Source organism: Misgurnus anguillicaudatus, chromosome 6 (genome assembly GCF_027580225.2).
Source record: "Misgurnus anguillicaudatus chromosome 6, ASM2758022v2, whole genome shotgun sequence".
Taxonomy (NCBI): domain Eukaryota; kingdom Metazoa; phylum Chordata; class Actinopteri; order Cypriniformes; family Cobitidae; genus Misgurnus; species Misgurnus anguillicaudatus.
In genome coordinates this window covers 24,140,001-25,142,500 of record NC_073342.2, presented here as the reverse complement: position 1 = coordinate 25,142,500, position 1,002,500 = coordinate 24,140,001, and the positions used below count along the sequence as shown (strand labels likewise).

The following is a 1,002,500-nucleotide window of genomic DNA, read 5'->3' as shown; positions in this document are numbered from 1 at the left end:
GTAATGGATGGAGGGAAAGCATCCTCGGCCCGTTGCTCAGCTGCATCGCCTTGTGTGAAATCATCGATCATCCAGATGTGAAGTGTCAGGTGAAAAATAAAGGTAATGTGCATACTTGCTTACGAATGGTCTTTAGACGTTATTATTGTTTCCTTGTAACCTGAATTGACATCTAAACTTTCTGAAATGTATAGATTTTGGATCCATTACTTTCTTGAATGACATTCCAGTCTGCTACTTTACTTATAGGGTACTGTAGTATATACTACAGACTGTGTAGTCTTTTGCAAAAAAGTGTGTAGAATGGTTTATATAAAGATGCACCAATATAAAAAAATAATCAATACCGATAGCCGATTATTCAGAGAGATATCGTCCGATACCGATGCAGATAGTTTGATGATTATATTAACTTGCATTAACTTAAATGTTATTCATTCATATAATTACCATTAATATTGAACATTAAACTATGTTTCTTTACATTTTCTATCCACATAGCTCAAATTTATTGCATTTTCTTGTTTTCTTGTGATTGACAGGATATATCTGCCATGACTATCGGCTTATATTGACCGATATATTGGTGCATCTCTAGTTTATATAGTATGCAACAATACATTACTACTGCTGCAGTATATAAGCTACAAGCCATATTTTAGTATGCTATGCAAATGTTGTAAACTGTAGTCTGCTGATCGGTTGTCACATTACCTGATTTTATTTAAATATTTAATATATTAATAAATGTCCTCATTTGTTTCAGACTCCGAGAGCTTTGACCGCAAGCGTCTTAGGGCCAGGAACAGTGAAGGAGGCGAGGTACCCGAGAAGTACTTTGTGGTAACCAACAATGAGCTTTTGAGAGTAAAATATCTGCTGGTGTACTCTCAGCGACGCAGTAGATCACGGTGAGACCTTTATTATGACAGCGTGCCTATTCAGCAAGACTCTTATTGTACTTCAAGTGATGTCATTGATTATTTACATAATGATATTATTTAGTATTTCTGTGGACCTAATGATGTTATTTCTACATTTGAAATATTTTCTCTTGACCCAGCTTAAAGGAATAGTCTACTCATTTTCAATATTAAAATATGTTATTACTTTAACTAAGAATTGTTGATACATCCCTCTATCATCTGTGTGCGTGCACGTAAGCGCTGGAGCGCGCTGCGACGCTTCGATAGCATTTAGCTTAGCCCCATTCATTCAATTGTACCATTTAGAGATAAAGTTAGAAGTGACCAAACACATCAACGTTTTTCCTATTTAAGACGAGTAGTTATACGAGCAAGTTTGGTGGTACAAAATAAAACGTAGCGCTTTTCTAAGCGGATTTAAAAGAGGAACTATATTTTATGGCGTAATAGCACTTTTGGGAGTACTTCGACTCGGCGCAGTAACACCCTCCCTCACCCATTATGAGAGTGAGAAGGGGAGCGGACTCTTCAGGCGAGTCGAAGTACTCCCAAAAGTGCTATTACGCCATAAAATATAGTTCCTCTTTTAAATCCGCTGAGAAAAGCACTACGTTTTATTTTGTACCACCAAACTTGCTCGTATAACTACTCGTCTTAAATAGGAAAAACGTTGATGTGTTTGGTCACTTCTAACTTTATCTCTAAATGGTACAATTGAATGAATGGGGCTAAGCTAAATGCTATCGAAGCGTCGCAGCGCGCTTCAGCGCTTACGTGCACGCACACAGATGATAGAGGGATGTATCAACAATTCTTAGTTAAGGTAATAACATATTTTAATATTGAAAATGAGTAGACTATTCTTTTAATATGCAGAGTCGTCTATAAGTTAAGCATTCATAGGTTGATTGGCTCATCTAATTACATCAGTTTTGTCTGAGAGTTTCTGTTTGTCCAACCAATGGCAGTCGGGGGAATGCTTTAAGGGGACATATCATGAAAATCTGACTTTTTCCATGTTTAAGTGCTATAATTGGGTCTCCAGTGCTTCTATCAACCTCGAAAATGTGAAAAAGATCAACCCAGTAACTTAGTTTTGGTAAACCATTCTCTGCAAACATGTGAAAAAAGTAATTGAAATTTGGCCCCAACTGTGATGTCAGAAGGGGATAATACCGCCCCTTAATCTGCACTATGCAACCACAGCACTGTCATTTAGTGCAGAGATCACCCAAAAATGGCACATTTTTACTCACACCTACAAAGTGGGGATTTTAACATGCTATAATAAATTATCTGTCCCCTTTAAAAAAAACTGTTTGAAAACAGTGATCATTTTTGTATTTACTTGGGGAATATACATTTTATTAGTCCGAGTCCGAGCATTCCATCTGAATTGAACTCATGACAGTGGTGTTGCTAGCAGCATGCTAGTGAAAGAAATGACTAATTTTACTTTATTTTTTGAAATGCACCAGATGAAAGTAACTTAGTGTGATACTCTGATTTGATTATTATAGGCATTCGCGAGGGACATCATGGCTCGTGAGACATCATTTTGCTATAATGATGGGTCTGTATCTCCTGCTCCTTATATTCATCGGTGCCTTCAACTCAACTGCGTTCCAGTCTTTCTGGCACAAAATGTTCCGATGACCCGGAACGATTACATCACATAAACGCTCTTCCCCAAAGTGCCTTGTATACACCATGAAAGAGACAAAGACTCAGGAACTGTTTTATGTGGATAAGCAATGCGTTCCTCCCTTTATCAATTAATTTCTATACGGTTATCAGTTCAGCTATCTCTTTTTTTCCAGTAGACAGTGTGCATCTTCCATAGGTATAACCGCACCGATGTTAGCTTTCTATCAATGTGGAGATGCAACCAAGCACCAACGTTACATAATAGTATGTAGTCTATAAAAATAAAAGATATGGTGTAATGTGTTGGAATGATGGATTCAGTGCATTGGTTATAACAAAATTATGCTGTCTTTAGAAAACTTTTCTGTAGTTTTGGGTACAAAACTGTAAAAATGTACTGCTTAAATTAATTCATTTCAGAAAAATGTTAAAGGGAGATTTGTGCCTGTAAAATGTTTTTATATATTTGGTTGGGTGAAATATGGTCCCAAGCTGTCACTGGGGCAGTATCCTTTAAAAAGGTCTTACCATTTATTTAAAAATATTTGGTACCAATACGTACCTTTGAGGTACTAATACCATATTTAGGCACAAAGGTGTACTTCTTGAAAGGGTACAGCTAGGGACCATTTTTTTCTGACAGTGTATCTACTGTAGATCAATTTAACTATGCAAAAGCACCATGTCAGTGTGGTTAGTCATTAGTAAGATATACAAATGTATCTCATGTAGGAGTTGTATAATTCAGATCTGAATGGTAAAATTATTAATGTAACTAAATAAAAACATTGCACTCAGACATTAAAAGAGTGCAAAAAAATTGAATATATTAGTGAACAGTCTGTTCTCTTGGTTTATGGCTTCTGGCACACTCAACGTTTTGTCTGTCCATTGTTTTTATCAATGACAACAGCAGTAATATACGACTGATAAGAAAAGCGGCATGTTTTTATCTTAAGAAACGCCGCCTTGTTTGTGTGCTTGTGGATTACTCAAGTTTTACAAGTAAAAAAATGGGGAACGCTTTACGATAAGCTTCTATTTGCTAACACAGTTAACATACACGACTAGAACAGTTATTTATTCTAATGTTACTACAATACAGAAAATACTTTGTATCTGTTAACATTAGTTGATGCACAATGAATGAACAATATACAATTGTGTGTAACTAAGATTAACAAGGATTTTAAATGCTCATTTTTAGTTGAGCTTTTTTAAAGTGGGCTCTTAGATGAATATCTGATTATAGACTCATAAACGCATTATTAAGTAACAAATTAAGGAACAAAAGACTCTTGTTGTCTTTTTTTTTCCCATTTCTGCATTTCGATTAGTTCCTTTGAGTAGTCAATGATCTCATATCAAAAATTCTCAACAAAATATTGTTGTAAAATAATACATATATGTCAAATATGACAATTGTATTTTTATTTAGGCAAACGATTAATTATGGTTAAAAATATAAACGTTATTGACCTGGGAATGCAGTTTTAGTATCATAATGTGATAATAATCATAATATTTGTAAAAAGTTCAGCAGTGGACATAGTTATGTGTGGCGGAGTGACAATTTGTACAATATTTGCTATGAATGCCCCCTCAGATTTGATTAAATCATCAAAGTATGAGGTGTAAAGTACCAAATATACAAAACACACTGCAAAAAATGATTTTCAAGAAAAAAATTCTTGTTTTTAAAAAAATATTACTTGTTTTCAGTAAAAATATCTAAAAATTCCTAAATGAAGATGCTTTTTCTTGATGAGCAAAATGACCAAAGAAAATCAGTCTAGTTTTTAGACCAAAAATATCCAATTTAAGTGATTTGTTGCATAAAACGAGAAAAAAAATCTGCCAATGGGGTAAGCTAATTTTTCTATAATTTAGTGTTTAAGAAAAAATGTTCAAGATTTTTTATTTACCCCATTGGCAGATTTTTTCCTTGTTTTATGCACAAAATCACTTAAATTTGATCTTTTTGGTCTAAAAACTAAACTTATTTTCTTACGTCGTTTTGCTCATCAAGAAAAAGCATCCAAATTTAAGAATCTGTAGATATTCCACTGAAAACAAGACAAAAAAACTAAGATTTTTTTCCTTGAAAATAATTTTTTGCAGTGTACACTTTTACACTGCAAAATATCACTTTCTTACTTTTGTCTTGTTTTATCTAAAAATTCTTAAATTAATTAAGTTTTTTCTTGTTGAGCTAAATGACCTAGGAAAATAGGTCTAGTTTTTAGACACAAAATAAAAACTTGGAATAAGAAAAAAAATTCTTGATATAAGTTTACATTTTTTATAAACACTTAATTCAAGAAAAAAATCTTTATTCCATTGGCAGATTTTTTTTGCTTGTTTTAAGCACAAATTTAGTTAAAGTTTTTATTTTGTGTCTAAAAACTAGACCTATTTTCAGGTCATTTAGCTCAACAAGAAAATACATTTTAATTTAAGAATTTTTTTATATTTTTACTGAAAACAAGACAAAAAATACTAAGTAAGAAGGTCATTTTTTGCAGTGTAACTCTTTCCCCGCCATTGACGAGTTATCTTGTCAATTAAGAGAAAACATTTGCATGAAAAAACATGTTCCTGATGAGTTTTTATGTTATTCTGTAATACAACGATTGTCCACCTAGCCAATTTATTAAAAAAACTGAAGCAATAAACTTATTTACTAATTTTAAACTATGTGTATGTTTTAATAATCATTCTGAATCTGATCACTAAAAAAATTCCTTCACAAAAATGCAATTATTACAGCTTTTTGCTAAAAAGTTTATTTTTTTCAGAAAAATACCCATATTTAAGAGTTTATAAGCATAGAACAAAATATAGATAGGATGAAAGTTTTTTCCTGTTTTATTTATTGATTGTTTGAAAGCAGGGGGTCTGTTCTTTCATTTGATATATTTGTATGTTTATATATTTTTAGAAGAACATTTTCCTGGAAGGTCTTTTTTGAAACTTGTGAAAATCACAAAAAATGCTGGCGAGCAAATTTTCAAAAAAAGCCTGGCAGGGAATGAGTTAAGGTATTTATTGGACATAAATGCAAACCACTGTGTTTCAGGGAATCTTGGTTTTATTCAAATATACAAAGAAATGCATAAAAAAAAAACTCACAAGTAATCTAGCATGACTACAATTTTATCTGTTATTAGGCTAATATATATGAGGAGCTCAGATGCAAGTTTGACAAAAAAAATGTCGAACCTCTTTTGTGGAAAAAGTTTGTTGTCATCCTGAGCACAAATGTCTTTATAAACGTAACACTTTTTTGTCAAGCCAATTCTTCTCAAAGCTGATCAGTTTATAATTTGAACATAGGCTACAGATAAAACTAATGCATCTTTAATAAAACATTTGAAGAAAGAGCGAATATGTCAGTTGTTCAAAGATAGACATCACTTTGTATTTTATAAACAAAATTTACAAAAGCTTTACAAATGTATAATTGCATAACATGTATAAGAAACATTTATTTAAAAAACGTTTAAATTTTTTTTAGTAATGATGATTAAAATGTATTAAAACAAACAGCTGCCTTTAATGCTACATTTTACGACTGGATCACATTATCTTGAGTTTCTCAACACGTACAAAGTCAGTTGGCTGTTTTTGGACAGGCAGGTGCCAAACACACAAAGAATCCCTCAGATTCACTCTATTAAAAGAAAAGTAACACAATCACAACTATTGTAAAAGATGCACAACAAAGAATAGGATTTATATTATAAAAGAAATGTCACCTGTAGATTCTGGTGGCAGATTGAAGGGTGTTTCTCCTCAGCCAGGTGACCGCGTACACATCTTCCGAAGCGATGGAGACAGACGTGATCTGTTGGGGAACAGGACTGAGGACATGACGGAGGTCTGAGAATCAGACAGCTGGAGCACGTCGTGTGCTGGCAGTAACCTCCGCATTCACGCTTTTCCATTGACACGGACCTGCAAGGTTTAAATACGTCAGGTTGCTTGAAAATGACATTGGAATAGAAGTGAGCAGAGGCGCCATGCCCATTCAAACTGAGGGGGCACGTGACCCTTGTTTTTTTTTTAAGCAAAATGGATTTTGCATGCAACCTCAAAATCAAAGAGGCGTCCATTAATTTGTTATTTGACTTTTAATCTGTTTGATATCCACAATATTATCAATTCTGTGCTGCATCCTTGTCACTTTTAGGAGATTTTGACCGTTTTTATCGTGTTACATTACTTTATTCTGGCGGCAGGCGCTTCAGACAGCGCAGTCGCAGACGTCATCAACGTCTGGGCGCGCTCACGGGCTCTGGCTGCTTCATTTTGCTATCTGAGGAATTAAAACGTGTAAGAAACGCTCACAACAGTACAAAAAACCCCAGTACGGTAATGTGCAGTTAACCTCCTTTGTGTAGAAAATGTATGGTTTAAAATGTGACAGTCTCGACGTTATATTAGTAGATTTCTAGATTCATCTTCTTGGTACAACGCCAAAGTTCGCCAGAGTTCACGGGGGCGCGGAATCGCATGAGGTAAAATGCGTTCCTCTAATAATTTTATCTACAAATATTTTTTAATCATTATTGAACATTAAAATCAATCACGTGGCTATAGCTATGTCATTTTCTTTCTTTATAAACTTTATGGATTTAAAATAACATTATTTTGATAGGATAATGTAGTTGTTGTGCAAAATGCATTAATTACTCAATTAAACAAGTAATTTATTAAAACATGCCGTTTCAGATGTAAATATGATACCAATATGTCATTATTCCTATTGAATAGTATTTGATATGAAAGTTAGTCACTTTTATTTTGGAGGTTTTGAAAGCAGGGGTGTTCAGATTGTTAAGTGCCATGGAAAAGACTGAAAGCTCTATTTCGTTTGATATCTGTGTATGCACAAATTTCTGTGAGCTGTGCACACTGTGCCCCCTTTAAAAAAATGGTGCACGACGCCCCTGGAAGTGAGGATGAAGTTTCCAAACAAACTTAGCTTTCAATTCAAGGCAAAGAGCAGATATGGAGAAATCCTTAAAGCAGTTACCTTGCAGAGCAGATCTCATTGGGGTTCGCCTGGCAGTATTCCCATGTGCAGTCGGGTCGACAAGAATTCGTATTGAGAACTTCAAGCACTGTTTGGACAAAAAAAAAACAGATGTTCATTAAATGTGGACAAACCTAACCATTGAGAGGAATTAACCCAAATGTCCAGATTTGTCCCAACAACTCGGCATAGATTAACTTTACTTGTGTTCCTGTAGCTCAACTGATAAAAAACTTGGGTTGGTATACCCAAAAAATTGTCAAAATATGTACCCCAGCTGTTTATGGGGCAATACCTTTTAAAAAACTCCTAAGATGTGCCATTAGGTACAGATATGTATACATTTGGTACCAGTACACTGCAAACAATTATTTTCAAGAAAAATCTGCCAATGGGGTAAGCAATTTTTTCTTGAATTTAGTTTTTAAGAAAAATGTTTAAGATTTTTTTGCTAACCCCATTGGCAGATTTTTTTGCTTGTTTTATGCACATAATTTGATATTTTTGGCCTAAAAACTAGAAATCATTTTTTGCAGTGTATAAGGGTACTAATATGTACAAAGGTGTACTTTTTGAAAGGGCACAGACCCAGTGACAGCTTGGGTACACATTTTGACCATGTTTTCCCTGACACATACTAATAAAATGTAAGTCACTTTAGATAAAAGTGTCTGCCAAATGCAAATTTACTTAAATGTCCATATTTTATCAAACCAATTTTAAGCAACCCAGCATTTTGTTTAATATCAGAGAAACCTAATCACATTTTCAGGAAAAAATATAGATTTGTAGGTCAAACCAGACTATAAATTCAATGGAAACCCATAAAATATGGATGTAGTTTCTATAGAAAAGGTTGTGGATTTCATCATCATCTTGATAAAGACAATCAGAGCTCTAGTTTTATGAGAAACATCAAAGGGATCCTTGAGAGCCATATCTCTTTTCACAGTTCATAAATGAGATCAACCTTGATACGAGCCAACAATACAAACATGTACTAATGCCGTAAATCCATAGGAAGGTGCAAGTTATTGTGCATGCACAATTCACACCTTCAGGTTTTTGTAATATTGTAGATCAGACAGGTACCTGATTTGCAGGTTCCCTTGCGTTCCACTTCTGGTTTGCCCTCTTCACCTTCTTGGAAAACGCACACCAGACCTTCGTCGCATTTTCCCAGATAGTCCCACGTCCCTCCGCAGGTTTCTCCTTCAAGTTTGGCACAGGCTGGGCAACAACCACAAATCCCAGTGGTGATGCCACCTCCACACTGGAGCTTCAGCGCTTTACGAGGAGAGCAATGAATGCGTTCACAAGATGGACAGTGTAAGGCCTGGAGCACCTGTGGTCCAGGACGAACGCTCTCCAAGCTGGCCATCTTCACAGCCATAACTGGCCACAAAATGACCAAAATTGAGAAGATGCATGGACTCATTATTGCGCTCAAAAGTACTGTGAAAGGTTGCTTTGAAGCACATCGTTTATATAACGGTCCTCGGGTATAAGACCACGCACATCAAACGTATAACCTCATACAGATGTACCTCCTCCCTTTCTGACAACCAATGAATGATGGGGTATGACAGTATGCGTTGGTCAAGTCTGAATTAGCTGTTAATTATCCCTCAAGTCTTATCTTTACAATCTCTCTTGTTTTCTTTTTGTCTTAAAACTGATTTTTTTTCTTTTGAACACTTTTAGATAAGTGGGAAATGACTGGACCCTTTGTGGATGGGTCACGTGACCAAAGGGGGGGGGTGGCAATTCTGGGTGTGATCAAGATAATCGGCCACAAGCAACAAGGACAAGATTATGACATTGGCAGGTTATCTGAGAAGACGTTTGTGTGCGAGTTTTGTTAGAAGGTGGTGTGGTTGCAATAAACTACCGCTTTTCATCTGGATAAATGTCAGTACAGTTGCAAGGTGCATAAAAGGCCCTGGATGCATTTCTACCCTAGACTGCACAATATTAGTGTAACAATAGCTCGGTGGAAGAGGCATTGCCTTTTAAAATCTTAGTTCTGGGTTATTAAAAAAAAAAAATGCTGCCAGCATTGGGTCCAAAAGGGAAGAACCCAACATGTAGGGTTGTAATTTATTGGTGAAATCAATTTGTTTTTTGTATAGCACTAATACCCTGTTCTAAACCTAAACAATCTTGACAAACTATATATTGTTGAAAACTCTAAGTGTATAGTTTTCATATTTCATCACCATTTTGGGATAATTATGACGTTTCTAAAATGTCACGAGGCCACAAGTAGGCCAAATTTGTTTTTACATAATAATAACAACACTAAACCCCTACTCTAAACCTAAAAATATCATGACAAACTATATATCACTAGAAAGCTCTCAGAATGTAGTTTTCATATTTCAAAGTCATCTGAGGATAGATGTAAATAAAGAAATAAAGTAATGACCGGTTTTTGTTACATGATCCCCCCATAGAAATGCATATTAATTATTATATATTAATAATACTGTATTATATTATAAATCTTCAAAAATGTTGACAAACTATTTAATGTTGAAAAGCTCTAAGAATGTAGTTTCCATATTTAAGAACCTTTTTGCAGTTATAATGCAGTGACTGTGATTTATTAACTTGTGACAAGAGTATGCAGCAAACCGTTTGACACCTAGTGGCCGTTGTTGGTAAAACAACTACAAGTGTGACACAAACCTAATTTTTTGTGATTTTAACTTGAAAATTGGATCAGGACTATTTGAGACTTATGGCTTCACGTTTGCATTATTACTTTTGTCAAATATTTAAATGTTCATAATTTTATTTATAAAATTAATGTTATGGAATTATTTTTATTTATTAAACTGCTATAACAATTTATTTATTTGATATTTTCACCTGCTGACACTTCCGAGAAAACCCCCAAAGTGTCTTCTTTAAATCAAGACCAAAAATGCCAGTGTTATATTAATTTGTAGGTGTATATCACATTTCCCCCCCTCTCAAAGGATATTTGCGCCCCTTAAGGGGTTAAGTTTAAGTACCAAACATCAAGGGATGTTAACTTGATTGTTGAGGTTAATACAACATTTGGTTTTACAGTGTCGAAAAACTTAAAAGTACAGCAAATTAACACTAAATTTACAAAATTTGAACCCAGCTGTTGGGTTAACCCAGAATTTTTTTATATTTCACCCAACAATGAGTTAAAACAACCCAGCATAGGTTCAATTACAACCCAATGGGCTGGGTTCGTCCCTTTTTTACCCAACGTTGGGTTAAAAATAACTCAGTTTTTTTGCTTACAGTCAGCCAATCACATTAGTACTTATATGCATCATGTCTGGCAAGGTGAGATGCATGTTTGCAGATATAGATTGTGCAAAAAGAAAAAAAAAAGAACTATTCACAGATTTTAAGCAACTTTTATTAAATTAGACCTTTATAAAACAGCGCAGAGTCCTATGGTCAGCTTTCAGTCTCTTTGAAGCATGTCTATCACACAGAAAATTGAGAGCCAAACAATGCCTGACCCCATATCAGTCCCTTATATATCAGCAGGCAATCTCAACCCTTGAGATCGCACCAATTTCCTTGCTGGCATGGTTGAGGTCAAACGAGTAACTGCATAATGTGTTGCATTGAAAACTTGAGTCGTGTTTGTAAATATTTGTATAATTTGCTCTGGAAAAATTCGGAGGTAATCCTAAATAATGCTGCAATGTATCTTTGAAACCTCTGCACAATACTTTTGGTCGTATACTTTATACGAAATGCATCATGAGCTACAAATGTCAAAGTGTTATTTTCTGTTTAAGACTTTATTAGGCTTAGATAAAGTACCCTACGGTCTAGGTTCAGATACCTTAATCATCTAAGAACAGAAAATAAACATCTGATTGTAGACATGATTTTTTTTAAACCATATGACTTCTTGTCAACTAGTATGCAAAAGTATCATCTCGTTCAAACTTTTAAAGAAACGCTGGCTGTAATTTTTTTTATAAATCCAATGACATATCGACATGTTCTGAAATTTGCATAGAATGACATTTATTTAACAAATAGCAGTTTTTGAACAATAACACGCCGTTCATATTTGTCTGAACTGTCCAATGATTAAACTACACCGCTGTTTCACTCTCGCTAGTGTTCACATTGGAGGATTTAACGTTGCACGATCTGCTACTATTCCGACAAATGTTGCCTTAATGTCACGACCGATCAGAAAAATAACGTAGTTATTTAATTCTCTGTATAAATCTCTTTGAAGGGATATTGTGCATTTCGTGGGATGGAGTTCAGAGTTTTCTAGCATGGTTCTGGTAACGGGCCTGACAGTGGGGTAAGGTCATGCTGTTAAGGTGTATGGTTCAGCAATCGGCAAAAGTTAGAAGTCGGTTAAGCCATGGTCACATGAAATCTTCATAGTCTTGTGCATAACCGCCATCAAACTCCCCATAATCTGCAAGGTCATCTTTCAACTTTGCTTTTAATCCTCCTCCTGGTAAAACCCCCTTCTTTTTCTTTTTACCTTTGTTTGCCTGTAAACACATACAAACAAATAATTGCAAAAACAATAAACAACTATTAAAACATAACATTGAAGTTTGCATTAAAGTGCACCTATTTCACTGCTAAAAACAACATTATTTTGTGTATTTGGTATAATACAATGTATTTGTGTGGTATATGGTTCAAAAAACATAATATTTTCAAATTTTTGTAGCTCCAGATATCCCTCTCTTCCTGAAACGCACTGATTTTGTACAAAACTCATCAATTTGTCCAGGCGCTCTGTCCTTGATTGGCCAGCTAATCTGTACGCCCTGATTGGCCTGAATACCTCTGACGAAATGTGACGCTCCTTACCATGTTTGAAAGATTCGCTCACAATGACATGCTAACAGTCCAAAGCGGGAGTAATTATGATAATGTCGGTCTTGTCTACATCACCAATGCCAGGAAGTAAACTGTTGCCTACAATCCGTGTGTTTGTTGCAGTCCAAGAAAAGAGATTTACGTTGGAGACGATAACTCGCGTCATCGTTTACTTTGGGGTTTGTACCTTTTGCATATCTTTAACGTACTAATACACACTAACACACCAAAGGAAATGTAAAATCGTGAGTCGGACCATAGAGGATTTTTAAAATTTGCATTAATTGTATTAAGGTACATATAATATCAAACATGCCTAAAAATATCAAAGAACAAAAAACATGACTGAATCAGATCACCTTAAGGCATGAGTATACTTTGTTGTACATGCTCAATCGAAACATGTAACTTTATTTAAATCGTATGTGTAAACTGTTCAACAGATGCGCATTGCGTAAAATTGCAATACCTCTGCCGGCCGGTTATTACGATTACAAAAATATGACAGAGCACGTACAGTAGGCTACTATTACGATGATGAAATTTGTGTCCCACGTACACATAACAAGTGAAATATACTTAAAACTTTTACAAAACTGGACATGCTCAATAATCATCATCAACCAGAGAAATTAAAGATTTGTACGGCCTTTTAGTTTGCAATAGCAAACTTGGCAATAAAACAATAATCGATTTTGCAATTGACTGGCAAAAGATTTGGATTTCATACCTTTTCTTGCTTCTGCTTTTCACTTAGTAACACCGTGAGCGAGTTGTTAATTTTCTTCAAGTCATCAATTTCCAATGAAAGACAAATTTCATACGTTAAGAACAATGTTTCTTGTCATAAAGATATGATTCATAAAGTATCAATATTACTAAAAGCTTAAAGCACACTTACATGAAAGACAAAGGTCCCTAAACAGTGATTCTAAAAAGCTGGAATAGTGTATAGACTTTTCATATGGAGAAATTTTTTCTTTTAGCAACCGCTCAAACTCTGTAAAGTCGTCTTTTGAAGAGGGGCTTATAGCATCAATTCCCGTAACATTATTTGATACTACACCTTGATAAAAGAATGCATAATGTTAATGTTATTATCCAATTTACACATCACAACTTAAGATGTACTGACAGATCACTTACCAAAAGCCTCTTTTGCTAGCTCCAAGTCTGAATCCTCCTGTAGTTTTTTTATTTTGAGTTTCTCTGCCAGCTCCTCTTCTGGTGTCAGTTTATCCTCTTTTGACTCCTCTAATCGTTTAAAGCCAGAAGTCATTATTAGTCACTTACCTTGACTATATTTTTTTGCAAATTTACGCTGTGATGAGTTAAATCATTATGACTTAAAGACCTTTTGCGTGTTTACAAACAGAGATGATGTTTTTTGTGGGCGGAGCCCAACTGGTGGCAGAAAGTGACAGCTCCGCAACAGGGTTGTGAAGTGTTTTAGCGTTAAACTGTTATGGATCCGCTGTTCTGTCAAAGTCTGTTTCCCCTATATTTCGCTTTAGTGTAATGTTTCTTATAACGTTTTCACCAAGTTACGTTTATTTTTAAAATAAATTAAAAGTTTAAATGGCTTGGCTATTGATATGTTCGATGTATATGTAATGTATATGTATTGTTCTTTATTGGTAAATCAATTATTTTTACAGTATGAATCACTTATAAGAGCAATACTATCATGTATTCTGTATAATATCATGTATTAAATATTTCACCATTTCCTGTTTTCAATTTCTTTCTTATATTTTTAGCCTACATGTTTGTTTTAAAACTACTATGTTTACATACAAATTAATTTGTATAGGCCTGTTTATATATTATTAACACTTTACATTGTGTGTGTGTGCTATGTTTATATATTTATTAGTAACATCATAATTTAGAACTAACAGGAAGAAGACATAGTCTAAGATAGAAGGTAAAAAGAAGTAATAGAAAACGAAAAAATAATAATAAATGGTAATATTATTGATATTATGAACTAATTCAAATCTTTAATCTTTCTAAATAAATTATAAACGTAACGTAATAAAAACGCTATTAGAGACACACAGAGGGATCAGACTTCGACAGAACACCGGATATCTTCTCTAATTATTTTCTATTCAAATTATTAAAAGATTTTCAGATGATTTCATCACTCCAGTCTGTCCGGTTGAGGGCTTATTGCAACCATAAACACCTACGTTTATCTTCAAATAGTGTCTTCGATGACGGTATACTATAACAATGAAGGTCATCTATTTTGGCATTCCTATTCTGACACTCAACAGCACAACAAGACATTTTCTAGTGAGTTATATTGTTCGTTTCACTCGTGTCTCATTCATTTCCACTGTTTTTCTGCCACCACATTGCGAGCGTGACGTTACTGTGACGTTGACTCGCAAAAGGTATATTAATTGTTATTATTACAGTTCAGAAAGGTCATATAAAAGGGAAAAAATGTGTCAGCATCATGTACACTTACTCGTTTTTTGAGCTCCTCTGCTTTTTTCCTCTGTAAACTTTCCTTCTCTTTTATTTTGTCACTAAGTTTCTTCTTTTCTGTAGGTTTTGTCTCTGTAAATGATAAACACATAATAAACAACTTCCACAACTTTGATGAAGTCAAGTCAAAGGTGACAACAACTAGGGATGGGCAATCTGACGATTTTATATCATGATCGATCAATCGATCGTTCGATCTCATAGACATCCGCGGTCCGATTTTTAAGAGAATCGTATAGATTGTGATCTCTGTTATAAAAGTTGGAACATTAACATTAAAGTATTTCTTTACTGCACCTGTCTTTTCCTCCACTGTATCCTTCACCTTTTCCTCCTCCTTTTCTTCCTCTTCATCATCATCCCAATTATCCTAGTTGAAAAAGAGCAAACAAATCATGAACTCTGGACCTGTCAACTTGTTTATGATGACATTTATATTAGTTATGTCTCTAAAATACACTATTATTTACCAGGCCCTGTTATACACCTATTAACAAGTATTTAAAACAGATCCTTCGGCCCAAACATTAACTTTATATTTATATAACAATTAGGATTATGAACTTATGACTGTCTTAAAGAGGGCGCACGCACTTCTATGTTATTAACTGGTTATAAATTGATATCCCACCATGCTGTCAGTCAAGAGTTAGCAAGAGTAGTTAGCCTCAGTTAGCCAAGAGTAACATATGGGCAATAAAAACGTGTTTCATTATTTAATAAACACATTTATTGTTGTGTAAATAATAAACAGGCCGTCTGTTACTAACTTTCACGTCGTCATCTTCATCTTCGCCCTCCCATTTGTCATGAACTGCCGCCTTTTTAGCTGGCTCTTCGGGCTCGAAACTATCAGCATCTGGACAGAAAACAAGGAATTTACTAGCTTTACTCTATGTGAGCCGTTTTTATAAATATACTTTATTATGTTGTTCATGTTTATGTGTATCAATATCGTAATACGTTAGAAATAACGGTGAAGTTTAGAATAATTCTCACCCCAAGAATCGGCGTCCTCCATTATGTGATAGCGCTGAGGGAACGAAAGCGTGAAGCTGAACACACGACTGGAGGAAGAGTTGCTTTCATATCAAAATAAAAGTCCTCAATTACACGGATTCATGTCAGTGTTCGTTTCTTGCCAATTTACAAGTTAGTAAAAGAAAACTGTGCATGATTCTACCGATTTAATAGTAATCTAAATTTATTCCACTTGTATGTGAACATTTTATTTATTTTACAAATAGATGTTTAAATAGTAACTAATAGAATTCCTCTATTTTTCGATTTTACATGTATATTAAATAATTAAGTTAAAATTATATAATAACTATATAAAAATAATACTTATTTTCGAATATAAGTTAAATGAACAAGCTATAAGACAGAAGATGTGAAGGATACAGTGATTTCATGAGAGAGCATTGTTTTGGTCAAGTGACCATTCGTCATACACTACAGTTAAAAAATATTAATTATTGTTTATTATTGTATATTGTGTACTTTATCATTTACGAGTAATAAAGGAATCTGTGGTTTGATGTAAAAAAAATTTTTTTACAAAAAAAATGTACATACATTTTAATAAGTTTGATTACATTTACTTGTGTTTTAAATGCTTTGTTTTGTTTACTTCTAGTACTGTAGTGCTTTACACAGAAAGTTAAAAAAATACTTTTTTTTCTTGCGGAGATGTTTTGTTCTGTCTCTTTAAAAACTCACAATGCAGGTGACTGATTGTGTGTTCCTGTCCTGGGATGCTGAGGGTGTGTGTGAGTATAAGCTACATGCATGCTCCTCAGAGTCAGCATCTGTGCTTCATGAATATTATGGCTTGACATTTTGTTTATAAATGTCGTAACAGTACCACGACTAATATACATTTGGCTGAGCGACCCCAAACTGGCTCCGGTAAGTACTAACGTTACGTTTTCAGTTATATTTTAAAGATTTTAGTTGTGCCACCCTTGATTAAAGCAAGTCCGTTTTATATTAACCGCACTTATTGATACGATATATTATACATAAACACTCATCATGTATTTCAGTCTCGAAATAAGCTTATTTTCGTGCAGGTTGTAGGGGCACGCGCATGCACGAGATGAAAATAATCTTATTTTCGTGCAGGTTGTAGGGGCACGCGCATGCACGAGATGAAACGGCGGAGATCTCACGCGTCGTATTGTTTGTTTTAAGCGGTGTAAGCTGGACAAACAAACATTTCATATAAAAAAACGTTTGAAAAAAATAAGAGGGTTCTGTCAACGCTTTTATTTGACCAGCCGTATTTGTAAAACATTTAGGGTCGATGGATGCAGTATTTCAGTCTCGAAATAAAGGTGACGTCAGAACCGCTGGATATGACGCTTCTTTGGCGCTAAAGGATCGGTTCATCAAGAAACTTTTCTTTACCTCTACATTCAGAATAGAAAGAGTGTGTTTGTGAAGCTTTTTCTACCATAGTTGGCTGTAAACGTGTATTTGCAAAAACGTTTCTAAGTGTGTTTTCAGGCATTGCTTGTTGTGACCAAAAGCAAGTGTTCAGAAAAATTAATTTGCATTTAGATGAGGCAGCAACACTTCTGAATAAAACAGCTAACACCAGGGTTAGCTGGTCTTGGCTGGAAGTAAATGGCTTAAGATGGTCTTCCAGCCTGGCCAGCTAAAAGTGGTCAAAATTGAGCCAATCAGTTTGGGTGGGTTAAGTAGTTTTTTGGTGGGTATTCTTGAAATATCAGAAAATGTAAAACATCTGGAAAGTTGTGGCCTTGGGAATTCTCAATTATGAATCACATGGAGGAAGCTCTTGGTAAATTTATTTGCAAGCAATAGCTGAAATTAAAAGAGCGCCAGTGCAGACAGGTGAATCGGGCAGTTACATGGCTTCGACCAAAAGCACATTTCATCTTAGGTTTGCTGTTTTTCTCTAACTGTGCGTTCACACCAGACGCAGAAGAGGCGAAAAATGCCCTATTCGCGCGTATTTGGACGTTTAAACATTTTGAGTTTACTCGCTTCATTCGCGTGTGAAATTCTAGTCCTTTGAGACATTCACGCAGAAATCATGCGAGGGGCTTACATAGTAGCTCAAATTGAGTAAACTTCCCAGATTGTTCGACCTCCTCACTCACTTTCTCTTAAACAAGATCCTTTTAATTGTGTAAAAGTACGAAGATGTCTCGTGTAGCAATGATGATTGTCCTCCATTGTTCGCTCGCTTCCTGTAATCACGTCACTGCTAGAGAAAGCTCCTGATTGGTTAATTTGTTGCGAAAATCCGCCAAAGTTTAGATTTTTCAACTCGCACGGATCACGTGGCAATGCTCAATTCACACAGAAACACCGCATTCGTGCCGCGCCATCCACACTTAGCATGCCACAGGATGCCAGTTCGCGTTTTTGCATTGACTTAAAGGAATAGTCTACTAATTTTCAATATTAAACTATGTTATTACCTTAACTAAGAATTGTTGATACATCCCTCTATCATCTGTGTGTGTGTGCACGTAAGCGCTGGAGCGTGCTGCGACACTTCGATAGCATTTAGCTTAGCCCCATTCATTCAATCGTACCAATCAGAGATAAAGTGACCAAACACATTAACGTTTTTTCCTATTTAAGACGAGTAGTTATATGAGCAAGTTTGGTGGTACAAAATAAAATGTAGCGCTTTTCTAAGCGGATTTAAAAGAGGAACTATATTTTATGGCGTAATAGCACTTTTGGGAGTACTTCGACTCGCCTGAAAAGTCCGCTCCCCTTCTCACTCTCATAATGGGAGAGGGAGGGTGTTACTGCGCCGAGTCGAAGTACTCCCAAAAGTGCTATTACGCCATAAAATATAGTTTCTCTTTTAAATCCGCTTAGAAAAGCACTACGTTTTATTTTGTACCACCAAACTTGCTCGTATAACTACTCGTCTTAAATAGGAAAAATGTTGATGTGTTTGGTCACTTCTAACTTTATCTCTGATTGGTACCATTGAATGAATGGGGCTAAGCTAAATGCTATCGAAGTGTCGCAGCGCGCTCCAGCGCTTACGTGCACGCACACAGATGATAGAGGGATGTATCAACTCTTCTTAGTTAAGGTAATAACATAGTTTAATATTGAAAATGAATAGACTATTTCTTTAACATGTAAATCACTTGCGCTTGCTGCCTCTTCCGCGTCTAGTGTGAATGCACATTAAGGTCTGGGCCAATTATTATACCTGAATACTTAGAGGCAACCTCAGATATCAGTAAATATCGCCATGATGATCACCTATTTTCAGTATCACGTAAAACCTGTATGATTTCAAACTAAAACCAGGTCATTTCTGGTTAAAAAGTCCAATAAGTCGCATAATCAAAATCGGGAAGCTATAAGCTTTCTTCCCACCACAAGGGAATTTGATGCCTCTCTTTCAGATCCCTGTAGTGAAATATCAGCATGTTTCCTGCTGATGCTCATTGCTGAACTGCACAGATCTGTCCTCCTGATGCTTTTGTTTGGATGTGGTTGTGTTTTCGTCAGGTGTTTTAATGCATCTTAGTGTGCATTCTCCCTTGTGCTAATTTGGTGTGAATCCATATTAAAGAGTAGTTTGAAAAAAAAACTTAAGGCATTTTAGATAAACTTCTTAATCATAAATCAAACAGATGTTTTCTTTAGTAGGAACATCAGCGAGTTTCAGATTAACTTGTTCTTACAGACTTGAGTCTGAATATAAAGTTACCTATCACTCAATTTTCTCACATTTGGTGTTTGGAAAGTGCTGATTTTATACTTATTTGTTCAAACTTTGTTTCAGGGCTGACTGAATCCCACTTGTGTGGGTCTGACAAAGCCTGTTATGGCTGTCAGAAGAAAGCAAGGCACTAAAGCTTTCATTTCAGAGCTGTACCCTTCGGCATCCAGCATTGTGTCTGAGGGACCTGGAAAACTTTCTGGACATGGAGAAGATCCAAATCCTAAGGAGCCGGGGCACAGCAAGCTAGAAATCCAGCCAACTTCACCCAGGTCTTGTCCAAGTGAGGGATCTGGGGATGATTCTGTCCGAGGAGAAAGCCCTCCTGATTTTGATAGCATGGAGGAGGACTCGATGTCTGAATATGATAATGTGGGATCTGGGAAGGAGGAAGAAAGGGAGCAGGATTATGAGGAAGATCTCCAAACCGAAGCAGACAGAATGACCTACTACGTCCACCGCTGCCCTGAAGACGAAACTTACATGGAAGGAATGGACTGTCATGAAGAGCCAGATGGTGCTGAGGGTCCCAGCACATCCAGGCACTTCAGAGATCACTCCAAACCAGAGATTCGAGGGCACTCAAAGGGTTTGTGTGAGGTAGAGCAAAAAAACGCATCAACGTTGGTCTACAAGCATCCTGGGGCCACTTTTGTGCAAGCCCCAATGGCTGAGGATGAGGAAGACGAGACGGAGGAAGAGGACAGTGAGGAAGAAGACGATGGGTATTTTTTCTATGAAGGTAAAGATGCTGAGCAGAACAACAATGAGATTCGACGTAAAGGTGATAATGGCTTACCACAAGAAAGCAGACAACATTCCCAAGATTCCTGTTGTGGTCAAGTTGAACAAGAAAACGATGCAGATAGAAGGAATCAGGAAAACACTAAACAATCCAAGGACATCACTTCAGGGTCCAGTTTTCCTCATAGGGGAAGGGTTAGGGAAGAGTCCACTACTAAAAATCAGAAAGATTGTGATGTCCTAAAAGCCAGAGGAGGCAAAGTCGACCCCACATATAAGCCAGAGAGAGAACACAATAAAGACAAGGTTTACCAGGCTGACAGTGGGGTCACTGTGAAAGCTAAATATGTGGATTCTGGGGACAGGGTTTGGAAAAAAAGACATTTAATAAAAGATTACAGAGATGATAATAGGGACAGAGATGAGAAACATTCACATCAAGACAGTAAAAGCAAAAATAGAGGTCTACAGCAGCCTGCTTATTGTCACAAACCAGAGGGTGGGAAAGAGAAGCGAAACATTGATGTTGACAAAGAAAAGGTGGAAACCCAAGCTAAGGCCAAACCGAAGGTTGCACCACAAAACTCAGGGAGGGATAAAGATGCAGCTCAACACACAAATGATGACTCCAGAACTTCAGCAGCTTTATCCTGCAGAAGAAACAGCCAACAAAAAGCCCATGATAACACATCTGTGCAATCTCCAGACAAACAGCTGCCCCAACACAATGAAGAGAAGTCAAGACCTAGTCAGGAACAGGTAACAGTGAATTCAAGCAGTCTTTGCTTTAAAGGCGGGGTGCACAATTTTTTAAAAACGCTTTGTCAGGGAGTCGGGCCAAAACACACTTGTAGCCAATCAGCAGTAAGGGGCGTGTCTACTAACCGACATCGTTGCCTGGGTTGCGTATAGACGGTTTCATTGGAAGCACGTGATACACGTCTGGATCCGAACCTTACTTCTGGTTTCGTTTTTTTAATGCTCTGATCTCTTGAACAAATGCCTCGTCGAAAATAACAAATGTTTTGGTTTCCTAGGTAATCTATGTGTTGTTTTTTTGCTTGTTATATAAATAAACTACGTTTAAAGGCACATCATGAAACTTTTTGGCCACTAGGGGGTGCTAGACATGTATTTTTCATGCCTAGCGCCCCTAGAGGCCACAAGCGCCGCAGCACTGTCGCAAAGGAAAGGAACTGGCCAACCTTAAAACTAAACTAAAAACTAAACATTTAAAACGCTAAACGATCAACATTTTACATGGTGTCGCTTTAAAGAACTTTGTTGTTATTTATTCTTAGCGGAGTTTACCGGAAGCTACGTGCAGCCGCTTGTTTATGTTGTTACTGCTTAAACGGTCTATATAAGCATAATTTTGAAAAGACAAGCCCAATAGCCCATACAAAACAATACAAAACAAAACTTATTTACTTAAAAACTAGGGCTGTCAAAAGATTAATTGCGATACAAAATAATAATAATAATTTTTTGCATAATTTATGTGTGTGCGCTGTGTAATTACTTATAAATATATATAAATACACACACATTAATGTTTGTATTTAAGAAACATTTACATGTATATGTATATATTTTGATATATTTTATACCTAAATAACCTAAATAACTTATATACCTTAATAAAATTTTTCTTAAATTCATACATGTATGTGTGTATTTATATATACATAATATATACAAACACATATATATTATGCAAACACAAACTTTTATTTTGTATGTGATAAATCGCGATTAATCTTTTGACAGCCCTATTAAAAACTCTTTGATCCACTTATATTGTATGTTTTATATGTTATCAACACTATTCATGTCAGTTTTGGCCTTTATAAATTGTACACATAAGAGTATCTTATATCTCTTTTAAAATATTTCTTGCAGGGTTCCCTGAGCAGTCCCATTGAAAAAAGAACAGGGACACCATCTGCCCAAAATAAAGAGGCAAGTAACCAAACAGTTAGGTACTTAACAGTAACAGTATTTCAATGTCTAAATTAATTTATTTCTGTCACAGAATACATCACATACTGCAAGATGTCACTTTGAAAACAACCTCTAATCATGTATCCTTTGCTTTTTAGCCAATCCAGAAAAGTCCTTCTTTCCCAAGCTTTGTGGATAGTAAGTTAGTAAACAAAATTGTGTATCTTAATTTTAAATGTTTTGCAATGCTACTTTGCCAACCTAAAAACATTAGCTCAAACCACCGTTCTGTTATTCAGATAAGTTTTTGCATTTCTCGTTTAGTTCCTGGTCCGTGTGAGCCAGAAGATCTCCTCAATGGAATCATCTTTGCAGCAAACTACCTCGGCTCTACCCAGCTGCTCTCCGACAGGAACCCGTCCAAAAGTGTTCGCATGAAACAAGCACAGGAAGCACTGGACTGTGTAAAGGTATTTTTAAAGATTATCTGCACAACTATTTATCTTGGAAAATCTCATTAATGTAATTGAAAAAAAATGGTGGAATAATTGTGACCCAGTCTGTAAATACCAAGCTAAAGTCATTTTTGTAATTGATTGTTTTCAACATAAAATTATCCTACATTATGTGAAGAACATTTTGTGACCTTGATATATTTAATATTGACTAAGTAAGATCAAAGATTAAAATCAATGATTGAAATCAAATATCTGTCATTATTAGAATATGAGACTTTAACCTGGATTTCACAGACAGGGTCACATTTATTTTAGCTGAATGGTTAGATGTTTCGTGTCAGTCCACTAGATGATGCTGTAAGCTTTGTGTTATGACTTTTAGTCTGTAGAGAGTGAAACGCACAGCTTGACTGAGATCGACCTTTTCATCTCAACCAAGGCAATCAAAGTGCTTAATGCTGATACACAGGTAGGTAAAGTTTTACAATATATATATATAAGTTTTACTATATATATATATATATATATATATATATATATATATTTGCATTTATTTATAAAGAAATTGAATGGGGAAAACATGGTCAAAATAACAAAAAAGAGATGCAATGTTTTCTGATCTTCACTACTAAAATATGTTGAAAAACCAAAAATGAAGAACATGATCTGATCCATACAGACTTCATTTCATTTTCCTGATCTCACTACAGGAAACGATGATGGATAACGCCCTCCGCACCATTTCGTACATCGCAGACATCGGTGATGTGGTGGTTTTAATGGCTCGCAGGCGTCTGTCGAACTCATCTTCCCTCGACTGCACCGATTCAGGCCTCAGCGCAGAGAACAGGAAGCAGTACCGCATGATGTGCTACGTCTTTGAGTCAGAAGATGTGAGCTCAGACTCTGATCTTATCCAAAAAATACTCACTAAAGTACATATTTTTTTACATATAGGGGCGGTTTCCCATACTAATACTGTGTTTAGTCCCCCTTTCACCTTCAGAACTGCCTTAATTCTACGTGGCATTGATTCAACAAGGTGCTGAAAGCATTCTTTAGAAATTTTGGCACATATTGTTAGGATAGCTTCTTGCAGTTGATGGAGATTTGTGGGATGCACAACCAGGGCACGAAGCTCCCCTTCCACCACATCCCAAAGATGCTCTATTGGGTTTAGATCTGGTGACTGTGGGGGCCATTTTAGTACAGTGAACTCATTGTCATGTTCAAGAAACCAATTTGAAATGGTTTGAGCTTTGTGACATGGTGCATTATCCTGCTGGAAGTAGTCATCAGAGGATGGGTACATGGTGGTCATAAAGGGATGGACATGGTCAGAAACAATGCTGAGGTAGGCCGTGGCATTTAAACGATACCCAATTGGTACTAAGGGGCCTAAAATGTGCCAAGAAAACATTCCCCACACCATTGCATTAATGAGAAATTGAACAGGCGTTCCTAATAATCCTTTAGGTGACATATATCAGTGCCATTGTATTGTCTCAAGATGCACACCAGTATTGTTTTTTGTAATGGTATGTTTGTAAAACTACTTAAATGTCCTAAGATAACTAAGGCCTAGTCCTGGATTAATCTGAGAAACTGCCTCATATTGTTTAACTTCAAAAGTTGCATAACAAAGCTGTACTAGTCTGTAAAGTATTCCTTTTTTGTGTTTTACTGTTTTCTACATAAAATCATCGTACGTAATATAAAGAACATTTTGGGAAACATAACCTTGATATCTTTAAATGGATAGTTCACCCAAAAACATGCATGCTTTCACTTTTAAGCTCTCTCGATTCGAGTCAAGCACACTCTCGCTCTGCAATGTCGTCACATTGTCAAGTATCCTCCTCTTGGCTAAGCGGTTCACCTCTCCTCCTCCTCCACAGGCCCAGCTCATCGCACAGTCCATCGGTCAGGCGTTCAGCATGGCCTACCAAGAGTTCCTCCGAGCCAATGGGATCAACCCCAAAGACCTCAGTCAGAAAGATTACAGTGACATCCTGAACAAACAGGAGATGTATAACGACGACCTCATCCATTTCTCTAATTCTGAAAACTGTAAAGAGGTACAGAAACGAAGAGCCAATCTGTTTGCTGTAACTGTTTGTTTACTTGTTAGATATGTGTGATGCTCATGCATGATCTCTGAATTATGTCTAGTAATGGTTTTTGTTTAATGATATCAGCTTCATCTTGAGAAGCAGAAGGGAGAGATTCTGGGTCTGGTGATCGTGGAGTCGGGCTGGGGCTCAATTCTGCCCACCGTCATCCTGGCCTGCATGCTGAACAACGGCCCAGCTGCCCGCTCGGGTAAACTCAATGTGGGCGATCAGATCATGGCCGTCAATGACACCAGTCTCGTGGGCCTGCCCCTCGCCACCTGTCAGAACATCATTAAGGTTTGACGTGCTTATGGATGAATGCGTTACTAGTAGACCAGCCTTAACAATACGCATTATTTTACATTTACGTCTGTGATTGTATCTGTGCTTTAGGGTCTGAAGAATCACACGCAGGTCAAACTGAGTGCAGTAAGTTGCCCACCTGTAACCACTGTGCTTATAAAGAGACCGGATCTACAGTATCAGCTCGGCTTCAGCGTTCAGAACGGCATAGTATGTATCTAAAACCGGCTGCAACATGATGAACTAGGAAAAGGACATACATCCACTATTAAAGTAATCCAAAGTACTCCTGAGGGTTAAAGGGATAGTTCACTCAAAAATGAAAACAATGTCATTAATGACTCACCTTCATGTCGTTCCAAACTTGTAAGACCTCCGTTCATCTTTGGAACACAGTTTAAGATGTTTTATATTTAGTTCGAGAGCTTGTTGACCCTTCATTGAAAATCTACGTACGGTATACTGTCCATGTCCAGAAAGGTAATAAAAACATCATCAAAGTAGTCCATGTGACATCAGTGGGTCAGTTAGAATGTGTTGAAGCATCGAAAATACATTTTGGTCCAAAATGACGACTTTATTCAGTATTGTGTCCTCTTCCATGTCTGTTGTGAAGCGCATACGCAAGACTAAAGTCACGTGACTGCACGGATGACGTGTTATCCTCAGACATGTTTATGAATTTTTTTTCAAAGTTACAGGATGCATCTCCCTCAGACTGTAAACGAAGCCCGGGCGCACAAAAAAAACAAAAAAAACAGCTGGGGTGCACCAAATAACACGTCATGCGCGTCACTGCAGTCACATGACTTTTGTCTCGCACATGCGGTTCACAACAGACGCGGAAGAGGACACAATACTGAATAAAGTCGTAATTTTTGTTATTTTTGGACCAAATGTATTTACGATGCTTCAACACATTCTAACTGATCCACTGATGTCACATGGACTACTTTGATGATGTTTTTATTACCTTTCTGGACATGGACAGTAAACCGTACGTAGATTGTCAATAAAGGGTTAACAAGCTCTTGGACTAAATCTAAAACTGTGTTCTGAAGATGAATGGAGGTCTTACGAGTTTGAAACGACATGAGGGTGAGTCATTAATGACATTATTTTCATTTTGGGGGGAACTATCCCTTTAATATATGTCTCCTAAAGAAAAATAATACATTTGTGATAGACAACAATTAATATTTTTCTATATCTGGGTGAATTACATACATTTACATCCATTTTGTATTAGCAAAGTTTGGCTATTTTGCCAAATCATGCCGTATTCGCAAGATTTAATAATCATCCTGTTGTTGATCTGACAGATCTGCAGTCTGATGCGTGGAGGTATTGCAGAAAGAGGAGGGGTGCGAGTCGGCCACAGAATAATTGAGATAAACGGACAGAGTGTTGTCGCTATGCCGCATGAGAAAATCGTACACACCCTGTCGGTATCTGTAGGAGAGGTACGTAATAAATTTTAAAGGGCACCTTTTCTACAAAATCCACTTTTATTAGGTGTTTGGACATGAATGTGTGTTGTCAGCAGTGTTGGGGGTAACGCATTACAAGTAACGTGCATTACGTAATAATATTACTTTTTTGAAGTAACGAGTAAAGTAACAGATTACTTTTTAAATGTACACATTAATATTTGAGTTACTTTTTCAAAAGTAATGCAAGTTACATTTTTAGTTGAATTAATACGATGTAAAAAAATTATGTACTGAATTAAACTAAACGTAGTCACATTATGCACTCTATGCCTACACACCTGTGTGGGAACAGTTTGAGTCTGAAACTAAGATGGCAGGCCAGAGCTCGACATTTTTGTGATGAAATATGCAATTTCTGAATGCAGAACTTTTCAGTCATAAAAAACACCTGCAAGGCCTGAAAGAGATCAAGCTTCAGCCAAGAAAAAGTAATGCAAAAGTAACTAAAAAGTAACGTAAGCATTACTTTCCATGAAAAGTAAATAAGTAACGCAATTAATTACTTTTTTTTTTGGAGTAACTTTATATTGTAATGCATTACTTTTAAAAGTAACTTTCCCCAACACTGGTTGGCAGTGTGTGAACACAACCAACTTACAATGAAAAAATCCACCCAATCCTTCTGTTTTAATCAATATTAAACCAAAGCGGTCTCTTGTGATTCTCTTGTGATGTCACACAGAGAAAACCCGCCCATGGCTACTGACTGACATTTCTGCATTACCATAGTTTCCGCCCTCAGCGAGTTTACGCTGTCCGCCCCATATCTTAATAGTGAGATACTGTCGTCTCAGAATGTATTTACAGGAATCAGATCTATTTTAAACCAAAAGCACTCACTGTCTGTTGGTAAGGGGGTTAGGAGCTGTAGCTGATTTGCATTTAAAGGATTAGTCAATTTTATTTAAAAAAAAATCCAGATAATTTACTCACCACCATGTTATCCAAAATGTTGATGTCTTTCTTTGTTCAGTCGAGAAGAAATTATGTTTTTTGAGGAAAACATTCCAGGATTTTTCTCATTTTAATGGATATTAATGGACCCCAACACTCAACAGTTTTAATGCAGTTTAAAATTGCAGTTTCAAAGGACTCCAAACGATCCCAAACTAGGCACAAGGGTCTTATCCAGTGAAACGATTGTCACCTTTGCCAAGAAAAAAATTTCACTTTTAAACCACAACTTCTCGTCTTCCTCAAGCTGTGTGACGCGCCAGCGCGACCTCATGTAATTGCGTTGACGTGGAAAGGTCACATGTTACATATGTGAAACGCACATTTGTGGACCATTTTAAACAATAAACTGACACAAAGACATGAATTAGTATCATTCGACATACAACAACGTCGAAACGTTCCTCCTTCTCCACACTTGTAAACACTGGAGCGTAGTTTTGTATACGTCATCCATGACCTCTTGACGTGATGACGTTACGTGAGGTCACGCTGGCTCGTCACACGACAGGAGAAAGACGAGAAGTTGTGGTTTAAAAGTGTTTTTTTTTTCTTGCCAAAAATGACAATCGTTTCGCTAGATTAAGACCCTTATGCCTCGTTTGGGATTGTTTAGAGTCCTTTGAAATTGCAATTTTAAACTGCATTAAAACTGTTAAGTGTTGGGGTCCATTAAAATCCATTAAAATGAGAAAAATCCCGGAATGTTTTCCCAAAAAAAACAATTTCTTCTCGACTGAAAAAAAGACATCAAAACTTTGGATGACATGGTGGTGAGTAAATTATCTGGATTTATCTTTAAGAAAATGACCAATCCTTTAAAGGTACACACACGAAAACAGCTCTTTTTTGCTCCCACCCAAATAGGGGCATTTTGAATATTCCATAATAAATTATCTGTCACAGACACATTTTGGGCACACCTGACACTTAAGTATGAATACTGTTTTTAAAAAATAGGTTTTACATGTAATGATACAATGTAAAGATGTATTTTTGTAGTTGTGTGTGAGGGGAATAGCATTTATGGCATTGGTGGAAAATAACTTAATAAAAAGTTAATTTTTTTAATAACTAGGAAGTTATGCCTTGTTGCCAAAATTGGAGTAATTCTATCTATTTTTACTTTGGACGCACATAAAAAAAAGAATTAAATTCCTCAAGTACACTAAAGAGGAACAGTTAGCGCAGGACACTCCTTGGCATGAGTCAAACAAAACTGACCTTTATATTAAGCACATTATGATCAATTTCAAAAATGTCCAGAAAATGATCTTCATCATGTAATCGTACACTGATTGTTCTTTGTTCTCATTGACAGATTAACATGAAAACTATGCCAGCTGTCATGTTCAGACTGTTAACTGGTCAGGAGACTCCGGTGTACATCTGAGGAACCATTAAGTTTACAGCCCCTGTCCAAAAAATATTGAAACATTGAAGAGCTAGTATGTCTTGGTTACTGTATACATGCATGCACACACTAACAAAAAGCATAATTATATAAGTGGTTATATCTAAGGCGTGCTGTTCATTATTACTGATTTATTTTGGGAATGCAATTACAGCAATAATCTTTATATTTCTTTGTATGTCATATGGCTTTAGTTCAAGCTCTTGCATAACAAATTACTCTGTAAATATTTAAGGGACTGCGCTTGAGTTAAATAACTAAGCTGCTCATGATCGAATCAGTATTAGCAATAATATTAAAACTAATTTCCTATTCTTAAAGATTAGCAAACATACTAAAGCATGCTAAAATCCAAAGAGAACTATTCGATTTATTAAATAGGAAATCTCTGTGATAAATTAACCTACACTGTGAATGAAACTTTTCTTTAGATATAAGCATGCTTGACTTAAAGAGTAAAATTATAGTAACACATTTATGTTTATGCATGAAGTAATAGTTTGAATGAATGCGTCTTAATAGACGTTGTCTGATGGTAAGTGTTTTTTTACATTTAACTTGCACAATCTTGGAATAAGAGAGCAATTACATATCATGTTTAGCCCTTGCTGATACTGAAACACTGCAATAAAAAGTCATTAGATTCATAATTGCATTAATTTTGACATTCCACACATGGCTTACATAATCAAGTAATTATTATAATATTAATACAGATATTGGAAATGCAATAAACCATGCTTATATGGTCGTGAACTCAGTATCTTCACATGTAAATAAAAGAAAATTGTTTGATCAAAAAGAGAGAATAATGGGGATTGTGTTTTATTTATTTCAGCAGCATTATGTACATATTTACATGAAAAGCAGGTACAAGAGAAACAGTAACACAAATACTATACATTATAAAGTCTATAAATTATATGGAGCTGCTCTGAGCTTTTCAATCTCAGATGTTCAAGTAGTGTGAGTGGATGAAAACTGACTCTCAGAGTCGCTGTAAAGAAGAGAACAAAACAGATGAAACTTTCAAAGCAATACATTATATCATCATGGTGATAAAGAAATAGTTAAAGACTTCACAACATAGACATTTTGCATTGGCGCCGATATGCGCGTGGTTCGATTCCCGTCTCTGAGGTCCTATGCCGTTCCCGCTCACCCTATCTCCACCAACACTTTCCTGTCTACTTACCACTATACTGTCTAAAATAAAAGGCCAACAAAATAGACATTTTGCCATTGTTTACCCCCAAGTTCCTCCGAACCTGCATTATTTTATTTTCATGTTAAAGAAGTTTTGTAAAATCTGTTCACGGCTGTTTTCCTGAGGTCAAAATAGGTGGGGCATATGTAAGGAATAATTGACGACGGGCCATTGAATTGTAAGAAAATAATGCACACCAAGGTGGTAATGCGGCACGACGCGAAGCGGAGTGCCGTTACACCGCAGGTGTGCATTATTTTCAAATAGTTCGGGGGACCGGAGTCAATTATTCCGCTTATACCACGGTTACCACAAACATTGCTCTGGTGCCTATTTTTAAGACATTTGAAAAATTAGGTGTGCGGTTTACAGAAAAATAATCAACACCCATAGAACATTTCTCAGCCAATCAGAATGCAGCATTCAACAGACCCGTGGTATAGAGGGGTTGCAAGTTTACAAACATTGCAGGGTGCGCGTGCATCCAGGGGGCAGAAAGCCCGATTGGTGAGCTGATCCGCTACTGCAACAACCTTAATTATTGAAGCGTTCTTTATTGTTTGTATATAAATAAGACTTGATTTTAGTTGGATCTGTTTTTCTGTCTTTATTTTTGCAGTGTTACTGTGATACATGTATGAATTATAATGTTATAATTATAATGCTAGTAACGTAATAGTCGCATCTACTGGTATGTTAACATTAGGCACCCAGCACTGACTCTGTTGGTACTATTTTCCACACAAAAATTCCTTGGCATTTTGACTTACAGACACCGCTACTAGCATACAACACAATGCACGTCTCTTCTTTCTGCCCCTCGGTTGCGCGCGCAACCAGTTAGTGACGTCGCCGTGCAACCCGTCTATAATGGGCACATAAAAACAAGTTGTGTAGCAAAATACAGTTTCTGTCGTGTTTTATTTGTCATTTTGTAAAATTCCATTGACTTCTCTTGGAAGACTCATTGCTCGCTGATATATCACTCCGCCGCCGGGAAACAAAAAAGGGTCTGTTTACATGTGGTTGTAGTTTTTTCGCTCGGTTTCTCTCAGAAGAAATGTTTCCCATATTTGTAGGGCTGGACCAGAATATTCGAATATTCGTTCCGTTTGTTGACATTCGATTTTCAGTTTTGAGATTCGAATATATATATATAAATATTTAACAGCGTTAATGCAGAGCTTTTGCCAAGCAGGAAGTGCGCTTCACGCTCCCGCTCTATAGGTGGCGCAGAGAGACCAACATCCATAGCCAACAGCCACCAAACGCCACCAGTGGAAGATCACCTCAAACCGAAAACGCGCTTCCTGCTTTGGCATTCATGCTAATAGTGTTGTAAATAACGTTCAGTTTCTTGCAAAAACTGATTGATTTGCTTCACAAGACGTCAATATGTCACACGGAGTTATGGGGGATTACTATTGTATTGGATATATATGCTTTAGCTCTTAAAGTGTGCGGATCTGTTGACTTGCATGACGGAGCACTGGGGTTTCTGCAAAATATCTTCTTTATTGTTCTGCTGATGAAAAAACATATTGGATGGGTTAAGTGTTATAAATAAACTTGATTTTGAAAGTATGCTACCGTTTTATTACAGTTTGTTGGACTATGTTCTTTCATGCTTCAGACTCAAATCTAGAGCGGAAGTATATACGCGGTTGTGAGGTATCTGAAAAAATAGTTCCCCTATAGCAAATAACACGGATTGAACTCATACATTGCGCCCAGATATTTGTTTTTAATCATCAACGAACACCACAAACCACCCGGTGAGTAGTACAGTTTTGAAAATGAACGTTAAGTGTTGTTTTAATGACATGTTTGTGCATGGCCATTGACTTCCATTCTGAAGCAGTCAAGAGACGCTTCTAAACGAGTCGAAAAGTCAAGACAAGACCCATTGTCAAAATTTCTGTGTCCATCACTGTAGTTCATCCAAAACAAACCAGAAACTCTGATTACGCATGAGATTATGCGAGTATCTGGCAAACGCGACCGTCTCTTTTATCATAAACCCTTTGGGCGCGTCTGCGGCGGGCACTTGTTTTGACGGGACGCGTGATGCACATAGGATCGCTCGACGTGCATATTTTAAAATTACGAACAACGGGCTACATACATGTTGTGACAAACTTCACATCGAGCGCCCTCGAAAAAAGAAGTCACCGACCGCCACTGCACTTAAATGGTGCTAAATAGCAGTAAAAGTGGTTCACTGCCTGGAAATCATAGTGGAACCATTTTAGTGCTAATGTAGAACCTGTTTAACACCTGTGTAGAACCCTATTGTGCTATGTTGAACCATAAGTGGCGCTTTAGTCATGCTTTAGCACCACTTATGGTTCTACAGAGGTGTTAAATAGCGCTTTAAGTGGTTTCCTTATGATTACGAGCTTTAAGTACTATTTAGCACCGTTTTTTTTTTGTGTCATTTGTTTTTTACATGTACGCGAATGTATGTGCATGGTCGAATGTACAGCCTTGCAAAGTATCGACGCTGTGCATTGCTTTCTACATTCTCTTGTCTGCGCATGTGCAACCTACGCATGAAAAGTAAACGCAGTCACAAAAATCCAGCAGTGCATAGTGTGTGGGTACTATTCTGATGACGAAATTTGCGTCACGCTGAACTCCTTTTAGCTTAGCTGTAGCCCAAATACATTAAAGAGCACCTATTGTCCGATTCGCGTTGTTAAATTTCCTTTGTTGTGTAAGTGTGTATTAGTACGTTGACGATATGCGAAAGGTATAAACCCCAAAGTAGACGATGACATGAGTTATCGTCTCCAATGTAAATTTCTTTACAAACACACGGATTGTAGGCAACAGTTTATTTCCTGGGACTGGTGATGTAGACCAGTGGTTCCCAAACTTAATCAGCGTGCGCCCCCCTTGTGTACAGTGCATTCCTTTGCGGCCCCCCAAAGAAAATTTGTGACAAAAAAACTGTTCTAAAACTCAACATTTTAATAAAGAAAACATTAAATTATACAAAAAAGTAGTGCTTTTGGTTAGTAGCCTTATTTTTTTAGGTTTAATTACACAGAATTCGTGATAAATTAATGTATTTCATAAAATGTCATAAAACTGGGGCTCCCCTGGCACCATCTCGCGGCCCCCAGTTTAAAAACCAGTGATGTAGACAAGACCGACATTATTATAATTACTCCCACAGCCTGTAAGTTAACTCCAGTTAAAAAAACCTAATCTTTCAAACATGGTAAGGAGCGTCACATTTCCTGAAGTCAGAGGTATTCAGGCCATTCACAACATACAGATTAGCTGGGGAATCACGGACACAACGCTTTTCAGATAGATTGGCTTTGTACAAATCAGAGCGTTTTATCTGGAGCTACAAAAATGTACGGTATGTGGAAAATAATGTGTTTTTTAACCTTAAACCACGCGAACACATTGTATTATACCAAATACACAAAATAACGTTTTTAACAATGAAATAGGTGCTCTTTAAATAAAATAAATACATAAATGAAACCAAACAACTCGTAATCACTGTTGACTTTGTTTACATGTTGAAATATTATACATCTTGCAAGTTAGTTTGGATATTATGTAACCAATTTCAAGTGTATTTTGGCTTGAAGTGGGTTACTCATTGCCGGACTATATCGGGTCTATAGTTAACCTAGATTTTTTTACTTATTCTTTTGCGTTATATAGAAAACAATGATGCATAAACTTTCACATTTTCACAATTCTTTTTTGTGGCCCTTTACATCTAGCAAATGTTGCTGAATTCGTGGCTTGAAACTTACCGTTAATGTATCGATCTGCTGAGGTTCCTTGTTATTTCTCATCTGTTTGATGTCATCGCATATCACTCCATCTAGAAAGCCTTTGTTGAGGTAGCCTTCCTCAGTGCAACCTTCCTCATCATCACTGTCCAAAGCCACACTAAATGCCTCCCTCATCTTCACAGGAAACAGACAACCCAGCAACACCACCATCAAACCAATAAGAGCGCTCAGTAAACCTATAATACATTGTAAAACACAACATTGTTTCTCAAATTGCTTCAGAACCCAGAAATTGGACATCAATTTGGGTTATTTCCAACCCAGTGTTGGGTCAAAAAGACACAAACCCTTTCGTTGCGTTAAATTAACCCAGGAATTTTTATATTTTACCCAAAAATGGGTTAAACCAACCCAGCATTTTGGGTTGAATCAACCCAGCATTTTTAAAGTGTGTATAGTACAAAAGTAATAAAAAAATGTCAAATTACTAGCTTGAAAAAAGACTGAATATAGTAATTAGCAACATTTCAATGTATAATATGACCCACTTATTCGAAAAGATATTATTTTTGGGTCACCCATTGAGATCTACTAGTGGTTAAAGCAAATTTATTTATAGTATGCCAAGACATTTCAATATAAAAATCCTTGAGCATTTACCCGTTGCCAAAGCTAGCCAGAAGGAATGACTGTAGTTTGTCCTAAATGAATCTGCGCCAATATTGAAGTCACATGGGTCTGTGTTGTATATCGTTGAGAAGGAAGCCATGGAGAAGAAGATGAAAGTGGCCGTGACTATCATCATGTACCCAGCGTAGAGGATGACGGGCATTGAAAAGAGGATATTGGCCACCAGCCAGCACAAAAAAGCTGTCCTGTGGGAGAAGAGCATTCTTTACTTAAGCTTCTTTGTTAAATAGGACTGAGTTTCTTTACTCTAAAGAAGGATTTATCTGTGCACAGGTGTGGCTCACCACAGACTGGCTGATGCAAACCGTCCAGAGTATCTGTATTGATAGATGAGTCCACAAGCGCTGTTGCTTGTGAATTTCTCAGCGATGTAAAGGATAGGGTTGGGCAGACCCCTCTCCAGCGCATCGGCATACTGGTCATCCATGTCATCGGACCAACTGAAGATTTCATTGTAGTCTATAGTCTCGTTTATCTGCGATACAGGGTTTCCTGTAAGACCAGATATTAAAATGTTGACATATGTGGATACACTGTCAGAAGAAAATTTTCTGGGGCAGTACCCTTTTAAAAAGTACATTATAGTCTGGCGCTACAACGTTTAACATAGCTTAGCACAATCCATTGAATCTGATTAGACCATTAGCATCGCGCCTAAAAAATAACCAAAGAGTTTTGATATTTTTCCTATTTAAAATTTGACTCTTCTGTAGTTACATCGTGTACTAAGACCAACGGAAAATTAAAAGTTGCAATTTTCTAGGCAGATATGGCAAAGAACTATACACTTATTCTGGCGTAATAATCAAGGACTTTGCTGCTGTAACATGTCTGCAGTAGGGCCAATGATATTACGCAGCAGCCGAAAATAGTCCCTTTAGTATCTTTCAATAGCAGGGACTATTTTCGGGCACTGCGTAATATCATTACGCCTGCTGCAACCATGTTACATCAGCAAAGTCCTTGATTATAACACCAGAATAAGAGTATAGTTCCTAGCCATATCGGCCTAGAAAATCGCAAAACCGCAATTTTCTGTCGGTCTTAGTACACGATGTAACTACAGAAGAGTCAAGTTTTAAATAGGAAAAATATCAAACCTCTTTGGTTATTTTTTTTGCGCGATGCTAATGGTAATCAGATTCAATGGATTGTGCTGAGCTATGCTTAAAGGGCTAGCGCCAGACCTGGAGATCAGCTGAATGGATTCCAAAACGGCAAAAATCAAATGTTTATCTCTAGGGGAGCTGTAAAATGAGCATATTTTCAAAAAAGTGGAGTGTCCCTTTAAAGTAAAAAAAATTGGTCCCAGGCCGTCACTGAGCAGCACCATTTAAAAAGGTCAGAATATTAGGGACAGATTTGGTACCAATATGTACATTTGAGATACTAAGACGCACCCTTTGGTACCTTTATGCATAGATATGTATAAAGGCTAAATGTGTTACGGAGGAGTCTCTAACGTCATCACCTGGCGGCCATCTTACCAAAGGCAGCTCGCTTACTCGTAGCATTGAGTATAATGGTGCAGGTACTTTTAAATGACCATTAACTTGCTCAATTTTCTACCAATTTTCAAACGGTTTGGTTTCTTACAAACGTTATTAACGTGGCTATGCTTTGGTCATTTTAGTTCAAGTTATAGTCATTTTAAAGTACCTGCACCATTAAAACTCAATGCTACGAGTAAGCGAGCTGCCTGTGGTAAGATGGCCGCCAAATGCGGGCAAAACATAGCCTTTATACATATCTATGCCTTTATTTACTCCTGAGGAACTAATATGAACTCTTTAGGGACTTTTTGAAAATGCACTGCTCCAGTGACGCTCATAATTTTTATCATGTTTTGTTAAGATGCCACAACAGAAAAACCATTATGTAAGTATAATGTTAATGAAAATCTATTACCTCTGAGTGTGATGTTGATCCCATACAGTCCAACATGCAGTCCCACGTCAGCTGATACCACTGCATTACTGAAGGACTTGTAAGAGGCATTGGCCTTCACGCTGGCTTCGGCCCAATCTCCACTAAAATTTAGCGCTTAAGTGGACAGAAAGAGTTTACAAACAGTTACACCTCATATTATAACTGAGGCATATTTGTTTCTATTTTTTAAGCTGTGAGGTACAAAGTCTGCTGCTTAGTTCAGTGTTATATTAGGATATACGGTAACCACAGAATTTGGACATCATTGAGTAAAAAATATGGACCTTTTTTTTTTTACAAAAAAATCATTTATTTAATTAACAACTGACTTTATACAGTACATCTGTAATTACAATACAAAATAGTTCATAACGTGAGTTATTTTTAAAGTAATTTGTTGGCATTTGTGTGTTTAGTTTTGCCTAATGCATTGTAATATGTACATTTTTTGTGCTGCTTAAAGGGATAGTACCCCCAAAATTTAATTTGCTCACCCTCATGTTGTTTACAAACCTGTATAAATTTCTTTGCTCTGCTGAACACAAAGTAAGATATTTGTATGTTTGTAACCAAACAGTTATGGGGCACCATTCACTTCCATAGTATTTTTTTCCTATTATGAAGTCAAATAACCCTCTGCTTCCTGCTCGGTTACATTTACGGGTTTGGCAGACACTTTTATCCAAAGTGACAGTGCATTACAAAGTATACATTTTTATCAGCATGTGTTTCCTGGTTTTGAACCCATTACCTTTTGCGCTGCTAATACAAAGCTTTATCATCGAGCTATAAAACGCTGAGCTATAAAACACTGAGCTATAAAAGATTGCAAATCATCATGTATACAGGTTTGTAACAACTTGAGGAAGAGTAAATGATGACCGAATTTTCCTTTTTTTGATATCCCTTTAAGTGTCCAAATGCATTTTAAGGTCACTATATGGTTTACTGTACAAAGAAACGAAAATTAGTACAAAAACAAAAAAACTCACCAACTAAAACAGCTCCAATGAATAAACTAATAATTATCCTGAACATCCAGAACAGTCTCTGCAAAAAAAGAGATTTTTTGCAATAGCTTTTTCACGTTTCATACAACAAAGCAAACTGAACCAAACCATTTAAACTTAAAAATAAAGGTAAATTAGGAAATTATAAATAAATAAAAAGCCATTTAAGGCATTTTAAACAACCAGAAACCAATCCACTGTCTGATCTAAAGAGATTGTATCATTATGATACATAAAGCCATTTTTGGTGGGAAAATGTGCTGCAAAAGTTAAAAGAAGTAATACTGACCGATTTGCCGCGTATTCCCGGCAGGATGAGGAGGAAACTGACAGCCAATACCGAGAAAACCAGAATAGCAACCAGTAGGCTTGTGTCGATGATGAACGGTCTCCTTTGTAGCGGATAAAACGGGTAAATGGCATCGTAAAAAGTCATCTTCTCTAAAGCTGAAAGCAGCGTAGTGTTGGGTTACCTGAAGATGAAAGATAACAGGTCCATATCTCCCCCTCACTTCTTCATATTGCTTCAGATTCGTCTCTTAAAGACTATAACATACATCTACAGGCTATAGGCACAGAAATGTGTAGTCTACTCTTTAAACAGCCCGTTATAATGCAAATGATACGCGCTGAGGTAAAGCGATCCGAGCGCGCCTGGCTGCGATTGTGCGCGTGAAAGATGATACGGAGATTGACACTGTAAATCAAAGGACATCGGATCTTCTTAACGTTGGACTGAAGTGGCTGTTACTTAATACAATTTAACAAAGCTGTAACTAACAAAAGGATGCAATTCGACTTACCTGTATGCGTAAGGAGCGCTTTGAGGAAAAAGTGCGGGTTGGGAATAAGGTGACCGGGTCGTCGCGCATCTTTTATACGGTCGCGCTTACTAATTATAGCTTTGATTTGCATTGATTGGTATTTCCCGAAAACAGAGGTGTCAACCCGTCAGTATAAAGTCAGTGTGAGGAGACTACAGTAGGTGTGGATGTGGGTCGGATCTTCAGACGCCTGAGTTGAGTTTCCTTTTAATTCGTGTTCCCATTTCACCTCCTGTACAGTACCTGCCGACAGGTGAGTTCAAAGCATTTTGTTGTTGTGATATTCGTTTTAAACTTTCTGTCTGCTGTAATCCACATTGCAGTAAAACACTGAGTAACACTTTACAGTTTACTTTAATAGTAAGATGCAGTTTATTTTAGTATACAGTATGTTAATGTAGGCTATAGGCTACTATAGTATTCTGTAGTATCAACTACAGTAAATGATAAAATTTAGTAAATACTGTAGTTTACTTTTAATATTTATAATTAAGGTTCAAAACCACTATACTGTATTGGAATTTACTACAGTTTACTATAGTAAATATTACAGTATACTTAAGTATTTTACATGTGTGAACATAAGATCACTGTTACAAATGATGTCAAATCAACATATATTTTTTATGTTACTTTAACTTAATTTGTTAAGTTAAACAATTCTAACTTGTTTTAATAAGTTATGTCAACTTATCACAAGTCAAAATTTAAAATAGTATGAAAAAACCAAGTTGTTTTAACTTCATGCTGCATTTTGTTGTGTAAAGTAAAGTGCTCATGCACAGGTGAAGAGGTGCTTCATTGGTTTGCAATGATGGGTTTGCTTGAGTTACTCTGGAGAAGTTTACCTACCCTGGTTGTTCTCTCAAGCGCTGTTTGTGAGTAAAATGTTATTCATTTATTTTATTTACAGTCATTAAATACACATTAAACGTGTAAATTAAACATTGAATTGTTAGATGGTTTTTGATACGATGAAAGGAATGAGATTCATTGCATACAAAAGTATCTTTAAAGCGTACTCAGGTCATGCTTGGATAACATTAATAATTTTTTTGCTTGTGGAGTGCTGAAATAATACTGTAGTAGTATACTTAAGTATTTACTATAATAAACTGTGGTAAGTTTTCCAGATACTATAGTGTTTTTGAACTTTACCATAGTAAATATTCAAGTATATAGTTAATACTATAGTATATAGTTTACCAACTACTATACTTTAATATATTACAGTATACTACAATTTACAACAGCTTACTACAGTAAATACTAAAGCATACCACAGTATTGTATTATGTGGCATGCAAGCTTGAGTGCATGATGTTATTAATAAAATGGGAGGATATATAATATTTTATATATTATATATTGTATTTTTTATTTTTAATAGATATTTCACTGAAATAATTTACAGTTTTCAACTGTATTTTCATATTTTTTGCAGATTAAATGTGTTAAATGTGAATTCCATTCCTTTACATCTTATATCAGTATTTTTTTAAGACATATCATACATATTAGTTTAATATATACATACATACATACATATATGCTGTACACACATATATAACAATAAAAAAATAATTATGGAGAAAAAAACATAGTTATCGTGTTTTGGAACCAAACTCTTCATATATATATATATATATATATATATATATATATATATATATATATATATATATATATATTTATTTATTTATTTATTTATTTATTTATTTATTTATAATAAAGTTCAAAACTATATATATAGTATATATACATATATATATATATATATGTATATACATATACATATATATACATATATTTACAACTGGAAAATATATATATATATATATACACACATATTGTAAATGTTGTAAAACTGATTCATGCATACTCATGTAAGTTATTATAAATTGCTTCCAAACTCCCTTTGATCCACCTTGAACCAAACAGGTACCGACTCCAATGCCATTACTTGGGAAGTTCAGAGGTATGACGGGTGGTATAATAATTTGGCAGATCATGACCGGGGGTCTGCGAGTGAGTGGGTTAACAATAATTCACCTTAAAATACATTATTTAAAAGCGTAACATATGAAAGTAGTTTTTAAACATGACCATGTTGCAATTACAGATTCAGCTCTAGTGCGTCTTCTGCCGGCGCAGTATGCTGATGGAGTTTATATGGCCCGACAGGAGCCTCACCTGCCCAACCCCCGGCACATAAGTAACACTGCCATGAGCGGTCAATCCGGTCTCCTGTCCCACAAAAACAGAACGGTTCTCTCTGTGGCCTTTGGTGAGTGATCCTCCATTTATGCAAGACGCAACCTGTTGAGTGACACACAACCAAGTCTTTAATTATAAGTTCACATTTTAAGTAAGATTTAATTTTAGTAAAGGCTGCATCTTGTGTGTAATTTACCTTAAGTAACAAGGAGAAACCTTTTGAGCACCACAAAAACTTTTACTAATAATGTATAGACCATTTCAGCAGTAACAACATAAACAAGCGGCTGCACGTAACTTCCGGTAAAATCCGCTAAGAATAAATAACAAAAAAGTCCTTTAAACATAGTTTATTTATATAACAAGCAAAAAAACAACACATAGATTACCTAGGAAACCAAAACATTTGTTATTTTCGACGAGGCATTTGTTCAAGATGTCAGTTTAGCAACTAGTCAGACCTTAAAAAAAATGAAACCGGAAGTAAGGTTAGGATCCAGACGTGTATCACGTGCGTCCGATGAAACCGTCTATAGTTGCTTAAAAAATTAAAAAGAAACCAGTACTCTTTTTGACGCAAGGACAAATTATCGACTGGGGCTGTGTCCGAAAACCAAGGCAACTGACTTGTTGCCTCACTGCCTAATAACTTTGGCGGCATGAAGGCAGCTTCGGGAAACACATTCGGACAGCCTTCATAGGAAATGCAGAAATGCATTGCAAACACTGACAAATCAACCAAACAGAAATGTGCTTCAAATACTTGGAGTGCAACCAGATACAAAAACACACTGCAAATACTCACAATGCAAGCAAATACAGAAACATGCTTCAAATACTTGAAACAGAACCAAATGCAGAAACGCATTGCAAACATTCACAACGCAACCAGATACAGAGACACACAGCAAATACTGACAATGCAAGCAAATACAGAAACGTTCTGCATACATCCGAAACACAACCAAATGCATAAATGCATTGCAAACACTCACAATGCAACCAAATACAGAAATGCGCTGCAAATACCTGCCACGCAACCAGATACAGAGACACACAGCAAATACTCACAATGCAAGCAAATACAGAAACGTTCTGCATCTGAAACACATCCAAATGCATAAATGCATTGCAAACACTCACAAAGCAACCAAATGCAGAAATGCGCTGTAAATACTTGCAATGCAACCAAATACAGAAACGCATTGCAAACACTAACAATGCAATCAAATACAGAAATGCGATGCAAAAACTTGCAATGCAATCAGATGTATAGACAAACTGCAAATACTCACAATGCAAGCAAATACAGAAACGTTCTGCAAATACTTAAAACACAACCAAATGCAGAAATGCATTGCAAACACTCACAACACAACCAAATACAGAAATGCACTGCAAATACTTGCAACACAACCAGATACAGAAATGCGCTGCAAATACTTGCAACACAACCAGATACAGAAACACACTGCAAATACTCACAATGCAAGCAAATACAGAAACGTTCTGCAAATACTTAAAACACAACCAAATGCAGAAACGCATTGCAAATACTTAAAAAACAACCAGATACAGAAACACACTGCAAATACTCACAATGTACGCAAATACAGAAACTTGCTGCATTTATCTGAAACACAACCAAATGCAGAAACGCATTGCAAACACTCACAAAGCAACCAAATACAGAAATGCGCTGTAAATACTTGCAACGCACCCAGATACAGAAACACTGCAAATACAACATTGCAAGCAAATACAGAAATGTGCTGCAAATACTTGCAACAAAACCACATGCAGAAACGCATTGCAAACACTCACAACGCAACCAAATACAGAAATGCAATGCAAAAACTTGCTATGCAACCAGAATACAGAAACACACTGCAAATACTCACAATGCAAGCAAATACAGAAAAACACTGCAAATACTTGCAACAGAACCACATGCAGAAACGCATTGCAAACACGCACAATGCAACCAAATACAGAAATGCAATGCAATTCCATTAATTCCATTAAAAGCCAAAATCCATTAATAAAAAAAAATCATTAACAAAAACCTGTAAAATGAATCTGACTTACTTGCCAGTTTACCACTGCAGTCAGGGCTGGACTGGGACAAAAAATCGGCCCTGGCATTTTGGCCCAGACCGGCCCACTACATAGGATCACAAATAACACCCATCTTTGTGCAAACTTGACTACCAACTCCATATAATGATTAATTAAAAAAGTATAAGAGCTGACACGTGACATTACAATAAATGCAAGCACTGTAAATGACTTTGCCGGTTTTCAAAATCTGCCAATTGTCTTAGCAAGTGAGTGCACAATGTTTAAACTAACATTCTGACCACCTTATGATAACACTGAGACCTGATAAATGTTACAATAAAGTCACAGTCTCGCGGCAGAGCCATGAGTCCCATTACATGGTGTGCAGAATATTTTGATCACTTTTTTTCTGAACAACTTTTACAAACTCCAAACTACAGTAATTTTAATAACCATCATTCATTTTATATATATCTTTTCCTTTCATCCTATTTTATGCCCTTGCTGCCCGAATCAGGATTTCTTGTCTAATGGTCACACCTCAATTTTGCAATTTCCATTAATGGCATCTTTCTTATGGACATCAAATAATGAATTTCCAGTGTGTGTGTTAAACATTTTTTGGCCCATTTTAAATGTGAAATAAAATGTGCCTAATAATTCTGCACACTTGAATATAAGGTGCTTTTTTCTTCAGCCAGCCATCATTAACAATAATGTATTACTTATAAATGCTTTATTTACAAAATTGATGGTAGTTATTAAGATTAATTTGTTTTGGAATTCGTAAAATATGTTTGATAAAAACTGTGATCAAAAGTTTGATGTAGCCAAAAATCTAACGACAGTGTTTTAAAAGCAGTTCTGCTTACCGCACGTTCACTCGCTTCTCGTCTCTTATTTTGATAGAAGCACACTGACGCTGCATGCTTCATAAAATGCCCTAAAAGTTGTGATTGGGCTAGCCAAATGTCAAATAAAAAGGAACCAATGGGCTGCTGATTAGGTGTCTCCTGGGCCGGTCTGTCTAAAAAAAAATGAACATCTAATTACGCTAACTTTGGGAAATGCAGTTGCCACCGCGGCTTATAGCGCCATTAATGAATTATGTAAAAACAAAAACAAACAAAAAAAGAAAGCAACGGGCTCCGTTGCCCGATGTACGAGTGTTATGGGCTGGTCAGACAAACCCCCTCTGTTTCTTGTGTCGGATGCAGTCCACACTGGGAGGGATGGAGCCTGTTAAGAGATTATTGGGCCAGCCCAGTGTCAGTATGGAAAATGAACCAATGGGCCGCTGTCCTTGCTTTATGGGCTGGTTGTTGGCCAATTAAAAAAAAATCTTATATCCACCGGCCCCCAAGTGCGTCGGCCCACCGGGCATTTGCCCGGAATGCCAGATTACCAGTCCAGCCCTGACTGCAGTTTGCTTTACTAACCCTGAGCTCTAGGTTTTTCTTTCAAGATTTATTAATTCTCTTAATATTTAATTCCGAACTGTTACAATTATTAACTTTTTATAAACATATGCAAAACAAATCTGTTGAGAGCACTGTAAAGCTATTTTTGCACCTGCTCTTTGTTAACCCAACAGGTTATCATGTATGGTCTGAGATCTCAGAATCGCGTAGGCCCAGTTGCCCCCCTGAGTTCATGCATATTGAAGTCCAAAAAGATGACCCGGTCTTTGGCTCCAACTCTTCAAAACCAGTCGCTGCTCTTCCATTTCAAAGAGCAGCGTGGGACCACAGCACCGGCAAAAGTCCCAACAAACCCCGATCGCAGGTAATGTAAAGGACAGAACACGTGCATTTGGCTGATCTTCAGTTTACTGTACTGTACCTACCCATAATTCTTTTAAGGTGAATCATGTGACTGCATGGATAGATGGCAGCTCTATCTATGGATCCTCCGGTTCATGGTGTGATGCTCTGAGAAATTTTTCCAGAGGTCTTTTGGCTTCGGGCTCTTCTCAGGATATGCCCAGACAGAGTAGCAGTAGTTATCTAATGTGGAGTGCACCAGATCCTACCACCGGCCCTGGTTCGCAAAGACTCTATGGTAAGACAAACCTTGGTTTATCATCATACAGTGCAGATAGATATCAGTGATATGTGAAGAATAATTTAAAATAAAAGCGATGAAGGCACACGGGCAGCAAATGGGGGACTGGTGTTCAAGTGCACTTCAGCCGCAAACTATGAGCCATTGACCAAACCAGAAACTCATGGGTTAGAAGCCCAACTTCTAACCATTAGGCTACGACCGTGGTTGAAATCTTTTCCCGGTTTCTTGAGAAATCAGGAAAAAACTGTAAGGGGAATGTCCTCCTCTTACTACCCATTATAAAACATTGACAATGAACACTGCTTTCTTCCTGTTATTCATTTGGGTTTATAGATCTCCACACAAGTTTCTGTTCGTAAGGAAACCATTAGTTGCGGTTGGCAGGTCCGTAATGAATTCAGGGCATATCTGGTCCAAAGTCATCAGCTTTGCTTGCTTGAGCTGCCTTATTTTAAAAACACCTTAAACTGACATATCTTAACATATATCAGTGCCATATTTTATTTTAAGATTATTTAAGTTTCTAAAAACTACCTATATTTCCTCATATAACTAAGGGCTAGTCTTAAATCCTGTCCCGGAAACTCCCATATGCATTTGTTACAAACTTTGTTTTGACTTACGTTCCTATATGGGAAATTTTCTGTAAAATCCAGTCAGAGATTTATTTCCTCCTGCAGCCCATAACAATGTGCAGTTGTCATATTGCTGTAAAAATGATATAATGCCAGTAAGGTACTAAGGTGTGGTTTGTAAATGAATGGTAATGGCCATAGTCATTGCTTAACTTATTAACCGACTAATAAACCTGATATTTATCCTGATACCACTATTTTTCCGACATCTGACTAATAAGTCATATATAAGTTACAGCCCTGTGTATGTGCGTAGTGTTGAAAAATGTATCACCTTTAAACGTAAAAAAGTACAATTATATACATTATTATTAGGGCTGTCAAAATTAACGCATTAATGTAAATTCATTTTAAAGACACAAATTTTGTTAATGTGCAATTAATGCGCAATTTCTGACCCTAGGCCTATAGCATGTTGTTGGATAGAAATTACAGTATTACTGGGTATTACTGGCAACTAGCTGCCTGTAACTTACTGTAGATTTTACATTTATGTTATTTACTGGCAACAGTTCGTTCAAAGGTAGATGAACATGAAACATTTTCAGGTAATTTTGTTTTTGAACCTTAAAAAATCGAATAATAAACATACATTTGCATAAAGAATCTATATTTGAAGAGTTTCGTTGCAAAACGAAATAACCCAGTTTTTAACATTTTTGTCATAACATGTTTATAATTATGTTATCATGTTATTATTTTGTTTTATGGTGCTACTTAGCTGTATTTTTAAAGTTATGAAGGTTTATATCAAAACAAACCAACTGCAGTTGAATTGATATTAATTGGAATGCACAACCAAAAAAACGAGATTTATGAAAAATTAAAAAAACGGAGTTATCTCGTTTAGCAACTAAACTTTTCATTTGTCCATGCCCATGTTGATTAAAGTATTAAAAACTTGAAAAGTGTTAAATTAAGGTAAATATAGAACAAATAAAAATGTGCGATTAATTTGAGATCAATCGCAAGTTAACTCATGACAATCATGTGATTAATCGAGATTAAATATTTTAATCGATTGACAGCCCTAATTATTATACATATATATTTATATAGTAAAATCGTATACATTTTATATAATTATTATTGTTAACAATAATAATTATATAAAATGTATACAACTTTACAATATAAATATATATGTATAATAATATAGAACAGATAAAAATGTGCGATTAATTTGCGATTAATCGCGAGTTAACTCATGACAATCATGCGATTAATCGAGATTAAATATTTTAAGAGATTGACCGCCCTAATTATTATACATATATATGTATATAGTAAAATTTTATACATTTTGTATATTGTTATTGTTAATAATAATAATAACAATAATAATTATATAAAATGTATCAAATTTTACTATATAAATATATATGCATAATAATATAGAACAGAAAAAAATGTGAGATTAATTTGCAATTAATCGTGAGTTAACTCATAAAAATCATGCCATTAATCAAGATTAAATATTTTAATTGATTGACAGCCCTAATTATTATACATATATATTTATTAGGGCCGGGACTCGATTAAAAAAATTAATCTAATTAATTAGAGGCTTTGTAATTAATTAATCTAAATTAATCGCATTTTAATCACATATAAATATTTGACCTGAAAACATTAAGAAGCATTTTTTACATGGATTTTTATGAATAATGACTGAATACATAAGCTTAAGCAACAAAATATTGTTTATTTTTGTTCAACCAAGTCGTTGTACCCGAGTCGGGCCAATGTCCACGCTAGCTGCTGTATGATTTGCATTGAGATGATACTTGAGGCTCGATGTGCTGCGGTGATATGTGAATTCCTTGTTGCTTAGCTTACACACAACCATGCTCTTATCGACGCTTACCAGTGATGCGCGGGTCAATGTATAAACAACCCGCACCCGAGTCCCGACCGAGGTTTTCATCTAACCCGCCTGCAACTCGGACGGCAAAGAAAAAAAAATATTATACCCGACCCGCTTCCTGGCCCGCATTTTTTAAAGTAGTCATTTGTTTAATAATTGCAGGGTTCGGGACTTCTCAGGTTTTGACTGTCTGTGTTCCGGTACCTATTTGCGCGGATCCCCCACCTCACGTATAAAAACAACAAAACATAATATACTATATAGCCTATATTAAAATTAAAATATATAAAAAATATATTATGCACATTTTTAAGTTGCACATCATTTATAGTTTTCTTAAGTGGGATTCGAATGTGAAAAGCGCTGCATAATGTACGCGCCTAGTCTTACCATTGAAACTTAACTAAATTAAAAAATAAGAGGTGATATATAGCTTTAGCCTACATAAATGCGTATTGCTTTAATGTTGCGAGTTCCTCTTCAGTTTTTCTTGCTGTTATGTTTATAATAGTTCATTGTTCAGAGTTCATATTGGTGATATAGTCCATTTAAAAATGTTCTTACAAACTGACTCTATTCGTCAGAAAAACACCATTTAACTTTTTTCCTTTACCTGCCATCGCTGTTCTCGTTGCTCTGTGCGTGTCCTCCTTCAAAGTAGCCTATTAAAATTAATATAAAGTTGATTTTTAAGCACAGTAGCCTATTAAAATTAATATAAAGTTGATTTTTAAGCACACCGCAAAGCACACCGCACACCGCAAATCAAACGTGCTGCTACATTATACTCTAAATGCGCGTGTAAATTTAAATTCTGGGCACTGCCAGGCTGATTTTTTAAAAAGTAATGTTCTTTTTAATTTATATTCACAAAACCTAACAACAAAACATTGTTTATAATTACGAGACAAATTATTTGAAACGAAATTCGTTTTAAAGTAGCAAACAAAACTTAAATTAAACTCGTAATAAGCTAATTAAATTGAAACAAAACAACATTACAACAATATTTAAACCCAACAATACTCAAACATTAACATATAACAGACATTAGGATACATGTTAAAATAATCTGTAGTTTGTTGGTAGATGTTTATTGGGCAAAACCTCAGATGCAAACCACCATTTACCAGAATAAATCATTTTTACTTTGAAATTGATGCGTTGTCACGTTAAAATCAGCTGTTCGTTTAGGTTCCGTCTACTTTTATTTACACTGCAGCACAACCCCGGAGTTCTCGAACTAAAACAGGGTCTGCAGCATTTACGAATGACTCCGTTAAAGGGTGCGATTAAAATGCGTTAAAATGTTTAACGCGTTATTTTTTGTGTAATTAATTAATCTTAATTAACGCGTTAAAGTCCCGGCCCTAATATTTATATAGTAAAATTGTATACATTTTATATAATTATTCTTTTTACTGTTAATAATAATAATAATAATAATAATAATAATATAAAATGTATACAATTTTACTATATAAAAATGTATGTATAATAATATAGAGCAGATAAAAATGTGCGATTAATTTGCGATTAATCACGAGTTAACTCATGAAAATCATGCGATTAATCAAGATTAATATTTTAATCGATTGACAGCCCTAATTATTATACATATATATTTATATAGTAAAATTATATACATTTTATATAATTATTATTGTTGTTGTTATTATTAATAATAACAATGATAATACTAATAATTAATTACTTTTATTTTAATACTTATATTTTTTTGTATTTCATGCTTGTGATACATTTTTTGCAGCAATAATCAAAATATAAATGTTACATATCCAGCAAGCAGTGTGGTTTTGTCCTCAGAGTTTGGAAATGCCTGGGCCAATGAGAACATCTTTTCCGTCATCGAGGGAATCATTTGGTTTCGTTACCACAATCACCTGGCCTCCAAACTGCACGAGGAACACCCCTCATGGTCAGACGAGGAGCTTTTTCAAAATGCTCGAAAGAGGGTTATTGCAACATTTCAGGTAAGGCAGATAGTCCAGTGTTACTGAGTCACTGCACATAATAGGTGCCAATTTGGAAGGCCATAACGTACGACAGTATCTTTAAGTTTAACTGTTTCCTTTGAACTCTTTGTTCGAAGCACTTTCTTATGAATATGGTTATTAATCTGGATATGGATTTATGGTTTTCCTTTTCAGAATATAGCTTTCTACGAGTGGCTGCCGGCCTTTCTGGGAATTCAAGTGCCTTCTTATTCAGGTGAGAATGTTGTATGCGTGAATGTGGAAATGCAGGCATACAGCTAAACTGTGGTTAATTTCAGCTTCAGACGGCACACCTGCCCTCGACCCGCTGACCGTCTGAAGGTGCGGTCGCATTCAATTTTATTTTTGGTCATTTACACACCTTTAGAAAAAAGCCAAAACTGGACACTAAGTTTCCAACAATTATTTCAGTAAACTTACTGCTCTATTGTTGTGGGATCTATTCAGAGGTAACCATGCGTTTGAAAAAGCAGGCCAGGTAAAGCAACAAAGTGGCCCAGACTTCATGCCGCAAGTCAGAAGTCTGGCTACACAAGACTAATCTGTGGTTTGTTAAAAGATCTCTTATGGCTTTTACGTAACATATTTGCCTTTACAGTCGGCAGCATGGTCTTGGCCTCCACGTCATTACAGGTTAACACATGCCAAGTGTGTAATTTCTGCTGAGTCCCTTGAAAATGTACCATGGTAACCACAACTTCTGTCAAAATGCAATAGCAGTTCGTGTTTTAATCAAAATATGGGATTAAATATTTGTCTTAACAGTTTAACTGTAGGAATAACCTTGAATAGTGTGTTCTTAATTTGTAAATACCTGTAGTTGAGTAAAAAAACAATACTGTTATTGGCCTCTTCTTGGCAGCTTTTTTGATTATTTGAAGTCTGATATTAAATGTGTTCTCGGTTCGTCACACCACAGAAATATGTGTTACCACTCACACAAATTTGAATGATTTAAAAAACACCAAGTAAATAAAATAAGTTATCAAAATCTAGGAAAATAGGCAGGTTTCCCTGTTCTCAAACGCTGGGGGCGTGCCCGCTGTGGGAACTGAGCCCACACCCACTTGTAGGAATGATGCCCATCTCTTTTACACTCTCAGAAATAAAGGTACAAAAGTTGTCACTGGGACAGTACCCTTTCAAAAAGGTACACATTTGTACCCAAAGAGTGCATATTAGTACTTTGAACTGCCAAAATGTACCTTTAAAGGTACATATTTGTACCTAAATGGTACATATTAGGACCTTTTTTAAAGGGTACTGCCCCAGTGACGGCTTCGTACCTTTATTTTTGACAGTGTAAAGTTGGCATGAAATGGAAGTAGCGATTGTCTAATTTTCCCAGTGATGACGTATATACTAGTAAAACGGAATTTCATTTCTGAAATTAAAAAAGGAAGGGCTGGACTTCAATTCATCCATCAAGAATTGATTGGATCTTTTGAAGTTGGGTCATGTTGCTATTTGCTAATCGTTTCAATCTGTTCCCGGACCCCGCCCACCTGTCATACCATATGACCGGAAGTAAAGAGAGATCGTTTCGAGGAGGGGAGGAGATTATGAGGCCACATTAATTTTTTTAAATAATGAAGCTCACAGATAATTCGTTTTTAAAAAATACCACAATGTTACAAAAAAATTGTTTTTGTTTTAATTTAATTTAAACTCTAATTTTCAAATACCACTGCAACCTGATTGGATGTTTGCGATTGTTTTAGGGGCGGGGCCATGCTCTGTGACTTCAGTGTGTCATCAAGCCACCGTTTTAGCCCTGCCCACATAATCCTGAACACAGAAATGTAGAAAAACTGTTTAAAGGTGGAGTGTGTAATTTTTAGAAGAATGTCTTTACAGAAATGCAAAATAAAATACAAAACTATATCATCAGGGGTGTATAAAGACCTTTCATAATGAACCCTTATGTTTTTATTACCTCAGAATGAGACGTTTTTGTCTACATACCAAGGGTCCCCTTACATGGAAGTCGCCATTTTGTGCCGCCATGTTTCTACAGAAGCCCCTAACGGACAAACTTTTTTACTAAGTTGTCTCTGAAGATGATATGTTTATCTGGTGGCGGCTACCGTAGCTTCTCTATGCGCTTCAATTCATTGCAATTCACAACCTCACCACTAGATGCCACTAAAATTTACACACTGCACCTTTAACGGTGTAACTCCACAACAGTTAACGCTGACTTTGTAACGTGTTTCAGCAATACATTTCTGAAATGTATAATGTGTTAAGGAACAATTCTCTAAAATGTCATCTATTTAAAAAAAATACAATTTTGGTTCTATATCCAAATACATATCTAATATCTCCCTCAGAAGCAGAAAAAGGTTTTTAAACATTTCAGTAGAGTAACCCTAAACTTTTGCACCCTTTAAGACGTCCCCATTAGGTGTATACTGCTCTGTCTTTCTGCAGGCTATCAGAAATATGTTGATCCAGGCATCTCTGCTGAGTTCGAAGCAGCTGCAGTGAGGTTCGGACTGACTCTTGCTCCACCTGGTGTTTATAAAAGGTACATTTCTTGAATCACTTTAATTCAAATATTAAACATTTAATCTATTTAAATGTACAGGTATTAGCTGTACTTCCTCAGTTTTCAGTCTTTAATTGTATCTTTAGCTCATTTGGTAGAGCAAAGTTAAGGTCATCGGTTTGACCCCCCCAGTGGACGCACGTACTGTACTGATCAAATCTGTATCTTGAATGCACTGAAACTGCCAAATGCGTAGATGTTATGTACATAGTTTCAATTATTATCTCTGGGATTCAGGAACAGGACGTGCCATTACCAAAGTACATTGAATGCGGATGGGAGTAAATCTCCTGGCCTGCGTTTGTGCAACACCTTCTGGAACCGAGATGTGAGTCATTAACCTAACCCTAACCCTACTTACTTACTTACTTACTTACTATATTATATTATATTTCTAAGCTCTCTTTTGTTGTACTTGTAGAATCCAAATGTGCAGTCCGGTCAGGATGTAGATGAGCTGGTGATGGGCATGGCCTCTCAGATCGCGGAGAGGGAGGACAACATCGTCGTGGAGGATTTGAGAGGTTGGTTTTCACAGGCACCACTGTTGTAAAGAGTTTTTTTGGGGGGTAAATTCATTTTTTCTGTGCCATCCCTTGAGAGATTACATGTACGGGCCCCTGCGGTTCTCCCGCTCTGATGCAGTGGCATTGACCATCCAGAGGGGGCGTGATTTCGGACTGCCAAGTTATAATCAAGTCCGAGAGTCCTTTGACATGAAGCCGGTCAATACCTGGGAGGAGATCAACCCCAAACTGAACAATACACAGGTATGCTGACATTTGTAGGATTTCTGTAGCTCATTTGGTAGTGTAAAGGTCATGCATGCTAAAATCAGATTCAGTACCTTGAATGCACTGCCCGTGTCAAATGCTTAAAGGTGCAGTGTGTAATTTTCAGAAGGATCTCTTGACAGAAATGCAAAATTATATACAAAACTATATTATCTGCGGTGTATAAAGACCTTTCATAATTTTTTATTACCTTTGAATGAGACGTTTTTATTTACATACACTGAGGGTCCCCTTAAGTGGAAGTCGCCATTTTGTGCCGCCATGTTTCTACAGAAACCCTTAACGGACAAACTTTTTTTACAAAGTTGTCTCCTACGATAACATGTTTTTCCGGTGGCAGCTACCGTAGCTTCTCTTTGCGTTTCAAAAGCGAGGGGTGAGAAGTAGACTGAGCCATTGGTTGCAATTCGCAACCTCACCACTAGATGCTGCTAAAACGTACACACTGCACCTTTAAAGAGCACCAATTATCCGATTCACGTTTTTACATTTCCTTTGGTGTGAGGCTGTGTTTTAGTACATGTTAGCGAGAGGCAAAAGGTACATACCCCAAAAGTAAACGATGATGCAAGTTATTGTCTACAACATAAATCTCTTTTCTTGGACTACAACAAACACACGGATTGTAAGAAACAGTTTACTTCCTAGGATTGGTGATTTAGAAAAGACCGACATTATCATAATTCCTCCCGCTTTGACTTATAGCCTGTTAGTTAAAGGAACAGTATGTAGGATTGTGGCCAAAACTGGTATTGCAATCACAAAACTTGTGGCTAAAACTGGTACTGCAATCACACAGCTGGTGGCCAATACACAAAATGACAACATAAACATCAGTTGAGGGCTGCAACTCCACTTTTTAAATGACAATATCCTGGCCAGACCCCTGTTGTCAGTGATATAAGTATTTGAAATTAAAATGATTTCTTAATGTCTAGTGACATATCAGGGCCATTTTATGATTAATTGATATACATTTCTTACATACTATTCCTTTAATTCCTGTTAGCATTGCATTGTGAGCGAATCTTTCAAACATGGTAAGGAGCGTCACATTTCCGGCTGACGGAAGAGGTATTCAGGCCAATCACAACGTACAGATTAGCTAGCCAATCAGGGACACAGATCTTTTTACATTTCATATTTTTCTTCTTTTGTAGTTGCTAAAGAAGCTTGCAGATTTGTACAATAATGATACTTCAAGACTGGAGCTGTTTGTAGGCGGGATGTTGGAGGCTCAGGAAGCACCTGGTCCTGTATTCTCAGCCATCATATTGGATCAGTTTGAGCGCATAAGGAATGCTGACCGCTTCTGGTTTGAGAACAGACAAAATGGGTGGGACATTATTGGTTAAATGATTGAGCCTTAAACACACAGCATCTTGTAACTTCCTGTATTAAATAGGCTCTGATATAAATCTCCTTTAGGTTGTTCAGTGAAGAAGAGATCCAAGACATACGTAACACCACATTTCATGATGTTCTCATACATGTCACCAGCGCACAGGAGGGTGACATTCAGAAAAATGTCTTTTTCTGGGTGAACGGTACCAAGCAGCCCACATTCAGCCAAAAATATTCAAATTATAAAGGCAGGAATTGTTCATTTTGCTTTTTTTTTAAATAGGTGATCCCTGCCCCCAAACTGAACCAATCAGAGACACCGATCTTCACCCCTGTACAAAGGCTACGTCTATGAGTTACTTTGATGATGGTAGTAAAGTTGGTTTTGGTATAACAGTGGTGGTGCTCTTCTTTTTTCCTGTTGGTAAGCACCGGTGATTTTGTATTGATAATTGAATTTACATTTAAACTCTAATGTATTGGCGGGATTAATCTACACTCACCTAAAGGATTATTAGGAACACCTGTTCAATTTCTCATTGATGCAATGGTGTGGGGGATGTTTTCTTGGCACACTTTATGCCCCTTTGCGCCAACTGTGCATCGTTTAAATGCCACAGCCTACCTGAGCATTGTTTCTGACCATGTCCATCACTTTATGACCACCATGTACCCATCCTCAGATGGCTACTTCCAGCAGGATAATGCACCATGTAACAAAGCTCGAATCATTTCAAAATAGTTTCTTGAACATGACAATGAGTTCACTGTACTAAAATGGCCCCCACAGTCACCAGATCTCAACCCAATAGAGCATCTTTAGGATGTGGTGGAATGGGAGCTTCGTGCCCTGGATGTGCATCCCACAAATCTCCATCAACTGCAAGATGCTATATTATCAATATGGGACAACATTTCTAAAGAATGCTTTCAGCACCTTGTTGAATCAATGCTACATAGAATTAAGGCAGTTCTGAAGACGAAAGGGGGTCAAACACAGTATTAGTATGGTGTTCCTAATAATCCTTTAGGTGATTGTATGTGATAGTTGGCCATTCCTGTAGCTCAGTTGAAAATGGATTTGATACCAGGGAGCACAGAGACTGCTAAAAATGTATCTTGAATGCACAGTTAGTTGCTTATCCAAAGCGTCGGCCAAATGCATAAATATGAAAGCATATTTCGTAAATTTTGTCCTCCTGTATAGGGGTAGAGCATTGCATTAGCATCACCAAAGGTCATGGGTTCGAACACACATGCACACACTGTACATCACTTTGGACAAAAATGTCCACCAAATGCATTCATTTAAGGATTGATTGTGTAACTTTTAGGAGGATCTCTTGACAGAAATACAATATAATATACATAACTATATAATTAGTGATGTATAAAGACCTTACATAATGAACTGTATTGTTTTTATTACCTTAGAATAAGCCGTTTTTATCTACATACACCGCAGGTCCACTTACATCAAAATTACTGCAATGTTTCTTAAACGGCCAAATAATACCTATAGGCTAGGAATGCATTTTTAAATCGACACATAGACAATGTCATTCTAATCTGTTTACAGTGAGCTATATCGTGGCTTGTATAGTGGCTCATATCCGGACAGCCAGATACAAACGTTTTCAGAAGAAGCTCAGAGCTTCCACCAGCGATGAAGAACCTGCACGTGGAATCACTGGTTAGTCACGTGACCTGATACGGTGCATGACATTGACCTGATCTGCCAATCAAGTTGACTTTTGCGTTTTACCTTTTACTTCCAGCCAAAGAGTGGCTGGGTCACCATACCGCGCCACGGCAGGTCACGCTTGCCTTCAACGAGAAGAAAGTCTTCCAGATCTTTGATGAAAGTGGATCTCTGACCTCTCATAGCCTTGCCAACCGGGATCGTCACCTGGATGTACTGATTTCCAATGATCACCTGCATCGTGCTCTACTTTTGAAGGTCCCAAAAGAATTTGATCTGGTAGGGAAACATGTATTTAAGCATCAATTTAATCTTCAGGGGTGCTTATAGCTCATACCTGTACTTTCTTAACTAACTTGCACTGTATTTTGACCTTTGACTGAGCTAGTAATATCCTAGCAACACCCTAGCATCCGCACAATGCTGCTAGGTTTTGGCTAGAAGGGGTACAGCAAACACCAAAATCTTGTGAGATTTTGGGTTTAGGGTTAGGTTTGGGGTAGGATTAGAATGAAAACCCTAGTTCTGGCTAGATGGGATACAGCTACTGGCTAAATCCAGTGAAATGTTGGGTTTAGTGTTTGGTTTGGGGGTAGGATTAGGATAAAAACAGCGGTTCTGGCTAGATGGGATACAGCTACTGCTTAAATCATGTGAAATGTTGGGTTTAGGGTTAGGTATGGGGGTAGGATTAGGATGAAAACAGCGGTTCTGGCTAGATAAAAGACAGCTACTGCTTAAATCATGTGAAATGTTGGGTTTAGGGTTAGGTATGGGGGTAGGATTATGATAAGGTCCCAAAAGAATTTGATCTGGTAGGGAAACATGTATTTAAGCATCAATTTAATCTTCAGGGGTGCTTATAGCTCATACCTGTACTTTCTTAACTAACTTGCACTCTATTTTGACCTTTGACTGAGCTAGTAAGAACCTAGCAACACCCTAGCAACCGCACAATGCTGCTAGGTTTTGGCTAGAAGGGGTGCAGCAAACACCAAAATTTTGTGAGATTTTGGGTTTAGGGTTAGGTTTGGGGTAGGATTAGAATGAAAACCCTAGTTCTGGCTAGATGTGATACAGCTACTGGCTAAATCCAGTGAAATGTTGGGTTTAGTGTTAGGTTTGGGGGTAGGATTAGGATGAAAACAGTGGTTCTGGTTAGATGGGATACAGCTACTGGCTAAATCCAGTGAAATGTTGGGTTTAGTGTTAGATTTGGTGGTAGGATAAGGATGAAAACAACAGTTCTGGCTAGATGGGATACAGCTACTGCCTAAATCCAGTGAAATGTTGGGTTTAGGGTTAGATTTGGTGGTAGGATAAGGATAAAAACAACACTTCTGGCTAGATGGGATACAGCTACTGCCTAAATCCAGTGAAATGTTGGGTTTAGTGTTAGGTTTGCTGGTAGCATTAGGATGAAAACAACGCTTCTGGCTAGATGGGATACAGCTACTGCCTAAATCCAGTGAAATGTTGGGTTTAGGGTTAGATTTGGTGGTAGGATAAGGATGAAAACAACGCTTCTGGCTAGATGGAATACAGCTACTGCCTAAATCCAGTGAAATGTTGGGTTTAGTGTTAGGTTTGCTGGTAGCATTAGGATGAAAACAACGCTTCTGGCTAGATGGGATACAGCTACTGCCTAAATCCAGTAAAATGTTGGGTTTAGTGTTAGGTTTGGTGGTAGGATTAGGATGAAAACAACAATCCTGGCTAGATGGGATACACCTACTGCCTAAATCCAGTGAAATGTTGGGTTTAGGGTTAGGTTCCGAGGTAGGATTAAGATGAAAAAAGCGGTTATGGATAGATGGTATACAGCTACTGCCTAAATCTCGTGAAATGTTGGGTTTAAGGTTAGGTTTGGGGGTAGGATTAGGATGAAAACAGCGGTTCTGGCTAGATAAAAGACAACTACTGCTTAAATTATGTGAAATGTTGGGTTTAGGGTTAGGTATGGGGGTAGGATTATGATAAAACAGCGCTTAACATTTCACGAGATTTCAACATTTGCTGTATCCCTTCTAGCTACAACCTAGTCTCGCGTAGCCAGACCTTCAATACTGAAGGTCTGGTGTTTTTCGCTGCTTTTTCTGGACAAAGCCCGCCCACAAGCTGTTTGACCGACATGTCAAACAACCAATCACAGTTTGTTTTGTCTAGCGTCATGTTTTGGACTCCTCACAATAACGAGCCGGCTGGCAACAAGTCAGTTATTGAAATAACCAGCCGCAATCGAATAACATCTAAATAAACAACATTACTCGCCATAGAACAACGTTGTGCACTTCATCAACAGCAACACAAATGAGACGCTCCCGTTAAACATCTGTTTGAAGCATATCTCTCCACTTTTTAACACATACAAGCAAGTCAGGAGAACCGAACTTTTTGACTCCACTAACTTTTAGAGAGTCTATGCTGCGAACTTTGCACATTTTTGAGAATCCAATGTTTAGCTGATCATGATAACTGGTCATTATTATCCACGTGAACACGACTGATTCTCTTCCTCAATGAAACGTCAGAGCTTTGTTTTCCAGGGACCGAAACTAAAAGCGACACTCGCGTCTCCTGGAAATCCGGTTTATTTCAACCAATCAAAAGACGACTTTAGACATTCTCACAGGGTTTCCAAAAAAGTGTACGAAAAACATCAGACGTTCAGCCAACAGTTTGTGGGCGTGACGTCTGAGACTGAGACTAGCTACAACCCTGCTTCTAGAAACCCTTAGCAACGCCTTAGCAACCACCCTGAACATCATAGCAAAATGCTAAAAATCACGCTAACCTAGCAACACCCAAGCAACCACCCAGAACAACCTATCAACCACGTACTTTAGCAACATGCTAACAACTACTTAGATCAGCAGCATAGCAACTCTTTATTTGTGTGACATCATATTTTATTTAATGTTTGCCCACCAGGTTTTTTTCTTTGAGGATGTGGATCACAGATCTCAGTTCTTGAGTCAGCTGCGCTCCGAACTGGACGGCAGAATACAGAGTCTGAACGTAACGGAAATGAGCGAGAGAGAAATGCTGAAGGACGCAGTGACAAGAGAACAACGAGAAAAGATTGTGGAGACTTTCTTCAAACATGCTTTTGCAAAGGTACGCATGTTGACTTCACAACACTAATAATGCGTCTTAAAGTCTGTGTAAATGGATATTAAATATGTGTTCTGAGTTTGTCACACCAGAGAAAAATGTGGTAGTCACCACCCAGATAAATTTGAATAATAAAGAAATGGCAAGTAAATTAAATTAATTATCAAAATCTTGGAAAAACAGGCAGGAATCTCTGCTTTCAAATGCTGGGGGCGAGTCCGCTGTTGGTGCTGAAACCACGCCCATTCACAGGAGAGCTTCTGTCTCTCTCAACATTCAAATACTGCTACAACCTGAATGGATGCTCGCGATTGTGTTAGGGGCGAGGCCATGCTCGGTGACTCCAGTGTGTCATCAAGCCACCATTTTAGCCCCGCCCAAAAAATCCTAAACACAGAAATGTGGAAAAACTGTTTAACAGTGTCTCTAGACCCATTTAAAGAGTGTTCAGTGGCGTAGCATCTCTGCATGCAGGGTTTGCACGTGCAAATGGGCCCGGGCCAATAGGGGGCCCAGCCCCCAGCTTTAATAAAAAAAAATTCAATTTAATTTTTATTTGTGGCCGCAATAAATATATTTTTGTATGCATATCATGTGTAGTGATTTCTTATTTCTTCATAATGTCTAATTTCTCCGTCATTTCTTGTTTGCGTTTATTCATTTTTTTTCACTCCGCGGCTGCCGTAGACTACTACGCCATATTTTTTTTACATGACGCATTGCCGCTCCCAAAAAAAAAGAAAATACAGTGTGAGAGGTTACTATAGTGGCTATCTACATGAACATTAAGGATGGACAAATATAAACATAAAAGTGGGGCCTTAAAGAGAAAAAAGAAGGCGGAGAAGTTAGTCAAGAGTCAAAAACTACCCAAAACATTTGGTTTTTCTTTATTTAAATCTACCCTTTAAAGTAAAAAAGTAAAGTAAAAATATTTGACTACATTATTAAAAGTATATGTTGTTAACAGACCTGCGCGCCACAGTTAACAGTGCCAACGGGCAAGGTTGGGGGGGGGGGCTTTGGGTTAAGGGGGCCCCTCATTTTTTTGCATATGGGCCCACGACTGACTTGCTACGCCACTGAGAGTGTTAAATGTCTTTTTGACCATAGGTTTTGGACATTGATAAAAGTGATGCGGGAGACCTAAGCAAGAGGACCAGAGAGGCTTTACAATGTGAGATAACACGAGATGAATTCGCCCGCGTGTTCGGCCTTAAGCCCGATTCACTGTTTGTGGAGTCCATGTTCACGCTGGCCGATAAGGACAGCAATGGATATATCTCCTTTCAGGAGTTTCTGGATGTCATTGTCATTTTTATGACAGGTAGGGCTGTTCAGATTATATATTTTTAATATTAATAATGTGATCCATGCTAGCTCTTACATACATGTCATGATTGTAATTTTTTTGCTGCATTTACTTTATGCAACCCTATCTGAAAATTCAGCTTAAGTCATTTTTTTGTGATTTACTGTTTTCTACATAAAGTCATCTTACATAACAAACATAAAGCCATTCTGTAATAGTATAATTTTAAGTAAAATCATGTCAAAGATTAAAATCAATGACTGAAATCAAACTTGAACTGAAATCATGATTGTTTCAGTTTTGTTTGTTATGATTGATGAACAATTGTTGTTTATTATGATTGCACAATTGTTATTATGTCTGCTATATTTGCTGTTTTCTGCTATATTCAAATCCAGGTACACCTGAGGAAAAGTCCAGGCTTCTGTTTTCAATGCATGACATTAAAGGAGACGGTTTATTGTCCAAAGAAGAGTTTTCTTCCTTACTCAGGTCAGCTCTTTAAAATAATTTTTTTGTCTGGAAAATTGCCATAACTTAGAAAAAAATTTGCAAAGATATCATATAATCTTTAAGGGCCCTATTTTAACGATTTAAGCGCATTGTCTAAAGCGCACAGCGCAACGTCTAAATGTGCGTGTCCGAATCCACTTTTGCTAATTTAATGACGGGAAAAATGGTTTGTGCGCCGAGCGCATGGTCGAAAAGGGCTGGTCCTATTTTTTTAATGATTAATGGGAGTATTTTGGGCGTAACGTGCAATAAACCAATGAGAGTCTCAGCTCTCATCCCCTTTAAAAGCCAGTTGCGCTGGCGCTATGTCTAATTTCTATTTAGATGACGGACTCTGTAAACTGAAAAACTAAGCGGAGGAAGAAGATCACCAGTTTAAAATTAATGTTAAATAATTGTGTTGTTTTTCACTTGTATTGAAATTGTTATTTTTTCATTAAAACCTTTAAAACCCGTTTTCATTTCGTCATGGAAGTAAAAAAGCAGGCTTTTAATTGCTGTAAATGGCTATCCAATATCATCAAAAATAATTTACAAGTATGTAAGAAAAGGTTTGTATAACAAACAGGAGATAGAGAATTTACAAACGGCTCTCTGCAGGGTTCAGCACTTGGACAGCGTCAGTTTTTTTAAGCATTACTTAAAAATGTTTTGTTATTTCACCATATCCACAGGTACAGAGTCATCATATACAATAAATCCGTGAGGTAGCATTTAAAAACATTTAAAAACAGATGCATTTGTTTAAAGCAAAGCATTTATTTACTCACCAGGCTACAGGTGAAGCAGCTCTTTGCCCCTTCTAACGTCTCACAATTAATCCTCATTTATGTCCAAGAGACTCAATAATAATCTTTTACATTCAATCCTTTAATCTTTCATATTTAAAAGCGTTTTTGTGCTGCTGCGCATTCATGTAAGTGTTAAGCAAACCCGCGTTGTTGTCCCATTTAGGCGCATATTACTAATGCGCTCTTTAAATAACAAAAAACATATTGCGCCATTGACTTTAGACTTTAGAGCAGGTTTTTGTTGGTCAATGGCGTAGTCTAATTTAGTTGGCTTAAAATAGCAACGCGCCAACAATGCGCCTGAACACACCTCGTTTTCAGACCAGAACGCCTATGGGCGCAAAAGGGGGCGCAAATGCATTTGCTATTTAAACAATGCGGCGCTAAACGTGAAAATTATAATTGCGCACGGTGGAAACTAGCAAAAGACACTTGCGTCGCGCATTGCGCCGGGTGTAAGATAGAGCCCTAAGTGTTTCAATCTTACATTTTGATGTCCAGAAGATCTTCTCTCTGCTATTCAGGTCTTTCATTGAGATCTCTGGTGGTGCTTTGTCTAAGAGTCAGTTTGATGATGGCATTGCGGTTATGCTTCAGGCAGCTGAACTTGAAAACAAGGATCGCTTCTCTTGGGAGGACTTCCACTTTCTACTGCAAGATCATTCAGCTCAACTCAATATTAAAGGTTGAATAGATCATCTGTGCTATATTTCTATTACTGTCTATTTCTACTCTTTTTGAAGTCCACTCTTGTGCATGTGTTAACAGGCATGGAGGTACATGGTAAGAAGAAACTAGCCAGACAACAGCGAATTTCATTCATTGAGAAAAATAGGTGAATACTACAAACATGGCGCTTTTGCATAACTACACAATAACACAATCATTTAATACTGTTGTTTTTTTGTTAGTTCTCCAGCTGATCTTCACATCTCTGAGGAGCATCAGGGACTTCGTGAAAGACATGCCAAGAAGTGAGGCATTAACATGTTTGTGATGGTCATATAGGAGTGTATGTTGCATTATGATGCGTGTTTTAACATGCGTATGGCCATTAAAAGCTCAGCAGGGTGTTAGATTTAAGCCCTGGAAAAACCCATCATTAGCTTGAAATGTGGCAATCAGCGTTTGTGGGAACTGATGCCAGTTTGTGACATAATGTCGGCCAGGTTTCACTTTAACGCTATCAGAGTTTTATGATTAGTCTGGGATAGATTTATCTGGTGACTGACAGCATATTTTATTGCTTTACAATGTGTCTTCTTGTAAACAGAGTAGAAGTTATAATTACAAATCTGTAGTAATAAACAACAGCTACCTAAAAATCGCAAAACAAGGACCTTAACAATTGTATTGCAACATTGCAAAGAACACCTAGAATACCTTAGCAACTGCATATCAACACCCTGGCTATCAATCACAACACCTAAACATAACAGCAGTGCAGGACCGGATTTACTTCTTATTGCGATTTACATTTTATTGTATGCGAGACAATAAGTATCTGTGTTGTATCGTGGACAATAAGTATCTGTGTTGTGTTGTATCATTGAATAAGTCACGGCTAAAGGGCGTTGTAAGGCACGACTATCGTGACTTATTCACGATACTGCACCAGTCTCGAATACCTTATTGCTTTTTTAAAACTTGATTTCTTGTTTATTTAGCATTTTTTAACAGACTTTTAATGGATTATTAATGACGCGGAAGTATTTGATGAACATATAGTACGTGTTAAGAGCATTCGGATAATAATATTATCAAATTTTTGTCAGAGGTGGGGTTTAGCGCCTTTTTCTGAACTCTTCAAATATTAAAGCAAAAAATATGTATCAATAAGTAAAGTCACTAAAAGTTTTCCTTACGCTGGAAAAATAGTCCCTGACTGATTGTAAATAGTAACAGAGTGCTTTGCATATGTTTACGCACGTACTGCATGCTTTGAGATTAGAAAGTGCATTTTCATGTATTTTTTTAATATAAATTAAACAATTTTAGTCTTACGTTACTACCTATTCAGTCTACCCATTAAAATATTAAGATTAGACAAATAAAATATGAATTCTTATTAATAGCTTAGACAAAATAATAATTGGCTCTGGTCTGGGGGGGACAATGCCCCCTGCTCCCCCCCCCAAAAAAAATCTCTTAAAGGCGGAGTGCACCATTTCTGAAAAACGCTTTGGGAAAGAGAGTCGGGCCGACTACCAAAACACACTTGTAGCCAATCAGCAGTAAGGGGCGTGTCTTCTAACCGACATCGTTGCCTGGGTTGCGTATGTGTGGGATGGGTCTATCAAAAGAAGGTCCACATTCTATTGGGGTAGGGGCCTTTGTTAAGGTGATTTCAAATATCAACATTGGCTTTCAGAGATCATGGACCCTGCCTTTAAAGGAACACGCCCACATTTTGGGAATTTAGCTTATTCACCGTATCCCCCAGAGTTAGATAAGTCCATACATACCTTTTTCATCTGTGCGTGCTGTAACTCGGTCTGAAGCAGCCCCTGCTAGCTTAGCTTAGCATAAAGACTGTAAGTAAATGGCTCCAGCTAGCATACTGCTACAAATAAGTGACAAAATTAGGCGAACATTTTCCTATTTAGGTGTTGTAATTTGTATAGTCACAGCATGTACAAATAACAAGATCATATGAGACAGCGATCTTTTAAAAGTCAGAGTTGTGCAAATCACTTCGCCCAAGCAGCAGTGCTTCACCTTCTGAGAATATAGTTCCCAGTATGTATACGGTTAAAAGATGGCTGTGTCTCATATGACCTTGCTATTTGTACACGGTGTGCCTATACTAATCACAACACATAAATAGGAAAATGTTTGCGTTATTTTGTCACTTATTGGGAGCAGTATGCTAGCTGGAGCTATTCACTTCCAGTCTTTGTGCTAAGCTAAGCTAGAGGGGGCTGCGTAAGACAGTTACAGCATGCACGGAGATGAGAAAGGTATGTATGGACTTATCTAACTCTGGGGGATACAGTTAATAAGCTAAATTCCCCAAATATGGTTGTGTTCCTTTAGGTAAAGTGTAATTTATAGTTTTGCGTAGGTTATACGGCATACTGTAGCTATGCCGTAGGTTATTCATAGGCTGTGCGTAGCCTGATGCACACTTCGCCAAAATTGTAACAACGCATCCATTTTACGCGGACAGCAAGCGCTGTGATTGGTCAACTAGATAAAAAATATGTGTCACATGTCTTAGGCCAAAAATGGGCCAAGTTGTGGAGTGATTAAACTCAAACTGCAACAAAAGTCGCTACTGGTTTTCTCAAACATACACAACAAGCTGCTTCTTCTTCTTGGCTTAACGTCACATGCGTTAAAAATTTGAAGATGAAATTGACAAATGCTCTTGGCACATATTATATGTTTATCAAACACATTTCCGCTTCAAATCCGCTTAATCCTGGCCTCAGGCCATTCATAAAGCATTTCAATAAGTGACTTATAATCTTTTCATTGCCATTAAAGTGAAATTACTGAACCTAAACATAAAAGCTTATTTAAAAGAAAACATGTCAAATAATGATAATAAATTATATTTTTGAAAGCCTATGCGTAAATGCATAAAGGCACCTTAGGGTTGCTAAACCATCCTCTACCAGCTACATGACAGCTTTGTATGTACTCTACCTGAGACAAAATACAAAATAGGTTTTATTGCTCTATTTAGGTTTGGCTCAACCAATCCCAAAGTCTACGTAAGGCCTCATAGAGAACGTTACAACAGGAACCCAGTGAAGCAGAGGATCCAACAGTTCAAACGCTTCGTAGAAAACTACAGAAGACATATCGTCTGCCTAGTCATAATGTACGGGATCATAGCTGGACTAGCTTTGGAAAGATGCTATCGTAAGTCTCCTTTCATTTACGGTATTCACATGATTAAACGTTGTATTGTACTGTAAACATACTTTGACGCTGGATATCCACACTAATGGTTGCAAACCAATAGCGATGTTTGTAGATTATGGTTTGCAGGACAATGACAGTGGGATCCCAGAGACGTCCATGGTGGGCGTGCTAGTGTCTCGCGGTTCTGCGGCCGCCATCTCCTTCCTGTTTCCCTACATGCTGCTTACCGTATGCCGTAACTTGATCACCATATGCAGGGAGACGTTTCTTAACAGATACATCCCCTTTGACGCAGCCATCGATCTCCACCGACACATGGCTATGGTGGCCGTCATATTGTCAGGTCAGAGGTCAAAACTTCCAGCTACGTGCATCTCTTCTTTTCAGTAATACTTCCTTATGGGCCTCCATCTGAATTTATAATCTATACCATTTCGAGGAAGGAAGCTGTCGTCTTTAATCCAGTAATGTATGAGTCAACACTCAAATTGATAGTGCTGTTATGCAAAGTACGACATTGGTAATCTTAAGTAAACTTCAGTTTTTCTGTAAATGATGTGTTTAGTCACCAGGGTTCAAAGTTTCATTGCGCAATTCTGCATTTCCTCAAATTACGTACATTGAAGCCGCAGTCTGTAAATTTTGCCTCTTTATCGCCAGCTCTGTTTAAACATAAAATTGCACGTTACTTTATGTACTTATCTTTACAATGCAAAAAAATTATTTTCAAGGAAAAAAATTCGTAGTATTTTTGTCTCGTTTTCAGTAAAAATATTTTTTAAATTCTTAAATTAAGATGCTTTTTCTTGATGAGCAAAATGACCCAAGAAAATAAGTCTAGTTTTTAGACAAAAAATATCAAATTTAAGTGATTTTGTGGATAAAACAAGCAAAAAAAAAAAATCTGCAATGGGGTAAGAAAATGTTTCTTGAATTTTTCTTGAATTTGGTGTTTAAGCAAAATGTTCAAGATTTTTTTGCTTACCCCATTGCTTGTTTTATTCACAAAATCACTTAAATTTGATATTTTTGGTCTAAAAACTAGACTTAATTTCTTGGGTCATTTTGCTTATCAAGAAAAAGCGTCTTAATTTCAGAATTTTTAAATATTTTTAATGAAAAGACAAAAATACACTGCAAAAAATGATTTTCAAGAAAAAGATGTCTTAGTATTTTTGTCTTGTTTTCAGTAAAAAAAATCAAAAAATTCTTAAATTAAGATGCTTTTTCTTGATGAGCAGAGCGACCCAAGAAAATAAGTCTAGTTTTTAGACCAAAAATATCAAATTTAAGTGATTTTTTGCATAAAACAAGCACAAAAAAAATCTGCAATGGGGTAAGAAAATTTTTCTTGAATTTTTCTTGAATTTAGTGTTTAAGCAAAATGTTCAAGATTTTTTTGCTTACCCCATTGCTTGTTTTATTCACAAAATCACTTAAATTTGATATTTTTGGTCTAAAAACTAGACTTAATTTCTTGGGTCATTTTGCTTATCAAGAAAAAGCGTCTTAATTTCAGAATTTTTAAATATTTTTAATGAAAAGACAAAAATACACTGCAAAAAAATGATTTTCAAGAAAAAAATGTCTTAGTATTTTTGTCTTGCTTTCAGTAAAAAAAATCTAAAAATTCTTAAATTAAGATGCTTTTTCTTGATGAGCAAAGCGACCCAAGAAAATAAGTCTAGTTTTTAGACCAAAAATATCAAATTTAAGTGATTTTTTGCATAAAACAAGCAAAAGAATCTGCCAATGGGGTAAGCAAATTTTTCTTAATTTAATGTTTAAGCAAAATGTTCAAGATTTTTTTGCTAACCCCATTGCTTGTTTTATTCACAAAATCACTTTGATATTTTTGGTCTAAAAACTAGACTTAATTTCTTGAGTCATTTTGCTTATCAAGAAAAGGTGTCTTCATTTCAGAATTTTTAAATATTTTTAATGAAAAGACAAAAATACACTGCAAAAAATGATTTTCAAGAAAAAAATGTCTTAGTATTTTTGTCTTGTTTTCAGTAAAAAAATCTAAAAATTCTTAAATTGAGATGCATTTTCTTGATGAGCTTTTTCTTAAAGACTAAATTCAAGAAAAATTTGCTTACCCCATTGGCAGATTTTTTTTTTTGCTTGTTTTAAGCACAAAATCACTTACATTTGATATCTTTGGTCTAAAAAGTAGACTTATTTTCTTTGGTCGTTTTACTCATCAAGAAAAATCATCTTAATTTAAGAAGTTTTTGATATTTTTACTGAAAACAAGACAGAAAATAATTTTTTGCAGCTTTAGTACATATGTCAAACGCTTTAATCCAAAGCATTTCACCCAATGCATTCAAGCTACACATTTGTGTTTACCATGCACTGTAAAAAATACTTTGCTGCCTTAAAAATTTTTGTTGAATCAACTTGGATTTACAGGTCATTTCAACTTACTATTATTTATCTTGACTAGAGATGAGTTGTCATAACTACAAGTGAGTTGTTATGACTTATAAAATTAAGTTGACTTTTCTCAACTATATTTTATAAGTTGTGACAGCTCATCACTGTTGACATGACTTGGAAATCTGAGTTGATTTAACAAAAAAATTTAAGGCAGCAAAGTATTTTTTACAGTGTGAGAATCAGACCCATTATTTGCTTTTGCTGGCACTTTGCTCTACAAATTGAGTTACAAATAAACTAAATGATTAATTAAAATATTTGGCAGTTGTCTTTTTCTAGTCAGTCATTGTTTTTGGTTATTCTCTGTGCTTCAGTCGTACACAGTTTGGGTCACGTGGTCAATGTGTACATCTTCTGTATCAGTGACCTCAGCATCCTCACCTGCCTGTTTCCTAGAGTCTTCTCCAACAATGGGTAATTCAGACGGCTAAACAGATCATCTGAAAAAATATTATTAAATTATTATTAATATTGTTAACAACCTACCACTTAAATTTGTTTTAGGTTAGATAAGCCTATTTCTCGATTATTTGCAGGTCAGAGCTTCCAATGAAATGGACGTATTGGTTTTTCAAGACTGTGCCAGGTATAGAGGTTCATAAAATGAAATTTTAACTGTGTGTATATACAACGTAACTTTGTCTCATTCAGGTCTCACTGGCGTTTTGTTGCTCCTGATCTTCGCTTTTATGTACGTCTTCGCCTCACGATATTTCAGACGGATCAGTTTTAGGGGATTCTGGGTCACACATTACCTCTATGTGCTCGTCTATGTGCTGGTGAGATACACGGGACTCGTTTCACAAAGTATAGTTTGATTGGACAAGCCACGTGTATTACGCAAATATACAAACCTCTTTTTTCAGACGGTGATCCATGGCAGCTACGGCCTTCTTCAGGAACCACGCTTCCACATCTACCTGATTCCTCCCGGCCTCCTCTTCCTCGTGGACAAACTCATCAGCCTCAACAGGAAGAAGGTGGAGATCCCGGTGGTGAAAGCCGAATTGCTGCCTTCAGGTACACAAAGCTTTTTTTATTTCTGTAGGTTTTATCTCTGTGTCTCCAGGGACCTGAACACAATGGTCACAATGTGCTAAAATGCATTCACATCTCATTGCTTTGGCTGTGAATTCACACAGCTTCCCAAAAGTGAAAATCCGAAGTCAGTCTAGTTATAGTTTAGTATATAATCGACTTCTCAGTTGTGTATCGACTTTTGTGTGTTGGCAGATCTTTTTTCATGTTTTTCTTTCCCATTGGCCAGACCAAAAAATATTTGGTAATTTATTCAGTGACCAATGCTGTTGTTTTATTGTATAGCAATGATGACAAACCTCAATTTCTCCAGGTGTAACATACCTTGATTTTAAACGACCTCAGGGGTTTGTGTACCGTTCGGGACAGTGGGTACGTATCGCGTGTCTGGCACTTGGGACAGATGAGTATCATCCTTTCACCCTGACCTCCGCACCACACGAGGAGACCCTTAGTCTTCATATCCGTGCAGCGGGACCCTGGACCAGCAAACTCCGAGAGGTCTACACCCCTGAGAAGATCCATGAGACCAATGGGTATCCAAAAGTAAGCATATATAGATTTCGTTTTTATCATGAAGAATTATGCGTGATCAGCCCAGAGTGGTTTAAATTCACCATAATTGCCTTTTTTTATGTGAATTGTTTCATTTTTTTTAGTTGTATCTGGATGGGCCGTTTGGGGAGGGCCATCAGGAGTGGAGAGATTATGAGGTGTCAGTGCTGGTAGGCGCCGGGATCGGGGTGACGCCATTTGCCTCCATCTTAAAAGACCTGGTGTTCAAATCTTCAGTCAAGTTCAAATTTAATTGCAAAAAGGTACTACATGCCCATAAAATGCATCATCTTAAGTTTATCTTTGTGTTATGCAGTCAGATTCACATGTAAAGGATAATGTATAGACAGTTGTTATCCCAAAAAAAAGATCTTGTATAGGGGCTTATTTCACGATAAGAATCGGCCGCTGGTACATTAATCTCACGCTTATTACACAGCTATTTAACTCATAAGTAGGTTAAGGAACATTAAATATTAATTTGAAATTTTTTATTTTCTCATTTTTAATGAATGCAGACCTTCCGCATTTTTCAGATAAGATAAGACGTTCAAATGTCACAAACACACTATTTAATTTAATCATTTGTAAATATAATGTCATATATGTTATTAAACGACATATTTATATTGAATTTTTGTGTAATATTAAACTATATCAGTCAAAATGATTTGCAGCATCCGGGTTACCGTGTGTTATTAGTTTTGACCGGTTGTAATTTGGTAATAACAAAATTGCAAATGTTGTGACTGGCCAATCAGAATCAAGCATGAAAATGACATGAAATGCCATTAAACACTAAATTACACAAAATGTCAGATAATATTGCATATAGAGGGAATATTAAAATAAAAATGATAATTTTGCTTATTCTTGCAACACCAAAATATTTTTGCAGTGTCACTTTCTTCTACTACAGCAGGTATCATGCACAAAAACAAAATTGCTGTGCCAATATTAATATTATTCGATTACTTAGGATGACATCTACCGATACCAAAAAATACTAATAGTTTTCCTTTTTACAAAAATTATTAGAAGTCCAGAGTGTACAAACTGCAAATCTGTTGTCAATATAGCTTTTTTTAATCAATCAAAAGTCAATGTCCGATAAGGAGGGGGACTGTTTTTATCAGCCGATACCAATTATAGGCTAATATATTTGTGCATCCTTAATTTAAACATCATGAAAAAAGCAAAAGATACATTTATATGGATTTATATTATACATTTACAAAAATAATGTTGATTTATTTTCAACCCATCTTTGAGTCAATAATGGTCGACCCAACAATGGGTTAAAGCAACCCAGCATTTTGTGTTGAAACAACCCAGCATAGGTTAAATTACAAATCCAATGGGCTAGGCTTGTCCCTTTTAAACCCAACGTATTTTTGTAAGTAGCATTACATAAGAAAAACAGATGTTTCATTTTTCTTAAACCATTATACTGCAAAAAATTATTTTCAAGAAAACAATTACTTATTTTTTTGCTTGTTTTATGCACAAAATCACTTAAATTTGATATATTTGGTCTTAAAACTAGACTTATTTTCTTGTGTCGTTTTGCTCATTAAGAAAAAGCATCTTAATTTAAGAATGTTTAGATATTTTTACTGAAAACAAGGCAAAATACTTAGAATTTTTTTTTCTTGAAAATTACTTTTTGCAGTGTACACTGCAAAAAAATTCTTAGTTACTATTTTTGTCTTGTTTTAAGCACAAATATCTAAAAATTCTTATATTAAGATGCTTTCTCTTAATGAGCAAAATGACCCATGAAAATAAGTCTAGTTTTTGGACCAAATATATCACATTTAAGTGATTTTGTGCATAAAACAAGCAAAAAAAATCTGCCAATGAGGTACGTCAATTTTTTCTTGAATTTTTCTAGAATTTAGTGTTTAAGAAAAATGTTCAAAGATTTTTTTGCTTACCCCATTGGCAAATATTTTTGCTTGTTTTATGCACAAATTCACTTAAATTTGATATTTTTGGTCGAAAAACTAGACTTATTTTATTGGGTCGTTTTGCTCATCAAGAAAAAACATCTTAATTTAAGAATTTTTTTAAAAATATTTTTACTGAAAACAAGACAAAAATACTAAGATTTTTTTTCTTGAAAATCTTTTTTTGCAGTGTAGCCAATGTTTTCTTGTTTAAATTCTTGAATTTAGATAGTTTATGCCTAAAATACGAAAAAGAATTGCCATAAGTAAGGAAAATAAAATCAATACACTGCAAAAAATGACTTTCTTACTTAGTATTTTTGTCTTGTTTTCAGTAGAAATATCTAAAAATTCTTAAATTAAGATGCTTTTTCTTGATGAGCAAAATGACCTAAGAAAATAATTCTAGTTTTAAGGCAAATAAAATAAAATTTAAGTGAAATTGTCCTTAAAACAAGCTAAATTATCTGCCAATGGGGTGAGAAAAAAAATTGTGAAATAAGATTTCGTTTTTCTTAAACACTTAATTCAAGTAAAATTTTCTCACCCCATTGGCAGTTATTTTTGCTTGTTTTAAGCACAAATTCACTTAAATTGTATATTTTTTGTCTAAAAACGAGTATTATTTTCTTAGGTCATTTTGCTTATCAAGAAAATACACCTTGATTTAAGAATTTATAGATATTTCTACTGAAAACAAGACAAAAATACTAAGTAAGAAAGTCATTTTTTGCAGTGTATATTTGTCATAAGGATGTTTAGATATTTTACTTAATACAGGGTAAAATACCAATTAAGAGACTTTTTTACAGTATATTTTGCAGTATACATTGCAAAAAATGACTTTTTTTACTTTTTAGCATTTTTGTCTTGTTTTCAGTAGAAATATCTAAAAAGTCTTTAATCAAGATGCATTTTCTTGATAAGCAAAATGACCTAAAAAAAATAAGTCTAGTTTTTAGACAAAAAAATATACAATTTAAGTGAATGTGTGCTTAAAACAAGCAAAAATATTTGTCAATGGAGTGAGAACATTTTCCTTGAATTAAATGTTTAAGAAAAAAGTATTTTCTTACCCTATTGGCAGATATATTTGCTCGTTTTAAGCACAAATTCACTTAAATTGTATATTTTTTGTCTAAAAACTATATTTGAAGAGTTTCGTTGCAAAACGAGATAAATCCATTTTTTAACATTTTTGGCAAAACATGTTTATTATTATGTTATCATGTTATTATTTTGTTTTATGGTGCTACTTAGCTGTATTTTTAAGTTATTAAGGTTTAAGTCAAAACAAACTGCAGTTGCATTGAAATTAATTGGAACGCACAACCAAAAAACGAGATTTCTGAACAATTTAAAAAACGGTGGTTATCTCGTTTTGCAACGAAACTCTTCATTTATTGTCTTAGGTCATTTTTTCATCAAGAAAAAGCATCTTAATTTAAGATTTTTTAAAGAAAGTCATTGTTAGCAGTGTAACTATATGTCAGAGCTTTGTTTAGGTTTTTTATTGAGTAATGTGTTTTGGCACTACTGTAGGTGTATTTTATCTGGGTGACACGAACACAGCGTCAGTTCGAGTGGGTATCGGACATCATAAGAGAGGTGGAGGAGCTGGACGCCCATGATTTAGTATCCGTGCACATTTACATCACCCAGCTGGCTGAAAAGTTTGACCTCCGCACCACCATGCTGGTAAACACATTAAAGCCTATTTAGAAACCAGCTGTTGTATAAAAATGATAACAAGCCACTCAGCTGGTTTATGATGCCACAAAATAAGTTTAATTTGATTATAATTTCACTTTACTGCTGTTATGAAGTTACGTGCAGGTGTATCAGAGGACTTGGGTCATAAAACGTCTTCTCTCTCTTTTTTTCAAGTACGTCTGCGAGCGTCACTTTCAGAAAGTGTGGAACAGGAGTTTGTTTACCGGTCTGCGATCTATAACCCACTTCGGCCGTCCACCCTTTGTGGCTTTTCTCAGCTCGCTACAGGAAGTTCACCCGGAGGTCTGAACCCAATTTCTTCTTTTAAACACAATGCTTTGTTAATACAAATAACACGTTGCTCTTCCTTGTGAAATCATTTTCTTTATCTGTAATGATAACTTACATAAACATTTTTATCTAACATTTGTCTTTGATTAAATGATAAACCAAGAATACATTCATTTATGACTCATTTATTTTATTTTATTGCTACAAGGTGGAAAAGATTGGCGTGTTCAGCTGTGGTCCTCCTGGTTTGACCAAGAATGTGGAGAAAGCTTGCCAGCAAATGAACAAACATGACCAGACACATTTCATTCACCACTATGAGAACTTTTAGACGGTCTACATTATTATTCTGTAAAATACTGAATTATTTAACATTTATTTCACTTTAATGCTAAAATCAACTATTTTGAAAATGGCATAATGTAATATTCATTAGACTTTGTTGAGTATTATAAGTATGTAGCACTAAGGTGCCAATATGTATACCTTGTATTGATGCATTTTATGTATGCATTTCTCTCTCTCCCTCCCTTGCTCAATGTAATAGATGCTCTATAAATAAAATAATATGTCATTTTTAAATTTGATCTTATTATTGCTTATAAGACATAATTATTTAAAATCACTTCATGTAATTGATGTCAACATAATGTCAAGGTGTTTTGTCACAGTAGCCTAGTTATACAATAAAAGTAGGCTATACTTCATTACAAGCTGATAAGATTGTAACGCTGCATATAGTCATCAGATTCTTTCAAGCTTTCAACAAAAATCACTTCAAGCTATTGGATAAAACATTAGATTAGATTAGATATGATTCAGGTTCATAGAAAATGAAGTGCAGTTAACTTTATAGACATTATATATAACCTCAGAACAGAAATGAAATGCTTGTGAGTCAGTATTTCTGGAATCAACTTCCTTCACTGTAAAAAAAGTTTGCACTTGGATGAAATCAATTTAACTTATCTCAATTTTATTTGAGAAGTTACAGCAATTTATTACTGGTGAAGATAAAAAAAGCTAATGAAATGACTGAAGTTCAAACTTTTTTCAATGAAGGAAGGTGATTCTGGAAATACTGACTCACATGTGATTTATAGTGTCTTTGTTTTAAGGGTTTTTACAGTGTTGTTGTCTATCAACCAATCAAAATGGATTAACAAAAGATCCAGAAACATGATCTAGCTAAATCAGATTTACTGTTACAGTCAAATGAATATTATGGGGCTGTATTTTGTCAATGCTCTTTTGTTATTTTACATGTATGTTAGTGCATGAAAAATCCAGTATACACAATTCATATTATAGGGAGGGCTTGGAACCAGTGGGGTGTAAGTGGCATTTGACAAACTTTACAGGAGAGCCAAAACAAAATTTTGACCACACTTCAATCAACTGTATTTATTAACCTTCAACCACAACATTTCAACCACATACTTATATGAGTAAGTTCTTAAATGAACATATTATGGCATATTAACACAATAAACATATGCAAAATCGTGAAAATATGGCAAAAACATCAAATATGCCTTTTTGGCACCAATCTTTTCGATTCTTCTAAAGAAAAATAGGGTGTATCTGCTGATCAATGCAGAAATGATTGGTCAAAACATTGGTTGAAAACACTCTAACTTCATAACTTTTCATTTTATTTAAAATACTGTATACATAGTAACTTAATTTCATCATTCCAAACTGTTTAACATTTAATTTCTGTTTAATTTCAATTCTCATTTATGAGCTCACATTTGTCAAACAGATTAATTTCGATTTTTATTCATGAGTTCACATTAATGCATTTCATTTCAAACAGTTTAAAGGGACACTCCACTTTTTTTAATATGCTCATTTTCCAGCTGTGACCTCTTGACGTCATGACGTATTGCGTGGGGTCAGCTGGCGCATCACGACCAGATCTTGACCAGAAGTTGTGCTTTAAAAGTGTATATTTGTATTTTTCTTGTCAAAAATGACAATCGTTTTGCTAGATAAGACCCTTATGCCTCGTTTGGGATTGTTTAGAGTCCTTTGAAACTCCGTTGAAAAAAACTGTTAAGTGTTGAATTAAGTGTTAATTGTTGGTGTCTATTAAAGTCCATTAAAATGAGAAAAATCCTGCAATGTTTTCCTCAAAAAACATAATTTCTTCTCAACTGAACAAAGAAAGACATCAACATTTTGGATGAAATGGTGGTGAGTAAATTATCTTGATTTTTCTAGAAAGAAAATGGAATATTCCTTTAAATCTGATTAGACCATTAGCATCGCGCTCAAAAATAACCAAAGAGTTTTGATATTTTTCCTATTTAAAACTTGACTCTTCTGTAGTTACATCGTGTACTAAGACCGACGGTAAATTAAAAGTTGAAATTTTCTAGGCAGATATGGCTAGGAACTATATACTCTCAAACTGGCGTAATAATCAAGGACTTGCTGAGGTTACATGACTGCAGCATGTGTAGTGATATTATGCACTGCCCGAAAATAGTCCCCTATTGAAAGTTACCAAGGGGACTATTTTCGGGCACTTAAGTGGACAAACGCCCATGGCTCCAAACAATGCTCAAACTTTTGTGTTAGGTCTTTGCTGTTTTGTTGCTTTATTCAATACAGGTTGATTTCTGATGCGTCTTTTTGGCACAACTAGATAGAGCTCATCAAGACATTTGATTTGATATATAGAACTCATTTTCGCCCAAAATGCCACTTATACGCCCCTCTGGTTCCAAGCCCTCAATATCTGCTTTAATGCTCTTTAAAAAAAATTATTGTTTCTTGTTTAAAATATTATTCACTTTATGTGCATGTAACAAAAATAACAAAGTAAAGCTTTCTACAATAATAAATAATTTATATTGATAAGACTTTTATATGGTATATTATTAAGATTTTCCATCAATATAAATCTAATGCTAAACCCAAAATTAACAGTGACTAATCTGAGACATTGTTAAAGTTGAATCCAAAATTCCTAAAGATTTTTCTTGATCTGAGTAAACTTCCTCATGTTATAAAGGTTTAAGTCTTTCCTGAGAAATCTACTGATTTTCCCCCTTGAAATAATAACTCAGGTTGGAGCACACAGATGCGTTCTGGATAAGTATTTAATCTATGTGATTCACTATCGATCACAGTAAAAGAGCCGAAATCCTCTGTTAGCGGAATTGTGCCACATTTACACAGGGCAGTCAGTACCTAATATGGTGGGGCCATTGTGATCCTATTGTTCTGTATTTACCAAGAGTCCCTACTTTAAAATTTGCACTGTACTGTTTATGCCAAAGACTCTAAAGTTCTTAAAGGATTAGTCAATTTTCTTAAAAAAAATCCAGATAATTTACTTACCACCCTCACATGCAAAATGTTGATGTTTTTCTTTGTTCAGTCGAGAAGAAATTATGTTTTTTGAGGAAAACATTCCAGGATTTTTCTCACTTTAATGGACCCCAACACTTAACACTTAACTCAACACTTAACAGTTTTTTCAGTGGAGTTTTAAAGGACTCTAAACGATCCCAAACGAGGCATAAGGGTCTTATCTAGTGAAACGACTGTCATTTTTGACAAGAAAATAAGAAATATGCACTTTTAAACCACTACTTCTCATCTATCTCCGGTCGTGTGATGCGCCAGCGCGACCTCACACAATACGTCATCACGTTTGGGATCGTTTAGAGTCCTTTGAAACTCCGTTGAAAAAAACTGTTAAGTGTTAAGTGTTGGGGTCCATTAAAGTCCATTAAAATGAGAAAAATCCTGGATTTAAAAAAAAAAACCATAATTTCTTCTCGAATGAACAAAGAAAGACATCAACATTTTGGATGACATGGTGTGAGTAAATTATCTGGATTTTTTTTAAGAAAATGGAATAATCCTTTAAGGCTGCCTTGAACTGTGCAGTCTGAAGCCTTAAGAAAGTCTCCAGGTCCAGTGGACTGACTCATAAAAACGTTGACCTATATTTTGATAAATGATGGGAAGCACACAGTTGACGGTACCCATTGAATTCCATCATATTTTTTTTCTACTATGGAAGTCAATGGTTACAATCAGTTGTGTGCTTACCATCATTTATCAAAATATCTTCTTTTGTGTTCATCAGAAAAAATGAATGCATACAGATTTAGAACAACACAAGGATGAGAAAATCATGACAGAATTTTCATTTTTGGGTGAACTATCCCTTTAACATGACTAAAGCTTAACATGTTTTGAAAAGTTGCTGATTTACACAAATGCTGACACATTTACAGCTAAGCTCAGTTTCTCCTGTTGTTTTTTATGGTTATAACTAAAATATATTTGTAAAGATTCTCTGCAAGGAAAACTGGCAGAAATATGTGAATAATAGACAACAGTTAAGTTAGAGGTCTTACACAAATACAACTAATAAGCCTCTGCTGCCCTCTGCTGGAGGATAAGATTACTGCAGCCACGATATCTAGGAACTTAACTGCGTTCCTGCGTTATCGTAATCGTGACGTCAGCTGTAAATACATAATTTCGACATTACATTACATGTAATGCTTCTGTTGAATATTGAAGAACACAGAAAGTGCCGTCAGGTAACAATATATAACATATTGGAAGTACTTCCGCTTGCAGCTGTCACGTGGTACGTCAAGTCGTAGCTCTCAGAAAACTCCCAGTACACAAGCTGTAATTACGAGCTTTACACGCTCTTTACATGCTGTTATCTTGTTATTACGGTAATTACGATATGGACTCACCTTGAATTTCGACATGAACGCTTCTTTTTTCATCTTAATTTTAAATTATTCATTTACGTATATTTTACAAATGAAATATATATATCAAAACATTTTTGGCAGTGCGCAAATATTTAATATATGCCATTTTTTATTTTCTTTATTTTTTGTGTGAAATGTATTTTAACATTTTTTTCTGGTGACAAAAATAGCATAAATCAAAACTGTTGGTGAAAACTTTAAAATAAAAAAATATTGAAAATAGCAGACCTAACCATGGCCTGCTTAACACAAAGCTAATCCTATTACTATCTGTAAGTACTAAGCCTGTATTTTGACCCTGTCCAGACTGTTCTTCACTTCCAGACATTTGGGTGTCACAGCAAATGCATCATTAATGTGCGAAACATGATCACCTGTTGGCTTTAAAAAAATGCACTTTTCTTTTTATGGTAAAATCAACAGAACTATAAAAGATGTCATAGCGGGAACCTTAAATGTGAAGATGTTTGGAAGTGACTCAAAGAAATGGTTTATCAAGAAGAACACAAGACAAAGAAATAAAGGGAAGAAACCTGCCAACAGAAGGAAGAAGAAGGTTGCCAAGATTCTGAAGCAGAACAGGGAGATGATCCTGAAAGAGCTCGATGTCAATAAGGTCCTGCCATACCTGGTGTATGATAAAGTGTTTTCTCTTGGGGAATACAAAGAGATACTGAGCCAGGACTCCGGCAAGAAGCAAACAGAACTGTTTCTGGATCAGCTGTCTCAGAAGGGACCGAACGCTTTTAAAGACTTCTGCTCTGTGCTGGAGGAAGCGTGTCCTCACCTGCTTACCTGTTTTCTCCTGGATTGTGAAGGTAAACCAGAGAGATAACTTAATTTTGAGTGAATCTTTTTTTAAAACCATTTTATGATGCTAGGGACCCCCAAATATAATGAACTTTTTTTAGGGACCATTTATATTTTTTTATCTTTAACTTAAACTGGATACATGTGTATTCAGGTTAATGTTTTTTCTTATTAGAAGCATGATAATATATCACACTTTGTTTTGCATTACAGTAATTTTTTTCGCATAGGGAAAATGTGCTTAATTGAAAAATAATGTCACAGTACTAAAAACTATTTTCTAGATTTCACGGAATGCACAAACATTCAAGCATATTATGCCCCAAAATAATGCAGGTATTAAGACAAAAGTCTTGTTAGCCATATTGTTGTTATCTTTAATACACACAAGAAGTCATTTTAAGACTTGAAGAAAATAGCTTCCCTAAATCCACCTCACTGAAGAGATTACCACCAACAAACCGTGCCAGACAGAACTCAGCATATGGTCACTCAACTGTCTAGGTTAAGCTTACTAATTCATATTAATCTTCAGGTATGATGATGAGATTGATAAACATGACAAATTATATTGGAAACTCCTCAATGGCAATTTCTCAAAGACGTGGTGCTCATGGATAATTCATGTAATTCATCTACATATGATGAATGTACATATGACCTTGATAAAATCATGTTGGTCATTAACTTTCAATCTTGTGCTATAGGTACATTATGATTTTATATTAACAGTAGCAGTTTTATTTGGCAACTGTAGGGGGGGCTCTGAATAAACTTTAAAGCTTGCAGTACATAGCAGAGCCATGGACTGCAGAAACATCTGCTGGATTTGTAAAAACACTATTTTGTTGTCTTTTTGTTTACATTTTCGTTACCACTTTTTTAAAAAATATTGCGGTTACCTTATCTGTGCTTTAAACTTTATCTCATAACCTGATATAGCATAATAATATTTTAACACTATTTTACATGGTGGCCAACATCTCACTTGTTTGTTTTAGTAAGATTTGCTTTCGCCTCGTGACACTGGATTTAGGGATGGGGCTTCATTATTGTTTTAATTCTGATAATCCAAATACAAAACGCAACCTTTGCATTTTTCTATGACATCAGGTTCAAAATCTCAATCACAATCATCATCAGAAGTTGACCTGAAATAGGAAAAGTTCAAACTAAAAAACCTTTATGTGCACTGCAATTATATGATATCCCGCCTTCAAATTAAAATAACCAATCATCAATCGATAAAACTGACGATTCTCTGGGGGAGGGGCTTGATACAGAAGGCTTTCCGATTTAATTCGGCGCCGCAAGAACCGACAGCCGGATGACGTCAAAGTACCGCGAGAGCGAGACGAAATTAGACTTCGTATGATTTCTCTAATAATAGTTCTCGCGGTACTTTGACGTCATCCGGCTGTCGTTTCTTGCGGCGCCGCATGAAGTCGAACACACTAGAGTTGCCGTCGCGTGAGGCGCTTACCAATTTATGCGCATGCTCAATAGCTGATAAAACCAACAACGTTTGAAGTTATTGTACAGTACAGTTGATGTCAGGTAAATATTTTGGTCAGAAATATGTTGTTTAATTGACATTAAAGATATATCTAAGTATAACTGCCCTGAGGCTTTGGATATGGTCGGCAAATGGAGTGACCTCACTGGGACTGATAAATGTAACGTAAATGTAACGTATACTTGTGTTGCGTAACGCAAATGACTGAGTTATAACACTTTAATATAAATTTAAATAAAATATAAATAAATAAAATATTAATATAAATTGATATGAACGATATAAACACTTTTCTGAACACAAAAAAGTATAAAGCATGCTTTTGTAGCTTAAGTCATTCATGAACTGATGTTAAATAAAGTTCAGACTATGATCATATTGCATCATGACCAGAAAAGACTATGATCATGTTAAATCGTTCCAGATTCTCAGATCCAAATGAATAATAACTATTCAGATACCTAAGCTGAAGTGAACTTATCAGAGGTGTCTTTTCTCCTAAATTTACTGTACCAAGACACACTGCTTCTCTTTGACGTTAAACAAAATTTGTTTGTCCCTCACAGATGGCTCATCTGAAGGAAACACGAAGCAAGGACAAACAAAAGCATTCCACAGCCAAGCGAATGTGCCGTCCAAGAGACAAGAGACGGCTTGTTTTCTATCTATGTACACAGACCCACTTTTTGACACGAGGTAAGATATCACCTTGTGGGTGCTGTAATTGCTGCAATCTGTTCCTCTCCGGTCTCGATTTGCATAGCGTATAAGAACCAGGCCCATCACATCAAGTTTGGTGTGTAGTACACAGTGGGCTGCTGGTTTAATGTTAGTTTATGTCACTTGTTATGTGTCACTGGCCCAAAGCTCACTTTATAGGGTACAGTCCATCAATGAAGGCTGTCACAGTGGGCGTATGAAAAAAAAATACAGAGAAATACAAGTCAGTTATCAAGTCAGAGTGGGCTTTTCTGCTTGGCATCAACACATTTGGATAGAGTGGCAGAGATGCTGAGGAGGCTGCTGTTCGCCTCTTTGATGTGTGAATCCCGTCTCATCAGTCTTCGGATTTCTGAAGTCTCATGAGACGTTGACCTTTTACGCCGGTGGGTTGCTCATCAGGCCTGGAGAAATTTCTGCATTTCTGTGCCCTTTCTGTGGCATTTCTATTTAGAAAAACCCATCTTAAACCTGCCTATGGTGATTTGCTGGTTTCAGCTGGTTAAGATGATGTTTAGTGCCCAAGCTTGATGATATGTGTCCACAAGCTCTGTAAAACCATCAATCCAGGCTTTTAAAGCTAGTAAGAATGTTTAAACTGTAATTTTTTTACATATGTGACCCTGTCTGGGAAATCCAGGCTAAAGTCTCATAATCTAAATATTTTCACACAATGTTCTTTACATTATGTAGGATGAATTGCATAGAAAATAGTAAATCACAAAAAATCGAATTGAATCGTACAAAAATGTTCAATTATTATAAAGACAACAATAAAAAAACACCACTTGGAGTCGTAACTCTAACGTCACAGGGGCAAAACCGAAATTTAACGAACCGTGAAAATGTACGAATTGCCATGAGATTGCATTGAACAGACAGAGTTTATATCAGTATAAACTTCTACGTTCAGTTTTTCTTTTAATATTCAGGTCAACTACTGTTGCAATCGTTTAAAGATACAGTAATATCGTTAAGTAAATAGTAAATTACTTGAGTAATTAAAGTGCAATTTTTTTGCTAAAAACAACGTTATTTTGTGTATTGGTATAATACAACGTGTTTGCGTGGTTTATTGTTAAAAACACATTATTCACATACGTACATTTTTCTAGCTCCAGATTTCACTCACTTTTATCCAAAGCGACTTCATAACAAGGTAAACATTTGAATATGTGTGTTCCCTGGGTTCGAAACCCTGATCCTTCACATAGACATTTTAATATTTGCATAAAGTATATGTCTAGCCTTGAGGTAAATAACAGAGGGAGCTATAAGAGTTAAAAAAATAAAGATAAAAAAATGTATTCGATGTCATGTAGAGCACTTTGTCTTTTGGTGATCGTATTGGTCTTGTTAAGAACTGTATGCTCTAACAGATCTAATTTAGTATACTGTATTGAAATCCTAAAAGAAATTTCCCATTGGGTTTCTTTTGAACTGGATCCAAATAATTATGTACTGTACAATTGTGTAAATTGCATTTCTTTAGCAGTTTCGGGCTAATTGGGCTGATACGGTGGACTAGTAAGTTAGCTGTATTTAAATAAAGGTGCTCCACAACGCCATAGAAAAACCTTTTCTGTCTAAATTGTACTTTAAAGCACCTTTAACATCTTTTACAAAAGGTTCTTTAAGGTAAAAAAAGGTTTAATGATTAATGAAATGGTTCTTTAAAGAACCTTTGACTAAATGGTTCTTTGAGGAACCAAAAATTGTTCTTCTTTGGCATCGCTGTGAAAAACCTTTTAAGCAGCTTTATTTATAAGAGTGTTGTATTAGATTCATGTTTTGTTATATCTGCATCAGTGAGTCATTCTGTTCTCATGAATATCAACATTTTTGCCTTTGACTCTGAATACTTGCTGACATCACGGTTGCAAGTATGCTTAAGTCATCTCCCTTATGTAATCCCTCCTCACCTGTCTGTGTAATTGGAAGACGGTGCATCTGTTTGTTACTTGTATGGGCATCACACATTGTCTAAATATTTTCTTTAAAAGGGACACTCCACTTTTTGTGAAAATATGCTAATTTTCCAGGATGTTAAACATGTGATATTCACCGTTCCGGAATCCATTCAGCTGATCTCCGGGTCTGGCGCTATCACTTTTAGCATAGCTTAGCATAATCCATTGAATCTGAGTAGACCATTAGCATCGCACTCAAAAATAACCCAAGAGTTTCGATATTCCTATTTAAAGCTTGACAGAACCGTAAAAATGGTTTTGAGCAAATTATATTACGGAGCAGCGTAAAAACTTGACTCTTCTGTAGTTTTGACCTTATCTGTGCTTTAAACCATCTCATAACATAACATGATATAGCATAAAAATATTCTAACACTATTTTACATGGTGGCCAACATCTCACTTGTTTGTTGTAGTAAGATTTGCTTTCGCCTCGTGACACTGGATTTAGGGATGGGACTTCATTATTGTTTTAATTAAAAATACGCAACCTTTATACAAAACGCAATCTTTGCATTTTTCTATGAGATCAGGTTAAATATCTCAATCATAATCAACGTCAGGAGTTGACCTGAAAGAGGAAAAGTTCAAACTAAAAAACCTTTATGTGTACTGCAATTATATGATATCCCGCCTTCAAATTAAAATAACCATTCATCAATCTATAAAACTGACGATTCTCTGGGGGAGGGGCTTAATACCAGAGTTGCCGTTGCGTGAGGTGCTTATCAATTTATGCGCATGCTCAATAGCTGAAGACCACGAACAACGTTTGCGGTAAGTTAACAAAAGTTATGGTAAAGTTGATGTCAGGTAAATATTTTGGTCAGAAATATGTTTTTTAATTGACATTAAAGATATAAGTATAACTGCCCTGAGGCGTTGGGAATATGGTCGGCAAATGGAGTGATAACACTTCTTGAGATAAAAATGTAACGTACACTTGTGTTGTGTAATCAAGGACTTTGATGCCGGCTGCAGAAGGCGCAATGATATTACGCAGTGCCCGAAAATAGTCCCTTGCTTTTAAAAGTTACTAAGGGGACTATTTTCAGGCACTGCATAATATCATTGCACCTTCTGAAGAAATGTTACGGCAGCACAAAGTCCTTGATTATTACTTCGGAATGAGAATATAGTTCCTAGCCATATCGGCCTAGAAAATCGCAACTTTTAATTTTCCGTCGGTCTTATTACACGATGTAACTACAGAAGAGTCGAGTTTTAAATAGGAAAAATATCCAAACTTTTTGGTTATGTTTGAGCACGATGCTAATGGTCTAATCTGATTCAATGGATTGTGCTAAGCTATGCTAAAAGTGGTAGCGCCAGATCCCGGAGATCGGCTGATTGGATTTCAAAACAGTAAAATGGAAATAGCACGCAGTGTGAAAAGTAGTGCGATACCTACGTCAAATTCTAATTTTGCCTACGCCAGTCCTTCCTGGCACATCTTTTTGTGTCGTTATTAGTTTTTCTTTTCTTTTTCGTTTTTTAAACTATTATTGCTTGGGTTTGCGGTTAGAATTGGGGTTAGGATTAGGATGTGATTTGATGTTACAAAAAGTTGTTCTAACCCCAAACTCAAGTGACAATGGTAAAAAAACAATACATAAAAAGACATGAAAAGATGTGCCGTATTAAGTGAAAGGGAAGGACTGGCCTATCATATTTCATATCATATGCACGCAAAATTGGAATTTGCCGTATGTATTGTACAAGTTTCCACACGGCGTGCTATTTATTCGCACTTCATGAGACTGGGCTCATTAGGCTGAAGAATGAATATAAACAGGTATGGTCCAGAAATCTCAAACTGAAGATATAAGCATTCAAAATGGCACATGCGCTAAAAAAGTCTAGAATTTTTATGACATCACAGTTCAACTTTTTCATCAAATTTCCTGTCCAATCAAATGCTCTTTAGATGCTGAAGTGTCCCGTCTTCTACGCTTCGTTACAGTACGTCTTTGCTGGACTGTGCCAAAAATGAAACGTTTTTTGTTATTTTAAAAAAGTGGGAGGGTCTTTTCGATAGTTCCCTTGTTTCAGTTAAACTAATGTCCCCGCATGAAATAATGCTGCACATTCCAAAGCACTTCAGTGGGTCTTTAAGCATGCGAGTTTGACAAGCTCAAATACATCATTTAAAGTGAGAGAAAGTGTATTGAGGAAACATCAAGACACTAGATATACTGCAGTATGCATGAGAGAAAAGCAGTCACGTGTAGCTGCTTAGTTGTCGTGTCAGCGTGCTGTTAGATCAGTGAGTGTGTAATAGCTTAAAGTGAGTGTTGTGTGTTTAGAAGTGAGTGGGATACGACGTGACGAAGCCTGGAGGGGCTGTGGGGGTCCTGGAAGAGAAATATTTGTGTATATGCACAGCGTTTTTAGACGGCGTGATGGAAAATGAGGTAAATAGATCCTATGTTGCCATCTAAGATACTGTACCCCATTTTGGCTAATTTCATGCAGCCTTCAGAAACAATCCCAGAATGCACTGCACCAAGGTAACTGGAAAAAACACTTCAATGTAATTAAAAATGTATCACTTATTCCTATATTTTATGTGCGATATGTTGTACATTTCCCCTGTGAGATCCATGCTCATATAGGCATGGCCTGTAAAATTAGGCTAGATCTAAGCTGGGCTTAAAATAGAGAAAGTGGGCTTGCAGTCGGGGCAGATGTTTCAATGATGAATCTGTGTAATGTAAGGGGAGGGTCATGCGTATTATTCACTAAAGTAGGCCTCCTTTATATCTGACTGACAGCAAAGTCATCATTTAGACGTCAGCGCCGCGGGTTTGACCCACGGCTGAAATGCGCACAAACACACACTCACTGACATGGCAGTATGACAAAATCATTTTGGGTCACACAAGTTAGGGTACAGACAGACACACACACACACACACAAACACGCAGGGGCAGACGCAGTAACTACACAGAGAGGATAAGTATGATTATGGACGCCATGATGGGAATGCAGAATTATAGACGCTATATGTAAGTAAATGATTTTCTTGATGTTTTAGTTTGAGTTCAAGGGCGAGAGGTCATGTATTGCTTATACTAAATCAGACTATATGAGGGGTGAAAATGGAAGAGAAGATTTCAGCCAATCATAGTGTTTGAAAAATGTGACCAGAAAACCCAGCAAAAGTCATTTTGTGTAACTTACTGTTTTCTGTATAAAATCATCCTATAATGTAAAGAACATTTTGTGAAAATATAATCTGACATATTTAATATTGACTGAGTAAGGTCAAAGATTGAAATCAATACGTTCAAACTTTGATGTTTTAAATTTTAGCCTTATATCACAAATGTATACAAATGATGTAGATAAGTTGAATATGTATATATATGGAATATATATATATATATGGAAAGAACAGCGAATTCATTACGATATACGGTATTTACATATATACATATTTATAAGGTAATGTTATATAACATGCATAAATACAGTAATATGTGCTTAGCTGACTGTTTTTTGATAGCAGTGAAGCCTTTCTTAATGCTGTGTTAGTGTCTAGAGATTGTCATGTTTTTTATGAAAACTTGTTTTCAAATAAAGGGTAAACAGAGCTGTTAGCTAAACAACATCTTTATACATGTTGGAGAATAAAGCTAACAGGGCAATTTGCTTGTTTGATTAGCTGCTCTTTTTGGAAAGTAGGACAAATTCTGCCTTTAGCTCGACTTCATGACATTTATGTACTGTATAAAACTAGTGCATGTGTGTATGTTGTATGCAGAGCCAGTAATTCAGATTTTTACGTATCATTTTAACACTTTTACTTACCACACCGCACACATTTTTCGCAGTGTACTTTTAATGATATGTAGTTTAATGATATGTAGACATAAAATAGTACATGTTAATGTATTAGTACATGTTAATGATATACAAAAGGTACAAACCCCAAAGTAAACGATGGTGCGAGTTATCGTCTCCAACGTAAATCTCTTTTCTTGGACTGCAACAAATACTCAGATTGTAGGCAACAGTTTACTCCCTGGGCCTTTTGACGTAGACAAGACCGACATTACCATAATTCCTTCCGCTTTGGACTCACAGCCTGTAAGTTAACTCCTGTTAGCATTGCATTGTGAGCGAATCTTTCAAACATGGAAAGAAGCGTCACATTTCCGGCTGAAGCAGACGAATTTAGGCCAATCACAACGTACAGGTTAGCTGGTCAATCAGGGTCACAGCGCTGTTCAGATCAAAGAGTTTTGTACAAAATCAATGCGTTTGAGGAAGGCAGGATATCCGGGGCTACAAAAATGTACGGTATGTGGAAAATAATGTTTTTTAACCATAACCCACGTGAACACATTGTATTATACTAAATACACAAAATAACGTTTTTTTTGCAATGAAATAGGTGCACTTTAAAATATAAAAAATCTTATAGCAATTCGTAACTCTGTTTCATTTGTATTTCATCTGCTTTCGACCCAGTACTGTGCGGTTTAGGGGTGGGGCTTTATTATTTCTTTTTTCTAACAATTGTACGTTTTTGTATGGTTTACATCGTACATGCGAATAAGCCACTTTGTTAAATACTTCTAAATTTCAGTAGCTGTGTTTTCGTTAAAGATTTGCACGAAACTTTAGGGTTATTTTCTAAATGTCAACAAAAAACTATTTCGAAATGACATTGTCTCGTGATAAGTAATTTCAAAAACCATAGTGACGGGTGGGTTTGGCTACATACGGTGCCGCACCACAGACCAACATGCGGATGACATCAGGAAGTGACTCGAAAGCATACAGAGCAGTCAACTACTGAATCGCTCTCATGGTATTTTGATGTCGTGTGCTTCTTGGTCCTTGTGTACCACGTTAGGCTTGTTCGACTTCATGTGGCGCCGCTAGAACTGAGAAGCGGATGACGTCAAAGTACCGCGAGAGAGAGACGAAATTAGACTTAGCATGATTTCTCGAATCGTTCTCTCTGTACTTTGACGTCGGCCGCCTGTCGGTTCTTGTGGCGCTGCATGAAGTCGAACAAGTCTATTGCCATATTTAAAGAATGATCATGTGATTTTTACGCACGTCAGGTGACCTATAAATGGGAAAAACGGTTTCCATTGCAGTTATGTGATATATGGGCGTTTATGCAAAATGACCAGTTCCCAATAGGTGCATTTTCAATTTACTATTTCAACTTGCGCATTTTGAAGGGTAATGGAAACGCAGCATGTGGTAATGTACTAAATGATCTAAGCCAATGCTATCCATAATTATTGCACGACCCAATTCTGTACTTTTACTGCGTATCAACAATTCTCATTTGTGTGTATTTCTCCTACTAAATTTTTAAAGAAACTTTTAAGGTAAAGTCGATACTTAAATAAACTAAAGTAAAAACTAGCAACTTCCGAGAATATCTCAAAGTTTGGTGGAACAGTTCGTCTTCGTATGCTTGATATTTTGGTTGACTGGGTGCGAATAAACTGCGATTGTAACTTACTGTAGCTGTGGCGTACTAATCTTTTCTCCATCTATTGCTTGAATAGAAACCTAATTGATCGATCCCCAACACATGTTGTAAGGACGGGTATGGTATTTATCTGTTGGGTTCTCACTTTGTCTGTGTCCGTCTAATAGTTTTCAGTTTCTTGCTGAGTTCGACCGAACCTACTGTTGTAAATCATAGACCAAAGCCAGTCTCCACTGGAGTGAACAACCATTAAAGGAACGGGTCTGGCTGGACTTATCTCTGCCATTCAACCTTAACTACTGTAATGATTTCCAATTACAGACTTCTGGAGAAAATGTATTAAATTAGATATTGGGTTAGATTCGATTTATGTTTGCGTTTAATTTCCATACACCAAGATTTAAAAGTCAGTAATTACTGTTAATATTTCATGCATGTGAAGCAAACGCAGTATGCAAGGGAGATTTTCCACAACATAATTAAAGATGTACAGTCTTGCAATACATTTTCCATATGTTTTGATCAAACAGTTTCATCTGTGGAGCATTTAACACAGATTCTCATTGTTAAGTGTGTTTTAGTGTTATAAGTACTATAAAGCAAAATGCAATTTCTTTTACTATATAGGGTACCTACCTACTAAACGCCTTTTACAACATAATCAAATATGTAACCATCTTACAAACTCTCAACTCGATCTGCTTTTTAATAAAAGGGAAAGTAATGTAAAATATGTTGGCTGAATCAGATTTTGCTTGTTTAGCAGACCATCCATCAAACGTGTGATATCTTAATCGCTGCAGGAAAGTGCCTTGAAATGATCTTACAGTAATTTTCTCACAGCCGTGGAGAGTGCAGTTTATTGCTGGTTAAAAATAACCAGGCTGATATCCTAGTCTGCCAGGTTACTAAGGAAAAGAGGAGGAGGAGGAAGAGCGAGAGGAAGAATAAAGTGGTTGGGTTATGCTACATTCTGCTGATGACTCACCTCACAGCACACAGGGAAAGAGCACTGCGACAGCAATGAAGTGTGACCTAAGCTCTGTGTGTTGTGTGTGTGTGTGTGTGTGTGTTACTTTTCCCATGTATGCACAGTATACAGTAAGTAAATGAACTAGCTGTGATGTGTACAGTATTGTGATAGGACTATGTGTGTGATTGTATGTGTAAGGAGTAAAAGATTGTATGTATAAGAAAATGTGTGTTATGGGGTCAGTACTACTGTATACTGTGCGTTTGTGTGTGCGTGCGTACGTGTGTTTACGTGTATAAGATGTTGTGTGTGTTTATATGTGTATTTGTGTGTGTATATATGAAGATTATATGTGTGTGTGTTACTTTTCACATGTACTGTATGTTATTGTTACAATTTTGTGTGTGTGTGTGTTATTTTTTACATATTCTGTATGTATGTGTATGTTATTGTGATAGTACTTACTGCAGGGTGTGTTTGTGTGTAAAAAGCAAAACAAATTTGTACGGCTGTGTGTATTAGAAAATGTGTATTATTGTGTCAGTGCTAAAGTGTGTGTGTGTTTATATGTGTATTTGTGTGTATATGGAGATTATATGTGTGTTTTTACTTTTCACATGCATGTATGTTATTGTCATAGTACTTACTGTAAGTATGTGTTTGTGTGTAAAAAAAAACAAAAAGAATGTGTATGGTTGTGTGTATTAGAAAATGTGTATTATTGTGTCAGCACTAAAGTGTGTGTGTTTATATGTGTATTTGGAGATTATATGTGTGTGTGTTACTTTTCACATGTATTTATGTATGTATGTATGTGTATGTTATTGTGATAGTACCTACTGTAAGTGTGTGTTTGTGTGTAAAAAGCAAAAGGAATGTGTATGGTTGTGTGTATTAGAAAATGTGTTTTATTGTGTCAGCACTAAAGTGTGGCTGTTTATATGTGTATTTGGAGATTATATGTGTGTGTGTTACTTTTCACATGTATGTATGTATGTATGTATGTGTATGTTATTGTGATAGTACTTACTGGTTGTGTGTATTAGAAAATGTGTATTTGTATATGTATATGTGTATGTACCTGTATATGTGTGTGTGTGTGTGTGTGTGTGTGTGTGTGTGTGTGTGTGTGTGTGTGTATGGAGATTGTATGTATGTGTGTTACTTTTCACATGTACATGTGTATGTTATTGTGATAGTACTTTCTGTAAGTGTGTGTTTGTGTGTAAAAAGCAAAAATAATATGTATGGGTGTGTGTATTAGAAATTGTGTATTATTGTGTCTGTGCTAAAGTGCGTGTATGTGTTTATATGTGTATTTGTGTGTATATGGAGAATATATGTATGTGTATTATTTTTCACATGTATGTATGTGTATGTTATTGTGAAAGTACTTACTTTAAGTGTGTGTTTGTGTGTAAAAAGCAAAAAGAATTTGTATGGGTGTGTGTATTAGAAAATGTGTATTATTGTGTCAGCACTAAAGTGTGTGCGTGTGTGTTTGTGTATATGGAGATTATGTGTGTGTGTGTGTGTGTGTGTGTGTGTGTGTGTGTGTGTGTGTGTTACTTTTTACATCTATGTATGTTATTGTGATAGTACTTATTGTAAGTGTGTGTTTGTGTGTAAAAAGCAAATAGAATGTGTATGGGGGTGTGTATTAGAAAATGTGTATTATTGTGTCAGTGCTAAAGTGTGTGTGTGTGTGTGTGTGTGTGTGTGTGTATGTTGTGTGTGTTTATTTGTGTATTTGTGTGTATATGGAGATTGTATGTGTGTGTGTGTGTTACTTGTTACATGTATGTACGTGTATGTTATTGTGATAGTACTTACTGTAAGTGTGTGTTTGTGTGTAAAAAGAATGTGTATGGGTGTGTGTATTAGAAAATGTGTATTATTGTGTCAATAGAGAGTGTGTGTGTGTGTGTGTGTGTGTGTGTTTATATGTGTATCTTTGTGTGTATATGGAGATGTGTGTGTTACTTTTCACGTGTATGCTATTGTTATAGTGCTTACTGTAAGTGTGTGTTTGTGTGTAAAAAGCAAAAAGAATGTGTATAGGTGTGTGTATTAGAAAATGTGTATTATTGTGTCAGCACTAAATTGTGTGTGTCTGTGTGTTTGTAGATGTTATGTGTGTTTTGTGTGTGTGCGTATCAGATATTGTGTGTGTTTATATGTGTATTTATGATTGTGTAAATGGAGATGGGTGTGTTACTGTGTTATTGTTGTAATAGTAAGTGTGTGTTTGTGTGTAAAGAGCAAAAAGAATGTGTTATTGTGTTTGTGTATAGGATGTGTGTGTAATTTTCACCTGTAATGTATGTACAGTATAAGAGAATGAAGTAGCTGTGATGTCTATGTTATTGTGTTAGTTGTGTGTCAGGAGGAGTCGTGGTCTCTCATGTGCATATATTGGATCCTCCCTCTCTCGTGTCTTGCACGAGCGCCTTCTCTCTCCTGGTGCAGGGTGTGAAGGACCGCCTTCTTTTTACCTCATTTCTTCTCTTTGTTCGCTTGCGAAAACTCATAAATCAAACCTCTCCAGCTGGAGAGGGTTCTTACGGCACGGGTCCAATTCAACCTCTTCTGGGAACTGCCTCTGAATCTCGTAAGCTGTTTCTGAACCAATGTGTTTCTGTTTGTGGAAGACCAAAGGCACTAGAAGGAGGTCACTCCTAACTTGTCCTATTTCATAGATGTGATCTTCACAGTGTATCGCGCCGGTGTCATTAAAGACACACTGGACTTGAGTAAAGAAGGTCCTTGACCAAGTTTGGTGGGCGTCCATAAATAGATCTCTGAATGTTTGAATTGGTGTCCTATATAGAGGGAATGAGATGCGTTGTTCTGAAAAAAATGTTTAGGACATTCCTCAACCCTGTTGACCTACAGTATGTAGTTGTTCCCCAAATAGGGCTGAAAAAGAGGAGCAGGCTTTTCACTGACCCAGTCTGGTATCATATGTATGTGTGACTTCAGGGATATACAGTATGTGAGATATATGTGAGTGTGAATGATGGTGCTGCAGTAGAAAGTGTGCCATGCTTAAGATGCATTCGACGGCCAGACTACAGAAACAGCTCTGGAGGTTTAACCATCTAATGCATGGACCAGACAAACCCCAATGCTTTTTTCAACACATTTGTTTGTCTATGAAAACTAAAATGATTTTTCATCACATTTAATTTGATTATGTTGTTTGTAGATCAGCTACATACTAATGTGACCTGGAGATACAAAGTGCTCATTTATTACACGTTTTAATCCAGTCACAGACAGTGTGAAATACAAAAAAATAGACCTTGTTAGATAACACTGACATAAAAAAAGTACTTTGAACAAATTGAAATTGCTTATAGACGGTTTCAGCAGTAACAACATAAACAAGCGGCGTGGTCCACACGTAACTTCTGGTAAACTCCGCTAAGAATAAATAACAACAAAGTACTTTAAACGTAGTTTATTTATATTACAAGCAAAATAAACAACACATAGATTACCTAGGAAACCAAAACATTTGTTATTTTCGACGAGGTATTTGTTCAATAGTTTAAAAAAACGTAACCGGAAGTAAAGTTCGGACCAGACGTGTATTGCGACACCGCACGTGCGTCCAATGAAACCATCTAAACTTCGGGTTAGTAAAAACATTGTAAAAGGGACACTCCACTTTTTAAAAAATAGGCTATTTTTTCCAGCTCCCCTAGACTTAAATATTTTTACTGTTTAGGAATCCATTCAGCTGATCTCCGGGTCTGGTGGTACCACTTTAAGCATAGCTTAGCATAATCCATTGAATCTGATTAGACCATTAGCATCGCGTTAAAAAAAATCATATTTTCATATTTTTCCTATGTAAAACTTGACTCTTCTGTAGTTATATTGTGTACTATTAAAAGTTGGGATTTTCTAGGCCGATATAGCTAGGAACTATACTCTCATTCTGACCTAATAATCAAGGACTTAGCTGCCATACAATGGCTGCAGCAGGCGCAGTGATACCACGCAGTGCCCGAAAATAGTCCTCTATTATTGAAAGTTACCAAGAGCGCAATGCTAAGTGGTACCGCCAGACCGGCAGATCGGCCGAATGGATTCCAAAATGGTAAAAATCAAATGTTTAACTCTAGGGGAGCTGTAAAATGAGCCTATTTTAAAATAAAGTGAAGTGTCCCTTTAAGCATTTTATTTGGGGATTTTTCTTAAATTCATACACATTGTAAAAATTCCTTGTTGCACCTAAATTTTCAAGTTTAATCAACTTGAAATTACTTTTATTTACTTGTTTTTAACTTTCAACTAGTGAGACGTTGCTAAAAATTATAAAAATAGAGTTGAAATAATTTAAGCTAGTTTAACTTTATTTTTTATAATTTATAGCAACTCCATTGAAAATTCAAGTTAATTAAACTTAACCTTGTAAGTGCAACAAGGAATTTTTACAGTGTAGACGACCAACTGTAGTGTATAGTGCATAGTATGTAATTTAGAACACAGCTTAAGTTATTTTTGTTACATTAATTAAATAAATTTGGTGTTTGGCCTTTACGATGCTAATGCTTCTCTAAGTAGCTCAAGGTTATGGGTTTGATTCCCAGCGAGTGCACACACTCCTATAGTGTAAATGGACTGAAGTGACATTGGCTAGACAGCCCAGTTTTATGAAATTTCGTTATATAGTCACATACTTTTTTTGATTCTTTTTTCGTGATATTTGCGTTTTTGCGTTTTTCGTGATCGTATAACAAATTCCTGTTTTAGTGTGATTATCACGTATTGGTTACACAACTTTTTTGTCCTTTTTTTTACCATTGTCGCTTTGGTTTAGGGTTAAATTTACATAAAATCACATCCCTACCCAAACCCAACTCTAAACCTAACGCCAGGCGACATATAAAAAATAAATCAGAAATTTTATAAACCAATACATAAAATGACATTCTAATGCAAGCACCAAATCTAACCCTAAACCAAAGCGACAATGGTTTGAAAATAGGAAAAAGCAGTTGAGTAACCAATACGTGATAATCACACGAAAACAGGAATTTGCGATAATATCACGAAAAAGAATTAAAAAAATTACGTGACTATATATATCCTTGTGAAAACCTTGTGAGACTGGGTAGGGATAGAAGTGTGCGTAAAAATGTAAAATAAAAAGCAAAAGCAATAAAGAAATATATCTGTTTTGTCCAAAATAAGCTCAGATAGCGTCAAACATAAGCGCAATGGTCTCTACAGGTGAACTTTGCTCTCACAGCATCTGATAGGCCTGCCACTTTTCCGCTATGTAAGCGAAATTTAGTTTCACACTTCATTTTTCGGTTGAATGAGTTTATCATCAAAATGACATAGTTCGTAAGTGTGCAATTTGGGGCGCACCTTTAATTTTTTACACCTGCTAACTTCCTTTACACAATTTGTTACCCTGTCTGTAAAATCCAGGAAAGTCTTTTAATCTAGTAATGAATAATAATTTCACTTTTATTTCAATCTTTGACATGATCTTACTCAGGCTATATTACATTATGTAGGATGATTTTATGTAGAAAACAGTAAATCACAAAAATAAACTTTAGCTGCCTTTTCCAGCCTGATCTCACAAGAATTTGTACATATTTTTTAGGAGTTGGCTATTTCGTATGAATTCATACGAAGTTAATCATGCAAAAATGTACGATTCTCATGAAAAAAACAACAACAAAACCGAACCCCTAAACCCAACGTCACAGGGGTCAAGGCAAATCGTACAAAAACGTACAAATGTATTCGTATGAATTAATACAAATTAGCCAACTGGTAAAATAGGTACGAATTCTCGTGACATAGTGTTGGCTTTTCACATGTATAAACCATACAGATTATAACTTTTGGAGCTCTCTGACATGAGTCAGCTAAAAACCAAAAGTTTAAAGATAAAAATAAGTTCAATAAAGTTGAAATTTTAATAATTAAATAATTGTATGCCAACAGGACTGAATTTCAGTCATTTTAGGGCAGAAAGAAAAAACTTAAATTGCTTTGCCATTTTAAATTTATTCTTTGCCTTCATTTAGATGTCATTGTTTAAATACGACCCCATTTTCTGAATGTCACGGGCAAAACAGTACGCAATTATCCTTTGAATAATGGAAACGAAGCACTGAAGCATGAGTCAGTGGTTCGAAACCTCCAGTGATGAACATAATTATACTCCAGAAGATTCAGCACGGACTCGTTTTGTTTCATACACCTCATTCGTCTGTGCATATAACCAGCACACTTTTTATTAGAACATCACGTCCAGAATAACATTTGCTTGAGAACTGGCAAATCAAATATCATTGAAATTGAATGCTAATTAATGTGTGGAAATTGGCTCGAAACAGACAGTCTGAGCTTCAGTGCGGCCATGTAGAGTCCAAAAATAAACCTCAGGTAGGTAAATGGAAATTAAAGCAAATTAGCTCTGCACCATGTGCCCATTTTGAGACTGTCTAAAAAGTATGTCCCTAAATAGAATCTTTCTAAATTGAACAGCCCACACTGAAATCAGATGAAGCAGGATACATCTTTCCTGGTTAATTTTGAGCCTTGTATGTGAGTGGGTGTTTGCTGTCAGAACTGCTCTCCTGAAATTACACGAACCTACATTTCTGGTAAATTTTATTACTTTGGTCTAACCATGTGGGAAGTCTTCATTTAAGAAATGTTTTCACTGGTTCTTTCATTTTTTATTAAAACACTGCAGAGTTTCGCTGTTACTGCAGTGTAGAGTAGTGCAATGTAATACATCGAATTAATACAGTTTTATTAATAAACAATACATAAAAATGAATTTAATTTATTTTAAATATAATATTTAATCCATCAATTTATTCTCAGAATCTGCTTATCTTCAGCTCAGCCGTGGATGGGCTGTAACTTATTTATTTTACTATAAATAAATTGTATTACTTTATTTGCCACGTATTAATGGCATTTATTTTGGGGGTAGGTGTTTTTTTCACAAAGGGTCAAGAAGACACACAGTATGTTTAATTGTGTTTGAATACTTTTGTGAATTTTTACACTGAAATAATATCTAACTATAAAAGAGCTTGAGCCGAGCTGGGACCGAGCTCCTCCAAGGACAACAAGCCTTATGGACAGGTGAACTCATGAAATTGTGTATACAACATTATGTAGTTAGACTAATGAAGTATATTATATGACAGATAAGTCGTAATAATAATAATTCATGAAATTAATTAAGGTATTTTATAACACAGCTAGACCATCTTAAAAAGTGACCAAAACACAGCTAGACCAGCTTGCTACACCAGCAATGCCAGCTAAGAGACCATCTGAGAGACCAGCTAAAACCAGCTCACCACCTTATGCTGGATTTTACAGTAGGGTTTTCAAGCATCAGCCAATCAGATCACCTTATGTAAATAACCTAGTGCAGATGCTATCCAATTACCAACTCTAAAATTCAGATATGGTGGTATGTAGGTAACTTTAAATCCCAACATGACAAAACATGCATATGAAAACTCTTTGAAGACACACAAGAACCAATGAGAGTCAATGTTATCAATACATCGCCAAATAGGAATTTACCACGCTGAACAGTATGTTTACATGAATACAATCATTTAAAAGCTTAAAATATGAATTGGTTTCTCTCACAAAAGTGTTGCTTTGCTTCGAATTGACATTTACTAACCCATTTACTTACTTTGGAATACTAATTACACCTGGTAGTAAGATGCGTTTTGGTCGATTGGATCACAAGTGGACAACACTAAATAAAGGTGTAAACAGGGTGTAAAACTTTTGAGCTTGTCCACTTTTCACCATATTCAGAGGTAGTCGAAAACGCCTTTGTCCGGATTGCTTTGTCCTACTCCCCACCTACTGATTTAATGTGTAATTTACCGAGCGCAATGTTTTCACATCGCACATTACTTCTAGCTCCACAGTGTTCAACGCAATCTTTAGGATTTCATTGATAAAACTGAAGCGGCTGCTTTCATTTTGCGAAATTGCGAGCATGTGAAAGTTGCGCAAGCGTATTTGATTGATTGTTCTGAAATATTAATTCAAATTAATTATAAATATAATAACATGAAAGTTTGTCTTCAACTGAGGACAAGATGTTAAATACATCTGGAATAGTGATGGTTCGTTTATGAATGATTCGTTCATTTTGAACGAATGTTTAGTATGACTCTGGAGTAACGAGTCGTCTCGGAGAGTGATTCGTTCTATTTGTGTTGACCGTGCATGTGCAACACCTATTGGTACCGTGCCAGAAAGAGAATTGATTAGTTCACCTGTCGAGTCTTTGAGTCCCCCGAGTCGTTCGTTCCGTTCACCTGTGACAACCCAATGGGATATGCTATGCTATCTGTACCGGAAAGAGAAATTATTAGTTCATTTCGAGTCCTCCGAGTCGTTCGTTCTTTTCACATGTGACAATATGTCAATATATACACAAGGACTGACTTAGTCGTTAACTTAAGCTAATCATTTCAGTCTCTTGTGCAGGTTTCAGTTATTAAGTCGTGATATGCGATATCCATATAGCGGAGTTGCAATAACTTTGATTTGTTTTACGTGTCTATCATTTGTGTGTTGCATGCTTAGATTGCCCAAATTAGACCAATCAGAAGGGTCTTACTCGCCAAGTAGGTCTTATACTGTTATATTATTGGCTTGATCACAGGTGCAAAGGTGAACATAGTGGCTCAAAGTAGAGAGCGGTAAATAAATATGGCATGAGTAGAAATGAGCGAGGAAAAGTACAGAGACGAACTTGTGCCTATAAAAGAACGGTAGGCCTACGTCTAAAATAGTTTTTTTTTTGTTGCCTGAATTGGATTTAATTACATCAGAAGAATATGTATTACCTGTTTATTTCAGTATGATAATAATTATATATAAAAGATTTTTAAAAAATCTAATAAAAATAGCATTGCTCTAAGGAAATGATATACCACAAGAAATATCGCCACCGCAATGCTCAAGAGTAAAGTCGTTTGCTGCACATTTCTCAATATCGCCACCACAACGCTCAAGAGTAGAACCGTTTGCTGCACATTTATCAATATCGTGCAGCTCTAGTCCATATGAGAAAGTTTTCTATTCTGTGTGAACTACTACAACTTTATTGGGATTTTTACAGCCCAGAACTGCCAGTTAGTTACCATCCATTTATCACTGTATGGAAAACAGCAGCCAGGGAATTCTTCAAAATATCTCCTTTTATTTTCTACTGGAAAATACTGAATACTGCAATTTTAGACTTTATACAGTCATACAGATATATGTTATAATGCTGGTCTTTACCTAATTCCTAGCTCATTTAACATTTAAGCTACCCCATCCCCCCCCCTCTCTCTCTCTCTCTCTCTCTCTCACACACACAAACACACACACACACACACACACACACTCCCCTACCTCACGCACGGTCGCGTGGACTCCGCTGCAGCGTATCTCTGAGAGAGAGAGAGAGAGCGTGCGTGCGAGACAGAGAGAGAGAGAGAGAGCAAGGGAGCGCGCGCGCGTGTTCTGAGCAAAGTGGCAGCGGCGGGAAAAGAATGCCCATCTCGTGAGTAATAACGAGCGGATTGGCGCGCTTTCTCCTCACTGAGGTACGACTCGAGCAGACTGTCAGATTGTGGTGATGGGTGGCAGCCGCGCGCTGCCTCGCGGGGAGTGTTTTCCCTGTCAGTGCTGCTGGAAATGGCGCTGTGATGCTCAACAAGGAATACGCAGTTGAAGTCGATGCCAGGGAGACGGAGGAGAGTCCAAATTGTTGTTATTAGCATTACCTGCGTTTCTCTTTCGGTGCGGATTTTCGTGTTGTTAAAAAGCGGTGAACAGTACCATGGTGAATTACCAGAAATACATAACTGTTATGCAGCTGGCTCTAGGGGTGACTGCCACCAACAGAGAGCGTAGCCTGCCTCCCAGAAAACATATGTGGTAAGTATATAATATGTGTGTGTCTTTGTTGACCCGGCTTGATGGGAAATATCGACCGCCGTGTTCGGTTTTTATTTGATGACGAAATATAATTCGAAATTGAACGATTCCGTCTCATTGGTGGACTGCAGGCGGCACGCGGTGTGCGGTAAAAGGTGCAGGCAAAGTTTGAAACGAGGCTGAATGTGTGCATACTGTAATGATGTCACACCGGTTTTTTTTTTTTGCTTTTTCATTCACTTGTGTGTCATTTCATTCATGTTTCACTGTATAAAACCCATGCATGTAACAAATCATTGTGTGTATGTCTACTGTGTGTACCCTCAGAAATAAAAAGTTATGATGTGGACGTGTGTTTCTTTACTTTGATTTGTGTGTAAACCCACGCATCCATACACCAACCATTCAGCCTGCCATTGTACTCTATGTGTGTGACTATGTACTGTATTACTACACTATCACTACACTGTTTAGTGTTTCTTTTACAATTTCTAAGTTTTCATTCTCCATCCTTACTCCATTTCTATCAGTAACCCGCGTGTCTCCTTCATGACCTCTTTGTGTGAGTTTAAGCACTATAGGATTACACTTGTAGTTGAATGGATGACACTAGAGTTAATTAACCTGCATTGGCAGCTATGGAGATTTGTGTATCTACTTTATTGTATTGTTTTGTAGATCACTGTGATGTCACCTATATACTGTCATTGGGTTTTGTTTTAACAAGGTCAGCACATACTATATAAACGAACAATGCACCCTGACCTGTTTACCCTTCGATGCTTTTCAATAAGATCAAAGACTTTAACCTTCTCTGCTATTGATGAGAGACTATTCATTAACCTCAAACCGTTCAAAATGGCCACATCTTTGCTCGCACATCTTTTCTACATCTATGCACTATTTTGTCTTTGTGTCAGACCACAAAGGCAGATATGATCACATTCATTGTATTATGTCTCATACCATATTCCACATCGTCCATCTCCTCATTTTCCTATCGTTTCATTTGTTTGTAGTAGGGGTGTAACGATACATGCTATTTTGTCTTCTCAATGAATTATGGTGAAATGCCGCTACATCCAAAAGCCAGAGGGCGCTCTCGTGCAGAACCTTAATATGTGGCGCAGAAGAAGTACCATTACACAGGCAGCTCCAGAAAATGTATAAGCATATTTATATCGCTGTTCTTCAAACATTTTCAGGTATTTCTACCCAGTCTCACAAGGTTTTGTGATATAGTTGCGTAATTTTTTGATTCTTTTTTGTGATATTATCATGAATTTCCGCGTTTTCTCATGATCGTATAACGAATTCCCGTTTTTGTGTGATTTTTCACGTATTGGTTACTCAACTGCTTTTTTCTATTTTTAAACCATTGTTGCTTCGGTTTAGGGTTAGATTTGGTGCTTGCATTAGAATGTCCCTTTATATATTGGTTTATATTATTTTTCTGATTCATTTTTTTATATGTCACCTGGCGTTAGGGTTAGAGTTGGGGTTGGGTATGGATGTCATTTTATGTAAATCTAACCCTAAACCGAAGCGACAATGGTAAGAAAATAAGACAAAACAGTTGAGTAACCAATACGTGAAAATCACACGAAAAAATGAATCCGTTATACGATCACAAAAAAACGTGGAAATTCATGATAATATCACGAAAAAAGAATTAAAAAATTACGTGACTATAAAACAAAATTTCGTGAGACTGGGCTGGGTATTTTTATGATAATAAAGAATATTTATGATGATTATGTTTGACGAGTGTTGCTTTTTTAAATGCGTGTTATAAACGACTCAAACAGTGATTTCAGATTGATAAGGACTTTCTAATGATCAAATAATTGCAGCGATTTAGAATCGATACCGGACAGGTATTAAAGTGTGTATCGTGAAATATTGTTACAACCCTTATTTTTATTTTTTGAAACAAACATGAAATTGTGCAGAAGGCATGTGGGGCTTCAAAAGAGGCTAGCTAGCAAGCAATAGCCATAATTTCACCGCCTAGGTTATAGACTTAATACAGTCCAGCTATGAGTAAACTACTTCTAACCAGAGTAAACTTGAATTTATTTTATTACATGAAGTTCTAAATGTAGGTTCGGGAGGAGCCTAAACATTCAGTCCCGTCAATCACCACCAATCAGTCTATTTAAGCGAGTCAGTCTCCACGCATTCCTTGTGACGATTCTTCCGGCATCCCTCGTCCTCCTTAAATCTCCTCCTTCGTTTTGCTCTTTCCTCCCTCCGCACAGTCTTACCACGGGGACATTTGAACTTGGGACTCGAGTCGAGCCTCGGGTTCGAGCTCCCTCCGAGGACAGCAAGCCAAGTTAATTTACCATAATTTACTAGACTGAATGCGCAGACGAACTAGTGAAATTTATATGGGGGCTATGGTTAAGTTTTCACTGATTGCCTTGTTTTAGTCTAGATATCCGGCCAGTGTTTGGATGTCTCTTAGACGTCTTTTAAACTTCAAAATTTCTTACTGGGTATGTTGACAAAGCACACAAAAACAAAATCACCTGCTTTAGGTTGAGAACTGTTGAGGTAATCTTGGACTTGACTTTACGTGGAACAACATTCACCGTCAAGCAGATCTACTTAGGCGATACCCTGAGGTTAATGGGGCACGTAGTTGTCTTACACTGTTGTAATTACATGCCAAAGAATCAAAGGAAGAAAGATCAGTAATGGACCAATGAAAGGAAAATCACCAGTAAGGCATTGTTAGGCCTGTGTTGTTTTAGTGCCATTTGCCACTGTACAAAAATGTTGAGAAATGTCAAATGTTGCCCATAAGCACTTTTTAAGTAAAATTCTGTTTGCAGATGGTCTGCATGTAATGATTCAACAACCGTAGGCATTTCGAGCCCCTCGGGGTCGGTAAAGAAAGCTAATTTGAAGGCGGCATGCTGGGTAATTCATTTGTTACTAATGAGGAACAAGTTGTGAGCACCCACGGTTTTTATCATGTTTATATTATCATTAAGTTATCAGTCTTTTCATAGCAGTCTGCTTACTTCATTAAGATGCTTTTGTACGATTATCCCTTTAAATGGAGGTCAGTGTGTTTTGTTTTGATGTAAGCATAACAGTTGAAGCTTAAAGAAGAACTGAAGCCTCTGCTTTGCTGTACTATTGGCGACCAGGGCACTACAACATTCGACAGTGACCGAGCAAGCGAACGTAATTTACTGTCACGCTGAGGTACTTAATGTGACAGCTTCAAATAACTATAAAACTTGGCAAATTCACATAAATCTAAACTGATGATGAGGCACCCGAAAGCCTGAATGGCGTCCTTGGATGGTTTGGATGTTGGTGCTTTTTTGGGTTACTGTTTATTATTCATGGGTTCTGAAACATGACATTGCTGTTGTTTACAGGAATTTTCTAACCCCGCAGCTGTAGTGGGATTTGCGTCACATGAAAACAAAAGTGGCATCATGGCACGTTACATCACAGTAAATTTAACAACAGATTACTGAAGAACACTTTTAAAAAGGTAAATCTTAGGAAACCTGTTCAGAAAATGCCATAATTACCCCAAAAATCAAATAAAAAGACTTACTAAAGAAAATTTAACCAGGATTGTGACATTTATTTTTATAATAAAAGAAAGTTTCCACCCCTCATTCGTATTACTGTAACAGGTCTAGACATTTGAATTTTCAGCTTTTTTACATCAATTCATACCATTCTTAAAAATTTGTCTTATTAGATCTTAAATACTTTAAAACAGTACATTTCATTACATTACACCCTTAAAATGAGAAATGAAAACATGGATGTACTAAATAATAATTATGATGGCTCAAATAATGCTTATTTTTTTATAAATCAAATATAAATTTTTTTGAATATGCAATCTAACCCCAAATTTGTTCCTGACAGGTTTCATGAGAATAAAAAAGGTTAACTGATTTGTTTCAGACATCTTCCCATCTCTGGGAAAATTATGGATATTTAGTCCAGTCTCACGAAATTATGTACCTATAGACAGTGACGTAATTTTTTGATTTTTTTCGTGATACTGTCACAAATTTCCGCGTTTTTTCGTGATCGTATCACAAATGTTTGTTTATGTGTCATTGTCACGTATTGGTTACTCAACTGTTTTGTCCTATTTTCTTACCATTGTCACTTCGGTTAAGGGTTAGATTTACATAAAATGACATCCTTACCCAAATCCAACTCTAACGCCAAGCGACAATGGTTTAAAATTTTGTATATACCAATACTTAAAGTGACATCCTAACGCAAACACCAAATCTAACCCTAAACCGAAGCGAAAATGGTTTGAAAATAGGAAAAAGCAATATGTGACAATGACACAAAAACGTGGAAATTCGTGACAGTATCACAAAAAAGAATAAAAAAATTACGTGACTATGTTACATTATTTTGTGAGACTGGGTAGGGATATTGGACGTCATAAAGGAATCTCTTCCAATGCTATCTCATGGCATTTCATACGTATTATTCAAGGTGTTTAATTTGTATTAAATAGTATGACCGCATTTGTTTATTTTTGTACGATTTACTTTCGCCCCTGTGAAATTGGGGTTAGGAGTGGGGTTTCATTATTGTGCTTTTATGATAATTGTAGGTTTCTGTATGATTCATTTTATGTGAATTCATACAAATTAGCCAACATGTGAAATATGTACTAATTCCTGTGAGATCAGGCTGGCATCTTTACAATATTAGGGACAAAGAATGACGTCTCTGAATTCTGACCAGAGAATACTTCAGAATTTCTCGTCTTTGAGAGTTCCTACATTCGATTTGTTCCTAGGTGAGCTGACTGGAGTTTAAAATCTGTCCACTTTCACCCAGAAGACACCAGGAAAAGATCTGTCCAGGAGAAGAGGTAAAAGGAAATACATAGAGGAGATGAGACTGAGCTCATTAGACAAGTGAATATTGCTTGAAAGGGCACTTGTGGACGATAGTAGACAGGCAGTTACTTTAGTTTTTGCTGTGTTATACACTGTCAGAAAAATTTTTGTCGATGGGGTGGTACCCTAAGGCAGTGGTTCCCAAACTTTTTCAGAGTGTGGCCCCCCTTGTAAACGGTGCATTCCTTCGCAGCCCCCCCCAAAGAAAATTTGTGACAAAAAACTGTACTAAAACTCAACATTTTAATAAAAAAACATTATACAAAAAAGTAGTGATTTTGGTTAGTAGCCTTATTTTTTTAGGTTTAATTACACAGAATTCATGATAAATTAATTTATTTCATGAAATGTCATAAAACTGGGGCCCCCCTGGCACCATCTCGCGGCCCCCAGTTTGAAAACCGCTGCCCTAAGGTACCGTTTTGTACCTTTATAGGTATATAAACATAATACAATGTTGTACCTTTTGGGGTACATTACTGTTCCTTAAGGATCTATTTTGTACCTTTAAAGGTACAGTTAACTGTTTTGTACCCCTAAAATTTAAGTGGTACAAAATTGATCCTTAAGGTACACAATATTGTACCCCATAAGGTACAACATTTCAATGTGTTTTATACCCATAAAAGGTACAAAAAAGTACCTTTTTGGGTACCACCCCAGCGACAGAAAAAGGAACAACTTTGTACCTTTTTTTCTGACAGTGTATCAAAAGTCTGACTCAAAAATAAAATAATCAACCACTTGATCAGTCACATAAATATACAAGATCTGGTTCAGTGTAGCAAGAACTGGTTCAAAATGTAATATCTTTGATCAAAGGAAATGTCAGATGCCCCTACAATCACGAAGACATCAGCCCGTCAGGGCTTATTACTTTTCGGCACCCTTAGTACACCTCTTCATCGGTGTATACTTGATGGAAATGACACATAAGTGTTGTGGTGAGTGGAAAAACGCTTTTGTTTCAAGATTGCTTTTTATAGCTCATGAGACATGTTTCATTTAAGTATAAACATTGTCTTTAGGAAAATAAACATGAGCAATGTTGACACGCTATGAAGCTATAAAATTTGTGTGGAAAGCATAGCTCAGATAATTTGGCCTTAGAAGAATTGAATAGGAAATGTTGACGTTCATAATATTGAAATGTTTGATATTTGATTGCAGCGTCTGAGTACGATTTAAGATGTTTTGCTGTAACTGAATTTCAATTGAAAATATGGAGTCTGTTTCTCCAAAAATTTTAGAAGTAGGCAACTAGTCTCCATTTTACCTTTTTATAGGGGTGCGCGGGGCACAAACTAACGCTGGGTTAGTTGTAACACGAACGGTTTACATTGTTGCACAGTGTTGAGCGAGTTGTTTTACTAGTATTGCTTTTATGCTATACCAAAAGATGCTCTCGCGCAAATTTATGTTAAGGTATAATTTTTTCCATAGCATTATTGATGAAAGACTGTTGTGGTGGTAAATTTTTTCATCAGATGTTTTTTTCGGTTTTTGAGTTGGGTGTGAAAGATACCAAATCCAATGCTATGTCATATTAATCAGTGTCTTGTTGACTAAAACAAAGCATTATTTTGAAATATGTCTTCAGCTCTTAGCAACTTTTTTGGTGGGCTTGAAAATATTTTGACCCAGCGGGGTTAATTGTAATGCTGTGTTACAACTAACCCCTCAGCACTTATGATATGTAAACCGCTAATGTTAGCCTAATTGTTGCCGTTGTTTTAAATAGGCTACACACAAATGATTGCTGGCTACCAACAAAATAAATGTGCCTGTCTTATCAAAAATTGTGTCAAAAATGTTTTGGTTTTTACAGACTGGGTCACATAATTTTTTTTGTTGTCAGAATTGTGCTGCTTATTCTCACATATTTAGACATTTGTATCCATTTATAATTGAACTATGGATGAGGGATTAATAGTGTAACTATCTGTCTATTATAGACAGATATATAAACAATATCTAATTCAAGTATATAGACAAAATAATATTGAAATATTTGCCTGCAAACTTAATTTTTAGCAAGCGTTACAACTAACCCCCTGCCTGTTACAATTAACCCCACCTACTGTATGGGGTAAGTTGTAACGTTTGCTCTTCTGTCATGTTTAGTGTAATTGTCTAAGAATGGTAATAGAAACAAACTTTAAATGGTCATTTGTAGCAGAGATGTGTGTGTTGCTTATGTAAAAATATAAATAATCGAACTCAAATATTTTTTGAATGATTAAGCCAAAACCAAAAAGCGTTAGGTTGTGCCTCGCTCTCCCCTACTTCTACTTTGGAGAAACAATTGCTATTTTATTCTTCTCTGATGAAGAGAACTTTTGAAAATTATGTCTGCTTTAAGTCCTGGAAACTAACCAGATGTTCGTCTTCCCCCGCAGCCTTACAAACAATATCCTGACATTGGCTTTAACCAGCGTAATGAAATTAGCAGCAGTTGCCCACCCCGAGGACTCCTTACACGTGCTTTTTAGCATTTACACATTCTCCAAAATGTGAATCAAGAGCGCTTTTGACTGACGGAAGCCACAGAGGTCAGAGAAAGCGCGTTGATCACGTTTTATGTTAATTTCTGGGACTTCCTGCACAATTTCTCACACCTCTTCTTCCATAGACAAGTAGAGCTCTGATCGATGAATAAATATCTTCACCCTCCACTTTTATCCCTATTCAGAATGATAGCGGTCGTAACAAACGGTCTGTTAAAAGAATCCCTCTTATGTAGAAGATCCATGTTTAGTCAGGAATGAATACACACGATAGCACTTGCTCGTTCTGTTATGCCCTTGGGCCATACTGGGCTGGCTAAATATAAAATCATATTAATGTTTGTGATAATATCAGCAGAGATACAGTAGTTTTGATGTAAGGCATGGATGGTCAGTATTGTTTGTGCATGTCTATGAGTGGATATTGACTAGCTGATCTTGCAGGATCCTTTTTTTATATCTATATCTAATTGTGTCTGATAGCTTTATAAAGCACATATAGGAAGAGATCAGGAGGCTGCATAGACTACCCAAACTGATTGTATTATATATGATATTTTATCCAGCCTGATCTCACAAGAATTTGTGCATATTTTACGAATTGGCTAATTGTATTTAAACAAAGTGAGTCGTACAAAAACATGATTATCATAAAAAAAAAACAATAACGAACCCCACTCCTATCCCCAATGTCACAGGGGCAAAAGCAAATCGTACAAAAATGTATCAATGTGGTCATACGAATTAGCCACCTTGTAAAATACGTACGAATTGAGAAGCTTTGTTATATCGCACAAACATTCTTTGCACGCAACAACATTCATAACGATTCATAACGCTATACAAATTGTATTGTATTCTCGGTCGACCCAACACAATCTTATGCCAATTCATAACCATTTTATTTGTACGCTTTAGTACAATCTGTGTGACGGTTAGGTTTAGGGGCGGGGCTTCATTATTATGGAAGGTTTTTTTGGTCTTTTTTAAATTAATTAATTAAATTATAAAATAATGAATTAAATTATAAAATAATTAATTAAATTATAAAATAAAAAATAAAATCGCAAAATATGTCCCAAATTTGAAAATGAAATGCTAAAATAAAAATTAAAACATTATGTTAAATTATTTCATTTTCATTTTTAACGTGATGAAGCATTATTCCGGCCAAATTTAAAAATTTAATTAAATTGATGATTTGACATTTCATTTTCAATATAATCTTGAGTCAAGACTGACAAAATTAAAATAAAAAGGCAAGCTTGGAAAGGAATCTGTAAATAATTTTTTTTTTAAGGCTTTTTATTCATGCCCAAGCAATAGGGACAAAATTAAAATGTAAAGTTCAGTTTTAATTTTAAGTTCTGTTTTTCTTTTTCATTTTCGTTTTAAGTTTCGTGTTCATTTTTATTTTCAGCTTGTATGCAAATTCAATGTTAGTCAGTGGGTCGGGCTTACTTGCTTAAAAAAAGGGGATTGGCTGAAGCAGTGTTCAGTGTTGCCAACTAAGTGATTGTGTTGCTTGCCAACTTAGCGACCTTATTGCTACATCTAGCGACTTTTAGACTCATTTAGCCAAACTTAGCGACTGTTTGGATGACTATTAGCTTCACATCTGTACAGATAGGCTACTGTGTCGATTGTACTGGTCCACGAGTGCCGGGTGTCGCTGTCACGGTGAAATGTGCGTCTACCCTCTGTGCATGGAGCTGGGCAACGCAACATTTAGACTGTACGAGCTGACGCGTGGATTGTTTACATTTCAAAGGAGGAACAAACATTAAAATAAGATGGTCCGCTGTTATGTATGTGCATATTTTTACACATCTGATCCGGTGAGGCGTCAGTCATTCTCATATGCATACACATACAGTATCACGCAGTGTGATAATCGTGCAATACATTCGCCGAAATCCGGGAAAGACTGGTGTATCATATGCTCTCAAAATTGAAATTTGCCGTATAGCACGATAATCACACTGCATGTTATTTGTATGCATTTCATGAGAATGGACATACACAGCGACCAGTAACTTACTTTTGCAGTGGGCACACCGGAGCAGACTTAAGCCTTTGGACGGGGTTCAGCTTCGGCCCAGTTTTAAACCCTGCATATTTGTAAGTGGTCCTCATTTGTAACGCTGATTTGTTGGCTGTGACTGTACGGGATTTTGTTTTACCGTGGTGAAGAAGCAACAAAATCAGGGTGTTACAGCACAACAACCCACCCCAGGAAAGCAGTAATCTTATATATTATTAAAACAACAAATTATATTAGCAATAACAACATGAAATAATATGTATTTCTATATGCCGTGACATCACCGCACCGCATTTATGTGCGTAGCTCGTCTTTCACGTTTCAGCTGTGGTCAGAACTGCAGCCTATGTTGTGTCCAGTGCAGTGTACAGAGTAGACCACGAAAGACTCACATTGGGGTGATACTTGTGGGGTGGTACAGACAGCACAGATAATGTTCATTTAAAAGTAAGTGGCTTTTTGTGTATGTCTGCAATTCATTGAACTGACGCCTCATCGGATCAGATGTGTGAAAATACGCATATACATAACAGCGGACCAGCCTCTTTTAATGTTTGTTCCTCCTTTGAAATGTAAACAATGTACTCGAATCTCATCCACGCGTCAGCTCGTACAGTCTAAATGTTGCTCCATGCACAGAGGGCACATTTCACCTTGACAGCGCCACCCGGCACTTGTTGGCCAGTACAATCGACACAGTAGCCTATCTGTACAGATGTGAAGCTAATAGTCATCCAAACAGTCGCTAAGTTTGGCTAAATGAGTCTAAAAGCCGCTAGATGTAGCAATAAGGTCGCTAAGTTGGCAAGCAACACAGTCACTGAGTTGGCAACACTGAACACTGCTTCAGCCAATCCCCTTTTTTAAGCAAGTAAGCCCCACCCACTGACTAACATTGAATTTGCATACAAGTTGAAAATAAAAATGAACACGAAAATTAAAACGAAAATGAAAAAGAAAAACAGAACATGAAATTAAAACTTTACATTTTAATTTTGTCCCTATTATTGCTTGGGCATGAATAAAAAGCCTTTTAAAAAATGTATTTAAAGATTCCTTTTCAAGCTTGCCTTTTTATTTTAATATTGTCAGTCTTGACTCAAGATTATATTGAAAATGAAATGTCAAATCATCAATTTAATTAAATTTTTCAATTTGGCCGGAATAATGCTTCATCACGTTAAAAATGAAAATGAAATAATTTAATATAATGTTTTAATTTTTATTTTAGCATTTCATTTTCAAATTTGAGACATATTTTGTGATTTTATTTTTTATTTTATAATTTAATTAATTATTTTATAATTTAATTAATTATTTTATAATTTAATTAATTAATTTAAAAAAGACCAAAAAAACCTTCCATACATTATTGCTGATTTCTAATAATCGTATGTTTCTGTAAGATTCACATTTGTACGAATTAGCTACCCCGTAAAATAGTCACGAATTACGAAATTAGAATTAAAATTACTTTTACCTATATGCATTTAAAATGCCTGTTATAGGAAACAGACCAATATTGGTTATTCATACAGTATTTTTGTCCAATCAAATGCTCATTAGAATTATTTTAAATGTAAAATAAACATTTTCGCTAAGTCTTTTTCAATAAAAATAAGCATTAACATGATCAAACGACTTGGAAGCGTTTTCATCTACGTTCTAACATTTGGCTTTACAGTACAGTACACATTTGGACAGCTCTTTTGGTTTAAATGCTCTGCATACGTGCATACACACCAGAAGGTTTGTCCTTGAATCGTTTCCCAGAAGATTTATACGTGTTTGGCTAAATAAGGTTAACTGAAGGTGAGACCTCACAGGTTTTCCTCTGGCCAACCTCAGCCTCATTGTCATAATAATGTCTTCGTCCTCTTTTCCTTCCCTACTCTCTGTTGTTCTCATTTAACACACTAAATTACAATTTGGACGATAAATTAGACGCTTATTAAAATCTTCCTGTTCTTGTTGATGGTATGGTAATCTTCGAAATCAGTATCAGCATCCCAGAAGGCTTTCTTAATCTACTACTTAATATGCAAATAAGGTCTGGTTTTATTGGTGCCACAGTCTTTGAATCCAAAGATTTGCTGTATTGAATTTCGTTTTGCAGGGGTTTTAAACAAATCCTCCTGAAAGCATGTTGTGGCCAGATGTAAATGGGGTAACAGTTATGGTACAAGGCATTCAAATTACTTTTACTGTACAGGGAGTCGCTCACGTTTTGCTACAGCTATACAGTAAACCATGTGCTTCAGTGACATTACATAATCTCGCTTCAAACTCTGCAAAGTCAGGTTTTTGCAGAATCAGTTCCAGGTGCAGAAAAATTGAGATAAAATATAAAATCAAACTGACACCAATATAAATTTATGTTGATAATTGTTTATATGCGTGTTTTAATACCAATCGTATTTTGAAAAGATACTCATATTTTCTTGGTGTGTTTCCCATTTTAAAAAATTATAAATTAAGTGATCATATACAGTACAAGAGACTTGAAAAATAATACATATATCCACTGTATTGAAGAGTTTAGACAGAACAGATGGAGGACAGTTTAAAAATGATGGAAATTAATCAAATGTTTGTGATAGCCTATCAACGGTAACTATAATGTTAATTTTTTTATTATTTTACTGGTGCATATTCACTTTTATTTTACTGGTGCACATTTTATATTCTTTTTATTTTTTTCCTAAAGAACAAACATTTGACTTGGAAATATTTCATCAATTCTGATACCTTTTGAAACAACTATCCTTAGCTGATGTTTTTGATTTCCTCCCCTCCAACTACCTATCAAATATAGACTTGTCACAATCCAGGCGTGAAGATTTATAAAAAAAATTCCCGGAACATATTAACCATCTGCCATTAGTAAAAATGGACCAGATTTATGCCAAAGGATGAACCAATGTTGCAGTGTTAAGCAATGTTTTCTAAAGTGCCACAGTGTCTATAGTTTTTGTGGGAATCAACCTAGAAATGTTTTATTATGCTCATTTTACATGCTGTCAAAAATTTCCTACTTCTGAAGTTGTATTTATGAGTTTGTTGTGTTAAAGTGCTTTATTATCGTAAAGAATTAGGAATCATGGATGACGAGAAAAGGTTGCCTTCAGATTGTGACTAAAATGTATTGTCCTATCTGTTGTCTAACATGCATCATCTGCTGTACCGTAATGTTCAGTCAAATGCTGTCAAAACAGCATCGGGTTGATGTCGGGTTGATGTCAAAACACAACGTTGGGTTGACGTCAAAAAACAATGTCGGACTGAAGTCAAAACACAACGTCCAGTTGACGTCAAAACATAGCGTCGAACAGACGTCAAAACATAATGTCGGATTGACGTCAAAACATAATGTGGGACTGACGTCAAAACACAACGTCAAACCAACTTCAAGACACAAAGTGGCCTGATGTCAAAACATAACATCAGACTGACGTCGAAACATAACGTCGGACTGACATCAAAAAACAACGTCCAGTTGACGCCAAAACACAACATGCGGCTGATGTCAAAACACATGTCGGGCTGACATCAAATCACAAAGACAAACCGACTTCAAAACTTAATGTCGGATTGACGTCAAAACACAACGTCAAACCAACTTCAAAACACAAAGAGCCTTACAGCCAAAATTGGTTCTTCTATGCCATTATGTTATTTTAAAGGAATAGTCTCCTCATTTTCAATATTAAAATATGTTATTACCTTAACTAAGAATTGTTGATACATCCCTCTATCATCTGTGTGCGTGCACGTAAGCGCTGGAGCGCGCTGCGACATTGATAGCATTTAGCTTAGCCCCATTCATTCAATTGTACCATTCAGAGATAAAGCCAGAAGCGACCAAACACATCAACGTTCCTCCCATTCAAGACGAGCAGCCACACGAGCAAGTTAGGTGGCACAAAACAAAACGCATCGCTTCTCCAAGCGGACTCAAAAGAGGAACTATATTTTATGGCGTAATAGCACTTTTGGGAGTACTTTGACTCGCCTGAAAAGTCCGCTCCCCTTCTCCCTCTCATAATGGGAGAGGGAGGGTGTTACTGCGCCGAGTCGAAGTACTCCCAAAAGTGCTATCACGCCACAAAACACAGTTCCTCCTCTAAATCCGCCCAGAAAAGCGCTACGTTTTATTTTGTACCACCAAACTTGCTCATATAACTACTCGTCTTTTATAGGAAAAACGCTGATGTGCTTGGTCACCTACAACTCCATCTCCAAATGGTAGAATTGAATGAATGGGGCCAAGCCAAATGCCATCGAAGCGTCGCAGCGCGCTCCAGCGCCCACGTGCACGCACACAGACGACAGAGGGATGCACCAACAATTCTCAGCCAAAGCAACAACACACTTCAATATTGAAAATGAGTAGACCATTCCTTTAAGAGTGTATATACGTAAATATGTGACTGTCTTACTAATAAAAATATCTGTCACTATACTAATTGGTCTCCCCTCTGCCATGTTTAAAGTTTATAACCTGCACTCAACTCAGAAGCTTGGCTGTCAAAACCAGTTTCCGAGTTTACATAAATTGGACTTTAGAAGCCGTTCATGTCCAATCCGACTTGAAAACTCATATTTACGACCATTCTGATACAGCATGTGATGGCTGCATTTTATGTGTCTTTTAAAGCTCAAGTAAACATATATTTTAAGTGTGCAATGAAATGTACAAAAATGTTTTATATGCTGAAATGTAACTTGTCTTTCTCTCTTGTGCTTCAATCTCAGGATCTTCCCTAAACACGACAAAGACAAATACGGCCCTGCAGTGTAAGCATTTTAAACTCTTCTTATTTCATTCCACTAAGCAAACTCCATTAAAGGTGTTCATCTTTTTAATAAAATGCACATTTACAACACATTATGTAACACATGTCTTTTCTCTCAGTTACTACCCCAAGATCAACGCATATATCCACACCCCAGAAAACATTTCTGTGCTGGATGAGTCGGAGGGATCTACGCACGGCAAGCCATCCCTGCGCAGAATCAAGGGCCGAATTCATCGCAGCAAAAGCCTGGACAGCATCGACCTGCTGGACTCAAACGTGAGTTTAAGACTGCATCCACTGCAGTAATGCCTTCGTGTGTGCGGGTGGAGTGTATGCGTGAGTGTATACAAATAAGATGTTGTGTGCTCATGTATATGTTTACTGAAAGTGGCTCTGGTGATGTGTGTATGCATGTTTGTTTATATAAATGCACATGTACCAGTATGTCTGCATGAGTGCCCAAGCAATGGATTTCCACAAGAGTAAACAAGACGTGCACAATTATATAAGTTGATTTATTCAACATTTTTACATATATTATTAGGCAGACAGCTGGAGTTAATTCAAAAGTAAATAGTCAATGGATGTGGGAGGACATTTTTAAAAGGACAGTTCGCCCTAAAACTAAAAATACTTTTGTTGTTTTACTTACTGTCAAATTTCAGGCTCATATGATTTTTCTTTCTGTTAAATAGACATTGAGTGTGCAAGTTCATATATAGCAGAAGTTCCAATATACAATAAAAACTGAATAAGGACTTGGGCTGTTAAGCTCTAAAAATGTTTTTAAAAAGCACCCCAACTTTAAAGGGACACTCCACTTTATTGAAAATATGCTCATTTTCCAGTTCCCCTAGAGTTAAACATTAGATTTTTACCGTTTTGGAATCCATTCAGCTGATCTCCGGGTCTGGCGCTAGCACTTTTAGCATAGCTTAGCATAATCCATTGAATCTGATTAGACCATTAGCATCACGCTAAAAAATAATCAAAGAGTTTCGATATATTTCCTATTTAAAACTTGACTCTTCTGTAGTTACATTGTGTACTAAGACCGACAGAAAATAAAAAGTTGCCATTTTCCAGGCAGATCTAGCAGGAACTATACTCTCATTCTGGAGTAATAATCAAGAACTTTGCTGATGTAACATGGCTGCAGCAGGCGTAGTGATATTACGCACTGCCCGAAAATAGTCCCCTGCTATTGAAAGTAACCAAGGGGACTATTTTCGGGCAGTGTGTAATATCACTACGCCTGCTGCAGCCATGTTACATCAGCAAAGTCACTGATTATTACGCCAATTTACGAGAGTATAGTTCCTAGCCATATCTGCCTAGAAAATCGCAACTTTTAATTTTCAGTTGGTCTTAGTACATGTTGTAACTACAGAAGAGGCAAGTTTTAAATAGGAAAAATATCAAAACTCTTTGGGGTTTTTTTAAGCGCAATGCTAATGGTCTAATCAGATTCAATGGATTGTGCTAAGCTATGCTAAAAGTGCTAGCTCCAGACCTGAAGATCGGCTGAATGGTTTCCAAAACAGTAAGAATCAAATGTTTAACTCTAGGGGAGCTGGAAAATGTGCATATTTTCAAAAAAAGTGGAATGTCCCTTTAAAAAGTTACCCATACTCTCGTTGATATATTGCATGTCTCATGCAGGAAACAAACCTATTTGTCAAAAATTATGTTTAATGATTGTCAATTACATCAAACTTGGCATGACGCTTCTTCAGGCTTCAGGTTTTTCAAAAACCTATTTTACATTTACTTCAATAGTATTGAATATTCTTGCTAAACATCTCCTGTGTATGTTCCACTAAAGAAAAACAGTATGAGTGCGAGTAAAAGATGACCAAATTTTCATGTTTGGGTGAATCGTTCCTCACGGAGTATTCAGTACAATTCACATCCAACAGATCTCAACATCTCATATTCCTTTAAAATTACATTTGCCACCATGAGGCCTTATGAATGTTGCATGAGGCTGTCATGTTCTCCTTGTGCACACTGTTTGAATGCCTTATAGATTCTTCATAAGGTCATGCTTTATGCAACATCTGACTAAATCTGATTCCTGTACCGGGATGCTGTACCACTGGTAAAGCAAACACCTGGGATTTGAAGAACCCCAGGATGTCTCACAAACTGTCTTGCCTTTGGGAAAACTCACTACAACATGTTTATTATTCAAATAAGCCCAGTGCAGGATTTCTATGAGGAACCATTGCATAAAAAAATCACTTCTTTGAGTCTCACACTTAATTTTTTTTTAGAAATCAAAGTAAAAAACCTTTTGATTAGATGCTCATTTGTATATAATTCGAAAACACTTCATTATAAATTAGACTTCTGCTTCAAATCCCATCAATTTGACCTATCCTAGCAACCCAGACAATAGACTGACTTTGGCACGGATGCGGCTCGGAGTTGTCTGTGAAGCAATAGCCATCATTTCACCGCCTATGTTAATATAGTATAGATATAGTCTGGCTATGAATCCCGCTTCTAGCCAAAATAAGTCTTGAATTTGTTAACAAATGTAATTTTTGCCTAAATATCTTACAAGGTGTTTGGTTTCATTTATTTATTTTGGGCTATGGTTAGACATGTATTCAATTTTCACTGACAGGCCAAATTTGGCCTTGTTTTAGCTTCGGCTAAATTGCCTGGGCTGTGTTTGGAAGGGAGGTCTTTTAAACGCAAAATTGCTTGCTCTGAGTCATTCAAATGAAAATCGAACGCTGGTTCGATCCATCTAAATAAATGCTGTATGGGTAGGCAACAAACAAGTTTTTAAACGCAGCCTGGATGCTGTAAGCCCTCAAAAACAATTGACAGGTATAAGGGGGCAAGGTTAGCTCAGTGCCAAGTGACTGACCAAACACCAATTTCAACATAGCGTTCTCTACAAAATCTGTCGGCTTTAGTGAGGTGAGTTAGCACCGGGTTATTAAAGCCCTTTTAAATGTCGTCTCTCTCTGCCTGTGCCCAAAATACCTCACTTCTTGAAGACATTGAGAAGTGAAATAAGGGGGTACCTCATCCCCAACCCTGGCATTTAATGCTCTACATATTTCTCCGGTAACCGAACACACACACACACACACATAGACAGAAAGGATCTTGCTGACTGGGCCCGAATGCCAAAGGCAGCTGATGAGAGTAACGTACCGGCACATAGTGAGTGATGATGCCGCAACGACGCTTGACTGTAAACCTAGTGCTGCCACTGCTGTACTGACATTCTCACAAAAAGATATAAGAGAGATAAATAAAGATTTTTGAGCCATGTGCTAGATAGGATGAATGGCGCTTTGATGGCTGATGACAATGAATGAATACAAAGAAAATTGATTTTGTAAAGAAATAGTTATTGATTGTGTAAAAATCGAAACAATAATATAATGTCAATGGTGGTTGCCAGGGTGTTGCTATGTAGTTGCTATGGTGTACTGAGTGGTTATGAATGTTGATGCTTTGTGGTTAAAAACAAAGTCCCTTTTGGTAGGTTGCGCCACTAGTTCTGCCTCAACCTACCTTTGTAATAAGTTTCTTGATTTCTTTAGCTCTAAGATTGATCATGCTCGAAAATGTATTATTTCTCTACCTTTGTCTGTTTCTTCTTCTTCTGCTTCAGAATTTACTGGTACTCATTTCTCAAACTTCTCCTTAATGGATCTGAATTCTCTATCAAATGAGGTTTCAAAAATGAAAGCTGCCACTTCCATTGTTGATCCTGTACCAACCAAGTTGTTTCAGACGTGTTTTAGCATGTTATGTCCAGCTGTATTAAACATCATCAATGATTCTTTGTGTACTGGTGTAGTGCCAACAGCATTTAAAATTGCTGCTGTGACTCCCGTACCCAAAAAAAAATAATAATAACATCACTTTTGATAATCTCAATAATTTCCGTCCTATATCCAATCTTCCATTTCTCGCCAAAATTTTGGAGCGAATTGTTGCAAATCAATTGAATTCACATCTTACCACAAATAACCTTTTTGAGCCCCTTCAATCAGGATTCCGTAAACTCCACAGCACTGAAACAGCTTTAGTCAAAGTCACTAATGACTTACTAATAGCTTCGGACTCTGGCTGTCTTTCCTTGTTGATTCTTCTTGATCTCAGTGCCGCATTCGACACTGTTGATCATTCAATTTTACTTACTCGGCTGGAATCTGTCTTTGGTGTCTCTGGGATTGCACTAAATTGGTTTGAGTCTTATCTCTCAGATCGGAAACAGTTCATTACTATGGGTGGTTGTAGGTCTGATATTGGTGTTGTAAAATCTGGTGTTCCTCAAGGATCAATTTTGGGACCTCTACTTTTTAGTATTTACATTTACCCTTTGGGCCAACTATTAAGATCACTTGGTCTCAATTTCCACTTTTATGCAGATGACACTCAGGTTTATGTACATTCAAAGCTTGATGTTAATGTGGCTGTGTCTTTTCTCTCTCAATGTATTTCTGAGATAAAAAAAATGGATGACTGGTAATTTTTTGTACCTGAACAGTGAAAAGACGGAGGTAATGCTTATTGGCTCACCCTACCAGTTACGTAAGGCTGGGTCTCTAACATTAGATGTGGATGGCTCTTCACTGGACTTTAAAACTAAACTGAAAAATTTAGGGGTGATCTTTGATGCTCATTTACAGAATACTGTTAAGACATCTTTTTTTTATGTTAAAAGTATTGCTAAATTGCGCCCAATGCTGTCACTCCCGGTTGCTGAAAAACTGATTAATATCTTTGTGTTTTCACGCATTGATTATTGCAATGCTTTATTGGTGGGGGTCCCAAACGCTACCCTAAATAAACTACAGCTGGTCCAAAATTCAGCCGCCAGAATACTGACTGGAGCCAAGATGAGGGATCACATCACTCCAGTCTTGAAGTCTTTACATTGGCTCCCTGTCAGATTTCGGGTAGACTTCAAAGTCCTTATGCTTACATATAAGGCTTTAAATAATTTGGCTCCACACTATCTCACTGAGCTTTTAGTATCCTACACCCCTGTGCGTGCTTTGCGCTCCTCTGAATCTGGCCTTTTACAAGTTCCTAATACCCGTTTAAAATCTATGGGTGATAGGGCATTTTCAGCTGTCGCTCCTAGGCTTTGGAATTCCTTGCCTGATTAGGCAAGCAGAATCCCTTAGTGTTTTTAAATCCTCCCTTAAAGCTTATTTCTTTAGGGTAGCTTTTACTTAAAATTGATCTCTCTTTTAACTGACCTACGTTCTTATTTTGTGTAGTTTTATATTTGACTTGTTTTATGTATTGCTTGTATAATTGCTTGTTTCTTTTCCCTTGTGCAGCGCTTTGAGATGCTACTTTAAAGGCGCTATAGAAAATAAAGTTTATTATTATTATTATTATTACTAGGCGGCCATGTTTGCAACGCCTCCGGGCAGTTATTTCAGTCATGCAAGACTAAACTCCTATGTACTTGAATTGGGAAAGAAAGATATCTTTTGAATAATTTGCTTAAATCACAATTACACAACATATTACTGAGCAACAATTAAATTTGACATCAACTGAATCAAAACTTTTTGTTTCTTAAAGGGAGATTCCACTTTTTTGGAAAATATACTCATTTTCCAGCTCCCCTAGAGTTAAACATTTGATTCTTACCGTTTTGGAATCCATTTAGCCGATCTCTGGGTCTGGCGCTAGCACTTTTAGCATAGCTTAGCACAATCCATTGAATCTGATTGGACCATTGGCATCGCGCTAAAAAATAACCAAAGAGTTTAAATATTTTTCCTTTTTAAAACTTGACTCTTCTGTAGTTACATCGTGTACTAAGACAGACAGAAAATTAAAAGCTGCGGTTTTCTAGGCAGATATGGTTAGGAACTATACTCTCATTCTGGCGTAATAATCAAGGATTTTTTCTGATGTACCATGGCTGCATTAGGCGTAGTGATATTACATACTGCCCGAAAATAGTTCCCTTAGTTACTTTCAATAGCAGGGAACTATTTTCGGGCAGTGCGTATTATCACTACGTAATCATAACTACAGAAGAGTCAAGTTTTAAATAGTAAAAATATCGAAGGTCTTTGGGTATTTTTTTAGCGCGATGTTAATGGTCTAATCAAATTCAATGAATTGTGCCAAGCTATGCTAAAAGTGCTAGCGCCAGACCTGAAGATCAGCTGAATGGATTCCAAAATGGTAAAAATCAAATGTTTAACTCTAGGGGAGTTGGAAAATGAACATATTTTCAAAAAAAGTGGAATGTCTCTTTACGCTCAAATTGCTCTAAAAATGCTTTTATCACAGTCATTTTAGTGACTGCACATGCGTACAATGGCAAGCGGATCACACACCTCGCTATAGAGCCCCACCCTTTATCAATTGATGATTGGTTCTTTTAACTTGAAAGCGGAATTCTGTTGCCAGATCAGCCATTTTGAGTGTTGCATTGTCCCCTATTCATAGCAATTGGAGTGCTCTTGCTATATCCAGTATCTTTGTTAAAAGGAATAATTGTATTGTTTTCCTCATTTTTGTAAGTCAGTTTGGATAAAAAAAATCCTAAATGTAAATGTAGGCCAGTGGTTGCAAGGTGGTTGCCAGATACAGAAGTTTTGGATTCTGACATTTTAAAAACTCATTAAAAGTTTCAAATGCTAGTTTACTGAGGTGGTTTCATTAATCAAAAAATGACAGAAACGCACAGAAACATTTTCTTTTTGTGTAATGTTGAACGTAAAGAAAGGTGCGTCCGTTTCTCGTCATGTATTGCAAACTATGACAAGCGTTGCCTCATCGGAGCGCAAGCAGGTTTTGTCAAGGTCCGGGACACAGCAGTCTAAAAATATTTTGTATCCTTGTTTATCTATTTACCAGCGCGTACCGCTCGTATACATTTGTCAGACATGAGGGCTCACATTCGAAGCACCCACACAGTAACACATTGCGGTTACTATGACAGAAAAAATATACATAGGCCTTTATGTAATTTAAAATAAATCAATAAATTGTTGTTAAATTGTATCCGTTTAATGTTTTTAGTTGATAAGATATGTTATTTAATTACTGAAATTAAATTTTACTATTAAAACCAGAATCTAGAAAAATTAAAATGGAAAACACGGAATTTGGGAAATAATAAAGAAAAAAAAAATGCATTTCATAGGGCCCTACATCTGTAACAAACAATATGGGATTATGCATCAAAGTTGTTAATAATCATTATCATCATCATCATCATAATAGTGACAGGTTATTTCATCTTAAAAGTATTTGATGTAAAATGTTAAGAGTATTGATCAGATCTGACTTGAGCACAATTTGTGACTTTCTTAAGATGTCTTCTCGATCTCAAACACAAAATTAGACATTACTGGAGCCTTTATTAGGAGTAAAAAAGTCTCAATCCGCTTCTTTGCACTGCCGTCTAATAGAACCCCCTGAGATAATAGAGATCTCAAATGTGATTGATGTACTTCCTAAGTGAAACAGACATATTTTACAGACCAGATGTCATGGACAGTTTTCAGCCTAGCCTTTATTTTTACTTGCATTATGTTTAAATATTACATAACAACTGCAGCCCTGCATGAAACACATAATATTGTGCTACAGGAGCTGATTTGAAGCGATTCTAAAGCTCTCTTTATGTATGCTTGTGGATGCATTATCTGTGTTGTTTGTGTGGCTAATAAAATTGAAGTGTTTGGAGTCACAGCGTTTGGCAGCGGGCCAAAATCCTGCTGTCATTTGTGTTGGTGAGTCTCTCTCTCTCATGAATCAGTTGTTAGTGCATAGGTTGCAGAAAGCTGCACAGCAGAGAGAGAGAGAGAGAGAGAGAGAGAGAGAGAGAGGCTAGATGAGAAATGCAGCACGATGAAATGCATCACATACGCTGGTTGATTGAGACTTTCTCTCTTCCTATCTTTCTCTCTGTCCATCTCTTCATCACATGACATCACCTTCTTCTCCGTTTTGCCGATATCAGCTCTCCACCTCCCATCTTCATTCAATCAAACCATTCAATTTTTTCATTCCACCTTGAAACCCAATATAAAAGGCACAGGAGCAGAAAATATAATAGGGCATAAATTGATATCACTATTCCTTTGCTGCGCTTCGGTAACCCCTTTGGGCTTTTATAGGAGGCGTGCACATCAAAACGTTTACACCGGCGGCTGGCGTATGTTTTTAATTGTTTCCAATAGAAGTGCCGCGCTTTTCAAAAACAGCAGTTTTTTCCCATGGTGAGCGCACGCGCTCTGTGGCTTTTATGTGCTGAGCGCCCAGTATTGAAAAATGTTAAACTTTGAGTGAAACGCTCAACTCGTCAATGTCACTTCTCACTTGACCGTCCAATCACAGTGGAGGAGGGGCAGGACAAATATCCCAACAACCAACCGGCGCAGAAAGCAAAGCAGAAGTATCATAGCAACCAAAGCAATTCGCTAAAATTTAGCTAGCAAGCGCCCACAGTCGTCGTCATTAAAGAGTAACTAAACCCTTAACCAACTTTTTTTAGTTAATGATCTGTAAGAATGATGGTTTATTAGTGCTGTTCATTGATTTTAGTAATTTTTTTGACATTTGGATATAAAGTGTTTCAATACTACAATATATGGTGTAAAAACGTCGGAGTGCTGCCCTCTTCAGGTTGAACGGTGGCTACTGCAGTTGAATTTTCCTATTGGATGTTGGGTCCAAAAAGTAACTCGTGACGTAAGCAGGTTCAAGCTTACCACGCCCCTTGTTACGATCTCACCACATGCTTGGTACGAGCTTAGTTCGTCCCCTCCATCTCTGTTGGGATCTGCCCACTTTTCTTGCATTTTTCAAATATTGCCAGTGGGTGGAGTCAGGCTCCGACCAGGGGTTTAGTTACGCTTTAAACATTTTTTTGGTCATAATTAGATTATAATGGTGCATTCCCACCAGCCGCGATAGAGGTGGCAAAAACGCGCTATTCGCGCGTAGTTGGACGCTTGAACAATAGAGTTCACCCGTTTCATTTGCGCGTGAAAGCGTCATGGGAGGGGCTTTTGAGACTCCGCCACTCTGCTCCCTTCCTGTAATCACGTCACTACTACAGCAAGGTCCTGATTGGTTTACACGGCGCGGAAATGCGCCAAAGTTCAGATTTAGCATTTCTCCATTTGTGCCGTGCCTACCGCGTGTATTGTGCCGCAGGATGCCTAATCGCGTCTTTGCATTGACTTAACATGTAAATCACTCCTGCTTGCAGCATCTACCGCGTCTGGTGTAAAAGCAGCATAAGACTTAAGCCTGGACTTTCCATATAGGGTCACATTATTGAAACCCCCAATGCCCAATGATGACATTTATTGTCCATAAAAGTGGCTAGGGTGGTCAAAAATTGACATTTTGTCTTCACTGTATGAACCCAGGTTCTTAACAATTAAAGAGAGCCTATTTCATTAGTCCCTTTCACACATACAGTCTTTACTGGTAATTTACTGGTAAATTGCCGTTAACATGTCATGTGTGAACAGAACCTTTCCGGTATATCAGTGCTCCCAAATTACCAGTAAGACAGGTTGTAAGATTACCAGTAATTTACCGGTAAGCCCTGTGTGTGAACGAAAATTATAGGATTACCGGCATTTAGAACGGACGACGTCAGACCGTGCTGACAGCTTCGGGCCAATCATAGCGTTTTAATACAGATGACGCGTTTACACCCGCAGTGTTTACTGGCGTTTCCACACACATGCTGCTTGAAAGTTGAGCACATCTGAAGTTTACGTCCACATTTCTTCACCAAAGTTGTTTAAAACAGCTTACCGCCGACTTGCCGACGTCCTTAGCACGCCCTCTGTGAAGCCTAAAGTGCAAACACTGTTGTTAAAAACGCATTTTCGGTTTGACGTTGTCTCATTCAATGTTGTTTGGTCATGAGCAACTTCGCGACTGTTTACCACAGACGTGAAAACAACAAAATACGGACCGTGGTTATGAACGACGTGGATTGTTTACAAAGACAACACCGAGCTCGCCGCGTGCTACAGGTACTTCCGCTTTCTCAACGAATTTACCGGTATTTTGATACTGATGTGTGAATGATGTCTTACTGGTAAAATAACGGAACGCCACTGCGTGTGTGAACAGCACATTTTTGTATTTACTGGTAAATTCATTCTGGTAAATTTATGGTAATTTACCAGAATTACTGTGTGAAAGAGGCTATTGCTATTTGGGATAATACAATGTGTTCGCGTGATTTATGGTTAAAAAACCACATTGTTTTCTACATATCATACATTTTTGTAGCTCCAGATTTAACTCTCTTCCTGAAATGTACAAATTTGAAAAGCTCTACGTCTCTGATTGGCCAGCTAATCTGTACATTGTGATTGGCCTGAATACCTCTGACGTCAGCCGGAAATGTGACACTCCTTACCATGTTTGATAGATTCGCTCACAATGCAATGCTAACAGGAGTTAACGTACCGTTAACTTAACTTGCTGTGAGTCCGAAGTGGGAGGAATCATGATAATGTCGGCCTTGTCTACATCATCAATCCCAGGAAGTAAACTGTTGCCTACAGTCCGTGTGTTTGTTGTAGTCCAATAAAAGAGATTTACGTTGGAGACGATAACTCGCTTCATTGTTTACTTTGGGGTATGTACATTTTGCATATCGTTAACATGTACTAGTACACACTTACACACCAAAGGAAATGTAAAATCATGAATCAGATGATAGTTGCTTTTTTTTAAAAATTTTATTCAAGTATTCATTTAAAATATGTTTGCTATTTGAAAATAACCTAAGACATGATTACAAAGGGACACGTACACAATATATTTTTCATGCAGTAGGCTATTTGTCTAGCTTTCTTAGCTGTTCTGCTGCCTAAAAATACTGCTTGGAATTATCTTGTTTGCTGCAAAAGCCACATGGAGGTAATTGAGTATGAACGCTAAAGCTAATTTATCGAGCACCATTTAATCCAGAAGGATTTGGTTAAATGCTGTAAATTTGTTGCACAGTCGCTAACGCACTTCCGCTAGGACCGATTTTACCTAGCATCTCAATCAGTCACATGCTAATCTGTTAGCATGTTAATCTCGCCTTGATCCATTCAAGATGAAAATAAAAGAGCAGTGACACATATTTATATCAAAGCGTGCCACGAACAAGAGCGATACGCTCACAGCCCTCCCCGGAAAACACCGGCGTAAGCACTTAGCACGCTGCTCAGTGTGTGAAAAGTGCTGCAGCTGCAATTGCAGCGAGGACAAGACTGCAGTTGAATTAACCGATATGCATATTTAGAGATCTGTGAGAGAGAGATAGAGAGACTAGGTGAGAGAGGTAGACTGAAAGAGCAGTAGTGATGTCCCAGCACATGAGATGGGAGGAGAAGGGGGTCTGCCCTTGAATAAGGTGTGAAGGGGGGTATATACCACCCATATGTCACAGAGACAAGGAGTGGAGGTGAAGGAGGGGTTTACTGTATGTCGAAGTACAGTGTGAAATGAGTTTTGAGAGCTTCATGCTTTGGTGTTGAGGTCCCAAGAGCATGATGGGAAGAGAGAAAGCATTAGAGGAGAACATTTTGTGCCGTGCTGAACTAGAACAATGCTGTGTGTGTGCGTATGCATTAGAGAGTGTCACACTTGATCTGTGAAAGGTGTTGCGTGTTTAGCATGTCACTGTGATAGCTCTGTTGTAATATTTCCAACCTATCAGCTGTGTGTGGGTGCGTGAAGAAATGAATTGATATCAGCGGCGGTGACCCCTAACATGCTCAGATGTGCATTTCAGAAAGAATGTGTGTGTGTGTGTGTGTGTGTGTGTGTGTGTGTGTGTGTGTGTGTGTGTGTGTGTGTGTGTGTGTGTGTGCAGAAATAGTCTAGTGTGGACATACTTCAATACAGCATACACCTACTGTTAAATGCTATGTACATGTTTCTAAGTCATATTACACATGTGATTTAACTCTTTCCCAGCCAGCGCCAGCATTTTTCATGATTTTCACATTTTAATCCCTTCCAGAAAATTTTCTTTTTAACATAAACATACATTATATCAAATGAAAGAACAGATTCTATGCTTAATTTTTTTTCATCCTACCTTCAGTAGTTCTCTTTTTATCATCTCTCAAATATGGGTAGGTTTCTTCAAAAACAGAATTTTGAGCAAAACTCTGAGATAATTCCATTTTTGTGAAGGATTTTTGATAAAGATCAGATGCAGAGCGATCCTCAAAACTTACACGTTCAGTACATAGAGCTGTTTGCCCTAGGATGATACTTCTGGGTTTTATAAGTAGTGGTATTGCGGAAAGCCGGAAATACTCGTCATTGGCAGTGAAACGTTTTCTTTTAATTGACGAGTTAACTCGTTAATGGCGGGGAAAGAGTTAAATATATTAAGCAATATATTAGGAAAATATATTAAGCTATAATGTACATATACCAAATGTCCTGATTCTGTGGGCTCAAGTACCCACAGAAATTGCCGGGCACCCACGGAAAATGGTAGATATGCTCAATTAATTTAAATTGCTTTTGAAATTCGAGAGTTTGGTGGATCTTGCGAGTTGTAATATCTACAATGCTTTGATGAATAAGCTGAATAAGGGCCGCTTTACATTTCACGTCCAGAACCACGCAGAAAATTGGCCACTTTCTTCCTTCTTTCTAGAGTGCTATGGCGCTCCTGTAGCTTCTGCTATTGCTAAGCAACCTACTAAGCGTTGCGTGCTGAGCACCCATCGGCGATAAAGAAATAGCTACGTATGATACTGTATATGCATGTATGCAAAGTATGCATATTCCTATTTATAAATATTAAAATCGTGGCATTAGCATTTTGATTGTATTATATTTAATTGTAATATTAATGACATGTTTTTTGTTCTGCATACAACAAAACACAACATTCAAGGGTTTTTTCCCTCCTAGGAGTTTTCCCCCTGGACTAGCCAGGAGGGTTTTTCTCCTAGGGGTTTTTTTCATCCCTTGGAGAGTCCGCCACCTTTGGCTTAACTTACTACTTTACTGTATACGTTTGCTCGTTTTTCTATGCTTTTCATACATCTATTAATGTAAAGCTGCTTTGAAACAATTAACTATTGTGAAAAACGTTATATAAATAAAATTGAATTGAATTAAATTGAACAACATAAATTCACAAAAGACGCTCACTTTAATAAACAGACAGTGCGCGCTTTAGTAAAAATAGATCTGATTAATACAGTCTGAGACAAATAGTAGTGGACAGAGTTTAACTCGCTAAGGGTGAAAACTACGGTGTTGCAGGACTGTAAGTGGGTAGGGCTTTATCAGTGTGACCTCACACTGATAAGAGAATCAAAACGGCATGTCTAATGAGACTGCTTTGGTTTAATGGGTGTTAAAAAACAAGGAGCTGGTGGATATTTTTCATTGTAGGGTGGTTGTGTTCACACACACTGCCAACACACATTATGTCCAAACATCTTGTAAAAGTGGATTTTGGATAATATATGCCCTTTAAAAAAAAACTATCTTATGTATTAAATGTATTTCTGTAAAAATTGGTTTAGGGTACGGTGTAAGAATGTAAATATTTCACATTTTATAGCTGTAAAAATGCTAGGATGCTATGTTTTTTTGTGATGTTGAAAGTTGCATATTTATACCCACGTATTAACTGTGCATTATGTGTAATAATGTCCTTATGTTTCTGGTAGTTAAATGTGCATTCGTGCGTGTGTGCATTCAATAGTTTGCAGGGGTCACAGGGGTCTGAGAGCGTATATGCGGTGAGGTCAGAGCTTGAAAGTCATGAGGTCCATGTGTTTCCCCTCAAGCCTTCTCAAAACTTGACAGATGGCACAGCACTTTATAAATGCTGTCTGCAGATACAACATTATAGGACTGAATACTGCACTTGAATTTCCAGTAACAAACCACACAGTTGTAAAATGTTATTGCATTTCATAAAGTGATAACAGTGGCGGTCTTCAAAGGGGAGTGAATTACAAATATGTGTTTGGTGCATCATGTGAACATATGTGCATCATGCGTCATGTCAAAATACCTGCCTGCTGCACATGCATCGATTTAGTTTATGACAAAAGAGTCGCTTACGTTCACAAATACTCGCAAGACACTCACTTAACACTAAACTTTGGTTACACATGAGATTAAGTGAGCATCTGGCAACCGCGAGCATCTCTTTTATCATAAACCCTTTCGAAGTGTCTGCATAAGGCACGTATTTTGACATGACGCGTGATGCACATAGGGTCATATGACATGCCAAACATATATTTTGACATGATGAGCCACACACATGATGGGCTAAATATATGTTTTGACGAACTTTGCATCATGAGTCCTCGAAAAAGAAGTCATGGCCGGTAATAAATACATTTTTATTATTTGTCATTAAAGGTGCAGTGTGTAGATTTTAGCGGCATCTAGCAGTAAGATTGTGAATTGCAACCAATGGCTCAGTCCACCGTTCACCGAAATGCATAGAGAAGCAATGGTAGCCGTAAAAGGAAAACGTTTAAAATGTTGTTGTCTAAGACAAAATACAGTATCTGTAGAGCAGTTTGTCTGTTTAGGGCTACTGTAGAAACATGCCGGCACAAAATGGCGACTTCGATGTAAGGGCACCCGCGGTGTATGGAGATAAAACGGCTCATACTAAGATAATAAAAACAATACAGTTCATTATGTAAGGTCTTTACACACCACTGATAATATAGTTATGTAGATTATATTGCATTTCTGTAAAGGGATCCTCCTAAAAGTTACACACTGCACCTTTAATGTATTATTGTTGTTTAATAATGTTCCTGTGCTTTCTCTATAATCTAGACAGGTGATGTACAGTATACTGTAAGCAGAAAGCTAAAAGGGTCTTACTGACATCACTGTCAGTCTGTATTGATGCCAGCATCAATCTATATTGTGCCCTTTATAACAGCTATTGAGATTATGTAACGTGAAACGCTGTTGTAGTAGAGGCCAAACATGAAGGTTTTGTCTAAATAGTTGATGTCCACACCAGCAGTTTTCAAGGAAACATCTACTAAGAGATTTTTTCTGCGCATATATGGGGTTTTGAATGTCATATACTGTAACCCAAAGCAGGTTTAGTATAAAATGTTGTGTTTATGTAGTACCATACGTATATAGTTTGTATTAGCTTTAGTTTTATTTAGATGTCATGCTTCTCATATATAATATGAGACTTGTAAAAGTGTTTATTTATGCAAATTAGTTTGCTCTGACAGTTTCAATTACCAAAACATGTTGTTAGCAATAACTAATAAGCTTAATAATAAAAGAGCTCTACTGAAAACCAAATGGGAATACAACTGTGAGGTGTGAACAACAAAATGATTAACATTGTTATTGTTATTAATAAAAATGAACATTATTATTCATTCTCATCTCATTAAACTAAAGCATTCTTTACAACAGAGTGATTTTCGAACGAGTTGCGAATCATTATAATGAAGCGACTCAAATGAGTGATTCGTTCTCGACATCACTACTCGTTTCAGCATTTTTCATCAAGCCCGCGGGTCAACAACACTCCAAGGAGAAATGTAATTAGGTTTTATTGACGCTGAATTCAGTCCTTATTGGACCTTATTGATGACAATGTTTATCTATTGCTGCTCATCTATTTTTGTGCTCTTGAGTCATCTGGAAGCTGCTGCTGGTATTGTGGCAGACGCTTATGTCCAAAGCAATTTACAGTGCAATCATGCTATACATTTTATTAGTAGTGATTGTTCCTTAGGATTCAACCCATGACCTTTGTAAAATGCACTGAGCTACAGGAATCACAGTTAGATAGCAATCATTTTGGTACATAACATCTGTCAAGAATAGATGTGACCCTGGACCACAAAACCAGTTTTAAGTAGCACAGGTATATTTGTAGCAATAGCCAACAATACATTGCACTGAAAAAAATGATTAATTGAATTTAATCAATTTTTTAAGGTAAGTGGTTGCAATCAATTTATTTAAGCTAAGTTATTTAAACAAAAGTTTTATATTTTATTTTACTTAATCTTTTTTGTTTAAATGTAGCTTAAATAAAATTATTGCAACCATTTACCTTAAAAAATTTATTAAACTCAATTAATCATTTTTTTTCAGTGTGTATGGGTCAAAAGATCAATGATTTTTTCTTTTTATGACAAAGATCATTAGTAAAGTTGTTCCATGAAGATATGTTGTAAATTTCCTACCGTAAATATATCAAAACTTTGTTTTTGTGAATGGATGCAGTTGGTAAGGACTTAATTTGGAGAACTATAAAGGCAATAGGGCTGTCACGATTATGAAATTTGGCTGACGGTTAATTGACTAATAAATTGTGACGGTTATGACAATTAATTGCTTGTTTTAGCTATTATGGCGATTAATTGTCTGTTTTTTGCTTTGACATATAATTCTCATACATTTTTTTTTCATGAAATAATTTCCACACATTATTGTGATTATTTAAATATTTTGCAAGGTGTACCTGGCAGTAAATATTAAAACACATAACACATATTTAAAAGTAATTATTTAATGAATATATCTTTCAAAAACTGAAAAATAGAAATAAATAAATTAAAGTGTCTGAACAATAACCTTAAGAATAGAATACTTCACTTCCCTAAGATGGAATTGCTGTTTTGGAAATGTATGTTTTACCTGGCAGTCAATACTGGTTATTGAATGGCTTTGCAATGTATGAAGCTGTCAGTTAAGGAGCGCCATTTACAGTAATACTGTCTCATTAATACAGGCGCTGCAGCTCCCCCTTGTGTTTTTAGAGAGATGTGCATTCATTCAGGTGATCTGAAATCATCACGATGAGGTCAAACAGTCGCGATGAGATGATTATTTAATCATTGTGACAGCCTTTAAAGGCAATTTTTTCAACATTTTTATTTTTTTGCACCCTCACATTCCATATTTTCAAATAGTTGTAATCTTGGCCAAAATTGTTGTATAACAAACCATACATCAATGAAAGCTTATTCATTCAGTTTTTCGGATGATGTATACATTTTCAATAAAAAATTACCCTTATGACTGGTTTTGTGGTCCAGGGTCACATTTGATTCTTACATGGCAAATATATCAGCCATGTTCTGTAATGAAAATGAATCAGTTGAATCAATCAATTCAAGGTTAAAAGCCAAAATTAGTTTTTATATTTTTTAGCAGATGCTTCATAGTATTAAACTTACCCTTTATTTTCAACTTAAACAACATGTTTTACCATCTAACAATCAGTTTCTGCTAATAGGAAAGGGATCAAATTGATTCTTGATGATAAAATCTTAAGATGTAAGTCTTGTAAGCCTTGTCCTTGAGGTTTGCTAGTGTGGCTGTTTTCAGACAATTAAAGGTCATCTGCTTCCATTTATTTTTCTATAAAAGACACACTCAAAAAAAATTTTTGTTCATTCAACTTACTAATTACTAATTAGCATAAGCACACGTTAGCATGCTAATGACACATTGGATGAGCATGTGAAAAGAGACTGATATCCAAACAGGCATTAAAGGACAAGCTCGGTATTTTACACTTAAAGCCCTGTTTTCAGATAATTTATGATAAAATAGAACGGTTTTGACTGAAATTTCGACAAATGCGGCTGCCCCGAGAATTTTCGGGTGTTTGTTGTTTCACCTCCCAACTCTACAATGGGTGTATAGGTGCACAGGAACAATCCTTCCTAAAATGCATTAAACTTTCGTTTACAAAGACGTGAAACTTACCGAGTGGTCAGGGGTGTTCACTGATATACTCACACAAAAATCGCTGCAAAAGATGCTTTCCAACAGCTGTTTTAGCATTTGTTGTAAACTTGTGGACCTATTTTTCCAAACGCCTCACACCCGTATATTCTTCCGCTGACAGCTTGAATAATAGACACTCCAGCCCAGTTGGTGGCGATAATCCGCCTTTGCCAATCGCAAGAATACAAACAAAGTTCCCGGCGCGGAGTAATACCGTACCTCACAGCACATCTAATACAAGTCAATGGAGTTGGAGAAAACTACGATAAAACCTATTGGAATGCGTCTTTTGCAGCGATTTTTGTGTGAGCATGTTAGTGAACACCCCTGACCACTCGGTGAGTTTCACGTCTTTGTAAATGAAAGTTTAATGCGTTTTAGGAAAGATTGTTCCTGTGGTAACTAAACAATTCATAAAAATATAACACAAAGTCTTCTAAATCAATAAGATCAACGAACATTAAAGTCTTTCTCTTTATACCTAAAAACGCATAAAATAACGCTTCATTTTAAAAATGACTCTCCAAAGGCAGTTGCATGCAAAGCATGCTGGAAAATACAGATTCACGGCCCAGTAATAGCAATGAATTATTAATGAAATGTAATTTTTTTTATTTAAGTGGATTGAACATGATAAACTTAGGTTGAAACAAAAAAAATGTGTTGTATTAACTTGTTTCATTTAAGTAAATTAGACAAGGTGCAAAAATATTTTTTTCGAGTGCATTGTGTATATCATTACCTACGCTAAAACATTACAAATATGTCAATTTCAAAAATGAGTCTTACACTGTAAATTACACACTGTCAGAAACATGTTGCCAAGCTCTCACCGGGATGTTACGCTTTAAAATGGTGCTGATACTGTATGTACCATTTAGGTACTAATATGTACCTTTGAGGTACCAGTAGAAATCTTTGATGTACTATGCAACATTTAGGTACAAATGTGTACTTTTTAAAGGGTATAGCCCTATTGACAGCTTTTGTACCTTTATTCTGAGAGTTTTGGATTCTTCTTTTTAAGTCTGAGGTGTTTTTAGGAATGACTGCTTTCGCCAGTTTCCCAGAATGCTCTCTTTAACATGCTGTTAAACATAAGGGATCACTTGTAAATCCCAATGATGATATTGGCATCTGGGCTTGATTTATAGTTAATGGAATGAATTGGAATGTAAGCCTAGTCTCATGGCAAAGGATTAGATGGGTTATAATCATCAAGCTTTTTGTAGCTCAGATGTGAACGGCATTCACAAAACATTTACCGGTATGTGAATTTATAATCATATTGCTAGTGTTAGCATGATTAAAAAAGTGTAAAGGTCCAGTGTTTTCAGTGATGACTCATATTGATCCATTATTCAAAACCGACCATATATGCATTGAATAGATAAAAAAATTAATTCACAATCCAAATAAATCAGAATTTGCTTGTAATTTTTGCTGCATCTCAGATTAATTGTTTAAAGTTTCTGTGTGGTCGATGAGATGCTACACTATGGCCTTCTGCCAACGCTGGTCTCATTTGATGAGTAGATTTTGGTCAGCTGACCCAACCCCCCGTCCCCCCCGTCCACCAGTCTTGTGTTGTTGTTAATTTACTCTAATGGAAGGGATTGTGCCTTCTCAGCTGAATGTCATTAAAGCCCCTTGAGATCACAGACACAGAGGATTAAACAGAGCAAAGGATTACCACCGAACATATTGTATGAGTGCAGTTCTTTTCACTTTAACAACCTCTTTCATAAACATTGTACTGCTTTGTTTTTGTTTTTGTTCTTACAGTGTTGTGATATTAAACATGTCATATAAACAACCAAGACAAATTTGAATGATTTAAAAACCGCCAAGTAAATAAAATCTTGGTAAAACAGGTTGGATTCTCTGCAGCCGAATGCTAGGGGCGTGTCCACTGTCAGTGCTCCAACCACGCCCACTCGCAGGAAAATTGCTGGTTGTGCCTAGAAGGGATACAGCTACTGCCATTATCTCACCGGATGAGCACTGTTTTCATCCTAGTCCGACCCCCAAACCTAATGGTACATTCACACCAGACGCGGAAGAGGCGGCAAGCGCAAGTGATTTACATGTTAAGTCAATGCAAAGACGCGAATAGGCATCCTGCGGCATGTTAAGCGCGAATGGCGCGGTGAGTTGAAAAATCAGAAATTTGGACAGATTTACCAATTAGGAGCTTGCTCTAGGTGTGACGTGATTACAGGAAGCGAGCGGAGGCAGAAAAGCAAAACAACAATGGAGGACAATCATCATCGCTACACGAGACATCTTCGTACTTTTACAGGAATTAAAAGGATCTTGTTTGGAAGAAAGTGAGTGAAGAGGTCGAACAATCTGGTTAGTTTACTCAATTTGAGCTATGTAACCCCCTCCATGATGCAAATTTACACGTGGATGTCTCAAATTACTAGAATTTCACGCGCAAATGAAGAGAGTAAACTCAAAATGTTCAAGCGTCCAACTCTGCACGAATAGTGCGATTTTGCTGCCTGTTCCGCATCTGGTGTGAACGCACAGTAACCCTTAACCCAACATTTGATGGGATTTATTTAGGCAGTAGCTGTATTCCTTCTATCTAGAACCGCAGTTTTTCATCCTAATCCTACCCCCAAACCTAACCTTAAACCCAACATCTCACCCTAATTTTACCCCTAACCCTCAACATCTCGCGAGATTTGGTCGTAGCTGTATCCCCTCTAGCCAGAACTAAAATCGTCATCTCTTTTAATTTTTACATACAGCTGCAACCCGAATAGATGTTCACAATTGTTTTGGGGCGGGGCCATGCTCGGTGGCTCCGGTGCGTCATCAAGCCACAATTTTAGCCCCGCCCAAATAATCCTGAACACAGACATTTATAAAAACTGTTTAAAGAGAAACACCACCATTTTACTATGTTTTACCTCAACTTTTACAGCATTTAGCCTAGTAGCCTAGTGCAGTAATATTGACGAGGTTTGAGTGAGAGGGGGAGGAGTCAGGAGTGATGATGTTACTGCGCACCGTGGTCGAAGTGCTGCAAACTTAGTGCTCTTCCGCCATACAATATAGTAGGGATGCACCGAAATTTCGGTCGCCGAAAATTTCGGCCGAAAATGGCATTATCGGTTTCGGGCCGAAATAAAAAAATCCAGCCGAAAATGTAAACCAAAAATGAATGTCAACCGCGCCCCTCCCATCTGTGCGCTAGCGCTTGGGTTGATCAGTCGTCTCCCACCCCTCCCTTTCGTGCTCAATAGTGCTGCAACCACGCGTCGACGTCATCGATTACGTCGACTACGCGACGCGTCACGCTGTTTACATTAATCTCGCGTAATGGCGGCTTCTGCTCCTGGCAGTGTTATCCATACATTTATTTGTTTGTGTGCGCCACAAAATCAACAATGGTCGCAACATTTACATTTTTATTTTCATTTAAAATGGCTTCATTTATTGTTGTGAGCGCTCGGTGGTGCCTCTCTTGTGCACGCGCGCTCTCTCTCTTTCTCTGCGTGAAGCCCCTAGACAGCGCCTCTCATACATGACACTGAGTGAAAGAATTAAAAGTTGGATGTGTTTTCCATGTTGATTCCTCTGTGTACTTGCATTTTCACGTAAACATCAGATGTTACTGACAGAGAAGAAGGCTGATTCCGAGTATATCATGAACGGTTAGCAATGTTTTCGCACACACACTGGTTCTCTGTGTGCTTGTGCGCGAGCTCTCTCTCTCTCCTATGCCCGCGCATGCCTTCTGTAGTAACTCTGTGTAATGGCAATTTTGTAATTTGCGCCGAATTGTCTGCGATGTCTTGTTTATAAATCAAGATTTTAGTAACTTAGTAGTTAAAGTAACAGCTGATTGGATTAAACACAAGGTTATTGGGTCATGTTTAGTCACTATTTTAATAGTCTTTGGGGTGGTTTCCTGGACAGAGATTAGCTTAAGCCAGAACTAGACCTTAGTTTAATTAGGAAATATAATTAGTTTAAACAAACATGCCTTACTAAAAACATTACTTGTGTGCATTTTGAGGACAAACTAAAGGCACTGATGTATTTAAAGATATGTCAGTGCATGATGTTTTCAGTTTGGACAGCTCTTATATTTATTTTAGTCTAGTACTAGTCTAATCCCTGTCTGGGAAAACACCACTATATGTCTGACAACAGAACAGATAATATGTGAAAATAGCATTCAGTTGTGTTAAAATGCTAACTTCAGACCTTATTAATGTACAACTTTGTTTTTTTTTATAAATGTTTGCAATTTCTTTATTGTTTATTAGATTGTTCCCACCTTTTTGCTGATCCGAAAAATAATCTGATCTGTGCCTCAAAAACTGTAATGTGATCCGAACTGTGAGTTTTTTTTATTCGTCACACACCCCTAGTAAAGTTAGTACACAGTGATAGCCATAAATGAAATTGTACTAATAATTGGCATAATCATTTATTTCGGTGTTTCGGTTTCGGTTTTTCGGCCTTGGTTTCCTTTTTTCGGCTTTCGGTTTCGGCCAAGAATTTTCATTTCGGTGCATCGCTACAATATAGTTCTCATTTTTATCTGTTTAAAAATCGCCACGTACTCGTGTAACTACTTATGTAACAATCTTTAAATAGGGAAAACTTGGAAGTGTTTAGTTGCTTCTAAATTCATCCCTGTTTGGATCCTAAGGAATGAATGGGGCTAGGCTAAATGCTAACACTGTCTTGAAGATTAAGTGCACGCATTGAAAAAAGATAGGTATGTATAAGTCTAAGTTGAGGTAAGAACATAGTAAAATATTGAAAAACGGTGATGTTTTCCTTTAACGGTGTAACTTCACAAATCAGTACTACACAGTTCACAGTCTTTGTAGTTGTCTTTTAGCAATTCATTTCTAACATTTATAATGTGTTTAGAAACAATTCTCAGAAATTACTTTACTCTTTAATATTAATTTATTAATATTTAATTAATATAAAAATACATTAAACAAATCTAGCAATGTCTTTCTCTAATCCATTTGCTACATTCACCTCGAATGTTCTGTTTGTAAATGCTGTCTCATATCTTGTTTATTGAAAGCGTCGCAGATTAGCCTTCACTTTAATCCCTCGTGCTGTTTGTCGTGTAGGTGTGTAGCTGCGGTCAGTGCTGATCTTGTTTATGCTGTGTTTGTATGTGTGAGCTCCTGCCGAGACACCATATGCTGCTGAGACTGTAGCATCTCCTCATCCGGCCGAGAAAAACACTCACGCGCCGTGCTCATTTCATACGACTGAGAAATCGCACTCGTGTTGAATGGGATCTTGAATAAAACTCGTATTCAGTCAAATCCCTCAGGAGTTTTTTTCACCTTGTTTCTACCGTTTCAACCTGCCCAGTGAGTCTCAGGCAATTTGTCTTGTTCAAGGACCTTCTAGGTTGTTCGTTTCATGCACGAACGCACATTTCTCTTCATGCAACACTAGTTTTCAAACATCAAGCTCATTTTTTTCTAGGGAACAAGCTAAAAGGGTTTCTTTTCATTCATTTATTTTACACAAAACCAAATGCAAACAATCTTTCAAAACTCTTTGATAAAACATAATAAAAACACTATTAAATAGCCTGCTTGAGAGAACGACCTCTTTGCCCTTTCCATTAAAGCTAATTTACGTGTGAAGCCTCCCCCACCCTTCTGGTTTTGAGGTTGATATGCAGCTGATGGCCTGTAGAGGGCAGAGTTTTACTATTCAAACACACAACATGAAGAGTAAAGACCTCACTAGTGTGGGTCTGCAGGCTGTCGGTTCTCTAGGGGTTGCTGGCTCATAAATAACATCAATGCTGCATCCGAAACCGCATACTTTCCTACTATATAGTATGCCAGAAACAGCATGTGACAAAAGAGTATGTCCAAATTCACAGTACTCATAAAAGAGCATACAACAGTACCTGCATGACCTACTTCTTCTGACCAGATTCTGAAGTGTGCATCCTTACTATAAGGATTTGTGAATGAATATAGGTAGGTCACACGATGAAAAAAGATATCAAGGTTATATTTTCACAGATTGTTCTTTATAATGTGTAGCAGGATTTTATGTAGAAAACAGTAAATTAGGGAGACCATACGTGCCATTCTTCCCGGACGCATCCTGTCCAGGATTTCGGTGCGTCTTCCGGAAAGTCGTATTTGTTGACCGCATACGCCATTCAGTTAAAAACATAAGATATACAATCGTAGTTTCATTCTTACCTTAAAATGTAACGGTTGCTTTTCTGTAATAATAATAATAATCCTCTATGACGTATGCGAACACAAAATCCTGGACGGGATGCGTCCGGGAAGAATGGCACGTATGGTCACCTTAAGTAAATCACAAAAAATTACTTTAGCTAGGTTTTCACAGACTGCATTGGTCATATATTTTGTTATTGCACAGCGCGTTGGAATATTTGATTCTGATTGGCCAGTTGCAACATTTGCAGGTTTGTTATTTCCATATAACAACCGCTCAAAACTAATACCATACTGTAACCCCCCCGGATGCTGCAAATCATTATGACAGATACAGTTTAATAATAAACAAAATTAAATATAAATATGTCTTTTAATAACATATTTGATATTATTAGGGCTGTCAAAAGATTCATCGCGATTAATTGCATACAAAATAAAAGTGTGTACTATGTGTAAATATTTTGTAGGCTATACATTCATGTATTTAAGAAACATTTACATACATATATACATGTGTACATACATATATATATACACATATATATATACACACACATATATATATACACACACATATATATATATATATATATATATATATATATATATATATATATATATATACACATATATATACATATATATATATAATATATATATATACATATATATATACACACATATATATATATATATATATATATATATATATATATATATATATATATATATATATATATATATATATATATATATATATATATATATAATGTGTGTGTGTGTGCGTGCGTGCGTGCGTGTTATATACACAAGAAAGATTTATGTGTATATACCTTAAAATATATAAATTTAAAAATATACATGCATGTGTGTATTTCTATATAAATAATAATTATACACAAATTATATTATGCAAACACAAACTTTTATTTTGTATGCGACTAATTGCAATTAATCTTTTGACAGCCCTAGATATTATATTTACAAATGATTAAACCAAATAGTGTGTTTGTGATATTTAAACGTCTTCTTATCGTATAACTGAAAGTAAATGGGTTTTCCTTGCGGCGGAAGGTCTGCATTCATTAAAAATGTGCAAATAAAATATTTCAATGTAATATTAATATTTAATGTTCCTCACCTTACTTATGATGTAAATAGCCGTGTAGCTTCGCGTAGGGTCCTGATCACACTGTCAGGGATTACTTCTTTGATAACAACCTGCTACCTATACATTAACTACACTGTAAAAAAAAATCCGTAGAAATTACAATGTTATTGCAACTGGGTTGCCGGTAATTTATCGTAGATTTGAATTTATGTTATTTGCTGGCAAGGGTTTGTTCAAAGTTGAATACATTTTAAATATTGGCAGGTCTTTGTCTTTAAAGAATAAAATTATACAATAGCAGCCTCATGCGGAGCATTCTGGGAACCAGAAATCATCATCAACCTTTTTCTGTTTTTTGCTTCAGATTTTGTTTCCCAGAATGTTTTGCTTGATGCTGTTTTTTTTAGTTTTACTCTGTAAAGACAAAGACTTGTAAATGTTTAATGTTCATTTAACTTTTGCCAGTAAAAACATAAATTTAAATCTACGGTAAGTTACCAGCAACCCAGCTGCAATTTCTAGGGAATTGTTTTACAGTGTAGGGATGGGACAATTACCGGTTTCACGATTAACCACGGTAAAATGTCCTGACGGTTAGTATATCGTTTAAAAATTAATTACCATTACATGATTTTGAAAACTCGCAGTAAATCCTGTCGAGCCAGAATCAGTTTGACGCAGGTGCGCGCATGCAACATAGTTTTTTGCACAAGAAGGCATTTAAAGGATAATGTATTGTATTCATTCACGGTAAACTTATTAGACAGATTTTTTTTTTTTACCACAGAAATAATTTTAGGGACATGAAATATTAATTTGTGATTTTCAAAAATAAAACTTGTTCAAAGATTTTCAGTTTGTGTATAAGTTCTTTTTGAACATTTCCATCTCATTTTAACAAAATCATGATAATATTGATATCCGTGATAACTTTGATCACTATAATCATGATATGAAATGTTCATACTGTCCCATCTTTAACATTAACCCTTACACAGAGGTTGTATTTTGCACCAAACCTATATTGTGTGCATGAACACTTTTCATCGTGTTGATTGTGTGTCTTTTTCTGGTCAACGGGCTTTTACGTTTGTATTGTTTAACATTCCATTAGCCAACGGTTGTGAATTTGTGTTGTTTTCGTAGACATTTGCATAAATGTTTAAGTGGCAAGTGCTCAATTAAACACTAATTGAAAAATAATTCACAGTCAGTTTATTGTTATCTCTGTCCTGAGCCGAGCATAAATATAGTGTACGCGGCAGCCGCATTGCAGAATCTATAACCGAGTATTTCTCAAGAAACGCTTAGTAGACACAGGCAATAAATACTTTTTAATATCTCAATGTTTCTCAGAGAGCAGTGAGATAAGATGCACATATAGAGAGGCTTTTTGGCTAAATCTGCATCACAGATTTTTCTCTTACGAAACTTTAACTATTAAGAATGCTGGGTTGTTGGGTCAAATAGAAACATTTTCTGGGTTTATTTAACCCAATGATCTGAGTGTAACATTAAAATACATGCACATTAATACTTTACTTCATGCATTTTTTCATTCTTCCCGTTACCTGTTATCAACTGTGTCTTTTCACCATAAACAGTATTTTATTGTGACATCACAGGCTTTTCTATGTCAGATTTTCTTCACTTCCACATCTGATGTTTATGAAGGACATTCATGGCCATATAAGGAAATATAATTCATATTTATGTGTTGGGAATGTGTATGTGTATGTGAGGGAAACTTAAAATGATAGTTGATGTGTTCAAAGTCAGATCCGTAGCATCCCAGAAATTCATTTCGAAACTGATATTCGAGAAGATATATGGAATAAAGTGTTTTCCCCACTTGATTTTGTAATTTGTGAGTCAGTACAATGACAGGAACGGTTTTCTAGAAATGGGATGTGGTCAGAAAGAGACGTTTTTAATGCACCTGTCACTCTTTGAAGAATGACTCACTGTGTTTATTACTGCCCTCGGGTGACTAATGTAGCCCACCCTCATGGACACAAATACACACGCACATACACTTGGATTCCTGTATGTAGTTTCTCTTTAATTTGTTTTTCCAAATGGATACTGTAACGTAGAGCTTAAACCTATGGAAAACACAGGTGGGAATTGATTTGCGAAAAGATTTATTACATTGTTGTTGCTGTTTTGCGCAGTGCGGTAGATTACCTCCCAACTGATTTCTCTTCCCTCGCCCCCTATGTTTTTACCCCCAACAGCCCCCTAAACATCAAACAATAGAGGAGCCATTTGCTCCGCCTTCTCCGTATTTGTTAATTGTTTATTCTTTGGCGCCCAAAACCAAGCATTAAGTGCATCAGTCAACATAACACTAAAATACTTTTTTATATTATTAACTACGAAAATTTGCTTTGGTGTGGATAAATATGTTGACAATGATTAATCATTTACTCCCACATGCATGTATGAAGTTGTGTTGACTCACAAAGAGGAAGCCAGCTTGTTCGCTTTGTATCCTTCCATGGCAACTTTTTACCCAGCATCCATTGTTTCTCATCTCCCCATCATTTATGAATAGCCATTGTGTTTATCCAGATATCCCGTGCAGTCTTTAAGCCAAACTGGATTGAACGGTATCTCACAGAGGATTACTGTTGGTTGGTGGATACGATCTGAACAATGTCCATTCAAATAGTTTGGCCTTAAGCTGATGAGGTTAATTAAAAGTGGTTAATTAATCTGTCACCCTTTTAGGACGATGAATTTGTGAGGAGTCTTTGCTGAAACGCTAAAATCTGTGGCTTACAATTAAAATCAATACTAAGCCTGTTTAAATGTAGTAGTATTTTATTTTATATTTAAAAACTAAGCACCACATTTATTGCGTCATCCTGGAATACTCGATTCTGTTTGGTAATCGAGGCATTTTGCAGTGCGATATTTTGGTATATTAACTCATTCCCTGTCAGACATTTTTTGAAAAGTTGCCCGCCAGCATTTTTTGTGATTTTCACAAAAGTTTCACAAAATGTCCTCCTGGAAAATTTTCTTCTAAAAATAAACATACAAGTGTATTAAATGAAAGAACAGACCCTCTGCTTTCAAATAAACAACAAACAAACAAAACGTGAAAAAAAAACGTTTCATCCTATCTATATTTTTTTCTCTGCTTGTAAACTCTTAAATATGGGTATTTTTAGTCAAAAAAAATTTTAGCAAAAAGCTGTAATAATTGCATTTTTGTGAAGGAATTTTGTTAGAGATCAGATTCAGAATGATTATCAAAACATACACAGAGTTTAAAATTAGTAAATAACGTTTTGGCTTCAGTTTTTTCATAAATTGGATTATCTTTCTATTGGATAATCGCGGTATTGCAGATTAACATAAAAATTCATCAAGAACAAGTTTTTTTAATGCAAATGTTTTCTCTTAATTAACAAGATAACTTGTCATTGACAGGGAAAGAGTAAAAGGGATAGTTTACTCATAAATTAAAATTCTGTCATCACCCACAAACCAGATGCCGGTACCCATTGACTTTCATAGTATTTGTGTTCTTCTACTATGGAAGTCAATTGGAACTATAAACTGTGTGCATCTGATTTTTGTGTTCAACAGAATTAAGAAACTCATACAGGTTATAAACAACATGACAAAATGTAATTTTTTGGGTGAACTATACCTTTAAAGGTGCAGTGTGTAGATTTTAGAGGCATCTAGCAGTGAGATAAACTTGTAAAAATGTATGTTCCTCCACCCGTTCCTGTCTAAAGAACAGTGTCGGTTTAGCCGCACACACGCTTTTGATTGGACGTTGCTACTGAATTAGAAACTCCATCTTACCAACAATCAATACGACAGAAGAATCGTCCAGCTTTTATTTCCCGTCGATCGTTGGTGTTAGATAAACCCGGAAACAAGCTGTTAGAAATAAAATCCCTGACTCTTGCTATTACTAGTTGAAATGGGTCTAAAAATAATAATAATGACAAAATCATTCCCCTTTGAGCTATAGACAGGCCAGTAAGCACAAAATGAGTCTTCTTCCAGATCAATTGCTTAATTGCTTTACAAAGTAGCTGCCGTATAAGAGCTGATGGGACAAAATTCTGTCTAGTAAGACCTCCCTGTCCAATAGTGGTGAAAACAGAAATCGAAAGGGGAAAAAATCAGATGCATAAACTTCATTAGCCACTCTCTGCTTTGACTAGACATATCTAAAATATTGACGTTTTCATGAGACCTCCTTATAAATGGGTTTTCCTTTTTGAACCTTTTAAAGTCCAGAAATTTACTCTGGCCTACAACCGGATATTAAAGACCCACTGAAGTGCATTGAAATCTGCAGCTTTGTTTGATGTGGAATCAGCGTCATTTCCACTAAAACAGGATGACACATAATGAGGAGCTCCTCCCCCAGTGGGGGTCGGTGACTTCTTTTTTCGAGTGCGCATGATGCAAAGTTCGTCACAACCTGTATGTAGCCCGTCATGTGTGTGGTTCGTAATTTCAAAATATGTGATCTGCACGTCGAGTGATCCTATGTGCATCACGTGTTCTGCCAAAATAAGTGCCTGCTGCAGACGCGCCCAAAGGGTCCACGATAAAAGAGACGCTGGCGTTTGCCAGATACTCTCATAATCTCATGCGTAATTAAAGTTTATTGTTAAGGGAGTGTCTTGCGTGTGTTTTGTGAACGTGAGCGTCTCTCTTGTCATGGACGATTTTGGCGCGTGTGCAGCAGGCACTTATTTTGACGGGGCACGTGATGCACATGGTTCACATGACGCAATAAATGCATATTTTAAAAACACAAGCAACACACAAGACACTCCGAACACATATTTTGAATTTGTGCCCCTCGGAAAAGCCGTCACCACCTATAACCAGTATATGTACACTGTCAAAAAAATTTTTCAAAAAGGGTCTAAAGCTGTCACTGGGACAATACCCCTTAAAACGCTTTAATATGTACCATTTAAGTACTGATCATGTATACATTTGGTACCAATATGTACAGTACCTTTGTGGTACTAATAGCGCAAGTGGTTTCAATGTTAAGTCTATGTGAAGACGTTGACGCGCGTCTGGAGGTCTCACAGCGCGGCTTGGTAGACGCGATCCCGCCTCATTCACGCGTATAATTCCCGCGAATGGCGCGAATTGAGCGTTGTCGCGGCAAACGCACGAGTTGAAACATTTTTACTTTGGTGGAAAAACGTGCAGAGTTAACCAATCAGGACCTTGCTGTAGTAGTGAAGTGATTACAGGAAGCGAGCGGAGTCTCAGCGGAGTGGCAGAAGCCCCTCCCATTATGCAAATTTTCACGTGAATGTCTTGAATGACTAGAATTTCACGCACGGCTTTCACGCGCGAATGAAGCAAGTAAACTCAAAATGTTCAAGCAACAAACTAGACGCGGTAGACGTGAATTTGATGCCTCAAGCGCAGCTGGTGTGAACCCACGGTTGTCACGACAGGGTTGGAGAGACAGGAAGTAGGACGCATACGCAGGGTTCACCATGAAATAAATAACATTTAATATAAAATGAACAGAAACAAAACACGAGGAGTAAAACCATAACACAGGAACACGCAGTACATGGAACACAGGAACAGACATGAACGTAATGACAATGACAATGATCCGGCGACAGGTGAGAAACAGACAGCAGTATAAATACACAGTACTTAACACGGAACAGGTGTGATGAATCAGTTCATGAATTGTCCAGGTGACGTAATCGGAGACACAAACAAAACATGACACGGATCACCGTGACATGACCCTTCCCTCTACGAGTGGCTACCAGACACTCACATGAACAAAACAAACACAAAAGTCTGGTAGCAAGAGTCCAAGGGAGGGGTGGAGGGCTTGAGGACCCTGGCGCTGCCGGCAGCCGCCGGGACGAAACCAACAGGACGGTGGGCCGGACTGCGCCAGGAGAACCGGAGCGATCGCTCCGAGAACCGAGGCAGACGAATTACCCCCCTCCTGGGAATCGCCGACGATCCGATGCCCCCCGGAAGTCATCTCCCGTCCCCTCGCGGAAATGGGGACCCTCACTTCGGTAGCCACCCCGGGGAAAAGATCGGGCGTGGTCCGTTCCGGATCCCCCTACGAGCGGGACGGTGGTCCTCCGAGGGACCGTCGACGACGACGACTCAACCGTTGGGGGACCGCCTGGGCCGATCCTCCTCCCGCAGGCCCGCAGGAGCGAGCGATCGCTCACGGTGGTCCCCAAGAGACATCGGGGCTGGTGGAGAATGAACCCCGATGTCACTACTCCCCCTCGACGAAACTCCTGGGGGAGCCGCCCTCCGTGAACCCGCTGCGTCCAGTCTGGCCGGATCATTCTGTCATGACACGGTAGGGAAGTAGGACGCATACGCAGAGTTCACCATGAAATAAATAACATTTAATATAAAATGAACAGAAACAAAACACGAGGAGTAAAACCATAACACAGGAACACGCAGTACATGGAACACAGGAACAGACATGAACGTAATGACAATGACAATGATCCGGCGACAGGTGAGAAACAGACAGCAGTATAAATACACAGTACTTAACACGGAACAGGTGTGATGAATCAGTTCATGAATTGTCCAGGTGACGTAATCGGAGACACAAACAAAACATGACACGGATCACCGTGACAACGGTATGATGCCTCATTTTGGACAAACTGTAATGAGGCGTACACACCAAATGCGAATTAAACAATTTGCGGGAGTAGATTACATACAAAGTCAATGCCAGGACGCTAATAGATGCAAACTCGCATGGGGCTATGCAAATGACGTGAATTGGGCGGTCCGATTGCCTTGAAACACAAACACGTCTTCATGCAAGTTGAAAATATTCAACTAAAGAGGAAAATTCGCATAACACAAAGTTTAATCCTGCGAGTAATCTAGAGCAGTGGTTCTCAAACTTTTTCTGCGTGTGGCCCCCCTTGTGTACGGTGCACTTCTTCGCGGCCCCCCTAAAGAAAATTTAGGACAAAAAACTGTTCTAAAATTTAACATTTTAATTAAACAAAACATATTACGTTATACAAAGTAGTGCTGTTGGCTAGTAGCCTTATGATGAATGTATTTTATAAAATGTCATAAAACTGGGCCCCTCCTGGCACCATCTCGCGGCCCCCCTGGGGGCCCCGGAGCCCAGTTTGAGAACCACTGATTTAGAGCAAGGAATGCGATGCTTTGCGTTTGATGTGTGTACGCAGCATAACACAGCACCATACCATGTGTCCTGTACAGAGAAGGTAAACCCATAATGCATTGCAATTAGTGATAAGTCTATATACTTACAACAGTTCTAAGTAAACAAATTTTATTTCAGCCCATTTTGTGTTACGTAATATTTGTGCATATATAAGCTTAGCAACATACTAATATCAAACTTTATTTTGGTTAAAATGTTTCATTAGAAGGCAATTGACTCTAGGTTTTGTAACCAATTTGTTAACTTGGTCATAGAGCTCCATTCGAGTTTGAAAGTTTGCATATACTTATATACAGTAATTCTCCAGTTGGCAGAATTTGCATGTCTTTTATCCATTTCATCCATGAAACTTCCTGGAATAACTGCACATAATCACATGGCATTAGACAGCATTTTGTAATGCATTAGTTAATGGAAATGCCAAGTGTCTCTGGCAGCCGATGAGACCCCCATTTTATTTGATGAATCACACTGTGCTTGGCTTATGGATTTCTGTTTGCCCATGTTGATGAGCGCAAGTGGGAAAAGAAATCAAATAGACTGGGAAATGTCGTTTTTCTAATCAGCATTAACAACAAAATGCACAAATATTAGATTACTTTTATTAGGAAACAAGTGTGTTGGTAGATTAAGTTAGATGTTTAAGGTTTTAATATAACTACACTGAACAATATCATCATCTAGACACTTAAACCTGACTGTATAGCAGATATTTTTAGTATAGCTGAACTACTGAACGTAGTCTGTGCATATCACTTACAAACCTCTGTAAAGTGCTGTAACCAAGGAGATAATTTACACTACAGGACACAAAGAGACTGATTTCAGCTTGTGTGCCGCTTTCTTTGTGTAAGTACAGTATTTTGCACCCCTATACTGGTTTATTGTGTCGGTGTGACCTTGTCCCGCCCTTAGAAAAGTCAAGCCCACCCCTCCCGTCCCGATCTCTCCATTCTCTAGTGTGTGAGATCACCTTCTCTCAGCAGTTTGCGGGACCCCTGTCCCCATGTTGCTCACGGGGGAGATACAGGCTTGTTAGTGACTAAGGTAAGAGATGACAAAGGTCATCATGGAATTGCAAAGGATGCAATTTCCAATTTTATGCTGAAAGTATTTACATTAATGGATGTTTAAATATACAATATTGTTAATGCATGTTTAACCAACAACCCTTATTTACCTACTTGAAAAGCACTTAGACTTGGCATCAATGATATCTTATATTTTGCACATATGGGTGATTCTCGCGAAATTAGACTTGTGAGGTGTCATGAAACATTTTGATAAAAAAGTGAATGCTATCAAAATAAGAAGCATACAGTTACAAACATCTCTTAATGTACTATTTTGCACATGATTTTAAATGACATACAAACCAATTTTGTTGTTTTTTCCATATTTAAGGGGAAAAGTTTCATTACCGCAACGTGTTCATGACTGGATTTGGGTTCTTTGACATATAAATATTTATAATTAAAAAAATTTAAAAAAAATAAAAAGCCTCAGTGCATGTTATACTATAAACATTTACAGTAAAAAAACATGTGGTGTTTGGTGATCATTGGTAAATGTAGAGACAATAATAAGGAATATAAATGTGTCCAAGACCAATTTTCTCATCCTCCGCAACAATTAAAAAATACAATTGTTGGAAGGGACATAATTGACTGTGACACTCAAGATGGCTACCAGGTAAGCAGTTCTTATTTTTTCTCTCCAGATAAAAGTTGAAAATTTGTTTGTCATAGTACCTAGACAACTTTTAATTCTCATTACCGAAACATGAGTTTGTAAATGCACATATTTAATGTAATATCATGTTGCGGTAATGATAATCTAAAAAATGTAAATAATTCTATAGGAAATATTTTTTTAAATCCTCTAAAAATAATGGTTATAGCAAGTTCAGAGCTTAATCTTATATGTGCAAAAAAAATCGGCTTCAAGGGCTTTTTAAAAATTCAGATGCTGGACACCTTCTAAATCTAAATTTCGTGAGAATCACCCATATATAGGAAATCCAAGCTAAAGTCTCATAATCTAATTATTACATGGTTCATATTCAATATTAAAGATATCAAGGTTATATTTTCACAGAATGCTTTTTACAATATGTAGAATGATTTTATGTTGAAAACAAAAAAAGACTCACATATATTGGAGTCATATTTTGGGCTGGCTTGTCATTTCAGCTGAAGTTTGTCTCAATTGTATTTCTTCGACATCTCTGCTCGTAACTCACTAGAGCTAGCACCTGTCGCAGCCTTCAGGAGATGCTCTGGATGGTAGGTTAGGTAATGACCGCTCCTCTCATTCTCCTGATTACCTCGGTGTCCTTCACAATCTCATGGCTGTTCACTCCTGTATGTTCTGCCTGCGGTCTCTTGCTGTTTCTCCTCGCAGCCTGCATGCGCTGCAGATGGAGGATGTTTATTATGGGCTACGTCACCTTTTCTTTGTGCGTGGAGGTACGGATGATGTCATGTCAACAAGATCCCTGCCACACTGCAAAATGAGAACTGTTGTCATGATACCAAAATTTCAGCAGTCAATTCTTGGCACCAATTTAGCTACTACAGCAAAAATAGATGCAAATAATATAAACAGCAGTATCAATTATGTCAGGTTGACACTTCATGGGTACTACTAAATATACTGTAATATTGGCATTATGTCTTTTATTATTCTATTATTATTATTTCATTGGAAGCAAAACTACCATTATTATTTTACAAATAGTTTTGTATTATAAATCCATTACAATGTATCCGTAGGAAAGATAGAGCAGCTGAATTTTGCATTCTGGAGAGCTCAGCTGACCGTTGTGCCACATGGAGACATGGGTGTCAAGGGCAATTTATCTTGCTTCCTTGCATTGTGTTTTTCAGAGATGTGTCAGGCGGGCTGACTGGGCATCGCAGTTGCTCAGAGCCCAGCTTGAATGTGTGAGGTCTGTATCTGAAAGAACAAATGCAGAACAGCAGTAAACAGAGAAAAACTGTAGGGGGCGCAGTTTAAAACTGCCCTGTGTAAAACTGGGGGTATTGATACAATCCTGTTGGAATAGAGGTTGTTAGTTTTCTCTAATAAGCACTTTCGAGGTAATCCAAAGGCTGCAATGCTTGGTTTAACATATATAGTCAAACTAATGGTAAATCTATTACATTATGTAGACCAAAAGGAATCGGGAAAAGTTTACTTACTAATGAAACCCGAAGCAGCTAATGGTGTTTATTTCGAGCATTTTTTGAGCAATAAAAACCTTCATTATGTGTCATCCTTAGTTTAAAAACAATTTAAAATGTTTATCTTTATTTTTAGACCCTTAACACAATAAAATGACCGTGCTTAATATAATTGGCGGTCTCTGCGTCTTCTTGCTTTGCTTCCTGCCTCTATTGCAGATAATATCTAAAGTGGAAGGCAGCACCGTGTGTGTGGAAAGAATAAGAGGAAGTTGTCAATCGAGTGAGGTTTTCCTGTGGGACTCAAGTGGTGAAGATTTGCTGTAATATGTTACAGATTTACAATTAGAATTACAAATAGAATTTCCTGATCTAAGAAACCTCGAAGGATCATTTTAAATTAGTAATTTTTAATGATAGTGATTTTAATAAAAACATCTGCATTATTGGAACATTTGGCCTCATATCTGTATTTCTGTCTGTCTGTTCCATTAATGTATACATCCATTAATTCTACCTATATGTTTGTCTGTCTGCCTGTTTCTCTGTCCGTCTGTCTGGTTGTTTATCCATCATTCAATCTGTCCATCATTCTGTTTGTTTATCTGTCTGTTTTATCTGTCTGTTATACCATCCGTCTATAAGTTTGTCATCTATTCATTCTATCTATATGTCTGTGTGCCTGTTTCTCTGTCCGTCTTTCTATCTATCTGTCTGGTTGTTTATCCATCATCTGTCTGTCTGTTTCATCTGTCCATCGTCTATAAGTTTGTCATCCTTCATTCAATCTATCTGCCCCCCCTCTCTGTTTCTCCATCCTTCATTCCAGCTTTTTGTCTGTCTGTTTCATCTATTTATTCCTAAGTCAGTCTTTCTGTCTGTCCATTCTTCATTCCATCAATCTGTCTGTCTATCGGTCTCTCGGTTTGTTCATTTTCATTCTACTGTATCTACCTATCTGTCTGTCTGTCTCTCAGTTGTCCATCATTCATTGTATCTGACTGTCTGTCTGTCTGTCTGTCCATCCTTCATTCCATATTAATGTCTATCTGTTTCTCTGTTCGTCTGTCTATCTATCTGTCTGGTTGTTTATCCGTCATTCAATCTATCCATCATTCTGTCTGTCTGTTTCATCTGTCCATCCGTCTATAAGTTTGTCATCCTTAATTTCATCTATCTGTCCCCCTCCTTCATTCCATCTGTCTGTCCTTCATTCCATCTTTTTGTCTGTCTGTTTCATCCATTCATCCCCCAGTCAGTCTGTCTGTCTGTCTGTCTCTCTGTTTGCCGATCTTTCGAAACATCTGTCTGTCTTTTCTCTCTGTTTGTCCATTCTTCATCTATCTGTCTGTCTATGTGTCTCTCAGTTTGTCCATCCTTCATTGTAACTGTCTGTCTGTCCATCCTTCATTCAGTATTTATGTCATTTCATAATATAATAATAATATAAGATAATACTTAATTTAGTATTATCTGTTTCTCTGTATGGTTGTTCATCCATCATTCCATCTATCCATCCATTCTGTCTGTCTATTAGTCTGTCCATCCTTCATTCTATCTATCTATCTATCTATCTATCTATCTATCTATCTATCTATCTATCTATCTATCTATCTATCTATCTATCTATCTATCTATCTATCTATCTATCTATCTATTTATCTATCTATCTATCTATGTACCTACCCACCCACCCATACTGTACATCCATCATCCATCCATCCAATCTCCCCCTCTCTCTGAGAAACAAACAGACAGACAGATATTACAGACAGATAGACTCCATTCGGTCCATCTGTCTGTGTCTTTGTCTGGTTGTTCATCCATCATTCAATCTATCTATAATTCTGTCTGTCTCATCTGTCCATCCATGTATCTATTAGTCTGTCTATTCTTCTTTCTTTCTATCTATCTGTCTATCTATCTTTCTACCCAATCTCCACGTCTCCCTGAGAAACAGACAGACAGACAGATATTACAGACAGATAGACTCCATTCTGTCTGTCTGTTTCTCAGTTTATCCATCCATTATTCTATCTGTCTGTCTGTCTGTCTGTCTGTCCATCCTTCATATCATCTGTCTGTCTATATCTTTGTTTGTCTATCCTTCATTCCGTCTGTTTGTCTGTCTGCCTATCCTATCTATTTTATCTTTTTATCTGTTTTTGTCTGTCTTTTACATATATCTATCTATCTGTCTGTCTGTCTGCCTATCTATATATCTGTCTGTCTGTCTATATCTGAAACAACAGATGCAGAACAGTTTGCGATCTTTCATTCCATCTGTCTGTCTCTCTTGTATCTCTGTTAGTCCATTCTTCATTCCATCTATCTCTCTGTCTATCTGTTTCTCAGTTTGTCAATCCTTCATTCTATTTGTCTGTCCATCTTTTTGTTTCATCCATTCATTCCTCAGTCTATCTATCTATCTATCTATCTATCTATCTATCTATCTATCTATCTATCTATCTATCTATCTATCTATCTATCTATCTATCTATCTAATCTTTTATTCCATCTGTCTGTCTATCTATATTTGTTAATCCAACATCATTGTAATCATTATATTAACAAACACTGTGGTTAAAATGTTACTTATTTATTGTTACCAATAAATAGTGTATGGACTATTAAATGAAGTATTATTAAGTCTCAAATAATTCACAACATTCATTTAATAAAATCACGTCACCTCAATGTTAGTTAATATACCATGGTAAAAGTGGAACATCCCAGTTCGGGATGCTGCTGCTGCTTTACTCTGTTCCCACCCCTGGAGAGATGCAATGGAAATGTCCAGGCAGCCAGACATGTCACTGTTATGGGAAAGAGAGCAGAGCTCATCTCATCCTGCTGCCATTGCAGTGAGTCTGCTGTACAGGGCTAAAGCACGACATCCGCCCTCGGTTTCTCCACAGGTGTACTAACACACCTATGAAAGGATATTGTCGTACAGGACTGCTTCTTATACACTTGAATCGTGTTCGCCGGACGACGTTACATTCTGCGATTTTTCGAAATGTATTCGCTTCATCAGCAATAAAGAGAAGATCGCTGGTGGTACATGGCGAACTTTGCGCTGATGTGACATGTTGCTGTTCATCTTTGTGAGAGATCGTAACGCACTTTAGCCCGACACACGGGCCAGAAGAGAAACACGGATTTTATCTTTGAGGCTTTGATATAAACCTGATTTTTATTCATCTGTTTGAGGCGACAACATTTAGCCTCAACTTGCTTCAGCGTGAGCAGCTAAAGGAACAAAATGTCTGCCCGTGCTGCCTCTAAGGTTTGTATTCATTTAATAGCGTTGTATTATGTGTTAAACACAATGTCAGCTGTTGTAACAGCTAAAAGACGAAATATATTTCCAACTGAGGTTAAAAAGAGCGTGATCGATACCTGAGGTCATGAATGCGCGCGCGGCTTAGCTCAAGCTAACGGAGATTCCTCAACTTATGCTAACGGGCTAACGTTAGCCGTTTGGTTATAGTTTTATAAATATCATAAGCTTTGTTTTAATATTTTACACGGTGTTTCCAAATGCCATCGTACAGTTTTGTTATATTAAATTTTAATAAGTTAGTTTCCGTTATGGTGCTAGAAATAGGCGAAGTGCTTAGCTGAAGCGGGTTTCAAAGTCTGTTGTTTTTAACGTTTTAAATTCGTAAACGTTAACGTCTCGCAACGTTTTAAACATTTTTTGAAAGTTTTTAACTTTTTAAAATTGAGTTTATGATTGTCATCTCAGTTTTTTTGACAGTTGGCTGACAAAGCATTGAAATGAAATTGTTCGCGATTTTCTTGATAGTAGCCTACATGAAGAGATTTTTTTTAAATAAAAGCTCTTTTAATTTATTTTTAAAGATGTGTTAAAGAAAAGTGTCTTGTTTTCAGAATTGACTACAATTTGAAATAATTGCATGTGTTTGTTGACATTCAGAGTGGTATCAAAGCTGATGAAAGTGTCAACAAAAGACTTGTATGACAGGAATAATAAATATAAACCCTAAAACGTGTCTCTCATACACTAGATGTTGAAGTTGTGGTTGTAGAGTTACAGTAAGTTAGTTGGTAACCGTTCATTTAAAGCCCATATAAACCACAGAAAGGGAAATGTAAATGGATGAGCTGTCACGTTGATACGGTTTCTGTTAGGCGTGGTTTTCACATCGACACCTGTTTATGACGCACTAAGCCCCGCCCTTAACAGGTGAACTTGTAACAGGTGTAACAATGCCAGGAATGTGACTTGCCTACTCTTTCTCAGAGTAATGACTTAGGGGTTGCTATGTTGTTTGTGGAGTCTGTTTGGTTAAGTCAAGTGGCATTAACCGGTATTACCAGATCAGCCAACTGAGCATGATTGTCTAGTTCAAGTTTTCATGCATTTTCCATGTTTGTTGAGTTATGAATTTTTGGGGTTATTCATTAATGTTAAATTGTACATGCATTACTGTAAGCCAAGCTTTATTTTAAAAAAAAAATCCTCATTGGGCTGCCAATGGTTTTTGACTGATATGAGCATTTTAATGGCTGAAGCATTTTAAGAAAGTTCTTGCAATTTCACATATGCATCAGGAATGCATAGAGTTTCAGTATTGAAAGAAGAAAACAGTCTAAAATGCTGTGTTTCAGCCCAGTGTTGGGTAAAATATGGACAAACCCAACCATTGGGTTTGAATCAACCTATTCTGGGTAGTTTCAACCCAAAATGTTGGGTGGTTTTTCTTAACAGTGTAGTTTAGGGCTGGGTTTTGGCAAGGACCTCACGATACGATACAATATGTTGCAATACATTGCACTGCTTTTTTAATCAAAAGTGTAAAAAATATATAGTTCTGAATTTTTTTCTTTTTTTAAAGCCAAAGTGCGTCCACACGAAAGCTGCAGGTGTTTTTAAATGTTCTGCCATTTTTTTTTACTTCCGCTAACTTCTTGAAACATTGACGGTATATAACAGACAACTGGACAGCGACAACTACAGCAGCGGCGGAGGAGGTCGTTTGACGCACACAGAGGGATTATTGTTCTTAAAAATATCGATACACTATCGCGGAAAAAAGTATCACGATAGTTGGCTGTATCGATATATATTTGCACAGCCCTAGTGTTGTTCATATTTTACCCAACCATAAATTAAAACAATGTAGCATTTTAGTGTGTAGTTACACTTAACAGAGGGAAGTCAAAAAGCTTCAGTGCATTGATGAGTGTTTCAACCAAAGTTGGAAAACATACGCACGCCTTGGTGTGCAGTTGTTTATGGACAAAACATACAGATTCATCTCACAGGTTTTAACTTTGTGCTGGTTGTTTCACTGGTCTAGTAATCCTGTTGGCTTAATCGTTTCATGAGATCAAAGGCAGAACCGCAACACCATTTTCTGTCTAGGGTAAGTGGGCGATTTTGTGTACGTCTTGGTCCATGTCCTTTATTGGTAAAAAAACTTGCAAAAGTCTGCTGTCCTAAATTTCTACTTAAACGAATATTTATATTAAGACTTGTTAGGGTAATGTAGTTGGCACACAGCTTTCTGGGCACTGACTTGTGTTTTTACCAGTTTTCTGGCTGGAAGCTAGAAAATTTTAAAGGTTGCCCTTATTAATAATTCCTGCACTCAGATAAAATAGTTTTTAAGGAAAATAAATCCACTAATGTAATCCAGTGATTTTAATTTTTGTTCGGTAAGTACAGTTGTTTGAGCCATTTGCATTCTGAAACACGTCCAACTTTTCTTTTCAACCAGGGCTACTTAAGTTGCTGAAAGGTTGCAGGTTTTATAGTGTTTTAATAGCCAGTATTACATTTCACCAGACCGTGTTAAATTAGCCCTTGCTTTAGTAACCTTATTTGTGTTATAATTATATTTAAAACATTTACCTCAGATCCCAGGCAAAGAAAAATGGTACATGATGCAGCAACATAGCAATTGTAATGCATGGTATTCCAAGGTAGTCAAAAATTGCATCGTGCACAATTGTAAATGTCTACTGTAAAGTATTTAACTGTTGGTTAGTTAGTGTTTTTGTCCTTTGGTCACAGTGTGAGGTTAGGAGTTGGCATGGTGATTTGCCCCCCCCTTCTGTTTAATCTTGTGAAGGAATGTGGGAGCAATCCTTTACAGCAGTGCTGGATACATCCAGCGGCTTGGCTGAGAATATGGGGAGAAAAATGCCTATAGGCTGTATTTTATTACAGTCTGCAGACAGTGGCATCTGCTGCTGTGTCTAAGTACGAAAAATGTAGACGGTGTTTAATGCAAATTTATTTGCAAGTAATAGTCCAATGGTTTTTTTTAGTAGTTGATATTGATATGTGGAGAACATATATGCAAAGTACATTTGGAAGATAGTTACATCAGTCAGTGTACTGTTGGTTTCTGCATACCGTAACTATGCTTTTACTCGTATTGTAAATTTTTATTGTAATTAAACAATTTTTGGAGATAAAAAGTGATTTTTCATAAAGTTACCAGGGTTTGCTGCTGTGTCTGTTATATTTATTGTTGTGTGTCTTCAGTTGTTTCATATAATGATGCATTTGATACATGATGGTACTGAAGAGATCAAGGTCAGAGATGCAGATCATAGGTCTCTCTCTCTCTCTCTTTCTCTTTCTCTCTTTCTCTCCCTCACTCTCCAATGTCAGGTGACCTGCTTTTGAAACTTGGACATGTATTCTCTGCTGTGGATCACAGGATTATTGTGTGTGTATGTGTGTGTTGGTGGGTTTGTGGGTAGGACACTGACCCAGTACATTTGCATTTAAAACTGTGTTGCACGTGATTATCAGAAATGTAGTATATAACTTTATAGGGGTGGGCGATAAATCGCCTGCGATTCTCTCATCAGTAAAGCCAGCTTCGTGATTAGTTGTTTAATCGCCATCACACATCAGCTTTCAGATGGAGCGGCATTTACTACACAGAACTGTAGTTCACCAAGAAGCTTGGCAAAATCGCATACATTATCAAAGGCGATTTGTCCACGATTATGGACAATTTGATTTTGTCTAGCTTCACAGTGAAATACAGCTCTGTGTAGTAGGGCTGTGCAAAAAGTCGCCTGCGATTCTCATGCGTGTTTCATCAGTAAAGTCGGTTAGGTGATGGAGCGGCATTTACTACACAGAGCCGTATTTCACAGAGAAGCTACTGTAGGCAAAATCACGTTTATAAGCGAGGAAAACCGACTCCGATAATCTATGCGATTTTGCCTAGCTTCTCTGTGAACTACAGATCTGTATAGTAAATGCCGCTCCATCTGAAACCAGGTGATGGTAAATTACTACTAATCAAGATACCGGCTTTACTGATGAAACACGCATGAGTATCGAAGGCGTTTTTTTTTTGCACAGCCCTATTGTGTAGTAAATGCCGCTCCATTTGAAAGCAGGTGATGGCGATTTACTACTAATCACGAAACCGGCTTTACTGATGAGATACGCGTGAGAATCGGATGCAAATAATTTTTTTGCACAACCCTATTGTGTAGTTAATGCTGGTCCATTTGAAAGCAGGTGATGGCGATTTACTACTAATCACGAAAACGGCTTAACTGATGAGATACGCGTGAGAATCGCAGGCGATTTATCAACCACCTCTTCAACTTTAGCTGGATATCTTAAGCAGGATAATGTAAGCTGGATATCACTGGCACTTCATTTAATTGTGGCATGATGAGTGGTTGTAAACTGCAATAAAATAGAATGACATAATTGTAGCTTGAGTTGAAAATAATGTTATTAATAAATAATAAGCAGAGTGGTGATATTAAATTTAAAAGGCTTATGCAGAATGCATTCTTGTATGCCTGGTGTTTTTACATAATCAGCATGTTGCATTAAGATGACAAAGTTAAAAACAGTTATTGAAGATATGGTTTACATAAAGACCGATTTCGGTTTGTAAAAGATTGAGCAATTGGCTCATGACAGCAGATTGTGCTGAGTACCATCCCTAGAGCACAATATCATTACATTTTCACTCAGGCCAAGGATAGATATGCTGAGATATCACATGTAAAAATTGTGCTGTCAGAACACACAGACTCGAACCTAAATTGCTAAACTGAATTTATATTGCGACTGTGAGCGTATTTGAAACAAATAACTTGTGTGTAAAATGCGTAATGCCAGTTTACGTTATCTACTGTAATATACCCAAACTACTCAACATCAGTCAGTTGTTGCGTTTACTGTTGAAACACATGAGAACTTTACTTTTATCTTATCTTGCATATTTCTGCACACAGGTTTCTGTAGTTGTTTGATTCTGTTAGCTGTGTGAAAGAGTTTCGTGTCATTTTCCTGGATGGCTGCTCTTATGGCATTGACCTTTTTGTGAGTTTGGCATGTTGAAGTCATTTATGACTGATGCCATTTAAAGCATTTATTCATCAGTTTTATGTATAGTACTTTAAAGATGCAAACATTTGCAAAACGTGTCTCACTGTAATATTTCTCCTTGAAACAATCTTGCGTACTGAAAGCAAGTTTACCCGTGTCATTTTGCACAAGCACAACACAAAGTTACACATTAATAAGGTGTAGCTTGGGGTGAGTTTCACTTCTGCGTTTTGTAATTTTTGTGTCTGTATACCGCTGTTGCATCCTCTCCTTGATTAGTAGTGGGAAGAGGTCAAAGGTCAGTCATGACACCAGGCTTAACAAGGCCTTCTTGTCGGCTGGTGTAGTATTACTCACCGCGACATCATCTGGACGTTAGCCAGATGCTCCAATGTAAACACTGAAACACACACAGGCACTGTGAGAGTACAAGGACACGCCCCATACCTTGCATACTTGATCTCGCATACCTGATTGCTCTCTTTTGTTTTTGTTGGAGTAAGCTATCAGACTGGTTTCGGGAAAAGAAGTTGCGTGGATGTAGCGATACGGACCAAGGTCATGTGGTTTCTAGTATTTTTTCTTACTATGGAAGTCAATGGGGTTTAGATTCATTTATAATTGTTTATTTATGGCACATTGCTGTATATTTTTTAAGTTAAAGATGAAAAAGTCTATTTAAATGTAAATATTATAATAAAAAATTATGTAAATAATATAAGTAGTAACAACTTTATAAAACCGATTTAGCCTTCAACTGCTTAATTTTAAAAGGATATTTCACCCAAAAATAAAAATTAAGCCTGAGTTTCTTTATTCTGTTTTATGGTTTCCCGTAGAAAATGTATTAGTTAAGGTGGTAAGGTTGGGCAGGTTTTCGGGGCTAAGAGGCGTGGGAATCAAAGGGGCGGGGCGTATGCGTCATGATGAAAATTAAAATAATTTTAATAATTAAAATAATTAAAACACTCAAATAAAACTACAATAACAGGCTTAAATAAACCCAAAACATAAGTCCACTTATAGTTCTCACGGACACTCGTTTTATCAACTGGCTATCCTCCAGACATGACGGACCACGTCTTATCTCAATTCGGCAGAGTGGTGCGCATGCACGCTCGCGGTTTAAAGCGCGTCCGCGCTATTCTCCGAGATGTTTTATCAACTGGCTAGTTATCCTCCAGACAATGACGGTCCGGACCACGTCTTTCTCATTTCGGCCGTGTGCCGTACGCGCTATTCTTCGAGATGCACTTGACGGCCTTTTGTGCAGCAATTATTATTTTTTTGGACAACCTAGTTAAGGCCATAGGGTTTCCAAGCTTAGGCGGGCCGCCTTAACTGAAATGTGCTGCGGGAACCCCTGTTTTAAACAGATATTAAAAGATATTTTGATAAATGATCAACTGTGTAGCCACACAATTGACGGTTTCATAGTATTATTAACCAAAATTTTTGGTCAATGGGCACCGTCAGCAGTGTGCTTGAGGGTAAGTCAATAATTTTTTTTTGTGAACTATCCCTTTAAGTAAACATTGCTTGAAGTTTTTGGATGTAATGAAATCATTATAAAACACGGACGGATTTTATTTGCTATTAACAAATAAAAAAAAATTATGACTTAAATGACCCCATGATTTACCCTAAAGCCATCCGAAATACACATACAATTTGAGTTATTTTAGAAAATGTCCTAGCTCTTTCAAGCTTTATAACAGTACAAATCAGGGTCCACGAATCGATAAAAAAGCGCATTCATCTATTCATCTATCACATAAGTAACCCACATGGCTTTAATAAAGGCATTCTGAGAGTAATCGATGTGATTTTGTAAGAAAAATAACCATATTTAAAATGTTTTATAAACTATAATAACTAGATTCCTGTAGTGGCCGCTGGATGTATGCACTCTTATTGGGCTTAAAAATCACAGACCCTGTTTATTATTGTAATAACGCTTAGAAGACCAAGGACATTTTCTAAAATACCTCAAATTGTTTTTGTCTCGTAGATGATGGACATAAATATCTCGAATGGCTTGAGGCTATTCATGGGGTAATTTTTATGTTTCGTTGAACTCTTTAACTGCGCTTAAGTTTTTTCAGACCTAATCAGAAGTATTCGAGTAAACATCTAGCAATGGAAAAATAAAATGAAGTATGGTGTTGTGAAATGAAGCACTACTAAATAAATCCCATTTACTTTCACTGCATGATAACTCATTGATAAGGATTTGATTATATATTTGGTGCAGAAAAAGCTGTTATTTTTAGACCATTAAACCCCAGTCCACCGAAAGCATGCAGGCACTTGTTAGTCTCTGAAAACATATTGGTCACTGCCTTAATACGGACATGGCATGTTTATGCATGCCTGAAGAGACTAGATATCACTTGACCACTTGAATTTTGCCTCCATCAATTTTAGATGCAACACACCACACGTGCCTATTTATTTATATGACAGAGGTACAAAGCACAATTTTTCTGTTTCTTTAAATGAGGACTTTTCTTACCCATTGGGATTCATTAAAATAGCATTACGCCTGTAAACGTAGTGGTTCAATGTAAGACGTTATGTTTTCATTATGGGCCCTTTGCACTAGTTCCTATCATGACCCACCTATCAGTGCAGAGCACAGCGGTGATCGTTTAAGTGTCCTTGTTAATCTTCTAAATTGACTATGTAAAATGAGAGCGCTGATATCTGTATCTCACTGGAGCCAAGCTTATGCTTTTGTCTACCAGGAGAGAAAGTGGTGTATGTTTGATGGAGGTAGAGTCTTTGTTTGGGACGACTGTTATCAGCGCTTTCCCAGTCCTTTCTGGATTGTGTGGATATCCCTGATAACTCCCAGGATGTAGTGTAGTGTGAATGAAGGCTGGATTAAAAGTCATCATCACTTCTAATAGGTATAATTGTTGATACACAAAATCATTTGTCATTCTGCCATCCTGTTAATTTTATGTTAGCAAATTTTTTTACTGTACAATATGTAAGATGAATAGCTGTTTATTTTTGATGTAGCTTGGTATAGAGTAGTTAAATTTCATACTATTGTATATAAATACAATTAGCATAATATCAATGTGACCCTGGACAACAAAACGTCCATAAGTAGCACGGTATATTTGTAGCAATATCCAGCAATATGGTTTTTTTTTAAAGACCAAAATCATTACGATATGAAGTAAAGATCATGTTTAATGAAGATATTTTGTATATTTCCTATTGTAAATATATCAATTGTATTTATCATTAGCAATACGTGTTGCTAAGAACTAAATTTGGAACTTCAAAAGGGATTTTTTCAATACTTTAGTTTTTTACACCTTCAGATTCCAGAATTTTTTTAAATAATTGTATCTCGGCCAAATATTGTCCTATCCTAACATACCATACATCAATGGAAAGCTTGAATATAAATCTCAATAAAAAACTTCTGACAACTCCAGGGTCACAACTGTCATGATAAGATTTGATAATGTTTCCAAATAACTAAATTACTTTTTGATACTTTAATAAAAAGAGTAAAACCAATGCTTAGATTTAAGCTAAAATAATCTTGGCTGATGTTAACTCTTTCCCCGCCATTGACGAGTTATCTCGTCAATTCGCAATACCACTATTATCCACCATGTTTCGCACTTATAAAACCCGGAAGTATCGCCCTAGGGCAGACAGCTGTATGTCGGTCTAAAGGGGGTCGCACACCGGCCGCGCAGCTCAGCGTCGTGCCGAGTCGCGTCTAGGACAGCTCGGAGGTATCGTAAACCGGAAGTGCATATTAAATAGCGTGAGCTTTGTCAGCGTCTACTTCAAAATGCAAAATATACTTTAGCAGCAAATGTTAATCCTTAATGATTTGGGACAAATATGTTATTTAATGTTAAACTATGTAAGTGGCACGACAGGGATTTGAGCAACTTCCTGAGTCGTAGCTGGGCGGCGCGGACAGGCGCCACCTGTCGGCCCCGGTGTGCGTATACTCATAGAAAGCAATGTGTTTGAGTTTTTAAGAACGGCGCAGCGCTAAGCTGCGCGTCCTGTGTAGGACCCCCTTAAGTTTTGAGGATAGCTCTTCATCTGATCTCTATCAAAAGTCCTTTACAAAAGTGGAATTATCTCAGCCTCATTTTTGCTCAAAATTTAGTGCTTTTGAAGAACCCTACACATATTTGAGAGGTGATAAAAAGAGAACTGTTGAAGGTAGGATGAAACGTTTTTTGTTTTGTTTTGTTTTAAAGCAGAGGGTCTGTTCTTTCATTTTAATATATTGTATGTTTATATATTTAAAGAAGAGCATTTAATATATTGTATGTTTATATATTTAAAGAAGAGCATTTTCTGGGAGGCATTAAACTTTTGTGAAAATCATGAAAAATGTTGACGAGGAAAGAGTTAAATATCTGTGTAATTCAATATATCTGTTTGTTGTCACTGAGGTAAAGCATGCGATTGTGCCAAGAGGCAGATCTAAAGTTAGCCATGTCACGGTAGGATGACAGGATGTGAGTGACCAGTTACAAAATCCTTCAGACACAAGTGTGACGTTGCCGGTGGTCTGGTCATCATCAGAGATTCCCTGCTTCCCCCTGTGATACCAGCTGAGAACTTAAAATAACTTCCCCTACATTAGATCCACATTAGCCTTGAAGAGTTTTAAAAATAATAGTCTTATACAAATCCACCTTACCTTTTACGATTTAACATTGCTTCTCTTTTACATCACATCATCCACCTATTTCCATTTGTCATCCATATCATGACCTTGTATAGGTACCTGGTTTGAGGAATATTGTATTCTTCTCTGCATTCCTCATCTAGAATATGAAAATCCACATGCACTTGTGTGTTCTCCAACCTATGTGAATGTCACAGAGGTCATTGGATGGAAATGAACTACACCATCCATACTGTCTCCTTGGTCCCGTGAAACCTGAGCTCTAATCATTACCTATGGGCTCTTTATAATACTGTAGAGTCAGCAGCCTTGAGCTATTTATAGCTTTTCGATTTATAGCTTAGCCGGTGTCACATTTTTCCCCTTTTTGCCCCAAAAAGTCCTTGCTGGCTGCAGATGTCCTTCTTGCCCTTAATATAGTTGCTTTGGGACAAAATAGTTTTTCTAACAACATAGCTTTAGCGTACCGTCAGGTTCCAGTACAACGCACGATAGCCTTTACATGCTGATATTAGTTCAGAAAGGTTTATAAGTACCTGTGCAGTAAACTACGCAAAATGATGTTTATTGTGAAACAGCGTCATGTTCCTTGATTCATTTTGTTCCCTTTATCCCATTTCAGTATACTTGCATATTCAGCTTTTTGCATACTTGCATTCACTTTAATTTGTTCCAGCAAGCACATTGAATGTACCTCATAACCAATTAAATTTTATGCCGTATTTGCCATATAGCTTTTTTGTTATATAGTATCCAACATGGATGGTAATGTGTCCATGCTTTGTCCCAACATTTGGGTAGTATTGACCTTACTGATATTAACAGTAGTCATAATGGAATTAGGTCATATCCACATTTCATCGACAATCATTGGCTACCTGGACCATCATGTAGTAAATAAAACTGGTCTCGGATCAGTGTAAGAATAGCAGTTCGTAATTGCTCTAGTGCAGTAATTTGTTGCGGCAAGCTATTCACGCTGCTGGCTCTTCTGATTTGCAAGTCTGATTTTTAGGGCTGACTATCTGCACTGTTATTTAATTGCAATCTTCTTGGATCAGTGTGGTAGTGTAGTCATTTTTCAGCATGTTTACGTAGGTTGCTGTAGTATAGACGTAAATATAAAAACGCCGCCTAATGCATCCGAAATGGGGTGCACAAAAATGGCAGTATGGGACTAGATGACAAAACTCTTATCCTACTAATATTTATCCTGTGCATCAGGACATTTAGCTGAAAGCGCTAAACTTGTATGTAAATGAGACCATTATAGGCTATAACCTCACCATATGTTGCTACTGTCGTTGTAGTATGTCGTATTTGAGTGAACCCACATCTTTTAGGACATGCTCATGTTTAGTCGGCTAATAAAATGCTGACATCATCTGTATGCTATGAACACAAAACTAACTGGTTGGGGTTCAAATAGCAATGCTTTAGCAGTAAGACCTGTTTATCCACCTGATGGTTTGCCTCTATCAACAGGTTGTATTTAAAAATCACTAAACCCCTTAAGTTTGTAGCTCTGTTAGTAAAGAGCTCTAATGTCTAGACCAGACTGCTCATATATAAGCTATGTATATATTAGCTCCGTTAATATAGTGTTGAATGAGCAGAGGAAAGAAATACTTGCGTGGAATCTGTCGACTCTTCGATCCGCAGCATTCCTTTGTGACAGCGTGTCAACATTGTGGCACATACTTCAGACGGCTATCATTTTACATAGCTTGTAAGTTGCCATTTAAAACATTATGTAAACTGGGAGAAATAGTAAGTTGTTGAGCTATTGCTATATTATAAACTTGTGGACATGAGTGAATGTATATGGTAGTAAAATTTCATCATAGATTGTGTATGTTCCTACACCAAACTGAAAGTGATACAGAACAATGTGGTTGTATGTAAATGAAGTTTTATAAATAGTCACTTCGTAGGAATTTAGTAATGTTGTGGTGGTGGTTTTACTTGACACAAACGAGTGCTGTGTATTTAGTACTCAAATAGTTTTACATTTTTTTCCTTAAAGAAGACATATCATGAAAATCTGACTTTTTCCATGTTTCTATAATTGGGTTCACAGTGCCTGTAGCAACCTAGAAAAAATGTAAAAAAAAAAATAAACCAAGTAACTTAGTTTTGGTAAACCATTCTCTGCAAGCATGTGAAAAAATAGCTCATTGACATTTGGCTCCCCTTGTGATGTCAGAAGGGGATAATGCCGCTCCTTAATCTGCACTATCCAACCACAGCACTGCCATTTGTTGCAGAGATCAGCTCATTTGCATTTTAAAAGACACACCCAAAAAAGGGACATTTTTGCTCACACCTACATGGTATAATAAATTATGTATATCGTCGCTGCCTGATGAAACTCACGTATGTCCAAAACGGTTACTTTTCAGAAAGTGAAAAAAACACCGTATATCAAAACAAAAGCAGTTGAATGTAGCGTTGTCATACTTGGTACGGCATATTTACATGTAACCATATTCTTGCCAGTGTCATGATATAATCCACATTTGACCAAAATTGAGTTTAAATGGACATGCGTGCATATTTTACAGTAACTTTGATCGATACGCGTTCTTCCGATCATTAATTAGAATGGCCAAAGTCGCGTTTCGTATTGACAGATGAATACACTCAGTTTATTAAATAGCCTACGTCTTGGTTAAATACGCTTACTTTATTTAATATTAATTATAAGTGTATTAAATGTCTCTTGCAAACCATTAAGGGACAATGAATCAATACACTGACATGGTAATGCTACACAACAGGGGCGTCAGTTTGTGTTGAAAAGTGGTGGGGACAAAAGATCAGATAAAAACATTACTGCAGGACGGGAAAAATATTGAATAACGTGCATCAAAAATGGGCATAGCGTAGGCCAGTCAACAACAAGAAAATACTCAGCATAAATTTATAAACCCTCAACAATGTCGAATGCACACATCACACATGTAACAGTCCCTGCAACACCAGCTCAACCGAACAATGCCAAAGCACCATACCGTAGAAAACAGCAGCGCGTTTAATAAAGGATTACAATGAATTTCATTACATATGTACAAGAAAACACACCATAAGCATACAACACAACATATGTGACACTAGACCACAAAACCAGTCTTAAGCATTGCTTGATTTTTCAGAACATTTTAACCAAATGCTTTCAAAAAGTGGTGGGGAAATCCCCAGCGTAAATATCACCAATGCTAGACAGATACTTTGTTTGCACAGTCCTACCGTAATTAAGTAACTCCTAGATGTTAGTCTGGCGTCTGGGGGAAACGTTTACCTCGAAGGAAAGTCATTGTCATGTTTAATTGGCTATATCCAGTGCTGAGGTTCGATGAAACTTTACGAGACCGGTGAGATGCTTCTAGGGTTGGGTACCGAAATGCGGTGCCATTATGGCACCGAAGCCTATATGGGCGGTACCTACCGGACCGAATCAGAACACAGATTTCGGTGCCTCATTTCGGTGCCTCTTAATGCATGAACGGTTGACTGAAGTATTTTGCTCTCTGTAGCGCAAAAAGCATAATCACACAAGCACAGCACACTCGCTAGTTAAATTATACTGCACTCATATCTGGTGTAAATAATTTCCTCACTTACAAAATTCACGTGAATGGGAAAGTCGGAAAGATTTGATAATACAGAGGATTCAAGTTTGATTTCTTCGCTTATGTGAGTTTGTTCATATTTTACATTATTGTAGTTTTATATTGGTTTCCATTTTTTTATCAATCATTTGTTTTGAAAAATCTAAGGATCTTAGAAGTATTTATGTTATAGGGCGGATGAAATGTTTTCCGTCTATTCGTTTTTGTTAAACGTTTGGTTTAATATAAGCGAGTCATTTTACATTTTTATTGTTGTTCTGTTTTAATAAAAAAAAGAACAAATAAGCATTCGTAGTAATGAAAATTATGTCAATTAAATCTTTCATTTATTTGTGTTTTAACGCAGATACCATCCCTCGAATTCGTTGTATTAATAAACAAGCAATATAAGCAAGTTTGTCATTGGAGCTACTATTTTATTGGAGTTGAGTTTTTCGTTAAGAGTAATAATGAACAAACATTTTAAAAATTTATTTTATTAATAAATGGAAATATTAAATAATCTAATGTTAAAGATTAAATAGCCAACTTTTAAACTTCTTTGCCAAATATATTTTCATTTAAAATATGCGCTGTGTTTAATAAGTTTAAAATGTGAAAAAATCCTCATCTGCACATCCCTAATAAAACAAATCGAACAAATTTTGTATGAATATATGTCCAGGTTATTTTTATATTCTGACTTAAAAGAACAATTTGGAAAATGAGATCCTCAGAGGAGCGCGTGAATGCCGCAATTGATCTGACGGCAGCTTATTTTATATTTTATATGGTTTATAAAAAAAGGGAATATCCCGCACATTATTAACTTGCATAAAGCATAATTTTGCAACTTAATAGTGTGCGGGATATTCCCTTTTTTATAAATGTTTGGTGGACTTCATTGTCTCTTCATCCAACGCACCTAACCGGAACTAACAGGTGTGCGACATTGTTCTTCTATTAAATATTTTATATGGTAACATTCCTTCAGAGAATTTGCTAAAACGTATTACCTCACTTATGTTTTTATTAGTATGTTTTTTTTATTAGTATTACACGCATATAAGCTGATATTGGCCTGAGATGGCCCGCGGCAGTCACGAGTGTCAAGTTCATCGGAGACAAGCAGAAAGCGTCAAAACGTGAATGGTTTTACAAGCCGAAAAGAAAATATTTTGGGTGAATTCCAAATGCCGTTTTGCGCCATTGAAGGGTACTTCACGAAGAGGATTTCGCATGAGCAGTCAATCCAAATAAAGAGAAAAAGACGCTGTATTTTATTGCTCTATTTGCCAAGTGTGTTTAATTAGCCACACTATGAGACACACAATTGCGCAACTTTCTCTAGAGTTCTCTAGCAGCTGCGCAGGCCTTAACCAATCATTGAACAGATTATTAACAACCAATCTTAGAACATTTTTCTGAGCTCAAAGTGGAGTGTTGAGAAGATTTTATTTAATTCACAAATCAAACATTTCATAAAAAAGAAATCAAGAATGCAGGTCTTAAAAGATGATGGTGCTTTAGGCAAATCATTAATAAACAAATGACAAACAGAGAAGAATTTTCATTGTGTTTTATGCTGTACTTTCATCTACCATCTTTCTGTGACTCTTTTTTTAAAAGTACCGCTTTAGGCACCGTTTAGGCACCGGAACCGTTTTAAAAGTATCGATTTGGCACCGGTATCGAAAAAAACCCAAACAATACCCATCCCTAGATGCTTCACAGGCGGAAGATATGCGGCGTGATTGACAGCTTTGACACCAAACGGGTACGTGAAAATCAGATGACATGATTTCACAAGTTTTCATTGGCTATTTAGGTATGTGACGCATACTGTATATGGAAATGAACCTGGACATTCAATCTGTCGAAAAATCTCAAAATCGGCAAAATGAACATACGTGATTTTCATCGGACAGCGACGATATGTTACTTTGAGCTAAAACTTCACAGGGGTACTCTGGGGACACCAAAGATTTATTTGACATCTTAAAGTCTTGTGAAATGTCCCCTTTAAACAAACAGTATTGACTAAAAGGTTTTTGGAAAGAATATAGCTAGTTATTTTTTCTGTGCTTGATATGAGAAGTTAAATCATTTTGTGAATGTGTTTAAAGAAATGGTTTGTTGCATAATGAAAATTATCTTATAATTTACTCTCCCACATATTAGTAATGTGTGCATATTTAGCAAAACTGAAATGTAACAAATCTGATACAAAACAGAGCGATACAAATATGGTGGCGCATTGATAACCAGCAAGTTTTAATCAACATGCCATATTTGAACATATCGCTCTTTGGGCTGGAAAATAATTCAATATAAAAATATTTTGCTGTATTTATTTTTAGCGCTGGGAAACGATTAATTGCGATTAATCGCATACAAAATAAGTGATTTTGTTGCATAATATATGTACCGGTATGTGTATTTTGTGTAATTATGATGTATATTTAAACACACATACATATATACATTTTAGAAGATTTTTATTTATATATTCATTTTTATTGTTCATTTATAATAGAATATATATATATATATATATATATATATATATATATATATATATATATATATATATATATATATATATATATATATTAGGGCTGTCAAAATTAACGCGTTAATAACGCGTTAACACAAATTCATTTTAACGCAACTAATTTCATTAACGCCGATAAACGCAACGCGCAATTTCTGTTTGACCCTTGGTCCAGCCCATAGTTGAATGAACAGAGACGCAGACAAATGGGATCTTGTCTAAATGATTCAAAGGTTTTCATAGAAATAAGAACATTAACCAAATCGTCTAGCAAATCCAATGCTCTAAATGCTCGTTGGACGTCTGAAATGATCTATATTTATACGTCTGAGGTGTAACGTTCCCGTCCTCCTAATGCTTAATCTAATGCAAAGATGCGTCTCAATTCATTTTGGTTTCGCTTTTATGCATGACTTAGAAAATAGACTGCAGGACTTGCTTGATGTTAAAAGAGTCATTAAGAGAGATAAAGTTCGGTATCTGATTATTGTTAAAGAGTTATTAAGAGCGACAAGACTCAAAAGCGATCCCCTCACGCTGACTGACTGATATCTGAAGCGCGTGCACACAGACGCGCGAGTGCGCGACCCGGATATATAGACATCTACACAAAATTAAAGTTTTACAAATATCTGCTTTGATAAGAATTCACGCAGGTAGGATCTATAATCTGTTATGTCTTAAGTAAATGTTTGGTCAACTGTTGGGTAAAAAGATGTGTAACATTATATTATATCACTTAGATTTTAAGCAGTCTGTCACAATGTCAATCAAACAAAATAAAAAAAAGTTTAACATATATTGATGATGTTTTTGCTTTGTGTGTGCTAAATCTTATAGTTTTATCAGTGATTTTAAGGTATTGATGTGGTAATTTAATGTATGGATGTGGTAATTTTTCTGGTAATTTAACTTTGCTGACTCTTTGCTCAACTTCAAACAGGTGTAGTTCTGTCATATTTTGTTTTATTCCACCAAATCATGCATTGTTCTATGTTTTAAAAGAGAATGTCAAAATATGAACAACTATTTTTTTGAAAATTTGCTAATTTTCTACAGCACATGTCACAAATGATGTAGCATCAAATAAAAATGAAGAAAAAGAAAATTCTTCTTAAAGGAAAATGCATATAGAAAAGCAATGGCTTGATGGTTCTGTTAAAAATGTAAACAGGCTGTTGTTAACATGCATTTGCATAAAGCATCTATATATGTATATATGATCAGAGTATAAAAAACCTGAAAAGTGTTAAATTAGGGTTAATTTAGAACGGATAAAAATGTGCGATTAATTTGCGATTAATCGCGAGTTAACTCATGAAATCATGCGATTAATCTAGATTAATTTTTTTAATCTATTGACAGCCCTAATATATATATATATATATATATATATATATATATATATATATATATATATATATATATATATATATATATATATATATATATATATATATATATATATATATATATATATATACACACATATATATATATACACATATATATATACATATACACATATATATATACATATACACATATATATATATACATATACATATATACATATACATACAATTACACAAAGCACACACTCGTATATTATGCAAAAAATCACTTTTATTTTATATGCGATTAATTGCGATTAATCTATTCCCATCACTAATTTATTTATTTATTCACTAACAATGATATGGTTAATAAACACATATCTGATATTTTGATATGCGTCACGCAGCATTAAAGGGGGGGTTTAATGGTATTTCAAGCATTCTGACTTATTAACACAGTTATAGAGTTGTTTCCTCATGCTAAACGTAGGCAAAGTGTCAAAAATGCAGTTGGGCGTGTTTCAGAGTATTTCTGTGTCGAATGCACTTCGCCAGGGTTCGTACAAGTTTCGGCTAATTTTTTTCGATTATGGTTCTAACTGACGTTTCAGGGGTTTTCGATACGTATCACTTCTTTATATGGGCTTTCGCCGGAAAACTTCCCCCGGAAAACCCCACCCAGCCGTCAGTCAGCGGGAGACGCTAGAGCTTGCTAACAGCTTATCACGCCACTCAGCTTTGTTTAATTTCAAAAGTCAACAATGGCACAACAAGAAGTGTGTTTTTGGATGTAAGGAGAAGACATCCAGCCTCATGGAAACAATGGATATAGTTTATTATCCGGATTAGCAGCGGAGTTTTGTGTGTGTGTTTGATGCGGTGGATTTTCAGAACCGGGTCATGACGAGTTACACGTGGTAAGTAAGACTTTTGTCTTATGTTGGAAATAGGCGCGTGTATATTATATAAATGACATGAACATGTAGTGAATCATAAGTTAAAACAGTGTTGTATAGTGTTGCATGACTCGTACTCGCTCCTCCCGTGTTATAACTCCTCCTTCTTCATTTTTTCGTACGTTATCGGAAAGATTCGGTAAAGCTAATCTTTCTTTTATAAATCTGATTAAACTAAAGACTCTTCGGAGATATAAAGTATGTCATACTACTCTATAGGTACTCCAGATTAATATCAGAAATGCAGAAACAGCGTGTGTTACGTGAGCTTTAACACTAAATAGCCTACTACAATTTAAACGTTTTAGGGTCACTTTCACATTTTTTATTTATTAAATGCAATTTATTAATATTTTTCCTAGGGGTGTGACGGTTATTATATAACCGTGAGACCGACGGTTATAGTTAAACACCGTCATTAGAACTCTATAACCGACAAAACCGTGTTATTAAAATATTAAAAAAATATATATCATAAAGAATGTTTAAATGCTAATTAAAAACAATTGTCAACAGTCTGTGTTACACGCCCCATCATGTTATCACGTCACGCAATGAAAAATACAGAGCGGAGCAGACACTGACAACGCGCTTACATACAGGAGAGACCAGGGCACTTTTTGGTTACTTTTGAGATTAAACATATTAAACAAAGTCTCACCTTTCAAATCATCTCTTCCTTCTATTTAATTTATAGAATCAAATAAACATGAATGACCATAAGATGTTTTAACCGCGGAAAGGCTCCGCCCCGCTTTTCAAGTTCAAATCCTCCCATGTTAATCTACTAACTCTCCTGAAAGCACATTCACTGCTAGTTGTCTTGCTGTTAATTGTAAATAAACGTAGAGCAAGTAGCTAATCAGTGTCTAGTTTATGCAAATGCTGGTTTCACATCGCAAGCATGAGCACTGAGCAGCGCGTATGCGGAGAGCGTTTGCCGCGTGTGGCCATTGTGCTTTTACAGCGGCTGCGTTTGCAGCGCATATGGCGCAGTTTAATAACAGTATAACAATCTCAAGTTCACATTACTTTATTTTACATGCATTTATGAGCAAAACCTCTTCAAGACGCTTTTTAATCCACATTGTTTTCGTGCTGTTCTGGTCCGAAAATCTTCCGCTATACCTTTAAGGCATTAATTAATTTTAACTGCTGGGAGTATTACTTTTTCAGCATGTGTTGCATGTGTTTATTCAGCAGATATTGACAGCACTTTTTTGGTAAGAATGTATTTTATGATGTCTTTCTTACACAATGCATGTATTTACGTAGTATAGGGCTGGGCAAAAAAAAAAAGATATAGACACAATTATAGACATTAAAAGCCCATGGCACAAATCTGTTTCTCTGAAGATTATTAAGATAATAATAGATAGAGGATTAATTTATGCTGGGCAGAGAGTGACAGCGCAGTCTTCTGGCAACAGTGTGTTTTTTAAATATTTTATTGCTTTCTGTTAAATTTCTCAAAGTCATTACTGTTTAAAACACAATTGGCATCACATTCATGATTTTATTAATGACACTTTCGCGTCAATCCACGAGCATTTAAACAAGACCCCCCCCCCCATCACCAATTCTGAAACCGGCACAGCCCTAATTTTTCCACATATTACTATAAAAGCAAATTGAATAAAATTATGGAACTATGATCTGTTTGTATACATTTCACTTTTGCTGAGTTCGTTTAAAATACCGCAAGCATATCTTGCAGACATAAACAAATCTTTATTTCAAAAGACATATACCCATAACCCACTGGTTTTATTTTAATTTCTTTAATGCTTGAGCTTTGCCATTGTACTTATGTAAGATATTATGTTGGCATTTTAATATAAAATGTTCAGCTTAAGAAATTAAGTCGTATTCCTTTGGGGGGGTACAACAATTAATAGTATTTTTGAGCCGTGTCGAGCTTAAACGTCAGTGGAGTGCAAGAGTTATTTTAAAGTCTCGTTTTCCCCACGGCATTGAAAGGGTTAACACCGATACAGCACTTTTTACTGCAGATGGATCCGTGCTCCTACTAAGCAGAGCTCTTCTCCAATAAAGCTTTACTGCAGCTAGCCACACACACATACAGTACTCGCACGCTACAGGGATTTACCTCAACACAGATTGTTTGGTGATCAAAAAGATGCTTCCGATAAAGAAATACAACTTTAATTGCATTTCAGGATGGGATAAGAAAGTGAAATACTTTTTACATGCGTTGCCAGCGGATCAATGCTTAGGATGCACCTCATCTCTTTTCAAAAGTAATTGAAGGGTAACTTCATGTGTTTACCGCTGGCTGCTCCGTGATGCGCTGAGGCACGGTTTAGACTCTTTTTGTTCGTACCCCTCTCTCTCCCTTCCCCCCTTTTTCTTGCCCTCCCCCGCCTCGTGCCGACCGAGTCAAGGATCTCTCCATGACCGGGCAGGTTCAGTGTAAGGGTTGGAGTGTTGCCGGCATGTACGCAGATCTGCTGGACACTAAGTTTGGATCATGCGTGGGACTAAAGCGAGAGATTCTTTGAGCTAATCTAAGGAGCAGATGTAAGTAACATCTGTTTATAGGTTGTTTTGTGCATTGTGTCTATTAACTTGCATCTGACTTGGCACCTGTGTTATGTAATGCAGAATGCATCGAATTGCAGACCAGTTGCATTGCTGTATGTTAGCTTCTCAGTAGTTTACCAGGCACCGCAACAGTTGCGCAGAATTGATGCAGTTTCTGCTTTCGTTAAACTGCAATGATCAGGGTTGCTTTAGGTTTGTAAACCTGCAGAGGTGATGACGTCGCATTTGTGCGTGTGGAGGATGTCATTATGTTTTGGGGACGCCCCATGCTTTTCTTTGAGCTTTCCTGCTCTGTTTGAATAGCTGAATCATATGCTTCTGGATCAGTGCTTTTATCCATCGTCAGCACTTTCAGGCACATCTTTCTTTATTTCTAAAGCCATCAGTCATCACCCGCTACGTGTTGCAGTTTGATGCCAGATCTAAAGGTGGTGTGTGCGTTTATAAGACTCAGATGTTTTTCCACCCTCTTCTTTTGGCTTCTATTCAACATACGCAGTGTTCTCTTGTAGCATTTGTTTGTACTGTCCAGTGTATTCTGCACTTTGTTGCAATGTCTGGCTTTGCTAACACTTAGCCCAGCTGTCAGATGGTTAGCTGGTTGGTTACCCTTTTGAAGTCAACAATGAAATCAAACGTGACTGTTTACATTTCTAATACAGCTTTGTGAACTTATTTGGCACAATTCATCAAGGCGCATTACGAGAGATTTTTTTTCATAATCCTTCATGGTTTACTTTTTACAGTGTCTTTATTACATATTTATGCATATTTACACGCAAATAACCCTAAACCAAACTCTAAACCCAACCCTATAGTAAGTAAGTGCTGTTAATCATTATATTTATTACTTAAATGTATAATTACACTGTAACAGTGACACAGTCAATCAAATACAATTTAACCTCCTTCAATAATATGTATTATATTATTATACTGATAACTTTATTTTTTAGATTATGTGCTCTTACAGTATAGTGTACTTGACTAACAAAATACTGGTAACTACATGTACTTAATATGGGTTACGGAATGGTTCAGGGTCGGTACCTAGTAATTACAGTTAAGCTAGAAGTATAGTTTCATTTTTAGGCATGCATGGCTGTCCGCATATAGTGTGCGTGACACAAATTTTGTCATCAGAATAGTACGTGCACACTGTTTGCGCACCGTTGGATTTTTTGTAAACAATTTGCGCATGCGCGCGCAGAAAAATGTGGTATGTATCCTAGGAGATGCATTGCATTTTGTTGCAATGCGCATTCATTGAACGTCTGCGTACATGTGCGAGTCAAATAAACAAGGCTGTGCGTTCAATTGTGCGCGTACGTTTGTGTATACGTAAAAAACTATACTTCGGGCTTTACATGGTACGTAGCACGTACATGTACACCAGGGCCGTAAGATAAAGTGGTTACACTATATTTTATGGTGTCCTTGGTTTAGGCCTGGGTATCGATTCAGATGTTCCAGATCGATTCGATTTCGATTCACAAGCTTTCGATTCGATCCCGATTCTTGGCTCGATTTTTACTCGATTCTCAAATACTATATTTATAAAAAAAAGAACAGTGAACATAAGTTTACAAGGGTGATTAATAAAAAGCTATTAAGAGCCACAAACCTGTATATTAAACTGTTTTATTTTAGGTATACTTGGGTACATTAAAACAGAACTTATCTTTAATTTTCAAATGCATACAATTATGTTAAATATAATGCAATTTTGATGGAAGATGAAAAATGTATGCTGAAAAAAGTCAAAACAGTCTAATGGAGAAGACTAGTAATTATTTTAACGTTAATCTTACGTGTAATGTTTGCGGAAATAAATATGAAAAAAATCGATTCGTTGCCTTTGAAAATCTATTTTGAATCGACTGTGTAAAAAAAACGATTAATCGAAAAATCATTTTTTTTGCCCAGCCCTATACTACGTAAATACATGCATTGTGTAAGAAAGACATCATAAAATACATTCTTACCAAAAATGTGCTGTCAATATCTGCTGAATAAAGAAATGCAACACATGCTGAAAAAGTAATACTCCCAGCAGTTAAAATTAATTAATGCCTTAAGTTATTTCCCCCTTAATATTATTAATTTGGAAATATGCCACATTAAGTTTTAGCAGTATTAATGGAGGCTTTACTCTTCATGAAAACTGCTTTCTTTTCGCATTGGTAGAATTGCTGAACAGAACGAAAAAGTAGGTCACTTTTCCAAAATGTGAATAATGAAAATCTGTCTTTGGAGGCCGACGTAGTATCTAATTTGGAAAGCAAGGCAGGTACATCTGCGTTCATTTTTGCATTACGTTTGTATCCTCCGATGCCTGCGCACACACTCAACATAGTGTTCGTAAAAACATCCAGTAATGGTTGTTGTGTAAATTTGTTGTGCATTCTCCAGCTGCGTATCCCAAAGCAGGACTGTTTCCCCTAAACATCATCCTCTGATGTCCACATTGTGAGATTGTTCTCGGTATTTGAACCCAACGGCGACAACAAGAGAGCTATTTTTAGTGACTCCCTCTCGCTCAATCTGTTTCTCTCTCCCTCTCACTTCTGCTCTCGAGTGGTAAAGGATAATGTGCTGTATCCAGATCTGCAAAATACTGTATGGCTGTCGCTCAGTTCACACTAACGTGGTAATCCCTTTTAGCAGTTTAACACGTACTGTTCGCAATGCATCAGTCACGCATTACGAAGAGACAACTCGACGCTATGCAGAGAATCACTCGCTCAACTGTGTCACATTTTTAGCGTAATGATGCAGCTATTTTTATTGGTTTAGAAGGGATATTTTAGGCTCACGTTCCTTGGAGTTTCCCCATTAGAAGGCCAAGTGTGAACTTGAGGAAAAAAAAGGCATGGATTGTTTAAGTGCTACCTGGTCACCTAAATCCAAATTTTACTCGCTTTTGGCATTTTGTACCAGTTTAATTGCACATCATGAAAAAGCCCATGAAACGTACACCATCTGTGCATCTTTATATTATAATTGACTTTATTTCCAAGCACCATCACAATTTATGCCACCTTATACCCCTTTTGTGTCATTAAATAGAAATGACCTGGGTAGCTTCCTATCAGAATGGTTTGGCCCAGACCCCTTTTTATGGCTGTGTTCAGCTGTCTGATCCATCTGTGAGTGGGTTCATTGCTGCCCAAACCTCCAGAACACTGACAGTATAAAGCATTGGCTACCAGTCATGCCAGGATTTTTCCTACAACATTAAGCCTTCATTGATCAGAACGTAGGTGAATGTGCAGCCGATACGTTTGGTAAGGCAATTTTTACCATAAAAATATACGGAAAAGAGTGGGAATACCATAGATGTAAATAATTGATATAATAAAACAAGCTTTGAAGTTTAATCACTGCACCATATCACCAGCAAACCTTTCCATCCAGAGATTTTGTTTTATGGGCATGCTGAACTTGGATTTTTGCCACACATTGCAGAAAGGATTTTTACTCCTATCTTCAGTTTTTCAGCCAAACGGCGGGGTGAATTTAGATTTACACTAGTCGACATTTAAAGTAGATCAAAACCTTTCATAAAAGTTAACAATACGCATTCTTCTCTAAGGACAACTTTCAGGGTTTCCCGAACCGCTTTTTGCAGTTCGGGCGGCCCACCTAAGCTGGGAAACCCTACCGCCGTAACTAGGTTATCAAAAAAAGAATTCGCTGCACAAAAGGCCGTCAAGTGCATCTCAGAGAATAGCGCCGACGCACTTGACACCGTGAGTGGGCACGCGCCACACGGCTGAAATGAAAGACAGACATGGTCTGTCACTGTCTGGAGGATAACTAGCCAGTTGATAAAACATCTCGGAGAATAGGGCAGACACGCTTCACACCACGAGCGTGTACGCGCTCTACACCGCGAGCGTGTACGCGCTTCACACCATTTCACACAAAGCAGAATCAGAAGTGTCTTAAACTGAGGTGGCTCAGAAGAACGGCATGGCACATAACTCATTGGGTGATTCTCACGAAAACTTGGTTTTAAAAATGTCAAGCATGAAAATGTAAAAATTGCTTAAATTTACTTTTTTTCCCACCAGACATTGAAAAACAAAGTTTGGAGTAAATGGGAACATCAATTTAAAAACTTTTACTTATCATTTAACACTTTTTGTAACATAATTTAAAAAATTAGTTCTAAAAAATCTCATTACCGCAACAGTCAGAAAACATCAACACTGACATATTTTCAAAATGACATGACAAACCTGAAAGAACATAATTTGGAGATTCTGCACATGCATTTAAAATCAAAGTATTATGCTGCTATTAATTAAATTAACATTTAATAAGCATCTGTTGCGGTAATGATAATCAAAATGTCGTGTAAGCGTTCTGACAGGACAATATTTCAAATTAACTGTAAAAAAAATTATCTTACCTGGTAGCCATCTTGAAGTAACTGGTCCATGTGCTTGGTCACTCAAAATCAAACTTTATTAAAATTCTGTATGTGTGCTTAAACTGTTCTCAAAAAGTGTTGCGGAGGATGAGAACATCAGGCATGGACACATCATTTTCCTAATTTTTCTTCCTTATTATTATACATGAATATTCAGTAAATATTTTTTCTGTCATCTAAAGTAGTCTAGCAAAACATCCATTTATTTTTTTTCTTAATATTTTTGTGTTAATTTGATTAAATTACAACATAACGCATGTTCAAACACAGCCAGACACATTGCGGTAATGAGAATTTCAGCAGAAAATGAGATAAAATTTACAATTATACATTCTTATGTTGAAATCACACATTGTGCAAGGTAGAACACAGTATTGTGTTAATTCTGATGCTTTTTAAATGTTACTATATTACACATTTTAAAGCTAAAATCATTAGTGTCGTGTTGTTTCAATGGTTTCGTGAGAATCACCCCATTACAGCAAGATTGAAACAAAAATATTTGTTGATAAATTGCCCTTTATATTGTAATCATGATTATCAATGTCAAATAATAGAATAATACAATAAGCTGTATTCTTATACAAAGACCAAACAAATGTTTTGAGAAGTGTTTATGGATGATGTTTTAAGCATTAGTAAATTAAATTTCTGGTAGGATGATAAACAGCTGTAGGCTGCTTTTCTCTTTACATGCGACCAATTCACTGGAAGAACATTGATTTTAACTAGTGCAAGATAAACCAGTCAATTAGAAAATTAAATTGAACATTTCCTTGTATCTCTCTTTGTTTCTTTCTATCTCTCTTTCTATCTCTTTTGTTCTTAAGACCAATTAGTGCGAGTAGCTACAGTGCTACATATCTTAATCTATACAAACGCAACCATAAAATGGTGCCTCATCAGAAACAATGTTTTGCCTTTGCTTTGTTGTTAGCATAGATTAAACAAGCAGCCTTCAAAAAAATTCATCAATCATTAATCGTGAACTTAAAGGTGGGGTGCATGATCTCTGAAAGCCAATGTTGACATTTGAAATCACCTAAACGAACATGCCCCTACCCCAATAGAATCTGGACCTTCTTTTGATACACACGCATATGCAACCCAGGCAACGATGTCGGTTAGTAGACACGTCCTGTACTGCTGATTGGCTAAAAGTGTGTTTTGGTACTCGACCCAACTTTCTTTTCCAAAGCGTTTTTCAAAAATCATGCAACTCGCCTTTAAAACAGTGACAGGAAGTACTAGCATGGGGCGTGCCAAATTATTATTATTATTTTTTGCTAAGGTGTGCATATGGTGGTGTCCTCAATGACAGCTTCTCAAAATGATATCCTATTGTATTTCTAAAATAGGAATTATCCCAATATAACCGCAATGTAGCGTAACATATCTCAACCCATGTATCGTGAGGTGTATCGTATAGCAAGATTCCTTAGTTGTGACCCCAAGAAGCGTACAGTAAATGTAACCATAAAAGGATAAAAAAGCATTCAGTAACCTATTAAAGGTAACAATGTTCTGTGAAAAAGTAAAAGTGGGGAACAGTAGTGTGCGATCATGTTGTCTTTGTACTACATAATAGATTAATGCTTAGATCCGTGCACGTACACTTAGCCGAAACTTAAACTAAGATTTTGTGTCAACAGGAATCATGTGCCCCTTTGTTAGCTATTCGGCTGTATGGTGAAAACCTCACATAAATTCTAACGGAACAGTGCAGGGCATGTAGCATCAGTGTTTTTACGGTGGCAATCGTGCATAAATCCTCCCAACTTTCTTCAAAAATGAAACTTTTCCATTCTGGCTTTCGGTGTTCTGTGCTTTGCTTACTTATTATATTCATAAACTTCTTATATTTTCCTCCAAGGGTTTTCCAAAGTACGGTATTGTGTTTTACCTCAGAGGTCTTCCTCCTTGTAAATGCTTGCAGATTACCTTCATTGTGTGTGTGTAAAATATCCTTATGTATACATGTGCTTTTTGTTTATAGCTTATTCATTTTTAAACCTGTCCGGATAAAACAAACTGTAGGTCCTTTTTAGTGCCTTTCTGTAGCCTCTGACTCGGCTGGCATTTGGCTGGCACCTTCACCCTGGCATTTCTAACAGCAAGAAATGAGGTGGGGAAGATTATATTGTAGTTAACAGGATGAATCCAAAGTATATAATACACAGTAAGAGTTAAATACATCCTTTGCTGTCACATTTGAGGCTTTAATGCTGTTTGGTTTCTTGTTCCTTTGTTTTCTTTGATTCAGTCTGTTGTTTCAAAGACTTGATGTCTATTAGACCAAACATGTTGGACAAATCTAGCATGTGCCCATTCAGTGAATGGCTACATGTGGGTGAGCTTGAATTACTTATTTTTGAATGGGAACTGTTGTATCATTCTGGGGGATTAGCCTTGATATTAATTTTGCTTTAACGCTCATCTCATTTCTCATTCGGCTGCAGTGATTTGCTGCATTGCTGGCTTATACAATAAACTTCTTCACGTCTAACATTGATTACAGTTTGGTTTACTGCTGATTTATGCTTGCACAAACACTGTGTCTCTGTGGGCTTGGGCACGTATTGAGTTAGATGTAATTTACATTAAGACTTTGAGGGATCATTCAGTCCTTTCAATAGGTCTTAAGGTCCAAGGTCACGTCTGATTTCCACAACCTTTGTTTCCTCTGGAAAAACTGAATCAACGTAATGATCGTCACCAACAGCAGACCCTACTATGGATGTGTAAATCTGTTACATTTAGTCATGCACCAAAATAAAAATTTGGATGTATTTTGCTGAAACTAAAAATCGACATTGCCAATAGTTTTTGTCTTAAGGGGGTCACACACCGGACAAGAAGCGTCACGCCATGACTCAAAAAATAACACATTTTCTATGAATGCACGCACACCAGCGGGCCGCGGCGGCTGTCGGCACTGTCCGCTGTGACTCTGGACACTGCTCAAATCCCTGTCGCGCCACTCGCATAGTTTAACATTAAATAACATTTTTGTCTAAAATCGTTAGCTATTAACATTGGCTGCTAACGTATATTTATCATTTTGAAGTAGACGCTGACTAAGCTTGTGCTATTTAATGTGCACAATATCCAGTGTACAATACCTCAGAGTTGTCCTAGACGTGGCACTTTGCTTCTCGTCCAGTGTGCGACTCACTTTACCGTATTAATATTAGACTTTTTACTTGTAATAATTGTATACATCGAAGTTTTTTCTTTCCGCCGAAAAAACTATTATGGCTTTTTTGCTCAAAATTCGGAAGTATAATTAGGGCCCTATGATGCAGGAAACACGGAGGGTATTGGGACATGAAAACGGAATTTACTTTATAGTGCAGAATTTCATGGAATTTGGCAATTTTTGAATACATTATTTTTAACAGCCATTTATAACGTATTTGCAAATATCAGTTTGTTAATCAATCTGGTGTCAGGTCTCATCCGTTTGCATGATCTCAACACACAAGACTAACTTTTTAAGAGTTTCAAAATAACTTTTTTGTAACCTGTGGTCTATACGCAGCATAGAATGGAAGAAGTGTGGAAGAAGATACGGCTGATAGCAGGATATGTTAATAGTAGCCAATCGATACAAGCAGCTCCTCATTGGCATGCAGGCCGCAGGTGAAGGGTTGAGCTAGCAGTAATTGTCCCCTAGCTCAGCACATTTCCCACAGTGCACTGCCATCTTTCCCAATTCCCTCCTCTTTCACTCTCTGTGCCTCTGATTTGGCTTTTCCTTTACTTTATAATCCATCAGTCAAGTTTTATTACATCATAATCATGTTCAGAACGAGCTCATCTGGTTGACGTACTGATCACAGGGGAGGGTTTCCTTGAGCGTAATGGATGACGAACACACCCCATCGTTAAGAGGGAACACCATCCTGATAAAGACGTATTGTAATATGGACAGTGAATAAAAGCCCCCAAAGTGCATTGCTTTGCTCTCTGTAGACGCCACCGAAAGATAGCCGAGGTTGAATTAATGAGTCCCTAATGGCAAAAGACTTCATTTGGTCAGATTAGCCAAGCGACTTGAACACAAACTGCTTGATCTTCAAAAATCACTGCCTTTATAAATTGTTGTTGAGATTAAACGGATCAGGCCGCAGTCGAGTTAAGGCATTTCTTAGCCTTGGCAAGGGAGCGATAACCATAACTCTGGCTGTCAGACCTATTGCGCATTTAACTAGCTGAGCGCTAACAAGATGTAGTGCAGGGTTTGGGATGGGCACGTTGTAAAGGGAGCTGGGGGCTGTGAAGTAGAGGAAACGGGACTCGCTTAGTTATAATCTGCGAGGTCAAAGGCGCAAGATGGACGGGCTGATACTTGATCTCCAGACCCGTGAAGGAATGACATGGGGTGTCATTCATCTTTCCTCTCTTGCTGTGAGGTCATTTAGCGATTGGCCATGATTCACACAGAAGGTCAATCAATCTGTCGTCACGGTTTGCATTTGTTGCGTTTAAGTTGGATAACGTTCATTATTGTGAAGAGCTAGGGGATGCTTCTGGTTGATTTTGAAAAAAATCAAGGAATTTGGTGAATGTGTGATGTTTTTTATTGTTGTATTTATTTTCACTTGATTTCAATTAATTTTATTTTATTTTACTATTTCCTAAGCCATGTTGAAAAGCCATTGGGCTGGTTCTGTTTCACGGATCTGGCAACCCTGACAGGACAATGACAAAAGCAAAAGCGCAAACGAATGCTGGTTAATTAAGGTTTAATTTCCTTTAATATGTGTGAGTTTGTATTTGTTTAATTGTTGTTGGGTTTTCATTAGGGCTGCATAACGATTAATCGCGATTAATCGTTATGCAGCCCTAGTTTTCATAAAAATAGTATGCACCACAAACGAAGCATCTGTTTTAAAGTAAGGGGGAAATCCTGGTTTTATTACTGTAACAATGCATGTATATCAATTTCATATCATAATGGCTTATTTTTTGTTAATAATGAATATTGTTTATTCTCATCAAGGTCTAAAGTTGAAGATTAAAATGAGTTTATTAGTCTGTGGATTTCCTCAGCACATCTCTAAAAGACTATTCATTTTGTTTATTTATATGTTGACATTTAAATTAGGGCTGGGTAAAGATTAATCGCGATTAATCGCATACAAAATAAAAGTGATTTTTTTTGCATTAAAAGTGTGTGCTGTGTGCAAGTATTATGTATTGTACATATAACTACACACACATTCATGTATGTATGTATTTAAGAAACATTTACATGTGTATATATATTTATTTATATTTTTATATATTCTGTATTATATATAAATTAAAAATTTATATATAAATGTAAAAAATCTGACATGAATATATGTGTGTGTGGTTAAATATACACAATAATTACACACAGTACACACACATATATTATGCAAAATATATTATGCTTATATTTTTTATGCGATTAATCGCGATTAAAGTTTTCCCAGCCCTAATTTAAATATGTTTTACTATTAAAAAGCTGCCAAACGTTGTTTTATTTAAAGTTTAAAATATCAAAATCAAAAATATTTTATTAGTAAAAACTTATTTAGCTAAAAATGAAAAATCTTAAAAGTAAATATTTTTCATCCGATTAATTGAAAAATGAATCACCCGATTAATCATTATAAAAATAATCATTAGTTGCAGCCCTAGTTTAATCAATTTCTGTTTATTAATTGAAACTCACTTTCGATTGATCAAATTAAATAAATTGTCATTTGAGTATCACTATCAGTAATGCATAAATTTTTTTCTCAAAACTATGAATACTTGAAAGGTTTCTAAGGATATTTTTAACCGTGTGCTCCTCGTCTTACATGCACGAAATGATAAACATTTTTTACCGTTGACGTTAGTATGTAAGTAGTAAGTATTTAGAGGTTATGTCCCCATGAGGAATGGTCTATAATTGTCATGCAAAAAAAATAGCTATTTATGAGTACACAAAGTAGTGGTGTAAAAGGGGGCTAATGTATAGTCAGAGACTCAGTTTTGCTAAATAAACCCTTTAGTTAAGCATCATTGTGCATTATTCCTGACTTTGATGAAAGTAAGTTACGTAATGCACTGCATTCCAGAAGTTAATAGCATTACGTTTGTTGACATTCAATAAAGATTTCGTTGTGATTAATTTGTTATTATTAAAATAAACACAACGCTTTTGCTGTGACTGTGTCAACCTTCTATCTGAGTTGACTGCATTGCAGAGCGATGAAGAAATAATTTAATAAATAAGCTCTCGAGAACCTCAGGTGACTTTGCTGTATGTCAGCATGGGACATCTCCCCATCCTTTGTTGTGCCCGCTGGAACACCATCAAAGGTTCAGGCGCTCGTGTGGCGAACCGAGATCAGTTTGCCGTGGGGCTTCACCGTTGGTTTCTTTGTTCAGCGTGTTGCAGAATTTACAGATTCTGTTGCATAACAACGCGTAGGAGGCTCATTAGCACTCTATGGAGGCTATAAAATCATATTTGGGGCTCTTAAGCGCCCAGAAAGTGCTTTTCCGAATGCGTGAATTGATTTACTTTTGAATTAAAAGAATGCACCTTAATTCTTTTTGGTTGTGTGGGAACTTAACCGATTAAAGTTGTTGTTGTTAATTTTGCGATTTAAGCTCATGTGTTTCTCAGTTTTTATTCTTTCTTTCTTTTTCTCAATGCAGAGCGCAGCAATGGAGGAGACAGTAATATGGGAACAGCACACTGTAACTCTACACAGGGTGAGAATTCAGTCTATTTTAATTTGTGTGTATGTGGATTTCTCCGATTACACGCAATGTTAGATTTTATATACACCACTGAAACAATGTGTATAATATCTGACTTTGTGCAATGTGTGTAACAGTAACATTATTGTGTTATACATCTAGTATTGCATGCTGTTTCATTGTGTAAACGTGGGCTTGGAATAGCATACTACCGATAAATGCTATTTGTACTGTGCATTGAATGCAAACATACATGTAAAGTAACCTACCACTTTGCCAAATGTACAGTGGAATACTGTGTCCCACAATGCACTGCAGTCAACATGCAATTTCCAGTTGGATGATAATTGTGAATAATATCTGTTTTTTACTTTTTTGTCCTACAGTTTTTGTCATTATTTAGCTGTTTTTTCCGGACCAATGGCCACACAGTCCACATCATACCAGAGATGAACTAATTTTCAATTAAACTATAAAGACACGGCATGGTTATTATCTAAATACTTTATTTTGGTGGTATAACGTGAGAAATATTACAAAAATATGTTGCCACGAGGGACTTGGTTTACAAAAATTGTCTGTAACACTACAATAAGGTTAATGCATTAGTTAACGTGAACTAACAATAAACAATACTTCTACAGCATGAATTAATCTCAGTTTATGTTAATTTAAACATTTACTTATACATTTTTAAAATCAAAAGCTTTTTTCTTTTAAGTAAGGAATAATTGATGACAGGCCGTTGTATTTACACCGCGGGTGTGCATTATTTTCGAATAATTCAAAGGACCAGAGTCAATTATTCTGCTTATACCACGGTTACCAAAAATATTGCTTTGGTGCCTATTTTAAGACATTTTAAGGGTTAGGTGTGCGGTTATTGAAATATAATCAACACCCATGGAACATTTCTCAACCAATCAAAATAAAGCATTCAACAGCCCCGTGTTATAACATTAGTTAATGCACAACGAACTAAGATAAACAACTATATTAGGCTAAACTAAAATTAAGATATATTACGAATACTATATTGTTCATTGTTACGTTGTGTTAGCTGATTCATTTGATAATGTTAAGGGGGCGTGTACATGAAAGTGTTTAAACGCGGCTGAAAACACCAGGCGGATGCCGACTGTGGGCGCTTGCCAGCGTTTTTTTAAGCTAAGCGCTTTGGTTACTTATTTGGTAATATTTGTCCCGCCTCTCCTTCACTGTGATTGGACGGCAGAATAAGAAGTGACAAAAGTTAACCATTTGGGTGCTCAGCTGCTGGCGTTTTTGAAAAGCGTGGCGCTTTCATTAGAAGCAATTGAAAACATATGACGGCTGCCAGCGTAAACGCTTTGGTGTCCAATGCATGCCCCTTAAGAAATATAACCGGACTGTAATGTCTTAAGAAATTTTCTATATAAACTTCTGATGTTACATTTTGGTCAGTTTGAATCAGTTCTTCATAAACTTACAATATAAAGTGAACTTATAAAGTAAAACTTTAATCTACCGTAGCTGAATTCAGGTCCAGCTCGGCCTGTGTCGCTGGTTGTAACAGTTGTCTTATTGTTTCTCTTTTCTTTGTATCTGTGATAAGGTCTTTCTATCTCACTACCCTTTTCTGTATCTCTCTGACCATCACACGCCCTTATTTATCTTCACATTCCATCCCCCTTATCTCTTTATTTCCTTGATCCAGTTCTGTCTGTCCTCTGATTTGAATACCCCCATCACCACCAGACTATTAACACATAGCTGTGTATCTCACAGGCACCCGGGTTCGGTTTCGGGATTGCAATCTCAGGTGGAAGGGATAACCCTCACTTTCAGAGCGGTGAGACATCTATTGTCATATCTGATGTACTGAAGGGAGGACCAGCTGAGGGCTTACTGCAGTAAGTTTCATCTTTACCAGGGTTAAGGCTGATTTATACTACTACGTCTGATCGACACCACAACCTGTACGTCATAGGCTACGGGTCAGTTTTTATTTATACGTCGATGGTGTAGGTAGTGTCGCCAGGATTTTATTTTACATTATCAAGGCAAAAGCCAAATAAGAAGCAGCTTGTTGTGTGACTTTTGTTGCAGCTTGAGTTGTTAAATATCGCTCCTCAACTTGGTCTATTTTTGTTTATACTGTTGCAAGTGGAAATAAGGAAATAAAATGCAGATTTTTTTTACCTAAGGGAGGGGTTATTGCAGACCAATCACAGTGATTGATTGCTGTGGTATTGACATGTTGTTACATTTTTGAAAAGATGCAAGTAAGGCTACGAAGTGCTACGCACAGCGGCGTAGGTCTGACGCAGAAGTATAAATCAGCCTTAATGTGACTTTCAAAGCTGAATTAAAAATTATTTTTCCATTTCAGTGACTTGAATTTGAGGATTTACAAAAAATTAATTAACCTGATGTTTTATTATGATTTAACATGCTGAAGTATTTACAGGAAATGTGACATAAAATGCAATGTTTAAATGTCATCCATTGATACTGGTATTTCATCATTGTGTTTAATTTAACTAATTCACTTTCCTTCTATGGGCTATATTACAAAAAAATTATTTATTCAATATATTGTATAATCAATTGATTTTATAATGTTTTGTTGTGTAGTTTAACAGTGTAGTTGATATTTTGTGGTGCTGTATGGCAAAATAACAGTTTTCATTGGCTATGTAGATTATATTTACAGTTTTGGTGGTTATAGAAATATGTCTGTTGAATAAATTACATTCTGTATATCTAAAAAAGTTGATGAAATTAGCCGAAACAAATGATGTAATCGTACTTAAGTCCGACCCCTCACTTTACTGTTATGTAGCGTCTCAATCCTGTATTACATGAGCGAACAGTACTGCTGATCAGGCTTTACTCAGTGTTGCGTTGAGATCAGCTGGATTGGCACTTTTGCTTACTGGTTTATGTCTCTGGCAGAGAGAATGACAGAGTGGTGATGGTCAACGCCGTCTCTATGGATAACGTGGATCACGCGTATGCTGTGCAGCAGCTTCGCAAGAGTGGGAAGAATGCAAAAATAGTACGTGTCCCTTTATTTTATTCATTTTATTGTGTTTTATATAAGAATAGTTTGTGTACCAACATATAATAAAAATTAGCAAGATGTTGTACTAATATCTTACAGGGGATATCTTTACCAGGTAAAACTGGTAAAACATCAAACAAACTGTATTACTTGGATGACCAGTTCGGTTCAACCAAATTATAAAAATTAGGGCTGTCAAAAGATTAATTGTGATTAATCCCATACAAAATGAAATTTTGTGTTTGCCTAATATATGTGTGTGTGTATTGTGTGTGTGTGTGTGTGTGTGTGTGTGTGTGTGTATATTATGTATATATAAATACACACATACATATATGAATTTAGGAAAAGTGTAATTTAGGTCTATTTTTATTTATATTTATAATAAAAAATGTCAAAATATATAAAAATATACATGTAAATGTTTCTTAAATACAAATATTAATGTGTGTGTGTTTTTATATTTATAAATATTTTACAAATTTGATATATTTTAATCTATTGACAGCCCTATATATATACATACATACATACATACATACATACATATATATATATATATATATATATATATATATATATATATAGTTACACAGTGCATACACATAAATTATTAATTTTATATTTAATATTTAATTTTAATTATGCAAAAAACTTTTATTTTGTATGTGATTACTCGAGATTAACCTTTAGACAGCCCTAATAAAAATGTCCAAATTAGAAACAAACTTTCAAAATTGCATTAAAATAATTTGTATCTGAAGTTTTGGTCATTGTCTGAAAAATTAAGCATTCCTGAATGAATTGAGCAATTTTAGACAATTGTTCAACGTTTAAAATTTTAACCTTGCTTTTAAATCAGAAAAACAAACAAACACAAAGAATAACGGAGAAGAAAAACAAAAAAAGACTAACTTCAATACAAAAAGTTTGATTTGCTAGAGTTCATGTATACATTGTCATGCATTTTTCTGTGCCAAAACTTAGTGATATTGTGAATGGCTCTCTTTCTTTCATCAGACCATCAGGAGAAAAAGGAAGGTTCAAGCCTCCCAGGGCCGGCCAGGCGAGCGCGAGACCATGTCGGAGCACGACGAGGATGACGACAGCTACGAAGATGAGATTTATGAGTCCCGAAGTGCACGTAGTGGGCCCAGTGCCTACAGCGGAGGCGGGGCCACGGGCCGAAGAAACGGCAGGGGCGACCGGGTGGGCGGGAGGAAGGACCGAGACAGAGAGCGCAGCGGCTCCAGAGAGAGGAGTCTGTCCCCACGCTCGGACCGCCACTCTGTGTCCTCCAACCTCCCTCCACGCCCAGCCAAGGTCACCCTCGTCAAGTCTCGCAAAAATGAAGGTGAAGATGACCGCGTTGACCCTTCAAACCAGTGTCGTCCAATCATATCAAGTTGTTTTGGAGTAACATTTAATGTTGTGATTTTTGAATTTTGTGAGTGTTCGTCTGACCAATACCAAGATTTCGGGGGGTAAATATTGTTATTGCATATTAACATTTGATGCCGTCTGTTGCCTAGAAGCTACAAACTACGTTTTAAAAAGTGAAGAAAACTTTATTCTTTTGTAATTGTGTGACTTTTTAGTTTTATAAAAAAATGTTATTTAATTCCGCTCGCGCATTAAAAATACTTTTTGGGCGCACTATTTATGCAAACATGCCATATATTGTATGTTGCTGTGGCTTAATCTGTATACAGAATGTGGGCTTTAAATTTCAAAGCATCATTCAGGGCTAACTTATACTAACATGGAGTGTTGCTGCTTTTTACACTGTAAGCAGAATATGGGCTTCGCCTGGCCAGCCACATCTTCGTAAAGGACATTTCTCCTGAGAGCCTGGCGGCCCGAGACGGAAACATACAGGAGGGAGATGTGGTGCTCAAGGTAAGATAAAGAAATATTGGATGTTGGAGGAAGATTGGAGAGAGAACCGAGTCTATATAAGAGAAATAGTTAACAATTCAGTTATTTCATTTTATATTTTGGTGAATGTGAAATAGTGTGTTGTAATCTAATAAACCAAATGTCTATGCTGATGGACTGTTGTTTCAGATTAATGGCACAGTGACGGAGAACCTGTCCCTGATCGATGCCAAGAAGCTGATCGAGAGGTCGAAGGGCAAGCTGAAGATGGTTGTGCAGAGAGACGAAAGGGCGACTCTGCTCAATATCCCAGATCTAGATGACAGTATTCCTTCAGCTAACGCTTCTGATCGAGATGGTGAGAGAGTCTCTGTACAGCACACAAAATCCCTGGACGGCACCTGTCTTGCAGATTTCAGTTCCTACCCCAATCAAACACACCTGAACCTGCTAATCGAGTCGTTTAGGGCTACCTAAAAGCAGGGGTGGTGGAGTAGGTTTGGAACTGAAATATGCAGGACAGGTGCCCTCCAGGAACAAGGTTGGAGACTCGTGGGCTAAAGAGTAATAAACGGGCAATCACAAAGTAAATCTGGTGTAGTTGATTACACGAAGAGATGTGAATTTATTGTTCTGTTTGTTAGATATTTCAGATATCCACTCCGTGGGGTCTGATCATTCCAACCGATCCCACGACAGGAAAAGGAGCAGTCGTTCCCGTTCTCCGGACCGACGTTCTGAGCCATCGGACCACTCGAGACACTCACCGCCGCAGATCAGCAACGGCAGGTCTGATATGCTTTCTGTTTTTCTACCTTTTATCGACCAGTCACATTTCTTTCCAAAATGATAGCACCCTTAAAGATGTGTCAGGAATTGTTACTGATTTTGACTTCAGAAACTAAATTACATGGAGTTATGATGTGCCTAAAGATTCCCACGTCTATTTCCTACTTTTTCCCATATCTCCTCTAGCTTCCTTTGCAGCTTCGTTGTTCTTATATTTTTCACTTAAAGGGATAGTTCACCCAAAAACAGTTGTTGACCCTTCATTGAAAATCTATGTACGGTATACTGTTTAAGTCCAGAAAGGTAATAAAAACATCATCAAAGGAAAGTCCATGTGACATCAGTGGGTCATTTAGAATGTGTTGAAGCATCGAAAATACATTTTGGTCCAAAAATTACCTCTTTATTCAGCATTGTCTTCTCTTCCATCATCTGTTGTGAAGCGCATGCGCGCGACTAAAGTCACGTGACTGCAGTGATGCGGATGTTTGCAAAGTTTATTTTTCAATCTTACAGCGTGCGTCTCCCTCCGAATGTAAATGAAGCCCGGGCGCACAAAAAAAGGGGCGCACCAGATAACACGTCAGCCGCATCGTACATCATCTGCGTAACTGCAGTCACGTGACTTTAGTCTCGCGCATGTGCTTCACAACAGACACTTAAGAGAAGACAATGCTGACTAAATTCGTTATTTTTGGACCAATATGTATTTTCGATGCTTCAACACATTCTAACTGACCCACTGATGTCACGTGGACTACTTTGATGATGTTTTTATTACCTTTCTGGACATGGACAGTATACCGTACATAGATTTTCAATAAAGGGTCATCAAGCTCCCAGACTAAATATAAAACATTTTAAACTGTGTTCCAAAAAAAGAACGGAGGTCTTGCGAGTTTGAAACTACATGAGGCTGAGTCATTGATGACATTGTTTTCATTTTTGGGTGAACTATCCTTTTAAACAATTTTGGGTGTATTTAACCATTTTTCTTGGGGGTAAAATTAGATTTAGCCAGTAATTTTTTCAGCAGTAGTGTCAGCTCTGCTTAACACTGATATGAGCACAGCCATCTTTCAGACCAGAGTACAGAGTTTTGACAAAATGCTTTTGTGAATGGGAATTGGGTAGATAGATGAAGCAATATATGTCAGCGGTAGGGTTGAGAAGAGTAATTTTGTCTTTTAAAAATGTCCAGAAGGTGAAGTGTGTAATTTACTATATAAAAATACATTCTCATATTCTGATTTAACGTACATTTATGGTTTGATTTTATAACTTTGCACATGAGTGATTTTTCAAAGTAAAATCTTGCATATTAATCTTTGGGAGAAGTAGAGCAGGTCTGTGAGAAGTCAATGTATTTCAATTTAAATGCAGAGAAAGATAGGAATATTATTAAACAAAACATTAAACCTCATGGAAGAATACTAAAGAAAATAATTAAAAGATTCCAATATATCACAGAGTAACTATTCTTAAAAAATACCCAAATATTATAATCTCATAACCCAAAAATTGATATATCACGTCTGAGCTGCTGCTTACTAGCTATGCTGAAATTACACACTTCACCATTACAAATGTGAACCAGAGCCACATTTTTTACAGATTCCTTTGACAGTGCGGGTTCACTGAGTTTACATTGACTTCTGATTCTTGTTTTGAATCAGGGCCACAGGGCCGACGACTCAGAGAACCCGGCCACCGTAAGTGTTTGGGTCTCATTAAGAGTGTGTCCAAAGCTAACCGAACTAACGCTTACGTGAGCTTTGCACTAAAGCATGTGACGTGATCGTGTGTAAATCGACATGTGCATAGTGTGACCGTGAGCAGCGTGCTGAAATGTGGTTTTCTTGTTGACTTTGTCCTTTATGTGATGTTTTTACTTGTTCATGATATAAATTCATTATCTTGACATCACTCAAAAAAAACGCTGGTTTGTGCTGCTTAATCCCAGCATGCACCTGGATCATATACTGCATATGTTTCCATTCATCCTCATAATCACCAAGCTCTGTCTGTGTGGTCTCAGCTGTGTGTAACCCTTTACCAGCAAATTAGAGCCAGTTTGCACCAAAACTTGGGCTGGGTGTCTAAGACTTTCTTCAGGGTTCCCACTGGTCCTGGAAATCCTTGAAAGTTTTTGAATCTTGGGGGAAAAATTCAAGGCCCTGGGAAGTTTTTAAAAATATACATACATATATGCAGATCATTAAAAGTGCTTGAATCTATTTTATGCAAGAAGTTTTTTTGGAAAAAAAAAACATATTATTCCCTGTGTAGTGTAGGATAATATCATAAAAATTCTAGCCTTTTAAGCACACTTGCTAAACTGTTCGCTTTAAATGCTTATATCTTCTGTATGCGAATGTTGATTCACACCAAAATGCTTTTTTGCATAGTTGTGTTTGACACATGAAAACGTCTCGGGTTACGTATGTAACTGTTGTTCCCTGAGAAGGGAACACATTCTTCCTGCGTCCCTGTAACGCCATCTTTGGCAATATTTAAGAAAGCGATATACTTCCTGGCTCACGCGTCACCCTGTCTTTGTCGTTAAGCTTCACCATTGGTTGAATTTTATATACACATTTAGACACACTTACCATTGGAGGCGTCCCCAAAGTGTCAGCACGAGTTCCCTCGAACTGTAAGGGAACTGTAACAATGTATCCTAAAAGGTAACACGATGTAACCTTGCTCTCACTTGAAATGTGTCCCCACATTTAGTCCTTGAATTTGAGGGTATTGGACGTGGAAAGTCCTTGAAAGTTTCTTAAATTTGAAGTTAACTAAAGTGTGGGAACCCTGCTTCTTACAGAATCAACTTTTTCACCTACTTCTAGTGTAGTTAGGTTGGCTAATGATAATACGAACAATTGTGTTTTATTGCGTCATCAATCTAACCAAACCATCTTTTGTGGCTCATACTTTGAGGTGGACAGGGTTGAAATGAAGAAAAACACTTTTATTAAATTTTCAGTGCACGTTTATAGACGAAGTAGTAGTACAACTCATTGAAGGCATTGTCCTGGTGTGATGCTTTCATTTGTGATCCAATGACATTTACCATGGTTGAGAAAAGAGTGTGTGTTGTCTGATGCCCTGCCAAGCACCGCCTCTTTTCTGTGAAAACTGCTCATATGCCCTCCAGAAATTGCCATTTGGACATTTGCCATTGGCTCCATATTCCCAATTTCCCTCATGTACCGCCAACATCCTAAACCAAGACCAGATCACAACCTAGCATTGACAAATAATAGTTTATCCCTTTTAGTATATTTTATGGATCATAAGACCCAACAGCTTTTGAGGTACCACACATTTATTCTCAATGTCATCCGACGAACCTTTATTATTAAGCCCCACTGGAAAGATTATCCGTCATTGTCATTAATAAAACAGGACCACATGCAGTGTCTCGACCGTGCGGTGATAAAGGCGAGTGATTTGCAGTCGGTGGACATCGCCTGCTGTATATATAAAGGTCATAGACCGAACCCAGTGCCGATTTTGTAGTGCCTTCACGGAGGACGTTTCGAATGGTGCAGCTGATGACTCTCACGGTTTTTGTCTCCTCAATTTCTCCAGATCAGATGGGCAGCGCTAAATATAATCCGCAAACACAGCTGTGACCTTCAAGAATACCTACCTGCCCTGTTCACACACTCTCTTATCTGCCATTTGTCTTTCAGTGTAAACACTTTTATGGGTTGTGTGCATAGACTTGATCGTGTGTGTATAAGGCTGCGTTGTTTTCGAGCACAGAGCATGCATTAATCATCAGAGAGCTGTAAGCGAACAGCACAAAGCTCATCCATTCATTTCACACCGTACTGTACTTTTACATTGTGCAGGTGTATTATTGATGTGTGTTTGCTTTAGGACAAAGAAATAACGGAGTACGGTGGATTAAAGTCAAGGGGCGTTCACACTGAAGGCTTTGTAATACCGACTGCTTTGTCTTGCAGGCGGATCACGTTTGATGCAATCCGATTGGTAGTTGGGACATTGAATCTCTGAACATTTGCATAAAGTCTAAAGTTGAATCTTTGAAAATTAATATGATTGAAGTCCAGATGCTGTCATCGTGAACGCCTCTTTAATAAGTGTATTTGGAAAGTCTGATTAAATTCATTTTAGTAATTCATTTCAGGTTCAACATAATAAACAACATAATTTGTATGTTTGTTTTTGTTGTAAAATAAATATTTAGTTAGATACTACTATGTTAAATTATTATTGATTTGATATAAAGTAAGTTTTCAGTGGAGAACAGTTGTTAGCAGTGTTGGAATTATGTCAAAGATTATGGGGGTCCCCTAGCTAAGCCACCCCCCTCAAATTAGTGTGAAATAATAGTTTGAGAAAAATTATTTAAAAGCTCCTAACCCAATCCTAAAGCTGAAAGTATACTAGGGAAGTCCGCGTATGTGCGCCGTACACTTGACGTCGTTTTAGTCATAAACAGGGTCCGCGCTCGTCCGTACACACTGTCCGCATGCTGCCCAAAATTTGAAAATGTGCGGATACGCCGCATATGATAAGGACAGGAACTCCACTACAAACAATTACACAAAGGCAATAGACAGCGTTTGCACACACACCATCATTTTTTCTTCTTTTATTTTCAGTTCTTCCAAGAACAGAAAGCTGTGGAGCATTTTTGTCACCATAATTTTAGATTTCTGTTTTCTTGTTGTTTGTTTTAAACTTTGTTTGCAATGGTGGATCTGTTATTTTTCTTAAACTTTCCTATTTTTTATGTACTGTAAATGTCGTGAATTATTACTCTACCATTGCTGCCCTGAAGGCCTGGTAGAGTAATAATTTGAATAAGAAATCATTTGGATTGCAGTGCGTGCATAGCCACGATGAGTATACTTGGAAAGCTGTGCAGAAACGTGTGTGCGCGCGAGCGGGACGTGAACGCGGAAAAAAGGTATACCCGGCCCTTTAATCTAACAATCTGTCAATTCCAGTAAACAGCGTGAGATGCACTTGAGAATTTACCGTATTTTTCGGACTATAAGTCACTCCGGAGTATAAGTCGCATCAGTCAAAAATGCGTTTTAAAAAGGAAAAAACCTATATAAGTCGCACTGGACTTATACTTCACAAAATCCAAGCCGAAGTACAGACATTTAATCTGGAAAGGCAAGTTTTTCAACTAAACAATAGCACACAGAACAGCAGGCTGAATAGGTGTCCGTACATGTTAAAGTAACATAAACAGTTATTTACACGATAAATGATAGCATACAGAACATACCTGGGAGGCTGAATAGGCTAAATTAACACGACAACCCTAATCAAGTTCAAAAAGGTCCTGAAGTCATTTCGCATCACTGAATCCATTGAATTACATAAATACAGGAGCAGCATAGAGCAGACTCTCGCGGCTGTAGACGGTAATGGTTTCTATTGGTTCATATGAAATAATTTTGACGTATGAGTCGCACCTGACTAGAAGTTCCAGGACTTGACAAACTATGAAAAAAGTGTGACTTATAGTCCGGAAAATACGGTACGTTTTATTTCAGACAGAAATCTTTTGGATTACCGGTAGTTTATTGCGAAATTGTGACAAATAATGGACAGTATCGCTTTGTGGCAGCGCAGCACGGAAATATTAAATTCATGTAATATTTTAATTTAAATAAAAACCAGGGGACCCCATAATTTATATGTTTGTGCATTGGTAGTTCCTCCCTTAAAGCTTATAGAAGGTCCGGGTCCACCGTAGCCCCCCTCGAATCTAACACTGGTAGTTACTACAATTCAGTTGGGAATTCTGAGTCAGTCCGCCATGTTTGATGTCATTTCCTGTCCAGGATTCTTACATCTTTGCTTTGTGTTGTCCTTGTGTCCGCACACACAGCCACAGGAGTCGTGATGAGGAGAGGATCTCGAAAGCTGGGCCGCTCCCCCTACCTGCTAAGATGGTGGAGGAAATGCCGAAAGAGCAGAGCGCAAGCAGAGAAGAGAAACAGCTCCCCCCTCTGCCAGGTCAGAGGTCACTGCACAGAAACATGCATGTGTGCATGCATACACATAGGCCTGGCTTCACAAACAAGGCTTGGGTAAAGCCGGGACTAGGCTTTAGTTGAATTAAGGTGTTAAACATTGTTTTATAAACACACCTTAGAAAAAGATGTTACTGGTGTGTAATTAGAAATTCTATTGATGTATTTTAAGATCTGTTATTTTGAGTAGAGACAGCTTAAACATGTGTTTTAGTCTAGGACTAGCCTTAAAGGAATATTCCATTTTCTTAAAAGAAAAATCCAGATAATTTACTCACCACCATGTCATCCAAAATGTTGATGTCTTTCTTTGTTCAGTCGAGAAGAAATTATGTTTTTTGAAGAAAACATTGCAGGATTTTTCTCATTTTAATGGACTTTAATAGAGCCCAACATTTAATAATTAACTCAACACTTAACAGTTTTTTTTCAACGGAGTTTCAAAGGACCACAAACAATCCCAAACGAGGCACAAGTGTCTTGTCTAGCGAAACGATTGTCATTTTTGACAAGAAAAATAAAAAATATATACTTTTAAACCACAACTTTTCGTCAAGGTCCGGTCCAGCGCGACCTAATGTAAATGCGTAGTGACATAGGGAGGTCACGTGTTACATATATAAAACGCACATTTGCGGACCATTTTAAACAATAAACTGCCACAAAGACATTAATTAGTATCAGTTGACATACAACAACGTAGGAACGGTCCTCTTTCAAGACGCTTGTAAACCCTGGGGCGGAGTTTCGCGTTCGTCCTCTGTGACCTCTTGACGTCATGACGTATTTCGGTGACGTAGTGGGGTCAGCTGGCACATCACGACCGGATCTACACGACGAGAAGTTGTGCTTTAAAAGTGTATATTTGTTATTTTTATTGTCAAAAATGACAATCGTTTCGCTAGATAAGACCCTTATGCCTCGTTTGGAATTGTTTATAGTCCTCTGAAACTCCGTTAAAAAACTGTTAAGTGTTAAGTATTAAATGTTGGGTTCTATTAAAGTCCATTAAAATTAGAAAAATTCTGCAATGTTTTCTTCAAAAAACATAATTTCTTCTCGACTGAACAAAGAAAGACATCAACATTTTGGATGACATGGTGGTGAGTAAATTATCTGGATTTTTCTTTTAAGAAAATGGACTAATCCTTTAAGTCTTGTCTGTGAACATAGAGTAACAAAAAGCTTTATTTCATATCATCAGTTTGAATTCGTCTTTGTTGCATTGTGTCTTAGTAAAAAAGTTTGTGCTTTGGTAGTTTGCTTTTACAAATACTTATCAGTGTCAGATAATCTTGCAATCCTCATGCATTATATTTGGCAGACTATCTAAAGTAGTGTTCATTCCATTTATGGTATACCAATGACCTTGATGTATAGCCTTATACGAGCTTTGTGATGAACAGCATGAGTTTGTCAGTTATGACGTGTCTTCCCACCTGCTTTCTCCTACTGTGCTTATCTGACAGCTTATGACACCACGAACTCTGTTTTAAAGTGCTTGTGCTTTATGTAAATACTCTCTGTTGATGTTCTCAGAGCCCAAGCCTGTGTACGCCCAACCCGGTCAGCCCGACGTAGACCTGCCTGTTAGCCCGGCAGACGCACCTGTGCCCAGCGTCACCCACGATGACAGCATTTTGCGGTATGCCAGCTTTCTCCAATTCCACATGTAGGAGGATCCAGTTGTTGTGTCACAAGTGTTTATGGCCGTGTGTGTTCATCCACAGGCCGAGCATGAAGCTGGTGAAGTTTAAGAAGGGCGAGAGCGTCGGGTTGAGGCTCGCTGGTGGGAATGATGTTGGGATATTTGTAGCTGGTGTATTGGAGGACAGTCCTGCTGCTAAAGAAGGCTTGGAAGAGGGAGACCAGATTCTCAGGGTAAGATGCATTTCAGAAACTTTACCATTAAGCGAATGTTTTTTATGCAAAAGGGTTTCTGGAAAAAAAAACATATTATTCCCTGTGTAGTGTAGGATAATATCATTAAAGTTCTAGACTTTTTAAGCACACGTGCTAAACTGTTCGCTTTAAATGCTTATATATTCTGTATGCAAATGTTGATTCATACCAAAATGCTTTTTTGCATAGTTGTGTTTGACACATGAAAATTTCTCGGGTTACATATGCAACTGTTGTTCCCTGAGAAGGGAACGAGATGCTGTGTCTCCCTTGCCATACCTACTGCGTCCCTGTAACGCCGTCTTTGGCAACATTTTAGATAGCAATATTTCAGATAGCGTCACCCTGTCTTTGTCGTTAAGCCTCACCATTGGTTGAATTTGATATACACATTCAGATGCACTTACCCCTGAAAGCGTCCTCAAAGTGTCACCGCAAGTTCCCTCAGAAGAGAACTGTAACAATGTATCTTTAAAGGTAACACAATGTAACCTTGCTCTCACTTGAAATGTGTCCCCACATTTAGTCCTTGAATTTCAGGGTATTGGACCTGGAAAGGTCCTTGAATTTGAAGTTAACTAAGGTGTGGGAACCATGAATTGACTATTGGAAAGATATTTAGCTCTTGTGGCGAATAACTCAATTGGGACCCCTAAAGGATTGTGGGTGGGGAATGCTTTGGCGTCCCGACTTTTATAACCCTTTGTTTACAGGGGCTTTAAATGGCAGCCCTTGTTTTATGGTGGTTTCCGCTTCCAGAATATTCCTCTCCTGCTGTATAAATGCCATTAAACCTCAGTGTGTGTAAAGATGCTTGCCCTTTCTCACGAAGGTTTCCGTGGTGACGTCGTTTCGATCTCTCCAATGCCAAACGCTGCCTCTTTCTCTTCCTTTTTGTGTGTTTGCCCATTCTTTATTCGGAACAATGTTTGTCACCATGCCACGCCACCCACAACTCGAACAGACATTATCACACTGTTTCTGGCTTTTGGGAATATCCCAAAGCATTTAGGAGATGCGTTCTTTCCATTCATTCATGAAACTGCCTCTGGAAAAGCATTATGTTTTTGTTTTAAATGAATAATAACCTTCTCTCTCAGGTAAACAATGTGGACTTTGCAAACATCATCCGTGAAGAGGCAGTCCTGTTTCTGCTGGACCTGCCCAAAGGAGAGGAGGTCACCATACTGGCCCAGAAAAAGAAAGATGTGTAAGGATGGGTAATTGTGATTGCATGGAAGAACATCCATGATTTCTACAGGGTTCCCACAGGTTCTTGAAAGTTTGTGAATCTGTGGGAAAAAATTCAAGGCCCTGGGAAGTTTTTGAAAATATACATACATAGATACAGGTCATTAAAAGTGCTTGAATCTATTTTATGCAAGAAGTTTTCTGAAAAAAAATCCATATTATTCCCTGTGTAGTGTAGGATAATAACATAAAAATTCTAGACTTTAAGCACACGTGCTAAACTGTTCGCTTTAAATGCTTATATATTCTGTATGCAAATGTTGATTCATACCAAAATGCTTTTTTGCATAGTTGTGTTTGATACATGAAAACGTCTCGGGTTACGTATGTAACTGTTGATCCCTGAGAAGGGAATGAGATGCTGCGTCTCCCTTGCCATACTTCCTGCGTCCTTGTAACGCCGTCTTTGGCAATATTTCAGATAGCGATATATTTCCTGGCTCCCGCGTCACCCTGTCTTTGTCGTTAAGCCTCACCATTGGTTTAATTTGATATACACATTCAGACGCACTTACCCCTGGAGGCGTCCCCAAAGTGTCAACGCAGTGATGCAGCGCGAGTTCCCTCAAAAGGGAACTGTAACATTGTATCTTGAAAGTTAATATGATGTAACCTTGCTCTCACTTGAAATGTGTCCCCACATTTAGTCCTTGAATTGAGGGTATTAGACGTGGAAAGTCCTTGAAAGGTCCTTGAATTTGAAGTTAACTAAGGTGTGGGAACCCTGTTTCTATCAACCAATCAGATTTTAGAATTTTTTTTGTATTCGAGTACGGTTTGGGGCTTTGTTACGATTTCAATACGATTTCTAAATAAATATTATACAGAATGTTAGATGATCCGGTCTCTTTGAATCCCAGTGTACCGGCGAATCGTCGAGTCCGATGTGGGAGACTCATTCTACATCAGGACCCATTTCGAGTATGAGAAGGAGTCACCATACGGTCTGAGCTTCAATAAGGGCGAGGTCTTCAGAGTGGTCGATACCCTTTACAATGGCAAACTGGGCTCCTGGTTGGCTATCCGCATCGGCAAGAACCACCAGGAGGTGGAGAGAGGCATCATCCCTAACAAGAACAGGTACTGAGTTTAATTGACGTTCATTTGTATGAAGTCATGCAAGTTTGATGCAGTTTAACGTTTTGGTTGTTCATTTTTGTTCCCGTAGAGCCGAGCAGCTGTCGAGCGTACAGTACACTTTACCAAAAACCCCAGGAGGGGATCGTGCCGATTTCTGGCGGTTCCGTGGTCTGCGAAGCTCCAAGAGGAACCTGAGAAAGAGCAGAGAGGATCTTTCTGCTCAGCCTGTCCAAACCAAGTTCCCTGCTTATGAGAGAGTGGTGCTCAGAGAAGGTACGCTTACAAAGCCATACGCAGAATATTCAGTTTCTAGATAAGGTTGCTTGTTGCCATGGATATATCTGATTTGATCATCTATTTTTGAGGTTTCAGTATATTTGCGTACGTTTTTAGTGCCCCTTAAAAAAATTATTTGCAAAACTTAAAGCTGCAGATATATAAAAATATATTACTTATTGAGCAAAGACCAGAATCACAACGGTAAGCCTGTAATTGATATTATTTGAGCTGTCGGGTATAATTTTCAGGTCAGTTTGACTTAATATGTCTGCAGTTCAAACACAATATGGTGGCAGAAAGGCAAAAGCTACAGATTGGAGCTTTAAATGGATCACCAAACAATAAAAATCGAGAAATACAGCATAAAATAATATGCTGAATACAAAGGAAGATAATTTGAAGAATGTTTGTAACCAACCATACATATTTGGAACTTGAGGGTAAGAAAATGATGACAGAAATATACATTTTTCAGTAAACAATCCCTTTAAATAGTTAAATTAAAGAAACTTTTAACCCTTGTTTGCCAGATTATTGACCGATGAACTAAAAATCCCTTATGCTGCGTTTACACCAACCTAGTTTGGCGCTTGAACAATTTGAATGCATTCGCGCATGTAGAGCAAAGTAGACACACGAAAAAAGCAAGCATTTGCTCAAGTGCTATATGCGGTTGTCTGTTTGCAAGATGACTGATGTTGATTGTGCATTTATCGAGAGAGTTACCAGTTTGTATTTGGTAACCTTACTATAGGGGGAAAATAAACGGCGTGGGTCGATAAACGTCACGTGACTCAAAAGTGAAATGTGAAAAAATTAAATTACAACATACCAGGTTGCCCAATGTCCTCACTGACACTCTTCCAAGCGAGGTCCTTTTTATTCCTGTCTCCTCTATAGAAATAAGAACTTGTGTCGTATAGCTCCGGGTGACTGCTTACGGACAATATCAAGCGTCCCTTCAGGTTGAATGAGTGACTCCGGGCGGTGCTGCCGCCACAGCAGCAAGCAGGCTCCTGATTGGTTAACGCGTTGCAAAATTCTGCCAAAGTTAAAAATTTTCAACTCGGGCGTCAGCCGGCAATTTGCGTCCATTTGCGCGTACCGTGCCAGGCGCTCAATTCTCGTCAACATCGCATCAACGCGTCTTCACATTGACTTAACATTGAAATCACTCACTCTTCACCCCTCTACCGCGGCTGGTGTAAATTGCTCCTATATTACTTGCGGGATTTAACTTTGTGTCATGACAATTTTTCGCTTGAGTTGAATATTTTCAACTTGCGCAAAGACGCGTTTACGGTGAATAGCGTCATATGCATCGCCCTGTGTCTATTCAAGTCTACTCGTGTCTTTACATTTACTTTTTATGAATCTACTCGCATAAATTGTTAAATTTGCATTTTGTGTGTACACCCCATTAAACCTGCAGACTTTTTATAGTTGCAGACAAATGAAGTAAAATATAATTGAGACCTGAGGATTTTGGCTAGACCTAGTAACAACCCAGAATACCCTAGCAACATGATAATCTAGCAACTGTCGTTTCTTCTGTATTGCAAGCTGGTTTCCTGAGGCCTGTTGTGATTTTCGGTCCCATTGCGGATGTTGCACGGGAGAAACTGTCCAGAGAAGAGGCCGACCTCTTTGAACTTGCAAGTAAGTTACGTGCAATTGCATTTCTTGCATTTCCTACATCCCCAAAAGTAGTCTATTAAACAGCTGTGCTGGTTCTCTAAACCAAGTTTTCTTCTTCCCCAGAGAGTGAACCCAGAGATGCTGGCACGGACCAGCGCAGTTCCGGAATCATCCGTCTCCATACCATTAAACAGATCATTGACCGAGTGAGTATGGACTCCGGATAATTGAGTTAACCGGCATCTCACGGTCATTTGAACCCATTACCCATCTGCTCAGCTCAAAAGTCGCAAACTTATTTTTGTTGCTTCACCAGGACAAACACGCAGTGCTGGACATCACCCCCAACGCGGTGGATCGGCTGAACTACGCTCAGTGGTACCCCATCGTGGTGTTCCTCAATCCGGACAGCAAGCAGGGCGTAAAGAACATGAGGACCAGGCTCTGTTCCGAATCCAGGAAAAGTGCCAGAAAGCTGTACGAGCGTGCTCTCAAGCTAAGGAAAAACAATCATCACCTTTTCACCAGTAAGCAGACGCGAACGTGCATTAAATGCGAACACACCCAATGCATTGTGCTCAAAGCGGACGGCAGGATTTATTGTTTAGCACCGATCCATAAGGACGCTTCCATAATTAATTGCCCTGTTACTTTCTCTTAGCTACCATTAATCTGAACAACATGAACGACGGCTGGTATGGTGCCTTGAAAGAGACCATACAACAGCAGCAGAACCAGTTAGTCTGGGTCTCAGAGGGCAAGGTAAGCTCCTCTACTGTTTTACTTTTAAGATTTACATGAGACAGATTTACTCTTGGTTGTGATGGGTCTGAGCGCACCTCAAGTGATGGCTTGTGGTCGATTTTATTGACTAGAGGGTTTGATATTATAACCTCAATGTGTTCATGTATATGGGTCAGGGTGCATTTGTGTGTCCAACTTTTTATAGGTGCATGCACACTCCATAAGGCATTAAATAAACAGGCCATAAGGGTACATTTAGCTTAACTAAAAGTAAGTATTACTTGACATTAAAAATAGAGCTGCACTGATAATCGGGGTGTGACGGATCACAAAACTCACCTTACGGATCACATTACGTTTTTTAAGGCACGGATCGGATCATTTGTCGGATCAAGAACAAATGACAAACATTTATAAAAAAGAACAAAGTTGCACAAGTAAGGTCTAAAATTAGCATTAGGTACACTTATCGAATCCAAATGAATAATAATACTTTTATAAATTAAATATGATTAGAATTTTAAGAGCTACAGAAGTGATTTTCTCTTTGTCTTGGGTTGTTTGATTAACATTAATGACACAGACATAAGTAGGTTAATTCAGGTTACTGTCTCTTTAAGACCAAATAAGCACTCTAATCTAATCTCTAATACCGTGGAGATAATTTTGTTTGTATGCGCCGTGTCAAGAACAGAAAGATATTTATGTTTGCTTGCTTTTTGAAACGCGTCTCTTAGTGTGTGCAATATTGAGTGCACTTAAATGCACGCGCACACACAGACGGCGGGCAAATTTCAAACGGCGCAGCATAAAAACATTACGTTGTTCTATTCACCAAATGTATTTTAATCGATTACAGTATGAGACACAGTAGCGCAACTCTCTCTAAAGTTTACACCAGTGGTTCTCAAACTGGGGTCCGGGGCCCCCAGGGGGGCCGCGAGATGGTGCCGGGGGGCCCCAGTTTAATGACATTTTATAAAATACATTCATTTATCATGAATTCTGTGTAATTAAACCTAATAAAAATAAGCCTACTAACCAACAGCACTACTTTGTATAACTTAATATGTTTTGTTTAAAAAGTACATTTTAGAACAGTTTTTGTCATAAATTTTCTTTGGGGGGCCGCAAAGAATGCACCGTACACAAGGGGGGCCGCACGCGGAAAAAGTTTGAGAACCACTGGTTTACACTTTAAGATATCTGATCTTTAAAGGGATGATCACGTCTGATTGGAGCTGGACCGGACATATGGTCTGTGCGTACAGAAAGCCGATTACTTTGGCGCGTTTTTGCCATTAAATTGTTTAAAATCACTTGAATGTTAACATTTGCAAGCCTTTAAAACACGTGCAAATCATAAACTTTCCCCGCGAATCACATGCCAGCCAAACCATGGTTCGTGATCCGTACAGATCACGGATCAACTGCGATCCGTCACAGCACTAACCGATATATCGGCCAATAATCTGTATCGGCTGATAAAACCTATTTTTCACACTATCGGCAGATATCAGTCTGAATAATTAGCTATCGGTATTTTTGTAAAAATTTTATATCAGTGCATCTTTAATTAAAAACAAATATCATTAATCCTGTTTCCATTGAGAATGATTTGCATTAGTTTCCACTCTTACCCCTTCATTTCATCTCCACTGCTGCGGGTCATCGAACCCATCCTAACCATCCCTCCCGCCCCCCTGTCCGCCTGCAGGCAGACGGCACTCCTGACGATGACCTCGACATCCACGACGACCGCCTCTCCTACCTCTCGGCGCCGGGCAGCGAGTACAGCATGTACAGCACCGACAGCCGCCACACCTCCGACTACGAAGACACGGACACAGAAGGCGGGGCCTACACCGACCAGGAGCTGGACGAGACCATGAACGACGAGGTGGGCCTGCCCAGCGAGCCGGCCATTACACGCTCTTCCGAACCTGTCAGAGAGGACCCTCCGGTCATCCAGGACCCAGCCGGGTACCCAAGCTACCAGCATGCCGTAGCCCAACCGGAGCCAGTGAAACGAATCGACCCAGCTGGCTTTAAAATGGCAGCACCCCAGCAGGTACAAAACATTTAGGCCGTTTTTTTTTACTAGGACGAGAAAGTTTCTTTGTAATATTTCCCAAGATAGATACGTTTCTGTGAGAATTTTTAATTCTGTGTGCAAAGGGATTGGACAACTTGGTTTTGTAAAGCTAAATGTCTCATACTGTAGTGATACCCAATTTTGAATGAGCTAGTTTGTGTGACCGTACTATTTTTATCCTAGCTTTCATTATTTACCGGATTATCTGGTCAAGGATGCTTTGCTGGTCGTAGTTACTGTTACTAGCATTTGTCTGTAACCTCTTTGCCCCGTACTCCACAGCAAACTCAGGCCACTCTGGCCTCACCACCCCCTCCCTCATCACTGGCAGCAACGTCCCCTACCGTCGAACCCGCCGCGCCACTAGCGGGTACGAACCCAGAGGAGCCGCCTGTCTCCCCTCTGGCCGACTCCCTAAACAGCCCTGCCCCCGTTCCCGACCCCCAGCCCGAACCTGAGCTCGCTCAGCCCCCAACACACGACCCCCACCAGTCGCTTCCTCATGGCCCAGATCCTAAGGTACCAGCACCACCGGAAGCTGGACCCGCTCCCGGACCGTTACGGCCCGGTTAAGCCCAGCTCTCTTATTTCAAATTTGCCTGTCTACCACTTTTTTCTTTGACTCCTCCCACTCCACTGTCTGCATGAATGCTCCGCCCACCCCACGCGTGTGGTGTGTTTGTTCCTTTGACACGACAGAGTTAACTGTGTAACTGGTACACATGCACCACTACAGTGGGCCCGTAGGAGGCCGAGGGAAGCGTATGCCTACGCCGTAGAAGTGCAGTCTTCTCACCTCGTACTTCCTCTTCTTGCATGGCTCCTAATGTTTGACGTTTCTTTCAGCTTGTTCTGTGTGTAGTAGGGTTGGGCGATATGTCGAATAGTTATATGAGCATATACTGTCGATATTAAGTTTAAAAGAGTAGTTTATCCAAATTTGATTTGGTTTCTCATGCCATCCCAGATGTATATGACTTTCTTTCTTTAGTTGAACACATACAGATAAATCCTGTTATGTAATTCTCTTATATTGGAGCCAATATGGCAAAGCTTCAAGAAACACATAAATGGTTAACAGCATGTCGATAACGTTGATGTTCACTGGTACTGTTAGTCATATATGCATGTTTCATTTTGATACACGCAAGAACCAATTTAATTCAATGTTATTGACATGCCGCAATATTCATATTGAAGAGGGGAAGTCACATGCAAGGGTAAAAAAATTATGTGAGAATTTTTATTTTTGGGTGAACTATTCCTTAAAGTGACATTGCAAACATTGTGATGGTCATTTTTGCCCACTACGTTTTATAAAGAAATCGTAATAAGTAGTTTTGCGATCTTTCCTTGCCTCACAATCTTTAGTAGTAGCATTAGCGTTAGAGTTTGTATTTTTTTCGTAAAATCAGTGCAAGTCAGATTTTATTATGATACATTCTGTGTATAAATTTTCTTTTCATATATTCCTTAAGCGAAACGGTGTGTGAAACCTGCCTTTTAAAAACGTTTTGGTTTATAACATTCAACATTTAAAATCTACTTGCTGTATATTAGCCTTCCAGAAAATTTCTTAATTAAATATATAAACACATAATATATCAAATGAAAATATTTTCAACCTATTTTAATTTGTTTTCTTTTTATTACCTCTCAAATTTGGGTAGGTTTCTTCAAAAATACCAAATTTTAAGCAAGAAGCTGAGACAATTGCATTTTTTGTAAAGGACTTTTGTTAGAGATCAGATTCAGTTTTTACTGTTTTTGGATCAGTGGATGCTTACGTGTTTTATAAGTTGTGTAAGAACGCCACCTAGTGGAAACCTAGTGTAAAAACTCGTCATTGGCAGGGAGGTGTTTTTTCTTAATTGACAAGATAAATCTTCAATGGTGGGGAAAGAGTTAAAATGCAAATAGGTAAAAAATTATATGAAGAGTTTGGTTCCAAAATGCAATAAACCCATTTTGACTAATTTGGGTAAAAATGTGTTTTCTATACCAAGAAAGTGACAAGATGAAACCACATAGCATCTTTAGGTTATAATAACATTAAAATTCAAATCCATAATTTGATTTTCAAAGATTTATTATAAAAACTGGTTATTTTTCAAAATGTTATAAATCAATATATTAATGTGCATCCGTCTTTGCCATGTTAAATTCATTTAGTTGACTAGTGGTATACACTGATTAAAAATATTTAACATTAATGGCATTATTAAAAACACTTTTAAAAACACTGTCTTTGCTGCTGTTATTCTTGGGACGTCGTCGCTGAACTTTTTTGACAGCGATCAGCTGTAAAATGTTTTGGTCCTGCTTGATTTTCGTTGACTTCAAATAAAATAATGTAAAGTTTTTCATATGATCCCCTGAGTTCAATATGTTAGCATGACAGAAGCTTGATACTGTCGTGTGAAAACAAGCAACAGCCGGCATTTTTCCTTCGCCCGAGTGCCTCTCGCATAAATTATTAGATTTTGATGGCTTACGTTTCTTTCCCCCCACAGAAAACCACCACAGGTTTATCAATGCCATCAAAAGTATTATTTTTAGTGATGCACCGATGTATCGGCCATCGATATTTATCGGCCGATTTTTGATGAACTTGAAACCATCGGCATATCGGCAATAGCACGAGACAGGCCGATACCGATTGTTTATTAATTAAGTGCATAAAGAAATCCATTTTATGTAAAAAATGAGTTAATGTTGTTAATAAAATAAATGCTGAATAGCAAAAACCACCTTTAAAGGTTGTCATGCTGTCTTATTATATTTGTTTTAATTTGTGCCTCTCTTATTATGTTGGTCAGTTGAATGTTAATTAGATCCAATCCATGTTCAGTAAAAATTATTTGATGCAGAAATAAACTTGCTAATAGACCAACTGTATAGTATTGTATACAAGTGTTTGATATCGGTATCGGCCAGAAGTTGTCTGTTTAAATCGGAATCGGTATCGGCCCCAAAAAATCCTGTCGGTGCATCCCTAATTATTTTGGTTTTGTTTGTTTGTTGATCACGAAGTAGAAAGTAGATGAGGAAAACTAGGATTCTGTGTGTATTCAAAGCACTGCCATTGTTGTTTGCAATGTGTAGAATGGTGAGCTGTGATTGATTAAGCGGATTTAGTGCATTATGCAGAGAAGAAGGACTGGCATTTATTGCGTTTTAGGATAAAAGGGAGAAATTATGAAAAAATATCACGGCGGATATTGGATTTTGCATAAAATTAGTATTTACTTTTTAATACTGACTAAATACAATACTGATTTTGGCGGTAACTTTTTTTATAGCGTTTTGGAACCAAACTCTTCATATTATAAATATATAAAAAATACAGAGAAAGAATATATTATTGATTAATAAAATCTAGAGAGAGAATTTTCTTCTTTGTCGCCCAGCCCTAGTTTGTAGTGATAGCAATTGTAATGGAGCGTTTGGCTTTGACCTGAATCACACTCATACAGGTGGACACTAGATGCACTGTAGACATGTCAATTTATTGCAAACGGACTTCTCGCTGATTTGCAAGAATTTACTTTTGTAGTTGCATGTTTGATTAACCTGCAGACAGTATCTACAGCAATGTAAAAGGAAAACAACCGAACCCATTCTGCATAACATCTCCAGTGTTTCTGAAGCTCTTATGTAGGAGCTTTTACACTGTTAAATTGTACTGTAGGAGACGTTGGACCTTTTACGGCTCGACTGTCTTCAGGCTATACTTGGAAGTTTGAGAAGGAGCCTTTCATGACATGAATAAAATGTTTTCGTGAACTATTGCTCAAAACGTGTCAATGTTGAAAGGCTTCTTATCAACTTGTAGAGCTGTGTAGTAAACCAATAAGATGCTTGTTTAATTACAAACTGTTTTTGTTCATCATTTTAGGTGTATTATTATAGTACTTGCAGGGCAGCCTATGATTTATGATTTATTTTTTTATACATCAAACTATAATTATAATTAAATCATGTTCGAAAATCTTTTGTTTATTTACGTTTTAACATTAAAAATGTCTACATCAGACGCATGTACACAAGACAGAACTAAACACTGCTGACACTAGCTCAACAATGCCACATTTATATTTATACGTTTTGTCATTGGTCATTTCTAGTGTTGACGTGGACCACATACAAAACAAAAACGCATGAATTCTTAATCATTTTTACAGTATTTAACACCTTATTAACACAGTTTTTCTGCTACCTTGCAAGCACTACTTTTCATAAAATAAGTCTTTTGAATGTCAGTGCTGTTTTTGGCAATTTTTAACCTTAAATAAAGATTAGCCTGCTTTTATTCAAATTTGTTCTTTACCGAATTTATGAATTTACCATTTTGCGTGTCCAATTCAAGTTTTTATCTTGCTCTACTGGTTTCGTTTTATCCCTCGCAGATGTATAGAAAGGATCTGTACAGCATAGACGAGTCGGTCCGTGTGAACCACGGCGTGAAGCCTCCCCCTCCCTCGCAGCCACAACAGCAGCAGCAGCCTTTAGCCCCTCCCACCACGCTACCCTACAGCCACCAGCCTGTCTACCAGGACCAACAGCCATACCGCCAGTACGACCACCCGCCTTACGGTTACGACGGTGGCGGCTATGCACAACCAAAGCCTCACAATTACGACTCGCATCTGCACTACGACAACCGTGTGCCTCACTACAACGAGCAGTGGCCACCTTACGACCAGCAGCAGACTCCACCCCAACCGCCGCCCGCACCCAGCTACCCTCAGGGCCACCAGCCTCCTCCCTCCGTGGGGTACGAGATCCGCTCTCCGTACGAGGACGGCCCCACAAGGGATTACAGCCCACCTCAGTCTAACTACGAAGGGGCGCCCCCTATGGGTTACGATAACCGTCCGCGACACCCCAAACCCGCGCCGGTGCGCTACGAAGAGCCGCCACCTCCCCCTCCAGCATCCTCCTATGAGGCCCGCTCGCCTTTCCAACCCGACCCGCACGGTTTTCCAGGAAACGCACACCGGTCCCCGGATCCTCCTAAGCAGTATTACGGCGATGCTGGAATGAGACCGCCGTACAACCCTATGGGACCTCCGAACCGTGTGTATAAACCACCCCAGCACGAACCTTTGATGAACTCAGAACCTCCTCCTCCACCTCCCAAACCCGAGGTCGTCTTGTCTCCAGGGGAATCTTCTCACACAGCGGCTTCAAAACCTTTGCCTCCTCCTCCCAGGGATGATGAGGATGATGATGATCCTGCAATGAAGCCTCAGTCTGTGCTCAACAGGGTCCGAATGTTCGAGAACAAACGTTCGGTGTCTGTAGACCGAGCCAAGGACACTGGAGATGTAGCAGGAATCAGGGTATGTGTTCTGTTTGTGCCTTATTTGATATTCATTTATAAGGTTATTTACTTTATCAGGTGTGTATTTATTGTTGTTAACGGTGTAATTATATTGTTGTATTTCTTGTTAAGGCAAACATAGGTCTCGCAAACTTTCGGGAGTGACAACCGCATTTAAATGCAGGAGTGAATCTCCTAAATGTTTGTTTCATGTCTGTACGGAACAAGACTCACTCCCAAAAATCTGATGATTGACACGGAGATAACTATAGCAACAGTCTGCCATCTCGCATGCTTATCACTCACAGCTTTGAGCAAAAAAATTTAACAGCGTTATGTTTTGCAATAAACCTCCGTTTTGGCGTTGTGTATTGCACGCTTTTGTGAGGCTGCTCCACAGCGCGCTGTCTTGCAGTGTTGCCAGGTCCTTGTCTTTTTTGTACGTACATATCGTTTTGGCACTTAACCATTTATGGCTTTTGGCTCATGAAGCGATCAAGTTTTTGGTGTTATTAAAGTGTGAAGGTGCCGGTCCCAATATTTTGATCTTTGAGGTAAAGCATTTGGATTTATTTCGGTTTATTATTGGATTTTTCTTGTTTGCTTTTTTTTAGTGCAAGATCTGGCAACACTAGTCAGCAAACGCTCGTCATTTTCTGCACCGCACATACAGAAGACTTTTTCCCCTTCTAGGAATTGATTTTTTTGGAAGATAGACCTGTCATGTCCATGATGCACGTTTAAACACTTGATCAACTACTAGTTGTTCAGTTCAGTTATGTACCCACTATGCAGAGTTTCTGTAAATGCGGTTGTCACTACTTGCATTTTGCGGGGGTTCATTTCGGTTGTAATTTGCGGTTGTCAGTCACGTAAATTACTGAACTGTGTGTGTACAGAACAGGATCAAGCATTAAAAGGTAAAGTGACCACCGAATTAATGTGCAGTGTGTACGGGACCATAATGTTTCCTTTTGCTGATGATTAGGAGCATTCCATAGACTTTCATTTGAAGGAAGAGTCTCGTATCTAAGGATAAGAATTTTACTTGGTATTGGCATTATCCTAGCAACCACCTGCAACATCCTAGCAATCTCTATCTGCACCGGATTCACACCGGAGCTGTTGACTTTTGGCGTGGATCCGGCCCGCAGTCGTCTGCTGTCTGGGTATAGCAATGCCAGCTTAAAACACACTGGCAGTGCCATGGCAAACTTCCTAGTATTGTGGTGGCTATATGGGCAAACTTAAATCTTTTGTAAAAATGTTTCTTTTGTGATTGTGTCCGAAACTGCATACTGTACAGTACGTACTGAATGAAATGAGGTACCTACTTACTGACCGTTAAAACAGTAGGTACTGTATAGTTTGAATCCTAGTAGTATGAATGAGATTCGGACGTACTACATCCCCCATGTTCATACGTGACATATGTCAGCCGCTTGGCCGACGACACCGCCTCTTCCTCGTCGGATAACTCCTCTCCTGCGGCATCATTGGATAGTGAAGTGTCCGTCGTGTGCACACTTCAAAATCAAACCGGAAGTAGTAGGTCATCCGGGTACTTTTCGCTTAATGTTTTTGGAATATCATGTATTCGGACATACTACTCGCCTCGCCTACTGCTTTTCGCCTACTATATAGTATGCGAAGTAGGCGGTTTCAGACGCAGCAATTGTGTAATGAATATGCCTTTCTCTACAGCCCGCCGATCTTCCGAAACCTGTGAGCACCCCGGGTCCTGTGCCTAAAGCCAATTCACTCAGCAATCTAGAGCAGGACAAACCATCTTACAGGTATCATCTGACACACAATACACAGCTTTAGTGTCTAAAACTAACACTAACCAGAGGCCAAATGAAAGGAAAAATAACCACATAAGTACATAAGAGATACAAGACAATTAGCTTGTATAACACTGTATATAAAAATGACTATCAGATGCTATATTATACAGTACTTCTTACAGATAAACACACAATAGAAAACTGTATAAACTGTAGTAATAAAAAATGGCATTTAAAGGGATAGTTCACTCAAAAATGAAAATTCGGTCATTATCTTCATGTTGTTCTAAACCTGTATTGAATTTTTTTTTTTTGATGAACACAAAAGAAGATATTTTAATAAATGATGGTAAACACACAGCTGATGGTAACCATTGACTTCCATAGTAGGAAAACAAATATTGTGGAAGTATATTGTGATAAATGATAAAGAAGATATTTTGATAAATGATGGTAAGCACACAGTTGAATGGTACCCATTATTTTTTATCGTATTTGTTTTTCCTACTATGGAAGTCAATGGTTACCATCAGCTGTGTGCTTACCATCCTTTATCAAAATATCTTATTTTGTGTACATTTCAGAAACATTTATGGAGGTTTAGAACAACATGAAGATGATGACAGAATTTTCATTTTTAAGTGAACTATCCCTTTTACCACTAAAACGGAAATAAACGGTTGAGTCCAATAAACTGAACATATTGAAAATTCAGATTTGTTTCCAGTTTGAAGCTAACAAAGAAATGCAAGTAAATCTGACACTGACCGTGTTAACACATTTGTGCAAAAGGTCAGTTTTTCTGTAGCTTAGTTGGTAAAGCATTGCGTTAGCAAAGGTCATGGGTTCGATCCCCAAGATTGGGGGACTGGCAGACTATGAATCAAGTTTTGCACTTCCATGTGCATGTGCTCAGCTGACATTAAAGGCGGGGTGCATGATTTTTGAAAAACATTTTGGAAAAGGAAGTCGGGCCAACTACCAAAACACAATTGTAGCCAATTAGCAGTAAGGGGCATGTCTACTAACCGACATTGTTGCCTGGGTTGCGTATGTGTGGGGCGGGTCTATCAAAAGAAGGTCCCGATTCTATTGGGGTAGGGCGTGTTTGTTAACTTGTTGATTTCGAATGTCAACATTGGCTTTCAGAGATCATGCACCCCGCCTTTAAAGGGATAGTCGTCCAAAAAGGATTATTCTGACATCATCTACTCACTCTCAAGTTGTTAAAAACCTGTATAAAGTAATTTATTCTGCTACACACAAAGGAAGTTGTTTTTAGTGATGTTGGTAACCAAACAGTTTTGGGGCACCATTGACTTCCATAGATGTTTCATCTATTATATGATTTCTACTATGATATCTTCCTTTGTGTTCACCAGAACAAAGAAATTTATTCAGGTTTTTATACAGCTTGAGAGTGAGGAAATGATGACAGAATTATCCTTTTTGGGGGAGGAACGTACTGTATCTCCTTTTAACAAAAAATTATATTCATCTAACATTATTATACTTATATTATTTGTCTTAAAATAAATCTTTTTATATAACAAACAGCAGAACCTACCCATCAATATTTTAGAAAAGCTTGCAAACTTTCTTTCTTTATATGCTTTATAAACAATAGAAACCCTACAGTGCCCTCTGCTGGAGGCTTCACACTTTATCTTCAGTGTACAATTAAATCTTCTCAAGTTTAAACCATTCAATCGTGCTGATCACCCACCCATCTGCCTCTAGAGCTCCAGAGCCCCAGAAACCTCAGACGCGTGTAGGGGACGAGGTGATTCGCACCAATCATTATGACCTGGATGAAGATGAAGAGTATTACAGGAAGCAGCTGTCTGTATTTGACCGTCGCAGCTTTGACAGCAAGGGCATGAATCAGCCCAACCCTGGAATCAATCGCTTCCACGAGCCGCCCAAACCGCCTCAGATAGGATATCCTTTTGCCAGGTACCGTTGATCTTTAAACACTTCACAGGGCTGATAATCTACACACTTATGTGGCATTACAGTCTGTGATCTTACAGTTTATTATACCTTTCACTTCAGAACGGAGTCTGTAGAGAAGATAAGCCCTGTCGACAAGAGGTACGAACCTTTAGCGCCCGTCAACCCATCACCTGCTCCGTACAGCCAACCCACTCCTGTTGCTCCGCCCACTTCCCTGCCTAAACTTAGCAACATAGAAGGTAAGATCATAAATAACCTGCTGTAGGAATATAACAGATAATTTGCATGAAACTAAGTGATGGATATATTGACAATCGTAATTGATTTACGTCATCTGTGTCTATTTACTCCCAGTCAATTCGCTCCCAGATCCTCACAGTTCTCCCAAAGCCAAACCGGACCTGTCCGCTCTCAGAGCCCCCGCTCGGGACGACCCCATCCAGACCAACTACCAACCCCCCAAGTCCTCCGTCAACGGCACCGACGTCCCTCCCAAAACGCTGGGCATCCCGACCAGCTACAACCGCTTCGTCCCCAAGCCGTACACCAGCACCGCCCGGCCCTTTGAGCGCAAGTTCGAAAGCCCGAAATTCAACCACAACTTGCTTCCCAATGACACTCAGTCCAAGCCCAGCATCAATAACAACCTGAAACCTCAGATCTCACCACAGCCCCTGGACACAGACAGCGGGGTGGACACCTTCACTCGAACAATGGACAACAGGCCCAAATATCAGCACAACAACATCAGCGCTGTTCCCAAAGCCGTTCCCGTCAAGTAAGACGATGACGTAGAGTTAAACTTGTGGTTTTATGAAACAAACATTACGGTTTGATCACAGCGAGTAATTCAGTAAAAGTTAATTATACATTTATAAAAATTCTTTAAATCATAGATGCATTATATTTAAAGTCACAATAAAATGAAAAATTAAAAATGTAATTTTAAAAAAATATATTGTGTTTCATTATTATTATTAGTAGTATTATTTGTATTTATTTATTTTTTCAAAAAAATCATGTGCCTTCATAATCTTTAATCAAAAATGTGAATTTCCCATCCTCGAGCTATGGCACAAGGACAGGGCCTTCAAAAATATTGCAGCGATTAGCAACATGACCCAATTACCAACGATCCAATCACCTCTCTCTGAATGAATTCAAGTCCCGCCTTACCTTTATTTCTCATTTCGGAAGCTGTTTTACTTGGATATACTACGTTTGTGGCTTTAAAAAAATGCAAAGAAATGTTGTGTAAAGATTTATGCTAGGCAGTTTTTTAATATTTAAATTTAAGAAATAAATAAAACAAACATTATGTAAAATTATGTATTGTTTTTCGCCAAAGCACTCAAAAACCCTCCTTTAAAATCGCCCCTATATTCATTCCCTTTAAAGCTTCGCTTCAGTATCGAATTAACCACATTCAATTAATATCAAGACAATTACTGTCAAACTACAAATTGCCTGCCAAAAGTAATCTTCTTCTATCATGCACATTTTGTAGGAGTTTAATAGCTCTGTGCAATAAAAGTTTTGTTTCATTTTAATTTATCCATTTGAGCTATTTAAGGGCTACATTTAGTGTCCATATATCACTAAGAAATGCTGATGGTGGGTGTATATGGCCCTATATTAGCCTTAATGTACCTGGATGAAACTTGGCCACTATTATACATGGAGACCTTTTCAAAGCAAACTAATAAAATATTGTCTGATTTGTTTATTATAACAGATTTAGTTTATTCACCTGTGCATTTTTTAGCCCTAGTGCATTGGATGATGACGATGAAGATGAAGGTCACACGGTGGTTGCCACGGCGCGGGGTATCTTTAACTGTAACGGTGGAGTCTTGAGCTCAATAGAGACGGGAGTCAGCATCATTATTCCTCAAGGTGCCATCCCGGATAGTGTGGAACAGGAGATTTACTTCAAAGTGTGTCGAGACAACAGCATTCTGCCCCCATTGGACAAAGAGAAAGGTGAAATTTTTTGTTTTAGTACTTTTTTATGCTTTATGAAATACATTTTTGAGCTGTCTTATTTGAAAATAAATTGCCCTGACATATCACACAGAAGTCTCAGGTGTGTCTGCAGTTTTAGCTCAAAGTACCTCACTGATCATTTGTTAAAGCAAATGTCTAAAATGCCCTTATTTGGGTGGGAGCAATAAGCGCTGTTTGTACATGTCTGTACCTTTAAATGCAAATGAGCTAAAGCTCCTCACTCCCTTACCAACAGACAGTGAGTGCTTTTGGTAAATAAAGATACAATAGTATACTTAGCTCCATTAGCGCTACAGCGTGCACATTTAGAAAAGCTTTTGGGTAAAATTAACCAGTCAGTGGGCGGGGCTTTAGTGTGACGTTACATTAACAAGAGAATCAAAACGGCATATCTAATGAGACTACTTTGGTTTAAAGGAAAACACCACCGTTTTTCAATATTTTACTATGCTCTTACCTCAACTTAGATGAATTAATACATACCTATCTTTTTTTAATGTGTGCACTTAATCTTTGTACAGCAGCGTGTTGTGAATGTGTTAGCATTTAGCCTAGCCCCATTCATTCCTTAGGATCCAAACAGGGATTAATTTAGAAGCCACCAAACACTTCCATGTTTCCCTATTTAAAGACTGTTACATGAGTAGTTACACAAGTAAGTATAGTGGCACAAAATAAAACACTTGTTTGGAGCCATAGGAATGAATGGGGCTAGGCTAAATGGCAACACAATCATGAAGCGCTGTACAAAGATTAAAAGTGCACGCATTGAAAAAAGTTGAGGTAAGAACATAGTTAAAAAAATGGTGGTGTTTTCCTTTAATGGGGATGAAAAAAGAAGTAGGTGGATTTTTGTCATGGTAGGGTTGTTGTGTTCATACACTGCCAACACATCTTTATGTCCAAACACCTTGTAAAAGTGGATTTTGTTTAATATGTGCCCTTGATAAATATACTAATTTATGTTAGGCTTAATCTAAACCTTATATGTGAAACTGGTCCTCATTATGTAAACTACTTAAACTCGTTCCCTTCCAGCCTTTTTTTTTTTTAAAGTTGCCCGGCAGCATTTTTTGTGGTTTTACAAAACATATTATTCTATAAATATATAAACATACAAATATATCAAATAAAAACAGACCCTCTGTTTTCAAACAAATAAAAAATGTTCATCCTATCTTCATTTGTTCTCTTTTTATAACCTCTTAAATATGGGTAGGTTTCTTTAACATTTTACATTTTAAGCAAAAAGCTGAAATAATTGTCATTTTGTAAAGGAATTTTGTTAGAGATCAGATTCGGAGTGATTATCAAAACACATGGAGTTTAAAATGAATTCAATTAGTTTTTGCTTCAGTTTTTATTATCCGCCATCTAGTGGATAATAGTGGAATTACAGACTACTATAAAAACTCGCCAGGAAAGCGTCAGTGGCAGGGAATTGTTTTATATTAATTGACGACTCGTCAATGGCTGGGAATGAGTTAAAAATATCTTGGATAAAAGCTGTTAAAGTATATAAATGTATGGGGATAAGCATTAAGTGGTTTATATCTTTGTATCATTGCAGGTGAAACTCTGCTGAGTCCTCTGGTGATGTGCGGCCCTCACGGTCTGAAGTTCTTGAAGCCCGTTGAACTCCGTCTACCACACTGTGCGTCTATGACCCCTGATGGTTGGTCTTTTGCTCTAAAATCCTCCGACTCCTCGTCGGGTACGCCGTAGTTTCTCTCTGTCCTTTAATGGGTCTTTTGGTATCGGTTTGGAAGGGGATACTTTATCTTTGCTTTGGGTTTTGTTTCATTTTCTGGTTTCTGTACGTAACATCCACAAAACCTTTCTGATCACATGACGCGTTCACTATGCATTTTATCATCAGTCACAAACAGTGTTGAGGGTAACGCATTACAAGTAACGTGCATTATGTAATAATATTACTTTTCTAAAGTAACAAATAAAGTAACGCATTACTTTATAAATATACACATTAATATTTGAGTTACTTTTTAGAAAAAAAATAATGCAAGTTACTTTTCAGTTTAATTAATTTAGAAAAAAAATAATGTGCTGAATTAAACTGACGGAAGTCACGTTTGAGGAACAGTCTGATTCAGAAAACAGAGATGGCTGGCCAGAAACTGACATTTTTGCGATGGAAAATGCAATATCTGAATGCAGTACTTCTTAGTCATAAAACTGAAAGAGATCAACCCTCAGCCAAGTAAGAAAAGGTAACGCAAAAGTAATGCATGTATTACTTTCCATAAAAGTAACGCATTTAGTTACTTTTTTGAGGAGTAACTTAAAGGCGGTGTCCACGATGTTTGAAAAACGCTTTGGAAAAGGAGACGGGCCGACTACCAAAACACACTTATACCCAATCAAATTAAATGCCGGGTTGCGTATGTGTGGGGCGGGTCCATCAACAGAAGGTCCAGATTCTATTGGGGTAGGGGCGTGTTTGTTTAGGTGATTTCAAATATCAACATTGGCTTTCAAACATCATGGACTCCCCCTTTAACATTGTAATGCATTACTTTTAAAAGTAACTTTCCCCAACACTGGTCACAAAACACAAATGTCATTGTTTCTTGTATCTTTAACCCTCATTTATAATGAATTTATTCAATATTCTTTCATAGCAAAGCACTGTTTGCATAATTGTTCACTGGGGATACATACAAGCTGTGATTTATGGGAGTGACACCTGCATTTATTCCGTAAAATTGAAGTAAATCCCCTAAACATTTTTAATATCTGGAATTTAGATGGGATGACAATACCATATTTTGTTGTTTTGTGGCTTTAAACGATTAAACCAAATTGCCACATGGCTCACCTGATTTAAAGGTGCACTGTGTAGATTTTTAGCGACATCTAGCTGTGAGACTGTGAATTGCAACCAACGGCTCAGTCCACAACTCACCCCTACCCTTCGAAACGCATAGAGAAGCTACAGTAGCCACCATAGGAAAAGCATCATCGTCTGTTATGTATAGTTATGTATATTATAATGCGTTTCTGTCAAGAGATCCTCCTAAAAGTTATACAATGCACCTTTAAAAGACGCACAACAATTGATGCTTTCAAGTAATTTACAGTTTTTTTACAGTACATACTACACTGATTTTACTATAACTTGATTTATCTAAAACTAGTTTCAGCTGCAGTACTTCAGTGTCACTCCTATAAACTCAGTAGTGTGTGCATAACAAAGTGAAGAAGCGACAACTTTATTTAGCCTCGGGTGTGAATGTGGCGGCAATAACTGCTTAAAATAAAGTCAGAAAAGTTTTCTCATAACATGATATGTCCACAGGGGATCCCAAATGCTGGCAAAACAAGTGTCTACCAGGAGACCCCAATTACCTTGTGGGTGCTAACTGTGTGTCCGTGCTGATCGATCACTTCTGAAGAAAGCAACAGCTGGTCTGTTACCGAAAGTGAACGTTGAGACTGAGGCCGTGAGGAAGATCGCTTCCCTTCTTCATCCCTTGATCTCCACCACTTTATGAAGTATTAATTCTTTCCACTTTTCTTTGGGCTGAAGCGTCGTACCCAAAAAATAATGACTCTGGAGGACAAGGGATTTTGCTTTACTTTTTCACTTTTTTTGCCTTTTTCTTTCCCTTTTGGTGCTTGAAGACTTGCAAAAAATAACTGAATAAATAAATTAACGAAGAAATGGAACTGCATGACCTGTGCCACAGACAGTATGAAAACGATCCCATTTTTGACATTTGTAGCCTCCTTTCTTCTCCGGATAAGTACGAGCGGAACTGGAAAAATCGATGGAAAATGTACAAATAAGCGTGACGTCCTACCCGCAAACAGAAAAGATGACGTATGTAGGTTCACGGTCATGTGTTTTCGTGGAACGCCGTAACGGATCTCTTCGGATCTGGGAATAAAGCATGTGGGTTTCTAGAACAATTGTGACATTTTGATGTGAAGAATGTGACTGTTGCACTCATTTGCTAAAAGACTTCCCTCTCTCCGGCTAAAAACAAAATGGGCTCTACATTTTGAAGCGACCTTTTCTAGCGATGTTTTACTGTAGATAAACTGTGGTTTTCCGAAACTCCTGCTGTTTAGAGATCTATGCATGTGCTATGACTCAGGTCCAAACGCCTGCTACTAAGTTGATACACAAACCTACCCATCATACACTGCAAGCAGTGATGCCTTATCTGCATTCTTTTCCTCTTCTTTTGACCCGAAAGACGAGCGAAAGTCGAATTTCTGTTACAGAGGGAAGTTACATGAAGGATACGAAGTTCTCCCGCCATGAAGTCGCTGAGCTGGGATATTTAGCACACACGAATAATTAAGTCTGAACAACAGGTCTGCTTTATTCCACTGCTATGCATATAAAGTTAAATATACACTAGGATATGTTTAAATTACAGCTGTATATATATTGTGCTAGCATATGGCCTTGGTTCGCTGTAAATTACTTTTTGTACATCTTTGTTATTTTGTATAAAAACGTAACATGGAAAAGTTTCTTAAAAAAAAAAAGAAAACTGTAACATTGGTTATGTTTGTATTCCGGTTACACTTCTGAGCCTTGGAATTTAACTTAGCAGTACAGAGAAAATTTAAATGAATAAAAAATTAAAATGAAACGCGAAGTTATCTTTTATACCAACATATAAATATATATATATACAAACACTACGTACGTAATAGCATTTTTAACAGTTACGAACACATTTTTATTCTTATTTACGATTTAGAAAAGTGCTCGGAAATAATTTAACGACTCTGTATTTACGGGTCTGCATTGGTGGGCGGACCCTGACTTTATTTGTGATACTGAATGCTGTATTGTGTGCCCTGAAATGTATTTTTGTACCAATAGACAGTTTATTAAGGCACATCAGTACGACTTTTTTTTATATGATACAGCTTCAAACCAGGTTTAGTTTCTCCTCTTTGTGTGGCGACATTTTATTTTATTTGTTTGTTTTTTTCTTCGCAGCACATTTCTAAGTATACGACTGTATTAATAAATAAATTCGTTTTTAAAGTAAATATTGTCTTTTCTGCTTGTACTGGACGATCTTGACAATTGTGAAATGTAAACTTAACACATGTTCAACGGTTAATGACCTCTCTATCGAGTACAAAAGGTAACTAAGGTTCATTTGGCTTCAGAGGTCAGTGGGGAGGAGGTTGAGACATTCGCTCATTTGACCTTTCACCTAGTTGTCGATACTGCCACTGATCCCTGAGCAAACCAAGCACATATCTCACCACCTGATGTGAGACCGAGTCCAATCTGTGAGCAACAACTACTAAGTCTTTACTTTAAAAACTTTTTTTTTCAGGTGGTGTTGGCTTTAATAGTGTTGAAATTTAGCATTAGTTGTATTTTAATTCGGTTAGATAGTTTGCTGAATCTGTAGCAAAGTACACACTGCAAAAAATGATTTTCAAGAAAAAACAATATTTAGTATATTTGTTTGTTCTCAGTAAAAATATCTAAAAATTCTTAAATAAAGATGCTTTTTCTTGATGAGCAAAACGACCCAAGAAAATAAATCTAGTTTTTAGACAAAAAATATTAAATTTAGGTGATTTTGTGCATAAAAAAACAAAAAAATCTGCCAATGGGGTAAGCAAAAAATCTTGAATATTTTTCTTAAACACTTAATTCAAGAAAAATTTGCTTACTCCATTGGCGGATTTTTTTGCTTGTTTTATGCAAATAAATCACTTAAATTTGATATTTTTGGTCTAAAAACTAGACTTATTTTCTTGGGTCGTTTTGCTCACCAAGAAAAAGCATCTTAATTTAAGAAGTTTTAGATTTTTTTTCTTTAAAAAAAAAAAGTGTTAGCAGTTCGAACATATATATTCAGGGTTCCCACGGGCCTTGAAATCCTTAAGTTTGTGAATCTGAGGGGAAAATTCATGGCCCTGGGAAGTTTTTGAAAATATACATACATATATGCAGATCATTGAAAGTGCTTGAATCTATTTTATGCAAGAAGTAGAAAAAAAATCCATATTATTTCATGTGTAGTGTAGATAATATCATAAAAATTTTAGACTTTTTAAGCACACGTGTTAAACTGTTCACTTTAAATGTTTATATCTTCTGTATGCGAATGTTGATTCATACCAAAATGCTTTTTTGCATAGTTGTGTTTGACACAAGAAAATGTCTCGCAAGGTTATTATAGTTTTGCTTTTTTAAATTAGTTTTTATTTTAGTATCGTTTTCAATTTTGCTTTAAATTTAAGTTTAGTTTTAGTTAGTTTCATGAATGGTTTTGTTAGTTTTAGTTTAGTTTTTATTTTGCAAACACATTTCTATTTAGTTTTTATTTTATTTAGTTTCAGTTATAGTTTTAGTAATTATAGTTTAGCAGCTAACAGCAGCTAGACTGTCTGACATATTTATCAGTTAACTGATGTTGCTGTCAGGCTCAGCTAACCTCACATGCATAAATGCCATCTACAAGTAAAGACTCCTTAAAAGTTTGTAAACATTGCAACGTCTTCGGGTGGGCGGGGATTAGTGGAGGCAAAAAGAGGCGTGGACGTAGTGCTGACAAGCATAAGCTAGGACGTTTTAGGAGGGATTTATTAAACATATATGCAGAAGAAGGTTCGGAACTGTCCAAATATGTAAAGTTACTGACTCTGCGTGACAGCTATTTTTGTAAATTAACTCTGTAACAGTTAGTTCTTGTAACTTGTTCTCATTGGAAACATTTTAACCAGGTTTTGGATATTTCCTACATATGAAGTATTTTCAGCTGGTTTGGGGAATTTTGTCAAGGCTTATTGTCTAATGTAACCTATCGCTGGGCTAACTGTGATTAGCAATCGGGATTATTTTAAGAGATCATTCAAAGGATGGCACAAACATCTATCGCTGTATGTTTGTTTAACATTTAAGCTAACTAGTGCACTGATGGTTGACTTATCATCACCTATAAAACAGAAACTTTCTGATTTGTACTAGATAAGCCCAACACACCAATACATATGCATAGATTATTTTACCTGATATGAGTGTGCACTGCAAACACGAGCATTATTTGCGATCGTCTCCGTCCATTCAACCACAATTCTCTTCTTTATTTCTGTGAAGGAATGTCTGCCGGGATCCAGTAAATTTTTTTAGTTTTGAACCAAAAGTGCTGTTACTTCTATTTTGGCAGCCAAAAACACAAGAAGACGACATTTTAAAGTCAAAACCTCAAACTTTAAGTGCGCCTGCTATGAGTGTTTTGCCTCCAGCTAGAGCGGTGCACGTCACAGTGACGTAGGCGATTAAGGGTTCTATTATAAAGCCTGTTCAGATTTTCTGATGAGAGCTTATTAATTACGAAAACGAATACTTATTTTTGATAATTATTATTTTATTTCAGTTAGTTCTTCAATAACTGTTGCTCGTTTCGTTTAGTTTTAGTTTTTCATTTTTTATGAATTTTTAATTTTATTTCAGTTAACGAAAATGTTTTTTAGCTGATAGTTTTAGTCTTAGTTTCAGTTTTCGTTTACGAAAATAACCTTGATGTCTCGGGTTACGTATGACACTGTTGTTCCCTGAGAAGGGAATGAGGCGCTGCGTCTCCCTTGCCATACTACCTGCATCCCTTTAACGTCGTCTTTGGCATTATTTCAGATAGCGATATACTTCCTGACTCCCGCGTCACCCTGTCTTTGTCGTTAAGCCTCACCATTGGTTGAATTTGATATACACATTCAGACGCACTTACATCGCGAGTTCCCTCGCGAGTCCCTTCGCGAGTAGTGTAACAATGTATTTTAAAAGGTAACACGATGTAACCTTGCACTCGCTTGAAATGTGTCCCCACATTTAGTCCTTGAATTTGAGGGTATTGGATCTGGAAAGTCCTTGAAACGTTTAACTAAGTTAACTAAGGTGTGGAAACTCTATATTGATAGAAATGTATACCTTTCTAGACAGCAGTCGACTCAGGGCCAGATCCGGCCCAGATGTGTCTGTGTTGTAATGCACTGCAAGTCGCGTCTGCCAAATTAGTAAATGTAAAATTGATGTCAGAACACAGCCGTGAGCCATTTATTTTATGCAATCTTAGTGGATTCTTAAGACTTTATTAAAAGTTAAGACAACAGATCATAATGTACATTATTAAGGCACATGGTTAAAACACGTTCTATACATTTCTATTATAAGATGTAAAACTGTTGACTGTTCTGGTCTGTAAAGGTAGATGAATGTTGAAGTTATTTTCACTGTAATCGTGTTCCCTGAGATTAGTGGTCTACTGGTTAGTGATTTTCAAGCGGTAGTAGGTTTAGCTTCATTACGGGTTTCACAGTTTGATGTCTTGCGAGGTGATGGAATTAAAAATCTCCTGAGTTAGTGGAATGTATTTCTTCTGAGTCAGATCCAGAAAGTAAAGCGGATCTTGTATCTGTGCGGGGTCGAAGCCTTCCTCTACCAGTTTCACTTTCTTCATCTTGAACGTTCCTGTGATCTCCATGGAATTCTGAAAGAGAAATTTGTGCTTTAAAGGGGACATTTCTTTTTAAAGATTTCAAATAAATCTTTGGTGTCCCTAGAGTACCTATGTGAAGTTTTAGCTCAAAATACATATAGATCATTTATTATAGGATGTTAAAATTGTCACTTTGTATGTGTGAGCAAAAATGTGCCGTTTTTGTGTGTGTCCTTTAAAATGCAAATGAGCTGATCCCTGCACTAAATGGCAGTGCCGTGGTTGGATAGTGCAATTTAAGGGGCGGTATCTAGGTTTATAAAAGCACTGGGGACCCAATTATAGCACTTAAACATGAAAAAAGTCAAATTTTCATGGTATGCCCCCTTTAAGTCAAGACTGGAGGATAGAAGGACATCTGTCAGTGAGATCTGTAAGAATATGTGGGTCAGAGATCGTACCTGGATTCGTATGAAACGCGGTCTGGCGTACACTGGTAGATAGTTTGCCAGAACGCTACATGTGTTGATGCAGTCGAACTCTCTGCCTTCCTTCAGTGTAACGGCAGCCATTCCAATCCTTCCTTCATGACCTTCAGATGCAATTGATTTTAATTTATATATTTTCCAGTTATGCTGATCAATAAATCGTCTAATTTACCTTCAACTTTCACTCCATATACATTGGCCTCATCAATGCAGTCCACCATACCGAGAATATCGCCCACCTCGGTTGTAGCCACATTTTCTCCTTTCCACCTGCACAACAAACATTCGTGCAACATTTAAGGGTCGGTATTAGTCTTGTTTTGATGTACAAACTACAAATTTGAGTTTTAAATGGGTTTTGACCACTTTTTTTAATTATTCAGGCTGGGGGACCAGTTCAAAGGCCAGCTTGTTTAAAGGGACACTCCACTTTTTGGAAAATATGCTCCTTTTCCAGCTCCTCTAGAGTTAAACAATTGAGTTTTACCATTTTGGAATCCATTCAGCTGATCTCCGGGTCTGGCGCTAGCACTTTTAGCATAGCTTAGCACAATCCATTGAATCTGATTAGACCATTAGCATCACGCTAAAGAGTTTCTATATTTTTCCTATTTATGGCGTAATAATCAAGGACAGCCGAAAATAGTCCCCTTGGTAAATTTCAATAGCAGGGGACTATTTTCGGGCACTGCGTAATATCATTGCGCCTGCTGCAGCCATGGTACGATAGTAAAGTCCTTGATAATTACGCCAGAATGAGAGTATAGTTCCTAGTCATATCTGCCTAGAAAATCGCAACTTTTAATTTTCTGTGAGTCTTAGTACACAATGTAACTACAGAAGAGTCAAGTTTTAAATAGGAAAAATACTGAAACTCTTTGATTATTTTTGACCGCGATGCTAATGGTGTAATAATCAGATTCAATGAATTGTGCTAAGCTATGCTAAAAGTGCTAGCGCCAGACCCGGAGATCAGCTGAATGGATTCCCAAATGGTAAAGCTCAATTGTTTAACTCTAGGGGAGCTGGAAAATGAGCCTATTTTCAAAAAAGTGGAGTGTCCCTTTAAGAACATATGACATTACATCAATAAATGATTAAACCACATAGTGTACTTGAACGTCTTGTCTTAAAACCAAAAGTAATCGGGTTTTCCTCAAGTTTGGGTCTGCATTCATTAAAAATGCAAAAAAAATATTTCAAACCTATATTTCATGTTCCTTACCTTACTTTTAAGGTAAATAGCCATGTAATAAGCAGAATAATGTAGAGGCAGCCGGCTAATATGGCGAAATAAACCCCTTAAAGGAACAGTATGTAGGATTGTGGCCAAAACTGGTATTGCAATCACAAAACGTGTGGCTAAAACTGGTACTGCAATCACACAACTGGTGGCCAATACATAACATGACAACATAAACATCAGTTGAGGGCTGCAACTCCACTTTTTAAATGACAATATCCTGGCCAGACCACTGTTGTCAGTGATATAAGTATTTGAAATGAAAATTATTACTTAATGTCTAGTGACATATCAGGGCCATTTTATGATTAATCGATATAAATTTCTTACATACGGTTCCTTTAAGTGTGATACGAGACCATCCTGATCACACTATTGGGGCTTATTTCTGCAATAACAACCGGCTGCCTACATTATTATCCCTTACATAAGATGCTCCAGGTACCTGAAAGTGTCTCCAACTCGATCTTGAAAATAGATAAAGTTTTGATGGTCGATCCGCAGCAAGTCCCCGCTGTTAAAATACAGATCTCCTTTCACGAACACATCACTGAGTCTCTTCTTATCTGTTTGTTGCTTGTTTCCAGCGTAGCCGACGAAAGGAGTATGTTTTGTAATTTTTCCAACCAGAAGTCCCACTTCATCTGCAACAACATTAAATAACAACAATTAATGAGTTAAAAATGCACTTCTAACTTTATTCTTGGTTAAAAATTAACTTTATATGACGGTTCACCAAAAAATCAGAAACTTTGTTTGTTTACTAGCTTGAACCTTGTCATTAAAGATAGCGGGCCTTTCCTCCACTGAGGACGTATTAGCACATCACCATGAAATAAATCAAATGTGCGTGATTTGTTTTGCAAATATGATGATGTTAGAACAGGAGATTTATGTACCTTTTCCAGCTGGGATACACAGACCCTGGGAATTTCTCACTGGCTCTTCTTTCTCAATGTCAAACTTAATCAGTGCAAAGGGGAACAATACCTGTGAAACACAATGGGAGTACAGACGACATTCAGAACCTAAATAACACAATATGAATATAAAAACCAAAATTTAACCATTTTTAATACATTTCTTTAGCATAACTGTACCATGTTAGCTGTCATCATGCAACTGCAACTGCAATGTGCATTTAAAGTCATATAAAAACTTCAAACAAGGCTCATCCAAAGAGAATTCAGTGTAAAAAATAATACTACTGACTGCAAATCAAGTTGGAGTTTCATTCTTTATTAGACTTTTATTTTATTTATTTATTTAATTGTTATGAATCTGGCAGATGCCTTTATCCAAAGCGACATACAGTATTTAGTAATAGCGTTTATCGTGATAATTATTTTATCTCGGCAATTCAAAATAGCACAAATAATTCTGTGCCAGATTCGCACCGGATCCGCACTCCAACCTTTGGGACAAATTCGCACCAGGGGCCTCATTTATAAAATGCTGCGTAAAAACCATCCTACATTTGATCTTACCATCATTTTTCAAAAATGCATAAACCGAACATACATGCAGAAAACGCGCGTACCCCTATCAAATCTATAGATCGCAAATTAACTTGTGCGCAGCCGAGCAGTTTCAGATCTCCGCCTTTAAACGATGCCTAATTAATGTCATAGACATATAAAAAGTGCTTGTCAATGTTTAAACCCAATTTTAAACAACAAGAATGGCTTATATTTCAAAAAACCTGCAGCAATCAGACAAGCAAAAGTGCATACGTCTGCTCAGACCCTGACGTGGCGCTAAGCACTTTTCCACGTCAAAGACAGTTTTTATAAATATGGACTTTGCTGTGGATTTTTGCGTACGCACACTTTACGATCAAATCTGTGCATACGTATGCTTTATAAATGAGGCCCCAGATCCGCACCAAAGCTCCCGACTTCTGTGTCTATCTGGTGCAAATCTGTCCCAGAGTTGTCTGCTGTAATAAAACATATTAGCACAATTGTTTACATTTCTTTGAAATCTCAGTAGCTTACTTTTTATCACTAAGTCAAGATACGTAAAGCAATGCCAGGAAAGGTCATTCCATGCTTCATCTAACTGACAGCGAATGTAAATAAAATATACAATGAGAAGCATTTTTTTATCATGCTGATATCTTTTGTCAATGTAATCAATGAAATTAATTCAATACCCTGATAATACTGTTTACGTGATTAAAGTCCAACCGTAACATAAAAAGATCGATACCGTCACACACCTATTCTTACCTTAGAGAGAATATTGATTCGACCGATAACGCCGACTTTATCGGTGTAGTTGATAAAACCGACGTTCCCCTCGGTGGCGGCGTAAAGTTCCCGAACATAAATGCGTCCAAAACGGTTGTGGAACTCCTTCCAGATGTCTGGTCGCACACCATTGCCGATGGCGATCTTCACTTTGTGGTCACGGTCATTTTCTTTCTACAAAGAGGAAATGTTATGAGTACAAAGAATGACCTAGTTTGACGTGGGTTCCCTGGGAACTGTTGATAATGTACATTAAATTCATAGTAGGATTAGGAATGTGTAAATTTGATCTTCAAGTTTTCAGGACACATTGGCTTTGTTTCAAATCTTAGGGAGCTTACATTTGCTGTCTACAGCCTAAAGCAACATCTTTAAAATGAAACTTTTGATTTTGAGTGCTTTAGATCTCATGTAAGCAACCCGTTTATGAGCCCCATTCACTTCATAGTATTCTTTTTTCCTACTATGGAAGTGAATAGGGCTCATGGTCAGCTAAACGTTCCTCAAAATATCCCTTTAAAACTCAAATGAATAAAAACATGGAAATATATACGGTATGTGTCATTAATGTTTGGTAGAGTTCTTACCTTTGGCGTATTACAGAGGTAACGCATCGTTTCTCCAATGTACTGCATCACAGTTATGTTGTGTTTTCTGCAATCGTCCCAGAATTGAGAGGCAGAAAACTTTCTCTTCAAAACAATAGTGTTACCTACAACAACAATATGAACGTTGAACTAGACCAAAATCTAACTTTAAGTCTAACTTATTATATCTTATTGAACTATAAGAAACCCCATTCACACAGCACTTTGGTCCCAGAAAATTTTCGTAAAATTGGCAAAGAGGCTTCTGTGTGAACACAAACACGTCCCGTAAATGTTCTGGGATAGCTCCCAGAAAGAGGAAATAGTACCATTCCAACAATAAATGTCATCAAACTGGACTAAAGCAGTTTGACGACAACGGGATCTCGTGTCTTTATGGGAACTTTACGGTATGTGCATAAATGTTTGACGAGGACGGGATCGGGATCTTTACGGTATGTGTGTACACGTTTGACGAAAACGGGATCCTGTGTCTTTACGGGATCTTTACGGTATGTGCGTACATGTTTGACGGCAACAGGATCCCGTGTCTTTACGGGATCTTTACGGTATGTGCGTAAATGTTTGACAACGACCGGATCTGTGTCCTTACGGGATCTTTACGGTATGTGTGTGCATGTTTGAAGACAACGGGATCCCGTGTCTTTACGGGATCTTTATGGTATGTGCGTACACGTTTGACAACGACAGGATCCGTGTCTTTACGGGAACTTTACGGTATGTGCGTAAATGTTTGACGACGACCGGATCTGTGTCTTTACGGGATCTTTACGGTATGTGTACACGTTTGACGACAACGGGATCCCATGTCTTTACGGGATCTTAACGGTATGTGCGTACACGTTTGATGAAGAAGGGATCCGTGTCTTTACGGGATCTTTACGGTATATGCGTACACGTTTAACGACGACGGGATCCATGTCTTTACGGGATCTTTACGGTATATACGTACACGTTTGACGACGGGATCCGTGTCTTTACGGGATCTTTACGGTATGTGCGTACACATTTGACGACGACAGGATACGTGTCTTTACAGGATCTTTACGGTATGTGCGTACATGTTTGACGGCAACGGGATCCCGTGTCTTTACGGGATCTTTACGGTATGTGTGTAAATGTTTGACAACAACCGGATCTGTGTCCTTACGGGATCTTTACGGTATGTGTGTACACGTTTGACGACGACGGGATCCGTGTCTTTACGGGATCTTTACGGTACGTGCGTACATGTTTGACGACAACGGGATCCGTGTCTTTATGGGATCTTTACGGTATGTGTGTACATGTTTGACAACAACGAGACCCGTGTCTTTACGGGATCTTTACGGTATGTGCGTACACATTTGACGACGACAGGATACGTGTCTTTACAGGATCTTTACGGTATGTGTGTACGCATTTGACAACAACGGGATCCGTGTCTTTACGGGATCTTTACGGTATTTGCGTACACGTTTGACGACAACGGGATCCGTGTCTTTACGGGATCTTTACGGTATGTGCATACACGGTTGACAACGATAGGATCCGTGTCTTAACGGGATCTTTACGGTATGTGTGTAAATGCATGCACAGATTCCGGAAAATCATTGGCACTGTAAATGAACCAAAAATCCAACGTTCCCTGAAAAATCCCGGGCACATTTTCCGTAATCTCTGTGTGAAAAGGGCTTAATGCACAATGTAAATAGACATTTAGACGGTAAACTTATGGTATATGGTGACTATACTATATATTACCTCTCTCAATGGATCCGGCAAATCCAATGAGGAATCCAGCGCTGTGATACAGAGGCAGATTTAAATAAAATATGTCTTCAGAAGTCACCCCGCACACACCCTGGATAAATGACGCAGCCCAGACCCTCTCATGGGTCACGTATGCAGCCTTAGGAAGACCTTCAAGAAGCAACATATACAATGTATTTAGGGAAGCATGATATTATAAACCACTGTAATAATATTAGTAAAGCACAGGATATCATTGTAATCAATGCCAGTGTGTTATCAACAGATACCTGTTGTGCCGGAGGTGTAGATATACAGCGCTGTAGTCCTGATACGAACATTGGACCTCAGCGATGGGGACAGTGGTTCATCAGACGCCTCTGCAATCTTCTGATTGATGCTGTGAATGCCGTTTGCACTTTGTTCATCTGACAGGAGATATACAGTTATCCCCTTCTCCTTCAGTGCAGGCAGGATCTCCTCGACAGCATCACGGAGGTCTGAAGGAGATACAGGTTTCATTTTATGATAATTAGACACAAAATGTTCATCACAGCGCTTAGTATGCTAGATACTGTGCCAGTCCTAAACTCAACCCTAACTCAGTGTTTCTCAACCAGTGGACAAGATAATTTTAAAATAAGACAAAACGGGCATTATAATAAGCTATAACAGAGCAACTACTGTAACAAATCAAGATTTCAAAAGGCAAAGCAATGGGTTTTTGTAAGGGAACATTTATATTTCCAACTTTATAAACTTCACCTGTACACGAGTTGAGGTCAGACGGCTGATGTTAAAAAAAAAACATTGCTTCATCTCAGAAGATATTTAAATAAGTGTAGAGATTAGTTTTTGATGAATAAATACACTTTATGGAGCTTTAAAAGAGCCATGATATTATTTTATAGGGCTGTCTATGAAATTTGGCTGATGGTTAATTGTCTAATAAATTGTGACGATTAATTGTCTGTTTTATTGCTTTGACATTTAATTCTCATATATATTTTTTGTTCATGAAACAATTTTCACACATTGTTGTAATTATTTAAAGTAAATCTTTTGACATGGTGGTAAATATTAATACAAATAACACATATTTAAAAGTTATCTGAAACTGTCTCGTTTATACAGGCGCTGCAGCTCCCCCTTGTGTTTTTTAGAGAGATGTGCAATCATTGCGGTGATCTGAAATCATCACAATAAGGTCAAACATTTGCGATGGAACGATTATTTAATCATTGTGACAGCCCTATTAGTTAATATATCACATTTTCAGTTTGGGATGAACTTTAACCTATATTAGTTCATTGAGAACGTTCACAGTCATCTTAATGTGAAAAGTGTCACAATGAATCTAAATTTACCCTACATGCCCTACATTGCATTTTTGTCAAATCAACACCTATTTTATGTTACTTTAACTTAAAAAATTAAGTTGAAATTGTTTGTCATTTTTTTAAACCAGAACTTAAAATAGTAGGTTGAATTAACTTGCAAAAAGTCGTTTTTTTACAGTGTAGTTACCATTATTTTATTAAGTCTTAGTTTATGTTAATTTGATTCTTTTCTTATACTGTACCTTTTTTTAATGCAAAAGCTGAAAATGCTATTATGCTTACTAAAGTTGCCTGGCAAATAAACTGTGTAAATATTGAGATAAATAATAAATAATTGAGATTGAGCGTTTCAGGGCTTTGACAATTATGGCAAATGTCATACAAACTGTCATACTTTTTTTCTATGCTTTGTTCATTAAACAACCATCATAAATTATTGTGATTATTTAAATTATTCATTGTTAAAAGTAATTGCCGTATAATATTAAAATAAAATAAAATAAAATAATAAAGCAAAAAAGTGATCGCAGTGATGGAAAAGACTACCCAAACTAAACCTGAGATATCAACACATACATACAAGCTGATACGACCCAAATGCTGACGAAATGTCATTTCAACATAACAGTAAGTGCAGAGCCAAAATGGTTGATTTAGGGCCGCTATAAGTGCCAAGATAATCGCGGTTATCTAAAAGAATTGCAATAAGGTTACATGACGCAAACACATGACTATTTAAAGGGATAGGTTATCCAAAAATGAAAATTGTTTCATCATTTACTCATTCTCATGTTGTTACAAACCTGTATAAATTTCTTTGTTCTGATGAACACAAATAAATATCACTGCAAAAAAATAATTTTCAAGAAAAAAATTCTTAGTATTTTTGTCTTGTTTTCAGTAAAAAGATAAAAAATTCTTAAATTAAGATGTTTTCTCTTGACTATCAAAATGCCTAAGAAAATAAGTTTAGTTTTTAGACCAAAAATATCAAATTTAAGTGATTTTGTGCATAAAACAGGCAAAAATATATGCCAATGGGGTAAGCTATTTATTTATTTTTCTTGAATTTAGTAAAATCTTCAAGATTTTTTTGCTTGTTTTATGCACAAAATCACTTAAATTTGATATTTTTTGTCTAAAAACTAAACTTATTTTCTTGGGTTGTTTTGTTCATCTTAATTTAAGATTTTTTTTATATTTTTACTGAAAACAAGACAAAAATGCTAAAAATTTTTTTCTTGAAAATCATTTTTTGCAGTGCAATCGTAAGCCCCATTCACTTCTATAGTAGGAATATAGAATACTACGGAAGTGAATGGGGCTCATGAACGGTTTGATTACGAATATTCCTCAAAATATCTTTATTCGTGTTTATCAGAACAAATAGATTTATACAGGTTTGTAACAACATGAGAGAGAGAGTAAATGATGACAGAACTTTCATTTTTGGGTGAACTATCCCTTTAATAGCTGTGACAGCCCTATGGCTGTAACATTATTTAAATGCACAATGAACGAACATAAACATTGGCATTAACTAACATAAAGAAAGATGAATAAATGCTAAAAAATAAAACAATATTGTTCGTTGTTAGTTGCATTTACAAATGTTAACAAATACAACCTTATTGTAAAGTGTCACCACATACCACAACTATTTTTGGAAATAGATCATATAAAGACATATCTGGCAATCCTAAAACTGATTATTGCACGTCTCTTTTCATCAATAAGCAAACAAATCAACATGGATCTCACGCATAACTCATTCATATATCTCAACAAACTATATATGGCCAGTTTGTGCACGTGTGTGGCCCCCATAGGCTATAGTTCTGCATGAATGTATAGTAACTCTATATGGGTCTCTATGAATGGATATGAATGTATAGTAACTGTACAAGTGCGCATAAATCTCACCAGCAGCTGCTATAAGCACGTTTGCGCCGCAGCAGGAGAAGCAATGAAGGAGTGATCTGGATCTGATATTGAAGTTCAGGAGTGCTGCGGGACATCCTAGCTTAGCCAGGCCGAGCCAGGTCCACATAAAGCACGGCTCGTTTCCGATGAAAAGCGCCACTGTATCCCCTTCTCTGAGCGCGGCCACGGAGCGCAGCGCGTTCGCGACTTTGTTGCTCTGTCTCTCCACATCTAAATAAGTGAAAGTCTTGCCCTCGAACTGCACAAACGCTTTCTTCGGATGTTTCTTCACCGCGTCCGAAAAACAGTCCACAATGCTATAGAACGGCGTTTTCTTGCTGTATTTTATTAATCTGATCCCAAATCCAAGAGCTCTGTAGATGTAAACGCAGTCCTGGAAAAAATACGGGTAGAAAGTTCTCAGCAGCGCTGGCAAAAGCGCCAAAGCCGCCAGAAGAGTAAACCACCAGATCATAGTTGCGCAGTCTGTAAAACGCGAGGGTTTTGAGATTAACTAAAGGCCATAGCCTGACACGACTTCCAGGGTTTTAAAATTCATGGAGACACATTCCTTGAGTACAAGTTCAGCCCTTTGGGGTCTCAGAGACGGACTATATACTGATCCACCCCCGACCCGGCGGGTTGCCAGATCATCGAGTTTGATAGTCAAGACTCAAGACTATCCTTTCATTAGCAATAAAGCATCTTACGAAAAATACCATGCTTTATATATATATATATATATATATACGTTTTTCTGTTACAAACTTTCACATAGCATCTTTAGGATATAAAAACATAAAAAAATTCAAACCCATAACTTGATTTTCAAAGATTTATTATAAAAACTGATTATTTTATTTCCACAAAATGCAATAAATCCATGACAAGTTTTTATTCAAAATGCTATAAATCTATTGAATCAATCGCCTATATAAATGTGCATTCATCTTTGCCATGTTATATTCATTTAGTTGACTAGTTGTACACACTAATTAAAAATATAATCATTAATGTCATTAATCAAAACACTTACTTTGTCATATTAAGATCCCTGTCATTGCTGCGGTTATACTTGATGTCGTCGCTTAACGTCTTTCACAGCGATCAGCTGTAAAATGTTTTGGTCCTGCTCGATTTTCGTTGACTTTGAGTAAAATTATGTAAAGTTTTTCATAAGATCAGCTGGGGTCAATGTGTTATCATGAAAGAAACTTGATGCTGTCGGCCCGGGCAAACAAGCACCCGTCTCCCGAGTGCCTTTTGCGTAAATTATTAGATGCTGATGGCTTACGTTTCTTTCCCGTTACAGAAAACCATCACAGGTTTATTAATGCAATTAAAGTATTATTTTGTTTTTGTTTGTTTGGTGATCACGAAGTACATAGTAGATGCTTTTGCGTAAATTATTAGATGCTGATGGCTTACGTTTCTTTCCCGTTACAGAAAACCATCACAGGTTTATTAATGCAATTAAAGTATTATTTTGTTTTTGTTTGTTTGGTGATCACGAAGTACATAGTAGATGAGGAAAACAAGGACTCCGTGTACTCAGCGCGCCGCCATTGTTTGTTTACATTGCGTGAATGGTGCGCTGTAATCTGTGGAGTGGATTATGGCATTCTGTAGAAAAGGGGGATTGGCGTTTATTGCATTTTGGGAAAAAAGGGAGTAAAGATGACAGAATAACATATTGGATTTTGGGTAAAATTAAGAATTTACTGATTTTGGCAGTAACTCATTTTTTTTCAAAAATGGCGTTTATCACGTTTTGTAACCAAACTCTTCATATATATATATCAATTCTTATTTTCTTATTTTTACTTCCTTTCTTTATTTCTCTGCTGTTTGTGCAAAAACGCATTTGCTGTGTTTTGTCACAATGCAAAATTGTGAAAGCCTAATAATAGAAATAAATATGATTTGTAATGATTAGAAAAACTGCTAGCTAAATCTTTGGTCGCTTTTTAATGTGAAATTGCAACCAGTGCTGCTTTAAAATGTAGGCTACATATTTTAAAAGCAGGGCATTACAATGTTAAATATTAGCATTACAATATTGTGACTAAATACAGAAAACGAGAGAGGTCACACAGCAAAAATTGATTTTCAAGAAAAATAAATCTTAGCACCTCCGTCTTGTTTCCAGCAAAAACATCCAAAAACTCTTAAATCAAGATGCTTTACCTTGATGAGCAAAATGACCCAAGAAAACAAGTCCAGCTCCTAGACAAAAAATATCAAATTTAAGTGATTTGGTAAATAAAACGAGCAAAAAAAATCTGCCAATGGGGTAAGCGAATTTTTCTTGAATTTTGTGTTTTATGCACAAAATCACTTAAATCTGATATCTTTGGTCTAAAAACTAGACTTATTTTCTTGGGACGTTTTGCTCATCTTAATTTAAGAATTTTTAGATATTTTTACTGAAAACAAGACAAAAATACTAACATTTATTTTTCTTAAAAATAAATTTTTGCTGTGCAGGTATTATTTTTATGCTTTTTTGCTTGCTTGTTTTCTCGCAATCTCGCAAAAGTTGTATTCTTGTGAAGTGATTAAAGCTTGTACTTGACGGTAAAGCATATTTTGCTCAAGCTGAAATAGATTTGTCAGTAATGGACAATTTGATCGTGGTGAACTTAGGGACCGTCTGTAAAGTTTTTCCATAAACACATTTCTACTTTTAACAGCATTTAAATTATAGACTGTAAAAAAAGGATAGACGACACAACGTCGCTTCCTTCCATTGTAATGAATTTAAGCCAAAAATGTCCGACCATGGGCGCTGCCATGTTACGTAGAAACGTCAGTTTGGAGCCAGAGCATGCGTAGAAGGAATTGTCCGTGGAGCAAAAGGCGGAGGCGCAGTATCAACCTTCCGCCCAAATGCCAAACGCCCAATTCAACCACTCCAATCATAACATGCCCCGTTTCTAAAGCATCAAATTACTAGCTAAAATTAAACTTATCACAAAAATTAACAATTTACCATATATTGTGTGATAACAACTTCCTTAAAAGACCAAAACCATCTTTCTGAAAATTTTATTGTAAATTTTAATAATTTTTATTTTGAGCTGAGTCCTATTTGTTTGCATGGAGAGGGCGGGGGGATCACTTTTCAGCGGGATCACTTTTCAACCTGATCTCACAAAAATACATGTTATTGTCAGGGAAAATTTGATAAATTTATCTGTGTCCATGTCACGGAATTCAGTTTTTTTAGTGACGGGATCACAGATTTCTTTTCCATGTCACTCCCACGGATTTCTCGTGTAATTTTATGTATTGCTTTTTCATAGTTTTTCCCTATTTTCTTACCATTGTCGCTTGGGGTTGGGGTTAGAATCACTTTCTGTTACATATTTAGACATCCTAACCCAAACCCCAACTCTAACCTCAACTCCAGGTGAGAATAGTTTTTAAAAGCAAAAGAAAAACATGTAGAAACCAATACATACAAGTACATCCTAATCCAAACCCCAAATCTAACCCCAAGCGACAATGATTTGAAAATAGGAAAAAATAATGAGAAAACAATGCATAAAATGACACGAGAACTCCGTGGGAGTGACACGGAAAAGCCATCCGTGCTCCCGTCACGGAAAAAAGCTGAATTCTGTGAAATGGACACGGATAAAGTGATCAAATTTTCCGTTACTATATGACGGATTTCCATGAGATCACGTTGGTCTTCATGTGGTTGTCAGCTATAATGCACACTTTTTAGATTTGTGATATTTATTCAAATTAAAACGGTTAAATACTATTTAAGTTAGATAAAAACGTGCATTATTACTTTAGGGATGCTCCCTATTCACAAACATCAGCCGTCCAACTTAGCTATTAGCTACATTTCTGGTAAAGGTGAAGACCCCAAACTTCACTTCAAAATACACTAAATATTATGGACAGTAATTTACATTATGACATTTGGATTATCATGTCAGGATAACGAGAAAAAAACTTTTGTTATCTCGATCATGAGAAAACAAGCAAGCAAAAATAATAATAGTGCACGGCCTCTCTCGGCTTCCAAAAAGTTATTATATGAAACATTATTAAAGGCACAATATTTACTTTTCGCAACTAGAGATGGCACAACAATAACAAGGTGTAAAGAAGAAGGAGCGAATGAGAAAACAATAGTTGTAATCTTTACCTCCACTGTTTGCAATGCCCAATCCAACAAGACTCAAAAATGATGTTTATTGAAGAGGTAATGAAATAAAGTTTTATAACCATCATAACACAAACTGACAGTGTGTTTTGATAGTAACAATAACAGAGTGAAGTGCAATTTGCTTCAAGCACTACACAACTGTGCAGATTGATCAGCGTATGACATCAAAGTATCACAAGAGCGGCAGCAGTACTGCTTTTGAATTATTCTCGCAATGTTTTAATGTGATAATGTGATTGGTCTGCGCACTCCGGATAAAGTCAAACGCACCTATGATTTCTACCACAGTAAAAGCAGAAACCAAATAAATTGTGAATTTATCTGTTTAAATATACAGTGCACAAATATATAACATTGTGCTATTGTTTTTTGATATTTTGAAATAAAAAATTACACATTGTAGCTTTAAGTGAAAATATTAATTATTTATATAATTAAATACATTGCTACAGTATATAATTAAATTGATTGTATTTTTATTATACACTTGTATGTATATTTTATTTATTTATTTACTTTCATTTTTAATACACTTCGGCAATACTGTAGGATACATTTTTAACAATCATACCAATAAAATATATTTGAACACAACAACAAGTATTGAATTTTAAGTATATTAAAGTTGTGGTTGTGCAAAGTTGAACATTTCTTCACAATTTGGCAACCCTTATCCTCCAATACAACCTTTGAGACATGAGCGAGTAGGAGGGTTTCTACTGAAACCAATCATTTTACAGCAAACACTTGCGAAACGGTGTGACCACCACAGACCACAGTGTCTGCAGACCACAGGCCATTAAGAGAAAGTGTACCAGCATCTTTAAAAGACTGACCATTACGTCATTCACAAAAGACATGCGGTTTAAAAGTATTGCACTGCAAAAACAAAATATTTCTGAAATGTTTCCAACATTTTTGTAATTTTTTTCAACATTACAAACAATTACATACAAATTTCCTTTGTGTACATTATAACAATATGTGATACCTGGACAGCACCATTTAGTTTCACGAGTCTATACCACAATTTATTAAAGCTTGCTTGTCACAATCTGAAGTCACCCTGCATAACAGACTCGTATATCTCCTGTGTCAGAGGTGTGTAGTTTTTCACAGTCTCATCTAATATAAATAAAGGGTCTTTGATCAGCGCAGGATCGAAGCTCTCCTCTACTAGCTTTACTTTAATATGTTTGTAGGTGCCAGTAACATCCAAGTCATTCTGCAATAAAAAAAATTGTTTACACAAATATTAAGATTTAATATGACATTATTGCACATATAAAGTAGGGCTGTCAAAAGATTAACCCAATTAATCGCATACAAAATAAAAATTCGTTTCTGCATAATATATGTGTGTGCACGCTGCATATATAAATACACACATACATGTATACACTTAAGAAAATGTTATGCATGTATGTATATATATATATATATATATATATATATATAGATATATATATATATATATATATATATATATATATATATATATATATATATATATATATATATATATATATATATATATATATATATATATATAATATAATATAAAATATATAAAAATCTAAATAAATAAATAAATAAATAGATAGATAGATAGATAGATAGATAGATAGATAGATAGATAGATAGATTTTGATAGATTTTATATTATATACAGATAAAAAAATATATACATACATGCATAACATTAAATAGTATATATAGATTAAAAAAATATACATACATGCATAAAATATATATATGTATATGTATATGTATATGTTTGTTTATTTATTTATTTATTTATTTATTTAGATTTATTTAGATACATTAAATAGTATATATAGATTAAAAAAAATACATACATGCATAACATATGTATATGTATATGTATATGTATATGTTTATTTATTTATTTATTTAGATTTATTTAGATACATTAAATAGTATATATAGATTAAAAAAATACATACATGCATAACATATGTATATGTATATGTTTATTTATTTATTTATTTAGATTTATTTAGATTTTGATATATAATATATATAATATATCATATTTATATATATATAAAAAATTGTTATGCATGTATGTATATATTTTTTTATTTAAACACATGTAAAAACATACAAGCATGTGTGTGTGTATTTATATATACAAAATAATTACACACAGTGCACATACATATTTTATGCAAAAACAAACTTTTATTTTGTATGCGATTATTCGCGGTTAAACTTTTTTCTAGTATAAACCTAATAACGTCACCTTGATCCGTATGAAACGTGGTCTTGCGTAAGAAGGAAGGTAAGTGATCACGTGACAAAAAAGTCCTTCGCTATCGAACTCTTGATCTTCCTTTAATTTGATGGCAGCCATTCCTGTCCTCCCCTCATGCCCTTCAAAAGTAAATAAAAGATTAGTGTCAGCCGAGTATATATCGATTAGTTTGTGCTTCGAAAGTATAATGTAGCATTTCACCTGGAACTGTAACACCGTATACGTTTGCCTGGTCGATGCATGTTACCATTGAGAGAATATCTGCCACTTCATTTGTGGACACATTTTCCCCTTTCCACCTGAACATATAGAAAGAAATCATTTAATTTCAATGAAACATGTTTTTTTTTAAATAATTCGCTCTCACTGGAATTCTTTTAGGAATGTTCACCTAAAAGTGTCTCCCACCCGATCCTGAAAGTAGATGAAGTTATCGTGGTCTATCCTGAACAGATCACCAGAGTTGTAGTAAACATCTCCCTTCTCAAACACATCGTACAGTTTCTTCTTTTCTGTCTGCATCTTATCTCCGGCATATCCAGCAAAAGGAGTCCTTAGGGTGATCCTTGACACCAGCAGACCTGTCTCACCTGCATTTTAAAACACAGATACATACATATCTCTGTTATTTATGACTAAAAAGGTTGAAGTGAAGTAAACAATATGACCTGCCTTTGGCAGCCTCCATGCAAAATCCATCAGCATTCCTTACAGGTTCCTCTCGCTCCTGATCAAACTTAATCATGTTGTAAGGGGACAATTTCTGAAACAACATTACAAAACATGAACTGTGACTCTTCAATGACTTTTTGTGAATTTAAATCTCATGTTTTAACCTTAAAGGAATAGTTCACCCAAAAATGTACAACAGTGTAAGTTGTGTATGATTTAAACTCATCCCCCACCAGCCATTTTTTGAAAAGTTCCCCGGCAGCATTTTTTGTGATTTTCACAAGTTTTACAAAATGCCTTCCAGGAAAATGTTCTTCTAAATATATATTATATGAAAGAACAAACCCTGCTTTCAAACAAACAATAAACAAACACAGCGGGGAAAAAAAACGTTTCATCCTTTCTATATTTGAAGAGTTTCGTTGCAAAACAAGATAAATCCATTTTTTAACATTTTTGTCAAAACATGTTTATTATTATGTTATCAAGTTATTATATTGTTTTATGGTGCTACTTAGCTGTATTTTTTAATTTTTGAAGGTTTAAATCAAAACAAACCAACTGCAGTTGCATTTAAATGAATTGGAATGCACAACCAAAAAACGCGATTTCTGAACAATAAAAAAACGGTGGTTATCTCGTTTTGCAACGAAACTCTTCATTTTAGTTTTATCTCTGCTTTTAAACTTTTAAATATGGGTATTTAAAAAAAAATGATCAAATGAGGAAAAAAAATATATATATAGAGAGAGAGAGCAAAAAGCTGTTATAAATGCATTTTATGTGAAGGAATTTTGTTAGAGATCAGATTCAGAACAATTATCAAAACATACACAGAGTTTAAATTAGTAAATAATGTTTGGATTCATTTTTTCATAACTTGGGTAAGTGGATCTAGTGGATAATCGCGGTTTTGCAGATTAACATAAAAATTCTTCAGGAACACGTTTTAATGCAAATGTTTTCTCTTAATTAACTCGTCAATGGCGGGGAAAGAGTTAAAGCCATCACTAGGGCTGTGAGATTATGGCTTACGGTTAATTGTCTAATACATTGTGACGGTTATGACGATTAATTGCCTGTTTTAGAGCTTTTACATTTAATTCTTATAGATTTTTTTGTTTGTTCATGAAATAATTTTCACAATTTTTGTGATTATTTAAATTAAATCTTTTGCAAGGTTTACCTATAGTAAATATTAATACACATAACACATATTTAAAAGTTATTATTTAATGAATATATCTTTTCAAAAACTGAAAATTTAAAATTGCTGTTTTGGAAATGTATGTTTTACTCGCAATTCATAATGCTTATAGAAGTTTTGCAGCATTTCTTTAAATGCATTTTATCCATTTTATTTAAAGGACAAGTTCGGTATTTTACACTTAAAGCCCTGTTTTCAGATTGTTTATGATGAAATAGAAAGTTTTTGACTGAAATTTCGACATATGCGGCTGCCCCGAGAATTTAAGTGTAAAATATCGAACTTGTCCTTTAATGGCTTTGCAATGTATGTTACACTGTCAGTCAAGGAGCGCCATTAGATACTGTCTCATTTATACAGGCGCTGCAGCTCCTCCTGTGTTTTTTAGAGAGAAATGTAATCATTGCGGTGATCTGAAATCATCGCAATGAGGTCAAACAATCGCGATGAGACGATTATTTAATCACTGTGACAGCCCTAGCCACCAAGTCAGTAGCTGGGTTTCCTTCATCATCATGACTAAATGCAGATTTTGAAGTATCACATGAGAAACGAGTGATGGAAACCCCAAATTTCAAATGAAAATCCCTTCATACGCAAAAAAGTTTTTACGCTTGCTTGAGGTGGTTTTAAATTATACGATAAAGATTAAATGTGAATAATGGGACATGGAAACGCATTTGATGAATAAATTCTGACATTCGAACATTAAACCCACGTGACTGATCGTCTAGCTGTATCAACTGACGTTGTCTTTACCATATATGGGGCTAGACGTCGTTGCAATGCCCTTGCTGCTAGTGCCTACATCAAAAATTCTGCATTCCTTCTTCTGTGCACAACATTCAAATTGGCAAATATAAGCTGAACAGCTAGTAAATTTATAACTTGCCAAATCGTAACTTGTTTTATTTACTGTTGGTTACTTGGTTACCAATATCACCATCATTTTGCTCGATCAACTTGATGGAAAGCATTGACGCATTTGTTTGTTTTTCTTTCTTTAAGAATTTTGGAAAAATTTGCTTCAAATTTTAATGAAAACCCAGGTACCAGTTGGTTCTGCTGACTTGTCATCATATGCGTTGTGACAAAAAGTGCAGTTATGAGATTCATAAGAACCAATGATCGTAACAATGTTGAACTTAACTTATACTTAAGGTGTTACTTATATTTAAATGTGATGTCCAAATAAGCCCAAAATATGAAATGTTTCCCTCACAAATGCTTCAGAAAACATTAACCAAGCATTTCATGATGGATGGGCTTTAAACATGTTCAATACCATAACAAAGTTTGAAGAGCTAGCATATTTATATAACTCTAAAGGGGATCGTACACCGGCCGCGCAGCTCAGCGCCGCGTCGTTCTAAAAAAAATCGGACACATTGTTTTATAAGTGTACGCACACCGGCACCGCCAGGTGGCGCATGTCCGCACCGCCCGGCTGTGACTCAGAAAGTTGCTCAAATCCCTGTCGCGCCACACAGCGCCACTCACATAGTTTAACATTAAATAACATCATATTTGTCCCACATCATTAATGATTAACATTGGCTGCTAACGTATATTTTACATTTTGAAGTAGACGCTATCTGACGAAGCTCGCGCTATTTAATGTGCACTTCCAGTTTACAATACCTCTGAGTTCTCCTAGGCGCGACGCGGCGCTGCGCTGAGTTGCTCGGCCGGTGTGCGATCCCCTTAAGGGGCGGTTTACATTTAGGTCTTTTGTTAGCGCACATAAGTTATTTTAATTTTGACATGCGACAAGCGTGCTCAAATAGAGTGCAACGCAGTTGCGATGTGCATGTGGTGCAATGCAGCCAGTTGAAAACATTTGGAAAGCGTGTTGGAAAGAAAGAGGAAATGGGCTTATTTAGATTTTTGGGTGAACTATTCCTTTAACACTACTCAACACTGATTACTTAATTAATGTTTGTTATACTTATACAATTTCTTGTGAACAACGTTCACTCTCCCGACTGACCCAATTTTTCCACCGTTGTTTACGAAACCGATGTTCCCCTCAGTCGCACCGTAAAATTCTTTGATGTCGATCTGACCGAATCTGCTCAAAAATATCCTCCAAACATCTGCCCTCATCCCGTTCCCAATAGCCATTCTAACATTGTGTACTTGATCGCTACAGCGCTTTAAAGGGCAAAGAAGATGATAAGATAATACATAATTCATATTGTCTGTACAACAGTAAAACCATAAGATACTGAAATGTGTATGTGGTGTCATAAAATACAAATTAAAGTAAAGTATGAATACCTTTGGTGTATTGCAGAGGTAACGCATTGTTTCTCCAATGTACTGGATCACTGTTATATTGTATTTCCTGCAGTCATCCCAAAACTGAGAGGAAGAAAACTTTCTCCTCAAAACAATAGTAGATCCTAAACAAAACAAAAGTGCCTTTAAGACAAAATATTGGAAAATTATGGAATATATGTGGAATTCAGATACATCAGCATTTTTATCAAGCTTTACACTGCAAAAAATGATTTAAGAAAAAATGTCTTCAAATTTATACCTTGTTTTCAGTAAAAATATCTAAAAATTCTTAAATTAGGATGCTTTTTCTTGTTTAGCAAAACGACCCTAAGAAAATATTAAATTTAAGTGATTTTGTTCATAAAACAAGCAAAAAAATCTGCCAATGAGGTAAGCAAAAAAATCTTGAAAATTTTTCTTAAACACTAAATTCAAGAAAAATTAGCTTACTCCATTGGCACATTTTTTTGCTTGGTCCATGCACAAAATCACTTAAATTTGATATTTTTGGTCTAAAAACTAGATTTATTTACTTGGGTCGTTTTGCTCATCAAGAAAAAGCATCTTAATTTAAGAAAACAAGACAAAAATACTAAGAAATTTTTCCTGAAAATCATTTTTTGTAGTGTAGGTTCAGTAATTTCTCTTGAATGGCAATGTGAAAGGGTTCTTGATAGTCAGTAATTTAAATCCCTTTTTATTTTACAAATGTCATTTCATTGGTATTGCGCAAATGTATTTGCAAAATAAGTGCATGCAAGTTTTTTTTCCCAAAAACTTTACTTCTAAAAAAATCCACTTCTTTGGGCAAGACAGTAAACTGTTGCAAAACCACTAAGGATGCAATGAGAAACATAACAAGTGATGAAAGTCAAAATGTAAAAATAAAGAAACTGAGCCACACATTTGGGGGGGGGGCTGTGATGCATGCCACTGCCACATTCGGGTTGTAAACAGGTCCAAGTACTCACAAGGGATGTAAGTTTGAATGTGATCCATGGCCGTTTCACATTTGACCTAATGGCGTTTAGTGGATTCTGCCAACAAAGCTGTATTTCTGAATGGCCCGAGGCCAGGATTAAGTATTTAATGAATGTATAATATGTACAGAGAGCATTCATTTAATATCATTATCTAATTTTTGACAAAGGTGGCATTTTACCAATGATGAGAGGGCTGTGAAATGTTTAAAATATAATCAACTGCATTGTGGCGCCAAAATAATCAGGATTTTTACCAAAATAATAGGGAACATGATTTTTAACAAAATAATCAGGATTAAGATTTTTACAAAATAATAATAATAATAATAATAATCGGGAATATGATTTTTACCAAAATAATCGGGATTAAGATTTTTACAAAAAAAAAGAATAATAATAATAATTGGGAGTATGATTTTTACCAAAATACTCGGGATTATGTTTTTTTAATAATCGGGATTATGATTTAAGAAAAAAAAAATCGGGATTATGATTTTAAAAAATAAATAAAAATAATAACCGGGATTATGATTTTTACCAAAATAATTGGGATTATAATTTTTTTACCAAAATAATCTGGAATATGATTTCTACCAAAATAATCTGGAATATGATTTTTACCAAAATAACCGGGATTATGGTTTTTACCAAAATAACCGGGATAATGATTTTTACCAAAATACTCGGGATTATGTTTTTTTAATAATCGGGATTAAGATAAAAAAAAAATAATTGGGATTATAATTTTTTTACCAAAATAATCGGGAATATGATTTCTACCAAAATAATTTGATTATTTCTACCAAAATAATCTGGATTATTATTTCTACCAAAATAATCTGGATTATTATTTCTACCAAAATAATCTGGATTATTATTTCTACCAAAATAATTGGGATTATAATTTTTTACCAAAATAATCGGAAATATGATTTCTACCAAAATAATCTGGAATATGATTTTTACTAAAATAACCAGGATTGTGATTTTTACCAAAATAATTGGGATTAAGGTTAAAAAAATAATAATGATCGAAATTAAGATTTTTTTTACCAAAGTAATCGGGATTTTAATTTTTACAAAAAAATAATCGGGATTATGATTTTTTTAACAAAATAATCGTGAATATGATTTTTACCAAAATAATTGGGAATATGATTTTTACCAAAATAATTGGGAATATGATTTCCACCAAAACAATCAGGAATATGATTTTTTTTACCAAAATAATCGGGATTATAATTTTTTACCTAAATAATCGGAAATATGATTTCTAACAAAATAATCCGGTACATGATTTTCACCAAAATAACCGGGATTATGATTTTTACCAAAATAATTGGGAATATGATTTCTACCAAAATAATTGGGAATATGATTTCTACCAAAATAATCTGGATTATTATTTTTTCATCTAACTGAGCAGACCTAAATGACGATGTTACATCTGTTACGTACCTCTCTCAATACATCCTGTGAATCCAACACCAAATGCAGCGCTGTGATATAGGGGAAGGTTGATGTACACAACATCTTCAGAAGTCGTTCCACAAAGTAACTGGAAGTAGGCTATTCCCCATAACCTCTGATGAGTTATCAAGCCTGCCTTTGGAAGGCCTGCAGTGGACCGAATACATTGAATTCAATATCTTTGTAATTTACGAAATAGTTTTTAGGCAGATTATTTGATATATTTCTCATGCTACCCTTTAGCCATTTTATCACTGAATCCAGTACCTGTCGTGCCTGACGTGTAGATGTACACAGCAACGCTCCTTGAGGTGACGTTTGCTCTCAGGTCTGCAGGAATGGGCTCATCTGACGCACGGTTGATTTTGTCATTAAAACTCTGAATCCCGTCACAGTTAACACTGTCAGTCAGTATATAGACAGTGACTTCTTTCTCTCGAAGTGTGGGCAGTACTTCTTCAACAGCGTCCTGCAGTTCTGCAAGAAAATATATGTCTCACGTCTTTGTCAGACAGTGAATGCATATGGACAATTCCATGCAAACGTTAACCTTATCATGAAAAGTAAAGTTTTTAACCATACTGATGTCTTAGATGTCGATATTTGGTGGTTTAAATAGCACTTTTTTATTTTTTTCTACAGAAATGAAATTTCATATACATAACTATATCATCAGTGGTGTAAAAAGACCTTACATAATGAACTGTATTTTTTTATTACCTTAGAATGAGCCGTTTTTATCTACATACACCACGGGTCTCCTTATATGAAAGTCATCGCAATGTTTTTACATTAGCCATAAATGGACAAATTGTTTAAAGAGTGTGTTTTGTCACTACGTTGTCGTAGTGACATGTTTGTCCTGTGGCGGCTACCATAGCTTTACTATGCGTTTCGAATAGGACGGTTGACCTTAGTTGAATTTCACAGTAGTGCCGCTAAAACTCCCTGATTGCACCTTTACAGTCGCAATAAAATTGAAATGAAAAACTCTAATTTGTTTTGGAATCAGTTTGTCCAATAATGGCAGACAGGAAACAAGGAGCTGGCTGAAGTTCAGGAAGTAGTGCAGCTGGGCATAAAGTATATTGCTACTTCCGTTTCATGGGGACTTTAAGTGTGGGCAAATTTCAGAATTGTCAGTCCATAATGATGTTTCTTCATCATAAATGCGCAAATAAAAGTTAAAATAAATAAAAATGAAATGTTCTTTGAAGAGCCTTCTCCAGTTGTTGGGTATTATTGCTTCTGTTTTGTGCATTTTAATTCACAGAATTCCAGCTCAGTATGTTGTCTCCTAAAAACGTGTCCCTTTTTTGTCACATTCATAATGCATGCATGTTTCCCTCATCTAAAACAGAAAACATGAATATATAGACAGGACTTTATCATCAGGGGTTTATGAAAATATAAATAGATGGTTCAATATACTGTATTAGTAGTAAATGCATTCTCTTAGAAATTATATTACATGTTCTGACTGCAAAGTCACATTAATAATGTTGGTATTGCCTACACAGTATATATATATGTATATATATATATATATATGTATATATATATATATATATATATATATGTATATATATATATATATGTATATATATATATATATGTATATATATATATATATATGTATATATACATATATATGTATATATATACATATATATGTATATATATACATATATATGTATATATATATATATATGTATATATATATATATATATATATATATGTATATATATATATATGTATATATATATATATATGTATATATATATATATATATATATATATATATATATATATGTATATATATATATATATGTATATATATATATATATATATATATATATATATATGTATATATATATATATATATATATATATATATATATATATATAATGTACAAACTCTACTGCTCTACCATTTCATGCTAAGTCAAAGCTCATTTGTTTGTCAGTTTTACATTTTGCATATTCAACAAATTTTGTCACTCTGTACTTTATGCATTTGGTAGATGCATTTTAACCCCTAAAATGACAGTGAACTGTGGAAGGGACACTACATTATAGTAGAAGTTTTTATATAGAAGTTTTACAGAAAACTTCATCAAATACAACAACTCAAAAACAAAAAGCTAAACATGTCACATATTTTTGGAAAGCAGAAATTCTTGTGGCAAAAAAAATGAGAACTATATTTTATGGCGGAAGAGCGCTTAGTTTGCAGCACTTCGACCTCAGCACGCAGCAACATCATCACCCCAGACTACTTCCCCTGTTGCTACAACTTGTGTCAATATTACTGCGATGTGTGAAGTACTGCAAACTAAGTGCTCTTCCGCCATACAACATAGTTCTCATTTTTTATCCCCTTAAAAAAATCTCCAACTTCTATTTTGTGCCACCATACTTACTCGTGTAACTACTCATGTAGAAGTCTTTAAATAAAGAAAACATGGAAGTGCTTGGTGTCTTCCAAATTCATCCCTGTTTGGATCCTAAGGAATGAATGGGGCTAGGCTAAATGCTAACACATTCAGGACACGCTGTACAAAGATTAAGTGCATGCATTGAAAAAATATAGGTATGTATTAACTTGTCTAAGTTGAGGTAGGAGCATCGTAAAATGTTGAAAAACTGTGGTGTTTTCCTTTAATACCCTGCTGAAAAAAACAATAAAACCATTACAGAAAATTCTAATGGTTTTATTGGTTTTATTGGAAATTTTATTGGTTCTAATAGAATATGGCCCAAAACCACACTACAGTGTATTGGTTTTTGTTGATCTCTAATGGTATGTATTGGTTCTGTTGGTTCTATGTATTGGTTAATGGAATATGGCCCAAAACACAGTGAAGTGGTTTTAATGGTAAAAGCTAATGGTTCCTATTGGTATTTTAATGTAAACCATTAGAATTTTCTGTAATGGTTTTATTGTTTTTTTCATCAGGGTATTGACTCAGTAAGATCATGTCAAAGGTTGAAATCAATGTAAATCAAACTTTGATGCCGCTAATCTTTACCCTGGATTTCACAGGCAGGGTCACATTTGACACATAAAAAAATGTGTTACCAAGTTTATTTTTAACTGGAGTGCATGGTGTGGACCAGTAAGAAAAGCAACCAAGTGTTGATTCATCTTTACGTCCCGGTCAGAAAGTGTAATTTAGGCAAAGGGTTGCTAAAATTAAGATGAGCAGGAATGTCTAAACTTGTCTAGACTGGTAGTGTGTGTATTACCCAACTATATGGATTATCTAATGACTTCCCTGCTAAAATAAACAACATAAAACTGAGATTTAATGGTCATAATGGGAGTTTTATAATGGTCTTGATAAGTCTCTACTGGTAAGGTGTTGGGTTCTACTGGTGGGATCTTATTTGACAGATATTCCCACGGAAATAAGTCCTAAACCACACTACAGAAAGTTATTTTGTAACGGTTCATGTTGTGTTTGATTGTAAAAGAAACTATTAGACTTTGTATTGACTTTTATCAACCGGTTTGTTTACCATGTCCAGGCCAAGAGATACCAAAATGACCAAAGTTACCAAAAGTTAAGACACGATAAACAGTTGCACATACGCTGAATTAATCTCCTACTGAAAAATCCAGCTTTTCTAGGCTGGGAGGACCATCTCAAAGCAGCTTGGCTGAATTTTTCATTAGGGTCTGGTACTGTTACTGTGGTCACTGATTACATTTGACCAATAAGAGCTTATTGCAATGGTTTCCATTACAAGTATTATGAACCATCAGTTGTTACCATTATAGGATTTTTGGTGCTCTGATTCCAATCTACAGCAGAACCCAACACTGCCAGTAAAGATCATTAGTTTCCATTAAAACCAATGCAACTCGCATTAAAATCATTAAATCCATCAGAACGTCATGGTTTCTGTTGTTTTTTTTATCTTGAGGGATAAGAAGAAGAAGTACCTGCAGATGCGATCAAGACTTTGGCTCCGCTGCAGGAGAAACAATGCAGCAGTGATTTGGATCTGATGTTATAATTCAGAAGAGCAGCAGAACAACCGATCTTCATCAAAGCCAACCAGATCCACATATACATGGGTTCATTTCCCATCAGAAGAGCAACCGTATCTCCTTCGTGAAGATCTGCATGAGTTAACAAACTCCTTGCGATTCGGTTACTCCGTTTATCGGTCTCCTCATACGAGTGCGTGTCATCACCAAACCGAATAAAAACTTTGTCCGGGTGTTTGTGTACATGCTCCAGAAATCGGTCCACTAACGTATAGAAAGGTTTTGAGTTCCTGATTTTTGATATAGGATATCCTATAAGAAATATCCGATAGATTGACTGGAGGTCTTTGAAGAAATACGGATAGCGGTATCTTAAAGTAAACAAAAGTAAAACGGCACTTATAATAAACCAAAACATGATCGGATTTCTGTCAGATGTTGCTGTTGATTTCTGACAGGAGCAGATAAAATGTCGAGTAGGAAGTGAAGATGAAGAGGAGGTGCTTCGCTTTTGTTGTAAACACACTAGTTAAAAAGTGCAGAAACTCGATAAATGTATGGTCTCACCACCAGGGCTTGGGGTTTGCTCAGCAGCCACAGTGGCTAGTGGTTTCACAAAGTTACGAGCCAAAAATAAAATAAAACGTATTGGAAATATGCATGAAACAAATGCTGACATTTCAATGAAAATTGCTCAGTTAAGACATGTACATATATTTTACTGTCAACTTGTTTATGCAGAATTTATTTTATGAGCTTGATAGCGGAGTTTCGCGTTTGGGGGCACCTACCGGTCAACAAGGGTACTGCAAAACTTAAGATTAGCGAGAGGTTTTTAAATATGGTTTAAATGAATTAAATCAGTCTACCCATTAAAGAGCACCTATTTCATTGCTAAAAACAATGTCATTTTGTGTATTTAGTTTGTGGTTTATGGATCAAAAACACATTATTTTCCACATACCGTACATTTTTGTAGCTCCAGATTTCACTCTCTTCCTGAAAGGCACGGAATTGAAAAGCTCTGTGTCCCTGATTGGCCAGCGACTTTGTACGTTGTGATTGGTCGGAAGTAAACGGTTACCTACAATGTGTTTGTTGTAGTCCAGAAAAGAGATTTACCCGCGTCATAGTTTACTTTGGGGTTTGTACCTTTTGCATATCGTTCGCATGTACTAATCAGTGTTGTGGGTAACGCATTACAAGTAACGTGCATTACATAATAATATTACTTTTCTGAAGTAACACGTAAAGTAACGCATTACTTTATAAATGTACACATTAATATTTAAGTTCCTTTTTTTTTAAGTAATGCAAGTTACTTTTCAGTTTAATTAATTAGAGTTAATGTACTGCATTAAACTGAATGTATTAACGTAGAATTACACACTCTATGCATAAACAGTTTCAGTCAGAAATGGAGATGGCAGACCAGAGCTTGACATTTTTGTAATGGAAACATGCAATTTCTGAATGCAGAACTTCTCAGTCATAAAAAACCACAGGCAAAGTAAGAAAAAGTAACGCAAAAGTAACTTAAAAGTAACGTAAGCATTACTTTCCATGAAAAGTAACTAAGTAACACAATTAGTTACTTTTTTGGGGAGAAACTTAATATGAAGAGTTTCGTTGCAAAACAAGATAACTCCGTTTTTTTTTTCAGAAATCTAATTTTTTGGTTGTGCATTCCAATTAATATCAATTCAACTGCAGTTGGTTTGTTTTGATTTTAACCTTCATAACTTTAAAAAATACAGCTAAGTAGGACCATAAAACAAAATAATAACATGATGACATAATTATAAACATGTTTTGACAAAAATGTAAAAAAATGGATTTATCTCGTTTTGCAACAAAACTCTTCATATTTTAATGCAATATTTTTAAAAGTAGCTTTCCCCAACACTGGTACTAATACACACTTAAACACCAAAGGAAATGTAAAACCGTGAATTGCCGTGCTCTTAAAAATATTACGATTAGAAAAATAAAATATATGAGTGCTACAAGGATGACGTATTTTTGTTAGCAGGACACTGTTTCCCTCACAAAAAAGACCATTCATTTTTCCCAAAGACTTTTGGATTATCGTAAAAAAAATTAAGATGTTTAACAAAAGTTTATGACTCGTAAGACACGTTTTGATCATTTTCACAGATAAAGATAACTTTTATGAATTTTTAAGTCTTTTTTTTATTTGTAGTAAACGCATTTAGATTTCAAAATTCATAAATTGTCTTCATCTGTGAAAATTAACTTATTGGACAAAACATGTAATGTAATCTGACAAAAATACGTCATCTCTCTGACACTCTATTAGCTCTGTACTGGAGGGGCAGTGCCCCCCTGCCCTCAAACTCCACCTATTCTGTTAAAAGTGATTTAAGACGTTGTTTCAAACTGGTATAAGTTTCTTTATTCTGTTGAATGCAAAACAAATTTATTTTGATAAATGATGGTAAGCACACAGTTGATGGTACCCATTGCCTTCTATAGTAGGAAAAACAAATACTATGGAAGTCAATGTGTACTTACTATCATTTATCAAAATATCTTCTTTTGTGTTCAACAGAAGAAAGAAACTAATATAGGTTTATAACATGACGGCATAAATTATGACAGTGTTTTCATTTTTAGGTGAACTATCCTTTGTCATTTTACTCAGGATAAATTTAATCAAATCTGGCCATGTAGACATATTTCCAAAAACATAGTTTCACTGACTAAAAGCACATGAATATACAGTACACTGCAAAAAATGATTTTCAAGAGAAAATTTTCTTAGTACTTTTGTCTTGCTTTCAGTAAAAAGATCTAAAAATTCTTAAATTAAGATGCTTTTTCTTGATGACCAAAACGACCCAAGAAAATAAGTCTAATTTTTAGACCAAAAATATAAAATTGAAGTGTTTTTGTGCATAAAACAAGCAAAAAAAAATCTGCCAATGGGGTAAGCAAATTTTTCTTGAATTTGGTGTTTGGTCTAAAAACTAGACTTATTTTGTTGTGTCGTTTTGCTCATCAAGAAAATACATCTTAATTTAAGAGATAATTTTTAGATATTTTTAATGAAAACTATACAAAAATACTAAAAAAAAATTTCTTGAAAATATTTTTTTTCAGTGTATCAATAATCAAAATGTTATTTCTTACCATTTAACTTTTAAGAATAGTTATGCACTTGTGTAGACTTCAATGGTTATAACAAAGTTTTCTAGTTATATAGTTTTAATAGTTCACCACCATTGCTGGTTTTGAACTTTGACTGGCTGTTCAGAGGTTGTTTTAGTATATTTTGTCCTTAAGTCCCTTAAGTACTGACCACAGTTCCGAATATAAAACGTTTTGTGATCTGTCAGTAAGTAAATGGTTAACTTGAATTATGAAGTTTATTCAATTGCAGTTCATTTGTGGTGCATGCTGGACTTGACTGGAAAGTGTGTTTTGGTTTTTTAAACTAGTAACAGCAGTGTGAAAGCAGAATACTTAAACATGCAAGTTTAACTTGCGTTTTTATTAAATTAGAAATATAAATTCATGCACTGTCAGTGCAACTGCTAAAAACATATAAAAAAAACAGAAAAGACACTTTTGGCTCAAGTACAAAATGATTACCCGAGTGCAATAAATGCAAAGTTTACAAAGGCACTAAAAGATAAAAGACATCAGTCACTAGTTTATTTCTGAAGCCGTGCCAATGGACTGTCGAACCCGCTGTCCTGCTGACGCACTTTAAGCTCTGAAAATAAACTCTTTGGACACAGTTTATGTACCGCATCTTCGGATCCAGGGATTGGCTCCCTGTTTTTATTTGTTCTGCCGTCTATGAATGTATTGGGTTTAGAGTAAGACAAAGGTTGAATGATCTCTTTGTAAAGCGTTATATCGGAGTTATCACCAATGGAGCTTCCAAAGTCCAAACCAGCCAATGAAGGGCCGTTCATTAGAAATGGTTTCCCAGGCTCTGGATAAGATGATGTCAGGTGAATGTTATTTACGTAGTTAGATCCGTTACTGGTTAAACTCCAGTCACTCTGGCCGTCATCCCGAACAGGCGGTTCTTCAATCAGGAAGGGTTTTATAGCAGACTGATCCGATCTTCCCGACTCAAACCCCTCCAGAAACATCTCTCTGCTTTGCTTTCTCAAAGTAACATTAGAGGTCTTGACGTTGTTGTTATAAATACCATCATCACTGCTTAAACTACCCTGTGTGCGTTTCTGGTAACGTTGACCTATCATCTCCAGGTCTTTAGATCCACAGACCATCCCAGACTTGAAGGAATCGTGATCAAAGCCTTTAGATGTTGTTTTCACACCTTTCTGCTTAGCCGTCTCAGTTGGGTTGTATATTTTTTGGTCCTTTTTTCTAACATGAGCTTCGGGTGCATGCGAGGCAGCACCCAGAATTTTAGCAGGCGAATCATTTGTTTTATCCTCAGATTCACCTGTACAAAAATAAAATATGTATATATTTTCAAACAATATTCTTAAAATATTATAATAACAATAATAAAAAACAATGCTATTACCTTGAGAGTTCTGGGTCCGTAAAACCTTGCGTTTGGCTACAGGGGTCTCCAAAACTTTGGCCATAGTTGCCAGCTTACTTGCAGCATTGATAATCTTCTTTTCTGCACTGCAAGAGATGTTTAAACTTAGTTAAGTGTGTAGCATACATTTTCAGAATATAAAGAGGATATAAAGAAATCTTTTGTATACCCAGTAGTCTGGCATCCATCTTCCAGTAGCTCCTGTAAGCAGGTGAGGTAATACCTGCGCATCCTCCTGGCGGTGTCCTGCCTCTCTCTCTGGACCTCTGCCCTTATCAACTCTGCCGCTCGCTCTTTACTCTCCTGAAGGTACCGCAGCATATCACCTACAAAAACACATTAAGTATAATAAGTTAAATGATATTAAAATATATTTATTTCTTTCCCCGCCATTTACGAGTTATCTCGTCAATTAAGAGAAAACGCTTCCCTGCCAATGACGAGTTTATATGGCAATCCATATTTCCACTATTATCCACTAGGTGCCACTCTTAAACAACTTATAAAGACCTGAAGCACTCACTGATTTCAAAACGTTTGATCATCGTTCTTAATCTGTTCTCTAACAAAAGTCCTTTACAATAGACATATGCATCTCGGACGGCTTGAGGGCGAGTAAATCATTTTTTGCTGAACTATCCCTTTAAGGTCCTGCACTCACCTCTGATCTTCTCCACAGCCTTCATGTATTGCTCCTTCATCTCCTCAAGACCCGCTTGAAGATTGTGACTGCTTGACTGTGCGTCTGAGGCTTGTTTAAGTTCATCCAGGGCTTTGAGATGAGTCTCCTGTTGTTTCTGCACAGCTTCCTCATGCTCGTCTGATTTGACATGATAAGTTAAACAAAATATTTAAATACATGTGCGCTCATACACATGAATGTCTATGCTTCTGTGACAAAAAACGAGGGCTGCATAACTATTAATCGCAACTAATTGTTTGCAAAATAAAAAAAATGTGTTTACATCATATATGCATGTGTGTACTGTGTATAATAATTATGTATAAAAACACACACGCACGCACGCACACACGCACGCACGCACGCACGCGCGCATATATTTAAGAAATATTTACATGTGTATATACATTTTTATATTTATATATCATTTATATTAAACATAAATCCTAGTGCTGGGCAAAGATTAATCGTGATTAATCGCATACAAAATAAAAGTGATTTTTTTGCATAATGTAATTATTATGTATATATAAATACACACACACATTCATGTATGTATTTAAGAAAACATTTACATGTGTATATATATTTATTTATATTTCTATATATTCTATATGATATATACATAAAAAAAACATATTATATATATATATATATATATATATAAAAATCTGAAATGAATACATGTATGTGTGTGTGGTTAAATATACATACTAATTACGCACACATATATTATGAAAAAAAAAAACTTTTGTATGCGATTAATCGCGATTAATCTTTGCCCAGCACTACCGTTAAAATAGAAGTATATTTTTTTCTTAAAATTATACATTTATGTGTGTATTTATATACACATATTCTTATACACAGTACACACACATCTATGATGTAAACAAAAACTTTTCTTAAAAAAAATCTTATTCTGCAAACGATTAGTTGCGATTAATCATTATCCAGCCCTACAAAAATATTACATTTTAAATGTATAAACGTGGATGATGTTAATATTGAAATTGACAGTTTTATAATGAAAACAAACAAGTCAAAGTATTAAACACCTTTCCTAGTATTTGATCATTTATTGCATAATTCAAGGTGCTCTAAAGAGTAATGCAGGGGTAAGCAATGTCGGTCCTGAAGTGACGAAAACTACAGGTAGGCGAGGTTTTATCAGGGTTGGAGGAGCTAAAATCTGCAGGACATCCGCACATACCCCTGGTCTAAAGTACGTTCATTTTTATGCGTATAGTGTGTAAGAGACTTAATACCCAGGGCTTAAGTGTTTTTTAGAGTGTTGCTTGGATATACTACGTGTTTGATAGGGTGTCCTGAGTGGTTTAATGGTTTTTTACTAACCAGTGTTAAAAGAAAACAACAGTGTTGATCACTATATAGTATGTTTTGTTCCAACTTCATTGTATATGGTATTTCTGACTAAAGATTAAAGATATGGAGCACCTTTCATCTTCTGCACGGTGCTTTTGTGTTCTCGCATGGTCTTTTGGAGCTGCCGGCAGGCCTTTTCTAGATGCCTCTGGAGCTCTTGACTCTTTTTCTGGAGCTTGGCCAGAGACTCGGCACATTCAGCGCTGGTGCACGCTCCTTGTTTCCTCTGAGCCATTAAACCTGCTGTGAGAGGAGGAAGCGTGAGAAAATTCCAGAGAGATTCCTGAAAAGCGAGTGGTATGCGTCAACGTTGTAGGTCTTACTGATTTCTGCTTCATGGCGCTCTTGGGTTTCCTTCAGCACACATCTGAGCTTATCTTCACTGTTCTAGAACAATGAAAACATTTCTTATGTGAATGGAGAGTGATAAATATAAAGACGATAGACGTGGAAAACCATGGAATGCTATGGGTGTGGCTGTATGTTGCCTTATTTATAGGTTTCTAATAACTTAAACCTGCTTTTTATCAAGGCAAGTTGTAAATCACGAGTTTTGCGGCTTGGCAAACTCTAGTATAGAGACACACCTTCTTCCATTCCTGCCTGGCCTGGTTGACTGTTCGACTGAGTGTTTCCTTGCATATCTGCCATAATCTGGATCTGATGGTACTGCTAGGTATCTGTTCAACGCTCCTCCTCTCTACTCCCTCCCGCAACACCTCCTTAAGATCTGCGAGCATCTCCTCCTGCACCCGCTGTGTCTCCTCCTGCAGTCTGCAATATACAGATATAACAAATAATCATGAAGAACCTACAGGAGTCATTTGGATTACTTTAATGTTGGATGTACGTGCTTTTCAGAGCTTTGCTGTGTTGAGCCACGTAAGAAGATAACGTGATGCCATTTAAATTAGGGCTCCAGACTGCCACCAAATGGTCGCATTTGCCACCAAAATTTGAAAGTGTGCCACTGAATTTTACATCCAGTCACACATGTGCGACCAGTAAATTTGACCTTATTTTGTGATGTGACACTGAATTTAAAAACAGCACATTGTACTTTCTGCATCTATCATTAAAGTATGTATTAGTAATACAGTGGAAATTAGTAGAAATGTGAATATTTGTTAAGCATGTTGATTTCCAGTGTGTGCCCCTAAATTTTCTGGTTGTGCCCCTGAAATTTTCAGTTGGGGGCCACCGTGCTCCTAGTGAAAAAAGTTAGTCTGGAGCCCTGTTAATATACCGTAAAATGATTTGCTTGTGTACATCTGGGATGAGTAAAGTAACCCTTTTAATAACCTGATCTCCTGCTGGCTCCTCCACTCCTGTTCCTTCACCCTGAGGGTCTCCTGCAGCTCTGCGTTTCTCTCCTGTAGTTTGTGTTTATGCTCTCTCTGAAGCTCCGCCCTGAGGCGGGACATCTCCTCGTGCTTGTCCCTCATCCAAACGTCTCGGGCAGCTGCCAGCTCTGATTTAATGACGGCAGCCTGCTCCTGGCCCGAACCCTCCTTTCGAGTACTGACGGCATGCAACTCCTCCAGAAGCTCGGCGTTTCTTCTGTTACACGCCTCCAGCTCGCTGCATTTGATACGGAGCGTCTCCTGCCACCTGTCCTCCACCGTCTTCACAGCTGAAGAAATCTGAAATATTATGAGAAAACTCGGATGGTCAATAAATAATTTTATATTTACTTCCTGTAATAGTAATAATAATAATACTTCAAATGAACACAAGAGAACGCAGTGATTTTTCCTTTTATAGTAAAATTATTTGTTTTTAGCAAAGGTAGAAAAGTTGTCACTGAGAGGGTACCATTTAAAAAGGTCCTAATATGTATCAATAAGGTACAGATATGTACCTCTGAGGTACTAATATTCACTTTTTAGGAACAAATGTGTACGTTTTAAAAGCGTACAACCCCGGTGACAACTTTTCTACCTTTTCTTCTGAGAGTGTATAGCAATGCTCTTAATAGCAAATGTATCCATGTTTAAATGTGATAACAGCAAAATACCTAAAAAACATTAATTTACCTTATATAAAAACTAAAAGCAACTGCACCAGGTCAAGTTACATAAACTCAAGTTATATAAAAAACAGCATTATATGCACAAAGGTGAGTAACACACTACCTTAACGGTTGAAACTGCTGCAATTTTTGTTTATTGTGTTTATTATATGTTTATTGTACCGAACAACTTAAAGGTGCATTGTATAACTTTTAGGAGGATCTCTTGACAGAAATGCACTATAATACAAATAACTATATTATGAGTGGTGTATAAAGACCTTACATAATGAACTGTAGTGTTTTTATTACCTTAGTACTGTATGTGAGCCATTTTTATCTACATATACTGCGGGTCTCCTTACATGAAAGTCGGCATCATGTTTTAGCAGTAGCCCTAAACAAACAAACTGTTTTACAGAGCGCGTTTCATCCCTGTGTGGTCTCAGACGACGACATGTTTGTCCTGTGGGGGCTACCATACGAGTTTTAAAATTTAGGGGTTAGCATACAGCTAGAATTTACACACACCACCTTTAGGTGAGAGAAGCTTTTGTAAAAGCTCCTTTTTATGATGTTATACAATTTTTTTGCAATATATATATATATATATATATATATATATATATATAAAATATAAAAAATATATAAAATATAAAAATATAATTATAAAATATAAATAAAATAAATATAAAAAATATATAAAATATAAAAAATATATTAAATATAAAAATATATTAAATATATTAAATATAAAAATATATTAAATATATTAAATATATTAAATATAAAATATATATATATATATATATATATATATATATATATATATATATATATATATATATATATATATATATATATATATATATATATATATATATTAGGGCTGTCAATAGATTAAAATATTTAATCGCAGTTAATCGCATGATTTCATGAGTTAACTCGCGATTAATCGCAAATTAATCGCACATTTTTATCTGTTCTAAATTTACCTAAATGTAACACTTTTTAAGTTTGTAATGCTGTAATCAACATGGATAATATATATGCTATATGCAAATGTATGTCTACAACAGCCTGTTTACATTTTCAACAGAATCATCAGCCATAGTTTTATAAATGTTTTTGCCTTTAGAAGACCTTGTTCTTTCTCCATTTCTGTTTGCTGCTGCATCATTTGTGACCTGTGCTGGCAAATTGAGTTGGGATGAACAAATTTTCAAAAATGTGTCATTTATATTTTAACATTCTCTATTAAAAAACTTCAAAACAATTGGAACAATTGTTGGAATCTGACAAAGCATGACAGAACTTTACCTGTTAATGCAGAGCAAAAACAATATCAATATACATATATGTTTTTCTTTTATTGTTTAATTTTGACATTGAGACAGACCACTTTAAGACTGTAGGATAATGCAAGGGTTTAATATAATGACACAACAGATACTTTTCCTTAACAGTTAACCAAACATTCACTTCAGATATAACAGATTATAGGTCATACCTGCGTGAATTCTTGTCAAAACAGATATTTTTCAACCTGTAATTTTGTGTTAGATGTCTATATATATCAGGGTCACGCACTCGCGCATTTGTGTGCATGCGCTTCAGATGTCTGTGTAAGACATCGCTTTTGAGCCTTGTCACTCTTAATAACTCTTTTAACATCAATCAGATCCCGAACTTTATCTCTCTTAATAATTATTTTAACATCAAGAAAGTCCTGCGGTCTATTTTCTATAATTTCTGAATGCTTTTTAAAACGAAACTAAAAAGTGAAAGAAGACGCATCTTTGCTTTATATGGATTTGGGACGGTACACCTCACAGAAAACGTGCAGATAAAGAAAACTGCACGTGCAGAAAACGTGCATTTTAGATGTTTAAATACCATTTAGATCATTGGATTCGCTAGACGAGAGCTTAATGTTCTTATTTTTATGAAAAGCTCCGACTCATCTAGACAGCGCCAGTCACTTGCTGCGTCTCAATTCATCCAGCTGTGGGTCAAACAGAAATTGCGTGTTGCGTTAATCGCGCGTTAATAAAATTAGTGCCGTTAAAATGAATTTGCGTTAACGCGTTATTAACGCGTTTATTTTGACAGCCAAAAAATATATATATATATATATATATATATATATATATATATATATATATATATATATATATATATATATATATATATATATATATATATATATATATATCAATAATAATATGATCCTACACAACACTGGTCAAATATTTAGGATCACTTGACTGAAAACTAGGAAAAATGCAGTAAAAAAATCTAATAGTAACAACATAAAGTTTTAAAAATGTTTAATGTATGCATTAAATCGATGACTTAAGTTAGAGGTATAGTTCTGTTTTCACGAATACATGAGGGTCCGCGTACAGTGAGCGTGATCCAAATTTCGTCATCAGAATAGTATGCATGCTTTGTATGTGCCCCGCCGGATTTTTGTAACCGTGCATACTTGTATAGTATCTAGCCCAGGAGGAGGAGACGCATTGCATTGAACGTCTGTGTATACATACGAGGCAAATAAACTATGCTTTGCGAGGTTGTGTGTTCGACACTGCGCGTATGTTTGCATACACGTAAAAAAAAACTATACTCCGGGCTTAAGACTGAATGATTAAAAAAAACAACCAATAAGAGCCCAGAATTGATGTGAACTTTAATTCATTCCCCGCCAACATTTTTGTGATTTTCATCAGGAACATGTTTCTTCATGCAAATGTTTTCTCTTAATTGAAGTAACTCGTCAATGGCGGGGAAAGAGTTAATCTTTAAAAATCACCTCGGTAAAACCTGATTTCTGCGAATTGTGCACTGAAGATGCTCAGATATAATGGAATTATGATTTCGAATTCTTATTGAACATGATTTCCAATACATTTGTGTTATTCCACAAAACTGATGTGTTTTCTATTATAAAATATGTAAAAACATAAATAAACAATAAAAAAGGTAAAACTTTACAATAAGGTTATATTATTAAACATTAGTAAATGCATTAACTAAAATGAACAAAAAAAGCAGTATAGTCTTTCTACATTTATTCTGCAAGAGGTTTGTGACCCTAAAGTCCAATTTATAGTCGTGCGTAAAGTCCACACCGTAGCTACGCCGTAGGTTATCCATAGCGCCTGCGTAGCCTGACGTGCACATTGGCAAATTATTCACAGAGTGTCAGTTCTACATGGACCACAAGCGCTGTGATTGGTCCAACTAGAACCCCTGGATACTGGTTACTTTCAATAGCAGGGGACTATTTTCGGGCAGTGCGTAATATCACTACGCTTGCCAAGTCCTTGATTATTACGCCAGAATGAGAGTATGGTTCCTAGCATATCTGCCTAGAAAATCTCAACTTTTAATGTTCTGTCGGTCTTATTAACCAATGTATCTACAGAAGAGTCAAGTTTTAAATAGGAAAAATATTGAAACTCTTTGGTCATTTAGCGCGATGCTAATGGTCTAATCAGATTCAATGGATTGTGCTAAGCTATAATAAAAGTGCTACCGCCAGACCTGGAGATCAGCTGAATGGATTCCAAAACAGTAAGAATCAAATGTTTAACTCTATGGGACCTGGAAAATGAGCATATTTTCAAAAAAGTGGAATGTCCCTTTAAGCCATAACTGTAAACATCTAGCAAAACAGTAACTGTAACTACAACAGAAATGTGTCAAATGTTGGCTGTATTACGATAGCTATGAAAACACCTTCATAGCTACATTTCCTGTTGTACAAACACACAATACCTGTTCTTGAACCTGTTTCTGTTGTAGCCTCTCCCAGTCGTCTTTCTCTGTTTGCAAGCTGCTTTTATATTCTGGGAGGGAGGTCAAGTCGTGGAGCCATCTAGTGCGAGCCCGTGATATCGCACCTTCAACCTAGAAGGAAAAATTTAATGAAATCTCTCATCTGAAAACACTGTTATAGAGGTCTGTGCTAACAGCACGCTGGAGATACCTGGAGTGATAATTCATCGGTGTGTTTCTGCTGTAGTTCTCTCTGAACATTTCTTACGGCCTCCTCCACCACTTTGGCTTGGACGACCACAGCTTCCTGCTGCAGGGCCTCTCTCTGAGCATTGAGTCTGATCTCTAACTCCTCCAATGAAACCAATTGACCTGCGCTCTCCAGACAGCTGGTCTGAAACCCTCCCTCACAGGTGTCGGTCTGCCTGATCTTTGTAATCTCTTCCTCTGCTTTCAGTAGCCTCTGAGCCCAGGACTTCTCCAACTGACACACAGACATTAATAGAAGATATAAAAAGGTTTTGACCTACATCTGTACTACAGCACACAACACGGTGATGTTTTATGAGATTTGGCAAGGACATCAACAACAGTGACCCGTCATCAATTACCGTCTCCTGCTCGCGCTGCCAGTTCTGCCTGGCGCTTTCCAGCTGTTCTTTGACCCGCAGCTCAATTTTGGCGTGTGTTTCGGTCTTCCACTGGGATTTGAGCCGAGCCACGTCCTCCTGATGCCGGGACTCCAGATCAGATCGCAGTCTCTCCAGAGCACAGTCACTCTCCTCTTTTTTCTTCAGCTATCACGACAAACAAACACGATTTAATAACAACATATTAACTCTTAGAATAAAGTCTGGTTCGATTTGCAAATCATTCAAGCAAAAAATTCCCATGTAGGCAGGTAGGGACTGTTTGACTAACGTTAAAATGTAAGATTTACAATTAAAGAGTTTGGTTCCAAAACGCAATAAATCCATTTTGACTAATTTGGGTAAAAATGTGTTTTCTATATCAAGAAAGTGACAAGATGAAAACCACTATTTTCTGTTACAAACTTTCACATAGCATCTTTAGGTTATAATAACATTAAAAATTCAAATCCATAATTTGATTTTCAAAGATTTATTATAAAAACTAATTATTTTTTCTCCAAAATGCAAAAAATCTATTGAATGAATATATAAATGTGCATTCATCTTTGCCACGTATTCATTTAGTTGACTAGTGGTATACATTGATTAAAAAAAAACATTAATGGCATCAATCAAAACACTATCATATTAACGGAATAGTCCATTTTCTTAAAAGAAAAATACAGATAATTTACTCACCACCATGTCATCCAAAATATTGATGTCTTTCTTTGTTCAGTCGAGAAGAAATTATGTTTTATGAGGAAAACTTTGCAGGATTTTTCTAATTTTAATGGACTTTAATGGACACCAACACTTAACACGTAACAGTTTTTTTCAACGGAGTTTCAAAGGACTATAAACAATCCCAAACGAGGCATAAGGGTCTTATCTAGCGAAACAATTGTCATTTTTGACAAGAAAAATTAAAAAATATGCTCTTTTAAACCACAACTTTTTCGTCTAGTGTGACCTAACGTAAATGCATAGTGACGTAGGGAGGTCACGTGTTACATATATAAAACGCACATTTGCGGACCATTTTAAACAATAAACTGACACAAAGACATTAATTAGTATCAGTTGACATACAACAATGTCGGAACGGTCCTCTTTCAACACACTTGGATACACTGGGGCGGAGTTTCGCGTTCGTCCTCTGTGACCTCTTGACGTTTGCGTGGGATCACGCTGACTCTTTCAGGACCGTAGGAAGACGAGAAATTGTGGTTTGGAGGTGTATATTTGTTATTTTTGTTGTCAATAATGACGGTCGTTTCGCTGGATGGGGCCCTTGTGCCTCGTTTGGGATCGTTTGTGGTCCTTTGAAACTCCGTTGAAAAAAACTGTTAAGTGTTGAGTTAAGTATTAAATGTTGGTGTCTATTAATGTCCATTAAAATGAGAAAAATCCTGCAATGTTTTCCTCAAAAAACATAATTTCTTCTCGACATAACAAAGAAAGACATCAACATTTTGGATGAAGTGGTGGTGGGTGATATATCTGGATTTTTCTTTTGAGAAAATGGACTAGTCCTTTAAGAACGCTGTCATTGCTGCTGTTATCCTTCGGACGTCGCAGCTGAACCTTTTTGACAGCGATCAGCTGTAAAATGTTTTGGTCCTGCTCGATTTTCGTTGACTTTGCATAAAATAATAGAAAGTTTTTTATAAGATCCCCTGGGGTCAATGTGTTAGCATGACAGAAGCTTGATGCTGTGGGGAGAACAAGCAACAACCGGCATTTTTCCTTCGCCCGAGTGTCTCTCACGTAAATTATTCGGCGTCATTATTGTTTACAATGCGTGGAATGGTGCGCTGTGATTGGTTGAGCGGATTTATTGCATTCCGCAGAAAAGGAGGAGTGGCGTTTGCCACGGTTTGGAAAAAAGGGAGAAAAGATGACAGAATAACACGGTGGATATCGGATTTTGCGCAAAATTATAATACTGACCTGATACAATACTGATTTTGGCTGTAACTAATTTTTTTTTTAAATGGCGTTTATTGCGTTTTGGAACCAAACTCTTCAATTGCCCTCTAAAATGTTATGTTAAAATCTTGGCAAAACGATAGAATCACGCACATCCAAGTTAAATGCGGGTGCAGGATCAAATCAATGAATAAGTAACAAAAGAGAAGGATCCGCACACCAAAAAGCTCCCTTTCACATATTTAATTGGAGTGACGTTTCGGGTCTCTACAACCCTTCCTCAGTCTGAGGAAGGGTTGTAGAGACACGAAACGTCACTCCAATAAATATGTGAAAGGGAGCTTTTTGGTGTGCGGATCCTTCTCTTTTGTTACTATGATAACATCTTGGCCACAAACTTGGTCAATCTTTTCATAAAAATTGAGAAAAGCCAACCAATCAGAAACAGACGCATACAGTACCTCATCATCTCTCAATCGTCTCTCTTCTTCAAGCCTGCTCTTGAGATTTTCTTCCAGTTTGTCCTTCTCTTTACACACTGAAATGTAGCACTCTTGCACGGCTAACATTTCCTGACTGAGGTCGGCCAGTTTTGACCTGTGGATAGAAATAGCTCTAGTCATTGTTTATAAAGGAAATAATTCTCAGGTTTTTTTAGGTTAAAAAGTAAGGGTGAGGTAAAGTACTCTAGCTGTTGAATGTGTTGCTGATGCTGGCTGATAAGCTGCTCCACGTGAGCCGAGTGCTCTTCTAAAAGCTCCGCACGAACACGATTCACAACGTCATCTCTATACTGCTGCTGAGTCCTTTCATACCTATAAACACACACAAAACATGAGCAATAAACCACAGCGGGCATGTGCGTAATTTGGGACATGAGTATACACTTAAATTATTAGACAAGAACAAGTGTTTGTCTTCAAGTTACCAAAGTAGGTAACCTTGCTGCTAGTAACCGGTTGATTCTCACGAAACCATTGAAACACCACGGCACTAATGATTTTAGCTTTAAAATGTGTAATATAGTAACATTAAAAAGCATCAGAATTAACACAATACTGTGTTCTACCTTGCACAATGTGTGATTTCAACATAAGAATTTATAATTGGAAATTTTATCTCATTTTCTGCTGAAATTCTCATTACCGCAATGTGTCCGGCTGTGTTTGAACATGCGTTATGTTGTAATTTAATCAAATTAACACAAAAATATTAAGAAAAAAAAAGTATGTTTTGCTAGACTACTTTAGATGACAGAAACAATATTTACTAAATATTCATGTATAATAATAATGAAGAAAAATTAGGAATATTATGTGTCCATGCCTGATGTTCTCCTCCTCCGCAACACTTTTTGAGAACAGTTTAAGCGCACATACAGAATTTTAATAAAGTTTGATTTTGAGTGACCAAGCACATGGACCAGTTACTTCAAGATGGCTACCAGCTAAGATCATTTTTTTACAGTTAATTTGAAATATTGTCTTGTCAGAATGCTTACACGACATTTTGATTATCATTTACCGCAACAGATGCTTATTAAATGTTAATTTAATTAATAGAAGCATAATACTTTGATTTTAAATGCATGTGCAGAATCTCCAAATTATGTTCTTTCAGGTTTGTCATGTAATTTTGAAAATATGTCAGTGTTGATGTTTTCTGACTGTTGCGGTAATGAGATTTTTTAGGACTAATTTTTTAAATATGTTACAAAAAGTGTTAAATGATAAGTAAAAGTTTTTAAATGAATGTTCCAATTTACTCCAGACTTTGTTTTTCAATGTCTGGTGGGAAAAAAAGTAAATTTAAGCAATTTTTACATTTTCATGCTTTGACATTTTTAAAACCAAGTTTTCGTGAGAATCACCCAACCATTAACCAGTAATTGCAGCATTCAGCTAATTGCAGCAATCTATTTCCTTCGTATTGTAGCTACGGTCACATTTACATTTACGCATTTGGCAGACGCTTTTATCTAAAGCGACTTACAGTGCATTACAAGCTATACACTTTTTTTTTTGGCAATTTTGCCTTTATTTGACAGTGTGTAAGGAGAGGACAGGAAAGTACAGGGAGGAGAGAGGGGTATGGGATCGGCAATTGACCACGAGCCGGGAATCGAACTTGGGTCGCCGAAAGTGCGAAAGCATCACATGTCGAAGCGCTGCCCACTACACCATCGGCTCCAACAAGCTATAGACTTTTATCAGTATGTGTGTTCACTGGGTTCAAACCCATGACCTTATGCGCTGTTAATGCCACATTTAAGTTTGCATCGCTTTGTTCCTCACCTCTCTGCCGCCTCCTGTTTCTCCTGGTCCAGCTCCTGGATCATCTCTCTCATCTTGGTGCAGAGCTCAGAATTAGCAGCTTTTACCTTCTCCTCGCTCTGTTTCAGCTCTTGGTTTCTCCTCTCCAGAGCCTGTAGTTCACACATACACACACACCTTCTTAATAGTGAGCCGCAAAAGTGGGCCATTACATTTTAAAAGAAGACTACAAACTTAAAGGCGGGGTGCATGATCTCTGAAAGCCAATTGACATTTGAAATCACCTAAACAAACATGCCCCTACCCCAATAGAATCTGGACCTTCTTTTGATAGACCCGCGCCCACACATATGCAACCCAGGCAACGATGTTGGTTAGTAGACATGACCCTTTTACTGCTGATTGGCTACAAGTGTGTTTTGGTAGTCGGCCCAACTCCCTTTTCCAAAGTGTTTTTCAAAAATCATGCACCCCACCTTTAAAGGGATAGTTTATCTTAAAATGAAAAATCTGTTTTTACAAACTTGTATACATTTCTTTGTTCTGTTGAACCCAAAGGAAGATATTTTAAGCAATGTATGTAATCAAAAAGTTTTGGAGCACCATTGACTTCCATAAAATTTTTATTTCCTACTATGGAGGTCAATGGTAGGGTTGTGCCGATAGACGATAGTATCGTGTATCGACGATCTTCAGACATATCGCCAATGGCAGGCTTTCATGGCGATTGTCATGACGATAGTTGGCGAATGGTTATTATTATTATTATTATCATCATAGTTTTATATTAACACCCACAATGCATGATTTTCCCCACATGAGGGTTTGTGGGCTTCACTTTACGTGGAGAGCTTGTAAAGAGAGAATTCCTTCTTGCACGTACCTGCACTTAATGCGCACGTCTTGGTCTCCTTCTACCACTAAAATCCAGCGCGCCGCGTCATGAGAAGCTGCGCTTCTCTCCGTCTCATGCACGCGCTCTCGCGTCTGTCCGAAGTCTAAACATAAACTAAAGCAGTAATCCTTATTTGTTCAGTTTAATGCGTTTCATGCGAGCTGAGGCAAACTTTACTTTTTGTTTAAAATATGACCCGCTGCATATCGCCTCTCTCTCACTCTCGCGTACGTGCAGAAAGCTGCGCTCTGTCCGAAGTCAGATCACTAACTTGGGTATTAATCCTGTTTATGATATGCATTTCAAGGAGTTGTAGCAACACGTCCCTCGTGTTTAATATATGATTGTGTTTAAAATATGATCGCGTTCCGCTGGACCGATGCGTTTAAAAAGGCACCTCATGAGAGCACCACTGCTTGACACGTGTAGTCTTCTGCAACAGCACTATGCATTGAATTGTTTGTATGTGCGCGCACGTGTGTGTGCGTGCGCAGATGCATGTTTTTACAGTTATTAAGAAATCATGATAGGGTTTTAATGACGCGCTCGCATTTAAGGTGCAATTTGTAAGATATTTGCAGTAAAATCTCCAAAAATCACTAGGCCAGTGTTATATATTTTGTCCAGCTGATTACTATCAATATCTGTAATGTTTTCTACTACTTGTAAATCGTGAGAAAATTTCCATTCAAAACATTGACACGGGGCAGTGCAGTCTCCTGTCAATGACGTTAATATCCATGTGACCCTTTGTCACCGCCTTTACTGACGTAAACCACATGACCACACTGGTCGAACTCGAAAAAAAAAAAAAGGCGGCCAAGGAAGCGGCTGGAGCACAAATTTAGTGAAAATAAACGTATATTTTCACTTTTTAAGCATTTTAATTTCATTTCTAGCGAGAAATTAGTATTGTAGTTTTCAAATATGTGATTAGTTATCACAAAGGCGCTCTCTGTTTATATTTCAAACACGCTGCCTTTGGACTCGGAGGCTTGAAGGACGCTCAGAGAAAGGCTTTCCGACGCACTTCAAAGTCATGTCCTCATGAGGCAGCGAGGCCACAAGTCCTCACAGTTCTCACTGCCTTGAGTTTTCGGACGCAGCCAGTGTTGTGGACAAATGCGGAACTATGCGCTTGCTTATGGACTTATGGATATCTCTGTACCGTCTGCCGCTGGTTGTGTCAGCTCCTGTAAGCGTACGGGCCAACCAAACGACACAAGAAGAGTTTGGAACAAAACGAGGGAGGAACAATTTGGTGTTGCATTATCTGGATAGAGAGAGCTTCAAGACAACATTTAACTAGACCGAGATTCTGATCCTGCTTGTGTTATACGCGATGGGTGAGTTGTTTTGATTCGTAACCCTTCAAAAAACGTATGCTATTATATTGATCACAACATTAGTGTGTAGACTGTAATCAGCGCGTCTTCCCGCAGACGATATGCACATCAAAAGGTATTGTACAGCAATATAAATGGTCATTTTAAGACACTTCACAATAAGATTTGTACTGTCAATACATTATGTGAAAAATCATTGTAAGTTGAAAACTTAATTCTGAGCTGTGTTTACCATCGAATTTGGACTAATACTGTAATATCAATATGACTAACAATTTCGTTTTGAACATCACATATAAACTTACATAATGAAATAAACGATGTCATCAAACGCAACATTTATAAGACTTGATTACCTTATCCATCAACGTGATTTCTCGTTCTCGTCTGATTGATGGCTTAAGTTAAAGACTACAAATCCCATAATTCCACGCTGCTTCAGGGCGTCAGTAAACAACATCATTGTTTTTGTTTGATCTGGCGCCATCTTTCGGCACATAAATACAAATTGTATCTTTAATGGCATCAGGTATAAGAAAGTTGCGGTCATGACGGTGTTGCTCTTGTTTTTTTTTGTCCACCCATCTAGTGACTTGTTATAATGAGTAAAAAATTAACATATAAAAAAATGAGTAAACTATTGCCCCGCCCCCCGAAAATATTGTGTATCGCCGATCACATAGGCTGACGATAGGACGATCTGAAAATAGGGCATATCGCCCAACACTAGTCAATGGTGCCCCTGCTTCCTGTTTTGTGTTGAGCAGAAAAAAGACATTTATACAGGTTTGTAACAACTTGAGGGTGAGAAAATGATGACAGACTTTTCATTTTAAGGTGTATTAACTGGCACTGTCCCGTGCGCGGGACCCCTGAGTTTACTTTAACATTTAACATGAAAAATATGAATCTATTACGACAAACTATATATGGTATTGTTAAAAAGGTCTTAGAATGTAGTTTTCATATTTTAAAACTTTTTAGCAGTAATAATAATGCATTGACTGTTATTTAATAATTTGTGACAATAGTATGTAGCAAACCTCGTCGCAAACCAACACAAACCTCTTTTTTTTAATTTTATGAATAAAAAAATACTATATTGCATTACTTTTATTTATTACAATAAATTTAAACTGCTATAACATTTTTTTCTTATTTAATATTTTCAGCTCCAGACACTTCCGTAAAAAAACTTTAAAGTGTCTTCTTTAAAACAAGACCAAAATTAGGCTTCTAGACCAAAAAATGCAAAAACCAATCAGAGTCGGAGCTGGCAGCAGATTGACAGCTGGAGGGGAGGGGTTAACAGATGTTCTGTCCAAACCGTCAAACTGATGGTAAACATTTGTCAGCTTTGATGTCGTGTGGACTTTAGTGAGCTGTTCATAAAGTTTGGTAATGATGCTACATGAGATAATTTACACCCAAATCTGACCTCAACTCTGTCCTGCAAGCGTTGGCGTTCCTCCTGCAGTTTGATGAGTTCTTTCTGAGGGCCGACAGCCGTGTGAGACGTTTCCAGGTGTTTTTCCAAGCTGCTCTCCCTTACCTGCAGCATGAGTATAAGCATAGAGTATAAGAACTAGATTTTACGAAGCAAGCTAAACAAACAGGGAGTGCAATAAGTTTAACCTTGGAGTCTCTTGCAGTCTTCTCAGCCTGGTCTAGCTGCGTCTGCAAGTGCTCTACTTTGGTATGGGAGCTCCGCAGTTCCTCCTGAAGCTCCGAGATCTTCAAACGTTTGGTCTTGAGGTGACTCAGGCAGCGCTGTAACTCGCTCTTCAGCTCTCGTACCACATCATCCTTCGGCAGTCCAGAATCTCCTATTTCTGCTATACGAGGCGTACTGGAGAACAAAGTGTGATGATCCTTTTATGACTGTTAGGCATTGTTTACACCTTTTGATGCGATTGACCAAAACACATATTAATACGAGTGGACAAGAGAGACACACTACCAATCACACCTGGTGGTGTAATCCGACTCTTTTGTTCACTTTCAAACGGTTCTGTCTGGATTCGAGGGGATGGTCCCTCTGCTTTTATTAAAACGTAAGCAACGACAGGTAACGTTAACGCATACTAATATTATGTTAGCAACCACTGCTTGTGTTGTTAGTAAAAATGTAGCACAACGTTCAGGACCGATGGAAAAAAATTGTACCCCGTACTTCACACATTAGATCAATAGGCGGTCTTTTGTGTTTAAGAGGCCAACATTTTGACTTTTTTTATTATCGGCATCGGCCAATAAATTTATTTTAATCGGCCAGTACATTTCTCTATTACTTGATGTTTGTAACAAAAAAGACACTCAGTGTCACTCAATGTAAAGCCAAAGTCATAACAAAAAAACTTGCTTTTTATGCGTAGTTTGACGCTTGAACATTTTGAGTTTACCCGCTTCATTTGTGCATGAAACTCTAGTAATTCGAGACATTCACGCGAAAATTCGCGTCATGGGAGAGGCTTTTGTGATCTGCTCGCTTCTTAATCACGTCACTACTAGAGCAAGCTCCTGATTGGTTAACGCGATGCGATTTTCCATCTCTACATTGACTTGACATTGAAATCATTCATGCCAGATGCTCTATTCGCATTTGGTGTGAACGCAGCATTGGTCTAGTTAGTTATTGTTCATTTTTTGTCGTTTGCCCCCACGTGGCCTTTTTCAGTTGAATAAACCCCTTTTTTGAGCTCAACATCTACCAGCACTTGGGTCTCGTTCCTTCGTGAATCATCACACACCTGTATTAACGTCGTCCACTTGCGATCCGATCAGGCAAAAAGCATCTTAATACCAGGTGTAAACAGGGCCTTACTTTAGCTTATAATTGAAGGATTCAAACCCTGCTTAGCAAACATTGCATGCAACTTATCCCTCCCCAGCAGTCAAGAACTGCTTGCCTGTCTTGTTAAGAAGAGATAACGTTACCTGTGTATTCGTCCATTTCTCCACTTGGACTTCTTGATCCCCAGATCGATGCAGGACTCGGACAGTTGGATCTCCAAGTCTCCGTTAGATTCAACAGTAAAAGCTCCATGTTTAACGGCAGACTCGTACAGATTAATCTGCTCCTTTAAATCAGTCAGCTCTTCCTGTTAAGAGAAAAATAGCTTTGAGTCTGATTGTTATGGGCTGCTTTAGTCACAAAACAGAGAGTTTCCCAACCTGCAGAGCTTTGTTGATGTCTTCACCTATAGCTCGGGCAGACAAGGCCTGCTGTAGTTTCATCTGTAACTGACTCATCTCTTGCACAGAGCCTACAGAGAATAAAGATGCTTATGAATATTTAACCAATGTCTCTAAAGCATTTCATTACATATACAGGCATACTCTAATGTTCACAATTGTTTCCTTTCCAGTCCCTGCAGACCATTTATTATAACAAAGTTGTAAAATCGACCAATCATTATGGTTACATTATCAGAATAATTTAGACATAACATATAATCATCCATGTTTACATAGAATGCAAAAATGACACTCCTACTTAGTATTTTTGTCTTGTTTTCAGTAGATATATCTGAATATTCTTAAATCAAGATGTGTTTTCTTGATGAGCAAAATGACCTAAGAAAATAAGTCTATTTTTTGGACAAAAAATATACAATTTAAGTGAATGTGTGCTTAAAAAAAGCAAAAATATCTGCCAATGGGGTGAGAAATTTTTTCTTTTAATTAAGCGTTTAAGAAAAAGTAAACTTATTTCAAGATATTTTTTTCTCTCCCCATTGGCAGATATTTTTGTCTGCTTTAAGCACAAATGCACTTAAATTGTACATTGATTGTCTAAAAATTAGACATATTTTCTTAGTTCATTTTTCTCATCAAGAAAACACATCTTGATTTAAGAAGTTTTAGATATTTCTACTGAAAACTAGAAAAACATACTAAGTAAGAAAGTCATTTTTGCAGTGCACTGCAAAAAATGATTTCAAGAACAAAAAATCTTAGGCTTGTTTTCAGTAAAAATATCAAAAAATTCTTAAATTAAGATGCTTTTTCTTAATGAGCAAAACAACCCAAGAAAAAAAGTCTAGTTTTTAGACCAAAAATATCACATTTAAGTGATTTGTGCAAAAAATCTGCCAATGGGGTAAGCAAAAAAAAAAAAGCATCTTAATTTAAGAATGTTTAGGTATTTTTACTGAAAACAAGACAAAAATACTAAGAATGTTTTTTCTTGAAAATCATTTTTTGAAGTGTAAGCTTTCCATTGATGTATGGTTTTGTGAGGATAGGACAATATTTGGCCGAGATACAACTATTTGAAAATCTGGAATCTGTGAAAAAAATAGGAAATATTGAGAAAATCTCCCTAATGTTGTCCAAATGAAGTCCTTAGCAACACATTTTACTGATGATAAATACATTTTTGATATTTTTACTGTAGTAAATGTACAAAATATCTTTATGGATCATGATTTACACTTAATATCCTAGTGATTTTTGGCATAAAAAAAACATTTGACTCATAAAATATATTGTTGGCTTTTACTACAAATATACCTGTGTGACTTATAACTGGTTTTGTGGTCCAGGGTCACATTGTAAAGATGAATATGTAATAAAGGCATTAAACAGTAGAGTAACAACCATAGTTTGTTTAGCAAAAAGTAATTCAACAAAATTGCAGCTGTTTTTGGCGTAAAAAAATTGAACACCACCTCAAAAGGATAGGATATGGCCCCTGTAAATGATGACACAATATTTATTTATGGGTGAACTGTTTCTTTAAAAAGTTTAATTGAGATGAAAAGTGATGTAATGGCCCGTGAGTAGTTAGCAGTCATAGGATGAGACGCACCAGTTTGGAGAAGTTTGGCACACTGCTGTTGGCTCTCCTCCAGTCTCTGTGTGAGGGTGTTGATAACTGAAGCTCTGTCCATCTGATCTTCTTCTCTTTGACGCTCCAGCTGTCTGACCTGATCCAGCAGACGTCGGCCTGCTTCAGCCTGCCAAAAACACACGGTCAAATCTCTACGGCAATGTGATAATATCACCCGAAGCGTGTTGAATGCACTTCTGAGTATTACTCGCAGTGATTTTTGTTAACACGTCGGACGTGTTACAAATGATAAGTGACTACACTTAAAAATCTTTTTTCCTTTTTAATGTCATGCCAGCTCCTATGGCTATGTTATTGGTGAGAGCCAGGTTCCGTTTTTTTAATAACTTTTAGATTAAATAAAAGGTGTACGATTGAATTTTTCTACAAAGCTTAGACAAATCTGGATTTAAAAAAGTATTAACAGAATAAAAATTTCTCACAGAGGTTGAAGTTTTATAATTTAGTTAGTATTATATGTTTTTAGGGATCTACAGGACAGGTGCCCTCCAGTAACTGGTTTGGAGACCCATGCTCTAGACTATGGGTCTCCAACGTTGTTCCTAAAAGGGCACCTGTCCTGTATATTTAAGTTCCAACCCTAGTCCAACACACCTCCTTCTAATTTTAAGGTAGCCCTGAAAAACTTGATTACCAGGTTCAGGTGTGTTTGATTGGGGTTGGAACTCAAATTTACAGGACAGGTGACCTCCAGGAAAAGGGTTGGAGGCCCATGCCCTAGAGACTCCCGCATTTGCAATTGGTCAGACAAACAGACAGCCTCAACCCAAAAGCTGTGTCCCAATTCATAGGCTGTGACCTCCGAAGGCTGCATTCCAAGAACGAATGCGTCACGACCGAAGGCTAGTCATGACCGAAGGCTAGTGACAGGGTTCCCACAACTAAGTTTACTTCAAATTCAAGGACCTTTCAAGCATGGCTTGACATTAACTTTTTGAGGAACTTGTCCCTCGGACAAGTAAATTTGTGTTTCACTTGTCCATGCACAAAAGTCACTTGTCCGGGTAAAGTTTTATAATATAGTGTATTTTTTGTGTTTTGCTAATCAGTGGTGGAGGCAGGGATTTTTCATAGAGGTGGCCAGCCAGGGGCCAGCAGTTACTCAGGGGTGGCACATAAAATCTCTATCATTCAACCTTAAAATACTTTTAAGTATTATAGGTGTGTTAATCAGAATAATGTATAACATACAATTGCTACAACACTTTAATTTTAATTAAAATGAATTGAGATTAACATACAATTTATAGTCATAATTCAACCTCATGTTTTTTTAAACTATTTAATCAAATAAAACTTTTGAAATTTACTTTGAAACCATAATTTATATGTCCCATTGCTGAAAAAACTATAGAGACCAGAAAATCATGTGGATTTTGTAGGCCACTGAAAAGTATTTTACTAAGATTCATTTGGCTGCTTCATGTTACTCTTTCTGAAAAAGGATGCTATATCTGCTGCCTTTCTCTTAATTTTTCCCACATTTCAATAATTGTCTGACATTAAAACACTAAAGCAAAACATTAAAACATTACCATGTTTTAAAAAAGTTATCAGGATAAATCTATCTAGACTATCTGTCATATATAAAATCAATCTTAAACCTAGCATTTAGGCTGTAATGTTTGTGTGGGATTTTTAATGTACAGTGACGAACTCTGTCAGATTCGCGTGACGCACACACACATAAGCGCGCTGAAAGAGAGATTCTCATTTTAAAACAGATTCTTAAACAAGATTTTAAGCCCATTATGTGTTTTTACCGAACTTTAGAAGAGAAAAAATACGGACTTATATCGGCTTTTTTGACACACAGTGATGAAAACGCAGTTGAAGTGCCTGTCAGTTATATTTACGCCGGAGCCTGAAGAATCACTCTCCACTCCACCCCATCCCGCGACTCCCGCCCCTCCGTGTTCGTTGATCAGGTTTAATGCGCGCCTAGCTTGTTTAGTAACAATAACAGTAACATGTAAACGTGTTTGTGTGTGTATCGGCACGTCGCGTTCTCTGTTCAATATTCCGCTCGGTGTTTGCGCTGCGTGTTCTGCTCTGTCGTTAACGGCACATAACGTTAAGTAACATTGTTTGAAATTTAACTTGTCCAGTCGGACAACTATTTTTTTCTTACACTTGTCCTACAAAAAATCCACTTGTCCCGGACAAGCGGACAAGCCTTAATGTCGAGCCCTGTTTCAAGGACTTTCCAGGTCCAATACCCTCAAATTCAAGGACTAAATGTGGGGACACATTTCAAGTAGGAGCAAAGTTACAGCGTGTTACCTTTTTAAGATACACTGTTACAGTTCCCTTTCGAGGGAACTGGCGCTGCGTCACTGCGGTGGCACTTTGGGGATGCTTCCAGGGGGAGGTGCGTCTAAAAGTGTATATCAAATTCAACCAATGGTGAGGCTTAACGACAAAGACAGGGTGACGCAAGAGCCAGGAAGTATATCGCTATCTGAAATATCGCCAAACACTGCGTTACAGGGATGCAGGAAGTATGGCAAGAGAGACGCAGCGTTTCGTTCCCTTCTCAGGGAACAACAGTTACATACGTAACCCGAGCAGTTTTAATGTGTCAAACACAACTATGCAAAAAAGCATTTTGGTATGAATCAACATTCGCATACAGAATATATAAGCATTTAAAGCGAACAGTTTAGCATGTGTGCTTAAAAAGTCTAGAATTTTAATAATATTATCCTACACTACACAGGGAATAATATGGATTTTTTTCCAGAAAACTTCTTGCATAAAATAAGCACTTTCACTGAACTGTATCTATGTATGTATATTTTCAAAAACTTCCCAGGGCCTTGAATTTCCCCCCCCCAGATTCACAAAACTCCCAAGAATTTCAAGTAAGGCCGTCACAATTCGAGGATTCCTTAAATGCAGCCTCAAAATGCGTCCTTCTTTCCTTGAGCAGCTAAGGATAGAACGAATGGATCCTTCACAGCCTAGGCTATCCCGAGATTCATTGCGCATTACATTCGAAGGATGCGACCTTTGAAGGATCCAGCGTTTGAATTGGATCAAAGCTAAAGTTTTGCTATTAGTTTATTTGTGATGTCAAACCCAAACCAATGCATACATCCAGACACACACTGACCTGCTCCTCCAAAGTCTGTGATTGGGCATCTAATTTCTGTTGAAGTGCAAGCAGTCTAGTTTCATGCTGCTCCCGTAGGGCCGCCGTGTCTCTGTCATGTTGTTCGCGTGATCGCGTCAGCGTGTCCGATCGGCACATCTCCATCATCTGCTGCTGCATGCTGTCCATCGCTGCCTTGGCTGCATGCTGCTGCTTCACGCTCTACACACACACACAATTTACTTGTCAGACTATCCTGATGTAGTAACTGTGTACGTTAATGATGAATTTACATGCACATCCTTGTACCTCTTGCTCTCTTTCGGCGAGAGCTTGGGTTTGTTTCTCTAGAGATCTGATTCTGGCCTGCAGCTGAGCCTCTCTCTCTTTCCCCTCCTCCACTAGAGCACTCGACTCTTTCAGTGACATCGCCAGACCGTCCCTCTCATCTAGATGAACAGCATTAAAAAAGGCATGCAAAAATTTGGTCAATTTGTCCAAAATCTAATTTAAAGCAAACATAAGAAATGAAAAGCACCCAAAATCAATATCAAAGGGTGCATTAATGTGGCTCCTCTGACCTTTGACAATGGCAAACTGGTGCTCCAGGTATCTCATGCTCCTTCTGCAGTCCTCTAGTTTCTGTTCGAGCTCTTCGATCTGTCTGGATTGAGCTCTGTTCAAAACCTGAATCTGAGCCAGCTGCTGACCATCTGCTGTATCTGACCAATGTGCACTTAAGTTAAAATATCGTTGTGCTGTCATAGTCGCAGAATTGTAATATATCTTGAGTAACTCACTTTGTGTTGAGTCCAGGAAGTCCCTCTGAAGCTGGTCGAAATGACCATTGTGATTGGCTGTCTGAGGATTAAACATCTTCGGTTGGTTGGAAGTCTGATGTGGATGGTAACTGGCCTTGTACTGGTCAGCGGGTTTGTTTCCAGCAACACTGCTATCAAAACCCTTTAACAAAGCACAGAATTAATACATATGCAAAAATCTAATACATTTTATATCATTTAATGCAACAATGTAATTAGTGGTAGACTGATATATCGAAATGGCGGATCGCCCAAATAAATCTTTCTGTTCTTTAATGGGACAATCCACTTTTTTTGAAAATATGCTCATTTTCCAGCTCCCCTTGAGTTAAAAATTTGATTTTAATCATTTTGGAATCCATTCAGTCGATCTCTGTGTCTAGCGGTACCACTTTTAGCATAGTTTAGCATAATCCATTAAATATGATTAGACCATTAGCATCGCGCCTAAAAATAACCAAAGAGTTTCAATATTTTTCCTATTTAAAACTTGACTCTTCTGTAGTTACATTGTGTACTAAGACCGACGGAAAATTAAAAGTTGTGATTTTCTAGGCCAATATGACTAGGAAATATATTCTCATTCTGGCGTAATTATCAAGGACTTTGCTGCCGTAACATAGCTGCAGGAGGCGCAAAGATATCACGCAGTGCCCGAAAATAGTCCCCTGCTATTGAAAGTAACCAAGGGACTATTTTTAGGTGCTGTGTAATATTATTGTGAAGAGTCAAGTTTTAAATTGGAAACCTATCGAAACTCTTTGGTTATTTTTTAGCGCAATGCTAACGGTCTTATCAGATACACTGGATTATGCTAAGCTATGCTAAAAGTAGTACCGCCAGACCCGAAGATCAGCTACATGGATTCCAAAACTGTAAAAATCAAATGTTAAACTCTAGGGGAACCGGAAAAATAAGCATATTTTCAAAAAAAGTGGAGTGTCCCTTTAAATGTGTTGTTCGTAATGAAAAGAAACTGATGTAAAGTCTTACAGACAGTAAAATTATCGATTATTATTCACTTTTTAAGGTCAAGTTACGTTGTGTTACATTACACATGTCTTGTGGATATTTTTTAAGTACTTAAATAGGAGGTGTTTATAAATATTATTCTTAACAAAAATGTATGGTGTTTCACCATATTTTCTCTCATTGTGTTTGTCTCTTTGTTTCTCTTACCGATTTGTATCTCATTTACTATAATTACATTTGTGTTATATCAGCCTCATATCGGCCACACTACTTTCTCAATATCGGCCATAAATAAAAAACACATTGTGGTTGACCACTAAATGTAATGCATGCCACCATAATAAAACAATAAAAATAACATTGCATAGAGCATATTGTCTGTAACTAAATAAATCAATCAAAACCATAACCCATTTGATAGTGAAGATTGTAGACATCTACCTGGAAGTGGTTTCTGATATTGCCATGTACTCCATAGGTTGGTCCTTTTCTCTGGACATCATCTGCATGGTAACCCATCTCATTATGAAGAGGGTCCTGGTCTGCCCCATCCCCAGTGGAAAAGTCAGGGCCATGGGACTCATCCATGCCTGCGGATGAATAGGCATAGTCTCCGCTCTGGTATTGGTCATTTTCGCCGTTCTGTGTGCTCCAGCCCGATTGTAAATGTTCTGACCCCATCTGAAGGTGATGAGGGTTATAGCCGTCTTCATGGTACGATCCTTGATCTTCATAGTGCTTCAAAAGACATTTACAATAAATAAGGAGAGTAACTTAACACGATGAACTGTACTGATAGTATACTGCACTCCTTTAAATATAATTATACTATGCCACTAAAGGCACAAAAAAGCAGTGCTAAAATTGAAAAACTCACTCCCTCATGTGAAACTCTGGGAGGCTCCCATTGTGGCACATTCCAAGCATGCTGTGATCTGAAACAGACAGTGATAAGAAACAGAACAAACACATCAGCATGCATTTTATAAAACCCAAGTATTAATATGAGTTTTGATAAGTGATCTGTACCTGTTGTCATCTCCCTGATGGCTGCACGCGGAGCGGTCAAGTTCGGGTGAGGAGCAATCACGACTGTCCTCCAGCATATCATCAGGGAGATCAGTCAGGAGCTTCTGGAGCTAAAGACACATTAAAGCCCAATGAAGGTCTGATCCGATTCAAAACCAAAACCTAAGCCACCTCAGGTGTAGCATTACTACATTATTAAGCTACAGACTACCATCCTTAAAAAAGTGCCGAAGATTATGGAGGTAAAGGTGAAACAATTCTAGCAGCCCAAAGATACCAGGTGTCCCACAACATTAGAGTAGGTTTCATGTAAGAACCCTGAATAATATGAAAAGCTCAGATTTAATAGCCGCTAAACGCCACCTCAGTTAAAAGTGAGATAATGATATTAACCCGAAAGTCTAAGTGTGCAGAAGATGATTTGTATGAATGATGGCGCCCGAAACGACTGTGGATCACATTCAAGCTTGTGTCCCTTGTGAGTACTTGGACCTGAATACAATCCGAATATGGCAGTCATATGGATCACAGCGCCCCCTAATGTGAGGTTCAGTTTCTTCATTTTTACATTCTGACATTCATCATGTTTCTGGTTGCATCTTTAGTGATTTTCCAACTGTTTATCCGGTCTTGACCAAAGAAGTGGATTTTTTTCAGGGTTCCCACACCTTAGTTAACTTCAAATTCAAGGACCTTTCAAGGTCTTTTCAGGTCCAATACCCTGAAATTCAAGGACTAAATGGGGACACATTTCAAGTGAGAGCAAGGTTACACCGTGTTACCTTTTAAGATACATTGTTACAGTTCCCTTTCGAGGTGACTCACGCTGCGTCACTGCGGTGACACTTTGGGGACGCCTACAGAGGTAAGTGCGTATGAATGTGTATGTCAAATTCAACCAATGGTGAGGCAAAAAGAATCAACATTCGCATACAGAAGATATAAGCATTTAAAGCGAACAGTTTAGCATGTGTGCTTAAAAGTCTAGATTTTTTATGACATTATCCTACACTACACAGGGAATAATATGGATTTTTCCCCCCAGAAAACTTCTTGCATAAAATAGATTCAAGCACTTTCAATGACATGTATCTATGCATGTATATTTTCAAAAACTTCCCAGGGCCTAGATATTTCTCCCCAGATTCACAAACTTTCAATTATATCAAAGACCCGTCCGTGGGAACCCTGTTTTTTGGAAGTGGAGTTTTTTTTGCCAAACGTTGCGTGCACTTAGCGGGTTTTGCGGTCAAATAAAGTGATATTTGTGAAAATGAGGCATTTTACTTACTGACTTATAACATTTTCATTGCCATTAAAGAGAAATTACTGAACCTAAACATAAGAGCCTGATAAAAATGCAGATGCACTTAGAGGTTTTTGCATCTAAACTCCTCATATGTGGTTGGGTTTCTTATTTGTGTATAATTAATATGCATGCAGTTTTATAAGCTAATATTGTTGAATATAGTACATGTAATATTTGTAGGCTACTTTCCAAATACATTTGGAATACTACATAACTTAAAAAACTTTTAGTTGAGAAATCACTCACAAAATCTGAATTTAGATTTTCCTATTTTTTTTACTTAAAAACTGGACTTTCATTTTTAATCAACTACAAAAAAGGCATTTTTTGTTACAAGAGTCTCATTACTTATTAACTCATTCCCGGCCGCGTTTTTTTAAAAGTTGCCCACCAGCATTTTTGGGATTTTCACAAAATGCCTTCCAGGAAAAAATCTTCTATAAATATATAAACATACAATATATAGAATGAAAGAACAGACCCTCTGCTTTCAAATAAACAAACAAAACGGGAAAAACATTTTTTCAACCTATCTTCGTTTGTTCTCTTTTCATCACCTCTCAAATATGGGTAGGTTTCTTCAAAAATACCAAATTTTGAGCGAAAAGCTGAAATAGTTGCATTTTTTAAATGGCTTTTGTTAGAGATCAGATTGAGAACGATGATCAAAACATACACAAAGTTTACAATGTTGTTGAATGCTTCAGTTTTTTATAAGTTGGGCAAGAGCGCCACCTGGTGGATGATAGCGGAATTATAGATTACCGTAATAACTTGTCAGGGAAGCATCATTGGCAGAGAAACATTTTCTCTTAATTGATGAGATAACTCATCAATGGCGGGGAAATAGTTAACTACTGATGACAACCACGTCTGTTGTTTTATGTATGTATTGCAATAAAAGATTAATTTAGTGTACTTGTATACGTGACCCTGGACCACAAGACCAGTCGTCAATTATTTTGACTAGAGTTAAATTAAGATTAATACATCATTTGAAAGCTGCATGAATCATGTTTCTATTGATGTATTATTAGGACAGGCCAATATTTAAATGAGATACAACTATTTGAAAATCTGGAATCTGAGGGTGCAAAACATCAAAATACTGAGAAAATCACCTTTAAAGTTATCCAAATGAAGTCCTGGGCAACATATATTACTAATGATAAATACATTTTTATTTATTTACGGAAGGAAATTTTCTAAATATCTTCATGGAAGATGATCTTTACTTAATATCCTAATGATTTGTGGCATAAAAAAAATCAAGAATTTTGACACATACGATGTATTGTTGGCTATTGCACTTAAGACTAATATTCCATTTTCTTAAAAAAATCCACATAATTTACTCACTATCATGTCATCCAAAATGTTGATGTCTTTCTTTGTTCAGTCGAGAAGAAATTATGTTTTTTGAGGAAAACATTGTAGGATTTTTCTCATTTTAATGGACTTTAATAGAGCCCAACACTTAATACTTAACTCAACACCTAACAGTTTTTTTCAGTCTAAACCATCCCAAACGAGGCATAAGGGTCTTTTCTAGCAAAACGATTGTCATTTTTGACAAGAAAAATAAAAAATATGCACTTTTAAACCACAACTTCTCGTCTGGGTCCGGTCCTGTGGTGCGCCAGCGTGACCTCACATAAATGTGTAGTGACTTAGAGAGGTCACGTGTTACATATATGAAACGCACATTTGCAGACCATTTTAAACAATAAACTGACACAAAGAGATTAATTATTATCATTTCACATACAACAACGTCGGAACAGTCCTCTTTCTCCACAATTGTAAACACTGGGGCGGAGTTTCGCGTTCATCCTCTGTGACCTCTTGACGTCATGACGTATAGCGTGGGATCGCGCTGGCACATCACAGGACCGGACATAGACGAAAAGTTGTGTTTTAAAAGTGCATATTTTTTATTTTGCGCTAGATAAGACCCTTATGCCTTGTTTGGGATCGTTTAGAGTCCGTTGAAAAAACTGTTAAGTGTTGAGTTAAGTATTAAGTGTTGGGCTCTATTAAAGTCCATTAAAATGAGAAAAATCCTGCAATGTTTTCCTCAAAAAACATAATTTCTTCTCGACTGAACAAAGAAAGACATCAACATTTTGGATGACATGGTGGCGAGTAAATTATCTGGATTTTTCTTTTAAGAAAATGGACTAAGGGGTCCAGGCAGGTCACATATAAGGATATAATCTACAAAACAGCAGCGTCAGCGTCAGAAGATCCCTCGAGTACATTGACAGTCATGTGAACATCTTCATTTTCTTCAAGTAGTTTAAATTTGAGTCAACAAAATAGTTACAAAACAAGCCAAAACCAAAAGCGAAGCAAAACAAAGAGCACAAACAAGCAAACAATAAGCTGCGAGTCACAGAAAATCCTAGCAACCGTTTATAAAAACACATCCGCCCGGTTTACAGACTCACTGTCATAATACAGCTAAACACAAGCACGTGGCCCTTAGATGTCTTAAAGGAGCCCAGCACTTATTTAGCTAAATTTGAAAAAAAAAAGCTTGACTGTTACAGTCCGACTTACCCTCCATAAGTCCTGGCGGATGACCCTCACATCCTCAATCGTTCCCTCGGACACAAAGCTTTCCCGCATTAACACAAACACAGCAACTACCGAAGGCCTCTTGAGCTCAATCTCATACTGAAGGACTATTGTGTGTTATATTGCATTTCAGCAGCATGAGTCATATGAATAATTCCAAAAAAAAAAGGTAGAAAGAGGAACAAGCCGTCCACGTTTAGCCAGACTGAGATCGCCCTATTGTGAGGGTCAGACTATAGGTTTGTGTTAACTGGAGCAGAAACATTCCTCCTATGATGGAAAAATAGACACTACATGCAAACCATTCAACAGTCCAAATGCACAAAAAAGATATCTGGGAAAAACTCCAATTAGAAATCAACTGGTGTCCTTTTTATCGACTCCATTTAAAGCAAGCATTTCTCCAGTCAGTGATAAGCTCACAAGTGTTGAAAATTTCTTCTCAAGAGCAGTGAAGAGCTGACAGTATATTGGGTAATGGAAACAGGCTATATGTAGTAACAAACACACCTAGCAGCATTTTGTGTGCACCAATGGCAGCTAAAGTTCATTCATGCAGCGGATAGCTTTTGGCTGAGTCAGAAAACACATGCACCTGATTGGAGAGGAACTGGTCTTTAAAAACAAACACTTCACAACTGGAGAAACTTTAACCACAAATATAAGAAAGTAATATTGAACCTTGTGACCAAGTCAAGAACAGCTTAAATGCAAAATAATATATTCAAAATAAGTGATTCTGGAGAAGACTAGATATAATTCTTCACTTTTTGTACATTAGCATGTTAAGCATTAACTACCTACATGTTAAAACTCACAAAACTCGCAAAATCACAATTCTCCATGCTTACAATCAAACATTATATATTAGATAGACATGCATATTATTAGTTTAACTGGTAACCGGAGTTAATATTCACATACTTTCTGTCAGCATACAGATTTGAGGAAAACTTTTATGAATGCATAAATATAAATACCCTGAAGATGGTCTTTTGACCGAAAGCTTGGTTATTAAAACCTGCTGCTAAGGATCTAAGTGTGCAGACGTCTTTATTTTCAATGAATGCATAAATAGAAACTGTATATTTTAGAAGTTTACAATTTAATGCATTTCTCTCTTTTTATCAACTTTTGGATTTTTTGGAGCTTTCTTTAATAGCCTTAGGGGTGCTTTCCCGGACAGGGATTAGATTAAACCAGAACTTAGTTATATTAGTAGTTTTTGCAAATATATCTTACAAAAAACAACAGTGATGTGCATTTTGAGACTAAACAATGGCACTGATATATGTTAAGATATGTCAGTGCAAGGTGTTTTTAAATTAAAACAACTCAAACATGCAGTTTAGTCTGGGACTAAACCCTGTCCGGGAAACCGCCCCTTAATGTTAAAAAATAAGCGTAAAATAAGTCCACAGTTAAATCCATTTTTCCAGGAAGCCTAAGAGGTAATAAACACTTTATGATAATATTATAAATGACACAAAAATGAAATAATATTGCTCCAGATGGAGTAACACATTTCATATAAAGTAATATGATTGACTATATATAATATAAATTATTAGAGATGCACCAATCAATTGGCCAGTTCTTGTTCCCTAACAACAACTTTTTTTGTTTTATTTAAGCCAATCTGTGTATGGACACACAAAGTTGTTGTCTTGAGAAGTCTCATCTCTATGGCATTTTCTCATCCTATCTCAGTATAATGCCTAAAAAGCGCTATTTATAAATGTGTGTGCCGTATAGGGCTGGGTATCGATTCAGATGTTCCAAATCGATTCAATTTCGATTCACAAGCTATCAAATCGATTCGATTTCGATTCTCGATTCAATTTTCAATTCCGGCTCTCGGGTCGGTTTTTATACTCAATTCAACTCAATGAATATAGATTTAATACAAATACTATATTAATAAAAAAGAGTGGGTAATTAATAAAAAGAAATTAAAAGCCACAACACTATCGTCGTCGTCTTGCTAGCGAAATCTAAAATGCCTCCATACCTCTTACTTTTTATGTGAAGCTGGCATCAACGTCGATGAAGCACCCAAAAACGCTATTTTAAGGACTAAATGAAAGAATGACAGGCTCACCACTCGCTTCTTTGGTAACATCACGCAAGGCAAAAAGAGGGTGACATCTAGTGAAGACGACTAGTAATTTGATTAATGTTAATCTTACGTTCAATGTTTGTAGAAAAAAATATGAAAAAAATTTGATTCTGCTCTTTGAGAATCGATTCTGAATCGATCACGTTTAAAAAAAAAAGATTAATCGAAAAATATTTTTTTTGGCCCAGCCCTAGTGCCATACGGTTGCTTTGTTTATAGACAAACGGTTTTCATGGCCCAAACCTAACTTCAAGTAAACATCAACAATAAATCAATAACAATGGTCCTTCTAGTGTAGATTATAGGGGATTATCATGCTGATACGTAGTACTTTCGCTTTTTGTGCACGTCCACTTCCAGTGGATCGTAATGCCAGTTCTGCTGGTCCAGATTGAACAGAAAAGTTGTTGAGAAAGGTACGTAATTGTAGAAATGTAGTAAAGTAAAAGTACACATAATTTGTTGCAAAATGTAACAAAGTAAAAGTCAAAAGTATGCACTATAGATTCTACTTAAGTACAAATATGTGGAAAATGTACTTAAATGCAGTAAAGAAGTATTTGCTTTCAATGACCTGTATCTATGTATGTATATTTAAAAAAACTTCCCAGGGCCTTGAATTTTTCCCCCAGATTCACAAACTTTCAAAGATTTCAAGGACCCGTGGGAACCCTGCAGGAAGTAAACTGTTGCCTACAATTTGTGTGTTTGTTTGTAGTCCAAGAAAAGACATTTACGTTGGAGATGATAACCTGCGTCATCGTTTACTTTGGGGTTTGTACCTTTTGCATATCCTTAACATGTACTAATGCACACTTACCCACCAAAGGAAATGTAAAATCGTGAATCGGACGATAGTTGCTCTTTAACATGATGTTATGAAAGAAAAAGTATTTTGGTCAAGACAACTTTTTAAAGAGAACACCATATGTCTGGTGACAGGTCATTTGTTGACTTTTTTATTATTTACCCTTTAGAATAAACAAATTCTTATAATAATAAAGCTTATAACGACCGAATTACACTGGAGCTGCATGTCATTTCACCTACATTTACTCATTTGGCAGACACTTTACATTTTTATGCGTGTTCTCTGAGATCGAACCCATCCATCACCCATCATTCTACGCTAACAATGTGCAAACTATAGCAATATTTCACTTATAAATGACAGATGTCAATCTGTCTTGTGGGTATGTTTATGAAATAACTGCAGGCTTTTTTGTATAAAACTGCAGTAGTTGAAGCAGTACCTCTTGTTCTCTAGCATAATCCTCCTGATCATACTCCTCTTCCTCCTGCTGGGTCTGTAAAGCGGCACTGTCAAAATCAATAGACATCCTGCCGGGCATAGACACAGAAACAACACGTATTAGACAGGAACACATCACATCCAGTAATCATGTACCTTGTAATTTTTATATAAGTTAACACACGACGAGACAGAAACTTTACAAGGTTTTACGAAGCATCATAAGATATAACGGCTTGGTAAAAACAGATATTTTAGTAAGTTACTGTGATTTAGTACACAGATACAGCAATATTTGAGTTTGAGTAGTTTTTGCTTACCTTTAAAGTCTCCGCGGTCCAACATCAAGACAAAAGAATATAAAAAGGTGTTTCTAGTAGAAACATTTGAGTGTATCAGTCAGTGCTATTGTTTATTAGCATGAAAACAATAGACAAATGAACGTGTATTATTAGCGTCACCGATGATAATGCTAAACAGCTGCTCAGTTTCTGATGGCGGGTGTTTGCACGGGCGTTATAAGATTAAACGTTGTTAAATTTTGCCAAAATGTGACATTACAGATAAAATATGAGACAAAATGTATTCTTGAGTTTCGACCTCTTGAAACATGGCGCTCTCTACAGCGGCAAAAATCTTGAGTCCTGATTGGCTGACTTGAGGGGTGACGTATTGTGAGCGTCACCAATGGTTACAGCATACAGTATTATTGTCAACGTATTTTTTTATTAATTATTTACTTTTTGTTATACTTGTTAAATATTTGTTTAACAAATTGTTTTATACTATTTGTATAAGTGTTTTATGTCTTGTTTATTCATTGTAGTGTGAGACGCAATAAAGATGAAAAATATACAGTAGGCTACGTGTCAACATTTTTGTTATTATAGAAACAAAAATATTAATAAGCTAATAGCTAATAAGGTAAAATCTTTATAGATGAGTTTAGAGCACTAAACCTAAAATTTTCAGATAAAACTATGAGAGTAATCTAAAGTATTAGGATGTATTTTGTGCGTCAAGTTAATAATAAATAAAAATGATTATTAATATAAAGATATAATTGAAAGTAACTATTTTTTAGATTTTCATGATATTAATATTATAGACGGTTTCAGCAGTAAACAAGCGGCGTCCGTGGTCAACACGTAACTTCCGGTAAACTCCTAAGAATAAATACAACAAAGTACTTTAAACGTAGTGTATTTATATAACAAGCAAAATAAACAACACGTAGATTACATAGGAAACCAAAATATTTGTTATTTTCGACGAGGTATTTGTGTAAGAGTTCAGTTTAACAAATAGTCAGACCATTAAGAAACTGAAACCGGAAATAAAGTTTGGACCAGACGCGTATCGCGTCACCGCACGTGCGTCTGATAAAACGGTCTATATGTAAAATTAATAAATTATTATAAATAAAAATATATTATTTTAGTATATGTAATACATTGTGCAAATATATAAAACATAAGGATCATATTATGTCATATAAAGTTATATTATGAAATGCAAGTGCAAGAGATTAAAACTTCATTGCTTACCATGCGTAAAATGTAAATCATTACAGAAACATTTTCTGCTGAAGCACCAGATGCAACTTTAATTGTTGAAAAGTGAAACAGAATAGCTCTGACAACATTACATTTTAAACAGATCTGTAATGTTTCGCATTCTAGCAACGACTGCAATTTATAGTACGATTGTGCTGCTGTGCGTCTACATAAAACTCATCACCTGAATTTTATGCAAAACATAAAACATGCCAACCGTGACAGAAATAGTTTTTACAGGTAAACGCTCAATTTCACACAGCATGTCCTCAAAACTCCTATTAAAGACCAACATATGCAGTTTAAATGTATTATAACCAAGTGCCAATATGTGCTGTTAAAGTAAATGTTTTAGAAGATGCAACCACATTGAGAACATTTTCATAATAAAGACTTGAACAATCCAGTAGAGCAGACGTCCTATAGGACGCTCTGCTTTATTAAAGATATTTAAAACTGACTTAAGTGACTACAGCTGTAAAAAAACAAACTAGCCAAATAAAGCTCCCCCTTCACGTCAATCACTGATGGGGAAATAAAGGCTTGAAGTTGTTAACGTCACTGACAGCTTTCAGTCAACCTGCTGCCTGATGGATGAACGTGTTTTCCTAAATCGTCAATGTCAAATCACGCCAGTTTGCTAACAATGGCCTGGTTGAGAGAGTTCAGCTGATTGGTCCATTTGTCCAGAGCAGTGTATCGGGCTCCGCCTCTCTTCTGGTGATCAAGCTCCAATAGCTGGTTAACCTGGTCAATTCTACCATCTATTGTGCTATAAAAAAAAATTGACAACACAAGTATAAACAAACAATGCATTGAAAACTAGTATTCACAAAAACAGTTAACACTTACTTATCTAGAATGCACTGCACAAGCAAACTTTCCACATCTGCGACATCAATGTTCAGTTCCTACAGGACAACAAGTCATAATTCAGACAATCGAAAGCAAATTAATGATGTAGTCCATTTATTGAGTAAAAAGGTTTACCTTTGAAATAAAAGGTATGTGTATCCGAGTGTAAGGCTTAATCAATTTGATGAGAACTTGGGTTCTTATGTTTCTTAACAATTCTAAAGAGAAAGAAAAACAAAATACATTTAGAGAGTTTTCACATACGTTATAACATTTATAACCCTGGACCACAAAATCAGTCATAAGGGTCAATTTATTCAGTTGAGGTGTATGCGTCATATGAAAGCTTTCTATTGATGTACGGTTTGTTAGGATAGGACGATATTTGATCGAGATACAACTCTTTGAAAATCTGGAGTCCGAGGGTGCAAAAAAAATCTAAATAGTACGAAATTTTGATATATTTACGATATGCATAAATGAAAAGTCTATTATTTTGATCAATGTATTTTTTGGCTATTGCTAAAAATCTACCATGCAACTTAAGACTGGTTTTGTTGTTCAGGGTCACATTTATAAAAAGTGAGAACCACCAAACTGACCCTCAATATGTTCTCTGATGAAGGGATCATCCATTATGTTGCTGTGATTTGTCTTTAAGATTTTCTCAAATTCTGTGATGTCATTATTCTGGTAGGCACTAAAAAAAATACCAAACAGTAAGTAACAGTATAACATGAATGCATCATATTTCTGAAAACTGCATCCTTATAATTTTGTAAGATTAGATAAATAAAGACTGTTGCTTACTTACCTTACCAGGTTTGTCATTGCTAAGATTTCTGGGTCGTTTTTGTAAGGTTTTGCCTAGTGAAAGAAAGAATGCTTATTCGGTCAAATTAAATACAATTTAGCTGCTCAGGATTAAAAAATGTTATGACGTTACCTCTTGCGAATCAAACGGATTGATTCCAGACTTCATTAGCATATTAGCCAAGACCAAGTACTTCAGGCAAGTGGTTCGTCTGGGGCTTCCTGACTCATCGTAGTTCTTGAAAGCCTCGAAAAAATCAGTATGCGCCTTCTCGAATTCGCCCTCCCTCAAGTGCATTTTTCCGCCACATTCTAGAAAAAAGAAATAATAATTCACACATCAGTTGTATTTGCATCATAAAATTTACATTCAAATTAAAACACGCCTTCAAAGGGATAGTTCACCCAAAAATGAAAATAATGTAATTAATGACTCACCCTTATGTCGTTCCAAACTCGTAAGACCTCTGTTTATCTTCGAAACACAGTTTAAGATGTTTTATATTTAGTACGAGAGCTTTGATGATGTTTTTATTGCCTTTCTGGACATGGACAGTATACCGTACATAGATTTTCAATGAAGGGTCAACAAGCTCTCGGACTAAATATAAAACATCTTAACTGTTCCGAAGATGAACGGAGGTCCCACGAGCCTGAAACGACATGAGGGTGAGTCATTAATGACATTATTTTCATTTTTGGGTGAACTATCCCTTTAAAGCAGGGGTGGGGAACCCTGGTCCTGGAGGGCCACTGTCCTGCAGAGTTTAGTTCCAACCCTAATTAAACACACCTGAAGAATCAAAATAAAGTCTTCAGGATTACTTGGAAATGAAATTCAGGTGTGTTTAATTAGGGTTGGAACTAAACTCTCCAGGACAGTGGCCCCCCAGGACCCTGGGTTCCCCACTTTTGCTTTAAAGGGATAGTTCACCAAAAATGAAAATTTGGTCCTCATTTACTCACTCTAAAGTTGTACAAACCTGCATAAATTTCTTTGTTCTGTGGAACCAAAGCAATGTTTGTAACCAAGCACCATTGACTTCCATAGTATTCTTCCTCCCTACTATGGAAGTCAATAGTGCTTCTGTTTACTGCTTGCCTACAAATATTATCCATTGTGTTTATCAGAACAAAAAAAATATACAGGTTTGTAACAACTTGAAGGTGAGTAAATAATGACAGAAGTTGAATTTTTGGGTGAACTATCCCTTTAAGAATCATATGAATAATTGCTAAACGTTATGGGTTGACACTTTGGCTTTAAAATAAATACCTCTGATGACTCCCATTATGAGCGGATGTGGAATAGCTGATTTGATGTGTAATGACTGTTCATAGAGGGCTTTTAGCTTTTTGTTGTTCTTCTGTGCCGTATACATCTGGATCTCCAAAGCGTAGATCTCCAGCAGCTGTGTGCCTTTTTTCAAATCATCCTCTCCGTCATCCGTCTGATGCAGAGAACATCAATCAGTTTAGTAATGATTTGTATCAAGACACTGATCCAGCATCAGTATTATTTATATATGTGACCCTGGACCACAAAACTAGCACAGGAATATTTGTAGCAACAGCCAGAAAATACATTGTATGGCTCAGAATATTTTTTTATGCCGAAAATCATTAGGATATTAGGTAAAAATCATGTTCATAAAAGATATTTTGTAAATTTATTACCATAAAGATATGAAAAATGTATTATTTATCATAGTAATATGTGTTGCTATGGACTTCATTTGGACAACTTTAAAGGTAATTTTCTTAATATTAAGATTTATGCACCCTCAATTTCCAGATTTCCAAATAGTTGTATCTCGACCAAATATTGTCCTATCCTAACATCAATGGAAAGCTTATTTATTCAGCTTTTAGGTGAACCCTTATGACCAGGTCCAGGGTCACATATAATGTTTGTTACCTGACATGACTGGTGCAGCTGCCTGAGAATCTTCTGCAGCTTTCCAAATTCTTCTCTTTCCAGGTACAACTTTCCCAACTGCATAAAGCACAGGAAAATATATAAGCAATGCTCTTAAATGATTCAGGTATGAACTATAGACTTTTTTGTTACAGATAAGTAAATCTTGTTATTTTATTGCAGCAAAAAAAAAAAAAAACACGAGCTACAGTGATTTTACTACGACAGGACATGCAGGGGATAGTGGGTTATTGTTCTTACAAAATGCAACAAGAACATTATCATAAAAAACTTTAATAATATTATATTTTATAAAACCAATTTTGTAACAATTGCAATCTGATACATAACAAAGTCTGCTGTTAAAGTTGTTTGATCATGAGTATTAAGAAAACGCAAATTTAAAAACACAAATTTGTTTATCAATGTATGTTTTCACAAACCTTGGTGTTAGTTTTAAACCAAAGTCTGTCATTTTTTGCATCTTTTAAAGCTTCTAAAGTGGTTTCATAAAACTCCTGTAGCAAGTCCATCTGGAAAAGAAAGTCAAATATTAGATATCTTTTTTTTTTATTAAAATTGTGCTCACTGAACAAGTTTAGTGTAACAAATACCTGTTTAGAAGTTGAAATATAATCTAGAATAGAGTTGATAGATTTCTCAGAGTAATTTCTGGTGACAGCACTTCTTATGTACGTCAACAACTGTTTGTACCGGTTCATCATTTCAGGAAAATTTGTCTGCGTAAATAAAGATGTAATAAACAAACAAAATATGAGTCACATGCATTTCTTCTCTTTTTCTTTCATACATTTTACAGTATGTACTAAATTTGTCATCTTTATAGTTACGCACTAGTTTGAAGTTGATCTTAATCATCTGTTTCAGTGCTTTGAAACCCCATTCTCCCTTTTCTCCCTCCAGTTCCAGCACCTGTATAGAAAAGGAAACAACAAATGTCATTAAATAATGCAATATGGCTCCATTGACCCAGACAACACACAAAGATCTCAGGTGTTTAACCTTCTGAAAGCTGCTCAGGGCTGCTTTAGGATCATCTTCTTTGAGGGCTTTGGAGTTATAGTACTGATTCTCCAAATCAACATTCGGTTCAGAGTTGCTGTCCTCTGAATATTCCTAAAATAAATGTAAACAAAGATTGCATGACATTATAATTTGTTATGCATAAAGAACATTTTTTATTTGAACATTAAAGAATAATGTTTCACTTTAATCACAGTGATGTGCATCTTGGTGGTCTTTGTATACATAAACCAGAACACAAATTATTTATTGCACAAATACGTCATTTCAAAACGAAATAGTCATGCCTATTTACACGCATAGTATTGTATTTCACAGCATGCAATGACCTGAAATAGTGTTTAGTAGCACATTACAAGCTTACAACATAGCTAACTTTACATTAGTATGCAAGTTTCTTTATAAAAGCGTTTACATCTAACATGACATCATCGGCTTTACGGGTTAGTATTGCTTATATTTCATATATGCATAAATGTACTTGAAATAAAAAGCCTCTCCCATTTGTTGACTTTATCTTTGCAGTATTAGCAAACTAGCCACCTGCTAAACAACTCAGCTGTAAAATAAAGCTCACGGCAACATCCAAAATACAATTTCTCCATGCCGGTATGTTGCACGCGCTTTACATTTAACACATTTACATGTATTTATTATTTTATCAAGTCTTACCAGGTCATAATCCTCCTCATCATCGCACATGAAATCATCTTCCATGTCAGACATTTTGGCCGGAGATAGACTCTTTCCCACAATCCACCGCGGAAACACGCCATACAGTGCGTTCGGTACGACGCGCGAAAAAGTTCGAATGCTTCCGATTTCTTACGAGTTCCTCCGAGTCATTCCGAATCTTTCCGAATGGAATGAATGGTTTTGCACGAGTGTTCCTTCCGTGTTGTGGTTGTTAGAGACATGTTTCCGGGTATGACAGTCAGCTGACAGGATTTCTATAGTTTCTGTTCTTCTGTGCATGTTTACACAGTGCTGGACGACGAAAAATAAAATATAAAAATGACCACAAATCCGCCGAAAATCAAGCTGTTGTTTAGTGGCAATGAAAGGTAAGTTTACGGATGAACTCGTGCAACTTCTATGATACATGAATTGAATGATCAACTCACAGTGATTTCTAGTCAGTTCTTAAAATATATATTTTTTTCTCTTTAAAGGCTCCAGAAAATTAAAGAGTCTTTTCATAAGAAATATGGACATATGCCTCTCTTCTATGCTTGCGCTCCAGGCAGGGTGAATTTAATAGGTGGGATGAAAAAAACAGTTTATACCACATACTATGATCATTGTAAACTTGCTATGAGTTAAAATATGTATGTGTTATGTTTTCAGGTGAACATATTGACTATTGTGGATATGCTGTCCTGCCCATGGCAATAGAGCAGAGTATTCTTGCTGCTGTTTCTGTCAATGACTCTCAAACAATCCAACTGGCCAACACTGATCCGAAATATAAGTGAGTGACAGTTTTTATCATGTCAGGTTGATCACAGTGTTATAAGTTTTACCAACCTGAAGATGTCACTCTTTAGTAATTCAACTCATTTTGACACTAGGGATTTCACTGCATCTGCCCAGAGCATCTCAATTGACAAAGAGAATCCACAATGGTACTATTATTTCCTGTGTGGAGTAAAAGGAATTCAGGTACGATTTATAACATAATGCATGCTTTTAAAGTAGGGATGCACTGATATTGATTTTAACAGTATTTGTCTGCCTTTTGGGGACTTTAGCTTATTCGCCGTATCCCCCAGAGTTAGATAAGTCCACACATACCTTTTTCATCTCCATGCGTGCCTTAACTCTGTCTGGCGCACCCATCGCTAGCCTAGCTTAGCACAAAGACTGGAAGTAAATGGCTCCAGCTAGCATACTGCTCCTAATAAGTGACAATATACTGGCACTACTGGTCCAATATCTTTAAGATGTTTGTTTAACTTTTTGATTCAGTTCTATATGTTCTGTTGGCTGTATTTTGTCCTAACATTTATCTAGTGTTAAAAAACTGAAACAGGAAGTGCTTCTGGTTGTTTACATCTTTTGAAAGGGTCTATATCATTGTTTTGTTCATGTTTAAATTAAGTAAAAAGTTAAAAAACACACACTATTGCAATAGACATAAAGATACTCTGAACTCAGTGCTTTCACACTGTTTATTTATAAACTATCGGGTTGTTATATGGGCCAATATACTGTATATTTGTGGCCGATACATTGATGCATCTCTATTGTAATACCTAGTGGATGTGTTATTTTCAATAATTCAGACATATGACCCCCTTGCCTTGTGTCTTCAGGAGCATCTGGGCTTGTCTTCATTGACAGGGATGTGTTGTGTGGTGGACGGGACTGTCCCTGCCAGTTCAGGGCTTTCTAGCTCCAGTGCCCTGGTGTGCTGCGCTGGTCTGGTCACTATGGAGGCCAATCAGAAGTCTCTGTCTAAGGTAGCCCAGATCTTAAATATCACATAACCCCTAGTTAAAAGATAACTTAAACGTGATTAACACACTGATTCTTCAGGTTAATCTTGCCGAGACGTGTGCCAAGTGTGAGCGTTATATTGGCACTGAGGGTGGTGGAATGGATCAGTCGATCTCTTTCCTGGCTGAGGAGGGAACGGTGTGTAATGTGTATTTTATTTCTTTAACTTTTATCTTATTGAGACCTTTGTGGTTAAAAATGACATAAGGTTGAACAAGGGATCCCAAATTTTTTATTACCTATCCCTTTGGTTGTATTTACATTTTGTATCAAACCTTATATTTTTTATTATAAATAAATGTTTTTTTTTCTCAAGGCAAAGCTCATAGAGTTTAATCCACTGAGGGCCACAGACGTCAAGCTACCTGATGGGGCGATGTTTGTAATTGCAAACTGCTGTGTGGAGATGAACAAGGCAGCCACATCTCATTTCAACATGAGGGTGGTGGAGTGCCGCATTGCCACAAAGGTCAGAACCAAAACCAAGCATGTGTGCGTTACTGGTCAAAAAACTAAATTGAGCAAAAAACAAAACCTTAAGTAATTTGGTCCTGGTTGCAGATGCTGGCTAAGGCGCGAGGTCTGGAATGGAGCCGTCTGCAAAAACTCGGGGAGCTGCAGACAGAGCTGAAAGTGAGTTTGGAGAAGATGCAGGAGCTGGTGGAGGACGTCCTGCACCCTGAGGCCTACAGCAGGGAGGAGATCTGCAAGAGTCTGGGCATCAGTACTGAACAACTTTGTGAAAACATTCTCAGTACAAACACACAGCATGGTGAGAGATCAATGAAACGTAAAATGCATATTTTCTAGGGCTGTCAAATGATTAATCGTGATTAATTGGATACAGGATAAAAGTTTGCATATTTTTTATGTGTGTAATTTATAATTATGTATATAAAAACATAAAGGGGCGGTTTCCCGGATATGGTTTAGATTAATCCAGGACTAGGTTTTAGCTATATGAGGACATTTAAGTAGTTTTTACAAACAAACCTTACAAAAAACTATACTGGTGTGCATCTTGAGACAAAACAATAACACCGATGTATGTTAAGATATGTCAGTGCAAGGTATTTTAAAATCTAAGGGGATTTCTAAGTGGGCTATTGACACAAAATTACCACCAGATGTAGCCATCAAGCCAAATATTGAATTCAAAAAATCAGAACATTTAAGTATACAAGTTGAGTCATAATAAATAAAGTGAAAATGCGGGTAGATTTCGGCTGTGGCGGGTAAGCCAATCCCACTAGCCATTTTGGCAGGTTGAATATCATTTTTTAATTGTAGTTTTCTTAAAAGTTATGTAAAATGATAAACAATTCGCAATGCCACACTGGGAAACTACAACTCCCATGAGCACTCTCTGCACTCAGCGCAACGGACCGAGACCGTTTGTTGAGACGCGCGCACAATCAGCGGAGCGCTGCAGACCAAAGCGCCACCTTCCAGAGAGAGCGCAAGAGCTGATGGATTTGCAAATGCACAAGAGGACGCAGTCTGAGTGCATACACACTTCGAGAAAGCTAAAACATTTGCATGGAAGTGATTGAAGAGAAATAAATTGCGTGCACACTCTCAGGGGCAAGAGGGGAGATTTTAATGTAGGCTACTTTGGGCAACCATAATACCCTCTCCACATTTGTCATTAAAAGTCTTAAATCACTTTTAACAGAAACCATGATCAAGCTTATAAAATACAATCTGCATAAACAAGTTGACAATAAAATTCATGTACATTTCTTGACAGTATTTACTGCTGTTGTTAATAAATATTTAAAGTGGTAGTCGAGGGGTTTTGTGTTTATCTTTTCAGTTAATCTTCTACACCACTGCTCCACTTTTAATATTTATTCAAAGTTAATCTATTTATGCCTTACTAGCATGTTTTTCATGCACCTAAATATATAATATTATTTATACTGATATACCTGGTATATACCAGCTAATAAATATTTTCTTAATTTGGGTGGTCAGACTGCATTTGAAATGCAATCTGCATCTAATTTTGCTAAACCAAGTAAATTTGCTCGAATTAAAGTCATTTTAGGATGCCAAAGTCAAGTTTAATCATATCAAATTTATTTTACCAGCAACAAAATTGTGGCCAGTGAAAATGCTGAGTGGCTAGTAACTTTGGAAAACAACTAGCCACTTTGGATGGTGAGCAAAAAAGTCTATATATATATATACTTGAATGTTTTTGTATTTATATATACATAATAACAACACACTGTGGACACATATTATGCAAACACAAATTTTTATTTTGTATGCAATTAATCGTTTGACAGCCCTAATATTTACCCTTTTACTGTCATGATAAATGTCTCTTGTCTCCCTTGGACATTATTCTCTGCTTCTAAAATGAGATTTTCTTTTTGCTGATGTCACCAAGACTTTGTGGGCATTGAAATTTTATTTTAAGCTATAAAATTGTAACCCACCTTTCATGACTCGATCAATACCAGATGTATTCTTGCTCAAAATTCAGTTTTACTCTGCATTATGCATGATGTGAATATGTTGTCTTTTATTCAAGATTTTGGAAATAAGATTTATTCTGTATAGTGAAGTGCAAACAAGCATTCAGGAATGTGTCTAAATAATATCCTCTTCGTTTTTCTATTACCTTAGCAACACACTTTAAGTTGTACCAGCGTGCCAAGCACGTGTACGGCGAGGCTGCCCGCGTACTGCAGTTTAAGGCCGTGTGTGATTCGGCCCCTGCCAACGCTGTCGCTCAGCTGGGCAATCTGATGAACCAGAGCCATGCCAGCTGTAGAGACCTGTATGAGTGCAGCTGTCCAGAACTGGACCAGCTGGTGGACATATGTCTGTGAGTTAAAGTCTGCTGCCGGTGATGTTATAATAGCATTTAACATATTCACTCTCTTATGTGTAAATATACAGTGATGTTTTATACTGTATGCATTTAGGCAAGCCAAAGCACATCCCAAAAGAGCATAAATAAGTCATGAGTCAACTGAAGTATGTAGTAACATCTCTCTCTATCGGCTCCACACAGACAGGCGGGTGCTGTTGGGTCGAGGTTAACCGGAGCTGGATGGGGAGGTTGCACAGTTTCCATGGTACCCAGTGACAGGATAGATTCTTTTCTCCAAACTGTTAGGGAGAGGTATTACGTTCCTGACGCCCGTCGAGCCGCTTTGGAAAAGCATAGTTTATTTGTTACAAAACCAGGAGGAGGGGCGGCCATTTTTACAGAGGAATAAAAAGCAATGTGATGGTGCCATTCCTTGGGGCTTTAAAAGTAAGGCGTGATGCATTTAACGTCCATGAATCAAAATTAAAGGGAAATGTTTTTACTTTTTTTCTCAAAGGACTAAAACCTTGTCAAATACAGTGCATTCCTACTTTGCAATGCTTTCCTAAAAGCATTGAAGGTCAACATTTAAGTGCTTACATTCAATAAAAGGATCTTAATGTTTTCAAGCCTCATACTTTTCTATTGATATTTAATAGGGAAGTCAGTGTGGGATCATCTTTACTATTGAGATTTTAAACAAACCCCTAACCCTTCATGTCAACACTACTAACTTATCCCCTACAGCTTGTACTAAGGACTGAATGATGTAAAAATTTAAATTTTCAATGTATGAAATATAAACATAAAACAATCATTACACATACACATATTTGTATTTAAATAAATTAAACAATTGCCATTTAATGCATATCATATAAAATTTACAATGACTTGTATAAAAATCCATGCATTTAAATAAAAATGATAAACAATTTGCATGTTCTTCATCGACAAAATAGCACAGCAGAAAAATTGTATACAATCGTCATATATATTTATAATGACAAATAACGCGTCCACCGTACATTCTTATAAAGGAAACGTTCCACGACCCCTTCATCAAATAAATATCTGATAAAAATAGCATCTTTATGTTAACATCTGCAAAATATCCCACTAAATAAAGGCAATAATCTAAACGGTTAATTCATCATATAGTATGCATGAAAAAAAATCAGAAAGGCAATGGTGACACACTTTACCCAACATAAACGACCGCAATGACTTTTCAATACAAGGATAACAAAAAAGGCACAAAAATCCTTTTCCATGAAAGAAATGCCCACTTTATAGACCTTTTTAATACATTCGTGTGGAATTATATACATTTAAATGGAGTAAATGCTTCAGTCTGTTGTTTGGTGGAAGGCACAGCTACTTAGCAGCTCACTTAGTCATAAACTTCGCTATGCATTATGCAAACCGCATGCAAAGCGGACCCTAACCGTTATAAGGAAAGCGTTGAATGTTTTTTTGAGATGTATGTTAAAAATCAAATTTGGCATTTTAAAATCTGTATTATTCAGCTGAGCTTGCTTTGTGCTGTATGATGCAAACGTACGGTAAGATTTGCGGCCAATGCATATTATGTGTGGCATTTTTATTGCACATTCCTAATTGTTACTATTCATCTCTAAAATCATTACAGTGATGCACTGCATTCAGGTGCATTACTGTATAGATGTCTTTAAAGGGACACTCAACCTTCCCCTGAAAATATGCTCATTTTCCAGCTCCACTAGAGTTGAACATTTTATCCCCACTGTTTTTGGAATCCAACCAGCCGATCTCTGGGTGTGGCGGTACCACCCCCAGCATAGCCCAGCACAATCCATTGAATCTGACCAGACCACCAGCATTGCGCTAAAAAAATGACCAAAGAATTTGGATATTTTTCCTATTTTAACTCGACTCCTCTGCAGCCACATCGTGCACCAAGACCGACAGAAAACCAAAAGCTGCGACTTTTCCATGCAGATACGACTAGGAACCACACTCCCACTCTGGCGTAACAATCAAGGACCTTGCTGCCGCAACATGGCTGGAGGAGGCGCAATGATATTACACAGTGCCTGAAAATAGTCCCCTGCCATTGAAAGATATAAGGGGACTATTTTCGGCTGTGTTACAGCAGCAAAGCCCCCGACCATCACAACAGAATGAGATCACAGTTCCCAGCCATATCTGCCCAGAAAATCACAACCTTTAACTTTCCGCCGGTCCCAGCACACGATGCAACCACAGAAGAGCCCAGCTTCAAACAGGAAAAATATAGAAACTCATTTTTTAGCGCAATGCTACTGGTCCAATCAGACTCAATGGACCATGCCAAGGAATGCCAAAAGTGCTACCGCCAGACCCGGAGATCGCCTGAATGGATCCCAAAACGGCAAAAATCAAATGTTTAACTCTAGAGGAGCTGGAAAATGAGCATATTAGTGTCCCTTTAAAGTTTAAAGGAAAAAAATGTGTGCAGTGCATTCGAAATCTTTTACCGATGTGGATGTATCACCTGTATCAGATTAAGAGGTAATATTTTACATGTGACTTGTAAATTTTTGCTCCCTGATATTTATGTAATCTGATTTTTTGTAGAACAACAAAATGTTGAAATTATATCCACCACTATTGACTTGGATTTAGTTCTTCTAATCCTTAAAATAACTGTAAGTGAATTTGTGTGCAATGCTTTTTGATCCATTAAAGGAAGTTATTAAATCTGGAAACAAAGGCGCCTTTTGAGGAATACATTGCAGTCTGTGCCAGAAGATAGAAGACAAAATTGAATCGAAATGAAACTAAGGTTCATTTCCAAATTCAATGAAGCGTTACAAAACCAACTGATGTGTTATCAGATGTGCATGAGAGTAAAAATGAGGAAATTAGTGTTATCTGTGCTTTTCTATTATGCTGGCTCTTTGGAGTCTCCTGTTTCCAATTCCGCGCAGTCCAGTAGTGCTTTTAAGGGAGTCCTGTTCAGAATGCATTATCAAATTCTCACATAAAGGAGCTTTGTGACAGTTACGAAGTATCTTCAGTTCTTCATCTGTCCTCCAAGTCTTCCACTGTTATCTTTTGGTCAAATTCCCTGCTTAATCCAGCGTCGTTGGTCACCCCTGTTGTAGTGGTGGTATCATTAAGGGAATCTCTGGTGGCGGGGCGTCTTTCGGGAGAGGACAGAGGGTACGTGGATGTAGAAGATGTGTGTACCTTCATGTTCCTGCCAGAGGTGATGAGTTCCCCGTATCCCTGCTGGTGGGCGAAAGCGTACGCTGAGCGTCGAGAACTAGTCCTGCGGACTCTCCTGAGGTTCTGCTCTTGAGGACGCTGTCTCCTAGTGGCCTGCTGAAGTAAACGCACCTATAAGAAAGCAAACGATTTGTGATGTAGGTGCACAGCATTCACAACGTTTTACCTCAGTGGCGGCCGGTGACTTCTCTTCTAAGGGGCGCAAATTCATAATGTGTTCGGAGTGTCATGTGTTGCTTGTTGTGTCAAAATATGTGTTCGATGCTTCATGTGAACCATTTGCATCAAAATACAAGCTTTCTGCACATGCGTCGAAAGGGTTTATGATAAAAGACACGCTCACCTTCACAAAATACTCGCAAGACACTAACTTAACACTAAACTCTGATTACACATGAGTATCTGGCAAACGTGAGTATCTCTTTTATCATTAACCCCTTTGAAGTGTCTGCAGCAGGCTTGTATTTTGACATGACGGACTAAATACATTTTGTGATGAGCTTTGCATTGTGCGCCCTCGAAAAAGAAGTCACCGCCACCATTGTTTTACACTTACATTACTTTTGCTATAAAATATATCCTGATGATTCATATAAAGTTTTTCACATTAACTGAAAATGTTTTGTGGCTTCTAGTTCAAATGTTTTAGCTTTAGGCCCATCAGTATGCTAGTGTCATTAAGGGGCGGTTTCCCAGAAAAGTCTTATCTTCATCCCGGACTAAAATTCATGTTTGAGGTGCCTTAATTGAAAAACACCTTGTACACTGCAAAAAATTACTTTCTTAGGGGCTGGACACACCAAAACTTTTAAACGCGGCTGAAAACGCCTTGAGGACGCTGAATGCCAGCTGTTTTTCAGCTGAGTGCCAGCTTTCTTCAGCTGAGCGCTTTGTTAGCTGTGATACTTCAGCTGCGAGCCGATTGGTTGCTGTGGTAATGTCCCACCCCTCCTCCACTGTGATTGGGCGGCCGTGTGAAAACTGACATTAGCCTCTTTCACACAGTAATTCTGGTAAATTACCATGAATTTACCAGTAAATACAAAAATGTGCTGTTCACACACGCAGTGGCGTTCCGTTATTTTACCAGTAAGACATCATTCACACATCAGTATCAAAATACCGGTAAATTCGTTGAGAAAGCGGAAGTACCTGTAGCACACGGCGTGCTCAGTGTTGTATTTGTAAACAATCCACGTCGTTCATATCCACGGTCCGTATTTAGCTGTTTTCAAGTCTGTGGTAAACAGTCGCGAAGTTGCTCATGACCAAACAACATAGAATGAGACGACGTCAAACCCAAAATGCGTTTTTAACAACACTACTGTTTGCACATTAGGCTTCACAGAGGCCGTGCTAAGGACGTCGGCAATTCGGCGGTAAGCTGTTTTAAACAACTTTTGTGAAGAAATGTGGACGTAAACTTCAGGTGTGCTCAACTTTCAAGCAGCATGTGTGTGGAAACGTCCGTAAACAGTGGGGGGGTAAACGCGTCATCTGTATTAAAACGCTATGATTGGCCCGAAACTGTCAGCACGTTCTGACGTCGTCCGTTCTAAATGCCGGTAATCCTATAATTTTCGTTCACACATAGCGCTTACCGGTAAATTACTGGTAATCTTACAACCTGTCTTACTGGTAAATTGGGAGCACTGATTTACCGGAAATGTTCTGTTCACACATGATCTGTTAACTGCAATTTACCAGTAAATTACCAGTAAAGACTGTATGTGTGAAAGGGACTACTGACGAGCGGAGCTTTTCTTCCAAAGTTGAACATCTTTCAACTCTCGGTGCTCAGCGCTCAGCGCTGAGCGCAGAAAAACCGCCGGGCGCCGGTTTTCGGTGCGGAAGAAAACCACTAGCTGCTGGCTTATTTGAAAAACGCAGAGTTTCCATTGAAATGAATTGAAAACATGTGCCGGCCGCGGGCGTAAAAGCGTTGGTGTGCACGCCCCCTTACCTAGTATTTTTGCCATGTTTTTTTACACAAATATCTATAAATTCTTAAACCAAGAAGCTTTGTCTTGATTAGCAAAAAATAAGTCTAATTTTTAGATAAAAAAATCAAATGCAAGAAAAGTATAAAATCTGTCAATGGAATAAAAATGGTTTTTGAAATAATAAAAATCTTTTTAAAAAATATTTCCGTAGAAAACATTTTTTTTGCTTGTTTTAAGCACAAATTTACTTAAATTTTATATTTTTTGTCTAAAAATTTCTTAGGTAATTTTGCTAATATTTCTACTGAAAACTAAAGATTAATCACGATTAATCGCATACAAAATAAAAGTTTGTGTTTGCATTATATATTTGTGTGTTTATTGTGTGTAATTATTATGTATGTATAAATACACACATACATGTATAAAAGTAAGAAAAAAATTATTTATGTACATATTTTTATATATATATATATATATATATATATATATACATGCGTGTGTGTATTTATACATACAAAATAATTTCACACAATAAACACACAAATATATTATGCAAAAACAAACTTTTATTTTGTATGCGATTAATTGTGATTAATCTTTTGACAGCTCTACTGAAAACAAGACAAAAATACCAAGTAAGAAAGTCATATGCACCTGTATTGTTTTATGTTTTATGTTTGTTTGTAAAAACTACATAAATATCCTATCTACACTCCTAAAAAAAATATTTTCAAGAAAAAATTTTTTAGTATTTTTTCTTGTTTTCAGTAAAAATATCTAAAAATTCCTAAATTTAGATGCTTTTTATTGATGAGCAAAATGACCTAAGAAAATAAGTCTAGTTTTTAAAAGAAAAAAAAAGAAAAAAATCAAACGTAAGTGATTTTGTGCATAAAACAAGCAAAAAAATCTGCCAATGGGGTAAGCAAATTTTTCTTGATTTTTTCTTGAATTTAGTGTTTAAGAAAAATTTTCAAGATTTTTTTTGCTTGTTTTATGCACACAATTACTTAAATGTGATATTTTTGGTCTATAAACTAGACTTATTTTCTTGGATTGTTTTGCTCATCAAGAAAAACATCATAATTTAAGATTTTTTAGATATTTTTACTGAAAACAAGACAAAAATACAAAGAAAATCTTTTCTTGAAAATCATTTTTTGCAGTGTAAGGCCGAGCCCTGGATTAATATAAACCCTGTCCTGAAATCTGCCTCTGAAAATTCAAGGACTCTAACCTGGAAGCCTCAAAGGGATCGGTCCAGAAAGGACGCAGCCTCCAAGGGCACAACCTTGTGTTTGAGAAGCACCCATACACTTAACCGTAAGTTCCTCCATTAATAATAAATGTACTGTAAGTCACTTTAGCTACAGTAAAAGCACCAGGCAGATTAATAAGTAATAGCATTATTAATAATATGTATGTACTGTATAACTAAACTATACTAATAAAAGCACACTGTTGTATAAAGCACCGCATAATATGTGTTTAAAGTAACCTTATCAGTCTGCGTAGGATAGCAGTCGGTCTTGATGAATCGGACGGCCACCATAGGCATTATACACACAACAGTGGTAAGGAAGATAACCAGCCACACAAACTTCTGATTCAGAGAGTTACGTGCCGTGCCTAAAATCAAACACACATTAAAATGACACAACCAGCCTTATACTAGTATTTTCATTGAAGTTACACTAATTACATAACATTTTGGTGGTATAATACATAAGTCATGGGTGCCATATCTACAATATAACAGAAATATATTGCTCATGCAAACATTTGCTCATGCGTGATTCTATACCACACCACTAGGTGTCATTACAAGGTCCAAGATGACTGTTGCATTGAATGTATAACTCTGGGTTCACACCAGATGCGTTTAAGGCATTAAATTCACGTCTACCACGCGTAGTTGGAAGCTTGAACATTTTGAGTGTATTCGCTTCATTCACGCATGAAAGCCACGCGTGTGAAATTCTAGTCATGGAGACAATCACGCGGAAATTCGCGTCATGGGAGGGGCTTCTGCGACTCGGCTGAAAGGGGTATAAACGGAGGTCGGAGCCAGCTGCAAATGGGTGGGTTAGCAGCAAGTGGGTGGAGCTTTAGCCGCAAGTGGGCTGTACAAACTTTCAGAGGATTCACCACCATCCCATTTGAAGCGTAAACTCCTCCTACTTGCACATTTCTGAAATCCCTCCTACTTGCGGCATAAGGTCCTCCCACTTGCGGCATAAGGTCCTCCCACCTGCAGTCTCCGGGCTGCAGCGATATATACTTGACTCGGCTCGCTTCCTGTAATCACGCAACTACTAGAGCAAGCTCCTAATTGGTTAACGCAGCGTGTTTTCCGCCAAAGTTCACATTTTTCAACTCCCGCGGCAACGCTCAATTCGCGGCATTCGCACGAAATAGACGCACAAATGAGGCGGAATCACGTCTAACGCGCCGTGCTGTAATCAGGTCACTACTAGAGCAAGCTCCTGATTGGTTAACGCAGCGCGTTTTTCCGCTGAAGTTCAAATTTTTCAACTCGCGTGTTTCCCGCGGCAACACTCAATTCGTGCTATTCGCGCGAATGTGGCGCAATTGCGTCTACCGCGCTAAACACCTAATTCGCGCCGCGAGACCTCCAGACATGCATTAACACGTCATTGACTTAACATTGAAATCACTCGTGCTTGACACATCTACCATGGCTGATGTGAACGCAACATAACTGTGGGTTCACACCAGCCGCGTTTGAGGCGTCAAATTCGCGTCTAGTTTGCCGTTTGAACATTTTGAGTGTACTCGCTTCATTCACGCGTGAAAGCCGTGCGTGAAATTCTAGTCATCGAGACATTAATGCGGAAATTCACATCATGGGAGGGGCTTCTGCAACTCGGCTCGCTTCCTGTAATCACGTAACTACTAGAGCAAGCTCCTAAATGGTTAACACGGCGCGTTTTCCGCCAAAGTTCACATTTTTCAACTTCCGTGGCAATGCTCAATTCGCGGCATTCGCACGAAATAGACGCACAATTGACGCGGAATCGCGTCTAACGCGCCGTGCTAACCGCAGATGCAAATTTCCACGTGAATGTCTTGATGACTACAATTTCACGTGCGGCTTTCACGCACGAATAAAGCGAGTAAACTCAAAATGTTCAAGCGGCAAACTAGACGCAGTACACGCGAATTTGACGTATGAACCCACGGTAAAAGCTATTAAACTGACAATAAAAACATTTTGAAATGTTTAGCATGGCATCACTATTACTTTTAAAAATAGTACAGAATATGCAGTTTATATTGTGTAGTATTTAGTAAACAGTAATTTAGTAGTCTACTTAAAATATAGCTTAAGTACACCTTTGGGCCAGTTTATATTCTTACCAATAAATGGGAACTGGTTTGGGAATATGCTGTAAATGCCATTGCTGTGCATTGCAAAAAGTATTGCAAAGTAAACAGCTAGACTTCCCCATATGAAGAAATGATTCACAGCGGTCCAGAAGTTTGTGTCAATGCCAATCTGAAACAAAATACATTTCAATACTATTAACAAGAATTCACAAAGGATGGGATTGTTCGCTTGATCTGTTTATGTGTGTTATGTAAGAAATAATAATGATGTTAATAAAACATAAAATGATTAATACGATTTCCAAACATGCCCGGTGACTTTGCATGTCTATTGATGTGTAAAGACACTTTTCAAATGTGTCCCTCGATCTCACTGCCATGTTGACTCACCTGGACACTGACCACGATGACTAAAGACGTTGCTATGGTGACGGCAAATGCTTGCTGATCGGAGATGTTGGTGCCGTCTTCCCGCACAGCGGACATGAAGGCTCCGTACGGGATGAAGAAAAGAATGAAAGACGTGCAGACGCCATGCAGTGTACAGATGAAAAACTTCCTCTTGTTGAAAAGCTGGTTGAGTTGTCCTGGTCTGTACAGATTTGGATAGCGTAAGCTGAACTGCTCATTTACATCCTGAAATATCAACAGACGTTATGTTACAAGCAAATCAAATTTCTGTGTTGTTAAGATCCAGAGTCGTTTTGGATTACAAATATGAAAGGAGAAATTTATGTGCGATTTGCAGCACTAAACAGAATTGTGATGATAACTGTTTTTAAACCAGTTTCAAACCCATTGTATTGTTGGACCAAACAGGTAGTCATGTCCCAAATTCACGATTGGTTAAGCCAATATTGCTATGGAAATGGCTCAAACAAACAGATCAAATTTCTGTTTGGTGCCGCTAGTTGTTTAGATTGTTCAATTACACATCACAGCTTCAAAGACTGTGTTAAGCTTACCTGGTCAAACATGCCCATGGCCAGCACAGGAAGTGAAGTGTAGACTATGTTGAAAAGTGTGATGAACCATTGGTCGTATACAGTCTGCAATGACCAAAAGTATTTTTAAGAAAATCTCATAGCAAATTTGTATCTCAGTTGTTCATTTTTTTACATGATCTGCTCTTGCCCCAGTGACTCTGCACTTAGGAGTGATGCTTCATTATACAGTATATGTCTTAAATTACATTGGTTGTTATGGAAAAAACAAAAAAAGAGTTTGTGCCTGTTTTCTTCTTTAACGTTCATCTTGTCAGTAATCACCCACAAAAATGTTCACTCCCATTGGGGCGCTTTTTTATTGCATTTTCCCGCTAACTGTCCCTGTTTAGTAAATCTGGCCCTTAGTATTTTATCAACAGACTGAAATCCTTTAGATATATACTTTAGATATAGGCCCGAATTCTTACCTGTGCCGAGAATCCACAGAGAAATCCGTACCAGAAATGAACCAGCGTGAAGGCAAAGTTCTTGTAAAAGAAGTAGCAGAGGAAGTTGCACATGCGGTGGTAGGACCAGCGCCCGTGGACCAGCAGGAGGCGGTGCAGGTAACGGAACTGTGCGAAGGAGTAATCGGAGGCCAACACCGCCTGCATCCCCTCCTGTCCGCTGATGCCCACACCAATATGAGCCGCTGGGGAGACCGTATACAGAGTAGACTATAAACACATATAACTCAACACACTTACAGATCAAAAAGCACAGAGTGTTCCCATAGCAACCACTCCATGAGATCAGCAGTGCAAGTGAATCCATTATGCCATATGCTGAGCTGTATACATTGCAAATCTCTGACCACTGTAGGATAGATAGAGAGGAAGACACAGATATACAGATATGGACAGGCAGACAGACAGACGGATAGATAGACATATAGATAGACAGATGACATATAGATAGATAGATAGACAGACAGACAGACATCCAGGCAGACGGATAGATAGACATATAGATAGACAGATGACATATAGATAGATAGATAGATAGATAGATAGATAGATAGACATACAGACAGACAGACATCCAGGCAGACAGATAGATAGACAAGACAGATAGACATACATACATAGAAAGAAAGACAGACAGACAGACAGATGGATAGATAGATACACAGATTATAGATAGACTGACAGACAAACAAACAGACAGATAGACAGACAAACAGACAGAAAGTTAGACAGACAGATAGATGGACGGACGGACAGATGGATAGACAGACAGACAGATGGATAGATAAACAGACAAATAGACAGACAAACATCCAGGCAGAAAGTTAGACAGACAGACAGACAGACAGACACATAGATAGACAGACAAACATATAGATAGACAAGACAGATAGACATACACAAACATAGAAAGAAAGACAGACAGAAAGATTGACAGACAGACAGACAGACAGACAGACAGACAGAGAGAAATACAGACAGACAGACAGACAAATAAACAGACAAACATCCAGACAGATAGACAAACAGACAGACACATAGATAGACAGACAAACATATAGATAGACAAGATAGATAGACATACACACACATAGAAAGAAAGACAGACAGATAGATAGATAGACAGATTATAGACAGACAGACAGACGGATACATAGACAGACAAGATAGACAGACAGATGGATAGATAAACAGACTAATAGACAGACAAACATCCAGGCAGACAGTTAGACAAACAGACAGACACATCGATAGACGACATACACACACATAGAAAGAAAGACAGACAGAAAGATAGATAGACAGATTGTAGACAGACAGACAGACAGACAGATAGATAGATAGACGGATAGACAGACAGACAGACAGACAGACGTATACATAGACAGACAGACAGATGGATAGATAAACAGACAAATAGACAGACAAACATCCAGGCAGACAGATAGACAAACAGACAGACACATCGATAGACGGACAAACATATAGATAGACTTGACCGTTAGACATACACACACATAGAAAGAAAGAAAGACAGACAGACAGAAAGATAGAGAGAGAGACAGATTATAGACAGATAGATATAGACAGACAGACAGACAGACAGACAGACAGATAGATGGATATAGAAAGACAGACAGACAGACGTATACATAGACAGACAAGACAGACAGACAGATGGATAGATAAACAGACAAATAGACAGATAAACATCCAGGCAGACAGATAGACAAACAGACAGACACATAGACAGACAGACAAACATATAGATAGACAAGACAGATAGACATACACACACATAGAAAGAAAGACAGACAGACAGACAGATAGATTGACAGACAGAAATATAGACAGACAGAAAGATAGACAGACAGATAGACAGACAGACGGATAGATAGATAAACAGACAAATAGACATACAAACATCCAGGCAGACAGATAGATAGATAAACAGACAGACAGATACATAGATAGACAGACAAACATATAGATAGAGACAGACGGACGGACGGACAGACAGACACATACATATACAGACACTTACAGTAGATAGACATCCAGGCAGACAGACAGACAGACAGATAGATCAAACAGAAAGGAGTGTAGGAGAAGTGTCTTACTCTTGATCATACTGACATCATTGGCTCCATCACCGATGGCGAGCGTGACAGCTCTCTTATGCCTCTTTATGAGCTCAACCACAAGAGCTTTCTGAAGTGGAGTGACTCTACAGCAGATCACAGTCTTACACAGGCACGCCACATCTACCAGAATCTGCTCCAGGTCTGCCTCCAGGGCATGAGCCTTCACATCAAATATATAAAAAAACACAGCACATGCTGAAACTGTACACCTCTGTAAACTGTCAGCACATCATTTGTTGGCAAAATTGAATTCAGTTGTTGGGGCTGCAGTTTACTGTCATTAACCTGTCAAACTCAAAGATGTATTTATCCAAGCAAAACCACTTTCAACGGCTACTTTCTACTAAACCCAATTTCATTAGACTAATACTGGACTTCTAGAAAGCGTATCTATGGCTGTACAGCTTGGCAAGATGAAAGCAAAGCATTAGATCTACAAAAATTTCCTAGGTGATCTATTTTTATCTAAAAAGTCTTTGTTAAAGAAACAAAAAGGTAAATCCATAATTCATAGATTTCAAAGCCATACAGAATGAGTGACCCTTACCAAACTGTGTCCATTAATAACTAAAGCATACTCTGCAATGATGGTCTCTTCAAAGACAGAGTCACTTGAGTATAATTCTGTCTTTTCCATGTTAGCATCGCTGCTGAATTTATCTCTGCTGGGTCCCATGATTGTTTCTTTAGCAGCCCTGGGCACAAACCAACAGAATATCCACTTTATTTTGGTAAAGCAGCACAAATGATTCATTTCAGGTTACAAGACCTCTATGCTTTGTTCTGACAGGTAAAAGAAAATGTATTTTTGGCATTCAGTTTGGAGTCCTGATTTTTACAAGCACTTTCTCGCCAGTCTCTCTGCTATCTGCATCAACCTAAAACTTTGACTACATGTAATTTTTTTACATAATAATTTGAATATCATTTCTAATATATAGTTTTTCACTGTTTATAATGTCGTCTGCAACCAGAGTACCACCATCTGAACAAATCTGCTTTCATTATTTCCAAAATGACAGTGTCCTAAAATATAATTTTGAAATGTTACCTGAGCTCTCGTTGGACCTCAAGCGTGGTGTGACCTGAGATTATAAACACCTCATTCATGTCATCTCTGAGCATGTTACAGGAGTAGCCGATGTTCATTGCCGTCTCTGCAACCACAATGAGAACAAAAAAAATGAGTGTCTCAATTAAGCTTAAGTAAATGCGGTCTGCGTGTTTATTCTCATTAGTATAAGATTACCTAGTTTGTCCCCTGTTAGCACCCAGATCTTGATGTTGGCTAATGTCAGACAGGCAATAGTCTCTGGAACTCCATCTTGTAGTTTGTCCTCTATGGCTGTAGCACCAAGCAGCTTTAGAAAGAGATTAAATTGTTTTACATAGGAATGCACTGTCCAATATATCAACCTATGATTGACATCGGCAGATAAAAGCATTTTTCCCCACTATCGGTCAGCGATTGTAAGGTAAGGTAAGGTAAGGTATACTTTATTGTCCCAATGCGAAATTTGTCTTGGGCTCACGAATACAACCACTGCATTGCCAAACATAACAAATCACTCCGCCCAAGTAGCAGTGCTTCACCTTCAGAGAATATAGTTCTGTTAAAAGATCGCTGTGTCTCATATCACCTTGTTATTTGTACACGGTGTGACTATACAAATCACAACACATAAATAGGAAAATGTTCGCGTTATTTTGTCACTTATTGATAGCAGTTTGCTAGCTGGATCCATTCACTTCCAGACTTTGTGCTAAGCTAAGCTAGCGGGGGCTGCGTCAGATAGAGTTACAGCACACACGGAGATGAGAAAGGTATGTATGGACTTATCTAACTCTGGGGGATACGGTGAATAAGCTAAATTCCCAAAATCTGGGTGTGTTCCTTTAACCTGTTGAGTTCTATTGTTTTAAAACAGGGCAGATTATATCCTGGCAATAAAAAGTGTCTGAAAAATGCATGAGAACTGAATTGGGTGACAATGACAACAGGATTTTATGACATAACACTTTGAAAGAAGGAGTAAAAAGGAAAACTATCGGTAAAGTTAGATGTTATTCCAAGTAATTGAACTGATAGGTATCAGCATAGATATGTTTGTATTGTTGCATCCCTAGTTTAAAAGCAAACATGTCACTTATTAAAGCTTCAGTCTGTACATTTTTTGTAAAAAAATAAACAAAAATCAAGTACCTAAAATGTTTATAATGTAACAATAATATTTATATTATATTATTTTTATAATAATATTTATATTTATAATTTTTATAATAATAATATATTTTTTTAGGTGTATGTTTATACAAGGAGCTCAGATGTAAAAGCCACTAAATGTCTCCTCCGTCAAAAAATGAGAAAATAATATTAACTGTATGCTTTCAGCATATTCTTCAGCAAATACTTTAAATCCGCTTAATCCTGCCCTCAGGCCATTCAGAAATACCGCTTTGGTGGCAGAATCCATTAAGAGTGTGATTTAAAAAAATCCTCATTTACAAGAAAACATGTCAGATGCACTTAGAGGGTTTTCATATTTAAGCAATATCGCTCGAGTAGGAGTGTGATATAGCTCTATATCATCACGGCTGTGATTAGGCCAGAGGCAGGAGGCAATCACAGCCGTGATGATATAGAGCTATATCACACGACTCCGAGAGCGATATTGCTTTTATACAACAGTTCGACGGCACACGTTTGAAAAACGAAAACTAGAAAACAACAACAGAGTTATTTTAAAAGCCTCTTTGTTTGAGAACTACTTCTTCCGCCACGGATTTGAGGGCGCCGGCCAGAATGACAGGTAACACTTTCGGCTGCTTTGAATCTCATAATAAAGGCCCTGGTATACTTTTTTCCGCGTCCGGCTCGCGCGCGCACGCGTCCGCGCAGCTTTTCAAGTATAGTCCCCGCTGCTACACGCGGATGGCCACGTTCGACACTATACGCAATACAAATGATTTCTTATTCAAATTATTAGTCTAACAGGCTGTCATGGCAGCACTGATTTGGCGACATTTACAGAACATTAAAACATTAGGATAGGTGAAGATAAGTAACTGATCCACCATTGCAAACACAGTTTAGAACAAACAACAAGACAACAAAGTCAGGAATCAAACAAACATGCTCCACAGCTTTCTGTTCTTGGAAGAAGTAAAAGTTAAAGAAGAAAAACGATAGTGTGTGTGCAAATGCTGTCTATTTCCTTTGTATAATTGTTTATAGTAGAGTGTCCTGTCTAAATATTTTCACGCCCATGCGCTGTCGTACGCGCACTGTCCGCGCGGTCTCAAATTTTGGGCTGCACGCGGACGGTTTACGCAGCCGGCCGCGGACCCTCCTGATGACGGAAATGACGTCATGCGGACGGTGCGCATACGCGGACGTCCCTAGTATACTTTCGGCTTAAGTCAATGGACGGATAGGCGTTTCTTTATAGTAACGTTTCTTGGTCACAAAGTGTAGTTTTAAGATTAGTTCAGTCGAGAATATATGTATTATATTTAAATCTACAGTCGATTAGTAAAGATAGCGCCTGTTTGAACGTTTGCTTAGTGAGATTCGGTACGTATGAGAACCAAAGCATGAGCGGACGTCAGTGTTCACTCGCCCCGCTGACCACCGCCCTCTCTGGGCTACATCTCTGACAGGGATTCCCTGGCTCTCATGTTGGCCGTGTTTGTTTTTGATGGTCAAAATGAGATCAAATCAGCAGTATTTGGTGTCATGATAAAACTATTACTTGGTTTCTTATTCATATTTAGTGTCTTTTGTGTTGTTATTGTTTTGGCGTGAGGTAAAAGTTAATAAAACTATAATGTTACTATTGGTTTACCATTTCATCTTAACGCGATACGAGCACTCGGTTATTATTAGACTTCGTTCTTGTCAGCACTATATAAAACTGTTTTTTATAAGTGTCAGAGAGATGTTTTTGCATGTTGCTTATAAATATACCAGTGCCGATATCTCATAACATGTTTTAATAGTCACGTCGCGATTAAATAAATGATCAATGTCCACATTTAAAAGCTGCGGTGCTTACCTGCAGTTCCAGAAAAAAATGAGTGTTTACATTCCTCTTTCCAGGTTTTAATCGTCCACACGATGTGACAAGACATTACTCCCATTAACTTTAACGTAACATCCAAGAGCGCTGATCTTTGACGGAGTAATAACTTCCGATTGGGGATTCACAGACTGATTTATGAGCTAGTGAACTAATGAGACACACGGGGAGTGATTCAAAACAGCGCGTTTGTGTGTGTCCGTGTGCGCCCAATAGTGTCTGTCTGCGGTTTTTCCATTCAGAGATGAGCCTGTTTAGAGGACCTCCATTCACTAGGTGGCAGAATGATATGAAAGGTGAAGCGGTTACTGTGCCGTTATCAGTAGAATATTGCACGCCTCTTAGCCAATCAGATTCGAGAATCAGAAAGAACTGTTGTATAATATTGTATATGTTTATTGTAAATAATCTATGTTTATAATAATGCTTATAATAATTATTTATAAATTGAGCTGTCTGGTACGATTTCACACCTTTACCCCAATAGAATCTTCAATGGATCTTCTTTTGATAGACCCGCCCCAAACATACGCACCCCAGGCAACGATGTCAGTTAGTAGACATGCCCCTTACTGCTGATTGGCTACAAGTGTTTTGGTAGTGGGCCCGACTCCCTTTTTTCAAATTGTTTTTCAAAAATCATGCACCCTGCCTTCAAGTACGTAACTTGCTAACTAACTTGATTAGCATGTTAGGGATTTTTTGGTCACAATTTATTGGTGCACATTATATCATAGGACATTTGTATAAACTTGCATACATCACAAAGCCATTTAATGTTTAACTCCTGCCGAATCTGTTCAGGTATGTAATGTCTAATGTGCATGCTGTGCAGCGTAGTATGCTGGTATGCCAAATTGAGCACACCCCAAAGAGTGCATGACATGGCCTTCTTAAATGCAACAATTCTGAACGTTTAGTGTTTAAATAACCCAGCCATATGTTCAAACTAGCTTACACAAAAACAAAGCCATTTACCATCATGCCCTGCTCTATTTCTTCATACAGGGCCCCGAGTTTTTCTTCTCTGTTATCCAGTGCCGTGCTGGCAAACAGGAGTTGCTTCATCCATTCATCAAATACGTCCTCATCCAGGTCTTTGTAAGCGAGCGCTAATGTTCTCAGACCCTCCCCGGCAAACTCCTAAATGACACAGATACATACAGGAAATACATTCATGCCAGACAAGACATTTATTTCATCATGAAAATAAACCACACAGTCAATTATACTCAACGGTGTCGTAATTATACTAAGCACACTACACAGCTTTCTGTGTTCAATCTGAGCTATGAAAGCATCCACTTCCCGTTTCCTATCATTATCCATACGCGTATAAAAGCTGCTATTTATGTCTTGCTAGGATGGCGTCTCCCATCGTCTCTACATCAATAGAAGCTGATTGCTCCTTGAGAAACCACAGAGAGCAATAAATGAGACATGACTGATGGACAGTGTCTCCTAATGACTGAAGCCCATAGGATGCTTTAGACCAACCATACCAGACAATATGCCAGTGGTCTCTAATATGTTTAGGTTAAGTAGAACCAGTTACCCTTGTTTTGGTGGTTAGGGTAATTTGACTGGTTGCTAACTGACCCAAGTCTAAGGAACCTTGGGGTATTCTGGTCTACAGATATGTAAGTTTATTCGATTATTTTGAGTCTTTTAAATGCCCACCAGTTGAAACTCACATCTGATTGTTTAGAATGGTACCAGAATGAATCAATAAGTTAAGGGAGTTAAGGCATTTAAAGGTGCAGGGTGTAAACTTTAGCGGCATCTAGTGGTGAGAAAGTGAGTTGCAACCAACGACTCGTCTACGGCTCACCCCTCGCTTTTGAAACGCATAGAGAAGCTACGGTAGCTGCCACAGGACAAACATGTCATCGTCGGAGACAACTTATCAAACAAATTTGTCCGTTAAGGGCTTCTGTAAAAACACGGCGGCACAAAAGGGCGACTTCCATGTAAGGGGACCCGCAGTGTATGTAGATAAAAATGTCTTATTCTAAGGTAATAAAAACATAACAGTTCATTATGTAAGGTCTTTATACACCCTTGATAATATAGTTATGTTTATTATATTGCATTTCTGTCAAGAGATTTTTCTAAAAGTTACACACTGCACCTTTAACCATTCAAAAACCCCAATGATTTCGGGACGATGGAACCAGAAGTGCTAAAATGCTAACTCACTTCCGGGTTTTGCCTCCAAAAATATTTCATCCCTGCGGCACTCGATATAAAAGGAAAGGACTCTATAAACAAGGAAAGAAGAGCTTAGCAAGTAGACTTACATTAAGGTGCTCTGAGGTAGTATACATAAGCTCTTCATTAGACGGGTCCAGCCTGTCAAAGAGTATTGTGTCTGCTCCTTTTGAGTAAAGCCTTAGCTGCCCATTTGGGTTTCTCACTGCAGAAGAGACAGTAAATGACTGTGCTAGTTATAAATGTCAGAGTACACAAAAAAAAGATTCAACAGATTTGCCTATCGATTTCCCACAAGTGGATGAATTATGCAAAAGCCTAAAAAGAAATGGCAGACATGATGGATCAATTTAGAGTAACATTAGCAATAGCACATACTGTGACAAAGATATAAATATCTAATAGAAAAATATATATAACAACAAATATTTATGAATTTTAAAATTAAAATATAAATGAAAGTGGTGGGCAAACGATTAATCGTGATTAATCGCATACAAAAAAGTGATATATATTATTATTAGAGCTGGGCATAGATTAACCTAGATTAATCTCATACAAAATAAAAGTATTTTTTTGCATAACATATGAGTTTGTGCTGTGTGTAATTATTATGTATATATAAATACACACACATTAATGTATGTATTTAAGAAACATTTACATGTGTATATATATTTATTTATATTTTTATATATTCTAAATTATATATAAATAAAAAAGCGATATTTAAATAAAACATTTCTTAAATGTAAACATGTATGTGTGTGTATTTAAATATACATAATATTTACACACATCACAAACTCTTATATTATGCAAAAAAATACCTTTATTTTGTATGAGATTAATCTAGATTATTATATATAATATGTGTTCATAATATATGTGTGTGTGTGTAATTATTATGTATATTTAAATACACACACATACATGTTTACCTTTAAGAATTTTTTTAAATAAATAAAATAAATATAAACAGTGGCGGCCGGTGACTTCTTTTTTTGAGGGCGCTCGACACGAAGTTCGTCACAACTAGGGTTGTGCTAAAAAAATCGATTCACCATTTCTGAATCGATTTTCATATTAATTTCTAAAGATCGATCCGTAACTCAGAGGATCGATTTAATCATTAATACCTTAAACTTGGCGTGTCATTGAATTCACACATGCGAGTGAGGTGGAAGGACATTAAAACAACAAACATGGCCGTGAGTAACGTTAAGCAAGCGGATGTTTTGAAAACTCCAGAAAAGCAAATAGTATCAATATGTTGCATAACTACAGTCCTGTAATTCAGGTAACAGCTGGGAAAAAAAATGCTTTTTTCAAAAACACTTATCTAAATCTCGAAGATCGGATAAGTCCGGATCAAATCGAATAATGATATAATCGATTCAAGATCTTGAGAATCGGAATCAAATCAATTCTTGAAATTTGAATCGAAACCCAGCCCTAGTCACAACATGTATGTAGCCCATCATGTGTCTGGTCCGTAATTTCAATATATGTGTTCTGCGCGTCTAGTGATCCTATGTGCATCACGTGTCTTGTCAAAATAAGTGCCTGCTGAAGATGCGTCTAAAGGGTTTATGATAAAACAGACGCTCGCATTTGCCAGATACTCACATTGTCTCATGCATACTCAGAGTTTATTGTTAAGGGAGTGTCTTGCGTGTATTTTGTGAATGTGAGCGTCTCATTTATCATAAACGGTTTTGACGCGTGTGCAGCAGCCACTTATATTTGGCAAAACACGTGATGCACATGGTTCACATGACGCAATAAACACATATTTTGCGCCCCTCTGATAAGCAGTCATAAGCCGCCACTGAATATAAATACATATAAATGTTTCATGAATACATACATGAATGTGTGTATTATTTAAATATACACATTATAATTACATGCAGTACACACACATACATGTATATTATGCAAACACTCACTTTTAGTTTGTATGTGATTAATTGCGATTAATCGCTTACCCACCAATTAATACAAAATAATAAAACAGACCAACCAATAACGCTCATTCTTTTGCGGATGTTGTTGAAATCTAAAATGGCCAGTAGTTGGTAGGTAACCGGTTGACCCATCTCATATAAAGTGATGGTTTCTGGGGTTCTGGACCGGAACACAAAGCCGAAGTTTCGTGCCGCTGTGACCAGAGCTCCTTCATCTGGAGATTGTGCCTGATACACCAGCTCACCTTTAACAATTCACAAAACTTCAATGAGTCTAATTTTACACAGGTCTATATAGTTTTATAGTTTCAGTTTAATTTCATATCTATAACACTTCAAAATTGGCATTGTCACAATTTCACATTCAAAGCTTTAGACAAACATGAAATCTTGGAGCATCTCAAAAATCTACTCTCAGTGGAGCATCTACACCCAAAGTGCAACAAGGATATGAAAATATTGTAATATCTGTCACTGGGGCAGCATTACCCTTTAAAAAGGTCCTAATGTGTACCATGTAAGTACAAATATGTATCTTTGAACTGCCAATATGTACATTTGAAGTACTAATATGCACTCTTTGGGTACCAAGGTGTACCTTTTTGAAAGGATACTGCAGTGACAACGTTTGTACCTTTATTTCTGATAGTGTACTTGCAAACATAGCTTTGTAAAGTATGTGTATTGTTGGCTTTCTTGACAAAATGTTAAAGGCTCTCTCATTTGGAAGTCGCTTTGATTAAAAGCATCTGCTAAGTAAATAAATGTATTTGTAATATTTTGTTTGGGGTTTAGTTTACCCTCATTTCTCTCTTCTGGCATGACAGTGTGACAGAGTGCTAACAGACGGAAGAATTCCTGCACCAGAGGCTCTTCCAGTTTGATGGCCTCAACCAAGCTGCTGTCATGGAAACGAAACTTCCGGTCCATCAGTGGATTGAAGGAGAAATCCACACATGGGGTTTTCTGTAAGAGTCCAAGATAACATCTTAAATGTCTGTATTTATTCTATAAACCGTCAAATACACATATAGTGTATACAATATATATATATATATATATATAGACACACACACACACACACACACACACACACACACACACACACACACAGTATGTATATTTGACCTTGTCTGTGAAATCCAGGCTAAAGTCTCATAATCTAAAGTTGAGATTGGGAGCATCAAAGTTTGATTTCAGTCTTTGACATGACCGTACACAGTCAATATTAGAGATATCAGGGTTATATTTTCACAAAATGTTTTTTACATTATGTAGAATGATTTTGTGTAGAAAATCCATATGGTACCAAAAAGGTTATCGTGACAAAAATATGTTTTAAATTTATGCTAAATACATTTTGTAAAAAGTAAAGATTCATTAAAGGGGCCATAGTGTGAAATCTGACTTTTTCATGTTTAAGTGCTATAATTTGGGTCCCCAGTCCTTCTATTAACCTAGAAAATGTGGAAAAGATAAACCCAGTAACTAAGTTTTGGTAAACCATTCTCTGCAAGCACTTGAAAAATTAGGTAATTGAAATTTGGCTCTCCTTATGATGTCATAAGTGGATCTTCTTATAATAATACCGCCCCTTAATCTGCACTATCCAACCTGGGCACTGCCATTTAGGGCAGAGAGTAAAAGAGAGGGAGAAAATAAAATAAAAGACAGCAAAATCACCAATGATTTTTTCAACAAATCACCATGCATCAGCTCATTTGCATTTTAAAGGACACACCCAAAATGGCACATTTTGGCTCTCACCTACAAAATGGCAATTTTGGCATTCTATAATATATTATCTATATTATTTAGTATTTTGAGCTAAAAATTCACAAATGTACTCTGAGGACACCAAAGATTTTTTTACATCTTAAAAAAGTCTGGTCCCCTTTTAATATATTTAGTTTAAATCTTAACTTCATTTTACAACCCATACGACAAACATATTTTAAGTATATTTTATATTTTTCCTGGCCAAAATATAAAAGTTTATAATGTATACAATGTATGCAATTTTATTGCAGTTGAAAATATATTTAATTTTAATCTATTAAAACCTGTTAATCTAACAGGTTCATAACATAAACAAAGTTTTTCTTGCAATGCCATGTGAATGTAAATGCTTTCAAAAAAATATATAAATGTGTAAAAATGTGTAAAAAAATATGTTCTATGAAAAAAAAAATTAGAAACATATTTCTAAATATTTTTCAGCCAATATATATTTTTGGGCCACTTTTTGTATATTTTGAAAAATATTTAAAATTATATTCGATTTCTTTTTGCCGTATGGCACGAGTAAATCACAAATTATGACTTTAGTTTGGCTTCCACAGACTGGGTCACAAATTGACAGTAACATGGCAAGATTAGATAATTCCACATTTCTTAAACTAATTCATTTAGTAAATAAATAAAAAATCTTGAGATATTTAGGCTTCTGTTGTCTATACACATGTTTGTCTAAAATGGTTGGGTTTTCTCACCTCTGTAATATCTACTTTATGCCCAAATTCATCATAAACTTCACCTAAACAAACAAAAACAAAGCAATCAACATGTTTTACTATATATAGGAGTAGACACATAACCAAAAATATATAAGCTCACCATAAGTCTTGCCATTGATGGAACACTTATTAAACACCATGATGTTTTGGGTGAGGGTCCCTGTTTTATCCGAAAAGATGAATTCCACCTGACCCAATTCTTCATTGAGGGTGGTGGTCCGAGCTTCGGCAGGTGTGTCCTTAGGGCTGTAGTACATGCGTCTGTCCCAGTTTATAAAGTAACTGTGTCCCAGCCGCAAAACTTCAACGCTGCAATATAGTAAGTTTCGTTTTAACATAATTAGCTCAAGCTTCAGTTTAACACTAATTCCATTAAATAAGCAGGACATTAATACAATTTAATATTTCCAAACCATCCGTCATTCTCATATAAATTTAATTACAACAGTAATAGATTGCTTTAGCTACCTATAATGTGATTTCCGTGACCTACCTAACATATAGTGAGATTGGTACAACAGTATTAAGGATGATAATGTAGGACCAAAAGGTCAGGAAGCCAGAGAAGATTGCATTGCTAGTGAGTTCTTTCCACTGAAGATACGCCCAGAAGTTGCTGCCAACTTTCTCCTCCCAAATGGTGTTTCCAATGGCCAAGATGATGCCCATACAGATGAGGAATCCAAAGATCTGGCAACCCAACACATATGCTTTAACATTCAATTGTGTTTCATTCAAGGTATGCGTTATTTTTGAACAACCAAATGATATTCAAAATAATGATTGTTTGTACATATAACTTAATTTACAGATGTGTAGTAGAGTCATGGTTATGTCTTTCTTAACCATAACTAGATAAACCACCCATTAAAAGTCTGATGGCATGAGCAAATTAAAAGTAGCACTAGCACCTATCAATCGGTTCAGTGTTTCACACTCACCCACAGCACTAAAGTGTTCATCAGCCTATCAATACTTGTTCTTTTGAATTTCGTCCTTCCACAGTTTTGCATCAGCTTAGTTTGGAGGCCTGACGAGCCAAAAAAAACAAAAAAAACAAAGTTACACACACAATAAGCACACAGGGCTTTGTTCATCCTTAGATCAGTGGTCTCCAACATGGTGCCCGCACAGAGTCTCTGAGTTGCCCGTCAAACAACATTCTAATAATAGCCTCAATTTTAATATTTATTTATTACATATTTTGTATATTAGCTTGGTTTCTTTTTTGTACGTTAATATTTTAAACAATAATAAAACATCTAATCAAGTAATTTGTAACATTTTGATCATTTCAATGGTTCTTGCAGCCCTACTCTAAAAAACCTGCTAAATAGCACTAAAAGCTCGTAATCATTAAGTATTTGACACATCAGTGTTTCTCTCTCAACACTGACAGATTTCAGGTGATCTCCTGGCTTTCTATGCCATTTTGCACCTTGTTTTCTTCACGTGTTCAATGCTTATTCCCTGTGTCATTTCACGTTATTTATTATGACTCAACTTGTATACTTAAATGCTCTGATTTCTTTGTATGTTGAGTTAAATACTTCGCTTGATGGCTACATCTGGTGGAAATTTTGTGTCAATAGCCCACTAAAAATGCTGTCAAATACTTATTTTTCCTGCTGTAGCACATATGAAGAACCATCCAGGGGTGATATAGCACCACTATAGCACCAGATATGGTTCTATATAGCACAATATGCTTCTACACATGTACTACATAGGTGCTTTATGGCACATTAAATGGTTCCTCTATGATTACGAGCCAGTGAACCACTTTTAGTGCTATTTAGCACCGTTGGTTTTGCGTTTAGTGTAACTAGTCAATTTAAAATTTGAATAGTTAAAGTTAAAGTTATGAATTTATAAATAATTTATACATTTTCATTTTTTGGATGAGCTATTTCTTTAATAACAGATGAGACAGAATGACTAAGCAAGATGTACCAAGGGAGTACCAAGATGACAAACCAATCTTTCTTAAAAAAGCCATTCTGCTAAATAATAAAAAGAACATTGAAGATAAATGTACCTGCGAAGATAACCAATCCAAAACACCACTCAGTATTTCGGAGCACGCAGCCTCTCAAGAGCATCTTCTCATTGTCCAGTGAGTACTTATTATCGTTCCAGTATAGTGTCCCTGTAAACTTGTCCAATTTATTGTTGGGAGGTTCGCAGATGACTTCCCCTGAGAGATACGATGAACACAACAAGTAACAGGAAAGTGTAATTCAAAGGCAAATGTTGGCTATTATTTTGCTTTATTGAACTGCTGCGGCTCTTTATCGCACTGAATGCTTACTGTGACTTTTTCACCTGCTGGATGTGTTATACACAAACAAAGCTGACAATAATGGCACTGATAATATCATTCGAAAAGTTCATTATCGTTTCACACAAAAAAAATCACAGAGCATAGAACAGCATTCTTGAAAATGAAAATATTATTAGCTCTGAACTCACAGCCACGTTTTTTTTCATGAATGCCGAAGTTGCTCTTCAAATTAATTAGGATAGAATCAAAGCGAAGACACTCGAAATCTCATTACAAAGGCTTCTTGACAGCTTTAAGAAATGCGCGAGCATATCAAAAACCCCATGGGTGAAAGCCACAGGCATCAATATAAATGCAGCGCGAACGTTTGAGTTTACTGCATCTAGTGCAATAACCCGGCAAGCAATAACCGTCATTTCACCATCTAGGTATAGGCCTACTATAACTAACCCATTTATTGCAAAAATTAACAGTTTTTTTTTGTAGTACCATGGTTAATTAATAGCTTAAATTTCCATCATGTAAGTAAAGTCAACAGTGATTACAAGTCGTTTGGTTTCATTTATTTATTTAATTTCCTTTATTTTTGGGCTATGGCTAGACATCCATAAAAATTTCACTGACATTTTGCCTCGTTTTTGCCTAGATGTCTGGGCTTTGTTTGGATAGCTATTAGACGTCTTTGCAAAATTGCTTGCTGGTGTGTGTGAATATAGCTTTACCATTAAAGTCGGCGAGCTTCGTGACATCATCCCCGAGGTCTGAGGTTACAGTCAAAGCCTGACGCACCTTCAGGTTCGTCTCCCTGTTGAAAATATTTGATACCTTAAAAGAAGTGTTTCCGTGCCATTTTCACGCTTATGGCTTTAAGGAAGTTCTGGAGGTTTGACATATTCAGTGAGACTCAATGTGAACAGAAAACTCCTTTACCCGTCAAGTTCTGCGGTCTCGATATAGCACAGTCCATAGGGCTCACTGCTGGAGAGAAGGAGAAGGTCAGCCTGTAGACAGAAGAGAGAGGACGGTATAGATGAGAGGGGAACTCATAAATCATCTAATGTATGATGGTGAAATCTAGAGCTTTCTTTACATTACAGTGGACTCTGATGTCATGAATGTAGATAACTAGAAAGATATTGGAATAGTTTGTCTTTATATTCACTAACATTTTGCCGTTCCTGGCTAATACATTTATTGGTAAAGCTTTCACCTATTAGCCTTACACTTAAATATTACAATTATTCATATTCTACCTTTAGTTACAAAAACCCCTGTGATTTTCTCGCGTAAACCCAAAAACCAAAGTTGCGACTAATCATTTGCAGAATAAAGGTTTGCTATGTGGGTAGTCTATGTATAATAATTATGTATATATATACACTCTAAAAACAAACGGTGCTATATAGCACCAAAAGTGGTTATTTGCTCGTAATCATAGAAGAACTGTTTTTGTGCCATATAGCACCGGTGAAGCACCAGTGAAGCACCTGTGTAGAACCATATAGTGCTATGTAGAACCATATTTGGTGCTATAGTGGTTCTATATGGCCCCTATATGGTTCTACACAGGTGCTTCACCGGTGCCATATGGCACTAAAAACGGTTCTTCTATGATTACGATCCAAAGCAACAGTTTTGGTTCTATATAGCACCGTTTGTTTTTTTAGAGTGTATATATATATATATATATATATATATATATATATATATATATATATATATATATATATATAAAACATTTGCCTGTGTATATACATTTTTATATTTATATTAGGGCTGTCAAAATTAACGCGTTAATAACGCGTTAACGCAAATTCATTTTAACGCCACTAATTTTATTAACGGAGATTAACGCAACGCGCAATTTCTGTTTGACCCTTGGTCCAGCCCATAGTTGAATGAACAGAGACGCAGACAAATGTGACTCTCTCTGAATGAGTAAAAGGTTTTCATAGAAATAAGAACATTAAGCAAATCGTCTACCAAATCCAATGCTCTAAATGCTCGTTGGACATCTGATATGATTTTTATTTATACGTCTGAGAGGTGTAACGTTACCGTCCTCCTAATGCTTAATCTAATACAAAAATGCGTCTCAATTCATTTTGGTTTCGCTTTTATGCATGACTTAGAAAATAGACTGCAGGACTTGCTTGATGTTAAAAGAGTCATTAAGAGAGATAAAGTTCGGTACCTGATTAATGTTAAAGAGTTATTAAGAGCGACAAGACTCAAAAGCGATCTCCTCACGCTGACTGACTGATATCTGAAGCGCGTGCACACAGACGCGCAAGTGCGCGACCCGGATATATAGACATCTACACAAAATTACAGTTTTACAAATATCTGTTTTGATAAGAATTCACGCAGGTAGGCTCTATAATCTGTTATGTTTTAAGTAAATGTTTGGTTAACTGTTGGGTAAAACTATCTGATGTGTAACATTATATTAGATCACTTAGATTTTAAGCAGTCTGTCTCAATGTCAATCAAACAAAAGGAAAAAAAGTTGTACATACATTGATGATGTTTTTTCTTTTTGTGTGCTAAATCTATTAGTTTTACCAGTGATTTTAAGGTATTGATGTGGTAATATAATGTATGGATGTGGAAATGTTTGTGGTAATTTGACTCTTTCAACTTCAAACACGTGTAGTTCTGTCATATTTTGTTATATTTCAACAAATCATGCATTGTTCTATGTTTTAATAGTGAATGTAAAAATATGAACAACTTTTTTTTTAAATTTGCTAATTCCGACTCAACTTGCCAGCACAGGTCACAAATGATGCAGCAGCAAACAAAAATGGAGAAAGAACATTTTCTGAAAGGAAAATTCATATACAAAACAATGGCTGGTGATTCTGTTAAAATGTAAACAGGCTGTTGTTAACATAAATTTGCATAAAGCATCTATATATGTATATATGATTAGAATATTAAAAACCTGAAAAGTGTTAAATTAGGGTAAATTTAGAATGGATAAAAATGTGCGATTAATTTGCGATTAATCGCAGTTAACTCATGAAATCATGCGATTAATCTAGATTAATTTTTTTAATCTATTGACAGCCCTAATTTATATATTATATATTATAAATATCTTTTTCTACAAATTATGCATGTATTTACTCCCCCTCACGTTGTTACAGATCTAAATACATTTCTTTGTTGTGCTGAACACAAAGGAAGATATTTTGAGCAATGTTTCTAACCAAACTGTTTTGAAGCACCATTGACTTCCATAGTATTTTTCTTTTCTAATATAGGAGTCAATGGTGCTTCTGTTTCCTGCTTAATACATTTCTCCCTTTGTTTAGCAGAACATAGAAATTTATACAGACTTGTAACAACTAGAAGGTGAGTAAATGATGACAGAATTTTCATTTTTGGGTGAACTATCCCTTTAATGCAATACAATTGTTCATGTCAATGTGCATTAACCACAATTAATGTTGAAATTAACATGAACTAAGATAAATAAATGCTGTTGAAGTACTGTCATTGTTAGTTCATGTAAACCGTTTATGATAAAAGAGACGCTCATGTTCACAAAATACATACAAGACCCTTAACAGTAAACTCTTATTACACATGAGATTAAACGAGTATCTGGCAAACACGAGCGTCTCTTTTATCATAAACCCTTTAGACACATCTGTAGCAGGCACTTATTTTGACAAGACACTTGATGCACATAGAATCGCTCGACGCACAGAACACATACTTTGTAATGACGAACCACACACATGACGGGCTACATACATGTTGTGACGAACTTCGCATCAAGCGCCCTCGAAAAAAGAAGTCACCGGCCGCCACTGGCAAATACAACCTTATTATAAGGTGTTAGCACATCTTTTGTTTTTTATTATAAAGCCAAATGCACGCAGACTTGAAACAGCATGACAATAATGCTTAAAAAAGTATTTTTTCGGGGGTCAAGTGTGACTTGGGTTCATGCCCTAAGAGTACCAGTGATTTTGACCGCATTATAGTTTAACAGGATTATAAAATGATTCAAACTTACAGCAACAAACTGATTGTTCTCAAGTTTGATAATATCCCCGACTCTTACATTCATCCATTTTTCATTCTGTAATCTGAAATCAGGAAAAATTATGCAATTGTTCTGTAACACATTATTCCCAATTTCTTGTACATGCTGACACATGGTGTACAGTAAGGACACTTACTTTCCTTTGATGAGTACCTGAGACTGCCGGGTATTGACTTGTTGGTCACTTTTATGGCGAAACTAAAAAATCCAGAACAGATCAATCACAGGAAATATTAGTTTGCCTGTGTGGGACACAGCATCGGACTCATAAAAGAACATGAACAGACTCTTACATAGTCGTCAGTAGCATCTTTGACAGCTGTGATAGCCAAAACCAACACCAAAGGCACAATGGTGGTGAACCAGGACAAAGAGGAGATTTCTGGAATTAACTGGAATTGACACACAGTATAATCCCAATTACATCTCTTATAATAAATGATTTATAACTGAAGCCCCCATGTACTGCTTTTATAAGATGGCTTTAAGGCAAACCTGTAATATCAGGAGAACTAAGAAGTAGGCATTCGCGAAACGCTGGAACTGCTCAAACAGGTTGGTGGGCAGGAAGGTGAAGACGTTATATTTTGCTGTCTTGATGCGATTGTCCTGCGAAAGACAAAACGGTAACACTTTACAATAAGGTTGTATTTGTTACAATTATTAAATGCATTAGCTAACAGGAGCTAATAATGAACAATGTTGTTCATCAGCATCTATTAAATTCCCTGTAAAGTCAATCTTGAAAATTGTTCCTAAACACATTATAAATGTTAGAAAACATTGCTGAAACACGCCACAAAGACTATCTAGTAATTAATTGCAGAGTTTGATCGTTTTTCAACAGTTTTTTAGGCGTGCCTAAAATGCACATGGCCATCCCAATACTGCGAGTGGGCGTGGTTTCCACCGCTTGAGAACAGAGAATGCTGCCTATTTTCCAAGATTTTAAAGGGACACTCCACTTTTTTTGAAAATATGCTAATTTTCCAGCTCCTCTAGAGTTAAACATTTGATTTTTACTGTTTTGGAATCCATTCAGCTGATCTCCAGGTCTGGCGTTGCCACTTTAATCATAGCTTAGCATAATCCATTGAATCTGATTAGACCATTAGCATCGCGCTAAAAAATAAAACAAAGAGTTTCGATATTTCTCCTATTTAAAACTTGACTCTTCTGTAGGTAAATTGTGTACTAAGATCGACGAGGACTTTGCTGTCGTAATATGGCTGCAGGAGGCGCAATGATATTACACAGTCCCCGAAAATAGTCCCTTGCTATTGAAATTTATCAAGGGGACTATTTTCGGCTGCTGTGTAATATCATGTATAGCCAGCTGGATGGTTATCGCAAATAAATCCCTTCAGGGTTATACAATCCTGATCACTCTGTCTGGATTTATTCTTCATTAATAAATACAACCTTATTATTAAGTCTTAAAACATAAAGTCTTAAACAAATCTTGTTTTGACAGTTGTTACATCACCAAATCATTAGCATTTAATCATATTAATTAACAAGCTTTTAAAGGTGCAGTGTGTAAATTTTAGCGGCATCTAGTGGTGAGGTTGCGAATTGCAACCAAAGGCTCAGTCCACTGCTCACCTCTTGCTTTTGAAACACATAGAGAAGCTACGGTAGCCGCCACCGGACAAACATGTCATCGCCAGAGACAACTTAGTAAAAATGGTTTGTCCGTTAAGGGCTTCTGTAGAAACATGCCGGCACGAAATGGCTACTTCCATGTAAGGGGACCCTCTGTATATGTAGATAAAAACGTCTCATTCTAAGGTAATAAAAATATAACGGTTCATTCATTATGAAAGGTCTTTATACCCCTGATAATACAGTTTTGTATATTATTTTGCATTTCTGTCAAGAGATCCTTCTAAAAATTACACATTGCACCTTTAATAACAATAGTAAAAATGATTTTGAACCGATGCTGCCGATGAATAAGATGCTGGTCAAGAAGCCTGAGGTCGTGCCAAAAACACAATATGAAACAAAATACTTTGTGTCACCTAATGTGTTCTCAATATTTTTATAATGCAGTAACTATTTTAGCTCTCTTCGGTATTTCGTCCCTGACAACCCATGAAGCCATAACTACAGCATGTCATTATTTCTTCAATCACTTATTTTTAGGCTCAGTAATGTTTATACCACATACTGTTATAAATATAAAACAATTATTGACTTACAGCATAACTGAAGCGCTCATTGTAGTCCCGATCATTGGCCCGAACGTGTCGTTCCTCTTCTAAAGTTGAATGAATGTTTAGTTGTCAAATATTGGTGGGAAAACACAGATTTACAGTAAATGCCCATTCATTTCACATCCAATCCAGTTTCAAAGCAAAAACCCGACATGCACCACCAGCTCTCATTTCCTGGATTCAATTGCCTGTTTGTGTCCTTTCTGTGCACTCTGCGGTATTGAAGGTGAGTGGGAAGCGTTAAATGTTTTCAATATTTTCAAAAGCAACTGACATCAACATCTCAGGGTACATAATGAGATCATCAGTGAATATCACTTAGCAATGAAATGAGAGAAATTAAAATAGGATGTGTACAAAGCTCTTCTCAGAAGTAAGTGAGAACCTAACATTGATTCTCTTGATACTGTAAGAACAGCCGGCTTTTGTGAGAAACCTCTGGTAATATTTGCTTTCATGATATTTGAGACTTCTTATGATGTAGAACAAAGTTTGTGTCAAAACATCCTCCCAATCCCACAATTCTGTGCATCTCTACCTTGTCCGGGTCCTTTTGATCGTGGGTTCCAATCTCCTCTCCATGGCACTAACATCCATAGCCATCGCAGCGCCATTGCCCATTTGCAATGTCATTCTTTGAGCCGCACAAATGAACAGTTAGTAAGCGACAAACAACCCTAAACTAACTGCAAGTTGAATAATTAAGGTTCAAGAATATCTCATAAAAATACTACAAAACCAGTGGTGTTTGTTTCTCTTGGGCAGCTAAATCCAAGTACATCGGATTGCTCTGGAATCTAACAGATGTTGCCTACACTTGCCTGTGATTTCAGTAGACTGAAGCCACACCTATGGAATTTCAGTGCCTGAAGGGTTTGTGGTAATTTACATTACATGACTCCTAATTGTTTACCAGCCTTTTACTTAGGAGCTGGTGGGACTTTTGGCATAATAAACTTGTAACTTGGGCAAAAGCCTATAGGAATCCTTTACTGCTCTTTCATCTAACTGTTATTTTAATTTAATTGCATATAAATTGAATATTACCGAGACCCTAAGGTGACATTGGAGTAAAAAAAATCTAAAGATTAGTTTCATGTGCTCACGTGAAACCTTCGCGTGCTCACGCGAAAGTTTCGCGTGGTCAGGTGAAACTTTCGCGTGGTCACGCGAAACTCCTGTGTGGTCACGCAAAACCTTCATGTGCAGAATTTTTTTTAAGTTTAGTTTCGCGCGCACACGTAAAACTGTCTCGTGCGCGTGTGAATCTTTCACTTGGGCTCGCGATAGTTTCACGTGCGCACGCGAAAGTTTCACGTGCACACGCGAAAGCCTCACCCGCGCACGCGACACTAAAAGCTATAGTTTCACGTGCGCACGCAAAACTAAACTTTATTTACTTTTTGCTCCATGTCCCCCCAAGCCCGGAATACACTGCAGGATTTTTGCCCTCTTATAAGATCATTAACTTATCACACTGTGCGACACGGAGCATTTAAACTTAGGTATGACAAGCATGTAGACTGTACGATGATGACATGGAGGCTTCGGCGGCTGCTTCGCACGTTAGCGCAACGTCAACAGCATGCGCTCGTGGTAAACAAATACCGGCGCGCAGGTCGTAGCAGCAAACACACTGTGCGGTGATCATGCCGAATTTCTGACACTGTCAGAAAACTATCGTAGGCTATCTTTGGATGCAAGACCTGAAAAACGTCCGTCTTTGAATCTCTCTCACTGTACGACATAGGACCACCGATGAAGAGCCACGATCACAGAAATCGCGACGATTGTTTCACGATGGCAATCTTTCGTCTGGGACAGCCAATAATCGTGCAGTGTATCCCGGGCTTAAGGGGCTCTGTAGAATATCAACTTTGCCTTATATGTCCATTACGAGAAATATAAATAGAACCGAATAGGCCACATATCTAGATAGACACAGTTTGAGATCTTTGATACAGGAGACCTCTCCATTGGTCCAAAAGGATTCGTTTGATTTTGCACTCTCATTTAATCTCTTTGCTTGTGTTTGCTTTTTGTATGGATGTTAGGGACACTTACTGCATCTTCACACCTAATCTCACATAAAACAAATGTTTAAATCATTTATAGTGACTCAACAGATGAACTCTTTGAACTTGCAGGACGGTGGACCTACTTGTGTACTGACTGAGAGAAGATTCACTGTACAACATGGCAGATGTTCATTTTGTTACCAAAAATACAGATGATGTGAAACATTAATCTTAAGGTAATGTACCATTATCGATTGAAATTTGGAGATCTGGGCTCAGGTCCAGTTTACGTTATGCTGAGGTTTGCATAATTTCATAACCTTACCAAAAGTCAAACAGGGTTTATGTAGATGGAGAAGTCTTAGGTTGCATTAAAGTGGCATTCTTCAAACCAGACTTCCCTTTAAAATACTTCTTAAAAAAAGCCAAACAGGAACTACAAAAGTGTACTCAATCCCAGTATTATAAATTATAATACCCATGTGTAATTAAAGCCCTTTTCACACACAAATTACAAAAATCCTTTTTTATAATTTGCAGACATGGGGACTTGTGACTTGGTGACTTGGACTCGAGTCGACTCGAGTCGCTATTTTTGTGACTTGTGACTTGACTTGACAAAAAGTAAAATACTTGAGACTTGACTCGGACTTGGAAGTTAAAGACTCGGGACTTGACTTGACTTGAGACACGATGACTTGAATGACTTGAGTGTTAATCACATCATGTTTTCAGTTTGAATATAAAATATATAAATAATTTTAAAAAATAAAGTTGACGCAGCTGGAGCGCAGGCTAAGAATGGCGTTGTCATGACTGAATCACGACACTATTATCAGCTCTCGTACCTTACGCACGCCACGCCCACTTAGATCAGATATCAACATGTCAGCCGGAGGGGTACCGAGGGTCATCGCTTTCGGCTTCAACAAGATGTCAAAAGATGAACAGTGCATTGCAAGACATGCAACATTAAAATCACGGGCAGCCACGTGACAACCTCCAATTTTGTCCGTCATTTTTGAAGAGCCATAGTAAGTGCTTGTCATTTTTTTAATGTCTGGTTAGTTGGTAGATAGCTAATGTAATAATCGCTAAAGTAGCCATTAACCCTCATCAATGATGAGTCATTATACCGTGTTGGGGACAAATGTGGGCAAAATAATTTAGATTTTTTTTAAATACTTCCCCTGATCTGAGCGGTATGAGACTTGGCTACTTTTTCTAAGTTTGTAAGCGTCTTTTGCGCGCTCAAGTTCGTTATTTCAAATGTAGTTGCACGAACGGAAGAGACGCGCACGCGGTACGACGCGCTCGTTTTTCTGGCCGCAGCCTTGAGCATTCAGAGCATTACACAAGTGTGTGTGTGTGTGTGTGTGAGAGAGAGAGAGAGAGAGAGAGAGAGTTTGTGTGTGTGTGTGTGTGTGTGTGAGAGAGAGAGAGAGAGAGAGAGAGAGAGTGTGTGTGTGAGTGAGTTAGAGAGAGAGAGAGAGAGAGAGAGAGAGAGAGAGAGAGAGAGAGAGAGAGTTTGTGTGTGTGTGTGTGTGTGTGTGTGTGTGTGTGTGTGTGAGAGAGAGAGAGAGAGAGAGAGAGAGAGAGAGAGAGAGAGAGTGTAAACTATGTTTGAGAGAGAGAGAGAGAGAGAGAGAGAGAGAGAGAGAGAGAGAGAAAGAGAGAGAGAGAGGGAGGTGTTCATAGAGGAGTCTGTTGGGTGTTAAGCTGTTATTTGTTTTATGGACTCAATGTTGAAAATTTCAAACATTTCAAACAAGGTTGGCAGAAGTGAAAAATAAATAATTTATGAAGTTACAATTTTGTTTGATTCCATGATGTATTTTACTGAACATGAGTATTTACAATGCAAATCCAAATTATTGTAATTAACTGTTAGTTACTTACTGTATATCTTGTCTTTTCACTTTATTAAGATCAGATTCTGCAGGTAAAATTACAATAATAAGGTGACTTGACTTGGACTTGACTTGACCTACTACAGGACTTGACTTGACTTGACTTGATATAGCCTGTGACTTGACTTGACTTGACTTGCCCAAGACAAAAAATACTTGGGACTTACTTGAGACTTGAAGGTTCAGACTTGAGACTTACTTGAGACTTGCACATGTGTGACTTGGTCCCATCTCTGATAATTTGTATAGGGATCAATGTTTTTGCCAATGATTTTTAGGAATATGTGTGTGCGTTCACACACACCCTGTAAAGATCATGTAATTGTGCACTTTTCCGCAACGTCTTAAAGGAATAGTTCACCAAAAAATGTTATGGCAATATTCCTAGGTCCCCATTCCGGGAGCAATCCCAGAAAACATTCCAGGACATGTTTGCGTTCACATAGAGGGCACACTGGCAATTGTATGGCGATTTTCTGGGATCAATGCACTGTGTGAAAGGGGTTTCGAGTCAGTAGCTACGTTTACATGGACACATTTTGCCTCCATCGAATTAAAATCCTTCCGATTAATAAATCCTATCATAGCGTTTACATGAACACTTAATAATGTGATCGGATTGATGTGCGTGTTTATATGACACAAGATTTACATCAGATTTGATCATTTGACATGCGCACATTGCACAAATATAGTTTCACGCTGTTTCAAGATTTGCTTTGTGCCTCTGATTATAAAGCATCAGCAAAAACACCCATTCACGTGTGCCCAAAAAGCGTATTTTACTTCACGCGGTGCTGCAGGGACCGTTCGCGAGAGCGAGTCCAAACACACGCGTTTGTGGATCAGAGAATAAATCATGGACTGACAGGACAACGCTGTCTTGTACCACTTTATGGGGAATTGGACGGATAATAGGAACAAGATTAACAAGACAATCACTTCTTGTGACAAACTCGAGTTATTTGCGTCACATGTCATTACGGCAATTCTACGTCATTGCACGTGTGCATATGCTCCACACTCCCGTCCTGTAGGTGGCGGAAATGCACCTTTCAGTGCGTTTGCCAACCGCCATTAAAAAAAGAAAAGATGGCACATGCGCAGAGCCTCCCAGTTTCAGTTATCCATCCGATCAAGTGTATACATGTCATTTTGAGCGGATTACAAACGGTATAAACCACCCCTAACAAGCGGATTAGATTTTTAATCAGATTGGCACTTTTTAGTCCGATTGAGGTGTTTACATGGAGCATTTTTATTCAGATTGATCATTTAAACGGATTACAAATGTCCATGTAAACGCAGCTACTGACGGTTCTCTGATGGTCCTTAAAAAAAACGTTAATATCAGTCCTTCCAGAAAAACGCAGAGTTTTTTATGTGATTGTTGCGGGGGAAAATCCTTGATCTTTTCTTTTCTTAAAAAATGTGATGGAATATGCGGGATATTTATGCAATTTTATGTGATTAACTTTTTTCTACTTTCTGCTAAGATATACAGTATATGACTTTTTGCTACGAAAATGCGGGGATTATGAAATCATGCAAGCCCTGCATATTTTGCGAGCAGAAATCTGCAATTTATGCGGTAAAAGTGCGGCGTATATAAAAAATGTGCCCCCCGCGTAAACATGCAGACTTTGTCTGATTATGCATTAAATCGCATAATCGCATTTTTCTGGAGGGATTGAAATATCAACCATCATGAACACGGTAGCAAAAACTATCCAGAGGACTTTTGTGTAGCAATACCCTAGTAATCACCCACAATTCCCTAACCCTAGCATTGATGATAAAGTTTAGCAGGGCAACCATACTTGACCTTTAACAGAACTTAAGGACAATCTTTGCCTTGCTTTTGGTTCAACTCAGTGAATAGGAAAATAACTTTTCTTTTCAAAACGTTAGTAACCACAGAACCAGAACAAGTTAGTAAATCATTTCTGAATGAGTATGTATTGGTTCATTGCAATGCAGTAGCTTTGTGAAACATGAGAATTGTTTCCTCATTTATCCCAGGTGCTACAACTGTCATCATCCATTAATAATTGAGGGGTTTCACAAACAGATCCTTCAGATGAATTTACACTCCGTTCACACATTTGGTCACAGCAGACAAATGGCAGATAAGGCCCAAAATTATGTACACCTACTATACGCTTCTAAAAATTAAGGTTAACATTGCCAACTAACACTAACTATAGCAAGGTCATGTATTTGATTCTCAGAAACACACACTGATAAAATGCACTGCACTGGATAACAGCGTCTGCCAAGTAAATAAATGCACAAGCAATGTAAATAAACATTTATGACCCATGAAATGGCTTGTTGAGTGACGTTTTTTCCTGTGTTGATGTATTTTCTATTGAACTAGAAGTTGGTGATGGGACAGTTTGCATGACATGTTGTCTTCAGTAAATGCTTTATGCATTTGGCAGATGCTCTTATCCAAAACGACCTACAGTGCATTTTATCAGTAGGCCTTTGTGCATTCCCATGGGAATCAAGCCTATGACGTCAGCATTGCTAGTATTCTCTAGTAGTTGAGCCACCGGAACAAAATATACGCTGATTTCAAAATCGCCTACTTTCATACTATGTAGTAGACAAAAATCATGCAAGCCAAGTGTTCGAAAAGTCTCAGATGATCAACTACTTCCGGCTAGATCTTTAAGTGTGCATTCAATGGACACTTTACTATCTCGTGAAACCACGCAAGCTGAGAATTGACAAATTCAAAAAAGGGAAATAACCTAAATCTGGGAACTGGGAGGATCTTTAAGTGATTTAGGTACCAAAAAAATGTGATTTAATAATACACTCACCTAAAGGATTATTAGGAACACCATACTAATACTGTGACCCCCTTTCACCTTCAGAACTGCCTTAATTCTAAGTGGTATTGATTCAACAAGGTACTGAAAGCATTCTTTAGAAATGTTGGCCCATATTGATAGGATAGCATCTTGCAGTTGATGGAGATTTGGGGGATGCACATCCAGGGCATGAAATTCCCGTTCCACCACATACCAAAGATGCTCTATTGGGTTGAGATCTGGTGACTGTGGGGGCCATTTTAGTACAGTGAACTCATTGTCATTTTCAAGAAACCAATTTGAAATGATTCGAGCTTTGTGACATGGTGCATTATCCTGCTGGATATAGTCATCAGAGGATGGAAACATGGTGGTCATAAAGGGATGGACATGGTCAGAAACAATGCTCAGGTAGGCCGTGGCATTTAAACGATGCCCAATTGGCACTAAGGGGCCTAAAGTGTGCCAAAAAACACCCCCCACACCATTACACCACCACCAGCCTGCACAGTGGTAACAAGGCATGATGGATCCATGTTCTCATTCTGTTTATGCCAACTGAATGTCTCATCAGAAATCGAGACTCATCAGACCAGGCAACATTTTTTCAGTCTTCAACTGTCCAATTTTGGTGACCTCGTGCAAATTGTAGCCTCTTTTTCCTATTTGTAGTGGAGATGAGTGGTACCCGGTGGGGTCGTCTGCTGTTGTATCCCATCTGCCTCAAAGTTGTGCGTGTTGTGGCTTCACAAATGCTTTGCTGCATACCTCGGTTGTAACGAGTGGTTATTTCAATCAAAGTTGCTCTTCTATCAGCTTGAATCAGTCGGCCCATTCTCCTCTGACCTCTAGCATCAACAAAGCATTTTCGCTCACAGGACTGCCGCATACTGGATGTTTTTCCCTTTTCACAACATTCTTTGTAAACCCTAGAATTGTGTGTGAAAATCCCAGTAACTGAGCAGATACTCAGTCTGGCACAAACAACCATGCTGCGCTTAAAATTGCTTAAATCACATTTCTTTTCCATTCTGACATTCAGTTTGGAGTTCAGGAGATTGCCTTGACCAGGACCACACCCCTAAATGCATTGAAGCAACTGCCATGTGATTGGTTGATTAGATAATTGCATTCATGAGAAATTGAACAGGTGTTCCAAATAATCCTTTAGGTGAGTGTATATGCATATGTTAATTATGATTGCAGTAGGTCCCTAGAGATATGGGTCACATGACAATGAAAATAATGAATACTTCAAAGAACATAGTAACATTCTGTTGTTAAAGGGTGTGCGCACCAAAACTTGTAAACGCGGCTGAAAACGCCAAGTGGGCGTCAACTGCCAGCTTTTTTTCCAACCGACTGCCAGCTTTTTCAGCTGAGTGCTTTGTTTGCTGTGATACTTCTGCTTTGTTTATAAGTCATTGAACTGTGATTGGACGACCATGTGAGACAGTAACGAGCTGTGCTTTTCACCCAAAGTTGAATATTGTTCAACTCTCGGTGCTTAGCGCGGAAAAAACGCAGAGCCTAGCTTTCAGCATATAAAAGCCAGCTGTGTGGCACTTCCATTGAAAACAATTGAAAACATACATACGTCGACCGCCGGCGTAAAAGCTTTGGTGTGCATGCTACCTTAAACCAGTAGGTACTGTCACAGTGTGCGATTTCGGATGCAGCAATAGCCAAACAGTCTTGATTTGTTGTTATTATTATTGCAATTGAGTGTTTTGCTGTATTAACGGGGAACAGTTAGATTTCCATTTTTACTGGAAAGTTTTTTTTTATATGCTCATAAGTGCAAGATGAATCATGTTTTTGATCTATTTAACTGGAGGAAAAAAGCTACAAAACTCCACATGAAATTGAAATAGATTCAATTGAGTCTTTCGATTTTAGTTTTTGGCTTCAGGCTAAAAGATTGTTTTAGTTTTTGGAGTTGAAGATACATTTTTCACCTCTTAAATTTCCACAAGTGAACCGAAATTATTAAAACGACAAAATGAGTAAATTTCACTACACTGATCATTCACAACAGGATTAAATGACCTAAGTGACTACATGGAGGTGGATGTGTTTGTACACTCAACCGCTTACAAGCTTGCACAAAATAATTCAAGTTCCCATGAAAAAACGAGAAGTACTGTAAAGCAACATTCTTGCAACACTGGATTCCCATCATCCATTTTCAACATGATTGTATTACGACAGCGTCGCCTATAAAAAACTTCACACAAAAAGAAACACAAAAGAAAAATACCTGGTTTTACTTTCATGTCCCTCTCGGCTATGAGTGCAACCACGTAAATGATCTCCGTCCAGTTTGCCAGATCATGTTTTTTAAAGGACGCCGAATGACTGATTACAGCGTCTGTGCCACTGCTGCCCAAGGATAAGTAATGTAACAATCTGCGGTATACACAAGGTCAAAGAGCCAAAACATTGCGTCACTGATACGTTACTTTTTCCAGCCCACGATCTCATACACATGCTATAGTGCAGGTGTCAGTATCCCTATAGCAGCAGAGTCCCTGCTTTATCTCTGTGGACCAGGACAGCGCAAAATAAAGGGGAAATTGTACCTTCTTTATGAAGGACTGATTAACTACGACTGGGCATTAACACCAGTTTGTTTGTGCACAAGTGAAACCAGGAGGAGCGGCAACAATCGCATGAGGAGGGTGTCATTGAGGTTTCTAGGCAACAAGACCTGAGATAAGATGACCTCAAACACAGTGTAGTTGAAATGGTTAACAATAAACCTGTTATATGCAGGACTAAGTGTACAAACTAAAAGAGGAGATCATTTGTGACGCAGAATTTGTATAAATTGCTAAAACCGGCTCATTGTGCGACTGCCTTTGGTGTAAAATCTAGCCGTGATTTTCTGAAGACGTAACTGCCCAAGAGAAAGCGTATAAGGGTGCTTAAGAAACCAGCCATATTACAACCCATAAAATGAAACAAAAATGAGACTTGCTTAAAAAAACTATTTAAGAAGCATTTCAATGCAGTAAAGGCACATTTTCTCTCTATAGTAAGAATAAATTTATATTCACTGAGCTATCTTAAAAATAAAATACAACATGAATGCATTAACATTTATCGTAAATGTCAGTTTGATGCATTTAAGATGAATAAACATATGATAACCACAAACACAATTGTACTGACCAATGCAAACGTCCTTCTTCCAAATTGCCATAATATCAGCCCATCTCCGACAGATCCTAAGGGTTTCTCTGCGACAAAAATAAATGTGTGTGACAAGTGTGCGAATGCCAAATAAATAAAACATTTTCTACTGGCTACCGTTTATAGAAATAACCAGAAATAGCTATATGTGACCCTGTCTGTGAAATCCAGTCTAAAGTCTCATTGAGCATCAAAGTTTGATTTCACTCACTGATTTAAATTCATGCGATGATCTTACTCACTCAATATTAAAAATGAGAGATGAACCGATATTACATTTTTCCACTGATACAGATAGATGATTTTTCAGATTGATATCTGCCTATACCGATTATTTGGTTGTTATTTTACTAGCTTGCCTTAAACAAATTCTGAAGATTACATTTTCTAAATGTTATTCATTCATATAATGACCATTAATATTGAACATTAAACTATGTTTGTTTTTTTACATTTTCTATACATAGAGCTCAAATTCATTGCATTTTCTTGTTTCCTTTCCTTTAATTGAGAGGATATATCGGCTATGACTACCGGCTGATAGCCGATAGTGTGGAAAAATTGCTTTTATCGGCCAGTCACAGATTTTTTTGCCCATTTTTCTGTGGCATTCTCACAGATCTCCGCATTTTTCTGTGGCCCTACCACGGACTTTCTTTTCCGTGGCATTCTCACGAATTGGTTACTCAACTGCTTTTACCTATTTTCAAAACTTTGTCGCTTCGGTTTAGGGTTAGATTTGGTGTTTGCGTTAGTATGTCACTTTTTGTGTCAAGTATTGGTTTATACTATTTTTTTTCTGATTAATTCTTTATATTTTCTAAACTTTAAACAATTGTCACCTGGCGTTGGGGTAAGAGTTGGGTTTGGGTAAGGATGTCATTTTATGTAACTCTAACCCTAAACCGAAGTGACAATGGTAAGAAAATAGGACAAAACTGTTGAGTAACCAATACGTGAAAATGCCACGGGAAAGAAAGCCCGCGGCAGGGCCACGGAAAAATGCGGAGATCCGCGAGAACGCCACAGAAAAACTAGCAAAACACTCCGTGACCATCCCGATTGACCGATACACAACCCTGTATCATGAAATTACGCACCTGTAGTCACTCAATCCTGCGAGTGTTTTCCGTGACACTGACATGTTTTTCACCTTTTTGCGTGAACATGTCATGTATTTCTTTGAAAGTGTCACTGTCACGTATTTGTTACTCAACTGTTTTGTCCTATTTTCAAACCATTGACGCTTCGGTTTAGGGTTAGATTTGGTGTTTGCATTAGGATATCACTTTAAGTATTGGTTTATATACCTTTTTTTCATGATTTATTTTTTATAATTTTTGATTTTTTTACCATTGTCGCCTGGCATTAGGGTTAGAGTTTGTTTGGGTAAGGATGTCATTTTATGTAAATCTAACCCTAAACCGAAGCGACAATGGTAAGAAAATAGGACAAAACAGTTGAGTAACAAATACGCAGCCGAGTCTCACGAAATTTCGTTATAGTCACGTTATTTTTTGATTCTTTATTCATGATATTATCACGTATTTACGCGTTTTTTCATGATTGTATAACGAATTCCTGTTTTTGTATGATTATCACGTATTGGTTACTCAACTGTTTTGTCCTATTTTCTTACCATTGACGCTTCGGTTTAGGGTTAGATTTACATAAAATGACACCCGTACCCAAACCCAACTCTAACCCTAACGCCAGGCGACATCTAAAAAAAATAAATCAGAAAAAATAGTATAAACCAATTTATAAAGTGACATTCTAAGGCAAGAACCAAATCTAACCCTAAACCGAAGCGACAATGGTTTAAAAATAGGAAAAAGCAGTTGAGTAACCAATACATGATAATCACACGAAAACAGGAATTCGTTATACTATCACGAAAAAACGCGGAAATTCGTGATAATATCACGAAAAAAGAAAAAAAAATAACGTGACTATATTACGAAACCTTATGAGACTGGGTAGAAGCTACGTGACAGTGACACGTTCACAGAAATACGTGACATGTTCACGCAAAAAGGCGGAAAAATGTCACACTCACAAAATTACGTGACTATAGGTACGTAATTTCGTGATAATGGGTTGACCGATACCGATTATTGGCCGATTTATCAATGAATTTCTATTAAAAATATCAAGGTTTGCTATATTTTCACAGAATGTTCTTTATTTAGGATGCTTTTATGTAGAAAACAGGAAATCACATAAAATGACTTTAGCTGGATTTTCAAAGGCAGGGTCGCAAATTTGCTGGTGTCCGCTTTGAGGTATCTACATACAATAAAGGCATATAGACATTAACATCCTAAACAAAACATTATAATTGTAATCCGACACAGTAAACACCAAGAGTCGCAGGGTCATGCAATTCTAGCTGCTTTTAATGTCTGACGCACACTCGGTATCTTCCCACACATCGCCCTAATGAGAGCCCAGTGGACCAGCATCCAGTGGAAACCCATCAGATCTGTGTGAACACACCTCACCGTAGGGAACACTGCAGGGATGGGGAGGGCTGCTGAGGCTGCATGCAGTAAACACAGGTGATCCAGTCTGCAGTCCCTACCGGTGGACTTCAGTTACAAGACTATTTGAGGTGATTATAGATAAAAGGCTACTGTAAATAGTGACATACTGAACAAAAGCGACAGCAAACTTTAGGGTTCAAAATAAAGTCAGAAATGAGAAAGACAACTGCAGGGCAGTCTATGCACAACTATGGAGTCTATGTACAATAGGTTATTATCATCTAAAAACAAGATTTATCAAAATTATACAACAAACGTGTTTTCAAAAATGTGATTAACGTTATCTGGGATAACACATCATGTACTTTATAGAGGAAAACAGTTAACACATAGTAAAGACAACTGCACTAAGTTACATCTAGAAAAACTATGCATTGTATAGGCATCAATAACATTTTAATATATCATTTATTGAAAAATAATGCTATATATTCGATTTAATCACTTTAAGTAAAATGTAATTATCTTAAATGTAAAAGTAATTACTCACTATATATGTATGTAACTATCTAAATATCACCTCACAACGACAAGCTAGTCAATATGTTAACCTTAGGTGGGACGTACATTACAGTAAGGAATAGATGTAAGTTAAATAGACAACGTCAATCTTTTTTTATATTAGATCTGCTGCGAATATGTCCCATTGAATGACACGCATTAACGCTGATCGCTTATAACCGCGGTGCATCAATACAGCTAACCTAACGTTACAGGGATACATTATTAATACAATATAATAAACAACCATGCGCTTACCATAAACATGCTCCATCCATTCATTTATCCCTCTACTATACAGACAGGGTGGAGTTGAGCGTCCATAAGAAATAAATCAGAGAAATCACCAGACAGATTCACAAAATCTCTCTCTCTCTCTCGGTCTCTCTCTCCCCCTATCTTGCTCTCCCATACACAAGCGCGCGAGCGCGTTCGTTTTGCAGCGCGAAATTGACGGTAGACAAATTGGTTTGTTATTCTGACAACAAAAGTGTTCTTTTGACCAAAACGTTAAAACAGGTCTTGATTAAATACATATTTGGTGAAAAGATTTGAGACATCGAGTTTAAATAAGCAGCGTGGATGCTTGCTTTCATCTAATAACTGTTATTTCAGTTAGTGACGCAATATTTGAATCACGCAGGCGCGCGATTGACGGCTTTAAATTACGAAAGTGAACGTAGTTTATAATCATATTTTTTATTTTATTTCAATCATTTTAGTTGTACTGTAGCCTATCATTCACAACAATAAACCACTTTTTTAAATAAAATAATTAGGTGTAAACCATAACGTCAATATAAAACCCAAATATCACACAATAGTGCAATGATCTGTGTATCATTCAAATATATACCACATATGTAGAAAAAAATTAGATTTACACATTTGAACACAATCTTTGAAATACAAGTCACTGTGGTCTAATGCAGTGGTTCCCAAACTTTTTTCAGCGTGCAGCCCCCTTCGCGGCCCCCCAAAGAAAATTTTTGACAAAACTGTTCTAAAACTCAACATTTTAATAAAAAAAAAAAAACATTACATTATACAAAAAATTAGTGCTTTTGGTTAGTAGCCTTTTTTTTGTTGTTGTTTAATTACACAGAATTCATGATAAATTGTGTATTTCATAAAATGTCATAAAACTGGGGCCCCCCTGGCACCATCTCACGGCCCCGGCCCCCAGTTTGAAAACCACTGGTCTAATGTTCAATTCCATATTGTAAGCACTTAATCAGATTAAAAACAATGCTATATTCTTGTTATTGGAAATCCTGGTAGCTATGTAACCATCTAAACCAGCAGGCAGTACTGATATATTTTGTTGCAGTTAATAGCAATGATAACTGCACCTACTTATAAAGTTGAAGATTGAGAAGTGAGTCTGTCTGTTTCAGGTAAAGCATAGAAAAAGAGTGGATAAGTATGGGAATATGTCATCCAAAATTGAAAATAACTATGTCTCATCATTTAAAGTCTTAACAGACATACAAACTTTGTTGTGATTTAAGAAAATCCCAAGCGTTTTTGATTATATTAAGCAGTGACATTTACAAAGTCAAATGAAGCATAGTTATTGTCATTTTTGCCAATGTATTATTAATATTACTAAAATAACAAAAAATATTAATGTATTTCAGTATGATGAGCAATTTTCTCAGACAGTAAAGAATTATTTGCAAATATTACAAAAAACAATGTCGACACCTTCTGGACGATTATGGCGTTAAAATTGCAGTTCATGTCTCGTGGTATGTGTGCTACTACGTGCATGCAAAGTTCCAGCATGTCACATGACAATACCTTTGAAAGTGTCATAATATGCTATTATACGACAATTAGCCCAAATAAAGACTTGTTACAGGCACATCGTCACATAATACTACTGACTGTAAAAAACAAAGCAAACACATGAAATTTAGGTGGGAGTAAAACTAGAAAAACAACACGCATCATCACAGTATGCGATGCGCAGACCGATCGAAGTATGACGTCAAGTACCGCGAGAGCGATTAACAATATGTGCTCTCGCGGTGCTTTGATGTCATACACCGTTCGGTCAGCGCAACGCGCATGGAGTCGAACACAAGTAGTTGCAACAGTAACAGATCTGCGTGATAGACGGCGGATCGCCTCAGGTGAGCGTAACGTACATTTGATCTGTGCGTTGACTAATCTATATGTGTCAGAAATGTATATTGTGTAAGATTTGCGCTTTATGAGTTGTACACGAACAAGCTTACACAGCATACAGACTTCGTATGCACGTTTCAGTTTAAACTGTATATCAAAGGCTACATCTTATTGTTGAGGTTACAGAACAACACATTGACTATGCAGTCTGTACTTACTATATAGGTTTTTTTCTCTAGTGTGTTGCCTACCTAGACATCGTAACCTATACAAATATGTATTATTACTATAGCGTGACAAGAGAACCTGCAGTTTCGGATCCCGTTGACAGCCTGTCGGGGCCATATGAAGCCCAAACATGTTGACTAGTTAGACAGCTCACTAGATTTCGGAACAAGCACAATACTATATGCAAGGTATCATGACTCATCGGTTTAGGACATATACATAAGCAAATGTGTTCTTGACTGTGTCGCACTGTATTACTGTTTCATTGAACATATGTAAGGATTTCCTGTCTACACATAGAGGACAGTTTTGAAGACAAGGGCAAGTGCGTACACGCTCGCAGGGTGTGTTGAATGCTATTTCTGTACTAATACTACTACTACTATTTACTAAATATATTGCATGTTAAACAAAATGGTCTACTATATTTTCATTTTAATGCATGCTTTAAAAACACATGTAGTTTTAAGAATTGATAAACTATTGTCATTGCACTTTACTGTGCTTGTACAAGCTGTACTTTTTGGAAAAAAATGCTTTAGGTTTGTTTTGGTTAACCAGCCTTGCCAAGTGGGTCCACCATGTGGTCCACTATTGTGTTTATAAAGTATTTTTATGTTTATCAACACTATCAGTCTCTGACACTATCAAAAAATTGTCCCTAGCTGTCACTAGGGCGGTACCCCTTCAAAAGTTACACATTTGTACCTATAGATTAGGACTGGAGTTCATAGTACCTCATATTATTGCTACAAAAGAGTACCTCAATGATTCATATTGGGACCTTTTCAAAGGGTACTGTTCTAGTGACAGCTTGGGACCATTTTTATGACTATTTTTGAATGTGAATGCATCTGTTTTCTTTCTTTCTTCACTGTGTAAGTTTGCTCCTGTTTTGCTCCGGTGGTTGCAGGACATGTTTACATATTTTCTTTTTTCAGTACATTATTTCAAGCCATGGCAAGCGCTCTCCATTCCCATTTGCTGCTGTCGAAGCAGTACGGCAGAGCTTTTTCTGTGATTAACTCGCAAATTCATACCAGCTGTGGATTGGCCTCTAAAGATCACTACAAAGTTCTTGTGCTTGGCGGTGGAAGTGGAGGCATAGCGATGGCTGCACGCATGAAAAGGAAAGTTGGTGCGGAAAACGTGGCCATTGTGGAGCCCAGTGAGGTATGACACCTCAAAGTGTCATTTTTCATGAACTGTACCCATTCACAAATAGTTCACCTAAAAGTTAAATTATGTGTCGTTCTGAACCTATATGACTTTTTTCTTTTATCGTTGTTTAGATGAGTTTAGAACTAGGTGAAAGTTTACAACTTAGGTGAAAGTATATACAAAAATGTTACAAATTTACACTTTGATCTGTTCTTGACACATTCACATAAGTATTATGAACTGTTTTTTATATTTATGGACCTTGTTTTGTCATTTCTGGAGCTTATCGGCCACCTTTATTTTGTTAATGGCTTTGGAATGACATGATGGATAGTAAATTATTTTTATTTTTAGATGAACTGACCCTTTAAAAGACCACAACTTTTTTTTAGCCCTGTTGTTTGTTTATTTATTTATCCTTGAACCCATGCTGACACAGGGGGAACATGTAAACTCCACACAAAAAGGCCACCTGACCCGACCGGGCCTAAACCGGAGACCTTCTTGCTCTGAGGCAACCCACTGTGCCGCGCCCCCTGTTCTTTATTTAAGGCATTACACGTGTCATGTACTGGGATTCAGGTTTAACAAGTTCCCAACTGCACGTTCATCATGGACATGCACTGTGGGCTACAGCCTTACAACAATATAAGAATATTATATTACATTAGACGTTCAATCTAAGTGGCTCATTATGTAAATCAAAGCACCATATATTAAACATATTACAGTTTATGTACATGTTACTCTATTGCAGATGCACTACTACCAGCCTATTTGGACGTTAGTTGGTGCAGGGGCTAAAAGGATTGCTTCCTCTGGACGTTCAACAGCCAGTGTGATACCATCAGGGGTAAAATGGGTCAAGTCCAAAGTGGCTGAATTGGATCCCGATAACAACACTGTTCGCACAGACTCTGGAAAAAAGGTAATTTGACTGATAATTATGGCATTAAAATGCGTCAGGATGTCTGCTGGCGTTATAATGAAATAGTAGTGTTTGTTTATTCTGGATAGGATTAGGAAAGAAAGCATTTAAAAAGTCCTTGTGGTCATTGTGATCTTGCACAGCATGATAACACTGCACTTTTATTGTACGCGTGAAGGAGTGTCAATATAAAATATAAAAAGTGAGTAGTTGTACAGTAGATATAACTTTAGATATGAAGTTACATGAGGGTGTTGCAATGCTCTTGCCTAGAGAATATGTTGCATAAACACCATAAGAACTGCAAGATAATTTTAAAATATTAGAGGTTATTGTAAAGACAAAACCTTGGCAGTATGTAAAGTTTACATTCTCTTTATCTCTTATAGATCTCTTATGATTATCTGATTGTAGCTCTTGGCCTTCAGCTACACTTTGAAAAGGTAACAGCTCCATTTCCTTTATTGTCATCATTAGGTCTATATATAAAATGAAACAGGGTAAAGTCGAATCTCTGCTCTGATGGCAATATTTAGTTTAACAGGAAACATTTTTGGTTTTATTACAGTTTGGGTGTGGTGTCAGATTCTTGCCATCTAGTTGTTCATAAACTTTTTCGCCGTTCCTTGTGTTTGCCCCCTCATCCAAAAAAATAAATAAATGAATGACATAAAAATCTCAAACTTAGAATTTTAAATCAAACAAAACATATAAAATGATACAATTTAGTGCTGTTGGTTAGTAGCCTTACTTTTCTGAGGTTTAATTGCACAGAATTTAGGATGTCACAAAACTGCCCCCTTTCGGCACCATCTCATGTCCCCTCCAAGGGCCGCTGCTTCCCACTTTGAGAAGAGGAAGTTAATACAGACTCTGCTAGACTTGATTTCAAAGTTCAAGTTTAATAACTACCTCACAAGTAAAGTGCTGTAAAATGTAAAATTGGATTTACCTAGGCTAGGCATAGATGAATAATAAGAGTTCTGTACATGGTAATGACATATCGTGAGCCTCAAACATTGATTTTTCCTGCTTCTAATGTAAACCTTGTGCATGCAAAAGACCACTTGTAATGTCGAGATGTATGCCCCAACATTAAATTACACATTCAATTAATAACAATGTTATTACAATGCTAAAAACAAAGATTTAACTGTTGAGTATATATGCTAGTTATAGTTAATGCTATATGCTAGTGTTAACGGTGGGTTCACACCAGCCACGTTTGAGTCGTCTAAATCGCGTCTACCGCACCTAGTTTGCCACTTGAACAGTTTGAGTTTACTCGCTTCATTCGCACGTGAAAATAGTCATTGAGACATTCACACGGAAATGCGTGTCATGGGAGGGGCTTTTGTGACTCCGCTTGCTTCCTGTAATCATGCACTACTAGAGCAAGCTCCTGATTGGTTAATGTAGCGCGTTTTTCCACCAAAGTTTACATTTTTCAACTCGCACCATGGCAACACTCAATTCGCACCATTCGCGCGAACTAGACGCGTGAATAAAATGGAAACACGTCTACCGCGGCGCACTAAACGCCTTATTCGCTCCGCGAAACCTACAGACGCGCATCAACCCGTCTTCACATTGACTTAACATTGAAATCATTTGCGCTTAATGCCTCTACCATGGCTGGTGTGAACGCAGCATGAGGCTGAAGTTCTACTATTGACGTTACTGTGGGTTTACACCAGCCACGAGTTCAACGATTTAAGCGAGTAGATTACAAACAAAGTCAATGCAAATACTCGATCAGACGCATCCACGCATGGAGCTATGCGAATGACGCGATACGATCTGCGCGTTTACAAAGAAAACACGTGCTATTCCCCTCAAACGCGTCTTCGCCCAATTTGAAAATATTGAACTCGTATGACACAAAAGTTAAATCCCATGAGTAATCTAAAAAAATCTGTATCTTTGTCTTATACCAACCCACATACCTATAGTGACATACATTTTTTATTCTTTTTCGTGATACTGTCACGAATTTCCACAGGGTTCTTTTGTGACCATATCACAAATTTCTGTTTATGTGTCATTGTCAAGTATTGGTTACTCAACTGCTTTTTTATATTTTCAAACCATTGTCGCTACGGTTTAGGGTTAGATTTGATGTTTGCGTTAGGATGTCACTCTAAGTATTGGTTTATACTATTTTTTCAGATTTATTTTTATATTTTCTAATTTTTAAACCATTGTCATGGTAAGGATGTCATTTTATGTAAATCTAGCCGGTCACGTATTCGTGTCAGTATCGTGAAAAAGAATAAAAAATTTACGTGACTATAGGTGCGTAATTTCGTGAGACTGGGTTTCTTATACAGGCTCAAACATATCTGTAAATATTTGTTTACTAATTTGAGCTACTGACATGAGCCCCATGATCCTTGCTGTGAAACAGCCAATCAGAGCAGAGCTCAACATTATTATTCATAACCCTTCAGGGCTCAAAATTAACTTTTTATTTGGTAGCACTGGTGCTCCCAACTTTAAAGAGTTAGGAGCACCAGCAAAAATTTAGGCGCTTCCATCCAAAAATTAAAAAGCACCACAACTACAATGTGAATGTAAATAGATTTATTTTATTAAAAAAAAAACACCACCACCGGGCTTTACATATCCTATGGCCAGCATTTAAAATTTGGTCTTCTATTTTATTATTTTTTAAATTTTTTTTGCTGCATAGACTCCTAAATTAATACCCAAATGCTGTTGAAATAGTATAGCAGCAATAATAATTTAACAATTACAGGTAACATGATTAAGATTACAATGGAAAATCTAGCAAACACGTAAAACACTGATTAATTGGGACATTACAAAAGTGACCTTAATATAGAAGGCTAATATATATTGGTATTGATAACTGCATTACCAAGATGCTATTACTACTAAATAGGCAATGTTTTAAAAAATACAACAAAAACATACCATCACCATTGTCGTGTTCCACATCAACATGGACCACAAGGATGTTTGTCGAATGTCCATTCACCAGCGCATGCGCAAATACATTATCAAACACACTTTGACAGATGTACAGGTCGGTGTCTCCATTAATAATGAACACATTTGTCACGACACGTCTTGTGTTTTTGGCACTTTCGCCATGTTTAAGCAAGGTACGTCTGGTGCTTAAAATGTTTTGATTCCGCCACCAACGCCGTTTTACAGGATTTACAGTAAGTAAGTACATTGAGCCATTTTCATAGCGGAGACACTTGAAATCTTTAAGCCACTCTCTCCGAAAGGTTTAACGTCAAGTCTTATCTTCCGGTGTTGGAGTCGCATTTGAATCCGGATCGTCGTCATTAATTACAGTAGTAACATTGGCTGTAATCGGCTCGTTCTCGTCATGCTCGCGGTTTGTCTTTTCATATTTCCGTGCTTCACGTATGTAGCACGGCAACAAGAAATGACTGACGCTCATATTAGCCAATCTGCGGTCTTCATTAAACGCAAGAACTTAATGGTGAAATTTGATTGGTTATGTAACGTTGGAGAGAACACTGAACCTGGGACAGCGCCAGCACGCAGCATCACAATCTAAAAGTCGCACCACAACAAAATGGGCAGTCGCACAAATGCTCCCAAATATATTTTAAGGTTGCACAGATTAAATTTCGGTCGCATATGCCAAAACCTTTAAAAATATGTCCCCAGCTAGAGTCCCTCCACTAAATCTCCGCCATTTCCATCACTGGTTATACATTTGCTTTATTTATAACAGGGGTTGGATTTTATTCTCAAATCTAGTCAATCTAACTGATTTTCTTCTGCTTACAGATCAAAGGTCTGCCTGAAGCTTTTGAACATCCAAAAATTGGTTCGAACTACTCATTGCAAACAGTAGAAAAGACCTGGAACGCTTTAAGGAACTTTAAGGAGGGCAATGCATTGTTCACTTTTCCAAACACCCCTGTGAAATGTGCAGGAGCTCCTCAAAAGATCATGTATCTCTCCGATGCCTTCCTGAGAAAGGTACGAGGTTTAGAAAAGCATTATCCAGACTAAAGATACATTTTGATTCACGGTAGACTAATTTAGAATCGTTTCATTTTCAGACAGGAAAAAGGTCCAAAGCTAACATTATTTACAACACCTCCTTGCCCGTGCTGTTCGGTGTGAAAAAATATGCAGATGCATTATGGGAGATTGTGAAGAAACGTGACCTTAATGTAAATCTCAGAAGCAACCTAATTGAGGTCAGGGCCGACAAACAAGAAGCCGTTTTTGAGAATCTCGACAAACCTGGAGAAACAAAGGTTTTGGAGGTAGCCAATGTTAAATTTGACAAAAACGACAATCCTCAGATGTGTTAGATGTAGATTGGGTGTCTCACGTACGGTTTCTCTGGGTCATAGTATGAGATGATCCATGTTACTCCACCCATGGGACCACCTGCAGTGTTAAAAGGCTCCTCACTGGACGATGCGGGTGGCTGGCTGGACGTAAATAAGGACAACCTTCAGCACAAAAAGTATGCCAATGTATTTGGCATCGGAGACTGCACCAATCTACCCACATCCAAAACAGCGGCTGCAGTAGGTAAAAAAACTAAAAATGTTTTTAAAAACAAAACCTATTTTTGTGGTTGAACATCTATAATAGTGTACAGTTGCACCAGCCCTTCATAAGGTCTTAAAGGGATCAATTCTGGTTGTGTTTTTCTACAGCTGCACAATCTGCAGTACTTGACCGAACTGTCAGCAGAATTTTAAAGAAACAGATACCAGATAAGGCAGTAAGTATGTTATAAGATAAACTGATCTAATGCGGACATGCATGAGACTATATTGAATCACACTACATTATCACCCCCCCCCCCACACACACACATATTTCTGAAAAGTGTACCACTAGGGGGTGCTGTATTTGTTTAAAATGAAATACTTTCCTGCTTACTTTGCAGAATACATTGTGTAATGCCTAATACTGTAATACTGTACAATTAATTTGGTGAGTGGTGTGCAAGTATCATTTTGAATAGACAAATGGTTATTTTGCATTTTTATCTAAATCTGTTATATAATCAAAAAATATGTTGCACTTTTTGCTTGGATTGGGTCAACAGGGAATTTTATGGATTCAAATAATTTATACACTATACACAGTATACATGCATATAAAGTATCTGCATAGACTAATAGCATGATAGTATGCTGCTATGAATATAGGCAGGTTCGCTACACAAAAAATAAATAAAACGAATGTCAATAACACAAACTTTCAATATTACTAATATTTAAAAAATATTCAAATGCCTATTCAATTCAATTAAATGTTATTTATATAGCGCTTTTCACAATTGTTAATTGTTTCAAAGCAGCTTTACATGAATAGATGTAGGGGAACACACAGAAAAATCGATAGATAATATAAGAAGCAGAATACAGCGGCTAATAATAAAACCGTACAAGCGAGCGTAGTAATAATGTAACGTATACAGTAAAGTGCTAAATTAAGCCAATGTTGGCTGACTCTCCATGGGATGAAAAAACCCCCTAGGAGAAAAACCCTGTGGGAAAACTACTAGAAGGAGAAAAACCCTTGAGATATATATATATATATATATATACTAAAAAAAGTAGGGGTCAAGGGGCGCTCTCTTCAACAGGCCATCAGGTCCATGTCAAGCGCTGCTGAAAAAAGTAGTAATTGGCTTTGGATCAAGCACAAAGACCCCAATTGGGCAGTAAGGTAGAGACAGATGGTATGCGGTCAGGCATAGGCCCGACTCAGGGAGAAGGACACCCCTGCCATGCAGAGTCCATCAGGAATATGGAGGGTATGGCATGGAGGGGGGTGTACCTGGGACGCTGGGTACACCGTTGAGCCTTCTGGAGATGTTGTGGGCTTAAATCAACGAAACGTCAATGAAGCAGGGTGCCCACCTGAAGACCCTAGATGACCCCAGTGACATACCTTATCCTCCTCTTCACCACTCCACACCGACTGCTACTGCAACTAAAGGGATTGAAACATCTAGTTCTATTAGCTTTACTAATATATATACATTGTACTCGTGGTCGAGGACGAGACAGGGAGAGAAAAACAGAATCCTATTAGCGTAAGGGCCGTTCGCATGTAATGCATGTGTCATACAGTATTTTGTTTTAAAATCTGCTCGGTTCCAGACAGGCTAACTATTGCGGCATAAGTATATTACACAGATGAGTTATGTGAATGCTTTGTTCTGGACAAACTAACTATTGCGGGATATGTACATTTACTTGACATTTTATGTGAATGCTTTGTTAAAGAAAAATGTCTTAAGTTTAGACAATTAGTATAACAATCAGTTTGATGTTGAATCATAATCAAACACTTTATTTCGCATATAATGGCTACACCTCATGCCCGCTGGTCACAAGCTACAACACAGTCATCTTGGCAGAATTTGATTATGACGGACAGCCCCTGGAAACCTTTCCCGTGGACCAAAGTAAAGAGAGCAGGATCATGTACTTCATGAAAGCTGATGTCATGCCACATCTGTATTGGCACGGGCTTCTCAAGTGAGTATGGATGATGTTATGATCATTTGAATTGTTGTCTTCATATGAGATTGATGTTCATTTCTGTCCTCTTTCATACATTTTTAAGGGGAATTTGGGGAGGCCCAGGACCATACCGGACCATAATGCATCTGGGAATGAAATAGAGCAAATCCCAGGAACACATTTTTTCAGGAAAGATGTGACAGTCATCTATTAATACTAAATAGAGCGTGTGCAGAATTTTGTGGTTGTTGATCCACTCAAGCACAATAGCATTCATAGTTGCATGCAATAACATATAGGTTAATAGTTGGGTTTGATTTCCGTTGCCTTTGGCTATATGAAAAAATAGCATACTCTACATAACTCTTGAATCAGTTTATATCAGTCATATATGCAAATGTTCTTTATCAATGTAGAAATAAAGAACAGTTTTGATTTTTTATTTTCTGTACTTTTTGGCTTATTATACCCAATCCCATGTAGAATCCCATTCCTGTCACCAGAAAGCCTGAGCTGGATTATCAAAAACCAGGAAGTAACCTAGGTTTAATTAATAGGTTTAAAAGGAACGGAATACCCTTACGAAAATTAACAATTATTTTGTAGTAACCATGTCTAATTTGTGATTTAACTATAGGTTACCATGTTTTGTGTGTTTAAACTGTGGTAAAACCATGGTTAATTTTCGTAAGGGTACTGATAAAATGCATAAGCTAAATAGATTGTAAATTACTTTGGATTAAAGCATCTGGCAATGTGTATGACATCAAAGTACCGCGAGATCTAATCGACAGCATAACTATCTAATCGCTCTCGCGATACTTTGATGTCACAGGCAATCGGTCTCTACAGCGCCATATGAAGTAATACGCCTCCCTCCAAAAGGTACGAGCATGCGCGGTACGGTGTAGCTTCATCCGGGTTCTTCGCAAGAATCCCTCTGAGAGGAGGCGGGAAATGGCGTCCCGAGCAGCTGTAGTTGATCTATCCACTGTTCTGTGACTCACGCTCAGCGGATAACTCACCGACTGAGGTTTTCACGGGCCGCAGAAACAGCTGTGGACTCATCCACAACATCTCCGGATCGTGCCGCCGTGACCCTTGTCATGTAAGTGTTTAAACCGAATCACAATAATGCCAAAATAAATATTTAACCCTACGACACGGTCGCAGCGCTTTTGAAATCTCGCGTCTTCATGACTCGCCCCCTCCGTATGTGAGAACATGCAGATTAATACAACACGGTGCAGTTGCCGTATGACGTGTTTATACAAAAACAATTAACTGATTAAATGTCATTGAAATTATTAAAATCTTTCTTTGTCTTTTTCCGTGCATGCTTGCGGTGTACTAAAGCTCGCGCGCTGAAGCGCGAGATACGAGACGCGGCGCGCGGGTGTCGCGAGACAGCCAACAAGTCATCTGTTAGCTTTAGCCGCTGGCGTCAAAACGCCCTTAGAATTTAACAGTTTTTATTAAGATTAAACCTGTTTTAAGGCGTAAATGTGGTTTGGGTTTCTCAAAATCTGCATGCCAAATGCAGGGCCACCGTTGTCAGGTGTTTATTGTTTTGATGCCAAAACGACTAATTGATTTGCTAGCTAACTTGAGCGCGACCATTATCAGCTAATATTGTAGCTCGGAGGCGCGAGCTGTGCGAAATGACAGAAAAGGCTTAAATCGTGAATGTTTTAATGATGTATTGTTACAAGTCGTAAATGTTATGGACGTTACAGCTTGGGACATACCAGAAGCGACATACCAGTAGGCTAATGGCAAGCTACATTTGTTTAGGTTCAACAAGCAAAGCGGGCTATGAAGGAGACATGTTTCACCCCCGCCCACTTCTTGCACTGGAACGTTATGGAGTCTGGATACGTTTTTATTCTTTTGTACAAACCAATAAATGTCAATCATGCACAAATTGTTACAATACTATTTTTATTTATATTTTCTCGAGTCCAGCTGGTTGACATTTAAATGTAGTAATTTTGTGAGACTGTATGAAATTCCGATGCACCGGTAAATTCAGTTTCTCCCCCACTGTACTGTAACGTTAAAGTGCCTGCATAAAACCTTTTAGATGCCAAATTAGTACACTGTAAAAATTCCTTGTTACACTTAAATGTTACACTACAACTTGAATTTACTATAAAAAAATTAACTTTGTTGACTAGTGAGGAGTTGCTGTATAAATTATAAAAAATTAATAACTTCTAACTAAGCTAATCCAACGTTATTTTTTTATAATTTATAGCAACTCCTCACTAGTCAAGAAAGTTGAAATTTATATTTGAAAAAAGACGATCATAAATTTTTATTACAGCTTTTTGGGATATTCAAATTTATGAATGATCGATCCATCTTTTAATAGATATGGATTAAAGGTGCCATAAAATAAAAAACTGTATTTACCTAGGCATAGATGAATAATAAGAGGTCTGTACATGATGATGACATATTGTGACTAGGGCTGGGCAAAAAAATTTGATTTTTCGATTAATCGTTTTTTTTAAACGCGGTCGATTAAAAATCGATTCTCAAAGAGCAGAATCGATTTTTTTCTTTTTATATTTACTTCTGCAAACATTGAACATAAGATTAACTTTAATCTAATTACTAGTCTTCTTCACTAGATGTCACCCTCTTTTTTGCCTTGCGCAAGGTTACGAAGGAGCGAGTGGTGAGCCTGTCATTCATTCATTCAGTACTTAAAATAGTCAAAGTCGCAAGCAAGACGACAACGTTAGTGTTGTGGCTTTTAATTTTTTTTATTAATTACCCACTTGTAAACTGCCATTCACTTTTCTTTTTTTATTAATATAGTATTTGTATTAAGTCTATATTCATTGCGTTGAATCGAGAATCGAGTATAAAAACCTACCCGAGAACCGGAATCGAAAATTTAATCGAGAATCGAAATCGAATCGATTTGATAGCTTGTGAATTGAAATCGAATCGATCTGGAAAATCTGAATCGATACCCAGCCCTAATTGTGACCCTCAAACACTATTGTTTCCTCCTCATATAAACCTTGTACATGCAAAAGACAGATGGAAAAGAGGCCAATCTCAACACTGACTGTGACGTTACAGTTGCTATTTATGCCCTTAACTAGGCATGGGCTGGTTACCGGTTTCAAGGTATACTGAGGTTTTAAAAAGTCAAGGTTTCAAAACCACTAAAAATGTTCTCCAAGGTATGAGCTGTGTTTATTCAAAATTCATTAAGTCATGTGATTGATTTGAAGTTTACATTTAATATACATTATGAAAAATTACAGATTTTTTGAAAGCATATTATAATTTAAAGGCTTTATTTTTACCTGGCATTTGAAAATAACACATTTTGGCAATACCGCAACATGGTGAAACCATAGTATTTTTTGCTAAAGGTTATCATACCGCCAGAATCTTATACCGGCCCATGCCTACCCCTAACATTTTTCCCATTGCGGTTATTGATGCTAATATTGCGATGTGCGATTGCAATTATACTAAATGGTATCATGAGTCAACTTGATGGGTTTTAAGGAAAATCCACACACAGTTTAGCTAAAATGTGTATTTGTAAAACTAGAAATGTTTTCGTATTGCCACGTGATGTAGCAACTGCTCAGTGTCAGTAATCCTAAATCCAAAATACCGCCATACAACAGACATAGAGTTTTTTTTAGCTACCAGATCACTGTCAACCTCCTCTGCGTCCATCTTCGCTCTGGTATAAGTGGCGACGCACACCACACACGTGCATGCCACACGTGCACTGCCTTTTTTGTTCGTTTTTCTTTCTTTTTTTAAACAGCAAGGAAAATCATCAAACTGTTATCAGAAAGTTTGTGTTAACAAGTCCACACATTTATTTATTTAATATAATTGCAACATTTTGCGGTCATATAATCGCACAGGCTGACATCGCGATTGCGATGCGATTAATTGTGCAGCACTACCTAACATTAAATTACACATTTAATTAATGAACACACACACACACACCCAGCGAGCAACTGGGGTTAAGGTGCCTTGCTCAGGGCACCACAGGCGCGAACCGGCAACTCTGGGGTTAGCAATTCAAGCATTATGGACGTGGCAGTCAAAACTTTACTTTCTACTAGTAGTTATTGCTAGGTTAGGTAATTTCACGTTAATGGCAATAAAAAGATTAATAGTCAGTAACTGCAATGCTTTATTTTCCACAAATGTCACTTTAGAAATTTCATTGGTATAACAAATTTTGTGTAAGCAAAAATCTCCACTTTTAAAAAGTCTTCAGTCTTCACTGTCGTTTCTGAATAATGTAAAAGGCTTAAATATTTGGTCAGTATTCGAATATATTCAGTAAACCCCCTTAAATTCTTACAGCTTGACAGTTAAAAGTCGATGTACGCACATTATACAGTTTTTCAATGCACTTAGAGGACTTTGCTGAAAAATTAGCAATTTAATGGATTCTGCCAACAAACTGTAATTTCTGCATGAGATGAGGCGTATTTGGAGCAAAAGTTTTTATGATATGTGCCAAGAGCATCCAGTCAGTAATATCATCTTATTTTTGACGGAAATGGTGTTTAGCTGTTTTTGCATCTGAGCTCTTGAATTGCAAATTGATAATATGTGACCCTGTCTGTGAGTTCCAGACTAAAGTCTCATAATCTAATTATAGGTTTAGTAGCATCAACATTTAATTTCATTTAGGGGTGCACCGATATGGAAATTTTGGCCGATAACTCATAAATTTGGGGGCCGATAACCGATATCTATAGGCCGATAAATATTCATATTATTTTCACAATGAAAAACTCGCTGACCACGGACATATTGTCTTTGCGCTAGACTAGCATACTCTTCTTAAGCCCGCAACACGTGTCATCTGCGTGCTATGTCACAGAAAGCACCAATCAAAACTCCACATGGCCAGCAATGAACAAGTGAAGTGGTTCAACAAACCAAAATAATCCATAATTTATCGGCTTTCATTTATCGGCCTAATTTTGCTATCAGACCGATAACCGATAATATTAAAAATAAGCAGTTATCGGCCGATAACGATATGTCGGCCGATATATCGTGCATCCCTAATTTCATTCATTGATTTTACTTTAATTTTGGTCTTTGACTTGGTCGTACTCTGTAGTATTAGTATTAAAGATATCTTGGTTATATTTTTAAAATAAATGTAGGATGATTTTATATGGTAAACAGAAAATCGCAAAAACTAACTTTTGCTTGGGCAGTGTCACATTTTTTAATTGTGGTTTAGTTTTGTTTTTACATCAACTGAGGAACATTGAGGGCAAGGTTTGCAATGAGTGCTCTCTAGCTTTAACCCGTCATAGGCTTCAGTAGTTCAGGGTGATGCCTATGTATTTCCCTTTCTTTTTGTGGCACTCAAAAAGCAAGCGGTGGGGTGCAGTGAAGACCTTTCTCGTCAAACGGCAGGGGAGAGATCTGATTGTTTTCTTTGAGTTGCCATGACTGATCACGCAAGTGGAATTTCCCACTTCAACAGCCGTGCTGACATCTGAATGTCCTTCGGCATTATTAATTTAGCAATAGTGAAATTTTCTATACTAATGCGGTTCGAAATGTTACTGACAGTTGAAATGAAATGCACACAGGATGCATTACGCTTTATGATCATTGACTGACATTGTCTTCGCAGCCTTACATGTGACTTTTGGGACGATGAGGCTGAGAATGCGTAAAGCATCTCAGCAGCGGAGCACCACCCTGTCCGCCCGGACCGCCAAGACCAAGAGGAAGCACTCCGAGGTGGAAAGCAATCTGCCCACAGAAGACGGCAAGATGCCGAAACGAGACACAGGCATTTTCTCCACCATCAAACGGTTCATCAGAGGCAATGCTGTCAAGGTTTGCAGTGTAGTTTGTGTAATGACTTGTTTTGGGCGATGGATTTGTGCAGTTTGATCTCAGTTGTGTTTCTTAATGTCAAGGTGGAGCAGTGCACTCCTGCTAAGAGGAGCCGTGTTGACTGTGATTCGGACAGTAATCTGATCACATCCACTCCGACCGGTGGAAATCTGCCCAGCAGAGCAAATCCCAGAACCCGCAGGAAAGGCCCTGTCAATGGAGGTATGGCCTTTCTATAAGTACACGCCTATACATATATGAAACTTTAGTCCTCAAGGTTTCATGTACAAATGAAGTCCCTTAAGATTTTAGTAGAAAAACACCACGTTTAATTTAAAGGGACAGTTCACCCTGGAACGCAAAGGAAGATATGAAAAGTTAGGTTCTAAAATGAAATAAATCCATTTTGACTAATATGGGTAAATATGTGTTTTCTATACCAAGAAAGTTGAAAACCACTATTTCCTTTTACAAACTTTCACATAGCATCTTTAGTTTGTAATAACGTTAAAAATTCAAATCCATAATTTGACTTACAAACATTCATTATAAAATCTGATTATTTTTTCGCAAAATGCAATACGTTTTTTTTTAATGCTATAAATCTATTGAATCAATATATAAATGTGTGTTAATCTTTGCCGTGTTTTATTCATTTAGTTGACTAGTGGTATACACTGATTAAAAAAAACAACATTATTGGCGTTAATCAAAACATATTAAGAACACTTTCATTGCTGCTGTCATCCTTGGGATGTCGTCCCTGAACTTTTTTGACAGCGGTCAGCTGTAAATGTTTTGGTCCTGCTCGATTTTCTTTGACCTTCTTTGGTTTTTTCATAAGATCCTCTGGGGTCAATGTGTCAGCATGACAGAAGCTTGATGCTGTGTGAGAACAAGCAACAGCCGGCATTTTTCCTTCGACCTAGTGCCTCTCACGAGAATTATTCGATTTTGATGGCTTACGTTTCTTCCCCGCTACAGAAAACCACCACAGGTTTATCAGTGCCATAGTGCTGGACGATAATTCGATAACAATAATTTTCTCTACATAAATTTCCCTGCTTAAATGATAACGACAGTTTGATAATTGATCGATAATGTTTATGCACTATGTGTAATGTTGCGCAAGCACTTCCGGATGCGGCATGCAGTCTTAGTTTACCAAAACAGTTTTTTAGCACTATTGACTTCCATAGTAGCATCTGTTCAGTAGAACAAAGTAATTTATACATGTTTGTAACAACATAACGATGAGTAAATAATGACAGAATTTTCATTTTTGGGTAAACTATTAATTTAATATTTTATTATGTACTTTTGTTTAAATTTGCTTAAAAGCAAAAACAACGGTATTTAATATCTTTGGTATTATTTTGCTCAGATACCATGACAGGTCAGAGTAAACCAGTGAAGCCCAATGGCAAGCTGGAGGTGGAGACAGAAGTTCCAAACAGTCCTCCCCGTACTACCCTCCTGGGTACAATCTTTTCTCCTGTTTTTAGCTTCTTCTCACCAGCCACCAAAAATGGTAAGGGTCTATAATCTCATGTGTGAGCTGATGTATGTATGTGTTTGCATTGCATTAGGGCTGCATAACGATTATTCGTTTGCAGAATAAAAGTTTTTGTTTACGTCATATATGTTTGTGTATTGTGTATAATAATTATGCATATATAAATACACACACACACACACACATATATATATGAATGTGTTTACATATGTGTGATTCTCACGGAAACTTGCTTTTAAAAATGTCAAGCATGAACATGTAAAAATTGCTTAAATTTACTTTTTTTTCCCACCAGACATTGAAAAACAAAGTCTGGAGTAAATGGGAACATTAATTTAAAAACTTTTACTTATCATTTAACACTTTTTGTAACATAATTTAAAAAATTAGTCCTAAAAAATCTCATTACCACAACAGTCAGAAAACATCAACACTGACATATTTTCAAAATGACATGACAAACCTGAAAGAACATAATTTGGAGATTCTGCACATGCATTTAAAATCAAAGTATTATGCTTCTATTATTTAAATTAACATTTAATAAGCATCTGTTGCGGTAATGATAATCAAAATGTCGTGTAAGCATTCTGACAAGACAATATTTCAAATTAACTGTAAAAAAAATGATCTTACCTGGTAGCCATCTTGAAGTAACTGGTCCATGTGCTTGGTCACTCAAAATCAAACTTTATTAAAATCTGTATGTGTGCTTAAACTGTTCTCAAAAAGTGTTGCTGAGGATGAGAACATCATTTCCTAATTTTTCTTCATTATTATTATACATGAATATTCAGTAAATATTTTTTCTGTCATCTAAAGTAGACTAGCAAAACATCCATTTTTTTTTCTTAATATTTTTGTGTTAATTTGATTAAATTACAACAGTACGCATGTTCAAACACAGCCGGACACATTGCGGTAATGAGAATTTCAGCAGAAAATGAGATAAAATTTCCAATTATAAATTCTTATGTTGAAATCACACATTGTGCAAGGTAGAACACAGTATTGTGTTAATTCTGATGCTTTTTAATGTTACTATATTACACATTTTAAAGCTAAAATCATTAGTGCCGTGGTGTTTCAATGGTTTCGTGAGAATCACCCATATATGAAATGTTTACATGTGTATATACATTTGTACATTTATATTATATATAAATATATATTTTTTCTTAAAGTTATACATGTATGTGTGTGTATTTATAATATACATAATTATTATACACAGTACACAAACATATATGATGTATATAATTTTTTTTACATTGCATTAACTCATGTCTTAATGAAACTGAGCTCCACCCACTTTTTGATATCAGGGCATTTTGCCCCACATGCGTCAACAGGAAATTGTATTTGACCTTATTTTCTGATCCTCTGCCTTTATAATTATTTTTAGTTAAAAAAGATTGCCTTTCCATTTTGCTGATGTCACCAAGGGCAAGTGGTAATGTTAGTTATAATTAATTATTATAGGGCATAGGATTTAAAGCAGTTTTGACTCTGAACCACAAAACCAGTCATTTGGGATAATTTTTTGAAATTGAGATCTGAATAAATATAAATTTAAACATTATATTATGTAAAATAAATAATATAATATATAATATTATAAATATAAAAATTCACTGATGTATAGTTTGTTAGGATAGGACAGTAGTTGGCCAAGATACAACTATTTAAAAATCTGGAATCTGAGGGTGCAAAAAATCAAAATCCTTAGCAACACACATTACTAATGAAATAATATTGTAATTAGATTAGGAAATGTAAAAAATATTGTGCTACTTATGACTGATTTTGTGGTCCAGGGTCACAATTGTGATGCTGTCTGTAAAATCCAGGCTAATTATAAGATTCAAAGCATCAAAGTTTGATTTCACATTGATTTCTTTGACATGACCTTACTATTAGTCAATATTGAATATATCAAGGTTATATTTTCACAAAATGTTCTTTGTTAAATTATGTAGTAAAAACAGTAAATCGCAACAAAAAGTTTTTACATATTTATTTCACAAATAAAGAGAAACATTACCGTTATGACTCAAAGAAACCGTGGACTTGACCTTCGTCCTCCACGCCCTGGTTAAAAACCCTCATCAAAAGTAAATCCTGTGGTGGTTGACATTCAGCCATCTGAAGCACCTGCTGGAAACTAAAAACCAATACCCTGAACAGTGCTGTTTGTATTCATCGCACTTGTAAACCCATGTCTGACTCTCTTTTTTATACTCCAGCTACAGGCTCCGATTCCCCAGGCCAGGCTGTTGAGGCCGAAGAGATTGTAAAGCAACTTGACATGGAGCAGCTTGAAGAAACCCCTACCAGCACTAGCACTGATGGCAGAGAGCTGACCTTTGACCCTGCACTAAACCCTAGAACGCTGCCGCATGCAGACACAACAGTGGAGGAAGGCGAGATTGTCACAGAGGCGGATATGCCACCGCTAACTGGTGAGTGTTGGGGATATGTGTATTTTTAATATGGGCGTAATTATAAGTACTTGCTTGCTCATACTGGGGTCTTTCCAAACCCCTACAATACCGTATTTAACTCCTACTGCATTATTTGTGCAATTGATATGAGTGAGTAATGTTGTGGCTGATGTAGGATGTAGAGGTCTTGTTTGTCAATAAGCACCCACCTGGAAGATCTTAGCAAAAGTACCCACCTTGGCTGTTACAGTGCAATACCCCTGTTGTGAAAATTAAGCACTACTTATATTTTCCTCTGTAAATGTAAAGATCTATTTTGTCGTCTTCAGTCGTAGGATCCAACAGCAATTACCCCGATGTTCCACCATCACCTCCTCCGGAGGGAACTTACGAAGAGGACTGGGAAGTTTTTGACCCGTGAGTGAACACAACCATATTGTACGTTGACAAATAACATGCATAACCGTCTGCCGAATCTCAAACATACCATTAAATCTCACAGCTATTTCTTCATCAAACACGTGCCACCCTTGACCGAGGAGCAGCTAACCCGTAAACCAGCGCTGCCTCTTAAAACCAGGAGCACTCCAGAGTTCTCCCTCGTCCTGGATCTTGTACGTCTGCGATGCATTTTGTACACGTTAATGGTTAATACAAGCTCTTGTGTATGGTTTAGTAGTGATTTTCCACTGTTGTCCTGTTTCAGGATGAGACTTTGGTACACTGCAGCCTAAATGAATTGGAGGATGCAGCCTTGACCTTCCCTGTGCTTTTCCAGGATGTAATTTACCAGGTATGGAAAGAAATGTTTTTAACTTGATACTCAACAATCCTTTCACATTATTTGTATATGTATCTAACTGTTTTTAACTTCTCTCGATTGCTCTTATCTGCAGTAGGTTTGTATGAAGATGTGTAATCGTGATTCCTTTCTCATTCTCAAAGGTTTACGTCCGGTTACGGCCGTTTTTCAGAGAATTCTTGGAGCGTATGTCTCAGATTTTTGAGGTAACTGATATTTATTGTCAAATTTATTGTGCTCTTGATTATTTTGTTCTTTATTTTTGTTTTAAACCGTTCTACTAGGGTTATAGGACAGGGTTCCCACAGGTTTGTGAATCTGGGAGAAAAAAATTCAAGGCCCTGGGAAGTTTTTGAAAATATACATGCATAGATACAGGTCATTGAAAGTGCTTGAATCTATTTTATGCAAAAAATCCATATTCCCTGTGTAGTGTAGGATAATATCATAAAAATTCTAGACATTTTAAGCACACGTGCTAAACTGTTCCCTTTAAATTCTTATATCTTCTGTATGTGAATGTTGATATCAAAATGCTTTTTTGCATAGTTGTGTTTGACACATGAAAACGTCTTGGGTTACGTATGTAACTGTTGTTCCTTGAGAAGGGAACGAGACGCTGCGTATCCCTTGCCATACTTACTGCGTCCCTGTAACGCCGTCTTTGGCAAAATTTCAGATAGTGATATACTTCCTGGCTCCCACATTACCCTGTCTTTGTCGTTAATCCTCACCATTGGTTGAATTTGATATACACATTCAGACGCACTAACCCCTGGATGCGTCCCCAAAGTGTCACCGCAGTGACGCAGCACGAGTTCCCTCGAAAGGGAACTGTAACAATGTATCTTAAAAGGTAACACGATGTAACCTTGCTCTCATTTAAAATGTGTCCCCACATTTAATTCTTGAATTTGAGGGTATTGGACCTGGAAAGTCCTTGAAAGGTCTTTGAATTTGAATTTTGTTTTGTACACAACTCCCATATGATTATCATGTAATTTACTTGTATAATAGATAGGAGTGCAACGATTCAAATTACTCACGGTTAATAAGTCAATCGTCAAATTAGATGTATTGCCTTGAGCATACGGCACTCCCGCCAAGCGAATTTTACAGTTTTGTTCAAGCATTTTGTTCAAGCATTTTCTTAAGCATCGCTGCTGCAGTAGACTTAAATGAAGCTGGTGGTGCCTATATTAGCATCTTTTTTCCTTCGCTTGCCGCGCTAAACGGTCTGTAACACACACCCCAATACTTTCCATTAAATTGAAACATTTAATTTTTCTACATTTTCACAACATGATATGAATATAAGACTCCCTTTACTTGTTTTACACTGTGTACAGCAGGGGTGCCCAACCCTGTTTCTGGAGGGCTACCGTCCTGCAGATTTTAGCTCCAACCCCAATCGAACACAGCTGAAGCAGCTAATCAAGGTGTTCAGGGTTGCTTGATAATTACAGACAGGTGTGTTGGAACTGAAGTCTGCAGGACGGTAGCCCTCCAGGAGCAGGGTTGGGCACCCCTGGTGTGCAGGGTTCCCACTGGAATTTCATCGTATTTAAAAGGTCTTTTCCAGACTTTAAAAATTAGGGAATATTGTTTGTTGCTTTTAAAGGTGCAATGTGTAATTTTTAGAAGGATCTCTTGACAGAAATGCAAAATAATATACAAAACTATATTATCAGGGGTATATAAAGACCTTTCATAATGAATCGTTATGTTTTTATTACCTTAGAATGAAATGTTGTTATCTACATACACAGAGGGTCCCCTTACATGGAAGTCGCCATTTTGTGCCGCCATGTTTTTACAGAAGCTCTTAACGGACAAACTTTGTCTCTGGCGATGACATGTTTGTCCGGTGGCGGCTACCGTAGCTTCTATATGTGTTTTAAAAGCAAGAGGTGAGCAGTAGACTGAGCCTTTGGTTGCAATTCGCAACCTCAACACTAGATGCCGCTAAAATTTACACACTGCACCTTTAATTTTTGTTTCCATTTGTCAAAATGTTATCTGCTTGTTAACGTGTGATGTAAGAAATACCATTTCAGGGTCCAAGTCTCTATTGATTATAATTTAAACAGCTGTTTATTTGCACTGTTTATTTATTTTACGCATAAAAGCTAAATTTTTTTAAACTCACAGTGTATACTACATCATCCAGGCTCACGGCATCCCGGACATAGGTCATGGAAATTCAAATTTTTAGTCCGGGATATATCAGGTATTTGACGTTTGAGTTGGAGTGGGAACCCTGTGTGTATTGTTGACTAAGTTTATGATCATTATTAAACCCTCTTAATGTGAATGATATGGTCTGTATGAATGACACTTTAATTTTGAATTATCCACAGATCATTCTCTTTACTGCTTCCAAGAAGGTGTATGCTGACAAGTTGCTGAACATCCTGGATCCTAAAAAACAGTTGGTTAGGTCAGTTGCTTTAAATGATGGGTCTTCAACAGGGGGTCTGTGGTCAGGGTTTAAATTGGGCAATTGATTTTTAAAATGGATTTTTCCTATTTAAGACGAGTAGTTATACGAGCAAGTTTGGTGGTACAAAATAAAACGTAGCGCTTTTCTAAGCGGATTTAAAAGAGGAACTATATTTTATGGCGTAATAGCACTTTTGGGAGTACTTTGACTCGCCTGAAAAGTCCGCTCCCCTTCTCACTCTCATAATGGGAGAGGGAGGGTGTTACTGCGCCGAGTCGAAGTACTCCCAAAAGTGCTATTACGCCATAAAATATAGTTCCTCTTTTAAATCCGCTTAGAAAAGCGCTGCGTTTTGTTTTGTGCCACCAAACTTGCTCGTATAACTACTCGTCTTAAATAGGAAAACGTTGATGTGTTTGGTCACTTCTAACTTTACCTCTAAATGGTACCATTGAATGAATGGGGCTAAGCTAAATGCTATCGAAGCGTCGCAGCGCGCTCCAGCGCTTACGTGCACGCACACAGATGATAGAGGGATGTATCAACAATTCTTAGTTAAGGTAATAACATATTTTAATATTGAAAATGAGTAGAGTATTCCTTTAAGGGGTCCTTCTTGGGTTGAAAAAAGTTAAGACATCTGCTTTAAAAAAAAACCTTTATAAAGTTTGAAGTTGAGAGACACAGCAGCTGACCCGCGGGTGGGTGTGGTTTCAGTGCCGACAGCGGGCACGCTCCACCAGCTTAAGAGCAAAGAACGCTGCATTTATTTCCAAGATTTTGATAACTTTTTTCCCCAACATTCAAATTTGGTTGGGTGGTTAATAAAATTTTTTTCTCTGGTGTGACTAGCACAGAACACATTTGGAATCTGACTTTACATAGATTTTTAAGTTGTCATTGATGCTTAATTGTACTGTAGCAAGTGTAACATTTCGCTGGCTGAATAATTTAAAATGTTTTCTTGCCCAGTTTTATGTAGGTGTGCTTTGAATAAATAAATGTCTAAGATGTTTTGATTTTGTAATCAAAATTTTTCTCTTATTTTAGGCATAGATTGTTTCGTGAACACTGCGTATGCGTTCAAGGCAACTATATTAAAGACCTTAACATCCTCGGCAGAGATCTCTCCAAGACGGTGATCATTGACAACTCACCTCAGGCTTTTGCCTATCAGGTTTGTGAATCCTGCTCGAGTTCCTGTAGCTCAACTGTTAGTGTTAGCTTTTTAGATAAGAGCCACTGATAGTTGAATAACAATAAATGTGGTTACTGACACTAATGATCATTTATTGATGTGGTGAGTTATTAGTATGTAAATCTCAGGATGTGCTTACTCTGTTATTGCAGCTTTCCAATGGGATCCCCATTGAGAGTTGGTTTGTGGACAAGAATGACAATGAGCTCCTTAAACTGGTGCCGTTTTTGGAGAAGCTGGTAGAACTGGTATGTGTGTCTTGCGTCTTTTGTGCCTTTTCAAAAAGTAGAAGAATGAGTGTGATGTTTTCCAATATTTCTGCAATTTGGTTTTTGTACGAAGTTATACACTTCACCTAAAAAAACAATTAATAGTTACAGGATAATTTTAATGTCAATGTATAATGTGCATCTGCTATTAAAGGATAATTCCGGTATTTAACACTTTGAGTCTCATTTCTGGTTTGTTTTGGATGAACTACAGTGATGGACACAGAAATTTTGACAATGGGTCGTGTCTTGACTTTTCGACTGATTTAGAAGCGTCTCTTGACTGCTTCAGAGTGGAGGTCAATGGCCATGCACGGACATGTCATTGGGACAGCACTTGGCGTTCATTTTCAGGACTGTGCTGCTCACCGAGTGGTTCGTGGTGTTCGTTGATGATTAAAAACAAATATATTGGCGCAATGTATGATTTCAATCCGTGTTGTTTGCTACAGTGGAACTATTTTTTCAGAAACCTCACAACCGCGTTTATACTTCCGCTCTATATTTGAGTCTGAAGCATGAATGAACATAGTCCAACAAACTGTAATAAAACGGTAATATACTTTCAAAATCAAGTTTATTTATAACACTTACACCATCGAATATGTTTTTTCATCAGCAAAACAATAAAGAAAATATTTTGCAGAAACCCCAGTGCTCCGTCATGCAAGTCAACAGATCCGCACACTTTAAGAGCTAAAGCATATATGTCCAATACAACAGTAATCCCCCATAACTCCGTGTGACATATTGACGTCTTGTGAAGGAAATCAATCAGTTTTTGCAAGAAACTGAACGTTATTTACGACACTATTAGCGTGAATGGCGTTTGAGGTGATCTCTTCCACTAGTGCTGTTGGCTCTGGATGTTGGTCTCTCTGCGCCACCTATAGAGCGGGAGCGTGAAGCGCACTTCCTGCTTGGCAAAAGCTCTGCATTGACGCTGTAAAAAAATATATATATTCGAATCTCAAAACGGAAAATCGAATGTCAACCCACGAATCGAATGTCAGCCCTACAAATATGGGAAAAAAATTTTCTGAGAGTAAACAGCCCCTTTTCTGTTTCCCGGCGGCGGAGTGATATATCAGCGAGCATTGCGTCTTCCTAGAGAAGTCAATGGAATTTTACAAAATGCCAAATAAAACACGACAGAAACTGTATTTCGCTACACAACTTGTTTTTAATCATCAACGAACACCACGAACCACTCGGTGAGTAGCACAGTTTTGAAAATGAACGTTAAGTGTTGTTTTAATGACATGTTTGTGCATGGCCATTGACTTCCATTCTGAAGCAGTCAAGAGACGCTTCTAAACGAGTCAAAAACTCAAGACACGACCCATTGTCAAAATTTCAGTGTCCATCACTGTAGTTCATCCAAAACAAACCAGAAATAAGACTCAAAGTGTTAAATACCGGAATTATCCTTTAATACAAGATGAATGGCTTCTAGATCTAGTTTTGGTTCATGTTCCCTTTGTGGTTTTCATTACAGAATGAGGATGTCCGTCCACACATAAGAGAGAGGTTTCGCCTGCATGACCTTCTACCCCCGGATTGAACGGTTATCAGTCGAAACGATTGTTTCTTGCCAACCTGACTGTTTTTAAGCAGTAGGGGATTTTCACAATGGGGAAGGGAGAATTTGCCACAAACTCTTTGCCATAAGGATTTCAACTACAGACTCGCCTACATTGGCGTTTCTTTTATGTAGGGTGGGAGGGGGCGGGACTCAAGAACAGATGTTTTAAAACAAATGACTTGATGTATGCATACGTTTTCTATACACTTTCATTTACGGAGCTTCATTTTTGATTGGTCATCCATGCTCGGAGTGGAGTTTATGCCTGAATTGGACTTTAATGTAAAGCACTGCGCAGAAGTGGACATGCGTCACTCATTTTGGTGCTCAAAGGGACCCTCTGCCCTCCCAGGCCACTGGCTTACTTCAACAGGAATGACCAGTTGAATTTAAATATATAAAACATGAATATATACATTCAACTATGTGTGTATATGTGTATATATAACATTTGTACATATATATTTTTTCCTGTCAAGTTTGTAAAACATGACTTGCCGTTTGGTTTTAATTCATTATGCATTCCTGTTTAGTTAAAGGTTTTTCATAGACAAGCTGGCTTTTTATTAATTTTTTTACTCTAGGTTTTATGTATATTTAATGGCCTATACGTTTCGCTTTCTTTCAAACATTCGTAATCCGGTAAAGTGCTTATCCAGTCACATTACATGTACCGCATATGGAAAACAATAATGAAATGCTTTTTTGTCAAATTGATTCTTTTTCTCCGTCTCTAGTTGTGGCTTTCGGTTACTGACAGTTTAATATCATTTACCCATGTCGGTCATAATTTGGGAAAATCGAACTTTTCTCTTTTTAGTTTTGTTTTTATATACAAGTATAGCGGAAATGTAAAATACTGTATGTGCTTAAAAATGCTTTTTTGTGTGCAAATATAATGCTTTGTCTCTTTCTGATGTGTCCGGTAATTGTAGCACCAGCACATGAACTAGCTGAAATCACTGCATATCTGTGTTTTTCCACTTCGTCTTTCCTGCAGTCCCGCTTTGAAAACTGTTTTAGGAATTATCATGTACTGCTCTGCCTACCTCTGAAGGGTAGACCTTCCATTTCATTCAGTGTTACCCCAATGTTTTTATTTTATTTCTATGGACATTAATACATGATTTTAATGTACAAGAAGAATCTTGAGTGTTTTTCCTTGTTGGGCGGGATGGAAGTATTACATGTGGCCTTGACTGTTATTTTGTATTTGTTTTATTCTCGAAATGAATGTACACAATAATAACTTGCTTTAAGCTTGTCAACAAAGTTACATTTTACAGCCCATTTATTTGAACTGGTTGGTAACTCAGAAAGCTAGTGGTCCACTGATGAGGGCAAAGTTTAGATATCCTACACATAATTGAATTACTACAAACAGGATTCCCACGGGTCCTTGAAATTCTTGAAAGTTTGTGAATCTGGGGGAAAAATTCAAGGCCCTGGGAAGTTTTTGAAAATATACATACATAGATACAGGTCATTGAATCTATTTTATGCAAGAAGTTTTCTGGAAAAAATCCATATTATTCCCTGTAGTGTAGGATAGTATCATAAAATTCTAGACTTTTTAAGCACACATGCTAAACTGTTCATTTTAAATGCTTATATCTTCTGTATGTAAATGTTGATACCAAAATGCTTTTTTGCATAGTTGTGTTTGACACATGAAAACGTCTCTGGTTACGTATGTAACTGTTGTTCCCTGAGAAGGGAACGAGACACTCCGTCTCCCTTGCCATACTTCCTGTGTTCCTGTAACGCCGTCTTTGGCAATATTTCAGATAGTGATATACTTCCTGGCCCCCGTGTCACCCTGTTTTTGTCGTTAAGCCTCACCATTGGTTGAATTTGATATACACATTCAGACGCACTTACCCCTGGAGGTGTCCCCAAAGTGTCACCGCAGTGACGCAGCGCGAGTTCCCTCAAAAGGGAACTGTAACAATGTATCTTGAAAGGTAACACAATGTAACTTTGCTCTCACTTGAAATGTGTCCCCACATTTAGTGCTTGCATTTGAGGGTATTGGACCTGGAAAGTCCTTGTAAGGTCCTTGAATTTGAAGTTAACTAATAAGGTGTGGGAACCCTGTACAAACCTTACAGACATAATTTTCAACAATATTTACTTTATCCTCTGAAAAATCCATTGACACAAGGCTGTCCTATTACTTAATCAAGCAGATGTGGGTGTTTTTTAATGGGGGTTGTGATGTTGATCTTAATGCTCGATTAAAGAGCATTGCATAGTAGCCCAAAGGTTAGGGGTTTAAACCAAGGAAACATACTGATAAAAAAACTGTATACCTACACTCACTGTAAGTAGCTTTGGATAAAAGTGTCTGCCAAATGCAGAAATGTACATCATGGCGAGGTATAATTAGGTACAGAATGTGCCAGAATTGTGTGGCAGCTCTTGTCATCTTTTCATGTAAACAACTAGCTTTCACAAATGGTCGCTGTATCAGTAAAGTATTTTAAAAATGACTGAATGATTCAATAATAATAATCTTAAACAGAAAGTCACATGATGATTGGGTTTGCAAACATCTCTGTTAATGATCAGGCTTTAAAGCAACACTATGTAGTTTCCATGTTAAAATGACTTACAGCTCCCCCATGTGGTTGAAAAGCGCAACAGTGCCTGGTATCAGACACTCTTCTACAGGCAGGGGGAGGAGCGGGGCTGTGTGCTCTACCCTCCACCACCACTTTCAGAGTGTGCTTGTAGCAGCTAGGAGGCTGCTCAGGTTGCAGCAACAGTACAATTTTTCCAGTTAAAAGTTGTTCTATCACTGAAATCATTTTAGAGACATTATTTAAAGGTAAAAAACTACATAGTGTTGCTTTAAGATGGTACTAAATACAATGAATGTATTTCAGTGTTTTTATTGCAGACATGGAGCAGATCTACCATATCTATGTGTTTCCAGAAATGTTAACTTTCAATGTGTCTTTACTGGTGCCTGGATGTTGGTAATGCACCTTTGATAAGATATAAAAACGTAGTAATTTAAAGCAGCATGTTCCAAGATTTAACATTGAAATATAATATTTGTAATACATTTTTTTATTACATCTATCACATTTTATTTTGTACATATTATTATTTGCTTTAAAATGTTTAAACATTTTTGCATTAATTACTTACAGAAATGTAAAAATAAGAGTTCTTTGTGATGCAGGTAAATCAGAAAATATTTAAGGTGAGGAAAGGTCAAGTTAATATATATATATTATATATATATAATTGTTCAGTGAACATCTGGGTATTTTATTCATCATGCAAAGACAAATATTTAACAAAATTTGTATTTAAACTGCAGTTTATACAAAGCAGTATACTTAAAGGAACAGTATGTAGGATTGTGGCCAAAACTGGTATTGCAATCACAAAACTTGTGGCTAAAACTGGTACTGCAATCACCCAACTGTGGCCAATACACAAAATGACAACATAAACATCAGTTGAGGGCTGCAACTCCACTTTTTAAATGACAATATCCTCTCCAGACCACTGTTGTCAGTGTTATAAGTATTTGAAATGAAAATGTTTTGTTAATGTCTAGTGACATATCAGAGCTGTTTATGATTAATTGATATAAATTTCTTACATACTGTTCCTTTAACGGGGACATATCATGAAAATCTGACTTTTTCTATGTTTAAGTTCTATAATTGCGTCCTTAGTGCTTCTATCAACCAAGAAAATGTGAAAAATAACAACCCAGTAACTTAGTTTTGGTAAACTAATCCATTCTCTGCAAACATGTGAAAAACTAGGTAATTGAAATTTGGCTCCCCTTGTGATGTCATAATGGGATAATACCGCCCCTTAATCAACACTATCCAACCACGGCACTGCCATTTAGTGCAGAGATCAGCTCATTTGCACTTAAAGGCGGAGTCCACGATGTTTGAAAAACGCTTTGGAAAAGAAGACGGGCCGACTACCAAAACACACTTATAGCCAATCAAATCAAATCAAATGCCGGGTTGCGTATGTGTGGGGCGGGTCTATCAACAGAAGGTCCAGATTCTATTGGGGTAGGGGCGTGTTTGTTTGGGTGATTTCAAATATCAACATTGGCTTTCAAACATCTTGGACTCCGCCTTTAACAGGACACACCCAAAATGGCACATTTTTGCTCACATCTAAAAAGTGGCAATTTTAACATGTTACGATAAATTATATATATATGTTTTGAGCTAAAACTTCAAATACGTACTCTGGGGACACCAAAGATTTATTTGGCATCTTAAAAAAGTCTTGTGAAATGTCCCCCTTTAATACACAAGTTGCAATAAAATTGTAAAAATCTTCGACGTGTTAAACGCATAAAATGATTTTAAGATATTTCAGTCAACGTGCAAAATTTTATAACTGATGGCTAATGCCATGTTACCACAGTTTTACTATGGTTGCCTAGGGTGTTTCTGTACATGTTAAATTCCCGTCCTCCAGTCCAGCGAGTGGCGCTGTGCTTCTTGTCTCCGTTCCGTCTGTTACCAGTGTAAAATAAGAGGAGGCCTATTTTAATTTCTCGTCTTCTGGTTGTTAAGTCGCAGAAAGTCGCTGGTTTGACACCGAGCTCATGTCGAAGGACGCCCGGCACGATGGTCGCCGGCGCGGCGCTGGTCAGCAACACCGGCTCGGACTGAGGTCGGGTCCGAGCGTGGACGGGAGAGACAGGTCGGGCAGTAACAGCTCCGGATCTTCTCACGGAGGAGGGAAAGGCAGGAATACGCCCATCAACATCGCACTAAAGGTGAACTGTACCAAAACACAGTCAGCTGCCTACCCGGACAGCATTTTTTGGGCACCATTGGCGAGTTGTGGAGGTTGGGAATAAGCCCGTAATGTCAAGAAAGGGAGTCCGGGCGGGAAGTTCACTGGGTATAATGACCTGTCACACTATCACTCATATTGTCAAGTATTTGTCTTGCAAAAATTCTCCATAGCAACCACAGTTTCCGCTTCAGTGGCAAAGTTATAGACCAAATATCAACATTACAGACTGTAAACGGAACGCCTCAAGCATACACAAAATCACTTTAGTAGTATACATTAACAAAGTATTGTGATTACTTTACTACAGTGTACCATACAAGTTTACTACTGTAGTAGTAAAAAGTGTATACTACATAAAGTTTTCATTTGTGAGATCTCATATTATTCCTTTTTCATTCATCATGTTTTTCATAGTAGTAACGCATGGGCTGGTTATTCATTTAGCTGTAAATGTTGCCTGCCATAGTGTGTATGATCATTAAAACCTGAAATAATGTTTACTTTTGATGCAAAGAAAAGACCTTTTATTCACAAGTTTTGGGCTTTGGCGTTTGTTGATGTTGATGATGAACTGTGTGTACCTACTTAGACACCCAGCCACAGTTTTACAGCAACCCATTATAAATACTTTCCAAGTGCCGTACTACACAAACATCCCTAACATCATAAACACAACTTGCTTTACAGTTCATAAACTTAACCAGGTATGACATTACCTCTGTAAAAATGATCCTAGTAACCTTAGAGGCGGTTTCCCGGACAGGGCTTATCCTAGTCCCAGACGGTTATGATGATTAATCGCCTGTTTAGGGCTTTGACGACTATGACGATTAATTGTGGTTTTATTGTTTTGACATTTAATTCTCATAATTTTTTTGTTCTATTCACATATTTTTGTAATTATTTAAATTGAATCTTCCGGCAGTAAATATTAATACACATAGCACACATTTAAAAGTAATTATTTAATGAATATATAAAATTCGCGTTATGCGGCTTTCACATAGGATGCGGTGTGCGCTGCGCTGCGCTATGAAACCCATTCATTTCAATGGCTTGCGCCGCGCGAGGGCGGTTTTTTGTTGCGCCGAGCAAAGCGTTTTGTTCTTGTGTTTTTCATCAAGAAAAATAATAAACCCATCATTGATCATTCAAGCAGCGCTTTATGGAGAAGTAGCCGGTTGCTCTGCTTGGGACTGGCGGGTTCTGTGCGAATTACCTGGGCACATTAACTTAAGCACTTAAATAAACCAGCTGTTGCACTCGCATTGCACGCAAATTCATACGCGATTTAACGCAGCGTACGCAAGCACTGCATTTAAACAGTTGCGTAATTCAAAAGTGAAAGTAAAATGTGCACGTCTGCATGCGCATTTATAAGCCCCTCCCACCCGGTGAAACCGCGATCACCGGGTTTGGGACGCGCCGATTAACCGGTGAGAAAATTCTGTCACCGCGGCAACCCTAATGCACTTACTTAGGGATGCACCGATAGGATTTTTTTTGGGCCGATACCGATTCCGATTTAAACAGACAACTTCTGGCCGATACCGATATTAAACACTTGTATACAATACTATACAGTTGGTCTATTAGCTAGTTTATTTCTGCATCAGATTATTTTTACTGAACATGGATGGGATCTAATTAACATTCAACTGACCAAATAAGAGAGGCACAAATTAAGCTAAAACAAATATAATAAGACAGCATGACAACCTTCAAATGTGGTTTTTGCTATTCAGCATATATTTTATTAACATCATCAACTAATTTTTACATATAATGGATTTCTTTATGCAGTTAATTAATAAACAATCAGTATCGGCCTTTCTCGTGCTATTGCCGATATGCCAATGGTTTCAAATTAATCTAAAATCGGCCGATAAATATCGGTGGCCGATACATCGGTGCATCACTACACTTACTTGATACTGTAAAACTATGTAAGTTTGCAGCCCAAAAATAGTGTACGTTACGGAAAGTATATAACGCACACAGAGAACAATGTAATATGATAAGGTGTGTAAAATATCTCATTGGATGGCTAATTCAGTCCAATTTTTTAAGAGTATGATAATATTGGTTTTATTATATAATTTCATATAATATTTCATTGATATAATAAGAGTCGATTTTTTTTTTGGAATGATTCAGTAATTTTATAAAGGAAAAAGGTGCATTATTTAGTAATTTATTATTTACTTGTGCTAATGCACAATTGATTAAAAATTGTATTAATAATGCATATTAAATATGAATCTGGAATCATCTCAGATGTTTTAAGTTAAGTTTACATTTATGCATTTGGAAGAAGCTTTTATCCAAAGCTATGTTTACACTAATGTGGAAAACGGAAAAGTTTATCCTTTTAGGCTTTTGAAAGATTTCACATACACATACAACTTTGTCAAAAAGATCTATGGTGAAAATGCAGACGGTGAAAAATATGGATGTCACATCCGTTACATCACCCATAGGTTTGTGAAACGCTTTTACCGTTGCCATCTTGGCTGCGTGTCACTGTGCATCACTTAGGAATAACCGAAAATGGGTAAAGAGATGAGATGTGGGTTAAGCTCTGGTGGCTGGTTGCTGAAACCACGCCCACCTAATTATGCAGCCTTATGAACTTTAAAGCGTAACTTAACCCCTGGTCAGAGCCTGACTCCACCCACTGGCAATATTTGAAAAATGCAAGAAAAGTGGGCAGATCTCAACGGAGATAGAGGGGATAAACTAAGCTCGTACCAAGTGTTTGGTGAGATCGTAACAAGGGCACGGTGAGCTTGAACCTGCTTACGTCACGAGTTCTTTTTTGGACCCAACATCCAATAGGAAAATTCAACTGCAGTAGCCACTGTTCAACCTGAAGAGGGCAGCACTCAGACGTTTTTACACCATATATTATAGTATTGAAACACTTTATATCCAAATGTCAAAAAACTTACTAAAATCAATGAACAGCACTAAAAAATCATCATTCTTACAGATCATTAACTAAAAAAAGTTGGTTTAGGGTTTAGTTACTCTTTAAGGCTTAATATAATTGAAACTGGCAAGTTACAAAAAATCACCCCCTCACAGTTGTCATGAAGGGCAAGATTAGCTATAATATATAGACCAAAGTCGCTTTCTGTACCCGGCTGTAAGCACAATATTTTCTGCTGTAAAGTTGGGCATTTTAACATGGGTGTCTATGGGGATTGACTCTGTTTTGGGGCCAGTCTCTAGCAACCGTTGATGAAATGTAGAATGTAGAAGTTACTTCTGTGTTGGCTTCATCAGAGAGATTGAAAGGTGGCTCCTCGGTTTTCAATGATCCACGAAAACTAAATCTGCTGTATTACGTGTGCCAGGCCAGTAGGTGGCAATGCTACTTTGTAAAGCATAAATACAAACAATCAGGATGGCAAAAGCATCGAGCAGTTTTGTTTCGATTTTGAGGTAGATTTATTACTACAAGTGACCCTGAGCTACAAAATACCCAAATTTTGTAACCTTTATAGAGAAACGTTAATAAACTCAGTATCTTGAGCAGCAAAAATGCAGTTCTGTAGGTCGCCATTGTTGTTTTGGTCATAATCGCACATGCAAGCTAACGCATGCACACGATGTCACCGCTATCACAGATATGTGTTTACGTAGTTTACACGTAGACAAGGTGTCATTATCAAAAACGTTGAACTAGGGCTGCATGCATAATGATTGATCGCAACTAATTGTTTGCAGAATAAAAGTTTTTGTTTACATCATATATGTGTGTATAATGTGTGTTAGAGTGGTCCTTTTCAACTTTGAACAGTTCATGCTCTCACCCCACCAATATGTTTGAATAAATAATTTGAAAAAATGGGCACATTTTGTTCAATATTACTTAATATTTAGAGGTTGCTCAAGACCTTTGAAGTTAAACACATTCACGTATTATGTGCAGTGTCGGGGGAAACGCATTACTAGTAACGTGCATTACGTAATAATATTACTTTTCTGAAGTAACGAGTAAAGTAACGCATTACTTTATAAATGTACATATTAATATTTGAGTTAGTTTTTTAAAAAAGTAAGCAATACTTTCCATGAAAAGTAACTAAGTAACGAAGTTAGTTACTTTTTTGGGAGTAACTTAATATTGTAATGGATTACTTTTAAAAGTAACTTTCCCCAACACTGATTATGTGATACTTTGTGCTAGCATGCATAATTGTTTAATCATATATACTTATGGCAGCAATGGACTTATTTGACCATGCTCCATGTATTTAAAACTCCTGTTTTAGTCGTGAAATGTCTTTCAAAGCAAGAAAGCCGCTCAGCGACTTTTGTATCAGAGCTCCTCAACTGTTTGCCTGTTAAATAACTTGTTGCAATTGCTGCTCAGCTATATCAGTGAGCAATTTTTCTTAGATTTTAATTATAAAAAAAACAATTATGTACTGACCTGAATCTTCAGTGTGGAGATCGCTGTGTTTTTGCATGAGATCTGTCATGCTCACGGCCGTGTCTGTGACAGATCATCGCATTGGCTCGTCTCCGTTTACTTCTCCAACCCTGTTGTCAGTTACGCACCGCTGAGCTCCAATCGGACACGGCGTATCTAATGCAGGCGCGCAGCCCCTGCCGCCTCCAGCACATGCTGGTGAAGTAGGCGGCCTGCCATGTGCACATGACTGCACAGAGAGAGAGAGAGATGTATCCAACACTCAGCCAAGCTATACGGCAAAACAAGACTGCAAAAAATTAGCTGCAAAATCTCTCTGGAGGAGAGATATTGGGTGCTAACCAGGACGGCAGGTCTCTCTCTTTTCTGTCCTGTTCTGTTTGGCAGAGGAATCTGCTCAGCCGGGCGAGTTTGCAAGAGCCAAAAGCCACGCTCACTCATGGGGCTATTTTTGGTCCAGCTGACAGATGTCGAAATCAGGCCGTGCTTGCACCGAAGATGCCGGTGAGGGGGTAACAGGTTGCCGTAGGCAAATTCGGTAGCATGTCAGGTCCGGATATGGACGAGGAACCTGCTTACAGACTCTACTTCTATTCTGTACGTATCTTCTGTTATTCTTTAGTCTGCATGCTTTTTCCTTAAGATGGATTTGCAGGCATGAAACCCTATACTTGCATTTTTGGTGCGCTGCCTCGAGGTGGAGAAGTGCATTGGTAGATCTGATCTTAGGTGTGACATGCTGGTGATTAGTTAATTAACTTGGCATGTCTTGGGTACACATGTAACACTGACTTTCTTCACACTTTTATTGGTTGTTTTGCACCATCATGGGATGCAAATTCGCAAGCAGCCCACTCCCCTTCCTCCAATGTGGGACGAATGTAGACTTGGGCCATCAGCTGCCAAAAACCCACTAAACCCTGAGTAAATATTTACCATCCAAACACCCTGCTGGCAGGCAACAAGTCAATTGAGTAGTGTCTTTATGACTTGCAATAATTTTGATCATCTGCTTTGAATCCGGACTTAAAGCCACAAAAAAAGGTTGCTGTTATTTGGGTAACTAGGTCAGTTGTGTATTTTAACCCCAAGGACATGAAATTCAGGCAGACGAGGAGCGAATGCTGTTTATGCATGTGTAAAAATCATTGAGCGTTATGAAATATTGCTGTGTGTGAGTGAATGTGGCAGTCGGAGGAGCTTTGCATTTGCATAACGCATTTAGGCAACAAACAACAGAATGAGTTGATATATTATGCCTTTTCAAAATCATATTAAAGGATTACTTCACTTTCATAAAACAATCCAGATAATTTACTCACCATGTCATCCAAGATGTTTATGCTTTCTTTGTTCAGTTGAAAAGAAATTAATTTTTTTGAGGAAAACATTCCAGGATTTTTCTCCATATAGTGGACCTCAAGGTTTATAGTTTCAGTGCAACTTCAAAGGCCTCTAAACGATCCCAACCAAGGCATAAGGGTCCTATCTAGCAAAAATATCATAATTTTCGCCCCAAAAAAGTACTTTTAAACTTTTACTGTGTAAAACGCTGTGTGACGCGCCAAGCGTGACCTTACGTATTACGTAATCGCGTCGAAAGGTCACACGTTACATATGTGAAACGCACACTTGTGGACCATTTTAAACAATAAACTGAGACAAAGACATTAATTGTTATCATTCCACAAACAACCATGTCGGAGTGGTCTTTCTTCAGACTTGTAAACACTGGAGCGGTAGTTTCGCATACGTCACGCATGACCTTTCGACGTGATTATGTAATATGCAAGGTCACACTGGGGCATCACAAGGCTAGCGCAAGAAGTTGAGAAGTTGTGCTTAAAAAGTGAGCTTAATTTTTTGGCGAAAATTACTATTATTTCGCTAGATAAGACCCTTATGCCTCGGTTGGGATTGTTTAGAGCCCTTTGAAACTGCGTTGAAACTGTAAACTGTTGAGGTCCATTAAAGTCCATTATATCCACTATATACTATGTCCAAAAATCCTGGACTGTTTTCCTCAAAAAACGTAATATCTTCTCGACTGAATAAAGAAAGACATAAACATCTTAGATGACATGGGGGTAAGTAAATTATCAGAATTTTTTTCATGAAAGTGGAGTATATTTTTAAATGATATATCAAGGTAATGAAATGGCCCCACTAAATTAAAACACTGGGTTGTTGCAAGTATTGTGGCTGAGGATCTAACAAATAATAGAATGTTCGATAATATTCGATAATGAAAATTGTGTTCAATAAACGTCATTTTATATATTTGTTTGCTATGATGTCACTTGCCCACCACCCCACTGAAACAATGGAAGCTGCATGATTATGAAGTCAGCCGCATCTGCTCCAAAGAAAGATATTAAAGGCACACTCCACTTTTTAAAATTATGCTCATTTTCCAGCTCCCCTAGAGTTAAACATTTGATTTTTACTGTTTGGAATCCATTCAGCTGATCTCCGGGTCTGGCGCTACCACTTTTAGCATAGCTTAGCATAAGAATCTGATTAGACCATTAGCATCGCGCTCAAAAATAAGTTTCGATATTTTTCCTATGTAAAACTGACTCTTCTGTAGTTACATTATGTACTAAGGCCGACGAAAAATTAAAAGTTGTGATTTTCTAGGCCGATACGGCTAGGAACTATACTCTCATTCCGCCGTAATAATCAAGGACTTTGCCGCCGTAAAATGGCTGCAGCAGGCGCAATGATTCTACGCAGCCCCGAAAATAGTCCCCTTGGTTACTTTCAATACCAGGGGACTATTTTCGGGCACTGTGTAATATCATTGCGCCTGCTAATGCATGATGCTAATGGTCTAATCAGATTCAATGGATTATGCTAAGCTATGCTAAAAGTGGTACCGCTAGAACCGAAGATCGGCTGAATGGATTCCAAAATGGTAAAAATCAAATGTTTAACTCTTGGGAAGCTGAAAAATTAGCATATTTTCAAAAAAAGTGTAGTGTCCCTTTAAACAAGAGATCATTGAAATATTTCTGTATAATGACATAGACATAAAATTTGGTGCAAATATTCGTATTAAATAGTTCTTGACCTGTCACATTTTAAGTGTATGTAAATCTTTTATTCTAGATTTCCTTAAAGTAATGTTTTGGCAACACACCATGTATATTTTCTCTTGGCTGTAGGCCTCTTTCCAGCGGTCCAACAGTCATGACAAGGTGAGGAAGATTGTGGCAGAGGAAGGGCGTGCTGCTCGCAACCTTATAGCCTGGAGTGTCCCGGTGGAGAACAAGGAGGAAGAGGGTTAGATATGACACACACACACACACACACACACACACACACACACACAGCTGGTGAGGGGAAACATGCCTCAATCTGATATCAGATAAACTTATTTATCAGTCCGACTTCTGTTCCTGTCTAAGTTAGCACATTTTTGCTAATAATGCTAAAACACAATTTTGCCATAATGGTCTGGCAACGTTAGGACCACTGCCCACCCCTTTTCAGATCTATAGGGTTTGAATTTATTCTAGGAAACAATATTAGCAAAGGGTTAAAAAAGTAACCCAATCTTAGATCATGTATTAATAGCAACTAGTCCATGATTCATTGCTCTTTTTGTTACAGTCATAAACATTCACACATCCTACATGAATCAACGCCCATCAGTCTGCCACTTAAAATGCATTCCTAAAGAGTGTCCATTTGCAAAGCAAATGTGGGCGATGAACAAGTGCTCAAAATCTGTCAGACTCTTCTCTAGGTTATTTGCATAAGGCGATCTGCTTTTTGTCTCCTCTCTACTAATAAGCTGGTGTGTGGTGGGCGTTCTGGCGCAATATGGCTGCCGTCGCATCATCCAGGTGGATGGTGCACATTGGTGGTGGTTGAGGAGATTCCCCCATTCATATGTAAAGTACTTTGAGTACTGAGAAAAGCGCTATATAAATGTAACAAATTATTATTATCTGATTGGCTGACGCACGCGTTGCCGCTTAAAAAGTTGAGAATTGTTCAACTTCTACCCGAGCAATGGCAGTGACGCGGCGCAGACGGATCCACAATTCTGTTTGGCAACGCATGACGTCACCCATTAAAAGGGAATGGGAAGCGTTAACGCTTACGCCCCGTGTGAACGTCCCTTAACTACTTCGAGATTAGGAGTTGCATAACCTTAGTTATAAAAGTAAAAAGTGATGATTTAGGAGCAGTTATGACTTTTTATATACTGATTAGACTGACTACAGCTAGCCTGGGTGCCAGCCCATCTTAGCCCCGCCCACAAGATTTTGTAAACGGGAAGATGGGTCTGGGGTTTCTGCGTTGAGGAGCTACTATTTTAGGACAAATGCTGGTCGAACCAATCAAATTGTCAGGGCGGGCTTTATACGATGATGGACAGATAATCAACAGTAACGTAATGAACCACGTCACCAAAGAGCGCGTGTGTTAAATGGCTGCCGCTGTAGAGTTCAGATGTGTGGATTCTGACATTGAGTCTGTACTAAAAGATATCGACAGAGCATTGATTTTAAAAGAGGAACAGAGAAACGCGAGCAGGGCATTTGTTGATGTCCTATTCGGCAAAAGTTGGTCGCAACTGAAATGGCTAACGTTATCACGGCGATGCAACTCAGCGTGCACGACGAGATGGATATAATTAGCGGTCGTTGCCAGCTTCTTTTCGGAAGCCCGGAATCGTGGTTGCTAAATAAGTGGAGGGACATGCTAGGCTCCAATATTTTCAAGCAAACGTAATGGCTATCGCCGTGGATGAAGTTCACCTAACGTACAAATGGTAAGAGATAGTCTTACTCTATGACTTAGTAAATACTTCATGTTGTGATATAAACGAAATGTTGTAAACATAATAGGTGTTGATGTACATTCGCTAACTCGGTATAATCACAATGTTAGTGTCATTGTAGCGAATAACTACCAGTTCGGTCAGGCTGCAAAGACGTTATTTAAACATACGTTACACACTCGGTTGCTCTGATTGATCGTAGGTCTATCCAATTGAGTGCAGAGGCATTTTTCGGTTGAGACACGCCTCATAATTATAGCTCAATGGAGCGGTATCAGACTCAAATTCTGACTAGAATTGAGTATGGCAACGTCAGGCTAGACTACAGCAGGGGTCGGCAAGTAACTGCTGTTGGCACACTTGCGTCTTATTTTTAATTAGCCTAGTATAGGCTTATCTGATCTTTTGTCAAGAAACATTGTCTTTATTTCCTATTTAAAAGACGGCATTAAAAATTTTTAAAAGCATAGTTATGAATCTGTGAATCATTTGTTCAATCGTTTTTTTTCAAATTAAAAACAAAAATGAAAAAATTAACCACCACGGTTTTCTGATTGTGTGCTCAGATCAAAAATCAATTACTGGATTAGACAATTTTTTTTATTTAACACCTTTATAGGCATAATATATCAATGAAATCATTTTAAATAGTACTATAGTGGTAACATATTACAGGCATTTATGCTCTCATGAAAGACTTACAGTCCAACTTTTGAACTGTATTCCTTTTTTTATTAATATTTATCCGGGACACACACATACACACCTGAGGTTTAAGGAGGTCTCCGCTGGACTGTTTTTTTTGTCCAGCTCCGACAAGGTTCTATTCAGTAAACCGCTTAAAATACACTCTGTGTTCACGTTTATTTCCCGACCTGACGGGTCCGCAAAACTTAACGTTAGATCTCGTTTTCAGAATCTCACATTCAAATGTCTCTAACGAAAACAGAGAGAAGTAGCCTATAACAATTATAAATGTTATACAAAAATTGTGTTTGTGCCAATATAAATATTATTTTAACATTGTATTGTCAGCAGAGAAAAAATGTCAGAAAAAAAATGAAATATAAATAATAAATTAAATAGGACAAAGCCTCTCACTCAAATTTCTAACCAACATAAACCGAAACCATTGGTTGCAGAATTGCTGTTCAAACTAATTGCTGAAAATCCTCCTTTGCCAAATTTATAACGTTTTAAACGGAGGCAAAGATCAAAGAACTTAGGAAAAATGAATAATGGCTTTATTTTAATAGACATGTAAAACCATATTTTGGCGGATTACTTTCATTTTTTAACGAATTTATCTGCCCATAGTCTTAATAATTAACGGTAAACGAACTTGACTTGCTGTTCTCGAGCCCCAAGTTCAAGTAACAGAACAGAACAGTAGATTCCTTTGACATTTACGTTAAAATTGTATTAGTTAAAATATTACTGCAGTAAAAGAGTTTATTTCTAAAAGCCTGCAATTACTTTTCAGTAATTTGCGATGTCACGGAGTTTAACGTCTTCACGCATGACGCATTGACATGATTTACGAGGTAAATTTGCAAATGATTCATGAAGTTATACCTCTGAAATTATTTGATAAATTGTTTTTTAGAAGTATGCTCAAACTCTAATGACAGCTATGATCGCGGATGCGCTGGTAGAGAAAGAGAACGAGAAAGAGCGGCCCGTATACGCATTTTTTTTCAGGACATTCTTGCAAGCCGGTGGCAACTTGTCCACGACCCGGTGGTTGGGGACCTCTGGGATAGAGGAAGAGTTTTGTGCAGCATTTAGTGCAAATATTTTTTATCAGGTAATACATATTATTTATTAGTGTGTTATACGCGAATGAATAATAATGAAAAAAGTTCAAAAGTCGGACTGTAAGGGAATGAGACATACAGGAAAGCATGGTTGCTATTCAAACCCTTATTAAAACCCTTATTAAAATGTAATCTGTTAGTAGGCTACCTGATCTGTTTAAATTTATTTCATTGGTATATGTCTGCTAAGGTGTTAAACAAAAATTTGTCCGAACCCGTTTTCATTCTTTTTTTTATTTTTGATCTGAGCGCACATTCAGAAAACGAGTCGTTTGATTTTAGTTCAGGAAATAAATAATAGAAAACAAGTCGTTTTTCTTTATTTTCTTTTTGGTCTTGATTTGAAAAAACGAATGAAGGAATGATACACGGGGCCATTTTTGTAAACTGGTATTGTAAAATAAAAAAGTCTGATTTAAAAAAAATTAAAAAACGGACTTCAAATTAATCCGGCGGGCCAGAAAATATTCCTGGCGGGCCACTTTTGGCCCGCGGGCCGCCTGTTGCCGACCCCTGGACTACAGGGAGCTGATCTTGTTCTTATACCTTATTCAAAATATAGGCCCGGATGCAAGATCAGCTGTAAATGCCATACAAGGTGTTTTTAACTCTTTCCTCGATTTAACTTGTCAATTAAGAAAAAATGCTTCTCTGCAACAAAATCACTTACATTTTATATTTGGTCTTAGAACTGGACTTATTTTCTTGGGTCATTTTGCTCATCCAAAGCATCTTAAGTTGGGAATTTTTAGATATTTTTGCTGAAAACAAGACAAAAATACTAAGAAATATTTTTCTGGAGAATCATTTTTTGCAGTGTGCCAATGACAAGTTTTCCCAGCAATCCATATTTCCACTATTATCCACCAAGTGGCGCTCTTACTCAAATTTTAAAACCCGTAAGCAACCTTTCAGGTCGAACAGTAAGAACTTTGTGTATGTTTTGATCATCGCTCTGTATCTGAACTCTATCAAAAGCCCTTCACAAAAATTATCTCAGCTTTTTGCTCAAATTTTTGTATTTTTGAAGAAACCTAACCATATCTGAGAGGTGATAAAAAGAGAACAAATGAATATAGGATTAAAAACAGGATCTGTTCTTTCATTTGATATTTTATATGTTTATATATTTAAAGAAGAAGATTGAAAATCATAAAAATGCTGGCGCTGGATGCAACTTCTTTTAAAAAACGCTGGCGGGGAAATAGTTAGGCAAAAGAAATGTTAAGGGAATATTACAGTCAAAAACTGATAAAAAATATACAATTTTGTGTAGCTGTTTAACTTAATCTGTAGACCGTAGTGCTGCTACCGACGTCAAAGTCGTGGGTTTGAACCCTAGAGAATGCACAAACTGATGTGATAACACTTTTGGGTGCCAAAACTGCTTTGTATACAAGATATATGAAATGGACATGAACTAACTTTTTTACATTTTTAATTCATTCAGTTTATTTCAGGTTGGTATTTATATGTGACCCTGGACCATTGTATGGGTCAAACATTAGGATATTAAATCATCTTAAAGATCATCTTCCATGAAGATATTAATGTCCTACTGAAAATATATTAAACATTTGTCTATCATAGTAATGTGTGTTTGTGACTTCATTTGAACAACTTCGAAGGTGATTTTCTCAATATTTCGATTTTTTTGCACCCTCATTTCAAATAGTTGAGTATCTCAGCCAAATATTAATCTATCCTTACAAACCATACATCAACTAAAAGCTTATTTATTCAGATGATGTATAAATCTTCATAAAATGACCCTTATGACTGGTATTGTGGTCACACGTGTATGAAATTAATCTTTCCACTGTTGTCTTGTTTCTACACCACATGCAGGTAAATCAAAACATCACACTAACAGCAACGCACGAGCTCAGCGAATCAATGCAGGACTCCACAGGAATAAAAAACAGGTGGGAATTATTCGGTTGTGAAGCTGAATGGTTATTGGATTCTGACTGGACTCTATTTAATTTAAAACCAAAATACTTATGGGACCTGGAAGGTAACACGGTTTTACAAATGTTTCTGGATGCTTTTGCGGTCATTGTGTAAAATGTGTACATTTAACTCTGAGGTAAGGGCCGTTTACATTGTAACGATAACTAACCATAAAAAAAATAGTTTTGAGTTCACATCATAACTTTAACGATAAAGATACAACGAACGATATCGTTGGGATTACTTTCTGGGCGATTCCCCCCACCTGATAAACGATAAACCATTGACAGCCAATCAAATCTATTTAAACTTCAAGTTCACGCGCACTTGAAATGACAGTTGAAAAGCTCACGCGGAGGTCTATAACATAAAATTACCTCAGGTATCCAGCGCTGATGCAGTTGCTGTGAAATTCACTACGTTATGCTTTTTTTCCTACCACACTGACTACGCCAAAAGGTAAGATATTAACTTAGATTACACAAACTAGATCACTGTTTAGACTTAACGTACACGAAACGCAGCGTGTTGAGGACATCTCATGGTTACCCGCTTTGTAAATGCAACAAGAACAGCATATTTTCATATTCAGTGACAAGAAAACAATTGCAACAGTTTTTATTACAAGAAATATCCAATAAAAGTTAATGTCATTAAAGGCAAGTAAGTTATTTGCGCGAGTGCCCCGCGAACGAATTAAGCATAAAGTTATCGTTATAATAGTTAACGTTATATATATTGTTATAATGTGAACGGCCCTTGGATGAGTAACGTTTAATGTATATGGATTTAGTGGAAAACAGCAACTTTAAACCAGGCAGTACTACATAACCTGATTTGTAGTATTTTAACCATTAAATTCCTTTGTCACAAATTTGTGTAAGATCCAAAAAACAGCAGTTACTCATGGCAGTCACTAGATGGCACCAGAGACCATCAATTTCAAAAATCTATTTTTGCCTACATTACCTCTGAGATTAAAATAAAAAACAGTACAGACTTTAGTGATCAATGCAGATTTTACGTTTTAAATGGCCATCTTGATATTTTAAATTATAAACTTTGCCAATCCTAAATACGTTTAAGGTGTTTAAGACATTTGAAGTGACTCATAAAACATCACCTGCCCTTTACAGAACACAGCCCTGGACTGCAAACTCGCACCAGGGTCGATATTGGACAAAGGAGCCGAGAAGAGCCCCACCAAAACCAGACAGCCACGGAAAGTGGACCTCAGAGCACGATACTGGGCCTTCCTGTTCGATAACCTGCGCAGGGCGGTGGACGAGATTTACGTCACCTGCGAATCTGACCAGAGTGTGGTGGAGTGTAAGGTATGATTTGTCAGCCTAAATTTAACCTTTAGACAAAACCGGTTTATTATTACTAAAAAAACTTGAGCAGAATTATTTAATGTCTAAAAAAATGTTAACTAGTTGCTCACAAAGACACGGTAATATTCCAGAAGGTCTTGTTTATAAAAGAAAGAGTGATGTTTTTAAATTTTTTTATTTATATTATTTTATATTTATGTTTTTGGATTGCATAGGAAGTAACGCACACAAGAAATATTAAATCCCACAATCCTGTATGCTCAACATATCCTTCTTGTTGTGCTATGGATGCTGCATGTTTTTCTTTTTAATAACTGGAAAAATACTTCATTGTAGATGGGCCGTTGAATTATTCGAAAAATAATACACACCCAAGGTGGTAATGTGCACGACATGAAACAAAAATGTGCAAGTAGTATACAATACATCCAATACCTTTTATGCAGGAAGCTTCATAATGAGCGATCTGCTATTACACTTTTTGACCACTAGAGGGTTCGAGGGATCGCTATTATGATGAATCTCGGCCCCCCTTACATTCCTTTTGTTTTCTGGTTTGTGTCAGAGAGGTTTGGTGAGAGAATTATCACTGCACCTCTCTAGGGCCTTTCTAAAGGGAGTGGAGATTGATGACATGTGTAAATAAAGGACCCCCCCCTTGCCCCCCAATTCATTCTGTATGTGTGCGAGCCCTCCGGTGTTGCGTATGACCTCTAGGTGACAACCCAAACACTTTTGCACCACAGCTTTTTCACAAAGCTGATCACAGTAAGCCTTTATGACCAGTACCGAGTCAGGAAGGCGTGATGAACTGTACGATTTGTCAATTCAACAGCCAATAAACTGTGTTTTTGTGTCCGGTTTGGTTTTGGGATCCATGTCAGCAAACTTACTTTGTGAGCTTTGGTTGGCAAAGGCCTTGCAAGGGCACTTACCGTGTTTACCTTGGCCAGGATGGCCTCGGACTTTATTTAGGCCCTTGGTTTGCATTGACACTACCCGCTCTGATTTATTGATTGCCGTGTAATTTTGAATTATGCTAAGCGTGGTTTAGCCATCCGATCACGGCTAGCTAACGGATCCTCTTGCGGTTACCTTGTTGACAGGCGGCCTATTCGTTGCCATGTCCGGCGGTTTTGTTAACACTCCCGGCCCTTTGGTTTGAGCCTGTTTATGCATTCATGATCTCTTATAGACCTTTAGCATATTGGCGTCTGACAGTAGGGGGCTGTATGATGAGAGATTGAAGACCTGGAGCTACATAAGTCCACATGCATACCCACAAATGCATTTACTCACCGAGTGCACTTATATGGATGTAAAAGTCTGTGATTCAGCACTTTTTCCATGCTTACTTTCCTTGTACATGTGCTTTACCAGCACATTCCTGTGTAGTACATAACAGCCTATCAAACTGCACTGTCAATCATTTTTCATTCACAGCGAAAATGTTTTTTTTTATTAGATGTAAAACATTCTGCTTTAGATTTGTAAAACATTTAAAGTTGGCATGAATACAACATAAGCTGGCATTCATGGCAATTCTGAAAGAAGCAGAACTGCTTGGATCATGCAGGGTTCCCACGCGTCCTTGAAATCCTTGAAAGTTTGTGAATCTGGGGAAAAAAATTCAAGGCTCTATGGAAGTTTATGAAAATATACATACAAAGATGCAGGTCGTTAAAAGTGCTTGAATCTATTTTATGCAAGATTGAATTTATATTATTCCCTGTGTAGTGTAGGATAATATCATAAAATGTCTAGCCTTTTAAGCACACGTGCTAAACTGTATGCTTTAAATCTTCTGTATGCGAATGTTGACATACCAAAATGCTTTTTTGCATAGTTGTGTTTGACACGTCTCGGGTTACGTATGTGACACTTGTTCCCTGAGAAGGGAACGAGACGCTATGTCTCCCTTGCCATACTTCCTGCGTCCCTGTAACGCCGTCTTTGGCAATATTTTAAATAGTGATATATTTGTCATTAAGCCTCACCATTGGTTGAATTTGATATACACATTCAAACGCACTTACCCCTGGAGGTGTCCCCAAAGTGTCACCGCAGTGACACAGCACGGGTTCCCCTTAAAAGGGAACTGTAGCAATGTATCTTAAAAGGGCAACATGATGTAACCTTGCTCTCACTTGAAATGTGTCCCATGCACATTTAGTCCTTGAATTTGAGGGTATTGGACCTGGAAAGTCTTTGAAAGGTCCTTGACTTTGAAATTAACTAAGGTGTGGGAACCCTGAATGAAACGCGTTGGTTATATTAGCAGAAATAAAACATTTTAGAGGTGGAGCAATTTCTGTCACTGTAATGAAAACAGATTTTTAGCGTCCTTCAAAAATATAATGTGTACAATGTACTGAAAAATCACAATCCTTTAGTCTCACCTCTGTTTCTGATTCGTGCTGCTGTGAGACACTTGATTGGTCTGACTGCTTGATTTATCCTCATTCAAGTAACGCCCACATCTTTAACCCACAGCCCGGAGGACTAATTAGTTCTTATCAGGCTTCTCCCGCATCCCAACTATGATTTATGTCGAATGAGACCGTGGAGGAGACAAGACTTCTTTCACTTGCGTGTATCAGAGAGATGGGAAAGATGTAATATGTCAGAAATGTTGTTGTTTTTTGGGTGGGGGGGTTTATTCAGTTTTACATTTGACATGCGCCCCAGCAAGGCTACATGTGTTTTTTTGATGTGCATGAATTGTCCCAATTAGGCAAAGTGCATTTGGGTTTTTTTGAGCGTGTATGCTAAAAATGTCAGGATTTTTAAAGACATTTTTCTTTCCCAACCATGCTTGTTCTCCCTCAGCTGTTGCATTATGCCACTATCTTCCTTCATGCTGTTAACTAGCCTGTCCAGCTGCCGGACACATCTTTCACTGCCTTGACTCCTCTATTAACTAAAAGCACCGCGGACCTCTCCTCCCAATTGCCACTCCCCTATTACCACCCATCAATCACGCACACGCCTGTTTCGCTTTGCCGTCTCGTCCCCCACCACGTCCAGAGCATCAGTCACGCCACAGGTTTTCGTCCTGATCTCCCCACACCTGAACCCTTGGGGTTTGCAAACTACCTCACGATTTGATGCATACTGTGATACGATTCAGTGCATCATGATGCATCTTGATATCATAATTGGATCATGATTGAAACTGTGCCAGGGTTTCCACAAAAGAGACAGAATTTGCGGGATCAGATTTGAAATGTTTGCTTCACTTACCTAGTATAGCACTTCATTAAAGTGGCTCTGAGAAATATTTATATTTATATACAGGGTGTCATTTGTGGAAAAGTCATAAGGGGGTGATGTTTTTCTTAATAAAACAATTATGGAACCTGAACTGTAAATGCCAGAATGCATTCCTTTTTTTATGCTTTGTGCCAGACAAGCAAAAACACTTTTTTAATAATATTTTTAATCCTAATATTTAATAGAAAATAATGCAATGCATAATGCACTAGGCTATAAATGCCTACTTAGACAAGATTTTAAACCAAAAAATTGTGTGTTTAGTGATGGACTTTTTTGCTTTCCTGAGTCATCCTGGGAGTTCCCCTCGATTTTAACGAAGGTAGTTTCCGCTGTCTCATTCTCAATGGTAATATTTTTTTGGATTTGTTTTTTAAAATAGGATGATATGCTGCTTGAAATCTTTTTCAATTATTTTTTCGTGTTGAAATAGTGCTTGGCAACGTGGAAAATCTAGATTAAAAAACGATCATGACATAACTTAGACGCACTGTCATCTATTGTCCTGATTTTACTGTTGTTTGCACTATTGCATGGCAGCATTTTTACTTCTATTAAATTATCTTTTTTTAGGCCATTTATATTGATAATTCATCAGAGGCAGGGATGTAAAGATCAGAGGGGGGAATAATCCCCCTTTTTACCCCCAGCAAATCATACCCTGTTAATATATATATACACATATACATTATTTATATACACACATACATACTGGAATATTAAAGCAATAAGCCCCAAGAAGCAGTGGGTTACCAGTGCATTTTATAACAGCTAAGGGATGTTGTTAGGCACGACGCGAAGCGGAGCTGTTATAAAATGCACTGTAACCCCACTGCTTCGCGGGGGTTATTGCGTTTATAAAACGGTTACTTCATATGCATAACGTTAGCAGGATTTAATAAAATAAAACACAAATAAGTTGTAATTATATTAGTACAAATATTACTCTTCCACCAAACAAAGTAGTTCCTCAGAATCAAGTGTGACTGAAACAGAGCGCAGTTCTCAACCAACACAGATGCAGCAAAGACACAATGAAAATATGATTTAAGTCTGTGGTGTTTATTTTGTAAACCAACATTTATCTAATTCATACATTAACATTTATATCGTGCAACTGTTCAAGTGATCATCAAATATGCTTGGAAGCATGCTGAACTCTTTCCCTGTCAGCGGTTTTTTTTTTTTAGTTGCCATCCAGTTTTAGTTTAATGCCTTGCAGAAAAATTATCTTCTTTAAATAAACATAAAATATCAAATGAAAGAACGGACCATCCGCGTTCAAACAAAAAACAAAAACAAAAAAATGTTTCATCCTACCTTCATTTGTTCTCTTATCACCTCTCAAATTTTTTAGCTAAAAGCGGAGATAATTCCATTTTTGTGAAGAACTTATGTAAGAGATTAGATTCAGAGCCTGATCAAAACTTACACTGTGTTTTTAGTGTTGAGTGAATGCATCAGTGTTTAAGTTGGGTAAGATCGCCATCTAGTGGATAATAGCGGACGTATGAACTTGAGTTAGAAACTCCTCAGACAACCTTTTCTCTTTATCGGCGAGTGACTCAACAATATTTATTGACATTTATCTGGATATCGCCATTAATTGTGCAATTGTAGAAAAATTAAAAATGTGATTAAAGACTGGTGTTTATTTTCATAAATCAGTATGCAGCAACAGTGGCGCAGTGATTCTTGTGTAATGCGGTCTGAACCGTGGGGCTACCGGGGTATTTCATCATGGCTTAGAACGCGTTCAACCAATCAGAATGAAGAACCAGAACTGCCCGTTTTATAATCCTTTTTATATACATGCTTTCCTTCGGGTGGTCCTTATTTTTCAACTTTTAAAGGTTCATGCTCTCACCTCACCAATATGTATGAATAAATAAATAAAAAAATTAGGGAAAATGTTTTTAAAATTAATATTTAGAGGTTGCTCAAGACCTTTGAAGTTTAACACATTTGCATATTATGTGATACTTTGTGCTAGCATGTATAATTGTTTAATCATATGCAATGGACTTATTTGACCATGCTTCATGTATTTAAAACTCCTGTTTTAGTTGTGATATGTTTTTTAAAGCAAAAAAGCTTCAATGTAAATGAAGCACAATAGACAATATACACTGAGACAATGGCTGAAGCAACATGAAGCGAGTCCGTTATATGGTTACTCGGATCAGAAGAGACTGAAATAACTGGAACAAAGTTACCTACAAGAAGCAAGTTTTATGTGTGTTGTCCGTTTTTAAGTGGTACATTTTGCAAAAGCAATCCGATATACACATTTCACTTATCTTTCAGACAAACACATTTGGAGTTATTTTAGTCAATGTCCTTGCTCTTCCACGTTTTATAAAAGTAGAAAACAGGGATCAGGGAACAACTTATGACTTTAAACCCAAATAAAGTGCATACATCCTTCACAGAGGTAATCCACATGGCTCCAAGGGGTTAATAAATTTCTTCTGCAGGTAATCAATGCGATTTTGTTAGAAAAAATTTATTCATATTATTCAAATTTATTAATTAGCTTCCGGTAATAATGCCATTTTCGAATCGCGATTTACAAGAGTTACTGCGCAACGTTCTTATGGCAACGAAGGCTTACTATGCTAAAACTTTCTCGTGAATCCTGTGAGTCCAAGATGGTGCTGTTACCGGAAGCTAGTTAATATGGTTTATAATGTTTGAAATATGGATATTTTTCTTACAAAGACCTTTATTAACCCCTTGAAGCCCTGTGTATTATTTCTGTGAAGGATGGATGCACTTTTTAGAAGTTGTTCCCTGATCCCTGTTTTCTACTGTTATAAAGTGTGGAAATGAAGAGTATAAATATATATCAGTGTGTGATTCAGTATATGACAGTGCATTCATGCGTAACAGGCAATGACGTAACTTGCACTAACTTTTGACCATCTTATTTATTCTCCAATATTAATGCACTCGTATATCAGTGTTTACAAGCCATTTACAAAACGTTTGAGTTTTAAATTTGTATAAATTTTTCTACAATCCTATATTTTTGAAATCATGGAATGCAAGACTGACAGTTTTGAACCTGAGCATTGCCAAGCAGGTTTTTTGTAATCTTAAGAGTCTGTGGTAGGTCTGGGCTCTGTCCTAATCTGTGTTGTGGCAGCACTTTCTAGCTCTAGGGTCTTTGCTGGAGCCAAGGGATTCCCCAGAGTCCCCACGACACTCCCAGATCGAATATCAGATAGACAATGAACATTTCATCATTCGCTGCACATTCTTTGCCAGTAACTAGAAATGATTACAGCCTCAATCAGATTTGCCAGCCCCCTTTTGCACAGCTAATTGGTAATTTCAGCCGCACCTCTTGTGGAAGATCACTGAAGCGGGAAATAGTGGCAGTGCTGTTTTCTTTTCTTTCACCCTCATCCTTTTCTTTTTGTCCCCTTGGAGTGCCTTTCTGGTGGGAATATGTGTGAGAGAGATGTGCTCCAGTAGCTTCAGATGCCCACTCCTCACCCAAGACAACAGGGTGTTGGTTTACAGCTGCCCTCCAGTGTAAACAAAAATCGGGGACTTGTCCAGGATTCTGCTTAGCATTGACTTTACCTTATCTTGCTGTGGGCTAAGGGCCAAGCTTATTGTACCCCCGGACATGCCACAAAAGAGCTGTCAGGTGGGAGGGCTAATCTGCCCCTCTCTCCAGGTCAGATAAGGCCTCTCGGGTCACAGTTTTATCATTGAGGTGAAGGCCAACAGTGCTGCTTGGAGATCGACTCTTGGGGGACACATATATAAGTCAAATGAATTATGCTTTGTGTTCGACTTTGCGCAGACGCCCGTGAATGTGTAAAAAACAGACTATACCCAAGGATTAAGTAGCATTTGCATTGTTTCTGACTTAGAAGGTGGTACTTGGCCTGGAAAGTTTGAGAACCAAGGGTTTAAACATAAGCATCCTTCTAGGCAAAGGAGTTTTTCCTCATTAACCAGCCTGTGCAAATATCTATCATTTCCAGCATTTTTTTAAGACGACACACCACAATGTTAAACTTGTAACTCCATAACTCTTTGAGGGCCTCTAACTCACATCCCAAATGCCATTTCCTAGGAGGTGCTGATGATGTTGGATAACTACGTCCGAGATTTCAAAGCTCTAATCGATTGGATCCAACTCCAGGAGAAGCTGGAAAATACAGATGCTCAGAACAGGTGATAACAGACATACAGAAACACACTTTTACACTATTTCCATTGCTTTTAAAGGGACACTCCACTTTTTTTGAAAATATGCTCATTTTCCAGCTCCCTTAGAGTTAATTATTTGTTTTTTATCGTTTTGGAATACATTCAGCCAATCTCCGGGTCTGGCGGTACCACTTTTAGCATAGCTTAGCATAATCCATTGAATCCAATTAGACCATTAGCATCGTGCTAAAAAATGACCAAAGAGTTTCAGTATTTTTCCTATTTAAAACTTTTGTAGTTACATCGTGTACTAAAACCGACGGAAAACTTTCTTACTTTCAATAGCAGGGGACTATTTTCGGGCACTGCGTAATATCATTGCGCATGATGCATCCATGTTACTGCAGCAAAGTCTTTGAGTATAGTTTCTAGCTTATCGGCCTAGAAAATCGCAACTTTAAATTTTCTGTCGGTCTTAGTGCATGATGAAACTACAGAAGAGTCAAGTTTTTAATAGGAAAAATATCAAAACTCTTTGGTTATTTTTTTTTTGTGCGATGCTAATGGTCTAATCAGATTCAATGGATTGTGCTAAGCTATGCTAAAAGTAGTACGCCAGACCCAGAGATCGGCTGAATCCAAAACAGTAAAAATCTAAATACCTCTAGGGGAGCTGGAAAATGAGGCTTTTTTTTTTTTAAAGTGGAGTGTTCTTTTAAGTTTATCACTGCCATTTCTGTCAAGATGAATGCATTCATCTACTTGCTGGTGTTGTATAAAGCTCTGCAGAAAGTGTTCATGTTCATATTTGGGTCAGTTCTACATCAGTGATTTCGAATGCTTTTCCCACAGGCCTACATCTTTGGCTTGGGAAGTTCGAAAGATGTCACCAGGACGGCATGTGATGTCAAGCCCATCATCAGAGCGGATTGTTCCATCACCTGGCGTTCGCCGTGCACTCAATTTTGGGTGAGTCAATTCAGAGGCATCAATCGCATCTAAAATCAGTCAAAGATAATTGTCATAATTGCTGCTTTTTTCAGATCTCACTTTTAGTTGTTATATGTTCTTTCCCGAGGTAAAGTCATGTTTTTTTATTAAAAACTGCCATTGTAAACCCCATTCACACAGCAGTTTGGTCCCAGAAAATTTCTCGGTCATACAGTGCCATCGCTTGATTATGCATTATAAAATAATAGTTGTAATAAAAAGCTAATAATGGGGAGTCATTTTTAAATGCTATTATACTTATTATTATTCTTTTTTTAAGGATTAGTCCATTTTCTTCTTTCAGATAATTTACTCACCACCATGTCATCCAAAATGTTGATGTCTTTCTTTGTTCAGTTGAGCTTCAAAGGACTCTAAACGATTCCAACCAAGGCATAAGCGTCTTATCTAGCGAAATGATTGTTATATGGCAAGAAAAAACAAATGTACTTTTAAACCACAACTTCTCGTCTATCTTCGGTCCTGTGATGCGCCAGCGCGACTCGCGCTTGTAAACACTGGGGCGTAGTTTCACATACTTCATCTGTGATCTCTTGACATGATGACGTTTTGCGTGAGGTCACTGGCGCGTCACAGGACCGGAGATAGACGAGTAGTTGTGGTTTAAAAGTGCATATTTTTTATTTTTCTTGTCAAAAATGACAATCGTTTTGCTAGATAAGTACCTTATGCCTCGTTTGGGATCATTTAGAGTCCTGTGAAACTGCAATTTTAAACTGCATTAAAACTGTTAAGTGTTGGGGTCCATTAAAGTCCATTAAAATGAGAGAAATCCTGGAATGTTTTTCTCAAAAAACATAATTTCTTCTCGACTGAACAAAGAAAGACATCAACATTTTGGATGACATGGTGGAGAGTAGATTATCTGGATTTTATTTTAAGAAAATTTACTAATCCTATAAATTGTTTTTTCAATTCTACCAGTTTAAAAATTCTAACCAGATCCCCCTCGAAATTTACTACCCAGACTCTGTCCTCCAGTTTCTCCTATTTCCAGCCCTGTTCATAACCTACCTGTTGTTTTAATTCAGAATATCATGTTATAGTGGATAATAAATGTTTTTTAACATAATAAGTTGACCATACTGTTTTATTTTTATTCATATTTGCCTTGACTGTAAAAAAAGGTAGGTGATGAATTATTCTGCAGTTTAATTTTGTAAAGCATTTAATTTAATCTTAAAGCAAGGAAATCAGTGGATGCCAAAAATAGCCGGGATTGAGTTTTCTCTTTATAACTTTAGCTGACAGCATCTTTCTTATTTTGTTATTTATCATTTTTAGTTAGACAAATATTTTAGTCGATAAAACTTCACAGTCTATCACAGTTTTGAAAAATGATATACTAAACCTAAAGAATTACAATTTAATCTAATTTTGACTTGGGTCTTTGCTGATCTGCACCCTTTGAAATCATTTCAAGACGTTCGGGATGTCGGTATCATTTGTTGTTGTTTGCAATTTGAGCTGTGGTGCCTATATGCCAGTCTGGCCTGAGCCCATTATCCCTGCTCGCTTCTTGCTAATTGACACCGCCGTCTCTGTTGGCAAACTGTGGCTACTCTCAACTCTTACTAGAAGAGCTTTGATACGAGAGCTTCCCTCCATTAGTCGTTTCTTTTTAACTGATAGTGTGAAAGGAAGACAATTGATAATGCGATTAAAATGCCACCGAATGCTTAGATGGAGAAATCAATGGCAGATATGATACATATCTGAGGCTCAGTCCGAGACCGGAAAGTCTACGCCTGTCTGGTGTAGTCTGGGAGGGGGTAATCGATCCGCAACGGCCTAAGCGTTTTGTTTAATGCGATTTTCGCCGGGTCGTTCCCCGGCCTGCGCCTGAGACTGTGGGAGTGCAGATCTAAGTGTGGTTAAAGACTGCTGAAGCACGGGCATCCATGTCTGTATTACGCTGTAATTGGACGCCGCAGGAAATGGATATCGATTCAAATGGAGGGCCCTCGGTCTGATGTAGGAGCACTTGCAATGTTTGTGGCTACCCGGTGTAGCCATGCAAAGCTTGAATGGGTGGCACATTGCAGGCGTATAGTGATGGCTCCCTACAGATTGGAGAGCTAATGTGCTTTTCTCATTTTCTTCACAGTGGTCCTCCACCCACCCTGGCCGTGGCACGTCTTTCCCACACTGGACCCAGTTGGGCCGATCGAGTCAAGTCGTCCCAGTCACTTCCGGTCCCCAGTCAAAACAGCAACATCCCTACTGAAAAACCAGGTGAACTGTTCATATTTACAGATTATTGTGGCATTTATAAAATGATTGAAATTTAAATTGCATGAAAGTCGTAAAATGTTCATGCAAAAATAAAATTGTCATTATTTAGTCACCTTCAAACCATGGCCTTTCGTTCTTTGGAAACAAAACATGATCGTGGATGTGACAGTCTCTTCAAAAAACTTCTTGTGCTTTGTGTCATATATGCCAAGTGTCCTGATTATTGATGTTATTTGCCAAATGCATAAATATAAATATGTAAGATATTGAATGATGAAAAAACATTTTTTTGCATGAGCTAGACCTTTAACTCATTCCCTGACAACTTTTTTTTTTTTTTAGTTGCCCGCTAGCATTTTTTGTTATTTTTACAAAAGTTTCACAAAATGCCTTCTAAAATGTCTTCTAAAAATATTAAAAAAAATACAAATATATTAAATGAAGGAACAAACCCTCTGCTTTCAAACAAACAAACTAAACGGGGGAAAAAAACATCATCATCATCCTGTCTTTATTTTTTTCTCAGCTTATAAACTCTTAAATATGGGTATTTTTCTTAAAAAATATTTTTTTTTAGCAAAAAGCTAAAATAACTGCATTGTTTGTGAAGGAATTTTGTTAGAGATCCGATTCAGAACGATTATCAAAACATACACGGAGTGTAAAATAAAATTTTTAATAAATTGGGTAATTTAGTGGATAATCGCGCTATAGATAACCATAAAAACTAACCATGAACACTTTTTTTAATGCAAATGTTTTTCTTAATTGACGAGATAACTCGTCAATGGTGGTTGTTTATTATAAACAATTGATCAGTGTAAATTATATAAAAAAAATTATTCAATCAAAATCTGAAAATGTACTTCCACACTTTTGTGGCGATCATTCTCTGTTGGTAACCATATACGGCTTTCAGATGCCATTTATTCTATGCATCTTAATACTGCGTTTACACCAGCCGCGGTAGAGGCGTGAAACGCGAGTGATTTCAATGTTAAGTCAATGTAAAGACGCATTGATGCGCGTCTGGAGGTCTCGCGGCGCGAATGAGGCGTTTAGAGCGGCACGGTAGACGTGATTCCGCTTCATTTGGGGCAAACGCACAAGTTAAAAAATTTAAGCTGTGGCGGAAAAACTTTCTGTGTTAACCAATCAGGAGCTTGCTCTAGTAGTGACGTGATTACAGGAAGCAAGCAGAGGTGCAGAAGCCCCTCCCATGACGGAAATTTCCGCGTGAATGTCTCGATGACTAGAATTGAAGCGAGTAAACTCAAAATGTTCAAGCGGCGCAGTAGACGCGAATTTGACGCCCAAACGCAGCTGGTGTGAACCCACAGTAAAGTCGGGGTGCGTGATTTTTGAAAAACAATTTGGAAAAGGGAGTCAGCCCGAGTACCAAAACACACTTGATGCCAATCAGCAGTAAGGGGCGTTACTAATAATTGACATCGTTGCCTGGGTTGCGTATTTGTGGGTCGGGTCTATCAAAAGAAGGTCCAGATTCTATTGGGGTGGGGCGTGTTTGTTTAGGTGAATTCAAATATCAACATTGGCTTTCAGATATCATGCACCCCGCCTTTAATGACCTTTTAAGTTGTAGTTTATTGCTATTACTCCAAGCAGCTATTACTCTAAGCAGCTTGACTTTTGATTTGTCAATAGCCAAAAAAGATGCAGAGGGCTGGGAGACGGTGCAGCGCGGGCGCTCAATGAGACCCCGCTCCATTGCTATGGTGGCCAAGGTAACCCCTGTTCTGGCCAAAGTGAGCCCCAAAGATGACAGCAACAAGGAGAACCAGCAGCTTCAGCCATCACCCCCGGACAAACCTCTGGAGGTGGGGAAACAAGAGCAAGCTCTTCCCCAGGAGCAGAGCCAGGAGGAGGAGAAGACCCCCATCATCGAGGTACTGATGTCAATCAAACCCTATCATTAATTATTCAGCAGCCAGGCGAAGATATGAAAGCTCTGTGTTTTATCTTTCAGTCTGTTTTTGTTTTGTGACAGTGTGTTCGTAGATACACTGTCCAGACAGGGCTGTATCAAGTGTACTAGCATTGATTTTTGTGTATCAGATTGATGGGGAGAAATAATGAGTTGTTATGAAATGTTGACAATATGATGTCCTGTATTACATTAGTAAAAGATGCCAAAGTACTAAGTGTACAGACATTTTTAGATGGATAGATGAATAGATAGAAAGATAGTTACAATGCATCATGGGATTGAAATTTGCCCTCAGGCGGAAGTAATATTAAGAATAAAGTTTTTTTTGTAAGAGCTTCCATGTAGGGTACCCTAAAAATGCTGCTATCTTGCCAAGCACAATAGCATCTAGTTGGATTGGGATTCAACTCGATTGCATGTGATTTTGATTGTACGTTTCTTGGTATGCTACCCGTTTATTATGACATGCATGAAATTGTATAATGATTTAGCATGCCGTGTTTCTTTCAGTTGTGTGGATTTTCTTGCTGTTCTCATATCTGGCAACGGTCTGTCATTGTGAAACGACAAGAAGCACTGTGACATGCATGTTCCTGTTCATGTTTGTGTATGCATTTGTGTGTATATCGCGCAGCCCCAAGCAGAAAATGTTGAAGAGCCAGAGCAGAGCAACAGCATCCCCTCCGAGGACACGCCACCCCCCGTGTCCGACCCCACGCCACCCCCTATTACTCTTCCTCTGCAGGTCCAAAGCACGGTTCTTGCCTCCGCTCCAGATCCTACTCCCCCAATCAATTCCCAAGCAGAGGAGGCAGGCACTGGCCAGGCTGGAGGGGAAGAGGGGATTGAGGGGTTGTCGTGGAAGGTCGCGGCACCATTGGAAGAGGCAGCGGCAGTGGTCCACGTTCCCCTGGCAGTGAAACTGGAGAGCATGCTGGACCCCACAGAACTTTCCACCGTGAGTGCTGAGAGACATAGGCCAGGGTCAGGTCTCCCGCCTAAACAAAGTCAATCTCAAAAGCAGGATCACCCCCAATGAGAAGGATGTGTGTGTGTGTTAAGGGGGTGAGCAAGTATCTGCTGCAGATCTTGTTTGGGAGGGCCCTGTATTTACAGATAGCTTTGAGAGTTGCCACCGTTGCCCAGGTACCGTATATTCAGGACTATAAGCCGCACCGGAGTATAAGCCGCATCATTCGAAAATGCGTCATTAAGACGAAATAACATGTATAAGTCTCAGTGGACTATACGTGGTTTATTTAGAAAATTATTTCACAAAATCCAACTTAAAAAACAGACATTTAATCTGGAAAGGCAAGTTATTCAACTAAACAATAGCAGACAGAACAGCAGGTTGAATAAATGTCTGTACGTTAAAGTAATATTATCAGTTATTTAAACGATAAACCATAGCATACAGAACTTTCCTGGAAGGTTGAATAGTCTAAATTAACCAACTAGCGTGAAGCTTGCATACTTGTCATTCCGCATTACTGAATCTATTGAATAACATAAATACAGGAGCAGCATATGGCGGACTCTGTAGACGGTAATGATGTCTCTTGCCTTATAAAAGTCAAAATTAATTCATACTGACTTACAAGGTGCACCTGACTATAAGACGCAGCACCAGCCAAGTTATGAAAAAAACGCGGCTTATAGTCCGAAAAATACGGTGTTTTAAGCTTATCATGTCTCCATCCCCAAAAGTCAGACAATGTGACTAGTTTTGTATATGGGCTGTCATTGGCATTGACCTCCTAAAACACTTTCAGCTCCGTAATACAATCCTAAAATAGTCCATTGTCCTTTTCCACCAAATAGGTGCTGGTGCGCATTGATATATATTGCTGTGTCCTATATATATATATTTATTTATTTATTTATTTCAGTTATTGGCATTGGCTGATAAATCTTTCTGCTCATTGTTACTTAAATGAATACTTTTATGAAAAAATTACTCACCCCCATGTCATCCAAGATGTTTATGTCTTCAAAAGAAAAAGAAATTACGTTTTTTGAGGTAAACATTTCAGGGTTTTTCTCCATATAATGGACTTTACGGGACCTCAACAGTTTACAGTTTAAATGCAGATTCAAAGGGCTCTAAACGATCCCAACCGAGGCATAAGGATCTTATCTAGCAAAGCGATCATCATTTTTGGCAAATAAAGTACTTAGTTTCTTAATGTGATCTTACATTGTATTACACTTATGCATGCAGTCTCATTCAAACAGTATTGTGAGGTGCTATTGTTAGCTATTGTTGGGCTAAACATTTTCTAGCAAAACTTAACATTTTACTTTTCAAACAATTCTTTTACAGAAACGGAAAAGCAAAAAAATAGACATACGTGTTTATTGATCAAATATTATCTAATATTTTGACATAGTCATTTCAGAGAATTGTTTGTAAATACATAATACATGTTAGAAATGTATTGCTGAAAAAAGTTACAAATACTGTAAACTATGTAGGACTGAATTGTGGAGTTACCGTTAAATAGTGTTTCCACATTTGTGTTCAAGATTGTTTGAAATTATATCAAATAATATATTATATTATATATTATAATGATTATATTGCCCCAACACAAAAGCTGAGAGAGATGGCTGTGGGCGTGGTTTCTGCGCAGACAGCAGACACGCCCCCAGTGTTTGAGAGCAGAGATTCATGCTTGTTTTTCAAGATTTTGATAACTTATTTAATTTATTTGGGTTTTTTTTAATAATTCAAATTTGACTGGGTGGTTTATATCACATTTTTTGGTGGTGTCACAAACTAAGAACAGATTTAATATGTCAGACTTTACACATACTTTAAGAGAGTAAAGTAACCTGTTTTAGGTATAGTAAATAAAGAAATTGCACTAAACGTATTTTATTTGTACAAATATCTTGTCAATAAAATACATTTGGGTTATCAGGCTCATATCAGCCAAACGGCCACATTGCTTTCTAAGTATCTGCATTAAAAAAACTAGTGCCCACACCACAAATCTGCAAATCTCACTTGGTATTGATCGCAATACTACATACATAGTACTAAACAGTCATTGTCTTCGTTTTAACATTCTGAGTTATAAGTTCACACAAGCTTTTTTTTAAATGTACATTATTTTGTTAATTATAATGGAAACTAGTCTAGTTGTGTTTTGCATCAGCATGACCATTTTGATTTGTTGTCCATTTAAATGCTTTACATGGTTATGGTTACTATCTAATGCATCCCGATCAGTGGCATCAGCAGTTTCTGATTCAAAAGCAGCTGGTTTCAGGGGCTCATGTTGATCTAAAATGGCATCATGGCTTTGGGGCCATAACCGGCACATGTGTCATATTATATTAGATATCTAGATAACAGATGAGAACCGTGAAATAGTTAAGTCTGTTGATGGAGCCAACTAACTTGCAGACTTTTCTTAACATGTGATGGCTGTAGAAGTGGCAACTTCTGTTTTGGCGTTCTGTTGGTCTCTGTCTCCCTTTGAGAAACCTCATAGGGGTTAATTAGGGCTAAACGCACACCAATCTCTGTCCATTACTCAATGGGACTTGGCCTCTGTACCAAAGTCTGAAGCAATAGAGATGGATTGGTCTTAAATGCTCAGATGAGAGCGCAGTTGTCGAGCCAGAATCCGGAATCGTTGCATCCGAAGTCCCGACACCACCTCTCTGGGTGGGTCAGATAAGCCCCGGTCTGTTTAGACTCCAGATGTAAGACCAACAGGCGCCTCGTTGAGAGAAATCCACTTCTCATTACGCCTTTTAACGTGACGTCTGACGCTAGCTTCTGTGATTCGCGTTGTCTCCATCTTCTCCCATGGCCATCTCGAAATTGGCACTTGGCATACTGTTCACTCGTCAGGTCTTGGAAACGGAGGTCAAGTGCTGTGGCCTCTGATGGCAATGGGAAGGATAGTTTTTCCAAAATATTTTGGCAATTTACCAGTCATCACGGGTCATGAAGACCCACAGGTGTGCCTGTGGAAGGAATGTACGAGGAACAATGCGCTCTTTAACAAACCACTCTTAGAACTAAAATCAGCATTGACCCTTTTCAGGTAAATGTTGTATAAAACAAAACCATTTGTACTACAGGAAAAATTGGAAAAACTGGCTTGGACATATAACTAGAAACCTTTTAATGTCTAAGACCGGGGATGGGATAATTGCCTCAATGTGTAAAATTTCTGAATAACAACAACAACTTGGTTAAGTTCTGATGCACGACAAAATTAGATTAAAATTGCAAAGCTACTCCAGCCACAATATATTTTTCCTGTTCATCTAAAACAAAATGACTTACCTTACAACTTAGTGTCTGTTGTTTACAAATAGATAATTTGTGTCAATGGATTTCTAAATTAAATTATTGTAATTATATTAGTTGCATATAAAACTAATATTTTTATTTAAATAAATTACTAGTAAATTAAAGTAAATTACTGTTATGTTAAAACTTGACCTAAAAATTCTGAATTAAAGTTAAAACAATTTTTAAATTCAGATTAAAGATTCAAGAGCAAAGGTCATAATGAGCTTTGTGGTGTTTTTTTTGGTGGGGGCAATTTATGTAGTATTTAATTGTAACTTGGGCTACACGATGTCAAAATTACAGTAATTTCCACAGATATGCATATCGTAATATATTTTAGCATAATTTTAGTTTTAAAATATATTTAATCAAGTTCAAGTTGATTTTACATAACATTATCATGCTTATTTTAAGCACAGACAAATAACATACCATATATGTAAGAAATAATTGACGACGCTGTTGAATTTTTGAAAATAATGCACACCTAATGCAGAACAATGGCAAGCATTATTTTCAAATAATTCAAACGACCGGAGTCAATTATTCTGCTTATACAACACAAACTCAATGCAAATCGTAGTATAGTCACAAAATATTTTATTTCTTTATTCATGTTCATGGACACGAGGTAATTTTATGTATTGGATTCTACACGTTTTTCTTCCAATTTTTTAACTGTTTTCATTTGGGGTTGGGGTTTGAAATGTAACAAGTCGTTCTAACCCCAACCCCAAGCAACAATAGTAAAAAAAGAAGAAAAAAAAGAGAAAACGATACATAAAATAATTATAGAAATTCGTGCTGAATTACACAAAAAAGACATTTGTGCTCAATGACACATAAAAAGGTTGAAAATTGTGTCCATGAACACGAATAAATAAATAAAAAATATTTTGTGACTATGCCTGGACTTGCCTTGAGATTGGGCTGGCTCATACCACAGTTATCACAAATATTGTTTTGGTGGTTATGTAAGGAAAAGTTGACGACTGGCCATTGAATTATTAGAAAATAATGCACACCTAATGCGGCACAACGGCAAGCATTATTTTCAAATAATTCAAAGGACCGGAGTCAATTATTCGGCTTATACAACCAAATGTCCCAGAAAGTCGTGGTATAGTCAGAAAATATTTTATTTCTTTATGTTCATGGACACGGTTTTCCGCTGTTTTTCATGTCATTGAGAACATATGTCTCTTTTGTGTCACTCAGCACGAATTTCTATTAACAGTTTTTCATGTCCGTAGAACGACTTTCTTTTTCGTGCCATTTTATGTATTGTTTTCTGCTTTTTTCTGTTTTTATATAATTGTTGCTTGGGGTTTGGGTTGGGAGGTAATTTTATGTATTGGATTCTACATGTTTTTCTTCCAATTTTTAAACTATTTTCGTTTGGGGTTGGGGTTTGAAATGTAACAAAGTCGTTTTAACCCCAACCCCAAGCGACAATAGTAAAAAAGAAGAAAAAAAAGAAGAAAACGAGACATAAAATAATTATAGAAATTCATGCTGAGTTACACAAAAAAGACATTTGTGACTATACCACGACTTGCCTTGAGATTGGGCTGGCTTATACCACGGTTACCACAAACATTGCTCTGGTGGTATAATTTAAGACGGGTTATAATATATGACAGGTTAGGTGTGCGTTTATCAAAAAATAATGCCATACCCATACGGACTACCGGCACATCCGGGAACTTGACTGTAAATTTCGTCACCGCCCCTTTTTGGGGGAAAATAAACCAGACCTTCCATTGACTTCCATTCAAAATAGCGGAACAAAGCAACGTTTTTACACAGCCGGCAGGCGTAAATAACTTATGAAATCACTTAGATTAAACATGTTGAGTTGTTGTCTGCCCACCCTGCCTGCCATATAGGGCGAAAGATACATTAACACATTTTATTTGGTCAATATTATTCTCCCAGCATCAAATTTGTGTAACAAATATTAGTTGATCCAGTGATTGCTGGAAATATCACTACGGCTAGTTGTATGGCTGGACGGACAATTGCACTCATTACTGTAAATATAAAGACATAATATATAAATACGAAGTAACTTTCAAATACAAAGTAAAATCATTCACTGGCTTCCCTGTAGACTCGATGAGGTACGAGTAAATGTCCGGGTAAGACACCTCTGGCCAATAGGGAGCGTTGTTACACAAATTTGACGCTCTGAGAATGAAAGGGGCATGTTTTTATATTGACCAAATTAAATGTGTTGATGTATCTTTCGCGCTCTATGGCAGGCAGGGTGGACAGATAATTACTCAACATGTTTAATCTGAGTGATTTCATAAGTTATTTACGCCTGCCAGCTGTGTACGAGCGTTGCTTTGTTCTGCTATTTTGAATGGAAGTCAATGGAAGGTCAAGTCTGTTTTCCCCCAAAAGTGGGCGTGAACCTGTTCAGAGACATTCTATGACGTTGCGCCGGTTGTGCGTATGGAACATTTCTCAACCAATCAGAATATAGCATTCAACAGCCCCATGGTATAATGCAATATTAAGCAAGTTATCGCAGTTTTCTGCAATATTGTGCATCCCTTATTGTAACTAAATTGCATATTAACTAATCCTTCTGCTTTCTGTGAACCACAAGGAACACATGCACCAGCACCAGCACTAGCACAAATTTGATGGAAAAGATGAATGTGTATCTATGTCATATAGTGCCAAAAAGAGTCACCTTACCCATTCTCATGCCCTCATCCTTATCGTTGTTGCGTGCTGCATGAGTTTGCTATGCTTCACCATGTGTTTTTGTGATTGATTGTGTTTATGGCGTGTGCCTGAGTTTTAATTTCTTTTCATCACGGTTTACTTTTTGCATTGGTAAAGTTTTACAGTACAGCTGGCCTTCCAAGAAACTTCCAGATTTTGATCGCTTTGAACGTTTGCATTCCTTAAATGAAAGTCTAACATAATTCCAGATGAAGTGCTGAATTGATTGCACCACATCTTAATTGAAGTTATTCTGGGCATGCACTCAAAAAACCTGGTGTGGATAACTTGGCAATGTACGGTACATTCAGTATATTCAGTGTGGAGACTTTGGTGACTTGAGCGTGAGTGTTATTGTTCCTGTTATCAGCCCCAGTCTATGGCTGAGGTCCTTGCTAAGAAGGAAGAACTGGCCGATCGCCTGGAAAAAGCCAACGAAGAGGCGATCGCAAGTGCCATCGCTGAGGAAGAACAGCTGACGCGGGAGATCCAGGCGGAAAACAACAAACTGGAGACGGAAAACGAATGTGACTTCTCGGTACGCCAACCATCAATTTATACCTATTGTTAGGGATGACTTATTTAAAGACTTTTTACTGAAAACATTTTCTAAATTGAATAATATTTATTTTGTTTTTCTCTCCCTAAGGCAAGTATTGGAAGTGGAAGTTGTGGCCTGAACTTGGACTGGAGTGAGATGCTAGCTGATTATGATGGTATAGCATCATCATGGTTACTGCATGCTTGCTTGTAGACCTATATGTAAATGAATAAAAGCACTATACTGTACAGGGGTGGCTCGTGACTGCTCTTCCAAGGGGCGCAAATTCAAAATATGTGTTCAGAGTGTCATGTGTGTTGCTCGTGTTTTCAAAATATGTATTTGTTGCGTCATGTAAATAATGTGCATCACGTGTTTTGTCAAAATAAGTGCCTGCTCCACATGCGTCAAAACCGTTTATGATTAAAGAGACGCTCACGTTCACAAAATACATGCAAGACACTCCCTTAACAGTAAACTTTGATTACACATGAGATTATGTGAGTATCTGGCAAATGTGAGCGTCTCTTTTATCATAATCCCTTTAGACCATGGGTCTTCAACCGGGGGTCCGCGGCCCCCAGGGGGTCCGCAACGGAACTGCAGGGGGTCCGCCAAATGATGTTTGACCACAATCTATTTTTTGCTAAAAACGTAAAATATATGTACAAAAAAAGTTACATGTCCCCTTTAAGTTGTGCACGTGCGTGGCCGTGAAGGCGCACGTTCAGTTTAGCAAGCGGACCAAAATAAAATATCTGAAGATTATAAAATGTACACTCAGGAAGCAGCAGTAGCGACAGACAAGGCATCATAAAACAGGTAAATCTTATAGGCTTGTGTGTCTTTCTTTCAGAAAGTTATTTTAGAATCAGTGCGACATTGTCTCATCTAAGTTATATTTCTGAACTTGGACGTCTGTTTCACGCGGTTCAGATTTAAAGCGCTAACCCAACAGGCAAATGGCGTCTGCATTATAAACTTTGACAAAACTATCACTCGCATTTAAAAATGTATGAAACGCACACCGTGATGGTGCTTTGTGCAAGATTCATAGTCAGGTTGAAATCCGCCTCTAAGTTGCCCCAAAGAGATGCGCGTGGACTCAATGCATGTTTTCTCCTGAGTCTGATATGAAGCTATGCAGAAAATAAACCTGCGTTACTCAAACTCGTGACAATACACGAGAAAGGCAACACACCTCTGAATTATAAAAGAGCACAACCTCTATCCCCACCAAAATAGAGAGTCTTTGTGCCATTCACCATGATCAGTCATCTTTATAAACTGAAAGCCCAGTTTCAGGTAAATTCACAGTAAAATGAAAATCTATTACACTGCAAATACCTTACAATAATATTATATTATTATTATTATATTCATATTATTATTATTATTATTATATTCATATAGAAACTAAATCTACTTTAACAAAAAATTAACAAAAAATCATGCATGTACAACAACAGCATAATAGTGCCAATGTACTGTCTTAATATAGTATGGCTGTGTGACAATATGGTTTGTTTCTATTTGAAGAGTTTCGTTGCAAAACGAGATAACCACCGTTTTTTTTAATTGTTCAGAAATCTCGTTTTTTGGTTGTGCATTCCAATTAATTTCAATGCAACTGAAGTTGGTTTGTTTTGATTTAAACCTTCATAACTTAAAAAATACAGCTAAGTAGCATCATAAAACAAAATAATAACATGATAACATAATAATAAACATGTTTTGACAAAAATGTTAAAAAAATGGATTTATCTCGTTTTGCAACGAAACTCTTCATTTATAAAACAGTTCCAGTCCTTGATTCTGATTGGTCAATAGTTGTACTTTACTTCACTTTGCTTTGTGCCTAATACGAAAAGGCAGCCTCTCGTACCTTACTGATTACTTAAATATGAGTTTTACACATTTAGTATCAGGGGGTCCCTGCTCCATGCCTCTCTCATCTAAGGGGTCCCCGACCCAAAAAACGTTGAAGACCCCTGCTTTAGACGCGTCTGCAGCAGTCACTTATTTTGACAAAACACGTGATGCGCATAAGTTCACTCGATGCGGTGAACACACATTTTAAATAACGAACCACACACATGACGGGCTACATACATGTTGTGTTGAACTTCGCATCGTGCACCCTCGAAAAAGGAAGTCACCGGTCACCACTGGCACTATATTTAATTCTTTGCTTTGCGTAGTTTGGATGTCTTACTTGACTGATTAGTTAATAACTTTTATTTCGTTATGTAATACCCCAACAAATTTTCAATTTCTATTCTCTTAGCTCGGGAACCTTGGCGTCAGAGCACCTCGTGGGGTGACATAGTGGAAGAAGAGCCAGCACGCCCGCCCGGCCACGGCATCCACATGCACGAGAAACTCTCATCTCCTTCACGCAAACGGTATCAGAGTCATGCGGTCACATTTGTTACACAATACAGAAATCAGACTTTTCTTATATTCTAAAAGACACTTTTTGGGTTAAAATAAACAAAAGTCAGTTATTAAGCAAGTACGTAAACATTTAGTGCTTATCGAAACGATAAGCTTGTCGTAACGATTTGTAAGTTAAGCTGTTGAGTTGGATTTTGCGAGAAATGTCAGTTGTTTTTCAACAAAGGTAAATGTAAGTACATTAAGTAACACGCAATTTTATTTTACAAACAGAGATGGCGATAGAGAGGCAAAAGTTACGGATTGCAGCTTTAAAACATTGGAGCTCTCTCCAAATTTGCATATTGTGACAGTAGGTACTAAATTAGATGAAGTACCTACTCATCACCCCTTAAAACAGTACGTACTATATAGTTTGAATATGGATCGTATGAATGAATTTGAACGTACTATATCTGCCATGTTGATGCATTTATCGTCATAAGTTAGTCGTTAACTAGCATGATGTGAAACAATCGTAATTTAAACACAATGGACAGCTGTTTAATAATATATTTGTCTTAGAATTATTATGCGTTACTGCGTTAAGGCAAAATTCAGGGATGTATGCCACAGAAGTAAATGAGAGCTAAAAAAAAGTGGTATATATTGTTTTTGTATTTTTCGTACATTTAGAAGAAATTTTAGTACGAAATCAGGACTTCATCGTGAAAATGTCAGTATGCACATTTCAAGCACAAATTTGTGCGCATGCATGCTTGGTGAATGAGACCAAATTCTCTTTAAAGTCATTCAAGCAGGTAGTCCCGCTTTAAACAGCTTTTATTGAGACCGTGTTAACATATGTCTGGCAAAGTTAGCCACTTAACAAAACAACATTGCTGATTTCAATTCGCACGAATTACACATTGCTAACCGCTATATTGATTTTGAAAAGGTGTTCTGTGAGCGAAACAAGAAATGTTAAGAAGCACATTGAACCGTTTTCTCCTGTTTGTTGTCGTTGTCAGAACCATTGCGGAGTCGAAGATAAAACACGAAGAAAAGCAACTCAAAGCCCAGTATTTGCATTAGAGTAAAGTCACGTTACCGCTTTCAGGCATTTTTTAATAAAACGCTGTCCCTCCGTCGTCTTTTTTGTTGGATAACTCCTCTCCTGGAGATCACGGGATAGAAAAGCGTCCATCAAATGAACACTAAAGTATCTTGCCAGAAGTTGTAGGTCACTCTGGTACTTTTCACCTACTGTTTTTCGAATACTATGAATTCAATTCAATATTATTTATATAGCACTTTTCACAATTGTTTAATTTTCAAAGCAGCTTTACATTTAATAAATGCAGAAGAAATTAAAAAAAATCAATGGACAACATTAGCAGTAGAGTACAGCGGCTAAGATTAAACCATACTAGCGAGCGTAGTAATAATGTAATGTATAGAAGAGTTATAAGTTAAGCCTCCCCTAGGGGTTGAAAAACTCCTAGGAGAAAAAAAACTCCTTGCTTTTTTAGTTCGGACATACCGTAAAACTTCAAATAATAGCCCGGGCTTTTATTTTCCCAAACCTATCATCACACCAGGCGTCTAAAAGAGACAGGCGTCTATAAGAGACAGGCTTTTAATTTAATTGTTCCAGCATGACAGCAGGAGGTTACCACATATTACGTTTTATTTTTAATTTGAATGTGTTTAACAAATTAGTTCGTGTAATAACAACAGTCTTAAATTATTGGCAGTATAAATAAAGCAAACAATTATATGTTTTTTTTATTGGTTGTTGCGTGAAATCTTACCCAGATACAACAGTGCTATTTTCTGATTGGCTATTGTGTAGCCTCTTTCTTTTTTTTTGTATTGGCTCGCTCGACTAGAACTCTAGGGAAGACGGGCTTGATAGAGAGAGAGAGCAGTGCGGCCAGATACATTTTAGGCGCTGCAGCATATTAAATATGATAAATAGTGTTTCCGCGTGAGAAGTACAATGTGTGGCGGGAGTGCATGCATGACAAAAGACTGAAAGCCCGGCTATTATCAGCGGCCCCAAAACACTACCGGCCCACCGGGAAAAGTCCTGACTCTCCCGATTGCCACTTCGCTACTGTCATCATCACCTCAATCCTGGCGACGAAGCTTGTTGTGTTGTCATAGTGATGAGTAAAGGAACAACTGCGTCTGTCACGTGACATCTACCGGTAAGCAAAAAAAACTTTAGCGTGTTCAATCTGCACCATAGAACTGTCTTAAACAGACTATCTGACGGGTTTTAGAAGATTTAATACAACCCGAAACTAAATAACAGACCAGGCCTTTATTTGAGACAGGCGTTTATTTACCCAAACCTGTCGTCACACCAGGCGTCTAAAAGAGACAGGCGTCTATTTGGGACTCGGCTATTATTTGAAGTTTTACGGTACTTTACGCCTACTATATATTTTAAAAAGTTGCCCGTTTCGGATGCAGCCTGGGTCTCATTCACTAATAATTGCAGTTTTCCTATGTATACGCACATTTGAACTTCTCTTCAAAATTTTGCGCATGAATTTGTTCTTAAACTCGGTCTTGCGTTATTGAGTTTGGAGTGTTCTGAATGAGCGGCAGTGTGCACGTGGTTGCTAATTTGCATAATACTCAGCTATGACAATTCCAAAATAAATGCTTTCTGGAACGCAGCTTATGCCCACAGAAAATTTTAGGGAGGTATGCCACCGAAGTAAAGGAGAGCTAAAAAAGTTGTGGTATATATTGTTTTTGTATTTTTCGTACATTCAGAAGAAATTTTAGTCAAGATCAATATGCACATTTCACGCATAAATTTATGCTTTGTAAATGAGACCAAATTCTCTTTTAAGTAATCCAAGCAGGTAGTCCCGCTTTAAACGCCTTTTATTGAGACTGTGTTAACTTATGTCTGGCAAAGTTGGCCACTTAACAAAACAACGTTGCTGATTCCAATTCGCATGAATTAGACATTGCTTACCGCTGTATTGATTTTGAAAAGGTGTTCTGTGAGCGAAACAAGAAATGTTAAGAAGCACATTGAACCGTTTTCTCCTGTTTGTTGTCGTTGTCAGAACCATTGCGGAGTCGAAGAAAAAACACGAAGAAAAGCAACTCAAAGCCCAGCAGCTCCGAGACAAGCTCAGAGAGGAGAAGACGCACAAACTGCAGAAACTTATGGAAAGAGTATGTCATTTTTTTCCTTAACACCTGTAGACACGGCTGGTTTAGTTTTTCCTAACCCGTTTCAGCCACCGGGGAAAATTCGATCCGTATAGTTGTTGAAAGAATCACTTAACAGCCATTTTAGTTGTTCATAATGATACACTGTGGCTGAGACTCCCAAATCTGATGTTGGTAACCTCGCCGAGCATGTTTGTTTTTGTTCTGCCCTGTTCTTCTGAGATGAGTGAGATCTAAGACAATATTGCATATTTATATATCCGTACTTGAAGTAGACCACTACCGTGTTTTTCACACCTCTGACAAGTTTGACCTCTTCAGTCTATGAAAACTTGTTTTGTCGCTATTTGATCTTCGTGTGTCGTTCTTCTCAGGAGAAAGAAGTGAGGAAATGGAAAGAGGAGCTGTTGGATCAGAGGAGAAAGATGATGGATGAAAAGCTGCTTCATGCCGAATTCAAGCGAGAGCTTCAGCTCCAGGCAATTGTGAAGAAAGCGCAAGAGGAGGAAGCAAAGGTTTGCTGTTCTCAGACAGATATTTTTTGCATAAGTGTGAAACTCCTGTCGAGTCTGTACTATGAAGATACACTAGCTTTTAAAGTTTGGTGTCACATACTCGCGTGTTAATATTTTTTTCACATTTTAGAATAATAGTAAACTCATAACAAATTTGTAATTATTTTAGATGGGTTGTATATTTTTGCATATTCAGTAGGGATGCATCGATAGGAAAATTCCTGGCCAAAGCCGAAATGAAACACTCTGAATAACCTAAGATGTTTTTTTATTTTCCTAATTATTTTGCCAATTTTCTCACCTTTTGCATAAGTTACATTTTTAGAATGTCATTTTTTACTATATTTATTTAACGTTTTAATTAACACTGAACATTTTGTTAACATTCCAGCAGACATAATAGAGCATTTTTACACCTGGTCACTTGGATAGCTATCTGAGTTTTTAAAACAGTACAATTTACATTCGACCACATAAATTAATCTTGGCTAAATGGTTATTAAACCGTTCTATTCTCGCACAAAATGCAATTACACTATTCATTATTACTCTGCCTTAAGAAACTTGCAAAAACGCTTAAGCCCAGGGTATAGTCTGTTTTTAAATGCACCTAAAATGCACAGCCTACAACCAACAGTAAATACAAGGCATGCTTAAAAAATGTATTTAACTGCATTTAGTTGCGATTTGGCAAGTTACACATTTACTAGCACAGTGCAGCTTGTCATTGCCAAAATGAATGGCGTTCACCGAAGAAGGAATTTTAAATTTGTGATGCAGGCACTAGCAGCAAGGGCATTACGACGACGTTGAGCCTCATACTGTTTATGGGAAAGACAACGTCAGCTGATACAGCTAGACCAGTGTTTCTCAAACTTTTTCAGCCCAAGGACCACTTTATCTTCCAATTTTATTCTGAGGACCACCTAACAGAATCCCACTTTAACACTCCCCGAAAAAAAAAAATATGAAGGATAAGCTAAGTTTAAGTTTAATATGCAACTGTTTCAAGTTAAAACTATTTTTTAAAAAACAAATGCAATGCTATGTTCAGAAATTATTATATGAATTTTATTTCATTTGAAAAAGTAAATGTAAAAAAAGTTGCAGCTTAATATGAACAACAAACTGCACATGTGAAAAAAAAATTGCAGTTAAACATACTATAACAGCCTAGGTTCCACTTAATGTCATTCCAAAGAGCCATTAGTTTAAAACTGAGGTGGTGGGTATATGAAGTCTATGGTTGTAACTATGGTAACAATAAAATACTGAAAAAAAATGTTCCCCTTAATGTCCAAAATCACTGAAATTACAGGGATTTTACACATGAAACAAAAACTAGTACATTGCACAACTAATAGATTTGTGGATTTTAGCTGTTTTCAGTTGACGCTTGATCTTTTATTTTGACCCTCTTTTGTTTAGCCAACCGATCCATTTTTACGTTATTAAAACAGAAAGGCAAGGACTGATATCACAGTTTCGCAAGTGCATTAAAAATCTACTTAAATAAGTGACGATTGTATAAACACTTGCCTAGTTTAGGTCATCTTTTGGCGGACCACTGTGGGGTTTGGCAGACCACTAGTGGTCCGCGGACCACAATTTGAGAATTACTGAGCTAAACAATCAGACATTTGGGTTTAGTGTTCGCTACGTCAGAATACGGCAAATGTGTTTCCATCTCCCATTATTCGCATTTAATCTTTGTCGGATAATCAAAAAACACCTTAAGTGAGCTTAAAAAGTTTTTGCGAATTAAGGGATTTTTATTTGAATTTTGGTGTTTCTTATGCAATACTTTAAAATGCGCATAAAATCAGTGTGATGGAAACCCAGTTCAGGAAAAATTATCCGACCGAAAATAGCAAAAAACATTTTCGACGTTTTTATAACAAAAGAAACCAAGGTTGTTTCCATATTTTAATTTACATTTACTAAACCTTATGGGGCGTACACACCAAACGCAAATACAACTATTTGCGCTAGTAAATTGATGCGAATGACCCGAATTGGGTGTTGCGATTGCCGCGAAAACATTCGGTATTTGCCTCAAACACGTCTTCGTGTCATGCAAATATGTTTTAACTTGCGAAGTTAAATCCTGCGAGTAATCTAGAGCAAGGAACGCGATGCTTCAGGTTTGGTGTGTACATAGCATTAGACAATTTAAGCCTGCACTAACCAATCAAAAGGTTTGTGAGGTCAAGAAAAACATTTCACACAAGTAACCCTAAACCTTTGTTACTGTTAATAAGCTGGTTAACTTGTATTATTTACACAAAGTACGCTATTACTTAAAGCAATCACACTTTGGAATGTCTGGTGTCATCATTTGTTGCATTCCTGTTGCTTATTTGGTAATGCATTGCTCTAGCAATGCCAAGGTCATAGGTTTGTTCCTACTCTCATACTTTTATTATGAATAGCCAGTATAAGTCACTTCGGTTATAAATATATGACAATAAAATCGGCAAAGCAGTCCCAAATCACTAATGTTAAAGAAAACAAGTACGTTCTCGCACAACGGTGTAGATTTTAGCACAGACATTTTGTTCATCTCATATTTGGAATAATCTCATAATCTCAATCTTGGTGATTTGTTTAGGTAAATGAGATCGCTTTCATCAACACCCTCGAAGCACAGAATAAGAGGCATGATGTGCTGGCTAAGCTAAACGAATACGAACAACGACTCAATGAGCTGCAAGAGGAACGTCAGCGGAGACAGGAGGAAAAACAGGCCAGGGATGAAGCCGTGCAGGTACAGATATCAATTTTTATTTGGTCTCATAGCGCTCTTCAAAATGCATTTTGTTTCAAAGCTGCTTTACAGAAAATGCATGTTTATTCTACAGTAACAACTACTTAATTTTCTGGCATAAGTTATAGTTATTAAGTAACATCCTTATTCTCACATTAGATATCTCAAACATCTTATTTGTCTGTTCAGGAGCGCAAGCGGGCTCTGGAAGCGGAGCGGCAGGCCCGTGTGGAGGAGCTTCTGATGAGGAGGCGAGAACAGGAGGCGAGAATCGAACAGCAGCGGCAAGAAAAGGAGCGAGCGAGGGAAGACGCTGCGCGGGAGAGAGCCAGGTTAGTGTCGTGATGCCCTCCCAAAAGGGTCTGCAATCTGATTCAGTGAAATTCAAGGGAAAAAGCAACAGATACCTGGGAATTAAGGCTTTTTAAACTTTATTATTGCGGTGTGTTTATGTGTGTAAGCTAAATAAATATATACTGTATGTAATTCAGATGCTTGTTTTCACAAAATAATGTTAAAAAAGACTATGTCAGACAAACTTTGATGTTGGTCTAAGTGTACAACAGCTTAAAAAAGTACTTGAAGGTGAAGTTTAAAGGTTTAGTTAGTGAATGAAGTTTATTGGCACATTTTTACATTTAATTATTGGTAGGGCATTGCTAAGCATTTACTAGGGTTTCTGGTTGGTATGCTTTGGTGTTTTCTGTATTACATGTTCCATCTAATTTTTACACCGTAGAGACCGTGAAGAGCGTCTGGCTGCTCTCAGTGCAGCTCAACAGGAGGCCATGGAGGAACTACAGAAAAAAATCCAGATGAAGGTAAACTACAAGCATATTGTAGGTCATCAAATTTTGACGAACAATAATCTCAATGTTTGATACACCTCTGTCAGAATCCAACAAAGATTCAGATTTTGACAGATTTAGTATAGACTCAGATAGATTTGAATAGATTTCAAATAGATTAATTATAGAATCAGATAGATTATAAATAGATTTAGTGTAGATTTGAATGGATTTCTGTCAGATTCAGCGTAGATTCGAATAGATCTCCGACAGATTCAGCGTAGATTCGAATAGATCTCCGACAGATTCAGCGTAGATTCGAATAGATCTCCGACAGATTCAGCGTAGATTCGAATAGATCTCCGACAGATTCAGCGTAGATTCGAATAGATCTCCGACAGATTCAGCGTAGATTCGAATAGATCTCCGACAGATTCAGCGTAGATTCGAATAGATCTCAGACAGATTCAACGTAGATTCGAATAGATCTCCGACAGATTCAGCGTAGATTCGAATAGATCTCCGACAGATTCAGCGTAGATTCGAATAGATCTCCGACAGATTCGGCGTAGATTCGAATAGATCTCCGACAGATTCGGCGTAGATTCGAATAGATCTCCGACAGATTCGGTGTAGATTCGAATAGATCTCCGACAGATTCGGTGTAGATTCGAATAGATCTCCGACAGATTCGGTGTAGATTCGAATAGATGTCCGACAGATTCGGTGTAGATTCGAATAGATGTCCGACAGATTCGGTGTAGATTCGAATAGATGTCCGACAGATTCGGTGTAGATTCGAATAGATGTCCGACAGATTCGGTGTAGATTCGAATAGATGTCCGACAGATTCGGTGTAGATTCGAATAGATGTCCGACAGATTCGGTGTAGATTCGAATAGATGTCCGACAGATTCGGTGTAGATTCGAATAGATCTCTGATAGATTCGGTGTAGATTCGAATAGATCTCTGACAGATTCGGTGTAGATTCGAATAGATCTCCGACAGATTCGGTGTAGATTCGAATAGATCTCCGACAGATTCGGTGTAGATTCGAATAGATCTCCGACAGATTCGGTGTAGATTCGAATAGATCTCTGACAGATTCGGTGTAGATTCGAATAGATCTCTGACAGATTCGGTGTAGATTCGAATAGATGTCCGACAGATTCAGTGTAGATTCGAATAGATCTCTGACAGATTCAGTGTAGATTCGAAAAGATCTCTGACAGATTCAGTGTAGATTCGAATTGATCTCTGACAGATTCAGTGTAGATTCGAAAAGATCTCTGACAGATTCAGTGTAGATTCGAATAGATCTCTGACAGATTCAGTGTAGATTCGAATAGATCTCCGACAGATTCAGTGTAGATTCGAAAAGATGTCCGACAGATTCAGTGTAGATTCGAATAGATCTCCGACAGATTCGGTGTAGATTCGAATAGATCTCCGACAGATTCGGTGTAGATTCGAATAGATCTCCGACAGATTCGGTGTAGATTCGAATAGATCTCCGACAGATTCGGTGTAGATTCCAATAAACAGATTCAGATCCGGATGGGTCCCTGACAGGTTCGCCCTAGATCCGGATTGGTCCCTGACAGGTTCGCCCTAGATCCGGACAGGTCCCTGACCGGTTTACGGTAGACTCGGACAGGTCCCTGAGCGGTTTACGGTAGACTCGGACAGATCCCTGACCAGTTCGCCGTAGACTCTGATAGATCCCTGACCGGTGCAACATGGATTAGAAAAGATTCAGGACGGATTCAGTAAAGATTCAGATAAATTTAACATAGATTTCTAGATTGATTCAGTATAGATTTAGATTGATTCCAGATGGATGCAACATTATTTTGTGTAGATTTCAAAAAGATTCTGATTCAGATAGATTTGGATAGAGTGTACATAGCTTCCATAGAGATTCAATATTGATTCACATAGATTCAAAAATAGGTGTGATTGACAGCGGTGCACAGACTGACAGGTGAATGATGTCAACATGGTTTTGGATGGGTTTCATATAGATTCATATTATATAAAGCTTTCATAGATTTCAGATAGATTCAACATAGATTAAAAGAGATTTAACTTGGTTAACATGCTTTTTTGCTTTGTTTTTGTGCAGCATGATGAGAGCAGCCGTAGACACATGGAACAGATCGAGCAGAGGAAAGAAAAGGCAGCTGAGCTGAGCAGCGGCAGACACGCTAACACAGACTACGCACCCAAACTCACACCTTACGAACGGAAGAAACAATGCTCGCTCTGTAATGTTGTGGTAAGTAAAGAATCGAGAGCACCGCTGTAATCCTGCACCATTAGCAGTAACAAGAACGGCAAAAAAATTGATTTTCCACTTAGGTTTCCCCAAACACTTTTTCCACCCCATGTCTGTCATTCAGGCAGTCCCGCCTCCAACTCGCACCATTGGTTGAGCCAGAGTTTGACACATCGGCCGCTCAAACAAACACGGCAATGTTTGGAAAGCATCGTAGAGCCACAGTGTTTACACTCTTCTGTAAGCCAGCCTGCGAATGGCTTACTTTATAGTTGACTTTACACATTAACCAGTGATGTGCTGCCAAACGTAGGAACATTTGGGGTGCGATACATTTCCTCCAGTCACGCCATCCCTGGAGCCGAATGCTGTGAGGATGCACAATTTAGCCTTTGTTACTTGCCGTGTACAGAAGTACACAAAATGCCAGACTACTAAGGTGATCTGGAGGATTTTCATAAAGAATGAGAATTTAACAGCATTAATTAAGCATGAACTCCGGGCGGAGATTAATAGCTGAGCATAATTATGTTTTTTTAACCACGGGCAACAAATCTTTAAGCGACCGCATTTATCTTCGACCCGCTTGACTTTTTTTTAAAGCAGCTGGGGCCAGACACCTTGGAGCTTCAAACTGACATCAGATTAAGCTCAGAGAATGAAATCTTGTTAAAAATGTCAGATGACCTTGGCCAGGCTCTGACACCAGAGATCAACCCTGGGTCAGCAAGAAGCACTCTAGTTAATGATATTATACACAGACTACCGTGTGGGCTCGACTCCAGGACTCGATGCAGGAGACAAACAACACGAGCATCCAGATACTGGTGTCCTCACCTGGCACAGGAAAAAAGAGAGTTCTGTTTAATTCTGCAGTGGACGTTTTGCTCAGTCATGCACAATGCTTTCATGCATAATGTTTAATGTTTTAATCAAAGACATAGTAGTGAAAATTCACAGGAATTTTGGGGGGTTCCAACCCACAACCTTTGGTTATCAGCCTAGATTTATAAAGAAATGAAAAATCTGTCAATATTTACTCATTGTCATGTCATTCTAAACCTGTGCAACATAATTTTTTTTACTTGTTTTAAAAACATACATCAGGTTTATTTCAATGCACAGTGTATTTATGTTAATTTTATGCAATAAAAAATTACATTTGCCCCATTTTAATGAAAGTTAAGACTGAATGGACCTGAAAATGTCAAATGGTCTAACCGCCAATTGCGCCAAAGAATAAGAAATATTAAATATTTTATCCACCTTGATGGCATGTAAGCGTAATCCTCAAAATAATCATTTTAAAATATAATTTTATTATTTGTTTCTGAATGTAAATTTGAATGCGTTTTTGTAATATTTGTCTGAACATATGCTGAAAACATCTCTGTTTGCTAAATAATCTTTGACAAATGATTGTGAAAAAAATTATGTAAAAAAATCATATACTAAACTAGATGATTATATTTTATTCCATATATTTTATTCCAATAATTATACTATTTACATTTTAATGAAAAAAATAGTAGTTACACCACATGTGTATTTTTAGCAAATTTCCCCCAAATATTCGTTCATAATGAAATAAAACCAGAAATTTTAGACTTGGTCCTCAAAAAAGAGAATGTATGCAAGAAATCTGCAAATTTATTTTGATATTTTAACCTTTTATACTTAATTTATCCATACGGACACAAAATAATTAACGTCACGTCATTCACCTTATTTGTTTCGCTGCTGTTTCCGATACAGCTAAAGTATACATTAACTAGAGGCGGACTTTAAAGTACCCATGAAATCAAATGTTTTCCCCTTTAGTATAAAAATGATTTATCACAACACCAGTTATAAGGGAAAAAGAATTTAAATCAGATTTACGCTTTCCATTGATGTACGGTTTGTTATGATAGGATGATATTTGTCCGAAATACAACTATTTGAAAATCTGAAATCTTAAGTGTGGAAAAAAATCTAATTTTTAAGAGAATATTGCCATTTTATTAGTAAAACATTACTAATGATAGTTTTTTTAATATATTTAAGAAAGGAAAGAAAATGTATCTTTATGGGACGTGATTTTTACTTAATATGCTAATTATTTTTGACATAAAATAAATATTGATAATTTTGACCCATGCAATGTATTGTGGCTATTGCTACAAGTATACATGTGTGACTCAAAACTGTTTTTGTGGTCTAGGGTCACATATATGGACTGGTATGATCCAACCCATAGACAAAATTTGCATATAGAAGATATAAGCATTCAAAATGTAGTTTTTGTGTTAAAGGGACACGCCACTTTTTTGAAAATATGCTAATTTTCCAGCTCCCCTAGAGTTAAACATTTGATTTTTACCGTTTTGGAATCCATTCAGCCGATCCCCGGGTCTGGCCCTAGATTTTCTAGGCCGATGTGGCTAGGTATTATACTCTCATTGCGGCATAATAATTAAGGACTTTGCTGATGTAACATGGCTGCAGCAGGCGCAATGATATTACGCAGTGCCTGAAAATAGTCATTGCGCTTCCTGCAGCCATGTTACGGCAGCAAAGTCCTTTTTATTACGCCAGAATGAGATTATAGTTCCTAGCCATATCTGCCTAGAAAATCACAACTTTTCTGTCAATCTAAGTACACAATGTAACTACAGAAGAGTCAAGTTTTAAATAGGAAAAATTTTGAAACTCTTTGGTTATTTTTTTGGTGCGATGCTAATGGTCTAATCAGATTCAATGGATAATGCTAAGGTATGCTAAAAGTGCTAGCGCCAGACCCAGAGATCAGCAGAATGAATTCCAAAACAGTAAAAGTCAATGTTTAACTCTAGGGGAGCTGGAAAGTGAGCATATTTTCAAAAACAGTGGAGTGTCCCTTTAAAGTCTAATCTTACACTTTAGCTTCTCCTCAAATATCATGTACAATCAAATGCTCTCTAGATGCTGTAGCATAATGCCCCCTATATTATATAAGAACCTGAGCATGAAATCAGACACTTGCTAATACATTAACTAGTTTTTATACATGGCCAAGTGCACTGTGTGCCGTATGTAAGAAATGAAAAAAGATTCAGACAGTGTAAAATATGCTTTCCATTGGGGCGAATGAAGTCCAATATTGCGTCAGTGTCACATAAGCTGATTTTTATTCTTTGATAACAGTTTATATTATTTCTAAAGCACTTTGTTAGACTCCATTTTCATGCAACTGTGGCACTCACAAGCTGCCAAATGTGACTTTGCCAAAAACGAAACGCTATTGATTATTTAAAAAGGGGGAGGGTCTTTTTGATAGTTTTGCACTTACTTCCTGTTTCAGGCGTCACCACATCAAATAATGCTGCACATTCCAGTGCACTTCAGTGGGTTTTTAAAAAAAGACAAATATGTAGCATAAATGTAAACCATACGTGCTATAGATCATACGATAACTGTGTGATGAAAACCCCTGTGGCGTAGCTCTCAAATCTCAATCGTGCTTTGATTTGCTGTGTCACGTTCTGTTACAAAACACTCGAGAACCGTTGTCAGTTAGTATCATTGATGTCAAACCTCTTGAAACTGTAATTTTGGAAATGTGTTTATAAGAATATACATTTTGGAGCTATGGAGCAGGTAATGTTGTTATTAAATTATGGATTTCTCATAAAAATATGAAATAAGTTTAAGTAAATAACTGAATTTATTCAAGAATAGTCAATTATTCTTGAACCACCCCAAACTTATTTACTTTACAGTCACCACATCACACCAACTTGCTGACACTTGCAGAAGTTCATTTGTCTCCCCTGCGGTGTTCAAACCTACAACCGTTCAGTTACCAGCCCAGATCCTTAATCGTCGCAATCCTCCAATTTCCCAAGAACAGAAGCATTACATGAATAATGAGGGCATTTTGTGGAGGCGGAGTCATTATGTTTTCACATGACCTCTTGTGTTTTTGGGACAGTTGTTCTTCCCTACAAAGTCAAGAGGCGACATTTGAGCTAACTGTCAATAGTGCCCCGGGTGCCGGCACGTTCAAAACAGAGTCGTCGATGCGTTTCGGTCGCTTTAGTTAAAGTTATTCGGCGTCAAGTTCTGATTTTCAAACTGTTATGAGATGTGTCTGTCAGCTTTGCAGATGTCAGTCAGGATCAAGGATCATATTAAGCTTTGAAAAGTCGGAACATATGTCTCGACACCTGAGAACTGTCAGGCCGTGAATGATGCTGTAACGTATTGTGAGGTGGATGTGTATATCTCAAGCCCTCTGCTTTTTCTTCAGCCGTTCCCCATTAAGTGACCGGTGACCTTTGTGTTTGTGTTTGTAGATCACCTCTGAAGTCCACCTGTTCAGTCACATTAAGGGGAAGGGGCACCAGCAGGCGGTTCGAGACAGCAGCAGCATTCAGGGGCGGGAGCTCTCTGATGAGGAGGTGGTAAGTTTCCGCACCCAAAAAATAATTACCTTTTACATGGATGGAACAAGGGGTTCACAAAGACCCAGGGGTTTATAATGGAACTGCAGAGGGATTTTGATATGACATATAATTATTTTTGTCAAACAATTTATCGTGATTAATTGCAAATAAAATAAAAGTTTGTTTGTATAATATGTGTTTATGTACTGTTTAATTATTATATATAAATACTAGGGCTGTCAATAGATTAAAAAAATTAATCTAGATTAATCGCATGATTTCATGAATTAACTGCGATTAATCGCAAATTAATCGCACATTTTTATCCATTCTAAATTTACCCTAATTTAACACTTTTCAGGTTTTTAATATTCTAATCATATATACATATATAGATGCTTTATGGAAATGTATGTTAACAACAGCCTGTTTACATTTTAACAGAATCACCAGCCATTGTTTTGTATATGAATTTCCCTTTCAGAAGATTTTTCTTTCTCCATTTTTGTTTGCTGCTGCATCATTTGTGACCTGTGCTGGCAAGTTGAGTCGGAATTAGCAAATTAAAAAAATAAAAAATAGTTGTTCATATTTTGACATTCTCTATTAAAACATAGAACAATGCATGATTTGTTGAAATATAACAAAATATGACAGAACTACACGTGTTTGAAGTTGAAAGAGTCAAATTACCACAAACATTACCACATCCATACATTATATTACCACATCAATACCTTAAAATCACTGGTAAAACTAATAGATTTAGCACACACAAAGCAAAAACATCATCAATGTATGTTCAACTTTTTTTCCTTTTGTTTGATTGACATTGAGACAGACTGCTTAAAATCTAAGTGATCTAATATAATGTTACACATCAGATATTTTTACCCAACAGTTAACCAAACATTTACTTAAAACATAACAGATTATAGAGCCTACCTGCGTGAATTCTTATCAAAACAGATATTTGTAAAACTGTAATTTTGTGTAGATGTCTATATATCCGGGTCGCGCACTCGCGCATCTGTGTGCACGCGCTTCAGATGTCAGTCAGTCAGCGTGAGGGGATCGCTTTTGAGTCTTGTCGCTCTTAATAACTCTTTAACATTAATCAGGTACCGAACTTTATCTCTCTAAATGACTATTTTAACATCAAGCAAGTCCTGCAGTCTATTTTATAAGTCATGCATAAAAGCGAAACCAAAATGAATTGAGACGCATTTTTGTATTAGATTAAGCATTAGGAGGACGGTAACGTTACACCTTTCAGACGTATAAATAACGATCATATCAGATGTCCAACGAGCATTTAGAGCATTGGATTTGGTAGACGATTTGCTTAATGTTCTTATTTCTATGAAAACCTTTCACTCATTTAGAGAGAGTCACATTTGTCCGCGTCTCTGTTCATTCAACTATGGGCTGGACCAAGGGTCAAACAGAAATTGCGCGTTGCGTTAATCTCCGTTAATAAAATTAGTGGCGTTAAAATGAATTTGCGTTAACGCGTTATTAACGCGTTAATTTTGACAGCCCTAATAAATACACAAACATTCTTGTATATATTTAAGAAACATTTATATAAATGATGCATACACAAGCTTTTATTTTGTATGCAATTAATTGCGATTAATCACATACATATTATACAAACAAACTTTTATTTTGTATGTGATCAATCGCAATTAATTGCATACAAAATAAAAGCTTGTGTATGCATCATTATTTATGTGTGTGAACTGTGTGTAATTATTATGTATAATATAAAATTATATTTAATAAATATATAAATATATATAAATGTTTCTTAAATATATACAAGAATGTTTGTGTATTTATATATAATAATTAAACACAGTACATAAACACACATTATACAAACAAACTTTTATTTTGTGTTTATGTACTGTGTTTAATAATTATATATAAATACACAAACATTCTTGTATATATTTAAGAAACATTTATATATATTTATAAAATATAATTTTATATTATACATAATAATTACACACAGTTCACACACATAAATAATGATGCATACACAAGCTTTTTTCGGGATTAATCGCATACAAAATAAAAGTTTGTTTGCATAATAATTAAACGCAGTACATACAGATATTTTAGTATGTGTGTGTATATATATATAGACAAGACATTTTAGTATGTGTCTTGTATATATTTAAGAAACATGTGCGTGCTTGTGTGTGTTTATATTTTTATATATTTTAAATTATACAAAATAATTATAAATTATAAATTATGCATACACTAGCTTTAATTTGGTATTTAATGAATCGCTATTAATCGCCTACAAAATAAAAGTTTGTGTATGCATAATATATGTGTGTGTAATACGTTTAATTATTATGTATATATAAATACACAAACATTCTTGTATATATTATTTAAGAAACATTTATGTTTATATTTATATATTTTATATTATACATAATAATTACACACAATACACACACACATATAATGATCCATACACAAGTTTTTATTTTGTATGCGATTAATCGTCATATACATATATTATGTATATATAAATACACAAGCATTCTTGTATACATTTAAGAAACATTTGCGTGTGTGTGTTTATATTTTATATTATACATAATAATTACACATAGTGCACACAAACACATTATGCATTCACAAACTTTTATTTTGTATGCGATTAATCGCGATTAATCGTTTACGTATTAGATAACTTATTACAAATATTTATTTTTGTTTAATTAAGACATCCAAGTAATTTAATTTCTTATTGTTTACCTCAGGTAAATAGGCTATAGAGGTTAAACTGACAAAAAACTTTGCCATAAATCTTTTACACAATTCACAAGTCAAGTGATACCCATAAAAAATCCCTGTAAGTGAGCGTTCCAGTGTTTCCTGCTGACACACAAACTACCACAGGCACAGCATGCACATGTTCAAGTTCATCTTTTATGGGAAACATCTCATTTTACGATTTTTATGATATTTTTCATGTCCTCTCAAGAGGCTCCGCGCAAACTTTCCCCATTTTGGTGGATTTGTGGGACTGTAAAATGCTACGACAGAATCAACACTAATAGAGTTTGTGTATACAACATAAGGTGAGCTCACCCTCATCTGCGGGTCGACGGAGTGCATTTTTCCCGTTAAACGCTGGGATCTCTCACCGCAATACGAGATTGGCTTTCACACTGGGCTTCTTTGTACGGCTGACAACTGTTGGTGCTATATGCCGCACCTTTGGCCCCTGAACCTCCTTCATTTGAACCTTTTTTCAGTGAGTAATATTTAAACCCCCACTGCCACCTCTAAATCATTAGCTTTGGCTCAGGCCACCCATTTCTCTGCCTGACAGCGTGATAAACACACAGCGGGTCGCTGTGCCGTGTCTCGCAACAACACGACACGTCAGGTGCAGCTAGCTTAATGAGTCCTGTCTAAACTGTGAAGCTTGATGTATTAAATGGAATTAACCGGACTACTTTTTAAATAACTTACATTCGCCTCACATAAAATAAGGAAGTAGTCGTTTACCTGTGATTTATATGACACAATGTTTAACAGTCAGCGAAATTCGAGAAATAAGATACTTTGGCTTGTTCGCACTGTAAATTCGTCTAGGAGTTAATTACCCGCGCCTGTGTTTCCTACTGGAAAAGAACATGTTATGTACAGTCTATCTACAATAGGAGTCTATACGCAAAAAATTCAATTTGTTCATAGATAAGTGCATTTTAAGAAAACTCTATTACAGTACTCTTTGTTTGGATATAGTCTTGCTACAGATGCCACGGAGCTCCTTATTTATGTCCGTGCTCATTTTGGTGTGCAGTATTTCATTCACGCAACCGCCAACTATTTTCCAGTCGGCACTTCCATAATTCTTGCCGTTATGAAAGATTTTTAATTAAAACCAAGATGGTTGGCTGAACCGTGCAGAGGTCACAACATAGTTTTTCAGCAGAAGCGAGCCCGACTGTCCTTCTATTTAGTCATATTTCGCTATTTTAAGGACTCTGGAGTTAAATTGAAAATGCTGCGATTATCAACAGCCATGGATCAATGTGGCTGTAGGACATTCGAATTGCCTCTTGGACTCTATTCTCCTTTATTGGTTGTCATCTGTTCTGGTTTAGTGTAATATATCGGTCACTCCAGACGCCTCGTTTTTGACACATCGCAGGTTTATTTATCTTCGACCTTTGACGCTGAGTTTTAGTTAAATATCTTGCAGCTTTTCAGCACTTGTCATACGTTCTTAAGATGCATTGTGTCGTGGTCTGCATGTAGGAGATGCGGGTTCGAGCCCAGACGTGGATCATGTCCTCAACTAATTCCCCCAAATTCTCTTTTAGAAAAGTAAATAAAGAAGCTTTCATGGTAAACTTATTACAATGTCATGCAACGCCTAAAATTTCATATTTTACACTTAAAAGTTGTAATTTGTACCCGCACAAGTGAGTGCATAGAAATGTTTTGAGCAGAGCTGTTAGGGTCGGCAGTTGCACAAGATAAGAACAAAACAAGAAAAAATATTAGTAAAGAAAACAGTCAGGGCTAAACACAAACCCAGTAAATATTAAAGGAAAACACCACCGTTTTTCAATATTTTACTATGTTCTTGCCTTAACTTGGATGAATGAATACATACCTATCTTTTTTCAATGAGTGCACTTTTAATCTTTGTACAGCGCTTCTTGAATGTGTTAGCATTTAGCCTAGCCCCATTCATTACTATGGCTCCAAACAAAAGTTTTATTTTGTGCCACCGTACTTGCTCGTGTAACTACTCATGTAACAGTCTTTAAATAGAGAAAACATGAAAGTGTTTGGTGGCTTCTTAATTCATTCCTGTTTGGAGCCATAGGAATGAATGGGGCTAGGCTAAATGCTAACACATTCAAGAAGCGCTGTACAAACATTAAAAGTGCACGCATTGAAAAAAGATAGGTATGTATTAATTCATCTAAGTTGAGGTAAGAACATAGTAAAATATTGAAAAACTGTGGTGTTTTCCTTTTAAGAAGGTACAAAAAGATGCATTTTGTAAAGAAAAAAATTAACCACTACAGGGCTTGACATAAAGCTTTGTCATGTTGTTGTCTTATGACATTTCAGCCATGTCAATTTGGTTATCCCTGACTAAACAAAGGCTATCACAAATAAAGACAGTTTTTATTTTATATTTAATATTTTATTTAGAATTTTTCACCTTTATTTAATTTTTAATATTATTTTTAATATTTCACTTTTTTATTTTATTTTTTTACATTTTGAAGTTACTTGTCCGGTCGGGCAGTTAAAATTCTTTCTCACTTGCCCATCCACAACATTCACTTGTCTCAGACAAGTGGACAACCACTAATGTCAAGCCCTGCAATACAAGACAGTGGGTCTCATTCAGCAAGCATGCGTACACACAAATTTGTGTGTGAGATGTGCGTACGGATGTTTTTTACAAACAAATTGTGATTCAAGAAAAATGTTCATATCAAAATGTCGTCTAAATGTACGCAAAAAATCAAGAAAACCTAAAATCGCTCATACCCAATAATCACGTACGCTATAATCAAATACTAGGCTATAGATGGTTTCAGCAGTAACAACATAAACACGCGGCTTTCGTGGTCATCACGTAAATTGCGGTAAACTCTGCGAAGAATAAATAACAACAAAGTCTTTTTAGAGTAGTTTATTTATATAACAAGCAAAATAAACAACACGTAAATTAGGAACCCATTTGTTATTTTTGAAGAGGTATTTGTTTAAGATTTCAGTTTCAGCAACTAGTCAGAAACAAACAGAAACCGGAAGTAAAGTGCGGATCAGACGCTTATTGCGTCACTCCACGTGCGCCCGATGAAACGGTCTATAATTATAATGTTGATATATAAAATTTACATGATTATATTTGATATTATAATATTTTCTGTATTATATATTATTATACACAATCTATATTATTATTATTATTGTTATTTACATTACATTATACATTATTATAGCCTACTGATTTTTTCCTCCCTTTTTAAATCTCTATGAAAGCATCTCCTTGATGTCTAATGTAAACGTCATGTAAATGTAATGAGAAGTCCAAACGTCAATCACTTGATCTCCTGTCTGTTTTATTTTAGATACATATGCCTGTCATATCTGTGTCATATTAATTAAATGTCTTATTTGTTAACGCATCCAATACTTCTTTAATGTTACTCCGGTCGGTTGACAGCACAGCACAGCCTCCCAAATAAAAAATGCAAAGCAAAACAGAACTTTACTGATAATAAATATAATCATGGGTTTCTTTTCGAGCTCTTTTGCTTCAATGAAAAACTGCTTTAAGATTTTCCAGCGCTGCGGAAAACCCTTATATGGAGCTGGTTTGGGTGTGTTTTATGCAAATTACCAACCTTGTGCATGCGGTCGCTTATGTAGAACACTCCAAATTCACTAACGTAAGACCAAGAATAAGAACAAACTCTTGTGTTGTGAATTAGGCGGAAAGTTTTCGTGAGAAGTTCAAGTGCGAAAAAAAACGCAATTATTTGTGAACGAGACCCAGTGTTTGCTCGTAAAGTAATATTGCTCGCTGTGTCCTGATATAGGTCGTTTAAAAAATATATATTTTTTTATTTGCCTCCAAGAGAAACTTTCTAAATGACCAGATAATGTGACACAATGTTATTTATGACATCTATCGTATAGTGATATGGGATGATATAGTCATCATGATGTAATGATGATGATTCCCGCAGAGGATGCACAACTGTGGTTGTGTATGTGTGTGGATGGATGGTTTGGCAACCTTATATCTCCTGTCTTTACATTGTACCTGGATGACAAACAGCTGTCTGTTAAACATCGGGAGGGGGGTAAACGTTGGCGGCTCTTTTGTGTTATACAAAAGAATGGAGGATGGGTCCCCGTATCACTGTGACAGTGAGAGCTTCTCCACGGCCCCTGAGCACCAGCAGAGGTGTGATGTTGTGAGTGGTCTCTCATTACGCCCCACTGAAAGCTCTGTGGTTTTTTTCATGGCGTCCTCCTAGCTCACGGGCTGGTCTTTCTCTTTCTTTTTATATCTCTATATCACGTCTACATTTCTCGCCGTCCTGCGTTTATTGTCCCCATGTGGATAGAGACATCTGTCCATCACCTGTCCATCGAATTTGATAGGTCGTCATATGCTACATTGCATCAAGCTTATTCTCATGCCGCCTGTAGAAAAGAAGGGTCTTGTTGTTTTACTTATCAGTTTGGCATGCAAATGATTAAACAGGCAAAACATGCCAGAAAATGAATCTACTATTCCATTAATTTCACAAAAATGTCAAACTTGTAACCAAAACATTGTTTGTGAAGGCAATCTACGTAATGGTTTACTTCACTTTGGTTGACCTTACGTTACGGGTTTAGGACAGGCCTTGATCCCCACAGATCTGTATTTTGCCGCTCCCCTCTTTGATATAATCTCAAGATGGTGCACGTCTTTGAGGTGTTATAGAAACAATCCCATTAAGTGAAAGCCAGGCAAACCAGATCGCCTTTCAGAGAGATTACTCAACAGATGCCTCTCTGGCCACAAGGAGGCAATGGTTATGACTGCGGGGCTCGACTCTTGGTCCCCTGGGATGCGGGGGATGGCCCTTCGAACGTGCGCACGATCGCTCACCCATTTGAAACGCTATACGATGCAAATGTACAGATTTCAGACGGGGGTCTGTGAGGTAACTTGTCACATTTGTCTTAAACTAATTCATTAGGGACAGGTGTCAAGCATTCAGAGCTGTCAGTGCCTCGTCGTTTAACTTTGCTTTTTTATTGTTTAGCATGTTGAAGGTCCTTGAATGTACAGTGGTCTGATGAAGAGCTGGTGGAAAAAATAGATGGATGATGTACAATTCTCTTCATAGTGTTTTAAAGAGACGCTCCACTTTTTTTTGAAAATATGCTAATTTTCCAGCTCCCCTGGAAAGCTTAGCATAGCTTAGCACAATCCATTGAATCCGATTAGACCATAAGCATCGCGCTAAAAAATAACCAAAGAGTTTCAATATTTTTCCTATTTAAAACTTGACTCTTCTGTAGTTACATTGTGTACTAAGACGGACAGAAAATTTAAAGTTGTGATTTTCTAGGCAGAAAAATCACAACTTTAAAATAGTCCCCTTAGTAACTTTCAATGGCAGGGGACTATTTTCGGGCAGTGCGTAATATTACTACGCCTGCTGCAGCCATGTTACAGCAGCAAAGTTCTTGATTATTACGGCAGAATGAGAGTATAGTTTTTAGCGCGATGCTAATGGTCTAATGGAAATCAATAGATTATGCTAAACTATGCTAAAAGTGCTACCGCCAGACCCGGAGATCGGCTAAATGTATTGCAAAAAAGGTGAAAATCTAAGTTTTAACTCTAAGGGAGCTGGAAAATGAGCATATTTAAAAAAAAAAGTGGAGTGTCCCTTTAAAACAAATCTCTAATTGTCGGTCCCAGATCGTCCTAGGCATGACTGATAACTTAGATCATGCAACATATTGGATCATTTCTATGAAGCAGGAAGATGTAATGTTGCACTTTCAAACACCACCATTTAAATCTCTATGATGTTGAAATCACTGATTTTTGCTTGGTAGAGATTTTGAATACGTCACTTGTTCAGAGCCCTGCTCGACCCATGATGATATAACTTCCAAGAGGATGTATTTTGTCTCGTTGGAGCTGCGCTCGCATTTTTCAAGTTCTTGCCGAAAGCTCCGGAATCAACCTTACAAGTTTTTGGCACGCGTCCTTTAGCACACTGAAGTATCGACGCGATGCGGGAACTCTTATCTCTCTCACCCGATGCTTCCATCCTCAGAGGTGCCGGATGACAGGATAATTGGATAATTGCTTTCTGGCACATGCATCACGTCGTCCACAATCGAGTTACATCCGTCTTTCTTCCCATGGAAAATCGACATCATCAGAAAGAGACGGAAAGCAATACCTCTCTCCCCTCAGCGCTTCCTCTGCCCTAAAATGCCAGCAGCGGGTGGAAAAGATGCCTCCGTAATTGCTGAGCACAATACCTGGCCCTAGGACGAAGAGTTTAACACCTGGGCTTTCAATGGAAAGGGTTCTGCTTTACATCCTTGTGTGGGAGTTGAAGCTCAGTCTTTGGACTTGTGCTAAGTGGAGGTGGTCTTGAGGAGATGTTTGATCTTATACAGTTTGGTTCTGACACTGTCACGTGTCTTCATTGCATTATTCTGTAGATGCGTTCAGTTTCATAACCTGGATCTGTCTTAAGCGGTCTCCTTGTTATTATGTCGTTTTTGCACATGGTTGACTGTACTCCTTTCTCTGCCCCCAAGTTTTGCAGACTTTGTGTGCACCCGATTTTGGAACCCATGATGGAGAATATGTTAAATTATTATTAGTATAAAAAAAAATCTTGTGAATTAAGACGTTTTATTTTACACTTTATTTTACAGTGCCTTTGTTACACTTTACATGTAGTTTTATAGTTAAAACAGTAAATTATTCACTTTTCACTGTAATAGTAACCCCTTAAATTAAAGTGTCTACACCATTGTGTCTAACATAAGTTAATGCACATTGAACTAACATGAACGAACAATGAACCATTGTTTTTTGGTATTAAAGGGGACATTTCATGAAAATCTGACTTTTTCCATGTTTAAGTGCTATAATTGGGTCCCCAGTGCTTGTATCAACCTAAAGAATCTGTAAAAGATCAACCCAGCAACTTCGTTATGGTAAACCATTCTCTGCAAACATTAAAAAAATAGGTTATTGAAATTTGGCTCCCCTTGTGATGTCAGAAGGGGATAATACAGCCCCTTAATCTGCACTATCCAACCTTGACACTGTCATTTAGTTCAGAGATAAACTCATTTGCATATAAAAGGACACCTCACCTAAAAAAAAAGCACATTTTTGCTCACACCTACAAAGTGGCAATTTTAACATGCTATAATAAATTATCTGTATGGTATTTTAAGCTAAAACTTTACATACGTACTCCGGGGACAGCAAAGATTTATTTGACTTTGTTAAAAAGTCTTGTGAAATGTCCCCTTTAACTAACTTGAAAAAAGATTAAAGGAGGGGTGCATGATTTTTGAAAAACACTTTGGGCCTACTACCAAAACACACTTGTAGACAATCAGCATTAAGGGGCGTGTCTACTAACCAACATTGTTGCCTGGGTTGGGTATGTGTGGGGCGGGTCTATCAAAAGAAGGAGTAGGGGCTTGTTTGTTTAGGTGATTTCAAATATCAACATTGGCTTTCAGAGATCATGCAACCCGCCTTTAAAAGTATTTTGTGTATTGTTAGTTCATATAAGATAATGCTTTAAACGGTATGGTTCATCCTAAAATGAAAATGATCCCACGATTGACTCATTCTCAAGCCATCCTCAAAGTATTATATTATATTTTTTCAGACAAACACAATTGGAGTTATATTAGAAAATGTCCTGGCTGTTCCAAGATTTATAATGGTAGTAAATGGTGCTTTTGATTTGAAGCCAAGAAAGTCCATTCATCCTTCACAGAAGTAATCCACACAGCTCCAGTGGGTTAATAAATGGGCAATCGATGTGCTTTTGTAAGAAAAATATCAATATTTAAAACTTTACATACTAAAATAACTACTTTGTTGGGCTTCAAATCAAGAGCACCATTTACAACCATTGTAAAGCTTGGAACAACCAGGACATTTTGTAATATTATTCCGATTGTGCTTGTCTGAAAAAAGATAATCATATACATCAAAGATGGCTTGAGGGTGAGTAAATCATGGGGTAACTTAAATTTTTGTCTGAAATATCCCTTTAGGTAATGTTAATAAATTGAACCATATTGTAAAATGTTAATCATGTAATTTTTTTTTGTTCACCAGGAACACCTGTCTTTGAAGAAATACATTGTAGACATAGTGACGGACAGCAGTGTGCCCATCGACAACGCAAAAGATGGAGAAGAGAGGCAGAAAGCTCGGAAAAAGGCCAAGAAACTGCGAGCTCGCATGAACTCAAGGTGATGCATCCTCTCTTTCTCTTTCTCTCTGCTCTTTATCTCTATCCGTCTCTCCCTCTGTGTGGCTAAAGGGAGGTGTTGCTGCCCGTGAGCGCTTTATGAGTGACAAGGAGATGGAGAGCAGAGGCTGTGTGCATCCCGGCTGTCGGCACGGCAACACTGATGAGCTTAATTTATGGCCACTCTCTGTGATTGGGGAGGAAAAAGTGAGAATCGATCTGTTAGGCCCTCCCCTTCCCCCCTCCCCACTTTCACCTGTTAAGAGCTTTTCTCCTAATTGGTTGCCACCACGCTGCCAAAACCGAAGGTTTCACCATTGTACAATAGTATGTTAAAGTATGTGTAAAGCATGCCTGTTTTTCTCTCTTCCAACTATTGATTTTTAAATAAAGTATCAAAGAAAATCAATAGCAATCAACAAATAGGAGGGAACGCGTCTCTGTGTCAGATCCCAGACCTGGCCACTATCAATTTTAACTCCTGTCACAACCGTTTGGCGTGTATATGTGCGTCTCGCTGTGTGAGAGTGAATGTGGTAGGGTTGTTTGTCAATGAAGTGGAAGATGAAATTAACAGCAGATGGGATGATATGAGCTACTTTTATCTATATGTTCATAAAGAGTCAGGGAATCTTAACACTTCAGGATTGTGTTTTGAAGGGTTTTAAAATTGGGGGAAGAAATTGAAATATTTTTTTACTCTGAATTAAATATTTGTGATTTTGGCTCAGCTTGAAATATGTATGTGAAATTTTTTGAAAGGTTTTATTGGATTAATATTGCCAGATTTCGTGTCCCAAACATAACATTGGTATCAGATCTTCTGACCTGAATTGCCTGATACCTCCTTTGACCTGTGACGTGGATTTCTGTTTCACCCCAATAATTTTAATACAGGCCCCGAATAGAAGGTGAGAACATGAGCAAACAAGTTATGGTACTGACTGAGTTGTAAAAATGTTGTTGGTTTGTCTTCATCAACATTTTCTTACGTTCATTAAACATTATTACTTTGTATTTATTTTATCTTATACCTTTGCTTTTCTGAGCTCTCTGCATTTTTACATTTTCAAATTAACATAATTTAGTTTGATGTATAAGCTCACGAGGACCAAAAATGTCCCCACAAGGAAAAAAATTACTGGGATTACCATATATATATACACACATATATGTGAAGAGCTCAGATGCAAAAGCTGCAAAATGCCACATATTATTAAAAACAAGATGGTATTTCTTATGTCATGACTTAACAAGCGGATATCATTTCAGGGTCCAAGCCTTTAATCATTTCAATAGGGGATATTATTTAAACAGCCATTTATGTGCACTATTTATTCATATCACACATTTAAAGGCGGGGTGCATGATCCCTGAAAGCCAATATTGGCATTTGAAATCACCTAAACCAGTGGTTCTCAAACTTTTTCAGAGTGTGCCCCCCTTTGTGTACGGCGCATTTTTTTCAGGTTTAATTGCACATAATTCATGATAAATTAATTTATTTTATAAAATGTCATAAAACTGGGGCCCCCTGGCACCATCTCGCCGCCCCCCTGGGGGCCCCGGCCCCCAGTTTGAGAACCACTGACCTAAACAAACACGCCCTACCCCAATAGAATCTGGACCCTCTTTTGATAGAACTGCCCCACACATACACAACCCTGGCAACGATTTCGGTTAGTTGACACGCCCCTTACTGCTGATTGGCTACAAGTGTGTTTTGGTATTTGGCCCGACTTCCTTTTCCAAAGTGTTTTTTTAAAAATCATGACCTGATCTCTGCACTAAATAGCAGTGCCGTGGTTTGATAGTGCATATTAAGGGGTGGTATTATCCCCTTCTGACATCACAAGGGGAGCCATTTCAATGATCTTTTTTTTCACATGCTTGCAGAGAACTAAGTTACTGGGTTGATCTTTTTCACATTTTCTAGGTTGATAAAAGCAATGGCGACTCAATTATAGCACTTAAACTTGGAAAAAGTCAGTGAAATTTTGTTGTGAAGATAAAAATTAGGATTGTGTGTTTATGGTAGTTTTGCATTATGATGTGAGTGTAAAGTGGCGTGATTTTTATGTTATTTCCCTATGGCATTAGAGATAGGTTGGATGTGGAATCGATGTATGATGTCAGACTTAATAAGCAAATTAACCAAATGATTTTGTGACGTATAATTTGTTCATCAAATAGTTTCTGTTTAATTCCACGTAATTCCGGCGTAATTTTCACAAATAATGCGTTGTTGAGAGAATCCGTTTAACTTCACAATGACTTGGCAGCAAATTCGCTCGCATGTCAAGTATAAGAGCTTTTTACCAGGTTAAAGGACATTTCCGTAATATGCTAGTATATTTACCGAATTTTTGAGCTTTTTACCTTTTTCAGAAAGGACATTGAAGAGAGAATGGAGTTTTTTTAGTAGTAGAGATTTTTGCATGTATTTCAAGAGTTTTGCAGTGAAAGACAGTCAAATTTGTAAAATGCTAATGAAATGTATAAAGCGAGATTTGTGAAAATAAGGCATTTTAATCACTGACTAACCTTTTACTTGACATTTAAAGTGAAATTACACCGTGTTCCAAATTATTATGCACATACCATTTTTGTTTATTTTTCCAAAACAGTCAGTAAGTTTACAATAACATTTTATTTGACCCTTAACAGTTATAGGTCAGTATGGATGTTAAATATATATAGTAAACTTTTTCTGTACTGTGAATCACTCATGAATCGTATAATAGATTTATGTTTAGGTCCACCAAATATAAATTGTTATAGGTAATTATTTGCTTTTTAAGATAATGCACACTTTTTTGTACTTTTTAAATCTTTTTTCATACCATTGTATGAGAACTACAATTTGCTTAATAATTTGGAACAGCATATTTTTCAAAGTATTAAATTATCTTTTTACATTATTATTTCATTTAAATAATAACATCCACACTGTCGTATAACTGTTATGGGTAAAAAAAAATTGTTAACTTACTGACTGTATTGGAAAAATAAACAAAAAACGCACTGTATTGAACCTAAACATTAGAGCCTGATTAAAAAAGCTCACTTACAAGAAAACATGTCAGACGAACTTGTACATACTCCTCATATGTGCACGCACACACTCGTTTTAATTTTAAGTGCACTTTATTGGTTTATTGGCATAACACTTTTACATTTACATCGCCAAAGCAGTTCCATATCAATACACAAAGCAATGCAAAACAAAAATAGTGCAAAACAACATACTTGAATTAGCTAGGGAAAGCGGAAATACTCTGTCTGATGTCTACTAAATGTCTCACTCTCTCTAAACGCAACCAAGAGGAGACCGGCAGTCTGCGCTGCTTCTGAGCTCATTAATGCAGAGGTAGCACAGAGGGCAGAAAACGGCTCTGAGCTTTGGCTGAGAGAGTGACAGCATGAGCCTCTTCTGTTCTCCGTCACTCCAGCACTGAGCCCCGCAGCATTCACACAGTGAGGGAAAAGCGGGCGAGAAGGAAAGAATGAAAGAGAGAGAACAGGCGCTACACGCCCATAAATCACGACCGCCTACAGCCCCGGCTCGCTGAGGTTGGCGGCTCCACCGTGGGGTGGAAATGAGCCGTTTTATAGGAGCACAGCGTGGTGTTTGTAAAATGTTAGAGAGCTTTTCACAGGCCTCCCAGGTCGTTCTGTCCCCGGGTGTCATTGTTAAGCCGGTTCGGTCCCCGACACGGCCACGGCATGGAAAAGGCCCGTGCAATTTCCTCAGCAGGACCCTGATTTATACTTTAAATATATGGCTTGTTCTTCGTGTGCAAATGTTTGGTTTTAATTACCGTGAAAGTAGCATGTCCGTCCGTGTCGACAACGATTGCGAGTCTTTCTTTCATTTCCTCCACTTTCCTTTCTTGCTCTCTCTAATGGCTTTTTCTTTCGTGTACGATGTTTGGCCGGGTACGTTGCTTGACTTTTCCTCATGCAAGGGAACAGAGATTTCGGTGTGTTGGTTTACGTTAGACAGGGGTCAGTACACAAAAGACCCCTGTTCAGCATTTTCCAAGGCTGTCACTTCCATGGATAAAATAGAAAAAAGTATATGTATGGAGAAGAGGAGAATATAAAGGAGTTACAAAGAACGAAGGGGTGAATCTTGTGTTTCGATCTTGTGAATCTTGTGTCCCTTTGGGCCTACACGTAACCTGAACACAGCAAAAGCTTGTGCTGGATGGATAGACAGGTAGATGGATGGGTTGATGGATGGGTAAGTAGATAGACAGAAGGCTAGATGGATAGACGGCTAGACTTATGGATAGTCTGACGGATGGATGGCAGATAGCAGATGGATGGACGGACGGATAGATGGACGGACAGATAGATGGATGGACAGATGGATGGATGGATAATTGTAAGGATTAATGGATGGAGGGATTGGTAGACTGATGGATAGACAGACGGATAGATGGATGGATCGATGGATGTGTAGATAGACGGACGGACGGATTGGTAGACTGATGGGTAGATGGATGGGTTTGTAAATAGACTGATGGATAGACGGATGGATGGATGGATGGATGGATAGATGGACATACGGATAGATAGACAGATGGATAGATGTGTAGATAGACGGACGGACGAATTGGTAGACTGATGGGTAGATGGATAGGTAAGTAAGTAGATAGACAGACAGCTAGAGGGATAGACGTCTAGATGGATGGATAGTCTGACGGACAGATGGATGGATGGACGAATGGATAGATGGACGGACGGATGGATAGATGGACGGAAGGATAGATGGAAGGATGAATAGATGGATTGATGGATAGACAGATAGATGGATGGATAGATAAGCGGACGGATTGGTAGACTGATGGACGGACGGATGGACAAACGGATGGATGGACGGACGGACAGACGGATGGACGGACAGATGGAAAGACAAATGGATGGATGGACGGACAGATAGACAGACGGATGGATGGATGTGTAGATAGACAGACGGATAGATGGATGGATGGGTATGTAGAAAGACAAATGGATGGACAGATGGATGGATAGACTGATGGATGGACGGACGGATGGATGGAGCGATGGATGGATGGAAGGACAGATTAATAGATGGATGGAAGGACAGATTAATAGATGGATAGATGGATAGACTGCTAGAGGGATGGATGGATGGACGGATAGTCAGATGGACGGACAGTCTGAAGGATGGATGGATATATATGGATGTGCAAGTAGATAGATGGATGGATAGACGGACGGATGGATAGATAGACTTATGGATGGATGGGTAAGTAGATAGACAGATGGATTGACAGAAAGACTGATGGATGGATAGATAGATGGATGGATAGATAGACGGATGGATGTTTGGACGGATGGTTTGATGGACGGATGGTTTGATGGACAGATGGATAGATAGATGGACAGACGGATGGACAGACAGAACGATGGACAGACAGACGGATAGAGGGATAGACAGATGGATGAATGGACAGACAGACAGATGGATAGATAGAAGGATAGTTAGATAGACGGATGGATGTTTGGACGGATGGTTTGATGGACAGATGGATAGATAGACAGACAGAAGGATGGATGAATGGACAGACAGATGGATAGAGAGATAGACAGACGGATAGATGGATGAATGGACAGATGGATAGACAGACAGATAGATTAATGGATGGATATAAAGAGAGACAGGTGGATGGATGGATGGATGGACGGACTGATACTTTATTCACCCTTCTCAAGATCTGTTCTCTGTTGACGACATTCAACATAGACATCAATTGCAAAATTTGGGCCAAGGCCAGCTGTCCAGGCTAACCGCTAGGCCATGGCTCTGATACTGTTTCAACTTTAAGACCCCGCTTACCTCAGACATTTATTTACCATCAGGTGCATATAAATCTTTTCAATCTCTGGATGTATCCAATATATATTCCACACATAACCCCGTATACCTTTGTAGAATTTATAGACGGGTGCAGCTTCGTTCCTCTCGGCGCAAGTCAAATTTTTCCCTCCCTTTCTCCATCATGGAATTGTCAATTGTTTGATTGAGAGCCTCTCAGAGCCAATGTTAAATATTAGACCAAACGTTCTCTTTAACCGTGAGTGCCTGAATATCTCCCATAGCACATTTAAAACTGATACACCATATTTGTTTTATATTTTATCCGTATAGAGGCAGTGGCGGTTTTACAGTCGGTTGGGGGAGGTGTTCGTCTGCGTCCTACATGGGTGGAGGTGAATAGTGGGGCACATTGTGATGAATTGATGATTAGCTCTGCATTGTAGCTTTGTAGCTGCCCCTCCTGCTTATAGCTGGTTACTAATATTTATGGTGCCCGGACCATTTAATGGGGCTTGCCACGTTCTGAGATTGATGGTGCTGCGATTGCCCCGCTGTTTAACCCGTACAGGCGTAAAGCTGTCAGAGAGGAATATTGTAATCTGGTGGATGAGGACAAGGCCAGGTGTGGATCATGCTTTTTATTTCAAACGCTCGAATGCTGGGGTCTCAACATTGGACGGGATAGTTGTGCTCTTGATCTTGAAACAATATGTACAGTTTGACTTGCATTAAGTCACTTGAACTTATCATTCACATTTATACATTATAACGCCACACTGTGAAAATAGTAAATCATTTTGTTTTTTTATTTATATAGTTGCCATCAAAAGTTTACATGCACCTTGCAGAATATGGAAAATGCTTAATTTTGGAAAAGAAGTTTGAAAATTAATTTTGGTTTTTAATTTAGTCCTGCCCTAAACAAATTATTTTACATTGTTGGCACCGTGGTTAGTGGGCCATATATCACCAATGTGCTCATCGTGACCTGTCAATTCCCATCTCTGAGGTGCTTTGCCGTTCCCCTTTCTCCCCCCAACACTTTCCTGTCTACTCCGCACTATGATGTCTATATAAAGGCACCCCAAAAACCATAACTTTAAAAAAACAACCATCACAAAACATAAAAACATACAGTATTAAGTATCAGGTGTATGAAAACTTTGAAACTATTATTCTGTATTGCGAACTTTCTTTACACATGTGAAATAATTTGTTCAGGGCAGGACTAAATAAAAACAAACCTTAAAGGATTAGTCAATTTTCTTAAAAACAAATCCAGATAATTTACTCACCACCATGTCATCCAAAATGTTGATGTCGTCTTTGTTCAGTCAAGAAGAAATTATGTTTTTTGAGGAAAACATTCCAGGACTTTTTCTCATTTTAATGGACTTTAATGGACACCAACACTTAACAGTTTTAATGCAATTTAAAATTGCAGCTTCAAAGGACTCTAAACGATCCCAAACGTGTAAAAAATATGCACTTTTAAACCACAACTTCGTGTCTATCTCCGGTTCTGTGACGCGCCAGCGCGACCTCACGTAATATGTCATCACGTCAAGAGGTCACGATGACGTATGCGTAACTACGCCCCATTGTTTACAAGTGTGGAGAAAGACGACTGTTCCGACATTGTTGTATGTCGAACGATACTAATTAATGTGCTTGTGTCAGTTTATTGTTTAAAATGGTCCGCAAATGTGCGTTTCATATATGTAACACGTGACCTTCCGATGTCATTACGCAATTACGTGAAGTCACGCTGGCGGGTCAGAGGAACGGAGGAAGACGAGAAGCTGTGGTTCAAAAGTGCATATTTTTCATCTTTCTTGCCACAAATGACAATTGTTTCGCTGGACAAGACCCTTATGCCTCATTTGGGATCGTTTAGAGTCCTTTGAAACGGCAATTTTAAACTGAATTAAAACTGTTAAGTGTCGGGGTCCATTAAAGTCCATTAAAATGAGAAAAATCCTGGAATGTTTTCCTTAAAAAAACATAATTTCTTCTCGACTGAACAAAGAACGACATCAACATTTAAGAAAATGGACTAATCCTTTAATGTTCAAAATTCCTCTTCTTTTCCAGATTCTGCAAGGGGTTTATAAACTTTTCATCACAACTGTAGGTCTATATTGATTTATGCATTTTGGAAACTTTGGTATAGTCCAAGCGTGCCGCACAAGACCTGAAAAGTGAAGCCAAAACGTCTCGATCGCCCCCCAGTGACTGCTCCCAGTATAGGTCATAAACCCCGCTCCCCATGTTATTCAATGGGACTTGAGACCAACAAAAAAATTTAATTACACTTCAATTATCTTTTTTCCGAAGCTGGTTTCTGTTATTTACTGTAGTTTTATCACGCTGATGTAAATTCAAATGTTTGTTTTTAAAATAAGTTTGTGTTTAGTTAGTTATTTAATTATATAAAAACGGTGGTGTCACGTCATGATTGACAGCTGTGATATCGTGTGATATGCGCATTCTGCGAGAGCGGGGTCTTGATTTCACGGCTTTACTTCCTGCTTACTACTGCGCAGGACTGGTCCCGAAATCGCTACTGCACAGACTCAAGATGTCAGCGCCATATGGGGACCCTGGCGGCTTCACTTTTCACCAATGAAAGAGAGCGAATAGGCGTCGTCCATCTTTTTTTACAGTCTATGGTATAGTCCATCAACTGCAAAGTTTATTAACCACTTCGACAAATTTTATCTTAGTGCCGTTGATTGTAAATTAAGGGTTTCTACTTCATTAAAAGGGTTTGTTGTTTTAACGCTAACAATCTAACAGTAACCATTACAGTAAGTATAATAAAACTATTTACTCTAAGTAGAGCCTATTCACTTAAAGAACTGCTTTTGTAAAAAATTCCCCCCACCTTCAACAATAGGACAATGTCTGACAAATCACCTGACATGAGCATTGTTTCAATTGTTATGCATAATCCATTGGATTTAGTTGTAATGTCAGTAATCCTAGTCAGGGTTGTGTTTATCTACCATACATTCTTTCCATGCGTATTGATCAAGATAAGAAATCAGTGATCTGTCTTTTATCCAGACTAATTCTACATGACTTCCTCAACACTGAAAGTTGTCAAGTAGTCAAGACAACCCACCACTAGTTTTGAAAATGCAAGCAAGTTTTTGCACGTTTGGGAATAAACATTACTGAGAAAAGTTACTGAGGAATGTAAATGTATCCCAGTTAACTGAACACAAATCAATTAACTAAAAACTTGAACCTTAATTTAAGCTATTAAGAAACTTATGTTAATCCATCCGCTTTCTGTGAACACTCAACTCGCCTTCTCTTCCGGAAAAAAACGTCAGGAGTTTATCAGGCCCTGAACATCCATCCGTCAACCATTTTCTTCCAGGAGCTAATCGATCATCCTTATCTGCTGGAGCGGGACACGTGATTGTCAGGAATTTTGCTCTGTGGACCACACCAGCGTTTCAGTGCTGACTGACAGCAACCATTATTTTCAGCTGACGGTTTCCTTATGGGAGGATGAGAAGGGTTTAATTTTTAAAGCCAGCAGCAGATCACCACTCTTTATTTTGCATTTCTGGACTGAAATGAATAGTTTACTGTAAAGTGAAAATTAAATATAGAGCTGTGTTGAAAAAATCGATTTACCAATTCTGAATCGATTTTCATATTAATTCTAAAGATCGATCCGTAACTCAGATGATCGATTTAATCATTAATAACTTAAACTTGCCGCATCATTGAATTCACGCATGCGTGGAAGGACATTAAAACAACGAACATGGCGGACGTGGACCCTCGCGTATGCGTAAAAACTGAACTATTCTTCTAAATTTAATGTTAGCAATTTTATAGAATAATTTTTATTTTACTATGAAATAATCCTTTCAAAAATGACCACGTTTACATGCACTTTCATTATGCGATTATAATTGGATTTCGGCAATACTGCGATTATACGTTACCTCATATAAACGCAATACTTCAATAAAAAGTAATAATCGCAGTAAGTATAATCATATTAAAAGAGGTGCCGTACGACGTTTTTAATCGCAGTATGCGTCCATGTAAACGCTTTAATCGCATTATACCGCACTAACTGAAGTGCGTGTTTTAGTCACGCACCTTAAGCACAAATTCGTTTAAAACTGTAGGAACATTTAGGCATTACGAAGTTTTACTTGAACTCTGACAACACGACTCGCTGTCAGCAGTCTGCCTTCATCCAGAAACAGTTAAAATTACACGTCAGCAGCAAACAACCTTTAAGAGACATTATAACGACAACCTTAAATATATTAGTGACCACATCATAACGTTAACTTGTAACGATAAGCACTCGTGCAAAGCACTTGCCTTAATGGCATTATTTAATATTGGATATTTCTTGTAATAAAAACTTTTTTGCAATTGTCACTGAATATGTAAATATGGTGTTCTTGTTGCATTTACACAGCGGGTAACCAGCAAATGTCCTCAACACGCTGCGTTTTGCGTAAAAGTGAAACTAGCAGTTTGTGTAATTACCTTTTGGCGTAGTCAGTGTGGTAGAAAAAATTAAGTAACTTTCACTGCATCAGCGCTGGATACCTGAGGTAATTTTATGTTATAGACCGAAGTAATGGACTTCTCCACTGCATTTCAAGTGCGCGTGCACTTAGTGTTCAAATAGATTTGATTGGCTCTCAATAGTTTATCATTCATCAGGTGGGACAAAATCGCTCAAAAATTTATCTTAACGATATTGTTCATTGTATCTTTATCTTTAAAGTTGTGGTGTGAACTCTGCTATTATCTTTAATATAAAAAGATTTTTAAAACTATATTTTTATAGTTGTAGTTATTGTTATAATGTGAACAGCCCTTTACAGGCACTGTCATAATATTTCGGTCTTTAAAAGTCCTTACTCTGATTATTGGAAATTAATATCATTATTGGTCTGCATGTAAACGAGCTCACTGTCATTATTTACTAACCCTCATGTCATTTCAAACCTGATATATAACGTGGATCACAAAAGTAAACAATTTTGAAGATTTGTAGCTGTAACCATGCAAAAACAGGTTTCAAGATGGAGAAAAAAACATGAAAATCAAAACATTATCACTATATTTGAAGAGTTTGGTTCCAAAACGCGATAAACGCCATTTTTGAAAAAAAAATGAGTTACTGCCAAAATCGGTATTATATCAGGTCAGTAGTTAAAAGTAAATAATAAAATTTACGCAAAATCCAATACCCGCCGTGATATTCTGTCATCTTTTCTCCCTTTTTTCCCAAAATGCGACAAACGCCACTCCTCCGTTTTTACAGAACGCAATAAATCCATTCCTGATATTACAGCCCACCAGTCAGGCAATGTAAACAAACAATGGCGGCACGCTGAGTACACGGAGTCCTAGTTTTCCTCATCTACTTTGTACTTCGTGATCAACAATCAAAACAAAATAATACTTTAATTGCATTGCTAAACCTGTGATGGTTTTCTGTGACGGGAAAGAAACGTAAGCCATTAACATCTAATAATTTCCGCGAGATGCACTCGGTTGCTTGTTCTCCAGACAGCATGCTTCTCATGCTAAAACATTGACCCCAGAGGATCTTATGAAAACTTTACATTATTTTACTCAAAGTCAACTAAAATCGAGCAGGACCAAAACATTTTACAGCTGATCGCTGTGAAAATGTAAATAGACGGCGTCAAATAACCGCAGCAATGTGTTTTTAATATAACAAAGTAAGTGTTTTGGTTAATGCCATTAATGTTTATTTTTTTAGTCATTGTATACCACTAGTCAACTAAATAAATATAAAATGGTAAAGATGAATGCACATGTATTCATTGATTTAATAGATTTATAGCATTTTGAAATAAAAAACTGTCATGGATTTATTGCATTTTGTGGAAAAAAGAATTAGTTTTTATAATAAATCTTTGAAAATCAAGTTATGGTTTAGAATTTTGTATGTTTTTATAACCTAAAGATGCTATGTTAAAGTTTGTAATAGAAAATAGTGTTTTTCATCTTGTCACTTTTTTGGTATAGAAAACACGTTTTTACCGAAATTTGTCAAAATGGATTTATTGCGTTTTGGAACCAAACTCTTCATTTACTTTTTTATAAGCTTTTTAACTACAGCTAGAGCTTTACGTTTTGTTACTGCACATGCAAACCCCAAAGCCATTTTGGTGTCCATAATGCATGATTTTTTAATCTGAGCCCGCAGCCATAGTTAACGGCGTGCTTTACCATCACAGCGCTACCATTAACATTTTTTTTTAACTTTCCATTTCTGGTGTTCAACAGCGCAAAAACCGAGCTTACAGGTTTTGAGTTTTGGAATGACAGGTTTAGGTGCACTGTCACTTTAAATAGTGTGGCTATGGAAAAATGTGGTGTTTCCTTCTGTGAAACTTGTGTTTTTCGACTCGTTCATGCTTGTTAGTTTGTGATTGCTGCTGGTGCGGCCTAAAGACTAAATAAACAGTCTCAGCTTGACCCTTCGACCTTTTCTTTGTTCCACATGTCGTCTTATCTCCTCTTGTCTTCAGGCTGACAGCCATCGGACTCCTCTTGCGCTCTCTCTCTCTTTCTCTTTCGCGCTCTCCCTCTCTCCTGTTTCTGACCAACTTGTTTGTGTTTTACCCTTAGGGCTAAGGAGTATGAGACGTGCATGGAGGCTAAGACGCAGGTCCCTGATTCTCCTTACAAGGCGAAGTAAGCTCCCAGATCCATTTAAATTCTAACCAATCTGATGTATGATGGTCTGTAAATGCTTGTTTTTTAAGAACCCTGCTGTAGAAATCACCCAACTTTTTTAATGTATCTTTATTTAAACTATAAATACTCAATTAAGTAATGCTGATAGTCACGCAGTGTCGTCAGACATTGCTTAATTCAGACTGAAAGTCTGACTAAGTAATGCAGTTGTTTCATATTTGAGGGCAATACGAAATAAAGTGGTCAGTGTTGAGGAAATACTGTAAATGTAATTAATTTATGTAATGCAATTGTTAAATAATGTTTTAATATTTTTAATAGTATTTCAGCAGCTCTATTGGTAGAGCATTGCGCAAAGGTCATGACTTCAATCCCTAGGGAACACACATTGAAAGCTAGACAATATATCTAGTATAGTTCAAATGCACTGTAAGTCGCTTTGGATAAAAGCGCCTGCCAGATGCATGTAAATGTAATATAATGCATGCAATTATTTTTAATTGCATTTTTGTTTTGTATTACGGTTAATGGTTTTTTTATTTGCATTAGTGTAATGAGAATTTGATTGGACTAAAATCTTAATGGTGCTATTTTAAAGTTAAGTGAGATTTATTTTTGATTTTGACCAGGAAATGTTCTCGTCAGGTTACGTGAGATTCACCCTATTAGCTGAAAATTAAAAAAAAGAGAAATCATCACCATGTTCTTTAAACAAACGTGTTTGTGTTCAGGCTCCAGCGCTTGGTGAAGGATCTTGTGAAGCAGCTGCAGGGACAAGACAGTGGCCAGTGGGCCAGTAACAAAGTGTCCGGCCTGGACAGAACCCTGGGAGAAATCTCACGCATTTTAGAGAAACAGGTTTGTGCAAATTGCTGATCCTTCTTTTTCATGCAAACTGAATTATAGTTTTATTGAAATTATTGTTATAGCAATAACCAAGGCTATACATTACAGTGGTTTGTATGCATAAAGTTCTTGACACAAAAATAATCACCGCCATATGAATTTTATCCTATAAAGGGACGAATGTAAAATAGTGTAAATATATTAAAAATAAATATATATATATATATTTATTTATGGTAAATATTAAAGTAAATAAGCAGTTCTGCTTTCCAAGCAATGTGTGCATTATCACTTATTATACCACGGGGCTGTTGAATGCTTTACTCTGATTGGCTGAGAAATGTTCCGTGGGTATGCATTAATGATAACCACACACCTAACTTGTCAAATGTCTTAAAAATCGGCACCAGAGCAATGTTTGTGGTAACCGTGGTATAAGAGGAATAATTGACTCCGGTTCTTTGAATTATTTGAAAATAATGCACAACTCTGCTTCACGTCGTGCTGCATTGCACCTGGAATGCTTTATTCTGATTGGTTGAGAAATGTTCCATGGGTGTTGATTATTTTTTTTAATAACCGCACACCTAACCTTTAAATGTCTAAAAAAGGCACTAGAACAATAATTTTGGTAACCGTGGTATAAGCAGTATAATTGGTCCTTTGAATTATTCAAAAATAATGCACACCCACGGTGTAACGCATAACTACGGGGCCCCTAAGGGGACATGGGGCAAAAATTAAATAAAGTTTAGTTTCGCGTTTAGTTTCGCGTGCGCACGTAAAACTTTTGAAAAAAATTCTGCACATAAAGGTTTCGCGTGAGCACATGAAAGTTTCACTTGAGCACATGAAACTAAACTTTAAATTTTTTTACTCCAATGTCACCTTAGGGGTTCGGTACATAACCACCTTGGGTGTGCATTATTTTCTTATAATTCATTGGCCCTTTATCAATTATTCCTTACGCGTATGTTACAGATGTGCATTTATATACATTTTACAACATAAACAAACATAGCGAAAATTAGAGTCTGTACTATCAGTTCTACGATCAATAGTTTCCTTTAAAGGTTGTAAATGGGCAAAACAAAGTGATATTCTTTACTATAGCACTTAACAGAGCTATATACTTTCTCTAATGTTCTTACTCTCCTCAGACATCAGTATTGACTGAATGGTTATACGGCATCTGATGTTCAAACTGCTCTTTATCTGTCCACATTTACTGCCGCACATTTGCACCAGGGTGGTTCTGGGATTGCAAGCATGTGAGCAGCATTTGGACAGTCTGTGTCAATGGCTTGGAGGCTTTATTGTCTCAGCTCTAGTCTGTGTGTTGACTGGATGTGTGTGTGTGTGTGTGTGTGTGTGTGTGTGTGTGTGTGTGTGTGAATGGATCCGACTCGAAGATAAGCCTCCAGGCTGCTCTCAGCAATAACTTCCCTGAACCTCTCCGCTTTGGCTGCCGTCTTCCCTGTCTCGCAGTGGATGCAGAGTATCGCTTTCCATCCTTAACTCTCTGCCCTCGGTTATTTGGTAATGAGGGCCAGATTAGGTGCTTGTTTTCATTGCCGCAGATGTTATTAATTGGCGGAGGTCCTCGTTTGTTAAACAGGCGAACATGTTTCCAAGCGCTTGGCCGACTTCGCTGGCTACCGTTGTGCATTGTGGCTTTCATACGATAATATGTTGGTTTTTCAAACGTAAATATAATCCGAATGACTTGAGGTAACAAAGGCATGGGAGCTTTTGAAGAATCTGCATCTTTGGTTTCGCGATCTCTCGTGTTTTCCCGTGAACCAGCTTGGCGCGTTACCGCCCAACTGGAGTCGCTGCGTTTATGCCAGTATCTTTTGTTACTAGGGCGCCATTTTAATGCGAGCTGGGATGTTTTATACATTTATTCTTTGTCGTTTCTGTATGTGATTTAGTGGGGAGTAACAGAGATATTGGGAGATTTTTTTTATACACTTTTTCTCCATAAATTGCACATTTCTGAAATCAATTAATACAGCAATACAATTTTTGTTTTGTTTTGTGTAGTCGTGTTTGTTTCTGGATGTGATTGTACTGTCCATCTGTCTGTTAATCTGAAGATACTACAATAAATATAATATATAAAAAATTGGTAACACTTTACTTGAAGGGGTGTTCATAAGACTGACATGACACCTTCATAGTCTTGACATGACACGTGCCATGAACATGTAGGAGATGTACATTTATGACAACTGTCAGTGTCATTTGTTCAATAGTCATTTTTAATGCAAAGATGACAATGTTTGAATTGTCTTTATGACAACTTGACATAAATCTGTCATAAACATGACATAGCAGAATAATTATCAAACTTAAGAAACTACCTTGATGTGTATTATACATAACTTTGTTAACAATACATAAAACTAACAGGTTCAGATATTTTCTGACATAGAAGAAAAAAACTAAAAAAACATTTAATTCATTTAATTTAATGTAATTAACTTTGCATCAATATGGACCCAAGATGCATGGCTTAACTCATTATAGTACGGTTTTCATTTAATTTTAGGTGAATCTGTCTCCAAATGCAACAAAGTAAAATTTTATAAATTTGCCTTTTATTATTATTATTATTATTATTAGATGATGATTTTATTTTATTTGTTAAACACATGGAGGAAACTTAAAAAACATTATGAACCGCTGTAGTTGAGGTCAAGAAAAATATTAATGACGCTGTTAAACTATATGACATAGTATTAACACTATTTTAATGACAAATTTAATTTGTATCACTGGTAAAAAAAAGTGGTCAGTTTTGTTGTCTAGGTAATGTCAAGTTGGCATAACAAAGACCTCTCAAACAATGTCATCTTTGCATTAAAAATGACATAATTGAACAAATGACAATTGTCATAAACATACATAAACTCTCCTTCATATTCATGGCACGTGTCATGTCATGATTATAAATGTGTCATGTCATTCTTTTAAACACCTCTTCAAGTAAAGTGTCACCAAAAAAAAATGACATTGATTGTTCCTTTACCTTTCCAAGCAACACAAAGTTGCATGTTCGATTCCCAAGAAGCGCACATACTGATAAAATGAATAACTTGAATTGAGAGCAAGTTGCTTCGGATAAAAGCATCTACCAATTGCATAAACGCAAATGTAATTGAAAAATTGCATCCTCAGAATAGGCAGTAATAAAACATTTCATAGTTAATTTAATACTGCAGCTGAAACTATTAGGTGTCGTGCAGCTACAGTGTATACTCCCTCAAGTCTTTGGCATAGTTTAAAGCATTTCTTCTCTTATTTCAGGCCTTTATTGTCTATGAGTATTCTCGGATCAATATAGGGAGATGTATAGGGGGCGTGTCACTTTTTGGTAATGAAAAAGGACATTTACAGTTTCTGCCGGTGTCGTTCTGTAATACACTTATCAAATGAGGTATGTGTGTTTTGGTGGGCGGTGTGTTAGTGGGTGGGTAGATGGTGCATTGATGGTGTGCCTGTATTGACTGGTGGGAGGAGATGCAGGATGTTAATAGTGTTCAGAAAATCATAGGAGAAAGGTAAGAGGGACGGAGGAGGGTGGTAAAGCTGAGCTAATGAGAAAGGAGGAGTGCAGAGAGAGGAGAAGAGAGGCTAAGCTCCTAGAGAGGAGTGAAGGGGAGGTAACCACAGACCCAAAATATCACTTTTGGCACTTGCATCTATTCCAACTCAAAGTGCAATATTCAAATTTTATAAACACTGCTGTTTCCAATACTAATTAAGTTGATACAGCAACTTTGGCTCTAGCAATGGTGTATATGGGGTTATCTGTTTGTCTGACCAATTGAAGACAGTTGGACTTGGCATTTATCTTTTTATTTGTCCGAAATCGCATACTGTGACTTATCGACTGTTAAACATTAGGTACCATATAGTATGAATATGGATAGTAAGAAAGAATTGGCATGTACTACATTTGCCTTTTTGATACATCACGTGATATACGTTGTTATAACAAGTTAGTTGTTAACTGGAATGACGTTAAACTAGCGCAATTAAGGGACAGCTGTTTAGTTTATGTATTTGTATTTGAATAGAGCCGCTTTAACGCTTTTGGACATTTTTAAATAAAACGACCCCTCTCCTCCTTATTTTTGATTGGATAACTCCTCTCCCGGGGGCTCACGGGATAGTAAAGGGTCCATCCAATGAACGCTTTGGGATCTTGAATTAGTAGGTCATCCAGGTACTTTACTGTCTATTCGGACATACTACACGTCGCGCCTACTATATAGTATAGAAGAAGGACGTTTCGGATGCAGATTGCAAACATAGTTAAACTTAATTGACAGGATTAAAGTCCCCATGAACCAGAAGTCGCTAATTGACTTTACATTGTGATGTATTTCCAAGTGAAACAGAATATAATGCAAGGAAAATTGTGGGCGTGGCTTGTGTTTCCACTGTGCTTTGATTGGCTATAGGTATGCGTTTTATTCAGAAATGGAACTGGCAGTAGACTGACAGTTGGAGGGGGCGGAGTTAACGAATGCTCCCGCCTCAGCCGTCTAGCTGACGTCATCCGAAAGTGATCGCCACGGAAGTACATTTTCGATTTTAAGGGAAGTTCATAGGGGCACATGAATTAAAAAAAAATAATGACTTACACGGATAAATTGTTTATAATACACACTGCATTATTACATTAAAAAATAAGAATAGTCAGTTTTGATTTCATGGGGACTTTAAAGGGACACTCCACTTTTTTGAAAATATTTTCGGGCAGTGCGTAATATCGCTGCGCCTGCTGCAGCCATGTTGCGGCAGCAAAGTCCTTGATTATTATGCCGGAATGAGAGTATAGTTCCTAGCCATATCAGCCTAGAAAATCGCAACTTTTAATTTTTTGTCAGTCTTAGTACACAATGTAACTACAGAAGGGTCAAGTTTTAAATAGGAAAAATATCGAAACTCTTTGGTTATTTAATGGTCTAATCAGATTCAATGGATTGTGCTAAGCCATGCTAAAAGTGCTAGCGCCAGACCCCGAGATCGGCTGAATGGATTCCAAAATGGTAAAAATCAAAGGTTTAACTCTAAAGGAGTTTTTTAAAAAGTGGAGTGTCCCTTTAAGTCATGTATTTGGCATTTCAGTTCCAACTAACAAATGAATCATAAGAAGTTAATAAAACACGGATACGTGCCTCATGTTATCTTGAACATATTTTCTCTGGTCGGACCTTTAAATCTCTTCAGCCTCTGGTTCTACTTAGAAGTATTTCTGAATGACAGCTTTCCGCAACAACGTGAGGATATTTCTTGCGTACTGTCCCCAAGGCCTCCTACACAAACTCGTTCTAGAGTTTTCCACAGAGACCTTGCTTTGAGGAACTCCTGCCGTTGTTGTTTTTCTAAGTCGCTGGAATGGTGAAGTGCTTGTGGAAATGTCAGGTCTTCAGGCTCTTTCTTGTAATCCAATGGGGATAAGACTCTCCTAAGAGTACAGTATCTGGACTTCATTTAGGCTGTCAATCAAAGCTGCGGATTCCTCTAGCCCAATTCCCTTAACGCCCGGCTCGGGTCTGCACGCCACCCAGGCTTGATGCAGCAAAACCGGGCGAGTCTGTGAACCGTGGCTGCCGAGGCAGTTTGCTTCTAATCGCGGGACAAAGTCAAATAAATACCCGTCTCCTTCTTCATTGGACGTCTGCGTCTGCCGCTTCCCTCTTGGAGTCACCTCAAGTCAGGATAGTTTAGATTATTTGACCTAACAAGCATCTCTCATGTCACTGACTCACCTACTGGTTTGTTTTTTTCTCGTACCCATATCTGATTCAGTCTCCACTTTCTCCCCTAATTCCTCGAACAACACCAGACTCTCCGCGCCCCCCCCCCCCCAAAAGCACCACGGCCTCCCCCACCCCTTTCCCCTTGCTGCTTTTGCTTGGGCACAGTCTCCGACCTTTTTGCGCCTCTCCCTCTGAGCCCTCTAATGGTTTATTTTGTGTCAAACCAGGTTTCATTTTGTCTCCGGGAAAACTGGCTGATCGAAGAGCTTTTTTTCCTTCTTGTCGTTCAGGAATATTCAGGGGACTTTTTTGTTCCTCTGATCTGCGTTGCCTTACCTTTGCGGTATGAGCTCACGTATTTACATTTTGCCAGGGAGTGTTTGTCACAGCTTTCAAATAAAGGCCAGGCGGAGATCGACTGCCTTTATGACACTTGAGGGACTGTCAGGAACGGGCCTGCTGAGCCCGAGAGTGCAGCCAGTATTTACATTTTCATTTGCCAGCTGTCAGGGGTTGGCTCCCCTTGGTGGCCAACTGGTGGCTAGCTGTACCTGATCAAGAGGCCCAAGGCTCTGCAGAGAGGCGCCACAGGGTTATTCGAACATTGGCCCTTGGTGCATGTTTGATGACCCAGAGTGAAGAAAGGGTCCAGCTGTGTGCCAATGCTGTGTGAATCAGTAAAGAACCTCATTAGTTATTCAAGTGTTGTTTTAATCTTTTTTCCCTGAACAGGTAGTGTTTGAAACTTTGTAAGCTGAAAGTAACTTTTTGAAAGTAATCTCATATAGTTGCCTCTTGAAGATGAATCGTCATGTTTTTCTCACTTTTGGCTAAAAGTATTCGCTAAATGCAAAAATGTAATGTAAATGGTAAAGTGACCCCTGAAGTGAATTGAGCTAGTATGTGACAAAATATGCTTACTTCTTGCCATAAAAAATTAAAGTTGGATTGTTTTAAAGAAATTACTTTACTTCTGAAGTGAGAAAATGTAAAGGTGCCATATAAAAAAAAACTATATTTACCTACATGGAGACATTAATGAATAATAAGAGCTCTGTAAATGGTGATGACATATCATGAGCCTTAAATGCGTTTATTTCCTCACATTTTCATTTTTAACCATGTAAACCTCAAGCACGCAAAAAAAAACGCTGGAAAAAAGAAATCTCAACATCACACCAACTGTCACGTCATAGTCGAGATTTACGTCCCCAACAATAAATTACACATTAAATTACTAACAAAGTTGTTAAAATTAAAAGTTGTGACTGTTGAGTTAGCGCTAAATGCTAATTAATGCTATATGCTAGCGTTTAGGCGAAGTTCTACTATTGACTTTACAGTTACGTTTTGCAGGTCCATACTAGGGTTGTAAATGGACATGTAAAAACATTTCTGGATAATTTTTGAACTTATTTAAGTTCTATGTAAATTTTAAAGAACAATTTAACACACTGTATCAATGCATTCTTTGGCACCTTTAAGGTGATAAACGTTTAAAATTTGGTAACATCTCAATATCTAAAAAGCGTAAACTTAATTTTTCAGCTAAATTGGGGAAATTTTAGTTGAAAAAAATAAAATTTGTATGTTTTACCAATTAAAGTTTTTTTTTAGTTAATCCAATTTTTTACAGTGTATGTTTTGACTGACTTTATGGTATAATTATTCAATAATATAGTGTAAATAATTTAGAATTATAAATATATTATATTATATAAGTCGTTTAAGTATAAATTTAAAATTAAAGCTGCAATCTGTATACTTTTTTGTTGTAACAAAACATTTATTGAGCAACTACATAAAAAATCTTACCCCGGTTCGCATTTTATGATAATGATTTATAATTTGAGCCGTTGAGTATGACTTTCGGTGAGTAACTTGCGATTTTATGTTTTAAACAGACATGGCGATATAGAGGTAAAAGTTACAGATTGCAGCTTTAATTATTATTCTAAATTAAAATCCTTAAAGAAAGCAAAAGAACGCACATCAACATCACATGGGTGCCGACTAAAAATCATATCAGAAAACCATATTGTATTGTTTTGCAAGTGAAGTCGGCACACTAAAGCTCCAAAAATTTATATTTTAGTTGAAAAATATCGAATTTGTTGGTTTTACTAATTAAAGTTTATTATCTTTTTTAATCCAACTTTTTATGTTTTGACTGACTTTATGGTATAATTCTTCAATAATATAATGTAAATAATTTAGAATTATAAATCTATTATATTATATAAGTAGTTTAAGTATTTAAAATTAAAGCTGCAATCTGTATACTTTTTTTTTTTTGAGCAACTACATAAAAAATCTTACACCAGTTCGCAAATTATGATAATAATGTATCATTTGAGCCGTTGGGTATGATTTTCGCGTGTATTTCGGTGAGTAACTTATACAGATAAACAGACATGGCGATAAAGAGGTAAAAGTTACAGATTGCAGCTTTAATTATTATTCTAAATTAAAATGCTAAAAAGAAAACAAAAGCACACATATCAACCTCACATAGGTGCTCGACTAAAAATCATATCGGAAAGCGGTATTGTATTTTTTTGCATTTTAATTTAGAAAAGTGAAGACAGCACACTAAAGATCCAAAAAAACGTTTTTGAAACGTCACATACTATTTAAAAAGTCTTTTATTTAACAAATATTTACAATTTTTTGGAGCTTTGGTGTGCCGAATTTACTTAAACTTTTCTAAATTTAAATGCAATAAAAATACAATAAAATAAGTATTTATTGTGCTTAAGCTTTTTCCTTTCATCTTTGCGTGTTCTTTTTGTCATGTTTACTCGTTTCAGGGTCATTAAAATACATTACAGGAACCGCATATTTTTCAACAAGCCTCTTCATAAAGACGTGTGAGCTGATAGGGCGTTGTCTCTTCTGTTGAGGGACAGGTAGAGCTTTAGGAATTAGCTGGGGAGTTAATAAAAACGTGGACATAGTTTTTGCATTCCTTCACTGTGTGCATGTCAGTAAGGTAATTTTCGAGCCCTAATTGTCTGGTAATTCTTTTGTTCCACTTGGCTTTTGCTTGTGACTGTAAGAGAGCTGAGGATTCGTGTTTCCCCTCAGGTGCATGTTTCAAGGGGCATTAAACCTATGGTGGAAAGAATTACCCTTGGGTGGCTTGACTTATATTAGATATTTAAACTATTTATGTTGTGTAGGTTTACACATTGCATGGTTTGTATGATCCATGAGTATATGGGTGTGGCGTTGAACATGCTGAAATTGGTTTGCACAACTTGTACTGAAGTTTCAGACTGTGGCTATGAGTGGGATACAAACAGGACAGGATACACCCGTTCTTCAGCATCTCCAAAAGTGCCCAAGTCTCCTTTGATACTTGCGCCTAATAAACAGTCGGTTCCTATTGTTTTCCCCAAACCAATTCTTGATCTTGCATTGTGTACTTTTATGTGCTATTAAACCTTGTAAAGACTAACTTATTACTCAACGCTGTACAGCGCTCTTGCTTTGGTTTACGGCTCTTTTCCTTTCCTTGTGATGTTAGCGCAGACCTCTTCACTAAATGGCGACTGTGTTTATTCTTCTTTGTATGTTTCTATAATTCTGCTTGAAAATGGAACGCAGACTCTGTCGTCTGCATGCCAGCACTCTTATTCATCCTGAGATTTCGAGCTGTCGTAGTAACGGGGAAGGAGGGGGGGCTGTTTACATCACCGCGCCACTTGCCCAAAGATGGATGGGCCTAAGATGGAACCCCTCTCCGTCAATGAACAACCCCGGCCAGTTGTTCTCCATCTGTTACGAGAAGGGGGATGCGGCATTTTAGGATCGTTCACCTCCCCCTGGCTTTTCATGTTGGCTAATTAGAGTGGTTTGTGGGAGGTGAATACACAGACACATCCAGCCCTCCTTCCCACTTAAAGTGTACCTTGCACTCGTGCCCTTGTCCTGGCCGGCCAGCGGGAAGCGCAGCTGCTTGGCCCTTTGATTAGCTGTGCCTAAAACGGCCACTCTTGTTAGTAATTGGATAAGATCGCTCAAGCTGTATAATTTAGATTTACTTCGTCACCCCACCCCTTTCTGTTGCCCCATCTGATCTGTCTTTGGGTCTTCTGTTCGAGTCCCCTGGTAAAAAAGAAAATCATCCTATTATTATGTCAATTGCGTGTTTGTTAAATGAGAATGCAAACCACACCAATCTAACAGTACTCCCCTACTGTGCGAATCATGGATTAGTAGCAGCTTTTCACAGCCCATTTTGTTTATGTCATGCCGTGTGATGTTTTATCATATTACAGTTCTTCTGCATGTTTAATGTCATTGCACAGTATCGTGACCAAGTTCATGACTGAATTCAGAATGTAGACGCCACACGGTTGTAGCTAGGCTGCGTTTCATTTAACGCTGCTACTAAACTCGATTACACTCGACCAGCACGGCTTGCATTTTGGTACACGGTCTCGTAGGCAGTTGTTTTGATATTCATTAAGCACTTTGAACATTTAGAAGAGGGCAGCAGGCATGAATTCACATTCGTTTTTTCTTTTCTTTCACTGCCCTCTGTTTATTTTTTGTGTCGGCATTGAAACGTTTCATTCCTTCGCGTGAAAACCGCACAAGTGGAACACAGCCTCTCCTTTGTTATGTTAAGATTCAGATGTTACGTTAACACGTTGTTTCTGCTGTTGTAGAGGCATGCTGGTCACAAATAAACAAACGTTTGGGTTGCTTGTTTGATGTGGCCCGTTGAAGAGGTATATCAGTTCCAGATGCTATTGAGAAAGGTTCGCCCGTGGCAACATGTTAAAGTTACATTGGTAACGGTGTGCAGAAGTGCACAACACAACAGTATATAGATGATTTACTTTAATATTCCTCTATAGGCTTTCACAGAGGTATTTTGTTTTACTGTTATACTCAACTTTAGATCTTATCTTGTTATGGCAAAATATGGCAGAACATTTTTTATGGGCTGTTATTGACTGCTTTTTTCATTCAGTAAATCATCCATTAAAGGATTTTTTTTTTTAAATCCAGATAATTTACTCACCACCATGTCATCAAAAATGCCGATGTCTCTCTCCGTTCAGTCGAGAAGAAACTATGTTCCTTGAGGAAAACACTCCAGGACCTTCCTCATTTTAATGGACTTTAATGGACACCAATACCTAACAGTTTTAATGCAGTTTAATATTGCAGTTTCAAAGGACTCTAAACAATCCCAAAAGAGCCGTAAGGGTCTTGTCTAGCGAAACAATTGTCATTTTTGGCAAGATAAATTAAAAATATGCACTTTTAAACCGCAACTTCTTGTCTTCCTCCAGTCGTGTGACGCGCCAGCGCGACCTCACGCAATACGTCATCACGTCAAGAGGTCACGAATAACGTATCGAAACTACGCCCCAGTGTTTACAAGTGTGGAGAAAGAGGACCATTCCGATGTTGTTGTATGTGACTGATACAAATTAATGTCTTTGTGTCAGTTTATTGTTTAAACTGGTCCACAAATGTGCGTTTTATATATGTAACACGTGACCTTTCGATGTCATTACCTAATTACGTGAAGTCGCGCTGGCGCGTCACACAGCTGGAGGCAGACGAGAAGTTGTGGTTTATAAGTGCATATTTTTTATTTTTCTTGCCAAAAATGACAATCGTTTGCTATATAAGACCCTTATGCCTGGTTTGGCGTAATTTAGAGTCCTTTAAAACTGCAATTTTAAACTGCATTCAAACTGTTAAGTGTTGGAGTCCATTAAAGTCCATTAAAATGAGAAAAATCCTGGAATGTTTCCCTTAAAAAACATAATTTCTTTTCGACTGAACAAAGAAAGACATCAACATTTTGGATGACATGGTGGTGAGTAAATTATCTGGATTTTTATTGTTGAAAATTGACTAATTAATAAATGCTAGTTGTCTATTAATAAGGCAATTAATATTTTGGGGCAGTTGTATTTTTGTCTGCAAAAGTAATTTCAGACATTTGTGACCCAGTCTGTGAAAACCAGCTAAAGTCAATTTTTGTGTTTTAAACTACATTAACTCATGTTACATAATGTAAAGAACATTCTGTAAAAATATAATCTTAATTATCTTTAATATTGACTTAGGAAATGTCAATGGTTGAAATCAAACTTTGAATCTTTTAAATTGATTTATAAGCTCATGAGAAACATTTACAGTACATTTTCAGTTAGTTTCAAAAATTTGAAAGGTGTTGTGTGTGTATGTATACATAGATATACACACTAGCAATGCACGGGTCAGGGTTTTTTTTCAACCAGCAGGTCCCGCTTTTATGAAATATTTGGCTCGCCCCGCACCACTGTATCTATTTTTACAACCTGCCCCGCACCCGTGACCATTACAATAGATATACCAGGCATTTGTAATGTAAATAGGAAAACAGCCATTAGATCACATTGCCCGGTAAACTGGCAACAATATACACTTATGAACCATAGAAACCAGCATGTTCATATTAATATAAAAAATGTAACAGTTTCAAAACAGCGTTTGTATTATCGATTCACAAATTCCCAACCTTTATTTCTCCTGGCCATCTTTTTTATCTTTACTTTAATTTCTCAGTTTAGCAGTTTTCTCAGCTTTTGTGACGTGAGGCCAAGGTTTGGGGATATCAAGTTACGTTGCTATGTAGGCCTACGTAATTTAACTTTTTAAAACCTAATACAATATGAAAATATATTTTCCCAACTATTTAATATAGGCTATAGGGAATTGCACGCAACATACATGTTTTTTTTTTATTTTGTTTTTAATGACCCACCCCAGCAATAAAGTGACGATGTCTTTACCCGCCCCAACCCGCCCCTCAGGTTATGAGACGACCCGCGCATCACTAATATGTACTACCGGTCAAAAGTTTTAAAAAACACTTGACTGAAATGTTAACAATGATCTTAAAAATCATTTAATCTAAAGTTGTATGGTTAAATGTTTGAAATTACTTTCCTAGAACTTACAAGCCAAACAGATTAATTTCTGTTACCAGAAAACTAAAATTTTATAAAAATATATATTTTTCTTAAATAGATTACTTACACCAGTGGTCTTCAACACCAGGTTGCCCGCACGGAGTTTGTGAGTTGCCTGCCAAAGCACATTCAAATAATAGCCTAAATTTTAATAATTATTCATTACATTTTTTTATATCAGTTTGGCTTATTTTATGTATGCTAACATTTTAAACAATGATAAAAGATAATAACATGTAAAGCAAAAAAGTTTTGAGTAGGCTATATTAAAAATGTAAACCTCCAGATTGTTTTATAAATTGTGGTAGCCCTCACTCACAAAAAGGTTGGTGACCCCTGACTTAGACTGAATATTAAAGGAAAGCAGCCAATAAGAGCCCAGATTATATGTGAACTCTTTCAATTTTCTTTAAAAATCATCCTAAAGTGAAACTTCAAAAAGCTTCTTGATAAAATGACACGAGTACGGTTTTGCCATTTCTAGGCAAAGTGTGAATGCACTTCAGATGATGATAAATAACAGAGTTTTGATTTATTTTGGATGCATTTAATCACAAAATAATTCCCACAGTTACATTTGTGTTATGCCATAGTTTGTATAAGTTTACTAAAAATTATTTTTTAATTGAATTAAGAATAAGTGATTTCAAAACTTTTGACCTGTAGTGCATATGAAGAGTTTGGTTCCAAAACCAGATAACTCAGTTTTTACAAATGTTTTCAAAACATGTTTTATTATTATTTTATCATGGATTTGTTGGTCTACTTAGCTGTATTGTTTTTGTTATGAAGGCTTAAATCAAAACAAACCAACTAAAGTTTGATTTGATATTAATTGTAATGCACAGGATTTTTGAAAAATTATTAAGTTATCTGGTTTTGGAACCAAACTCTTCAAATTTATACTCTACCCATCAATAATTGCCACTTGTTTCCCAGTTAAAGCCTTTCTTTCTATATTTGATATTGCGGTAACACTTTAGTATGGGGAACACTTATTGGTTATTAATTATGACTTTTGCCTGAGTAAACTCCCAATTTACTGCTAATTAATAGCTAATAAGGTAGTTGTTGTAGCCGTTAGGTTTAGGTATTGGATTGGCTTGAGGGATGTACAATATGGTCATGCAGAACAAGGCATACATTTTTCCTTTATATGCACTAATAAACAGCCAATATGTAAGCTAATAAGACACTAGTTAAAAGTGAGAATTGGTCCCTATACTAAAGTGTTACCGATATTGCTTAGATCCCTGAATGGACACACAGGGTCGCTAAACTCCCTGTATCTTCTTTATCTGATGTTTATCATCTATTCAATCCTGAAACCCTTTCCTAAACTCCCCTAGATTCCAGGTACTTTGCTCAGCAAAGGGATCTGTCAATAAGCCAGACCGGGCAAGGCGAGACACCTTCCCATGGAGTTCCACACGCCATCACCACGGTTAACCCCTCCAAACGCCTCCTTAAATAGGCCACCATGAGAGGCCCCTGGAGACTAGGACAGGGCTATACCAATGAGTGTGTTATTTAAGCCCTACGGAGACCTTGGAAACGCACACAATTAACTGTCGCACCTTCATAATAGAGGTGCCGAGGCCGTTCTGTTTGCATGCCGTCTTGACAGAGCTGTCAGTGAGCTCTTCTTAATCCCGGCCGCTGTTCGAGCGCGTCTTCCTTTGGTATACCTGACAGCAAGCTTGTTCCAATCTCTTAACCCTGGCAGAGGTTCATCTGTCTTTTTGCAACCGGATCTCCAGGAATGACTCTTTGGCGGTGCCCGTGATTGACAGGAGAGGAGCTTATATGTAATTTTGCAAAGCACTTCCTCTGTTTGCTACTCAATATGTTCGGGCTTGTTGGCAGCCCCTGCTATCCCCTAAAAAAACATCTTTGTGTGCCGTCACGTAGCGTATGAGAATCTGACCTCATTATACAGAGTAGGTGTGTCGTCTTTTTTGCTTTACTCTCCGATCTACCAAATAAATGATTACTGCTGTCATTTTAAAATTCAGAGCTGTTGATTTATGTGTTGATTCGTGGCAACCTTAGGGTCGAACTCATCGCCAAGCTCTGAGAGACTTTCTTCCCGTTTGCTCAAAGCGAGGGAGGGCTTTCTATGGGGTGCAGAGAACTTTAGCTTTAAACCGTATGAGTCACTTAAAGAGGTTTTACTTTGAACTTTAAAGAATTTTATGATGCAAGTAAAAATGTCCTCTCCGTAAACAGTTTGATTTGAGAAGCACGTCAGTTAAATGACTGTTTTACGTCTTCTCTTACTTAAAGACGCTCATTCGCTCCGTATGGGTTTCAGGCACCGTTTAGTTGACCCTCTCTTAAAAGTTTTACGGCTGGTATCTATGATAACCAACGACTAAGTTACTTTTAAACCTTCCCTTTTAATACAATTTATTTATCCTGAAATAACCTTAAATGTGATGCACAATTCAAATATGTCTCCTGTCCATTTAATATTTGGACTCCTATCTGTGTTTTTCCAAAGCTTTCCTAAGTTTTCCTAAGACCAGACCACCCCTGCTTTGTGTGCAGATATGTGCATTTGTTGTCCCGCATTGGGTTTTGGTTGCTATCGGGAAGGGGGCTGGGAAGGGTTGTGCACTTTTGAAATTTAGCAGGAATTCTTTAGGGATCACTTTGTTTTAAATTTCACTCCAGCTCCCCTGGACAACAAGAGGATACCTTCTATAAGAAAACAATGGGATCCTTGAGTATGTTCGCCTCTCCACGTTTGTGACTGTTTATCTCTAAACCTTTCTCTATCTCTCTTTTTCAGAATAATGCTGATCAGGTAGCGTTTCAGGTAGGAGGGGGGTTGTCTGCTCTGGAACAGATCCTACAGGTTATCACCACCGTCTCCAATCCCACCACGGTCCCCCGTATTCCTCTCAAGTGAGTACTGAATCAAATATTGACAAGTTTATCTACAGCTGCACACAATATAATTGATAATTTCAAGCCATTATAAGAAAATTTACAAAAGTTTTAGGCCATCGCCAGCTTTTTATTTTATTATCATTGGGGTGAGTGGGGAAGAGGTCTTCTCGGGTCCAAAGAAATGTACTCGACACGAAATGACCTGCATCACTTTATACCTGAACTCAACTTGCATAAATCATTTTTTAAAAGAAAGACCCGACCTGTGGACAAACTCTGAGAAAATTAGACCCGAGTCCGAACCGAACTAGTGGCGATTTGTTTTTAACCCGACTGGACCCAAATGTAAACCGCACTGACGTGTGTGCATTCTGCAGACCTGCACGCAGGAGTCGGACAGAAAAAAAACTCCAGTGGCCTTGCAACCAATTTGGAGAGCTGCTTCATTTGTTTTACTTTGTTTTCTGATGACAACACCAAGGTAACCGCTAAAATGTACATTTAAAATTGACTGACATGTCTGTCTCAATGAAAATGAACCTACTGCCAGCCACACAATGTCGCAAGCGCTCTTGGCAAACAGATGAGAGGTTTGAAAAGGACATTGATGCACACACGTGACACGAGAGAGTTCGGGTCTTCTCGGGTCCGTTCGGCAAAAACACATTCATTTTATTTACCCGAGACCCGATGCCGCTATTATTATTCCCGACCCGTGTCCGAGGCACATGTGAAACTTTTAGACCCAAACCCGATGGGGTCTCAGGTCGGACCTCGGGTTTTCGGATCAAAGTGGACTCGTGAAGACCTCTAGAGCGAGGCACAAACTGACGCGGGGTTAATTGTAACATGGCTACTTTGCTTATTTATACAGGGTCAGACATTTGTTGTTTTGGATAAAAGTGACTAACATAAGCATAAATAAAAAAAATTCGGGAAATCAAAAGTTTAAAGAGCACCTATTGTGAGTTCACGTTTTTAAATTTCCTTTGGTGTGTAAGTGTGTATTAGTACATGTTAACGATATGCAAAAGGTACAAACCCCAATGTAAACGATGACACGAGTTATCGTCTCCAACGTAAATCTCTTTTCTTGGACTACAACAAACACACGGATTGTAGGCAACAGTTTACTTCCCGGGATTGGTGATGTAGTAAAGTCGGACATTATCATAATTTCTCCGCTTGGACTCACAGCCTGTAAGTTAACTCCTGTCAGCATTGCGTTGTGCCCGAATCTTTCAAACATGCTAAGGAGCGTCACATTTCCGGCTGACGTCAGATGTATTCAGACCAATACAACATACAGATTAGCTGGCCAATCAGGAACAAAGTGCTTTTAAAATCCATGCGTTTCAGGAAGAGAGTAAAATCTGGAGCTACAAAAATGTACGATATGTGGAAAATAATGTGTTTTTAACCATAAACCACACAAAAACATTGTATTATAACAAAATACACAAAACAGCGTTGTTTTTAGCAATGAAATATGTGCTCTTTAACTTTTCACACTTTTGATTGCACTTTCACACATATCCATGGCTTAACGGTTGACGCACGTTCCAACATGTTGCGTTTTGGTGCTCATGCAAGTGTCACATGGGTTTGTTTTGCATCATTTCGCGATGACCTTACATACCGAAACACATCAACTGATACAGTTTCTGCAGCTCAACACGTGTGTGCCAACCATTAAAATCATTTTTGTAAAAAAATTAAAGGAGTTACAGTTTTTCGTGCATCAACTCTAAAATATTCAGTCATCTCCGGCAATGATTTGTGGCCTCCTTCCAATTCCACAAAGTGACTCTGAAGTCATTTACCTTCTTCCCAGCGCTCTGCGTCACAATAAATTTATAATGAATAAGAATGCTCCTTGTTTGGAAAATAAAAAGCATTGCATTTGAATCATCCATTTCGAACTCCTCCCTTGGCCCCTCGTTGCGATACAGAAAGCACATTTGTCCAATATGTCACTTGGAAATGGAAGTCAGGTTTGAATAGTGGGTCTGGAACTAGTGGCACTGGCCAGTAGATAACCTCAGCGAGCGGCCCATTTTCACTAGAGAGAGCTACTAATGGACTCGAATGGCCTCTTTGCTTCCCTCATTAGCATTTGCTGTTTTCCAAATCTCCCTTAATGGAGAATTGCTACTTATATTTATAATGCTTTTACAGGCCATGTAGTGTTTATTGATTTTTCTCTTTCATACTCGCACTCACCATCTCTCCATCTCCTTGTTGTTCGGTCATTAATTCCAGAAAATTTGAAGTTGCGTTTGGTAGCGTAATGGATTTTTATGAACTTCAGTTTTTGAAGAGGTTGAAACAGCGTTGTGTTTGATTAACCTCCGCGAGCGTTCTCGTGTGTGTGTGTGTGTGTGTGTGCGTTTGCGGCGTGTTCTGTCAGGCTGCACAAAAAAAGCATCCACCTTAAACCTCTGTTGTTTTGAAAGATCCACTTGACGTGCTCGGGATGAGGTGAAGATCTTGAAGGCATTTCTGTCATTCCACCATGTTTTGTCCAATCACACGTTGAAGTGGTGGCTCTCTGAGGATAAAAGAGTAGACTACCAGTCGCTTCACTTTCATGACTAAATTCTGCCCTGTCTTGACTTGTTGAAGCTTCTCTGTGCCGAGTATGAAACCACATACAACGGTTATCTTTATTTATTGTTTATTTGCATGTATTGTAAATGTTGTACTTCCAAAATTGCATACGCTATACTAGTGCAAGAATATCATTGTAAAAATTTTTTAACTTAAACTGTATCCAAAAGAGCTGGATGATTTACAAAAATTATGTTAATGTTACTAATTAAATGTATAATTACATTGTAATTAATAATGACTACAACATTTACTATAGGGTTAGGGTTTGGTTTGGTTTAGTGTTAGTTACATGTAATTTTGCATGATTTACTGTTATTACTATAATAATTACGTTTAATGCGTATGAAAAGCACTGTAAAATAAAGTGTTACCTAAAATGTATTTTTCAACTGCCTGACAATATTCAATATTTGTATTTTCACTAAAATTATTACAATAGTTAAAATACCTTTACATTTAACAGACGCCCTTATCCAAAGCAACTTACTAGGATTAGGAAACAATAAAGCGATGTGTCATAGGGAGGCAATAATACAAAAGGTGCTTATAACAAGATACAAGTTATCACTATTCCGAAACAACACCTGTTGAGAGTTTTTTTTTTTTACTGAAAAGCAGTGTCGGCTGGTGCAAAACATGTTTGGGGGAGGGTGCAAATGAACTAAATAAAAAAATAGCGAGAGGTTGCATTACATTTTTTTCAATCTCCGTCAATATCCTTTTGTTTGTATGCACCGATGTAACAATTCGATTCTTTTATAGGAATGTTCTACTTTCGAAAAAAATTCTAATAATTTACTCACCATGTCATCCAAGATGTTTATGTCTTTCTTTGTTCAGTCGAAAAGCAATGAAGTTTTTTGAGGAAAACATTCCAGGATTTTTCTCCATATTGTGGACTTTAGTGGACCGCAACAGTTTGCAGTTTCAATGCAGCTTCAAAGGGCTCTAACCGATCCCAACCGAGGCATAAGGGTCTTATCTAGCGTAACAATCGTAATTTTCACCAAAAAAGTACTTTTTAACCACAACTTCTTGTCTTACACTTGCCTTGGGATGTGCCAGCGTGACTTTACATATTACATGATCACGTCGAAAGGTCACACACATGACGTATGAGAAACTACGCCCCAGTGTTTACACATGTACCGAAAGGACCGTTCCAAAGTTGTTGTATGTGGAATAATATTAATTAAAGTCTTTTTATTGTTTAAAATGGCTGTAACTAGTAACTGGCTGTTGATCAGACACCAACTCTCAATTTATTTTCAACTGCACTTTAAAAAATGCAGCATGTAGTTTAAGCAAGTCAATTCAACATACTTTATTAAGTTTTGACTTGTGATAAGTTGACATAACTCAGTCCCTCCAGAAAAACGTGATTATGCGATTGCACATTTCAATGCATAATCAGCCAAAGTCCGCATATTTATGCGGGGGCTGCAGTTTTTCAAATACACCGCACTTTCGCAGCATAAATTGCAGGGCTTGCATGATTTCATAATCCCTGACAGATGTAATCTCACTCCAAACTTTTGGTAAATCTGGAGAGCCCTGCTTCACACAAGCGCAGCCATGTCCCCTGTTGCCATGGGAACGTTGAACGTGAACATCATTGAAAAGCTGCAAACAGTTCTCATCACATAAAATTGCATAAATATCCCGCATATTCCATTGCATTTTTTAAGAAAACGTGCCGCAAAATAAAGCATTTTTGCCCGCAACAATCAGAAAAAAATGCGTTTTCTGGACGGACTGAGAACTTGGAAAAAATATTAAATATTTTAACTTAATTTGTTAAGTTGGTTATTTTCAACCCAGCATTGGGTCAAAAAAAAACAGACCCAACCACTGGGTTAAATTCACTCAGTAAATGTTTATGTTTGACACAACAATTGGTTGAAACAACCCAGCACAGGATAAATTATAACCCAACTGGGTTTGTCCCTTTTTGACCCAATACGAGGGTAGGGGGGCTTCTGTTGCAAAAGGTTAAAAATTAGTATTTTCCAGTCAGCAAGCATTCAGGAGTATTTGCTTAAACCGAAAAACTTGTACCGGCCAAAAGACCAAATAAATAATAATTTTAACCATCCAGCTGTGCCATGAAGTTTTCACCTTAAGCAAATCCTGTCTGTTTCCTTTATTTTTTCTAATAACATTTCACACAATTTTAAAATCGCAAAAACTCTTATGGGGAGGGAAGCCCCCAGACCCACATACAGTGATTACATTAGCAAAATTGTCACCTTTTCACCTCTTATTATGAGTGTTTAGGTATGTTATATTCTTGTTAACATGTTTTGTTCTTGATAGAGCTCTAGGCAAAATCACGCAACTTTCCTCATTCTGTTCACTCTGAATCAGTTACCTCTTAGGAAAACGCTTTGAAAAGGTGTCCAAAAATGATTTGTCTCCATTGCTGTCAGCAAGTTCTGGAATTTGTGTAAACAAAGAACCACAAAAGTCTCGCTAATGCCTTAAAACGTCAAAATTGCAATTTTGCAAATAGTTGATTAAATTTATTCTAAATAGTGCAAGCTTAAACAGTTTTTGAAAGATGATCCTTCTTTATAAATCCCTTACGGCAGTGACGTTTGCCATGGCACCGGGTGTCTGTCAAGGGCACGGCGGAAGCAAATACGTGCTAATCGTTCTCCCTTATCTGCGCGCTATAATGGTTGACTCAGACGCTAACCCTTACAGCAGCGCTAGTTTATCTATTTACTGTAATGCTACATATCGATTGTCTCCTTTCAGATAAGCTGAGTGATTTACAAAAAAGAACAACTGTGGAGATGCCGCTGTAATATTACTCCCGCGGGAGAAGGATTTCATCTTGTTAGCATTACATTAATGGGCTAATTCCACAGTGAGCTCCGTTAATGTCCCTGTGCAACCCTGCGGCTTCAAGCTGAGTGTTTTGAAGGGAATCGACGGCTAAGAAGGAAATGGGGGTCGGATATAGCGCAGGAAGGCCATTTTGTTTGCATGAGTAAACCAGGGATAGCAAGCTGCTTAGGAAACGCAAACAACAAAGAGGAAATATTTACATTGAAAAGCAGCATATTTTCAGTCACAATTTTGACACATTATGATTGATTGGAAAATAATGCCTGAAACATTACTTGGAGACTTCAAAAAGTTAAACAAATTGACCTTTGACTTAACTAATAGTTTGATTTGCAAAGCAATTTGTTATAAAGCATAATGCATCTTTTGAAAAATATCTGTTTTTGGTATTTGGAAATGATGGTGTTTTAGCTGGTGGGGTTTTAACCTTTTAATTAGAAAATGATGAACAAAATGTTATGCCCTAAAAGCAAAGAGAAGCCGATATAGAGAGTACTTCTCTCATTGGATTTGCATTATGTAAACACATGTCACAAATGTGCTCCCCGGAGCACCTATACAAGACACATTTTCATTATTTTACATATGAACTTCCACAACCCGTGAATTTTTAAGTTATAGGTATTTGCACAGCATTTGTTTAGACCCTTAAAAATAAAGGTGCTTCACGGTGCCATAGAAGAACCTTTTTTGTATCTATAAAGAACCTTTAACATCTGAAGAACTGTTCTGTTTCACAGAGTATTTTTTTGTGATGAAAAAGGTATAAAAGAAATGGGTTTTTAAAGAAACAAAAAAGCACCTTTATTTTTGAGCATACTCCATTTACTTTAATGCTGACATAACCATCTTGCACAGTGCGCTACAATAATCCCCATCTTAAAGTTTAGATTATGGTTTAGCATATTGTGTATGTTTTTGGTGCTCTGTGCTAAAGCAAGCGTAACTCTATTTGTCAAACTTTGGGTTAGGGATTTGAACAAGCCTCAAGCCCTAAGTATTAAAGTTTGGCACGCGGCACTGTTTGTTATACAGACATGAATGATATCTCAAATCATGCAGATTATTGAGGTGAGGTGTGCTGTTTTTTAAGCTTCATCAGACTTATGATCTTTGTGTGGTGGATCTAAAGTAGGACTTGCGAGTTAGCTATTAAGTTATCATCTAGCAATGCACTAAAACACTTAGTCACTGCATAGAAGTTATTATGGTGTGTTTGTTGTATTTGTTTATTAATATTGTGTGAGGTACAAAATTTTTCATTTTTTATGATTAATGAAAATTGAATTATTTTGTTATGTTTTTATTTAGATTTTTGACAAGTTGAAACTCAAGGATTTATACTTTGGAATTCAACTTTGACTTTCAAATCAGTGACATGGACGTCTTTTTGTCAGGGGCCTTGGGTTCTGGGTTATTGCTAGTATGAATAAAAAAAATGGCTGTCAAATGATGAATTGCATACAAAATGAAAGTTTGTGCTTGTATAGTAAATGTGGTGTAATTGTTATTTGTTATGTATATATAAATACACAAACATTAATATATCAGTCCCTCCAGAAACACAACATGATTCAATGCACAATCAGCCAAAGTCCGCATATTTATGCGGGGGTCGAATTTTTTAAAATACGCCGCACTTTCGCTGCATATATTGCAGATTTCTGCTTGCAAAATATGCGGGGCTTGCAGGATTTTATAATCCTCGCGTTTTCGTAACAAAGAGTTATATATCTTAGCAGAAAGTTGAAAAATTTTGCATTTACTTCACACATGCGTAGCCATGCCCCTGCTGTCATGGGAATGTTAGGAAGTGACATAATTACGCGACATGATTTGAAAAGCTGCAAACAGTTCTTGCAAGTTCACACAGTTTTTGCAAGTTTCCGCAACTTTGGCAAGTTCCTGCAATTTCATTCCATAAAATTGCATAAATATCCTGTATATTCAATCGCATTTTTTAAGAAAACGTGCCTTAAGATCAAGGATTTTTGCCCTGGAATGACTGGTTTAAAAGTTAAGGAACACTTGACTGAAATGTTTCTCATGCTTTTAAAAATCTTTTAATCTTGAATATATGTTTATGTTTAAAATTAATTTTGTAGGCAAAAAAATTTTTCATTAGAAAACTAAAATTTTATTTTGGACCAATAATCTTTAATTATTGTTTAAACGCATTTCAAGGTGAGACCTCAAAAATCTGCTTGAAAAATGCCAAGAGTTTATATATCATATGTATATATCGGTCCTTCCAGAAAAAAATATATATACACACAATAAATAAAAAAAATACACACAATATAAAAATACACCAAAAAATAAGTAAACACAAAATAAAAACATACAATATAATTACACTCAGTAAACACACATAAATTATTCAAACACAAACTTTTTTTGGTATGTAATCTTGATTAATCATTTGACAGCCTTGATAACAAGCTTTGTAGTTAATCTTAATTTGTTCCTGTAGCTCAGATGGAGGAACATTGCGTTAGCAGTGCAAAAGGTTATAGTTTCGATTCCTACACTATTTGATTTTTTTTAATATATACCCCATCTCTCACTGTGGCAGTACCCATTAAAAAGGTCCTAATATGTACCATTAGGTATCTTACATATCTTTTAGGGTACTCTAGGAGCAAAGCTGTACTTTTTAAAAAGGCAACGCCCCAGTGACTGGGGTACATTTCAGGAAACACCACGATACTGATGAAACATGTTTACCTTGAATGCACTGTTGCTTTTGACTAAAGCATCTGCCAAATGCATAAATGAAGAATACATAAAATGTAACGTGTATGGGATTCCCCTGCACAATTCCCCAATAGGTGTCACTGCTGAGAAGTCAATGCTATAAGGTGGGCACTGGACCAGGCTGCTGTCAGCGCCTAAACCCTTCTTATACAGAACAGAGTGTAATCCAGTCACACACACTCGTGAGTCCACAGGTCACTCCTAAATGAGTTTCACAAATGCCTTTTAGTAAAACGACTCCTTCTGAACAGACACAGAAAATCACAAAGGTCCCGCACACGTCAGTGAAACTTCTCACAAATAGTGAGCAATCGCCACGGATAAATCGATCGCCCTGAGTCCTTTTGACTCCGGCTGTCTCACTTTTCTAAATGGAAGTGAACGCATTGACGCGCCACTGCCTGTCACCTCAACCTTCGTGTCACATGATGACTAAATGCGCCCAGTGAAAGCTTCTTGCCGGCTCTTTCCAAGTGGTTTCATTTCAGGATGCCATTATGTGGCACGTCCGTCTGCAAGCATGTGTGCGCACACAGCGTGGTGCGTAACAGCGCACCCGGGACTTTTGACACGGCTTATGCCCACCCGTTTGGATAGAATGGATGACTTGGAATCATTTAGGATATCGGGAAAGATCAACGGCAGAATCAAATTAAATGTCATTTGGGTTGTAGTGAAAGGAGGGATTGTTGGAGAGAGGTTTTGCTTGACACCTTTTCTCGTTGGCGCTTTTTTTAATGTTCCATCAGGATTTTATTTTTGTTTTTCGTTTGACTGTTGACTTACTGTTTTATTAGGAATCAGGAAGTTTTTAGCATTTGTTACAGCCTCTCTTCATGAAAAAATCTTCATGAAAGGGCTAAGAAACCTGTTGTATTAAAGGGATAGTTTGGCCAAGAATGAAAATTACCCCTTGATTTACCCATCCTTAAGCCATCCGAGTTACATGTCCATCCTTTTTCATACGAATAAAATGGCGTACGATGGCACCGTTAACGAAAGACAATTGCTTTTGTTTGTAAAGTTTTGAATATGGATATCTCTTTTACAAAATTGCATTAATTAGCCTCAAAGGCTTGTATTATCACCCTGGACCCGTGTGGATTACTTTTCCGAAGAATGGATGCACATTCTTTGGACTTGAGGGATTTAGACCCTATATTCATCCATTATGAAGATTGAAGGAGCTAGGACATTTTCAAAAATATTTAAATATTCGTATGAAAAGGATTGACATATGTAACTCGGGTGGCTTAAGGATGAGTAAATCATGGGGTAATTCTCATTTTTTGGCCGAACCATCGCTTTAAGAAATTTGGAAATGTAAGTCTCGGGCCAAAATGAAGCCATTGTCCTATTTGATAATCTATTTTTTTCATACTATCAACTTGAAACTCTCAACCTATTTTTTTTGTAAAGATAATGTCAATTTACACCAGACAGACAGTCTAGGGGCGATCTCCCCCTCATTTCGAATTCTTCTTAGCCATCTGCTTCCCTGTCTCTGAGCTAACCTATGGATTTCAGAATGAGTTAAATGGCCTTAATTCAGTTTCAGAGGTCAGTCCAATGACCCCCCCCCCCCCCTCCACCATCTAGTCCACAGGCCACCCAAGCTGAAGAGCAACCTCTGCAGGGCTTGAGGTGAGTGAGGATAGAAAATGGAAAGGTGGGGATGACCGAGCCTTGCGGGATACCTTAAGCAGGTCTTCTCTTGTGTGTCAATCAAGTAATTTTAGAACAGTATGTTGCATGGCCAGCTAAGGTTAAGCTGGTTTGGTAGGGTGAAGGGTGCTTACTATCTACATCTTTCTGTCTTTTTTATCTAGCTTGTTCTTTCTCTTAATGCCCCCTCCCTTTGTGATACAGAGCTATAGAGACCATCACCACCGGCTACCTTAGGAACATAATCCTGTGTCTACAAGATAAAGCTTCATTATGGGCAGATTAACAATATCCCTGTTGTGTATAGACCTGGCTCTAGTCTGGGAGCCACAGGCACGGCCCAAAGATGTAAAAACGCAGCTCCTGAGGGGGAATCTCGGACGCGCTCAGGTAGAGGAATGCAGGAACGACCTGGCGCATGTGGGTCAGTGTTACATACTCCGAGTAACTTGAGATGCAGTACAATAGCACTTCACCAAATTGCCCCTCAAAATCTTTGACGCAGGCTGTCATCATCAAGGAAAGAGACAGGCAGAGGCTGCGCACCGCGGGCTGGTGTTGGATGTCATGCTAATCATCGGCAATTAGAGGAGGGCGAGTCGGAAAAGCAGCCTGGTTACTGTTGGCAGTGGGCTGGGGTGTAAGGATATCATTTCGAGCAGAACAGTGACAGCTTTTTACCATCTGACGGGCTTCAGGATGATAAATTACCCCCCCAAAAATCCCATTACTCAGACAGTAGCAGCACAAGGTGTTGAATGCAGCCAGTTTAACAGATGATGTGTGATGTCTGCTACATGCGAATGGCCGAGATGTAAAGAAAACTTAATCGACACCACAGCTACTGTTTCACGCTCAATTAATCGCAAAAATCTTGGCAAGGCGTATGCTTGTTTAGGATGAACGGGAGGATCTAGTACTTAATGTGATGGACATCTAACAATGAATTGGAGCTACAGCTACTTGTTGCATGTCTCTCTCTGAATAAAAACTCCCGCACTTAGTTATATATCGTTTTGTAGTTCCTTTATTAATCATCACAACATTTAAAGCTGTGTATGATTAACTTTTAATGCTTTGTGGCTGCTGCAACTTCTTGGTAATGCTCTTAGTTAATCATCCAAAGCAAATCCCTGCTAAAAAAACAATAGACACCATCACAGAAATTCTATTGGTTTTATTTGGAATTTTATTGGTTCTAATGGAATATGGCCCAAAACACACTACAGTGTATTGGTCTTTGTTGGTCTCTAATGTTATGTAATGGTTCTATTGATTCTATGTATTGGTTCTAATGGAATATGACCCAAAACACACTACAGTGCAGTGGTTTAATGGTAAAAGCTAATGGTTCCTATTGGTATTTTATTGGAAACCATTAGAATTTTCTGCAATGGTTTTATTGTTTTTTTTTTCAGTAAGGAATGAGACACCATGACTATGCAATATTACAATAGCTATTATTTCATATCTGTCTTGATATTTTAGAAGCATATTAACCAATTTTCCTAGTCCTTTTTACCCCAAATACTCTTATTTGTTTCATACCCGGGGTTTTTGGAGTAACCACTGTGGCTTGATGTTGAGATTTGGCTAGTCGACAGCTGTTTTACACTTTAATAAGATTACTACAAAGAAATTAGTCGTGTGCTCTATAATCTGCCGTTTAACCATGCGAGCCACCTGGGGGCTGCCCCACCCCCACTCCTCGCATTCCTCCCAGCACGTTATTAGACAGGCATCGGATAGCCGTCCTCAAACCTTCAGAAGGCCGTGAACATGCACCTATATCAGGTTTACCGTCAATGTTTTATGAGCTCGAGCTGTAGCTAGTTAACGCAAAAGTAATCCAAATTTCGTAAGATGGAAAGCTATTTTTATTCATTCGTATTGCCTAGATATCCGTAAATACAAATATAGTAAAAATGGTATTGTTTGTTATGCTTACACTTACGTGTTTTTATAAAAAAAGTGTGTTTATATACTGATAAAATCTTGGTATTAGTAAAGCGTATTGCTGGAAATCTGAGCTAGAAAACTTTCCGAGTTGTTTCCTGTCAGCAGCCTTTCAGCGCCAGTTTATGTTTAATTCTACGATAATGCGATAAATGGTTATAATCCTGCGCTTAAGCCCTCGATCCACTGTTTATATTTGAGACGCCAAAGTGGACTTTGACACTCAGACCCGTCATTCAATCCTTGCCTGGACATTTGACACTTCTCTTTAAAAACCAACCCAGCAACAATATGGATACCTAAAATTCCATGACAAACACTGATGAGCTCCTCTCTCCTTAAGTTACCTCTTCTTATCATTTTAAAATGCAATGTTAAAGTAATAGTTACATACATGCCTTTATATTATATGTTGAACAGAAAATATTACATTTTGGAGGAATTGTTATGGAGCAAAGAGACCTCTTTCAATACCTTTGTGCTGCAACATCAGTTTATATTGTGCAAGCTCCAAAAGCGTCATAAATAGTGACTATTATAAGTCTTCTGCAGGCATTGAGTGTTTTTGTGTACGAAACAGGCCACAATTGGAGTCATTTTATAATAATCATGATTTTTGCTTGGGTTTAAAGTGACTTTTTGGAGAATTTTACCTTTAACAATACATATCATGAATGGTTAAAGTTCTCATTCAGAAACAGTCAAGACTGGATTTTGAACATGTGATGAAGAAAAAAAACAAAAAAGTGACACAAATGAAGCTCTTTTATTTGGCTCCGGTGGAAAATCAGTGTGGCTGAGGCGGTCCTGGTCCGTTGCCCAGAGTGCACAGGTTGGAGGGGATCTCACGTTTCCCTTCCTTGACTGAACGGAGTCTGGTGTATCACTCCACTCACCCATGACCATCCATCCTTCCTTTCCTCCGTCTCTCCCCCCTCCTCTCGCCTACAGCTCCGTTACACTTCCTAGTATCTCTCTATCAACACAAAAGAAACATTTCTCTTTGACGCTTAGGTGGATCAATGTTTCCTTTGACTTTCCAATTGACCAGTTACTAAACATTGCGTATTAATTCTTAGAGAGACAACTTTTGTGGATGTATGTGTTAGGATAATAATGGTGCGCATAAAAAAACAACCACCCAATTTTTATAACCGGTCACGATTGAATGGCTATGAAAAGCGCAGGGCTACGAAGCGTGAGGGTTAACTTGGATTCGTTCCCAGCAGAGCAGGCACAAAGTTTTCCCTGCGGTGTCATGCTTGCATGTCTGACGCTTTTACACCGCTATGTCAATATTCGCGCTGTTATCTCCCTGATCTGCCTGCCAGTGGGTAAAATATACATTGGTGTTTTTGTCAGTCGGGTGGAAGTTATTGACAGGCCAGAGGCCTTCAAGTCTCGCGCTATTTTTATAGCGAGTGCCAATACGGTTTGGATGAAAATTCCGAACAGATGGCGAAGGTTGCGGTGGATATCAAAATGTTTACGGCAAGAAGTAAACATGGCCTACTTTAAAAAAGACAAGTCAGATTCCATTTGTGCTTTCGACAGATAGGGCCCCGCCACTCCGCTTTGGGATAAAATATACAGTTGTCAGAAAATATTAACTAATGAAGGGGTAGGGGTGCATCGGGGGGACTGGAGTTGGAGTGGAGTGACTGGTCAGTTATCAGCTACATTAATCTCCTCTCAGACTGGTGTGGAACAGACAAAATACAGAGACCTGACTGACTCGCTGTGGCTTATTGGCCCGAAGGCGCTGACGGCTAGACGCTTATCTGAGCCGAGAGAAAACGAGTTGGGGAAAGACATGGTTGGAAACAAGGAAGGGGGCAGGCAGATGTTCGCTGCCTTATTCTCTAAAGCCAGTCCATTTTATTGATATCACATTGATGTCTCAGCATTGATATCATAAGCTAATTTCATGGTACTCAATTGTTTTTTTTTCTGTGTTTTGGCGTTAAAACTATAATAAATAATACATATAATACATCTCCTAATTTTCTAAATAAAAAAATATTGAAATCCAGTCTAAAGTCTCTCAATCTAATTTTGAGATTAGGAGCATCAAAGTTTGATTTCAATCTTTGACATGATTTTCTCAGTCAAGTTATATTTTTGCAGAATGCTCTTTACATTATATAAGATTGTTTTATGTAGAAATAAATGTAGAATTTATGATTTTATTGGGATAGGGTTAGTGGGATAATCTTCAATCTTGATAAATCCCATTAATACTAAATCCAAAAAACATGCTATTTTTATGATTAAAAACATGATTAGTACTTTCGTATGTGCTTGAGCTCTCTTTACAGCATATCTTGCTTTTTCTCCCCAGCGTTGCGTAAGGTGTTATTCCTCAGAGAAACTCCCTTGGGAAAATTATTTCAAGTGTTATGCTTCTTGGATTGCGTGTGATGTTCACACTCTGAGCTTTAAGTGTCAATTTCCTCAGATAACCTTACCGTATTACGGCACAGAACCCAACTCATCTGAACGGACTTAGCGGGGGTAACCCTGAAATGTTTATATGGGGCCGGCCTATCCTGATCATTTAAATGGAAAACTCAAAACAGGAGAAGCAGTCAGCTTTTGAAAACTAATCTCTCTCTCTCTCTCTCTCTCTCTTTTTCTCTCTCTCTCTCTCTCTCTCTCTCTCTCTAGGTCCCTCTGCACTGCCATGAACACGTATTACCTGTCCTGTGCACACTGCCACATCAACTGTTCCTATGTACTTTACAGCAACAAAATCACTTTTCTCATGGATCTACTGCTTCATCAGTTAACGGTGGGTTCTGGTAACTTGGTTTGCTAATCCTGGGCCATTTATGTGTTGTGCTGTAAAACCACCCAATAGTTCACCCAAAAATCATTTACTTACAGCAAAAATGTTTTTAACCTGTGTAAGGGCTGTGCAATTAATCGTTTTTGATTTTCACTTTTAATTTTTGATTGCAAATTGCAAAAACAAGATAATCGGGGTTAAACAATTATTGTGCAATTGTTTTGGACCACTGTGTTTGTAAAGCCTTGTTTATACTCAACGCATCTACATAAGCACGTTGGTGCGAGTGGCAAAAATGACCTCAACGCGGAGTGGGCGGTCTTGCACATTGGGTGCGCGAGAGGTGTGCACGCCATTTTTTGTAACCGCCTGCGGCTCCGCATCCGAAAATGATAGAACTTTAGGCAATTCTGGCCGAGCAGGCAAGCCTATGACGTGACGCGAGTATAAACAATGCAAAAATGACCTCAACGCGGAGTGGCTGGTCTTGCACGTTGTGTGCGCGAGACCTCATTTCACGCGGAGGTGTGCATGCCAATTTTTGTAACCGTGCGCGGCTCCGCATCCGAAAATAATCGAACTCGAGGCAATTCTGGCCGAGCAGGCAAGCATATGACGCGACACGAGTATAAACAATGCGAAAATGACCTCAACGCGGAAAGGTCGGTCTTGCACGTTGGGTTTGCGAGACCTTATTTCGCTGCAGGTGTGCATGCCGATTTTGTAACCGACTGCGGCTCCGCATCCGAAAATGATCGAACTTGAGGCAATTCCGGCTGAGCAGGCAAGCCTATGATGTGACGCGAGTATAAACAAAGCAAAAATGACCTCAACGTGGAGTGGACGGTCTTGCAAGTTGGATGCGCGAGACCTCATTTCGGTTGGAGGTGTGCACGCCAATTTTTGTAACTGCGCGCGGCTCCCCATCCGAAAATAATCGAACTCGAGGCAATTCTGGCTGAGCAGGCAAGCCTATGACGCGATGCGAGTATAAACAAAGCAAAAATGACCTCAACGCGGAGTGGGCGGTCTTGCACGTTGGGTTCGCGAGACCTTATTTCGCTGCAGGTGTGCATGCCGATTTTGTAACCACACGTGCGGCTCCGCATCCAAAAATGATCGAACTCGAGGCAATTATGGCCGAGCAGGCAAGCCTATGACGCGCCACGAGTATAACCAAAGCAAAAATGACCTCAACGTGGAGTGGACGGTCTTGCACGTTGGGTGCGCAAGATCTCATTTCGCCTGGAGGTGTGCACGCCAATTTTTGTAACCACGTGTGAGGCCCCGCATCCGAAAATGATCGAAATCGAGGCAATTATGGCCGACCAGGCAAGCCTATGATGCGACGCGAGTATAAACAAAGCTTGAGGTGCTTCTAAAGCCACCACTCCTTTGGCGTGTAGCCTATTGCAACACTTACTTAATAAAAGGTTAAATACATGCATGTAATCGTAATCGTGTTGAATAATCGTGATTATGATTTTTACCAAAACAATTGTGATTATAATTTTGCCAAATTGAGCAGCCCTAGTGTGAATTTATTTCTTCTGTGAAACACTGAAAGAGATGACAATTCATAATGAATGGTGATGGAAGCTTTCAGGCGTCGATAGCTAAAGTGCAATAAAAGTAATGTAAAGCTGCTAAACATTGTAAAAAAGTGTTTTATAAATAATTTGGTTTGAATTGAAAAGTATCATACCAGTCATTCATACAACTAATGCGCAAAATAACTTATAAAAGTCAAGATAGCTTTGGGTAAGAAACGGGTCGACTAAAGCATTATTCGCTGCTATTCTTTGCTTCCATTTGAGCGTCCACATAATTGGGATTTGTGATTAAACTGTATTGCGAATGAATTTTCATTACAGGTAAAAAATAAAAATGATTTGGAAATCCATATGAGAGTGTGTAAATAATGACATAATTTTCATTTTTTGTTTATCTATTCCTTTGATGATGAGACTTCCACTTGAGTTTATAAAGCCCTGAAGTGCTGTTTTGTCATGTTTAAAGGGTCAGTTCTGTCTTATCCCTATTGCCAGAGCATATGTAGCTCATCTACCAGTTTAAAGCGAGCGCCAAAATGGATTTTAATACATACAACATTGCTCTTGTTTATATGACTCACTGAATCATCTTAAGTTCTGGGAAAGCTCCACTGCTGAATCACATTTCGCTCGTAACGCCGCGTCTGTGCCTCATTTTTCTTCTCGCTTTGGTGTCTTTACTTTTTTCTTTCTCTCCCACCGTCCCACCCTTGCTTTTTGGCATGGGGGGGGGTTTCGATTCAAAGCCACGCTCACGCTATCCTCCCGGCTTTCTAAGCTGCCATTTGGACAGTGAAAGTATGGAAAGACCAGCGTTTGCCAGCAGGGTTGAGTTGAAAGTATTTTGCAAACATAAAAATAAGCACAACACTGATTCCAAAACCTTGTGAGCTGCCTACAGAGGTGCATCACACTATAAGTGTGCCCTCAATAGAAAGGCTGTTTTATAAAGATATTTATTTTAAAATGTCATAAAAAATAGCCATAATTAATAGCTCTCATATTCTAAAAATGACTGGGTTATTTTTAACCCATAATGTGTAAATATTGGACACAAACTGGGTTAAAAATGAGCCAATGTTGGGATGTTGTTATGCAGCATTTGGGTTAAAACAACCCTGCGTTGGATAAATTTTAACTCAGCGGTGTGTTCTGTCCTATATTTACCCACCATTGCCTAAAAATAACGCAGTTATTTAAAGACTGTAGTCTGTATGTTAGCTTAGTTGTCTATATGTAGGTTTTTCACTAAACGTAACACAATTAACTTTTTTTTTTAAAGTATACAATCGTTTCAGTCCCTCCAGAAAAACATGATTATGCGATCGCATGATTCAATGCATAATCGGCCAAAGTCCGCACATTTATGCGGGGGGCGCATTGCCATTTTTTAAATATGCCGCATATATATCTTAGCAGAAAGTTGAAAAATGTTGGATTTACTTCACACATGCGCAGCCATGTCCCCTTTTGTCATGGAAATGTTAGGAAGTGACGTAATTACGGGACGTGGACATCAGTGAAAAGCTGCAAACTGTTTTTGCAAGGTCACACAATTTTGCCAAGTTCCCGCAAATTCATAGCATAAAATTGCATAAATATCCCGCATATTCCATCGCATTTTTAAGAAAAATGTTTGCCTGCAACAATCACAAAAAACTGCGTTTTTCTGGAAGGACTGGTTTGAAAGTTAAGGAACACTTGACTGAAATGTTTCGCATGCTTTTAAAAATGTTTTTTATCTTAAATGTATGTTTATATGTTTAAAAATAATTTTTCATTAGAAAACAAAAATTGTATTTTGGACCAATAAGGGCCCATAATAAATCGATTTTTTTTCAATTATTGTTAAAACGCATTTCAGGGTAAGACCTCAGTGACGTAATTATGCGACGTGAACATAAATTAAAAGCTCCAAACAGTTTTTGCAAGTTCACGCAGTTTTTGCAAGTTCCCACAATTTTGACAAGTTACCGCAATTTCATCCCATAAAATTGCATAAATATCCCGCATATTCCATCGCATTTTAGATTTTTGCCCGCAACAATAAAAAACCCTTTCTGGAAGGACTGGTTTAAAAGTTAAGACACTTGAATTAAATGTTTTTCATGCTTTTAAAAATCTTTTAATCTTGAATGTATGTTTATATGTTTAAAATAAATTTGTAGTCAAAAATAATTGTGCCAACATAATATTTTTTCATTAGAAAACTACAATTTTATTTTGGATAATAAATAGAAATTCTTTCAATTATTGTTAAATCACATTTCAGGGTGAGACCTCAAAAATCTCAAGAGTTTACGATTTTGCAAATTTTGGAGAGTTTTGATGATGTTATATTTTAACATAGTTTATAGATGTATTTTGGGAAATAATATAAATACAGAATACGTATTTGAAATAATGTTTGCATGCATTTAAAAGCCTTTTATCTTTTTGGACAACGGACCAAAAACATGAATGACACATCCTGTACCACAGATCGATTATTGGAAAATCACACGCTCCCTAAAATGAAAATATCCCCCAATACCTGTAGTACCACAAGCCACCATCTAACAAATAGCAAATCATGGTTCATAGCATCTTCACTAAACCTTTTAGCTATTTAAATAAAGAAGGATAATGTGTCCTGCCCAAATGTCCTGGTTTTATAAGCAATATTATAGCACTCATCATCATTGCGGCCTATCTATAGGAGCCAGCTGTTTATATAGACAGTAGGCAGCTCAGTAGGTTTTGGAAACAGAATATATGTTTATATTGTACAAGGCTTAGATTAGTGTGTGTGTGTGTGTGATTGGCAAATCATTAAGCCTCATTTAATATATGTTCTAGTTTAAAGAAGTAATATTTCCTTAGGGGTACAAGGGGCTTTATTTCAAAACACAAGCCAGCAGTCAGTCAGCCCACTGATTTCTGACATGTGATTGATATAAATGGACAGATTAGTCACCTAAGTGAAGTGAAAAAGTCAGTAAAGAGTACGATTTGGGCTGTTTTTGTAGCGTGTGTAGCGGTTTACCTGCATGTGTGTGTGTTTCAGTGTGGCCAGCACTGGCGTCCACCTCTCCCTTCTCTGTAATTAGATTTGTGGAGAATGTAGCTGCCTTTGCCTGCTTTCTCAGCAAACTAACCTACTCTTTGGTTAAAATCTGTCATTTCAACATAGGCTTTACCTGTGTGTATTTTTTCTTTTTTTAACTAATGACATCTGACTGGTCTCCAAATATGTAACATTATATATGACACATGAATTTTTCTATATGGCAAAATGCAAACGTAGCAGATGTGTCATATTTGGTAAAATTACAAGATTATTTTTAGGCAAGTCGTGCGTGGTTAGAAATTACGTTAACTTGTCAGAAAAGATGTTTACTTAAACATAAAAATGGTGGTCGTAAAACAAACCTGTTATTCATACCTGTTATTCAGGTAGCTGTAAACATGCCGACCGTTTCGTTTAAATTTCACTGCTTAGGGTTATGGGATTGGCTGAGATATGAAAATGTATAACAAATTACAGTGCAATGCACATTTTTACATGTACTTGCACTATCGTTTACATTTCCCATGATGCTTTTCTTTCAAACCAACATTAGCTTTACCTTAATAAAAAAACAGTTTTTCTAACTCTACAAGAAGCGTTCGCCAACAAGTGAATACCTTTGAGATTTCTTGTATGCCCGCCACTGGCACACAACCAGTAACAATGTCACTTTAAGTTGTAACTACCAATTTATGTCCCATGGCTGATGAATAATTGAGCAGTGCCCTTGTTGTTGTTTATGCACCGGAGGATCAGGATTCAAAGCAAGGTTTAATGGCGTGTGCGTGGAAACAAAAGAGGAAGGATCGTTTTTATTCGCACCCTCCGCCTTAGTTGGATGCGCTTTAAAATGCAAACTGAGGTTTAAATGACCCCGTCTATTGTGGGACGGATACTGAGACCCATTGTTGCCTGAACTAAAATATCCATCAGTGCCAAGATTGGTCTAGGAAGCAATCTAAGCCTCGAAAGCTGAGCAAGCGTTTTCAAAACGTGATATTTTTAGACCTTTCCGAATTCATTTCAATCAGTGTAGTATATTGTCGCGTGTAAACGGCATCAATAGATGGATTTACATCGGTACAAACTGCTGTAACTTGTACGGTACTGTAACAATGCTATGTCAATTGCCTCCAGTTGTTTGAACATGAATCTACTTTCCCATGTTTGACACACTTGTAGACATGTTGGGAGTCGTTGAAGATTAAGACGTGCATCTGTAGCTGTTGATGAAACCTTAAATCTCTAACATGTCTAGACTTCATGATAGTGACTTCACAGTGATCTGACTTCACAGTGATGCTCTTCTTACTGTATGCATGTTTTTCATTTGCAGATTGATGAGTAATACATCCATGCTTGTTTTTTTTTAGCTGTATGTGCCGGATGAGGACAAGACCATCTTTGGTCGTAGCGTGAATAAGCAGATCTATGAGGGTTTGGTGACTGCTCTTCTGCAGACGGTCGCTACAGTCCTGGGCCAGCTGCGGCTGCCGAATTTCGACGGAGATGCACGAATTTGCAGTCCGGATATCAAGAGCAAACCGGTCGCCAGTGAGAACTTCAATACACGTGTACATGATCTCATCAGGTCTGTTTTCCACCCAATCCAAAGACTTTAAAAAAAGTCTTGTGAAATGTCCCCTTTAATATATTATTGTTCATTGTGTATTTTATTTGTAACTCGTATATAAATCTGTTATAGTAAATGTAGTTAGCATTAACAAGGGTGAAAATGCTGTAAAAAGTTATTTATTGTTCTTTCGTGTTATTTTATTACTAACATTAATATATTAAGGTCTAAAGTGTTACAGAGTAATACAATAGCCCATTACTTTTTAAAATGATATGATATTTTAATGTGCCTAATTTACTAGCATTGCATTTCACACAACTCTTTCCAACCCTTTAGCTTGTTCACATGAAGAAACATTAAAAACATTAAATTTTCCCATAATATTAGAAAGATAAGCATTTAGTAAGCCGTGGTGAAAGCAAATCTGGTGTGACGCTATTGCCAGTTTCACACTAACCGCATATATAAGTGAGATATGGCTTTTGTTATCGAATCCTGTTTTTTCCAACTTGAACTACACAAGAATTACACAAGTCCTGGAAAGAGATGCCTTGTACAGGGAATGACCTTTGGAGAAGATCCAGTTCGCCCAGACCGGGAACAAACTACCAATATGACATCACACTTTCTAAGCTTTTATTGGATGAAATATGCTCTTGGAAGCTGCATATCCACACCGTTAAATAAAATGTTAACTCCTTCGCACATTCAGCAAAACTCATTTTTGGAAATCCACAAGTTGAAGTTGAACTCCGCATGAGAGTAGGGCAGTGCGGAGGAGAGAGTCGGCGTGGGCTTTGTCCTGCTCTCTGAGGAAAGGCAGACAGCCCAGCCTGCGAAGAATCCCAGGCTTCCCACAATCCTTCGGTCTTCCCTCCCATGATTTGTTTGACACGAGCAGTCCTCGAGCCCAGTCCGGTGACCGTAGAGTGACCCTACAGACATGGGCCATGTAGTGGCTGGATCACAAAAAAATGAATGGGAAAGAAATCTGAGAACAGAAAGAAATAAAAGCAGTGGGCTTTTTCGATGGTCACAGCACAGGTCTGTTCTGACAGGGACGGTAGAAAAAATAATATTAATGCACATAATAAAACACAACTATAACATGCTACTTTGGATAGCAACAGGCTTATTTTTCAGAAGGGAAAGGAAAATGCTTGCCAAAAATCTTCTGTAAGTTGCTAGCCAAATTACACAGATGAGTCCAGATGCAAACATTTATCACCCACATGAGCACCAAGGCTCAAGATCTTTGGACCACAAAGGGCAAACTCCTATGCAACGGCACCAACAAACAGTCACATTTGTCTTAGTATCTGTCAGATATGAAGACCAAAATAGAAGCCATTATGTTGTAGTTTTAAAATGTAGGAGGTTGGGAGCTCTCTAAATGAGTCACATACAGATCTGCTAGACCACTGGCTTGATAGCCCGGTCGTGACTCTTGTCACCCGGTTGGAGCGTCTTATAGGCTGCACCATGGCTTGTGGAAAGCCTCTTCTGCTCCAGCCAAACCCAAGATGTGAAGACAGCCATAACAAGGGGCTTTAGTTTCATTGACGGCCAACCTAGGCGAAGGAGAGAACTGTAATTACCTGTATTTAGCACAACCTTGTTTGAGTGACACCCGTAACAAAAGGAAGTATGAGGGCGGTCGAATCAAGAGAGTGTGTTGAAGAAAGATGCAGTCAGCAATTTGCTGTGCTGGAGCCTCCCGTCGATCTTTGTTGGGAAGTCCTGTGATTGACTGTCAAGGGCTTTGCTGCAGTGCCGGAGGTGGGTGGTAGGTTGGAGAGGGCGGTGATACCTGAGCTATGATGAGTACTGGAGAAGGGGGGTTTCCTTCATTCCAGATCTGTGTTGGCACACGGAGACACAGCCGTCCGCTAATACTGTAATTAGGCTTGATTTGTAGCCAGGAGGGTGGAGACTGACACGGTCATGAGACCTTTCATTTGACCAGACAAATTAGAGATATGGACGTAATAGGCTGAAGTAGAGGGTTCTGATGAGAGCTCAGATTTCAAGCTAAGACTGTCTTGGATTGCAGAGGCTGCTTGTGACAGCAGCTCCGTTCTAAAACCTAGTGAGTTGCCTACCTAGACAGCATTTTAAGGTGTCTTTTTTAAGGGATTCCCCTGATATGTAATCGGTGCCAAACAGTAACTTTTTTTAGTTTTATTTTTTTGACAGTGATTAAGGAAATGACAGGAAAGTACAGGAAGGAGAAAGGGGGATGGGATCGACAAAATGACCACGAGCATATTTAACAATATGTAAAAGTTACATACCCCAAAGTAAACTATGACGCGAGTTATCGTCTCCAACGTAAATCTCTTTTCTTGGACTACGACAAACACACGAATTGTAGGCAACAGTTTACTATTGTATACAAGACCGACATTATCATAATTCCTCCCACTTTGGACTCACAGCCTGTGAGTTATCTTCTGTTAGCATTGCATTGTGCACCAATCTCTTAAACATGGTAAGGAGCGTCAAGTTTTCCAGCTGACGTCAGAGGTATTTAGGGCAATCACAACGTACAGATTAGATGCCCAGTAAGGGACAGTTTTGTACAAATTCTGTGAGTTTCAGGAAGAAGTTTCAGGGGAAATCTGTTTTTTAACTATAAACCACGTGAACACATTGTATTATACCAAATACATAAAATACATTTGTTTTAGCAATAAAATAGGTGCTCTTTAATACTTTAATAAATAAGTTATGTAATAACTTATTGTGGGCATCAAAGCGGGCGGGCATACACCCTCCAGGTCCGTCTTTTGGTTTCTCTGTTGCGATTTTCAACTCCAGCTCTAATACCATTGGTTCCCAAATTGAGTTGAAACAGGAGAATAATTCGGGGAGGGCCACTTCGATGTTGCAGTGCATTACACTTAGTACACACCTCTACCACAATAATTAATTAAAAAAAAAATCCAATAGATGGTTGGGACAAAATTAACTTTGGCATAAAGTGGTGGGGGCATGTCCCACCAGTACCCCCCCTCGCATATTAGGCCTATGGTACCAAAAGATTTCAAACCTTTTGTTGCCTTTTAAAGCAACCGTTCACCCAAATTTGAAGCATTTTTCTTAGCAAGTTATACATCTGGGATGGCATGAGAGTGAGTAAATCTAAAGAGAAATGTTGTATTTGTATACCCAATTCCTTTAAGATAACAAATTTCGGCAGTATTTCATTTTTTTCTTTCATGAATTTCAGAATGCATTGCAAAAATCCCAGTAAAAAAGTTTAAAGCAGGTTTAATACCAATACATATGAAGAGTTTCGTTGCAAAACGAGATAACCACCGTTTTTTTAATTGTTCAGAAATCTCGTTTTTTGGTTGTGCATTCCAATTCATTTGAATTCAACTGCAGTCGGTTTGTTTTGATTTAAACCTTCATAACTTAAAAAATACAGCTAAGTAGCTTCATAAAACAAAATAATAACATGATAACATAATAATAAACATGTTTTGACAAAAATGTAAAAAAATGGATTTATCTCGTTTTGCAACGAAACTCTTCATATGTAGTATATACATCTTTAACTAAATACTGAAGAACACCGTTTATGTGCCACATGAATTTGCTAAATAAAATAGCCTACTAGGTTTTGAGCCAAGTGTCGGTCACCACACCTGAGCGAACAGCTGAATTCCCATCAAAATTTTAAAGAAAATAACATGACTTGTGTGGTTGTCAGCAATCTTATTAGCTGAATGTTTTATGTGTTTTTTAATGATAGTTTTGATGTGTATTTCCTTCAGCTATGTGGTGAACATGGGCTTGATCGACAAGCTGTACGGCTGTTTCTTGTCCGTCCAAGGGCCAATTGATGAGATTCCCAAGATGGCCGCCTTTCTGGAACAAGCCACAGCTTTTCTTCATGGGATGTGTAAGCTGTGTTTTACTGTGACTAGTCGGTGAGTGATATTTTTAATCTGTAAATCTTCAAAAATATTAATTTTATTTTTCCTTCTGTCAACTTAATATTACTGTGGTATTTTCTCATGTACCATGGTAATATTTTGACATTCTTTAAAGTACTTTTACAATTTGCTCACCCAACAAAATACCAGTAACTACATGTACTTAAAATGGGTTAAGTTCAAGGCTGATACCTAGTGATTACACAGTCACTACATGCATGTAAAAACAGGACTGCCAAATATTATAATGTACCATGTTTTTGCTTCTGGTGCCATCACTGTACCATGGTACCACCACCCAAGTACAATCCTACTCTTTCTAAACCTCTTCAAACAAGCAAATACTCTCGTTCCTATCTTAATGAAAAGGTGAAGGCCACTGTAGTTGCTGAGTTGCCTGTGGAGGTACAGACCCATCAATTATCGACTCATTTCCCAGCGTCTGACGCTGCAATGCTGCAGAGCCTGTGCTGATAGTCATCTTATGGCCCTGGAGCCCTGTCTCTTTGCACTGTAAGCTCCTGCCTGCGTACCACCCAAGTGTGTGTGTGTGGCCGAGTGCATTTGTGCATGCACAACTGCTGACAGAGGCTAACCACACAGTCACAGCTTGTGATATCCCACCCGTGATCTTTGACCCTGACTTGTAGACAAGACTGATCACCGCCATGGAGCGCGATTCGTGTTCTGTAGTTTTATTCACGCTGTTGAATTTGTTAATATTGCGTGCAATACATGACAATGTTACAATACATGAACGTAAATGCTTATAATGCTTTTTGAGTGGTAAGGGACAATTGCTGATTATCGCAATAATGTATTTTAACTGTGGTTACGATAACATAATCTTTTTGATCGTGAAATTTCTTGTAAATGTCTTTTTGTCCACACATTCATATCACTTGGTTTTTACATGGACAAAGAAATCCACTTATAGAGTTTCTTTATTGAAACCCTCCTCAGGCGGTATGGTGGCCAGATATGTCCTCTTCCAGCTGTTGCATGCTGTGACATCACCCAGCTGTTCAACACTAGCGTCTCTCTCTCTCAACATCCTTTGGGTTGTATCACTAAATATCTGTGAGAAACTTTGGTGCCAATAGTTCATGTCTCTAATTGTCCTGCTCATTGTAACCTCAGCGTCTCCCCGAATCCAGCCATCCAGCTAATCACCACTTGTAGGGCCATCTGACCAATCACAATGCAAAGAACCCGGTACTTGTCCCCGTCTTGGACGTTTCTGACTGGCTGTGCTGTTTGGCAATTGCCGCACCCTGAGTTTTATTCTCACGGTGTGGGCTTTGTGTTTTTTCACATCAAGTGCCATTGTGGTGGGGTTGAATACCGAAGTCCCGAGTCATCAACAGCCAATAAGATCTCCTCGTGGAGGGCATGTGCTAAGATAATGATTCTTCTGTGTATTATATTTTCTAAATATACTATGGATTAGGACACTCTCTGATAAATCTAAGATTTAGAGAGCGTCTGTAAATGTGTCGTACTTTCCATAAATAGGGTACAGGATAAAGCATGTTTTTTCTTTAAAGGGACATTCCACTTTTTTTGAAAATATGCTCATTTTCCAGCTCCCCTCGAGTTAAACATTTGAGTCTTATGGTTTTGAAATCCATTCAGCTGATCCCCAGCTTTTAGCAAAGCTTAGCACAACTAATTGAATCTGATTAGACCATTAGCATCGTGCTAAAAATAACCAAAGAGTTTCGATATTTTTCCTATTTAAAACTTGATCCTTCTGTAATTACATTGTATACTAAGACCGACGGAAAACTAAAAGTTGCGATTTTCTAGGCCGATGTGGCTAGGAACTATACTCAATCAAGGACTTTGCTGCCGTACCATGGCTGCAGGAGGCGCAATGATATTACGCAGTGCCAGAAAATAGTCCCCTGCTATTGAAAGTTACCAAGGGGACTACTTTCGGGCGCTGCGTAATATCATTGCACCTGCTGCAGCCATGGTACGGCAGCAAAGTCCTCGATTATTACACCAGAATGAGAGTATAGTTCCGGTCTTAGTACACAATGTAACTACAAAAGTTTTAAATTGAAAAAATATTTAGACGCTGGTTATTTTTAGCGCGATGCCAATCGTCCAATCAAATTCAGTGGACCGTGCCAAGCCATGCCAAAAGTGGTACCGCCAGACCCGGAGATTGGCTGAATGGATTCCAAAACCAAATTTAAAAATCAAATGTTTAACTCTAGGGGAGCGGGAAAATTTACATATTTTCAAAAAAAGTCGAGTGTCCCTTTAAATAAGAAAACAAAAATTAGCTCACAATAAAAATAAAAAGCAGGTTAAATTTATGTCTGTAATTTTTACGAGAGTTGAGGGCGAGAATTGAAATGGGCTCGGAAAATTCAGCAGACCGCATCCGAAACTGCGTCACCACAATCACCATGACTGTAGTGTGGACGCATGTGCTAACTGCTGTGTCACAACTCCAACTGGGTTTTGAAGACCTTGACTAATTCAGAAACCGATTTTTTTACTTGACTCATTAAATTTCTCTGCCCCTTCAAGGAAGTAGTTTCACGGCAAATCAAAGCTCCAAATATATTTATCTTTTCCTCCGCTCTAAATTGAGCAGGCACTAACAGCATTTCCACAGGTTTAGCTGTAAGCATGAATTAATCTGATGATGCTGATTTAGGGTCAGTGGGTAGACTTGAATTGCCTCTGTCATGGCTTTCACTTTCATCAAACTCCGCTGTCTCCTGTTTCAGGGTCAGGAGATGTGAAGTACGTCATGCACAGTCACTCTGTGAGAACCGAGTCTTTGTTTCCTCCAGTAGAGGTTGATCATGACTGTCGGCGGATGCCCTTTTCCTCTTCACTCAGAACAGTTCTGTGGATTCTCTTTCGGTGGTTAAGGTTAAACTTGAACGATGAGAGCAGGACCAGGATCAGCTGAATATACTAGATACTAATTCCGGTTGATGTCCCCCCCACAATAAGACACTCCGTTCCCCCCTTCGTCTTTACCTAAAGGTCTGTTTCCCCTCCAGTGCACTTGGTGTAGTGTTCAGATCTATCCTCATCTGCAATGTGACACCCTGTCGATCTTACCCCTTTTGTGCTGTTTAGAGATCAGCAGCTGAATCTCGAACCAAGACCATTGCTGTTGTTGGCAGGAGAAGATCTTGCCTCAGATCAGCCTTCAGGGGCTGCTTCTGCTCGGCCATTTCAATGTGTAGTGCTGGGGTATGAAGTTACCAATCCTGTTAATCTGAAGGGTGTTGTCCTGACTAAGACACACAAACACACTGCTGTAAATCTGGTAAAATGGGACTTAATTAAATGTGCTGGAACACAAAACGGCCAGAGAGTAAGGCGAGTTTGCATAGTTGTGGAGCCAGTGCTATTGGCTGACAGATGGTTGTCTGAGTTCCAAGGCTTCCCTTTGCCGTTCCAGTATGGTTATTGGAGTATGTGATGTTTGGAAGGTCAGCCTCGTTGCTTGGAGGCTCGACTTCCCCAAGATCTACTTGATTAGTCATTGCTTTGCCATACTACACTGTCCTTACATAGCCTCTGTATTCTGTGCATGTCTATACATTGATGCTTCGTTTCCGTAGTGTTGTGATACACCAGCAGGACATAGCAACAGTTTAGAGAGGACAAATGAATCTTAAAATATTGGTCACTTAATAATAAAAGTATAGCGCATCTACTAATAATTATACAGTACTGTGCAAAAGTCTTGGGCCACCATGCCACAATTAGATTTGTTGTTTTTCCAGTGTTATAGTGATCATATATAATTTTTTCTCTTTAATACATCCAGAAAATACAGGAAATGTGTGTATAGTATTAAAAACTGTATAAAAATGTAAACTGATGTGTCAAGTATTTAGTGTCAGCTCCCCTTACACTTGAGCAATCGCAGGAAACTGCAGGATCTCTTAAACCTAAATAAAATTAAATCCTAATTTCAAATTTTCTTTTTACTTCATTCTGCTCAAAAACGCTCAAGATGCGTTTAGCGCCAAGAGAGGTCACTCTAAACAGTGACGATGCCTAAAGAAGACATTTAGTCCTGAAAAGTTTATATTTTATTTTTTTGTACATATTTCCTGTATTTTCTGTTTTTATCCTAATATAAAATAGATTAAAAAATAAATATGGATGGACATTAAAACTTCTAAAACAACAAGTCTGGTGGTGGTGGCGGCCTAATGCAGGGTTTACACCAGACACGGTAGACGCGGCAAGGCAAGTGATTTACATGTTAAGTCAATGCAAAAATGCAATTAGGCATCCTGCGGCGCGGTACACACCTGGCGTGTATGGCGCTACCCAAATGGCGCGTTTCGCGCGAATTGAACGTTGCTGCAGGAAACGCAAGAATTGAAAAATCTGAACTTCAGTGGATTTCCGTGCCGCGTTAACCAATCAGGACCTTGCTGTAGTAGTGACGTGATTACAGGAAACGAGCGGAGTGGTGGAGTCTCAACGGAGTCGCAGAAGCCCCTCCCATGACGCAAATTTCCGTGTGAATGTCTCGAATGACTAGAATTTCACGTGTGGCGAATAGCGCGTTTTTGCCACCTCTACCGTGGCAAATTTATAGTATTAAAAACTGTATAACTGATGAAATGTAAACTGATGTTTCAAGTTTTTAGGGTAAACTCCCCTTACACTTCAGAAATAGCAGGAAACTGCAGGATCTCTTAAACCTAAATAAAATTAAATCGTCATTTCAAATTTTGAAGAAATTAGTCTTTTTACTTCATTCTGCTCAAAAACGCTCAAGATGTGTTTAGTGCCATGAGAGGTCACTCTAAACAGTGACGATGCCTAAAGAAGACATTTAGTCCTGAAAATTTTATATTTTATTTTTTTGTAAATATTTCCTGTATTTTCTGTTTGTATCTTAATAAAATAAATTGAAAAATAAATATGGATGGACATTAAAACTTCTAAAACAAGTCTGGTGGTGGTGGCGGCCTAATGCCGGGTTTACACCAGATGCGGTAGATGCAGCAAGCACGAGTGATTTACATGTTAAGTCAATGCAAAGACCCGATTAGGCATCCTGCGGCGCGGTACACACGGTAAGCGTGGTGGGAATGGCGCGTTGCTGCAAGAAACAGGAGAATTGAAAAATCTGAACTTCTGTGGATTTCTGCGCCGCGTTAACCAATCAGGACCTTGCTGTAGTAGTGACGTGCTTACAGAAAGCGAGCAGAGTGGTGGATTCTCAACGGAGTCGCAGAAGCCCCTCCCATGACGTGAATATCTCTAATGACTAGAATTTCACGTGCGGCTTTCTCGCGCGAATGAAGCGAGTGAACTCAAACTTTAAGGCATCCAACTATGTGCGAATTGCGTGTTTTTGCCATCTCTACCACGGCTGGTGGGAATGCACAGTACTGTAGATAAATAATCAAACTGTTTATTTAAATATTTTATTAAAAATGCGTACAAAACCGCGATGCATAAATAAATCTTTTTTTATTAATGCAAAATATGTTAGAAACTATGTATCGCGATTTTGTATGCATTTTTAATTAAATATTTTAATAAAGAGTTTGATAATCATGTTTGGCAACTACTGTATGTCTTTTTTTACTACTCAGCGCACTATAGATTCATTCCATATATCTCTCATGTCTTTTTTGCCATTTTTTTTCTCCCCCATTCTCTGTCTGTGAACTCCCGGGCTCAGAAGTGTAAAGTCTCTCTTATCTCTCCTCGTATATCTGACTACAGCCACCCTCACTGTGTCTGAGCTTTCATTCCTGGCTCAGGCAGTGCTGAATGTTACCAGTTAAGCCCGTCTACCCCATAGGCATGCTTCACAGATGGGGCCTGCCTTCATTATTTATATCAGAACGGACATGCTCTGGTCTAGCCAGTAAATCTAGAAGCCGCCGGGACCTGACGTTCCACACTCACTACATCTTGGTTCTTTGGTCTGTGTGGCTAAAGCAAGCAACCGGTACCACCTCGGGTTCAGATTCTGATCCCCACCTCCCGGGGCCTTGCCTTGAGCCCCGGCTCCAGTCTTGCACGCTACAGTACAGCCCTTTGCACTTCTGAATTTGTTTGAAAGGCCGGTGATTCAGATTGAAAGGTGTATAAACCTGAGGAACCTTATTTGACTGGCCTGTTACGCCTGATACAACGAGGAACATCTACGGCCATGCTAATAGAATAATATTTCTGAGCCCGATTTGCTTTCTAAGTCCTGCAATGTCAGTCATAGTTGAGAGCTTATTACCTTTTTAACAAAGTGGTCTTGTGTTTTTACGTGTGATTTGGTTTTGTTTGTGTAAGTTAGGGTTTATATCTGCGCAAGCAGAAATGGGTGAAATGTTGTATCCCATTATGCAATGCACTCGACCTCACCATTCTAGTATAAGGGATTAAAACAGAACCATACAGTATTGTTAAGCACCTTTATTTTTAAAAGTGTAGATTTTGCAGTACTGTTTTCCATTAAGAGTCAGTCTATTTTTGTCACACCGGTTTCCTCTGTCATTTAAAATTACCACGGTGTAATTCAATGTAATTTCTCTTTCCCAGTTCCCTGAGTGTCTTCGACAACAAACGTCAAGATCCCACCGGCTTGTCGGCCCTCCTGCAGAGCACCGACCTGGTGGGTGTCCTTCACATGCTGTACTGCATCCTCCTGCACAGTGCCCCACCTGAACCCCTCTCAGGTGGACCCGAGGGCCCCCAGGGACCTTATAGCCCCTCTGTCATCCAAGTGGCCCTCCAGGGGCTGCGCTTCCTCAACACCTTTGCCCTGCTGGACCTCTCAGCCTTTCAGGTATTGTTTTTCGAAATGTGATGATGTGTGTACGTTAGAGGCCTTTCACTTATGACGTGGGCCATGGCATGAATTTACACGGCCCGGGGCGTAATTTTGGCCTTTTTCCCATGCCTGACAAGTGCGTATCCATGACTCAACTCTCTTAAACCGCACAACCTAATATCACACTGTTTATTATGAAAGAAATGTATTTTTACGGTGCCCATAAAAACAGTGCCACACCTATTAAAACTTGACTCTGTTTCTGGGTAAACTTGCTGTTCGAGCTCCTATATATAAAAAGAAAAATTATTTTTCAAGTGGTTTATAGTATCAAGAAAGCCATGTTTGTCGTTTGAAAAGAACAGCAGCGCCTGGGAATTTGTGCTTCATGGACAAGTGACCTTACTGTGCTCTGGTCCTGTTTACAATCTGTGATATCCTGCCTCCTTTGATTCCCGAGCTTTGAGGGAAGATGCTTGCGCGTGACATCATTGCCCATCTCTGTTGTGGTATGCTGCTTGTCCTGTTAAAGTAGTTAAAATCTCAGCAGCCACCATGTCTGCTTGAAGCTATGCTGCACGGCTTGTTTTTTCCTCCGAACAAGAGAACATTAAAGCAGCCAGACCACTGAATTTTGCTTTAGTTAACTGTAGATAAGTCACCCACATCCTTCATACGGCCATTCGGATGAATAAAAAGTTCACAGTCGTAGCTTTTGGTCCATCATTAAAGCCATAACCCTCAAAACTAATGGTCCAACTAGGGTTTCCTCAAGATGTCCTCAAAGCCACTAGTAGGATATCAGGGTTTCTGGACAGAACAAAGTTGACCCCGAGGATGTAAACACACCTGACCTTTGACCTCCAGCCGGCCACGTTGAAAGCTCTGGGTGAATAATGTGAATGGAGAGCTGCATAAAGCACACAGACCCCAGTTGTAGTTCAGCCAATGTGGTAGAGAGTAAAAAAATCATATCAGAAAGCTTAAATCATCATGTAAACACCTAGGTGTGAACGGGGAGGATGCTAACCATGTGAATTACAAACTGCCTCTCGTTCTTACTCCTTTTTTGGTTTCTCGCCCCAACTTCACTATTTAAAACAGCTGGGAAGTCAGTATTATGAGTGTTTAGCCCAAACTGAATATTAAATATATATAGTCTTTCTGTGGTCCACAAAACTATGATGTATTGGTTGTACTGTGTCATGCATTTATAGTAGATGACGTCCGGGAGCGTTCAAGCTTTTAAAGGGGTAAAAAGTACCATAAAATTGTCCATATGACTTGTGTGCTATAGTCCAAAGCTTCTGATTATGGTAAATTTGTGTTTATTAAAGTTTAAAGTCCATGATGTTTGAAAGGCAATGTTGATATTTGAAAACACCTAAACAAACACGCCCCTACCCCAATAGAATCTGGACCTTCTGTTGATAGACCCGCCCCACACATCCGCAACCCGGCATTTGATTTGATTTGATTGGCTATAAGTGTGTTTTGGTAGTCGGCCCGTCTCCTTTTCCAAAGCGTTTTTCAAACATCGTGGACTCCGCCTTTAAGACATTTGATAAATAATTTTCTACTCCATAACTAATAGTCTAGATCAACACAACAAAATAGATACTAACCATACATCTGGACAATTTATCAGCATGATACAACTCATAATTGACTGCCACAGTTTCCACTGACTTCCTTTCATATGCATCCCAAAGTTCAGGTTTGGTGATCTCTGACCTGTGGATTTGTATAATGTGAAGACGTGTGACCGATTGATGCATCATTGCGTGACCTTTTCAGAAAATCCAAGATGGAGGAAACCCAGATAATAGCAGTATCATAAATTCTTGTTTTGTACAATAAGATTTAAAATACCAAAAACAATATTAACAGTGCAAGCACGTCAAAATCCATAAAGTGTGGAGAAATGAACTTAAAGAGCACCTATTTCATTGCTAAAAAAAAACGTTATTTTGTGTATTTGGTATAATACAACGTGTTTGCATGGTTTTTGGTTAAAAAACACATTGTCCATCTTTGCTTTATCTTGACGTGATACGAATTTGCAGGTCAGAGTTCACCAGACTTTGGTACATAGCAAATTGTAAAATATCTTTGCACAAGCTTGCGTTTCCAGTATGAATGAAAGTCACTTGAACGAAAATTGTAGTGTAGCCCCTTAATGCTCTGGCGAGTGATATCATGTTTGGTTGCCGCCCAAATTCGCAGGGGTTTGTGTACAACTTTTGTATGCTGAAATTCTAGTAAGACCACTGCTTAAAGTGTCATGTGGGTTAAGCCGTTACCAAACTGGATGTGCGAGTATAAGCATTAATGTACATATATATGCTTGCTTAGTATCTGAGATTTGCTTTATTGCTTTATTTAAGTACCTCATGAGATGTTTAATAAATGAATAGCACATTTGCATGTTTAACTTTAAAACGAATGAAAAATACTGTAAATGTTTTTTAAGTTTTTATCAGTAGTATTTTACATAGTTATTATTTCCCGTTGTTGTACCTTCATCTCAGTTGTCTCAGTTTTTTTTACGTTTTCTGATATATTGTAGTGTTGTGTAATGCAGATTAAACCAATAAAATGTATATTTTTTTACTGTTTTACTTAGATTTTTTATTTAAAAATTATTTATTTACATTTTATGATTTAATTGTAATTGAAGAGTTTGGTTGCAAAACGAGATAACTCCGTTTTTTTACATTTTTGTCAAAACATGTTTATTATTATGTTATTATTTTGTTTTATGGTGCTACTTAGCTGTATTTTTTAAGTTATGAAGGTTTAAAATCAAAACAAACCAGCTGCAGTTGAATTGATGTTAATTGGAATGCACAACCAAAAAACGAGATTTCTGAACAATTAAAAAACGCAACGTTTTGCAACGTAACTCTTCAATTGTTTTTTCATTAACTCACAAGCTCCATGCAATTCCTTTGCAAAAAGTTTTTTTTCCGAAACCCTGATACCAATACAGATTAGATACACACACTGTGTGTCTATGTAGTCTTGTTGGTTGTGCGTTACGCTGGTAAATAAGTCAAGATGTATCGTGTCTGTGGTGTTAATGTCTTACTCCGATCACATCTGCTCAAATGTTCAGGTATTGTTGTTTGTGGTTGTTTAGACTCTCTATCCCGTACGTTCTCCCACCCAGCAGAAAATGTCAGTAGTTTCAGTGCTGACCCCGAGGCGCTCAGTCATGTTGGCATGTTTAATAAATACTGTCTGTAGACCAGCAGATAGCATCTCTTTCGTTAAGGGAATTGGGGGGTTCCTTCGGTCGGACTACTGATTCCAGCGCCGGTTCGACCTTCTTGAGCGCTCCACAAGTTTCACCTTCTACTTTCATGCTGTGTAGGGGTGCTCCGATAAATGCCGATATGCACTAATAATACGTGGCCGATAACTATTCTGAATCGCACAGCCTATATTATTCACAGCTATTTCATGTAATATGGCTTTTGATCAGTAAGACCTTATCAATCTGAAATCACTGTTAGTTTGAGTAATTTATAACATGCATTTGAAAAAGCAACATTCGTCAAACATAATCATTATACATATTCTTTATTATCATGAAAATACCTGAAAAGGTGTGAAGAACAGCAATATAAATATATCCTTAAGCCATTTCCTGTAGATGCGTGTATGGTTCTTCGTCTGCAGCGCATATTGCGTTTCTGCACGAGAGCGCCCCCTGGCGTTTGGATGTAGCGGCATTTCACCGTAATTCAATGAGAAGCATTACAAGCATCATCGGCCGATTTTCGGTTCACCCCTAAAGCCGTGTATCTCAGGAAGAAAGATGTGGCCTATGATTGTTTCATATGGTACTGTCAAGTCATAGAAATAGCGTAACCTGTAAAGACTGCAGACTAACTATTTAAAGGATTAGTCCATTTTCTAAAAAAAATCCAGATAATTTACTCACCACCATGTCATCCAAAATGTTGATGTCTTTCTTTGTTCAGTCGAGAAGAAATAGTTTTTTGAGGAACATATTCCAGGATTTTTCTCATTTTAATGGACCCCAACACTTAACAGTTTTAATGCAGTTTAAAATTGCAGTTTTAAAGGACTCTTAACGATCCCAAAGGGTCTTATCTAGCGTAACGATTGTCATTTTTGGCAAGAAAAATAAAAAATATGCACTTTTAAACCACAACTTCTCGTCTTACTCCAGTCGTGTGACGCGCCAGTGCAACCTCACGTAATACGTCATCACGTCAAAAGGTCACGGATGACGTATGCGAAACTACGCCCCAGTGTTTACAAGTGTGGAGAAAGAGGACCGTTCCGACGTTGTTGTATGTCGAATGATACTAATTAATGTCTTTGTCAATTTATTGTTTAAAATGGCCCGCAAATGTGCGTTTCATATATGTAACATGTGACCTTTCGACTTCATTACGCAATTACGTGAGGTTGCGCTGGCGCGTCACACGGCCGGAGGAAGACAAGAAGTTGTGGTTTAAAAGTGCATATTTTTTATTTTTTTTGCCAAAAATGACAATCGTTATGCTAGATAAGACCCTTATGCCTCGTTTGAGATCATTAAGAATATTTTGAAACTGCAATTTTAAACTGCATTAAAACTGTTAAGTATTGGGGTCCATTAAAGTCTATTAAAATGAGAAAAATCCTGGAATGTTTTCCTCAAAAAACATAATTTCTTCTCAACTGAACAAAGAAAGACATCACATTTTTGGATGACATGGTGGTGAGTAAATTATATGGATTTTTTTAAGAAAATGAAATAATCCTTTACGTTTGTGTTTTTCTGTGACATCACAGTGGTCAAGTGGGAGGAGTCAATGCTTGTGTAAAATTGTTTACGAAAATACTTTTTGTGATATTTTCCGACTGTCTGAACATAATACTGGTCCAAACTCACATGCCCGCCTTTCAGTTGAAATATACATTAAGTTGTAAATGCGAAATTAGAACTTTATAACCCATTTATGGTGGCACTTGCACCCCCACTGTGAAAGCAACAGTATGTACATTATTTTAAACGGTTACATTTACTCTATATACTTTACTAATCTTGTCTATGTTGTATTCAGTCTGTTTTAGGAGCGGAGGGTCTCTCTCTGGCCTACAGACACATTGTGAGCTCTCTACTTTGGTTCTGCTCTCAACACAGCTCTGAAGATCTTCTCCATGAACTTATCATCTGTGTGGGTTACTTCACGGTTAACCACCCAGACAATCAGGTGAGTTTACATTCATTATTAGTTCTGTTATATACATGTCAGTGTGTGCCATATAAATATGTAATAATGAGGCATCATGAATATGTAATAATGCATTTTTTATTGCAATATGTTCGTTATTAACTATATTTAATTCCAATTTTTCCCAATGAGCTTTTAAGGGTGGTGGGAATTAGAAATTAAATAGTTCCGGTAATGAGATTTTATACTTTTATGTTTTTGGCAGACACGACTAGAGTTGCTAAACGCGTTTTTAAATAAAAATTATTTTAAAAATTAAAATAGCTATTTGTGAATGTGGTACAGTATTTCTGTTGTCTGTCTTTGGAGTTGCAAAAGGATACTGTTGTCTGCATCACGGTAGCGAGTATTGTGTTTGGTCATCATTAGATCAAGAGCAGGTGTACTTTTCCTTGACAAACAACCGACACAATAGCAACAAAAGGAAGCTGTTGAATAATGCAGCGACTTTGCCACCTCTGTTGGCTCTCTTCCTTGCAGTCTTCTGCCATGGTTATCCTGCGCCTGGCAGTGGGGCCTGCTCATGGTTCGGGGGGGGAAGGGGGCCAAGTTGAACCTGCGGGATCACAGATCAGCCTGGCATGAAAAGTGGGATTCTCTGATACTCGTTGCATGCTCTGTTTACCTGGAACTCGCCGACTGCATGGCAAGTGTGACTTCGCCACAGCCACACTTGGTCGGGTTTTAGTTATTCGTGCATCACGCGAAACCTCGCCCCATGATGGCTTAATGTCCCCCAGGGGGATGGGAAGGGAAAGGTCAGTGTGCTCACAATTTATGGGCTTCTAATTTAAAACATTTTTGCTCTTAATTAAAAAAACGGGCTTCTGTTTTTACGACGCTTCGGTCCTTGTGCGCCGCAGCCGTCTAATTTAATTATTTTGATGTAGGTAATTAGCATTTGTTGGCCATTGTTGGACTGATTTGCATATTATATTGGATAATTGAATGAGGGTTGATGATTGAATTAGGGGAGGCGTGACAGATGATTGGGCTTTGTGCTGAACCGGGGGAATTAAACGACGAGCAAGCTGGGAATAACGCCTGGTGAATATTCATATCGTCCCGGCCCACTTTGCTAATTTGAAACGCCGGGTCGGAGAGTCTTTAAACTTGCGACTTTCCTCTAGGTTCCAAGCTGCCTTTTTATGTCGCCGCTTGGCTGCACGTCAGGGTTTATTATTGAATACGCACAGATACTGCCAGGTCTATGAGGTTGAAAGTTGAAAAACAGACATGGTTTCACAGGGATTTCATATAAATATAAAGCGATCAATCGATTTGTTGGATGCACCTTCTAAATTTGTGCAGTTATCGCAAGTTGATGCGAAGAATTGTGAGTAGTCATCATCTTACATTAGTCGTCTTGTCTGTGGATGCTTGTTACTCACCCCTACGGTTGAGCTTGTATCTTTCTGCCGCCTCCGTTAATATACCGTTAACCTAATGCAACAATATCAACATTATCTGTAGGTATACATCTAGATCTGCAGCCATATTGGGTCACATATATGTATTGTCAATGTATTAGTTTTATAATAAAAAAAAAATGGAATCAATTAAATTTGGATAAAAATTATTTTTGAAGTTACTAAGCAAGTAAATAAAAATTAAAGCAAATAATACATGGAAAATAGTTTAAAAGTTTTCAAAACGTTATGAATTGTTACCACAATTTGCAATGATAAAATTATTTATTTTTATGTTGAGCTGTATTATCGCGTTCCCGGGAAATGTCAGTTGTTTTTCAATACACTTAAAGAAAAACACCCGTTTTTCAATATTTTACTATGTTCTTACCTCAACTTAGACGAATGAATACATGCCGATCTTTATTCAATGCGTGCACTTAATATTTGTACAGCGCGTCGTGAATGTGTTAGCATTTAGCTTAGCCCCATTCATTCCTTAGGATCCAAACAGGAATTAATTTAAACACTTCCAAGTTTTCCCTATTTAAAGACTGTTACATGAGTAGTTACACGAGTAAGTGTGGTGGGACAAAATAAAATGTGACGATTTTTTTAAGCGGATAAAAATAAGAACCATGTTGTATGGCGGAAGAGCACTTAGTTTGCAACACGTGTTTGATGGCTTCTAAATTCATCCATGTTTGGATCCTGGGGAATGAATGGGGCTGGGCTGGATGCTAGCGCATTCACGACGTGCTGTGCAGGGATTGGGTGCACGCATTGAGTTAAGATAGGTATGTATTAATGCGTCTAAGTTGAGGTAAGAACATAGTAAAATATTGAAAAACGGTGGTGTTTTCCTTTAAAGATGCGTAAAGTAATGTGCAATTTTATGTTTCAAGCAGAGATGGCGATAGAGAGGCAAACATTACGGATTCCATCTAAATCTTCAATTTAAATTTTATTAAATATAGTTGATTCATTATTGATTATTTTGTTTAATAATTTGATTAACAAAGTTTTTTACACTGTAAAAAATGATTTTCAAGCAAAAAAATCCTTACATTTTTGTCTTGTTTTTTAAGTAAAAATATCTACAAGTTCTTAAATTAAGATGCTTTTTCTTGATAAGCAAAACGACCCAAGAAAAAAGTTCTAGTTTTCAGATGAAAAATTCAAATTTAAGTGATTTTGTGCATAAAACAAGCAAAAAAATCTGCCAATGGGGTAAGCAAAAAAATCTTGAAAATTTTTCTCAAACAATAAATTCAAGAAGAAATCAAGAAAAATTTGCATACCCCATTGGCAGATTTTTTTTGCTTGTTATATGCACAAAATCACTTAAATTTGATGTTTTTGGTCTAAAAACTAGACTTATTTTCTTGGGTCGTTTTGCTCATCAAGAAAAAGCATCTTAATTTAAGAATTTTTAGATATTTTTTACTGAAAACAAAACAAAAATACTAATAATTTTTTCTTGAAAATAATTTTTTTCAGTGTATATTTAAAAATTATTTTGGTTTGTTTTTTGTTTAAATTTTTTATGTGAGTGATGAGTAATTTTCTCCTTGTTCAATCCATCTACCTGTACAAACAAGTACTTCAACATTATTAAACTAAATGAAATGACATAAACAGCTAGAAAACATGACCCCACTCCAGTCAGATATTCACCAGTTGCAGTGGCCCTGGTATATATCCCTGCAGTGCTCATACAGGATAAATGAAGACCGGAGCGGGGAATATTTGACTCTTTCAGACTAATGTAAGCACTGGCAAAAGACAAAGGCGGCGGCTGACCCAGGGCTGTCCCATAATGCACTCTGTTTCAGTGCCGACACGCCAGCTTATGTTTACATGCGTGCGTCTGAGAAATAATGCAGCTCGTAAAGAAAAAAAAACACTGGTGGATATTTGTTCTTTCCACATGGAGATTATTCAGACCCCTCACCCTAAAAACCATTCAGAGCGTGAGATATGCACAGTCGTAGATGATATGAAGTTTGTTTGTACTCAAGGGGGGCATAAAGCCTTTTGAGTGATGACCAATTCATTTTGAATATTGTTTAAAGTCAAAATGTTTACTTTCTTAATGCACATATGTGCTCTTATTGTGCCCAATATATCAGTTTAACATTGTAATCATTTCTCTGAAACAGCTTAGCTTTTATAGTTGAGTTTAGGGTTTGCAGGCTGTTGGTTAATATTCACCAATATTCCATTAGCAGTTTATGTGTCTTTTTGATTAATGCAATATTTTTATACTAATGTAATGGCAGTGGTAAAAATAAATAGACATTTGGATATACCAATATGCTTTTGAAGATAAACTTGACTTTCAAACTGTACTTCTTGATCAAAAATCGACTTCAGAAGTGGATGCCAGTTTTGTATAAGAAATTTTATTCAAGATTTCAAGAATTCAAGATTTTATTTTGTTTTGATTCATAACCTGATGGTTGGCACACAAGCCATTTTGACACTGGTTTATGCCACTTGTTGAATATTTATAGTGTTAATAACAAAGCCAAATGCTGTTTTATGTCCATCATAAAAATATTATTTGCCACACTGCAAAAAATGACTTTCTTAGCTAGTATTTTTGTCTCGTTTTTAGTACAAATATCTAAAAATTATTAACCCTTATGTGTTGTTGGGGCCATTTTGGGTTTTTTCTAGTCTTAATTAGGCCACAATTTTTTCTGTGTTTTTGCAAGTAGAATGATTTTTGGTGAAAAATCTTATAGTTACACATATTTTAAGAAAATGCTTCAATTTTTTTTCAAAAACTCAACAAGTATAAATAGACATTTGGATATACCAATATGCTTTTGAAGGTAAACTTGACTTTCAAACCGTACTTCTTGATCAAAAATCGACTTCAGAAGTGGATGCCAGTTTTGTACAAGAAAGTTTATTCAAGATTTCAAGAATTCAAGATTTTATTTTGTTTTGATTCATAACCTGATGGTTGGCACACAAGCCATTTTGACAGTGGTTTATGCCACTTGTTGATTATTTATAGTGTTAATAACAAAGCCAAATGCTGTTTTATGTCCATCATAAAAATATTATTTGCCACACTGCAAAAAATGACTTTCTTAGCTAGTATTTTTGTCTCGTTTTTTGTACAAATATCTAAAAATTATTAACCCTTATGTGTTTTTGGGGCTATTTTGGGGTTTTTCTAGTCTTAATTAGGCCACAATTTTTTCTGTGTTTTTGCAAGTAGAATGATTTTTGGTGAAAAATCTTATAGTTACACATATTTTAAGAAAATGCTTCAATTTTTTTTCAAAAACTCAACAAGTATAAATAGACATTTGGATATACCAATATGCTTTTGAAGGTAAACTTGACTTTCAAACCGTACTTCTTGATCAAAAATCGACTTCAGAAGTGGATGCCAGTTTTGTATAAGAAATTTTATTCAAGATTTCAAGAATTCAAGATTTTATTTTGTTTTGATTCATAACCTGATGGTTGGCACACAAGCCATTTTGACACTGGTTTATGCCACTTGTTGAATATTTATAGTGTTAATAACAAAGCCAAATGCTGTTTTATGTCCATCATAAAAATATTATTTGCCACACTGCAAAAAATGACTTTCTTAGCTAGTATTTTTGTCTCGTTTTTAGTACAAATATCTAAAAATTATTAACCCTTATGTGTTGTTGGGGCCATTTTGGGTTTTTTCTAGTCTTAATTAGGCCAAAATTTTTTCTGCGTTTTTGCAAGTAGAATGATTTTTGGTGAAAAATCTTATAGTTACACATATTTTAAGAAAATGCTTCAATTTTTTTTTAAAAACTCAACAATATACCATGAGTAAATGTATTACCCTTTTGTGGCTCTGCGATCAAAAAATGTTGTTATTATATAAGGCAATGGGGGCAAAAATGTCCACAAACCATGTTTGATGCTGTACTGCAAAAAATGATTTTCAAGAAAAAAAAATCTTAGTATTTTTGTCTTGTTTTTGGTGAAAATCAAAAAATTCTTAAATTAAGATGCTTTTTCTTGATGAGCAAAACGACACAAGAAAATAAGTCTAGTTTTTAGACCAAAAATATCAAATTAAAGTGATTTTGCCAAAAAACATCTGCCAATGGGGTAAGCATTGTGTTAAATATTTTTTGCTTACCCCATTGGCAATGTTTTTCCTAATCTTTTACATGTCCAAGACTGTGAAAAAGGTGAAAAAATCCAGCAGACAATCACTTTTTATTCTGAAAATCATTTCGTGTTTTTTTTCCCTCAAATCAGTGACATCACTTATGAACTTGTCAATTAAAGAGTTAAAATCATGCAGTTTTTGTAAACATTTTGTAGTTTTGATCAGTACTGAGGATGATTAACAGATGTATGCCAAAAAAAAAAAAATATTCATCTGATACATTTTTACAGCCGTTTAATTTAGTGGCCTTTTTGGCACGAAAGGGTAGTGAATTGGAACAATGCACACGGGTTAAATCAAGATGCATTTTCTTGATAAGCAAAATGACCAAAGAAAACAAATGTAGTTTTTATACAATAACAATATAATATTTAAGTAAATTTGTGCTTAAAACTAGCAAAAATCTGCCAATGGGGTAAGCAAATTCTTCTTGAATATAGTGTTTAATAAAAATGTTCAAGATTTTTTGCTTACCCCATTGGCAATGTTTTTACTTATCTTTTACATGTCCAAGACTGTGAAAAAGGTGGGGTGGAAAATCCAGTCCACAATCACTTTTTATACTGAAAATCATTTTGTGTTTTTTTTTTCCCCCTTAAATCAGTGACATCACTTATGAACTTGGCAATTGAAGAGTTAAAATCATGCAGTTTTTGTAAACATTTGGTAGTTTTGATCAGTACTGAGGATGATTAACAGATGTATGCCCAAAAAATTGAAAAAAATATTCATCTGATACACTACATTAAACAGCCGTTTAATGTAGTGGCCTTTTTTGGCACGAAAGGGTAGTGAATTGGAACAATGCACAATGGTTAAATCAAGATGCATTTTCTTGATAAGCAAAGTGACCTAAGAAAATAAATGTAGTTTTATACAAAAACAATATAATATAAAAGTAAATTTGTGCTTAAAACTAGCAAAAAATGGGGTTACTTTTTTCTCAATTGAAAAAAAATTCACCCCATTGGCCAATTTTATTGAATTCACTTAAATTGTGTTTTTTTTATTTTGTTTAAAAACTAGACTTATTTTTCTTAGGTCATATTATTCATTAAGAAAATGCATCTTAATTTAAGAATTTGTAAATATTTGTACTAAAAAACAAGACGACAATACTATGTAAGAAAGTCAATTTTTGAAGTGTAATGAAGCAAATTATTCTGAAAATGTTACACCATATATATCCACTTTTTTCAATATGCGGCCTCACTCAAAACTTGCGGACGGTGTTTTGTTAAAGAAAATCTGTTTTTATTTTCTGTATACACCTGCCACTTCAGCAAATGCTTTTAAGATATCGTGGTCGAAGAGCCAGATTGATCTAATCCACCACACCTATCGCCTCTTCTGGTGTACATGTCCCGCCCTACAAGTGCAAGGTTATCTCCCGTGCCCTCAAAACCCTGTGTTGTTTCTAGCCTTTGAATCCGACGTTAACCGTTGTTGAAATGTTCCTTCAACAGTCCATTATCACAGTGATAACCCAACCCTCTTTGATTAGCTTGCCCGGACCAGACCACCACAAGCCGACGTTTCGGGAATTCACCGAACGCCTTTGAATTCCCATCATGATCTGCCGATGGCTGACGGCTGACTCGGGGCAGATTTACGCCCTCCCTGAAGGGTGAATTCAAGTTGAAGATACTTTTGCATTGTCTGATTTTTCCGTGTTTGTTTTGCAATAAATCCTTCAGAGTTTAGGGCCACATTTGCATTTAATGCTGTGTTTGAGCACGATCCAGGTCAGATCGGCTTTTTAAAAAGTAAAGATTATCTTTTGTGCAATCGAAGATGACACTTGATTTATTCAGCAAACAGTAATAATTCAGTGATCCCTTGCCAATGCGCTGGTGTGCCGACCCGTTTTTATGGGGTTTTCATGAGAAGAGCGTTCTTTCTGTTTTGAGGGACTTGACAGTCTCTCAGTCTTTTAATTTTATGTTTACGCCCATGTACCAGTCGCCGTCAGGTCGTCTGTGTGGACGGTTAAGAGGGGGCGTTAGGCGTTGTTCAGATAAGGTCTTTCAGTCATAACTTCCTCTTCTGAGTGCTCTCTTTGTATCCACGTATGTAGGCAGACCTTCTGTCTTATCAGAAGAACCGAAATTCTCCCATCATCTTGGTTTGCTTCATCTTTAAGGCGTAACAAAAGATTTGTGGTTATTTGGAAAGAGCGGAGCTGCTGAGGTGTCTTGGCACTACGGGACAATTACATCAAGATTACCTCGTGTACGTCACGTGTATGCAAGCCTCCTTAGGAAAACTCAGCATCCTACACAATGTAAAGGTCATTATGTGAAAACATAACCTTGATATCTTTAATACTAACTGATAAGATTGAAATCAATGAGTGAAATCAAAGTTTGATACTCCTAGTCTCATAATTGGATTATGAGAATTAAAACTGGATTTCACAGAGTCTGATATATTATAAAACCCATACCACAACCATTACCATTACAGTCGCATGTGTTATGTAGGATGAATTCAGCAGAAAACGTGTTGGAATGCAATTTTTTGCTGCTATAGGCTTTATTGAAGCGGCATTAAATTATAACAGAGCAAATTACTTTCCTATTTGAATAAAGGACATATGTGGGGCTCGACGCCAGTTCGGCAGCCACTTTCTGACTGAAACCAGATGATTTAAGTAATTATATATTCCACACTTTCATTGGTTTGGTTTCCGTTCCATATACACTAGATTAATTTACATTACGATGTAAATCCGTTCTCTCGTCCTCATGTAAATTAGACGACAACCGAGTTTTCAGTGGCTGACCATTTTTCTTTTTTTAGCAATTTTAAGATTAATGTCTGAACTTACTATAACCATTATTTTTAGAGGATTTAAAAATATTTTCTGTAGAATTATTAAAAATGTTTTTAGATTATCATTATCAAAAATGATCATTACCGCAACATGATATTACATTAAATATATGCATTTACAAACTCATGTTTCGGTAATGAGAACTAAAAAGTTGTCTAGGTACTATGACAAACAAAAATTCAATCTGGAGAGAAAAAATAAGAACTCCTTACCTGCTAGCCATCTTGAGTGTCACAGTCAATTACACTTTCAACAATTTTTTTTGTTGTTGAAAATATTGGTTCCTTTAGGGTTTAAACAATGATTGAAAATTGTTGCGGAGGATGAGACACATTTATATTCCTTACTATTGTCACTACATTTACCAATGATCACAAATACCACATGTTTCTTTACTGTAAATGTTTATACCATAACATGCACTGAAGCTTTTTATTTTTTAGAGTTTTTAATTATAAATATTTCCATGTTAAAGAACCCAAATCCAGTCTTGGACACGTTGCGGTAATGAAATTTTACTCCTTAATTGTGGAAAAAACAACAAAATTGGTTTGTATGTCATTTGAAATCATATGCAAAATAGTACATGAAGAGATGTTTGTAACTGTATGCTTCTTATTTTGATACTCTTACTTTGTGGGTTTTCAGTGGCTGACCATTTTTCTTTTATAGCAATTTTAGTAACCAAGAAATGACTTTATTTTCTGTGTAGAAATGGCATCCCTGAAACTCACAACAGTTTGTGGTATTTGCACACGAGTCATCTTACAACATAATTATATTATAAATGAACTGTTGAATTTGCATCCAGCCCTCATGTCCGATATCTTTTATCTGTTTTTACAAAGACGCGCCGTGGCTCCGTGTGTCGTAGCGCCCATCAATTTAACTGTCGGCATTCATCTCTCCTCCACCTTATCCACTTTTCATCAAAGAACAAACTCCGACTCGCAGGTCTCCTTCCTCCTCGCCCCGAGCCGCTTGGAGCGTGCATGTTTGCGTTTCGCTGCGTTAACTTTACGCTTCCTTTGTCTCGAGTTGACAGGCCGGGAGTTATGTAACGGGCCGCCCGTAAAAAAACGGCCCTGTTTGAAAACACCAGCGCCTCTCTACTTGAGACAACACTAGACGCTCGACCCCATCGCTTCCTTACTTTATGGCCATCTGTGTTAAAACGGGGGAGGAGGGCGAGTCAGCATCGCAAGTTCAAACGCCTGCCGTTGCTTTTATGATGTCAATGACTGAATGGATACCTCGGCAGACACTGGTACTGGATGACTTGGCCAAGCTCCTAATCCAAGTTTGGGGCCGGTAAGGGGCAGGGTCATTACTTCAGCCGGGTGGGGGGGTGAGTTTACGGCTTGGGTTGGGGCCGGAGGTAACCTCTGTACGTTTCCCCTGCGGACACTTGAGGGGGACACGTTGTTTAGGCGTGTGAAGATGAAGCACCGCGAGCTGAAGGATTATGAGATGGGTACGTGATTTGTGGGCGCAACCCCCATAGACTAAAACACTCGCATTTGGGCTTGTTCACGAAACGCGCACAGAACGAATTTGTTTAAATAATTTGTAACGCAATTAAATGCTTATGTTTGTAAACAAAAATTCTGATTACACAATGCAAGTTCACATAAAAAGTTGGGTGATTCTCACGAAATCCAGATTTAGAAGGTGTCCAGCATCAGAATTTTTAAAAAGCCCTTGAAGCCAATTTTTTTGCACATATAAGATTAAGGTCTGAACTTATTTTTAGAAGATTTAAAATATTTTCTATAGAATTATTTACATTTTTTTAGATTATCATTAACAAAAATGATCATTACCGCAACATGATATTACATTAAATATATGCATTTACAAACTCATGTTTCGGTAATGAGAACTAAAAAAGTTGTCTAGGTACTATGACAAACAAAATTTTAACTTTTAACTGGAGAGAAAAAATAAGAACTGCTTAGCTGGTAGCCATCTTGAGTGTCACAGTCAATTATGTCCCTTCCAACATTTTTTTTTAAAAAATGTTAGTTCATTGAGGGCTTAAACAATGATTGAAAATTGTTGCGGAGGATGAGAAAATTGGTCATTTATATTCCTTATTATGTCTCTACATTTACCAATGATCACAAATACCACATGTTTCTTTACTGTAAATGTTTATAGTATAACATGCACTGAAGCTTTTTATTTTTTAGATTTTTTAATTTTAAATATTTCCATGTCAAAGAACCCAAATCCAGTCATGGACATGTAGCGGTAATGAAAATGTTCCCCTTAAATGTGGAAAAAAAATTGGTTTGTATGATGTCATTTGAAATCATGTGCAAAATAGTACGTGAAGAGATGTTTATAACTGATGCTTCTTATTTTGATACTCTTACTTTGCATTTACATTTTTATCTAAATGTTTCACGACACCTCATAAGTCTAATTTCGTGAGAATCTCCCAGTTGTGTGGCGAATGTTCAACTTCTCGACTTGTGACGCATGATTCCGCTCATTGTCCGAATCACTCAATCCCCAGGTTTTGAGGGAAAGGTGCCAAGTGCTCATAAATCTGGTTTAACCATCTCATTAATGATAAGAAATACAGTGATATCTCTCGCACTCCCTCGTGTTGTCCAGAAACGATGGAAGAGATTGATTCTGTACTTTTTACATCTTGGCATTTTCATCTCACCCTTTTCTGACACTACGCAGATCTTTCCGAAAACAAGCAGATCTTTTTGAATTATTTCGATGATGCCGCATTGGTAGCGCATGAAGTCCGTTCATTCCAGCATTAATATGCAATACGTGCCGGATGATTCGAGACCAGTCTATACTTTTGCTCTAAAGGGGCCATTAAATGGCTCCACGGTGGCTTGTTTCAGTCGTTTCTGCGAGGTATCTTTAAACATTTCTTAATGCGGAGCGACATGGGCCCGAAGCCTTTGAACGCTGCTGTAGAACGTTGCGTTTTAAGGAGCTTCTCCTGTTAAACGATAAAAGAGGTGAGTTATCACTTTGTTTATCGTGCTCTTAAACCCTCGAAGGGTATTATTAAAGCAGAGCGTGCTCTGGAAAGTATTGTTAAGAGTATTTTTTAAAATCTTGTAAATCCTGATAATTTATGTCACCCTTTTTCCCAAAACCATCACCACGCCCACCCCATGGCGGTTTGGGGTCAATCGACGGATGCATGTACCTGTACTGTTTAATGCCCCTCCTCTTTATTTCCCCCAAATCCCTCTTTCAGTCAGGATTTACTGTGGTGACCTTCTGACTGCCTGGTTCCCTTCCCATGCTCCCGAACCTCTTCGTAAGCTTGTAGCTTTTCCCCATTTTCCCATCCGAGGCACGGTGTTTAATTAATCAGAAAAGGCCTCTTGTGATTTGGTTTTAATTCCTGGGGCTGGACTTACAGTTTTGATTGACAGCGGTGATAAATGAAAGGTGGCCCGGTATGAACTCCATTCCGGGTATTACTTCATTTATTAAAGTGGGACTGGCCCTGTTTGCTTGTTTCGGCTCCAAAATCTGACCCGCAAACACTCATTTCTGCGCACCGAGACTGTAATACAGCACAGATGATCCTCGGCACGAGAACATCTATCAGCGATCGACATTCGTCAGCTTCCTGTCATTTCGCGCTGGGCGGATCTGAACCCGCGTACGTTCAGAAGTGGATGAGGCATCCCTGTCATGTGTTTTATGGAGTGTAATTGTACGCCGGGAGGCAGTGCCCTCTATTTCTCCTCTTAATGGCTGTTTGTGTTGTTTTAGTGGCAGATTTACGTGTGGGACGGGCAGCGAGGGGCGGGTTGATTTACAGCTGACTGTGGCTTTGGCCTCACTGGTTGTTGTGTGCATGTCGCCGTGTGTGTTCCAGGTGATCGTGCAGTCTGGCCGGCAGCCCAGCGTGCTGCAGAAACTGTGTCAGCTGCCGTTCCAGTATTTCAGCCACCCGCGACTCATCCGAGTGCTCTTCCCATCGCTCATCTGCGCATGCTACAATAACCAGCAGAACAAAGTCATCCTGCAACAAGAAATGAGCTGTGTGCTGCTGGCCACTTTTATACAGGTATTGACCTTCACACCACTTACTCGCATCTTCATTCACAAACTATATTATTACACGCATGTTTGGCAATTCAGTGTCAAATTCATTAGACCAATCGTTACTGTTAATAATTATGTAAGGAATAATAATTTTAATTACTATTCCTTTTAATTATTTGAAAATAATGCACATCCAAGGTGGTAATGCGGCACGATGCGATCTGGATGTGTTTTTTTTTTAATAAATAATTCAAATAAGTCAATTATTCCTCTTATACCACAGTTGCTATGGGACCTATTTTTAAAAAGTTAGGTTTACAGAAAAATAATCAACACCCATTTAACATTTCTCAACCAATCAGAATAAAGCATTCAACAGCCCCGTGGTATAAATACTGTAATAACACCCTGTGTATTACAAATACATTTTTAGTCCTAACTGCAGTACATTAAACCAGGGGTTGTCAAATTTTGATTTTGAAGGACCACTTTTCCCAAATATATATCCATATTTTTATAAAATAATTTAAACAGTAGTAAATAGTAAAACTTTTGCTTTATATTCCTCCCCTTTAAATTTTCTAGGGACCCCTTCAATTTTTGAAAACCCCTGCATTAAACCACATTTATGCATTTGGCCGACACTTTTATTCAAAGTAACTTGCAGTGCATTCAAGCCATGCATTTTTTCTTTTTATCAGATGAGTGTTACTTTGCATTGCCAGCTCAATTCTCTATAACCTATAAGAACCAATGGCAAAAGTGTAATATGGGACTATCTGTTTGTCCAAACAAGGGTTTAAAACTTGCCCTTTTTGAGCCAACCCTGGGTTGAAAATAACCCAGCTTTTTTAAGTGTAACTGATTTGCCACTTCACTTAAAAATGCTGAAAAAAACTTAATCTACAAAATGATTCTACAGTATAATGGTTTGGGACAAATAACACAACATTTAGGTTTGTGCATATTTTACCCATCCATGGGTCGAAACAGACCTGTATTTTTAAGTGCAGTGGCAAATCAGTTACTTTCCAAAAAAATATGCTGGGTTATTTCAATCCAGCGTTGGCTCAAAAAGGGAAGAATCCAGCCAGTTGGTTTGTAATTTAATCTATGCTGTGTTGTTTGAACCCAAAATGCTGTGTTGTTGTAACCCAATGGCTCAAAAAGGGATAAACCCAGCCAGTTGGGTTAAAATTTACCTATGATGGGTTGGGTTAGATATGGCAATTTTGTATGTTAATTTAGACCAAAATTTGGGTTTGTCCATATTTTAGCCATCCAAATCATTTTTTTTAAAGGATTAGTCCATTTTCTTAAAAAAAAAAAATTTACTCACCACCATGTCATCCAAAAAGTTGATGTTTTTCTTTGTTCAGTCGAGAAGAAATTATGTTTTTTGAGGAAAACATTCCAGGATTTTTCTCATTTTAATGGACTTTAATAGAACCCAACACTTAACACTTAACTCAACACTTAACAGTTTTTTTCAGCGGAGTTTCAAAGGACTCTAAACGATCTCAAACAAGGCATAAGGGTCTTATCTAGCGAAACGATTGTCATTTTTTACACAAAAAATAAAAAATATGCACTTTAAACCACAAATTCTCTTCTTTCTCCTGCTGTGTGACGAGCCAGCGTGACCTCACATTTATGCTAGTGATGAAGAAAGGTCACGTGTTACATATACGAAACGCACATTTGCGGACCATTTTAAAAAATACACTGATACAAAGACATTAATTGGTATCATTCGACATACAACGTCGGAACGGTCCTCTTTCTCCACACTGGGTCGTAGTTTCGCGTTCGTCCTCTGTGACCTCTTGACGTGATGACGTATTGCGTGAGGTCACGCTGGCTCATCACAGGACCGGACCTAGACGAGAAGTTGTGGTTTAAAAGTGCATATTTTTTATTTTTCTTGTATAAAGACTGAACAAAGAAAGACATTTTGGATGACATGGTGGTGAGTAAATTATCTGCATTTTTTTAAGAAAATTGACTAATCCTTTAAGTGAAATGTCAAAACAGTTAACATCTGTTTGTCCAAACAATGGTAAAGGGTTTTAAAACTTGTTTGGGTTCAAATTAATCTATACTATGATGATTTGGGACAAATAACACGACATTTGGGTTTGTATATATTTTACCCATCCATTGGTTGAAATAAATCAGCATTTTTAAGTGCAGTGGCAAATCAGTTAGACTCAAAAAAACAAAACAAAAAAACAAAAAACGGGTTATTTTCAACCCAGCGTTGGCTCAAAAAGGGACAAATCCAGCCAGTTGGTTTGTAATTTAACCTATGATGGGTTGGGTCAGATATGGTAATTTTGTAGGTTAATTTAACCCAGCAGTTGGGTTTGTCCATATTTCATATTTACCTCCATATTTATTTCATATTGTAGGGGTTCAAAGGGGTTCAAAAAGGGACAAATCCAGCCATTTAACCTATTCGATGCTGTTTTAACCCAAATTGCTGGGTTGTTGTAACCCAATGGCTCGGTTTGTCTCTTTTTTACCCAATGCTGGGTTGAAAATTACACAGCTTTTTTAGAGTCTACATAATTTTTTGTTTAACCCCTTCAAATTCTGCGTCCACTGGAATAGATATCACATGTTTTGTAGTTCAAACTAATAAAAATGCTGATCAACTAATATAATAAAATATCCCACATCTCATAATCCTCCTTACTACTGGATGCATCAATCTGTGATACTATCAATATCAAACCCTTCCTATTTTCTATTTCTCCTTTCTTTATTTGTTTTTCACCTAAACTGCCCCCCTTTCCACCCCAAATGAAGCAGCTTTCATCTCACAGATGGATGGTTTCCTCTGTCTGTATGAGTGGATTTACCTGCCACTACTTGAGCCTCTTGTAAACACCCTCTCTCTTCATCTTCATCCTGACGTGACTTCCCACACTACACCACTGCTGCCTTTACTTGAGGAAAGATTTACTCTTACTCCAGCAAAGACGGCGAATTCAAGCAATAGAAAGACAAGGCACTGACAGAAGCCTTATCTATTTAAGGTTCAGAATTAAAGTAAAAATTGGGTTGTTTCTTGATTTAAAAAAAATAGGATTAGTCCATTTTCGTAAAAAAAAATCCAGATAATTTACTCACCACCATGTCATCTTAAATGTTGATGTCTTTCTTTGTTCAGTCGAGAAGAAATTATGTTTTTTGAGGATTTTTCTCATTTTAATGGAGTTTAATGGACCCCAACACTTCTTAATGCAGTTTAAAATTGCAGTTTCAAAGGACTCTAAACGATCTCAAACGAGGCATAAGGGTCTTATCTACGAAACGATTGTCATTTTTGACAAGACAAAAAAATGCACTTTTAAACCACAACTTCTCGTTTTCCTCCGGTTCTGTGACACGCCAGCGTGACCTCGCGTAATACGTCATCACGTCAAGAGGTCACAGATGACGTATGGGAAACTACGCCCCAGTGTTTACAGGTGTGGAGAAAGAGGACCGTTACAACGTTGTTGTATGTCGAATGATACTAGTTAATGTCTTTGTGTCAGTTTATTGTTTAAAATGGTCCGCAAATGTCCACGTCATTATGCAATTACTTGGGGGAAGAAGAGAAGTTGTGGTTCAAAAGTGCATTTTTTTTTTCTTGCCACAAATGACAATCGTTTCGCTAGATAAGACCCTTATGCCTCGTTTGGGAGTCCTTTGAAACTGCAATTTTGAACTGCATTGGAACTGTTGAGTGTTGGGGTCCATTGGAGTCCATTAGAGTGGGAAAAATCCTGGAATGTTTTCCACAAAAACCATAATTTCTTCTTGACTAAACAAAGAAAGACATCGACATTTTGGATGAACATGGTGGTGAGTAAATTATCTGGATTTTTTTAAGAAAATTGACTAATCCTTTAACTGAAGGTTTACATTACTGACATTTTGAAAAATGTGCATTAACAAATGAACTGCTATGACTTTGTCTCATTCGTTTATTTATTCGTAAAAGTGCAGTACCAACTCCGAGGTTGCAGGTTATTTTCCTACTACATGCTTTCTAATTTCTGTAAGCTAGCCGTTAGAAAAGAAAGAAAGAAAAACAAAAGATTTAGATAATATCACTAATTGATGTTATCTTGTAGATGGGATTATAGAAAGGGAGCAGTGCTTGCTAGTGTTTAGGGGGAAAACGCACTGTTTACTACACTTTAAAAATTTTTGGTTATTGTTGGGTACATATTGAACTGACTGGGTTATAAATTAACTCAGCTGGGGTGATTTAACCCAAGTGCTGGGTGATTCAACGCATAACCCAATAGTGAAATCCAGTCAAAATTCTCGATATAATTTTGAGATTAGGAACATCAAGGTTTGCTTTGAATCTTTGACATGACCTCACCCAGTCAATATTTTAGATATCAATGTTATTTTTTTTCTGAATGTTCTTTACATTATGTAGGATGATTTTATGCAGAAAACAGTAAAACACAAATAAAAATAATGTTAGCTTGGGTTTTTTTCATCTCAATGGTTTGGACAAACAGGTAATCTTAGGCCAAATTTGTTCCATTGGCTTCCCATTTACTTTAATTTCAATATTTGTACTTTTATTTCGCTGCCATAGTCAAATTACGATCAGATCGTTTGTAAATGTAAATTTTTTGAATAATTTTTTCATTCTATAAAGTACCAACTCCGAAATTGCGGCTGGGATATGCACATATTTTCTTAAAACAACATGCTTTCCCCTCTCTCTAAGCTAGCCGTCTGGGGCGGGGATAACGTATAAAATGTATCCGGTTTGATTTGGTTTTCTCTATTCCAGGACTGTGCCACCAGCGACAGCCAATCGGACAGCAGGGCTTCACAACCAGGTGAGATTTTAACCACACTATTTGCCGTGTTTGACCTTGTTCGAAAACATATCCACAAGGTGAAACGTGTCATTTCTCGCGACGACAGATCTTTGCTTTTACAGTAAATGCGTGCTTGATTTTACCCATAAGCGTTGGAACTAAACAAAATGCACTTAAGTAGTACACGCATCACACATTGCATAGGGGCATTAGAAAACATTTCATGCTTTTGTCTGGTTAATGCGGCATGCCGTCGCATCAAATGCATTTGTTGTTCTTACTGTCATATTGATTTGCCAATGGTTTGTTTTATCTTCTATTACTTCGCCAAAAATTTAAAAGGGTTTTAGTGCTCACAAAAGAAGGCATCGATTCAGGAACACCTCTTAATTCTTCGTTTCCTTTGTCAGTTACAAAGCTCTGTCTTTCTCCATCAGACAAGGGCTGGGCTCCTCTGGACTACTGCGACCTCGCCAACCGATTCCCAAGAGATCAATGGGACGCCGCACTACAGTTCTTCCTCAAGAAGCAGGAGGAGTGAGATTGCCAACGTTGGTAGTAAGCCCTGCAATACAAAAAGTGTACTGGAAGGGATTCACGGCACACATAACTTGTAATCAGACTTACCAATAACTTTAGTTGGGGCTAAAATCAATCTTTATGCGGATACTGCACATTAATTACATTGTTTAACTTTAAAGAACTTCAATGAATTCGCGCAAATAGTTGTGAGCAATAGAACATGTTTACAAATAGATGGTGTTTTTTGCATTCGTGATGATAATGAAGAGATGTACAGCATGAAAATCTTTCTAAACTTTCGATTTGACTTTTGTGGGTGTTGTATTGTTTGTAAATAAAAAATGCATTCGGACAGTGACGTACAGTAGAATAAACATAAGCTCTTATTTAATTTATATACTGTAGAATGACGAGTTACCTCATCTGTTAAAATGCATAGAAAGGAAAATGATGTCTTGTTGCTGACATATTATTCTTTTTGTTAAATATGTTTGGTTGTTTAGTTTCTTTCCTTTGTTTTTATACTCTAATTTATACACCCTTAAAAATATATTCAGCACACTTTTTGCTCCTTTATAGATGTGTTTGTGAGCATTGAAGCACTTAAAAAGAGTTTGATTGAAGAAAACTGGATGTCCCGTGACAACTTTAATAAAATATTTAATAATGCACATTCGGGTTTGTTTGTTTTAGGGTTTTTTTCCCTCATTTTTCCACAAAACAAGAAATGATGTTTATAGTGAACGCCCTCTCGATTGTTCATCCAAAACATTACAATATCTACACATTTACCCTGCTTACAGACATAGTCGTGTTTCAATAGCATGGTAAAAATGTCCGAATTCCTTTTGGGGATGGATCAATTACAATCTTTCAAACGTTTCCAATAAGGGCAACATATTTCACTGAGATCTTTAAATGAGTATATCTCGATTATATATTTGTTGAAAGACCTAAAACTTGACTTTTTGGGGTAAATTGTGTTGTATATAAAGGGTTGTGGGCTTCTAACCAGACGCCCATGGGGCACTACAATCAGCCCACTGTTTTTCGGTCCTCATCTCTCGATCTGTACTTTCTTTCTGTCTTTTTCTGTACCTGTGTGACTCACATCTACACACCACTGCCTCTGAGTCATTCAATATACTAATGTGTCAACACAAGCTGGAGCCTTTCGGCTCAGAACCACCTTTACCATCACTCCTGCTCCAGATCTGAATATAAATGTGTTAATATATGAGAGGAAAAAGCATTAGGGTTACTTAGGTTGGCTACTGAGAAATTTTCAACTATTACTTTTAGATTTAGCTATTTTGCATTTTATGTGAGACTTTAAGAATATATATTTGACAACTTGAATAGGCTCGGCAGTGATTTGCTGGCTGTTTTTATAGAGCAATTCCACTATTTGCTATTCCACGACCATATGAGATCTTGACATTCTTATGGTTTTGGCAGGTCGACGTGAACTTGCATGACAGGGAACTTGCACTTGCGTTACTTTGCTTTTTTTATGATTTATAAACGTTTTTAGATGCGAAATTTGTTTGCTGAATTTGTTTCGAGTGTAGTGAAATATTTTTCTTGTTTAAGAAAATTTAATTGGACTGATGTTTCAAAGCAAATTCAGTTTTGAAAAAGAAGACTTGGATAAAGTGTTTCTGATGTCGAAATATTGGCTAACATTTAAAGATACAGATGTGGAGTTTGCAACAATATATCCCAGGACATGCCAATGAAGTGTCTGATATAAAATATATCATTTTCTTCGCGAAATATAAAATCGTTTACTTTTAAACAATTATTAAGATTAACTCTGTTTTAATATGTAATTTAATACTATGTCATTTTATATATTAATAAAGATTTCTGACAGTTTAAAGACATTTAATATACAAGCTGTTAGTTTCGATGCTTAGTAAAATTGAAATAATGTATATATATATTAATATTAAAATAAATCATATTTATCGGCTTTAAATGGCTTTATATGTGGTTGCCAATTAAATAAAACAATATGTTTTACTAACTTTGACGTTTGCATTATTTTTTAAAAACACAATAAGCAGTATTTTTAGGTTATTCGATATTTTTACAGTTCGGCTCTGAATTTGTACCATTTACCGTTATTTATTTTTATGGTTCGTTTTAAATCTATTTGTATTGTATAAAGCGCAACATAAATAAGCTAAATCAACCTGAAACTAAATATCTGGATGTTTTGCCTTTTTCTTGTGTCTGGTGTGTCATCATCTAAAATATTTGGATATGAAGTATTTCGTTTGAATGTGTAGTAAATTCCTTTTTTATTGATAGCTAACATTCGACTTAAAACTAAAACTGAATAAAGCGGACCGTCAAATTAATGTTAACTGTTAAATATTTATGTTTATTGAATAGTTACAAATAAGATTTAAAACTAAATATTTTCTGTACACTTGTAGAATAAATCTGACAGACAAAGACCGAGCTGTAATTTGTAAAGAATTTAAAGATTTGTTTTGCACAAACATGAACTTGGCTTAAGTGTGCGTTTATTTAATTATAGCTAAATTATTGAATTAGGGACGGAATTTGAACCGAGATGTAACTCTTGACCTCTGGTCATGACATCTGAATCGTTATTTCTCCCTAAAGCAACTATCCAAATGCATTTATGTAAGCAAATAGAGCTGTCGTTTAGAGAAAGTAAAAAATGTATTTGATCATTTTAATGTTCACAATAACGGTTTAATTTTTCAGAATGAAATCTACACTAAGTAGCCTACCAGTTCATCATTTTTAAAATGATCTAATATTAGGGCTGATTTATATTTTACTTTGATTAAAGTCCGTCTTAGATACGATTTGTGGATTTTAAAGACGATTGAGATACTCTTAAAATGATATAAAATAATTTTTTTATAAATTCAAGTAAATTCGCATTTTTAATGCGAATTCTTGCAGCAAAATATTATGTTTTAGACTTTGGAAACATGAAACAAACGCATTAAAGCCATTTGATTTTATAAAAACACTCAGCACACGTTACATCTATTGACGATTTTGTGTAGATCCGCAATGTCATATAGTGGACGCGTGATCAATGATGTCAATGTTTTGATGGCGATCAATCAGTTTAATTCAATAATGTAGGTGCCAAAAGCGGTTCTTCTTTCCAATGCTACAGAACCTTGTGGTTCCACAAATAACCCAGTCTAAGGTTCTAAAAACATGTTTTCCTCACATTTTATAGAAACTACACTACAAATAAAATCATTTATACAGCAGAAAGATTTGTTAGAGGTTCTTTATGGAACCATACACCCCGAAGAACCTTTTTTAAGGTTCCTAAATTTTTCCCAGTCATAACCATTTATATACATAGCCTAAATCAATAGACAAGAGAGAGCTAAGACTGAAATTATCTATAAAACAAATTTTGAACGGCGCATAAAACTGAAGAAACGAAAGTCAGGTATTTGAATAGTTTTAGCGATTATCCTTACTAGAGATGCATTATCTGAGACAAACTTTAGGGATTATCTTGACAAAACGGCCCGCAGTGATTTCACTCTGATTTGCTGATGTCCAGCGGCTATCTTTTGACCCGGAATGAAAATAAAGCCCGGATACGCAAGGGTGCGCTTGCCGAAAGGGGGTCCCGTTAACAGAGAGGTGGCTTCGGGTTTGTTGTGCTTCGTTTGCAGGTGATGCCGAACGCAGATAAGAGGCCGCCGATCCCTGTCCTCCGTCTAGACTCACAGCTTTACGAGCAACACGAGATTGATCACTGCACGAGCCTGCTGGGGCTTCAATGAGTCACTCAGTATCCGGTCGGTGAGATAGATAGATTTGCATTCATTGATACATGAGTGGCTGTTGTAGCCTCTGTATTTAGGGCTGAATGTGATGGATCAGAGATCTGTGAATCACCTTATAGACTCAAGACCAAGGCTGTGAGCAGAGGATGGGCATAATAGAGATAAGAAGACATGAAAATGTTGTTTATATAAACCAAATACATGAGTGTTTGTCTGCAGAAAATACTTTTTTGTCTTAAAAATACATTTTAAAAATCATTTTAGGATTATTTCTCATCCTTATTGGTGATTTATAACCTTGAATATACAAATATTTAAATATAATCGATTTGATTATTTTGAAGGATACCAATATTATGAAAGATTTATTTTTTAAGAGTCGATTGTTTTAAATGATTCGATTATTTTAAAGTGAGTGAGTACTTATTCACGCAATATTTAACCTCAAAAACATTTTACTCTGTAGTCAAATAGTAAATATAAAATAATTGTGAGGACTTAAAAACCCCTGAAATGACCTTGGTGTGTAGGATATGCGTATATGGAAACACAACGTGTAATGTCAGCAAAAAGATTATCCAGACAGTCAAGTAACAATAAACTGGTTCATTTCTGTAGTGTAATTTGATAAAAAGCCAGAACAAAATTTCCAGTTTCTCAGCTGAATAAATTCAGATATCATGACACTGTTGGCTATTTAATTCTGTTCACGTTGCTCCTGTTGTCTTCGCCAGATCATTTGTCAGTTATTTTCAGTAACTGAAATATTTTTCTAATAAAAAAGGATATGTAAATGTAACATGATATAGTTCTCTTTGCATGCAGGGTTTCTCAGACATAAACAGCATTTAAGGTCGTTTATTAAGATAATTTCTCAGTTTTTGGTATGGACGGTTGTCCTGACAATAAATAATAATAACTTACTTTTTTACTCGAGAAGTTTATACAATCTGTCCTCCATTCGTTAAGATAAAATATTTTACAGCTCACTTTTTATACATCTTCGAAGATCATGCGCACTGAGACAAAAGTGGCCCATGTCTCGTTTTATAAGGAAAGACCACTTGTTGATAAAGCTACACAATGATGGTCTTTGAATAAACACTGTTAAGACTGCTGTTTTTGTTGAGTCAAAACTCAAATTATGTGTTCATATTCCGTTTGACATCCTCGGTATACGGTCCGAATGCTTCAAAAACAGTTTTGTAACACGTCTGAAAAGCCCAAAGTCGCTTGGTCGGCTTCCTCCGTTTGGCAAACTGTTTAAATCCATCTCGGTTAATCCCTTTCCCCGTTCGAGCTGGCGGTGAGGTGATGGGTTTTCATGCAGGGTGGGTGAGGGCATGCTGGGGCTGGAGTCTCCCGTGACCTCTCACGTCTCCACGGGACTGGGCACCATGCTGTTGGGAGTGTCGGGTAACTGGGATGACAACGAGGTCACATCACTGCCCGACGAGTTACCCAACGAGCCCGATTCGGAAAATGAAACCTGTGGAAGGATGAAGAGTTGGTCGATTAATTCGGGATTAATGTACATCTCACATTTAAGTTTGAATGAAATGAAGAGTTTTGCGTACATCAACAACTTTGCACGTGTCTGTATATTACTTAGATTATTACAAAAATCACAGCGCAAGTAGGCTATATGTGGGTGTCATTTTTTTTTCTGAATTAAAAACAAACAATTGAAACCATCACAAAAGATCTAATGAATTGAATGGTTATAATGGAAACTATAATGGTCTCTTTGGGTTTCTGGTAATGTGCTGGCTATTGTTATCTGGTGGACAGCAACCGATTAAGCAATTAAATCATGTTGAGATAAGGCCCAAAAACACACTATACACAGTAAAGCATGCATAACACCTCCAACTGTCAGAAGCAAGTGCTTAAATCATCAAACCTCAATATCATCGCCTTAAAAAACAGGAATTATTTTTTAACTACGCAGTTAATTGAATACAAAACTAAACGTGATGCACTGATAAGTGGTAGTCTTTGTCCTTACCAGCTGTTGAAAAGCCGGCTGGTCCAGGTCACTCTGTAAGGCAAACTCGCTTAAGGCTTTCCATGGAGGCTGATAGGTTTGAACCTCTACAGGATTTCCCTGCACTGTGGTGTCATGTCTAATCGGGCTGCCTGCCACCAGAGGCGTTCCCGTGAGACCCTGAAGATTCTGCACGAGGTAACAAGAGGAAAACCCTTAGCGACACCTATCACATTTCAATTAAACAGCCTAACACTAATAATACACGTGTCGAATCATAACTAATAACAAGAATAAAAAGATGTACAACGAAATCATTAAACATGACAATGCAACGATAGATAGATAGATAGATAGATAGATAGATAGATAGATAGATAGATAGATAGATAGATAGATAGCATATTGTTTTTTGTGTGTAAAACATTTGCTGTAATTATGCAGCTGGTTGCCAGTAACTTACTGTAGAATATAAAGACTGAAAATGTTTCATGTTTACTTTGTTAATAACTTTGAACAAACTGTTGACAGTAAATAACATAAATGTAAAATCTACAGTAAGTTACTGGCAGCTAGTTGCCAGTAATACTGTAATTTCTACAGATTTTGTTTTACAGTGATAGGCTATAATTGTATCTTTAATACATAGTAAATAATAAACAAGAACAATAGTAATATTTAAGATAGATGTAGACTGACAAACAAACATATGACAACCCCACATGAGGCCTAATATGTTTATTTAGTAAAACTTTTCCATTATGAAAAAAATAATATTTTTAAACAATAGACAAAAATAATAGTTGGTTTATTTATGACCGATGGATAGACAGAGAGATATAAACAGACAGACACACTATATCATAATAGCCTACTAAAGAATTATCGCAAATTAGTATAAATATTTACGATAGACCGATATTTGGATAGATAGATAGATAGATAGATAGATAGATAGATAGATAGATAGATAGATAGATAGATAGATAGATAGATAGATAGATAGATAGATAGGTTTCAACAGTAACAACATAAATAAACGGCTTTTTTTTAATCTTACCGTTTTATCGCTGTGTTGTTGTTGCTGTAGTTGTTTCATGAGTATGGACCTCTTCTTGTCTTTGCAGCGCTTGTTTTGAAACCACACTCGTATGACGCGTGGACTCAGGCCGGTCATTTCCACGAGCTGCTCTTTCATTAACGCGTCCGGCCGCGGGTTCGCGTTATAACAAGTCCGGAGAGTGTGAAGCTGCTTTTCGTTTAATACTGTCCGAACACGCGTGGTCTTCTCCGACTGCTTGTGGACGTGGTTCCGATGAGGTGGCTGTCGAACTGGCACGGGTTCTGGAATAAAACGCACACAAATCACTTTTCATTTTAACAGGCCGTTTCATTATTCAGACACACTGCAGAAGTGCACGCTTTGTTAAAGGTTAAATTGTGCATGCATGCGTCGGTTTGTAGCCAAGTGCATGCCAGTCAAAACACCTCTTAGGGCCTTAATGCTGTATGTGCAAATTTGTTGAAGGATCGACAGGAATATAAAAGTATAACAGGCAATAAGTGCCTGTACAACAGAGTAATATGATGGTAAACTGGTGACAAATAATCGAACAGCACATTTAGAGAAGTTACAGTGCTGTTTAAACAAACGACGTTTAAAGAAACAGCTCAACTTGATGTTTTAGTCAAATAAGCTCATTTTAATTTTAATATGACTTTTCACGCCAGCTAGTAATGTTTCTTTGCATATCTTCTGGTAACATATACAATGTAACGCATACAAAATTATAAAATACATATATGTTTAAACATTTCCATTTGTGGGGGAAAACATTTTTTTCCACAATTAAACGTTTCAGGAACGCAAGCATAATTTCCAAATATTATGCCAATATCTATAAAGGGTTTCAAATAAATTTCCTCAATCTCAGCCTGCAGTCGCAAGTCCACTATCAGTAATTTTACACGAAAACAAAACCTTCAGATTGTCATGCAGGCCTTAAAGGCAAACTAGTAAGTTAACTTTAAAAGACTAATTTACCACCTTTAGCATTATTTTACCCACTTTGCATGGCATATAAAATAAAAACATGTCAAAATTCACACACTGTACACAATTATAGTATTAGTTAGAATTTATCTTTATTTTACAATAATTTTGGTTGTTGGCCTACTTTTATTAGTAGCAATAATAATAATGCTAGCAACAATGTTATATTATCATTATTGTTTACAGGCTTATTATGTATTATTACCTGGAATGTGCAAGGGCCTGTTGGAGTGAATGTTTCCGGGACTGATGGGACTCCCCGCGGATGCGCGCTCCATCAGCAGCCCGTGGTCCGCCCGGCAGAGCAGCTCCTCATCCCGCAGAGAGAACTCATCTCCCGGCAGCAGATGTCTGCTACACACCGAGCATCTGAAACACTCCATGTGATAGACGTTATCCCGAGCTCTCATCACCAGATCACTGCTGCAGAAACCAATGTTACATTTGGCGCATTTGATCCCGAAAAGCCTGTAAGTTTCAGAAGAAACATTTTCTTATTTTTTATTATTGGTTTCAAAATTCATTTCGCAAGGCCAAAACATAAACGTAATAAACTTAAAGTCTTTTTGTTTAACACATTGCAAATGTACAAATAACGCTATACACATTGCAATGCAGTTAATCTTTCTCTAAATAATCGTAAGCACTAGTATAATACGGATATATTCATGAATGCATTTTTAATAGAGTATAATACAATATAACACGTGACATGGGATGTTTGTCGTGTTTTAATGCCATCTTTACAGCTGTGACTTACACAGGGATTAAAATGTTTTGTAGGGGTGCATGTTAACTATTTCTAGCATACAAATGAGCATTCTATATTCATTCATATATGCCAATATAGAAATTTCGTAAAGAGAATTATACTGCATTTCAAAACAGGCTTTAAAATAAAGTTAGCTAAATAAAGTTTACATTGTACACATTTTTGTGTCATTTTAATGAGTTGATTTTGTGTTAAAATAAATATATTTTAAAGTTAAAAATAACACAAAATGTGTTGTTCCAATAATAACACACGAGTTAGACTAGCTAAAACAAAAACGCAAGTCAAGAATCCCAAGCTTTTGGAATTTTGCAGGAACACAATTATTTTCCCCAAAAAAATTCTGGAGCCAAGATTGTTTACCAAAGAGTTCATGGTTAAAAAAGTTTCTATTTTCCTGCACCAGATCAACATACAAGATTTTCTCATATCTCTGGATTACTTTGGGTCAGAAATCTCTGCTAAAAAGGAGGCCCAGCGAAATTCCAAAGCTCTGAAATCACAAATACGACAAAAAAAGGCACCTACCGTACATAATCTCTTTTGCAATAAGTCTTGCCATCTCTGACGAAGCAAGTGCACGTCTCATCCAGATACTGACTGCATTCTGCGCACTTTAGGCAGGCTGCATGCCATTCCAGGTCCGGGGACACTCGTAGTATGTATTGATCATGAATCTGACTCCCACAGCCGACACACATGGCGATTCCAGACTTCTCTGGATATGGAAAGCAGGGATTAGCGTCCTCCGATGTAATCCCCCCAAACACAGCCATCGTGTAAATAACTACAAGCGTGTATACATATGAGCTCGTGTATCACGCATGCTCACATGCCTCTGGACAAGAAAATGCTTTTCCTATTGTATTTGCATTATAATGGTTCATGACATCGGGTGTGTTTGACACTGCACCAAAAATTGTCTGCAGATGTTTTTGTTAATTTAGAAAAAAAATTATGTACATATTATGAATCTGAAATTTATCGACTATTTAAGCATAGTAGCTACTCTAGAGCTTTTTTAAAAATTAAGATTTTTCTTACTGTCTTTCGAGCGGTTTAAAAACAAAACAAAACTAATTAAGCATAACCAATATTCAAAGTTAAAGGAAAAAACTTTAAGTAAACACCCAGCACTTACTTTTTGAATGATCCCCCATATCACCCAAGAAAGAAGGATGGGGTAGAATATCCACCATACAGGAGGGTTAAGGCAGAAACCGATAGAGGAGGAAATGAAATGGGGAAACGGCTTCGTCCCGAGCTGACTAATAACTTCTGGCCGAGGAGCCTGTGGGAAGAGCAACACACAGACACGGGCCCTGACGTCACGGGGGCCTGACGTCACATGCAAACCTGGGCCACGCGCCCCAGAATTTCAGCAGCTCGACGCGCAGGTCCGACCACGGGCAAATATTTTGAATACAATAAACCGAGTCACTGATGACCAAACACGCACTTTTGTTTCTTTAAACGTAGCCGTGAAACACAACATCGTCTACAACATCATGAAGCAACAGTTAGGATATACAAGAAAATGAAATTGAACGAATATGCAATTGGTTATTTTTATCAACATTTTGTGGAAAAAACATATCACTCACTGCGATGTCATTTACATCAGATGTTCAGGGAATAGCTGGACCATTGCTATCTCAAAACTATAATAAAATATACAGCCTATATTTAAATATCTCACTTCTCAAATGAAAATAAGGTAAATATTTGACTTAACTGATATTAATTTACCAAACACCGTCTATACACGAGAACTTCAGTCTATACGTTCTGGAGAGCCCTCTACTGGCCATGAAAACATAATTACGAGCCTATTCACAATTTATGGTGATTTATATGCAGCACTGTTTTACATTATTTATATTCTTGCACGTAAAAGTTTCAAAATTTAACAAATACATTATTTTCTTTATGTATGAAACGAATTTATTATGAAAATAATATGTACACGTTATTAAATTGCAGCTTATTAGACAAAAACAACTATGAAATGAACAAAAGCATTTCGCAACGGCCGATTTATTTTGACAGTGAATGAAGACTGTTGTTAAATATTTTAAATCGAAATATCTTTATTTAAGGTTCTATGTATTTTTCGTTATAAAATAGACCTACATTCATTTTAACATAATAAATTGGTTTGTATTTCAACTTTTTATAAACTATAAATCTGCTTAGCCTTTAAGTAAATTTTACTACGGTTATTAACACTAATAAGTAAACCACAGCTAAGTATTTACTTGCAATGTCTTGCAATACAGCGTTCTCTCATCACATTAAACACTTTACGCAACTAAATAAAAACGTTTTATTCTTCTTTTCCTCTCCAGATTAAATGCACCTATTTTATTCTTTCCATGGTTGTAATAAAATATTGATGCCGATTATCATTTAGAATATTTAATGTGGATAAAAGGGCACACATATTTTAAGATGCGATCATAATGAATTATTTCGTTTCTTTACTTCAAATTTGTCATTCAGAAAAACAAATCGTCTTCACTTTACTCTCACAGAAGTGACCGCGTGTCGAACCTCACCTTTGACATTGACCCTTAACCCAGAAAAGAATATATTTCATTTACTATAGAAACAGTGTTGATGTCATGAGAGAAAAAAAGACCATCTAAAAGATTGCAAGTATATGTGTCAAACGCGTTATAAAGCTCAGATGCAAAACCCTCTAAAAAGTGCGTCTGACTTTTTTCCTGTAAATTAATTTTTTTATCAGACGTTTAATGGATTTTGCCAAATTTCTGAATGACCTAAAGCATTTTAATCATAACTGTATGAATATTATTAACGAAACTGTCCGAATAAATTATTAATGCTGATACTTTTAATTGTTTTTATAATGAAATATCCGTGATGCATTTAGTCGGCTATTAAATTTTATTTTTAGGGTTGTATTCTATTGAGTAACGTTAGATTCATAATTTAGTCATTTTTTTAGCTACCAAAGATTTAAAATCTCGGAATTTGAATTTTATAAACAACAAACTTAATAAATAAATAAATAAATAAATAATATTTGATTTTTGTCTTTTTGGAAATATCTAAGAAAGCAAAACTGGACATTTGATTACACTAAAATCATGCTACATTGTTTATCATAAATCACGTGAATATTTAAAATAATCTCAACAAAACTAATCAATACATTACTACAAAAGTTGGATAGAAAAACCGAAACAGGGAACGTTAATAAGCAATATAAGAGCAAAAACAAAATGTTGCTTTATTTATAGTTTAATTATAATGTTAGTTGTACAGCCGTTTTGTTAGATTGTGACTCTTCCCAGAATTTAAAATGACAAATAAAATAATGACAAATAAAAAAATTCGGTCCTGTAGTAGACCCTGTACATTTTTTTTTAACTAATCACACATGATTGAAGTAGTAAAAGCCCCACCTCCTCACCAAATCCCCGCCCATTCTGACAAAAAAGCTTGAATTAGTTAATTCTGCCATTTCATAGATTGTATTGCTAATTGTAACTCACATATCATCAGAACATCATACCAACTAAAATCACAAAGTAAAAGCACATTTATGACGTTACAAAAATACAGGATTAATGAAAGGGGCGTGTCTCTCAGAAACCATCGAAATCTCGCGAGAACTCCGCTCTACGGCATATCTCCTTGTGACAGTGTGGCTACTGGCAGTGTGTTTCTGTAATCATGCTTAAAGCAGTAAACAGGACGTATCTCAGGCAGTTGGTAAGATAAATTCGTCGTAACAATATATTGATCAATGCACAAATTTATAAATGCTTTTATTCCTTTTCAATATCCTTTCTAGAGTCTAGAAAGACGAGGTAACTTAGCATGCTCGCTAACCGACTCATTTAGTTTAGCAGAAGTTGTTCGACATATCAAACTGCTCTTGCTGTTATTTCCCAATTAAGTTTTGTAAATAGTATTAATTTCCGATAGGTGATCGTTCAAACATGTTGTCAGGACTTCAGTTACATTGTTAACACACATTTCTCATGATCATGCAGCAGCATGTTAGCTAAGCAGCTAGGTGAAGTTTCAGACAGTGTGATAGGTGACCTATAGTAAGTTTGCCTCTGTGTTTTAAATCCAACCACAAATATTCATATAAGGTTTTCAAATGTTAGCCTATTTAAACCAATATCACCAGATCATAATCATAAAGCTGCATATTTATCTGTCAAGGTTATGCAACATGTCAACAATGCATTATGAAACCAGATCAGCTGATAGACATTCAGCGGATAGACCTTCATTCTGAAACGTATAATATTGACCTAAATTGTTAATGCATATAACACTTACATGCATAACATTGTGTCTATTATGTATATAGATTTCTAATGACCTCTGTTACAGTACAGTGGCTCCAACATATCAGTTATTTTGGGAAAAGGGTCAGCTTGCTATTTGTATCATACTCTATCAGTTTTGGTAGTTTACTAAACACATGAGTTTTGTTTTTCAGTCCGGTCTGATTCAGAGGTTTCAGAGCACTTTGGTTGTTGCTGAACATAACAATGACACACTGACCCCCATCACCCTGAATGCCATCACAGCTGCCAATAAACTGGGCAGTGAAGTGTCCTGTTTGGTGGCTGGTACGAACTGTGCGAAGGTAACATCTTTGGATGTCCATTGATTTATTTGTAGCCTGTTGAAAGGTTGATTTTAGAAGTCTGATTATGGGTTTTTGGACAGGTTGCAGAACAGCTGACCAAAGTTCAAGGAGTGAAGAAAGTTTTGGTAGCTCAACATGAAGCATACAAAGGCTTATTACCAGGTAAACCAGACTTAAATTTTAGTTAATTTTTTGCTGTTGATAAAAGTGTGACATGCTTGTCATGTATACCAGTGGTTCTCAAACTGGGGGCCGTGAGATGGTGCCAGGGGGGCCCCAGTTTTATGACATTTTATAAAATACATTCATTTAACATGAATTCTGTGTAATTAAACCTAAAAACATAAGGCTACTAGCCAACAGCACTACTTTGTATAACTTAATATGTTTTGTTTAATTAAAATGTTAAATATTAGAACAGTTTCTTGTTCTAAATTTTCTTTGGGGGGGCCGCGAAGAAGTGCACCGTACACAAGGGGGGCCGCATGCGGAAAAAGTTTGAGAACCACTGATGTATACAACACATCCTCGAAAGGTGACCTTTGCATTTAACCCATCCCAGTAAATAGTGAAGACACAAATGCAAGTCCTGACACACACAAACCTGTAGAAGTGGGCAGCTATCCCTACAGTGCCCGGGGAGCTTTTAGGGTTAAGGTGCCTTGCTCAAGGGCACCACAGTCACAACCTGCACTAGGCGACTACTAAGGCGACCGCCCGCTCGCCCTAGGCGACTACTAAGGCGACCGCCCGCTCGCCCTAGGCGACTACTAAGGCGACCGCCCGCTCGCCCTAGGCGGCGACTAAGGCGACCGACCGCCCGCCCTAGGCGGCGACTAAGGCGACCGGCCGCCCGCCCGCCCTAGGCGGCGACTAAGGCGACCGGCCGCCCGCCCGCCCTAGGCGGCGACTAAGGCGACCGGCCGCCCGCCCGCCCTAGGCGGCGACTCAGGCGACCGGCCGCCCGCACGCCCTAGGCGGCTACTCAGGCGACCGGCCGCCCGCCCGCCCTAGGCGGCTACTCAGGCGACCGGCCGCCCGCCCGCCCTAGGCGGCTACTCAGGCGACCGGCCGCCCGCCCGCCCTAGGCGACTACTCAGGCGACCGGCCGCCCGCCCGCCCTAGGCGACTACTCAGGCGACCGGCCGCCCGCCCGCCCTAGGCGACTACTCAGGCGACCGGCCGCCCGCCCGCCCTAGGCGACTACTCAGGCGACCGGCCGCCCGCCCGCCCTAGGCGACTACTCAGGCGACCGGCCGCCCGCCCGCCCTAGGCTACTAAAGACTACTAAAGGGCGACTACTGACCGCCCACGGCGTCTACTAAAGGGCGACTACTGACCGCCCGCCCGCGGCGACTACTAAAGGGCGACTACTGACCGCACGCCCGCCCGCGGCGACTACTAAAGGGCGACTACTGACCGCACGCCCGCCCGCGGCGACTACTAAAGGGCGACTACTGACCGCCCGCCCGCCCGCGGCGACTACTTAAGGGCGACTACTGACTGACCGCCCGCCCGCCCTAGGCGACTACTAAAGGCCGACTTCTGACCGCCCGCCCGCCCTAGGCGACTACTAAAGGGCGACTACTGACCGACCGCCCGCCCTAGGCGACTACTAAAGGCCGACTACTGACCGCCCGCCCGCTAGGCTTGCCGCGATAGTCGGTGAAACGGTGATTACCGGTGCTTCAGCCTCTCACCGGTTAGAACACTTGCCCACCGCGACACCGTCGTTTTGATATTTTCGTGTAATTAAATCATTTAGTTTCGTTAGAGAGAGCAAACACACTAACTGAATGTGTCTGCTGAGCGGAGCTGAACGCGCGTCCCGTCACAGAGTAGCAGGTGTCAGATTTCATTTATTTCTATCAGAGTGTGTGAGGCAAGCTGACTGACCAGATGATAGCAGAAGCCGCGTGCTTACTCGTTTTTGTTATAATATACATACATGATGTTTAATATAAGCGAGATCGTTTTGTTGTTGTGTTTTTCATCAAGAAAAATAAACCCATCATTCAAGCAGCGCTTTATGGAGAAGTAGCCGGTTGCTCTGCTTGGGACTGTCGGGTTCAGTCAGAACTACCTGCGCACATTGACTCAAGCACTTAATTAAACCAGCTGTTGCACTCGCATTGCATGCAAATGCATACGCGATTTAATGCAGCATACGCAAGAACTGCATTTAAACAGTTGCGTAATTCAAAAGTGAAAGTAAAACGTGCACGTCTGCATGCGCATTTATAAGCCCCTCCCACACGGTGATACCGGGATCACCGGGTTTGTGACGCGCCGATTAACCGGTGGGAAAATTCTGTCACCGCGGCAACCCTACCGCCCGCCCTAGGCGACTACTAAAGGGCGACTACTGATGGCCCACCCGCCCTAGGCGACTACTAAAGGGAGACTACTGACCACCCGCCCGCCCTAGGCGACTACTAAAGAGCGACTACTGACCACCCGCTCGCCCTAGGCGACTACTAACGGGCGACTACTGACCGCCCGCCCGCCCTAGGCGTTTACTAAAGGACGACTACTAAAGGGCGACTACTGACCGCCCGCCCGCCCTAGGCGATTACTAAAGGGCGACTACTGCCCGCCCGCCCTAGGCGACTTCTGCCCGCCCCCACATACTTCTTATGTTGTTCCCTAAGCTGTACCTTAATAGTAACAATAAATTAGTTTGCAATTTGGATTTTTTTGATCCCATGTCCTAATAAATGTTATTTTAACTATTTCTGAAGTGTTTATTTTATAAAGAACGCCGCTATCTTACATACAGTGAAGTAGTCCCTTCCTAGATTGTTGGCATTTGATGGTCGAGCAATCCATATCAACCAATTCAGCACCACCGTCATATGTAAGAAAATATACATTAAGCAACCCGCTAAGGTATAGTTCGGAAAACACACCTAGGTAAGGTATACCTGTAGATAATGTATACCTTTAGAGTCTTCATAGCACGCTAATAGACAACATTATCAGGAATCGCAGACCTGGTAGATGAATAAGTTAATTTGAATAGGATCAAGTGTTTGTTTGTTTTCATCTGATGTTCACTGAGGAAAATTTGAATTGAAAACAATCTGGTTTCTTTCACAGAGGAGCTCACGCCGCTCATCTTGGCAACCCAGAAGCAGTTCAGTTTCACACACATCTGTGCAGGAGCCTCTGCATTCGGGAAGGTAAAACTCAAAGATTCCAATCCAAAAGGGGAAAGTATGACAGTCTGCATTATTGATCCATGTTGTATCTTATACACTGTGATAAAACACTGACTTAATCATTTTCTTGTAGTAGTGACCTTATATCTGGACCCTTTGCTGTGTCCAAAAAGCCGGCTGAAATTGATTTATCCTCTTTATTTTCACATTTGTATAAAATACTTTTTTTATTATCGTTTTATTTTTTTAAATACATATTAAAAGTCTTTTTTATTGCACAAATTTGAGACCTTTTTACTTTATTTTTGTTATTTTGCTGATAAACCTTTTTTCAGATTGAGCAAAGTTTTTAAATTTTTGCCTTCATCATTTTTTCTTGGCAGTGTTGTGCTTGTGTATAGCTCAGTGGTTGCATTAGCAGCATGAAAGGTCATGGGTTTGAACCCAGGGAACGCACGTACTGATAAAAACGTATACCTTGTAATGCACTGTAAGTTGCTTTGGATAAAAGCATCTGCCAGATGCATAAATGTATTTTTTTTAATTTAAAGATGCAGAAGATAAAAAATGAAGATGCATATTTACCTACCTTTTTATTCATTTTTATATTTTCCCTCTCATTGCAGCCGTGATAAGTGAAGCTAATTCATATATAATGCAGGATTTTATAGTCACTCTCATTTCAAAGTTATTTGATTATTTCGCAAAGACAAAGCACAAATGGGAAATGGATTAGAAACTCTCGTACTGCTGAACCGCTATCAGACTTCGTACTTTTGGAATTGCGAGAGAAGTCCGTCCGCAATAAATGCGCCTCTATTATACGCACGGTTATTTGTCATTGCACGGCCAAACTGTCAGGCTGCAGATCTAATGGTATTTAAATTGAATTGTAATACATTAAACAGTATCTTATGTAGCCTAACCCCAGACCAAAGAGATGTATTAGTCTCAATTTCCTCACTGGCTAAACCTATTTTATTTGATGGATTCTTAAGTGGTGGATTTGGTTTCATTATGTCACTATATAAAACACTTGAATTACCACTATGCAATATTTTTCAGCTCTAGACATAACTTAGAGCTCATTTTCAGACTCGCCCCCATATTTATTCCGTCTGAGACGCAGGAAGTTCTCAGACGTGAAAGTTTTTGGTCAACGTCTGCCAAAAAGATGCTTTTGCAAAGAAATCAAATCTGATGCGTTGCAGATAAAAATGCGTATGTTTCAAACTTATCAAAGTGCTACGAATACTTTTTAAGATGTGCATCTATATTTGCAGAATCTTCTTCCACGAGTGGCGGCCAAGTTGGACGTCGCACCCATTTCAGATATCATAGAGATCAAATCTCCAGACACCTTCGTGAGAACCATTTATGCTGGTAAATGTGAAAATATTTCACCTTGATAATATAGCGCGACTCAATATAACTGTTGGGAAACATATGCCTGCTTTTGAATAACCTTTCAAATGCATTTCATATTCTCATTGTTTAACGTCTCGGCTGATTGGATTTCTGATTTAGGAGTCTGGCTGCTGGTTGGACGCTCGCGCAGACAGTGTCTCATAGCCACTGGGAGCACGTCGTATATTTTCATTTGAAAATCAGAAGCGAACCCTGGAGTCCTTTTGTCCCGCTTTGCATGTATTATTTTTCAAATTCGCCATTTGTCGTCCATAAAATCCTTGCCTGCCATAAATACTTCCTAATTTCTCGTGGCCACTTAATATTTGGCAAGCACGGAGCACTTGTTTGAAAAATCATATTTATGGGACTCTCTTTGTAAATCAAATTTAGGCGTTTTTCATGCGAAACATGAAATGAAAAGTGGTGTTTTTTGCCACTTGTTATTATTTATAGGACTGTAAAAAACGTTTAGTGGTCAAAATCCATAAAACAGATTTCCTATTAAAGAAATTAACAATAACCGCAAAATTATCCACAAAACTCGCTGTGGTGGGCACTATTATGTGGTTACTAACATGTTTAAAATGATTTTTAGGGTGGTGGTGGTGATTTTAGAGGGTTTTTTTTTTTGGGTGGCTGCCCACCAATAACTTGCGTCCCTCCTACAATGTATAATCATGAGATTTCATCAATCAGGCCTTGACTAACATAAAGTATGAGTGATGCTTGTTTAAGCAAATATGATACATATGTTCAGTATTGTTTCTGCTTTGGCCTCAGTTTTGTGCTTTACTTAATACTTGTATTTTTCGGCTACAGGAAATGCTCTTTGTACTGTCAAGTGCAATGAAAGCGTCAAAATCTTCACTGTAAGAGGGACGTCCTTCGAGGCTGCCGCCGTAGAAGGGGGCAGCGGCACTTCAGAGGAAGGTAAACGCAATGGGATGGCCCCACACAGGGTTTAGATTAAACCAGGACTACGCCTTAGTTATATTAGGAGATTTAAGTAGTGTGCATCTTAAGACAAAGCAATGGCACTGAAGTATGTCAAGATCCAGTGCAAGATGATTTTAAATTAAGCCAGCTCAAACATCTATTTTAGTTTGGGACTATGATGAGCCCTGTCCGGGGCCCCGCCCCTATGTTTCGTTTAAGGGTCATACTGGCTTTAAAACCACACACTAAGATTTATAGTTGTTAGTGTTGTATACATCCTTTGCAAATCCTCCACTCTGCTGTGAGGTTTTGATGGGATAGTTTGTTTAAACGTTGGATTTAAAGGGATTATAAAGAGGTCGGTCTGTATATTTGGACATCTTCTCATGAGATGTTTTTGGCTTTGCAGTCGCCTCATCCGCACCTGTTGGGATCTCTGAGTGGCTAGAGCAAACTCTTTCCAAGAGTGACCGACCAGAACTCACCAGTGCTAAAGTGGTCGTGTCAGGAGGTAAGACTCTGGAAAAAATAAAAGTGATGTACAATATTTTGTGTTATAAAATAGATGGGTTTGGTCTTGGATGCTGATTTGTCACCACAACTTTTCAGCCATACTTAAAGTTGCCATGAAAAAATGTGTTATTTTTTTTACAAATGTTATTTTTTTTTTACAAATGGTTATTCTGTGAGCTTTATTATTTATTTTAAAAATTCATGTTCCCTCTTAATCTTTATGCGCGAGGGTGGGGCCCGGGAAAAGATCACAGCGACTGGCAAGTAACAATATGATCCAATCAGTTCTTGATGGACGAAATCAAGAAGGGGTCGACCGATTATCTATACATATACTTAAATAATAGGCTATTGAACCAACTAATTGTGCCTATAATATGGTATTAATGTTATAGTTTTATGAAAACATTTGCGGTCTTTTTACAGCTTCATTATGTATGTTGTTAAAGGCAATTCATTTATTTACACTTATTTTATGAATTCTAATTGTTTAGTTAATTGTTATATCCATATGATAGTTCATCCATTAATGTGCAACATGATTAACTGAATGCAATGATAAAATCATCCAAAGTCAGATCACTAGGTAGCAATCCTGTTTATGATATGCATTTCAAGGAGTTGTAGCAATACATCCCTTGTGTTTAAAATATAAATCTCTTTCCGCTGGAGCGATGTTTTAAAAGGCACCTCTGAGAGTTTTTTCCCCTCGCTTGGCAAGCCGATCGGACGTGACATGGGGGTATGGCAGCATCGACGATCCCATTTTTTAATTCGAAGTTCGAAGTTGTGACACCCTTAATTCTTATTATTATTACCATTTCTTAGCATTGAAAGTTTTTGTCAGAGCCTGGGTTTTAATTTTGACATTTTTTATTTTTACAACAGACATATCGGTTTAAAATATTGGTTATCGGTCTACTTAAAGGCGGAGTCCACGATGTTTGAAAAACGCGTTGGAAAAGGAGACGGGCCGACTACCAAAACACACTTATAGCCAATCAAATCAAATCAAATGCCGGGTTGCGTATGTGTGGGGCGGGTCTATTAACAGAAGGTCCAGATTCTATTGGGGTAGGGGCGTGTTTGTTTAGGTGATTTCAAATATCAACATTGGCTTTCAAACATCATGGACTCCGCCTTTAATCAGTAATAATCGGTATCGGCATCTGCTCTGAAAAACACATATCGGTTGACCTCTAAAATCAAGTACCGCCCAACCTTTTTTTTTCTCAATTCTGAAGCCGATTCACTGGGATATACATCACGACAGAGAAAATAAGACAGCGTTACTTTTGTTTCGTGCCGACTTTAAATATGCAGTATAATTAACCAGTTCACCTAGCCACTGTGTATAGATAAATATTATTGTTAGTTTACATGTTACAAACTATATCTTTTAGCAAAATGATTTACTTAGTTTACCTGATTTACTAAGGGTTTAAATAGTTTATGTATAATAATTAGTTAATACTCTTTATATGTACCTACACGCTAGTGATGATATGAATGTATAGTATTCAGTGGCGTCCGGTGACTTCTTTTTTTGAGGGCGCTCGATGTGAAGTTCGTCACAACATGTATGTAGCCCATCATGTGTGTGGTTCGTTTTTTCAAAATATGTGTTATACGCTTCGAGAGATCCTATGTGCATCAAGTGTCTTGTCAAAATAAGTGCCTGCTGGAGATGCGTCTAAAGGGATTATGATAAATGAGACGCTAGCGTTTCCCAGATACTCGCATAATATCATGCGTGATCGGAGTTGTTAACGGAGTGTCTTGCAGGTATTTGTGAACGTGAGCGTCTCTTTTATCATAAACGGTTTTACGCGTGTGCAGCAGGCACTTATTTTGACAAAACACGTGATGCACAAAGGATATCTCGAGGCGCAGAACACATATTTTGAAAAAAGGAACCACACACGACACTCCGAACATTTATTTTGAATTAGCCCCCCTCGGTTTAGCAGTCACTAGCCGCCACTGATAGTATTCGTTTTGAGGGTGTGGAAAGAGCCATGTTTTGAGCTCTATGAAATTTTGATATAGCAGCAAAAGTGATATGTATATTTACAGTATAGCATGTTCATTTGTACATTTGTGAAAAACTTACTAATCAATAAATTACTATAAATATAAAATGCTTTCCATGGGGACTACATCAACCCTTATATGTTTGTAGTTAGTTTGAACTACAGGACATGTTGTCGGGTATTCCCTGGAAATTTCCAGACTTTTTTTTTGTTTGTTCGGAAAATCAATAGTAAACTGAGACTGTATTGATCGTGCTGGAGTCATAACCTTGTCAGTAATTTCATGTTATATGCCCATCTGCCTTCTCTCGTCACAACAGGGCGGGGCCTAAAGAGCGGAGAGAACTTCAAACTGCTGTACGACCTCGCTGACAAGCTGAACGCAGCCGGTACTGTGTGACATCACTTAGTTTTGTCATGTTGAATCTGATCTGGCGTCTCTCTCTTTGACGCTGCTGTCAGTTTTATGTTTCTACATTATTGCGTTAAATCCAACTAACACAATTTTTCTCGCAGTTGGTGCCTCCAGAGCCGCCGTTGACGCCGGCTACGTCCCCAATGACATGCAGGTCGGACAGACAGGAAAAATTGTGGCTCCTGTAAGTATTGCCACATATTGACATCTCATTTCTTTTTTTTTATAATGTTCACCAAATGCCACGTGAGAGGAAAAAATCTCTAAATTTTCACAACTCCGTCTTTGTTTAAGACGGTTTTATAAACGTTTGTCTTTAAAGACAACAATGTCTAGTTGTGTTGTACTGTTTGAATCCAGAAAAATGGATCCTTGTTGGCCTTTAAAAAGGTTAATTTTCCATTATCCGCTTTGAGTGAAGCCTCCCGACTGTCATTATCTACACATTAGCGGAGCTTTGAGGCGTTGTAATGTAGTTAATGGCACATTCCGGCTTCTAAATGATTTACCAGAGCCATTAGTGGAGCTCAGGTCCGCCCTGAGCTCAGACCGGCCAATTCAGTCCCGAACCCAATTCTCCAAATGTTTTGACAAGCTTGTCAAGCGCAGCCCGACCACCGTGCATTAGTATTCACCCTGAACAAGTCCCGAATGGATTGTACCAGCGAAAAGTCCAATACAATGAACTGGAGTGTAGAGGGATGAGCATTGTTTTGGGTCGATTGAGTAGGCATATTGTGGTTAATCGTAATGTTTTTTGGCCCTTGGGGTGATGGTTTGATGACTGGATGTTGATGATTGAATAGTTTTTACGGATTGTGTATATGAGATACATTTGTGACCTGTGGTGTCTGTGAAAATATAGCAAAATCATACTACATAATGTAAAAAAATATAAGAATAATTTTACTAACTAAAATTTCAATATACATTTTTGTACAGTGTTGCCTAAAGAGAAGTTTCACCTGTCTGCCATTCATAGGACAAACGCATGCTATTATTTAAGTCAGTGTTGCTGTGTTTGGCACGTGGGTGATGTTTTGCCCAATGTTTATGCTTTTTTTTTACTAACGGCTTTAAAGTTATCTAAAAAATGCTTTTAGATAGAGGAAGATCACAAAAGTGAACCACCAAAGTGATGGAGATATTTGTGGGTTCCCGCACCTCGTCCCATCTGAAACGTCGCTTGCTTTTAGAGTCCCTGCCGCCCGCCTGCGTGTTCACAAATTGAAGCGACGGCCCCCGGGAGAGCGCGCAGCCACATTAAACTGCACTGAAATATTCATGGAGCAGTGCATTAAGCTGAGAGCCACTGATGTACCTCTCCCACGGGAGACGGGTGAAGGTTGGGGGAGGAAGTAAAGGGGCTGCTCCCCACCGCTCCCCCTGAGTGCTCCTTCTTTTGAGTAATCGCGAGGAGGTTGCGCCTTGGACTTTTTTCGGATGGGAGGTTAAGAGAACGGTTCTGTGCTGGTGCTGACATGCTTGCTGGTTTTAATTCGATTTGATTTAGAAGACGTATGATGTGGCTAAATTGTTACTTTTGTAATTTATTGTTAATTTAGTTAAAGGATTAGTCAATTTTCATAAAAAAATCCAGATAATTTACTCACCACCATGTCATCCAAAATGTTAATGTCTTTCTTTGTTCAGTCCAGAAAGGAATGTTTTTTGGGGAGAGCATTTCAGGATTTTTCTCATTTTGATGGACCCCAGCACTTAATAGTTTTGGTGCAGTTTAAAATTGCAGTTTCAACGGACTCTAAACGATCCCAAAGAGGCATTAAGGGTCTTATCTAGCAAAACGTCATTTTTGTCAAGAAAAATAAAAAATCTGCACTTTTAAACCACAACTTCTCGTCTTCCTTCGGTCGTGTGACGCACCAGCGCGACCTCACGCAATACGTCATCACTCAAGAGATCACGGATGACGTATGTGAAACTACGCCCCAGTGTTTACAAGTGTGGAGAAAGAGAATCGTTCCGCATTGTTGTATGTGGAATGATACTAATTAATGTTTTTGTGTCAGTTTATTGTTTAAAATGGTCCGCAAATGTGCGTTTCATATATGTAACACGTGACCTTTCCACGGCATTACGCAATTACGTGAGGTCGCGCTGGCTCGTCTCACAGCCGGAAGACGACGAGAACTTGTGGTTTAAAAAACCCTTATGCCTCGTTTGTGATCGTTTAGAGTCCTTTGAAACTCTTTTGAAACTGCAATTTTAAACTGCATTAAAACTGTTACGTGTTGGGGTCGATTAAAGTCCATTAAAATGAGAATTTTTTTTTGAGTTTTTCCTCAAAAAACATAATTTCTTCTCGACTGAACAAAAAAAGTTATCTGTAAGTAAATTATCTGGATTTTTTTTTTTTTAAAGAAAATTGACTAATCCTTTAATGTATCAATCATATATTTATATTTAGGCATTTACCAGACACTTTTATTCAAACCGACTTACAAAAGAGATGAAAAACTGTATTTTTAAAACAAAATCAGAAAAGTTTTTAAATGCATTTAATTTAACTAAAATAGTCTAAAAATGAAAAGACTTTCATAATCAAAAACAAAGAAAAATCTACGTTTTATTTGTTTTAGGCAAACACTACTGTTGTTATTATTACACTAACAGTTAGTGATGTGTTAAAGGAACACGCCGACTTTTTGGGAATTTAGCTTATTCACCGTATCCCCCAGAGTTGGATAAGTCCATAAATAACTTTTTCATCTTCATGCGTGCTGTAACTCTGTCTGACGCACGTACCGCTTAACTAGCTTAGCACAAAGGCTGGAAGTAAATGGCTCCAGCTAGCATACTGCTCCCAATAAGTGACAAAATAACGCCAACATTTTTCTATTTATATGTTGTGATTTGTATAGTTACAGCCTGTACAAATAACAAGGTCATATGAGACACAGCCGTCTTTTAACTGTATACAAACTGGGAACTATATTTTAGGAACACAAGGTACTGTTAATTGGGCGGAGTGATTAGCGCAACTTTGACCGAACTCTCTGCTCCTCACTGTGGGGCTTCTCAAATCACTCCGCCAAAGTATCAGTGCTTCGCCTTCTGGGAATATAGTTCCCAGTATGTATACGGTTATTGGGAGGGGTATGCTGGCTGGAGCCGTTTGCTTCCAGTCTTTGTGCTGGGCTAGGCTAGCGGTGGGTGCGTCAAACAGAGTTGCGGCGCGCACGGAGATGAAAAAGGTATGAATGGGCTAATCTAACTCTGGGGGATACGTTGAATAAGCTAAAGTTCCAAAAAGTCTGCGTGTTCCTTTAAAATACGCTGTTTTTACTTTACAGGAGCTGTACATTGCAGTCGGCATCTCTGGTGCTATTCAACATCTGGCTGGAATGAAAGATAGCAAGGTATAGCTAGCAGCATACACACACACACACAATCTAATACACTTAAGAGATATCATTTTCTCTGCTAATCGCCTCGATTAGAAGAAACTCCACCCTTACCAACCATATCTCAGAGAGTTTCATAATGTGCCAAGTTAACTTGCTCTTAAACGTGACTGTCTATTGGACCAGAGAGCTTTAAGAGCGATCTGGAGTAGCTTTTTACCTGCATTCATAATTCATCCGCTTTTCCGCTCCGTGTCCTTGGAATACAGCATCATAATCTGTCAGACTGGTCTTGAGGCGTCTTCTTCATACTAACCCACTGCCATCTTCACTTATATGTTACAGACACATTCTCTATGACTATGATCTATAAGACTATAATTTGTTTTAAGTTATAGCATTCAGAATTTTTTTTCTGTCAGTTTGTTTTGTAATATCATACTTTTTACAGATCAATGGTTGTTTTACTTTAGTAAGGACTATATTGATAATGTGCTCGTTTTAACGTTTAGTTTGAGAAATACTTCACTTGAATAAGTTTACTTGAACCTTCGTCATCTTTACAATTGTAACATAAATGTGAATAAAATTTAACATCCGATACAAAAATAGCTATAAATAATGCATAGAAACACTTCGAACTCAAAGACAATAAAAACATACATTAAAGTCCATTGTTGCCATAGACTTTAATGTATGTTTTACTGTAAGAGTCATTAAATTTTTTTCTTTATATTCACTATTTTTTAGATTAAAAGACACAATAAACTAAACTCAAAACGGATAAAGCACAATATTTTTATGGGGTGTTTTCTGTCCTCCACATTTTACATATTTAGGCCATATTTGGCTAGTCCTGGTACTAGCCAAAATACACTAGTCAACATTTGAAGTGGATCAAAAAAGTCAAGACAAGAACGAAATATTATATACCTTTTATGAAAGGTTTTGATCCACTTCAAATGTTGAGTACTATATTTACTTTTTTTTTTGCATTCCTTTGTGTTAAAATTATTTGTTTGTTTTACAGACCATTGTTGCCATTAATAAGGACCCAGAAGCGCCGATTTTCCAGGTGGCTGACTATGGCCTGGTTGCAGATCTTTTTAAGGTAAGAAATAGAGTTGCATAACGATTAATCACGATTAATCTATTGCAGAATAAAGATTTTTTGTTTGCATGCATATTTGTGTGAACTGTGAATAATAATTATGCATATATAAATATGCACACATGCATGTATAATTTTAAGAAAAAATATATATTTATATTAAGTATTTATATATAATATAAATTATACAAAAATATACAAATGTATATACACATGTAAACTTTTTTTATAAATATGTACATGCATGTGTGTGTGTGTATTTATTTATACAAAGTTATTATTCACAGTACACACACGTACACTACAAAAAATGATTTTCAAGAAAATAAAATCTTAGTATTTTTGACTTGTTTTCAGTAAGAATATCTAAAAATTCTTAAATTAAGATCCTTTTTCTTCATGAGCAAAACGACCCAAGAAAATAAGTCTAGTATTTAGACCAAAATATCAAATTTAGGTGATTTTGTGCATAAAACAAGCAAACAAATCTGCCAATGGGGTAAGCAAAAAAATCTTGAACATTTAACACTAAATTCAAGAAAAATTCAAGAAAAATTAGCTTGTTTTATGCACAAAATCACTCTCATGACCCACTACCACAATTCAGACATAAAAAATGTTTTGTCCAATGCTTAGAAATGCCTCACGGTCTTTAAAGCGCCAACTAAGGATAATGTATACATAAAATACGATATGATCGGTGGATCTCATTAACATAACAGATCTTTATCAGGTCACCAACATTCAAATTAGGCAACTTTGTCCAATCAAGTGTGTTTATTATTAATAGGGCTATAAATTCTAACTAGTGACCTGGTGATACCTCAACCAACCCAGTTTCTAGTCAAACCGTACAGACAACCCACTTAAAGTATGATGTTCAAACTAGCATACATCTTTGTTAATTTATTCTATAGAAAAGGCACATTTTAAATTATTAATGGTCTGAATTAATCAGTGGCAATCGTGGATCGAACCCGAGACCTCTTGTCTAGTCCAGAAGCTACATACGTAACTTCCCTACTACTGATTCAGTAAGTGATAGTCAGCATAAGTATGCGGGTGTAGTTTTTCACTATTCATTTTGTGTATCCTGGGCTTTACACGCCCCACTGCGTGCTGTAGTTTGAAGGTGGCACATGCAGTCCCGATGCCAGAGAGCTGGCACACACTAACGGCCCGTAGCCATCTGTTGTCTGTGTTTACCTTGTGTAACGCAAGCTTTATTTATTTCCCCGTGTTTGCCCTGTCGTTCATCTTTAATTCAGGTGTGCAGGTAAACTGTGTAAAAGTGATGGGCGATCGGTGCAGGTCTCGGATCAGTTTACGTGTCGATCACTCCTCGGATAACTGATTAAAATGTATGGGCTTTCTCTCACTTCCTTAAATTGAAAACGGATCCGGGGACATATTGGGGTGATGGTGTCAGTTTTCAGCCCTGGCTGGGCAATATCAGAGCGTTTGAACATATAGGAGGGCGTTCTCAAATGACGACTGCTGGGTTATGTAGCCCTACCTAGAATGCCGTTTAGGGCTCCTGCATACTATAGAAGACTCGGATATGAGTCAGATAGGGATTTTAGATCCACTTTTAGGGTCAGTTTAAATTCTAGTGAGAATACAGCAGGAAAGATTTTTGTAACTTACAACAAATCAAATAAGGTGACATGTTGATAACCATACTCTATGGACAGAATGGCATGTATCTACTGTTTATATCATATACTTGATTATCTTTGTTCAATTCTAGGTTGTGCCAGAGTTAACTGAAGCCCTAAAGAAGTGAGACCTCACAAAAAATGGTCCTTACCTGGAGAACATCACTTAGAGACCTTTGCTAGGAGCATTAAGTCTGGAGCAGATGCTGTATTTCAGATCATATCTGTTTCTTTGAACCAACTACAGAGTATTTTCATGTGCTACCAACAACTAATGTAGACATCAGACCACTTCTTTAAAATTCAAGAGTTTAGTGACACATGAACTTGAAATTCTTGATAACATGTAATTATGTAGAAACACATTTTGCAGATTCTTGCTTAATAAATATGAATGTATTGTTGGTAATAGTAGTAAAGTTTTTATTCCATGTTGCCATCAATTCTTGAATGATTGAGATTGATGTTGTGTAATTCAAAATCTTAAGATACAAATGGACATCTAATATGTATAATTCTTATTTATCTAACAGTTGTAAGTGGATGTCTTTAAATGATTTTTAATATACATATGTGACCCTGGATTGGATTTTGTGGTCCAAGAAATGTTAGGATAGGAGTAGGACAATATTTGGCCGAGATACAACTATAGACCAGTTCAAATGATGTAAACAACACTGGTCCAGAAACACTTCCTGTTACAGTTTGGGACAGTTATTTTTTTATTTTACATATATTATTATCTTTAAGATGTTTGCTTAACTTTAGTTAATTCAGGTTTATATGTTCTGTTGGTTTATTTTATCCCAATGTTTATCTAGTGTTAAAAAACGGAAACAGGAAGTGCTTCTGGACATCTTTTGAACTGGTCTATATGAAAATCTGGAATCTGAGGCAGCAAAAAATCTAAATATTGAGAAAATCACCATTTAGAGTTGTCCAAATGAAGTCTTTAGCAAAACATTTTACTATTGATAAATAAATGTTTGATATATTTATGGTGTAAATTTACAAAATATCTCCAAAGAACATGATCTTTACTTAATGGCCTAATGATTTTTGGCATTAAAGAAAAATAGTTTTTTTACTCATACAATGTATTTTTGGCTTTTGCTACAAATATACCTGTTGCAACATAAACAATTTTTACATTCTAAGGACTTAAAGGGCACCTATGGTTCAATTCATGATTTTACATTATCTTCGATGTGTGAGTGTGTATTAGTACATGTTAACGATATGCAAAAGATACATACCCCAAAGTAAACGATGGCGCAAGTTATCATCTCCAAGGTAAATCTCTTTTCTTGGACTACAACAAACACACGGATTGTAGGCAACAGTTTACTTCTTGGGATTGGTGATGTAGACAAGACCGCCATTATCATATTTCCTCCCTCTTCGGACCCACAGCCTGTAAATTAACGCCTGTTAGCATTGCATTGTGAGCGAATCTTTCAAACATGGTAAGGAGCGTCACTTTCCAGCTGACGTCAGAGCTATTCAGGCCAATCACGTACAGATAAGCTGGCCAATCAAGGACACAGTGCTTTTCAAATCAATGAGTTTTGTACAAAATCAGTGTTTCAGGAAGACAGGATATCTGGAGATACAAAATGTACAGTATGTGGAAAATAATGTTTTTTTTAACCATAAACCACACAAACACACTGTATTACACCAAATACACAAGTTTTTTAGCAATGAAATATGTGCTCTTTAAGTATACAGGGTCGCATGTTTTGATGGGGTTAGCTGTCTGGTGTTTTTCAAAGTGACCCATTAATCACATCTTTGTTACTTGTGAATGTGAGTGGTTTTAAACAATCGACAGCAACCAAAGTTTAAATTTAGATGCACAATTATCATCCTGTCTCTGGAATCCAAATCTAATCTCATAATTCTAACTCGATAATCTTTAAAAAGACGAACCACCACCGGACAATACATTTATGCTAATTCGCTCACGAGGCGCACTTATATTTCATATTGCATTTAGTAAAAACGTTTGAAATTGTTCACGTCATTGAAGGTACGTTATGCTGTTCTTGTAGCAGGTAACCGTTAAAGCGGCTATTGAGAGTGAGGAGCTGTCGTCATGGTACAGAGCCCCTCCCCCTTTTCGCCATGTTGGCAGGATTCCGGCGGCAGAACATGATTGTTTACGTGTGTTCTTAGCTCCGTAGTAGAGTAGTTTTTCGCAATTCTACACTGCTTTACCATGCCTCGCAGTTACTGCTGCCTTAAAAACTGTTCCAGTACCTCACATGATACATATGGAAGATATACGAGCAATGGAATACAGATTTTTAGGTTACCGAAATGGAGACCATTATGCATTACAAAGGCATCTCAAACAATGGCATATTTGCATTAAAAATGTCATAATTGAACGAATGACACTTACAATTGTCATAAACATGCATAAAACCTCCTTTATATTCATGACATGTGTCATGTCATAAATAATTATGAAGGTTTTATGTCAGTCTTATGCACACCCCTTCAAGTAAAGTGTTACACACTGTTAATGGCTTTAATCTTTAATCATTTACCTCTTGCAACTAAATATTCTACATCACAACATGTTGGAAACGTTTGTGTACATTGGACATCTCGTGTTTAGAAACCGTCGCAGTTAATTACTTTGTCATTTTGGTCAAGAAGTGTCGGCTAAATGCAATGTAATTACAATACACAAACGCGTGTGAAGAAACTTAAGTTACCTTTGCCAGTACAACGCTGTTTGTGAGCTTGTTCCTGTAAGGTCCCTTTATTTCGCCTTATCTTTTTGCATTGCTTTATTCCTTTTTCTTAATCGTATTTGTAGATCGTCTCTGTCCTGCCGAAATGATAAATTAAGAGCTTTGGAAGTCGCGCCTCTGTGAAGTTGCCTCTGGCAACCGACAGCGTCTCCTACCATCATGGCCGACCGGCCCAAACTCCGCCCAAATCGGCACGTGACTCCTCACTCTCAATAACCAGCAGATGTCCTTAACACACTGCGTTTCGCAACAGTAATCTAGTTTGTGTAATCTAATATCTTACCTTTTGTTATAGACAGTAGGAGAAAAAAATTATGAAGTCAATTTCACTGCAACTGCAACAACGTTGTAGACCTGAGGTAATTTTATGAACTGGATCTTAGCGTCTGCGCAGTTTGTGTCATTTTAAATGCGCGTGCACTTTAGGGTCAATCAGATTTAATTGGCTGTCATAAAAAAAGTGGCTGTCATTGGTTTATCGTTCATAAATCGTTCAGCAAGTGATCACAACAATATTGTTCCTTGTTGTATATTTGATCGTTATAGGTGAATTTCGCTCTTTAAAATAAAATATTTGTAAAACTATATATTTTTTGTAATAATAAACAGCCCTTTAATTGTATTAAATTTTTTGAGAGATTGCGATCAAAGTTTTGATTTCACTTATTGATTTTACATTGATTTCAATCTTTGACATGATCTTACTTTGTCAATATTAACGATATCAAGGTGATATTGTCACAGAATGTTCTTTTTATAATGAAACATTAAATCACAAAAAAGACTTGCACTGGGTTTTTACAGATTTGGTCACAATGCTCATATATACTTTTGTACTACATGTACACTGCAAAAAAAAATGACTTTTCCTACTTAGTATTTTTGTCATTTTTTCAGTAGATATGTCTAAAGATTCTTAAATCAAGTATTTTCTTGATGAGCAAAATGACCTAAGAAAATAAGTCTAGTTTTTAGACAAAAAATATACAATTTAAGTAAGTTTGTGCTTTAAACAAGCAAAATTATCTGCCAATGGGATGAGAAAATTTTGCTTAAATTAATTGTTTAAGAAAAAAGAAAGCGTATTTTTAGATTTTTTTCTCACCCCATTGGCAGATATTTTTGCTCGTTTTAAGTTTTAATTTACTTAAATTGTTTATTTTTTGTCTATAAACTAGACTTATTTTCTTAAGTGTTTTTGCTCATCAAGAAAAAGCATCTTAATTTAAGAATTTTTAGATATTTCTACTGAAAACAAGACAAAAATACTAAGTAAGAAAGTCATTTTTGCAGTGTAGTGTCCTAAAACTTTTTTTGTTGGAAAAAATTGCAAAAAAATATTTTCAAGAAAAAAATTCTTAGCATTTCTGTCCTGTTTTCAGCAAAAATATAAAAAAAAATTAAGATGTTTTTCTTGATGAGCAAAACGACCCAAGAAAACAAGTCCAGTTTTTAGACCACAAATATCAAATTTAAGTGATTTTGTGCATAAAACAAGCAAAAAAAATCTGCCAATGGGGTAAGCAAAATAATCTTAAACATTTTTTAAACACCAAATTCAAGAAAACATTCCATAAATATTTGCTTACCCCATTGGCAGATTTGTTTTGCTTGTTTTATGCACAAAATCACTTAAATTTGACATTTGTGGTCTAAAAACTAGACTTATTTTCTTGGGTCATTTTGCTCATCAAGAAAAAGCATCTTAATTTAAGAATTTGTAGATATTTTTACTGAAAACAAGACAAAATTACTAAGAATTTATTTCTTAAAAATCATTTTTTTCAGTGTAAATAGTGTGTATATCTTTGTAATATGCGATATTTAGCCAAAAACTGCATACAGAAAATGCACATACTGCAACCTAGTACAGTATGCTATTAACATACCCATATGAAACATATGTTAAAAATGAAGCTGTATATTTGATCAACCAACTTTTTAATTGCTTGACAATCTCCATCATCAGTTTATAAAATCACTCATTAATAACACAGGATTAGTTTGCCTCAGTCAGAAAGCAGATAGATCTTTTCAAAGGCTCATGCGATTGGGATGGGGGTGTTAGGGGGTATGTATGACAACATTCTAACTGTAATTTCTCATAAAAATCTTCTAATACTGTATACCTGAAATGTTCGCCTGTCGCTTTCCGCGTTTTAAAAATACTTGAGTTTAGCACTTTTTTCTCGCATAGAATTCGAATACAAACATCGGCATAAGTAATGTAAGAAAGGCAAAGGTAAGAAATTTGGCTGAGTCACACAGCTTCACACATTTGGTGGATCAAATGTAAAACCCTGCAGCATTGGGGGGGAGAAGGACTGTACATTGTGTGTCAGTTACATTTCGTACAAATAAACAAATCGACGAATATAAACTGCAAAGAAAAAAAAAACACACCCTCCCATGCCGCCCTGAATGAAAACACACAAGTCCTCCAGCAACACTGCCGTCTACGGTCCCAAAAAATTGTGTCTACGCTGGTTTCATACACGCCCAACACGCACACACTGAAATTCCTGAAGAATCTTCCGATGATGGCTCCCGAAGTACCTCTCCCTGACTCCTAGGAAGGTTGTGCAATTTTGGCAGGAGTGACGTTCAAGTTCTCTTGCAGATTTGGAGAGAAATGTGCACTTGCAAGGAAAACGATGCATGGGGCAGGTAGCAGAAGGTGCTACCCTGTATGTCACTTCCTGTGCCCCATTCTGACAGTTGAAACCTGGAGAGTGTGTGTTAGTAGTGCCTTCTGAGACGAGAGAGAGACAGATTGGCTGTGTCCAAAACCAAAATGCTGCTGCCCTGCTGATCAGGGCAGTTACTTAACAGACAGCATTGATGAAGGTACCTCCCCAGACAGCAAAACAACTCTGGGCCAAATCCGCGCTGAAGTCAGTGGCTACGGTGCAGATCTTGTGCGGATCCGTCCTGGAGTTGTTTGCTGTTGTGTTTGTCCAAATCTGGCCCAACCATGGGTCAAATCAACTCATTTTGTTAGTGTACAGATTGCAGCTGTAATCACCGGAGCTGCAGACTTTGGCGCAGATCTGGTCCGGAGTAGTCTGCTGTCTGGATATTTATTCACCCAATGGATGAGGATGTGACTTGATACCTGTCTACTTTTGGAAACTGCCCAAGGTGACACTACTTGTCAGGTTTTGGACACAGCCAATGAAAAAGCAATTGATAGAGAGAGAGAGATCCTGCTTCAGCTGGTGTTGGCGGTCATTGTCCCACACTCATGCTTTATGTGTCTGGTATATGGCTCAGTGGTGTATCAGTGCCCTCCATTAGCCTGTACTTCTCCTCCAGCGATGGCTCGGTCCCCTGCAGGTGAATGAGTGGCTTGGTCTGGAATACCCCCAGACGTTCCTGGTTCCTCTTGTTGTATAGGTTCATCCTATGCTCCAGTTCTGGACTGGCCTTCACTGACCCCGCCGGACTGGGCAACTTGAGGTTGACCGGGTCTACCCTGCCTTTCTGTGCCAGGCAGGAGTCCTCGGACAAGGAGGACAGCAGCTCTTTGACCACTGCGCTGGGGTCGTGGACGCCAGGTTGCATCCCCAGGGCCAACGGGCTGCAGTATGGAGGAGGGCAGCAGTGCTGGGCGCTGTAGTCGGAGGTTGAGGCCTCTCGTACGGTAGAGCTGCAGTCAGTGGTGGAGCCCAAGGTGTGGCTGCTGACGCTGTGCTGCCGGGCCGTGAAGCTGCAGCTGGACCGGGACATGGTCGTGCTGGACGCTTCACTAACTGTGCGTTCTTGGCCGCTGCCCGGGCCGTCCGCACTGACGAGGGAAGGAGGCAGCTGGTTGGGGTTGGTGGGAAGGTGGACGTCGATGGCTGCTGTCGTAATGACGCGTGCACCGGGATCGGGTACTCCGATGTCTGAATGTGTAATGACAAAAAAGATCACGTTAGCAAGTAGATAACGCTAAATACTATTTGGTATCAATGATATTTCGAGTAGTGGCTAATGGATATTTTTCTCAGACCGATAATATTTTTTTGTGTAAAAATGTGAAGTTTTAGCAATTTTGTGCATCTGGTTTGGCTGACATTTGTATTGGTATTACTTGTATTATATGTATGCCTACATATTTAGACATTTTATCAGCCGTCAGCTACTCTAGCAAGAGGTTAAAGGTGCAATGTGGGACTTTTAGGAAGATCTCTTGACAGAAATGCAATATAATATACATAACTATATTTTCAGTGGTGTATAAAGACTTCACATAATGAACTGTATTGCTTTTATTACATTAAAATGAGCCACTACATACACCCTTACATGAAAGTCACCATTTCGTGCTGTCGTGTTTCTACAGTAGCCCTAAACGGACAAACTGCTCTATAGAGTGCGTTTTTCTCTACGTTGTCTCATGGTGCGTTCACACCAGACGTGGAATAGGCGGCAAGCGCGAGTGATTTACATGTTAAGTCAATGCAAAGATGCGAAATAGGCATCCTGCGGCATGGAAAAGGCAAATTTGCGATTAAGGCGCGTTCCGCGCAAATTGTGCGTTGAGGCGTGACTTGAACAATCTGAACTTTGGCGGAATTTCGCACCCTGTTAACCAATCAGGAGCTTGCTCTAGCAATGACGTGATTACAGGAAGTGAGCAGAGGCAGAAAAACAAAACAACAATGGAGGACAAAAATCATCGCTATACAAGACATCTTCGTAATTAAAAGAATCTAGCTTGGAAAAAAGTGAGTGAGGAGGTCAAACAGGCTGGTAAAATTTACTCAATTTGAACTATATAAGCCCCTCCCTTGACGCAAATTTATGCGTGAATGTCTCGAATGACTAGAATGAAGCGAGTAAACTCAAAATGTTCAAGGGGGCGTTTCAATAGCATGTTTTTGCCGCCTCCTCCACGTCTGGTGTGAACGCACGGTCAGACGATGTAATGTATCCAACTGACATCTATTTTATTTCACTTACCGCTACTTGGCTCACTGTAATACTGGCTGATGTAATTGTTCATATCATCCTGAACGACACTCTCTGAAAAAAAAAATGTATTTCAATCACAACACCAGCAGTGGTCATGTGATCTAATGACCCAGTACAGTATTACTATAACTCAATATTCAGTAGAACCGATGCATTACCATATAGCTTTTCAATACAGCATAACTTACTATAACCACCAATATCCACTTTGTGTTTGCATTTTGCCCCCTGACCCAAAAAGTAGTTGTGTGGTGGTTTGGGTCTGTAAATGGTGCAGTGGGTCATTGGGTTGATTTGCGTGGCATCCTCAGGAGACGAGACCCGGCTCACAGCACCTTTTTACATGCATTTTTACTGTCTGAAATATTTATCAAACTGAGGCTCCAGAGGAGATGGGCAGGCGACTTAAAACGGCACTAAGACAATCACAGCTGAATAAATAACACATGAGGATGAAGACAACCACACACACTTTTACTTTATCTAGAAGGGTGTGTGTGTGTGTGTGTGGGGGGGGGGTGTACCCTCTCAACACTGCAAAAATTACTTTCTTACTTTTTCTTGTTTTCTGTACAAATATCTAAAAATTCATAAATTAAAAATGTATTTTCTTGTTAAGCAAAATGACCTAGGAAAATAAGTCTAGTTTTTAGACAAAAAATATAAAATTTAAGTGAAGGGCGAAGTGTTTATGAAAAAAGTTAATTTATTTCAACAACTTTTTTCTTATTTCATTGGCAGATATTTTGCTTGTTTTAAGCACTAATTTACTTAAAGTTTATATTTTTTGTCTAAAATATAGACTTATTTTCCTAGGTCATTTTGCTCATCAAGAAAATAATCTTAATCCACACAGCAAAAAATTATTTGCGTAGTTTTTTTTGTTTTGTTTAGTTTTTAGTACAAATATATAAAATTCTTAAATTAAGATGTATTTTTTGATAAGCAAAATGACCTAAGAAATAATAACCTAACACCTAACAAAAAATATAAAATTTAAGCGAATTTGTGCTTAAAAAAAGCAAAAAAATCTGCCGATGGAATAAGAAAAAATTTCTTGAATTAAGTGTTTATGGAAAAGTAAACTTATTTCAAGAACATTTTTCTTATTTCATTAGCAGATTTTTTTGCTTGTTTTAAGCACTAATTTACTTAAAGTTTATATTTTTTTGTCTAAAATATAGACTTATTTTCCTAGGCCATTTTGCTCATCAAGAAAATAATCTTAATCCACACTGCAAAAAATGATTTGCGTAGTTTTTGTTTTGTTTAGTTTTTAGTTCAAATATATATAAAAAATTCTTAAATTAAGATGTATTTTTTTATGAGCAAAATGACCTAAGAAATAATAACCTAACACCTAACAAAAAATATAAAATTTAAGTAAATTTGTGGTTAAAACAAGCAAAATAATAATAATAATCTGCCAAATTGCCAATGTGGTAAGAAAATATTTCTTGAATTAAGTGTTTAAGAAAAAAGTTCAAGATTTTTTCTTATGCCTTTGGCAGAGTTTTTGTTGTTTAAGCAAAAATTTGATGTTTTTTGTCTAAATACTAGACTTATCTCCTCAGGTAATTTTGCTTATCAAGGTAATACATCTTGACTTAAGAATTTTTATATATTTGTACTGCAAACAAGACAAAAATACTAAGAAAGTCATTTTTGTAGTGCAGGTAATCAAAGTAAAATCAAAGTAAAAATGTGATTTAATATTGTATGTCAGCGGTTTTCAAACTTTTCTGTCAGCCGAACCCCTTTAACCTAAATTATTTACTTTAATCCAATGAGATTTTAAGTAAATCTTCAAATAATTTAATAGCAAATATGCATGTTTAACTTCAAAAACATTATTTTTCATTAGTTTAAAAGGTATTTATCAGTAGTACTTTACGCAGTTATTGTTATTATTAACTTTTATTGGACCTTCATTCAGTAATTTTCTTTTGGTACATAACATATCTGTCCATTTTGCATAAGCTCATCAGTTTTCTGATATAGTGTTGTGTAATAGTCACATGACATTCAGATTAAACAAATAAAATATATATTTTGTGTAAGTAATTGTTTATTTAGATTTTTTTATTTTAAAATTATTTATTTACATGCAATGATTTAATTGGAATTTTTTTATAAACCCCCTGCAATTCCCCCGCGAACCATCAGAGGTATGCAAACCTCGGTTTGAGAAACCCTGCTGTATATCATGTCACATAAACAAAAGTCATTTTAAGGGTTCAAACAGAAACAGACCCCCCAGATAACAAATACATTTTTATGATGTATTTACTATGGTAACCATAGAGAGGCGATATTGGTCGATTTACTGCCAGACTGAATAACTTGAGGTCTTTTCTCCACGTGTCCTGACCGTCTTCCTTGTTATGCAAACTGAGAATGTTACTGTCTAAATCTGTCAAAACTGTAATCGCTTCATAAACTTTATTTATTTTTGGTGTCTCCGTCCAGCGTTTCAGAAATCCCTGAAACTAAGCAGATATCCAGAGGGATGATTCAATATGATCATGTCACGCTGTATCTCTTTGTGGTCGCTGAGCGCAATAAATTTTCATCTGAACCACAGCGGAGATAAAAGACCACAACTTCAAACGGCAAAAATGAGGTCACTCGACAGGCCCTACAGTATGTTTTTTTGTCTTTGTCTTTAAACTCATCTAACTCCCTTCTTATAAGTGTCTTAGCGGCGCCAAATATAAAATATGTTTGCTAAGATACGAGCCTTCGGGCAACCGTCACTTCATGTTTTCTCTGTGCCGTCTCCAGGGGTCTGGCTTTCGTTTGACAGCTTTTTCTGTTTGTGTGCCACTCAGAAGAAGAAAAAGCCACGGGCTGGCTCCCGGTGCCCATATTTCCCACAATCCTCTGGGGGATGAAGTGTGGCTTGCAGGACGACCATTGTGGTTTTTTTCAGGTTAAAGGAACAGATGTTTGTGCCATAGTTGAATACTCTTTCTGAAGGAACAAGGCCCAATGCACAGAGCTGCCTGTATGTCTGTGTATAACAGCTGCCAAACAGATCCCGATGTGACCTGACATGATGCAGAGACATTATAGCGCTCTGTTATAATGGGATATCATATGATTTATCTTGCTCCTATTGTCACAGGACTGATGGGGGACATTGTTGTCTGTGTGGAGGAGCTTCGCTTACAAGAAATGTTTTTAATACTGTACTATCTTTTGTTACATGTGTTATATGATATTAAAACCATAAATGTAGAAAAAATAGACTGAATGTAGGATAGGATGGGTACCTGGAGGTGGTCTGGGTTCTCTAGTATTCGCCCTGCACTCAGTGTCAGATCCAGCGGGTCCCAAGCCATCTATTTCCTGAAAAGTGCTGCTTTGCTTTCCCCACACGTGGTGCATCTGCATGGCGGCCTCTCGTTCAGCGGCCAGATCCAAATCCTGCTGTGCAAGGTGAGCCCTCAACTGTCTGATCTCAAACTGAAAGAGATAAAACAGTCAGATTTACATGAACAGTGATATATGGTCTGATGTACTGTCCAGGCTGATCTGGTTGAAAAACTGTTAACATTAGTTAATGCACATTGCATGAACAATTATATTTGTTTTAACAAATAATTAAAAAAAATATTGCTTATTGTTAGTTCATGTTAACAAATGAAGAGTTCAGATGCAAAACCCTCTAAGTGCGCTTGACATGTTTTCTTGTAAACACTGAAAAAAACGTACTTAGTATTGTTTCTTAAATCAAGCTGTATTTTCTTGATAAGCAAATTGACCTAAGAAAATAAGTCAAGTTTAAAAAAATACAATTTAAGTAAATTTGTGCTTAAAACAAGCAAATATATCTGCCAAACATATTTCAAGATTTTTTTCTCACCCCAATGGCAGATATTTTTGCTTGTTTAAAGCACATATTCATTTAAATGCCAATGGAATAGGAAATAATTTCTTGAAATAAGTTAACTTTTTTCATAAACACTTAATTCAAGAAAACTTTTCTTATTCCATTGGCAGATTTTTTTGCTTGTTTTAAGCACTCATTTTCTTAAAGTTTATATTTTTTTGTCTAAAAACTAGACTTATTTTCCTAGGTCATTTTGTTCATCAAGTAAATACATCTTGATTTAAGAATTTTTAGATATTTCTACTGAAACAAGACAAAAATACTAAGTAAGAAAGTCATTTTTTGCAGTGTATTGTCAACAAGTACTCAAAATGTTTTAATTGGTTTACTTTTAATTGGTTTTACACAAAAGCTTTAAGTAAATAATATTTATAAATTACAATTAATCCAAACTTAAAAGTTATATTATATTTCATTGTATTTAATATTTAAGTACACTATACTTGAAACTACTGTTTTTCCTTAGTTTTTTCTAGTTTTTAGACCAAAAATATCAAATTTAAGTGATTTCGTGCATAAAACAAGCAAAAAAATCTGCCAATGGGGTAAGCAAAAAAATCTTGAACATTTTTCTTCAACACTAAATTCAAGAAAAATTCAAGAAAAATTAGCTTACCCCATTGGCAGATTTATCTGCTTCTTTTATGCACAAAATCACTTAAATTTGATATTTTTGGTCTAAAACCTAGACTTATTTTCTTGGGTTGTTTTGTTCATCAAGAAAATCATCTTAATTTAAGAATTTTTAAATATTTTTACTGAAAACAAGACAAAAACACTAAGATTTTTTTTCTTGAAAATAATTTTTTTGCAGTGTTTACCATTTATTTTTTGTTCACAAGTTACAGAAACAGATGATGTGACTCATGTGTAAGTGTAAAGAAACTGAGCTCAGTGCTGGCATTGATTTCATATTGTTTACATACAGCGAGGAAAATAAGTATTTGACACATCAGCATTTTTATCAGTAAGGGGATTTCTAAGTGTGCTATTGACACAAAATTTCCATCAGATGTAGCCATCAAGCCAAATATTGAATTCATACAAAAATTCAGGACATTTAAGTATACAAGTTGAGAATAAAGAGAACAAGGTGCAAAATGGCATAGAAAGCCAGGTGATCATCTGAAATCTGTCAGTAGTGAGAGAGAAACCTCGCCCCCTATCAGTACTAATTGATATCAGCTGCTTTAGTCCTAATTGATGACACTATAGAAACAACTCTCTTTACTGAAAACTACATAAAATATCACTTAATTAACAAAATGCTCATGCAATATAAGTTTGAGTACTGTGCACCCATTTTACTGTAAATCAGTTGATATCGACAGGTCTCAGATCAGTTCCCAACAGAGTACCTATGTTTGGACATTTCTATCCCTATCTCAAAGAGAAGAAAACCCTGAGGCATGTAAATTGTGTATTATCAGTGTACATTGATTGCTGGATCTCAGCCAAGCAGAATGGATGAGGTTATGTGTTTTATCTGACTGCTAGACCCACAACAGACGGAGGGGATCATGTGACTGTTTTATGTAATACATTGGGTTAGATTTCACTTTGGAATAAGGACTTGCATCATCCAGCGAGACCCCATCAGAAATGATGCATGAGCTCAGTACTGTTAAAAATATGATATTGAGGATAGTATATGATTTTTTTGAGAAATAAACTAAAATTCAAATACATTACAGTGTGTGGGCATCAGTGACATCAATTTTATGGGTAGAAAAATGGGATTGTCAATAAAACCTAATAGAGTCTGACAATAAAAATGTCAATAAAATGTCAATATCAATAAAAAAATAAATTAAATGTCATTACCCAATACAGTCTGGACTCCAAATAATGTCTGATATTTACAGGTGATTTAATGAGTGATTTTTTTTTTATTGAGCAGCCATAATTGATAATCTATGTTAGAGTGCTGCCCTCTGCTGGTGAAATACACAGTACAGCATGCTGAAAAGAGACATAAGGACATGAGGTTGGAGGAAAATGTTAAATGGTAAAGTTAAAATAAAAATAAAAGATAAGATTGCATGAAGAAAAACATTATGTATTTATATTGGCCCTTTTGGTTTACAACTGTATTCCCAACACTGTAAAAAAAATCCGTAGAAATTGCAGCTGGGTTGCCGGTAATTTACCGTAGATTTAAATTTATGTTATTTACTGGCAACATCCTGTTCAAAGTCAAACGAACAATTAACATTTACAAGTCCTCGTCCTTAAAGAGCAAAACTAAAGAAACAGCATCAAGCAAAACATTCTGGGAAACAAAATCTGAAGCAAAAAACAGAAAAAGGTTGATGATGATTTCTGGTTCCCAGAATGCTTTGCATGAGGCTGTTATTGTATAGTTTTATTCTGTGATAAAGATAAAGACTTGTTAATATTTAAAATTTATTTAACTTTGAACAAACTATTGCCAGTAAATAACATAAATTTAAATCTACGTTAATTACCAGATTTTTTATGTAGTATTGTGTGCATTAAGCAATGGCACACAGATTAAGGGGTTTTGAGTACCTTGCACCACAAAACCAGTCATAAGTGGCACGGGTATATTTGTAGCATTAGCCAAAAATACATTGTATGGGTCAAAATTATCGTTTCATGCCAAAAATCATTAGGATATATAGAAAAGATCATGTTCCATATTTTCTAAATTTCTTACTGTAAATATATAAAAAAATTATTATTAGTAATATGTGTTGCTAAGAATTCTATTTGGACAACTTTAAAGGCGAATTTCTTAATATTTCGATTTTTTTGCATCCTCAGATTCCAAATTTTCATTTAGTTGCATTTGGGCAAATTTGTCCAAGCTCATTTATTCAGATTTCAGATTATGTATAAATCTTAATTTTATACTGACCCTCATGATTGGTTTTGTGGTCCATGGTCATATTTGATATTAACACTGTGAATGGGTAAGGCTTGTCTAGCACATGACTGTCCTGTGATATATTTGTAAGACACAACCGATCACTTACGGCCTGTTCCTGACAAATCTGTGTGAGTCTCTCCAGCTGTTCCTCCCTCACAGCTTTAGTCTTCTCATACTGCTGGATCTCCAAATCCATCTCTACCTTCACCTGCAGAACATACGCTGGAGAAAAACAAAAATACAGAGGAGGTTATGAAAATAAAATGAATTTTCTACCTTGAACATGACCTTTGAATACAACAAATACCAGAATTTACAATGCATTCTTTTGGTATACCAACATTTTCTTAGAACTTGGTATAGCATTTAAGCACTATGTTAATATGGTCATCAATTAAGTAGCATGGTGTAAATATATACACTGTTTAAAAATCTTTACAGAATAAAACTAAAATATCAGCCTCATGCAAAGAATTCTGGAAACCAAAATCTGAAGGAAAAAAAACAGAAAAAGTTTGATGAGGATTTCTGGTTCGTAGAATGCTTTGCATAAGGCTGTTATTTTATAGTTTTATTCTGTAAAGGCTTGTTAATGTTTAATGTTCATTAAACTTTAAACAAACTGCACTGCAAAAAATTATTTTCAAGAAAAAAAAATCTTTGTATTTTTGTCTTGTTTTCAGTAAAAATATCTAAATTAAAGATGCTTTTTCTTGATGGGCAAAACGACCCAAGAAAATATAGTCTAGTTTTTAGACAAAAAATATCAAATTTAAGGGATTTTGTGCATAAAACAAGCACAATGGGGTAAGCAAAAAATTTCGAAATTTTTTCTTAAACACTAAATTCAAGAAAAATTCAAGAAAAATTTGCTTACCCCATTTTTTCTTCATTTTTTTGCAGTGTATAGTAAGTTAATTGCAAAAAGCTACATAACTATAGCAAGCATTTTTACAGTGTATTATAGTATTATGGTATTACCATTTAACGTCGTCTCTATGGTGCTACTACAGCACATTTTGTATAAAGCATGAAAATTACATGCAAGGGCAAAAGGCTCTTTATCAGATATGACCGCAGGAGCATTGCTTTCTGCTGCTAACTCTTAATAAAGCCATATATCCACATGACCCTTCATATCATCTACTCTCTCCAATCAATTAAACTCTTCTCATACTGGCACCATCTGCTGAAAGAGGGCCCTGCATGCAACGCCAGTCTGTCTCAATTCATCTCTCAGACAGTCTTTATTCATACCTTTATTGTACATCAGGAATTATTACATATCATTTATATTTCAAATTATTTATTAGATTTGTCTTTAAATTAATTTAAATAATATTTATATCAATAATTATGTAGTACTATTCACAAAATAAGTTATTTTTTATATCAATAATATTTATTATTATTAGGGCTGTCAAAAGATTCATCGTATTCAAAATAAAAGTTTGTTTTTGCGTAATATATGTGCACTGAAAAAAATTATTCATTTTTTAAGGTAAGTGGTTGCAATCAATTTATTTAAGCTACATTTAAACAAAAGTTTTTTGTTTTGTTTGGCCTTTCTATTTTTTTTTGTTTAAATGTAGCTTAAATAAGTTGATTGCAAACACTTATCTTAAAAAAATTTAGTAAATTGAATGAATCATTTTTTTCAGTGTGAGTGCAGTGTGTGATTATTTTGTATATATAAATTCAAACACATGCATGTATGTATTTAAGAAACATGCATATATATTTATTTAGATTTTGATTTTTTTAATATTATATATAAATGTAAAAACATTATAAATAAAATAAAAAAATCTTACATTTATACATGTATGTGTGTATTTATATATACATAATAATTACACATTATATTATGCAAACCCAAACTTTTATCTTGTATGCAATGAATCGTGATTAATCATTTGACAGCCCTAATTATTATTATTATTTAATATGATTGTATTTAATTATATTATTAAATATACACGTTTAAAGAATATTTTTTAATTATATCATATAATTAGATGTATTTATTATGTATCATTTAACTAAATTATTAATCGTTATTTAGTAATTACATTTAATAATATATTTTAATATGTGTTTCAGATTTCATTCCCAATCTCACAAAAATGGTCAAATCTCCCAGTTCACATTTAACTAAATAACTTCAACTAAAGATCTCTATGGATAAAATGTGGATAGCATTGTGGAGATCTTTTCCAACACTCTTGATAAGACACATATGAGATTGACTAAGAAGAAACTCTTGAATGAAGATGATGTTTCCATTTGGTCTGAGTTTACTTGTATTGCCGTCCAGGAGATCTCATTTGTGATATTTCTTTTCCCAATTTTCTTCTTGTCATATTTAATGCTTAAATGTTGATTTTTTTTAAGTTAAAAAATAATCTGTTGTTTCTTTTTTTGTCAGTGACAAACACTCCACTCTAAAATCCACCTTAACTTTTGTGTCTACTCAAAGGTCACAGGCGCTTTTCACAGAACAACCACAGGGCGGCGTTACACAGACTCATGATTTTTAATTGGCTAGACTGTGTCAAACTTTCCCTTTCCCCTCATTTCTCACTTCAGATTACATCACTTATATAGCGTGTTATACTGTCATTGCATTAAAGGGCCCATGACACAAGACTTTTTTAAGATGTCAAATAAATCTTTGGTGTCCCCAGAGCACATATGTGAAGTTTTAGCTCAAAATACCATATAAATAATTTAATATAGCATGTTAAAATTGCCACTTTGTAGGTGTGTGGAAAAATGTGCCGTTTTGTGTGTGTCCTTTAAAGTGCAAATGAGCTGATGAAATTCAAACACTGATCACAATGATGGTGGTTTGTTGCAATTAAAACTTAATTGTGCTTTTCTCTGCACTAAATGGCAGTGCTGTGGTTGGATAGTGCAGATTAAGGTGTGGTATTATTATAATAAGAGCTCCTTATGACATCATAAGGAGAGCCAAATTTCAACTACCTGTTTTTTCACATGCTTGAATGGTTTACCAAAACGAAGTAACTGGGTTGATCTTTTTCACATTTTCTAGGTTGATAAAAGCACTGGGGACCCAATCATAGCACTTAAACATGGAAATAGTCAGATTTTCATGCCATGGCCCCTTTAAACCTGTAAAGTGTAAAACTGGTATTAAGCTGCTTTGGCTGTTTTTCTAATGACTGTGTGCTCTTGCGAATACAGTAATTCATAGACAAAAAATACACAATTATGATTGCATGCACATAGACAACCACAGACAGGGACAGGCAGAGAATATATAAGCATGACAATATGAATGTAAATTGATATGGGAAAAAAATGCAAGACAGAATTATCAATGAATGTAGCACTACTGCTAAATAAAATGTACACTATATAGTACATTTATGCATTTGGCAGATGATTTTATCAAAAACATTTAAGGTATACATTTAAAGTAGGCTATGTGTGATCCCTAGGAATCCCTATAGGATCTATGCATTGGTCTACCAATAGCAGGGCCGTGCACAGACCTTTTGAGGGGCATGTGCTGAAACTGAAAAAGGGCACCCACTCCAAATAAATATCACATAATAATCATCTTAAAAGCTTTATATTTATTCACTATTAATGATTGAAGAAATCACTATTAATGAATGAAATATGACATTTTATGATAGCTTGGCATTATGCAGTGCAAAGGATATCTGGCCTTGTAAGTTGGCTTTAACAATTTACATCCTGGGTGTTTGTCTGTACAAAAGTGCTCTTGTGTACTCGCTCTTATTTAATTGTAGAATATATTAATTTTAAATTTTCCTCTGCTTACATACATAAAGTTAAATAAAATATGTTTGAAGAAAAAAAAGGTATTCTGTTTGGTTTTATAAGCTAATTTTTATTATTTGGTTAACATGTTTATGTATGTGATTGAGAAGAGGGGGAAATAGGAGATTAAAGATCAAAATAGGAGATTATACTACACTATAGCCATACCATTAGCATATTCAACATGTATCTGCCTACCTGGCAAAAACTGTGCTGAGGACCAGGAACCTTGGTCTAAATACTAAATAGACTTAACTCTATGCAGTTGATTTCAGAATAAAAAGTTATAAACCAAATAATCATACAACTCCCTTGACTAATTCAAGGCATAAGGTACATACATATACAATAAGTTATATCCTGATAGCATACTGTAATGAGTGACAGGGCAATATAATGTACATACTTGTATGATCCTTTACACGTTTCTCGTCTCTATCCAGTTTTCCTAACTGGGCTTCTAATGTCTTTCTAATCTGTAATGTTTTTGGTGTTTATGTAGGCTAAACATTTACCCGCGTGGGCGCGTCTTCTCGCGTGAGATGTGTTGACTTTAGTTAAACGATTGAGACGCGTCATGCAAAAAAAGCGGTAAAAACCCGACCTTGCATTCCGTATTGTTGTCACGGGTGCTCTTCACATGCGTGAACACTTTTTAAAAACTGCTTGCGCTTTGTCAAAAATTCCATTTGGTCGCAGTTTGGAGCCCTTGGTGCCCCCTGATTGCCCATTCGCCCAATCCCGTCTATGGATAATTTGGCTCTGCTCAAATTTATAAAACATGCGCCGTTATAGACATACTAGTGTTACTTTCGTAATAAGACAGCATTGTACTCAAACAAAAAGAAACTTATTTACCGTTGCAAGACGTTCAGCTGCTCTGACTGACTGCTGTGTGGAACTTCAGCTCGCTGCACTCAGGGGGCGGAGTAAAGAGGTTTGACAGACAGTTTGAGCGGATCCAAAAAGATTTCGTTTTTTAATAATTTTATTTGATAAATATATTTGTAAAACAAACAGACAGACGTAAATGGTTGACAATAGCATTAATTTATATATTAAAAAAATAATAAAACACCTCCAAAAAAAAGGGCACTTCGGAGTTTAAGGACAAAAAGGGCATGTGTTCTGCACAGGTTGGGCCCTATCTGTGCACGTGCCTGACCAATAGTTTCAACAGTACTTTCACTGCAAAAAATGAATTTCAAGAAAAAAATGTCTAAGTATTTTTGTCTTGTTCTCAGTAGAAACACTTAAAAATTCTTAAATTAAGATGCTTTTTCTTGATGGATAATGGACCCAAGAAAATAAGTCTAGTTCTCACGCCAAAAACATCAAACCCAAGTGATTTTGTGCATAAAACAAGCAAATAAATAAATAAAAATCTGCTAATGGGGTAAGCAAAAAATCTTGAAAAATGTTCTTAAACACTAAATTCAAGAAAACTTAAAGAAAAATTATTATTTTTGTCTAAAAACTAGACTTATTTTCTTGGGTCGTTTTGCCCATCAAGAAAAAGCATTTTAATTTAAGAATTTTTAGATATTTCTACTGAAAACGAGACAAAATACTAAGTAAGAAAGTCATTTATTGCAGTGTAACAGAAAAATCAAAAGAAAAACAAGCTAAAAGTAAAGATAAAACAAACACTAGAGTCAGGCTGTCCTGGCAGGGTGCAGTATGAATGCAGATTTAGTGTTGGTACTGTCCTCATGTTTATCGTCATCAGCAATCTTCCTGCAAACAGGCTGGCAGTGCTGGTCTGAAGGACTCGATGATGTACAGTGAAAATGAGGGTGACCTGCTCAGCCATCGACCACGAATACACTTGCATAAACAGAACCTGTGCTAAGTCATTACATACATTATGCCTCTCTCAGCACTGACAAAAGAGATCTGAATCAATCTGAATTTTAATAGGAATAACACTGACAGCAATAATGAAAGTATATCTGTGTGTGCATGTACCCATAAGAAAAAAATGACAGATTTCTTTGTTATATTACATTTTTTCTTAATTATTTTATATTTCTCCTAAAAAAAAAAGATCCAGAAATCTCACAAAACGTCTCAACAATGTCACAAACTGAGCTCAGATTTGGTATGTCTGCAATCAAAAGTTTATATTATTGAAAAATTCAATGTTAACTAAAACATTTGTCATCAAATTGAAACAAATCCAGATATAATTTAGTTATACATTCTACATTAAAGGGGACATATGAAAATCTGACATTTGACGTTTAAAGGATTAGTCCATTTTCTTAAAAAAAAATGCAGATAATTTACTCACCATCATGTCATCCAAAATGTTGATGTCTTTCTTTGTTCAGTCGAGAAAAAATTATGTTTTTTAAAGAAAACATTCCAGGATTTTTCTCATTTTAATGGACTTTAATGGACCCCAACACTTAACACTTAACTCAGCACTAGCGCATCACAGGACCAGAGGAAGACGAGAAGTTGTGGTTTAAAAGTGCATTTTTTATTTTTCTTGTCAAAAATGACAATTGTTTTGCTAGATAAGACCCTTATTCCTCGTTTGGGATTGTTTAGAGTCCTGTGAAACTGCAATTTTCAACTGCATTAAAACTGTTAAGTGTTGGGGTCCATTAAAGTCCATTAAAATGCGAAAAATCCTGGAATGTTTTCCTCAAAAAACATAATTTCTTCTCGACTGAACAAAGAAAGACATCAACATTTTGGATCACATAGGTAATTGAAATTTGGCTCCGCTTGTGATGTCACAAGGGGCTAATACCACCTGTAAATCTGAACTAAACAATAATTTTTGCTCACAACTACAAAGTGGCAATTTTAACATGCTATAATAAATTATCAATATGGTATTTTGAGCTAGAACTTCACATACGTACTCTGGGAACACCAAAGATTTATTTTACATGTTAAAAAAGTCTTGTGAAATGTTCCCTTTAATTTTAAAGCTCAATACTCTTAATGCATTTTTTTAAACAATTTTCTCATTTTATTTCTCCTAACCAATATTTTTTTAAGTTAATACTTTAACAAAACACAACTGAGTTCTCCATCAAATCTCTAAAGTTATGAAAGAGCAACCTCTGAAGTTGCTAAGTTTTTTATACTTTTTATTTGCTTTTTGTTTTTTTGACGTCGGGTTACGCCAAAAACTAACATCAGCCTTACGTCAAGCTGTTATGTTGAGTTGACGTCAAAAAACAAGCTGTAATTTCGGGTCTAACACTAAGCTTATCAATGTCAACCTGATGTCAAGCTATAATGTCGCGTTGACGCAAAAAAAACCACGTAGGACTGACGTCAAGCTCTAACGTCCGGCAGACATTCAGTTTCGGTTGAAAATCTTCAAAACCCAACATTGGGCAGACAATGTCTTATACCAAAACAAAAACTATTATGTTTTCTAAATTTATAGTGTGCAATATTGCATTACATTGACCTCATCATTGTCACTTAAATGGTGACATCACAGCAGGACGTGTCATCAGTCGATTCTTACCATCAATGATTCTCTTGACTCTCCAGATGCGGAGGGTGATGATGAGGCTGATGGCGTCCCAGGGGCTGCTGGGGCCGTTTGCCACGGTTGAGGCCACCATTGGGGCCAGAGAGAGTACAATCACAGCACCGTCAAATACCTAAATGATACACAACACAAATAACTAAATACATTCTATCTATCTATCTGTCTGTCTGTCTGTCTGTCTGTCTGTCTGTCTGTCTGTCTGTCTGTCTGTCTAGCTAGCTAGCTAGCAAGCTAGCTATGCAAATGAGCGTGCTGAATAGTCAATCATAATCTAGCTGGACCCTCTCATGCCCAGGCAACATTGTGACATTGCGAGTGTGATGCTGTGCCAGAGCGAGAGACTCATCCTTCATTAAGTTTCAAGGGCTCGCCTCTTCTCTGTTTCCCCCCCTACTAATGGGACCCCGGGGAGCTTACCTCAACTTTGTTCTCTATATAATCCCATATCCCGAGCACCACAATCCTAAAGACAGTCTAGCAGAGAGAGACAGGACAAAAGATGCAGAAAGACAGCATATGAGTGAAAAGAAAGCGAAGAATAAAGAAACTAAATCAAAAGATATTTTTGGTTGCATTCTGAGAAATAATTTGCTACGTAAATTCAGGCAGAAAGAAATCTTAAAACACACAGGCGAACAATACTTTTCAAGAGACTCACGAAGCGCAGGTGCAAATAATGAGTTTGCGGAGAAAATGTGTACGTAGGGTAATTCAAAACCTAAGTGATATCGAGATGCGCCGGCAACAGAATTCACCTCCATTTGGCAGTGAAATAACCCCAGCACCTCTGCAAAGCCCATTTCCAACCCCGAATCATTTATTTCTTTCATCTCTTCTCAGAATGAAGCTCATAATTTATCAGTGACCTCCAATATGTATTCATAAACTCATGAGCAGGCGAGATCTCATCAAAGGAGATGGAGTGCTTTAGTGACTGCTGACTCAGGTAGCACATGGTAGTTTACTCTCCTTCTCTCGACTTAACCATGTGCCCAGACCTAAAAATTTCAGGCCTTATGCCTCCCGGCTTTTATTGACAAGATGAAGGAAATAAATGTAAGTCTGCCTTAAAAGAGCCAGAGACAAATGCAACTGGATCTGAGGAAATGGGAATCAATACGCACACACACATACACACGCACGCACACACACACACAGTGGGTTGAAGTACAGTAACAGCATTACGTGAACTGTTTTTTTCTCAGGTTCATTTAAAACACCCCTACAGCATAAACAGACGAGATCTTGTATCAAATCGTTCCAAACTTTTTTATTGTGGCAACATCATTTGTATTTCTTTATATTAATAAATGTCAAGGTAAGGGGCAATAACACAATTGATAGAATAAAATAGTTGCTATTTCTAGCAAGCCTTCGTAAATGCCAGTAAATTATACGTATAAGTATACTCAGTAAATGTGATTTTTCATGAGTCATGAGGCCAATTTTAAGCATTGAGTATGTCATATATCTCATGTGGACAGGGCAAAGACTGTTTGAAAACTTTATGTGCATGAAGGGTTGCAAAGGGTCGGAAAGTTTCAGATAAATCTCTTGTAAATTTCCAGAAACTTTTCATGGGAACTTGATTTGGGGAATTTTGGAAATATTCCAAATTGGAAACTTAATGGGAATTTTATGGGAATTATTTGAAAATTTAGGAAACCCTGTTAAAAGCAACTGTGTTCTAAATTCCTAGTTTATTCTCATTAATTCCCATTAATTCCCATAGATTCCCGTTAATTCCCATGGAAAGTTTCAAGCAATGAAAATTTCAAAAATTTTGCATATCTGCATACTTATGAACTACATTATGCCTAGTGTGCGCAGTGTGTGTCACCGAGACATACATATAAGTAAATGTTTTGTGCTCACCTCAGAAAAGAACTCAGACACCAGGAAATTTAATGGGAATTTTATGGGAATTATTTGGAAATTTAGGAAAATGTATTTCCTGTTATAGGCAACTGTGTTTTTTATTCCCAGTTTATTCCCATTAATTCCTGTTAATTCTCATATATTCCCGTTAATTCCCATGGAAAGTTTCCATGTCTGCATACTTATGAACTATATTATGCCTTTCTGAAATATAAATAGTGTGCAGAGTGTGTGTCACAATGAAAATTGTACAGAGACATACACATAAGTAAATGTTTTGTGCTCACCTCAGTAAAAAACACAGACAGGGTGACCAGGAAACTTAATGGGAATTTTATGGGAATTATTTGGAAATTTAGGAAAATGTAGTTCCTGTTATAGGCAACTGTGTATTGTTTAATTCCCAGTTTATTCCCATTAATTCCTGTTAATTCTCATATATTTCTGTTAATTCCCATATATTCCCATTCATTTCCATGGAAAATTTCCATGTCTGCATACTTATGAACTACATTATGCCTTTCCGAAATATAAATAGTGTGCGGAGTGTGTGTCACAATGACCAGGAAACTTAATGGGAATTTTCCTGTGCGGAGTGTGTTACAATGAAAATTGTACATACACATAAGTAAATGTTTTGTGCTCACCTCTGTAAAGAACACAGAGAGGATGACCAGGAAACTTAATGGGAATTTTATAGGAATTATTTGGAAATTTAGGGAAATGTATTTCCTGTTATAGGCAACTATGTATTTGTTTTTTATTCCCAGTTGATTCCTATTAGTTCTCATATATTCCCGTTAATTCCCATGGAAAATTTCCATGTCTGCATACTTATGAAATACATTATGCCTTTCCGAAATATAAATAGTGTGAGGAGTGTGTGTCACAATGAAAATTGTACATACACATAAGTAAATGTTTTGTGCTCACCTCTGTAAAGAACACAGACAGGATGATCAGGAAACTTAATGGGAATTTAGGAATTATTTGGAAATTTAGGAAAATTTATATCCTGTTAAAGGCAACTCTGCATTTTTTTAAATTCCCAGTTTATTCCCATTAATTCCCGTTAATTCTCATATATTCCCGTTAAATTTCACGGAAAGTTTCCATGTCTGCATACTTATGAACTATATTATACCTTTCCGAAATATAAATAGTGTGCGGAGTGTGTGTCACAATGAAAATTGTACAGAGACATACAACACAAGTAAATGTTCTGTGCTCACCTCAGTAAAGAACACAGACAGGATGACCAGGAAACTTAATGGGAATTTTATGGGAATTTTTGGAAATTTAGGAAAATGTATTTCCTGTTATAGGCAACTGTGTACTTTTTTAATTCCCAGTTTATTCCCATTAATTTTCATATATTCCCATTAATTCCCATGGAAAGTTTCCATGTCTCTGCATACTTATGAACTATATTATGCCTTTCCGAAATATAAATAGTGTGCGGAGTGTGTGTCAGAGACATACACATAAGTAAATGTTTTGTGCTCACCTCAGTAAAGAAAACAGACAGGATCACCAGAAAACTTCATGGGAATTTTATGGGAATTATTTGGATATTTAGGAAAATGTATTTCCTGTTATAGGCAACTGTGTATTTTTTTTAATTCCCAGTTTATTCCCATTAATTCCCATGAATTCTCATATATTCCCGTTAATTCCCATGGAAAGTTTCCATGTCTGCATACTTATGAATTATATTATGCCTTTCCGAAATATAAATAGTGTGCGGAGTGTGTGTCACAATGAAAATTGTACAGAGACATACAACATAGGTAAATGTTTTGTCCTCACCTCAGTAAAGAAAACAGACAGGATCACCAGAAAACTTCATGGGAATTTTATGGGAATTATTTGGAAATTTAGGAAAATTTATATCCTGTTAAAGGCAACTCTGCCTTTTTTTAAATTCCCAGTTTATTCCCATTAGTTCCCGTTAATTCTCATATATTCCCGTTAAATTTCACGGAAAGTTTCCATGTCTGCATACTTATGAACTATATTATGCCTTTCCGAAATATAAATAGTGTGCGGAGTGTGTGTCAGAGACATACACATAAGTAAATGTTTTGTGCTCACCTCAGTAAAGAAAACAGACAGGATCACCAGAAAACTTCATGGGAATTTTATGGGAATTATTTGGAAATTTAGGAAAATTTATATCCTGTTAAAGGCAACTCTGCATTTTTTTAAATTCCCAGTTTATTCCCATTAATTCCCGTTAATTCTCATATATTCCCGGTAAATTTCACGGAAAGTTTCCATGTCTGCATACTTATGAACTATATTATGCCTTTCCGAAATATAAATAGTGTGCGGAGTGTGTGTCACAATGAAAATTGTACAGAGACATACAACACAAGTAAATGTTCTGTGCTCACCTCAGTAAAGAACACAGACAGGATGACCAGGAAACTTAATGAGAATTTTATAGGAATTTTTGGAAATTTAGGAAAATTTATTTCTTGTTATAGGCAACTGTGTACTTTTTTAATTCCCAGTTTATTCCCATTAATTTTCATATATTCCCATTAATTCCCATGGAAAGTTTCCATGTCTCTGCATACTTATGAACTATATTATGCCTTTCCGAAATATAAATAGTGTGCGGAGTGTGTGTCAGAGACATACACATAAGTAAATGTTTTGTGCTCACCTCAGTAAAGAAAACAGACAGGATCACCAGAAAACTTCATGGGAATTTTATGGGAATTATTTGGAAATTTAGGGAAATGTATTTCCTGTTATAGGCAACTGTGTTTTTTATTCCCAGTTTATTCCCATTAATTCCTGTTAATTCTCATATATTCTCGTTAATTCCCATGGAAAGTTTCCATGTCTGCATACTTATGAACTATATTATGCCTTTCCGAAATATAAATAGTGTGCAGAGTGTGTGTCACAATGAAAATTGTACAGAGACATACACATAAGTAAATGTTTTGTGCTCACCTCTGTAAAGAACACAGACAGGATGACCAGGCTGATCCAGTGAATGATACAGGCGAACTGGAATGCATTATTAACTGCGAATACAAAACACAAGAGATGGCGTCGGTTAGTTTCACATCAAAATCTCTGTCTGTCTATTCATCTGCTCCGCTATGGGGCACAAAATCTCCTGCATTCAGTGCCGTCCATCTCTCAGCCCATATGTCTTAGTTTGTACTGATCACTGATCTGCCCACCACTCCATTCATCTCCCTCAACCCCATAATACATTAATCTTGCTGGCCGGTGGCTGTCCTGCTGTCTACACTCACATCCAGAGGACAAGGAGATACGGGCTGATATACAGTATGCTTTAGCCATCGATCACAGTTCAGAACAGCATCCTCTACTGCCTAAAACGAATGGGCATTTCTGTTTGGATTTACAACAGACTCTCGTGAGAAATGAAAATGTTCGGGCAAATGTCAGCTGAGTAAATATCACTCACAACATGTTTATAAAGAGTAAACTCAATTGAGATCGTACAGCGAAGTGAAGGAGCTTATATACTGCATTCACAAGTCTATATTTTTACATTTATGCATTTGGCAGATGCTTTTATCCAAAGTGACTTTTACAGTGCTTTCAATCTATATATAATAAATTGCGTTCCCTTACTGTAAAAAAAGTTGGGTCAACTTAAAAAAAGTTACCTGTTTGCGTTAAACTTCTGAATTAATTTAACTTAAAAAATATTAGTTGACACATCAATTTTTACACAACTTTTTTATTTAACTAATATTTTTCTCAAAATTTGAAGGCAGCCAGGCAACTTACTTTTTTAAGTTGAACCAACAAATCTTTTTTTACAGTGGGAATAAAATTTGCACTGCTAAAGCAATGCTCTATATTTTGAGCTACAGGAACACTCGATCATATCCTAGATATAGTTCTTATAGAGTTTATAAGCTATAAATACTGTTGTTTGGGATCAGCTCCCAAAAAGAAGAAACCTTTTACAGTACTCACATTGTAGAAGCTTTGTATCGATGAGCAGTTCCAGAGTCAGTAAAAGCACCACTAGGATGACACAGGCCACTAGGAAACAGTTAAAGCCTGCGCTCAACAAACACACCTGCCACAGCGCTGCTCTCCTCCCACAGCACGGCTTTAGCCAATTAGACCTGTGGATAAAATGATTGACAAAAGGATGAGAAAGCGATTATGGTATTATCCAAAATGATATTTTGCTCAATTATTCATGTCATTGTCACGGATCTCCGCATTTTTCCGTGTCCGTATCACGGACTTCCTTTTCCGTGTCAGTTTCACGTATTGGTTACTCCTATTTTTAAACCATTGTCGCTTGGGTTTGGGGTTAGATTTGGGGTTTGGGTTAGGATGTCACTTTAACTATTGGTTTATACTATTTTTTCCGGATTTGTAAACAATTGTCGCCTGACGTTAGGATTGGGTTTGGGTTAGGATGTCATTTTATGTAACAAAAAGTCGTTCGAACCCCAAACTCAAGCAACAATGGTAAGAAAATATGAAAAACAATTGAGTAACCAATACGTGAAACTGACACGGAAAAGAAAGTCTAATCCATTCTAATCTATGGATGGATCAAAAAGGGATGAACCCAGATGTTGGGTTAAATTAATTTAGAAAAATTTAATATTTGACTCCTCCCTGCATGTACGTTAAATTAAAAGGGTTTGTCCCTTTTTGACCCAACGTGTACAGACTCTTCGTCCCAGTTCACATGCAGTCTCTCCTAATGAGTATTTGAAATTACATTTATTGAATTTCAAATTATGTTGCAAATAGTATCCTAAAAATATGATGTTCTGCTGTTTCTAGAGAAAATTTCACCATGGATATTTTTCACACCTATGTTTATATTGAGGAGGGATGTTATACTGAATGAATAAATCAAATTAGTAATGCTTTACTGAAAAAATCAATTAAGTTATGTAGTAAACATGAGAAATAACGGATGGAAAAAAGCTGAAATGTAAGCAGGAGACATTTGCTTGTGACTGTTAACCAAGTTGTCTAGGCAGTACTTGCACACTTCTTTGCTATGTATGTCCTCAAATATACTTTCTTAAAACAGTGCATACTTTTAAAGAACAGTATTAGTATACTGTAAAAATTCTTAAATGTGTAAGATTAAACTACTTGAATTAATACTGTAAGTCATTTAAACTTTAGAAGAGTTAGATTATAAAATTATAAAAATAAAGTTATAACTTAGTAATAACATAAGCCCATTCAACTTTTTTTTTTAAATTCATACCAACTCCTCACTAGTCTAGTCAAAAAAGTTGAAATGACTCGATGGGGCAAGTAACCATATTTAGTCACTTCCACACATATTCAAAGTGCCCTCCCCATGCCTTCATTTGGAGTAGTAGAGTCATGTAGTTTTCTCTCAGCCGATCAGGGGAGATCAAGCTATCTCACGGATATTAACATCAAGGCATCTGACCAATCAGCAGTGGCCTGGAGCACCTCAAACACAGCCATCTTCCAGAAATCAAAAATTTTACTTTTTTGAACCTGGCTTCTCCCACAGAAATAGTTATAACATCATAACTAAACATGGTAAGTTGATGTAACTCACAAATTATTTGGTTGAATAGTTGTGCTAAAGATTGAGATTGTTGTTATTTGCATAGCATTTTTTAAAATGTGCTTAATGTTTGACTGAAAACTAAACGCACCATATTTGATCATATGCCCTGTTCACCTAAGTGGCACAAATGTCCATTTTTAGACATATGCCTTATAAATGTATGTTTTCAATTATAGTTAAATGGCATACATAGGTACTTATTGTTAGTGTGAGGCCTAGTACTGTGTGAATTGATTTAAATTACTAAATATTGGTTTGTGATAAAACACAATTATGAGCAAATATAAGTGGTACTAACAGTAGTTATGAATGTATTTTCTGTTTTTATTCTGTTTTTATATTTTCTATGTCAATACTCTTTTTTCCAGTAGATCTACATTTACACTGTTAGGGGAGAGCGGGGTATGTTGTCACACTTTTCACACTGTCTAACATTTACTGAGCACCATACATCAAAATGGTATAAATCTCATACCAAATGAAAGAAGGAAGTCTTGGGCACATATGTTGTATTCATAACATCTTTATATCTTATCTCATTACAGAGTTGTAGACTGTTGAATAGTGACTGTGCACTTGTGACAATTTGCCCCATCGGAGGGTAAGTTGTCACACTAGGGCGGTAAGTTGTCACACTAGATTATCTAAAAATAAGAACACAACTACTTAATTGTGAATATTGATTTTAATTTTTAAACTCAAACCAAACTGGAAATATAAACATCCGTGCCTGGAGAATCTGGAAAAACAATTATTTCAATCCAAATAATGCACATTTCAATTAAGTGGCAAGACCACTTTACTTTGAACTTTGGTTCAAATGTTCTATGGCTTTCACATAAAACCAGATAACTGAATGGAACGCTGCAGATAACTTGCTTAACTTAACATGTTTAACCTCTGAACAAAACAGATGCCCTGTATGACTAATAGGACTCATCTCCAGAATCACAATTCTGACACACATAAATTGCCTGGCCTGAGGTGCAAGCATCATGGGCCCAATTGTTGCATTTTACACATTTTACCCAGGTCTCCTTTGGACGACTCTTTGAAAATGGCTCTACACAGACGAGGCAGAAGCACTCTTCATCATCTGATGATGACTCTTGCATGATTTTTCTTCTTTTAGCTGCCTTGTTTTTCATAGGTCCAGATTTCTGCTTCCCTTTCTTTTGAAACAGCTTTTTGCTAGATTGAGGCTTATTCTTTTCTATATCATGTTTTCTGAGCATGTTCGATGTGTTTGTTTGTACAGGGGCAAGTTGTCAGATGTGACGACTTGCCCCAAAGTCATTGAGACAACTTGCCCCATACTTACTTGTGTGCTAATGTTGTCTAAATCTCAAGTTTAGCTCATCATATCACTTTAGCTAAAGTATCAAAAGACACTTTACGGTCTCCTCTATTTTGTGCAAAATAATCATTTTAAACATTCACACCTAACAAAGTTGTATTGCATAAAATGTAAAGTGATTTTTTTTTACTTTTTAAGCAGAAAAATAAGAAAATTGTGCTAACCTCAGATTACAGTGATCTTGACCACATGTGAACAGGAAGTTCACTATAGAAGAAGAAGTCACATAAAGTGGCTATTTGATTTTTGAGATAGAGCCTCTAGTGTTGGAGTTATTAACAGTGTGACAACTTACCCGTGTGACAACTTACCCCGCTCTCCCCTATGTAACATGTGACTTTTCCACGGCATTACGCAATTACGTGAAGTCGCGCTGGTGCGCACACAGCCGGAGGAAGAAGAGAAGTTGTGGTTTAAAAGTGCATATTTTTATTTTTATTGTCAAAAATGAAATTGTTTCGCTAGATAAGACCTTTATGCCTCGTTTGAGATCATTTAGAGTCTTTGAAACTGCAATTTTAAACTGCATTAAAACTGTTAAGTGTTGGGGTCCATTAAAGTCCATTAAAATGAGAACAATCCTGGAATGTTTTCCTCAAAAAACATGATTTCTTCGCGACTGAACAAAGAAAGACATCAACATTTTGGATAACATGGTGGTGAGATGGTGGTGAGTAAATTATTATTATTAGTAGTATTTTTTTAAGAAAATTGACTAATCCTTTAACTTCCGGTCTCTGTTTGTTTAATGGTCTGACTAGTGGCTAAACTGAACTCTGGAACAAATACCTCATCGAAAAAAACAAATTTTTGGTTTACTAAAGGCGAGGGGAGAAGGCACTATGTGAAGGGAGGTTTGGCAGCCGATCTGTAATTAACATTGTATACATTCATTTTACACAGTATCATTAGTTCAGTGTCGTTTTTGATACGTTTTTTGTTACTGCTGAAACCATCTATACACAGTATGTTAATGCCAAAGACGTAATAAGCCCAAACACGTAATATGGTCACGAATAACACACACCCAATTTTGAAGAACAGGAATGTGTTACTGGAAAGCTTTTTTAGATGGGGCAGGTGGAGGACCAGTTTTTTCCACCCAGTAGCGATCGTGCAAAAAGTCACACAATGTTAAGGGTCAGCCTGTACCGCACTATGACCGCATTAAATGAAAAAAAATGACATTGCAATATGTGCCGATCTGAGCTGAGGGTTGTCAGGGCATCCGAGGTCTTGCAGTTCAGTTCACACTTCATGGAGGGCATATAGTTACAAAATGCTAAGGTGTTATTATTAGACACCAACCACACAGATTCCATGTCTGATCTGTCCTTCCCGCTCGTATCACACAAGGGCGAAGCCCAAAGCATGCAAATATAGTCCATCTGATCAAATGAAGGCTCCGTCATGCTGTTAAGCAATCATCTTTTTGGCCACGTCTGATAAGTGGAGTCTGTAGCCACCAGATGGTGTGTGTGTGTGTACATTTCTGTACTTATGTACTATGTGTGCGTGGATGCCACAGGATGAGGTTAGTCTGGCCACGATGATCAATCTTTCGCTCGCTGCCAAAATCTAAATCCGCTCCCGAGAGCAGGAACCCGGGACGCACAGCACAGGTTTGGAGACCAGGTTGGAAAATACTGCGCAAATGATGGAACTTGGAAAATTTTGATATGACATTTAATAGTGTTTATTTGGTGCAGCAGACGGAGTATGGGGTGGATTTTTTTGGATTTCGGATGTTTCCCTCAGGAATAGTCAAAACTTGGAAATTTTACAATACACACAGACAAAAAATGGTACCCTTTAAAAAGGTCCCATATGTACCATTTAGCTAAGGATGTATATACAAAATATGTATACATTTGGTACAAATTTGGACCTTTGAGGTAGTAATATGCACTCTTTAGGTACAATCTGTTTGACAGATTTGTATCTTTTCTTAAGAGATTGTATAATGTTCAATATTATATATTTTTAAACAGTTGTATGTGAAAGAGTATTCAATATACAACAATAAATGCTTTAAACTGACGTATATTATTTAAGAGCGCGAGAGAGAAAGAATGAGAGAGAGGTAGTGAATGATAGGAATACTGGAAAAGCAGCAGGGATCACAGCCCCTCAACAAGGCAATTCAATTAGTCAGCTTTTAGAAGACAGAGGAAAAGGGAGAAAATGTGATTAATCACAATGCGTCACATTCACAAGAGTCCACTGAAAGGTTTACTGCCTTACACAATTCAAAAAACACAATTCAACTCAAGGCTATAAGCAACTTAACAAGTGTAGTCTACACATTTCATCAATTACAAGTGGAAAAGGCTGCCAAATGTGACACAGTTTGTCTATAGTACAGTATTGCTGCATTTCAGTGGACATACATTTTTAGGTTAACCTCTCAACGCGCACTAATTCGTGGGCGGGATGACGTCAGTTTTTTTAACGTTGCTAACAATATCTATATAGCCTACTGTCTACAAACAATAATAATATTAACATTACTATACATCATATAAAAGGTCTACGGGTTTAGCATCAGTGTATGGTCTCTGTTTTGAGATACAGATGCTCTAGCATCATAAATGTATATTTTGTGACAGAAGTCCAGATGACAACATGCAAAATATAAATGGGACTTCTTACCTTTGTGTTGATATAATGATCGCGAGTCGAATCCAGTCTGTTTCAGATGTGTGAATAACTCATGAAAACCGTCTAATAGAATACATCCAATGACCATTTTTGTGCACAAATGCGTATAATCCATGAAATATAGATATATAGTCTGTTGTTTACATCAGATTTTGCATAAACATCTTGTAATAGAATATAATATACAATCTGAGGGCTATTTACGTCGTAACATTGTATATTAGATTACACTTTAGGTTCCACTAAACACATAAACCTGCGGTCAAACTTTGTTTTTAAAAGTAGGTGGGAGTATAATACATAATATTCAAATACCGCTGTCAAAAATAGTAACTTCATTTGACTCGCTAGTTCCTCCAATGAACGTGTAGCCAATTAGATAACAAATCCAACGATCTTTGTGTGACGATTTATTTCCTGGTGTGGAAACTGCATTTTATGTGCTAACTTAAGGATACATAATAATAAGAACGAACATATATGCATCTAAACAAAAGACTTTTATTTTGGGGCTGACTGGCATTAAGAAAAGGCACTAGTCTTACAAAAACTCTTGCAAGAACCTCAATTTTGGGCCTATTGACCTCAAAGGTGAAACAAAACTTCTTCAGACTTGTGGCTTTGGGATCATTGCATTTCTAGGTTTCACACACAGATTTATCATTAAGTTTTTTTGTAATAAAAAAGATGTTATGCAGAAAAAGTTTTATTCCAATGTTTTAACTCTTTAATTTCCAAGTTTATAAGTGATGTCACTGATTTGGGGGAAAGCACAAAATGGTGATCAACAGTAAAAATTACTAATTTTACCTCTTCACAAAAGGAAAAACCACTAACAATCAAAAATGCATGATAATAAGGTGTCATGGCTCTGCAATCAAACAAATGCTGTTATAATTGAAGTCAATGCATGGAACAAAAATAGCCACTAACAATAAAGGAGGGAGAAAAAATTAAATCTGATGCTGCTGTGAAAGATACTGTGAAAAAAGTTTTTAAAAATCCAGTGCACAATCACATTTTATTTTGAAAATCAGTAATTTTGCGTTTTTTTCCTAAATCAGTGACATCAATTATAAACTGAGGTCGATTAACAGATTTATGCAAAAAAAAAAAAATTATCTGATACATTTTTACAGCCGTTTAATTTAGTGGACGTTTTCATCCCACGGTACATTGCTGAGTTTTTGAACATTTTCAAAAAAATATGTGTAAATATAAAAAATCATTCCATTTGCTGGAACACAAAGAAAGTTGGGGCCAAATAAAGACTCAAAAAACCCCACAGTGGATGAAAACATCCCCAACAACACAAAAGGGTTAACCCTTTATAGGGCACTCATTGAAATCTTTGGAAATTCTATTTTTTAACCTCAGAAAGCTAATGGGGGATGTTACAGGACATTCTTAAAAAAAAAAAGTAACAATATTTTTCACCTTTGCATTGCAAATCAAGGTCAACGAAGTTACCATATATGAGCACTTGCCTGTCTAGGGTAAAATAAATTATAGAGAGTGATTTTTTAAAATTTGATAAAAAACACACACAAACTGCAAGGAACATTTATTTATTATAGGCACAAACTGCAAGGAACATTTATTTAGAGACATGGTCTTGCGGTACTGATACTGGCTTGATTGGGTTTACAGGAACAACAATGGTACCCCTCTTCTCAGCTGCCGAGCAGACAGCTGCAAAAGAAATATGCTTAATATTAAACCAACTCTCATTTATTTGTTAAGGAAAACAGTAGGCTATATGAAACGCACATTGGCGGACCATTTTAAACAATAAACTGACACAAAAACATTAATTAGTATCATTCCACATACAACAATGTTGGAACGGTCCTCTTTATCCACACTTGTAAACACTGGGGCGTAGTTTCGCATTCGTCATCCTAACCTCTTGATGTGATGACGTATTACGTGAGGTCGCACTGGCGCATCACAGGACCGGAGATAGACAAGAAGCTGTGGTTCAAAAGTGCATATTTATATCGTTTCACTAGATAAGACCCTTGTGCCTCGTTTGGGATCGTTTAGAATCCTTTGAAACTCCGTTGGAACTGCAATTCCAAACCGCACCAAAACCGCCAAGTGTTGGGGTCCATCAAAATGAGAAAAATCCTGGAATGCCTTCCTCAAAAAACATAACTTCCTCTTGACTTTACAAAGAAAGACAACATTTTGAATGACATGGTGGTGAGTAATTTTTATGGATTCGTTTAAGAAAATGGACTAATCCTTTGAGTTCTGTCCAGACGCGTAACCACAACATTGCGCGTGCGTCCAATGAAAGTGTCTTTATACTGTGTCGTGCAGTGGGAATTCCCTCTTGTTGCCGCCAGTATAAAAAAAGCACAGAGTTGTATGTTTTTTATCAGTTTCGGACATGAAAGCTTCACTTAATAGTGTAAATTGTCAAGGCCACTTAAGTTGGTTGTGTTGCACCATGAAAACAATTATATACAGAGGGGATTTATATGCCACAGTTTTTAACTAAAAACTAAATTCTTTATGCATTTTAGCTGTTCATTTACACAAACACTGAGTTTTGGTGCCCTGAAAAAGCAAACCTTACAATAGGGTAAAACTGGGTTGATCGCTTTCGGTTGCCAGTATGTGTCTTCGTAGTTTGTTATTGTTATTCGTAGTATTATTATTTGTGTTATTTTCTTTTTTATTCTAATATCTGAATGTATGTGAGAAAAAAAATCCCTTTTTTAAAAGCTATGAAGTTTAAAAAAAAATTTAGTACATTTTCCTTAACTTAGGTTTAAGGTTTAACAAGCATATCCACTGGACATTAGTTATTCTCATCTGAAATGAGATAAAAACAATTAAATAAATGTAGCCTACTTCTATCTTTACATTCACATTTTCTGGTTCATGTTGGTCCAGTTTAATTCAGAGGACTTATATAATTGTTTATGTATGAAAACAGCACCATGTCAGCATAGATCATACAGAAACGGAAGCGATCTACTACGTTTAACAGGAATGCGGAAGTAAGTTGCCCGATTTTTTTATTTTTTATTATCCGATTTGAAGTCTTGACATTAGAAGTGACATTAGCGTTTACATTTAAACTGCTAAAACTCTGAAAAATGTGTTTAAACAATGACATTATGTGCATGTTTATTACGTGTTCAGACATTGTGTCACAATGCCAGCTACTAGCCTAACACGCATACAAAAGCATTTCTAGTTGTTTTCACAGATCCTTACGAATGCTTTTCATTTTGACAGTATCGCTGTGTGAAATTTTTCCAAAAATGCAAATAAGGAATTTCTCAGTTTTTTGTACATCGCTGTAAAATCTCATCAGCTTTTCTTACTCAGATGACATTTTGTAAAAATTAGGGCTGTCAAAAGATGAATCGTGATGAATTGCATACAAAAAAGTTAAATAAAAGTTTGTGTTAGCATAATATACTTGTGTGTGTATAGTGTGTAATTCTTATGTGTATATATAAATACACACATACATGAATAAATTTAAGAAAAATGTTATTTATGTTTTAATCTAAATAAATATATATAAATACGTAAATGTTTCTTAAATACATACATGCATGCATGCATGCGTGTCTATTTATATGTACAAAATAATTACACACAGTGCACACACATATTATGCAAAAAATTTTTTGTATGCGATTAATCACGATTAATCTTTTGACAGCCCTAGTAAAAACACAACCTGGATTAAAACACTGTTTAAAACCAGCTGGTTTGCTCATCTTCAAATCTTGTCAGGCTGATCTGGCAAGCTGGTTTAAAAATTTTTAAGGCTTTTGCTGGTAGTTTAAGGTGTTTTTACATACTACACTGCTTTCTAGCGCCCGCGTAGACATCTTACATAAATCTAATTCAACAATGCTGCTCTCTTTCTGTCCAACAGGCGTAGTGACAGAGGCAGAGTGATTATTTTGGATTTATAGGTCATAAATAAGGAGGAATGGACTCGTGAGGTGTACCACAGCAAAATAAAGGCACTTTAGAGTAGAATAGACAAGAATTGAGTAAATAGCTTCAGCTCTGTGTCTTAGTATAGTCAGGGGATGACCCTTTAAACTGGGATTGCGTTCACAATGAATGGCATACTTCCATACTTTTCCTGCAGGGGATGCAGGACATTTTCTGCAAGCATGGAATACCGGGATGATAAATACATTTGGAAAAATATGCATTATGCAACACAATAAAAAAAATTATTATTACATGACGCTCTGAAATGCTTGACTCTGATTGGCTAGAGGAGGGAGCTCTTTTTTTTTTTAGATAACAACCACCTGAAACTGATAAAACACTGCTTATCCGGTTACTGCAAGTCATCTTAACAGGATCAATTTAATATTAAACTCTATGTAAATATGCATAATTAATAACAAACATGCAGCAGCTTTACCTACAACTTTGTTTAAACACATGATGAATCTATCAGACCAGGAGCAAGGTCATGGCAATAGTTTGTCATTTTAGGCTGAACTAGTCAGATTCAAAGCCAAACCCATGACCTTTATGATAGGAGTGGATAAATTAGTTAAGGTCGCTAAGTACAACTACTTCAACTTCAAGGAGATAAAAACCTTGTGTTGTGCTGGGTATCAGAGAACAGAAAGATGCTGTGTGAGAAGGACGTCTGCTTTCTTAAGTTTCAGAATGGAGCTGTGGAGTGTGATCCTATCACTTTCACAATCAACTGCTGTCAAGGTCACAGCGGAGCTCGATCCTGAAGCCACACGGGCATTGGAGAGCTGAATGTGTTCTTGCTGGCTCAGACCACAGAAGTGCCAGACAATCTAGAGGTGAAAGTTAAACTCTGATGTTTATTCACAATACACTTATACTTGAAGAGATTGGTTTCAAAACGCAATAAACGCCATTTAAAAAAAAATTTGTTACCACCAAAATCAGTATTGTATCAGGTCGGTATTAAAAAGAAAATTCTTAATTTTATTCAAGACTCCAGAGGATCTCATGAAAAACTTTTTATTATTTTACGCAAAGTCAACAAAAATCAAGCAGGACAAAACATTTTACAGCTGATCGCTTTCAAAAAGGTTCAGTGATGACGTCCCAAGGATGACAGCAGCAATGACAGTGTTCTTCATATGACAAAGTTTTTTGATTAATGCCAGTAATGTTTATTTTTTTAATCAATGTATACCACTAGTCAACTAAATGAATATAACATGGCAAAGATGAATGCACATTTAAATATTCATTCAATAAATTTATAGCATTTTGAAAAAAAAACTTGATGCGGAAAAAATAATCAGTTTTTATAACAAATGTTTGAAAATCTTGTTTTATGTTTTTTTTTATGTTATTATAACCTAAATACGCTATGTGAAAGTTTGTAACAGAAAACAGTGGTTTTCATCTTGTCACTTTCTTGGTATAGAAAACATTTTGGATTGGATTTATTGCGTTTTGAAACGTGACTTTAAATTGTAAATTTTGCCTCTCTATCGCCATCTCTGTTTGAAGATTAAATTGCAGGTTACTTTACATATCATTTATCCTTATGTGTATTAAAAAAAATTTGTGTGAAAAATCTGTGGAATGATTTTAAATGTTTTAAAAAGATATCAGAGAATTAAACCTGTAAATATAACAAAATTGCATTTGTAAAATAATACATTTTTTAAAAGAATTACAATGAAAATGAATACACCAAACCAAAATGTCTTTGAATTAAACTGGACCGCGGTAACTAAGTCTTTATTTCATCTTAAATATCAAATGGTTTGTGCTTTCTATTATTAAAAACGTTCACAGCTGTTATATATACCATACAATAAGTAAATCAGTCTTTTGATTCAGTCTATTTCAAGAGTATGGCTTTATAATTCATTTAAACCGGTTCAGTCCAGTAAAGCAAAGAAATGAAATAAATCAATAACCCCATTTAAAGACTCCTGCATAGGAAGCGCTGGATAAGATTAGACTATGATATTAAATTTAGTTTTAGGAAGTATTTATGGCAAGTTAAAAGTAGGAACAGCAGGTCATTTAAACCAACCAGGAAACAGGAAAAGATGTTCATGTATCTCTGTTGGTAGAGCTTATGTGTACAATTACGACACAGACAATACTGATATCTGAATGCGCTGTAAGACGCTTTGCATAAATGTAAAATAGAAAAAATACAGCAAATAAACTTGTCATACATTTTAGGCCAATCTAAAATTCTTAAATTTATGTTGTGCACACACATTGCCAATGGGAAGAACAGGAACGGAACAATATCATGTCGAAATTTGCACTTTTGCTAACCCCACACACACGTACACTGTAGTGGAATGAACATTATGAAGATAATGTGTGTGCTGGACAGGAAAGGTTTATAAAGACATCAGTATATCAGCTCTACATGAGATGCAGGAGTGAGATTGTACAGCCGCACCAGGCAGGGGATAGATTACACCATGAAACCAGTCGATCGTGAGCTGGAGAAATGGGCTGTCATACCAACCTCTTAGTAAAACTTTGCTTCTCTCGCTTTTCCCATTCTTGTAGAAGAAATATCAAAGGAGAAGCTATTGGCTCTATCTTGGTGTTTACATAGGCAGTGAATCATAGTAAGAATAGATGAGCATTTGAAATGAGCGTACATCAGTGTCAGCTCGTGACTGCTCATCCGAGGGGCGCAAATTCAAAATATGTGTTCGGCGTGTCGTGTGTTGCTTGTGTATTCAAAATATGTGTTTGTTACATCATGTGAACCATGTGCATCACGTGTTTTGTCAAGGTGAGTGCCTGCTGCTGCACATGCGTCAAAACCGTTTATGATAAAAGAGGCGCTCACGTTCACAAAATACATGCAAAAGTATTAACAGTAAACTCTGATTACGCATGAGATTATGCGAGTATCTGGCAAACGCGAGCGTCTCTTTTATCATAAACCCTTTAGAGGCATCTGCAGCAGGCACTTATTTTGACAAGACACATGATGCACAAAGGATCACTCGACGCGCAGAACACATATTTTGAAATTACGAACCACACACATGACGGGCTAACTTGTGACGAACTTCACATCGAGTGCCCTCAAAAAAAAAAAAAAAATAGTCACCGTCCGCCACTGGTGTACATATGCATGTGGTGGACACTTACAGTGCATTCAAGCTATATATGTTTTTATTAATATGTCAATAAAAGATTTGCACTGCTAATGCAATGCTTTATCAATTGAGCTACATGAACAAAAGTTTTATTGGAGGCAGCACCGTCAAAATTTTGCATTTTATGTGTACAAATACACGCTGGGTTACTTGCAACCCAGCTTTGGGTCAAAAAGGGAAGAGCCCTATCGATAGGTTGTAATTTTACAAATGCTGGGTTGCTTTAACCCATTGTTGGTTCAAATATAAAAATTTTCTGAGTTTATTTAACCAAACAGCTGGGTTCGTCCCTTTTTGATCCAATACTGTGTTTAAAATTACCCAGTATTTTTTAAAGCAACACTAAAGAGTTTTTGCTCTTTGCTCCCCCTACAGGTTGGAAGTGGAATTGTCCATTAACACTGTCGTAAATAATTTAGCCTACTGCAGCATAGCTGGCTCTGATTGGATTGTAGGTCTGCCGTAAAGCAAGTTTTTGTAGTTTTCACTCGAACTACAGGACCACGACCTGATGGTTGGAAACTTCTTTAGTGCGGGTTTGGCCAATAGAGGGCTGCAAAGCAAATGCGAAAGTGCCGTTCACCCTGTTTCGAGTGGATGAACGACTCAAACTTTTTTGGAAACGTTATTTTAAGGTAAAAAAACCTCTTTGGTGCTGCTTTAAAGTGCACAGTTACAATCTAATATGTTTTTGCCATCTTGTGCAGTGCATTCTGGAAATAACATTCTTATTTATCAAACACACAAAGGTGTAAGGTGTCCAAGCATATGTTTATATTATTAACACATACATTGCGACATCAATGTTCCACTTTACCTGGCCGTGGCAGTGATGAATAAAGTCTATGGTAACAGATTAAGCATCGCGTTGGTCTCTAAAGAAATCACATTTAAGCAATCAAAAGCACAACCTTTCGTCGATATTCTCATGACATCGACCACACTGAACTTTATCGAGGTACAACTACAAGCATTGATTTAGTGTGGGCCAAAACAACACAATCTCATGACAATTCGTAACTATTTTACAAGGTGGCCAGTTTATAAATTGCAATAAAGGTGCCTCAAATGAATAATAATGTACGCACCTGTCTTTCGAAAACTATTTGATTTAGTTTTGGAGTTTTGGGAATGAACAAACAGTACAGACAGATTTCCAGGGTGCATTATGAATGTCAGAAGTTCAAAGACGATCTAAGTAAAATCTCTCAAATTCAAACTTATTGGTGAAGAGAAAGACTGGACTCAGATCAGCAAAAAACATCAGGTAAATAGCAAGCAGGCAAAAACTAAAAACAACTGTCATAGCCAGCCGACAAACCTCAGCACTTCAGCAAGCAATGGGAAGGTTGAAAACAAACAAACAAACAAAAAACAACAAAGAGAAAGCTAAGCATAAAATATATGCTGAGCATTTGAGAAAAGCACATCATTAATCTTACAAATATCACGAGGATAAGTAAGCTAAATTTAACAATGTGGAGTTAATGAAATAAACTGCAAATTTATCTCAATATAGGTTTGTGACTTTGAAGTGAACATCATTTAAATGACAATTAAGTATCTAAGAGATGGCAAAAGTTGGGTCTGCCATATTATTCACATGGGAGATATAGTTACCTCTAGTGACAATAAACCGCTAGTGTTATTATGTTAACTTACGAAAACATCTTGCTTGCTTTGAAGTTTTCTTCAAACTGTTGCTTATTGTTAATTTTGTTATTATTGTACAGAATGATTTTGAGATACTGTTATTTTCAGTGTTTCCTTCAAAGGTCATGCTGTGACGTGACGTATCAGTCGTATCTATTTCTTCGATCTGCACCATTCGCATGTATATGAATGCAAGTCAGTGGAACTAAAAGTCTTGCGTGACCACGACAAAAGTCATCTTTCTGATTAGATGATTTACAATAATGTTTGCTATAGCACCCCTTGTGGCAACAAGAAATGTGTTTTTGCATTGTGTTCTGGCACATTTCAGAACATAATGTTTGAAATCAAGCTTGCGTAAGTTGAAATATTTAAGTCACAGTGCTCTAGGTTTAAGGTCATGTTGTATAGATAAACTTTAATGCTGTATAGTATAAGTATAGGCCATTAAAAAAAATTATTAATTATTTTGGCTCAATCATAAATTTTTTTTTTTTTTTGATTAATAATATTTCTAAACAAGCAACACACATGTCTGCTACAAATGACCATTTGAAGTTTTTTTCTAGTACTCACCATTCTTGGACAATTACACCAAACGTGACAGAAGTGCAAATGTTACAACTTACCCCATAGGGGGTTAGTTGTAACACTTGCTAAAAATTAAGTTTGCGGTCAAATATTTCAATACTATTTTGTCTGTATACTTGAAATGCATATTGTTTATATATGGTATCTACACTATTCATCCCTCATCTAACCATAGTTCAATTATAAATGGATACAAATGTCTAAATATGTGAGAAAAAGCAGCAAAATTATGACAATTCTTTTTTTTATGTGACCCAGTCTGTAAAAATCATACTAAAGTCTCAAAATCAAATACTAAAATAATGAAAATCAAAGTCTGATTTTAGCCATTGTTTTCATTATGATTTCAATCTTTGACGTGACCTTATTCAATCAATATTAAAGATATGAACAAAAATACATTTGACACACAATTTTTTATAAGACAGGCACATTTATTTTGTTGGCAGCCAGCAATCATTAGTGCGTAGCCAATTTAAAACAATGGCAAGAAGTGCGCTAGCGTTAGCTGTTTTCATATCGTAAGTGCTGAGGGGTTAGTTGTAACACAGTGTTACAATGAACCCCACTGGGTCAAAATATTTTCAAGTCCACCAAAAAAGTTGCTAAGACTTGCAAACATATTTCAAAACAATGCTTTGTTTTAGTCAAAAAGACACGGATTAATATGACATAGCATTGAATTTGGTATCTTACACACCCAAATTATAAACCAAAAAAAACATATGATGAAAAAATGTACCTACATGCCACCAAAACACTCTTTCATCAATAACTCTCGAAAAACATTATACCTTTCCATAAATGTGTGCGAGAGCATCTTGTGGCAGCGTAAAAACAATACTGGAAAACAACTCGCTCAACACTGTGCAACAATCTAAACAGTCCGTGTTACAACTAACCCAGCGTTAGTTTTTGTCCCGCGCACCACTACTACTACCACTCAATGTTACATTTATGCATTTGCCAGCTGCTTTTATCCAAATCAACATTATTTTATCAGTATATGTGTTCACTTGGATCAACCCCATGACCTTTGACTTGCTAACACAATGCTTTGAGCTACAGAAACACTAACGTTAGTGAATGTTACAGTAGAACCAACTTTTTATAGAAATTATAATTGAATTAATTGTACTGACACTCAATCTCCTAAAATAATAATATTTTGTTAATTGCTCACAATTTATTTATTTTTCAGAGTGAATTAACTCTTTAATGGCACCATTTTCATATTTGTGCTAAAATGACAGCATAGAAGTAAAACAGCATGTCTCATCATGGTCCTTGTTTGGATACCAAGTTTGCAGGTTGGAAAAACCTCCATATTGTTCCGGTCAGGAAGCTCTGGTGCCAGCACATGCTAAGAATAGCCTAACGCACATGCTGGATGTCTTAACCCCCTTACTGTCTGCCAGCTCTTGAACTACAACCAGACTCCCTTATGGCAGCACAGTGCCGGTTGTCAGTCTATTTACTGTGATGGTGCTAGACAAAACACGGTATACGTAAAAGCTCATGTGACAAACTGGAGTCATTTTTGGTGATTTATTGTTTTCTATATAAAATTATCTCTAAAAACATTCTGTGAAAATATAGCCTTGATATCTTTAATATTGACTGAGTAGGGCCAAAAAGCCAACCTCCCAAAGTGTTGTGCAAAATCATAAAATGTAGTGTTAATAAAATCGGAGAATTTTACAGCAATATAACTAATGCGCCTAATCTCATAATCAATTTATGAGACTTCAGCCTGGATTTCACAGACAAGGTCACACATTTATTATTATTTTTGCATAACTTAGAGTATTCATGAGCTGAGCCTTTATGTTGTGATGTCACAACCAGCACAGCTTTGCACCCAACACAATACCAATCCACTCAGGTAGAAAGCTGTTCATCTGCTGGGCAATACTGGAAAAACACTAGTCAAGAGAAACCTAATGCTAAATACACACCAAACGCGGGGCATTGCGTTACTCGCTCTAGATTACTCGCGGAATTTAAGTTGAATATACTTGAGTTAAATATTTTCAACTTGGGCGAAAAACGCGTTTGAGGCGAATAGCACGTGTTTTCGCAGGAAACGTGCTGCCCATATCTGATCACATCTATGCATTGACTTTGTATGTAATCTACTCGCGTTTGGTGTATATGCGCCATAAGAGTGTGCGGTCGAGTTTGTGTTGCGTGGCCTATTTTAACTCTTTCGCCGCCATTGACGAGATATCTCATCAATTAAGAGAAAACGCTTCCCCGCCAATGACGAGATTTTCCGTCTTTCCGCAATACCGCTATTTTCCACCAGGTGGATAATATACAACCCGGAAGTAACGCCTCACGTGAAAGAGAAAGAACTCTGTGTATGTTTTAAAGATCGCTCTGCATCTGATCTCTATCAAAAGTCCTTCACAAAAATGGAATTATCTCAGGTTTTTGCTCAAAATTGGGTGTTTTTTAAGAAACCTACACATGTTTGAGAGGTGATTACAAGAGAACTAAGGTCTGGAAGGCATTAAACTTTTGTGAAAATAATGAACAATGAATTAGAGGCTAAATGCCATTGAATTAAAGATAAATACACATCTGAGTTAAATATCTCATTAATTTTAAATGAAACATTTTATTACCATTTTTGAAATATTTTGAAATTATTCAATCACTATAATATTGAAGTAATGCAATATGAATTTAATTAATAACTATATTACAGGCTTCTATAAATAAAATCCCTTAAAGGGCACATCTTATGCAAAATCCAGTTTTACAAGGTGTGTAGATATAAAGGTGTGTTCAGGGGTGCATGCACCAATTTTTTTTAAGGGGGCACAATGTGCACAGCTCACAGAAATGTGTGCATACACAGACATCGAACGAAATATTATAGAGCATTTCCATGGCACTTACATTTCTAACAATCTGAACACCCCTGCTTTCATGCAAAAACCTCCAAAATAAAAGTGTTGACTAAATTTCATATCAAATACTATTCAATCGGAATAATGACATATTGATATCATATTTACATCTGAAACGGCATGTTTTATTTATTTAAGTTTTAATAAATGACTTGTTTAGTTGTTTTATTAATGCATTTTGCACAACAGCTGCATTATCCTATAAAATGAATGTAATTTTAAATCCATAAAGTATATAAACAACAAAAATGACCATGTGATTGTACTTTAATGTTCAATAATGATAAAAAAAATTGTAGATAAAATTATTATAGGAACGCATTATTGCATCAAATTTACCTTATATGTGAGCATGTGTGATTCCGCGCCCCGTGAACTCTGGCGAACTTTGCCGTTGTACCAAGAAGATGAATCTAGAAATCTACTAATATAACGTTGAGACTGTCACATTTTAAACCAGAAATGTTCTACACAGAGGATGTTAACTGCACATTACTGTACTGGGGTTTGGAAATGTTGAGAGCGTTTCTTACACGTTTTAATTCCACAGATAGCAAAACGCAGCAGTAACAGCAAAGAGACCGTGAGCGTGCTCAGACGCTGAGGACGTCTGCGACTGCCCTGTCTGAAGCGCCTGCCGCCCAGAGGTGTAAAGTACTCGAGTAAATGTACTTCGTTACTGTACTTAAGTATTTTTTGGGCTACTTTGTACTTGTACTGAGTATCAAAAATATAAGCAACTTTTACTCTCTACTCAATTACATTTTTGATTGGGTATTTGTACTCTTTACTCCACTACATTTGAAATGACACTTAACGTTACTCGCTACATTGTTTATTCGTCAAATAATAAAAACGAGACGAAAGTGTCAGAGAGTGATGATGGTTAGAATCTGTGGTCGCGAGGTTAGACGGACACACACAACTGAGGGACTTCATAGGCGCTACGCAGGGCAATCGTATGAAATCAAAGTACTGCGAGAGCGAATCAAATGCATATGGAGAAGTCTGGTCTCGCGTTACTTTGATGTCAAACGCTGAATGGCTTGCGTTGAGCCACCGTAGCGGGACATCTGCGTGCTGCGTATGTCATAAACTGTAGAGAAAAGTTAGCGTCTTATCTGAGAGACGAGATAAAGAGCAAACATATGGATGCATATCACATTTGCTTCTGTCAAGGGACAATTTGTTAAACTTGTGATGCTACAATCAAACAAAAGTGAAGCGCGATCGGGTCATCCCGCAACTCAAAGGCAAGCACAAATGTTTTATATACTCTGATGCTACTTTATCAGCTAACCTAAGCTGGTAAGTTACATAACTTGATATAACTTACTATATAAGCCAAAATAAACCAGCGATGTCCTGTACTGATTGCTCAAGTAACTTAAGTGCATTATAAGATTGATAACAAGTGTACAATTTCACTGTCCTCAAATTTAACCAAGTATGCTGTAATGTATTTACTGTAAAGAGGGATGCATGACTAAATGTGCACTTAATGTGAGATAGTGGTGTTACACACTACATGTGTTTTCAATTAATCTTTCGAATGAACAACTTCCTGTTTTTAATATGCATGATCATATTTCTGTTAGTGTAATTTTAGTTTACTGGAATTTTTTAAATATTAAAATTATATCTTTTTATATCTTTAGGCCTATAAGAATATTTGGTAACACTTTACAATAAGGTTCATTAGTTAACAGTAGTTAATGTATTAACTAACTTGAACAAACCATGAGCAATACATTTGTTACATTATTTATTCATCTTTGTTAATGTTAGTTAATAAAAATGTATGCTTTAATTGTTTGTTCATGTTAGATCAGAGTGCATTAACTAATGTTAACAAGATTTTAATGAAGTATAAGTAATTGTTGAAATTAAAATTAACAAAGATTAATAAATGCTAAGTGCAGTTCATTTTTAGTTAATGTTAACTAATGTAGCTAACTAATGTTAACTAATGAACCTTATTGTAATGTGTTACCATATATTTATATCACAAAGTTAGGCTATATATTTTTCAGCATGGCACATTCAAATACACAATGACACTAGACTAAAATTAAATGGGTTTAAATAAAATGTAGCTAATGTTGAATAAAATTAGACTAAAACTAAATCAATTCAGATGACAAAAATATGACTAAAACTAAATTAAATTTTAATCAAAAGACTATGACTATGTTTAATCTGTGTTTGTTCTGCCAGGTCAAAATTTTGAGGTGTTTGATTTCTTTTCTATATTAGGAAATAAAACCTCATAAATAAACTTTCTTAGTTTTCACTGACCTACAATGTCTCTTTGTGTTGATGACTAGTGCATCTTTGAGCCAACATTCAGTACGAGTAAAAATACTTGAGTACTTTTAAATTGGGTTACTTTAATACTTTTACTCAAGTCGTATTTAAATTGGTGACTTGTAACTTGTAGTGGAGTAATTTTTACAGTAAGGAATTTGTACTTTTACTCAAGTATGGCTTTCAGCTACTCTTTACACCTCTGCTGCCGCCAGAATAAAGCAATGTAACACGAGACAAGGATGCAGTACAGAATTGATAATATTGTGCATATTAAACAGATTAAAGGTCAAATAACAGATTAATGGACGCTTCTTTGATTTTAAGGTTGCATGCAAAATCCATTTGGCTAAAAAAAAAAACCAAGGTGGCACGTGCCCCCCTCAGTTTGAATGGGCATGACGCCTCTTGGTGTGTTGGCAGTGTGTAAACCCTATCAACCCTACAATAAAAAAAAATGTACCCTATTCTATGTCCCCCCAAAGCAGTTTCATTAGACATGCTGTTTTGATTCTCTTGTTAATGTGACATCACATAAACAAAGCCCCACCCACGGCCACTGACTGACTTGTTAATTTTACCCAAAAGCTTTTCTAAATGTGTTTGTTAGCATAATGAGGCTAAAAATACTATTGCCTCAGGCTGTATTGAAAGGAATTACATCTATTTTTAACCGAAAGCGCTCACTGTCTTTTGGTAAGGAAGTAAGGAGCTGTAGCTCATTTGTATTTAAAGGTAAACACATGAAAACACATATTTTTTTACCCAAATATGAGCATTTTGGACATACTACACTGAAAAAAATGATTCATTCAATTTACTCAATTTTTTTTAGGTAAGTGGTTGCAATCAATTTATTTAAGCTACATTTAAACAAAAGTTTTTTATTTTATTTTACTTTACTAATATTTTTGTTTAAATGTAGCTTAAATAAATTGATTGCAACCACTTACCTTAAAAAAAATTTAGTATTTTGAATGAATCATTTTTTCAGTGTATAACAAATGACATGAGGGGTATTTAGAGCTAAAACTTTACAGACAAATTCTAGGCATACCTGAGACTAAAATTACATCTTGTAAAAATGGGCATAATATGTGCCCTTTAAATAGAAAATAAAATATAAGTGCTCTTTACATAATGCATTCCTAAAAACTATATTTACACCCCAGAATATTAATTTATGTAAAAATAATAAAAATACTATAAGTTACAACATATCCTTTAAAAGCACTTTCCTCAAACATGAAGCGTTTACTAAATTAATACCCCTACCAGAGAACCTACATTTTGATTGGTAATGAGGATCCATCCCACGATGACACGCGTAACACGAAACTGTCTTTTAACTTGAAAGCGTAATTATGTCGTAATAAGCTGCTTGTAAACAACCTACGGAGTCACGTTTTTTTGGTGGAGTACAGGCTCGTAATTCAAGTCATGCATTATTGAAATGCTAACATTGTTCTATATTGGTCTCAGCCAGTATGCTGACATAATAAATGATCTGTCATTACAGTATGTTTCTATTATTGGCTCTTCTGCTTAGTACAATTAAGGTTTAAACTGCCATCAGAAGAGTACGCATAAGATACCTCTATCATTCTTGACGTGTTTCACTTATGACTCAGACGAGAAGCATGACCTGCTCTCACTTTCTGCTGGCAGTCACTCAAGACAGAAACAAAGGAACTGTATAGCTGGTGGGGTCAAACCGTTGAAACCGGAGAGATCAGCGATACTACGGTAATCTAAGTGAGATCAAACCATGAGCTTGTTTATACAGTATGTACATTTTTACAGTTGTGATTAGTTTCTGTCATTGTGAAATATTCACTGGAAATTTCTTTTAACAAAAACAAAATGCATTTACATCATTATTTATGAACATTCTGATCATTTTTGCAGTACAAGAGTGTAAAACATGGCTGTAATTATGCAGCTGGTTGCCAGTAACTTACTGTAGAAGATAAAGACTGAAAATATTTCATGTTCATTTTAACTTTGAACAAACTGTTGCCAGTAAATAACATAAATGTAAAATCTACAGTAAGTTACTGGCAACAGCTGCCAACAATACTGTAATTTCTACAGATTTTTTACAGTGTATGTATCTTGAAAAATTAGCTGTAATTATGCAGCTGGTTGCCAGTAACTTACTGTAGAAGATAAAGACTGAAAATATTTCATGTTCATTTAACTTTGAACAAACTGTTGCCAGTAAATAACATAAATGTAAAATCTACAGTAAGTTACTGGCAACAGCTGCCAGCAATACTGTAATTTCTACAATTTTTTTTACAGTGTAGGTATCTTGAAAAATTAGCTGTTATTATGCAGCTGGTTGCTAGTAACTTACTGTAGAAGATAAAGACTGAAAATGAAGAGTTTTGTTGCAAAACGAGATAAATCCATTTTTGAACATTTTTGTCAAAACATGTTTATTATTATGTTATCATGTAATTATTTTGTTTTATGGTGCTACTTAGCTGTATTTTTGTAAGTTATGAAGGTTTAAATCAAAACAAACCAACTGCAGTTGCATTGAAATTAATTGGAATGCACAACCAAAAAACAAGATTTCTGAACAATTAAAAAAATGGTGGTTATCTCGTTTTGCAAAGAAACTCTTCAAATATTTCATGTTCATTTAACTTTGAACAAACTGTTGCCAGTAAATAACATAAATGTAAAATCTACAGTAAGTTACTGGCAACAGCTGCCAGCAATACTGTAATTTCTACAGATTTTTTTACAGTGTATGTATCTTGAAAAATTTGCTGTAATTATGCAGCTGGTTGCCAGTAACTTACTGTAGTAGATAAAGACTGAAAATATTTCATGTTCATTTAACTTTGAACAAACTGTTGCCAGTAAATAACATAAATGTAAAATCTACAGTAAGTTACTGGCAACAGCTGCCAGCAATACTGTAATTTCTACAGATTTTTTTACAGTGTATGTATCTTGAAAAATTTGCTGTAATTATGCAGCTGGTTGCCAGTAACTTACTGTAGTAGATAAAGACTGAAAATATTTCATGTTCATTTAACTTTGAACAAACTGTTGCCAGTAAATAACATAAATGTAAAATCTACAGTAAGTTACTGGCAACAGCTGCCAGCAATACTGTAATTTCTACAGATTTTTTTACAGTATATGTATCTTGAAAAATGAGCTGTAATTATGCAGCTGGTTGCCAGTAACTTACTGTAGAAGATAAAGACTGAAAATGAAGTTTCGTTGCAAAACGAGATAAATCCATTTTTTTAATTTTTGTCAAAACATGCTTATTATTGTTATCATGTTATTATTTTGTTTTATGGTGCTACTTAGCTGTATTTTTTAAGTTATGAAGGTTTAAATCAAAACAAACCAACTGCAGTTGCATTGAAATTAATTGGAATGCACAACCAAAAAACTAGATTTCTGAACAATTAAAAAAACGGTGGTTATCTCGTTTTGCAATGAAACTCTTCAAATATTTCATGTTCATGTAACTTTGAACAAACTGTTGCCAGTAAATAACATAAATGTAAAATCTACACTAAGTTACTGTACAGCTAGTTGCCAGTAATACTGTAATACTGGCAATTTCTACTGTAATTTCTACAGAATTTTTTTACAGTGATGAATGATGTTGATCGGATTTGTTGTTAAAACTTTTATCAAAATTAAAGTTTTGTACTGTAACATTTTTACACTGTGTATTATCACGATTGAAGTGAGAAGCGGTTTATCTATCCACATTGAATGTAAAACTGGTGTGCCCCCATGACAAACAAATTCAATGAGAAATATTTGATGTTTAGTACAGATGTGGAGCAAGATTTTGCACAAATAAGATTTCACTAGCTGCATTTCAATTACCCTTTAAATTGCGCAAATTGACATTGCAAATTAAAATTACGCTTATTGGAAACAAATTCAGGCAATTTGAAAGAGGTGTATTTGGCAAAACTGCAGTTTATTGGCATTTTCAGGTCACCTGATGCAAGTAAGTCAAATTGTTATTATTATTAGATGACGTTTTATGTATATAACCTCCCATAAAATAGCTCAATACATATCTGCTTTAAAGTATAAAAAGCTTTCCTTGGCATTAATGTTTGGATAACACTCCTACATCTCTTTTGATTTCAAATAATGTACTATTAACTCTAAAAAACACCTATACGTTGCGGCTCTTAAGTCTTTCCCTGCCAGCGTTTTTAAAAATGTTGCCAACCAGCGCTAGCATTTTTTATGATTTTTACAAAAGTAAAAAAAATGTTCTTCTTTAAATATATAAACATGCAATATATCAAATGAAAGAACAGACCCTCTGCTTTTATCACCTCTCAAATATGGGTAGGTTTCTTCAAAAATACAAAATTTTGAGCAAAAGTTGAGATAATTGCATTTTTGTGAAGGACTTTTGATAGAGATCAGATTCAGAGCGATGATTTTCCCTAAGGGATTGCTTCCGGGTTTATAAGTTGTGTAAGAGCGGCACCTGGTGGATAATAGAGTAAATACGGATTGCCGGAAAAACTCGTCATTGGCAGGGAAGCGTTTTCTCTTCGTCAATGGCGGGGAAAAAGTTAGGTATAAGATGCTTTCCTTGGGATTAATGTTTGGATAATTCTCTTACGTCGTCTCCTTCAGTTAAAAATAATCCCTTTTGCGGTGGATGTGATATTAGTAAACTTACCAACATCAGTCAACGTGTTGTTCGGAATGACTTATCGCGAGAGGAAAAACACGGTATTTTTCACACAATTTACTTATCTGTACACAGCTGTTTTTGCTGTCCTACACTGTAAAAAATGTCTGTAGAAATTACAGTATTAATGGGTATTACTGGCAACTAGCTGCCAGTAACTTACTGTAGATTTTACATTTATGTTATTTACTGGCAACATTTTGTTCAAAGTTAAATGAACATGAAACATTATTTGACTTTATCTTCTACAGTAAGTTACTGGCAACCAGCTGCAAAATTACAGCAAATTTTTTAGAGTATAAAAAACGGGCTGATGTCTTCCTTGTTCTATGAAGTCCCTCCTTCAGAAATACGTATCGAGTTCTGATTGTGTAGTTTGTTGTGATTCGATAGCAGCTTACCTTGCCGTTAGCTTAGCTGGCAACTGACGTATTCCTGTGGGCGGAGTTTATTCAAAATACTGTTCTAGTGACGTCATTAAAGCAGGAAGTAGAGGGCTGTAGACCAAACCCACCGTTCGCTGTAGGCTTTGAAAGGCGAATTCTGTTACAGAAAATATATCACCTGGCAGTGAACTTTGAGCTTTATCATTTTACAGGTATTATTTATGCTATTATAGCAACATTACACACAAACTAGGGTTTAAAAAATGGGATCAGAAAGAACGTGACCTTTAAACCGTAAATATAGATCACAACAAGCTGCTTGCACAAATAACTTATGGTGTTGTTTTCTTAAGGAGGAAAGGCTTTTTTAAATATCATCCAAACCTTTTCATGGGCAGTTACAATGTAATTGTACGATTTGAATCTCAAACAATTTGTAAGCATATCACTTAAAAAAGTGAGTCTCTGTGCTGATATCTCAAAAACACACTCACAAAATGACACACTTGGGAGTTGAGGGTGCACATGGACCATCTGTCACACACAAACAAACACACACGCACGTGGCTTGTGGACAGTGCGACACCTGCCATAATTAAGCTTATGGTGTTTGTCAACTTTCCCTGCGTGTAGCAGAGCATCGCGCAGCGCCCGTCCACCATGAGTCACGATACCCAGACGGGACTGTAGTGTCGATCGCCAAAAAACCCAGTCAGCACTGAGGTCTGAGTGCTCCACACTACCAGCATGCATTGCGGGTGCCAGATGATTTTTTTAAAGCTACATTTGCACACTTCCCGCAGAGGAAAACAAATACACCCACTGAAATCTGGCATTTTTAGGTAGGTGTGAAGTAGTCAGGACAAAATAAGGAGAATCCAGAGAACCTCTAGTGGCAAATACGCGGCATGTGAAATCACAATTGTTTTTAGGAAAATGGGAACGCATTTTGTCAAGTTGCGTTAAATAGATATTTTTATGTCGCAAAACATGGAAAGGCTAAAATGTATGACAATCAGTAAACTTAACAGGTTTAAGCTGATGTGATTGTTTACGGCCAAGGCCAGGATTAGGTTTAAGATACAATTTAAAGCCCGATTTATAGTTGTGCATAAGTTCTACGCCGTGCGTAGCCTGACGTGCACCTCGCAAAAATTTTAACAGCGCATAGATCTACGCGGACCGCAAGCGCTGTGATTGGTCCACCAGAACCCCTCCCGTCAGGTAAAAAAACTGCATCATAGGTATTTCCGTTTGTGACGGTGAAAACAAAGATGGGCCAAGTTGAGGAGTGATTTAACACAAACTGCAACAAAAGTCGCTGTTTATTTACTTCCATCATTGCTGGTCTTCTCAAATTATACACAACAAGTTTCTGTTTCTTCTTTGTTTGTGGGTTAACTTGCAAAGCTTCTTCTTATTTGACGGTCGTGCTGCTACTGTGGTTACACGCGTGGTTACTGCCTACCAGCGGTCTGCGTGTGTGTTTGCACGTCGACGCGGACAACGACGCAAAAGTATAAATGAAAACCGAAGCAGAACCTACGCCGTAGGACCTACGCACAACTATAACGAGCCCTTTAGGCAGTTAGAAGTCATACGTTTTATCACAGCAGAATTTCTGATTTGTTTCATGACATTAGTTTCGAAGATAATTTATACTTTTAACATTATGATTTCAATATTATCCGTACAAATGTATACAGAGACCTTAAAAGTTTCATATATACCAGCCTGATCTCACGAGAATTCGTAAATACTTTACAAGTTGGCTAATTCGTATGAATTCATACGAATTGCGCAAAAACGTTGGATTATCATAAAAAACAACAATAACGAAACCCAACTCCTAACCCTGCACCCAACGTCACCGGGGTCAAAGCAAATCGTACAAAAATGTATAAATGTGGTTGAATTAATTACTACGAATTAGCCACTTCGTAAAATACATACGAATTGCCATGAGATAGCGTTATATATAACGATCTAATATTGTGTCATGGTCGATTTAAGATTTATCCACCCCTAAAGGCATCAAAAAACAAAATTAACTGTGATTGGTTGCTTTACTGTATATGTTGGTCCAAATGTATAGTTTTGTATCTAAATAAGCCAGAGAGTGAACCTGAATTTATGCTGATAATCAAAAGTCTGGTTTCACTAGAGTTACACAAGCATAAAAATTATCTAAAAAATGTTAAAAATTATTCAACAGGATGATATGAATCACAAAGGCATGCGAATCAACAACTTAAAAATGCTATGAATGGCAGCGGTCCCTTTTAGCAGCTTTGTTAAACAATTTAATAAAGACTTAATGTATAATAAACTGTAAGTGTATTCAATAATATATACGAGCAAAACCAAGTTACTATATTTATTATTAATTGTACATTAATTAAATATATAAAATATAATAAACACTAATCGATCCACAAATCTTTACCAGAGCTTTTTTTCAAAACAAGGTTTGGCAATACAGTTACGCATTATGTATCATTTCAGCGTACCAATTGTACTATAAACAAATTCCTTCAAAGTGCTTCCTATGTCAGACGCAATCCTGTATTACGATCATTACTATTCTAGATACGACTAGTATTGTTTATACGACAACTTGGGACCTATATTTACCCCGCCCCTGGCAAGCATTAAACAAATTCCAGAAATACCTGTTAAAAGTCAGTATCGTTGATCTAAGTGAGAGAGACTCAGTATGCAGTCCTTCCTGATTTTTTGGATATCTGAATATGTCTCTTAAAAATAAAAGATACCCCACAGGAGTGAAAGCAAATCAGATAAAATTTTATAAAGGTGGTCGTACGAATACAAATGAGCCTTCTCATAAAAAACGAACACTTAAAAAAATCTTTGCTCCCTCAGAATTTTTTGTAAGTCATTTCAACTTACTATTATTTATCTATCTAATATCTTTTCTATTTACTTACTAAGATAAATAATATTAAGTAAATATAACTTGTAAATCTGAATTGAATGAACCAAAAATTTAATTTTTTTACAGTGTACAAATTGCGAATAGTTTGTGTTTGAGGATCTTATTGCTTGTAAATGCCCCAATAAAAGCTAAATATGCACTGTCAAAAAGATTTGTTGGTTCACCTAAAAAGGTAAGTTTCCTGATAGCCTTAAAATTTTAAGTTCATTCAACTTAAAAAATATTAGTTGAGTTAAAAAGTTGTGTAAAATTGTTGTGTCAACTAATATTTTTAAGTTAAATAAAATAAATCTATTAGGGCAACCAGTTAACTTACTTTTTTAAGTTAAACCAACTTTTTTAAAGTGTGGAAAACTAGCATCTTTTAAAGAAAAACTATTTATAAACAAACTAAATAATGTTTGTATTCATTTATCAAAACTTGTATTTAGGATTAATTTTACACTTTAAAAAATGCTGGGTTGTTTCAACCCATGGTTGGGTCAAATATAAACATACAGCAGTGGCGACCCTTGACTTTTTTATTCAAGGGCGCATGATGCGTTCGTCACAACATGTATGTAGCCCCGTCATGTGTGTGGTTCGTAATTTCAAAATATGTGTTTGGCGCGTCGAGTGAACCTGTGTGGATCATGTGTCTTGTCAAAATAAGTGCCTGCTGCAGACACGTCTAAAGGGTTTATGATAAAAGAAACGCTCACGTTTGCCAGATACTCAAATAATCTCACGCGTAATCAGAGTTTACTGTTAAAGGAGTGTCTTGCGAGTATTTTGTAAAAGTAAGTGTCTCTTTTATCATAAATGGTTTTGACGCATATCCAGCAGGCACTTATTTTGACAAAACACTCCGAAAACATATTTTGAATTTGCGCCCCTCAAAAGAGCAGTCACGAAACGCCACTGCTAAACAATCCAGCATTTTTGGAGAGTATACCTGTAATTTATAGCAATTTAATATTTTTTAATGAAGTAAAAAGCAAGTGTTTTTGCTACAGTATGTGGGATCCACTAAGTAGTTTCTACTCTCTTACTAGTTCAAGTCTGATAACTAAATAAAACTCAGGTAAGAATTAGGGCCATATTTAAGGCGGCTAGCTGGGTGACTGTGTGTGTGTAAACAGTTTGGTGCTCCTTTCCTACCCGTCCTGGTTCTCATCTTCATCCAAATTGGAAAGCAGCTGGGATCCGGCCAGCGAGAGGTCCAGGGCAGCTAGCGGAAGATCCCTGTAGGCGAAGCTGACCAGCTGTACTGGAGCCATGCACTGGCCCTCATCCTCCACCTGCTGGGAGATCACCTCCAGATCTGGAGCTGTCGCCTGCTGAGGGGGCCTGGGGACACATGGTGAAATCTACTCTATTGTTTTGTTGCATTAATCGAGTTATTCGTGAAATTCGTGAAATTTAGTGTGAAGGACCACAAACTAAATGAAATCACCTGTTAAAGTCAACATGAATCCAAGTCTTTACTTTTGTATTAATGTTGGGGATGATTCATCCAGACAAGTAATTCCAAAGAAAAATATGTATTATTCATCAAACCAAATTACTCCCACAACTTTAAAGATTTTGTGATGTCACCAAGCATTGTTTTAACCTCACCCATTCAACTGAAACCAGTTTTTTTTTAATAAAACCCATTCAATAAAGTCAAGTCCCATTCTACGTATGCAGTAAAATGGGTTTTGAATGTTTCATGTTGACTTTAAACAGGCAAAGATGGCAACAAATACATAATAAGTGTATAAAAATAGAGCAATAAATTAAGCAATAAATAGGTGTCCTCGGATCAACATTCTGCACAGGGGGCCACCATCTACGGGCATAGCTTAGCATAATCCATTTAATCTGATTAGACCATTAGCATCGCGCAAAAAAATAACCAAAGAGTTTCGATATTTAACTCTAGGGGAGCGGAAAAATTTGTACATTTTCAAAAAAAGTGGAGTGTTCCTTTAAAGAAGGTATAAGAAAATAAAGGATATGTATGATAAAGTAACTCACGTGGAGTTGAAATACAGATGAGAAGCGTCTTATTACAATAATGCATAACGCACAAAATCAAACGCGAGAACTGAATCAAAGACAGCTAAATGTATTCCCACAGATTACAAACTACAGGTGACTACACAAGTACCAGTAAGATCCTACAAATACTTTAATGTCAGTTATTGATTTTTATCAGGGCTGTCAAAAGATTAATCACGATTAATCGCATACAAAATAAAAGTTTGCATTTCCATAAAATATATGTGTGCACTGTGTGTAATTATTTTGAATATATAAATACGGACACATGCATGTATGTATTTAAAGGAGTATTCCACTTTAAAGATGGGGCCCATTGACTTACCATAGTATTTTTTTCCTACTATGAAAAGTCAATGGACCCTATCTTTAAAGTTGACTACTCATGCGTGTGTGTGTGTGTGTGTGTGTGTGTGTGTGTGTATATATATTTTATATTACATATAGATTAAAAATATATACATACATAACGTTTTTCTTAAATGTACACATGTATGTATTTATATAAAAAAAACTAATTACACACAGTAAACACACAAATATATTATGCAAATACAAACTTTTATTTTGTATGCGATTAATCGCGATTAATCTTTTGACAGCCCTAATTTTTTGCTAAAATAAAGGACTATTAACTTTGTTGAGTAAGTATAAAAATTGTATATTTCAAATATATAAATATGTGAACTACGATTAAGAATGGGACATTATATTAGAGTTTATATTACGTAAAAAGGGCCAATAATAGTGCTCAGAGATGTATGAAACCTCAATGGCCATGAAACAAATGCATGAAAGAAGATTGTGAAGCAGCATCCCACACGATTCCTTCCTAAACCCGCAATATTCATCACTGTTGGACCATCATGCGTCGCGTCCCACAATAATGAGGTATCTGGAGAATTTCAAAGCACAATATTGTGGAAAACATCTCAGTCCCAGTGTTGGATGTCATGGCCTATTCTGCCCGGGTTTGCCTTTGATTTATTGGATACAGAATGCTGATTCATCTCACGTTTGCAGTCTGGGATTGCTGTTCTCAATCTCAGTGCAAACAAGGCAATTAATGTACACTTCTACAAAGCTTGCAATTCACATTTTGCTCTGGGAAAAACCCTGTAGCCTTCAAGACTTTGGCTTGTGATAGGGGAATAACCTTGACTTATATACGTACATATACAGCTGCATTATTTTGACATTAAAGATATTTTTGCAATTCACAAGATTAAGCAAAGTTGGTATAAACCAGAAAGCCATTTCTTGTAATTCCTTTAAATTATGACATTTGAACACCTTATTTGATTATACAGCACTGTTTGCATCTTAATACGAAAAGCCAACATATTTACATATTTGTAAATAATTTTGTACAAAAATTTAAGTATTTAAAATGTTCACACAAAACACACAAAAATCTGTAAGCCGACAACACTGAAAAAAAAGATTCATTGAATTTAATCATTTTTTTAAGGTAAGTGGTTGCAATCAATTTATTTAAGCTACATTTAAACAAAAAAGATGGGTAAATTAAAACAAAATATAAAACTTTTATTTAAATGTAGCTTAAATAAATTGATTGCAACCACTTACCTTATAAAATTGATTAAATTCAATGAATCATTTTTTTTCAGTTAAGGATCTACTGATCTACTGTATTCAGTACTAACAAAATAAGCAGGAATGTATGTGATAATATGCAATTCATAATGATAATGTACACTCAAAAGTGCAATCAATACTTAAGGTCCTTAAGATGCCTCTACCAAGGGCACAAAAAAGGCAGAAGTATAGAGGTGCATGAATGTAAGTTTTGGCTTCTGTCCCAGACATGCTGGATGACAGGAGATATGTAATTAAGACGTGAACCAATAGGGAAGCTCATATAAGTTCAGAACAGAGACAAACCGAATTAATATTGTAAATAGACAGGAGGTCAGTGGAGAAACATCGTGGAAATGTTTCTATGGGGAGAAAACCTTCTGCTGGTTTGTATCCGCACATACATGTTGTGTATTGAGCAAACAATGCATAAAATATGAAAGAGTGATTAAATAATTAAGCACATTTCATGAGCATCACAATGTCAGCTTCATATTTCAGCCCAAAATATAAAAAGTGACAAAATAAACAAATAAAATGAAGCATAAAATTAATACAATTTTGCGTTTAAAAGACGTCTAGCAAGCGTCCAAAAACAGCCCAGATGTCTACGCTAAACAAGATCAAATTTAGGCTGTCGGTGAATAGAGGTCTAACCCCAAAATAAAATAAATAAATGAAACCAAACACATCGTTATCACTGTTGACTTTGCTTACATGATGGAAAATCATGCATCTTGCAAGTTATTTAGGCAAAAACAAACATTCAAGTTTATTTTATTTTGGCCAAGAAGTGGTTACTCAAAGCCAGACCATATCAGGTCTATAGTTAACCTATACGTTGAAGTGACGGCTATATATGTATATATGAACCCATTCTCACCAAAAAGCGTACAAATGACACGCAGTGTGATTATCGTGCAATAGATACGCCAAATTCCGATTTTGCGTGCATATGATACACCAGTCCTTCCCATTCACTTATATGGCGAATCTTTTCGTGACGTTTTATTTATTGTTTTCTCATTTGTTTTCTGTTTTTTTACCATTTTCGCTTGGGTTTAGGGTTAGAACAACTTTTTATTATATAAAAATTACATCCTAACCCAAACCCCAACTCCAAGCGACCATGGCTTAAATATAGATAAAAACATAGAGTAACCTGTATATTAATGCTTAAACAAATGTGAAATCTAACCCTAAACCCAAGCGAAAATGGTTTAAAAAACAGAAAACAAATGAGAAAACAATAAATAAAATGTCACGAAATGATTCGCCATATAAGTGAATGGGAAGGACTGGCGTATCATATGCACGCAAAATCGGAATTTGGCGTATCTATTGCACGATAATCACACTGCGTGTCATTGGTACGCATCTTGGTGAGGACGGGCAGGTATATATATATATATATATATATATATATATATATATATATATATATATATATATATATATATATATATATATATATATATATATATATATATATATATATATATACAGGGTGCGATTTGTGAAAAAAACAGAGGGGGGGATGTTTTCATAGGCGTCTATTTTGGCGATGGTGGGTACCCACCATATTTCGTCATGAGTCATTTTGTACCCACCACTAGTTTTAACTTTTTTGACTGTTTTCAGTGGTTATGAAGAGCAATATGAGAGAGAAATTTGGTAATCATTGTCCGACCTAACAAAAATCCGTTATAATATTATTATTATGTTTTATATATTTCTAATTAAAATATTTCTAATATTCAGAAATGCGCTCTCCGCTCACGACCTCTGATCGGAACAAACCCGAACTTCACTGTCTGCTGAACTTGAGCAGAAACATAAAAATATAACCAGCTTTTCAAAATGGTTTTAAAACTAAACATTTATACTATTTTAGCACAAATTATGAGCTTATTGACGATTTTTTATAATTCTTGACATAATGTAGGTATGATGACAAAATTTTCAAAAACCCCAAAACTCTAAATTTATCACATGACTAGACAGAGCAGACATTCCCATTTGCAAAGAAACAAGGATTGTAAAAATCTGTTGAGTATTGAGAAAGTTATGATATTTTTAATATTAGAAATCAGGGAAAAAGTTATATATGGATGTCTATGGAATGTGTGTGACCGAAATGCTGCTTATTCACAAGTTTTTGCTTGTAACTTTCTCATTTTATCAAATATTTGCATGAAATTTTAACAGAAGGTAGAATTTTGTTAGTACTTTCAAAATATATTATAAACATTTACTGTTTTAGTTGGAATAGCAATCAAACTTTAGTTGGAATGTGCATCAGACCCATGGTAACCATGGTTTTTAGAACGATTCCTGCAGTGGACGTTCTGACAGAGCGTTCATTGTAGTCTATTAATAGATACGTGACTACCAAATTTCCGCGGTTTATTTAAATACCTTCTCCACCATAGACTCAGACTACAATGTTTCAGGACCAAGATAAAAGATATTTATTTGGGTCCATCTACCTTTCATTAGAGACCAGAGCTTAGTGGAAGCACCCGGTTGAAACTGACACAAATGTTTAAACAGTTGCTGTGAATCAAAAACACCTCCGAGTTGAAAGTTAAAAATATCAAACGCTTCCGGTGGTCGGACTTGACCTATTTATTGTCGTATTTAGTAAAAACATACTACAACCTTGCGGCGAAAAGTGGATATTGCATGACACACATTTAAAAGTACTGCGTGGGCTGAAACAGATTCTTCGACCCAGAAATTCGCCGCGCGTGCCCGCGATGTCAGCATTGCTACATAATGCGTCTCTGTCCACAGCACATTTCAAAACATTTTAATTCACAAAAATAAATCATGAGAACATGAACTCATCACTGCATTTGCAGGAATTGTAAAATCTTTTTTCTTATTAACTCATGAAGCAGCCTAACGCAATATTTTAACTCTAATAGCTTATCTTTCCCCACACATATGAACTGTGATCATTCACAACGAAAAAACACGCAAGAATTAAATCTTGAATGGCTCAACTATATGGCACAACGTAGTGTCAACTTAAACATAAATATGAACAATGTATTGATTGCAAAGTTAAACCATTACAGTAGAAACTGTTTTAATGCTGCTTTTAAAGTAATAACATTAACTTTACACCGCGATGCTGAGCTACAGTGAAATGATAGAGAAGTCAGATGCATTATGTGTTAGTCACTTATTCTCATTTGCGCAAACTGGACGCGCCCGCGCCTCGCTAAACGCCTCATCGGCATGTATCATGTGTAACTTCGGCCATTCTCAGTGGTGTGACTGGGACACCAACTCTGCTTGTCATCATAAACAGATAATCAGATTGTTATGTTTATTCCCGCTTTATTAATATGCGGCTGAATATGCTGCATTTCATCGTTTCGACACACAGCTCCATAACCATCTCCAAGTGTTGATAGGCTATTACTCGTGAGGTGTAACCAATCAGATAGCGCCGTGGGCGGGACAATGAGCAAGTCTGCAGAGTGGTGAATTCAGAGATGCTGCGCGGCAGCTGTATCATCAGAGCCAGCCAAAGTACCGCATTTTAAAACAAAATTGACTTTAATCAAACCACGGATCCGTGATAAGTTTTGTGATCCGTCTCGCCACTAGTGTAGGAGCACTGATCACTTTGAGGGGGGGATAAATTTATCCCCACCGGGGATAAAAATAATTAAGCAGAGGCAGGGATACATTGACCAGAAAGGGGGAAATCCCACGCATCCCCCCTGGCAAATCGCACCCTGTATATATATATATATATATATATATATATATATATATATATATATATATATATATATATATATATATATATATATATATATATATGTATATATGTATATATGTATATATATGTATATGTATATCCGCACATGGATTAGCTTAAGCCAGGACAAGGGCCTTAGTTTAGTTAGGAAATTTAACTAGTTTTAACAAACATGCCTTACAAAAACATCACTTGTGTGCATTTTCAGGCAAAACAAAGGGCGCCGATGTATTTTAACACATGTCAGTGCAAGTTGTTTTCAGTGTGGACAGCCCTTACATTTATTTTAGTTTAAGACTAGTCTAATCCCTGTCCGGGAAACCACCCCATAGTGTTTAAAACTGCACTGTAAAAAACGATTTAATTTTACGGAATTTTACCGTTTTATTTTACATTTTTCCATGTTTTTTTTATAAATACAGTAAAAAATTGTAAAATTAGATAAATAGATGGCAATTTTACATATCCACTATAAAATCACATTTGCTCTTGCTCAATTTCACCAGCAAACATGTTGTTCCTAAGGAACGTTCCATAGCATCAGTGTTTTGGTCACACTTCTCTCCAAAATGTCTTTTCGCACCCTTCATGCCGTCTGGCTGAGAAAGGATGGGCTCAGCATGTGCCGACTGTCCCCCTGATGCTATCTGCATGCTTGGCATCATTTCCTACAGATAGCTAACAGGACTCTAATCTGTCCTGACATGCACAAACTGTTCAGGGCATCAATATCACATTTCCAAATAACCATATGCAAAGGCATAGCGCTGTCAGGTAATGACAGGTGTTGCCTGGCGAGTGGCAGGACGCCCACTCTAAGTTTCTGTTCGTCATACCGCAAGACAAACAGGAGGAGAGAATGTGGATATAAAGTCAATTTACATTTGTCGAATCAATATACAAAACTATTTTCAAGTGAATAAATGCAACTAAAATAAATGTGACTGTCTTATGGAAAAGTCTCATAATCTATTTTTAAGATCATCAAAGTTTGATTTCAATCTTTGACATGACCTTACTCAGTCGATATTAAAGATTTATGTTCTTTACATTATGTAGGATGCTTTTATGTAAGACATTCAAGGCATCTTGAGATATTTCCTATACATACCTGCACTGTCTGAACTATGTTATCTCTCTCTCTCTCTCTCTCTCTCTCTCTCTCTCCAGTGAGTTTACAACGCGACTCATAAATCAGTAGGAGAGAATCAATACAAATAAATAAGAAACCAGCCCAAAGGGACGACAATTAACTCAAACCCACTCGTTTTACAGGTTACTACCGTTTTTAGCTTTATAGGGGCATTAAATCATAAACAAAAGATGGTTAACCAAATACCCATTCAAAATATACCTCAAAATAACAGTGTTTGCTTAGACAATAATGTTATGCTTGAGGTGACAAATATGCTTTGTTCTCAAAAATCTGACCTGTTACTGCATAAACTGGACAAATTTTGTAGTGGCTAATCATTATCATCACAAATGCTGAAGAACTCAAAACATATATGTTTAAGAACATAATGGACACTTGGGATGGGATTGACCATCCCAGTCTCCATTTATTTTCATTATGGAAAAAAGTTTGACATAATTTTTTGCAAGTTCTCCTTTTGCATTCTACGAAAGTAAGATATAGAAACTCATATAAAGAGGTCTCATTATAAATTTTTTACAAGGTGGTTAATTCATATGAATTTTGTACGATCGCATTTGTTTTAATAATCTCATTTGATTATGTATATGGGTCAGTGAAAAAAACAGCTTGGCAAGATGAGAAATTAATTAAAAAAACTTGTTTTAAAAGCACGCATCAGGTTTATTTCAATGCACAGTGTATTTATGTTAATTTTATGCAATAAAATTACATTTGCACCATTTTTATTAAAGTTAAGACTGAATAGACCTGAAAATGTCCAATGGCGTAACTGCCAATTGTGCCAAAGAATGAGAAATATTAAAATTTTATCCACCTTGATGGCATGTAAGCGTAAACATAAAAAAATTAAAATATTATTTTATTAGTTATTTTTAAATTTAAATTAATGCATTTTTGTAATATTTGTCCTGACATATGCCGAAAAAAGCTCAGCTTTCTAAATAACCTTGATGTAAAAATGTATGTAAAAAATACACTAAACTAGATGATTATTTTTTAATCCAAATTTTTTATGAATATATTTATATTTTAATTAAAAAAATACTAGTTACACCAATTGACACAGACCGGTTACACCACATTGGCATTTTTGCAATTATCCCCCAAATATTCGTTCAAAATGAAATAAAACCAGAAATTTTAGACTTAGTCCTCAAAAATACAATGTATGCAAGTCGTCTGCAATTTATTTTGAAATTTAAACCCTTTTACATTTAATTTATCCATACGGACACAAAATAATTAACGTCACAGCATTGACCCTTATGTACATTTCAAACGATCAGCATTCTGCACATTTTTTTGGTTTGGGGTGGCTTCATTATTTCTTTTTAAAATATTTATATATCTTGGTTTGATTCACATTGTACAAAATCATACACATTAGCCACCTTGTAAAATAGATGAGGCTGATGCTTCACATACACTACAGTACATTGTAATATGATACTGCTCATTTATAGATGTAGATGCACTAATCTTCTGCTAGGATGCAGAAAAGCTCTGACAGCAAAGTGAAAGCAGCTTTCACTGAAAAATGTGGAGCTCAACTGAATGTGAACCGATCTGAATCCACACGAGGTGACTATTGAATCTCACTACCATGCAGTGAAATCTGATATCTGTCAGGGATTGGATGTTCAGAAGTTATTTGTCCCCGTATAAATGTTACGTGGCATTAATGTAAATGAAGAAAAAAGTTTTGATGATAAATATTGTTATTATTTTATATAACTAGAGAGTACAGTACAGTATAGTAGTTTTAGTACAGAATTGCAACTGTTTAGCATAGCATTATTATACTTGCGTCTGTGTAAAGTGGTTGTTGGCTGCTACACCAATGCAACACTTCTATTCATATGCTGTTTTCATGGGACATAACGTATAAAAATGTGACAATTAATGACTTTTGCACTTTGTGCAGCAGAGTTGGAGTCATTTTACTATTCATACTGAGACGTAATCTAAGTGAGGATAAAATAAGCAGGGACGATTTGGAGAAAACAGCTTCAGTAAACAAATACTGCATCTCTGAGAAATGCATGTAAAAGTTTCATTTTTATAAGCACACTTTTGTACAGATTTGAGTTATGAGAATCTGTGACTTATGAGACAATAAAATGCAGTTTCAGCACAAGGTCAAAATGTGTCCCTTGGTGAGGTTTCATAGACATTAAACACACCTCAAATAAGTCAATATTTACAACAGCTTTGAACTCGGAGGACAATGGGTAATGGGTATGCTTTTTAGTAGGGGTGCACCGAAATTTCGGTCTCCGAAAATTTCGGCCGAAAATGGCATTATCGGTTTCGGGCCGAAATAAAAAATCCAGCCGAAAATGTAAACCGAAAATGAATGTCAACCGCGCCCCTCCCATCTGTGCGCTAGTGCTTGGGTTTCATTCACGGTGATCAGTCGTCTCCCACCCCTCCCCTTCGTGCTCAAGCAGGTTTCACTCACAGTCGAGCTGTTTGCACGCGTCTGCAAAGATTAAGCATGTCTTGATGTGTAAACTTTAGAGAGAGTCGCGCTAATGTGTCTCATACTGTAATCAATTAACATACATTTGGCGAATAAAGCAATGAAAAACAACGTAACGTTTTTATGTGGAGCGACTGTTGCACTGTTTGGGATTCGCCCTCGGTCTCTGTATGTGCACGCGTAGTGCACATACGAGAGAAACGCGTTTAAAGCAAACATAAAATCTCGCTGTTATTGACAGGGCACATATAAACAAAATTATCTCCACAGTATTCTTTTTCTAATAAAAACATTTGTTTATGTCTTAAGTGTATGTATAGATTACAGTCAGATTAACCTACTTAATTCTGTGTCATTAATGTTGATCAAACAACCCATGACAAAGAGACAAATAGCTCTAAAAAATAATAATATATTTAATTTATTGTGTTATGATTCATTTAATTTGATTTCTGTACCTAATGCTAATTTCAGACCTTATTAATGTACAACTTAATGTTCTCTTTTATAAATGTTTGCAATTTCTTTATTGTTTATTAGATTTTTCCCATCTGCTTTTTGCTGATCCGAAAAATAATCTGATCTGTGCCTCAAAAACTGTAATGTGATCCGAACTGTGAGTTTTTTTTATCCGTCACACACCCCTAGTAAAGTTAGTACACAGTGATAGCCATAAATGCAATTGTAGTAATAATTGGCATAATAATTTATTTTGGTGTTTCGGTTTCGGTTTTTCTGCCTTGGTTTCCTTTTTTCAGTTTTCGGTTTCGGCCAAGAATTTTCATTTCGGTGCATCCCTACTTTTTAGTCTAAGTATTTATAATACACATATGTGATTATGTATATGTATATAACATGGGACTGAGACCAAGCTGTTACGTTGGGTTGACGTCAAGCTGTATAGTTGGGTTGATGTCAAACCAGACTGTCATTCTGATGTCTAGATTTAACATCGGGTTTATGTCACAAAAACAATATTGGTTTGACATAAAAAACAACATCGGCCAGACGTCAAGCTGTTACATCAGGTTGACGTCAGAAACCAACGTCAACCTGATGTCCAAATGTAACATTAAATTGACCCCAAAAACAATATCGGCCTGATGTTAAAAACCAGTTTTGTCAACATGACATCAAGCTGTTACGCCGAGTTGACGTCAAAAAACATCATCGGACTAACGTCAAGCTGTAATGTTGATTGACGTCTAAACCAAACGTGGGCCTGACGTCCAGATGTAATGTTGATTGACTTCAAAACCTAACGGATGGCCTGATGTCCAGATGTAACATTGGACTGACGTCAAAAAACAATGGTGGCCTGATGTCAAAAACCAGTGTCGTCGGCCTGACATAAAGCTGTTAGTCGGGTTGACGTCAAAAAACAACATCAGACTGACGTCAAGCTGTAATGTTGATTGATGTCAAAACCAAATGTCAGCCTGACGTCCAGCAGTAACGTTGGGTTGACGTCAAGCTGTATTGTTGGGTTGATGTCAAACCACAATGTCGTTCTGATGTCTAGATGTAACATCAAGTTTATGACACAAAAAACAACGTTGGTCTGACGTCAGAAACCAACGTCAACCTGATGTCCAAATGTAACATTAAATTGACCTCAAAAACAATGTCCACCTGATGTTAAAAACCAGTTTTGTCAACCTGACATCAAGCTGTTACGCCGAGTTGACGTCAAAAAACAACATCGGACTAACGTCAAGCTGTAATGTTGATTGACGTCTAAACCCAACAGACGGCCTGATGTCCAGATGTAACATTGGACTGACGTCAAAAAACAATGTTGGCCTGATGTCAAAAACCAGTGTCGTCGGCCTGACATAAAGCTGTTAGTCGGGTTGACGTCAAAAAACAACATCAGACTGACGTCAAGCTGTAATGTTGATTGACGTCAAAACCAAATGTCAGCCTGACGTCCAGCAGTAACGTTGGGTTGACGTCAAGCTGTATTGTTGGGTTGATGTCAAACCACAAGGTCGTTCTGATGTCTAGATGTAACATCAAGTTTATGACACAAAAAACAACGTTGGTCTGACGTCAAGTTGTAATGTTGATTGACGTCTAAACCAAACGTGGGCCTGATGTCCAGATGTAACATTGGACTGATGTCAAAAAACAATGTTGGCCTGATGTCAAAGACCAGTGTTGTCGGCCTAACATAAAGCTGTTAGTCGGGTTGATGTCAAAAAACAACATCAGACTGACGTCAAGCTGTAATGTTGATTGACGTCAAAACCAAATGTCAGCCAGACGTCCAGCAGTAACGTTGGGTTGACGTCAAGCTGTATTGTTGGGTTGATGTCAAACCACAATGTTGTTTTAATGTCTAGATGTAACATCAAGTTTATGACACAAAAAACAACGTTGGTCTGACGTCAAAAACCAATGTCGGCCTGACATCAAGCTGTTACATCGGGTTGACGTCAGAAACCAACGTCAAACTGATGTCCAAATGTAACATTAAATTGACCTCAAAAACAATGTCGGCCTGATGTTAAAAACCAGTGTCGTCAACCTGACATCAAGCTGTTATGCCGAGTTGACGTCAAAAAACAACATCGGACTAACGTCAAGCTATAATGTTGATTGACGTCTAAACCAAACGTGGGCCTGATGTCCAGATGTAATGTTGATTGACATCAAAACCCAACGGACGGCCTGATGTCCAGATGTAACATTGGACTGACGTCAAAAAACAAAGTTGGCCTGATGTCAAAAACCAGTGTCGTCGGCCTGACACAAAGCTGTTAGTCGTGTTGACGTCAAAAAACAACATCAGACTGACGTCAAGCTGTAATGTTGGGTTGACGTCAAGCTGTATTGTTGGGTTGATGTCAAACCACAATGTCGTTCTGATGTCTAGATGTAACATCAAGTTTATGACACAAAAAACAACGTTGGTCTGACATCAAAAACCAATGTCGGCCTGACATCAAGCTGTTACATCGGGTTGACGTCAGAAACCAACGTCAACCTGAGGTCTAGATGTAACATTAAATTGATGTCAAAAACAATGTCGGCCTGATGTTAAAAACCCGTGTCGTCAGCCTGACATCAAGCTGTTACGCCGAGTTGACTTCAAAAAACAATATCGGACTGACGTCAAGCTGTAATGTTGATTGACGTCAAAACCAAATGTCAGCCTGACGTCCAGCAGTAACGTTGGGTTGACGTCAAGCTCTATTGTTGGGTTGATGTCAAACCACAATGTCGTTCTGATGTCTAGATGTAACATCAAGTTTATGACACAAAAAATAACGTTGGTCTGACGTCAAAAACCAATGTCGGCCTGATATCAAGCTGTTACATCAGGTTGACGTCAGAAACCAATGTCAACCTGAGGTCTAGATGTAACATTAAATTGATGTCAAAAACAATGTCGGCCTGATGTTAAAAACCAGTGTCGTCAACCTGATATCAAGCTGTTACGCCGAGTTGACGTCACAAAACAACATCGGACTAACGTCAAGCTATAATGTTGATTGACGTCTAAACCAAACGTGGGCCTGACGTCCAGATGTAATGTTGATTGACTTCAAAACCCAACGGACGGCCTGATGTCCAGATGTAACATTGGACTGACGTCAAAAAACAATGTTGGCCTGATGTCAAAAACCAGTGTCGTCGGCCTGACATAAAGCTGTTAGTCGGGTTGACGTCAAAAAACAACATCAGACTGACGTCAAGCTGTAATGTTGGGTTGACGTCAAGCTGTATTGTTGGGTTGATGTCAAACCACAATGTCGTTCTGATGTCTAGATGTAACATCAAGTTTATGACACAAAAAAAACGTTGGTCTGACGTCAAAAACCAATGTCGGCCTGACATCAAGCTGTTACATCGGGTTGACGTCAGAAACCAACGTCAACCTGATGTCCAAATGTAACATTAAATTGACCTCAAAAACAATGTCGGCCTGATGTTAAAAACCAGTTTCGTCAACCTGACATCAAGCTGTTACGCCGAGTTGACTTCAAAAAACAACATCGGACTGACGTCAAGCTGTAATGTTGATTGTCATCAAAACCCAACGGTCGGCCTGATGTCCACATGTAACATTGGACTGATGTCAAAAATCAATGTTGGCCTGATGTCAAAAACCTGTGTAGTCGGCCTGACGTCAAAAAACAACATTGGACTGACATCAAGTTGTAACGTTGATTGACGTCCAAGCCAAACATGGGACTGACGTCCAGATATGTATGGCCAAAATCTGCTTAAAAAAATCTACATTGATACACCAAATCTGTGGTGTGGATTTTAAATACAGTAAAACCTGTTAAATGGAGCTAACTGAACTCTTTTTATCACCCTAAATCACTATCAAAATAAACAATACATTCAATAGCACCAGTTCTGCTGTATGAATACATTCGATAACTCTTATAAGTGCACTAAAACATTATAAAAATAGCCAAAACATTCAATAAGTGCAAGGACATAGAGTAATAAAAATGCATATAGATGAGTTGTGCCAGGGTGTGAACTGATATCCCTGTAACATCTGTTAGACCTTCACAACCAGATGCTTGAATCAGATCGCATACACCAAACCATCAGTTTGTGTTATTAGTACATCATCTCACCAGCAGTAAGATTGATGGATGTCCCAAACGAGCACTTTACACCATTAATACATTATACTTCTGTGATACATTAGAGACACAACTCTTATATATATATAAAATTTAATAATGTTCCATAATTATAAGCATAGGTACACTGTCACTGGGGCAGTACCCTTTAAAATGTCATAATACATACAATTTAGGTACAGATATGTATACATTTGGTATCAATATGTACCTTTGAGGTCATAATATGAGGTACTTCATATTTTTTTAAATGGTACCTCTACGGACCATTTTTTGACCATGTGTATTTTTAATTTGTTAATAAAGACTATGTAATATAATCAAAGTGCAACATTATTTCAGCGTTATTAATGTGCACACAGGATCCTGCAGAACAAGCACAATGGATTGTGCTGTAAAATTTGAAGATCACAAAAAGCAAATGATCAGCTTTTCCAAAACAACGAGATCTCATTAGAGAGAGAAGTCGAGGCTAAATGTTAGCTGACCTGTTTCAAGCACAAAGGCATCCTCAGGGTGTGTCGGAGTGCATGCGTGTGTGAAAACATGAGCACATGAGTGTGCATGCACGTGCGCACAATCACTCACAAACACCCACAAACCCACACACACCTCTTTATGTGGTGGATGTACGAAAATATGCAAACAATAGAAATAGGGCCAGACGATGGCAAAAACACATTATTTATAACCTTTTATATGAAACATGAAAGGTTATAAAACAGTAACCAAAAAACTCATCACAAGTAGCAATGCTCTTCAAATCTGTGCTCAAAACTAACCAAATAAAATAAATAAATTAAATTAAAGGAATAGTCTACCCTTTTGCCATATTAAACTATGTTATTACCTCAACTTAGATGAATTAATACATATCTATCTTTTTTCAATGCGTGCACTGTACAGCGCGTTGTGAATGTGTTAGCATTTAGCCTAGACCCATTCATTCCTATGGTACCAAAAAGGGAAGCCACCAAACACTTCCGTGTTTTCCCTATTTAAAGACTGTTACATGAGGAGTTATACCAGTAAGAATGGTGCCACAAAATAAAACTTTTTTTGGTACCATAGGAATGAATGGGGCTAGGCTAAATGCTAACACATTCACAATGTGCTGTACAGTGCACGCATTGAAAAAAGATAGGTATGTATTCATTCGTCTAGGTTGAGGTAATAACATAGTTTAATATGGCAAAAGGGTAGACTATTCCTTTAAGAAGACGTTTTGTAAGGACAGCCAAGTTACTTACAAGCACAATAGAGATGTATAGCAAAGTAATGTATTTCAATGTAGATCAGCGATGTAAAAAACTGAATGTACAGGGGTCTCATTTTTAAAAATGTGCGTAGGATCCTTACTTAAAGTCTACGTACGCACAAAAGCCAAAAATGGCATACGCCAAAAAAACATTTAGACTTTTAAAACAAAGCAATGTTCCCTTTATAAATTACAGATCAGCGGCATGTGTGCGTAAATGAATCATCCTTAAATCCCACCCTGCAAGCCCATTCTCCCGTCAAGTTAGATTTTTATAGATCACAACCTTTGCGTTGAAACTGGCGTACGCACAAAACGGGGCTGGAAACGTGCGTACGCCAGTTCCAACGCAAAAGTTGTGATCTATAAAAATCTAACTTGACGAGAGAATGGGCTTGCAGGGTGGGCACACTTTATAAATGAGAACCCAGGTCACAACATATAGGTCATTCATACCATCATCAAAAGCTTTTCTATTTTACTTACACAAAATTCGTTTTTTTTATTTTACAATCAAATTCTCATTAATGCATCTGTATGATGTATTTTTTATTTTTGTCATATTCAAGGATGATTCTCATTAGATCTTAAATAAAAAAATATTCAAATCAATGTACATCAATACAATAAATAATGTATAACTGAAACAATATCTTTAAAATTAAATAAATTTTTATAATGAAAATTGGGGTTGGGCATTTTCTTTAAGAGAAGTATATTTAATTTTCGGCCTATGTATACTGTAGGGTTGTAACGCGTTGTTCATACAAAATTAGGAAACGCGAATGTTAAAGTGATTTTGAGTCGCGTTTCAAACGCAATATTCAATATGCTTGTGGGCATCAGTGAAAGTGCGTGTGGTTTTTCTCCTTATCATGCACAAACCTCGTTGACATCAAGCTTTATCAATGATCTATCAGCTGCATATGGCATTTATTAAATATGATCATGTACTGGATTATTTCACGTGCACACCCTATCGTGTCTCACTGTCTGTTAACAGACCTGTTAAAGATGCGGTTTCTGTAATGTGTGCAAGAATCCCGAACGGATTTTTATAACGCGATGTCCTGGGTAAAGAATATGCATGCTTATCCTGTAAATACATACAGAAACAGTGATATTAAATTACTTAAACTGTGATTTTTGCCATTTCGCCCACCTCTCTCAACATTCATTTCACTTGCACGACACTTAAAATCACGGACATGAGTCTACACAAGCATTGCCACTCTGTGCTCCATTGCTATGGCTGAAGAAAAACACGCCCCCTCCTCATTAACATATTAAACACGGAAATGTATAAATAAATAAAACTACATGTAGAAATGAATACATGTGGAAATAAATAAATGTAAAAATAAATAAATGTGGAAATAAATAAATGTAGAAATAAATAAATGTAAAAAATAATTAAATGTTCACATAAATATATAAATAAATACATAAATGTGGAAATTAATAAAAGAATAAATAAAAATGTATAATTAAATACAGAAATAAATAAATGTTTGTTTTTTATATTTCTCTGCATATTTATTTTTGTATTTATTTATTTATTTATTTAAAATTGTTGCACTTCCAGTCCTCCATACGTAGTAATAGTTAAAACCTTATATAATAAACGCTAAATGAAACAAATAAGTAATCTAGATAAACTCCAACTAGTCAGTTTTATCAACCATCCATCCTTGGTTTTTGCACTGCTGAACATCTCAAGATAAAGATCCACATCACGAGCTACATCAATTCACATCCGTCACACAGTAAGGAAGGACACTTAACTCCTATCAGGATTTGAAGTCTACCAGTAAATCTGCTTGGGACTCGCATCAGGTCAATATTACCCCTACACAGTAAGTACTCATTTTTAACATTAGTGTCCTAATTTAATTTCCTTAAAAGCAAATACAAATAAGTTAAGGCAACATTACACAGGTCAAAGATGAGCTGCTATTTGTTACATCTACAGAGATTACCGTTTGGCCAACAGAACATCCATCACTTATCTCAAAATAGCACGACATACATACATCAACCAGGTGTATTTACACTTGTCTAGTTTCTTCTGAAATGCGTCCCAGACCACCTCCTGAAGTGGTTTGAGTGGGTCTCGGAAACGTTTCTGAGGGCATTTACACCTGGTCTTTTAGCTATCCGATCAGAGAAAACGCATAAAGTGACATCCTCTGATGGCTACTTCCAGCAGGATAATGCACCATGTCACAAAGCTCGAATCATTTCAAATTGGTTTCTTGAACATGACAACAAGTTTACTGTACTAAAATGGCCCCCACAGTCACCAGATCTCAACCCTAATAGAGCATCTTTGGGATGTGGTGGAACGGGAGCTTCATGCCCTGGATGTGCATCCCACAAATCTTCATCAACTGCAAGATGCTATCCTATCAATATGGGCCAACATTTCTAAAGAATGCTTTCAGCACCTTGTTGAATCAATGCCAAGTAGAATTAACGCAGTTGTGAAGGTGAAAGGGGGTCAAACACAGTATTAGTGTGGTGTTCCTAGTAATCCTTTAGGTGAGTGTACTTTTGCATGCATGTATATTTTTTTCTTTTTATCACAGCCTCACATTCATTATCAACATCAAATCAAGTATGCCACCTAACCTTACTGCCGTTAGAAGTTTGCTAGGGTGGGTTGATCCTGAGTTAAAAGTGTTGTTATGAAGTCTTTACATTAAATGCCCAGGTCAGCACTACTGGGCTGCTGATTCTGAAACAGTTGTGCGCTGTGTTAAGTATGTATAAAGGTCAGACATGAGCTCAGATGCTCCATATGAATGGAAGAACACGCTGGGCGCCTGACGGTAAACTGTTTGTGTCTATAAATTACGTTATCACACTCCTTCTGTTGCAGAGCAAACACATGGACCTGGGAGTGAGATGCACTGTATGAGTTCTGCCAGTGATTATGATGAGTCAATTAAATGCATTCACATGCTGCCTTGACCTTGTCAAGCAAGATTTCTTTATAAAGGTGAAGCTTTTGTGATGTCAGTACTGTGCAAAAGTCTTAGGCCACCATGCCATAATTAGATTTGTTGTTTTTGCAATTGTGTTAGTGATCATATATAATTATTTTTCAAGTTATTTATTAGAATACAACCAGAAAATACAGGAAATGTGTATGTAGTTTTAAAAACAGCTCTAAAAACAAATGGTGCTATATAGCACCAAAAGTGGTTCTTTGCTCGTAATCATAGAAGAACCGTTTTTAGTGCCATATAGCACCGGTGAAGCACCAGTGAAGCACCTGTGTAGAACCATATAGTGCTATGTAGAACCATATGTGGTGCTATATAGCACCGTTTGTTTTTAGAGTGGTATAAGCTGAAGTGTCAAGTTTTTAGGGTAAACTCCCCTTTCACTTAAGCAATTGCAGGAAACTGAAGGATCTCTTAAACCTTAATGAAATTAAATCCTAATTCTAATCGAATGACTTCAGGACTTCAGTTTCCTCAAAAAAATTTAAGATGTGTTTAGTGCCAAGAGAGGTCACACTAAATACTCACCGATGCCTGAAGAAGACATTTAGTTTTGAAAATATTTTTATTTTTATTTTGTATACATATTTCCTCTATTTTCTGTTTGTATCTTAATAAAATAGATTGAAAAATAAATATGGATGGACATTAAAATTTGGTGGTGGTGACCTAACTGTGGGTTCACACCAGCCGCGTTTGAGCCGTCAAAATCGCGTCTACCGTGTCTGTAATCACGTCACTACTAGAGCAAGCTCCTGATTGGTTAACGCGGTGCGTTTTTCCGCCAAAGTTCAAATGTTGCCACGCCAGCGCTTAATTTGCGGCATTCGTGCGAATGAGGTGGAACCGCGTCTTACCGCCTCATTTGCACCGCGAGACCTCCAGACGCACGTCAACGCGTCTTCACATTGACTTAACATTGAAATCACTCGCGCTGTGGGTTCACATTGAGGCGTCAAATTCGTGTCTACCGCGTCTAGTTTGCCACTTGAACATTTTGAGTTTACTCGCTTCATTCGCACGTGAAATACTAGTCATTGAGGCATTCACGTTGAAATTCGCGTCATGGGAGGGGCTTCTGCGACTCTGCTCGTTTTCTGTAATCACGTCACTACTATAGCAAGCTCCTGATTGGACAACGCGGCGCGTTTTTCCGCCAAAGTTCAAAATTTTCAACTTGTGTGTTTACCGCGGCAACGCTCAATTCGCACAAACTAGACGCGCGAATGAGGAGGAATCGCGTCTACCGCACCGCGCTAAATGCCTTATTCGCGCCACAAGACCTCCAGACGCGCGTCAACGCATCTTCACATTGACTTAACGTTGAAATCACTCGCGCTTGACGCCTCTACCGCGGCTGGTCTGAACGCACCATGAGACTTTTGCACAGTACTGTACGTTTGTACGTTTTCCAATTTCTCCAAAAACAACTATATGTAAAAATAAATATATATTGTAAAAAGGGGAACAACACTTAATCTGTTACGTTTAAACAATGCATGACATACTTGTAAGTGGAGCACAAACACTTTAACGCCACACAAACACACTCAGTGTAAATCCTACTATATTTAACAATATTTTAAAGCCGGTAATGTGTAGCTGGACACTTACTGTGGCTGGCTCATGGTGTGGTCTGCTGCTAAAGCTGTATGGACTTCCTCTTTCTTGTCTCAGATGGGAGCTCTGGTTGTGCTAGACAGAGGCGATTTCACTCATACCAAACCTGTGGAGAAAATGAACACACTTCCTATTAAAATCAACTATGCTGTAAAAAATGTATAATACACAACAGTGGCATCCGGTGACTTCTTTTTTGAGGGCGAACGATGCAAAGCTCGTCACAAGATGTATGTAGCCGTGTGTTGCCCATCATTTTAAAATATGTGTTTGGTGGGTCATGTAAACTTGATATCAAAATCAAGCCTGCTGCAGACGCATCTAAAGAGTTTATGAAATACGCGTTTGCCAGATACTCGCTTAATGTCATGTGTAATCACAGTTTAGTGTTAAGTTAGTGTTTTGCGAGTATTTTGTGAACGTGAGCGTCTCTTTTATCATAAACCTTTTCGAAACGTGTGCAGCAGGCAGATATTTTGAAAAGACACACGATGCACATGGTTCGCATGAAGCAACAAACATATTTATATTCACGCTTCTCGGAAAAGAAGTCACCCAGCCGCCACTAATACACAGAAATATATATCAGAAACATACATATCATTAATTTAAAAACACGGTGAAAGCAAAACTGGATGTGTGTAATTTTAAGAGCATGTCTATAAGCTTCAAAGCCATTGATGACAGTTTATAGAAGCTGACAAATGTTTAGCAGACATATCTTTAAAGAAAATTTGAAAAAGAACAACGCAGTAACTAAGTTTTGGTAAACTATTCTCCGCAAGCAAGTAAAAAAATAGGTAATTGAAATTTAGCTCCCCCTGTGATGTCAGAAGGGGATAATACCGCCCCTTAATCTGCACTATTCAACCACAACACTGCCTTTTAGTACAGAGATCAGCTCATTTGGATTAAAGGAAACACTACAAAGTGGCATTTTTACATGCTATAACAAATTATCTGTGGGATTTTTGGAGATAAAACTTCACATACATACTTTGGGGATACCAAAGATTTACTTGACATCTTAAAAAAGTCTTGAAAAAAGTGAAATGGCTTTCTGTTCGTGGCTGTAATAAATAAAGCCTACCGACTATTCAAAAAAAGGAATAAGGCCCTTAATATGTCTCATCTTATAATATAAACAAAGAGCATTTCAAAACCAAACAATGCCAATGAGAGGGTGGCTCATTTAAAATATCTTTGACCCTTTTTAAAAAGGTCTTCCTAACAGAGTAAATCATATTCTTGAAGTTATTGTCAGCCTTTAAAATTCCCAAAATTCCTACATATGCATGTGTGAACTGAGTGTACCGTGCGTCATTAACATATGAAGAGTTTCGTTGCAAAACGAGATAAATCCATTTTTTAACATTTTCCTCAAAACATGTTTATTATTGTGTTATCATGTTATTATTTTGTTATATGGTGCTACTTAGCTGTATTTTTTAAGTTATGAAGGTTTAAATCAAAACAAACCAACTGCAGTTGAATTGAAATTAATTGGAATGCACAACCCAAAAACGAGATTTCTGAACAATTAAAAGAATGGTGGTTATCTCGTTTTGCAACGAAACTCTTCATATAGTAGCAACCCTGAGTCAAGTTATAAAGGGAAAAAAAGTATATTATTGTACAAACAGCATGATTTTCGGCAGGGTAAGCATTACACAAGACTGCCTGCGCTCGCCTTTTTCATGTCAAAGTGCGATGAAGTTGTCAGCCTCGATACGGACAGGCATCAATAAACAGAATGGTGTGTAGCGCCCGTTTACCATCTGCTTCAATCACTGAAGCGTCGTGATGAAAGCTTCGTTTATTAAAGCAGATGTCAGCTCTGTGCTTGACAAACACCGGCATATCAAACTCTGGAGTTTTAGAAGAAGTACAACTGCAGGCTGGGAAATGAGGTGAAACTCACAAATTATATTAAACCAAATAAGACACACCGGACACAGATCTGTGAGATGGGAAGTCTCTGAAGTGGGATAAGGAAGATGGAAAAATGTGAGGATTGGTTTACACTTTGTGGTTTTAATAGGATGCTAGCTGTGCTAATTAACAAGTAATAAAAGCAAAAAATAATAATAAACAACATTAAGAAACTTCATACCCAAAATCTACTGTATATTCCCACACTGCAGACTTACTTTTTAACACATAAAAATGAATAACACAAATGTAAATAAATAAATAAATTACAATTTAAAATACATTTTATTCAATGTAGTCACCCTTTACCTACACTGTCAGAAAAAAATAGTCAAAAGATGGTCAGTAGCTGTCACTGCACTGCTAAAAATGACTTTCTTACTTATTTTTTTCTTGTTTCAGTAGAAATATCAAAAACTTCTTTAATTAAGATGCTTTTTCTTGATGAGCAAAATGACCCAAGTAAATAAGTATAATTTATAGACAAAAACTATACAATTTAAGTAAATTTAAACTTAAAACAAGCAAAAATATCTGCCAATAGGGTGAGAAAAAAAATCTAAAAATAAGCAAAATTTAAGCAAAATTTTCTCACCAGATTGGCAGATAATTTTGTTTGTTTTAAGTTTAAATTTACTTAAATTGTATAGTTTTTGTCTAAAAATATGACTTATTTTTTAGGTCATTCTGCTCATCAAGAAAATTCATATTAATTTAAGAATTTTTAGATATTTCTACTGAAAACAAGACAAAAATACTTAGTAAGAAAGTAATTTTGCAGTGTGAGGTGGTTAAAAAAAACTACACCTTTCTAAGGAGTTCATATTTTACTACAAAGGACAACGATACATATTGGTACCAAAGATTGCATATTAGTACATGAAAGGTACATACTGGTACCAAATGTATACATATCTGTACCTAATAGACCTTTTTAAAGAGTATGGCCCCAGTGACGGCTTGAGACCATTTTTTCTGCAGAAATTTTTGACATTTTATCAAGCAGCTTCTTAATGTCTCATCCTGGGATGCTGTTAAAACAAGGAAAGAGTTCATATATCTTCTGAGATCTTATTTCTTCTTTATTCAGTCTAAGTTATTAATTTCCATTTTATTTAACAAAAGTTTAGTTTTGTAATGAAAGAAACGTATGTTTGCATAAGTACATTTTTGTCTGCAATATAAATGTTGGACCTTTAAGCAAACATCTTCAGATTTAAAGGTATAAGATCAACAAAAATAAGCTACTCTAAAATGAATGTTAGATATCATATATTAAATTATATTATATAAAAAATTCAGCTTGAGTCATATATTTTCATAAAAGGGAGACTTTGTCACATGGAGAATTTTCATAAGAGCCATATCTTAGCTGTTAATATTAGTTAGATGTGTTTTTAAAATAAATGTTATGGATGCACTGCAAAAAAATGATTTTCAAGAAAAAAATTAGTATTTTTGTCTTGTTTTTAGTAAAAATTATTTAAAAATTCTAAAAACTAGACTTATTTTCTTGGGTCGTTTTGCTCATCAAGATAAAGCATCTTAATTTAAGAATGTTTAGATATTTTTACTGAAAACAAGACAAAAATAATAAAGTTTTTTTTCTTGAAAATCATGCCTAAGCATTTTTTTTATATAAGTCCTGTATAAGTATATAAGAAACTCTCTAAGTTTCAAATCATGTAATGCAAAAACCTTTCAGGACGTTTATTTGTAAGAAGTTATGATCTGAATATAGCAAATGAATTATTAGAAATCCTTTTGATTGGTTTCAATTATTCTTTACATGAACGCGCATTTTGATTTGATATGTTGTTGATCACGTGTCCAAAGTGCTATGAACCCATGCACAAAGGAAAGAATGTCAAAGTTTTGTGGATGACACCATCAGCAGCACCATCAACTCTCAGGTACACCGTGGCCCCTATGCCATCACATTGCAAGTTTTCTACTTTACTTGCTCGGATCGTGTAATGCACGAACACAGTCAGGCAAAAAAACAAGACAAAGAGTTGATTCTTTAAGAAACATGGCGAAGGAAGCATTTCATCTTATTTTCGCTTTTCCACGCTACAGCTACAACGAGATATCATTGAGGAATGAAGTCAGGGATGTGAGATATTTCCTAATAGATTGCAAGATAATACGCGTGAAACCAGAAGACGTGTCACGCTTTTCTATTTATTTAACAGGCCTAGAAAAGCCTGTTAAATGGTTGAAGTCGATTCTTTATAAAAGCACAACGAAACACGACGCATCACCATAACACCTCACGATTTCCATTCAGTCAAGTAAAACAACACGCCACGCACTCGCTAAAACAAACCAAAATGGAAATCTGCAGGAAGAAAAAATATATGCAACACACCAACGCTCGTCACCAATGGCTAACCTACCTTTATCGATTTACATCGTTGAAACTTTAATCGTGTCTCCCATGCGCTCCTGGTTACGATAACGTCTCCCTTGCCAGTAAAGGGGCTCGATGCGTGAAGGCTTCTTCAACCCTTGGCAGTTGTGCAGTGGCCAAGCATCCGTGTTGCTGCTTGTTTCGCGAATAAGGCGCACGATGAGCGACACCAAACCGTAACGCAAGCATCGTCGCTCACCGAGAGGATTAAAAGAGTCCGCCACTATCCAAACATCCACGGAAAGGCATCGTATTTGAGACCGGAGGTGTGCATCTTGTGTGTGTGTGTCGTGTATATACACCGCGCCTGCTCGGTCTACATTGGGCTTCCCTCCTCAAATCACGCCAGGGATTTGATCTCCATCTGAATCAATGGGCAGCAATAGAAGAGCTGTCCAGGTGCTGAAACGGCGATTCGATTACGCGCTATTGGATTGAACGCTATTCAAATAAAGACAGATCGCCAAAATCTCAAGTGCGCCAAATGTGGTCGTAGTATCATCGACTGAATGTCTAACACCTACAACTCGAGTTGGGTCCGTTATGTCGGAGATGGGAGGGGGTCGTTTCATTACGTAGAGAAAACGCGTTTCTATTGGTTTGCTGTCTGAAAGGGAGATGTTCCTCGAGTAGACGCATCTATCAAAAAACCTTACTGCCCACTGAAGTGTGAGTGAGGAGTCTTTATATTCCAGCGTACTTCCATGATAATGTCCTATATTCTGGTGGTGTGAGTGTATGTCATTCAGAGAGAGAAAGAGAGAGAGAAAGAGAAAGAGAGAGATTTTGTCAAGAACTTCACTCAATTCAAACTGATAGTGCCACCCTACTACTAGTATACTATCACAGTACTGTCAATTCACACTAATAGTGACACATAGTATACTATCATAGTACTGTATATTCACACTGATAGTGCCACCCTACTACTAGTATACTAACATAGTACTGTCAGTTCACACTAATAGTGCCACCATACTGCTATATACTATCGTAGTACTGTCAGTTCACACAAATAGTGCCACCATACTGCTAGTATACTATTGTAGTACTGTAAATTCACACTTATAGTGCCACCCTACTGCTAGTATACTATGATAGTACTGTAAATTTACACTTATAGTGCCACCATACTGCTAGTATACTATTGTAGTACTGTCAATTCACACTAATAGTGCCACCCTACTAATAGTACATTAACATAGTACTGTAAATTCACACTGATAGTGCCACCCTACTACATGTGTTCTATCATAGTATTGTCAATTCACACTAATAGTGCCACCCTACTGCTAGTATACTAACATAGTACTGTCAATTCACACTAATAGTGCCACCCTACTGCTAGTATACTAACATAGTACTGTCAATTCACACTAATAGTGCCACCCTACTGCTAGTATACTAACATAGTACTGTCAATTCACATTGATAGTGCCACCCTACTGCTAGAATACTATCATAGTACTGTCAATTCACACTAAAAGTGCCACTTTACTAACAGTATACTATCATTATACTGTCAATTCACACTGATAGTGAAACCATACTACTAATATACTATCATAGCACTGTCAATTCACACTAATAGTGCCACAATACTGCTAGTATACTATCTGGTACTGTCAATTCACACTAATAGTGCCACCCTACTACTATTATACTAACATAGTACTGTCAATTCACACTAATAGTGAAACCATTCTACTAGTATACTATTATAGTACTGTCAATTCACACTAATAGTGCCACCCTACTACTAGTATACCATCATAATACTGTCAATTCACACTAATAGTGAAACCATTCTACTAGTATACTATTATAGTACTGTCAATTCACACTAATAGTGCCACCCTACTACTAGTATACCATCATAATACTGTCAATTCACACTAATAGTGAAACCATTCTACTAGTATACTATCATAGTACTGTCAATTCACACTTATAGTGCCACCCTACTATTAGTATACTATCATAGTACTGTCAATTCACATTGATAGTGCCACCCTACTGCTAGTATACTATCAAAGTACTGTCAATTCACACTAATAGTGCCACTTTACTAATAGTATACTATCATTGTACTGTCAATTCACACTGATAGTGAAACCATACTACTAGTATACTATCATAGCACTGTCAATTCACAGTAATAGTGCCACAATACTGCTAGTATACTATCTGGTACTGTCAATTCACACTAATAGTCCCAACCTACTACTAGTATACCATTATAGCACTGTCAATTCACACTAATAGTCCCAACCTACTACTAGTATACCATTATAGCACTGTCAATTCACACTAATAGTGCCACCCTACTACTAGTATACCATCATAATACTATCAATTTACACTAATAGTGAAACCATACTACTAGTATACTATTATAGTACTGTCAATTCACACTAATAGAGCCACCCTACTGCTAGTATACTATTATAATACTGTCAATTCACACTAATAGAGTCACCATACTGCTTGTATACTATCATAGTACTGTCAATTCACACTAATAGAGCCACCATACTGCTAGTATACTATTATAATACTGTCAATTCACACTAATAGTGCCACCCTACCAGTAGTATACTATGATAGTACTGTAAATTCACACTTATAGTGCCACCCTACTGCTAGTATACTGTCATAGTACTGTCAATTCACACTGATAGTGCCACCCTACTGCTAGTATACTATCATAGTACTGTCAATTCACACTAATACTGCCACCCTACTACTATTATACTAACATAGTACTGTCAGTTCACACTAATAGTGCCATCCTACTGCTAGTATACTATCGTAGTACTGTCAATTCACACTGATAGTGCCACCATACTGCTAGTATACTATCGTAGTACTGTCAATTCACACTGATAGTGCCACCATACTGCTAGTATACGTCAATTCACACTGATAGTGCCACCCTACTGCTAGTATACTATCGTAGTACTGTCAATTCACACTTATAGTGCCACCCTACTATTAGTATACTATCATAGTACTGTCAATTCACACTATTAGTGCCACCCTACTGCTAGTATACTATCATAGTACTGTCTATTCACACTAAAAGTGCCATCAAACTACTAGTATACTATCAAAGTACTGTCAATTCACACTAATAGTGCCACCCTACTACTAGTATACCATCATAATACTTTCAATTCACACTAATAGTGAAACCATTCTACTAGTATACTATCATAGTACTGTCAATTCACACTTATAGTGCTACTATTAGTATACTATCATAGTACTGTCAATTCACATTGATAGTGCCACCCTACTGCTAGTATACTATCAAAGTACTGTCAATTCACACTAATAGTGCCACTTTACTAATAGTATACTATCATTGTACTGTCAATTCACACTGATAGTGAAACCATACTACTAGTATACTATCATAGCACTGTCAATTCACAGTAATAGTGCCACAATACTGCTAGTATACTATCTGGTACTGTCAATTCACACTAATAGTGCCACCCTACTACTATTATACTAACATAGTACTGTCAATTCACACTAATAGTGAAACCATTCTACTAGTATACTATTATAGTACTGTCAATTCACACTAATAGTGCCACCCTACTACTAGTATACCATCATAATACTGTCAATTCACACTAATAGTGAAACCATTCTACTAGTATACTATTATAGTACTGTCAATTCACACTAATAGTGCCACCCTACTACTAGTATACCATCATAATACTGTCAATTCACACTAATAGTGAAACCATTCTACTAGTATACTATCATAGTACTGTCAATTCACACTTATAGTGCCACCCTACTATTAGTATACTATCATAGTACTGTCAATTCACATTGATAGTGCCACCCTACTGCTAGTATACTATCAAAGTACTGTCAATTCACACTAATAGTGCCACTTTACTAATAGTATACTATCATTGTACTGTCAATTCACACTGATAGTGAAACCATACTACTAGTATACTATCATAGCACTGTCAATTCACACTGATAGTGCCACCCTACTGCTAGTATACTATATGGTACTGTCAATTCACACTAATACTGCCACCCTACTAATAGTATACTATCACAGTACTGTCAATTCACACTAAAAGTGACCTAATACTGACACCATACTACTAAAATATTATCATAGTACTGTACAATCACACTAACAATGCCATCACACTTCTTTTATAGTAATGTACAATCCCACAATAATGCCATCAACTTCTAGTATACTAACAAAGTACTGTACAATCACACTAATAGTGCCATCAAACTACTAATATACTAACACAGTACTGTACAATCATACTAGTATACTACTTTTATAGTACTGTACAATCAAACAATAATACCATCAAACTACTAGTATACTAACATAGTAGCTTACTGTACAATTATACTACTAGTGCCTTCACACTACTGTCATACTACGTCTACTATGACAATAATACAGAAGTACGCACATTTAATGGTATCTTTTTATACTGCTACATTAGACTAGTAATGCCATTTCACTTTCATACTACAGTATATGACACTATTATTACTACCATACTTATGACATTAATAGTATGATATTTCACTACATTTAGCGATTTATATCATTAAGTTGCTTATTCAAAGTCTATTAAAGTTTGTTGAATCTATTATCACTTTGGTACATGGTCATAAAAGAAATCTCATATTTAAAAAAAGTACGTACCTCTTTACCAAAGTTGTTTTCTCCATATGGTAAAGTTGATTATATTCACATATTTTTATTATTTTGTATTAAAATCACAGTTTTGGTTACTTGGCACCCAAACCTAAAACCCATCCCATTCTAACGGTTTTTAATGGTTCAGCATGACGTCGTCTTTTGTTACTAATGCGCCCTTTAAGCAAGGAATGTAAACAAGCCGATTAGAGTCTGCGAAGTTCCCACGATTCCTCACATACCTGTGGCGCACACAAAACTTCCCCATTAGCATACCTGAGATACTCGAGAGTCGAGACTAACACCAAACACCAAACCCACTCGGCCCACACAAACAGAGCAAAGCAGTCTCTGAGAATAGATGATTTCTGGACCACACCTGCTCATAATGCTACTTAAAGCAACAGTTACACCTCCGCACAGTTAAACCTAAACCCTTACAAACACTGTACATCATTAGACACCAGTTAAACTTGTTTAGAATAAACACTTCAGACTAAAGAAACGAAAATGTGGTGTCGTATTGCTTGAAACTACTTTCTACTTTACAGAAAGTTCATTGTTTTATTGTAGGTTCGTGATGCAACACCGGGTATTCCCTTTAAATTAACTCTCGACACCACCGACGCAAGTCTGAGCTAATTGTTTCATTCACAAATGTGGACAAACAGCAATCACAACATTTCTGCGCTCCATAGGATCCACCCACCACATAGTGACACTGAGCGTCAAAGTTATTTGAGGAAGACAAGGTGACTCACCTGTACTGGATTTAACCTGGAAGGTGAGTCTTTCTTAAATTTCCCTGAAACACAGCATGTCAGGATATCGTACAAGTCAGCATTACACAGCGGTTTTGTAAACTGAAGCTTAAAATTCCTAATCCTGTAAACAGGTAAGTCTTAAGACAGACAAGCTATTGCATATAAAGAACCTTTTTAGTCTAGATATTGTTTAGGAGACTTCATGAAGTTGTCAGTCTCAGTACTAGTATCAAGGTTGTTTTAGCAGTTCAAATCATTTGATTTTGGAAAAACTGAATTGATGTTTCAGTTCATATTGATTTTGATGGCAGAACTTGGTTTGAGCACAATGTGTGACATTGTTGAGATCTCTTCTGGAAGTATATAAGATTACTATGTATAACACCTATTTTGTTAAGATATAAAAATCTGAAACGTATGGAGATTAAAGCAAGAGTCTGTATATGAAGAGCTTGGTTTCAAAACGAGATAACTAAGTTTTCAAAAATCGAATTTTTTTGTGCATTTCAATCAAACTGTAGTTGGTTTGTTTTGATTTAAGCCTTCATAACTAAATAAATACAGCTAAGTAGCACAATAAAACACAATAAGAACACGATAACATAATAAACATGTTTTGAGATTTTTTTTAAATTTTAATTAAATCTCGTTTTGGAACCTAACTCTTTATCTTTTATCGGCCAAGCATCTCAGTTTACAAAAGAGCCTAAATATTGTCATATTTATATAGCCTGTAATAACTGTACTATTTAAAAACAAAAAGGTTATAATATAGAAAGTGACTTGCAGTGCATTGGGATTCATTTTATTTAACAGTACATATGTTCCCTGGGTTCAAACCCATGAACTTTTGCGCTGCGAAAACAAAGCTCTGAGCTATACATTGAACCATATGCTGTCTAGACTTAAAAACATTATTAAAGGCAACTAATTTAACTGAATTTTTACTCTAATAAGTTAAGAAGTACTGTATGATCATATTTTTCATTTCAAAATTCATTCCTTAGGTGATCTTGACTGTTCTTAGTTATAATTGAGAGAAGACGACAACATTGATTTAATCAGTCACATGATGGCAGGTAATAAAGACCATGCAAACATATACAATAATAAAAAAAAAAAGTGAAATGCTTAACATCATATACAACATCACATTTCTATGAATTAAAATAACAAAATGCTAAATGACAATGTATTTTCTATCTATAATAATTAATTTTGTTTATTTATTTTAAAGAACATGGCGAACCTTGCTCTGTGTCTGAAGCCAACTTTTGTATGAATGGAGGAACATGTTTTAAAATACCCTCGGTGACTACACCTACTTGTGTGTAAGTGTTTGCATGTACAGAATGTTCTCTTCCAACATGACACACATCACAATGATGCCTATATAGAATATGTTTGTATACAACAGGTTTTTTTTAAAAAATGGATGAAAGTTGCATTAGATGGCAAAATTAAGTGGCCAATGCAAATAAATGATGCAAGACCTCTTTATTTCTTAAACATTTTTGCAATTCATTTTATTAACTGTGTTTCAAAAGAGAAAGTACACTGTCAAGAAAAACTGTTGTTTTTATGTAGCTGTGTACACCTTAATGTACATACACTGAAAACTTTTGTTTAAATGTAGCTTAAATAAATTGACTGCGGACACTTACGACTTACCTTAAAAAAATTTAGTAAATTGAATGAATAATTTTTTTCAGTGTAACTGGTTGTAAGGGAGTAAGATAGAGAATAACAAAATAATTTAAAGGAAATATCAGTTAATGTGAAGAGTCACATTGTGTACATTTTGTAAATGTAATTTTACCGTTTTCATCCTTAACTTTTACTGTAACTTGTCTTTTACTTACAAAAGTATGTGTCGTCCCTCAAATAGATGAAAATTAATCCCTTTGACAATTAAAAACATAATTTTGTTACTTTAACTCAACAAATTAAGTTAACCAATTTCAACTTGTTTTTATAAGTTATGTCAAAACTTAGATAGTATGATAACTTGACTTGCAAAACCAAGTTGTTTTAATTTCATGCTGCATTTTTTACAGTGTGCATTTTACATTACTTTACAGTAAAATAAAATGTCTTGTTAAATCAAATATAGGTTTCAACCGTAGTGTATATTTTAAGATTATGTACAGGTAACACATTACACACTGTAAAAATTTCAGCAAGAAGTTATAACAACTTGGTTTTCCAAGTCAGTTCAACCTACAGTACTATTTTACACACTGTAAAAAAAACTTTGCTGCCTTAAAATTTTTTGTTAAATCAACTCAGATTTACAAGTCATGTCAACAGAGATGAGTTGTCACAACTTATAAAATATAGTTGAGAAAAGTCAACTTAATCTTATAAGTTATAACAACTCACCTGAAGCTATAACAACTAATCTCTAGTCAAGATAGTAAGTAAATCTGTAAATCTGAGTTGATTCAACAAAAAATTTTAAGGCAGCAAAGTATTTTTTACAGTGCAGTGGCGCTCGTGAATGCTCATCCGAGGGGCGCTAATTCAAAATAAGTGTTCAGAGTGTCATGTGTGTTGCTCGTGTTTTTTAAAATATGTGTTTGTTGCGTCATATGAACCATGTGCATAAAAAAAGAGCAAAAAAGACGTCACCTGCCGCCACTGCTATTTTAAGTACCTACTGTGATAAGTTGACATAATTTATAAAAACAAGTTGAAATTGTTTAATTAATTAAGAAGTTAAAGTAGCATAAACCAAAGTTTTTTAAACCAAACACCATTTTCTTTGATATTTCATTATCTAATGCAATGACATTCATTATTTTAAGTGTCTTAAAGAGATAGTTCACCCCAAAAATGAAATTGTCATTATTTTCTCATTCCTATATTGTGCTAAACCTGTATGAGTTTCTTTTTTCTGATAAACATAAAAGCAAATATTTTGATAAATGATGGTAAACACACAGCTGATTGTAACCACTGACTTCCATAGTAGAAAAACAAATATTGTGGTAGAATTGCGATGCATGCAAATGATGAGGACTGTGTTTTGATAAATGATGGTAAGCAAACAGTTGACTGTACCCATTGACTTCCATAGTAGGAAAAAAATATGATGGAATTCAAAGGGTACCGTCAACTGTATCATCATATATTTAAATATCTTCTGCATTATTTATCACAATACTTCCATAATATTTGTTTCCTACAACTGTTACAATCAGGTGTGTGCTTACCATCATTTATTAAAATATGTTCTTCTGTATTCATCAGAAAAAATTAATTCATACAGGTTTAGAACAACATGAGGATAAGAAAATTAAAAATGTTTGGGTGAACTATCCCTTTAAGTGTCTAACTCAATCTCATGGAAATATATATGCATTTTACAAGGTGGTTAAATTAATATAAAATCACCCATGACATTGAGTTTAGGGGTGGTGTATCATTAATGTCTTCTCTAACAATCGTATGTTTTTGTACATACAAATTCATACAAATGAGCCAATTTGTAAAATACATTTGAATTCCTATGATATCAGTTCCAAATGCATTTTAGTCACATATATTAATTGTTGACACCTGTGCTGTTTGCTGTCCTGCAGGTGTAGCGCAAACTATGAGGGCAGCAGATGTGAGCAGTTTCAGCTTTTTAGTGTCTCTAAGAGCACCGAGGAGACGGGAATGATCGCAGCTGTAGTTCTCATCAGCTTTCTCATTATAATAGTGCTCTGCGCGGTCATATATTACATCTACAAGTGAGTAACACATGGCTTTCACAATAAAAATTTCGTAATTTTGTAACATAAGAGTTTATGCAAAAAATGCTATACATTTTCTTGCCCTCATGCCATTTCTAACCCTTATTGCTTTCTTTTGCAAAACACAAAAGGATTTATTTTGAGCTTATTTGATTTTCAAACAATCAAGTGATGCCAATCAAAACTTTCCAGCTTTGGAAAGAGCATAAAGTTTTCGGACAAAATACAATAGTTTTTGGCTCTTTTTTTTGTTGCTTGAACATGTTTGCCTTACATTAAATCATTTTTTAGTGTTTAAAGTTTTTTTCTACATAAAATCTTTGATACACATCTCATCTTCTAGTGAATTTCTTTATGTAAAACTGACAGTAAAGTATTAAAATTGTAATTACAAAATAAAGAGATCTGCCAGAAGCCAGCCGAAACCTGAAGAGTACTTGACGGTCAATTCAAGAGCGTGATATTTTCTCAGGCCGACCGACTCGACTTTTAGGACTCTGAGAATAATGACACATGGACTCATTGGGATTTAAAAGAGGCAGACGGCACCGAAATCGCTATGATTTAGAATCCCTTAAGAGTTGAGCATTACCTGGAGGACTTGCACATCATGTGAAAATGTGTGTCGGCTTGCACAGTTCTTTGGTTCAGTAGCTCATAGTGTCAAACCATTGTTGTTTCTTAGAGCTTATAAACTTTGTAAATAGTTTCATCAAATAAAACTAATTTAAATATGCAACAAAATGGTTCAGTTTACACAGAAAACAAAACATTTCAAAAACAGCATCCTTTACTGTAAAAAATAAAAGATTTGTTGGTTCACTTAAAGAAATTGTTTATGCTGCGTTCAAATTTTTTGAGTAAACTAATATTTTTGTAGTTAAATTAACTCAAATTTTTTAGACAGCACAAACACTTTTTTTGTTTTTGTTGAACCAACCAATGAAGAGTTTCGTTGCAAAACGAGATAACCACCGTTTTTTTAATTGTTCAGAAATCTTGTTTTTTGGTTGTGCATTCCAATTAATTTCAATGCAGCTGCAGTTGGTTTGTTTTGATTTAAACCTTCATAACTTAAAAAATGCAGCTAAGTAGTAACATAAAACAAAATAATAACATGATAACATAATAATAAACATGTTTTGTCAAAAATGTTAAAAAATGGATTTATCTAGTTTTGCAACGAAACTCTTCAAATCTTTATACGCTCTTAAAAATAAAGGGTTCTTTGCAGCAATGCCGTAGATTGTCCATTTATTTATTTATTTTCCACTTATTCAGTCAAAGATCTTTTAATAGTCTGTAAAACCTTTTACTACAAAGAACCCTTTATGCTACAGAAAGATTCTGTGGATGTTAAAGGTTCTTTATGGAACTATAGAGCCCCAAAAGCACTGTTCAGGAATCTTTATTTTAAAGAGTTTACAGCAGGTATTAATTTTCTTTACATATATTTTATGGGGAAATTATGATATCACAAATGATCTGTCATTAAAGGCTATTCATGTTTTTGGACTGTTTCAATGTTTTTTTTTAAAAAAACATTTCTTTCTTACATTTTATAAGAACCGTTTTTCACTACAAAGAACCTCCAGAAAGGTTCTTTAGATGTTAAAGGTTCCAGCAAAAAATGGTTGTTCTATGGTAGCATGAAGCACATTTACTTTCAAGAGTGTAACATTTGTGTTGCATATTGCACTCTTCAAAAAAAAAGGTGCTTTAATGGGTTCTTTGCAGCGATGCCATAGAAGAACTTTTCTTGGTTCCTCAAAGAAACTTAAAAAAAAAGAAAATCTCTAGAACCTTTTCCACAACAAAGAACCTTTCATGAAAATCTATATGTGTATGTAAATAACATTTTCTTTCAATTCTTCCTCTATTAGGAGTATACTGTATATATTAGAACTATAAGAATTGTAACATAGAAATATTGCTTAATAAATAGCACTGTTGACTTTTCTAATGTTTCCCACAATTTTCAGAAAACAACTTTAAATGGTGTGAGAACTGTTAAGGTTAAATATGTTCATAAAGGAATAGTTTTGCCAAAAGAAAAGAAACAAATAAAATAAAAAAACCCTGTAGGCTATCATCATGAGGTTGAGTAAACGGTTTTTGCTTGTTTGTTGGTATTTTGTGCTTAAGAATTTCTAGGCCGATCTTAATATGATCTTTATAATACTTCACATCTTATGCTATAGTAAAATATACTGTGTAAAAGATGTGTTGTTTTTGAAATTGTATAGTGATCATATATAATTATTTCTCAGTCTCTTTATTAGAATACAACCAGAAAATATACAGGAAATGTGTATGTAGTATTAAAAACAAAATATAAGCTGAAGTTTTTAGGGTAAACTCCCCTCCCACTTGAGCAATAGCAGGCAACTGCAGGGTCTCTTAAACCTAAATGAAATTCAATCCTAATTTCTAATTTTATTCAAATGACTTCAGGACTTCAGTCCCTTCAAAAAAGCTCAAGATGTGTTTCATGCCAAGAGAGTAAATACTGACTGATGCCTAAAGAAGACATTTAGTTCTGAAAATTGTTTTTTTTTTTTGTGTACATATTTCCTGTATTTTGTGTTTGTATTTTAAAAAGAGTGAAAAATAAATATAAATGGACATTAAAACTTTGATAAAACAGCAAAGCTGGTAATGGCAGCCTAAGATATAATTATAATAATATATATAATTCCATCAAAAGGCTTGAAATATATTTATATTTATATTTATATATATTATATATATTTTTCAAGCCTTTTGATGGAATTATATATATATTTAATATATATATATATATATATATATATATATAGCACATCTTACCAGGTCCTTCTATGATCTGTAGTTATTAAATAAAATTAAAATGCAAGTTGATTTATTGATATAATAACCCAATTATTAATATTAACGCATTACAATTAGCAAAGCATACTTTATGAACCATTGATGTCATAAATAGGTTAAATTAGTAATTTTTCACTTAACCACAAATGTGACGTCAAACTGAAGATGGTTGAGATGCTTTAAATGAATAAAGGCATGTCACTGTCATACAAACTTAAACTTAAGGTTACATTACAAGTCTTGTAACAAACACGATGTACGATGTACGGTCACATAAATTGTTAAAAATTATAAACAAAATTAGAAATGATAAACTAATAATAAAATACCTACATAAAAATACTGTACAATAGCTGTACAGTAAACTATACTAAAACATATGCTAGATACTAAAGTGCTTACAAAAAAAATATTGAAGTACCGTAAAATTGACTGGGTTATTTTTGACCCATAATGGGTATATAATTGGACAGAAAACATGCTGGGTTAAAAATGACCCAACGTTGGGTTGCTCCTTTGCAACCATGGGGTATAATAACCCAGCAAATGGATTAAAACAACACAGCATTGGGTCAATTTTAGAGTGAGTACACTAGTATTTACAGTTTATCAGTTCACTATATTTGATACTACAAAATACCATAGTATACATTAGAAGTGTATTATTAATATATGGTACTATACTACAGTTTACTATAGCAGTGGTTCCCAAACTTTTTCAGCGTGCAGCCCCCCTTGTGTATGGTGCATTCCTTCGCGGCCCCCCAAAGAAAATTTGTGGCAAAATACTGTTCTAAAACTCAGCATTTTAATTAAAAAAACATTATATTATACAAAAAAGTAGTGCTTTTAGTTAGTAGCCTTATTTTTTTAGGTTTAATTACACAGAATTCATGATAAATTAATGTATTTCCTAAAATGTCATAAAACTGGGGCCCCCTGGCACCATCTCCCGGCCTCCAGTTTGAAAACCACTGTACTATAGTACATATTAAAGTATTCTATAGCATACTACAGTTTTTAATATACTATATACTTAAAACTTCAAATGACTGTAGTACACATTAATTAAGATAATTAATTACTATAGCCTAATATACTACAGTATACTACAGTTTATTATAGTAAATATTAATGTGGACTACAGCCTTTACTACAGTTTTCGGTTTACAATGGTTTAAATTACTGTAGTACTTGTACACATATATAAAGTGAATTCATTTCTATAATATACTACAGTATATAGTTTACCACACTAAATAGTAAAGTATACTACAGTATTTACTACAGTATACTATAGTAAATACTAAAGTATACTAGTTTTCATTCGGAAACCTTTGAAACACTTTGTTGAGAAGTGGTGAAACAGTCTCCATCTAGTGGTGATTTGTATGTATAGCATATCAGACATTTAACCCAACCATTGCTTAACCCCTTTAGACCTGATTTTTTAGGTGGTTTAATCAGTGTGCCTTATTTTGATTGGTTGATCAGCTTTTTTGTTGATTTAGACCACAAAAAATGTGATGTCTTTCCAGTGGACGCAGGGTCTGAAAGGGTTAAACCATTGTTAGAGTCCATAAAGAAACTGCATAATAGCATACTGCAGAAATAGTAAGACTAGTATGGTAGTATATGCCATGTTGATCAACAAAGGACATTTCATTTGTCATTTAGGTTTTAAAAAAACACATTTATTATATATTCCACATTTAATATGTGTACAAAATCTATCAAAATGATCACTTGGCACAACAGTGCAATAAAAACCGAGGCGCGATAACACCGCCGCGTTTTAAACATGAGAAGAATGTCCTCACCTGAGCCACAGAAATCTCTCGACATGGCTAATAAGGTAATAAACGGCAGGATATGTGCAAACGATTGTAACTACCAATCATATGTGATTTATTTGTCCCTTGCGCTATCAAATTCCTGGGCGATCTTTAGCGCGGTGGTATTGAGGCCAACTGACTGCATGTTGGTGATGATGGTAACCACCACCCCTTGTGGAAGGCAAGGCTTCCCATGAGCACCCTGTGCGCTTTCTCTGGGCAACACCAGCAAAACGCTACTGGCCCCCACAGCGCCCCCTGTGTGCGAGACGTAATGCCTACGACTGCGGCACTGGCCGTATTCTTGCCGTTTCTCCACGACCAGCCAGCCTTGGGCGTACATTCCGTCTTTGTCCCAAGTTGGTTCGGTTTTATCCACCGGTGCCCACATGGCTTTGGCCGTGCTGGGTTTGAGGAAGCCAGGAAGCAGCCCGTCCATGTTCTTCAGTTCAGCCATCTGATAGCTGTAGAGCAAAATGTTTCCAAAGACCAGAAGGTCACCGACGGTGGACAGAAATCCACCTCCAGCCCATTTGTATGAATTATCCACGTAGGGGCAATTGACGATGCGACTCTTTTTATTTAGGTGGTAAAATCTGGGGGACAGATGGGGATGTTATGGCATTTATTTTAAATTGTGATGGTCGCTAAACCAAACACCAGTGTTACTATTTAGAGATAAGGATTTGAAGAAAATACGTAATTTTACATTTTGAGCATCACATACCATTTGTCCTAGGCTACAAATATGAATTACACACCAAATGCTATATGAGTATCTGGTTTTTCGTTGACCAATATTGAATTCGGCATCTAGACAGTATGGTGGTCAACATAGTGAAGATATACAAACAAAATATGATTTAATGATGACAAATGAAACATGCACGAAATTGCTATAATAAAAAACAATTCACAAAAATGCTCCGAATGTTTATTATTCATTAACCCTCTCTATAGATTTTAAAACAGATGGGCTTAAGAATGCCCAGAATACCAAAGCAAGCATCACAAGTTTTCTAAAAAAAACAAATAGAGTGATCAAAAGATTAATCGCGATTAATCGCATACAAAATAAAAGTTTGTGTTTGCATAATATATTTGTGTGTTTATTGTGTGTAATTATTATGTATAAATCCACACATACATTAAACATATACAAAATTTGTTTATGTATATATGTAAAATAAAATATAAAAAATATATATATATATATATATATATATATATATATATATATATATATATATATATATATATATATATATATATATATATATATATATATATATATATATATATAATGCAAAGTTTTATTTTGTATGTGATTAATTGCAATTAATCTTTTGGCAGGCATAAAAAAATTAATACACAATAAGGTTTAAAAACTACACTTTAAAAAAACACAAAGGAAGATATTTTGAGCAGCGTTTGTAACCAAACCATTTTTAGACACCATTGACTTCCATAGTAGCATTTTTCCTACTATGGAAGTCATTGGTGCTTCTGTTTCCTGCTTCATTACAAATATCTTTCTTTGTGTTTAGTCGCGACTAATCGTTTGCAGAATAAAAGTTTTTTTTACATAATATATGTGTGCGTACTGTGTATAATAATTATGTTTATAAAAATACACACACATACATAAAGATAAAAATATATTTTGTGGCATGTATATACACATGCAAATGTTTCTTAATTATAGTACCTTGAGCGGTTGTAAATGATTGGGTCGTTTTCGTCTGGAATGGTGTTAAGCATCCCCATCTCACGAAACATCTTCATCATGTAGTCGAGGAAGCGTTGACCGGCTGCTCTCTCCACCACGGCACTGAGCAGTGTAAAGGCATGTGTGGAGTATAGAAATGTAGAACCAGGAATCAGGAACAACAATTGTATAAAGGAGATGTTGTACATTTTTAGCAACTTTAACTGTACATTTTAAAGGTGTAATGTGTTTTTAGTGACATCTAGTGGTGAGGTTGTGAATTGAAACCAACCTCAATTTCGAAACGCAATGCGAAACTGAAACCAGTTTGTCCGTGTATGACTACTGTAGAAACATGACGGCGACTTCCATGTATAAGGAGACCCGCCGTGTATGTCGATAAAAACGGCTCATTCTAAGGTAATAAAAACAATACAGTTCATTACGTAAGATCTTTATACACCACTGATAATATAGTTATGTATATTGTATTGCATTTTTGTTAAGATATCCTTCTAAAATGTACACATTGCACCTTTAAAAGACTTTAACTATCTATTGTCCCATGTATGGTGAAAGCATACCAGGTTTAAAAATCAAAGGATCGTCTTTGAATAAATCCAAAGCCTGGATGACATTCTCAAAGCTGTCTTTGAGGTAGTACTCCTTCTGCTCGAACTCTTTTTTCCTCTGCCGTCCTTTAGCCTCTTTGCTTTTAGCACCGCTGTCCTTCGCCTGTGGCTTCTCTTTGTTCTCGGCCGAGTTGTTCTCTTCTTTTTTCTCTGGGGGTTTAAGAAGGCGCTTAGCTTTCTCCATGTCCTCTCTCACTTTCTTGGCGTCTTTTTCATAGTGACGGATGCCGCTCAAGTGAGACAAGAGCATTCGAGAAGTTATTGTGACCTGGTTTAAGGACAAAACCAGAAACAGACTATGAGTCTTTTCATTCAATTTAAAGAAAAGTTTAGCTAAACATGAGCACATGAAATCCAAACAGGAATGAATTTAGAAGCCACCAAACACGTCCATGTTTCCCTATTTAAAGACTGTTACATGAGTAGTTACACGAGTAAGTATGGTGGCACAAAATAAAACGTTCTCATTTTTATCACCTTAAAAAATCACCATGTTTTATTTTGTGCCACCATACTTACTCGTGTAACTACTCATATAACAGTCTTTAAATAGGAAAAACATGGACGTGTTTGGTGGCTTCTAAATTCATCCCTGTTTGGATCCTAAGAAATGAATGGGGCTAGGCTAAATGCTAACACATTAACGATACGCTGTACAAAGTGCATGCATTGAAAAAAGATAGATATGTATTCATTTTTCTAAGGTAGGGGGTTGAGGTAAGAACATAGTAAAATATTGAAAAAAGGTGGTGTTTTCCTTTAAAATACAGTTTTAGATGCACTCACATCCTCTCCCTCAAATTGTTTCTCGGGAAATTCAGGGACGTATTTTTGCACAGGGGCTTCAAGATCGATCTTGCCCTCCTCCCAAAGTCGAGCGACAGCTGCCGCGGTGAGAGGTTTACTGATGCTGGCGATTCTCATAACTGTCTGTGGACTACAAGGCACTCTGTTCTCCAGATCTGCATAGCCAACTCCTAAGAGATAGCATCAATAGCACTGTCACTGTTATGACAACTAACACAAAAAAATAGGTGTAATTGGAGACAGAAAACTGGAGGTATACCTTCACACCAAACCGGACTTCCATCCACTGAAACGCCAATAACTATGCCGGGAGCTCCAACTTCATCCTGAAAAACGATATGGACAGTATTTGCATATCTACATTTACATGTGTTTATGTAGCAAATGCTTTCATCCAAGGTGACTTGGATGTTTTTAGTACCTGTAGGTCATTCTGCAATATAAGGACACATGAAGAATAAAGCAGTGGGTATAGGTAGTATTTAAAAAGTATTGTATTCACTATAATAATCAATGTATCATTATAAATATTAATTACTATAATTTATTTATTTTAATTTCAACGTTTATGGGAACTAGTTGGGGTCCAGTTAAAATATTATGTGTAAATGCACAAAATATGATTTGTACTAAAATATGGACTTTATTTTCATTTCTTAAAAGTTACAAATTAAATATTCTGACTACATATAGATGTTTGTGTGATATTTACCGTATTACAATTTAAAATATGAATAACTTAATATTGAAAAAAAATAATTTTATATGGCTGCATGACATTAAAGAAACATGCAATATGTGATAACCGGCTAAAAATGTGATACACAATATGTAATTTACAAAGGAAGTTTCAATATATAAATTGAAATTATTATTTTATCATATAAAAATTATATTATATAGTATTTATAAAAAAATGTTTTTACTATTTAATATTTAGCAAGGCATGTTTGTTAAAACTAGTTATATTTCCCAATTAAATTAAGGCATGGTTCTGGTTTAAGCTAATCCCTGTCCGGGAAACTGCCCTTAAAGTAATAAATATTAAACTGAATATTAAATATTAAGCATTAAACAAAGAAACTGAACTTTGCCGTATGCGTGATGTTGAAAACACAAACATTAAAGTATTTTCAAAATGAACAATTTTAAAAAAATCATACATTTAATAAACAAAATAATTTACATATAATTACGATATAATCTACTTAATTTGGTAAATATACACAATTTACATTTTATTTAATAATATGGTGACCTGTCAATTATCATCTTATTATATATTCATAGAACTATATCCTAGTATAAATCTTCAAAAATGTTGACAAACTATATATTGTTGAAAAGCTCTAAGAATGTAATTTTCATATTTCAAAACCTTTTTGGAGTAATCATAATGCAGTAATTTATTAATTAGTGACAAGAGTATGCAGCAAACCGTTGACACCTAGTGGCCGTTGTTGGTAAAACCATTAAAAGTGTGACACAAACCTAATTTTTTTGTGATTTTAACTTGAAATTTGGATCAGAACTACTTGAGACTTATGGCTTAACGTTCGCATTTTTACTTTTGCGAAACATTCACATTTTTATAATTTTATTTATTAAATGAATATGTTATGGAATTATTTATATTTATTAAAATAAATGTAAACTGCTATAACGATTTGTTTATGTAATATTTTCACCTGCCGACACTTCTGTGAAAACCCTCAAAGTGTCTTCAAAACAAGACCAAGATTAGGCTTTAAGACCAAAAAATGCCACAGTTATATTAATTTGAAGGTGTATATCACCCCCCCCACACACACACACACACACACTCACACACACTCAAAGGGTATTTGCGCCACCTAATGGGTTAAACTAAAATATAAATGAGTTAGATTATCCATTTCATTAAATATTATCTCATTAAACGAAACTAAGATAAAATAAATTATAAAAAAGTATAAACCTTGATGTGATACCTGTACCTTTATCCGGCGTACGAGGTCTCTGCTGACCTCTATAGCAGCTGTGTACTTTGAGTCCGCCTGAGCTCTATATGTTTTCTGCACATCACATTCACAGTGTTCAGACACAAAATCCCCATACTTCAACCCCAGAGCCAAAACAAAACCTGTTCCGATGCCCAGGATCCATAAGGACCGCTTATTGTTAGAAAATAAGGGAGATCTCCTCTGTGTTGAAATGAATCTTCTCATCAGCTGATCTCTGTACTTATTTCTGTTTGTCAACAAAGAAACTAAGCGATCGGATTTTTCTGCACGGTATGTGCATTGTGTGCAGTTCAAGCCCCGTGATAAACACAACAATCGATACATGGTTGTTTTACAACGAATAATACTAATACTAATTGGTTAAAAAGGTTTTATAAAAGCGTAAAAGCAGTTTGAAGGCAATTGCAAGAGCTATAAACAGATGTAAACTGGACTCTTTCACAGAATAAAAGCAAATCCGTGACGTTTCATTTAAAATAAAAATTATATAAAAATACTTCTACGAATACGAATGAATAAATAAGTAATTATCTATTAATCATGTATTTAGAGTTTAAATTATATTTTGTGTCTTAGCTGGAGAAAGTAGTTTGGGAGGCATTTATTCTATGCAAGACTTTTATTTTGAAGAATTCAGACATAAAGACAGGCTTGTTCCACTTCATGCGGTGCCGGAAGAACCGACAGGCGGCTGACGTCAAAGTTCCGCGAGAGCAATTTGAAAGCAGGATCTCCCTATGATTTCGAGAATTGCTCTCGCGGTACATTGACGTCTTCCGCCTGACGGTTCTTGCTGCGCCGCTTGAAACGTTGGTTCGCCATATTGGGAAGGGCAAGGCTCGGAAGAACGCATACAAGTGAACTGGAAGCCGCAGTTTTTGTGGTTAAAGTGCACATTAATGAATAACTATTACATTTCACACCATGTTCTGTAAACAAAGGTTTAAAAAAATGTTTCATATCCACTTACCTGATCGTTAGACGTAAAAACGCATTAACTGTCATGAGGATTTAAATGAGACGTCTCCAAAATCAAACAAGAAAAATAAGCCAAATCAATCAGGATTATAATTAATGAAATGCTGGTTTCATTCAGCACGGTTTGGTCAAATATGCACATTTCTTGATTAATTTAAACCAGTGATAGCTATATAGTTTGGGTGTTATCCAATAATAGTTTTATTTATTAATTTCATTTAATAATAAAAGACAATGAATTTCAAACTGAATCAATTATATTAATATAAGTACATATGCATATAAATAAATTGATATAATACGTATAGAACTATTTTATACTTTATACAATAATAGTTAGATCATACAATAATAGTTTTCTTTATTTTACTTAATAATAAAAATAAGGAATTTTAAACTGAAGTTACTGAACTAATCATATTTTCATTATTATAAGTAAATATGCGTATCAATTTATATAATACGTATAGAAGTATTTTTTTGAACAAAGTGCACTGTAAAACCTAAAAGTTAACTCAACTCAACCCATTTGAGTAAACCGGTTGCATTCATTTTAAAACGCATACATTTGAGTACTGTGAACTTAAACAAATTGAGTCATATGCAGTTATGCACTTATATTTAAGTTCACACTACTTAAAGATAAGTGCATAATTGCAATGACTCAAGTTCACAGTATTTAAATTTATATGTTTTAAGACTTAAATGGCCTAATGCAACCGGTTTACTTAAAAGGCCCGAGTTAAGTTAACTGTCAGGTTTTACAATGTGCCTTGCCCTCGACCAATCTGACTCCTTCACGCGACTGACTGTCACTGCCTGCACTTTCAACTGTCCTTCGTGGCTGCTGCAACTTTCGCCACTCTTAATCAACTCTATAAAACAAAAGGTCCTATTGTATTTGTGCATATAGATGAATTAGATAAATTAATAGAAACAACACAACGTCAGCATATTTCGCGGAGGTTTTAACTGCTGCCAGCACAATGAGAGCTTACAGTTTAAAGAGTAACTAAACCCTTAACCAACTTTTTTAAGTTAATGATCTGTAAGAATTATGCTTTATTAGTGCTGTTCATTGATTTTAGTAAGTTTTTTGACATTTGGATATAAAGTGTTTCAATACTACAATATATGGTGTAAAAACGTCTGAGTGCTGCCCTCTTCAGGTTGAACGGTGGCTACTGCAGTTGAATTTTCCTATTGGATGTTGGGTCCAAAAAGTAACTTGTGACGTAAGCAGGTTCAAGCTCACCACGCCCTTGTTACGATCTCACCACACACTTGGTACCATAGATATGATGTCTATGCTTGGTACGAGCTTAGTTCGTCCCCTCTATCTCCGTTGGGATCTGCCCACTTTTCTTGCATTTTTCAAATATTGCCAGTGGGAGGAGTCAGGCTCTGACCAGGGGTTTAGTTACGCTTTAAAACCAAGATGCTGCAGCCAATGAGCAGCCGGCGGTGGCTGGTTGCAGCCAATGAGCAGCCGGTGGGGGCTGGCTGCAAGATGACTTAACCTCCTCGCTCATGTTTTATCAGACAACTACTACTCAAGATTTTGCTTTAGTATAATTTTCAGGGAAATTAAAGCGGGATTCGGGATTAAGATTTAGCTTCAGTATGATTTTCGGGACAATTACAGCAGGATTCGGGATTCGGGACAGGAGCTTAGATTTCGGGACTGTCCCGAATTTTTCGGGACGTCTGGTCACCCTAGTACGCTCAAATGTAAATACATGGTCAATTTCTACACAGCATAACAAAAAAGCATACGTCAATACATAGATAAGACATCATGTTTAACCTTGCATTTAGTATTAGCACCATTGCCAACAGTACAAATTTTGCATCACTTTTAACAGCGTAGACATTACAGAAAAAGTTAAATGGTGTAATATTCTTGATACAGTACAGGTAGTTGACATGAAATGTTTTACATGCTATATTTGTATATTGTCATACCATATTAGTATGTCTTGACATCTGAAATGCTAAAGAAATCAAGCATGGATACAAATTTTTAACTTATTTACTGTGTGTCTGCTTGTACAGCACTACGCCAAAGATTTCTCTGTGTTTTGGCCTTCCCTTCCTACAGTAAATATAATAGGGATATGATCAAGCAAACCCATGACATTCTTCCAGGGCAGCTCAATGGCAACAGAAGCAAATATTTAAATGCAATACAGGAAGCAGATGGACAGATTATAATGTTGTTAGGCAACATCCTCTCTGTTATTGGCAACATCAGTGGAAGATACAAAGCCTCTGTAGTGAATGTGAATGTTAAGAATGAAGCTTCAAGTAAAAGGAAAAACGGCAGGCTTTAGAAAATGTCAAATGGAGTGGTTTTATTTATATTTTACCTTTGTACATTTTATATGACATACATTAATACACCTACATTTAAAAATGACTAAAATGAACAAGGCACAACCAAAAAAATATGATTTCATCATATTTTTTCCCAAATTCAAAATGAAGGCATTTTGAACCACTTGGGTTTCACCACGATTGAATAGAGAACCCAATAACGCATTTGCGAATAATGTTGCCTGACATTTAGGGGAGGAAAAAAGACAAAAATAAATAAAAGTTGATGTGTAAATAAATCCCAGGGCAGGGCTAAATATTGGCACGAACAAAAATCCAAATTGTAAATGAATCGAATCTATAAGCTACAAACTGTTAGACGTCTGCCTTCACAGTAGCACCAGTACACACAGGACAACCTAATCCCATGTACACTAAAGAAAACCTTTCGATTAAACTTGGCTTTAGACTCGAATGTCCACTATAACAGCAATGTTCATATTGAATTAAGTGCAATCATTGCTAACATTTTGTCTGTGCACAACCAGAATAAAATAAACGCGTACCACATTATTACATTAAAACATATGGAAAACTAAAGCTTTCGTAACAATTGGCACGTCCATTAATCTGTCATGACGGAAAAAAACAACACAAGGATTACAAAATGCAGACATCATCATCGTGCGACCAGGTTGTTCACATGTTATTGAGCTCCAATAGAGTCTGTTCCAACATCTGGTTCATATCAAGATTCTCTTCTTTAGCATGTGAGAGTTTATCTGTTTGAACATCAAGCAAAAAGGCATTCATATCAGTCAAGTCATGCAGCATGTTCATTCAAGACATTAGTTCATAACTACAGTAGCAGTCGTAACGCCACTGACATCCTGTTTGAAGGACATCGTGCAACACTGGTCACTAGTAATGATTGTCACACACTCGATGCATGCTTTAAATGGTTAACCTTGTGAGACATACCTTATATACAAAGTGAATATACATTTATTTATATATAACAGACATGGTTATAGAGTGCGGACTCTTGCATAAAGCAAAACGCTTTGGATTACATCCTGAAAAACTTGATAGCTGGCTTTTACACAAACGCTGCCTTCAAGTCCGAAAGTTGTGATTACGATGATGAGATTCATTAATTTATGTGAAACAGACTGATTTATGCACTTTAGTTGCACACTGTGTGTGCATTTTATTGGTAATTTGCAGACAATTATGGGAAATGTAGTGAAAAAGTTGTGAAAGCGTGTCATTTCAAAGACCAGCTACAGTAATGATTCCTATTTTCTGGTAAGCTTCACTCTATGCTAGTTGCAATTTGATGGCAACAATTAAAAAACGTTATTATTTGCAAAATTGATTAATGCTTTAATTATTTCAGCCAAACACCAAAAAAACAAATTTTGTCATTTTCGGCAGAATATTTTTGGTGGCCGAACATTTGGCGCATGCCTATCGCTCACGCAAGCTCATCTCGTAAATACGATCATTCAAACGTGAAGGCAACATGACAAACCTAAGTAACAACCTCTCATTCACTGAAGATTCATTTTTTTAATACAATATTTGGTGATAAGACACACAAGTCCAAGTTAGTCTTAATCCTCATTCAAAGCCATTCTTAGCTCATTAGAGAGATGGCGGTTTCTCTCCAGTTGCTGGTAGAGACCATCTACAGGAGCGGTGGAGGCAGCAGGTTAAGAAAAGAGAGAAACAAAGAATAGAGTGAAAAGACAGACATCAGAGTAGATCAAGTATGCAGAAAGGTAAGTTAGCATTGGTTGAAACACACAGTTATTAATAAACAGAGTACAGACGTCACAGCCTAAAACAAACCTGAGGATCTACAGTAGTGGAAGGATTTCTCAATGGATGGTTTTATCAGCGTAGCTATGGTTTGTAAGGGTTAATATCAAAGGAAGGAGCAACTATTTGACTTTAAACTTGCATACCTCTGGAGAACTTGTGAACAGTAGATTAGGAGTTTCAGAGACCGCTTTGTGGAAACGATAACATTGTGGGTTTTGACTGGTCATAACACATACAGTTTCTTACTTTAAATGGTAAATGCCCTTTTTAAAACTGAAAAGAATAAAGGTTTGTGAAACTAAGCTAAAGTACACTACTGGAAACAAAATCAATCTTAAAAGAAATGATGCAAATGTCTTTCATAGTCCTATCGTAGTCCCATTAGTTTTGCAGTGGTATTTGTGTGTATACAAAGTTCCTGTATTTTTTGTTTGCATCTTAATAAAGATACTAAATAAAACATATGAAGAGTCATTACAATGTATTTGAATGAATCTATTGCTACCCGCAATGCTGTGAGATTAAACTACTTATTTGGATGTTTAATTATTCAAGTAATCTCCAATAACCACTTAATACAATTAAAAAGCTCAGATGCAAGTGCATTTTAAATGTTTTCTTAACTTAACAGAGTCTGATAAAAATGCTGAGAGGAATTTCTGAATGGCCTAAGGCCGGGATTAAGCGGATGTAAAAAAAAATTTGGCACTAATATCATGATCATTTGATTTTTGACATAAGCGGCTTTTGCATCTGAGCTCCTCAATTGCACATTATTATGAGACCCTAGACCATAAAACCCTTTAAAATGTATACATCAATGGAAAGCTTATTTATTTAGCTTTCGGTTGATGTATGGTTTTTTAGGATAGGACAATATTTGGCCGAGATACAAGAGTTAAAATTCTGGAACTTGAGTGCAAAAACTCGCATTTAAAGGGACACTCCACTTTTTTTAAAAAAAGAACCTCATTTTCAAGCTCCCCTAGAGTTAAATATGATTTTTATCGTTTTGGAACCCATTCAGCCGATATCCGGGTCCGGCGCCACCACCTCCAGCACAGCTCAGCACAATCCACTGAACCTGACCAGACCATTAGCACCGCGCTAAAAATAACCAAAGTTTCGATATTTTTCCTACTTAAAGGAATATTCCATTTTCTTAAAAGAAAAATCCAGATAATTTACTCACCACCATGTCATCCAAAATGTTGATGTCTTTCTTTGTTCAGTCCAGAAGAAATTATGTTTTTTGAAGAAAACATTGCAGAATTTTTCTAATTTTAATGGACTTTAATAGAACCCAACATTTAATACTTAACACTTAACAGTTTTTTTCAACGGAGTTTCAAAGGACTAAAAAACAATCCCAAACGAGGCATAAGGGTCTTATCTAGCAAAACAATTGTCATTTTTGACAAGAAAAATAAAAAATATATACTTTTAAACCACAACTTTTCGTCAAGGTCCGGTCCAGCGCGACCTAACGTAAATGCTTAGTGACGTAGGGAGGTCACGTGTTACATATATAAAACGCACATTTGCGGACCATTTTAAACAATAAACTGCCACAAAGACATTAATTAGTATGAGTTGACATACAACAACGTAGGAACGGTCCTCTTTCAAGACGCTTGTAAACACTGGGGCGGAGTTTCGCGTTCGTCCTCTGTGACCTCTTGACGTCATGACGTATTGTGTGGGGTCAGCTGGTGCATCACGACCGGATCTACACGACGAGAAGTTGTGCTTTAAAAGTGTATATTTGTTATTTTTATTGTCAAAAATGACAATCGTTTCGTTAGATAAGACCCTTATGCCTCGTTTGGGATTGTTTATAGTCCTTTGAAACTCCGTTGAAAAAAACTGTTAAGTGTTGAGTTAAGTATTAAATGTTGGGTTCTATTAAAGTCCATTAAAATTAGAAAAATTCTGCAATGTTTTCTTCAAAAAACATAATTTCTTCTCGACTGAACAAAGAAAGACATCAACATTTTGGATGACATGGTGGTGAGTAAATTATCTGGATTTTTCTTTTAAGAAAATGGACTAATCCTTTAACTTAAACTTGACTCGTCTGTAGTTGCATCTTGTACCAAAACCCAACAAAAGTTGTGATTTTCTAGGCCGATATATCTAGGAACTATACTCTCATTTTGGCATAATAATCAAGGACTTTGCTGCCATAACATGGCTTTAGGAGGCACAATGATATCACGCAGCAGCCGAAAATAGTCCCCTACTATTGAAAGTTACTAAGGGGACTATTTTCGGGACTCTCTTGTATTCAAGTTTTAAATAGGAAAAATATCGATATGCTTTGGGTTTTTGTTGAGCGCGATGCTAATGGTCCAATCAGACTCAATGGACCGTGCCAAGCTACGCCAAAAGTGTCAGCGCCAGACCCAGAGATCGGCCGAATGGACTCCAAAACGGCAAAAATCAAATGGTCACCTCCAGGGGAACTGGAAAAATGAGCCTATTTTTACAAAAACTGAAGTGTCCCTTTAAAGTCCAAATGAAGTCTTTAGCGTAAATATTACTTATTAAAATGTCGGTTTTAGTGCTTTCTACTGGCTTTCTGTGCAATGACGTTGTTGACCTAATGAGGGAAATTGTAAGCTTTTACATAAACCAAACTTGAATGGGAAATCCCCAAAGAACAGGTAGAAATGCAAAGTTTGTAGGCGAGTTTCTGGCCAATTTTGATCGCGATTTTGCTGCATCCTTCAAATGCTGCATAAAGTTTTTATATTTAAGTATTTCAATTTACAAAATATCTTTAGGGAACATGATCTTTGCATGGGTCAAAATTATAAATTTTTCTTATGCCAAAAATTATACGTAATGTATTTTTTGCTCTTTCTACAAATATACCCGTGCAACCTACAACTGGTTTTGTGGTCCAGGGTCACATATAATGAAACATGGGTGGCAACTGCTGCCACAACGCAAGTGATTTTGCATTTACTTAAAATATTCTGCAGCTGGTTAAAATAAACCCCTTAAACAAAACATTCGTACTTTAAAAGGCGTTTTTATCTTCTTCACTTGTCGCAACTAGGCACTAGACTTGTCGTTCCTTCCTTACGGATCAATTTTATAATGTTTAAATCTACATTTTCTAAACTTGTAGCACACAGCAAGAAATCTAGTAAAATTTATCATAGCAGAACATCTTTGCTATCAGTGGAAATACACATTCCTACCAGTAATTGATTCAGGTCAAATGACAAACTGTGACTTCTGTATTTTTTAGTAGTTAAGTACAAGAAACACAGCAAGCTGTTATTAATATAGTTTAAGGAACAGAATATACTTACCAACAAGACTACAAGTGACTCAACTACTTCCATGAAAATATTATAATTGTATGGAAATTTGAATGGGAGGAAACACTAAATTTGCCTAACATGTAAATGCATGTGAACCGAAGTATAGAGCTCTGAACACCCACATGAAGAAACCAGCTTTGGAAAAATGTGAATTATTGATCTCTTCAGAAAGTTTATGTAATTAAAGAATAAAAAAAAGTGCTATTGTGTGTACAAAGTCATTGCTGAAAGGCTTGTACACTTTGCTGCGACAAACAACATGGCTGTATTTAAAGCATAAAATTAATTTCTTAGCAATGTTCTTTTACGGTTTATTGTTCTTTTACTTTGTGAAGAGGATTTAGCTGTTTATATTATAAACCATGGATATCACCCATCAACATCCAGATCTGGCTCTATCTGGCTAAACAATAAGTAGTCAATGACTTTTAGCAATTCTTCTCCACTTTATTAGAGCCACAAAACACACAGAAAAGAAAGCAAAAGGACAAAAACAAGAAGGAAAAGATTTACATAGAAAGTTTAATTGAACAAAGCAGAGAGAATTCAAGATTCTGTACAAGAAATGTGAAATAAAACACAATGGAGACAGGGAAGGCAAGAATATGACAGGACATGAGATGCCCGATAAAGCGGAGTGATGTCGTTCAGCCGGGGGGAGGCGTCTTTGAAGTGATGCGAACAATTTATCTGCACAGGGAGGGGAAGTGGGAAAAAAAAAATCAAGTGGTGATGGAAAAGCAAATAGTGGGACAGTGGGGTAATTCACAACCAAACACAAACACAAATAAGAAACCACCGCACACAACAGCCAAAACATTTGCACGTTATTCGTTAAAAAGAATAACATGCAAATCTTACCTCAAAACTTAAACAGAAATGACGGCAAATCACTATACTGTACACACCATCCGAAAAAAATTGTCACTGGGACAGTACCCTTTAAAAAGGTCCTAATATGTACCATTGAGGTTAAACATGTACCTGTGAGTTAACACCAAGCACTCTTAGGTATTTTTATTTTATTTTATGTGAAAGTAGCTTTCTTTCTAAGAGTGCACTTAATGACTTACCAAACAGCGCATAATTTCGTCCTTAAAAATCTTACAGTCATGTGATCTTGACAGATCACAAAACTCTAAAGCCTGAAGTATAGTCCTGTTTTTACTGCACATGCGAGGGTCCACGTACAGTGCAGATTTCATAATTAGAATAGTACGCGCGCACAGGTACGTTCACCGCCAGATTTTTGTAAGTGTGCACACTGTATAAAGTGAAAGTGTTACCAATTGAAGTAATTTTTTACGTTTATAACAAATTAAGTAAAAAATTGAAGGTGAAAAACTACTTTCAAAAAGGTAACACCTTAAAACTGTAAAATTTAATTTATTTTTAATAATAGTTCGTAGGCCAGGATGCGCATGCGTCGATGATGGGTCCCGCTTATATGAAATATTTGGATCGCCCCAACCCGCACCACTGAATTTCTACAACCCATCCCATATTATATAGAAATAGGATAATGATAGACATTTTTAACATTTACAAAGCAGTGTTTGTATTCACAAATTCCCGACCTTAATTTCTCCCGCACCTCGTCTTTCATCTTCACTTTTATTTCTACGTTTGTTTTGAGCTACTTGGCGCTTTTGCACCATGAGGCCAAAGGTTTGGGGGTAGCAAGTTACGTTGCGAAAGTTACGTTGCTATGCAGGCCTACGTAATTTAACCATATCAAAGAACCTAATAAAATATGAAAATGTATATTCGCAAACATCTAATATAAGCTATAGGGAATTGCATGCAACATACGTTTTATTTAATGACCCAACCCGCCCCGCAATAGTGACAATTTTTTTACCTGGCCCAACCAGACCCGCGGGTTACGGTTATGAGACAACGCGCACATCACTAGTGTAAAGCCAGATTTATAGTCGTGCGTAAGTTCTACGCCGTAGGCTATCCGTAGCTCGACGTGCACCTCACAATTTTTAACAGCACGTCAGTTCTACACGGACCGCAATCTTAAAACAACAGAGACAACATAGAAAAGCTATTCTTTACATGCACCGGGGTTAAGATTTCAGTGATGCAAATAGGGCTGGGCAACATATCATTTGCAATATAATAGAAATGGTTCTGTTGCGGATGTGATATTAACCAACATTGCAATCAATACTGCGATTATTTTAATTTGAATTGTATGTGGGAATAGAAATAAACCAGTTCCTTCAAACCATTATCTTTAAAGAATCCAAATACTGATTCGATTCACTCATATCATGCAAACATGCCCCTAACGTGGTATTTATATGATTTTAGTAAAAGTATATGGGCACATATTTCCATTTATTAAAATGTATAGTTAAACAATTACTTTTGTCCATTTAAATATAATTTGCAACAACGGGTGCCTACATGATGAGTCATATGATTACAAAAGAAAATCCTTTAGAAGCTAAAAATCATTGTAGCACATTGTAGTCATTTTTGCCCAGCCCTAGTACAGCATGTACTGACCAACCAAATCAACCGAAGATATGAGAGTTAAATTTGTTTCTTCACAACATTAGAAAATTTCTTTACAATTTTTAAAAACTTTACTAACAATGCTCCTATACGTCGCTTCTACAAGCCATGGTGCTTCCAGTCTAACACCCAAGGGTGAATTTGCTATACCCAAATGATCTAATCTGAATAACAGTAAAATGAACCATGGTTCTTGTAGAATTACAGCGATAGCAGAGCGTTCAAAACAGAGAAAAAAAGGTGTCACAGCATGCGAATTTAAGCAACAAGACCTAATTCACAGAGGGTGAGAGACAGACAAGGGGATTATGGGTAATGGGGAGGGACACAGGCACGTGCAGAGACCGCAGATGAATTACATTGATGTCATGTCATTGAGAGCGTGGTCAAGCTCCTCACTGATGGCTTTGTACTTGAGTTTCTGGGAATACAACTCATCTATTGGTGGACGGGGATGTGGGAGAGCAGGGTGGATAGGAAGTAGGTGGGAGGGGGAAGAAAGAAATGCAGGAAGGAAGCATCCAATCCAGTGGCAAGACAGGCCCCCATGAACAGAGAGATAGACCGCAAGACAGTGACATGAAGAGAGTTGGGAGGGAAAGAGAAAATAAAAGTTATAGAGGAATGAAATGAAATAATAAGTTTAAGAGAAAAAACATAATAAACTATAAATTGAAGAAACAGAAACAACCAAGACTTTGACACTGATGGATTGATATTTTTAAACACTCCTTAAATTTGCTATTGGATGGCAACAGGTAGGGACGCCCCAAATTCGATGCACCAAATTTCTATTTTGGACAATAGAAAAAATATATACCTAACCCTCTTAAAGGGAGAGATTGTGCAAAAAGCAAAATTCAATCATTTACCTTAATGTAAAACCAAACCTGTGTAACTTCCTCGCTTCAGTTGATCACAAGATATTTCTCAGTATGTTAATGTTTTGTACAAGGCGACTATTTTTAGCAAACTTTGCACACTAAACATATGCATTGCATATCACTAAATGATTGTTTTGGGGTGTAATGTCCCTTTAAGACATCTTCCTTGATCACCAACACACATAAAGTCTGAACGTCCTCTTCTCTGTCATCGCAACATTATTTAACGGAAAAGTACTTGTGTAAATCCAAACAGGTGAAAACGTCATTTAACACCACCTCATAAAAACCAAATCAAGTTTAAACATTGTGCAAACCAGACCTCCAGCTCTGGTATCATCTGGCAAAATAATGTTTGGCTGATGTGAATAATGATCGGGCTTTTCCATAAACGTAATTCTGTGACTGAATAGATGAAAGTTAAAAGAAGGCCGTTGCGGAAGAAGGTACGAGGAATGGGACAGTAAAGAAATAAGATTAAAAGCATAAGCAATATTGTCCCCGAATGTTTCAAAAGCATGTCTATGAATGAGGTCATGAAATAATAACAGGGTCAGAAATGAAATCGAAATAAAGACTGAGGTGAACCAAATCATACCTTCAAGGTCGTCAATGGACTTCTCAAGCTTGGCGACTGATCTTTCAGCGAACTCGGCACGGGTCTCAGCCTACAGGAAGGAAATTGTCATTTGAATATTTCTAGCAAACTTTGTAACATTAAAACACACATGCAAAGACGCACATACGCTCTTGCACTATAACGGAAGAGCATCTGTACTATTTAAACCAAGGTAGATATATTTGTGGCACAGCTTTACATTTTTAATTGATGTGGGCCACAAGAAAGGAAATTATATTAACTATTAAAACAGCTTAAAACCTTGCTCATCACAATTTTGAGCTAGATTAATTCATCATCTTAAATTTTAAGATGCTAAATTAGGGATGCATAACGATTAATCACGATTAATCTATAGCAGAATAAAAGTTTGTTTACATCATATGTGTGTGTGAACTGTGTATAATAACTTTGTATAGATAAATGCACACACATGCATGTATACATTTAAGAAATGTATTATTATAATTTATATTATATTAATTGCGATTAATCGCATACAAAATAAAAATAGAAATATATATAAATATAAACATTTATACACACACTTAAATGTTTCTTAAATACATACATGAAATATTAATATAAAAATGTATATATACATAACATACAGCACACACATATCTTGTGCAAAAAAATCACTTATTTTGTATGCGATTAATCGCGATTAATCTTTGCCCAGAACTATTAAATATATTTTTCCTTAAAATTATACATGCATGTGTGCATATTTATATATACATAATTATTCTAAACAGTTCACACACATATATATGATGTAAACAAAAACTTGTATTCTGCTATAGATTAATCGCGATTAATCGTTATGCATCACTTTGCTAAATGTATCAATTTGTTGAAAATAAGTGAGTTTTTTGTCGAGTTCCTAATAAACATAATTAAATGAGATAATTTCTTTGTAAAATATTTAAGAGCTGATCAAAATACTGATAAAAAACGCTTTTATTAATAGCAAAATACTATGGTGATACCGTAATAAGAATTCGGTCATAACCACCAAATGCAACTGTAAATATAAATACAGCTCAAGTTCTCTTGATAAAAATCTGTACAGCTCAGCCTCCTTCAGTTTGTCAGTCAGGACCTTGATCTCCTCTTCATATTTGTCCTCCTTCTGTGAGTACTGTAGGAGTTACATAAAGGACAAACATTAAGACCCAAACCAGCACATCGACAACATGAATCACTTAAAAGAACCAATTCACAATTTTACTCATTTAAGTCTTTGGGAACCCATGAGCGTTACCCACTCATGTTGAGAATCACACATCATCATCTGAATGAAAATGGATGGTTGGTCACCAGCTTAAGTATTTTTATTGCTGGTTTCCAGTGCGAGTTACAGTACTTGTATCCCTTCTAGGCTTCTGAGGCAGCAAGACTTAAAGGGCACATATTATGCAAAACCTACCTTTACAAGGTGTTTGGATATAAATGTGTATTGGCGTCTGTGAATACATCAACCCTAGAGTAAAAAATTAACTTTCTCCATTTTTAATCCACATTAACCAAAGCAGTCTCATTAGACATGCCATTTTGATTCTCTTGTTAATGTGATGTCACACAAACAAAGCCCCGCCCACGCCACTGACTGGTTAATTTTACACAAAAGCTTTTTTAAATGTGTTTAACATGCTGTAGCGCTAATGGGGCTAAATATACTATTATCTCAGACTGTATTCACAAGAATCAGATCTATTTTTAACCAAAAGCGCTCACTGTCTGTTTGTAAGGGAATCAGGAGCTCATTTGCATTTAAAGGTACACACATAAAAACAGCTCCCACCTAAGGGCATTTTGGACATGCTATCTGTGGGGTACTTTGAGGTAAAACAGACTTTACATACATTCCAGGCATACCTGAGACTTATTACATCTTGTAAAAATGGGAATATAATGTGCCCTTTAAGTCTTACCAACCAGATCATGTTTCTAGTTTTGACAGTAAACAACACCTGTTCAGGTAAATTACTAATCAAATAAACTCATGCTGGTCTTAAACCGTATTTTCAGTACAGCATGTGACCTCCGTAACAATTCACCCTCTCTGCAATTAAAGCCAGCTGCTGTATTGATGGTTACTGTTGATGAAATACTGGTTATCCCGGTTTTCTCAGAAGGGGGCAGGACCGTGTGCCTGCAGGCAGCACACCTACCTTCTCAGCCTGGGCTTCCAGGGACTTCAGGTTGTTGGTCACAGTTTTCAACTCTTCCTCAAGCTCAGCGCATTTGCTGGTGTTTTACACAAAGAACGCACAGGTGAGGAGGCAGGAGTAGGAACGAGAGGAGGAAAGGCAGAGGAGAAGAGGAGAACCAGAGGCAGGATGGATGAAAGGACGTCAGGGTGACAGGAGATGGGAGAAATAAAAACAAAGACCCAAATATCAATCAGAAAGCAGGAATGAATGGGTGGGGGAGGCCAAAGCCACCCTTAACATAGCAGGAATGTGTCACAGGGTATACTCATTATATTTGATTGCACCGAACCGTACCCGAGTGGGATCACCCCCTCCCCCACTTACACTACACTATGAGCCATACAGAGTTTGCTTAGGTCATTAAAACATGTGATTGTTTTAACAAAACCCCACCTACAAATCAAAGTGCACCTTACCAGAGTAGACTTAAAGGGGTAGTTCACCCAAAAAATAAAATTGTCTCATTTATTTACCCTCATGTCGCTACAAACCTGCATACACCTCTCCGCCGCGACAAACACGAGATACCTTAAGGGGAATGTTTGCACCCAAACCGATCATGGGCCCCATTCACCTCCACAGTATTCTTGTTTTCTACTATGGAAGTCAATGGCGCCCATGATCAGCTTGGGCACAAAAACTGCTCAAAATATCTCGTATTTCTCAGAACAAAGAAACCCATGCAGGTTTGCAACAACATGAAGTCAAGCAAATTAGATAATTTTCATTTTTGGGTGAACTATACTAGGGATGGGGACGAATTATCGATTGCTCGAGTACTCGAACGTGGCATCTATACTAGGGATGGGGACGAATAATCGATTGCTCGAGTACTCGAACGTGGCATCTATACTAGGGATGGGGACGAATAATCGATTGCTCGAGTACTCGAACGTGGCATCTATACTAGGGATGGGGACGAATAATCGATTGCTCGAGTACTCGAACGTGGCATCTATACTAGGGATGGGGACGAATAATCGATTGTTCGCGTACTCGAACGTGGCATCTATACTAGGGATGGGGACGAATTATCGATTGCTCGAGTAATCGAACGTGGCATCTATACTAGGGATGGGGACGAATAATCGATTGTTCGAGTACTCGAACGTGGCATCTATACTAGGGATGGGGACGAATAATCGATTGTTCGCGTACTCGAACGTGGCATCTATACTAGGGATGGGGACGAATTATCGATTGCTCGAGTACTCGAACGTGGCATCTATACTAGGGATGGGGACGAATAATCGATTGCTCGAGTACTCGAACGTGGCATCTATACTAGGGATGGGGACGAATAATCGATTGCTCGAGTACTCGAACGTGGCATCGACAATTGATCACGAAAACGATGACCGTGTAGGTTTATTTATTTTTTGTGGTTATCGCGGCATTTGGATATCTGCACTCTATGAAAGGATGAGTTCATTTTAACACATTGTTTTGTGTTATCCTATTTAACACATTATGTGTCATTTCGTGTTGATTTTGAGTTTAAATAAATTATATGGTCAACACAAGATCTGTTAAAATAATACAAAGTGTGTTGTTCCAAAAATAAAACAGTTAAGTTAAGGACAACACATTAGATGGGTTGTCCTTAACTAGACACAAGATGTGTTATTTAAACACATTCGTTTTAAGAGTGTGGTTATCATTACAAGCACCTGTGGTACTATAAAGACTGTTGTTGACGACGTGTTTGATGTCGACGTAAGCTGCGCAGACTGGCGTATTTCCTCATATCGTCATAAAAAATAATTATTTTCATCATGATGCGTATGCCCCACCCCTTTGATCACCCCGCCCCCAGTTAATCGAGTACTCGTTTTTCAGACCTATGGATTAATCGGTATAAAAAATGATATACATGCACATCCCTAAACTATACCTTTAAGCATACCGCACCCTGGTACGGTACGGATCGATCACACTAGCAAAACGAACCATACTTTGGGGGTCAAACATACTCTGGTACGGTACGGTACACACAGTGTGAGTAAACCCACAGTGATAAATCACTCAGAGTCGACGAAACCAAAGCATGCAAGTTGCAGCATTCCTGCTTGGTTAGAAGGGCATAAAACTCCAAGTATCCAAGGGTTTTAAAGAAACAATTCCCAATCCCCAAAATTAAATCTCTCCATTTATACCCAGCCTCATGTCATTTCAAGCTCAAACATTCTCATATTTTTGCATATCTTTGCATATTTGAGAAATAAATGGGAAAATGGTTTCATTTTGGGGTGAATTGTTTCTTTATTACGAGAGAGGAAATGGACAAAGCGATGAAGAAACTCAAATAGACACCATATATGTTCCCAAAATGACACTTCAATGCAAATTTGTGTTTATAAAGCAAGTTGTGCCATTGTCTGGCACCCATATACAACTAAACTTCTTTATAATAATGGATGTAAAAAAAAGTTGTTCCACATCTAGTCATGTTTGGGACATGACCCAAAGCAACTTGAAAGGTATACATTTCCATTTTGTGTGCTCCCGGGGTTCGAACCCATAATCTTTCGAACCGCTAAGCTACAGTAGCACAATGATTTCTTTCTTCATCGCTCGTACAATAAAAAAAATAAATCACAAGGCAGCATGGGTGTCAGGAGAAGCGGTGCGGTAGGTTACGGCAGGTACGTGAGGTCAGGAAGCATAGGAGGTTATTCGTGTATGCGACCTAATAAGTCATGTGTAGTACCTGCTCTTCTGATGCTCTTAATGACTTATAGCTTTGGTCCACCACTCGTAGCTCTTCTTGTAATTTTCGCAAGCGTCTGTTAGTGAGTACAGGAACGCAAGGCCATTCCAAACACGGGCACGCAAGTTAACAGTGCATGCAAACAAAAACAGTCAAACAAAAAGGATGTGATGCAGGAATTAAGTATTAGCAATATGGGAGTAAAATGTGTATGAGGTGCACACACACGCATCAAACTTGTATAAAATCAGCAGAAAGGCTGGCTATTGCGACTAATTCAATTTAAGTCAATATTGATTCGTTTCGGATTATTAGCCCTACTCCAGACCGATCCCAAATTGGGCATTTCATGTGTATTTGCAAATCTGGTTGACTTAATTTGCCTCCAGGTCCACAAAACTGTATTTCCCCACTGTTGTGTTACATTACTAAAGGGTGTCTTTAGACCACAACAGCCACATGGCAGGCAAATTATTTGGGGTTATTTTCCATTTCGAGTGCTTTGTTTTTAAACGTTAACAAATACTTAAACTTTTTAGTTAATCAAGTCCTAAAAAAAATCTAACCAATCAGAAGGTGCTCGGCCTACAAAAGCCCTTCACATGTTTAATAATCTTTGCGCTATTATCTCTAACAGAATCTCTAATAAATATATTCTGTCTTAAAAAAAAATTTTTAAGTACACAAACCCAGATATGATCTGCTTGCGTGTGTGTGTGCACGCACAATTCATGCACATGCATGTGTGAATGTATGTGTATAGGGTTTATAAAAACATGCAATGGGCTTCAAGAACACCCCGTACCCCTCAGACAGCTCAGCACGTTCCTCTGTACGCTCCAGCTCAGCCTCAACGATCACCAGCTTACGAGCCACCTGCACACACGGGCCAGATGGGACGATTACACACAGTTGTAATCACATAACACCCTTAATTACACAAATCGAAAGAAACAAGTATGCTTTGTTCATTTGAAACTACTCCTTATTAAAACTCATTACAAAACACATCTCTTCAAAGTTTACGCTTTTGCTCGTTCACACTTCAAGTGTAAAAAGGTCACGTGACTCGAGTTGGGCAGGAAGTGTCTTTTTTCCTGTGTGTGCATGTGTGAAACCTGCCTCCTCGTATTTGCGGTCGGCCTCCTCAGCGATGTGTTTGGCCTCTTTAAGCTGGATCTCCTGGATTTCCATCTTCTCCTCATCCTTCATAGCCCTGTTCTCAATGACCTTCATGCCTCTGGATGGAGAAAACAAGGAGAAATGCGATTAAGTCTTCTTTCGACAACATGATCATACAGTTACGATCAAATAACATTTGCAGATGCAGATCTGTGCACTGCTGAACTTTAGACTCGAGTAGATTTAGCAAAGATTTTCAGTTGTTATTCTCTAAACCCCAAGGTTTCCTGTGATGTCAGAATAGTCAGTTGTCAGAAGAGATGAATGGGGAAGGGAAAACTGTGCAATGTGTTAGCACTTAAGATCTAGACCAGGTCTCGGTACAGAGTGGCTCTATGCTGGGACAGAGGGCCTCTGTGTGAGGAAACAAAGGAAGGGAAACGCAGCCTAGCGCCCCTACAAATTGCTGTTTATTCGAGCTCTACGTAAACAGCTCACGTCAGTTGTTTAGGCCAAACACAGCTTCGTAGATTCACAACTACCTCCTGCAAGTGTGCAATTGATGCTTTACTGAATAACAACAAAAATTAAGGAATACAGAAGCCAAAACTTAACTAAATCATTTACAAAGCAACTGAAGGCTAACCAAATACTACAACCTTCTCCCATGTCCTTGAGTTTTCTCACGTAGGTTGAGGTATTTAAAAAACGTTAAACACTTGCAAAAGTAGCCGAATAGTGATTTCTCCTCCCAAGTAAAAGCAAAAAAACATGAACTGCTTTATTTAGTTAAAGGAAAACACCACCATTTTTCAATATTTTACTATGTTCTTACCTCAACTTAGATGAATTAATACACACATATCTTTTCAATGCCTGCACTTAATTTATGCACAGCGCGTCATGAATGTGTTAGCATTTAGCTTAGCCCCATTCATTCCTTAGGATCCAAACAGGGATGAGTTTAGAAGCCACCAAACACTTCCATGTTTTCCCTATTTAAAGACTGTTACATGTCAGTTACACAAGTAAGTATTGTGGCACAAAATAAAACGTGGCGATTTTTTTAAGACTTAGGTTGCAGCACTTCGTCCTCTGGCGCAGTAACATCATATTGATGTTATTGTGCCAGAGGTTGAAGTGCTGCAAACTAAATGATCTTCCGCCATACAATATAGTTCTCAATTTGTATACGCTAAAAATAGTCACATTTTATTTTGTACCACCATACTTACTCGTGTAACTACTCATGTAATCGTCTTTAAATAGGGAAAACATGGAAGTGTTTGGTGGTTTCTAAATTCATCCCTGTTTGGATCCTAAGGAATAAACGGCGCTAGGCTAAATGCTAACAAATTCACGACACGCTGTGCAAAGATTAAGCGCACGCATTGAAAAAAAGATAGGTATGCATTAATTCATCTAAGTTGAGGTAAGAACATGGTAAAATATTGAAAAACTGTGGTGTTTTCCTTTAAACGCAGACAAATTTAGGCTACTTTACATGACAATGTAGGAAAATGTGGAAAGTTTGTCCTTTACATTTTTGAAAAGTTTTACGTACACAACGATGTCAAAAAGATCTGTGGGCAGAGACGACAAAATTCACTGTAAAGTAATCTTTACAAAAGTAATATGTAAAGTAATATTTCGCCATCTACTGGCATAGGCTTGAATCTCATGAGAACTAGTCACGAGACATGTGCGAACGCATGATATCTCTGAATGTACTGCGCATGGATACATAACCAAACAATTGTCAAATAAGTAGTCTTGCGGGGCGTCTGAAACCGCTTTACTCGATACTATACAGTAGATGAAACACATTAGGTGAGTAGTATGTCCGAATTCATAGTATTCGGAAAACGGTGAGCGAAAAGTACCTGGATGACCTACTTCTTCTGGCTAGGGCTGTGATGATTAATCGTGCAAATGCGCATTTTCTCCATGAATGAATTTTAACGAATTACGGTGAAATGCCTCCACTCTCCGCTCTCGTGCAGAAACGCCATTTGTGCCACAGAAGTAGTACCATTACAAACACTATTCCAGGAAATGTCTAGAGGCATATTAATATCGCTGTTCTTCAGATTGTTTAGGTATTTTCATGATAACAAAGAATATTTTGAATGATTGTGTTTGACGATTTCGCTTTTTTAAATGCCCATTATAAATAACTCAAACTCAGTGATTTAAGATTGATAAGGACTTTCTACGGATCACATAGTATACACACAAGCTGTGCATAAAACACAGAATCGGCGATTTAGAATCGATTTCATACAGGTATTTTTAATGGGGAAAGCAATGTATCGCCACAGCCCTGCTTCCGGCAAGATCACGAGGTGTGCATTAGAAGGACACTTTACTATCCGTGAGCCCCTGGGAGAGAGGTCACCCAAAGAAGAACAGAAGCAACGCGACTATTCAATTGCAAATACATTATTAAACAGCTCTCCCTTGTGGGTGGTTAAATTGGGCTTGTTTTGTCATTTGTCCGAATGCATTTATACGATCCATATTCATACTATACAGTACCTACTGTTTTAACTGTCGATAAGTAGGTACTTCATCTAATTCAGTACGTTCACAGTATGCAAACGATGGATGTTTGTGCTTTTTGAAGCTGCACCATGTTCACCCCCATATCTCCCAACCAATGAGATCCAACCTTAATGTGCAAAATATAACAATTTTTCCTCACAAACATTTTATTGCTTGACCCTGGTGAATCCCATAAACGATAATTTTTTCACAATATGTTTGCGTTTAATTTAAGGAAGGAAGTCATATACATCTGGGATGACATGAGGGCAAGAGTAAATTCAGAGAATTTTCATATTTTGAAACTATTCTTTAAGTTTCCTTAATGAGAGCAGATGTTTTTAAACGACTTCTGTATTTTTGTGTGTAAAAATAAAACAGTTGCGAAACATTAACATGAAACTAACAGATTTACAAAAAAAGGAAAACGCTTCTATCTACAATGTGTAGTGTCCAGTCAGTGATTCTCTTTTCTATGACACACACATGAGCACTCTTTATAAGGGGCACCAGATGCATGTCGTGGGCTAGGAAGTGGTAGCATGTTGTCACTTCAATAACACAACCGTGGAGCTTGCACACAGTAACTAACCGCAGTTACTGCGAGGGGGAGGAATATCAGTTTAACTTGTTCTGCTTGAGTAAAGCAGGCTTGCTGAATACTTTAAAATATTTCACTATACTATAGTATGAATCTCATAACACCCCTTAAATTTAGGGGTTAAGCAATATCCATTTTGGAGTATTTGTGCATGATGACTCGCACACAAATTATTGCAATGCAATACTATGGCATAGATTGCAAAACACTGTGCTATATTATATAACATATGGGTATAATATTAACCTCTCGCTCTCATCTGCAGCCTTCTCAGCCTCCTCCAGCTTCTGCAGAGCTGTGGCCAGACGCTCCTGTGCGCGATCCAACTCCTCCTCAACCAGCTGGATACGTCGGTTCAGGGAAGCTACATCTGCCTCAGCCTTGGAGAACACAGAGGGATCGGAGTCAGACCAAGATCAACATCATTTGTAAAGCATAACCCCCCCCCCAGCCCATTCAGGGACACTTGTAGATTTTGATGACAGCATAGTTTGTCTCTAAACCAAAGTGCTACTCACTAGCTTCCATCAAGACTTTTGCTGTACAGTAGTCACACACACCCACACCATATAGCAGCTAATGGCTGCAACGCTAATGGACGAGAAAGTCAGGGTCCTTGGATCATTACCAAGCCACTGGGACAACAAACAGGCTGTGCACGGTCCCAACGGATCTACATAGATTACACTATTAAAGGCCAAACACATGACCAGAAGGCTGTTTGTGGGAAACATGGAGTTTTGTAACTACATGTTACATTATGAAGCTTGTGCATCTATGTAACACATTTTCAGGCCTCCTTACCAAAAGGGGTGTGGCACAAAAACAGGTTGCAGAATGCAGAAAACTAAAATGGCATTCCTGCAGTTTACGCACTTAAAAGAAGTATATGCTCCTATTATAGCCTCTTAAAGGGATAGTTCACCCAAAAATGAAAATTGTGTAAATTTTCATCCTCATGTCCTAAACCTGTATAATTTTGTTTTGATGAACACAAAAGATGATATTTTGATAATGATAGTAACCACTGACTTCCATAGTAGGAAAACAAATATTATGGAAGTATTAAGTATACAGTTGATGGTACCCATTGAATTCCATCATGTTTGTTTTCCTACTATGGTGCTCACCATCATTTATCAAATATTTTGTGTGTTCATCCGACAAAAGAAATTCATACAACATGGGTGAACATTTTGGGGGTGAACTACCCCTTTAATAAAGGATGTTGCTTGTGCTGTGCAGTTTTAGGTAGTGTTATGTTAAAATGTTTGACGTTTTATACTTTTAATACGTTTTATACAAATACATCCTACTCAAAGGCCTCCAAATAAAGGGAACTAATAGGGGCAAAGTGCATCCTATATCAGAGATATGGGTAACTAGAAAGCACAGATGACCATAACACCCCCACCCCAAGCGTCCCAAACATGTTTAACTCTCTAAATAAGCCTAAAACCAAAAATTAATGCCATGCACACTAAAATAACAGCTGTGTTTCCTGCAGTGACTATGCAAGTATGAATGCTGCTTTTAGAGAGCAAGGTGAGTCTACTGCGTGTGACAAAGCAGCTTGGCCATATAAGGCAGCATGCTCTCAAATGAAAGAGAAAGAGAGAGAGAGAATGAGAAAGAGAGAGAGAGAATGAAAAAGAGAGAGAGAGAGAAGGAGAGAGAGCCCGAGGCTTCAATACTCCGTCCATTATAATAAAACCACTACAATATAACAAACATGAACAGGTCTGTCCAGCATCTCCGTTGTGGGCTATTAGCTTAAATTTAGCTACGAACTCTGCCCTAAGGAAATTTGCTTATTCCAGCAGTTAAACTTGAATGACACCCGACTCTCCATTTTGAAGACTCGTGCGTAGAGATTCCGTAAACATTAAGTTTTAAGTTTTAACTATACACGGCCTTCGTATTTTAATGTCCCGTTTCCGCAATTTCACATACGCACTTAATTTAATCCGCTTATTCGGTCAGAATTTGAAAAATATCGCAGGAGCGATTATTTTTAGACGAGGTTAACCTGCTGCCCAATAGGGCGCAGCGGGGCGGCGGACAAATTCCGCTACGTTAATACCACACATCACATCAAGGTGCGCGCGACCTTACCGGACACGCGACTGTTACAATAAACGCATTCCCGGCAGACATACAGTGAAAAGGGTTACATTAAAACACCCGCGCTCGATAGGCTACTTCGTATCATTCTCAGCCGATTCTCTTGCTTTCCTCTCTACCGACAACTCCTTCTGCAGTTTCTCCGCTCTCTCTTCTGCACCGTCGGCCTGCTCCTGCAGCAGCTTAATTTTCCGTTTCACCGCCTCCAGCGATGTAGCAGCCATTATTGCGCGATATAACTAAACGAAAGCGTCAAACTGCGTGCGTTTCTGTGAGATGGATGAGGAGCGCAGAGACGCCGCTGCTGCACCGGTGCGTTGTGCGTGTGTGTAGGACGCTTACAGATTACACCGGAAGTAACCATGTTTTCATAGGCGAGCCTCTAACGACGTCATTAACATAAACTAGAGAGTATCTACCTGTTTTTATTTTTTAATAATTGAATCAATATCGTATGCGAGATAAACAAAATATGAGCTTAATATTTTGTATTAAAAACATAAATATTTTAGTTAAAAATATGCTGCTATTCTGAAAGATTAGAGGTGGGGTGTGTTTACGTCGTTCACCTGCTGCGCACCTGAATCTAGTGATCGATTGGCTAATGGGTAATAATTGGTGGGGTGATGTCAGGGGTGCTGCTGATGCTGAAACTGAGCTGTTATATTTGGAAAGGTTGTGAGGGGAGGGGGGTCGTGTTGCACTCATAGGTTGCACTGGGAGCCAATTTAAACTGTCCTGTAGTGCCCTCTAAAGACATAAGGAGAGAAGTGTCTTCGTTTTAAACGTCACCTAAATAATATTATAAAACAAATGTCATAGTTTAAACATTATTAAACGATTTCTCATCTATTATTGACTCTTGTATTGGCTCAATATAATATTGAAATTAAAATCATAATTTTTTGTTTAATAAATTGTTATTTTTAAAGAAAGGAATAAATAAATGTTATTTGTTATGGTTGTATGTTATTACAGATTGAAATATATTTTTATATCATAATAAACATAAATGTGATCCTAAACTCGAAAGGCAGTATAAAATATTAAAAATGAACATATTGTAGTTTTCTCATTGTAAACGAGAGGGCGCTATAAGAGCAGGTGATTTTTACTTGAGGACCACATTATAAAGCTCTATGCTTTGCATTTAATTATGTGCATGCTCTACATACATAAATTACCCAAAAACGTGTAATTATGCTTAATGACCCTTAAACTTGACACTCCTGACAACTTACATGACAACCCATTCACTTGTTTTCTATAAGGATTTGACTCTGTAATATTATAGAGCTTAAATGTATATAAACTTGTGAAATTCGTAGGTGAATACTTAATTTAGTTGCAAAAACAATGGATAGTTAAAATTTAAGAAAGATGATTACTTCAGTCCCTCATGATGGCTACTCAAGGGCAGGGCCCAAGAGGTTGAGCGTCCTAACCATATAAAGCACTAGGCTAAATATAACAGGCTGCCTGCTTACTCTCTTATGTCTTGGAAGGGTTGTCTTGTAATTTAAGTCCTTGCTCAGAATACTGTATTTATTTTTGCATAGCCAAGCTCCATGTTTGGTCAGATGCATGTGGATTGTCCAGATCTCAGATTAAAGATGACCTGACACTGTGCGACGTGTCACTTGTCTGTTAAATTTGCATCCAACATACAGCACATGAGCCTAAAATATGTGACAATACGTCATATGACATAACCATATGTCAGCTGTGGCTTTCCATAGGAAGGACACATCCTAAATTAATGTCCTATTTGTTTCTCACAGACAGCAATGAGATTAAATTAAAATAAATATTTTTTTTTTGGGGGGGGGGGCTTCAGAAACAATGTGCTCAGATTTGCTGTAATTCAAAAGTTCACATACATTTTTTTTCTTCAAATTCTTTAGGATCAATTTATCCAGACTATGCTACCCAGATCAGTTACTGTTACTGTAAATCAACACGTGTCTATTTGTAGGATTAACATCTGAGACAGATGTCTCATGAGCTTTGAAAGAGCAGAGCAAGACAATTTTCCATTGGCCAGACACACAAAAGCCACAATCATTTTCAAATATTGGGTCCATTGGGTAACATGCCAAAAAGTTTCAGACAGAAGATGCGTGACTGCACAGTGCTCGTCATACTTAGCATCTGCGGCTTTCTTGTCAGCCACCTCCAGTTTCTCCTGGGCATCTTTAAGAGCCTCTGAAAATTTGTCCAGCTCATCCTCAGTGCCCTTCAGTTTCTTCTGCAGTGCTACGAGGTCATCCTCAAGCTGCGTGCGTTTCAGTGATTGATAGACAGCAGTGAAGTGCAGGAAGCAGAGTGCGTGCGTGATGTGCGCGCAGAGGGGCGCGCGAGCACATAGACCGACAGAAGAAGAGAAAGAAAGAGTTAGGGAGATTCACACAGAAACACACCTGGGTGGCGACCTCATCCGCGGTCAGGAGCTTTTCCTCCACACTCTGGTACTCCTCAAGCATTTTATCGCGCTCGTCCTCGGTTACGCGCAACGTCTTTTCCAACTGAATTAGTTCGTCTTCTAACTACACATGCACAAATGACAGTTTTCATAACACATGAGGTATTACAATATAAGTACATTATTTTCCTAAGAAATCAAACATGGTTTTACTATAGTACAAGTTTACTAACAAAGTAATGCTTTTTGATGGATTGATTACCCTTACCATAGTTGTACTACATATATGGTTACGCTATATGGTTACTGTGGTGAGACCATATTAAATTTGTGGTTACTATGGATTTACTAGAAATAGTTAAACTATAGTTACTGTAGTTTAACTGTAGTTTACTTATTTATTTATGTATGCAATCAATGAATGAATTAATGGTTTAATGAAAAGTCTTAGTGTAACTTGGCGTAATCTGGAATGCCAATTTTTTCTCCATTGTAATATGATTTAAGGTGATAAAATCCCTTAAAACTGGTAATGGGCAATTACTGAAAAGTTAATTGGTCAAAGGTGTTAAAAATTTGTCCTATATTACACAAATTACTAAAATACTAAATATTTCACAGTCTAACAGGATGTTTGATAATAAAAATAATGCAACTGTAAACATCCCTTCTCAAAAATTAACCATGGTTTTAGTAGTTATAGTAAAAGTAGTACAGTTGTGTAGTTTTTACTACAAACACCACACACTACAGTTACTATAGTAAGTACATTTGTGGTAAATGCCATGGTTACAGTAGCATGCTTAATTTTAGGAAGGGATAAACGCATGCAGTTATGATGTCCTATTAGTCAAATGAATAGCTTAATAACAAGTTTCAGACTTATACTCCTTATGTTGACGTTATCTTCTTTACTATAAATCCACTCAGGCGAAGTAATAATCCGTATAATTAACCGGCGCGCGTGCAACTTTTATAAAGTCCTCAAATAAAGCGCAGACCTGTTTGCTTCTGTCCTCCGCCGCTTTCTTATCGCTCTCGGCCTGCTCAGCTCTGTCCAAGGCATTCTCCTTGTCGAGCTTGAGCATCTGCATCTTCTTCTTGATGGCATCCATGGCTGCTTACTTGTTTTTTTCCTTGGGATTACTGCGGAGGGATGAAGGCTGGATGCGCACACGCGTCTGAAGCGAACCGAACTGAGCGCAGGGCTGGAGTGCGAGCGCTCGTTCCTGTGCGCGCTCTCAAATATGTACTTTGACGGGAGGGGTTAGTGAATTCCTCTGGACATTCAATACTTTTTTGGAAACAGCCGGGCTGGTTTGCGTCTCCATGCCCCATGTCTATTTTATGGATCTGGATGGCGATTCGCTGTTGCTAGACATTTGACCGTTTATATGTCTATATAAGGGGTGTGATGGGCCAGGCGAAGTCCTTAAGACTTCAAGGCAAGCAGGATACGTTCCTAACAACAGCTAGATGGGCCATCCTGTGAAAAACAAAATTAAAGGTTCCTATTGTATGGTTCGTTGAAGGAACATCCACAGAAGTTTCACAAAATGTTTGTTGGTAGTGGAAAGGGTTCTTTATTAAAAGGTAAGAAAGACATGGTTCTTATAAGAACTGTTGAATGAAAGGTTCTTTGTGGAACCAAACATGGTTCCTCTATGGTATCGCTTTGATGAACACTTTTATATAAATATGTATTTCTGTGATTTCTTACAGGAATGAGTGGGATGGTGAAAAGTTGTTGGTTGAAATCCTGGAACATTCTTAAAACGAAAGGTGCCAAAAATGTTTTATTTTTGCAACAAAGCCATTCACTCTAACAAACAAAGGAGGTACATGATGAGACATAAGAACCATTTTTGGCTCTATGGTTCCATAAAAGAACCTTTAGCATCTAAAGAACCTTTTTGTTTCATTTTTTAAAGACTATAAAATGGAAGAAATGGTTCTTTAAAGGAACCTTTGACTTAATGGTTCTTTGGGCAACCAAAAATTGCATCGCTGTGAAGCACCTTTATTTTTAGGAGCGTAGAACTACTTTTCATTCCCAAATAAACCTTTCAGTCAGCAGTTCTTAAAATAACCAAATGTTTCTTTTTGTACAGCAGAAAGGTTCTGTTGAAGGCCCTTTATGGAACCGCACAGCCTGACAAAGAACCTTCACACAGATTTTTAAGAGTAAAGATGATCTCAAATGTTTATTTGAGCAAGACACTTAACCTCGGATTACTCATTGGCACTGGACCTGATATCGGTGAAGTCATTCGGGATATAAGCAGTCACCAACGTTAACATTTTGAACAACCATCAACCTCACCTCACGAGCCAAAAAATCTTGATTATTTGTACACTCCGGGCCTGTAAGTTTCCCATAATAAATGCAAGTCAATGTTTGATTCCTTTGGATGTAACCCCAAACTACTCCCTATATTGTCCTTCAGTGTGTCCTATTCCCGTGTGTCCTATTCCTCCACACATGCTCCTCAATGTATTTTTAGTGCTGTCTTAACACCCGAGCACCTGCCCCAGTCTGTACATTTCAAGACACATACCCAAGTGGTTCAACATAACGCGCTAATTTACAAAAATAAACCTGGTTTTAAATAATACTCAGTTGTTCCGCAGTAATCCTGTACTAAAGTATTTTGCTTGCCAAAATAAAATATTTTTTTGACAGACGCAATCGACTTTAACATTGCATAACGAAAGAAATCAGAAACAGAGCTTTTTCCTCCCCTTAGATAGTTTGTGGGTAAATTTGTGTGCCAACATCATGTCTATGCTGTTTTGTTTGTTGTATTGATATGAAGTATTTTAGTGTGATTTAGACTGACATTATTTGGAGTTTATTTAAAAAATTGTAACGGGAGAAATGTGCTTAATAAACAAAGTTTATGAAATCAGCTTTTTTTATTTGTACGACATGACTTTGTAAAGTTATTTTTACGACATCATGTTTCCTGTTACCATTTACATCGCAATGCAAAAGGGTTTCAGTATTACCATTTGTTTTTTACATGTACATGTGAATGAACGGTGGATCTTCCTTCCTAAACAGCTTTTATATGAGTGTGTGGTGACATGCTTAATCCACTGCTGTATCCTGCGAATATAAACAAGCCACTGACCATACGGGTAAATATTTTTAACACAAAATAGCATGAATACCTCAGTGCTCTGCAACTTTACTGCCAGCAAGAAACTCGAGACACAATTCACGTGACATAAAACACCAAGACAATGAAATTCAGTTCTCGAAATGCTTCAACTTTTCTTTAAGGCATTTATACTGTTAGAAAAATGGTAAAATATGTACCCCAGCTGTCACTGGTAATTTAATGTAATTTAATGAAGAAAATGTTGTTAAACTTTTGTCTTGTAGATAAAAAAGGATTTGAAAATGTAAGTTTATATACTTGGCCAGAAGACGTGTCTTTTAAAAGAGGAACTATATTTTATGGCGTAATAGCACTTTTGGGAGTACTTCGACTCGCCTGAAAAGTCCGCTCCCCTTCTACCTCTCATAATGGGAGAGGGAGGGTGTTACTGCGCCAAGTCGAAGTACTCCCAAAAGTGCTATTACGCCATAAAATGTAGCTCCTCCTTTAAATCCGCTTAGAAAAGCGCCACGCTTCATTTTGTACCACCAAACTTGCTCGCACAACTACTCGTCCCAAACAGGAAAAACGTTGATGTGTCTGGTCACTTCCAACCCCACCCCCAAATGGCACCATTGAATGAATAGGCCCAAGCTACATGCTTTCGAAGCGTCGCAGCGCGCCCCAGCGCCCACGTGCACGCACACAGACGACAGAGGGATGCACCAACAATCCCCAGCCAAGGCAATAACACACCTTAATATTGAAAATGAGTAGACCATTCCTTTAAACATTTGATTTTTACCATTTTGTAATCTTTTTAGCCGATCTCCGGGTCCGGCGCTAGCACCTCCAGCAGAGCCCAACACAATCCACCGAATCTGACTAGACCACTAGCATCGCACAAAAAAATAACCAAAGAGTTTCAACATTTTCCCATTTAAAACTTGACTCCTCTGTAGTTACTGTACATCGTGCACTAAGACCGACGGAAAACTAAAAGTTGCGATTTTCTAGGCAGATATGGCTAGGAACTATACTCTCATTCTGGCTTAATAATCAAGGACTTTGCTGATGTAACATGGCTGCAGCAGGCGTAGAGATATTACGCAGTGCCCGAATATAGTCCCCTTGGTTACTTTCAATAGCAGGGGACTATTTTCAGGCAGTGTGTAATATCACTACGCTTGCGGTCTTAGTATACGATAATAGGAAAAATATTGAAACTCTTTGGTTATTGTTTAGCGTGATGCTAATGGTCTAATAAGATTCAATGGATTGTGCTAAGCTATGCTAAAAGTGGTACCACCAGACCCGGCGATCAGCTGAATGGATTCCAAAATGGTAAAAATGAAATGTTTAACTCCAGGGGAGCTGGAAAATGAGCATATTTTAGAATCAAGTGGAATGTCCCTTTAAACACTGTTTATATGGGTGTCATTTTGGTTTAACCCACAATCCCCCATGAGTACAAATATATACAGTAACAAGCTGGCTAGAGTTATAAATAAAGCATTAGCTGAGAAGCTACTTGTCTGTTAACCAGCTTTCTCCAATCCAGCTAACATCGTATTTCATCAAAAATATGCATTAATGAAACGCTCTTAAGGACATGATTATCTTAATATGTTTTTCCAAATTTTTTTAAATAAGCATTTAAAGACACACAAGTACCAGGGAGGATCCTTGCAGAGTAAATTGTTTACATTTGGCTCTTTTTTTCTAAACTGCTGAACGTTTATCATCTTTAGTGATCTTGTATTGTAGTAGACCCTCCCGTTTTATGGCATATGACCATCCATGGTTGGAAAGAGAGGACGTCCCGGTCTGATGTTTATCTGATGTTGGGGACCTTTGGGAAAGGAAATTTGGCAGGGGAACTCTATCTTTTCCCAAAGCCTGAACCAGTAAAACACAGCAGAGACAAGTACTTAATCATTTATAACTTTATAAAACTGTAAATAAATAAAAAATGTTACCACCAATGTTACTGCTTTTCTGCATACAGTAAGAAATGTATCACATGAAATATTTTTCATAGGTTCCTAAAATGTTCTTTGTCAGACCGAATGGTTCCATAAAGAACATTTACCATCTCAGGAACCTTTCTGCTGCACAAAAGGTTATATAGACCATTTCAGCAGTAATAACATAAACAAGCGGCTGTCGCGGTCCGCATGAACTTCCGGTAAACTCCGCTAAGAATAAATAACAACAAAGTTCGTTTATTTATATAACAAGCAAAAAACAACACATAGATTACATAGGAAACCAAAACATTTATTATTTTCGACGAGGCATTTGTTCAAGAGATCAGTTTAGCAACTAGTCAGACCATTAAAAAAACGAAACCGGAAGTAAGGTTCGGATCCAGACGTGTATCACGTGCGTCCGATGAAACCGTCTATAATGATAAAATGTTATAATAATGTAGGTAAAAAAATGGTTCTTTCTTGAAATGTTCTTTGGTGATCCTAAAATTTCACTTTTTTAAAAAAAAATTTAAGAGCACAAAATGTTTGTCTTCTTTGAGGCTCTGCTAAATGCTATCCGGAAGCTTCTTATGGGGGGGGGGGTCACACTTCCCATGTCTTTTGAGGATTATGGAATGAGGCACAGGAAACCAGAGATGGCTGACAAGCACAGAGACATTCTGCATAGATCATCTTCATATACTTTCATATACAGCTGCAAAAGTTGGAGCGAGTTAATTTGTGATGCAGTGATACGGGTACAGCACATTTTGCTCTATTTTTATTCGCCTTATTTATTAGTGGCACCAACATCGCTATTACTGTCCCTCAGGGTTAGCAATTGAAACAAACCCATTAACCTATAATCTGTTAATGATGGGTTGATCCAAACCATGGTTGGACAAACCTAACTGCTAAATTAACCTACACTGTAAAAAATTATTTGCTGCCTTAAACTTAAAAAAGTCATGTCAACTTATTATTATTTATCTTGACTAGAGATGAGTTGTTATAACTTATAAAATGAAATTGACTTTTTTCAACTATATTTTAGATATATATGCTATAGTCACATAAATTTTTGATTCTTTTTTCGTGATATTGTCAGGAATTTCCACGTTTTTTCGCGATCACAAACCTCTGTTTACGTGTCATTGTCATGCACTGGTTACTCAACTGTTCTGACCTATTTTCTTACCATTGTCGCTTCAGTTTAGGGTTAGATTTACATAAAATTACATCCTTGCCCAAACCCAACTCTAACCCTATCGCCAGGCAACAATGGTTTAAAATCAGAAAATATTAAAAAATAAATCAGAAAAAATTGTATACACCAATATTTAAAGTGACATCCTAATGCAAACATCAAATCGAACCCTAACCGAAGCGACAATGGTAAGAAAATAGGAAAATGCTGTTGAGTAACCAATACATGACAATGACACATAAACAGAAATTCGTGATGCAATCACGAAAAAACGCGGGAAAATAATCAAAAATATACGTGACTATATCACGAAATTTCGTGAGACTGGGTAGATTTTATAAGTTGTAGTAAGTCATCTCTTGTCAAGTCAAATAATAGCGAGCTGGCATGACCTGCAAATCCGAGCTGATTCAACAAAAAAAATGAAGGCATTAAAAAAAAATTCAGTGTATGCTGGGTTGTTTCAACCCGTGGTTGGGTCATATATAGACATTTAAGCTCCCAGCAGTTGGGTTTGTCAATATTTTACACAGCTTGACCATTCAATAACCTATCTTACATAATTTATAGACAGACAGACAAATAAATAGATCACCCTGGCAAGACCTAGCAACCAGCCAGAACACCATACCAACCACATAACAATGCCCTGGTTGCCTTAAAATTTTAAGTAAATTCAACTTAAAAAATATTAATTAACTCTATATAAAATGTGGTATATTTTTTAGTTGAATTTACAAATTTTTTTTAAAACTATCAGGTAACTTTTTTTTTTAAAGTTGAACCAACGTTTTGTTTTACAGTTCAATGAGACAACTTGCATGTTCTTGATAAAAATATTAAATATAATTTATTTGGCAAGTTCACTGGGTCATAAAATTCTGCAGCAAGTATAACATTTGTCTTGAGCTCTCAGATTTCATTACATTAGGTTGATAAAAATAGAGGATGAAGTAATAAATTAAGAAAAGGTTGAGATTGAGAGGTGGAGGGTGGCCGAAAGTGTTACCCGAGTGAGTCGAGCAGCTGTTTGTACTGTATATCCTGACAACAAGCTCCTGCCATATGTGTGCTTAGTTTTTCATTTAGAAAAAATATAAAAGTTGTTTCTCAAGAGTTTCCAAACTGTAAACCCAACCCATATACAGTATATATACTTTATAGCTCCACCAAATTTCCCTGGAGAATTCATCCTCTCTGACATGTTTCACCCTCAGATACCATCTGAGAATGTCTGGGACATTGTGGGGTGTATATATAGATAAAGTGGATGAACCAGTGGAGAATTAGAGAGGGGGGTCAGGGGGAGAAAGTGGTGGAGATGCAACCTGACCTCACTGTAACTTGAGCGCCCCCGAAAAAAAACCTAGCAAAGGGGGTGAAGACATGCGTACATACGTAAGTTAAGGGAAATGTATACGAGCTTGCTTGCTTCAGTTCATTCATGTCAGTGAATTTAAAGTCCTTGTTATTGCCGGTGGTTTGTACACAACATTTATCTGACATTTATTTTCTCTGAAATACCAAATCAGGCTGTTCAAAACAATTTGGCACTCATGCATTTTGATTCGCATTGCATTCACAATCATGCTCCCTTTTGGATCGTGAACTTAATGGGTTTTCAGATGAAGGGTTTTATGTTTGGACACTTGGTGTCCATTAAAGAGATATGTAGCATTCCTCTGTAGCGAGCTGTTTCAGATGCATGCTAAGAGAGAAATGCCATTGGAGTATTTCTCTTGCGTGATGGTCACCCATTAGGGGCAAAGATTAAGTTTCTATGGGGGGATTCTGTCACTTTTTGGCACTCATCTGAAACCGGGAGCTACCTTTGTACACTGTCAGAAAAAAGATACCAAAGCTGTCACTGGGATGGTAACCTTTATATCATATGTACCAATTAGGTAGAGATATGTAACAAAATATAGGGTACCTTTAAGTTTTGAGTTACCAAAAAGCACCCTTTAGGTACAAAGGTATACATTTTGAAGAGTTACAGGTGACAGCATTTTTACCTTTTTTCTAGTTACTGTTTATAAAATGCTCTTCATGGACAGTGGCTCTATTAACTCATGCCACAAATAGCATTTACAAAAACTAATAGTAAAGGGTTTTTTTGACAGAAATGGCATCATCTCCAAATTTTTTAAAGGGATAGTTCACCCAGAAATGAAAATCCTGTCATAATTTATTCACCCTCATGTTGTTACAAACCTGTTTACATTTCTTTGTTCTGCTGAACACAAAGGAAGATATTTGTAATCAAGAAGGAAACAGAAGCACCATTGACTTACAAAGTAGGAAAAAATACTACTATGGAAGTCAATGGTGCTTGGTTACAAACATTGCTCAAAATATCTTACTTTGTGTTCAGCAAAATAAAGAAATTTATAAAGGTTTGTAACAACATGAGGGTGAGTAAATTACAGAATTTTCATTTTTGGTTGAACTATCCCTTTAACAAAATTTGCATTCATATTGGTGGGCAGGATCACGGAAAATGTATATGATCAATATATTTTTTACTTTTATTCTGCATAACTTTTTATGATTGAACCTTGTTTGTATTTCTCTTGATTTTGTTTATTAACGAATAAATGAAATATTTCACAGAACTTTTTGCAGTGGATTGTCTTATCCACGAAGGACACCGAAAATATTTAAGGTCAGGAGCGAGCCTGAGGTCTAAGCTTAAGAGAATCTGCTGTCTGGTCTCAGATGCTGCCAAGAGTCGTTTCTCCGAAAAGAAATGACCCTCAAAATGTCTTTCCTTCTCCTTCATCCGCGATAGATCTGTCACAGTGGTTTACACCAACGCTAACTGTGATTTGACAAGACAAAGATTTTGACATAAAACAGCTTTGAAATTTCCAAGTGTCCAATCACTTCAGGGAATAGCTTTGAGAAAAAGATGTTAAGTCTGTGTAAAGTCATTTTAGAAAATTGATAAATACGTTATAAATGTTAGAAATATATTGCTGAAACACGTTACAAAGACAGTAAACTTTGGATTTTTCAGGATTATTTGGGCGGGACTAAAAATGTGGCTGCATGATGCACTGAAGCTACCAAAATCCATTCAAGTCGTTGAGAGAGACGGCAGTTTCCCCACGAGTGGGCGTGGTTTCAGCGCCAACAGCGGACACGCCCCCAGTACTTGAAAGCAGAAAATGCTGCTTATTTTTCGCAGATTTTGATAATTATTTTATTGACTTGTTTTTTCTATCATTCAGATTTGGTTGGGTGGTTAATACAGTGTTCGAATTATGCCAACGATTATTGGGGTCCCCTGACTAAGCATATAGGGTAACCGTGATTTCATAAAGTAAGATGTGGTCCTGGATCAACATTTTTTTGGTTTGGTCCTGGATCAACGTTTTAATCAAAGAAACTCAAAATTACCCTTAATAAATAGACATTACCTCAGACTAGTGTGAAATAATAGTTTGAGAAGAATTTTTTAAAGGGGACATTTTACAAGAATTTTTTAAGATGTTAAATAAATATTTGGTGTCCCCAGAGTACGTATGTGAAGTTTTACCTCAAAATACCATATAGATAATTTATAGCATGTTAAAATCGGCACTTTGTGGATATAAGCAAAAACGTGCAGATTTTGGGTGTGTCCTTTTAAATGCAAATGAGCTGATCTCTGCACTAAACGGCAGTGCTGTGGTTGCAGATTAAGGGGTGGCACTATTCCCTTCTGACATCACAAGGAGAGCCAAATTTCAATGACCTATTTTTCCATAATAGAATGATTTACCAAAACTAAGTTACTGGGTTGATTTTTTACACATTTTATAAGTTGATAGAAGCACTGGAGACCCAATTATAGCACTTAAACATGAAAAAAAGTCAGATTTTTATAAAATGTCTCTTTTAAAACCCAATCCTAAATTGAACAATCTGTCAATTCCTGAAGAAAACAGTGTGAGGCGCACTTGAGAGCTTACATTGATTTCATAAAGAAATCTTTTGGATTAGTTTATTGCGAAATTAGAACAAATAATGGACAGTATTGTTTTGTAGCAGCGCAGCACGACAATTTTAAATTCATGTAGTATTTAAATTTAATTAAAAACCAGGGGACCCCCCAATTTATATTTTTTATGATTTAAAAAATTTGAACACTGAGTTAATAACACATTTTTCTGTGGTGTAACGCACTCAGAACACATATTTAATATCATTTTAAAGTAACTCCATTATAATCAAAAGGAGAGGAAACTAAACAGACACACCCCTCTGCATTTCAAGTCATTAAAGCAGCAGCAAGCATATTTGGCAGGGGAATGTGATTCATAATGGCTTTGTTGTTTTTTTTCTTCTTTTTTTTTAAGTCTGTTTGCTGCGGGTGCCGACCATGATGGTTGAATAGTTGTGGGTTAGTGAGTGTTCCTCCCTAAAAAGTGTTTGTTTGTGTTACACACACATAGCTGGACAAGAACCCCACATTTTACACGAGACTGTGCTTGTCCACAAGGGAACAAACAAAAAAAGTGTTGAACTGAGATATGACAAGATAACAATTGAACATTATCTAAAACATGCTTGTGTGGCACTTAAATTAAATGAAAAGCAAACTAATAAGGGATAAATTCCATTCAAAAGTGAATATTGTAGTAGTCAGATGTCAGTTCAGTTTTATTTGTATTAGATTTACATAAATGTTAAAACAGTCTTTAAAACAAACTGTAAAACTCTTAAGATGTGTTTCTGTAGCTCAATTGGTTGACCATTATGTTAGCAACGCAAAGGTCATGGGTTTGATTCCCAAGGATTACACATACTGTAGCTTAAATGCACTGTAAGTCACTTTAAATAAAAGTCCAAGGTTTTCATACACTGCAAAAAAATATTTTTAAGAAAATAAATCTTAGTATTATTGTCTTGTTTTCAGTAAAAATATCTAAAAATTCTTAAATTAAGATGCTTTTTCTGTCTAGTTTTAAAAACAAAAATATCAAATTTAAGTGATTTTGTGCATAAAACAAGCAAAAAAATTCTGCCAATGGGGTAAGCAAAAATTTTTTGAACATTTTTCTTAAACACTAAATTCAAGAAAAATTCAAGAAAAAATTGCTTATATTGGCAATTTTTTTGCTTGTTTTATGCACAAAATCACTTAAATTTCATATGTTTGGTCTAAAAACTAGACTTATTTTCTTAGTCGTTTTGCTCATCAAGAAAAAGCATCTTAATTTAAGAAGTTTTAGATATTTTTACTGAAAACAAGACAACATTTTTTTTTTCTTGAAAATAATTTTTTGCAGTGTACATAAAAAGAAAATTGTATTGGATTTTTTCTTTTGCATTAAACCTTGCTTCTGTTTTATTTAATTTTAATTAATTTTATTTTGTTCGAGTCTCAGTGCAGTGTTTGGTGGGTGGAGTCAGCCTGCATTTACGGGCAGTTTGCTTTGCTCTCCATCCTCAAGATAAGAGATTCCTAAACAGCATCCGGCCAGATGATGCAGGCCAGGAATTCTCCTGAACTGATGGGTCTCATTTGAGTTTAATGACACGAGACAATGTTTTCAATTGATTCTGCTGGTGAACTTATCTCTGAACTCTCCTCATCTTTAGAGAAGGTATGTCTATCTGTCCGTCTATTTTTGACAAACACAGTAGAGCAAATACGGTGCGGTCACTTCCTGAAAGAAAAAACTTGTTTGGATCTGCTTGTGAAATTGACATCTTGACAGATGTGTCAGTGTATGTAGTGTGACATTGTCAGGACTTCATCAATATTTGTCCAGTTTATCCATTCCTAGATGTCAGAAGGTGCAAACTTTACATGGAGTAGTTGAAGAAAATCTTGCCATATAAGGAGTTGGATGCTGAGAGCCACGATGGGCTGTTCTGTTGAGTTTATGGCTTCCTAAATAGTTTTGTTTCCATTTCAATGAGCTATAAAACCTCTAGGTATGTGCTTCATTATCGATCGTGTATGCGATAATCTCAGAAAGAACAAATCAAATAGGACTGAATGAGGAAATGGGGTGGTTTAAATGAGGACACATGCATTTTTAAACTCTTTTACTGGATTGTCTTTATCACTGTAGCTCTGTTTCAAAACTGGTGATGTTTACCTGCAGTAGACATAATTTTAAAGTGTTATAGGGAGATAAAAAAGCAGAAAAAGAAGCTTTTCCACAAACAGAGCAGCAACACAATGGTGCTATCTATAGACGCTCTTAGTGGTAACATAAACAAACCAGACTGATCTCACGGTAAGTCAAAAAATTCATATTTTTTCATGCCTTAAGCACAAATGTCTTTTTCGTGTCACTTGCACACATTTCTATAAATAGTTTTAAGTGTCTGTTGCACGACTTACTTTTCGTGGCATTTTATGTATTGTTTTCACATTGTTTTATCCCATTTTCTTACTATTGTCGCTTGGGGTTAAAATCACTTTCTGTTACATTTTTAGACATCCTAACCCAATCCCCAATATAAGCGACAATATAGTAAAAAATGAAAAAACAATACATAAAATGACAAGATAAAGAAAGTCGTGCCACGGACACGAAAAACTATTTATAGAAATTTGTGCCAGTGACACGAAAAAGACATTCCTGCTTAAGGCATGAAAAAAGCTGAATTTCGTGTCATGGACACAAATAAATTAATCAAATGTTTCGTGACTATAATACGACTTTCTGGTAGATCATGTTGAACAAACAGCTTTTGTGGTCCAAATACAACTTCCGGAAGACTTCCGCAAAGAATTAATAACAACAGAGTCCTTCTATAGATTATTTCTAATGGTACTGTGTACCCATGGTTAACTGCATTCCTCCGATGAAACCGGTTTGTTTACATGCCATCATTCTTTGAACTAAAAAGCGAAAACTTGCGTTTTGGGCCTTCATGTAAACGACAAGGCCATTTTGGGGGCATGTAAGCGCAAAAGTTTAATAAACGGATTTTAAAGTGCAAGTTTTGAAAGCAATACTGTATCTTGTAAACTACAAAAGCGCAAATTTGTGCAAATTGTCACTTTATGCGCATGCGTATACTGAAAAAAATGATTCATTGAATTTAATAAATTTTTTTAAGGTAAGTGGTTGCAATCAATTTATTTAAGCTACATTTAAACAAAAGTTTTATATTTAATTTTACGTTACTAATCTTTTTTGTTTAAATGTAGCTTAAATAAATTGATTGCAACCACTTACCTTAAATTTTTTTATTAAATTCAATGAATCATTTTTTTCAGTGTATTACGCATTTAGATATCGTGTAACATCGACAACTACTGGCCTGACATGCATATTGGCAACCATTTTTAGTCTTTTTTTAACAGATATTCAGTTTTTAGGACATTCCTAGAATATAAATATAGAAATAGAAGGTAGAATATAAATATATACATTTTATTTAATACAAAATAGTCAGATTATGCTATAATAAAGATGCTAAGTATTTGTATGCATATCGGAGGGTTATAGCCTTAGTTTACGAAAATGTAAAGGGGACATTTCACAAGACTTTTTTAAGATGTCAAATAAATCTTCTGTGTCCTCAGAGTACATATGTGAAGTTCTCGCTCAAAATATAACATACACTGAAAAAAATGATTCATTGAATTTAATAAATTTTTTTAAGGTAAGTGGTTGCAATCAATTTATTTAAGCTACATTTAAACAAAAAAGATGAGTAAAGTTAAATAAAATATAAAACTTTTGTTTAAATGTAGCTTAAATAAATTGATTGCAACCACTTACCTTAAAAAAATTGATTAAATTCAATGAATCATTTTTTTCAGTGTAGATATTTTATTATAACATGTTAAAATTGATTTTTAAGTAGGTGTAAGCAAAAGTTTGCCGTTTCGGGTGTGTCCTTTCAAATGCAAATGAGCTGATCTCTGCACTAAATAGCAGTGCCATGGTTGGATAGTGCAGGTTAAGGGGTGGTATTATCCCCTTCTGACATCACCAGGGGAGACAACTTTCAATTACCTATTTTTCACATGCTTGTAGAGAATGGTTTACCAAACCTAAGTTACTGGGTTTTCCTACCCAGTCTCCTGAGGATTCCACTTTGGTGTGCATATGAAACGCCAGTCCTTCCCATTCACTTAAACGGTGCATCTTTTTTTGTCTATTTATTTCTTGGTTTCTCAATTTTTTTCTGTTTTTTAAACCATTTTCGCTTGGGTTTAGGGTTAGATTTTAGATTTGCTTAATGAGGTTATTTAATATACAGGTTTCTCCATGTTTTTGTCCATATTTAAGCCATGATCGCTTGGAGTTGGGGTTAGAGTTGGGGTTTGGGTTAGGATGTCATTTTTATATAACAAAAAGTTGTTCTAACCCTAAACCCAAGCGAAAATGGTAAAAAAAAGCAAAAAAATTGAGAAACCAATAAATAAAACGACAAAAAAATGCACCGTTTAACTGAATAGGAAGGACTGGCATATCATCAAGTGGAATTTGGCGTATGTATTGCACGAGTTTTACACTTTTTGATACATTTTTGATACAAGCACTGCAGACCCAATTATAACACTTAAACATGGACATTTTTATGATTTTTATGATATATCCCCTTTAAGATTAAAAAACCATAGCGTTTGAGGTGCGCAATACATTGTAATTTAGTGCATCTGGTCAATTTGATGTAAAGCTGTGGGTTGAAATGGGAAAATAATATGTTTTCTTATGAGGTACCATCCGGTGAAAGTGAGCAATAATGTTTTTAGACTCCAACCATGAACTTTGCCTGGAACTTCATGACATTTAGAGGCTTGCGTGGGAACCCCAAGTCCTTATGCATTCCAGTGTGGTTTTTGGCTTAGCCGTGCGAGACCCACACACACCCACAAAGTGATTTTGATCCACAACTGCAGCTTGTTTCTGGGTAAGACATACTAAAGTAAGCAACACCTCTTGACAAGGTGTCTGCTCACACCAGATCGGCCTTCGCTGACCCTGTCACTATTTGTTCAGATGTTGCGACTGTTCTCATGTCAGTCTTGGTGTGACGTTCACACTTATGGAAGAATTGGGACTGAGGTCTGTGTCAGAGAAACTGATCAAAAATCAGCCTCGCTGTAGCCGGTACAGATCATAAAATATGATTCTGAGTTAGTTACCCAGCTTGTGATGTTTTAATAACAAGGCTATCCTGATTTTGCAAGGTGGTTGATGTCCTCAGGGCAACATTATGTTGACCCTTGGACAACTTTTTATCAACCAATCAGATTTTAGAAATTAGTTTACAATTTATTTTAAGTTTAAGTTTACAACCAGGATTAGCTGCTTCTAGACCATTGTTTTTCACTTATCATGTCCCCCTGATTTTAGGGTTTGGTTATGGTTAGGGTTGGGGTTTGGGATGGGTTTAGGTTCTGTTTACAAAAATGTTGTCCTTGGGTCAATACAATATGTTGGACTGAGGAAATATCTCACTTGGCAAAATCGGTTTGAGCTAAATAACAACTAGCGACAACTAAAAAACCTCCGTCTTGGTGTTGTGCATTAGACGCATTTTGCAGTGTTGCCAGGTCCTCGTCTTTTTTGTACGTACATACAGTTTTTTGCGCATAGGCTTTTGGCTCATGAGGCGATCAAGTTTTTTGGTGTTAATAAAGTGTGAAGGTGCCGGTCCCAATATTTTGATCTTTGAGGTAAAGTATTTGGATTTATTTAGGTTTATTATTGGATTTTTCTTGTTCGCAGTTTTTTTATTGCAAGATCTGGCAACCCTGGGCAGCAAATGCTCGTGCCTCTGTCATTTTCTACATCGCGCATACAGAATACTTTTTCCCCTTCTAGGCATATTTTTTCAAATCAGAGACCTGTCATGTTCATGATGCACGTTTAAAGGTGCAGTGTGTAATTTTTAGAAGGATCTCTTGACAGAAATGCAAAATTATATACAAAACTATATTATCAGGGGTCTGCAAAGATCATTCAAAATTAACTCACAGATTTTTTAACTCACAGCGTGTTTATTACTCACAGATTTTACCAAAATAATTTAACAGCGTGATGTTTTGCAATAAACCTCCGTCTTGGTGTTGTGCATTAGACGCATTTTGCAGTGTTGCCAGGTCCTCGTCTTTTTTGTGCGTACATACCATTTTTTGCGCATAGGCTTTTGGTTCATGAGGCGATCAAGTTTTTGGCGTTAATAAAGTGTGAAGGTGCCGGTCCCAATACTTTGATCTTTGAGGTAAAGTATTTGGATTTATTTTGGTTTATAATTGGATTTTTCTTGTTCGCAGTTTTTTTATTGCAAGATCTGGCAACCCTGGGCAGCAAATGCTCGTGCCTCTGTCATTTTCTACATCGCGCAGAAGACTTTTTCCCCTTCTAGGCATATTTTTTTTCAAAACAGAGACCTGTCATGTTCATGATGCACGTTTAAAGGTGCAGTGTGTAATTTTTAGAAGGATCTCTTGACAGAAATGCAAAATTATATACAAAACTATATTATCAGGGGTCTGCAAAGATCATTCAAAATTAACTCACAGATTTTTTAACTCACAGCGTGTTTATTACCCACAGATTTTACCAAAATAATTTAACAGCGTTATGTTTTGCTATAAACGTCCGTCTTGGTGTTGTGCATTAGACACATTTTGCAGTGTTGCCAGGTCCTCGTCTTTTTTGTACGTACATACAGTTTTTTGCGCATAGGCTTTTGGCTCATGAGGCGATCAAGTTTTTTGGTGTTAATAAAGTGTGAAGGTGCCGGTCCCAATACTTTGATCTTTGAGGTAAAGTATTTGGATTTATTTTGGTTTATAATTGGATTTTTCTTGTTCGCAGTTTTTTTATTGCAAGATCTGGCAACCCTGGGCAGCAAATGCTCGTGCCTCTGTCATTTTCTACATCGCGCAGAAGACTTTTTCCCCTTCTAGGCATATTTTTTTTCAAAACAGAGACCTGTCATGTTCATGATGCACGTTTAAAGGTGCAGTGTGTAATTTTTAGAAGGATCTCTTGACAGAAATGCAAAATTATATACAAAACTATATTATCAGGGGTCTGCAAAGATCATTCAAAATTAACTCACAGATTTTTTAACTCACAGCGTGTTTATTACCCACAGATTTTACCAAAATAATTTAACAGCGTTATGTTTTGCTATAAACGTCCGTCTTGGTGTTGTGCATTAGACACATTTTGCAGTGTTGCCAGGTCCTCGTCTTTTTTGTACGTACATACAGTTTTTTGCGCATAGGCTTTTGGCTCATGAGGCGATCAAGTTTTTTGGTGTTAATAAAGTGTGAAGGTGCCGGTCCCAATACTTTGATCTTTGAGGTAAAGTATTTGGATTTATTTTGGTTTATTATTGGATTTTTCTTGTTTGCAGTTTTTTTATTGAAAGATCTGGCAACCCTGGGCAGCAAATGCTCGTGCCTCTGTCATTTTCTACATCGCGCATACAGAAGACTTTTTCCCCTTCTAGGCATATTTTTTCAAAACAGAGACCTGTCATGTTCATGATGCACGTTTAAAGGTGCAGTGTGTAACTTTTAGAAGGATCTCTTGACAGAAATGCAAAATTATATACAAAACTATATTATCTGGGGTCTGCAAAGATCATTCAAAATTAACTCACAGATTTTTTAACTCACAGCGTGTTTATTACTCACAGATTTTACCAAAATAATTTAACAGCGTGATGTTTTGCAATAAACCTCCGTCTTGGTGTTGTGCATTAGACGCATTTTGCAGTGTTGCCAGGTCCTCGTCTTTTTTGTGCGTACATACCATTTTTTGCGCATAGGCTTTTGGCTCATGAGGCGATCAAGTTTTTTGGTGTTAATAAAGTGTGAAGGTGCCGGTCCCAATATTTTGATCTTTGAGGTAAAGTATTTGGATTTATTTTGGTTTATTATTGGATTTTTTTATTGCAAGATCTGGCAACCCTGGGCAGCAAATGCTCGTGCCTCTGTCATTTTCTACACTGCGCATACAGAAGACTTTTTCCCCTTCTAGGCATATTTTTTTCAAAACAGAGACCTGTCATGTTCATGATGCACGTTTAAAGGTGCAGTGTGTAATTTTTAGAAGGATCTCTTGACAGAAATGCAAAATTATATACAAAACTATATTATCAGGGGTCTGCAAAGACCATCCAAAATTAACCGTTATGTTTTTATTACCTTAGAATGAGAGGTTTTTATCTACATACACCGAGGGTCCCCTTACGTGGAAGTCGCCATTTTGTGCCGCCATGTTTCTACAGAAGCCCTTAACGGACAAACATAACATGTTTTTCCGGCAGTGACTACCGTAGCTTCTCTATGCGTTTCAAAAGCAGGGGGGGGGGGGGGAGTGGACTGAGCCATTGGTTGCAATTCGCAACCTCACCACTAGATGCCGCTAAAATCTACACACTGCACCTTTAAACACTTTAGTTGTTCAGTTGGGTTATGTACACACTATGCAGAGTTTCTGTAAATGCGGTTGTCACTACTTGCATTTTGCGGGAGTTAATTCGGTTGTATGCGGTTGTCAGTCCCATAAATTACTGAACTGTGTGTGTACAGAACAGGATTAAGCATTAAAAGGTGAACTGACAACCGTATTAATATGCAGTGTGTACAGGACCTATGTTTCACCAATACTCCTATTTTTACATGAAGTATTGAAACAGTAAAGTGGCAGTAAACGTTTATGCAGTTCAAACTGTGTATTGCAGGCTTCAACTGTGATCATTTCAGATTCGCCCCTTGACTGAGAAGCAACGTGTTCTCTATCCTACTGTTCGGCTCCGGCAGGCTGCACAAAAGCAGGTCATTTGTCGAAACGAAAGAGACCCGTTTCCTCTGCATATTTCCAGAAACTCAGCAAGCGCCTGTTCACTGCTGTTTATTCAGCTTTAGCAGCTTTGGGTGGGGAAAGCCACAGCAGTGACACAGAAGAAGAAACGCTTACTGCAGGCCTTTTGGCCGGTTGAAAGATGTGGCTGCTTTTCTTGGTGAAAACCTTCTGGATTGAGTGGTTTCCTCTCGGAGGCGGTAAGGTGTTACATTACACCAAAAGACTCTGATCTGATTCTGAATCTGTTTCAGACTAACACACATTGAGATACAAAGCTCTACCACTGCCAACAATTCAAGTTTTTTGTAACAGGCACTTCTCACCAGAGGAGAAAGCTGTATTCCTCAGAGGTTTATTGCTCTTTAAATGCTCCACAGACTTTATCGAGTTTTCAGTCGTTTTATTTAGGTATCAACTTGTCTTGACATTTTTAGGAGGAATCAAATTTGACACAAATTGGAAACAGTCACCCAATCAAAACGGTTCATACTGCACTTTTGATTCCCTGTAATACTTTTATCCTTTAAAACTAGAAATGCACCAACATTTAAATCTTCCACCGATACCCGATTATTCCGACTAATATCTCCCAATATCGATGCCGATACCGATAGTTTGGTGGTTATTAACTCACATTTAATAATTTCTAAAGATTACATTTTCTGAAGGTTATTCATTCATATAATGACATTTAATATTAAACATTAAACTATTGATGTTTCTTTACATTTTCTATACACAGAGCTCAAATTCATTGCATTTTCCTTCTCTTTTAATTGACAGGATATATCGGCCATGACTATCTGCTGTTTTTAAACTACCGGCCAATAGTGTTGGGGAAAGTTACTTTTAAAAGTAATGCATTACAATATTAAGTTACTCCCCAAAAAAGTAACTAATTGCGTTATAGTTACTTTTCATGGAAAGTAATGCTTACATTACTTTTAAGTTACTTTTACGTTACTTTTTCTTACTTGGCTGAGGCTTGATCTCTTTCAGGCCTTGCAGTGTTCGCAAAAGTGTCAAGCTCTAGCCTGCCATCTCCATTTCTGACTCAAACTGTTCCTGCTCAGGCGCACAGAATGTGTAATTCTACGTTAATATGTTAACATTATTTTATTTTTAAACTGAATTAATTCAACTGAAAAGTAACTTGCATTACTTTTTTTTAAAAAGTAACTTAAATATTAATGTGTACATTTATAAAGTAATGCGTTACTTTACTCGTTACTTCAGAAAAGTAATATTATTACTTAATGCACATTACTTGTAATGTGTTACCCCCAAAACTGTCGGCCAATAGCCGATAGTGTGAAAATGTGCTTTTATCAACCGATACCAATAATTGGCCGATATATCGGTGCATCTCTATTTAAAACTCATCTCTGATCATCAAAATTACATATTTATGTTTTAGGTGATTTCCAGTTCGTGAACAAATCAGGGTTTTTTTACTGGTTCTTTTGAGTAAACAGGTTAAACAATATGCCCATTTGTTCGTTCATTTGTTTGTTCGTTCGTTCATTCATACATACATTCATTGGACATTTCTCAAACGGAACGCTGCATCCTTCGGAGGTTGCATTTGTAGGCTGCATACATCATAAAGACGTTTACTATTATATTTAAGTAATTGTAAATTGATGTAACATTCTTAAAGGGCACTTATTTCATTGCTAAAAACAACGTTGTGTTGTGTATTTGGTATAATACAATGTGTTTGCGTGGTTTATTGTTAAAAAAAACATAATTTTCAACAGACCGTACATTTTTGTAGTTCCAGATTTTACCCTCGTCCTGAAACACACAGATTTTGTACAAAACTCATCGATTTGAAAAGCTCTGTGTACCTGATTGGCCAGCTAATCTGTATGTTTTTATTGGCCTGAATACCTCTGGTGTCAGCTCCTTACAGCGTGACGCTCCTTACCATGTTTGAAAGATTTGCTCACAATGCAATGCTAACTGGAGTTAACTTACAGGCTGGAGGAAGGAATTATGATATTGTTGGTCTTGTCTACATCACCAATCCCAGGAAGTAAACTGTTGCCTACAATCCGTGTGTTTGTTGTAGTCCAAGAAAAGAGACTAACCTTGGAGACGATAACTCGCATCATCATTTACTTTGGGGTATGAACCTTTTGAATATCGTTAACATGAACTAATACACACTTACACGCCAAAGGAAATGTAAAATCTAAAGTCTGTAGTACTTCATCTTAAAGCATACACCATAAAAACATATAAGCAACAACATTATAAACTCGATTTTTACCAGGGGAGGACTTTACAATATCACAGAGACCCAGAATTTCAATCTGTTAAGGCTGGTTGACCGGGAATATCCGGAAGCTAGTGACGAAGCTTACAAAAACAACCGCATCCCATGCCACGGACTTGTTTTTAAATCACAACATATGTCCTATAGACCAGTCATATAGATCTTAACTGTTAGATGTTGACAGCCAAAAATGCCAGAAATGTACTACATGAGACTTTTTACAGGACAATTTGAGATGGAAAGGTTGTGTTATAAAGACTTGAGGTGGTACAAGGGTTGTGCTAAGATGATTTAGGTCTTCTTCAGACCAGGGTCAACTGGAGCTCTGTAAAGATGTTCCCTCCCTCCTCAGGTATCTTTGGGTGTCCAGCATTAGCTCTGTGTTTTATAGTCTGAGCTCATGGCCAGATATATAAGTGGCATGCTGATTCAGAAATGCTGAATCTACTGTCACTTGAGCAGTGGAAGAAGCTCCGTCCTAGGTTCCTCACCAAAGAGTAAACAGCAGCTGGTGGATTCACAGCAGAGACTGTAAACACAATAACCTACACTTTTAAAAATAAAGGTTCTAAAATGGGTTTCTTTTCAGCAATGTTAGAAAACCCATTGTTGGTTTCCCAACAAACTTTTCAGTCAAATGTACTTAAAAGGACCATTTCTTTTTTACTCATGTAGTCTGCAGAACACACTTTTCCACTAAAAAAGCTTGTTTTTACAAAACCATAGAGCCTGACAGAATGTTTTAGGATCCATTATTTTTAAGAGTATTTTTAAGAGTAAGAGTAACATAAAATCCAAATGGGAATGGGAAACAAATTTGGCTAAACTGTGTTTGTGTACAAACTGTATAAAATATTTACATGCTGTAACAGAGGTGGACAGTAGTGAAGTATTTTTACTCTGGTAAAAAGTAAATATTTCAAGTTCCTTTTCTTTAGCCTTTTATTATGTTGTGGACAGCAGTGAAGCCAAGTGAAGTGTATTTTTCAATTGTCTGTACTTTATCAGTGTTTTTCTTCTGAAAACCTTTCCTTCACTACGTTCTAAAGAATAATATCATACTTCCAAGTTAACAACCCATCTACTGAGGTGGTCCAACTTCAAATGCACCATATCAGGGTTTGGTCAATAAGGGACGAGCCCAACCCCTTGGATTGTAATTTAATGCTGGGTTGTTTCAACTCATAAGGCTGGGTTGGTTTATCCTATTGTTGGGTTAAATATAAACATTTTCTGGGTTAATTTAACCCAACAACTGGGCCTGGTCCTTTTTGACCAAATGCTGGGTTGAAAATAAACCTGAACATCTTGACTTGGACCAATAAACAATCAAGAACCAACCAGAAGACCCTAGCAACTGCACCTCAACATTGTAAAAGCTACTCAGGAACATCTTAGTAAACTCATAGCAATGACATGGCAACCACCAAGAACAGTTTCAAAACCTACAAAAATAAAAAGCTGGGTTGTTTTCAACCCGGTCTTGGGTAAAAAAACGTACAAACCCAGTCGTTGGGTTAAATTAACCTAGAAAAGTTAATAGCTGACCCAACAATGGGTTAAGACAGCCCCACATTTTGGGTTGAAACAATCCAGCATATAGGTCAAATTACAACCCATCAGGCTGGGTTCGTCCTTTTTTGACTCAGCATTTTTAAAGTGCACACTAGTCTAAAAATGCTGGTTATTTTTAAACTGCGATTGGGTCAAAATGGATGGGCCCAGCCCGCTGGGTTGTAATTTAATTGTTGGGTCAAATATAAAGTTTTTTTGGGGGGGTTAACTGTAACCCAGCTGCTGGCCTGCCCCTTTTTGACCCCATGATCGGTTGAAAATAACAACATTATTTTTAACCCATACTTAATGGGTAATTTTTCACAATCTAAACTCTAAAAAAAGGTTCATTTTCAATCCAGTGTTGGGTCAAAAAAAGATTAACCACATGCGATAATTAAATAGCTAATTTTCATTTTTGCAGTTTTTTAATAGCCGTTCAGTCCTTTTGGTTAAATGCAGTAAAAACCAAATACCAGTATTGTTTCACACAAACTGCATGTCTGGATCTACATTTTTCCTACAGTCCCTTGGGAAACCTTAAGAAACACATGTATTATTTGTTTTCACAGCCCAGTGTGTGCACCTGTGAGGGACATTTGTTCTGACTATCCCATTAATAACCTCTGGTCTATACATTAGCTAAGACAGCCGAACTGTTGAACTGCCTCGGTCGGCCCGCTGGGAGACAATACCGCTGAAAGATGCTGAATGTAGAAGAGCACTTTTATAAGGTTGTATTTGTTAACATTAGTTAGTACATTAACACAATGAACAATACTTTAACAGCATTTATTAATTACTGTTTTAGTTACAACTGTTAACATTGTAGTTAATGCACAATACAATTGTATTGGCATGAACTTACATTAACAAAGATAAAAAAATGCAGCATTGTTTATTGTTAGTTTATTTTAGCTAATGCATTTATTACAAATACAACCTTATTGTAAAGTGTTACAATACCACATTTACTGCAGCGACCCCACATTTTTTATAGCGTATGCCAGATCTAATTTGCAAGCCATAGTTAAACCTCACTTTAAAATTTGTGTTGAAAAAACAGAAGTATGTCGAGTATCATGTGGATTCTCACTGTTGACTGTGCTTCTGTACATTTTCACCATGCCGAACCGAAGACAGTATCCTGTATTTGGAAGTGTTTTCAGATGATGTCTGAAAAGGGACCTCAGATAATAAACAGCCAGTCAGCCACCCAAGAGAGCATGGATAGCATCTCACCAGTCTCATTGTTTAGGGATGACACCACACGCCGTAATGTTGGGCAACCCCACTGTCAAGCACGCCAAAAATAGTAATGTGCACAACCGTACCATTGGAAGCTCTCCATCCGTCCCATTGTGCCTACTGAGTTTACACTGAAAAGACGTCAGACACCAAGCAGATTCCTTCTTGTCTACACAAATACGACTGAGAGTTTTAAAGCCACAGGTTCTTGGCTGCATTCTTCTGGATGATCTCACTCTTGGCTTTCTGTGAGGTACTACAAACTTTAGTCCGACCTAGTGGCCCATCCGAAGGTGTTAACTGCTGTGTTAATGCTATGAAAAATTTATTGAATGGAATCTCAGAAAGCAAACCAAAGCGAGCTGGTTTTCATTCAGAGGTGAGAACACAGTCTAAAATGAGTCAAACAGCTGCGACAACAGAAAAGTATGTTTCTTTTTGCCTTTATTGTGAATTCCACGATGTGTTGCTGTAGCTCAGCGGGGTGAGTATTGCTTTGGCAGCGTGAAGATCATGAATTTTATTTCCAGAAATCGCACATACAGTAGTGATGTTGAATGCATTATACCCTTTAAAGCGTCACCCCACCCTATTGAGTTAAATCTACACTCTTGGAGCTTTCAAACTATATAAAGTTTGTCATGATTAGATAAGAATTCATATGCAAACATTGAAGTAAATGTAGGCGTCCTGCTGGTGGGACAGTGACATTTGGCAGAAAATAATTTTTTTGAGGCACACTCTCTTCATAAATGAATCAATTACTCTCCCTACATAATTTATTTTATAAAACACTATTGAAATGTCTATTTTGGAGGCTTAGACCTTTTCAACGATATATAGTTTGTAGTGATAGATTAAAATTTACATCAACAATATGAATGCAAACTTAGGTGTCCCGTATTCGGGACGGCGACGCTTAACAGTATATAAGTTTAAAAAGCAAAGCATTCACATAATGTCTCTCATAACCTTGGCCTCTAGTAATCATAATCTCATATTCTCATCAAGTCTCATAATTTAATATTCATATTAAAATTTGATTTTAATAATTTATTTCATATTTAGGCCAATTTCAATCTTTGACTTAGTCAATTTTAAAGATATCAAGATAATATTTTCACAGAATGTTCTTTGTATCATGTAGGATGATTTTATGTAACAGTAAATCACCAAACAATTCTCTGTCAAATGCATGTGATGTTAAATAAAATTGCTGTGCACTTGTACACTCTAAAAACAAACGGTGCTATATAGCACCAAAAGTGGTTCTTTGCTCGTAATCATAGAAGAACCGTCCTCTAGTGCCACACAGCACCGGTGAAGCACCTGTGTGGAACCATATAGTGCTATGTAGAACCAAATGTGGTGCTATAGTGGTGCTATATGGCACCTATATGGTTCTACACAGGTGCTTCACCGGTGCTTCACCGGTGCTATATGGCACTAAAAACGGTTCTTCTATGGTTACGATTCAAATCAACAGTTTTGGTGCTAGCACCGTTTGTTTTTTTAGAGTGTATAGGGGTCAAGGGCGTGACGTTAATTATTTTGTGTCCGTATGGTTCAATTAAATGTAAGGGTTAAAATTTCAAAATAAATTTGCAGATTACTTGCATACATTCTCTTTTTTGAGAACCAAGTCTAAAATTTCTGCATTTATTTATTTTGAAAGAATATTTGGGGGATAATTGCAAAATGTCAATGTGGTGTAACTGGTCTGTCAATTGGTGTAACTTGTATTTTTTAAAATTTTTTGCGTGCTTTTAAAACAAGTTTTTAAAAAAGATTTTTGAATTTCTCATCTTGCCAAACCTCAGATGGTTTCAGCAATAACAACATAAACAAACAGCTTCTGTGGACACTTCCGGTGGACTTCAGCATAAAATTAGTAGCAACGGAGCACCCTTCGAGACGATTATTTCTGATAATAACAAGCAAAATAAATAACAAGTAAATTAAAATTACCTCAGTTCAAAATCATCCTAAATTCTTGCCTGGCTGCCAAATCCGCACCTTGGTGTTCAATGTCTCCCCCTATGTTCTCCCACTCTCCCCTCGTTTTTTAAAACCAAAAACACTGTTATTTTCAACAAATTTGTTCCATAAGTCAGTTTAGTCATCCAGACCGATAAACATGCACAGACCGTAAGTTAACTTCGGACAGACACGTAACCACGGCAACGCGCGTGCGTCCGATGCAACCATAATCGGTCAGTGCAGTACCTTGCAGTGAATTTCTGGGTGAACTTTTATTTAAAAAAAAAAAAAAAATTAAATTTTTTATTTTAATTAAAAAAATATATAAAAAATAGACAGTGCTCCAAAGAAGTAAACTTGTCTCACAAGCACCCCTTAATCTGTTTTCAAGTTCTGAGAATAGTTCAAGTGAACTGAGAATAGATTTAAATGGGGAAAAAGACACAAACGTCTCATGTTCCTGCATTCCTTCATCTATGCTATGCACATCATTTCCTAATCGATTCAAGACCTAAAAGTTTAAATGGATTTGTCAGAAATGTACATTCCTGTGTCTGAGAAGAGCATTTTTACTGAATGAATATAACAATCGTTCAAACAGTTCAATGAGCTGTAAATCTTTGAGGCGCGTGAGAGAGAAACGCGACCGCTGCGTGCTCGCAGTGCCAGCGTCATTCCTGTGGTGTGCGACTAAAGAAATCTAAACAAAGTCTCCCAAATAGTCTCTAATTTCACAAAAATGCGTCTAGCTGAAAGCAAACGGAAGAAAGTAATGCTGCTAGACACAAAGCTAAATATGACCAAACATCAAGCTTAAACAGCAGAAATTATTTTTTCAAACATTTTTAAACTTTCAGGCTATTTTCTTAAACATTACTGAAAAGTACACATTTGCACATAAATAAAGAGTTCATATTAGTACAGTATACAAATGTATATATCTGTACCTAAATGATACACAATATGATCTTTTTGAGAGGTACTGCCACTAGCCAATGACTAATACGAAAAATCATTAATAACATTTATGCATTAGGCAGACACTTTTTTAGACTTACAGTGCATTCAATCAAGATATAGTTTTTATCAGCATCTGAGTGCACATGAATCAAACCCACAACCTTTGCACTGCTACACTGCAAAAAATACTTTGCTGCCTTAAAATTCTTTGTTAAATCAACTCAGATTTACAAGTCATGTCAACAGAGATGAGTTGTCACAACTTATAAAATATAGTTGAGAAAAGTCAACTTAATTTTATAAGTTATAACAACTCACCTGTAGTTATTACAACTCATCTTTAGTCAAGATAAATAATAGTAAGTTGAAATGACTTGTAAATCCGAGTTGATTCAACAATAAATTTTAAGGCATCAAAGTATTTTTTACAGTGTAATGTAATGCCCAAACTGAGTTATAGTATACAGTATACTAACCTCTATCTGATTATGTCTTACAGAAACACACCACCACACAGCCATGAACACAAGCTATTGCAAGTTCATAGTTTGGCCAAATGTATGAGTACCCTGTCATTTCTCTGGGTTCGCGTCATTACCAAGATTTCCCATCATGCCTCAGATCAGACTTTAAAGAATTCGGTCAGCCAGGTGCAGCTCCACACATGGCTGCACAGAGTCATGCGCTTGATATGAGTCTCTCGGTTTGGGCTTCATTTCAACACCATTAACCCAACATTTGGGTTTAATGCGTGACTTTAAAGGGTTGTGAATATGTTGTGGAGAAAGAAGAATTTTAATGTTCAAAGCAAACAGCAAAAGTTGGACACATGATATTCAAGACTTCCACAGCCTGCTTAACAAAATTTACAAAAACAGTTTTAATGGATCAGACTCGAAAGCCAAAATAAACAGCCTTTCTGGTTTGCTCTAAGAATGCTGGGTTGTTTGTTAATATGGTTGGGTAAAATATGGACAAATCCCACTGTTGTGTTAAATTAAAGGGATAGTTCACCCAAAAATGAAAATTCGGTTATCATTTACTCATTCTCATGTTGTTACAAACCTGTATTTATTTCTTTGTTCTGATGTACACAAATAAAGATATTTTGAACCAAACGGATCAGAGGCCCCATTGGCTTCCATAGTATTAATGTTTCCTACTATGGATGTCAATGGGGCCTCTGAGCAGTTTGGTTACAAACGTTCCTTAAAATATCTTTATTTGCAATGATTTGTAACGACATGAGAGTGAGTAAATGATGACAGAATTTGTATTTTTGGGTGTACTATCCCTTTAACCTGAAAACGTCCATGTTTGACCCAACCATGGGTTAAAACAACATAAAAGCACATGTAAAATGTGTGTGGTATGCCTTTGTAGTGGTTAAAAAGACTCAATACTCATACAAACTCCAGCAACCAATGTTGATCATACAAGCTTTATTCAGCTGGGCGTCTCTGACTTCCTTTATCTTGGGCATTTATACGTGAACAGAACTAAATGTCCCTTTAAACTGCACATTTAACTTAAAAACGCGAAACTAATAAAAGAATGTAACTGAATAATGCATGCAAATGTTTCTTTCAAATTGAACATCAACTGTTATTTGATGCAACACTATGCACACAGTTTTATTTTGTTCTTAAGAGAATGGCCTTGTTCTGGAGCTGAAGGAAAAATGCCACATGTCCTTTTATGGTCACACACGCACTGTAATTTGGCCATATATCATTCCAAAGATGAGCGTGACCACAAAGCCTAAAGGAGTAATAGAGACACCTACAGGAGAAAATGTGTCATATCTTAGACAAACGGCATCATACACAGCCCTTATAAATAATGGAAATTATTATTGGGATAAAATGCAGCAAAAGCAGGAATTCCTTTTTTTTTTTTAAGTTGGCATTTGCTTGATTTATTGTCAGGTTTCTGTCCAGTTCGACAAAGAAAAGCAGCAAATATATATAAATAAATATATTTGGGAACATAAACAATGAAATTCACCAAAACATCTGAATTCTCTTGAAAGAAAAATGGGCAGTAGTACCCCAGTTAAAATGTAGGGACATACATATATTTGTATACATTTGGTACCAATGTAGCCTACCCCTATGGTACTAATTTGAACTCTTAAGTTGCGTGCAAATGTATACTTTTTGAAAGGGTACCATGCACCACCCTGTAGTCACAGCTATACCCTTACGAAAATTAACCTTGGTACTATAGTTAAAAACCAAAAAAACATGGTTACTGTAGTAAAACCATGGTAACCACAAAATAACCATGCGTCTGACAACCATGGTTTTCAAAAACCATAGTTAAACCATGATTAGTGTTGTAAAACAATGGTTTTGCTGATAGTAATCAATACACCAAAAAAAAAAAAAAACATGGTTAATTTTCATAAGGGTAGGAGTCGTAGGACCGCATATTTTCACCATCTATCTGGCAGTGTATGCAACATTTTAAAAAGCACTATAGAAACAAATTTGTTTTAAATTAAATTTTGTGTCTGTAGTCGCTCCTTCAATGCAGGATGTAACAGTGGTTTTCATACCATGGGTCACGAGACTTGTTATGCTAAAATAATTAACAACGTCAGCCGCATGCATGTTTGAAAAACTTCACCACTGATGAGAACATATAAAGCAATCCTTAGTGATCGTCGACAAACAATTTTCTTTTTCAGTAACTTACTGTCTCTGAAAAGAGCTTGCTCCGCTCCGCATATCAGAGGATAACGTAGGGTCTCGACTCGACATGCAACGCTGCGCAGACTGTTTGGAGGATGACATCAAGAAACCGCGAGAGCACATATATCGAATTGTTCTCGCGATAGAATGAGGTCATATGCCGAACGCTCTGCGCAAGCACCGCATGAAGTACTGTAGAACGCAACGAAGCACCTACCTACTGTTTGTAATAACTTGATTCTGATTGGCCGTTGCGCTCGTCTCGTAGCTCGCGTGACTCAGCTTCAAGAGTCCGGTGAGAGATGCAAAGGTATGAACAATAATAAGTTTATGTTTACCTGAATATGTCATTTATATTTCTATTGAACATAAAAACACACATTTACAAGTCACAGTTAGCTGAAACGCTTTATTTTTAGGGAAATACAAAAAATACTTTCGTGACCAGATAAATATTATACATACAGCATTTTAATGTTCATATTAATGTTATTATTATTCATGTTACTATGTCAGTTGATTAAAGAAAGCCCTAACTATATTTCAAAAGGCGATAGTTCTTGCCGTTTTCTTCGGTTCCAATGAAAGACACATTTTCAACCACATATTGCAATATCTTCATTATAGCTATTACTTGACGTAAACATAAAACAAAACTTCATACATAGTGGTTTATTAAAGTTGAAAACAGGAGTCTTGCACTTTTTTGGAGATTTACCAACACAATCTCTTACAATTCATACGTATTGTTCCAGGTGGCTAATTCGTACGACTACATTCGTATGTTCTTGCTTTCGTTTCCATGACGTCGGGGTTAGGGGTGGGGTTTGTATATTGAATTTTTTCTAATAATAGCATGTTTGTGTATGATACACTTCGTACGAATGTATACGAATTAGCCAACTCGTAAAATACGTATGGTTGGATGTGCTGTAATATACTTTTTAACTGGACAGTCTGAACGCAGTCTTTTTCCTTAGATTCAATACTGTGGCTTGTTGATTCATTGTGAGGTTATATATCTAAACATCTAAAGAGTTTATTACATACAGTATGGCAGTAAAGCAGCCTGCCAAGGCAATCTTTAGGCCTCAGTAGGCACAATATTGCAGAACAGGATTGAGTAACCATCAATTAATCATCCAATGGTGATCCTATTTAGCGCCACAATGCTGTACTGTACACATACAAAGCAAGTAACAGGACAAAAAACATCTGCCTCACTTCTCTGAAACAAGACAATGTTTCATACTCGCTCTGTGTAGTTCGAATGCTGATCCGAGGCCGGTTTTGCGGTTGCTCATAGTTATGTTTCAAATCCGTGGAGCAAAATCTGTTCCACAAGCAGCATAAAATAGCAACGTACACACCGAGCTACCAAAGTCAGAATAAGGCACTATGACACAATGCAGTCCAGATTTGAAGAGAAGACATTAACACAACAGTCAGTATAGATCATCTCTAATAAGTGCCATGTTATTTACGTAACACAAACAGAAAACCGAAAGAAGAAAATACACCCTCCACTGTATCTTACCAAAAACATACACAACGTACACGAAAAGCAGAATAAAGACGACACTGAAAGATCACTGACGGCATTTAAAGAGCTCACAAAAAATCCTGTCATCGTGTATTCACCCTCATGTCATTCAAAACCATATGGCTCTTACTTCTGTAGAAAAAAAGAAGATAATTTGAGTAATACATATACAATTTTGATTTTGTGTCCATACAATGAAAGTCTATGTGGTCCTAGGTTGTTGGGTTACCAGCGTTCTTCAAAATATCATTTGTGTTGTGCAGAAGAAAAGAATCATACAGCTTTGGAATGACATAAAGGTGAGTAAATGATGTAAAAAAAAAGGGTTTAAAGGGTTAGTTCCCCCAAAAATGAAAACAATGTCATCAATGACTCACCCCAATGTCGCTCCAAACCCGCAAGACCTCCGCTCATCCTCGGAACACAGATGTCCCACATTCAGTCCGAGAGCCCGCCGACCCCTCATTGAAAATCCACGCACGGCACACTATCCATGTCCAGAAAGGCAACAAAACATCATGAAAGTAGTCCATGCGACATCAGTGGGTCACCCAGAATGTGCCGAAGCATCAAAAACACACCCTGGTCCAAAAAAAAGACGACTTTATTCAGCATTGTCCTCCCCTCCGCATCCGCCGCGAAGCGCACGCGCAAGACCAAAGTCACGTGACTGCAGTGACGCGGATGACGTGTTATCTGGTGCGCCCCAGATGTTTTTTATTGTGCGCCCGAGCTTCGTTTACAGTCTGAGAGAGATGCACGCTGTAAGTTTGAAAAAAAAAACTTCGCAAACATGTCAGAGGATAACACATCATCTGTGTCACGTGACCCTAGTCCTGCAGGTGCGCCCCACAACAGACACGGAATAGAAGACAATGCGGAACAAAGTCGTCATTTTTGGACCAAAATGTATTTTCGATGCCTCAACACACTCCAACTGACCCACCGATGTCACATGGACAACCCTGATGATGCCTTTATTACCTTTCTGAACATGGACAGTACACAGCACGTACACCCTCAATGAAGGGTCAACAAGCTCCCGGGCCAAATACAAAACATCTGTGTTCCGAAGATGAACGGAGGTCCCACGAGTCCGGAACGACACGAGGTTGAGTCACCAATGACACCATTTTCATTTTTGGGTGAACTATCCCTTTAATGTCACGATGCTACCAATGAGATGTTTCCTATAGTGTGTATCTAACCATTGAAGTTTAATCTGTGCACTCCAAAAATATTTTCAAATCATCATCATTGGGTCAAAGCCAACCGTCAGGTTAAATTAACCCCAAAATCGTTCATAATTTGACCCATCAATGGGTTGAAACAACCCTGCATAGGTCACATTGGGTCATTACAACCCAATGAGTCTGGTTCGTCCCTTTTTGACCCAACGTTGGGTCATTTTTTTCAAAGAGGGGTGTTATACCATTTAAGTGGGATTTTACTGTGGTACCATTTGGTAAAACTTTGATATAGAGTATATTGATATAGACTGGCACTGAAAATAATGGTACATGTCCAAAAACCATATTAGTAGTACAATGGTACTTATGTGCTAAGTGCAGTGAGATATCTGCTTACTGAATACTACATGTTTACCATCAATGCCTTTTTAGTTATATAGACTTATTGATAAGCATTATTGATAAGCCTAAATTATAAAGATGTTATTAAACTGGCATTACTTTCCATTCGTCACACTGGAAGCTAAAAGTTAAGCGCATTGCATTGTGGGATATAGTGTTCAAAGCTGTGTGCTCTGGTTGCATACTGCATGTTTTGGCAGATATAATAGATCGACTAGTAATTCCATGCATACAGAAGTTGCATACTGTGCATAGTACACATGATGCAGATACAGTACGACAGCGATAGTATGCTTTACCAAACATAGCTGTTGTGTTTGGGGAATCTGACAGTAGGTGTGTTCGACTTCAGAACCAACAGGTGGATGGTTATTCGAAGCAGACTTCTCCTCTTGCTGTACTTTGATGTCCTCCGCCTGTTGGTTCTTGCGGCGTCACATAAGCCAAACACAACTTATGTTTAAAACACGAAGGAAATGTAGTAAAAGAATAAGACATTCATGTAAAGGGATTCTTTTGAACGATATAAACAAACAAAACAATGCTACCATTTGTTTTGCAGGTGTACAGTCGTAACTGAGATCATTTACTGCATTATACAAACGTCTCTCTGTGTGCGGAATGCAACCGTTTGCATGAATGGTCACTTGAATATCACAGCCACAGCGTTTCCAGATGCTGATCAAACCATTGAAACCACCAGCAAAGAGCTACCGGTAAGAAGCCTTAAGCTACTCGATCTCTTCAATCAATAAATAACACGACAAAGCTCCCCCCGAACACTCTTCTCCTAAAATAACTACTAATAATTCATGAACTTAATAGAGATACAGTATGTTTAACTAGAGCAGTGCATCTGTTAGAAGCTCATCATCATGAGAAATGCGCATGATATGACACCATACTTCATATGCGCGCACAAAATTTCGGGTTTCGGGATATTAATAGTTTCACAATGATTGTAAGTTGATGCATTCATAAAACAGATTCATGACTTACTGACATAGTAAAGAACTTTACGGTAATGACAGATACATAAAAACGTGTACACGCATTCACGCACGCAAACTAACAAGTGGTTCAAACCTTAAAACAATACAAACGTAACAGAATAGCCCTAAGTAAGAGAAAACCAATTCTTGTGAGAGCCAAACAGCCAATCAGTGGTGCTAGTCCCATGCTGCCGTGAGTGGTGAGCCAATCACATTTAACTTAAGCTACCTGATATCAAAACAACCAATCGCGTGAGATATGGCTGTACGTAAGGAGGAGCAGCCAATCATCTTTAACAATCGCAAACCGAGGCAGGTATCGTGTCCAATCGGAAGTGTTCAACTCTGGTCTTCCCGCAGTTCGCTGGGCAGGAACTTGTATTGCTGCTGTCGGATGTGGGCGAGTTTCTTGCGGGCTTCCTCTAACTCTCTCTCCTTTCTTAGCATCTCCTCCTGCGCTGCAATGATCTGGTAATGGTGCAAAACAATGGGACACTCATTAGGCCTCATTCATGAAAACCCACTGAAGGATAATCTCCGTAAATATGTTCATTTTATGCAAGCGTGGTTTATAATGCAAATTAATTCAACATTTAATTTAAAGATGAATTATAGTTAGATTAAAGTCAATGATTTCAATCTTACTCAGTCAATATTAAAGGTTATATTTTTACTGTTCTTTACATTATGTATGATGATTTTATGTAAATCATTAAACTCTGGGTTTTCACAGGCAGGGTCACATATCAAAAATTGGTGTATTACATCAGGCACAACTGCATGTAATATCACTTAAAGGTTTTTTCTTCTGGCACCGTCTCTGATAGGAAAAAACCTTCATAGTCTTTAGTGAAACCTGTAATTTTAGCATTACTGCACTCCAAAAATGTGAAGACTTTTTGCAGCGTGGATCTCCAGCTATTTTCCAAAGAGAGAAACATATTTGTGGATTCAAGATATTTAATAGGACCTGGCCTTCAGAAAAAGGGCTGATTCAGTGAGAAAAGCCATGATTCCAGTATTAACACACACAATTAAATGATATCTGGGTCAATGACGTGACGTTTAGTATTTTGTGTCCGTAATATGGTTCAATTAAATGCAAAAGGGTTAAAAAAATGTAAAGAATATTTGGGCGATAATTGCAAAAATGTCATTGTTGTGAAACCGGTCTGTGTCAATTGGTGTAACTAGTATTTTTTTAATGAAAATCTAAATATATTAATAAAAAAATCTAGTTTAGTGTATTATAATTTTTTTACATACATTTTTAAATCATTTGTCAAAGATTATTTAGAAAACAGAGCTGTTTTCAGCATATGTCAGGACAAATATTACAAATACGCATTAAAATTTACATTCAGAAATAACTAATAAAATTATTAATAATAAAATGATAATGATAATAAAATGATAATAAAATATTTTAAAATGATTTTAGTTTTTTTGATGATTACGCTTACATGCCATCAAAGTGGATAAAATATTTAATATTTCTCATTTTTTGGCGCAATTGGCGGTTACACCATTTGACATTTTCAGGTCCATTCAGTCTTAACTTTCATAAAAATTGTGCAAATATAATTTTTTATTGCATAAAATTAACATAAATACACTATGTGCATTGAAATAAACCTGATGCATGCTTTTACAAACAAGTTTTTTAAAACGATTTTTGAATTTCTCATCTTGCCAAACCGTTTTTGTCACTGACCCAACTAACATGTAAAAAATGCCTTTTCAAGATGACACATTCTGAATATCTGTGAGAAAGAAAGCTTTGAATACACACAGACTTTAATGAATGTGCATCTGGGATGAAACAGAAAAATTAGCTGGAGAAACACTGAGCCAATGTAAGATGCCAGCTGTGGACAAAATCCCAGTCATGTCCTTGTGCATCCAAAATGAAGCTCTGAATGTTTTATTAATAGAAGCAATGTGGACGTGTGTGACTGAGAATCTGATTCAGAAAGAAGTCTCACCTGAGCGATTCCTCCCACAAATTTCGTTTTAACCACGACGCTGTCATCTTCGGCTTTGTCGAAAGCCGCTTTTTGCGCAGCCTTCACCAGGTGGTCGGATGCTCGTTTGACTGCATTACCAGCAGCCTGCGCACACAACAAAGACAAAAATAAGGAAAAAATCTATTGTGAAATCGCAAAAGAAACTTTACGTACCAAACCGTTCTCGTGGCGTAACCCTTTTATTCAAAAATCTGACCCGTATGTTAAAGTGCACCTATTTTATTGCTAAAAAACAATGTTATTTTGTGTTTATACCACGGGTCTGTTGAATGCTGCATTCTGATTGGCTGAGAAATGTTCTATGGGTGTTGATTATTTTTCTGTAAACCGCACACCTAACTTGTCAAATGTCTTAAAAATAGGCACCAGAGCAAGTTTTGTGGTAACCGTGGTATAAGCGGAATAATTGACTCCGGTCCTTTGAATTATTTGAAAAAAATTGCACACCTCCGGTCGCGTCGTGCCGCATTACCACCTTGGTGTGCATTATTTTCTTATAATTCAATGGCCCGTCATCAATTATTCCTTACATTTGGTATGATACAATGTGTTTGCATTCAAAAAACACATAATTTTCCACATACAGTACATTTTTGTATTTACATTTTATTTAAATGCTTGTTTTGTCCAATTTTTAATAATTAAAGTCATCTTGAGGCCCCCTTGGAAGTCTGCTGAGGCCCCCCTGTGGCCCCCGACCCCATATTCGGGTCCAGTCAGGTTAAAAAAAATATTTTCTCGGGTTTGTCTCTGGACAGGTCTTTCTTTAAAGAAAAAAAGATTTATGCACGTCGGGTTCGGGTAAAAAGTTATTTGGATCATTTCGGGTACATCTCTTCAGACCCGAGAAGACCTCTACCTGAAGGTGTTGCAAATATGGTGGCACAGTGACGCGATAAAAGATGGCACGACACGATATCAAACCATTCGGCACAAAATGGAATGGTGACACAACAGTTAGACAAAACACATTGTTTTGTATGTGAGTAATAGTAACCTGCAGTCTTCTCATGGCCTCTGAATCCTGATCAGCTTTGACCTTACAGGCCACCAGTAGCTGAGCCGTGGAAGCCGCCACCTGTTTGGCTGAAGAAATGAGCTTCTCCTCGCTGGCGTGACCCTGAACCGAAGCGTTAGCAGCCTCGCAAAGGTTACTGGTAGCTGCAGCAACCATCCGGGCCTGACAGAGAAAAGGACGCCAGTTATTTAGATATAGATAGATTTATAGATAGATGTTGATATGAGAAGATACATAAAACTTACAGCTGAAATTAGACCCTGGGACCACTGGCCATCATCTACTGCGTTGGCGGGGATGGAGCCCACCTACATAAAACACCACGAGGATAAAATGTATAAATAATCTGTATTTAACCAGAAAATTATCGGTGCGTCTGATTTTGGTACCTTGCCCTGGGCCACAAGCTCTCTCTGAGCGGCCGATGCTGATTTGACCAGAGCGCTGGTTGCCGCGGCAATCGACTTGGCTGCTTCCAGGATCTGCTCCTCGAAGTCCAGAGACTCATCGGCTTGCTGTGGACACAACAGGAAAGGAGCAGCTCAGTGACGATTGATGCTGTAAGTCATGAAACCATGACGATATTACCATGATATTACTTTTAATCACAATTAAATATAAAAAATTAAGACTTAATTTTTGCTAACAGATCTGACACATACTTGATGCCAGAAAGAATAATGCCAGCATGCTATCTGTACCATTTTGTAGTATGCAATATCTATGCACAAATATATATATATATATATATATATATATATATATATATATATATATATATATATATATATATATATATATATATATATATATATATATATATATATATATATATATATATTATATATATATATCTCCATGCAGTGTGCTCTGTAGCATAAGTTTAAAAAATGCGTATTACCGTATATGCTTACAAAAAATTTACATACTGTACACAAATTGCATACTATATGCTTATAGTAGAAGTATAACAATAATAGTATGCATTTCTGAAAGTAGTGACTTTGACAAAGTGATCTCAGGGTGACACCTAGTGGTCTGGAGGTGCTATAACAACAATTCAGGTTTACATTATTCAGAACCCACCCGGTCAGAACAAACACAGTTCTACAAAGACGCACCCTCACCAGCCATCTTTGCAAACAGATCTGTCCAAGTCCACAAAAAAGCACACGCGCTCATGACATACGACAAACACAAGTCTGGAGATAGAGCGGGACACTGTAGGAATATGTTTGATATATAGTTGGACAGAATAACAACCTAATATATCAAACATATCAAACAGAGCCCTGCAGAAAGGCTTCCGGGTTTACCTCACCTCCAGAACATGGGGAAGAGAGGAGAGCGTGAGAGGACGAGGTGAACGGGAGACATGCTGGGATAGCGCGGGAACAAACAAGGATTGATAGAGGAGGGAGCTCTGGAGAGGATGTAAGGAATGTAGATATATTAAGGAGAGCAGCCAAAGACACTCCAGGGGCGAAAAGGAGCACCAGTGACTCTTTAGCTTAATTTTGGAGCGCACGAGTTTGCTCTTAAAATGTATAGCTTGAATGCGATTTTGGATAAAAGCATCAGTCAAATGCATACAGCACTGACTTAACAACAATGTGTGGGAAAAGTTATGAAATGAGGAACGAGACAGACAGACACATTTTTGATGGTAAGAAATGGTTGATATTGTCAGTATCTTTAAGTTTTGTCTTAATGTTACCAAGAAGAAGCATAATGAGCACCCCGAGACTTCATATTGAGCAATGCAATATCGCTTTATGAATATTTTTACCCTGAAACAATAACACATAGTTATTAGAGAGTTATTTCTCCATATGGTGTTTGGCCTGTGGCTGATAAGATGATAAGTTTGCTTTGTGATTTCGCTACAGAGAAGTCACTGATACGCCCGGGAGGGGTAAAAGTTTTTGCTTTGTGAGGCGAAATGTGAATGGATGTGAAGCATCACTGACAGTGGAGCTATAATACAGATGGATGAAACAATAAAACAGCTCCAGGGAAAAGCCTTGCTGGAAAGTGCTGACCACCTTCTTGGAGATGACATACAGACCGACCGGCTAAGAGATCAACACGTTGTAAAACAAAACTTCAAAATGTTGAATAATTGAGATGCAGGATGGAAAATGATGGGAGCGCAATAACAACAAGTGCACTTTTAGTATAGCACACCAGACGTTGCCATATATGTGAAATATAATCACAAAAAAGGAACAAGACAAAAAGCTACTTCCCAAAGATATCATACAGCTACCCATATCCAAAATGTTAAAAAATCTTATGACCAAGCCCTTCGAAATGACAAAATCCAGTGGATCTGACACATGTTTTGTTGGTGGTCTCATTGTGGCTATTTACATGTGTCTGAATACCATGTGGTGTTGTGGCGAGAGTAAGAATGAACAGATGAATACCTTTGGCTTGGCTCTGGGCTTCAGCTGCTCGAGTTTCTTGGCCGCGGCCTCGATGGACGCAGCGGCACCCAGGAGCTCCGTCTCCGCTATCACAGTGGGGTCTTCTGGGTCCACCCATTCAGAACCTGAGATGATGGACAAACATGACCAACATTCACTCAACACATGTATAATACGGATGGGTGGAAATGTGATCACATGGTCTAAAGGCACAGCTAAAAGAAAGCATGACAGAATGACATTTGTAGCAACAAAATCACATTGCACCACAAGAAACCGTTAACTCATTCCCTGCCAGCAGTATTTTGAAAAGTTGCCTTTTTTTGTGATTTTCACAAAAGTTTCACAAAATGCCTTCCAGATACATTTTCTTCTAAAAATATATAAACATACAAATAATATCAAATGAAAGAACAGACCCTCTGCTTTCGAACAAACAAACAACCAAACAAACAAAATGGAAAAAACTTTCATCCTATCTATATTTTTTCTCTGCTTATAAACTCTTAAATATGGGTATTTTTCTTTAAAAATGTTTTTTTTAGCTAAAAGCTAAAACAATTGCATTTTTGTGAAGGAATTTTGTTGGAGATCAGATTCAGAACGATTATCAAAACATACACAGAGTTTAAATTTAGTAAATATAACTTTTTTTGCTTCAGTTTTTTATATTTGGGTAACACTTCTTTTAATGCAAATGTTTTCTCTTAATTGACGAGAAAACTCGTCAATGGAGGGGAAAGAGTTAAGCAACCTTGAAGGGATAGTTCACCCAAAAATCTTTTGTTTTTTTTTAGTTCTGTGGAACATAAAGGAAGATATTTTGAAGAATGTTTGTAACCAAAAAGATCAGAGGCACCATTTACTTCCATAGTATTATTTTCTCCAACTATGGAAGTCAATGGTGCCCCAGATCTGCTTTTCATTTGTGTTCAGCAAAAAGAAAACAAAAACAAAGATATTTATACATGTTTTGAACAATTTGAAGGTGAGAAAATAAGGACAGAATTAAAATTTTTGTGTGAACTATCCCTTTAAGCTAAAGCATTCATATTAAAAATCACTAGCTGCGTTTACATGGACATTTGTAATCCGTTTAAATGATCAATCTGAATAAAAATGCTCCATGTAAACACCTCAATCGGACTAAAACGTGCCAATCTGATTAAAAATCGAATCCGCTTGTTAGGGGTGGTTTATACCGTTTGTAATCCGCTCAAAATGACATGTATACACTTGATCGGATGGATAACTGAAACTGGGATGCTCTGCGCATGTGCCATCTTTTCTTTTTTTAATGGCGGTTGGCAAACGCACTGAAAGGTGCATTTCCGCCACCTACAGGACGGGAGTGTGGAGCATATGCACACGTTCAATGACGTAGAATTGCCCTAATGACATGTGACGCAAATAACTCGAGTTTGTTTTGTTGAATGAAGTCACAAGACGTGATTGTCTTGTTAATCTTGTTCCTATTATCCGTCCAATTCCCCATAAAGTGATGCAAGACAGCGTTGTCCGGTCAGTCCATGATTTATTCTCTGATCCACAAACGCGTGTGTTTGGACTCGCTCTCGCGAACGGTCTCTGCAGCACCGCGTGAAGTAAAATACGCTGCTGCTTTATAATCAGTGAGGCACAAAGCAAATCTTGAAACAGCGTGAAACTATATTTGTGCAATGTGCGCATGTCAAATGATCAAATCTGATGTAAATCTTGTGTCATATAAACACGCACATCAATCCGATCACATTATTAAGTGTTCATGTAAACGCTATGATAGGATTTATTAATCGGAAGGATTTTAATCCGATGGAGGCAAAATGTGTCCATGTAAACGTAGCTAGTGTTTTACATTTATAGGATTACCAAAGTGAATTTGGGATATACTTGGCTTCATTTAAAGTATTAACCCCTTGTCCTGTGTGGGACACCTGAGTTTACTTCAAAATTTGGCATGTCAATTTTTATCTATCACAACAAATTATATATCGTTGGAAAAGTCTAAGAATGTTGTTTTCATATTTCAAAACCTTTTAGCAGTAATAAAGCTGTGACAGTAATGTATTAATTTGCGAGAAGAGTATGCAGCAAACCGTCAACACTTAGTTGCCGTTGTTGGTAAGACCACTAAAAGTGTTACATAAACCTAATTTTTGTGAAAACTTTATGTATAAAATATATATTTTATTGCATTATTTTTAATTATTATTTAATGTAAAACACATTTTTTATTTAATATTTTCACCTCCAGACACTATTTTTAAAACAAGATAGGGTTGCATAACGATTAATCGCGATTAATCTATTGCAGAATAAAGGTTTTTGTTTACATCATAAATGTGTATGTACTGTGAATAATAACGTTGTATAAATAAATATCCACTTATGCATGTATATATTTAAGAAATGTTTACATGTGTATATACATTTGTATATAATTTATATTATATATAAATACTTAATATATAAATATATATTTTTTCTTAAAATTATACATGCATGTGTGCATATTTATATATACATAATTATTATTATTATTATTCACAGTTCACACAAATATATGACGTAAACAAAAACCTTTATTCTGCAATAGATTAATCGCGATTAATCGTTATGCAGCACTAAAACAAGACTAAGATTAGGCTTCTAGACCAAAAAAAATTATTTATTATAGTTATATTAATTTGTAGGTGTACGCTCCCCAACCCCCACCGGTACACACCTATTTTAATTTATTTTGGACTAAAATGCAAATGTATCTCATTAAAAACCTTTCCAGTTCTGTAATTATTTCTTACACTCACAATTATAAATGAATGATTTCTTCATCTTTGTGTTAATAGGCGTACAGAACGCATTTAAAATGTCTGTTTGCTTTCAACGGCTTTAAACAGATGGAGAAAATCTGTTGAAGGATTATGTTCAACCTGAGGGAATTCAGTTCATTTTATAAATTCCTGTCTGTGTGTGTGTGTGTGGCCGGACATTGGAGATGAACAAAAGTATGTGTATCATACTCACCTCCATCTGTGGCAGAGAAAGAGAAAACAACAGCGTCATAAAAAAGAGCTAAAGAGTGCCATCACACCAATGGCTCTATTAAACCTGCACTAATACTGCTCAATTCACCTTCAATTTGGCCATATTAGCTCTCAAACTAATATATTACCAGACCCGAAGAGAATCCGAAAACAACACAGAATTTTTGGGATCTCCCCTTATAAACGTTTTCATATAATAATTGCATTTTAAAGGTGCAGTGTGTAAGTTTTAGCAGCATCTAGTGGTAAGGTGGGGAGTTGCAACCAAAGACTCAGTCCATTGCTCACCCCTCGCTTTTGAAACGCATGAAGAAGCTACGATAGCCGCGACCGGAAAAAACATGTTATCGACGAAGACAACTTAGTAAAAAAAGTTTGCCAGTTAAGGGCTTCTGTAGAAACATGGCGGAACAAAATGGTGACTTCCACGTAAGGAGACCCTCTGTGTATGTAGATAAAAACGTCTTATTCTAAGGTAATAAAACATAATGGTTCATTATAAAAAGGTCTTTATACACCCCTAATAATTTAGTTTTTTATATTATTTAGCATTTCTGTCAAAGAGATTATTTTTAAGATTACACACTGCACCTTTAAAAACTAAATACATGTTGTTAACATGTGCAATGTGGGACTTTTAGCAACATCTAGGGGTGAGATTGTGAATTGCAACCATCGGCTCAGTCCACCGCTAACCCCTCGCTTTCGAAATGTATAGTGAAGCTATGGTGACCACCACAGGAGAAACACTGTCTGAGATAACGTAGTGAAAAACAAGCTCTATTGAGCAGTTTGTCCGTTTAGGGCTACTGTAGAAACATGGTCCCGACTTCCATGTAAGGGGACCCGCAGTATATGTAGATAAAAACGGCTCAGTCTAAGGTAATAAAAACAATACAGGTTATTTTGTAAGGTACACCACTGATAATATAGTTATGTATATTATAATGCATTTCTGCTAAGAGATCCTACTAAAAGTCCCACATTGCACCTTTAAATGACAGGTCAGATGTTTATATTATACTTTTAGTTATTAGTTAGAAAGTAGTCTTACATTTATGCATTTGGCAGATGCTTTCATCCAAAGTGTACATTTTATCAATATGTGTTTTGGGGTTCGAACCCATGACCTTTGTGGTGCTTACTACCAATTAAGCTTTAGGAACACATAAGCTTTTAATTCTAAGCACATAATTTAAATTAAGATAAACTGTATTGGTTATTGTGTGTGCTTGCTCACCTTTCATGGCTTCGGCAGTCTGAATGAGCTCTGTGACCGAGCCGGCCACTTTTTTGGACAGCGTGGCCAACTGCTGTTTCTGTTCGGCAGTGGGTTTTTGCAGGACCTGGAGTGGACACATATAGTTACGACCGCATGGATAAACTCAGCTTATGATAAAAGTCACTGAAGTAAACACTCACGAGCAGAACGTGTTCTAGCAGGTCGATGTATCCGGTGGTGCACTCGATACCATAGAGAAGTGCTTTATTCCTCACATCTATGCTTACTTCCGGGTGGTACGCGGCTTGCTGATAAACACAGATGCATATTTACCAGACGTGACCTCCTAAATCACACCGTGTTGATTCATATTACATCAAAAAACAGGATTCGGTTTCTTAGCGCTGCAATATTATTGCCAAAGCAGGTTTTTTTATGTTGATATACTTGATTTCCATATGAAAATTAACCATGGTTTTACCACAGTTGAAAAAAAAAACATGATTACTACAGTAGAGTTAAATAATGGCTACCACAAAATAACCATGGTTTACTAGATAAACAGTTTTGCCTAAAAATATGGTTAATTTTCGTACGTTTTCTAGCTTTGGCTTTATTAAAGGGACAATCCACTTTTCTTGAAAATATGCTCATTTTCCAGCTCCCCTAGAGTTAAACATTTGATTTTTACAGTTTTGGAATCCATTCAGCCAATCTCCGGGTCTGGTGGTACCCCTTTTAGCATAGCTTAGCACAATCCATTGAATCTGATTAGACCATTAGCATTGCGCTAAAAAATAACCAAAGAGTTTCGATATTTTTCCTATTATTGTAACATGGCTGCAGCAGGCATAGTGATATTACGCACTGTTCGAAAATAGTCCCCTGCTATTGAAAGTAACCAAGGGGACTATTTTCGGCTGCTGCGTAATATCATTGCGCCTGCTGCAGCCATGTTACGGCAGAAAAGTCCTTGATTTTTACACCAGAATGAGAGTATAGTTCCTAGCTATATCTGCCTAGAAAATTGCAGCGTTTAATTTCCATCGGTCTTAGTACACGACGTAACTACAGAAGAGCCAAGCTTCAAATAGGAAAAATATCGAAACTCTCCGGTCATTTTTGACCGCAATGCCAAATGGTCCAATCAGATTCAATGGACTATGCTTAGCTCTGCTAAAAGTGGTACCACCAGACCCGGAGATCGGCTGAATGGATTCCAAAAGGGCAAAAATCAAATGTTTAATTCTAGGGAAGCTGGAAAATTAGCATATTTTCAAAAAAAGTGGAGTGTCCCTTTAAATTAAATTGGTTCACTGGTGCACAATGGCACATGCATTATATCAACACCACACTAGATGGCGTATCAAGTAGGACAGATCATTGTGGAGTATTCAAATGTACACAAAAAAGTGTTTGTGCCAGCCTAACAAACATTTATGGTATTAACACATAGTTGTGTATGCGGTTCAAGGCCTTGCAGTCGGTCAGCATGCGTGTATAAGCACCTTGCAGGTGGTGAGCATCTCGGTAATGGCTTTGCGGCTCAGGTTGGCAGTGGATATCACATCTTCCTGCTGGGCAGAGTTGCCTGCTGCCACAGCTTTGGCTGTCGCTACGGTGATGCCCTTGGTCATGCGAATGAACTCTTCCGGGGTGGTGGATTTCTCCGGAACGTCCTTGGACTGGAAAACCTGGAAAGCAGATGATGCAACAGTGAGGCAAAACCAAACTTCGGTAACATTTTTATACATAAATGCATCCATCTAAATAAGTGATCTTGTAAATAATTTAAAGAACATCTTTAGACTTTATTTTCACATTACTTTTGTTGTATGAGCCTAGTGTGTTGGTTCAAACCAAAACCTTCTGGACAGCACACTGGATCTTTAACTTCTACGCAACATCATTTAATACATGAGAGGAGCTTACACAGGTTCATCTTTATTTGTTTGCTTATACAATAATAATCAGGCTTACTGAATTTCCTTCCCGAAGCTATCTGATGTGCCTTTGATAACAGAAGCATTAAATGCATTTAAACAAACAAGAGAAAATCTCGTCTTCATATCCCACTATCCGATAAGTGGATTTGAGATGCCCACGAGAGAAGGAGAACGAGGAGCAGGTGGAGAACAGGCGAATGTTCACACGGTATTCCCCTCTGTATTACCAGTTCATATCACAGATGGATGGGGTTTACTCTGGTCTGGGCTGAAGCTAATTAGGCTGGACCTAATTGGTGCTAATTCGAGGCCAGATACACAGAGACCGTATTTGCATATCTTTAATTAAGATCAAAATGAACATAACATCATTGACATTTCCAATGTAGAGACTAGCCTCAGGAGCTTAAGAGTTGAAAACATTTCTTGGAAGGAGTCTAGTATGTGTTTGAGATTGGCGTTTACACCTGATGTTAAAGGATCACTCCACTTTCATAGAAAATAATCTTGATAATTTACTCACCCCCGTGTCATCCAAGATGGTTATGCCATTCTTTGTTCAGTTGAGAAGTGGAAGACGAGAAGTTGTGGTTTAAAAAGTAAAATTTTTATTTTTTTGTCGAAAATGACAATCGTTTTGCTAGATAAGACCGTTAGAGATAGGTGAGCTGGTATGATTCAGACACAGTGATGCAATGACTGATGTATGCGACAACCAGAGACCCCTCCCCTCAATATTCAGGCACATGGAAGGTGAAAATTAAACCACTGGCAATTGGATTACTAAGACATCTTGATCTAAAGTGTAAACAGTGCCAAAAAATACTTCGTACTGTAAGTTCCTGTTTGATGCACTCAATAGTGGCTTCCAACGCTCTCGTCCCGCGAGTGGCCTCGTCCTCTACCGCTTTTACAGTCTTCAGTAGAGATGTTACGTTGGTCACCATTACCTTGAATATTAGAAGAAATAAGAGAGGTCAAACCTTTTAGTTCATTTGATCCATTTAGCCTTATAATTGACAATTTACAGCTGCAATGAAATGCAATAATTTTTTTAAAAGGATCCCATCTGGTACACTATAATTGACTAGCTTGCTAAAATATCCAAAATTGTTGCTGGTACAAACAGTTCAGGCAAACTGTGATGATAACCATTGGACATTTTTTAGCTTGATGCCTCAATACAGCCAAAACATTTTCAATAGGATATCTCACACTCAAAGTGTGCCTGTCTCCTAAAACGGTTTATGTAGAAACTCTCTTTAATCTGAAACAAAACAGCAGGAAAGGCTCTGACATGGACCACAGATGATGTCTGTAATGGATCATAGCCTTATTTTAGGCAACATTTTAAATATAAGAGGAACAAAGGGGAAAACCCAGGAAAACAAAAGCGGGCCTAACACTAGCCTTTTGGGGTTGCCACCATTACTATAAACTTGCACACACAAAAAACAATGAATGCTTAAGGGGAAACCCCAGATCATGTGAAGTTACCATATGTTGAAAGAATGTTAAAAAGGAAATCAGTGTAAAGGTCACAGGGGCGTCACAGTCTCATTATAAGTATGTCAAACAAAACACCATTTTGTACGCATGTGAAGGTTGATCCCAGAGGTTTAACAGAAAAAGTGAATGAAAGTGATTAGGAAAAGTATAAAAACAAATTGCCATCAAATTTCTTCTCGTACAGGCCTGGGGAAAATTCCAGCGCTAAATATGATAAACTCTGTGCACTGATCCACAGAATAGCTGCGAAGAAAATCAACAAGTGCCATTTTAATTTTCTTTTAATTAGCTTTACGCAGTTAATCATTAATGCTTTGCTACTGTAGACGAAGTGGAGGGAAGATGGTCAAAATAAGAGAAAGAGGATGAAATTGTACCTATATTGCACTCAAACGCAGCATGGCTTTGATCCCTGCAGTGTGGCCATTGGGTCACACACATGGCCGCACTGTGATAAACATCACTGTAAGTTAAGCCTCCAATTGTGGCCACACGCTAAGATGACAGCAGGCAAAGAACGAGATGACAGAGCTCAGCCAAGAAAATAAAAGACGGGGCCAGCTGTTAGCCAGGCGTACACACAATGTGATAGCCACTAACATAAGATACGACCATTACTAAGCACACACACACACAATACCTTGGCAGCACTCTTCAGCTGGTACATAGAAGGGTCATCCGCTGCCTTGCCCGAGGCACATTTGGTGGCGCTAATCAGCTCAGCCAAAGCTTTAGCAACGTCTCTAACTGCGTTTATCAGAACCACCTGAGAGCGAGAGAGACAGGGAGGAAGTCGTTATCAGAATCACCTTTAGTCTTGACATTGGCTTTATATCCCATAATACATTGCACTCCCCCAGTACCCCAGCAAAAATGACAGTAGGAGTCTTTATCAGAATCATGACAAGCGCCAACGGCTCTTACACGGAGCAAACCACAGCGTCCACGCTTATCGCCCAGACTACCATACTTTAGATAAGAGCAAATTATATTCTCATTATGCTGTCAAAGGGCGTAAAAAGGCTAAAAATAATTGCGAGCCAAATGCACATGAAATGAGATGCTGCACAAACAGCAAAACACGCACCTGTGTCTCCGGGTCCTCCGAGCCCATGCTCGTGGCACCCAGCTTGACCACGTCTGTGAGCTGTGTGATGGTCTTGGCAGAGGACTGGGCCGCCTGGGCTAGTTTGTCCTGGCTCGAAGCAGCACCAGAAACAAGCAGCTTGGTGTCCTCCACCAGAGCTTTAGCAGTTTTCAATATATTCTCCCTGAAGAGCAAAAAAACAACAACAAATGTTTAACACTGTGGTGTGTTCTGGAAACATCTACTACACGGAAAACACACGACGTCCGTTACCAACCTTAAACTTGGCATCTTATAATTATGATTTTTGCTGTTTCTCAAATAAACCGTGTTGAAACTCAATTACTGTACACTTTGATATCAGTAGGTACGTTTACATGCAACCAAATAATCCTTTTGTAATCCAGGGCTCCAGACTAACTTTTTTCACTAGGAGCACAGTGGCCCCCAACTGAAAATTTTAGGGGCACAACCAGAAAATGTAGGGGCACACACCGTAAATCAACATGCTAACCAAATATTCACATTTCTACTCACTTCCACTGTATTACTAATAAATACTTTCATGATACTGTAGATGCAGAAAGTACAACATGCTGTTTTAAATTCAGTGTCACATCACAAAAAAAGGTCAAATTTACTGGTCGCACATGTGCGACTGGATGTAAAATTCAGTGGCACACTCTCAAATTCTGGTGGCAAAATGCCACCATTTGGTGGCAGTCTGGAGACCTGTAATCGTATTGATGGTTCAATCAAACTGAAAAGTCTCCACGTAAACACCTTAATCAAATTTTGATCGTATTGAAGGGGGTGTTGTACTCCGATCTATGATCCGATCTGCAGGAGAAAAGTACGCATGTAAACGCGTGAATCCGATAGTATTTAGTATAATAGTATTTTCTAAATCGGATGCAAAAATACCTTGTGCACATGCGCAGAACATTTGTGCCCCAAGTTCACCTGTTATATTTACCTCTTATATCACATGATTCTCTAGCCTGACGTTGTCATACTCAATTCTAGTCAGAATTTGAGTCTGATACCGCTTCATTTTGTTTATATCACAACATTAAGTATTTACTAAGTCATACAGTAAGACTATCTCTTACCATTTGTTCGTTAGGTGAACTTCACCCACGACGATACCCATTATGTTGGCTTGAAAATATTGGAGCCTAGCATGTCCCTCCACTTATTCAGCAACCACGATTCCGGGCTTCCAAAAAGAAGCTGCCAACGACCGCTAATTATATCTATCTCGTCATGCACACCGAGTGATATCAATTTCAGTTGCGACCAACTTTTGCCGAATCCCGTAGGAAGGACGGCAAAAACATCAACAAATGCCTTGCTCGCGTTTTTCTGTTCCTCTTTTAAAAGCAATGCTCTGTCAATATCTTTTAGAACAGACTCAATGTCAGAATCCACACATCTGAATTCACCAGTGGCAGCCATTTCGTTGTAAACAGATTCAACACATGCGCTCTTTGGTGACGTGGTTCATTATGTTACTGTTGATCATCTATCCATCATCGTATAAAGCCCGCCCTGACAATTTGATTGGTTCGACCAGCTTTGGGTCTAGCATAGTAGCTCCTCAACGCAGAAACCCCAGAGCGATCATCCCGTTCTCAAAATCTTGTGGGCGGGGCTAAGATCGGCTGGCATCCAGGCTAATGATTCTCTTCACAGAAACACGCAATAGCAAGGCAAAAGCAACACGCATTATTAAGGTAACGTTAATGGGGTCACGCAATGTACTTAATTCTGCAGCGTTTATTTATACTTTTAAAACATTAGGCTACTTAAAGTAATAAAATAGTGTCGTGCCTTTTGAAAAGTGTGTTTTCATTACTTATATCTGAAAACTTCTTAAGAACAACTTTCTTTAACTCAGTTTTGACTTTTATCCAGAGATAAAGCGTGAACTCTACAAGAGATTCGAGTTTAGATTTTGGCTACTGGTTAAACTGTTTCCACCACATGTTTTTTTTTTGTGGGTTAAAGATTAAATGATTACATTGATTAGTTATTGATATATGGGCTGTGGACAGTCATTGAGGTGCTTTTGGGCTAGTTTTGAACGTCCATTCGGATAGTTTTGATACGCGAATCTGGCAACCCTGGCGGTGCGTTTGCGCAGACTTTCGATTCGGATTCTATATAATGTACATGTTAACAAACATTTAAATCAGATTGCAATGTTTAGGGTGCATGTAAACTGTATCCAGAGATGGGCATAAATACATGGAAATGTATTTCAAATACAAATACAAAATACTGTGTTGAAAAATGTATTTAAATACAAATACAAAATACTGTGAGGAAAAATGTATTTAAATACAAATACAGTATTTTGTATTTTGAAAATACACAAAATACATGTGAAATTGGTGATTCAGTGCAAGTATCCCTATTAGGCTGAAATCTATCACTGTCTATTTCTGAATGCCAAAAAGCATTTAGATGTGTGCAACTGCTTAGAAACTTGCTTTCCCCTGCCCTGTAGGAAATGAAAAAACTAGAAAAAAAACTTGGTAACACTTTACTTGAAGGGTGTTCATAAGACTGACATGACACCTAATCATAACATTACATGTGTCATGAATATGAAGAAGATTTTATGCACATTTATGACAACTGCCATTAAGTGTCATTTACTCAATTATGTAATTTTTAATGCAAAGATGACATTGTCTGAGATATCTTTTTTATGACAACTTGACACATAAACCAATACAACACAACTTGTTATAAATAATAAACAATAATTATCAAACTTAACAAGCTACCTAGCTTTGTGGGTTACATTAAACTGTGATTTAAATGTCATTAAGTGCTAATACTATGTCAAATATTATTAATACTCGGTCAAATAAACATTATGAACTGAAGAATATTCATTATGCTGTTATAAAACTATTTAACAGAGTATTAACACTTTGCAATAAAAATGACAAAACTGAACAAATGACACTTAATGACAGTTGTCATAAACGTCCATAAAATCCCCTTTATATTCATGACACGTGTCATGTCATGATCACGAATATGCCACGCCAGCCCCATGAACACCCCCTCAAGTAAAGTGATGTTTTATAAAAACATCCTAAAAACTTTTTCATGTGTCATCGACCCACAACCTAAACAGTTTATATGTGAAAAAAATTAAACGTATTTACTTCTCATTAGACAAGTGTTTGACAAATTATTCGGCAAACTACTTTCTCTCATCGCTGCTTTTTGATGGTTTTGAGAACAATTACTCACGAGTCACCCTCTGTCTTTAGGGCCTTTAAGCAACAGCCTCTGGTGAAACGGCAACGCCATTCTGGCGTTGTATTGCGCATGCGCAAATTTAACTGCTACTTTGCGACGTTCTACTGTAATGGTCTACTACAGGAGAACAGCTGATTTGCCGTAGTCGCTACAACGTGAGAGATTGTGTAAATAAATGTTATGTTTTATGGCATATGACATTGTAATTGCATCAGTTTATGATTGTACCACAAGTCTTTTATATAATATGTGTTAAAAAATTTAAATTTAAGCTAATTTTAAAGATTTTTAAGTATTCAATGTTTTCAAGTATTGCTTAAATCTAAAAATTGCCTTCTCTTGCTTTTTTAAATGACATTTTTTAGTTTCTCAATAAATGAATTAATGCCGCGTTGCCCTGTCCTGTTTACGGTTGCTTAGTGATTTTTACGTTCCTGGCTACGGCGGTGTGACAGCATACTCACGGTCGCCGTAGCCGTTTCATTCCCAGCTGTTGCTTAAAGTCCCTATTTACAGAATTATACAACGGAGAGCACGTCAAGCATAAAAGTCTTGTAGGTTTACTGAGGAGCCTGCAGGTTCATCAGGTTCAGGCCGTAGAGTAGAGCCATGTGAATTGCAAACATGTAAACAAGGCTTCAACTGCACAAAGCTAAAAAGAAATCAGCAACTGTGTGCTGATTCCACCACTTGCCGCGTCACGTGTGAAAGGGCCTTTAAAACTTGATAACCTGCGCGAGGACGTGGATGTACTGAAGAGCTATTTATTTACATAATTTAAATTACTGTTAGTTTAAATGTACTTACATTAAACAACTATACATCATTAAAAAGTGTTTTGATTTAAGATTTAGTTTTTGACCTTTATTTTAATCTGTGAATCCTAGTAACAGTAATTTCTTCATTTTTGTCAGGCGTTATGAAAATGAAAAACGGAGCATACCTTTAATTTGAAATATAACCCTCAGACGCACTCATTGATAAAAATACTCCTCCGTGATCGTCATGAAAGCACTCGATAAAACAACATCTATCGGGGCTTTTAATTCAAAGTATGCATATTTGGAGAAATATTACTTCAATTTTTATATGTTTACTTCAAATTTCTGCAGTGGGGGTAATATTTCACCCATTTTTATTCCAAATATGGCGATATGAGCAAGTTTGAGTCTGCAGTCATTCACACTCAGTTTGTTTCATTCATACGTGAAGCCGGAGGGCGCTAAAGTCTGAAAGTCTCATATGAAAACTTTCATAAAGCAAGACGTCAGAGCTCAGCAGCAGCTGTCAGTCAGATGTGAACTTGAACAGTGACCTGCAACGAGCGATCGCTGTTTTTATAATAACATGCAAATAAAGATGTTTTGGTGTTTTAAAACCATGGAGACAATAAACACGATTAAGATTATATATGGTTTGTCTGTATTTTTAACGCTATGTCTGTTATTTTCATAACAGTACTGTATATTATAATGCTATGCTAAGCTAACAGCATAAATAACATAAATTTTTTTTTTTTGGTCTTATTTTATGATCCAAAGCCACATCAGATCACGCATGATTGTTTAAGCACTCGACTTTTGATGTTATAATGTGAGTTTTATTATAAATGCTTTTATTTGTAGTGTTTTGATGGTATGCTAAGCTAACGTACTAGCTGTTCTGTAAACAACTGCTGTCTGGAGATATGAGATATGTGTTTCTAGGAATAATTTTGACTGGTAAAGCTTCTTTAAGGTAAGTTTCTTTTTGTAAGAAAGGACTTTAATAAAAAGAAAGTGAATTGAGACAAAAGGAGGAAATAAAACACTAAATAGAAATTATGAGCAATTATTAATAATAATAATAAAATAAACATTTAGACAGCCATATCCCGGATTAAAAGTTGTTAATGACTCATCCGGATGCTTATTTAATGAGTCTGTTTAAAACACGGAGCAATAGGACAATAAACTGAAAGGATGTTGTGAGATATAAATAAACAAACATTAGCTTAGCATTTTTGCTGTTTTCTCTAAATAAATTTACATGACATGGGCCAAAAAAACATTTAATAAAATACAGAGTTTTAGAGGTATCATCTTCAGATTTAAAACAGAACATGGTCAGACCTGTGGCTTTAACTGCAGAGCATTTCTAGATTGCTCCAAGGCCAATTTCATTTAAATTTTCATAACAATATTTCATACATGTTTGGTGGAGTTTATAACAAAGAATAATTTAAGCTCTCTATAACAACTTTTTTCATTATGACAGTAACTAATGTTCACCTCTTAATAAACTTCCAAGTGTCTGCTTTCAAATGAGACCAAACTCATGCTTTTAGTGCAAAGACTTCATAAACTGTATCTATTTTAGTTTGGCTATGACAGTTTTTGTGGGGGGGGGGGTTCGGAAAATGGAATGAGGGCTAACAGGTTAAAGGAAAACACCACCGTTTTTCAATATTTTACTATGTTCTTACCTCAACTTAGATGAATGAATACATGCCTATCTTTTTTCAATATGTGCACTTCATCTTTGCACCGCGTGTCATGAATGTGTTAGCATTTAGCCTAGTCCCATTTATTCCTTAGGATCCAAACAGGGAAGAATTTAGAAGCCACAAAACACTTCCATGTTTTCCCCATTCAAAGACTGTTACATGAGTAGTTACACGAGTAAGTATGGTTGCACAAAGTAAAACGTGATTTTTAAGTGAATAAAAATGAGAACTATATTGTATGGCGGAAGAGCACTTAGTTTGCAGCACTTCAACCTCTGGCGCAGTAACATCATCACTCCTGTCAAGATGTTACTGCGCGCTGAGGTCGAAATGCTGCAAAGTAAGTGCTCTTCCTCCATGCATTGAAAATAGATAGTTATGTATTAATTTGTCTAAGATGAGGTAAGAACATAGTAAAATATTAAAAATTGTGGTTTTCCTTTAAGTCAAAAGTGTAGGCCTATTTGTCAGCGTTCCACACTCTGTCTCAGTCGTGCAACGTGCAACTGCCTGCCAATGTGCAAGTGTGAATTTGAATTTCCTTTCGCGACAGTTATAATAACACAAATCACATCACACCCAATAATTCAATTGCCCTTGCTTTTTTTCCCACTCCAACCTTTCAATTATTGTCCACTAAAAGCTGCACAGATATATTTGCTTACCTGCTCTGGTCTGAAATAGTTGATGCATGAAAACAGCACCCTGACTGGTTGACTGGCTCAAAGTATTTTGAGTATTTTAAAAATACAAAAATACTCATCTTAAATGTATTTAAATACAAATTACATTTCAGTTTTTTCAAAGGCTTTAAAATACAAAATACAAAATACTATTTTGTATTTCAAATACGTATTTTAAATACATGTATTTGAAATACTGCCCATCCCTGACTGTATCGTTGTAACCTTCAATTGTATCACGCCCCAGTCACATTAGCTACAAAAGACAGAGCGACAGGCTACCATTCATTTCCCGCTGCGCCGAGCAAAGTGGGGCCAAAATAGACAAGAAGGCTATTTTATGCAAATGATGCGTGATGCGACAGAGCGACTGCCAATCGGAGTGTAGTGGAAGCGTGACGTAGGTCTGAGGCTCGAGTCAAAGAAAAAATTCAAGATGGGGGAAAATGCGTATTTCTGTATATATCGGATAAGTTTGGCATTTTATCTAATATATTTTGTTACTTTTATCAAGAAATAAATACTTTTAAATCCAAAAACATCGTTCTTGTAACTTAACAATACCTCTGAAGTGACTTTTGATAGCGCTTTTAGACACTACACTGCAAAAAATGATTTTCAAGAAAAAAATTCTTAGTATTTTTGTCTGGTTTTCAGTAAAAATATTTAAAAATTCTTAAATTAAGATGCTTTTTCTTGATGAGCAAAACGACAAGAAAATAAGTCTAGTTTTTAGACCAAAAATATCAAATTTAAGTGATTTTGTGCATAAAACAAGCAAAATAATTTGCCAATGGGGTAAGCAAAAAAATCTTGAAAATTTTTCTTAAACACTAAATTCAAGAAAAATTCAAGAAAAATTAGCTTACCCCATTGACAGATTTTTTTGCTTGTTTTATGCACAACATCACTTTGATATTTTGGATCTAAAAACTACTGTAGACTCATTTTCTTGGTTCATTTTGCTCATCAAGAAAAAGCATCTTAATTTCAGAATTTTTAGAAAACAAGACAAAAATACTAAGAATTTTTTTCTTGAAAATAATTTTTTGCAGTGTAGCCAAGGAATGCCCATCAAGCAAGTGCGTGCCGCTCGGTGTGGTTCACTTTTGTAGCTTATGTGAATGTAGGGTTAAATTCAGTCGGATTGACAACATTTTGTGCATGAAAACATAGCCAGTGAGTTGAAGTCAGTCAGATTTTTTAGCAGAAAATGTCAGTGCATGAAAGGCACATACTCCAAATTTTTACCCTCCATGTAGTTAAATGAAATCAAATATGTTTGATATTTTTGCGCCGACTTCAGAGGAAATCTCATAGCGCATGGTGAATAACAATTTAAATCTGAAGTAATACACGGACAGGCCATTGGAAATGTCAAGATAAAATGAAAATGGCCAAAGAGCCTAGGCAATAGGAAGAATTCTGTTGTTTTTCCAATTTCTTTGTTTTCGGAACTACTTCAAAGTTGTTTAGCATGCGATGCCCGTTTTTATTTTTTAGGTCTATTACTTTAAAGTCTGTGTGAAGTCCGATATTAAATTTGTTCTCAGTTTGTCCCACCACAGAAAAATTTGTTATTCACCACCCAGACAAATTTGAACGATTTAACAAACCGCCAAGTAAATAAAATAAGTTATCAAAATCTTGGCTCTAATATAAATCTAAGCTCTCAAACGCTGGGGGCATGTCCGCTGTCCCCGCTGATACCACAGCTTTAACTTTCAAATAAGCTGTGGGGTTCCCACACCTTAGTTAACTTCAAATTGAAGGCCCTTTCAAGGACTTTCCTGGTCCAATACCCTCAAATTCAAGGACTAAATGTGGGGACACATTTCAAGTGAGAGCAAGGTTACATCGTGTTACCTTTTAAGATACATTGTTACAGTTCCCTTTCGAGGGACCTCGCGCTTGCAACACTGCGGTGACACTTTGGGGACGCCTCCAGGGGTAAGTGCGTCTGAATGTGTATATCAAATTCAACCAATGGTGATACTTACCAACAAAGACAGGGTGACGCGGGAGCCAGGAAGTATATCGCTATCTGAAATATTGCCGAAGACGGCATTACAGGGACGCAGTAACTATGGCAAGGGAGACGCAGCGTCTCGTTCCCTTCTCAGGGAACAACAGTTACATATGTAACCCGAGACATTTTCATGTGTCAAAGACAACTATGCAAAAAAGCATTTTGGTATGAATCAACATTTGCATACAGAAGATCTAAGCATTTAAAGCTAACAGTTTAGCACGTGTGCTTAAAAAGTCTAGAAATTTTATGATATTATCCTACACTACACAGGGAATAGAAAACTTCTTGCATAAAACCGATTTAAGCACTTTCAATGACCTATATTGAGCCATCTTTTAACCCCGCCCAAATAATCCTCACAGAAATGTGAAATGAACGTTTAACGGTGTAACTCCACAATTCATAGTTCACAGTCTTTATAACGCATTTTTGCAAAAAATTTCTAACATTCATAATGTGATAAGAAACAAAGTCTCACCTGTGGTCAGCGAAGGACTCCTCGTTCTCAGAGTTGAGCGTGCCGGCTGAAGCAAACATGATGGTGGTGTCCAGATCTGCGATGATGCCGGAAACAGAACTGGCTGCAGTTATGCAGGCTTGAGTTCCTTTATTACCGGCCTGCAGGGCTGATAACACCATGGACACCTGGAGGAAAAAAACAAATCACACTTCATTATAAACTCCATAGGTAGCATCTGGATAGCTTTAGGAGCTTCTCTTGGGTGAGGATAATGAAATGAATGTTGTTTGGACTAAAGCACTCATTGGTCACGCTTTAAATTACAGTGTACGTTTCATAATAGCCAGTTACAGACTAATTTAACTAAACATGCACTTGTATAGAATATGTACAAATAATTATTTAATGACACATTTAATATCAGTATGCCTGACCCTGTTGTAAAAAGTTGGATGTAATTAGATTACGAGACTTTAATTGCTTGTTATTTAATGCATAATACTGAATGTGCAGTAATACGAGTCCTGCATTTTATTACAGTACAGTTTTAAGTAAGTGTGAACCTTCAATGAAGTCGAGCACAGCTTTGAAGGTGGCCCTTAAGCCCAGATATTACTGATCTGTGTATTAAAGGTCACGTTTGTGATCCTATTTTTTAAACCCTAGTTAGTGTGTAATGTTGCTATAATAACATAAATAATACCTGTAAAATGATAAAGGTCAAAGTTCACTGCCAGGCGATATATTTTATTTAACCGAATTCGCCTTTCAATGCCTACAGCGAATGGCCGGTTTGGACTACAGTCCTCTACTTCCTGCTTTAATGACGTCACTAGAAGTTTTTTTTACTAAACTCCGCCCACAGGAATACGTCAGTCGCCAGCTAAGCTAACGGCAAGCTAAGCTAACGGCAAGCTAAGCTGCTATCGAATTACAACACACTGAACAAACTACACAATCAGAACTCGATACGTATTTCTGAACGAGGGACTTCATAGGACAAGAAAGACATCAGACCATTTTGAGGACAGTAAAAACAGCGCTATACAGATAAGTAAATTTTACAATTTACAATTTAATCAATTTTACATTTTTTCAGAGACAAAAGTTAAATAAGATGGTCCTCACTAGCAGATAAAACCAAAGAGGGAGTTATTTAAACAGAAAAATCCATATTCACATTACAGAAATGATTCCTGGCTGTGCCGAGGTTCAAACTGACTGGAATTGTCTGGTGGGGGAGTTGGGACATATTTAAACTGAGCTCATTTAAAGCAGTGAGAGGCAACAGCATGACCACAGCGGGGACAGAACAAACGCATGCTATTGAGATGTAATCAAAGACGAAGAATATAGAGATGAATCCAATTCGCTTTATATAATGTCACAGAAAAAGCAACAGGGGTTTTTTGCAATCATTCGTGAACGGTATGAAAATAGCTGTAGGCACCGAATGCACTCGAGCAGTCGACTCTCACGGTTTCTACCTCAGGCTACTGGTAAATCATTTCCACAACAACATGCTGCTTTTTCACAATTACAATTTTTCCAGGTTATGTTACAGGTCATCCAATATCCAAACTGATCACTTATATGCAACATCTATAGTATGCATAAATGTAATATGTAAGGAATAATTGTGAACAGGCCTTTCAAATAATTGAAAATAATAAAATCCAAGGTGGTAATGGATGCTCATTATTTGCGAATAATGGACCAATTTCACTAATACCACGGTTACCATATTATAAGATATGTTCAGGTGTTTAAAAGGTTTGCACAGAGAAAGAGAGAGAGAGAGAGAGAGAGAGAGAGAGAGAGAGAGAGAGAGAGAGAGACAGGGTTCCCAAACCTTAGTTAACTTCAAATTCAAGGACCTTTCAAGAACTTTTCAGGTCCAATATCCTCAAATTCAAGGACTAAATGTGGGGACACATTTCAAGTGAGAGCAAGGTTACATCGTGTTACCTTTTAAGATACATTGTTACAGTTCCCTTTCAAGGGGACTCGTGCTGCATCACTGCAGTGACACTTTGGGGACGCCTCCAGGGGTAAGTGTATCTGAATGTGTATATCAAATTCAACCAATGGTGAGGCTTAACGACAAAGACAGAGTGATGCGGGAGCCAGGAAGTATATCGCTTAAGGAAATATTGCCAAAGATGGCGTTACAGGGGTGCAGGAAGTATGGCAAGGGAGACGCAGCGTCTCGTTCCCTTCCCAGGGAGCAATACATAACCCAAGATGTTTTTAGGTGTCAAACACAACTATGCAAAAAAGCATTTTGGTATGAATCAACATTCACATACAGAAGATATAAGCATTTAAAGCAAACAGTTTAGCACGTGTGCTTAAAAAGTCTAGACTTGTTATGATATTATCCTACACTACACAGGGAATAATATGGATTTTTTTTACTTTTAGCACTTTTAATGACCTGTATCTATGTATGTATGTTTTCAAAAACTTCCCAGGGCCTTGATTTTTTCCCCCAGATTCAGAAATTTTCAAGGACCCCTGGAGAGAGATACACCGGTGTTTGCAAAATGTGATCAATGTATACAAGTTGGCCTATCAATATTTATTATATAAAAATGTTTTCTTCAGTATTTATGTATATATTTATTCTAGTTCTACATTTTTCAGAATGAAGCAAAAGCAAAACTGAACAAGCAGGCTATTAGTGTTTATTTATTGTTTTTTTTTACTTGTTACTTTAATAAATTATTTTCCATTTATTTCTTTCCCTACCACACATATATTTATGTTTTATTTGTTGAAATTAACTCTTTTCCCGCCAGCGTTTTTAACTTTCCCCGCCATTGACGAGTTATCTCGTCAATTAAGAGAAAACATTTGCATAAAAAAGTGTTCATGATGAATTTTTCCACTAGATGACTTACCAAATTTATGAAAAAACTGAAGACAAAATGTTATTTACAAATTTTAAACTCTGTGTATTATTCGATAATCGTTCTGAATCTCATCTCAAACTAAATTTATTTACAAAAATGCAATTATTTCAGCTTTTTGCTAAAAATTTTTATTTTTAAAGAATTTTTTAAAATGTTCAAAGACAAAATATAGATAGGATGAAACGTTCCCATTTTGTTTGTTTATTGTTCGTTTGAACGCAGATGGTCTGTTCTTTCATTTGATATATTTGTATGTTTATATATTTTTTGAAGAAAATTTTCCTGGAAGGCATTTTGTGAAAATCACAAAAAATGCTGGCGGCCAACTTTTAAAAAAATGGCTTGTTAGGAACTAGTTAAAAAAGTTGCAAGCCAGCGCCAGCATTTTTCATGATTTTCACAAAATGTAATGCCATTCAGAATTTTTTTTAAACATATAAACGTATTAAAGATCAAACACTCTGTTTTCAAACAAAAATCTGTTTAATTTTTATTTGTAAAGAGATTAGATTCCGAACTATGATCAAAATATAAAGCACATATGGATTTCAAAACAGTAAATATTCTGTGCATAAGTTGTGTGCGAGCGCCATCAAGTGGACAATAGCGAAAATATGGATTGTCGTAAAAACTCGTCATTGGCAGGGAAGCGTTTTCTCTTAAATGACGAGATAACTCATCAATGGCGGGGAAAGAGTTAAATAAATCCGATATTTCAGTTAAACTTGGCTTAGTAATATGGAAATGTGACGAGGTCGACAAACCTGGAAATACTTCATAGCTGTGCGTTAACTAAAAAATAATGCCCACCCCTAGAATGTTTCTCAACCAATCAGAATGAAGCACTCAACAACCCTATGATAAAAAATGATTATAGTTAGTGATTTAAACAAACTTATAATTATTGACAATACTTTTTTGTTGCCTTACATGTGACCCAGCCTGTGTACACCCAACTAAAGTCATTTTTAGTGATTTATAAAATCATCCTACATAATGTAAAGGTCATTCTGTGAAAATATCATCTTGATATCTTTAATATTGACTGTAGTTATGTGAAAGATTGAAATTAATCTTTGATTCTCCTAAATCTTATAATAAGATTATAAGACATTAGTCTGGATTTCACAGACAGGATCACATGTATTTAAAAGTTCAATGAGCTCAAGAAGCAACCGTACCTTTTCAGTGACGGCACGGGCGTATTCGATCAACTCTCTTTTGGTGAAGCTGTCCGTCGGACTGATCTGAAGGGCTCCGGCCTTTTGCACCAGGTAGATGCAGCTGTGACCCAACTCCTGCACCCGCGACTTGATCTGGGATCCAACCTGGAAACACACCAATTTAGATGAGGATTCAGTAGAAATCCTCACGCATGTGACTGTAAAAGGCACAGCCTCTGTTCAACACAACTGTATGTGATAATTAAAAAGTGATTGTGTTGGCCTTTGAGGGAGCCCGACAGCGATGTATGTTCATTATCTGACACACAGACTCGTGGGTGGGCGGCTCTTCATTATGTATATCGCAACGGGCTTTAAAGGCTCGTGGGGGCGCATGGTTACTATGGTAACGGCAGCGGCACTTACGGTGTGCGGAAAAGCTAGCGAAGAGAGAGCTGATGGCTAGCGAGTTCACATATCGAATTCCCTTTTTTATTTTTTATGTGAACAAGAATTAATAGATCAGAGAAAAGGTGTGAAATGTGTTGGTCTGTGTTTATAGTTTGCTTATGGCCTCAAAGTGCTGGAATGTGAAAGTGTAACATTGTGTGTATTCGCTTTGATAGTTTAATAACACTGAAATAAAATGGTGTTAATGAGTTTGAAACAAACCCAAACAATGTACGAGGGAATAGGTCATGCAAAAATTTGTCATCAATTACTTATACAATTTCAAACTCACTTTCTTTAAAACCAGTAAAATTTCATTAAAGGCAGGCTAAATATAATCTAGTTATTGTATATAAAACATGACTTTAGATGACTTGAAACACATCACAAAAGTATTACAGATAACTTTTATGTACAATTTATGTTATGCTTTTTATTATTTTGGCTTGGTAAAGAATCAGAATAAAAGCCATGCTAAAATAAATGTTTATTTTTGGGTGAACTATTCCTTTAAATCAAACGTTTGTGTGGTGGTCTTTGAACCATCTGCGCTTGTGCATCTGTATGTGTAAGTGAGCAGATCTCAGATCAGTGATCTGTGGTATGTAGTCAGAGAGTGCTGGATTGATCCTCACCTCCTCTGGCTCGGCGGTGGAGGCTGCCAGACGGCCTTGCTGTGCCAGCTGGCTGTAATCCACAGTCACCTGAGACGCCAGCCCACCCAACTCTTCTGGACATGTCACAGATTTAGTCATCTGGAGTCACATAACAGGAGACACGGCAGTGTAAGTAGGAAATATGAGCTGTTTGATCAATGCGACACAGTTTGAAAAAGTCATGCTTTTATTAAAGCAACACTATGTAGTTTTTCAACCTTTAAATAATGTCTCTAAAATTATTTCAGTGATAGAACAACTCTTAACTGGACAAATTGTACTGTTGCTGCAACCTGAGCAGCCTCTTAGCTGCTACAAGCACACTCTGAAAGTGTCGGTGGAGGGTAGAGCACACAGCCCCGCCCCTCCCCCTGCCTGCAGAAGAGTGTCTGATACCAGGCACTGTTGCCCTTTTCAACCACATGGGGGAGCCGTAAGTCATTTTACATGGAAACTACATAGTGTTGCTTTAAGGGACGATATTTATACATTTTTATAAAAAAAATTCTAACCAATATTTATTCACACACTGTTATTCATTAAAGTGTAACATTTCATAAATTTTCAATCAGTATTGCCACTGAAACTATGTTTATGCTAAAGCCTGCTTGAAAAGTCTCTAAATATTGTCAGATGATGACGTCATACGTCAGTATAGCTGTAATGTCATCGTGTGGTTTTGTTTTGTTTCTCCTACACAGTCAGAAAAAATGGTCAAAACATGGTCCCAAGCTGTCACCTTTAAAAAGGTCCTAATATGTACCAGATATAAATACACCCAATATCTACCTTTCAGGTACTAAAATGCACTCTTTAGCTCCAAAGGTGCACTTTTTAAAAGAGTACCATTCCGGTGACAGCTAGGGACAATTTTTTGATAATTTTCCTCTAACAGTCTACATTCTGTACTGTATTAAAATAGGTAATTGAAAATGTGCCCATTGGAAACACTGCAATTTTGCTTAAACTGCCATATATTGCAAAAAATTCTTACGCACGGGTGATATGGTTTTTCGGACAATTCGAAAAAGGAATATATCGCATTTACCTGACGAGCGTAAAAGTCACATGATCATTCTTTAACTCTTTCCCCGCTATTGACGAGTTAACTCGAGTTAACTCGTCAATTAAGAGAAAACGCTTCCCTGCCAATGACGAGTTTTTTACGGCAATTCGCATTTCCGCTATTATCCACCAGGTGGCGCTCTCACCCAACTTATAAAACCCGGAAGCATCCACGCAGGCTAAACAGCAAGAACTTTGTGTATGTTTTGATCATCGCTCCGAATCTGATCTCTATCAAAAGCCCTTCACAAAAATACAATTATCTCAGCTTTTTGTTTAAAATTTGGTATTTTTGAAGAAACCTACCCATATTTAAAAGGTGATAAAAAGAGAAAAAATGGATATAGGATGAATCGTTTTTTATGAAAAGTGAATCGTTTTTTATGAAAGTATAGGGTCTGTTCTTTTTTAGTTGATATATTGTATGTTTATATATTTAAAGAAGAAAATTTTCTGGAAGGTATTAAACTTTTGTGAGAATCATAAAAAATGCTGGCGCTGGATGGCAACTTTTTTTTAAATGTTGGCGGGAGTTAAGGTACATTTACATTATAAGCGACTTTGTCGCTGTGTGCCGCTCATCTCTTTCAAAGAGGTTGTTAGGAGGCGTGTCTAAATCTGGTTTTCATAAACAAACGAGTACCGTCCACTCCAGTAACTGATGAGAGACGGATTACGTGAACCCCACTACTTTGTTCTCATTGGTAGTCGCTCATCATTTGCATAAAGTTAAACTGAAATCAATGAGATTGCGTCGCTCTGCTACTGCTAGTCGCTGCTAATGTGAATGCGGCTTTTAATATGGTGCGATATATTTGGTTCGAGGACAAGACAGAAGAGGTGTGTTCGACTTTACGTGACGTCACAAGAACCGACAAGCACATAACATCAAAATACAGCAAGAGCGATTTGGGAGTCGATTGCTTTGTATTCTTTCGAATCGCTCTCGCAATATTTTAATATCATCTGCATTTGGTTTGTGCGGCACCGTATGAAGTCAAACACACCCATCCCATGGTTTTTGGAATGACTTATTGCAAGGAAAATTTTTTTTTTATTGCATAATTTAATTGCATTGGATAATCGAAATGCCGTCATTTTGCAATATTTTTTGTCTACATTATTATTTAAAGCGAATGTTTTGCGCAAATCTTTAATAGAAACGCAGCTAATAAAGGAGCTATGTTGGCAACACTGTTCTTAAGTTGAGTAATTATATTGTTAAAAGGCTTTTAAACTAAATTTAAGTTACAATATAGTTTTAATAATTATAATGGATATAAGAAATTACTAGACTTTCTTAGAATACTAAAAATATCAGAATCAAAGTTTAATTTCAATCATTGATTTCAGTCTTTGACATGACCTTACTCAGTCAATATTAATGGGACATTTAATATGATAACATTACGCACTGCCCAAAAATAGTCCCCTGCCATTAAAAGTTACTAAGGGGACTATTTTCGGCTGCTGCATAATATCATTGCGCATCCTGCAGCCATGTTACAGCAGCAAGTTCTTGATTATTCGACCAGAATAAGAGTATAGCTCCTATAGCCATATTGACCTAGAAAATCGCAACTTTTAATTTTCCGTTGGTCTTAGTACACAATGTAACTACAGAAGAAATACATAAACTCCTTGGTTATTTTTTAGGCGTGATGCTAATAGACTAATCAGATTCAATGGATTGTGCTAAGCTATGCTAAAAGTGCTAGCGCCAGACCTGGAGATCAACTGAATGGATTCCAAAACGGTAAGAATCAAATGTTTAACTCTAGGGGAGCTGGAAAAAGAGCATATTTTCAAAAAAGTGTAGTGTCCTCTTAAAGATATGAAGATTATATTTTCACACAATGTTCTTTACATGTAAGATGATTTTATGTAGAAAACAGTAAATCACAAACAATGACTTAAACTGGGTTTTTACAGACTGTGTAACATTTATGGCCTTGTGGCCAGTGAAACCGTCTCCACAGATTTAGCCAACATGCGTCAAACCAAAAGTGTGGCCGTTTTAAAAGAAAGGATGTGTTTGACATGTGCTTACCATTTCCTGTGCTGTTATAGCGATAGCTTTTGAAAACTTCACCATGGTGGTCTGGTAATCCACAAAAGTGCCGTCAGGCTCTGGCGGCGTTCCTTCATCCATCTGTGAAGTGAACACATCCAGATAATAATGACTTACTGCTGGAGAGAGTCCTAATACAAATGACGGTCTTTGAGCTGTGGATGTGCACGATACTGTGATTGCTTCCAATGGAAAACACATGAAGACGAATACCCCATTGGCTGGTATTGTCTTCCATGACAGTATAATAAAAGACCGCATACATCCAGCACTGATGAATGCTGTGTCAAGTCAGTCTAATAATGACATAAAAAGACAGCTTCAATACGTCAGATGTCAGCTTCAAAAAGGATACTTGCGTGCAATCCCACTTAAAGTGACTGTATGTAGGGTTTTAAGTGTTTTATTAAATCAAAATCAATGTCTTTATTCATAAATATGTCCTCGTTGGTGTCAAATGACCTCTGCCAGTGATCTGACTTTTCTTTTTAAGCTTAGAATTTCTTCTTTTTGTTTACATTGAATGGGTAAGTCCAAGGAGGCTTCCATGGCGTTCCACCATATTGATAAACAATAATAGCAGATAGGGGCAAAAAGCACTAGCCTTCCAATGCGTTTCCACAACACGTTTTCATTCAAAACACATGAACTAGCTGAAACGGACAAGGAGATCAGTGAGTACATAACGTAGTTGCAACACGCATTTGGAAAAGCGAGGCGCTAGAGAGCACTATTCGTTTGAATGCAAAATACAATTTCACCACTAGATGGGGCTAAATCCATTTTTGGACAGCGATAGACCAATATAACTGCCAGACTTATCTGTAAAATTGATGTCCCAGAAGTATAGGACTTTCTTTTTTTATGATAATTTGATATAAAATGTTATATTTAAATGCCAAGTTCATAATCCACAATGTTTTTCAAGTATTTATAAACCCTTTTAGCTTGTTCACAATGATAATTTTACTAATTTTATAAAAAATATTGCAAAATATATTATGCCGTAAAAATGTGCATGGCCTTGATAATTCCTTAGGGTGCGTGCACACCAAAGCATTTAAACACGTATGAAAACGCCAAGCGGACACCGAATGTAGGCGCTTGCCAGCTTTTTTAGCTGAACTTCTGCTATGTCGTTAAATGATGCACCGATTGGTTGTTGTGATATTTGTCCCGCCCCTCCTCCACTGTGATTGGACGCTGAGTGAGACGTGACATTTGACGAGCTGAGCTTTTCACCCAAAGTTGAATATTTTTCAACTCTTGTTGCTCAGTGCGGACAAAACCTGCCAGCTGCTGGCTTTTTTTAAAGTGCCGCACTTCAATTGGAAACAATTAAAAACAAATGTCGGCCGCCGGCGTAAACGCTTTGGTGTGCATGCTACCTTAGTATTTCATATGCCTGCTTTTTGACAACATGCACTTAAGCTGACATGATCTCCATAAAGTTATTGCAAAACCTGATGATCCATGTTATGATCCTAGAATAATTCGGCAAGTACATACTGTGTGCTTTAAGGCAAGTAAGTAAATGTGACCTTTTGAGTTAACAAGATGCTCGATGCCACAAATTCATATTAAATCAGTGACCTATAAGTAAAGCATCTTAAACCATTTTCAAACCTACATTTCTGCTTATACCCAGGTATGAATATAAAAAATGATTTACTGCAATCTTTTGAATCCCAATATTTTACTCTCTAAAGATACTGCTATTAGCTAAACACATATGGCTGATTCTCACGAAATTAGACGAAACATTTTGATAAAAAAAGAAAATGCTCTCAAAATAAGAAGCATACAGTTACAAACATCTCTTCATGTACTATTTTGCACAGGATTTCAAATGACATCATACAAAACAATTTTGTTGTATTTTCCACATTTAAGGGGAAAATTTTCATTACCGCAACGTGTCCATGACTGGATTTGGGTTCTTTGACATGGAAATATTTATAATAAAAAAATCTAATAAATAAAAAGCTTCAGTGCATGTTATACTATTAACATTTACAGTAAAGAAACATGTGGTATTTGGTGATCATTGGTAAATGTAGAGACATAATGAATATAATGTGTCCAAGACCAATTTTGTCATCCTCCGCAACCATTTTCAATCGTTATTTAAGCCCTCAAGGAACTAACATTTTCAAAAAAAAATTGTTGTAAGGGACATAATTGACTGTGACACTCAAGATGGCTACCAGGTAAGCAGTTCTTATTTTATCTCTCCAGTTGAAATTTTGTTTTTCATAGTACCTAGACAACTTTTTAGTTCTCATTACCGAAACATGAGTTTGTCAATGCATATATTTAATGTAATATCATGTTGCGGTAATGATAATTTTCGATAATGATAATCTAAAAAATGTTAATAATTCTATAGGAAATTTAAATCCTCTAAAAATAATGTTTATAGTAAGTTCACCTTATATGTGCAAAAATTGGCTTCAAGGCTTCGTGCGAATTACCCATATCAGTGGTTTTGGATATAGTTAAATGAACTCACTGACCCGTCCGATAGCTTCAGCGATGGATTCCACCATGCCGCCCACCATCCCACCTTCACTCGCTGCCTCATTCAGCGTCACCATGATGTCATCGACGGCCTCCTTCATCAGCTGGGCCGCCTCAGCTATTGCATCATGGGTGTGAGTCGCCTGCAATATAAAGACGAGTGTCGCATCAATGCCGTGAACATTAGTGTGTGTCTTTCTGAGCAAAAGCTAAATTATTTTGTAAAAACACAGCATATACCTTAGGGTTCCCTCCCCCCTCTTTGGCAGCATAGAGCATCTGTAGAGCCGATTCGAACAGGGTTTTGGTCTGATCCAGTATGTTCATCTGTTGCTGGTGGTCGGCGTGTTTAGACGCCAGGCCCACCGACGCCACAATAGCCGGCTCGAAGTAGCTCGCCAACTGAGACACCTGGAAAACGAGGATGATCTGTTGATATCTTACATACAAATGTAAACTGTTATGTATATAATGTATTTCAGGCAGGTTTTTACCTTATGTCCGAGTTGTGCGGCTTCCCCCCGTGCTGCAGTATTGATAGGGTCAATGAGATGACCGATCTCCTGCACGGCAGAGGTCAGCTGCTCCTGCAAAGCCTGATGGGATAACAGTCTCATAAACATTTACATAGGGGTACCTAAGAGTGAATAAATAATGACACAATTTTCATTTTTGGGTGAACTATCCCTTTAAGCAAATTCAACTTGTTTTTATAAGTTACAACAACTCACCACTGGTATTTTATTTTAAGGTGCCATAGAATGGAAAACTGTATTTACTGTACCTAGGTAAATATAAATACTAATGGGGCATACACAACCAAATGCGCATTCAATGATTTTAACGAGTAGATTACATACAAAGTCAATGAAAAGACTAGATGCAAACTTGCGTGGGGCGATGCGAATTGGGCGGCGTGTTTGCTGCGATAATGTGCTTTTCGCTTTAAACGAGTCTTTGTGCAGATTCAAAATATTCAACACAAGCAAAAAATTTGTATGACACAAACTTAAATCCCGCAAGTAATCTAGAGCGAGGAACGCGATGCTAGGCGTTTGGTGTGTACGTAGCATAAGAGTTCTATACATCTTAATGACATATCGTGAGTCTCAAACACTATTGTTTCCTCCTTATGTAAACCTCGCTCATGCAAAACTCCTCTAGAAAACAGACCAATCTCAACATAACACCGACTGTGACATTACAGTCATGATGTACGCCCCAACATTAAATTACACATTAATTACAATGTTGTTACAATGCTAAAAACAAAGTTGTGACTGCTATGTTAGCGCTATGTGCTAGTTAATGCTATATGCTAACATTTATGCTGAAGTTCTACTATTGATGTTACAGTTACATTTTGTAGCTCTATACTAAAAAAAACTAAAAAAAAACTTACCACTCAGTAACATCCATTAACAATCTCCAAACAATTCATTATTCCTAAAATTTGCATCTTCGTCTGATACAGACTCAGACCAGCTACTGATTAACAGCCAATCAGAGTGGAGCTCAACATTATTACTCATGACCTTGTCAAATAACGTAATAACAAACCATGTCGTACTGAGGGCAAATCCTAGGGTTGTAAATGGACACGTAAAACTATCTCTGGATAATTTTTGCACTTAATAAAGCCAGATACCTTCTATGTAGATATCAGAAAACAATTCAACAGATTTTTTCAATGCATTCTTTGGCACCTTTAAATTTTAAATATTGAAATAACTTGCAAAACCAATGCGACTTTAAGGCGACAAATATATATTTTTACAGTGTACTTTTTGATACAATAAACAAGTGGTTCTCAAACTTTTTTGGCTGAAGCACCCATTTTTATGATTTTATCAAGCCGAGTACCCCTTAACCAGACAACAACATTTACCTTTAAAATACATTGAAATGAGAGACATTATAGGCTATCTGATGCCCCAGAGCAGGTTTATTGCTTATTAGTATTCATCACAAAACTGGTGGTATATTTGAGGCTCTGGGTTGTTTTTTATTTTTAGCATCCTCTTTTAAGAACCCACCTCTCAAACATATTTACAACACTGACAGATGTCACTTACTTAAATATATATACGCACAGCAACACCACAAAAGAAAGTAAACTTGAACCTACACATGCATTTTGTACAATATGCTTTAAATTTATGATTTTTTTAATGCATCTTTGTGTAGTCCTAATGTCATATAAAAATACTATCATCATGATTTACTGATTTTATTGATTTATTCCTAAATGTCAGTTTCCACTTTCTCTCACGTGCCCCCTGCAGTACCCCTAGGGGTACGCGTACCCCATTTGAAAACCAATGCAATGAACTAACACAGCTAACAATGAGTAACATTACCAGCAGATGTACCCTGTAAAAAGTAAAAGTTGGATTAACCTAAAAAATTACTTTCATTGGTAATTTTTTTTTAAGTTAAAAAAATTATAACCCTAAGTGTTACCAATTAAAGTAATTTTAAGTAGATCCAGGGTTCCCATATTTAAGTTAACTTAAGGACTTTCCAGGTCCAATACCCTCAAATTCAAGGACTAAATGTGGGGACACATTTCACGTGAGAGCAAGGTTACATCGTGTTACCTTTTAAGATACATTGTTACAGTTCCCTTTTGAGGGAACTCGCACTGCGTCACTGCGTTGACACATTGGGGACACCTCCAAAGTGCGTCTGAATGTGTATATCAAATTCAACCAATGGTGAGGCTTAACGAGAAAGACAGGGTGAAGTGGGAGCCAGGAAGTATATCGCTATCTAAAATATTGCCAAAGACGGCATTACAGGGACGCAGGAAGTATGGCAAGGGAGACGCAGCGTCTCGTTCCCTTCTCAGGGAACAACAGTTACATACGTAACCCGAGACGTTTTTATATGTCAAACACAACTATGCAAAAAAGCATTTTGGTATGAATCAACATTCGCATACAGAAGATATAAGCATTTAAAGCGAACAGTTTAGCACTTAAGTCTAGAAATTGTATGATATTATCCTTGAATTATTTCTCCCAGATTCACAAACTTTTTAAGGACCCATGGGAACTCTGTAGATCCAACTTTCAGTTTTGACAGTGTATAAAGCATTACATTACTCTGCAAATAACCAACACTGAGCTTTGCCCTAAATACAGTAAAACCGCACAGCGTCATATTTGAATAACGCATACGATAATGTGTTATTCTAACATGAACACATCGCGATAACAGCAGGAAATAGAGAAAAGCTTTTATTGTTACCTCCAGTGAGATGTCATCTCTGCTGGGCAGACTCTGACCTACGGCGGCGAGGGACACCTGCTCGATGTCCCTGATGCTCTTGTTTATGCTGTCAATGGACTGGTCACATTCTCGTTGCCCGGGGGCCTTGTCCCTATGACAACAAAGCACCAGAGGTTGCTACAGGGTTGGCCGAGGGATTTTTTTAATTTAATTACACCTCTCGACTCAATCCGGATATTGCACTTTACGTTATCATAAAAAGCGACACACATAGTTCTGATTGGATAAAGCGGGATGACAGTGTTAGCGATCTCTATTACAGTTGAGAACACCAACAGGAGCTGACCACAGATCAGACCGCCTGTACGCTCGATGAGCATAAGCGTGCATGACGATCTGTGTTCAGTTCTTACCATGCAACATCAATCACCCTGTGTGCTCTCAGCAAAGATGGAAACCCATTAAGAGTCGATTAGGATTGTAATATACAATCCTGCGAAATCGCAAGCGGTCTGTTTTCCAGCTGTTATTATTTACAGAGAAAAGAGCTTTTGGATAGCTTTACGTTTTACTGAAACAGGTGGTCATGCACATCAATACGAATTAAAAAATATAGCGGCAATCAAATGATGTAATTGAAGTATAAACATCAAGTAGCCAATTTGGTTTCTATATTTTTATGTGGTTTTACAGACCTGATGGACGTGATGAGGCCTTTGATGGAGTCTGACACGGTGCGGGAGTGGCCTGCCAGGATGGACCAGGTGGGCGGGTCTTTGGGATTAATGATGAGTGACCTGGCGGTCTCTAACAGGTGGGTGGAGCTGTCCAGCATCGAACGAGCCGAGCGTACGATCGGTTCCTGGGCAGCTGAACCCTTGAGTAAAAAATGTGTAAAGTTATGTTTAAGAAATGATGACACCTATATTTCATAGAAGTTGTAAAGCCTTTATTTTGTTTGGGCGGCTTATTTAAAGTGTACTGGCCTTTCGCTTGTGTTTGGTGATGCTATCATGTTAAATAAGAAAAAAGTACTTCATGTGCTACTTTCACTATCAGGTTTTTATAATAAAACCTGTAAACAATGACTAATTCACTTATAAAAGAGGACCACGCTCCTATAAACAGACTGACACGACAAGTGTGCTAAACATAGAAAAAAACCTCATACACATTCATTGACCTTTTGTGGTTGCTGTGAAAAGGCGGATAAGAGGAAATTCAGTCCCTGAACTGAGAGAAAGCACTTTAAATTTACCTCAACATTACAGACAATATTCCAAGGCTGTGGGGGAAACATTTTTAAAGTACATTTTACCATACTTTACACTAAACCTAGTACAAAAAGGATGTGTATTATTTTTAATCTAAAAGTTAAGTGAAATTTATGAATGAGTACATTTTTATAATTATTTATAATTTGTAATTATTTTAATACATTTTTATCCCCCCTGCATGCCTTTCTTGGGACTTTTAAATTAAGAAATTATTTAAGATTTATTGGTCTGTTAAATCTAGTATATTTTTGATCTATATTAAATAATATTTTATATATTATGTTAACAAAAAACATTTGTTATTCATTTTTAGGCCACCTGGGAAAACATTTCTACAGTGAACAATAAAAGTATGCGCACACACAGACACGCATAAGTATTGTGTAATATTCAGCACTTCATCACCTCATGGCTTATCTGTGCAGGAATGCTTGCAAACTCCGGGTTGGAGGCAAAGGTGGAGAGATTATCCACAGCTTCAATCAGCGGGGTCGTGGCTATCCGGCACCTTTCGCGGTTCTCATCCGAGAAATCCCCATCTAAGGCCTGAGAAAACAGTAAAGACAGACCACTTACGGCAAAATACTACACTAATTGAGCTGCACTGAACGCTATGAGGTTGCATGTGGTCAGGGACGCTTCATGCTAATATAGAAAATTCAATAATTACTCTGTATCAAAAAAAAAAACATTGGGTAATAATTCCCTTTTACCTTGATAGTTTTGACAAGGTTAGCCGTGGTATTGGCGACCTCTTTGGCTGACTGAACGAAATGTCTTCTGGCTACTGGATTGGCTGTTTTGGAAGACGCCAGACGACAGGCGTTGCAAAGTGCCGAGGTGTGCTTTGCAACAATGGTAGCTGCCGACAGAACCTACATAACAAATAAATGTTAACAGTTACTCAGCCTTTAAGTGGCTCTTTTTGATTGACACTGACTCTTTTTAATTGACACTGACTTAGAGCTGCACGATTCTGTATAAAATGAGAATCCCGATTCTTTTGCCTAAAATTAAGATCACGATTCTCAAGAACTTTGTTAATTTTAAAGATGTACAACCCCTGAACATTAGTTTAACAATAGTTTTTACAGGTGCAAAGAATTCTGCTTCTGAAAGTTTCAGATAAGTGTACATAATCATTAAATTCAGTTAATGTTAATTGTAGAGTTATTATGTATTCATTTTATTTAAAGAAAAAAATGAAAATATACATTTTAAGTAGACATGAATCAACATTACTTTATAGTAATGAGCTATGACGCGGTTCGGCGCCAACCAATCGCAAGGCGGAAACGTTCTACGCCAACCAATCGGAAGGTGGGAACCTCCGCTTGAGAGATTTCCAGAGAATGCATTTGAGCGTTTTTTGATGCTCTCGCTGGCGGCGTGAACATCCATCGGGTAAATAAATCTACATGCAGGCTTAATCTTCACGCCCACTACACTTGGGCCAAATACAAGAAAACGTAATTTAATTTAATTGTCGAAATGCTGAATTAAGATCGTTTGGGGGGTCGAATTGAGGTCACGATCTTTTAACGATTAATCGTGCAGCTCTACACTGACTCTGGTTGATTGACACTGGCTCTTTTTGATTGACACTGGCTCTTGTTGATTGACACTGGCTCTTGTTGATTGACACTGGCTCTCGTTGATTGACACTGGCTCTCGTTGATTGACACTGGCTCTCGTTGATTGACACTGGCCCTCGTTGATTGACACTGGCCCTCGTTGATTGACACTGGCCCTGGTTGATTGACACTGGCCCTGGTTGATTGACACTGGCCCTGGTTGATTGACACTGGCCCTGGTTGATTGACACTGGCTCTGGTTGATTGACACTGGCTCTGGTTGATTGACACTGGCTCTGGTTGATTGACACTGGCTCTCGTTGATTGACACTGGCTCTCGTTGATTGACACTGGCTCTGGTTGATTGACACTGGCTCTCGTTGATTGACACTGGCTCTCGTTGATTGACACTGGCTCTCGTTGATTGACACTGGCTCTCGTTGATTGACACTGGCTCTCGTTGATTGACACTGGCTGAGTTGAGTTGACACAATCTCGCTGATTGACACTGGCTCTGGTTGATTGACACTGGCTCTGGTTGATTGACACTGGCTCTGGTTGATTGACACTGGTGCTCGTTGATTGACACCGGCTCTCGCTGATTGACACCGGCTCTCGCTGATTGACACCGGCTCTCGCTGATTGACACCGGCTCTCGCTGATTGACACCGGCTCTCGCTGATTGACACCGGCTCTCGCTGATTGACACCGGCTCTCGCTGATTGACACCGGCTCTGGTTGATTGACACCGGCTCTGGTTGATTGACACCGGCTCTGGTTGATTGACACCGGCTCTGGTTGATTGACACCGGCTCTGGTTGATTGACACCGGCTCTGGTTGATTGACACCGGCTCTGGTTGACTGACACTGGCTGATTGACACTGGCTCTGGTTTGATTGACAGTGACTCTTTTTTGATTGACAGCGAGTCTATTTGATTGACAGCGAGTCAATATGATTGACAGAGACTCTTTTTGATTGACAGAGACTCTTTTTGATTGACAAAGACTCTTTCCGTTTGGCACAATCAACAAGAGCCAATCATATGCAAGATGCAAAAAAATGTAATATAGTGCTGAAAAGTTAAAATTGTAACCTGGGAAGGGCTGCTGGCTGGGTCCACCAGGTTCTGGCAAGCCATCTGAATCGCCTGATTGGCTCTGGCAAACTGGATGGGATCGACCAATCCCTGATGACCGGACTGGCTATTAGGGTCTGAGATGCCGACCAAATAGGAGGCCTGAATAGTAAAAAGATAGTATAAAAGCCCATTTCTAAAGCCCAATGTTTCAGGTGCATTGTGGGGGTAGTATCAGACAGTACCAGGCTAACATCTTACCTGACCCGCTGCCTCGGTCAATCCACATAGCGCTTTCGATGCCACACCTACACAATCTCCAAACGCTGGCACGTTTCCCGTCTTACAGTGCTGTGAAATTCCAGCCATAGCTTCCCCGAGAACCTGCTCGGTCAGCAGCAGAGATGTGTTAGAGATGCATTCGAAGCGAACAGCTGCATGTTTCTAGAAGAATTTTGGGAATGCTGCGGATAATTTTTTACCTTGGAGTTCTCCATAACGCTTTCGATGCAGTCAAAGTAGGAGAGATCACTGACTGGCTCATTGGGATTGTCTAACATTCCTCGAACGGCCTGCGTGTATGTGGGAGAGAAATACGGTGAGCATTGGGACTTTTAAAACACTTGTTGGTCAGAGTTTTTTCGTACACAGTATAAACAGGAATTTCAAGGTTCATAAATTTAACACAATGGGTTTTATCAAAAGGGTTGTAAAAGTTGGCAGGGCAAATAAACATCTAAAATATAAACTGTATAAAAGGACAGAGTGTTCCTGTAGCTTAGTTGGTAATGCATTGCGTTAGCAGCACAAAAGGCATGGGTTTTGATACTGATGTGTATCTTTAATTCACCGCTTTGGATAAAATTGTCTGCCAAATGCATACAGTAAATGTTTGTGTATGTACCTCTAGTTCTCTGAGAGCATTGTCACACTCTTTTTGTCCTGGTGCCTGCTGGGTACACAGCGTGATGAGCTGGTTAATGCTCTCCGTCACTGCTCTGAAACACAAGACGACAGAAAATCACAAACTCACAGTCATAATGACAAGATATTGCACCTTCCAGCAGTTCTGTCAAAGAGTTGACACACCAACATTAAAACATCTCACAAAAACAACATGACCAGACTAGGTTCTGTTTCAGCCGAATGAGCCCAGATGTGCGAGTTGTCCTCTCTCTCTCTCTTATTAAGGACAAATAAATCAATTTAGCCCCAAACCTTCAAAAACAGGTGTTCTGCTCTGCTCTTGCATCTGAGGGGATGCAAGCACACACAAACCTTATACACACACATTTTGATTTTGTTTAGCGCACAACAGAGATAACGACTTCTATATTGCATACGTCTACCCTTCAAACTAATTCTGACCTTACAAGATTTTAATTTACTATTGTAGAAGCAACAAAATTAAAGACAATCTAGGTTTACTGTAAAACCTGGATCAAAATGATGGTGTAAATGTAACCCTAATTATTTTTAAAGTTTGATGCAAAAGAATTTTCAAAAAAATCCTTCATTTAAACCAGATTAAAGCCTAATTCTTGTTGGTGCAACCCACCCATACTGCATGACTGCATGATTAACTGTGCAAAGACATTTAGCTGACTAGTTTAGTTTTGCCGTTAGCCAGCAAACTGCCTCCTATCTCGGGTAATAATCGCTCAGCTCTCTGCAGAACGACATCTGAATGTTATTCCTACCGTGCAGCAGCTGCGAGGAGATTCTTGGCGTTTGCGGCTCCTGGATCCACAGAGAGGGACTTGGCGGCCAACAACAGCTTGCTGGATGCCATAGAGATGTTTTTCAGGTTGCCGATTACTTGAATCTGGTCATCTTTGGACTGTGGAACAGAACATGATGGTTTAGGCGAAAGTGTGATGAATTCACATGATTCATATTTCAACTGGTTATTATTACATGTGCAATAATATTGTTTTTAAAGCTTTAACTGGATATGGATAAACTATTTGTTAAAGAAACAGTATGTAAGAAATGTATATCAATTAATCATAAAATGGCCCTGATATGTCACTAGACATTAAGAAATCATTTTCATTTCAAATACTTATATCACTGACAGAAGTGGTCAGGCCAGGATATTGTCATTTAAGTGTACTTGCAGCCCTCAACTGATGTTTATGTTGTCATGTTGTGTATTGAACACCAGTTGTGTGATTGCAATACCAGTTTTGGCCACAATCCTACATACTGTTCCTTTAAATGTAGACTCAATAATATTTCAAGTTAATGCTGTTTTTAGAGTATGAATCTGATACAGTAGCTATGTTTACATGCACAAAATGTTGTCAATCAGTTTACATGTACTCTAAACATTGCAATCTGATTAAAATGTTTGTTTACATGTACATTCAATATAATCCAAACCAAACGTCTTTGCAACTGCACAGCCAGGGTTGCCAGATTCATGTATCAAAATCATCCCAATGAACATTCAAAACTATCCTAAAAGCATCCTAATGTACAAAATCCTTTCATCTTTAACACACAGAAAAAAAATCAACTCGTGGAAAAAGCAGAGGACTTGGCAACGCTGCGCACAGCATCTCTCGTCGAGTTCAAGCTTTATCTCTGGATAAATGTACAAAGACAAAGCTGAGTTGGATAAAGTTGTTCTTAAGAAGTTTTCAATATTGGGTCAATGACGTTAATTATTTTGTGTCCGTATGGTTCAATTAAATATAAAAGGGTTAAAATGTTTCAATAAATTTGCAGATTACTTTCATACATTCTCTTTTTTGAGTCTAAAATTTCTGGTTTTATTTAATTTTTAAAGAATATTTGGGGGATAATTGCAAAAATGTCAATGTGGTGTAACCGGTCTGTGCCAATTGGTGTAACTAGTATTTTTTTAAATGAAAATATAAATATATTCATAAAAATGTGGAATAAAATGTAATCATCTAGTTTAGTGTAATATGATTTTTTACATACATTTTTACATCATTTGTCAAAGATTATTTAAAAAAAGGAGCTGTTTTCAATCAGGACAAATATTACAAAAACGCTTTAAAATGTACATTTAGAAATAACTAATAAAATTATATTTTAAAAATATTTTTATGGTATTACAAAAACGCGTTAAAATGTACATTTAGAAATAACTAATAAAATTATTTTTTATTTTTTATTTTTTTTGATGATTGCGCTTACATGCCATCAAGGTGGATAAAATATTTAATCTCTCATTTTTTGGCGCAATTGGTGGTTACACCATTTGACATTTTCAGGTCCAAAATTAACATAAATACACTATGTGCATTGCAATAAACCTAATGCATAGGGCTGGACAATAATTCAATATCAATATATCTCGCGGTATAATATTTTTCGCTAACTGTGATTTGGTTTCTAAAAGCATTTCCGATATACATTACGGCGTCCCGTGGCCGTTCACATGTCACGCGTAAAAACACATGTTAAACGCGGGTCAAGGCGCAACTTCCCTATAAAACGCGTGGCGTCGTTTGTAGTTAAGCAACCATGAGCCGCAATCTCCGGGACGACGAGCAAACGGAATACGGATTTAAATCTCTCATCTGTACCTCGCGCCAAATCATATCATCATTGTCACCATGCGATCAATGAATATATTCGGGACTTTGGAGTGTTTGCTCAGAGAAGCGCCATCATTCAGAAGTACGAGAAGTATGTATGCTGCTGTGTCACCTGGTTATGAGTAATATGTATAATATAATTAAATGTCTAGTATCAAATATATCACTAGCTTGCTAAGCAATTACAAGTAGATCAGTATTTTTTATTTTTCTAACAGTATGTAACATTAAATACTACCATTGAAAAGTTTCAGGGTCACATTGACTTATTAATATTTTCTCCACATATTACTATAATAGCAAATTTATCAAAACTATGGACTAACACAGATGGAACTATGAAAGACAATACTGTGACTGAAGAAATCCATAATATATCAAAACACAACCTGGTGGCAAAAAAATGCATAATAATTTATAAATGTAAAATAAATAATTGTGTTTTTAATGTTAAAATAGCTCTTCTTTGTCCCTTTTATGAGATGTCGATCTAAGAAATGGCCCCAAGCCTGTTTGAGTTTGAGACCCCTGCATTACAGCATTTAACACTGAATGACATTCAGGGTGCACTTATAATAATATAAAGCTGAGCCTGTAAGTCTTGTTTACGGGAAAGTGATATCACTTTTTTGTATGAAGAGTTAACACGTATTAAAGGTGAAGATTATCCCTTTTCATTTTAAATATGATATAGTTTTATAGGAGAAGGTTTCATTGTAGGGGTGCACCGAAATTTCGGTCGCTGAAAATTTCGGCCGAAAATGGCATTATCGGTTTCGGGCCGAAATAAAAAATCCAGCCGAAAAAGTCAACCGAAAATGAATGTCAACCGTGCGCTAGCGCTTGGGTTTCACTCACGGTGATCAGTCGTCTCCCACCCCTCCCCTTCGTGCTCAAGCAGGTTTCACTCACGGTCGAGCTGTTTGCACGCATCTGCAAAGATTAAGCATGTCTTGATGTGTAAACTTTAGAGAGAGTCGCGCTAAAGTGTCTCATACTGTAATCCATTAACATACATTTGGCGAATAAAGCAACGAAACACACGTAAAGTTTTTATGTGGAGCGACTGTTGCGCTGTTTGAGATTCACCCTCGGTCTCTGTGTGTGCGCTCGTTTAAGTGCCCTCAATAGTGCACATACTAGAGAGACGCGTTTAAAAAAAAAACAAGCAAACATAAAATCTCTCTGTTATTGACAGGGCACATATAAACAAAATTATCTCCGCAGTATTCTTTTTCTAATAAAAACATTTGTTTATGTCTTAAGTGTATGTATGTATAGATTACAGTCAGATTAACCTACTTAAGTCTGTGTCATTAATGTTAATCAAACAACCCATGACAAAGAGATAAATAGCTCTAAAAATAATAATATATTTAATTTATCGTGTTATGATTCATTTAATTTGATTTCTGTACCTAATGCTAATTTCAGACATTATTAATGTACAACTTTGTTCTTTTTATAAATGTTTGCAATTTCTTTTTTGTTTATTAGATTTTTCCCACCTGCTTTTTGCTGATCCGAAAAATAATCTGATCTGTGCCTCAAAAACTGTAATGTGATCCGAACTGTGAGTTTTTTTATCTTTCACACACCCCTAGTAAATTTAGTACACAGTGATAGCCATAAATGCAATTGTACTAATAATTGCCATAATAATTTCTTTCGGTGTTTCCGAAACCGTTTTTTCAGCCTTGGTTTCCTTTTTTCGGTTTTCGGTTTCGGCCAAGAATTTTCATTTCGGTGCCTCCCTATTTCATTGGCAAATTAATTTTTTCAGAGGTTTGTTTTTGGTTCAGAGATTCATTGCAGGCATTCTTGGCAGTGTTTCCTGAGGCTTTTTTAAAATGCTTACCGTTATCGGATTTATACCGTATCGACAGAAATTAAGAAGTATATAATGCTAAAAATTTTGGCCATATCGTCCAGCCCTACTGATGCATGCTTTTAAAACAAGTCAAGTTTTTTAAAAAGATTTTTGAATTGCTTATCTTGAGAAACTGTTTTTGTCAATAGTCCCTTTCACACATACAGTCTTTACTGGTAATTTACTGGTAAATTGCAGTTAACAGATCATGTGTGAACAGAACCTTTCCGGTAAATCAGTGCTCCCAATTTACCAGTAAGACAGGTTATAAGATTACCAGTAATTTACCGGTAAGCGCTATGTGTGAACGAAAATTATAGGATTACCGGCATTTAGAACGGACGACGTCAGACCGTGCTGACAGCTTCGGGCCAATCATAGCGTTTTAATACAGATGACGCGTTTACCCCCGCACTGTTTACGGACGTTTCCACACACATGCTGCTTGAAAGTTGAGCACACCTGAAGTTTACGTCCACATTTCTTCACCAAAGTTGTTTAAAACAGCTTACCGCCGAATTGCCGACGTCCTTAGCACGCCCTCTGTGAAGCCTAACGTGCAAACAGTAGTGTTGTTAAAAACGCATTTTCGGTTTGACGTCGTCTCATTCAATGTTGTTTGGTCATGAGCAACTTCGCGACTGTTTACCACAGACGTGAAAACAGCAAAATACGGACCGTGGATATGAACGACGTGGATTGTTTACAAATACAACACTGAGCTCGCCGCGTGCTACAGGTACTTCCGCTTTCTCAACGAATTTACCGGTATTTTGATACTGATGTGTGAATGATGTCTTACTGGTAAAATAACGGAACGCCACTGCGTGAGTGAACAGCACATTTTTGTATTTACTGGTAAATTCATTCTGGTAAATTCATGGTAATTTACCAGAATTACTGTGTGAAAGAGGCTAATGACCCACATACAGAGAAAACTAAAAAATAATGCAATATACAATTTCTTAGCCAATAAAGAGTATTTAGATTATTCTCAATTTACCTAAAAACGTAAGGATGTCAATACCTGAGTGTGTCCGGCCATCTCAATGCCAGCATCTAGAAAGTCATCGAAGTCGTGGCTGAACTTTCCAGAGGCTACGGCCAGCTGACTGCTGGTACCCCGGGTCGACTGCACCACATCTCCAGCAGAGTGGTTCAACTCGGCTGCTGTGTGGTTCAGATCCGTCTGTGCCTCCTGGAAGGATTTGGAGCACGGAGGAAGCTGGACGGCCAGGAAAGGATACAATTATACGATTGTGTGGAATAAGAACGTTTATAAACATATTCTGGATTGTATTTTGTGGTTATTTTCATGGTTTTTGAGCATACCTGAGCAACCACCCAATTTGGATATTAACTACAGTGCCAAATGACAGATGAATTTGCACTTTTGAATTTTAACATACAGCCAAAAAGGATATAAAAGCACCAACAGATCCATTTACATTCATTATATAGAAAAGTCGCTCTCCATTCATTTATACATGTCTGTATTGGATACATATGAAAAATTCCCTTATGAATCAAAGGACAACTTACATTTTCCACAAGAAGTTTCTTACTGGCCTCTCCGATGCTCCTAAGAGCCATGTCCACATCCTTCTGTCCAGGTAAGCAGTTAACGCAGTTATTGAGGGAGTGAGACACGGCCTTCGCCACCTGAGAGAAAGCAAAAACACACACGTTCCCTCCAATAACTCTATGATGGCCCGGGGAGATTCACTGCGAATTTAAAATTCAAATCATCCCCTTAGCAGAACAGAGAAATTTGTGTCTCTAATTTATGCCACTGTCACAGACATATGCCAACCAATATGTTCGTGTCCCAAAGGAACCTGCGAGAGTCAAGAGGCATGCCTTTTATAAAGCAGGCCAGCAAGAAAGACATGCAATGGAAAACGGCTCAGTTTAACATATTTATCCTAAATAGGGTGTATTTTAGATCATACAGTAGTATGCCGAAATATGAGTATCCTTAAAGGTGACATAGAATGATTGAACGGAGTATTTATCCTTGTTCTGTGATGTGACATGTAGACAAAAAAAAAATGTTTGGGTCTGTAATGCCTTAGAAGCTTTCTAAAAACCTCTCTAAGAAAGCTCTATTAGGGTGGGTGATTTTAAACAAGTGGTTTTGCACCTATTTGGCTCCCCCTACTAGCTTAACTTGCAATCTCATTACTGATTGGCTGACTTTGCTGCCACTCAAAAAATGTAGCCAATTATTTTAAAGTGGAAGGCAGTTAGATGCCTGTGATGTCATAAGCATTAGTTTTTCTGTTTGGCTGTTTTCTGGCTGACATTTCTAAAAGAGGAATTTCTATGAGACTGAGATGTTTAGCATGTTTAGCACTTTTTGTATGTTTGTGAATGTGGGTAGACTACCATTATTCAACAAAGACAAGGTAAAAATGGTTTTTCATTCTCTGTCCCCTTTAAAGTACCCAGATGGTTTGGGTGCTGATCCAGGAATACTTTAGCGGCTGCTATTACCCACAACTTGGGACAGGGCATATTTTAGTGACCCTATATTGAATTAATAAATCAAATAAGTGATGATTCACTGAATTAATAATACATTTTGTAGTAAATCATGCACAAAACATAATAAATTAAGAAAAGCTGATCGCAATGTCTAGGCATGCAACAACCGTTACTTCTGTTATGTGTTAGCATGTCCCAGTACTTACTAAACTCTTTTGCTACGCATTCAAATGTACATACTTTACTAGCATATACAAAAAAGTACATACTTATTGTGCATACTAGTATAAGCACACAGCACAGGTCCTGCAGTGCATGCTACCTGAAGACGAAGAAACATTATTGCGCTCCCCAGCTTGGATCTTGACATCTCTATGTACTATGAAAACTGCCTACTTGATGACATTTATCTATGTTGCAGTGTTCAAAGATTGAATGCGTGTAATGTCCAATTCATTTACAAGTTCCCACCTGCGCTAGTCTCTGCTGGCTTTCGGCATCACCAGGGCACACCAGGGCTTGGTGGGCTTCGTGGATTAGCATGGCTGAGCCCTCCATCACATGACAGGCGGAGTCCAGCATGCCGGCGGCGGCCTGGGGCTCCACGCTGCTCGCGGCCACTCCTCTCGCCGCCAGGGCCAGCGTCCTCAAGGCTTGAGCCGTTTCTCTCGCAGCTACACCTGCCACATGAACCGACCCATACAGCGCAAGTTAAACGCGAGTCCAGTAGACAGTATTTACTGGTAAATTCATTATTGTACTGTTTTCATTTAATTTTAGGTGATTCGGTCTCCAAATGCAATAAAATATAATATTATCAATTTTAATTAGTATTATTTTTAATATTGGATGTTTTATTTTATTTTATCGTTTTAATGAGAAATTACATTTGTACCACTGTAGTTGAGGTCAAGAAAAATGACGCTGTTTGACATACTATTTTAAAGGGTATTAACACTTAATGACATTTTACTGACAAATTCAATTTGTATCACTGGTAAAAAGTGGTCAGTTATGTTGTCTTGGTAATGACAAGTTATGATGTATTGGTTAATATCAAGTTGTCATAACAAAGACATCTCAAACAATTTCATCTTTGCAATAAAAATGACATAATCGAACAAATTACACTTCATGACAGTTGTCATAAACGTGCATAAAATCTTCTTTATGTTCATGACATGTTTAATGTCATGATTATAAAGGTGTCATGTCAGTCTTATGAACACCCCTTCAAGTAAAGTGTTACCGGATGTTTTTTTTATGAAAGTGGAGCAATCCTTTAAACTTCTACACTTATTTAGTCTTAAAACATGCATTGGATAAAAGCATATATGCTGAAAGATTGAATATAAATGAAAAATAAATTGCCAAAACCAATTATTCTCTATTCTCTGTTTCTATGTTAAACCAGCTGAGTTACAGAAAAGCATATTGGAAATATTAAATACTGTTATATATACATTGTTGTTGTAATCGGATGATATTAAGCATGAGATGTGACCCTGGACCACAACACCAGTCATAAGTCGCACGGGTATATTTGTAGCAATAGCCATAAATACATTGTATGTAGGGCTGGGTATCGATTCAGATCTCCAAATCGATTCGTTTTCGATTCGCAAGCTATCAAATCGATTCGGGTTTCGATTCCGATTCTCGGGCTGATTTTTATACTCGATTCTCGATTCAACTCCAAATACAATATTTATAAAAAAGAACAGTGAACAAGAAATTAAAAGCCACAACACTATCGTTGTAGTCTTGTTTGCGAAATTTGGTGAAATGCTTCCATACCTCTGACTTTTTATGTGAAAGTGGCATCAACGTCAACGAAGCACCTAAAACCGCCATATTAAGCACTGAATGAATGAATGACAGGCTCGCCTCTTGCTCCTTGGTAACATCGCGCAAAGCAAAAAAGAGGGTCACATGTAGTGAAGAAGATTAGTAATTAGATTAATCTTACGTTCAATGTTTGCGGAAATAAATATGAAAAAAATAAATAAATTTGTGGCCTTTGAGAATCGATTTTGAATCGACCACGGGAAAAAAACGATTAATCGAAATATCAATTTTTTGCCCAGCCCTAATTGTATGCGTCAAAATTATCGTTTTCATGCCAAAAATCCTTAGGATATTAAGTAAACTTTGTGTGCCATGAAGAGATTTTATACATTTCCTACTGTAAATATATCAAAAATATATTTATAATTATTAATTTGTGTTGCCAAAGACTTCTTTAGGACAACTAATATTTTGATTTTCTTGCACCCTCACATTCCTGATTTTCAAATGGTTATATCTCAGCCAAATATTGTCCTATCCTAACAAACCATACATCAATAGAAAGCTTTTTTTATTGACCCTTATATGACTGGTTCTGTGGTACAGTGGTCACAAATATCAGCTGATACATTACGATTTCGGATAAACGAAAATATATTCCAAACCAGTGAGATAATTCCCAGTATCTGATAAAAGTCATAATGTTAAAAAAAACAAAGTTTTTTTTACATCCCTATCACTTATACTACTCTAAATCGCATCATATTCATATTATACTGGCCATAAGCCCTTGAAAAAACGATATCGGTTGATCACTAGTGTGCAATTTTGTATCGTTACTCTGCATTTTAAATGAGCAACATATTCACTAACTACACTTCTGGATCACTCCTTTCCGAATGCTTTACGTAAAAGTCCCATAAACAGTACTGCAAAATGAGAGACACATTCAGGCCGCGATGCAAAGCACAAGCCCAACTTTTCGTTCCAAATAAAGCTTTCAGCCTCATTTTGGCGCATGGCTGACCTACAACGCCCCTGCTGTTACAACAAATGAGTGTGGAGGGAAAATGAGGCGCCATATGGGATCTGGCCTTTACTTATAGAACAGAAAGCGAGAAAGTGTAAAAGGTGAATGCAGGCAAATTGCATTATCCAGCCAAGTAAAGCCCAATTGCTGATGGTATGTTAAATCCGGCGAAAATAAAACTAATGAGGGACGCGGGTTTGTTATACCCTCGGCTGCAGAAGTTTGGGTGGAAGAGGAGGGGTTTGTTCGACCGTGCTATGAAAATCTGTCTTCAGGAGCTCCCCTGAGAACAGCAATCCAGCCAGAGAGAGTGAAAAATTGATGGGTGGTGTAGGTAACAAGATCTATCAGTTCCCAGTTTTCAGCCATTTAATTTGGGAAAACGCAGCTGGATTTTGAAATGCCGGCTTACTGTTGTGACATTTCTGCAAAAGGTTGACAGAAGCAAATGTTCAATGAGCAAACAATTTCTATCAACCAATCAAATCCCTCTAAAAATGTAGGGCAATGATTGGTTAATACAAATGATGTCCTACTTGTGTAAATCATGTTGCACACATCACTTTTTGATACTAACTAGTCTTTTGTTTTATACACTGCAAACAATTACCTTCTTAATTTTTTTCTTGTTTTCAGTACCAATATCTAAGAAAATAAGTCTAGTTTTTAGACAAAAAATATACAATTTAAGTGAATTTGTGCTTAAAACAAGCAAATAAATAAATAAAATAACTTTTTTTAACTTTTTTCTTAAACACCCTTAATTCAAGAAAAAATTACTCACCCAATTGGCAGATATATTTGCTTGTTTTAACCACAATTTCACTTAAAGAATAGTCTACTCATTTTCAATATTAAAATATGTTATTACCTTAACTAAGAATTGTTGATACATCCCTCTATCATCTGTGTGTGTGCACGTAAGCGCTGGAGCGCGCTGCGACGCTTCGATAGCATTTAGCTTTGCCCCATTCATTCAATGGTACCATTTAGAGATAAAGTTAGAAGTGACCAAACACATCAACGTTTTTCCTATTTAAGACGAGTAGTTATACGAGCAAGTTTGGTGGTACAAAATAAAACGTAGCGCTTTTCTAAGCGGATTTAAAAGAGGAACTATATTGTATGGCGTAATAGCACTTTTGGGAGTACTTCGACTCGGCGCAGTAACACCCTCCCTCTCCCATTATGAGAGTGAGAAGGGGAGCGGACTTTTCAGGCGAGTCGAAGTACTCCCAAAAGTGCTATTACGCCATAAAATATAGTTCCTCTTTTAAATCTGCTTAGAAAAGCGCTACGTTTTATTTTGTACCACCAAACTTGCTCGTATAACTACTCGTCTTAAATAGGAAAAACGTTGATGTGTTTGGTCACTTCTAACTTTATCTCTAAATGGTAGCATTGAATGAATGGGGCTAAGCTAAATGCTATCGAAGCGTCGCAGCGCGCTCCAGCGCTTACGTGCACGCACACAGATGATAGAGGGATGTATCAACAATTCTTAGTTAAGGTAATAACATATTTTAATATTGAAAATGAGTAGACTATTCCTTTAAATTGTTTTTTTTTTTGTCTAAAAACTAGACTTATTTTCTTAGGTCATTTTGCTAATCATCTTGATTTAATCATATTTAAATATTTCTACTGAAAACAAGACAGAAACACTTAGTAAGAAAGTCATTTTTGCAGTGTATATAGTTAATTCACAGAGGTCATCTTACCAGTATAATGTTCATTGCCCTGGGCGGCACAGGTCAGCAGCTGGGCCATGGAAGAGCCCACAGCTTTGGATGTACTTCCCAGATCCTGGGCACACTTTTCTAGCTACACATACAGGAATGTTAAACGTAAGTCCAACAGGTGTGATAGAATAAAATACAAACTTGTATGTATTTGTATAATATGTAATAATTACTGATTCTCCAGGTAATGGCTTGAGTTGTCCATCTAATGCAGCCATTTTTGCATCCTGTAGCTCACTCTTCAAAGACTGAACAGCATTAAGCGCAGAGTCGATCTCTAGAGGACCACACGCTTCATGAGCCTATGACACAAACAAAAATTTTCATAAAACATCACCCACCAATTTATTACAATTAAATTTATGCATATGGCAGACGCTTGGAGTGCATTCAACGTATGCATGTTTTATCAGTATGTGTGTTTGCACTGGGAATCAAACCCATGACCTTTGCTACGTTAATGCAATGCTTTATCAATTAAGCTACAGGAACACTAATAGGTTAATACCAATCTATTCTGTTGACAATAGGACATTGAATTCCCGTCGTGCCGTTACACCGCGAGTGTGCATTATTTTTTACATAATTCAAAAGTCCGAAGTCAATTTTTCCGCGGTTACCACAGACATTGCTCTGGTGGTTATTTTACAGGGGACATATCATGAACATCAGACTTTTTCCGTGTTTAAGTGCTATAATTGGGTCCACAGTGCTTCTATAAACCTAGAAAATGTGTAAAATCAACTCAGCATCTTAGTTTTGGTAAACCATTCTCTGCAAGCATGTGAAAAAATAGATCATTAAAATTTGGCTCCCCTTGTGATGTCAGAAGGGGATCTTATAATAATAATAAAACTGGGCCCTTAATCTGATCTTTCCAACTACGGCACTGTCATTTAGTGCAGAGATCAGCTCATTTGCATTTTAAAGGACACACCCAAATTGGCACATTTTTGCTCACACCTAAAAAGTGGCAATTTTAACATGTTATAATAAACTATCTATATGGTATTTTGAGCTAAAACTTCAAATATGTACTCTGGGGACACCAAAGACTTAATTTACATCTTAAAACATTTGACAGGTTAAGTGTGCGTTTATCGAAAAATAATACATACCCGTGGAACATTTCTTAACCGATCAGAATAAAGCATTCAACTGTGGTATAAGATTATTTATACTCCATAAAACTTATTTGAAATATAACAAAAATTATGTCAATGCATGTGACTTTTGTATCTGCTACCTTTCAGTGCCTAAATTATCTATTCATACGCTGAGGAGAGGATGTTTGTGAAAAATGAGCCTGTTACTGAATGATTTACTTTAAAGCAATGCATTGTGAGTCCAGTACCTTTTGCGCAGCTGTCCGCAGTTCTGCAAGGCACGTGGCCAGGTTTTTGGCACACTGGCCGAGTTGCATCGCAGCTGCCTGGTCAGTTACCGTCGGAACGGCCGATTTAGCCGACGTCACCATTTTACTGCCGGGCTGTAGACAAACAACAAAACAAACATCAACAAAACAACCTAGGTGAACAACTCAATGCCTTTGAATTGAGAGGCTGCTACAATAAACAAATGTACAAGATACCTGTAGAAAACTCTGGCTGGCAAAGATAAGTGCCAACTGAGCACCGAGGTCTTCAGGGTGGGCCTGACTGCCCCTCATTCCCTGGACCAGATGTGGAATATGATCTGCTACAGCCTAAATCCATCCACAAACGAAATAAACATAAAAGTATGGTTGTATAAATTCGTATAATGTTCTAAACAAAATATATGAAACTTTCAGAATAATATTTTACCCACAATACCTTGCAGCTGAGCACTAGCTGCTGATGTGACATGGTGTTCTTGTTGGATGCAGCTGCATTCTGAGCCGCTGCGATGGTCTGCGTCGCAGCCGCTGCAGCCTGCTTTGCTGCATTCTGTAGTAGATATTGCAAATGTAATTACAATTGCATTAAATAGCACAAACGCTGCATAAAGAATCAGTCAATGACGCCGTTCATTGGTATTGATCTGGGAGAATCGTGGCATTAAAGGGATAGTTCACCCAAAAATGAAAATAATGTCATTAATGACTCACCACCATGTCGTTCCAAACTCGTAAAACCTCCGTTCGTCTTCATAACACAATTTAAGATGTTTTGTATTTAGTCTGAGAGCTTGTTGACACTTCATTGAAAATCTATGGACGATATACTGTCCATGTCCAAAAAGGTAATAAAAACATCATCAAAGTAGTCCATGTGACATCAGTGGATCAGTTAGAATGTGTTGAAGCATCGAAAATACATTTTGGTCTAAAAATAGCAAAAATTACGACTTTATTCAGCATTGTCTTCTCTTCCGCGTCTGTTGTGAAGCGCATGCCCAAGACTAAAGTCACGTGACTGCAGTGACATGGCTGACGTGTTATCTGGTGCGCCCCAGCTGTTTTTTTTGTGCGCCCAGGCTTCGTTTACCGTCTGAGGGAGACACACGCTGCAATTTTGAAGAAAAAAAAAACTTCGCAAACATGTCTGAGGATAACACATCATCCGCGTCACAGCAGTCACGCGACTTTAGTCTCACATATGTGCTTCACAACAGACACGGAAAAGGAAGACAATGCTGAAAAAAGTCTGAATTTTTGTTATTTTTGGACCAAAATGTATTTCGATGCTTCAACACATTTCTAACTGACCCACTGATGTCACATGGACTACTTTGATGATGTTTTTATTACCTTTCTGGACATGGACTGTATATCTTCCATAGATTTTCAATGAAGGGTCAACTGGCTCTCGGACTAAATATAAAACACCTTAAACTGTGTTTCCGAAGATGAACAAAGGTCTTACGAGTTTGGAACGACATGAGGGTGAGTCATTAATGACATTATCTTTATTTTTGGGTGAACTATCCCTTTAATTGAAGAATTATGCATAAATATGAATAAATGGCATATTTAATTGTCATGTTACTAGAAAAACAAACAAATACACGTAAATACGTGTAGTACGCCACTTTTTTGGTAGTTTTTTCCAAACATTTTGGTATTCTGTTCCTTTAAGGGCATATACTGTAGTCCCCATTTGTACATTTCATTAGCATCTTTCACACCACTATAATTCACCATATTTGAAAGTGTGTGTCGGCAAAGAGGAGCAAACACAGAGTGCCGCGCTGAACAGAAAGGGGGAGGATAATGCATTTAAAACGTCTCCTCACCTCCAGTCGGTGAATAAGCTTCTTCTTAATGGCGTTTTGAGCAGCTGCGTTGGTGGCGACTCGCAGCCCTTCGGCAGCCTCACGCAGCCTCTGCTGCTGGTCTTCATTTTCCGGGTACGCGGCCGCCCCCTGCTCGGATGCAATTCAGTAATTACTGGATATATAATGCATTTAATGTAGTTTGCAAAGCTAAATGAAAATATACACAGAAGTGACATAAAGCTGTATTGACCAATCAGAATCCAAGAGTGGCTATTTTATAGACAGGGTCACATTATTGAATAAAATGAATTTGATAGATCATTTCAAGAGACATTTTTAGGCTCCATGTGAAGGTAAAAACATCAAAGACACTCTGCCATCCGCACATTTACGGTGCATAAAAAACACACAATGCAAAGAGGAATTAAGGGCTGTCTGCTCTATTTCTGTTACCAAGGTAACCGGCTGCGGCGAATTCCTCATCTTTACATTGAATAACGACAGCGACGTTGGGATTAATGCATCACGGATCAAATGTGCCTAACAAACCATTTCATGTCCGCATATTAAGCACATCCTGACCATTTACTGTATGCTTATGGGTTGCTAAGGGGGGCTGACAATCATTTCGGTGGCCCAGCTCATCTTCTCTTGATCTACATCATGAAATCATGGCTCGGGGCTTTTTAGGTTCCACGGAGATGGTCGCCAATCATGGTTATGGAACAATAAACTAGCATTTTTGTATTTTGATTGAGAAATTAAGAGCTCAAACAAACACTATAAAGAAAATATAGATTATGTCGTCTTATTCTTATGCTGCATTGGATTTGCTTATATACTGTATATACAAATATGGGTCAAAACCATAGACTGTAAAAAAAGATGGACGTAGTGTCCTTGACGTCACCCATAGGTTTCTGAAGGTCGTTTTTAAAGCCAATAGTAGTTGGCCGCGCGTCACCGCACATCACTCGCGGATATATAAAAATGGGTAAAGAGGCGGGACGTGGGTGAAGCTGAAGTGGCTGGTTGCTGAAACCATGCCCGCCTTTCTCAATTCTAGTGACAGGCCCGGGTTCGATACCTGCCTCCATAGATATGTATAAAGGCTAGATGGCTCGTCCGCGCTGCTGGCCAATGGAGTGCAACGTCCGCATTTTGGCGGCCATCTTACGACAGGGCGCCCGCTCACTCGCAGCACCGAGCCCCAATGATGCAGGTACTTTCAAATGACCACCACTTGCTTAATTTTTTACCGATTTTCAAACGGTTTGGTTTGTTATAAACGTCAAAGATGTACCTATGACACTGCATACCATTACTAAAAATAAAAAATAAATTCATGAAACATGTTAAAGCATCCAGAATTATAGCCACGTTAATAACGTTTGTAAAAATCCAAACCGTTTGAAAATCGGTAGAAAATTGAGCAAGTTATGGTCATTTAAAAGTACCTGCACCATGTAACTCAATGCTACGAGTGAGCGAGCGCCCTGTCGTAAGATGGCCGCCAGGTGATGCCGTTAGGGACTCCGCCTTGAGCCATCTAGCCTTTATACATATCTATGCCTGCCTCAGCCAAGTTTTTTTTATAATGTATTTTGAGTTTAGGCGACCACCGTTAGACAGTGGCAGTTCAACCGTCACTCAAGTAGCCACACCCTTAATTATGCAGAACTTTAAGGCTTAATATAATTTAAACGGATGAGTTACAAAAAAATTCACCACCCTCACAGTTGTCATGAAGGGCAAAATTAGCTATACAGACCAAAAACACTTTTTGTACCAGGCTGTATTTTCTGCTCTAAAGTTGGGTATTTTAACATGGAGGTCTATGGGAATTGACTCCCTTTTGGAGCCAGCCCCTGGCGGCCAGTCGATGAATTAAGTCACTTACGTTTTGGTACAAAACATAGACTGTGAAAAGATGGACAATGCATCTCCATAGACATTTGGCCGGTGACATCTTGTGCCGATGTCGGAACCTGCACAGTAGTGATCGTGAGGTGGAGCTGCATTTTTCTGGCCCGCCCATTTTCCCATTTGACTCAAACACTAACAGACTAATTAAAGGGACACAAGGCAAGTCTGAGTATTATTTCTCTACTAGCTCCCCCTAGTGTCTGGGAGTAAATGCTTTCTATATCTGAGACTATACGAGACTGAAGGACACCGGGTCGGATACAGCGAACTTGCAAGTGGGGTATTCTTCCTACAGACGGTAGGGGCGGGCGAGAGAGTCTTCATTCGTCATGTAATGAGTCATTTAACCATATACCGACTTACGAAGATGATTTATTAACATAAAAATGCTGCCTTGTGTCTCTTTAAGTCACCACACCCCCTATTAATATCATCTAATAACTAACTTAAACCGAACTTATTTGAAAATATTGAAAACTTAAAAGTTCATCAACGTGATAAGAAACAACTAACATTTAAAAAAACATTAATTTAGTTTATTTATTTAAGTTTCAATTAAATTTTAAGTTTTGCCCAATCATTTACAAAAGAGGGTGGGGTTAACGTTTATACCACTGCCAGCCAACAGGGGGCGATCAAAATATTTAGGCTTCCCTTTCAGGACGTGTGTGGCACCTCACACGCCCACCTTTCATTTGAAATATTTATTCAAATGTAATTGCAAAATTAAATCTGGGCACTGGGCACATTAGAAGAGAAACCAATGAGATACCATCAACCATTTATGATGGCAATTGCACCACTAATGTGAAAACAACATTATGTCCATTTGGAAAAAGCAACAAATTTAGGCAACACAGTTACCAACACACCACGAATCACTCGTTTTCTCAAATAAAAACATTTAACTTGCAGATGGAATTGCTGTTCTGTCTGTGATATGCAGTCCTTCCAGAAAAACGCAGAGTTTTTTTCTAATTGTTGCAGGCAAAAATCCTTGATCTTGCGGCACGTTTTCTTAAAAAATGTGAATATGCGGGATATTTATGCAATTTGATGCGATAAGATGGCGGGAACTTGCAAAAACTGCGGGACTTTTTGCAGCTTTCTTTGATGATCACGTCGCGTAATTACGTCGCTTCATAACGTTGTCATGGCAACAGGGGGCATGGCTGCCCTTGGGTGAAGTAAATGCAAGATATATGTGAGTTTTTGCTACGAAAATTATGAAATCATGCAAGCCCTGCATATTTTGCATGCGGAAAACTGCAATTTATGCTGCGAAAGTGCAGCATATTTAAAAAAATACAGCCCCCGCATAAATATGCGGACTTTGGCTGATTATGCATTGAATCATGCGATCGCATAATCACGTTTTTCTGGAGGGACCGGATATGGATTCACTGTCCATTTTACCAACAGACCTACCCCAGTATTGTGTTTTGACCGATATACAAATCACCATAGTACCATGCACTAAGCATAATATTAACATAAAATGTTATGTCTTAGCAACATCTTCATACCTTTGCAGCCTCCACCATTCTGGCAGTGGCGTCGGCCAGCAGCTTGGCAGCCGCCAGCAGCTTCTTTGAATTATCCACATCGATTTCGGCCTCGGCATCGGAGCGCATGGCATTCACCAGGTCGGAAGTGGCCTGGGCCAGAACCCGTGCCTGTCGTACCATTTCACCTGCGAACGCACAACCATCCGGCCATCAGATATCTCCACATAAACATTTTTTAAACACAATAATTCCATCATGTTGTGTGGGCAGATCTTATGACATATTGTTGGCTCTGTCTTGACTCCAGACTGCAAATAACCCTACAACCGTTCTTCAATTCTTTGATGTTGCCGAATCCGGCGGCGTTGAAGCCGTTTTGTCTGAAAATCAATCTCTCTGTGGTCTCTCTGCATATCGCTTTAGAAACTGAAGCGCTCAAACGTTTGTGCGTCCGTGTGACCTGAAGTACATCATTGATCAAGGGGCTTTCAAAAGCACGCCTACTCATTTTCTCATAAATGGTCTCTGTATTTCCCGTACACCTACGTACATCCAGAAATATAAGCGTTGACAAGATTATCAAGGGAGAGTGATGCCAGTATGAGGTGTTTCACCTTTAAACGTTTAAAATGTTCAGTGCGAAAATAGTATGTTTGTTGAATCAACATGAAATGACAATGCAATGCATTTCACTTTTATAATTTGATGCATGTTGGAACGAAATAATATTCAATGTGAATATATTGGTCATTGACTGGTTTGTAAAAAGTGGGCGTGGTTCAAAAAAAGATATATGCTATATGGTATTATTGCTGTAACCTAATTATATTAAAGTGACACTCCACTTTTATTTTGAAAATATGCTCATTTTTCAGCTCCCCTAGAGTTAAACATTTGATTTTTACCGTTTTGGAACCTATGCAGCAGATCTCCGGGTCTGACGGTACCACTTTTAGCATAGCTTAGCATAGTCCATTGAATCTGATTAGACCATTAGCATCGCGCTAAAAAATAACCAAAGAGTTTCTATATTTTTCCTATTTAAAACTTGACTCTTCTGTAGTTACATTGTGTGCTAAGACCGACAGAAAATTAAAAGTTGTGATCAAATGTTTAACTCTAGGGGAGCAGAAAAATGAGCATATTTTCAAAAAAGTGGAGTGTCCCTTTAATGCTAACGTTCATTAAAGGGCCCATATTATGCATTATGATTTTCTTGTTAATGTGACGTCAAACTGATAAAGCCCCGCCCACAGCCACCATTAGCACGTTGTAGCGCTAATCCGGCTAAGGAAATTGTCTCAGACTGTATTCACAGGAATCAGATCTATTTTTTACCAAAAGAGCTAACTGTCTTTTGAAGTAGGGGCATTTTGGACATGCTATAACAAATGATATATGGGGTCAAACTTCACAAACACATTCTAGGCACACCTGAGACTTGTATTACATCTTGTAAAAATGTGTAAATATGTGTCCTTTAATTTAGTGCACTTCTATAGCCAAGATTTCAGAAAGGGTAAATTACCTAAAACAGTGGTCCAGGACAATGTGTAGAAGTATGCACTTTTTTAGTTATAAAAGTATGCAGTAAATAGGTTTAATTTTAAATTTGTGTTAACTTTAATGCTAACAAAATCTCAAAATACTAATTTTACATGCATACGACTTGTTGGCCCAAGTCATACATCATTCCATGTTTTACTTGTTTTGCGCTCGTAGCCAACCCTCCTGGCACCTTAATGCCATGTGTTTTCTTTTAAAAAGTTCAAAGACAGGGCGTTTATGATTGGGACCAGATCTGATACTCCAGTTTTTTTTTTTTTGCATGACATGTTTTCGACAACCTCGCAAGCACAGAATCCTTTGAGGATTCTTCGAATTTATGGCCATACCATAACAAAGACATAACGTCTTGCAAACATCTCAAAAATGTTTGCAAAAATAACTTTGTTGAAACTAAAGACATTTTTTGCAGAAGCACCGTAGACGAAATACGAAGACCGAACAAAGCTCGATATTTTTCAAGCTTGAGTCATAGCGGTTTATATCTACATACTGTGAGTTGCAATAAGTAGGACTGCGGGGGGCAGACATGTTAACACCAAAATGAGGGCAGAAACACCAGGAAACCTGTTGTGAATGGGTTCGCTGTTGTGCAATGGTGAAAATGGAAAAGCTAATCCTGTTCTAAGCTTAGATATGCTTTGTTTGGACCATGAAAATAAAAGATATTAAGGCTCTCTTGTGAGTTTACTGTAGGCCTGTTTAACTAAGATTTCCATTTATTAAATAAATTCCCTGTAGCCTGCAATATTTCTCCGTCTGTGGTTTAGGTCATCTATTGTAATTGCTATTACTGTTGCTTATACTTATGTTTGAGGATTTAAACCTATTAAACACTGGCACGTAACTCATCCTGCACCGTTTATGCTAGGGGCATGAATGGCTCCAAAAATGGATGGTTTATTGAGAGCGGTGCTATTACTTTTGTAAGCAATTGGGCGAATGATAAATCGGACGGAAATCTCAGAATTATATTTAAAGGGGTAGGTCACACAAAAATGAAAAATCTGTCATCATTTACTCACTCTCATGTTGTTACAAACCTGTATACATTTCTTGTTCTGATGAACACAAAGAACAATATTTTTTAGGAATGTTAGTAACAAAACCGATCAAAAGCCCCATTAACATCTATAGTAGGAAAAAAGAATACTATGGAAATCAATGGGGCTTCTGATCTTACTTTGTGCTCATCAGAACAAAGACATTTTTGTGATTCAACATGAGGGTGAGTAAATCATGACAGAATTTTCCTTTTTGCGTGAACTATCCTTTTAAGTTTGGACCCAAGCTGAGATTCGTATGTAAGCATTTACTTAGCAATGCCACCCTAAGAACCGCACAGCACCACATCCACAACTTGTACAATGTAAAAAACTTAGTTAACTTCAAATTCAAGGACCTTTCAAGGACTTTTCAGATCCAATACCCTCAAATTCAAGGACTAAATGTGGGGACACATTTCAAGTGAGGGCAAGGTTACATTGTGTTACCTTTTAAGATACATTGTTACAGTTCCCTTTTGAGGGAACTCGCGCTGCGTCACTGCGGTGACACCTTGGGGATGCCTCCAGGGGTAAGTGCATCTGTATGTGTATATCAAATTCAACCAATGGTGAGGCTTAACGACAAAGAGCCAGGAAGTATATCGTTATCTAAAATATTGCCAAAGACGGCGTTACAGGGACACAGGAAGTATGGCAAGGGTGACGCAGCGTCTCGTTCCCTTCTCAGGGAACAACAGTTACATACGTAACCGGAGATGTTTTCATGTGTCAAACACAACTATGCAAAAAAGCATTTTGGTATGAATCAACATTCGCATACAGAAGATATAAGCATTTAAAGCGAACAGTTTAGCATGTGTGCTTAAAAAGTCTTAAAAATAATTTTTATGATATTATCCTACACTACACAGGGAATAATATGGATTTTTTTCCAGAAAACTTCTTGCATAAAATAGATTCAAGCACTTTCAAAGACCTGTATCTATATATGTATATTTTCAAAAGGGCCTTGACCCCCCCAGATTCACAAACTTCAAGGATTTCAAGGACCCGTGGGAACCCTGTAGCTTAAAATATCCCACAGATAATTATATAATTATAGCATGTTAAAATTCCTATTTTGTAGATCAGAGCATTAATGTGCCGTTTTTGGGTGTGTCCTTACAAATGCAAATGATCGGATGAAATGCAAACACTGATCGCAATGATGGTGGTTTGTTGCAATTAAAACGCAATTGTGCTGTCAATTCTTTTTTCTTTCTCTCTGCATTAAATGGCAGTGGCGTGGTTGGATAGTGCAGATTAAGGGGGCGTTATTATTGTAATTGGCCTTGCTACCTACCTCACAAAACAGGCGAAATCTGATCGACCTAATTTTTCACATGTTTGCAAAAAATGGCTTACTGGGTTGTTCTTTTTCACCTTTTTTAGGTTGAAAGAAGCACTGGGGACCAATTATAGCACTAAAACATGGAAAAAGTCAGATTTTCAGGCTATGACCCCTTTAAACTTCATGACACCCCTATTTACTTCAAATATCGGTCTCACCTGCATCCCCCATCGACGTAAAAATACTCTCTGTTACTGTCATGATGGTGTCGGTGGCCTGATCGTATCTTCCGATTGGCTCTCCGCAGCTGGCGTAGTGCCGCACGTGCTGGAGTAGATCACTGAGAGCCTGGCTGACGGCTCCTGCTGCCATGTTCACATGTCGAAGGAGCTCGCCCTCCTCTGAAGCAGCGTGGCACGCCTTTACACACCCCTCAACGGACCGCTCCACCAGCCGCCCGGCTTCCACCAGCTGCTCCTGACAGACCGGAGATGAGATGGTAGGGCTCACCACCTACAGAATGGATGCGTACATCCAAATAGGTTAAAAAAGTTGTGATTTCAGGTTAAAGAAAATATTTTCATTTTTACATAATGTCTACTTTTTGGTAAATAATAAAAAAAATGAATGATTTAATATAAACTAGTGGTCAATTTATATACTGGCAAAGTATGCATCATTTATCTAAATACCTTATTTAGTGTTCAACTAATTGAAGAAACTCATACAGGATTGGGAAAACTTTAGGGTAAAGGATGACCGAATTTTCACTTTGAATTTAATTAAATTAAATTTAACCATACTTTTGAGAACCACAATATATTGTAAATGACCTCCAATAGAAAGTTACCGGAAGCATGCACTTGCAACTAAAAAGTATGCGAGTACCTTCGTGCACGCCACCAGCTGTGATGTGGACAGAGCGCACTGTGTGGCGGCGGTGATGACCCGGTTCTGGAGCGCCGTGTCCTCGGCCACCTGTGCCACGTTCTTGGCCTTCAGCACCAGCATAGCGGCGGCATTAGCCACGGCTTTGGCCAGGTTCATCATAATGTCCTGGAACATATTCATCATCCAAGAAACACACTGTGAGACAACCTGGCCCAGACTAATGAAGGAAATAAACGGAAGGATAGAGTGTAACAGGATAAAATAGGGGCCAATAAAACGCTCGCAGAGGCTAACCGAGTGTGACAATATCAGCTCAATCACACAGAATTAAATTATACGGGTTGAAAATGAACGCTGAAGTGTTTACTACAGGTGAAAACCACTCTGTAAGGGAATAATAAGGAATTTGATTGGGTAAAGGATTTGACTTACAGCTATAAGTGATTGTGTAAACCAGGGATGTTCAAACCATTTTGTCAACTGTAACTCCTTGACCTATTATTTACCTAATATTTTTTTAAAGGGAATATTTAATCGTTTACATAGTTATGACCATACTATATATATAGTAAATGTAGAGACAATAATAAGGAATATAAATGTGTCCAAGAAAAATGTTCTTATCCTCCGCAACAATTTTCAATCATTGTTTAAGCCCTCAAGGAACTAACATTTTCCAAAAAAAAAATAGTTGGAAGGGACATAATTGACTGTGACACTCAAGATGGCTACCAGGTAAGCAGTTCTTATTTTTTCTCTCCAGATAAATGTTAAAATTTTGTTTGTCATAGTACCTAGACAACTTTCATCTAAAAGATCATCTAAAAAATTTTTATAATTCTACAGGAAATATTTTTAAATCCTCTAAAAGAATTTAAATAATTTAGATTTTTTATTTAATTTAATTTAAATTTTTTATGTTTTTTATTTACCTTTTTTAATTTTGTTGCAATTAATTGTTTTTTAATTAACTTAAACCACATGTAATTCTCTCAGTTCACGAAACGCAGTTTGGGAAACCCTGGTGTAAAAAATAAAGCGTTAAAGTTTGTTTTTTGAAGTAGAAATACATCATCAAATATTCTTCATAGATAAAATATTAAAGGCGGGGTGCATGATCTCTGAAAGCCAATGTTTACATCTGAAATCCCCTAAACAAACACGCCCCTACCCCAATAGAATCTGGACCTTTATTTGACCACCCTACACATACGCAACCCAGGAAATTATGTTGGTTAGTAGACACACCCCTTACTGCTGATTGGCTACAAGTGTGTTCTGGTATTCGGCCCGACTCCCTTTTCCAAAGCACCCCGCCTTTAATGTATGAGGTTGTCCGAGGTGTATGATAAGCATCTGTCGATGCATTTTATATTTAAAATTAAATTTTAAATTAATTATTAAATAGCCATCATTTACTTACCCACATGTTGTTTCAAACCTGTATAAATGTCTTTGTTCTGCTAAACAGATATTTTAGCAATGTGTGTAACCACACAGTTTTGGAGCACCATTGACTTCCATAGTATTTTTTCCTACAATGGAAGTCAATGGTGCTCCTGCTTGATTACAAATATCTTCCTTTGTGTCCAGCAGAACAAAGATACCGTAATGGTGAGTAAATGATGAAACACTTTATTTTTGGAAAAAGTATCCCTTTACTACACTATCCATAACCCCAGAGTTCCTGTAGCTCACTTTTTGATAGCAATTCCAAGGCCATGGGTTCGATTACTAGGAAACATCGAATGCAAGTAATTTGGGATACAACGATTCATAGATTGGACCAAATCTATACATTTTAAGTGGACTATTATTAGCTTTAAGTAAAATTTGATATAAAACATATCTGTAATATTGTGATTCATTGCAAAGCTGGTTGGTTTAGTTTGTATTGGATCATTTCTGGAATCCCCATGGAAAAAATAAATCGGAATTTCTGCAGTAAGTATCTGCAAAGTGGGCGGCCACTGTTGTGTTCTGTTCAAAAGAGAAATGCATTGAAGTCGAGACAAGCACGTACATAAAAACAAACCTGAAATCTTTCATCCGTTTCACCTTCTCCCATCTGCCTTAGCAGGTCTCCGCTGGCCTGGCCGATGCTGCCCGCTGCAGTCAACACTGTCTGTCTGGGCTGAAGAGCGAAAACATCATCAGAACGCTGAAAACGATCTTCATACAGCCGTCACAACGTCTTAGTACACGATTAATCACATCCTGTCTATCATCTCAACACTCCACTACAATTACCCTGTCTAACAGAAGCCAAACAAGTAAACAGATTGTGCCTGCGCTCCGTACGCCAGAAAGAAAAACATGATTTAACGAGTTCATTATAAACTCTGCCGGCATACAACAGCGCGTTATTGACAGATTAGATATAATCACCTCTCCAGAAGCAGGTTCGACGGCTCTCAGCAGGTCAGACACGGCCCCCGTGAGGGTCCGGGCGGCACCCATGAGATTCTGCCCACTGCCCACTTCATCCTCCATGAGAGCTGCCAGGAGCTTCACTCCCTTGGACATCTCCGTCAGGTTGGATGAGATGGTGGTGATGGCGCAGCCCACGGCGGTGTAGTCGGTGTCCATTGGGTCACCTAGAGAGAGTAAAATAAGGATTGGTTTTCGGTTGGGGTCATGAAAACAAACCTTTGGCTAAAAGAGCTCACGAAAAATTTAAAATGTAGTTATCTGACCATGGCCCATAAAATAAAAGTCAGTGTATAAATGTATGAATTTATGTATATGTATATGAATAAGTAAATACATAGCTTTAATTTAAACTTCTATTTAATTGCTGGTTTGTTATCAAACGTCAAAAAGCATTAAAATATTTTATAAAAAATGATTTTAATATATTACTGCGGTTACATAAATTTCTTAAAATTTTAATATTTTAAAATTTCAATGCATCAAAATTAGGGCTGTCAAAAGATTATTTGCGATTAATCGCATACAAAATAAGTGTTTGTGTTTGCATAATATATTGTGTGTATATTATTATGTATTTATAAATACATGTACAAATTTAAGAAAAATGTTATTAATAAATATGGTATAATATTATTTCACACAGTGCACACACACACACACATATTACGCAAAAACATATTTTGTATGCGATTAATCGCAATTAATCTTTTGACAGCCCTAATGAAAAATATTCCTTAATCTCAAATCAAGCATTAAATTATTTTATAATTTTTTTCTTTTCATTTATTACTGCAGTTACATACATTTCTTTACATTTTAATTTGTTTAAATTTCAATAAATCAAAATTAGGGCTGTCAAAAGATGATTTTGCATACAAATAAATGTTTGTGTTGGCATAATATTTGTGTGTGTATTAAATAAATATATACACATGTAAATGTTTTTAAATAATATATGCACGTGTGTGTATTTATATACACAAAATAATTACACACAATGCACACACACATATATTATGCAAAACACACTTTTATTTTGTATGCGATTAATCACGATTAATCTTTTGACAACCCTGAAAAATATTCCTTAAACTCAAATCAAGCATTAAATTATTTTATAATTTTTTTCTTTTTATTTATTACTGCAAATACATACATTTCTTCAAATTTCGATGCATCAAAATTAGGGCTGTCAAAAGATTAATCGCGATTAATCGCATACAAAATAAATGTTTGTGTTTGCATAATATATTTCTGTGTGTATTTATATATACAAAATATTCACACACAGTGCACACACACACATATTATGAAAAAAAAAACTTTTATTTTGTTTGCGATTAATCTTTTGACAGCCCTAATCAAAAATATTAATTAAACTCAAATCAACTTTGAGTTTTCTACATCCTGTTTTCTACCTCAATTTAAATATAATGGAAACTCATGAAAATAAATTAAACCGCATTCTCAATTCAATCCTAAATGATGCACAATTTTGGGAGGTACATACACACATCAGCTTATATCCTAACAAGCCCTTCAGGGTACATACACAGATGTAAAGCACAGGCTGCAAAAAAACGAAAAAAAAAAAAAAAAACATGCAAACCACCAAACAGATGGTATGGAGATATTATATCCAGCAGAAACCTGGTCTGATCCGTATGAAATCTCTCCAGAACGTGGGAAAGACTACGCAAACCCTGCCAAATAGTTCAGCCTAAGGACACCGCAACTCATATCTTTAACTTGAACTATTGTTTTTATTGCAAATAAAATGTGTTAGTTAAGAATCAGACAACGCATATTTTACATTATGGTTAGTTGGTAGAAATTAGATCCAAGCAGGTAAATCTTGCAAATCAAACTCTGATGCTCCTTATGAGACTTTAGCCTGGATTTCATTTCAACTTTAGGAGAAACACCCCCCCCCCCCAAAAAAAAAAATTGATACTTAAACCAAACATAACTCTGAGTTGTGTACCTGCAGTAAGGTTGACCACGGATGCAGTACCGGCCGTAATAGCATCCACCTGGGAATGGATCTCGTGTTTGGATTCATCCACCTTATTCTGGACCCACACCCTAGAAGCCTTATTGGAGAAATGAAAGAAAAATGAACACATATGGAGTATCGATGAACGTTCAAAATGAACACCAATAGCAATGCTAGAAATAACAATATTATCTCAGCACGTGTCAATAGATTCACTTAAACATCATTAAAGGAATAATAAACATACAGTCCATTACTGTAATGCAAAAATGCCAAATAAATTCATATAAATAACAATATCATACAGCTTTTATACTGGCTTGTGACAAATACTAAAAGGACTTCAACCCGACTTAATGTTCCTCATTGGATTTGATCAACAAATGCACTGCATAATACATCACACAAACGCGAATATGTCCTCCTTACACATTCACAAAAAAAAATGTTGCCGATTTTTCTTAAAGGGTACCACCCCAGTGACAGCTAGGGATCTGAAATACTGATTAACCTCCTCAAAATACCGTATTTTCCAGACTCTTAAGTCGCTCCGGAGTATAAGTCACATTCGTCAAAAAATGCGTCATGAGGGGAAAAAACATATATAAGTCGCACTGGACTATAAGTCGCATTTATTTAGAATATTATTATTCTTTTTGGGGGCATTTTGTTTGTTAAGTCTTTCTCCGTTGTCTTTAAATGAATATTTCAGTTAACAGTTTTTTTCAGGGGTAGGCTATAGGAGCAACATATAGCGCACCCTCTTGGCTGTAGACGGTAATGTTTTCCTTTGGTTCATATTTGTCAGTATGAATTAATTTTGACATATAAGTCGCACCTGACTATAAGTCGCAGGACCAACCAAACTATGAAAAAAGTGTGACTTATAGTCCGGAAAATACGGTACTTTCTCCCATGCTGTCGCTCATGTTGCCGGAAGTCGGCAAGTTTCAATTGAAATGATCGAGATTGCACACAGCTTAAAAAAAGCAACACCTGTTACATAACTTATTATTTTTTCTTACCATGTCCTGTCCAAGCGGTGGTAGATTATCTACCTCTCTCAGATCAGCTTGTGCCTGCTGAACTGCCTGCATACTGGTGTTGATGGTTCCCATCAGTGCTTGCTGGGCCAGACTCTGACGTCAAAGAAAAAAGCAAGTTAGCTGTTAAACAAATACATTACTTTTTTTACAAATTAATAAAATAATGTAAGTATGGTGGGTAATTCATTAAAACTACATGAAGAGTTTGTTCCAAAACGCGATAAACGCCATTTATAAAAAAAAGAGTCACGGCCAAAATCAGTATTGTATCAGGTCAGTATTAAAAAAGTCAATTACTCGTTTTACGGAAAATCTGATATCCGGCATGTTATTCTGTCATCTTTTCTCCCTTTTTTTCAAACCACAACAAACCCCAGTCCTCCTTCTCTGCAGAATGCAATAAATCTGCTTAACCAATCACAGCGCACCATTCCACGCATTGTAAACACCAATGGCGAAGCTTTGAATACGCACAGAATCCTAATTTTCCTCATCTACTTTGACCTTCGTGATCAACAAACAAACTAAAACAAAATAGTAATTTTGATGGCATTGATAAACCTGTAGTGATTTTCTGTGTCGGGGAAGAAACGTAAGCCATCGATCGAATAATTTCGGCACTCGGGAGAAGGAAAAATGCCGGCTGTTGCTTGTTCTCCCGACAGCATCAAGCTTCTGTCATGCTAACACATTGACCCCAGAGGATCTTATGAAAAACTTTTTTATTATTTTACGCAAAGTTAACGAAAATTGAGCAGAACCAAAACATTTTACAGCTGATCGCTGTCAAAAAAAAATCTTAATATGATAAAGTAAGTGTTTTGATTAATGCCATTAATGTTTATTTTTTTATCAGTGTATACCACTAGTCAACTAAATAAATATAACATGACAAAGATAAATCCACATATATATATTGATTTAATAGATTTATAGCATTTTGGAAAAAAAAACTTTTTACGGAAAAAATAATCAGTTTTTATAATAAATCTTTGAAAATCAAATTATGGATTTGGATTTTTATGCTATTATAACCTAAAGATGATATGTGAAAGTTTGTAACTGAAAATAGTGGTTTTCATCTTGTCACTTTCTTGGTATAGAAAACACATTTTTACCAAAATTAGTCAAAATGGATTTATTGCGTTTTGATACCAAACTCTTTATATTTTATTGAATGGAAAATTATTATTTGCAGTGCAACTACTGCTCCCAATGAACAAAAGGTGTTTCGCATACAGACTTTTGCATACAATGCGATTTATAAAATAAGCACTCATGCAGTTACGCATTCTCACCAGAGGTGGCATGTGTCCTCTGTGCATCTGTCCCATGGTGATCTGCTGCTGGGCCGAGGGCATCGTGCCCATGTTAAACGTGTCAGGACCTCCAATCGATCCCGATCGCATAATGCCAGGCAGAGCCACGGACCCGTGCTCGACCCGACCGACTCGGTTAAACTGCTGTTGGAGGATGGTGGATCTACGAACACATAATACATTTTCAGACCCTGTCGGGCTCCGCGCCTTCTTATATATGTGAACGATGGCTGTTGTTCAGGCGGTCATTACTGACAGCTAGTAAAATCAGTTAACCGATGCCTCCCCATTCGCACCAGCAAAACAGAGAGAATGGGATGCGGTTGCCCATAACAACCGCTTCCCAGGCAGTGCTTCCCAAGAGTATGTGGGCTCATCTATAGATCTGTTTCTGATGGAAAGAAAGACGAAGCCAGAAAAAAGCAGAACTGATGGGGGAGGAAGGAAGGAAACACTTGCATGTGAATCTCACAAAAAACGAGCCCTAGTGGGTATACCTAATGATGAGATTTTCAAAGTTTGATTTCAATCATTGATATAAACATTAAAATTTTCTTTATATTATGTAGAAATTATTTTATTTAGAAAGCAGATTTTCTCTCTTCTAGGAACCGGATATCTTAATTGACGTCTCTCTGATGAGTTAGCAGTTTTCAAGGAAATAATATTCTCACTCTCTCCGCCCTCATCTACAAGGTTAAAAGAAAACCCCCTTTCTTTATCTTTGTGAATAAATCGACGGTGTGTAGACTGAGCAAGTCATTTGACGCCTCCATTTCATCTGCTTGCATTTTTTGCTTGCATACAAATTAAATAGCAAAAATTTGACAAGATGGAGTTCTGCATGAATGGCGCCCTTTTTTAATACAAAGCATCATGGGTACTGACTTTTTTGGGGATACGGATTCCTCCAGCATAGTGGATTCTTCATCCCCATCCAAACCAAACCGATCTTTACTCTGTTTCTGTAAAATTAAGACACACAGACAAAAACATAAAAAAAAAATCATATAATTAAACATTGAAATATTTATAGGGTGGAATTATTTTGAGACATTTCAACACAAAATAAAATATAATAAAATATGATTTAATCTTTTTCCAAATATGTTTAATTGTATAATAAAATACATATTTATATTTAATTTTTATTTATATAACATTTTTATTTTAAAATATGAACATATTTTTTAGTACATTCAACACGACAGTTTGGAAAAAACATCTTGGGTATTTAAAAAAGTTGAGGATTTAACTGATTTAAATATTTTCTAAAAGAGCGGGTCTCATTCACTAAGCATGCCTACGCACAAACTTGTGCGTGAGATGTGCGTACGAATGTTTTCACGAACAAATCGTGATTCAACAAAAACTTTCAGATCAAAATGTGCGCAAAAATTCAAAAAATTTACACTATAATCAAATACTAGGCTATAATTATAATGTTCATAATAATGTTGATATATAAAATTTACATTATTATGTTTTATAGTATAATATTTTCTGTATTATATATTATTATACATGATCTACATTATTATTATATACATTATTATAATATACTTATTTTTTCTACACATATAAAGAGGATGCACGTAATGACAAATCTTCACGCTTTTCTTCCTCACTTTTTAAATCTCTATATGAAAGTGTCTGCTTAATGCAAACGTAACAAAAATGTATTTAGAAGTCCAAATGTCAAACACTTATTCTCCTGTTTTATTTTAGATACAGATGCGCGTCTTTGTCATATTAATTAAATGTCATATTTGCTAACGCATCCAATACTTATTAAATGTGGACTGCACTGGCTTCCTCCAGCGATAGCAAAACCTCCCAAATAAAAAATGCAAACGGAACTTTACCGATAATAAATATGATCATGGATTTCTTTCCCATCTCTTTTGCTTCTATAACAAACTGCTCCAAAATTTTCTGTGGACTAGCGCTGCGGAGAACCCTTATATGGAGCTGGTTTGGGCGTGTTTTATGCGAATCACCAACCTCGTGCATCGATTCACTAAGGTAAAAACAAGTATGAGAACAAATTCATGTACATACGCATGTGTTGTAAATAAAGTGAAAAGTATTCGCGAGAAGTTCAAGGGTAAATACGAAAAAAATACGCAATTATTAGTAAATGAGACCCATTGTTTTTTTTTATTTTTGGGTGAGCTGTCTCTTTAATTCGCAAGTTCAGAAGAGCATCAGACAGTGACTTGCTTTCTTGAGAATGATGTCGATGTATCCAGCGATGAGCTGAGAGATCTGTTCCCCCTCTGTGGTTTGTACGGAGTAATAGCTTTCCTGGTACTCACCGAAGTCCTGTATGGCACACACACATATACACACATACATACACACACTTAACATCACAAGCACACATCATCTCACGCTTCTCTTCTAGTACAGTATAGATGTGAATATACTGTACTATTTCTGCTGACAGGAAGTCAAACAGATGTGTCCTTGAAGCTCAAGCACTGTACATGAGATGCTATAAGTGGCTCTTAGGGGTCGATCAGAACTCTACAAAACACAGCAAGGTTAAAAGTCTTGAAAAACAGAAATAAGTTACTTTTGCCTTTGATGTACAACAATGAACACATTGTTTTTATAAAAAATGATGAAAATGATAAAAAAAACAATTTGCTCAATTTTTTAAGGTAAGTGGTTGCAATCAATTTATTAAAGCTACATTTAAACAAAAAAAAATTGAAAATAAAAATAAAAAACTTTTTTAAAATGTAGCTTAAATAAATTGATTGCAATTACTTACCTTAAAAAAATGTAGTAAATTGAATGAAACATTTTTTTCAGTGCAGTAGTTATTAACTATTACCTACAACACTATTTAAGTGTGAAACTTAATGTTATACATGTTTGTTTGCATCAGAACAATAAATTAAGACATTTAACGGCTTTCATCTCATTGCGTTAGCTATGCAAAGATTGTGAGTTCGATTTCCAGGTAACACACATACGCCGTACTGATAAAATGTGTCAAATGCACTGTAAACGTGCTAGATGCATGCTGCGCTGCACAGATCGATGTGGGCTGCATTTGGATCCCTTTTGCAATATTATGATGTCATACAATGTTCGGTCTGCGCAGGGCTGCATGAAGTAAACCACATCTATGATTTCTACCGCTGTAAAAGCAGAAATTGCGAATTAAGGAGCCTTCTCTAGTACTCGCATGATTACAGGGAGTGAGCGGAGTCGCAGAAGCCCCTCCCATGAAACGAATTTCCACGTGAATGTCTTGAATGACTAGAATTTCATGCGCGGCTTTCACGCTACCCAACTACGCGTGAAAATTGCGTTTTTGCCGCCTCTACCGTGGTTGGTGTGAACGAAAGTTTGAGCCTGTTTTATGCAATTAATTTCTTTTGGGGGGTTGCACTCTACACAGAGGGGTTACACCAAAAAGTTTGAGAACCACTGATGAAAGTTACGTTAGTTTCTGCTATGTGTCTTGAGTTAAAGCAACACTAAAGAGTTTTTGCTCTTTGCTCCCCCTACAGGTTAGAAGCGGAATTGTCCATTACCACTGTCGTAAATACTGCAGCATATCTGGCTCTGATTGGATTGTAGGTCTGCCGTAAAGCAAGTTTTTGTAGTTTTCACTCGAACTACAGGACCGCGACCCGACGGTTGGAAACTTCTTTAGTGCGGTTTTGGCTGATAGAGGGCTGCAAAGCGAATGTGAAAGTGCCGTTCACCCTGTTTCGAGTGGATGAACCACTGAAACTTTTTTGGAAACGTTATTTTAAGGTAAAAAAAAAACCTCTTACAAAATGCTTTAACAAAATACATAAGACTTGATTTTTTAAAATATGAATGCAAACATTTTACATATTGGTGTGTAACTTTTTAATACATGGCTTGGGCCTCAAACATTTTTGGGGGGGACTTTAGTATATGGAACTATAAAAACATATTAATAGCATACAGTCCGATACTACACAGTGAATGCACATTATTTCAAAGAAAAGAAACGTTGCTCATGATAAAAGTAGCTTTGCTTCAGAGTAAATAATATAACATACCAGTGTAAAGCTCTTGGGGGAGGCAGCCCACCTCTTTACTGTGGTAAGGGGCCATTCCTGGACCACCTCTTTGGTCTTCTCATCCACCCGCATCACTGACTCTTTGGTAATGCCCAGAAGACGTGGGACCAACTTATTCTTGCTTTTCATCTTCTCCTGTTTAAAAACAACCCATGGTGTTTGTTTATTGTTTGAAAATACAATGGGATACACAGTACTGACTTCATCTGGGTATTTATGTTTATCACATTTGCTTTGCTCATTTATCACGTCGAACGAAGCGCCACCTTGCATGCGAGCAGTTTATTGTCCCCATTTCTCTATATTTTGACCTTCCGTGTTTTCTGCAAAATAACTAGGTCTTTACATACATTTTCTGGCTACATTTGAATACAAACTCCACTGCTGGCTTTAATATTTGTACATACACTACTGTTCATAGGTTTAGGCTACATTGACTCAAAAATGTTTTAATCTTTTGATCAGAAGGATTATGTCTAAATTTATGACCACATGGGTGGTAGTCTCCAACACCTTGTGCAACGGCCTGGTGCCTTCTGCTTTTTAACCTTGACTCAACAATACTCTCAACACACTAAGACGCACTCACAAGCTCGAGAACAAATGCCTGCAGATGGCATCCTGCCAGGGTGCTTGAACCACACACAAATATGTAATAATAAACCGCTGAACACCGAAATAACCTCTTACAATTTACATCGTTGGGCTATTGTTTTTACCTAAAGGGCGAAAATAACATCTGATATGAGCACATTATAAATAACTGCTTATCTCCTTGTAAGACCTGCTGATATTGTTCAATGTTTTTAGGCATGACGTCCCTGTTTCAAGGGTGACACTTATTCACTGTGGGTAAATATAGATTTTCGAAAAGACGTCCATTGTGTAATTGTGTGCATCAGTCAGGGACAATGTGATTTATTGTTAGGCTCTATTCTTTTAAAACAGCATTTAGTAACACACCACTAATGAGCAAAAAGGCATCCTTGAGTGGACAGCTTGTAAGGTACAGTACACCTACAATATATCTATGTAAGGGATAATGTATAGGCAGCTGGCTGTTATCGCCAAAATAACCCCAGATAGTGTGATCAGTCTTGTAAACGGGCTTATTTTGTGATAACAACCGCCTACCTGTACATTATTCTGCTTATTACACGGCTATATACATCATTAGTAAGGTATTAGGAACATTAAATGCGCACTAAATGCGCACTCTATGCGGACTCACACTAAGGGGGCGTGCACAACAACGCTTTTACGCCCGCGGCCGGCGCATGTTTTCAATTGTTTCCAATGGAAGCTCGGCGTTTTTCAAATAAGCCAGCAGCTAGCGGTTTTCTTCTGCGCTGAAAACCGGCGCCCGGTGGTTTTTCCGCGCTCAGCGCCGAGAGTTGAAAGATGTTCAACTTTGGAAGAAAAGCTCCGCTCGTCAATGTCAGTTTTCACACGGCCGCCCAATCACAGTGGAGGAGGGGCGGGACATTACCACAGCAACCAACCGGCTCGCAGCTGAAGTATCACAGCTACCAAAGCGCTCAGCTGAAGAAAGCTGGCACTCAGCTGAAAAACAGCTGGCATTCGGCGTCCTCAAGGCATTTTCAGCCGCGTTTAAAAGTTTTGGTGTGTCCAGCCCCTAAATGCGCACTCACACATACTACTACAGAGTTTTAACACGGGTGTACAGGGAAGTGTGAATATTTTACTGGAAGCAACAATCGCGGATCGTTCTCTTACATGAAGGCTGATGAATATATGAACATTTCTCAGATGTATTACTTTTGTGGACTACAAATGCAAGCTGATGTCATACTGGGATTGCTTGGCAAAGATCATTTACAAACACGAGACCGGATGGATTATGACTTGCACACAATTTGTAAACAAAGGTATGTTGTCCCGTTTAGATTTTTTATGTTCAAATCACTGTTATATGCACATTAAACTGAAGTTTAATGGTTCATTGCGCCGCCCACCACGGTCCTGCAACGTTAGATCAGAAATGTCTTGTCTGCAAGTGTTATTTTTTTTTTACAAAATAGAGTAATGCGAGTAACGAACTCATTTAAATTTTAGTAATTGTAATTGTGTTACTTGATCACTGGTCAAGATATAGTTGCAGATAGTGCTTTCAAAGCGGGGTGCATGATTTTCGAAAAACACTTTGATAAGGGAGTCAGGCCGACTACCAAAACACACTTGTAGCCAATCAGCAGTAAGGTGCATGTCTACTAACCAACATCATTGCCTGGGTTGCGTATGTGTGTGTGTGGGGGGGGGCTATCACATAAAGGTCCAGATTCTATTGGGGTAGGGGCGTGTTTGTTTAGGTGATTTCAAATGTCAACATTGGTTTTCAGAGATCATGCACCCCGCCTTTAAATACTTTGCTGTATGTGTTAATAAAAAAACTTAGTCTCTTTAACTCTTTCCCCGCTATTGAGTTATCTTGTCAATGACAAGTTTTTACGACAATCCGTATATCCGCTGTTATCCACCAGGTGGCGCTCTTAAGGTACATTCACATTATAAGCGACTAGCAGTAGCTGAGCAAGGCGATTTCATTGATTTCAATGAAAGCTAGGCGGCATCCGGCGACACGTGCAACAGTGACCGTTGACGGCTGGATGGGCGTGTCCAGTCGCGCGACAAAGTTGAGAAATGTTTAACTTTATGCAAATTAGGGGCAAAATTCGGGAGCGACTACCAATGAGAACGAAGCAGGGGAGTTCACATCATTCATTTTTTTGAGACCCTTTTAATTTCTGGAAATATGAAAATTCTGTAATATTAAATACAGAATATCACAAATAATGAAGGATCCCAAAAATGTTAAATTTTGTTGATTTTGCGCTGCTCCACAATCGCAAACAACTGGAGTGACTGGCTGGCAGTCGACATCTCACTCCAGATCAGCATTTTGTCTCTGGTAAGCCCTCAATTAAACTAATGAATTTGATCAATTTAGCACATTAGATGTGCTGTGTTTGCCGCCATGACGGACACTAATATGGAAGTGACGTCTTTGGTACCCATGAATAGATAACAAGTCCTGACTTCATGTCATCATCTGATCACTCAAACAATAACTCACCTTCACCAGAAAAAACGACACCCCGTATGTGCGCAGGGAGCGGGCGAGCTTCACGTACTTCACCTTCGCCTCGATCTCCGTCATCTCACCGCAGCTTTTGTGATCCTGTGTCGTAAACAATGCCATAAATAACTATACATATTTCCTTTAAACTATCCACATGTTCGTCATACTCCTTTATCTCTTGTACTATTCATTGATCTTAAATGTATTTCTCTTTCGTTTAATGCTAACTCGAATGCTTCTATTTTAAATTCATTTATAAGTGAATGTTTCATGCACACGAACTTCCCAGGCTAAACAAACATGTCCAGAAACAAATAGACCTTTCTCAGGCTGAACAACTGAACTTTAATAGCATTTTTCCCTGGTAATAATAATAGATTAAGTAAAACCAACAGAGGGCCACGGACCTGAAAAACTCTCTTCTCGGCCCCTCTCTGTTTGATATATTCTTTCGGTAGGAACTCCTTCAGGCTGTAACAAACAGTTGATACATTTACACCCAACACACACAAACATTTTCCATTCAAAACAGTACAAAACACATGAGGTCATCCTGGCAGGAATTACTTTCGACATATTCAACACCCACCCGCATGACTTTCAGACAGTTGCATGTTAATGTCTGGCCAAAACTGAGTACATTAAACAACTGTATTGATATCATTAAATCGACACATCATGTCACGTGGTCTTACTCTAGAAATCCTTGTTTGTGTTTGTGCTCCACGTGTGGGCCAAACTGGATCTGTGCCTGAATTCCAGCGAACTCGCAGGCCTTGTCAAAGGACACCGGATGGGAGCCGTTCAGAATGTCATCTCTCGCCTGAAACAGAGACGGTAAATGGAGTAACTAGACTATGTAAGTAACAAGAGTGCCAATAACCAGTTAATGGGTTGCTAGGGTGTTTTAAATGATTCAATCTATAACAAAATGATGACAGCAGGTATGTTGGAGTATCTTGATGTTAACAATTCAGTTTAAAAGCAAAAAAAAAAAAGGTTGGTGGTTAACAATTGTCATAATATGTATCCCAGCTGTCACTGGGGCAGAACTCCTTAAAAAGTCATTATATGAACCCTAATATGGTCCTAATAGGTTTAGATATGTATACATTTGGTACCAAGATGTATCTTTGAGATACTAATATGAACTCTTTATGTACTTTTTGAAAGGGTACTGCCTCTGTGACTGCTGGGGTACATAGACTATTGCAACCATTTTTTTCGGACAATCCGGGGTTGCCCAAAGTAAAACCTTTTTAGGTGGTTGTTGTGAACATTCATGTTGTTCCTGTAGCTCAACTGATACGTTAGCAACACAAACACTGGGGATAATGGGTTCGATGTTTTTTTAGCTTTACCATGTGGGCCCATTTGAGAAGATAACAGTGGCATTTTAATATAAAATTATTTGTTTGTGTTGACATCTGGTATGGCATGATGTCAAATTTTAAACTACTTGTTTAAGTTGGCCAAGAGTGTATCTTTAACATAAGAGAGCATCTTTAGCCATTAGCTGCGTTGTCATTACCCTTCAAATTGCGAAAATTGAAGTAGTGAATTGAAAATTCTTAGCGGAGTTTACCGGAAGTTACGTGTTGACCACGAAAGCCGCTTGTTTATGTTGTTACTGCTGAAACCGTCTATACAAAACACACAAAATATAAAATGAAAAAAGGCCCTTTGCTTTCAAACAAACAAAACAAAGGAAAAAGTTTCAGGTAGGTTTCTTTAAAAATACAAAATTTTGAGCAAAAAGCTGAAATAATTGCATTTTTGTAAAGGAATTTGGTTAGAGATCAGATTCAGAATGATCAAAAAATACACATAGTTTAAAATGTTGTTAAATTAGTTTTTGCCTCAGTTTTTTATAAATTGGGTAAGAGATAATAGCGGATTACCTTAAAAACTCGCAAGGAAAGTGTCATTGGCAGGGAAATGTTTTTTCTTAATTGACGAGATAAATGGTCAATGGCGGGAAAAGAGTTAAGGCAATTTGAAAATGTATCACAAAATTGTCATGAAAACAGTTTTCTTTGGATTTCAGGTCATCTGAAGTGCATAAAAGTCACGACCATTCTTTAAATATGCCGCTGTATGTTTGGTTGCAGGACAAGATAGAAGAGGTGTGGTCAACTTCATGTGGCGTCACAAGAATCGAGAAGTGCGTGACATTAAAATACCACGAAAGCGATTCGGGAGTCGAGTGCCCTGTATGCTTTCGAGTAGCTCTCGTGGTATTTTGATGTCATACGCATGTCGATCTGCACAGAAGTCTTCACTTTTAAAAAATATCTATGCAGAAATTAGGCATTGTTTAGAAATATAATGGTAGCCTAAATCTGAAAACAAGACTTGAAACCTATGTTCAGGCATTTTTAAAATGTTTTGTTCTATTTGATTGTAGTCATAATCTCACATTACATGTTAAACTAAACAATTCAACTATTATTTTTTTACTATTCATAACATTCTCATATGATTTATTTTAGGGATGCACCGATATGGAAATTTTGGCCGATACCGATAAGCGATAACTCTTTATATTTGGGGGCCGATAACCAAAATCTATAGGCCGATAAATATTCATATTATTTTCTCAATGAAAAACTCGCAGACCTCGGACATCTTGTCTTTGCGCTAGACTAGCATACTCTTCTTAAGCCCGCAACATGTGTCATCTTCGTGCTATGTCACAGAAAGCACAACTCCACATAGCCAGCAATGAGCAAGTGAAGTGGTTCAACAAACCAAAATAATCCAAAATTTATCGGCTTTCATGTATCGGCCTAATTTTGCTAACAGACCAATAACCGATAATATTAAAAATAAGCAGTTATCGGCCGATAACGATATCTGCCAATATATCGTGCACCCCTAATTTATTTAAAATAATAAAGCCTAATTGGTTTCGGAGTTCCGAATGCATTGTAAATGAAGTTTAACCATACGATGTAATCAGATAATGCCTGCACTCTTTCACATTGACTGAGATAAACTTCCATGCAAAATCTCGATTCCCCAAATTAAAATCGCGTCAAAACGTAAACTCGAATGAATCGAAAAAAAAAAAAAAGGAAAATCGCCCAGCCCTAATGGAAATGCATCTAATGTCAAGTATGTGGGAATGAGTTTTCTATCAAGATGAAGCTATTAAACCCAGAGACCCAACGAATACCACACGCACTCCTTCACAAGTGCGTAAACTTGGCAGAGATTTGACTGTGAGGTAATGGAAGTTATACATTATCCTAAACAAGATCGTGATGGCCCACCCTCAGAAAGTCCACCAATCATCTGGCGCGCTCCCAGATGACACTGACATGGTAACAGTTGCAGAAACATCGAAGGAGACCCAGATATCACTTCACCTCACCCCCTGTGTCTCAGTCTCAGTGTAGAGTAGAGAAATCCCCTTCAGTCTGCCAAATATTTTCTATGCATGAGACAGTGTGTGTCTGAATGTGATCCAGTCTTCTGTTTCTCAAAGTATGTGGGTGTGTATGTGGCGCCGAGTCAGAAAATTTCATGGGGGCGTTTGTGTTTACTAGAGAGGAAGAGAGAGAAGTGTTAGACTGTGTATGATGTCCAACTATTTAAGGGATAGTTCACCCTAAAATGAAAATAATGTCATTAATGACTCATCTGTTTATCTTCAGGACACAATTTAAGATGTTTTATATTTAGTCCGAGAGCTTGTTGACCCTTCATTGAAAATCTACATATGGTTTACTGTCCATGTCCAGAAAGGTAATAAAACACCATCAAAGTAGTCCATGTGACATCAGTGGGTCAGCCAGAATGTGTTGAAGCATCGAAAATACACCTTGGTCCAATAATAACAAAAATGACGACTTTATTCAGCATTGTCTTCTCTTCTGAAACTAAAATCACGTGACTGCAGTGACGCGGATGATGTATTATCCTCAGACATGTTTGCAAAGGTTTTTTTTTTTAACTTACAGCGTGCGTCTCCCTCAGACTGTAAACGAAGCCGGGGCGCACAAAAAAAAAACAGCTGGGGCGCACCAGATAACACGTCAGCCGTGTCATAAATCATCCGCGTCACTGCAGTCACGTGACTTTAGTCTCGCTAATGCGCTTAAACTGTGTTCTGAAGATGAACGGAGGTCTTACGTGTTTGGAACGACATGAGGGTGAGTCATTAATGACATTATTTTCATTTTTGGGTGAACTATCCCTTTAAAAATGTACAATAATTTTCAACCCAGTGTTGGGTCAAAAAAGATGAACCCAGCTGAGTTGGCCACAGTTATGAATTTTATGTAAGCAAATATGTAATAAGTGCACATATACTGTATCTTGTATAAGCAAATACCTGCAGGTGTACTGTGTGTTTATGTGTTGGGTACTGTAGTAGGCGGTAGCTTTTGACTCCCCGGGCATAACCACACAAACGGCTCTGCAGCGAACCATGTGCTCCTGCTTCTAAAACAGCTCTACACCTCAGGGGAAACTTGATATTATATTATATTTCTAAAGCAGACACATACATCTGCACTGGATCATTCACACACCCACACATGCATTTGCATAAATAAGCATGTATTCCTGTCCGAAATCTCTCTGAATGTCCGCTGGCTGTTTTCTGATGGTAGCCATTATGACTTATAATGGAAAGCGAAATGTGTTTGTTGAATGTGGTGATTAACATGACGTCAAAACCGCATTAGGTGTCAAGCAAACATGCATTGTTGACTTGAGTTTCTGTCCTAACTCACTGTTGATGTAAATAGTGTTTTCATTTTCATCACATTGTGCTGAGTAGCGGTAAACAGTCTAAACTCTGCATAGTCACATAGTTCATAGTGGCATTTTCTGGCATTTGGGTTTCAATGACATCTGAAAAACTACATAAGACTAGAAACCTCTGCCATATTCAATTAGGACAAGCTGTGTGGGAAAAATGTATGTTTCCAGCTAGTCTACAATCAAACTACCTATGCTTGAACATCTTGTTTAGTTTATATTTTCGCTGGATTGTGCTGGGTAGCTCCGCCCACAAATTTCACTGGTCCATATTCTAGCTCTGCAGATATCCCTAAAACCAAGTATGCATCAATACAAAATTTCTGTACCGATACCAATAGATACGGATTAGGGCTTGGACCATAGATATGTATAATAAAGGCTAGATATCTTTTGGTGGAGTCTATAACGTTATCACCGGCGGCCATCTTGTCTCAGTCAGCTTACTCACTCATAGCATTGTGTTTTAATGGTGCATGTACTTTTAAATAACCATAACTTGCTCAAGTTATTAACGTGGCAATAATTCTGGATGCTTGAACATGTTTCATGAACATTATTCATAAGTATGCAATGTTCAGAGTTGCCACGCCTTAGTTAACTTCAAATTTAAGGACCTTTCAAGGATTTTCCAGGTCCAATACCCTTAAATTCAAGGACTAAATGTGGGGACACATTTCAAGTGAGAGCCAAGTTACATGGTGTTACCATTTAAGATACATTTTTACAGTTCGTGCTGCGTCGCTGTTTTGACACTTGGGGACGCCTCTAGGGGTAAGTGCGTCTGAATGTGTATATCAAATTCAACCAATGGTGAGGCTTAACAACAAAGACAGGGTGACGTGAGAGCCAGAAAGTATATCGCTATATGAAATATTGCCAAAGACGGCGTTACAGGGACGCAGAAAGTATGGCAAGGGTGACGCAGCGTCTTGTTCCCTTCTCAGGGAACAACAGTTACATACGTAACCAGAGACGTTTTCATGTGTCAAACACAAATATGCAAAAAAGCATTTTGGTATGAATCAACATTCGCATACAGAAGATATAAGCATTTAAAGTGAACAGTTTAGCACTTGTGCTTAAAAAGTCTAGAATTTTTATGATATTATGCTACACTACGCAGGGAATTATATTGATTTTTACTAGAAAACTTCTTGCATAAAATAGATTCAAGCACATTCAATGACATGTGTCTATGTATGTATACTTTCAAAAACTTCCAAGGGCCTTTCATTTTTTTCTTTCAAGGACCCGTGGGAACCCTGAGTGTCATAGGTACATTTCTGGCGTTAACAACAAACCAAACAATTTGAAAATCGGTAGAAGACTTAAAGTGCAATTCATCGACTGGAATTGACCCCTATAGACCCATATGTTGAAATGCTTTAGTGTAGAAAATAATATGTGAGGGGGTAAATTTTTTTGCAACTCATCCGTTTAAATTATAATAAGTTCTGCATAATTAAGGGTGTGGTCACTTGAGTGTTGGGTGAACTGCCAATGCTGTCACTACTGTTGAGCTAGGGGGGCGTGGTTTCAGCAATCAACCACTTTAGCTTCACCCACGTCCCACCTCTTTACCCATTTTCGGTTATCCCTGCGTAATGACATGTGGCCAAGATGGCGACGATAGGCCCCGCCTACTATTTGCTTCAAAAAAGCTCTTCACAAACCTATGGGTGACGTCACGTGACGTCCATATTGTTTACAGTCTATGGTTCTGATTAATTTTTCGGCACCTATGATTGCCCTCATGTTTATAAACAATCGGCCGATGTCCTATAGTGTGAAAATATGCATTTATCTGCCGATACAGATTATAGGCAGATGTATCGGTGCATTCCTACTGAAAACTTAAAATCTGTTCTGATTGGCTGTGACTGATGTTTCATTGAACCCTGAAAAACGATGCAAAGCTTAAAACGTGCTGTATTGTGGCTAGTTAGGACAATGTGCATTGTAAAAGCCAATGTTTCCTCTACTGTAAAATTGTACCGCCTATGGTAGAGCAACAGACGATCGACAAATCAGCATCTGTGAAGAGAAGCAGATTGCCTTCTGGGCTGATCAATAATTCATTCTTGAGTGCCTGCGAATATTCCACGGGTTTCATAAAACTAAAGCAATGACAGCCAAATGTTTAAATGTCTGTATAGTGACTCTGAGAAGCTAATTAATTTGATAGAGCAGGTGGCGACACAGAAGTTTTGGCAAACTGCTGCAATACAGTCAATCCAGACAGTAAGAGAATGATAAATAGAGGCCTGATAGGATGACAGTGACGAAGAATAAGACTTAATAATAATAATAATAATAATAATAATAATTATTATTATTATTATTATTATTCTGATAATAATAATAATAATAATAATAATAATAATAATAATAATAATAATAATAATAATAATAATAACAATAATTGTTTTTTGTTTAAGTTTGATATTAATATTAATATGTATTATACAAAAAGACTTTGCTTTTTAAGCCTACCCATACAATAGGTTTGTGTCGAAACCACAAACAAAAACGGTGATAAATAAAATCTCTAGCAGCAAAAAATAAAAACCACATGACAAAAAAATGTAACAAAAAATTAACGTCGCTTTGTTTCAACTTTAGTCATGTGTTGATGGGTAACCCTACCCACACCAATTCCTAATTGGTCAAAAATCCTACTACACATAACTACATTTGAACTGGGCATGGGCATAAGATTCTGGCGGTATGATAACCTTTAGCAAAAATACCACGGTTTCACGGTGTTGCGGTATTGCCATTGCAACACTAAAATGTGTTGTTTTCAAATGGCAGGTAAAAATAAAGCCTTTAAATTATGATACGCTTTCAAAAAATATATAATATTTTCGTAATGTATCTTGAATGTATTATAAATTATAAATAAATGTAATGAATTTTGTATGAACACAGCTCATACCTTGTAGACGGTTTCACAGAACATTTTAGTGATTTTGAAAACTTGACTGTTAAAAATCTCGGTATACCTTGAAACCGGTAACCGGCCAATGCCTAAAGGTTTAGATTGCTTAATTGAAATTACTAGATCCTTTACCTGCACGTAGAGGAGGTTGAGCTGAACGGGGTCACGTGAGTCCACGTTCTGGTCGGAGTAGAAGAACTTCCTTCTGAGAAGTAGTATCTCGCTCTCTTCTACGCCCTGCTCCCGAAACGTCCGACTATGATCCAGCCAGTTTACTGCGAAAGAAGCATTCAGCTAGGTTAGCATTAGCAACCGAAATCTGTGCTAGTTATAAAACTAGCTTATTTATTTATTTATTTAGGGACAATGGACATCAATTGACATTTTTTGTTTTCACTCAAAATGTAAATACACCAGAGTTAGCAGAAAAGCTCGTTTTCATCTGTAGTATCTAGTCTTACGAAAGTTGTGGGCAATGTTGCACAGTACTTGGTCAAGACCAAAAGTTGTTTTTATTTTAGTAGTGTGTTTTGTTCTGGTTTGCTAATTTCTTACAATCGTCATCTGTGTGAAGTTTGGCTTTCAGTTTCTCCATCTTCCTCTCATCTCTGAGGAGCGTTCTGTCTTTCTTCAGCGTCCCCATCCCATCCTCTTTCTTCTCCTCCACCTGTTCCTGGATCAGCGAGTACTCCTCATAGTTAGTTATTCCTGCGAAGCAGAAGATAATCAGCCGTGTCCATTGATCTATCTTTCCTTCTCATCTGGGTGTTTTGAACAAAATGTAGCGTGAGAAAATAAATATCATTTAGCCCACAGACCTCTGAAACTATAATCAATATTTGTGCCTGCAGACTACCACAGGTTGTAAATCATTATGAAAACTAAAGAGGAAAAAATAACTCAAGGGAATGAGGAGTCAATAAGGGAGCTAGCATTTTTATTTTGGCTCTGGGATCAAAGTATGGTCTACATTAAAGTTAACTATAGTCAAAAACTGATTAACATATACTGTAAAGGACCAACAGTACAGTATTTCATTGGTTGGTTGGTTGGTTGGTTGGTTTTGTTTATAAAAAAGTGTCTATTGCACGCTATTCATAAAGCACCCACCTATCCTACTGCAAATGGTGACCAACAGCTCCCCTACTGTTTTGGAGTCATCAACCATAATGGTTTTGATGGCCCCATCCAGCATTTTGATCTTCTGAGGTCTTTGTTTCTTCTTGTACTCCAGGACGTCCTGTCGAGTTGACAACAATTTTTAATGAAAGATGCATATTTACCTCAATGTTTAAATGAAATTAAAATCTGTTTAATATTGTGATTTACCCCACTTCGCAGCATGTAGTAATCAAGGGTGCGTCCTGATTCCAACCAGATACCTTTTCTCGGGTCATCGTCGGACAGGAACAGCCCGTAATCTGATGCTGAAATAATTTTGACATTACAAAAGCCCTCAACCAATGCGAGTAGATACCAGATTAAAAGCTTGTTACGTTTTTGCGCACTAACAAAAACAGACGTAGTAAATAGCTGACTGTACATTACCTCAAAGCAATTTGTTTGGAGTGTCAATGACGCTTGTGTTTAAAGACAGTTGACATTTACAAGATGAATCCAATTTATTGTGGCTATCAAGGGTAGCAATCATGTCCACCGCATGGGACCACAGTCATATAAATGTAGTCGGGTGTATAATGAATGTACAGAGAGTGACAGAGCTTCCGACTCTTCAGACTCCAGTTGAGTGGATATCAAACACAAGACAATTTTTAGCGTCTTGCAAACAGAGATACGGTTTAATGACTTGAGTTAGCACAGAGAGAAAGAGAGAGAGCTCAGTATGAAGCCAAATTGGTGATGAGGTGAGGTTGCATACAAAATAACACATTAACACTGATGCTTTGTCATGTCGGATAAAGATACATTTCTCAAATGTGCAGAATCCATGTAGAAAAATTAATTTAAGTAATATTTAACTTTCTTCTCATACGTTTCTGTTTTTATTGTGCATTATTTATCATTTTATCATGGGGCTGTCGAATGCTTTATTCTAAGCGGTATATTCCATTTTCTTAAAAGAAAAATCCAGATAATTTACTCACCACCATGTCATCCAAAATGTTGATGTCTTTGTTCAGTCGAGAAGAAATTATGTTTTTTGAGGAAAACATTGCAGGATTTTTCTCATTTTAATGGACTTTAATAGACACCAACAATTAATACTTAATTCAACACTTAACAGTTTTTTTAACGGAGTTTCAAAGGACTATAAACAATCCCAAACGAGGCATAAGGGTCTTATTTAGCAAAACGATTGTCATTTTTGACAATAAAAATAACAAATATCCACTTTTAAAGCACAACTTCTCGTTTAGATCCGGTCGTCATGCCCTAGCGTGACCCGACGCAATACGTCATGACGTCAAGAGGTCACAGAGGACGAACGCGAAACTCCGCCCCAGTGTTTACAAATGTGGTGAAAGAGGACGGTTCATACGTTGTTGTATGTCAAATGATACTAATTAATGTCTTTGTGTCAGTTTATTGTTTACAATGGTCCGCAAATGTGTTTTTTATATATGTAACACGTGACCTCCCTACGTCACTACGCATTTACGTTAGGTCGCGCTGGACCGGACCTAAACGAAAAGTTGTGCTTTAAAAGTGTATATTTGTTATTTTTATTGTCAAAAATGACAATCGTTTTGCTAGATAAGACCCTTATGCCTCGTTTGGGATTGTTTATAGTCCTTTGAAACTCTGTTGAATATAACTGTTAAGTGTTGAGTTAAGTATTAATTTTTGGTGTCTATTAAAGTCCATTAAAATGAGAAAAATCCTGCAATGTTTTCCTCAAAAAACATAATTTCATCTCGACTGAACAAAGAAAGACATCAACATTTTGGATGACATTGTGGTGAGTAAATTATCTGGATTTTTCTTTTAAGAAAATTGAATATTCCTTTAAGAAATGGTCCACGGGTATGTATAATTTTCGATAAACGCACACCTGACCTGCCAAATGTCTTAAAGGGGACATTTCCCAAGACTTTGTTAGGATGTAAAATAAATCTTTGGTGTCCCCAGAGTACGTATGTGAAATTTCTGATTAAAATACCCTATAGATAATTTATTATAGCATGTTAAAATTGCCACTTTGTAGGTGTGAGCAAAAATGTGCCGTTTTGGGTGTGTCCTTTTAATGCAAATGAGCTGATCTCTGCACTTTTCTAGGTTGATCGAAGCACTGGGGACCCAAATATAGCACTTAAACATGTCAGATTTTCATGATATGTCCCCTTTAAAATAAACACCAGCGTAATTGCAATATAAGCGTAGTCATGGACAACAGAGCATTGAATTATTTGAAAATAATGCACAACCGCGGTGTAATGGCGCTACGCTTTGCGTCACGCCGCATTTCCACCTTGGGTGTGCATTATTTTCGAATAGTTCAACGGCACTTTGTCAATTATTCCTTACTTATTGCAAAGCAATATTTGTCTTAAAGCTGCAGTCTGTAACTTTAGCTTCTATATCGCCATCTCTGGTTGAAGCATAAAACTGCAGGTTACTTTAAAGGGACACTCCACTTTATTTTAAAATATGCTAATTTTTTAGCTCCTCTAGAGATAAAATGTAGATTTGTACCTTTTTGGAATCCATTCAGCTGATCTCGGGTCTGGCGGTACCACTTTTAGCATAGCCTAGGAACTATACTCTCATTCTGGCGTAAAAATCAAGGACTTTGCTGCTGTAACATGGCTGCAGGAGGCGCAATGATTAGGCAGCGCCCGAAATTAGTCCCCTTAAGAACTTTCAATAGCAGGGGACTATTTTCGGGCAGTGCGTAATATCATTGCGCCTCATGCAGCAATGTTACGGCAGCAAAGTCCTTGATTATTACACCAGAATGAGAGTATAGTTCCTAGCCATATCTGCCTAGAAAATCACAACTATTAATTTTCTGTCGGTCTTAGTACATGATGTAACTACAGAAAAGTCAAGTTTTAAACAGGAAAAATATCTAAACTCTTTGGTTATTTTTTGCGCTATGCTAAATGGTGTAATCAGATTCAATGGATTGTGCTAAGCTGTGCTAAAAGTGGTAGCGCCAGACCCGGAGATCAGCTGAATGGATTCCAAAACGGTAAAAATCATATTTTCATTAAGCATATTTTCAAAAAACTGGAGTGTCCCTTTAAAGCAAACAGTTTACCTCAGAATATGAACTTTGTACATACTTAAGGCACATATCAGTGGCTAGAACCGAAATCTTATGAAATTACATTTGCACAAAGTGTGCAATGTTTTTGTTTTTTTACGTTGACTAAAGTTTAAATTAGTGATGCACCGATGTATCGGCCACCGATATTTATCGGCCGATTTTAGATGAATTTGAAACCATCGGCATATCGGCAATAGCACGAGAAAGGCTGATACCGATTGTTTATTAATTAACTGCATAAAAAAATCCATTATATGTAAAAAATGAGTTGATGTTGTTAATAAAATAAATGCTGAATAGCAAAAACCACCTTTGAAGGTTGTCATGCTGTCTTATTATATTTGTTTTAGCTTAATTTGTGCCTCTCTTATTATGTTGGTCAGTTGAATGTTAATTAGATCCAATCCATGTTCAGTCAAAATAATTTGATGCAGAAATAAACTAGCTAATAGACCAACTGTATAGTATTGTATACAAGTGTTTAATATCAGTATCGGCATCGGTATCGGCCAGAAGTTGTCTGTTTAAATCGGAATCGGTATCGGCCCCAAAAAATCCTATCGGTGCATCCCTAGTTTAAATTATTTTAAAGTCACCATAAAACAGAAGTAGCAGTTGTCTTATTTTCCCTGTGGTGACGTACATCCAAGTGAAATGGCTTCTGAAATGAAAAAAGGTAGGGATGGACTTGAATTCGTCCATTGTGAACTGATTGGATCGCTTAAAGTTGGGTTCTGTTGCAAATTGCTAATCGTGATCTTTTCCCAGGCCCCTACCCACATGCCATGCCATGGCTGTTTCTCAATGTCAAGAAATGATCCTTGGAAGCCAGAATTTCGAGAATGCTACGTCATCGACATCCGTCGAAGCACTGTTCCAATGTCGAGGATCCTCGGAATTGCAACCAAGGACTGAGTCCTTCGTTCGAAAAATATCCTATATACAGGAAAGGATGCATATGTGTATCCTTCGCGCTCTCAAATCACCAACAATCCTATGTGCGCAGCGCCAAAGCACACCTTTTTACTGACGTAATGATGTGCACTTGCTAGCCTGTTCCATTTACGTGTTCTCCAAATTCTAAAGAGGAGCCTCGTCTAGCCTCTAAAGGAAGTGACTCGGAAAGACCAGTCCTGCCAAGGAAGTATCCTTGACATTGAGAAACAATCCATATGTTCGGAAGTAAAGAGATTGTTTCGAGGAGGGTAGGAGATTTGCGTTTTTGATTAAAGTTTATGACTTCACATGATTTTTTTTTTAAATAACGAAGCTCACAGATAAGTCATTTGTAAAAATACCACAATATTACAAAACAAAATTACAGTTTTTCATTTCAATTTCATTGCGACTTTAATAAAAGTACAAAAAAAGTGGTGGCAAAGTGAAAAACTGCGATTTCTTGCCTTGTCCGGATTGAGCTTCTGGGACTCTCTCTCTGATAATCCGACATGCGTCATAAACCGGGGTGGAGGGCTCGAACTGCATCGTCTTCACCACATTGCACTGCCGCACACAAATCTTCAGCGACAGGGCCACCATCGTGACTGCTGCTCAAATGGGAGCGCCCACTACCACAGCTGTAAAAAGAGAAACAAACCATCTCTTAGATTGGAATAAAGTTATTATACATCTAAAAAAACTGAAAAAGTGATTGTGGACCAGCCACTAAACACAGCAAAACCACAAGAACACGATTTAATCCGAAATGTGAACACATCCAAGGTGAATTGCGATTCAGTTCAACTCCATCATTGATTATTAAAACATGTCTGCCACTGAATAATGCGAGATCAAAGGTTTTCAGGGGTTTATAATAGCGCTTCACTTTAAAGGATTAGTCCATTTTCTTAAAAGAAAAATCCAGATAATTTACTTTTAATACTTAACTCAACACTTAACAGTTTTTTTCAATGGAGTTTCAAAGGACTATAAACAATCCCAAATGAGGCATAAGGGTCTTATCTAGCAAAATTATTTTGTCATTTTTGACATGAAAAATAACAAATATACACTTTTAAAGCACAACTTCTCGTCATGTAGATCCGGTCGTGATGCGCCAGCTGACCCCACGCAATACATCATGACGTCAAGAGGTCACAGAGGATGAATGCGAAACTCCGCCCCAGTGTTTACAAGTGTGTTGAAAGAGGACCGCTCCTACGTTGTTGTATGTCAACTGATACTAATAAATGTCTTTGTGGCAGTTTATTGTTTAAAATGGTCCGCAAATGTGCTTTTTATATATGTAACACGTGACCTCCCTATGTCACTACGCATTTACGTTAGGTCGCGCTGAACCGGACCTAGACGAAAAGTTTTGGTTTAAAAGTACATTTTTTATAACTCTTGCCAAAAATGACAATCGTTTCGGTAGGCAAGACACTTATGCCTGGTTTGGGATTGTTTATAGTCCTTTGAAACTCCGTTGAAAAAAACTGTTAAGTGTTAAGTATTAAATGTTGGGCTCTATTAAAGTCCATTAAAATTAGAAAAATCCTGCAATGTTTTCCTCAAAAAACATAATTTCTTCTCGAATGAACAAAGAAAGACATCAACATTTTGGATGACATGGTGTTGAGTAAATTATCTGGATTTTTCTTTTAAGAAAATGGACTTATCCTTTAAGTAAGACATCTGTAATGTAGTTAATAGATTAGCAAAACACCACTGCCCTTTAAATGCCGAGCACAGGAAAATATCTTACTGCTAATTGAGACTTTAGTTCAAGCTCTCATCTACCAAATATTAAATCCTAATCTGTTCTTTTTACAATAAAGAAAATCCTCTTATATGCTTTAAAACGCGAATAATGTGTCTAGAGAGAGAATGGGACCAAGTATTGTTGTACTGGTTAACTAATGTAGCTACTAGCTAGCTAGTGCTTTATTGCATAGTGCTAGTGGAGATGTATCGTAGTTTCATGGCCAGTAAAAAATATTCATGGCCGGTGGCAGGTAAGGCGAAAAAGTTAGTTTTAGACCCTGCTTTTGGACAATACTGTACAATGGCAAGTTCTGACATAGACTTAAAAAAAGTATAAAATACGCAAAGTCAAAGTTACAATTCTGTACAATCCAGGAATATCAGTCAGTGCAGCTGAAGTGATTCACAGGAGAGCATGAAGATGTCTGACCAATTCAAGAGAAGACAGATGGGGACCTTTATTTTTTATAATGGACTTGTGAATGAACCTTCTCTATTGTCTTCTCAGTCAGCAAGTACACACAAGTAGGAGTAATAGCTTTTAAGGTTCTTTTACTCTTGGTAGGGAACACAGGGGACATGCAGAGGTATTGTAGACCAGATAAAATGTCCCACAGAGACCACACAGACACACAAGACCAACTTTGGTGAGAATAATGTGTAAGTTAATGTGTAAGAATACAATCGTGGCTGTCTCCGATGTGACTGATGTAAGTGATTCAGAATCAAAACCATACAAAATGACCTAGAAAATAAAACATCTGTTGCTCACTCTAACAACTTCATTTTTGCGGGAGATTTATTAGGAAATCCAGAACTACAAGATGCTTTTATACAAAGCAACTTGCAAATGAAAAATGCATAAAAAAAAACATGGTAAAAAGTCACATTTTATGAAAAAAATATGAAAATTCATGCCACCTTCATGCCATCCCAACTGTAAATGACTTCCTTTATACAATGAATAATTTTATATTAAAATGTCATTGTGTTATCTTCTTGTATAGGAGCCAACATGGTAAAGCTCCAAAAACCACAAACATCCATCATTTAAGTAATCAAATGACTGCAGTTGGTTAATTTATGTCTTCTAACGCAAAATGATATGTAAATATTTTAACGATAAATATTTCGAGCATATTTAACAATCAATCGCATGTTCATATAAACGTAGTAAGTTCAAATATGTTGTAGTAGTAAGTTAAATGGTTCTTGCATCTCATGACTATTTGTCATATGTGTGTTTCGCCAGTTTCTTTTTCTTTTAATAAGGTTTTCGTTATCGAAAAAAAAGTGATTTGGTTGAGCAGTGAAAGATTTTCTCTCAATGTTTATTTATTAACATGAGTGACAGACAGGAGTTAAATTAGGTAACTTCCCCTTTAAGACCAAAGTCCGGACCTAATATACTGTTACACACGCGTTTTCTTTTTCAACTGTTTACGTTCTCTTAAGACTTAAATGGTCGTGTTTTTAAGGATACTTTTTGACGCATATGTGTATTTAAGACCAATAAAGCTGCAAAAATACTCACAAGCTTAATGAGCAGTGGATGTGCGGCTTCCTCTGACACAGAAACAGCCAGCGCATTTAGCACTGTTGTTTGTGTTTCAATGGATTAAAATCACTTGTTTTAAAACTGTGGTGCTTAAATACGTTTACAACGTTACATTTTCGTGAACATGTGCCCAGCAACGTGACATGGGCGCGTAACCTCGATAAAGACGATAGTTCAAAATCTCTCCCGCTTGACTAATACCAAGTGGTTTATCGCCCACTCCTAGGCGTACACACCAAAAGCAAATTCAACGATTTGCGCAAGTAGATTACATACCAGGGTTTCCCGCAGCATATTTCAGTTAAGGCGGCCCGCCTAAGCTTGGAAACCTTACTGCCTTAACTAGCTCGTCCAAAAAAAAAAATGCTGCACAAAAGGCCGTCAAGTGCATCTTGGAGAATAGCGCATACGCGCATCACACCGCATGCGGGGACGCGCGCCACACGGCAGCAATGAGAAAGACGTGGTCCGGACCGTCACTGTCTGGAGGATAACTAGCCAGTTTATAAAACATCTCGGAGAATAGCGCAGACGCGCTTCACACCGCGAGCAGGCACGGGCACCACACGGCCGAAATGAGAGAAAGAGTGGTCCGTCATGTCTGGAGGATAGCCAGTAGATAAAACACGTGTCCGTGAAAACTGTAAGTGGACTTATGTTTTGGGGTTATTTAAGCCTGTTATTGTATTAGTCTATAGTTCTTCTAATGTTAAAGTTAGCTGGTGATTTTTTTGTTTGAGCAACCTGCTAAGGTTTCACGTCCCTGTTGATTAGATATAATTGTTGAGCACTCTTGCTCACTTTATTTATGTGCATTATTTGCATACAGTTACACTCCTTCAAGATAATGTAATTAAGGGTGGGAAATAATCAGTTTTTACAATGTTTGCGCTATCTATCATCGTTCGCCAGACGTTTTACAACATCTGCTTTAGTTTGTGTTTATTAACACTTTAGTTTCACTTCATCACGCAGCTATTCCCATTAGAGGTAAAAACATTTAATTAATTCATAATCTAGTATGTGTTCATTTTTTTGTCATAGTTTCTTCAAAATTAAGTTTTATTTGAGTGTTTTAAAAATAAATATTTTATTTATTTTATTAAAATATGTAAGTTTTCATCATGACGCATACGCCCCACCCCTTTGATTGCCACGCCATTGCCCCCGCCCACTCGCCCAACCCTACCACCTTAACTAACAAATTTTCTGCGGGAAACCCTGCATACAAAGTCAATGCAAAGACATAAATAGACATAAACTCACGAACAGACTACAAAAGACGCCCAATTGCAAATTACTCAGCGCGACTGCTGCAAAAACACGGGCTATTCGACTCAAATGCATCTTCGTGTCGGTTGAAAATATTCAACTCAAGCGAAAAATACGCATGACACAAAGTTAAATCTCGCGAGTAATCTAGAGTGCTGAGCGCGATGCTTCGCATTTGGTGTGTATGCAGCATTAAAGAGGTATTCCTGACCCCTTTATCTCTCACCTATAACCTCAAAGAGCTCTGTGCTCCCTCTCTCTCTGCTTTCTTTGCTCTGGCCCTGCGTGACAGACTCTACAAAATACCTCTCATTTCTTACTGTACCTCCAACCAAGCTCAAAGCATACCTACACTCACACTATTTAACCCCCTCACAACATGTGATCCTATACAGAATGGACTAATAACAGAGTGAATCTTCAATGAGGTTCTGTGGAAAGTCAATACGTCCGATTTATATCCATTGCACAAATGATGCAGAACAAAGTAGGGTTAAGGAGGGTACTTATTGGGGTTTAAACTGCATGCTTTAGATTTAGAAAGTACAAAATAATCCAACATAATAAAAAATACTATTGGCAAAAATGAGTTTCATTCATCATTTACTTACTTAACTTAAATTAGGAATTTTTATATTTTGGTGAACTATTCCTTTACCATACAAAAATCATGAGAGTTTTTAAAGGCAATGGCAACATAACCAGATGTCCACTATAACCCACCCCGTCTAAACATCCCAACTTAGAAAACAACAAACATCAATATTCTACAAAGCTAATGATCACACTGTGCGTGAATGTGTTTTTTGTAGTTCTTAAACATTTTCTCATGCCCTGGTTGGTATTAGAGTCGGAACCCGTAGAGTAAAAATCTGGAAGCGTTTGCCCTCGGAACCAAAAATTCCGAATGGTTTTGGAAGATGGGCCTGAGAGCCTCCAGCTGGGATCTGTAAACATCACTGGCCAGCTGCTAGCAATGAGATACAGGCCGGGTTGGTTGTGTTAAACAAGGACTATCTTTGTGAGACTTTTATTATAAACATTGGCACGGCAACAAAGAAATGGCGATATCAAAGGTAATACGACGGAGGTAGAATAAATGATGAGGGAAGATCTGAAGTCATAGTCTTCTACATCATGTTTCTTCAATAAAAAACAAATTTTAGCCTGGGAAGACAAACAGCATATTTTGAGAAAGGGGATATAGACAGACATGTGGATCTACAGTGAGCTTCCCATTCAAACATACACAAACACAAGAGCCCCACATCAGTGATTATTCAGTATACTAAGCCTCTCTGGTATGCGTTAGACATACTGCTGCTTTTAACCGAGGACTTTCCACACATTACAAGAGAATGTCCGGCTGTGAAGCTCTTCAGATTGGGAAACTAAACATAGTTTGCATCTGGCTCCAAATGAAAGCACACTTTCAGCGTGTAAATAAACTACTCTTAGTTAACTTTTGTTATTTCAAAGAAAGACAGTTAGAGTGAATCGTTTCTTTTTCATTCAAAGTAAAGTGTTTTGTAATGTACTCCAGGTCCATCAGTAAGGTGTTACTTTGAACTTATTCAAATCAATTTAATTGATAAAAGTGTAATAATAATAATAATACAAGAATAATCTGAGATATTCCATTTTTGTGAAGGACTTTTGTTAGAGATCAGATTCAGAGCGATCCTCAAAACATACATGGACATGCAGCTGTTTGCCCCTAGGGCGGGTTTTATAAGTTTTATAACCTCCTGGTGGATAATAGTGGTATTATGGAAAGCCGGAAATACTCGTCAATGGCGTTTTCTCTTAATTGAAGAGATAACTCATCAATGGCGGCGAAAGAGTTAATGTAGTGTATTGATATCTGCAGTATAATAAATAAAATTAAGATGAAATAAAATATATATTAACCCATTTATAAAGTCAAATGAACCCAATGTTTAAATAAAAATTAAACCATCCTTTGGGTTAAAAAACAACCAATTTGCTGGATTAAACTAACAAACCAACTTGATGGGTCTAATTAGCCCAGCGCGTGTTCTGTCCAATATTTAACCAGCCGTTGGGCTGAAAACAACCCAATGTAGGTTGTTTTTAACCCAATGTTATTTGTGGCGTTTTTAACCCAATGTTATTTGGATTGTTTTTAACCCAATGTTATATAGAGTGTATTTTTTTAAAATATTGAATTTACTTAATTTAACATAAATTTTAAATAGTTTCAGTAATATTGGACCAAAATTGGCCCTGCTTGACAATCCCCTTGATAAAGCCGTTCTATGCATTTTCGTCGTTTTTGTCAAACAGCGACCCCTAGAATCGCTGGAAAATACTTGCAACTGTCGTAATTTCCCACTTTAGTACACCTCCAAAGATAATGACCAGGTAATGTTTCACAATTTCATACAAATATTAGGCTACCGCAAATATTGGGCTAAACATTACAAAATGCCATTACACTGGTCGTTATAATGTCACTATACATGATTATTGCTATTTATCATAATAGTTTGCAAATTGTGCATGTTTACACTATTTACAACCTCTAGGCTTATTTATGTCCTGATAATTATGTGAGATATTGACAACTGTTGTCACGATAATCACATGACATACTACAAGCAAGCGCAACAACATACAACATAGACCGCAAACAAGTTTACAAATAAGAGATTTATTTACTAGTCCATCAACAAGATTGCCAGATCAGCATCCCTCCAGTGCTGTCTTTTAGCTCATGCCAACGAGTAAAAACCTGACCGAGTGGAACTCTTGTCCAGTTCCTAACGCGGTCAGATTCTCTTTTCCTTTTCCTACTCGCTTCCGAACGCGCTCTTAACTTCTAAATCGTTTAGCCTCACGTCTCAAATTCGCGCGTGCAGTTGTTGTTATAGGCTTGATCGACTTCATGCAGCGCTGCAAGAACCGACAGCCGGATGACGTCAAAGTGCCGTCTCGGATCATTCTCGCGGTACTTTTACGTCATCCTGCGGTCGGTTCTTGCAGCGCCGCACGAAGTCGAACAAGCCTAACGTGTGTGACGTTGTTGCCGTAAAGCAAGTCGTGATTGTCGTGAGATTTGTCAGGGGCGGTTCTCTCAAGCTTGCATTGCTGGTTATGCTAGCGGCGTCCTCCCCGAGCTTCAACAGGAGGATGATTCGCCCTACTATGACTTTGTTTACCACCGAAATAACTTTGAAGCTGTTATAATAAGGTAAAATAACTGCATAGTGTGTCTTTAAGTCTGATATCATACACCGCTTCCACATGTAAATGATCTTAAACGCCATAGGGAAATAACAGAAATCACGCTAATATACACTCGTATCATCATGCAAACTACCAAAAACATTTTTATCTCCATAACAAAATCTGAGATGACCAGACATGGAGTTTATAAAATGTAAAGGTGTAATATGAATAAAACGTTCTCATAAACGTCTGTTTAAATAATATACTCTATTGAAACGAGTGAAGGCTCGGTCCCGGAAACTAGCCTGGGTGCCAGCCGAACTTAGCCACGCCCACAACATTTCAGGTTGGGAAGTTCGGTCTGGTTTTGCTCCGCTGTGGCACAACTATGCTTGAACCAAAGCTGGTCAAACCAATCAAATTGTCAGGGAGGGCTTTATACAATGATGGACAGATGATCAACAGTAACGTAAATCAACCACGTCAAAGAGCGCTTGTGTTGAATCTGTTTACAACAAAGACGGCTCTGAGTGGTAGTAGGTCTAACCAATTGAGTGCACCATAATTACAGCCCAATGGAGCGGTATCAGACTCAAATTCTGACTAGAATTGTGCATGACAACGTCAGGCAACCCGTAAACAGTATTCCTTACCTATTAACAAGTGGATAGTTTTCTGTCTTCCTCAGTTTACCCCACACAACACCCCAACATTCAGGCATTAAACTAGAAAATTGAGAAGAGATTGAAAAACTTTCATTACAGCAGAGTAAGGCCTTGATATACATGGACCCCATTCAGTATTCGCCTCAGTCTATGACACATATAACAATAACATTAAGATCACCGTGACCATCAACACAGACAATGGGGCTCTCACTGGACTCAGCCGTGTAATTTCCTGCTCCATCTCTCTTCACTTATATCATCTGATTTCCCAATGCGCATCCCTTCCTCCCCATCGATAAAAGAACATGCTTCGATTTGTTATGATTTGGTTGAATGGACAAATAATTTATCTTGTTAGTGTTACGGTATTTCAAAAAATAAAATATATAGGATCAGTTTTTCTACGCTGGAAGTCATCAGTAGTGTTGCTTCACACAATTTTCAACAAACCCTTAAACTCTGAATATTGATAACATTACATTTGCATTCATGCATTTGGCAGACACTTAACACCAAAGTAACTTACAGTGCAGTAGAGTCGGGCGACTTGTGGACATCTTTAATTTTCTCAAGAAAATGTAAAAATCTAGCTCTCATTGCTCCCAGCAGCTGTTTTCGATCTCATGGCAAGCAATTACCAATACTAGCACTCTGTTCAAATCCATAACCTAAAGACGCAAATAATGACTTTCATATTAACGATCTAAAAGTCATCATCAGACTGAGAGTAATTGAAAAGCAGTAAACCATGCAGCTTTAAAAACAGTTTGCCTCTCTGTACACCCAATTAATCAACCGTCATGAATTCTGTTATGCAATTAGAAATGTGAGACTTGATGTACCACAGGCATAAAATACTACTTAGATGAATATATCAGTCCCATGTTTCCATTTGTGAAGAAATTCCTGTTTGTAATATGGTACGCTATGCAACAAAAATCAAGTAACATTGCCAAAATTAAAGAGTCCTAAAAATCAATGAATTAACTACAGTATATGTCAACCAACCAAATTGTCTTCATCACATTATCCATTCTTATCAGTATCAAGAGTGAAATCTGCTGGAAACATTGCCTTTGTTAGTTACATCAGAGTGCACAGGGACCACGAGCAGCCTTCTGAAGAGACAGACGACACCGGTGTGTGGTAATTGGGTTAATCGTATTTTAGGTGAAGTCACGGTCATGTTGGTGGAGGACATGTAATGTAGAAGCAGGGTGGGATACTGGTTAAATGGCAAAATTAGAGCACTTTGCAGCCCGGGAAAACCAGGTCATTTAGACAAATTCCTGCTTTTTAAACTGATATTTCTAACAAAGAAGATTGTCTACCACACCCGGCTTAATGATTCAGGGATGCATCAAATAATAACAACATACTTAAGGTGCTTCCACGTTCCGAGGTTGCAGTGGTCACATGAAAAAGTTGTAGCTCTCAGAAAACTCCTGGTCTATAAACTGAAATTATGATCTCTACGAGAACATGAATGGTTTTTACTAGGGCTGTCAATAGATTAAAATATTAAATCTAGATTACTCAAAAATATCTAGTATAACTCAATACATAATATGGGCTAAACCAAGGGTCAAACAGAAATCATATTCGATGATCGTTTAAAATAACGATAAGCTTGCAGGCTTCCCTGAAGAGGGTCTTTGCTTTCAGTATCTTAATGTGGCATTCACACCAGACGCGGAAAAGGCGGCAAGCGCTAGTTATTTTCATGTTAAATGAATAGTCTACTCATTTTCAATATTAAAATATGTTATTACCTTAACTAAGAATTGTTGATACATCCCTCTATCATCTGTGTGCGTGCACGTGAGCCCTGGAGCGCGCTGCGACGCTTCGATAGCATTTAGCTTAGCCCCATTCATTCAATGGTACCATTTAGAGATAAAGTTAGAAGTGACCAAACACATCAACATTTTTCCTATTTTAGACGAATAGTTATACGAGCAAGTTTGGTGGTACAAAATAAAACGTAGCGCTTTTCTGAGCGGATTTAAAAGAGGAACTATATTTTATGGCGTAATAGCACTTTTGGAGTACTTCGACTCGCCTGAAAAGTCTTACCTCGAAGCTGTCCGAGATGCATATGTCCATCATTTTTCAGACGATCACATTTTCAGTTATTTTAGAAAATGTTTTAGATCTTTCAGTAAATCAAATGTAAAGTAAGGGCTCCCTCCACGTTCTTCAAGTCCAAAAAATGTGCATCCATCCTTCACAAAATAAATCCAAACGGCTCCACGAATGATAAAAAAAGGCCTTCTGAGGGTAATCCGCACCATTTTGTTGTAGAAATATTCACATTTAAAACTTTATAAACGAAAATAGCTAGCTTCCAGTAACGCCGCCATCTTAAGGGCTCGTTATAGTCGTGCGTAGGTCCTATGGCGTAGCAGCTACGGCGTAGGTTCCGCGTCGGTTTTTATTTATTCTTTTGCGTCGTCGTCCGCGTCGACGTGCAAACACACGCGCGACCGCTGGTAGGCAGTATCCACGCGTGCAACCACAGTAGCAGCACAAACGTGAAAGAAGAAGAAGCTTGGCAAGTTAACACACAAACGAAGAAGAAACAGCAACTTGTTGTGTATAATTTGAGAAGACCAGCAATGATGCTACGGCTTAGAACTTACGCACGACTATAAATCGCCCTTTAGTCGCGTCCTGCTGGTGCTCTGTGCCCCCGCCTCCCACATTTGTCATACGTAACTAAGACAAGTGTGTACACTATGCTAATACTCTCTCTTGAATACAAAGGAGTTTAAGATGGCGGCGCTACCGGAAGCTAGTTATTTTCGTTTATAAAGTTTTAAATATGAATATTTCTATAACAACATTGCGCGGATTATCCTCAGAAGACCTTCGTTTATCATCCTGAAGCCGTTTGGATTTCTTTGGGGAAAGAAATGTGCACATTTTTGGACTTGAAGGAACTGGACCCCGTAACTTTACTGCTTAGCAGCTGGAAGATACAAGACATTTTCTAAAATAACTGAAAATGTGTTCGTCTGAAAAATGATGGACATATGCATCTCGGAAGGCTTCGGTGTGAGTAAATCATGGGTTTAGTATCATTTTTGGCCGCACTATCCCTTTAACCAACCAGGAGCTTGCTCTAGTAGTGACATAATTACAGGGAGCGGGCTGAGTCGCAGAAGCCGCTCCCCTTCACACAAATTTCCGCGTGAATGTCTCAAATGACTAGAATTTCACGCTTGTGAAAAGAGTAAACTCAAAATGTTCAAGCGTCCAACTACGCGCGAATAGTGCTTTTTGCCGGCTTTTTCCGCGGCTGGTGTGAACGCACATTAACCGTATTTGCATCCTATCAGATCCACTGCAGATACCATTAGGGCTGCAACAACGAATCGATTAAATCGATAAAAATTGATTACTAAAAGTGTTGGCAACGAATTTCATCATCGATTCGTCGTGTCGCGTGACGCAGAGACGTTTAATTTTAAAAAAGAAAAAATAAACCCTTCAGTTAAGCGCGGAGCGGAGTGAACACACTCGTGCTGCGTCCCAAACAGCCTATTTCTATACTATATAGTAGGCAAAGAGTATGAGAAGTAGTGCTTTTCGCCTACTATATAGTATGGAAGTATGCTGTTTGGGACGCAGTGTCGGTCTCTCTCGCGCACTGTTGCTTGCAGAGTTCGGCGGCTCATAGACAGGGCGGAGAAAAGACAGGGCGGCGGGGAAAAGATGAAAAAACCAGCAAAGGTAGAGGAAAACCACATGTCAGTGTTTTACTCATCCCAAACGTAAGCGCGTCACCTGGAAGTTAGCCGGCAAAGAGGTAAACAAACAAAGACGACACGCTTATGCTTTATGGAGCGACGACAGCGGGTAAAAAAAGTTTCTAGAACGAATAAAAAACTCCAATGACAAACTCCACTGATATTAAACAATGAAATAAAACTTTGAGAGGGAGTTGTATGAACGCTTTTCCCCGTCATGGACCTTTACGTAAAATCATCGCGCCATCACTCTCCTACTGCTCTTTCCTGCGCGCTCCAGCTCATGCCGACTGCCAAGCAAGGAGACGCGCGTGCCCGGCCAAACATACAGTAAGTGCCGCCTTTTGTTGCATAAACATCGTCTTACATTTTGTAAGGCGAAGTAATGAATGGTGTATTTTCATTTTGCGCGGTAGTAAAAGAAGCATTTTCCGTTTTCACAAGACGCATGTATGTGGCCAAATGTAAATAGAACAGTTTTAACAAATGAGATAGCTATCTGATCAGAGAAAACACATGAAGTCAAATATAAAGGTACAAAGCTGTCACTGGGGCAGTACCCTTTATAAAAAGTCCTAATATGTACCATTTAGGTACAAAGATGTATCTTTGAACTGCCAATATGTACTTTTGAAGTACTAATATGCACTTTTTGGGTACAAAGGTGTACCTTTTTGAAAGAGTACTGTCCAGTGACAACTTTTGTACCTTTATTTCTAAGAGTGTACTCATTTACTATCTTTTTGATCCCATCAAGAGAGGCTTCTTGATGGGAAATACATCATAAAAAAGTCTATATATTTGGCAGATGTAAAGCATACATGTGTATTTTTTTGTGTTAGTCCATTTTTATTTTATTTTATTATTATTGTAACAGCTCAGGTATGTTCAATGAGCAACATGTTTGTGTAATTTCTAAAGATTTTTGTTCCGTTTTGAATAAGGGGTTGGAAATGAATGCTTTTCTTGTTTTTTGTTTTTTATCCGATTCATCGATTAATCAAAAAAATAATCGACAGATTAATCGATTATTAAAATAATCGTTAGTTGCAGCCCTAGATACCATTTCATTGCGTTGGCAGCCAGCCTAGTCTGGCACGACGTTAAAAAACCCAGGTGTGTGTTTGGCATCGAACATCTTTGTGATCATGGCTAGTTTAACTTCTCAGCGCTTGTTTCATTTTTTCCCCCGGCTGTATGCGTTTTGGCGCCGCACACATGTGCATGGTCTTGCTTATTCGACAATTGACGTGCATTAACGTGTTATTAGCCCTAGTTTTTACACATTAGAATCTTGTAAATATGGTAATTATGATCACTTTACTATCACTATAACATGGTTTGCTGCAATTCTAGGTAATACTAGGTATTATTGTAGTAAATGTGGTAAATCTGCTATTTTGAAAGCAACTTTTGTGGCTACAGTATTTTTTAAAGGAATATCATTGCAAAGTGCATATCAGTTTATGACAATATTGCCAAAAGTGCTTAGCAATAGCGAAATATGACACGAGTGACAGAGAGCGAGAGAAATCTAATATCATTGCATTTATAAAAGACTCCTTTTAACCTCTGTAAATTGTAGAAGTTTAATTTTATCAAGCTACATAAGTGCTACAGTATTGCTATTCTAGCTCACAGAAACTACAAGTCCTTGTCACTGGATAAAAGCAGAAAAGAGGCAACACATACGCTAAAAATACCCCACAATCTAGAACATCCTACAGCATTCTCTTTCCCTCATTTTTCAGTCCTCTTTGAAATTCCCCCTCAACCATATGGCAGTTTGGCCTCTTTGAGGCTCGTTGCATCGCTCCAACTAATCACCTTGTGAAGAGTATCATGTGTTTTCAATGTCTTCCACGTTCAAACTGGCCCGCGGCACTTCCAAACACACAGTAACGCTCACGCGATAAACCAGAGTCTTTCCGGAGCTGCTCTCCCCTTAGAGGTTCCGGAGCGGTTTGTTCTGATTCACATTTATTCCTTGTGATCATGTTAAAGGTCTTCGGAGACTTCAGTGATTTTGCTAACAAGCAATGGGGGGGAGAACAAAACAGAGTGGAGTCGGAAAAACAATACGCCCAAATACAGATGCTCAAACAAGAATGTGCAAATGAAAGCAAACAAACTTTTTACATGATGAACGTATTACATCTACTACCACTTAAAACGTGTTTATACCGTATAGGTATTAAAGGGGGTTTTGGTCACTTTTTTAGCTGGTCAGGCTGGAAGGCCAGCTTCACCAGGCTTGGAGGACCAGCTTAAACCATCTAACCAGCCTGGTCAAGTTGGTGGGTCAGACCAGCCTGACCAGCTAAAAATATGTAAATATTTACACACATCTCTAGGAAATGGCTTAATAGATTAGTCCATTTTCTTAAAAAAATCCAGATAATTTACTCACCACCATGTCAACCAAAATGATGATGTTTTCTTTGTTCAGAAATAATGTTTTTTAGGAAAACATTCCAGACTTTTTCTCATTTTAATGGACTTAATGGACACCAACATGTAACAGTTTTAATGCAGTTTAAAATTGCAGTTTCAAAGAACTCAAAACGATCCCAAACGAGGCATAAGGGTCTTATCTAGCGAAACGATTGTCATTTTTAACAAGAGGAATGGACAATATGCACTTTTAAACCACAACTCTCGTCTATCTCCGGTCCTGACGCGCCAGCGCGACCTCACATAATTGCGTAATGCTGTTGAAAGGTCACGTGTTACATATGAAGAGTTTCGTTGCAAAACAAGATAAATCCGTTTTTTTAATTGTTCAGAAATCTTATTTTTTGGTTGTGCATTCCAATTAATATCAATTCAACTGCAGTTGGTTTGTTTTGATTTTAAACCTTCATAACTTAAAAAATACAGCTAAGTAGCACCATAAAACAAAATAATAACATGATAATATAACAATAAACATGTTTTGACAAAAATGTAAAAAAAATGGATTTATCTCGTTTTGCAACGAAACTCTTCATATATGAAACGCACATTTGCGGACCATTTTAAACAATAAACTGACACAAAGAGATTAATTAGTATCATTCGACATACAACAACGTCGAAATGGTCCTCTTTCTCCACACTTGTAAACACTTGGGCGTAGTTTCGCATACGTCATCCGTGACCTCTAAACGTGATGACGAATTACGTGAGGTCGCACTGGCGCATCACAGGACCGGAGATAGACGAGAAGTTGTGGTTTAAAAGTGCATTTTTTTTCTTGTCAAAAATGACAATCGTTTCCCTAGATAAGACCCTTATACCTCGTTTAAGATCGTTTAGGGTCCTTTGAAACTGCAATTTTAAACTGCATTAAAACTGTTAAGTGTTGCGGTCCATTAAAGTTCATTAAAATGAGAAAAATCCTGGAATGTTTTCCTCAATAAACATAATTTCTTCTCGACTGAACAAAGAAAGACATCAACATTTTGATGTGTGAAAAAGTGTGCATAATATTGGCTCTACGATTCAGAATCGTTATTGGTCAGGTATTATTAGTGTATATCTGCATTAATCGTCCCATCCCTAATGTAAATATTTGATATAGTCATTTACAACCATGGTTCCAGATGCAGAAGTGAACATCTCAAACAAAACAGCTGCATATACTCAATCACACACCCATCCGCTTGGGTTGTCATGGCTATAATGTGTGTGTGTGTATTGCTTAACCCCAATTTACAGAGTAGGAGTACTTTAAAATTCCTCTTCCAGATACCAGAGAATCAATTACAATCTTACACAAACTTGCTGTTGATGTTGAAAGTTAATGTAATGGTAAATAGATAATGATGCATCCAAAAACAATGAAGGCTAAAATATTTCTGTTGAAAAATCATAAACAAGGTGAAAACCAATCACTAAGCAAAGTTTTGCACGGTAAAATATAGCAAAATATTTAGCTATAATTTTTTTATAAAAACTAAATATTTGTAACCCTGCCTGTGAAAACCCAACTAATGTCAACCATTTTTCACATAAAATCATGCTAGATAATGTAAACAACATAATGTAAGGAATAATTGACGACGAGCCGTTGAATTATTCTAAAATAATGCACACCCAAGGTGGTAATGCGGCATGACGCGAAGCTAAGTGTGCATTATTTTCAAATAATTCAAAAGACCGGAATCAATTATTTCGCTTATATTCCGCTTTTTAAAGAAAACTAATACCACAAACAAGTGTCCAAACATTTCTCTGGTTGTTATTTTAAGACATTTGACAAGTTAGGTGTGCGTTTTACAGAAAAATAATCAACACACGTGGAACATTTCTTAACCAATCAGAATAAAGCATTCAACAGGCCGTGATATAAGTGACAATATACTTTTGATATCTTCCATATTGACTGAGTAAGGTCATGTCAAAGACTGTAATCAATCAGGGTTCCCACGCCTTAGTTAACTTCAAATTCAAGGACCTTTTAAGGAGTTTCCAGGTCCAATACCCTCAAATTCAAGGACTAAATGTGGGGACACATTTCAAATGAGAGCAAGGTTACATCGTGTTACTTTTAAAGATACATTGTTACAGTTCCCTTTCGAGGGAACTCGCGCTGCGTCGCTGCTGTGACACTTTGGGTGAGGCTTAATGACAAATGACAGGGTGACGCGGGAGTCAGGAAGTATATCGCTATCTGAAATACTGCCAAAGACGGTGTAATAGGGATGCAGGAAGTATGGCAAGGGAGACACAGCTTCTCATTCCCTTCTCAGGGAACAACAGTTACATACGTAACCCAAGACGTTTTCATGTGTCAAACACAACTATGCAAAGAAGCATTTTGGTATGAATCAACATGGGCATACAAAAGATATAAGCATTTAAAGCGAACAGTTTAGCACGTGTGCTTAAAAGTCTAGAATTTTTGTTATCCTACACTACACAGGGAATAATGTTTTTTTTTTCCAGAAAACGACCTGTATCTATGTATGTTTATTTCAAAAACTTCCCAGGGCCTTGCATTTTTTCCCAGATTCACAAACATTCAACGATTTCAAGGACCCGTGGGAACCCTAATTCAAACTTTGATGCTCTAAATCTTAAAATTAGGGACCATCTCTTTGCTGAAATTTGGCAGATTTGTGTAATATGAGAATACATCCGATTGCACCCAAACAATCCTGCTCACTGACCATAAAACGTTACTATCTGAAGCATGGGGACGTTTACATAGTTTATCCTAGTGAACAGAGGTTTTATCCAAATTAGGCTAATCCGCATAAGGTGAACCTGAGCACACAGGGGTTTACAGTTCACACCCTTTTCCCACACTTCTTATCCCGTGGGGAAGGAGGCAATCAAATCTCTTGTTTCAGTAGTGGGGATCTCGTGAGCATTCCCAATTAAACATTCTCCAAATTTCTTATCAGGCTTTTTGTCAGAGAGAACGTCAGTCAGACAGAGAATCAGACTGGCTGATCTCTAGTAACCTTCTTGCAACAGCGTAACATAAAAACCTGCTGCCAGTAATGTAATCAAATCAGGCAGAAACACTGGCATGTTGTTCCAAGCTATTTCTGTTCACTTTCCTTTACAAAAGACTCAATTACAGATACTCCCACCCAACTAGTCCAGCCTGGTGTTACTGTAGATTTACAATATCAAAAACAGCACAACTGAAGGCAGGGGCCATTATCACAAATGCCAATGTGCCAGAGAACAGTAACTGTACATAAAGTGAACATTGTGATTTATGAGGTATGGTAAATGGTATTTTCAAACATATCAAATGGAAAGGAGAGTATTTTATGGAGCAGAACATTGTTTTGAAGCATCCTCAGGTGGCGGATTAGAGTTACAGTAAAACTAAACGGTTTTCCACATTTGTTTTAGTATACAAATCATTGTGTGAGGGTAGAGAGTAATTACCCCCCCCCCCCAAAAAAAAATTGTGACCGTTTACAGACAAACCTTACGTAAGGTGCGGCAAAAAAATATTTATGAAGGCAGATGCAGAGAACAGAGCGGAATTTCACAGCAACAGTTGAAGAACTGATGTTCCAGAATCACTAGAAATTATCTGAGGTCAGTTTTTAAAGACATAGTGTAACTGTAGGCAGTCACAGGCTGCTTTCCAAGGCAGAAAGGCATCAAGGCCTGTCTTCCGAAATACCTTTATTCGAATAATTGAATAAATAAAATGGAGGACCAGTTGGAGGACAGTTTTGTAAAAATTAGGGTTGTAGCGGTTCAAATTACTTACGGTTCGGTGCGTATCACGGTTTTAGGGTCACGATTTCGATACACTAACACGGTCTCACACCCGTGGCGTCAATATTTGACGACACTTGACCATGCGTCAATATGTTGACGCGGAGGGTATACCTTTCGCGTCATTTTTTGACGAGCTGGGGACTTCAATACTATTAGGTACGCGAAATTAAACAGTTGTCGCCTGGCATTGGGGTTAGGGTAAGGTTTGGGTAGGGATGTCATTATGTAAATCTAACCCTAAACCGACGCGAAAATGGTAGAAAATGGTAAGAAAATAGGAAAGAGAATGCAACGGACTTAATAGTATTGAAGTCCCCAGTTCGTCAAAAAATTATTGTGTCAGGTAATATTGACGCATGGTCAAGTGTCGTCAAATATTGACGCCATGGGGTGAGACTGGGTTGGATACACTTTGGTCACAACAGGCTTTTTTTTACAAAAATTAAAACCTAAGCCGCTTTTAACCTCTGCCAAAATTAACATTTTCACTTGTATGTTTCAACTTTACTGTGCACTTCAAAATGAACATAAAATAGCTTTGAACACTGGTAGGGATGCACGATATAAATTAAAATAACTGATTATTTTAATATTATCAGTTATCGGTCTGATAGCAAAATTAGGCGGATAAATGAAAGCCGATAAATGATGGATTATTTTGGTTTGTTGAACCACTTTACTTTCTCATTGCAGGCCATGTGAAGTTTTGATTGGTGCTTTCTGTGACATAGCACAAAGATGACACGTGTTGCGGGCTTAAGAAGAGTATACTAGTCTAGGGCAAAGACAAGATGTCCGGCGTCTGGGAGGTTTTCATTGTGAAAATAATATGAATATTTATCGGCCTATATATATATATATATATATATATATATATATATATATATATATATATATATATATATATATATATATATATATATATATATATATATATATATATATATATTAGGGCTGTCAATAGATTAAAAAAATTAATCTAGATTAATCGCATGATTTCATGAGTTAACTGCGATTAATCGCAAATTAATCGCACATTTTTATCCATTCTAAATTTACCCTAATTTAACACTTTTCAGGTTTTTAATATTCTAATCTTATATACATATATAGATGCTTTATGCAAATGTATGTTAACAACAGCCTGTTTACATTTTAACAGAATCACCAGCCATTGTTTTGTATATGAATTTTCCTTTCAGAAGATTTTTCTTTCTCCATTTTTGTTTGCTGCTGCATCATTTGTGACCTGTGCAGGCAAGTTGAGTCGGAATTAGCAAATTTAAAAAAAATAGTTGTTCATATTTTGACATTCTCTATTAAAACATAGAACAATGCATGATTTGTTGAAATATGACAGAACTACACGTGTTTGAAGTTGAGAGTCAAATTACCACAAACATTTCCACATCCATATTATATTACCACATCAATACCTTAAAATCACTGGTAAAACTAATAGATTTAGCACACACAAAGCAAAAACATCATCAATGTATGTTCAACTTTTTTTCCTTTTGTTTGATTGACATTGAGACAGACTGCTTAAAATCTAAGTGATCTAATATAATGTTACACATCAGATAGTTTTACCCAACAGTTAACCAAACATTTACTTTAAACATAACAGATTATAGAGCCTACCTGCGTGAATTCTTATCAAAACAGATATTTGTAAAACTGTAATTTTGTGTAGATGTCTATATCTCCGGGTCGCGCACTCGCGCGTCTGTGTGCACGCGCTTCAGATGTCAGTCAGTCAGCGTGAGGGGATCGCTTTTGAGTCTTGTCACTCTTAATAACTCTTTAACATTAATCAGGTACCGAACTTTATCTCTCTTAATGACTCTTTTAACATCAAGCAAGTCCTGCAGTCTATTTTCTAAGTCATGCATAAAAGCGAAACCAAAATGAATTGAGACGCATCTTTGTATTAGATTAAGCATTAGCCGGAGGACGGTAACGTTACACCTCTCAGACGTATAAATAAAGATCGTATCAGATGTCCAACGAGCATTTAGAGCATTGGATTTGGTAGACGATTTGCTTAATGTTCTTATTTCTATGAAAACCTTTTACTCATTTAGAGAGAGTCACATTTGTCTGCGTCTCTGTTCATTCAACTATGGGCTGGACCAAGGGTCAAACAGAAATTGCGCGTTGCGTTAATCTCCGTTAATAAAATTAGTGCCATTAAAATGAATTTGCGTTAACGCGTTATTAACGCGTTAATTTTGACAGCCCTAATATATATATATATATATATATATATATATATATATATATATATATATATATATATATATATATATATATATATATATATATATATATATCGGTTATCGACCCCCAAATATAAAGAGTTATCGGTTATCGGTATCGGCCAAAATTTCCATATCGGTGCATCCCTAAACACTGGGTTACTTTTTATATTCTAAGCCACTATCTTTAATTTTTTTTTTTCGCAAGAAGATCAGTTTGTTACATTTAAACACAAAAGGCAATGTGTGTTGTTTGCATGCTATCAACAACACCCTGGTGATGACGCCACAATAAGCGACTCATCATATTAGATGTATTGCACGAATTTTACAGACTTAAATGAAGCTGGAGGTGCCTCTATTAGCGTCTTTTCTTCTTCGCTTGCCGCATTTAACGGTCCGCAACAAACACACCAACACGTGAGGAGGAACTGTGAGGTTGGTTTTATGCATTGTTTTTACCAAGAACCGTTACACCCCTAGTAAAAATTGAGGATTAGTATTTACTTTTCTACTTTCGACTGCATTTCTAGAAAGAAATTAGCATAAACTGTCGCTAAATTGACAACACTGCATCAGTGTTGAGGCGATATGCCCCATTGTGAGATCATCCTAATGTCAGCCTGTGTGGGGATTCGAACCCAGAAGCTGTTCCTTGCTCTGCAATGCTCAATCTGTTGAGCTACAGGAACACTGCATGCTATTAACCAGAATCAGACTGGACCAACAACAATGTTCATTCTAATCTAAACAGGTCCATTCAGCAGTATAAAATATAGACTGTAAAAAAATATGGACGTAGTGTCTGTGACGTCACCGATAGGTTTGTAAAGAGCTTTTTTGAAGCCAATAGTTGGCAGGGCTTGGCGTCACCATCTTAGCATCGTGTCACGCGCATCACTCCCAGACAACTGAAAATGGGTAAAGAGGCGGGACGTGGGTGAAGCTGAAGGGCTGGTTCCTGAAACCACGCCCGCCTAGCTCGGCGGTAGTGACAGCAGTGGCAGTTTACCCGTCACTCAAGAGGTCGCGCCAAAAATTATGCAGAACTTTAAGGCTTAATATAATTTAAACGGATGAGTTACAAAAAAAGTAGCTATATAGACCAAAAATATGTTTTGTACCAGGCTGTAAACACTTTTTTCCCCACAATTTATTTCTGCTGTAAAGTTGGGTATGGGAATTGACTCCCTTTTGGAGCCAGTCTCTAGCGCCCAGTTGATGAATTGCAGTTTAAGTCACTTCCGTGTTGGCCCTTGTCGGAAGGTTGGCCCTTGGTATAAACACAATCTTTCAAATTAATTAAATCCACAACTTCCATAAAACAAGTCAAACATGAACCAACTGATGAACTGAGCACTGCAGGAAATGGACGCTAACCCAACCTCTAACCTATTAATATTTGGCTCCACGTGTACAGCAGCAGCAACATAAATCCCACGCTGCCTGCCAACGACAGTAAATCACAACCCTGCAATCTTCCAGCCAAAGCAGCCATCAAAGTAGGGACACCAGACAAAGGGAGAGCCAGGTCTGGAGAAACCCCAATGTCACACTGAATGTAACGTCTGGAACGGGGGCCAAGACCTTGACGGGGCTGTGTAATGGAGCGGTTCTCATACACACAGCGCTGGTGATATTTGGACAATGGCAGATAGCACTCTCTTGCCTAAGTCTGTGACATCACATGAAAACTATCAATAGTGTATACCTGGGCTAGCAATGTCGGTCCTCCTGGCAGATTTTAGCTCTAACCCTAATAAAACCTGTAGTGTTCAGGTGACTCCTCAGGTGTGGTTGATTAGAACTGGAAATCGGCTCCCCAGGACCAACGTTGCCTACCTCTGGTGTACGACTGTATGTATACAGAGAGAAAGAATTAGCGTGGGATGTGACTCTTACTGGCTAGCTTTAATTGCTTGATGTACATTTCAACCTGACTGTCACTGTTGCCATGACAACACTACATGTATAACAGACCTACCCTGTGTCCGAAATTGTCTTTTCAATACTATATAGCGCACAAAAATCAGTGTCTACTGATCAGGTCTACTGCTTCCGGTGAGATTTGTCCGTGTGCATTGGACTGATACTAATGATGTACTTACTGTAAGTCTGTGATTGGTTACACAAGTTACATTTTAAGATACCACCAGCATTTCAGACTGAAGTCTTCTGAAAGCGTTTGTCTTGCAGTGTGCCCTTGACGTAACAATAACGAGTCTAGACAAGAGGTGAAGATGCTGAGGGGAATGAGTCTGATCTTTACAGACTGCTTGAAAACAATTGAAAAAGAAAAGTGATCTGTCTGTTGGCCAGTGCCACTGGAAATGGACAGTAATGAAGAAAACACTTAAAGGTACATTGTCTTATTTTCATTCATATAAGTACAAACACCAGACATGGATTTGATCAGAATATGAACCAGACCGGACTCAAACCTGTGTCCTTGTACATGTAGAAATTTAAATGTCCCATTCTTTCTTTTTTCTTTTTTTTTTTTTTTGATGCATTGGTTGTGTTTACAGTGCGCAATATAACATGTGTTCATGTTTCACGTGTAAAAAAAAACGCTGTATTTTTCACACAATTTACTAATCTGTATAGCGCTGTTTTCACTGTCCTCAAAACGGGCTGATGTTTTCCTTGTTCTATGAAGTCCCTCCTTCAGAAATACGTATCGAGTTCTGATTGTGTAGTTTGTTTAGTGCAGTGCTTCTCAATTATTTTCTGTCACGCCCCCCCCTAGGAAGAAGTAAACATATCGCGGCCCCCCAACTCTCCGCCGCGACTGTAAATAGTATAATTGGTCTATAAAATTACACATCTGCAAAACATTGTATCCTTATTGACATTAAAGAAAACACACAAAAAAAAAAGAAATATCAATCAACTTACAACAAAGAATAACTTTATTAACATTGTTTTTTTAGTCTGTAACAGAAAAGACTAAAAATGCATCAATTTGCCTGAAATAAAATAAATCAGTCCTTATTTACAGTATATTTTTTGACCATTTGATACTGAAAAATTAAATTAAATATAATCAATAAATAATAATAAAAAACTCAAGCGGCTTATCAGCGTGTTTGGGTTGTAATGTCTTTAAGTGACGGTGCAAAAAAAAAACACTTCCTGAAAAAGTATTTTCCTCGGGTCTCGCGCGCCCCCCCTGGTGTCGTTTCGAGCCCCCCCTGGGGGTCCCGCCCCACTATTTGAGAAGCACTGGTTTAGTGTGTTGTGATTCGATAGCAGCTTAGCTTGCTGTTAGCTTAGCTGGCGACAGACGTATTTCTGTTGGTGGAGTTAAGTCAAAAAACTGTTCTACTGACGTTATTAAAGCAGGAAGTAGAGGGCTGTAGTCCAAACCGGACGTTCGCTGTAGGTTTTGAAAGGCGAATTCTGTTAAAGAAAATATATCGCCTGGTATATCTACAGGTATTACTTATACTATTATAGCAACATTACACATTAACTAGGGTTTAAAAAAATGGGATCAGAAAGAACGTGACCTTTAAACATTTGGGCTAAACTGTCAAAGACAATGTAGTTGTGATGTTATTAAGACTCCCTTACCTAGAAATGTCACATTTACCTAGCAACTACCTGTCCTGAAAGTGTTTACTAGGACTGTAAACAAGGCTAAACTTTCCTCCCCATATATTCAGAAACAAAACAATAGTCTGGTAGTTGAGTTAGATAAAGCTTCCAAGCAAGACTGACATCCCTCTGCTGTCAATGCCCTTACGAAAATTTATCATTTTACTACAGTTAAAGGGTCAGTGACAAAAACGGTTTGGCAAGATGAGAAATTTAAAAATATTTTTTTTAAAAACTTGTTTTAAAAGCAGCATTAGGTATATTTCAATGCACATAGTGTATTCATGATGATTTTATGCAATAAAAAATTACATTTGCACCATTTTTATGAAAGTTAGGACTGAATGGACCTGACAATGTCAAATGGTGTAACCGCCAATTGCGCCAAAGAATGAGTAATATTAAATATTTTATCCACCTTGATGGCATGTAAGCGTAAAAAAACATTTTAAAATATAATTTTATTAGTTATTTCTAAATGTAAATTTAAATGCGTTTTTGTAAGATTTGTCTGGAAATATGCTGAAAACAGCTCTGTTTTCTAAATAATATAAAAAATGTATGTAAAAAAATCATATTACAATAAACAAGATTATTATATTTTATTCCAAATTTTTTATGAATATATTTATATTTTCATAAAAAAAATACTAGTTACACCAATTGACACAGACCGGTTACACCACATTGACATTTTTGCAATTATCCCCCAAATATTCTTTCAAAATGAAATAAACCAGAAATTTTGGACTTGGTCCACAAAAAAGAGAATGTATGCAAGTAAACTGCAAATTTATTTGAAATTTTAACCCTTTTACATTTGATTGAACCATACGGACACAAAATAATTAACGTCATGTCATTGACCCTAACACCAAACAACCATTGGTTACTGTAGTAAAACCATGGTAACCACAAAATAAACATGACAACCATGGTTTTCTAAAACCATAGTCAAACCATGATTAGTGTAGTAAAACCATGGTTTTACTAATAGTAATCAATACTACATAAAAACTGGCTACTACACATGGCTACTACACTTCTACCACAAAAAACATGGTTAATTTTTGTAAAGGTGAGCCTTCAACTTTCTTGCTATACGGGCACCATAATGATGAACGATTGGTCAACAATAAAACTCGGTGCTAAAAATGAAAAGTAAACTCTGAGAGTCCAATACAAACAAAAAAACTATCATTATTTGTTGAAGAAAAAGATCACAAGACCAAAAGCTTTACAACAAAAATAAAAATAGAGGTTTCAATTGGCTTCAAAGATGACAAATAGCAAAACATGCTCCAAATTATTGTCTTCATCGAGTTGATAAAAAAGTGTGGGTCAGATGGATGGCAAATAAGTGTGCGTTTCTGGTGAATATGAAGAAAACACCGGGAACAATGTACATGGCCATTCACCAAAACTTGCCTAGTGAGGATGGTCAACCAAAACAATAGTTCTGAATAACTTGACTAACCAAGTTTCAACAACTGTGCTTGATAATTTTTTTTTTCTGAAATCTGTTTTGGCAAAAGAGTGTTTAAGGTCTTGGTAATGTTTAATGCTACAATTCAACTCCAATGGGAACACTCAATAATTACATGCAACAATATTTAGTATGCAAATCATATATCGACAAGTTCAGCGGGGACTGAAATGTACAGGATGCCCACAGACTTCGCTGTGAGCCATAAAGAAAATATGGGAGCAGCTGTAGGTAAAAAAGAAATAGATAGGAAAGAATAAGAAGGCTTGGAGCACCTAAAAGATTAGCGGTCGAACACATGAAGAGGGATGCTTCCATGCTTCATTAGTAACTCGAGGGAGGCCCTTTTTCATGCTCCACATCCGCAGGTTTCCAAGGCAACCGGAGTTTGGTCCATTCCCAAGGCCAGTGGCTGTTGTTGGGTCCCATTTACAGTGCATGAAGCCTCTTTTCGATGTACATGCCACTAATTCTGAGACCCAGGCCCCCACCAAAAGGATCAAAAGATTTTTATATTTCATTACGGACCTTTGGGAAGAGTCGAGGCTGAATGACTTTGACAGTCAACACTAATACTTATCAAAGCCCCTTTTGCTTTGAGTCGATACACCTGGATATGTAGATAAAGTGACTCTCATTGCATTTAATTGCCAATTTTATTTGCATGGATTAAAGAGAGAACATGATTGGTGTGTCACAAATAGGGCTGCAACAACTAATCGATAAAGTCGGTAATGAAATTCCTTGTCACCGCCAGACATGCGAACGGTGTGCTTATAATTAAAGTCAGGTGCTGTTTCTTCAACATGTCGAGCTGTGTGCTCAAAGTCAGGCACGTTTTCTCCATTCAATGCGAGTTGCACATTTATCAGGCCCTTAAATAATATTTATGTGTTTATCTGATTAGTCGATTAATCGATTAATCATTAGTCACAAATTATAGTATGTCAAACTGCTCAGTAAAAAATTTTCTTTGGTCACATTTCAGAATAGCAAGTTAAATTCTTGTCTTAACCACAAATATTAATAGCCACATTTGAAAAGAGAGCGGAGACCTTGTTAGAAACAGGAATTCAACTGAAAATATGATCTTGCTGAATCATTGCTGCTGATCCAAGGGCTTTGTGCCGGCGAGCACTTATCAGGCTGCATGTTAAACAGTTATTCCAAAGCCATAAAATCCCCAAATGCTACTGAACGAAAACTGTTAATGATCCTGATGTTGGTAATGAAATGAAGCTTCCCTTAATCAGTACAGTTTTAGAGGCAAAATCAGTGCAGCATTAAAAATCTGATGTAGTTTGGGTGCATGGAAAATGCATACAAATGTCTTACATATTTTTGAAGACTCTCTAGATCTATTACACCAATTTGTTTTAATCAGTAATATATGCATGGTACTCTGTCGAAGCCAAAATCCGTCTTCAGCTGTGATTCACTAGGGCTGTTTCCGAAATAGCCCCCTATACCCTTAAATGGTAAACATGATTTCACCAAGTAGGATGTGGTCCTGGATCAACATTTTTATTAACCAGATTGCAGGATTAGGATATTTGAGGGAACATCCATTTCTAGTAGTGTCCGAAATTATAGTGGACATTACTGACTGCAATAACGAGTGTACAACCGATGTACATTCACAGCGAGCCACTAGTCGTCAACTTCTTGGCGGAAGATGGCGCCCACACTGCAGTGCTTCCAGCAAGCTTAAGTGTCCGAATTAATTCATTCGTTTTCATTCACTTATTCGAGTGAACTATATTAGTGGACTAATTTAGGAAATACTGAATGAGGGTATGGGGGCTATTTCGACGCGATGCCGCTTTCTTCCATTGTAATGAACTGGATGTAAGATATCCGACGATGGGCGCCAACATGTTACGCAAAAACGTCAGTCTGGAGCCAGGGCATGCGCAGAAGAATAGTCCGTGGAGCCGGGAGGTGGGGCCGCGGTATCAAAGGTCCGCCCAAATTCTTGTGCGCCCAATTCATCCACACCCCTTGAATGTCTCATTTGACTGGCTTGCTAAAATAAGTAAGGAATAATTGACGACGGACCGTTGAATTATTAGAAAAATAATGCACACCCGGGGTGTGAAGCGGAGTGGCCGTTACACATCGGGTGTGCATTATTTTTCAATAATTCAAAGGCCCGTTGTAAATTATTCCAATATACTACGGTTACCACACCTCAAGACATCTTAAAATTATATATTTAAAGGGATTCGTCCGGTTTTTGTACTTAAATGGCTATTGTGAGTAGGACTATTTCTTCCGCATCTCATTCAACGGCTCTTTTGCTTCCAAAACATAATTTTAAAGCTGGCAATGGAGGCTTAAGCCGTTGATAGCATTCTAATGCAGTTATTAATGAAGTTATTAGGAAGAGAACAAGAGTGACAGAGAGACACAGAGAGAGAAAGAAAGAAAGAAAGAAAGAAAGAAAGAGCGAGAGAGAGATTGAGTGAACAAGGCTACCTCTGTGCGTCTCTAAACAGCGCTGTTATTGCCTCGAAAAATCGTCTGTCATGTTAGTCCATTATTACAGTTAACTATGCGAAGTGATATAAAACCGTAATGCGGTCAAGAGAGCTGCCTGGAACTACGTTCGCCGTGCATTTCCCAGAAAATAATTGCACACTTCAGAACGTTCATCAGCCAATCAGATTCAAGCATTCAATGGACCCGTAGTAAGTAAAATACAACTCATTTTGTCGGTGCGAAATAACACAGGAATCAAAAATTAATAGTTAGTTATATCTTCCCTCAAAGCTCCGAGAGTCCGCTCAGAGAAGCTGTGAATCAAAAATGTCAATCATAACAAAACGCCCCGTTTCTATACACGGCAAAGAATGACTTTCTTACTTAGTATTATTGTCTTGTTTTCAGTAAAAAGATCTAAAAATTCTTGATAACAAGGACGAAAACCATCTTTCAGAAAATTTTATTGGAAGCGTAATAAATGTTTTATTTTGATCTGAGTCACGTTCGTTTGCATGGAGACTGCGTGGAGTTTATGACTAGTTATGCATGCCAGCCACCAGGGGGCGATCAAAGAGCCAGCAGCGTCATATTCAAGATGTATGAGTCACACCTGCATTGAACACTTTCAAATTACACCCCCTCCCTGATGTTTCTCTTCAACCTCTCTCTCGCTTAATTGAGGACTGTTAGAAGAAACAAAGAAGTTTTTTCATTTCGGGTGGTCATTATATCAGTATGCATAGGGTGAATGGGCAGTACGCAGACCAGGTCACTGAAACTGGTCATTAGCGGGGGACAGGAGAGGCGTGGTCGAGCCTTGTCTGTGAGTTACAGCCCGAGGCCTGGTCATGCCCAAACATACGACTTTAACTCGATTCCCGTAATGAGCTTGGAGGTAATTTGGTGGGTCTGGGATCAGCCTTTCCTATAATACATCCTAAAAGAGCCATGGTTTACACTTTTGTAACATTTTCCTTTTCTCTTCATGTCGACTTATGTTAAACAATGCTTATAATTGCAAGAATTAAAAACAAAACTGATTTGGTCATCTTATATACGTACCCCTATAACCTAGAATACTATTAAAAAACTGGTCTTGGGTCTCTAAACAGTGAGCCTGGCATACAGCACTCCAACTAGCGACAGCAGACAAATGTCTGTGAATCAGATATAGAAACAGTCAAAAGTGTCCACACGAAGGGTGAGTAAGGCTACATTAAAAGCCAAAAAGATCATTTAAGAAACATCAAAAGGTAAAAAGGTGTAAATGTACTGTGATAAAATGCAGAATTATTTTGCGACCAACATGTTGCATTTAAAGCTTGACAGACATGAGTGTCAATAAACGATGACAGAAATTTCATTTTAAGGTGAACTGTCTCTTTAAGTTATGTCAATGATCATGAATTTAGCAGCTAAATTATTCCTATGTGACACAGACTAGCAACGCTGACAGTGAACTATAAGAACCGTAAAGTGATGAAACGACACTTTTCCACGGCACACTAAAGTCAATGTGACATGATGTTCCCTGCATTCGTGTCATAAAGCTAAACTGGGAGCGGAAAGAGGAAACATCAATGCCGACAACGCTGGCATCCTTTAAACACTTCTTAGGAGTAAAAGCCGACTACCTGCTTGCTGCTCTTTGAGTTCCCTGCCTCATGAATCGCCCACACTTCCAGAACACAAAACCATAAAACTGCATAATGATTTATAACGCTTCATCCTGGGGGAGCAATAGGAAGCCATTCCCATGGGAAACCCCTTCCTGAGCACTGTGGTGTTTGGATGTTGAGGGCAATGGACAGGGAGAAAAGAGAAAAAATGTGCACTTTTTCACATGACTCTCTATGGCCATCTGACAAAGCTGAAGTGCTGTCAAGCCTCATAAGAGAAAACATTCTACATGGCCAGATGACTTCCATTTTGGTGAGAAACCTCAAATCCCAAGACACGTTTTAAACAAGTTAATACACATATCTGAAATGTGGATAGGAATTTTGTGCCCCTAAAAACCACTGATAAGTCATTTGGGTCAGCCGAGCTTGAAAGGATCAAGAAGGTCAAATCTAGGACTGCATGAAATAGGTCAGAAGAACTCACAGTAAAAATATTACCACAATATTTATGGATCTTTTTAAACTAGACTATCAGTAAAATTCATATTTAATATATATTTTAAATATATAAACCATATGATTTGAACTAATGTCTACTTGTTTATTTTGCTTCTTATCAGAAATAAACTACTCTTATTGATTCTTTCAGAGTTTACTGGAAGTTGCGTTTGTTCCATGAAAACCATTTGTTTATCAGTCCTTCCAAAAAAAATTTTTTTTTGTGATTGTTGCGGACAAAAATCCTTGATCTTGCGGCACGTTTTCTTTAAAAGTGCGATGAAATATGCAGGATATTTATGTCATTTTATGCAATTAAATTGTGGGAACTTGCGGAAACTGCGGGAACTTGCGGGAACTTGCGGGAACTTGAGGGAACTTGAGGGAACTTGCGAAATCTGCGGGAACTTGCGAAATCTGCGGGAACTTGCGAAATCTGCGGGAACTTGCGAAATCTGCGGGAACTTGCGAAATCTGCGGGAACTTGCGAAATCTGCGGGAACTTGCGGAAAATGCGGGAACTTGCGGAAAATGCGGGAACTTGCGGAAAATGCGGGAACTTGCGGAAAATGCGGGAACTTGCGGAAAATGCGGGAACTTGCGGAAAATGCGGGAACTTGCGGAAAATGCGGGAACTTGCGGAAAATGCGGGAACTTGCGGAAAATGCGGGAACTTGCGGAAAATGCGGGAACTTGCGGAAAATGCGGGAACTTGCGGAAAATGCGGGAACTTGCGGAAAATGCGGGAACTTGCGGAAAATGCGGGAACATGCGGAAAATGCGGGAACATGCGGAAAATGCGGGAACTTGCGAAAAATGCGGAACTTGCAAAAAATGCGGTAACTTGCACTTGTTCACTTCACATAATCACGTCACTTCATTACGTTTCCATGGCAACAGGGGACATGGCTGTGCTTGTGTAAAGTAATTGCAACATTTTTCAACTTTCTGCTAAGATATATGTGATTTTTGCTATAAAAATGCTGGGATTATGAAATCATGCAAGCCCTGCATATTTTGCGCACATAAATCTGCAATTTATACTGCAAAAGTGCAGCATATTTTTTAAAAGGCCCCCGCATAAATATGCGGACTTTGGCTGATTATGCGTTGAATCATGCGATCGCATAATTACGTTTTTCTGGAGGGACTGGTTAATGCCGTTACTGCTGAAACTGTCTAATCGAATAAGATTATGAAATCAGTGACTGCAATCAAACTATAATAAATATAATTTGAATCGATTTTCCATATTTAAAGAGCACCTTTTGTCTGATTCATGATTTCTTTGGTGGGCAAGTGTGTATGAGTACATGTTAACAATATGCAAAAGGTACAAACCCCAAAGTAAACGATGACGCGAGTTATCGTATCCAATGTAAATCTCTTTTCTTGGAAAACAACAAACATACGGATTGTAAGCAACAGTTTACTTCCTGGGATTGGTGACGTAGAGAAGACCGACATTATCATAATTCCTCCTGCTTGGGACTCACAGCCTGTAAATTAACTCCTGTTAGCATTGCAGTTTGACCGAATCTTAGTGCAGGAGCGATGGTAAGGAGTGATGTCAGAGGTATTCAGGCCAATCACAACGTACAGATTAGCTGGCCAATCAGGGACACAGAGCTTTTCAAATTTGTGCGTTTTAGGAAGAGAGTAAAATCTGGAGATACAAAAATGTACGGTACGTGGAAAATAATGTGTTTTTTAATCATAAACCACGCAAACATCATTGTATTATACCAAATACTAGGGGTGTCACGATTCTCCAAATCCTCGATTTGATTACATTTTCGATTCTAAGGTCACGATTCGATCCGATTCTCGATTTTTACATATTTTTTATATGGCATATAATTTAGACAAAAATGATATGCCATTATTTATTATTATTATTATAATACTTTAACATTAACATGCACATTGCACAACTCGCATGGGGGTTTGTGGGCTTCACTTAACGCGAGAGCTTGTAGAGAGAGGATTCCTTCTTGCACACACATGGACTATGCGCGGTTGGCAGTTACATGGATCGGGCGGATGACGTGACGAAAAATAATATTTTAATTAAATTCGGTCGACTGCTTGTTATTAGCTGTGTCCTTCTAAGCATGCGACCTCTCTGCCTTTCGTAATGGCAGCCACAGAAGTTCAAGAAGAGAACTGAAATGAGACGGTCTAGCCTTCTGAGGACCCACAATTTGCGTCACCTGCTGCACACGCCCCCAGTAGCGCCCACCGCGCCTGTCAGCAGAAAACAGCGGAGACATTTCTGACTTATTAAAATAAATATGTAATCAGAAAAATATTAATTTATTTTAGAACATATGACACATTGATGTAGATTAATCTATTCAACAGCATATCAAATAATCAACCTAGAAATATACGCAACATAAACAGAATAATATTAACACAAAACGTAACTTATAATACTAAAACAGTGACAAGAAAAAGTTTTCTAATAAATACACACTATTATTTAATAAAGCTTTTAATTGTTTGGGTTATCCTCGGCTGTTAAGGATCCATTCGTTCTATCATTAACAGCGCGGAGAAATGAGGATGCATTTTGACACAGCTCTTATCAACGCCGGCGAAGGAGGTACGTGGCAAACTCAAAAAATGAGAATTAAAAACAAAGGAAATAGAAGGTCAGAAAAGGGTTGCCTGGAATAAGTTTTACAAAGTGGTAAATCAGGAGTGCAGGCTATGTAATTTGTGCGTTTAATTTAGGGTATTTATTTATTTATTTTTGTCCCTGTGCGTAAATCGGAGACGGAGTTCACTGCTGATATTCTAGAGCTTTCTAGTCTCGCGGCTGTCATCAGCAGCGTCTTGCATCGCCCAGTCAGCGGATGGCGGGCGGGTGCGGTTTTGAAAACTGGTCAGAAACGTTGCGGATGGATGGTGGACGGATGATGAGTTTTGTTATGCGGTTGCGGATGAAATAATAGTCCATCCGCGTATCTCTAACATGGACTTAATTCACATGGACTTAATGCGTGTGTCTTGGACTCATAGCATCTGAAATAAATCCAGCATCATAAGCAGCTGCGCGTCTCTCTGTCTCACTTGCACGCGCTTTCGCATCTGTCCGAAGTCTGAACATAAACTAAAGTAGTAATCCTTATGTATTTGTTCAGTTTTATGAGTTTCATGCAAGCTGAGGCAAACTATCCTTTTGTTTAAAATATAACCCGCTGCATCTTGCGCCTCCCTCACTATCGCGCACATGCAGAGAGCTGCGCTCTGTCCAAAGTCAGATCACTGTTAATCCTGTTTATGATATGCATTTCAAGGAGTTGTAGCAATACACCCCTCGTGTTTAAAATATGATCGCTTTCTGCTGGACAGATGTTTTTAAAGGCATCTCTAACAGTTTTTTTCCTCGCTTGGCAAGCCGACCACACGTGAAATGGGGGCGTGGCAGCATCGACGATCCCATTTTTTAATTCGAAGTTCGAAGCTGTGACTTAATTTCGATCGATTTCGATTTAAAATCGAAATCGTGACACCCTTACCAAATACACAAAATAAAGGTTTTTTTGCAATGAAATGGGTGCACTTTAAAGCTTTTTCGTATTGTATATTGTATATATCACATTATTTTCCAATTTATTGCATATTGGTTTTTTTGCCCCTCTTCAATATCTTGCAGCCCAAGCTATCTCAAGGTTTAGCTTGGCACCTTGTTTTGTCTAATGAAACACCACAGCTCCATTAGTAAGATTCAAATACCCCTAAGGATGCTGTCATGCCCTCTTTTTCTCCCAAGTATTCAAAGCGTGACTGCATGAATGAACAGTGCTGATATGCAAGAAAGCATATGCTAAACAGAAGCACAGTTTCCCATGTACAGATTTCTGATAAGCCACATAACAAGAGCCATTTGAAGACAGAGGAAACACAGAGGTCACAGAAGACTAAGAATCAATTTAAATCTTTCAAGAATTCAAGACCAGATGAATAAAAGAGACACTGTGCTCGAGTCACTGCTGGTGGCACATTTGCTCTTTGGTGACGTCACGTCCAGCCCGTACGGCTGGAATCTCTCACTGACATGGAAGGAACCCCTTGTTTTGAATGAGTATGATACTGTGTTTCAGCCCCTGAGGAATCGCTATTCAGGGATGTGATGGATGTCTGAAGTGAGCTGATTCATTCAGAACAGATGGAAAGGCATATCTAGAGAGGGAACAAAGCAATCATCATAGCTTGTTTGGGCTTACAGGGTCAAAATTGTGATTCAAAAAGTCCAATGTCATGTGTTTATAATATAAGTACATTTATTAAAGTTTATTTGTAATTCACAGCTCATTCAGCTCATTCTTGTGCACAACATTTTGATCAAGTATAATGTGAACCATAAACTCATCAGGATTTGTACATGTTTACGAGTTTGTGAATTGTACGAAACCATACGATTGTAATAAAATGAAAAAAAAAAACACCCCTAACCCCAACATCCCAGAAGCAGAAGCAAATCATTCAAAAATGTCAGGGCTCCAGACTAACTTTTTTTACTAGGAGCACAGTGGCCCTCAACTGAAAATTTTAGGAGGCGCAACCAGAAAATTTAGGGGCACATACCGTAATTCAACATGCTTACCAAATTTTCACATTTCTACTAAGTAATACACTGTATTACTAATAAATACTTTGATGATATATGCAGAAAGTACAATGTGCTGTTTGAATTCAGTGTCACATCACAAAAAAGGTCAATTTACTGGTCGCACATGAGCGACTGGATGTAAAATTCAGTGGCACACTCTCAAATTTGGTGGCAGTCTGGAGCCCTGAATGTATAAATGTGGTCGTAGGAATTAATACTATTTAACCCACCTCAAAAATACAAACAAATTGCCATGATATAGCGTTGGTTTGGCTGTTTATTTACACTACTGACAACTGCATTTTAAAAGACTAAAAGTGCAAACTTTTGAAAACTGTACAGATTTTGTCTACATTTATACCACATAAAATTGCAAGTTTGTGCAAACTGGGCAAACAGATAGACAATATATACATAAACGCCTCATAACGTGCTGGAACATAATCCACCGTCGCCGCCATATTGGTTGAGTCTCCTTGCTCTACAATAGCACCAGTCATTCGGAGTCAACAGAGAGTGAGCAACTATGCCCGTATTTTGTGCAGCTTACCAGTCCCTCCTGAAAAACGTGATTATGCGATCGCGTAATAAACGCATAATCAGCCAAAGTCTGCATATTTATGCGGGGGGGGGGCACTTTTTTTTAAATACGCCGCACTTTTTGCAGCATAAATTGCAGATTTCCGTGCACAAAATATTTTTGTAGCAAAAATCACATATATCTTAGCAGAAGGTTGAAAAATGTTGCTTTACTTCACACAAGCACAGCCATGTCCCCTATTGCCATGGGAACGTTATGAAGAAACGTAATTATGTGACGTGAACATCATTGAAAAGCTGCAAAAGCTGCAAACAGTTTTTGCAAGTTCCCGCAATTTTTGCAAGCTCTTGCAATTTCATAGAATGAAATTGCATAAATATCCATTTTTTAAGAAAACGTGCCGCAAGATCAAGGATTTTTGCCCGCAACAATCACAAAAAAAACGGCGTTTTACTGAAAGGACTGGCTTACGGTTGCAATAACTGGTGCAGTATTGATACTGTACCAGATCGCATGGGATTACCTTTTACAAGTAAGACTGAAAAATAATTGGTTATTTTTCCATTTATATATTATGTCATTGTAACTACCGTTACTTACGTGTAACCAAACCGTTTGAACATCCGGTAAAATTTTGGGGAGTTATGATCATTGTAGTTGGGGATACACCTTCCTCAGTAGAAATAAATACAGGGGCCCGCACTGGGAAACCATCCAAGATGGCGGCCGCTCTGATACGTCAACCCTAATCAGCAATGTCAGTCTATGAAGCGTCTAGGTATATTTTGGCTGTTTCTCAATTCAAAGAACGCAAAAAACTGACTTGCGTTCTCATGGAAACCGGTCTTGCCAGGCGACCTTGGAAAAACGAACTCAGAATGTAACGAGAACACAGAACGCACTTGTGAGAATTGAGATGTGTGCGATCTTCCCTGTTGGTCACCTGACCGTTGCCATTGTTTTGCCGCAATGACTTCTGGGGCATAAAGCGATTTCAGCGCGCAAGTCTGCACTCAATGTATCCTCGATATCAAGAACACATTCGTGTATTTTGATGCGTCCTCTGTACTTGCGTTCTTGAAAATTGGAATTGAACTTCGACGGTTAATGATGACGTAGAGCGAGAACACAAGGATGCAAGATCGCTGAAGAACGCTTATTGAGAAACAGCCAATGTCTATGGGCAAACATGCGTACGCATATTATGTGTTCAGACGCTGTTACATCGCCAACTACTGGCCTGGCATAGTTTTTAGTAGTTTTTATAGACCTGTGTAAATGTGACAACGCAAAGGAAAGTTTTTTTCCCATTTTTAGTGCACTATTGTTGTGTAAATGTACCATGCACCCGATCTTTACATAAGAAGTACCACCCCACAGTTTGGGATTGAGCAATGCTATCACATGGCAATTCATACATATTTTACCAGGTGGCTAATTCGTATTCGTACGACCACATGCATACATTTTTGTATGATTTGCTTTTGCCCCTGTGATGTTTTTTTAATAATAATATGTTTTTGTATGATTTACTTCATACAAATTCATACAAATTAGCCAACTCGTAAGAATTCTCATGAAATCAGGCTGGATTGGACAACAATTTCATCATAATGCCACCAAAAACTACGGGATTATGTGAAACAACGGGTCTTTGCTTCGAGTTACAACATCGCCATACATTTTAACCAATCAGAATCCAGTAGGGCTGCATAATTAATTGAAAAACGAATCGGGATTTCAATTAAGGGTGAAACAATTACATAATAGCCAAAATCCTCAATTAAAGCTGTCCATTCGTGCTCATTTCTGTGCATTTCGGCAGTATGTTTGGGCAACAAATACAGTCATGAATCAGAGATTTTAAAATGTATAAGTTGACGTGTCCTTTAGCCATTCATTTTAGATTTTTTACTAACAACATAACTCCCATAATTATTTGTTATTTACATTATAATATTTAGCTTTGGATGTTTAAAATTTACCATGCAGCTGCTTGACAGAAAGTTAAAAAAAAATTCAAAACTTCAATGTAAAAGCTATTGATCGCTAATAGACCCCTTCACGGTTCACGTCACAGGCGGTTCCCACTGCGCATGTCGGGGTAAGAAAAGTCATTACAGCAGATTGAGTTGCGTATTATTCGGTATCGTCAAAAATGCCTACTTACGTCGTGGGCTGTGAAAATCGCACGAGGTCTTCCGTTAAGTTTTTGCAATTCATGCAGAATCTCAAAAACAAAAAAATACAACATCTGCGGCTGCAAGCAATTAACGTGCAGACTGGGACAATGCAAATATCAAAAAGGCTTGTGTTTGTAGTGCTCACTACATTTGAGGTAAGTCATCATTTTTCAGCCCTGTTAGATAAAATTATAAAGCCTGGATGGTATGAACAGTTTGACCCCATGCTGCGCGCGCACCCGATAGTCATTCAATGTTTACAAACCTTGAAGGGGTCTATTGTGCACCCCTAGAATCCAGTACAAAATTTTAAGGCTTGCAACATCAGCTCCGGCCAACCGAACAGAGCATTACATTGCCACAATTAAGTATTATGCAAAACCGCAACCCACATGTGTTCATGGGAACCTCTATTCAGCTCAAATGAACATACTCACTATGAGCAGTAGGCATTTGAGGTAATATAGACATTACAGGCAGGCACCATAGCTACATGCAAACCAACATTGTGGAAAAAATCCTGAATTGCAGTAGGAAACTTAATGAACCCAATCTGATAGGGAAGTTAAATCATTATAAGCAGTTGCTGATAACTTCATTTGCTCATTAAAAGCCTCTGTCTCCTGGCAAAGGTAGCTAATTGTCTATTCATCTGCGCTCATTACGTGACCTATAACGGTTAAAATCTTAAGACCAGATAAAAACAAAAGTTACTTTCAAACAAAGATTTTATTTCCTTGTAAAAGGAAACATTTTGAAGAATGTTTTGGTGTACACAAACCACTGATGCTTAGCGGTGAAATGAAGAGCACATAAATAGTTCAATGGTCAACAACTGCAGCTCATGTGGCCTTCAACCTTTTTAAAAGTAACTGAGGTTTAATTTTTATTATAGAATCATGAACCACAACAGTCTCACAAGGGAAACATGTAGGGCCCTATAATTTCCGCGATCACGGAATCGCGGACGGAATCACGGAATTGGCTAATTAACACGGAATCTAGTATTAACGCGGAATTTTGCGGAATTTTACATTTTTTGAATAAAATTATGTTTTTGTGTGGGAGACGAACGTATGTCTGGGGGAAATGCAGACCGGGGAAGTAAATCTGGGCGACACGCCCCCTCCCGTCGTTTCAGACCCCCTCCAAAACACTGAAACCATGGTGAAGCGGCTCTCCACGACTCTGCTTTCGTCAGCGAAAAAATAAAGAAATTCGACGCTAAGCACTTAGTTCCGAGCAGGTCTCACATGACTTTTATGTGACCGGACAACTGTTATTTTGGAAGTTTTGTCAACACTCTGTTCACGGTGAGCGCAAAGATACATGCACTCTCTCTTCCACGTATGTCTCACTGTAGCCTACCTCTCTCACATGCACGCGCTCACGCATCTGTCCGAAGTGCGAACACAAATCCTCATGTATTTGTTCAGTTTTATGCATTTCAAGCGAGCTGAGGCAAACTAACTATCCCTCGCATTTAAAATATAATCATCTGCATCATGGTGCCGCTCTCCGTCTCTCTTTCGCTCGCACGTGTACAGAGCTGCGTGCTCATGCTTTCCTAAGTCATATCACTATCCTGTGTATGTTTGTAAAGTTATATGCATTTCAAGCGATTGTGTATAAAATATGGATCGCGTTCCGCTGGATTGATGTGTTTAAGGCACGAAGGCACCACTGCTTTGACACCTTGTTGTAGCCTCCTGCAACAACACTAAACAATGCATTGAATTGAGTTGTGTGTGCGTGTGTAAATGCATCTTTTATAGTCATTAAGTAATCCTGTTATCCAGTTTTTCCCTAAAGCATTTACATTTTAATCATTAACATTAAAGGCACACTGTTTTTATGACTAAAATAACAGTAAAGGGTAGGGATGCTCCGATCAGGATTTTTGCAGCCGATACCGATCACCGATTTGTAATCTTCGTGATCGGCCGATACCGATTCCAATACCGATTTTTTTAAAGCTGATATGCAAGCTCTTTGATGACTGTAACTGTTACAATCTTTCTAAATAAAATAATACCACGGATGTTGCCTTTGTTATATTACTTGCAGTAATTAGGTATATTATTGTTTTAATAGAGACTCAAATAAATAAGCACAACAAATATTTATTCTGCAAAGAGAAATTTAATATGGCTTTAAAAAGGCTTATGTCTCCTAAAAGTACTGAAAATAAAACACTTCACAGACTTTACTGTATTAATTAAATATACACGCATTCGTATGAAGTATAAAAATTCTTTAGTCAAGAGCAGAGAGTGATTTTATTGAGAGATGAATTAGGTTACTGCAGCTTTAAGACATGAGAGAGAGAGATCGCTCTGTTCACGTGCACTGATGACAGGCTGCTGTGTGTGTGGGCGGCGGCTAAACGCAGACAAGCAGGTGTGAGGAAAATAAAAGTTTAAACGCTCAAAACTTTAAGACGCATGCAAATAAGAAACTTTTGGCATGAGGATGCAATTGTCCGTGATAGATATGTGTTGTATACGCTGTTTGATGGGGATGTGAAGACGCCTCGCGCTGTTTAACGGAGCGCGTCCTCCGGTAAATACGCATATCTCTATAAAGGCAAAGAGAGACATACAAATCTGCACGCTGCACATGAGCAACAGGTTGTAAAAATGCTCGCGCTACGTAAAAAATGTCTTTAATTGCCGCCGCATTCAGGATCCTTTTGATGACAAAAGTAAACAGAAAGATCGGTTTATGAGATCGGCAGATTTAGCGAGCACCGATCGAGTCATTTAATGCCATTATCGGCCGATACCGATCGCCGACCGATCGATCGGAGCATCCCTAGTAAAGGGTAAAAAATATAATTGCCAAAAATTAAAACGGAATTTGCAAAAATTAAAACGGAGAAAACGGAATTTGGGAAAAAATTAAACGGAATTTGGGAAAAAAATAAAACGGATTTTATAGGACCCTAAACATGTAACATTTACAAACATGTGGGCAGTGTGAAGCAATGATCTAGCAATGCTTATCCATGCACATCCAAAACATTTGTGTTGCAAATTACGTACACTATGCATTCACACTATTAATTATGTACACTACTATTATCCAGTGTATGAATTTTTAAAGAGTATTAAAAGTATCATAAACGTTGAGTGCTTACAATTCAGTCCAGTATACAACACTTAATTTATTCGATTAAAAGAATGCATCCGCAACGTTTTCATTGTCATGTGACCCGTATGTCCTTTAATTAATGACGTCATCCGAACAACTGTGACATAGTTTATGTATGTGTTGTATAAAAAGTACAAAGAAATTACGAAGAATACATTTCTCGTTACCTGAATCACTTAAAGAGCCGACTGTAAATTTCCGGTATTTTTATTATATTCACTTTTTATGCTGCAAATATATTTATACTATCCCGCGAGGCCTTGCGGGATAGTAAAGTGTCGAATACTCACTTAAAAATCTGGAAAAAGCTGGAAGTAGTGGGTCACGCGGGTATCGGGTGTTTCAAATACCTTCAATTCAGACATACCACTCGCCTCACATACTGATTTTTGTCTACTATATAGTAGGGCTGTGTGGTTTTTGATTTAAACAATTGCAAAAATTAGATAATCGAGATAAAACAATAACTGTGCTATTAATAAATATAAATTGCATGCTGCTGTGTTTGTAAGGCACTTTGAAGGCACCACTGCTTTGAAACTTACTTAATAAAAGGTTAAAAATATGCATGTTTTTCAAATGTCCTGGAGTAATCGTCGTGATTATGATTTTGCCCATAATCAAGAAGCCCTACTATATAGTATCAAAGTAGTCGATTTTGGACGCAGCAACCTATTTAGTTCACTTGTAAGCTAACTGACACGGTAGGGAAATAATGAAAATTTTCCACCAATACCGATAGCTGATTATTCATACTGATTTCTGCAGATACTGATAGTTTGGTGGTTAAAATAACTTGCATTAACAAATTCTAAAGATTAAATTTTCTGAATGTTATTAATTCATATGGCACAAAGCTCAAATTTACTGCATTTTCCTGTTCTCTTTAGATTGACAGGATATATCTGCCATAACGATTGGCTGTTTTTAAACTATCAGTGATAACCGATAGCGAGTAAAATTGCTTTTAGCGGCCGATACCGATTATTGGTCGATATATCGGTGCATCTCTAATAATAATATTAAACATCATCTCTTAAAAACAAAGCATAAATTGGACAGTTTAACATCAAGACAAAATATCCTTTAACCCTTGTGGGTTGTTTAAATAATCGCTACCCTTTCGATTGTTCATGGACAAAAAGCCACTAAATTAAACCGCTGTAAAAATTTATCCGATTATTATTTTTATTAATTTTTTTCACTTTTTTGCATTAATCTGTCGAACAACCTCAGTACTGATCAAAACACCAAATGTTTACAAAAAAAATTCCATGATTTTAACTCTTTAAATGCCAAGTTCATAAGTTATGTCACTGATTTGGGGAAAAACACACAAAATGGTGCCACATGGTGATCTACAGTACAAATTTACAATCCAAAAATGTCGTTATAATGGAAGTCAATGGGGCAAAAACAGCCACAACAAAAAATTTGGGAGAAAAAAATTAAATCTGATGCTGCACAAAAACTAAAAATGCATCAAAGCCATTGTTTTTACAAATCTTTGACATGCCCAAGACTGTGAAAAAGGTAAAATAAATCCAGTCCACAATCACTTTTAATACTGAAAATCTGTCATTTTGTGTGTGTTTTTCCCCCAAATCAGTGACATCACTTATGAACTTGGCAATTAAAGAGTTAAAATCATGGAATTATTGTAAACAGTTTGATCAGTACTGATGTTGATTAATAGATTTATGCAAAATAAATAAAAATTTGTGGCCAAATTAAGACTAACAAACCCCCATAGTGTCCGAAAATGTCCCCAACAACCCATAAGGGTTAAAAATCTATTCCAACATAGTAGGGGTGCTAAACAATAACAGAAGACAACATACTTCCATTCTTTTTTTATTAAATTAAACTAATAAAATTGAGTGAAGTTACTGCTACTTAATATTTTAAGAATTTGTTCAGATTTCATTTAACATCATACATCAAATGAGATATTTCTAACACCATGTGAGCAAGGCTTGCACCTGTACAGTGAAATGTAATACAAGTCAAAAATGCTGTAGGCTCAGTGTATGACACCGATATAATAAAAGGGCTTTATGTGACTATATCAAAAGATTTGCTTATACCACAGAAAGTATCAATGGCTATAGAATTCAAACATTTCAAGGGTGAAATAAAAGCAGGAGTCACATCTCAGAACAGACGCCATCGACTGAGACATGGACAGGTGGGGGGATTTCATACCGATTCATTTGTGATTTTTTTCCTCAACTCTTTGTTTTCAGTAAACTGACTGTTTAACAGGATAACTTTAGCGAACTCCAAATGGAAAAAGGGAATATAAATGGATTTTCACAAGGATGCCATACGAAAAACATTCAAGTCCTTACTGTACAAGCTTACTGTAAAGTGTGTTAGCACAACATTTTGGCCAAATAAATTGTAAAACCAACCACTGAAATAACGATGAATGCGACAGGGAAATATCTGTAAATCTTTGGACAACAGCTGGAAATCAGCGCTGTGCTACCTGATCCTCACTTTCATAATTAAACTAAAGGATGGCTGACAGAGATCATAGCATCAGATAGGAACCAACATAAACAAAGACCCTTGACCAATTATACAAAAACACAGCCAAAAGCAAGCAAGATGTCTGTCTCCTGGGCTTAATTTGAGCTTTAAGACAGACTACGAACCGTAAAGGGACCGAAAACATGTTTTAGACAAAAACTCATTTACTAGGCTGAGCACACAGCCCCAGTCCCTACAGACACAGGTTCCTCTAATCTTTCTCTTTGATACGACATTCCCGCATAATCTGCTCCAAAGCTACACGGAGGGTCAGGAAATGAAATCAATGCTCTGTATTTCCACGCTGTATTCCATTAGCATTACTGCCTAGGATGTTGGCTGAATCTGATATATGACTGAAACACCCTAAGATTGCCACAGACAGGACTCAGAGTTTAATATCTGAAACATTTGGTACTTTGGTGACTCTTTGCTATGATTTACAAGCCAAATTGATTAAAAGATGCACTGCAGTGAAATGTTTTATTAGTGGCGGAATTAAATAGAAACGTGGTGCAAATATAGACCAGTTCAAGACATAGATATGTATAAAGGCTAGATGGCTCAAGGCGGAGTCCCTAACGGCATCACCTGGCGGCCATCTTAGGACAGGGCGCTCGCTCACTCGTAGCATTGAGTTTAATGGTGCAGGTACTTTTAAATGACCATAACTTGCTCAATTTTCTACCGATTTTCAAACGGTTTGGGTTTTTACAAACTTTATTAACGTGGCTATAATTCTGGATGCTTTAACATGTTTCATGAATTTATTTTTTATTTTTAGTATAGGTATGCAGTGTCATAGGTACATCTTTGACGTTTATAACAAACCAAACCGTTTGAAAATCGGTAAAAAATTAAGCAAGTTATGGTCATTTAAAAGTACCTGCATCATTAAAACTCAATGCTACGACTGAGCGAGCGCCCTGTCCTAAGATGGCCGCCAAAATGCGGACGTTGCACTCAATTGGCCAGCAGCGCGGACGAGCCATCTAGCCTTTATATCTATGGTTCAAGAGATGTAAACAACACTGGTCCAGAAGCACCTCCTGTTTCCGTCTTTTAACACTAGATAAACGTTGGGATAAAATAAACCAACAGAACATATAAACCTAAATTAACTGAAGTTAAACAAACATCTTAAAGATAATAATATATGTAAAATAAAAAATAACTGTCACAAACTGTAACAGGAAGTGTTTTTGGACCAGCGTTGTTTACATCATTTGAACTGGTCTATATCATGAATTGTTTTCTATAGTCGAATCAGTCATGATTCATGATGACGATTCATTGATACGTCAGAATACATGCACAGAATCAGTGATTAGTGGTGGTTGGTGATTATCATTAATATGTCAAACACAATCAGCACTCCTAACAAACAACTTTTTGATAGTCAACAAATATTTAGTTGCCAACCAATATTTATTAACAACCAAAACTGATTCTGATATGACTGAAACAGTCATATCTAATTCTGTACATCCCTTACACTAATTAACCATGATTTTATTTTAGTAAAATTGTAATAACCATGGCTCATTGGTGCATCGATTACCATCTGAAGAGCTCAGATGGAAAACCATCTAAGTGCGTCTGGCATGTTTTCTTGTAAATGAGCATTTTTTTGATCAGGCTCTTATATTTAGGTTCACTATCTTTATTTTAATGGCAATAAAAAGGTTAAGTGAAATGCCTTTATTTTACAAATGTCACTTTGGTACTTAATTTATACCTATTTCGCTGCAAAACCCTCTATAAAATCTCAACTTAAAAAGATGCAGTGTGTAAATTTGAGCGACATCTAGTGGTGAGGTTGCGAATTGCAACCAACGGCTCAGTTCACTGCTCACCCCTCGCTTTTGAAACTGGACAAACATGCCATCGTCGGAGACAACTTAGTTAAAACACTTAATCCATTAAGGGCTTCTGTAGAAACATGGCGGCAAAAAATGGCGACTTCCATGTAAGGGGACCCTCAATGTGTGTAGATAAAAAGTCTCATTCTAAGGTAATAAACACATAACGGTTTATTATGAAAGGTCATTATACACCCTTGATAATATAGTTTTGTATATGATTTTGCATTTCTGTCAAGAGATCCTCTAAAAATTACACACTGCACCTTTAAGTCACTCTTTATTGTTTTTTATTGTATTTTCTGAATAAAGGACAAATGTTTAAAAAAAAAAAATCGGTCAATATCCTAATATATTCGAAAAACGTCCTTTAACTGGGTAAAAACCACCATCGTTCATGCAATTCAATGCACTTAGAGGACTTTGCTGAAAAATCATTATGGCATTTAATGAAATGGATTCTGACAACAAAGCAGTATTTCTGAATAGCCTGAAGGGAATTTGAAGCAAAAGTATTTGATAAACATTTACTATTTGCCGAGAGCATTTGGTTCATATAATTATCTTGTTTTTGAGGGAGGTGGCGTGTAGTGGTTCGCATCTGAGCTCTTCATTTGTAAAACCACTGTGGTTATTGTGGCAAACCATTGCTAATTTGTCTCGTAACCATGTTTTAACTACAGTAACCATGGCTTTTTGGGTTTACTTGGAGTAAAACCATGGTTCATTTTTGAAAGGGTCATACAGTCATGACCTTACAGGGTTTTTAGGGTTGCGTTGAAAAAAAATAATCGATTCACCAATTCTGAATCGATTTTCATATTAATTTCTGAAGATCGATCTGTAATTCAGAGGATCGATTTAATAATGAATAACTTAAACTTGCCGTATCATTGAATTCACGCATGCGCGCGAGGTGGAAGGACAAGCAAGCGGTTGTTTTGAAAACTCCAGAAACGCAAATACTGTAGTATCAATATGTTGCATAACTACAGTCCTGTAATTCAGGTAACAGCTGAAAAAAAAGCTTTTTTTCAAAAACACTTATCTAAATCTCGAAGATCGCAACAGATCGGATCAAATCGAATAATGATAATCGATTCAAGATCTTGAGAGTCGGAATCTAATCAATTCTGGAAATTTGAATCGAAACCAAGCCCTAAGGGTTTTGTCTAAAAACTAGCCTGTAAAAAAGTAAAAGTTCAATTAAAATATTAAAAGATTTTTTGTGCTACCAATTGAAGTAATTTTTTTAAAAGATTTTCACCTTAAATTTAAGGTTAAAGTAATTAAAGTATAATAAAAGCAATTTTTAAAGTAGATCCAACTTTCACTCTTTACAGTGTACTGGTGCTAACATCTTTAAAATGGCTAGATTATCTAAATAACACAAGTATTTCTGGATGCCGTTACATTCACAACCAATTGGTTTTCACAGTGACACATTAGGCCTAGATTACTATTCAAACATAACATTTTATGAAGGCACCATCTGATATTAATAGCAAACGTTAAAATTACCTACAAATGCACTGCACGCAATAGCACAGATGGCCACTTATTTAAAACGACAGACTTGTCACATACAGCTCGCCAAGTAATTTAGTTTAACACCTTACAAGTATCCACTCAGATGCGTCATTAATGTAAAAGCGACTTAAATGCATAATATTTACAGAATTACTGTTTAGACACCAGTGAAACCGTATGCTGTATTCTTATTATGTCTCCCCCATTAAGCTTCGCTTGCTAATACCACTTCCACTAGCAGAAAGCGAAGGTTGTCTGCACATCTGTCAGGCAGCTGTCATCAGCCACAGTTTGGAGGTCACTAGGTTAGCACAGAACTCTCTGGAAAAAAGCCATATAATCCCAGCTGGGAAGATTCCCTGGAAAATTAAACATTGGCATTCTAGATTGCATTTCGCAAAAAGCCCCTACCCACCCGCTGAAAGGATCCCAAATTCACAGTGATGCACTCCTTAAGGGACGCAGTGCTTGTGGATACAGTGGGGGTGTTTGGAAAGGGATAGTAATTCAATTAGTCTCCAAGCTGAGGTCACTAGCTAATAGCCATGAAAGAAATCAGATATGTCTGTCCACACACGGCCAAGCATGCCGAGGCCCACATCCAAGATATTTTAGAAATTACAGCACATGTACAGTCTCTGCTTCTAAAGGCTTTCGTCATGCCAATTTGCCCTTTAGTAAAGAGGATCTCCAAAACAAAGTTTTGCATGTTTTTGGGCGGCCTTCGCTTCAACTTATGACATAACTTAAATTTGCTATTTTTAAGCGACTTGAAGACCGATACCGCCAAGACAACGAATCCAGAATATTTCCCATTTTTGGTCAAACATTCTGCTTTCGTAAAATGACCCCTTACCGCAACCCCCATGGACTAATCAATTGCAGAGCTCTGTTTATATGATGGCCTCATAATTCACTACAGCCTCACTCCCCTGGCAACAAAGAAATCAAATCACGTTGTAAATACTGCACATATTTCCATTTGCTCCTCCCCAGCCGATGGTTTACTAGCAAACAACAGTGACCCTGGTGGTCATAAAATCGGTGAATCCATTATCCTGTCCGTAGCTCTGATCAGGGATCAGTGATAAAGAAAGGAACTCCAGCTGTGACTGAATATTTTAAATAAAGGGTCACGCCCATATTATACACTTTTACAACCCCCTAAAGTGCACCTATTGCGTTATGATGTAATATAAGTCAAGGTTTTCAACACAAAATTGTGAACTGAAGTTGTGTTGACACACTAGTCGTTGCATGCTCAAGGAAAGCCATGTTTAACTCATGCCTTAAAAGTCTTAGGGTCAGCACAGACCTCTTTGGCGGAGACGACATGGTCATGGCTCCAGAAAATTAGCCCTCCTTTGGGTAAACAGAAGTCTGGCGTAGGGTGGGTCGTCCCAACTGTTTCATAGCGCAGACAGCAGACGGAGAAAAGAGGTGTTTGAGGGTTAACAATGTATCAGTTACAAAGTACACGCTGCACTTTCACTATGATCTTGCAAGCAATACTGATAGAAAAAAAAACATTCTAAGTAATTATTACTTCTTGTATATATAAATAAAGCACATACTTCATTAAAACAAACCAAAAAGGAGAAAGCTGGAGGCATCTCATTCAGTAGTCTATTTAAGGCCACTAACACGTGTTAATCTCACTAAAGTCTTATTGTACAGCTGTGGTGGGTCTGTGCCAGTATCTTTATAAAAAGAAACACACTACCTTATCCACTTCCATGTGTTGTGTAAACAGGGCTGCAAAAAATTCTTGGGACTCAGGAGTAAATGATTAGATGAGTTATACCACAACGTAATGGTTCCCAAACCTGTTCCTTGTGGGACCCCAGCAATAATACACATGTTATATATGCCCTTTACAGTACCTTACACACCAATTTTGGGGTTTGGATGTTTTTGATGAGTTCAAGCAAGTGTGTTTGATTAGGAATGGGGTTTCTCAGGGTTCATAGACTGTGCAACAGTTTCGTAACATAACAACCGTCGAACTGCCAGAGCACAGATCTGTCTTGTTCCTGTTACATATTCCTTTTGATTTTACATTTCCTTTTAACTTTATCATGCAACTAAGGCTCATTTAAAGAGGACTGGGATGGAAGCTGGCAAATGAGATACAGATTCCGAATTCAGCTTGTGGCGCTATGATAGGATCTTTAAAAATGCATGCTGCTGAGCATGAATTATTTTTAATGGAAAGAATACAAGACCCATCACTTAGATGGATACCAGAACCTTTACTCCTTGACCATCGACTTAAAGTTTGGCTCGCCCTGCAGCATACATTGGTAGCCAAAATTCAACCACTTACCACTGATTGACTCATAAAATGACTAGTCCACCATGCGAGATAAATGATGTATCCTCTAAAAATGATTTATCCCCTTCCACACTAAACAATGCACCTAATGAACATTTCAAAAAAGCCATTACAGCCACTGGAAATGTTACAAGAGAGTAAACAACTGTTAATCTTGTACCTTCTGACAAGTGTTCCTCTGCTCTTTTATGAGAATTTATATTAAAGTGGTACATGAGGGGTGTTATCATCCAAATCGTGTCTCAGCTTGTACCAGGCCAAGCCGAAAGCCCCACCTGTCTAAATTTTCCATATCTCTTTCATGCATTATCGCATTATATAAATCTGCAAGCATGTGATCTGTTCTTTTGTCTGCAAGACAATGGTGTCTACCCTTTCTCTCTCCGCCCATTACATTCAGAACTGAATATATCTGCTCAGTTTGCACGCTGCTTTGGTACATGTTAGCACTTATGTCCTTTTGTGACCATACAGCATACATTAATTTGCCCCTGATATTAACACATTCATTTGGCTCAGTGAATTATAGCACTGCCGTTAATAAAAAACACCTATTGCTCTGTATTCACGAGCAGGGCTCTCAAGGGACCAACACCTGTATTTCATGTAAATAGGCAGAGCATGAATACTGTGCGCTTGAATGAGCACAACATTATGTATTAAAAACGAGAGGAAGAAAACAGCCAGACCTAATTGTAAAGCCACAGAGGGAAAAATGAAGTAGTATAGTGGTTCACAATAAAGCCAGAATGTATTGTTAAGCTAACAAGACAGCTTAATAGTTATAGAAATCTATGGCTGGATATGTGCAGGGAAAAATAAAGCTTTTCATTATTATAAAACTGAAAATTAAAGACTGGACCTGGTTGTGCTGAAAACATAGATTTGCTTTGAATCATTATGATGATTTTTTTAAATATATATATATATATATGAGTATCTCCTATTTTAATCCAAGACCCAGTAACAATCACATGACTACAGGAACATGTGAAAGAAGACTTGATCTATCTATTCAATGATCTGTAATATGATGCAGTGCCATTCTACCTGATACAAAAGCACATAAAAGGCAACCCAGTCATCACTCTTCTGTGGTCGTCCCTCTGTCCTGATAAATGTCCTCCACCCTGCTCGTCTTCATGAAGAGCACAGACTGACTATACACACAAACAGCTCTGTACCTACATACCTGGAGACATGGGAAGCTTTGAAAATAGGGAACAGTCTCGGTCTCGGACAAATGTACAAAAGCTGTCACTAGGGCGCTACCCTATCATGTACCCGAAGGTATATATTAATCTAAATAGAGTGCCGCAGGGATGACATATTTTTGAAAGCCAATCCCGAAAGTTAGCGGGACATTGGTTCCCTTGCTAAAAAAGCCATCTAATTTTTCACATAGACTTGGACACTTGTGACACGTTTTGTCAAAGAGATTAATCTTCACAGATAAACACAACTTTTTTTTAAATAAAAAATTTGGCTTTTTACATTTTACAAGAACATTCACACTTTTAAATTCATAAAATGTGCAGTGCTCGCAAAATCGCTAGCCCGCTAGCTATTGTACTCTACAGGGTTACCGAAATGCAACTCACTTTTAGGAACGAAAAATATATTTAAATGTAGGGCTGTGACGATTAATCGCGTGTCCCATTAAAAAGACTGTCTAAAACCGATTCTGAATCGCAAGGCTCCGATTCTGTGTTTCATGCACAGCTTGTGTGTGTACTATGGCGTTTGGTCAGTAGGAAGTCCTTATCAATCTAAAATCATTATGTACGGACACGTTTATAACGTGCATTTAAAAAAGCAACACTCATGTAACAAAATCATTCAAAATATTCTTTATCATGAAAATACCTGAAACAATCTGAAGAACAGCCATATAAATATCCCTTAGACAATTCCTGGAATATCGTTTCTAATGCTACTTCTTCTGTGGCACAAAGGGAGTTTCTGCACGAGAGCGCCTCCTGGCTTTTCACCGTAATTCATAAAATTTCTTTCATTGAGAAAATGCGCATTTGCACGATTAATCGTCCCAGCCCTATTTAAATGCTTTGACGTTCTCTCACAGATTTGGTTGGGTAATTATGGTGTATGTAATTCAGATCGTTTTTGAAGCTTAAAGTAGGTGGTGCCTGCCATGCCATCTTGGCCGCGCATCACTCGTGGTTATCCGAAAATGGGTAAAGAGACGGGACGTGGGTGAAGCTGAGGTGGCTGATTGCTGAAACCACACTTGCCTAGCTCGACTCCAGTGACAGCAGTAGCAGTTCACCCGTCACTCAAGTGGCCACGCCCTTAATTGTGCAAAACTTTTACAGTGGGTTCACACCAGCCGCGTTTAAGGCGTCAAAGTCGTGTCTACCGCATGTAGTTTGCCGCTTGAACATTTTGAGTTTACTCGTTTCATTCGCGCCTGAAAGCCGCGTGTGAAATTCTAGTCATAGAGACATTCACGCGGAAATTCGCATCATGGGAGGTAGGGGTGGGACAAAAAAATCGATTCCTAGATGAATCGCGATTCGGACGTGGGCCGATTCTGAATCGATTCGCAAATGTCAAGAATCGATTCTTATATGTTATTTTACAAAATAATAACGTGACGTTATCAGAACCAAAAGGCGGAACTCAACTGGGGGAGTGGTGATGCACACGAACAACGTAAGAGAGCGCGCACTGTCTGCACGAGCACATAGCGGAGCTTACAAGAGCAGAAGAGAAAGAACACTTTAAATGCTTGTATGACTATACTGCATATATCTCTATTCTTTTTGAGGAGTTTTTAAAAAATCCTTGAGTACATGTCGAGTACTCCTTAAAATAGCGGAGATGCGGTTTATTGAAACAAACTCGAGAAAATTACAACAGTATCAGAAGCATACAAATCAGCTCTACGCTGCCTCTCTCCCTCTCTCATTTGCTCGCTCACACACAGACACCGTGCGCGTCTCTCCTGCGTGAGACAAGAATGCGCATCCTTGTTAATTGTGGAAGTTAAAAACGACTGAGCTGCAGTGGCCTGGCAAAACACATTTGAGACATAAGGCGCAGCAACTCAAAAAGACCTGCGTGTTTCACAATTACTCTAAAAGACCATAATGACAATTTCGCGCGTGGAGCAGCAGTTATGTGTGATCTACCGGCATTGCCTTTGCAATCGACGTATTGGACACCCCTGCCCTAAACCATCCGCTGACTGTTTAGATATAACATGAATATACTTCTGTAAAAATATGCACATAGTTTGTTATTCAGTCACTGGGTGCGCTGCATTATAGAAATACAGTAATACTGCCAATCACTGTTTATAATGATGATGATTAGACGCTTAACGTTAGTCAGTTCGTGGAAGTTAATTCCGGTTAACATATAGAATAAATATGTCACGTTTAATTACTATTTTTATTGGTTAAAATCTTACAACAGAAACAGGACATATATGTATAAAATAATGACATTATTTATCTCTTAGTTGCATTAAAGTACAGTATATGACAGTTCAGAGACTAGTAGCAAAAGCGCAAACATTAACCTGGCTTTGAGAGCAAATGTGACGTAATGACGTCACAGATATGCAAATTAGTAAGTCAAGAATCGATTCTGAATCGAATCGGGACCCCAAGAATCAATTCTGAATCGATTCATGAGGGTCCAAGCGATTCCCACCCCTAATGGGAGGGGCTTCTGCGACTCTGCTTGCTTCCTGTAATCATGTCACTACTAGAGCAAGCTCCTGATTGGTTAACGCGCCGTGTTTTTCCGGCAAAGTAAAATAAAAAAAAATTTAACTCGCGCCTTTGCCGCGGCAACGCTCAATTCACACCATTTGCGCGTCAGGCGGAATCGTGTTTACTGCCCCCGCGCAAAACGCCTCATTCGCGCCACGAGACCTCCAGACGTGCGCCAACGTGTCTTTAAATTGACTTTACTGAAATCACTTGCGCTTCACGCCTCTACAGCGGCTGGTTTGAACCCAGCATTAGGCTTAATATGATTTAAACGGATAAGTTACTAAAAATTCACCCCCTCACAGTTGTCATGAAGGGCAAAATTAGCTATACAGACCAAAAACCCATTTTGTACCAGGCTGTAAACATATTTTTTCTGCTCTAAAGATGGCCATTTTAACATGGAGGTATATGGGAATTGACTCCCTTTTGGAGCCAGCCTCAAGCATCCAGTCAGTGAATTGGCGTTTAAATCACTTCTATATTGGCTTCATCAGAGAGTTCGGAAGGTTGCTTTTCGGTTTGAACCCCCGCTCACGTTAACTTTCACTTTCTATTCGCGATTGTGTGAAGCCGCGAACTGTACAGTAAGCAAGCTGATTTGTCATTGACGATCTGGACCTGTTGCTCAAAATTTCCTCCAAAGTCGTCCTGTCAGTCATTACTATCCTCACTTAAATATGAAATCTCCTGCAGCAAACTTTAAAGTGATATAGATTGCTTGCGCAGTGAAGAGAATTGCGAAAAAGGCTACATTATGTGACTAGCTTTTAAAGTGACAGTAACCCCTATTTTTCTGATGGAAAAAATAATCCAATCTGTAACTGGAAAAACATTGTATGGTGCAAACTGTGAATTTGTGACTAGGGATGCACCGATACCACTTTTTCCATCTCCGATCCGATTCCGATACCCGAATTCTGAGTATCGGCCGATTCCGATACCTGCCGATCCGATACTACTGTATTTTTCTTGAGCAATTTAAATCACACACACACACACACACACACACACACACACACACACACACACACACACACACACACACACACACACACACACACAATATAAATGTGTATAGTGCTTTCTGCTAAATCTAGCATAATATTATTATATTTTTATAATTATAATCATATAATTATATATAATTATAATTTTAAAGTAAAAACCAAAAATTTAAAATGATTTACAAGTTACAAGAACATTAGTAATTATATTAACCATGGCAGTGTTTAGGAGAAAATAAAATAGGCACGTTTGATCAAATAAGTTTTCCTTAATTGCGCAAAACGTCACAGTAAAAAAGCTTTAGTGTGCAGATGGTTATTTTGGGAATTATGCACTTAACCGGACCTTTTATGCACATTTCGGGTGCAGAATTGATGCGCCTAAATCATACTGAGTGCGCATTCTGCGCAATACTGTGCTTCCTGGGTGCAGCATTGATGCTCTAGAAGCGTCCTCACACTCACATGGGAATCCTCGCACCGCAATGGAAAGTTACATTCATAACTATTACAACAAAGAGATTAGAGGCATCGTGTGCTCAGCACATACTGAATTGCATCCATCTAACAGCTTACTGAGACTTTATAAAATCAGATCTTTAAAACAGACTACAGTTATTGAGTGTTCGTGTGTTGAATGACGCGTTTCATCCGTCCGCTTTACCTGTGCATTAACTCAGCACATAGTGAATTGCATCCATCCAACAGCTTACTGAGACTTTATCAAATCAGATCTTTAATAAAGCCTAACGTTACAGTTATCTTGTGTGTGTGCGTGTGTTGAATGACGCGTTTTCATCCATCCGCTTCTCATCAGTGGATTAACTCAGTTTGCATGTAAGTTACAGTGTTTCTGTGAACATTAATATCTTGATTCTTTAAATGTGCGTATGTTCCTTCACATGAAGCTATTGAGTGTAAGATGACTTTGATTATAGTACATAAAACGTTTATGGTGCTTTTATAATACTTTGTCGTTTTAATCGCTTGTCAGTGACAACCATGCGTAACGCGCAGTATCGGAACTGGATCGGTCCTGTAAGTCCGATATCCGATCCAGCAAAAAAGGCCGGATCGGCCCCGATACCGATCCAGAATATCGGATCGGTGCATCCCTATTTGTGACCCATTGAACCTCTATTAAATGGTGAGTATATCCAGTGTTGAGATGAGCAAGAACAGTTGGCTTGCATGCTTCTTTTAGGTCCATCTTCATTTAGGTCCACGACTTCCGGTTTGGTCCGTCTATGCAGCTCAACCCCCAAAAACTGACCCAGCATAATCAACAAAAACAGGTTCTGCATGGTTTACAAAAGTCTCTGTTTATGAGGATGAAACACTCAGAACTAGTCTGGATGACAGGCGTAACCGTAGCAAAAGTAATGCGGTTTAAAACAAAAACGCATTCATGTAAACGTAGCCCAAGACTGCGGACACGCACAGATGAATGCAAACCGCTTTGTATCCATGCACCCGAGCAGCTGTTATCCGCCATTTCTTGTTCCCAGGTATGATGTCTTTATCTTTTAGAGGACAAATCATAAGCACACTGTGAGGGTAAGAATCCTCAGAGATCGTGACATTATCTTTTCTTCCACCCTCTTGAATGCAGCGTATCGGGCTGCTAATTGTTCAGGCGATTAGAGCAGACAGTTAAAGTAGAGGGTAATGAAAGAGCTCATGTGCTGAATTAAACAGGGCCTGCAGTCAGATCGTCCACATTGGCACATGCACACACATACTATTAAAAAGACTCGGACCAAAGAGAGTATGAGGCAAACCATTCTCTAATATGAACGCTGCAATATCGCACACATTGAATTTGTACAGGGTACAAAACCTGATAATGACTATTTGACAAGATCGATAATGCATTATGCTAACACAATCTGAGAAGCTCTTTCTCTTTCGTTCATTCTTTTGCTTGAAGCCGTGTATATTATCTCAGCTGTGCTTGCACATCCCTCATCCACACGGGATGAGAGGGATGAAAGGTGATAGGGTGGGAAAGGATAGAAAGCAAGGCAAGGCAGGGAAAGATGCATGAGAAAGAAGGGAAAGTAAAAGATAAAGGAAAAGGCAGAAGGATATGGTTAGGGATGCACAGAAAGGAAAATTCTTGTTCGAAGCCAAAAGCAAATAATGAAACACTCAGTCGAATAATCATCTTCCCTTTTTTCCCAATTTTTCACCATTGCATGAGTTACATTTTCAGAATTTACTATATTTAAAAACTATAGGTTGTTATTTGATCACGTCATCAAAAATCTCATTGTTCAATAAAACTACAGTCTTTTTACTTGTTCGGCCAAACACCGAAAATGCTTTTTTGCTTTTTCAGCCGAATAATTTTGGTTGCCAAACATTTCATGCATCTCTAGATAAGGCAGACCGTCAGAAAAAAAAGATCTCCTTAATATCTAAATTATTTCTCCTAGACATTGATGACTAAATGGACAGCAAATGTAAACTTTAGCCTAAATCTTAGATATTTTACTTGAAAATTTGAGTTCACTCGCTTCATTCGCGTTTGAAATACTAGTCATTTCAGACATTCACAAGGAAATTCGCATCATTGGAGGGGCTTCTGCGACTCTGCTGAGACTCCGCCACTCCGCTCGCTTCCTGTAATCACGTCACTACTTCAGCAAGATCCTTATTGGTTAATGAGGAGCGGAAATCCGCCAAAGTTCAGATTTTTCAACTCGCGCTTTTCCCACGGCAACGCTCAATTCGCGCCGAACGTGCCATCACCGCCGCGCTTACAGCGTGTACCCTGCCACAGGATGCCTAATCGCGTCTTTGCATTGACTTAACATGTAAATCACTCGCCCTGATAAGCGATTCTAAAAGTGGTACCGCCAGACCCGGAGATGAGCTAAATGGATTCCAAAATGGTAAAAGTCAAATGTTTCACTCTAGGGGAGCAGGAAAATTAACATATTTTCAAAAAAAGTGGCATGTCTCTTTAAATGTTAGTGTTCTCTTGATCGAAAACAACTTGAACTAACATATCTTAAAATATATCAGTGTTAGTGTTGTGTATCAAGATGCACACCCAGTGTTTCCCATACATTGATTTATTTGTGGTGGCCCACCACAGAATCAACACTGGCCCCCACAAATAGAATTTTCATGTTTACATTTTTATTTCACTATTTAAAACAGCTTAATTTGGCTTAAAATATAATTTGATATATAATACAGATCAAATACAGATACAGATCAAAGAGTAGAAGTGAAACATATTTCAGGTGCCACCGTGCCAACACTAGATCAAACGCAAACACGACATGATGACGTCATATATATGACGTCATCACCACCACAGTCTCTCAAAATCCTGTGGGAAACACTGCACACCAGTAATGTTTATTTATAAATTATTATTTTTTTATCAATTGTTTCTATTTTTTCCCAACATTTTTATTTGTCAAATATTTGTACATATTGTAGTATAAACGGTTACATTTTTTATGGTTAAATAAACAAAAATAAATAACAATTAAAAATAAATTAATTAATAAATAATAATAATATACAATAGTAAATAAGTATAGATCTTACAGAGTTAAATACAAGGAAAGCATCTTATCAAGGAAAAAAAATAGAGGATATCGTACTTGTCTATACACTGAAAAAAATGATTCTTTGAATTTAATCAATTTTTTTAAGGTAAGTGGTTGCAATCAATTTATTTAAGCTAGATTTAAACAAAAGTTTTATATTTTGTTTTAATATACTAATCTTTTTTGTTTAAATGTAGCTTAAATAAATTGATTGCAACCACTTACCTTAAAAAAAATTATTAAATTCAATGAATCATTTTTTTCAGTGTATAGCATACTCTCAATGTCCATCATTTCCACAAAAGCATCCCTATCTAGTTTGCGCAGAAAATCATTGTTTGTTTCTATTTTAATTTTCCTATATTTTAGTAAAAACATTTGAGATCTAGTTTATACTTGCCACATTGGGCTGAATAATCGACAATTATTATTTTTATCATAATCGTGCACCCCTAGAGCCACATAACATTTTCCTCTGGAAGGACAGGGAAAAGAAAGGAATCGAAACAGATTGGTATCATCATTAAACAGTGCAAACACACATACGCATGCAAACTGCTTCATATATATGAAAGTGAAGAGCACAGAGTGTACAGTGAGCAGCGAGGCAGAGGAATAGAGGTTACCGCTGTTGTTGCTGGGTCAGCAACCTGTCACAGAAGCGCTCGGCAAAGCACAGCACTATTCCCAGCAGTAAACACAGACCGGCCGTAACATCTTCACTAGACACTGACAACGATCATGCAGGTGATAGCTGTTTGCGATCATCAAAATAAGACCTTTTAAATGTGCTTACCTGAATCCGTCCGTAGTAAAAAACCCAAATCATTCATTAAAATCGCCACAGAGCTACAAATAATCTCTACAGTGCTTTAAAAAAAATAATGCAACAGTCATTCATTAGAAATATCGGCTTCAGGTCGATTTTTTTGTGCCGTCTTGGCTTCGGTCTGAATGAACTGTGTGCAATCTCTTAAGCAGCCTTGTCATTAACCTGCAGTACTAGAGGGCTCGGCATGCCAAGTCTGTGTGCTGATTGGTGGGGCAATCCCATCCAGCCTGGCCCCGGGAGAGCACCATGCTAATTCTCTTAATGGACTGGAGTCATGGTGACACTGCCAAAAGTACAGTGGGCACGGTGTCTTGCTGTCATAGCTGAAGAGGACAGAAGGAGCTGAGGGATGCTGCTTGATTCAGAAAGGATGTGACATGCGCTTTCTGGGTCATTTAAAGAGACAGTGTGGTGCTTCTACACCACAAGCAGAACTGCAAAGATAAATAGGTTTTTACGTTTGCATATGCTAAAGTCACATGACCAAACATCAACACTAGACACGCGAAAACCAATGAGAAATTATCTGTTATTTTAGGAGAAATTTCTACAGGTGCAATGGCTATAATTACTATACAATACAGACTATGCAAAAATACTCAATGTTTACCTTCTGTTCAGACAACTCAAATAACTGAACAAACATTTCCCAAAAGCAAATATTTGAGACCCACACCCACAGATACAACTCCTTGGTGAGACTTGCAACTTACAACAGATGAGACTCGACACAAGGGACTCAAGGTTTTCCTTTTCTCAGCGAGTTCATTCTCATGTTGTGTGAACAGAAGCCTGAGGGGATCAACTATGCCATTTTCCACAGCGCAGCGGTGCGCACGAGACCAAATCTCACAATCTTTCACAGAAAATGAATGAAAAGACAAAGGGTTAGGCCATTTCCTCATAGCTGTTTACCAGGGTCGCCTCGATACATAAGAGATCCAAAAAGCAGCGCCTTCCGAATCCATCAATTTCAACAGAACAGCGTGTGTCTTTATCTTGGGTCTACCACCAGTTTGCAACCACTGACCCCTAGGCTAAGGTCACAAAGGAGGCACAAAGAGACGACCCCTAGGTCAAATCAGTTTACAGGGGCCAATATTAGTAATTGCTGTCTATCTCCAGGGAACAACAAGGTCAGAATAAATGACACGTCTGCTTGATTCAATATAGTACTAGTGAATGCTGTGCTCATATTAATATACTGCATTTTGTGTGTGAACCAAAGAAATAAGATATTAAACTGTTTTTTATTCTATTATTAGTTTATTATGCAAAAGAAACATTTGACATTTTCAGCTTTATTTCTTTACTTGGTAAGATACATCTGGGAATTTGGAAGCCTTGAAAGCATGATAAAATGAAATACTAAAACAGCACAGCCATTTTTAATAAAACATGTTACATTTAATGCAAAACAACCAAGATACAGAATATTTTATTTGTTAAAACTAATGAAAATCCTTAAAAGTAAAAGTTGTACCTTAAAGTGTTGTTCAAAGTGTTTGGCCTTAACACAATTTACTACAGTAAGCATACAGTACGATTTAGGCTGTGACGGTTATCATAGGAACCGCAACACCGCGGTGGTACAAAAACTATTACATTGAAAGCATCAAAGCTTTACAGTTCTCTTGGACACTTGTTTAATCAACGTGCTATCCTCCAGGCAGTTGATGGACCATTTTGGCCGTGTGGCGCACGTGCACGCTCGCGGTGTGAAGCGCGTCCGCGCTATTTTCTGAGATGTTTCATCAACTGGCTAGTTATCCTCCAGACATCGACGGACCACGTCTTTCTCTCATTTGGCATTGTTGCGCGGGTTCCGGTTCGCGGTGTGAAGCGCGTCCACGCTATTCTCCGAGATGCACTTGATGGCCTTTTTTGGGATGACCTAGTTAAGGCGGTAGGGTTTCCCAGCTTAAGCCTGATTTATAGTCATGCATAAGTAGGCTATCCATAGCCTGTGCGTAGCCTGACGTGCACCTCGCAAAAATTTTAACAGCGCATCAGTTTTACGCGAACCGCAAGCGCAGTGATTGGTCCACCAGAACCCCTCCCGTCAGGTAAAAAAACTGCGTCATAGGTATTTCCGTTTGCGATGGTGAAAAAAAGATGAGCCAAGTTGAGGAGTGATTTAACTCAAACACAGTCAATTTAACGCAACAAAAGTCACTGTTTATTTACTTCCATCATTGCTGGTCTTCTCAAATTATACACAACAAGTTGCTGTTTCTTCTTCGTTTGTGTGTTAACTTGCCAAGCTTCTTCTTCTCTGACAGCCGCGCTGCTACTGTGGTTACACGCGTGGATACTGCCTAGCAGCAGTTTGCGGGTGTGTTTGCAGTTTGCACGTCGACGCGGAGGACGACGCAAAAGTATAAATGAAAACCGACGCGGAACCTACGCCGTCGCGGCTACGCCGTAATACCTACACACGACTATAACGAGCCCTTTAGGTGGGCCGCCTGAACTGCAAAGTGCTATGGGAAACCCTGGAAATATTATACATCCATTTACAAGATTTTGCAACTGCATTCACATCATTACTAGAAGCAGAAAAAAAATAATAAAACCAGAGATCAACATAGTACTGTTTTACTCAACAAAAATTAGTTCAATGCCACACCATTTGTGCTACATGATACCTTAAATCTTGTGGCATATTGGTGGACAGATGCCTCTCTAAGTGACCACGTACTTGCAATATTGACTATGCAAATCTCATTCCCAGTGCATAATCTGATACTGGTGGGAGTAGTGATATATTTGACCTAGAGAGAAAAGCCAAAGTAACAAAGACCGAGAGCTCATGTCTAGTTGATCTTCCTCTACATATTCTTCAGCATATGTAACTACATTATATCCATCCCATAAACAATGATGATGGTAGCGAATACAATAAAGATGCCAAAACTCCAACAGTAGTGTTGTAATTGCTGCCCATACAAAAGCAAACAGTAATTTCCTCATCTTGAACTCTAAGCAGTTCACCAATGTTAAGTATAATTATAACCATTATAAACATAATCAAGATTTAGTAACCATTCTCACAGGCTTGACATAGCCTTTCAACAGCAATAAAAAGCATCCCAATGCTCTTGACAACTGTTTGCAACTACCCTCATTCCAAACTGATCAAACACCGACTTCCCTGACTGACCCATTATTAAACACCCCATGCTCCCTCAACAGTAACCCAGCAACAGACCAAAACACCAATCTAATCACAGCGCACCGCCCGCACACTAGGACGGCCGCACTCTGTTGGTCCTCCCTTTATTTTGCTTACTTCCGATCCCGGACGAACCCCCACGGAACGATTCTGACTGTGAGGAGAGGTGAGAGGAAACGGGTGGAGAGCTGGAAAATCTGAATGAGTGGGAGAGAATTATTTTAACAATGAGACACTGCACCCCCACCCGCCAGTGCTGTACACTTCTGCTGTGCTTAGTACATGTGGAAAAATATACTGGGAAAGAAGGTCAAAATGAGTGGAGGTGTGGTCCTTGAAAGAATGTATGAGCACTTGTGGGAAAGTGTGGTGGGCAGATTTTGTCACCTTGACTGTGATGAGAGCTGGCATGCCACTACAGCTAATGGTTTTACACTAGGGCACTGTAAATACATGGATGCACTCAGCATTCAGGCATTATTTATTCAGTGGCACCTTTTCAAAGAATGCACCAACATCAGTGCATACACGCATACCAAACAAACAAACACTAGGAAAAGTATACATTTTTTATTGCCTGGTTCTAGTCCTAGGATCTACCAAAATTACTGTACAAAAGTAAAATAGCCTTAGAGACGTGGTCCAGTTATTTATTTTTTTTTTTTTTAAATACGCCTGTTGCACCATTTAAAGGGCCCATAGGTCCTATGGCGTAACCTCGACGCTATGGCATAGGCGACTCAATGGTTTACATGTATATTTCTTCGTTGTTGTCCGCGTCAACGTGCAATTACACAAGACTGTTGTGTATTAGGGATGCACCGATATGGAAATTTTGGCCGATACCGATAACAGATAACTCTTTAAATTTGGGGGGCGATAACCTATATCTATAGGCCGATAAATATTCATATAGGCCGATAAATATAATTTTCACAATGAAAAACTCCCAGATCGCGGACATCTTGTCTTCGCGCTATATTAGCATACTCTTCTTAAGCCCGCAACACGTGTCATCTTCGTGCTATGTCACAGAAAGCACCAATCAAAACTCCACATGGCCAGCAATGAGCAAGTGAAGTGGTTCAACAAACCAAAATAATCCATAATTTATCGGCTTTCATTTATCGGCCTAATTTTGCTATCAGACCGATAACCGATAATATTAAAAATAAGCAGTTATCGGACGATAACAATATGCCGGCCGATATATCGTGCATCCCTATTGTGTATGATTTGAGAAGACCAGCAGTGATGAAGGTAAATAGACAGCAATTTTTGTTGCAGTTTGAGTTAAATCAATCCTCAACTTGGCCCATCTTTGTTCTTACCGTCGCAAGCGGAAATGCCTATGAAGTAATGTGAGGCAGATTTTTTTTTACCTGACGATAGGGGTTCTAGGGGACCAACCACAGCACTTACGGTCTGCGTAGAACAGACGCGTTGTTAAAATTTTGGCACGGTGCACGTCAGGCTACGCACAGCCTACGCATCAAATCAAACTTTATTTATAAAGCACTTGAAAACATAACCTACTGCGTAGACCTTAGGCCCTGTTTACACGAGAACACTCAAGGGTGAAAACGTAAAAATGAAAACGTAAAAATATTTGATCAGATGTGCCTTTCGTTTACCAGCGTCTGCAATTTTTGGGGCTTAAATACGCAAAAAAGTGAAACCACCCTCCAGAGTGGAAATCTTAAAAACGCTTTACTGTCACGTTCCCGTCTAAAGGGTAAAAATGGTGGCTCTCGTCGCGTACGCGTTTATGTCACAGGCATACGCCAGTTCTGGAAAATAATAACAAACATGTCGGATTATTTCCATACGTCGGACCTTCAAGTTGCCATAGCAGCTCTGATAAATATACAAGAGTCTTTCCAGCAGTTGTAAGAAATATTCACAGCTAGTATTACTGATCAGGGAAGGTGCATTAATTACCTCCATCAACCTGTTGATGCGCCAATTCGTCGGAGGCAAACCAGACGGCTTTGGACGAGACCTGGGAAAACAAGGAAGAAGGTTGTATGCAGGCGCGCGGACTTGGTGTTGCTGTTTGTCAGTGCTTCACATTGCCACCTAGCCGCCTGAGGTGCATATTACATCAAATATCACGTACTTTTGCATCACCATATGCACGCAGATCCCCCCCCCAAAAACGCTTGTATAAATGCGGAATAAAAAGTGATAACGCAGTAAACGTAGCCTTAGGCTTAAGCTTTTAATAAGTCTTATATTCTGTCTTTGTAAATATACAATTACTATATGATATAAGAGTTTATTGGTGCGGTCTCTCTCAGCATTTATGAAAGCTTAGTAGCTCGCATATGTGCCAATGTCTTGTCAATTTAATTAGTTCTATTTTGCCATAGAAAGAAGTCAACACTTCATACTTACGCCTACCTTTGACTAGACGTAATATTTAGTAACAGACGTTTGTTACGCCTAGATGGTGCAACAGGTGTAAATTCTATGTAGGGCGTAAAGCACATTTTACGTCCAGACTAGTCTTACGACCGGGCATACGCCTAGCTGGTCCATGTGGATTATAAAAAATAACAAGGTCCAACATCAATTGTCTTTAAAATGTATCTTCAATGCGACAATTTGTTACACAAACACTAATTTATTTAATTAATTTAATTATAAAGTAACTTGACGAAACTTCTCGGGGAGGGTTTTAGTATGCTACCATCATGCCCATCCTGAAAAAATACACAATATACACCCCTGCCATTGTCCACCATATACCATGCAATATAAATCTTTAGAAAACCACAGCTGACAATAACGCCGTCCACACCCAAGATCTTTACAAGAGGAACTCATCCAGAGAAGAAACCACTCAATGAAGACTCTCATGGATATGCCCAATTAAGTCACCACTATTCAGCCGGAACAGACTCGTTGGGAACAAAAGATCCAGCACACTACATTTCTTTCTTTTATCTACCGACCTGTGAATGAAAGGGCTATTTTTAACCATTTAGAAGGTAGGCTAGTCCGGCGCCTGCAATTAAAGTATTGAAGTTTATAAATGATCTAGGATCAGTCTATAAAGACCAAAAGGAATCACGATAACTGTGTCCCACTTGGCCAATTACCATGTTATTTGGACTATAGTGCGATTTTTTTAAATGTACAGAAATTATAATGAAAAAAAAAAAACATTTTCTGCTTTTTAAGTGTTTTTTTGTTGTTATTACAATTACATAGAATTAAACTTGCTGGAGCCAATGTTGTAGTGGGCATTGCTCAGACATATGGTGCAAACGTGATTTCAGCGGCCCAAGTTTGATTTCCGATTACAGGTCCTTTGCCAATCCCATACTCCTGTCTCTACCCTGTACTTTCCTGTCCTCTTCATTACATGTTGTATGTTAAATAAAGGCAAAAATGGCCCAAAAATAACTTTAAAACATGCAATACGCCTAGAAAAAAAAAATGTTTTTACATCAAGTTTCTATTTTAAAAGTTACTGTGGGGATTTGGGAAACAAATCATCACGCAGATTGGTAATCTTTACCCTTTGCTGGGATGCACTGACCAACTCTAGCAGTGGGATGGAGATCACACAGGTTTATACAACACAATTCAGGCAGTGTGCTTCACATTGCACAAATATTCATGCTTAATTCAAAACACCATACCGACTTTCCCTACTGACAAGCTATTGTGTCCTGGTCCATCGGCTAAACATTTCCTGAAGAATTTAATCCAGACCTGTTATTCTTGGAGATGAAACAACGGCAACAGTACAAAGAAGGAAATCGCTTTCTAATTGATTTGGAGAGGGAAAGGACGAGTCTGTCTGGTTAATACAAAACAGCTTATCGTTATAGACATACAGTAAGAGCTCTTGAACCATGTTTTAAGAAAAACTACAGGCTGTTATGAGGAATAACACTTAAAGGGATAGTTCACCCAAAAATTATAATTTAATTTACTAACCCTCATGTTGTTCCAAATCAATCTCTTTGCTCTGCTAAACACAAAGGGAGATGTTTTGAAGAAAACAGATTTGGACACCATTCATTTCCATAGTATTATGTTTTTCCTACTATGGAAGTCAATGCTGCCACAATTTTGCTTTGTTATAAACATACATCTTCCTTTGTGTTCAGGAGAACAAAGTAATTTAAACAGGTCTGGAACAAACTTAGGATTAGTAAATGATGACAAAACTGTTCATTTATTGGTTGACGATCAAACTCCTTGGTTACACTGACCTAAGAGATATTTCTTATCAGTATACCTGTTGTATCAGGGCTCCAGACTGCCACCAAATTGCTGCATCTATCATTAAAGTATTTATTAGTAATACAGTGGAAATTAGTAGAAATGTGAATATTTGGTTAGCATGTTGATTTACAGTGTGTGCCCCTAAATTTCCCGGTTGCGCCCCTAAAAATTGTCAGTTGGGGGCCACTGTGCTCCTAGTAAAAAAAAGTTAGTCTGGAGCCCTGTGTATTTATAACAGAAACATATAATTTACAGAAAAACATATCTCAGTCAGAACACTTATTCGGTACTCTTTTGCAAACAAGAGTTTTCTTAATATAGAATGAAAATTAATTTACCACAATATAAAAATAATCAAACTGATGATACATCAAAAAGATCAACTACAACAACATCTTCCACAGACTTTTAATATGCAAACTAATTACCCGGAATCAATAAGTCAATTCCATAAGTAGAATCAATTTGATTCAATTAGTCTAATGAACCATATGCAATAAACATTTCATTTAAGAAAGCAGTCAGGGTAGACTATCAGATAATGTTTTAAAATGTTGAATTTGGCTGGCAGCTCTTTTTGCGATTCCCAGTGTGCCCAAACAGACAGACTCTAATGGTATACTTATACTGGATTTATCTAGGCCGACCCCCGTGTAAGGTGCATCCCATCATGCTGCCACCCAAAAATTATGACATAAAACAATTTCAAACTTAAAATTTGAATTAAACAATACATATTAAATGATATAATGTCTTGCTGTTGGTTGGTAGCTATGTTTTTCTGAGGTTTGATTACACAAATTTATGATTAATGTATTTTAAAAAAATATTTCATAAAACTGCTCCCAACAAACCTACATACGTTCAATACGCCATAAAGGCATGGACTGGTTACCGGTTTCAAGGTACTGTATATACCGAGGTTATAAAGAGCAAAGGTTTAAAAACCACTAAAATGTTTGATGATACCGTTTCAAGGTATGATCTGTGTTTACACAAAATGTATTAAATCGTTATACATTTAATTTATTTGATGTTTTTTATTTAATATATATTATCAAAATATATTTTTTGTAAGAATATTATAATTTAAAGGCTTTATTTTACCTGGCATACAGGTTTTATGATGCTTAAAGATAAAATGTATTGTGTCCAGTTGAAAAGTATAACTTTAAAGGGGACATATCATGAAAATCTGACTTTTTCCATGTTAAAGTGCTATAATTTGGTCCCCAGTGCTTCTATCAACCTGTAAACTGTGGTAAAGAACAAACCAGTAATTTAGTTTTGGTAAACCATTCTCTGCAAGCATATGGAAAAAATAGGTGATTGAAATTGGACTCCCCTTGTGATGTCAGAAGGGGATAACACCGCCTCTTAATCTGCACTATCCAACCACGGCACTGCCATTTAGTGCAGAGATCAGCTCATTTGAATTTTAAAGGACACACCCAAAAAGGCACATTTTGCTTACACCTACAAAGTGGCAATTTTAACACGTTATAATAAAATATCTATATGGTATTTTGGGCTAAAACTTCACATATGTTCTCTGGGGACACCAAAGATTTATTTGATATCTTAAAAATGTCTTGTGAAATGTCCCCTTACTAATGTCTAAGCATTCAAGTACAGGCCTATTAAAGAGTATAATAACATAGGCTTAAAACGGGCCGAACAGCCAAACAATGACCTCCTGCATTTTTACAATTTAAATTTTAGAGGACTTCCTTGCACTCCTAACAGAACTGCTAATAACCCAAGTCATAATGGCCCTGCGTAATCCAAAGCCATTTTCATAATGGCCTCCTTAACAGCAAGCCTGTGATCCAGCTCAAGTAATTCCGCAAAAAAATAAAAACATTCAGCGGGTGTGATTTTAATTACACCCTCTCTGAGGGGTGGGGTGTACAATGAGAGGTATATGCCAATACTTGACTCACATTAATAATTACCCCATCATATTACCCCATTTCGGATTTCGAGAGGTCTAGATGTATTTGGTTGCTTCCACAGGTTTTAATGGCTCCTTGACAGTGCAGCTTTCAGAGTACTTGTCTCTGGTGGTCAATACATTATTGATGGAGCATCACTAAATTCGTTGGTGAAATTGACTTGGAATTAGCATTCATGCAACAGATCTCAGCATTCCAATTCATTTCAAGCACTGAGGTCTATCCTCAATCGTGGCCGTTACACGAATTGAGCCATTGCTTTTAAACCTCAGTCACTAAAGTGTCCGTAATTATAACCATGGGGTCACTGGCAGGAAGGAATATATTTGGCAATAAACCAAACACAGCTGTTCCGAGCTTGCATTTTTCTACAGGCAATAGATTAAACTTCCAATGCTCGTGGTCAGGGTCCGAAATTAACCTGGTCCTGTAGCTTAAAGGAATAGTCTACTCATTTTCAATATTAAAATTACCTTAACTAAGAATTGTTGATACATCCCTCTATCATCTGTGTGCGTGCACGTAAGCGCTGGAGCGCGCTGAGACGCTTCGATAGCATTTAGCTTAGCCCCATTCATTCAATGGTACCATTTAGAGATAAAGTTAGAAGTGACCAAACACATCAACGTTTTTCCTATTTAAGACGAGTAGTTATACGAGCAAGTTTGGTGGTACAAAATAAAACGTAGCGCTTTTCTAAGCGGATTTAAAAGAGGAACTATATTTTATGGCGTAATAGCACTTTTGGGAGTACTTCGACTCAACGCATTAACATCCTTCCTCTCCCATTATGAGAGTGAGAAGGGGAGCGGACTTTTCAGGCGAGTCGAAGTACTCCCAAAAGTGCTATTACGCCATAAAATATAGTTCCTCTTTTAAATCCGCTTAGAAAAGCGCTACGTTTTATTTTGTACCACCAAAATTGCTCGTATAACTACTCGTCTTAAATAGGAAAAACGTTGATGTGTTTGGTCACTTCTAACTTTATCTCTAAATGGTTCCATTGAATGAATGGGGCTAAGCTAAATGCTATCGAAGCGTCGCAGCGCGCTCCAGCGCTTACATGCACGCACACAGATGATAGAGGGATGTATCAACAATTCTTAGTTAAGGTAATAACATATTTTAATATTGAAAATGAGTAGACTATTCCTTTAACTTGTACATCTTTGCATTAGCAGCACAAAGGTTGTAGGTTCGATTTAAGGAAACACACATACTGATAAAAAAGTCTATTTCGTCCCACTTTACGTCGCTTAAATGAATGCATTTGGTTGGTGAATTTAGTATCAGATTAATTAGGATAATTTTTATCTATATGGATTAGTGTCGAAGCCCTCTATGATATCCTTTCCTTGTTTAAAATTAATCCATACTTTACATTAATCGTTCCTTTCTATTTTCAATGTTTATTCTTGTCCTTTGCTTGTACAGCATGTCATTAGTGCTGTAGATTTTATCAGATGCAGTTGGCAAGCAAAACACTGCATCCCAGATTGCAACACTTGTTAAGAAAAGAGCTAATAATATCCACGCAAATGTGATAAACAGTCAGATGAGAGCAGGTGTTTACTGTATAAACTTCACTAAGATATGAAAAAAATGTTATGCCCGGTTTCACAGATGGGCCTTAAGGCTAATCCCAGACTATCAATGAATGTTTGAGCTGTCTTACCTAAAAATTACTTGCAGTGTTTACCACAGGCTTATAGTACATACATCGAAATGGGGTCTGATCATCAGCAACTTTCTCATTGTGTGTCATCCGTCTCTTTCAATGAGGCGTTTCTAAATCTGTCTGTCATAAACAAATGAGTGCCGTCCACTTCAGTAACTGAGGAGAGAAGGATGATGTCAACTCCAGTGCTTCACTCCCATTGGCAGTCACTCCCGAAAATCGCTTATCATTTGCATAAAGTTAAACTTTTCTTAAAGAGACAATAAGCAGGATTTACCCCCATCTAGTGATGAAATTGTATTTTGCATTCAAACGAACAGTGCTCTCTAGCGCCTTGCTTTTCCAAATGCGTGTTGCAACTACAGTAGCCGTTATGTAATCATTGATCTTCTTGTCCGTTTCAGCTAGTTCACGTGTTCTGAATGAAAACGCGTTGTGGAAACGCGTTGGTAGGCTAGTGTTTTTTGTCCCTCTCTGCTATTATAGTTTATCAGTATGGCGGAATGACATGGAAGCCTCCTTGGACTTACCCGTTCAATGTCAGTAAAGAGAAGAAATTCTAAGTTTACAAAAAAAGTCAGATCACTGGCAGAGGTCATTTGACACCAACGAGGACATATTTATGAATAAAGACATTGATTTTGATTAATAAAGCACTTAAAACCCTACTTAATGTCCCTTTAACTTTCACCCATTCGGTCGCCAACAATCACTTTCGCTTTTGTCGGCAGAAGTCGCCAAGCTTCCATCGAAATAAATGAGATTGTGTCGCTCTGCTACTGCTAATCGCTGGCGGACTGAATGCGGCGTAAGACGTTTTTTTTTTTTGCGACATTCCAAAGGTCATGACAATAGATTTTGGTAGGTTTGCGTATTTTGCAACTACCGCACTAGCCATTATTTTTAACTCATTCCCCGCCAATGATAAGTTATTTCTTAAATTAAGAGAAAATGCTTCCCTGCCAATGACGAGTTTTTACGCCAATCCATATTTCCGGTACTATCCACTAGGTGGCGCTCTTACTCAACTTATAAAACACTAAAGCATTCACTGTGTATCTTTTGATCATCGTTCTGAATCTGATCCCGAACAAAAGTCCTTTACAAAAATGCAATTATCTCTGCTTTTTGTTGAAATTTGGTATTTTTGAAGAAACTTACTTTTGAGTGGTGATTAAAAGAGAACAGATAAATTGTATGTTTTTATATTTAAAGGGGTGGTTTGCCGGACAGAGATTAGACTAGTCCTAGACTTAAACACTTTTAAGAGCTCTCCAAACTGAAAACAACTTGCACTTACAGATCTTAAAATACATCAGGGCCCTTTGTTTTACCTCAAAATTAGTGCTGCACAATTAATCGCAATCGCAATGTCAGCCTGTGCAATTATATGACAGCAAAATGTTGCAATTATATTCAATAAATTAATGTGAGGACTTGTTAACACAAACTTTCTGATAACAGTTTGATGATTTTCCTTGCTGTTTAAAAAAAAGAAAGAAAAACAAACAAAAAAGGCAGTGCACCGTGTGGCATGCACGTGTGTGGTGTGCGACGTCACTTATACCAGAGCGAAGATGGATGCAGAGGAGGTTGACAGTAATCTGGTAGCAAAAAAAAAACTATGTCTGTTGTATGGCGGTATTTTGGATTTAGGATTACTGACACTGAGCAGTTGCTACATCACGTGGCAATACGAAAACATTTCTAGTTTTACAAATACACATTTTAGCTAAACTGTGTGTGGATTTTCCTTAAAACCCATCAAGTTGACTAATGATACCATTTAGTATAATCGCAATCGCACATCGCAATATTAGCAGCAATAACCGCAATGGGAAAAATTACCCAAATCGTGCAGCCCTACTCAAAATGCACACAGGTAATGTTTTAAGGCATGTTTATTAAAACTAGTTATATTTCCTAATTAAACTAAGACCTAGTCCTGGATTAAGCTAATCCTGGTCCGGGAAACCGCCCCAAAGGGTTTCTGAAAGGCATTAAACTCTTATCAGGGTTAAAACGCCCCGCTATTCTCGGAGATGTTTTATCAGCTGGCTATCCTCCAGACAGTGACGGTCCGGACCACGTATTTCTAATTTCGGCCGTGTGGCCCGCGTCCCTGCTCGGGGTGTGAAGCGCGCACAAGCTATTCTCCGAGATGCACTTGACGGCCTTTTGTGCAGCGAAATTATTATTGTTTTGGACAACCTATTTAAGGCGGTAAGGTTTCCAAGCTTAGGCGGGCCGCCTGAACTGAAATGTGCTGTGGGAAACCCTGTCTTATGAAAATCATAAAAATGCTGGCGAGAAAAGAGTTAATTGAACGATACGTAGGCATGTTGCCAAAGCCTTGTTGATCATGACTTTTACGCGCATCAGGTGACCTGTACAGTAAATGCGAAAAAATTAATTGCCTTAAAAACAACATCATGCGTCGGAGCCGATGGTGTAGTGGGCAGCGCTCCAACATTTGGTGCTTTCACACCAAGTTTGATTCCCGGGTCTTGGTCATTCGCCGATCCCGTACCGCTTTCTCCTCCCTGTACTTTTCTGTCCTCTCCTAAACTCACTGTTAAATAAAGGCAAAAAGCGGCCAAAAAATATAACTTTAAAAAAAAACTCATGCGAGCATAAAAATCTTTTTTTTGCAAATATGGGAGCTTTTGCAAAATTGATGCGTTTTCCACTGGGAGTACTTTCAATTCGCAATATCAATTTGCGTAATTTTAAAGAGTAACAAAAATGCAACTAATGACATATTTGGTGCAGACTAAACATCAGCAAACATCTGAGTTTAATCAGAATTTATGCTGACAAAGGATCAGCAAGAAGCCATTCATAATCAATACACATAATGAACAATAACCTTTACCATCAAGCTTTCTCTCTATTAATCATGCATTTTAAATCCTTCTGTGCCCTTTCATCGCGAAAACAAACTTCCTGTTTGATCAAGTCAAGTCAGACGCAAAGTGTACTTTTCACCAGTCGGATCTTACTGTATGGATCTGAGGCCAGGATACAGCCAAACAAGACAACAGGTAAGGCTACAAGTTTAAAGTTCAGCTTTTCTATGTAGCGTGAGCCAATTAAATATCCATATTATTTATCGTGCACAAATATGATCATTTTGCAAACTGTAATACAGCCATCACTACAATTAAAAGTGGTATTGTTTTATCCATCTATATCTTACGGTGTAAACTTCATAGGCACATTTGGATCAATGTCAGTCAATAATATAAATCATGCATCTCTAGAAGAATAATACAAAAGATGTCAAAAGTTAATTTTGTGACCTCAACATGACTGCTACAAAATCCAGTACACAGCACTACAACACATCCCTTTTTCCTGTCAAAAAGCAGTGGTAATTTCCTTTTCCTTGCAGTAGTGAAAACGGCAGCAGTCTCAGTGTCTAAACATTATAATGCAAAACTCACAAATTAAATAAATACATTAATACAGATCATGAACCCATCTCTAAACCATCTTTATGACGCAACTAGAGCAGGTAGCAAGGGCATGATTGAGTTAGTATGTTATTAGATTATTAAAACTAGGCCAAAGTGCGTATTATCTGTGTCACTCACAGTCACACTGCATGCACCATCCTGTCTCGTGAGATGAAAATATAAAGGAAACACACTTTCTATCGTTCAGATTTTATTTAAACTTATTGATCAAGGTAGAGTTATTGATCTGGGCCGTGTGTTTTGCAAAGCAGGACAACATCCTTGTTGGTCCTAGGGCAACATTACACTTTGCGCTGGAGTATAAATAACACCATCATTCGTGAATAAAATATCATGATGGCTAAGGTTGGAGATAGGGATATATTAATCCGACAGGTATACTGTTCCCAGACCAATGCAACATAAGAAAGATGAAGGAAAAATCATGATCAGTGGATCTGTGCATGGATCAGCACGTATAAAATAAGGAATATAATACAAACCACTGTGCATGAAATGCGTGCATTTTATACATAGCGATCGTTCTCAGTTTACCACGATACTCTAGGATTTATACAAGGCAAGCTGTCATGCCTTTGAAATACAGCACAGATTCCAAGGGGTGTGGCACGGACTGGAGGAAAACAGGGATGTCTTCAAAGAGCTGGAACTTCCTTATACATGGATATGACTTCCATCTTTTTCATACTGTAAATCCATTTGCGTCAGCTTATCCAAGACAAAAATCCATTACAGCTTGTTATCTGTCCAGAAGATGGCTGTGTGGTGATAGATAATGTCCAAATAATGTTGCCTAAAACTAGATGTTCACTTGTGCATGCAACTCGAAAGCAAATATCACTGTTTTATGCTTTAGGGATACATGCATTTGTATGAGGGGTTGAACAATTCATCTAAGATCCGCTTTGCCATGAGAAGTGATTTATCATGGTTGAATGTCTCTATTATTAAGAAAAATGTTGCAATGATTCCTTGATCAAGTGACTGATTTGGCAGCTAGATATAAGGGAACCTGATGTAATTGTTTTATAAGGTGATACAAAATTACAAGACTCATAAATAAATTATATCGTATATCTATTCCCTTTACAATCCATGGTTTATGCATTTTTCCTCCTATAACTGTACATCAGGCAATGGTTTGGAGTTGGAAAGCATGCAGATAAAAAGATGTAGATGTATGTGCGAGATATATAGATTATGGGCTACCATTAAAATATGGCGGCGTCAGATTTCGCCCTTCCGAAACGACCCCTCGAAGGGGCTACAGAGCATCGAAGTAATTTGCAAACAGCTTGCGTTGACATTATGTATGTAAATACGCTGTATCATTTCCAAAGATATCCATCTATCCAACATTGGGGAAAGGGAGGATACGCGACCCCGATTTCCATATTCCTCGATGTCAAAGGCGATGTGGTTCACTTCGTGCACCCTAAAATGAGTGTGACTTCCAGCAATACATCCAGAAAACGGTCACGCAACTCTAATTCACACAGACTAGCTAAAATGACTGTTAAATTAGTGATGATCAGACGTTTAAAGAAATCAACAAGCAAAATGGGACACATTATGATTCTTATCGAGCATCAAACGTGATGTGCGGTCAATCCACTTATGCGTATTGAGAAATAAATCACCGATTTTAAACGCAATGACAGATCGCTCAATTCACCGCCGCACGAGAACCAACACCGCCCATTCATTCGCCTCCATCAAAACACGTCCACCATACATCAACCCCGAAGCGCCCCGAACTCCTAATGAAAGGGCAAACACGCGATGTCGTCGTCAAGTAGTTGTGAAAACGAGTCATTTGCAAATGGAAAGCAGAAATAAACCCGAAATCCTACCTGAAAGGCAGCGCGCGCTCTCGTGCAGCGCGAGAGATGAGTTGATTTACAGGCAGCGCGAGCCGAACTACGGTCCCGCCTCTGGAACGTGAAGCCCCGCCCATCTTGTTACTAGCATCCCCGTCGAGTAGATAGTATGCTGAGGTAAGTAATTGAATCAAAGTGTGACCATTAAACGATTTGTACTATGATTTTTTTCCCAGTTGGTTAGCATACATGTTTGCGTCTATTGGACAAACTTGACCCGATTGGGTCAAACTGCGTTTTTCAGACCGCCGTTAAATGTGCATGCTGATCAGCCAAATTCAAGTTAACTTATAAACATATGTGTAAAAAATAAACTAGTGTCACACTCACCCTCAGTGATAAAACACCGTAGTGTACCTTAGTGCTAGTTTTTGCTATAGTAAACTGTAGTAATTTCCCTTACGAAAATTAACCATGTTTTTGTGGTAAAAGTGTAACCATGTTTTTTGGTGTATTGATTACTATCAGCAAAACCATGGTTTTACTACAATAACCATGGTGTAACTATGGTTATTTTGTGGTAACTATGGTTTTACTACAGTAACCATGTTTTTTTGGTTTTAACTGTAGTAAAACCATGGTTAATTTTCGTAAGGGTTGAACCTTACCATTGTAAATATTATATTTACAACAGTTTGGCAATTTTCTATAGTTACTGAAAAATTCAGCTAAAACCTGCATAAGCTGGTAGCTGGATTAAGGTGGCAGTAGCTGGTCCTACCAGCCTGGCAAAGCTGGTCAAGCTTGTGGGTCAGCTGGTCTTCCAGCCTGACCATTTAGCTAGACCATGCAGCTTAAAAAGTGACCAGAACACAGCTAGACCAGCTTGCAAACCAGCCAAAACTAAGCTGGGAGACCAGCTTACAAAACCAGCTAAAACTAAGCTGGGAGACCAGCTAAAACCAGCTCACCAATTTATGCAGGATTTTTCAGTAGGGTAGGCCTATACAAAATACTACAGTATACTTTAACAAAGTTTATTAACTACTATGCTACTACAGTATAGGTATACTATACTAATAGTAAGTAGTAAATAATAATTTCATGCGGCATGGGTTGGTTATCGTATTTCCATAATTACTATAATTATGACGGTTAAACTACAGTATGGTTTACAGTATGGTTACTGTAGTGAGACAACGGTAAATTTGTGGTTACTGTGGTTTTTGTACAAAGATTTAATCTATGGTTAATCAATCTAGTAAAACCACAGTTATTTTTTGTAAGAAAAGAGAGAGAGAAATTTATCCATAATTTTATTATAATAAAAAGTGTAGTAACCATGTTTTTTGGCAGATTTGTCTATCTTTTGTATTACCAAATTGTATCACCGTTAAATTATGGTTACTGTAGTGATACCAGAGTAAATCTTTGGTTACTAATTTTCCATAATGTTCATAAGGAAATGTGCTCTAAACCTTGAATGTTAACTGCTGGATCCGAAAATAACGAAAACAGGCCATAGCCCTGTATTTGCGAATTAGCCTTTCTTGTTGATACATTCGTTCACTGTTAAAACTATTTTAAAAATTACAGTACCACCACGCTATACTTTTCATAAGAGCACTTATGCCAGTCACAGAAAATGTACTCAAATATTCATAAAAATAGTTTTAATCCCAACAAATGCCCTCATACATTAAATCTGAGGGTTGTTTTTACAATTCACGGTTCTTAAAGGGACTTTTTTGCCTTTTAGATAGATTCTCTGGTTACTTTCGTTAGTGAATCAGCATCAAACATTTATAAGCAAGTCTCTGAAGATCTCACAAACGTCTGTCTGCAGTCTATATGAGATGTGACCTTTATCACAATGACCGGCTTGGGACACTATGCAGTCCGGATGGATTGCTTCTCCCGATTCGTATGATCAGACATAAGAAATTATTTACGTTGTGCATCTCTATATACTCACAGTATTCAAAATGTGTGCGTACATACACTCTAACTCATTACAGACTGTGGTTGTAACTAATAGTGTTGTCCTGCTGATGAAACTTGAACTGCTACTTGTGTTGTGAGCGTGATGAATATGCAAGCACAGCTAATGAGGCTAATGAAGCAGAAAATTAGGTGTATTATTAGAGGTTATGTGCTGTCAAACTCGAAAAACGAAGGAATTAAAAGGTGGTTGTGTAGTGCTTGCAGATCAAGGGAAAAACTCAATGAAAGCACCAAAACTTAACTCACTTTAATAACACTGTTGATACAAAACTATACCAGCTTTTTATCTATACAAACCTGCATAAACAATTGTGACAAGACAATTGAGATATCTTCATGTCAAAAGTTTGTGTTCTTGGCAGTATTGTAAAAGGAAACATGTGATAGCGACTGAAATGCAAGTCCAACTTGTTTGTTTATATATTATTTATATACAGTATACATATATTTGTAGCAGTAGCAAACACACATTGTATGGGTCAAAAATCCTTAGGTTATTAAGTAAAGATCATGTTCCATGAAGGTATTTTGTAAATATATCAAAAATATTTCATATATGTTACACCCTATATTCCAGATATTCAAATAGTTGTATCTCGTCCAAATATTGTATAATACTGCATGTATATGCATGATCAATCAAATTTGCATTCAATCAAAATCGTTTCACAAGATCACCTGCCCATCTAATCCATAGAAATAATGATAAACAAATTTGTTTAATGTCTTTCAAAAAAGAGGATTGATCCTAAAACTCAATTATCAATTTCTGAGCTAAACCTCCAGAATATTGAATTTAATAAAACTGGAAAAATTTTCGAAGAAACATCACTGGTGAAGGTGATCATGGGTGGTTACTTATTTGTGCTTGTGTAATGATTGACACAGATTATATAAAAGTCCCAATATATAGGAATTTAACTGAATCGCTTGTTTGACTGATCAATAATTTTATTGATCACTGATCATGGATAAACCCAGGTGTATTATCATTCATCAACCCCCTGTGACCTATGACTCAAATGAGCACTTTAAATCATCTTAACTGAGAGAAGGCTGTCATCTAGTGGTCATATTAAAAACTGCAAGGTCTTTAATGCCCATGCATTATGAAATATGGGCCATGTTATCCTTTAATGGGTGATGGATTGTCTTTAAAGCAGTATAGTGGATCCGTTCTCAGTAAAGTATTTCGAGGTTGTATTTCAAGGTGACCCTAAGACACATGATCTTCATTACATGTCAGCCCTTGATCATTAAAACCAGATGCTGTTTGTTAGAGAAAACCAGATGAACTGCACATAAGTGAGTGTCTGAACCGATTAACAAATCTTGCTTCATAAGAAGTGTGTATCTTAGGCAAGCACTATTTTGAAATATCCCATATTTGTTTTTCTTCTTTTTTTGTAATTATTCACACTTTTTGGTGGATTATTAAACAGATCTTTGGATTTTTATTGTTTATAAAACTATACCCATTCATATTTTTTTTTAAAATAACAGTAAACTCAATAAATACACTGTAAAAAAGTCCTTGCATTTAAATGTTTAATCAATTTACAATTAATTTCAACTTTCTTAACTAGTAAGGAGTTGCTATAAACTATAAAAATAAAGTTATTTCAACATTATTTAAAAAAATCAAATAATCAATATTTATAGCAACTCCTCACTAGTCAAGAAAGTTACAATTATTTGTAATTTCAAATTAATTTAATCTAAAAATGTAAGTGCAACAATTAGGGCAGTCACAATGATTAAACAATCATCTTATCGCGATTGTTTGACCTCATTGCGATGATTTCAGATCACCGCAATGATTGCATATCTCTTTAAAAACACAAGGGGGAGCTGCAGCGCCTGTATAAATGAGACAGTATCAGATGGTGCTCCTTAACTGATACATTGCAAAGTCTTTCAAAACAGTTGAAAATCAAAAACTTTGATAAATAGTACAGACTACCAGGAAAAACATACATTTTCAAAACAGCAATTCCAAATTTAGGGAAGTGAAGGATGCTATTCTTACAGTATCTGTAAGGAATTGATTTTTTGCAGCCACTACAGACACGGGGTCTAGTACAAATATGACCTTAGTAAGATTGGCTATTATTTAAGGCATGTTCTGGTATTGTCAGTTTATTTTGATTGCATTTTTATTTTCAGTTATTTTACACTTTATTGTGTTTATTTCTTAAAGAATATTTTGAAAGATTTATTCATTAAATAATTACTTTTAAATGTGTGGTATTAATATTTACAGCCAGGTAAACCTTGCAAAAGATTTTATTTAAATAATCACAACAATGTGTGAAAATTATTTCATGAACAAACAACAAAAGAGTATGAGAATTAAATGTCAAAGCAATACAAACAAATAATCGTCATAACAGTCAAAGCCCTAAAACAGGCAAATAATCGCCAAAATAGTCACAATTTATTAGGAAATTAACAGTCAGACAAAATTCATAAACGTGGCCGCCTAGCAACAATAAATTTTTACAGTGTATGCACTGTAAAAAATTTAAAAAATTTGATCAAATTAATAAAAAAATAAAAAAATTATAGTAAAAAAATAAATAAAAACAAATGATTGGTAACACCCACAAAAGGTACCTTTTTCATTTAAAGTGTTTTTTACTTAAACATATAAGTTGAAACAACTTAATTTTTTAGGTGTTACCAATTGAATTAACTTTTTTAAGTTGATCCAACTTTTACTTTTAACAGTGTAGAACAAGACAATTGTAATAGGAATTATGTTGTAAGAGCATCCAAAATAAATGCTGTGATATAAAAACTATGTTATATTTTAGCATTTTCAGTTTGTCTGTAAGATTTGCAGAAATTAACTCTTGGCATTTTTATCAAGAACCTTTTCAATGTCTCACCCTGAGATGCTTTTAAACAATATTGAAATAATTTCCATCTATTACAGGCTCTTATTGACTGCTTCTTAATTAATGTCATCATTTTCAAAATAGATTTTTTTAAATAAAGTTTTAGTTTTTCTTTAATGAAGGAACTGTATTGCCAAAATTATATATATTTTTATCTTTAAATGGAAATGTAAACATTTAAGCATACACCTTCAGATTAAATGGATTTTTTAATAAACAGACCGAATCACATGTTGCTTTTATTTTTGTCTTTTTCACGTTTTTATTTTTAAATATAATGATGAAACATTTAACCTTATTTTAACACAAACTTTAACCTTCTTCGAACTTAAGAGCACTCATGCAGCACCATACAGACCTGTTTATCTTCCTGTACAGCTGTTTGTAATATCTAAATGACTTCTAAGTGCTATTTGAAAACTTTCATCCACACTAAAATCCTTGTTTACATTGTGCTTATCAAATGTTGGCATAACCTTTTGCCGCTGATAAAGAACCTACCAAAACATTTCTTTGAATCCATCATAAAGGCATCAGCATTATTCTGCCACTGCATCTCTCTAATGTTACTACATTACCCCTTTGAACTTTGATCCTAACAGTCAACAAAGACATAAATACGTGATGATGTCATAGATGCAGTACAGTTAGAGACAGATGCGTGTACATCACCTTCGATAAGAAACATAGCGTGAATGTAGACCACCTGAGTAAGTATTATCTTAGAAAGACAATTAAAGAACTAAACAGATAAATTTAAGCTAAATATTTTTGCTGCTTCTCTTACCACAAGAGGGCAGACATAAAATAGATATAAGATAGCATTTTTTGTTTTAGTTTATCCTGTACATATCCTGTCAGAAAAATATGGTCAAAATATGTACCTTAGCTGTCACTGAGTCAGTACCCTTAAAATTGGTCATAATATGTATACATGTATACATTTGGTACCAAGATGTGCCTTTGAGGTACTATAAACTCTTTCGGTCCAAAGCTGAACTTTTTGAAAGAGTACCGCCCCAGTGACAACTGAGCTGGGGTACATATTTTTGACAAATTTTATATAAATAATAAAGAAATAATCAGCTGTCATCTGTGAGTTTGAATCTGAAATTACCTCTCTTCTTTCTGCCATTTGTCATTTCTCTTACCCTACATTCTCAGAAAAAAAATTGCTGGGTTGGTAACCTTTTAAAAAGTACACCTTTATACCTAAAGTGTGCATCTTAGTACCTGAAACGTGCATAGTGGGACATCAAAGATCTATATCTACACCTAAATAGTACATATTAGGACCCTTTCAAAGGGTACTGCCCCAGGGATAGCTTTTGTACTTAGGGCATGCAATAAACAAAGATGATGATACTGAATTGCAGTTTTATAGGGTATTATTATACCTGTTTGTAGTCTGTATTGTATTTATCATAATGTATTGTAAAAGTATTGGCTGTCCCAGATGCATTAAACACTTAGGATGTGTCATGTATAGTATGACAAATAATGCTCCTTCCTCCTAGAGGTTAATGTTAAAACAACTTGCAAAATGCAAATCTTAAAAAAATGCAAAATATTTAATTATTTAAAATTCCTTCCAAGTCTAACCTTATCTTACAGTTCTCAGTATCAGTACCAGAAAGCCAAACACATACACTTTTTGTTTTATCAAAATGAGTTGGAGTTCAGTGCAATTTCCATTTTCAACTTATCAGTTTGCTCTTTACTTTTTCCAGAGTTGGGTTGCATGGATTAAAAGTGCGAGTTTCTATAGAAACTAGTAGCCTTTGAAAGTAAGACAACCCTCTCTTGCCACAGGTGGGCGTGTATGAGTAGCCCAACTCTCCGCCCACTGTGGAGAATATAAAAGACCAAGAGCCCTTCAGATGTGTCACAAAGTAGAGCCTGAATCTGCTGTTTAGAGGTTTAAAGACCCTGTTTAATGCAGCACACAGGACGTCCTCACAGTCCGGTTTGAACAGACATACTGCCCAATCCATCTACTGGGGAACACGAATAATAAGGTAAGCCGAATGCATAATGTAACTCTACATTTTAACCATTGCACAGTTTCTGTACTGGACAACTCATAATGGCAAAATCTCCATTTTGCAGAGTTTGTATCTTGACTCCCGTCTGAATTCCCATGTGGGTGGTAGAGAAGATCCGAGTGTCGGTGGAAAGGACCAACCTGCCACTTCCCATATCGGAATACAGCTTCAAAATCGGAGACATAATGTTTGGAGACAAGTCTTCCATCGACAAAGCTAAGAAAATCTTGCTGTGTCCCAACATCATTACTCCAGACACGATCCCGGAGTTCTGCATCCCACCCAAGATCTCAACTTCGCTAGAGGGCAAAAGCACAGAGCAGGGCAAGCCGACTCCGTGCATCTGGGTGTCTCAGTGTGAGAAAGGCAGTCCGAAGCGAGAGGCAGTTGCACGAGAGCTACCCAACAATCATATCATTCAGGTGGAAAGTGTGGACGATGGGCCGTACGACAACGGCTGCAGCGATGACGAAAACACCAATGCAGATCCTCAAAGCCAGGCTGCACTTTCTCTACCCCATCTGGCCAAAGCTCAAACGTGTTACGGCTTTTGCACTTTGCTGGAAAGTCCCCACACCAGAAGAAAGGAGTCCCTCTTCCACAACGACCCCAACTCCAGTGGAATCCCCCTGGTTCTTCCCAGGAGTAGATCAAGCACTTATTCCAAATCTTCCCTGTCCACCACCACTGTCCTTTCTGCATCCGCATCCCCTTCTTCCTTTAGCCTGAACACTTTAACCTCCAGACTTTCTCCAAGAGGTTTCACCCTGCACAGACAGGGAACTCTGGACAGTGACACTACCTCCTCCGCCGAATCTTCCCCTTTCAGTTCTCCTCTGCTGAACAGATGCCCACCTAAATCTTCTCTCCTCAAAGCACTTAGCCATGAGAAACTACTCTACCGTAACCTCCGAAAGGCCGCTGTGTCCAGAAACAACTCCCTATCGACGGATGAGGGCAGTTCCACGGACAACAGCCCCAATGTCATGAGGAGAGCATCTGAGGGACTTGTAGAACCTCTCCCTTGTGGTTTCAGCTTGGCACCTCCTGCTATCTTCCCCCTAGACTTGGTTCTGCACAGGGAGAGAGCCATGAAGGAGAATTTGGTTCCTGTTGGAAAGGATGGAACCTTAAGGCTGTCTGCAGAGTACTGTCCCGAAAACCAGAGACTGCGTGTGCGGCTGATAAGCGCAGAAGGCCTGTACGCTCTGTCTGTGGACCCCAAGAGCATTAACTGCAGCGTTAGCCTCTCTCTCATGCCCGGGAAAGTTCAGAAACAGCGCAGCACGGTCATCAGGAAGAGCCGCAACCCGATCTTTAATGAGGACTTTTTCTTTGATGGCATAACGGAGGACGATCTCTGCCAGCGGTCACTCCGATTCAAAGTTGTTAACAAGATGTCCACCATGAAAAGAGACTATAGTTTGGGCAGCTGTGATCTTCCTCTTACATGCATTGTCACCTTATAAATAAATTTTTTGTTGTGTTTAATGTATCGTATTAGTGCATGTATGTATTTGTATTTGCACAGTTTATTTATTTTTTCAATTGTTTATTTGCCAAAGACTTTTTTATTAAAAAAGAGAAAGCTAAACCTGTTTTATGGTCTTTTGTTGTTAAAAGAAGGAAGAATTGAAGGTGTTTTCAATTTATTCATGATGAGAACAGCTGTGACTATGAATCAAAAGCATTGGCATCTTAAAAGGTTCCTCATTCTGGTAATGGCCTCCATTTGTCCTCGTCTCATCATGAGTTGAATCCAGCTACAAGGTGACGCAAGTGCTCTTTTACATACAGTACAACAAGCTTTCTTAATAAAGCGTAGAGATATTCTACCCAACAGGTATAAATTAGGAAAAAGTGTCAAAGTTGTTCTTGGAAGACTAAAATGTGTTTCAATGGGCAGTACCCCATGTCAAATAATGTCAAATAAAGAACTAAAAAAAATATATATATATAATATATAAATACTCCGATATAAATTACCTGTAAAATTCAGGTTAAAATCTAAGGGGTGGTTTCCTGGACAGGGATTAGCTTAAACCAGAACTAGGCCTTAGGAAATATAACTAGTTTTTAACAAACATGCCTTACTAAAAACACTACTTGTGTGCATTTTGAGGCAAAACAAACGGCACTGATGGATTTTAAAATGTCAGTGCAAGTTATTTTCAGTTTGGACAGCTCTTAATTTTTTTTCTTGGACTAGTCTAATCTCTGTCTGGAAAACTAATAATATAATAATGAGATAAGGAGCATCAAAGTTTGATTAATTGATTTCACATTGATTTTAGTCTTTGACATGATCTTAGTCAGTATAGGTTTTATTTTCACAGAATGAGCCACAGAGGCTTCAGAGCAGTAATTTAAGAGGTGTTGGCAGGTTATCATGGGACCTTGAAGGCCTATAAATAGACGTATGAAATTCATAATGCATAAACAGCATATATTATGCCAGTTTTTACAAGATGTAATATAAATTTCAGGTGTGCCTATGTGTCTGTGAAGTTTCAGCCCAAAATATCACACATAATTTCATGTCCAAAATGCCCCTATTAGGGTGGGAGCTAAAAGCACTGGGTCTCATTCACTACGCATAGGTATGCATGCACAAATTTGTTCGTGAAATGTGTGTACGAGCGTTTTAGCGAACAAATCATGAATCAACAAAAACTTTCATACTAAATTTTCTTCTAAATGTTTGCAAAAAGGTAAGAACAACATATACCACACATATGCAATAATCATGAACAAGGAAAAAGAACAATATAATATATATCTGTTTTACATATTTTATATATTTTTTTTCCTTGTTCATAATTATTGTCTACGCGTGGTCTAACCGTGGGTTCACACCATCCGCGTTTGAGACGTAAAATTTGCGTGTACCGCGCCTAGTTTGCCGCTTGAACAGTTTGAGTTTACTCGCTTCATTTGCATGTGAAATTCTAGTCATCGAGACATTCACGCGGAAATTCCCTTAATGGGAGGGGCTTCCGCTCGCTTCCTGTAATCACATCACTACTAGAGCAAGCTCCTGATTGGTTAACGCAGTGCATTTTTCCGGCAAAGTTCAAATTTTTCAACTCGCGCGTTGTCCACGGCAACGCTCAATTCGCGCGAATGAGGCGGAATCGTGTCTACTGCACCTCGCTAAACGCCTCATTCGCGCTGTGAGACCTCCAGACTTCACATTGACTTAACATTGAAATCACTCGCGCTTGACACTTCTACCGCGGCTGGTGTGAACGCAGCATAAAGCCGAAAGTATACTAGGGACGTCCGCGTATGCGCGCCGCCCGCATGACGTTTCAAAATTTGAGACTGCGCAGACAGTCCGCGTACAACAGCGCATGCGCGTGAAGATATTTAGACAGGACACTCCACTATAAACAATTATACAAAGGAAATAGACAGCATTTGCACACACACTATCATTTTTCTTCTTAAACTTTTACTTCTTTCAAGAACAGAAAGCTGTGGAGCATGTTTTTTATCATAATGTTTGATTCCTGTTCTTTGTTGTCTTGTTGTTTGTTCTAAACTGTGTTTGCAATGGTGGATCGGTTACATTTCTTCACATATCCTAATGGTTTAATGTACTGTAAATGTCACCAAATCAGTGCTGCCTTGACAGCCTGGTAGAGTAATAATTTGAATAAAAATCATTTGCATTGCGTATAGTGTCGAACGCGGCCATCCGCGTGTAGTCGCGGGGAGTATACTTGAAAAGCTCCGCTGGCGCGCACAAGCCCGACGCAGACACGGAAAAAAGGTATACCCCGGCCTTAAGGCCACACACTGTGGCGTAAGCATCTCAGCTGCGTGGCATGTCCGTTTTTAATTCGGCTCCCATGTTAACAGGTTAGTGCTAGAAATATGCATGCTAGAAATAGAACCAATGTCTATTTTTCATGCGACACGCAAGTGTGTAGGAAGCGTTTCCAGGCAAAATAGAATAGGAAAATATGTTAATATGTCATTTTGTACACAAATACATAATAATTAATGACATTTTGATGTTTAAAAGTCTATAGGTTGACTTAAATTCAGATATAAATGTAATTAAAAAAATAATTTTAATTTAATTAGGCACGGTTCTGGTGTGTAAAGACACAGAAAACACAACGCAGCTGCCACGCAAATGACGTCGCTGTCTGAACGAGGGGTAAGTTGTTCTTACGTTTTCGCATACATTTTAGTATAAAAGTTTTTGTTGAATCATGATTTGTTCAATAAAATGCCTGTACGCACATTTCCCGAACAAATTTGTGCGTACGCATGCTTAGTGAATGACACCCACTGTTTCCACGTGTGTACCTTAAAATGCAAATGAGCTCTTCACTTCCTTACCAACAGACAGTGAGCGCCTATGTTTAAAAATATATCTGAATCCTGTGAATACAGTCTGAGACAATATATTTAGTCGCAAACACATTTAGAAAAGCTTTTAACTAGGCAGTCAGTGGCTATGGGCGGGGCTTTGTTTGTGTGATGTCACATTAACAAGAGAGTCAAAACGGCATGTCTAATGAGACTGCTTTGGTTTAATTGGGATTAAAAAAGAAGGAGTGTTTTTTTTTTTTTGTAAGGTTGTTCACACACAGCCAACATACTTTTACGTCCAAATACCTTGTAATAGTGGATTTTGCATAATGTGTGCCCTTTAAAGGATGTTAGGCATTATGAAAAAATGTCTATAATTTCTTTGTAATAGTGAGCTTAATAGTCAGTAATCCTTCTTTAGAGGTAAAATAAAAAATAAAAAGCCTTTCTTCAGCACAGATTGCAAAAGAAGTCACCTTCTCTCGTTTCCTCTAAGCCTGTTGTTTCCTGCTGACCTTTAAGGGATTATAAATACCGGGGGTAATTTGAGACGTAGATTGCCGATTCTCATTATCTTTTTCTCTCTCTCTTTTTATTTCGAACATGCATACTGACTATGGGCTAGTGCTGCCAACTAGGCAAGCATTTAAAGGGATAGTTCAGCCAAAATTGAAAACTTTGTCATTATGTATTCACCTTCAAGTCATTTGAACCTCCAATGTCTCTCTTTGTTTTTTAGAATTTAAACACTGATTTTTTTTGTAGTGAAGTGTTGTTTCTGAGAAAACTACTGAAATAATAAGCATTTAGATGCATAATATGGGAACTCATGCTAACTTCCTGTGTGTTTTATGTGTGTGTAAATGTCGTATTTGCTTTCAAAATAACTTAAATTTTAAATTACCTTTACTGTGCCAATTTGATGACACAGAAAGTGTCATGCATGTTCGTGTACAGGAGAACTATCATCTATCATTTCTAGACAGCCTTTTATCTGGCATAAAATTAACCAGGCATGAAAAGCAGTCAGGTTTAAAGAAATCAGATAGCTGTATTATTGGAAAAGGCTAAAAACACGTTGATCATAACAGCCTGAACACATGGATTTGTCATGTGTTTCACCAATATAGTACTTTCACATTTATGCATGCGCGTGTGTGTGTAGAGCAGTAATACTTCAAAACAAAAGCGTACAGCCTGCCCTGGGTTATGTTGCGCTCTTATGCGCAACATTATTATTCATACAGAGAGATATTAGTGGGAATGAATGAAAGTCCTGTTAACATAAACATAAAGAGCGTGCATATCCATAACCATCAGCATATTCATAAAATGACAGATGGCCATTGGCTGACTGTTTTCATCATTTGATAAAATCGTATTTATTATAAAGTCATGGCTTATATATAAGTCAATTAATTAGCGGTGCTTGTTAAAATGGGTATTACTGTTTAGGGTTTGAGTAAAAAAAACAATATACCAAAAACAATAACTGTATCCAGCAGCCATATCACCCTGTAGCCCAAGACAGCTTGCCCACTGAAGCTAAGCAGGGCTGAGCCTGGTCAGTACTTGGATGGGAGACCACCTGGGAAAAACCAGGTTGCTGCTGGTAGTGGTGTTAGTGAGACCAGCAGGGGGTGCTCACCCTGTGGTCTGTGTGGGTCCCAACACCCCAGTATAGTGACGGGGACACTATACTGTCAAAAAAGCACCGTCCTTCGGATGAGACGTTAAACCGAGGTCCTGACTCTCTGTGGTCATTAAAAGTCCCAGGATGTCCTTCGAAAAAGAGTAGGGGTGTGCCCCGGCATCCTGGCCCCATTGGCCTACTAATCATCCCCTCATACTAATTGGCTATCTCCACTAATAAGCTGGTGTGTGGTGGGCGTTCTGGCGCAATATGGCTGCTGTCGCATCATCCAGGTGGATGCTGCACATTGGTGGTGGTTGAGGAGATTCCCCCGTTCATATGTAAAAGCGCTTTGAGTACTGAGAAAAGCGCTATATAAATGTAAGGAATTAATATTGATTTTCTTCACAATTAAACACACAATTTTCCCCAAGCAGCTGAAAACAGATAAAAAGTAAGTGAACATATACTTTAGGGTCTAGAATAGGGATGCATAACGATTAATCATGAATAATCTATAGCAAAATAAAAGTTTTTGTTTACATTATATATGTGTATATTTATATATAAATAATTATTATACTGTACACAGTTCACACACATATATGATGTAAACAAAAACTCTTATTCTGCTATAGATTAATCGCGATCAATCGTTATGCGTCCCTAGACTATCAAATTTACTTATGTTTGGGCTTTTGACAAAATAACCACCTGTGGCAATGATCTTAAACAACTTACATTTTTAAAACCTCTTCTCAAAACCTCTTAAATCTCTCTTAATTCTAAGAGCTTTTGTAGACATATAACAGAAATAAAGTCAAATCACAGAATGTAAAAGCAACGGATGCTTTTGGAAAAACTATCTGCATGGTTTTTTTTGCTAAAAGCAGATTGTTCAATGAACTATCGGTGCCGATTAATTGGTAAAACCGATTAATCGGTCCACCTCTAGCAGAAAACAGCAAATAATAAAATAAAGTTGTCACAGGCAGGGTCACATCTGACTTTAGTGTACTTTTTACTCTCTAGCAGAGCCGGACAGTAACGGAGTACATTTACTTGAGTACAGTACTTATGTACAATTTTGAGGGATCTTTACTTTACTCAAGTATCATTTTTTAGGAATACTCATGACTTTACTCAAGTACATTTGAGAGGCAAATATTGTACTCTTTACTTCACTACACTTCTATCCATAATCGTAAGTACACGTTACTTCTTCTAAAAAATGAAAAGGAAAAAGAAAAATCTCAGAAACCCTCAATTTGTTGTTTCCCTTATCTCAAACGTGATTGGATTGTGCAGGCACCACTGATTGGGATAGCCTATCAGCAATCACCTTCAGCTTTCCGCCAAAGTCCCAATAGTCAGATTTAGATAAGAGAAGAAATCATGGACGAAACAATGGATGAAGACACAGCAAGTCCATCCTGGGAATGTGACAACCCGTGGCTCCACCTCGGCAGACGATTTCAATTTTCTGAACAAGTTAATGATAGTTTTTGCTTTAAGTGTTTGCTGTGTTTACCAAAACAAAACTTCATCACCGCCTACAAAAATTCAATCCCTTGAGCGGCAGGGATCACTGGTGATCCCGGATTATTGTTGTTCAAAATTAATTACTCGTCAAAACATCACACTTTTACTTGATCTAGACAAACTCAGTATCACAGGTTTAAGACCCCAGCTTCTATATTTTACCACTGTTTATGATTTGACTGGTTTGCAGTGACATTAATTTCTTAATTTATACCAGGAGTGCAAAATTATTAATCTGAAAACGTTCGTTATTTTGAATAGAAATCATCACTCGTAAAACATTAATTCTCGTCTTCTCCGGTTTATTTGTGTTCAAATACATAAAATATACAGAATCCGCCAGGGCTATTAGTACAATGGTGTAATTAATTATCACATGTTAGTAATATATTTAGAATAAGATTTCTATTCATTTTCCACTGAATTATGCGATCTGAAGAGTTTGTTAAACATCAAAACAGCGAATGGAGCGAGATGTGTGTCCTCTTCCTGATTTGCGTCAGATCAGAGCTTTATCATTTGCTGTACAGCTGTCAATCATCTCACGTTGTTCAATGTGCACTGTGGCAGTAGTAATGCAATATTTAGAAAAAGTACTCTTGATACTCAAGTACTTTTAAAAGCAAGTACTTTAGTACTTTTACCTAAGTAGACATCTGACTGCAGTACTTTTACTTGTACTTGAGTAAAATTTAGCAAGGGGTATTTGTACTTTTACTCAAGTAATGAAACTGTGTACTCTGTCTGCCTAAACCTCTGTCTACACCACAACAGAGACATGGCCACATTATGGAAGAAATTATTGTTTACTTTGTTACAGAGCAACATTTATTATTTAAAAGTTGCAAATTGATAATGTGATATTTTGGCAAATATGTGGAAATTCACGTGAAATACATGAATAGCTCATGGATCATGACAGACTGTGCTGGCTGTTACATAAGTCCTCTATTGACACATGTAGTTGTACTTGATTCAATATTCTAGAAGGTCCAGTCGTACTCGTGAGAAAAAAGAGATACCACATGGTTGCCAAGCAACTTCTGTTTTCAGCATGGTTAGGCCCGTCATCTTGCCACGTCAAGCTTTGCACAGTAAGGCCTGTCAACAACAACCGCTGCTATTTGTTTGGCTTTCTAGATGAATTAACTGTTCTATTTGTCCCCACTAGACTAAAAAGCAATTTTGATTATTCTTCACTATTATCTTTTATGATGTACTCGCATTGAATAAATTAAATTAGGCATTTGATTTAATGAGTAACCAGCCAGGCAGGGAACATTTGCTTTTGCATCAATCCAAAGAAAAATTTGATTACCGAACCCATTCTATGTCATAATATATCTGTTTAAAGCAAAGACAGGCAAGAAGATCAGCCTGACCACATTATTTGCTAAATACATTTACTCAATGTGCCTCTACATTTGATGCTTGATGCTTTCTGAAACCATTTTGTTTATTTAATAACGTCTGTTTGGTTCTAGTTTCACTTTGCTAAAGACCTAACATCTCAGCAGTAAGTAACAAGCCAGACTGATCTCACGAGAAATCGTACATATTTTACAAGTTGGCTAATTCCTATCAATTCTTACGAAGTTAATCATGCTAAATCGTACGATTCTCATGAAAAAAACAACAACAACGAAACCAAACCCCTAACCCCGCACCTAACCCCAACGTCACAGGGGTCAAGGCATATCATACCAAAACTTACGAATGTGGTCGTATGAATTAATACGAATTAGCCAACTCATAAAATATGTATGAATTCTTATAGCGTTAAACAAGTTGCTAGACTTGGTGTGTAGCAGCTGGGTGCTTTTTTTACAAAAGCCGAAAGGACCATAAAACAGATTTTGTGGAGTGATTCGTCTGCTTTCAGCAGTGCTGATGTGTCATTAAGAACATCCGCTGCTATTTTGAGTCACTGATATCCGTGGTTAAATATTAAGCTGAAAGCTCTTAGCTTGGCTCTGCAGGTAAGCATAATGTAGAAAAAAACAAGAAAATTTGCAAACTAAGGCAAGAGTCATTCGGCAGAATGGTTGCCATATGGATGGATGGATGAATTTTTAATTTTAAAGTGAACTATTCAATAAAAGTAATTAAATTACTTCTTAAATGCCAGCCATGTACCCTAAGGTGACATTGGAGTAAAAAAATCTAAAGTTTAGTTTAATGTGCTCCCGTGAAACGTTCATGTGCAGATTTTTTTTTTTGAAGTTTGGAAGTATAAAAACCATGATAACATGGCTACGGAGCCCCTAAGGGGATATGGAGCAAAAATTAAATAAAGTTTAGTTTTGCGTGCGCACAAGAAACTTTTGCGCGCGCACGTGAAACACTTGTGTGCGCACGTGAAACTATCGTGTGCACACGTGAAAGCGGAACCAGTTTCACGTGCGCACTCGATAATCATGATAACATGGCTACGGAGCCCCTAAGGGGACATGGAGCAAAAGTTAAATAAAGTTTAGTTTCGCGTGCGCATGTGAAACTATCGAGTGCGCACGTGAAACTAAACTTTATTTAACTTTTGCTCCATGTCCCCTTAGGGGCTCCGTAGCCATGTTATCATGATTTTTATAGTAATAGTTGTTAATTAAAAGTGGATATTCGTAGAAATATCAGTATTATATTTTATACTAAGAAGCAATTTCTCAATTTTTATGGCATGTTGTATATATTTATTACACATTGATTCTGATTGGCCAGTCACAAGAATTCAAGGTATGTTATTCTGAGATAACAACCGTCTGAAACTAATAACACACGGTAACTCTGATGCTGTAAATCATTTCTATAGGTACAGTTAAATATTACACAAAATTAAATATAAATATGTCTTTAAATAACATATTTGACATTATATTTACAAATGATTAAACCACATAGTATATTCGCAACCTTTAAAACGTCTTGTCTTATCTTAAAACCGAAAGTAAATGGGTTTTCCTCGCAGAAGGTCTGCATTCATTATAAATTTCAAATTAATATTTAATATAACAACAATATTTAACACCTTCAGTGTGATACAAGACCTTTGCAGCGGGTCCTGATCACACTGTCAGGGTTTATTTTAGTGATAACAACCTGCTGCCTATACATTATCCCTTACGTATATCGAATTTACTATATTAACACGCATGAACGTAAATACCACTGGAAAAAATCGAGATTTTACATAAGCCCCACATTTACAAGTTGGAGGTGTGTCGGTGAGAAACATGGCGAAACCAGTAAAGGCAACGCTGTAGTTGACGTTTGAAAATTTTTATTTACCAAATAAAGCATTGTAATAACAGTAAATATATAATGTTACAGTTTACATTGGCTCCATAAATTCATTAAATACATAATAAAGCTAAACACGTGTGATACTTATTCTTTGTTGCTTATTGTTCTGTAAGGGATAATGTAGAGGCAGCCGGTAGTTATCGGGAAATAAGCCCCGACAGTGTGATCAGGACCCGACGCGAAGCGGAGGGTCTTGAATCACACTGAAGGGGCTTATTTACCGATAACTATGTCTCCATTTTTTTCTCTTTTAGCCAGTCTTTGAGAAGTTTTAATGCCCATTCTGTATTTTTTTGTGTGTTGGCTTCGTAGCTGTCATGCTCTATTTTAAAATTTCTCATTTTTTTTCTCTTTTAGCCAGTCTTTGAGAAGTTTTAATGCCCATTCTGTATTTTTTTGTGTGTTAGCTTCGTAGCTGTCATGCTCTATTTAGTCAAGTTCAGTCTCAGTAAGCTCTCTGTGTCTTGTCGTTGTTCGTTCTTCTATCCACTGTTTAAATGTTTTGTTTTTTCCGTACATGTTAAAATGAATGTCAAAATTTTCCATTCTTAATTGTGGTTGTCCAGTGTTTGTCACAAGATGGCACCAAACAGTAATCTTTGTTGGCGCGGAGGGATTTAAAACATACAAGTAGTACCGGCTATGCGTTATTACTTTGGAGCGGTTATTATTTGAAAAGAACAAACCTGCAAATGTCTCAACTGACCAATCAGAATGAAGCATTCCAGAGAGCCATGTAATAAGTAGAGTTATCAAACCTTGCTGTATTTTCAGTTAATTTGTTAAAAGAATGTATACCGACGAAAGTTACTTGAATGCACCTGATGTCGAACTTACCAGCTCGTAAATACGAACAACCCAAGAGGACTTAAGCGCACCATTAGCAGCCAAGGTTAAACCTGTTTCTTAGCTAAAAGCATATTCATATCCCAAATATTATTTCCGAAAGTACTACTGTATAGCTCAGTGTAGAGTATTGTGTTAGCAGCGCAAAAGGTCATGGGTTCAAAGAACACACACATTAAAAAATTATAATTATCATGCACTGTAAGTCATTATGGATAACAGCGTATGTCAAATGCATACAGTATTTGTAAAATTTCATACTTTTAAAAATCGTAAAGGCACAGTGCATTATTAAAACTTAACCACATCATCGACTGAAAAAGCTCAAAATATTGCTCATCAGTTTACGAAGGTCATTAGGCAACAAACACGCGTCACGATTTCATTAGTATGCAATCTTATTATTCTCTTGAACAATTCGTACTGACGTTCCTGCGGGAAAGCCTCCTCTTGTACTTTCAGATAGTGACGCACGTGAAATCCCCCTCTTCCAACACATAAAAGGGGAAATCTAAGGGTTGCCCATCGTTGGTATTGTCTTGATTGTTCAGGGGTTTATTATGTGGGTTTTCTTTGGGTTACCGTCACTATCGCACCCACTGCCCTCTTTGCACATAGATCTGAACAGAATTTATGGCTTAACAGGCCATTGCTGGTGTCTGTGTCGGGGAAGATACGTCGCCTATCTTTATATTGCGTGTTGATTCAGCTGACATGCTTGTGTTACAAATGAGGACTTGCAGGTGGTTCCCAGAGCCTGCGTGTGACTGATTGCCACGTGTTAGATTACTTTTCATATCAAATCTTGGGTGCAAATGGCTTGAGTGTGTTTGATGATTATATAATGTGTGTTCACTTTTATTATCACTGTCACTAAAAGGTTCTTTGGCATTGCTTTGAAGAATCACATTTTGTAGCACCTTTATTAATTATACTTCATAATTTATTGAATTGCAATAATGTGTATTTAAGGCCTTATGAATATCTATATTTTACATAAGTATAAATGTATAGGTTGCCTATACATGCAACTATTTGAGTCATTTGGACGTTTCTGTGGACTTCCAGAAGATGCTGGATTCATTTGAATGTGTTTCAAAGGGGATGTCTTTTCTGTGAACAGGAAAGGTCCTCTCTGGTGTCCAGCGACAAAGCCGTTGCTTGGTTACGCAGGTGCTCCTCTATGTTCCTGGGACAAAGAGGAATATTACATCCTAATTTGCGTTAACATTTATGCATTTGGCAGACGCTTTTAACATTAGCGACATTTGAGGTACGCATTTTATTTGTTCTTGAATTCCCTGGAAACAGAACCATGAGCCTTGTGTGGCACACGTTGTGATTAGGCATCTTCTCGAAATATTTCGGGAATTCTGCATTGTGCAATTAATTGTAGTTGATCAGACATTCATGTAACTACTCTACTGTGTGTGGTCATCAGCAGAATCATTATTAATGGTCAAAAAAGCTGTCAATGGGGCAGTACCCTTATTTTACAGTATGTATTATTAGGTGGTGATTCTCAAGAAATTAGACTTATGAGGTGTCATGAAATATTTTGATAAAAAAAGTAAATGCAAAGTAAGAGTATCAAAATAAAGCATACAGTTACAAACATCTCTTCATGTACTATTTTACACATGATTTCAAATGCATACAAACCAATTTTGTTGTTTTTTCCACATTTAAGGGGGAAATTTTCATTACCGCAACGTGTCCATGACTGGATTTGGGTTCTTTGACATGGAAATATTTATAATAAAAAAAAGCTTCAGTGCATGTTATACTATAAACATTTACAGTAAAGAAACATGTGGTATTCGGTGATCATTGTTAAATGTAGAGACAATAATGAGGAATATAAATGTGTCCAAGACCAATTTTCTCATCCTCCGCAACAATTTTCAATCATTCAAGCCCTCAAGGAACTAACATTTAAAAAAAAAATAGTTGGAAAGGACATAATTGACTGTGACACTCAAGATGCCTACCAGCTAAGCAGTTCTTTTTTTCTTTCCAGATAAAAGTTGAAATTTTGTTTGTCATAGTACCTAGACAACTTTTTAGTTCTCATTACCGAAACATGAGTTATAAATGCATATATTTAATGTAATATCATGTTGCGGTAATGATCATTTTTTATAATGAAAATCTAAAAAATGTAAATAATTCTATAGGAAATATTTTTTAAATCCTCTAAAAATAATAGTTATACTAAGTTCAGACCTTAATCTTATATGTGAAAAAAGTAATGACTTTTTTTTATCTGATGCTGGACAGTGGACACCTTCTAAGTCTGGATTTCGTGAGAATCACCCAGAAATGTATACATTTGGTGCCAATACTGTATGTACCTTTGAGATACTAAAACTGTATGTATCTTATCTGAGGTGCTAATAAGTACTAATAAATACTCTCTTTGGTCTCAATATGTACCTCTGAGGTACTGAACTCTTTAGGTGCAAAGCTTTATATATATAGCTGGGATATATATTTTGACTTTTTTCTAACCCTAACCCTGGCAAGAGAGATCGGTGAGGGTTAACATAACATTTTCTTAAGAAAAATCTGGAGAATTCTTGCTGGCAGTATTATTCATCAACAGACAGACATTGTAATTTCATTGTGCCGGGCACAAATGGTATAGTACACAGTTCTTGGTGTCTAATATTTGGTGAAGGCAGGGACTGAAGGATCCTCTACTTGTAGATGATGGCTGGAATGTTCTGCTAGGCTAGGTGTTTAAAAATCAAGTGGTTGTAAGATCTGGAGAAAAATAAACGTAGGTTGTCGTCATTAAAGCGCCAGCTGTTTAAGCTGTTCGGTCCAGAACAGTCAACATTACGTCAGTATCTTAAAGTCGACGGTTTGTGAAATCTTTAGTCTTGTTGTTTCAGAAGGAAAACTAGGAAATGGGTGAGGAGTTTGAATTAGCTCGCAACAGGAAGATCTTGGTCTTATCTGAGCCTGAGCAGGAAGAATTCTTCAACCGCTTTAAACCTGAACATACTAGTGTGATATTATTAAACAGTTGTGCACATTTGTGTGTGGTATTTAAATGAGAAAATATATTTTTTATTTACTAGCCACACACAAACAAACAAAAAAAAAAATCCACGGAAAACCGTTCAATAGCACTGTGAATTAAAATTTAGTGGTTGTCATTTGACACGCTACATTTTTATTCAACAGATTACACTTATTTACGAAATTTTGTGTTTTGTTTTTATGTTACGCAATGTAAACAGCTTAACGAACATTGATTTAACCCTTACATGCCTAAATGTTTACCAATCATTAATAAACATACATATTGGGGTCTTTAGCAACCCAAAATGTACAGTACCATGCCACCATTATATTGGTTGTTTTTGCAATGGTATAGTGACTATATCTTAGGCTACGTTTACACGAAAATGATCTGAAGAGAAAACGCAAAAGTGGCGTTGCATTATCACTTTTTATTCCACGTTTATATGAGCATTTTGGGGGGGATCTGCGTGCATATGGTGACGCAAAAGTGTGTGATTATATTCGATGTAGTATGCCCTCCAGGCAGCTAGGTGGCAATGTAAAGCACTGACGCACAACAGCACCAAGTCCGCGCGCCTGTGTACAACCTTCTTCCTTGTTTTCCCAGGTCTTGTCCAAAGCCGTCTGGTTTTCCTCCGACAAATTGCCGCAGAATTCGCGTCTTTTGCGTGCTCAAGTTCGTTATTTCAAATGTAGGCACGCGGTATGTGCTCTCATAATGGAAGCGACCCAATACGACACGCTTTGCAGATGAGTCCGCACCACATCGACTTAAAAACATTTCAACTTTCTAGAATGCCGCCAGCGCACCGCACCTCATGTGACAAGAAGCAACAGACGGTCGGCTTTTCTGTGCGGATTTAGACGTGAAATGTAAACCGCCCCTAATACAGACTTTTGCCTAAAGCCATTTATTTTGTTCTGAAATTTGTGGGGTTTTTTACATTTCATATTTTTTGTTCGTATCTTAATGAATAGAGCAAAAAATATGGATGGATGGTTATTAAAACTTTTGGCAATACAACAAAGATGTTGGTGGCCTAAAGCCTGTCACACACTGGGCGAGAGGTGTAGCATCACATTCGGTCTAGGGTAGTGGCGGGTACAAATGCTGCCGGTGTGCATACACTCATAGAAAATAATGTGTTCGAATTTATTATGTAGCGCAACACAACACAGTGCTTATCGCCTGGTGTGACCCCCTTAAGACGTTTGTTCAATCAATTCTGTATATCTAACACTGATCTCTAAACTCCCTTGTTAGTATAAACAGTCATAATACTTCCTATTATACAATATGACAAAGTAAAGCATGTCATTTTAACATTTCATTTGTCATGTCACGGATTCCAAAAAATGCCGTACAGTGTTAAAATAATGCACTTAAAGGGAATGTTATGTAATCGGATGATGTCAGCGGTAACTTGTAGCCATGACATCATCAACGTTCATGTGTAAAGTAATGACATTTCGAACAAGTACTGCATATCAATGTTTCCTTGAAAATGCATGGCAACACTTTTGTTGTATGACACATTGTATGACAACACAACGATCATCGGTCAATGCATGCGCTCGCTTCTATTTAATTTATGGACTTATAAATATTGTCCTGTCCTATTCTGATCATTAGGGATTTAATAGCCATTGGTATCAGTTATGCGTGAGAGTGTTGTTTGACATGACTGTCATTGACATCTGTCTGTATTTGCACACCCAATGGAAGTCAACATGGACTGCAATTGACAACTAGTAAATTCACTTCCTGTACTGTGAGACCTCTCTGCATGTCAATGACATCATGCAGTATAAGAGACTTTTAGTCTTGTTTTAGGCCAAGATCATTTTGTTACTGAACATAGAACAATGCATTACTGTATGTGTATGCAGTCAACACAATTCCAGAAATAAGATAATACAACTATATTTGCATATTTTATGATTATGGGTTTTTCCTTAAGCAATACTTCCTTTAATGAATAAAACGAAACAGGTCATTTACGGTAAAGTCCCTCCTAGTGTGTTACAGTATGTTTCGGTTTTGGCTTCCCTCCATGTGCTTCCAACAATGGATGTGGTACAAACATGTTTTCCTTATCTTCTGTTTGTATTTTGACCGGATCTTTGCTTGGCTAGCCAATTAAACGGCTAGTTTATATTTGAGGTTGGTTTGTGTATAGAGACTGACAAGAGAGCTGGTTGAGAGTGTAGAACTTTGTTTTCTAACTTTTAGGTGAGATTGGAATAAAGTGAATTCGGAAGGACAAATAATTTAGTGGTGCTCGCCCATGCATAGGGTGTGTTGATAAATGCCTGGTTGCTATAAGTATTTATTTATGAGTTTTTTTCCTTTTTATTACATGCCCAACCAAAATATTAAGTCCAGTGGCCTTTCCTAAACAAGCCCCTTGTATCTATGTATCATCGATGTTCGTATTAGCTGAAAGGATCCCACAAAAAAGGCACAATTTGGCTAGAAATGGGTTACTGTATAGCCGAACTATATTGGGTCTATAAAGATGTTGACATGACTATTGCTTTCCGGGCAGGCCCGGCTCCATATATGAGATTAAAGGTGGACCAAGTGATATTCCAGGCGGGCCGGTCGGATTGGGAGGGGGTTCTTTAATGTTTTATCTCACATGTCTATAGGGTTGTTTGTTATTGTTGTGTTTTCTTCATATAATTTTTTTTTACATGTTTTGGAACTATTTAATAACTTTATAAATGGTTAACATGTTTATTTTTACATTCTCTCTTTTTGCATTTGCAATATTTTTTGACCCCATAACCGATCTTTTATTAATTCACTAACTATAGATTTTATAAAAAGGGGCAGGTCTTTTAAAATTACTATAAACTAAAAGTGAAGCATGAACTGTAAGAATTGGGTTTATTTTTGTAATATTTTGTTTAAAAGGGGTAGTTCTTTTAAAATAACTATTTACATCAACTTAAACAAACTGGTTACAAACTAAAAATGTAAATTTTATCTAAAATGCTGTTTTTCTTAAGAATTATTCTCACGTCTGTTAATATAGTGTAACATTTCACATTTTTGGCCAAAAGATTGTCTGTTATGTGGTGTGGGGCCAGGGTGGGCCAAGCCTCTGATTGGGTGGGCCAGGCCCACTCTGGCCCCCCACGTGGAGCCAAACCTGTTTTTTTTACCATGTATAAGTTTCTTTATTCTGTTAAACACAAAAGAAGATATTTTAACAAATGATGGTAAGCATACTGTTGATGCTACCCACTGACTTCCATATAGGAAAAACAAATACTGTGTCATTGGGTCGCCATTGGGTACTAAAGTCATTGGGTACCATCAATTGTGTACTTACCATCATTTATTAAAAGATATTCCCTTTTTTTGGGGGGGGGGGGGTGAACAATCCCTTTAAACAGTGTGGAGTGCATTTTAAATAGTGCAGGACTTATGGGTCACACATGCACACATGCTGTCTGGAACATTATCAGATCTTGCTGGGATAACATGATACTGTTGATACTGTTGTTGAAACTTCAACCTGACTTGATAAGATCATGATGTCATTTGTAACGCAAATAATGAAAGTGCAATTCATGTGCTTCTGCTGTATATCTTCCTTTGGCTTTGTTTGGCAAAGGCAAAATGAAAGTTATCAGCACAGACTTGTTTGCATAGATTCATTTAAGTCATCAATATTTCTTCTTGTTCTGGGAATAGACAGTGATGCAACACATGGATTTCCCCCGGACTACTGTTGCAAACAATTACAAGGTTGTGCCACAGCATTCACATTAATATATATATATATTAATGTTGAATGTACTTGCCGTTGCTACTAAATTGCATCAGACTTGCATCAGAATATTTATGCATAACTTGATATTACTTTCCATTATTTTCTATGCATTGCAAAAAAATGACTTTCTTACTTAGTATTTTTGTCTTGTTTAATTTAATATGCATTTTTTGATGATTTGATGGGCACAAAATGAGGAAGAAAATAAGTCTAGTTTTGTGCTTAAAACAAGCAAAAAATCTGCCAATGCGGTAAGAAATTTTTTCTTGAATTAAAGGGACACTCCACTTTAAAAAAAAATATGCTCATTTTTCAGCTCCCCTAGAGTTAAATATTTGATTTTTACTGTTGTGGAATCCATTCAGCTGATCTCCGGGTCTGGCAGTACCACTTTTAGCATAGCTTAGCATAATCCATTGAATCTGATTAGACCATTAGCATCTCGCTAAACATAACCGAAGAGTTTTGATATCTTCCTATTTAAAACTTGACTCTTCTGTAGTTACATCGTGTACTAAGGCCGACGGAAAATTAAAAGTTGTGATTTTCTAAGCAGATATTGCTAGGAACTATACTCTCATTCTGGCATAATAATCAAGGACTTTGCTGCCGTAACATGGCTGCAGCAGGCGCAATGATATCATGCAGTGCCCGAAAATAATCCCCTTGGTAACTATCAATAGCAGAGGACTGCAGTGCGTAATATCAATGCGCCTGCAATGCTAAATGGTCTAATCAGATTTAATGGATTATGCTAATATGCTAAAAGTGGTAGCGCCAGACCCGGGGATCAGCTGAATGGATTCCACAACGGTAAAAATCAAATTTTTAACTCTAGGAGAGCTGAAAAATTAGCATATTTTCAAAAAAAGTGGAGTGTCCCTTTAATTTAAGAAAAATTTTGTTACCCCATCAGCATTTTTTTTTACTTGTTTTAAGCACTAATTCACTTAAATTGTATTTTTTTTGTGAAAAAACTAGTCGTTTTGATTTAAAAAAAAATCAGATATTAGTACTAAAAACAAGACAAAAATTCTAAGTAAGAAAGTCATTTTTTGCAGTGTGACTGCTGATCTGAAATGTGACAAATAGCTTGTAAAAAGGCCAACTTCCTGAATTATTTTAAAACTACTTTTTTTAAATAAATAATCCCATGAATGACTTATATTTTTGTCTGCGTACAGCATAAAGATGTGAAGAACTCATTAAGCACCTTTATTGTTAAGATTCAGTTGTTTGAATTCAATACCTGGAACAGGTGTCTGACTAAATATTCAAACCCTCAAAAATCTGTTGAAGTGTCAAGCATCAGCTGGCCTACGGAAATTTAACATCAATTTATTTGCCTGTCATGTTAGCTTAGCCATGTGTTTGCAGTACATGTGAAGTTAATTGAACTCGTAGGGCTTCTGCATACAGAGTCAGTGCACCCTGTTCATTGAAAGTAATCAGCAAGCCGGGTTTATGAGCGTAATGTTCCTGCGTCACAGCATGGCAAAGTGAACTGCCGCGGTCATGCACGGTGACCGTTTGGGGAGGGGCGTATCTGGGGGGGAAACTTTAACATGGCAACATGTACCAGGCTTTCCATCTGTCCACATTGTCCTTGTACTCCCAATTAGAACATTACCCTTTATTTCAATGAGGCTGTATGTAAGAAAGAGACCAGTGTCTATGAAATTCAGTCAAAGATTTAAAGTCACCCATGGCCTTGATCATGGAAGCCAAGACTTTCACCAGAAACCTGACATTTGCCCTCCAACTTGTCTACACATAGGCATATCCTGTTTATGTAGCTATAATCAGATCTAGTTAAGTATAATCAGAGTCTTGTCATGGTCGCTTTACACAGAGTCGGTCATGGTTGATGTCATTTCCATAGTATGTATGTGTGTGTGTGGTCACGTGTTTGTCCGGATTACAGTGGCTACATAACCCAGGGCAGGTGCTGGCGTCTCCAGACATATCCAGTACGTGCAAGACTAACACATGCCCCAATAAACCTAATGACCCCTTCCAGGTACTTCCGATGTAGGGGATTTATTTAACCGAAATATCTATATGGTCTTTTTTGTCCGTGTTCTTTGGTTTTTTACTTAAATTTAAGCTAACATTCAGCCAATCAAAGGTGACTGTTATATAATGATCATCACACCATTTAAATCTCCTGTTGCTTTCGCAATTTCTTTTATATTTAATAATTGAAAATAGTCCCCTTGGTAACTATCAATAGCAGGGGACTATTTTCGGGGGCCTCCTGCAGCCATGTTACGGCAGCAAAGTCCTTAATTATTACGCCAGAATACGAGTATAGTTCCTAGCCATATCTGTCTAGAAAATCACAACTTTTAATTTTCTGTCAGTCTTAGTACACGATGTAACTACAGAAGAGTCAAGTTTTAAATAGGAAAAATATCGAAACTCTTTGGTTATTTTTGAGCGTGATGCTAACGGTCTAATCAGATTCAATGGATTGTGCTAAGCTATGCTAAAGTGGTACCGCCAGACCCGGAAATCAGCTGAATGGATTCCACAACAGTAAAAATCAAATATTTAACTCTAGGGGAGCTGGAAAATTAGCATATTTTTTAGCTCAGAATTGCAGGTGCTGCATGCCACCAACTACTAACCCACTTTAGACACTGTGTTTTGTGTATTGTTGTATATATCGGTTGTCATATACAAGTTGTCATAAACCCTGAGTTCTTATCATCTGCAATAATAAACTGTTACTGGAAGATGAGAGGAGATTTTATTAAAAGATCAGGCCTGTGTTGAGATTTACTCTTCCAACCATTTATGTAAGGCTGTGAAAATCAACTGGCTGAAGATCTGTTTAACCATCAAACCATAAAAACCATAACAGAACATTGTGACCTCCAAACAGAACAGAACATATGAAGCTACCAATTAAAAGCTCACCTATGTAATTTAATTATATATTATGACAGACACTTTGCAATGGAACTTGTGGGCATGTTTTTATTTCCACATCCACACATTTTTTAAATTCACAAGCCAGTTATGAGTTAATAACAAAAATGCTTTAAACAAGTGATAGTTCACAAAAAAAATAATTTACTTTCCCTCACGTTGTTCCAAACCTGTATGAATGTATTTGTTCTGCTGAACACAAATGAAAATAATTTGAAAAATGTTACTAAACCAAACAGACCTGGTGCACCATTCACTTCCATATTACTTCTATTGAAGTCAATGGCGCCCCAGAAATTTTTCAAAATTTCTTCATTTGTAGTTTGGAATAAATTGAGGGTGAGTAAATGATGTAATTTTTTGTAAACTATCCCTTTAAGTGTTTATATTAATAATATTTTCATTAAATATGTCAAGTTTTACTTATAAACAAAAATACCTAAATAATTTACCTGTCTGTTTTGTCCTTGTCAAAAAATGCAAATCGTGCATAGTTTTTTTAGTAATTGTAACTACTAATTACATGCAATGTCTACATATGAGATTATGTAGCAACAGTTAAATCCATACCCTTATGCATTTCTTGTTATCCCTCTTTAATACTTAGTCCAGTGTTTCTTGTGAATAATGTGATCTGCCGGCAAGCTTAGTAATAGGCAACATGATAGTCGAACAGGTGCCCGGCGAGCCCTGATTAATAATGGGAAAAGATGTTACGTAATATTTTCTTAATGGCCATTAGCCGAATGCAAACAGCACCTGCTGATGGCCCTGCATGGGTTCGGCCCTGTCACTTACTGTTATATATCATGATACAGTATCTTAAACCCTAAATGATGTGAAACTCCGTTAATATTGACTCAGGGTAAACATCAAATAATTATTAAACAATTAATACAGTATTTAAAACTCAATAAAGAAAACATGTCAATAAAATCTAAAATGATAAATCTAGAATGAAACCCAGACTTAAATATTCTCATGAGAATATTTATTAGATGAGCCAAAAATGTCCTGTTTTTATGATTTCTTTATCTGATTTGAAATGCCAGACTCCAAAGCAAAAACAGCATGATAAGAAAGTGCTCCCAAATTGGCATCCAAATACGAATGATGTTCGCAGATCAGTCTGTTTTTCTCCTGTAAAGCTTTCTCTCTTCGATGGCCACATGGACAAACAGAAAAAAAACATGGAGATTGTGTCTTTCATCTGTAAAGAGCTGTAAAGGCTTTTATCCACACACCCACGCTAACCATGAATATCATAGGTTTTTCGCAGTGTTTTCCAAGTATTTGATATAAATGAAAAAAAAGACAATTCTAGACCTGTTTAGGTGATACTACAGTAAGTGAATGCTTTGGTTACTGGTTTTATGTACTGTAAAGCTTTTATTTTTTATATATTTGAATATAAAAGAATAAAATATAATGCAGGTCAATATAAACAACTATGTAAACAAACAACTACTGTATATTATAATACAAATATAAACAAACTAACTTAACACTAAACTCTGATTACACATGACATTTGGCAAAAGCGGGCTTCTCTTTTATCATAAACCCTTTCGTTAGTGTGCAACGTGTGTGCTCGTATTTTGACAAGCCACATGATTCACATGATGCAACGAAGACATATTTTGACATGATGAGTCACACAGACACACATGATTGGCTAAATACATGTTGTGATGAGCTTCGCATCGTGAACCCTCGAAAAAGAAGTCATGGGGCGCCACTGCTGGGTAGCATTTAATAGTGTGCTGATTTATTCATCTAATTAATCAGATTTAATCACACATAAATATTGGCATGTAAATGGAGAATTACCCTCATAAATCAACAAACAGTGCTTTGCATGTTATATGAGGTCCTAATATGAACTTTTGAGATACTAATATGCATTCTTTCACTGAAAAAAAGGATTCATTCAATTTACTCATTTTTTAAGTAAAGTGGTTGCAAACAATTTTTTAAAGCTACATTTAAATAAAAGTTTTTTTTTTCTTTTTTTTTAAATGTAGCTCAATTGATTGCAACCACTTACCTTAAATAATTGAGTAAATTGAATGAACAATTTTTTCAGTGTATTTTCCTTTGACAAACTAATATGAACTGCTTAGAGGCAAAGCTGTCCTTTTTGAAAGTGCCATTTTTTGACAATTTCTTCTGACAGTATAAGTTGCAGTGTGGTCTTCATGCATGGGTGCATGGTCTTCGATGAGATGCCACATCATTGAAATCATCTCTCTCCTTGGCCTCGTATTTGATTATTAAAGACACTGTGTCTCACAGGCAAGGCCAATGCAGCATGGTGGGACTGACTCACCAATATGTGGCTGACATCTGATATCAGTGCTCTGCTTCAAAATGAAAGATCTCCATCTTCTCCCACAACCAATATGGGAAACATGATTGCCAACCTCCAGAAACAAACAATGACTCTGTGAGGCATTTACACATTTTGCAAACACTAATCCAAAGTGACTTGACAAACAATACATTTTATCAGTATGTGTACTCTTGACCTTCTGTGCATTACTCGACCGATTGAGCTACAATTGATACACACTTTGTTGATATATCTCGCATTGAGAGACACTTAAAATATATAATAATGAGGCATAATGATTAGCCTTACTAGCATTTTAGTGTCCTTGATCTTCTCCAAAAATCCGTAAGAGGAACTTGTGTCCTCTTTATGTGTTTTTTTGCCAACCCTCAACCTTCAAACGGTTTGAAATGTTTTCAATAAAAGCTAATTAACAAAATGATTAGTCATAGACACAAATCTTTGACAACAATAGGCTACAGCTAATCAGGGGTGTGTCTTCCAAAAGCAAATATATGGTTGCAAGTTCTGTCGGACGGTAACAATAAAGTTCAATGGTAAGAAGCAACCCTGGTTGCACTTTTTTTATGCATATTGCATATTTTCTGCTAATCCAATAAACCTCATTTAACTACTAAAATATTACTGTGCCCTCCAGTTATTTGATAGATCAAAATTAAATTGCTGATCCAAACACCCAAGTAATTCATGAAAATCATGGAAATTGTCAGGGGTGCATAAACTTTTGCATACGACTGTATATGCTACAGTAAGTGAAATAAACACATTTGCCTACTTAAAAGATACATAACTTACAGAACTTAAGATACAGAAACTTAACTAAAGACCACATCTTTTAATCTCCACCAGACAGTAAAAAGCACATACAGTAATGTCTGAGTGGATAGAGGCTTTTTAATGGCAACGGCTCCCCCTAAAGGCTGCAAATTCAATAGATATTTTAGTGAAAATTTTTACTTTTACATTACTGTATATTGGCCACCACTGCAATAATAAGATAAAAGAAAACATAATTTGACAGAATGAATGTGATAAAACAGTGATTTCACAGTAACAGCAAATTTTGGAGGGCAGTCTTAGCCTACACTGAAAAAAATAATATGCTGGATTTACTTATTATATTATATATAGTGCATCATTTTTGCATCCACTTTTTAAAGTAAGTTTTACATGGAATTTTAAACAATTTAAACAATTGGAATTTTTTAAGTAAGTTTTACATGGAATTTTAAGCAGTTTAAGCTTATTTTTTTAAGCAATTGCTTAAAATTCCATGTGCAACTTGCTTAAAAAGAGAGATGCAAAAATGATGCACAATATTTTTAAGTAAATTCAGCGTATTATTTTTAACAGTGTACACTTTAAAACAGTGGTTTTCAAACTGGGGGCCGGGGCCTCCAGGGGGGGTCGCAAGATGGTGCCAGGGGAGCCCCAGTTTTATGACATTTTATAAAATACATTAATTTATCACGAGTTCTGTGTAATTTTTCAAATAAATAAATAAGGCTACTAACCAACAGCACTACTTTGTATACTTTAATATGTTTTGTCTAATTTAAATGTTACGTTTTAGAACAAAATTGTCATACATTTTCTTTGGGGACGGGTACACTGTAAAAAATTTCTGTAGAAATTACAGTATTACTGGGTATTACTGGCAACTAACTTACTGTAGATTTTACATTTATGTTATTTACTGGCAGTTTATTCAAAGTTAAATGAACATGAAACATTTTCAGTCTTTATCATAATTACAGCATTTTTACAGTGTATGCATTGCATAATTGACAAAAACGTCACTTTTTGTAAAAGAATATATATAAATGGATATACTTTTTAAAGGTGCAGTGTGTAATTTTTAAAAGGATCTCTTGACAGAAATGCAAAATAATATACAAAACTATATTATCAGGGTGTATAAAGAGCTTTTTATAATGTACATGTTTTTATTACTTTAGAATGAGACGTTTTAACTACATATACAGAGGGTCCCCTTACGTGGAAGTCGCCATTTTGTGCCGCCATGTTTCTACAGAAGCCCTTAACGGACAAACTTTTTTCACTAAGTTGTCTCCATTGATGACATGTTTTTCTTGTGCCGGCTACCGTAGGTTCTCTATGCATTTCTAAAGCAAGGGGTGAGCAGTGGACTAAGCCGTTGGTTGCAATTCGCAACCTCACCACTAGATGCCGCTAAAATGTACACACTGCACCTTTAACGCTATGAAAAATATGTTTGTACAAAATATTTATTATTAATAATTGTCATAGTAATTGTCGTAGTACACTAATGATTACCATTTAATTACCATCACTCTACTGCATTGTATAGCACTGGTTTTGTCTTTCTTCTGTGTACCTTTCTTTGTAGTAATAGAAATATGACAGTATGAAATTACATCTATGCCTTAATAGTTTGCTAATAAGAAAAAAAAACATTAATTAAATAGTAAATGAGTACCTCATCTTGATGCGCTATTATGACTGCATTGAACAATTGCATCATGCTTACCTTTTCATTGATCGTGCACAGTACAGAAAACCATATTTACGTGTATTATTCTAGTCTTATTATGTACTTAAGCCTATCATAGCAGAGAAGCAATGAAACCATGGTACACACACGCACCAAGTGTAGACCAAAATTGCCACTAAATGAGATGCTCTAAACATCAGCAAAGTATAAGTGAGCTATTATTGGAGATTTCAGAAATAAACCGTTTAAAGATATGCCGACAACATCCTGATATTTGTTTCACAATGTTCAAGTCTAAAACAGGATCTCTCAGCATAATGAAGTGCTCAAGAGACATCAGGGCCACAGTCATGAAGAGCTTTAAAGGGCCTAATATTAATTCACGCTATCAACTGTTCCTTATTTTAACCATCTGTGGTTTCTACACCACAGAAACCACAGTCTGTCATACAGTATCCTGCTCCATATGACTGTATACGTGGGCGGTGCAACATGCTCTTTTTTCCAGGTCCGTCGGCGCCGCAGCCAGTTAAAAAACGATTTAAATTACATTGATATATGTATTTGTAGTGTTTTGTTTTTCTGATCTACAAAATTGTTAGCCTTGTGTGTGTCCTAACCATAAATGTGATGAATCCAAAATAGTTTACATTTTGTCTGACACGCTTTAGTGGCATCACGCCAAGTAGCCCCGCCCACTGATGAAAACTCATAAATCACATTTTTTATATATTTCAAGCGTTAAACCTGGATGAGAAGTGTATGATTGTGGAAATTTTAAATGTTTTGCCTGTTTGGGACAGAGTTCAATATGTGGAGAAATATATTTGTTAGCATTTATTTATGTTAGATGCAAGTCATTATACATGGTTTCTGAATTCAAGATATTTTCGTCTGGTCCAATTGCACACCATTTCTGAAACGGTGAATGTACTGTAGCTGAACAGGCCTTTTCTGTTTTAAACACAAAGGACGAGCTTTATCCTGTCTAATAGATGTAAATAATAATAATGTGAGGGCTATGAATATTGTATAATAAAGAAGGTAAACTGCAGTTTTGTTGTGTTTATGAAGTAACTGTATACCCACTGCTCTGTGAATCAGTATGTGGGTGTAGAAGCTTATTGAATTTAGACAGCTAGCCAAAACACCAACCCACGCAGCCCACCGTTTTGACTGAGCTTTCAATGGAAAAACATGAGGATACAATTCATGCCTCACGTCTGAAAGCATTTTTAATCACTGCAATTAATGTAATGTAGACCTCACTGAGAACATAATAGATGATCCACACTCCTGAAAAGATAGAGGCTTTTAATAGCATGAAAAGAAAGTTACAATGGCTTCTCCACTGTAACTCATTAAACGCCTTTTCTAAAAACCTATTCACACATTGTTTGTTTATTTTCACTTACAGTGCCTGGCAAGCATCTCAACCACTTCTTGTCTCTTTTTTATTGTTTGTTTTGATTTAAAGCTGCAATCTGTAATGTTTTTGTTTGATCTCCATAAATAGAACTAGTGTAGACTCGATTACGCGTCTTGTTGGAACTTTACTTCCGGTTTCTGTTTGTTTATTGGTCTGAGTAGTTGCTAAACTGAACTCTTAAACAAATACCTCGTCGAAAATAACAAATGTTTTTGTCCGTGTTTTGTTTCCTAGGTAAGCAAAATATTTGCATTAAAAAAGTTAAATCCTGTGAGGAATCTTGAGCGAGGAATGCGGTGCTTCGTATATGCAACATAAACCATTAATGGGGCGTACACCCCAAATACGAATTCAACAATTTACGGAAGTAGATTACATTCAAAGTCAATGCAAAGACGCAAATAGATGTGAACCTGCACAGGGCGATGCAAATGATGTGAATTGGAAGGTGCGATAGCCGCAAAAACGCGACCTACTCATCTTAAACGCGTCTTCGCACTAATTGAAAATATCCAACTCAAGTGAAAATCATGCACATTTTTGCTTAAGTTCAATATTTTTAACTTGTGCTATTCGCCTCAAATGCATTTTCATGCGTGTTTTCGCGGCAATTGTGCTGCGCAATTAGCGTCACCCAATTTGCGCCTTTCGCATCGCCCCATGCGAGTTTGCATAAACTTTGTATGCAATCTACTTGCGCAAATCATTGAATTCGCACTTGGTGTGTATGCCCAATAATATTGAGCGAGGAACACGATGCGAATGCACGCCCCAAATGCGAATCAACAATTTGCGTTAGTAGATTACATTAAAAGTCAATGCAAAGACGGGAATAAACGCAAACTCGCGCAGGTTGATGCGAATGACGCGAATTGGGAGGTGCGATTGCCGCGAAAACACGTACTATTTGTCTTAAACGCGTCTTTGCACAAGTTGAAAATATCGAACTCAAGCGATTCACATGCAAAATTATGCAAATTTTTCGCTTGAGTTGAATATTTTTAACTTGTGCTATTCGCCTCAAACGCATCTTTACACGGCAATTGTGCCGCCCAATTTGCGCTGGCGAGTATGCGTCTTTGCATTAACTTTGTATGTAATCTACCCACGCAAACTGTTGAATTTGTGCTTAGTGTGTATGCCCAATAATATTGAGCGAGGAACACGATGCAAATGCACGCATCATATACGCAGCATAAACCTTAATGGGGCGTACAACCCGAATGCGAATTGAACAGTTTGCGGGAGGTAGATTACATTCAAAGTCAATGCAAAGACGCAAATAGATGTGAACCCGCACAGGGCGATGCGAATGACGCAAATTTGGAGGTGCAATAGCCGCAAAAACGCGCACTACTCGTCTTAAATGCGTCTTCGCGCAAGTTGAAAATATCCAACTCAAACGAAAAATTCACATGCAAAATCATGCACATTTTTCCCTTGAGTTGAATATTTTTAACTTGTGCTATTCGCCTCAAACGCATCTTCACACGTGTCTTCGCTGCAATTGTGCCGCCCAATTTGCGTCGCCCGATTTGCGCCTTTCGCATCGCCCCATGCGAGTTTGCGTTTTGCCATAAACTTTGTATGTAATCTACTTGTGCAAATCGTTGAATTCACGCTTGGTGTGTATGCCCAATAATATTGAGCGAGGAACACGATGCGAATTCACGCTTTGTATACGCAGCATAAACCTTAATGGGGCGAACACCCCAAATGCGAATTCAACAATTTGCGGGAGTAGATTACATTCAAAGTCAATTTAAAGACGCAAATAGATGTGAACTCGCGCAGGGGGATGCGAATGACGCAAATTTGGAGGTGCAATAGCCGCAAAAACACGCACTACTCGTCTTAAACGCATCTTCGCGCAAGTTGAAAATATCCAGCTCAAACGAAAAATTCACCTGCAAAATCATGCACATTTTTTGCTTGAGTTGAATATTTTTAACTTGTGCTATTCGCCTCAAACGCATCTTCACACGTGTTTTTGCTACAATTGTGCCGCCAAATTTGCGTCGCCCGATTTACTTCTTTCGCATCGCCCCATGCGAGTTTGCGTTTTGCCATAAACTTTGTATGTAATCTACTTGTGCAAATCGTTGAATTCACGCTTGGTGTGTATGCCCAACAATATTGAGCGAGGAACACGATGCGAATTCACGCTTTGTATACGCAGCATAAACCTTAATGGGGCGAACACCCCAAATGCGAATTCAACAATTTGCGGGAGTAGATTACATTCAAAGTCAATTTAAAGACGCAAATAGATGTGAACTCGCGCAGGGCGATGCGAATGACGCAAATTTGGAGGTGCAATAGCCGCAAAAACACGCACTACTCGTCTTAAACGCATCTTCGCGCAAGTTGAAAATATCCAACTCAAACGAAAAATTCACATGCAAAATCATGCACATTTTTTGCTTGAGTTGAATATTTTTAACTTGTGCTATTCGCCTCAAACGCATCTTCACACGTGTTTTTGCTACAATTGTGCCGCCAAATTTGCGTCGCCCGATTTGCTTCTTTCGCATCGCCCCATGCGAGTTTGCGTTTTGCCATAAACTTTGTATGTAATCTACTTGTGCAAATCGTTGAATTCACGCTTGGTGTGTATGCCCAACAATATTGAGCGAGGGAAAAATATTGGTGTGTACGCAGCATAAAGCAAAGTAAGTTCCTGTAGCTCAGTTGGTTATTAATTAAATGTATAGCTTGTAATGCGCTGTAAGCTTCTTTGGATAAAAGTGTTTGCCAAATGCATAAATGTAAATTCTTGTGATTACTCTGGACTTTCATCTTTTAATGTGCGATTTTAGATCTAAACAAGGGTGGCACTGTTAAGAGCAGGCTTATACAACATGAAATATGTTCTCTGGTGAGATGGCATAAGGTATTATGAAAGTTTGAAAGTATGAAATATTTAGCACTTTAGTAGGGGAACCTAAATTAGAAAAGTCAGCCAGTATGAAAACATTTATTATATTAATGATACATTGAACGCAACTGGGTTGGACAGCGATTAAACATCATGAAGTATAATAATGAACGTCTGGCCTGTCTCATCCACAGCAGACCTTTCCTAATCTGTCTGGATGCAACAGGTGAACTTACTCCTGTAAATGTCACAGTTTATTGAAGGTTACACTTTCTATTCAGACCCGTCTGCACTCTGTCCAAGCAGACATTCACCATGTGTGTTTATTAGTGAGTTTTTGTAAAGCATTTGACATTGTATCTAACTTATATTAATTATTTATAAGTTGAGTTGTTGTGTAGCAGGAAATGTCAGTTGTTTTCAACAAATGCAAGTAAAAGTTCGTGAAGTAAACTGCAGTTTTATGTTTTGAATGGGGATGGCGATAATGAGGCAAAAGTTAAGAATTGCAGCTTTAAGTTAATATTATGTTAACATGACTCTTCAGCATCAGCTGTTGTAGAATAAGCCTGAATATGACAGGAACATTACAGTCCAGTTCTGTGTTATGCACCCCAGCTTACATTTGATTACTTCGGCCCTTCAAAGACTTCAGCATTGTAGCTTGCAGTCTGGTGCAAACCCTCTAAAAGCATGACACGCTTTCATGCTGACACGGTTTTAATGATTCTTTTGAAGTGACTGACCAATTAATTCACCTCGTCTGAGAGATTTCCTGCTTTAGCATGTCACGCCGTGTTGTGGAAAAATACTGCCCACAATTACCAAGGCAAATTCAAAGTGTCTATCCATTAAAGACCTCTTAAAATAGGTTTTGTGTCCAGTAGTTTGCTAAGACATTGCCGCTGGGGTGATCTGAGTGGTTACTAAGATGTTGCTAGGTGGTAGACAAGTTGAAGATAAGTTGCTAGGTGGTTCTAGAAAAGGTATACAGTAAATGTTTGCTAAAGTATTGTTGGGTGATTGCTGGAGTGTTTTGGGTGGTTACTTACAGTAGGTCTTCCTAGGTGTTGGATAGGTTGCTGGGTTGTAAGGTTTTGGTTATGAAGGGGTTTCTATGTTATTGATACATTGCTAGGTGGTTGCTAGATCCTAGATAAGGTGTTTTGCAGTAAATGGTTACTAAGGCATTGCTGGGTGGTTGGTGGTGTGTTCTGGGTGGTTACTACTGTGCTGCTAGGTGGTAGATATGTTGTTAGGTGATTGCTAGGTTGTATAAGTTGTTCAGTTGCTATTGCATTGCTGAGTGGTTGCTGCAGTGTTCTGGGTGGTTTCTAAGGTGTTGCTAGCTGGTAGAAAAGTTGTAAATAAGTTGCTAGGTTGTAGGTAAGGTGTTCTACAGTAAATGGTTGCTAAGGCATTCCTGTGTGGTTGCTGGAGTGTTCTGGGTGGTTCCTTTTTTAGCTGTTGCTAGGTGGTAAAAACGTTGGAGATAAGTTGCTATGTTGTAGAGAAGGTGTACTACAGTAAACATTTGCTACGGTATTAAATGATACTGTAGAAGTTTTGTTCCCTGTAGTTTACTAAGGCATTGTTTTGTGGTTGTTTCTGGTCGTTAGGTATTGCTAGGAGGTAGACACGTTGTAAATAAGTTGCTAGGTAGTTCCTAGGTTGTAGACCTATCGGGTAATTTCTGTGGTGTTCTGGGTAATTACTAATGTGTTGCTAGGTGGAAGAAAAGTTGTAAATGAGTTGCTAGGTTGTAGATAAGGTGTTTCGGTTGCTAAGGCATTACTGAGTGATTGCTGCGGTGTTCTGGGTGGTTTCTAAGGTGTTGCTAGGTGGTAGAAACGTTGTTGATAAGTTGCTATGTTGTAGAGAAGGTGTACTACAGTAAACATTTGCTACGGTATTAAATGATACTGTAGAAGTTTTGTTCCCTGTAGTTTACTAAGGCATTGTTATGTGGTTGTTGGGGTGTTCTGGTCGTTAGGTAGGAGGTAGAAACGTTGTAAATAAGTTGCTAGGTAGTTCCTAGGTTGTAGACCTGGGTAATTTCTATGGTGTTCTGGGTGGTTACTAATGTGTTGCTAGGTGGTAGAAAAGTTGTAAATGAGTTGCTAGGTTGTAGATAAGGTGTTTCGGTTGCTAAGGCATTGCTGAGTGGTTGCTGCGGTGTTCTGGGTGGTTTCTAAGGTGTTGCTAGGTGGTAGAAACGTTGTAGATAAGTTGCTATGTTGTAGATAAGGTGTACAACAGTAAATGTTTGCTACTGCATTAAATCATGAAATAGAAGTTTTGTGTGCTGTATTTTACTAAAGCATTGTTATGTGGTTGTTGGGGTGTTCTGGTTGTTAGGTATTGCTAGGAAGTAGAAACGTTGTAAATAAGTTGCTAGGTAGTTCCTAGGTTGTAGACCTGGGAAATTTCTGTGGTGTTCTGGGTGGTAATGTGTTGCTTGGTGGTAGAAAAGTTGTAAATGAGTTGCTAGGTTATAGATAAGGTATTTTGGTTGCTAAGGCATTACTGAGTGATTGCTGCTGTGTTCTGGGTGGTTTCTAAGGTGTTGCTAGGTGGTAGAAACCTTGTAGATAAGTTGCTATGTTGTAGAGAAGGTGTACTACAGTAAACATTTGCTACGGTATTAAATGATACTGTAGAAGTTTTGTTCCCTGTAGTTTACTAAGGCATTGTTATGTGGTTGTTGGGGTTTTCTGGTCGTTAGGTATTGCTAGGAGGTAGAAACGTTGTAAATAAGTTGCTAGGTAGTTCCTAGGTTGTAGACCTATTGGGTAATTTCTGTGGTGTTCTGGGTGGTTATACTAATGTGTTGCTAGGTGGTAGAAAAGTTGTAAATGAGTTGCTAGGTTGTAGATAAGGTGTTTCGGTTGCTAAGGCATTACTGAGTGATTGCTGCGGTGTTCTGGGTGGTTTCTAAGGTGTTGCTAGGTGGTAGAAACGTTGTAGATAAGTTGCTATGTTGTAGATAAGGTGTACAACAGTAAATGTTTGCTACTGCATTAAATCATGAAATAGAAGTTTTGTGTGCTGTAGTTTACTAAAGCATTGTTATGTGGTTGTTGGGGTGTTCTGGTCGTTAGGTATTGCTAGGAGGTAGAAACGTTGTAAATAAGTTGCTAGGTAGTTCCTAGGTTGTAGACCTATTGGGTAATTTCTGTGGTGTTCTGGGTGGTTATACTAATGTGTTGCTAGGTGGTAGAAAAGATGTAAATGAGTTGCTAGGTTGTAGATAAGGTGTTTCGGTTGCTAAGGCATTACTGAGTGATTGCTGCAGTGTTCTGGGTGGTTTCTAAGGTGTTGCTAGGTGGTAGAAACTTTGTAGATAAGTTGCTATGTTGTAGATAAGGTGAACAACACTAAACGTTTGCTACGGCATTAAATCATGAAATAGAAGTTTTGTGTGCTGTAGTTTACTAAAGCATTGTTATGTGGTTGTTGGGGTGTTCTGGTTGTTAGGTATTGCTAGGAAGTAGAAACGTTGTAAATAAGTTGCTAGGTAGTTCCTAGGTTGTAGACCTGGGTAATTTCTGTGGTGTTCTGGGTGGTTACTAATGTGTTGCTAGGTGGTAGAAAAGTTGTAAATGAGTTGCTAGGTTGTAGATAAGGTGTTTCGGTTGCTAAGGCATTATTGAGTGATTGCTGCGGTGTTCTGGGTGGTTTCTAAGGTGTTGCTAGGTGGTAGAAACGTTGTAGATAAGTTGCTAGGTATTAAATGATACTGTAGAAGTTTTGTTCCCTGTAGTTTACTAAGGCAATGTTATGTAGTTAATTGCAATTAATATGCATACACAGACAGACAAAGTTAACAGTAGGTGGTAGATAGGTTGTTAGGTTGTTGCTAGGTTGTAGATAAGATGTTCTACAGGAAAACAAAGGCATTGCTGAGTGGTTGCTGAGGTGTTCTGGGTGGTCTCTAAGGTGTTGCTAGGTGGTAGATAAGTTGCTATGTTGTAGATAAAGTGTACTACAGTAAATGTTTGCTAGAGGGCATTAAATCATAAAATATACGTTTTGTGCCCCGTAGTTTGCGAAGGCATTGTTATGTGGTTGCTGGGGTGTTCTGGTCATTAGGTATTGCTAGGAGGTAGAAAAGTTGTAAATTTGTTGCTAGGTAGTTCCTATGTTGTAGACCTATATTGGGTTATTTTTTTGTGGTTTTCTGGGTGGTTACTAAGGTGTTGCTAGGTGGTAGAAAAGTTGTAAATAAGGTGTTCTACAGTAAATGGTTGCTAAGGCATTGTTAGGTGATGGGTGGGCTGCATTTAATATACATTTAATACACAGAGAGACAGGTCTATAGCAGTGGTCTCCAACATGGTGCCTGCCACAGCACATTCTTACAGTCTTATCTTTTTAATCTTTTTCCTATTTTTGGTGATGTTTTCTATATTATTACTGTTTTTATTTCTATTTCTATTTTATTATTTGCTCTGTACAGCACAGTGATCAACTTTTGTTGTGTTTATTTGTGATTAATAAATAAATGAAATGAATGAATGAAAAATGAATTCTATTAATAGCCTCAATTTTTATACTTATTTATTACATATTTTTTATATTAGCTTGGCTTCTTTAATGTATGTTAACATTTTAAATAATGATTAAAAATATCAACAAGTGAAATAAAATTAAGTTAACAAGTTAAGCAAAAAGGTTTTGAGTAGACTATATCAAAAAGTAGCCCTCCAGATTGTTTTATACATTGTTGTAGCCCTTGCTCACAAAAACTTTGGAGACCACTGGTCTAGAGGTTTTTAAAATACCCCAAGCCTAAGTTTGTACAATAACATTATGCTGGCTTTTTCAAGCTGACTTACTAAAATTTAGTAATGAAGACAAAGGTTTGCAATGATTTGATTCCATTGTCTGGACACGTTCTTGTTTCTGTGACCATGGGAGAGCTGTGAATGGCCAGCATTATACTGGTACTGATTTGGTTTGTAAATGTGCTCTTGTTGATGCAGGCAAAAATAAAAGGCCAACCAGCTCAGATCACACAATAAACACACACATTGGCTGCAGTCTACAACAGCTACGTGTTTCATGTTTCTATAAACACAATGGAAAATTCCGGGTTTCTTTCATGCATGTGCAAAAGTGTGCACACATTGGTGTTAATATGTTGAAAAACATGCTTACTTGCACAAAAACACGCAATGCCACTCGATTCCTGCCTTTAAGGTCGCAATCCACATGAGTTTGCCTCTCTGTGTGGGTGGGCTTTGAAGATTCTGTAGCATTGAGCTGTTTGTACACTTGTCACTCTGTAATGATTGAAGCACGACAGACGTGTGTGTTTGCGTGTGTGTGACAGGTACCTGTTGAGGCATCCTACAGGTTGACGGCTCAGTGTAGCCTCTGGCATATGAGCGGGTAAACTGTGGTTCATTCTAGTTTTAATTGCACCGCATGCTGTCAACAGCAAGGTTCATGTCATCATCATCTTATATGCATCATATTCCCTGCATAGGAAATAAGGTGTTGCACACATTCTTCCTCATTATTCTGAAACAATATCCCATTAAACCGCATAAAATAAATGTTTGATTTCCATTTAAAACAATGTAGTGATCTTCATTATATTGAGATTGGTTTATTTTTGCCACTTGCTAAAGTGCAGTTGTGAATGTGTGTGTTTCTCTGTGTGGCAGTTTAAGAGCAAAGCCTCGGGCATATCCAGCTTTCCAGAAATTAGCTTTTCCGACCGGATACAACCTTTCACCTTTGGCGCATTAAAAGTGGCCATTACTGTCAAAGCACGCATGTGATCGGAAAAAACACAGCCAAATGGGACACACCGGAATGATACGGATCAAGAAAATACTGCAACGAATTTAACCCAGGCACTTTGCTACATAAATAACAAACATCAATAACCAACGAATTTAGAGGCCTCTGTAGAACCACACGTGCGCAATAATCATGAACAAGGAAAAAGAACCCTTATATATATATCTGTGTTATATATTTGATATATTTTTTCCTTGTTCGTGATTATTGCGTACGTATGGTCTAAGTAGTTCTTACATTTTTGCATACATTTAATAAAGCAATAAACCCCAAGAAGCAGTGGGTTACCAGTGCATTTTATAACAGCTAAGGGGCGTTGTTAGGCACGACGCGAAGCGGAGTGCCTAAAACCCCCTTAGCTATTATAAAATGCACTGTAACCCCTCTGCTTCGAGGGGGTTTATTGCGTTTATAAAACGGTTACTTCATATGCATAGCAGGGTTTCACAAAATGAAACACAAATAAGTTGTAATTATATTAGTACAAATATTGCTCTTCCGCCAAACAAAGTAGTTCCTCAGAATCAAGTGTGGCTGCAACAGAACGCAATTCTCAAGCAACACAGACGCAGCAAAGACACAATGAAATGATTTAAAACTGTGGTGTTTATTTTTATAAATCACTATTCATCTAATTTATACATTAACATTTATATCGTGCAACTGTTGAGGTGATGATCAAATATTCTTGGAAGCATGCTGAACTCTTTCCCCGTCAGTGTTTTTTTTTTTAAGTTGCCACCCAGTTTTAGTTTAATGCCAGAAAAACTATCTTCTTTAAATAAACATAAAATATCAAATGAAAGAACAGACCATCCGCTTTCCAAAAACAACAACAAAAAAAAAACCGTTTTATCCTACCTTCATTTGTTCTCTTATCAGTTATCACCTCTCAAATTTTCAAAAGCGGAGATAATTCTATTTTTGTGAAGAACTTTTGTAAGAGATCAGATTCAGAGCCATCAAAACTCACACATTACGCTAAATCCACCACAACGCTGTTGTGTTGAGTAAATGCGTCAGTGTTTAAGTTGGATAAGATTGCCATCTAGTGGACAAGAGAACGTTTTCTCTTTATTGACGAAATGACTCAACAATATCTATGACATTTATCTGGATATCGCCATAATTGTGCAAATGTAGAAAAAATTAAATATGATTAAAGACTGTGGTGTTTATTTTCATAAATCAGTACGCAGCAACAGTGGCGCAGTGATACTTGTGATGCGGTCTGAACCGTGGGTTTACCGGGGTATTTTATCACGGCTTAGAACGCGTTTCAACCCGTCAGAATGAAGAACCAGAACGAGCCGTTTTATAAAATAAGTTTTAGTACGAACGTTTTTGTTGAATCATGATTTGTACGTTAAAACGTCCGTACGTAATTTGTGCGTACGCATGCTTAGTGAATGAGATGCATCGTCTTGATCTCATTGCAAATAACAAAATATCCCCAAAAAATATATAAATAAAATGTAAGACAAAGTTAAAACAACTTGCTTTTACAAGTCAATTCAACATACTTTTTTTAATTTTTGGCTTGTGAAATGCTGACATGATTAATAAAATCAAGTGGAAATTGTTTAACTTAATTTTTAAGTTAAAGTAACATAAAATATATGTTGATTTGACAAAAATGCTGTTTTTTACACTGCATGTAACTTTTACAAGAGATATGAATTATGTATATAATTTAGGGCTGTCAAAAGATTAATCGCGATTAATCGCATCCAATATAAAAGTTTGTGTTTACATAGCATATGTGTGTGTACTGTGTATAAATATTATATATATAAATACACACACATTCCTGTATATATTTAAGAAATATTTGCATTTAAATACTGTATATACATTTCGATAATTTATATTATATATAAATATAAATATTTTATATATAAATATAAATATTTTATATATAAATATAAATATTTTTCTTAAATATATACATGATTGGGTGTGTTTTTGTATATGGATAATAATTATACACAGTACACACACATATGTTATGTAAACACAAACTTTTATTTTGGATGCGATTAATCGCAATCAATCTCTTGACAGCCCTAATATAATTATGTATGTTCCCCTTATTTAAAAACATTTTGCACTGACATATCTTAAAGGTGTAGCGGAGGATTTTCTCAAATTTTAGAAAAGAACCACCTTCTCCACTTTTTTAAAAATTGCAATTGCGCAACACTCCTGATTGACAATAGAAGGACCAATATTCTTGATGATCCACTCGGAAAAAGAAAATCCTCCGCAATACCTTTAACATCTATCAGTGCTATTGTTTTGTCTCAAGTTGCACACCAGTATTGTTTATTGTAAGGTTTGTTTATATAAAACTACTTTAATGTCCTAATATAACTAAGGCCTAGTCCTGGATTAATCTAAACCCAGTCCTGCTCCACAGTACTGTTCTTGAGAAGTGTGAAGACTGAGTGACTGCTGGCCTCTGCTGGTGATTATAATGAAGTGCTCTTAACATAGCTGGTTCACCAAATTCTGTACACATCATGCCCGTGCTTTCTGTTGTTGAATTATACAGCAAGTGTTATATTTTGTATTATTCTTTATTTATTATAGTAAATAAAAACAGGTGACGTTATGCTACCAATATGATCTCGATAAATACAAAACTTATTGCACTGTCAGAAAAAAGCCAAGAAATAGTCCCTAGCTGTCACTGGGGAGTGCCCTTTCGAAAAATACACCTTAAGACATATTGAAACGGTTTCCTGGACAGGGATTAGACTAATCCCAGACTAAAATAAATGTAAGAGCTCTCCAAACTGAAAACAACTTGGACTGACATATCTTAAAATACAGCAGTGCTCTTTGTTTTACTTCAAAATGCACACAAGTAATGTTTTAAGTAAGGCATGTTTGTTAAAACTAGTTATATTTCCCAATAAAACTAAGGTCTAGTCCTGGTTTCAGCTAATCCCTGTCCAGGAAACCACCCCAAAGAGTTCATAATGGTAACTCGGGGGTAAAGAATGCATATTAGTATCTCAAAGCTATTGGTACAATATGATACATATTAATATTAGGACATTTAAAATTTTCAAAGGGAACTGCCCCAGTGGCAGCTAGGGAACATTTTTTTTACTTTTTTTTTGAGATTGTACATTAACTCTTTCCCCTCCACTGACAAGTTATCTCGGGAGTTATCTCGTCAATTAAGAGAAAACATTTGCATGAAAAAAACCTGTTCCTGATGAGTTTTTGTAGTTATCTGTAATACCGTGACTATCCACTAGATGGTGCACCCATTTTATAAAAAAACTGAAGCACATCATTTATTAATTTTACCCTCCAATTATGTTTTGATAATCTTTCTGAATCTGATCTCTAACAATATTCCCTTTTTTAAGAAAAATACCCATATTTAAGAGTTTATAAACAGAGAAAAAATAGATGGGATGAAAGTTTTTTCCCGGTTTTGTTTGTTAGGTTTTTTTGTTCGTTTTTTTTTTTTGTTGTTATTTGTTTATTGTTTGTTTAAAAGCAGAGGGTCTAGGGTCTTTCATTTTATATATTTGTATGTTTATATATTTTTAGAAGAAAATTTCTTAGAAGGCATTTTGTAAAACTTTTGTAAAAATTACAAAAAAACAATCTGGCGAGGAATGAGTTAAAATCTGAGAGGAATACAATTATGAAAAGACAACTTTATTTTATACAGATTTCTTATTTTAATTATTACTAATATCATTCTTCATAATTTTACATCCCCAGTTCGAGCGTCGCCTGGGTCATGAGACCTTTCTTTGTGGAGTTTGCATGTTCTCCCTTTGTCATGGTGGGTAATTCAAGGTACACCGGTTTCCTCCCACAGTCCAAAGACATCCAGGTTAGGTGAATTGGTAATATCAATTCAAGATTAACTTGTGTATAGATCAACTTGTGTGTGGATTAACTTGCTCTGAATATCGCCATATATGCTGGAATGGCATTAATTTGATATCTAATGCCCAAACTATCAGGGCCTGTAAGAACCATACACAGTGGGACCACCACTGGCCACACCCTCCTAATGATTACCACCACCTAAACCTTTAAAATGTTATAGTCATTAGCTTATACGTGATATTACAGAACCCCTAAGGTAACATTGGAGTAAAAAAATCGAAAGTTTAGTTTCATGTGCTCACGCAAAACCTTCATGTGCTCACGCAAAACCTTCATGTGAAGTTTAGTTTTGCGTGCTCATGTAAAAACTTTCGCGTGCGCACGCGAAAGTTTTACGTGAGCATGCAATAGTTTCATGTGCGCATGCGAAACTAAACTCGATAGTTTCACGTGTGCATGCGAAACTAAACTTTATTTAATTTTCACCTTAGAAAACCTTAGGAGCTCCATATGATAAAAACATCAAAAATAAAGAAAAAATTTCAATTGTACATTTTTTTCGCACAACAGACAGTTAACTAATGTGACTAAGTTTAGTTTATACTGTAACAATGCAGTGAAGTGGACATTAACGGAACACAAAGGGCTTTGTGGCCCAGACATCCATTCAGGAAATTGACCAGGGTCAAGGTCTTGTGTGTGCTTGCATAAATAAAGGCACATGCTCTGGAAAAAAAGATTGCAGCAACTTAAAAAAAAAATCAAGATTCAAAAAACATACACTGTAAAACCTAACAGTTAACTTAACTCAAACCATTTAAGTAAACCCGTTGCATTAGACCATTCAAGTTTTAAAACACATAAATTTAAGTACTGTGAACTTGAGTCATGTGCAATTATGCACTTATATTTAAGTAGTGTGAACTTAAATATAAGTGTATAACTGCATATGCCTCAATTTGTTTAAGTTCACAGTACTCAAATGTATGTGTTTTAAAACTAATGCAACCGGTTTACTTAAATGGTTTTAGTTGAGTTACATTTTAGGTTTTACAGTGTATCATAGCTTTCCTATGCATATCAACAGTTTCAACATGCTGTTGCGATAAATTGTTCAAACACTCACTACGTTGTGACGCACGAAGCACACGAGAACACATCTCTCTCTACCTATCTGAGCAAACACCCGTGACATTTAAAACAAAACCCTGAAATTCATCTAAATCATACAAATCACACTGACATATTCACAAGCCGATACGGAAATCCATAAATATGTCAACACAGTTTTGAGCTCAATGTCATCATATGGAAATAAAAGTTCTTTTATCACATCTGTCATCCATTACCTTAAAGTGACCTTACTTATAATTGACTCTTGTTTACACTGCACATCGAGCAGAAACATTTGTTTACCAGCATCTTTTAAGGACGTTCATCTGAATGCAGAAATGTGGCTTTGTAAATCTCTTTTTCTTCCACGTGCTATTTTTAGGAGACACAAAAATGCCTTCCGGCGAATAACGCATGAATATGGATGACACGCTGCGCTGTTGAATGCGGTTTTGGGCAGGAAAGCTGCAACAAAAACACGAACATGCTTGCAGGTAATGCGTATTCGTCTTTCGTAAGTCCTCGACAAGAAGTCTTCCATTACAGCAATTAGGAGACAGATCCTGCATATGGTGTTTGTTCACACAGTAGTAGAGAGTGACAGCGGTACACTCAAAAACCTTTCACCGAAGGATTACGTTTTTCAGGATTTACTTTCCTAACAAATCCCTACAACTAATTCAAGTAAATATATTCAGCTCTGTACAAATCAAACAGGCGGGTTTCTTATTAAAATGTATGAAAGATTATTCTGTATTAAAGATTTGGAGCCTAATGCATTAGTTTACAAACTGGAGCTGTCATCCAACGGTGATTTAAAACATGTAAAAACTCATAATTCATGTTTGATGTTTCCAGCTTGATTTACTTTGATTTATTGTCAATTAAAAATGGCATTGTTGTCATGTATAAATCAAAGTAACACAGTTCTCTGTCCTCTATGTAGTTTATTGAATGCATGTCTATGTATATAGCTTTAAATTTGGGCCAATTTGGGGTGAGCATGCATCTTCAAAGACAAGTTTATTTTTACGATAGTCAATTTTTCAAGTCTCCTTCAGCGTCAGCTCATATCATTGAGAAGGAGGCCAGAAGAGAAATGATTTACTAATCAGGTCTTTTGTGGACAAGTAGTCTAAGAAAACTCTTCATTTTAATATGTCATGACAGCGGTGGACACTAGAGGACGATGTTGCAATAAAAGACTAACATTGCAGTCTGACATGCACCTCGTTGAAATGATTGGAAATCATTTAAAGATAGAAATAAATCAAAGTTTTGGCCTGCAAAAAAGTCATATTATCATCAAAGTCAATGTCGTGCAAAATAAAAATGTTGTTCATACTTCATACACGACTCCGAGAGCGATATTGCTTTTATACAACAGTTCGACGGCACACGTTTGAAAAACGAAAACTAGAAAACAACAACGGAGTTATTTTAAAAGCCTCTTTGTTTGAGAACTACTTCTTCCGCCACGGATTTGAGGGCGGCCAGAATGACAGGTAAAACTTTCGGCTGCTTTGAAGCTCATAACAACTCAATGGACGGAAAAGCTGTTACTTTATATTACCGTATCGTGGTCACAAAGTGTAGTTTTAAGATTAGTTCAGTCGAGAATGTATATGTATTATATTTAAATCTGCAGTCGATTAGTAAAGATAGCGCCTGTTTGAACGTTTGCTTAGTGAGATTCGGTACGAATGAGGACCAAAGCATGAGCGGACGTCAGTGTTCACTCGCCCCGCTGACCACCGCCCTCTCTGGGCTACATCTCTGAAAGAGATACCCTGGCTCTCATGTTGGCCTTGTTTGTTTATGATCGTCAAAATGAGATCAAATCAGCAGTATTTGGTGTCATGATCAAACTTGTACTTGTTTTTTTATTCATATTTAGTGTCTTTTGTGTTGTTATTGTTTTGGCGCAAGGTAAAAGTTAATAAAGCTATACTTGTATAACGTTACTATTGCTTTCTCATTTATTCTTAACGCGATACGAGCACTCGATTATTATTATTAAACTTTGTTCTTGTCAGTACTATATAAAACGGTTTTTTATAAGTGTCAGAGAGATGTTTTTGCATGCTGCTTATAAATATACCAGTGGCGATATCTCATAACATGTTTTAATAGTCGCGTCACGATAAAGTAAATGATCAATGTCCACATTTAAAAGCTGCGGTGCTTACCTGCAGTTCCACGGTGTTTTCGCGTTCTGATGAGAAATATAGCTCCAGAAAAAAAACGAGTGTTTATATTCCTCTTTCCAAGTGTTAATCGTCCACACGATGTGACAAGACATTTCTCCCATTAACTTTAACGTAACATCCAAGAGCGCTGATCTTTGACAGACTGATTTATGAGCTAGTAAACTAATGAGACACACGGAGAGTGAGAGTCTGTGTTTTTCCATTCAGAGATGAGCCTGCTTAGGACCTCCATTCACTAGGTGGCGGAATGATACAAAAGGTGAAGCGGTTACAGTGCCGATATCAGCACAATATCGCATAGCTCTTAGCCAATCAGATTCGAGAACCAGAAAGAACTGTTGTATAAATATATATATATATATATATATATATATATATATATATATATATATATATATATATATATAGGGATTAGCTTAAAAGGACACTCCACTTTTTTTTTTTAAATATTCTCATTTTCTAGCTCCCCTAGAGGTAAACATGTTGTGGAATCCATTTAGCCAATCTCCGGGTCTGGCGGTACCACTTTTTAGCATAGCTTAGCATAATCCATTGAATCTGATTAGACCATTAGCATCGCGCTCAAAAATGGCCAAAGAGTTTTGATATTTTTATATTACGCCGAGCCCAAAAACAGTCCCCAGCTAGGTTACTTTCAATGTGACCGTCACTAAGTTACATTGAAAGTTACTTAGCTGGGGACCATTTTCGGGCACTGCGTAATATGTGTGATATGGTAGCAAAGTCCTTGATTATAACACCTGAATGAGAGTATAGTTTCTAGCCATATCAGACTAGAAAATCAAAACTTTAAATAAAAAAAAAAAAAAAACCTCTTGTTTTAAAGGCGCTCTAAGCGAATCTGTGTGACGTTACTTTCTGTTGATGTTTGAACTGTTTTCAAACAAACAGAGAGCGTAGCTAACTCCTCCCCCTTCCTTCCGTGCTTTCATGAACGCGCCTAACCCCCACCCCCAAATCCTTCTTGTCGTTTATTGGCTGGCACACTTTGTTATCATTTCTGATGGTAGGTTTGGCCACTTTGTTGTTATTGCGGTTTGTGGAGGCTGGGCTGTCTAGAGAGTTCTCATTTTTTACAGTTTGATCAGCTGACAGGCATCAAGCAGATTGTGAGGAGATGTTTGCTGTATGTAACAAAAAAATTGTATTTTCTACAACTTGTGAATTCGCTGAGAGCACCTTTAACAAACATGCCTTACTAAAAACATTACCTGTGTGCATTTTGATGCAAAACAAGGAGCACTGATGTATTTTAAGATATGTCAGTGCAAGCTGTTTTCAGTTTGGACAGCTCTAGTATAGGACTAGTCTAATCCCTGTCTGGGAAACAGCCCCATAATGTATAAAGTCATACATTTTTGTAAATAGTAACAATAATTTTTAGTTCTTGCAACTATAGGCTAATGCATTTTCTATAATCGATAGATAATATAAGAAGTAGAATACAGCGGCTAAGAATAAACCGTACAAGCGAGCATAGTAATAACGTAACGTATACAGTAAAGTGCTAAGTTAAGCCAATGTTGGCTGACTCTCCCGGAGATGAACCCCCCCCCTAGGAGAAAAACCCTTAATATAAACCCTGTCCAGAAAACCACCCCTTTAAAGCTTAAAAGTATTACATTTCGGGCTGTCGTTGCTGATAGTGTTTAAGCAAACAATAGCAGAAATAAAAATGCAAATAAAATATGTATTTTAAATCTTATATGCATACAGTTGTAATGTACAGTGACATGCAGAAACAAGTTTAAACGGTTAAAGTTCAACAAATGATAAATTACCGAAATGTGTTAAAGGGTCACTTTAAAATGAAAATTCTGTCATCATTTACTCATCCTCATGGTGTTCTAAACCTGTCAGAATTTCTTTTTTCTGATGAACACAAAAGAATATATTTTGAGAAATGATGGTAAACACACAGCAGTAAGTGACCATTGACTTCCATAGTAGGAAAAAATATATATTATATAATATATTTTGGAAGTATTGTGATAAAGACCAAGAAAATATTTTAATAAATTATGGCAAGCACACAGTTGACGGTACCCATTAAATTCCATCATATTTTTTATTCCTACTATGGAAGTCAATGGTCACTTACTGCTGTGTGTTTACCATAATTTCTCAAAATATCTTCTTTTGTGTTCACCAGAAAAAAGAAACTCATACAGGTTTAGAACAACACGAGGATGAGTAAATGATGACAGAATTTTCATTTTAAAGTGAACTATCACTTTAAATCTGTATGGGGATTCTAAAAAGCAAAATGTAAGTAATGCATGTGAAATATAATAAGTATAGTTTGTTAATCATGCTTTAAGCTACTCTATATAGGCACTGTATTGTTATGGAGGAAAAGAGAGAGACACAGCGGTATATGTATCCCATCTTAATTGTTTCTTAACTTCCTCAGCTATGTTACTGATACAGTGTATACAATGAATATACACGTACATGTAACATACGGCTAAATATACTGTTCCTCAAATGAGCTTGAAGTCCTGAGTATCATTACATAAATAATAACTGCTTATTTGTGAGAATAGGAAATTAATTATAGGGTCTATTACTATGAATATTATAATATATTCTATGCCAGGAGTACCTTAGTTAGTACATTAAATTAACATGTAAATGTCACTTAAATGGTTAATGGTTAAATCTTTCATTTTATAATTCACTGCTAATTCATTTCTTAGGCAGATCAAAATGTGCCCCTTCGAAATGAATTCCGGCATCTAAAATTGTTAGATGTTTATTTTATCCAGTTATAATGATAAGTATGTGTGTTGTTTGTGCTTGTGCACGCCTATAGTTTCACAACCGACACGTAGGCTGATACATATTGCATCAAAGAGACCGAGTTAAATAAATCTTATTGACTGATCTACTTTTCTCAGTGACTGATGACTCAGACCCTGCAGTCAACAAGCATCTTCTTAGAGACACGATCAAAGGCCTCGGTAAAAAGTCGCCTCAGCATTTCATGGGCTACTTAGATCGACTGCATCCTTTACATATGGCCGTATTTTTTCACTCCATCTTTTCTCGACTTCCCCTCCTCTGCATTCATACACTAACTGAGATCATTCGGGATACGGGGGGATGAGATGGCTGATCCGAAGTGACGTGCCCGGACAAGCCCCCACTTCCCCCCATTCCTGGACTTTCTTCTCAACACTGGGCAGGCTCGCGTTGAGCTGTTTTTGTTCACGGGAGCTCATGCGGATAATTCGCGGGGATGGAGCGGACACAAGGGATGGGTTGTCACAAGGAGTTGGCTCAAGGGGTGTGGGAAAAATAGCAACGGCATCTTTCTGTGCTGAAACGCGGCTCTTGATGATGAACATTAAATATGAATGCGTTCATAAGCATGTAAAAAATGAAGCACACCTCTCTCTCTCTCCGCCTCTCGATGTTCTCAATGCTCATTTCTAATTTCTTTCTTCTTGTGTGTCTCTTCTGAGTCTTATTTGAAAATTGCCGGAATAATCCTACTGACAAGGGGCCTTTAGATCCTAGCCAACATGCTGAATTATTTTGATTCTTTATAAAAGAGGAATATTAATAAACTGAAGAAGAATTAAACTGTTTCCCACTGCAGCACAAACGGATGCTGTGTTTGGAGCCAATGAGATCAGTCGTTGAGATAATCTGTGCACTATACGGTTGATAAAGTGTCTGTATAGTGGGTGTGAGTGCATTTTGAGATGCACAATGAGTTATGCTGTTTTTATTAGATGATCCAGTATCTCATTCATACCATAAAAATGTGATATTTGCAATAAATAGATCTGCATTTAAAAAGGAAATAAATGCAGAAGAAAACTAGAAAATGCATTTCCGGAGGAACTGCAAAAGTGTGCTTGCTCTGGTGCCGCCGATTTAGTTTGTGCATTCTCACATTGGAGTCCCAAGTTCATCTACAAAGTTTGGTTTCAATACATGAAAGCGTTCCTGAAATATAAACTACTTCCTGTTTGGCGGCGTAAAATTTTAGAAAAAAAAATGTTATTTTGATGTTGTGCATCCTCACATTGGAGACCCAAACTCATGTACAAAGTTTGGTTTTTAATACGTTAAAGCGTTCCTGAGATATAAACTACTTCCTGTTTGGCGGCGTAAAATTTTAGAAAATAATTTGTTCTTTTGATGTTGTGCATCCTCACATTGGAGACCCAAATTCATGTACAAAGTTTGGTTTCAATACATTAAAGCGTTCCTGAGATATAAACTACTTCCTGTTTGGCGGCGTAAAATTTTAGAATTTTTTTTTTTAATTTTTATTTTGTGAATTAACACATTGGACACCCAAACTCATGTACAAAGTTTGGTTTCAATACATTAAAGCGTTCCTGAGATATAAACTACTTCCTGTTTGGCGGCGTAAAATTTTAGAAAAAAAAAATTATTTTGATGTTGTGCATCCTCACATTGGAGACCCAAATTCATGTACAAAGTTTGGTTTCAATACGTGAAAGCGTTCCTGAGATATATACTACTTCCTGTTTTGGCGGCGTTGATGCACATTTAGTTTGGGCTGTGACGGGCAAACGCTTCCAAAAATCAAAAATCCTTCTAGTAATTTTTTGAGGCTTGGTCCAAGGATCATATATGTCGAGTTTCGTGAAGTTTGGACAAAATTTGTGACCTGTGAAACTTTTTTGAGGTTTTCTGTTCTATCCAATATGGCGGAGGAACGACATGGATCCGTGACGTCATCTTCTCAAGCAACTAACACCGGTACTGCCCGAACATTTTAAAGTTTGAACGGTGTCTCTGTGTCAAACGGTCTAGTCGCTAGAGCTGACACAAAAAATCTACCCGGGAATAATAATAATAAGAATAATAAAACTTAAGAAGAACAATGTCGGCTCCTGTATGTTAAAGGTAGACTCACCAGCTTTATGAATTTTCATGAATAAATGTATATTTATGTGTAGATTCACAGAAATAGTTTACCCAGAAAAAAACACTGTTCATCATTCACTACTCCCAAAGTGCTTTTTGTATCTTTTGTCATTTTAAGAGTTGCTTCACGTCCACCAGAGGTGTCACTCCCATTTAAACCAAGGGGGCACGTGCCCCTCGCATTTTTTAGCCAAGTGGATTTTGCATGCAATATCCAAATTAGTAAAGCATCTTTTCATCTGTTGCTTTGTTTAATCGGCAAATGACCTGTTCTGCACTTCACTATAAGATTTTTGCTGTTTTAATCATGTGATTCATTCTGGATGCAATGAATTTAATGAATTATAGAGACAAAGCACAACGCGTCATAACCTGAAAACCACGCCCACTGGGGGGAAAACAATCCATCTGTCTCCATTGATTTTGTGAGTGGCCGCCTCCTTGTCATTTCGGGCTAATATCAAAAACAGAATAATGCCTAAAAGCTGCTGTGTGACATGATGTACAATTTACAAGCCAAAAAACACAAAAATACGTTTTTATAAGCAGTCGATCCCAAAAAACAATCGTTTAAAGACACAAAAGTGGATACAGGCAACTTTTCATAGTACTACTATTATTAGAACTACGCTCACTGGAGGGAAACGTAATCGGCGATCCACTTTTGTGTCTTTAAACACTAGTTTTTTGGGGAATTACAAAAAGAATTCCCAAGATCAACCCAGTAACTTAGTTTTGGTAAACCATTTTCTGTAAGCATGTGAAAAAATAGGTAATTGAAATTTGGCTCCCCCTGTGATGTCAGAAGGGGATAATACCGGCCCTTAATCTGCACTAACCAAACACGGCACTGCTATTTAGTGCAGAGATCACCTCATTTGCATGTTAAACTACACACTCAAAAACGGCACATTTTTGCTCACACCTACAAAGTAGGAATTTTAACATGTTATAATAAATTATCGATATAATATTTTGAGCTAAAACTTCACATATGTACTCTGGGGACACCAAAGATTTATTTTACATCTTAGAAAAAGTTTTGTAAAATGTCCCCTTTAATTATGATTACAGTATGAAGTGTGCACACTGTGCTCCCTTAAAAAATATGTGGTGCATGACGCCCATGCCAGTCACTATAAACTTTCACTGTATGTAAAAAGACAATTTGTATTCAAGACGTTTCCTTATTTTTTTTTCTACTGAAAACAACAGCATAAGGTTTGGAACAACATGAAGGGAAGTAAATAATTACAGATTCGTCATTTTTGGGGCGTACTGTTCCTTTAAGAAAATCAAGCCAAAGCAGAAAGTGGCAAAGAATAACATTTTTTATAAAATGCGAGTTCAATACGCTTTGCTCAGCAAGCATCATCTCAGACAGATATTTATACTGCAAGTATGTACAGCTCTTGGTTTTGCCACAGCTGTCACTTTGCACTTTCCATGCGTCTTCATTCAGCACCCAGTCATCATTCTCAGTGATTTTTGTTTTACTGCAGTGTCTCTTAAGAGAGATAGTCTGGTCGACAAGATACACAGGCAGTCACATGCAAACGCCTCCCTCTCCATCTCCAGCATCCCTGTGATTCCTAACAAGTCCCTAGGCCTCTTTCTCTACAATCCAGAGATCCCAAAGGAGCAGCAGGTGTACAAACCCCCTCGCTCACATCCTTAAGATCCCGACGCTAGAGTACGCATAAGCCATGAGAAGTCTGGACGTATGTAAGATTGGGGGGTTCGTTGTCGCAATGATTCAACCACAGAGGGTGGACTTGGAAGTAGAAGGAAAGAAACCAGCCTCCCAAAAATAGTCCTCCCCGGGCCATTGTGTCAGAGGACAAAGTGACATTGTGAAGATCGCTTACATCTGTGTGTAACCTCGCAGTCACGAACGCCCCCTGCCCAAGTTCTGAGCAGACTCCACTGTCATCCTCCAAGGAACAGCCATTTTGGAAAGCTCTCCCGGCACAGATGTTGCATATTAAAAAGTGGGGCTCTTCGAGAGGAATGGAGAGTGGTGGGGGATCTCTCGGTGGGTCTCACCTGCGCCGTCATCCGCAAAGCCAATCCATGAGAGAAAGCTGCCTAACCAACCAAAGACAAAGTGACAACAATGATAAAGTCGTCTCATTTCCTGTCTGACCCTGAGCGGGTGAAGATGTGGCTTTACTCATGAGAGTGTTTTGTTTACTGCTTTCTCTAGGTCTTCATTGACAATTACTTTCTTTCATATCTAGATCTAGTCCACAAGAAATGAGTCTTCTTGGAATATATGTGAACAGCAAAATATTAAACCCATGTGCTTGAGGATCATGAATACAAAAGTGACTTGGTTCTTTCTTTTTGCCTGTATAACAGCTTCAAATACATTGATCATTACAATATTCCTCAAAGGAATGTAAGGATATTTTTATAGATCCTAATGTTTTTTTAGGCACTTCCTCTGCTTTGAAGCACCTTAGGTAAGAACAGGTTCATGTCCACAAGATGGTGATATTGACCAAAATACAGCCTGTTTTTAGTGGCCGGCCTTAATGGAAAATTAAATGCTGTCTTCAGTGCAAAAGTGAAGTTCATAGAGTACAAGCTTGGAAGGCAAACCTACAGTAGGATGTGATTTAGTGGGAATACAAGTTCACATTTCACTTTATCACTTCCAGAAAAATAGTCAAGAAGCATAAAGTTATGTATTTAAATGTTTTTGTGCTGCCCTAGAGATTTGTCGGATATGTTTTCTAGATATGCAAGCTGCTCACGTCATAAATCTAATGGAAAGTAAAAAAACTCGAAAGATTCCAATTGCAATTAAAAAATATATATTTTCTTTATAACATTGACAAAAGATATATGTAAAATTGCAACCTTTTCTTAAAAAAATACTTTAAAATATTATATATACTTTTTAATAATTTAAGTAACTTACTGGCAAACTCCTAAGCATAAATACTAGTTTTATTTAGGATTTTTAAAATTTGTTTGGAGAAAAAGGAAAAAAAATGCAGTGGAAAAATAGATGTAAACATTTTTGGTCTCACATACATTTTTTTGTTTGAGAAATATTTATATGTTTTGGCAAATATTGATGATAATTTTGTACTATTTTGCTGTTTAATAATGACATTGCACTGAAAAAAATCTTTGCTGCCTTAACTTTTTTGTAAATAAATAGTAAGTTGAAATGACTTGTGAATCTTAGTTAATCTTCTAAGATTCACAAGTCATTTCAACTTACTATTATTTATCTTGGCTAGAGATGAGTTGTTCATAAAATTTAGCTGAAATATGTCAAATTAATTTTATAAATTGTAGCAACTCATCTCTTGTCAATAAATAACAGTAAGTTGAAATGACTTGTAAATCTGAGTTGATTAAACAAAACAAACAAAAAATGCAGCAAATCATTTATTTCATAATGAGATCATTCCCTGTTTTATACAGTACTGTATATTTATACAGTATCATTGATAATATTGCTGGTTTGTGACCCTGAACCATAAAAGCAGTCATAAGTAGCTTGGGTATATTTGTACGGTAACACTTTACAATAAGGTTCATTAGTTAACATTAGTTAATAACTAACATGAACAAACCATGAGCAATGCATTTGTTACAGTATTTATTAATCTTTGGTAATGTTAGTTAATAGAAATAAAGCTTTTAATTGTTTGTTCATGTTAGTTCACAGTGCATTAACTAACGTTAACAAGATTTTAACAAAGCATTAGTAATTATTAGTAAACATTAACAAAGATTAATAAATGCTGTATAAGTGCAGTTCATTATTAGTTCATGCTAATTAATGGCGTTAACTAATGTTAACTAATGAACCTTATTGTAAAGTGTTACCATTTGTACACTGTAAAAATACTATTTTTTTGTTGAATCAGCTTAGATTTACAAATCATTTCAATTAAAATTTCCGTAGAAATTACAATGTTATTGCAGCTGGGTTGCCGGTAATTTACCGTAGATTTACATTTATGTTATTTACTGGCAAAAGTTTGTTCAAAGTTAAATAAATTTTAAATATTAACAAGTCTTTATCTTTACAAAATAAAACTATACAATAACAGCCTCATGCAAAGCATTTTTAGAACCAGAAATCATCATCAACCTTTTTCTGTTTTTGCTTCAGATTTTGTTTCCCAGAATGTTTTGCTTGATGCTGTTTTTTTTAGATTCACTCTGTAAAGACAAAGACTTGTAAATGTTTAATGTTCATTTAACTTTGAACAAACTCTTGCCAGTAAATAACATAAATGTAAATCTACGGTAAATTACCGGCAACCCACCTGCAATTTCTACGGATTTTTTTTACAGTATTAATCTTGACTACAGATGAGTTGTTACAACTACAGGTGACAACTCATCTCTTGTCAAGATAAATAAAAGTAAGTGGACATGACTTGTAAATCTGAGTTGATTAAAAAAAAATTAAGGCAGCAAAGTATTTTTTTACAGAGCCAAAAATCTGAATTATCGATTTTTCTTTTATGCAAAAATCATAGTATATTATAAAGATGATGTTCCATTAAAATATTTTGCACATTTTCTACCTTAAATATATCAAAACTTTTATTTTTTTAATGGATGCAGTGCTAAGGATTTCATTTGGACAACTTTAAAGGCTATTTTCTCAATATTTTGATATTTTTGCACCCTCAGATTTCAGATATTCAAATAGTTGTATCACAATATTGTCATATCCTTACAAACCACACATCAATAGAAAGCTTATTTATTTTCAGATTATATATTTTTATGTATTTTTTTTAAATCAATTAAAAATGTACCCTTATGACTGGTTTTGTGGTCAAGGCAGTGACATCAAAAACTAATACAGTGAACTAAAGCTAATCAACTATAAATAATAAGAGCTTCTTTCTATCAACATACATTTTATATATCTTTAATATATAAACAAATTCTTTACACTTGTCAAATTCTTTCATTGTACAGCCTCTGTCTGTTTGGATAGAAAATTGGAGCAATACTGTAGCAATCTGCCAGTGTGTGTCTCCTGTGTTGTTTGTAAAGTCTCTGAGGAATAAGGGTGTAGAATTGGGGGTCAGACTGGTTCAGTGGCTTCATGCCCAGATGCCCAATGTGAGGGGCAGGGTTCAGGTGTGTGTTGACCAGGGCTCTTTGGGGCTGTGAGTAAAGAGGTTGTGACCTGCTGTGCTCACCAAGGGTCCATAGTGATGTTTGCCCTGATGCTGTGCTGCTGTTTCGCTCTCTGCCCGTAAGACATTTAAAAAAAAACCTTTGTATTAAAGAGAGTGCTACATTATAATATAAGCATTTACTTCATTTGATTGTACAAGGTGCCAAGATGCTGTTTATTGAATTATATATGTTTTCAATTGATGTGATTGATAATCTTAAATACCCAAATGCATCAGAGGATAATCAATACATTTAACTGACTGATAATTATTTATGTATGCATCGATCTGTGTGTCAGACAGAATTGACCCGTCATTAATGTTTATACTCCAATAGTTTTCGTCTCGTATTCCGGCGTGTACCTTGAAAGATTCATAACCACACTATCAATACAGCCAGGACAATTTATCATCCATATTTTACAAGGACACCACACTCCTTTATCCTAACCCAAAAACTTCAACTGGGAAACGGATAACTAGCATTACACCCAAACTTTTAGACTTTTCACTTTTTGTTTTTATTGTGGTGGTTGGAATTATACTGAATTTATTGATCACGCTTCCCAAAAGAGTAAAGTTCCAATTGTTTTTTATTGAATGTTGATTCTTTGTTCTCAAAGTGGAGTCAGCCATAAATATTGGGCATAATGAAACTTACCAGTTTGTAAAACTGATAATGTTTTCAGACATATAGTAATTCTATCCCGTCTGCCATTGGTTTATGAAGCGGATGACTAAATCTGTATAAAAATTCAACCCTGTGAATTTCTTATTGTTTACTTTGCATGTTGTGACCCTAGACTAAAAAAAAATTAAAAAATTGTCGGCTTTTGTTAAAGGAAAACATCACTGTTTTTCAATATTTTTCTATGTTCTTACCTCAACTTAGACGAATTAATACATACCTTTTTTTCAATGCGTCCACTTAATCTTTCTACAGCGTGTCATGAATGTGTTGGCATTTATTCTAGCCCCATTCATTCCTTAGGATCCAAACAGGGATGAATTTAGAAGCCACCAAACACTTCCATGTTTTCCCTATTTAAAGACTGTTACATGATTAGTTACACGAGTAAGTATGGTGGCACAAAATAAAAGGTTACATTGTATGGCGGAAGAGCACTTAGTTTGCAGCACTTCGACCTCGGCGCAGTAATGTGCACCGAGGTCGAAGTGCTGCAAACTAAGTGCTCTTCCACCATACAATATAGTTCTCATTTTTAATCTCCACGTTTTATTTTGTGCCACCATACTTACTCGTGTAACTACTCATGTAACAGTTAATCCCTGTTTGGATCCTAAGGAATGAATTGGGCTAGGCTAAATGCTAACACATTCACGACATGCTGTACAAAGTTTAAGTGGATGCACTGAAAAAAGATAGTTATGTATCAATTTGTCTAAGTTGAGATAAGAACATAGTAAAATATTGAAAAACGGTGGTGTTTTCCTTTAAAGTAGCACATATTTGTAGCAACAACGAAAAATGTTTATGCCAAAAATCATTAGAATATTAAGTAAAGATCATGTTCCATGAAGATATTTAGTAAATTACATTCCGTAAATACATCAAAAATGTATTTATTATTAGTAATAAGTGTTGCTAAGGACTTCATTTGGACCACTTAAAAAGCCGATTTTCTCAATATTTTGATTTTTTTTTTGCACCCTCAGATATCAGATCCTCAAATAGTTGTATATTGGCCAAATATTGTCCTATCCTAACAAACCATACATCAATGGAAAGCTTATTTATTCAGGTATGATATGCATATATAGACTTAATCACATATTGGCATGTATTATATCATAATTTCCTATGGTCATGTAAGTATAAATGTATCAGAGTCATAAATGTAACCTTAACCAATGACATATTTGTGTTTTATATGGTGTGAAAACCCTGTGAAAGTGTAAAGTGAAAAGATCCCCTGAGGCAGAATTAAGTGAGAGGTCAACAGAGGGTCACATTTGAAAGTGTTGTACCAAAGCACTATTATATTTTTACGTCTTACACAGTCAGACAAAATTGTCAAAAAATAGTCCCTAGCTGTGACTGGGTCAGTACCTTTTCAAAAAGTACACATTTGCATCTGAAGAGCTCATATTTATACCTCAGAGGTACATATTGGTACCAAATGTATACATATCTAAATGGTATATTAGGGCCTTTATAAGGATACTGCCCCAGTGACATATTGGGACCATTTTTTCTGAAAGTGCTGACTGTGCTGATCAACAAAAAGTAAGATTGTTTTGTCACCCTTAAAGGGACACTCCACTTTCTTTGAAAATAGACTAATTTTTCAGCTCCCCAGAGTTAAACACTTAATATTTATCGTTTTTTTAATCTCCAGGTTTGATAGTACCACTTTTAGCATAGCTTAGCATAATTAAAAGTTGCGATTTTCTAGGCCAATATGGCTAGGAACTATACTCTCATTGTGGCGTAATAATTAAGGACTTTGCCGTACCATGGCTGCAGCAGGTGCAATGGTATTACGCAGCGCCCGAAAATAGTCCCCTTTAGTGCTGCACAATTAATCACATCGCAATCGCAATCGCGATGTCAGCCTGTGCGATTATATGACAGCAAAATGTTGCAATTATATTATATAAATAAATGTGTGGACTTGTTAACACAAACTTTCTGATAACAGTTTGATCATTTTCCTTGCTGTTTAAAGAAAGAAAGAAAAACGAACAAAAAAGGCAGTGCAAGTGTGTCATGCACGTGTGTGGTGTGCGTCGTCACTTGTGTGTGCGCAGCGCGGAAATACCAGAGCGAAGATGGATGCAAAGGAGGTTGACAGTGATCTGGTAGCTAAAAAAAACCTCTACGTCTGTTGTATGGCGGTATTTTGGATTTAGGATTACTGACACTGAGCAGTTGCTACATCACGTGGCAATATGAAAACATTTCTATTCCCTTTCAGTCGGTCACTACGACGTCACGTCGTGACCGACGAATTGGGAGCTCGCTTAGAGAGACCAATCTGCTTCGAATACTACTAAAACGCCAATGAACTTGGCATTGAGATATTTGCATAATGCTGGCGCCGCCCCGCCAGGTGCGTATATAAGGCGCACGTGCAAATAGGGAAATCAGCTTTTTTCGCTTCGAAAGCCGGCTTTATCTGACTGAGAAGCTACTATCTGCTCTTCTGGGAACGGTTGCTGAAGTTGATTGACAAGCAGTACTAACACAGCGGACGCTCGCAGTATTCCACTGCTCTGCATATTTTTTGTTTTGAGTTTAGTGTGTGCGTTGCCTTTCCCTGTGCGCATCATCAGCTGAGCACCTAAAGAGTGATTTCCCTAAAAGAGTGATACGTGAGAGCTCTGTGTCTTTTTAAAGACAGCCACTCTCTCGTATATTCGGAGATCAGCGTCCTTTTCAGGATTGCTTTTCGTCCGTGCGATCTTGGATGTGAGAGGTATAAGGGTTCCAGTTACGGTCACGAGCGCTGTCTTCATGCTTGGGCATCAAGCACTCTGAGGCTGCGCTCGTGGAGAGTTTTTGTTCTCTCTGTGAGAGCATAACCCTCTTGGATTGCGGAGACGACTGACGTTTCTACGGGAATGCTGTCCGCGTCTTTGCAGTGCTGACACCGCCATGGTGCGGCTGTCAAGCGCTCGCATGACGCTCTTCGCATCACTACGCTGAGGAGGACGGAGGATGCGTCCTCCACCTACCGGCCTTTCATCCTCAGCGGGTTGAGGTTCCGGTGGAGACGGCAGAGTCGTGTTCTACGATGTCTGCCGAATCCATTGGACCTCCTTCTGGTCCCGTTCACTTCTGCAGCATCAGAGGGGTGTCCAATTTTCCTCCGAAGTGGAGTCGTTCCGGAGATGGCGGCCGTGCCCGCTCGAGCGGCGGTAACGGTAGAGTTGGAGGGGTTAACCCCTCTCCGCCCGAACCGTACCGCCCACGTGATTGGTATTTCGGAGCTGCTCGGGCCTCTCGGTCCTCTGCTCCTGTGCCTTTCTTTCCGACGGCACGAAGAGCTGAGGTGGTTTGCGGCCATCCGGCCGTTCAGCTTCAGCTTTCACCCCTCACCTCCCTCACCAATGGAGCCGCTAAGGGCAGGGACCCTCCAGTGGAGCGGGGGGTTGCGATGCAGCTGCGTTCCTGGAGGGACCACCCAACCCTTCCCTCCCGTGTTTGTAGATAGTCGTCCGGTTACGGGCGCTGTCCGTCAGGCATGCGGAGAGGCGGCTTCAGCCCTGCACGCAATAACGTTGCTACGGGTTCACCAAGGATTTACGAGGGAGGCCGCGACCTTCAGTCGTGCGATGTTCACGACAGTGGTTCAAGATCGCCACCTTTGGCTGTGTCTGGCTTACGGACGCAGGCGAGAACAACTTCTCGAATGCTCCTGTCTCACAGACCGGCCTCTTCGGCGAGGCCGTGGAGTCGTACAGCTCCGCTGCGCAGACTGAGGCGATCTCTGTGGTCATGCCCCGGCGAAGGAGAGCTGCCCTTGGAAAAAAACACCACGCCGGTTCCTCAGTCTGCCTCTCGCCGTCGGCGTCCTGCGGCGACCACCTCCGTTCCCCTCTTCGGACCCCATCTCGGCAGCGCGGGGGGAACCGGTCGTCAGCAGCTCGCCCCGCCCGCTTAGCCGCTTCCCGTGAGATCGGGAGTTTAAGTGGCCAGTAAGCGGGCGACCTGGATTGGCAGAGGATCACTCTTCAGGAGACGGTGATTCGCTCCTTCCCCCGATAGAGGGTCGGGTGGAAAATTCTTGGTTTGCATATGTTCCACCGGCTGTTTAGCCGGTGCCCACTAACCACACACAGAGTGCATTCCTCTTCCCTCTCCAGGTCTCCAGAGGATCGAGAGAGCCGTGAGCGGGCACACACCAGCTCACCCTACCTCTCCTCTATCGCCAGCGGGTGTTCTGAGGAGTCCGAGCCCTCCACTCAGGAGACCGGACCACCAGCAACCCCTTCGGAGTCTGCGTCCTCAGCTGAGGAGACCGGACGACCGTTTCCCTCAGCGGGCTCAGGTCAGTGTCACACACACACATACTGTAGATGCTTATGCTGTCACGGCAGACCGATGCACATGTACTGCGTGCATAAGTCGATGTCCTGCTGGCGAAGGACTATCGAGCCGGTCCCTCTTACCGAGATGATGATATGATGATAGGGTTTCCAGCCTTTATCTCATAGTACTCGAAATACGCGGTGGGTTACGATCGATTTGATTTACGCCCGGCTCTACGGAGGTGGTCTTTTTTGGATGATAACGCCGAGGCTCGTATTTCAATATTCAGATCGGTTGCAGCATTAGACCTGTAAGACGTGTACTTTATGTGTCCATCTCCCCTCGCCTTAGATCGTTTTTCGCTCTGCGTCGTGGGGTGGGCATATTAATATTAAGTACACCATTCGAGCTGTCTCTCTCTCTCCATGTCTCCATGAAAGTGCTAGTCACGGCATTAAAATATCAGAGAGAGAGCGTTGTTCGCATTCTGCTTTATTTACGTTGACTTATAATAGCCCGTTCTTGGCAGACGTGCGCGAACACAGAGTTAATGCTTCGGCATCTCGCTCGTTTAAGTCATCAGGTCGACTGGGAAAGAGCAACTTTGCCCCGTGCAGAGGATCCTTTTTCTCAGTATGGAATTAGACTCGATCAACTAATTGGCGTGTTTTACAAGAGCGCGCAACTAGTCAGTTCTGACTTGCCTCGGTTTAATTCGAGGGAAGTACGCGGTCCCTCTGATACAATTTCAGAAGCTCCTGGACATATGACAGCATGCTGCAGCCGTGACACTGCTCGAGCTGCGTCATATGAGACCGCTTCAGCGTTGGCTTTACGATCGAGTCTCGAGGAGAGCGTGGCGCACCGGCATACATTGTGTAAACACTACACCTGCGTGTCATTTAAATTTCCCCGTAGTAGACCCAGCATTTCTGATAGCAAGATATGCCTCTGAGGGGTCTCCTGGCATTCTGTAGCATGCGATGCCCTAAGCACGGGATGTTCAGCCACGTATGACGGGCCTGCAGTCTGGGGTGTGCATAGCACCCCAACTGCCGCGAGCGGTGCGCTGTATATCTGGGACTTGTACGCTCCGCTATGGAGATGCGAGGGAAGGATGTATTTGTCGACACCGATAACTTTGCGACTGTTGCGTTATTTACCGTTAAGGCGGTTTTTGCGCTCTCGTCACCTGTCGCATCTCGCTCGTCATCTCCTCCTTTGGAGTCAGAAGCATCTGAGGTCCCTTCGTGCCATTTACATCCCGGGATCGCTCAAAACAGCGGTACGCGCTTCCGAGCTGCGCCCCCGGCGAATGGCGACTCCACCCCCAGACGGTCCAGCTAATTTGGAAGAAGTTCGGTTGTGCGTAGATAGATCTGTTTGCGTCGCCGGACGATACCCACTGTCGCCTATTTTATTCACTAACCGAGGGCAGCCTCGGCGTGGAGGCGTTGGCACACAGCTGACCGCGGGGGGTGCGTAAATACGCATTCCTTCCAGTGAGCTTTATTGCGCAGACACTGTGCAAAGTCAGGCAGGACGAGGAGAGCCTTTTATTAATCGTCCGTACTGGACGACCAAGAATTGGTTTCATAGTTAATGCTCCTCGCGACAGCCCTCCCTGGCGGATTCCCCTGAGGAAGGACTTTCTTTCTTAGGATGAGGCACATTTGGCACTCGCGCCCCGACCTGTGGATATCCATGTACGGTCGTTGAGCGCGCGCAAGGTTTAGGTGATTTATCGCAAGCGGTATCTAACACCATCGACGCGGTTCGAGCACCGTCCACAGGACGGGCTTACGCGCTTAATGAAACCTTTTCGTCACCCGGTGCTCTTCGCAACGCGAGGACCCAGAGAATGCCCTTTAACATTATGCTTTTATATCTTTAACATGGGTTAGATGGTAGGCTGTCCCTCCGCCATTAAAATTGATATCGCCGCTATTTCTGCTCATCACTCACTTATCTACGGCAGATCAGTTGGCCAGCATGATTTAATTATTACATTTTAAAGAGGCGCTCGCAGGCTAAACCCCTCGCGCCCTCCCTCTTTTTTCCTGAGACCTGTCCATGGTGCTGAAGCCTTCAGGTCTCAGATTTAGCCTTTGCAGTTTGCGAGTCTGAAGTTTTTATCAATGAAAACTCTGACCCTGCTAGCATTGGCCTCCATGAAGAGAGTAGGAGATTTACATGCATTCTCTGTTGACGATTCGTGCCTTTAGTTTGGTCCTGCTGTCTCACTGAAGACCCAGACCAGGCTACGTGCCCAAAGTTCCCACCACTCCCTTCAGAGATAAGGTGGTGAGCTTGCAAGCGTTGCCTTTGGAGCAGGCAAACCCAACCGAGGCTTTGTTGTGCCCCGTACGCGCACTGCGATTCTACGTGGTCCGCACGCAAAGCCTCAGGACCTCAGACCAGCTTTTTGTTTGTTATGGTGGCCAGCAGAAAGGGAAAGCTGTCACTAAGCAGAGGATGTCTCATTGGATAGTTGATACTATCGCCCTAGCTTACAATTTGCAGGGCATTCCTTGCCCCTTTAATTTGAGAGCGCACTCCACTCGGAGTGTTGCCTCATCTTGGGCATTAGCTCGTGGTTCCTCGCTAACAGACATTTGTAGAGCTGCTGGTTGGGCGACACCTAATACGTTCATTAGATTCTACAATGTTCGTATCGAGCCTGTATCCTCTCGTGTTCTGTCCTCACCAGGGAGGACACGGAGAGCAGACTCGCAAGTCGGCTTGCAGCCTCCGACTGAGGCTCCAAATTGAGTTTCAGTATGGAAGGCTAACAGAGCAAAAATGCGTAATGGTTTGATTTGCTCTCTCCACTGCCTTGACAGCCTTTGTTGCGGAGCATTGGCTGTCAGCCTTTCACTAGTTGTATTCTTACGAACCTTTGTGTTTGGCCAGGGCCCCACATTGTGTCCCAACGGGTTCCTTTGTGAGTATTATTCCGTGGGGTTAATCCTACCAGCCCACGTTTCCCTTAGCAGAGCACTGCTTTGCTTACACAGCCACGGCTGTCATTTATACCTCAACTACGGTTGACTTTCGTCCACCATTAGCCCTTAACGGGGCGGTGGCTTCCGCAGCGTCCCTATACCGCTCAGTTAGGGCGCTTCCCAGTCGCTGGCACTACTGTGGGGTTAAAGGAACATCTAGTGCCCGGCCTTCTGCCTTAAAACCTAATTCTCCTATCCTTAAGTGGAACCGGAGGGCTTTTTGCAGACACTGGAAGAGGTCAGCCCCTAGTGGCGTTTTAGTAGGGTTTCCCAATTCGTCGGTCACGACGTGACGTCGTAGTGACCGACTGAAAGGGAACGTCTCGGTTACGGATGTAACCCTTGTTCCCTGAAGGAGGGAACGGAGACGTCACGTCCCGTCGCCACAGGTGCTGCCACCTGCTGTTTAGGCCGGTCACCTTCCGGCTTTCTCAGCGAACAGAAGCTGATTTCCCTATTTGCACGTGCGCCTTATATACGCACCTGGCGGGGCGGCGCCAGCATTATGCAAATATCTCAATGCCAAGTTCATTGGCGTTTTAGTAGTATTCGAAGCAGATTGGTCTCTCTAAGCGAGCTCCCAATTCGTCGGTCACGACGTGACGTCTCCGTTCCCTCCTTCAGGGAACGAGGGTTACATCCGTAACCGAGACGGTTTTACAAATACACATTTTAGCATTATCACTAAACTGTGTGTGGATTTTCCTTAAAACCCATCAAGTTGACTCATGATACCATTTATTATAATCGCAATCGCACATTGCAATATTAGTATGAATAACCGCAATGGGAAAAATTACCCAAATCGTGCAGCCCTAGTCCCCTTGGTAACTTTCAATAGCAGGAGACTATTTTCGGGCACTGCGTCATATCATTGCGCCTGCTGCAGCCATGTTACGAAAGAAAAGTCCTTGATTATTACACCAGAATGAAAGTATAGTTCCTAGCCTAGAAGATCACAACTTTTAATTTTCTGTCGGTCTTAGTTCACAATGTAACTACAGAAGAGTCAAGTTTTAAATAGGAAAAATATCAAAACTCTTTGGTTATTTTTGTGTGTGATGCTAATGGTCTAATCAGATTCAATGGATTATGCTAAGCTATGCTAAAAGTGGTAATGCAGATCAGGAGATCGGCTGGATGGATTCCAAAACGTCAAAAATCAAATGTTTAACTCTAGTGTAGCTGTAAAACAAGCCCATTTTCAAAAAAAGTGGAGTGTCCCTTTAAAATAACTATTTATAAGGTCAAATTTTATCACATGCAGTTACATTGTGGTACTTGGCCTGAAAAGTTTAAGAATGAAACATGAAATATTCATCCCCTCCTAGCAATTTCTCTCTGTTTTCAAGTAGTTTAGCATACAAGAAGGACAAAGGCAAACTGGACGCGACTATTTATTATTTGTTGACTGATTCTGTATTTAATTGATGCAGTGTACATTAGATGTCCAAAAAGCTGCCCATGTCCACTAAGAAGCACTGAGTTAAGTTCACGCAGTCAGACAAATGATGACAGATTAAGGTCTTGCCCTTGCATGGAGCGCTCTGCTCAAATACATCATTACTGAGACAAACCTCATTTGTTTAGCTCTGCCGCCAAAACAGGGGCTTTAGAGTTAACATTGAAACTTATTACAAAGATACATAGTTGATTTTCCAGCCTCGTTAAGCATTGACTTTTCCCTGCGTTCATTTTCTTTTGAAACTATCTGAAGTCATTCAAGGACATTGAGTCGCTAAAGTTTAAGCGTTGGCCCGTATGGGCAACAGCGTGCCAACGGGGGTGAAGGGTACGTCCATAATGCCTCTTAAACTACCGTCTCGCTAGCAGACTGGCAATCTACTGTACGCTTAGTCTAGCATTGCCGAACAATTGTAGACTCTAGCCAAATTTGTCTACCATTGCACCTGGCCCTCAATAGGCACAATTTGGCTTCCTTTTGCACCCACGCCGTGTGACATATTGCCCTCGAGCACTGTCCATCTGACCAGGGAAAGGAGTTTTCACGCTAGGCTAATTGTAGAAAAAAGTCTTATAAAGCAAGATTTTATTGCAATCACACCCCGCTGTGGGATATGATCGGTGAAAGACAATTGAGAGGTGCGGATATACCACAGGGCTGTTAAAACTATAGCCTAAAGGTTCTTGCTTTAAAAATGGTAAAAAAAAGTGTTTTGATGTGTTACTGTACCAATAAATCACTCGCGTCATGGTACACTGTAGAATAAATTACACGTGGGACCATATTTTTTCTATTACAAGGTATCTACAGGCATACTTCCCAGCCCTGTTGTGTATTAGTTAATGATTACTACAGGTGATGAACAACATTGCCATCCAAATTGAAAGTTGCTGTTTTTATACCGTACTGTAGTAAGCCATGTCGCCCATTTGCTTAAACCGGTGACTTGCCAATACCAACACAAAGACATGCACTTTAATGTTGGGAAACAGACCAATAAAGATAAAGCACTTGCACCATTTCAACTCGTATTGATCCTGGAAGCTAAGGGCTTAAGGTTATGGCACCGTCTAAGCTCAATCCAGGCATGAAATGGTCCCTAGATACCGCTCCCATCCGAAACCAAGGTCTTAGCTGCTGTGTGTTTCTCCAGGTTGTACGGATCTGTCCTTGAACTCCGCTGGAGGGGAGAAGACTAATTTTCTCTTTAAAAAAGTTGTGAGGAAAAAAATGATCCTCCAGTGATTCGTTTTAAGGTGATATAAAAGACGATAAAGGTACAAAGCAGACGGCGTCAAGTTTGTTTTGTACCGTTTCGTGTTTCGCGCATCGATGAGTATCCCGGCTAACTGTGGAGCAACGCATTTCCATTATTCAACCTCATTACCGCACGGCAATAAATAAAAACATGCCAACTAAAAATAAAACGACTTGAGAATCCATTAAACTTTGACTAACAGAACTAACAGAAGCAGATGTGTCCTATTTAGGCTAATATCAACTTTATCTTCCATGTGAGTGGGTAAACTAGTGATTGATAGCATCTGACAAAGGTACAGCTGTAAAACAAACCAATACTCTCCTGGTATTGTGAAAAATGTCAGGCTTAATTTCTTATATTTCTTTATTCAAACACCATTGATTGAAAGGGCGATCAGATCTTGCCCCCTTAGATGTAGATTAAGGGTAACCTAACATGAAAGGTGTGCTGGGCTTTGATGATATTAATTTGCAACATATCCTTTTGGGCTTTCAAACAACATGAAGCGTGTTGCATTGCTCAACAGCCTGGGTAAAAAATGATGTTAAGACTTCAGTCGATCGCTTATTCAAGTATCCATGCATGTTTCTTTTGTCTGGCTTTTTAGTAGGCCATAGTTTAAGCAATGTACGCCAATTGTAGATGTCTTTGTATTACAAAGGATTTCGTTAAAGCTTTTATTGATCGATATAAATTGATATATGTTACACTTGCTCTCCATTTTATGCCTTTTATTAATTGGACAAGGAAGAGAGATAGATTGGGTGAGACATACACTACAAAAATCCTACTGTAGGCTATTTCCAACCCAGCATTGGGTCAAAAATGGTGGAACCTTTAGTGATGAATGAATGTAATTGTTTCAACCCAAAATGCTGGGTTGTTTTAACCCATTGTTGGGTCAAATATAAAAAAAATCTGGGTTAATTTAACCTAAAGGGTCATCCATCAATCTTTTTGGGATTGGAAGCAGAAGAGTATCTGTTGACAAAAAAAGACCCTTTAGGGGTGATTACAAAAGAAAGCTTACCAAAACCGAAGACTTAAAGGGATAGTTCTCACAAAAATGAAAATAATGTCATTAATGACTCACCTTCATGTCGTTCCAAACTCGTAAGACCTCCGTTCATCTTCGGAACACAGTTTAAGGTGTTTTATATTTAGTCTGAGAGCTTGTTGACCCTTCATTGAAAATCTACGTACGGTATACTGTCCATGTCCAGAAAGGTAATACAAAAATAATAAAAGTAGTTCATATAACATCAACGGGTCAGTAAGAATGTGTGGAAGCATCAAAAATACATTTTGGTCCAAAAATAACAAAAATTATGAATTTATTCGCATGCGCGAGGCTAAAGTCACATGACTGCAGTGATGCGGATGACGTGTTATCCTCAGACATGTTTTTTTTCAAACTTACAGTGTGCGTCTCCCTCAGACAGTAAACGAAGCCCGGGCGCACAAAAAAAAACAGCTGGGGCGCACCAGATAACACGTCAGCCGTGTCATACAACAGCCGCGTCACTGCAGTCACGTGACTTTAGTCTCATGCATGCGCTTCACAACAGACACGAAAGAGAAGACAATGCTGAATAAAGTTGTAATTTTTGTTTGTTTTTGGACCAAAATGTATTTTCGATGCTTCAACACATTCTAACTGACCCACTGATGTCACATGGACTACTGTGATGATGTTTTTATTACCTTTCTGGACACGGACAGTATACCGTAGGTAGATTTTCAATGAAGGGTCAACAAGCTCTCGGACTAAAAATAAAACATCTTAAACTGTGTTCCGAAGATGAACGGAGGTCTTACGAGTTTGGAACGACATGAGTCATCAATGACATTATTTTTAGTTTTGGGTGAACTATCCCGTTAAGAATAACCAATATTTTTTTTTCACAATATGTCCCATAACCCATGAATTTTGTTCACCCTCTCAGAGAAGAACACCAGCGGACCAACTAAAGAAAGCCATAAAGGATGTAAAGGCACTTTTTATGACAATTCCTTTAAGGTCAGAGCAGTTAACCCCACAAAATTATCCTTGGCCACCTCTTCAGTCAGTCTTTGAAACAAACCGGCGAACATATAGAGTTTTTCTTTTGCCCCTGGCCTTTGCCAACTACCATTACAGAGAGAAAAAGGGTGCTAAGTGTGTAACAGAGGAGGGCAGGTGGAAACTAATTCATGCCTGAGGCGATCCGTACAACACATTTCTCCTCGCCTGTTTTTGACAGAGCTGTGGTGAAACAGATCAATTTGTGTGTAACACAGCGAGCGGAAATGCTATGGGGCTACGCACACAGTCGTAATTCAAAGCAAACTTGAAACGAAACGCTTTCTTTTGGGTCTGGACGCATGATGATGGGTTATGACGTTATAGGAAATGACAGTATATACAGTACGTTAATGAGAGCTCAATTGTTTTGGTAGACATAAGTGAGGAATTTATCGGTTTTGCAGATCTCACCAATGTGTCAAGCATTTTATTATGAGCTCAAATATATATTTTTAAGTTACTCTAACTGTATTTTAAGAGAAACATCTGAGACAAAGTTGAACTGAACACTGTAAAAAATTGCTGTAGTTATGCAGCTGTTTGCCAGTAACTTACTGTAGAATTAAATTTATGTTATTTACATAGCGGTTAACTACTGGCAGCTGGGTTGTCACCAATCTACTGTTAATTTACAGTTCTATTACCGTTAAGCTCCCATATTTAGCGTTATGTTACCGTTTTAATACCCTAGAACTCATTTCATTTGGAAAACCAATTGCCTTGAATCATTTCCATTTAGAATGGAAGGATGCAAATTTCTACAGTATTTTACTGTTTTTGTTGAAGGTCCCATATTTAGCGATATGTTACTGTATTAAAAACCTGGAACTCATTTCATTTGGGAAACCAATTGCCTTGAATCATTTCTGTTTAGGATGTAAGGGTGGAAATTTCTACAGTATTTTACTGTTTTTGTTGAAGCTCCCATATTTAGCGATATGTTACCGTATTAAAAACCTGGAACTCATTTCATTTGGGAAAACAATTGCCTTGAATCATTTCTGTTTAGGATGGAAGGGTGGAAATTTCTACAGTATTTTACTGTTTTTGTTGAAGGTCTCATATTTAGCGGCATGTTACCGTATTAAAAACATGGAACTCATTTAATTTGGGAAACCAATTGCCTTGAATCATTTCCATTTAGGATGGAAGGATGCAAATTTCTACAGTATTTTACTGTTTTTGTTGAAGGTCCCATATTTAGCGGTATGTTACTAAATTAATACCCTGGAACTCATTTCATTTGGGAAACCAATTGCTTTGAACCCTTTCCGGTTAGGATGCAGGGATGCAAAATTTTACAGTATTTTACTGTTTTTGTGGAAAAATAGCATTATATTTTTATACAGTGTAGCAACAGTTTATTCAGTAAGTTAAATAAAACATTAAACAAAAACAAGTATTTGTCTTTACCGAATAAAACTATAAAAATAACAGCATCATCTGGGAACCAAAAATCCTCATCAACCTTTTTTCCTTCAGATTTTGGTTTCAAAGCTTTGCATGAGGCTGTTATTTTAGATTTATTATGTAAAGATAATGACTTGTTAATGTTCAATGTTCATTTAACTTTGAGCAAACTGTTGCCAGTAAATACTACTGTATAAATTTAAATCTACAGTAGGTTACTGGCAAACAGCTGCTAGTAATACTGTAATTTCTACAGACATTTTTAGTGACTATTTCCATTGTTTCCTCGGCAACACCTCAGCAATGAAATTTCCTTTTATCCTCACTATATCAGGTCTATAGTTCAAATAGACGGTGAAATTACAGATATTGCTTGCTCGAATGTAGGATCCGAGTAACCCAATTTTACCCAAAATTACGTTTTGCCAAAATAACTTGAGATAACTTGATATTCCATCATTTAAGCAAAGTCAACAGTGATTACAAGTTGTTTGGTTTCATTTACTTATTTATTTTATTTTCGGTCTGTAGTTAGACATCTACATTTTCAAGAACTTGTTTAGTCTAGACATCCGGGCTGTGTTTGGACGGCTATTAGACATCTTTTAAATGCAAAATTGCTTGCACGGATCTGTCCAGTGTCAAAAGTAGTGTTGCTGCAAACTACAATGGAAATAACTGAATAAAAGATCAAATGCGGGAAATTTCGGGCAAGGCAGAAAATAATTCTACCAATAATAACAAAATCCCAAAGCCAAAAATCAAAGAGAGGATACAGCATTTTTATACGCTCTCCATTTTGATTAGTAGGCTACGTTGTCTTTGTTTTTCTTCCTTTGACGTCTTGCTGACAACGATAGATTACGGTGTGCATTATATCTGAAGATCAAAAATTACCACAAAAGGGTTGATCGTAAAGATTGCAACATTCAAATTTCGTTTTGATAGCTTGTCATGGGTTTATTGCAAACAAACAGGATATATAAATACACAGCATAAACATTTCTCAGCATTTCTCCCATTAATATGCTATTAGCTTCACAAAATGTCACAGAAAATGGCATTCGTCTCTGCCTGTAAGCATTTTGCAATGATTATTTTTAAGTGGGCCTTTTAAATAATGCACACATTTTTTGCCACAGAACTTTGACGTATTATGTTGATAGCGGCAAAACTGAGCTTTTGTGCTCCTGTTTTGTTGTGTATTGACTGTGTGCCGGTCTTTACAAAAACACACCGACTCCCCTCTGTAGCGAGAGAAAACACAAAACTGTGCTGACTGGGTGATAGAATTCTACATTTTGGGGAGCTGAATCGATGTAATTAAAATTTGCCTCCGCTTTGTGCCTCTTCTTCTCGTTTCAAAGTGGGAACCTCAGCAAAGTTCTTGTTTTCCCCAAGCTTTCAAAATTGCATCAATTTTATCATCGCCGGCAGCCTGCTTGCGAACTTCACAGCGCGCTGTTTGTAAGACAAAACATCTGTTTAGGTCAGCAATATCACGACTGTGATGGGTTGATGATCTGTTTAGTTTCCTTCTGTGTTACTCAGACTGACTGTGCACCGGGGGTTCAAGTATGCGTGTGTATGAGTGTCTGTGTGTGTCACAGTCATCTTTTTCATAATTGGCCTCTTTTGAAAAGATACGGTGATGATTGTTAATGGTTATCATTTAAATGTTTAGTCCTTTGAATAAAATGGACAATAAAATAGCTTTATTAGTGATAATAATTAGGTATAAAGTATTATACTTTTGTAGACATGTTTAATTACTCAAATAGTAAATCTATCAGACTTATGATCTGCCAAATGTTAAAACTATAATCTTTTAAAGAAAGAACCTGAGCCATGTCTAGGAATAAATAAAGAGCTACACAGTCTCAAGAAATTATGTACCTATTGTCACGTAATTTTCTTATTCTTTTTCATGATACTGTCACAAATTTCCGTGTTTTTTTTGTGATTGTATCACAAATTTCTTTTTATGTGTCATTGTTACGTATTGGTTACTCAACTGCTTTTTCTTATTTTCAAATCATTTTTCGCTTCGGTTTAGGGTTAGATTTGGTGTTTGCGTTAGGATGTCACTTTAAGTATTGGTTTATATAAAAATTTTTCAGATTTTTTTATATTTTCTGATTTTTAAACCATTGTCACCTGGTGTAAGGGTTATAGTTGGGTTTGGGTAAGGATGTAATTTTATGTAAATCTAACCCTAAACCCAAGAGACAATGGTAAGAAAATAGAACAAAACAGTTGAGTAACCAATACGTGACAATGTGATAAACAGAAATTTGTGATACGATCACGAAAAAGGCGGAAATTCGTGACAGTATCACGAAAAAAAAAAAAAAATTACGTGATTATAGGAACGTCATTTCGTGGTGGGCTCTTTTGGCTTAGGTGGGCCAATAAGTAACTAACAAAACTCTCTAGCAACCACCTGGGAACTAACTAGTAATACCCAAGCACTGTGTGGTGATTTTTACATAGAAGACCACGTGCATATGTTTCTTTAGAAAATGTTTAAATCTACTTTGGTCTAGGTTCTTAATACACTGTAAAAAGTGAAAGTTGGATCTACTTAAACATTATACTTTAGTTGGTACTGTACCACCTAAAAATGTGAGAAATTGAAGGTGAAAAACAAAAAATGACTTTAATTGGTAACACCTAAAAAAATTTAAGCTTTTCTACTAACCCTAATCTAAGCAATGTTATGATCATATTTTTTTTTTCGGTCTCTTTAATAGAATACAGAAAATACAGGAAATGTGTATACACTGCAAAAAATGATTAAAAATGTATTTTTTCTTAAATTAAGATGCTTTTTCTTAATGAGCAAAACAACCCAAGAGAATAAGTCTAGTTCTATACACCAATATCAAATTTAAGTGATTTTGTGCATAAGAAAAATGAAGAAGAAGAATGAAAAAAAATTTAAGAAAAATGTTCAAGATTTTTTTGCCTACCCCATTGGCAGATTTTTTTGCTTGTTTTATGTACATTTTTTCTAGAATTTTTTTTTTTGCAGTGTAGTACAAACTGTATAAAAATGTAAAACTTATGTGTCAAGTTTTTAGGGTAAACTCCCCTTCCACTTGAATAATAGCAGGACACACTTTTACCTAAATAAAATTAAATCCTAATTTCTAATTTGAAAGAATTTTAAAGAAGTCTTTTTACTTCATTCTGCTCAAAAAGGCTCAAAATGTGTTTAGTGCCAAGAGAGGTCACACTAAACACCGATGATGCCTAAAGAAGACATTTAGTCCTGAAAATTATTTTTTTATTTTTTTTACATTTTTTCTCTATTTTCTGTTTGTATCTTAATTATAAGAGTGAAAAATAAATATAGATGGACATTAAAACTTCTAAAACAACAAGTCTGATGGTGGTGGCCTAAGACTTTTGCACAGTAAGTATGATGTGTAAATCAGTTTTAAATGAGTTTATTTCATTTTTTTAGTAAAGAAATACAGTTCACACTTTACACTAATGGATCATTCATTAACATTTATAAATGGTTTAGCTAACATAAAACAAATAGCCTATATATTAAAGGATTTATTAATCTTTGTTATCGAGTACCTTTGTCTGTAAATACCACAATATAACTGTACATTGGTTGTTTACGTAAGTTTGTTGTGCATTTATTAATGTTATCAGATAATTTACCATAAAAAATAACATTAACGAAGAATAATAAATGCTATAGAAGTTTTGCATCAGTTCATGTCAACTAATGTAGTTAATTAATTATAATTTTTTATATAGGATACATGAAAGCTGAATAAATAAGCTTTCCATTGATGTATGGTTTGTTAGGATAGGTCAATATTTGGCTGAGAAACAACTATTTGAAAATCTGGAATCTGAGGGTGCAAAAAAATCGAAATATTGCAAAAATCAGCTTTAAAGTCGAAATGGTCCTTAGCAAAATATATTACTAATAATAAATACAATTTTGATATATTTACATTATATACTAATAATATTTGGCATAAAAGAAAAATTTATAATTTTGACCCATACAATGTATTGTTGGCTATTACTACAAATATACACTGGCAACTTATGACATAGCATTGTTAAAGGAATATTCCATTTTCTTAAAAGAAAAATCCAGATAATTTACTCACCACCATGTCATCCAAAATGTTGATGTCTTTCTTTGTTCAGTCGAGAAGAAATTATGTTTTTTGAGGAAAACATTGCAGGATTTTAATAGACTTTAATAGAGCCCAACATTTAATACTTAACTCAACACTTAACAGTTTTTTTCAACAGAGTTTCAAAGGACTATAAACAATCCCAAACAAGGCATAAGGGTCTTATCTAGCAAAACGATTGTCATTTTTGACAAGATAAATAAAAAATATGCTCTTCTTTTAACTCTTCGTCTAGGTCCGGTCCAGTGCGACCTAACGTAAATGCATAGTGACGTAGGGAGGTCACGTGTTACATATATAAAACGCACATTTGCGGACCATTGTAAACAATAAACTGACACAAAGACATTAATTAGTATCAGTTGACATACAACAATGTAGGAATGGTCCTTTTTCAAGACACTTGTAAACACTGGGGCGGAGTTTCGCGTTCGTCCTCTGTGACCTCTTGACGTCATGACGTATTGCGTGGGGTCAGCTGGTGCATCACGACCGGATCTACATGACGAGAAGTTGTGCTTTAAAAGTTTATATTTGTTATTTTTCTTGTCAAAAAAGACAATCGTTTTGCTAGATAAGACCCTTATGCCTCGTTTGGGATTGTTTATAGTCCTTTGAAACTCCGTTGAAAAAACTGTTAAGTGTTGAGTTAAGTATTAAATGTTGGGCTCTATTAAAGTCATGTTTTCCTCAAAAAACATAATTTCTTCTCGACTGAACAAAGAAAGACATCAACATTTTGGATGACATGGTGGTGAGTAAATATTCCTTTAAGTTCTTTCCTTGTTTTTAATTATTTCTTTTTGATTCAAGCTTTTATGAAGAAACATTGGATTTAACATTGTTAAATCTATATTTGCTCATGAATTCCTCTCCGTGGATCTCAGTAGACGTTCTGTATGGTCTACTCAAGCACAATCTTTGGCCTTCACATGCACCTGTCCTGTACCGGGGTGATTTATAGCTTGTGTGTTCTTCGCATGTTGGACCAAAGCTCAGTTTCCATCAGTAGCAAAATCCACGCTATCACCGTGGCGACTCTAAGTTCTCTCTCTCTCACACAGCAGATGCTAAGATTCAACATAAAAAGCCTCATCTTTCTGAAGCCCAATGGTTGTAATTAGCATCCGGGGCTGGGTTGAAAAGTGAGCGCCTGTCAATGTAGCCTGTTAAGTGGGTTCAAAGGGATAGCGGTTGCTGCCGTTCAGGGGCCTTCGGGTTCCGGTTCCTTGTGGCTTCTCGTCACGTTCCTTCGGCCTTCAGTTTCATCACCCCGTATAATTATGATTCGACTTTTCGCCTCATAATCGGTCAATTACGGCGTAACACAATATTGATTTGTTCCAGGAGAGGCTATTACAGATGCGCACGCTGGAAATCAGCTATAAGCGCTCTAATATGATAAATGTTTTAATCCCAGGTTTCGTTAATGTGCCGTCTCAAGCTGCTATTAACCGTCACAATAAATGGTTAAATTAAACTAGTTTGGCTTTTAGACGTATGAGCTCCTGGACCGGCTTTCTCTAGGCATTTCTGCTTTGATGTTGAAAAGCCTCCTCTGTGTATTATTCTGCGGCTTGAAATTCATCACATTTAACACGAGACTGATAAATCATCACATTTGCTTTGGGATAACAGCCATTAGATAAACGCGCCATCTAAAGCAATCACTCTGCATAAACAGAAAGACAACAGGGTTTCATTTTTCCAGATAACAGCTGTGTGTATCTAGGTTTTTTCGCTGAAGATGCATTTAGCCATTGAGCTTAACCTGGTGCTGGCAATTCCAAGGTCTTGGGTTCGAACCCCACGCTTTTGGAAATAAAACTAATACACATTTGTACAGCAAGAGAGCATATTAGTACCTCAATATTGGTACCAAATGTATAAATACCTGTACCTAAAGGGTACCATCTAATACCATTTTTATCCTTGGGTCCGAACCCATGACCTTTTGCGCTGCTACGCAATGTGTTACCCCTGAGCAAAACAGGAGCACAATGATAAAAACAATCTGAACCCAAATGGGACATCATCCATGTTCACCCGTGTGCAGAAAGCCGCCACAATTGTAACCCATGATATATCTGTGCGCTGCATGCACGTGCATTGTTTCACGCCCAGTAACAGGAACAAACAGAATGGGAGCATGTGGCCGCGTATCAGAAGCCCTCCTGTGCCCGGGCTGAGTATGTTGCCCGTGTCGGGCCGATAAGCTCCATACGGAGGGCAGTGTGCCTGGGACCCCAGGGCCATGCAGTCTCAGGTCAGCAGATGGGCTTGTGATTATTATTTCCAGGCCTCTGTCTTACCTGACCACTTCCCCCCGCGCTTACCGAACAGCTGGTTCACCGGCTTCGCCGCAATGCTCCACGGACGGCCATTTTTCTTCTTGTTCTTCGCTCTGTACATAATATAAATCTTTACCGTGACCCTGCTCCTGGCTCCATCCACCTGTGTCTTACCTCAGGCGATATCTCCCTGTGAGGATTGCTTTGTCTTTTGCTGTTTCTTTTACTTCTCCTCCAAATCTTGGCTGATACAAGGGGCAGAAAGAAAGTAAACTCTTTATTTGTTGTTGCCCTGAACAGGCGACAATGCAACCTTTTTTAATCCAGAAAAGCTTATTCAAGCAAAATTGTGGCTACATGAAGGGTCCATTTCTGGAAAGCAAACCCTTGAAAGCAGAAATGATGTTTGCTGTCACTTCTGTATCGTGGATGTAAATATTTAATACAAGAGATCTTATGTATAGACATTCAATGGTGATGAAGGATTGTCCAAGCTCTCTATGCTGGTTTATGGCTTTTATTAAATATTTAATGCAACTTTTTCCTGCTTTAATGAAAACGTTTTGCATGTTTGCTCATGTATCGTATAATATTGTTGTTTTAAAATGCATAGGCGTCTGCTGTAAGTTTTTTAAGACCGAACTGTGAATTTTGTCGAAATTATATGAAATTACCTAAAAATTGTTGTGGCGAAATTTAAACATCGCTCTATTCAACCTGTGGTCAGCATGCTAGAGATTGTGAGCTGTGTAGAGACTTATTAAGCAATTTCTCTTGCTTTCTGTCTGTTTTTCGCTACACGGGACTGTGAGAGGCAGACTGTAGTTTTTTGGATGAATACCCTCTTTATGTGGACCAATTTATCACGCCACAGGGAAAAATGCTCTACATCTACATGAGCACCTGGTGTCCAGACCCTTTCAACAGATAAAGAAGAGAAAGAGAGATAGAGAGATGGAGAGAGAGAGTGAGATTTTACTCTCATGCATGGCTTTACAGGTTTGCTGTCTAGTTTGTTACGAGTTCCCAAGCGCACCCGTTTGCCAGCTCTAATTAAAAGCCCTTTGACAAGAGCGTCAATAAAATGTATTATAAATGACACGTAAAGAAGACATAAACAATTTAAATGCGGCAAAGATGAAAGATCAGAAACGTTTGGCGTAAGAGAGCTGTTAAACTTTAATCGCATTTCCATAGCAACGTGCGGCATGCACGCGCATGTTTACGTGCAAGCTGAACAGGCGGCTGGTGCAATCTCAGGCCTTTTGTCTTTTCAAGAAATACAAAAATATACAACAAGGCAGTCGGGATCAAAAGTGTTTATGTGCTTGGCCAGTCGGTTTGGGACCTATTAAAAGAACGGTTCTGAGGAGAAACACAACAAGGAAATATTTTAACCGACAAACAGCATAGCTACTAGTCTACAGTGCAGCCTCTAGACATCTAATGCCAACTAAACGTTCTGAAGAAGTGAACAAGACTCAAAAATATGATATGTGAGACTGAGGGAGAAAGAGAGATTTTATTTATTAATAAGGTAAGAAATGACTGTGTGGTAGCGGCTTTGAAATGTACAACTTTCACTGCTGATGCTTTCACTGCAAAAAATGACTTTCTTAGTTAGTGTTTTTGTCTTGTTTTCAGTAAAATATCTAAAAAATTATTAAATTAATATGTATTTTCTTGACAAACAAAATGACATAGGAAAATAAGTCTAGTTTTTAAACAAAAAAAATATAAACTTTAAGTAAACCAGTGCTTAAAACAAGCAAAAAAATAAACACTTATTTCAAGATTTTTTTTCTTAAACCATTGGCAGATTTTTTTTTTGCTTGTTTTGAGTACAAATTCGCTTAAATTTTATATTTCTTGTCTAAAAACTAAACTTATTTTCCTATGTCATTTTGTTTGTCAAGAACTTTTTGATATTTTTACTGAAAACAAGGCGAAAATACTAAGTAAGAAAGTCATTTTTTTTGCAGTGTTGCCAAGTTGTACGCACCACACTGCAAAAAATGATTTTCAAGAAAAAAAATTCTTAATATTTTTATCTTGTTTTCCGTAAAAAAATCAAAAAATTCTTAAATTAAGATCATTTTCTTGATGAGCAAAACAACCCAAGAAAATAAGTCTAGTTTTTAGACCAAAAATATCAAGTTTAAGTGAATTTGTGCAGAAAAAAAAAAAATTGCCAATGGGGTAAAACACTAATGAATTTTTAAACAAATTTTTAAATTTAAAATTTGCTTACCCCATTGGGAGATTTTTCTTTACTTGTTTTATGCACAAAAACACTTAAATTGGATATTCCTGGGTTAGGATTTCACTTTAACTATTGGTTTATACTATTTTTTTATTTATTTTTAAACAATTATCGCTTGACGTTAGGGTTAGAGTTGGGTTTGGGTTAGGATATAATTTTATATAACAAAAAAGTCATTCTAACCCCAAACCCAAGCGACAATGGTAAGAAAATAGGAAAAACAATTGAGTAACCAATACGTGAAACTAACACGGAAAAAAAAGTCTGTGGTACGGACACGGAAAAATGAGGAGACCCGTGACAATGACACGGATAAATGAGCAAAATATTCTGTGACTATAACATGGAAATTTTGTGAGATCAGATTGGATTTGCCTTGACCCCTGTGACGTTGGGTTAGATGCGGGGTTAGGGGTTCAGTTTTGTTGTTGTTTTTTTCACGAGAAACGTACGATTTTGCATCATTAACTCTGTATGAATTCATACGAATTAGCCAACTCGTAAAATATGTACGAATTCTTGTGAGATCAGGCTGGTGCATCAGTTGACCATTCATTAAAACTCAACCCCTTCCGTTACTGTTGTTTGTGCAGACGTGTCATACATGTCAAAAGTCTTTCTTTTTAAATACAAACTCACAGGATTTACATAGACTTCCATTAGAAAGGAGCAAAAAACTTAACACATGGCAACAGTTGCTAAGATACGATTGGCCAGATGCATTTTAAGGCAAGGCTTAAAAGGGTCAATTGATTACAATCGATACACATCGATCCATTATACAACATCATTTTCTGCCAGCCAATTGCAGGGTTCTCGTTTCCCAACCGTGTTAGGGTTTTCCTGCTCACATTGCCATCCCTCCAATTTGCACTCCAGAGAAAAAAAACAGCATGGAAATGAATTATGGAAATTTTGATTGGAAAGTTGTACAGTGTTCATGTTTCATTTAGCCCGGCTGAATCCCCGAGCAGTGTCACAGCCCTGCGAGAAACCAAGTAGGGAATATAACATCGAGCACCTGCAGGCCGACTCTATCCCATTCGAAAAGGCCGCAATTTATCTGTGGTGTCCGCCTGATGCATGCGCTCAAGCAGGTGTATTTTTTAGCCGGCTCCGGGGTATCTTTTTATGCTGATCTCGGAGCAGCTTCACCTGCCCGAGTTTCAAAATCTCACCATCAGGTATCCAATCAGGAGAACAGGTTTCAGATCAGGACCCCTGCCTGCTGCCCCCAGTCCTTAGACCCAGCTGGTACTCAGCAGTCGCTGTGGGTAACACCCCTCCATTATCATTTATTTCATCTGTACTGTATAGTTTATCTTCTAGGCTTTTACTATTTCACTGTTTGTCGTTGTTTTGAAATATGCTAAACAACTCGGAGGAGAAAGTACGCCATATCAATAGGATTTATTTTCAATTCTCTTTCATTCTGCTTTCATGACGCAATCTAAGATTTTTCATGTGTGCTAATGATGCAAACGTTGAAGAAATGCTAGAGTCTCAAGAAAGATCTCATGTGCTGCCTAATTATTGTTGATCATTTTTCATAGCAAGTGTGCTGCAATTGTTTACTCAAAACGACTTGTTTCATCAGTTCATCAGTACAAAGACCTGGTGAAGGTTTGTTTTAGTTTTTCAATGAATGATTTACCCTCAAATGATATTTCGACCCTCATCTCGTTCCAAACTTGTATGAACTTTTGTCTGCCATGCAAAGAGTGCTGGCTGCCCTGTACATGTAATGACAATAAATGAAGACTAAAGCTTTCAAGCATCAAAAAATTACATGAAATGGACCGCTTTTATGGTGCTATTTTGTCATTTTAAGGCTTGACAGCCCAGTCCCCCTTACTTTCCTTTTTAATGGTATAAAGAAGCCAGGATGTTCTGTATAAAATCACTGTTGTGGTACATAATTCGAGATGACTTAACTACTAAATTGAATATATTAAATACAGAGCTATTGCTTAAAAAATTGCTTTTGTTAAATTTAATGCCAGGAATTTGATTATGATTACTGTATTTTCAATGGACTATTGTTACTTTATTCTTGTAGTTCATGTAGTTTGTGAATTATATATATGCTCATCATGTGAAAATCTGTGTTCAGTGTGTCATGTTAACCATGTGCATCATATGTCTTTTTAAAATAAGTGCTTGCTGCTCATGAAATACTTGCAATACACAAACTTAACTCTCTCCCCGCCATTGACAAGTTATCTTGTCAATTAAGAGAAAACATTTGCATTAAAAAACGTGTTCCTGATGAAATTTTTTTTGTTAATCAGTAATACTGCGATTATCCACTAGGCGCACTTACCCAATTTATAAAAAACTGAAACAAAAAATTATTTACTAATTTTAAACTCTTTATGTTTTGATAATCGTTCTGAATCTGATCTCTAACAAAATTCCTTCACAAAAATGCAATTATTTCAGATTTTTGCTAAAAAATATTTTTTAAGAAAAATACCCATATTTAACAGTTATAAGCAGAGAAAAAATATATAGAATGAAAGTTTTTTTATGTTTTGTTTGTTTGTTTGAAAGCAGGGGGTCTGGGCCCGGTTGCATAAAGCACCTTAAGTTTTTCCCTTAAGTATGACACTTAAGGGGTAAATTCCCCTTACCTACTGTAAGAGAATAATTTAAGTGTGTTGCATATAATCCCTTTAATGGTTCTCTTAGGTAAGGGTAATCGTTAAATGTTTCACGACAGTGACCCAGGTTTGTTGTTATAAAATACTATTGTTGCCATGGAGATGCAACAGAAAAAACTTAAGTGTTTTTTGCAACACCCTTAAGTTTAAGGGAAACATAAGGGTGACCTTAAGGGAAAATTACACTTAAGGTGCTTTATGCAACCGGGCCCTGTTCTTTCATTTGATATATTTGTATGTTTATATATTTTTTAGAATAAATTTTTTCTGGAAGGCATTTTGTGAAACTTTTGTGAAAATCACAAAAAAATGCTGGCGGGCAACTAAGCAAAAAATGGCTGGCGGGGAATGAGTTAACACTAAACTGATTACATGTGAGATCAAACGAGTATCTGGCAAATGATTGCTTTATCATAAACCCCTTAGAAGCGTCTGCAGCAGGCTCGTATTTTGACATCACGCGTGATGCACATAAGTTTACATTACGCGCCGAACACATATTTTGAATTGAGGAGCCACACACATGACGGGCTACATACGTGTTGTGACAATTGTCGCCCTCACAAAATTTTTTTTATTTTTAATCCAACGTTGGGTCAAAAAGGGACATAACCAGCCGTTAGGTTAAATTATTCTAGAACATGTTTATTTTTGATCCAACAATGGGTTAAAACAACCTAGCATATAGGTTAAATTACAACCCGACACGTTGGGTTCGTCCCTTTTTGACCCGACACTGGGTTGAACTTGAAGCATAATTGATATGCAGTGTCTTGATCTTAAGTGAGCTGTTCATCCGAGGAATAATTTCAAGTTTCATAAGGAGGAACTATCTGAAATTTGGCATGCAAGTCTGATCAGCCATGCTGGTTTAAGTCATTGCCGCCAGCGAAAGCAAGATTTAGGTAATTTCACATGGTTCACAAACTTTTTAGGAACTGGAGGTGTCATTTGGAGGTCAAACCTGCAAGGCTAAATCACTATAGGTGTTGTTTAGAATTTTTAAATGGATTCTTTTTTAGACTAAATGGTACTTAAGGTATGTGAAAATACATCTTTGACAAATCCAGCCCAGTCTCCCGAAAATGCGTACAAATAGCACGATGTGCAAAACTCGCGCAACACACACGCCAAACTCCACCTCGGCGTGCATACGACACGCAAGTCCCTCCCATTCATTTAAACGGTGCATCTTTTTTTGTTGTTTTACATTTTTTGCAGTGTACACACTAAACTGATACAAGTCACGTTGTAGTGCAGACTGTATCCTTACATAGCAATTTGCTGAGGTTAATCTCAATTTACTTTCTAACTTTAGTTTTGATTTTGGTCAGCAGATCAGATATTAACCTTTGCCCTGGCAGGGACACGGGTAAACTCTCTCCAAGCAAAGCTTTTTCAAAGCATGCCACTAGTTAGCACAGAAACGCCATAACACAAATATGGATAGTAAGCTTTCAGCCCACATTACATCATAACACCCAGGGGTCTGTTATGGCCCTTACGTAAGCAAGGAAGCTAAAGGAAAGAACGTACGAGTCGCAGGTGTGTGTACGTTGGAGCGTGAGGCTAATGGTAGCCTGTGGAATAGAGATGTCTGGGTAAAATGGCAGTAGTCCATGAAACGTCTCCAAACAACACCCCTGCGGTTCGGTGGAATGGATCGACCCGTCGCCGCCGTAAAAAAGACAGCTTCTAAAAGCCCTCGCATAAAAAAACGCCTCAGCAAATGTCCATTTAAATCATGTCATCACGTCTGCACCCGGCTGTAAATATTGAGCGAGAAAAGCTCCAACAGACGTTAAGGCAATAAACATGTCGGATTTTTGAAAACAAGAGTTGCTAGTCACTGATGTTTTGTCACGGCTTGGATTTGTAGGCACTTTTTTCTCATTACCTGCGCAGTGCCAGAAGGCAGGTGTAAAATTGATTCGAATTGTATTTTGCAGACAAGGCCCTGTGTTCTTCTGAAGCTGAGTTATGTTTTCACACAGATGTAATGTTGAAGCGATGATTTCATTTTACAGAAATTTTATGCCTTCGCGAAGACGTCGTGCCCATAAAACAATTGTTATCAATGCACAATGTGATTGAAATGTGATGCCATTGCACCGCAACGAGCTACTGCTATGTAGACGCAGCTTCATTTTTTTAAAAAGAACAAGAGAATGCCCGGATTATTTTCATCATTGCAACGAGATACAAAACGTCTGGTCTTGAATAAAATGACAGCACTATTACTAGCTTCCACCTCTCTCAATTTCCAAATACCGCTACAACCTGAATGAATTCTCGCAATTGTGTTAGGGGCGGGGCCATGTTCGGTGGCCCCAGTGTGTCATCGAGCCACCGTTTTAGCCCCGCCCAAATAATCTAGAACTCAGAAATGTGGAAAACGCTTTAACGGTGAAACTCCATAATTTCTAACATTTATAATGTGTTTAGAAACAATTCTCTGAAATTACTTTATAGCTATGGCCCCTTACAGGATTAGTCCATTTTCTTTAAAAAATCCAGATAATTTACCCACCACCATGTCATCCAAAATATTGATGTCTTTCTTTGTTCAGTCCAGAAGAAATTGTGTTTTTTGGGGAAAACATTCCAGGATTTTTCTAATTTTGATGGACTTTAATGGACCCCAACAATTAATAGTTTTAATGCCGTTTAAAATTGCAGCTTCAGATGACTCTGAACGATCTCAAGCGGGGCATAGGGGTCTTGTCTAGCAAAACGATTGTCATTTTTGACAATAAAAATAAAAATGTGCACTTTTGGACCGCGGCTTCTCGTATATCTCCGGTCATGTGACGCGACCTCACGCAATACGTCATCACGTCAAGAGGTCACGGAGGACGTATGCGAAACTACCTCCAGTGTTTACAAGTGTGGAGAAAGAGGACCGCTCCGACGTTGTTGTATGTCGAATGATACTAATTCATGTCTTTGTGTCAGTTTATTGTTTAAAATGGTCGTTTCATGTATGAAACACGTGACCTTTCCACGGCATTACGCAATTACGTGAGGTCGCGCCGACACGTCACAGGACCAGAGATAGGCGAGAAGTTGTAGATTAAAAGTGCATATTTTAAATTGTTCTTGTCATGACAATTGTTTCGCTAGATAAGACCCTTAAACCTTATTTGGGATCGTTTAGAGTCCTTTGAAACTGCAATTTTAAATTGCATTAAAACTGTTGTGTGTTGGTGTCCATTAAAGTCCATTAAAATGACAGAAACCTCAAAAAACATTTTTTTCTCGACTGAACAAAGAAAGACATCAACATTTTGGATGACATGGTGGTGATTAAATTATATGGATTTTTTTAAAGAAAATTGACTAATTGTTTAAGGCCTTATAGTTGCGCGTTGGTCCTACAGCGTAGCCATGACAGCGTAGGTTCCGCTGCGGTTTTCATTTATACTTTAGCTTCGTCATCCGCATCGACGTGCAAACACATGCGCAGATTACTGGTAAGCAAGATCCACGCGTGTAACCACAGTAGCAGCTCGACCGTCAATGAAGAAGCAGCTTGACAAGTTAACCCACAAACGAAGAAGAAACAGCAACTTGTTGTGTATGTTTTGAGAAAACCAGCATTGATGAAAATAAATAAACAGCGACTTTTGATGCAGTTTGAGGGGCTGTCCACACAGAGGACCGTATCACTGTATACGTATAAATTTGTTATCGTATTGGATCCGGCGTTTTGGGAGACTGAATCCGCTATTTTTTGAAACCGTGTCCTAAAGTGGATAAATCTGAAACCGACACCCTTGCGGTTTCGTCTGTACAGCCAATCCGTATATTTTGTGAAGCGAAAACGTCATCACATCACGTGTCGGAAGCGTCACACGTAACAGCAACAACAATAACGGCGGACTACGTGATTGTGTTCGTGCTACAGAAGCTACTAGCCTACTAGCTTTATTAAAGCAAAATCTATTGCTTCTATGCAATTGTGGTGACCAACAAGCGATAATGGTCACACCATACGTTGGTTATGCGCATGCTCAAAGTCTTCTTCTCCGTGTATAGTGTATATCTGTGGCAGAATTACAGCGCCCCATACTGGTACGGCATATACACTACACCGCTTTCAGTCAGTTTCAGTGGTTTCTTTTTTACGGATTATTTTTTAAGAGCAAGGGAAAAAAATGATCGGATAGGGAATGCACCGGCTTCGTGTGGACATAGCATGAGTTAAATCACTCCACAACTTGGCCCATCTTTGTTTTCACCGTCGCAAACGGAAATACATATGATGCAGTTTTTTTAACTGATGGGAGGGGTTCTGGTGGATCAATCACAGCGCTTGTGGTCTACGTAGAACTGACACGCTGTTACATTTTTTTCGAGGTGCACGTCAGGCTACACAGAGCTACGCACAGGCTACGGATAACCTACGGCGTAGAGCTTACGCACGACTATAAATTGGGCTTTATAAGAGCACATTTTGATTTACTATCCAATTACTCAAAACACATTTAGCGGTATAATGTTATATCAACTATTAAGGCACAAAAATAAATAAAATGCTTGCTCAGCCTTTCTTTGATAACAGTCTCTGTCGTTCAGACAAACACACGGTAAAGACCAACTGCAAGCTGAACAGGAGGCAGGCCTTCAGGCACCCAGCCTGTTCTTTACCCACGGGCGTTTATGAAAGCATTCGCGCCTCCAGCTCTGGTCCCCATCCACTTCCACTCTTTCTCTGTCCGTCACACGTGCCCGCTGTAGAAACCTGGCAAACGGCGCCGTGCCTCGCCGAGGAAGATTTATACCTGGAGCTTGACCCAGTTCTGTTTGCATCTATATTAGCGAGGACAGAGGGTTGGGTATAGGGAGAGAAAAAGGTCACAGAGAGACCAGGTACTCCACTGATGTATCAAGATGATGGAGCTGGCTAATTTAGTTAGCAACAGTTGTCTCCTTCGCTGCCACAGATGGTCTGCAGTCGTCTCCGCTCAGGGCGAAGGTTTAAAAACGAACACTTGAACTGAGGAATCACAGAATAGAGAGAACTCGCTTTCAGGTGTTGTTTCATTAGTAGCTGTGTGCATGTACGTGTAAAATTACTCGCTGAGGTTAGCGGAGATACAACACAGCAATCAGCGTGTTACCATACTTTTGATCACGGTCAAACTTTAAACTGTATACTGTAAGTTACACTGAAAAAATTATTCATTGAATTTAATCTTTTTTTTTTAAGGTAAGTGGTTGCAATCAATTTATTTAAGCTACATTTAAACAAAAAAGATTAGTAAAGTAAAATAAAATATAAAACTTTTGTTTAAATGTAGCTTAAATAAAATGATTGGAACCACTTAACTTAAAAAAAATTATTAAATTCAATGAATCATTTTTTTCAGTGTAGTGTGTCATTTTTTGAACTATTAAGTACTTTGGTTTCCCACCTTAAAATGTTGACAATTTAAATGAGACAACTATCATTTTTGATAGATTGTCTTGAAGATGTGGCACCGGGATTGGTCTAGGTGTTTGGTGACTAATTTAAACATTTTGTTTTGTGTGGTGCCACTATAGTGGTACAGAAATTATTTTGGCTTTAAGTTGTATAATTGTTTTATAAAAAAAATATTCAAAATGTTGTGACATAAATTACCCATTCACATGTCTACATGAAAAATCTACTCCCAGATTAAACCACCTTACACATGCAGTAAAGTACAGTATAAAAACAAGTGTATAATGCGTTCTTTACACTTTATAAAAAATTTTTAACACTATAATTTTATAATTATTTATATAATATAATTATTTTATATAATTATTTTATTTTTACCCAAAGTACTGTCACATAAAACACCCATTCACATGTCTAAATAATATATATATATATAATTTTATAATAATTTTGTGATTTTTTTACCCAAAATATTGTCACCCATCACATGTCTAAAATATATAGTAAATATGATATAAAAAACTTTATAAAACATTTAACACTGTAATTATATTGTGAAAAAATATTTATGCAACTGTCACATAAATCACTTATTCAAATGTGTAAATGAGAAATTACCCTAGAATTAAATTCTAAATAAAAGAAAATATATATTGTACAGTATATAACATTATAAAACATTAAACACTTTAATTATGTTTTAATTAACATTACAAAAAAATATATTTTTTAACCAAAATTCTGTCACATAATTAACTTATTCAAATGTCTAAATAAAAAACACCCCAGTATTAAAACACTTTACACATATAGTAAAATATGAAACTAGTAATTTTAGTATAGTAAAAAAAACTAAGGCTCTACCTACAATTTTAAGACTTTTTGACATGTGATAAGTTGACATAACTAATGAAACAAGTTAAAAAACAAACTTATAAAACTTAATTTGTTAAGTTAAAGTAACAAAAATATATGTTGATTTGATGAAAATGCTGCATTTTTATTACCTCGCTATAATAAATCGCTTTATTGTTTCCTAATTTTTGTAAGTTGCTTTGGATAAAAGCATCTGCTAAATGCCAAAATGTAATGTAAATGTTTAAATCAGGCAGCTCAAACTTGCATTTTAATCTAGGAGGTATAGTGCCACCCCATAGTGGCATACTGTACAATTTGATATGAAGACTTGTTTGTTTGTTTTTTACATTTTTTAAAAACATGGTGGTATTAAAAGAGGTCCCCTTAAAATATTGTTTGGAATCAAAATAATAATCTAAACATGAAATTTTTATTAAAATGAAGTCCCCATGTTAAAATGTTTTCAGTAAAATTAAAATGTTATATAATATGTTAACAGTATGTGACTGTGTATCGAAATGATTATTTAATTATCTTTGTAATATATTGTTATCTTGTAAATCCAGTCATCCAGCATGGTTTTATATGCCTGGCTCAAAATGGTTAATTCGGTACAACATACTGGGGGTCCCTGCATCTTAATACCTCTATACATTTTTTCCCACCATGTGACATTTTAATACCATAATCATTTTCTATCTAAAGGCCTCGCTATTGCATTTTAAAATCATCCATAATAGTCGACTGAAGAGCAATGAAAATCACAATCTTGACTGAAAACAGCGCTCGCCTTGAATAATAACAATGACTAAAAAATATGTTTGGGCACAGACTCATTTACATGATAGAATAACCTTCCAGAGGGAAAAGAAAGCAGAAAAAACAAGAGGATAATATATGCGACGTGTTTGTGGTCATGCACTTCAGTTGTTTATTACCGAGAGAATTGCATTAAATCACCCCACAAGAGGAGTGTGTCGAGGGGGAACACAATGAAGCGGGCTTGTGAAAATAATGAACTCCTGTGGGGATAAGCACACCTCACTATAAAGCCCTAACCACAAATTAAGTGCTTGTTGCCATCATGCCTTTGTAGCACACAGGCTCAGGTATAACCTGCGTGCCACGTTGTTGTCTTTTCCTTTTCTGAAGAAAAGACAGAGATGAAGAAAAGACGCTGTGGACTTTCCCATGCCGGTTGGTGGATAGCTTGACGTCTTTTGATTCTTCGCTATATTCCTGTTTATACGTCAGTGTGAAGTGCTTGATGTTGGCTTGCAAGCTCAGCTAATGTATTTTTTACATATCTAATCAAAAATATATTCTAAAGGCTGTGGTTTAAGCCTACAGAAGCCAAAATATTATTGCTCAGATGGTGCCCCGGAGACTCGACTGAGTTGTCAAATTTAACTTAAAATAGACACAAATGTTCCTGTAGCTCAGAGAATTACATTAGCGGCACAAAGGTCATGGGTTTAAACTCCAGGGAACACATATGCTGATAAAAAAAAGTCACTTTGGATGTAAGCATCTGTCAAATGCATAGATGTAATGTATATGTATAAAAAATACATATGATAGCACGGATAAGATCATTTGGTCTTGGAAGTATTTGATGAGAAAATCTCTTTTGAAGCTTTAGAGGAGACGCTATGAACTTTTTTCTCATTAAGAAAAAATCTAAGAAGCAGGTATGCATTTGCTCTTCAGGCAATCTCAACGGTAGAAGAAACAAGTGAGATATTAAAGAGATCTTGTATTTTATTCTGGCCTTCAGGCTTAAACATTTATCCAGTACCTGAACAACTGAGGAAAGTCAAATCATTTCAAAGAACTTTTTCACCCTCAAACCCGGGGACCAATCCGGCAAGCTTAAATCGATACAGAAAACATGAACTTGAGGGGACGCGTGGAAACTCTGACCGCAGATGAAGATTAACCACCGGTGTCTCGGACACATTCTGCCTGTCTTCATCTCCGCTGGCTTCGGCTACCACAGGATACATCGATCACCGACGATCAGACAGTGTTTTTCTAACCAAGCAAGCAACACAGGACGACATGTACGACATGTATTTTCCTCGGTAGTCCTAGGTGAGCTTCTGTATCATAAATCATACCAGACAAAGCCCAGTTTGACCTCTAAATGGGGGAGATATCGCAGTATTCAGATTCTCAACTGTGAGGGTTGCTCATAACCTCGGGCGTTTTCGCTTGCCTTGGATTGAGCTTTGAACAATGTTTGAGTTATCCCAAGGGTCGAGCGGAAATAACAAACGATCCGTGTCTTTGGCCTCATGGCATGCACACATAGGTAGACTACAGTGCTCCAAAGGGTAGGGAATCAGACAGACAGTGATATTTACCTATGTGAATCCATTTTAGCTGTTTGAATGGTCTGTAAGAGATTTTGGTTAAAAAGTCAACCGGATTAATGTGAAAATTATGCAATTTAAGACTTAAGCAAAAGTGTCCATTTGATCTCCATTTAATCTCACTGATGTCTAGAAGTAATAATTGAGTTGTTAAAAAGATCTCACCTGTGATTTTTCATGTGATTTCTCATCAAAAGAATCACCCTGCTGGAAAAAACACCAGCATAGACCAGCATAATTCCCATGTTGGTCCATGCTGGTTTGGTGCTGGTTTAGCTGGTGGTTATCAGCATATCAGCACCAGAATCCCGTGATGCACCTGAAACTTATATCCAAAATAGATTAATCTCCCTCCAAAGTGTTGGTATAAAATTTTCAACAAGGGGTCAAGGGCCGCTTGGGGGTCTGTGGTGGTCCTTCAAATATTGTTGGAATTCTTTTTTTTTGTTGAAAATAAAGCTATTTTATGCATTCCGACTTATTAACACTGTTTAAGAGTTGGATTCCTCATGCTAAACATGTGCAAAGTGTCAAAAAAGAAGTGCACTTCGCCAGGGTTCGAACAATTTCGGAATTTTTTTTTTAACATTAGAAATACATACGTAACGATTTTGCTTTTTATGGCCAATTTCAGTGCAGGAAGTACACTGGAAGTCCTTATATGGGCACTTTAACCCTGAAGCTGACACAAAATCAACAAAGAAATTTAAGTTGGTTCACAATGGATATAGTTTGTTTATCCGGGGTAGCAGCAGAGTTAACGTGTGTTTGTTTAACGCTGGATTTTTTTAAAAAATGGGGCAGTCCCAACCCGTTTATGAGTCACAGGTGGTAAAACTGCATCAAAATGATTGTTTGCAATCGGCACGTAAGTGCATATAATGTAAACGACATAAACATGTATGTAGTGAATCATAAGTTATAGTGGGAAAATACTTTGTGTGTGTTGCTTGCTCGTGACTTGCTCCTCCCGCGGTACACCTCGAGGATCTTGTGCTTTTTTTTGGAAAGTATCGATTGAGCTGATCAGTTTTTTTATAAGCTAAAGACTTGAAGATATAAAGAATGCAATACTTCTCTATAGGTACTCAAGATTAACATAAGGGTGATTCTCATGAATTCCAGACTTAAAAGGTGTCCAGCATCAGATTTTTTTTTTAAAGCCATTGAAGCCAATTTGTTTTGGACATATAAGATTAAGGTCTGAACTTACTATAACCATTATTTTTAGAGAATTTAAAAAATATTTCCAATGGAATTATTTACATTTTTTAGATTATCATTATGAAAAATTATCATTACCGCAACATGATATTAAATTAAAATATATGCCTTTACAAACTAATGTTTCGGTAATGAGAACTAAATGTTGTCTACGTACCATAACAAACTAAATTTTTATTTTTATCAAAAGAGAAAAAATAAGAACCTCTTACCTGGTAGCCATCTTGAGTGTCACAGTCAATTATGTCCCTTCCAACAACTTTTTTTTTTATGTTAGTTCCTTGAGGGCTTAAACAATGATTGAAAATTGTTGCGGAGGATGAAAAAATTGGTCTTAGACACATTTATATTCCTTATTATTGTCTCTACATTTACCAATGATCACCAAATACCACATGTTTCTTTATTGTAAATGTTTATAGTATAACACGCACTGAAGCTTTTATTTTTTAGATTTTTTCATTATAAATATTTCCATGTCAATGACAAATCCAGTCATGGACACATTGCAGTAATGAAAATTTTCCCCTTAAATGTGGAAAAAACAACAAAATTGGTTTGTATGATGTCATTTGAAATCATGTACATGAAGAGATGTTTGTAACTGTATGCATCTTATTTTGATACTCTTACTATGCATTTACTTTTTTTATCAAAATGTTTCATGACACCTCATAAGTCTAATTTTGCGAGAATCACCCACAAGATGAAAGAAACAGTATGTATTATGTGAGCTTTAGCATCAAACAAAAGGCAATAATGGGCTAAAAATAAAAATAAAACTTTGTTTAAAAGAAGGTTCTCGTATTAAAAACTATTCTGTAAATTTAAAAGGTTATGTATATCATAAAAAAGTATGTAAATCCAGCCTTAATTGATACATGTGATACATGGGGTCCTTGCTTCCCCCACCTCACCAAGCATATCCATATTTTATGAATTCATGTGCTCCACAGGTACAGTAAAACATTCCCATATAGCCTTGTGCAAAAATTAGCTTTTATGTGTTAATTAGTTGCTTGATGTGCCTTAACAACCAGAGATCAGAGTCAACAGAGCCATTTCTCTCTGTACCTTTGATAATGGTTCGGAGAGGATGGAGGGGCTGCCCTGAGCATGATCTTTTCCCATCAGCCCTTTAGCACCAGGAGGACACAAGCTTGGATGCCATGCAGTGTGCACATTGGTCCTTCTTGGCTAATCTTGTTCTCCAGCAATCCTCGTTTATTAGATGAAAGGTACTTACTGTAATATTACCTCAATGTTTCCTATAACTGTGGAGACCGCAGTCTATAGAGCTTATTTTTGTGCTTTTTTGCAATATGAGGTAATGGTGGGTTACGGAATATGGAACGAGAAATCCGTTTTTTGTCCTTTACAGGTTTGGAGTCTTTTTGGAGACGGTTGGTCCCGGTCAGAGAGTCTTGGTAAATTATTGATCAATGAGACGAATGGTGAAAGCACAGCTTACCACTATGTCAACTCTCCAACCTCTTTTTTTCTCCCTCATCCAGACACATCAAGCCCAGTGTAAAAGCTCCACTGTGCAGAAAAGCCTTCAAGTTCACTTCAATTATTCAGCATCCCTCCCCCATCATGAATTATTCAGGTAAAAGCATGTTCTTGTATGTGGTCGTATGCGGAGCTAAAGACACTAGCTGCTCATTGGTGAGATAATGAGCGGATCTTGGCATCACAGAAGTCAATCGTTGACTTTTGTATACGGAGGTATTTAAAGAGTAGATGTACCGTAATGTGCGATTGCAAGAAATAAGACACCGCTACCGTCAAAACCAAGATTGTGCGCATCGTCTTTTCGTATTACACAACCAATTAGCCAAACTTGCTCCAATCAGAAACTTCAAACTGTCTAATTGTACTCGACTCTCTTGATACAACATTGTTACGATGCAGTCGTAAGGCTAAATCCCATCTGTTGATGCAAATATATCATCCGCGTCTGTCGAACCATCCGCTCTGGTGAAGCTAGCTCAAATGTTGGCTCCTGTTAAGAAGCATCACTCCACTTTATCTTGGCTTCATTTTAGAGAGAAAGCAGATGATATGATAAATTATCGATAACTCTCCCATAAACCAAAGACTTTTTGGCCGTGTGGTGCTTGGCGTGAGCGACGGCCCCTAATCATTCATTCTCAGCAACTGTTTCCTGGCTCAGGGCCGCTTTGCTGGCCTCCATAGACTCGAACCCTCACGAGGTATTTGAGGAGACTATTTAAATATTTTCATATTTAAATATTTTCAAGAAAAGGAGAAACATCTGAGTTGATACTTACATGAAACATAACTGAGGTCACCTAAGAGCAATCTGTGAGTAATAAATGTCCCATATGGAGCATTATCCTGACTGAGTAGACGCAGGGGGGCTGTGATAATGAAAACTGGGTGCACAAAGATCTATTGCCCTTTTGCTCTCTTCCCTCACGCTTGCTTTGGCAAAAACCTTTTATAAGACTTTACAGCAGTCACTTCAGCAGGGTTAGGCACCATGAACCAGGTGGATGGATTCGCAGAGCAAAGGCCATTTAAGCAGAACATTTCTAAGTTAAAGGGCATTATGGGTCACGGGCACTAAACAGCTGCACTTTGAGACTCTAAGAGGAACTGAAAACCAATGAAAAATGAGAAGGTGCCAGTAATTTCAAATTAGATTCCCTAAATGAACTCAATAATGCCTTCAAGTTTGCTATGATGTTGCACGAGCCTCCAAAACATTACTCAAACTATGCACGGCTTCTATACAAACTCCGCCCCCGAAGACATGTCAACCAATCTGATGTCATCAAAGGCAGGTCAAGTTGTGAATTTAACTCATTCTCGCAAGCCTTTTTTTTAAGTTGCCCGTCAGCATTTTTTGTGATTTTCACAAAAGTTTCACAAAATGCCATCCAGGAAATTTTTCTTCTTATATAAACATACAAATATGTCAAATGAAAGAACAGACCCTCTGCTTTCAAACGAACAATAAACAAACAAAACAGGAGAAACGTTTCATCCTATCTATATATTTTTTTTCTGCTTATAAACTCTTAAATATAGGTTTCTTCAAAAAAAAGAAAAAAAAAGGAAAAAAGGCTGAAAAATTTGCATTTTTGTGAAGGAATTTTCAGATTCAGAACGATTATCAAAACATACACGGAGTGTAAAATTAAAAAAAAAATTTGCTTCAGTTTTTTTATAAATTAGGTAAGCAATCTAGTGGATAATCGTGTTATTAGAGATAACCATAAAACTCATCCGGAACACGTTTTTCTTGCAAATGTTTTCTCTTAATTGTCAATAGCGGGGATTCCACTTTCCAAAGTAAATTCCAGTTTCATAAGAAAAGACTAATAATTTACTCAGCTGTTCATGTCTTTTTTTTTTAGGAAAACATTTCAGGATTTTTCTCCATATAGTGGACTTTAGTGGACCTCAGCAGTTTACAGTTTCAATGCAGTTTAAAAGGGCTCTAAATGATCCCAACCGAGGCATAAGAGTCTTATCTAGCAAAACAATTGTCATTTTTGCAAAAAAAAAACTAAAATATGTACTTTTTAACCACAACTTCTCATCTTGCAAGAGCCGTGTGAGGCGGCAGTGCGACCTTACATATTACCTAATCATGTCAAAAGGTCACGCATGCGAGAAATTCCCGTTGCATTGTTTACAAGTGTGGAGATAGAGGACTGTTGCAACGTCGTTGTATGTGGAATGATATTAATTAATGTCTTTGTGTCAGTTTACTGTTTAAAATGGTCCGCAAAATGTGACACGTGACCTTTCGACGTGATTACGTAATACGTAAGGTCATGCTGGCGCGTCACACGGCTAGTGCAAGACATGAAGTTGTGGTTTAAAAGTACATGTTAATTTATTTTTTGCCGAACATGACAATTGTTTCACTGAATAAGATAAGACCCTTATGCATCGGTTTAGAGCCCTTTGAAACTGCACTGGAACTGTTGAGGTCCTCCAAAGTCCACTATATGGACAAAAATCATGGAATGTTTTCCTCAAAAAATGTAATTTCTTTTCGACTGAAAAAAAGACATGAACATTTTGTATGACATGTGGGTTAGTAAATTATCAGGATTTTTTACGAAAATGGATTAAAGGTGCAGTGTGTAATTTTTTAGAAGGGTCTCTTGACAGAAATGCGATATAATATACAAAACTATATTATATGGGGTGTATAAAGACTTTTTAAAATGAACCATTACGTGTTTTTTTGCCTTAGAATGAGACGTTTTATCTACATATACACAGAGGGTCCCCTTACATGGAAGCCGCCATTTTGTTCAGCCATGTTTCTACAGAAGCCCTTAATGGACAAACTTTTTACTAAGTTGTCTCCAACGATGACATGTTTGTCCATTGGCGGCTACCGTAGCTTCTCTATGCGTTTCAAAAGCAAGAGGTGAGCAGTGGACTTATCCGTTGGTTGCAATTCGCAACCTCACCACTAGATGCTGTTAAAATTTACACACTGCACCTTTAAACCTTTAAGAATTGCATTTTCCTGGACAATAACTGTGGAAATAGCTTTGTTTGTATTTAAGACCTCCTAAAGTAGGGGAGATCTGGGGCAAAAGTAACGCTGGATGAAAGTTACAAAGCAATTTTCTCCGAGCCCCTATGACATTTACATTCTATAAAATGGTCCGGAAAAATTACTTCTGGTAATACTAATCCTGTGCGAATAGACCAGCTGTAAATATACACGTAAATTTAGTTATTTCTTGTTATTTTGGGGGTTTCTTTCAAATATAAAAGTGCTTAAAGAACCATTTACTTGCATTTTAGGCAGAAAAACAAGTCAGTGGCAAGTCAGTTCCTGAATAACACGACACAGACTTAAAAAAAAAAGTGAAATTCACTTCTCAGAGGCACCGACTGTTTTTGCGACTGACAATCTCCCCAAACAATGTTTCGAGTTTTTCTCGTCATGTTGTTTGCACATGTGATATCAGGAAGCAAGGTAATGTGCACGTGATGAAGAGAGAGGTGACGCGCTGCGTAATCGAGTTACCCCTCCCACTTCTGAATGTTTTACTGAATTGACCATCAATATAACAGACGTCCTGTGGTAAAATACATTACACCATCTACCCCCGTAAAACGAATCCTGTCAGAATACAGTTTTAGTGAGCTAGTCAGGATGTAAAACACTTCAAATGTCAGGTTAACATCAGTTTATCGAAGAAAAATCAATACACCAGTTTCATGTCCAGTTCTTTGAATAATCACTATTTTTATGTTCAACCCAGCAGTCGACCAGCAACATTGCTTCTGGCCCTTCTTGCACAGCATAAATACTGTACGCTCCTGCGCTTTGCGATCGGTTATTATTGTGTAAATGGGCTTTTGATGCACAGCAGGACTATTGGTATTGACGCGCTTAAAGATGTAAACACGATTGTACACACTCAGTCAGCGAGTGTGTGTGCATCTCCCGCTGTTTTTAAGAGGGGATCGGGGTGCATAAGAGCACACACAGACAACCCCTTCAGTTCTAAAAGTGCACAGTTTAAAAGGATTGAAATCTCTAGGGTAAGCGAGAGAGAAAGAGAGAGAGAGAGACCTTCATTAGGCAGTCGTCCCCAGTCAGGCCTGTAATCCAGCTAGATGTGGCTGCCAGTTGGCTGGGCAGAATCTGCCGACTGTTTGTGTGTTTACGCATGGATTGAAGCATGGGTATAAAACACACTCATGCATGCTCACTAACAACACTGTCTATTATTAACAGCATTCCTTAACACTGTGCCTCAGACAGACTCTCATTCACGAGGAGCCCTGTAGTTGGAACTTTGTGCTTAATGTTCACCAAATACTTTAGACGTTCATATAAACAACAACCATACATGATAATGGTCCTAAAATAGTCCCAAGCCGTCACTGGGGCAGTACTCTTTAAAAAGGTCCTAATATGTACCATTTAGCAGTCCTTCCAGAAAAACTCAGAGTTTTTTGTGATTGATGCGGGCAAAAATCCTCAAAATTTGCGGCACGTTTTCTTAAAAAATGCGATGGAATATGCGGGATATTTATGCAATTTATGCGATGGAATTGCGGGAATTTGCGAAAATTGAAGAACTTGCAAATACTGCGGAAACTTGCAAAAGCAGCAATGATGTTCACGTCACATAATCACGTCACTTCATAACGTTCCCATGGCAATAGAGGACACGGCTGCACTTTTGGGAAGTAAATGCAACATTTTCAACTTTCTGCTAATATATATGTGACTTTTTGCTACGAAAATGCGGAGATTATGAAATCATGTAAGCCCGCATATTTTGTGCGCGGAAATATGTCATTAATGCGGCGAAAGTGCGTCGTATTTGGAAAAAATGCAGCCCCGCATAAATATGCGGACTTTGGCTGATTATGCAATATATCGCGTGATCGCACAATCGCGTTTTTCTGGAGGGACTGATTTAGGTACCAATGTGTATACACTTGTGGTACTAATCAGTCCCTCCAGAAAACGTGATTATGCGATCGCATGATTCAATGCATTATCAGCCAAAGTTCGCATATTTATTCATTTTTTTCAAATATGCTGCACTTTCGCAGCATAAATTGCAGATTTCCATATGCAAAATATGCGGGGCTTGCATGATTTCATAATCCTCGCATTTTCGTAGCAAAAATCACACAATAGACGGTTTCATCGAACGCACGTGCGCTGACGCGATACACGTCTGGATCCAAACTTTACTTCCGGTTTTGTTTTTTTAATGGTCTGACTAGTCCTTAAACTGATCTCTTGAACAAATGCCTCGTCAAAAATAACAAATGTTTTGGTTTCCTAGGTAATCTATGTGTTGTTGTTTTTTTTTTGCTTGTTATATAAATAAACTACGTTTAAAGAACTTTGTTGTTATTTATTCTTAGCCGAGTTTACTGGAAGTTACGTGCGGACCACGACAGCCGCTTGTTTATGTTGCTACTGCTGAAACCGTCTATAGCTTAGCAGAAAGTTGAAAAATGTTGCCTGTACTTCACACATGTGCAGCTATGTCCCCTGTTGCCATTGGAACATTATGAAGTAACGTGATTATGCGACGTGAACATCATTGAAAAGCTGCAAAAGCTGCAAACCGTTTTTGCAAGTTCCCACAATTTTTGTTAGTTCCCGCAGTTTTTGCAAGTTCTCGCAATTTCACCGCATAAAATTCCATAAATATCTCGCATATTCCATTGGATTTTTTTTAAGAAAACTTGCCACAAGTTTAAGGATTTTTGCCCGCAACAATCACCAAAAAACACTCTGCATTTTTCTGGAAGGCCTGACTATTATGCACTACCAATATGTATTAATATGAACTCCTAGGTGCAAAGGTTTTGAAAGGTTATCCCCCAGTGACAGCTAGGGACCATTTTTTCCGAGACCTCGATTAGATATCCCAGGTTATGAAAGAGCTTTGACCAACAATATTGTGTTGTTTAGTGTAGGCAAAGACAGTTATATTTACCACTGTCAGAAAAAAAGGTACAACAATGAATCTTTTATGTCACTGGGTTCATTTTTGTACTTTTATGGGTATACAACACATTGAAATGTACCTTTTGGTGAACAATATTATACCCTAAGGACCTATCGTGTACCTTAAAGAGACACTCCACTTTTTTTGAAAATAAGCTAATTTTCCAGCTCCCCTAGAGTTAAACATTTGATTTTTACCATTTTGGAATCCATTCAGCTGATCTCCATTAAATCTGATTAGACCATTTACAATTTCAATATTTTTCCTATTTACAACTTGACTCTTCTGTAGTTACATTGTCTGCTAAGACCGACAGAAATTAAAAGTTGTGATTTTCTAGGCAGATATGGCTAGGAACTATACTCTCATTTTGGCGTAATAATCAAGGACTTGTAACATGGCTACAGCAGGTGTAGTTATATTACGCACTGCCCGAAAATAGTCCCCTGCCACTGAACGTTACTAAGGGGACTATTTTCGGCAGCTCCATAATATCATTGCACCTCCTGCAGCCATGTTACAGCAGCAAAGTCCTTGATTATTACGCCAGAATGAAAGTAGTTCCTAGCCATATCTGCCTAGAAAATCTAACTTTTAATTATTAATTTTGAATAGGAAAATTAACCAAACTCTTTGGTTATTTTTAGCGCTATGCTAATGGTCTAATCAGATTCAATGGATTGTGCTAAGCTATGGTAAAAGTGGTAGCGCCAGACCCGAAGATCAGCTGAATGGATTCCAAAAAGGTAAAAATCAAATGTTTAACTCTAGGGAAGCTGGAAAATTAGCATATTTTCCAAAAACAAAGTGTGGGGTCCCTTTAATTTGTACCCTACCAATTTAATCTTAGGGTTACAAAACAGTTCACTGTACCTTTAAAGGTACACAATAGGTCCTTTTTTCTGACAGTGAATTATAATAATAATAATCACAGTTTGGAAAAGAAACATGGTGATGAGATGCCTCGTGTAAATAGATATAAATACCTTAAGGAGATTTGATCAATCCTAGTTGTATAGCTTTTAAATAGGATCCTTTTTCTTTTGTGTACAACACTTTTCTTTTTGTCTTTCTCTTTTATATGTGCATAAGAGTGTCATAGATTATAATTTTGTGTGTTTCGTGTATATAACCTCATTCGTGAACAATATGCACCGTAACTGGGTAAGATTTTTCAGATTATAAATGTTCCTCTATACCTATATTTATAATGTAACTTGCTCCGGGCACAATGTTCCAGATATTACCAAGCCTTCCATTTAGCTGTGTTTTAAAATAACTCAATATGCAGTTTCCCAAATCCTTCCTAAAGTCTGTGTGCTTGAAGTTAGTTGTGAAATACGTTTTGTTATTGTAGTGTAAACTCACATTATTCTTTAACTAAACACAATTATTATTTAATGCTTTCATTTTAACTTTACAACAACAATACGATTCAAAGCTTAATTTAAGCACAGATCGCACAACCAGTCATAGCCAACAATACATTGTATGGGTCAAAATTATATATTTTTTAATGGCAAGGCAAGTTTAATTGTATAGCTCATTTCATACGCAGAGGTCATTCAAAGTGCTTTACATAGAAATGAAAAAACAATATATAAGAGGAAATAATTACAAGAAATAAAATCACTATAAAAACTAAGATACATATTACCATCCCAAAAATCATTAGGATATTAATTAAAGATCATGTTCCATGAAGATAAAGTATTGTAAATATATAAAAAATGTATTTATCACTAGTAATATGTCTTGCTAAGGACTTTATTTGGACAACTTTAATAAAGGCGATTTTCTTAATATTTAGATTTTTTGCACTCTCAGATTCCAGATTTTCAAATAGTTGTATCTCGACCAATTAGTTGTCCTATCCTAATGAACCATACAGCAATGGTTTATTTATTCAGCTTTAATATGATCTCGATTTAAAAATCAATCTTTTGTTTTATGGTCCAGGGTCACATTTTTTTTTTTGTATTTATTTGTTTGTAGCCCGAAAAGCCACTTTATAAATCTGCATACTTTGTTATTTAATAGCTTTATGTCAAACATTTCAAGGCTTAATTCAAAAATATGCCTTCATTTATTGTAAATCCAAACAGCTATAGCTTACAATAGCCCTTTCAAATGTGCACGTCCAAATGTTTTCCTGATATACTGCTTCATGACAATATAAGAGAGTGCGGTAATAAAAAATAAAGAGAAAAGGAGATGCAATAGAGACCCAGGCTCAATAACTTATCATGAGCGCTCTATTGGGTTCATGTCAAAGGATTCAACCCCCACAACTTCTGTTGTCAGGAGAACAATGGGCATTTCGCAACTTTACCTGGTTGGTTTAAAGAAAAAAAAATGTTACCAGAATAGGATAAAACAAAGAAAGCAGGCCAAAGCTGAACGAGGGCAACATCATCTACCTCTCCCATAGGGACCTGCATTATAGGTACCCTCCTGCCCAACCCCACAATTTTAAAACGAAAACTTTGGTGCACTACAAAGGCACTGCAGAAAAGGCCCAACTGAGTGCAGCAAACAAGAGCACGGACAGACAAATAAGGAAATTGTAATTCAAATGTTATTTAACAGAATGGCCAGAAGCAAATGACTCAATATTGACTTCAGCGCTATACGGGAAATAAGCTTACAGAGGGCCACACTCCATTTTTACCTTAGTACTTGCAAAATAAACACTTAGGGGTGGTTTCCCGGACAGGGATTAGCTTAAAACAGGACTTCGCCTTAGTTTAATTGGGAAATATAACTAATTTTAATAAACATGCCTTAGTAAAAACATTACTTGTGTCCATTTTGAGCAAAACAAAGGGCACTGATGTATTTTAAGATATGTCAGATGTTTTTAGTCTAGGGCTAGTCTAATCCCTGTCCAGGAAACCGCCCCTTACATTTGAAAGACAAGGTTGAGTTTAATGTTTAATGAAGTTGCATTGTCTTTGAGTCAGCATTATAGGCGTCAATGACGTGACATTAATTATTTTGTGTCCGTATGGTTCAATTAAATGTAAAAGGGTTAAAATTTCGAAATAAATTTGCAGATTACTTGCATACATTCTCTTTTTTTGTCTAAAATGTCTGGTTTTATTTCATTTTGAAAGAATATTTGGGGGATAATTGCAAAAATGTCAATGTGGTGTAACCGGTCTGTGTCAAATGGTGTAACTTGATTTTTTTAAATGAAAATATAAATATATTCATAAAAAATGTGGAATAAAATATATTCATCTAGTTTAGTGTAATATGATTTTTTACATACATTTTTACATCATTTTTCAAAGATTATTTAGAAAACATAGCTGTTTTCAGTCAGGACAAATATTACAAAAACGCATTAAAATGTACATTTAGAAATATAAAATAATATTTTAAAATGTTTTTTATGATTACGCTTACATGCTATCAAGTTGGATAAAATATTTAATATTTCTTATACTTTGGCACAATTGGCGGTTACACCATCTGACATTTTCAGGTACATCCGGTCATAACTTTTATAAAAATGGTGCAAATGTAATTTTTTATTGCATAAAATTAACATAAATACATTGTGCATTAAAATAAACCTGATGCGTGCTTTTAAAACAAGTTTTTTAAAAAGATTTTTGAATTTCCAATCTCGCCAAATCATTTTTATCATTGACCCATATGTTTATTATGTGAAAATACAAATTTTAGCTACACCAAGATGAATGAAAGTGCAGAAATTAACATAGAGAGTCATGTCACTGTTTTATCTCCTCAATCTGTCTAAATGGCCAACTCCTCCTGTTGCATTATGGGTAAATTTCTCTGTTTGTCATTTGCATTTGACTCCAGACATGTCATCAGGTGCTCATCACCGTGCCACGTCAGGCATGGAATAGCAATAACAGCGGACCGGCCGTATATTTATTTATTTATAAACGGACAGTGGTGCAGAGGTACAGGAGTGTTTATCTCACTGGACCGATGCCACAAAAACATGTGACAGAGCTCCCCTGAGGTGTGGCGTTAGTGTGTATTTGGGATAGCTGTCGGAGCTGAGAAGGACTCGGTCAGAGGGAGTTTGTCGTGGCGAGGCAGTCGGATGCAACACTGAACACACGGGTGAGAATTGTCGCCCCGGCGATGCCTGTGTAAAAATCACAAATACTGATACCTGGGCGGCAAGACATGTGACATGGAAACCCGGGAATAGTTATTTAACAGATGAGAGAGGGGGCCCTGTCAGACAGATGTGTTATTTAGAGGCCGTTCTGTTGCTTATCGTGCGGCGCGAGCACTCAATCGTGCACAGAGCCACAGACCTTGAAGTGATGGGCAATCATATAGCCTCCGGTGAAGAGAAAGAAAGTATGAGCGAGCAAGAGAGTGAGTCAGAGAGAGAGAGAGAGAGAGAGAGAGAGAGAGAGAGAGAGAGATTTTTAGATTCACAAGACCGATTCAAATAAAAAATACATGCGACATTAATCTACACATTAAGCCGATAATTATTTAAACGTAAAATATAAGTAACATATTCATCAATAACACGATGATATCCACTTGCACCATTTATTTTAAAAAATTAAGAGACTGTCGATAGATTTATAAAAAAAATGAAAGCCTTGAGAAAACTTTTTAGGTGTTACCAATTGATGTAATTTTTAAGTTAGCTATTCACTTTTTACATTGTAGGGGAGAGCGGATCACAACCTAATGCTTTTTGGTTTTGGCTCAATCATTAAAATTTTTTGAGGTAATTAATTATATTTTTACACAAGCAACACACATATCTCTGCTACAACTGAACATTTGAAGTTTGTTTCTAGTACTTATCATTCTTGGACAATTACATCAAACGTGACAGAAGTGCAAACGTTACAACTTACCCCATCGGTGGGGTTAATTCGTTAATTGTAACTGACGGGGGTTAGTTTAACACTTGCTAAAAATTAAGTGTGCAGGCAAATATTTCAATACTATTTTGTATATATACTTGAAGTGGATATTGTTTATATATCTGTCTATAATAGACAGGTATCCACACTGTATTCATTCATCCAGCCCTTTTCTAACAATATTTTAATTATAAATGGATACAAATTTCTAAATATGTGAGAAAAAGCAGCAAAATTATGACAATTTTTTTTATATGTGACCCAGTCTGTAATAACCATACTACAGTTTCTAAATCAAATTCTGAGATAATAAGCATAAAAGTCTGATTTTAGCCATTCATTTCATTATGATTTTAATCTTTGCCGTGACTTTATTTAATCAATATTAAAGATATGAACAAAAATAAATTTGACACATGATTTTTGATGAGACAGGCACATTTATTTTGTTGGCAGCCAATAATCATTTGTGTGTAGCCTATTTAAAACAACGGCAAGAATTACGCTAACGTTAGCGGTTTTCTTATGGTAATTGCTGAGGGGTTAGTTGTAACACAGCGTTACAATTAACCCCTCTGGGTGAAAGTTTTTTCAAGCCCACCAAACAAGTTGCTAAGAGCTGCAGACAGATTTCAAAACGATGCTGCGTTTTAGTCAACAAGACACTGATTAATATGACATAACATTGGATTTGGTATCTTACACACCCAACTTATAAACCAAAAAAACAAAACATATGAAGAAAAATTTACTTATATGCCACCAAAACACTCTTTCATCAATAACTCTATGGAAAAACATTATACCTTACTATAAATTTGCGGGAAACCGTCTTTTGGCAGCGTGAAAACAATACAGAAAAATCAAATCGCTCAACCATGTGCAACAATGTAAACGGTTCGTGTTACAACTAACCCCGCGTTATTTTTTACCCCGCGCACCCCTACATTTAATATTTTATTTTCAATTTTAGCTCTATTAGTCAGAGAGAGATAGAGAGCGAGAGACATGTGTAATGGTGTACTGTTGATGATATGATTACCTGTAATGGGGCATGTTGTCACACTTTATTGTGTAAATCGTCACTAAAAACTGGCATTAAAAATGATGTAATATTGAAACAATGAAGCAATTATGAAACACAAAGTAATTCATGAAACACCAAAAAGGTCAAAGAGTGTTTAGAACCTAACTAACATTATTGTTTTGGTAAACAAAATTGTTTTGATAAAATCTTAAATGTAAATAATAGTAGAAATTCCGAAAATGTATGGGAGATATGGTAGGTTTGATTTTTGTACTTGCTATTGCTAAAATATGATGTTTAGATAACAGAATTAATGTTAATATCACATTATGCTCATTTATTAAAAACTGGAATACATATTTTTATTTAGATAAATATTTGTAGCAAATATACACAAGCATTGAATACAAGCTTGTGTGCAATTACATTTTATAGACTCAAAATCTTATTTTTCTATGTGACAACTAGCCCCATTCTCTCCTATTGTAGATAAAATAAAAGTTGAGTTTTGTTGTTAAAAAGGTATCATTGTTCTATAAGGTTGTATTTGTTAACATCAGTTAATGCATTAGCTAAAATGAGCATTAGTTTTTTTAGCATTTATTAATTTTGTTAATGTAGTTTATGCCCAATATAATTGGTTCATTGTGCATTAAGTAATCTTAACAGTTACAATCTTACAATTTTAAAATGTATTAGTTAATGCTGAATTTAACAAGAAGATTAATAAAAGCTGTAGAAATATTATATATTATTATATTAATGCATTAACTAATGTTTACAAATAAGATTTTTTATTTTAAATCACACACTAATATCCTTCAGTTTTAACCATTCCTCAATTTGAGCTGATTCTGTCACAAATTTTGATTAAAAATGACACAGATCCAGTCATTTATCAGTCAGCAGAATATTCCTCATATTTTCTCACACATCGTCATGTTTCCTCGCAAACTTTCAGCCGAGGAACGACACTTCTAATCAGGTTGCCTGGGAACAAAAAGTGTTTAATGTCCTAATGGAAAGACGGAGTTCCACTTTTAAAAAGCCACACATTACTTGTAAAGTGACTCCTCGGTGTCGTTACCTGAGCGCAGGCGGTTTATTTTTACCTCCCTTCTCCCCTCCTCATTCTTTAGCCGCTTCGGGAGATGGCGTTAGTTTGGCTTCATCTCTGACAAAAGATAAATGAGCTCGGGGTCTGTGGTGATCCACTATGGCTGCCAGGGGGTTCCAAAATAGCAAACTATTTTTCATAACGGGCCAAGTGATGTGGAGTAGGATGCAGCAGTCGGGCTAACATTTACCATCGTATATACAGAGATTCAATTCTTTTCCTTATCGTTAAAGTTAACTTGAGAAGTTAAGGTTGTCTGTTGCTCTTGAAGGATGTTGGGTTCTTGTGCTTCGCGAAGAGGAACCGGCTGCTTTATCCGTCTTTGCTCTCCAGGGGCTCGGACGAGGTGTAGATGAGGGGTTGGGTGTGAATGAAGGGAATGTTTTAATGCATGTGGTACACCTGTGCTATGTGAACATGTGTGAGATGACTCCAGACATATACAATACTGAAATAGCATGCCAATAAAATACAAAATACATCTAGCTAATTATATCAAATGCGATTCAATAACATTGGTGATCAAACGTTAGATCACATCAGGAATTTTTAAAAAAATCAGATACAGTTGAACTTGAAAAGCTTGCAGATGCATTTCGTGTATACAAGCATGTATACAGGTACTTGTGTTAAGACAACATTTGTTGTTGCATTTACATTTACTATACATTTATGCATTTGGCAAACACTTTTATTCAAAGCACTTTTATGCATTAAAGGTAAAATTAAAATTCTGTGACCATTTACTCTCATGTTGCATGTTGTAACAAACCTGCATCAATTTATTTGTTTTGATAAACACGAAGGAAGATATTTGGAGAAATGTTTGTAACCAAACTGTTTGTGGACCCAATTTACTTCCATAGTAGGAAAAAAGAATACTATTGAAGTAAATGGGGTCCATGAACGGTTTGGTTACAAACATTTGTCAAAATATCTTCCTTTGTATTCATCAGAACAAAGAAATTTATACAGGTTTGTAACAACCTGAGAGTGAGTGAATAATGACAGAAATTTCATTTTTGGGTCTATAATTTTTTATCAGTATGGGTGTTCCCTGGGATCGAACCCACAACCTTTGTGTTCCTGATGCAATGCTGGTAAAATTGTAGTGAAATTAAAATAAAATAAAAACACATTTTACTGGCCACATGCTGTATACATTTTTTTAGATTTTGTAAGATGGTTTTTGAATATGTTTTGTAATGATGCTAACCACACAGTTGACGGTACCCATGGTATTTGTTTTCCATAGTAGGATAAACAAATACTATGGAAGTCAGTGGGTAAAAGGTGCATATAAGTACCTCAGAGATACATATTGGTTCCGGATGTAAACACATCTGTACCTAAACAGTGTTGGGGGTAACGCTTTACAACTAACGTGCATTACTTAATAATTTTACTTTTCTGAAGTAACGCATTACTTTATACTGTAAATGTACACATTGATGTTTGAGTTACTTCTTTAAAAAAAAAGTAATGAGAGTTATTTTTCGGTTGAACTGACTTGATTTAAAAACAACACAATGTACTGAATTAAACTGAATGTAGTCATACAGAATTACGCACTATATGCGTGCGCGCCTGAGCAGGAAAGGTTTTGAGTCCGAAACGGAGATTGCAGGCCAGAATTTTGAGATTTTTGCGATGGAAATGTGCAATTTTTGAATGCAGAACTTTATAAAAACATGTGCAAGGCCTGAATGATATCAGTAAGAAAAAGTAACTTAAAAGTAACTTCAAAGTAACAGAAGCATTACTTTCCATGAAAAGTAAAAAAGTTGCTGTAATTATGCAGCTGGTTGCCAGTAACTTACTGTAGAATAGGGCTGGGTATCAATTCAGATCTTCCAGATCGATTCGATTTCGATTTACAAGCTATCAAATTGATTTGATTTCAATTCTTGATTCAATTTTCGATTCCAGTTCTCGGGTCGGGTTTTATACTCGATTCTCGATTCAACTCAATGAATATAGATTTGAAGAGTTTCGTTGCAAAACGAGATAACCACCGTTTTTTTGATTATTCAGAAATCTCGTTTTTTGGTTGTGCATTCCAATTAATTTCAATTCAACTGCAGTTGGTTTGTTTTGATTTAAACCTTCAAAACTTATATACAGCTAAGTAGCACCATAAAACAAAATAATAACATGATAACATAATAATAAACATGTTTTGACAAAAATGTAAAAAAAATGGATTTATCTCGTTTTGCAACAAAACTCTTCATTTAATACAAATACTATATTAATAAAAAAGAACATTGAACAGCAGTTTACAAGTGGGTAATTAATAAAAGAAGTTAAAAGGCTCGCATCTCGCTCCTTGGTAACATTGCGCAAGGCAAAAAAGAAGGTGACATCTATAGTGAAGAAGACTAGTAATTAGATTAACGTTAACCTTACGTTCAATGTTTGCGGAAATAAATATGAAAGAAAAAAATCGATTCTGCTCCTTGAGAATCGATTTTGAATTGACCACGTTTTAAAAAACGATTAATCGAAAAATCTATTTTTTTGCCCAGCCCTACTGTAGAAGATAAGTACTGAAAATGTTCATTTAACTTTGAACAAACTGTTGCCAGAAAATAACATAAATATAAAATCTACAGTAAGTTACTGGCAGCTAGTTGCCAGTAATACTGTAATTTCTACAGATTTGTTTTTCAGTGTAAGTAACGCAATTAGTTACTTTTTTGGGAAGTAACTTAATATTGTAACAGATTACTTTTAAAAGTAACTTTCCCCAACACTGTACCTAAATAGTACATATTAGGACAATTTTAAAGGGTACTGTCCTAGTGACAGCTTGGGGCCATGTATTGACCATTTTTATGGCACTGCAATGCGAAGGTCATAGGTTTGATTTCCATGGATCACACAAACTAAAAAAAATTGCTTTGCATAAAATCATCTGTCAAATGCATAATTCTCAGTGTACTTGACCTAAAAAGTTTGAGAACCGTCGTTTTAATCTATTCCCACTAAAATTCAAGATATGTCTTACGTGCGACTCAAAATGGTGTTTGTCGTGCTTCCTGGTGCCGTTTGGCACTTTCCCTGCCGTGTGTTGTAATTAATGTGGTGTTGTAGAACAGCTCAAATCCTTTGATAACCTCTGTTCTGCGTCTCGGATCCGGCCATTAATCATCCTCGCAAACATGAGAGAGGGGCATGCTGGAAGAAAGCGTAAAGAGAAAAGAGGGGAACGGTGTTTTTACTCCGCAGGAAAATGTCCTGTGTCAACACGAGCAACAGTGTAAATTTAAAAGAAAGTTTCTCATTTAAATGAGAGGCACTTTGAAGAGGCACAAACGAGAGCGGCAGCCTCGTCCTGCTTCTTCTGCGTATTCGAGTCGCTGTTGACACCTGATGCATGATCAAACATCGGATTTTCCTTCCCCGCAATCCTTATTTGTGCTTTTCTCTCAGATGATACTTTTGCAGACCACGAGCGTCTCAACGCTCAACATTTGCAAAACCCTGCCCTCACAATCGTATACTATCATAAAAGATGTTGTTGTCCTTCTGCAAAGTGTGTTAGGTTAAAGATTGTGTAAAGAATAAATCGCTACAATTTCTTTTAAAATGATAGAAAACAGTTCCTTTTTGCTTGGCAACAGGTTTCTCCGTGAGAGCCTTTAAACATGCTTTTAACAATAACTGCATGTCTTTTCATGATTGCATCAAGGTTTTCTTTACTGAAAGAAATATATCGCCTTTAGCATCTTCTGAAAGCTTTAGGTCAGTCGAGAGTGTTCATGGGTAAAAACTGTGCATTTGTAGTTTCAGTGTTTTCAAAACATGGACAATAATATTGACTGAGTGAGGAAAGATTTGAAACTTCATGGCTAGGACCAATCTGAGATAAGTTTTGCCTTCAGTCTGTGGTTAATATTTTCTATCATCATACACAGTGCATTCTTTTCATTTAGATCAGGAGAACAGACTTACTGTTGTTGATTTAATTGTAGTCTGTGCTGCTGGTCTCATTGATTTAATGTTTTGAACAGGTCTGAGATCAGCTGAAGAACAGCAGTGAATGACAGAACTTCAGTGGAGGGGGGAAGATGAGGTGAAGCATGCCAGACCGGGCACACCTGGGCCTGCAGGCAGATGGTAAGGGTTGGGAGAGGTTATGCAAAACCGTGCCCAGCCATATGTCTTTCAACAGTACAGAAACTTCTGGAAGCTGCGAAAGCTCCATCACGGCTGCGACCCGAACGAGTGCAGGCTGAGCGTGTTCCAGCATGATCCCAGACCAGGTGTTGGGCAAATTGTTTCCTCACGGCTTCCTGATTGGAGAACGGTTGGAGAACAAGAGGAGGGCCACGGTGGCCACATGGATGAAATATTGACCTTTAACTGGGAACAGAAGCTTAATGGTAATATTTGCTTTGGTTTTCTTTTTTATTTTGTGATGCCTGTATCATTGCTAGCTATAAATAGATATAAATGTTTAGCTGAATAGTTCTACTGAGGCCGAATGGTGTTTTGAGAGTCTAAATGGTTATAATGAGGCACAATGGTGTTAAAGATTCAGAATGGTATTGGTGATGCAGAATGGTGTTGTTGAGTCATAATGGTGTTAAAGAGGCCGAATAGCTTTGTTGAGTCAGAGTGGTGTTGTAGAGTCTGAAAGGTTTTACTAAGACCAGAAGTTTTTATTTAGACAGAATGTGTTGAAGAGTCTGAATGGTTTTATTATGTCAGAATTGTGTTGACAAGTCTAAGTGGTTTTGTTGAGGCCGAATTATGTTGAAAAGTCTGAATGGTTTTACTAGGCATAATGGTTTTGTTTAGTTAGAATGCTGTTAAAGAGTCTGAAGAGTTTTACTAAGACCAGATGGTTTTGTTGAGGGAGAATTGTGTTGAAAAGTCTTAATGGTTTTACTGAGGCCAAATGATTTTGTTGTGTCAGAACATCGTTCAAGAGTCTGAAAGTTTTTTTTCTGAGGCCAAATGGTTTTGTTGAGGCAGAATTGTGTTAAAAAGTATTTGGTTTTAATAAGGCAGATTGGTTTTGTTGAGTTAAAATGCTGTTAAAGAGTTTGAAGAGTTTTACTAAGACCAGATGGTTTTGTTGAGGCAGAATTGTGTTGAAAGGGCAGAATGGTTTTACTGAGACCGAATGGTTATGTTAAGTTAGAATACTGTTAAAGAGTCTGAAGGGTTTTACTGAGGCCAAATGGTTTTGTTGTGTCAGAACGTCAATCAAGAGTCTGAAGAGTTTTACTAAGACCAGATGGTTTTGTTGAGGTAGAATTGTGTTGAAAAGTCTGAATGGTTTTACTGAGACCGAATGGTTTTGTTGAGTTAGAATGCTGTTAAAGAGTCTGAAGAGTTTTACTAAGACCAGATGGTTTTGTTGAGGGAGAATTGTGTTGAAAAGTCTTAATGGTTTTACTGAGGCCAAATGGTTTTGTTGTGTCAGAACGTCGTTCAAGAGTCTGAAAGTTTTTTTTCTGAGGCCAAATGGTTTTGTTGAGGCAGAATTGTGTTAAAAAGTATTTGGTTTTAATAAGGCAGATTGGTTTTGTTGAGTTAAAATGCTGTTAAAGAGTTTGAAGAGTTTTACTAAGACCAGATGGTTTTGTTGAGGCAGAATTGTGTTGAAAGGGCAGAATGGTTTTACTGAGGCCGAATGGTTATGTTAAGTTAGAATACTGTTAAAGAGTCTGAAGGGTTTTACTGAGGCCGAATGGTTATGTTAAGTTAGAATACTGTTAAAGAGTCTGAATGTTTTTTTCTGAGGCCAAATGGTTTTGTTGAGGCAGAATTGTGTTGAAAAGTCAGAATGGTTTTACTAAGGCAGATTGGTTTTGTTGAGTTAAAATGCTGTTAAAGAGTCTGAAGAGTTTTACTAAGACCAGATGGTTTTGTTGAGGTAGAATTGTGTTGAAAAGTCTGAATGGTTTTACTGAGACCGAATGGTTTTGTTGAGTTAAAATGCTGTTAAAGAGTCTAAAGAGTTTTACTAAGACCAGATGGTTTTATTGAGGCAGAATTGTGTTGAAAAGTCTGAATGGTTTTACTAAGGCCAAATGGTTTTGTTGTGTCAGAACGTCGTTCAAGAGCCTGAATGTTTTTTTCTGAGGCCAAATGGTTTTGTTGAGGCAGAATTGTGTTAAAAAGTATTTGGTTTTAATAAGGTCGAGTGGTTTTGTTGAGTTAAAATGCTGTTAAAGAGTCTGAAAAGTTTTACTAAGACCAGATGGTTTTGTTGAGGCAGAATTGTGTTAAAAAGTCTGAATGGTTGTACTAAGGCCAAATGGTTATGTTGAGTAAGAATGCTGTTAAAGAGTCTGAAGAGTTTTACTAAGACCAGATGGTTTTGTTGAGGCAGAATATTGTTGAAAAGTCTGAATGGTTTTACTGAGGCCGAATGGTTATGTTGAGTTAGAATGCTGTTAAAGAGTCTGAAGGGTTTTACTGAGGCCAAATGGTTTTGTTGTGTCAGAACGTCGTTCAAGAGTCCGAATGTTATTTTTCTGAGGCCAAATGGTTTTGTTGAGGCAGAATTGTGTTAAAAGTATTTGGTTTTAATAAGGCAGAATGGTTTTGTTGAGTTAAAATGCTGTTAAAGAGTCTGAAGAGTTTTACTAAGACCAGATGGTTTTGTTGAGGCAGAATTGTGTTGAAAGGGCAGAATGGTTTTACTGAGGCCGAATCGTTATTTTAAGTTAGAATACTGTTAAAGAGTCTGAAGGGTTTTACTGAGGCCAAATGGTTTTGTTGTGTCAGAATGTCAATCAAGAGTCTGAATGTTTTTTCTGAGACCAAATGGTTTTGTTGAGGCAGAATTGTGTTGAAAAGTCAGAATGGTTTTACTGAGACCGAATGGTTTTGTTGAGTAAGAATACTATTAAAGAGTTTGAAGAGTTTCACTAAGACCAGATGGTTTTGTTGAGGCAGAATTGTGTTGAAAAGTCTGAATGGTTTTACTGAGACCGAATGGTTTTGTTGAGTAAGAATACTATTAAAGAGTTTGAAGAGTTTCACTAAGACCAGATGGTTTTGTTGAGGCAGAATTGTGTTGAAAAGTCAGAATGGTTTTACTGAGGCAGAATGGTTTCGTGGTCTCAAAATGCTGTTAAAGAGTCTGAATCGTTTTCTAAGGCCAAATGGTTTTGTAGAAGCAGAATTGTGTTGAAAAGTTAGAATGGTTTTACTGAGGCAGAATGGTGTTGTTTAGTCAGAATTGCATTGAGGAGTCTGAATGGTTTAACTGAGGCAGAATAGTGTTGTAGGAACCGTAGATGTGGAACAGTGAGGATAATTCAGACAGGGGTGCGGTCCAAGTGGGAACAGAGCCTGTGGAATCTGAGAGTCATTCACACCTATGTATGCCTGGCAGACAATCTTTAGTGGGCCTGTGACCAGGAGTTGGAGCTGTTCAGCTGTTCCAAGTCCAAAATGTTGTGTAAGAGCAATTAGTCTGTAGTGCCTAGCAGTACTAGGCTGATTTAGAAGAACCTTAAGAACAGGAGAACAACAAATGCATTACAGATCCAAAATCAATAGCATGTACAAAGTTCTATGGTAGGTCATGGCTCAAGTCCCCCCAACGGCTCGGCACTTGGGTCACAAACCTGCTTTTACAATGATGTATCCCACTTTGCACCCTCTGTGTTTCACACACCTCCCTTTTTTGCTCTTTGTTTCTGTGCATAAAACGTGATTTCCAAGAAATCAGATCAACTCCTCGGTTATGTAGACGATTCTGTTCAATAGGCAACTCTGGTTTTGTGACAACAATGTTAACAAGAGATTCAGGCTTGGCAACTGTACACCTCATCGGCCTTGCGGTATGTCATTAGAAAAATAGCAAAACGGCCAAATTGCTAAAGACTCAATACCCTGTACCTGCATAAATACACACAATAAAAAATATACATGACATTTTAAATTCGACCTGATCAACGACACAGTCAAAGCATTTCCAGTAAGCACACAAGGACACTCTAAAGCCCATATTCTGAACTTTGAGCTATTTTTAGCCCCATGATTCAAGCTTAAGCAATCTCTGAGCTCCATAGGCTTTTATTCTTGACTAATTTTTCATGGTAGATTTCTGTATTATGGTAATACAGAGTCTAGAAAAGGAGTGAGCTTACCCATACAGCCAAGCCTAAATTATTTTATTCAGTATGTGCCCAATTGAATCAGGATTGAGAAATATGTGTTTACTTACCTTGTGCATATACAGTGGGGCAAAAAAGTGTTTGGTCAACCACCAATTGTGCAAGTTCTCCCACTTAAAAAGATGAGAGAGGCCTGCAATTTTCATCACAGGCACACTTCAACTATGAGAGACAAAATGAGGAAAAAAATCCGGAAAATCACATTGTCTGATTTTTTGAGAGTTTGTTTGCGATTTATGGTGGAAGATAAGTATTTGGTCAATAACAAAAAAGCAAGATTTCTTTCTCTCACAGACCTGTAACTTTTTCTTTAAGAGGATCCTCTGTCCTCCACTTGTTACCTGTATTAATGACACCTGTTTGAACTTGTTAGCAGTATAAAAGACACCTGTCCACAACCTAAAACAGTCAGAATGCAAACTCAACTATGGCCAAGACCAAAGAGCTGTCAAAGGACACCAGAAACAAAATTGTAGACCTGCACCAGTCTGGGAAGACTGAATCTGCAATAGGTAAGCAGCTTGGTATGAAGAAATCAATTGTGAGAGCAATTATTAGAAAATGTAAGACATACAAGACCACTGATAATCTCCCTCGATCTGGGGCTCCACGCAAGATCTCATCCATAGGGTAAAAATTATCACCAGAATGGTGAGCAAAAATCCCAGAACCACACGGGGGGACCTAGTGAATAACCTGCAGAGAGCTGGGACCAAAGTAACAAAGGCTACCATCAGTAACACACTATGCAGCCAGGGACTCAATTCCTGCAGTGCCAGATGTGTCCACCTGCTTAAGCCAGTACATGTCCGGACCCGTCTGAAGTTTGCTAGAGAGCATTTGGATGATCCAGAAGAAGATTGGGAGAATGTCATATGGTCAGATGAAACCAAAATATAACTTTTTGGTAGAAACTCAACTTTTTGTGTTTGGAGGAGAAAGATGCTGAGTTGCATCCAAAGAACACCATACCTACTGTGAAGCATGGGGGTGGAAACCTCATGCTTTGGGGCTGTTTTTCTGCAAAGGGACCAGGACGACTGATCCGAGTTAAGGAAAGAATGAATGGGTCCATGTATCGTGAGATTTTGACTCAAAACCTCCTTTCGTCAGCAAGGGCATTGAAGATGAAACGTGGCTGGGTCTTTCAGTATGGCAGTGATCCCAAACATACCGCCCGGGTAAAGAAGGAGTGGTTTCGTAAGAATAATTTCAAGGTCCTGGAGTGGCCTAGCCAGTCTCCAGATCTCAAAAATCTTTGGAGGGAGTTGAAAATCTGAGTTGCCCAGCGACAGCCCTAAAACATCACTGCTCTAGAGGAGATCTGCATGGAGGAATGGGCCGAACTACCAGCAACAGTGTGTAAAAACCTTGTGGAGACTTACAGAAAACGTTTCATCTCTGTCATTGCCAACAAAGGGTATATAACAAAGTATTGACATAAACTTTTGTTATTGACCAAATACTTATCCCTCACCACAATCTACAAACAAATTCCCAAAAAAATCAGACAATGTGATTTTCCGGATTTTTTTCCTCATTTTGTCTCTCATAGTTGAAGTGTACCTATGATGAAAATTACAGGCCTCTCTCATCTTTTTAAGTGGGAGAACTTGCACAATTGGTGGTTGACTAAATACTTTTTTGCCCCACTGTATGGTAAATATGTTGTACTTGCAGATAAATGTGTGGTACTTACTTTTGAGTATCTACATGGTAATTATATGGTATCATTAAAGGCGGAGTCCACGATGTTTGAAAAACGCTTTGGAAAAGGAGACGAGCCGACTACCAAAACACACTTATAGCCAATCAAATCAAATCAAATGCCGGGTTGCGTATGTGTGGGGCGGGTCTATCAACAGAAGGTCCAGATTCTATTGGGGTAGGGGCGTGTTTGTTTAGGTGATTTCAAATATCAACATTGGCTTTCAAACATCATGGACTCCGCCTTTAATGTACTTGGTAGTTATTATGTAACTCTAGATAAGTACTGGGTAATACCAGATACATACTTATAGTGTAGGTATTCTGTAACTAACAAGAAACACTTCTGTACTTACAAATTAATATAAATATTTAGTACTTACATGTAAGTGTGAGTTACACTATGTATCTGGTATTACCCAGTACTTATTTAGAGTTACATAATAACTACCAAGTATGTACCACTGATAAGTACAGTAATTATACCATTTAATTACCATATAGATCCTCAAAAGTAAGTACCACACATGTGTCTGTAAGTACAACATATTTACAATATATGTGTACAAGGTAAGTACACGTAGCCTACTGTAAAATAAAGGAAAATCTTCCAATGTTGTAAATTTGAAACAATTTAATGCATAGATATACACCAACCAAATTTACAAAATAAACAGTGAATGACCACTGTTTTAGATAACTGTGACTGTTCTGTACCTGAAAACCCCTCCCCCTGAACACAATGCCAGCATCTGGTAATGGTCGTGCCAGCCCGGTCTGAAATGATTGATAGGTAGAATTACATCAAGGTGACTTCTTTCCCTCTCCATCAGGTTGTTTAGCTTGATCGATAATAAGAAACACGTTTAATAGGCAGAGCTGAATGATAACAGCCCATTTATCAGTGCAGTTAGCATCTCCTCCCCGCGTCCCCGAGATGACATCGTGCCATAAACTTACAGGATCATTATTATTCATTTTAACAGCCAAAGATGAGAGAGAATAAGTCTGGGTTGAAACGTGGCCTAGCGATAGGCACATGTGCTCGAGCTTTTATATTCGGGGTATACGTTTAGAAATGCTTGGTTGTTTCAACCAATGCTTGGGTCAAATAGGGTCATTTTCAAGGTTAAACTCAACAGATAGGTTTGTCTATATTTTACCCAGTCACGCAACAGCCCAGAAATTTTTATTTTATTTGTGACCCAGTCTTTGACAACCAATCTAAAGTTATTTTTCTAATTTAATTGTGGTACTGGGAATGTGACGGACACCTTAACAGATCTGGTGTTTAGCAGAGGTGAACTGAGAGGAAGGATTTACTATTTGGCGCATTTCCTTGCAACCCCATCACAGCTCATCGCCTCAAGGCAGAGATGTCGACTGCAGACTACAGGAAAAACCCTTTAAATGAGCAGAAGGTTGAGTTGTTCATGCCCGTTACACGAATGAAAGACATCCTCTAGAGAACAACACACACAGCCCGGCCCTCCGAAGGGACCTGACCACTAATCACTTCAAGATAGATTTCCTATGGCTGGGGTAAATCGAACGAGACCAGCGGGTCAGTTTGGTTAGAAGGGCAATCTGACATGCAGAAGGGCTTTGCGTAATTCCAGTCGAGATGTCTGACATTCCCGGGCATCTCAGGATTGTGTGCGTTTGTGCGCGTCTCCCCTGTGATATTATCTGGAAATCACAACAGCTGCGACCTGGCGCCCTTTTATACGTCCTGTTCAGTGACTGTTTGGCCAAATGGCCCCTCGCATGCCCAAACACACACATAACAGACGTTGCCTAAGGGCTACAGCGAATCCCAGCTTCCATACAAAGGGCTGCCTCATGTGCCGGGCCACAAATGATAGATCAAACATTACTGTTCTTTCAGTCCTGTACTCTCTCTCTCTCTCTCTCTCTCTCTCTCTCTCTCTCTCTCTCTCTCTCTCTCTCTCTCTCTCTCTCTCTCTCTCTCTCTCTCTCTCTCTCCCTGTTTAATCATTAAAGTTAATACGTTACAGTAGGGAGAAGATCCCACTAGTCGTTCAGAAGAATGTTGTGTTGTTTAGCATGTCCGCAGCACAAGTGCACAACAGGAAATGATTTTAATTTTAAAAAACCAAAAGCCATTTTGACCCCAAGCTGAACAAACAGATTCTGAACCAACGAAATTTAGCTAATTCAAAGTTACTGTTTCATGGCTCTCTGCAGACTTATTGAGTTCATTAAATACAGTAAGGCATAAAGATGTAATATTTTATACATGTGTTCATGTAGCTCAATTGGTATTGCATTGCATTAGCAAAACAAAAGGTCATAAGTTCGATCCCCAGGGAACTCACATACTGATAAAACATATGCGGTTTAGACTGTAAGATGGTTTGGATACATGCATAAATGCATATAGTGGTGCATGTCCAAAAATAGGATTTAAAAAAAAATTGGTGGATGCTTTAAAGGGACACTCCACATTTTTTGAAAATATACTCATTTTCAGCTCCCCTAGAGTTAAACGTTTGATTTTTACCATTTTGGAATCCATTCAGCTGATCTCAGAGTCTGGCGGTACCACTTTTAGCATAGCTTAGCATAATCTATTGATTCTGATTAGACCATTAGCATCGTGCTAAAAAATAACCAAAGAGTTTCGATATTTTTCCTATTTAAAACTTGACTCTTCTGTAGTTACATTGTGTACTAAGACCGACCAATTAAAAGTTGCGATTTTCAAGGCAGATATGGCTATGAACTATACTCTCATTCTTGTGTAAAAATCAAGGACGTTGCTGCGTAACATGGCTGCAGCAGATGTAGTGATATTACGCACTGCCCGAAAATAGTCCTCTGCTATTGAAAGTTACTAAGGGGACTATTTTCGGCTGCCGCATAATATCATTGCGCTTCTTGCAGCCATGTTACGGCAGCAAAGTCCTTGATTATTACGCTGGAATGAGAGTATAGTTCCTAGCCATATCGGCCTAGAAAATCACAACTTTAAATTTTCCGTCGGCCTTAGTACACGATGTAACTACAGAAGAGTCAAGTTTTAAATAGGAAAAATATCAAAACTCTTTGGTTATTTTTTAGCGCGATGCTAATGGTCTAATCAGATTCAATGAATTATGCTAAGCTATGCTAAAAGTGGTAGAGCTAGACCCGGAGATCAGCTGAATGGATTCCAAAACGCTAAAAATCAAATATTTAACTCTAGGGGAGCTGAAAAATTAGTATATTTTCAAAAAAAGTGGAATGTCCCTTTAATCCAAAGCGATTTACAGTGCATTTATTCTATACATTTTTTATCAGTATGTGATCGAACCCATGATTGCTAATGCAATGCAAAGCATTTCGTTCAAATGCTCTCCCTGTGCATTCATTCAGTCATTTCAGTTTTCTTTAAGCATATACACTACAGTACATCTAGGCTATATAGCGCATTCATAGAAAATCCAGCATCGGCCTTACAAAATTCCTCAAGGTGCATAACATTTAGTTCCAGATCTACTCAGTTTCACTCTCTTCGAATTGAAGCAAGCATCTCCGTCGGGCCAAACTATAAACCACGTTAGCTTTATGAGCCGCCCGTATGTGTCTGTACTGCTGAGTTCAGATATCAAATATAAGCAGACAGGCCAAATCCCAGGACGAGGCAGCAAATAGCCAAAACCGTGGCACCTCACCTTCATGAGATGATTATACAAACCCAGGGGGAAGGTGATGGATTCTTCGCCTTACCCGGCGTGAGAGGACCAGATGCTGGAGAAAGATTCTGGGCGTCACCAGAAGTAAAATATGAGCGCTTGGTTCAGCAGCTCGGATAAAGTTTTCGGGATTTCGAGTTTAAGAAACTTCTTATATTCTGTGTGAGCAGGAGTGGGCGAAAATGAGAAGAATGACATCTTTGGGCGTTTGGTTGGTGGTTTGTAAGTTTTTTTGCCTGGGTCGGGCTGTTAGAATTAGCGCGACGTTATGTACTTTGAA

The 1,002,500-nt window shown here is 37.1% G+C and overlaps 24 protein-coding genes and 2 long non-coding RNA genes across 84 annotated transcripts in view; 13 read left to right on the top strand and 13 right to left on the bottom strand.

The window, feature by feature from the left end:
- parp16 (poly (ADP-ribose) polymerase family, member 16) overlaps nt 1-3,398 on the top strand; it is a 7,683-nt gene extending 4,285 nt beyond the window's left edge. Inside the window, exons 5-7 of the mRNA XM_055193324.2 lie at nt 1-102; nt 767-911; nt 2,447-3,398. The exon at nt 1-102 is cut by the window's left edge and continues 70 nt beyond it. Coding sequence (XP_055049299.2) covers nt 1-102; nt 767-911; nt 2,447-2,582 — 383 coding nt within the window. The 3' untranslated portion in view covers nt 2,583-3,398. The remainder of the gene's footprint in view (nt 103-766; nt 912-2,446) is intronic.
- A 2,248-nt stretch (nt 3,399-5,646) lies between these two features.
- On the bottom strand, nt 5,647-9,828 carry LOC129433479 (cysteine-rich motor neuron 1 protein). Its single transcript, XM_055192136.2, has 4 exons — nt 8,704-9,828; nt 7,612-7,699; nt 6,332-6,530; nt 5,647-6,246 (listed from the first exon to the last, which is right to left on the bottom strand). Exons 1-4 carry the CDS (start codon nt 9,047-9,049, stop codon nt 6,187-6,189), a joined length of 693 nt encoding a protein of 230 aa, XP_055048111.1. The 5' UTR covers nt 9,050-9,828; the 3' UTR covers nt 5,647-6,186.
- Nucleotides 9,829-10,996: 1,168 nt separating this feature from the next.
- Nucleotides 10,997-16,106, bottom strand: eif3ja (eukaryotic translation initiation factor 3, subunit Ja). The gene is made up of 8 exons (XM_073868845.1): nt 15,967-16,106; nt 15,738-15,826; nt 15,265-15,337; nt 14,944-15,039; nt 13,615-13,722; nt 13,382-13,534; nt 13,199-13,284; nt 10,997-12,131 (listed from the first exon to the last, which is right to left on the bottom strand). Exons 1-8 carry the CDS (start codon nt 15,986-15,988, stop codon nt 12,000-12,002), a joined length of 759 nt encoding a protein of 252 aa, XP_073724946.1. The 5' UTR covers nt 15,989-16,106; the 3' UTR covers nt 10,997-11,999.
- A 584-nt stretch (nt 16,107-16,690) lies between these two features.
- On the top strand, nt 16,691-29,925 carry apba2a (amyloid beta (A4) precursor protein-binding, family A, member 2a). Of its 2 annotated transcripts, none has more exons than XM_055192137.2 (12): nt 16,691-16,878; nt 19,763-21,202; nt 22,346-22,405; nt 22,546-22,585; nt 22,712-22,857; nt 23,228-23,314; nt 23,556-23,738; nt 24,744-24,923; nt 25,044-25,256; nt 25,353-25,472; nt 26,585-26,725; nt 29,031-29,925. In XM_055192137.2, the coding sequence occupies exons 2-12, from the start codon at nt 19,805-19,807 to the stop codon at nt 29,100-29,102; spliced, it is 2,640 nt and encodes an 879-aa protein (XP_055048112.2). In that variant the 5' UTR covers nt 16,691-16,878; nt 19,763-19,804; the 3' UTR covers nt 29,103-29,925. The 2 variants fall into 2 exon arrangements, with proteins under 2 accessions (XP_055048112.2, XP_055048113.2); XM_055192138.2 differs by lacking the exon at nt 16,691-16,878 and adding an exon at nt 17,195-17,401.
- Nucleotides 29,926-29,932: 7 nt separating this feature from the next.
- duox2 (dual oxidase 2) lies at nt 29,933-38,329 on the bottom strand. Of its 3 annotated transcripts, XM_055192140.2 has the most exons (8): nt 38,197-38,329; nt 38,013-38,115; nt 37,706-37,763; nt 36,693-36,827; nt 35,069-35,276; nt 34,755-34,969; nt 34,113-34,330; nt 29,933-30,120 (listed from the first exon to the last, which is right to left on the bottom strand). In XM_055192140.2, the coding sequence occupies exons 1-8, from the start codon at nt 38,220-38,222 to the stop codon at nt 30,112-30,114; spliced, it is 972 nt and encodes a 323-aa protein (XP_055048115.2). In that variant the 5' UTR covers nt 38,223-38,329; the 3' UTR covers nt 29,933-30,111. The 3 variants fall into 3 exon arrangements, with proteins under 3 accessions (XP_055048115.2, XP_055048114.2, XP_073724945.1); XM_055192139.2 differs by lacking the exon at nt 38,197-38,329 and having other exon boundaries at nt 38,013-38,159; XM_073868844.1 differs by lacking the exons at nt 29,933-30,120; nt 38,197-38,329 and having other exon boundaries at nt 34,119-34,268; nt 38,013-38,159.
- Nucleotides 38,330-38,672: 343 nt separating this feature from the next.
- Nucleotides 38,673-73,973, top strand: duox (dual oxidase). Its single transcript, XM_055192141.2, has 34 exons — nt 38,673-38,800; nt 39,315-39,425; nt 40,489-40,575; nt 40,670-40,834; nt 44,420-44,610; nt 44,688-44,886; nt 49,222-49,388; nt 49,566-49,626; nt 51,846-51,942; nt 52,201-52,291; nt 52,385-52,487; nt 52,567-52,733; nt 53,918-54,093; nt 54,186-54,304; nt 54,385-54,525; nt 55,681-55,794; nt 55,880-56,082; nt 58,735-58,920; nt 60,031-60,244; nt 60,628-60,721; nt 62,058-62,218; nt 62,302-62,368; nt 62,445-62,507; nt 65,225-65,403; nt 65,519-65,749; nt 68,166-68,265; nt 68,388-68,437; nt 68,503-68,630; nt 68,718-68,871; nt 69,203-69,435; nt 69,549-69,707; nt 72,936-73,091; nt 73,281-73,409; nt 73,606-73,973. The coding sequence occupies exons 2-34, from the start codon at nt 39,359-39,361 to the stop codon at nt 73,726-73,728; spliced, it is 4,575 nt and encodes a 1,524-aa protein (XP_055048116.2). The 5' UTR covers nt 38,673-38,800; nt 39,315-39,358; the 3' UTR covers nt 73,729-73,973.
- Nucleotides 73,974-78,530: 4,557 nt separating this feature from the next.
- Nucleotides 78,531-221,398, top strand: tjp1b (tight junction protein 1b). 11 transcript variants are annotated; one of them, XM_073868834.1, is made up of 32 exons: nt 78,603-78,972; nt 81,047-81,176; nt 113,785-113,826; nt 113,945-114,104; nt 184,507-184,563; nt 186,319-186,443; nt 187,489-187,591; nt 188,618-188,951; nt 189,390-189,496; nt 189,665-189,833; nt 190,120-190,264; nt 191,941-191,976; nt 196,152-196,279; nt 197,836-197,941; nt 198,027-198,177; nt 199,299-199,411; nt 200,314-200,529; nt 200,618-200,802; nt 202,372-202,467; nt 202,570-202,652; nt 202,763-202,973; nt 203,108-203,208; nt 204,908-205,261; nt 205,568-205,804; nt 209,695-210,630; nt 212,316-212,407; nt 214,139-214,354; nt 214,454-214,593; nt 214,709-215,132; nt 216,120-216,337; nt 217,932-218,015; nt 219,681-221,398. In XM_073868834.1, the coding sequence occupies exons 1-32, from the start codon at nt 78,618-78,620 to the stop codon at nt 219,773-219,775; spliced, it is 5,949 nt and encodes a 1,982-aa protein (XP_073724935.1). In that variant the 5' UTR covers nt 78,603-78,617; the 3' UTR covers nt 219,776-221,398. The 11 variants fall into 11 exon arrangements, with proteins under 11 accessions (XP_073724938.1, XP_073724935.1, XP_073724934.1 ...); XM_073868833.1 differs by having other exon boundaries at nt 217,932-218,036; XM_073868832.1 differs by having other exon boundaries at nt 217,932-218,075.
- A 3,047-nt stretch (nt 221,399-224,445) lies between these two features.
- On the bottom strand, nt 224,446-234,996 carry LOC129434117 (long-chain fatty acid transport protein 2). Its single transcript, XM_055192983.2, has 10 exons — nt 234,394-234,996; nt 231,421-231,630; nt 231,143-231,301; nt 229,379-229,503; nt 228,771-228,965; nt 227,439-227,529; nt 226,985-227,183; nt 225,469-225,566; nt 225,270-225,400; nt 224,446-224,859 (listed from the first exon to the last, which is right to left on the bottom strand). The coding sequence occupies exons 1-10, from the start codon at nt 234,866-234,868 to the stop codon at nt 224,683-224,685; spliced, it is 1,860 nt and encodes a 619-aa protein (XP_055048958.2). The 5' UTR covers nt 234,869-234,996; the 3' UTR covers nt 224,446-224,682.
- A 4,037-nt stretch (nt 234,997-239,033) lies between these two features.
- On the bottom strand, nt 239,034-251,977 carry slc27a2b (solute carrier family 27 member 2b). The gene is made up of 10 exons (XM_073868831.1): nt 251,424-251,977; nt 247,740-247,949; nt 247,461-247,619; nt 245,017-245,141; nt 244,698-244,890; nt 241,530-241,622; nt 241,249-241,447; nt 241,059-241,156; nt 240,846-240,976; nt 239,034-239,804 (listed from the first exon to the last, which is right to left on the bottom strand). The coding sequence occupies exons 1-10, from the start codon at nt 251,887-251,889 to the stop codon at nt 239,628-239,630; spliced, it is 1,851 nt and encodes a 616-aa protein (XP_073724932.1). The 5' UTR covers nt 251,890-251,977; the 3' UTR covers nt 239,034-239,627.
- A 2,977-nt stretch (nt 251,978-254,954) lies between these two features.
- cep152 (centrosomal protein 152) lies at nt 254,955-289,609 on the bottom strand. Of its 4 annotated transcripts, none has more exons than XM_055192848.2 (28): nt 289,315-289,609; nt 288,996-289,083; nt 281,735-281,844; nt 281,583-281,640; nt 281,147-281,443; nt 279,713-279,875; nt 279,494-279,634; nt 279,222-279,361; nt 278,934-279,134; nt 275,777-275,924; nt 274,138-274,229; nt 273,901-274,064; nt 272,599-272,812; nt 272,402-272,515; nt 268,744-268,874; nt 267,136-267,264; nt 266,911-267,046; nt 264,497-264,682; nt 264,097-264,369; nt 263,886-264,017; nt 259,394-259,734; nt 258,679-258,865; nt 258,415-258,478; nt 258,164-258,334; nt 256,685-256,843; nt 256,193-256,349; nt 256,003-256,109; nt 254,955-255,918 (listed from the first exon to the last, which is right to left on the bottom strand). In XM_055192848.2, exons 2-28 carry the CDS (start codon nt 289,080-289,082, stop codon nt 255,149-255,151), a joined length of 4,872 nt encoding a protein of 1,623 aa, XP_055048823.2. In that variant the 5' UTR covers nt 289,083; nt 289,315-289,609; the 3' UTR covers nt 254,955-255,148. The 4 variants fall into 4 exon arrangements, with proteins under 4 accessions (XP_055048823.2, XP_055048824.2, XP_055048827.2 ...); XM_055192849.2 differs by having other exon boundaries at nt 279,494-279,628; XM_055192852.2 differs by having other exon boundaries at nt 281,147-281,347.
- Nucleotides 289,610-290,572: 963 nt separating this feature from the next.
- Nucleotides 290,573-296,005, bottom strand: cops2 (COP9 signalosome subunit 2). Of its 2 annotated transcripts, XM_073868830.1 has the most exons (13): nt 295,853-296,004; nt 295,160-295,273; nt 294,992-295,069; nt 294,751-294,876; nt 294,580-294,669; nt 294,137-294,214; nt 293,495-293,669; nt 292,352-292,530; nt 292,220-292,272; nt 292,008-292,105; nt 291,541-291,623; nt 291,403-291,461; nt 290,573-291,322 (listed from the first exon to the last, which is right to left on the bottom strand). In XM_073868830.1, exons 1-13 carry the CDS (start codon nt 295,904-295,906, stop codon nt 291,178-291,180), a joined length of 1,332 nt encoding a protein of 443 aa, XP_073724931.1. In that variant the 5' UTR covers nt 295,907-296,004; the 3' UTR covers nt 290,573-291,177. The 2 variants fall into 2 exon arrangements, with proteins under 2 accessions (XP_073724931.1, XP_073724930.1); XM_073868829.1 differs by having other exon boundaries at nt 294,580-294,876; nt 295,853-296,005.
- A 47-nt stretch (nt 296,006-296,052) lies between these two features.
- Nucleotides 296,053-301,130, top strand: galk2 (galactokinase 2). Its single transcript, XM_055192109.2, has 10 exons — nt 296,053-296,244; nt 296,353-296,441; nt 296,528-296,651; nt 296,752-296,842; nt 297,496-297,642; nt 297,719-297,817; nt 297,996-298,148; nt 298,241-298,451; nt 300,317-300,518; nt 300,708-301,130. Exons 1-10 carry the CDS (start codon nt 296,195-296,197, stop codon nt 300,913-300,915), a joined length of 1,374 nt encoding a protein of 457 aa, XP_055048084.2. The 5' UTR covers nt 296,053-296,194; the 3' UTR covers nt 300,916-301,130.
- A 1,218-nt stretch (nt 301,131-302,348) lies between these two features.
- atp8b4 (ATPase phospholipid transporting 8B4) lies at nt 302,349-345,608 on the bottom strand. 13 transcript variants are annotated; one of them, XM_055192092.2, is made up of 29 exons: nt 345,242-345,608; nt 344,436-344,516; nt 341,916-341,983; nt 331,977-332,035; nt 330,268-330,381; nt 330,066-330,164; nt 329,909-329,970; nt 329,743-329,815; nt 326,643-326,713; nt 326,435-326,517; nt 325,467-325,625; nt 324,370-324,458; nt 323,922-324,118; nt 323,529-323,737; nt 323,405-323,448; nt 321,713-321,878; nt 320,969-321,157; nt 319,032-319,147; nt 317,710-317,874; nt 313,902-314,013; nt 313,704-313,809; nt 313,200-313,347; nt 312,629-312,812; nt 310,470-310,693; nt 310,021-310,104; nt 309,446-309,691; nt 309,086-309,224; nt 307,203-307,333; nt 302,349-303,869 (listed from the first exon to the last, which is right to left on the bottom strand). In XM_055192092.2, exons 1-29 carry the CDS (start codon nt 345,259-345,261, stop codon nt 303,552-303,554), a joined length of 3,756 nt encoding a protein of 1,251 aa, XP_055048067.2. In that variant the 5' UTR covers nt 345,262-345,608; the 3' UTR covers nt 302,349-303,551. The 13 variants fall into 13 exon arrangements, with proteins under 13 accessions (XP_055048067.2, XP_055048068.2, XP_055048072.2 ...); XM_055192093.2 differs by having other exon boundaries at nt 344,441-344,516; XM_055192097.2 differs by having other exon boundaries at nt 344,441-344,588; nt 345,242-345,607.
- A 1,404-nt stretch (nt 345,609-347,012) lies between these two features.
- On the top strand, nt 347,013-356,384 carry sqor (sulfide quinone oxidoreductase). 3 transcript variants are annotated; one of them, XM_055192236.2, is made up of 10 exons: nt 347,013-347,121; nt 348,286-348,517; nt 349,263-349,433; nt 349,823-349,876; nt 353,226-353,420; nt 353,504-353,713; nt 353,804-353,987; nt 354,116-354,183; nt 355,779-355,957; nt 356,046-356,384. In XM_055192236.2, the coding sequence occupies exons 2-10, from the start codon at nt 348,302-348,304 to the stop codon at nt 356,101-356,103; spliced, it is 1,335 nt and encodes a 444-aa protein (XP_055048211.2). In that variant the 5' UTR covers nt 347,013-347,121; nt 348,286-348,301; the 3' UTR covers nt 356,104-356,384. The 3 variants fall into 3 exon arrangements, with proteins under 3 accessions (XP_055048211.2, XP_055048215.2, XP_055048212.2); XM_055192240.2 differs by lacking the exon at nt 347,013-347,121 and adding an exon at nt 347,144-347,669; XM_055192237.2 differs by lacking the exon at nt 347,013-347,121 and adding an exon at nt 347,144-347,688.
- A 431-nt stretch (nt 356,385-356,815) lies between these two features.
- Nucleotides 356,816-373,216, top strand: ctdspl2a (CTD (carboxy-terminal domain, RNA polymerase II, polypeptide A) small phosphatase like 2a). Of its 2 annotated transcripts, none has more exons than XM_073868826.1 (13): nt 356,816-357,050; nt 361,605-361,813; nt 361,897-362,035; nt 363,198-363,344; nt 365,582-365,791; nt 366,103-366,190; nt 366,276-366,387; nt 366,480-366,566; nt 366,719-366,781; nt 368,936-369,015; nt 370,069-370,195; nt 370,369-370,464; nt 371,984-373,216. In XM_073868826.1, exons 2-13 carry the CDS (start codon nt 361,628-361,630, stop codon nt 372,047-372,049), a joined length of 1,401 nt encoding a protein of 466 aa, XP_073724927.1. In that variant the 5' UTR covers nt 356,816-357,050; nt 361,605-361,627; the 3' UTR covers nt 372,050-373,216. The 2 variants fall into 2 exon arrangements, with proteins under 2 accessions (XP_073724927.1, XP_073724926.1); XM_073868825.1 differs by having other exon boundaries at nt 356,817-357,050; nt 365,576-365,791.
- Nucleotides 373,217-376,573: 3,357 nt separating this feature from the next.
- On the top strand, nt 376,574-523,205 carry scaper (S-phase cyclin A-associated protein in the ER). 6 transcript variants are annotated; one of them, XM_055191840.2, is made up of 31 exons: nt 376,574-376,844; nt 384,476-384,593; nt 389,769-389,845; nt 391,010-391,207; nt 398,574-398,674; nt 399,503-399,619; nt 401,769-401,896; nt 403,562-403,803; nt 404,479-404,802; nt 411,272-411,439; nt 411,551-411,617; nt 413,730-413,847; nt 416,911-417,022; nt 417,394-417,534; nt 420,146-420,301; nt 420,491-420,633; nt 421,041-421,122; nt 423,216-423,368; nt 427,685-427,792; nt 438,696-438,832; nt 451,340-451,405; nt 452,140-452,266; nt 467,812-467,927; nt 482,424-482,547; nt 488,520-488,737; nt 492,505-492,660; nt 499,219-499,465; nt 504,535-504,684; nt 517,002-517,193; nt 521,982-522,030; nt 522,450-523,205. In XM_055191840.2, the coding sequence occupies exons 1-31, from the start codon at nt 376,671-376,673 to the stop codon at nt 522,551-522,553; spliced, it is 4,413 nt and encodes a 1,470-aa protein (XP_055047815.2). In that variant the 5' UTR covers nt 376,574-376,670; the 3' UTR covers nt 522,554-523,205. The 6 variants fall into 6 exon arrangements, with proteins under 6 accessions (XP_055047815.2, XP_055047814.2, XP_055047817.2 ...); XM_055191839.2 differs by having other exon boundaries at nt 522,423-523,205; XM_055191841.2 differs by lacking the exon at nt 376,574-376,844 and adding an exon at nt 381,504-381,905 and having other exon boundaries at nt 522,423-523,205.
- A 3,974-nt stretch (nt 523,206-527,179) lies between these two features.
- isl2a (ISL LIM homeobox 2a) lies at nt 527,180-533,101 on the bottom strand. 2 transcript variants are annotated; one of them, XM_055191809.2, is made up of 6 exons: nt 532,291-533,101; nt 531,678-531,867; nt 530,583-530,800; nt 529,385-529,668; nt 528,346-528,513; nt 527,180-527,826 (listed from the first exon to the last, which is right to left on the bottom strand). In XM_055191809.2, exons 1-6 carry the CDS (start codon nt 532,346-532,348, stop codon nt 527,710-527,712), a joined length of 1,035 nt encoding a protein of 344 aa, XP_055047784.1. In that variant the 5' UTR covers nt 532,349-533,101; the 3' UTR covers nt 527,180-527,709. The 2 variants fall into 2 exon arrangements, with proteins under 2 accessions (XP_055047784.1, XP_055047783.1); XM_055191808.2 differs by having other exon boundaries at nt 530,583-530,845; nt 532,291-533,096.
- A 1,636-nt stretch (nt 533,102-534,737) lies between these two features.
- On the top strand, nt 534,738-550,794 carry etfa (electron transfer flavoprotein subunit alpha). Its single transcript, XM_055191810.2, has 12 exons — nt 534,738-534,890; nt 535,636-535,785; nt 535,869-535,950; nt 538,888-538,970; nt 540,233-540,332; nt 541,179-541,289; nt 541,705-541,806; nt 544,162-544,230; nt 544,358-544,440; nt 547,571-547,636; nt 548,652-548,732; nt 550,483-550,794. Exons 1-12 carry the CDS (start codon nt 534,852-534,854, stop codon nt 550,516-550,518), a joined length of 1,002 nt encoding a protein of 333 aa, XP_055047785.1. The 5' UTR covers nt 534,738-534,851; the 3' UTR covers nt 550,519-550,794.
- A 4,224-nt stretch (nt 550,795-555,018) lies between these two features.
- tmem266 (transmembrane protein 266) lies at nt 555,019-632,970 on the bottom strand. 4 transcript variants are annotated; one of them, XM_055191811.2, is made up of 11 exons: nt 632,247-632,969; nt 627,910-628,021; nt 607,517-607,705; nt 578,095-578,249; nt 577,087-577,160; nt 572,659-572,715; nt 572,215-572,353; nt 565,009-565,124; nt 561,390-561,582; nt 558,103-558,165; nt 555,022-557,042 (listed from the first exon to the last, which is right to left on the bottom strand). In XM_055191811.2, the coding sequence occupies exons 2-11, from the start codon at nt 627,921-627,923 to the stop codon at nt 556,405-556,407; spliced, it is 1,638 nt and encodes a 545-aa protein (XP_055047786.1). In that variant the 5' UTR covers nt 627,924-628,021; nt 632,247-632,969; the 3' UTR covers nt 555,022-556,404. The 4 variants fall into 4 exon arrangements, with proteins under 4 accessions (XP_055047787.1, XP_055047789.1, XP_055047788.1 ...); XM_055191812.2 differs by lacking the exon at nt 572,659-572,715 and having other exon boundaries at nt 555,019-557,042; nt 632,247-632,970; XM_055191814.2 differs by lacking the exon at nt 607,517-607,705 and having other exon boundaries at nt 555,021-557,042.
- Nucleotides 632,971-637,446: 4,476 nt separating this feature from the next.
- On the top strand, nt 637,447-642,981 carry LOC129433262 (pro-neuregulin-4, membrane-bound isoform). The gene is made up of 5 exons (XM_055191837.2): nt 637,447-637,752; nt 638,740-638,811; nt 638,970-639,063; nt 641,317-641,469; nt 641,867-642,981. Exons 2-5 carry the CDS (start codon nt 638,802-638,804, stop codon nt 641,931-641,933), a joined length of 324 nt encoding a protein of 107 aa, XP_055047812.1. The 5' UTR covers nt 637,447-637,752; nt 638,740-638,801; the 3' UTR covers nt 641,934-642,981.
- A 1,368-nt stretch (nt 642,982-644,349) lies between these two features.
- lactb (lactamase, beta) lies at nt 644,350-651,763 on the bottom strand. Of its 2 annotated transcripts, none has more exons than XM_073868823.1 (6): nt 651,275-651,763; nt 649,564-649,630; nt 649,284-649,474; nt 648,454-648,765; nt 647,866-648,035; nt 644,350-646,753 (listed from the first exon to the last, which is right to left on the bottom strand). In XM_073868823.1, exons 1-6 carry the CDS (start codon nt 651,629-651,631, stop codon nt 646,231-646,233), a joined length of 1,620 nt encoding a protein of 539 aa, XP_073724924.1. In that variant the 5' UTR covers nt 651,632-651,763; the 3' UTR covers nt 644,350-646,230. The 2 variants fall into 2 exon arrangements, with proteins under 2 accessions (XP_073724924.1, XP_073724925.1); XM_073868824.1 differs by having other exon boundaries at nt 644,354-646,753; nt 651,281-651,762.
- Nucleotides 651,764-654,613: 2,850 nt separating this feature from the next.
- Nucleotides 654,614-678,785, bottom strand: tpm1 (tropomyosin 1 (alpha)). Of its 15 annotated transcripts, none has more exons than XM_055191832.2 (10): nt 678,539-678,778; nt 677,536-677,661; nt 677,265-677,390; nt 673,238-673,371; nt 669,847-669,964; nt 669,530-669,600; nt 665,973-666,048; nt 664,877-664,939; nt 663,775-663,844; nt 654,614-655,383 (listed from the first exon to the last, which is right to left on the bottom strand). In XM_055191832.2, the coding sequence occupies exons 1-10, from the start codon at nt 678,650-678,652 to the stop codon at nt 655,301-655,303; spliced, it is 981 nt and encodes a 326-aa protein (XP_055047807.1). In that variant the 5' UTR covers nt 678,653-678,778; the 3' UTR covers nt 654,614-655,300. The 15 variants fall into 15 exon arrangements, with proteins under 15 accessions (XP_055047807.1, XP_055047802.1, XP_055047798.1 ...); XM_055191826.2 differs by lacking the exons at nt 654,614-655,383; nt 665,973-666,048; nt 677,265-677,390 and adding exons at nt 660,267-660,453; nt 662,652-662,730; nt 668,725-668,800 and having other exon boundaries at nt 678,539-678,781; XM_055191821.2 differs by lacking the exons at nt 654,614-655,383; nt 677,265-677,390 and adding exons at nt 660,267-660,453; nt 662,652-662,730 and having other exon boundaries at nt 678,539-678,776.
- Nucleotides 678,786-678,869: 84 nt separating this feature from the next.
- Nucleotides 678,870-680,412, top strand: LOC141364330 (uncharacterized). Its single transcript, XR_012370086.1, has 3 exons — nt 678,870-679,130; nt 679,260-679,319; nt 679,649-680,412. It is a non-coding gene; the product is annotated as an uncharacterized lncRNA (long non-coding RNA).
- A 27,317-nt stretch (nt 680,413-707,729) lies between these two features.
- tln2b (talin 2b) lies at nt 707,730-878,248 on the bottom strand. Of its 3 annotated transcripts, none has more exons than XM_073868820.1 (57): nt 878,139-878,248; nt 803,922-804,095; nt 799,617-799,714; nt 799,398-799,527; nt 798,843-798,995; nt 798,420-798,562; nt 791,269-791,396; nt 790,981-791,044; nt 790,568-790,672; nt 787,453-787,608; nt 785,624-785,725; nt 784,289-784,365; nt 783,380-783,563; nt 782,061-782,174; nt 781,024-781,132; nt 778,995-779,203; nt 778,642-778,740; nt 776,604-776,771; nt 775,934-776,228; nt 771,831-771,997; nt 768,397-768,525; nt 766,995-767,108; nt 766,772-766,885; nt 766,535-766,669; nt 765,354-765,482; nt 765,160-765,262; nt 761,092-761,300; nt 759,676-759,795; nt 759,161-759,358; nt 754,389-754,528; nt 753,593-753,686; nt 753,171-753,260; nt 752,950-753,072; nt 752,707-752,850; nt 750,750-750,911; nt 750,442-750,582; nt 749,455-749,636; nt 748,778-748,910; nt 746,020-746,121; nt 745,766-745,936; nt 745,522-745,668; nt 742,985-743,086; nt 739,849-739,968; nt 738,782-738,928; nt 734,704-734,870; nt 725,744-725,927; nt 725,297-725,422; nt 723,981-724,097; nt 722,710-722,895; nt 721,402-721,509; nt 721,220-721,325; nt 716,936-717,060; nt 714,896-715,021; nt 714,752-714,814; nt 714,486-714,668; nt 713,447-713,572; nt 707,730-711,929 (listed from the first exon to the last, which is right to left on the bottom strand). In XM_073868820.1, exons 2-57 carry the CDS (start codon nt 804,055-804,057, stop codon nt 711,801-711,803), a joined length of 7,632 nt encoding a protein of 2,543 aa, XP_073724921.1. In that variant the 5' UTR covers nt 804,058-804,095; nt 878,139-878,248; the 3' UTR covers nt 707,730-711,800. The 3 variants fall into 3 exon arrangements, with proteins under 3 accessions (XP_073724921.1, XP_073724922.1, XP_073724923.1); XM_073868821.1 differs by lacking the exon at nt 878,139-878,248 and adding an exon at nt 861,721-861,958; XM_073868822.1 differs by lacking the exon at nt 878,139-878,248 and adding an exon at nt 817,491-817,631.
- A 6,507-nt stretch (nt 878,249-884,755) lies between these two features.
- Nucleotides 884,756-886,644, top strand: c2cd4a (C2 calcium dependent domain containing 4A). Its single transcript, XM_055191818.2, has 2 exons — nt 884,756-885,027; nt 885,119-886,644. The coding sequence occupies exon 2, from the start codon at nt 885,150-885,152 to the stop codon at nt 886,521-886,523; it is 1,374 nt and encodes a 457-aa protein (XP_055047793.2). The 5' UTR covers nt 884,756-885,027; nt 885,119-885,149; the 3' UTR covers nt 886,524-886,644.
- An 88,636-nt stretch (nt 886,645-975,280) lies between these two features.
- On the top strand, nt 975,281-975,863 carry LOC141364181 (uncharacterized). Its single transcript, XR_012369833.1, has 3 exons — nt 975,281-975,395; nt 975,539-975,584; nt 975,672-975,863. It is a non-coding gene; the product is annotated as an uncharacterized lncRNA (long non-coding RNA).
- The last annotated feature ends 26,637 nt before the right edge of the window (nt 975,864-1,002,500 follow it).

Coding starts and splice junctions, on each gene's coding strand:
- eif3ja (XM_073868845.1), bottom strand. CDS start 15,988: ATGGAGGACGCCGATTCTTGGG. Junction 13,535..13,614: donor GCTAGCAAAAGAGGCTTTTG/GTAAGTGATCTG, acceptor TCTTTTATCAAG/GTGTAGTATCAAATAATGTT. Junction 12,132..13,198: donor AAAAGCAGAAGCAAGAAAAG/GTATGAAATCCA, acceptor ATGTGTTTACAG/GCAAACAAAGGTAAAAAGAA.
- LOC129434117 (XM_055192983.2), bottom strand. CDS start 234,868: ATGATCTGGTGGTTTACTCTTCTGGCGGCTTTGGCGCTTTTGCCAGCG. Junction 231,631..234,393: donor CGTGCTTATAGCAGCTGCTG/GTGAGATTTATG, acceptor TATCTCCTTCAG/ACCTCCGTGATGCTGTCGAG. Junction 228,966..229,378: donor ACCTCTGTAATACGCCAAAG/GTAAGAACTCTA, acceptor TCCTCTTTGTAG/AAAGAAAATGACCGTGACCA.
- galk2 (XM_055192109.2), top strand. CDS start 296,195: ATGACCACAAATCCGCCGAAAATCAAGCTGTTGTTTAGTGGCAATGAA. Junction 296,245..296,352: donor TTGTTTAGTGGCAATGAAAG/GTAAGTTTACGG, acceptor TTCTCTTTAAAG/GCTCCAGAAAATTAAAGAGT. Junction 297,818..297,995: donor TCCTGGCTGAGGAGGGAACG/GTGTGTAATGTG, acceptor TTTTTTCTCAAG/GCAAAGCTCATAGAGTTTAA.
- atp8b4 (XM_055192092.2), bottom strand. CDS start 345,261: ATGGATGGAGCATGTTTATG. Junction 330,165..330,267: donor TAGTTCTCCTGATATTACAG/GTTTGCCTTAAA, acceptor TGTCAATTCCAG/TTAATTCCAGAAATCTCCTC. Junction 317,875..319,031: donor CTACCTCAGAGCACCTTAAT/GTAAGTCTACTT, acceptor TGTGTCATTTAG/GAGTTTGCCGGGGAGGGTCT.
- lactb (XM_073868823.1), bottom strand. CDS start 651,631: ATGTATCGATTGTTGTGTTTATCACGGGGCTTGAACTGCACACAATGC. Junction 649,475..649,563: donor AAGTCCGGTTTGGTGTGAAG/GTATACCTCCAG, acceptor GCTATCTCTTAG/GAGTTGGCTATGCAGATCTG. Junction 648,766..649,283: donor AACAATTTGAGGGAGAGGAT/GTGAGTGCATCT, acceptor TCCTTAAACCAG/GTCACAATAACTTCTCGAAT.
- scaper (XM_055191839.2), top strand. CDS start 376,671: ATGTCGAAGGACGCCCGGCACGATGGTCGCCGGCGCGGCGCTGGTCAG. Junction 467,928..482,423: donor GTCCCCCGTATTCCTCTCAA/GTGAGTACTGAA, acceptor CTCTCTCTCTAG/GTCCCTCTGCACTGCCATGA. Junction 488,738..492,504: donor CGTGTACATGATCTCATCAG/GTCTGTTTTCCA, acceptor TATTTCCTTCAG/CTATGTGGTGAACATGGGCT.
- tmem266 (XM_055191811.2), bottom strand. Junction 577,161..578,094: donor CGATACAAAGCTTCTACAAT/GTGAGTACTGTA, acceptor TTGTATTCGCAG/TTAATAATGCATTCCAGTTC. Junction 561,583..565,008: donor AGATTTGTCAGGAACAGGCC/GTAAGTGATCGG, acceptor TATCTCTTTCAG/TTTGAGATCAGACAGTTGAG.
- duox2 (XM_055192139.2), bottom strand. CDS start 38,159: ATGACTTTTTACGATGCCATTTACCCGTTTTATCCGCTACAAAGGAGA. Junction 35,277..36,692: donor GATCAACATCACACTCAGAG/GTAATAGATTTT, acceptor CTGGTCTTACAG/GAAACCCTGTATCGCAGATA. Junction 34,970..35,068: donor TTTGCATCAGCCAGTCTGTG/GTGAGCCACACC, acceptor CTTCTCCCACAG/GACAGCTTTTTTGTGCTGGC.
- tln2b (XM_073868820.1), bottom strand. CDS start 804,057: ATGGTGGCCCTGTCGCTGAAGATTTGTGTGCGGCAGTGCAATGTGGTG. Junction 767,109..768,396: donor AGCTTATTCACCGACTGGAG/GTGAGGAGACGT, acceptor TATCTACTACAG/AATGCAGCAAAGCAGGCTGC. Junction 750,583..750,749: donor ACCTTGTCAAAACTATCAAG/GTAAAAGGGAAT, acceptor CTGTTTTCTCAG/GCCTTAGATGGGGATTTCTC.
- slc27a2b (XM_073868831.1), bottom strand. CDS start 251,889: ATGTTTTGGTTTATTATAAGTGCCGTTTTACTTTTGTTTACTTTAAGA. Junction 247,950..251,423: donor AGTCTTGATCGCATCTGCAG/GTACTTCTTCTT, acceptor ATTTTCTTGCAG/AACTGCAGGACGCTGTTGAA. Junction 240,977..241,058: donor ATACGGTGTTACAGTTCCAG/GTGAAATGCTAC, acceptor TTACTTTTGAAG/GGCATGAGGGGAGGACAGGA.
- LOC129433479 (XM_055192136.2), bottom strand. CDS start 9,049: ATGAGTCCATGCATCTTCTCAATTTTGGTCATTTTGTGGCCAGTTATG. Junction 7,700..8,703: donor CAAGGGAACCTGCAAATCAG/GTACCTGTCTGA, acceptor TTGTCCAAACAG/TGCTTGAAGTTCTCAATACG. Junction 6,247..6,331: donor TCTGCCACCAGAATCTACAG/GTGACATTTCTT, acceptor TTCTTTTAATAG/AGTGAATCTGAGGGATTCTT.
- c2cd4a (XM_055191818.2), top strand. CDS start 885,150: ATGTGGGTGGTAGAGAAGATCCGAGTGTCGGTGGAAAGGACCAACCTG.
- etfa (XM_055191810.2), top strand. CDS start 534,852: ATGCTTAAAGCAGTAAACAGGACGTATCTCAGGCAGTTG. Junction 535,786..535,868: donor CTGGTACGAACTGTGCGAAG/GTAACATCTTTG, acceptor GTTTTTGGACAG/GTTGCAGAACAGCTGACCAA. Junction 540,333..541,178: donor CGTGAGAACCATTTATGCTG/GTAAATGTGAAA, acceptor TTTCGGCTACAG/GAAATGCTCTTTGTACTGTC.
- cops2 (XM_073868829.1), bottom strand. CDS start 295,906: ATGTCTGACATGGAAGATGATTTCATGTGCGATGATGAGGAGGATTAT. Junction 295,070..295,159: donor CCCTGAGCAGCTTTCAGAAG/GTTAAACACCTG, acceptor TTTTCTATACAG/GTGCTGGAACTGGAGGGAGA. Junction 292,531..293,494: donor CATAATGGGAGTCATCAGAG/GTATTTATTTTA, acceptor TCTTTTTTCTAG/AATGTGGCGGAAAAATGCAC.
- apba2a (XM_055192137.2), top strand. CDS start 19,805: ATGGCTGTCAGAAGAAAGCAAGGCACTAAAGCTTTCATTTCAGAGCTG. Junction 22,406..22,545: donor CATCTGCCCAAAATAAAGAG/GCAAGTAACCAA, acceptor TTTGCTTTTTAG/CCAATCCAGAAAAGTCCTTC. Junction 22,858..23,227: donor AAGCACTGGACTGTGTAAAG/GTATTTTTAAAG, acceptor TATGACTTTTAG/TCTGTAGAGAGTGAAACGCA.
- cep152 (XM_055192848.2), bottom strand. CDS start 289,082: ATGTCTATTGATTTTGACAGTGCCGCTTTACAGACCCAGCAGGAGGAA. Junction 281,641..281,734: donor CATCAGGGAGATGACAACAG/GTACAGATCACT, acceptor TGTCTGTTTCAG/ATCACAGCATGCTTGGAATG. Junction 279,362..279,493: donor CCAGTTTGCCATTGTCAAAG/GTCAGAGGAGCC, acceptor CTGTTCATCTAG/ATGAGAGGGACGGTCTGGCG.
- isl2a (XM_055191808.2), bottom strand. CDS start 532,348: ATGGTGGATATTCTACCCCATCCTTCTTTCTTGGGTGATATGGGGGAT. Junction 530,846..531,677: donor TGCAAAAGAGATTATGTACG/GTAGGTGCCTTT, acceptor TGAAACTTACAG/GCTTTTCGGGATCAAATGCG. Junction 529,669..530,582: donor CAGGCCCTTGCACATTCCAG/GTAATAATACAT, acceptor GTTTTATTCCAG/AACCCGTGCCAGTTCGACAG.
- ctdspl2a (XM_073868825.1), top strand. CDS start 361,628: ATGAGGCTGAGAATGCGTAAAGCATCTCAGCAGCGGAGCACCACCCTG. Junction 363,345..365,575: donor CTCACCAGCCACCAAAAATG/GTAAGGGTCTAT, acceptor TTTATACTCCAG/CTACAGGCTCCGATTCCCCA. Junction 365,792..366,102: donor GGATATGCCACCGCTAACTG/GTGAGTGTTGGG, acceptor TGTCGTCTTCAG/TCGTAGGATCCAACAGCAAT.
- sqor (XM_055192236.2), top strand. CDS start 348,302: ATGGCAAGCGCTCTCCATTCCCATTTGCTGCTGTCGAAGCAGTACGGC. Junction 353,714..353,803: donor GAGAAACAAAGGTTTTGGAG/GTAGCCAATGTT, acceptor TCTGGGTCATAG/TATGAGATGATCCATGTTAC. Junction 355,958..356,045: donor TATTGGCACGGGCTTCTCAA/GTGAGTATGGAT, acceptor TACATTTTTAAG/GGGAATTTGGGGAGGCCCAG.
- tpm1 (XM_055191833.2), bottom strand. CDS start 678,652: ATGGATGCCATCAAGAAGAAGATGCAGATGCTCAAGCTCGACAAGGAG. Junction 673,372..677,264: donor CTGACAAGAAAGCCGCAGAT/GCTAAGTATGAC, acceptor GTGTTCTCCAAG/GCTGAGGCAGATGTAGCTTC. Junction 662,731..663,774: donor GTCCATTGACGACCTTGAAG/GTATGATTTGGT, acceptor GTCCACCAATAG/ATGAGTTGTATTCCCAGAAA.
- tjp1b (XM_073868837.1), top strand. CDS start 78,546: ATGCACTTTTCTTTTTATGGTAAAATCAACAGAACTATAAAAGATGTC. Junction 200,803..202,371: donor GAGAGTGGTGCTCAGAGAAG/GTACGCTTACAA, acceptor CTGTATTGCAAG/CTGGTTTCCTGAGGCCTGTT. Junction 202,653..202,762: donor TTAAACAGATCATTGACCGA/GTGAGTATGGAC, acceptor TTGCTTCACCAG/GACAAACACGCAGTGCTGGA.
- duox (XM_055192141.2), top strand. CDS start 39,359: ATGATGGGTTTGCTTGAGTTACTCTGGAGAAGTTTACCTACCCTGGTT. Junction 58,921..60,030: donor TCAAACATGCTTTTGCAAAG/GTACGCATGTTG, acceptor TTTTGACCATAG/GTTTTGGACATTGATAAAAG. Junction 73,410..73,605: donor TACAGGAAGTTCACCCGGAG/GTCTGAACCCAA, acceptor TATTGCTACAAG/GTGGAAAAGATTGGCGTGTT.
- LOC129433262 (XM_055191837.2), top strand. Junction 639,064..641,316: donor GTGACTACACCTACTTGTGT/GTAAGTGTTTGC, acceptor GCTGTCCTGCAG/GTGTAGCGCAAACTATGAGG. Junction 641,470..641,866: donor GTCATATATTACATCTACAA/GTGAGTAACACA, acceptor TTGTAATTACAA/AATAAAGAGATCTGCCAGAA.